Source organism: Leucopleurus acutus, assembly GCF_964270905.1.
Source record: "Leucopleurus acutus genome assembly, chromosome: 4".
NCBI classification, from domain to species: Eukaryota; Metazoa; Chordata; class Mammalia; order Artiodactyla; family Delphinidae; genus Leucopleurus; species Leucopleurus acutus.
In genome coordinates this window covers 55,239,018-56,392,450 of record NC_139146.1, presented here as the reverse complement: position 1 = coordinate 56,392,450, position 1,153,433 = coordinate 55,239,018, and the positions used below count along the sequence as shown (strand labels likewise).

Here is a 1,153,433-nt window from a genome sequence, read left to right as displayed (position 1 = left end):
TCATATCAGACAAAATAGACTTTAAAATAAAGACTATTAGAAGAGACAAAGAAGGACACTACATAATGATCAAGGGATCAATCCAAGAAGAAGATATAACAATTGTAAATATTTATGCAACCAACACAGGAGCACCTCAATACATAAGGCAAATACTAACAGCCATAAAAGGGGAAATCGACAGTAACACATTCATAGTATGGGACTTTAACACCCCACTTTCACCAACGGACAGATCATCCAAAATGAAAATAAATAAGGAAACACAAGCTTTAAATGAAACATTAAACAAGATGGACTTAACTGATATTTATAAGACATTCCATCCAAAAACAACAGAAAACACATTTTTCTCAAGTGCTTATGGAACATTCTCCAGGATAGATCATATATTGGGTCACAAACCAAGGCTTGGTAAATTTAAGAAAATTGAAATTGTATCAAGTATCATTTCTGACCACAACGTTATGAGACTAGATATCAATTACAGGAAAAGATCTGTAAAAAATACAACCACATGGATGCTAAACAATACATTACTTAATAATGAAGTGATCACTGAAGAAATCAAAGAAGAAATCAAAAAATACCTAGAAACAAATGACAATGGAGACACAATGACCCAAAACCTATGGGATGCAGCAAAAGCAGTTTTAAGAGGGAAGTTTATAGCAATACAATCCTATCTTAAGAAACAGGAAACATCTCGAATAAATAACCTAAACTTGCACCTAAAGCAATTAGAGAAAGAAGAACAAAAAAACCCCAAAGCTAGCAGAAGGAAAGAAATCATAAAGATCAGATCAGAAATAAATGAAAAAGAAATAAAGGAAACTATAGCAAAGACCAATAAAACTAAAAGCTGTTTCTTTGAGAAGGTAAACAAAATTGACAAACCATTAGCCAGACTCATCAAGAAAAAAAGAGAGAAGATTCAAATCAATAGAATTAGAAATGAAAAAGGAGAAGTAACAACTGACACTGCAGAAATACAAAAGATCATGAGAGATTACTACAAGCAACTCTATGACAATAAAATGCACAACCTGGAAGAAATGGACAAATTCTTAAAAATGCAAACCTGCCAACACTGAATCAGGAAGAAATAGAAAATATGAACAGACCAATCACAAGCACTGAAATTGAAACTGTGATTAAAAATCTTCCAACAACAGATGCCCAGTACCAGATGGCTTCACAGGCGAATTCTATCAAACATTTAGAGAAGAGCTAACACCTATCCTTCTCAAACTCTTCCAAAATGTAGCAGAGGGAGGAACACTCCCAAACTCATTCTACGCGGCCACCATCACTCTGACACCAAAACCAGACAAAGATGTCACAAAGAAAGAAAACTAGAGGCCAATATCACTGATGAACATAGATGCAAAAATCCTCAACAAAATACTAGCAAACAGAATCCAACAGCACATTAAAAGGATCATACACCATGATCAAGTGGGGTTTATTCCAGGAATGCAAGGATTCTTCAATATACACAAATCAATCAACATGATACACCATATTAACAAATTGAAGGAGAAAAACCATATGAGCATCTCAATAGATGCAGAGAAAGCTTTCGACAAAATTCAACACCAATTTATGATAAAAACCCTGCAGAAAGTAGGCATAGAGGGAACTTTCCTCAACATAATAAAAGCCATATATGACAAACCCACAGCCAACATCATCCTCAATGGTGAAAAACTGAAACCATTTCCACTAAGATCAGGAACAAGACAAGGTTGCCCACTCTCAACACTCTTATTCAACATAGTTTCAGAAGTTTTAGCCACAGGAATCAGAGAAGAAAAGGAAATAAAAGGAATCCAAATCGGAAAAGAAGAAGTAAAGCTGTCACTGTTTGCAGATGACATGATCCTATACATAGAGAATCCTAAAGATGCTACCAGAAAACTACTTGAGCTAATCAATGAATTTGGAAAAGTAGCAGGATACAAAATTAATGCACAGAAATCTCTGGCATTCCTATACACTAATGATGAAAAATCTGAAAGTGAAATTAAGAACACACTCACATTTGCTGTTGCAACAAAAAGAATAAAATATCTAGGAATAAACCTACCTAAGGAGACAAAAGACCTGTATGCAGAAAATTATAAGACACTGATGAAAGGAATTAAAGACGATACCAACAGATGGAGAGATATACCATGTTCTTGGATTGGAAGAATCAACATTGTGAAAATGACTCTACTACCCAAAGCAATCTACAGACTCAATGCAATCCCTATCAATCTACCACTGGCATTTTTCACAGAACTAGAACAGAAAATTTCACAATTTGTATGGAAACACAAAAGACCCCGAATAGCCAAAGCAATCTTGAGAATGAAAAACACAGCTGGAGCAATTAGGCTCCCTGGCTTCAGACTATACTACAAAGCTACAGTAATCAAGACAGTATGGTACTGGCACAAAAACAGAAATATAAGTCAATGGAACAGGATAGAAAGCCCAGAGATAAACCCACACACATATGGTCACCTTATCTTTGATAAAGGAGGCAGGAATGTACAGTGGAGAAAGAACAGCCTCTTCAATAAGTGGTGCTGAGCAAACTGGACAGGTACATGTAAAAGTATGAGATTAGAACACTCCCTAACACCATACACAAAAGTAAGCTCAAAATGGATGAAAGATCTAAATGGAAGGCCAGACTCTATCAAACTCTTAGAGGAAAACATAGGCAGAACACTCTATGAAATAAATCACAGCAAGATCCTTTTTGACCCACCTCCTAGAGAAATGGAAATAAAAACAAAAATAAACAAATGGGACCTAATGAAACTTAAAAGCTTTTGCACAGCAAAGGAAACCATAAACAAGACGAAACGACAACCCTCAGAATGGGAGAAAATATTTGCAAATGAAGCAACTGACAAAGGATTAATCTCCAAAATTTATAAGCAGCTCATGCAGCTCAATAAGAAAAAAACAAATAACCAAATCCAAAAATGGGCAGAAGACCTAAATAGACATTTCTCTGAAGAAGATATACAGATTACCAACAAACACATGAAAGAATGCTCAACATCATTAATCATTAGAGAAATGAAAATCAAAAGTACAATAAGATATCATCTCACACCAGTCAGAATGGCCATCATCAAAAAATCTAGAAACAATAAATGCTGGAGATGGTGTGGAGAAAAGGGAACACTCTTGTACTGCTGGTGGGAATGTGAATTGGTACAGCCACTATGGAGAACAGTATGGAGGTTCCTTAAAAAACTACAAATAGAACTACCATATGACCCAGCAATCCCACTCCTGGGCATATACCCTTAGAAAACCATAATTCAAAAAGAGTCATGTACCAAAATGTTCATTGCAGCTCTATTTACAATAGCCAGGATATGGAAGCAACCTAAGTGTCCATAATCAGATAAATGGATAAAGAATATGTGGCACATATATACAATGGAATATTACTCAGCAATAAAAAGAAATGAAATTGAGTTATTTGTAGTGAGGTGGATGGACCTAGAGTCTGTCATACAGAGTGAAGTAAGTCAGAAAGAGAAAGACAAATACCGTATGCTAACACATATATATGGAATCTAAGAAAAAAAAATGTCCTGAAGAACCTAGGGGTAAGATGGGAATAAAGACACAGACCTACTAGAGAATGGACTTGAGTATATGGGGAGGGGGAAGGGTAAGCTGTGACAAAGTGAGAGAGTGGCATGGACATATATACACTACCAAACGTAAAATAGATAGCTAGTGGGAAGCAGCCACAAAGCACAGGGAGATCAGCTTGGTGCTTTGTGACCACTAGCAGACCCACAGGGGTGGGATAGGGAGGGTGGGAGGGAGGGAGATGCAAGAGGGAAGCGATATGGGAACATATGTATATGTATAACTGATTCATTTTGTTATAAGGCAGAAACTAGCACACCATTATAAAGCAATTATACTCCAAAAACGATGTTAAAAAGAAAAAGAAACAAGAAAAATCTCAAATAAACAACCTAACCTTACACCTAAAGCAATTAGAGAAAGAAAAACAAAAAAATCCCCAAAGTTAGCAGAAGGAAAGAAATCATAAAGATGAGATCGGAAATAAATGAAGAAAACAATAGCAAAGATCAATAAAACTAAAATCTAGTTATTTGAGAAGATAAACAAAATTGATAAACCATTAGCCAGACTCATCTAGAAGAAAACGGAGAAGACTCAAATCAATAGAATTAGAAATGAAAAACGAGAACTAACAACTGACACTGCAGAAATACAAGGGATCATGAGAGATTACTGCAAGCAAGTTTACTACAAGCAAGATTACTAATATATGGCAATAAAATGGAAAACCTGGAAGAAATGGACAAATTCTTAGAAAAGAACAACCTTCTGAGACTGAACCAGGAGAAAAAGAAAATATAAACAGGCCTATCCGAAGCACTGAAATTGAAACTGTGATTAAAAATCTTCCAACAAACAAAAGCCCAGTACCAGATGCCTTCACAGGCGAATTCTCACATCTAAAGAAGAGGTAACACTTATCCTTCCAAAACTCTTCTAAACCATAGAGGGAGGAACACTCCCAAACTCATTCTACGAGGCCACGATCACTCTGATACCAAAACCAGACAAAGATGTCACAAGAAAAGAAAACTACAGGCTAATATCACTGATGAATATAGAAGCAGAAATCCTCAAAAAAAAAATATTAGCAAACAGAATCCAACAGCACATTAAAAGGATCATACACAATGATCAAGTGGGCATTATGCCAGGAATGCAAGGATTCTTCAATATATGCAAATCAATCAATGTGATAAACCATGTTAAGAAATTGAAGGAGAAAAACCATTGGATCATCTCTATAGATGCAGAAAAAGCTTTCAACAAGATTCAACACCAATTTATGATAAAAACCCTCCAGAAAGTATGCATAAAGGGAAGTTACCTCAACATAATAAAGGCCATATATGACAAACCCACAGCCAAAATCATTCTCAATGGTGAAAAACTGAAACCATTTCCACTAAGATCAGGAACAAGACAATGTTTTCCACTCTCACCACTATTATTCAACATAGTTTTGGAAGTTTTAGCCATGGCCATCAGAGAAGAAAAAGAAATAAAAGGAATCCAAATTGGAAAAGAAGTAATACTGTCACTTTTTGCAGATGACATGATACTATACATAGAGAATCCTAAAGAGGCTACCAAAAAACTACTAGAGCTAATCAATGAATTTGGTAAAGTAGCAGGATACAAAATTAATGCACAGAAATCTCTTGCATTCCTATACACTAATGATGAAAAATCTGAAACAGAAATTAAGGAAACACTCCCATTTACCATTACAACAAAAAGAATAAAATACCTAGGAATAAACATACCTAGGGAGACAAAAGACTTGTATGCAGTAAACTAAAAGACACTGATGAAAGAAATTAAAGATGATACAAATAGATGGAGAGATATACCATGTTCTTGGATTGGAAGAATCAACATTGTGAAAATGACTATAATACCCAAAGCATTATACAGATTGAATGCAATCCCTATCAATCTACCAATGGCACTTTTTACAGAAGTAAAACAAAAATTTTCACGATTTCTATGGAAACACAAAAGACCCTGAATAGCCAAAGCAACCTTGAGAAAGAAAAATGAAGCTGGAGGAATCAGGATCCCAGACTTCAGACTATTCTACAGAGCTACAGTAATCAAGTCAGTATGGTACTGGCACAAAAACAGAAATATAGATCAATGGAACAGGATATAAAGCCCAGAGATAAACCCACACACATATTGTCACCTTATCTTTGATAAAGGAGGCAGGAATGTACAGTGGAGAAAGGACAGCCTCTTCAATAAGTGGTGCTGGGCAAACTGGACAGGTACATGTAAAAGTATGAGATTAGAACACTCCCTAACACCATACACAAAAATAAGCTCAAAATGGATTAAAGACCTAAATGTAAGGCCAGAAACTATCAAACTCTTAGAGGAAAACATAGGCAGAACACTCTATGAAATAAATCACAGCAAGATCCTTTTTGACCCACCTCCTAGAGAAATGGAGATAACAAAAATAAACAAATGGGACCTAATGAAACTTAAAACCTTTTGCACAGCAAGAAAACTATAAACAAGATGAAAAGACAACCCTCAGAATGGGAGAAAATACTGGCAAACGAAGCAACTGACAAAGGATTAATCTCCAAAATTTACAGGCAGCTCATGGAGCTCAATATCAAATAAACAAACAACCCAACCCAAAAATGGGCAGAAGTAAATAGACATTTCTCCAAAGATGATATACAGATTGCTAACACACAAATGAAAGAATGCTCAACATCATTAATCATTAGAGAAGTGCAAATCAAAACTACAATGAGATATCACCTCACACCAGTCAGAATAGGCATCATCAGAAAATCTACAAATAATAAATGCTGGAGAGGGTGTGGAGAAAAGGAACCTTCTTGTACTGTTGGTGGGAATGTAAATTGATATAGCCACTATGGAGAACAGCATGGAGGTTCTTTAAAAAACTAAAAATAGAACTACCTTACGACCGAGCAATCCCACTCCTGGGCATATACCCTGAGAAAACCATAATTCAAAAAGAGTCATGTACCACAGTATTTATTGCAGCTCTATTTACAATAGCAGGACATGGAAGCAACCTAAATATCCATCGACAGATGAATGGATAAGGTAGATGTGGCACATATATACAATGGAATATTACTCAGCCATAAAAAGAATTGAAATTGAGTTAATTGTAGCGAGGTGGATGGACTTAGAGTCTGTCATACAGAGTAAAGTAAGGCAGGAAGAGAAAAACAAATACTGTATGCTAACATATATGGAATCTAAAAAATCAAAATGGTTTTGAAGAACTTAGGGAAAGGACAGGAATTAAGACACAGATGTTGAGAATGGACTTGAGGACACGGGGAGGGGGAAGTGTAAGCTGGGATGAAGTGAGAGAATGGCATGGATTTATATATACTACCAAATGTAAAATAGCTAGTGGGAACCAACCACATAGCACAGGGAGATCAGCTCGGTTCTTTGTGACCACCTAGAGGGGTGCGATAGGGAGGGTGGGAGGGAGGGAGACACAAGAGGGAAGGGATATGGGGATACATGTATATGTATAGCTGACTCACTGTGTTATAAAGCAGAAACTAACACTCCACTGTAAAGCAATTATACTCCAATAAAGATGTTTAAAACAAACAAACACAAAAAAACCTGAGTTGATTTAAGCCACTGATACTTCAGTGTTCTCTGTTAATTGAAGCCAAACCTAATACATCCCAAGTTAAAAGACTAGTAGGGCACAGGCTTTGCTTACAAGCAAAGTCTTTCTGAGAGCTGTAGAAATAATCAGATGATTATAATTGAATATGAAAAAATGCCGTGACAAAAGTATGCAAAGAATTTTATGGGCACATATAAAAGAGTCACTTAACCTGGACTAGGAAAATTTCCTGAAGGGATGTGACACATCAGCTTAGTCTTGAAAGGCAAATAGGAATTAGCAGAAGAAAATGAAGTCAAACAACATGTGTACAAAGGTGAGAATTGCAAATTTTGCGTTATGTTGAAATGAATATATGAGGGTCAAATGAGTAGAAGTGATGTTTGGGGAGGATAAGTTGACGGGATCCAGGTCTGAGGAACTCTTTTTACCATGCTTTGAAGGTTGTATATTATTTTCTCATGTACCTTCCCTAGGCAATGAAACGTTCACAAAAGAATGAAATAATCAGTTATCTTTACAGTTTTGAAAGTGAAAAAAAGAAAGTATTATATACCTATGATTGCAGTTATGTAAAATATAAACATGGATAATTGAAAAGTAGTATGCAAAAATGGTTATGTGAGAGTAGTATGAACATAGGTAAATGGTGTTGCCTATTTAAAATGTTATTATATAGTGCATTCAATTAAAAGGAAAGTTAATATAATGGTCTGACTAGGTAAGAAAAATAAAACTAAAAATGTTTTTCCCCAAATCTTAAAAACCTATGGGAAATGAAAATATATGTTTACAAAATGCAGTTAAAGGTCTGATGGGAAAGGACTTATTAAGATAAGCAGCACAAATGAGATGAAATGAGCTTTCTGTAGCTCTCTTGCTAGGAAAATTCACTTATACAAAAGGCAGAATAAATATTTTAGAAGACTGTATTTACAGATTGAAAATTCAGAGAGGGAAATTAAAAATAAATGAAAAAGAAATCCTAGTAAACAGAAATCTATGAAAGATATGCCCTCAAGTTTTCTGTTCTCTGGTTATCTAATCAAACACTAATCCAGGTACTGCTGTGAAGGGAGTTTTCAGATGAAACTAAGGTCACTAAATCAACTGACATTAAAATACGAAGATTAGATTATCAAGGTGCATCCAATGTAATCACCTGAGCCCTTAAAAGCTAAAGAGGAGGCCAGAAGAGAGAGAGAGGTGGAGGTTTCAGAAAGGGAAGCAGAAGAGATATCTGAAGCATGAAAAAGACTCAATTCTTCATTGTTTGTTTTGAAGATGGAGGAGGGGTGGGCATGACCAGGGAATGTGGGCAGCTTCCAGAAGCTGAGTGCAGCTACTGGCCCACAAGGTAAAGAAAAGCCTTAGTCCTATACCTACATGGAACTGAATTGTCAACAACCTGAGTGAATCTAGAAGTGGATGTATCCCTAGAGCCTCCAAAAAGGCATGCAACCCTGTCAGTATCTTGATGTCAGCCTCATAAGACCTGAAGAAGATGGCACAGATGAACCCACTGGATCTCTGAACTAAAGAACTGAGATAATAAATTTGTGTTGTCTTAAGCCACTACGTTTGTGCCAGTTTGTTACAATAGCAATACAAAACTAATCACTTATAAAAGAAAATGTGAAATAAGATGGTAGGGAGATGGCGAAACACATGCTTCAGTCTTTAATCAATAAGTTGAAATATACTGCAGTGATCAAGGCTGTACATTCTGGAGCCAGATGGCCTGGGATCAAATTCTAGTTCCATTACTATTTGTGTGGCCTTGGGCAAGTCTCTGTCCCTCAGTTTCTTCATCTGTATAATGGGGATAATAATAGTTCTTACTGTAGGTTATTAAATTATTATATGCAGGGTTCTTAGGATAGTGTCTAGCATGTGGAAACTTCTGCATAAATGTTAGAGTTGTTTAATTTGAAAGGATTAAAGGTTAACCCAGGTGTTGGCAAGTCCATGGGCTGAGAACTAAGAGTGTTTTTATTTTTTTAGAAAATGTTTTCAGACCCATAGGTTAAGTTTACCTATTGAAAGATATTTCAGATTTGATAAATAAAAATAAAAATTTAACTGTTTACAAAAAACACATCTAAAACAAAATGACACAGGAATGTTGAAAATAAAGGATGAGGAAAGAACTACCAGAGATATGTAAAAAAAGTAATTGAAGCAATGATGTTAGATATAAAGATAATAGTAACATTATCAAAATGGATAAAGAAGAATTTAAAATATAAATTTTTTAAAACATAATTTTGGTTGTTCAATAAAACTATCTAGTAGATTACCAGAATTTATTTATTTTTCTATTGTTGAACATTTCGTTTGTTTCTAATTTTTTGCTATTTTAGATAAGGCTACAATGAACATCTTTGTACATAAAACTTTTACCATTCAGTGGACTCTTCCACTAGGATACATTTCCAGAAGTGTATTATTAGGTACGAAAGTATAACCGTTCTAAGATTTCTGATACTATTTCCAAATTGTCAAAACTGAAACAGGAGGGAAGGGGACAGGGCACAAACTTAAAAAGAATGACATAGCCATAGGACGCAACAAAAACTGATTAGAACTAACTAGGTCCAAGATTGCAGAATATTTGACTTCCAGTGGACCCTGAGCCTCATTATATGCTCACTGTAATACATTAGCATAAGCTAAGTGACACACCCATCAGCACCATGACAGTTCCAAGGCTGACCATCAAAGATTAAAAAGTGGGAGGCAGCCCAATTCCTGGAAATCTCAACCCCTTCCTCCAAATAGTTGGAATAATCCTCCCACTCATTATCTTATGAAATTACCCACTCCATAAAAACTAACTGCCCCATATTTCAGGGCCTCTTCCCTTCTGAGATGGCCCATACTCTGTAGAGTATGTTTCTCTCTAAATAAATCCACTTCTTACCTATCACTTTGTTTCTCACTGAATTCTTTCTGAGATGAGACATCAAGAACCTGAGCTTCATTAAGTCCTGAGACCAGGTGTGTGATCTCAATTAAAAGATATTGGGTTCAAGTCCCAGTCTGAGTTGAATGGTTTCAAAACAATTGTACTAATTAGTACTCCAACTTCATAAATTAATCTTTTTTTAATACATCTTTATTGGACTATAATTGCTTCACAATGCCAGTTAGCTTCTGTTGTACAACAAAGTGAATCAGCCATATGCATACATATATCCCCATATCCCCTCCCTCATGAGCCTCTCTCCCATCCTCCCTATCCCACCCATCTAGGTCATTGCAAAGCACTGAGCTGATCTCCCTGTGCTATGCTGCTGCTTCCCGCTAGCTAACTATTTTACATTTGGTAGTGTATATATGTCACTGCTACTCTCACTTTGCCCCAGCTTCCCCCTCACCCCCGTGTCCTCAAGTCCATTCTCTCTTAAACTTTGAATTTTTTCTGAAAAGATTCTGTTACTGGAAAGAATTGTTAGGAGAGTAATATATATTTTCAATTCCTCTTAATGTTTTAGAGAAGTGCTTCTCAAATTTCAATATGCATACAAATTACCCCCCCATCATGTTACAACATATTGATAGAACCTGATGTAGTACATCTGGGGTGAAGCCTAAGACTCTATTTTCTAACAAGGTCTCAAATTGTTGTGATGCTGCTGGTTTGATTCCCTGTGAGTAGGAAGGCTTGAGGCTTAAGCTGCCATAGAGAAGGAAGTAGGAAAGTCTTTCCTGAGTTTTAAAAATGAAGCAAGTTTGAAAAATCTCACTTTGAAAGAATGTTCCAAGCAAAGTAATCTCCCCAAATTATCTCAGTCAGATAAAAGATCAGGAAAATAATATGATAATCAAGAAAAACTTGTTAGTAATATCCCCACACCATGAATGTACATATAAACATCTATTTACATATATGACATATTTTACATATTTATCATTTTAGTCTTACAATAATCCTATTATTTCTAATCCTTTCTAAGTTTAAAAGGCACCAGTAACATGACATTTCCTGAGTCATTAAGTATTTTTTATAAAACATGCTTTCCAATGCTAGCAGAGTACTCTAGTTCATGAATATGTGAAGACTTATTTATTTAGTTAGTTGCATTATTTATACATTGAATTTGTTGCCAGTTTTGCCTATATAATTCTCCAGTAGCCATTCTTGTGTATACATTTTATGTGTATATTTTATTTTATTTTATTTTTATCTTGGACTAGGTTTCTAACTTTCTTAGAGAAAGTTTCCATAGTAGCACTCATTTCTGCATCAAAATATAAACATTCCTTCTTAAGGCTCTGATAAGTGTTATGAACTCACCTCACTGACATTGGATATAGGCTTATGTCTAAAAGGGTACCAATTTGAACATGAGTAATTACCTCATGATTTGAATTTTACTTATTATTATTATTTTAATGAACCAAACCAGTTAATATCAAATAAGTCAAGAAATGTATCTGAAGGGGCATCAACCTCTTTTAGCCAAATGGCTTATTTGTTAGTTTTTTGTATTTGCTAAAATACCAGAGGTGTTGATGATCTAGGTACAGGAGGTACTTATTATGGTACAAACTCCTTCTTCAGGGAAAAGATCTTCAACTAAGATGGAAATCAAAAGATCCCTATGCTTTAGATTTAGAGCTGCATGTCTTTGGAATGTTTTAGTAAATCCTTCTACAGTGGTTTCAGAATATTTTCCTTTCCTTTTGGGTGCATAGTTTCATTTTAGCTTATGGGAAAAGGCCTAAAAAAATGGTTCCAATCAGGTTCTGAATATAAGCTTCCAATTTGGCCAACTTCTGATCATAGAGATACTTAAAAAAAAAAAAAAAAAACAAAGCACCTTTTAAATACCTTGTCAAGTTTCAGCCAGGGGAAACAGTAGGTATTCTTGGCAGTATTGAACATCCCCATGCACACAAGAGGGGTCCCCAACAGGGTGCAAAAGCTACTATTCTGCCAGGATTCAGAGCCACTCTCAAAGATAACCAAAAGAAAGAAAGACTTAAGACACTTCCCCTGAGAGCTGGAAGCAGTCAGTAGGGCCCCAGCTATAAATGGAGGGCAACCCACATTTTTGTCCAGCCATAGTTTGAGGGACCCCAAACTGACAGCTGCCAAGCCAAGTTCTTAGACAAACAAGAAGGCAAGAAAGGATTGATAACCGATGTTTTCTTTCTGCCAATTTGAATTCAGAAAGAGACAATGTGAAATTTTACCTTCCTCTCTTGATCAGACACCACAGATAGAGATCTGGGAGTGCTGACTTTGGTAGGAATTCTTACCCTTTGCTGCCTTCTGCCGGTTTTGCCAGGATGCCATCTGTAGGCTCCACAGTCAGTGGATTGTCCCAGCGGGTCTCATTCTGGTCACCAGAACCTGTAGAGGAGGAAAAATAATTTTCCTTTTACCCTCTAAAGTGTATGCCTGGCTGAGACCTCTTTTTCTTTAGGGCATCTTTTAAATGGATAAGCTTATCTCAGATGGTTAAAAGTTCTCCAATGTGGCCACTGTAATTGAATTTTATCTTTGCTAAGTTTAACCTCTGTAGAACCAAAACTAAAATGGAGTCACTTATGCTGGGGATAAAATGGAGCTTACCAACACAGGAGCATTTAAGAAAGTTAGGTAACAAAACTTTACCTAACAGAAGTCGCAGGAGGGCTTCCCTGGTGGCGCAGTGGTTGAGAGTCCGTCTGCCGATGCAGGGGACACGCGTTTGTGCCCCGGTCTGGGAAGATCCCACATGCCGCGGAGCGGCTGGGCCCGTGAGCCACGGCCGCTGAGCCTGCGCGTCCGGAACCTGTGCTCCGCAACGGGAAAGGCCACAACAGTGAGAGGTCCGCGTACCGCAAAAGAAAAAAAAAAAAAAAAGAAGTTGCAGGAATTTGCAGTTTTTAGAAATCAGCAGAGGATGCCAGCCAGTCCCCAAATGCCAAGTCTGTTTATGCCCTCTCTGGAGGTTTTGGTCCCGTGACTAGGCTATCCTTACCCAAAGAGGAAAGAAGACCACCAGGCCTCCCATCCGCTGAAAAAACCAACTCTCGAAGTTACCCCATAAAAAGCCACAAGTCTGTGAGCAACTGGGAACACGTTGCCTTCATAGCCCTAAGTTTGCCTGCTTGCAGGTCAAAACCTTTGCGATACACTCATTTTTTTACTTGTTTTACTCATAGTGCAGAGTTTCGCTTTTGATGCCTACTTGTTCAGCCTTAAAACAAAACTTTGTTCACCTGGGCCTCACACTGGAACCAGTCCGGTTTCTCAGTCGGACCGGGTCCGACCCTGGACCCAGTCCGACTCCGGCTGGTTTCCTGACTGAGACCGGAAGAAGAAAGGCTTCACAAACTTCTGAAAGCTCAGAACGAAAAGGCGGTAAGAATCCGGGATCCCATAGGGATTTACCCGCCACCCCATAGGCTTCAGGCCCAAAGGTACCTACACCTGCTCGGTCATTGTTTCTGGGGGGCTGTCTGGGGTTTACTAGGTTCCCTCTGATACCAGAACTGTTTAAGATAAACTGACGCATATTACAAATTTTAAGAGTTTGAACAAAAATCAATTCCGATAGAGCAGCGCTGAACTACAAGTGGTCAGGCAGGCCCGCAACTGTGATTTTATTTCGTCCTTTACTTACTATTGGTTAGGTTGTGTATTTTTTTTTTTTTTTTTTTGCGGTACGCGGGCCTCTCACTGTTGTGGCGTCTCCCATTGCGGAGCACAGGCTCCGGACGCGCAGGCCCAGCGGCCATGGCTCACGGGCCTAGCCGCTCCGCGGCAAGTGGGATCTTCCCAGACCGGGGCACGAACCCTTGTTCCCTGCATCGCCAGGCGGACTCTCAACCACTGCGCCACCAGGGAAGCCCTAGGTTGTGTATTTTCACCCATACTGCCCAGCCCCTTCTACCACTAATTACATCTTCATCTATTTTGTTTGGGGCTATTTTCCTCTCACGTTATTTGCTTTTTGTTATTGATTTGTGAGAATTTACTTTATGGTAATAATACGAGGTCTCTCTCCTAAAAGTTGCAAGTGGTTTTTCACTGATGATTGTCTTTTTTTTTCTTTGTTTCTGAGAATGTTTGACCTAAAATATTTCACATTTCCTAGATTCTAAAAATCCATCTCTCACATTATAGCTTCTTCCTTTGCTTTTATGATTAGGTACACCTTCCTTTCCTTCCAAGCAAACAAAAGTAAAATCTATTCTTTCAGTGATGAAATAGTTTTACTTTTTAGCATTTCACATTTTATACAGAGGGTGATACTTTTACCCTTCAGAACCAGTTATCTCAGCACTTTTTAATTTGGAAATTCGTCCTATCCTTATTAATTTAAAAATTCTCCATCTATCCTATTAGAAATAAAACATTGAATTTTGAAATATTTTCTCTAATTCAACAAAAATATGTGTGAAACACTTTGTTTTTAAAGGGCAGACATTGAGATTTTTTAATCCCTACAAAATATTATGCAAGATCTCTGACTTTTGAGTTCAACAGTTTCTCCATCATTTTTGAAAGTTCAACAGGATCTTGAATACTGAATCATTTTGCAACTGGTTATAAAAATCTAACTTTTTGAGTTATATTTCATATCCTAACTCCTGTCCTTACTTGAATTTTTGTGGTCTTAAAACAAATGTACATTCTTCTCAGTTTCCAGACATATATTTTTATGAAGGGCAAATTATATAAAGTTCATGTGCAAGATCAATAAGTTTTTTTTGTTTCCCATAATAAAATTCACTTTTAAAATATCTACTTAATTTTTACAACAAAAGATATTTCAATTATAATAAATAATATGTAGCAAATATTGTAATACAGAGGACAATAGTATTTTTAGTTACAGAAAATTTGATTCATCTTTAAAACTCAGGTCTCACAGATTAAACTAGATATATATTTAAAATCCATTTTCTAATAAAAACAAACAAGTTTTCCTCTTTTACTGTTCCCTCATCATCCCAAATACATCTGAATTTGATACATTGATTGGTTCATTGAAATTGAGCTCTTCAGTAGATGATGTTTAAATATCAATCACCTTATGAATATTTAAATTCAAGAAATGTCAAATTAAAGGTTTGCTCATCTTATTTACTTTTAAGAGTTCTTCAGAAATATCAGATAAAATAAGATCATACTTGGTGGCAGTTTAAAACTCTTAAAAGGCTGATCTTTGCATAGTAATACTCCAAAATATTCAAGGGGAGCATATTCAACTATAATGTCACCTTTGGGTTTATTAAAAGAAAGCTGCTTCGATCTCAGCAAAACCTGCTATATTTAACAACATTTTCCAATTAACTCTTGATTTAATATACTGGATTTAATTCTAAGCTAATGCAATGGAATGAAAAATCAATTGTATTAAGCAGTTTTATTGTATGATTAAAATAAGTATCAATATAGTGGTAATTTTTGTTACATTCCATTTCTGACTGATTACATTTAATTTTTGAAGAACCCCAAAGGCACTTTTGTTATATATTTTTCACTTCTTTTCAGACAAATATTTACTACTTTGAATTTTGAAGCACTACCTTAAATCTGTAATCTAAATGATACCCACATACAATTTAGCTTAATGGGTAAATTTTATTTCATAAATATATTTTCCTTAAAAAGGAATCCAACTGAGTCCTTGGAAAAGCAATGTCTTCTATTGCCTTTAAATATGATTTAGTTCATCAACGTGTTATATATACATATGTATCTGAAGTTATTTGTTTACAAAGTTTATCTATTGACTATAAAAACATCAATGTTCACTGAATAGTGTATACTGAACCCTTTCTACTTTCTGAGCATAGATTAAGGGGGATGGGTGCATATAAGAGAACAAAGTAACTGTCCTGAAGGAGCTTATTGCAAGATCATATCTGTAGCTTATTCTTCATATAGATATAGATATAAATCTGTTTGAAAATGCCCAGAAGCAGCCTGACCAAACTCAGAGAAAAATGTAGGGTCATAATGTTTTCCAGAGGCAATTTGGTTTTCTTTATGAAGTAGCCGGGGTAGAGTTGACTTCTTCAGGGGCATGTTAGCTCTCCAGTTCATCTGTCCAAATTCACATCTATATCTTGTCTACATACTACTTCGCTTTCCCTCTCACACACAGTCTAGAATTATTGATACCTTCAGCTTTTGACTCTGTTCATCTGTTTGACTCCAGTTTCTAACCTTATTTCTCATCTCCCTGACACTCACAGATAATTTGACTTATTTTGCTACAGGTCTTCGATCCCAGACTTCATAAAGGATATGCACGTCATCTGTCTTGCTTGGTTTCTTTCTACCTCTCACCTTTACAAATCACAACCCATCCCTCAACTTGCCCCAGGACTCAGGTTCCCACCATATCTAGTGGGATTCCCACCATATCTATTCCAACCATATCTAATTAGCTCCCACAGATTTTTTGACAATAAAAGAGATAGCCATAATAAATCAGTCTTGGCTGAATTAGAATATTTTTCCTCTCTTTACATGATTTTCTAAGCAGTCATCAAATTCCTAAAGTTTGAATTTCTTAATTCTCTTGTAAAGGACTCATTTTTGTTCTACCTTCCTTTTCTTTTAAATGAAAAGTACAAAGCATAGTAGAAAACACCTATGCTTCATTTTCCTAGAAATTAGCAAATGTTAGAATATTGTTACTGTCAATTTTTATAAAAGAATAAACCATCTTATGTGAAGTTGAAATCCATTATATAACTTACCCCAGGCCCATTACATTCTCTCTTGGATATATTATATTATCTATACTCAGTGTCCCCATTCTTGTCTTTTGTTCATCCTTAACATTACTCCTGTTCGGTTTTTGCCCCATCACTTCACATAACTGTTCTTTTCAAAGTCACAATAACTTCTAAATTGCTAAGCCAGTGGGCAAATCTCAGTCTTTTTAAGTAATCTAGCAGCATCATTTGATACATTTGATCACACCTGTCTCCTTGAACACATTAATTTCTTAGCTTTCAGCATATCACACACTATTAGTTTTCCTCCTGTAAACTAAATCTTGCTTCCTTGTTCATTTTCTTCTCCTGGATCTCTTAAAATTGGAGTGACCTTGTCATCTTTTCTAATTATACTCACACATTTGGTTTTTTCATTCAATCCAAGGGTTTTAAATAAAATTATAGACTCATAATCTCTTATTTTTTATTTTTATTTTTGCAGTACGCGGGCCTCTCACTGTTGTGGCCTCTCCCATTGCGGAGCACAGGCTCTGGATGCGCAGGCTCAGCGGCCATGGCTCACAGGCCCAGCTGCTCCATGGCATGTGGGATCTTCCCGGACTGAGGCACGAACCCGTGTCCTCTGCATCGGCAGGTGGACTCTTAACCACTGCGCCACCAGGCAAGCCCTCTTATTTTTTAAATTCCTCCTTCTTTCCCCCAAACTTAACTTCTACACGTGGATATCTTATTGCCATCTCAAACTTGTATGCTAAGTGGAACTCCTAATCTTCTCCCTAAACCTGCTGTACCCACAACCTTCCCCATATCAGTTAATGACAACTTCCTTTTAGTTGCAAGTTAGAAGTTAGATCTTGAATCCAACTTTGACTTTTATTTCTCTCACATCCCATATTAAACCCACTTGGAGAACTTGTGGCTCACCTTAAATACCTTTCTGACCACATCTCTGTACCTCCATCTCTATTACCCTGGTCTAAGGAATCACTTTCTCACTTTTATAGCAATATCCTTCTAACATGTCTCCCTAATAACACCCCATTGTCCATGTCATCTAGTCACAGCAGCTACAGTGATTCCTTTAAAATAAAAGTTAGGTGACATTACTTCTTTGCTCAAAACTCTTCCTTTACTCTAAAAGCCAAAGTCATTACAATAGCCTACAAAGCCCTACAAAATTTTGTTCCTTCTCCCATCTCTGCACTTGACAACTTCCCAGCTTGCACGCTTTTCTCTATTCACAGACATATTCCCACTTTTTGCACTGGCTGTTCATTGTGCCTGAAATTCCCTTGTGCCAGATGTCTGCATTGCTGTCTCCCTGTGGCAGATTGTTATGGTTGCCAAACATTCTTTGCTTTAAAAAGGTTTTTGCTACTCCATTGGGATGTATGACTGATCTGCCTAATGAAATGAACAGTGATATATGCCTCTCCAAAGTAGAAGCTTTAAGAGCTATTGTATGATCTTTTCTCTCTGCTATGATATCTGCATGATCCAGATAAGGGCTTCTCCTTTAGCATAGACCCTGGTATGAAACAACAGAGAGCAGAAACACAGCTGATTTATGAGATACTTGTAACACAGGAGAGAAATATATATTTGTTGTTGGAAGTTGCTGAAAATTGGGATTTTTGTTATTGTATCATACATAATGAAAGTGAATATAGAAATTAGTGCCAAGAATCGGGGTGCTGATTAAACAAATACAATCACCCTTCACATTAACTTTCCCTTTGGTACCCAGGGAACTGTTATTGGAGTCTCAACAGATGATTACAATGTTGTGCAGGGATGAATAAGAGAGAGAGTATTGCTAAACTGCCTTGGTTGATATTGGCTGCTTTGACCAGCCACTATAAGAAAGACATTAAATTAGAAAATACATAATTGGCTACCTTGTAAGCAAAACCGAATGGGAATATAGAAAGCTCAGAAATTCCCAAAGCTTCCAGGTGTAGAAGCTGTCACTACTTCTCATTTCCACAGATAAAAAATAAAACTGAGATAGCCTTTGAAAACAAAGGCTAGTTTAAGCTCAGTCTCTTCTGAAAGTACTGAATTAGAATCATGGCCATAAAACCCTTTGTTAAAGTCTCCAAATTGATTAAGGTAGTGCCTGATGAAAACTTTGTTAGATAAAATGGCTCAAGCAAAAAAGAATAAAGGCATGGATTTCCCAATAAGGATTGGTAAGTTCCAGTTACCTGCAAATAAGTCTTGAAAAATGAATAATTTGTGGGTAAGCTGCTAACATATGAATTGGGAAACAGAAGAAAAGCAAACTATGCTTTTGAAAGAGTTGTACTGCCAAAGGAGTCATTAATCTGGATTTAAAATACACTGTGACTCCTTGAGACTTAACTTTGGGTGTCCACTTTCCACAGACAGAAAGGAAGATGAGAAAGCTGTGTAGCCCTCAGGGAGAATATTTTCTTCAATGTTCTCTTCAGATGAGAATTTAGGAGACACAGAAAAGGAAAATCTCCTGGAGGGAGCGACACATACCAAAAGAACAGCAGACTAGGATTTACTTCAAAGTAATGCAAGCTGGGCCTAATTAAGGAACATTCTCTTCCTCCAGGGTGGGAGCCCTTTGTAATTTCTCCCTGGGGAGATTTCAGTGTTGCTACATATTAGTGATGATGTCTGTTTTCTATTCTCACCCTGTTTAAATGGAAATGTTTCTTGTGGGCCGTCTGTCTGTATTCCACCACTGTGTGATGTGTGTTGGACAGATAAATTGACTTTTCAGTTCTTGGATCTTTGGATCAGGAAAAGCTAATTATGGGCCTGATCTAAAGACTACCATATCATGGACTTTGAGCATGATGGCACAATTAGGTTGTTTTTTTGTGTGGGGGTGAGGCACGTGTATTTTATGTGAGAAGGAGAGGGAGACAGGATGGTATTATTGCTTCCAATTACTCCTGACACTCCTGTGAGATGAGTACTCCTACACCATTGCTATCGGGTTTGACCAAGTGACATGCTTGGGGCAATAAAAAGTGAATGGAAGTGGCATGTTAGTCCAAGAAGAATGACATTTAAGGGCATTTTGTGGTTCCTCCATTCATTTTCTTTCCTTCTCTGACATGGGAATGGCATGCTCCTGATAGAGGCTGCTTCTCTAATCTGTTTCCTGAATTTACAACTTGAAGCAGTGCCACAGCTGATCCATAAAGGTCATGCCATGTACCTGGGGAACACACACCAGTTTTTCTAAACCATGGTGACTTGGGGGTGGTTGACCCAGCATAACTCAATGAAAGCCAAATGATAAACTAATATTCCTTGAAGTCTTTGCTCAGATGTCACCTCAATGATGTCTATTGTGACTATATTTAGAAACATTTCAAACCCCATTTCATCACTTTGAATTTCTCTTATCTTGCTCTATATTTTCTATACCATCTATCCTCTAAAACATTAATGGATTGTTTTTTTATGGTCTTCTTCCCCTGACTATAGACTCTTATGAGGTCAGCAATTTTTGTCTGGTCACTGATGTCCCTGGCACAGAGTAGCCCCCTACATTTATTTGTTGAGTAAGTCAATGAATGAGTTTTTTTGTATCCAATATGATTTACATAAATTATATTATATTCTATGTGATTGTTAATTTTATATGTCACCTTGACTTGACTTGCCCAGTTGTTGGCCAAACGCTAGTCTAGATGTTGTTGTGAATATATTTTGTAGATGTGATTAAAACTTAAGATCCATAGACTTTAGGTAAAAAAGATTACCCTCAGTAATGTGGGTGGGCATCCTCCATTCAGTTGAAGGCCGTAAGAATAAACAGGTTTTCCAGAGTGGAAGAAATTCTTCAAGACAGTAGCATAGAAATTGTGCCTGAGTTTCCAGCCTTCCAGCCCTTCTACCCATAATGTGAATGACTAATAGTTTATTGCTTGATAATTGTATCTATGCTGAAGATTTGATATTTGTAAACATTTAAATAGTTAATATTTAATTTATAATTACTGAATAATACATAGGTAGCATTGCTTATAATTTTAATGGAGGTAGTAATGTTACATTTTTAAAAGGAATATTATAATTCAGATTTTATTAATTTAGGTTAATCAGCATCAGTCAAAATGAGTGAGATAATGTAACTATAATTGCATTTCTTAGAGTAAAATCTTAGAATGAGGCAGACGTTGGATGCTCCCCTTATGAATTTCTCTTCCTCGTTCTCTCCCTTTATATATGCACACACATGCATATTACACAAAGCATGAACACATATATGTGCACACACATATATACATATGACTGTGCATGTGTATGTATAAATTTATTTGGGAGGTTATAATCTAACAAAGAATAAAAGAATAATTCACAAAATATTTTTTATGTAAGCTATATATGTTTAATAAATATATATCTGTGAACTATATACAGAATATATTAAAATGCATTAGCTAAGTACAAATTCTACTGCTGCTGCTGTTGAATACTACTGCAAATACTACTAGGAGTAGCTAATATTTACTGGGCATTTTTCTATGTACCTAGCACTGTGCTAAATACATTACATCTATTATCACATGTTGTAACCCTCACAACAATATGATGAGTAAGGTATCATTGTATTCTCCCTTGCACAGATGAAAAAATAGAGATACTGAGGGTTCAAGTGACCAAGTTCATGCAGCTACTAAGTCGCTATGTTCAAATCTGAACTCATGCTGTCAGATGCTGTTATGATTTGTGCTTGTCTTTCCTTCTGGTGTTATAGGGTATTAAACTATTGTCTTAGAAGCTCATTTGACTGCCAGAGTTATTAGCATCTCTAATGCCTTCCATGAGAGAGTGAAACAAATGCCCTTGAAAATCCAAGAAGAGACTAGGATGTGCTAGCCATTCAATTATTATTTAGTAAACAAAAAAGTAAGTGAATAGTGTTCTGAACCAGTTACATTAGTCTGAGAACAGCAGTATTTAATAATTTTAAAAGTCAAATTTGATTAGAAAACTGTACCGTAATAAGTGTCTTGAGAAATAATTTAATTCAAAATATTTAGTACATATGTCCTTCAACTTACTGTTGTCAGTTAATATATTCCACTGCTAAGTATTTTAGAAGTTTGTGGGTTTTGTTTCCAAGAGCTTCCTTGTAGAAATCGGGCTATGTTAGAAATAAACCTTTGAAAAGAGCAACATGGTGCAGGAAAAATGTTCATTTTATGGAGGAAAACCTGACAAGTTAGAGGTCTTTCTCTAGACAGTGGGCTTCATTAAATCAAGTGTAAGCGCACAGTCTAATGCTTGATAATTTGCATCTTTCATATTTAATTTGAATTTTTCTGCACCATCTATTCCTACTTGGATTTGTCCACAAATCCAAGACTCACACGTTTCCTTTTCTCCCACTCTGCCTTGTCTCCTTTTTTCATTGGTCATGATGTCTAATAAATGTTTACTTTTGTCATTTCTTCAAATCCATAAACTCATAGAAATCTCAGCCTTGGATGGAGATTTTTATTTTTCATTCTGAATCTCCCTGGAATGCTAAGAAATGGATATTTTGTAAACACACAGGGAGGAAGGTAATAAATTTGTTCAGGAATCTGGAGTGAGAGGGGACGTTGAGAGAGTCATTGAAAGCATAAGGACATGAGGGCATTAAATGGGACTCCAGTGGCCTGAACGAGTTGACATATCTCACCACACAACACAGATTTACTACTGTGGAGAGAACAAAAAATGAGGAAGGAATGTGATTAAAATTCAAGAGGAAAAACACTTTTCTTTTTCCCTTACCTGACACATCATGTGCTTAACATGTTGTGTTTCTCCCAAAACAGTTGGTAGCATTTGCGTACATTGTAGAGAATGCAGATGGTTTTCTGCTGAGAATCGAGTAAGCCCAGGAGGTCACACTGGGAATAACTAAAGTCTTAAACTACATCCTTGAGAATGCTATAATTTTTAAATCAAGGCCTTATTATTTAGTACCTTAACATATTTTTCTGTGGTTAAAACATTTGTGCTCTTGACCCACTTAGGAAAAAACAAAACAAACAAACAAAAAAACCTCAACACCTACCAGTAAAGCGAAGGCTAGTAGCATAAATGATTGAAGTGTCTATAAAAACACCTTCCCAGGAGAACAGCCTGCTATTGAAGTTCAAATCAGCAAATATACTTGCCTCATTATTTTCGCATGCCTCACATACCTGCTGCTTTTCCAAACTTTGGCATGTTACTTTCTATCTTTACAAGTATTCTGCTCTCATCTAGTATTTTAAGAAATGAAGGAATCCAAAAACCCTTGAAGAGATAGGATATTTTAAAATGTATTACCAGACTAACTATTGAACTATATTCTAAAGTTTGCAAAAATTGGCCCAACTCACATTCAAGTAAAATATTCATCTTATTTTTAAAACAGTGATGCCAACTAACAAGAATAGATGTACTAGTGCAGTGGCACTTTGGTTAATAGTCTCATGGTTGGACTTGAATTGGAGGCAAGAGAAATTAAGGACACTGAGAATTAGGGAAGGCAGTCATTTCTAATTTATATTAACTCTTATTTTTCCTGAAACAATTTATTGCTATCAACTATAGTTGGGTAATTTAAATTTGTCAGAGAATGTTTATCCCAAATGAAAATCATCATTTAGTTAATGACATTTTAAAAATGTATTTTAAAACATTCATGTGTTCATTTATTAAGTATATCTTTTTCAAATGTCTGTAATAAGAATGGCACTGTGTGGGCACTTTGCATGGATATAAGGATGGTTAAATATAATTTTTCTTGTAGGTTGACCTCTTCCAAGATTGTATTAGTAAATAGAAACACATTTTAATAAGTGTAAAGTTATTTCAAACTGTAGATATCAAAATTGTAAATAAAACAATTATTATGCTAAACATATCAATTTCATACAGTTAAACAGTAAACAAATATCTTTTAATAATTCCAGGCAGTGATGAGGGTAACGCAGCCATCTAAAGGGATAGAGAGTGAAGGGGTGGAGAGAGGAAAAACCTGAGAGAGAAGGTTGTTTCTGATAGATATGCTGGGGACAGCTGAACAGATACCTAAATAATTGAGGGAGGGAGTTATACAAAGATTTGGGAGAAGACAAGGAGGAAACCGCAATGTCACAAAGTGCAAAAGCTCGGAGATGGAAATCAACTTGGTGGTGTTTGAGGAGCAATAAAGATGGAGGGAGAATGGTTGCAATGAGTTGTAGGCAGGGGCAAAATCATGAAAAATGATGTAGGCCTAAGTCATGGTAAGAAGTGTGCATTCTGTCAAAAATTCAGAAACAGGGCTTCCCTGGTGGTGCAGTGGTTAAGAATCTACCTGTCAATGCAGGGGACACAGGTTCGAGCCCTGGTCTGGGAAGATCCCACATGCTGCGAAGCAGCTAAGCCCGTGAGCCACAACTACTAAGCCTGCGCTCTAGAGCCCGCAAGCCACAACTATTGAGCCTGCATGCCACAACTACTGAAGCCCGTGCACCTAGAGCCTGTGCTCTGCAACAAGAGAAGCCACTGCAGTGAGAAGCCCGTGCACCGCAAGGAAGAGTAGCCCCCGCTTGCCGCAACTAGAGAAAGACCGCACACAGTAACGAAGACCCAATGCAGCTAAAAATAAATAAATAAATAAAAAATTTTAAAGAAAGAGCAAAATTAAAACCACCAGATCAATAAAATAGTATTTAGTAAGAGTTTATTATGCATGTAAGAGCAGTTCTTGAACTGGGAGCTTTCAAATTCAAGACTGATATGAAGCTCAGAGGTCCTTTGTTACAGGATGGCTTACAGAGTGAAAATGAGGAAGTTGTTTAACCTTTACAATGATTGGTTATTACAGTGAGGTTTCCAGAGGGCAGGGATTGGTTAAAAGTGATTATCTTGTATCATTTTTAGGAAGATGACAAGTTTGTTTTGATTATCAAAGGCATTTATAAGAAATAACCTAAGTTTCACTTAAATTCAAGAAAAGAGTTAGATTTAGTTTTGCCCACATGGCTTAAATGGTTTTGTCTGCTCAAGGAGTTTTCAAGTCTGGTCTCTATTTTGTGTTTTACTTTAACACAGTGGATGATGAAAAGCCATTGAATGGTTTTAAGTATAGATGTGAGTATATAACAGTGTGACTTAAGAAAGCAGGCTGCCTCAGTTTCAATCCCAGTCTGTCTGTTATCAGCTATGATCTTGGGCAAGTTACTCATTTTTCTTATCTGTGAAATGGAAAAGTAAATGTGACCTTCTTATTAGGTTGTTGTGAGAAATAAATGACCTAATATGTGTAATGTATTAATTATTCATATTTAACAGAGTTCACTCTTGTTACTTGTGGAAAACAGACCATAGGAAGCCAGATAGGAAACATGAAGGCATTTAGGTGGCAACAGTATACAGAAGTCCATTCTGGAGACAAAGAAGCTCTTGATGTTTAATGTTTGAAGTGATGAAAAGTGATCAGATTTAACATATATTATGAAAGAAAACCTGGGAGGACTGAGATGGATTAAATTTAAATTATAGGAGAAGAAGCGGAGATGATAACTGAACAACTGGCACGATAGTTATAGCAATTGCTGAGGTAGGAAATATTATTGGAGGGGATGAGTTGGGGTGGGAAAGAGTCTAGAGCCTTGTTGGATGTATTAGGGTTATGCTCTTTATTAGACATTTGGAGATATTGGGTAGAAAGTTAGATATACAAATCTAGTGGGGCTGTTGATGACTATAGGTATAAATTTCAGGGTCACAGTTTAGAGTTGATATTTAAAGCCTTGGGAAAGAACAAGTGTGACCAGACAGAAAAGGGAGTAATACCAAGGACTGAAGACTGGAATACTACAACATTTAGGAGGAGAAACAAAAAAAGAAAGAGTTGCCAAAGAGTTAGGAAGAGTCCAGGAGACTGTTGGAGACTGTTGCAAATTACATCTGCAACAGCCCTATTTCCAAATAAGGTCACATTCTGAGGTATTGGGGGTTAGGATTTTAGCATAATTTTTTGGGAGGAGGGGGCATAATTCAACCCGTAACAATGTGGTAGGATGAGACATAGAGGGACAGATTTTGAAAAGTCTTGTATAGAATGCTAAGTAGTTGGGTTTTATTCTAAAAGGCTCTGTAAAGGCAATGAAAAGATATTGAGTGACAAGAGTGGAATTAATATTTTTGTAAAGATAATCCTAGTAGCCATATCGTGAATGGATTTTAGAAGGGTAGAAAAAGAGGGTGAGATTAAGGGAGGAAACTCAAAGGCAGGAGCACAAATTAGTGACAACTACTACAGTAATTCAGGAAAGAAAAGACGAACACCTGAATTTGAATAATGACAAAGAAGTTGGAAATAAAACCCCATTAACTTATTCCACTACCACTGCCACCTTCTCTGGAACCCTGTCATGTTCCTAGGCTTAAGCCTATTTAACTATTACTAGGATAATTAGACTCTTAACTGGGTCTCCCAACTTCATGACTTCCTTCACTCTAATCCCACCTACATTACTTCTAAAACATTACTACTAAATACAATATTTTAATGACTAGCCTTTGAATATAGAATGTATTACTCAGCTCAGCCTATATTTGTTTAAATTGCTTTTGGCTGCAAGGAACACTATACTTAACTCAATTTGTTTTAATCAATGAAAAATTTACTATCTTAATAGAGAATCAGAGGTAGAACAGACACCAGGGTCGGTTGATTCAGTAGTTCAGTGGCATCATCATCTTGCTCTTCTATGTCGGGAATCCCTTCACTCTCAGGCTGGTAATAAGATGGCTGCTGTGGTCCCAGACTTGTATACAGACAAGACAACATAAGAAGGAAAAAAGTGAATATCTTTTCCTCTGTTCTCTCTTATTGGTAAGGAAGCTGTCTCCAGAAGCATCTCTACTACCTCATGTCTCATTGGCCAGAAATTACTTAAGACTGCCAGTCCATGAGTTGATCATTGGCAAGCAAGGGGCATCAAATTACCATGATTGGCTAAGATTCATCATTCGAAGTAGAGTATAGGTTGAGTAGTCAAGATACTGTCCTAAGTGTTTTATATGTATTATAAGTATCAATTCACTTATTTATATTATCAACTCCAACATATATATCTAGCTTTAACTTCCATTACTTGGTATTTATGTTGCATAATTGCATAAGGTATTAATATTACGTGGCTAGGGCTGCCATAACAGGATACAAAATGGCTTAAACAATAGAAATTTATTTTCTAACAGTTCTGCAGGCTGGAAGTCCAAGATCAAGCTGTGAGCATGGTTGGTTTCTCTCCCTGGCTTGCATATGACCGCCTTCTTGCTGTGTCCTTTCATAGCCTTTTCTCTGTGTGCATGCATCTCTGGTGTATTTCTGTGTGTCCAAATCTCCTCTTCTTGTAAGGACACCAGTCAGATTGAATTAGGACCACCCTAACAGCTTCATTTTAACTAAATCACCTCTTTAAAGGCCCTATACAAATATAATTATGTTTTGAGGTACTGGAGGTTAGGTCTTTAACATATAAATTTTGAAGGAAAGGAGTTCAGCCTATAACACTACCCATGAGCATTCTCTGAACATGTTTATCTCCAAAACCTTGATTCATATTTATTTAACTGGGAATATTCTGTACCTTATCTCTGTCTTCCAAATCATTTCATTTTGTTCAAGATGTATCTCAGTTGTCATTACAAATGAAGTTTATCTCAACAGTAGATTTTAATATCCTCCCCAAATTTTTATGTACTTTTCTTAGGAAAATGTCCTCACTCTTTTTGATATTACAATCATTTGTACACTTATCTTGTATCTCCACTAGATTATAATATTCTTTAGAGTAGGGATTATATCTTCTTTACCATAGTATCCCTTGTACTGTCTGACAGTGTCTTGGCCATAGTTGCTACTTAGTATAAGTGTGTTAAAATAAAAATGTACACAGGAATGTAATTCATATACAGCCTCTTAATGGGAATTGAGTGGAAGAAACATTATTATTTCTTAGGTGATGAGGGAAAGATTTGTGGATGAGCTGAAATTTGAAACAGGGCTTGAAGGATGGGTAAGATTTTAAAGATGGAGATCTGACAAAAAGGGAATTAAAGGTTAGGTTTAATGCTCATTCAGACCAGAGGTAGAGGAACAGAACAAGCTGAACTCAGAATTTAAAATAAGAAGCACACATCTGTGCAATAACATGTAGTCAGTTTGATTGTACTCTAGGGTTTGTTATATAGTAGTGAGAGCTAAATCCAGAAAGACAGTTTGAGACTAAGTCATAAATGATGCAAATGGCATTCTAAGGAAGTTGGAATTCCTTTGGTAAGCAATGGTTAGTCACTGAAGGATGTCATGTATAGGAATAATGTTAACCAAAGCATTGGCTAAGGAAAAATATGCAGGCTCTAGAAGCATCAAGTTTCATTAATAAAAGTAACATGAGGAATGTAAAGGAGCTTTGAAGGTGGAAGGATGATGATGAATTTGAAAATATGAAAGGATATCAAATAAAAATATCCAGAGGACAGTGTGAAATAAGAAAATTACAAAAACAAATATTCTTGCTTTCCATCATGAGATTAGATATTAGAAAATAGAAAGCTATTTGGTTATTTGAATGTATCTACGCACTTCTGTATTAGAACTGGTCTATGGCTAAACATTAGTCTATGGCTAAGCATTAATGCTCATATTTGGAATTTGTACTTATTGTACAAATTCTATATCAGGGCAATGCAAATTTTTAATCCTTAACATTTTTTAAAGCCATTTTAGTTTGCTTTGTCAGATATTTAAGAACATATTAATGTGAGCAAAGTTACATGGTATATGTACATTTCTTTTCAAATATCCACCTTCTTAGGCACCTCATTTGTAATTAATTTGCAAAATGTATATCAAACATAATGTTCCAGATATCTCTTCATTAATAAATATAAATATTAAGCCAGTTTAACTAAATTTTATTGTGCTTTATTTTTCTAGCTGATGAAATTAGGTAACAGCTATACTGAATTTTCAATTTTTAATTAAAACCTAGACTAATTCATTGCTCCAATTACTTTTAACTTGAAAGATACTATTTTGCTTTTGACAAAGCATTTTTAATGAGATACTATAAATTAGTTCACATTTACCTTTTGTCTATTTCTTTTCCATTACTAATTTTAATGACCAGCAATTAACTGAAATTCCTGTTGATTTACATGAATAACTTACTGGCAGTGTTTGCCCTATGTTTGTTAAACATATGTATAACATATAACATTTTTAAAAATAAAGTTTTACCTTTAAAAAAATTGTTGTTACAGCTCAAGATATATTATTCATGAATAATAACATATATTTAGCATTCACAAAAATAAAAATATATGTATGTATGTACACAAATATATATATTTTTAAGCAGGCTATAAATGTATAAATATATGAAGTGGAAAAAGATGCAATAAATCAGGCAAACTAAGTTAAAAATAATGTAAATAGAGCACTGCTTTAAAATTATGGTGAGGAGACACATTTCAAATAATTTGGAGAAAAAAATTCAAATTGTAGTGTCCTTGGCCACCCACTTTTATCGACCAGTTTTCTTGTAATATAGTGACTATGATTAGAAAAGATGGCGTATTTTTCTCCACATCTTTTTTTTTTTCCTTCCTATTTCCCATTTTCCAGAGAGTTCCTTTCTATTTAAAAATTGCACATATATTTTGCACTCTTTGGATTTGGGGACTATAGTGGTGTGACCCCCCCACCTCATCCTACCTCAGAAATTTGGAAATGGATGAAAGACTGATTTTGGAATCTTTTGTAATCTTTAGATTACTCTGAATATTTAATCACAATACATAGAAATGAAAAACACTAGAAAGAAATAGAATATCTTTTAAATCAACTATCTTGGATTATAAATAAAGAAAAAAATAGCATATCTAAAGAATGTGTCTATATGAAACGAAGTGGAAGTTGAACAACCATGGAATTATAGAAATATAGTCACAGGGCAAATAAAGTAATGCCCATTTGAATCTGTTGGGAATACAAACGTGAGCAAAATCTGATCCCTATCTTATTGTGTCTCCTGGTGAGAGAGACAGAAAAATAAACTGAAAATAATAATTCACAGCCCTAACTGCATAGTAGAGGAATGCACAGGGTATACAAGGAACTAGAAGGTCCAAACATTGTGCCAGCCTAGTGTAAGTCCAATAATGCTTAAATGAGTAGGAATTCCTCAGTGAAGGGGAACAAACAAAGATATAGGAGTAGCAAACTGTATCGTGTATTCTAGAAAAAAAAAGCAAGTAGTTTGGTGTAAAACTTTAAAATTTGGGAGGTGAAGTTAAAATGGTAGGGAGGAGTCAGCCTATTTGTCTCCCATCCCCCACCCTGATTATTTTTTCTATTGCACTTACCACCTTTTAGCATATTTACTTATTTTGTTTATTGTCTGCCTCGTCTTCTAGACAGTAAATTTCAAGAGGACAGATTTGAAGAGCTCAAACCTAGAGACAAATCAAGAGATTCTATCAGCCTTTGAGAGAAACAAGAATCAAGTATAGAGAGGGCTGTATTTCGGGAAGAGAAGGGTGAAAGACAGGCAGGGAAGAGGGTGAGGGCAGGCCACTCTTTTAGGTAATAAAAGCAAGGGGACTCGCTTTGTGATGGGTAGAGTTTGAGGATGAGAGAAGGATGATTAAGGGTTGACAACATGACTCAGTTTAGTAGGCTGTTGGATACATGACTTTTAGAACCATGACAAATTTTGTGTTGGAGGTATAGATTTAGGAATGTTTAACAAATGTTTCATGCTGACAACCTGTGCTTATAGAATAAAAAAGGTTCTGAGAACAAAAGCCTGGAATGGATGAAGGGTGAAGAGGCTATATAGGAAAGGGGAAAGGAAAGGTGTAAAATTCATCAAGGGATAGTGGGGATGAGGTAAAAGGAAAGCCAATTTCAAGAACAGTGAAATGATTCATAAATTTAAAAGCACCAGTGAGTTTTAATAGGGTAAGCAATAAAATGCACTCTTTTAATTTGGCAATTTGGATGTAAGTGGTTACCATAAAAGGATATTTGCTGGAATGGTAGGGACTAAAGCTAAATTCCAGAAGACTGAGGAGTGAATGGGAGGTGAGAGGTTGAGAATATGCATATGTGCTGTTCAAAGGAGAAGAGCTTGTCCTATCGTATGAACTTGTCTGCTTCCTGGTTTGCTGGTCATGGACAAATAAATCTGTTAATATATCACCTTTCTCTGATGTACTTTGATTTTCAAAAGGACATTTCTGGAAAGGCAATAACTTAACTTGAAAGACAAATCATTTCATAATGGAAAATACAGGTCACATATAGTATAATACCTACAAATACTAGCTCATATACCACTAACATGTATCAGCTGTGGCTCCTTGCCCTTTCTAATCCCTGCTCCCTTGGCTCTCCCTCCTCTCTTCTCCCCCAAACCAGCCTAATTCACAAAGACAACACTGGTTTAGCAAGCAGTCAATAGCTACTCAGCCAAGCTTTGCAAAGGATTTTGCTTTTTGGCTTATAGACCATGTCTCTGTAGCATGGCTAAGTTGGTCCTCCATTGCTTGATTTATTCTTCATATTTTGCCTTGGATGTATTAATAGAACAATCAATCAGACCTTGGCAGGGATCCAAATTGGTCACTAAAGAGCCCAATACAATGAATCATGCATAGATTTGCCCTTTTTTGGGGGGTAAATAAATAGACCTGACCTTGGTTGGGCAAATGTTACATATGAATGCACTGTACAGCTTTTTATTATACTTACAATATCTACCTTTCAAAAGCATTAAATGAGAATCTTTCTGCTTTATAATCCTTCTGAAAAAATAATACAACGTATTAAATATGCAGTGTAAAATACACTTAAGCAGGTGACTCTGTACTCCAGGTGCTTCAGACATTTATTCAGGTTAACAATTATTTAGGCGGCAGTTGGAAAAAGAGATGATCAGGAATGTTATGTTTGTTGCAATTTTGTAAGATTATGTTTGTTTTTAAACATAGGTTTCTGACATTTTTTAAAATTAAAATTGTATTATTTGACAATTGGAGAAGATGAGGCACACATTAAGAAGACCAATACAATGGAATAATTTGCAAGGAAAAACTGTTTTAAGTAAGAGTTATTTATCCTATTATTTGGGAGCCTAAGAAATGGAATGTTTTATATATGGGCATAAATGTACCTGAGCATCTGCAGAAAGGCTTGAGGTAATTGAAGGCCATGCTTAAGAGAAATAAAATAGCCTTTCATTTCCACATGATACCAGATTTCAAAATACATTTGGATCACAATTTTAAGAAAATCTATGTATATGCTTGTCGGATCAACAGGGACTGGAAAATTCCATCCAGTCCTATGTTTGTTATTCTGTAATCATTTCATACTATGGATAAAGACATCCCTAAGAATCAGTGAATCTGACTGATTTTCTTGGTCCTTTCACTTTGGTACTACTTTGTCCACTAAATAGTAGCTTTGAAAGGCATGGAATTTTGAGGAGATTTGTCAAGAGGGAGAAGTTATTTCAGATGATGATAATATGTAACTGGAATATCAGTTTCTTCATTTTCTTTTCAGTGATAAGCTTGATAATCAGATCTTATCCAGATCTTCCTATATTTAACCAGTTCTTCCCAGTGTAAAAATATTGAGGGTGGGAATAAGATTTGCCCTATGTGTTTTTCCTGTGTCTTATACCAGGACATTACTGCTTGTTGGGTTTCTTGAGAACTCTAATCTAGTTGAAGAAATAATATCAACCTCTTCTACCCACCACCTTTGCAGCCAGAGACCCAGCTAAAGGCTTTAGGGTCCTGCTCAGTGTTCAAGGTACCCAATTTCTCTGGAGCTGTAGCTGAATATAACCAGAAAAATATGGTCTGGAGAGAAATTTGTCGTTGGGTAGAGGAAGTATTATTAGAAATATTCTTTGTCCAAGTATTTGTAAAATGTTGGCAATGTTACTAATTCCTCAAAATTATTATGAGTTTTATATTATATTATTGTATATAAAAGAGCTAGAGGAGTGACTGGGAAATTATGATATATTAATTAAAAGTTGTTTTTATGATATGTTGGCCAGATGAAAAAAGCTTGCTACAATTTTTAGTATCATCTTACTTGCACCTATTTTTCCCTTTTCCAATGCTTTCGCTTACTTCATATTTGCCAAATGTTTTCTTCTTTTCACCACTTTGCTTCTCATGCAAATTTACTAACAGATTTCCTGCTATAAATGTCTAAAAGGACTCTGGTGAGTTTAGTACGTGTGCCCCAGTGTGTTAAGAGCATTAAACACTAGACAAGATCAGCCCTAATACCAGAATGAGTAAATGGCCCAGTCTCTGGGACCTTTTTGTTTGTTTGGTTTCTTGAAACAGGTGAACAAATAATACATTCTTCAACACTACGCTGAGGTATAAAGCTTTACATATACAAGAAGCTTTACAAATATTAATTAATGTTAATAACAGCCATATGGCAAAATCAATTTATGTTTGGTTCAGCTTTGCAAAGATTACTAATAGTTATTCCTAAAGAGTGACTATCTAATTTTGGCATCTAGTCTGGGACACATAGCTCAGAGGACATGGGCAGAGCAAGGGTGTGTAAAGGCAATACAGGTACTGCCTGGACTTATTAGATGTATGAAATTAGGCAAGTTATTTGGCTTCTCTTTGTCACAGTTTATTTGCTTGTTTGTTTTGTTTTGTTTTTCATTTGCAAAACTTAGCTACCTCATAGGGTTGTTATAAGGATTTAATGAAGTCCTGTATTTAAACATTTACCACAATGCCAGGGACATCCTGTAAGTGTAAGTAAGTGTTCGTTGACTATTAGCTAATGTCTCATTATTAAGCATTTTTAAATTCAAACTGCACTTATTGGGTACTTCATAAATTTAAGGACTTGTAGAAATATCATAGGAATCTTTTAATTAAGAATTTCTACTTAATACCTGGATATTACAATTCAGCCATTGTTTAAAGCACATAATTATAGCTTTGTCTTCTGGCAATAGTCTTTTGTCCTCGTTCAATTAAAACTAGAGTTCAAGATTTTCCATTGTTGAGTCATTTGGTTTAATCTTAAGATTTAGTGCCAAGACAATTACTCCTTTCTGCATTTCTGATTAATTGTAGTTTAAATTCACATATTTTGAAATATAATAACAATTATTTCAGGGAAAAGCAACACAAAGCCCCCATCAGAGAAAGAGGAGCTTCCTTTTAGCGGAGGAATAAATAAAGTAACCTGTTGACATAGAATATTCCAACATCTAAATTGATCCAAACATTCCAAAAGTCATACTTAGTGTGCACAGATTTCTACTTAATTTCAGAAAGTTAGAATTGAATGGGGCCTTATGTAGTGGCTAGCCCTACTGCCCTCACTTAGGAGAAGTGTCTGACTTTCATAAGGTTGTAGTCAATAGTGCAAGTGAAGTCAGAAAGCTGCTCTCCCAATTATCTGGGCAAAAGGATTTCCTACCTTGAGCATCACCTATCCTTCGAAAAGATGCAGAGGGGATGTTTAATAAGAACTTGTGGAAAGATGAATGCTGATGTCCATTCAGGACTCTTTCTATTATTTCTCAATATCTGTAAATGCTTTAATATTACTCCAGTCTTTGATAGTAATGTTATACCCAGGCCTGAAAAATAATATATATTGTCCTTGAGGATATTCCTAGAGGAGAACTGAATACATATTGTTGTATCCTGGCTTAGATTTTGAGTGTCACTCTCCTAGTCACTTGGTGATTTGGGTCCTTTTTCCATGTGATGTGTCTTCCTGTGGGGTAACTCAGTTGATTAGCTATGGGTAACCTCTATGGACCCATCTTTCCCAGCGGCTGGAATGCTATCTTGTTCCCTTTTCTCTTCTTGTGACTTGACTCCCTGCGAGGTCTCTTCAGTAATAGAATTCTTCTGGGTGCTTTACTTTTACCTGCCTCACTTTTCCTATGAAAGATAATCTGGGGTTTTGGCTCAGCTGAGAACATTTGCTGGCAATCCTCTGCCTATCTTTTTACCAGATGCTTTAGGTGTCTTGTAAGTCTTCACTAGGATAGAACAGTGTAATCTAAGACCTGTTTTCACAGATTCAACTTTTAAATAATTATCCATGAAATGAAAAAAAAAATGAGGCTAAAGACTCACCCAAAGATATGGAGATTGGGTTTGAGAACGGGTTACACTGTAAGGGGAGAACTTTGTTCTTTCTAGAGTCGAGGAACAATAAATGCATGTGGATGAGGAATTGTGTGGTTCTGGTTGTCCTTCTCATCCTAGTGGCTATAATTGGTGTTGTCAATACTGTGTCAACTACCTCTCCAGCTCTGAAAAACAAACTTCTACTTGTAGAACTGACTATATCAGTCAATGATTTCATCTCTAAGTATTATTGTGGCTGAGACTCATACTCCACACACTTGGTTTGGGGAGTAGGCACACAGCATTGACTTGGTACCCTCTGTGACTTGGAACAGTGCCCATTCTATAAAATGGGCATGATAAACTCTCTAATTTGTAAGGTTACTGTGATGATTCATTGAATTAATGCATGTAAAGCCCTTAGATCTAGGCCTGGCTCATAATAGGTCTTTATTAAATATTAATTATAATAAATATTAATTTATGGAACAGTATACCTAATGTAAGTTATTGGTTTAAGAGCTAAGCTTTTTTTCACTGAATTAATTTAACAGTCAGTAGAGAACATGCTTAAACTACAAGTTTCTGTTTTGTACTACATCCAAGGATCTACCCAGTTTCATGTCATAATTGGAATAAAGTAACCATGTTCCTGAGAGTTTGAGGAGAGACAGGACCTGGTATAATATGGCTTTAGATGTTTCAAATTCAACTGGTAATGTTGAGAGCAGAAGTCACTGGTGCTAAGGTGAATTATTCCTAGCCAGTCTTATCCAGCACTTTGTCAAACAGCTGTTGAGACGCGAAAATTCTCGGTAAAGAGAAGAGGGTTAGTGAAAGCATGGGTGAACAGCCAGGAGAGAAACAAAGGCAAAAAAGGCCAGAGATTATCAAAAACTTGGCTGATAAAAGAGGAGTAAACAGTAATATAATGAGGGACTCTTGATCAACAATTGGAGTCAAAGGACAATTTTTAGTTCACATGTCAGTTAAATCTCTTAAACGTCTCTAGGACAGGTAAGTTATCATGACACTCATTGCTTGGGAAGTAGTCAGTGTACCATCAGCCATAAGTGGATTTTCCTCCTTGTGTCTATATGGCCTGCCAAATTCTCCTTTAAGGCTATAATGGTTGACTTTATGTGTCAACTTGACTGGGCTAAGAGATGCTCAGCTGGGAAAATATTATTTCTGGGTGTGTCTGTGAGGGTGTCTCTGGAAGAAATTAGCATTTGATTCTGTAGACCGAATAAAGAAGATCACCCTCACAAAATGGGGGGGCATCATCTAATCTGTTGAGGGCCTATATTGAACAAAAAGGCAGAGAAAGGCAAATTAACTCTCTCTGCTTAGGCTGAGGCAGCCATCAGTCTGATGCCCTTGAACATCAGGCTTTCGGATTCAGACTGGGACCTACACCATCAGCACCAAGATTTTCAGTCCTTTGGACTCACACTGAATTATACCACCAGCTTTCCTGTTCTTCAGCTTGCAGAGAGCAGATAGTGGGACTTCTTGGCCCCCATAACTGTGTGAGCCAATTCCTATAATGAATCTCCTCTTATATCTTATACGTATTCTATTGGTTCTGTTCCTCTGGAGAACCCTAATACAGAGGTCATGGCATGGATAGCAACTGGAGAAATATTCAAAGTAGCTTTTACAGCTATACAGTGGTGATTATAGCAAGACTAAAGAGAAAGAGATCAGTACTTAAATTTTTCAGAGAAAGAATCAGTAGATTTGGAGATTGATTGTGTTTGTGAATGAAGGAGAGGAAGTAATGGGGTGGAGAGTTATTATGTGAATGGTGGTGCTAATGCAAATGATAAGTGATATGAAAGGAATAGATGGATTTAGAAGTCTGCAGAAATGCAATCTGATTCACAAAGATTCCTCCTTCAAGACAGTTGCAACTTCCTTCACCATCAGCAGCAGCATGGAGGTGGATAGGCCAAAATCATGCAAAATTTATAAAGCATCATATATGTGCAAGGGAGATGCCACTGAACAGAAAGCTCTGTTTAAGTGCATTTTGTTGCAGAAGTTTTTTCTCATTGCAATGAATTCATTTTTCTATATTTAGTTTACAGCATATAAAAGGAAATATGGGTCTTTGAACAAGATTCTTTAAAATATTCATGTCTTCTTCCATCACAGCTTACATTATAAGCAAATTGCTACTTAGTTGCACAAAGCATACATAACTGTGTTGTGAATAACTAAACTTTGAGAGGGTTCAGTAAGTTAGTGACTAGTATTGGAAGCATATTATTTTTTTCAGTTTTTAAATTTGTTTCAAAGTTAAACCCAAGACACATTGACTTCATAGGAAAGTATTGGAAGCATATTTGAAATAACTAGAATTATGGAACCAGAACATTAACCCACGTTTGCCATACAATAAGAAGCCATAAAATAATACTTCACATTTATCTGGGTTGAACATTTTGATTAGAGCTTGCTTTATAATTGCAAAAAATTAACACTTTTGCATGGAAAAATGGCAGTAACTATGCATTCAATTAATGAGGATTTACTGAGTTTCCGTGATATGCTCACCACTAGGCACTAGATGTGGCAAAAATTGTTGCTTACCCTGTATCCCCTTCTCTCCATTCTCTTTACAAACAGAGCTCTGGTATCAACCAGAGTGATTCTTTTAAGACATCTATAATTCATCTGTCAAAAACTGTGTAATGTTCCAACCTTTTTGTTTTTTGCTGTACGCGGGCCTCTCACTGTTGTGGCCTCTCCCGTTGCGGAGCACAGGCTCCGGACGCACAGGCTCAGCGGCCATGGCCCACGGGCCTAGCTGCTCCGCGGCATATAGGATCCTCCCGGACCAGGGCACGAATCCGTGTCCCCTGCATTGGCAGGCGGACTCTCAACCACTGCGCCACCAGGGAAGCCCTCAACCTTTTTATTCAGGGAAAAAGGCAAACTTCTTACACAGGCATCCAAAAAGTCCTACAGGATCCAGACCCTTTTTACTTTTCTGACTCCATCTCCCACCTTTCTCTCACCTCAGTATGCCCTGCTACTGACATTGGCTTCCTTGCTTTTTCTAACATGTTTTGTATTATTCTAATGCAGGGCTTTTGCACTGGCTATTTCCTCTCTGAAATGTTCTACCTACACATATTGATAAGGCTAATTTCTTCCCCTTTGATAAACCTTTGCTTAAATGTCATATTCTTAAGGAAAGCCACCCTGACTATCCTCTCTTTTATTTAAACTATTATATTGATCTATGATTGTCATACAAAAGGTGTACATATTTAATATATACCATTTGATGAGTTTGGAGATATGTATACATCCATGAACCCTTCATCACAATCTATGTTATTAATATATTCATCACCTCCAAAAGTTTCTTCCTGCCCTATTTTTTCTTGTTTTTCTCCTCCTCCTCCTTCTCTTTTTTATTCTTATTCTTATTTTTATTATTGGAACACATAACATAAGATCTACCCTCTTAGCAAATTTTAAAGTATACAATACAGTGTTGTTAACCATAAGCAATATGTGGAATGGTAGATCTCTAGGCCTTATTCAATTTGCATAACTGAAATTTTGTACCATTTCTCCCTCCTCCCAGCTCCTGCCGAACAAAATTCTACTCTATGCTTCTGTGAGTTACACTGTTAGGATCTTCATATGAGTGGTAGCATGTAATATTTACCTGTGACTGGTTTACTTTACTTAGCATAATGTCCTTCATGTTCATTTATGTGTCACAAATGGAGGATTTCCTTCTTTTTTTAAAGGCTGAATGATATTCCATCATATCTATGTATTGTATTTTCTTTGTCCATTCATCTGTTGATGGACATCTAGATTGTTTCTATATCTTGGCTATTGTGAACAGTGCTGCAGTGAACATAGAAGCGTAGATATCTCTTTGAGATCTTGTTTTCATTTCTTTCTTTTTTTTTTTTTTTTGCGATACGCGGGCCTCTCCTTGTTGTGGCCTCTCCTGTTGCGGAGCACAGGCTCTGGACGCGCAGGCCCAGCAGCCATGGCTCACGGGCCCAGCCGCTCCGCGGCATGTGGGATCCTCCCGGACCAGGGCACAAACCCGCGTCCCCTGCATTGGCAGGCAGACTCTCAACCACTGTGCCACCAGGGAAGCCCTTGTTTTCCTTTCTTTTGGATATATACTCAGAAGTGGGATTGCTAGATCTTATAGTAATTCTATTTTAATATTTTTGAGGGATCTCCATGCTGTTTTCCATAGTGGCTGAAGCAGTTTACATTCCTAACAAGAGTGCCCAAGTGTCCCCTTTCTTCACATCCTCATCAACACTTATCTTTCGTTTTCTTGATAATAGCCATTCTAACAGTTGGTAGGTGGTATCTCATTGTGATTTGGTTTGCGTTTCCCTGATGATTTGTGGTACTCAGCAGCTTTTTATACATCTGTATATCTTCTTTGGAGTATGTCTGTTTAGATCCTTCGACATTTTATAATTGAATTATCCATTTTTTGAGTTGTATGAGCTCCTTATTTAACTGATATATGGTTTTCAAATATATTCTCCCATTCTGTAAGTTGCCTTTTTATTTTGTTGCTTGTTTCCTTTGCTGAGCAGTTTTTTTGGTTTTTTTTTGTGTGTGTGTGTGTGTTTTCTGTAGTCCCATTTATCTATTTTTGCTTTAGTTGCCTGTGCTTTTTGTATCATATCCAATAAATCATTGCTAAAACCAATGTGAAGAACCTATCCTTCTGTGTTTTCTTCTAGTAATTTTATAATTTCAAGTCTTATGTTTAAGTCCCTAATCTATTTTGAGTTAATTTTGTGTATTGCATAGATAAGGATCCAATTTCTTTCCTTTGCATGTGGATAAACAGTTTTCACACCATTTATTGAAAAGACTATTCTTTCCTCATTGTGTGTTCTTTGCAACCTTGTCAAAGATTAGTTTACCATATATATATCAGTTTATTTCTGGGCTCTCTATTTTGTTCAGTTGATTTATGTGTCTTTTCTTTCTTTTAGTACCATACTACTTTGATTACTATAGCTTTGTAATGTAGTTTGAAATCAGGAAGAGTGATGACTTGAACTTTTTTCTTGCTCAAAATTACTTTGTCTATTTGTGGTTCTATATAAATTTTAAGATTGTTTATTCCATGTTTGTAAAAAATGCCATGGTGATTTTGATAGGGATTGCATTGAATCCATAGATGGTTTTGAGTTGTAGGGACATTTTTAACAATATTATTTCTTCAACCCATGAACAGCATGTCTTTCCACTTATTTGTGTTCATTTTAATTCTTTCAAAAGTGATTTATAATTTTCAGTGTATAAGTCATTTACCTCGTTGGTTAAGTTTATTCCTAAATATTTTATTATTTTTTATGATATTGTGAAAGGAATCATATTCTTAATTTCCATTTTGGATAGTTTGTTGGTGGTGTATAAAAACACAGTTGTTTTTTGTATGTTGTTTGTTTTATCCTGCAACTTTATTAAATTTGTTCTTTGGTTCTGTTTGTGTGTGTGTGTGTGTGTGTGTGTGTGTGTGTGTGTGTGTGTGTGTAGTCTTTACAATTTTCTATTATATCTTCTGCAGAGATAATTTTGGTTCTTCCTTTCAAATTTGGATGGCTTTATTTCTTTTTCTTGCCCAAGTGCTCTGAATAGTTATTCCAGTAAGTACTACGTTGAATGGAAGTGGTGACATTAGGCATCTTTTCCTTCTTCACGATCTTAGAGGAAAAGCTTTCAGTTTTTCACCATTGAATATGATGTTAGCTGTAGACTTTTCAAATATGGCCTTTATTATATTGAGGTGCATTCATTCTACACATAATTTGTTGAGAGTTTTTATCATGAAAGGATGTTAAACTTTGTCAAATGCTTTTTCTACAACTATCAAGATGATTGTAAATTTTTATCCTTTATTCTGTTAATGTCATTTATCAAGTTTATTGATTTGCTTATGTTAAACCATCCTTCCATTCCAGGGATACACCCCAACTGGTAATGTTGTATGCTCTTTTTAATGTGCTGTTGAATTTTGTTTGCTAATATTTTGTTCAGGATTTTTGCATCCATGTTCATCAGGAATATTTGCCTGTAGTTTTCTTGTGTTGTCTTTGACTGGCTTTGGTATCAGGGTAATGCTGGCTTCATAGAATGAATTTGGGAGTGTTCCCTCTTCAATTTTTTTGAAAAATATAAGAAAAACTTGTCTTAATTCTTCTTTAAATATTTGGTAGAATTCACCTGTGAATGGTCTTGGGATTTTCTTTGTTGGGAAGTTTTGATTACTGATTCAATCTCCTTATTTATTTTTGGTTTGTTCAGGCTTTCTTTTTCTACTTGATTTAGTCTTGGTATGTTTTATGTTTATAGGAATTTATCCATGTCTAAGTTGTCCAATTTGTTGATATATGTGTTTGTAATATTTTTTATGATTTTTAAAATTTCTGTGACATCCATTGTAATGTATCTTCTTTCATTTCTACTTTTCTTTGAGTCTTCTCTTTTTTTGTTTCTTGGTTAGTCTGGTTAAAAGTTTATTTTATTTTTTTTCAAAAAAAAGATCTCTTAGTTTTGTCAATTTTTTCAAATGTTTTTCTATTCTCAGTTCCATTTATTTCTGCTCTAATCTGATTTCCTCTCTTCTGCTAACTTTGGACTTAGTTTGTTTTTGTTTTTATAGTTCTTTGAGTTATAAAGTTAGGTTGTGTATTTGAGATTTCTTCTTTTTTAATGTAGGTGTTTTTTGCTGTAAACTTCTCTCTTGCTACTGATAAGTTTTGGTATGTTGTGTTTTCATTTTCATTTGTCTTAAAGGTATTTTTTTTAATTTTCCTTTTGATTTTTTGACCCAATGGTTGTTCAAGAGTGTGTTGTTTAATTTCTACATATCTGTGGAGTTTCCTGATTTTCTTTATTACTGATTTCTAGTTTTAATCTGTGTGGTTAGAAAGGATACTTGGGATGATTTCAATCTTCTTAATTTTTCAGACATTTTTGCAAACTAACCTATGAGCTATCCTGGAGAATGTTCCATGTGTGCTTGAGAAGAGTGCACATTCTGCTGCTTTGGGTGGAATGTTTTATATATTTTAAGTTAATTTGATCTATAGTGGTGTTCAAGTCTCTTGTTCTCTATTGATTTTCTTTCTGGATGATCTATATATTACTGAAAGTGGGGTGTTGAAGTCTTCTATTAGTATTATATTGCTGTCTATTTCTCCCTTCAGATCTGTCAATGATTTGCTTTATATATTTAGGTGCTCTGATGTTGGGTGCATATATTGGGTGTAATTGTATCTTCTTGTCGAATTGACTTTTTTAATTATGTGATTACCTTCTTTGTCTCTTCTGACAGTACTTGACAAACTTTTTTTCTCATATAAATATAGGAACTCCTGTTTTCTTTTGGTTACCATTTCCATGGAATATCTTTTTCCCATACCTTCACTTTCAGCCTATGTGTATTCTTAAATCTAAAGCTAGTTTCTTGTAAAGAGCATATAGTTGGATCTCACTTTTTAACCCATTCAATCACTCTATTATCTTTTGACTGGTGAGTTTATACCATTTATATATAAAATAATTATTGATAGGTAGAATTTACAATTGCCATTTTGTTATTTGTGTTCTCTCTGTTTTATAGATTTTTTTGTTCATCTCTTCTTTTCATGCTCTTCTCCTTTGTGTTTTGATACTTATCTGTAGGGATATGCATGATTCTCCTTTATTTGTCTTTTTTGTATCTACTGTAGGTTTTTTCTTTGTGCTTATGATAAGCCTTGCATAAAAATTCCTATAATTATAACTGTCTATCTTAAGCTGATAACAACTTAACTTAAATCACATAAAAAACTCTATTTTTTTCTTTACTCTGAAAATCTTTCCAAACTAGAAGCAGTAAACAATACCATTTTTTCCTTATTGCTATTTTGTATGCAGTTTTTCAACTACCTACTTATTTTATTTGCACAGTATCTAACACTTTCCCACTCTTGCAATTTCCATTGTCCCTTTCTGAATTGTCTGCCTCTCACTTCATTATAACATAATTACTAAAAAAATCTGTATTATATTACTCCATCTTTCATAATTATTTGCTTTTTACCTATAAAATAAAGTACAAACTCCTTGTCATGGAATTCAGTTGTCCTTCAAAATCTGTTTTCGCTCTTTTAATAGTAATCTTCTTAATTTAACCCCCATTCTCATGTACCCTAAGCTCCATTCACACAGGTATGATTTTTGTTGCCCATATATGCTGTGAATCTTTCTTCAACTGTGCCTTTGCAAGTGCTGCCTTTTAACTAAAACTACTTCTCTTGTTGTCTATAAATTTCCTACTTATTTATATTGATCAGTATATATAGGTTATGCTGCAGTAGAATGCAAGCCCTAAACTCATGGTTTAACAAAATTAAACAGTGATACTCGAAGTATGGTCCATGGATATATAGGATTCCCTAAGATGCCTTTCAGAGTGTTGGTGAGGGCAAACCTACTCTCAAAATAATAGTAAAATGCTATTGTCTTTTAACCTTGTTGACGTTTGCACTGATGATGCAACATTACGATTAAAGACAGTGGTTTCAAACTAAGCTACTATTAGACCTTATATTTTTCACTATATTTTGCTGGCAAGAAGGAAAAACAAGGACAGTTTCAATTGAAAACATCCTTGATGAAGCAGTAAAAATTATCAATTTTATTAAATTTTGACCCTTGAGTACATGTTTTTTTAGTATTCTATATGATACAATGGGAAGTATGCACTTCCACTACACATAAAAGTATGATGATTGTCATACAGGAAAAGTACCTGTGTAATTGAATTGCCAGCTGAATTAGCCCTTTTTTCATGGAATGTCATTTTTACTTAAATGAATTACTGAAAATCTATGCTTATTTAAAATTGGGTATTTGGCAGACATTTTCTAAAATAAATGAATTTTAAAATTTTCTAAATAAATAAATTTTCTAAAATAAATGAATATTTCAAATGAAATAACTTTGGAAATCATATATCTTTCATAGTGAACTTGACAACTTCCCAATACCTAAAGATTTTGCAGATGAGATTTGTGATAATATCAACAATTGTTATTTTTAAATATTGAATTTAAAAACATATCAAAAGCTGGAAAATCTGAATAATTCAGTAAATAAATTTTTTTTCAGGTGACCAATGCATGATATTACATAATTATGCCTCAATAAAAATCCATTCAAAATTCAAGATAGATAAAATGTTTTAATGAAAGGAGTATAAAAAGTTAATTGATATGGCTTTAGAGTCCTAATTGCCATTAACTCTTAAGAAACTACGACTTGTTGAGTATTTTTGTCTAATACCAAAGAATAAGATCCATAATTATCTGAAAAGCCTTAAAACACTTCTCTCATTTGTAACTACATATGTGTGCAAGGCGAGATTCCCTGCATGTACTTCTATTAAAACAATATATTTCAACTGATTGAATCCAGAACCAGATAAGAAAATTCAATTTCATTCTATTAAGGCAAATATAATGAAATTTAATGTTATTAGATGCAACTGTTCTCACTAATTTTGTTTTTTGAAATATACATTTATTTTACATAAGATATGCTATTTTAAATGTATTACAAATAAAAGGTTTAAACTTTAATACATTTCTGCTTTAATTTGAAATATAGGAATTACTGTTAGGTAAAACACATATAAACAAAGTTTTTAATCTCAATATTTTTTAGGAGAGCAAAGGCGTTCTGAGCCTAACATGTTTGAGAACCACTACAAAAAAAATGTATTTCTCATTTATACTGCATCTTTGACACAAGAAGGTAGGAGACTATATTCCAGATTGATGTTTATAGACCCAGGGTAATAGAGGCCTTACTATATTATATTTGTACCATCTGTTTATTGTGAATCCTATAAAAAACAACAAGGAAGCAGACATGTAACACACATAGAAACATACTAAATTCTGTGCAGTGGTTTAAGAGCACCCGGAGATAGGGAAAATGAAGGAAGATGTCACTAAGAAGTTTTAAGCAGGAAGTGGCACTTCAGTTGGATTTCCAGTGAGTGGCTGCATATGGACAGGGGCATGGATACAAGAGGATTATTCATAGAGAGATAAACAATATTAAAGAAGGCTCTTCCAGATTTGTCACAAGTTGCCTTCATAGTCATGAGGAATTGATTCCAACTTTAATGGAAAGTCTATATTGGCCAATAGAGGAAGATTATGTATTCAAAAAGCTAAGTAAGATTAGATTGTAATTGATTTAAAACCTGAAGCCGAAGAGTTGAGGTTTGATCTACTAAACATAAGGGTTTTGGTTTTGAGGAGGGACATGATGTGTGTAGCATTTGAAGAAGTTTAAATTGGTGTTAATGGTTCATGAGATGATTAATTGGATGTGGTTGAGACAAAAATCAGAAAAGCCAGCTAAGGATTTTTGAACTAATTTTAAGCGTTAGCAGTATGAATTTTTAAATGGGGGGTGAGGGAGGGAGGATAGAAAAAATTAGGAGAGGAAAATTTTAAGACACAGAAGAAAAAATAAATCAGTTTTGTTGACTGACTGACAATTGAGAATGAGATATTTGTCTGTTACTAAATACTCTTTAGTATACATTCTTCTGTGGAGCTTTTCTTGACTCTCTTTTTCAGCCATTCCCCTACTCAAAAAGCATTTCTCCCAGCACTTAGTGTCCACAGAGAGTAAGCTTCCCAATTTGTATCATGATTTGTTTCCTTACATGTATATTTTGATGGGTATATATCAAAAGTCATTAAGACAATTTCCATGTATGACTTGAGCCTAACACAATGCTTAACACATAACCAGTGTTTAATAAATATGATTTGTTGAGTGCATGATAGTATTGTATAATCAATGTATCAATTCAAGAAAAATGATTTTTTATTCATTTATCTAAGGTTCAGAATGTGTAGTTGAGTGACATTAAATAAATAATACAAATAAGTACATTGGCTAAATTTTTCAGTTTCAACTTGGACTTATTAAATTTTAAAGGCAGAGCTGGAGTGTACTTACTATACAGAATACATGCAATACATAGTATGACATTCCTCTTCCCTCTTGGTTACTTAATAGTGTAGCATATGTTCCTAGCAAATAGTGCATGTAAGTCAATGTGAGAAACTTTCTGACAAAATGACAGTGAAATATAAACCAAGACATAGGCCTACAGTTACATACCACCAGACATTTGCCAGATACTTTTCTAACTGCTTTCCACATATTTATCAATTTTATTCTCAATATAACCCTATTATCTCTGCTTTATACACAAAGGAACTAAAACACAGGATAGCTAGGTAACTTGCTAGATATTACATGTGTATCACATATGTATGTAACAGAGGCAGTATTTGAGGCACTCCATACTCCTGACATCTGTCCTTGGAACTGAGATTTTCCTACTAGGACATTACGAAGTTGCAAAAAAAAAAAATTATTAAAATGGTATTAAATTCTATATGATAGTATTTTATAATTGTAAAGGGTGACTTTTTTTTCTCTTTCAAGAAAGAGCGATTGGCTTTTGACAAACGAAGATTACATGAGGAATTCATAATTGTTTTGAAAATCCCATGTATTTATACATCCAAAATAGTCAAATGCTTCTTATTTTACCAACTAAAATTGAAAGATAAGGATTTAAAATAGGGAAATAATGATGCAAATCTCTCCTATATAGATTTAGAATCCAAAGTTCTAGAATACAAATGCAGAGTTGGATATGTAAATGATTCATAGCCTATGTGGATCTTGAAAATAACAAAAGGCTCTTACTAAAAGAAAAAGCAACACATTATACACTAAGAATTTCTCAAAAAATGTGAATGTGAGAGCTACTAAAATCATGAACACATTATCATTATCATCATCATTTTCATCAGTTGTTTTTAAAATATATATACAGGGTTCATGATACTGAAATAAATGCTGCAAATCCATAAAAATATTTTTAAAAATTGCAAAAGAGCACCAAAAAACCCACCAAAAACCCACCGTGTATTACTAGAGACAGTGGCTTATTTATTGAGCAAAGCTTAACAGTTTCCAATAAACGAGAGTATAACATTTTAAAATTTTAAATAATTTATATAAGAAAAGTACTCCTACATGAAAGAGTTAACATAAAATTATCTGCAGTCAGAGTCTTCTGAATGTTGGAGAATCTGACTCAATATTTGCAACAAATTAAGTTTCCCTATATATAGAGTTGACATTCATATTTAAAAAGATCAAAAAGTGCCTTTTTTTCTTTATTATTTTGCTGTGGGTATATTTATAATTTTTGGATGGAAAGTATTTTTTTCCCACAAAAGTTTTGAGATTTGAAATGAAGACTTGAAGTAAAAATGACAGCCTTTATATGCATAAGTATACAATCAAATTCAGTGACATATTTGTTTTCTGAAAAAAAGAAAATTTGCTTTTTCTTCTTCTTCTTTTTTTTTTGTGGTACGCGGGCCTCTCACTGTTGCGGCCTCTCCCATTGTGGAGCACAGGCTCCAGACGCGCAAGCTCAGCGGCCATGGCTCACGGGCCCAGCTGCTCCGCGGCATGTGGGATCTTCCCAGACCGGGGCACGAAACCGTGTCCCCTGCATCGGCAGGAGGACTGTCAACCACTGTGCCACCAGGGAAGCCCAGAAAATTTGCTTTTTTAAGAAGAAAAAGTATTCATTTCACATTTCTACAAACTAAAATTAAAAGTAACAAAAGAGGGGCTTCCCTGGTGGCACAGTGGTTGGGAGTCCACCTGCTGATGCAGGGGACGCAGGTTCATGCCCTGGTCCGGGAAGATACCACGTGCCACGGAGCGGCTGGACCCATGAGCTATGGCCGCTGAGCCTGCACACCTGGAGCCTGTGCTCCACAATGGGAGAGGCCGCAACAGTGAGAGGCCCGCGTACCACACACACAAAAAAACCCCACAAAACTAGTTACTTCAAGAGTGAAATTGAGTTCAAAAGGGGTGATTTACTTTGATATTGGAAGCACCAGGTGTTTAACTCAGTCGTACCTCATTATAAAGCATTTCCCTGTCACAGGAATCCAGCTTTACTGCAGGTTCAATCATGTTTCCCAATAGGTATTTTTGTTCCGTGCCTCTTTCTCACTGTCCTAATATCAGAAATAGATAGGGCTTCCTTGGTGGCGCAGTGGTTGGGAGTCCGCCTGCCAATGCAGGGGACACGGGTTCGTGTCCCGGTCCGGGAAGATCCCATGTGCGGAGCGGCTGGGCCCGTGAGCCATGGCCGCTGAGCCTGCACGTCTGGAGCCTGTGCTCTGTAACGGGAGAGGCCACAACAGTGAGAGGCCCACGTACTGTGAAAAAAAAAGTAACAAAAGAAATAAAAACACAGTTCTAATCATAATTGGTATGCTGAGAAATAGGTTAGAATTAAGATAATCATTCTGATTGTTTTTCTGCAAGAGTCAGTAAAAAATAGTGGGTCAGTTCACAATAAACTTTAGAAAAATATGATGCACAGATATACTTTTTTATGTAGAATGTATATGCTTGAAAATTTGGCAGATATTTAATTAAATTTTTTTTAAATTGAATTAAATTCCAGTTGGCTAGATGAGTTTACAGTTAAAATGGTCCTCGTCTAAAAAAATGTTTCTTGTACTTTCAGAATAATAACTTTATGTATATGTTTAACATAGTGTAGTTCTATTTATGTCAGTGTATGTGTGTGTTGCATAAAAAATAGACTTAAGTATATACTGCTCATTTAATTTCAGTATTCATTTGAATTATCTTTTTTTCTGAAGACCTAAATAAAATAACATAAACATTTGAAAAGAAGTTAGGCATCTTATGTGAAGGTGTTCTTCTCTGTAAAAAATAAAATCAGGGCTTCCCTGGTGGCTCAGTGGTTGAGAGTCTGCCTGCCGATGCAGGGGACGCGGGTTCGTGCCCCAGTCTGGGAGGATCCCGCATGCCATGGAGTGGCTGGGCCCGTGGGCCATGGCCGCTGGGCCTGCGCATCTGGAGCCTGTGCTCCACGGTGGGAGAGGCTGCAGGAGTGAGAGGCCCGTGTACCGCAAAAAAAAAAATAAATAAATAAAAATAATAAAATAAAATAAAATTCCTTTTTTCAAACAAATAAATTAGAAGATGATGATTTATATCTCAAGACCACCTTGAGTATTTTTAAAATTGTGATTTCCCCTGATGAGTGTCATAAGCACCTAGTTCAGTTATATGGAATTTAACCAAGATCCACAGGTGATGCTGATAGATGTACACACAAAAACTTCATTGCTTTATTGCATTTCAAATAATCATAATTTACAAAAATTTCATAAAATATTTATGCACTTTCTTGGATTCCCCTGGCATTGCCTCTAAAACCTTCAGACACTGGCTTCCAAACACTGTTCTGAGACATGATTTCTCCATTTAGCATATCTGGATATGTACCACTTGGTTGAATGGACACATCTGCCATTCACTGGCTGTGTTGTTTCAAAGCTCATCAAGAAGCCAGTCAAGTGCTTCTCATCCTTCCCTGTTTTACTAATTTTTATGCTCAAATATCTTTTTTAAAGAACTCAGTCTAGAACATTCTATGTATACACAATTTAGAAGAAAAATATTTTTCATATTATATCAAATACACTTGTATTTACAAGGTGTCTTTAAGTCTACCACAATGAAATGAGTCACAGAAAAAACAAATCTAGTCTTATAAAGCTAATAATGCAAAAACCAAGAGTTGAATACAGAACAAAAATTAGCTCATGATGGTGTGTGATCCTCTTAATGTACTGTTGAACTTGGCTTGTGCATATTTTGTTGAGAATATTTGCATCTATATTCATTAGGGATATTCACCTGTAGTTTTATTTTCTTGTAGTTTCTTTACCTGGCCTTGGTATTAGAGTAATGCTGGCCTCCTAAGATGAGTTTGGGAGTGTTCTCTCCTCTTCAATATTTTGGAAGATTTTGATAGGGATTGTTAATGCATTCTTCTTTAAATATTTGGTAAAATTAACCAGTGAAACCATCGGGTCTTATGCTCTTCTGTTCTGGGAGGTTTTTGATTACTGAGTCAGTCTTCTTACTTGTTGTTGACTTGTTCCAATTTTCTATTTATTCATAGTCCACTCTTGGTAGGTTGCATGTAAATAGAAAGGTACCCATTTCTTCTAGGTTGTCCAATATGTTGGCATATATTTGTTCATAGTAGTATCTTATGATCATTTATACTTCTGTGGTATCAGTTGTTATGTCTCTCATTTATAGTTTTATTTATTTGGGTCTTCACACACCATGATCAATTGGAATTCATCACTCATAAACAAGAATGGTTTAATACCTGCAACTCAATAAATGTGATACACCATATTAATGAAAGATGATCATGTGATCATCTCAATAGATGCAGAAAAAGTATTTGACAAAGTTCAACATCCATTTATGGTAAAAACTCTCAAGAACTTGGATTTGGAATGAAAATAGATCAATATAATAAAGACCACATATGACAAGCATGAGGCTAATATTATATTCAATGGTGAAAGGTTGAAATATTTTCCTCTAAGATCAGGAACAACACAAGGATGCCTACTATAACCACTCTTATTTAACATAGTACTGGACGTCCTTGCCTTGGAATCAACCAAGGAAAATAAATAAAAGGCATCCAATTAGGAAAGGAAGTAAAATTATATCTCTTTGCAGATAACATAGTTTTATATATAGAAAACCCTAAAGAATCCACCAAAAATCTGTTAGCTCTTATCAACAAATTTAGTAAAGTTGCAGAATATAAAATCAAAATACAAACATCAGTTGTATTTCTATACACTGAAAACGAGTTATCTGAAAAAGAAATAAACAATCACATTTACAATAGCATCAAAAACAATAAAATACTTAGAAATAAATCTATCCAAGGAGGTGAAATATTTGTACACTGAAAACTATAAGACATTCATGAAATGGAAGAAGATGAAAATAAATGGAAAGATATACCATGTTCATGAATTAGAAAAATTAATATTGATAAAATGTCCCACTGCCCAAAGCCATTTATAGATTCAGTGTAATCTCTGTCAAGAGTCCAATTGTATTTTTTACAGAAATGGAAAACATAATCTTAAAATTCTTTTGGAACCACAGAAGTTCCCAAATAGCCAAAGCAATTTTGAGCAAGAAAAACAAAGATGGAGGCATCACATTTCCTGATTTCAAACCATTTTACAAAGCTATAGTAATCAAAGTAGTATGATACTGGCATAGAAACAGAAACATAGAACATTGGAAAAGAACAGAAAGCCCAGAAATAAATCCATGAATATACAATCGGCTAATGTTTGACAAGGCAGACAAGAATACTCAATGCAGTCTCTTTAATAAGTAGTGCTTATTAAATAAGTAGAGAAAATGGTATTCACATATAAAAGAATGAAACTAGAACCCTATCTCACACCACTCACAAAAATTAACTTAAAATGGATTAAAGACTGAAATTTAAGAAGTGAAACCATAAAACTCCTAGAAGAAACAAAGAAAGAAATCTTCTTGACATTGGTCTTTGCAATGACTTTTTGGGTATGACACCAACAGCACAAGCAACAAAAGCAAAAATAAACATATGAGACTACATCAAACTAAAAATCTTCTGCACAGCAAAAGAAATGTTCAACAAAATAAAACAGCAACTTACAGAATGGGAAAAAATATTTGAAAGTCACATATGTGATAAGGGGTTAATATCCAAAATATATAAGAAACACATAACTTAATACCAAAACAAGTGAACAAAGAAACAAAAACAAATAATTTAATTAAAAGTGGGCAAAGGACCTGAATAGACATTTTAACAAACAAGACCCTCAAACGGCCAACAGGTACATGAAAAGGTGTTCAGCATCACTAATTATCTAATAATAAGGGAAATGCAACTCAAAATCACAATGAGATATCACCTTACCCTTGTTAGAATGGTCACCATCAAAAAGACAAGCGATAACAAGTGTTGATGAGGATGTCGTGAAAGGAAACTCTAATAAACTGTTGGTGGGAATGTAAATTGGTACAGGCACTGTGGAAAACAGTATGGAGGTTCAGCCCGAAATTAAAAACAGAACTGCCATATGATCCAGTGATTCTACTTCGGTGTATCCATTTAAAAAAAAAAAGGGGGACCTTCAAGATGGCGGAGAAGTAAGACGTGGAGATCACCTTTCTCCCCACAAATACATCAAAAATACACCTACATGTGGAACAATTCCTACAGAACACCTACTGAATGCTGGCAGAAGACTTCAAATTTCCCAAAAGAAAAGAAACTCCTCACATACCTGGGTAGGGCAAAAGAAAAAAGGAAAAACAGAGACAAAAGTATAGGGACGGGACTTCCCTGGTGGCACAGTGGTTAAGAGTCCACCTACCGATACAGGGGATATGGGTTCGTGCCCTGGTCCGGGAGGATCCCACATGCCGCGGAGCGGTTAGGCCTGTGAGCCATGGCCGCTGAGCCTGTGCGTCCGGAGCCTGTGTTCCGCAACGGGAGGGGCCACAACAGTGAGAGGCCCGTGCACCGCAAAAAAAAAAAAAAAAAGTATAGGGATGGGACCTGCCTCTCTGGGAGTTCTGGGGAACTGTGAAAGAGGAAAACTTTCCACACACTAGGAAGCCCCTTCACTGCTGGAGACGGGGGAAGGGGGGAAGCTTTGGAGCCACAGAGGAGAACGCAGCAACAGGGGCACAGAGGGCAAAGCAGAGAGATTCCTGCACATAGGATCAGTGCCAACCAGCACTCACCATCCAGAGAGGCTTGTCTGCTCACCCACCAGGGCAGGTCGGGGCTGGGAGCTGAGGCTCTGGCTTCGGAGGTCAGATCGCCGGGAGAGGACTGGGGTGGGCTGCATGAACACAGCCTGAAGGGGGCTAGTGCACCACAGCTAACCGGGAAGGAGTCCAGGAAAAAGTCTGGAACTGTCTAAAAGGCAAGAGAACATTGTTTCAGGGTGCACAAAGAGAGGGGATTCCAAGCACCGCCTAAACGAGCTCCAGAGATGAGCGCGAGCTGCAGCTATCAGCTTGGACACCAGAGACAGTCATGAAATGCTAAGGCTGCTACTGCAGCCACTAATGAGCCTGTGTGCAAGCACAGGTCACTATCCACACCTCCCCTCCCAGAAGCCTGTGCAGCCCGCCACTGCCAGGGTCCTGTAATTCAGGGACAACTTACCGGGAGAACAACTGCACAACTCAGGCTGTTGCAATGTCACGCCAGCCTCTGCCGCTGCAGGCTCTCTCCACATTCTGTACCCCTCCCTCCTCCTAGCCTGAGTGAGCCAGAGCCTCCTAATCAGCTGTTACTTTAACCCCGTCCTGTCTGGGTGGGGGAACAGATGCCCTCAGATGACCTACACACAGCGGCGGGGCCAAATCCAAAGCTGAACCCCAGGAGCTGTGCAAACAAAGAAGAGAAAGGGAAATTTCTCCCAGCAGCCTCAGGAGCAGCGGGATAAATATCCACAGTCAACATGATGTACCCTGCAACTGTGGAAAACCTGACTAGACAACGAATCATCCCAAAATTGAGGTGGTGGACTTTGGGAGCAAATGTAGACTTGGGGTTTGCTTTTTATATCTAATTAGATTCTGGTTTTATGTTTATCTTGGTTTAGTATTTAGAGTTTATTATCATTGGTAGATTTGTTTATTGATTTGGTTGCTCTTTTCCTTTTATATATACATATATATTTTTTTTTCTTTTTTCTCTTTTTCTGAGTGTGTATGTGTATGCGTCTTTGTGTGATTTTGTCTGTATAGCTTTGCTTTTACCATTTGTCGTAGGGTTCTGTCTGTCCATTTTTTCTGTTTTTTGTGTTTTGTTTTTTTTTGTATAGTTTTTAGCACTTCTTATCATTGGTGGACTGGATTTTGGCTTGGTTGCTCTCTTCTTTCTTTCTTTTATTACTTATTTATTTTTAATAATTTTGTTTATTTTTTATTTTAATAACTTCATTTATTTTACTTTTTTCCTTCTTTCTTTCTTTCATTCTTTCTTTTTATTTTCTCCCTTTTCTTCTGAGCTGTGTGGCTGACAGGATTTTGGTGCTCCAGCCAGGTGTCAGGTCTGAGCCACTGAGGTGGGAGAGCAAGTTCAGGACATTGGTCCACCAGAGATCTGCTGGCCTCATATAATGTCAAATGGCGAAAGCACCCAGAGATCTCCATCAGAACACTAAGACCCAGTTCCACTCAATGACCAACTAGCTACATTGCTAGACACCCTATGCCAAACAACTAGCAAGAAAGGAATACAACCCCACCCATTGTCAGGGAGGCTGTGTAAAATCATAAAAAGTTCACAGACCACCCAAAGTACACAACCAGACATGGTCCTGCCCACCAGAAAGACAAGATTCAGCCTTATCCACCAGAACACAGGCACCAGTCCCCTCCACCAGAAAGCCTACACAACCAACGGAACCAACATTAGACACTGGGGGAAGACACCGAAAACAATGGAAACTATGAACCTGCAGCTTGCAAAAAGGAGACCCCAAACACAGTAAGTTAAGCAAAATGATAAGACAGAGAAATACAGAGCAGATGAAGGAGCAAAGTAAAAACCAACCAGAGCAAACAAATGAAGAGGAAATAGGCAGTCTACCTGAAAAAGAATTCAGAGGAGTTGTAGTAAAGATGATCCAAAATCTTGGAAATAGAATAGACAAAATGCAAGAAACATTTAACAAGGACCTAGAAGAACTAAAGAGGAAACAAACAATGATGAAAAACACAACAAATTAAATTAAAAATTCTCTAGAAGGAATCAATAGCAGAATAACTGAGGCAGAAGAATGGATAAGTGACCTGGAAGATAAAATAGTGGAAATAACTACCACAGAGCAGAATAAAGAAAAAAGAATGAAAAGAATTGAGGACAAACTTACAGACAACTGGGACAACATTAAACACACCAACATTTGAATTATAGGGGTCCCAGAAGAAGAAGAGATAAAGAAAGGGACTGAGAAAATATTTGAAGAGATTATAGTTGAAAACTTACCTAATATGGGAAAGAAAATAGTCAAGTCCAGGAATTGCAGAGAGTCCCATACGGGATAAATCCAAGGAGAAACATGCCAAGACACATATTAATCAAACTATCAAAGACTAAATACAAAGAAAAAATATTAAAAGCAGCAAGGGAAAAACAACAAATAACATACAAGGGAATCCCCATAAAGTTAACAGCTGATCTTTCAGCAGAAATTCTGCAAGCCAGACAGGAGTGGCAGGACATATTTAAAGTGATGAAAGGGAAAAACCTACAACCAATTTACTCTGCCCAGCAAGGATCTCATTCAGATTCGAAAGAGAAATCAAAACCTTTACAGACAAGGAAAAGCTAAGATAATTCAGCACCACCAAACTAGCTCTAAAACAAATGCTAAAGGAATCTCTCTAAGTGGGAAACACAAGAGAAGAAAAGAGCCTCCAAAAAAAAAAAAAAACCCAAAACAATGAAGAAAATGGTAATAGGAACTTACATATCGATAATTACCTTAAATGTGAATGGATTAAATGCTGTAACCAAAAGACACAGGCTCGCTGAATGGATACAAAAACAAGACCCATATATATGCTGTCTACTAAAGACCCACTTCAGACCTAGGGACACATACAGACTGAAAGTAAAGGGATGGAAAAAGATATTCCATTCAAATGGAAACCAAAAGAAAGGTGGAGTAGCAATTCTCATATCAGACAAAATAGACTTTAAAATAAACACTATTAGAAGAGACAAAGAAGGACACTACATAATGATCAAGGGATTGATCCAAGAAGAAGATATAACAATTGTAAATATTCAGGCACCCAACATAGGAGCACCTCAATACATAAGGAAAATGCTAACAGCCATAAAAGGGGAAATCAACAGTTATACAACCATAGTAGGGGACATTAACAGCCAACTTTCACCCATGGACAGATCATCCAAAATGAAAATAAATAAGGAAACACAAGCTTTAAATGACACATTAAAGAAGATGGACTTAATTGATATTGATGTTGATAGGACATTCCACCCAAAAAGAATAGTTTCTTCTCAAGTGCTCATGGAACATTCTCCAGGATAGATCATATCTTGGGTCACAAATCAAGCCTTGGTAAATTTAATAAAACTGAAATCATATCAAGTATCTTTCCCAACAACAATGCTATGAGACTAGATATCACTTACAGGAAAAAAATTGTAAAAAATACAAACACATGTAGGCTAAACAATACGCTACTAAATAACCAAGAGATCACTGCAAAAATCAAAGAGGAAATCAAAAACTACCAGAAACAAATGACTGTGAAAACACAATGGCCCAAAACCTATGGGATTCAGCAAAAGCAGTTCTCAGAGGGAAGTTTATAGCAATACAATCCTATCTCAAGAAACAAGAAAAATCTCTAAAAAAACAACTTAACAGCACACCTAAAGTAATTAGAAAAAGAAAAACAACAACAACAAAATTAGCAGAAGGAAAGGAATCATAAAGATCAGATCAGAAATAAATGAAAAAGAAATGAAGGGAACAATAGCAAAGATCAATAAAACTAAAAGCTAGTTCTTTGAGAAGATAAACAAAATTGATAAACCATTAGCCAGACTCTTCAAGAAATAAAGGGAGAACACTCAAATCAGCAGAATTAGAAATGAAAAAGAGAAGTAACAACTGACACTGCAGAAATACAAAGTATCACGAGAGATTACTACAATCAACTATATGCTAATAAAATAGACAACCTGGAAGAAATGGACAAATTCTTAGTAAAGCACAACTGTCTGAGACTGAACCAGGAAGAAATAGAAAATATAAACAGATCAGTCATAAGCACTGAAATTGAAACTGTGATCAAAGATCTTCCAGCAACAGAAGTCCAGGACCAGTGGCTTCACAGGAAAATTCTATCAAACATTTAGAGAAGAGCTAACACCTTTCCTTCTCAAACTCTTCCAAAATATAGCAGAGAGAGGAACACACCCAAACTCATTCAACGAGGCTACTATCACTCTGATACCAAAACCAGACAAAGATGTCACAAATAAAACTACAGGCCAATATCACTGATGAACATAGATGCAAAGATCCTCAACAAAATACCAGAAAATAGAATCCAAGAGCACATTAAAAGGATCATACACCATGATGAAGTGGGATTTATCCCAGGAATGCAAGGATACTTCAGTATATGCAAATCAATCAACGTGATACACTATATTAACAAATTGAACGAGAAAAACCATGTGATCATCTCAATGGATGAAGAAAAAGCTTTCAACAAAATTCAACACCAATTTATGATAAAACTTCAGAAATCAGGCATAGAGGGAAGTTACCTCAACATAATAAAGGCCATATATGACAAACCCACAGCCAACATCATTCTCAATGGTGAAAAACTGAAACCTTTTCCACAAAGATCAGGAAAAAGACAAGGTTGCCCACTCTCACCACTATTATTCAACATAGTTATGGAAGTTTTAGCCAAAGCAATCAGAGAAGAAAAAGAAATAAAAGGAAACCAAATGGGAAAAAAAGAAGTAAAACTGTAACTGTTTGCAGATGACATGATATTTTACATAGGGAATCCTAAAAATGCTACCAGAAAACTACTAGAGCTAATCAATGAATTTGGTACAGTAGCGGGATACAAAATTAATGCACAGAAATCTCTTGCATTCCTAAACACTAATGATGAAAAATCTGAAAGAGAAATTAAGGAAACACTCCCATTTACCATTGCAACAAAAAGAATAACAATACCTAGGGATATACGTACTAAAGGAGACAAAAGACCTGTATGCAGAAAACTATAAGACACTGATGAAAAAAATTAAAGATGATAGAAACCGATGGAGATATATACCATGGTCTTGGATTGGAAGAATCAATATTGTGAAAATGACTCTACTACCCAAAGCAATCTACAGATTCAATGCAATCCCTATCAAACTACCAATGGCATTTTTCACAGAAGTAAAACAAAAAATTTCACAATTTGTATGGAAACACAGAAGCTCCCAAATAGCCAATGCAATCTTGAGAAAGAAAAACGGAGCTGGCTCCTGGATCTCAGACTATACTACAAAGCTCCAGTAATCAAAACAGTATGGTACTGGCACAAAAACAGAAATATAGATCAGTGGAACAGTATAGAAAGCACAGAGATAAATGCACACATATATGGTCACTTATCTTTTATAAAGGAGGCAAGAATATACAGTCCAGAAAAGACAGTCTTTTCGATAAGTGGTGCTGGAAAACTGGATAGCTACATGTAAAAGAATGAAATTAGAACACTCCCTAACACCATATACAAAAATAAACTCAAAATGGATTAAAGACCTAAATGTAAGGCCAGACAGTATAAAACTCTTAGAGGAAAACATAGGCACAGCACTCTTTGACATAAATCACAGCAAGATCCTTTTTGACTCACCTCCTAGAGAAATGGAAATAAAAACAAAAATAAACAGTTGGGCCCTTGAAACTTAAAAGCTTTTGCACAGCAAAGGAAGCCATAAACAAGATGAAAAGACAACCCTCAGAATGGGAGAAAATATTTGCAAATTAAGCTACTGACAAAGGATTAATCTCCAGAATATACAAGCAGCTCATGCAGCTCAATATCAGAAAACAAACAACCCAATCTGAAAATGGGCAGAAGACCTAAATAGACATTTCCCCAAAAATGATATACAGATTTCCAACAAACACATGAAAGGATGCTCAACATCACTAATCATTAGAGAAATACAAATTAAAACTACAATGATGTATCACCTCACTCTGGTCAGAATTGCCATCATCAAAAAATCTACAAACAATAAATGCTGGAGAGGGTGTGGAGAAAGGGAACCCTCTTGCACTGTTGGTGGGAATGTAAATTGATACAGCCACATAGAGAACATTGTGGAGATTCCTTAAAAAACTAAAAATAGAATTATCATATGACCCAGCAATCCCACTACTGGGCATATACCCTAAGAAAACCATAATTCAAAAAGTGTCCATGTCCCACAATGTTCATTGCAGCTCTATTTACAAGAGCCAGGACATGGAAGCAACCTAAATGTCCATCAACAGATGAATGGATAAAGAAGATGCGGCACATATATATAATGGAATATTACTCAGCCATAAAAAGAAATGAAATTGAGCTATTTGTAGTGAAGTGGATGGACCTAGAGACTGTCATACAGAGTGAAGTAAGTCAGAAAGATGAAAACAAATACTGTATGCTAACACATATATCTGGAATGTTAAAAAAAAAAAGTTTCTTAAGAACCTAGGGGCAGTGGCTGAGAGTTTGCCTTCTGATGCAGGGGATATGGGTTCGTGCCCCGGTCTGGGAAGATCCTACATGCTGTGGAGCGGCTAGGCCCGTGAGCCATGGCCGCTGAGCCTGCACGTCCAGAGCCTGTGCTCTGCAATGGGAGAGGCCACAATAGTGAGAGGCCCGCGCACCGCAAAAAAAAAAAACAAAAAAAAAACCCAGAACCTAGGGGCAGGACAGGAATAAAGACACAGACGTAGAGAATGGACTTGAGAACACTGGGTGGGGGAAGGGTAAGCTGGGATGAAGTAGGAGAGTGGCATGGACATATATACACTGCCAAATGTAAAATAGATAGCTAGTGGGAAGCAGCAGCATAGCACAGGGAGATCAGCTCAGTGCTTTGTGTCCACCTAGAGAGCTGGGATAGGGAGTGTGGGAGGGAGACGCAAGAGGGAGTGGATATGGGGATATATGTATATTTATAGCTGATTCAATTTGTTATACAGCAGAAACTAACACAACATTGTAAAGCAATTATACTCCAATAAAGATGTTAAAAAAAATCACTATCTTGAAGAGATATCTGCACCTTCATGTTCATAGTCGTATTATTTACAATAGCCAAGACATGGAAACAACCTAAGTGTCCACTGATGAATGAATGGATAATTATATATATATATAACATTATTTAGCAATAAAAAAAGGAAATCCTGCCATTGCAAAAATGTGGATGGACCTTGAAGACATAATGCTAAGTGAAATAAATCACACAGAGAAAGCCAAATGATCTAACTTATAATGTGAAATCCAAATAAAGAAGAAAAAAACCAGCAACCCAACTCATGGAAACAGAGAACAGATAGGTGGATAGATGGTTGTTGGAGATGGTGGTGGAGCATGGGGGAAATGGGTGATGGTGGTGAAGAGATACAAAACTTTCAATTACAAGATAGATAAGCCTTGGGGATGTGATGTACAACATGGTGACTGTAACTAACAATTCTGTATTCTGTATTTGAAAGTTGCTAAGAGAATAGATATTAAAATTTCTCTCACAAGAAAAAAAACAACTATGTGGGGTGATGGAAGTTAACTAAACTTACTATGGTAAATCACTTTGCAATTTATACATGTATCAAATCATCATGTATACCTTAAACTAATACAATGTTATGTATCAGTTATATCTCAATAAAACTAGAAAAAATTAACTGGTACTTCCTTCATATTTTTGACTAATATTTCCTAAAATTTTCAGTTCACAGTCTACTTTATGGGAATAACTGAAAAATTTTTGTGCTTTTTCTCTCATCCCATGTGCCCATAAGATCTTGCCAATCGTCCAAAGAAACCATTACTTAGCAATAATTTTTCTTTGGGGGATGGAGGCTGTTAAATTTGTTTACCTGCTATTGTGAAGTACAAGAAGTCATGACATGTCAAATAAGTGGGAGTAATGCTGTCTTATTCAATTTTGACCAGTAGAGGATATGGGGGACAAAGATAGACAAAGTGTGTTTAAGTTTGATTAGTACATTTCTGGTATGAATCCCTTAATATAAGCACTCTTCTTCTCTTATTTTCCCTTTTCTGAGTAGAAATTTCACTCAAGGAAAATTTATCTTAGTAATCTGAAGCATGTTTTTCAATGACCTAGCTGATCTACCTTGTCATATGCTATATCTAGACCAGTTCTCTGGATTAGGTATAGTTAAATATTTATATCAGAATTTATATTTTTAAAAATACTCTACTGACCATACCAAATGTTCATGAGAATATGGAACAACAAAAACTCTCATACACTGATGTTTGTAGTCTAAAATTTTAAAACCACTTTGGAAATTAATTTGTCAGTTTCTTTAAAAAGTTAAACATATACCAGGACTTCCCTGGTTGTCAAGTGGTTAAGGTTCCACACTCCCAATGCCGGGGGCACAGATACAATCCCTGGTTGGGAAACTAAGATCCCGCATGCTGTGCGGTGCAGCCAAAAAAATAATTAATTAATTAATTAATTAAACATATACCTACCATATAAATCAGCTATTCCATGCTTAGGTTTTTATTCAAGAGAAATGAAAATATATATCCATACAAGCAATTATGCAAATATGTTTTAGATTTATTTGTAGTATTGGGCACTGGCAACAACTCAAGTGTCTATCAAGTGTTGAATCGCTAAATAAATTGTGTTATATCCATACAATGTAATACTACTCAGCAATGAAAAGTAATGCTGTGTTAATATACACAACAATTTAAATCTCCAAATAATTATACTGAGTGAAAGAATGAAGATCAAAAACATATACACATTGTGTGATTCCATTTATATAAAATTCTAAAAAATGCAAACTAATCTACAGTGACAAAAAAGCACTCAGTGGTTACCTATGGATGGGCCAAGGAATGGCAGGACAGGATGTAGGGATGATAAAAGGACATGAGAAAACTTTTGGAGGTGATTGTTATGTTCAATTGTATTGACTTTGGTGATGATTTTACAAGTATATACATATGACAAAATTTGTTAAACACTTTATATATGCAGTTTACCATATCCAATTATGGCTCAGTGAAGCTAAAATATAAATAGATCAAATACTGTTATTTCTAATTATAATCTCTATTAGTTACCTACTGCTTTGTAACAAATTATCAAACTTAGTGGCTTGAAATGACAGCATTTTATTATCTCAGTTTTTTTGACTCTTTGTTTGGATCAGGAGTCTAGGCACAGCTAATGTGTGTTTTCTACCTCAAGTTCTCTCTCAGGCTGTAATCAAGGAGTTGGATAGGCAGTAGTCATCTCAAGGCTGAGCTAGGGAAAACCCACTTCCACACTCACTCACATGGTGGATGGTAGGATTCAGTTCCTTGGGAACTGTTGGACTAAGGGTCTCAGTTCTTTGCTGTACATTGGTGATAGGCTGCCCTTAGTTTCTTGCCATTTGAGTCTCTCCATAGGGTAGCTCAAAATATGGCAGCTTGCTTCATCAGAGTAAGCAAGTGAGAAGAGTGAGAGAGCAAAAGACAGAGAGAGACAGGGAAAGAGAGAGAGAAGGCATAAATCACAGTCTTTACTAACCTAATTTCAGAAATGACACCCCACTTCTTTTGTCATATTCTATTCATTAGAAGCAAGCCAAGAGCAGGGGATTACACAGGAGCATAAATACCGGGAGGAAGACACCACTGGGAACTATTTCAGAAGCTGTCTAACATATATTTTCTGATAATTTATTAAAGACACTGGGAATAGAATATTTATTAATTCATTATACACTTAGTGTCTCACAAGTCATTTGAATAAATAATAATTATTGTGAAAGTGTCTTAGAAAAAAATTCCCTTACATAAGAATTTTGCTACAACAGTATCATTTAAAATAACTTTGTGTATTATCTCAGTGACGTTATGCTTGGTAATATTCATTTGGACCCAACTTCAATCTAGCCATTAATCACCCTACTATCTGTGTGGGGTATGTTGTATGTTGTGATAAAATATAAAAATTTAGAACATGTGCTGTGTCCTCAAGGAACTAATGATCCTGTTGCAAAGCTAACCTATAAAATGTGAAAAAAATCTAAAATAGACTTAATACATATAAATGATAAACTGAATGACACCGACACTAACCCTGAGGTTGTCAGAGGGAAAAATGATAAAGTTGAAGTGTTTTGGAAAGGTTTTATTTAAGAGTTGAGGCTTAAGCTGGGCCTTGAAAAACAGTGCATTTGTCATTGTTTTCCCTACAAATATATGACTTTTCTTAATATTTGAAGAATGCTCAATTGTGTATTTTTTGGCAAGAAGAAAAGTCCTACTTCCCAAGGTACATGTTTCCATGCCAACTGGCATGTAGTGCACTGGCAAATGATTCTATCAAAAGTTTCTACCTAGAATTTTTCATATGGAGCAAATTAGACATAGACGAAATAAATTCCTTTGTGCTGGTGGTGTATGGAGATGTGTTCTCTGCTGCTGAGCCCTCCAGATCTGCTTTGATTTTTCTTGATTTTCTAAGTCTAGTTGTCCAGTCTCCCAGTAACTCTGTGGGCTACTAATAACTTTCTTTTTTGCTTAAGATAACATCTGTTTTGCATGCTTCCATTCAACAACTTGGTTAACACAGCCAAATGTCGTGTAGGCACAGAACCACTCGAAGTTTGTTTCGTATGAGAAGAATGAGTCTGCACAATACCTGGGGATGAAAGAGAATAAACCCTTGACTTTTAGAAAATTGTCTTATGTCTATGTGGGTACTAACCCCTTTGGGGATGGAATGGTTTCTAAACCCGGCTAAATGCCAGATAGTTTACTTCATTGTTGCAGCAACAATAAAGATGTTAAATATAAAAAATATTTTTCAGCTATTAACTCAGCCTTTAAAAATAATATTTTATTACTACAACCTGGAACTAGATGGCTTTAGATGGGACTATAAAACCAATAAAGCATTCAGCATAACATAATATGAAAGTCGAGTTAATGCTATTTAATAAACATTTAAGTCCATCTAAAGCCATCTGCATTTTTAATCACTTTTACCTCTTTGCTGACCTGAAAGGGAAACTGCTATAGAGTAGCACTTTTTTTATGCATATCATTGAACAGTTGGCTTCTGAAGTTTGTGGAATCCATTTCCAAAGTGAAGGCTGACGTTTTAATGTGACTCCCTCTGTATTCTGTTTTGGCTAGACCCGTAAGTACTAGAAGTGCAGAGTTAACAGTACATTTCGCTCTGACTTCAGCATTTACTAGTAAACCTAAATACCATTTTGAGAAGAGTACATAATAAATGCATTCAGACACTACAGCTGTTTTCCAAACACATAATGTACTAATTTGGAAAAATCAGCAACAGCTGCAAATACATGTTAACAGCAAGGTCTTCAAGGGAAGGCCTTAATAGGTTTTGTTAATCAGCATGAACCAGGTGTGAATAAATAATTAACACGCTTAATAACAGAGCCCTGTTGCCCCTACTGCTGTAGCTGAAGTTCTGATAGCCTTTCCTCTAAGTTCAGGATTTAACTGCAGTATTTAAAAGAAAAAAATATTTAAATTACTACCAATTCAATAAAACTAAAGTAAGATTAAAAGAAAAACAGAATATTGGATATGGATACCAGGAGTTACCTTACATAATCTAAATGCATTTTAATCTTATAAATAAAAGTAGATGTCAGATAATACATTTCATTGGCATATTATTATTATTATTTTTTAACAAAGAGCTAGTGCCTGTGAGTCTAGAATTGATTAAGCAAAATTTACTTCATGGAGAACGTATCAGTATATTTATTAACATTCTGATTGTTACATTTTCCTTTTGAAGAAAGGAAATGTTATAATATAAAAGATACATGGTCTCAACAGTAAGTGACTATGAAGTGCACACCAGAACTCTGTGGTTATTACCCTTAAATCCTGTGCTGTGTCAGTAAACCTACATGTATTTTAAATACTTACTGTGTAAGGGAGTAGAAAAAAGTGTAAGACATTAATTTTATTGCATGTAAAATATAATTGATGAAATCTTAACTTTTGTTAAGGTTTAATATTTTGTTGGATATTAATAAAGCAACATGACAGAAAAGTTATCATTTTATAGGAGAATGCACCAGGCTCTGGGTTTAGAATATGTTGGTGGTTCTCAAAGAGTTGTCCCAGGACCAGTTGCAGCAGTACTACCTAGGAGCCTGTTGAAAAGGCAAATTCTCAGGCCCCTCCTCAAAGCTACCAAATCAGAAATGTGTGGGTAAGGCCCAGGGATCTGTGGATTAAGAAGCCCCTCAGGTGATTTTGATGCTCACTAAAAATTTAAGGCCAACTCTTTATGCTTGTCACTAATTCATATTAGAGTAATGTTAATTGACCATGGCATAATTTGATGACTAAAGCCCACATCTGGGGACAAAACCTGCTTAGTATCCCCCACACTGTCAGATAAGACACCAGCTGTTGGTGTCTGTCACTTAGGCTTGCTGACAGGTACCAAAGAGGAGAAAAGTCACATGCCAACAAGTTATTTTTCTGTTGCTATAGGAAGTGGCCTGTGTGGGAGATCACCTGTTGCAGAAGTGCATTGTTCCCAAGGGAAGATTGTCCCTCCCTTCTTCAACTAATGCGGATTGAGGAGATTAAGGGTAATTTACTCTCCAAAGCTAAAAGTGGGAACTTCAAGTAAAGTTACCAATTCCAAAACTCTCACTCCTCCACCAATAGCAGGATTGATGTTGACCTGTCAACTGATATTTGCAATCAGAATGCCGAAGGAGACCATGACAGATGCTGCTTAGAAGGAAGGTTACAGGAGTCTTCCATAGATGATATGAACACCTTCAAAAACGCTTAGGCTTTGAGCTATCTTGCCCGTTTCACACACCCCAGTGGCATTTGTCTAGAACATTCTTCCACAAGAGGGCCATTCATTAATATGGTGGACACCTGGCATTGGAGGATAAGGAAGAGAGGAAAGGGCCAAAGAAAATGATCAGGGAAGGTTCAATCCCTGCCCACTAAAGGCCCACACTCTATAAAACTAACTGTTAGGAACTGAATGTTTTTGTCCCTCCCAAATTCATATGTTGAAGTTCTAACCCCCAAGGCGATGATATTTGGAGATGGAGACTTCGGGACGTACTTAGAGGGTACGTCCCAAACAGGGTGATGAGGGTATGGTTCTCATGGTGGGATTAGTGCCCTCATAAAAGGAGACACCAGGGAGCTTGCTCTCTTGCTCTCTCCATGTGCAAGCACTGAAGAAGGGCCACGTGAGCACACAGTGAGAAGGCAGTTCTCTGAAAGCCAGGAAGAGAGCCTTCACCTGAACTCAACCACACTGGCACCCTCATCTTGGACTTCTCACCTCCAGAACTGTAAGAAAATAAATTTCACTTATTCAAACAACTTACATGTGAAAGTGAAGAAACAGAGCAATTATTTGACTGGACTAAGGTCACAAACTAAGGGCAGGTAATTTAACTTGTGTTCTATTAACTTAAAGAAAACTTCCTAAAAAAAAAAAAGAAAAGAAAACTTCCCTGAGTAAATTTGTTAAGCCACCCAGTCTATGTAATTTTGGTTTTGGCAGCTTGAGCAGAATAATACATTAAATGACTTTTGTTCCTGGTGAATATTCTTGGGCTTCGGGAGAGATGGTATCCCTCTCTTCGTCCAATCTGCAGGAACATTGCATTTTTTCAAAGGCAAACTCTTCCTCTCTGGGTCCTATTGGGAATTCCATTGATCTGAGGGCAGTGAGAATGTGCTTGTGGGAAGGGCACTTCTCAGCCAGCCTTGTGGGGAGGTGGCTGGAGGCTTTTTCAATTTATTGAGAGATATAATGACCTTGCATTCTCAGCTCAGCAGCTTTGTTCCCATGTCTAGAACTTGATACTGAAGGACATCCTGTCATCCTCTTTGAAAAATGAGGAGTCTTTTCTCAAAATAGGAGTGCCAAAATTAATTATAATCATATTATAATCCCACATTTACTGAAAGGTAACCATGTGAGAGGCTATGTACTAATACAACATAAATGTCTAATCCTCCCAACCAGTCTGACAATGGGTACCATTAGTGTTAGGTGAATTGTGTCATCCCAGAATTTACATGTTGAAGTCCTAACCCCCAGTACTTCAGAATGTGATTTATATGGCGATAGCATCTTTACAGAGGAAATCAAATTAAAATGAGGTTGTTAAGGTGGGCCCTAATACAATATAATTGGGGACCTTATAAAATGATGAAATTTGGACAGGAACACAGGGAGGACACCACGTGAAGATGAAGGCAGCGATCAGGGTGATGCTTCTACAAGCCAAGGAACACCGAAGAAGCCAGCAACCCTTTAGCCAGCAGCTAAAGGAGATTCAAGGAACAGATTCTCCCTCCCACTTCTCAGGAAAAAAAAAAAATAGCCTTGTCTTCCTTGATTTTGGACTTCTAGCCTCCAGAGCTGAGAAAATCAATTTCTGTTATTTAAGCCACTCAGTGTGTGGTACTTTGTTAATGTGGTCCTGGGAACTAATAGAGGTAACATTACTATTTAATAAATGAGGAAATCGGGTCTAAAAACTCATTAATAGGTGGTGTAGTGGATGGACACTATGGTGGCTCCCATGATCCCCACCTCCCCATGTTCATTGTCTTGTGATCCTTACCCCTTAAGTGTGGGTGGGACCTATGATTTACTTCTAACCAATCCATTATGGCAAAGGTGATGTGACTTACATGATTGATGATTTGCACTGAATTCTGTTACATAAGATGGTAACATCTGTCTTACTAGAGGACTCTTTTGCTAGCTTCCCATTGCGGGGCACAGGCTCCGGACGCGCAGGCTCAGCGGCCATGGCTCACGGGCCCAGCCGCTCCGCGGCATGTGGGATCTTCCCAGACCGGGGCACGAACCCGTGTCCCCTGCATCGGCAGGCGGACTCTCAACCTCTGTGCCACCAGGGAAGCCCTCTTTTGCTAGCTTTAAAGAAGCCAACTAACATGTCATGAGCTCCCATATAGAGTGGGACATGTGACAAGGAGCTGAGGGTAGCCTCAGGCTGACAGTAAACAAGAAACTGAGGTGTCTCATTCTGGCAACCTTGAGGAACTGAATACTGCCAGCAACAACAGTTTGGAAGGAGATCCTTCCTCAGGGAAAACTCAGATGAAAACCCAGCCCCGGCTAACACCTTGATTATAACCTTGAGGAGAACCCAACTAGGCCATGCCCAGACCCCTGAATACAGAAACTATGAGATAATAAATGTGTTTTTTCAAGCCACTTTTAAAGTTTATTACTTTTAAGTTTGTGATCATTTTTTTTTTCAGCACTAGATAACTAACACAGGTGGTACTGCCTCCTTAAAACTCTATTGTTAAGCAGACAAAGAAAATTCCCATCCAAGTTTTGTTGAATAAAAGACCTGGACATCCCAGATAATTTTTTTTTTTTGAAATCAACATTCTGTTGTACAGAGAAAAAGGCACCACACTTAGAGACAATGGTGAATTTAGGATTCTGAATTTAGAGTTAGAAGATTTGATTTTAAGCCCTGTCACTGCTACTTAAGTGACAGTAGGACCTGGGGCAAATTTATTAAAATGTTGTCTTCTCTGCTATAAAATGGGATTAATACTATATGTGAAAGAACCTAGTATAAGGTGTGGCATATACTAGGAATTAATAAATGCTTCTTTTACTTCTCCACCTCCTTTAATTCCCTGACAGAGCCATGTATTCACACACACACACATACACACACACACACACACACACGGCCTGGGACCTGGGATTAGGTAGGCTAGGACCTTTGAATAAGTCGGGCCATAACTAAGTTAAATTAATTAACAAGTGACACAAGGAGACTGGTATTAGGTCGCATTTTAGTGACAATACAAATTACAACACATTATCATATTATCTTACATAGCTTCACGGCATTATTTCATGAACTTCTACAAATCACTGTTCCGTGAGGAACATGTGCACAGCTTACTCTCAGCTGCCATTTTGTTATGGATATAATTTATTTGTATCTATTATTTTTTGCAAATAATACTTTCAATTGACTGGCCTTGTTACCTGAGGGTTATATATTCTATGATGAGTTTGGCATCATTTTAACCATATAGCAACAGTGGAATAAAATGGATAATTTGGGGCTCAGGGTGGGTAGAGAATAAAGGAACTCTTGCACTGGATACTGAAAACTTAGGGAGTTATTGCCCCAGGAGAGGTGGAGTTATGAGGACATCCCTTACAAATTACCAACTAGAAGGGAAGTAAAAGAATCAACCCAGAATGAGCACCCAGCCTCCGTGAAGAAGATAGCTCACCCAGCATTTCTGTATAGGAAGGAGTTATGATTCTGGTGGGAAATGAATAGGCAGGGAGACTTGTTTTGAAGCTGTGTTGGCATAGTGATTTATATTAGATCAAAAAGTCTCACCTCTGTACTAAAGAAAGGGGATGGGTAAGAAGTGAAGACCTAGTGTCTAGAAAATCACTCTCTTGACATTTCTTTTATGGGTGTGAAACCTTGAGCAAATCTCAATTCTCTCATTTGTAAAATGAGAATAATAGTGTATAGCTTATCCAGTTGTTGTAAAATAAATCAGTGCACATTAGATACTTGACATGATACATGGTATATAGTAATTACTCGATAAATTGTGTTTTTATAAAAATGTCATATTATTAATCAAGAACCTAAAAAGTAGTAGTTTATCAAATCAGCCACCACTATAGGGATACAGAACTCAATGTAATACTTGGAAAACTTATTTTCTTTCTGAAGAGTTTTATATTTTCTTCTGGATAAAGTTGGCCTTAAATAACCAATTTGGTACAAGAAATAATTGCTACTACCTGGTGATGTACAGGGACACTTTGTTTCAATATGAAGCATGTGTTCTGAAAGGTGACAGGGATGTTTACATTTATTTTAGCCAGCCAGAGATATTTTGTCTCTGATTTTGTTCGTGGAATCTGACTGCTTTGTTTTCCATCAAACTGAGGCAGATTTCAAGTTTCCATTTATTTTCAAAGGCTCTTGTACATATTCTTTTCTCTTTTTATACTCATACAAAACGTAATTTCTTGAAAAGTGCGCATGTGCATAATATTGATCTAGAACCGTCCATCACATAAGTGATACTTAGAAGATAAACAAAACACATTAACATTTAAACAGAATTGAGTTTGGCCCCATCATTTTATCTATTTCTGATATAAGGACAGTGAGAAAGAGGCACGGAACAAAAATACCTATTGGGAAACATGATTGAGCCTGCAGTAAAGCTGGATTCCTGTGATGGGGAAATGCTTTATAATGAGGTACGACTGAGTTAAACACCTGGTGCTTCCAATATCAAATTAAATCACCCCTTTTGAACTCAATTTCACTCTTGAAGTAACTGTAGTTTTGTGTTATTTTTTTTACACACAGAGTGAAAGTAAACTTATCAACTATAATTGTGCTAAATTGTTCCTAAGGTAAGGGAAAGCTGGTTTCAAAAAGGCCACATTATCATCTCTTCCTAATTAATAAGGCCACCTTCCATCCTTGTATTTATTCATCTCCATAAATTAATTTCAATAAATGATTGCATAATGTCTGTTTTACATATTTCCAAGTGTGGGTTACCAATTTATGTCATCCATTCTTCTACTCAGTTTCTTTTAATAGGTAGGTGTCTTAGTCTACCTGAGCTGCTATGACAAAATACCATATACTGGGTAGCTTATATTTCTCATAGTTCTGTAGGCTGGGAAGTCCAAAATGAAGGTCCCAGCAGATTTATTGTCTGGTGAGCGCCTGCTTCCTGATTCATAGAAGGCCATCTTCACTGTGTGTCCTCACATGTCAGAAGAGGCTAGGGAGCTCTTTGGGGTCTCTTATAAGGGCACTAATGCAATTCATGACCTAATCATCTCCCAAAGGCCCTACCTCCTAACACTAGCACATGGTGTGGGGGGAGGGGTTAGGATTTCACTATATGAATTTAGGGAGTGGGAGACATAACCATTCAGTCCATAACAGTAGGTGATCAAAATTATAATTTAACACAGCAATACTACTATGCATAACGATAGCCAACATCTATTACTTTCTTTATAGCAGGTATCATCCTAGGATTTTTGTATACATTAACTCATTTCATAAGGAAGACCCTTCATATTACTTACCTCTCCAAGGTTAATAAGAACTTCTACTCTCTAAACCTACCCTTGATGCTTCAGCATAATATAAATAAGATCATCTGGCTGCCAAGAATGACACAAGATTCCCTAAGACTACTGTGTTCTTTTCCACCTCTGAGCCTTGACCTGAGTTTTGCCCTTTGTCTAGAATGCTCTTTTTTATCCTTCCACTTCAATTCTAATCATCTTTTAAGACTGGTTTTAGATATCACTTTCTTTAGGGAGACTTCTTTAACCCAGTAAGACTAGAAAGGGAACCACTTCTTTGGACGCAGAGTGGTGGATACTTCACCCCATCATAGCCCTTACCAGATTGGGAAACTTCTTGTATATGTTATGCTCTTTGATCATAGGGACTACATCCTGTTTATCATATATAGCAAAGTGCCAGGGCACAGTGGGTAGCCAGTACATACTTGGTGAAATAATGAATAATTAGATTAATTATATTTCTAATTCCATTTGGATTACTTTCCAAATAATTCCTGGGTTATAAAACACAACACAGAAAGGAAAGGGAGCGAGTATTGCAGGGCAAGAATATTCAGAGTTACTAATGAACAATTTGTTTTTTTGTCAAAATCCTAGGTAAGTTGAAGAAAGGATAGGGAAATAGATCTCAGAGCTTTAGACAGTTAATTCTAAAGATATTAACTTTAAAATGTCCTTAGTCAGGGTTTTTTTTTTTTGCTCTTTAGTTATTGAGGGATTTTCAAGTCCATTTAAAAAGCACTGCCGAAAACGTATTAGTAAGAGTGATTTAAAGCTAATGGTAAGGAAATTGGATGAACAAAAAGACAGAAACAACGAACAACTCCAAAATAAAATAAAAATGCAAAATAAAAATCTCCACTCTATGGGCCTTTAGAATGAGCAAACTACTTACATTTCTGCAAGGTAGATTAATCTGTTTCTTAAGAGTGAAATAAGATTAAAACTAACTGCATTTCCTTGTTTTTAACAGGTTTTTGATGATTAATGATACCTCTAGTTTGAATGCTTTGAGGACTAATATTTAAACGGGAATCAAGTAGTGTTTAAATACCAAACAAATTCTTTGAATATTTAATCTATGGCTTTCAGAAATCAGATACAGAAATAAAAACCATATATATTTTAAGATAAATATTGAAAACAAATCAAAATGATGCATTATTTATAGAATCGATTACAATCAGAAGTATTACATATGCACCTATATCAATTATGTTAGAGTTAATATATTTAATAACTGAAGACTTTCATAACAGCCTCTGAACTAATTATAAAATGAGCAAGCTATTATCCATCTTTCCAGTTGTTTCTGAAATATCCTTGAATATTTAGCTTTGTTTTGAGCCAGCCTGTTGTATATTAGTTTTATAATTTGACAGGAAATTTAATTTATTAATCAAATATATTTGCATTCATTTTTTTTTCACTAAATCTTACCCGCAAGGATTCAAATCTAGAAGAATTATCTAAAGGGATTTTCTCAAGATGACTGAGACATTATGAAACTCTGAAATAGAATGTCTTGAAAGTCTTAGGGTTAAATATAATACCATTGTCATAACAAATGCCCAAGAAATAGATACTTTAATTATTACATAACATTGATAAGACAACAGCTATGGTTACGAGTTTAATCTTATGGTGTGAACAGAATTTGTTTTCATAGGTAGTTAGCTGATCAGCATGGAGCTAAACAGTAAAATACGTGAATGAAAGAACCCATCTGATTTCTTGGCATTGCATGGATTCTATGTGGTTGTGGAGGTTGCTCCAAATGTTCAGATTTCATTTCATCTTTCCAGGCAATGGAGACACTGACTTATTGGGGTGGAAGTATCCACATAAAATTGAAGGCCTTATTCAGAAATGTGGTTTTCCTTCAAGGTAAAGACACGTCTTTCCTGTGTACAAAGATGAGCTCAGCAATTACTAGCAGATATGAAAAAAAATAAATAAATAGCAGCTGCCATTTATTGTGGCAGTAATCGTACATACTTGATATCTAATTTACAATCTGTTTGGAAATAAATATCTGCCTTTGTCTATGAGGGTCACAAGTCTCAGAGAGGATATAGTTTTCCCAAAGTCATGCTGATGATGGGAGGTAAATTGAGCACTGAGCCAGAACTGCATGGTCCAAGCCTGTACTGTTAACCACGGTGCTACACTTCTTGTCCAACGCATGGGTGCTTCTTAGAACACATTCTCAGGTTCCCTTTTGCTGACTCATTGCAAGATGCCTCTGACTAACAAAATTCTCAGTAGCACAACCAAAAGAGAGGGTTAAATTATCTTGGATCAAATATATCTTATTTCAACGTAAAGCTAATATCTTGAAAAATCGGAGATAAAAATAAAACATTTATTATTAGATTTTTTCCATATCTATGCTTCAGTTTTCAGGCTTGTTGTGTTTTGTTTTGTTCAGTTTTGTTTTAAAGTCCTTGAGGTCTTCTAGCACCTTGTTACTCTAAGGTAGAACAAGGACCAGCACCAAGGGCATTTTATGGGAGCATCTTAGAAATACAGACCTTAGGTTCCATCCAGACCTACTGGATCAGCACCTGCCTTTTATCAAGATCCTCAGGTGATTCATAGGCACATTAAAGTTTGAGGCTCACTGCCCTAGCAGGCCATCAGAATGCTTTTAAATAGCCCTGAGAACCAGAGAGTAGACACAAGTGTTATAATCTTTCAAGGATCAACAACTCTATTTTGATATTACCCATACTTCCAAATGGGAACAGAACCTATTTCATAAATAATCAATCAGCTGTCAGTCCCACCCTGGTTCTCAGCTTCAGCAATGATTTCCCTAACAGTTGACATCATTTGATTCCCATCTGTAGGACTCCCTCGCCTTGCCTCCTATTTCTGGAATCCACCCTTATCTATGAAAAGAATGGCTTACCAACTCCAAATTTGTTATCTGTGGCTCGATTTCAAGTCATTCCCAAATGCTGTCCTGGTTCCTGCCATTTATGTAACTTGGCTTCTCTCTTGTTCACTGCTCCTCTACTTCAGGCCAATAATGTCTCATATATTAATCTCTCTCTCTGTCTCTCAAGATTTGTATTTCCTTTTCTTCTTTCTATCTTCTTGGTGCCCGTACCTCTTGAGCTATGTCCTACTTATAGTTTGCCTCCTGGATTTTCTGGTGGCTTATGCCTGCTCAGACATTCTATGATTTGGCTTCAGTATTCAATGATGGTAAACTATGCAACCACTAGTTTCATGTTTTACTTTGTCCAAAAAAGAATAACAAATACCGATCAACTCACAGTAAATCAGTTATTATGGATATAATTTTTTTAATGTACGGATTAACTATGAACTTGCAAACTTTGTGTCTAACTCTCCTACAACTATAGTCTGTTAGTTTTTGATGATCAGGAGTTTGATTTTCAAAATTACTGAACTTAGAAAAATGTGGTAACTTTAGGTTTTTTAGACTTTTTTTTCAGAATCCACTAAGAGCAGAAGATATTATTCATTATATGAAATGGAAGTTTTGGCAAAAACAAAGTCTACGAAACTTTAGAAAACATGATATAAGTTATTCAGAAAATTATACTTAAAATGTAAATGATACTTAAAAGGTAAAGACTTAGTGTTAGGTTTATTATTTGAATGTGAAAGAAGTAAAATGAACCTTAAGTCTCTGCTGCCTGGTCTTTTTTTCCGGCCCAGGAAAAAGACCAGGAATCTTGACCATCTTCAAGATTCTGGTTTTGGATATATGTGCCTACCTATCCCAACTGCCTACAATGAAGAGAGAGGTTTTTGCAGAAATCTACTCTGTGCCTCACTTTTCCTTCACTGTGTGCTTCAGGCCTATCTAAATGCTGCCTGAGGTCTAACATCTTAGAACAAAATACATTCATTGCTCTCTGTCATGTTACATTTAATCCCTTCTATTGTCAGCATGCCCTCTAAGATTCACAAAATCCTCTCTTTTTCCACCAAAAAAATCTCTCTTTTGATTAGTATGAAACTGTGTTGCCATCATCCCCTTCTCACTGGCTTCTCAATGTCCATTTGTTCTGTCTCCAAATAGTTCTGTCTGTGGCTTTCACATCACCTGGAATGCCTCCTGCTCCCATCATGCCTGTTTCTTTAGTGAATTTATCCAACTTCCACAAAACAGTAAATGTTTTGTGTTCAAACTGTTCCACCTATCACTTAAAAAAAGCTTTCAGAATTGAAGATTTTATGTATGGAGGTATATATATATTTACCTGTACACACAGATATAGGAAAGTACATATATGTATACATATCAATGCATTTTCAGAAACTGAACACATTCATGTAACCAGTTCTCAGATCAAAGAAGAGAACATTTCTGCCCACTCCTTTTAGCCACTTTGTACTAAGACTAAGACTTCATTCATACCCATTTTCTGTGCTCCCTACCACCGTCAGCCAGGATGGGCTAGAGTATACTGCAGTAATAATCTGATTCTCAGTGGACTAAAAGATTAAAGATTTTTTTTTTTCCAATGCTACATATCCACTGAGGCCATTGCAGGCTGCTAAACCTTAACTTTATTCATTATCTGAAAATTTTTTTTCTCCTAGTAAGAAAATTGAATTATGGAGAATTACACCCAGATACCTGAAGGCTTACATTGTTCATATTCTCTTTTAACCATCTTTCTTTGAATTCTACACAACTCATATATTTCTTTGAAGAGTTAGTCCAATTTTCCAATTTACAGCTATAAACACTATCATTCTCAACACAGAGCATATTGATTGCATACCTACTATTAAGTACTGTGTATACCCAGTATTAAAAACTGTGTTTAGTCCTATTAATCAGTAAGTATAAATAGGAGATATGGATTTGAGTCAAAGGGCATAAAATCACATTGGACAATATCATAGGGGTTTTGCTTATATGAGACTACTTTTCCCCTTTTTGTTGGACAATACTATTCAAATTGCACTCAAGGCTTGTACTGAGGTTTTCGGCCCACCCTTGAAGTTTCTCTCTTATGTTTACAGAATTGTAAGGTAGTAGGTAAATATTTTTTGTCCTCACTGATTTTATGTCATAGCGAAACACTTTTGTCTAATTCCAGTTCACAAAGATTTTATTATATGTTTTCTAGAAACTCTATAGTTTGAGGTTTTACATTTAGGTCTATGATCCATTCTGATTTGGGTTTTATATATGTTATGAGATATGAATCAAAGCTCTGATTTGATTTGATTTGTATATGGATATCCAATTTCAAATTGTTCCAGCACCAATTTGTAGAAAAACTATCGTTTTCGACTAAATTGCCTTTTGCAGCTTTGTCAAAAATCAATTGTCCAGATACATGTGAGTCTATTTCTGAGTTCTATTCTGATTTTTAAAAAATCTATCTTTATGCTCCAACCTCAGCTTCTTAATTACAGTAGTTTTATAATAAGTATTGAAATCACAAAATGTTCTCCAAATTTTTCTCTCACTTTTTTAGCTATTCTAGATTCTTTGCATTTTAATGTGAATATTAGAATAAGTTTGTCAATTTTTATTTTAAAAACCTGCAGTGATTTTGACTGGATTATATCAGATCTATATGTCATTGGGGAAAATTGATATCTTAACAATATTAAATCTTCTGAACTAAATTTCTCCTTTCATTTGGGTCCTTATCACTACAATACCTTCTACTTTTCAGTTTATCTGTTTTGTACAACTTTAGTCAGGTTTAGACCTACATATTTCATTGTTTTTGATACTAGTGGAAATGTTATTTTTTTAAAAATTCAAATGTTAGCATAACCCTGTTGTACTTATTTAAGTGATTGCTTTAGGATTTCCAGTATATATCTTTAACTTATCACAGTCTACTGTCAAGTGATATACTACTCTTCAAGCAGCATATAAATCTTCCAACTCCCCCCCATAAACAAACAAACAAAAAATCCAAAGCAAGATAAAACCCTGGCCTCTCTTGTAGTTTGTTCTGTAATTCTAGCTGCCTTGGTCTTTGTGGACCCACAGCTCTGTCTCCTCAATTCAGAAAGACTGGAAGCCTCTACCTTGTCTCCTTTCTTTCATTCTTTTAAAGAAATATCTTGGACAATCATAGGGCTTACCTCATTGGTTTCCTGTGGTAGGCTGAATGATAGTCCCCCAAGATGTCTACCCCTTAACCTCCAGAACCTGTGAGTGTTACCTTATACAGCAAAAAAGTCTTTGCAGGTATAATTAATTTAACAGTCAGTCTTTCAATGGGGAGTTTAACTTACATTATCCAGGTGGACCCAATGTAGTCACTATGCCCCTTAGAAGAAGAATGAAGGAAGCATCAGAGTCAGGGGAGAAGGTCATGTGATGCTGGAAGTAGAGAAGCAAGTGATGCACGTTGAAAATGCAGTTGGGAACACAGGCCAAGGAGTTCAGGGGACTCTAGAAGCTAAAAAGGGTGAGAAAATGAATTGTCCACTCAGAACCTCCAGGGAGAATCAGTCCTGCCCACACCTTCACTTCAGCCCACTGAAACTGACCTCCAGAACTGCAAGAGAATTTTTAATTCTTTTAAGTCATTAAATTTTCAGTAATTTATTACAGTAGCAAAAGGAAGCTAGTACATTTTACGTCTTTCAGGGGTCAGTGTCTTTTGATTACTGATGTTCAGTGCCTTAAAAACCATTATTTTATATGTTGTGTTTGTTTGCTTTTGGCTATTCCAGGTTGGAGGGTGAATTGATCCCAACTATTTTATCTGGACTGAGTATGGAAATCCAAATACGTTTTGTAATTTTCAGGGAATAAAAAAAGAGAAATTCCTTGAAGATCCATGTGCGGAGTTGCTTGTTTTAGAGGTAAAAGTTAGTATTCTGAAGTATATGATTTTATGCAGTTAATTAATTGATGGTAGGGAAAGTGAGTGGCATAAAGATGGTGTCTTCAACTAATAGAAAAAGAGAGAGAAATTCATACTGTCATGTAGTGGAAGTAGCATAGTATGGTGAAAAGGCAAAGAGCTTTGGAGTCAGACTTCAGTTTATTTCTTGATTTTACTCCCTTCTTTGTAAGTGAGGTAAGACGTTAACTACTCTAAGCCTTGATTCTGTCATCTGAAAGACAGGGATAATGTTCTATGATTGTTGCAAATCATGAATGTAAAGGACTGGGCACATAGTAAGGATTTAATAAATGTAAATTTCCTGATTCATAATGTCTTCTTTTTTTAAAAAATTAATTGTTACTGGAGTATGGTTGCTTTACAATGTTGTGTTAGCCTCCAATGCACAACAAAATGAATCAGCCATACACATGCAGATATCCCCTCCCTTTTGGATGACTTCCCTCCCATTTAGGGTTCCCTGTGCTATACAGTATGTTCCCATCAGTTGTCTATTTTATACATAGTATCAATAATGTATATGTGTCAATCCCAGTCTCCTAATTCCTGCCTCCCCACCGCTTTCCCCCTAGGTATCCATACATTTGTTCTCTACCTCTGTGTCTCTATTTCTCCTTTGCAGATAAGGTCATCTATACCATTTTTCTAGATGCCACATATATGCGTTATAATATATTTGCTTTTCTCTTTCTGGCTTACTTCACTCGGTATGGCACTCTCAAGGTCCATCCACGTCTCTGCAAATGACCCGATTTTGTTCCTTTTTATGGTTGAGTAATACTCCATTGTATATATGTACCACATCTTCCTTATCCATTCCTCTGTTGATGGACATTTAGGTTGCTTCCATGTCCTGGCTATTTAAATAGTGCTGCTGTGAACATTGGGGTGCATGTGTTTTTCTGAATTATGGTTTTCTCTGGGTATATGCCCAGTAGTGGGATTGTTGGGTCAAATGGTAGTTCTATTTTTAGTTTTTTAAGGAACCTCCATACTGTTTTCCGCAGTGGCTGTATCAGTTTACATTCCCGCCAGCAGTATATGAGGGTTCCCTTTTCTCCACACTCTCTCCAGTGTTTATTGTTTGTAGATTTTTTGATGATGGCCATTCTGACCAGTATGAGGTAATACCTCATTGTAGTTTTGATTTGGCATTTCTCTAATAATTAGTGATGTTGAGCATCTTTTCACATGTTTGTTGACCATCTGAATGTCTTCTTTGGAGAAATGTATGTTTAGGTCTTCTGCCCATTTTTTGATTGGGTTGTTTGCTTTTTGATATTGAGCTGTATGACCTGCATATATATTTTGGAGATTAATCCTTTGTCAGTTGCTTCGTTTGCAAAGATTTTCTCCCATTCTGAGGGTTGTCTTTTGGTTTTGTTTATGGTTTCCTTTGATGTGCAAAAGCTTTTAAGTTTCACTAGGTCCCATTTGTTTATTTTTGTTCTAATAAGAAAGTGAGGTATTAGGCAACAGAGGAAGGGAGAAGGAGGGTTCAGACTCACTGGTTAGTAGCAAGGGGCTCTTGGATGAAAACTAGAGTGTTAAGGAAGCAATTGTAAATTTTTATATGAAAAATGATACTGTATAGTTTAAAGTTGAGACTTGACCTGTCTGTAAGAGCTTTTCAAATTGGAGCTATCCTTGAGTTTCAAGGCTGAGCTAGAATTGAGCCAGCACTGAGAGCCAAAAATCTTTTGTTCCAAAGAAAATACTTAGAATGACTAGGTTAATTAACTTCAAAGTAAATCCAAAACTGCTTGGCCTGAGCCAGCCTCCTGATGGAGCCACCATCTTCTTAGTGAGCTCTGGGACTTTTGTAAAAGGAAAACAGCACGTACTGAATGCCTAGAATTCATAATTTTAGCTCTTGAGCTACAGGACTTCACAAACCCTACACCATTCATCGGCTGAGCCATTGCTTTTTATCTTCTGCTCACCTCTGTCATTCCGTACATGTTGATCTTGGTAACTTCCTGCCTGTATCTGGTCCAGGAACTTCTCCTGTCCTTTAGAAATTTCCTGAACTCAAATGAGCAGCTCACACAAAAGTTAATTTACAGAATGAGGTAAAATTGAGATTTCATGTTACATAACTTTTCGAAGATTTTAAAATTCTTTAAATTTCATATTATTCTGTCTTAGAGGTAAGCTGCCTGGTTTGAATCCTTGTCCTTTTTTTTTTTTTTTTTTTGGTTGAGAATATTGTTTTTTTTTTTTTTAAACAATTTTGTTGAGATACAGTTCATATACCATGCTATTCATCCAATTGAAGTGTGCAATTCAATGGTTTTTATCATATTCACAGATTCAGTCTTCGAGCATTTTCATCACCTTAGAAAGAAATCCAGCAATTTTTGGCTATCATCTATCCCTATATCCCCCTGAGCCCTAAGCACCCACTAATCTACTTCTGTATCTATAGATTTCCTTATTCTGAACTTTCGTATAAATGGAATCATATAATATGTGGTCTTTTGTGACTGGCTTCCTTCACTTAGCATAATATTTTCAAGGTTCATCCAAATTGTAGCCTGTATCAGTGCTTCATTCCTTTTATGGCTGACTAATATTCCATTGTATGGATATATTGTATTTTGTTTATCCATTCATCCATTAATGAACATTTGGATGGTTTCTATCTTTCAGCTATTAGAAATAATGCTACTGTAAACATTTACGTACAAATTTTTGTGTGGACATGTGTCATCATTTCTCTTGGGAGGAGTGGAATTGCTCTTAGGAGTGGAATTGCTGTATCGTCCATTATTTTCTAGCTTTGTCACTGTGGAAAATCCACTTAATTTTTCTTAGCTTTTCCTCTTACTCTCCTTTATTTAAAAAAGACAAAAATGTACCTCATTATCAGATACCTGTAAGAATTTTATGTATGTAAAAGTGCTTACAACTATCTGGTGCATGATAAGTACTAAATAAATGTATAATTATCAGTATTTCAAATTATGCAAATATATTTTGATAATTATTGACTATGCTTTTGTTATAGCACAAGTTTATATTTAATACAGTTACTTTAAAAAACCTTAAAAACTCAAAATACTTACTAAATTTGGGGTTCTTTTCTCTTTAGAAAGCCTAGATGTTTTACCTATATAATCCTATTTTTCGATGCCATTATCAGAGGCATCAGAATGCTGTCAGAGGCAAAAGACCTAGTGGCTGTTTCAGAACTGCTTTTGCAAACTCAGTGCCCTAGAATACCAAGAGGTAAGGGAGTCAGACAACTTATAGACTTTGAAACATTGGTTTGTGTTATTTAATCCATTAAGACAGAAGTAAGTGATCATGGGAATAGGCTATGTAAACAATATATGTTGCTTATTTGTAATAAGGATTCCAGAGAATATCTAGTGCTTTTCAAAATGTAATATGCCCGAAAATCACCTAGAGATCTTGTGAAAATATGGATTCTGAATCAAAGTCTTGACTGGGGACTAAGCTTCTTCAAGCATAGCAAGGTCCCAGGTAGTATGTCTGTGCTGCTGGTTCTTGAACTACACTGTGAAGAGCAAGGTTTTAAGATGTGGATGATTAGAACAATGACCGGTGAATAATTGAAGCTCTTTAGCTATTTTGAAGTCTATTATTGTACACCAGGTACATCTCTTACACATTTGAGAGGAATATATTCTGTGGTTCTGAGGTCCTTTAGAAATTGCAATCATAAAATATCCCTCTTAGATGTTATGTTTCTCTTAATGTTGATTTCATCCCATTGGTCATTTCACTTGTGTGGCATATTCTACTTTAGAACTAGGCTACCAAATATATATCCATTAGGAAGTAAAGATAAAATTGGCAATCTTCTGATTGATCGTATATGATCATAACATAAACATAACGAGTTGAAAATTGGAACATTTTAAAAATCAGTAAAATAATTAAGTTGCCTATAAAATACCCAAAGTTTATGTCCTCCCTCCCTATCTTCCACACAAAAAAGTTGTAATCAACAGAACTATTGCCGTAGATAGTAATAGGTTCATATACATGTTGCCTGATAAACAAAAAATAAAGACAAAATGTTGGCTGAGAAAATATCTGAACCCAAGAAAAATCTCTGAAGACTTAAATTTGATAGCAATAATTAGAAAAGAGCAAATCATATTTTAAGGCAAAGATTTTGAGGAATAATGAATTTTCAAATTAAGGTTTATATTTAACTGAAAAATATATCAAAATATTCCATAGAAGAGAATTAAATGTTCCTTAGCAGTAGAATCCCAAGAATAAATACTTTTGAAATATTCAATTCTCTCGTCTCTTTACAGAATAATTTATTTACTTCATGTGCACAAGCATTCTACTTCCAAGTGATCTTGTTTTTATCCCATTCACATTGGTGTCAGGTCTGTTTATCCACTGTTTTTCAGACTCCCTGTTCTTAAAATTAAGATATTCTTTGCTAATGAAATATTGCCTAAGGTTTGCAATGCCATGAACTAATAGAAATTTATTTTTAATCAGGGATTTAAACCAGAATAAAACCAAAATAAAATGATACAAGATAGGTTTGCTTCTACAAAAACACTCTTTGCTTTTTCCACAATTTCCTTTAGTTTCCTTGATTGTTATTTCTAATTACTACAGAATTTTACATTTGGGTCCAACTACCTTTTAATACTGTTATCTCTTGCAGTGTTCATGACAAGTTTGAATGTAACCATGGAAATTATTGTGCTACCACAAATTTTACATTCTGACTTTGATGTAATATTAAGATGATTATGGATTACAGTTCAAAATTTAAAAGATTTAGTAGTAAGATGACAAGGAATAAAATGTTAAACACTTAAAAGTTAACAGATTTATGTTATAATGAACATTTCCAAGGTTCTCTTTTTCTGTTTGAATATATTCATTAGAGGGAATAATACCGTTTAAGAACCTTTAAATATATGAAGTTGTCATATTATTACCAATTAAGTTCAAAAATTATTCCTTCAGTGAGAACAGATTTGGTTTACTATCATTATAAATGTAAACAATTAGGTGCAATAAGTATAAAGTCAGTTGCTGTCTTATAAAATCCATATTCTTGATTGTGTCAAACAAGTGACTTTCCAGATATCTCTGATTCATTTAATGTGAATTCATTTAGCTTCTAACAAGTGCCTGAAGGATGTAAGTCACTGCAATGGGTGTGATTTGTCTGTATTTAAATTATTTGGAAGATACTGAGCTGGTTACTGTGATAGAGAGTGGGAGCTGCCCCTTGCTCTGCTTAATTTCAGGAATTTATTAAAATGATATATTTTGGCTTCAAAAAGAAAGACACTCTCAGCATCAGAAAAGTAGAAATCCTAGTGAGTTAGTCAAATGCCAGCTCTTGGATAGTAGACTGCTTTCCCATATGTTATTTTTGGAGTAATGAGGGGATCTTTAAATAACTCTTTATGGAACTATCGTTTTGACTTACTTCATCATTTCATTTAGCTCTCTGCTAAAACGTCCCAACCTAAGAGAGCATCCCCTGAAGACTCTATGTAAAATAACAATTCTCAACTCCCAGCTCTTACACCACTTTATTTTTTTCCTCATAGCACCGGTTACCCCTTAGGATTGTATATCCTTCGTTTAAAAAAAGCCTATAATATAGTTTAAATATTTTAATATACCTACTGGCATATAATTTCCATGAGAGCAGAGGCTTTACCTATTTTACTCATTGCTAACCTAGCATCTGGAGGAATATCTGGTAAATACTAAGTGCTCAATAAACATGTTTTCTTGAGTGAATAAATGAATATATTACTTACCGTCGGCATTGCCCTTCAGCAAAGTATGCAACTTACATATTTGACACCACCCTTAGACTTAGGCAGAGTGATCAGAGTTGATTTCTACAAGATACCAAAGTAGTGTAGGGCAAGTCAATTGCATGAAGAGAGCATGGGCTTACCATCTGCTCAGAGGTCTGTTTTTATATTTTATTTCTTGATATCTAACTTATCCTTGATTTACATATATTTTTTTCTTTCACACTAATCTTTTTGCAATTCAGAATGGATTGATAAATAGTGAAATAGATAAAACCAAAGTAAATGAATCTTTATTGTACAACTGCTGAGGTTTTCACAAATGGTTAACAACAAGAAATGAGAGGAACAGATAAAAGAACATGGGTGAGATGGTCTGGGTACACTTAAATCTCATTTCTTTACCCAAATATGTAACATTTGGGAAACACATTTAGTAGGTTCTCTTGTTGTTTTTATTCAAATCACTGTTGCTAGGAAAAGATGACTCTTCAGAGTGCTGTATTTTTTAAAAAACAATTTAGTTTTAAAATATTTAATATTTCTTGAAAGAAAGTCCTCTAATACAATGTCCTTGCTGTTCAAATGAAAGTTCATAGCAATTCCATGAGGATAAAGGGTAAATCCTAAAGGAAAACCTATTTGGGTAGAGGACCATCTTCCTGTATTTGTTTTCCTTTATTTATGTTTCTGTCTATACACCATGTCGTTGCTCATGTGCCTCTGGGCACTGTTAGAAATGATCAAGACATTATTAACAATTGATCTTCTACATCTAACTCAGGATAAAAACTAAACTAAATCAATAATTTTACCATTGTACAACACTTTGCTGTAACTTAACTTCTAGGGTAATTTACTGTGTATGTGCATGAATGAGTGAGAATTTTATCCCCAAGTGTGTCTTCAACTCAGCCTTAAGGCACTGTTGCAAAAATGTCATTTTACTCATTCTCATGTTTTACCTGCCCTGGACAATTATAATTTTGGATCTACTAACTACAATTAGTTTCTACACATTTCAGAGAAAGGAATGTGATTCCACAGGTGTCTTGTCATTTGTATTCTTATACTAACTGATAAACTTAGGGCTTTGTATTGGATTTACAGAAAACTCAGTGTGAGAAAATCACTTTACAATCAGCTGGAGACTCCCAGGAGGTAGATTATTCCCTGGGAATAAATGTGTGACTGTGCGAGAGAGATAGAATCAGGGCTGAAAATTCACTTGTCCATTTTACTACAGCTCAGCTAAATGACTAAGCAGTGTGGTAAGAATATGAAAAGAAGGGTTCCATTAAGAGAGTCTCCAGGGGGTTTAGAAAATGAATCTTGTGGTTTCTTGATGGGCTTATCTGTGCCTTGTAGTTCTGATCTGAGTTGGTCATTTGAGGACAGGTCTTAACTTTTCTTGCTCATTTAAATAGTAGTAATGGATCCTGATCTCCACCAAACAAAAATAAAAACATAGTATTAAAACAAAAATTGAAACTCCACAAATCCTAACTTACTATCTAGAAGTAAAATATTTACTGGGTGAACCCAAGTTCTAAGGCTACATCAGAAACATGAGTGTTATTTGTGGCTGGGCCCTAAGTTCATAAGCAATGAACGGTTCTGATTCTGACTCAGGCTAATTAAGTTACATTAAGCAAGTCGTTTGACCTTCCAGTACTTCCATGGTTTCCTCATATGTAAAATAAAGATGATTCCTGTCTCAAAACATCTCTAAAGTGATAAAATGATATTGTGGATACAAAAGAGCTTGGAAAGGCTATGATAGTCATTGAAAATAAAACTATGAATAACATTTTCTGTTTATGAAGGTATATGTGTGTGTATGTACATAAACATAGAAATTGGTATATGTATGCATATATATCAGGTAAATAGATTGTATATATGGATTTTACATTATTATCCAGTTTATTTATGAAGTAATTTTGGAAAAAATATAAGACTTGAATAAATGTTTGTGGATGAATAAAGATTAACAGTACTCAAGTTAGAAAACAGGTGAATCATGAGAATTACTGTAAACTTAACCAGGTCAGTTTGGTCATTTGCAATTATTGGATGATTTTTGGTAGATATAGGTAAATCTCCCATAGTTACAGATTGTTGGAAGTTTAGGTTGTTCTCCCACAAACTTACTACAAAATAGAAATGAAGGCAAATCTCAAATTCATTCTACCTCATATAAACACACAGTTATATGAAGCCTCAGGTTTCTAATCTTTTAGTCCTTTTTGATAGTATCTTTCTTTAAAGCTTTATCAAAGCACATGCAACAGTATTCTAGCTAAATTTCATGCATGAGTGAGGTGATAAAACCTGCCTGTAACTTTCTGGACATAGGCTCTATTTTTTTTAATGTCTCACTGATGAAGTTTTTGAGTGCTGTGGCATAACCAAATTTTCCCCATAAGCTCTTTTGTTTATTTTTATGACTTGATTTTTGCATAGCCCAGTGATTTCTGGGAACATATATATGAGATTTTATTACAGAACTGACTATATTTACAATAAAGCTTCCTATGTGGTGTTTTCAGATGGCTGGAGTACTGTCCAGAAGCACAAACAGCATATGTCACCCGCGTAGAATCTGTGCAACTCTATAACTACTCTTTCCCCTTTTTCTTTTTTTTTTGGTAAGAAGTGGTCAGTGGCCTCATCACATCTGGATAATATTGTGCTGGGGGAAAGGAATATAAGTGTGCTTCTAGATAAGCCATGGGACTAACTGAAATTTTTAAAATGCAGGATGAACTTTCTTCTATCATTTAACTTGGAGTTTGCCCTGATTAATTTTATTTTCCTCAAGTTTTCACATATCACAGAATCCTATATAATAAACTGTTAGTATTGCGTGAGTAAATGTAAATACCCATAGAAGAACAGTTTGAAATTCCCCCCTTAAATACACCAGTGACAGAGCTAATATTGTAATGGGTAATGGGAACACCTGTCAGGCAGGAGCTGCTATAAATGAGCCAAAGTCATGGCCAATCCATAGAGATACTAGTACTCCTTTATTGAAAACAGAATATAGGGTCTACTTTTTAGTCTCACTAAAAGACCACTGTGTTGATTAGTAGATATAGCAATAATTTTGTCAAGTTACTTAAATTGAAGGAAAGTATTTTACAATCATTTTATCTTTCTTGTATGCAGAATTACAGAACCAGGAAAATTAACAATATTAAAAAATAGATATTGTCTAAACTAATGTTGAATGAAATTATAGAAACAGTGCAGCAAGTTTGAATTTATCAAATAATAACCACATGTGTGACTTTAACTCCCATGTTCAAGTCTATCAGCTCAGAGAGTATCCCACAACCACTGGTTCTCAGTATGATTGGGCCCTTGTAGGAATAACAGGGAATTTAAAAAACTTTCTGGGAAATCAGTTGCATTGTGTCAATGACATTTCTTCTTTGGACTATGGGTCACTGCCTCAAAGTTTGGTACCAATAACCATGGAGATTTTGTAATGTTCAAAATGAGGGTTGTAGTGATATTCATTTCTAGGCAAAGCAGAATCCTATTAAATAGAATCCACATAATTAGAAAGCTTTGTCAGAATTGTCCTACAGGTATGTATGAGCCTTAATTATTTCTGTTTAAAAAAGATGAAGCTGAGGTTCTGTAAAACCCTAAATTGTCTATTGAATTATCTGTATGCATTTGGAGTAATCAGTATATTCATATTCTACTGAATACTAATAATTTGAAAATGTGTGATACATGGATTATTATATCAGTGCTGAAACAGATCATTCATTGAAGCTGAACTCTTTGAAATGGAAAACTTCACAGACTTGAGTCATTCAGACCTGAGTTAAAATATTGGGTTTGGAAAAAAAAAAAAATTGGGTTTGCCACTACTTACCTATAATTTCTGTCATGTCACTTAACTGCTATAAGCCTCAAGATATTCATTTATAAAATGGGTATTATGTCTTGTTTACATGGTTGCTATAAGAATTAATTGAGAAAATATAATATTAAATTCCTGGCATATCCATTCTCTGTGCAAACAAATTGGTTCTAAGTCCCTTTAATTCTCTGATCCTAGTTTTGAATGGTATTTTATGACATCTGTAATTCAATAATTGATGCCATTTTATAAAATTTATAGATAGATTTATAGATTTATATATATATAGATATATAAAAGTACTATATATATATATATATTTATAAAAGTACTATTTTGTTAGGGTTGGAAGACCAATACTGTGATCTAAGCTATAGTATAGAAGATACAGTAATGACTTTCTCCATTATAACTTGATAATGTTAATAATAGAGATTATCGGCTTTGGTAAATCTTGTAGTAATTCAAATATAGCCACAAAACTCCCACCAAAGCTCCTCCTGCTTGTGATATCACAGGGGCTAGCAGCAGCAAATTTTTCACCATACCAGCAGAATAGTAAACTCTCCTCCAATGGAAGGAAGCTTACATGGTTGATCAAGTATGGTAATTGTCCAATGAAATGTGTAAATAACAAAATGTACTAGAGGAGTTGAGGTATCTTTTTCATTTGGATCTGGTAACCAGTTTTGCTTTTTCCTAACTACATATTGACAACAATGTATTGGGAAATCAGAATCAGTTTTATTTGTTTGTTGTGTATATATCACCCAAGGGATGCCTGAATATCTTATTGGTAAACAGTGGGTCTACATTCAAATTGGATTGATAGGGTTGCTGATGGAACACATGAGAATAAGTAATTTTCTTGTGGGTCACAGAGTCCTTACATAAATGATATGAAAAGAGATTGTGTGGTAATATTAAAATAAATCTACAAAAGTCTTAAATCACTGAATGTTTAAATTTAACTTTCTTAGAGCAGTATTTTTTATCCTTGAGGTTTTATTATTAAGAAGAAACCAGAATAAGTAAGAGTCCTTGTTTGGGGGGGGTGTTTTTGATTGTTTGCTTATTTTTATTTTGCAGGAGTTATTACATATTTAAAGTTATTTTGTCACTGGCAATCTTGTGAGGGACATAATAGAAATAAATTCCAGCTGTCTCATTTTCCTACAATTGGACCTAAGGAATCTTAATAGGCCCTTTGATCAACTGTACAGATTAGGTAACTGCCTTTTAAATGGCATGAAATCAACTGTGTGAATCCAGTGTCATTAATATTCATTTTGATCTGAAATCTGTGTATTTTTACCTACTTTACTTGGAGAAATTTAAGAATATGATAATAGGTGTACCATGTTGTAGCGAATTTAGGATTTTTCCTGAAAGAATCAGAAAAGTCCTCTTACTTAAATTGTTTCAAGTTAACTTTTCAGGCCTGAGACATCCAGAATTTTTTTTTTTCAATTGACTAGGCAAAGTTAAGGGACTTCATGAAATAAAAATTTGGTGTTGAGAGATTTCAAGGAGGGATAGCCTTGGTGAACTGCCCAGTCTTTGGATAAAAATACTAAAAGGCTAAACCTTTTGAAATGAGGATAAATAGAAAGAGATGGACTTTTAAAGGGACTGACTCAGGTTTAAATCATCTCAAGCTGATGGAATTAAGGTGTTCTGAGAGTGCTAGTTTCCCTAGCATAGTCATTTATCAGATGCAGTTATAAGTTCTCTCTTATGAAAGAGAACAGTTGATATTATATTAGCTTTGTAATATTTTATGTACATTTTCTAGTGTGCAATTAAAAATAACAAGACATTTCAGGAGGCAATGACATATCACTGAAAGCAAGACAAACAACAGACAATAGAAAGAGACCTATAGAGAATCCAAGTAATGGAGATATTAAGAGTAAATAATATGAAAGATTATTGAGATTGGTATAGAAGTATAAAATATTTTAAGAAATAAGTATAAATTCTTGATGAATATATAATGAAAAATGTTTAACTGAATTTAAGAGCTAAATCAATTAGTTAAACAATAGATTAGGCACAGGTAAAGAGATGAAGTCTGTGAATAGGGACATGGGTCAAAAGAAAATATCAAGACAAATTTAAAGAAACAAAAAAATAATAAACACAAAAGGTTAAAACAGATATATGATAAAGGTGACAGTATAATTTATTTCTAAACTGAAAGAGTTTTGAAAGTAAAATTCATCACTTAGTTAACAGATATTAATTGATATTCATAGGTGGAAAATTTGACAGATTGGTCAAACCAGGACACATGGTGACTCTACACAGATGATATAGTTAAAAGGCCAAACATTCCTGAAAGTATAATTCAAGCCACAGAAAGGGATAATTGAGAAAATGGAGAGAATAAATGTTCATAAAAATAATGGTAAAGAATTTTCCAAAACTGATGAAAAATACCAAGCCAATGAAATCTCTTCAGGACTATGAAGCCATTCAAACTCTGTCCAAGCTTAATTCCCTTTTTGGTATGAAAGATTAGATTTATAACAAGTAAATCATCAAAGTAAATACTCAAAAAAAAAAAAAAACTATTGGAATGAACTAACACAGGCACATATTGTTGCAAGTGACAACCAGAGTGTGAGTTTCACATTTTTAGTGGCTAAACTCTGAATGACCAGCTTGCCATATTCTTGACTTGAGGAACCAAAAGAAGGTGCCTCATGTATGAGCCACAGGACAATGCATAGAAAAGCTTAGCAAAGACAGAACCAGAGACAGTATATCACAAATTTAGTGCATAATCTCTGCCATTTTGTCTACCTGATTATTGCTGTTCCTACACATGATAGACAAAGAGCATTCTAAATTGAGATCCAAATCGTTGTAGCTTTCAGACATGACAAATTTGCAGTTTGAGTGTTACTGAGTTAATTGTCAGTTAAAACAAAAATAATTTTTGAACCCTTATCATGGAACCCAGAACAATATGAACACTCTAACCAAGGTCATGGAGAGTGAGGGGTAGCCAGAATGGTGGTGGAGCTATCCTACCATCCCAAGCTGAAGCTGCCTCAGAGGTATACCACGGCTGTTCATGTTGCATCTTCCTGTGCTTAGTTTTCCTTAAAAACTAATAATAGAGTTGCTGTATGATCCAACAATCGCACTTCTGGGCATATATCTAGAAAAAAACTATAACTCAAAAAGATACATGCACCCCAGTGTTTACAGCACCACTAGTACCCAAGACATGAAAGCAATCTAAATGTCCATTGACAGATGAATGGGTAAAGAAGACGTGGTATATATACACAATGGAATACTACACAGCCATAAAAAAGAATGAAATAATACCATTTGCAGCAACATGGCTGGACCTAGAGATTATCATAGTAAATGAAGTCAGAAAGATAAATACCATATGATATCACTTATATGTGGAATCAAAAATATGACACAAATGAACATATTTATGAAACAGAAACAGACTCATATAGAAAAAAACTTATGTTGACCAAAGGGGAGAAGGGGTGGGGGGAGATAAAGTAGGGGTTGGGATTAGCAGATACAAACTACTATATATAAAATAAACAATAAGGTCCTACTGTACAGCATAGGGAACGATATTCAATATCCTGTAATAAACCATAATGGAAAAGAATACGAAAAAGAATATGTATATATATGTATAATTGAATCACTTTGTTGTACACCAGAAACTAACACAACATTGTAAATCAACTATACTTCAATTTAAATAAAAACCAACAACTATGTACTGCTTAAAAGAGACATGCTTAGAAAAATAAAAATTAGCTTCTGCATACATATATTTTATTATTCTATATAAAAGAAAGTTGGAAAACTCTTAATATCAGAATAAGATAAAATGTTTAGTTAAAAACTGACATTTCATAATGATAAAAATTGGGAGATAGCAGAAATATATAGCAATTCTAAATTTTAAGGTCCCATTAACATAATTTCAAATACATAAAACCAATTAGAGCTGCAAAGATAAATAAATATATCAGCAATTACATTTGGGAATTTTCAGATAATTATCAGTTACATATAGAAAAAGTAGACTGAAAATTAGAAAATGTATAGAAAATTTTAACAAAAATGAAGTCAACAATCATGCCCTAATTGTCATATAAACAACATTGCATCCAACAAATGAAGAATAAAGATCTCTTTAGATTGCTCAAAGATAATTGAATGAAATTGAACATATGCTGATGCATAAAGCAAGTATCAACATTTCAAATGAATGAAATCATAGAGTATGTTTCAGACCCAGTGGAATTATGATGGATATTATGACAAAAGGAAAGCTAGAATTCCCACCAATAATTTGAATTCATATAATACATTTCTCATAACTTTTATTTTTATTTCTTTATTTATTTTAACATTTTTATAAGACTATAATTGTTTTACAATGGTGTGTTAGTTTCTGCTTTATAACAAAGTGAATCAATTATACATATACATGTGTGCCCATATCACTTCCCTCTTGCATCACCCTCCCTCCCACCCTCCCTATCCCACCCCTCTAGGTGCTCACAAAGCACCCAGCTGATCTCCCTGTGCTATGCAGCTGTTTCCCACTAGCTATCTATTTTACGTTTGGTAGTGTATGTATGTCCATACCACGCTCTCACTTTGTCCAAGCTTACCATACACCCTCCCCATATCTTCCAAGTCCATTCTCTAGTAGGTCTGCATCTTTATTCCCGTCTTGCCCCTAGGATCTTCCGACCATTTTTTTTCTTTTTTTAGATTCCATATATATGTGTTACCATACAGTATTTGTTTTTCTCTTTCTGACTTACTTCACTGTGTATGACAGTCTCTAGGTCCATCCATGTCACTACAAATAACTCAGTTTTGTTCCTTTATATGGCTGAGTAATATTCCATTGTATATATGTGCCACATCTTCTTTATCCATTCATCTGTTGTTCGACACTTAGGTTGCTTCCATGTCCTCACTATTGTAAATAGAGCTTCAATGAACATTTTGGTACATGACTCTTTTTGAATAATGATTTTCTCAGGGTATATGCCCAGTAGTGGGATTGCTGGGTCGTATGGTAGTTCTATTTTGAGTTTTTTAAGGAACCTCCATACTGTTCTCCATAGTGGCTGTATCAATTTACATTCCTACCAACGGTTCCCTTTTCTCCACATCCTCTCCAGCATTTATTGTTTGTAGATTTTTTGATGCTGGCCATTCTGACGGGTGTGAGATGATATCTCATTGTAGTTTTGATTTGCATTTCTCTAAGGATTAATGATGTTGAGCATTCTTTCATTTGTTTGTTGGCAATCTGTATATTTTCTTTGGGGAAATGTCTATTTAGGGCGTCCGCCCATTTTTGGATTGGGTTGTTTGTTTTTTTGATATTGAGCTGCATTAGTTGCTTGTATGTTTTGGAGATTAATCCTTTGTCACTTGCTTCATTTATAAATATTTTCTCACATTCTGAGGGTTGTCTTTTCGTCTTGTTTATGGTTTCCTTTGCTGTGCAAAAGCTTTGAAGTTTCATTAGGTCCCATTTGTTTATTTTTGTTTTTATATCCATTTCTCTAGGAGGTGGGTCAAAAAGGATCTTGCTCTGATTTATAGCATAGAGTGTTCTGCCTATGTTTTCCTATAAGAGTTTTATACCATCTGGCCTTTCATTTAGGTATTTAATCCATTTTGAGTTTATTTTTCTGTGTGGTGTTAGGGATTGTTCTAATTTCATTCTTTTACATGTAGTGGTCCAGTTTTCCCAGCACCACTTATTGAAGAAGCTGTCTTTTCTCCACTGTATATTCTTGCCTCCTTTATCAAAGATAAGGTGACCATATGTGCGTGGGTTTATCTCTGGGCTTTCTATCCTGTTCCATTGATCTAAATTTCTGTTTTTATGCCAGTACCATACTGTCTTGATTACAGTAGCTTTGTAGTATAGTCTGAAGTTAGGGAGCCTGATGCCTCCAGCTCTGTTTTTCTTTCTCAAGATTGCTTTGGCTATTCGGGGTCTTTTATGTTTCCATACAAATTGTGAAATTTGTAGTTCTAGTACTGTGAAAATAGCCAGTGGTGTTTTGATAGGGATTGCATTGAATCTGTAAATTACTTTGGGTAGTAGAGTCATTTTCACAATGTTGATTCTTCCAATCCAAGAACATGGTATATCTCTCCATTTGTTTGTATCATCTTTACTTTCTTTCATCAGTGTCTTATAATTTTCTGCATACAGTTCTTTTGTCTCCTTAGTTAGGTTTATTTTAGATATTTTATTCTTTTTGTTGCAATGGTAAATGGGAGTGTTTTCTTAATTTCACTTTCAGATTTTTCGTCATTAGTGTATAGGAATGCCAGAGATTTCTGTGCATTAATTTTGTATCCTGCTACTTTTCCAAATTCATTGATTAGCTCTAGTAGTTTCCTGGTAGCATCTTTAGGACTCTCTATGTATAGTATCATGTCACCTGCAAACAGTGAGCGCTTTACTTCTTCTTTTCCAATTTGGATTTCTTTTATTTCTTTTTCTTCTCTGATTGCTGTGGCCAAGAGTTCCAATACTATGTTGAAAAATAGTCGTGAGAGTGGGCAACCTTGTCTTCTTCCTGATCTTAGTGGAAATGCATTCAGTTATTTACCATTCAGGACGATGTTGGCTGTGGGTTTGTCATATATGGCTTTTATTATGTTGAGGAAAGTTTCCTCTATGCCTTCTTTTTGGAGGGTTTTTATCATAAATCGTTGTTGAATTTTGTTGAAAGCTTTCTCTGCATCTATTGAGATGCTCATATGGTTTTTCTCCTTCAGTTTGTTAATATGGTGTATCATGTTGATTGATTTGTGTATATTGAAGTATCCTTGCATTTCTGGGATAAACCCCACTTGATCATAGTGTATGATCCTTTTAATGTGCTGTTGGATTCTGTTTGCTAGTATTTTGTTGAGGATTTTTGCATCTATGTTCATCAGTGATATTGGCCTGTAGTTTTCTTTGTGACATCTTTGTCTGGTTTTGGTATCAGAGTGATGGTGGGCTTTTAGAATGAGTTTGGGAGTGTTCCTCCCTTTGCTATATTTTGGAAGAGTTTGAGAAGGACAGTTGTTAGCTCTTCTCTAAATGTTTGATAGAATTCGCCTGTGAAGCCATCTGGTCCTGAGCTTTTGTTTGTGGGAAAATTTTTAATCACAGTTTCAATTTCAGTGCTTCGGATAGGCCTGTTTATATTTTCTTTTTCTCCTGGTTCAGTCTCGGAAGGTTGTGCATTTCTAAGAATTTGTCCATTTCTTCCAGGTTGTCCATTTTATTGGCATATAGTTACCTGTAGTAATCTCTCATGATAGTTTGTATTACTGCAGTGTCAGTTGTTACTTTCCCTTATTCATTTCTAATTCTATTGATTTGAGTCTTCTCCCTTTTTTTCTTGATAAGTCTGGCTAATGGTTTATCAATTTTGTTTATCTTCTCAAGGAACCACCTTTTAGTTTTATTGATCTTTGCTATGGTTTGCTATGGTTGCTATGGTTTGCTATGGTTTCCGTCATTTCTTTTTCATTTATTTCTGATCTGATCTTTATGATTTCTTTCCTTTTGCTAACTTCTTCTTTCTCTAATTGCTTTATGTGTAAGTTTAGCTTGTTTATTTTAGATGTTTCTTCTTTCCTAAGGTAGGCTTGTATAGGTATGAACTTCCCTCTTAGAAGACCTTTTATGGCACCCTATAGGTTTTGGGCTGTTATGTTTTCATTGTTATTTGTTTCTAGGTATTTTTTGATTTCCTCTTTGATTTCTTCAGTGATCTCTTGGTTATTAAGTAGTGTGTTGTTTAGCATCCATGTGTTTTTATTTCTTACAGATTTTTTCCTGTAATTGATATCTAGTCTCATAGCACTGTGGTCAGAAAAGATACTTGATACGATTTCAATTTTCTTAAATTTACCAAGGCTTGATTGGTGACCCAGGATATGAGCTATCCTGGAGAATGTTCCTTGAGCACTTGAGAAGAATGTGTATTCTGTTTTTTTTAGATGGAATGTCCAATAAATATCAGTTAAGTCCATCTTGTTTAATGTATTATTTAAAGCTTGTGTTTCCTTATTTATTTTCATTTTGGATGATCTGTCCATTGGTGAAAGTGGGGTGTTAAAGTTCCCTACTATGATTGTGTTCCTGTCAATTTCCCCTTTTATGGCTGTTAGTATTTGCCTTATGTATTGAGGTGCTCCTATGTTGGTTGCGTAAGTATTTACAATTGTTATATCCTCTTCTTGGATCGATCCCTTGATCATTATGTAGTGTCCTTCTTTGTCCCTTGTAATAGTCTTTGTCTTAAAGTCTATTTTGTCTGATATGAGAATTGCTATTCCAGCTTTCTTTGATTTCCATTTGCATGGTATATCTTTTTCCATCCCCTCACTTTCAGTCTGTATGTGTCCCTACGTCTGAAATGGGTCTCTTGCAGACAGCACATATACAGGTCTTGTTTTTCTGTCCATTCAGCCAATCTATGTCTTTTGGTTGGAGCATTTAATCCATTTATATTTAAGGTAATTATCCATATGTATGTTCCTATTACCATTTTCTTAATTGTTTTGTGTTTATTATTGTAGGTCTTTTCCTTCTTATATGTTCCTGCCTAGAGAAGTTCCTTTCGCATTTGTTGTAAAGCTGATTTGGTTGTGCTGAATTCTCTTAGCTTTTGCTTGTCTGTAAAGCTTTTAGTTTCTCTGTCAAATCTGAATGAGATCATTGCTGTGTAGAGTAATCTTGGTTGCAGGTTTTCCTCCTTCATCACTTTAAATATGTCCTGCCACTCCCTTCAGGCTTGCAGAGTTTCTGCTGAAAGATCACTTATGTGTTATTTGTTATTTTTCCCTTGCTGCTTTTAATATTTGTTCTTTGTATTTAATTTTTGATAGTTTGATTAATATGTGTCTTGGCATGTTGCTCCTTGGACGTATCCTGTATGTGACTCTCTGTGCTTCCTGGAGTTGATTAACTATTTCCTTTCCCATATTAGGGAAGTTTTCAACTATAATCTCTTCAAACATTTTTTCAGTCCCTTTCTTTTTCTCTTCTTCTTCTGGGAACCCTATAATTTGAATGTTGGTGCATTTAATGTTGTCCCAGAGGTCTCTGAGACTGTCCTCAATTATTTTCATTCTTTTTTCTTTATTCTGCTCTGCAGTAGTTATTTCCACTATTTTATCTTCCAGGTCACTTATCCGTTCTTCTGCCTCAGTTATTCTGCTATTGATCTCTTCTGTAGAATTTTTAATTTCATTTGTGTTGTTTATCACTGTTCGTTTGCTCTTTAGTTCTTCTGGGTCCTTATTAAACATTTCTTGTATTTTCTCCATCCTATTTCCAAGAATTTGGATCATCTTTTCTATCATTATTCTGAATTCTTTTTCAGGTAGACTGCCTATTTCCTCTTCATTTGTTAGGTCTGGTGGTTTTCTGCCTTGCTCCTTCATCTGCTGTGTGTTTCTCTGTCTTCTCATTTTGCTTAACTTACCGTGTTTGGGGTCTCCTTTTTGCAGGCTGCAGGTTCGTAGTTTCTGTTGTTTTCGGTGTCTGTCCCCAGTGCCTAAGTTTGGTTCAGTGCATTGTGTAGGTTTCCTGGTGGAGGGGACTAGTGCCTGTTTTCTGGTGGATGAGGCTGGATCTTTTGTTTCTTGTGGGCAGGTCCACACCTGTTGGTGTGTTTTGGGGGGTCTGTGGCCTTATTATGATTTTAGGCAGCCTCTGTGCTAATGCATGGTGTTGTGTTCCTGTCCTGCTAGTTGTTTGGCATGGGGTGTCCTGCACTGTAACTTGCTGGTCATTGAGTGGAGCTGGGTTTTAGTGTTGAGATGGAGATCTCTTGGAGATTTTCGCCACTTGATATTACTTGGAGCTGGGAGGTCTCTTGTGGACAATGTCCTGCACTTGGCTCTCCCACCTCAGTGGCACAGCCCTGATGCCTGGCTGGAGCACCAATAGCCTGTCCTCCACACAGCTCTGAATCAAAGGGAGAAAAAACAGAAAGAAAGAAAGAAGATAAAATAAAATAAAGTAAAGTAAAATAAAAGGTATTAAAATAAAAAATAATTATTAAGAAAAAAAAATTTTTATGTATAAAAGAAATACAAAAACGGACAGACAGAATTGTAGGAGAAATGGTAAAAGCAAAGCTATACAGACAAAATCACACACAGAAGCGTACACATACACACTCACAAAAAGAGAAAAAGGGAAAAAAAAATATATATCGTTGCTCCCAAAGTCCACCTCCCTCAATTTGGGATGATTCATTGTCTATTCATGTATTCCACAGATACAGGGTACATCAAGTTGATTGTGGAGATTTAATCCTCTGTGCCTGAGGCTGCTGGGAGAGATTTCCCTTTCTCTTCTTTGTTCGCACAGTTCCCGGGGTTCAGCTTTGGATTTGGCCTCGCCTCTGTGTGTAGGTCACGTGAGGGCATCTGTTCTTCGCTCAGACAGGACGGGGTTAAAGGAGCAGCTGATTCGGGGCTCTGGCTCCTGCAGGCCGGGGGGAGGGAGGGGTACAGATTGCGGGGAAAGCCTGCAGCGGCAGAGGCCGGTGTGACGTTGTACCAGCCTGAGGCGCGCCGTGTGTTCTCCTGGGGAAGTTGTCCCTGGATCACGGGACGCTGGCAGTGGCGGGCTGCACAGGCCCCCCGGAAGGGGGGTGTGGAGAGTGACCCTTGCTTGCACACAGGCTTCTTGGTGGCAGCAGCAGCAGCGTTAGCGTCCCATGCCCGTCTCTGTGGTCCGCGCTGATAGCCACTGCCTGCGCCTGTCTCTGGAGCTCCTTTAAGTGGCGTTCTTAATCCGCTCTCGTGCACCAGGAAACAAAGAGGCAAGAAAAAGTCTCTTGCCTCTTCGGCAGCTCCACACCTTTTCCAGGACTCCCTCCCAGCTAGCTGTGGTGAACTAGCCCCTTCAGGTGTGTTAACGCTGCCAACCCCAGTCCTCTCCCTGTGATCCGACCAAAGCCCAAGCCTCAGCTCCCAGCCCCGCCCGCCCTGGAGGGTGAGCAGACAAGCCTCTCGGGCTGGTGAGTGCTGGTCGGCACCAATCCTCTGTGCAGGAATCTCTCCACTTTGTCCTTCGCACCCCTGTGGCTGCGCTCTCCTCCGTGGCTCCGAAGCTCCCCCCTCCACCACCCGCAGTCTGCCCATGAAGGGGCTTCCTAGTGTGTGGAAACCTTTCCTCCTTCACAGCTTCCCACTGGTGCAGGTCCCGTCCCTATTCTTTTTTTTTTTTAAAGAAGATGTTGGTGGTAGGAGTTTATTAATTAATTTATTTACTTTTGCTGTGTTGGGTCTTCGTTTCTGTGCAAGGCCTTTCTCTAGTTGTGGCAAGTGGGGGGCCACTCTTCATCGCGGTGTGCGGGCCTCTCACTATCGCGGCCTCTCTTGTTGAGGAGCACAGGCTCCAGACGCGCAGGCTCAGTAGTTGTGGATCACAGGCCTAGTTGCTCTGCGGCACGTGGGATCCTCCCAAACCAGGGCTCGAACCCGTGTCCCCTGCATTAGCAGGCAGATTCTCAACCACTGCGCCACCAGAGTAGCCCCCGTCCCTATTCTTTTGTCTGTTTTTTCTTTTTTTGTTTGCCCTACCCAGGTACCTGAGGAGTTTCTTGCCTTTTGGGAGGTCTGAGGTCTTCTGCCAGCGTTCAGTAGGTGTTCTGTAGTAGTTGTTCCACATGTAGATGTATTTCTGATGTATTTGTGGGGAGGAAGGTGATCTCCGCATCTTACTCTTCTGCCATCTTGAAGCTGCTACCCTCATAACTTTTAGATTTAAAGCAAACATCACAATGGAGGTGAGTAAATTTGACATATCAAAATTTGGGCAATGCAGTTATATTTCACTAATAGGAAATTTAGAGCCATAATGCCTACTTTAAAAAGGGGACTGAGCATCAATTATCCAAGACTATGATAAATAAAGTTAGAAAAAAAATCAACAAATCATACCTAAAAATAGCAAAAGGTAGAAAACAATACAGAAATGAACAGATATTATTAAAATTGAAAATCAACCTATGATAGAGGTGATTAACTAAGGCACCTTCTGCCTTAGTTCTTTGTAAAGACCAATACAATTGAGAAATGCCTGGAACCTCTGGCAAGAATGATCAAGGAAGAGAGTAACTAATAAGTAACCAATATCATAAATGTGAAAATGTTACTAAATATATCTCTAATTTTAGAGAAATTTATAAATCTGGGTGTTATTATGAATGTTAGGTCAATAATTTTGGAAAACTAACTGTATACGTTCTAGAAAAATAAATTTACCAGAAGCTCACATAAGATAAAACATTAGAATTGTTGATATATATTTAATGTTTAGTGACTTTCTATAACTCTAGGCCCAGATTGGTTCACTGATGAATTCTAACAAATATTTAAGGAGGGAATAGCATCTCTCTTTACAAAAGCTCTAATAATTAAATAAGAAGAGGAGAAAAGATATTTGTCAACTCTTTATGAAATCAACATCGCTTTGATATCAAAACTTGACAAGTTCATGGTAATAAAAATACAAATCAGTCTTATTCACGAACGTAGAAGCAAAAATCCTAAACAAATATCAGCCAATAAAACTCAGTGGTTTAAAGAGGCTGTTACATCAAGAACCAAGGAGGTAGTATTTTAGGAATTCCAGAATGGTTTGCTATTTGAAAATCTATCAATACAGTTCAGTATGTTAATATACTACTACTAATAAAAATGATATAATTATTTCAAAATATTCAGAAAAATAATTTGATATTATTCAGTACCCATTCATAAGCAATCATTGGAAACTAGGATTAGAGGATAACTTTATTAAGATGATAAGTATACTTAGCGTATTCAGAATAGATCACATATATCTGCGAATTTTAAAAAAAAGTCTTCTTTGTTCACATGTACTTCATCTCCTTACAAAGCTGTATGTAATTTCCTTTGTGTTGGGAACCATGTTATACAATTAATTTTGTGTTTTTCTTTGGCAAATACAAATACTGGGAAAATAGTACACAGTTAATTACAAAGTCGGTGCTTTTTCGTCTCTTTACTTGGAATTCTGTTGATTCATATCTTTGTATTGCTAATTCCTTCTCTTTATTCTGATTTACTCAAAGATCATCTTTTCAGGTAGGAGTTCTCCAAGCATCTTGGCCAAAATGATTCCCTGAGGTCTCTCTGAACAAGTATTCAGCTAAGTTACCAGGGATAAAAATAATCACCATATGTGATTACACATTCATACTTGCATGTCACGATATTTTTTGAGTGCTTCTAAGTGTCAAGGGTCTTCTACTTACCAAGGATAGAGTAGTGATGAAAACACAATCCCTGATGTGCTTTATTTTGGAAGGAGTGAGACAGTTAAAATAACAAATATTAAAACTTCAGAAAATGACAAAGACTCCTTGAAAATAAATCACAGTAGCAGATATAAAACAAATTGTTGTAGTACTTTTCATCCTTGGGTTCTTCCTTTCAGTGGCCACCTAAGATTAATAATATATGTTCATAATTCAAGAAAATACATTGTGATAATCACTTTTGGTTTAAAGATACATGCTCCCAAAAAACAGTGAAAGGAGATTACATACATATTTTTATGGTAATCCTTACAACTAAATTAAAAATAAAGTCTATGTGTTTTGATGAACATTTTAAAATAATAGTACCACATACTGAGGACTTTCAAGTATATTTAAAACAATCTTAATGGATTATTTAGTAGAAGTTCTATATTAATAATATCACTTTTCCTTTCCTCTAACCTCCAGAATTTATACTACAATTTGTAGAGCACATACTTCTTTTTATAAAGCTCTTGTCATTTTGTAGTGGTGCATTACTAATCAGACAATTATTCCATACTGGTAAAACATTACTTAAAGTATTTATTATAGCTCATAGACTATTAAAGTTACCCAGTTATAAATTGCTTACATTACCTAAGGTGTCATTTGCTACACAGTTCAAAACTACTTGTCCTTTCTCAAAGCAAGTGTTGCATAATTATAGTAAGTGACTGCAGTTATAAACACATAACTTTCAAGAATGACATTTATTGACTTAATTGAAGTAAATTTCGGTGAAATTTTTTTCCTCAAACATAAAATTAATAAAAACTGTCCTTTGTTGAAAATCTCAATCATGTACATTTTGTAATTTTTACCTCCTGTGTTCATTTATGTATTCTTTTGTTCAATGAATACTTTTAGAATATTTAGTGTATATAAGGAAATGTACACAAGAAAGTCAACAGAACCAGCACTATAAGGTAATGGGTGTTAATTAAACTGTCAAGCAAGTGGCATCTGTGGCTTATTATTAGGAGTAGAAGTCTGAACACTTCTGTCCACTGCATTTTGATATCAGAGTTGCCAGAGAAAACACAATGTAGTCAAGCATTGGATGGAACAATGATTTACTCACCTAGAGATAAGGCAGAGCAAGATTAACTTCATTAGTGGGTATCAGTACCCCATTGCCAGCAGGTCCCTCCCAGCAGTGGACGCAGGGCAATTAACCTGCAGAAATCCCTCTTGTGCTGCAGCAAAATGATCCTGTCCCCTCCTGGCAAGGGACAGATATAGTAGTGGGTTGGCCAGGTGCCATATGAGGCACATGCTTAAGCAAAACAAAGAAATACACATTGAGTCTGAACAGCAAAAGCCATTCCCACACAATGTGATAAATGCAGCACAAGCTGTGAGGTTTCTTTATCTGTTGGTAAAGAAGTGTTCCTTCCTCAAGGCCCATTCTTATGTGGCCAAGTAGAAACCCAAAAACTGCATGTAGGATATTGCCTTTCCCAACAGAATTCCTGCTGAATTCATGCTCAGTGGGAGCCACCTAGGAGATTGGCCCACCCATATGCAATCTTAGCTTGACTTGGTAAATGTATGGTGGCTAAATTGAGAGAGACTACATTCTACGATAATCCATATTGGTCAGATAATATGGAATTCTACCTTATTTTTAACATCGTATCTTAGAAGAGCATTACCGTAAGACTGTACATAGAGAAAAATATTCAGAACAGTAAGACTGGAAATTTTCGTTTAAGGCAGAGTTGAAGGAGTTGGGGATGTCCAGTGCTAGCCAAAGAAAAATAAAATGTATATTGAGGAAAGATAAAGGAAGTATAATTTGTGCTAAATTTCTCATAATAAGGGTGCAATTCTCAATAAGGTTCTAATTTACATAGTAATTTATATGTAAATACAAAATAAATTTACAATAATTAATAAAAATGTTTTAAAGAGACAGAAACATAGAGTTAAAGTAGACAAAAAAAACTATAAAAGATATAAATGGGAGATGCTCTCTGGAAGTAGCCGGTGGTGAAAGGAGCATGGTGGGCAAAGATGATTCAGGCAATTCTGGTTTTCAATAATCATGGGAAGCCCCGGCTAGTCTGCTTCTACCAGCGTTTCCCAGAAGAAATTCAACAGCAGATTATTTGAGAGACCTTCCATCTAGTTCTCAAGCGGGATGACAACATCTGTAACTTCTTGGAGGGTGGAAGTTTGACAGGTGGCTCTGACTACAAACTGATTTATCAGCATTTTGCTACCCTCTATTTTGTATTTTGTGTGGATTCATCAAGAGAGTGAACTTGGACCTCATCCAGGTTTTTGTGGAGACTCTGGATATGTATTTCAAAATGTTTGTGAATTGGATTTGATCTTCCATATGGATAAGGTGCACTACATTCTTCAGGAGGTGGTGATGGGTGGGATGGTGTTGGAAACAAACATGAATGAAGTCGTGCCTCAGATTGAAGCTCAGAACAGGCTGGAGAAATCCAAGGGTGGCCTTTCAGCAGCGCCCGCCCGGGCCGTGTCTGCCGTGAAAAACATCAACCTGCCAGAGATGCCTCGGAATATCAACATTCGCGATCTCAACATCAAGGTCCCCAACCTGTCCCAGTTTGTCTGAGGGTGGAAGATGGCTGAACTGAGTCCTTGGAACCGGCAAAGCTGAGCCAGTCCTGCAGCAAAACCCGCTCTGTGCCCTGGAGGAGTCCCACCTCGGGCAGTGGCCCCTGCTGTCCTGAATCGGGAAGGAGTCCTGTGTCCACTGCCAGCCTGTGCTTGCATCTCACCTATGGAGCACATGCCTAGTGGCTCTACTAGAGTTGGCACAGCCAGAATCCTTTTGTATAGCCACAATGTCTCATCACCATCTCCTGTGGCATACACTCCCCACTGCCACAGTCCTGGCTCTGCTCTCCCAGGTGTTTATGTGCAGGACACAATCCAAATCATAAGCCTGTTGTTTGCCTGCCCCCACATTTCTGCCAATAGGGAGGGCACACCCCCACAGCCAGATGGGTCCCCCTCAAAGGGGAGAGGCCCTGTGTCTGTAGAAGGCAAAGCTGACAACATGTGGAACATAGAATTATGACTCTTCCAGGTTTAAAATACATTCTCCTCCCGAGGAGCAGAGGGGTCTTCTTTGTCCAGGAAGCCCACTGCTGTCTACACCAGCTTCTGGAGCACAAGAGCATGAGCTGGGGTCATGTGTTCTGGACCTGGCACAGGGGAAGGCTGGGGACATGGGCTGCCTGCTGGCTGAAACCGGTGGCAGTGCAGCATCTTTTCCCCAGTGTGCGAGGGGTCCCTGCCTGAGCTCACTCTGGGCATTCCCTGTTCCCCTCAGATGACAGTCCTCTAGAGCTAGCTGTGGAAACCTGTATATGTTTACGTGTGATTAGAGTCTTTCTTCCTGTGGTTAACTTAGAGCTGAAGCTGCTCCTCGAAGTAGTGCGTCTTACTCCTGCGCTGCCTCGGGGCCAGGTCTCAGGTATGATGTTGAGCTCCCTTGAGTTTAGGGAGCTCGCTGCACCATCATGGTAAAGCCTCCCGGCCTGGGGACTTATCGTGCCTGCTGGCCGGTGGCCCAAACTGTTTCCTCAGGCCTCCTGATGCTGTCGCAGAGCCCATCTGAGATGGTGCCCGGCAGAACCGTGGTCAGGACCACGTCTTTTCCCGCTTTGAACAGTGCTTCCTGTGCTTGGTGCCCTTTGCTCCCTGTAGCCTCTTAACCTCAGCCTTTCGGAACATCTCTGTTCCAAGATAACCTCAGAGATGGGCAGTGTTGCTCAGAATGTAGGCCCTCTTATGTTGGAAGAGGGAAATGTAGATTAATATACCTATCTGATGTTAAAACCTCTGATATTCTTTTAAAGAATTTATTTATTTTTTAAACAGACATTTCAGCGTATTCACATCCCTCTCACATTTGCTGAAAGTGATATACGAACAAAGAAGGGAAACGATATTTGTTTTGCACCTACTGTAAGGTGGCATGAGCGAGATCCTTCCACAATCCTTACAGCAGACATTGTTATCTCCATTTTGAAAGTCAAGAAAGTAAGACTCAGAGAGGTCAAGTAACCTGGTTTAGGTCACAAGGGCTAAGAATTGAGACTGTCTGCCTAAATCCACAGTTCATTTCTTTTCACTGCTCAAATGGCTTCTCCCAATTTTATTTTCTTTCTTATGGATAAGGAAACCTCAAAAAGTTTGGGTAGCTTCTCAGAAACTGTGATAAAAACCAGCTTGGTAGCCAGTGACAGCATCAAAGAGTGTAAGCTGGGGATCCTCCACATGCCTCCGTTGAACTGGTGAGGAAGCAGAAGCCCAGGGTGTTGTGTTGTGTTAAGTGTTGTATCAAGGGTCACAAAGCTAGAAACAAGTCATTTTTCTCTTTTTAAAAATTTTTATTAGGGCTTCCCTGGTGGCACAGTGGTTGAGAGTCCACCTGCCGATGCAGGGGACACGGGTTCGTGCCCCGGTCCGGGAAGATCCCACATGCCGCCAAGAGCCTAGGCCCATGAGCCATGGCCGCTGAGCTTGCGCGTCCGGAGCCTGTGCTCCACAACGGGAGAGGCCACAACAGTGAGAGGCCCGCGTACCGCAAAAAAAAAAAAAAAAGAATTTTATTGGAGTATAGTTGATTTACAATGTTTTGTTAGTTTCAGGTGTACAGTAAAGTGAATCAGTTATATGTATACATACCAAAAAAAAAGATATAAATGATGTATTTAATGAATAAATCCAAAAGACATATATTGAATTCACATCCTGAAGGAAGGAGTGAACTTTCTTTTCAAGGGCTCATGGAACTTTATAAAACTTCAATAGATTAGAAATTTTAATAACTGAATCTTTAACAGAAGCCTGGAAAACAAGAACATCAGAAAAATGAACATTAAAAAACATAAACTATCCTTAATGATTATTTTGTGGCAAAAAAGAAAAATTGATCCTAACTTGCCATACACTTTGTAAATAATAATAAACATGTCATAATTAAAACTTTGAAAATTAAGTAAAACAACCCTCAGAGGGATATTTATAGCTGAAATATTTAGATTAATAAAAGGAAATAATTTAATTGAATTATCTAATCATTTAAAAGGGTTAGACAGATGATCAACAAAACAAACCAAAGGACCTGAAGAAAGAGCACAGTGAAGTTAAAAACAAAGGTTAGTGAATTGAAAAACAATGATCACAATTTAAATATTATTCGTTTTTTGAAAATGAAAGACAGCTAAGCCTATTAAGAAAAAATAAGGAGGAAAGTGGTATTAAATTGTGCATAAAAAAATAAACTCTAAACTCTGTAAAAAAAAATAGAGAAAATTAAATGTTTTATACCAAATGTAATTGTAAGAATGGGCTCCAAAAATATTGGGATAGTAAACTGACCAAATATTCTGGAAGAAAATTATGATGCCAGGTACACAGAGCTCTGTGCCCCCATGTCAACCCCTTCAAATCTTTCGGAAATATAAAATGCTGCTACTACTTAAACTGTTTCAGAGTTGAGAAGAGGGAAAATTACAAATCATTTTTACAAAGGATGTATTGTATCATTGTATCAAATTCCACAATAATATGCAAATAAAAAAATACCACACACTAGATTTACTTTTGAAAAATGTGAAAGTACTCGAAACACATTAAAAGAAAGAAATCATCATGTGAGATTGATTCTAGTAATAAAATGTAGAATTTATTATTCAAAATCTGCTATTTTCAGTTTATGAAGATTGATCAAAGGAGAAATGACATTAAAATTCTCTATAGATGCTTAGAAAGCAGTTGACAAAAATTAATATCCATTTCTGTTAAAAAAACTTTTGGAATACATATGCACACACACACACACACACGCACACGCACACACTGAAAGCCACAATTATGCTTAAATGTGAAATACTAGGTCATTACTGTTAAAGTTAATGATGCCCAATATTGCCACTGTTTATGTACACTTTCTGGAAGAATTTGACAATGCAATTAGGTAAGAGAAAGACATGATTGCTATAAACATTGGAAGGAAATTATCTAACTTATTATTTGCAGATGATATGGATTTATACCTGGAAAACATGAGAAAGTCAGTTGAAAATCCCTTGGAAACAACAGAAGAATTCAATAGGGAGCTATTTACAAGATTAAGATATAAAAAGCAATAGCTTTCTTAGATAAACATTTTAAAAATAACTGGTGACCTCTCTGCAATTGGACCTGTTAAAGCAGAGATAAGTAACCAACTACCAACAGTAATGTAGAAAGACCCCTCTGAATGGGAGCACAATTATTTTGGATGAATTCTAAACTTTTAGCCATGAGTTTGGGGAATCTGACCCTAGGAACAAAGGCTTTTGACCCTAGTGGCATAATTCCTATGATTCAGCTTCCTGTAGAACCTGCACCTATTCTGATAATTCTTGTATGTGCAATGATTTTTGTTGAATTCTTCATTCTGCACTCTGGTCTTGGTGCCTGAGTGTCTTCTTGGACATTGAACCTTGGCCCATTGCTCTAATCACCTGAATATACATATTTTAATTCCTGTCTCTGTTATTGATCTGAACTTAGCTTGATCCTGACAAATAGACCATCCCAAATTGTGAGTTTTTTGATGGCATGGATTTTTGTCTTCATTTTAGAGCTTCAACATGTATTAAAAGGTCTGACACATAATGGGCATTAAGTAAATAGTTATGAAAAGAATACATACAGTTGTCCCTCTGTATCTGAGGGGAATTGGTTACAGGACCCCCTCTGGATACCGAGATTCATGGATACTCAAGTCCCTTATGTAAAATGGCATAGTATTTGCATATAACCTATGCACATCCTCCTGTATGCTTTAAATCATCTCTATATTACTTACAATACCTAATACAATGCAAATCCTACATAAATAGTTGTAAATACAATGCAAATGTAATGTAAATAGTTGCCAGTGCACCTCAAATTTAAGTTTTGCTTTTTGAAAGTTTCTGGATTTTTTTTTTAATATTTTTGATGCACAGTGGTTTAAATCCATTGATGAGGAACCTGTGTATAATGGAGGGCCCATTGTACACTGATTTGCTACATAATTCATATTCACAAATTTGTTTTTAAGATGAGGATTTTCCCCAGTTTCACTCTGCATAGCTGCTTCCAGGCTTCTGTCCCAAATTTGTGGTTTGGAGCTTTGCTCCTATTCATCCTGTCCAAAATTATTTCTTCTAACCTAGAGTTTCTTCACTGGGGATTCATGCAAGCCCAGAAAGCCTAGATGAAGGATTCAGTTTTTGATTTTTTTTTTACCACTACCCTAATTGTACTCAAAAGCTTTTATTTATATGCATATATTACTAGTTTTATAGCTCATAAATTTCACCCGAGTTACATTATCTCTCCTTTTCCTATGCTTTGCTTCATCTTGCTGATCACATACCAGTGCCTTCCAGTACTAAACCTCAAATTGGAAACTGACAATGCTGGTACTGTGTTTTATGATAATATATGTAGCATGATATCAATAATTTTTTAGTTGTATGAGGGCTACATCTCCTGGGATGTTGTTCTTCATGCCACACTCTCTCCAAGAAACAGTGTAGCAATTATAAATGAATTTTATAAAATTTTCACCACATTAAAGATATATTTTCTGCAAATAATAAATCCAATGATCTATTCTCCTTTTATTCTCCATGTGCTTGATCTTTACACATAGTGCTAGATCAAATATCAAAGGTAGGACAATATTCTCATGGTATTGACCAAACAGGACCCACTTACTTATATTAAAAATTTGGTTATTTTTCTTTTTTTAAAATTAAAGACTTGTTTTGAGGGCAGTTTTAGGTCTACAGCAAAATTGAGAGGAAGGTGCAGATATTTCCCATATACCCCTTACTTCCACATGTGTATAGCTTATCCATTGTCATCATGTTCTACCAGATTGTACATTTGTTACAATAGATGAACCTATCTTGACACATCATAATCATCTAAAGTCTGTAGTTTACATTAGGGTTCGCTTTTGGTGTTGTACATTTTAAGGGTGTGGGAAAATTTATAATATGGGTCCACCATTATAATATCATACAGAGAAGTTTAAAATCCTTTGTGCTCCACCTATTCATTTCTCCCTTTCCACTAATCCCTGGCAATCACTGATCTTTTTACTATCTCCATAGTTTTGCCTTTTGCAGGATGTCATATAGTTGGAATCATACAATATTTTCCATTTTCAGATTAGTTTCTTTCACTTAATAATATGTATTTAAGTTTCTTCCATGTCTTTTCATGGCTTAGTAGATCATTTCCTTTTATCACTGAATAACAGTCCATTGTCCACAGTTTATCCATTCACTTACTGAAGTACATCTTGGTTATTTCCATGTTTTGTAAGTTATGGATAAAGCTGATATATACATCCATGTGCAGGTTTCATGTGGACATAAGTTTTCAGCACCTTTAGGTAAATGCCATGAAGTGTGATGTGATTGCTGAATCCTATGGTAAGAGTATGCTTAGTTTTGTAAAAACTACGTTAAAATTTCTTGCAAATTCGTGCCATTTTGCATTTCCATGAGTAATGAATGAGAGCTTCTTTTGCTCCACATCCTCACAAGTACTTGGTGTTGTCAGTGTTCTGAATTTTGGTCATTCTAATAGCTGTGTAGTGGTATCTCATAGTTTTAATTTGTATTTCCCTGGTGACATATGATGTGGAGCATCTTTTCATATGCTTACTTGCCATTTGTATATCTTCTTTGTTGAGGGGTCATTTAAGGTCTTTGGCTCATTATGATGGAGAAAAGATAGTCTTTTTTTAAAATGGTTCTGTAACAACTGAATATCCACATGTCCAAATGAATCTAGATACAGACCTTATACCTTTACAAAAATTAACTCAAAATGGATTGTAGACCCAACTGTAAAACATAAAACTGTAACACTCCTGGAAAACAACATAGGATACAACCTAGATGACCGTGTATATAGCAGTAACTTTTTAGATACAACACAAAAGTCCTGACCCCTGAAAAAAATAATTGATAAGATGAACTTAAATAACATTAAAATAATGTCTGCTCTGTAAAAGACAATATTAAGAGAATAAAAAGATAAGACACATGCTAGGAGAAAATATTTGTCAAAGAAACATCTGGTAAAGGACTAATATCCAAAATATATAAACAGCTCTTAAAACTCAACAATAAGAAAAGAAACAGTCCAGTTGTAAAATGAGCCAAAGATGCTCCTCAGTTACAGCTCAGGTTTTCCTACCCCAGAACTGATTTCCATGGAGGTTTCTGCATATGAGTCTCTGCTTTGGTAAGCAGTGACTCCCTGTGTTTGCCTGTCTCTCCAATCTTGAGGGCAGTGGTTTGTCCTCTGTCCTCATCTCTCTTAAGAATCCAAAGGGAGCTGTTGATTTTTCAGTTTGTTCATCCTTTTACTTGCTGTTTGAATGGAGTAGTAATTTTTAAGCTCCTTACGGGCAGAACCAGAAACTGGAAATCTATCCTGATTTTTTTTTTAAAGAACAAATTTATCCCCTGCTTATTGAAAAATTGGTAGTATTTTAAAAACAATGTCCTGAATGTCTTATATTTTTTAATTTAAGAAATATATTTTAGTGTTTTTCCACATATGTCAGTATATAGAGAGCATTCTTATATTTTCTTATAACTGTACTTCATTCAATTTTATGTAGGTACCAAACCTATTAGTAAACCTTCAAAATATCTTCCAAAAACTTTCATGTATATCATTTTGCACACATACATACACATATATAAGATAAATATTGATAGGTAGATACCAAATTGACCCTCATAGGAGTTCTATCTATTCAAATTCTCACCAGCAATGCATTAGAGCACTTGTCTGTCTATAGCTACATCAACACAGTGAGGCATCAAATTTTGGATTTTTGCCAGTCTGAAAGGTAAAAATGGTATTTCAATGTGTTTTTAAATTTCTATTTATATTATTATAAGTATTAAGTTTGAGCATATTTTAATATATTTAAAACAAATTGGCATTATATATTCTTAACCTGTTACTTCATATCCTTTGGCCATGATTTCTAGGAGCTCTTTGTATATGAAGGTGATTAGCCTTTTGCCCACATTATGAACTAACATTTGTCCAGTTTTTCATTTGTATTTTGACTAACATCCTTATTCTCCTTTTTCTTTCTCATCTTTAATAGTATATTTGTATTATGGCCTGTACTAATTTTTCTTTATTGTTCATAATTTAATGAGTTAGCATTTTCTGGATGTCTGTGAAATTTCTTTATGTTATGTGTAAAACCTCCGACCCCTTTGTCTTCCATTCTAAGGAGTTTTTCCATCTAAAAAATTCTCCTCTGCTATTTCAGAGACTGTGTCCTGCATATATGACTGACCTGGGTGATTCTTTGTGTTGGCCTTCCACATCTACATTTCTGAATCAAACTAGGTTGAGAACAACTTCTATTATATGTCTTGATCAACAGTTTCTGCAATTATTATTATAACCAGGAGATAGGATTTTGCCCTTCAGAACATGCTCTTTCTCATCAAGAAGTTGTTTTACTGGTGCTTTCTTAAATCTGCTACCACTAGTCCCTCTTATCACTGATGATGTAAATATTATTCATTTCCTTCTGTGTGGCATCTGCCTGATCTTCGCTTCTCTTTCCCTTTAGCCATATTTTGGAGATTAAGGATTATATTCCTTCAAAAATATATTTTTGGGGATTTTTCACATTTTTTGTGTTTTTAGTTGACATCCAAATGGTGAAGAGAAGTTTTTTGAAATGTATGTTTTTCATAGCTAAAGCATCAATACATTTTTGAGTACACGTTCTGTGACATGTGATGTTAATGATTATATGAATCTAGTCTTTTTAAGATTTGTGTTCATGATATAAACTTTTAGAGCTTTTGTTAGTATTTCCTACTTCGTGTGGCATTATTAGTATTTTGTGATTAGAAAGACTGATATAGACTCAGTATAATAAATTTTAACAACAAACAAAAGACCTTCAGAAAATGTTAATCTTCATGTACTTTCTACTTGGGTGTAAGAACTTTGTCCCCCAAAATGACACATCTGGTATTTTGACCATCATTTTCAGTGATCTGTGTGAATGATAACACTCATATTTGGTATCATATAGGATAATGGGTGTGAGCTATTTTTGTAGCTCACAGTATATTTTTGTAGCTCACCCAGTATATCACATGGTGTTTAGCATACGTAATAAGCTAAAATATTTTTTTCATGGTTTAATGCATGAATGAATGAATGAATCCTAGTGGAAAGTTAACTGAAGATAATCTTTTTTGGTACACATTTGGTTTAGCAGTCTAGAAATAAGGAAAAAGAATGATTTCATTGATAGAAAATACTCGACATCATGAGTTTTCATATGGCTAGTTTAGGGCTAACCAAACTGGGATAACTGTAATTGAAAATGGACAAAAGAAGGAAGAGATGGCTTTAACAGTGTGGAGTTCTTCAATCTTAGTTCCTGGGAGGCAGTTCTGCCACTGTATTACTACAAATATCAAACAAAACTTTGAGTTTTGCTCTAATTTCCATCTCACTTTTTACTCATTGTGTTACTGTGATCTAAGCCTTAGGGAAACTTGTCTTGCTAATTATTTTAGTCTTAATATTCATAACCAGTAGTGTATTTGTGCTACATGTTAGAAAGATAAGGAAAGTTACTATAAGCACAATCTTCAAATTTTGGTTCTGCAGGGTACATCAACTATCAAGGGGAAATTTTCTTGCCCACTTCTGGAGATAGAAAGCCAAAGGGGAGAGTAGGAAACTCAATTTCTTCTATTCATACACTTCTAAGAGCAAATATGATAGTAATGTTAAATAAATAGTTGAACCTTCACCTTTCTAAATTTCAGTGTGCTACATATTCTTGCTGCAAAGTAGTTATGCTGGAGTAAAATGTTACTGCGTGAGAGTACATTTTGCTCTCCGTGACTTGGTTAGAGAAATTATTTGAGCTTCTATCAGCCAGCACTGCACCTCTCAGTCCTTTCAACACAGTCACTGCTTATGCTGATCAAGCCAAAATGCCTACATGTTTTCTAATCTCTAAGAATTACACAATTCCTGATAAAAAATGTCATTAGATTGTGTAGTGATATGTAGTAAAAAAAAACCCAAAGTGCATTTTTGATAGTTTGAATACTCTGATACCCAAATTATGGAAAAATTGCAATTATACCAGAGAGAAATTTTTCTTCAAATACTTTTGGGGAGAAGATATGAGCTTTATTGTTTATTACATTAGAATAGCATTTGTCCTATAAATTTGTATAAATTAAGTTATATTGAAATATTTATGTTAACTCATGATTTTTAAATACAGTTCAACTTTTTTGAGATTTTCTTAAATCCAATCTTACTTTTTAAGCTACTTGAATTAAGCAAGCATTTATTGAGTCTCTGGGATGTTAACCCATGATTTTTAAAGCCAGATTCAATTTAAAAAATTTATTTAAATTCAGTCTTTTTTTGTTTGTTTGTGTTTTGTTTTTTTGGTTTTTATTGCGGTACGCGGGCCTCTCACTGTTGTGGCCTCTCCCGTTGTGGAGCACAGGCTCCGGACACGCAGGCTCAGCGGCCATGGCTCACGGGCCCAGCCACTCTGCGGAGTGTGGGATCCTCCTGGACCGGGGCACGAACCCATGTCCCCTGCATCGGCAGGCAGACTCTCAACCACTGCACCACCAGGGAAGCCCTCAGGCTTTTTTAAAAAAACATATCAATTAAATAAGCATTCTCTGAGTCTCTGGGATGTTACAGTATTCTGTGATAGGATGGGATAAAGCTGAATAGAATTTAGTCCTGCTGTCTATCAAAGAGACCACTGTCTTGTTGATAGATAGTGCAAATGCAATAATAATAAGATGTATTCTGAGGAAAACTATGATGAATTATATAGCAAACATAATAAAGTACAAAGATGGTAGGTGTGCTTATCTAAATTTTTCATAATCCAATGATTTTACATGACATCAAATTTTGTATTTCTTATAGATAAATATTAATATGTATAAGATAAATACAAAATTTAAAGCAGATTATATTTTTCCTCTCAGGATTAGATTTAATCCTTAGTAAAAATGCTACAGTGAAAATGTCTAAATCTAGGTGCTATTCTGTAGTAATGTGATTAGATTGGATCTGACTCTTCTGGCAAAGATTAGGAATGGGATATTCCCTGATTAGTTAACTATGTAAATTTGGCTCATTCTTTTCTGGAATAGAGGTATAACTTGAAGAATTAATCAGATTTCCTTTTTTCTAGAGGAGGCTCACCACCAGACACGTCTTTGTTCAGGGCATCATTGAATCAGTTACATTGTCGTCTTGTATACTTAGGGAGCTGTCATTCAGGACAGTGCCTGTATTATTCAGGTAGGAGGAAGTGAAGCAGGAAGGAAACTAAGCAAATTAAGGAACATATGTAAATTAAGTTGACTTACTAACACTTTCGAAGAGTGTCTTACAAATTTGCACCCAGTTAGAAGTGTTGCTTCCTCAGCTTTGTTGGATGAGATGCAACAAGCTGTAGCACAGGGGCCAGTTCTGCCCACACAGTTGCTTGTTTTGTTTGATACACACAGTATTTGCCTGCACCAGTTTTAAACTGAGTGTTGATTGCCAACCTTTAATGATCATAAGATTTTGCATTTAACAAAATCAAGGTTTCTGCCTTCACTTCAAAAACCAAAAGTTGTCCTTTGATTCTCCATTTCCACAGTGAATGATCCGTTGAATCTGAGTGTCAGCTGCCTATTTTGGGCAGGTTTATTCACTTCCATTTTCCACTGTCAACACAAGGCAGGAGTGGTGTGAGTGTCATTTACCATTGCATTTGTACTATTGCTTGTCTTATGCTGGGCCCATTTCATTCATTTTGTGACAAATTATTTTTAACACACTTCTGATCCTAGAATAAATGGCAAAAATACAAAATATAATTGAAAAATCCAAATATTTATAAATTACACATAGAGACTAGCATAAGTTACCCAAGCAGTTTGCTTGTGTAAATGCCTTCTGAGCGGATTATTTTGCTCTCCCTGTATTAAAAAATCTTATTTCCAGCTACTCTTTTTATCTCTCTTGGCTTATAAAATTTATATCCAACAGACTGCTGTAGATACAATCTACATTTCCTAAAACTCTCCAGTGCTTTGCTCACTTTCCAGATTTCATATAAACGTACTCCTTTATTCATCTTCCATTCCCATTCCCCAATCACTCTCTTTATTCTTCTCTGTGTGTTCTTTTGTATCACAACTTTTTCCTCTCATGAAACTCAGTTCATCCTCAACTTTGATATTAAGAGTGCTTCTCAGTATAAAAAAGAAATTTAGGAACACCTGGGAAAATTTATATAAGTACAGAGTAAATGACAGTGCTATGAAATTATTAAAATTCTTGGTGTGATATTGTGGTTATGTAAGAAAATATTTTTATTCTTAGAGATGGATATAAGAATACTATGAAGAAAATGTCAAATTTTCATAATTGATCTTATACTTCAATATATTATTAAAGGTTAAATCTAAAAGATATATGTATATTTTCTTTATAATTCTATTATGTAAATTTGAACTTTTTCATAACAAAATATTTTAAAGGATATAGAGGTGTATGAGACTTAGATAAAAAGCAATACATTAATATACGTGTATTCAACCCATCATCCCTGCTACATTGTTTTCTCTTCCCTTATTGTTTACAAATTTAGTTTCTAAATTGTTTAAGGATAGGAATTCTCTCATTTATAAACTTTTTATTTTTTTTTACAGCAGGTTCTTATTAGTTATCTATTTTATACATATTAATGTATATATGTCAATCCCAATCTCCCAATTAATCCCACCACCACCCTCACCCACCCTTCCTTTTACCCCTTGGTGTCCATACATTTGTTCTCTACATCTGTGTCTCTATTTCTGCCTTGCAAACAGGTTCAGCTGTACCATTTTTCTGGATTCCACATATATGCGTTAATATACGATATTTGTCTTTCTCGTTCCGACTTACTTCACTCTGTATGACAGTCTCTAGGTCTATCCACGTCTCTAAAAATGACCCAGTTTCATTCCTTTATACGTCTGAGTAATATTCCATTGTATATATTTACCACATCTTTATCCATTCATCTGTCAATGGGCATTTAGTTTGCTTCCATGACCTGGCTATTGTAAATAGTGCTGCAATGAACATTGGGGTGCATGTGTCTTTCTGAACTATGGTTTTCTCTGGGTATATGCCCAGTAGTGGGATTTCTGGGTCATATGGTAATTCAATTTTTAGTTGTTTTGTTTTGTTTTGTTTTGTTTTTTTGCGGTATGCGGGCCTCTCACTGTTGTGGCCTCTCCCATTGCGGAGCACAGGCTCCGGATGTGCAGGCTCAGCGGCCATGGCTCCCGGGCCTAGCTGCTCTGCGGCACGTGGGATCTTCCCGGACCAGGGCACGAGCCCATGTCCCCTGCATCGGCAAGCGGACTCTCAACCACTGCGCCACCAGGGAAGCCTGTATTTTTAGTTTTTTAAGGAACCTCCATACTGTTCTCCATAGTGGCTCTATCAATTTACATTCCCACTAAGAGTGCAAGAGTGTTCCCTTTTCCCCATACCCTCTCCAATATTTGTTGTTTGTAGATTTTCTTATGATGCCCATTCTAACTGGTGCAAGGTGATAACTCTTTGTAGTTTTGATTTGCATTTCTCTAATAATTAGTGATGTTGAGGAGCTTTTCATGTGCCTCTTGGCCATCTGTATGTCTTCTTCAGAGAAATGTCTATATAGGTCTTCTGCCCATTTTTTAATTGGGTTGTTTGTTTTTTTAATATTGAGCTGCATGAGCTGTGTATATATTTTGCAGATTAATCCTTTGCTCATTGATTCATTTGCAAATATTTTCTCCCATTCTGAGGGTTATCTTTTTGTCTTGTTTATAGTTTCCTTAGCTGTGCAAAAGCTTTTAAGTTTCATTAGGTCTCATTTCTTTATTTTTGATTTTACTTCCATTACTCTAGGATGTGGGTCAAAAAAGATCTTCTTGTGATTTATGTCAATGAGTGTTCTTCCTATGTTTTCCTCTAAGAGTTTTATAGTATCCGGTCTTACATTTAGGTCTTTAATCCATTTTGAGTTTATTTTTGTGTATGGTGTTAGGAAGTGTTCTAATTTCATTCTTTTACATGCAGCTGTCCAGTTTTCCCAGCACCACTTATTGAAGAGACTGTCTTTTCTCCATTGTATATCCTTGCCTCCTTTGCCATAGATTAGTTGATCATAGGTGTGTGGGTTTATCTCTGGGCTTTGTATCCTGTTCCATTGATCTGTATTTCTGTTTTTGCACCAGTACCATATTGTCTTGATTACTGTAGTTTTGTAGTATAGACTGAAGTCAGGGAGTCTGATTCCTCCAGCTCCGTTTTTTTCCCTCAAGATTGCTTTGGCTATTCGGGGTCTTTTGTGTCTCCATACAAATTTTAAGATTTTTTGTTCTAGTTCTGTAAAAAATGCCAATGGTAATTTGACAGGGATTGCATTGAATCTGTAGATTGCTTTGGTAGTATAGTCATTTTCACAATGTTGATTCTTCCAATCCAAGAACATGGTATATCTCTCCATCTGTTTGTCTCACCTTTGATTTCTTTCATCAGTGTCTTATAGTTTTCTGAGTACAGTATTTTTACCTCCTTAGGTAGGTTTATTCCTAGGTATTTTATACTTTTTGTTGCACTGTTGAATGGGATTGTTTCCTTAGTTTCTCTTTCTGATATTTCGATGTTTGTGTATAGGAATGCAAGAGATTTCTGTGCATTAATTTTGTACCCTGAAACTTTATCAAATTCATTGATTAACTCTAGTAGTCTTCTGGTGGCATTTTTAGGATTATCTATGTATAGTATCATGTCATCTGCAAATAGTGACAGTTTTACTTCTTCTTTTCCAATTTAGATTCCTTTTATTTATTTTTCTTCTCTGATTGCCATTGCTAGGACTTCCAAAACTATATTGAATAAGAGTGGTGAGAGTGGACGTCTTTGTATTATTCCTGATCTTAGAGGAAATGCTTTCAGTTTTTCACCATTGAGTATGATGTTAGGTTTGAGATATATGGCTTTTATTATATTGAGGTTTGTTCTCTCTGTGCCCACTTTCTGGAGAGTTATTTTTTATCATAAATGGGTGTTGAATTTTGTCAAAAGCTTTTTCTGCCTCTATTGAGATGATCATATGGTTTTTATTCTTCAGTATGTTAATATGGTGTATCACATTGTTTGATTTGCATATATTGAAGAATCCTTGCATCCCTGGGATAAATCCCACTTGATCATGGTGTATGATACTTTTAATGTGCTGTTGGATTCTGTTTGCTAGTACTTTGTTGAGGATTTTTGCATCTATATTCATCAGTGATATTGGTCTGTAATTTTCTTTTTTGTTGTAGTACCTTGTCTTGTTTTGGTTTCAGGGTGATGGTGGGCTTGTAGAATGAGTTTGGGAGTGTTCCTTCCTCTGCAATGTTTTGGAAGAGTTTGAGAAGGATGGGTGTTAGCTCTTCTCTAAATGTTTGATAGAACTCACCTGTGAGTCCGTCTGGTCCTGGACTTTTGTTTGTTGGAAGATTTTTAATCACAGCTCCCATTTCATTACTTGTGATTCATCTGTTCATATTTTCTATTTCTTCCTGGTTCAGTTTTGAAAGGTTATACCTTTCTAAGAATTTGTCCATTTCTTCCAGGTTGTCCATTTTATTGGCATAGAGTTGCTTGTCGTAGTCTCTTATAATGCTTTGTATTTCTGCAGTGTCTGTTGTAATCTCTTCTTTTTCATTTCTAATTTTATTGATTTGAGTCCTCTCCCTCTTTTCTTTTTTTTTTTCTGTTTCTTTGCAGTAGGTGGGCCTCTCACTGTTGTGGCCTCTCCTGTTGTGGAGCACAGGCCCCGGATGCACAGGCTCAGCGGCCATGGGTCACGGGCCTAGCCCCTCCGCGGCATATGGGATCTTCCCGGACCAGGACACGAACCTGTGTCCCCTGCATTGGCAGGCGGACTCTCAACCACTGCGCCACCAGGGAAGCCCTCCCTCTTTTTCTTGATGAGTCTTGCTAAAGTTTTATCAATTTTGTTTATCTTCTCAAAGAACCAGCTTTTAGTTTTATTTATCTTTGCTATTGTTTTCTTTGTTTCTATTTCTTTTATTCCTGCTCTGAACTTTATGATTTCTTTCCTTCTATTAACTTTGGGTTTTGTTCTTTCTTCTTTCTCTAGTTCCTTTACGTGTAAGTTTAGATTGTTTATTTGGGATTTTTCTTGTTTCTTGAGGTAGGATTGTATTGCTATAAACTTCCCTCTTAGAAGTGCTTTTGCTGCATCCCATATGTTTTGGATCATCATGTTTTCATTGTCTCTAGGTATTTTTTGATTTCCTCTTTGAATTCTTCAGTGATGCCTTGGTTATTTAGTGACATATTGTTTAGCCTCTATGTGTTTGTGTTTTTACACTTTTTCCCCTGTAATTTATTTCTAATCTCATAGTGTTGTGCTTGATATGATTTCAATTTTCTTAAGTTTACTGAGTCTTGATTTGTTACCCAAGATGTGATCTATCTTGGAGAATGTTTTGTGAGCACTTGAGAAGAAAGTGTAATCTGCTGTTTTTGGATGGAATGTCCTAGAAATATCAATTAAATCTATCTGGTCTGTTGTGTCATTTAAAGCTTGTGTTTCCTTATTAATTTTCTTTCAGGATGATCTGTCCTTTCTTGAAAGTGGGGTGTTAAAGTCCCCCACTACTACTGTGTTATTGTCAGTTTCCTCTTTTAAAGCTGTTAGCATTTGCCTTTCGTATTGAGGTGCTCCTATGTTGGGTGCATATATATTTATGATTGTTACATGTTCTTTTTGGATTGATCCCTTGATTGTTATGTAGTGTCCTTCTTTGTCTCTTGCAATAATCTTTGTTTTAAAGTCTATTTTGTCTGATATGAGAATTGCTACTCCAGCTTTGTTTTGATTTCCATTTGCATGGAATATCTTTTTCCATCCCCTCACTTTCAGTCTGTATGTGTCCCTAGGTCTGAAGTGGGTCTCTTGTAGACAGCATATATATGGGTCTTGGTTTTGTGCCATTCAGTGAGCCTGTGTCTTTTGGTTAGAGCATTTAATCTATTCACATTTAAGGTAATTATCGATATGTATGTTCCTATTACCATTTTCTTAATTGTTTTGGGTTTTTTTTTTGTAGGTCCGTTTCTTCTCTTTTGTTTCCCACTTAGAGCAGTTCCTTTAGCATTTGTTGTAGAGCTGGTTTGTTGGTGCTGAATTCTCTTAGCTTTGCTTGTCCGTAAAGTTTTTTATTTCTCCATCAAATCTGAATGAGATCTTGGTGGGTACAGTCATCTTGTTTGTAGGTTCTTCCCTTTCATCACTTTAAATATATGGTGCCACTCCTTTCTGACTTGTAGAATTTCTGCTGAAAAATCAGCTGTTAACCTTATGGGAGTTCCCTTGTATATTATTTATTGTTTTTCCCTTGTTGCTTTTTTTTTTTTTTTTGCTATATGCGGGCCTCTCACTGTTGTGGCCTCTCCCATTGCGGAGCACAGGCTCTGGACGTGCAGGCTCAGTGGCCATGGCTCACAGGCCTAGCCACTTCACAGCATGTGGGATCTTCCCAGACTGGGGCACCAACCTGTGTCCCCTGCATTGGCAGGTGGACTCTCAACCACTGCACCACCAGGGAAGCCCTCCCTTGTTGCTTTTAATAATTTTTCTTTGTCTTTAATTTTTGTCAATTTGGTTACTATATGTCTCAGCATGTTTCACCTTGGGTTTCTCAACCCTGGGACTCTCTGCACTTCCTGGACTTGGGTGGCTATTTCCTTTCCCCTGTTAGGGAAGTTTTCCACTATAATCTCTTCAACTATTTTCTCGGGTCCTTTCTCTCTTCTCCTTCTGGGACTCCTAAAATGTGAATGTTGGTGCGTTTAATGTTGTCCCAGAAGTTTCTTAGTCTGTCTTCATTTCTTTTCGTTCTGTTTTCATTATTTTGTTCTGCAGCAGTGAATTCCACCATTCTGTCTTCCAGGTCACTTATCCATTCTTCTGCCTCAGTTATTCTGCTATTGATTTCTCTGCTGTATTTTTCATTTCAGTTATTGTATTGTTCATCTCTTTGTTTGTTCTTTAATTCTTCTAGGTTTTGTTCTTTAATTCTTCTAGGTCTTTGTTAAACATTTCTTGCATCTTCTCGATCTTTGCCTCCATTCTTTTCCGAGGTCCTTTATCATCTTTGCTAACATTATTCTGAATTATTTTTCTGGAAGGTTTCCTATTTCTACTTCATTTAGTTGTTTTTCTGGAGTTTTATCTTGTCCCTTCATCTGGTACATAGCCCTCTGCCTTTTCATTTTGTCTGTCTTTCTGTGAATGTGGTTTTCATTCCACGGCTGCAGGATTGTAGTTCTTCTTGCTTCTGCTTTCTGCCCTCTAGTGGGTGAGGCTATCTAAGAGGCTTGTGAAAGCTTCCTGATGGGAGGAACTTGTTGTGGGTAGAGCTGGGTGTTGCTCTGGTGAGCAGAGCTCAGTAAAACTTCAATCTGCTGGTCTGCTGATGGGTGGGGCTGAGTTCCCTCCCTGTTGGTTGTTTAGCCTGAGGTGACTCAGCACTGGAGCCTACAAGCTCTTTGGTGGGGCTTGGTGGACTCCAAGAAGGCTCATGCCAATGAGTACTTCTCACAACTTCTGCTGCCAGTGTCCTTGTCCCTGCAGTGAGCTACAGCTGCCCCCCAGCTCTGCAGGAGACCCTCCAACACTAGCAGGTAGGTCTGGTTCAGTCTCCTAGGGGTCATTACTCCTTCCTCCGGGTCCTGATGTACACACTACTTTGTGTGTTCCCTCCAAGAGTGGAGTCTCTGTTTCCCCCAGTCCTGTTGAAGTCCTGCAATCAAATCCCACTAGCCTTCAAAGTCTGATTATCTGGGAATTCCTCCTCCTGTTGCCGGACCCCCAGGTCAGGAAGCCTGATGTGGAGCTCAGAACTTTCTCTCCAGTGGGCGGACTTCTTTGGTATAATTATTTTCCAGTTTGTGAGTCACCCACCCAGCAGTTGTGGGATTTGATTTTGTTGTGACTGCACCCCTCCTACCATGTCACTGTGGCTTCTCCTTTGTCTTTGGGTGTAGGATATCTTTTGTGGTGAGTTTCGGTGTCTTCCTGTCAATGATTGTTCAGCAGTTAGTTGTTTTTCCAGTGCTCTTGCAAGAGGGAGTAAGCATATGTCCTTCTACTCCACCATTTTGAACCAATCTCCAGGAATAAACCTTGCATTCAGCATACTTACATCCCTCTTAAAAATTTTGTGTCATTTATGAATGTCTAAATGATACCCTGGAAATAACAGTGGCTTAAACAAGATAATGATATATGTCTGTCTCTATTAATGAAGTCACAGTGTACGTAGCCTGGGACTGATATTGTCACTCCACATTATCTGTGTCTACACCCTCTTCATTCTAGAGTGGCTTCAGCCTTAATGTTGTCTTACAGACCAAATGATTGATGGGAGTCCAGCTCTCCTATCCCTAGGGGGATATCAGTGAGAAAGGAATTAAAAAAGCCCATATCATATATCCTTATTTTAAGGAATCTTCCTTGGGCTACCAAGCAACAACTTCTCCATATATCTCCGTGACCATGTCTAGTTGGGAGGAAAACAGGGGATTCAGTCTTTTAGTTGGACATGATGCTACCTTGAACAAAATTAATTTCATATTTCTAAGAAAGAAGAGGAGAGTGAAGTAATCAACTTACAGTCTCTGTACAATTTTGGTTGATAATAAATTAAAATTTTCTGTTTTCACAGAAGTGAAATTTGAATAGAAATAATAACATTGACCTTTGAAAAAAAGGAATAAGTATAAATTTCCCTGCAAAGGCAGGGAATAGTGAACTTACCCATGATCTTGCTTTATGGAGAAAGCTGATGTTAATTAAAAAAGATATTCATCTTCTTTCTTTTTAATTAGCTTTATTATGTAGCAGATATGTCTTTTCCTTTTTTCCCCTTCTGTTTGTTATTATTATTATTGGACTACAAATACATGCTCTAACATAAATATTAGAAGAAGGAAGAAAGTACAGTAAGGCCCCTACATACAAAGGAATTCCATTCTGAGAGCACATTCATAAATCCAATCTGTTCGTAAGTCCAACAAAGTTAGCCTAGGTACCCAACTAACACAATCGACTATATAGTACTGTACTGTAATAGGTTTATAATACTTTTCACACAAATAACACATTAAAAAAAACAGACAAAAAAATTAAAGAAAACATTTTTAATCTTACAATACAGTACCTTGAAAAGTACAGTAGTATGAGCTACATCACCACTGCTTTTATGCTTGCTTCCAGACATCCTGGGCTTGAAATAAAGATACTGTACTACTGTACTCTATAGGGTACTGTACAGTAAAGTACACAAAAGCACAACCACTTGTAGAGGATTCATGCATATGATAATGTACGCCAGACACTTGAACTAATTTATGTGATTGGACATACAAATGCACGTTTGCATCTTTGAAAGTTCACAACTTGAAGGTTCATATGTAGGGGACTTACTGTATGAAAAACTATACTTTATGTTATAAAATGCATTATTTTTTCTAGTTATTACAAATCATCCACAAAAATTACCAAATTTTTGCTTGTGTTTCTACTGTGTAATCTGATTTTTTCCCTTAATGCAATGATTTTTATTCTAGTAATTGAAGAGTCTTCAACATATAAGAAAGATTTGTCAAAGTTTCATATTGTTTTTGTATTCTTACACTTTCAAATGTGTCATTGAAGCTAATTATTTATGCCATGCCACACATTTTCATTTGCTCCCTCTCCCCTCTTTCTCCCTCTCTCTGCCTTTCTGTCTTCCCCTCATCTTTGAATGAGGCAAGCATCACCCTGATACCAAAACCAGATAAAAATATCACACAAAAAAAGAAAGAAAATTACTGGCCAATATCACTGATGAACTTAGATGCAAAACTCCTTAAGAAAATATTGGCAAGCCCAATCCAACAATACATTAAAGAGATGCACTGCATCTCTGCATATAAGAGAATGGTCAACTGGGATTTATCCCAGGGATGCAAGGATTTTTCAATACCCACAAATCAAACAATGTGATACACCACATCAACAAATTGAAGAATAAAAAACATATGATCATCTCAATAGATGCAGAAATGGCTTTTGATAAAATTCTACACCCATTTATGATAAAAACTCTCCAGAAAGGGGGCATAGAGAGGACATACTTCAACATAATAAAGGCCATATATGACAAACCCACAGCTAACATCATACTCAACGGTGAAAAGCTGAAAGCATTTGTTCTAAGATCAGAACAAGACAAGGATGCCATTCTTGTTACTTTTAGTGAACATAGTTTAGGAAGTCCCAGCCACAGAAATCAGAAAAGAAAAAGAAATAAAAGGAATCCAAACTGGAAAGGAAGAATTAAAATTGTCACTGTTTGTATATGACATGATACTATTCATAGAAAATCCTAAAGACACCACCAGAAAACTACTAGAGCTCATCAATGAATTCAGTAAATTTGCAGGATACAAAATTAATATACAGAAATCAGTTGCATTTCTATACACTGACAATGAACTATCAGAAAGGGAAATTAAGGAAACAATCTCATTTACCATCGCATAAAAATAATAAAATACCTAGGAATAAACCTACCTAAGAAGGTAAAGGCCTGTATTCAGAAAACTATAAGATGCTGAGGAAAGAAATTGAAGACAACACAAATGGACGGAAAAATGTACCATGCTCTTGGATTGGAAGAATCAATATTGTTAAAATGACTCTACTATCCAAGGAAATCTACAGATTGATTCAATGCAACCGCTATCAAAATACCAATGGTGGGCTTCCCTGGTGGCGCAGTGGTTGAGAGTCTGCCTGCCGATGCAGGGGACACGGGTTCATGCCCTGGTCCGGGAAGATCCCACATGCCGCGGAGCAGCTGGGCCCGTGAGTCATGGCTGCTGAGCCTGCGCGTCCGGAGCCTGTCCTGTGCTCCGCAACGGGAGAGGCCACGACAGTGAGAGGCTTACGTACCGAAAAAAACAAACAAACAAACAAAAAAAAAACAATGGCATTTCCCACAGAACTAGAATAAATAATTTTAAAATTTGTAAGGATTGCTTTTTTCTTGTGATCTATCTCTGACCAAGAATTTTATGTATTGGACAAGACAGGAAAGAAGTGATATGAGGAATGAGACCGTCATTGTTAGAGGAGTGAGGTTGATGCTGTAGATTCTCAATATGTCTCTGGAAGTGAATGAATAAATGAAAAGCTGAACTTAAGACAAAAAAGCACAGGGCCTTGCTGTTCTGAAACTGAAAATTAGACTTCAAGCCCTGCATGTGTTTCAGTTTTCTTTATAGTTTAAGCTCATTGACAAACAAAATGTCACTTGTTAGAAAGCATCCTTTTCATCCATCCTGCAGCTCAGTGGTTCTTAAGCTGGCTACACACTGAAATCATCTGGGGGAGCTTTTAAAAAATTTAAAAATCTGAGCCCCATCTTTAGAGAGCCTGATTTAATTGGTCTGGTATAGAGCCCTGGTATCCTTAGATGATCTCTCTGTACATCCAGAATTGAGTTTTAAACTCAATAGCTTTCTAAGTTTTGTGAACAGAAATGCAGATTGTCCCTGACTTACAATTGTTCAACTTACAATTTTTTGACTTTATGATAGTGTGAAAGTGATAAGCATTCAGTAGAAACCATACTAAGAATTTTGAACTTTGACCTTTTCCTGGACCAGCAATATGTGTTGCAGTACTCTCCAGTGATGCTGGGAGGTGGCAATGAGTTGCAGCTCCCAGTCAGCTAAGTGATTGAGTGGGTAAACAACCTATATGCTTACAACTATTCTGTACCCATACAACCATTCTGTTTTTCACTTTCAGTACACTATTCAATAAGTTACACACAATAGTCAATACTTTATTATAAAATAGGTCTCATGTTAGAGAATTTTGCCCCACTGTAGGCTAATGTAAGTGTTCTGAGCACCTTTAAGGTATGCTAGGCTCTGCTATGATGTTCTGTAGGTTAGGTGTATTCAATACATTTTCGACAGATGGTATCTTCAATTTATGATGGGTTTATTGGGATATAACTCAATCGTTAAGTCAAAGATCTGTGTTACCTGTTGAGTCTTGTTTAAAAATAATAATGTTATGACTTTTCTTTTAAAAATGTACCTTTATTTGGTTATCACAGTTAATTGTGATACAGGTAGTTCAAGAATTAAACATTAGTAGATTATTGATTTAATTAGATACAGATTAATATACTTTGCTGTTTAATTATTCTTTGAATTGTCATCAAATTTAATCCTCTACTCAGCTACACATTTGTTACACTGGTGGTTACCTCAGTTGCTTTTGGCAGAATCTTAATGCCATAAAGAATGAGAATTATTTCATAGGTGGGGGAATTTTAGCTCTGTTTGTTTACTGAATAGTAATTTATAGGAATTAGAATTGGAAACATGGTGCTAATCTTTGAAAATGGTCCTTGATGTCCCATATCAGCAAAATTTCCAGTACATTTTACATCTTAACATTTTTCCAGAATGTATTAATGCCTTTGTTTTTCTCCTTAACATTAGCTTTAGCAAATAATAGATTTTAATTAACAAATTGTGAGTTTGGAGAGTTTTGGAAAATTCAAAAATAAAGCCTTAAACATGATTCCAGGTTAGTCTTTCCAGGAATGAGACCAGTGAATATGATTACCTTTTATGGAGGGAATGAGGTGGGATAGTGTGTAAAATATAATTTTTTTAAAATGTAATAAAAAATCCAGGCCTTGGGTGCTAAATTTATAGAATTACCAAATGAATTTATTTGTATCTGTAAGCCAAGGTATATCAACGAGGAAGATAGAGCAAAAAGGGGGGAAAGAAGAGAAAACACAGCCTTATTTTATTTATTTACTTTTTTACTCAGATTGACAGTGTAAATTGTCCTGAAATCACTGGGTAATTAGGCAACCTTCTGCAAGGCCCTGAAGTGGCAGTCTTGATACTACATAATTAATAATGTTCTCTACAAAGTATGAGTGATAATCCCGTGATTGAATGCTCCATTTTCATTACATTATTAAATAAAATGAAACGATAACTAGAAATATGTGCAACGTAAGGGAAGTCCATACCATTTTGTGTTTGTATGTAGGGAAGCAGAAGAATTAATCAAATGAAATGTGAAATTATTATGGATAATTTCAGACATATGGAGATGATCAGCTTGCTTGAAATCAGAATTCTGTAAAGGGACTATACACTGCTCATCTTTCCTTGATAATGCCATGTACATTTTGGGTTATAACTGAGCTCTAGTATTTAGAATTACAGTAAAGTCTTTATTATTTTTTTAGAGGTTTCTGTAAGATGTCTATTGAAAAATTGAACATTTCCTTTGAGTTAAACTCTATTCCCAATTCCCCTTGTGAAAATTTTCCTTTTCACTCTCAAAATACCTTCTTTAAATAATTCCAAACATTGTTGTTTTAATATAGTCTTCTTTTACCCTTATCTCTTATCCTTCCATCCCCTTGTATGGAGTACCTGTAACTGGCTTACATCTCGCTGTTTGTGGTCTCTCCCCACAGTTAATACTATGAGCACACTTATGTGGTCTTCAATAAGTGCTTGATGAATTCAGTCAAATGAAAGACATCATTAAAGGTAAATAATAAAAATAAAGCTATGGGTCCTGGTTCCTAAGGGTAATGATTCAAAATGAAACAAGCCTTTACCTAATGAAAAAATTAAAAATTACTTTTATTGATTCATTTGATAAGTAGTTAGTGATTATGGGATATGGATAGCACAGTACCAGAAAATTCAATGCATAGTGAATTAAGAGCTAACACTTATGACATCAGTATAGAAATTCTTAGTACCAATCATCTGTCAAGCTCAAGTTCTTAACTGCTGATGGGACATCTTAGCCACTTAGGGAAAGAGGAAAAGAAAAAGGTTTGTTAAACTTCTACTATTTGTGTGGGACTATGCTCTATATTTTCAGAATTAAAAGGATAAGAGGGTCATCACAAATGGCTATGCAAGTTGTACTGTAGGAAGGGGGAGAGGAATTTACTTATACACAGCATTGATTTTATTTCTTAAGAGTTTGGTAGAATTCACCAGTGAACCCATCAGGCCTTTGGCTTTCTATTTTGGAAGGTTATTAATTATTTAATTAATTCCTTAAATACATTCTACTCCTTTTTAGGAACATAACCTATTGAAGCTTGCAATTTATGGCAGAGTGAAAATTATGTGGCACTGAATTTTATCTTTTAAAGCACTCCACCCTGTTGTGACACACATTTTACAGGCCAAATCAAAGTATATAGCCATAACCAACTTTAGGGAGAAGTGAAAGTGTGATCCTACTATATGCCTACTATGTGCCTGGAAGGAGTCTGAATTGGTAAAAATTTGGTGAGTAGGACTAATATTACACCATCATTGACTTGAATGATATTGCAAGATTCTACATAGCACTTAAATATTTTTAAAATATCTAGAATTTTGGCAAGAAAAGAGATACAGATATGTATAGGGGAAAATATGAAGAACCAACCAACCTATGGGAATAAATGAGCACGAAGTGAATTCAGACTACCTGTATTAACTGTTGTCACAATATATTAGATGCCTGTGTGATTATCTTCCCCCCACTTTGATCTAAGATTACCAGGATTGAAAACTTGGAGCTATCTGAGAAGCACTGCTAACAAAATACTTGATTTGGGTCACATTTTAATGCTTTGGTATTGCTTTAATAGCTTCTTAAGTGGTCTCCTTGAATCTAATAATACCCTTCTCCAATACATTCACTAATAATTTTATTTTTCTAAGATTGTCTTTGGTCAGTTCTGTGCTTAAGAGCAATAATTATTCTTTGTTGTCTCTTGGGTCAACAACCTAAGTTGTCTTTTAGGTTCTTCTGTGTCCAAGAACCTAAGTATATCAATATTTAATATAGTATATCTAAACTATTTAAATTTATTTATGCATCATTGTTTTGTACACCCAAGGTGTTGGTTTCCTTATTTTAACAACAAAACAAAACATGTTCATGAATAGTTCTTTTATATTGTTCTCCACCTGGAATACCCATTTTCCTCTTCACTAGTCCATAAAGTGATCCCATTCATACTGCACTTTAGCCATGAAATAATTTCCATATTTCCTCTTTAAATTGTATATACAATAACAAAAAAGAAACAAAGAAGACATTAATGTATTAAATGATTATAATAGATAATTATAAGTATTATCTTTGATATAAATATATTTTTATTTGAGAAAGGAGAAAACTGAAGCTTAGGATTTAACAAACACCTACAAGTTATAGAGGTCATATGGCACATAGCTGGGATTTAATTTCAGGCCTATGTAATGCTCAAACTTGATTAAAACATCATAACACCTAATTTCTTTTAAAATGGTAGTCTGTCTTTTTACCTAAATGTAGATTCATTTTTTCTAAATTATTTTCACATGCACATTTTCTCTTCCCAAGTAGATTATAAGCATTTCAAAGCCAGGGACATATCTTTGACTTGTTTTGTATCCCCACACCATTGAGCACTGTAGAAAGATAAGACGATCAACCAAATGAGAAAAACAAAGGCTATTTATTCTGAGCTTACTGTAGCAAGGGAGTCAGCCATCTTCACTTGGATTTTGGCAGATTCAAAGGAAGGCAGAGGAGTGGGAAAGCTTTATAGTGGAAAAAGAGGAAGACCTCAGGTATGCCCTGACCGAAGCCTGTTGACATAGGAAGCTGTAGGTGGACACCTAGAAGTGAGACATGCTATGTAATTGTTTAGGGGGTATATATTTGTTTCTTTGTGATTGGTCTCAAGTTGGAAGCAGGGACAAAAATTTAGGAACCTTTCAGTTATTAATCAAGTCTTGGCCATTTCTTTTTTTTAAAATTTTAGCTGATGTACTTTATATTTCCCAGTTTTATTGAGAAGTAGTTAACTTATATCACTGTATAAGTTTAATTATTAACATATATCATTGTATAAGTTTAAGGCATACAGCATGATGGTTTAATTTACACATATTATGAAATGATCACCAAAATAGGTACAGCTAACATCCATCTTCTCATATAGATACAACAAAAAGAAAAGAAAGAAAAAAGAAAAAAAAATTCCTCTTGTGATGAACTCTTCGGATTTACTCTCAACAACTTTCCTATACATCATACATCAGTGCTAGTTATAGTCATTATGTTTTATGTTACATCCCTAGTGCTTATTTATCTTATAAATGGAAGTTTGTACATTTGACCAGCTATTCACTTAGCATAATGTCTTCAGAGTTTATTCATGTTGTCACAAATGGTAGGATTTCCTTGTTTTTTTTATGGCTGAATAATATCTCCCATTGTATGTGTGTGTATATATATATATCTCACAACTTGCTTATCCATCATCCATAAATGGACACTTGTTTCTGTATCTTAGCTATTAATGAATAGTGAATAATGATGCTATGAACATGGGGTTGCAGATGTCTTTTCAAGTTAGTATTTTTATTTCCTTTGGGTAAATACCCAATGTAGAATTGCTGGATCATATGGTAGTTCTATTTTTAATTTTTTGAGGATCCTCCTTACTGTTTTCCATAGTGGCTGTACCAACTTACCATTCCACCAACAGTGTACAAGTGTTCCCTTTTCTCCACATCCATGCCATTATTTGTTATTTCTTGTCTTTTTGTTGATGGTCATTCTGAGAGGCATGAGATGATATCTCATTGTAATTTTAATTTGCATTTTCCTAATGACTGGTGATCATGAGCATCTTTCCATGTATATGTTGACCTTTCATATATCTTCTTTGGAGAAACATCTATTCAGGTCCTTTGCCCATTTTTTAGTTGGATTATTTGGCCTTTTTTTCTTTTTCTGCTATTGTTTGAATTGTTTATATATTTTGGATGTTAACCCCTTATCAGATGTATGGTTTGAAAATATGTTTTCCTATTCCGTAGGTTGTCTTTTTACTTTGTTGCTGGTTCCTTTTACTGTGCAGGAGCTTTTTAGTTTGATGTAGTTTCACTTGTTTATTTTTTATTTTGTTGCTTGTTCTTTAGGTGCTTTATACAAAAAAAGTCCTTACTAAGACCCATGTCAAGGAACTTTATTCCTATCTTTTCTTCTAGGAGTTTTATGGTTTCAGGTCTTACATTTAAGTCTTTAATCCATTTTCAGTTAATTTTTGTGACTAATTTAAGATATAGGTCCATTCTTTTACATGTGAACATTCAAGTATCCCAGACCACTTATTGAAAAGACTGTCTTTTCTTCATTTAATATTCTTGGCTCCCTCATCAAATATTAGTTGATCATATGTGTTTGGGTTTATTTCTGGGCTCTTGATTCTGCTCCATTGGTCTGTTTTTCCATTTTTATGTCAGTACCATACTCTTTTGATGACCATAGCTTCATAGTATAGTTTGAAATCAGGAAGTATGATGCCTCCTGCTTTGTTCTTCTTTCTCAGGATATTTTTGACTATTAAGGGTCTTTTATAGGTACATATAAAATTTAGGAGTGTTTTATCTACTGCTGTAAAAAATGGCATTGGAATCTTGATAGGGATTGCATTGAATCTATAGATGGCTTTTGGTAGTAGAAACCTCCATTTCTTTATCAGTGCATTAGAGATTATTAATTATCTTATAGGACTGTTGTAACAAAGAGGGATAAATTAAGAAGCTTAGAAGCCTCAAGCACTGACTTGTTTTTTAAATTTCCTCATATGCAATTCAAAAATGAAAGTATTTCTAAACCATAAATTAATTGGAAGAAAGTCCAATATTTTTTAAATTTTCCCTATGATAAAATGTTATGCCATTTAAAATATATCAATCATTAAATAATTTCCTGATCCTCTTTTGAGAGGGGGTTATTCAGGCATTGCTGATGCCCTAAGTACATGTGTAGGGTACCTATAATATCCATTGCTGGTGGTGATTAAAATAAGCCTCACATATGAAATACTTAACAATAAATAACTGAGTATTACAATGATGATTAATTTCATTATTATATTGTGAAGTTTCATGTAATCTTATAATGATGAATAATAAATATATAGCCATATAAGTAAATATTATGGGTAGAAATATATCCATTGTTTTTAAGTTCTATTTTTAAAAGTTTTCAGAAAAATTCTATTTTTAAAAGTTTTCAGAAGAATTCTTACATTAACAGGTAAAGTTTCTGTTAAAATTGTAAAATTGTTATAAAAATTGTTTTTAAATCAAAAGAACTTTTAAAGGTACTGATAAATGAAAAGAACTCATGGCATTCTGAAGGGTCAAGTCTTGAACCTCTTTTAAAAAATGTAAATTTAGTTTTTTCCTTTTAACTTTAAGAAGACTTGAACAGCTTGGTTAAAGATGGAAGGGTTATTTTATAAATGTAGAATAAATCATAACAGTGATGTGCAGAGTGACCAAAACACACATTAACTGGCATAAGAAGGAATTAACTGCAGAACAAATGGAAAAGTTATAATTTTAGGATGGCCAAATGAATATACTTTTAAAGTAATTTATTTCAAGAAGAAATTTATTTTGTTATAATATTTTCTCAGAAATAGGGGAAAATAATTTCAATCTGAACTTTCAGGACAAATATATTTTTTGCTTGGGTTTTCCTCTTTTTTTTCCAGCAAAACCTTTTTGTTTTAATGCTCCTATTTATTTATTTATTACAAAAATTTATTTATTTTATTTATTTATTTTTGGCTGTGTTGGGTCCTTGTTGCTATGCGCGGGCTTTCATTAGTTGCGATGAGAGGGGGCTACTCTTCCTTTCTGTGCATGGGCTTCTCATTGTGGTGGCTTCTCTTGTTGCAGAGCACTGGCTCTAGGCTCACGGGCTCAGTAGTTGTGGCACATGAGCTTAGATGTTCCGTGGCATGTGGCATCACCAGGATCCTCCTGGTCCAGGGCTCAAACCCGTGTCCCCTGCATTGGCAGGTGAATTCTTAACCACTGCGCCACCAGGGAAGCCCAACACTCCTATTTAAATAAATGTGTTCTTTTTTATTTTGATGTTATATATTTTCATTAATTCTTACACTAATTCTTCAAAAATTCATCCATTTGTGAATATATAATATTGAGTACCTATTATATACTCATCATTGGGATAAGTACTTGAGATTAAAATGTTGAATATGACAGACATGGTGCCTGCCCCCCAAGATAATAGTTCAAATAGGAAACTAGACTGTAATGTGATTGGGGCTATGATGGAGGAAGTCTCATGTGCAGTGACATCACGTAAGAGAGGACCCTAATACAAACATTAATATTATGTGGGTGGAGATCAGAGGACAGAAGAATTTGGGGATAGAATGCTTCCTGGAGCCTAAGGAATGCCTCAAATGAGATCTAAAGAATGAGATATGAGGGAATAGTGTTCCAGATTCAGGGGAAAAAGTGTGGAAAGACCAAAAGGCAAATGAGAGCAGAGAGGTAAATGGGAAGAAGAATGAAATTTAGAAGTTTATTAAGAATCAATTCACACAGGGCCCTGTATGATGTTTAACTGGCTTTGGATTTTATTCTGTGGTCAAGGGGCAGCTGTTAAGATTTTTCATTAAAGTATTTCAATTAAATGTTTAATTGATTTTTTTTAAATTTATATACTTAAAAATAGTTTCAAGTTTTTGAAAGTAGTTATAGGGATTAGGTGGGGGTCTTATTCTTGGTTTTTTAAATTTAATTTGTTTTAGCCACTTATAATATTTAAAATATATGACTTTGTATGTGTTTTATAAATATTAAGTGAAGATTAGATAAAACTTCAAAAGAGAGATTTTGTTCCTTTTTTTTTTTAACTTTGATGACTTTCTAAGATTAGGTCTTTATGGATTGGAAGGGCTGATACTGCTGTAAATATTCAAAAATTACCTGGACATTTCAGGTCAAATTACATATATATACTTCAAAACACCTTGTGCTAGAGATTGATACAGATTCTGATTGAATTAGGTACACTAAGAGTACTAGGTGAAAATTCAATATTTCATATATTTTGTTGCATTGCTGATCAGTCTAGAAGCTAGGGCTCACCTTAGGCAGGGATAGAGTAGTCTGTTACTTATCTAGTTTGATTTGGGGGCTAGAAAACTTACAAGGCTTAAAATATCCTTTATTGGAAAGCTTTGGAATCTCAAATACTTATTCTGGTGTCCTTTTGAAGGTCTAATGGAAGTATCTTACCCGTGTAGAAAAATCCATTACATTAGGATCACCATTACTGTAGGATACCTCTACTTATAACATGTAATGGGTGGTGTCAAAAGCAAAACACCAGAAGTAATAGGGAAACTTAAAAGCTCACAAGGGAGTTATAAACTCAAATTTAGAATATAGTATACCAAAATTATATTTGTTTCAAGGACATTTATAAATTATATGTATTTTCAGAGTCAAAATCAATTTAAATGCTATAATATATATATATATATATATATATATATATATATTCTGTGCTAGATAATTCAAAAAGAAAAAAATGCAGTTATGTAAAAAATCATTAAATGTGGAAAGACTACTTTTCAAGCTCTGCTGTCAGGAGGAGATCTTCAGAATGTTATGTTTGAAAGTTAAAATCCCTGGAAAAGTTAACATAAAACAGTACTGTGAAAGGCTATTTAGGAGGAAAGAAGAATATCATCCCTGAGGATTTGTATGTCCTTTGATAAGATCTTCGCCAAAAAAAGATTAAGAGAGAAAGAGACTATTTTTCCTTAACCTATCTCCCCAACTTTTTTTTAAAAAGCTCTGAATCAAAGTATAAATTTGAATGGAATTTTTAGAATATTTATTACTGAATCTGAATATTCTGTATATGTTCCATAATTATCTGGTGACTTTTACTTTCAAATGAAGTAGGACCTATATCATCAATGAGTTCATGATGTTTTGCAGTGTTTTTTATTTTTTGAGGACAACGTGTGTGTGCACATGTGTCTGTGTGTATGTATCTCAACCTTTTACAGCCATACCAACAGTTGTCTCAAGTAGCAGTATGATTACATTGGGAACATAGTGTTTTTAAAAGCTGACTGACAACTTTTCTTCTTCAACCTTGTTTTGAATCAATGGAACACTGTGGTGAAATTAAATTATGAGGAACTCGCTTATAATTAGTATTTCAAACATTGGAATGTCTGTTTCTGCCAGGCACTAGTTTAACAATACAGTAAATCTCCATGCTTTAAGTGTGGGGAGAAATTGAAACTGTTTACAAATGCTTTATTAAATGCCTATTAAGTACATGTATAGTCTGAAGCAGGGGTTGGGATATCTTCAATACACCACAGTTGAGAGTAATTCATCTGAATAGTTGGTCTGCTAGACAAGAACAAGTGACAGATTCCCTTGGATTGGTGAGAGAGGGAAGAAAATGGTACTGATTCATGTGTACAGTTAGAGAGCAAATCTTAGAACTATGACAGTGAGAGATATTTATTAGTGAAAATGTTGTCAAGGGAGGGTGCTGAAAGCAGAGGAAGAGCAAACATGACAAACACTACCTACAGAGGGTAACAGCATACAGTAATTTTTCTGTGTTTCATGAAAGTTTATTTATTCATGAATCATGGTTTAAAATTTCTCTTTGGGACAATGTGGGTTAATCCCATTAGCCTTTCACAATCTGTTTTCCATTACACACTTGCACTTTTTTTCATTCATCCACATGTTCATTCATTTCATGATCTTTCCATGGGCAATCATCCATGGAGGACTTATTGCAGAGGTAATGCAAACATGAATGGGAAGCAGTTTTTCCTAGGACAAATCTCAACTCTGTATGTTGCCAAATCGTTCTCCAGGTTATAGAATTATTATTTATTCAGAATGCTAAGCCTGATTCAGTTTTCTGGTGTATCTACAAAATAAATTAACATGGATTATTTGGATTTCAGGTACCTGGATATAATCTAAGTGTTGGTATTCAATCATATTTAGAAAATAACTTTAATTAAGAGACAATTACCAGAATTATAAAAATGCCTCTTCTAATTTGTTCACAAGGTTTCTGGGTTTATAGCCAATGTACAAAGTTTATGTACATAATCCTAATTGATTATGATAATGAAAGATTAATTGATCAATCAACTAATGTTTATTAGTACTTACTAATACTATAAGTGACCTTATACCCTTAATTAAAACATTTTAAAATTAAAGTGTGGACCAGCTCAGAGATTCAGTCACTTTTTAGAAAAGGGATTGCACTAAACAATTCTCTTTTCATGGCCAAATAGTGATAATTTTCAGTCTTCATCTACCATAATCCTCTGCATCATTTGAAACTGGTGACCTCATTCTACTTGGAACACTCTTATTAGTTTCCACACACCAGCACACGTTTGGCCTATTACTAAATTCCTTTCTTAGTCTCCTCTTTTCCATCTGTGCCATAAAATTTAGTTGTTCTTTGAGGTGCTGTTATGACCCCTATTCTACTTTTCTTCAGCTAACATGTATATGCAGATGATAACACAAATTTTCGTGCTTAATTTCACTTACGAACTTTTATATACAATGTATTATTGAACATCTCCACCAAAAAATACCTCGTGATGACCTCAGACCCAACTTATCTAAAACCAAACCTATCTTTTCCCTATCCTTTACTTCATTTCCCTCCCTTATTCTCTAACTTGTCTTCCCAAATCCTGAGAGTCTTCCTTGATTTCTTCATTCAGATTCAATCAGCCACATGCATTCATTATTCTCACATATGTCCACTTCTTTCCTTCTAAAATCATGGTTCAGGCCGCATACTCAATCCTGGATTTTACATTCACTTCAATAGATTCTAGCCTTGCCTTCCAACTTATTTATCCCAATACATATTAAGTACTCATTCTAATATTTAATCTGATTATTTTTCTTGCTTTTAAACATGTGGTTGGCTTTATTTGTTTTCTCTAACATGCATTCAAGATCTTTCATGATTTGGCCCTTGCTTATACAAGTTTTATCTCCTGTCCTCGCCACCTACTCTAAGGTCCAGCTAAACCGAATATTTTGCAGTCTCATGAACGAGCATACCCTTTCTGGCTTTTTGGACTTTGCATATGATTTTTGCTCTAAGTGTAATTTCTATTATTCCATTTCTTTATATGGCTAACCCTTATTCAGTTTTGAGCTTTGATTTAAAGAGTAACACCTCTAAGGAACTTAGACTGCCTCTCTTGGTACCTCCTAAGAAGTGTTCCAGAACCTTGTTTTTATCTCTGTATTAGCAATTATCATACCACCTGGAAATTGCTATTTAAAAATTTTTTTCAGTATAAACTGTTGGAGGGCAAGCACTCTGTCTTCTTCCTGATTGTGGTCCCAGAACTAAAATACTCTCTATCATACTATAAGTACAATAAATACTTGTTACTGCAGAATTAAACCCAGCAATTCCTGCTAGCACAGATAGAACTTAGATGACATAATCTATACCTAGGGGTATAGACTGGTGAGCAAAGCATGAGATAAATTTCAGTCCCTATTCCCTAGCTCCCCTATGAGGATGGAGGGAGTATTGCAGGACACAGTTGGTATAACCAACCACACACTTTGGCCCTAGTCTTGCCTAGGACTAGTTGAAGGCATGAGGATATCAGTTCAGAGCTGCCACAGAGTACACTTCTAACTCATGATAGAGCAATTAAGGTAGTTGAAGGGTCAGTCTAAGTTTTGAAACTGGCATTGAGTGGGGTTATTATGAATTATACTGGTTTATCTTTAGTGACTTCAGAGTTGCTTTCATTACCATTTTAGGTTACTTTTGGTGTTCCTTCCATCAGATCCTACTAAGGAGAAATAACCTGAAATGCAACTCTACTAAGGTATATGTAACCAATAATCTTGAGTTTATTTGAAAATTCTAATTATCCATCAGTACTCTTGTTGACTGAACATATCTTCTAGGATTATTCAGTGTTAAAAATCCTGTGAAGGAGAGGTATCAAAACAAAACAAAAATTTACAAAATTCTTGGAATAATACCACTGTATTAGTTTCCTGGGCTGTCGTAACAATGTACCACAAACTGGGTAGCTTAAAAAACAAGTCTATTCTCCCTCAGTTTGAAAGCCAGAAGTCCAAAATCAGAGTGTCAGCAAGTCCACTTTCTAAGGGAACACTTTCCTTGCCCTGTCCTAGCTTTTGGTAGTTGCTATCAATCCTTGGCATTCTCTGGCTTGCAACTGTATAACTCTAATTTCTACCTGTCATCACATAGCCTTCTCTTCTCTGTCTGAATATGTGTCTTTACACAGCTTTTTTGTAAAGATACCAGTTTTTCGATTTAGAGTCACCCTAGTCCAATATGACTTTATCTTAACTTGATTACATTTGCAATGACCCTATTTCCAAATAAGTTCACATTCACAGGCACCAGCAGGGGTTAGGACTTGAACATATTTTTTGGGAGGATACAATTCAACTCACAGCAACCACATATACTACAGCTTACTCTGTCCGTCTGTAAGATTCACTCTGAAAACATATTATTCCCTCTGAAAATGGAATGAATGTTTGTCTTGGAGGACAGTGGGTCTGGACCAATATGGTTCTTTTATTTTGCAATGTTGTTTGCTTCATTTCTTGTCTAACTCCCCCATTTATGATATTACCTATGCACAAGGAAGAATTCCCTTTCTCTTTGAGCACTCCCTCCTTACCCTCTTATCCTCTTTCCAGCTTCCCACCCCAGCTCTTTTCTCTTTCATAATTTCCAGTCTCCTTTCTTGCTAAAACCTGAAAGGTGAGCTTCCAAAACATGTATTGGTTTATACTCACTGTTCCCATCCTCTCTAAAACCACTTCAGTCATGTGTTTGCCCCCTCCTGCTATAATGAAACTGCCCTCTTAAGGTCACCGATGACCATTATGCTGTTATTTCCAGTGGTCATTTCTCTATCTTCAATATCTTTTATCTCTTAAGAGCATTTATCATAATAAATTACATGCTCTTGTTTTATCTCCTAACCCAATGGTCACTCTTTAAAGTCTCTTTTGCTCACTACTCACCTTAGACGTTGGTCTTTTTCTCCTTTCTAATTCACTCATATGGTGATTTTTTTCTGGTCTCATGAATTGAAATACCAGTTTTATGTTGATGACTCTCAAATGTATACATCCAATTCATGCTTCTCTTTTGAACGCTATACTTGTTTATCAACTGTCTATTTGATATTTCACTTGTATATCTGATAAATATCTCAAAAACTGTACTTCTGAATTCTCAGATTGGCTGCTTTCTCCTCCCTTACTCCCAGCTCCCTCTACCCCACCCCACCCCCCAAAAAACCCACATAAATTATCCTGCTCTTGCTACATTCATCCAGGTCTCTTTCTGAGCAACTCTTTTTTTTTTTTTTATTGGAGTATAGTTGTTTAACAATGTTGTGTTAGTTTCTACTGTACACTGAAGTGGAGTTCCCTGTGCTCTACAGGAAACTGTACAGTGAAGCGGAGTTCCCTGTGTTACAGTTCTACTGTACAGTGAAGTGGAATTCTCTGTGCTATACAGGTTCTCATTAGTTATCTATTTTACACATATTAATTAGTATATGTGTGTGTATATATATATATATATATATATATATATATATATCAATCTCAGTCTCACAATTTACAACTGCTCAGTTCTAAGAACTTTGAGTTATTGGAGACTCTTCTGTTTCTCTCACAACCCAAATACTATCCGACAGGCAATCCTGTTATATTTACATCCAAAGTGTATCTTAAATCTAACCCTGTCTCTCTCTTTCCTGTTATCACCCTCAATGAGGTCATCAACATTTCTCTCAGAGATGACTTCAGTAGCCTCCTAGATAGCCTCTCTACCCTCTAACCCCTTGCTCTGTTCTCAACAAAGCATGTAGAATGATCATTTTAAAACAAATATAGTCATATTACTCTTCTGAATAAAACCCTTAATTTGTTCTACATTTTACTGAGAGGAAAATCCAAAGCCTTTACAATGTCTGACAAGGTAGTAGCTGATCTGGGCACCCTTACCTTCCTCTTTTCATATCATACTTCTCTCTGCTTTGTTGGTTCTGCTCCAGCTACACTTGTCTTTTTGCTGTCGTAGGGTCTTTGTACCAGTTATTCCTGACATGTAGCTCAAACGTCCTTCAAACCTTCGCTCAGAATTCACCTTCTCAATGAGTTATTCAACTTCTCAATGAGTTGTAATTAAAATTACACCATTCTCCATTCCCAGTTCTCTTTATCGTGATCTCTATATTTTTCCATATCATCTCTCTCTTTCTAATATGTTACAGTATTTATGACATTTGTTTACTATTATCTGATAGAATGTTAAATCCACAAGACTAGAGATCTATGTGTTTTATTTACTTGAGTATTCCAAGTACCTAGATTAATGCCCTACACATAAAAGATGTTCAAGTTTGTGATTTTGAGTAAATAAATGGATAAATTAGCAGTAACGTAGTTAAGTAGTAGTCTCACAGTGGTTGCCTGAAATCATGATATTTGTTCACTTTATATTTACTTAGGAATAAGATTACAAAGAAAAATAATGTCATTACAATAATCACCATCATTATTGTTGATAGTGTTTTTCTAGATGCCTAGGGATTGTTTTACATAGTTTAATTTGATTCATATCTATGTTATAAGTATCTATAAATAAGACCACTGAGGTTTGAAAAATTAAATAACTCGATCAGGCTTAAACAGCTTGTGCAGTGGTAGAGCTCAGAGTCTATACCAGGTCTGTATAGACTGAGATTCTACTTTAACCATTCTATGATATTACCACTTTTATAACCACTCAAGTTGCAGGCTGGAATTTTCTTTCCTCACGCACATATGCTCTCTTACATGTAGCTGAGTGTCATTCATTTATATGAAACAGCTGCTGCTCATTCAGCCCTGAATTTGTTAATCTGGATTTATTAAAACTATCACTGATACTGTTATTTTTTTTCCTGTTGTCATCAACTTCTTTTTTTAAACAATCTGTAACACATTGAGAAATGCTTCTAGGAAATAGCTTTGCAACTCAAGAATAGCACTTCAGAACTAAGTAATTTAATATTTCACAGAGGAAGGTACTGGATGCACCAATTTCCTCAGGTCTTTGTTTGGACTCACAGAAATGACAATGTGCTGCTGTGTAATAGGTCTTGAGCTTTCTTCACAATAGCCTTTTTTATGTCGGTGGCCCAGAAATCCTTGTGACATTCGCCTTAAAGAGGATTCACTAACTCTGCCTTATTTATTTGGTCCTTGTTTTTGTTTTAATGTGTGTGCTGCTGTTACTTGAAGATGGCTTTCTGAAATAAATAACTTTCTTTCCTATAAGTGATTATAGTCATATTTCTTATGAATTTGAGCTCCAATTCAGTTTCCTTTTTTAAAAATGACTTTTTTAAGTGTGTCTAGCATGACTTCAAATTCTTGGGTAGAAAAGAAAAACCTAGCATTAATCTGATAGAATGCCAGATATCTAAATACAATGAAAACCATATAGAGCTTCCCAGCAGAGAGACCAGAGCAATAGAAAAGATTGAGGAAACTGTATTGTCACTATGATTTAATTTCAAGTGTTCACATTCTGAAGCACTCAGATTAAAAAAAAACCCTCACTTTTACAAGATGACGTATGATAATTATAGCCTTCAAAAATAAGAAGAAATGATAGCTTAGGTAGAGTGCTGACATGTTTGACAGTTGTAAATTTGGAGAATATTTGCTTAAGAAATGCAGGTTGGATAAATACACAATTACTTTTCATAGTGGAACTATTTACCAATGGTGCATTATGACAGGATGATTGAGAGATCCTTACATCAAGTTTAATAATACAAACCTTATTCTAAACCTATATGCCTTTGTGAAAGGGGAGAACTGAGGTTGGGGATACAGATAAATGACATTTTTCTAAAGAGAGCCAAAATTTTAAAATAGTTGTTAAACTATTTTGATTAACTTGAATCTTATATATCAAGAGCTTTGAATCTTTATGAATATAATATTATTACTTAAAAAACTTATAGTGAAAGGTTGCAAACTGCCTAGGAACCTTGAATTCCACGTATGCATAAAGTGTTGTCTTTGGAACTTGGGGCCATTGGAAATGTAATTCTTTTATCCATACAGAAAGTATTCTTTAGTTAAAGATTCTATTGTTTACAATAAAGTTGTATGGTGGGTAGTCATGTGTTGAATACCTCTATCTGTCTATCGACCCACAACCTAGGAACATACAATCATAAAACAAAACTCAAACACTAATATTATGCATATTTTGAAAACAATTCCAGAATTATAGATTCCTATATATTTGCTTTCCTCACCCAGGATAATTTGCCCACATAAATGGGCAGCCTTCAGCTAATTTTATATTTTATCATCTAGGATTTCTAATCACATTTCATATCAATAAACAGGCATTACTGAGTTTAGAAATATTTGATTGCTATGTATAACGTTCACACACCTATATTCCAAAAAGTCTCAAATAAATTATTCTTACTGCTGACGTCCAGTTTTTCTGTAGTCAAAAAAGGATTAAGGAAATCTTTCTGAAAGATTTAAACCCAGAGATCAATGTCAAAACTTATACAGATTTTCAATAGGCATTTTGTTTAGGTACACACAAATTTATTAATTGGAAGAATAGTAGTTTAAAAAGTTGGTTTGTGATCACATCTAGGGAAAGAAAGAAGGCAGGTGACTTAGTGTAATCTTCTTGTAAACATCTTGGTAAGTGGACCTCCTAGTAAAGGGACCAATGATGCTTGCTAGGAGGCTAGTACTTATCTATGAAATGCTTTTAGCAAGATGTTTCTTCTTTAGGATTGTTTACAGTAAACAAACATGTCTTGTAGGAACTTATGAGGCATGGCTTCCTAGAAAATGTCATGCAATCCATATATCTGAGGGTATAAAGTGGCGATGTTTCATAATCTAAACTCTTCTCACCCTTTAAGGTATCCCATAAATCTCAGGGGGCACCTCTTACATTACTCTGAGTCAGGGAGTACCTGCCTACTGTTGACAGAAAAGACATAGTCATATGAAATGTTCACTGTCTCTAACTTACCCATACTCCTTGACTGCTTGTATCTTTGAAATTACTAGTAATGCTTGCTACTGAGTAAGACCTCTGATTTGTGTGAATCTGACTTTATTCAACGTGATCCATTAACATTAGCTAAGGAATCCTCAGAATTCACTTCTCCACTGATTACTAGTTCATATCTTCTATAGAAGATACATGGTATTTTTTAAATAAAATGTTAACTTTGTATAAGTCCAATAAGGTATAATTTAATGAATAATTTAATAGGTCTTTAATAGACCTAGGGCACTCTCTTCCTACCAAATATGTAGGTAGCCAGTGCTTCAGAAATTAAGGCCCCCCCAAATTATTTCTTGGGTAGGAATTAGATACTTTAAAGGGTTTTAACTCAGAGACAATTAGATTATCATTCTGTTGATCATTTAATGTTTAATAATATTATAGTTATTTGAATAAGTTAAAGGTCTGAAAGACTTGTTCCTTTTAATAGAAAATTATAGCTTATTCTTGATAAATTTCAATTGTATTTTAATCTGCATAATCTCATCTTCTCAAAGCATCTAAAAGATTGAAACCCCAAACTTTCATTTCTAGTGCATTAAATATTTGGTGCCTTTTCTTTCAGGTTTCTGCCTGTTTATGTCTTGTAGCCTAGTCTAACAAGAAGTATATGAGATATCTACATGAGAAATAGAGAGAAACTTCCAATTCTCTTTCAAAATTCCAGAGAAGTATACAATCTAAGGCTGTGAGATTATATCTCATTGTAGTTTTGATTTGCATTTCTCTAATGATTAATGATGTTGAGCATTCTTTCATGTGTTTGTTGGCAGTTTGTATATCTTCTTTGGAGAAATGTCTATTTAGGTCTTCTGCCCATTTTTGGATTGGGTTGTTGGTTTTTTGTTATTGAGCTGCATGAGCTGCTTATAAATTTTGGAGATAAATCCTTTGTCAGTTGCTTCATTTGCAAATATTTTCTCCAATTCTGAGGGTTGTCTTTGGTCTTGTTTATGGTTTCCTTTGCTGTGCAAAAGCTTCTAAGTTTCATTAGGTCCCATTTGTTAATTTTTGTTTTTATTGCCATTTCTCTAGGAGGTGGGTCAAAAAGGATCTTGCTGTGATTTATATCATAGAGTGTTCTGCCTATATTTTCCTCTAATAGTTTGATAGTTTCTGGCCTTACATTTAGGTCTTTAATCCATTTTGATCTTATTTTTGTGTATGGTGTTAGGGAGTGATCTAATCTCATACTTTTACATGTAGCTGTCCAGTTTTCCCAGCACCACTTATTGAAGAGGCTGTCCTTTCTCCACTGTACATTCCTGGCTCCTTAATCAAAGATAAGGTGACCATATGTACATGGGTTTATCTCTGGGCTTTCTATCCTGTTCCATTGATCGATATTTCTGTTTTTGTGCCAGTACCATACTGTCTTGATTACTGTAGCTTTGTAGTATAGTCTGAAGTCAGGGAGCCTAATTCCTCCAGCTCTATTTTTCTTTTTCAAGATTGCTTTGGCTATTCGGGGTCTTTTGTGTTTCCATACAAATTGTGAAAATTTTTGTTCTAGTTCTATAAAAAATGCCAGCGGTAGTTTGATAGGGATTGCATTGACTCTGTAGATTGCTTTGAGTAGTAGAGTCATTTTCACAATGTTGATTCTTCCAATCCAAGTACATGGTATATCTCTCCATCTGTTTGTATCATCTTTAATATCTTTCATCAGTGTCTTGTAATTTTCTGCATACAGGTCTTTTGTCTCCTTAGGTAGGTTTATTCCTAGATATTTTATTCTTTTTGTTGCAGTGGTAAATGGGAGTGTTTTCTTGATTTCACTTTCAGATTTTTCATCATTCGTGTATAGGAATGCCAGAGATTTCTGTGCATTAATTTTGTATCCTGCTACTTTACCAAATTCATTGATTAGCTCTAGTAGTTTTCTGGTAGCAGCTTTAGGATTCTCTATGTATAGTATCATGTTATCTGCAAACAGTGACAGCTTTACTTCTTCTTTTCCGATTTTGATTCTTTTATTTCCTTTTCTTCTCTGATTGCTGTGGCTAAAACTTCCAAAACTATGTTGAATAAGAGTGGTGAGAGTGGGCAACCTTGTCTTCTTCCTGATCTTAGTGGAAATGCTTTCAGTTTTTCACCATTGAGGATGTAGTTGGCTGTGGGTTTGCCATATATGGCCTTTATTATGTTGAGGAAAGTTCCCTCTATGCCTACTATCTGCAGGGTTTTTATCATAAATGGGTGTTGAATTTTGTCGAAAGCTTTCTCTGCATCTATTGAGATGATCATATGGTTTTTTCTCCTTCAATTTGTTAATATAGTGTATCACGTTGATTGATTTGCATATATTGAAGAATCCTTGCATTCCTGGAATAAACCCCACTTGATCATGGCGTATGATCCTTTTAATGTGCTGTTGGATTCTGTTTGCTAGTAGTTTGTTGAGGATTTTTGCATCTATGTTCATCAGTGATATTGGCCTGTAGTTTTCTTTCTTTGTGAGATCCTTGTCTGGTTTTGGTATCAGGGTGATGGTGGCCTCGTAAATGAGTTTGGGAGTGTTCCTCCCTCTGCTATATTGTGGAAGAGTTAGCTCTTCTCTAAATGTTTGATAGAATTCGCCTGTGAAGCCATCTGGTCCAGGGCTTTTGTTTGTCGGAAAATTTTAATCACAGTTTCAATTTCACTGCTTGTGATTGTTCTATTCATATTTTCTGTTTCTTCCTGATTCAGTCTTGGCAGGTTGTGCATTTCTAAGAATTTGTCCATTTCTTCCAGGTTGTCCATTTTATTGGCATAGAGTTGCTTGTTGTAATCTCTCATGATCTTTTGTATTTCTGCAGTGTCAGTTGTTACTTCTCCTTTTTCATTTCTAATTCTATTGATTTGAGTCTTCTCTCTTTTTTTCTTGATGTGTCTGGCTAATGGTTAGTCAATTTTGTTATCTTCTCAAAGAACCAGCTTTTAGTTTTATTGATCTTTGCTATCATTTCCTTCATTTCTTTTTCATTTATTTCTGATCTGATCTTTATGATTTCTTTCCTTCTGCTAACTTTGGGGTTTTTTGTTCTTCTTTCTCTAATTGCTTTAGGTGCAAGGTTAGGTTGTTTATTCGAGATGTTTCCTGTTTCTTAAGGTAGGATTGCATTGCTATAAACTTCCCTGCTAGAACTACTTTTGCTGCATCCCGTAGGTTTTGGGTCATCGTGTCTCCATTGTCATTTGTTTCTAGGTATATTTTGATTTCCTCTTTCATTTCTTCAGTGATCACTTCGTTATTAAGTAGTGTATTTTTTAGCCTCCATGTGTTTACATTTTTTACAGATCTTTTCCTGTATTTGATATCTGATCTCATACCTTTGTGGTCGGAAAAGATACTTGATACAATTTCAGTTTTCTTAAATTTTCCAAGGCTTGATTTGTGACCCAAGATATGATCTATCCTGGAGAATGTTCCATGAGCACTTGAGAAAAATGTGTATTCTGTTGTTTTTGGATGGAATGTCCTATAAATATCAATTAAGTTCATCTTGTTTAATGTTTCATTTTAAACTTGTGTTTCCTTATTTATTTTCATTTTGGATGATCTGTCCATGGGTGAAAGTGGCGTGTTAAAGTCTCCTACTATGAATGTGTTACTGTCAATTTCCCCTTTTATGGATGTTAGTATTTGCCTTATGTATTGTGGTGCTCCTATGTTGGTGGCATAAATATTTACAATGGTTATATCTTCTTCTTGGATTGATCCCTAGATCATTATGTAGTGTCCTTCTTTGTCTCTTCTAATAGTCTTTATTTTAAAGTCTATTTTGTCTGATATGAGAATTGCTATTCCAGCTTTCTTTTGGTTTCCATTTGCATGGAATATCTTTTTCCATCCCCTTACTTTCAGTCTGTATGTGTCTCTAGGTCTGAAGTGAGTTTCTTGTAGGCAGCATATATATGGGTCTTGTTTTTGTATCCATTCAGCCAATCTGTGTCTTTTGGTGGAAGCATTTAGTCCATTTACAGTTAAGGTAATTATCGATATGTATGTTCTTATTACCATTTTCTTAATTGTTTTGTGTTTATTATTGTAGGTTTTTTCCTTCTCATGTGTTCCTGCCTAGAGAAGTTCCTTTAGCATTTGTTGTAAAGCTGGTTTGGTGATGCTGAACTCTCTCAGCTTTTGCTTGTCTGTAAAGTTTTTAATTTCTCCATCAAATCTGAATGAGATCCTTGCTGGATAGAGTAATCTTGGTTGCAGGTTTTTCTCCTTCATCACTTTAAATATGTCCTGCCAGTCCTTTCTGGCTTGCAGAGTTTCTGCTGAAAGATCAGCTGTTAACCTTATGGGGATTCCCTTGCATGTTATTTGTTGTTTTTCCCTTGCTGCTTTTAATATGTTTTCTTTGTATTTAATTTTTGATAGTTCGATTAATATGTGTCTTGGCGTATTTCTTCTTGGATTTATCCTGTATGGGACTCTCTGTACTTCTTGGACTTGATTAACTATTTCCTTTCCCATATTAGGGAAGTTTTCAACTATAATCTCTTCAAGTATTTTCTCAGTCCCTTTATTTTTCTCTTCTTCTGTGACCCCTATAATTCGAATGTTGGTGTGTTTAATGTTGTCCCAGAGGTCTGTGAGACTGTCCTCAATTCTTTTCATTCCTTTTTCTTTATTCTGCTCTGCAGTAGTTATTTCCACTATTTTATCTTCCAGGTCACTTATCCGTTCTTCTGCCTCAGTTATTCTCCTATTGATCCCATCTAGAGTATTTTTAATTTAATTTATTGTGTTGCTCATCATTGCTTGTTTCATCTTTAGTTCTTCTAGGTCCTTGTTAAATGTACCTTGCATTTTGCCTATTCTATTTCCAAGATTTTGGATTATCTTTACTATCATTATTCAGAATTCTTTTTTTAGGTAGACTGCCTATTTCCTCTTCATTTGTTAGGTCTCATGGCTTTTTATCTTGCTCCTTCATCTGCTATGTGTTTCTCTGTCTTCTCATTTTGCTTATCTTACTGTGTTTGGAGTCTACTTTTTGCTGGCTGCAGGTTCGTACTTCCCATTGTTTTTGGTGTTTGTCCCCAGTGGCTAAGTTTTGTTCAGTGGGTTGTGTAGGCTTCCTGGTGGAGGGGACTGGTACCTGTTTTCTGGTGGTTGAAGCTGTATATTGTTTTTCTGGTGGGTAGGACTGCATCTGCTCGTGTTTTTGGCTGTCTGTGACCTTATTATGATTTTAGGCAGCCTCTCTGCTAATGGATGGGGTTGTGTTCCTGTCTTGCTAATTGTTTGGCATAGGGTGTCCAGCACTGTAGCTTGCTGGTCGTTGAGTGAAGCTGGGTGTTGGTGTTGAGATGGAGATCTGTGGGAGATTTTTGCCATTTGATATTATGTGGAGCTGGGAGGTCTCTTGTGGACCAGTGTCCTGAAGTTGGCTCTCCTGCCTCAGAGGCAAAGCACTGACTCTTGGCTGCAGCACCAAGAGCCTTTCATCCACATGGCTCAGAATAAAAGGGAGAAAAAGTAGAAAGAAAGGAAGGAAGGAAGGAAGAAGAGAGGGAGGGAGAGAGTGAGGGAGGAGGGAGGGAGGGAGGAAGGAAGGAAGGAGGGCAGGAAGGAAAGAAAGAAAGAAAGAAAGAAAGAAAGAAAGAAAGAAAGAAAGAAAGAAAGAAAGAAAGAAAAAATAAAGATAAAATAAAATAGTTATTAAAATAAAAAATTATTAAGAAAATAAAAACAGACGGATAGAACCCTAGGACAAATGGTGGAAGCAAAGCTATACAGACAAAATCTCACAGAGAAGCATACACATATACACTCACAAAAAGAGGAAAAGGGGAAAAAACAATAAATCTTGCTCTCAAAGTCCACCGCCTCAATTTGGGATGATTCGTTGTCTATTCATGTATTCCACAGATGCAGGGTACATCAGGTTGATTGTGGAGCTTTAATCCACTGCTTCTGAGGCTGCTGGGAGAGATTTCCCTTTCTCTTCTTTGTTCTCACAGCTTCAGGGGCTCAGCTTTGGATTTGGCCCCACCTCTAGGTGTAGGTCGCTGGAGGGTGTCTGTTCTTCACTCAGACAGGGGGTTAAAGGAGCAGCTGCTTCAGGGACTCTGGCTCACTCAGGCTGCGGGGAGGGAGGGGTACGGAGTGCGGGGCGAACCTCCGGCGGCAGAGGCCAGCGTGACATTGCACCAGCCTGAGGCGTGACGTGCATTCTCTAGGGGAAGTTGTCCCTGGATCCCGGGACCCTGGCAGTGGCAGGCTGCACAGGCTAACCGGAAGGGGGGTGTAGATAGTGACCTGTGCTCGCACACAGGCTTCTTGGTGGCAGCAGCAGCAGCCTTAGCGTCTCATGCCTGTCTCTGGGGTCCACGCTTTTACCCGCGGCTCACGCCCGTCTCTGGAGCTCCTTTAAGCAGTGCTCTTAATCCCCTCTCCTCACGCACCAGGAAACAAAGAGGGAAGAAAAAGTCTCTTGCCTCTTCGGCAGGTCCAGATTTTTCCCCGGACTCCCTCCTGGCTAGCCGTGGTGCACTAACCCCCTGCAGGCTGTGTTCATGCCAGCAACCCCAGTCCTCTCCCTGTGCTCCGAAGCCCGAGCCTCAGCTCCCAGCCTCGCCCACCCCGGCAGGTGAGCAGACAAGCCTCTCAGGCTGGTGAGTGCCGGTCAGCACCGATCCTCTCTGTGGGAATCTCTCTGCTTTGCCCTCTGCACCCCCGTTGCTGTGCTCTTCTCCGTGACTCCGAAGCTTTCCCCCTCCACCACCTGCCATCTACGCCTGCGAAGGGGCTTCCTAGTGTCTGGAAACCTTTCCTCCTTCACAGCTCCCTCCCACTGGTGCAGGTCCCATCCCTATCCTTTTGTCTCTGTTTATTGTTTTTTCTTTTGCCCTACCCAGGTACGTGGGGACTTTCTTGCCTTTTGGGAGGTCTGAGGTCTTCTGCCAGCATTCAGTAGGTGTTCTGTAGGAGTTGTTCCACGTGTAGATGTATTTCTGGTGTATCTTTGGGGAGGAAGGTGATCTCTGCGTCTTACTCTTCCACTATCTTCCCCTTGTCCCCCCGAATTTACCCCCACTATTTCTTGAATGTGTTAACATGCTGATGAACAACATTGTCATTGAAGTTCTCTTGGTGACACTGAAGAGTCTTTCTATAACCATTAATTTATATTGACAAACAAAGCTAAAAGAATTCAGCACCACCAAACCAGCTTTATAACAAATGCTAAAGGAACTTCTCTAGGCAGAAAAGAAAAACCCACAACTAGAAACAAGAAAATTATGAAATGGAAAGTCTCCCTGTTAAAGGCAAACATACACTAAAGGTAGGAAATCATCCACACACAAAGCTAGTAGAGAGGGTAAAAGACAAAAGATGTAAAGTCATCTGTATCCACAATAAGCAATTAAGGGATAAACAAAATAATTAAATGTAAAATATAATATCAAAAACTGTAATTGTGAGGGGAGCAGAGAACAAATGCAGGGTATCTAAAATGCATTAGAAACTAAAAGATCAGCTACTAAAAACAAGCATATATATATATACTTTTTTATATATATATATAAACTATATATATAGACTGCTATAAAAAAACCTCTTGCTAACCACAAAACAAAAAATCTATAGTAGAAATACTGAGAAAAAAGTAAAAGGAATCCAAACATAACACTACAGATAGTCATCAAATCACAAGAGAACAAAATAAGAAACGGGGAAAAAAAAGACCTGCAAAAATAAATCTAAAACAATTAACAAAATGGCAATAAGAATATACGTATCATAATTCCTTAAATGTAAATGGACTAAATGTTCCAACCAAAAGACATAGACTAGCTGAATGGATACAAAAGCAGGATCTGTATGTATGCTGCCTGTAAGAGACTTACTTCAGATCTAGAGGCACATACAAACTGAAAGTGAGGGGATCGAAAATGGTATTCCATGGAAATGTAAATCAAAAGAGACCCAGAGTAGCAATACTCATAATAGACAAAATAGACTTCAAGATAAGGACTGCTAAAGACACAAAGAAGGATGCTACATAATGATCAAGGGATCAATCAAAAAAGAAGATATAACAATTGTAAATATATATGCACCCAACATAGGAGCACCTCAATATATAAGGCAAATGTTAACAGACATAAAAGGAGAAGTTGACAGTAACACAATAATAGTGGGGGACTTTAACACACCACTTACATCAATGGACAGATCATCCAGGCAGAAAATCACAATAAGGAAACACAGTCCTTAAATGACACATTAGACCAGATGGAGTTAATAGATATTTATAGAGCATTCCATCCAAAAGCAGCAGAATACCCATCCTTTTCAAGTTCACATGGAACATTCTCCAGGATAGAGCACATACTGGACCACAAAGTGAGCCTCAGTAAATTTAAGAAAATTGAAATCAGATTAAACATCTTTTCCAGTCACAACGCCATGAGGCTAGAAATCAACTACAAGAAGAAAACTGCAAAAATCATAAACAAGTGGAGCCTAAAAATATGCTACTGAACAACCAATTGATCTCTGAAGAAATCAAAGAGGAAAGAAATATGAAAAAGAAAACACTACGATCCAAAATCTAAGGGACACAGCAAAAGAAGTTCTAAGAGGGAAGTTTATAGCGATAAAAGCTTATCTCAGAAAAAAAGAAAAATCTCAAATAAACAACATAACCTTATGCCTAAAGCAACTAGAGAAAAAGAATGAACAAAATCCAAATTTAATAGAAGGAAAGAAACCATAAAAATCAAAGCCAAAATAAATGAAATAGAAATGAAGAAAACAATAGCAAAACTCAATGAAACTAAAAGCTAGTTCTTTGAAAAGATAAAAAAAAATTTGATAAACCTTTAGCCAGACTCATCAAGAAAAAAAAAAAAAAAAAGGAGAGGGCCCAAATAAATAAAATCAGAAATGAAAAAGAAGTTACAACCAACACCACAGAAATACAAAGGATCATAAGAGAATTCTATGAGCAACTATACACCAATAAAATGGACAACCTAGAGGAAGTGGACAAATTCTTAGAAAGGTACAATCTCTCAACACTGAACCAGGAAGAAATAGAAAATATGAACAGACCAATTACCAGTACTGAAATTGAATCAGTAATTTAAAAACTCCCAACAAACAAAAGTCCAGGACCAGATGGTTTCACAGGTGAATTCTGCCAAGCATTTAGAGAAGGGTTAACACCTATATTTCTGAAACTATTCCAAAAAATTGCAGAGGAAGGAACACTTCCTAATTTATTCTATGAGGCCAGCATCACCTTGACACCAAAACCAAAGTTATCACACAAAAAAATTATAGGCTAATATCACTGATGAACATAAGTGCAAAAATCCTCAACAAAATTCTCGCAAACCAACTCCAACAATACATTAAAAGGATCATACATCATGATCAAGTGGGATTTATTCCAGGGATGCAAGGATTTTTCAATATCTGCAAATCAATTAATGTGATAGATGACATTAACAAATTGAAGAATAAAAACCATATGATTATCTCAATAGAAGCAGAAAAAGCTTTTAATAAAATTTAACACCCATTTATGATAAAAACTTTCCAGAAAGTGGACATAAGGGGAGTATACCTCAACAAAATAAAGGCCAAGTATTTATAACTGTGAGGAAGTCTTTCCCACATCATTTATCCTCTCAAGGAGTTTTTGTTGCATGCCTATTATTAGTCTGGTACATTTTAGGTACAGAGATAGTGATAAACAATTCTCTATATTCAGAGATATTAATGTCACTGAAGTCAGGCTTTAAACTTTTTTTTTTTTTTTTTTTTGCGGTACGCGGGCCTCTCATTGTTGTGGCCTCTCCCGTTGCGGAGCACAGGCTCCAGACGCGCAGGCTCAGCGGCCATGACTCACGGGCCCAGCCGCTCCGCGGCATGTGGGATCTTCCCAAGACCAGGGCACGAACCCGTGTCCCCTGCATCGGCAGGCAGACTCTCAACCACTGCCCCACCAGGGAAGCCCTAAACAGCATCACAAACAGAAAATTATTGCAAGTGATTTGGAGGAGAAATGCAGAATGCTATGAGAACTTGTAATGAAGGGACTAGGCTAATTTTATGTTAAAACCTTAATGTTGATTAGATATCAGCCATGTGAATGAGGTTTGGGTCTTGGGATGGTGGGTGAGAGAAGGGAAGAATATTTTAGGCTGAGGAAACATTGTATGAAGCCCTAAGGTGGGAAGGGGAACAGTGATTTCAAGAAATAGCAAGCAAAATGCCTTAGGTGTAATGAACAAAGGAAAATTTATGACAAAATAATGGAACATACATATTCAAGGGTAATGTCATTTTCACAAATTGTATGCTTGGACCTGGTAGAAAAAAAGGTTTGAATAAAATTCAACCACTTGTTGTATACAAGGATTAGACTGAGTTATTCCATGATCTGGTAGAGCACAAATTTGAAAATTACTACAAAAGAGTTCCTAGTGTGTACCAAGTTCTTCAGGGGCCATCTAGTCTAGATTAGACAGTGATCGTAGGATCCTTAAGAAATGAGGTCTCTGCCACAGTCAGTAGATGGGAAAGGAATACATTGGATGTCCCATTCTTGCTTTAGCATAGATGAAAATAACCTTGAATTTTGGCAATGTCCCAAGACTTATGCTATTACCAAAGGTTAGTGTCAATTTCAAGTTACCTGGGGGTTGTCAAATCTATACCTGCTTTATGTGCCTGTTACTCATTTTCAAGTATTAGCTCAATCTTCTAATCCTCCTCCCGACAGCCTGGCTGTTACTTCACTTGTTAGATTATGAATTTCTTTCCCCCATACCTTAATTTAAAATTGAAAAAAAGAATCAAAATCCTACAGCAGTGCTTAATTGCAGGGTTCTGTTCAGTAACTGAATTGGCCACACACTAAAATATCACTTTGTCATATAGATGATTTCTTCCAGACATCTAATTCCCCAAATACTCATCCTGGTTCACAAGGTGAAACATTTATTATTTGAAAGGAGAATGGCAGTCAGAAGTGTTTGTTAGCTCTTTGAAAGCTGTGAGAAACAGTGGCTCCTACTTCCCCCACTTGATTATTTGTGTCACATGGGGAGGATGAGGTGACAAACCTTAAAGAGATGTTATCTTATGCTTTTTTTCTTCACTTCATTTCTCAGCTCCCCTGGCTTTTCCTTTTCTAACACACAAAGCCAATAGTTTCCAAGTCATGTAATATTTTAAAGGAATTATATTTTAGTTAGCGATGGATCAACCTACTAAATTGAATCTTGGCTTGTAGATTGATGGATTGAATTCAGTCCAGATGAACAGTGACCAGACTTGTTGCTCTCCTGAAAACAAAAATGCAGGCAAAAACTGCTTCAGAAGTCAAGTCCTGGTTATAATCTCACCCTCAGTAAAGTATGTAGTCATCATTTCACTGGCACTTTCAGATAGCAGTTTTTCTTTTTAAAGGGACCATTTACAGCCATTGCTTTCCATGATCATGTGTTTATTTGGAAGAGAAATACATTTATTCCCATGATTAGCCTTTAGTGAGAATGAGGGGCATGTGTGAGATGGTGTTAACTCTGTACTCAAGACCAGTGTTATTTGTAGAGAAACTTTCTCAAACTATCCTATTTTAATTTCTGCTTTTATTCCTCAAACCTCAGGCTAGAAGAGAGTCTGTACACCTAGAGTAAACAAGAATAAGACCAATATTAATAATTACTATTTTTAGTCTTAGTTACTAGTAATTTTTCATGTTAATTTTTAAGCTACTCCTAATTTTTAATTACCATAATTATAACCACCCTTTGTTTTTGATCTTTCTCCTGTGCTTCACTTTATTCACAACTACTCTCTGTATAGCGTGACCATATGTGTCTGTTTGCCTGGGGTAAGTCCTGATTTTGCCTGTTTCACTAAAAAACACCCTAGTTTGGATGAATAGGAAACTCATAGATATCTGAAAGGTCGAGATATTCAGACTTGACTGCTGGCACTAGAGCCTATATTACCTAGAACAATGCTGTGAAGACCATACTGCAACCACCACTGAGAAAAAGTTCCTAACGTTGCTGAAGCTGAAAGTTAGATGTTCTTGCTAGAACCTCTCTTGCTGCAGCCACTGAAAGTTGGATCTTGCTAAGCACCCTTTCCAGAATGGATTTCTTGCAACACCTGTTTCATCATGCTTTCAAACCCAAGACTCACAGGATTGTTTGTGACTGACAGAGCCAAGAGACAAGGAAGGCTGGGCAAGTGAGTTAAAATTTGTACAGTTGGACTAGTCATGCAGATATAACATAGGATAGTCCACAAACATGTGAAAATTGTTTCAAACCTGGGAATTCAATAGTCACAACAGTTTACCATCAGAATTGTTCCAAATCCATGCCTGTGTCTATATATAGGTAGGAAGGGAGAAACAAGGAAAGAGTATAAAGGATGCTACAAATTAGCTGTAAAGTTTAATTTCTTAAAAGAAATGTCTGAAAACAGCAGAACAAACAAAAAGCCATGTAAAAACAATAAATAAATAAAATGAACAAAACAGAGTATTTGAGTTCAAGTGAAGCCCTGCCTGTTAACAAAGAGTCCAGATCTAGTGTAAATCTGTAGGTTTGAATTTTATATTACAATGATTTTTAATAATAAAAACTAGTTTCTTTTTGTGTAAAACTTCAGAGAAAACCACAAGCTATTTCACAAAGTTCAAGTAATTGATATGTCATGTATGACATAGAAATTCTAAAACTGCTCTTGCAAATTGTTTGGATCCATGAAAAGAAAGAGCCCTTTGGGATTGATGCTCTGAGGATTTTAAGGTAGATTCTCCCCTTCCTCTTGTTGACAAATGTCTTTGGCTTTTCCAAATTTTTTCCATGTTGAAGAGTAGGTGACTTTTGGGCGTAACTTTTGTTGTGAAACATGGACATAAAAAATCAAATATTAATACTGTTAGATGATTTTTTAAATTAATTTTTCTCGGAGTATAGTTGATTTACAATGTTGTGTTAGTTTCAGGTGTACAGCAAAATGAATCAGATATACATATACATATATCCACTCTTTTTTAGATTCTTTTCCCATACAGGTCATTAAAGAATATTGAGTAGAGTTCCCTGTACTATACAGTAGGTCTTTGTTATCTATTTTATATATAGTAGTGTGTACATGTCAATCCCAATCTTCCAATTTATTGCCCCCTCCCATCCCCCTTGGTAACTGTAAGTTTGTTGTCTACATTTGTGACTCTACTTCAGTTTGGTAAATAAGTTCATTTGTACCATTTTTTAGATTCCACATATAAGTGATATGATATTTGTTTTTCTCCATCTGACTTACTTCACTCAGTATGACAATCACTAGGTCCATCCATGTTGCTGCAAATGGCATTATTTCATTCTTTTTTATGGCTGAGTAATATTCCATTGTATATATGTACCATTTCTTCTTTATCCATTCATCCATCGATGGACATTTAGGTTGCTCCCATGTCTTGGCTATTGTAAATAGTGCTGCAATGAACAGTGGGGTGTATGTATCTTTTTGAATTATGGTTTTCTCTGGATATATGCCCAGGAGACAATGATTATTAAGGCAGACACTGTTAGATGCCTACTCAATATCCATTTGCTCTTTTGTTCACTGACAGAAACCATTGTTTGGGATGACTATGTGCACAGCTTAAAAAAAACATTTCAGGCTTCCCTGGTGGCGTGGTGGTTGGGAGTCCGCCTGCCGATGTAGCGGATGTGGGTTCATGCCCCGGTCTGGGAGGATCCCACATGCTGTGGAGAGGCTGGGCCCATGGGCCATGGCCGCTGGGCCTGCACGCCCAGAGCCTGTGCTCTGCAATGTGAGAGGCCACAGCAGTGAGAGGCCTGCGTACCACAAAAAAAAAAAAAAATTTCGCTACCTTCCAATTAGAGCTCATCACATGACACAGTCTCGTCCTATGAGAAATAAGTAGAAGAGTGCTTTTATCCTTCAGGCCCTCCAGGAAGTAAAGTGGAGGCAGCGTACTAAAGCAGTGCTGGCTTCTTGTTTCAAAGTTTAATCATTTTCCCACTACAGAACTTGGAAATTTGAATGAAACTGGTGGGTAAGAGAAGCAGCAAATGCACAGACATAAACCCTACAGAGTCCTATACTATTTATAATATGGCTAGGAACTAGTGTTAATGAATAATACTTAGAAATCATAAGGGCTTTGTTAATACAATTTTTGTTTAATAAAATCTTACTTAAATCTCAAGCTCTAAACTAATGTACTTTTCTCAGTTAAGAACATCAATTGCATATTCCGAACATTTGTTCAATGAACAGACATCAAAACATGAAGCTAACATTGCTCTCTATATTTTTGCATCTCCTTTACAACAAATATTGACAACCACCATTCAATATCTGCAAACAGTAATGGATTGGGAAATTTGCCAGCAGTTCTCAGTATCAACTGTTGCTTTAATCTGGCTTAAACCATGAGTTATTTTTCGGGTTTCAGCAGCCTCTCAATTATTGCTCCATTATAGTTGTAAAGTTAATCCCACAAACATACTTTTACAACCAATAAGTATGCTGTCTTGTGCATCATTTTGGGCACTGCTAGAAGCATTTTCTATTGATACAATAGCAAGATGTTTCATCAGTATAAAGCAGTATCTCTCTAACATTTTTGCAAACTGTTTACAAACAAAGGAATAGACAATCTCTTGCTGGAATGCACTGCCTTATAGTGCTTTATAAATTATTTTCTCTCCAAACACACTCAATATTACTATAGAATAAAAATTGTTCTTTTCTTAACTAAATTTGAATAACTCTAGTACCATGGCATATATTCTATTCCAGTTTTATTTTTACATAATGCTGCTGAGCTGCATTAGAGTTTTATTTGATTTTTAGGAAATACATTTTGATGATAACAACGTCATCAAAATCTGGATGAACTATGAAATTTTAATATCCGAGTACTCTTTCTCTACATTAATGTTCCATTTATACTTATAAATATGCAGTTAAATTTACATACAGTTCTTAGCAATGGTGTTTTTATTGTTTTATAAGAATTAGGAAACATAAAATAGTGACTACTGAAAAGTTGCATCTTATGGTGAAGGTACAGTAGAATTCTGTTTTATTAGTTTAGGATCTGAGTATGAAAGCAAGACTTTGGAGGATATATGATGAAGCTCATTTTCTATTATTACATTTTTGGAAACAAATTCCATATATATTTATTAGGTTAAGCTTGTTTGATATTCAACTTCTTTCTACTTGTTTGTTTATTTAATTGATAAATCAGCTTCTGAGAGAGATGTTCCAAAAACCTGCTATGTTAATAAATGTGCCAGTTTCTCCTTGCAGTTCTGTTAATATTTGCTTTATATATTTTAATATTTTACTAGATTCATTAAATTATAAAATTATATTTTCTAATGAATTTAACACCTTCATTTGTATTAATATTTTCTTCTTTAATTTGAACTTACTATATGATGCAAATATAGTTATACTAGCTTTTTTTAACCTTTGCCTGAAATACTGTTTTAAATTACTTATTTTTAATGTTTCTGTGAGTGTACTTTTTCTGAGGTTTTTATTAGCAGTGTCTACCTATATTAAAGTTGATTTAGAAAGAAACTGAAAATATGAATATATCTAAACCTATATCGAAAGCCCCATATCTAATTGAAATTGCTAACAAAACTTTCTTATAAAGAAAACTCCAGGCCATGATAGTTTCACAGATAAATTCTGTCAAAAGTTTAAGGAATAAGTAATATTAATCTTATAAAAAGTCTTTCAGAAAATTTAGAAGCAGAAAACTTTTTCTAATTTATTTTATAAAGCCCAATGATGGTACCCATTTCTGATATTAGAAAACCAGATATTTCTTGACATTACAAGAAAATTACAAATCAGAGTTGCTCAACCACATATATACAAAAATACTCAATAACATGACTAAAAGAATAAGTATATCATGAACAAGTGGGATTTGTCACAGAAATGCAAAGTTCTTTCAATATTCATAAATCAAACAATGTAGTTTACCATCTCAATATAATTTACATCTCAATAGATGCAGACAAACTATTTGACATAATTCTATACCCTTTCATGATCAAATATCTCAGGTAACCAGATACTGATGAGATCTTTCTGAATGTATTAAAGACCATTTTTTTATGGACTGAATTACGTTTCTCTACAAATTCATATATTGAGGCCCTCATCCCAAATGTGACTGTATTTGGAAATAGGGCCTTTAGGAGGTGATTAAAGTTAAATGAGGTCTTAGGGTGGGACCCTAATCAGATGGGATTGATGTCCTTATAAAAACACAGAGATCTCTCTCTCTCTCTCTCTCTTTCTGTTTCTGTGTGTGTGTGTGTGTACGCACACACACACGGCTGCACACAGAGGAAAGACCATGTGAGGACACAGAGAGAATGTGCCAGCTACAAGCCAAAAGAAGGCTTCATCAGGAACCAACTCTGCTGGCATCTTAATCTTGGACTGCCAGCCTCCACAACAGTAAGTCGTGGAGCAAATAAATATCTGCTGTTTAAGCCACCCAGTTTGTGGTACTTTGTTATGGCAGCCCAAGTCAACTAATACAGCATCTATAAAAGTTTACAGTAATCTTATACTAAATGATGATGTAATGAATATATTTCCTGGAAAAAAACCAAAAGAGGCAGAGATGTTAATTCTTACCATTTTGGTTCAACATGAGATTAGAAGACCAGGCCAGTACAATAAGAAAAGGAGAAAACAAAGAATTAAGGATTGCTTTTATTTTTAGATAGCAAGAGAGTCTACATAAAATATTTTAAGTAATCTACTACAATACTATAACTAAATTGCTAGAACTAATAAGTAAATTTAGCAAGACTGTAGCATACAAAGTCAATTTACAAAATTCAATTATATTTTTATGAAAGCAACAGTTGGAAGAAGAAATATAGATAAACCGAATGATTTACAATAGCATCAAAAACTTCTACACTACAAAAATAAAAGCTATTGTTGAAGTTAAAGTCCTAAATAAATGGGTATATACATCTCATGGATTAGGAAGTCTCAATATTGTTATCAATTCTCCTCAAATTGATCTATAGGTTTTAAAAATCCCAGAAACAGTTTTAATAAAAATTAATAAATTCTAAAATATATATGGAAATGCAAAGATCTAAAATAGCCTAAACACTTTTGATAAAAAGAATAAAATTTGAGGATTTATACTACCAGATTTTAAGATTTACAAAGCTGCATTAATCAAGATAGTGTGGGATTTGTGTAAAGATAGACAGGTTGTTAAATCTGAATAGAGAGTCCAGAAATAGAGCCACATATATGCAATTTAGTTGATTTTTGACAAAATCACTCTGGTAATTAAAGATGAAAGTATAACCTTTTCAAGAAATCATACTACAAAACCTGGATAAACACACAAAACAAGATTAACTGCATGCCTTAGCTCATACTAAACACAAAAAATTGCCAAAGGATCATGGACCTACATATAAAAGCGAAAGCTACAAAATTTATGGATAAACATAAGAGAAAATCCTTGTAATCATGGGATAAACTAAGATTTCTTAGTACAAAAAAACAAACACTAACCTAAGAGTAAAAATAAAAATGTATGGATGGATTTCCCTTTTGTAGAGGCCTAATCCATGTCAGCTATTTTTCTGAAATGTGTGCAGTTGAAATATTTACCTCAAATGGGGAAACTCGAAGGAAATAAACTCTCATCTGCCTCTTCCTGATTCTGAACCTGGATCAAGCAGTCCCACAACCTTCATTCCAGCTCGCTCCTCTGAGTGTCTATTCCTACTCATATCCATAGAGACACTATTTTGATTTATACAGCACTAATTCTTCCTATTTTCAGTACCTTAGTGTTTGATGTGGAGGGGGAATAACAAAGCATGAGCTCACAAAGTCTTCTTAACTGGAGGTTTCAGCAGTATTTTTAGACAAATTAAAAGATAAAATCCTAAGTGAAAAAGGAAGAAGGCACATCGTCTTCCGTGGATAAAAGCACAACAGTGTGTGTCCTGGGAGAGCCACACAGGCACTGATGTGAAGGCTGTGGTTGCTGGGTGACTTGGAGGTAAACAGATTAAGGGGTGGGGGGGAAAGGACATAAAGAGGAAACAAAACACATTTGTCAATTTCATAATTTAGTCCAGGGCTGCCTTTTGGTCATTCAAAGCACTTTGCATTACTAAGCTATTTGGACCACATCCCCATCAGCTGCCACAACTTTGAATCCAGAATGACAGCACAGATTATAAAATGAAAGAAAGTAATAACAATCACCAAAGACTAGCTCATTAGTAAATAGCACTTTATATAAAACCTTTTTAGTGGCTCAAAAATTAATACTAAGTTTGAAATGTTTGACTTCAGCCCAAGAGTAGAATTTCTTTTATGCCATCAGGGTAATCAGTTGAATGATTTCTGGGAAAAAAAAAAAAAAAACATGAAAAATATGCACTTTCTCCTAGTTCAACAAGTTGGCATGCTGTTTCTGCATGTCAGCAGTGGAAAGAAAAAAATCTCTAAGCTTTCCATGATCACAGGTTTTGGAGAAGAATGCTTCTAAACAACCATATTTCTGAAGTAGGCTAAAAATATTTCCACTTACTTACTATTAAATTTACATATCTTGGTAGAGACAAATGTTACCAAATCACAAACTCACGCCTTTGTATTTTTTAAAAAGCAGGTAATGACTGCATTTTCTATTTGGTAAGTCTGGGAGTAAATTACACTCATTTGTTCCTCTTATCATTTTTATTCAAAATAAAAATAATTATTAAAATGAGCTAGTAAAGCAAACTTGAAGGAAAAGATTGGAAGGGAATAACTTTGATGATGTGATGAAGGTTGTTCTGGAGTGCTCATTTGTATGTCTGAGTAGTATAAATTTTTTGTTATTGTCATTGGGTGCTGCAATGCTATTTCCAGAATACTTTTGTATAAATCTTGGTATGAGTATTTGACACCTGAAGAAAGACTCCAAAATTTGTATTTGAACATCAACAAAAAAATGTGATTTTTAATACCCTTGTCCATATAGTTCTTTATGAATACTGTTATTGTGCTAAATATACTTTTACTTTGTCTTAAATTTTATATGGCAAGGGGTATTAGTTTTCTATTGAGGTACTAATAAATAAACACAGACTTAGTGACTTAAAAAAAACCCAAAGCTTTTATTATTCTACATTTCTGGAGGTCAGAAGTCTAGAATGGGTTGGCAGGGCTCTATGTTCCTCTGGAAGCTCTAGGGGAGAATCAATTTTCTTGCCTTTGCCAGCTTCTAGGAACTGCCCACATTCCTTAGGTTGTGTACCAACCTCTGCTTTTTCATCACATTTCCTTCTTTTATTCCGACACTTATTGCCTCCCTCTTATAAGGACCCTTGTTAATAACAATTACATTGGGCCCAACAAGATAATCCAGAATAATCTTCCCAGCTCAAGATTTTTAATTTAATCACATCTGCAACATCCTTTTGGCAATATAATGTACCATCTTCACAGGTTCTGGGGATTAGTATATGAACATATTTTGGGGGAAGGCATTATTCTGTGTACATGTACAGGATTTAATATTAGAGTATTTGTGACTACATTTTAAAATATATAAAATATTTTAAAAGAAAACTAATGAAGTATAGATATAGATCAATAAAATGAGGGAAATTTAAAAAAAAAACCTCTAATTTTACCATCTAGAGATAACCACCACTGAATTATCTGATATATCTTTTCAGATTATTTATTGGGTACATGCCTGCCCACACTTATATATTTTATAAAAATTGAAAGAAGTATGACATTTTACTATAACTGTTTGTTTTGACATAACAATACTATTAGGAGTATCTTTCATCTTAATAAATATTCACCTTTAGTATATTTACCAGCCAAGTATTGCCTTTTTTTTTTTTTTTTTTTTTTTTGTGGTACGCAGGCCTCTCACTATTGCGGCCTCTCCCTTTGAGGAGCACAGGCCGCGGACGCGCAGGCTCAGCGGCCATGGCTTACGGGCCCAGCCGCTCCGCGGCATGTGGTGTCTTCCTGGACTGGGGCACGAACCCATGTCCCCTGCATGAGCAGGTGGACTCTCAACCACTGCGCCACCAGGGAAGCCCTGCCCTTTTTTATATATCTATACTTATTAGCCCAGTGGATTAATGCTGAAATTTGTATTGGCACATACTTATATCATTTTCTTAGGCTAAATATCTAAACATAGAATTGTGTCAAAGTAGGACATTTTATTTTTTTAATTATTGTAATATGCATTATCAAATTATTATTTGCTAGCTGTATTTAGAACACTTATTTTCTCAAACATTCCTGCATCTTGGTAATGTGATTTTATTTTATCTTTGTCAATTTGTTGGAAGAAAATTATATCTGACTTTGGTTTTAGCCTGATTGAATCATGACACAAACTGCTTGCAAGTCAAAATATCAGGAAGTCCATAACAGGGACTTGGATGTAGATTGTACAATTCCCACTAATAGAAGAGAGGAGATGAAAAGTTCCATCCATTGATTCTTTCATTTGTGCCTTCATTCATTCATTTAATTTTTAGTCCTTACAGATTCCTTTTACTGTTAAGAGGCAGGAGATAAAGCAATGAACAAGACTGTCAAGGTCATTATTTTCATTCTTACTGTTTTGTGTGTGTGTGTAAGAGGGTCTCACACAATAAACAAGCAAACATCTAAGTGAATGAGATAATTTCATATAGTGAAATGTACTGAAAGATGAAACAGGATGGTGTGGAGTACACTCTATTTGAAATGAGAATAGATTGAATATGAAGGAGCCAGGTATGTGGAGAGCTGGGGACTGAACATTGGGCAGGCAATTGCCCTGAGTTACAAATGAGGGAACTGAGATGAGGACTGTATGGCTGGAGCATCTTGTCTTGAGCTGGTTAGCACTGAAGGTCAGCAGGGCTTGGTGTGGAGACCTGCAGACCATTGTTAAAAAAAAAAGATTTTTTTCTAACTTCAGTGAGAAGCCACTGTGGGATTTTAAGCGGTAAAATATATAATGTAATTTATGGTTGAAACAGCTTATGTTGGCTGATACGTAGAAAATGGTGTGCTATGTTTCCAGAGGGAAAACAGGAAGACCAGTTAGGAGTCTATTTCAAAGGGCTGCTGGATTGATTTAGGGTGGCAGCAGTAGAGATGGAGAAAACTGTGTGGTTCGGGGATGTGTCTTGGATCTATAGTAGTGTTCTCCTCTAGGCTATGGGTACTACACTAAGGAACTGAAATCGGATTCTCTTGTTTATTCCATACTCTACAAAGCTCCATCCCCAAGCTGCAACAGGTCTTCAGTACTCATCTGATGTTCATTTTAATGAAATAGAAATAGCTACACCATGATCCAGTAGCAGTCAGAGAGGACTCTTAATGTGAGTTAGGACTAAATAATTAGAAGTGAAGAATAAAGGCAGTTCTGTCCAATAAGACATTTTTAAGAAACCAATCTTTATAAGTTTTCTTTTTTCTCTTTTGGTTTGCTTGCTATGGGTGCCTGAAATAACCACCAGTTTCTTTCATAGTGAGGCTTTGTTTCCAGAATGCCACTGTATAAACACAAACAACTTATCTAGAAGTAATAACTCATTAGCAGTCTCTAACACTTTAGCACAAATTAGATTATATAAAGATGACTGAATTTAAAGTTGAATGTGTCCTTAAAAGATCTTCTAATGTGATGGTTTGGGCTGAGTTTTCCAGAAGTGGACCTAAGAAGAGGATTAATAATAAATGTTTGGGATTAAAAATATATGTCTAATAAAAAATGTTTATTGAATTTTTTCCAGGAAAAGGATTAAGGGAGTGAGAGGGAGAAGGGAAGGAAATCAAGCAAGGGTGCACCACCAGGCCAAGTTGCACAGACACAATACACCAGCAAAGCTCATACCTACAGTTGTCCCACGTGGGGCAAGAGAGCTGGAGTATTGAGCTCCCTGTCCTTCACAGATGTCAATCATTGGTTAAGGACTGAGACATGGAAACATGAATCCCTGTGTCTGCAGGTAGAGTCGGCTCTCTGTGTCAGCCTGAGGGAAGCCCGCTGATGAAGACCCAAAGATACAGGCCATTGGGGAATAAAAAGCACACCCACCAGGAACTGCACACACTAAGATGGACAAAGGATCTCAAGCATGATAGCATCTGGGTAGTGGGGTCAGGAATAGTAAAGGTAAGGGGTTTTGAAAATATCATCAAAGCCCTCAGACAGTTGACTCTAATTTAATCAAAAAGGGAGGTTATCCTGGGTGGGCCTGACCTAATCAGACAAGCCCTGTAAAAGACATGTGAAGTATCAGTAGAAGCTAGCCTATTGACCTTGAAGGAGCAAATTGTTATATTATGTAGGCCAAATGGGAAGGAACCGTGGGCAGCTTCTAGTGGCTGAGGGTCTCACTCCTACAACTGCAAGAAATTGAATTCAGTCAACTACCAGGCAGGCTGGAAAAGTCTCCACTTGTAGCTTGCTACCCAGATCCCCAAATGAGATTGCACCCCCTCCAACAACTTTGACGCCCTCTGCAGATGGTGCCCTATTGTGCTGTATCCAGACTCCTGAGCCATGGAATCTGTGAGATAATAAGTGTGAGTTGCAATAAGTTACTAAGTTTGTGGTCATTGGTTAAACAGCACAAAAGTCCAATATATAAGAAAACAAATAACCTAATTAAAAAATGGGCAAAAGATCTGAACAGACACCACACCAAAGAAGATACACAAAAGTCAAATAAGCATAAGAAAAGATGATTAACATCATATGTCATTAAGGAATTGCAAATGAGAACAACAAAGCGATATCTCTACATACCTATTAGAATGGCCAAAATCCACAACACTGACCACACCAAATGCTGGTGAGGACTTGGAACAATACAAACTCTCATCCATTGTGGGTGGGAATGCAAAATGGCAACAGCATGTTTGGAAGATGGTTTGTCAGTTTCTTATAACTTTAAGTATATTCTTATATATGACTCAGCAGTTATACACCCTTGATATTTACCCAAATAAACTGAAAACTTACATCTAGCCAAAACCCTGCACATTCATGTTTATACTGCTTTCTTACTCTTAAGTTCCCAAACTTGGGAGCAGTCAAGGTATCCTTTAGTAGATGAATGAGTAAACAAACTGTGGTACATCCATAGGATATTATTCAGTGTTAAAAAGAAAGGAGCTGTCAAGCCATGAAAGACATGGAGAAAACATAAATGCATATAGCTATATAAAAGAAGCCAATCTGAAAAGGCTACAGACTGTTTGATTCCAGCTATATAACATTCTGGAAAAGGCAACACTATAGAGACAGTAAAAAAGATTAGTGGTTACCAGGGGCTTAGAGGGAGGGAGGGAGGGAGGGAAGAAAGGATGAATAGACAGAACACAGGGGATTTTTCAGTTCAGTGGAACTATTCTGTATGATACTATAATGATGGATAATCATCAAAACCCATAGAATGTACAACACAGAGAGTGAACCCTAGTATACACTATTGACTTTAGTTAATAATAAAGTAGCAATATTGACTCACCAATTGTAACAAATGTACTACACTAATACAAAATGTTAATAATAGGGGTAACTGGGAAATAGGCATGGGGGAGTAAATGGGAAATCGCTATACTTTTCACTTAATATTTGTGTACACCTAAAACTGTTACAGAAAAAATTCTGTTAAATTTAAAAAAAAAATTAAAAAAAAACAGAATCAGGATTAGTAATCAAGTAATCCTATTCCATTCTTATTACTCTTATTTCTACTTTACCAACTTTTACTGAGATCCAATTTATCTCCATAGCCTAAAATATAAGTTCATTTTAAAGAAGTTTTATTCTCATTTTCCTATTGTATGTGTGTATATATATTTTATATATATATAATATATATATATATTCAACTTTATTAATTACAGAATTTAGGTCCTTGCCTCTAGATTCAGAGAACTGAGGTAAAAGCTTCAATTGTGTTACTTGAATATTCTGCTTGCGTTTCTTGAAGTCTAACTTGACTATTCTGATACTACATGATCTGTTACAAAAAAGTATTATGATAATTCTATTTGAACTTCAGGGAAGGCTAATTCTAGTGACTGGGGAAGCTCACTGCCTTTCCCTTACACTGCTCTTTTATCTCTTTTCCCCATTTTTGTAGTTTAGCAAGGGTTTTTCTGAGTGAGCTTAATGTAGGTACAGTCTGATTCTGGCTGCTTTTCTCCATAAACTCCTTTTTCTAACAAGGTCATTTCCTGAATCAGGAATGTCCTGGTATCACATACTTCTCACTAAAAATGTATGTCTTAGAGTGATAAACCTGTCCCAGAGCCTTAAAAACTGCATGTAATTTATGCTTATCACACATATGGTGTCTTATTCTTTTTTCATTTAGAATCATAACAGATATATTTTCATTATATCATCTTATTATATATATGAATATATGCATATTAATACATATACAGTTAACCCTCCATATCTTCAGGTTCTGAATCTGCAGATTCAACCAACTGCAGGTTGAAAATATTCAGAAAATAATTCCAGAAAGTTCCATAAAATCAAAACTTGAATTTACCTTGTGCCTGCAACTATTTAAATAACACTTACATTGTATTTATGACTATTTTCATAACATATTCATTGTATTAGGTATTATAAGTGATCTGGAGATTAGTTACAGTATACAGGAGGAAAATGGTCCCCAGGTTAGGTGCTTTCACTTCTCTGTTTTCTGCTTCCCTTTATGATTCTCATCTATAAAAGTATAGAGTGAATTAAGCCTTTTTTTTTTTTTTTCTGCTTTTCCTTTTCTCCATTCTACTCCAAATGCTTATCTGGGCAATGTTTTTTTTTTTTTTAATTTAATTAATTAATTAATTTAGTTTTGGCTATGTTGGGTCTTTGTTTCTGTGCGTGGGCTTTCTCTAGTTGCAGCGAGCAGGGGCCACTCTTCATCGCGGTGCGTGGGCCTCTCACTGTTGCGGCCTCTCTTGTTGCGGAGCACAAGCTCCAGACGTGCAGGCTCAGTAGTTGTGGCTCACGGACCTAGTTGCTCCGAGGAATGTGGGATATTCCCAGACCAGGGCTCGAACCCGTGGCCCCTGCATTGGCAGGCAGATTCTCAACCACTGTGCCACCAGGGAAGCCCCTGAGCAATGTTTAAATCATTGCTTTTGTGTTTAGGGTGGGAGGCTGCACACTTCTCATTTATGAGCTAACAGTTAATCCTGTGTTTCAGAGGAACCAGAGGGGTAAATCAGACAGTCTGTTGAATCCTACAGTCTGTTGAATCCTGGCCTTTTCCCAAGAGAAGAAGAGGTTAAAGGGGGCTTATGGATGTATATTTTCCTTGCTTTAGGTTGAATATATATCACCCAACAGGAGTCTAGGTCACTGTAAAGATTCCTGGATCAAAGGGCTCCTTTTTGATGGATCATTCTTTATTTCTCCTGCCTTGTATTTGGTCAGCTGCCCTGAGTCCTGTTCCCAGATTAATGATTCCTGCCTCTGCTCTAACTCCGTTCCCTTCATTTTTTCCTAATAGTTAGGGCATGACTGAGAAAAAATAAAATTCACATATTTTTACTCCCTCTTACAATGCTGTGGACATGGTCCCCAAGTTGGGTGCTTTTCACTTTTTCTTTGTTTTTGCTCCCCCAGTTTTTTCTTCCCTTCTTTTGCTCCTCTGTTTTTGTTGTTGTTGTTCCCTTTCTTTTATCTGTAAGAGCTGTTGATGAGTCTTTCAGAACGACTCTCTTCTCCAGTGTGTGCTGTTCTTCTGATAGGGGAGAGGCATATAGGATCATGAGGTACCACTTGGTTGAATTCTAAAATTTATTTTTTTGTCACTTGTAATTCAGAGTGTATTTTATTTTATCATTCTGCTTTTTATTAACACAATGTATATTTCCTTCTTAGTTTGGGTTTTTCATTTGTTTGTTTCTATTGTTCTCATTTGGAGAGCAGAGCAAATATCCAAACATTCCAACCTCGGCAGATAACATGTAGAATATGCACTGACGCTCCTAGGCAAGGGGGGATCAGTACAAGGACAGTAACAATTCTGAAAAACAGTAGTTGGGAAAGTTTTAGAAATTACTCAATTATACTTTTGTACCCAGCTCCCAAGATTTGTTTTATCACTCTTGTCTCTTTCTGTGGACAATTGGAAAAACATTGGAATGCATTCTGAATCAAACCTCCCATCCCTGACCTCTCCACCAAAAAAAAAAAAAAAAGCAGAGATAAGTTCAGCCTGTGCAGATACTCTAGTACTTGGGCTATGGGAACTAGTATTGTTTGAACACATAGGTTTCATCATGCACTGTGCTAGGTACTTTGCTCGTGCAATGGGAATTTAATTCTAAAATAATTATTTTTGGTTAAATGTAATTACCCTTAGACATATTATTCAAGGCATAACATACTGTGGTACAAAATGACCTCGTTTGAATGGTAGGAAAGATGCCATGATAGCTTTGCCTCTGGGCCTCTCGATTTTAATGCAGAGCACATTAGAGGTGTTATAAATTTCAGAGAGTTTAAATTGATTACAATACTCATGTTCTCCAGCTGGTGATTGATGGTCCCTTAGTAAAAGATATAAAATTATTATGAAGAATTTGAAAATTCACGTTTATTTTTATTAATCTGTTCATTATTTCACTTCCTCGCCCAAAAGAATACAAACTTCATGATGGTGTATAGTGCAGGACACATATGATTATATTTGAACTAATTAACAAATATTTGTTGAGTAATGAAAAGAATGATCTTGTACCAAGATGTCTGCAGATGCAACATAAAATATATCCTTGCACATAAATATTAAATATGTGTTTATATTATATGAATTTTAAATAAACATTTATGGTGTGATAGGCATTATATAGAATATTGGGGGTTCAGTAATGAGTAAAAATTAGTATAGATGTATAATTAATTTAAATAAACAAAGAAATAAATGTGAAATAGCAACTGTGTCAAATTCTAAGAAGGACTCCATTTCTCAATTAACAAATAGTTTCTGGATACTATGTATTTGTCTATTTGCTTATGATTTTTCCCTATTGCCTCTCCCAACTATGTGGACAGAGATTTGGTCTATTTCATTTACTGCTAAATATATTCCAATATATAGGACAGTTTCTGGAACATAATAGGTTCTAATAATATGTATTCAATGAATAAGTGGGAGTAAAGATAAATTTGAGGTATTGAAAGCAATTAGTAAAGACAACTCTGACATAACTGAATTCTGTGTTCTGAAGAATGGATAGGTATTATTTAGCTGAAAAGAGATGGAAGACTCTGTCAGGCAAAGGGAAATGTTACATAAAAGCCCTGCATTAGAAATAAGCATAATAAATATGAAGAAATAAAGAAGGCCGGGGGCGACATGAAGGGAGGAGGAGAGAAAGTATGGTGCTGAGGAGGCAGGTAGGTGGGGATAGATCTTCTCCAAGACCTTAGTAGATCATGCTAATAAAAATTATCTTTCCTCTTAGAGTGTTGAAAATCACTGAATAAATGTAAGCAGTGGAGTGAAATAATCCAATTTGTACTTTAAAACAATCTCTGTTGGTAATTATTCGTAGTGAAGCTGGCAGGGACACTCATAGAGAGAGTATAGTTGAAGAAGAGAGGACCTAGGATAAAGCTTAGATAGTTTTATTATTTAATGTCTGTTAAAAGAGCATGAGATGTTAAAGGAGTCAGAAAGAAAAAACAGTGAGATAGGAGAAAAACAGGAGTGTGGTAGTATAGTGGAAGGCAAACAAAGGAAATATTTTAAGAGGGGAGGCCATAGTGTTCAATGTTACTGAAAGGTAAGTTGAACTGTAGAAGAATTTATCAACAATGCCCTAGGTATAAAGACAGAGATGATTGTTGATTTGAGCCAGAGGAAATTAAATGACTGTGTATTAAACACACACACACACAACACATACACCAAAATAAATGCTAAAACTGTTGGATAAGAGCAATAATATGTAACTGCGTCCAGAAGGAACTAAGACTACTGCCAGAAGCCAAATTTCAGAGAGACCTGAAAAGCTTAAAACCTGAATTAATGATGAAGTTTGGGAGAGAACGTCTTTTCTTTGAACTTAAAACTTTAGGTTTTAACAGTTAATGTGGGTATAGGAGACAGGGCTTTGGATATATGCAAAGTGGGGAGTTGGAACTGAGATACTATAATAAAGGCTAGATCTTCAAATGACTACGAATGGAGAAAGAATAAACAAAAACAAAGAAACAAAAATCCTGCTCCCAAGGAAAGAGAGACAACAAGGTATTTTGCACTCATGACTCTCTGATCTTGTGTGGAAAATAAACTCTGTGCTGAAAATCAATAACCAGCGTTCTGCTGTCATTCATATGAGGAGTCTGAATGTTTACTTTTTTAGAGTCTGGAAAACCTGCAGACAAGAAATTCTGTTTAATATGCTCACAAGCACCTTGTGGCAGACCACGGCATCAATACCAATACTTTTTGGAGAGAAACACACCTGAAAAGGCTCTCAGAATTCTCACAAATTATGCTCACTCAAACATGGGCTCAAATTCCAAATTGCATCACACGTGAAGACACAAGCCACCATGAAATAGAGCAAAAACAACAAACAGCAATTTTAAACTCTCAAGGGCAAAAGATATTGTAATGATTAGGTAAAGACTATAAAATAACTGTATAAAATGTTTAAAGAATTAAACGACAGCATTTAAAACATGAGAAAGGGATAATAGAAAAGCAAGATTAAACAGGCTACTTTAGAAAAGAGCCAAATAAAACTTACAGAAATGCAAACTAGAAATATTTCAGTTAAAACTCAATGAAAGTGTTAAAATTATATTGTGAATAGCTCAAGAGAGAATGGCTTAATGGTCTGATATAGATATATAATGAAATGTATGAAGAAAAAGAGAATGAAAGAGCTGTAGTTACAGGTAGATAAAAGAAAGTTTGATATATTTAATTGGAATCCAGAGGGAGAAATCCAGACAGTTCTGGATAGACAGTATTTTAAGGGATATTTATTAGACTTTTCTAGAATGAAAGACAGAAATGCTCAGATTTAGGAGGCACAATAAAACACAAACATGATAAACAATGCAATCTATATTTAAGCAAATTTTGGTAAAGTTTTAAATTTCCAAAAATAAAGAGATCTTAAAAGAATCCAAAATGAAACAAAAATTATGCATAAAGAAAAAGCAATGACGGACCTTCCTGGTGGTCCAGTGGGTAAGACTCCATGGTCCCAATATAGGGGGCCCAGGTTTGATCCCTAGTTGGGGAACTAGATCCCACATGCATGCCGCAACTAAAAGTTTGCATGCCACAACAAAGGGTCAGCATGCCGCAACTAAGATCCTGCATGCTGCAATGAAGTTCCCACATGCCGCAACTAAGACCTGACACAGCCAAAATAAATGAATAAATGATAATAATAAAAAAGAAAAAGCAATGATACCAACAGCAGACTTCTCTTGAGCACCAACTGAATTTAGAAAGTTGTACAGAAAATTTAAAGAGTTAATTTAAATAACTATCAATATATGATTTTTTTATGTAAGTAAACCATAACTTTTGAATGAGGCAGAAAAATTCATTTTTTAGGGAGATTGTAGAAAGTTTATCAGCAATACATTCTCACTAACAGAACTTCTAAATGGTGTATTTCAGGAACAATTATTTTTAATATAGAGAAAAAGATTATGGCAAACAAAATAAAATGGTAAACATATGCAGAAACCAAAAAATAAAACAAAAACGTTGAAATAAAAGAATAATATCCTCCTAAGATTATTTTGAGAATTAAAAAGATAATAGTTTTAAAGTGTTTCAAGTAGTACTATGAACATGGCCAACAATTTATAATTGTTTGTTAAATAAGTAAGAAAAAAAATGAGGGGATATATCACTAACATAGAACTAAAATATTTGACAAAGAAAGCATGAATGTTTAATAGTGTTGAGTACTTTATGATCATAATTAAAATACATAAATTCTGTTTGGGGAAGAAATATATATTGTTTTCCTTTAGAATTTATTTAGTGTGTTTAAATTTAATCATTAAAATATACAATTAAATTATTAGATATCAAAATGCACATGGGATAAATGGAAAAATATCAGTCAATTTAAAATATCAATTTCCGATGGATTTTTGAAATACTAGTCTGTCACCTTCTCAGTCTGCTAGCTTTCTGATTAAAATTGTTATTCCTTGGCCCAACAACTTGTCTCTCAGTTTATTGGCCTGTTGTGTGGTGAGCAGAGTGAACTTGGGCTCAAGAACTTGTCCAAGGCCTGGACTGAGCTCAAGATGGTGGAGTAGAAGGATGCGAGCTCACCCACTTCTCACAAAAACACCAAAATCACAACTAACTGCTGAAGAACCATCAACAAAAAAATGCTGGAACCTGCCAAAAAAGGCCACCCTACATCCAAAGACAAAGAGGAGGCCTCAGTGAGACAGTAGGAGGGGCACAATTATGATAAACTCAAATCTCATATCCACCAAGTGGGCAACCCACAAACTGGAAAACAATTATACCAGAGACATTATCCCACAGGAGTGAGAGTTTTGAGCCCAACGTCAGGCTCCCCAGCCTGGGAGTCTGGCAACAGGAGGAGGAGTCCTCAGAGAATCTAGCTTTGTAGGTTAGTGGGGTTTGATTACAGAACTTCCAGGGAACTGGGGGAAACAGAGACTCTACTCTTGGAGGTGCACACAGACTTGTGCACAACAGGACCCAGGGAAAAAGCAGTGACCCCATAAGAGACTAAGCCAGACCTACCTGCTAGTACTGAAGAGTCTCCTGCAGAGGCAGGGGGAGGCTGGGACTCATTCTGGGGACAAGTACACTGGCAGTAGCAGTCCTGGGAAGTACCCATTGGCATGAGCCCTCCTGGAAGCCACCATTAACCACACCAAACAGCCTGGAGTCTCCAGTGCTGGGTCGCCTCAGGCCAAACAACCAACAGGGTGGGAACACAGCCCCACCTATCAGCAGACAAGTGGATTAAAGTTTTACTGAGCATGGCCATGCCCACCAGAGGGACAAGACCCACCTCCACCCACCACCAGTCCCTCCCATCAGGAAGGTTGCACAAAGTCTCTTAGATAGCTTTATCCACCAGAGGGCAAACAGCAGAAGCAAGAACTACAGTCCTTCAGCCTGCAGGATGGAATCCACAATTGCAGAAAATTAGACAAAATGAAACTGTGAAGGCCTATATCCCAGATGAAGGAACAAGATAAAACCTCAGAGAAACAACTAAGTGAAGTGGAGATAGGCAGTCTTCCAGGAAAAGAATTCAGAATAATGACAGTGAAGATGATTTGGGATCTCAGAAAAATAATGGCGGCAAGGATTGAGAAGATGCAAGAAATGTTTAACAAATACCTAGAAGAACTAAAGAATAAACAAACAGAGATGAACAATACAATAACTGAAATGAAAAATATACTAGAAGTAATCAATAGCAGAATAACTGAGGCAGAAGAATGGACAAGTGACCTGGAAGACAGATGGTAGAAATCACTGCCATGGAACAGAATAATAAAAAAAAAAAGAATGAAAAGAAATGAAGACAGTCTAAGAGACCTTTGGGACAACATTGAATGCACCAGCATTTGCATTAGAGGAGACCCAGAAGGAGAAGAGAGAGAGAAAGGACCTGAGAAAGCATTTGAAGAGATAATTGCTAAAAACTTCCCTAACGTGGGAAAGGAAACAGTCACCTAAGTTCAGGAAGTTCAGAGAGTCCCAGGCAGGATAAACCCAAGGAGTAACACCCCAAGGCACATAGTAATGGTGTGGACAAAAATTAAACACAAAGAAAAAATGGACAAAAATTAAAGACAAAGAAAAAATATTAAAAGCAGCAAGAGAAAAACAACAAATAACGTACAAGGGAACTCCCATAAGGTTATCAGCTGATTTTTCAGCAGAAATTCTGCAGGCCAGAAGGGAGTGTTATGATATATTTAAAATGATGAAAGGGAAGAATCTACAACCAAGAATACTCTACCCATCAAGGCTCTCACTCAGATTTGATGGAGAAATCAAGAACTTCACAGACAAGCAAAAGCTCAGAGAGTTTTGCACCACTAGACCAGGTTTGCAACAAATGCTAAAGGAACTTCTCAAGGCAGGAAAGAGCCCAGCAACTTAAAACAACCTTGTACTTACATAGATTGCTATATCAAAATGCCATGGGAACAGCAAACCCCAAAAATACAACAGATACACACACACACACACACACACACACACACACACACACAAAGAAAAAAAAAGAGAAAACAATGCAAACAGAACATTAAATATGGTCATCAAACCACAGCAGAAGAGAACAGGAGAAGAAGGGAAGAAAAATGACCTAAAAAAACCCCCCAAACAATTAAGAAAATAGCAATCGGAAGTTACATATCAATAATTACCTTAAATATAAATGGATTAAATGCTCAAACCAAAAGACATAGACTGGCTGAATGGATAGAAAAACAAGACCCATATATATGCTGTCTACAAGAGACCCTCCTCAGTCCTAGGGACACATATAGACTGAATGTGAGGGGATGGAAAAAGTATTCCATGCAAATGAAGATCAAAAGAAAGCTGAAGTAGCAATACTCATATCAGACAAAATAGACTTTAAAATAAAGACTGTTAAAAGAGACAGAGAAGGACACTACATAATGATCAAAGGATCAATCCAAGAAGATGTAACAGTTATGAATATATGTGAACGCAACATAGGAGCACCTCGATATATAAGGCAAATACTAGCAACCATAAAGGGAGACACTGACAGTAACACAATAATAGTGGGGGACTTTAACACCCCATTTTCATCAATGGACAGATGATCCAGACAGAAAATCATTAAGGAAACACAGGGCTTAAATGACACATTAGACCAGATGGACTTAATTGATATTTATAGAATATTCCATACAAAAGCAGCAGAATACACATTCTTCTCATGTGCATATGGAACATATTCCAGGATTGACCACATGCTGTGCCACAAAGTGAGCCTCTGTAAATTTAAGAAAATTTAAATCACATCAAGCATCATTTCTGATCACAATACTATGAAGTTAGAAATCAGTACAAGAAAAAAACAGTAAAAAACACAAACATATGGTTGCTAAACTATATGCTACTAAACAACCAGGGGATCACTGAAGAAATCAAAGAGGAAATCATAAAATACCTAGAGACAAATGAAAACGAAAGCACAATGATCCAAAGCCTATGGGATACAACAAAAGCAGTTCTAAGAGGGAAATTTATAGCAATAAAATCTTACCTCTGGAAACAAGAAAAATCTCAAACAACCTAATCTTACACTGAAAGCAACTAGAGAAAGAACAAACAAAACCTAAAGTTAGTAGAAGGAAAGAAATTGTAAAGATCAGAGCAGAAATAAATGAAATAGAGATGAAGAAAATAATAGCAAAGATCAATGAAGCTAAAAACTGGTTCTTTGAAAAGAAACAAAATGGATAAACCTTTAGCCCAACTCATCTAGTAAAAAAGGGAGAGGACTCAAATCAGTAAAATTAGAAATGAAAAAGAAGTTACAGCTGACACCACAGAAATGCAAAGGACCATAAGAGACTACTACAAGCAACTGTATGCCCACAAATCGGACAACCTGGAAGAAATGGATAAATTCTTAGAAAGGGACAATCTCCTGAGACTGAATGAGGAATAAATAGAAAAGGTGAACAGACCATTCACAAGAACTGAAATTGAAACTGTGATTTAAAAACTCCCAATAGGGCTTCCCTGGTGGCGCAGTAGTTGAGTGTCTGCCTGCTGATGCAGGGGACATGGGTTCATGCCCCGGTCTGGGAAGATCCCACATGCTGTGGAGTGGCTGGGCCTGTGAGCCATGGCCGCTGAGCCTGTGCGTTCTGAGCCTGTGCTCTGCAACAGGAGAGGCCACAGCAGTGAGAGGCCCACGTACCGCAGAAAAAAAAAAAAAAAACCTCCCAATAAACAAAAGTCCAGGACCAAAGGTCTTCACAGGTGAATTCCATCAAACATTTACAGAAGAGCTAGCACCTAACCTTCTGAAACTATTCCAAAAAACTGCAGAGGAAGGAAAACTCCCAAACTCATTCTATGGCCACCATCATCCTGATACCAAAATCAGCCAAAGATACCACAAAAAAAGAAAATTACAGGCAAATATCACTGATGAACATAGACACAAAAATCCCCAACAAAATACTAGCAATCTGACTCCACCAATACATTAAAAGTATCATATACTATGATCAAGTGAGATTTATCCCAAGGATGCAAGGATTCTTCAATATACGCAAATCCATCAATGTGATACACCACATCAACAAATTGAAGAATAAAAACCATATGATCAGCTCAATAGATGCAGAAAAAGCTTTTAACAAAATTCAACACCCATTTATTATAAAGACTCCAGAAAGTGGGCACAAAGGGAACATAACTCAACATAATAGAAGCCTTACATGACAAACCTACAGCTAACATCATACTCAATGGCGAAAAGCTAAACGCATTTCCTCTAAGATCAGGAATAAGACAAGAATGCATTTCTATACACAACAAAAGATCAGAAATAGAAATTCAAGAAACAATCTTATTTACCATCACATCAAAAAGAATAAAATACCCAGGAATAAAGCTACCTAAGGAGAATAAAGACCCACGCTCTGAAAACTGTAAGATACTGATGAAAGAAATCAAAGATGACACAAACAGATGGAAAAATACACCATGTTTTTGGATTGGAAGAATCAATATTGTCAAAATGACTATACTACCCAAGGCAATCTACATATTCACTGAAATCCCTATCAACTTACCAATGGCCTTTTTTACAGAACTAGAACACAAAATCCTAGAACACAAAATCCTTTTTCACAGAACTAGAACACAAAATTTGTATGCAGACACAAAAGACCCCAAATAGCCAAAACAATCTTGAGAAAGAAAAACAGAGTTGGAGGAATCAGGCTAACTGACTTCAGGCTATACTACAAAGCTATAGTCATCAAAACAGTATGGTATTGGCACAAACATTGGAAATATAGATCAATGGAACAGAATAAAAAGCCCATAAATAAACCCATGCACCTATGTTCAATTAATCTACAACAAAAGAGGCAACACTACACAATGTATGAAAAACAGTCTCTTCAATAAATGGTGCTGGGAAAACTGAACAGCTACATGTAAAAAATGTAATTAGAATATTCTTTAACACCATGCACAGAAATAAACTCAAAATGGATTAAAGACCTAAAAGTGAGATCCAACTCTATAAAAATCTTAGAGGAAAACATAGGCAATACACACTGTGACATAAATTACAGTAATATCTTTTTCAATCTGTTTCCCAGAATAATGGAAATAAAAACAAAATAAACAAATGAGACCTAATTATATTCTAAAGCTTTTGCACAGCAAAGGAAACCATAAATAAAACAAAAAGACAACCCACACAATGGGAGAAAATATTTGCCAATGATGTGACCAACAAGGGATTAGTCTCCAAAATTTACAAACAGCTTCTGTGGCTTAATATCATCAAAACAAAAAACACAATCAAAAAATGGGCAGAAGACGTAAATTGACATTTCTCCAAAGAAGACAAGAGACATAAGAAAAGATGTTCAACATCGCTGATTATTAAAGAATGCAAATCAAAACTGCAATGACATATCACTTCCCACCAGTTAGAATGGTTATCATCGAAAAATGCACAAACAGTAAATGCTGGAGAGGGTGTGTAGAAAAGCGAACCCTCCTACACTGTTGGTGGGAATGTAAATTGGTACGGCCACTGTGGAGAACAATGTGGAGGTTCCTTAAAAACTAAAAATAGAACTACCTTATGATCCTGCAATCTAACTCCTGGGCATATACACAGAGAAAAACATGGTCTGAAAAAATACATGCACCCCAGTGTTCATTGCAGTGCTGTTTACAATAGTCAAGACATGAAAGCAACCTAAATGTCCATCAACAGAAGAATGGATAAAGAAAATATGGTGTGTGTGTGTGTGTGTGTATATATATATATATATATGTGTATATATATATATAATGGACTATTACTCAGCCATTAAAAATAATAAAATAATGTCATTTGAAGCAACGTGGATGGACCTAGACTTTGTTATATGGAGTGAAGTAAGTCACACAGAGAAAGAGCTATATTGTATGATATCACTTATAAGTGGAATCTAAAAAAAAATGATACAAATGAACTTATTTACAAAACAGGAACCGACTTGGAGAATGAACTGATGGAAACTGGGGTGAGGGATAGTTAGGGAGTTTGGGATTGACATGTACACACTGCTATAATTCAGAAAGAGACATACACCACAATGTTCATTGCAGCACTATTTACAATAGCCAGGACATGGAAGCAACCTAAATGTCCATCGACAAATGAATGGATAAAGAAGATGTGGCACATATATACAATGGAATATTACTCAGCCATAAAAAGAAATGAAATTGAGTTATTTGTAGTGAGGTGGATGGACCTAGAATCTGTCATACAGAGTCAAGTAAGTCAGAAAGAGAAAAAGAAATATTGTATGCTAATGCATATATATGGAATCTAAAAAAAAATAAATGGTACTGATGAACCTAGTTGCAGGGCAGGAATACAGAGGTAGACATAGAGAATGGACTTGATGACATGGGGTGGGAGAGCAAAGCTGGGGCAAAGTGAGAGTAACATTGACGTATATACACTACCGAATGTAAAATAGTTGGCTGGTGGGAAGCAGCAGCATAACACAGGGAGATCGGTTCAGTGCTTTGTGATGACCTAGAGGGGTGGGATAGGGAAGATGGGAGGGAAGCTCAAGAGGGACGGGATATGGGGACATGTGTATGCATCTGGCTGATTTGCTTTGTTGTGCAACAAACTAAACAACTATACTCCAATAAAGATGTATTTTTAAAAAAAACAAAATAAATAAATAAAATGGATAACCCAGAAGGACCAACTATATAGCACAGAGAACTCTGCTCAATATTCTGTAACAACGTAATTGTGAAAAGAATTTGAAAAGAATAGATACATGTATATGTATAACTAATTCACTTTGTCATTCACCTGAAACTAACACAACATTGTTAGCCAACTATACTCCAATATAAAATAAAGTTTTAAAAAATAACAATTTTAAAATATCAATATTAAATATCAATTTAAAAGAAGGCATATTCTATTAATGAGAATATAAATGAGTAGCAGTAAAAACCAGAATGGGTTGAAAGAAACACTTGTAGGGATTATCAGATTTTACCTTAAAAAAATTCATCTATATGTAATTCGCAAGAGACTCATATAAGACAAAGCCTCAGGGAGGTTGAAAGAAAAAACATAGAATCATCAACTAAGATAAAGCTATTACAGTTATTTTAATATCAGACAATAGACCCTAAGGCAAAAAGATCACTATTTGGGATAAAAGCTTTCAATTCATATGAGGAATATAGAACAATTTTACTTTTTTTTTGTTTTTCTTGCATATAATAACATAGTCAAAGATGTACTATAAAGAAAAAATGTGACCGATGGCAGGCAGAACGTAATAAATCTACTATCATACAGGGAGATGTCATTCAACTTGCTACTATGAGATCCAAAACCCAATCTTAGTAAAGAAATGGAAGGTTTGAACAACACAGTTAATAAGCTTGTTCTCAAGAACATACATTGAACCCTGAATCCCAAAATTAAAGAGCATGTCATTTTTTTTAAAGCACACATAAGATATACATAAAATTGGCTTTGAAATAAACTGTAATGTAAATTTAACCAAAGTAATTAATAACAAGCAATTATATAAAACTACTGTAGTGTTGTTGAATTAGAAATAAATATAAAAAGATAATTTTAAAATACCAAATATATTTGTAAATTAGATATTATACTTCCAAAAAACTAATTGGTCACAGAAGAAAACATAACAAATATTTAAACATGAATGAAAAAAATAATATAAGTACTCCATATTAACACTGAGCTAAATGGTATTTTTATGAAAAAAAGAAAAGCTAAAAATAAATGAGATAAGCATTCATGTTAAAAACTTAAGGAAAAATAGGAAAACGAACCCAAAGAAAGCAAAAGGAAGGATAAATATATATAGCCTACGAAAATTCATTCAAGAAAATGTATAAAAAAATAATAGACTTGGGCTTCCCTGGTGGTGCAGTGGTTGAGAGTCCACCAGCTGATGCAGGGGACACGGGTTCATGCCCCGGTCCGGGAAGATCCCACATGCCGCGGAGTGGTTAGCTCTGTGAACCATGGCCACTGAGCCTGCGCGTCCAGAACCTGTGCTCCACAATGGGAGAGGCCACAACAGTAAGAGGCCCGCGTACTGCAAAAAAAAAAAAAAAAAAAATTGATGGTCTAGTAATCATTTAAAAGTTTTGAATCAGCTCAGTAAAAAAAAAAAAATTCCAAATTATTTTAGGAGGAAATTATAAAAAATATTTAAATCATAGATAACTCCATTTCTATACAAAGTCTTTAAGGAAAAATAAGTATAGAAAAATTTTAGCAAGATTGTATTTAAATGGTAAGAAAGAAGACATATTAAAGTGGCTTGAAGAATGAATAGAAAAGGTTGAAATTAATATACCAAATACTAATAAAAATTTTCAAAACTTCCTGAGAAATGAAAGAGAAAGAAGTAGCTTGAGGTAGGGTTTGAATGAGCTTATACTTGGAGAGACTTCAGCATATTGAAAATCCATAGGAGAATATTATCAGCCAAAAAAGAAGGAAATCTTTTCATTTGTGACAACGTGGATGGACCTTGAGGGCATTATGCTAAGTAAAATTAGGTAGACAAAGACAAATACTGTAAGATCTCACATACATGTGGAACCTAAAAACAAACAAACAACAACAACAAAAACTAATTTATAGGGAACAGATGGGTGGTTGCCAGAGATGAGGGATGAAGGGGTGGATGAAATGGGTGAAGGAGGTGAAAGAATACAAACTTCCAAATATGAAATAAATAAGTCCTGGAAATGTAACACACAACACTGTGACTATAGTTTATAATACTATATTATATATCTGAAATTTACTAAAAGAGTAGATCTTAAAAGTTCTCATCACAAGGAAAAAATGTGTAACTGTGTAGTGATGGATGTTAACTAGACTTATAGTGATTATTTTGCAATATATAAAATATCAAATTATTACATGTACATCTGAAACTAGTATAAAGTTATATGTCAATTATACCTCAGTTTTTTAAAGGAAAGAAGGAAAAACCATAGGAAAGTCTCAGTTGAGAGAAACACTTTTTGTAAATCTTGTTTCCGTCCTCTCTTTTTTTTTTTAACATCTTTATTGGAGTATAATTGCTTTACATTGTTGTGTTAGTTTCTGCTTTATAAAAAAGTGAATCAGTTATACATATACATATGTCCCCATATCTCTTCCCTCTTGTATCTCCCTCCCTCCCACCCTCCCTATCCCACCCTCTAGGTGGTCACAAAACACTGAGCTGATCTCCCTGTGCTATGTGGCTGCTTCCCACTACCTATCTATTTTACGTTTGGTAGTGTATATATGTCCATGCAAATCTATCACTTTGTCCCACCTTACCCTTCCCCCTCCCCATATGCTCAACTCCATTCTCTAGTAGGTCTGAGTCTTTATTCCCATCATGCACCTAGGTTCTTCATGAGCATTTTCTTTCTTTTTAGATTCCATATATGTGCTTTAGCATATGGTATTTGATTTTATCTTTCTGACTTACTTCACTCTGTATGACAGACTCTAGGTCCATCCACTTCACTAAAAATAACCCAATTTCATTTCATTTTATGGCAGAGTAATATTCCATTGTATACATGTGCCATATCGTCTTTATCCATTTATCTGTTGATGGACAGTTAGGTTGATTCCATGTCCTGCTATTGTAAGTAGAGCTGCAATGAACATTTTGGTACATGACTCTTTTTGAATTATGGCTTTCTCAGGGTATATGCCCAGTAGTGGGATTGCTGGGTCACATGGTAGTTCTATTTTTAGTTTTTTAAGGAACATCCATACTGTTCTCCATAGTGGCTGTATCAATTACATCCCCATCAAAAGTGCAAGAGGGGAGCATTCCCTTTTCTCCACACCCTCTGCAGCATTTATTGTTTGTATATTTTTCATGGTGGCCTTTCTGACTGGTGTGAGATGATATCTCATTGTAGTTTGGATTTGCGTTTCTCTAATGATTAATGATGTTAAGCATTCTTTCATGTGTCTGTTGGCAATCTGTATACCTCCTTTGGAGAAATGTCTACTTAGGTCTTCTGCCAATTTTTGAATTGGATTGTTTGCTTTTTTGATATTGAGCTTCATGAGCTGCTTGTAAATTTTCGAGATTAATCCTTTGTCAGTTGCTTCATTTGCAAATATTGTCTCCCATTCTGGGGTTTGTCTTTTGGTCTTGTTTATGGTTTCCTTTGCTGTGCAAAAGCTTTTAAGTTTCATTAGGTCCTATTTGTTTATTTTTGTTTTTACTTCCATTTCTCTAGGAGATGGGTCAAAAAGGATCTTGCTGTGATTTATATCATAGAGTGTTCTGCCTATGTTTTCCTCTAAGAGTTTGATGCTGTCTGGCTTTACATTTAGGTCTTTCATCCATTTTGAGTTTATTTTTGTTTATGGTGTTCGGGAGTGTTCTAATTTCACTCTTTTACATGTAGCTGTCCAGTTTTCCCAGCACCACTTATTGAAGAGGGTGTCTTTTCCCCACTGTATATTCTTGCCTCCTTTATCAAAGATAAGGTGACCATATGTGCGTGGGTTTATCTCTGGGCTTTCTATCCTGTTCCATTGATCTATATTTCTATACCAGTACCATACTGTCTGGATTACTGTAGCTTTGTAGTATAGTCTGAAGTCAGGGAGCCTGATTCCTCCAGCTCCATTTTTGTTCTCAAGATTGCTTTGGCTATTAGGGGTATTTTGTGTTTCCATACAAATTGTGAAATTTTTTGTTCTAGTTCTGTGAAAAATGCTAGTGGTAGTTTGATAGGGATTGCATTGAATCTGTAGATTGCTTTGGGTAATAGAGTCATTTTGACAATATTCATTCTTCCAATCCAAGAACATGGTATATCTCTCCATCTGTTTGTATCATCTTTAATTTCTTTCATCAGTGTCTTATAATTTTCTGCATACAGGTCTTTTTTCTCTTTAGGTAAGTTTATTCCTAGATATTTTATTCTTTTTGTTGCAATGGTAAATGGGAGTTTTCTTAATTGCACTTTCAAATTTTTCATCATTAGTGTATAGGAATGCAAGAGATTTCTGTGCATTAATTTTGTATCCTGCTACTTTACCAAATTCACTGATTACCTTTAGTAGTTTTCTGATAGCATGTTTAGGATTCTCTATGTATAGTATCATGTCATCTGCAAACAGTGACAGCTTCACTTCTTCTTTCCCAATTTGGATTCCCTTTATTTCTTTTTCCTCTCTGATTGCTGTGGCTAAAACTCTCAAAACTTTGTTCAATAATAGTGGTGAGCGAGGGCAAACTTTTCTTGTTTCTGATCTTAGTGGAAATGGTTTCAGTTTTTCCCCATTAAGGACGATGTTGGCTGTGGGTTTGTCATATATGGCCTTTGTTATGTTGAGGAAAGTTCCCTCTATGCCTACCTTCTGGAGGGTTTTTATCTTAAATGGGTGTTGAAGTTTTTCAAAAGCTTTCTCTGCATCTTTTGAGATGATCATATGTTTTTTTCCTTCAATTTGTTAATTATGGTGTATCACTTTGATTGATTTGCATATATTGAAGAATCCTTGCATTCTTGGGATAAACCCCACCTGATCATAGTGTATGATCGTTTTAATGTGCTATTGGATTCCCTTTGCTAGTATTTTATTGAGGATATTTGCATCTATGTTCATGAGTGATATTGACCTGTAGTTTTCTTTCTTTGTGACATCTCATCTGCTTTTGGTATCAGAGTGTTGGTGGCCTCGTAGAATAAGTTTGGGAGTGTTCCCCCCCTGCTATTTTGGAAGACTTTGAGAAGGATAGGTGTTATCTCTTCTCTAAATGTTTGATAGAATTCACTAGTGAAGCCATCTGGTCCTGAGCTTTTGTTTGTTGGAAGATTTTTAATCACAGTTTCAATTTCAATGCTTGTAATTAGTCTGTTCATATTTTGTTTCTTCCTGGTTCAGTCTCAGAAGGTTGTGCATTTTTAAGAATTAGTCCACTTTTTCCAGGTTGTCCATTTTATTGGCATATAGTTGCTTGTAGTAATCTCTCATGATCCTTTATGTTTCTGAAGTGTCCCTTGTTACTTCCCCTTTTTCATTTCTAATTCTATTGATTTGAGTCTTCTCCCTTTTTTTCTTGATGAAACTGGCTAATGGTTTATCAATTTTGTTTATCTTCTCAAAGAGCATAGCTTTTAGTTTTATTGATCTTTGCTATTATTTCCTTCAGTTCTTTTTCATTTATTTCTGATCTGATCTTCATGATTTCTTTCCTTCCGCTAACTTTGGGGTTTTTTTTGTTCTTCTTTCTCTAACTGCTTTAGGTGTAAAGTTAGGTTGTTTATTTGAGATGATTCTTGTTTGTTAAGGTAGGATTTTATTGCTATTAACTTCCCTCTTAGAACAGCTTTTGCTGCATCTCATAGGTTTTGGGTCGTCGTGTTTTCATTGTCATTTCTTTCTAGGTATTTTTTGATATCCTCTTTGATTTCTTCAGTGATCTCTTGGTTATTAAGCAGTGTGTTGTTTAGCCTCCATCTGTTTGTATTTCTTACAGATTGTTTCCTGTAATTGATATCTAGTCTCATAGTGTTGTGTTCAGAAAAGATACTTGTTACAGTTTCAGTTTTCTTAAATTTACCAAGGCTTAATTTGTTACCCAAGGTATGATCTGTCCTGGAGAATGTACCATGTGCAGTTGCGAAGTATCTGTATTCTGTTGCTTTTGGATGGAATGTCCTATAAATACCAATTAAATCCATCTTGTTTAATGTATCATTTAAAGCTTGTGTTTTTTTATTTATTTTCATTTTGGATGACCTGTCCATTGCTGAAAGTGGGGTGTTAAACTCCCCTAGTATGATTGTGTTCCAGTCAATTTCCCCTTTTATGGCTGTTAGTATTTGCCTTATGTACTGAGGTGCTCCTATATTGGGTGCATAAATATTTACAGTTGTTATATCTTGTTCTTGGCTTGATCACTTGTTCATTATGTAGTGTCCTTCTTTGTCTCTTGCAGTAGTCTTTGTTTTAAAGTCTATTTTGTCTGATATGAGAATTGCTACTCCAGCTTTCTTTTGGTTTCCATTTGCATGGAATATCTTTTTCCATCCCCCACTTTCAGTCTGTAGGTGTCCCTATGTCTGAATCCAGTCTCCTGTATACAGCATATATACGGGTCTTGTTTTTGTATCCATTCAGCCAATCTATGTCTTTTGGTTGGAGTATTTAATCCATTTACATTTAAGGTAATTATCGATATGTATGTTCCTATTACCATTTTCTTAATTGTTTGGGGTTTATTATTGTAGGTCTTTTCCTTCTTTTGTGTTTCCTGCCTAGAGAAGTTCCTTTCATATTTGTTGTAAAGCTGGTTTGGTGGTGCTGAAGTCTCTCAGCTTTTCCTTGTCTGTAAAGGTTTTAATTTCTCCATCAAATCTGAATGAGATCCTTGCTGGGTAGAGTAATCTTGGTTGTAGTTTTTTCTCCTTCATTACTTTAAATATGTCCTGCCACTCCCTCTGGCTTGTAGGCTTTCTGCTGAATGATCAATTGTTAACCTTATGGGGATTCCCTTATGTGTTATATGTTGTTTTTCCATTGCTGTTTTTAAAATTTTTTCTTTGTATTTAATTTTTGATAGTTTGATTAATATGTGTCTTGGCCTGTTTCTCCTTGGACTTATCCTGCATGGGACTCTCTGTGCTTCCTGGACTTGATTAACTATTTCCTTTCCCGTATTAGAGAAGTTTTCAACTATAATCACTTCAAATATTTTCTCAGTCCCTTTATTTTTCTCTTCTTCTTCTAGGACACCTATAATTCGAATATTGGTGCATATAATGTTGTCCCAGAGGTCTGTGAGACTGTCCTCAATTCTTTTCATTCCTTTTTCTTTATTCAGCTATGCAGTAGTTATTTCCACTATTTTATCTTCCAGGTCACTTATCCGTTCTTCTGCATCAGTTATTCTGCTATTGATCCCTTCTAGAGAATTTTTCATTTCATTTATTGTGTTGTTCATCACTGTTTGTTTTCTCTCTTGTTCCTGTAAGTCCTTGTTAAATGTTTCTTGTATATTCTCCATTCTATTTCCAAGAGTTTGGGTCATCTTTACTATCATTATTCTGAATTCTTTTTCAGGTAGTCCCCCTACTTCCTCTTCATCTTATATGTCTGGTGGGTTTTTGCCTTGCTCCTTCATCTGCGGTGTGTTTCTCTGTTTTCTCATTTTGCTTAACTTACTGTGTTTTGGGTTCTCCTTTTTGCAGGCTGCAGGTTCATAGTTCCCGTTGTTTTTGGTGTCTGTCCCCAGTGGCTAAGGTTGTTTCAGTGGGTTGTGTAGGCTTCCTGGTGGAGGGGACTAGTGCCTATGTTCTGGTTGATGAGGCTGGATCTTATCTTTCTGGTGGGCACGTCCACGTCTGTTTGTGTGTTTTGGGGTGTCTGTGGCCTTTATATGATCTTAGGCAGCCTTTGTGCTAATGGATGGGGTTGTGCTCCTGTCTTGCTAGTTGTTTGGACTAGGGTGTCCAGCACTCTAGCTTGCTGTCCGTGGAGTGGAGCTGGGTCTTGGTGTTGAGATGGAGATCTCTGGAAGATTTTCACCGTTTCATATTATGTGGAGCCTGGAGGTCTCTTATGGACCAGTGTCCTGAACTTGGCTCTCCCACCTCAATGGCACAGCCCTGACACCTGCTTGGAGCATCAAGAGCCTGTCCTCCACACAGCTCAGAATAAAAGGGAGAAAAAAAGAAAGGAAGGAAGGAAGCAAGGAAGGAAGGAAGGAAGGGAAAGAAAGAAAGACGATAAAATAAATTAAAATAAAGTAAAATAAAGTTATTAAAATAAAAAAATAATTATTAAGAAAAAAATTTTAAAAGGTTAAAAAAAAAAAAAAGGACAAACAGAACCCTAGGACAAATGGTAAAACCAAAGCTATACAGACAAAATCACAGACAGAAGCATACACATACACACTCACAAAGGGAGAAAAAGCAAAAAAAAAAAAAAAAAAAAAATATATATATATATATATATATATCTATATCTATATCTATATCTAATCTATATCTATCTATCTATCTATCTATATATATATATATATATATATATATATCTCATTGCTCCCTAAATCCACCTCCTCAATTTGGGATGATTTGTTGTCTATTCAGGTATTCCACAGATGCAGGGTACATCAAGGTGATTGTGGAGATTTAATCTTCTGCTCCTGAGGCTGCTGGGAGAGATTTCCCTTTCTCTTCTTTGTTCGCACATACCCTGGGGTTCAGCTTTGGATTTGGACCCGCCTCTGCGTGTAGGTCGCGTGAGGGCCTCTGTTCTTTGATCAGACTGGACGAGGTTAAAGGAACAGCTGATTCAGGGGCTCTGGCTCACTCAGGCTGGGGGGGAGGGAGGGGTATGGATGCGGGGTGAGCCTGCAGCGGTAGCGGCTGGCGCAACGTTGCACCAGCCTGAGGTGCGCCGTGTGTTCTCCCGTGTAAATTGTCCCTGAATCACGGGACCCTGGCAGTGGCAGGCTACCCAGGCTCCCGGGAGGGGAGGTGGGTATAGTGACCTGTGCTTGCACACAGGCTTCTTGGTGGCTGCAACAGCCACCTTAGCATCTCATGCCTGTCTCTGAGGTCCGCACTGATAGTCGCGGCTCACGCCCGTCTCTGGAGCTCCTTTAAGCGGTGCTCTTAATCCCTTCTCCTCACGCACCAGGAAACAAAGAGGGAAGAAAAAGTCTCTTGCCTCTTTGGCAGCCGTAGACTTTTCCCCAGACTCCCTCCTGGCTGGCTGTGGTGCACTTACCCCCTTCAGGCTGTGTTCATGCCGCCAACCCCAGTCCTCTCCCTGCGATCCGACTGAAGCCTGAGCCTGAGCTCCCAGCCTTCGCCTGCCCAAGCGGGTGAGCAGAGAAGTCTCTCGGGCTGGTGAGTTCTGGTCGGCACAGACCCTCTGTGTGGGAATCTCCCCGCTTTGCCCTCCGCACCCCTGTGGCTGCGCTCTCCCCCGTGGCTCCGAAGCTTCCCCCCTTCACCACCTGCCGTCTCCACCCAGGAAGGGGCTTCCTACTGTGTGGAAACCTTTCCTCCTTCACAGCTCCCTCCCACTGGTCGGGTCCCATCCCTATTCTTTTGTCTCTGTTTTTTCTTTTTTCTTTTGCCGTACTCAGGTATGTGAGGAGTTTCTTGCCTTTTGGGAGGTCTGAGGTCTTCTGCCAACATTCAGTAGGTGTTCTGTAGGAGTTGTTCCACATGTAGATGTATTTCTGATGTATTTGTGGGGAAGAAGGTGATCTCCGTGTGTTACTCCTCTGCCATCTTGAAGCTCCTCCGAGAGAGACTCTTATACAGCGGAGAGACAGAAAAATTATCCTTATGTTGCCAGATATTGTAAAATTAGAGAATTGAATGGTGTCCAAAACACATATACGATATGAGACACTGTCCTTAAAATGAATAAGTGTATGTTTACTTGTAACTCTACAGATGGAAGATAAATGGGTGAAGATCTAGGCAGGCTTATATTTTTTCATATTAGTAAAATGAGGTATTTTCTATTTGATGGCTTTTGTTTTCTCCAGAAATTAGGATTTGAGGTCACAAAGAGTGAGTAGAAGGAGAAGCTGTGGAGTGTTGGAGATTTACACATAGTTGAGAAAGTTTGAACAAATGTGAGATGGGTGGCAGAGTGAGATATACTTAGATTAAAAATAGGGTTCCTGGGTAGAGTTGAGTACACATCTGAAGCAGGTAACAATGATCAACAGTGAATCTGCTTGCCCTGCTTTATTTTTTTCTGGTTGGGCATCCTTGACATCTTGGTTCCAGAGACAGAAAATTAGACTTTGGATGCATAGCTGTAATTAATAAAATACAGAATCTTTAAAAGCTTTGCAAAGTAGTGTGTTGTTATGCATTTTTCAGTCAATAAATTCTGAGAAAATAAAGATTACTTTGTGAGGTTTTGAGAACATTTTTATTTTAATTAAAGGGTCCTGATACTCAGTGCAAACTACAACATGGTCTGCTGCATGTTCTCAGATTATAGCCTTGTTCCACTTTTCTAATGCATTGGAAAGCCTGATGAAGAGACCAAATTAAAATCAAAACAAAGACAAAATTGCAAATGTCTGTTTACTTGTGATTTACCAACCATTTTAGCTACTGGAGTTAAGGTACTACATACATTTAAGGCAGAAACCCATTGTTCTAGGATAGATCTTTTAGTTAAACAAATATAAATAGGTTCTAAACAATTGTTTTTAAAGACTTGACCTGGGAAAGATATCTGAGTAAATATGCATCAGATGAGGATGTTGAACACACTGTTTATTTTGAATAATAGTAATGATATTTTTAACATCTGAACATTATTTGCTAGGCAATTTATAATTAACATTATAATCACTTAATTCTCATAACCACCCTATGAGAAAAATACTATTATTAACCTCATTTTACTCATAAAACTGAGGAACAGAAAGGTTAAGTAATTTCCCAAACATTACCCAGCTTGTAAATGGCAGTGGTAGTATGGAAATCTAGGAAATCTGGCTATAGCATATTAACCCAGATTATAGTTTGAAGAGAGTGATATATGGTTATAAACTAACTTTAACTCTTGCTGGCTAGTATTAAAGACAAAATGGTTGGTAGCAGTAAAGTGAGAGAAAGAAAAGTTAATTTCTGTCTGGAAAAATGAGGCATTTTTGCAAAATAAATGTCTGTTGGAGCTAAGGAGAAATATATCCAGTAGGAGGCTCTAAAAACAAGGAATCTGACAATCACCAGCTTCATGTTTTTCCTTTCTATATTGTATTTCCCTCTACTACTTTCAAAGCCTTTGAAAAAGAGTGAAAATGGGTGGTCTTGTATTATCTCTGCCTAAGGGAATTAAGGAGAAGGATTTGTATCTACAGTTTGGGGTGTCAAAAACTGAGATCCTGACCACTACAGCAAAGTATAAGATGGCCAAGGCGGTCAGCACAGATGTTTGTGCAGCAACAGTACAAAGCACAGGCATTAGGAGACAACCTAGTTGGAATATGAATTGGTCCTAAGGATCTGCACTTCAAATACTTTGAATCTATTCAAGTACCATATGATTCTGGCAGAATAGGCACTTACTCCTTTAAAAGTTCCTTCCCCTATTCTATTAAATCACCCACTAGGCTGCTATTTCTCCTATCTATCTATGTATTTATCTATCTATCCAATCTATCATCTCCTGTTAGAATTTACAGTTTCTAGAAAGCAGTACTATATTCCACTTATCTTTATTTCCTCAGTATCTTGCAGAATACCAAACATGTAGTAGATTGTTCATAAATATTTGGTGAATGCCTGATGATCCCACAAATGGGGCCCCAATTTCTTTCACCCTAAAATTCCTACTTGAACCCCTTATCTGATGGAACTTCCATAGTGGCGGTGGTACCTTTGCCTAGCTTCCATTTTCTTAAGCTCCCTTCTCTTGTAGCTAATTGGCTGTGTTCAGCAGAATGCTCTACTGACATGCAAGAGTCAATCCACTCTCCTCCTACTTTTTTTTTAAACCCCACTCAGATGTATGACATAGCACAGTGAATGCTAGAGACCAAGGTGCAACACAACTCAAATTCTTTACTTCTTGATGCTAATTTTCTTTGTTCTGCAAGATCTGTTTCATTTGTTAATGTCCTCCTCTAGAGTCTGGAGATTTCACATGTTACTTTCCTCTTCAAACCTTATAGCAAACTAGTGGTTACCGGTGGGGAGGTGGGGAGGGGCAATGTAGGGAGGGAGGAGTGGGAGAAAAACAACAACAACAACAACAACCTTGTTTTGAATTATTATCTACTCTTCAAGGACTGATTTAACTCCCATTTAGTGTATGTGATATTCCATGTTCAATTCAATCTACTATGATCAATTATTTCTCAGAATTCCCTTAGTTCACTTAAACTGCCACTTTAAAAAACTGTGTTTAGGGCTTCCCTGGTGGCACAGTGGTTGAGAATCCACCTGCCAATGCAGGGGACACGGGTTCGTGCCCCGGTCCGGGAGGATCCCACACGCCACAGAGCGACAAAGCCCGTGTGCCACACCTACTGAAGCCCACTTGCCTGGAGCCCGTGCTCTGCAACAGAAGAAGCTACCACAATGAGAGGCCTGCGCATCGCAGACAAGAGTGGTCCCCGCTCACCGCAACTGGAGGGGGACCGCGTGCAGCAGCGAGGACCCGAGGCAGCCAAAAATAAATAAATAAAATGAAATAAACTGTGTTTATCATGCAATGCCTTATACAATTAGTTAATTTTCACACATAAAGGTGTCCTATCTTTCCAACATAGTTGAATTTGTGTTAGGGCATGATAGTTACCATAATATCTTGAATAAATAACTTAGTTTTGCTTAGCAGAATTCAGTAGGAGTTGAGAGGGTGTAGCAATTCTTTCATTTATAGGTTATCTTTTTTATTCAAAATGTATTTTCCAATGGAAAATATGAATGGTAAGAGTATAGAAAAACGTGTGTTAATCAAATTTAAAATTAAACAGATCATTTCTCTTCTGTGATACACTGCACTTACAAGGTTTGCAGTTTTATTTAGATTTTTAACTTCCTAAGGAAATACATGATCATTTTGTGTCTAGTCAAGCACTTAGGAAGAAGATTGTGGAAGAATTTTAATGATGATAATGCAGTCGTGATGAAATAATAAACATGTATATTTAGCTCAGTGAATGATATTATTGATTGAATAGTAAATAGACTTCCCATGTTATGTTTCAGATAGGGACTTCTTATATATTACAAGCCCAAGTGTGCTTGGAGATAATGTTCTGCATTGAAGGAATGGGCAATGAGCCAATTAACCCCAGACTCAACAAACTGAGGTAAAAGGAAAGTATGTCCCTCTGGCTAGGAAGAAAGAGAGAATTCCCAGCCATAATGCTCTTTCTTTGGTATAGAATGTACACTAATAGGGTACATTGAGCTATTGACAGTTTCTGTGAAGAGCCTGTATCCTTTCAAATGCAAATATTTCAGAATCAGTCAGGTTCCCAGCACATGGATTTTAAAACCAAGTCATTCTTCACTGAGGGATAACATAATTGCACACCTGGGACATTATATATTTATGTAGATAGTGGGTACAATTCAAGCAGCTGCCTGCTGAAGTTAATGGAAGTCTGTCTTTTGAGAAGGGAATATGAAAAAATTTATATAGATGTACACTCACATATGTATGTGTATATATATATATGTGTATATATATGATTTTTTTCTTTTTTCATTCAATTCCTGATTAGCCTTATTCATTTTTTTCTCTATAACCTGAATTCCTTGAGTCTAAACTTTACACTATCACTATTTTGATATATATATTTTTTAAATTGTTCTTCTTGAGGAGTGGGAAAGATAGACACTTATACATATGTATCTGAAATTATAAATCTTATCTTTACAACTAGGGGAAATATTTTCAGAGTTACAAGCGTTATGTATATACCATTAAAGAGAACAGATTTTGGAACAAAACCTCATGCTTTTATCCCCATTCCACTGATTAATTGATATTTGTCTTTGCACAGGTTACTTAACTCCTTTGAGGCTTAGTTTCCTCATCTCTCAAATGACATTTTTCTTGCTAAGGACTTGTCACGTACTAGGTACTCAAAACGTTCAGTTCCTTTAATTTTGTTGTTTTCTCATGACATGCTGTCTGGGAGTATTAAAAGTGCAATTCCTGATACATAATGCATAATAGATTTTCATATATGTTCACTGTGGATTTATCCACAATCACCTGCCAGCCATACTCCCCTTAGATGTGCACAGTCAAAGGTATCTTCACCCTCTACTTCAGAAGCAACTCTGAGACTGTGGAGTGTTCTAAATACAGCCCATCAAGTTTGAGTAGATTTGGCTAGGGTAGTTGAATCTTTAAGCAAATCAGAAATGCTTTTGCCTCCTTTTGAGGTGTGTGTTAGGCGTTTGAGGGGGCACCTAATAAATAGCATCTCTCTTCTGCCCCATGATTCAGAGCAATTTGAGAAACAAACAAACAAAAAAACCCATAAAGGAGAGTCTATCTGAAAAAACAAAAAGCAATAATTTGAAAAGATACATATACCCTAATGTTCATAGAAGCATTATTTACAACAGCCGAGACATCAAAGTAACCTAGGTGTCCAACAACAGATGAATGGATAAAGAAGGTGTAATATATATATATATATATATATATACACACACACACACACACACATATATATACATACACATATACACATATACATATATATATACACACACACACATACACACACAATGGAATGTTACTCATGGAATGAGTTACTTCATGGAATGCCATGAAGAAGAATGCAACATGGGTGGACCTGGAGGGTATTATGCTTAGTGAATTAAGTCAGAGAAAGACAAATACTATATGTTAATACATATGTGGAATCTAAAACATAAAACAAATTAATGAATATAACAAACCAGAAACATACTCATAGATATAGAGAACAAACTTAGTGGTACCAGTTGGGAGAGGGATGTGGGGAAGGGGCAACATAGGGGTAGGGGATTAAGAGGTACAATCTACTATGTATAAAATAAATAAGCCACGAGGATATATTGTACACCACAGGGAATATAGCCAACATTTTACAATAACTTTAAATGAAGTTTTAAATCTGTAGAAATTTTGGATCACTATATTGTACACATGAAACTAATACAATATTGTAAATCAACTATACCTCAATAAAGAATATATTGTAAACATCTTTCTATGTTAGAAGAGATAATAGATCAATCAATTAAAGAAAATGAAGTTGTCCTATTTATTTCTTTAAATATAAAAAAGTCAAAAATAATTAAAATCATTATTATTTTTATTACTATTTCCAGTCTTTTGCTATGTAGTTACGATCATACAGTATACTAATTTTACATCCTACTTTTTGCACTTAACATAGTACAAATTAGTTTATTCTTCAAATACATGCTTATTGTCAAAACCTTGGAAAATATGGGAAAATGTGGTAAAAAAACTGAAATTCAGTGCAGTTTTTGTGTGGAATCTAATCTGTTGTAATATTTTGATATATTTCTTTCCAGTTATTTACTATGCTTATTTTAATGAGTAGCATTTATATTTTAAAAACTAAGCTTAACTGTATTTATATTTCAATTCAAATTTTAAGAACTGATATTAACTTAAGAATTTGTTGTATTATTAAACATTCTTCAGAAATGTGTTTTTAAAATAAAAAATAAAGTAACATAAAACAAAGGAGTCGTAAGGAATCCTAAACATCACCTTTACTACTGGCAAATCTAGCTAAGAGGACAAAACTTAGCGTAAGAGGTAGATCGACCTACCATGCGAGTGCCAGACCTAGGGAGATTTGTTCACTCAATCCTAGGCAAGGCTGAGCTGGGATAGCTTCTTACTATGGGAGTGGTGGGGGGGCCATTTGTTCCCTATAGGAAACAAGAGGAAGAAAGACAGAGGTATTAAGTAGGTAGAGAAAGGCTTAGGAGAAAAAATCCCTTTTCATGAAAACCAGGGATGGAGTAAAAGGCATTGCCTTCCAACAGTAAGCTGATTATATTTTTACCCAGCCCAAACTTCTGATTCATACTTGGAGAGTTCAAGGTGTCTTAAAGTGTGAAAAAGGCAAGCAATACAAGTAATTTTAACTTTCCGTTAACAAGGCTTAGATTTTATACCACACTGTATGTTGTCAAATAAATATCCAGAATGAAGATCAGAGTGAATTCCTCCAGAGGGTACTCCAGTAATTGAAGGGTCACATGCAAGGAGAAAAGTTCAAAAGAAGTTTGGATACCACTATTTGGTTACCATTATCAAACCCTGTTGCCAGAGACTGTATTAGGTTCTAGCATTATTTCAATCCCTAGAACAATCCTGCAGGCTAAGTAATATAAATCAAATTTTGTAAGTGAGGAGAATGAGGCACAGAGAGATTAAGTAATCTGATATCATTTAGAGGTAGTAAGTAGGGAAACCAAGATATCTGGTCTGGATAACTTCAAATCTTGATCTTGTTCCACTGCACTTTGAATATTTCATTAATATAATATCATTTAGAAATCTTGATGTAAGCAACAGAAACTGACTATTATTATCTAAAGTAGAATAGAATTGAAGAGAAATGGTGACTCACAAAATAAATAACTGGAGAATTGGATTTGGAAATCTTGCAAGAATCAAAGCAGCTCCACAGTGTTGGGAACAAGAAGTACAATGAGCATCTTTATCACAAGGAGCATGGCCATGTGGACCAAGTCACTGCTGCTTGACACCACCAGCACTGGATGCCACTGCTGTTGTCCCTAGCTACCCCTACCGTTTCCGCAGACAACAGTTCTGGATATTGCTACATCTTGGGGAAAATTGCCTTTGCTGGACAAAAAAAGGTCCTTTCACTTGGGTCAGAGCATAGCTACTCTATACAGTTTTGTTCATACTGTGGGAAAGAAGAGATATTCAGATTGTGGGAAAAATCAGAGATGCTCTCCAACTTGAATTGAAAATGCTACTCACCAGGCATGTAGCTAGCTGTGTTTTGCCCACCGTCACCCTGCAAACTCCATTCCCCTTACACTGCAATCTCAGACTACATATTATAAATTTGTGAATTCTGAAATTCTAATTTAGTGCCAGTCTTACAATAGACACTATTCAACTTGGAAAATGACTTTCTTAAAAATATTTTATGTGGTTAGAACAGGGATTTTCTTACAGAGTTATTACTAGGGACTCAAACTTATTCCTTAAAATTCAAATTTGTTAACTATGATTTGTATTCAATGATTTGTTAACATCTTTCAACAAGAATAGAACCATAATTCTAAAGCTAGTTGCATTCAGAAGAATAACTGTAGATTAGATTTAGATGGTATAGGAACGGTTGGAAAATTTTAAAGTAAATTGCTCTATGGATCTCTAATACAGTTCAGGTCAGTCTCAAGTAGAAATTCTGAAAAATGAAGAAAGCTTGCCTCAAAAATGTATGTGCATTTATTCATTCATTCATTCATTCATTCTTTTGGCCATGCTGTGCAGCATATGGGATCTTAGCTCCCCAACCAGGTATCACTGTGGTGCCCCCCACAGTGAAAGCTTGGAGCCTTAAACACTGGACTGCCAGGGAATTCCCAGATGTGTTTTTAAATGTTGGATCAAATACTGATATTTTAAGTAGAAAATAACTTTACCAATTAATATCTTCAATTTACAACTCTACATTATCAGTTTTAATTGAGTCTTTTTTTTTTTTTAGATGCTGGTGGTAGGAGTTAATTAATTAATTAATTTATTTTTGCTGTGTTGGGTCTTTGTTTCTGTGTGAGGGCTTTCTCTAGTTGTGGCAAGCAGGGGCCACTCTTCATCGCGGTGCGTGGGCTTCTTACTATTGCGGCCTCTCTTGTTGCGGAGCACAGGCTCCAGACGTGCAGGCTCAGTAGTTGTGGCTCACGGGCCTAGTTGCCCCGTGGCATGTGGTATCCCCCCAGACCAAGACTCGAACCTGTGTCCCCTGTATTGGCAGGCAGATTCTCAACCACTGCACCACCAGGGAAGCCCCTAACTGAGTCTTTTCTAAACAAAATAAGAATGTAGATAGTATGTATTTTCTTTCTTTACTAAAGAAGAATGTGTGTTTCATAAGTTGGTCATTCATGCTATCTAATATTTATTATAGATTATATTTTATCATGATACCTTTAGTCATATTTTAATTCATTTTCTTTAAGTTTAAAATAACAATTGGAACTTCACATATTATGAAAAACATTGTGAAGGAAACTTTCTTGGATAATGCTGTGCAAAGAACAAAAATATGAAGCAAACAAAGGAGAGCTGGTATTTTCTAGCTATCACCTGGCACCCAAAGAGTTCTCAATAGCATATGAAAATTTAATTTTGGTAAATAAGAGTTTAATAAGTATGAACTTTTATATATCCAAAATGCTAGAGTCTCTTTAATATGCAATATGTGAATAACAATAATATCTAATATTTTTGAGATCATATAATTAGCTGTGCATCAAGTTATTTACATATATTTAATGTATTCAGCTTACAACTACTCTATGAGGCAGTTCCCCCATTTTACAGCAAGGGAAACTTAGCTATGGGGTTATTAAGTAACTTGCTCAAGTTTGTATTAATAATAAGATTTGGATGCAGTTATTCTGTTCCTGAGCCCATGCTCTTAGCAACATACTAAGTTCCTTCTCAGATTTGGAGAAGACAGAATACTGACATTTTCATAAATTGATAAGTAATGAATAGACAACAGGAAATAGGTAGATTCACTGAGGCTGCCATTTTTAAAATGATATTTTAAGAACTTTCTAATCATCATCATATTTTCATATATGTTATCTTATTGGATGAGCAAACTGATGAGATAGATTGGCAAAATTATGATTATGTAAAAGAAAGAAAGAAAGGAAAAGAAAAGTATATTACCTTCTCTAGCTCATTCAGTTAGTAACAACCTGACCGGTAATGTAATTCGCATGATTTGAGCCATTCCTGGTTACCTACAAAACAGCCACTGCCTTCTATTATGTAGATTCATGTTACACTTGATGTATTTGAAATTGAAATTGAATTGAAATGTGTTTTCAACCCCTGCTGGTTTTGCTAAAAATACACTAAGATACAAGAAATGTTTGGGCAGGTTAAAAGATAACAGAACATTGAAAAACATCTTAGATGTACATCTCTGACCATACGAGTTCAGTATCAAGGAGGAAACTGCCATTGCCTTCTGAAATATTTGCTGGTGTCACAGTCAGAAACAGATATCTTGTTAAAATGTGTGTAGGAGGTCTCTAAATAATGTTTACCTTCACTTTGAGCAATTTCTTATCAGGCAAAATGATTTCTGTCTATATTGCAATTGCAGCATTTTCTGTTTGTTCGCTTTCGGCACTCTTTTTATCTGGATGAGATTTTCCTTTTTGTGATATAGTTTATCATTCCCCTTCAAGTGACCTGGTTTGAAGGGTTAATAAGAAAAAAAAGAAAGAAAAAAAAAACAGGAAAAGAAAAAAAATGAGCTCTGTTGAGGATGATGGCTATCATTCTAACTTTTTTCTCCTTATGAAATATTGCGGAGTGGGAGAGATCTGGTTCATAGGCTGTTAACATGGAGCACAAATCCAAGTGGAGCATGAGGGAATAGCCATGGGCTTCAAGAGGGGTGCCTATAGCAACTGGCTGCTAATTATCTTCCTTTTCAAAGGCATGGCCTGCCTCTCTGTGGGCATCCTTCCATGACTGGGGCCAGTCTAAACTGAAGCTTCAGTAGTCCAGCATTAATTCTACTTTTATTAGCTGTATGTCCTTGGGAAATTAGTATACTGAGAAAATGTCTCTGTTGAGAACTTATAAAATTCAGATATAATGTAAATAAGTCACCTGGCATATAATAGATGTTCAATAAATGGAGTCACTATTTAGTAGATACTGTGCTCCACTTTACAGACCCCTTTGATGACAGAAGGATTTCTTTCCCTGTTTTGGGAGTGCTGCCGAAGGATAGGTTTCCATTGTCAGCCCTCTTCAAAACTGCTCCTGACTGAAGAGAATCTAAGGTCACACTCCTTCCCAGGGCCATATTGCATCAAATGTCTGAGCTACAAAAGGTTTTAGAGACTCAAACCCTTCACTCCAAGTTGGGCCATTCCAGCATCTCCAGTAGGGAAAGCTGAGGCCTTGTTGTGACTGCATTAGCATAGCCTACTGCCCAATCATGCTTCCTTCACTTCTCCCCCAAGTATTATTCTGACAGCAATCCTGCATACTAATTATTCTCTCTCTCAGAACCTGCAACACTCTACAACTTATGTGCTTCAATTAATATTGAGGTAAGCCTACCTGAATTTCTTGTTTTCAAAATTAAAGTCCTTTTCATTTTCTAGAATTGACTTTGGTGGAAATTTTGATATGTAATGGAATTTATAAAGTTATGGTCTGAACTCTTAAAATATTGGTTAATCTAGAATGTCATTTGTCAGCCTAAGAATAAAGATACAATTCAGTCTCCTTAGTGCCCTTGGGTGCTTCTCATTGGTCACCAAGTTGCATGTGTAGTGTTGTCCCTTTTCACTGTTGGAAACAGGAATCCTTCCTCCCTGCCTATAGGATGTTTTGGTTCTCTGAGTTCGTAAATACCAGTCTTATTTTATGTTTATTGTTATTGTTACTTTGACCATTTTAAAATTTTATTTATTTTTAAAATTTTTGGTTTGTTCCTACTCTGGCTTTGGAGTTGTACAAAGATACTTGCAGTAAAGTAAGAGAGACTTGAACCTGGAAGTCAGTAACTACGGAATGGAATTCTTCAATTGCTAGTTACATGGCTTTGGAAAAGTTACCTTACTGAAGGCTGTTAATATATGGAATGACAATTATGCAAATCACAAAGCTGTGGGGAATGAGACGTGAAATTTTTTTGTTATGTAGTCATAACAAATGTGCAATCATGATGGGAAAGGGGATGGTGGGTATATTAATCTCTGGATATCTAGGGTCTTTTAAGAGTTTTATTTAACAGCTTTATATAGGTATAATTGATACAAAAAAATTACACATATTTAATGTGTACAATTTGATGAGTTTGGACATATGCCAACATCTGTGATACCATCGACAGAATCAAAATAATAAGCATAGGCAACCCTCCACAAGTTTCCTTGGGTCTCTTTGGTTTGTTTGTTTTGTTTTTTTGTAGTGAGAATACTTTAGGTGAGATTTAACCTGTTAACAAATTTTGAAATGCACAATAGTGTATTGTTAACTGTAGTAGAGCAGATCTCTAGAACGTACTCATCTTATATAACTTAAGTTTTATACTTATCGAACAACAATTCCTCATATCCTGTATTCCTCAGCCCCTGGCAAGCACTATTGTATTCTCTGCTTCTATGAGTTTTACTAGTTTAGGTATATCATATAAATGGAATCATGCAGTATTTATCCTTCTTCCACTGGCTTATTTTACTTAGCATACTGTCTTCCGGGTTCATACATGCTGTTGCAAAGAGCAGGATTTCCTTTTACTAAAAGTGAGTAATATTCCATTGCATGTGTATAGCACATTTTCTTTATCCATTCATCTGTGCTTGAACACATGGGTTGTTTCCACAACTTGGCTATTGTGAATAATACTGTAATCAACATGAAACTGCAAATATCTCCTTGAGATCCTGATTTTAATCCTTTTAGATGTATACCTAGAAGAGAGATTGCTGGATCATAAAGTAGTTGTATTTTTATTTTTCTGAGGAACCTTCATACTGTTGTGTATAGTGGCTGAAACAATTTACATTTCCACTAAGAGTTCACAATGGTTTCTTTTCACCCACATGCTTGTCAACATTTATCTTTTGTTTTGTTTTGTTTTATAAGAGGAATGAGGTGATATCTCATTTAACTTCTGATTCACATTCCCTGATAATTAATGATATTGAGCATCTTTTCATATACCTGTTGGTCATTTGTATGTCATCCTTGGAGAAATGTCTGTTCAAGTCCTTTGCACACTTTAAAACTTGGTTTGTTTGTTTACTTGTTTGTTTTTCTATTGATTTGTAGAAGTTTCTTGGATATTTTGGAAATTAACCGTTTCTCAGATAATGGTTTGTAAATATTTTCTCTGATTCTTTAGGCTGCTTTTTCATTCTGTTGATTGTTTCCTTTGCTGTGTAGAAGCTTTTTTAGTTTGATATAGTCCCACTCGTCTATTTTTGCCCAGGGTTTTAGAGCATGGCAGTGTGGTTTCCTGGGGATTCTGTTTGTAATAGTTTCTGATGAGCAATTGCATAGTGACAATGTCTGTGAAGAAAGAGTGGGTCAGTTCAACCCCAGCAACTCATATGGCCAAGAACCCCAGTGCTGAAAGAAGCAGCAGCCAAAGCAGTGAGGAGGGGCAGAAATTGTCAGACAACTTTCAGTTAGAGAACTTGTATTACTGTCATGACAGGCAGAAGAGACACCTCTGGCAAGTGAGGGGTGTGCTGCAGATACCCATGTACAATTCTACTGTGGAAACTTTGACTAAATTACACAAATTTATTAATTATTCAACAAATAGTTATTGAGAGTCTATTAGGTGCATGCACCATACTAGATGGAGGTTACACAGTGATGACAAAAACAAACACAAACTGCTTTCATGAGATTTTCCCCAAGTGGAAATTTTTTTTTTTGCTGTGTTTCTCATCCTTGTATGGGATGGGGAAATTTATCCTAAAAGTGGTGATGGGTTGCAGGTGTTGGGAGAGAGAATCTTGCAGTAGGTTTGAGAAAAACTCACTGACTTGAAAGAACAGCAGATTTCTGTACATGATTTTTCTCTTTGCCATCTCTAAAATGTTCCTCTTTCTCCAGAGCTATCAGTGTTAAGGGGAAAATGATCAAATATAGCAAGTATAACACTCATTCAAACTGTCCTCATTTCACAGAGCTTCTTTTACCATTTGTTTGTTTGTTTTTCTTTTATGTCTTTCTAAGGATCAGTTGAACTTTCTTAAAGAACATCAATCCCTGTACATTTTCTTCAGATTTAGTTTGGAAATAATTAATATGGCAATCATCATATTTTTATGATTCTGGATTTGATTTTTCTGCTTCCCAGAACTCAAATGTTTGGGTTGGATATTCTTGAAAAGAACTGGGAGAATCTTATAATCCCATTCCCCCTGAAACTATCACTTGTCTTTGTAACTGTTTTTGCTACTTTCTAATTATTTACACGTTTATTCTCTTTAATTTCTACCTTTTAGAAATTGATGTGCTTTTCTGTCTATTTACCTGTTTATCCTAGTCTTGGCCCAAGAACATGCTCCCCTAAAATTTCTTCTGTAACAGTTTAGGAAGAAACCATTAATATTTGTGTGCTCAGCATAGCAATACTAGTTCTATTACTTTCCCTCTCTATTATCTTGCCTTGGCATGGGGGGAAAAAAAAGCCTCTACCACCCACTGGATAGTCTAGGAAACTTTAGAGGAGAGGATTTAGTCTCTGTATTATATCACTGTATTACAGGATTCACATTTACGCTGAGAGCTCAATTGCTATAAACAGCTTCAGGAAGAAGTTACTTAAAAGTGTTCCTAAATAGTATTACTTACTGTTGAGTTAGGTTGTAAGGTACAGTTCTATATATTTATATGGACGCCTAACAATATGATATCTAAAAATATGTTGAACTACATAACTATGTCAATGTACTATATATAACCACATGTAACAACATAAATATATAACTATATTTATATGAATGATTGTCTCTCCAAAATTCATATGCTGAATTTCTAAACCCCAGTGGTTGTAGTTGGAGACGGAGCCTCTAAAGAAGTAATTAAAGTAAAATGAGATAGTAAGAATGGGGGCCTGATCTGGTAAGATTAGTGTCCTTGTGAAAAGAGACACCAGAGAGCTTGCTTTCTCTCTCTTTTCCCATACGTGAGCAAAGAGGCCATGTGAGCACACAGCAAGAAGGAGGTCACTTAAAAGCCAGAAGAAGGGGCTTCAGAATGAAACCTACCTTGCTAGACCCTTGATCTTGGACTTCCTTGCCTCCAGAACTGTGAAAAATAAATTTCTGTTGTTTAAGCCTCCCAGTCTCTCTGTCTGTGGTATATTATTATGGCAGCCTGAGTGAACTAATACAATATACTCTCTATATATACATACATACACACGCGCACACACACACACACACACACACACACACACAATTTTTGAATACTCAGAATGTTATATATCAAGGAATAGCATCAAAAAGTAAATCTCTCTTCCTCACAGCCCTCACTCTGTTTCCTCACCCAGAGGCAATAACCAAACTTAGGTCTATCATATATTCTTTTAGCTATTTCTGAGGTATACTTTTGTGTGTTTTCTGTTTCCACTATAGATTTAAGTGATGTCAGTTGGTATTTTCAGAGCAATACCAAGTTCCAAGGGAAGAGATTCAATAGAATCTTAGATTAACAATGATGAAAACAGTAAATTTATTTTCACAATGAAATAAAGGTTACAGAAGTCACTGTGTTATATTCATAGAGGAACTGTGAACCCATTATACAATTAAGCTCAATATCATATATATTTTGAATCAACTGGAGAGAAGTGCCAGTGATTAATCAGTGCCAGAATTAGTTTGGAATGAATCCCCTGAATGCCTTTTCTCAAGTCCAAAGGAAGGAATTTTCAACACTGGACTATCTCTAGAGGGTGAGTTGAATGTATATTATACCGTAAAAAAAACAGTAAAATTATCTATGTTTAGTTTTAGAATGTAATCAGAGGCCAACCCAGAATGTTCAAGTTTTTATACAGAAAGGATTCTGTTGAGCTTTTTTCTAGATATCTATTTTTGTCAGGAAGCACCTGGTTAGACTAACATAATTAGTGGACAAATAACCTTATGTTTCTCAGAATAAATCCCCAGTAGCATAGTTTAATTACATTACCCCCCACTCCAATGACATAGAAAGTAAGCCATGCTAGTGGAGATTGGAAAGAGGTAAAATGGAAGGAGCATAAGAGCAGAAAATGATGATTTAAGAAAATTCTGGTCATCTTAGCTAATAAAGTTTAGTTTATTTAATAGCAAGTATTGTGCCAGTTGCAGACCTAGCTCCTGTCAGTCTATTAGCAGAGGGTACAGATGTTAAGCAAATTACACTATATTAATTATAATTACAATAAGCTGAGATGGAGAAGGAGGAGAAACAGAGGGTAGTGGTACATTTTGAACCGTAATTGACTGAGGTTCTGGGCCAGAATTAGGAAAATGCCCCTCCCCCGGTTCTGAGACACTCTATGCTCACCTGGAAGTTGGCTGGCAGCAGGAGGGAGACAACAACTCCAAGACTGGTTATATGGTCAGAGCAATAGAATGGGAATTTATGTATAAGGGAGAAAAGCATTTTCCCTATACAACTAAATCGATAAATTGATCTGGTAGCTTAGTAATTAGTTTCCTATGAATACAAAGATGAATATAGCTAGAGTTCTTGATTTTATAGATACTTGACATTAATTTGGAACTCTACTTGTTTATATGTCAACTTGTTTATAGCACTCTACTAACAAGAAATCAAAAATATGAATCTAAAACAACCAAATAAAAGGCAGGTCAATCAAACAAACAAACCCCAGGATTATATCTCATTCACATTGGGTTCCCATCATGTCTGCACTAACTTGAACAGCTGTGGATTCCTAAACAATTTCCTTAATCCTTCTGTGTCTGAATTTCTCCATCTGTAAGAATGACATACTCACACCTGTCCATATCTAATTTGGTAATCCTAAGTGGCTCCCACAGTCTGATGGAGTCAATTTTCTCACCATAGGATGTGGTGCATGAAGTTGTTTAGTTTGGAATTTTAAGGTTTAACAGTTTGAATATTTTAGCACTTTGATTATGATTTAAAAATACCTTACACTTGTTTTCATTTTACTATAGAGTATTAAAAATTCAGCCAATCACTAAATTTATCAGTTTGAGACCATCTCTTCTTCATTTGTACTCAACATCTCACCTTTCAGGGCCAAGATCTATAAACTCATTATAGATTTTTACAGATCAAGTGGACACTTCGAGCAGCAAAACCATTCACCAAAAAAAATAATTATGTTTTCATAGAATTTAAAAATCAATTAGAGAATGTCTACATATATATAGTGGTTTTTTTTGTTCTGTTTTTTCGGTACGCGGGCCTCTCACTGTTGTGGCCTCTCCCGTTGCGGAGCACAGGCTCCGGACACGCAGGCTCAGTGACCATGGCTCACGGGCCCAGCCACTCTGTGGCATGTGGGCTCTTCCCAGACCAGGGCATGAACCCGTGTCCCCTGCATTGGCAGGCGGACCCTCAACCACTGTGCCACCAGGGAAGCCCTATATAGTGTTTTTGATAAATGTCTACATATGTATTTATATAAATTTGTATATATATTACTGATGAATACTTACATGTATATATGTATGTATATATATAATTTTCAATTACATGAAATTTTATACATGAAGAACTAATACCTCCAGAGTAATTTAAAATATACCTACATTCATATAATATCTGTTGTCTAGCTTCTTACATTTAAAAAAATACCAGAAAAATATCTTACCTCGATGTACAAGTCTAAGAAATAACCTGTCATATTTAGGAAATAAATAGCTATGTGGTGATTGCTGTCTAGAAAAAACATAGAATTGATGTTTGTGTAACAGAAGTTAATAACTTAGAATTTTCTTTTATCTTGAACATAATTACACTGAAAAATTCCACACTTTTGGAAATTTGTAGTTTGCAAGAGTGACTGACCAAAGATGTGAGATAAAAAGAAAATATATTTTTTTGCTCACAATTAAGACAGAAAAGTGAATTAAATCAAGATGGGTCATGGCTTACTTTTCGTGATTTGGTGGTGAAAATCTTGGAATCTAAGAAATCATTATAAGGTTCAGTGTTGCAAACTTTAAGATGCCTGCACTTAGGGAAGTTTTCCTTTATTAGATATGTATAATATATCCTCAGTAATTCTTACATGTATATAAGTGGCAAATTACAATTGTAGACTGAAGGTTCCCTTAACATCTGAATACCTGATGAAAAGACTTTTGGAAAGGCATGCAAATTGTTATTTGTCTTAAGAAAAGCATATTTAAGAATGTAAATATCATAGAAGAGATAGCCAATTATATTTATTAGTCTACCCCCCTAAAATAGAAGAATATAGTTGTTTCTTTAGCAACGAGAGGAACACATTGGTTTAAATAATTTTTGAGATTATGGTAATATATTTTTTTCTTATAATGAATGTTGTTAAACATCAGAATGAAATACTAGGGAAATTTTATATAAATTCTTCAAAGTCTTTTTCATTTATTCAGTGTCTACACTAGGACCTGGGAATAATATTTTTATCAAAAAATACAAAGTACCTACTAAAACTCCCCCTAGAATTTTAGCATTGTCTGCCAAATAAGATATAAAGACCAAATGATAAAGATAAAAAATGGACAAATTTATTAGACTGTCCAAAATCTAAAACACTATCACGCAACACTAACTCTCACTACTGCTGGGCATGCAAAATGGTCCAGTCAGTTTAATTCAGTTGAGTTGTTTCTTACAAAACTGAAAATATTCTTACTTTATGACCCAGTAATTGCATTTGTTGGTATTTGCCGAAATGAACTGAAAATTTCTGTCCACATAAAAACATGTGCACAAATCTTTATAGGAGCTTTATCCATAATTACCAAAAGTTGGAAGCAACCAATATGTCCTTCAATAGGTAAATGGATAAACAAAAACTGTGGTACATCCATATAATGAAATATCTTTCAGCCATAAAAAATGAATTATCAAGCCACAAATAGAAATAGACAGAGATGAACAGGTGGAGAATAAGGGATTTTTAAGGTAGTGAAACTATTCTGTATGATACTGTAATGGTGTATCCATGCCATTGTACATTTGTCAAAACCCATAGAATGTACAACACAACGAGTAAACCTTAACTCTAACTGTGAGCACTAGTTGATAATATATCAATATTGGCTCATTAATTGTAACAAATATACCACCATAATGCTTGATATTATTAATAAGAGAAACTGGGTTCTGGGGGAAAGGTAGTATATGGGAACTCTTTATTTTCTATTCAGTTTTTTTCATAAGCCTAAAACTGCTCAAAAAAGAAAGTCTATTAGTTAAATACTATAGTAAATCTTATAGTATTCTCTCCACTTTCATGTGTTTAAAAATTTTTATAATAAAGTTTTAAACATGATATTAAAAATGAAACAAAACAGTGATATTACTGCACAATGTGAGATTGTTTTTTCTCCCCTCATCTGCTTGTGATGGACAATAAAATGGTACTACTTCTGTACCTGAAGAAGTGAGGGCTTACTCTAATGTATGAGCTGTGTGTTTTTCATGATGTCCTTTATCAGTTTGATAAAATTATATTCTATTCCTACTTAGTTAAGTGCTTTATCATAAAAATGTGCTGTATTTTGTAAAATGTCTTTTTCGTGTGGGATTATCATCTGATTTTTACCTTTATTTCATTCAAGTTAAACCAAACTCACTCTCTTGGGATAAATCCCTTTACATCACTGTGTATAATACTGTTACTGAGTACAAGCTCGCACTCCTTGTCTTGAGACAGGCCAATATATCGAGGGTCAAGGTGTTGGGGAAAGGAATAGTGACTTTTATTCAGAAAGCCAGCTGACCAAGATGGTGACTAGTGTCACAAAGAACCATCTTCTCTGAGTTTGAAGAGTTAGAATTCAGGCTTCTTTTATACTAAAAGGAGAGGAGGGGTGGCTGGTTGTACCACACTTCTTGGTATTTGCCAAACCCTGGAGGGAATGTGATAAACCTTTGATCTGGCAGCTGTCCATGTAGGTCTGGTCGTGATGTTCCTGTAAACCTTCAACAAGACAAATGTTATTTTCTGTTATGCAACTTTTTATCGCTGTATAAATAAAAAGTGTTATGGCTTTACATGTCAAGCCTGGGAGACAGGGCCTTGAGAAAGGGCTCTCATGTATATTTCAGGCTATTGGCAACATTCTTTTACTGATTGAGGAGACAAAGGTGCAGAGCCATCATGACTAACTAAGCACAGGCAACAGAGCACAAATATTAGAGCTAAAGAAATAGGTCCAATATGGACAGTTTGTTTTCTGTGACAAGACTTTATATGGTGCTGGATTCAGTGCTGTAGCATTTTATTCAGGATTTAAAAAACTATATTCCTAAGGGATGTTGTCCTGAAGTTTTCTTCTATTATGATATCTTTGTCTGGTTTTGTTTTCAGTGTAAAACTGACCTCATAGAACTTGACACAATGTGTTCCTTCCTATCCTATATTTTGGAAAAGGTTATGAAGGATTGGTATTAATTATTTTATGATTGGTAGAATTCACTGGTAGACCAGTGAAGCTGTCTGGGCCTGGACTATTTATTAATTTATTTGGGAAGTTTTTTATTACTAATCCAATTACTTTACTTGTTATAAATCAGATCAGATTTTCTAATTCTTCTTCAGTCACTTTTAGTAATTTGTGTCTTATAGAAATGAGTCCATTTCATCTCAGTTATACACTTTGTTGACATACATATATTCATGGTATTCCCTTATAATCTTTTTAATTATTTGATAATTCTTGTATGCTTGTTAACAATGTTCTCTCTTTCCTTCTTTGAAATGCCTGTCTTTTTCTTAGAAAGTGTAGCTAAAATTTATTTTTTAATTTGTTGATCTTTTCAAAGAACTATCTTTTATATATATTGATTTTCCCTATAGTTTTCTATGCTTAATGTCATTAATTTCTGTTGTATTTTTTTTATTATTTCCTTCTTTCTGCTTGCTGTAGATTTAGTTTGCCTTTCTTTTTATACTTTCATTTTTTTTTTATTAAAAGCAATATCACTTTTTTTTTAACATCTTTATTGGAGTAAAATTGCTTTACAATGGTGTGTTAGTTTCTGCTTTATAACAAAGTGAATCAGTTATACATAAACATATGTCCCCATATCTCTACCCTCTTGCATCTCCCTCCCTCCTACCCTCCCTATCCCACTCCTCTAGGTGGTCACAAAGCACCGAGCTGATCTCCCTGTGCTATGCGGCTGCTTCCCATCTATTTTACGTTTGCTAGTGTATATATGTCCATGCCACTGTGTCACTTTGTCCCAGCTTACCCTTTCCCCTCCCCATATCCTCAAGTCCATTCTCTAGTAGGTCTGCATCTTTATTCCTGTCTTGCCCCTAGGATCTCCTGATATTTTTTTTTCGGATTACATATATATATGTGTTACCTTACAGTATTTGTTTTTATCTTTCTAACTTACTTCACTCTGTAAGACAGTCTCTAGGTCCATCCACCTCTCTACAAATAACTCAGTTTTGTTCCTTTTTATGGCTCAGTAATATTCCATTATATATAGGGGCCACATCCTCTTTATCCATTCATCTGTCGATGGACACTTAGGTTGCTTCCATGTCCTGGCTATTGTAAATAGAGCTGCAATGAAAATTTCGGTACATGACTGTTTTTGAATTATGGTTTTCTCAGGGTATACGCCCAGTAGTGGGATTGCTGGGTCATATGGTAGTTCTATTTTTAGTTTTTTTAAGGAACCTCCACACTGTTCTCCATAGTGGCTGTATAAATTTACATTCCCACCAACAGTGCAAGAGGGTTCCCTTTTCTCCACACCCTCTCCAGCATTTACTGTTTGTAGATTTTTTCATGATGGCCATTATGACTGGTTTGAGATGATATCTCATTGTAGTTTATTTGCATTTCTCTAATGATTAATGATGTTGAGCATTCTTTCATGTGTTTGTTGGCAATCTTTATGTCTTCTTGGAGAAATGTCTATTTAGGTCTTCTGCCCATTTTTGGATTGGTTTGTTTTTTTGATATTGAGCTGCATAAACTGCTTGAAAATTTTGGAGATTAATCCTTTGTCAGTTGCTTCATTTGCCAATATTTTCTCCCATTCTGAGGGTTGTCTTTCCATCTTATGGTTTCCATTGCTGTGCAAAAACTTTGAAGTTTCATTAGGTCCCATTTGTTTATTTTTGTTTTTATTTCCATTTCTCTAGGAGGTGGGTCAAATAGGATCTTGCTGTGAATTATGTCATAGAGTGTTCTTCCTATGTTCTCCTTAATTGGTTTGATGGTGTCTGGCCTTACATTTAGGTCTTTAATCCATTTTGAGTTTATTTTTGTGTATGGTGTTAGGGAGTGTTCTAATTTCATTCTTTTACATGTAGCTGTCCAGTTTTCCCAGCACAACTTATTAAAGCAGCTGTCTTTTCTCCATTGTATTTTCTTGCCTCCTTTATCAAAGATAAGGTGACCATATGTGCGTGGGTTTATCTCTGGGCTTTCTATCCTGTTCCATTGATCTATATTTCTGTTTTTGTGCCAGTACCATACTGTCTTGATTAATGTAGCTTTGTAGTATAGTCTGAAGCCAGGGAGCCTGATTCCTCCAGCTCCATTTTTCTTTCTCAAGATTGCTTTGGCTATTCGGGGTCTTTTGTGTTTCCATACAAATTGTGAAATTTGTAGTTCTAGTTCTGTGAAAATAGCCAGTGGTTGTTTGATAGGGATTGCATTGAATCTGTAAATTGCTTTGGGTAGTAGAGTCATTTTCACAATGTTGATTCTTCCAATCCAAGAACATGGTATATCTCTCCATCTGTTTGTATCATCTTTAATTTCTTTCATCAGTGTCTTATAATTTTCTGCATACAGGTCTTTTGTCTCCTTAGGTAGATTTATTCCCAGATATTTTTTTCTTTTTGTTGAAGTGGTAAATGGGAGTGTTTTCTTAATTTCACTTTCAGATTTTTCATCATTAGTGTATAGGAATGCCAGAGATTTCTGTGCATTAATTTTGTATCCTGCTACTTTACCAAATTCATTGATTAGCTCTAGTAGCTTTCTGGTAGCATCTTTAGGATTCTCTATGTATAGTATCATGTCATCTACAAACAGTGACAGCTATACTTCTTCTTTTAAGATTTTGATTCTTTTATTTCTTTTTCTTCTCTATTTGTTGTGGCCAAAACTTCCAAAACTATGTTGAGTAAGAGTGGTGAGAGTGGGCAACCTTGTCTTGTTCCTGATCTTAGTGGAAATGGTTTCAATTCTTCATCACTGAGGATGATGTTGACTGTGTGTTTGTCATATATGGCCTTTATTATGTTGAGGAAAGTTCCCTCTATGCCTACTTTCTGGAGGGTTTTTATCATAAATGGGTGTTGAATTTTGTCAAAAGCTTTCTCTGCATCTATTGAGATGATCATATGGTTTTTCTCCTTCAGTTTGTTAATATGGTGTATCATGTTGATTTATTTGTGTATATTGACGAATCCTTGCATTCCTGGGATAAACCCCACTTGATCATAGTGTATGATCCTTCTAATGTGCTGTTGGGTTCTGTTTGCTAGTAGTTTGTTGAGGATTTTTGCATCTATGTTCATCAGTGATATTGGCCTGTAGTTTTCTTTCTTTGTGACATCTTTGTCTGGTTTTGGTATCAGAGTGATTGTGGCCTCATAGAATGAGTTTGGGAGTATTACTTCCTCTGCTATATTTTGAAAAAGTTTGAGAAGGATAGGTGTTCGCTTTTCTCTAAATGTTTGATAGAATTCGCCTGTGAAGCCATCTGGTCCTGGGCTTTTGTTTGTTGGAAGATTTTTAATCACAGTTTCAATTTCAGTGCTTGTGATTGGGCTGTTCATATTTTCTATTTCTTCCTGATTCAGTCTCGGCAGGTTGTTCATTTCTGAGAATTTGTCCATTTCTTCCAGGTTGTCCTTTTTATTGGTATATCGTTGCTTGTAGTAGTCTCTCCTGATCCTTTGTATTTCTGCAGTGTCAGTTGTTACTTCTCCTTTTTTATTTCTAATTCTATTGATTTGAGTCTTCTACCTTTTTATCTTGATGAGTCTGGCTAATGGTTTATCAACTTTGTTTATCTTCTCAAAGAACCAGCTTTTAGTTTCATTGATTTTTGCTGTTGTTTCCTTCATTTCTTTTTCATTTATTTCTGATCTGATCTTTATGATTTCTTTCCTTCTGCTAACTTTGCGGGGTTTTTTTTCTTCTTTCTCTAATTGCTTTAGGTGTAAGATTAGGTTGTTTATTTGAGATGTTTCTTCTTTCTTAAGGTAGGCTTGTATAGCTATAAACTTCCCTCTTAGAACTGCTTTTGCTGCATCCCATAGGTTTTGGGTTATTGTGTTTTCATTGTCATTTGTTTCTAGGTATTTTTTTATTTCCTCTTTGATTTCTTCCATGATTTCTTAGTTATTAAGTAGTGTGTTGTTTAGCCTCCATCTGTTTGTATTTCTTACAGATTTTTTCCTGTAATTGATATCTAGTCTCATAGCATTGTGGTTGGAAAAGATACTTGATACAATTTCAGTTTTCTTAAATTTACCAAGGCTTGATTTGTGACCCAAGATATGATGTATCCTGGAGAATGTTCCGTGAGCACTTGAGAAGAAAGTGTATTCTGTTGGTTTTGGATGCAATGTACTATATATATCATTAAGTCCATCTTGTTTAATGTATCATTTAAAGGTTGTGTTTCCTTATTTATTTTCATTTTGGATGATCTGTCCATTGGTGAAAGTGGGGTGTTAACGTCCCCTACTAATTGTGTTCCTGATTGTGTTCCTGTCGATTTCCCCTTTTATGGCTGTTAGTATTTGCCTTATGTATTGAGGTGCTCCTATGTTGGGTGCATAAATATTTACAATTTTTATATCTTCTTCTTGGTTTGATCCCTTGATCATTATGTATTGTCCTTGTTTGTCTCTTGTAATTGTCTTTGTTTTAACGTCTATTTTGTCTAAATGAGAATTGCTACTCGAGCTTTGTTTTGATTTCCATTTGCGTGGAATATCTTTTTCCATCCCCTCACTTTCAGTCTGTATGTGTCCCTAGGTCTGAAGTGGGACTCTTGTAGACAGCATATATATGGGTCTTGTTTTTGTTTCCACTCAGCCAGTCTATGTCTTTTGGTTGGAGCATTTAATTCATTTACATTTAAAGTAATTATCGACATGTATGTTTCTATTACCATTTTCTTAATTGTTTGAGGTTTATTATTGTAGGTCTTTTCCTTCTCTTGTGTTTCCTGCATAGAGAAGTTCCTTTCGCATTTTTTGTAAAGCTGGTTTGGAGGTGCTGAATTCTCTTATCTTTTGTTTGTCTGTAAAGCTTTTAATTTCTCCGTCAAATCTGAATGAGATCCTTGCTGGGTAGAGTAATCTTGGTTGTAGGTTTTTCTCTTTTATCACTTTAAATATGTCCTGCCACTCCCTTTGGGCTTGCAGAGTTTCTGCTGAAAGATCAGTTGTTAACCTTATGGGGATTCCCTTATGTGTTACTTGTTGTTTTTCCCTTTCTGCTTTTAATATTTCTTCTTTGTATTTAACTTTGATAGTTTGATTAATATGTGTCTTGGCATATTTCTCCTTGGATCTATCCTGTATGGGACTCTCTGTGCTTCCTGGACTTGATTAACTATTTCGTTTCCCATATTAGGGAAGTTTTCAACTATATTCACTTCAAATATTTTCTCAGTCCCTTTCTTTTTCTCTTCTTCTTCTGGGACCACTATAATTAGAATGTTGGTGCATTTAATGTTGTCCCAGAGGTCTGTGAGACTGTTCTCAATTCTTTTCTTTCCTTTTTCTTTATTCTGCTCTGCAGTAGTTATTTCCACTATTTTATCTTCCAGGTCACTTAACTGCTCTTCTGCCTCAGTTTTTCTGCTGTTGATCCCTTCTAGAGATATTTCAGTTTCATTTATTATGTTGTTCATCTCTGTTTGTTTGCTTTTAGTTCTTCTAAGTCCTTGTTAAACGTTTCAGGTATTTTCTCCATTCTATTTCCAAGATTTTGTATCATCCTTACTGTCATTTCTTGGAATTCTTTTTCAGGTAGACTGCCTATTTTCTCTTCACTTGTTAGGTCTGGTGGGTTTTTGCCTTGCTCCTTCATCTGCTGTGTGTTTCTCTGTCTTCTCATTTTGGTTAACTTACTGTGTTTGGGGTCTCCTTTTCGCAGACTGCAGGTTAGTAGTTTCTGTTGTTTTTGGTGTCTGTCCCCAGTGGCTAAGTTTGGTTCAGTGGGTTGTGTAGGCTTCCTGGTGGAGGGGACTAGTGCCTGTATTCTGGTGGATGAGGCTGAATCTTGTCTTTCTGGTGGGCAGGTCCACATCTGGTGGAGTGTTTTGGGGTGTCTGTGGCCTTATTATGATTTTAGGCAACCTCTGTTCTAATGGATGGGGTTGTGTTCCTGTCTTGCTAATTGTTTGGCATATGGTGTCCTGCACTGTAGCTTGCTGGTCATTGAGTGGAGCTGGGTCTTGGCATTGAGATGGAGATCTCTGGGAGATTTTCACCATTTGATATATGTGGAGCTGCAAGGTTTCTTTTGGACTAGTGTCCTGAACTTGGGTCTCCCACCTCAGTGGCAGAGCCCTGACACCTGGCTCGAGCACTAAGAACCTGTCCTCCACATGGCTCAGAATAAAACGGAGAAAAAAGAAAGAAAGAAGATAAAACAACATAAAATAAAATAAAGTTATTGAAATAAAAGATAATTTTTAAGAAAAAAAATTTTTTAAGTATAAAAAAAAGGACAGATAGAACCCTAGGACAAATGGTTAGCCAAAGCAACAGACAAAATTGCACAGAGAAGCATACACATTTACACTCAAAAACAGTGAAAAAGGGAAAAAATATATATATCATTGCTCCCAAAGTCCACCTCCTCACTTTTAGATGATTCATTGTCTATTCAGTTATTTCACAGATGCAGGGTACATCACGTTGACTGTGGAGATTTAATCCGCTGCACCTGAGCCTGCTGGGCGAGATTTCCCTTTCTCTTCTTTGTTCGCACAGCTCCCGGGGTTCAGCTTTGGATTTGGACCCGCCTCTGCGTGTAGATCATGTGAGGGCATGTGTTCTTTGCTCAGACAGGAGGGGGTTAAAGGAGCAGCTGATTCTGGGGCTCCAGCTCACTCATGGTGGAGGAAGGGAGGGTGGGTTATGGTGTGCAGGGTGAGCCTGTGGCGGCAGCAGCCAGTGTGACGTTGCACCAGCCTGAGGCGCGCCGTGCGTTCTCCCGGGGAAGTTGTCCCTGGATCACTGACCCTGCAGTGGCGGGCTGCACAGACTCCCGGGAGGGAAGGTGTGGAGAGTGACCTCTGCTTGTACACAGTGTTCTTGGTGGCGGCAGCAGCAGCCTTAGCGTCTCATGCCCATGTCTGTGGTCCAAGCTGATAGCCGGTGCTCGCGCACCAGGAAACAAAGAGGTAAGAAAAAGTCTCTTGCTTCTTCGGCAGCTCCAGACCTTTTCCCGGACTCCCTCCCACCTAGCCGTGGTGCACTAACCCCCTGCAGGCTGTGTTCATGCAGCCAACCCCAGTCCTCTCCTTGTGATCTGACCGAAGCCTGAGCCTCAGCTCCCAGCCCCCGCCCGCCCTGGCGGGTGAGCAGACAAGCCTCTCGGGCTGGTGAGTGCTGGTCTGCACATATCCTCTGTGCAGGAATCTATCTGCTTTGCCCTCCACACTCCTGTTGCTGTGCTCTCCTCCGTGGCTCTGAAGCTTCCCCCCCCCCCGCCACCCACAGTCTCTGCCCACGAAGGGGCTTCCTAGTGTGTGGAAACCTTTCCTCCTTCACAGCTCCCTCTCACTGGTGTGGGTCCCATCCCTATTCTTTTGTCTCTGTTTTTTCTTTTGCCCTACCCAGGTACGTGGGGAGTTTCTTGCATTTTGGGAGGTCTGAGGTCTTCTGCCAACGTTCAGTAGGTGTTCTGTAGTAGTTGTTCCACATGTAGATGTATTTCTGATGTATTTGTGGGGAGGAAGGTGATTTCCACGTCTGACTCTCCTGCCATCTTGAAGCTCCTCCTATGGAGTCTTAAGGTGGAAGTTTAAGGTACTGATTTGAGATCTTTCTTTCTCTCTTCTTTTATTAATGGAGGCTTTTATAGCTGTCAATTCCCCTCTAAGAACTGCTTAAGCTGCATAATATAAGTTTTGCTATACTGTGTGTTCATTTTCATTCATGTCAATGTATTTTATAATTTGCCTTGTGATTTTTACTTTGACTTAGTTGTTATTTAGGGGTGTACTGTTTAATTTTCTCATATTTTTGAATTTTCAAAATGTTCTTTTACATATTTCAATGTAAATTCAATTATGGTTAGAGAACATACTTTATTTGATTTAAATACCTTTAAATTTATTGAGGTTTGTTTCACAACCTAGCATATGGTCTATTTTTGAATATGTTTCAGGCATGCATGGGAAAAATATATGTTCAGCTGTTTGGAGTGGAATATTATATATATTTTAGAAAAATCTTGGTTGGTTTATAATGTTGTTCAAGTCTCCTATGTCCTTGTTGATCATCTGCCCATTTGTTCTATCTATTATTGAAAACAGGATATTGACTATTATTTTTAAACTGTCTGTGTATCTCCCTTTAATTCTGTCAGTTTTGTTGCATGGATTTTTGGGCATGGTTGTTAGGCTTATATATATATTTATAGTTTTTCATCCTGCTTGATAGCTTGAATTTTTTATTGTTATCATTGTAAAGGATCATTATAAATGTTTCTCTTTATCTATAGTAACACATTTTAAGTTAAATTCTATTTTGATATAATAGTTATTCCAACTTTATAGTTACTGTTTGCATTATACATGGTGCCCCATTCTTTTATATAAAAGTATTTGAATCTTTGATATAAAGTGTCTCCTGCATGCAGCATAAAATTATATCATGTTTACTCATCCAGTCGAACAATCTCTGCCTTTTGATTACCTTGTTTAATTCATTCACATCTGATGATATTAATATGGTTGGATTTTTCTCTGCCATATGTCTTTTTTTTCTTGTTTAACTGCTATCTTTTGCCTCCCAAAAATTTTCTTTAATGTAACATTTTAATTCCTTCAGTATATTTTGCTACCTTTTTGAGTGATTTTCTTATTGGTTGCTCTTGGGTTTACAGTGTTCATGTTAATATATCAGAAATTACTTCAATTATATACTAATTTAATTTCAGTGAGATTTAGAAATGGAACTCCTATGTAACTCTATGCCCTACTCTTTTGTTTGTGCTATTATTATTATAATACCTTTTACATGTATCTATTTTACAAACCTCCAGATGTACTTTTATATTTAATATATATTTTTTATATCCTTTAAAGGAGCTGAGAGAAGAAAGGAGACCAAATACACACACACACATACATATATATGTATGTAATATATATAAACATTTATATATATTATATACATATTGGGTTGTTTTTGGCAGTACCACACTTTTAAAATTATTTATTTATTTATTTATTTATTTATTTATTTATTTATTTATTTATTTATTTTTGGCTGCATTGGGTCTTTGCTTCTGCACGTGGGCTTTCTCTAGTTGCATCGAATGGGGGCTACTCTTCATTGTGGTGCACAGGCTTCTCATTGTGGTGGCTTCTCTTGTTGTGGAGCATGGGCTCTATGGTGCGCGGGCTTCAATAGTCATGGCTCATGGGCTCTAGAGCACAGGCTCAGTAGTTGCAGTGCATGTGCTTAGTTGCTCCGCGGCATGTGGGATCTTCCCAGACCAGGACTTGAACCCGTGTCCCCTGCATTGTCAGACAGATTCTTAACCACTGCGCCACCAGGGAAACCCCTATATATTGTTTTATGATACTTATTTTTAAATCAATTAGGAGAAGAAGAAATATACAATGGTATAGTCTTTTACCATCACTTTCATAATTGCCTTTGCTAATTATCTTTTGTGTGTGTATAAATCAAAGTACTGTATGATGTATTTGCTTTCAGCCTAAAAAGCTTCCTTCAAGAAAAAAGCTATTCTTGTAGAATTGGTCTGCTAGCAGTGAATTCTTTCACTTATTGTTTATGTGGGAATCTTAATCTCACCTTCAATTTTAAAAGATAAAATTACTGGATGTAATATTCTTTGTTAACAATCGTTTTCACCATTGTGAATATATTATCTCACTACCTTTGATCTTAGCTGTTTCTGATGAAAAGTCAGCTGTTAATTTTGCTTGAGTTCCTCTGTAGCTGACAAGTTACTTTTTTCTTGCTGCCTTAAAGATTTTCTCTTTATCTTTCAACATTTTGACTATGATGTGGCTGGGTATGGGTCTATTTGTATTTGGCCTACTTGGATTTCATTATATTGCTTCAATGTGTAGCCCAATGTCTTCCATCAGATTTTGAAAATTTTGACAATTATTTCTTAAAATATTTTTTTCTGCTCTTTTCCCTTTCTCTTATTTTGCCCGTCCCATTTCATATATGTTTTTCTAATTAATGGTGTCCTGCATTTTCTCTGAGCCTTGATTGTTTTTCCCCCTTCTTTTGTTCTTTCTGTTTTCCAGATTGCATAGTTTCTATCAGTCTACTTTCAAACTTGCTGATTCTTCCATCTGCCAGCACTAATATACTGTTGAGCCCCTCTAGTGAATTTTTCTGTCTGTTTACTGTACTTTTCATTTCCAGAATTTCTATTTGCTTTTTAAAATAATTTGTTTCTCTTTCTTGATAGTCTGTAGTTGATGAGTCATCATTATTGTAACTCTAATTTTTAAAGCATTGTTTTCTTTAGTTAACTGAACACATTTACAATGGCTGCTTTGAAGTCTTTGTCTGCTAAGCATATTACCTGGGCCCTCTCAAAGGCAGTTTCTTTTTAACCCTTTTTTTCTTGTGTATGCATCACACTGTCCTATTTCTTTACATGACTTGTAATTTTTGTTTAAAATTGGACGTTTGAGATAATATATTATTTCAACTGTGGATAGCAATTCCTCCTCTGAGGCTTGAATTTGCTATCCATTTGCTTCCTTGTGTTGACGTAAATTGTTCAGTGATGTTTGTTTCCTCTGCCCTGTGCAGCCTCTGATATCACTTCTCAAAGGGCACTGTTTTGGGTATGCACACAATAACCCTAATCACTTCTTCCTCCCACCCTCCCACCCCAATGGAATGAGAGACTTCAGCTGGGCTCTCTTTATCTCTTTACCTATTAAGCCTCTGGCTACCCAGTCTTTATTGATACTACACCAAGCTGTTAACATACACTAAGTGGTAGTTGATTGCTTTGTTTTTCCAATAATCACCTGTAGTGTAAATTGCTCGATGGTCTAATTCAATTTAAGTCTGAACTCTTTGCAGAGGTAGTTTTTGTAGCCAGTCTTTGAAACTTTCTCAGACCACGGAAGGGCTCTTCTTAGCTATCTCTTTTCCTGCTTTTCTCTATCAACATATTTTTGGTTAACTGTTTCACTTCTTGCTAGCATGGAGCTACCAGTCTCCTCTTAATTGTTCAGCACCAAAATCTTCATTGTTTTTGAAAGAACTATGGAGGTTGAAACTTCCTACACTCTATTCCAAATAAAATCAGTGGGGAGAACTACAGACCTCTCTGTTCTTGTAACTTTCTTCTTTCCCTGGACAGAATCTCTGTGGCAGTGTTTCTGAGTCATAGGCCTAGACCAAGCCCTGCTTTTCTTGGAGTGACAGCTCTCCTCCAAACACAGGGCAGTGAGTGGAGATGCTAGCCTCCGCTCTTCTTTGCTTGTATCTCCCAGTTTGGAATATCTATGCTATGAACAATTGGGGAAAGGCAGATTAGGGCTCAGGGTGCTTGTCCTGACATGGCTGGACAAGAGCTTCCACTCTAAACGTGGGTACTGAGTAGCAGAAAGGAGCCTCAGATCTCTCAACTGTTCTTGCCTAGAATAGAGCTTCTACAACATAAAGCTGGACACAATGGCAATGCTGCTGCTTGCCATTTCTAGGGAGGAACTATCACCTAAAGATGGCAGTGGGAGAGAAAAATCCCCATCTTCTTGGTCTCGCTACCCACAGTAAAACTTTCATCACACTGATTTGAGGGGCCTGGTAAAGGGAGTGGGTCATGGCTTAAATGCCACCAAGTCCCTGTTCTTATAGAGATTTAGTACATTTCTTGCATAAACATTTCTCTGCTGTATGTCCTTAGGGCAGTTACCAGAGATTTTTATGGTTGATTTTTGTAATTTTCACAAGTTATGGTTGATCTGCTGGGGAGCAAATTCACAGAGCTCCTCACACCACCATTCCTGAGGTACTTCACTTACTTAGGTACATATTATAAGCTTCATTAAAGAAAGTATCATATGGATGTTATAATGTCTATAATTTACTTTGAATGAGTTCACTGTATGGAGTAAAACATTATGTGTGTTACTTAGGCTAAGTTATAACTAGGTCCTAAGCAAGAAGGAATAGTGAAGAGGTTGCCAGTAGGTGTCATATCATGAAGGGCCCCATCATGAATCCCTCTGTTATATAGATCTCCAACAGCCACTTTACTATTTTGCATACTAAATGTCAAAAATGAAGTTTTAAAAACTAATGACTTATTAAGTAAAAAAAAGAAAAAAGTTATACATAAGTTGTTATTGCCTAAATTTAATTCAGCAATCATCCTTCATCTTTCATGAGGAGGATGAAAAAAGGCTAGAAGCCTTCAGTCTTTGGGTTGTCATCCAGAGTTTATTACCTAACTCTATCCATGTCCAGCTATTGATTTATAAGAATTTAAATTTGCTGATACAGACTAGAAGATATAGAATCCTTCTGGAACATTATACTGTTTGCTTTGTGTGAACTTTTCTGTCAAAGTGTTGTTGGAACTTAAAAGTTCAGAGAACTAAAACTTTATAGAACAAATTGTATGCTCTTTTCTGTGCCTAATTTGCTAATGGTTTGTTTAAAAAATATTGATTGTGTTTTCATTGTACTATGGTATTGAAAATATGAAGAGTAGGTAACTCTTACCATCTAAATCTTTGATGATTGGTTATCTATGAAAACTAATCTAAGAGCTGTCATGTCTAAATAGAACTAGATCAGTTTGCAACAAAAGAAAATGAGAACAATAATGAATTAATTCATATAGTCAATAAATATGCCTTCTGGCCTCTCAAATTTATCATGGTTTGAGACAATCTCCTTTGATAACAAGATAAAATGAAGAAATTTCCAAATGGATAATGACTCCTTTGTATTATGTCTTGTGTAGGTGAAAAAGAAAAACACTTCAGCACAATCAATTCATCATTCTGGTCAGGCTGCCCTGTAGTGTAAAAAGTTTTATAGTCCCATGTATAACTATATCTGTTGTATTCAGTTTATATGAAGTGCTTAATTATCTTTGAATGGCCCAGCTTTCTATTCTTTGATGTTATGAGAGATTATTGATAAAAAGATCACCTGTATGAGAATAGAATCTCCTTCAATAATCAGTTAACCAGTAAGTATATTAGATGCCAAACACAGTGACGATAAAATGCTTATAATCTAGTTTGAAATATAAAACTGATATATGTCATCTCTATAACCATCAAACAGTTATTGAATGTATGCAGCATCCTGTACAAGGAGCCTTGTATTCAAGGGGCTTAATTTTTTATAGAGATGAGTTTTATAAACTGTCAGTAACAATTCAAAATAGGAAAAATATAGTACATGTGGTAAATTCTGTATGACTGTATGTTTCTATTTTTTATAAATATAAACCTCCACTGAACATATGCCAAAGATTTTATTGGGTTTAAGTGCCATATCTACAGTTTCTGGAACAGCACCATGGTGCATTTTGTGTGTTCAATTAATAATTCTTCAATAAATAAATGATTGAAAATTAATTACATGCATGTTGGTGCTCTGTTATGTGCCCCTTCTTTGGCCTGGTGCAGTTGTATTCAGAAACTGTCTTTGCAGTAGCGAGCACTTACAGCAGACCTAGGGGAGTGTTCATGTGCGCTGGATCAGAAAGTGCCGCTGATCCCTATTGATTTTTCAGGGTCACAAACAGACATGGATTGTGACCACATTTTTATAATTGTAATCAGTATTCTTTGGGAAATTTTGACATTAAGTGCTCCACTATGTACTATTTTACTATTTGGGGAAATTTATTGTTACTCTCTTAAAACAATAACATAGAGGCACTATGTCTCATTGTGGGAAGATGAACTTATCATGGAACAATATTATCTTATAGTAGGATTTCCAACCTTTGCTGAAATCTATCCCCCATTCATATTAAAATCAGTAGACTTTTAAAGGCACAGTGGTAGCTTAATTTGGTCTTTTTAAAATGAAGAACTAGGGGGCTTCCCTGGTGGCTCAGTGATTGAGAGTCTGCCAACCGATGCAGGGGACGCGGGTTCGTGCCCCAGTCTGGGAAGATCCCACATGCCGTGGAGAGGCTGGGCCCGTGAGCCATGACTGCTGAGCCTGCGCATCCAGAGCCTGTGCTCTGCAACGGAGAGGCCACAACAGTGAGAGGCCCGCATACCACAAAAAAAAAAAAAAGAAGAACTGTTTTAGCTCTTGGAAAAATATAATAGTGAATTGGCATCTCAATTTTAGTGATTAGGCATCTCATGCATATTTTACTGTGCAGTCAAATTTATTCTATACTTAAAAATATACAATGTATTGTGTGTATGATATTGTGGCCGTTTTGAAATTTAAAATAACACCCTCTTTAAAAGAGAAGTTTGAGCAAATTAGAAAGAAACCAGTGGCTAATTTTACATTTTTTTGTTAGAAATTCCAACTTTTTTGTTAGAAACTCTGTTAATATATTGTTATTTTTTTAACATAAATTAGGCATTTTTGTTAATTCTAAGGTTGGTTGCCTTACCAGTGGCTTTATTATTAGGTAAAAGGGAAAACCATTATTTATTATGGTTAAATTTTACTTCTTGAAACTCTAAGGAAAATTATAGCACTTGACATGTTAAAAGTTCATGAGATTCAACCAATTCAATATGGATGAATTTGTTTTTCATGTAAGATCTCAAAAATTATGGCTATTTAACTTGTCATGGCTTATAAACCCTTGAGTCCTTCTTCGTGATTCCCTCTTTTCTACCATTTATATTCACTAATCACCAATAACTATAAGCAATATTTAATAAGTACTAGGTAAATTTCCATGTGCTTTGCATATATTAATTAATTTACTTGCCACAATAATCCTATGAGGTACATACTCTTATGACCCCCATGATACTGATAAAAAGAATACAGAGGTAGGTTACTTATGTAAGGTTTTGCAGTCTGTACATGGCAAAGTCAGAATTTGAACACAGACAGATTGGCTTGTGGGACCAGAGCTCAACAGTTATACTCTGCGTGTTAGATATTCTGACTCCTGCTTCTAAACATCTCTGTAATCCAATCTCTTCTTGCCATTGCTATTGCTATGGTTCAAGTTTACCACATATTCTGCCTGAAACACAGTCTTTCTGAAGCCCCCCTTTCTTAGTCTGTTGGGGCTGCTATAACAAAATACCATAGACAAGGTGGCTTAACAATAGACATTCATTTCTCACAGTTCTGGACTGGGAAGTCCAAGGTGTTAGCAGAATTCAATTTCTGGTGGCAGCCTTCTTCCTGGCTTGCAGACAGCTACCTTCTTGCTGTGTCCTCATTTGGCACAGAGAGAGAGAGAGAGAGAGAGCCCAAACAAGTTCTGGTCTCTCTTCCTTTACTTCTAAGGATGTTAATTCAATCATGGGGTGCCACTCTCATGGCCTCATCCAAACTGAATTACCTCCCAAAGGCCCCACCTCCAAATACCATATCATTGAAGGTTAGGGCTTCAACCTAGGAATTTGGTGGGGGGGCGGGCACAAGCATTCAGCACATAACACCTCATAATTAGGTTTTCTTCATCCATTCTTTCTTCCCTTCAATCCATCCACTACACAATGGACAAGTAATATTTAAAACAGATAGAGCTATCATATCACTCCTTTGCTTAACATTTAGGATAAAGATATAAGTTCTTAACATGTTTGAAATATTCTGCATGACCTGGCCTTTGAGGGACTCCAGCCTTATCTCCTGGTTTCTCCCCACCTCTCTCTTCACCACTCACACTGGGTTATAGTTACAGTAGATGACCTGTTCACTACTTGTCAGGTGCTGCTCTTAATGCTTTACCTGTGTAAATGTCAACCATACAGCCACAAAGGAGTTATGTAATTACTTAGAGATGAAGAACTAAATATCAAGGAATTAGGTAATTTGACTAAATTTTCACAGACTTCATTTCGTTCCTTGAAACAGATTATTCGTTCTCCCTAGAAAGCTTTTCCCCATGAACCGTCCACAATTACTGAATTATTTCTCCTGAATCAGTCTCAGGGAGGAACTAAATTAGCTCTTTTTACTATATCCCACAATATTTTGCCTTTACCTAGTGCAACCCATATTATTTATTGATATTTCTTTCTCCCTCTAGCCAGACTTCTCCTAGGAAGAGCCTGAGTCTGTATTGCTCATCACAATTTCTCTGATATTTGGCATAATATAGGATAGATGCTCAACAAGTATTGGTCAAATTATGAACTGACTTGAATAATAATTACATTGTACCCCATGATGAACATACATAATTCTCATTCACTCTTTGGGGAAAAAAACACCAATTTTCATTTTAGTGGCAAGGAAAGTGGAACATGGAGAAAAAACTGTTGAGGTTAATGGACAGACCTATACATCACCTGAAGTAATATATTGTACCATGGTTAATAAGAAGTTACATGGCTGTGTTTTATTAAACTAATAAGAAAAATAATTAAAAATACATAAAACTATGTATCCAATTAAGACATGTTTGGGAGCTCACTCTTAAATAGAGAAGGCAGAGAAATAAAGAGATAAGATTCATATAAGATGATAAATAGTATAAAAAGCAAATTCAGAGATACAAGTATCACAGAATAAAGGGAGTATATCATTATTTAGTTTGGGTAGAAATTATCTAATTCAACAAACTTGACTACATTAGTTTTAGAAGAGAAATATTTATAGTGAGAAACACAGGACAATAGTGGTGGGTTGAATATTGTAACTCATGAATTTCATTCATATGGTGAAAGCCTGAGGAGATTCACATATCAACGACATTGGATTTACAGAGCTCACCTACCTGCCTCTGACCTCTGATGTACAATCACACGGGCCCTCGACTGTGTCCTCTGGTCCAGGTCAATGCAGGCCAAGTGCTGCTGACTTAAACGAGACATGAACATATTTTGAAATATGTGTTTTGAAATATGACACTCCACTCATTTCTGGCACGAACAGTACATTTAATGCACAATTGGTAACTGATTGAAGTTCCGGTGCAGCATATTCGGGACATCAGAGCTACAGATGTGTACACATACACTGTTAGAGCGTGTCAATCAGGAAGACCATCAGGATAAGCTCTGTCCTGGGGCATGTGACGCTAAACTGTTGATTGTTTCTTTAATACTTACCTTGTGAAAGAATGCATCCTCCTGAGGTTAGAAAAACCCGAGCTTTGGTGACTGTAGAGCGTGAAATGATTGTGGTATTGTTTACCACAATCAGAGAGAGAGGGAGAGAGGAAGGATAACTATGAGGGCTTTGGAGCCAGTTGGCTTGGATTTGAATCCTGGCTCCATTACTTCTTCGCTGAGTGATTTTACCTAACCTCTCCAGAACTGTTTCTGAATTTCTCAAATAGGTATAAAATCATTCTAACTGAAAAATTTGTCATAAGTATAGATTCACATGTCTAGAATACAAAAAGCTCTCAAAATTAAAAAAGATACTTCAATTTATTTTGTGATAAAACTGAATTTAAGTAGGGTGACTATTAATATATTCTTTTTTCCATAAGCATCAAAGTACTCCCCACCTCTACATGAAGCAGGTGTTATGATTTATAATATAAATGTGTATACGTACACACACATGTACACAAATAGCTTTCTGAAATCCAAAATGCCTAAAAGCCAACCCCCTAGATGTTTGGAATAAATAAGTATATGTATAGCCCCTAGGAATTTGGAATAAATTATTATGCACTTGTAATAATGAAATTAATGATCCTAAATTAATTTTATATAAAGTCTGAAAGATATTAATTCTAACACTCACTGAGCATTTACTCTAGGACAGGGTTTTCTCATGGCAATCTAGCTCATGGGATCACGGTTTCCATACAGATTCTGAATAGATAATGAGGGTAAAGACTGGAATACACTCACTTTAGATGACATAGGAAGGGAAGAACGCAACCTTTTTTTATTTGCACCTAAATTCTAAAGCGTTTGAAACCAGATATCGTTAAGGGAACACAAACTTTTACACGTCTAGAAATCAAAATGTGTAAAGCTTTGTGCTGGTGAAATGGAAATGCTCAGGTTAATGTGATTCATTTTATTTTATTTTATTTTTTACTTGAAAATGCATGTGTACCGATTTACCCTCTTTTTTTCCCACTGCATATATGATCATCTTGGCTCAATTACAGTGGTGAAAATTGTGTTTAAAAATCTCTTCCCCTCAAAACAATTCTGTTAATCATAGTCAGAATCTAGAAATGTTAAAAAGGGAATGAATTGGAAATTTGGAGAATTTATTAACATTTTTGGGAAGCTCAAGCTTATCACTGTCTCTATTAGCTTTATTTGGCTGTAGCTGTAGGTGTAAATATGAATATACATTTTGGCAACTTCTTGCTATAGTAAGCAGACACAGAGTTACCTCAATGGTTTCATGATTGTCTTAAACCATCACTGCCTTCAGTACACTTATTATTTCACTTATTGTATTTTAAGACTATATCTTGATATTCAAATATTTTTTTAAAATAAAAGGAGTAGAAGTACACTATCATGTTTAGGATCAAATTTGGAGGAATATAGAGGACACAAAGTTATTTATAACCAAGATATGGTATTTGTTAAATATTTCAAACTGGATGCCAGCTGAACTAGTTATAACTAATAGCATATCCCTCTGGTGTAGCACCACTCTCCTTCTGAAAAAAAGTCACCTTTCTGGAATGTGCTAAAGGATTGTTTGTTACACATAATTGAAGGATACAGATTTCAAGCTGTTTGTAGGTGATACATGAATTTTTCACTCCTGCTGGTGATCACATTGACTGCTGTGTAATTCTTTAAATTGATTCAATCAAACGCATGCTGTTTATGCTTTTAATTGATTGAATTAAAACAGCATTTTTAAAACTTTTAATCATTCCATTAGACAGGAGTCCTTTGGTTGTTCATGCCCAAGCCAGTCCAGATGTGCTGTGGCTTTTCAACTTGTAAAGTCCCACCATAGAGCCAGGTGGCATTTCAATTTATTTGGCAGCAAGGATAGACTGTAAAATCATCACAGATGAAAGGATACTCCTACTGTGGGGTCATAGTACAACTTTCCAGATGGAGGTGAGTGGAGGTGTCCACTTTCCATGCCTCTTCCCTACCGTACAGACCATCTGATACAATAGATCATTGATGCAGGGAAAGTCATCCTACTGTAGTCACAGATAGAAATTACTGCTGATCAAAAACTTCTACAGTCAACATGTAATTAAACTTGGGGACCATACAAACATACATAGGATGATGCTTTGGCCTGGAACTGGAGCCTCAGATTCTAATCTTAAAGTGCTGCCCTTCCAGAGGCATGGCAGGGGGTTTGATCCACAAGTGCTCCCAACACGTAGGTTCATTGTAAGAATTCAAACACTATAATCTAACTCTCTAAATGTTGTCCTGCTTTATTCCATTACCATGCACCAGTGATCCTCAATAGTATCAGTGATAAAGTATGTCTCCTAAAATATTTTCCTGGGCTGAGTTGTAAACAATTGCTGTGGTTATTGTGAATTTTAATATTCATGTAAACATCAAATTAGTCTATGTTTTATTACTCACTCTTTAATTAACATTGGTTGATTCATGGAAGTTAATACAAAGAACCTCCAGTTATACAGTTGGCTCATGACACCCTTGGACTCAGTTACACACATTTATTTAAAGACTCAGTAACAGTTTGGAATCATTCACACTTGCTTTGGATATCATTCTTGTCTCCACTGTCTGTGCTATTTCACATCTCTGTATTTAAACAGCAACTTCAAGATAAATACTGATAGCACAGAGAAATACTGATAGTAATGATGAAGAAACAGAACTTCACTTACTTCAGTTCTGTCTTTCTGTGTGACCACTTGAAGGTTTTATTTGTGGTAAAAGTTTAACTAAGGAAACGGAATACAAAATGTGTGGTGTGGTATTTTTGTTTAAGTTAAATTGTAGTTTATGCAAGCAATATTTCACCAAATTTGAATAATATCTTTAAAACAGATTTATTCTTTTAAAATTAATTGTTTATTAAATGAATCAAGGAAATACTTATTGTTTTTGTTTAGTATATTAATTAATGAAAATAATCAAACTGAAGAAGAGGACTTTTAAAATTTCACCTCCAGGTGTCAAGTACTCCATGTACACTATCTCAAAGCTGTAAATGAATTGAAAAAGGTGCTTAGAAAATATTACTTTCTAATGGAATCTCAGTGACAGGAAAATGAAAAGAATTACATTTTAATCATTACATAATATCTCACACAAAGAGAGACCCTAGAATGAATTAAACACAAAATTGTGAAAAATAAAATGCATAGTTAGTAGAAGAAATGTTCCAGAATATCTCTGTGACCTAGGGGTGGAAAGTATTTTAAAAATTTCTGTACAAAAACCACAAAGAAAAAAAAAAACACGAAGGAAAAATGGTTAAATTCTATCTCATATAATTAATCATTTTTGCTAAATGAAGAACACTGTAGATGAAGATAATAGGTAGATTACAGGATGGGAAAAGATATTTGCAATATTTGAAACCAAGGAAGAACTAATATCTGGAATCAACAATTTATTTCTGCAAATAAAAGTTAAGAAGACATCAGTCTCAATGGAAAAATAGAAAAAGTTATGAACAATTTTCAAAAAAGAAAATATAAAAACTAACATGTATGTTGAGATGATCCAAATAGTAATCAGAACAATGGAATTAAAGAAAACAATAATATTTTTAATTCCTATTATTTATTAGCAAAATTAGAAAGGTTCAAAAAGGATAAAGTGATATAACAACCCTCTTCATATGGGAGAACAATTCAGCAGTTCTTAATTAATTTTTTATACATACTATTTTAATAAATTAAGATTATTATATAAACGTACTTATATATACCTTAATTATTATATATACATACCTATTTTACGGGAATGCTTAAAAATGAAAAGTATTTACATATTAAACACAGTAAAATCATTGCCTTAACAGGGTGGAGAATGAGAGTAAAATATTTTGTGGAGTTTATTTAGTTTGTGATTTTTGTATAAGATCTTAGAGATTTTGATTTAGTTTATCAAGATAGAAACTAAATTCATACATATTTTAATATAATTTTATGTTAATATTTTTCAGATTATAATACTAAAATTAATGTTGCAATTTAATATTTAATTTTTTATTTCCACATAAGCATTAAGTAAAGGATGGTAGGGTACACAGGATAATTAAAAGAGGGCGAGGATTCCATATTCCTGTACCTTTAACCAAGAGATCTTGAATTCAAATTACTGAGGAAGACATGCAGAGGAATATGTTCTGGAAACTGTCTGTTGTCTATCAGTTTACAGCAACGTCTCAATGTGACAACTGCTATTTTGTATCTATTTAATATCTTAATCTTTCTTACACATAAGTAAGCATAATGTAAGTGGTGATTGGGGTGGAGGCATGAACCCTGAACATAGCGTTCTTTGGGAAAATCCTTTTGGGAAACCCTACTGATTAAATCCATAATATAAATGGAAATTTACATTGCATGTAAGTATTAAAATCTTAATTGCCCTTAGGTACTGGAACCTATTAAACCTTGTTTAACATTGCATTCCTCAAGTGTTAGTTCACAGAACAACACCCTCCCTTTTTATTTGATTTTATTTTGCTTGAAAGTAACATCAATGTCCTAAGAAACAAGTGTTTAAGAAAATATTAGTCTAAGTCTTTGATCTTAGTGGTTTCCTATCTCAGTGAATTGAGCTAGATTAACTCAGCTGTAAGGATTTCATTTACCTCTGTAGACAATAGTCTTCTTGATTCCTCTCACCTCAGGAACTATATGCAGATAATATTTTAAATGATTAAGTTTATTCTTTTTTCTTTGCTCATTTCTCTGTCAGTGACCATTCCCCCAATCAGATGGAGAACAAGGATATAATACCACCAACACCATCCTCATGATGGTGATATTTCTCTACTGCCAGAAAAACTACTGGAGACAACTTGGCACATCTAAAATTTATATTTTTATGATATGAAAATAAAACTTGTGGAAAGAGGGCAACAATATTTTACAAATCTTACAATCTTAAGTCAGGAGGAAGAAAGGAAACATTGGGCACTAACACTTGGTTTTAAAATAGTAGTTGCTATGACTACTTAAATCATCTCTTAAGGTGATGTCCTTTGCTTTTATGAATTTTTTAGTTTCGTTGCCCTAACAACGGTACTCACTTACACTGAAGCAGTTTAATAATTTGTTTTTATTTACAAGGGCCTTCTCTCTCTTACTTTGTACATGTTATTGCAGCCATGAATAGATAACAGGAAGTATATGGATTAAGAGGGATTTGAAATAGAGTCTATATTTTAGAATAAATAGAAGCAAATGTATGATGGATACATTAATCTCCATTTCCGTAGTTGGAAAACAAATGGATTTTTAAAATTGGAGCTGCTGAAAAACACATAGAGTTATTGAATGTTATTTGATAGAAAAAGAAAAATAAAATGATTCTTGGATTAGATTTCATTTGCTTATTTATTTTTAAATTTCAGGTTGATAGTGTAGTATGGGTTTCTAAAAGAAACACACAATTTTGTTCTTATAACTTCACGTACCTGATACATTTGATTCTGTTGTCTAATGTAGACTTTTTACTACTGGTCAAGAAAGAAAACAATCTTATTAACTATTGTGCTGGAGGGTTTAACAATTCACAAACATGCGTAAGTCATCCCTGAATACGGGTATGTATGTATGTATATACTTACTACTCAAACACAAGAACAATCAAAAACCTGCAACTGGAATTATAAATTGGTACAACAGTTTAGGGGAACAATTTAGCAATATGCATAATAATGATTTCAATGCAATTCTAATGCTAGTAATTGCCCCATAGGAAAGTGTTCATCACAGTATTATTTATGCATAGGAAAACTCTGAAAACAAAGAAGTTGTCTCTCAATTAAGGATTGGTTAAATAAATTACATACATCCATATAATGGAATACTATAAAACAAAACCTTTATTTATTTACATTATAACTCACATTTCATTATTAATGAAAATATATCAATTATATACTGTTTTATGAGTTTTATGTGGCTAAATTTATATTTAGGTTTCTGTATTACTTTTAATGAGAAAATCTTATAATCAAACTAAAAAGTAAAATTATTTATTTTTAGCACATACCCAAGTATTTTAATTTCTAAATTTTATTTGGCAAATTTATATAAATCAAAATGCTTTTCTCACCAAGTTCATTATTCAAAAACAAAACAATTATACTTTTCATATATTATCAGTTTATCAAAGTTTATGTCATGAACCCATTTATCATAAGTATTAGGGCATACAGTGGAAAATAGATATTTCATTTGGTTAACTAGAATCTATTAAATGGGTAAAATGTTAAAAAGATAGCCTTCAATTTAGCAGGATAACAGACATTCTATGAACACAATAGTAATAGTACTACAAACTACCCAATAAGAGAGGGTCAGAAAGGACATTTATGGATTCTATTTGAACTCCTTTGGTAATATTATCTTCTTTTTTTGTTGTTGATGGTGTTTGTCCCCCACTTTATCATTTTATTTAGCATTGAGCATTTGCAATTAGAGAACAGATAACATTAACTCCCTTGAGAGATTAGAGATGGGGAGCATGGAGGTTTATATGTTATCAAACAAACATAGTCTCTTACCCATCTTTTACACTATATTCCAAGTTCCTCAGCATCAAGAATGACTTGTTACTTTTTTTTGACTCAGATCCAAGACAGTGCTAGATATATTGTAAATATTCTCTATCTGCTCTGAGTAATGTGTAAGTGAATGAATAAATATATGAGCAAAGATTCTTTGAATATCAAAACTGTAGAGCAAGAAACACTATGGAGGAGATGGGAGATGGAGATGAGGATATTTGTAGTTTAGAAAAGCCTTTACATTTTAATAATTCAGTCAAATTTGCTTTTTGAAATCATTCCCTGATTCTATATCAAGAGCATTCTTTTTCATTGTTCAGTGTCCAGTCTGGGATACAACTAATAATGATAGCTGGAAAAGACTTGGAAAGAAAGGGATGACATGAAATTAATTAAATTCCTTTATAATGGGAATTGGAGAAAAAGCAAAAAGAGGAATTATAGACCTTGAAGTAGAGAATGCTGTGTGGTAGTTAATTAATGATTTTTATGGGTTTAAACACTCGAATTAGGAAATCAGTTATTTGTGTTGAATAGAAAATAATGTGAGAAATATTAATTAAAATGGCATTTTGAAAGATTTGAATATGTTAGTGTTCCATCAATAAAAGATTGTGGTGAAACTGAAGGATTTATAAAACAAAGGTATTCAAAGATGTTATTAATATCTACCTTTCTTTCATTCTTCCCATCTTGTGTTGCACAGATTTCACAAAAAACTGCCAAGTTTTGGTTTCTGTTTTAGGGAAAAAAAAATCAGTCCTTATTTGGCAACTATATATACCCAGATTTGTGCCATCTGATGAAAGAAATCAGAAATGGCTCTTTAATATTATAACTCTGTGATTAATTTATAAGAAGATATTCTTTTAGCTTAATAGAGACAATGATCAGTCATTGCTGATCATTGAATTCCTAAAGAAAGAGGCAATTTAGTATTCCTGGCTCTATAATGTCAGATCTGGTTCTCCCATTTCTTAGCTGTGTAACTTTGGTCTAATTATTTAACCTCTCTGTTCTTGAGTTTCCTCATCTGTAAAATGAGAATCATAATTATACCTACTCCAGAGGTAATACATATAGAGTCCTTAGAACATTTCCTGGGACAAGTCAGTAGTCTATACTTGTTAGTGATTTTTATTACTATATTTTAGGCTTCCCACTAAATACATTATATATTTAATCTCATATACTTTAGTCTTCATTTCAGGTAAGGGAATTGACACTGGTAAAATGGTATGGCTAAAGTCACAAACCATCAGAGTCTGAATTCAAATTATAGTCTTATTTCAAATGTGAGCATTTTATATTGTGTAAATACATTTTCTATCATAAATCTTCACTCTTTTCTTTTAAACTAGGCATTTTTCTAATCAGTAAAATATAGGATTTTTATGTTACATTAACATTAAATAATGTCTTGTCTGCTATACAGTGCTCTGAATCACTCATTGCAAATAATGTGGCAACAGAGTCCTGATACATATATCATTTTCAAGGAATAATAGCATTTTTACTGAGGTGCATTTGGACAACCATGTTTTGATCAGATTTCTACTCCCTTAGCAATTTGAAATCCAAATGAATTGATTTGTGTCTAACTCCCTTCCCTCCACCAGAGTCTCTGAAGGAGAACTCTGTAGTAGGAGCATGGACAAAACAAATAGGACTACAGGCACATAAAGAAAGTTGCACATTGCTAAAGGGTTATTAAGAAGGAAGAAGACTACTTTACATACTTAAAGCTCTTTAATGTTATTACATTCATTCTGTGACAGCAAAATAAGGTGTACATAGAAATGCTCAAATAATATATTTTTGAAGAATATTGCCATAAAATGCATAAAACGTGAACTACAGGAGCTATAGAAATCCCATTAATATCCTGAGAAACAATCCTAGCCCTTAAGTGGCCTTAGTATGACAATAAAATCCACATAGAATGTGTACTCTAAATCAAACCTTAAAATTCTCTGGGTTTCTGTTTTCATATGAAAATAAAGTGAGGTAATAATGCTGGTGCCAGGGACTGTATCTGGCATAGATTGAACACTCAGCAAATATTTGTTCATTAGTGAATATCTAGAGTGCTAACAGATAATATGTTGAAAGAGTCAAGAATCCTAAAACCAGATACTTATAAACTACTGGCTCTTACTATAATAGTATATTTATCAAGAATTAGCTATTTTTAGTAGCAGTAGTAGTAATTAGTACCCATCTACTACTTATCTACAATAACAATATATTTGTGATTCAGAATTCACAGTATTCATCTTACTGATTAATGGAAATGCAGAATTAAAAAAAAGAATCTTCTAAATTCTTGACATTATACCCAAACAATTAATGTACAAACAAAGTAAAACATATGGTCTTTACCTAAAACTTTTAATCTTGCTTCTCTGTTTCTACTGTCCTTCCATCTCTACAATTCATTGACTTCATGAGAACACTATAGCTCACTTTCTTTTACTCTCCCAATGCTTGCCTTCATTTGCTTCCTTTTGCAGCTTGGATCTCATGGTTCATTATTATTATTCATTTCTGTCCCCAAATCATCCCCTCACTATTCTCTTTCTTCCTGTATCATAAACACGTGGCAAAATTCAACCCTTGTTTAAACTAAGAAATGACTTCTCCATTCCTGAGGAGAAGCAGCAGAAAACTGATGCAGGAAATCAAATGGATGAGGCTGATTGGCTGTAATGAAAATTAGTGAATATTAATTCTAAATGGAACCTAACTTTGTGTAGAAAATATACTGTCTCCCACTCACCTCAATCTTAATTAATGGAAATGCAGAATTTAATAAAAGAATCTTCTAAATTCTTGACACTAAATCTATCCTGCCTACTAGCCTCATATGTATTGACAAATCAGGAGATAGAGATTGGAATATCTCCATCTTCCCATCCCCAAATCTATGGTCCAGATCTCACCTGTACCCATCCTTTTCCTCTTCATCTCACAATATTCCTTCTCCTGTGAAGCATCGAGGCCGTCCTTTAAACATGAAAATCTTGTTAGTTCTTAAAGTGTGGTCCAAGAACCAACAGCAATGATATTACATGAGTTATAATTCCATTTGGATTGGAAAGTTGATTCATATCAGTCTTATATCAACATAATTAGTTTATTTTAAGCTGCCAAAAACTCTCTTGGGGGTTCTGCAGAATCAAAACATAAGACCGCTGTCTTTGAAGGCTTGCAGAATAAGTAACAATTAAAAACAAATTGAAGAAAACACACAACTAATGGTTTATTGTCTGGTTTCTTTGCATTTTAAATTACAAGATTGTATTAGATCATTTCTAATAGCATGGCTTTAAACTTTCCTTATCTGAAGCCCTGGAATTTTGAAAGACTAAAAAAGTGGCACACAAAATTATTGATTTAAGATGTAAGCTCCAGGAAGACAGGTACTTTTCTGTTTCATCTGCTGCTGTATTTAAACCACCTAGAACAGTGCCTTATGCATAATTAGCATTATGCAGTTTCAAATGAAACTCTGTGAGAGACAGTTTTAATAAAAACAAATTAAAAAATCCCAAACCAATTTTATGTTATACCTTTAGGTTAAAAAAAAAGAGTATTGTTGAGGGTGACCCGTTCTATTTCTCCACTGATCTCTCTCCCTTAGTGAAGAGAGAATGAAAAATTTTCCAACATTTTGGCCCATCTATATATTGCGAGGACGCCAAGGGAAAAGTAATGATTTTTTCTAATTATTGGAAAACTGACATGTTCTTGGTCCTCTTTCTCTACTCAGGTTTATGAGTGGAAGGTCAATATTTGTGCACTGAAAAGATGTATTGACTTCAGCTCTCTACTAATTCAGCTCTTGTTTTCCACCAGACCTATATGAGCCCAAGGACTGTGAATTCATACAGTTCCTGTTTTCCTATAAAAGGCATACTAGATAGGATTTCTTTTCGTGGGCTAACCTTTTTCTGCTTCACATGGGTGAGTAAAATAAGGTTGACCCTCAGATTCCTGGATGTATTCAGTGTAGTGAAAGGAGGCTAAGCAGTATTACTCCAACCAGAATTTTTCAGGGAACTCTGCATATTGATTGTTTACCTGATGGCATTAATTGTACTGATATTTTGATTATTATTTGGCTCTGTATTTGAATCTCCAAAGAGTTAGAATCCAGAGCAGAGGAAGAGTGAGTGATGGATTACCTTCCAACAAGTTTTATTATGTCTGAGCCATAGCCATAAGACAAATTCCCTATAGTTTTACGTATGAGTACATTGAGAATATTCAAGTTGCTATATGGATTTTCTTTCTAACTTAAAAGTGTAGAGATTTCTTCTCTTTTGATTAGAGAAGAGGGCTATCACAAGTACATTGCTCTTAAGGATGTTTTTCCCTCACAAAGATTCCTGTATTATCCCCTTCTCTGAAAACATACAGCAAGCAAAGCTCTGTGATCATTTATGGCATCAACTTGGAGAGATGAGATTATGTAAGCAATTTCTATTCTCAGCTACATCTCAGCACTCTCATTTCATTGGCTTCACTGGTAGTGGTCATTGTTTGTTTTAACATTTAATAGGATTTTAAAATAGAGCAGAGAGAAATTAAATGCTAGAAATAAAAATGTATGAAAGATATTTTCTCCCATTCTGAGGGTTTCCTTTTTGTCTTGTTTATGGTTTCCTTTGCTGTGCAAAAGCTTTTAAGTTTCATTAGGTCCCATTTGTTTATTTTTGTTTTTATTTCCATTTCTCTAGGAGGTGGGTCAAAAAGGGTCTTGCTGTGATTTATGTCAAAGAGTGTTCTTCTTATTTTTTCCTCTAAGAGTTTCATAGTGTTCAGTCTTACATTTAGGTCTTTATTCCATTTTGAGTTCATTTTTGTGTATAGTGTTCAGAAGTGTTCTAATTTCATTCTTTTACATGTAGCTGTCCAGTTTTCCCAGCACCACTTATTGAAGAGGCTGTGTTTTCTACATTGTCTCTTCTTGCCTCCTTTGTCATAAATCAGGTGACGATATGTGCTTGGGTTTATCTCTGGGCTTTCTATCCTATACCATTGACCTATATTTCTGTTTTTGTGCCAGTGCCATACTGTCTTGATTATTTGCAAGTGAAACAACCAACAAAGGATTAATCTCCAAAATATATGAACAGCTCATGGAGCTCAATATCAGAAAAACAAACAACCCAATCCAAAAATGGGTGGAAGACCTAAATAGACATTTCTCCAAAGAAGACATACAGATGGCCAAGAGGCACATGAAAAGATGCTCAACATCACTAATTATTAGAGAAATGAAAATCAAAACTACAATGAGGTATCACCTCACACCGGTCAAAATGGCCATCATTGAAAAATCTACAAACAATAAATGCTGGAGAGGGTGTGGTGAAAAGGGACCCCTGCTTCACTGTTGGTGGGAATGTAAATTGATACAGCCACTGTGAAGAACAGTATGGAGGTTCCTTAAAAAACTAAAAATAGAACTACCATGTGACCCAGCAATCCCACTACTGGGCGTATACCCTGAGAACCATAATTCAAAAAGAGTCATGTACCACAATGTTCATTGCAGCTCTATTTACAATAGCCAGGACATGGAAGCAACCTAAATGTCCATTGACAGATGAATGGTTAAAGAAGATGTGGCACATATATACAATGGAATGGAATATTAGTCAGCCATAAAAAGAAATGAAATTGAGTTACTTGTAGTGAGGTGGATGGACCTAGAGTCTGTCATACAGAGTAAAATAAGTCAGAGAAAAGCAAATACCATATGCTAACACGTATATATGCAATCTAAAAGAAATGGTACTGATGAATCTGGTGGCAGGTCGGAATAAAGATACAGACATAGAGAATGACTTGAGGACATGGGATGGGAGGTGGAAGCCGGGGTGAAGTGAGAGTAGCATCAACATATATATACTACCAAATGTAAAATAGATAGCTAGTTGGAAGCAGCAGCGTAGCACAGGGAGATCAGCTCGATGCATTGTGATGACAAATGAGGGTGGGTGGGAGGCTCAAGGATATACGGGGATATATGTATGCATATGGCTGATTCACTTTGTTGTACAACAGAAACTAACACAATATTGTGAAGAAATTATACTCCAATAAATACGAATAAAAAATGCAAAAGAAATGTATGAAAGAAACAAGATAAAATCCAAGGCTAGGGTCTTTGTATTCTACAGGATGAGTTCTAATGAGCAGGAAATAATATTTAAATGAGTGATATCAAGGAAATATCTATATTTCTATAGGCAGATGCATAATAGCTAGTTTTAGGTGGAATTAACAAAAAGATACCAGCCTTTTTATTATTATTTATTATTTATTACTTATTTATTTAATTTATTATTTATTTATTATTATTATTATTTATTATTTATTTATTATTATTTATAAATATATTTATTTATTATATATTATTTATTATTTATTTATTTATTTATTATTAATTATTTATTTATTTATTATTATTTATTATTTATTATTTATTATACTATTATAACAAAGAAATCCTTCTTTAATGAAAGAATAAGAATCACCATTATCCTTTGTAATGGGTACATAAGAAAAAACTAATACCTTGAGTTTGTCTGTAATTTTGAAGTGACAGAGTTATAGGCACTGATCCAAGTCTGAATGGCAACAAGCAGCCCAGTATTTCCACATACAGTTGTGTCATCAAGTAAGGATGACTTATTAGCCATGAATTTCATGCAGCAGAGAGAAAAAAATGTGTAAATCAGAAACTGAAGGTCAATGAAGTAAATCAAAGTAATGTTTTCTTTATATTATCAGCGTGCTTAGGACAATCCCAGAAACTTGCACTTAAAAGCATGTATATATGAAGAGATCCAACAGAATGAATAATGCAGATAGCCAGAAACAGGCTCAATGATTAACAACTCAGTGACTTTAATAAACAAACCATGTAATTTCAAGTTTGTGACAATTGGTGAAGTCTTGTGGTCCAACGAGCATACAAGCTGTGCAGGATGACAGGATTTAAGGCAGGCAAGGGAATTGCTATAATAAAGCTTTATCATTTGGCATACAGTAAAAGTAAATATGAAGCAACTTCATTAAAAATTCTACACTCCCAATCTGTACACAGCAGAGACCAAAAGCCTGATCTAGAAATAGACAACTTGTTCCTATTGTGGATCAAAATGGGAAACTTAAACAAGCAATAATGAAAGCACCAACAATGGCCACAGCAGAGAAAAAAATGTGATGAGTGGCATAAAAATAAATGTTAATAAAAAATCCACACATGTTTAGTAAGTTAGCAGTAGAAGAGAAAACTTTTGTGGATGTCAGCAAAATCACATGGTTTGTATTAATGCTGCATATATAGTTGTAAATAAAAATAGATCCCAGATATGCATACAATCTTGTATGTATGTTTGTAATAATTTTCTTTGAGATATTGAAGAATTTGACAAGAAATAGAGGCTGAAGCAAATAGAAACAGAAATTTTTAAGGAAAAATTACCAAGAAAGATAGACTAAAGCTGACAAACACCAAAACAATCACCCACAAATTTGTGCTCCCAGCTTTCAGACATTATTTCTTGACTTGACTGTGTAGCATGACAGTGGGAAAAGCTTTGTTACATTGGACAGTCTAGATATTATTGTCTAGTTTTTCTCAATGGTAGTAGTAATAAGTATGGGCTTTGAGTTTTGAAACGGTAGCTGCCATCAAGTGAGGAAAATGGAATTTCAGGGAGAAATAAATCACTTCACCAAAGCATTACTCAGCTGACGAAACTCACTCTCCAAGGAGAAGAAGCAGTAGTTATTTTGTGCACAACATCCATTCTTGCATCCTCCAATTTTTTTTTTTAACCTTGGCTACAATTCCCAACTTTATAGGGGAAACTACCTCTCTTGTGAGATATATCACTGATGTCTATATTCCAGATTTGAGGTGTAGGGGTTAAAGCAAATAAATGTGTGTCTTATTCTCCCTTCTATGGTATAAATTCTATAAAGAGGGTCAGTATCTTACCAGACTCCCATATTAGGCAATTAAAAATATTGGAAAAGTGAAGCTATAAATAGATGAATAAAAAAGCTTTAGGAAGTGAGTTCTGAATTTGCTTTTTATCATTATCATTTAGATCTTGCCAATCTCATAAAAAGTTTATAAGCTATCAGCCTTTAAACTGATCCTAGTTGGTCATCTTCCTCACTAAAATGAGAATTAAGGAGAAAGTACTTAGGAAATAAAAGTTATCTAGTATTTAAAGTAAAATAAATAATTTAAAAAACTGTAGCAGTTTTGCTCTTCTCCCTGTTGATTTATAAAATTTTGCATAAGCCACCTCCTCATGATGGGGGAGAAGAATCACTCAGGAATTCTTTCACTCTCATGCAAACTTTGGTCTCTCTTTTATTTGCCTTCTTCTCTTTTCCTCATTCTTTACTATATGAGGTAGAATTATTGTAGTTGCATCTCTCTTAGTGAGCCTAGAAGGGAAGTGATAAGCACTTTGTAATCAGATTGTCTGCTGATTACATGTCTCCTTTGGCGAAGAAGTCCATTAAAATGTGTATTTTTGTCTTCTGAGTTTTAGCTCTGAAATGAAATACCTACTTATACTACAAAATAGAAACTATTTCAGGTGAAATTTTCTCCTATTGTATATCTTTAAATTAACCTAGGCCGCAGAAAACATTTTGAATATACTATGTGCACTCTTTTCAATGACTTTTAGCTTCCTTGAGAAAGTCCTTGTTCTCAGGTATGATTTTCCTCACCTTCACATTTACTTTTATCTACACCCATCTGACTTTCTTTCTCCCATTTTCAAAGGGGAGAAAAATGTCCATTTCCTTTTTAAGGATAATGACTTACTCTCTGCATAGACCCTATCTTCTTTAGCATCCTCAGCAATTATGCTCCAAGATTGATCACCATTCTTTCCAATATTCATAACTGCTCTCTTTTTGGAAATTTCTCCTCAGCAAATAGCATATATAATCATTTATCTCTTAAAAATAAAGGTAAAAATGATATTTTAATTCCACTTACCTCTCTAGATATTGCCTATGCTAGCCAATAGGGCAGATTACTTACGTTAAGATTATTCTCCTTCCAGGCATGTGGTAAGATTGTGAATGAACTTTGATTTACCTTACTTTTGAGGGAAAGCCTTATGAGCTAGCTCAAGATTCTCCATTTTTCCATACCCCTTTCATGCAACAGGTGATTATCCAGGAGGCAGATGTTTGTTGTCTAGGTCCCTGAGTGATCACAGTGTTGAGTGGACAGCCTTGCTGACTTGAGATAAAAATAATGTGGTGTGAGTAGGAAATACCTCTTTACTTTTAAGCTCTGAGATTTTGGGTTCACTCTTTACCAAAGCATAACCTCTCTATCCTGCTTAATACAGAAATCTATTCCTAGACTTTGGGTGCTAACATAACAAAAACCTAAAATATAAGATAATGTCTCACTACCCATGTGGTAAGCAAACAGAAACCTGTTATTTACAGCTTAAAAAAATAGTGCCACACATTAGACAGTCGCGAAACTTTGGGTAAAAATATTTTTGTTTATAATTTAGAAAGCAGAACATGCAGGTAGTGGATCTGAAGGGTTAATGGAAAACCCTTCTGAAAAACAGAAGGCAATGGCATGTATTCAATATATTTAGCAAGGCATTACAAGAAAAGTAAGAGCTCGAAATAAATCAGTCAGTTTTCAGTAATGAATAAGAAGGAATAAAGCATATCCAGAAATTTGAAGCCTTATAATATTAAAATGACACCTGTTTTTAGACCCAAAAGAGTGGGGGACAAAAAAGTGAGAAAACTTTTGAGGAATAAATGAAATGTTGATTTAAACTGAGTCTTACAGTAAAAAAAAATGTGAACAATTTTCAACCAATTAAATTGCCTCTGAGCAAATATAAAATTAAGGAAATGACCATGACAGTCATATTTAAAATCACCTGGATTAAGGTACACCAGAAAAAAATCCAAATTAAGATGATGACATCCAATAAATATTTTTAAATGGGCAAAATGCCTCAAGAAACATACACTAAGAATGTGTGCTTGCCAAACCTACCCACTTGATAACTTCCAGGTATATGTTAAGTCAAGGTATTGAGAGAGAGTAAGAAATGGAGAGAGAGAGAAATACAGTTCATGTGAGATGTACGTCTTGAAAGGAAATGTGCTTGTGAATACTGACATATAAAGATAAAGCTGACTGGAATCAAGTTGATAAGAACCAACCAGGCTTTTAAAAAGAATGCACTGTCCAAAAAAACACACAAAAAAACAAAAAACAAAAACAAAACGAGCTTGGATCAGAGGAGACCGTTGCCATTTGAGACTTGAAATGACTCTAAATCCCAATTATCTCTGAACAGAAAGTGATCTGAGAACTATTTGCAGTAGCATCCAAGCAGAGCATGTTCCCTGATGTCCATTTCAACTGTGGCAAAGGAAGATAGTGGAAAAAATAGTTAGTTTCTGATTTGTGTTGCATTCTTCTGTTTTCCAAAACGGAGCATTTATCGTGATTATCCAGACCTTGTTCTTCCAATATTTATTGAGGTGTGTTTGTGGAGGCAAATAACATGTCCTTCTAAGTTCAGATGTCTCCAAAACAAGAATAACCTTAGCCAGGGTTTATCTAAAATCTCTTGTCCATCATTCTAGGTAAAAGACATTTTCACAGAGAAAACTGGCACTTTTAGTTTGGTGCCATGATTGAATGGGATTTATGGCTGAGGTGAGTAAACCCTGGTTTCAGGAGGTAGAGTGAACAGAATATTTGGTGAAGAGAATAGATTGCAATAGTATTTACAGTTTTCATAAATATTTCTCTCTCTGTCATTCTGGGAAGAGAGTAAATTGCACTTCCACTCCTTGAACACCGGCATGAACACATGACTTGCTTTGGTTAATATATGTGGTTAAGATATGTGTCTTCAAGATTCAGTGCACAATTTTCTGTTTCTTTTCCCTCCCTGCCACAATAACTCCAAATTTTAAAGGTTCCATTAGCTTGGCTTCTGAGTGAGGATAATGTGGATCAGAATCGTCTGCTGACGTGAGATGGGCATGAAGCCTAAGCAAGAAATAAACTTCTGGTGTTCTAAGCAGTGAGATATTAAGGTTGTTTATTGCAACATAACCAAGAAATTCTGACTGTTACATTACTTAACTTGTGTCTTTTTTTCCTCTGTCAGGTTTTGAAATATGTAATTTATACGTGTTACTTCCAAATTTTTTTCACAATGTTTTTGTCCCACAGGAATCTGGCTTCTATTACTTCCACAGCTGTAAAATTGGCCCATTAAGTTCACCAAAAACTGATTATAGCTAATTCATTAGAGACATTTCAGTCCATATCTTATTAACAAAACTGCTGCATGATTTTATTGAATTTTTTGACTGGAAACTCTTTCCTTCCCTGGATTTTGTGATACCATTATGTTTTCAGTTCATGCTTTCTGTTAGATCCTTTATAATTTTCTCTTCCATTTCACATTCCTTAAACTTCAGTGTTCACCAGGGTTCTAAAACTCTTTCATAGTTCTGCTTCCTCTGGGAAAACCACCCAACTTCAATGAGGTCAGCAATGGGAAACGTTTGGGGAACTTCTAAATTAGTATCTCTTGTGCAGATCATTTTTTTGAGTTCTGAAAACTATGTCTGCTGTTAGCTGAACATGATTACCACCTGTATGTGAATCTCACGTGTCCAAAGTAAGCTTATACTCTCCTTCAAACATGTTTTTCAGCGTAACTCTCCATTTTAGTGAACATTACCAGTAAATCTCCTCCACCTAGTTGTCAAACCTCTCAACTTGTAGATGTTCATGACTTTTGTCTGTCTCCACCACACTCATCCAAATGATTACTAAGTGCTGCTTATTCTAACTCTTAAACAACCATCCTATTTCTATTTCAAGTGCCACTATTTTAGCCCAGGATCTAATTATTTCTCACTTGATTTTCCAAAAGCTGGCTTACCCTTTTGTTCCTATTGTCATCCAGCTCATGCCCAACATTGTGGCCCAAGTGATGTTCCTAATGTAAAAGTTGGCAGAAATCACTCTTCTTGAATTTCTTCAAAGGCTCTCTCTCTTTTGCAAATAGGATTAAATCCATCTCCTTTACTGTACTTACAAAGATATCTTATGTATTCTTTAATTCTTTCTCAAAATTCAACTCTTCACATTTTCCCCTTGTAACATAAGCTCAATCCATACTGAACTGTGTATAATTCCCTAAAGCCGTGTCTTCTCATCTTGCCGCTCTTGTATGTGCTTTTTGTTCTAGTTAGCATTATTTTTTTCTTCACCTGAAAATAAACTCTATTTGATTCAAATAACAAGACAGTTTTTCCTCACTCATATTCCCCATTATACTCTTTGCACACACTTATCATTGCACTTATCCTACTGTGTATCATTCAGATTTTTTTGTCACTCTCTGCCAACCTACTGTACAGGTTCTGACTGCAGAGACTGTTATTTATATTTCTTTGTATCCCTAGTGTCTAGGATACCAAATGTTTAATTGTAAGTATTCAACATTCATTTATTAATAAATAAATATGGATGCCTTGATGTGGAAGCACTCACTGTATTCAAATTCACTCATATAAATAAAACTATATATTCTTTGAATTGGTTTTAATAACATCATAGTTATTTATCTATTGATGAATTCCTTTTGTCAGAAAGATCTGAACTATTCAGTCTTGAAATAATTGGACTGGCAGAAGTCTGCTAAAAAATAAAACATTTACATATTATTCATCTAGTTCTATTTCTTTAATGGATGTGCCATTGAAATTAGCCTCAGGAACATATCCTCTGGCAAGTCATTTCTTCTCAGCTTTCTCTAGCACAATCTCAAAGAAAGACTTCTCACTATTCTCTGTAATCCTATTTAGCTTGTTAAAATTATCTCTGTTCAGTCAAAAAACATAACATTCTAGGCCCATAAAAGTGATGAAGCAGCTCTATTTAACAGACCAGAAAAAATTTCTTAATAATTTTCTCTTCATGATTTTGAAAAGCTTTTTGAGGAGAAATGATGTTGATCTCACTTAATTCTGCCTTCCTTCTTACTTACCTCCCAGAAAGCAAAATGAGGTTTACCTGATAATATTTAAGATCATGAATAAATTTCTTTTAGTACGTTTGATAGAGGAGTTATTAACAGCTGTAAATAACTTGAGTAATATTTAATTTATTATCTTGTAACCATAGTAAGTATAGTTCTTGGTAAACAGAAATGGCCATTCGAATTTCAAATGTGTCTAGTTGCTATATTATTCATGAAAAATGCTTATACAGATTATGCTATTATGGATTGATTAATTACACTAAGGTATAATGTTTATACTTTCCGTAGAGTGCAATGAAATGAAAATGATTCATTCATAAAATTCTATGATAAAAAATATCTCTAATTATAAAATACTATCCTCAAATCCCAACACATAATTAAAATATGAGTGGCATCAAATGGACTTTGGAAGTGATAACCAGTTCTTAAGAATGCTTTAAAATTAAAAAAAATAAAAACATATATGTATTAAAAATTCTCAGAAAATGCCATCGAGTAAACACAATAAAACACTAAAATACAATTTATTAAGCATGCAGACATAGGGATCTTAACACTTCACCTGATTTAAGACTCTACACAGCTTCCTGACTGTCAGGAGGCTGACTTTAGTTAAAAAAAATACATGATAAGTAATCCCAAATAAACCAATATAAATTTTTGAAGGTCATTTGTCATAAAAAACAAACGTACACTATGAACAAGCAGGGTTAATACTTTCTTCTTTTTGGCATAGCTGGAAAAAAATAATTAGAACAGATTCGAAGTACAAGCATTGATAATACAGAACTTGTATAGTACATGAAACAAGTTCTTTCAGAAGCATGTTTTATTATTTTTTTCCTAAGCCAAAGATGTTAGCTGTTTTCACATCAAAATAATGATGTTAGTCATGAGTCTCTTGGAAAAGCATTTTTAAAAGCTTTGATCGATGAAATGGGAGACGTGTTCTTCAGAGCAAATGAAAAGAGTCATATTTTCAGTAGAATATCATGAGCAGAAATTCTTTTGGCAGTAGACTTTAAATAGATATTTTAAGTGTCTGATGAAAAGTTGTCATAGAGAGGCTCAAAACTATAAACTAACCTATGAGAAGTGGGGTATCAAAAGGCCAAAAATAAAAAACACTGCAAAATGACAAACATTTTAGGAAGCAAGAATCCAAAGAAAAACATTCAAGAGAATAACACGAGCTTGTATTCACATATTTTACACTTTTCTCTGAAAATGTACCCACATATAAAACAAGAATACATTTAAAAATGTAAAGCTCTGTAATATCAGTGTGATCACAACTGTGCAACCACTACTCACATCAAAAATTAGACAAATGCCAGCTCCCAGAAGCCCCTCTGATACTCCTCCCTCAAAGTAATTACTATCCTGAATTCTGTTCAGGGGTTGTGCCTGTTTTACAACTCAAACATACACACACACACACATACACACACACATATCAACAATGGGACTATACTATTTGCATTTGAGTGTGTGTGTGTGCTGGTGTTTTTTCTCTCAACATGTAGCATAATTTAAACATGTTTTTGTGGTTGCAATAGAATCTTTTCCTTGATGTGTAGCATTCTATTTTATGACTATATTAAGATCAATCCATTCTGCCGGTTCTGGACATTTTGGTTGTTTTTCATTTGTAGCTAATGTCATCCTTTAAAATAAAACAGGCAGTTATTTTACTGGCAAAATGGGTTTATTCGGGAATAGCAGAGGAATTGCAATTCTGGACTTGAAAGCTATGGCAAAACCGTAAGCAATTCCGGCAAAGCGGAGGATTGTTGCCTTATGGAGAAAAAGTAGAAAGTTGAGTGTGCTGCTTTGAAGGAAAGTCCATCCAGGAGGAGAGCAAGAGTTCAGGGTGGGGACAGTTTCTCACTGGCTGAGTGGTGGTAGTATCTCAGTGGCTGGGCTGTTGCTGGGCAAGGAGAGAATCTTCTTTCCTCTTTGCTGGAGTGGGAAAGTAGTAACATTCTTGTTGGAAATGCAGGGCACGTCTTTCGTTTAGCGTGTGCAGACAGCAAAGAGTGTAAGAGAGCCCCTTCGGGGCTTCTTGACTCCATTTTAAATGAGGTGTCTATGTATTAATTTTCACGCTAATAGAAATCATACTGCTATAAAACTATTGTATGTGTCCTGTGATGCAAATATGAGAATTACTGGTTAACAGGTAATGTATGCCTTCGGTTTTAGTAAATACTGCTAAAGATTTTTCCAAAATGGTTAAAACAACTGACACTCTCCAGGAGTATATGCTTGCATCCACACCATTTGTAGGTGATGCCAGTCATTTTAATTTTAGCCATTTTAGTGACTGTATTTGTATCACATTGGTTTTAATTTGTGTTTCCCTTATCATAAATAAGGTTGTATACAATTTCACATGCCCGTTGACTGAACAGTCTCTTTTACCTGTTGCAAGAGGTTTCTCCACTTTTTTCCTGAGTTGTCTGTCTTTTCCTAAGGGAATATGGAATTCTTTTTACATTTGGGCTTCAAGTCTGTCATTGGTAATTGGTATTAAATATGACTGCTTTTTTACTCTTTTAGTGTTGTCTTTTAACATACAGAAATATGGCTTAAGACATTTGCTCATACCAAAGTCAGAAAGATACTCTCCTGTTTCATTGTTTTATCTTTTATTTTATGTCTACAAGTGATAAGGAATTTGTTTTTCTGTATATCATGTGGATGGTTCAAGTATTATTATTATTTTCATTTATATATCTCTCAATTTTCTTGTATTTTTTCACAGATTTGTTATTAAATTTAAGCTGCTCTCATAAAATGAATTGTAGATTTCCCCCATTCTTTCTAATAATTGGAAATATTTAAGATTGTTGCAGATTATTATGTAATATTTAAAGTAATTCACATGAAAATTTATTTGGACCAGGAACTTTCTGTTTTATTTTTAGTTATAGATTTAATTTATGTAATATACATAGAAGAATTCAGGTTTCCTATTTATTCTTATATAAGTTTCATGTAGTTGTGCTTTTCAAAATTTGTCTACATCATCTAAAATTTCAAATAAATTTTTAAATCTTGGAAAATATTACTTTAATATCTTTATGATATCTATAGTATCTAGAGTTATGTTTTTCATTCATGTTAATAATTTGTCATTTTTTCTTAATCACTCATGTTAGTTTTCTAATTCATCTTTTCATATAACCAACTTTTAGCTTTATTGATTTTTCTATTTTCTGTTTCCTATGTCATTGACTTCTGTTTTTACCTTATCAATCCCTTCTTTCCTTTCCTAGTTCATTAGGATGGATACTTAAATGCCTGGTTTTCTGTCTTCCAGTGTATTTTTTATGATAATAAATTTCCTTTAAAACACAGCTTTAGCTTCATAAGACATTTTGATATATTTTATTATCATTTAGTATTGAAAATTTCCTCTGTTATTTTGGCTATGACTTGTGGACTATTTAGTAGTGTATTGCTTTATTTTCAAGCATCTGGGATTTTCTAACTATCTTCTTTTATTGGTTTCTAGCTTAATTCTTCTGTAGGCAGAAAACAAACTGAATAATTTCAGTCATTTGAAATTTGTTGGTAGTTGTTTTATGGCAATTTAGAAAATGATCCATGTCCACTTATAAAGAATGTGGATAAAGTATTCTATGGATCTCAGTTTGACAAATTTGTTAATCATACTGTTTGCAGTTTATAGCTCTTGATGGTTTTCTCTGTTTGTTCCATCATTTACTGAGGAAATTTTGCTAAAATGTCCATTTTGACTGTAGCTTGCCTACTTATCCTTTACAGTATGTCAGTATTTAAATATTTTGTATCTATGTTTTTATGTATATACAAATTAAAGATACATGTGGCTCCTATTGAATGAACTCTTGTATCATTATGAAACATTTATTTACAATGATAAAAATAAATCTTGCCTTTAACTCTAGTTTTCTGATATAAATATAACTATGCCAGGTTTCTTTGATTACCATTTGCATGTTATATATATTTGCATACCTTTACTTTAAAATTTGCTATCTCCTCATATTTATGGTGTGTCTATTGAAAGGAATATATGCTAGACTTTTGCTTTTGTATACAGTCTGACAGTTTTTGTTTTTTACTCCATCTATTGTGTTTATTTATATTTAATGTTTAATTATTGCTCCAGTTGATTGTAAATCTCTTCTCTAACTAGTTGCTTTATATCTATTTCTTCTGTTTTTTATTTCTTTTGTCTTTACTTCCCTATTAGTTTTCTAGTTGTGCATTCTTTTATTATTCTTTTAGTGATTACTATAAATATTACAAAACGCTTCCTTGAATAATTACTTCTCTCCTGACACACACATTTTATACAATGCTAATAATCCCTATAATTACTCTTTCACCATTTATGTTATTATTGCAATGTATCTAAATTTTAAATATTTTTAAGTCTCACAAAACATTGTATTGTTGTTATTATTATAAATTTAAATATCTAATATTCATTTACATTTTCTCAATAATTGATTATTCTCAATAATTGAGTATTATTGTTTGCACTTCATTGATTAGTATATCACCTTCATTTTTCTGGAATCACCTTTCTTCTCCCTGAAGAATACTGACTCCTACTTTTGTTTGTTTAGCAACAGATGCTGTATTAGTTTTTGCTTGTCTAGAAATTTATTAATTTAACCTTATTTTTGAAGAGTATTTCTTTTGGATGTTGATTTCTAGATTGACAGTTATTTTTCTTAAACATTAAAAATGTCACCCCAGTGTCAAATGCCTTCCATAATCTCTGTTGAGAAATCAGTTGCCAATCTCTTTGTTATTCATGTGAAGGTAATGTGTTTTTAGAAAGTTTATTTCATACATGGTTTTTGTTGTGATTTTCACAGTTGTGCTTTACTTCATATTCATTCAGTTGAGGAGAATTTCTGGAGGGTGTAAAGAATACCTATTTATGCTCTCTTCCACAATTCATAAAACTAGTCAACAAAGATAAAAACTACCATGTGGCAGATTCTGGGTTAAACGTGTCACTTCAGTTTTCTCATATGATACTCAAACCTATAAAGTTGCTACTATTAAAAGTACCTTTTTATAGAGGAGAAAAATGGAAACACAAAAATTAGGCCAAGGTCAAATATCTAGGTTATAGATTATGGACTGTAATTATTTTGTCTTATACCAAAGCCCATTTTAATAGTAAGAATGCCCAAAATGCATTTGGAAAAAGTTAATAATAGGGTACTTTTAATTCACTAAAATAACACTAACTAGAGATACTTAAAGCATGTGGCAAATTGGTGAAAATGTCTATTATCATGAATGTGGGTTTTAATTGGTTCTGTCTCTAACAGACTCCAGGGACTTGTTTGTGATGACAACTTTGGGCCCAAATCCTCATTTTTAAATAAGGGTGTTGGATAAGATGATCCTTATTGATTCTTTCTGGTTAGAAAATTCTATGAAACTTATCTTGTTTTAAGCAACTTTATTTTTTCTTTATCAAAATACTGTGTGCTTACATAGAATCCATGATGAGATACATCTAATCTCATTCTAGAGATGTAAGAAAAAGATTGCTATGGCTTTTTATATTTTGTTAGAAATGAGGTGCCTAAAATTGAATGCAGTTTTCACAGGGCAATACGACTAAATTGTATGGCAAGGGTTTATTGTCTTGTAGCTTCCAGATACAATGTCTCTGGATATATAACACAAAATCACAAAAGCCCTTTATAGTGCCTTAGAAAATATGCATATTATTCTATATTCTACTTTTATTTTAAACATTATTTAAAGACTTCATTTTACACAAAGCACTTCTATTTATCACCCAATGAATTATTTAGCAGCATCTAATTTTCAATAAATTTGGGGGTCTTGGAGATACCTATCTTGTGATTCAAGCTTCTTATGAAAATGTTTGGTATTTTTTTAGCATTTTCAACAATTATATTAGTATTATTCATGTTTTTATAACTTTTCATTTTTAAAATAAAAAAATCAAGTTGTCTTGACAAGATGCCAAGCAATTCTTATTTCAGCTAACATTGCTTTTAGACTAGAAATGCGATAATGTTTCTATTCTAAAATGCAATAGTAGTAAAAATCAACTTAGCATAGCAGTGCAGTCCTAAGAGCAAATGGCTGATTGTGTTAAATGCTTCTTGGAGTTCAGTAATGTCTTTAATTTTCTTGTGCAAAATACTAAGTGAAAACAATAAGCAGATTGAAATTATTTATGCATGGTTGTAAATGAAAGGAAAATAATTCATCTTTACTAAGAAAAAAATGCAGAAATAGTAAGTTTCAATTTGATATTGTCGATGGTGAAGTTTAAGAGCTCAAAGACTCTTTTGATTACTTTCCAGCTTTCTATGCAAACCATCCATATTTTGGAAATGAATATATTAAAGTTGAATTTGGAATTTGTACCACTAAAATGCCTTGAATATTTTAGTTTATCTCATAATGAATAATTTGAATAATTACTATTTTATTACATAGGGTTTTTAAAAACTTTGTTTCAGAGAGTATTTTAAATGAGGTAACTAATTGATAATTCATTATTCTATTATTTTCAAATGGGAATAATAAAAATGTTATATGTCTACTATAAAATGTTAGATGCATAGAAATGTATTATTTGGCAATATTAAAACATGTTCCTCAATTTACTAAAACGGTGTTTCCAAGAGGATATAACCATATGACTATTGAGACATCAGTTTATTGCTTGAACAAATGGGAATCCATCCTATTATTCTTATTATTCTACAAATGTTATGTGCTATCTAGAGCCTCACTTGGTCCTAAACTTTAAGTGCTGTGTGTCACAGAGCCTACGTGCATAATCACAGAGCTTGGGGGACCTGACCATTAAAATCCAATGCCAGAAAAAAATAAGAGTAACTTTAAAAAATTTGGCAGGTCTGGCTCTGGAATATCACAGTTTCTAATTAGGATCCTGAGTAGAAGAATCTTTTTATAAAAATGTTAACTAAACAACAGTTTTTAAAATGAACACTAAAGCAATGGAGATGTAATTTTTCTATTTCAAATGCATAGCACTATTTTTCGCCCATAGATTTATAGCGGTAGTAAATTTTAACTGTGATCAGCTAGAATACCTAGTTTGAGTATTCTGTCAGCCAATTAGATTCTGTCTTGTGAGGAAATGATTCTGAATAAAGTTGCATTGCCTAACAACACTGGTTTTGAATATAAACTGCACTCTTTGAGTAATAATTATTTATGAGACAAAAAAGTTAGAAAAATAAGCACAAAGATTTTTATGTTGAGTTGAAATAATATGATGATAATATAAAGAATGTATGATTTTAATACCATCTGTGCAAGGCTAATATTAATAATAACAAATTGAACAGTACTATGTATTTTATAAAATATTTTCATATTTTCTTCATTTAATCTTCTGAATTCTGGTGTGACCAAGTCATTATCCAGATTTGAAAAAATAAAGAAAATATTTCATAAAGAATGTGTCAAAAAAAGTTTCCCATCTTTTAAAATGATCCTGACTTACATGGAAAATTAAACATTAAAATACATGCCAAAATATGCAAATAAATTTTCCACTACCATACTTTTAGTGCAAGCACACAGAGTTGAAAAGTTGTTTTAACTTCAAGAAGTTAACATCCATTTGCTTAAGAAGTTAGGCTTGAGATAATTATGTGTACAAAATATATACAAGTAAAAAACGTACTCTACTTCCCTATATTGAACAGCTGAGACAAAGCAAAAAAAGTGGGTCAAGGATGAGGAATTGACAGAGAAGAATAGAAAAAAAAACAAAAAACAAATACCCTGTTTTATTTCCCAGTACCATTGCCCTCCCACAAATAAAAATCTGTGCTGTAATGTAGAGTCCTATGTTGTCCAAGGCATATGAATTAGTAATTAATAGTTATTGAATGTATTAGTTACTAGGAACATAGAGCTGCATAGAACATACATGATTTGTTGCCTCAGGGAATTTAAAGACCATCTATGCAGATGCACATTAAATAAATATTTGCAAATAATTTATTAAGTCCTACTAAATAAAGAACTATGTAAGGAAGAAGTATTGTGAGCCATTTGAAAATTTATCCTGGTGTAGTATGACAAAGTTTTCTTTTAGGAAGTGATATGTTAGCTGATACCTCAGAAATAATAAAGGTCAAATTGTAAATTAAAAAGAAAAAAAGAAACAGATTCAGGTTTAATGTTATTTCTTGAGGCAGTGACCTTTGAGGATCTTAAAGAGAGACTTTCATAGCTGCATGAGAGAGAGCAAAGGGAAATGTGAAGCAAAGTGAGATAGAATAAGGAAGTGTCACATTAAGCATGGCTATGTTAGCCATGTTCAGACTTTGTTTACATTTTTAAAGTGAAATTAACTGTGATTACAAAGGTTTAAATAGGGAGGGATGGCTTGATTTGTTGATTTTAAAAAGATACATTGATAGCAGCAATGTTTCATGAGGGACTGAAAAGAGGCCAAGAGGCTAGTGGAATAATTCAAGTGAGAAATACTGGTGTCACTGGGATAGCAAAGTTGATAAAACCAAATAATCCACTAACAGAGTGGTAAGAGTAGTCAAGGAGGACCCCTAAGGTTTTATTAGCTGAATCTCAGTATGTGATAATGCATTCTCAGAGATAAACCCCAAAAAGGAAAATTATGGGGACAAAGTTTGTGAGTTTAATTTGAGAAACCATGAAACATCCAAATGTCTGGAGTGGAAGAGAGGTTTGAACTGGAAATATAGTGCTGAGGTTAAATAGCATTTCTATTTAGAACACAAATTATATTTAAATGAAGGAGATTATTTAAGAACCACATACAGACTATCATGAAAAAAAAAATGGCTCAGAACAGAGCCATGATGAAGTTAAAATGTTCAAAATTTGGAAGTGAAAGAAGGAACTTAAAAGGAAACAAAAGAGAAGACCAACAATTTTGGCCTCCTAGATGCTGAAGGAAGTAAAGATTTAAAAAGAGAGCATAATCAACCATGGAGAATGCTGCTTACATATCAGTTGAATAGTGGACTGAAAAGTCCCCATTGGATTTATGGACATGGAGATTATTGGACAATTGGTGAGAGACGATTCCATAGAGTGGTGAGGATGAAAATCCCAGGGGAGAGGCTTGATAAGTGAATGTGAACGTAGAAAATATTAAAGGTAATTAACAACAGCAACAAAAAAAGCAGCAAGATGATTTCAAGAACTTTGATTTTGAGAAAAGTAGATTAATAGTGTCATACAAAAGGGTGAGATGAATGATATAAAAGAGTTATATGGATGTGAGAGACTGTGAAGAGGAAAATCACAATCTGTACATACCTTCTTTCCCCCGATTTAAAAAATAATATTGATTATTCTGTGTCTTCTGAATGGGTGTTAGAGTGTAAATATCTTAAGGGCATACAAAGCCTTGGGTTCTATGGGAGTCCCCTGGAGTAAGCCAGTTGGGAGTTTTGCCTTTTTGTGTAAACCCTAATGTTCTAGCTATAAATGGGAATTGTTAATCAATACTGGAAGTGTTTGGCCCTTAGAAATCTCTGTATTTCTTATTGAATTTTAGCACTGGCCATTATGGAATGTATTTAGTCTCTTAGATTCTTGGGAAGAAGGAAAAAAATAAAGTTGATTGAGTGATCTGATTGAGGTTGGCTCAAGGCTTCCTAAGTTTTATCTTAGATGTGTAGTGGGGGACCACTCTACCAGCAGACTCTCTCCAGGTGCCACATCAGAGACTGCCTTGCATCTTTCTTGCTTCTACAACACTACATGAAAGAAAAGAGATAATTTCATTTTCTGACCTTTCTGGGACTAAAATCAATAATATTCCATAACTAAGACATAACCCCAAATGAGATGACAAAGAAAAATAGCATACTATTTAAAAGGGTTCAAGAACTAGAGTTTAGAAATTAGCTAGAACAAAGAGGAAACATGCTTAGTAAAAGAGATTTGGTAGAACATTTTTTTCCTGGTGATTAAGAAACATGATTTCCCTTCTTGAAAAAAACATAGTGGATGAAATAAATTATGATTTTTACTGTTGAGAAAACTTAGTGATCTAAAATATTAAATACAAAATATTTTGGAGTACACAGTAAAAATATAGAGTGAATCTGTTAGTTTTGCTGATATTTATTATTGCTCTTACATCCATCAGTTATCTGGGAGTCATTGACTGCTGTGGGCAGAGCTTATCTGAACTTCACTCCAAATTACAGATTGCTCCAGGTTTGATCCTGACGTGGTTCATTCTCCTTTGACCAGTGTGCTAGTTGGGACATAGTCTTCCCATGATGATTGAAGAGGAACAAGATGCAAGTCCCATTACACAAGTACAATTAATGTTTTGCTTTAATCACATCTGCTGACATCCCATTGGACAAAGAAGTATATAGCTGAGCCCAAAGTCAAGAGATGGGAAGTTTCTCCACCTTTGGTGGGATAACTGCAGCCTCATGGAAAATGGTGTAGATACACTTTGGAGGCAACAGTTTATTTGACATGTGAATATTATGAGGGAAAAGGTAAGGTTTTTAGAGAATAGTTTCAGGAGTTCAGTATGCAAATAGTAAGATTTATAGGTAGGCTGACCATATTATTTATTATCAAAGTTGGACACTTTTCAGAGTAAAAGAGGATGGATATCAATAAATTTGCTGAAACCACAGGTATGAACAAGGGCTGTGTGTGGCAAATGGGGATACATAGTTATGCTAGTCATGAGAAGAAAAAAGATACAGATGGAAAACAAGCAACATCTGATCAAAGATACTAGAAAAAATTCTTCTGATATAAAGAAAGATTTAAGCCTGCAAATTAAATGGTTCATTGAATTTCAGGAATGATTGTTGAGAAAAGAAGTATCACAAAGCATATCCTGATAAAATCTTTCCATTCTAAAGATACAGAATATTTCTTACAAGCCTCTGGAACTAAATGCATTACCTATAAATGAAAAAGAATCATACTAGAATTAGTGCAGCACATAAAACCAAAAACGAATGGACTAATATCTATAGACAAGTAAGAAAAAGTAATTAGAGTCCTTTCATGATACCATTTCTATGATAGAGCAAAAGAAAGTGTCTCAAAAATTTTATTGTAGTTTTATTTTATGAGTGTGAGTTAAAGGAGGGGTGATGGTAAGAAGAGAGACATAATTTTCTTGTTAGAAAATATTAGTAAAAAGGTATGTATAATTAAGTGTGGATGGAAAGAGAGGTAGCCACTGAAGGAAAGGTAAAGGATGACTTCAAAATTAATGAGGTGATGGCATAAAGCACAGTACTGTCCTTGAGTATTAAGTCCTTCTATTCCTTATAAGAAGATTAGATATCACCTCCTATTGCCATGTGACTTGCAACTCCTTCTGTGGGTACATTTTTACATCCTTGCCCCACTGATGGTTTACTTCACCATTTGACTAACTTTGACCAATGGAATCAGAGTATATCCAACATACTCCTCTTAGAACAAAAGCTTTAAGTACAGGGTGTGGTTCAGCTCTCTCTTTTGCTTTCTTCCTTATGCCACTAGGATAACATATTCCAAATAAGAGCTATTTCTTCATCCTGGGTAATAATATAAGCAGACTCATATGGTAGGGCTGCTGAAACTGATCTGTAGCTGCCCACATAAATTGTGTGTGAGAATTAAATGTTTTTTTCTTTGAGGACACTGATTATCTGTGATTGTGCTGCAGCAAAGCTGAGTAAAATGGAATTGCTCCTAAAAAAAGAAAAACAGGTCTAAAATATGAGACATCAGTGGTGGCAGTTGATCTATTATAAGAGACTGGAAGACAGTCACTCATGTTATACAGTCCTAAATATTTGGTAGACTCTTGCTTATGTAAACATGATAAGGAAATAAAAATGGCCTAGATTGGCAAGGCCATCACCCTTCAGGCACAACTTCTAAATGGATTAATATTGCCTTCATTAAATGTTTTTCTTTGAACAAAATTGTTTACCGAACAGAAACTAAGAACATGACATACAGTGAGATTATAAACTATGGTTATTTTTTGGCTGTTGCTAAAACATGGGAATATTAGGTTGTTTGTTACTACTGCCCTCCCCTCAAAATATAGTTGAGTAAAACACAAGGATTTTCCCTTGGAAAAAAGGTGTTATCCAACCAGCAAAAATATGGAAAAACAAAATGAGCAGCTAATGAAGTAAAAAAAAAAAAAAAGGTTATGTGAGATGTACAAAGTATAATTGTCTATATATCATCTTTGAATGTGAATACATTGAATTCTTCCGTTTAAAACAAAGAGACGGTAGGTCATAAAAATGCTGTTGAGTCCTATGCTCTTAAGAAAAGCAACAAGAAGAGAAAAAATTAATATGAAAAAATAAAAGGAGATTGAAATCAAATAAAATGAACGAGGAGATATTGGCCAAAGGCACACAGTAATAATGAGTAGGAAATATATATAGACAAGCTAAAATTTAAGCCTAGCTAAAGCATTAAGAAGAACAGACAGGATTATTTTTTGATCATTTGAAAACATGTAGATGATAAAAGAGTTAAAAATCCTTATAGAGCAAACAGCAGATAAATATATAAATGAAAAACTTGGAAATGCCCCCCCCAAATTTTTTTAATAAAATAAGAATTGTAGATTTCAATAATCTCTTTAAAGTCTGAGTGATCCAAAAGGAAATAAATATTAACAGAACAAAAATGTAATTAATAAAATCAATTTAATAGGAATACCTAGAATCATGGCTATTTCATACAGGATGCAAATACTTTTTTAAGTCTATGGAAAATTTACAAAACAGCTCACATACTAGAACTCACAAATAAATTCATAAAATGAATCTTTACAAATTATAAAGCTGAACATTTTTAGGCCTTGTTTTTGGTCATCCCAAAAAATAGAACTAAATAATATGATGACTGAAAAATCCTAACTACTTTTGAATTCAGAAATGTAGTTCTAGAATACTTTTGAATAATCCAATGGAAAATTTAAAAATATATAGAAAGCAATAAATATGAGAACACTTCATATCAAAACCTCTGGGATGAGGCTTATGTACCAAGAATAAATTTATAGTTTTAAATACCATCATTATAAGAAAGGGAAATGCCCAAATTTAATTGGCTTACTTCTTTTAAACAATTAGGCAATGAACTCCATAATTTAACAAGGTAAACCAAATAAAATAGGTAGATGAATTTAATAAAGATAGAATAAAATTTAAGAAAAAAATAGTCTTCAGTATACATAAATGCATAAGCTCATACTTTTAAGTCAAGTGAAATTTATTAAAAGGGGGAGAAAGTAAACATACATGAATGGGAGTGAAAAAGGAGAAATAAAAAAGATATAGGAGAAATCAAATCATTAAACATCATTCCTCATTAAACCTTATAGAACACATTTTAAAAATTTTGAGGAAATGGATGATTTCTAACAAAAACAAATTATTAAAATTGATTCAAGAAGTAGAAAAATTGAAAGGATGCATTTCAATATAAGGAACTGAATATGTGTTTAAAAGCTACACTATAAGGGACCTGGATCAACTAAGTTTTAGCCAACCATTAGATAACCTCATTCTCAGTTTATTTAAATTATTTCAAGATATAAAAAGAGGCAAAGAATTCTCCAGTTTATTTTATGAGACCAGCTTGATTTAAATTTCCAATCTTAAAAAGGAAAAGAGAGAGAAAAAATGAGAGAAAAGACAGAAAGAAAGAGAAATTGTTTATGAATATAAAAATATATATCCTAAATAAAATATGAACAAATAGAAGCAAGCAATGCATGAAAATGTAATGTAAAATTACTAAACAGGGTTTATTCCATTAATCAAAGTGTGACTCAATATCAAAAAAATTATATATATTTTTACCTTAACACATTCAAGGAGAAAAAAGTGAAACATTCTACTCATAGGTTCCAATAAGGCATTTGGTAATATCAAAATTCATTCTGAATGAAAAGTATGGGTATAACAGAAATAGAAGGAAAAAAATTATTAAACCATTTACCAGAACCCTAGAGCAAACATTATCCTACAGGACAAAATTCTAAAATTATTTAAAACAAATAAGTTAATATGAACCCAACTCTCATCATATTATGTAACGTTTTCTTGAGTTTTTAGCAATATAGGAATGCAGAAATCAATCAATACCAACTTTGTAAAAGAGAGAAAATTATGTTTCCTTGTGATAATATGATTTATACCTACAACCCTCATCTTTGTTCTCAAACTACTGAAATGAGTTAGGTTACTTGATAAAGTGACTTGATATAAAATTAATGATTACAAAATCAGTAGGTTGTCTTGAATTTAGCAGTAAACACTGATGAAAAAAATGGGAAAATTAATCTATTCAGAACAAACAACAACAGCTAATCCAACAAAACAAAATCAGGAAACTTTATGAAATGCTTACCCATAAATTTAATAAGAAAGACAGAGAATGTATATGAACAAAGTGAGAGTTCATTTATTGAAAAACAAAATGAGATCTGCACAAAAGAAAAGTCATCCCATGTTCTCGGATGGGAAGAAATTATGTTAAAATATATAATTATATCCAAATAAATTTATACATTTAGTACAATTAACCTAATCTCTAATGCTTTCTAAATCTACGTATAAAAACTTTAGATGTACTTCACAAGGTACGAACGTAATTTGAAAGTGTCAGGACAACAACCTAAAATAGCAAGTTTTATTTATATTCTAGCTATTACTGAGTTACTTACAAAGTTACCCAGACATTCTCATATCTTGAACTTCTGCTCATTTCTTGAACATTTTGGTGACTGTGGTGAGAGTTTTACAGCAATACATCATAAGATATTTGGTTCACCATGTATTATTTTGTATTGTTCTTTGGAAAAATAGTAAAATAAGGAAGAAAAATGACTTGTTTCCACACTGCAGAAAATATTCTTGCTTGCCACAATAACTCTATTATAAACTGATGAAACACAGATGTGATTTTCTAAGCTATTTTATTAAAAAATATAAAATTTTAATCTAATATTTTAATTCTTATATTCAAAGGAATAATAAAAAAATGAAGCCAAAATAATACAATGTGGTAAAAGCACCTGCAGTAGATTTCTAAGAGCCATATGTTTGTATTTAGAAAAGAGCATTTGTATAATTCGTAAGTCATGTGTATGGTTCAATTAATGCCATAGTTTTTTTATTTTTTATTTTATTTATTTATTTATGGCTGTGTTGGGTCTTCGATTCTGTGCGAGGGCTTTCTCTAGTTGCAGCGAGCAGGGGCCACTCTTCATCGCGGTGCATGGGCGTCTCACTATCACGGCCTCTCTTGTTGTGGAGCCCAGGCTCCAGACGCACAGGCTCAGTAATTGTGGCTCACGGGCCTAGTTGCTCCACGGCATGTGGGATCTTCCCAGACCAGGGGTCGAACCGGTGTCCCCTGCATTGGCAGGCAGATTCTCAACCACTGCGCCACCAGGGAAGCCCAGATTTTTTTTTAATATACATATTACGGGTCTTTATATTTTTATTTTTTATATTTTTAACATCCTTATTTCACTATAATTGCTTTACAATGTTGTGGTAGTTTCTGATGTACAACAAAGTGAATATGCTATAATTATACATATATCCCCATATCCCCTCCCTCTTGGATCTCACTTGCACCTTCCCTATCCCACCCATCTAGGTGGTCACAAAGCACCAAGCTGATCTCCCTGTGCTATGCAACTGCTTCACACTAGCTATCTGTTTTACATTTGGTAATGTATGTATGTCAATGCTACTGTCCCACTTCGTCCCAGCTTAGCCTTCCAGTGTCCTCAAGTCCATTCTCTACATCTGCGTTTTTAATCCTGTCCTGCTGCTGGTTCATCAGAACCACTTTTTGTTTAATTCCATATATATGTGTGAGCATAGAGTATTTGTTTTTCTCTTTCTGACCTACATCACTCTGTATGACAGACACTAGGTTCATCCACCTCACTACAAATAACTCAGTTTCATTTCTTCTTATGGTTGACTAATATTCCATTGTATATATGTGTCACATCTTCTTTATCCATTCATCTGTCAATGGACACTTAGGTTGCTTCCATGTCCTGGCTATTGTAAATAGAGCTGCAATGAACATTGTGGTACATGACTCTTTTTGAATTGTGGTTTTCTCAGGGTATATGCCCAACAGTAGGATTGCTGGGTCATATGATAGTTCTATTTTTAGTTTTTTAAGGAAGCTCCATACTGTTCTCCATAGTAGCTGTATCAACTAACATTCCCACCAACAATGCAAGAGGGTTCCCTTTTCTCCACACCCTTTCCAGCATTTATTGTTTGTAGATTTTTCAATGATGGCCATTCTGACAGGTGTGAGGTGATACCTCATTGTACTTTTGATTTGCATTTTTCTAATGATTAGTGATGTTGAGCATCTTTTCATGTGCCTCTTGGCCATCTGTATGTCTTCTCTGGAGAAATGTCTATTTAGGTCTTCCACCCATTTTTGGATTGGGTTGTTTCTTTTTTAATATTGAGCTGCATGAGCTGCTTGTAAATTTTGGAGATTAATCCTTTGTCAGTTGCTTTGTTTGCAAATATTTTCTCCCATTCTGAGGGTTGTCTTTTAGTCTTGTTTATGGTTTCCTTTGCTGTGCAAAATCTTTTACGTTTTAATGGGTCCCATTTGTATATTTTTGTTTTTATTTCCATTATTCTAGGAGTTGGGTCAAAAAGGATCTTGCTGTGATTTATGTCAAGGAGTATTCTTTCTAAGTTTTCCTCTGAGAGTTTTATAGCATCTGGCCTTAACATTTAGGTATTTAATCCATTCTGAGTTTATTTTTCTGTGTGGTGTTAGGAAGTGTTCTATTTTCATTCTTTTACATGTAGCTGTCCAGTTTTCACAGCACCACTTATTGAAGAGGCTGTCTTTTCTCCCTTGTATGTTCTTTCCTCCTTTAGCAAAATAAGGTGACCATATGTGCTTGGGTTTATGTCTGGGCTTTCAATCCTGTTCCATTGATCTATATTTCTCTTTCTGTGCCAGTAACATACTGTTGATTGCTGTAGCTTAGTAGTATAGTCTGAAGTCATGGAGCCTGATTCCTGCAGCTCCATGTTTCTTTCTCAAGATTGCTTGGCTATTCGGGGTCTTTTGTGTTTCCATACAAATTGTGAAATTTGTTTTCTAGTTCTGTGAAAAATGCCATTAGTAGTGTGATAGGGATTGCACTGAATCTGTAGATTGCTTTGGGTTGTATAATCATTTTCACAATGTTGATTCTTCCAATCCAAGAACATGGTATATCTCTCCATCTATTTGTATCATCTTTAATTTCTTTCATCAGTGTCTTATAGTTTTGTGCACACAGGTCTTTTGTCTACTTAGGTAGGTTTATTCCTAGGTATTTTATTATTTTTGTTGCAATGGTAAATGGGAGTGTTTCCTTAATTTCTCTTTCAGATTTTTCATCATTAATATATAGGAATGAAAGAGACTTCTGTGCATTAATTTTGTATCCTGCTACTTTACCAAATTCATTGATTAGCTCTAGTAGTGTTCTGGGAGCATGTTTAGGATTCTTTATGCATAGTATCATTTCATCTGCCAACAGTGACAGTTCTACTTCTTTTCTGATTTGGATTCCCTTTATTTCTTTTTCTTCTCTGATTGCTGTGGCTAAAACTTCCAAAACTATGTTGAATAAGAGTGGTGAGAGTGGGCAACCTTGTCTTGCACCTGATCTTAGTGGAAATGCTTTCAGTTTTTCACCATTGAGAATCATGTTGGCTGTGGGTTTGTCATATATGGCCTCTATTGTGATGAAGTAGGTTCCCTCTATGCCTACTTTCCAGAGAGTTTTTATCATAAATGTTGAATTTTGTCAAAAGTGTTTTCTGCATCTATTGAGATTATCATATTGTTTTTATCCTTCAATTTGTTAATATGGTGTATCACATTGATTGATTTGCATATATTAAATAATCTGCATTCCTGTGATAAACCCCACTTGATCATGGTATATGATCCTTTCAATGTGCTGTTGGATCCTGTTTGCTAGTATTTTGTTGAGAAATTTTGCATCTGTATTCATCAATGATATTGGCCAGTAGTTTTCTGTTTTCGTGACATCTTTGTTGTGTTTTGGTATCAGGGTGATGTTGACCTCATAGAATGAGTTTGGCAGTGTTTCTCTCTGTGCTATATTTTGGAAGATTTTGAGAAGGAACGGTGTTAGCTCTTCTTTAAATGTTTGATAGAATTCGCCTGTGAAGCCATCTGGTCCTGGACTTTTGTTTGTTGGAAGATTGTTAATCACAGTTTCAATTTCAGTGCTTGAGATTTGTCTGTTTATATTTTCTATATCTTCCTGGTCAGTATCAGAAGGTTGTGCTTTTCTAAGAATTAGTCCATTTCTTCCAGGTTGTCCATTTTATTGGCATACCGTTGCTTTTAGTAATCTCTCCTGATCCTTTGTATTTCTGCAGTGTCAGTTGTTACTTCTTTTTCATTTCTAATTCTATTGAGTTGAGTCTTCTCTCTTTTCTTCTTCATGAGTCTGGCTATTGGTTTATCAATTTTGTTTATCTTCTCAAAGAAACAGCTTTTAGTTTTATTGATCTTGGCTATTGTTTTTTTCATTTCTTTTTCATTTATTTCTGATCTGATCTTTATGATTTCTCTCCTTCTGCTAACTTTGGGGGTTTTTTTTGTTTTTCTTTCTCTAATTGCTTTAAGTGTATGGCTAGGTTGTTTTTTTAGAGATTTTTCTTGTATCTTGAGGTAGGTTTGTATGGCTATAAACTTCCCTCTTAGAACTGCTTTTGCTGCATCCCATAGGTTTTGGGCCATCGTGTTTTCACTGTCATTTGTTTCTAGGTATTTTTTGATTTCCTCTTTGATTTCTTCATTGATTTCTTGGTTATTTAGTAGTGTATTGTTTAGTCTCCATGTGTTTGTATTTTTTTCCTGTAATTGATATCTAGTCTCGCAGCATTGTTGTTAGGAAAGTTACTTGCTATGATTTCAATTTTCTTAAATTTATCAAGGCTTGGTTTGTGACCCAAGATATGATCTATCCTGGAGAATATTCCATGAGCACTTGAGAGGAACATGTATTCTATTTTTTTTTTTTGGATGGAATGTTCTATCAATATCAATTAAATTCTTATTTTTTAGTGTGTCATTTAAAGCTTGTGTTTCCTTGTTTATTTTCATTTTGGTTGATCTGTCCATTGGTGAAAGTGGGGTGTTAAAGTCCACTACTATGATTGTCTTACTGTCCATTTTGTCTTTTATGGTTGTTAGCCTTTGCCTTATGTCTTGAGTTGTTCCTATGTTGGGTGCATAAATATTTACAATTGTTATATCTTCTTCTTGGATTGAGCCCTTGATCATTATGTTGTGTCCTTCTTTTTCTCTTTTAATAATCTTTATTTTAAAGTCTATTTTGTCTGATATAAGAATTGTTACTCCAGCTTTCTTTTGATTTCCTTTTGCATGGAATATATTTTTCCATCCTCTCACTTTCAGTCTGTATGTGTCCCTAGGTCTGAAGTGGGTCTCTTGTAGACTGCATATGTATGGGTCTTATTTTTATATCCATTCAGCCAGTCTGTGTCTTTTGGTTGGAACATTTACTCCATTTACATTGAAGGTAATTATCGATATGTATGTTCCCATTACCATTTTCTTAATTGTTTGAGGTTTATTATTGTAGGTCTTTTTCTTCTCTTGTGTTTCCTGCCTAGAGAAGTTCCTTTAGTATTTGTTGTAAAGCTGGTTTGTTGGTGCTGAATTCTCTTAACTTTTGCTTGTCTGTAAAGGTTTTAATTTATCTGTAGAATCTGAAGGAGATCCTTTCTGGGTAGAGTAATCTTGGTTGTAGGTTTTTCCATTTATCATTTTAAATATGTCCTGCCACTCCCTTCTGGCTTGCAGACTTTCTGCTGAAATATCAGCTGGTAACCTTATGGGGATTCCCTTGTATGTTACATTTGTTTTTCCCTTGCTCCTTTTTTTTCCCCTTGCTGCTTTTAATATGTTTTCTTTGTGTTTAATTTTTGATAGTTTGATTAATATGTATCTTGACATGCTTCTCCTTGGATTTATCCTGTACGGGACTCTCTGCACTTCCTGGACTTGATTGACTGTTTCCTTTCCCATGTTAGGGAAGTTTTCCAGTATAATCTCTTCATATATTTTCTCAGACCAGACCCTTTCTTTTTCTCTTCTTCTTTTAGGACACCTATAATTCGAATGTTGGTGAATTTAATATTGTCCCAGAGGTCTCTGAGACTGTCCTCAATTCTTTTCATTCTTTATTTTTTTAATTAATTAATTTATTTATGGCTGTGTTGGGTCTTCGTTTCTGTGTGAGGGCTTTCTCTAGTTGTGGCAAGTGGGGACCACTCCTCATTGCGGTGCATGGGCCTCTCATTATTGCGGCCTCTCTTGTTGCGCAGCACAGGCTCCAGACACACAGGCTCAGCAGTTCTGGCTCACGGGCCTAGTTCCTCCGTGGCATGTGGGATCTTCCCGGACCAGGGCTCGAACCCGTGTCCCCTGCATTAACAGGCAGATTCTCAACCACTGTGCCACCAGGGAAGCCCCTCTTTTCATTCTTTTTTTTATAATTTTTTTTAATTTTTTTTTTAGTCTTCTCTGCAGTAGTTATTTCCAATATTTTATCTTCCAGGTCACTTATCTGTTCTTTTGCCTCAGTTATTCTGATGTTGATTCCTTCTAGAGAATTTTTAATTTCATTTATTGTGTTGTTCATCATTGTTTGTTTGCTCCTTAGTTCTTCTAGGTCCTTGTTAAACATTTCTTGTATTTTCTCCATTCTATTTCCAAGATTTTCAATCATCCTTAATATCATTATTCTGAATTCTTTTTTCAGGTAGACTGCCTATTTCCTCTTCATTTGTTTGGTCTGGTGGGTTTTTACCTTGCTTCTTCATCTGCTGCATATTTCTCTGTCTTCTCATTTTGTTTATTTACTGTATTTGGGCTCTCCTTTTTGCAAGCTGCAGGTTCATAATTCCCATTGTTTTTGGTGTCTGCCCCCAGTGGGTGAAGTTGGTCCAGTGGCTTCTGTAGGCTTCCTGGTGGAGGGGGCTCTTTCCTCTGTTCTGGTGGGTAGGGCTAGATCTTGTAATTCTGGTGGTCAGGGCATCTGGTGGTGTGTTTTGGGATGTCTGTGAACCTAGTATGATTTTAGGTTGCCTCTCTGCTAATGGGTGGCGTTGTGTTCCTGTTTTGCTAATTGTTTGGCATGGGGCTTCCAGCACTGGAGTTTGCTGGCCATTGTGTGGAGCTGGGTCTTAACTTTGAGGTGGTCATCTCTGGGAGAGCTCTCACTGATTGATATTACTTGGGGCCAGGAAGTCTCTGGTTGTCCAAAGTCCTGAACTCAGCTCTCCCACCTCAGAGTCTCTGGCCTGATAACAGGCCAGAGCACCAAGGCCCTGTCAACCACATGGCTCAGAAGAAAAGGGAGAAAAAAAGAAGGAAAAAACTAATAATAAATTTAAAATAATTAAAAAACATTATTAATATAAAAATGTTTTAAATTAGTAAAATAAATATATCATAATAAAAAAAGAAGAGAGCTACCAAACCAATAAACAAGTCCACCAATGATAACAAGCACTAAAAAGTATACTATTATAAACATAAAAATCAGTAACAAATCAGTCACAGACAGCAAACCCCAAGTCTACAGTTGCTCCCAGAATCCACCACCTCAATTTTGGGATCATTCTTTGTCTATTCAGGTATTCCACAGACGCTGGATACATCATGATGATTGTTGGGATTTAATCCGCTGCTCCTGAGGCTGCATAGAGAAATTTCCCTTTCTCTTTTTTGTTTGCACATCTCCTGGAGTTCAGCTTTGGTTTTAGCCCCACCTCTGCCTGTAGGTTGCCCTCAGGGCTCTGTTCCAGCTCAGACAGGACGGGTTAAACAGCAGCTGATTAGGGAGCTCTGGGTCATTCATGCTGAGGGGAGGGAGGGGTAACTGTAGTTATAATTGGAATGTGGGGCTAGCCTGCAGCGGCAGAGGCTGATGTTACATTTCAACTGCCTGAGGCCTGCCATGTGTTCTCCCAGGGAAGTTGTCCCTGGATTATGGGACCCTGGCAGTGGCGAGCTGCACAGTCTCCTGGGGCATGGTGTGGATAGTGACCTGTGCCTGCACACAGGATTCTTGGTGGCTGCAACAGCAGCATTAGAATTTCACGCCCACCTCTAGTGTCTGAGCTGATAGCCACAGCTTATGCTTGTCTCTGGATCTTGTTTAGGCGGTGCTCTGCCTTCTGTGGGCAGAAGGGGAAGGAATCCCCTTTCCTCGCACACCCTGAAACAATGGTCTCTTGCCTCTTAGGCAAGTCCAGACTTTTTCCTGGACTCCCTCCCAGCTAGCTGTGGAACACTAGCCTCCTTCAGGCTGTGTTCACGCAGCCAACCCCAGTCCTCTCCCTGGGATCTGACCTCCAAAGCACAAGCCACAGCTGTCAGCCACCACCTGCCCCAGTGGGTGTGCAGACAACTGTCTCAGGCTGGTGAATGTTGGTCGGCACTGTTCCTCTGTGAGGGAATCTCTCTGCTTTGCCCTCTGCACCCCTGTTGCTGCACTCTCCTCCATGGCTCCAAAGCTTCCCCCTGCCCAACCCCTGTCTCCACCAGTGTAGGGCCTTCCTAGTGTGTGGAAATTTTTCCTGCTTCACAGCTCCCTCCCGGAGATGCAGGTCCCATCCCTATTCTTTTGTCTCTGTTTTTTCTTTCTTCTTTTGCCCTACCCAGGTACATGGGGATTTTCTTGCCTTTTGGGAAGGCTGAGGTCTTTTGCCAGCATTCAATAGGTGTTCTGTAGGATTTGTTCCACATGTAGCTGTATTTTTGATGTATTTGTGGGGAGAAAGGTGATCTCCACGTCTTACCCCTGCCATCTTGAAGATCTCTAAGAGTCTTTTTTCCATAGTGATTTTTGACAGGAGTAGGGACAGCTTATTTAATGAGTCAATGTTTTAAATTAGATATATTTACTTTTTGACCACCCTCCACCCCAAATATCCCAAACTACTTAAATGACAAGATAATTTGCATATATAGGATATTTAATAACTATACATTTTTCCACAACTAGAATTAAAAATTTGTGAAGCAGGTAACACACCTTACACATTTTAGGTATATAGTGTATTCCTAAACAGATGACACAGTATTTCTCAGAACATAAATTTGTTAGTTGATGCACACACACCTCACACACATACACCATAAAAAATGCATTTAATTGGCTTTTATTGCGCTTCATCCATAGAAAAAATAAATAGTTATCCAAATAGCTATATTCCCCCACCCCATATTTTATAGCCCCTATGCATTCAGTAGAGGTGATGTGGCTACTTTTGGTCAATGGGTTCTAAGCAGAAGGTCTTCATCTCTGAAGTCGGAATAAAGTATAAGATAGCAAGTGTGCTACTGCCACTTTTCACCTATTATAATGAAAAAGAAGGTCACATGGTCCATATGTAATTAACAGATGGTAGAGGCTCAATCAGCCTGGGTCTGTGAATGAATGTGTGGAGAGACTGTATCCTACCTTGACCAACCTTAGCTATCTGCCAAGAGATAGAAATAAAAATTGTTGTTTGTGTGTTAAATGACAAAAATACTGTGATTGATTTGTGATTGTGGTTTAACATAGGCTTCTTGACTAATACTCCTCAAGTCTCTATTTTCAGACAAAATAGAACACATGATCTTGCCATAAAAATAGAATTTGTATAAATACATTTGTTCTTTTCCTTTTGCCTATATTTTATGGTATATTCTTTTATCTTTTAATTTTTTATCAGATAATTACAGCTTGGATTGTACTTTCCTTCTGTTATAACTATGTTGTATTTTTTAAAACAATTTCATATATTCATTAAGGTTTTATTGAGTAATTAGGGTGAAGGTTTAATAGGAATGACACAAGCTGAATTATAACAATATTTGCCATGAAGTTGTTGTCCATTTAGTAGCAAAAAATAATAAAGAATACAAATAGCTATGACACAAGTTTGAATTTTGTTAATAGCATAACAGACTCCCTAGATAAAGAGTTCAATCACCAGGGTAGTTTTTAAAAGTAGCATGTAGCTAGCATTAATAAGGAACCCCATTATGTATAAATTTCAAACACTTTCCATCAAAGTCCCTAGGAATGTCCAGATATTACCTGCCCTGCTTCTGCCCTCCTTCTGACAATTCAATTTGATTATTCACCTGTTTTTAAAAGGCAGTGAGTATGAGAGCTTCAATGATGGAGGAAGATGGCAGAGGTATTTCCTATGACATAGAGCCAATCCTCAGCAAGCGTATGCAGGAGAACACGCAGAGAATAGATGCTCTGACTTGAATTGCTTCCTAGGGGCACAAGCTATGGACCCTGTGTGATATTCAAACATAAGCGCTTAGCTTGTTGAAGACAATGAGGGGCTGCTTTTCTTGCCAAATCCTCATCAAATTTTAATAGAGCCATCAGAAGTCAATAATTAAATTCTCAACCAAGAGGGACTTTTAATAGGGGATTTACAGCTTGTATGATCTTTCTTTTTGTAGATATGCAGTCTATATTTCAGAGATTGGACACATAGTGTTCACTAAAACATTGTAGACAATTGTCATCATTTACATGGTAAAGTCAAATCTCACCCAAAATTTAAGGCCATCATTTCTGGGGGTCTCCTATAGCATATTACTCTTCAAAAACTAAACAAAACTTTTTTTTTTTTTTTTTGTGGTATGCGGGCCTCTCACTGTTGTGGCCTCTCCCGTTGTGGCACACAGGCTCTGGACGCGCAGGCTCAGCGGCCATGGCTCACGGGCCCAGCCGCTCCGCGGCATGTGGGATCTTTCCGGACCAGGACATGAACCTGTGTCCCCTGCATCAGCAGGCGGACTCTCAACCACTGCGCCACCAGGGAAGCCCTAAGCAAAACTTTAATTTCCCCCCAACTTAAATACCATAGTTCTTCATGAATTTGCATGTCATCCTTGCACAGGGGCCATGCTAATCTTCTCTGTATCATTCCAATTTTAGTATATGAGCTGCTGAAGTGAGCACAAAATACCATAGTTCTGAAAGGGATATAGAATTGACCAGAGGTGAGAGTGATCAACTCTAGGACCACGTCCTGCGAATGACTTCTTTAGGCTCTGCAGGATGGCCTGGAAGACTCAAATAAAAATCCATATTGACAAATACTACAATCCAACCTCAAATAAAAATCCAAATTGACAAATAAAATAGAAATCAATATTGACTCAAATAAAATAAAAAATAAAATAAAACTCCATATTGACAAATAAAATTAAAATCCATACTGACAAATACTACAATCCACCCTCTACTGAGGGAGATGAACAGATTTAAGGCAGGAAGATGGAGGAAAAGAGGCTGAGAAAACTATCAACACAGAGATGAGATGTAAAGAACTAACCTGTGATTCAAAGATTTTAAACAACAAAAGCACAGAAATGTTTTTTCTTTAACATTTTATTTGATATTGGAGTATGGTTGACTAACAATGTTGTGTTAGTTTCAGGTGTACAACAAAGTGATTCAGTTATACATATACATGTATCCTTTTTCAAATTCTTTTGGAAATGCTTTTTCTTTAAACAAAATAATTATGTTGATATGACATAACCTAATTGAAGCTGAGAGCTGCCCCATCTTACTCCACTTTCTAATTTCCATAATCTTTACCAACAAATAGTTGGCTCCACTAAAAGATGAGTGATAAACAGGAAAGACACAAGTCATGATCCTACGTTACAAAAGAGTAAACACAGAAAGCAAAAGCATATGAAGACACTACATTCTTAGAGCACTTACCTAAAAAATTAAATAACATTTGTAATAAACATAGCTTCAAGAGATCTTAATAATAAAAGAAGCTCAAAGATTAGGTGAATATGATTGAAGAATAGATTATAAAAATGTGAAAAAGATGAAGGAATCTAGCAGAAAACAATAGAGCAGAAAAGGATAACAGAAATAAACACCATATTAGAAGCAAGGGACATATAAACAAATGCAACTCAAAATCTCAGAGTGATTATGAGTGATTATCTCATAATAGATAATAAAAAATTGAAATGTAAAATGATTAATGGCTCATTTTTGAGAAGATAAGTGATTTGGAATATGCAATACTATAAAGAAGAATAACATAAGCAAAATCGTGGCTTCTGACAAAGAACTAAATAGGGCATGAGGATTTAGGCATAACGGAAAAAATTTACCTGAAATAAATATTTTTTACAAGTTACAATTCAGTAATATCTACATAGTTCTCAAAAAACATAAAGCACTAAGTAATTGTACACAAGGCTAAATTATCTTCAAGTACAAAGGCAACACACAAAAACTTTTATATATGCCAGAACCTCAGGAATAAAACATATTTGAGGTCCTTAGCAAAGTACAGCCAAATATTCAGCCAAATTATTGCCAAAACCTGGAAGGCAGAAGTAAGGTGTGAGCATTACATCTCTTTAAAAAAAGTGAACAAAGAAACCTACTAAACTATTTCACAGTGTTTGTAAAACATGAATATTATAACCTTATCATTGTAAAAAGAATAACTCAATTAACAAAATAATGGAACTTGGCAGGAACTCCCAGCATGGTAGCTTCATCATTTTTCACAAAGGAGAGTCAGTAGAGTATTAAGGAGCTTAAATTATTAAAATGATATCTCTAAAATTTAAATTATTCTTAACATATTTCTTAAGTTCAGCATCATGTTTTATAAACTTAGTTTGTAAAAATATGATCTGATTTTCAGTTATTTCTTCCCTATCACTTCTATTTGTTTTATTAACTCTTTAAAGAAATTAAATTTAATACATAATAGATTCAAATGACATTGATAGTATAAATCCAGTTTTATCTGGCTATCTTTTAATGTCAGTTAAACAAGATTTCATCTGAAAATAACAGAAAACCTGACTTCTGTTATAAACATATAAATAAGGTTTATTTCTCTCATATAATAAAAAATTGGGAGATAGGCAGCTGCTGGACCAATGACTCAATAATGTCTTTGCCAAAGTTTGTGCAATTATTTTCTCCTTATCCTCATGGTAACAACATGTCTGTGTATTCCAAGAAAGAAGACGGAAGCAGACAAGGGGTAGAGAATGTCATCAGACTTGTACTTACATTTCACTGACCACACCTGGCTTCAGGAGAGCCTGGGCAAGTGACTCATATAGACTTTCTAATGTCATATAGAGTAGGTAAGGATAAAAGAGGCTGAGTGATCTAAGCTATGTGTCTACCACATGTTCCCTCTATGTAATCATAGAAGAGTTTCAGAAATAAAGTGTAACAATATTTTACCACAGATAATATAAAGATTTTTTTAAATCTGAAATTTTATATTTTAAAAATGAAAAGAGGTATTATCAAAGGTATATCTATCTCTATCTACCCACATAGTTGAACACAATGAAAACATTCATTAATACATAATATAATTTTGCATAGATTCAGATCACATGGGTTAACCTGAGTAATGAAAAAAAAAACATATAACATAAAAATAATAAGACTGATATGCCAAACATACTAAATCATGTGATAATTTTTTAAATGTTTATTTAACAGAAATATTTCCTAAGTTCCAATACCATGCTCAAAAACATTTTCCTGAAGAATTTGTAGTCATTGAAGTAATAACATTCTCTGCATCTAAGAGGAAATGACACAACATCTGTTGTGAAGTTCCAACAATGTTATCTGTTATACCTTTGTTTTACAAACTTCTTTCAGCATGTCCATCTACACCTCCTGCTAGTCATAAATTGTCTTGGTTCAATGACATTTATAGTATTCTTACAACAAGAAATAGTTTTTGATAGAGTCATTTTTCAATCATTCTCTTACAAACAACACTGCTCTCCATGTTGTGTGGCTCAAACCAACAATGACTGGTCATCTGCAGCCTGGCAAGTAACACACAGTCACAGTCTACACAATAAAGCAAATCCTCCTTCAGTTAGTATACTGACACTGCTTTAGAAATGGTAGATTAAAAGATTTTTTTCTTAAAGTATTTCTACATTCTGCTTCCTTTCATTGGACTTTTGGATAAATTATTTTTACTATGATTAAGAGCTTATATAGATTTAATTGAATTTTGCAACTATATATTTTAAACAAGATAAAATGAAATAGACACAATCATAGTCCTTAAATATTAAAAATGTTTGGTTAAATTATTAAAACATAATTTTAATAGTTGAGATGATTCGAGTGTAGGCACTGTAATGATCAAGTGAGTGAGCAGAAGACTGAGACAAAGAACTCAGTGCAAGTGGTCAAAACAAGTGAAAATATGAGAGAATTTAATAAGTCCAGGTGCCCTAAAATAAATTGTTGATTGAATCGACAAAGGGAAAATAGGAAAATGAAAAATAGAAGAAAATTTCTGAAAGTTACAGAAAGACAAGTATTTCCAGATAGAAAGCCTGGAGGAGGTGAGGGTGGTTGGTATATTAAGAAAGAAAGAAATATATATATAGTAAAAGTGTATCAGAACTTACAGGAAAAAGAGGAATTCATAAGAATTTTACAATGAGAGAATCAAATTATCCTCAGTATGAAGAGATTTACATAGTGCTCAGACGTTTTCTGATCAAAAGACTAGAATGATGTTTGTAAAGGTCAGAGGAAATTATATACAGTCATCCCTCAGTATCAATGGGGGTTGGGTTTCTAGAGTCCCCGCGAATACGGAAATCTGAGGCTGCTCAAGTCTCTTAACATAAAATAGCTTATACAACGAATACAGTCGTCTCTTCCTATCCACAGGTTTCATCATGGGTTTCACATCCTCAGATTCAACCTATGGTTTTGACGGAGAATCTGGTGGTTCTCTACCTTCTTAGTCCCAGAGGCATGTGTGAAATTCAGCTCTCCCCTTGAGATGTTTTTAAGTCTGTGTCTTCTCTGCATCCCATATTTTTCAAACCTTGGCAAATGTTTTGAGGGGAAACTGGCCACGTTTTTGAAACAGGCTTCTACACTCATCAGAACTTGGTCTCACAAGTTATTAGGAGACTGTGTTTTATTTTAATGTTCCATTTAGAAGTTTTAACTCAGAGCCCTGGCGTCCATCGTAGCTCCAGAATTCTGAATATTACATAAGCAAACAGCCTTTTGGGGCTTCTCTAGTTTTCATCCTGTCACTCAAGAGTTTACCACTTCTCAACTACTAAGACCTGGCTGGTTTCTATTCCCTCTTAGAGTCTTGCTGGGTCAGGCCAGATACCCAGTCTTCCTATAAGCATCTGGATATAAGAAAGTAGTGGCTGACTATTTTTACTCATAATAGGTGGATTTTCTCTTATTTCAAACTATTTAAAGACAGTTTACCATATTCTTCTTGTTTCCATTAGTACTCTATGTCTTTAAAAATAGAATTTTCCTAGATGTTGCAGAGGGACAATTAGCCTACTGTACTACATTTTACCAGAAGCAGAAGTCCTCTCTTCAGTATGTGTTAATAAATACTTTTATAGTCCAATTTATTTTAATGAAAAACATTTTTATTTTTATCTCTGAGCTTTATATTTGCAATATTGTCTTGTCCTTTTGTATTTTTATTATCAAAATATTTACTCTGTAAATGAGGGGGTGATGCTTTATCATTTCATAGTTATGGGTAAAATTGACACAATTTACCCTTTTAAATGAAGATACATCATTTCTTTCAAAAACATTTGAATCCAAATATTTTTACTCTCAAATTTAAACGTCATCAAGCTTGGACCAGTTATAAAAATTCTCTCAAAGTTATAGGAAAATTCTTTGGCTTTGTGCAAGCCTATATAAATGTAAACCAAATGCTGTGATACTTTGATAAGAAGATATGTAAAATTAACTTAAATTCAACAGTTCATAGAATATAAATATTGGTTAAACTTTGTGTGACTAACGAGATATAATGACTAGTTGAACTCTATTAAACCGTGTCAAGTTTCCCATCTTTCAAGATTCCTTATTATTAGTTGACGCATCTATAATTCTAAGACTGCTCAAAAGAATATAGGGCTTAACATTTTATGTCTTCCACAGTGTCAGGAGGGTGATCAAGTGTTCTGATTTTCCCAAGACTGAGGTTACTTGGACTTGGGAATTTTAGTTTTAAAAGCAGAAAAGTCCTTGGCAAACGTGAACAAGTTACTCTACAAAGGACTGAGCAATTTAGACCTTCAATAATGAGCAATGCATAGAAAATAAGTTCAAAATGTTTAAGATTTATATAACATTGTAAAAATAACTCAATAATTCACCATTAATAAATATATGAATACAAAACACTCAGGAGAACAAAAGTACATAATTTTTATATAATCATATTCACGAGTCAGAATTATGTAGTTAACTAAACATTGAATTTAGAATCAAAAGATCTGCGTTTAATTTTTAATTTTACCATTCACGATTTGACCTTTGGCATATCCATAAACTTCTCTGAACCATACACATATCTGTTCTGTAAAGGAGGGATAATGATATATATATATATCTACCTTACGAGAGTGTTTTAAAAATCAAGTAAAATAGGGCCTGAAAACACTGAAGTGCTATACTAGTTATTTATAGACAGATATATTCAAAATTATGACAATTATCCAACATTACTTAGTAGGTAATTTATGTCATCATAGCATATGACAACATGTAGATTACTTATTCACATGTCCACTATTATCTACAGTGGCTGAAATTTAATAATTTATCCAAGCACAACATTTTCTTTTCATTACGAATAAACTTCCAACACAGAAATATACGTATATACACATATATTGGTATATGTATGTCCTTGTGGCCACAAGGATAGAATTGACAAAACTTGCTTTCAAATGTTTAATGATATATGTTGCATTATCACTTAAACATTTGAAAGCAAATTTTGTCAATTCTTTCCTGTGGCCACAGATTGAATAATTTCTAAATTCTCAGCTCTATTAATCACTTGTTGGTAAGCATATACAAATGGTCACAGTATGATGTGACACAGAGGAATAGTATTTTAATGGGCATTTAAGGGAATATGAGAAGGCTCGATACAGTAAAAGATACTTGAATTAACATCTAGGAAAAGTAGAAACTTAGCAGGCATGTCAAGAAGACAGAACTTTGCAAGCCAAAGTTATAGCAACTGCAAATGTAAAACAACAGAAAAAGTGCACAGACAATTCAGGGAATTAGTTGTTCAGCTAAAATGGAGTAGAGTAAACAAAGAGAAATGTCAGGACAAGAGATAGGACCACTGAAATTGGTTAGATTATATAAAGTACCCTAAGCAGGAGCAATTATAATAATTTCTAATCCCAATGACCAACACAATTTTTTCCACACATTAGTAAGGTACTGCTAGAAGCCAACCCAATGTCTGTTTGCTCTTCTCCCTTAAAGTTAAAACTTTAATTATTGGGGGTTCCCAGTGTGTCTAGCTAAAAGTCTATTTTTCAGCCCTCGCCAAAACTAGAGGTGATTTGTGAAACAGTCCTATTCTGCTATGTAGTCTGCCTGTATTGTTTCCCTTGTATGAGCATAGCTTTTTCCTCTTCCCCACCCACCCACCCTGGTTACACTATTATGAAGGCACAAGCCTGGAGAAAAGCGGTCATCTTGTGACCATGAAATGATAAGGGTGGGGACAGAGGACTAAACACTATGAACAGCAGAGCTGAAAGAGGAAAAGAACCTGGAATCATGTCTGATGATGTCTTGAACCATTGCACCAGCCCCCAACAGCCTCATTCTGGATTTCCTCTTCTGTGAAATCAATAAATAATTGGTCCTTAAACCATAACAGTTAATACACTACATATCAATAGATGTCTGTTGACTAATAGGAGGCCATATATTCAATGATAAAAGTCTTGGATTACATTTTGTAACCAATAGGAAGGTGTTGAAGTATTTTAAATTGAGGATTAGTATAACCATGTTTAGGTTTTAGAAAGCTCACTCCCACTTCACCAAGTATCCAGAGCACCAATTTATCCTGTAGAAATTACACAAATAATATAGCATTCTATGTTTAAGAAAACACAGTTTTGAAAGTAAATGTAAGCAAGATTGGAACATTGTCAGATATACTAGCTATTGGCCAAATTCTCAGAATTTCAACAGATTCAGTAAATGTGTATTCAAGATTTATGTTACTCCTGAGTGGGTTATGCTTGACTGGAATAATAATATTTGTCATTCCAGACCTATGGCAACTTTTTATATTTCCATCTTCTCCCCTCGTATAAGAATATGGGGGAAGGAGTTAAACATGGGTATAGACATAGGAAATATCTTTCAATTGGTGCCTTCCTGAGATGCTAAAATAAAATGATATGTAATCTTTACAAATGTCATCTCATTGAGATAGTTGGAAAAATACTTTAAAACCTCTAGTCCTTACTTGCTAGAGATGCATCACTACTGCTTTGATATCATATGAAGAAACAAGCAAATGGTAAGAAAAAACACCAAACAAGCTATAGAATAAATTTGGATTTTACCACCACTTTTTATTGTACAGTCTGTGAAAGTATGGGTTCTGGACTCGCAGAGGCCTGGGTATGAATCCTAGCTCTGCCATACACTAAATATATTACCAGGAAAACTATCTTAATATCCTTAAGGATGGACTTTTCTCCTCTTAAATGGGGGTTTTAATACATACATGTAGGAATATAATGAGAATTAAATGAGGTACTACTTGTAAAGTTGGTAACTCAGTACCTGGCACATGGTAATCATTTAATTCAGTGGTTTCCATGAATAATATGATTATTAATAGTATGATTATTAATAGTTATGATTATTACCCTTCTCATTACTGCCATCATCATTATTACCTCCCATTAGGAGAGAAAACAGCTAATTTAAATGGAAATGACTTCCTATATAGATTTTCTTTACTGTGTGCTTTATTTCCTGTTCATTCTTAATTAACCATGTGAGGATTTTGCTGCAATGATCTATTTTAGTCTGTTTTTAATTCTGGGAATATTTCTTCTATGAATTTCTGGGCCCTCTGCCTGCCTGCACCAATTATTCTGTATTTAGGAAATGCAAACTGATTTTAATAGTAAATTGAGGTAAAAACAAAGTATGGAGGCATCTACAGTGCAGAAACTTAGATGATGTATTTTAAAGTCATCATCACTTGCACTTTGAGTGATTCACAGTTTTAAAAATATTTTCTTAGTATTTTTGATTAAGATAAGGCCATATTGAAAAGATATATATTTTATAGGTTTGCTTTGAACACTGATAAATTAAAAGTGACTTGAAGTTTAATTATAGAGCCATTTAATTGACCAGACCACTGCTTCCAAAATATGGTTCAGACATCTACTTTTATGCAATACCTAAAATTCATGAACAAACATTATCTCTGGAATATATATTTCCATTTTAGCATACGACAAAATCAAGTTGAGGAATATATTCTTGTGAAAATACAAAATATATCTGATAATTTCTCTAAATCTTTGCTGAAAATACTTGCAATATTGAACTGAATATGCTGTTTTTGCAAGATATTCTCATTTAGGTTTTTACCTGGAACCAAAAACTCTGAACAAAATACACATTAATAGGTGAGGGAAGGTTGAGAGGGTCAATTCCATAAGTGTGTTTGTACCAGTGAAAGTTTCTGGGCAATGGAGATCACGTGCTAATCATCTTTCAGAAAAGTCTGAACATTACTGAACTAAACCTTCACAGATATTTTTGTTGTTGCTTTGTGTTGTTGAGATTTAAAAAAAGTTTTTATTTTAAGTGAGAGCAAGAGTTTTTTCCCTTAGAAATAGGACAATATAGTTAGGTGTTTTATGTTATGACAGGATAAGCTTTTTTCTTCCTCTCTAGTTGTAGAGAGGACAACTAGAAAGGAACATACAGCAGCACCAGGAATTCCAAGTTAGAATTCATAGGAAAGTGTACTAGGATAACTTGGAGATGGGAATAGTGACATCACATGGTTACCAGATTGGCCACCCTGTCTTTTTTTTTTTTTTTCCTGGTTACCCTTACTTTTTTTTTTAAATAGATCTTTATTGGAGTATAATTGCTTCACAGTACCGTGTTAGTTTCTGTTGCACAACAAAGTGAATCAGCCATATGCATACATATATCCCCATGTCCCCTCCCTCTTGAGCCTCCCTCCCACCCTCCCTATCCCACCTCTCTAGGTCATCGCAAAGCACGGAGCTGATCTCCCTGTGCTATGCGGCTGCTTCCCACTAGCTAACTATTTTACATCCTGTAGTGTATGTATGTCGATGCTACTCTCACTTCGCCCCAGCTTCCCCCTCCCTGCCTCATGTGTCCTCAAGTCCATCTCTGTGTCTACGTCTTTATTCCTGCCCTGCCACTAGGTTAATCAGTACCAAATTTATTTATTTTTAGATTCCATATATATGTGTTAGCATACGGTATTTTGTTTTTCTCTTCCTAACTTACTTTACTCTGTATGACAGACTCTAAGTCCATCCACCTCACTACAGTTAACTCAATTTCAATTTTTTTATGGCTGAGTAATATTCCATTGTATATATGTGCCATATCTTCCTTATCCATTCATCTGTCGATGGATATTTAGGTCGCTTCCATGTCCTGCTATTGTAAATAGAGCTGCAATAAATATTGTGGTACATGACTCTTTTTGAATTGTGGTTTCCTCAGGGTATCTGCCCAGTAGTGGGATTGCTGGTAGTTCTATTTTTAGTTTTTTAAGGAACCTCCATACTGTTCTCCATAGTGGTTGTATCAATTTACATTCCCACCAACAGTGCAGGAGGGTTCCTTTTTAACCATACCCTTTCCAGCATTTATTGTTTCTAGATTTTTTGATAATGGCCATTCTGACTGGTGTGAGGTGATACCTCACTGTAGTTTTGATTTGCATTTCTCTAATAGTTAGTGATGTTGAACATCTTTTCATGTGCCTCTTTGTCATCTGTGTGTCTTCTTTGGTGACCCACCTCCTAGAGTAATGGAAATAAAACAAAAATAAACAAATGGTACCTAATTAAACTTAAAAGCTTTTGCACATCAAAGGAAACCATAAACAAGATGAAAAGACAACCCTCAGAACGGGAGAAAATATTTGCAAATGAAACAACAGACAAAGGATTAATCTCCAAAATGTACAAACAGCTCATGGAGCTCAATATCAAAAAGCCAAACAATTCAATTAACAAATGAGTGGAAGACCTAAATAGGCCACCCTGTCTTGAAACCATGCTTGCTGTGGAACATTTAAGATGCTAAATTCAGTTACAGAGTTGAATCAGTATTTGTAGAGATGGTGATGAATATCCATTGATAGTAATCATGAATTGTGTCCATATTTTAAAATTTAGATTTGTTTTATAAGATGATTATGTGTCCATGGAAAGTTGAAACATGTTGATATGCCCACCCATAATAGGAGTATTTTCATGCTTTCAACAACTAACTTGGACTGAAATGCAGTGTTCACTGTAATGTATATTGCTATTCCCAAATGCACTACAGGGAAGTGGTTAACAATTTTGATACATCAATTATTCTATTAATCCTTGATCTATATGTTTCACATGTTTAAAACTCTACAAAGAGAAAGGGTTGAGTCTGTGAAGTTTCAGTATTCTGATTCATTAAAAAATAATAAATGAATGAATGAATAAATAAATAAATGTACTTAACTGAGTCAGAGAAGAAAGAGTAAATAAATATCAAAAAAGAAAGCAAGTAAACAACCACAAAAACATCTTAGATTAGTGTCCAAATTACTTGGGGTTGGGGAGTTTCCATAATTTGAAAAGAAAACATATTTCTCAACATTTATATTAATCACACCTTTACTGTGTCTAAACAGGGTACTTAAAGGCCTACTTTTCTTAAAAAACTGTTCTTATTATTACTGACTCAGCTTACCATGTCAGCAATTCTGTGAGTAAAGGTCAGTTAGCATGGCTGAAAAGTACTTTATGAGCAAAATAAAACAGAATAATATTCAGTTCCTATGATTTTCTCAAGATATTGTTCTTCATTTAGGTTTACTGTGATATAATTAACATATAACATGATGTAAGTTTAAGGTATAAAACATAATGATTTGTTATATATGTATATATTGCAAAATCATTACCAAAATAAGGTTAGTTAACACATCCATCAAGTCACATAGTTACAATTTTTGTGTGTGTGGTGAGAACTTTTAAAATCTACTTTCTTAGCAACTTCCAAATAACAATACAATATTGTTAACTATAGCTACCATGCTATACATTACATCCCAGAACTTACTCATTTTATAACTGGTAGTCTGTGCCCTTTGACCACCTTCACTCACTTCCATACCCCCAATCCCTCACCCCTGACTACCACCAATCTCTTCTCTGTTCCTCTTTGTTTAGTTTATTTAGAGTCCACATATAAGTGAGATTATACAGTGTTTGTCTGTATCTGTCTGACTTATTTCGCTTAGCATAATGTTCTCATGCTTTACCCATGTTGTTAAAATAGCAGGATCTCCTTTTTTTAACCAAGATATTTTTCTGAACATTTGTGTGTATGTGTGTGCTACCACAATTAAAATAGAAACAACAATAAAAATTGAAATGTAGTATAAAATAAAATATGGTGAACTACATAAAATAATGAATGAAAATAAGCCAGAAATATTGAGAAAAGGAAGCCAAGTATAAAATAATGCATGCAGTGAAATTACACATATATATATGCTTAAACATGTGCAAAAGCACTCTCTAGTATTAGAAGTAAGGATAGTGCTACCCTCTGGGGAGAAGGGGGGAGGCTGAGATGTGGCATGTGCAGACTTCTGGAATGATTTAAGTGTCAATTTCATTTTTTTCTCTTTTTAATCTGAGTGGGGCTCTACATGTGTTCCTTTTATAGCTCATTACACCTTCATACATGCTCTGCACACTTTTCTGTCTGTATGGTACACTTCAGTTAACAATTTATATTAAAAGCTAGTTACCATGCTAAGGCTTCCCAATGGATTTGCGTCGGTTTTTATTCCTTCTATAAATCTTTCTCTCCTTCAATCCCAAAGAAGTCCAGCCCATATAAATCATCTTTTTTTGACCCTCAACAAATGTAGATTGTTCCTGCATTAGAATAGTTCCTGTAATTTTCTTTCCCAGATGTTTACAAGTGTGCAATTTTATCATTCTGGCCTCCAATTTTACTATCTGGTAGCGGCCATCCCTGACTAAGCTGTAAAGGTTTTACATGATTTCCAGAAAACAAACTAACAAACATACAAACTAATCATGTTTCCTCTTTTGTGATCTATAAAAGTCAATGTAATATATCTCTCTTTACTTCTTTATCTTAGCTTAAGCACATGCTATTTAGATCCTATGCTCCTGCTGCCTGCACTGGCCTTCTTGCTGGGGCTTTACCATGACAAGTTTGATCTGGCCTAAAGTCCTTGGCTCTTAGGATTCTCTCTGCATCAAACATTCTTGACCATTTTTTTCCCACATCCCAGGGGTAGCTCCTTTTTTTGAAGTATTCTTTTCTACCCATTTGTTTTCTTCATATCAGTTTTCACTATAAGGATATATTTTTGCTTAGTTTTGTTTTAATGTGCTTCTGGTCTCACTTTTATTCTTAGAATATAAATTTCATGATGGCTGAGCCCTCTACTAGGTTTACATAAATATGCACTAGGACAGAGCCCAACATAGAATAAATATCTAATATATATTTATGGAAAGCAACATTAAACATGTTAACGGTTATGTGGTTCCATGGACATGATCTAAACTCATAGCAGTGTCAGGACAAAAGAAACTCTGTCCACAACCAAATTTAAATATACTCCAAGTTTATTGCGTGCATTTCTCAAAGAATGTGAAGTATACATGTTGACCTAAACAATACTCTTCTAAAAATGTTTTATTCTCTTCCATGTTCCTTTTGACACAGGTGCTTTCAACTTTTTCCAACTTAAATCCCAGCTTGATCCATCCCATTCCTTTCTCTCTTCATTCCTATTTGTCCAAATTTTACATTCCAAAAAGCAAAACACAAATAAAAACAACAAATGCAAACAAACAATGTCACTAATAAAACTCAAAAACAATTAGTTTATGCAGGCAGTGTTTCCCTTGTAAATTGGAGAAATGAGAAGAAACTGAGCAAGGCAAACAGTTTTCTCTTTCATGAAAGGGAAGAAGAAGTGCCTGGGATTACTAATATATTAAGTGGTGGTCACACATGATGCTATCTAGACAAAGATTTTCAACACTAATATTAAAGGAATCCCCAAATGAATTTCAACTCTTTGAGACAGTATTAGGGAGAATAAGAAATGGCTTGACAAACTATGTGTTCAGTTATTTCTAAGTATGTCTGAGTTTTAAGATAAAGTTATGTGCATCTTTTGCTGTTGTATACAGTATGAATATTTTAATGTTTTTAAAATAAGATGTGAATTTAATCTTCGAAGGCCAGGAACCGTATCTTATACATCTTTGTATGATCCACTGTGCTGAGCAAAATATTCAGTGCTCATTGTTAAGACTATGAAGGATGATGAATTACAAAAGGTCAGGGTTATTTATGAAATAGAAAAGACTTCATGTGCTGAGAGGATGGTCAGGGATATCACCTTTTTTAGATATTGATTTGTTTAGCTTTAGGTGATTGAGCTGTAGCTATTCTATTATTATTGATTATGCATATCCAACTACCAAATACATGGGGTTTTCCAAAGAAAGGGGTCTGGGGATAATGATATATTAGTATATTAGTGCAATATACTAAGAGAGTATTGCATAATGAAGATACAGGGCTAAGGAAATGTTATTGAACAAACTGCATGAAAACAAATTTTGTTATTGAAATTTTGGCACATTTTACTATTTATTGCTCTGGGACTTTTCCACAAAGAAGTCTAAATATCCATTAATTTTTAAAAAGATATTTTAATCTGAATAAAAATGTGAAAATATTTTTATTTATGGCCAAAGAGATACAGTTGGAAACTGAGGTTGTCCACATAAGGAAGGAATTTACTCCAAAACATATGATTCTTTCATTTACCAATTAATTGTCCTATTCAAGAATATTTAAGAGATATTTAATGATTGTCTACTAGTTGTTGTAGCAGTTGAAAATTGAGTTTAAAAAAGCCCCTTTTTCCACAAAACTTAGATTTTGGAGAAAGAGATAGCAGTTGTTTCAATTACCATATAAAATATATAATGTCAAAGACTAGTGAGTCCTAGGAAGAAAAATAAAACAGAATGGGTCAAATGTGAAAGAGGAGTATGAATTTTAGTTACTAGGAATCAAGGAACATCTCTCTGAACATATAAAAGTTGACTGTGTGTGTACTTGGACATTTATATCTCAAAAGTCCCCTTTTTGCACCAAAGGGAGCTGTTTCAGAATTGGAAAATAGAAAGGAATGTTGCTACAAGAAGTAAAGTATTATAATTTTGTGCACTTTCAGTTTTACCAATTCATCTGACCTAACATCACAGATGAAGACTCCTGATGAGCTGAAGTATATTCAAAGGCACTCTAAATATGAACTGTGCATACTGGGAATCAGGAGGTGGCACATTCAAGAGTAGAGGAGAGGAGGGCTTCTTCTGATCTTCACAAGAGAGGCCTGTTTGATTAGCAGAGAGTTCTGCTGGCATAGGGGACCTACAAGTATCACATCTAAAGGAGCAAAGTGGTGGGCAGATAGCTGGGCTCAGGTATTCTACTCAATGCTAAGGAGAGATGTAAATACAAGGGAAATGGATCTGACTCTGTTGCTATATATTTCTGACAGTAACTTAGATTCTTTCTTTAAATATGCATCTAACAACAGGAATGTTTATTTTTTAAAAAAATTGCAATAGTGTATGCCATAGTTCAAAGCATAGGCATGATGGTGTTCACCAGATCTCTTCCTGACCAATCTTCTAAGAGGCCCAAATAACACTTAAAATAGTGATACAGTCAACACTTGAATTCATCAGGGTTCTCCAGCCAGTAGGATGTATACATACAGGGAAAGAGATTAATTATAAGAAATTCAATTACATAATTATGGAGGCTGGTAAGTCCCGAATTTTCAATGTGAGCTGGCAGGATGGAAACCCTGGAGAGCTAATCGTGAAGATGAAGAAGTGTGAGTCAGTCTACTGAAGAACTCTTATCTGCTCTGGAAGGCAGACCTTTTTGTTCCACTCAGGCCTTCAGTTGATTGGATGAGGCCCACCCGTATTATGGAGGGCAATCTGCTTTACCCAAAATGTACTTATTTAGGTGTTAATCTCATCCCAAAACACCCTCCAAGTTGACTCATAAAATTAATCATCACAGTGCTTAAGATATATTCCTGGATTGATGTACTGTAAATATAAAAATGCTGCATATTTGATATGATCATGCTCTAACTCATGGAAATATTGAAAAGTCCACATTATTTTATTCTAATGCTTTTAAATTATTTCTACTAGTCACTTTTAAATTCACACATGTAAATTTATTTGCAGTTGAAAATGATATTTAAAAATTGAATAAATAATAATTTAGGAATACAATATTTATTGTTATAAAAACAGATTTTTTTCTTTCATAGGTAACATCAGTGGCACAGCATTCAAATACTGATGGTTTAAATATAAAACCCAGAAGACTTTATGATTCCTTCATAAAGAAAGATATAATTAATTTTATAAACTCTTTAAATGATTATTTTTAAACCAAAATACTTTTTCATTTAAAAACAACTGTTAAGCAAAATATTTAAAAATCATATAAATTCAAAAGATTAGGAGACATTAGTCATATTTAATAGTTTTCAAACCAGGATTTTTATAACATTAGCTATAAAACATTTCCAAATAAATATCTTTTTTTTTAAACCTCACAGGTTTAATATTTGATTATGTTGAAATTTCAATTAGGAGAAGCTATTCATGGAAACACTAACATTATTGCAGTATAATAAACATGAAGGGCATTTTGAGAATTTTCCTCTGTTTATATATTCACAGGTAATCTGAAGTAAGGTTTTCATTTTCTCAAAACAGGCATACCAATTTGTTTGAGCTAGAATAAATGTCATACTTATCAACATAATACTGAGTGTGTCCTGTAACATTATATCATCTTCATTTTAAAGTATTATTTTTGAATTAATGTTAAAATACACAAGCCATTTGATTTGATCATATATTTCACACCATAAAATGTATAGGAATTGTGATGTAATACATTTGATAACACACACACACACACACACACACAAACACACTGTAGAATTTGAAATTGAAATTGTAGTTTCCAGTACAGCACAGAAGAGAGAAAATTTAGATCAGAACCCCAAGGAAACTAAATTGGTGGTGCTCATAAAAGTTTACAAGAATCTAAAGAAAGTGGCTGCTCATGAAGAAAAAAAGTCACAGCATGAGCTATAAATTTGGAAAGATAGGTTTCTGAGGAAAGTAACAGATGCTGTTTCTTTCAAATCATTTTAAAATGGGATACACAGTTTTTAAAAGAAAAAAGTGTGTTAAAACTTGTAGCACTACTAAAACAAAGAATAAAATAAACTTCAAAAATCTGCCACTGCTGTCGATCTATTTCCTAAAGGCACAGAACTGTTTCTTTCAATTTTTCTTACAATATTTTCTTTTGACCAATTGTGAAGATTTCCAGAAAAGGATACTCCAATATTTCATATGAGAAATTGATAGCTCTTGCTGTCAAGTATCTACTAGAACTGAGGAAAATTATGCCTCCCCCATCATCTTTTCTCACATGAGATCAAAGTCCGTTAAAGAAAGACATCACAAGCTCTGTTCAAGGTAGAGAAAGCCAAGGGTAGAGTAAACAGCAAAGCCAGAAGTAAAATCTATATATTTTCACTACCAATACCGTATTCTAACCACAGGCATACACAAGTATACCTTTCTATTCCAAACTGAAGTTGGTGCTTCATGTTCTTCCCTTCCTCCCTCCCTTACTTCCTTCCTCCCTCTTTTCATTTTCCTCTTTCAAAAATCTCATTTTAGCTTTTTGTCAGTTTAACAATCAAAACCACCTTCAGCTTTCTTCCCACCATTATCATGTTAATTAAAAATTCCTTTAACTTGAGTTTTTCTCCTCTATCATTATATTCTTTATGAATTAATAATAATAAAACCTCACAAATGTACTTTTATGCATACTCTCCAAACATAGATTTGTGATTCATGTTATAAATACCATAGCATATTGAGAAGGCATATTCAAATACTGTATAATATGGGTTCTGTCATATGTAAAGTTAGGAATGCTTCATTGCTGACAACCTGATCTCTAACTTACTTAATTGTAACAGTCTTAAATGTCACATTCTATCATCTTGCCATCTTTCAGTCTTTCCCTCTACTTTCTTCACAATCTGGAATAATGTTGAAATGATTTTTATGGCTGAATTATATTCCATTATATGTATATGCCACACTTTGTCTATCCATTTGCTCATAATGGATGTTTGGGTTATTTCTACCTTTTAGATACTATGAATAATGCTGTTATAGAAATCAAAAACAAGTTTCTGTGTAGACATACATTTTTATTTCTTTTAGGTGTATGCCTAGGAGTGTAATTGCTGAGTATTCTGTTTAACAGAACAGGACTACCGAACTTTTTCCACTATTTTACATTCTTACCTGTAATGTATAGGAGTTCCTATTTCTCCAAATCACCAGGAATACTTGTTAACTTTTACTTTCTGGATTAAAGTTATACTAGTTGTATGAAGAGGTATCTCATTGTGATTTTGATTTCTACTTCCTTATTGACCAAGGATTGTGAACATATTTTCATGTGCTTGTTGCATTTGTATATCTTTGGAGAAATGTCTATTCAATTCATTTATCCACTTTTAATTGGGCCGTTTGTCTTTTTGTTAAGAAAGAAGAGATCTTAATAGATTCTGGATAATAAACTTTTATAAGATATATGATTTGGAAATAGTTTCTCCATTTTTGTAGGTTTTCTTTCCACATTCTTGATAATGCCCTTTGATGCATGAAATTTCTTAGATATTTTGAAGTCCAAACTCTTTTTTCTTTTGCACTTTTGCTTGTGGTGTTAAGCCTAAGAATCCATTGCCAAATCTAAGGTCATGAAAATTTACCCCTATGTTTTGTTCTAATAGTTTTAGTTTTTATATCCAGGTTGTTGATCCATTTTTATATATCAAGTGAAGTATGGGTCCAAAATCATTCTTTTTGCTTGTGGAAAACCAGTTTTTCAGCACCATTTTTGGAAAAGACTATTTTTCCCCATGCATAAGCTAGGCACTCTTGTTGAGAATCAATTGACTAAATATGTTTGGGTTGATTTCTGGGCTCTCAAATTTATTCCATTGCTCTATATGTCTGTTCATATGCCAATACCACATTGTTCTGATTTCTGCAGTTTTGTAGTAAATTTTGAAATAAAGAAGTGTGAGTCCTCCTATTTTGACTTTCTCTTTCAAGATTGTTTTGGATATTTGAGGCCCTTTACATTTCTGTATGAATCTACTTTTCCATTTCTACAAAAATAAATAAATAAATAAAATAAAACATGGGAATTTTGATAGGGATTGCATTGAAGCTCTAGATTGCTTTGAGGAATATTGACATCTTAATAGCATTACATCTTCCATTCCACGAATGTGGATTATCTTTCCATTTATTTAGGTTTTCTTTAATTTCTTTCAGCAATGTTTGTAGCTTTCAATGTACAAGTCTTTCCCTTCCTTGCTTAAATTCTCTCATAGGTATTTTATTCTTTTGAATGTTACTGTAAACGACATTGCTTCCCTAATTTTCCTTTTGGATTGTTTATTGCTGTTGTATAGAAGTACAACTGACTTTTTTTGTGCATTTATTTTGAACCCAGCAACTTTGCTGAATTTGCTTATTAGCTCTAGTAGCTTTTGTGTATTCTATTGGTTTTCTGTATATAGAATCATGTCATCTACATTCTGCTTAATTAGAAAAAATTTTTTCTTCTTCATTTCCAATTTGTATGACTTTTATTTACTTTTCTTGCCTAATTGCTCTGGATAGCTTTTTTATTGCAATGTTGAATAACAGTGGATAAAATGAGTATTATTGTTTTGTTCCTAAGCTTAGGGGGAAAAGTTTCAAATTTTCACTATTGAGTATAAAAAACTGGGTTTCCATAAATGTTCTTTATTATACTATAGAAGTTCCCATCTATTCCTAGTTTGCTGAGTGTTTTATTCAGGAAAGTGTGTTGAATTTTGTCAAATGCTTTTTCTGGAACACATGGGGTAATCATGTGTTTTATTTTTTCCTTAGTTACATTAATATATAGTATTTCATTAATTGAATTTCTATTTTGGAACACTATTTTATTCTTTTGATAAATCCCACTTTTGGGCTTGGGTGTAATCCTTTAAATGTGCTGTTTAATTCAGTTTGCTCTTATGTTTGCTGAAAAAATTCATAAGGGATATTGACATGTTGTTTTCTTTTCTTGTGATGTTTATGTCTGGCTTTAGTATCAGGGTAATTCTGCCTCATAGGATGTGTTAGGACATGTTCCCTTCTCTTAAGTTTTTTTGGTAAGAGTTTGACTAGAATTGGTGTTAATTCTTCTTTAAATGTTTGGGAGAATTCACTATTGAAGCCATTTTGTCCTGGACTTTTCTTTGTTGAGAAGTTTAATTACTTACCCAATATCTTCACTTGTTACAAGTATTTTGAGAAGTTCTATTTCCTCCTGAGTCAGGGTGGGTAATTTGGTAACTTGTATGTTTCTAGGAATGTGTCCATTTCATTTCAGTTATCTAAATATGCTGGCATACAACCTGTTCACAGTAGTCTCTCATAATTCTTCTAGTTTCTGTAAAGTCAGTATTAATGTCTTTGCTTTCTTTTCTGATTTGAGTTCTTTGTATATTTTTCTTGCTTTCTCTTTCTGATAGTTTATTATTAGAGTAGATAAATGCAATAAAATTCTGCATATAAATTTTACATCCTGCAAATTTACTGAATTAATTTATTGTTCTACTAGGTTTTTGGTGGAATCTTTAAGCTTTTCTATAAATAGTATCAGATCATCTTCAAATAGTGATAGTTTTACTTTTTCCTTTTCACTTTGGATACCTTTTATTTCTTTATCTTATCTTATTGCTGTAGCTAGGACTTCCAATACAGTGTTAAATAGAAGTGTCAAGAGTGGGGATCCTTGTCTTCTTCCTGATCTTAGAGGAAAGGTTTCAGCTCTTCACTGTTAAGTATGATGTTAGCTGTGAATTTGTCATAAATGGGCTTTATTATATTGAGATATGTTCCCTTTATATGAACTTTATTGAGAGTATTTCAAGAATAAATGTTGAATTCTATCAAATGTTTTTCCTTCATGTATTGAGACGATCATGTGATTTTATCCTTCCTTTTGTTAATGATATGTATCACATTGATTGATTTATGGATATTATACTATCCTTGCATCCCTGGAGTAATTCCCGTTTGATCATGGTGTATGATCCTTTATATATATTGTTGAATTCATTTTGCTAATATTTTGTTGAGGTCTTTCATCTATATTCATCAGAGATGTTGATCTGTAATTTTCTTTTTTTGTATTATCTTTCTCTGGTTTTGGTATGAGGATGATGGTGCCTTCATAGAATGAATCTGGGAGTGTTCCTTCCTCTTCAATTTTTTTGGAATAGTTTGAGAAGGATAGGTATCAACCCTTTGTATGTTTGGTAGAATTCCCCTGTAAAGCCATCTGGTCATGAACTTTTGTTTGTTGGGAGTTTTTTGATTACTGATTCAATTTCATTACCAGTAATTAATCTGTTCAGATTTTCTTTTTCTTCCTAATTCTGTCTTGGAAGATTGTATGTTCCTAGGAATTCATCCACTTCTTCTAGGTTGTCCAATTTGTTAGCATGTGATTGTTTGTAGTATTCTCTTATGACTCTTTATATTGTATTTCTGTGATATTGGTCATAATTCCTATTTTATTTATAATTTTATTTATTTGGACACTCTTTCTTGAAGAGTCTGACAAGGGTTTATCAAGTTTGTTTATCTTTTGAAACTGGTTTTAGTTTTATTAATCTTTTCTATTTTTTTGGAGGGGGTGTCTCTATTTTATATATTTCTGCTCTGATGTTTATTATTTCCTTCCTTCTACTAATACTGGGCTTTATTTTTCTTTTTCTATTGTCTCTCTCTTTTTTTTTTTTCGGTACGTGGGCCTCTCACTGTTGTGGCCTCTCCCATTGCGGAATACAGGCTCCGGACGTGCAGGCCCAGTAGCCATGGCTCACGGACCCAGCCACTCTGCGGCACGTGGGATCTTCACGGACCGGCGCACGAACCCATGTCCCCTGCATCGGCAGGCGGACTCTCAACCACTGCACCATCAGGGAAGCCCTCTATTGTCTTTATATGTAAAGTTAGGTTTTTTATTTAAGATTTTTCTTTTTCCTTTTTTTTTTTTTGAAGTAAGCCTGTATTGCTATAAACTTTCCTATTAGAAATTCTTTTGCTGAATCCCATAGATTTTTGAAAGTTTTATTTATATTTGTATTTGTATCAAGGTATTTTTTTGAATTTCCCCTGATATCTTTGTTGATCCATTCGGTTTTTTTGTTCTTTTTAAAAAATTTTTTAGTAACATGTTTAATCTCCATGTGTTTGTGGTTTTTCCAGTTTTCTTCCTGTAATTGATTTCTACTTTCATATTTTTGTGGTTGGAAAATATGTTTCATATTACTTTAATTTTCCTAAATTTATTGAGACCTGTTTTGTGGCCTAGCATATACTCTATTTTGGAGAAATGTCCACATGCACTTAAGAAGAATATGTATTCTGATGTTTTTGAATGCAATGTTTTATAGATATCTATTAAGCCTGTCTAGTCTAATATGTCATTTAAGGCCCCTGTTTCTTTACTGACTTTCTGTCAGGATGAACTACTCATTAACACAGTGGGGTATGAAAGTCCCTTACTGCCATTGTGTTATTGTCAATTTCTTCCTTTATGTCTGTTCATATTTGCTTTATATGTTTATGTGCTTCTATGTTAGGTACATTTCTGGTTACAAATGATATCATCTTTTTTGACTGACCCCTTTACCATTATGTAATGTCCTTATTTGTCATGTGTTATAGACTATTTTAAGTCTGTTTTATCTAAAATGAGTATTGATATCCCAGCTTTCTTTCTTTCCATTTGCATGGAATATCTTTTTTCATTCTTCACTTTTATTCTCTGTGTGTCTTTATCTCTAAAGTGATTCTCTTGTGGCTACATATAGATGGGTCTTGTTTTGTTCTTCATTCAGCTACCATGTATTTTTTGATTGAAGCATTTAGTCCATTTATATTTAAAGTGATTATTGACAGGTATGTACTTATTTCTTCTTTGTTATTTGTTTTCTGGTTGTTTTTTATAGTTCTTTTCTGTAGTTTTCTCCTGTTAGTCTAATCTCTTGTAGCTTGATGATATTTTTTAGCGTTATGTTTGAGCTCCTTCCTTTTTCTTTTGTTTTGGATATCAGTTGTAAGTTTTTGGTTTGTGGTCACCATTGGGTAGGTGTGTGTATGTGCCGTGTGTATTTGTATCACTTTACTAGTGATATTTTTCCCTTCATATATTTTATATCTTTTAGTTATCTTTTCTTTATCACTTTAACATTTCTTTTAAGGCTCGTTTTTAACTATTTTAGTATTTCCTTGTCTGGGAAACTCTTCTTCAGTTCTGAATGATAACCTTGCCAGGTAGAGTATGTTTGGCTGTAAGTTTTTTGCCTTTTAGCACTTTATCATGCCACTCCCTTCTGGACTGCAAAGATTCAGCTGAAAAATCACCTGATAGCCTTATGGGGGTTTCCTTACATGTGACTCTTTGTTTTTTTTTGTTGTTGTTGTTATTGCTACCTTTAAAATTTTTGCTTTATCTTGAACTTTTGCCATTTTAATTATGAGGTATGTTTCTCTTTGGGTTCATCTTGTTTAGATCTCTGTGCTTCCTGGACTTGGGTATCTCTTTCCTTCCACAGGTTAGGGACATTTTCAGCCATTATTTTATCAAACACATTTGCTGCCCTTTTCTCTTTCTCTCTTCTCCTTCTCGGACCCCTATAATGCAAATGTTAGTATGCTTGATATTGTTCTACAGGTCCCTTAAACTATTTTTATTTATTTATTTTTTCCTTTTTGCTGTTCTGATTGGGTGAGTCCCACTATTCTTTCTTCCAGTTCTTCTGTGAATTTTTGGTTTATAACACATAATCTGCTGTTGATTTATTCTAGTGTATTTTTCATATCAGTTATTTTATTCTTCAGCTCTGATTGGTTCTTTTTTATATTTTTTAATTCTTACTTGAAATTCTCATTGTGTTCCTCTATTCTTTTCATGCATTTGATGAGCAATTTTATGACACTTGTTTTGAACTGTTTATCAGGTAAATTTCTTATCCTGTTTCATTAATTTTTATTTTCTTCTGTTTTTTTTAACATCTTTATTGGAGCATAAATGCTTTACAATGGTCGGTTAGTTTCTGCTTTATAATAAAGTGAATCAGTTATACATAAACATATGTCCCCATATCTCTTCATTCTTGCATCTCTCTCCCTCCTACCCTCCCTATCCCACCCCACTAGTTGGGCACAAAGCACCAAGCTGATCTCCCAGTGCTATGTGGCTGCTTCCCAATAGCTATCTATTTTATGTTTGGTAGTGTACATATGTACATGCCACTCTCTCACTTTGTCCCAGCTTACCCTTCCCCCTCCCAGGATCCTCAAGTCCATTCTCTAGTAGGTCTGCATCTTTATTCTTGTCTTTCCCCTAGGTTCTTCATGACCTTTTTTTTTTTTTTTTAGATTCATATATATGTGTTACCATAAGGTATTTGTTTTTCTCTTTCTGACTTATTTCACTCTGTATGACAGACTCTACGTCCATCCACCTCACTACAAATAACTCAATTTCATTTCTTTTTATGGCTGAGTAATATTCCATTGTGTATATATACCACATCTTCTTTAACCATTCATCTGTTGATGGACACTTAGGTTGATCCATGTCCTGGCTACTGTAAATAGAGCTGCAATGAACATTTTGGTACATGTCTCTTTATGAACTATGGTTTTCTCAGGGTATATGCCCAGTAGTGGGATTGCTGGGTCATATGGTCGTTCTATTTTTAGTTTTTTAAGGAACCTCCATACTGTTCGCCATAGTGGCTGTATCAATTTACATTCCCACCAATAGTGCAAGAGGGTTCCCTTTTCTCCACACCCTCTCCCGCATTTATTGTTTGTAGATTTTTTGATGATGGCCATTCTGACTAGTGTGAGATGATATCTCATTGTAGTTTTGATTTGCATTTCTCTAAGGATTAATGATGTTGACCATTCTTTCATGTGTTTGTTGGCAATCTGTATATCTTCTTTGCAGAAATGTCTATTTAGGTCTTCTGCCCATTTTTGGGTTGGATTGTTTGTTTTTTGATATTGAGTTACATGAGCTGCTTGTAAATATTGGAGATTAATCCTTTGTCAGTTGCTTCATTTGCCAATATTTTCTCCCATTTTGAGGGTTGTCTTTCCATCTTGTTTATGATTTCCTTTGCTGCGCAAAAGCTCTTAAGTTTCATTAGGTCCCGTTTGTTTATTTTTGTTTTTATTTCCATTTCTCTAGGAGATGGGTCAAAGGATCTTGCTGTGATTTATGTCATAGAGTGTTCTGCCTATGTTTTCCTCTAAGATTTGATAGTGTCTGCCCTTACATTTAGGTCTTTAATCCATTTTGAGTTTATTTTTGTGTATGGTATTAGGGAGTGTTCTAATTTCACTCTTTTACATGTAGCTGTCCAGTTTTCCCAGCACCACTTATTGGAAGAGGATGTCTTTTCTCCACTGTATATTCTTGTCTCCTTTATCAAAGATAAGGTGACAATATGTGTGTGGATTTATCTCTGGGATTTCTATCCTGTTCCATTGATCGATATTTCTGTTTTTGTGCCAGTACCATACTGTCTTGATTACTGTAGCTTTGGTGTATAGTCTGAAGTCAGGGAGCCTGATTCCTCCTGTTCCCTTTTTCTTTCTCAAGATTGCTTTGGCTATTTGGGTTTTTTTGTGTTTCCATACAAATTGTGAATTTTTTTGTTCTGGTTCTGTGAAAAATGCCATTGGTAGGTTGATAGGGATTGCATTGAATCTGTAGATTGCTTTCGGTAGTAGAGTCATTTCACAATGTTGATTCTTCCAATCCAAGAACATATTATATCTCTCCATCTACTTGTGTCATCCTCAATTTCTTTCATCCGTGTCTTATAAGTTTCTGCATAGAGGTCTTTTATCTCTTTAGGTAGGTTTATTCCTAGATATTTTATTCTTTGTTGCAATGGTAAATGAGAGTGTTTTCTTAATTTCACTTTCAGATTTTTCATCATTAGTATATAGAAATGCAAGAGATTTCTGTGCATGAATTTTGTATCCTGCTACTTTACCAAATTCTTTGATTAACTCTAGTAGTTTTCTGGTAGCATCTTTAGGTTTCTCTATGTATAGTATCATGTCATCTGCAAACGGTGACAGATTTACTTCTTCTTTACCGATTTGGTGTCCTTTTATTTCTTTTTCTTCTCTGATTGCTGTGGCTAGGACTTCCAAATTATGTTAGATAATAGTGGTGAAAGTGGGCAACCTTGTCTTGTTCCTGATCTTAGTGGAAATGGTTTCAATTTTTCACCATTGAGGACGATGTTGGCTGTGGGTTTGTCATATATGGCCTTTATTATGTTGAAGAAAGTTCCTTCTATGCCTACTTTCTGGAGGGTATTTATCATAAATGGGTATTGAATTTTGTCAAAAGCTTTCTCTGCAACTATTGAGATGATCATATGATTTTTATTCTTCAATTTGTTAATATGGTGTATCACATTGATTGATTTGTGTATATTGAAATATCCTTACATTCCTGGGATAAATCCCACTTGATCATGGTGTATGATCCTTTTACTGTGCTGTTGGATTCTGTCTGCTAGTATTTTCTTGAGGATATTTGCATCTATGTTCATCAGTGATATTGGCCTGTAACATTCTTTCTTTATGACATCTTTGTCTGTTTTGGTATCAGGGTGATGGTGGCCTCGTAGAATGAGTTTGGGAGTGTTCCTCCCTCTTCTACATTTTGGAAGAGTTTGAAAAGGATAGGTGTTAGCTTTTCTCTAAACATTTGATAGAATTCGCCTGTGAAGCCATCTGGTCCTGGGCTTTTGTTTGTTGGAAGATATTTAATCACAGTTTCAATTTCAGTGCTTGTTATTGGTCTGTTCATATTTTCTATTTCTTGCTGGTTCAGTCTTGGAAGGTTGTGCATTTCTAAGAATTTGTCCATTACAGAATGTCCATTTTATTGGCATATAGTTGCTTGTAGTAATCTCTCATGATCCTTTGTATTTCTGCAGTGTCAGTTGTTACTTCTCCTTTTTCATTTCTAATTCTACTGATTTGAGTCTTCTCCCTTTTTTACTTGATGAGTCTGGCTAATGGTTTATTAATGTTTTTTATCTTCTCAGAAAAACAGCTTTTAGTGTTATTGATCTTTGCTATCGTTTCCTTCATTTCTTTTTCATTTATTTCTGATCTGATCTTTATGATTTCTTTCCTTCTGCTAACTTTTGGGTTGTTTTTTTCTTCTTTCTCTTATTGCTTTAGGTGTAAGGTTAGGTTGTTTATTTGAGATGTTTCTCGTTTTTAAGATAGGATTGTATTGCTATAAACTTCCCTCTTAGAACTGCCTTTGCTGTATCCCATAGGTTTTTGGTCGTTGTGTTTTCATTGTCATTTGTTTCTAAGTATGTTTTGATTTCCTCTTTGATTTCTTCAATGATTTCTTTGTTTTAATAGTGTGTTGTTTAGCCTCCATGTGTTTGTATTTTTTACAGATTTTTTCCTGAAATTGATATGAAGTCTCATAGTGTTGTGGTTGGAAAAGATACTTGATATGATTTCAGTTTTCTTAAATTTACCAAGTCTTGATTTGTGACCCAAGATATGATCTATCCTGGAAAATGTTCCATGAGCACTTGAGAAGAATGCGTATTCTGTTGTTTTTGGATGGAATGTCCTGTATATATCAATTAAGGATATCTTCTTTAATGTATTATTTAAAGCTTTTTTCCTTATTTATTTTCATTTTGGATGATCTGTCCATTGGTGTAAGTGGGGTGTTAAAGTCCCATTCTATGATTGTGTTCTTTTTGATTTTCCCTTTATGGCTGCTAGCATTGTCCTTAATAATTGAGCTGCTGCTATGTTGGGTGCATAAATATTTAAAATTGTTATATCTTCTTCTGGATTCATCCCTTGATCACTATGTAGTGTCCTTTTTTGACTCTTGTAATAGTCTTTGTTTTAAAGTCTATTTTGTCTCATAGAATTGCTACTCCAGCTTTGTTTTGATTTCCATTTGCATGGAATATCTTTTTCCATCCCCTCACTTTCAGTCTGTTTGTGTCCCTAGGTCTGAAGTGGGTCTCTTGTAGACAGCATATATATGGGTCTTGTTTTTGCATCCATTCAGCCAATATATATCTTTTGGTTGGAGCATTTAATCCATTTACATTTAAGGTAATTATCGATATGTATGTTCCTATTACCATTTTCTTAATTGTTTTGGGTTTGTTATTGTAGGTCTTTTCCTTCTCTTGTGTTTCCTGCCTAGAGAAGTTCCTTTAGCACTTGTTGTAATGCTGGTTTGGTGGTGCTGAAGTCTCTTAGCTTCTGCTTGTCTGTAATGTTTTAATTTCTCTGTCAAATCTGAATGTGATCCTTGCTGTGTAGAGTAATCTTGGTTGTAGGTTTTTCTCCTTCATCTGTTTAAATATGTCCTTCCACTCCCTTCTGGCATGAAGAGTTTCTGCTGAAAGATCTGCTGTTAACCTTATGGGGATTTCCTTGTGTGTTATTTGTTTCCCTTGCTGCTTTTAATACTTTTTCTTTGTATTTAATCTTTGATAGTTTGATTAATATGTGTCTTGGTGTGTTTCTCCTTGCTTTTTCCTGTATGGAACTCTTTGTGCTTCCTGGACTTGATTAATTATTTCCTTCCCATATTAGGGAAGTTTTCAAGTATAATCTCTTCAAATATTTTCTCAGTCCCTTTCTTTTTGTCTTCTTCTTCTGAGACTTGTATAATTCGAATGTTGGTGCATTTAATATTGCCCCAGAGGTCTCTGAAGCTGTCCTCAAATCTTTTCATTCTTTTTTCTTTATTCTGCTCTGCAGTAGTTATTTCCACATTTTATCTTCCAGGTCACTTATCTGTTCTTCTGCCTCAGTTATTTTGCTATTGATCCCTTCCAGAAAATTTTTAATTTCATTTATCATGTTGTTCATCACTGTTTGTTTGCTCCTTAGTTCTTCTAGGTCCTTGTTAAACACTTTTTATATTATCTCCATTCTATTTCCAAGATTTTGGATCATCTTTACTGTCATTATTCTGAATTCTTTTTCAGGTAGACTGCCTATTTCCTCTTCATGTGTTAGGTCTGGTGGGTTTTTATCTTGCTCCTTCATCTGCTGTGTGTTTCTTTGTCTTCTCATTTTGCTTAACTTACTGTGTTTGATGTCTCCTTTTTGCTGGCTGCAGGTTCGTAGTTCACTTTGTTTTGGTGTCTGTCCCCAGTGGCTAAGGTTGGTTCAGTGGGTTGTGTAGGCTTCCTGGTGGAGGGAACTAGTGCCTGTGTTCTGGTGGATGAGAATGAATCTTGTCTTTCTAGTGGGCAGGTCCACGTCTGGTGGTGTGTTTGGGGGTGTCTGTGGCCTTATTATGATTTTAGGTAGCCTCTCTACTGATGGATGGGTTTGTGTTTCTGTCTCGCTAGTTGTTTGGCATAGGGTGTCTAGCACTGTAGCTTGCTGGTCGTTGAGTGGAGCTGGGTCTTGGCGTTGAGATGGAGATCTCTGGGAGATTTTCACCATTTGATATTACATTGAGCTGGGAGGTCTGTTGTGAACCTGTGTCCTGAGCTTGGCTCTTCCACCTCAGAGGCACTGCCCTGATGCCTGGCTGGAGCACTAAGAGCCTGTCAGCCACATGCCTCAAAATAAAAGGGAAGGAAGGAAGGAAGGAAGGAAGGAGGGAAGGAAGGAAGGAAGGAAGGAAGGAGGAAGGAGATAAAATAAAATAGTTATTAAAATAAAAAATAAAAAGAAATTTTAAGAAAATTTTTTTAAAAAGTAAAAAAAGAAAAAAAAATGGACAGAACCCAAGACAAATGGTAAGAGCAAAGCTATACAGACAAAATCGCACAAGAAGCATACACATACACACTCACAAAAAGAGAAAAGGGAAGAAAAAAATATATATCGTTGCTCCTAAAATCCACCTACTCAATATGGGATGATTTGTTGTCTATTCATGTACTACACAGATTCAGTGTACATCAAGTTGGTTGTGGAGATTTAATCTGCTGCTCCTGAGGCTGCTAGGAGAAATTTCCCTTTCTCCTCTTTGTTTACACATCTCCTGGGGTTCAGCTTTGGACCCGCCTCTGCATGTAGGTCATGTGAGGGTGTTTGTTCTACACTCAGACAGGATGAGGTTAAAGGAGCAGCTGCTTCGGGGGCTCTGGCTTACTCAGGCCAGGGGGAAGGAGGGGTTCAGATGTGTGGCAAGCCTGCGGGGGCAGAGGCTGGCATGACATTGCAACAGCCTGAGGCACATCATGTGTTCTCCCGGGGAAGTTGTCCCTGGATCACAGGACCCTGGCAGTGGCAGGCTGCACAGGCTCCTGGGAGGGGTGGTGAGGATAGTGACCTGTGCTTGCACACAGGCTTCTTGGTGGTGGCAGCAGCAGCCTTAGCGTCCCATGCCTGTCTCTGGGGTCCGTGCTGATAGCCACGGCTAGTGCCCGTCTCTGCAGCTCCTTTACAAGGTGCTCTTAATTCCCTCTCCTCACGCAGCAGGAAACAAGGAGGCAAGAAAAAGTCTTTTGCCTTTTTGGCATCTCCAGAGTTTTTCCCGGACTCCCTACTGCCTAGCTGTGGCACACCATCCCCTTCAGGCTGTGTTCATGCCACCAACCCCATTCCTCTCCCTAGGGTCTGACCTCTGAAACTCGAGCCTCAGCTCCCAGCCCCCGCCCATCCCGGCAAGTGAGCAGACAAGACTCTTGGGCTGGTGAGTGCTGGTTGGCACCGATCTTCTGTGCAGGAGTCTCTCAGCTTTGCCCTCTGCACCCCTGTTGCTGTGCTCTTCTCTGCGGCTCTGAAGCTCCCCCCTCCGCCACCCACAGCCTCTGCCCGCGAAGGGGCTCCCTAGTGTGTGGAAACCTTTCCTCCTTCATAGCTCCCTCCCACTGGTGCAGGTCCTGTCCCTATTCTTTTGTCTCTGTTTTTTCTGTTTTCTTTTGCCCTACCCAGGTACGTGGGGAGTTTCTTGCCTTTTGGGAGGTCTGAGGTCTTCTGCCAGCCTTCATTAGGTGTTCTGTAGGAGTTGTTCCACATGTAGATGTATTTCTGATGTATTTGTGGGGAGGAAGTTGATCTCCATGTCTTAACTCTTCTGCCATCTTGAAGTTCCTCCTTCTTTCTTGTGGTTTTATCTTGTTCTTTATTTGAAGCATATCCTTTGTCTTCTCATTTTGTTTCACTTTTTTTTGTCTCTATGAAATTAATAGAAGCAGTTATCTATCCCAGTCTTAAAGGTGTGTCTTTGCTTAAGAGTGTCCCTGTATAGTCTGCATGTACACAGTGGATTTGGTGGGAGGTCTAGAGCTTTATCAAGCAGAGGCTAGGGCTTTTCTGGGGTGCCCTGGGGTCATTGCTTTGGTGGCATGGGGGGCTGGTCCTGGGAAGTTGGTGGCTAGACCTGGAACCCAGTGCAGGTGAGAGTTTCCCCCAGGGAACACTGGCAGTTGTCACTTTGACAGGGAGCTGGGCTGGAGCTTTAGGGGCTAGAGCTGGAACCCAGCAAATGTTAAGGTTTTTCCTGGAACAAGCAAAGGCTGTTTTCTTGGTGGGGATGGGGCTTAAGCCAGAGGGGCTAGAGCCAGAGTCTATTGTGAGCTGGGGCTTCTCCCAGGGCATGCTGGAAGCCACCATGTCTCTCTCTTTTTATCTTTCTTTCCGAGATTTCTGTAATTCACATGATGGTACACTTGGTAGTGTTCCATAGGTACCTTAGAGCCTGTTCATCATTTTTTTTCTTTCTGTTCCTCAGACTATTAATTTCAATTGTCCTTTATTTAAGTTCTCTGCTTCTGTATTCTGCCTGTTGAAGTCAGTTTTTAAATTCCATCAGTGAAATTTTTATTTAAACTTTTATTTTTCAGCTCTAGAATTTCTATTTTGTTTCTTTCTATAGTATCTATTTTATACATTCCATAGCTTCCCATTCATTGGTCTCCTGATTTTCTTAACTTCTTTGTCCATGGTTTCCTTCAGATCTTTGAACACATTTAAACTGTTAGTTTAAAGTCTTTGTCTATTAAGTCCAATGTCTGGGCTTCTTCATGGAGAGTTACTACCAATTTCTTTTTGTTTTATGAGTTGGCCATATTTTGATATTTCTTTGTATACTTTGTAATCTCTTTGTTGACAACTGGACATTTTAAATATTGTAATGAGGCATCCCCTCCTCTCACCTGGGATTGCTTCTCTTACCTGATGAAAGCTGCAGTCATCAGTATGTTCAGTGACTTTTCTAGACTGTAATTTCCTTAAATGCCTCGTTCTAATAAAAAGGGGGGAAAAAATTAAAAGTCTTTATCTTTAAATTTCATCTTACCAATGGCCCACGTGCCTGAAATCAATGGTCTACCTGTGTTAGCCCCTTAGCAATCAATAACATCAATCACAGAGGTAAAACAGAGTTTTGGAGAAGAAGATTCCTATTTCCCTCCCTAGACCCAGGAAATCACACCAGGATTGTGGCCTGATGTAACCACAGGGACAGGAGATGGGGGATGAGGAATAATAGCTACAAAAGGAAACTCAAAATTCACTTAAACATATGAGTCTTTCTTCATTAAGCACTTCCCTTAATGCTGCAAGTATCTAGCATTCTAAAATAGTTGTGTCAGACAGTTTTTGCTAACTCAGTAGTTGTCAAGCAACCCTTGGAGCTTGCTAATTTGCCATCTTCTGTGATGTCCAGATGTCATGTAATGTTCATATTGAACTACTCCCTTTTAGAGATAATTTGGGAAATATATATATATATATTTAATGTCACTTTGGTTTTAATTCATTTCTAAATTGAAACTAGGGGTCTTGAATATTGGATTTGAAACTCAGAGTAAATGCCATTCCAGCTACATGAGGTAAGATTGACAACAGGATCAGAAGAAAATGTTTTTTTCTCCTCTCTCTAGTTATTTCTAGGCAAACAATTTAGTAGAGTACCTATGACTTTATTTAAGACAAGATTGTTTCATTGTGAATAGGCAAGCTAGGGCATCAGGCAGCAGAATGAGTCAGTATCAACTTCTTAATTTACTGCACCAGAAAAAGATATTAATCATAAGACACTTGAGATTTCAAAATATCTGGTGGTATTTAAAGTGAGATTTAGTAATTCAGGCAGTCAGGAATTTGTATTCTTTTTATATTTAATAATATAAAACTTAATAGCAAATCCCTGCTTGAAAGGATGAATATGGTTAATGCAGAACCCCTTTTATATCATGGTTAGACATGCGTTCATCTCTCCTGACAAGAAATCTATATTAATGTCTTCACTTCTATAATAGAATTTACATATGTTTCTGTCAACTAAGCTACAAAAGCCTCATAAATTTTCTTTTACAATCATTGTTTGATTTGAAATACTGTGATTTTGTTATTTGCTATTGTGGGGGGGAATTAACTCAAGTATTTTGTGAATATTTAATATCTGACATATTTTCTAAGGGGAAGTAGATTATTAGGAGGAAAACTTTATTTTGGTTTATGTTGATATTAATCCTCTTCAATATTATATGTATATTGTGTATGTTTACACACACACACACACACACACACACACACATCTATGTATAGTCTGAATTACCTTTTGACTAATATCAACATTTACTATCTCGACTGCAGACAAAAATGGAGACTAAGCAGGCCTGGGTTACTGTGAGGTGAGTACGGTTGGTAGGAACTTACTTCAGGGGCAATATTTAAGGATGCATCCCCAAAATTCAGTAATCAAGATAAATATTATTTAATTCATATTTTAAAATGAAAATTAATGCAAATAAGTAATGATGAACAAAATATCAACATTTTAGATTCAGGCAGGCTCAGCAACTATAACTAGATAAACCCTATTTGAGCCTGAGGCAAATAGAACATTCAGTGATATTGCATTAAAATATTTACCTCAATTACTGAATATTTTTGTTTCTTCTTTAAATTTTATGCCCAAGGCAAGTGTCTCACTCTCCTTATATTAGTATTTCTGAAGCTAAATTCTTATTCTCCAAGCAAACTTTGGATATCTAAGTCATAAAGTAGCACAATAAATCTTTTGTTTACTCAGTCAGAATGTTATAATTTTGACTTTATCTTTTCTAGCAACTGATGTTGTTGAATGGTATAATTTAGTTTCTGAAGTATATTTTATTAATGTTAGTAGGAATTTTAATATGGACAATAGAACCAGGAACCTAGAAACACAATCAATGCTCTGAGGGTGTGACTCTATATGAAAGGACAAATAAAATGGTGTACCATCTGAGAAAATTTTAAATGCTCTTGAGAAACAGGCAGTAAAGAGAATCTGGAGTCACTAAGCCAAGGATGTAATAAATGAGAAAAACACCAGAATCTGAATTGTTTCTTCTCCCATAATTTCTTGTGAATTTTTGATCTATGTCATGGTCTCTGACTTTGTCTTTGTCTCTGTTTATCTCTTTCATTCTCTCTCTCTCTCTCTCTCTCTCTCACACACACACACACACACACACACACACTCACACTCACAAATACACAGAGAATACTGAGCAGTTACATGTCCAAAGATGTTCAAAGATATGACAAACCACATCTATTAATCTCCAAAATAGGTAAATGATCTGAGAGACCAGACAGACAAACTTTCCTGGAAAATGTTATATATTAATCCATCTATGCATCCATCCCTCCATCTATTTCTTCTACAAACAAACATAATTTGGCATTTGTACAAGCCATACTCTGAAGGTATGAAAAATCAAGCAACATGTGACAGGAAGTTAAAACTTAATATCTGAGGCCACCTGAACAAAATATGAATAATATACTATATTGAAAGATGTAGAGAAATGCAGAATAACCAACATTACTTTGGAAAATAGTGTTCTGTCTGGATACCAAAAGGTTAAAGACAAAAATAACTATACACAAATATTGTACTCTAGTTAATAGATTTGTTTCTCAGATGGCATCAATTCTGAAATTGTGTATACTATCATAGTGTAAATAAGTAAATACATTGTAAATCATTAGAGCCAGGCTTTTCACTTTCTTAGAATGAACTCTGTGGTATTTGATTAGAATTAAACATAGGCTATAAACTCAGTGTGTGTATAGATAAAGATATAAATCTATCTATTCATCCATATACAGAAATAAGTATTTATATTTTATAAGCTCTATCCATTCAGAAGACCTAAAAGCAAGGACACTTTGTTAGGTATGTTTCTAAATACAAGACATGGATTTATAAATATCATTGTCCAATAAAAGGAACAAGGCCTTGTTGAAGAAATTATTGATTCCAGAGCTGCAGCATAGGAAATACAAATGAGTCTGGAGAATGTGTGGAGCCAGAGAGTAAGAAAGTGCTCACAAGAGGGGAACTTATCAAAAGGTTGTAGGAAGCACTCTGAAATAGTTCTTAATGTTCAAAGCTAGAACATTTTGAAGAATATGGTAAGTAATGATAATTTAGCATTAGAAACCATGGAATAAGATAAATATCCATGTGCACCTAACAATATAAACTTATAATTGAATACATAAATAAGTGAAAGAGAATGGATAGTTCTTCTTTACAGAAAAACTACAATTCATAAATGTAGAAAAAAATGGAGAAAAAAATCACCACTAGAACAATACAGGAAAAAACTGTTGTAGACAGGATCCATCAATAGATATTAAAAGAGGTGGACCAAATTTTGAAGAGGAGCAGGATATTTGCATAGTCTCCAACTAATGTATCCTAAGATATTTATTAATTATGAGAAAAAATGAGTAACTTCATAATGGAGAAACCCAGCAGATACCATCTTTACCAAATAATTAAGGTTAACGCCATCAGTAGTAACACATGCTGACATCATGTTTCCCCTCTTACAATACACTGAGAAAAACACAGCATTACTTCTGTGGTATCCTTGCCACAAAATATACATCAACCTAGTAATGAGAAAATGTCAGACAATCTAAAATTAGATTTGCTTTGGACAATCTTTCCTGAAATTAGTTACAAATTTTTCTCTTCTCATTTCAATCAGATTTCTGTTTATATGTCAGCTTTTCTGAAGGATCTTCCCAATGTTTCTGACCTATAATAGCACCCCAATGCTCTTTCCCTCTAGCTTCCTTTACTTTTTACTACAACACCCATTACCACTCCACTGTATAGTACCTATTAGTTTATTTAATTCCACTCGCCTTTATTATAATTTAAGTCCCTCAAGGGCAAGGGCTTGGTTTTATTCATTTATTTATTTTAAAAAATAAACTTATTTATTTATTTATGGCTGCATTGTGTCTTCGTTGCTGTGCATGGGCTTTCTCTAGTTGTGGTAAGCGCGGGCTACTCTTCATTGCAGTGTGCGGGCTTCTCATTGCTATGGCTTCTCTTGTTGTGGAACACGGGCTCTAGTAGTGTGGGCTTCAGTAGTTGTGGCATGCAGGTTTAGTTTCTCCGCGGCATGTGGGATCTTCCCTGACCAGAGCTCGAAGCCATGTCCCCTACATTGGCAGGCGGATTCTTAACCACTGCACCACCAGGGAAGTCCAAGGACTTGGTTTTATAGATGAGTGTTTGTTCAGAGCAAAGTAGGTGCCTATAGGCTCAATTATTTTTTGGAATGATTAAAAAAAAGTTGTGTTTTCACATTCAAAAAGTGGCTAGGAATAAAACCTTTGAGCTAGCTCACTTTTTCCAGGCTTTTCCCCATTGTTTTCTAGTATTAATTTTGCAGAGGCCATTCTGACCTTTACTCATGTGACTACTATCCATCAGCCACTTTTTGCCAGTCACTTTGGCTACTGTTCTAGCCAATATATTGTACATGTTGAGCACTGGACTGGAATATTCTTCCTCTTGTCTTTGCCTAAATAAATCCTACTTCTCCTTCAGGTACCAGTTTAAACATCACTTCCTTAGGAAAGTCATCTGTGATCCTGTGTTTAGACCCTATGACATAGGCTATTTTACTGTTCTTTATTGTTATAGTCACTTTTTTCCTTGCTATGTTCCCTGAGATGAGGGACCCCATCTTTTTGGTTGATACTTTATCTTAATCATCTAACTAAATGCTCAGTATGTAGATAGCAATTAATAAATATTTGTCAATGGTTCAATATTTGAGGGTAACATTTTTCTATGTATGTGGTGTAAGGTCTTTAAAGTTTAAATGTGTGTATATATATATATAGCTGTTGCTTATCAATCAATCAATCAATCAATCAGTCTTCTGGGTTAGAGGATGTGCTTTAGAAACCCAAATGAAACAATAGACTTTTCAACGCAAGAGCAGACTTTATGGCTGCTATGAAGCTGGTATCAGGGGTGGTGGTCAGCATGGTGTTAAAGAAAGAATTATTCTCACACTTGTTAAAATGGTAAATTTAGACTTTAGACTATTGCAATAGGAGAGAGAGATGAGGCTCAATTCTAAATACAGCAAAGACAAGTGTTGATTTATAGCCAAGGAGCAGAGTGAGGGGTCACCTGATGGAAAATTTCTAAGAGGAGACATCAAGGGTAGGGAGATTCTTGCTAAACTGACCTAACAGGATCCTTGCTAAAGACAGACAAAGACCTTAGACAGCCTCACATTGGACAGAATCACCAAATCTCCTCATGCGATTTCCAGTTGACTGTTGGTTAAATTATCTTTGACTAGGCAATTAAATACAACTCAAGTCTGGAAAACAAATGTGCCTTAGAGCCCTGGAAGCAATGATGAAACTGCAGGTTGACCTGTGATCCAAGTCAGGAATCAGAGACAATGAAAGAGAAGGAGGAGAAAGAAGAGAAGGAGGAGGAAGTGGAGGATGAAGTGGAGGAGGAGAATCACAAACCTGGAAAGAATAAAATATCAGTTTGAAATTATTATCATTGTTCGCAGATAAATAGACCTTGTCTGAAGTAAGAAAGAATGAGGCCAACATATGGACAGAAGTAGCAAGGGAGAAAGAAGGAAGAGCAGGTAAATATAGTGACAGAGGGTGAGGGACAGACAGATTGCATACCCAAGCAGATTATTGTTTGAATTTATGGACCAGAAATGCCTGAAATCACCTCCACCTCCGGACTTCCTGATTGTGTAAAACTAGTAAATTTTCCATTTACCTACACTTGGGGCATGGGACATTTCTTTTTTTTTAACATCTTTATTGGAGTATAATTGCTTTACAATGGTGTGTTAGTTTCTGCTTTATAACAAAGTAAATCAGTTATACATGTCCATATGTCCCCATATCTCTACCCTCTTGCATCTCCCTCCCTCCCACCCTCCCTATCCCACCCCTCTTGGTGGTCACAAAGCACCGAGCTGATCTCCCTGTGCTATGTGGCGGCTTCCTACTAGCTATCTATGTTACATTTGGTAGTGTATATATGTCCATGCCACTCTCTCACTTTGTCCCAGCTTCCGCTTCCCCTTCCCAGGATACTCAAGTCCATTCTCTAGTAGTCTGTGTCTTTATTCTCATCTAACCCCTAGGCTCTTCATGACCATTTTTTATTTTTTTGTTTTTTTAGGTTCCATATATATGTGTTAGCATACGGTATTTGTTTTTCTCTTTCTGACTTGTTTCACTCTGTATGACAGACTCTAGGTCCATCCAGCTCACTACAAATAACTCAGTTTAGTTTCCATTTATTGCTGAGTAATATTCCATTGTATATATGTACCACATCTTCTTTATCCATTCATCTATTGATAGACACTTAGGTGGCTTCCATGTCCTGGCTATTGTAAATAGAGCTGCAAAGAACATTTTGGCACATGACTCTTTTTGAATTATGGTTTCTCAGGGTATATGCCCAGTAGTGGGATTCCTGGGTCATATGGTCGTTCTATTTTGAGTTTTTTAAGGAACCTCTATAGACTTCTCCATAGTGGCTGTATCAATTTACATTCCCACCAACAGTGCAAGAGGGTTCCCTTTTCTCCACACCCTCTCTAGCATTTATTGTTTGTAGATTTTTTGATGATGGCCATTCTGACCAGTGTGAGAAGATATCTCATTGTAGTTTTGATTTGCATTTCTCTAAGGATTAATGATGTTGACCATTCTTTCATGTGTTTGTTGGCAATGTGTATATCTTCTTTGGAGAAGTGTCTATTTAGGTCTTCTGCCCATTTTTTGGATTGGGTTGTTTGATTTTTTGATATTGAGCTACATGAGCTGCTTGTAAATTTTCGAGAATAATCCTTTGTCAGTTGCTTCATTTGCCAATATTCTCCCATTCTGAGGGTTGTCTTTCCGTCTTGTTTATGGTTTCCTTTGCTGTGCAAAAGCTCTTAAGTTTCATTAGGTCCCATTTGTTTATTTTTGTTTTTATTTCCATTTCTCTAGGAGATGGGTCAAAAACGATCTTGCTGTGATTTATATCATAGAGTGCTCTGCCTATGTTTTCCTCTAAGATTTGATAGTGTCTGGACTTACATTTAGTCCTTTAATCCATTTAGAGTTTATTTTTGTGTATGGTATTAGGGAGTGTTCTAATTTCACTCTTTTACATGTAGCTGTCCAGTTTTCCCTGTACCACTTCTTGAAGAGGCTGTCTTTTCTCCACTGTATATTCTTGCCTCCTTTACCAAAGATAAGGTAACCATATGTGCGTGAATTTATCTCTGGGCTTTCTATCCTGTTCCATTGATCTGTATTTCTCTTTCTGTGCCAGTACCACACTGTCTTCATTACTGTAGCTTTGTAGTATAATCTGAAGTCAGGGATCCTGATTTCTCCAGCTCCGTTTTTCTTTCTAAAGATTTCTTTGGCTATTCGGGGTCTTTTGTTTTTTCATACAAATTGTGAAATTTTTTGTTCTAGTTCTGTGAAAATTGCCAGTGGTAGTTTGATAGAGATTGCACTGAATCTGTAGATTGCTTTGGGTAGTAGAGTCATTTGCACAATGTTGATTCTTCCAATCCAAGAACATGGTATACCTCTCCATCTATTTGTATCATTTTTAATTTATTTCAGCAGTGTCTTATAATTTTCTGCATACAGGTGTTTTGTCTCCTTAGGTAGGTTTATTCCTAGATATTTTATTATTTTTGTTGCAGTGGTAAATGGGAGTGTTTTCTTAGTTTCACTTTCAGATTTTTCATCATTAGTGTATAGGAATGCAAGAGATTTCTGTACATGAATTTTGTATCCTGCTATTTTACCAAATTCATTGATTAGCTCTAGTAGTTTTCTGGTAGCATGTTTAGGTTTCTCTATGTATAGTATCATGTCATCTGCAAACAGTGACAGCTTTACTTCTTCTTTTCTGATTTGGAGTCCTTTTATTTCTTTTTCTTCTCTGATTGCTGTGGCTTAAGCGTCCAAAACTATGTTGAATAAGAGTGGTGAGAGTGGAAAACTTTGTCTTGTTTCTGATTTTAGTGGAAATGGTTTAAGATTTTCACCATTGAAAATGATTTTGGCTGTGGGTTTGTCATATATGGCCTTTATTATGTTGAGGAAATTTCCCTCTATGCCTACTTTCTGCAGGATTTTTTTTATCATAAATTGGTATTGAATTTTGTCGAAAGCTTTCTCTGAATCTATAGAGATGATCATGTTTTTTATCTTTCAGTTTGTTAATATGGTGTATCACATTGATTGATTTGCATATATTGAAGAATCCTTGCATTCCTGGGATAAACCCCACTTGATCATGGTGTATGATCCTTTTAATGTGCTGTTGGATTCTGTGTGCTAGTATTTGGTTGAGGATTTTTGCATCTATGTTCATCAGTGACGTTGGCCTGTAGTTTTCTTTCTTTGTGACAAATTTGTCTGTTTTTCTTGTGGTACGTGGGGCCTCTCACTGCTGTGGCCTCTCCCGTTGTGGAGCACAGGCGCTGGATGCACAGCCTCAGCAGCCATGGTTCATGGGCCCAGCAGCTCCGCAGCATGTGGGATCTTCCCAGACCAGGGCACGAACCTGTGTCCCCTGCATTGGCAGGTGGACTCTCAACCACTGCGCCACCAGGGAAGCCCTTTGTCTGGTTTTGGTATCAGGGTGATCATGGCTTTGTAGAATGAGTTTGGCAGTGTTCCTTCCTCTGCTGTATTTTGGAAGAGTTTAAGGGTGGGTGTTAACTCTTTTGTAAATGTTTCATGGAATTCGCCTGTGAAGCCATCTGGTCCTGCGCTTTTGTTTGTTGGAAGATTTTTAATCACAGGTTCAATTTCAGTGCTTGTGATTGTTCTGTTCATATTTTCTATTTCTTCCTGGTTCGGTCTTGGAAGGTTGTGCATTTCTAAAGATTTGTCCATTCCTTTCAGGTTGCCCAGTTTATTGGCATATAGTTGCTTGTGGTAATCTCTAATTCTATTGATTCTATTCTAATTCTATTATTCTAATTCTATTGATTTGAGTCTTCTCCTTTTTTCTCTTGATGAGTCTGGCTATTGGTTTATCAATTTTGTTTATCTTCTCAAAGAACCAGCTTTTAGTTTTATTGATCTTTGCTATTGTTTCCTTCATTTCTTTTTCATTTATTTCTGATCTGATCTTTGTGATTTCTTTCCTTCTGCTAACTTTGGGGTTTTTTTGTTTTTCTTTCTCTGCTTTAGGTGTAAGGTTAGGTTCTTTGTTTGAGATGTTTCTTGTTTCTTAAGGTAGGATTGTACTGCTATAAACTTCCCTCTTAGAACTGCTTTTGCTGCATCCCATAGGTTTTGGGTCATCGTGTTTTTATTATCATCTATTTCTAGATATTTTTTGATTTCCTCTTTGATTTCTTCAGTGATCTCTTGGTTATTAACTACTTTGTTGTTTAGCCTCCATGTGTTTGTATTTTTTACTGATATTTTCCTGGAATTGATATCTAGTCTCATAGTTTGTGTTTGGAAAATATACTTGATATGATTTCAATTTTCTTAAATTTACCAAGGCTTGATTTGTGACCCAAGTTATGATCTATCCTGGAGGATGTTCCATGAGCACTTGAGAAGAATGTGTATTCTGTTGTTTTTGGATGGAATGTCCTATAAATATCAATTAAGTCCATCTTTTTTAATGTATTATTTAACGTCTGTGTTTCCTTATTTATTTTCATTTTGCATGATATGTCCATTGGTGAACTTGGGGTGTTAAAGTCCCCTACTATGATTGTGTTCTTGTTGATTTTTCCTTTTATGGCTGTTAGTATTGACCTTATGTATTGAGGTGCTCCAATGTTGGGTGCATAAATATTTACAATTGTTATATCTTCTTCTTGGATTGATCCCTTCACCATTATGTAGTGTCCTTCTTTGTGTCTTGTAATAGTCTTTGTCTTAAAGCCTATTTTGTGTGATATGAGAATTGCTACTCCAGCTTTGTTTTTATTTCCATTTACATGGAATATCTTTTCCCATCCCCTCACTTTCAGTCTGTATGTGTCCCTAGGTCTAAAGTGGGTCTCTTGTAGACAGCGTATATATGGGTCTTGTTTTTGTAGCCATTAAGCCAATCTATTTCTTTTTTTTTTTTTGGAGCATTTAATCCATTTCCATTTAAGGTAATTATCGATATGTATGTTTCTATTAACATTTTCTTAATTGTTTTGTGTTTGTCATTGTAGCTCTTTTCCTTCTCTTGTGTATCCTGCCTAGAGAAGTTCCTTTAGCACTTGTTGTTAAGCTGTTTTGGTGATGCTGAATTCTCTTAGCTTTTGCTTGTCTGTAAAAGTTTTAATTTCTCTGTCAAATGTGAATGAGATCCTTGCTGGGTAGAGTAATCTTGGTTGTAGGTTTTTCTCCTTCATCAGTTTAAATATGTCCTGCCACTCCCTTCTGGCTTCCAGAGTTTCTTCAGAAAGACCTGCTGTTAATCTTATGGGGATTCCCTTGTGTGTTATTTGTTGTTTTTCCCTTGCTGTTTTTAATATCTTTTTTTGTATTTAATTTTTGATAGTTTGATTAATATGTGTCTTGGCATGTTTCTCCTTGAATTTATCCTATATGGGACTCTCTGTGCTCCCTGGACTTGATTAATTATTTCCTTTCCTATATTAGGGAAGTTTTCAACTATAATCTCTTGAAAGATTTTCTCAGTTCCTTTCTTTCTCTCTTCTTCTTCTGGGACCCCTATAATTCGAATGTTGGTGCATTTAATATTGTTCCAGAGGTCTCTGAGACTGTCCTCAAATCTTTTCATTCATTTTTCTTTATTCTGCTCTACAGTAGTTATTTTCACTGTTTTATCTTCCAGGTCACTTATCCGTTCTTCTGCTTCAATTATTCTGCTATTGGTCCCTTCTAGAGAATTTTTAATTTTATTTATTTTGTTGTTCATCACTGTTTGTTTGTTCTTTCATTCTCTAGCTCCTTGTTAAACGTTTCTTGTATTATCTACATTCTATTTCCAAGATTTTAGTTCATCTTTTCTATCATTATTCTGAATGCTTTTTCAGGTAGGCTGCTTATTTCCTCTTCATTTGTTAGGTCTGGTGTGTTTTTATCTTGCTCCTTCATCTGCTGTGTGTTTCTTTGTCTTCTCATTTTGCTTAACTTACTGTTTGTGGTCTCCTTTTTCACACTTCAGGTTCATAGTTCCCGTTGTTTTTAGTGTCTCTCCCCTGTGGCTAAGTTTGTTTCAGTGGGTTGTGTAGGCTTCCTGGTGGAGGGGACTAGTGCCTGTGTTCTGGTGGATGAGGCTGGATCTTTTCTTTCTGGTGGGCAGGTCCACGTCTGGTGGTTTGTTTTGGGATGTCTTTGGCCTTATTATTATTTTAGGTGGCCTGTCTGCTGATGGATTGGGTTGTGTTCTTGTCTTGCTATTTGTTTGGCATAGTGTGTTCAGCACTGTAGCTTGCTGGTCTTTGAGTGGAGCTGGGTCTTGGCATTGAGATGGATATCTCTGGGAGATTTTTGCCGTTTTATATTACATGGAGCTGGGAGGTCTCTTGTGGACCAGTTTCCGGAACTTGGCCCTCCCACCTCAGAGGCAGAGCCCTGATGCCTGACTGGAGCACCAAGAGCCTGTACTCCACACGTCTCAGAATAAAAGGGAGAAAAAGAAAGAAAGAAAGAAGAAGGTAAAATAAAATAAAATAATGTAAAATAAAATGAAAACGTTATTATAATAAAAACTAATTATTAAGAAAATTTTTTGAAATGTAAAAAAGGAAAAAAAAAATGGACAGACAGAACCCGATGACTAATGCTAAAAGCAAAGCTATACAGACAAAATCACACACTGAAGCATATGCATGCACACTCACAAAGAGAAAAAAAGGGGAAAATATATATATATATATATATATATATATATATATCTTTGCTCCCAGAGTCCACCTCGTCAATTTTGGATGATTCGTTGCCTATTCAGGTATTCCACAGTTGCAGGGTACATCAGGTTGATTGTGGATATTTAATCTGCTGCTCCCGAGGCTGCTGAGAGAAATTTCCCTTTCTCTTCTTTGTTTGCACATCTCCTGCGGTTCAGCTTTGGATTTGGGCCTGCCTCTGTGTGTAGGTTGCATGAGGGCATCTGTTCTTTGCTCAGACAGGATGGGGTTAATGGAGCAGCTGCTTCAGGTGCTGTGACTCACTCAGGCCAGGTGGATGGAGGGGTATGGATGTGGGGCGAGTTTGTGACGGCAGAGGCTGGCCTGACGTTGAAACAGCCTGAGGTGCACTGTGTATTCTCCCGGGGAGATTGCCTTGGGTAGATGTTGCAGTATAAGCTGCAATTCTAATATTACTTAAACTTCCACAAAACTGTCTGATTATTTTTACTATCACAATCTTTCAAAAAATCTTCACCCACTTGAAAAATTTTGATTTGTATTTAAGTAATAGAGCATTTTTAATAACTCAGATAAAAATAAGTGGACATCCTGTATTTTTATCTTTATCATTATAGCTTCCAGTCCCTTCAAAACCTAATTAAAAATGATTACTGGTCTGTTTAGAAGAATGTTAGGTGCAGTCTACCCTTTGTAATTACTGGTATAAATCAAAAATTTCTTATTAAATTACTGATGGTATTCTTAATCAAATATTTAATTGGATTCATTTGCCCACAATAAGTTTTTCATTGCTTTATTCAGATGCTATTTTTTCTATGTTATATATATATATGCATATATATGTGTGTGTACATATATATGTGTGTGTGTATATATATATATATATATATATATATATAATTTTTTTTGGAGCCAAGGATTAAGAGTTAGTCATGTAGGAAATATGGATATCTTTGTCCAAATTTCCTCAGATGAAAATTAGTTGTAGAAATATCCATAAAAGAGTTGATGTAAGATTTTTTGCTCTGATATTGTAACAATGCTAACAGTCTTGATTACAAAGTGTTCTATTCAAACATAGGTTGCAGAGGCCTTTTTACTGTCTTTGTTTAGGCATTGTGGTTGAGCAAGTAACATGCAGTTGGTAATTTAGACTGGTAAAGGAATGTGAAAATATATCCAGGTTATCTCTTGTTCATAGTAGTAAAAAGTTGAGTTGTCATATGACAACTAAGGGTGTATTACTTACTCCTTGTGATTGAATCTATCTGAGCTCTGACCTTGCTTCTCTTGTCCCTTCACCAGGCCAACAACACATCCTTTTTTTTGCGGTACATGGGCCTCTCACTTTTGTGGTCTCTCTCATTGCGGAGCACAGGCTCTGGACGTGCAGGCTCAGTGGCCATGGCTCATGGGCCCAGCTGCTCCATGGCATGTGGGATCTTCCTGGACTGGGGCACGAACCCATGTCCCCTACATCGGCAGGCAGACTCTCAACCACTGCGCCACCAGGGATGCCCCCAACACATCCTTTTAACATACTTACTTGCCAAACTTTTTTAACAGTGTTTTGTAAATGTAAACTTCAATTTCAGTTCATGTGTTTCGACATAATCCTCAAAAAGTATGCCTCTGCATTTACATTCAGTAAACTAGACACTTGATAAGGACATTCCAAGGTCATAATTCCACCCAAAACATATATTTAACAATTTAGAGAGGAGAACAATTGCAGACAATTTACATGTTGTATGAAACAAGAAGAGCAGTAACCTCTTGAACTATTGATTCTGGAACTCAGTTAATGAATTTGCTAGTGAAGTTATTTGTTCTTGATATTAGAGTTCATGTGATTCTCTGGACTTCAAAAATAAAATGTAATTAAAAAATAAAATGATAAAAAAATAAGAGTAGGTCTAATACCTTCAGATTTTGTCATAAATAGTTCAAGACAACAATTGAACAAAGGTAAGATAGGGCAATGGAAAAAGTAATTTTGATAGATTAATTTGGAGAATTTGATAATAAATGTTTGTGTACTGAAGAGTTTTGTATGATTCTTTTGTCAGAGGATAGGTTAAAAGAGTTATAAATGAGGCTTTTCCTATAGCAGTTGATATTTGTGCACAACTTTGATGTTTATGCATAATCAAGCCAAATTATGTTTTAAAATGGTCATTCTGGGATGTTTAATAATATGACTACATTAATCTAGCCTGACATGGTCTGGGGTCCTTTGGTCCTAAGTGGAATGAAGGCATTTTCAACTGAAGTCTACTTCTACATAAGTTTTAAATCATTGTTTCAAGATCAATAAACCAAGACTGATGAGAATGAACACCTACAATAAAAAGACAGTGAGGATTTCCTGGCAGACAATTTCACTGAAGAGTCCAGTGGAGGGATGTTTTCTGATACATTTGCTAGTGAATAACTGATCCAGAAGTAAAACTCAGCTTTCCAAGCTTTGGTTCTTGATAATCTTTGTAGCTCTGAATCTTATTCATTGCCATTTTGACAGTATTGCTACATGATCATTTGCTTGAAAGTTGGTCAAGGAAAAGTTGGTATAAGAGGCAATAAGCTTCTCAGTAAAAGTAGTATTCAAGCAGAGACCTAAATTAGTATTTTAACTAAAGGTCATGGAGACTTCTAATCTGAGATTCTTTTATATATATAATTTCTGATGAAACAGTAAACCTGGTACTTCCATACATGATATCAACTTTTCCCGTATTGGTAATATTTTTTGAATATTTTTGAAATTCCAACATTATCAGTATTAATATTTCAAAGAATATCAATGGTTCTTAATATCAAATTGAAATAGAAGTTGAAACGTATACTGTGTTAACTTAGTGAAAAAACTACATGATTGTAAAATTACAAGGGGAAAAAAATCAAAAAAATTTTATGGCAGAAACTTAAACTCATTTTTACACCACTTTTTCTTTAAAAACTCACCACTTTAAATGAGACACGCATACCCATTAGAAATGCCAGAAGGTTGATGACAAATTGGGTAAAGTAATAGGCAGCATAAATGATTATATATCTAGAACGACAGATTAACGAGGAAAGACTAAAATTAAATGCATATATAAAATAGATATGTAAAAAAAAAAGGTGGAAATCATAGAAGATTGATTTTTAATAAATAAATATAATTAATTTTGAATAAAAGTAAAATAAAAGTTTTGAGTATTATAAGCTCAGAAAAAACACCAAGAATTTATAACTGTAAATATTTCATAAAATTGATAAAATGAAGTAAGGAGTATTTATCTTGAATACTGAAACAGGAGGGAAGGAGGCAGGGCACAACCTTTAAAAGAATGACATAGCCCATGGGGCTTCCCTGGTGGCACAGTGGTTGAGAGTCTGCCTGCCGATGCAGGGGACACGGGTTCATGCCCTGGTTCAGGAAGATCCCACATGCCACGGAGCGGCTGGGCCCGTGAACCATGGCTGCTGAGTCTGCGTCCGGAGCCTGTGCTACACAACGTGAGAGGCCACAACAGTGAGAGGCCCGCATACTGCAAAAAAAAAAAAAAAAAAAAAGAGAATGACATAGCCCGAGGACACAGTATAAAATGATTAGAACCAAATAGGTCCAAGATGGCAGACAAACCGACTTCTACTAGACCTTGAGCCTCAGTATATCCTCGTCATAATACATCAATAAGCTAAATGACACACCCACAGGTGCCATGAGAGTTCCAAGGCCAACCATAAATGTCAAAAAGTGGGTGGTGGCCCAATTCCTGGAAATTCCTACCCCATCCCCAAAATAGCTGGAATACACCTCCCATTCATTAGCCTATAAAATTACCTACCCCTATAAAAACCAGCAACCCCATACCCTGGTGCTCCTCTTGCCTTCTGAGATGGCCCACATTCTGCCTGTGGAGTGTGTTTCTCTCTAAATAAATCCATGTCTTACTTATCACTTTGTCTCTCACTGTATTCTTTCTGTGACAAGACATCAAGAACCTGAGCTTCATTAAGTCTTGAGACCAGATGTGTGATCTCAGTTAAAAGACCATGGGTTCAAGTCTCAATCTGGGTTTTGGCTGGGTTCGAGTCCTGGCCAATGGGTTCAAGTCCCAATCTGAGTTGCACACTCCTTAAACACTCTCCTCAATTTAACTCTGTTTATATAAGAATAAGAATGAATGATTCTTAATCATATAAAAAGAATCCAAATTTATAAACAATATTACATAGAACAGCATGCATTAACTTTCCAAAATATAAATAAGATTTTGAAATATGTCTTTAACTAAGTTGGAATGTACTTCAATACTTGTTTTATTAAATTTTAATTGCCCAGAAATGAGACTTGTGAGATTTAAATTCTTGAAATACTTTACTTCCCTGTTAATAAATAAGATATATGATAGCTGGTATGGGAAATAAATATTAAAATCCCATTTTAAAAGCCTAACGTTGCCAGAAAACAATGAATATGCAAACAAGGTCTAGAGAGAGAAAAGTAAATATGTAAAATAAACATCTAAAGAGAAAGTGATATATATAGAAAATAGACAAAGTGAATAGCAAGTACAAATATTTGTAATCCTCAGAGAAGAAAAAACATAATAGAAGAGAACATATATTTAGAGATATAATTCAATGTATTTTTTTTTTTTTAAGAAATCAAAGGAGGTTTGAACTTATCTTTGGAAAGAAACCACAGAACATCTGTGAAACTGTCCTTGAATGGTCAACACACACACATAACTAATCTAGAAAAAAGTTTTGAGAGCATTGCTCATCCAGTTTGTAATTTATCTTCCTCTTCCATATGAGAGCACTGTCAGGGTGTGTCTGTTTACCTAAAGATTGCTTTGAAAGATTGATTGACAGTTTATACCTGCATTGTGTAATAGTTGAAGGGATTTATTTTACAACAAGATTGCCTGGATTCAAATGCTAACTCTACCATCTACTACTTGTGTGACCTTGGGCAAGCATATCACCTGTCATGCCTTAGTTTCCTCATATTGAAATTGTGGAAAATAATAAAGTCTAGGTCATCAATTGGCATACCTAGTATGTATTTGTTAAATAAATAAAAAATACATACAAGTAAAGTATGTACTTGTGAATGTCAAAAATGGGATGATATCTGGTACAGCTTTGAATAGTAGGCTAGGCTAGGCAAAGTTAAACTGGAAATACTATTCCTATTAAGAATAATAAGTGAAATTATTTGCTTAAAAAAGATTCCATCTTTTTTAACTAAATGCTTTTCTGGAAACAAATGGAAGAGAGAATACTAGTTTTGATTTAGAATGTCAAATTTCTTCACATTGTGAACAAGATCTTAAAAATAGCAGCTTGGACATTCTGAGTCTGTATTCTTATCTGTAAAATGTCAAAAATAAAACTGAATTACAGCCTTCACTTTAGCATATATTTTAAGAATAGGCAAACACATAATTTTAGCACATTATACAGAATTTAAAATTTTGTATTAATTTTCAATATATGTGCTTCAAGGTATCTTAATCAGAATCATAGCAGTCTTTCAAGGAAGCTAACCATTACTTTAAATGATTCAGAATTATAGGACTTCCAGAGGAAGAAGAGAGAGAGAGAGAAAAGGGCAGAAATCTTTTGTGAAAAAATGACTGAAAAACTTCCTTAACTTGGGAAAGAAAATAAACATCTAGACCAGGGAAACCCAGAGGGAAAAAAAAAAAAAGTGAACCCAAAGAGACCCACACCAAGACATATTATCATTAAAATAGCAAAAGTTAAAGACAAGCATATAATATTAGAAGGAGCAAGACTGAAACAACTTGTTATATGGAAGAGAACACCTATAAGACTCTCAGCAGATTATTCACACAAGCTTTGTAAGCCATAAGGGAGTTGCATGATATATTCAAAGTGATGAAAGAAATAAACAAAACAAAAAACTTCCAACTAAGAATATTCTACCAACAAAGTTATTTAGAATTGAAAGAAAGATAATTTTCCAGACAAGAAAAACTAAAGGAGTTCATCACCACTAAACTGGACTTACAAGAAATGTTAAAGGCACTTATTTAAGTTGAAAAGAAAGGGTACTATTTTGTAAAATAACACATATGAAAGAATAAATCTCACTGGAAAAGTAAATATATAATAAACTTAGTGGATTAATTACTTATAAATCTAGTATGAAGGTTAAAAGATAAAAGTAGTAAAAATAACTATGCTTACAATAATTATTTAAGGGATACACAGGATAAAAAGATGTAAAGTGTGACATCAAATACATCAAACGTGGGAGGAAATTGAAAATATTGGCTTTAGAATGGAATCAAACTGAAGTTGTTATCAACTTAAAATAGATGGCTATATATATAATATATAAGTATATATATATATGTATATTATATGTATAGCATCAATGTAACCACTAAATTAAAACCTATATTAAATACATAAAAGATAAAGAGAAAGGAATATAAGCATACCACTAAAGAAAGTCATCAAGCCACAAAGGAAGAGAGCAAGAGAAATAGAAAGGAAAACAGAGAAATTGCAAAAGCAGCTAGAAAACAATGAACAAAATGTCAATAAGCACACACTTGTCAATAATTACTTTAAATGTAAATTCACTAAATTCTCCAAACAAAAAGGTATAGAGTGTATGAATGGATAAAAAACAAGACCCATCTATATGCTACCTGCAAGAGACACACTTTAGGTGTAAGAATACTCAAAGACTGAAAGTTAAGGGATGGAAAAAGTTATTCCATGCAAATGGAAACCAAAAGAACCTGGAGTATATATACTTATATCAGACAAAATAGATTTAAAAATAAAGACTGTAATAAGAGACAAAGAAAGGTGTTAAACAATGATAAGGGGGTCAATCCCATAAGAGAATGTAATATTTGTAACTGTTTATGCACCCAACATAGGAACACCTAAATATGTAAAGCAAATATTAACAGACATACAGGGAGAAATAGCAATGCAATAATAGTAGGGGACTTTAATATCCTAATTACGTCAATAGAGAGATTATTCAGACAGAAAATCAATAAGAAGACATTGGCCTTAAATGACATTACACCAGATGGACTTGACATATTTACAGAACATTTTATCCAAAAGCAACAGGATACATAATCTTCTCAAGTTTATAGAGAACATTTTCCAAGTTAGATCAAATGTTAGGCAACAAAACAAGTCAATAAATTTAAGAGGACTGAAATCATATCAAGCATCTATCTGGTCACAATGGTATGAAACTAGAAATTATTTACATGGAAAAAACTGGAAAATTCACAAATATGTAGAGATTAAACAATATGAACAACCAATAGGTCAGAGAAGAAATAAAAAGAGAAATCAAAAAAAGCCTTGAGACAAACAGAAATGGAAATGCAACCTACCAAAATTTATGGGATGCAGCAAAAGCAGTTCTACAAGGGAAATTCACAGAGATAAATAAGTGATAAATAAGAAAAGTTTCATATAAGTAACCAAAATTTATACCTCAAAGAACAATAAAAAAGAAGCAACAAAGCCTAAAGTTAGTAGAAGAAAAACATAACAATGATTAGAGCAAAATAAATGAAAATAATGAAATTGACACTAAAAAGACAATAGAAAAGATCATTGAAATTATAATTGTTTTTTTGAAAAGATGGAAAGAGTTGACAAACCTTTAGCTAGACTCACCAAGAAGAAAAAGACCTCAAATAAATAAATTCAGAAATGAAAAAGAAATATTAAAGCTGATATGATCACAAATACAAAGGATCATAAGAGACAGCTATGAACAATTATATGATAACAAATTGTACAACCTAGAAAAAATGGATACATTTCCAGAAATATACAACCTACCAAGACTGAATTATGATGAAATAGAAAATCTGAACAGACTGATTATTAGCAAGGAGATTGAATCACTAATCAAAAATCTCCCAACATACAGACATCCAGAACCAGATGGCTTTACCAGTGAATTCTATCAAATATTTAAAGATGAATTAATGCCAGTCCTTCTCAAACTCTTCCAAAAAATAGAAGAGGAGGCAACTCTTCCTAACACATTGTACCAGGCTAGCATTACCCTGATATCAAAACTGGACAGCAATGCCACAAAAAAACTACAGGCCAATATCTCTGATGAACATAGAAGTGAAAAACCTGAGCAAAATATTAGCAAACCAAATTCAACAATACACTAAAGAATCATGAATCATGATCAAGTGGGATTTATTCCATGGATTCAAAGATGGTTCAATATTTGGATCAATGAAATTGAACCACTACCTTACACCATCCACAAAAATTAACTCAAAATAAATTAAAGTCTGAAACTGTGACTCCTAGAATAAAACATAGGCATTAAGCTCTTAACACAGGTCTTGCCACTGAGTTTTTAATTTGATATCAAAAGCAAAAGGAGCAAAAGCAAAAATAGACAAGTGGGACTACATCACACTAACAAAAAGCTCTGCACAGCAAAGAAAACCATCAACAAAATGAAAAGGAAACCTACTGAATGGGAGAAAATAATTGCAAATCATATATCTGATAAGGGTCTAATATCCCAAATATATAAAGAAGTCATACTAGCAACAAAAAACCCCAAATAATTCACTTAAAAAATGAGCAGAAGATCTAATTAGACATTTTTCCAAAGACGAGATACAGATGGCCAACAGATTCATGGAAAGATGCTCAATACCATTAATCACCAGAGAAATACAGATCAAAACGACACTGAGATGTCACCTCATTGTTAGAACGACTGCTCTCATAAAGACAACAAATAACAGTGTTGCCAAAGATGTAGAGAAAAGGAAACCCTTGTGTACTGTTGGTGTGATGTAGACTGGTGCAACCACTATGAAAAGCAGTTTAGTCTTCTTCAAAATATTAAAAATAGAATTATCATTTGACCCAGAAATTACACTCTTGGGTATTTATTCAAAGAAAAGAAAAACACTAATTTAAATAGATATGTGCACCCCCATGTTCATTGGAGCATTATTTACAATAGTAAATATCTGGAAACAACCTAAGTGTCCATGAATGGATGAATGGATAGAGAATTTGTGATATATCCAGTTGAGCTTTGAACAAGATAAGCTTAGGGATGCCAACCCCTTGTGAAGTAGAAAATCTGCTCTTAATTTTACAGTCATCCCTCCTTATCTGAGGTTCTATATCTGCAGATTCAATCCATTGTGTATCATGTAAAACAGTAGTATGCATTTATTGAAAAAGAAACACATTTAAGTGGACTCTTGCAGTTCTAACCCATGTTGCTCAAGGGTCAACTGTATATACAATGAAATATTATTCAATCATAAAAAAGGAGGAAATCTTTCCCTTGCAACAACATGGATGGACCTTGAGGACATTATGCTAAGTAAAATAAGCCAGACAGATAAAGACAAGAAACATATGATCTCTCTTACGTGTGGAATGTAAAAAACAAAACAAAACAAAGCAAAAAACTCCAAGCTCATAGATATAGGGAACAGATTGGTAATTGCAAGAGGCAGGGGGTGGAGCCTGGGAGAAATGGGTGAACTGTATTTTTTTTTTAGTTTAAATTTTAAAAAATAAAATAAAATGATGCAGAAATAAATATAACAAAAAATTAAGAATAATTCTTATTTTATTCTCTATATTAACAGGTTAAGATAATATGAGAGTATTATTTTGAATATGTGCATTAAGAAAATGATCAATTAAATCCATTAGCATCTTTTAAAAAAACAGGAAGTAGAAAATCACTGTAAACATTTTAGAAAATTTTGAATAGATAATTCAGCTAATTTCCACTGTAACTCACTTTCATCTTAACCTTGTCTATCACACACTAACCTATAAACCTTAAACTGAGCTGCATATATTAAGTTCACTAAACTTATCTTAAAGCATAAGAAATGTGCAATAAATCTTGGATTTGAATTTCGTAAGCCATCACAGTTCATTTGTCAAAAATTAGTTAATGAACAACTACTTTCTATTTTTATCTATTTTTCAACAAAAATAGATTATTTCTGTAGTCTATATGTTCAATAAAATAATTAAAACCCTATCTTTAAAGATCTATGTATTTTCAAAGATTATAAAAAATATATCAAGTCATAATCATTCAATACCTCCATGTGAAAAATCCTCTTAACTGGCACTATAGAAGCTACATATACATAGATCATATAAAGACTTTGGCCTTACAAATTTACCATTATTACCATCATTTGGATGACATGGGTTCTGTTGATAATAATATTATTCTTTGTTTTTGTTCTTGTTGCTCTTGTTATTCAGTAGAACTCAGACGTATCTTTTCCCACCAATTTCTTCACCATTTTTTACAAACATAGCTGTCTCATTTATCCTTTCATGCAACTGTACTTCCTGGTTTGTGTGAATACTTTGCTAGCTTGATGACATCTGAAGGATTAGTTATGTTAACATCCTTTGTATTGACAAATTGCTAATAATAACATAATATATGGGCCTCACATTATCATTCTTGTTATTATCATTCAAGATAATAACAACAAAAATTTCCCTCCAAATTGTTCAGCCAATGCAGTTGTATAAGGCTTTATATTTGTACAACAGATTTGATTTAATGCTACTCATAAAACTAAATTTCTGCTTCTGGAAATGACTAAATAACTGGTACCAGCTAGTCTTTCAATTGTAAATACCTAGTAAACTGGAAAAAATATGGAACAACTATTTCTATAATTTGGACAATTGGCTGCAAAAAATATATTCCTCCTGAAAGATGGGAAACAAATTACATGATTTCTCAAATTGTCCCAGCTTTTACCTAAATTAATTTGCCAGAGCCTAGCACAGGGAGGGGAATTAATATATAACATGACCTTCTTGATCTATTGAGATTTATTTACATAAATGTCAATTTTGGATTTATGTAAATATAAATCCAAGATTGAGAGGTTCCAGTGGCTGGGATTTGTGGAGATAAGTGCTCTATTCAGGAAAAGAAAAAGTTTTATAAATCTGTGTAAGTGTCCTTTTGTATTCTTGGGTGAATATGAAGATGTGAATGTGTAGGGTGAGAATTCACAAACCTTGGCAAAAGACAGCTACCAGGAAAAAACTACTGGGGAGCTTATACAAGTTTAAGAGACATTTCATTTCTGATCAGCGAGAGTGGAAAGTCTTAAGGATTCACCTAATGCATTCAGTAGCTACTCAATTAATCCACACTTTAAAAGAAAGTTTTAAGTAGTCTGAGTGCCTAGATTAAAATCTACTTTAGATCCACAAAAACATAATTTTAAAAGATTAATATGATCAGTTAGGAATTTGGTTTAAAAACAAACAAACCCAACACTCTTTAAACAAAAATCTAGACATTTGAAGAAAAATATTTACAATGTATAGCATCCAATCAAATATCATTAAACATGACCAGCAAAAGTTATGGCCTATAACCAAGAGAAAAATCAGTTAATTTAAAATCCTAGAACTGAGAAAGATGAAGTAATAATCAGACAAGGTTTCAAAGAAAAATCAACTATAAGGTTTTTTAGGTCATTAAGTAAATATGAATACAATGAAGAGAGAAATGGGAGCTGCATAAAAACAAATGTAGCTTCTAAAGAGAAAAATAAAATATCTGCAATAAAAAAAAAATTACCTAGTTGGACTGAAGAAGAGACTAGACACTTTACAGAAAAATTCAGTGAATTTGAAAGCATAGCAATAGAAACTGTCCAAACTCAAGAATAGAGGAAAAATGGCTGAAAAAAAAATGAACATATATTAAAAGACATATGGGAAAATCTCAAATTGTTTGATATGTGAACAATATGAGTTTCAGAATTACAAGAGAATTGGGAAGAAAAATTTTTGAAGAAATAATGATCAAAAATTTTTCCAAATTTCACGAAAACTACACAAAGCACATAATAATCAAATCACTAAAAAAACAACAAGGAAAGGAATCACAGCCAAGGGGGAGAATGATACATTATATACAAGGAAACAAACAAAAAACATTGTGGATTCCTTGCCTCCAAAACATGCATTCCAGAAGACAATGGAATGACATATTTAAAGTGCTGAGGAAAAAAAAAATGTCAATGATAATTCTGTATATGCTCAAAATATCCTTAAAAAATAATAGAAAATAGAATACAACCAAAGTGATATGTTTTTTCAATACTACACTACAAAGCCTATTTAAAATTATTTTTCAGGCTGAGGGAAAATTATTTCAGATGGAAATTTTAATCTATGAAAATGAATGAAGGACACTAGAACTGGTATATATGTGGATTCATTTAAATTTTTCCTCATTCAAAATTGTTTTTTAAACTACATTTCAAGCACTTTGTTTTACCCTTGAAATGGCATAAAATTCATCACTCATTCAATACTTACTACATTCTCTTTCTTGGAAGATTTTCCTGCCTGAGAAAACTTTCACAAAATTTATGTTTTCAAAATGCTTTTCACAGACTTCCCTGGTGGCACAGTGGTTAAGAATCCGCCTGCCAACGCAGGGGGCACGGGTTCGAGCCCTGGTCTTGGAAGATCCTACAGGCCTCGGAGCAACTAAGCCCGTGTGCCACAACTACTAAGCCTGCATGCCTAGAGCCTGTGTTTGGCAACAAGAGAAGCTACCTCAATGAGAAGCCAGTGCACTGCAATGAAGAGTAGCGCCCACTTGCTGCAACTAGAGAAAGCCTGTGGGCAGCAACGAAAACCAAACGCAGCCAAAAATAAATAAACTAATTAATTAATTTTAAGAAATGCTTTTCACTCAATTGTGAGGTCAATGGGAAACCAATAGAGACTTTTTGCCTGGATAAGGACATATTTAAATAGCTATGCTTTGTCAAGATTTATTTGGTTGTATTTCATATAATGAGTGTGAACAGTGATCTCCATCAATTTCCATATTGTCCCTGCTCTCACCAAAAGAAAATTAAAAACACAAAAGAAAACAAAAGTCCACTTCTTCGATCCACCAGTGGCCTTTATGACCTTATATTTTATCTACCTGGATTGTAGATATTTGTGTTTTCTCTTCTCATCATGCAGTAATATTTAAGTTCCTTGGGGATTAGGCATTTAGGCATTCAATTGTACCCTCTTTGGGAAACTAGTAAAGCCGGTCAAAATATATGGAAACAACCTACGTGTCCATTGATGGATGAATGGATAAAGGATATGTATATTTTGTATATATATATATATATATATATATATATATATATATACACATAAATATATATGCATATATATTCAATGGAATATTATTCATTCATAAGATAGAAGGAAATCTTGCCATTTGTGGATAGATGGGTAGACCTTGAGGGCATAATTCAGACATAGAAAGACCAATAACATATGATCTCACTTATATATGAAATCTAAAAACCAAATCAACCAACAAGCAAAATGAACACATAGATAAAGAAAACAGATTGGTGGTTGCCAGAGGTGGGGATATAGGGGTGGGCAAAATGCGTGAAGGTGGTCAAAAGATAAAAACCTCCAGTTATATAATAAATGTTATGAGGCTGTAATGTACACCATGGTGGCTATAGTTAATGATACTGTATTGTATATTTCAGAGTTGTTAAGAGGCTAAATCTTGAAAGTTCTCATTACAAGAAAACAAAATTGTAACTATATATGGCGATGGATGTTGACTAGACTTATTTTGGTGATCATTTCACAATATTTACACGTATTGTCTCATTACATTGTACAACTGAAACTAATATAATATTATATGTCAATTATATTTTAATAAAAATAGGTAAAAATAGGATTAAGAGATAGTTATGAGTCTTATTTTTGCTTCACTTTGCAATACATACAAGATAAAATAATGATGCTCCCATTCTTATTGCAGTCTTGGTAGATCAAATGAACCAAATAGCATTTGAACAGGAAAAGTATTTAGTTCAGAATTGCCTTAATTGGACATTTATATTCATCAAGTTGAATGTCTAATGTCTCTATTTCATAGGTTGAGAGGATAAATTTAATGACTTAATCCCAAGAGAGGATTTTGTTTAATATAGTTAACAAGAAAGAAAATCATGTTCATTTTATTAGAAAGAGCTTTTATCATTCAATTTAATCTGCTTAATGATATCCAAGCATAGTTAGTGTGCTGATACCTTATGTATAGTCACAACACAAAGGAATATCAACACAGTTTTTTAAAAGCAAGGAAAAGAAAGGGAAAACCTTCACATAATTACTCAAGTATCTGCAGTAAGCATGAATGATTTGTATATTCATGGGATGAGTAAGAGTCTTTCCTTCCTCTTGTAGTAAAATTTTCTAACTACTTATTTCGTTTGACTAATGACTGCTATTTCCTGTTTACACAACACATCTATGCTTTATAAAATGCTTTATATTGTTAGAAATGTTTATTGGATCCTTCATGTGTACAGGAAATCTACTTTATTTTTTGCATTTTTCTCTCCAAGTGGATTTGTTGACTAAATCATGGTCTTGTCAAGAAATGCAAGACTTAATGAAATTGAAGAACACACATGTTTTAAAAGTAAGAAGTGAATACAATAAACAAAGCCTCTTGTACAAGCCATTTTGGATCAAGTATTACCTATATCCAGTTATTAATTCATCATATTTACTCTTATTCACATCTTTAAATAGTGTATATACACCTTATATGACTGACTTTTTGATCTTTCAGTAGTCATATCCTCTTCTGAAGCCTCCTTATAACTATAGTATTTTCATAGTAATTTATTCTGATATTTATTATAGAATCTATCACATTACATTATAGTTAATAGTGTAAAAGTGTATTTATTATTAATTATTACTTTTATTTATTCTGCCACTATATAGGCATTTACTGTATGAACTATACATTAAGTAGTCTGCTGGAAAGCTCTTGAATAAAGGAAAAAAACAAACAAGTTTACCTCCCTAATACTCGTAAAATTGTAATAATGTTTTTGAAAAAATGCATGGAGACATGGATGAATAAATTAACAAATTTCTACTACCTGGTATCTTTCTGCATGGATATGGAGTTTTTTTAATAGTCACTAAAGAGAAGAAAAGTGTATTTTGTTTAACAACATACTGTATGCCTAATAATGAAAGATTAATGACAGGAAAGATCAAACTTAAAACATGAAATCATTAACCCATAACTAATTCTTTATTTCCCACAAAATTTAGTGGTAGAGTTTTGGGAATTTTCTTGCAGTCATGGAATTCAGAATTTTATTCATAATTTTGTTATTTGATTTGTAACAAGCAGTTGATTTGTCTTTATCCTCATTTTTCCCCTAATTCTACACACTTTATATGCAACTTATTTCAGTGACAATAAAACTATCTGATTGCATAATGTCTTTATCACATTTTTCAACTGAGACATCAAACAAAGGGTGCTGGAATCAGAAACCAAAAGCAAGCAAAATATGAGGTACAATGAAAAGATCATTTACATTAAGAAATGTAATTGGCAAAATTGTTTACATGTAAATATTTTTTTCCAAAATATATTTCTGGCATTCATTAAGGATAAAACATTTCTCAAAATATCAGTTGTATACACTTGTCAAGAGATGAATAAAACAAAAAGATTAAACACAGTTAAAAATACCAAACTAGTTCCTGAAATATTACTTTGAATTAAATATATATATATATCAAATAAAGTCTGTAGTCTTCATTAACTATGCCCATGGCTCTATGTTGGTGTTAGACCTCTGTATTCAATCTCTCTAGAATAATACTTCATCCCTGCCAGTAGCTTCACATATTATATACTTTGTAAATGACATATATTTTCTTTACTAACATATCTGTGCTGGGCAATATTGGCATCTGCCAATCAATATTCCACTGAACCATTTGTACAGGTTCTTCATATCCAATAGTTCTTCACATATTCAGTTATCTCCTAAAATTTACCCTTCCATGATATTTTCTATCTCACTGAATAGTTTCACTCTTCATACAAACACTCTAATCAGAAAGCTGTGATGTACTGAATTCCCTTTCCTCAAGACCTTAATTAATACACGAGGAAACTGACCAAATATCCTTGCATCAAAAGAGATGCAATGATATTGCAGACAGGCATTAGATACAGAGTCAGAAACAAAATCCATTACTTTTATATGTAGCACAAATCTCCTTCCACTAAGCAACTATGCAAATATAAATTCTATTTCTCCTAGCTCTCAAAAGTTTTGATAAAGCGTTTGGGGACATGCTAGTGGCACATAGCCTGTGGTTCTTAGAAACACAATACATTACCTCAATTCTAAATCCCCTCACCTTCTTCCTTGGTAAAGCACCGTACTTGCTTTTAGGTACTAAGCAGTCTTGTGCTTTACTGGAAGCTGTGTCCCTACTTAGCCTAATGCAATGAATCAAGATGAGTAAAGCCAGCGAGATTATTCCATTCTCTATCTCAGTAGTTTTGAAATGGGAATGTACTACAATTTTGACCATGTGTTGAATTCTGATAAAAGATTTGGGGGAAAAGATTATTGCATTTATAAAGAGGAGAATGGTTTGCATTATTGTAGAATACTGTAAGGAAAAAGTAGAAATTATATTTGAACTAGAGGTAAAAATTTTATATATGTATATAATTTATTTATGTAAATAAATATTCATGTAAATATATAAATACATTATTTATGTAAATAAATACAGTATATATATATTTAATTAGGTAACTAGAGGAAAGATTTATGGGGAAGGAGCTCCCATAAATAAGTTAAAGCTTACTAACTTATTATAAGTTAACCTGCCTCTTAGATCAAAACACACAATGATGCAATAGTGGGGGAAATGTAGCTGAGGCAATAATAAATATCATGAATCCAGTCTAGATATTTAAAAAAGATCAACTTCAAAAATATTAATGGTAAGAGAGAAGATAGTGATATCTTAGTAATAGCTCCTTTTCAAGTTGATGACATTAAAACAATATTTTTAAGTGACATTAACAAGGCCAAAACAAAAATAGTAAGTGGTAGAGTTGAAACTTGGAACTGAATATTACCATATGATTTTTCTTTAGATTTAGCAAAGAGCACAGTGATGCAGACTGATCAAATGAGAGATGAAGGAAAGAAAGTAAACTGGACAGCTCTCTCAGCCACTTGACATAGTTAGGCCTGATTTAAGCCTTGATTATATTAGTGGGAATAGGGATAGAATGTGAAGGATGACTTTTTGAGACAAGCAAGCTAATGATGAAGAGGCAAGAATTAAGAGCATAAATACATGGAGATAGTTTGGTTGGATGAGTCCATGATGTGAAAGAAGGTGATATTTCCAAGAAAAATGGATTAATGAGGGCAAGAATGATGGTATTGAATTCAGTTTTAACACATTTTGTCATAAATGCAATAGAAACTTATTATACAAAAAATAAGAGATGTGTATGAAGATGAAAAAAATTTAAACTTCCATTTTAGTTTCACTTACCCACTGACAATCAGATGTGCCAAGAATAGTGCCTAACAAATACTATATCTTCATAATATTAGTTGCATAAAGGAATTTCTTTATTGATAGTATTATAACAGTGATTAAGTGGCAGAGCTGAGATTTAAGTTTCTGTACTCCCAGAGGATACTTTCTTAATAAATATGATCTATGTCAGTGAATCAGAAATCCATGGAATAAAGACTTGTGCTTTTCTAGGGCCTCGTGTATTTTGTGTATGATGAATTTTTCATTTGGGCAGATTATATATCACATTTCTAAATTGCCTTGTAAAAATGATTTGTAAAAATGTAAAAAATGGTTTGATCATTCCAAAAGAATGTGTAACTTTAATTATAATCAAATGTATAGGAAAGATTTGATGAACAATTTTGATTCCTTAATCAGTTATGGATTACTCCTATGGTTAACTATTAATTATCATATGGGGTGACCTGAGAGTCTCTGGAGTCTGAGAATGAAAAAGTGAGGAGGTGGATGACTAGTGAGAGAAACAGTGGAAAGCTGTCTACTTCTCCTGGAAACTCTTCCTTTCATCATGGGAATATGGCCTTTCTTATACTGAGGTGGTCTGACCCTGCCACTTGCTCTTCTCAGGTGCCTCTTTTTCATTAAATGCTTTCAGAAACTACTTTTATTAGAGCTCAGTATAAAGTAGCTTCAGAAAATGTGAACAGAAATTCACAAGAGAAAGAATGCAAATGCTGTGAACGGAGATGCAATAAGACTTTGAATTCAACATTTCTTAAAGCTCTTTATAAACATTAGCATCTGTAATTAATCCTCCCAATTTCCCCATAAGTCATATTTCATTATCCTTGATTTACAAGCGTTAGACTAAAATATCAAGGAAATGCGGAGCCTGCATTGTCAGACAAATCTTTTTTTAGCACTAATATCAGCATGTATCCCCTTCTCAGGAGCCTTCATATTTTCTCCCACACTATTTCTAAATCCTATTTCTGCCTTCACAATTTAGCTTCGAACTACCTAATCTACAGATCCTAATAGTATCCAACACATGGCTTTCAGTCTAAGAAGTAAGGTCTCTTATTGTTCCCTGGACATATTATTATATATATTTTATTCTAGTATCAACTTCCTCCAGCCTATCTTTTACACTGTCTTATACAGTGAATTTCCTGTATAAGAAAATCTGTTCCTAACGACATCTGTCCCCTCGATATCTTTCATTTATTGGTTAAATAGTCTTGGCAAGTAGGAAGGTATCATTTTCAAATCAACTCAGTATAATATTGATTATTGATTATATGGTCAGTTATCTTCTAGGTGTTTCCACAAATACCTTGTTTCATTCTTACAATAATTTCATGAAGTAGATGTCATTGTTATTGGTTAACAAAAGAGTATAAATTTATTTTGTGTCAGATATTGGAATCAGACAGTTTTTTGACATGATTGTTAAGTATTGCATTTTTAATTCATGGAATAGATAGTCTTGTAGCTTTCAAATGAGTAATGTGTCTTTTTTTACCCTGGGAGAGTCCTTAACCTGTCTATACAACTAACTAAACACTGGTATACTGTTGGCCTAATTACTGAAACTTCATAGTTTCAGTAGAATTAACTTCACAGATAATTGGAGCAATTGCTTTGAAAAGAGCTACCAGTAAGGCTCAAAATAGCAAACTTACTTTATCATAGATGTACTAGTTTCCTAAGGGGCCATTACAAAGTACCTCAGACTGGGTGGTTTACACAACAGAAATATATTTTCTCACAATTCTGGAGGGTAGAAGTCTGAGATCAAAGTGTCTTTAAAGTTGACCTTCTCTGAGACTTCTCTTCTTGGCTTAGAGATGGCCTTCTCCTCTCTGTGTCTTCACATGGTCTTCCCTCTGTACATGTCTGTGTCCCGATCTCTTCCAATAAGGACACCATTCAGATGGGATTAGGGCTTTCTCTAATGATCTCATTTTCACTTAATTACATCTTTAAAGACTATCTCTCCAAATATAGGCACATTCTGATATACTAGGAGTTAGGACTTCAATGTATGAGCCTTGGGGGTCCCAATTCAGCCCATACCAACAAACAATGTAGTATTTAAATATAGATTTAACTTTATACCAAGGAATAATGTATACACTGAATTTGGTTAAATGTTCACACTGAGCAAGTTTTTAATATAACCATTCTGCAAAATGGAGATATGCCAGAGGGGATAAATTCAGAGAGAAAATTGACATAGGAAGAGTTAAATTTATGCCAGGATATATTTTTTCAGTTTTGTACAGAAAAACAGTTCCATTTGGCAGAAGACCAAATAAAAAGAAAATTTAGGATGTTATTTTGCTTTTGTTCATTTATCCATCTGTCTACACGAACCTTATAACATTGTTTTCCAAATGGAGGCCTACTAATGCCAGAAACATGGTACTTGCACTGAAATTATCAATGCTTAGCCAGTTTCAGTTTAAGAGAAGATAATAGTACTGGAAAATTCCATTTCTTAAATATGCTGAAAACTAAAATTTTTAGTAATATTGCTCTGTATATACATTTTAACCTTTGAATCCATATTCTATTGTGCTTCATATATGTACAGACACAGGCTATTATTTTTGGGAGGGGTGGTTCATTCACATATTCCCAGTGGTGAAGCTATTACATAGCATTATGAAACATTACTTTTCAAACCAGTTCAATACAGAAAAAAAATTAACTGTTTGTTAGCTGTCTTATTTTTTCTTATATTTTTTTAAAACAATGAATTCATTTGAAAGGAAGTAACAAATATATCTTTCTTAACAAAAATTAAGCATTTTGATTGACATTTTTGAGTAATATATCAATTCAAAATGTCATTATTATTGTATTATTACATAGACAATTGATAATTTTATTTGATTTTCTTTATATCTTTTTCAGTATCTCAAAGCATAATGTTTACTAGTAGTATGGTTGGATGAATTGTTGAAGCAACAATGCCTGCTAATAAATTATATCTATCTATTTATCTATTCATATATACACATGTTTTTTCTAAAAATAAATATGTCAATCCATATATACACATTTTTTTCTAAAATTAAATATATGTATTTCTCATTTTTATTCTTTAATTAGTAAAGAGAATATATATGTACTCATAAAAGCATATATATCACATTGTTATATATATATGTATATGTTTATATAGTAGGTATAAACATATATATCATATATTTTTAAACTATTTAAATAACCATATTTTTCTTCCTCATCTACATCAACATAGGTGTTTTTTGTTTTTAATCTACAATATTTAACAACTTTATGAACTACAAATTATGCCACTACCCACATGGTAGACAAAAAATTGTTACTTATTTCTATTCATATGCATATAATTTTATATAATTGAAGTCTTTCTTTATCCATCCCTTTTCTTTCCTCATTATTATTGTTCCTATGTCCTAATAAATGATTGCATTTATGACTACTAGTATAATGACTGGAACCTAGCTGAGCATCATTTTTCTATCTTTTGACCTCATGTTTATAACATGATATATATGTATATAGATACAGGTAGCGATATCTATATCTATCTATCTATCTATCCCTAGAAAACCAATTGAAAAAAATGCTTAGATATAATGAGATTTGTTATATTAATGAGAAGTCTGTAGTTTTAGGTAACACAAAAAATCAACTCAAACTCTAAAACAGTAGCATCTGAAAGTTAAGAGAAAAGTATGCTTAAAGATTGATTTTAATTCAGAAACACTAGAATGTCATTACAGACCCAGTTTGTTCCCCTTGCTAAATTTTATCATTCTTATCAGCTTCATCTAGAGTCTGGATTTCTTTATGGTGACAAAATGGTTACAGTATACAAACACACACACACATATATAGCATATATGTGTATATATTACATATATGTATATATTAATACATATATATGCCAATAATATTATTTCCCCTATTTCAAATAGTTTTGTCTCAAATACTTTGAATAAACAATTGTATCCTAAAATAGTTATTGTAGAGATTAGCTCCTCTCAGTCATTTTCCTAACTTTTTAGGACAAATCTTCAGAGATTTATCATTAAGTTTATAATTGTTATTAGTCTAGAGCAAATTTTTCTCCATGACAGTATAGGTTCTTTGCAGTAGTTTTTAAGGGAATATAATTTTATTTTTTTTTAAGTAAGACATGGAATTTTGTTGACTTCATTGGGGAGCGGTTTTATATGTATGCAATATAAATAGGTTCCAATACACTCATCCATCCTCACAATAATGGAATAAAAACAAAACCAAATATGATTATGGTGGAGAACTTTCTAAAAACTAACTTGCTATTATTTTACTTAAGGATTTTACATTTGTATTTATAAGTGGGATTGGACAGTAGTTTATATTTCTAGCAATCAATGTCATGTTTAAGTTTGTCATTTTAGGTTTGTGTTTAAAATACATTTATCCGTAATATATTACATCAACCAAAGAATATAAGTAATATATACATATGTTATGAGTACAGTAATAGATGCAGATAAAATAATAGTCCAGTGAAAGCCCACAAGTCTCATTGTGAAAATATTTCCATGATTAATTTGGTGTAACTTGAATTTAAGAGGAGGTACTATCCCTAACCATCAACTGAAAGATAAAATAGAAAGCAGCAATGAGTCAGAAACATTCTCATATCTTAGATACTGTTTAGATGCATAAGATAGAATATGAGTATTGTATGTTTTTGTTACTCTGCCCAAATACTTTGCAAAAGTTAAAGAATATATCATTTTTTTCATTACCATTTGAAGTTTTACTACTTTCTTATCTTCTGTTGGATTTTAATGGGAGGCTCAGTGATGCCATATCATGCTCTTTTGGATGTTTCTGTGTTATTGGTCTCCATACTTTTTATAATTCAATCCTAAGGGAAAATAATTATATATTTAAGGGTTTGGTTATCTTCACTTTACAAATTAGGCTCATATTGTTTAATGAACTGCTTGCTCCAAAAGCACACACACAGTATGAAGCTTAGCTGGAATTAGAATCATGATAATTGACTCCTGATTATGGGCTGTGTCACAATATTAAATAACTTAAACACGTATAAAGAGTATAAAGAAGATCTTTTGACAGTGCAAATCAGATGCCCAGGGGTGGAAGGAAACAATAGGTCAGCCTCTACCCAACCTCTTTTGCATACTGAATTGCCTTCCTTGTCCAACCATGCTGTTTGTGTAATATGGCTATACATACATGATGTTGCCACACAAAAACAGGTTGAGTGCTTGAAAGTGATAGATATATTTCTCTGTTTTTGTGTCTTTTTCAAATTTTAGTATACCACTAATATTATAAAATCACAAGCTGAATTTGTGGTTTGATTTAACATTTTTGGTTTTTTTTCTTTTTACATAAATATATAAAATATTTCCAGCAGTCAAAGGAACAAGCTGCCCTTCATTCAAATTCTTTCTATTCCAGGTTAAGAGTGATACTTCTTTCAGGGCACTTAAACTGATATGTTTCTTTTAGCATAATAACTATTTCCTTGGGAGGAAACGTTTCTGGATAATTCTTTTTGAAGGTAATAAAATGGAATTTTCCTGTCAGGAAAATATTCCAGAGATATTGCTGTCAGGATAACAATATGAAATGAGGCTTTAAGCTTATTGCTATTTTCTTGTCATAATATTTTATTGCTGACTTGCATTTTCCTTTGAGGATAATGCAGTCAAGATTTGCTTGACAAATTGATTTTTATTTTATTACAACTATCATATTTCTAAAAGAATAAATGAATAATATATTGATCTACATTTCTAAAAGATTTAAAAACAATGAGTTTAGATCATATCAGAGAAGTCAATAGAAGTGGGCCAATGGAACCACCCACCCTCCTTCCATCACTTTACCAATACTATGCTCCCATAGTCTAGAAGACATTTTATGAGGTTTATTGATATCCATATTCTGGACCTTAATATCCTTGGCATTTATATTTGCATATAAAGTAAATGAACAAACACTTAGAAGCTAACCTTGAAAGTAAAAAGTTTCATTTGGCTTACATAAATTTCTGCCTTAGTCTGTTTGAGCTGCTATAACAAAGTACCACAGACTAGGTAGCTTATAAACAACAACAATTTATTTCTTACATTTCTGGAGGTTGAGAAATCCAAGATCATGGTGCCAGCCAGGTCATTTTCTTGTGAAGGCAGTCTTCCTGATTCATAGATGGCACCTTGTCACTGTGTCCTCACATGATGGAAGGGGCTAGGGAGCTCTCTGGAGCCTCTTTTTATAAGGCACTCACTCCATTCATGAGGGCTCTGCCCTCATGGATTAAGCACTTCCCAAAGACTCTACCTCCAAATACCATCATCTTTGGGGTTTAGAATTTCAATATATGAATCTGGGGGGGGGGGAACACAAACAATAAGACCATAGCACTGTCCTAAAGCATTTTTCTGTCTTAAAATTTCTATGATCTATGTATTTTTGCTGTTTGTTCATGGAAGAACCAAAATTTAAGAAGAAACATTTTTCATTGGCCTCTGTGTTAGTATCATATTGACAGTTCCAGTGTTCTGCTGATTATCTAGAACACTTCAATTCATTCTGGGAATGAGTTCCAAGTAGAATTTTAAGGTGTTAGTTATTTTAAAATCTTGAACATCCTTCAGACTTCTGTTAACATTGTAAATTGATTTAAAATATATTCAGATTAATAACATGTTCTCAAGGACTTTATCTCATTCAAACTATTTTATACGTAAAGATATGTTAAAATAGTGACTTTTATTATAAGGAGAAAATATCAAGGATAAGTCAGAAGAATAAAATAAGGAATTTTAAAGCTATTATTTCTGCTAATATTCTTAACACAAATCTCTGGCTGTTGAAGATTCTAATTTATGACTTCTATATCATCTGAATTCTCCCTCTTTTTCTTTCTTCTGTATCTCTTTCTGTATCTCTCTCTGTATTTCTTTTTCTCTCTATTTATCTGTTTATCTCTCTGTCTCATTCACTCTTTCTAGTCTCTGTTTCATGGCTACTAGACACACTTCTGCCTAACCTCTTAAACAATTGAGTAGTTCTCATTAAAAATTGAAGCTATGCAATGTATGTCCTGGTCCTTAAAAGATTTTTGGCATTTGCAGTTGCTTTTTCATTATCTCAATTATCTGATGTCATATATATTTCTCATCTCACCTCTCCCATGGGCATGTAGTTAACATCATTCTGTGCTAATAAGGAAGTTAAATTTTTAAAAAATCGTTATATTACCTGAACAACTACATTATAAAGATTCTTTACTTCTTTCTTTTTTAACTATGACTTGATTTCTTCAACAAAAATTGCATGCCCAAGACTTGTCTAAGTACTCCCCATTTATTTCTTTTTAAAATTTAAAATTTTTATTATATAAGTTACAGGCGTGCAATGTAGTGATTCACAATTTTTACAGGTTATATTCCATTTATAGTTATTATAAATATATTGGCTATATTCCCCATGTACAATATGTCCTTGTAGCTTACTTTATACCTAATAGCTTGTACCTTTTCCTCCCCCTACCTCACATTGCCCCTCCCCCTTAACTCTCCCCACTGGTAACTGCTAGTTTGTTCTCTATGATTTGTCACTTCTTGCTTAATAAATTGTAGTCCTTATATTTGATTCATTTATCACTCCCTCACACACTGGTTCTTTTATTTATATAACCAAAGGGAAAGTGGTGTAATGGTAAGAGGATTGGTATCTGAGTTAGATATACTTGGCTTAAAATATGAGACAATTTATTCTAGTTATCTCCTCAAATAAATTATTTAAATTCCCCGGCATCAATTTTCTTAACTGTAAAACAGTGGTAATATGTTGTGGCACAGGATAATTGAAAAGATAATATAAGATGATGTGCTCAAGTAGCAGTTTTGTCATTTACGAGCTGACTGAACATCAAAAAGTTAATAAGCCTCTCTGGCATCAGGTTCTCCTCTGTAAAATGGGGCTTACATAGCTCCTTCCTCAAGTAACTGTTATAAGGATTAATTGATTTAATTCTTGCAATGCACACAGAACAGTGTCTGGCATATATAAGTGTTATATACTATATAAGTAGGGCTATTCCACACCTATGTATAATTCTATATAAGTACTGAGCATGTAGGTTTCATATATTAAGCATTGAATAACTGTGTCCTTTGTTTTGTGCCTCTTGTTACTTGCCTCATTTCTAACTTGCTCTCTTTTCTTAACTATCAATACTTTTTCTTGGCCAATTGTTGCCAACAATTCTGGTTCAGCCTAGAGGATGAGGTCCTGAATAGCCATTTCTGTGCCTGAATACTACATGGTAGATTTTTTCCTTGTCATTGTTGTCTCACCTCATCTTTCCTTCCTTTTTTGCCTCCATAATTAATTGCTGTCAGGATACTGCTGTTGTAACATGTCACCTGACAGTTTTTACATATCTGATGATTTCCTTTTGAAATGATTTTTAATGTCTGAGTGGAAACTGTGTTGCCCATAGATAAATGTATTCATTGGTACATATCAACTTTGATATTCCACTGGGCATTTTTTTTTTGCCAATTCCACTCACTCTTTGGGTATGGGATGCTCCTTGAATAAGTTCTGATTCTGTTCCCTGGGAGAGTTTCCCAGTTCATTGTTTGCTTAGATGTGAGTTCCACACTCTAGTACCTTTTTTTTTTTAACTGAAGTATGGTTGAGGTTTAATATTATAAAAATTATAGCTGTACAATGTAGTGATTCACAATTTTTAAAGGTTATACTCAATTTATAGTTATTATAAAATATTGGCTATAATCCCCATATTATCTAAGTAGACATTTCTCCAAAGAAGACATTCAGATGGCCCAAAAGCACATGAAAACATGCTCAACATCATTAATTATTAGAGAAATACAAATCAAAAATACAATGAGGTATCACTTCACACCAGTTATAATGACCTTCATCAAAAAGTCTACAAACAACGAATGCTGGAGAGGGTGCCATGAAAAGGGAACCCTCTTACACTGTTGGTGAAAATGTAAATTGGTAGAGCCACGATGGAGAACGGTATGGAGGTTCCTTAAAAAACTAAAAATAGTGCTATCATATTATCCAGCCATCCCATTTCTGGGCAGACATATATCCAAAGAAAACCATAATTCGAAATCATACATGCACCCCAAAGTTCATTGTAGCACTATTTACAATAGCCAAGACATGGAAGCAACCTAAATGTCCATCAACAGAATGGATAAAGAAGATGTGGTACATAAATATAATGGAATATTACTCATCCATAAAAAAGAATGAAATGTGGAAGAAATGGACAAATTCTTAGAAATGCACAACCTGCCGAGACTGAACCAGGAAGAAATAGAAAATATGAACAGACCAATTACAAGCACTGAAATTGAAACTGTGATTAAAAATCTTCCAACAAACAAAAGCCCAGGACCAGATGGCTCCACAGGCAAATTCTATCAAACATTTAGAGAAGAGGTAACACCTGTCCTTCTCAAACTCTTCCAAAATATAGCAGAGGGAGGAACAATCCCAAAATCATTCTACGAGGCCACCATCATCTTGATACCAAAACCAGACAAAGATATCACAAAGAAAGAAAACTACAGTCCAATATCACTGATGAACATAGATGCAAAAATCCTCAACAAAATACTGGGAAACAGAATCCAACAGCACATTAAAAGGATCATACACCATGATCAAGTGGGGTTTATTCCAGGAATGCAAGAATTCTTCAATATATGCAAATCAATCAACGTGATACACCATATTAACAAATTGAAGGAGAAAAACCATATGATCATCTCAATAGAGCCAGAAAACACCTTTGACAAAATTGAACACTCATTTATGACAAAAGCCCTGCAGAAAGTAGGCATAGAGGGAACTTTCCTCAACATAATAAAGGCCATATATGACAAACCCACAGACAACATCATCCTCAATGGTGAAAAACTGAAACCATTTCCACTAAGATCATGAATAAGACAAGGTTGCCCAATCTCACCACTATAATTCAACATAGTTTTGGAAGTCTTAGCCACAGCAATCAGAGAATAAAAAGAAATAAAAGGAATCCAAATCGGAAAAGAAGAAGTAAAGCTGTCACTGTTTGCAGATGACATGATACTATATAGAGAGAAACCTAAAGATGCTACCAGAAAACTACTAGAGCTAATCAATGAATTTGGTAAAGTAGCAGGATTCAAAATTCATGCACAGAAATCTCTTGCCTTCCTATACACTAATGATGAAAAATCTGAAAGTGAAATTAGGAAAACACTCCCATTTACCATTGTAACAAAAAGAATAAAATATCTAGGAATAAACCTACATAAGGAAAAAAAAGACCGGTATGCAGAAAATTATAAGACACTGATGAAAGTAATTAAAGATGATACAAAAAAATGGAGAGATATACCATGTTCTTGGATTGGAAGAATCAACATTGTGCAAATGACTCTACTACCCAAAGCAATCTACAGATTCAAAGCAATCCGTATCAAACTACCACTGGCATTTTTCATAGAACTAGAACAAAAAATTTCACAATTAGTATGGAAACACAAACGACCCCGAATAGCCAAAGCAATCTTGAGAACGAAAAATGGAGCTGGAGGAATCAGGCTCCCTGACTTCAGACCCAAGTACAAAGCTACAGTAATCAAGACAGTATGGTACTGGCACAAAAACAGAACTATAGATCAATGAAACAGGATAGAAAGCCCAGAGATAAACCCACACACATATGGTCACCTTATCTTTGATAAAGGAGGCAAGAATATACAGTGGAGAAAAGACAGCCTCTTCAATAAGTGGTGCTGGGAAAACTGGACAGCTACATGTAAAAGACTGAAATGATAACACTCCCTAACACCATACACAAAAGTAAGCTAAAAGTGGATTAAATATCTAAATGTAAGGCCAGACTCTATTAAACTCTTAGAGGAAAACATAGGCAGAACACTCTATGACATAAATCACAGCAAGATCCTTTTTGACCCACCTCCTAGAGAAATGGAAATGAAAAAAAAAATAAACAAGTGGGACCTAATGGAACTTAAAAGCTTTTGCACAGCAAAGGATACCATAAACAAGACCAAGAGACAACCCTCAGAATGGGAGAAAATATTGGCAAATGAAGCAACTGACAAATGATTATTCTCCAAAATTTACAAGCAGTGCCTGCAGCTCAATAAAAACAAACAAACAACCCAATCCAAAAATGGGCAGAAGACCTAAATAGACATTTCTCCTAAGAAGATATACAGACTGCCAACAAACACATGAAAGAATGCTCAACATCATTAATCATTAGAGCAATGCAAATCAAAACTACAGTGAGGTATCTTCTCACACTGGTCAGAATGGCCATCATCAAAAACTCTAGAAACAGTAAATGCTGGAGAGGGTGTGGAGGAAAGGGAACCCTCTTGCATTGTTGGTGGGAATGTAAATTGATACATCCACTATGGAGAACAGTATGGAGGTTCCTTAAAAAACTAGAAATCCAATTACCATACGACCCAGGATTCCCACTACTGGGCATATACCCTGAGCAAACCATAATTCAAAAAGAGTCATGTATCAAAATGTTCATTGCAGCTCTATTTACAATAGTCAGGACATGGAAGCAACTTAAGTGTCCATCAACAGATGAATGGATGAAGAAAATGTGGCACATATATACAATGGAATATTACTCAGCCATAAAAGGAAACGAAATTGAGTTATTTGTAGTGAGCTGGATGGACTTAGAGTCTGTCATACAGAGTGAAGTAAGTCAGAAAGAGAAAAACAAATACCATATGCTAACACATATACATGGAATCTAAGAAAAAAAACAAAAACATAAAAAGAGGGTCATGAGGAACCTAGGTGTAAGATGGGAATAAAAACTCAGACCTACTAGAGAATGGACTTGTGGATATGGGGAGGGGGAAGGGTAAGTCGTGACAAAGTGAGAGAGTGGACGGGCATATATACACTACCAAACGTACAATAGATAGCTAGTGGGAAGCAGCCGCATAGCACAGGGAGATCAGCTCCGTGGTTTGTAACCACCTAGAGGAGTGGGATATGGAGGGTGGGAGGGAGGGAGACACATAAGGGAAGAGATATGGGAACATATGTATATGTATAACTGATTCACTTTGTTATAAAGCAGAAACTAACACACCATTTTAAAGCAATTATACTCCAATAAAGATGTTAAAAAAAAAAGAATGAAATAATGCCTCTTGCAGCAACATGGATGGACCTAGAGATTATCATACTAAGTGAAGTAGGTCAGACAGAGAAAGGCAAATATCATATTATATCACTTATATGTGCAATCTAAAAAAATGATACAAATGAACTTATTTACAAAACAGAAACTGACTCACAGATTTAGGAAACAAACATGTTTACAAAGGGGAAAGATGGGGAGTCATAAATTAGGAGTGTGTGGTTAACATATGCACACTACTATATATAAAATAGATAATCAACAAAGACCTACTGTATAGCACTGGGAACTCTAATCAACGTTCTGTAATAACCTAAATGGGAAAAGAATCTGAAAAAGAATATATATATATATATATATATATAAATAAATATATAATGTATAACTGAGTTACTTTGCTGCACACCTGAAACCAGCACAATATGGTAAATCAAGTATACTCCAATATTAAATATATTTTTTAAAAATCTCCACGTTGTACAGTATATCCCAGTCTCTCTCTCTTTTTTTTTTGGAACGCAAGCCTTTCACTGCTGTGCCCTCTCCCATTGTGGAGCACAGGCTCTGGACACGCAGGCTCAGCGTCCATGGCTCACGGGCCTAGCCACTCCGTGGCATGTGGGATCTTCCCGGACCGGTGCACGAACTCGTGTCCCCTGCATCGGCAGGCAGACTCTCAACCACTGCACCACCAGGGAAGCCCCCTGTCTCTAATTTTATATATAATAGTTTGTATATAATAGTTTGTACCTCTTACTCCTCTACCCCTATATTTCCCCTTCTCCCTTTCCCTCTCCCCACTGGTAACCACTAGTCTGTTCTCTATATCTGTGAGTCTGCTTCTTTTTTGTTATATTCACTAGTTTGTTGTATTTTTTAGATTCCACATATAAGTGATATCATACAGTATTTGTCTATCTTTTCCTATCATTTACCCTGGCAAGTTCAGAAAAGGGAATAGAGATATATGCTCTTTTAGCAGCTGATCAGATCTCATTGACTATTTTCTGCCTTTGGAAAGGTAGTGACTTAGAAGTCTTTTTATAAAATCTGAATTTCCTACAGTGCAGACTGACAGCACTCTTGTTAATAAAGCTCTCTCAAACATACTGTGGATTTTCTATGTATTTGATTCCAATTTGTAACTGCTCTCTCTGCAATAAAGCTATACCCACATTTTTGAAAAGATGTTCTTTTCTCTCTTGATTTAATTACTGATTCTTTGAACATAGCAAGTTACTGATATATTTTCCCCTTATGCTTTCTAGAACCCATTTTCTAGCTTAAATGTTTTACTAGACCACACAAACATATATTTTTTTCAGAGGTCATAACAAGAGGTGTTAGAGCCATATCACAGATTTGATCTTTATTCTAAGTCTGTGTTGTATCTGGATTTTGTCTTTGGACTTAAGCTGTGCCCTAAATTGAGAATCTTTTTCTGGTTAGCAAAGTTAGAGGTGAGAAATAAATTTGTTTCCTAAGGTAGAAAGAAATCCTCTAAATTCTGAATACATATTCCCCAGTTGTTTTTTAAGATCATCTCTTTTTTTGTAGTAATTAAATATATGCAAGTAAGAAAAAACAGCTCACATTTTCAGTATTCTGCATGGAGATATCCTTGTCCAAGTCTAAAGGTTTTAGTTGCCATTCTTGATTTCTGTTTTATTATCTCTCTCTGAGGAAAAAGACAGAAATTCTCCAGCCAGAGATGTTGTGTGACCAAATATAAATATGAAGAAACAAACTGCTGAGAATTTACTTATGTTACCAAAAATCTTATTCCTTTTCTTTTTCAAATAGTTTCCTAATGAAAAAATGTGAAGTAACAACAATTAAGCATTCATAAATGAGAAAACACATAAATTATTGAAAATAAACCATGGTATATCTTTTCAATATTTTAAATCCAGTTTTATTTAACTACACAATACTGAAGCTTACAAAGTTTCTCAGGTGTGTCTTGTAATAGTGCAATTGAATTTATATGAATAGGTAAAACATGAAATATTTGAATTTAGTTTTGAGTTTACAGTAAGGGAAGAAGATAATATAATTAATATTATATGATCTAAAGATATAGTAGGATCTAACACATTTTGTAATTATTTACAAGTGTGAATTTGCATGAGATAGTGAATTCTCTATGAGGGACTTTATTGCTACTTATTTTTAAGTAGCCTCAGAATTTTAAGTGTCTGTCACAAAACGGACATTATTTTACATGTTTTAAAATGAGATAAATGTAAAAGTCCTCAGGTATACAATCAACAAATGATGTTTCTATTTAGCCCAGGCCACAGGGGTTTCCAGTATTCTCTCCTTTAGTCAAGTTTCTAAAAGAAGGTAGAAATGGGTGATGGGTTTTTTTTCTAATTTTCTATAAACAGATACTGGTAAAATGACTCTATCAAAAACTTACAAATAATACTGAAAGCAGCAAGGCTCTTTGAAAGTAGATCATTCTTAATGACAAAGTTTCCTAGTTCTTTTTTTATTTTCTTTTTAAAGTGAATTTTGAACAACTGCTTTTTAACACTTCTGAACAAAATTCAGCTTAGATATAATTTTTATATAATGCCTTTGAATTCTGACCAAAAAACATAATTTGCATCAGGGCTTAGTATGGGTCGTATTAGGTTATTAGTGTGCTTCATTTCATCAGCTTCTGTGTTAGTCAGTGATCAGCTAGGTTGACTTGATTGACAGGTAAAACTGTGAAGAGTTCTCTTTATTCTTTTCTTTGTGCACACTAGAAATTGTAAAGGCATAAAGGCTATGCTCAAGAGGTTTCAGATTAAAACAAAGTAGTTTGGGCACTCAAGCTTTAATCAAAGGTTCAGTCTTCACATATTTATGTGCAAAATTTCAAAGTGAGATTTATCAAATAAAGAAATCAATGTCCTTACTAGCACCTATATAACCTACACTTTTGTGTGTTACACATAGCATTTAATTCTTATAATTTAAGTTGATTCAATTATAAGAAAGCCTAACTCCACACGAGCTTATCAATATAGGTAATACTGGGAAACTTCCTCTTGTGAAATTTTTAAATCTGACTAAATTGTCACTGCTTTGGAAGTTTAATGCAATGTCTATTTTCTCAGGGTGAATATTGTTGCTATAGTTTGTATATAACTGAACATGACTATATCAGTATACAGTCTTTTAATTGAATTAGTAAACAGAATATTCAGAAATACTAGTCAATTTGTTTTTAAGTACAATATTAAAATGTTACACATGCTGTATTTTTTATAGTTTAGTCATATAGAGCTTGGGAGACTAACTTTGTTTAGAAAGAACAAACTGAAACAGAGTAATCAGTTTTCAGAGATTTTTATTAAAAACATAATGTATACCTGATGCTAAATTTACATTTCCTCATTCAAGAAGTGACCATGTCACCCAATATTATGGATTTAAGCAAGAGTATATGATTCAGCTCTCCAAATAAAATCCTCTACAGATGTGACTTGACTTATTGAAAAACTAATTCTAAAGCAAATTTCCATGGTATTTTCTTAGGAAAATATATCTCAAAGTGCTTGTATACAAATGAAATTTTATAATAAGAAGCACAGACTTTAGATTGCAGAGTAAACTGAAGTGTGAAAGTTCTGTGTCAGTTCTTTAAAAAGTCTTACAGATCCTGGGAGTCTTCAAAAACACTTTGTGTCATGAAATCTTTAATTATTTAAAAATTATACTGTGATATCTACCTCTCATAGTTAAAACTTTAAGAACGTGAGGAAATAATTACCTACTTTTTAAGTTTTAAAAACTTAGTTGAAACAATGCATTAACCCTATCTAATTTTTCCCATATTAGAGTATTAGAAATATTAATACACTGTGAGATGATAAGGGGTACTTATTTCATCTCAGGTTAATTATCAGTCATTAGTTTCTGTGTGCTGGGGAATGTGGCAGGTGTTACCTTGCAATTGAGGCCAATGTTCCAAAGCAAAACCACATAGCTTATTAGTACCTGCTGTGTCCTAAAACGAATTGCCATAGGCCTTACAAAGAGAGGGCAGAACAGGTCTACATTATCATCTTTCCCTGTGTCCCACCTCCATTTCCTCTCTGCCTATTTAAGTGGAGTATAGAAGCTCAAGGAGAAACTTCAGAGAATAGAGTTAGATTGGGGTATGCATTTTTTTCTTTTTCTTTTTTGGTACTCCTTACCCACGCTAAGGAATGGTTTACAATAATCCCTTGCAGAAAGTAGCAATGCCTAAACTAAGGAAAACCAGTGTCACCTGACCTGGTGGGACATTTGCTTAGGAAAATACTTGTTGATCAACCCTTGAACTTCATTTGCGCCAAGCATGGAAAGAGAGCTTGAGTGAGTTGGCAGGCTGGGGAGAGGGTGAGAAGATCAGCAGAATTTTATATCACACATTCTAATTGTTAAATAATTCAAATCACAATAAAACCCTAATGTTTCATTCCCTTAACTATCATCTTGACATCTTTAAAGATCCTCAATGATTTTCTCCTCTTCTTCTTCTGAGCAATTACTAAACTTCCTTCTTTTCAAAAACACATTTTCAGGTATTTTTATTTTCCTTTTGAAGAATTTTTTTTGACTTGAAACTGCAAGGCCCTCTCTGCCTTATGCATATCGAATCTATTGTTTTAGAAAGAGAAATGAAGTTAGGTGTGGAGTGGTTGTTTACAAGTTAGCCTGCAAAATCAACGTGTAAAAAACTTAGTTTTGAAGGATTTTTGGTTCTAGTTAGTGGTCAGTCTCCTCAGTCTGCATGAAGATCTTTATTGAAAGATTGAGCCTTTTTCAAAACATTGAATCTGTGTTAATGTGTAGGACTAAGAGTTAGATATTACTACTGAGAGTCTGCAATTTAATTTTAAGGCTACTTTAACAGACACCTAAATCTCATACTCAAAACCTAAAATCAATCTATGGTCTTCCAATTGATCTGAGGCCAAGTAGTACATAACAGAATCCAAAACTTATCACACGTTCTGTATATTTAATGACTGACCAATAACTCTGAAATCTCCCTCAGGTAAAGTTAAATTAATAAAATCAATGAAGACTCTTACATGTAATCTTTCTCAGATAAAATTTTAAAAACAGTGTTCTTAACATATACTTTTACATATGTACCAGTAAACTAATTGTTACATTTTTATACAGTTGTATACAAGTGCAAATTTCTGGAAACTAATTCTGTGAATACTGATAACAAAAAATATATTCAATATTTTGTTTTTTTATACTACCAGATATTAGTCTAATCTCAATCAGTACTAATGGTGTCTTGAAAGCAGAATAATTTTTAGACCCTTTTGTGTTTAGAGGTAGAGTTTGTGTGATAAGTGACTTGTATAGGCCGTGAAAAGAATGAAGTTTCATGGTTATAGAGTTTGTTGATCAGAAACATTGACCATGTATGATGACTGAGTAGTAACAGATATTGTGCCAAGAATTTTTCTTTTACTATCAGCCATACTAATCTCCCAATTCTAAGCAAGATTTGAGGTAATATTACATATTTATATAACACACTGAGCATTTCATCACCAAACACATACTAGATATCTTTTCATTTTTTCTCCTTTTTATACCAAGAAATCAAAATGTTTACAAAAGAAATTGCAATATAAATTTTTCTAAAAACATGTTGTTGAATGAACTCATCCTAACTTCCTCAGATATTGTATTCACATATTCTACAAAAAGAATTAGAAATAAAACCCTTTGGGATCATTTGGAATGTATCACATATTTTTATAAAAAAGCTTCCCAAGGTGTAGTCTGTATTCTGCAGTACTATAGGTATCAGAGAACACACACACACACACACACACACACATACACACACACACATACACACACACACACACACATACACCCCTCCCTGTTTTTGTGGATAAATAAATTAGTGAAAAGATAAATATACTATTTTTGGAGCTTTATAACCAATTTTATTAAACTAAAACTCTAACAAATGCCTCACTAAAGAAATCAGTTTAACTTTGATTAACTTGAAATTAAATAAAAAATTGGGAGCCGTTTACTTTTGCGTTAGCCATATTTAAAAGAGTGGAATTGTGGAACATCTTTGCTTAGATTTCGGGTACCGTTGAATGATCCACAATAACAGGTTTGCTCATGGGTATTGCTTCTGGAAATATTTATTCTTGTAAGGTTTTTGAAGAGATATAAAATTCAGCTGTATGTCTTTTAGTTGAATTATTTGAAAATATTATTTTATTTACTGAAAGTTTTAAATTTAAAATGCTTAAATTTTATTTACTGAAAATAACATGCATTTGTAATTTAGTTTTATGGTACTTTCTGAAGTGCCTGCTATAGTATGACAACACCACCTGGGCTACACTTATGAAGTCTGTCATATTTCAGGATTTTTAATTTTCGTATAGGTTTGTAACTAAAAAGCAAAAATTTCATGATGGCAAAACTTTGACTTACAATGATCCTGCCTGGGGCCAAATCATTTTCATACATTTTTGTGTGAAAGAGATATACTTTGAAATTTAAAAAATGAGTTACCACTTTAAAGCAAGTATAGGTCATTCTTTCCCCTGTTCATCCCTACAAGACTTCATATGAGAAACAGAACCCAAATAGTAAATATGAGTTAGAGTAGGAAAAAATGCATTGAATTCCTTAAAATAATATTGGAGGTTATTTTCTTATTGCTTTTAAGCTAGGTTTTGTTTCTTTCTAAAAAAGAGTTACAAATGAACATGAGTTTTCATATAAATGAGCATTAAATACCTCTGAAAATAGTTTAAATATTTTCCACTTATTTTAAAAGCATTCATTTCAATTCAAAGAACTAATATTAGAAAAAAATGGTAATAAATCTGTAGTTAGATGGAGACTGTTTTCAAATATGCATACATTTATTATTTTTCTGAATGAAATTTAGCATGGCTCTGTAGGCCATGAAAAAAAAAGTACAAGGTGCATATTTTCATGGAGTTTAAAATGTTTGCTCTCATGAATTGAAACAAGCATGCATTTTTATCCAAACAAGTTAATTTTAAGAAATGGTCTATTACTTTTTAGTGTATATTACTTCATACTCCTTTTCTATTATTTTTATAGCTATTCAATTTATCATTTTTTCACCATATTCCTCTTTGAATTCCTAATAGAATTATGAAATAATCTATTAAATCTTCTCATCTATCAACTATGAATACTGTTACAGATAAATATATTTTCTCTAAGTTAAAAGCACACAAGTGGAATTTCCTAAGATGAAGTCTATTTCTACAAGTCCTATTTATGAACACTGAGTAAAACTTCATTTGATTTCATATCTTGCATTTTTCTATTACATGACTTCAGATTCTCTCATATTTGATTATCAATTATATAGAGGAGTGTTAGGGAAGAAACTATAAAGAAACTAAAATTTTCTATCCATAAAAAAGAACTTGCCCACATTTTATATACAGTTGTTCCTCCTTTTTCAAGGTAGTTATGTTTTATAAAGTTGCAGTGAATACTGACTTGGTGAATCCAGAGCCATTTTTCCTAGGGGAAATACAGAGTTAGGTTCCTGAGAGCCATTCATTGCAACATTTTCATCAATCAAACATAAGCTTGTTTATTATGTGCTTTGGTTAATGACACATAACGTAATATATATTTGTAAGAAATAATTATATGTGATATTTCTTTATAAGGAAACATTAGCTGAAAAGAGTTTAATCATTTCCTGACCCTGGATAACATGGCCACAGATATATTTGGCTTTGAAACTCACACTGTGCTGTCTGCAACTCTTATTTTATCAGTTATCATCTCATAAATCCACAAATTTAACCAGTTATCCATCTTTTCCATAGCTTCATCATAAACTATACATGTTATTTTAATACTTTTTGAAGCATTCTCCTATAAAGATCAGTAAATTTCCTCTTCCTCTCTCTGAAAATGCCATATTGTTGATTCATTAATATTGAACTCAAATAGCACAATTCATGTCTGAATATGTCTTATCACTTGTATCTTCTCCAGAGGCACATCACAGCCTTCTTGGGCTTAGAAACAATAGACAGCACTTTAGTGTTATTCTTGGGGGCCATTTTAAACAGCAAATTCACTGAAAAAGAGCACTAAACTGCAAAAAATTTGGCATTAGATAGATGGTGGAAAAAAACTCATTTACAGGATGAGACCTGAAACAAGAAGGCAGAGCATAGCCTTGTTTGACCTTAGCTCTGGACATGCTCCTTAGGTGACTCTAATTTTTGATTCCTTTGTGCCTATCTGAAAATGTCCATGAGCACTGATTTTGTGATTAAAAATAAATTTTAGCAAAAAGGAAAATCCACAATTATGTAATCTGCGGATAATGAGAATCAACTATCTTTAAGCATTTTTTGAAATAGATAGAACCAACAGAAATCAGGGACCAACGTTAATTCCTAGAAAACATTGAAGGTGCCTCTGGTTAACAGACTCTGTGAGTCAGCTTTCCTTAGAATGGCCTGGAGTTTGCCTACATAATAGAAGAAGGAAACATACAAGCAAAAATGTACAGGGATCACATGAAATGCTACTTATTTTTGGTGTATGTAAAGAGTAGGAAATCAAGACAAATACAAAAAAGAGGGAAAGACAGCTGTGATTTTTAAGTCAGGATGTTCTTAACAGAGATGAATGCATGTAGAAATAAGAACAAAAGATGATTTCAGCTCACAGTGTTAAGCAGTAAGCAGACTTATGTGGTTAAGGACTTATTGTCCATTATGGGCACCACAGGCTAAGATTTTTATTTTATCATGTCTGTGTCTAACTCTAAAGCCTTCAATTTATAGCAGCAAGTGTTTTAATAGCTGGGAATGGATGTGGGGCAGGCTAAGTGTCATAAAGTCCAACCTCTAATGAGACTATTGTTTTTGTTGTAAATTTAAAAGGAGAGTGTGCCAGTACTTAAATAAGATGAATTGTCACAATGTGTCTTTAGTAGTTATAAAGCCATTGAGTGTAAATTATCTTTAAAAATCCTAATTCCCTTTTTTGTTTACAAAAAGTTTTTGTTTACAAAAAGTTACAACCAGAAGATAATTGGTCACTTTATATAGAGAGATTTAAAAATTATAATAAAGAGGGTTTTAAAGACTGCAACTTTAAAATGATTTTTAAAGCCAAGAATAAAATGTCTTATAAAAGCAACCTATTTTACAGGGAATGAATGTGTTTCACTTTTTTCCCTACAATGATAATTTAATTCAATAATTAGGAAGATTATTATGAATTTTATATCACATAAACTCCATGGAAAAATTATTCCTAAAAATAATAGAGTAGAATCCTTTAGTGTACACATGAAAAATTGTTAGTATAAAGCTTATATTCCCATTATTTCTGGCAACTTCAGCTGTTTCCTCTATTTGGAATGCTGTAACTCCAACTTGTTACCCGGCTAATTCTTTAGGTGCATTCAGGTGTAATTTTAGAGATAATATCCTGGAATTTTAATCTAACAACAAAAACAACAACAAAAACTAAACTGAAATCCATGTTACCATCTATAATTTTTCCTTAAAATAGTAAATTATTTTTCTAATCACTACCTCTGAAAGTTTACATGCTGTGGATTCTATGAACCTCTGAACACATTCTACTCATTAAGTTTTATTTCACTTTTACTGTGAAGACAGCCTAACACCATAGCCATATTTACTTGACCTCTATTGGGTAATTCCCATGCCAGAATTTACCTTTCATTCCGGAACATGCCATTTTTTTTTTTTTTACCGTGCTTCACTTTGTTGTACTTTCCAGATATTTCACTTTTTACAGACTGAAGGTTTGTGGCAATCCTGTGTCAAGCAGTTATATTGGTGCCATTTCTCCAAGAGCATGTGCTCACTTTTTGTCTTTGTGTCAGGTTTTGGTAATCTTGCAATACTTCAAACTATTTCATTATTATTATATTTGGGTTTTTTTTTAACATCTTTATTGGAGCATAATTGCTTTACAATAGTGTGTTAGTTTCTGCTTTAGCCATTTTGTTTTGAATGTATTTGATTACATGTTGTCTTTCCTCTCTGAAACATGTGCTGTGGAGCATGAATTATATCTTATTCTCTTTTTTCTTTTCCTATTTGAAATGTCTAGAATGATACTCAATAAATAGTATTAAAAATTATGATGATAGGAAATCCATAAAACTTGAGATTTTGCCTTTAATTTTTAACAAAGTATAAATTAAGGTCTAGGGGGTGATAAGATGATTTTTAAATAGAGTATTCTTTTCTTTGCTGCTTTTTCTCTTCATTTGTCTAGTAACAGTGTTTATTTTGTCCTTTGCTTCCTGGTACTTCTACCTCTAAATACAGGCCATAATGCAAATAGCTGGGTTGTTTCTCCTTGATTGTTCAATGACTATAAGGACTCAGTCAAGTGGAGAGTAGGATACTTATGCAATCAATCTGGGTTAGAAAAGGGAGTGTAGAGAGTCACCACACAATGGTTCTTTCTTTAAGTCATGCAAAATAGCTTAGAAACAAATCTGGAATTTGTTAATTATACTTAAATCTTGTTTTTAATTTAAGCTGTATGATTTAGCAGCCAGAGTTCATTTTCAACCCTAGAGCTAAAAAAGTTTCACTGACATATATTTTAAAGAGAATTTTACAGGCTTAAAGTTAAAATTATGATTGATGCAGTGTTGGCAAGTTTTCATGTCTAATTCTTTCAGGAGTTAACTCCATTATAATAATTCTCATTAGAATAATTATGAAAACTGAAATATATTCTTCACAGTTCACAAGGTGGTGCATTTGTAATCCCTGTCAAAATATTATTTTTAAATATTGTTGTGAATAATTAATTTAACTTTAACAAGTAGTGTTCATAAAATATGCATTTATAAATAGCAGACCTATTTTTATTACTTCCAATACAGCAATTCATAATTTAATTGAATGTAGGTAAAATGATAATATGTAATCTCATTTTCTTGTCAATATCCCAAATCCCTTTATCTATTCTGTTTTACACTCAGAACATGACGTAAAATAAGAAGAAAGAGAAAAGGTGGCAGAGGAAGAGAAGTAGTTTTAAAGAATTATGGTTACAGAACTGAGTGTTTACACAATGAGGAACATTTCAGTACAGTAGTTCACACAGCCTTTCAAGTGAGTATCCTTCAGGCATATAGGAGATTGACTATAACTAGGCCTTTAAATACTACTCATCCTCCATAGCATCTCAATTATTCTGTTTCCTGATAGATGTTTTCCCACACTTCTCATTTGTGGTAGACACACATCTTTCCAGGACCCAGTGCCCCTACTGAAACCTCATCTACACAAGTGAGCTGCTGTGTAAGTCCTACATTCTGTTTGCTACTGCACCTTGCCTATTGAACTGGATTAGGCCTGCTCTTCAAATTGCCTACAGCCAATCTGGGGAGCTCACAAATAAATAAATTCTTTATTTAAAAACTAGTGAGTAATATACAAGAAACAAGAAAAATCTCAAATAAATATCTAAACTTACACCTAAAGGATCTAGAGAAAGAATAACAAGCAAAACCCAAAGTTAGTAGAAGGAAAGAAATCATAAAGATCAGAGCAGAAATAAATGAAATACAAATGAAGGAAACAATAACAAAGATCAAAAAAACTAAAAGCTGGTTCTTTGAGAAGATAAACAAAATTGATAAAGCATTAGACAGACTCATAAAGAAAAACAGGGAGAGGACTCATCAATAAAATTAGAAATGAAAAAGGAGAAGTTACAACAGACACCACAGAAATACAAAACAACCTAAGAGACTACTACAAGCAACTCTATGGTAATAAAATGGACAACATGGAAGAAATGGACAAATACTAGAAATGTATAACTTTCCAAGACTGAAACAGGAAGAAATGGAAAATATGAACAGACAAATCACAAGTAGTGAAATTGAAACAATGATTAAAAATCTTCCAACAAACAAAGGTCCAGGACCAAATGGCTTCACAGGTGAATTCTATCAAACATTTACAGAAGAGCTAACACCCATCCCTCTCAAACCCTTCCAAAAAAATTGCAGAGGAAGGAACCCTCCCAAATTCATTCTATCAGGCCACCATCACCCTGATACCAAAACCAGACAAAGATACTACAAAAAAAGAAAATTACAGACCAATATCATGAATATTGATGAATAAAGATGCAAAAATGCATCTTTATGCAAAATGCATAAAGTGATGAATGCATAAAATGATGAATAAAGATGCAAAAATCCTCAACAAAATACTAGCAAACAGAATCCAACAGCACATTAAAAGGATCATACACCTTGATCAAGTGGGATTTATCCCAGGGATGCAAGGATTCTTCAATATACACAAATCAATCAATGTGATACACCATATTAACAAATTGAAGAAGGAAAACCATAGGATCATCTCAATAGATGCAGAAAAAGCTTTTGACAAAATTCAGCACCATTTATGATAAAAACTCTCCAGAAAGTGGGAATAGGGAACCTACCTCAACACAAAATGGCCATATACGACAAACCCACAACAGACATCATTTTCAGTGGTGAAAAACTGAAAACATTTTCTCTAAGATCAGGAACAAGACAAGGATGTCCACTGTCACCACTGTTATTCAACATAGTTTTGGAAGTTGTAGCCACAGCAATCAGATAAGAAAAAGAAATAAAAGGAATACAAATTGGAAAAGAAGAAGTAAAACTGTCACTGTTGGCAGATGACATGCTACTATACATAGAGAATCCTAAAGATGCCACCAGAGGGTGGGAGGGGTGGGGAAAAAAAAAAGATGCCACCAGAAAACTACTAGAGCCAATCAATGAATTTGGTAAAGTTGCAGGATAGAAAATGAATACACAGAAAACTCTTGCATCCCTATACACTAATGATGAAAAATCTGAGAGAGAAATTAAGGAAACACTCCCATTTACCATTACAACCAAAAGAATAAAATACCTAGGAATAACCCTACCTAGGGAGACAAAAGACCTGTATGCAGAAAACTATAAGACATTGATGAAAGGAATTAAAGCTGATACAAACAGATGGAGAGATATACCATGTTCTTGGATTGGAAGAATCAATATTGTGAAAATGACTATATTACCCAAAGCAATCTACAGATTCAACGCAATCCTTATCAAATTATCAATGGCATTTTTAACAGAACTAGAACAAAAACTCTTAAAATTTGTATGGAGACACAAAAGACTGCAAATAGCTAAAGCGGTCTTGAGGGAAAAAAATGGAGGTGCAGGAATCAGAATCCCTGACTTCAGACTATACTACAAAGCTACCGTAATCAAGACAATATGGCACTGGCACAAAACAGAAATATAGATCAATAAAACAGGATAGAAAGCCCAGAGATAAACTCATACACATATGGTCACCTTATCTTTGATAAAGCAGACAAGAATATACATTGGAGAAAAGACAGCCTCTTCAATAAGTGGTGCTGGGAAAACTGGACAGCTACATATAAAAGAATGAAATTAGGACACTCCCTAACACCATACACAAAAATAAACTCAAAATGGATTAGAAACCTAAATGTAAGACCAGATACTATCAAACTCTTAGAGGAAAACATAGGCAGAACACTCTATGACATAAATCACAGCAAGGTTTCTTTTGATCCACCTTCTAGAGTAATGGAAATTAAAACAAAAATAAACAAATGGGACCTAATGAAACTTAAAAGCTTTTGCAAAGCAAAGGAAACTACAAACAAGATGAAAAGACAACCCTCAGAATGGGAGAAAATATTGGCAAATGAATCAACTGACAAAGGATTAATCTCCAAAATATATAAACAGTACATGCAGCTCAATATTAAAAAAAACAAACAACCCAATCAAAAAATGGACAGAAGACCTAAATAGATATTTCTCCAAAGAAGACATACAGATGGCCAAGAAGCACATGAATAGCTGCTCAACATCACTAATTATTAGAGAAATGCAAATCAAAACTCTAATGAGGTATCACCTCACACCAGTTAGAATGGGCATCATCAGAAAATCTATGAACAACAAATGCTGGAGAGGGTGCGGAGAAAAGAGAACCCTCTTGCACTGTTGGTGGGAATGTAAGTTGATACAACCACTATGGAGAACAGTATGGAGGTTCCTTAGAAAACTAAAAATAGAATTACCATATGACTAAGAAATCCCACTACTGGGCATATACCCAGAGAAAACCATAATTCAGAAAGACACATGCACCCCAGTATTCATTGCAGCACTATTTACAATAGCCAGGTCATGGAAGCAACCTAAATGCCTATCGACAAATGAATGGATAAAGAAGATATGGTACATATATACAATGGAATATTACTCAGTCATAAAAAGGAACAAAATTGGGTCATTTGTAGAGACATGAATGGATATAGAGGCTGTCATACAGAGTGAAGTACGTCAGAAGGAGAAAAACAAATGTCATATATTAATGCATATATATGGAACCTAGAAAAATGGTACAGATGAACTGGTTTGCAGGGCAGAAATAGAGACACAGATGTAGAGAAGAAACGTATGGACAACAAGTGGGGAAAGTGGCAGAGGGGTGTGGTGTGATGAATTGGGAGATTGGGATTGACATATATACACTAATATGTATAAAATTGATAACTAATAAGAACCTGCTGTATAAAAAAATAAATAAAATAAAATTCAAAAAAAAACATCTAGTGAGTAATATAAAAAAATTGTACAAAAGAAGAGTGAAGGGATATATTACAACTGGGTGCCTCATTAATGTTGGCAAAGAATTATTCAAGAAAAGACACTTGAAAAAAGAATACAAATTTGCCAAAAGAATGAGGGCAGAATGATGACCACTTTTTTAAAAGAGTGAAATGAAATGTACCAGCACCATCAAGAAACTACATAGCCAGTTATTGCTTTGGGACCTGCACTCTTCCCCATCTCCATAGTTATTGATCTGAGAAAGAGCATTTGACTAAAACTAAGTATAGTAAGGGTAATCCTCACACTCTCTTCTAGAAAGACTGGGTCAGAATAGATATTATATTAAGTTAGATATATAGATATATATAGGTATATATAGATAGTACATTATATATTACATCAATATACATATTCAAGTATATATCCATATAATGAGCTAACATAGGGCAAAATAAAAAAAATATACTGTAGCAGTAAGAAAAAGCAAAGCAATTCTAAGCACCTAGAGAAGTTTATAACAAAAATTATGTATTACAGAAAATAAGAAAATAGCATAGAACTTAGTGTCTCAAATACATGTGAAGGGAAATGGTGTCTGTAAAGTAGAAGGAGACTGTTAAAAAAGAAGAAAAGGATGAGAAGAAAAAATAGAGCAGGTAAAATGGATTAGGTTGAGTTACACACAGATTTAAAAATAAAAGGAAATAGAAATAATCCTGCAGAAATTTAAGCAGGACTTGGCATATAAACATAAAAAGATTATCCAGCATTAAGAAAAGGACAAGCCAATAGAAATAATGGAGAGGCACGCTAGATTATTCACAAAAATAATTAAGATGAAATAATTAACCATGCAAAATGCATGGTTAACTAAATTTGAAATAAAAATTAAAAGGAACAACATAAAAATACTAATCTGTGGAATATTAATAAAATAATGTTATTGAAATAAAAATTAAACATTAAATAGTCTTAATTGTTAAGAAGTTAAAATAGGCAAACTTCAGACAAATTTTACCACTAAAATAAGTAAGTAAATAAATAAACCAATAAATAAATAACTGAAATGGGAAAAGAAACTGAAAAAACAAATCAATAAAATTATATAAAAGGAATGCAGTGTCAAAAGAGATTTTTAGAAAGAGAATGTAATGATTAATTTAATAAGAAACCATTCTGAACACCTTGTTTTTACTGAGAAAATATAAATGATTGAATAAAATTAAACAATAACCATAGAAAAATGCAAAGGTATCAGCATTTCCTTTATAAGTCCTTAGGGTTAGATAATTTTAGTAATCATTTTATCTAAATCTTTAAAGAAAAAATATTTCCTAAACTATAAACTATTCCACATTATTGAAAAAAGAGGTAATACTATGGAATTTATTTTATAAAGCAAGTAAAACTTTGATACCAAGACTAGATACTGGAAGAAGATGCCATCTAGGACTTTTATAACTAGAGAGGCAAAGTCAATGCCTGGCTTCAAAGCTTCAAAGAACAGCCTAACTCTCTTACTAAGTGATAATGCAGCTGGTGACTTTAAGTTGAAGCCAATGTTCATTTCCCATTCTGCAACTCTTAGGGCCCTTCAGAATTATGCTAAATATGCCACCTGGGCTCTATAAATGGAACAGTAAAGCCCTGATGACAGCACATCAGTTTACAACATGGTTTACTAAATATTTTAGGCCAGCTGTTGAGAGCTACTGCTCAGAAAAAAGGATTTCTGTCAAATATTACTTCTGATTGACAATGTACCTGGTCACCCAAGAGCTCTGATAGAGATGTATAGTGATATTAATCCTGTTTTCATGCCTGCTAACACAACGTCCATTTTTCAGCCCATGGATCAAGGAGTCATTTCACATTTCAAGTCATATTATTTAAGAAATACATTTTGTAAGGCTATAACTGCCTTAGATAGTGATTCCTCTGATGGATCTGGGCAAAATCAATTGAAACCTTCTGGAAAGGATTCACCATTCTATATGCCATTAAGAACATTTGTGGCTTAGAGGAAGAGGTCAAAATATCACCATTAACGGTAGTTTCAAAGAAGCTGATTCTAACCCTCATAAATGACTTTGAGTGATTCAAGACATCAGTAGAGGAACTAACTGCAGATGTGCTGGAAATAGCAAGAGAACTAGAATTAGAAGTGGAAGCTGAAGATATGACTGATTTCTGTAGTCTCATTATAGAACTTGAATGAAGAGTTGCTTCTTATAGATTGGCAAAGAAAGTAGTTCCTTGAGATGAAAACTACTCCTGGTGAAGATGCTCTGAAGATTGTTGAAATGACAACAAGGGATGTAGAATATTATACAAAGTTAGTTGATAAAGCAGTGGCAGGGTTTGAGAGGACTGACTCCAGTTTTGAAAAAACGTTCTACTCTGTGGAGTCAATCAATGAAGCAAACTTCACTGTTGTCTTATTTTAAGAAACTGCCACAGGCACTTCAGCCTTCAGCAGCCACCACCCTGATCAGTGAGTAGCCATTAACATCTAGGCAAGACCTTCCACCAGCAAAAAGGTTACAACTCGCTGAGGGCTCAGATCATGGTGTTAGGTAGTTAGACATTAGCAGCAAGAAGATGACAGCAGTGAAAAGACAAGAGGGAGTAGTTGAGTCACACCCCGACCATCTGGGGACCTTCCCCTAACTTTAGCAGCAAGAAGGCAACTGTGGCGAAAGACATGAGGGGAGCAGCTACATTACACCCCAACCATCTGGGTACCCTCCCCTTACCCCACCCAGAACGGGTTAAACTATGGCCGTATGGTGGGCAAACTTATCCTGATAAAGAGGAGGCACAGCAACACAAGGGAACGTCCCTGGGCTGTGCATGCCCAGACCAGACAGGCGTATAACCTATAGTAAACCCAAACTCATTATACCATCATTATAATAAAATCTACATGTGATCCCCTACCCCTACCCATGGGCATTTCTTAGCGAATCAAGGGTGAGAGTATGTGCAGTAGTGAACTTGTCACATAGCTCGGAACTGTCAATCAAATAATGACCCCTGTCATTCCCTCCACCACCCCGCAAAATGCTCCTTAAAAATGCCCTTAAGCCTGTACAGGAATGCTGGTTTCAGTTTGCAGAAACAGCCTGCTCTCTCTCTCTGAGGGTGTACCTATGCTTAAATAAACTTTGCTTTGTATTTACGCCTGAAGTGGTAGTCTGCAATTATTTGCTTGCTACTGTGAGGACCAAGACCAGGATTTGGTCCAGGTCCAGATATTCCATTGACCTCCTCGGTTGAAGCTATTGTGACACAACACATGCCACCCGGTAACATTGGTTAGCATTTTTTAGTAATAAATTATTTTTTAATTAAGGTACGTGCTTGTTTTAGACATAATGCTACTGCACACTTAATAGACTACAGAACAGTGTATATGCACTAGGAAACCAAAAAGTTTGTGTGACTCGCTTTATTTAGATGTTCACTTTATAGGGGTGGTCTGGAACTGAGCTTGCAATATGTCCAAGATATGCCTGTAGGACTGTACCTTCATTATATTCCATATCACAAATTGTTTGCAGTGTTTGAAGAATAATGCTCGGATTCCAAGATAGATGCTTTTTTTAAACCAATGCATGAGTCAAGAGGATTAAATTAGATAACACAAAATCACATTATACATTATAGAAAGTGTTACATTATTAGTAATAGTTTATTCTCATGTTGATGAGATCAGACAAATGCAGATATATTTTGAATTGATCCGTGTTTGAAAATTTTACTGTTTTTTTTTTTGGAAAATAATTGAGTTCAGCAAATTCATAGCTAATTAGATAATATACTTAATGTTTTGTTTACTGTAGATTGTTGTCAATTGGAAAGAAATTTCTATTGCTTTTTCTAAATTCTTGAGGTAATTTAATACAGTAGTGAAGAACTTGGGGTGTGTGACATTGAGCAAGTTAATTTCCAAAACTCATTATTGTTATTAATAAAATAAGGGTAAAAATAGCACCTACTTCATACAATTGTGGGGATTAAAAAGATAACAAGATGACTAAATAAGAAAAATCTAATAAATGTTTATTTTCTGCTATGATTAGTGTGGTTGTTTTTCATAATGTTGCCAATATCAATGACGATTTTAACATACTTATCAATCAGCCAAGATAAAGTCATGCATTTATGTGGTCAAATGATTTTCAACAAAGGAGCCAACGCAATACAAAGGTGGAAAAAAAATGTCTCTTTAACAAATGGTGCTGGAAAAACTGGATATTCATTTTGAAAGGAATTGAACCTCAATTCATGGTTCACATCAGACACAAAAATAAAACAGACTGACAACACCAAATGTTAGTAAGATTGTGGAACAACTAATCCCTCAAATTGTTTCTGAGAAAGTAAAATGTTGCAACAACCTCTTTAGAATGTTCTAGCAGTTTCTAAAAGAAAAACTAAACATACACTTATCTTTGACTTAAGAATTCTAGATGTATTCTCAGGAAAAATGAAAACATGTTCATGCAAAAACTAGTACATGGAAATCTTAGTAACATTACTCATAATAACCAATAACTGGAAATACTAGGTTTCCATCAGTAGAAAAATCACTAAAAATTTATTTTATTCATATAACAAAATATTAGCCATAAAAAGGAACAAAGCACTGACAAACACAATATAGAGGAATCCTGAAATGAAAATGAATAAACCCAGTCACAAAATAGTTACACAACTGTAAGGTTCCATTTATATGAATTTCTAGAACTAGATAAACTAATTGAACTGGGAAAATACATAAGAGTGGTTACATTAGCTAGGATGCCAAAGGAGTTTGATTGAAAATAAGCATGAGAATATTTTCTGGAGCATTATTAACGTGGCAAGTGTCCAGAATACATAGATAGAGGTACATGTCAAAATTCAAAAAATGTACACACACGTTTAATTTTAAGTAAATTTTATATCAAAATTGTAAATAAAGAGTTAACTCTGTTTAGTGATGTGTGTGCTGAAGTTTTGAAGGAGAACTGAATTTATGTCTGCAATTTACTTTGAAATGTATTAACAATTTAAATGGACAGATGCACGGATAGAAACATACCTAAATAGGTAGATACGTGATAAAACAAGTATTATATTAATGTTAGAATCTAGGTGGTGGATATTGATGTTCACTGCAAACTTTTTTCAAATTTGCTCTATACTTGAATATTTTCATAATAATACACTGGAAAATTAAATGTACGTTTGCACTGGCACAGTGATTCTATTCCTAGTTATTTACCTAAGAGAAATGAAACCATATGTTCACAAAGCATGCTGCACGAGAATATTTATAGCAGCTTTATTTATAATAGCCAAGAACTAAAAAAAGCCCAGGTATCTATCAACAGGTGAATGCATAAACAAATTGTGTCATATTTATACAATGAAACATCACTGAGCAATGGAAATGACCAAATTACTCATATATACAGCAAGATCGATGAATATCAAGAACATTACGTTGGGTAAAAAAATTAGCACAGGGCTTCCCTGGTGGCGCAGTGGTTGAGAGTCCGCCTGCCGATGCAAGGGACACGGGTTCGTGCCCCAGTCTGAGAGGATCCCACATGCCGCAGAGCGGCTGGGCCCGTGAGCCATGGCCGCTGAGCCTGCGCGTCCGGAGCCTGTGCTCCGCAACGGGAGAGGCCATAGCAGTGAGAGGCCGCGTACCGCAAAACAAAAAAAAAATTAGCACAAATTAGTGTATACTGAATGATTTTATTTATATGAAATTTATAACAGTCAAATCTAGCTTTTAGTGACAAATAAGTTCAATGGTCACCTGAGACGTAGGGGAGCTTTACCTGGTGATGGAATCATTCTATATATTGAATATGGAAGCTTGAGTTTCATGGGTGTATGGATTTATCAAAATTGATTGTACTGTACACTTAAGATCTGTGCTTTTAACCATAAAAAAATTACACCTAAACAAAATTTTTTTAAAAAAGGAATGTGTGTGTGTGTGTGTGTTCATAACTGGAATTTAGAAAGTTCACAAGAATATGACATACATATGAAGATTAATTTAGAACCATGGTTCTCAAGCAATAATGTGCATATAAACCACCTAGAGATCTTGATAAGTGGGTTCTAATTAGTATTACTGAGATCAAATTTTTTGCATTTTTGTCAAGCTCCCTAGTCATGCTAATAATATGTCTGATCCACAGAGTATACATTGAAGATGGGGGTATTTAACCCAAGTAAAAGACCTAATAAAACTGTTGTCTTAAAGTATTTCAAGATATCTCATGTGTAAGAGGAGTCTATTTCTTCTCCCTAACATATATAGAATAGGATCAACAATAAACTACGTACAGGGAGGCAAATATTTAAACAATGTAAATATATAATTTCAAACAATTAGATATTCTTAACAATGCATCTCATTGTCTAAAAGTAGGAGGCTATTCATGACTAGAATTGATCAAACAGTTCTTGTGTATATATATTTAAATTTATGTTGAGATTGTATTAAATTGTCTCTAAATCCCTCTCGTATCTATGATTCTGCAATGGTGGTAAAAAAGATGTAACTATTACAAAACAAATGCTATATAGCAAACCTATAATTTTCATAAGTTTTGAATCTTACATAAGAGTATGAAGAAGATGAGTTTGGCTCTTTTAGTCAAGTAGCAGAGCCTTAGAAAGTTCCATGTTATATTTAAATTTAATGTTTAGTTTAACCAAAAAATGCTTAACTGAAACATGTTTCCTCTGTTCATTAAATAGAATTAAATAAAATTTTCTTTAATAAAAAACTAATCTTGTCATTAGGATTTTGACTCTAATTGGTCATTATTTCTATTCTTTGAATGTATAGAGAATGTTAAATTGTACTAATATCATGAAACCTTTACATACTGTGCTCATGATGCTAGCAGGAGAATTTACTCTGCCCTTTTCTGGCAAAAGATAAATTGTGCTAAAACCAGAATAGCCTCATTTTGTTTCCCTTGTCATGCTGAAACTAGGAAGACATCATTCAAAATAGTTAAATATTCAGAAGATGTGCAAAATCACAAAATTGGACCATTAGAATACATCGTTAAACTACCCAAGCTACTTGCCTGCAATTAATTGGTTTTATCCACAGATTTCCAAAATTTAACATTATTCAAGTGCCCACATTAACTACACATTTTCAAACCTTACTGAACACAAAAGAAACAATATTATATTTTGCAGAGATTACTTTTTAAATTTTCAAATATATGATCATAAAATACTTCCAAGTATATAATCCTCAGCTGTCATGATTTTGAGTGTAAAGAAATCTGTGATATCTATTAAAAACATTTAACTTAAATATATACCTTCCTATAATAAATATGATAGAATACAAGATTACATGAAAAAGCTAAAGAATGTTCAAATTAATAACTAAGCTTAAAAGTAAATTGTTCTTTTCAATTTAGTTCCTTAGTATTGACAATACACTATAATAATTAATATTGGTCACAACTTCAATGTAAGAGAATAGGATGATTCTCTTTTTCTGTTCACAAAATCTTTGAGATTTTTTTCTTATATTACAATAATATTTTGTCATCATTTATCTATGGTGTTACAATTTACACTTTTTATCTATTTGCCTGCTTTCCTAAGGACATTTAGGAACGTCCTACTCTACACCACAGACAATACGTCACTTGGTTTTAGATAGTCGGGGCAAAGAAGAAGCTAGACTCTGGATACTACACTAAATAATATTTTGATTTAACTTGATTCTAATCCTGACTGTTTCTGTCTTAACAAAGAAACTTATAAAGTTCACATCTCAACATCAGTTTATAAAACAAATAAAATCAATGTGAGCAATAGACATAAAGCAATAGTAATTTTATACCATAACAAAATAAAAAAATTGTTGCGGTCCCTTCGAATTTCTTCATAGTAAAATTTTGTAAAAGTATATTGAAAATTATTAAATGTCTTATCATGCTTCCTTCTATATCAATTATAGAAACCAAACCAAACAATAAAATCAGTACTACAGAATCATTAACCATTGTGGTTTATATTTTATATCATGTTTCAGAAAGATGTTATTGAAGAAAATCAGACTAATATTATCAGTGCTTTCTTATGTTAAAGAAAATGTTCAAAATGTACTACATTCAGTTTTGTTCACTTAGAACATTTTGGAATCGCTATGGTATTGATTCAAATATATTGCTAGATAAAAAGGAAGATGCAATAAAATTTGTCCATTATGTAAAAATAATAGTTCATACATATGTATTGACATTCTATAAAACCTTGAAAAAAGTCAAAAGTGAAAAGAAAAATTATCTTAATTTGATGATGAACTTGGTTATTTGGTAATGCTAATGTTGAAAACCTTTCCATTTAAGAGGAAAGTGAGTATAACTAAAAATAATTTGATATGACTTTTCAGGTCTAAGATTTTTTAATAGATTAATAGTGGATAAAATATATTTTAAATTACCTAGGGGAAAACCACTGTAGTTAAGAGGATATTACAATTAATTTCTTTATTAAAATTATGTATAACATCAAATAAAATTCCTAAATGTGTCAAAACACTTTTCTTTGACAATAGCTTTTAACTTACTCTTGTATTTGTGCACCAATAATTTTCAAGTGTTTTTTTATTGGCATTTGAAGAATGTATATTCTTTCATAAGACATTATTTATCATGAATGGAAGAGTAAGAAAGTGAAGAAAATTCATTAGTTATCATGCAATATATGTTCCGAATTAGGCATCATCATTACTGACCAAATTTGGCACACACACACAAAAAACATGATAAAAATCTAATTCAAGCTAGTTAAGGAAATATAAAAGAAGTTCATTTGAAAGGTTCTGGGACAATTCAAAGAGTTGAAGGGCAAATCAAACAACTAAATAGGTAGAATTCTGAAACCAAGATAGTCTTCAGGGACTAGAATTGAATAGTCATCATTAGCCTCTCTTTCTACTTGCTATGATTCCTTCTTCGGTGTTGTTTGTTCCCCCCAAATGCCTGTCTCATAACACTAAAATCATGGTAACCATTTGTCTATGTTTAGCAAATTTAGTTTAAAAATATTAAATGAAGCCTTGCTTGGCATGGATGGAGCTACATGCTGAAAACTTGTCAATGAAGTGAAATGAAAGATTGAGACAAATGTCCACTTTCAATATCCTGATGATCAGAGAAGAAGGGCGTGCAAGTTAGGTATAGCTCCCATTTGGACTACATATAATCACAGGTTACAGGTAAGCAGGAAAATGGGCAAGAAGAAATAAGGATGGTATTCTCAGAAAACAAGAGTAGATTCTGGAAGTCAAAATAGTAATGTTAACAATCAATATTGAGGAAAATGAAATGAGTCCTAAAACTGATTTCTGTACTCAGGAAGAAAACTGCAAATACAGTTGAAGCTATAGCTAACAAATTGCAAGAGAAAAAATAAGAAACTGCAGATAAGTAGCACATTTTGATAGAAATTATAAATACCTCAAGAATTAAAGGGTAGTGAATACAGCTTGTCCACAGTAATGGATCACACAGCACTGAGAAGGTAGTATTGAAATGAATCTTAAAAATGAATAAAACAGGGCTTCCCTGGTGGCGCAGTGGTTGAGGGTCCGCCTGTAGATGCAGGGGACATGGGTTCGTGCCCTGGTCCGGGGGGGGGGATACCACATGCCGGGGAGCAGCTGGGCGCGTGAGCCATGGCCGCTGAGCCTGCGCGTCCGGAGCCTGTGCTCTGCAACGGGAGAGGCCACAGCAGTGGGAGGCCCGCGTACGGGAAAAAAAAAAAAAAAAAAAAAAAAGAATAAAACAGTTTATGTTCGAAAGTGAGCTTTGCTGAATGGAACTCATACTAAACCTGCATCTTGAGCATAATAGTTATGTATTGGGCTATTTAATTCTAATCTCTTCACCCCCTAACCTCCACAGTCACCACCACCCTGAGAAATTATGTGACATCTGCTTCATTTTTTTTTTAATCAAGGGATTTTGTGCTTGTATGTGTGAAACCTAAGTAATAAGAGGTGAAATTAAATGGGAAAAGCAAATGGACATGAGGACAATATAGTGAATTTTTAACAAAAAATAGTTAACTATCATATATAAAGAAAGCAAAACAGAATGCATGCATTGATTCCATCTTAATTGATGCTGGTACCTTTTAATTGTATACATTTTAGTCAAATTTTAATTGATATTCGTTAATCATATTTTTAAAATTTTTCATCTTTTAACCAGATTTTAAGAAAGAAGTTTTACACACATAGTAAAAAAATATATAAATTAATACATCTTAAAAAAGTCAAAGCTAATATTTAAATCTCAGGAATATATGGGTACTCTTTGTACTTTCTGCTCCATTTTGCTGTGAACCTACAACTGCTAACAAAATTTAAATCTCACTTCCTCTGTCCCCAAAACTCTTCCTAATTCACAGATAATTATAAGGATAATCTCATTGCTAACATTACGAAAGTCTTTATGTAGATAGATATATATAGCTTCTACATATATTACACAACATACATACACATTATAATTTTAAATAAGATTATAATACATGTTTTACACTTTGCATTTTTTCACTTAAATCCAGTCTTCTGCAATTGGCACCTAGATCAGCTTCTTTGTTTTTAATAATTGTATAGTATTCTATTTATCAAACGTACCATGTTATTTTATAATTTATTTTATTTATATTTTATAAATATACCATTTTATTTATTTATAAATATATTTTATTTATATTTTATAAATCTCATATATGTAAAGTACTTCAAATTTTCTATTACATACTTTTCCAGGCCTGATAAACATCTAGCATTAGAAGTACTGATTATGTTTATTTTAAATTTAGTTAGATTATCATGTTGTACACCAAACTAGTTGCAATAATTCATATTTTCACCATGGGTGAATGTTCCCCTATCTAAGTTGGAAAGACTCTTTAGTATAGCAAAAACAAAACAAAACAAAAAAGCCTGCAAAAACTTAGATGACTTTGGAGGAAGTTTGATTGATTGAAATTACTGAAAAACCAAAAGGACATTTTGAAAACTGTACTAGATATTCTTCACAGATTATCCTGAATTACAGTTCTACGATTCATCTTTATGTAAATTTAGTACATATTTCAGTTGAAAAAGGAATAACCAAGGCCATAAACCAATAATTTTCCAAAGGTAACCAAATGGAAAAGTATTGAAAGAACTATAAGAAGGAAATGTTTGGGCCTGGATTCCAGTCACAGCTTTATTATTGGTTGAATTTGTGACTTTAAATGAATCACTTAAAATCTCTGAACCTCAATTTCCCAATATGTACAATAAAGATCAGGCTATATATTGTTGAATGTCCCTTCCACATCTGATTTGATATTGCAATTTTATGGAGCTAGTAACCCAGCTACTTTGTTCATAAAAATTACTTCATCAGATGGGGAAAAATCACTAGTCTTGTCATCACACAATGATACACTAAAATTCTCTCACTGAGATTTCTGATTCTCCCAATATAGAAATAAAGTAGAGAAGGTAAAGAGATTTGATTAGCTGAAGTACATTTTCGCTAGCATAGCAAACATTCTGAAAGAAAAAAGCTTTGGGTAAGAGCAATTGATTGTGAGATGACACAAAGTTCTATGAATATTTGGATTAAAAGTCAGGAGAGCCATTCAATATACAAAGTTTATGAATAAAAAAAGTATTTTAAAGTCAGTAATATTGACTTTTACTAATGGTGTTTGGTAATATTCTTTAGCACCTGGGCTTAGAAGACATTATTTATTATTTAAATATCCATTACTTATATTTCTAAAAATGATTAAGTATTAATCTCTAAATCAGGTAAACAATGTCTGAGCCATCAACCCAGTGTTCGAGCCACAATGTAGTCAATCCTACTGAATTTTTAAAACCTCTTGAAATTTAAATGAACAAACTTGGATCTAGTTTTAATATGACAGTAGCAGAAGAGTTCCCTTAGAGAGTAAGAAAAAATATTGTAATTAATATTAGAATATTTAGAAATACTGTGGTTATTTGGATAACATGTTCTTTCTTTATAGATATACTCAACATGAACTTCTTTAAAAAACACAACAGGAAAAGGATTTGTAAAATATTGTCTATGTGGAAAGCACAATGAAAATCTTTCTTTATCCCAGTAGAAAATATGCCACAGTTTCTATATTAATGCAATTATAATCTTTGAGGTTTTACTTAATTTACTTGACCCCAGGATTCACATTTGGAAATGTAATTTCTGCGTATGTATTTTTTTCCTTTCTGTGTAACAATTATAAGTTATAAAATATATCTTAAAACTCTATCTAGATAGAAAATCCTACTACATAAACTTTTGTTTGTTTGATACTAATTGGATACAAATAGTACATTTTATTCCAGGTAATCTCTAACCTCGTCACTTATTTTTCTATTGCCACAGTTATATTACTGAAATAACACACAGCATTTTCTCAAATTTAAAATTTCTCTTCAGGAAATGATACAAATAAGATGGGCAAATTTTACCTTAGTAATATAAAAGTGAGCATAATAGAAATTTTTCATAAGTTTAAAATGTCTGATATGCTATCAAATTAAACAATGAGCTTCATTGTGTTAATAGCATTGACTAGCTAATAATTATTTGAGTTTTACTATTTTGAATAGATTAATAGCTGTGCATCTTAAGTTAACTAAAGTTATGAACTTTATTTAACTTATACTGCCTGAAACTATGTTAAACACTAGAAATTATACTAAAACACTAGATTAACTTGGTTTTGCAACTAAACTACTCCTGAATTCCTGACCCAGAGACCCTGTGAGATAACAAATGTTATTTTAAGGGGCTATGCTTTAGGAAAATTTGTTACACAGCAATTGTAACTCATGTATAACCCAAATGTCTACCAATGGGAGAAGGGGTATATAAAATTTGTTCTAGTTATATGATAAAATATTACCTGGCAATAAAAAAGAATGAAGCACTGTTACAGAAAATACTATGGGTGCATCTCACAGGTCCAATAATGAACAAAAGAAACCACACCCAGGGCTTCCCTGGTGGCGCAGTGGTTGAGGGTCCGCCTGCTGATGCAGGAGACACGGGTTCGTGCCCCGGTCCGGGAAGATCCCACATGCCACGGAGCGACTGGGCCCGTGAGCCATGGCCGCTGAGCCTGCACGTCCGGAGCCTGTGCTCCGCAACGGGAGAGGCCACAGCAGTGAGAGGCCCGCGAACCAAAAAAAAAAAAAAGAAGCCAGACCCAAAAGATAGCATAGGTTTCTTTTTACATCATGTTTAAAAATATCAGGCAAAACCAGTATATGTAGATGGAAGTCAAAGTAATGGTTACCTTGAGGAGTACTGACTGGGAAGGGCAGGGAGGATCCTTTAGGATTTAGGATCCTAAATCCACAATCAGGCATCTGGAAATGTGTTATATATTAATCTTTGAGGCATTTATAGCAGGTACATAGCAAAAATTAAGCAAGCTTTATACATAAGATTTGTATACTTTATTGTAGGTATATTCTATCTCAATAAAAATAAATTTTTATTATGTAAGTTATGTTTTGAAAATATATTCTCAAGTTGTGCCTATGTTGCCTATGTTGATTTGAAGTACAACCAGTGTCATCTGTAGTGGAATACATGGATGTAAAAATTTCAAGGCTTTGAAATGATAACTGAGATAGTATTAGGCTTTGTGATAGTTAATTTTATGTGGAAACTTGACAGGGCTAAGGAATAACAACTGGCAAGACATATTTCTGGGTGTGTGTGTATTTGAGGGTGTTTCTGGGAAAGATTAGCATTTGAATTGGTAGACTGAGTAAAGATCTCCCTTACCAATGTGAGGAATCATCTAATCCACTGAAGGCTTGACTGGAACAAAATGGTGGTGGAAGGGTTACTTTGTTTATTCTCTTGATCTGGGTCATCCATCTTGTCTTGCCTCGGTACATCAGCACTCCTTGCTCTCAGGCCTTCAGACTTGAACTAGGACTTAAATCACTGGCTCCCCTCTTTCTCAAGTTTTCTGGTTTAGACTAGAACTGCACTGCAGGCTTTCCTTGTCTCCAGCTTGCAGAAGGCAGATTGTGGGATTTCTCTGGTTTCATATTTGTGTGAGCCAATCCCTCATAATATATACCTTTCTACATATCTATACAAATTCTATTAGTCTGTTTCTCTATAGGATCCTGGTTGATACAAGCTTTTTTCGTCATAAATATATAGGTGTACTTAGAACCATCACAATAAATTTGATTGCTCATGCAGAGCACATAAAGTGATGATGGAACAGAGCACAGGTCACAGACTCCTGAGGGAAACCTACATAAAAAGACCAGGAAAAGGAAAACAAGTTTCAATGGAAACCAAAAGTGCCAAATAAGAATCAGGGAGTGCCAGTTCATAGAAAGCAAAGTCTTATGGTTGTTTTTCAGTTAGAAGAGAAAGGTCAACAGCATCATATACTGCAGGATGGTCAGGTAAATAAGGACTGAATATAATTCATTTAAGTCATTGGAAAAAAGATCATTTCTGATCATGAAGAAAGTAGTCTCTTGAAGAGAGGATGAACAATGGTTATCTCTATAAGACCTTGTGCAGCAGTGATTTTTAATTCATGATATAAAATAGAATTAAATATAAGTTTCTGGTTGCCACAAATTATTTTCTCTAATTATACATTGCAGTCCATCCCAACACACAAAAACCTGTCGCACTTAGATCAGTAAAATAAGGTTGAATTCAGGCAAACAACCTATTATTGTCAAAATGATGCCTCTTTAGATTGAATGTAGTACTTTTCAACTAGTTACATTCATGTAATATGGTTATAGTTACAAAGTTTCTATCTCAGGAGTTTAGGGGCTTCACAAACTAAATAATCCTGCAGATTTGTATTGTCAACTCCTCCTCATGCATAAGAACTAATCTTCCATATTTCCAGGTGGAGTATGGAAAATCCAGTTAAATTGTATTTGTTATTACTCATGCATTTCCCATCTCTATTACAAAATGATATGCTGCTCTCATTCAAAAGAAAGGGGAGAGACTATTTTGGGAAAGCATTTCTTATTTCATCACTTTAGATTACTGCTTCTATAGGTGTGAAGTTAGATTTATCATTTCTTAAGAAACCTTCATCCTTTTACAGGTTCAAATAACTCAGGAAGTTATTTCCACCCCAAATACTGGCTCAGACAATCTTAGCCACCTACACAACAAATAGGAGACAAATAGGAAATGAAGTGACAGAGGAAATATGCATTTTGTGTCACAGCCAGGTGGAGAAGGATCTCTAATAAAAAGTGTTGTATCTCAGAGAAGCTCTAGATTAGTATCCAATGACAAAACTGGATATATATACTTGAGAGTCACCTGCATATAAGTAGAAACTGAGGACTTTAATGTAGAAGAGGTAAACCATGGAAGGAACACAGAGTGTGATGAAAAAGGATATAAACCTGTGTTTGGGAAACTGAAAATATTTAGTAGCTGAGTAGAGGAGGACAAGCATGCAAATGAGCAACCAGAGAGGAAGGTTGTTCTTCAGGAAGGGGTGGTGTCAATGAAGTCAAAGAGAGAGTGTTTCAAGGAACTGACTGACTTGAGTAGCATCAACAATTCAATGCATGGCTGAATGGTAAAGAAAGAGAAGGACCGAAAAATAACCACTGGGTATAACAACATGGAGGTTCTAGGTGACCTCCTCAAACATTGCTTCTGTGAACAGACTGAAGTTAGAGTAATGTGGAGGCCATGAAAATGCATTTCACAGATCTGTTTTGGAGGAGCATATTTGACTGGCAGCTCCAGTTGCTGTGGGATTTCTCCACCAGGCACTTTTTGTCCAAGCACTGCTCATTGGACTTGTCTCGCTTTTCTTGGAACTATGCTGCAGTCTAATACTCTTCTTATCTAATTCTCCTTCCTTATGTCTCTCCTTCCACAGGTGAGAGACCTGAATCACAGTCTGAAGTCTCATGCAGTTGGCACTGGGATGGTCTGAGAACACACGTGGTTATGTGGAATTGGCTCATCGCCCCCAGCAGCTGAATTGGGCACAATCCTGCATGGTAAGTGGGGCAAAGGTAGACCCTGGCAGAAGATGGTACTCAGTTGGTAAAGATTTCATGGGGGGTGATGTAGGAAAACATCCTTGTGGAAGGGAAAGCCCTTGCTGGTGTGATGATTCATGCATTGAAAGATAAGTGGGGGAGAATATCTGCAAAGACAGCAGAGTTGTCTTTCTACTGCTGAGTTATATTCCTTACCTGCTGGTCTTGAGAAAATATCTTGGTACTATTTATGTGCATTTTTTGTGCATGTGGGGAATAAGGAGATTTATGATGAAATGCCCTTTGAGAGGCTGAATATTCAGAATAACTGAAAGGTGGGGTGTACTAACGCTTCCGCCTCGCTCTTCTCTATACCATGGAAAAAGTGTATGTTTTTCTTCTAGAGCTAGAAATTTGTCTTCAGAAGAAAATAGGACCCAAGAACATGGTTAAAAGCATCATTAGGCCACTAGTTGATTATCAAATTATTTATCTAATTTTAGAATGTTGTATTTGGTAGAAAATATTCTGCCATTTCGTAGATAATAGCATTTATTTTTTATTGGGTTGTGTCTGAAAAGATCTCTATCATGAGGATGGTATGAAGTGACTAGAAGTAGTGTTTTGTGTCTATTAGGCTTGAAATTAAAAATAAGTCAAAAGTATCTTTAACCAAGGTAGTACTACCTTATCAGAAATGAATAAAATCAACACTGTTTCCAAGGCAGAGGAAATACAGATCCGGGATAAATATTATCTAGAAGATGTGATTTAATTTTAAAACAGTAACTTTGAATTCAGATGGAATTATATGAGTTTAGCTTTTACAAAAAATGAATTAAATTAATCAGAACAGAACATTCAGAGAACTTAGGAACATTTGTATGGCTCAGAGAATTAGAGTTAGCAAAATATTTTTTTAAAGCTAATAGTACAAATATAGTATAGGATATGTCCAAATTTATAAGAATACATTTATATTTATATGAAAATACAAATTTTGCTTATGGTTTATTTGGATATACAAATATGTATTGACAATGTCTCTTATACATTCTTAACCTTTGATACTCTCCTATGAAGTGGTAAATATACAATTGCAAAAGACAAAAATATTATTCTAATGAGGATGGTTCAAGAAGTTAAATAAAACTGGGCAAGTTTACATACAGTCATGAAAGAAAATTGTCATGAGAAAAAATCAGTTAAGACATTGTTGACTAAAAAATATGTAATATATATTAATATGTGTAAAGTATTCAAACTGTGCAAAACTTTAATCATAAAACATAAATGTGAGTAGGTTCTAATAATACAATCAATAAGCTATCTCAGTTCACTATATGACCAACATAGGCAAAGTGCTTAAATAATGATTACTACACTATCCAAATTTTTCATTTGTGTGCACTCTACAGATACAACATAAAACTATAATAAAAGATTGAGGCTGGGTCATATTCATAAAAAAATGCACATTCAATGAGATTTAGTCCTTCCATATTTTTCTGAAAAGGTAGAACATAGCAATTTATTTTCTTTCAAATATTGGTCACATTATGTCTCTAGTTTAACAAGTACAAGAAACTTGTGCTTTACTATTTTAGAGAAGTGTTATATTCCAAACCAGAGTGCTATTTGTGTTCTCTGTTCTTGTGTTCTCTATTCCAAAAAATTGATTTTTTTTCCATATATGAAGCTCAGTCTAAGATTTATGATTTCCCCAAATTTATCTCTTGTATACATATATTTTCACTCATAGTTTTTACTGAACATCCTTATGGATTCTGTTCCATAGACCTGACACTGTCTAACATGTTAGCAACTATCCACATGTAATTATTTAAAATTAAATTAATTCAAATTAATTAAAAATTCAGTTTTTTAGTCACACTAGCCACATGTTAAGTGTTCAGTAGCCATGTGTGTCTTTCATATTGGATAATTCAGACATACAGCATTTCTGAAATCACAAAAATGTATATTGGACAGGACTGATAATAGACAGTAACATTCAATCATTGTTTATCCATTTATTCAGCCATTAACTACTATCTTAATGAATATCCATAATGTATCAGGAACTGTCTTTAGTTCCAAGGATATGGAAATGAATACAATGAATATAGTGCCTGCTTTCATCAGACTTACATTCTTGAAATTAAGATAGAAATAAAATATTAACCAACAAAAACTATATGATGTTAAAATCAAAAACAAATGAAGACTAGCCTTGAAAATTCCCTGAGCAGACAAAATCAGTTTACTCATAAAAGCAAAGCTTAATTTAGCTTATTATGCAAAGCTAATTTTACCCGAGTCATATCTTATTTATGCCTCTGGATCTCATAAGCAAAACTTAAACCCTTTCCCAATGATGGTATGAGATATCCACTGACCAGTTCCCTACCATTAAAGAAAAATCTAATATTATAACCAATCACTGAGAAGAATAAACAGTCATTGCTTTCTCACTATAGTTGTTTTATAAAAAAAAATACACCCCTGAACCTCATCCCATGTTTTGGTTTGAGTGCTCCCGGTTCACAAACTGTCTTTTTGGTGTCTGCACAGTAAACTTTTACTAATTGCTACTTGTGTGATTCATTGGTTTTACTTCTGTTATTTCTGAGCTTTTGACAATGATGCCCATGATATGATCATCTATAAAGTGGTAGAGTGTAAACTAGAGGAATTAATTTAGTCTAGTGGGAGAGTAGTGATAAGGAAATACTTCCCTGAAGAAATAATGTTTCCTGAAAAATAAGTGTGAGTTATCCAGGTAGAAAAAGTTACGGATTACCACTGTATTAGGATGGAAGAGGAGTTGACTTTGGACATAGAATATTGCATGTGTAAAAGCTATAATTCAGGAAAACTTTTATTTTCTTGAAGTATAGTCACACCACGGCTCACGGGCCCAGCCGCTCCGCGGCATGTGGGATCTTCCCGCACTGGGGCACAATCCCGCGTCCCCTGCATTGGCAGCGGACTCTCAACCACTGTGCCACCAGGGAAGCCCAGTCATAAATCCTTATTGCTAGACTATTTAAGGGGGGACGGCAACAGGTCAGAAGGAAAAAATGGACCATACCACACAGGCTGAGGTGGGTCATGGCCAGGTCTGACACACAGATATTTTGAGAGAGGCCCATTAAAGCTACAAGAAATTGAACCTGATTATTTAACTGTGCAGAGTAAGAAATTTATTATATTGTAATAACATAGACCTTTGTGTGCTACGTGTACCACCCACCAAACTCCCACCCCAGTGCGTTAGATACATGGTAAAGAATGAGCCTGTCTTTATTCTCTTCTACTCCATGGACTCCATATGCCAACTACACTGCTAGGGCCTCTGCACTTGGGGTATGCCTCTGTGAGAAATAAGAGGGGCCAGGAGGAGACAGATACATGTATTCTATCATGTGTCCCTGATCTTGTGTGTATCTTTATTCTCTATCATAGCTGATTGGTTCAGTTAGACCCAGGCAGGAAAACAGAAATCACACAAATTATTTTAACAGAAAGAATGTAGTATAGAGAATTGATTGAACAAATATTGCACAGGGGTGTCCAGCATAGCTGCTGCTAAAATCAAATATGATATTTGAGGTGGGACTACAAAGGTATCTGGTACATGCAGCTTGTGAGGCCCGGACTTTTGTGGGTGGTACTGCTTTATTTTGTCTCCATGAGCACAGGTAATACTTATTTAAAACAAACTGGGTGATCATGTTTAAAGGAAGTCTCATCTGTTTGACCATCATCATTGCTAAGTGATGCCAAACTAGAAGATTTAGAACTTATTTTCTTGGCATTGAAGCTTTATAAATTGGAGCTTGTGAGTTTAGCAAGTTTGATATATTTCTACTTTGATTGCTTTTCAGTCAAAAAGCAATTTTGGACCTTACTGACACCAACAGGAAGAAGTAAAACTGAGGAGTTTATTATGGGTAGAGGAGGGGGAGGTTAAAAGTGCCATTGTCTGAGATGCAGAAAATAGGTATATGTTTTCTAGGAGTATAATAAGCTTAGAGTGCAACAAATTGAGTTAAAAACTAACAAGTATTCGATATAATGTATATGTGGAGATACCTAGAAGGTAATTTAGGTTTACTGATAAGAATAGAGCTCAAGGGAAAAGGCTGTCTTGAATATATAAATACAGCTGTTAGAGTAACTGAGACACCATAAGAAAAAATGAAGAGTTTTCCCCAATATAGGACACTGCTTCTGTGGAACAGAAAATTTAGAAGCTGTGATCAGGAACTAGCTCACATAAGAATAAAGAAGCAACTAGAACGATAAGAAAATACCTGGAGAGAGTTGTCATGGAAATCAAAAAAGAAGTTTCAAGAATGCAAAATACGAAGAAAATTGCCTGCAATATCAAATGCTGCAGTGGTAAGAAGTGTTCTGAGAAGAATCCACTAGATTTAATGAGCAGACTATTGATATATTGAGCAGTAGAGGGTGAAACAACATTTCATTGGTTTGAGTGTGAATGTCAAACGAAGAAGTAAAGCCAATGAAATGAGATCACTCTTTCTTACAACAGCTATTCAAATGTTGCAATAGTTTGAATGTTAATAGAAGAGAGAAAGAGCTTGGCAACGGGAGGACAAGGTATAGAGGGAGAGCATTAGCAATTTGTACAACTTCATAGGCTAGGAATATTAATCCTTAACCTACAGTATTTTTTGAAAAGTGTACTCGTTCTATCCTGGGAATAATAGCAAATTTGGCCATTAACTTAGAGGAATTCTTGATGAAATTTTGGAGAATTGTTTTCTCTCACCATACTCTATATTAATTCATTGGTTTGTTTTAGAAGCTGAAGAATTAGAACTCCAAAATATAAACATTTTTAAAAGATTTCTCAAAAATGTCCCTTTCATGTTCTAGTCAAAACACTATTAAGTCAAATTTAGGTATGATATACACTTGTGCTGTGAAGTTTCTTTTACACTTGCTTCCAAGGTCTGAAGAGTGAAGAGCCCTGCCCGCCTTACTGCCCCATTTCCCCCAAACACACTCACACACACACACAAACACACACACAATCTATCCTAGCGCAGATCATAAGAGATTATTCATGGTTATTTTCTGTGGACACAATCTGATCCTTATATGCTCTGGGGTATTTCTCCCTCTTTTACTAAGACAATTTTGAGTAATGACCTTGACTTCCCATTTCAGGTTCCACATGTAAGGAACTTGGAAATTTTGACTCAGTTCAAACAGCAAGTAAAAAGCAGAACAGGGAATTCCTTTGCGGTCCAGAGGTTAGGACTCCACACTGTCACTGCCGAGGGCCCAGGGTTCAATCCCTGCTCAGGGAACTAAAATCCCACAAGCAGCGCAGTGTCACCAAAAAAATAAATAGAAAAATAAGAATAAATTAAAAACCTTAAAAAAAAAACAGAAAAAATGCAGAACATACTGAAAAATTAACTCTAGTAGGATCTGTAAGAGAGGGGAGGACACAGGCCAAATTCCTTCCCTCAAATTGGAGAGACCAACAGATGAATACAGGTCATCAGCTTACTAAAGCAGGGACTCACAAGCAGAAACTTCCTAGGTAACAGGTCCTGGGGTAAGAAAACCAGAACTGTAATTGGCCCATTTCCCTAAAAAAGAGAGGGAACGAGATACCAGACACAGATGTAGTGAATGGACTCTGAAAAGTACACACTGAAATGTGAGGGACAAAGAAAAGATCTTTGCCTGCAAGAAATTCTGAAAAAGTTATATAAGGATGTAGGAATTAATGGGATGACAAATGTGACAACCTCTGTGGTAAGTAACAAGATATATTACATTAAAATACCCAAATTATGGAAATTGCTTTGACTCTATATCTTTCAGAAACCATAGATCAAAGCTTAACTGAATATAAATGAAAACATTAAATGATGTCATATTGCCAAAATAATATTTTCAAAGTGTAAGACTCTAACAATTGCTTTTGTTTTCCAATTTCAGATAATTTAAAAAAAAGAGTCAATGTAATATATATGCTTCATTCAATCTAAATCAGAATTTTTCAAGACTGTGTGATAAATGTGTTGCTCCACATAAAAGCATGATGATAAAAATAAATTAAGCTATTATATATAAGAATTCTAGGTAATTTTTTTTAATTGCTGTGAAACATCAATTATATCTGGGGGCACAGAAGGCTTTTAACCTAATTCTAAAATCTCTCTATGGCCTATATTTTTTTGATCTATGGACTCTAAGAAAATAAAATTATAAAAATGGTTTTTCTCCTGATTACTTACAGTCTTTCCAATGAACTTTCACTTGTGGTAGAGCAAAATTGATTTTATATAGTATACATTTTTTTAAACTAAAAAATAATTTAAAAAAGATCTTGTATTTGCATGTTTTGTGAAATAACATTTATTACATTATCTCAATTTGCTTCAAAAAATGTTTTAACATTCGAATTATCTTCAATAATTTTCAATAAAAAACTTATTTTCTTGTAAATGTATAATTATTTTAAATAAGAACACAGGGAAATACTCATGTTACTTACCTCATTGTTTGTACCTGAATTCAAAAACAGTTTTTTCCCCCTTCTAAAAGCCACACACTGTGTTTATCCTTGTATTCAGTGGCTTGCTATACACCATATGAAGATCATTCTGCTGGCTCTTTTAAAGAAAGGCAAGCAGATATAAGATATGGTCCCACCATGACATCCTCACTTTTTATATATTGACTAATTGCTAAACAAAACAAGAATTGTTGTATTCATAAAAAGTAACCAAAATATCAGCCACTTCGTTGACGTCAATTCCTTTATATGCCAAATTTACCCTGTCCTTTAATATTTAAATATTAAATATCAAATCTCCATATTACATATGATTGGAAACCCAGTTATCTCCTAACAACTTCACAGATGACCAAGAGGCTTAAATTTCTCTTTATTTCCAATATCTTGAGTCCATTGAATCTTTATATTCCCACCCAAGAGGTATACACAATATGTCACTGCCTCCTTCACTCTCCAAAATAACACAGGTTACAGAAGCTTTGAGATGATGAAAGCAGTTTTCTCACAGCATACAGTTTACCATGAGAATCACCTTAATAATAGATTATGCTAATTGTGAGTGTGGATTATTCTACACAGGAAGTCAAGTTGTATGGAATTCTAGCTTCACTAGATCCAACATCTGTGAACATGGGTGATTTTCTTAATCTATCTGTGCTTCAGTTGACTTACATGGGGATTGTGTGGATTCCATGAGTTAATATTTGCAAGTTTTCTCGTTGGCTTATTTTCAGTTTCGTTTGCTGGCATATTGCTCCAGCCTCCCACACCTGCTGCTTTATGGATGTTTCAGAATCCTAAAGCTCAAGTCACTTTATCACATAAAAACATTTTTCTTCTAGGTTTTTCTCTGTAGCTCATTTTGGCCATGACTTCTGAGCTGTTCTTACCAATTAATGTGGGTATTAAGATGTTGCACTGAATTAGGGGTTTGTAAAATTTTGGTAAAGGGCCAAATAGTAAATATTTTAGGCTTTGTGAGGTATCTGTTGCAACTACTTAATTCTGCTCTTGTAGCTCAAAAGAAGCCATAGAAAATACATAAAATGGGCAGGCTATGCACTAATAAAATTTTGTAAAAACAGGTGGACTTTATGAGCCATAGTTTGACTATTCCTGCTCTAAATGAAACATGAGTGCGGCTATACACATGGACCATAGTTAACTGACCCCAGCACTAAACAAGGGCAGATTGATCTTTTAAAACCATTTTATTATTATGAAATATCTCATAAATATAATTTTATATGTTACATAAATGTCATATGCCATAAGTAGTAAAACAATAATAAAATGAGCAATTGAGGACCCAACAACTGAATTATCCAGCAGAGCATTACCTGTATAGCTAAAAGCCCCTCTGTGACCCTTTCAGTTGTATGACTTTTCTTTCCCAGGCTCCTGTATCACCTCTCAGTCCTCTCTGGAAAGAATTACTATTCATATATATTATTTCCTTGTTTTTCCTTATCAGTTGATTCTCCTTATTCGTGGTGTATATGCTGCATAAAGTTGAGGTGAACACTGAATTAGCAAATACTGAACCATTGTTCCTAGGGGAAATATGGACACACACACACACACATGCGCACACACATCTCACATAGATTACAATCTTAAATTGTAAAAACAGCTCACCCTGGTAGATTTGATTTTTCCTATTTTATAAAAGAGGAAACAAGGTTCAGAATGGTTAAGTGACTTTCTTGAAACCTCCCCACTAGCAGATGCCAGAGGTGGGATTCAGTCCCTGTCCAGCTGCCCCCAGGGCCAGAGCTGCTTACTCTGCAGTGCACTGCCCTCTCCATCCTGTGGGCATCTCTCTGAGAGCTGAAACAAGAGGGCAGAGCACCTTACCCTGTTAGCTATCATCTGGGAACAGAGACCTCAGACTCAAATATTCACTGTTCTGAGCATGTCTGACTATAGATTTGGGGATTACAAATACATTTTAGCAAGTAAGAAAATCACACATACAGAATTTTAAACAATGATGGTTGACAATAGTTTTGTTACATACGTATGCATATATCCTTAGTTTTGTATAATTGTGTTTTTATGTAATTGATTCCATAACAGATGTGGATTTTTTCAATGCTATTGCTAAGCCACATATATTTCTGAGATTGATATATTTTGAGATGATTGACCATGGTTCATTCGTTAAAACTGTAATTAACTCTAATGTATTAATATCAATATATAATTGCTTTGCCCATTCTTTTATTTGGGGGACTTTTTGGCTATTTTGAGTTTCTTGCTACCACAAACAATCCTGGTATAAATATTTTTGTTCATTACTATTGGTAAAAAAAAAATTCCATGGGATATATTACCTTGTCTATTTTTATTCACTTGATCATATTTTCATTCTCTTAAATCACTTTATAGAAGAAAAATATTAATAGCTTTACTAATGTTAATCCAAACTTGTATATAGGAGATAAAACTAATTTAGCTTAGATTTTAAAATATAACCTGATTACATTTTCCAGTGCATTGTTTAAATTCTTTGTATCCATAATCATGAGTGTCAGTTGGCATATAATTTTCTATTAAGTATATATTTTTTGTCTGGTGTTAGTAAAATGCCTTTTAAAATTAGGTAGTGTTTTCAGTTTTTCTGTGCTTCATAAAATTTGTGCATCTGTTACCTGAAAATTTGGTAAAATATTTATTTAAAATTATATTCTGATATTTTATTTCTTCCCTCTTCTATTGTTATTTTAAATGATAAATTTATTCCCTAAATATTTTCCTACAAAATTTGAAATGTATACTCTCTGTTTCTAAGTTTTTAGTGTTTCTTTTTGAAATTTTACCATAATTTATTTAGTTATGGCAACTATATTATATCTATATACATACATATATATATATATATATATATACACACACATATATAGAATTCTTATTAGGAGCATCTGTTGATGGTAAATATTCTCAGTATTTATCTTGTTCTAGTACTTGAAAAAGAGTTTGCTAGTTACGTAATTGAAAATTGTTGATTCAGTTTTCTCAGCATTTTAAATACATTCTTCGACTGATTTTGCCTCTCATTGTTGCTGCTGGAAAGTTTACTATAAGTTGATTTATTTGGTTTTTGTTTTGTTTGTAGATGAGTTTTTTTAATAACCATTGTGCATGTGTAAGCATGCATTTCTTTTTATTAATCCTGTCTGGAATATATATATATATATAGTTTTTTTCTGGGTATGATAACTACAATTTTAATTTTTCTGGTGATCCAATTTACTATACAGTTCAGCTACTCAAGTTACCTCTATCATTCTCATCATCACCATTCTCATCATCATCATGTTTATTTGGTGATCCAATTTAGCAATTTATTTTGCTATGATGATGATGTTGAAAATGCAGCTATTTATTTTTTAAATTTTATTTATTTATTTTTAAAACATCTTTATTGGAGTATTATTGCTTTACAATGGTGTGTTAGTTTCTGCTTTATAACAAAGTGAATCAGTTATACATATACATATATCCTCATATCTCCTTCATCTTGCATCTCCCTCCCAACCTCCATATCCCACCCCTCTAGGCGGTCACAAAGCACCGAGCTGATCGCCCTGTGCTATGTGGCTGCTTCCCACTAGCTATCTATTTTATATTTGGTAGGATATATTAGTCCATTCCACTCTCTCACTTCATCGCAGTTTACCCTTCCTCCCACGCGGTGTCCTCAAGTCCATTCTTTACATCAGTATCTTTATTCCTGTCCTGCCCGTAGGTTCTTCATAACCATTTTTTCTTTTTGTTTTTTTTAGATTCCATATATATGTGTTAACATATGGTGTTCATTTTTCTCTTTCTAATTTACTTCACTCTGTATGAGAGACCCTAGGTCCATCCACTTCACTACAAATAACTCAATTTTGTTTCTTTATGTCTGAGTAATATTCCATTGTATATATGTGCCACATCTTCTTTATCCATTCATCTGTTGATGGAGACTTACATTGCTTCTATGTCTTGACTATTCTAAAGAGAGTTGCAATGAACATTGTGGTACATGTATCTTTTTGAATTATGGTTTGCTCAGGGTATATGCCCAGCAGTGGAATTGCTGGGTCATATGGTAGTTCTATTTTTAGTGTTTTAAGGAACCTCTGTACTGTTCTCCATAGTGGCTGTATCAATTTATGTTGCCACCAACAGAGCAAGCGGGTTCCCTTTTATCCGCACTCTCTTCAGCATTTATTGTTTGTCGATTTTTTGATGATGGCCATTCTGACCAGTGTGAGGTGATACCTCATTGTAGTTTTGATTTGCATTTCTCTAATGATTAGTGATGTTGAGCATTCTTTTATGTGTTTGTTGGCTATGTGTGTATCTTCTTTGGGAAATGTCTATTAAGGTCTTCTGCCCATTTTTGGATTGGGTTGTTTTTTTGATATAGAGCTGCATGAGCTGCTTATAAATTTTGGAGATTAATGCTTTGTCAGCTGCTTCATTTGAAAATATTTTCTCCCATTCTGACAGTTGTCTTTTTGTCTTATTTATGGTTTCCTTTGTTGTGCAAAAGCTTTTAAGTTTCAATAGGTCCCATTTGTTTATTTTTGTTTTTATTTCCATTTCTCTAGGAGGTGGGTCAAAAAGGATCTTGCTGTGATTCATGTCATAGAGTGTTCTGCCTAGGTTTTCTTCTAAGAGTTTTATAGTGTTTGGACTTATTTTAGGTCTTTAATCCATTTTGAGTTTATTTTTGTGTATAGTGTAAGGGAGTGTTCTAATTTCAGTCTTTTACATGCAGCTGTCTAGTTTTCCCAGCACCACTTATTGAAGAGGCTGTCTTTTCTCCATTGAACATTCTTTCCTCCTTTATCAAAAATAAGGTGACCATATGTGCGTGGGTTTATCTCTGGCCTCTCTATCCTGTGCCATTGATCTATATTTCGGTTTTTGTGCCAATACAATACTGTCTTGATTACTGTAGCTTTGTACTATAGTCTGAAGTCAGGGAGCCTGATTCCTCCAGCTCTGGTTTTCTTTCTCAAGATTGCTTTGGCTATTCACAGTCTTTTATGAAAATTTTTGTTCCAGTCCTGTGAAAAATGCCATTGGTAGTTTGATAGGGATTGCATTGAATGTGTAGACTGCTTTGGGTAGTACAGTCATCTTCACAATGTTGATTCCTCCAATCCAAGAAGATGATATATCTCTTCATCTGTTTGTATCATCTTTAATTTCTTTCATCAGTGTCTTAGAGTTTTCTGCATACAGACTTTTTGTCTCCTTAGGTAAGTTTATTCCTAGGTATTTCATTATTTTTGTTGCAGTGGTAAACGGGAGTGTTAACTTTTCTTTCAGATTTTTCATCATTAATGTATAGGAATGCTAGAGATTTCTGTGCAGTAATTTTTTATCCTGCTACTTTAGCAAATTCATTGATTAGCTCTAGTAGATTTGTGGTGGCATCTTTAGGATTCTCTATGTATAGTATCGTGTCATCTGCAAAAAGTGACAGCCTTACTTCTTCTTTTCTGATTTGGATTCCTTGTTTCTTTTTCTTCTCTGAATGCTGTGGCAAAACTTCCGAAAATATGTTGAATAAGAGTGGTGAGAGTAGGCAACCTTGTTTTGTTCCTGATCTTTGTGGAAATGGTTTCAGTTTTTCACCATTGAGAACAATGTTGCCTGTGGTTTTGGTCTTTATTATGTTGAGGTAAGTTCCCTCTATGCCTACTTTCTGGAGGGTTTTTATCATAAATCGGTGTTGAATTTTGTCAGAAGCTTTTTCTGCATCTATTGAGAATATCATATGGTTTTTATCCTTCAATTTGTTAATATGGTGTATCACTTTGATTGATTTGTGTATATTGAAGAATCCTTGCATCCCTGGGATAAATCCCACTTGATCAAGGTGTATGATCCTTTTAATGTGCTGTTGGATTCTGTTTGCTAGTATTTTGTTGAGGATTTTTACATCTATATTCATCAGTGATATTGGTCTATAATTTTCTTTTTTTGCAGTATCTTTGTCTGGTTTTGGTATCAGGGTAATGGTGGCCTGATAGAATGAGTTTGGGAGTGTTCCTTCCTCTGCAATGTTTTGGAAGAGTTTTAGAAGGATGGGTGTTAGCTCTTCTCTAAATGTTTGATAGAATCCGCCTGTGAAGCCATCTGGTCCTGGACTTTTTTTTGTTGGAGGATTTTTAATCACGGTTCATTTTCATTACTTGTGATCGATCTGTTCATATTTTCTATTTCTTTCTGGTTCAGTTTGGAAGGTTATACGTTTCTAAGAGTTTGTCCATTTCTTCCAGGTTGTCCATTTGATTGGCATAGAGTTGCTTGTAGTAGTCTCTCAGGATGTTTTGTATTTCTGCAATATCTGTTGCAACTTCTCCTTTTTCATTTCTAAATCTATTGAGTTGAGTCTTTTCCCCTTTTTACTTGATGAGTCTGGCTAAGTGTTTATCAATTTTGTTTATCTTCTCAAAGAACCAACTTTTAGTTTTATTGATCTTTGCTATTGTTTCCTTCATTTTTGTTTCATTTATTTCTGATGTGATTTGTATGCTTTCTTTCCTTCTGCTAACTTTGGGGTTTTTTGTTCTTCTTTCTCTAATTGCTTTAGGTGTAAGGTTAGTTTGTTTATTTGAAATGTTCCTTGTTTCTTAAGGTAGGCTTGTATTGCTATAAACTTCCCTCTTAGAACTGCTTTTGTTGCATTCCAAGGTTTTAGGTCGTCATGTTTTCATTGTCACCTGTTTCTAGGTATTTTTTGATTTCCTCTCTGATTTCTTCAGTGATCTCTTCATTATTAAGTAGTATATTGTTTAGCCTCCATGTGTTTGTATTCTTTACAGATTTTTTCCAGTAAGTGATATCTAGTCTCATAGCGTTGTCCTCAGAAAGGATACTTGATACGATTTCAATTTTCTTAAATTTGCCAAGGCTTGATTTAGGCCCAAGATATGATCTATCTTGGAGAATGTTCCATGAGCACTTGAGGAGAAAGTGTATTCTGTTGTTTTTGGATGGAATGTCCTATAAATATCAATTAAATCCATCTTCTTTAATGTTTCATTTAAAGCTTGTGTTTCCTTATTTATTTTCATTTTGGATGATCTGTCCATTGTTGAAAGTGGGGTGTTAAAGTCCGCTACTATTATTGTGTTACATTTGATTTCCCCTTTTTTGTCTGTTAGCCTTTGCCTTATGTATTCAGGTGCTCCTATGTTGGGTGCATAAATATTTAGAATTGTCATACCTTCTTCTTGGATTGATCACTTGATCATTATGTAGTGTCTTTCCTTGTCTCTTGTGGTAGTCTTTATCTTAAAGTCTATTTTGTCTGATGTGAGAATTCCTACTCCAGCTTTCTTCTGATTTCCATTTGCATGGATTATCTGTTTCCATTCCCTCACTTTCAGTCTGTATGTGTCCCTAAGTCTGAAGTGGGTCTCTTGTAGACAGAATATATATGGATCTTATTATTTTATTTTATTTTTTGTGGTACACGGGCCTCTCACTGTTGTGGCCTCTCCCGTTGTGGAGCACAGGCTATGGATGCACAGACTCAGCGGCCACGGCTCATGGGCCCAACCGCTCTGTGGCATGTGGGGTCTTCCTGGACTGGGGCACGAACCCATGTCCCCTGCATTGTCAGGCAGACTCTCAACCACTGCACCACCAGGGAAGCCTGAAATATACAAATTTTGAAATGCCTCTCTGGGGTAGGTGGGGAGGAGGGAAGGGTACGGAATACGGGGCGAGCCTGCAGCAGCAGAGGCCGGCATGACATTGCAACATCCAGTAGCGCATTGTGTGTTCTCCTGGGTTAAGTTGTCCCTGAATCACAGGACCCTGGCAGTAACGGGCTGCACAGGCTCCCAGAGGGGAGGTGGGGATAGTGGTCTGTGCTTGCACACAGGCTTCTTGATGGCTGCAGCAGCAGCCTTAGTGTTTCATGGCCATCTCTTGTGTCCACACTGATAGCCATGGCTCACGCCCATCTCTGGAACTCATTTAGGTGATGCTCTGAATCCCCTCTCCTCACTCACCCTGAAACAATGGTCTCTTGCCTCTTAGGCAAGCCTAGACTTTTTCCCTCACTCCCTCCCAGATAGCTGTGGTGCACTAGCCCACTTCAGGCTGTGTTCACTCAGCCAATCCCAGTCTCTCCCTGGGATCTGACCTCCGAAGCCGGAGGCTCAGCTCCCAGCCCCTACCCGTCCTGGCGGGTGAGCAAACAAGCCGCTCGGGCTGTTGATTGCTGGTCAGCACTGATCCTCTGTGCGGGAATCTCTCTGCTTTGCCTTCTGCACCCCTGTTGCTGCACTCTCCTCCGTAGCTCTGAATCTTCCCCCCCGCCACCCCCTGACTCCACCAGTCAAGGGGCTTCCTCGTGTGTGGAAACCTTTCCTCCTTCACACCTCCCTCCCAGAGGTGCAGGTCCCATCTCTATTGTTTTGTCTCTGTTTTTCCTTTTTTCTTTTGCCCTACCCAGGTACGTGGGGAGTTTCTTGCCTTTTGGGAGGTCTGAGGTCTTTTGCCAGCGTTCAGTAGGTGTTCTGTAGGAGTTGTTCCACATGTAGATGTATTTCTGATGTATTTGTGGGGAGGAAGGCAATCTCCATATCTCACTCCTCTGCCATCTTGAAGATGTCCTGGAATATGCATTTTTTGAATTTTAGGCTTCATGTCATTTATCATTTCTGAAAATTTCTTAGCTATTATTTCTTAAAATATTTCCTCTCCATCATTCTCACTTTTGGCTTTTTCCTAAACTGTGATGAGAATAATATTAGTTCTCATTATGTCCTCCCTATATTTTAATCTCTTTTCTGTAATCTTCAGATCCAATATCCCGTTCTCACTAATTGTCTATTCAATGTTGTCTAATCTGCAGATTAACTAATGCAACAAATTTTAATTTTATATTTGCTTATTTTATGTATATATATATACATAAAATACCTTTAAATGGGATTTTAATTTTTATAGTCATTTAAAATAAGCTTTTGTTTCTTGATCATTAATATTTTCAACCCATTTATTTATGTATAATATACATAGCTATTTTATATACTGATGTTGATATTTCAGTATTTTAAATCTTATGAGGTAAGCTTGTTATTTCTTTTTTCTGTTGATTCTTGACTGTAGTACAGGGCCAGGGACATGGTTAGGTGAGTGAGTCACTCATTATGTGCCAAATATAAGTGACCAAAAAAATCAGTAATCAAAATAAACACTATGTTAATGTAATTTTAAAAATCATAATTATTGCAGAAAATCCATGATAAACAAATATCAAAAAATTACATAAAGACAAGATCTGTCCTTGAACTTATACAAGTCACCTCATTTGTCTCACCCTAATCCATCTGTAACAGATCCTCCCTTTGCTAAAATTTTGGTATTTTGTTTATTATAGATCTGAGAATTGAATTTGATTTGTTAAAATAATGAATTGAAGTACTATTTGTCTTGACTACAAGATTTTTTGTGCCCTTTTAAATTTTGTACCCATGATCAGTTCTTCACTCACTTCACCCTACTCTCAGCCCTGCTATAATAGTTTGTTTCTTTGTGTTTTTTTGTAACTTTTACACTGTAATTAGCATTTAGTTGAGATTAATCTATAGAAATCTTGAGAAGTCGAGTGTAGGACATACAGGGAGGACATGAGTTTTTATCTGTTCTCACTTATGATATAGTCAACAACTATCCAAACCTCAGCACCAGTTGAGGGAAGACCTGGGTTATACATTCCAGTAGAAATTCTTAGAGTTTTTATAATCTTTCTTTTTCTACCCAGTTTAGAGAGGATATCAACAGGCTTATTCATTGTCTCTCTCCACCTCAGTGGACTTTGTTTTTCATTTTATTCTTTACTGAAGGTGTGTGAGTCTTCTCAGTGTTAACGTTTTATAAAGAGTGTTGATTTCAGTCCCATTCACCCATCTCCACCTGTGACCTTGGCCTGAGATCCATAACTTTGTTTCTTCTTCCCCAAATATCCTGGTCCCTGAAACAGACATTAGCCTTCCAGTTTCTACTTTCTACTTTAAATTTTGTATATATATTTTCTGTGGGCCATTGGGATCTCTTATAATTCCTCATGAGCTTGGCAATGTCCTTTAATATAAGTATATGTAAATGTATACAATCTTTAGTATTTTTGATATTTTGCAGTGCTAGATCCTTTCAAAATGTTTATTTGCCTTATTGCCAGAAAAAACTTACTCACCACCTATTTTCAAACAGTTATGTTTTTCTCCCTTATGGACTACCATGTACCAGAGCCAAGCCTAGGCAACTTTAGGGATAACTTTATAATGAAGCTTGTATTCCAAGTTGGCTTCTAGAACATGACTTTATTTTGTAGGCATCTTGGGTTAATGACAAATTAAAAACTTGTGTTTTAAGAGGCCTTTAGCTATTTGCTAAGGATATGTAAGCACTACTGAAGAAAGAGAAAAATAATTATGCTAAAATAGCTTATGTCTTTATACATACATTTGATTCTTAATCAACTCATCCATTTTGTCTCCCTCTTACATTTTGAAGTTCAGGAAAACTCAATATTGTCTTTGTTTCTACATACCTCACACTGGCGGATGACCCTGGGCAATGTTGCCATATCAAAACCCAAATGTTGGTCTCTGCTACTGTTAAGGTGATCAATCCACTCAGCAGTAGCCACTGCCAGGTTGTTCTTGGTGAGTAGAAGTCCATGCTGCTGAGTCCATGCATTATCTCTATTCTTGCCACCATGACCAGTTTGTTAATGAACCCATTGAGCAATTACAGGAGTGGCTGGGGAAAGAGGCTAACTTGTAAGTACAAAACAGATCATCCTACCTACTTGATTATTAAATTTTTCCTCTTCTTGAGTTACCCTTTGGTAAACATTCACATGGGACATGAATATCTTCATGCTTTTGGCCCATTCAGAAAGGTCTATCCACATACTTTTTCCCTAAACTTTGTGTCATAGATTTTACAATCATGTTTCATACAAGTCCATGACCATCCAAACTTTTGTCCACGACACAAGAATAGGTGCATAGTCATGCATGTGGCCATTTCTCTTTCCACGCAAAGTGAACAACCAGGTGCATTGCTTGAAGTTCTGACCACTAGTAAGATTTCCCTTCACTGCTATTCTTTATGGACGTCCCAGAAAGGGGCCATAGCACTGCAGGTGTCTACTTTCTGGTGGTACTTATATATTGTGAAAAATTATCTGTAAACCAGGCCTGTCTTTTCTTCCTCTATCAGCTGATCCTATGTAACTCCCCATGATGCTGTATGTGCCAGCTGAGTGGAGAAGGCAGTGTAGCAGGAGTGGGGACCATGGGCATTTGTGTCACTTCCTCACATAACTTACTTATGCTTATAGGTCCTATTAGGGCTTAATCATGTATATACCATTCACCTTTGATGATAGAGTGTTGCTGTGCAATCCAACTTTATGGCTTAGCAAGTCAGATAACACCCAGTTCATGGTGGGAAGCTCAGGTCACATGGTAACCTGGTGGCCCATGGTTAGGTGTTCAGTCTTTACCAAGCCCAGTAGGTCAAGAGCTGATTCTCAAAAGAAGAGTATTTACTTGTGGAGGATAGCAGGGCTTTGCTTCAAGTGCCTAAGTGCCTGCATAGTGATTCACATATAGGAGCCTGCCACAGGCTCCAGACAGCATCCTTATCTGCTACTAAAATTTCAAGCACCATTGGATCAGTTGGATTACATGCCCCAAGTGGCAGATCAGCTTGTAGAGCAGACTGGACCTGTTCCAAAGCCTTCTCTTCTTCTGGGTTCCACTCAAAACTAGAAGCTTTCCAAACCCCTCAATAAATAGGCCAGAGTAATAGACCCAAGTGAGGAACATTCTCTCTAAAGTCCAGAGAGGCCCACTATGAATTGAGCTTGTTTTTTAGTTGTAAGAGGAGCCAGATTCAACAACTTATCTTTTATATTAGAAGGGATATCTCAATATGCCCCAGGTTACTAGACCCCTAAAAATTTTGCCAAGATAGAAGACCCCTGAAACTTGTCAGATTTATTTTCCATCCTCTGTCATGAACATTCTTACTAACTAGTATAGCATAGTTTCTACTTCTTGGTCACTAGGTCCAATCAGCATAATATCATCAGTGTAGCAGATATTTGTGATATCTTGTGGAAGAGAAAGTTGATCAACTTCCCTACAAACTACATTATGACATAGGGCTGGATTGTTGATATACCCTTGAAGTAAGACAGTGAACTTCTGTCCTTGCCAACTGAAAGTATCATATACAAGATCATCTAGCTTCTTGCTTCTTATAAATTGTTGGTGTATCCATGGTGACATTTTATGTCTCTCCATTGCTAGATCAAGCCATAGGCTATCAGTGCTCTCTCTACTCTTAAAATTCTGTTCCTTTAGAGCCATTCTCAGTGCCAAAATATGTATTAGTCAAAGAAATAAAAACCAGAATATATACAGGAATTGGTTCATGTGATTATGGAGGTGGAGAAGTCCCAAGACCTGCAGTTGGCAAGCTGCAAACCCAGGAGAGCCAATGGGATGAGTCCAAAGTCCTTTGAACCAGGAGAACAAATGGTGTAAATTATGAAAGCTTGTAAGCTGGAGAACATAGCAGAGCTGATTTTTCAGTTTTTGTCCCAAAGCTTGAAAAATACCAATATCTCCACTCAAACAGGCAGGAGGATTTCCTCTTGAGTCCCATTTAGGTCTTCAATTGATTGGACCATGCTCTCCCACATTAGAGAGGGCAGTCTGCTTTACTTAGTCTACCAATTTAAATGTTAATCTCCTCTAGAAGCATCCTCACAGACACACTTAGAATAGTGTTTGACCAAAAGTCTGGGTACCTCATGGTCTAGGCAAGGTGATAGGCAATTAACCATCAGAGATCTTTTTCAGGATTTTGAGCCAAGGTGCAGCATGTTTTACCTGTGTTTAGAAAAAAATGCTCTAATGATGTGTTGAGAATGACTGAAATGCATAGGTAGAAGAAAGAAGGTCTTTTAGGAAGGTGGTAAAAAATCTGGGGAAAAATCCACGGATGGCAGTTGTAGAGCTAGTAAGAAGTAATAAGATACTTAAGAGATTTTGAATGCAGAGCCAACAGAATTTGGATATGAGTTGAAAATGTACTAAAGAAGTCAAGGACAGTGCCAAGGTTTTTATTTTAAAAATGGAAGAATGAAGTTGACATGATCTGCTTTGCTGTAGTAATTAGGTAAGCAGATTTGGGACAGAAGAGAAGTGGATTTGCATTTGACACCTTAATATGAGATGTCTATTAGACATTAAAGCTATTATTCATTTATTGAGGCATTTGTTAATAATGAATTAAATTTTGACTCTTCCAAGAAGTTTGACAATTTTCATAGACACTCAAAAAAGACGCAAAAGTGAAAAACTATAACTACACTTCTGTAGTTGAAACTTATGATATATATTCAGTGGGGCTTTACCTGGGCACTTACAAATCATGCTACATATATGAGAACCCAGTTTGACTTTACATAGCTTGGACTTACAGGCATTCTTTCCTGAGCACATAGCTATGTGCAGTGAAGCAAGAAGAAGAGAACACAGAAGAGATACCTTTCAATGATATGTCAATCTCCCTATGACTTTGTCCCAAACTGCTTTTCCAGCCTCATTATTCATTGCCCTGGAGCATTTTCTTCAATATATTTTTTTCAGTTATTTCTGCTTGCTAAAGGCTTTTTCCTACTCCATGTCTTTGCCCATGCTTATCTTTAAGTCTGAAAAGATCTGCTTTCCTGTTTTCCCATTCTTAAAAATCATTCACCTGAAAAACTTAAAACAATTACTGTCTCCTCCAGGAAATTTTCCTAATGTCAAAATAAGTTATTTTCCCCTTATGCTTCCATCACAGATTTTCCAAATCAATAAATATTTTAAAATTCTGCTATGTATTATAGTTTGCTATTATCTGCCTGCTTTTCTTCCATAAGACTTCAGTGTTACTATGAACACATCAACAATGTTACTATAAACGTTATTTTTTTATCCTCCAACACCTTGCACATGATAGGTGATCAAGATCATATGATTATTTCATTCAATCGAACAAATAGAGTATTTGAGTGGCAGCAAATGAAACAGTGAACAATGCAGGTTTTTAAAAAAATCATTCTATTATTTTAGACAACTCTGTATTATACTTTAAAAATCACACTTACTTGTCTCCAATCAATTCTTGGTACCGTGGAAGAAATCGTGAAATCCATATATGCAATCATCCTTGTGCTCATTTTTAACATAATGCATTTATTTTTATTTCTTGCTTTCAGAGATTGACACATTATGATTATATAATAATAAGAGAAATCACAGATATAACACCAACCAAACATTTGAGGAGTGCAGTAATTAAATCATTCATTTATTGGTGTGTGTAAACATTATTTAAAACTGATAAGTTTATATTATGAAAGAGGAGCAATTCATATGATCTGGCTGTGAGGGGACAGGGAATTTGATTTTACTAATTTCTAATTTGCTCCAACTTTTCTATGTAAATGACCATATTTAGAATTGCTTATGCCTTCCACAAACTTACTGTCCACAAACCAATGCAGAGAATAATTGAATGCTTGCTTCATTCTTTCCAATTGCATTGTTACTATTTATACAACTGTAGGAAATCATCATTAAGGACTAAATGAATTATTCAAAGAACCATTATAATTAAATGTGTGTAAACATAGGAAAAATTTTAATAATTGAATTATTTTCAAAGCGTTGAAATAGCATCACTTTTATGATTTCTTAGAGATAACAAAGAAAATACAATATTAGGTCACATAAATGAGATCATTAATTTGACAATCTAAATTATGCAATCTTCAGCCAAGTAAAAGAAAGGTGAAAAAAATTGAGTCTAATTAGACCAAAGTAATGTCATAAAGTTCATTGTAGTAAAGCTGATGCACATTATTTTTAAAACTCTTTTGTCCTCAGATGGAACCAACCTACTGTTATTTAAATGTTTTTCTGTCATGGTTAAATTATAGATCCATTACAGAATTAGAAGAATAAGTTGAAAGTGGAGGGAGGCTATGAAATTCTGACAATCACAAGAGGAGAGTCAAAGCCATAACAGAACACATAGCCTTCTAACAAACTTTCAGTGTCTTTTCTATAAAAATAGACTTATAAAGATGTGTCTTGATTGAACATGTGTGTATTGTATCCTGTTTTATATTGACAATAATTACATTGTAAGTGAGAAGACCGAGGTTTACAAAAGCTAAAATAATAGTATACATTGGTTTGGATTATTTAATGTGTGAAAAAGCTGGACTAAGGATATTCTCTGTAAAGCAGAGTGTCGTCACCTTGAAAACCCCGAGAATAAGTTTGAAATCCTGAAATGTTGGGAAGGATTCCCAATGACTTCAATCTGGACAACCATACTTCTAGATAGAGAAGAGACTCTGAAACAGGCTTCCTAATTCCATTATAAAAAAAGATAACAACAATGCCTGGTTTGTAATAATACAGATTTTCAGTGCTCTAAACAAACACTATAATTATGAAGGAACTAGGATTGGCCTTCCAGTGAATAAGCTGAGAAGGTAGGAATATGTTCTCCCACAAGTAAACAAAGTATATACATAATAAATTGGAAGGGAACCACATAGATTACAAATTGGATCTTTAAGTGAAAGTGAGTCAAATAGCCACTGCTGATGTTACTATTTGTTTTTAAAGAAATTGCAAGTTGTGAAAAGGAAGACATTAGAAAACATGAAAGAATAGCTATAATTCTAAAGTCATCCCAAAGCGGGGTAAAAAATGCTGTAGTGTTATGCCACTTAATATTCTTTATTAAAGTTGTAATAAAGAAAGAAACGATAACAAACACAAATGTAATGAAATGAACAGATATTTATCATTTATAAATCAACATAACAGTTACTGTCACCAAACATGCGCCAAAGCTAATAAAGTCCTCCTTGAAACTTATATTCATAGTTGCTGATTATCATCCAAGATAGATTTGGGTTTGCTTGCTTCCCTCTACTTTCTCTCTCTCTCTCCCTCCTCTCTAATCTATCCATCTGTTCATCCATCCTTCCATCTGAGTCTTTGGTATGATATAATGTAATTGTTGTTGTTGTTTTTTACATCTTTATTGGAGTATAATTGATTTACACTGTTGTGTTAGTTTCTGCTGTATAACAAAGTAAATCACTTCTAGGTATACATATATCCTCATATACCCTCCCTCTTGCATCTCCCTCTCACCCTCCCTATCCCACCCCTCTAGGTGGTCACAAAGCACTGAGCTGATGTCCCTGTGCTATGCGGCTGCTTCCCACTAGCTATCTATTTTAAATTTAGTAGTGTACACATGTCAATGCTACTCTCTCACTTTGTCTCAGCTTACACTTCCTCCTCTCCATGTCCTCAAGTCCATTCACTATGTCTGCCTCGTTATTCCTGTCCTGCTCCTAGGTTCATCAGAACCATTTTTTTTTAATTCCATATATGTGTGTTAGCATACAGTATTTTCTTTTCTCTTTCTGACTTACTTCACTCTGTATGACAGACTCTAGGTCCATCCACCTCACTACAAATAACTCAATTTCATTTCTTTTTATGGCTGAGTAATATTCCATTGTATATATGTGCCACATCTTTATCCATTCATCTGTCGATGGACACTTAGGTTGCTTCCATGTACTGGCTATTGTACATACTGCTACAATGAACATTTGGTACATGTCTCTTTTTGAATTATGGTTTTCTCAGGTTATATGCTCAGCAGTGGAATTGCTGGGTCATAAGGTAGTTCTATTTTTAGTTTTGTAAGGAACCTCCATACTGGTCTCCATAGTGGCTGTATCAGTTTACATTCCCACCAACAGTGCAAGACGGTTCTCTTTTCTTCACACCCTATCTGGCATTTATTCTTTGTAGATTTTTTGATGATGGCCATTCTGACCCATCTGAAGTGATACTTCATCGTGGTTTTGTTTTACATTTCTCTAAGGATTAGTATGTTGAGCATCCTTTCATGTGTTTATTGGCAATCTGTATGTCTTCTCTGGAGAACTGTCTATTTAGATCTTCTGCCCATTTTTTGATTGGGCTGTTTGCGTTTTTGAAATTGAGCTGCATGAGCTGCTTGTATATTTTGGAGATTAATCCTCTGTCAGTTGCTTGGTTTGAAATATTCTTTTCTATTCTAAGAGTTCTCTTTTCATCTTGTTTATGGTTTCCTTTGCTGTGAAAAAGCTTTTAACTTTTATTAGGTCCATTTGTTTATTTTTGTTTTTATTTCCCTTTCTCTAGGAGGTGGGTCCAAAAGGATCTTGCTGTGATTTATGTCATGGAGTGTTCTGCCTATGTTTTCCTCTAAGAGTTTTATAGTGTCTGGCCTTACATTTAGGTCTTTAATCCATTTTGAGTCTATTTTTGTGTGTGGTGTTAGGAAGTGTTGTAATTTCTTTCTTTTACATGTAGCTGTCCAGTTTTCCCAGCACCACTTATTGAAGACGCTGTCTTTTCTCCATTGTATATTCTTGCCTCCTTTGTCAAAGGTAAAGTGACCATATGTGCATGGGTTTATCTCTGGGCTTTCTATCCTGTTCCATTGCTCTATATTTCTGATTTTGTGCCAGTACCATACTATCTTGATTACCATAGCTTTGTAGTATAGTCTGAAGTCAGGGAACCTGATTCCTCCAGTTCCCTTTTTCTTTCTAAAGATTGCTTTGGCTATTCAGGGTCTTTCGTGTTTCCACACAAGTTGTAAAAATTTTTGTCTAGTCCTATGAAAAATGCCATTGGTAGTTTGATAGGGATTGCAATGAATCTGTAGATTGCTTTGGGTAGTATAGGCATTTTCACAATGTTGATTATTCCATTCCAAGGACATGGTATATCTCTCCATCTGTGTGCATGGTCTTTGATTTCTTTCATCAGTGTCTTATAGATTTCTGCATACAGGTCTTTTGTCTCCTTAGGTAGGTTTATTCCTACATATTTTATTCTTTTTGTTGCAATGGTAAATGGGAATATTTCCTTAATTTCTCTTCAGATATTTCATCATTAGTATATAGGAATGCAAGAGATTTCTATGCATTAATTTTGTATCCTGCTACTCTGCCAAATTCATTGATTAGCTCAAATAGTTCTCTGGTAGCATCTTTAGGATTATCTATGTATAGTATCATGTCATCTGCAAACAGTCACACTTTTACTTCTTTTCCAATCTGGATTCCTTTTATTTCTTTTTCTTCGCTTATTGCCATGGCTAAAACTTCCAAAACTAGGTTGAATAACAGTGGTGAGAGCAACTTTGTCTTGTTTCTGATCTTAGAGGAAATGGTTTCAGGTGTTCACCACTGAGAATGATGTTGTCTGTAGGTTTGTCATATATGGCCTTTATTGTAATGAGGTAGGTTCCCTCTATGCTGACTTTCTGGAGAGTTTTTATCATAAATGGGTGTTGAATTTTGTTGAAAGCTTTTTCTGCATCTATTGAGGTAATCATATGGTTTTTCTCCTTCAGTTTGTTAAAATGGTGTATCACATTGATTTTTTTGTATATATTGAAGAGTACTTGCATTCCTGGCATATACCCCACTTGATCATGGTGTATTATCCTTTTAATGTTCTGTTGGATTCTGTTTGCTAGTATTTTTTTGAGGATATTTGCATCTATATTCATTAGTGATATTAGCCTGTAGTTTTCTTTTTTTGTGATATCTTTGTCTAGTGTTACTATCAGGGTGATGGTGCCCTCATTGAATGAGTTTGGGAGTGTTCCTCCCATTGTTACATCTTGGAAGAGTTTGAGAAGGATGGGTGTTAGCTCTTTAAATATTTGATAGAATTCACCTGTGAAGCCATCTGCTCCTGGGCTTTTGTTTGTTGGAAGATTTTAATCACAGTTTCAATATCAGAGCTTGTGATTGGTCTGCTCATATTTTCTCTTTCTTTCTCATTCAGTCTTGGAAGATTGTACTTTTCTAAGAATTTGTCCATTTCTTCCAGGTTGTAATTTTATGGGCATTTAGTTGTTTGTAGCAATCTCTCTGATGCTTTGTACTTCTTTCGTGTCATTTGTTACTTCTTTTTCATTTCTAATTCTGTTGATTTGAGTGTTCTTTTTTTGATGAGTCTGGCTAATGGTTTATCAATTTTGTTTATCTTCTCAAAGAACCAGCTTTTAGTTTTATTGATTGTTGCTACTGTTTCCTTCATTTCTTTTTTATTTATCACTGATCTGATCTTTATGATTTCTTTCCTTCTGCTAACTTTGTTTTTTTGTTGTTGCTGTTGTTCTTCTTTCTCTAATTGCTTTAGGTGTAAGGTTAGGTTGTTTATTTGAGATGTTTCTTGTTTCTTGAGGTAGGATTGTATTTCTATAAACTTCCCTCTTAGAACTACTTTTGCTGCATCCCATAGGTTTTGGGTTGTTGTATTTTCATTGTCATTTGTCTCTAGGTATATTTTGATTTCTTCTTTGATTTCCTCAGTGATCTCTTCGTTATTTAGTAATGTATTGTTTAGCCTCCATGTGTTTGTATTTTACAGTTTTTTTTTCCTGTAATTGATTTCTAGTCTCATAGCGTTGTGGTCAGAATAGTTAGTTGATACAATTTCAGTTTTCTTAAATTTACCAGGCTTGATTAGTGACCCAAGATATGATCTATCCTGGAGAATGTCTCATGAGTACTTGAGAAGAAAGTGTATTCTTTTGTTTTTGGATGGAATGCCCTATAAATATCAATTAAGTCCATCTTTAATATATCATATAAAGCTTGTGTTTCCTTATTTATTTTCATTCTGGATGATCTGTCCATTGGTGAAAGTGGGGTGTTAAAATCCCCTATTATTATTGTGTTACTGTCAATTTCCCCTTTTATGGCTGTTAGCATTTGCCTTATGTATTGAGGTGTTCCTATGTTGGATGCATATATATTTAAAATTGTTACATCTTCTTCTGGGATTAATCCCTTGATCATTATGTAGTGTCCTTCTTTGTCTCTTGTAATAATCTTTATTTTAAAGTCTATTTTTTTCTGATATGAGAATTGCTAGTCCAGCTTTCTCTTGATTTCCATTTGCATGGAATATTTTTTCCATCCCCTCACTTTCAGTCATTATGTGTCCTTAGGTCTGAAGTGGGTCTCTTGTAGACAGAATATATATGGGTCTTGTTTTTGTATCCATTCAGACAGTCTGTGTCTTTTGGTTGGTACATTTAATCCATTTACATTTAAGGTAATTATTGAGATATATGTTCCTATTAACATTTTCTTAATTGTTTTGGGTTTCTTTTTGTAGGTCTATTCCTTCTCTTGTGTTTTCTGCCTAGAGAAGTTCCTTTTGCATTTGTTGTAAAGCTGGTTTGGTGGTGCTGAATTCTCTTAACTTTTGCTTGTCTGTAAAGTTTTTAACTTCTCTATCCAATCTGAATGTGATTCTTGCTGGGTAGAGTAATCTTGGTTGTAGGTTTTTCTCTTTCATCACTTTAAATATGTCCTGCCAGTCCCTTCTGGCTTGCAGAGTTTCTGCTGATATATCAGCTGTTAACCTTATGGTTATTCCCTTGTATGTTATTTGTTGTTTATCCCTTGCTTCTTTTAATATTTTTTCTTTGTATTTAATTTTTGAGAGTTTGATTAACATGTGTCTTGGCATGTTTTTCTTTGGATTTATCCTGTATGGGACTCTCTGCACTTCCTGGACTTGATTGACTATTTCCTTTCCCACCTTACAGACTTTTTAGACTATAATCTCTTCAAATATTTTCTCAGTCACTTTCTTTTTCTCTTGTTTTCTTTTCTCTTGTTCTTCTGGGGCCCCTATAATTCGAATGTTGGTGCACTTAATGTCCCAGATGTCTCTGAGACTGTCCTCAATTCTTTACATTCTTTATTCTGCTCTGTGGCAGTTATTTCCACTATTCTATCTTCCAGGACACTTATCTGTTCTTCTGCCTCAGTTATTCTTCTATTGATTCCTTCTGGAGAATTTTTAATTTCATTTATTGTGTTGTCCATCATTGTTTGCTCTTTGGTTCTTCTAGGTCCTTGTTAAACATTTCTTGTATTTTCTCCATTCTGTGATTTTGGATCATCTATAGTATCATTACTCTGAATTCTTTTTCAGGTAGACTGCCTATTTGCTCTTCATTTGTTTGGTCTGGTGGGTTTTTACCTTGCTCCTTCATCTGCTGCATATTTCTCTGTCTTCTCTTTTTGTCTGACTTACTGTGTTTGGGGTCTCCTTTTAACAGGCTGCAGGTTTGTAATTCCTCTTATTTTTGGTGTCTTCCCCTAGTGAGTGAGGTTGGTTCAGTGGCTTGTTTAGGCTTCCTGGTGGGTAGACCGGTGCCTGTGTTCTGGTGTGTAGAGGTGGATCTTCTCTCTCTGGTGGGCAGGGTCATGTTCACTGTTGAGTTTTGGGGTGTCTGTGAACTTAGCATGACTTTAGGCAGCCTCTCTGCCAATTGTGGGGTTGTGTTCCTGTCTTGCTAGTTGTTTGGCATGGGGCAACCAGCACTGGAGCTTGCTGGCTGTTTGGTGGAGCTGGGTGTTAGTGTTGAGATGGAGATCCCTGGGAGAGCTCTCACCGATTAATATTAATTGGTGCCAGGAGGTCTCTGGTGGTCCAATGTCCTGGGCTCATCTCTCCCACCTCAGAAGCTCAGGCTCGACACCCTGCTGGAGCACCAAAACCCTGCCAGTCACACAGTATGGAAGAAAAGGAAGAAAAAAAAGAAAACCATAAATAAACAGACAGAACTCCAAAACAAATGGTAAAAGGAAAACTAGACAGGCAAAATCACACACACACACACACACACACACACACACACACACACACACACTCATAAAAAGAAAAACAAACAAAGAAAAGAACGAAAAACAGACAGAACCCTAAGGCAAATGGTAAAAGCAAACCTAAACAGACAAAATCAAACAAAGAAACGTACACAGACACACACACTCACAAAAAGAGAAAAAAAAAAAAAGGAAGAGAATAACCAAACCAATAAACAAACCCACCAATGAAAACAAGCACTAAAACTAAACTAACGTAAACATAAAACCCAAAACACATGAAATGCAGAAAGTAAACCCCAAGTCTACAGTTGCTCCCAAAGTCCACTGCCTCATTGTCTATTCAGGTATTCCACAGATGCAGGGTTTATCAAGTCGACTGCAGGGATTTAATCCACTGCTCCTGAGGCTGCACAGAGAAATTTCCCTTTCTCTTCTTTGTTCGCACAGCTCCCAGGGTTCAGCTTTGGTTTTGGCCCCACCTCTGCATGTAGGTCGCCCTCAGGCGTCTGTTGCCACCCAGACAGGAGGGGGATAAAGCAGCAGCTGATTAGGACTCTCTTGCTCACTCAGGCCAGGGAGAGGGAGGGGTATGGTAATCATAATTGGAATGCAGGGCAAGCCTCTCGTGGCAGAGGCCGTGTGATATTGCAAAGCCTGCGGCATGCTGTGTGCTCTCTTGGGGAAGTTGGCCCTGGATCCCGGGACCCTGGCAGTGGCTTGCTGTGCTGTACAGGCTCCCCAGGGCGGAGGGGTGTGGGTAGTGACCTGTGCTTGCGCACAGGATTCTTGGTGGCAGTGGAAGCAGCATTAGTGGTCTGTGCCCACCTCTGGGGTCCGAGTTGATAATCACGGCTCGCACCTGTCTCTGGAGCTTGCTTAGGCAGTGTTCTACTGTCTGTGGGCACACAGAGCAGGAAGCCCCTCTCCTTGCACACCCTGAAAAAATGGTCTCTTGCCTCTCCAGCAAGTCCAGACTTTTCCCCAGATTCCCTCCTAGCCAGCTGTGGTGCACTAGCCCCCTTCAGGCTGTCTTCAAGCAGCCAACCCCAGTACTCTCCCTGGGGTCTGACATCCAAAGCTTGAGGCTCAGCATCTCAGGCTAGTGAGTGCTGGTCAGCACCAATCCTCTGTGTCAGAATCTCTCTGCTTTGCCCTCTGCACCCCGTTGATGTGCTCTCCTCTGTGGCTCCGAAGCTTCCCCCGCTCCACACCTGCCAATGAAGGGGCTTTCTAGTGTCTGGAAACTTTCCTCCTTCGCAGCTCCTTTCCAGAGGTGCAGGTCCCATCTCTATACTTTTGTCTCTGTTTTTCCTTTTTTCTTTTGTCCTACCCAGGTATGTGGGGATTTTCTTGCCTTTTGGGAAGTCTGAGGTCTTCTGCCAGCGTTCAGTAGGTGATCTGTAGGAGTTGTTCCACACGTAGATGTATTTTTGATGTATTTGTGGGACGGAAGCTGATCTCCATGTCTTACTCGTCTGCAATCTTGAAGGTCTCTCTGTAATTGTTGTTTTCATCTATCCCCATGAACAGTCTCCCTAACATTTACTGTGCTTTTCCAGCATTTGATTGCCCATGAATCCCTGCATTTACCCTTGCTCTTTTCTTTGCTACATATTATGGGGTGGCTGGTGCTGTATTTACTAAGAATTCTAGTCAGCTGTCTTCCAGCTAGCTATGGCCTTGGAAGGTATTTTTGGGAGATTGTTAGTCAAGCGTAGGGAAGGAATATATGGACTCTATTTTCCTGTCTCTCTATCTTGGGTTACATGGGAGTGGTTCTGTCCCCTCTGTGGATGCAATTTCTTCCAGATAAACCCACTGTGTATTCTTCCTCCTGCAGTCTATCCTGGGTCTATGTCCCACCCCTCCTCTCCCCAAAAATCTTCTCCCCTTAGTCTTCAGTCTAGAGGGTATAGTAGCTACATATTGCTGAGTTCTGGACATTTCACTCTCCTAATTTTGGATTTTTATCTTTTCTCTCTTGAATACCAGTTCTCTACATTACTGTATTACATATTCTGATGGTTTCTATCATATGATTAGACCCTGATTAACAAGGCAACCTAAACATTTACCTCTTCACTCTAAAATGTTGGGTTTTTTTTTTTTGATGCAATGTGAATAAAATGAGTCTAGTTTCTGTTTTCTGTGTGGAGTAAAGGGGCTTCTGGCTCAGCCAGTTGAGTTTCCTCCACTCTCCAACCCTCTAGGGGATTTATTTATTGCCAGATAATTTCCTATCATGATAAAAATAGGACTAGAGTTATTCAACTCTATGAGTAAGGATGTTCTGAGATCATTTTTGAAGAAAGAAGTGTGTGTGTATCTGTTGCATGTGCAGAAAATAGGTGATAGAGGAGAAAAGAAGAGTTTTAAGCAATATTACTATGTGCTACATTTATGGGGTAAAATAAGCAGAGAAGAGTTATTTTAAAAATATTTTTTAGTGGTGCTTTGTCTATTGGAATATATGTATCACATGCGGATATTCTAGAGGAAACAAGAGCTGTTGCTCATAATGGAAGTAATGATGGTTCATTGTAAAACCTTTTTCATTGTCTTCTGTCTATTTTGCCTTCCTCTGTTGGTCTCATTTATTTTCTTTTCCTCAATTTTGTTTTTCCCAAACAGATATTCTAAAACTGAAATAATCATTGATCCTTAAAATGTTTTTAACAATAATATTAATATGTGGCATGCATTTTCTGCTGATTATATGATAAGCACTTGTACACATGCCTCATAAATATTACTCATTGAATCCTGAAAAGGATCCTGTGAGTTCAGTAACATTATTATCCTCATTTCATAGCAGAAAAAAGCAGGGTCTGAAGCTAAATTGAAACTGTGCATTTTCACTTCAGATATAAGCTTTTACCCATTATGCTAAACAGAAAATACAGGATTTACTGAATCTTATGAAAATATAGTACAATTTAGGAATGATGATTTTGCAAGTGCATGGTTAATAACAAGGAGAAGTAAGTAACTCCTTAGCTACCATGTTTAATTGTGAAAGCAAATTTCATAAGTGAAAGTATTTAAAGTTTTCAGAGGCAAACATTTAAAGAAAAAAAGAGGTATGGGTAGAATTCACAAAATTAAAATGAGCTCAACAATTATAGCTGATTGTTTTCTGAGAGGTTTCTCTTCAGAAAAGAAGATACACTATTGGGCTTCCCTGGTGGCGCAGTTGTTGAGAGTCCGCCTGCCAATGCAGGGGACACGGGTTCGTGCCCCGGTCCGGGAGGATCCCACATGCTGCGGAGCGGCTGGGCCCGTGAGCCATGGCTGCTGAGCCTGCACGTCCGGAGCCTGTGCTCCGCAGCGGGAGAGGCCACAGCGGTGAGAGGCCCGCGTACCGAAAAAAAAAAAAATACACTATTTGACTTGTTTGTTTAAGGAGTACAAATAAAATCACAAAAAATTCTATTGTATATCACTTCCTTTGTATTTGAAACATTGATCAAGGTTTACACATAAAATCTTAAGTAGTCACTTATTTCTCTTTTTCTGAATTTGTTTACTCCTATGATTTTTCCACATATCTTTTATTGATAAAAATAAAACTCATTAGAAAATCATTATTTACTTGAAGAAGATGACAAATATACCTAAATTCTTTATATCTTTCTGGGATTATATTTCATGCTGAGCTAATGGCTTAAGAATTTAGAGTGATATTTTCATAATGGTGCAATTAGATACCTGATTATCTAAGATACAATTTGTGCTCTGTGAAAAACCTATGAATTCATTGTTGAAGTTAAAAAGTAGGATTTTCTTCAGAGTTTTTCTCTAAGCTTCCCTTTTCATTTCTGCCTTCGGTCCTTTTATTCTGCTTAGAGTTCATTTTTCTTGCTTAATATACACACTGCTTTCCTGTTTTCCACCTGTGTCCATCATCTTTTTCTGCCTAATTACAGCCTCAGCCCTTATGAAAAATCTGAAGCTCTTTATTAAAACTGAGTTTAATGTGTAATCATCCTTCTCTCTGACTGTCATAGTCAAATACATGTCATTCCCACTTATCTATTAAACCAACAATCAAAAACTAGAACAGCATCAAAACACAAAATAAAAATGAGCTACCAAATTCTTCATTCAGACATTTGTCACATCAGGAATCTAGGAGCCATGAGGAGTACCATGATATCCAAACACCATCCAAGGGTTTTTTTTTGGAATTCCTCTTCCAAAACCCTTGCTCAAGAATTGGTCATTTAGAATCTAGTCCACCTGAAGAATATTTCTTCTCAGTTTTCCCTGGAACTTGTCCATAACTCTTTTTATGGGTTGAATTGTGTCCTCCAATAAGTTATGTTGAAATCCTAACATCCATACTTGTGCATGTGAACTTATTTGAAACTAAGCTCTTTGAAGATGTAATCAAGTTAAGATGTGGCCATTAAGGTGGGTCCTAACCCAATACAGCAAGTGTCCTTATTAGAAGAGGCATATTGGGCACAAATATATACAGAGAGGAGAATGCCATGTGAAAACACACACAGAGGGAAGATGGCCATGTGAAGATGGAGGCAGAGATTGGAGTTATACTGGCACAAGATATGGAACAACTGGGGCTACCAGAAGTTGGAATAGGCAAGGAAGGATTCTCCCCTACATGTTTCAGAGGAAACATGGCACCTTGATACTGGACTTCTGCAGAAATGTGATACAATAAATTTGTGTCATTTTAAGTTATCTAGTTTATGGTACTTTGTTATGGCAGCCCTGAGAAAGTAAACAATCCTTGACTTCAATCATGCAATGTGCACGGTTCTATTAATATACCCTCTGTCATGAGTTTGAAAACTATCTTAGTTAGTTTGGGCAGCTGTAACAAAATTACCAGAGGCTGGGTGGCTTAAACAACAAACACTTATTTTTCATAGTTCTGGGGGCTGGGAAGTCCAAGATAAAGGAACTGGCCATCTTATATCTCATGAGGGCACTCTTCCTGATTTGCAGATGACTATTTTCTTGTTGTGTCTTCACATGGCAGAGAGCAGAGAGAAAGAGGGCAAGATTTTATGTTCCTTCTTGTGAGGGCACTAATTCCATTCAAGAGGGCTCCATTCTCATGATCTAAATACATCCTAAAGGCTCCACCTCCTAATACCATCACACTGAAAGTTAGGATTTCAACATATGCATTTCATCAGGACATAAACATGCAGTCAATAACACGATATCTTTAGCTTGTTCAACAGGTTTGTCTCTGCTATTACAGGCACACTAATAATAGAGCAAGAGTGCCTATAAGTCTAAAAACTAGCATAGTCTTCATATCATGAATATGTATATAAAAAGTTCATTCACTGAAGCTCATGAATTTCATTCTTAGATTGACCTTCATGTCCTCATTATCACTCTACTCTATTTTCATATCCAACTCTAAGAAAATTAGTTCTTCTGACTCCCCTGTTCCATAGATGATTAGAAGCAGCAAATTGAGTAGGAAGGAAGGGATTCAAGAAATACAGTCAGAATGGGAATTATTACAGAGCCATGAAGTGGTAAGTTTAAAACCTGTCTTAGAATGTAAATTCTGTCATTAATAACCTTCTGGTGATTGGGAATTTGCCTTAATGTTTCAAGACTTACTTTCCACATTCGTTTAATGGAAAACTATAACATCATTATTACAATTAATGATGTAGCATTTAACAAGTACTCAGTTCAGACATATAGTACAAACCACTGTCAAAGTTTTTCCTTTTTTTTTAATTTCATAGGGTATCTAGCCTCACCAACTGTAAGGGAAAAAAACTAGTTCTTACATTTTTATTTAGTGCTATAATTATTAAGCATAGATTTGACCTTGATCTTCAATAAAATGATTAAATAATGATCAATAATTAGCAAGAATTTACACAACCTATGTTGGAACTTGTATTGGATTTCTATGGTGACTGTAACAAAGTACCACAAACTTAGTAGCTTAGAAGAACACAAATTTATTACTTTACCATTTGGTAGATCAGAGATCTGACACAGATCTTTCCAGGCTTAGATCAAAATGTCAGCCATTCTGAGTTTCTTTCTGGAGGCTCTAGGGGACAATTTGTTTTCTTGTCTTTTCCAGTTTCTAGTGGCAGCCTGCATTCTTTGGCTCATGGCACCCATCTTACATCTGCAAAACCTACAACATTGTAAGCCCCTGACCTTTCTTCTATAGTCATATCTTTTTCTTTGACTATATCTGGTAATGAGTCCTCTCTTAAGGACTCATGTGATTAGATTGGTTCCTCCTGGATAATCCAGGATAATCTCCTTGTCTCACTGTCCTTAACTTAATAACATCTTGAAAATCCCTTCTGCCATGTAAGGTAACAGATTCACAGGATCATGGATTAGGATGCCGACTATGGTGGGAACATTATTCTGCCTACCACAAAACTATTTCCTTTATCCCTTAAATGAGTTTCTTCATTTATCTTGAATATTCATTATATGGAATGACTAATTTTCAGAAATTCTGTATAAGATTGAATATTTTTGGAATTTATTCTATTCATAATAATTAGTAGAATCTCTGATATTCATTTATATTAATGGGAGTACACTGGACCCATCATATACCTAACTATTCCTGTTAGTGAAGCTTTCTTAAATACTATACTTATGAAGTAAATGTTAATTGCCTCTATTATTTGAACTATTTTCTGTTTGGGGTATCTATTCCCTATAATGTTTTCCAGAGTTGGTAACTTTATTTCATCCTTGCACTAATTCTAAATCCCTATTCACTAAATGTAAATTTGTGAAATGTATTACTACAGTGTCAAATCTTCAAAATGGAAAGTAAAAATAAGGAAATCTTTCTGAATCAACATTTTTTTCAGTTTTACTGTATCTAATTTTAAAAAATGGGAAGAGCATTATCTATTCTCCTATATCCTAGAGTTCTGGATAGATTAACCAAAAAGTAAATGCACTGTGAATTTACTACAATGCCTATAAATGTCATGTATTTGAACTATAAGTGATTTACAAACATTTACAGGAGGACTAGTATCTAGATACAGCTACAAAATCTTTATGAATCAAAGATTATGACTCAAGTGTTAGACATAAAGAAAGTGAGTTATAGAATTATTAGATTACTTCAAAATTGTCATAAAGCTAGATGCCAAACTAACTTTAATTCCACTTTGGACTCACTAAAAAATTAGGAGAAGAAATAATATATTGAGACTGGCCTGATTGCAAAGTGTAGGTGTGAATTCATTTATAATTTACACAACAAATATTTATTTGGTAACAGACATTGTACTAATTGCTACAAATAGAGTAGGGAATAAGAAAGATAGTCTGATGTCCTTTAGAGTCTGCAATTGAGCTAAAGCCAATTTGTCATAGAAATGTACTTTCTTCCCCCTTTGAAACTCTCTACCATTTTGAGTTTCACTGATGTCTGCACAAGTCCTTTTTCCTTGTCAACTTTGCTGTTCTTAAATGACAGTGATTCACCTATTTGAGAGTTATATCTAGCTTTCTTTATCACATACATTCTTGGTATAATTCTACTGAAATAGGAAAATCTAGAAAAATAAACTTGAACGATTCAAAAATGTATGATTTCCAGCAAGATGGGAAATAGTTGGGGTAAAATGGCCTTAAGTATATCAAAAAGAACCATTCTAATTATATTCAATACTAATTAAATTTAGAACTTAGCACTGTGTTTATTAAAGTATGCAATAAGTTTACTGTTATAAAATGAGAATTATGAATAAAGAAAATGTATCTGTAATATTTAACCTAATCTAAATTTTCTAAATCTTCTGGGTTTATTTGAGAAACAATGTCTCATTAAAATGAAGGAAAAGAAGGCCATGTGTTCTTTTATGAGTGTTGATGTTGCCAAATTGAGACAACCCTCTCACTGTCACCACCACTGCCACCAAAGAAATAACTATGAATAACTCATTTTGTAAAAGTAAAGAGGGCTGAGAGTCAGATATTTTATTTCTATTGACAACTATTGCCTACTGACTCATTTTGTGAATTAAAAACAAATCACTCACTGATAATTTGTATTTGTGTGCCACATTTCTTCTGTAAGCTAAAAGATTTAATTTCTTTCTACTGCAGTTTTTTCCCCCAAAGGTTAAAGAATAAAGAATTGTAATGCCAACTGTTGCCCTTCAGTGTTCTAAATAAAAGCATTTAAACCACTTTGGTCATTTATGATAAACATTGCCAAGTATAAAATGCTATTAAGTATAGACTGATTGCAAGATGTCCATCATTAAAGAATAACTTTAAAACTTTGAAACTGTCACTGCTATTTTGAATAGAAACAATGTTTGATTAGAAAGAAGTCATGCATTTTGAAACTTCAAAACTGAAAAGTCAGAAAGTCACAGTGCATTTAGCAGGACATAAATGCAAGAGAAAATGTACATGCCACTTACCACTACTCCATACTTCCTCCTCACTGCCTATTCTATTTTTTAATTCATTAAAATTTCTCTTTGTGTAAAGTGTCCATTTAAATGATTGCTATGTTTTAAACAATTTTAAAAATGTGATGGGATGACCATTCCTCATGCTGACCAGGTATTCTGGGCTAATTCTGATGGCTTAAGTGACCTCAGTGGCAGGGAAAGAGACCACTACTAATCATAGGAGACCACAAAGCCTAGAATCAATGCTTTTTTGTTGTTTTTCCTTTTCTTCAATTAAAGCAGTTTTTGCTATATTCAGAATGCAAAGATATGGAGAACTTTCCTTCATTCAAAAAATATATACTAAGACACCCCATGAAATTGTCTTTTTATGTCTACACACAAATCATCAATTGGTTATAACACATCTTAAAATGCAACATGGCTCATAGAAGAATCAACTTGCATTTGGCATTTGAATTTTTCTTTGATTTTTTTTGAATTTGTTAGATCCTCTGAGGCATACTAACGAAGAAATAACTCCTTTTATCCATCAACATTAAAATGGCTACTCTCTTTTTAAGGAGATAATTTAGGCTAAAGCTCTAACTAATGTTTCAGACTATGATTTAGATTTCATTTTGAAAGACAAAAACTCAAAATATCTGCCAAAGATGCAAGTAGCTGTTTTGTTACTGAGGGAGATGGTATATAAACAATATGTTGATCTCATCGTAGCTGTAATATTGAACTTGTTAATTTATAAATATTTAGAGTCTATTTCTTCATATAGCTATCATTATTACAGCTGTACTTGGTAGAATAACACTTGACACTTGTTGACTTGATAATGACCTCTGAATTAAACTCATAGATTTTGAGTCATGCAAATCTCAGTATGATAATTAAGACCCATTCCCCTTCTTTTAGTTAGTTTTTTGTTGTTGTTGTTAGTTAATTTCAATCGCAATCTCTAAAGCTTTATTTCCTTGTGTCTTCTAACTAAAGAGTAAAGTGGAGGTCCTGGCTGTTTGGAATGGAGGAAAGAAGGGAACCTTGGGCTATAAAACAAACTATAGTCCCTCTTCTAATAACTAGCTATTCCATTTTTTGTTACAGGGAGAAGGAAGGGTAGAAAAAGGCAAACATTTCTTTGCTAAACAAATTCAAGTGGCAGACTTGTCTCCTGGTCGATCATCCTGTTTCTCTTGCTAACACTGCCTGGTACACAGTTTCTTTTCTGACAAAAAGTGTCCAAATGCCAGCTCTTTGGTCATATTTGCATGGGTGGTTCACAGAAATTCAATAGGCACCCTCCCATTTTAAGTTTCCTTGATTTTTGAAATTCAGGACTGCTAAACTAAATTCCTACCCTTGCTCACAATTTCCCAGCCAGTGTTGGTGTCCAATCGTCTTTCCCATGGTCTTTTACTTCTAAGTCTCCTTCCTGAGAATATGTTCTTTTATGTGAGGTATGGGCCAAATGGCTCAAGCTCAAAGAGTACACTCATTCAGTATACACTCATTCAGCCTACTCACGTCAATAATGGGAGCACAGGCAACTCCACTCTGCTACTCTATTAGCCCCAGTTTGTCTCACCACTTACCTCAGGTCCTGCAGATTGTACAGAGACTTATTGGTAGGACAGTTGACTAAATAGATAAACAACATAGGAGCCAAATATCAGTCTTCAATTCTTGGAGGTACAACTAATCTTTTTTTAAATTAATTTTTATTGGGGTGTAGTTGCTTTACAATGTTGTGTTAGTTTCTACGGTACAGCAAAATGAATCAGCTATACATACACATATATCACCTTTTATTGGATTACCTTCCCATTTAGGTCACCACAGTGCATTAAGTAGAGTTCCTGTATGTTCTCATTAGTTATCTATGACCCAGCAATCCCACTATGGGACATATACCCAGAGAAAACCATAATTCAAAAAGATACATGCACCCCAATGTTCACAGCAGCACTATTTACAATAGCCAGGACATGGAAACAACTTAAATGTCCATCAACAGAGGAATGGATAAAGAAGATGTGGTACTTATGTGGTACATAGTGGAATATTACTCAGCCACAAAAAGGAATGAAATTGGGTCATTTGTAGAGATGTGGATAGACCTAGAGAGTGTCATACAACTAATCTTTACAAGTAATTCTCTGAAAGGTTCTACTCTGTTGGCTTTAAGAGAATAAAGGAATCCCTAGATTACCTCTTTATTTCCAGGGATACTGCACCCCCTAAGCAGCTTCCGCATGACTCTTCTCACTCTCTTTTTGAATAAAAGGAAGCTTCTGTGATTAGTGGTGTCTATTCTATTGAATGGTTACTATGAGTATGATCTTCTGTGATAGCAAGCCTCAAGAACACACTATTCTTAGAACTCAAAATTGATTCTGCAAATATTTATTAAACACCATTAATGTGGAATGAATTGTTCTAGGTGCTACTAAAATAACATAAAAATTTTTTCTCTATGGAGTAAACATTCCTATGGAAAAAAAACTAAAGCAGACAGAGATAAATGTTTTAGGAATGTTGGGTTTGGAAAACGGTGGTGGTGCTATTTAAAATAATTATTGAAAGCAATGCTAGAAAGGGATTATTTCAGTAGAGGCACATGAAGCAGGTGAAAGATCAAACCTTGGAATATTGAGGTGGAGAAGTGAGGAGGGAGGGTTCCAGACAGATGAAAAACTAAGTAAAAAGGCCCTGAGGCATGAACATGGCAACTTGTTCAAGAAACTTAACATAATATGGAGGTATTTCCTGCATTTGTTTTCAGCTATTTCCCCTAGTCAAAATGAAGGTGCATGGTACTTCACTCTGTTCCACTATTTTAAGGCCATGACAGTCAAACTGTTGTGACCATGACAAAACTATCTGAGCAGAACTCTACTGTCATTAACATTAAACCACATTCTCTAACACATCATGAATTCCTTTTATACAGAAACTTACACTTAATGCTTACCATGCAATAGATACGAATACATGCCTGCTAAGTGAATGAAACAAAACTCTTTATCAGAGCTAGAGAATGTGTTTTATGAAGATGAGCAATGTGACCATTTTTTAAATTAAGTCTTCCCTACTGAATTTACTCTGAATTTCTCAGTCATCATTATCTACCTATGAGCCTCTTAAAGGATGGGACCTTGCTCTATGCCCAGTAATTCGTCCCAGCAAATACTCGGTAATCGATGTTTTTTGTAAAGAGCTTACTAATTTCCAGGCACTATGAAAAACACTGTACATATAATTTTATCCTAATTTTAGTTTGGTTTCAATATCTTCTAAAGACAGAAAAATGAGGTTTTGAGAAATTATCTTGCCATAGGTCATAATAATATTGGGAAGGAGCAGAGTATTTAAGAAGAGTATTGCATTATATTGTAGACAAACTAACAACTTGCTCAAAGAGTTCAAAAAGAGAGTAAAGGAAAATAATTTGATGTTCCAAAATATGGGAGCTTGAACCATAATATTTCTTGTGCTTTGTTCTTCCAGTTGTTTTGATCTTTCCTTGGTTAAGTCTTAGGAAGGGGAAATTAACAGAGCTCGTCTTTAACCTGGATTTTCCATTCACTACTTCTGTGACATTAGGCAACCTTTCTGAGGCTCCTTCAGATTCATCATCTATAAGACAGCAATAAAAACACCTATAGTACAGGTGAGTGTATGGGTAAATCAGAAAATGCAAAGACCTTAGTAAGAACACATTAAGAACTGAGCAAAAATAACCCCAGAAAACAAAAAACCAAAACCAGATAACACTATTCTTGGTTAGCAGAAAGAAATCTAGAATTCAAAATCAGATGTTTCTAATTCTAAAGCCTAGACTTTAAACCACTGCACACAATGCCACCTACATTATTTTCCAGGAAGTTAACAGTGATTTCCTGGTGTCATACATATATGTCTATTTTTGTACTGCTCCTACTCTTTATTTTCCTGTGTCTTTTATAGAAAAGGGATAACAGCTGCAAATAAGTATTCCATTAGGAGATCAAGACTGTTTACTGTAGTGTCTTGAAAGCACTCCCTTTTTTTGTTTTTAATATCTTGTGAAGAAAACATTCAATAGTCCCTCCCCTCGGGCAGTTTCAAGTTATTCTATTCTTAAGGGACTTTTTAAGGTGAAACTTTGGTAGGGTATATTTCCCTTGGAAGAAAGTGGTAAGGAGCAAAGATTAGATTTCACCATCTGTACTTGCTAAGACACCTATGGAAAAATAATTTTCACCATCCTTGGCTATAGGCTATAGTTTTTATAACTATAACAACTAACAATGGTTTATTTTGGCATCTATTTACAATTGAGAGTTAAGCTCTGAAGACACAGTCAGTATTTACAGGTTGTAGCAAGTGAGGGTTGAAATGGGGCAAATGACAACCTGAGTCACTTACCTGTCTTGTATATATAGGACTAGTCATACCCCCAAACCCACAACAATGGATTGGATAAAAATGAGATATTTGTATTCCTTAACATGTTCTTTAATAACGGTGCAAAATTTCAGAAAAATGACCTGATAATTATTTTAATAAGATAGATATATGAGAGCCAATATCTTAGAAAAAAACTTTTCTCCCTTCAAATGCCTTTCACAGTTTATAAACTATGGCACAGAAATAACAGAAACTTAGAACAGTTGCAGTCTAAAGATGTGAATTTCAAATATTTTTAAAAGTAGAATTATTTTTCATATTAAACTTAAATAGTCCTTTATATTAAAAATTAGATTAAATGAGTGCTTTATCAGCATAAGTTTATTTTATAAGTTCAGGTTTAAACTATATGCATATCAAAAGTCAATCCATGAAAATAACGAGCCCATTTTGATAAATACATTTTAACATTGGTTGTTATAGGAGACATTTGTAGTTTTATATTAGTTTCAGTATCCAGTTATTTCTTTTTTTCCCCAATTACATAATATTGAAAAATAGGAATCCACACAAACAGATGAAAGCACATGGAAATAGTTATCATAGGACTTTTGGCATCCTCAAGGCACTGTAGATTTAAAAATGGAGATGTTTGAAATGGAAATGAGAGATTTTTTTATTCAATTTCAAGATTCAGTAACTCTTCTCACTCCTGGTCAATAACAACAGAGAATACTCAAGCTAACAAGCACAACAATTATATTCTGATATTATCAATAGAAAAAGAGTGAAGACAATTCTTGTTAATTTCAACTAACAATTAGGTTGCAAAGAGCATGGATCCTAGAGAACTGACTGGCCTACAATTCAGCAGGCTCTCCTGTGCTTCACACGGAGCTTATCAGTGCAAGTTTAGACAACTGGGCTTGCACACACCTGTCTTCATAAAGAAACTCAAATATAGAATGTCACCCTTTCTTTTCCATTACATATTTGTTAGAAATTGTATCATATGCACAGGGATATCAGGAGAAGCCTGATATCTGAAGTCAGCACAAAAATAGTGACATAAATGAGAGTTTACTAAATACTAATATTTGGTATATATCCAAGTTGACTTAGAGGATTTTCTAAACTTTTCACTTTTACGCTTATAATATTACTTAAAGAGTATTAAAATTTAAAAATCTATTTATTTATTTAATACAATTTTAAAGGTTACACTCTATTTGCAGTTATTACAAAATACTGGCTATATTCTCCGTGTTGTATAATACATCCTTGTAGCCTATTTTACACCCAATAGTTTGTACCTCCCACTTTCCCCACCATCTTTTATATTCTTCTCCCCCAACTGGTAACCACTAGTTTGTTCTCTATATCTCTATATCTGTATCTATATAGCCAAAGCCCATTTGCAATCTGGATTCACTTGCCCTCAACCTGTCTAGCACATTAAAAAATAAATCCATGTCACATGGATATATACTTTGGTTTATGAGTTTGGGTCCCTGTCTTAGCTATGCATAATCATCATACCAAAATCATCATTGTTAAGAATCTTAGATATAGATGGAGATTTGAAAAGTCAAATGTTTTAGCACAGATATCAATAGAATATTTTAATGTAGTGATATGATTCAAGAAGAACGAAGGATCTTTGAAATTCATTATATGAAAAAGCCAGGGAATATCCATATGTGGTCATAATTTATAAAGAACTTAATATATTTAGTTTTCTTTTTGTAAATCATTCTGTAAAAAAAAAAACTTGGAAAATGTAAACCAAATATATGGCTTTGAATGCTTCAAAGTCCTGTGAATTATACTTTATTTGTAATTATAGAAATGTATTTAAAAACTACTGTAAAGTTGACCATATATATGGAACAGGAAGATTTTATGAGCATAAATTCCTTTTGATGCATATCTAGAGCTTCTTGTCATTGGGGCCTTCTTATTCTATATACATGACTCTGATTTTTCTTGTCCAGAGCACATGTTCTGTATACCTTAGAAATGACTACATTTGTGATTGAATTTTATTTTACACAATTAACATTTTTCATTATTTTTCTTTAATTTTGAGACAACATAGTACAATGATTAAAAGGATGAGCATATCTGGATTTTAGTCTTGTTTCCACTACATCACTGCACTGAGAGTTTCCTCATCAGTAATATAACACTATTAATAGTATCTCACACATGGATTTGTTTGCAAACAAGATAATGCTGAAAGCAGTTAGCACTTTGCTTCCACATAAAAGCCTAAACAAACAATAGTTATTACTGTACTGGTTTGAAATTGTTAGTAAATGTATAATTAGTAAATTAATGGTATTAAATAAGAATTAGTAAATTAAACACATTAGAAATTAAATGAATAATTAGTAAGCTAGTGATAATAAATAAGAATGATAATGAATCTGAACAAATGGCAAATCCATTATTTTATGGGTCTCTCAGTATGAAGAAGTTTTCCCCCCTACATACACATACCAAATAATCCAGAATAATACCACCAAAAACAACATTAAACTTTAGAGCAGGACCCAGAGAAGGAAATTGATTTTCCCCTGAAAGAATATAAATACATTGTACACTATTTAGAAAGGACTCAAGTATTATACAACCATTCTAAGGGCTCAGTGGAAAGATATAGAATTATATATAATTGTTAACAAGGGCTACAAATTAAGAAGGAATGTTTCCCTACTATACCAATCAATATACCATGAAGTAAAATAGAAATGTTAGAAGCTCTGGAGCCAATAATTATGAGGATTAAGCCCTTAACTACACTTATTAAGCATTATTACTATTGTTTTTAATGAGAAGGAACCAGAGACTGATACCACATGGTGGCATAGTCCTTATTTTTCATCATAGAAAATATACATCCTATGCTGTACATCACTCTCTATATTTTGGATATAGTTGGTTCAAGGATTCTTTCAGTTATCTTTCAATCAATACATAATCATTGATGTTTTACTCTCTACCATCTACTATACTATAAGACACTCAATATATTGGTAAACAAGATAGATAAGCACTGCAATATAAGTGAGAAAACAAGTGTTGTCCTAGTGATTATAATACTTCTTTAGTATTAAGAAGTTAACAAATAAAGGTTCTTGAGAGCTAAAAGATAGGGGGAGCAAGGAGACTGAAGAGCTTGCTATACATAAAAAGTTGCATGTGGGAAATCCTGTAGTCAAGAGTGAATGTGACACCTGAAATAATTGAGGTATGCCTGGATATAGAAGTTGTAGTGAGGTAAGAAAAGTGCAGTACCAGACCATGGAAACAGGTTAATTGTGAACCAAAAACCATGTTAAAATTGTCTTAATTTGTTTGGGATGCTATAACAAAATATTACAGACTGGGTGCCTTATAAACAGTAGAAATGTATTTCTCACAGTTGTGGAAGCTGGAAGCCCAAGGTCAGGGTCTGGTGGGGGCCCTCTTCCGAGTTGGAAATTTCTCCTTGTATCCTCACATGCAGAAGTTGCTAGGGAGCTCTGTAGGGTCTCTTTTATAATGACACTAATCACATTCATAAGGGCTTCACCCTCATGCCCTATGCATCTATCAAAGACCCAACCTCCCAAAACCATCACCTTGGGCATTATAATTTCAACATATGGATTTTGGGGGCACACAGACATTCAGATTGCAAGGATTTTTAAATTTTAAGACATTCAGTCAAAGAAACCAAGCCAATTTGCGTGAAACCAGCTTACCTGTTGTCAGTCACTTGTTAAACAAATAGTCATTGAACACAGTATTTCCTGATTACTGACTTATGTGCTGTGGGTAGAAAAAGTTAACAAAAGACATGGGCTAAACATAGGCCTGAGTATCTGGCCTAACACAATTTACCACCAGTGATCAGAAGAACAATTAAACTAGTAATTGAAATAACATTTAATATAAATGGGAACACATATTGCAATGTATCAGGTATTACAGTCTTCTAAGAGGATGTGATATTTAACCTGAGACATGAACAATGTATAAAAGCCCAGGGATAGGAAAAGATCTTTAATGATAGTGAATAGTATGACTGTTCAAGAGAATGAGCGTGACATCATTCAAATACTGAAAATAGTTGAGTATCTCACTTAAAGGGAGATTTGAAGAGAAATGAGACTGGAGTGGTAGTTAAGACTCTAAAGGATTTGTGTTCCACTTTATGTAGCTGAAGTCAAATCCTAAAGGGAGATGTTTGCAATGACCACACTTGGGAAATTATAGATAGAGGGTCTGAAATCAGTTCTGCCATTAGCGATGAACAATAGTGTGATCTTGGGCAAATGAACCAATTTCTCCAGGTCTCAGTTTTCTCCATGTAGAAAATGCGAGTGCTGGATTAGGTTCAAATCCAACCCCCACTTCCCTTGGCTAACGATGTGGAACAGGAATGCAGATGTCCTAGAACTCATCTTGATTATAAAAATGGGCTTCAATAGAAATGGTATTGATTATGAGTGAAGAGTGACTGATAAGATCTCTATCTGATGGAGTCATGAAGAGAGTAACACTTTATTCTCAGTGATCAATAATTATGAGGAACATATCTTGAAAAATTAGGTATTTCTAATTTCACAGGTCATAGAACTAGGATTAATCTAACCTTTGCTTCCTGCTTCAAAGGACCTATCTTCCCCCAACCTCCCCGAAGCAAATCTGAAAGTGGAATTCAGTAGGTATCTAAAATCTCCAAAAATAGTGACATTTACTGGAGACAAACATTATACACCTTTTGTAAAAAAAAAAAAAAAAAAAAAAAAAAAAGCTACATAAGAAGTTTGAAATAAAATAAAAATTCTATGGGTTACCAAAATAATTCTTTTTTTAAAAAGTGTGTGAGAAAGATTACAGTGTGTAATAAAGCTGCCTTCAATAAACTCTTCATCCTCTAACTTTTGGAAACCAACAGCAAATTAGCCAGTCTCTTTATACTCTGTGGTATTGTGTGTGAGGATATTTTTCATTTTCTGTATGATGCAGTGGTTAAAAGTGCAGGTGTACTGATAGGACTGTGTCTGTTCATATTCTGCCCACCCACCCAAAACTTTCTCTACTTAAAGAATAACTGAATCTGGGGAAGTAATGAATCATGCTGTGCCTGGATTTATGTCGACAAAATCAGAGCAAGAATACTATTTTTCTCAAAAGTTTGTTGTAGGAATAAAGGACAACACATATTCCTGGAATACAATGCTAAATAATAGATTTTCTTAAATATTTTACTTTTTAAATAATATGACATTTTTTGTTTTAGCTAATTGGACTAGGCACATTTTATTGATATTTTTTAAACAACAAATTTAATATTCTGGTACAGTACAAATTTTGAGGTGGTATCAAGTCACTCTGCTGCCTGTTTTTTTTTTTTTTCCTGCTTTTCTTTTCTCTATTTGAAACATGCAGGTAATACAATATTCAGATGGTGCCCTAACTGTTTCACTCCTTTAATTCTGAGATTTCTTCAATTTTACTAATGGCCCAGCACATCTGAATCACCCCATACCTCTTTGGAAGACATAAAAAACAAAGGATTAAACTGCACTTGAATCAAAGGGTAACTTCAAATGGGGCAGTGGTTTGTTACTTTTAACTACCCTTCCTGGGGGAGATCATGCTTCCTTTCTTTATTTGAGGTGGGTTCAGAGGGCTGGTTGCCTCTGATACTTGTAGTTATGCTAAACAGTAAGGTCTTTTGAACAAATATTTCTCATAAGAACTTTAGAAATATTACATATCCTTTTTGTTAGCAAGAGTATGAAATTTATCTTTCTGAGAAATTATTACTCATTGACCTTGAGTTGTACTCAAAACTGCAATGCAATAACTAACCATCACAATGAATTTTTCCATATTTTCCTCGAGTGACTGAAAAAAATTATAATTTTTTTACAGCAAGTTAGGTCAGAAAAATGGATTTGAGACCAAGTAGTCTCCAGGTAACAGTATTACCTGTTATTTACTTGGATAAATTAATACATTGATTTTTTTTAAAACATAGTAAAGGGACTTTTGTAATTTTATTAATTTACTAAATTGACACTGAGAGTAAGTTAAATTAAATTATATCTTCTTAAATAAAAGTAGCAAATGATTTTTAATAACATTCTGTGGACTTCTAATACTAATTAATTTTTTTTCTATTTCTATTTTTTATCTCTGAACTTAGTTAAATTTTCTTCTAAGTAAAAACTGAATAGTAAATGTAATCAGCTACAAATATAAAACGAATGTGAAGAGTGTGGAATATAAAAAAGGTGGAATTTTCAATGATTATGTTAATATTTTTCTATTCTGACCATTTTATATTTGCTTCCTGCTAAGCAAGTTGATATTTTTACATTATAGATGTTCTTGAAATGAATAGCTGCTTGGTTTGGCAAGAACAAATAATGAATCAATATGCTCTCCTTACATTTATAATTCATTATAAAAAAGTCCATATTTGTTAGATTTATTGAGTTATAAACTACTGATAAAATTATATAACAGAATTTCTTAAATATCATAAAATAGAAAAAAATTAGGCCTCTTGTCCATATAAGGTTTGGCCAATTGCCAAACTCAAAAATGACACATACATTTGTAGAAGTTTACTTAAAGGATTTAGGATTTATTCTGGCTATGATAAAATAGCCTAAATTGATTTCTAGTGAAAAACGTGTGTTTAACACAGTTGCTATTTCTCCTTTGCACACATACACACATAGCAGCTATCAGTTCCAGATATATATGTATATATAAAATATCTAATATAACTAATTGTGCTCTTAGATGTATCCCTTTGTGAAGTTTATGATTAAATGTCCTTTCCACATGAACTTTCGCTATGCCAATTCTAGAGTATTAAACTGCAAGTACACATATCTGAAAGCAGATAAGTTTACAGCATAGCATAGTAGCTAAAAGCACATATACTAGAGACAGACTATTTGGATTCAAATCCTAGTTGAACCATTTTACTATAGCATAACCTTAGCAAATAATTTAATTTCTCTATTCCCTAATTTCTTCATATGTAAAATGGTGAAAACCATAGTATGTAACCATCTTAATTGCTGTGAGGATTTAATTCTTTAACCAGATACTAAATAATGTATTTGTTATCACTCAATAAATGTTAGTTATCATCAACATCAGGTTCAACAGCAAAATAAAAAAAAAATAAAAGTAAGCATTTAAAACAAGACCACTACCTTAAATATTTTGCTAAAGTAAAAGTAATAAATTATGACATCTTTTTTTTGTGTGTGTGTGGTACGCGGGCCTCTCACTGCTGTAGCTTCTCCCGTTGCGGAACACAGGCTCCGGACGCGCAGGCTCAGCGGCCATGGTTCACAGGCCCAGCCGCTCCGCGGCATGTGGGACCTTCCCGGACCGGGGCACAAACCCGTGTCCCCTGCATCGGCAGGCGGACTCTCAACCACTGCGCCACCAGGGAAGCCTCATTTTGTATTTTTAACAATGACTTCAGTATTATTAAAATACACATCTACATATTTGTTTTAACTTAGAAATAAAGAAATCCATGGGCTCCTTTATGTCAAAGACAGTATAAACCACAAATTAATATCTCAAACCTAAGATAGTTTGTGGTCATTTAGTTTAATGGATTTAATCCAAGTGCAGCATGAAATGGTGAGAATGGAGGATTTGAGCAGTGAGTGGCCAAACCTTCAAAAATCTTTCTGAATTAGCTTTGTTATTTAGTTAACATTGCAGACACAGGACTTTCAAATCACATTGATGAAAATAACGTCAAAGTTTAAATATGGAAGTGATTTTTTGATGATGTCTGAAAAGTGACCCCTAAACGGATATGTCCACATCTTAATCCCTGGAACCTGTGAATATTACCCTATCTGTTAAAGAGTGAACTTTACACATCAGTTATGGCAAAAGATGTGATTTAAGTTTAGGATCTTGAGAAGAGCAGTTAATCTGAATTATCTAGTTGAACTCTAAATATAATAACATGTGTCTTTATAGTAAAGAGGCAGAGTGAATTTTGGAGAGAGGGAAGGCAATGTGGCCATGGAAGCAGAGATTTGAATGATGAGGCCACAAGACAAGAAATGTCTGTAGCCACCAGAAGCTGGAAGATTCAAGGATTACCTCTTAGAGCCTATGGAGGGAGCATGGCCCTGAAGACACATTGATTCCAGACTTCTGGCCTCCAGAACTATAGAAAGAATTCACTTATGTTGATTTAAGGTACCCAGTTTGTAGATATTTGTTACAGCAGCCTCAGGAAACTGATACACTTCTCTTCATCAATAGTGATTGCTGATAACTCTATAGCTGTTAAATTAGTGTGATTCCAATAAGAATCCAAGTTTACATATCCATAGATTTATCCTTTGATAGAAAATATGCATGCAACCATTGCTACTATTGCTGCATTATTTATATGTAAAATCTACCTTTGCAATAAAATAGCATATTCTAAACTGATATATAACATTTAATAATACACTTGCTATGATGTGCATTCTTCTGTTGGACTGTTTAGATTGCAAGAAACATAGAGTACTAAAATAACCAAAATTAACAGGGCATTTATTAGAAAAACACACATGTATATAATAAAAAGTGGAATCTCTGACATGAGATCAGGCATCAAGAGAAAAACTGAACAGCCAAATCCTTCTGGAGATTACAGCACTGCTTCCAGTAGTGCAACTGGAGAGTGTTCACCAACAAGGCCAGTTCTAATGACCTACTCTGGTGCTAGATTATTGATTTACATTGGATTCTTTGTCTCTTCGTAGTTTGTTCCTGTTTCAAACTCACACTCAAATTCTCTTAAAAATGTAATTTTGTTTATAGTCAAATTGTACATGATAGTCAAATAATAATTATTTTTTACATATATAAACACCCTCAATTGACCAGCCATTACAAATTTTGATTAGCAGTTAATCATTCAGAAAAACATTAATAATATTTTTGTCTTATCAGCAAATTAATATATTGTGAAATTATTGAGACTAACTTATCATTATATTTCCAAAATGAACTGTTGAAAATGATAACACTTGTATTCTAAATATCCCCAAAACAAAATTTTGGTGGTAAATCAAAAGCAATGTATAGGGTATCACTTTCTACAATCCATTATAATCATTTGAATAAAAAGTGAAAAACTTAAGAGAAAGTATGAGATATTTTATAGTAAGGGTATATTTTTTAAAATCTTGAATTCCTCATTAGTTAATATAGTGTGTGGCAGTTTCCAGAAGGCTGAAAGCTATTTGTTGTATGGTTGAGCTAAAAGACAGAAGCTGAAAGTGGATAATGATCAAAGTATATGAAGTGAAAAATAAAAAGAGTGTGTACACATCTTTTATAAATGGCTCTATGTTGAAACCAAAGAGTGAAAAGTTTAGAAAAGAGGGGAATATTAATCCATACAAAATTTGGCAACACAATAAAACTTATTATTCATTTTTCTTTCAGTCATAGAATAGCTATATTTTTTTATCTGAGTTGAGATCAAGGAAAGAATGATTCTTTAACAGTCTTTACTTTGGTGGCCAAATCAGATAGAAGTCTGTCTAGACCAGACTGTAGACCTGATTTAGCATGAATAAATCTAAATGAGTATGACCAAATATATTCATTCAGTTATTCAAATGCAGTTTATTCATAGAGCACAATATGTATTATGTGTGATGTTACTAACTGCCCTATGGAACTTACTATTTAGTGAGAGTGATTGACAGGTATATAAAGAGTTGACTCTAAATCAAAATGAGAATATGTGAAAGTGAGGAAAGGTTTTAAATTAGCCTGGAGGGCAATGGAGCAGAAATATTATTCACTGTTCCTAAAGTACTAAGGTTATCAATTTGTGTTGTTCCGTCTGCATCTGGAAGAAGTACAGTGCCTAGTGTAGTACATGGGCTTCGAGGTCAGATTTCTAGTTTTGAAGGCTGACTTCACTAGCTTTATAGCTTGTCCTAGGACAAGCTGTTTAAACAGCTGGAGATTATTTTACCTGTAAAATACCAGTAATCATACTACCTGTCTCACCTATCACACCACCTATCTATTACTGAATAGATTAAATGAGACAATGGCTATGAAGCACAATGCTGTATCTGAACATTGTAGGTGCTTGTTGCAAGGTGGACACACAAGAAAGCCAGCTCTGGGATAGGAATTAGCATGCAGGATGTGTATTAGGAAGTACTATTAGGATGAACACCTGGGGGGAAGTGAAAGAAGGGGTTTTAGTCAGAAAAGGGTCTCAGCCTACCACATAGTAGGGGTTGGTATTTTATACCCCAACATCAGCCAGTCATCGGGGGCTAGCTGCTCTTCAGACATGGATCCAACATTGGGTAAGATGTGTCTTAGCACCAGCAATTCTCAGAACAGGTTGATAGCCTTGAGGTGTTACTGGCAACATTTCCAGCAGCTGGAGAATAAGTCCTGAAATCCTAGTGGGAAGATCTTGGAGGCTTCACACACAACCAAGTACAGAATTCAATGTTAATTGTTTAGTCCTAGGTATTGCTATTTTACTCCTAGTTTAAGTGGATTTCAAGTAGATAAGAGTGAGTTAAAATGCTGATTAAACTTTACCAACAATACCAGCAATTACAGATGTTAAAAAGAAGCCCCGAAAACACTGATCCATTTTGACTTAACAATTACATACCTAGAATGGTAGCCTAAGGAAATAGTAGGGATGCACAAAAATCTTTAAACTTGATTGCTTCTCAAAGCATTAGAGTAGAATTAAAAATTGAAACAAGTTAAATATCCAGAAGAATGAGTAAATGGTACATTCATTATTGATTATATGATGGTAAATTCATAGAGTAGAATACTCTTCCATCATTAAGATAAGGCTGTTAACAAAGATTTATTGACATAAGAACAGGTTCATGGAATGCAAAGTGAAAAAAAAGAAAAGTAGATTAGAAAGTCTATATACTGCATATTTTTTGATACATACACACAAAGGTATATTCCAAAGTGTCAATGGTGGTTATCCCTACAACTGGGGTTATGAGAAATTATATATTCTTTGTTTTACTTGTTTGTATTTTTTCTTCTATTATTAAACATAATATTCATATTAAAAAGGATTTATAATGTGTACTTGTGGTCTACAGAACAATCATAAGAGGAAAACATAGGTACTCACCTCCAAGTCAAAATAATAATAATATAAAGTCACATATTCTTTATATTATACTATGCTGGCATAATAAAGACTATAATATAAAATAAAATTAATATAATCTTAATATGCTTAAACTCCTGATATTTTCTCATCAGAATAAGAAATATTAGTATGGTAGAATACAAACAGAAATTTTAAGGAAAGCCCCTAAATTGGTCCAGAGGAAATTTGGTCAAGGTTATATCCACAAAGCTTAAAGATTTGGGTTGTTCACACTGAGAAGGCCATATGGTCTGGTAGTTAAAAGTGCAGGCTCTGGAGTGACCTTTCTAGTTTCTGATCTGATTCCTTCCAAACTGCATGAGATATTCCATGTGCCCTGTCTAAGGCAGGGTATATGAGCAGAGGAGCATTCTTTAATACGGATGCTATATTGCTATTATGCAGTATAAATTTGAAGCCCAGAAATTCAGTATCCCATAGTTTTACAGGAGATTGTTTTGTTTTGTTGTGTGTTGGGCCATTAAGCTATCTTATTTTTGCAATTTATTTTTTCAGTCTAAGTATTACATTTTGCATTCAGATTTATTGTTAGGTTACTAGTTTCAGCAGCTAACTATTAAGATAATTGCTTTTTTTGTAGTATTATCCAGTATGTCCTGGATTAATTAATTAATTAATTATCTGAGTTCTGCCCTATCAGAATGTATTACAAATTAGATATTGGAAAAAGGCCAGGACAGAATCTTGAAGGCCAAATGGAGGGTGTGGAAAGATTATATCTCCTATCAGCTCTTCAGGACCTGGGCACTCACAACTCCTACCCTCTCAGCTTCCAGGAGTTTCACCTTCAGACTAAATCCCTCTCTAGGATTTGCCTTTTCCCCAAAGAGCTGCCTGTCCTAAGGTTACAACTTTCCTCCCTAGCAGCTCACATCCATGACTGGTTGACGTAGAGTTATAAAGGTCTGGCCCCCTTATCTCAATTCAGTTCAATCCTGAATGGCCATCCTAGTTTGAGAGCCCCCTGTGGAAACAGGATGTGGCCTCAACTGCAACTGTACCACCGTTCTACTAACCCCAGTTGGCCTCACTCCTTAGAGCTGCTATTCCCCCTAAGCACTCCCTATGAAATCACCTGCACTGAAACCTCTGTCTCAGGGTGCTTCCCAGATAACCCAGCCTAAAATAACTCAGATTATATCTATCAGTCTACTCATAGGCTGACATGGTTCATTCATAAAGATAATTTTATAAGAGATTTGTTAACACTTCAATAAAATTAAGTTATGCAATTCTTATGGCATCTCAGAACGTTTTCTTTAGTAACTCCATTACATGGTTCATTTAGATGTTTCTTCTTGCTCAATCCTTGCTATTACCTAGGAATCACAGCCTTCTTTTTCAAAAGCCCACAACCCCTCTGTGTCATCAACATGCCTTTCAACATGTGTGCAGTTAATGGGATTCACAGTTTTTTTTTGTTTTTTTCTGAATATTAAGAGAATATTTACATAAATGACTTACATCTTTACCATTTTTATGACTCTCAAAACCACTCATTCTAATTCTGTAAACATATGCTACTAGAACTACTACTCTATTACTGATACTTTAAAATTCTAAAATAATACTAATCCTCAAGTATTTTTAGAACATGTCTTTGCCAAACACAGTGTTGAGAGCACATGTGCATATTTCACTTAATGCTCCAACCACCTGTAAGGCACAGTCATCACTCCCATTTGGGGACTGAGAAAACTAAAGCACCAAAAGGTTAAATAACATACTCAAGGTCATACATATACCAATTGGCATAGCTGGAGTTTCAAAGTCTGCAGTCTTGGTCACCACTACAAATCTACCACTTGAAATGTTTTCATGTACATTGGCACTCACCTGGATCTAAAACTTGGCACCTTGCAAAGCAAATAGATGTTCTCTTTTTTAGAGAATTAAGTATATTAAATGGCCCATTCTTTCAAAATCCCCAAATCAGTAGCTGATGCTGACTATAATCATTAGGCACCTGTCGTGTTCTATTTCCCTTTCTTCATGTTAGTCCAGCCACATGATTGTTCTGGTTAATCCCTGAACACACCAGCCATGCTTCCACCTGAGAGTTTGATATTTTTCTATCTCTCTTTGTTTAGAATACCCTTTGCTAAGATATTACGATGGATCAGCCTATTTATTTAGGTATTTATTCAGTGTTCACCTTCTTTGTGAAACTTTGTTTTGCCTTTCAAAAATCCTTCCATGGAATCTCTTGTCCCCAGAACTCCCTTTTTCTGATTAATGTTTCTTCCTACATGTATTATCATAATTTTTTGTTTTGTTTTTGTCTATAATCTTTCAATAGATTTTAAACTCTATGAGATGTTTCTCAATTTAACTATGTGTTGTACCTCCAGGGATCATAATAGTGCATTTCATGGAGTAAATATTCAATAAATTTTCTTAAAACTACAAGAATGGGAGGTGGGGAATGGCCTAAAATGGTTTAGCAATGGGATCACTTTTTCCTTTTTTTAACATCTTTATTGGAGTATAATTGCTTTACAATGTTGTGTTAGTATCTGCTGTACAACAAAGTGAATCAGCTATGCATATACATATATCCCCATTTCTCCTCCCTATTGTGTCTCCCTCCCATCCTCCCTATCCCACCCCTCTAGGTGGACACAAAACACCGAGCTGATCTCCCTGAGCTATGAGACTGCTTTCCACTAGCTATCCATTTTATATTTGGTAGTGTATATATGTCCATACGAGTCTCTCACTTCGTTCCAGCTTACCCTTCCCCTCCGCTGTGTCCTCAAGTCCATTCTGTATGTCTGCATCTTTATTCCTGTCCTGCCCCAAGGTTCTTCAGAATATATATATATTTTAGATTCCATATATATGTGTTAGCATACAGTATTTGTTTTCCCTTTCTGACTTATTTCACTCTGTATGACAGTCTTTAGGTCCATCCACCTCACTACAAATAACTCAAATTCTTTTCTTTTTATGGCTGAGTAATATTCCATTATATATATGTGCCACATCTTCTATATCCATTCATCTGTCAGTGGACCCTTAGGTTGCTTCCATGTCCTGGCTATTGTAAATAGTGCTGCAATGAACATTGTGGTACATGACTCTTTGTGAATTATGGTTTTCTCAGGGTATATGCCCAGTAGTGGGATAGCTGATTCATATGGTAGTTCTATTTTTAGTTTTTTAAAAAACCTCCATACTATTCTCCATAGTGGCTGTATCAATTTACATTTCCACCAAGAGTGCAAGAGGGTTCTCTTTTCTGCACATACTCTCCAGCATTTATTTTTTGTCGATATTTTGATGATGGCCATTCTGACCAGTGTGAGGTGATACCTCATTGTAGTTTTGATTTGCATTTCTCTAGTGATTAGTGATGTGGAGCATCCTTTCATTTATTTGTTGACAATCTGTATATCTTCTTTGGAGAAATGTCTGTTTAGGTCTTCTGCCCCTTTTTGGATTGGGTTGTTTGTTTTTTTGATATTGAGCTGCATGAGCTGCTTGTATATTTTGGATATTAATCCTTTGTCAGTTGCTTCATTTGCAAATGTTTTCTCCCATTCTGAGGGTTGTCTTTTTGTCTTGTTTATGGTTTACGTTGCTGTGCAAAGCTTTTAAGTTTCAGTACGTCCCATTTCTTTATTTTTATTTCCATTTCTCTAGGAGGTGGGTCAAAAAAGATCATGCTGTGATTTATGTCATGGAGTGTTCTGCCTATCTTTTCCTCTAAGAGTTTTAGAGTGTCTGGCCTTACATTTAGGTCTTTAATCCATTTTGAGTTTATTTTTGTGTATGGTGTTAGGAAACGTTCTAATTTCATTATTTTACATGTAGCAGTCCAGTTTTCCCAGCACCACTTATTTTTCTTTTTTTAACATCTTTATTGGAGTATAATTGCTTTACAATGGTGTGTTAGTTTCTGCTTTATAACAAAGTGAATCAGTTATACATATACATCTTCTTCCCTCTTGCATCTCCCTCCCTCCCACCCTCCTTATCCCACCCCTCTAGGTGGTCACAAAACACCGAGCTGATCTCTCTGTGCTATGCGGCTGCTTCCCACTAGCTATTTTACATTTGATAGTGTATATATGTTCATGCCATTCTCTCACTTTGTCCCAGCTTACCCTTCTCCCTGCCCATATCCTCAAGTCCATTCTCTAGTAGGTCTGCATCTTTATTCCTGTCTTGCTCTGAGGATCTTCATGACCATTTTTTTGGTTTGTTTTTTAGATTCCATATATAAGTATTAGCAGAGTGAAGTAAGTCAGAAAGAGGAAAACAAATACCAGCACCACTTATTGAAGAGGCTGTCTTTCCTCCATTGTATATTCTTGCCTCCTTTATCAAAAATAAGGTGACCATATGTGCATAGGTTTATCTCTGGCCTTTGTATCCTGTTCCATTGACCTATATTTCTTTTTTTGTGCCAGTACCATACTGTCTTGATTAGTGTATCTTTGTAGTATAGTCTGAAGTCGGGGAGCTTGATTCCTCCAGATCCGTTTTTCTTTCTCAAGATTGCTTTGGCTATTCGAGGTCTTTTGTATTTCCATACAAATTGTGAAAATTTTTGTTCTAGTTCTGTGAAAAATGCCATTCGTAGTTTGATAGGGATTGCATTGAACCTGTAGATTGCTTTGGGTACTATAGTCATTTTCACAATGTTGATTCTTCCAATCCAACAACATGATATATCTCTCCATCTGTTTGTATCATCTTTAATTTCTTTCATCAGTGTCTTAGAGTTTTCTGCATAAAGACTTTTTGTCTCCTTAGGTAAGTTTATTCCTAGGTATTTTATTCTTTTTGTTGCAATGGTAAATGGGAGTGTTTCCTCACTTTTCTTTCATATTTTTCATCATTAGTGTATAGGAATGCAAGAGATTTCTGTGCATTAATTTTGTATCTTGCTACTTTACCAAATTCATTGATTAGCTCTAGGAGATTTCTGGTAGTATCCTTAGGATATTCTATGTATAGTATCATGTCATCTGCAAACAGTGACACTTTTACTTCTTCTTTCTCGATTTGGATTCCTTTTATTTCTTTTTCTTCTCTGATTGTTGTGGCTAAAACTTCCAAAACTATGTTGAATAATAGTAGTGAGAGTGCGCAACTTTGTCTTGTTCCTGATTTGTGGAAATGGTTTCAGATTTTCACCATTGACAACGATGTTGGCTGTAGGTTTGTCATGTATGGCTTTTATTATGTTGAGGTAAGTTCCCTCTGTGCCTACTTTCTGGAGGGTTATTATAAATGGGTGTTGAATTTTGTTGAAAGCTCTTTCTACATCTATTGAGATGATCTTATGGCTTTTCTCCTTCAATTTGTTAATATGGTGTATCTCATTGATCAATTTGCATATATTGAAGAATCCTTGCATTCCTGGGATAAACACCAGTTGATCATGGTGTATGATCCTTTTAATGTGTCCTTGGATTCCATTTGCTAGTATTGTGTTCAGGATTTTTGCATCTATGTTCATCAGTGATATTGGCCTGTAGTTTTCTTTCTTTGTGACATCTTTGGTTTGGTATCAGGGTGATGGTGGCCTCGAAGAATGAGTTTGGGAGTGTGCCTCCTTCTGCTATATTTTAGAAGAGTTTGAGAATGATAGGTGTTAGCTCTTCTCTAAATGTTTGATAGAATTCACCTGTGATGCCATCTGGTCCTGAGCTTTTGTTTGTTGGAAGATTTTAATTACAGTTTCAATTTCAGTGTTCGTGATTTGTCTGTTTATATTTTCTATTTCTTCCTGGTTCAGTCTCAGAATGTTGTGCTTTTCTAAGAATTTGACCATTTTGTCCATTTTATTGGCATATAGTTGCTTGTAGTAATCTCTCATGATCCTTTGTATTTCTGCAGTGTCAGTTTTTACTTCTTCTGTTTCATTTCTAATTCTGAGATGAGTCTTCTCCCTTTTTTCCTTGATGAGTCTGGCTAATGGTTTATCAATTTTGTTAATCTTCTCAAAGAACCATCTTTTGGTTTTATTGATGTTTGCTATCATGTCCTTCATTTCTTTTTCATTTATTTCTGAACTGATTTTTATGATTTCTTTCCTTCTGCTAACTTTGAGGTTTTTTTGTTCTTCTTTCTCTAATTGCTTTAGGTGTAAGGTTAGGTTGTTTATTTGAGATGGTTCTTGTTTCTTGAGGTAGGACTGTATGGCTGTAAACTTCCCTCTTAGAACTACTTTTGCTGCATCCCATGGGTTTTGGGTCATTGTGTTTTCATTGTCATTTTTTCTAGGTAATTTTTGATTTCCTCTTTGATTTCTTCAGTGATCTTTTGCTTATTTAGTATTTTATTGTTTAGCCTCCATGCGTTTGTATTTTTTTTACAGATTTTCCCTTTAATTGATATTTAATCTCATAGCGGTGTGGTAGGAAAAGATACTTGATATGATTTCTATTTTCTTAAATTTACTGAGGCTTGATTTGTGACCCAAGATATGATCTATCTTGGAGAATGTTCTGTGTGCACTTGAGAAGAAAATGTATTCTGTTGTTTTTGGATAGAATGTTCTATAAATATCAGTTAAGTCCATCTTGTTTAATGTATCATTTAAATGTTGTGTTTCCTTATTTATTTTCATTTTAGATGATCTGTCCATTGGTGAAAGTGGGGTGTTAAAGTCCCCTACTATGGTTGTGTTACTGTCGATTTCCCCGTTTATGGCTGCTAGCATTTGCCTTATGAAACGAGGTGCTCCTATATTGGGTGCATCAATATTTACAATTTTTATATCTTCTTCTTTGTTTGATCCCTTGATCATTATGTAATGGCCTTCTTTGTCTCTTGTAATAGTCTTTATTTTAAAGTCTGTTTTGTCTGATATGAGAATTGCTACTACAGCTTTCCTTTGATTTCCATTTGTATGGAATGTCTTTTTCCATCCCCCCACTTTCAGTCTGCTTGTGTCGCTAGGTCTGAAGTGGGTCTCTTGTAGACAGCATATATATGGGTCTTGTTTTTATATCCAGTTAGCCAGTTTATGCCTTTTGGTTGGGAAATTTAATCCATTTACATTTAAGGTAATTATTGATATGTATGTATGTTCCTATGACCATTTGCTTAATTGTTTTGGCTTTGTTATTGTAAGTCTTTTCCTTCTCTTGTGTTTCCTGTCTAGAGAAGTTCCTTTAGCATTTATTGTAAAGCTGGTTTGGTGGTGCAGAATTCTCTTAGCTTTTGCGTGTCTGTAAAATTTTAATTTCTCTGTTGAATCTGAATGCGATCCTTGCTGGGTAGAGTAATCTGGGTTGTAGGTTTTTCCCTTTCATCACTTTAAATATGTCCTGCCACTCCCTTCTGGCTTGCAGAGTTTCTGCTGATAGATCAGCTGTTAAACTTATGGGGATTCCTTTGTATGTTAATTGTTGCTTTCCCCTTCCTGCTTTAAATATTTTTTCTATGTATTTAATTTTTGATACTTTGATTAATATGTGTTTTGGTATGTTTCTCCTTGAATTTATTCTGTATGGGACTGTCTGCACTTCCTGGACTCGATTGACTATTTCCTTACCCATATTAGGGAAGTTTTCAACTTTAATCTCCTCAAATATTTTCTTAGTACCTTTTTTTTTTCTTTTCCTCTTCTGGGTCCCCTATAATTCAAATGTTGGTGCTTTTAATACTGTCCCAGAGGTCTCTGAGTTTGTCCTCAATTCTTTTCTTCTTTTTCCTTTATTCTGCTTTGCGGTAGATATTTCCACTATTTTATCTTCCGGGTCACTTATCCGTTCTTCTGCCTCAGTTATTCTGCTATTGATTCCTTCTAGAGAATTTTTAATTTCATTTATTGTGTTGTTCATTATTGTTTGTTTGTTCTTTAGTTCTTCTAGGTCCTTTTCTAATGTTTCTTGTATTTTCTCCATTCTATTTCCAAGATTTTGGATCATCTTTTCTATCATTACTCTGAATTATTTTTCAGGTAGATGGCTTATTTCCTCTTCATTTGTTTGGTCTGGTGGGTTTTAACCTTGTTCCTTCATCTGCTGTGTGCTTCCCTGTCTTCTCATTTTGCTTAACTTACTGTGTTTGGCTTCTCCTTTTTGCAGGGTGCACGTGTTCATAGCTTCCATTGCTTTTGGTGTCTGCCTCCAGTGGTTAAGATTGGTTCAGAGGATTGTGTATGCTTCCTGGTGGATGGGACTGGTGCCTGTGTTCTAGTGGATGAGGCTGGACCTTGTCTTTCTGGTGGGCAGGACCACATCCGGTGCTGTGTTTTGGGGTGTCTGTGACCTTATTATGATTTTAGGCAGACTCTCTGCTAATGCGTGGGATTGTGTTTCTGTCTTGCTAGTTGTTTGGCATAGTGTGTCCAGCACTGTAGCTTGCTGGTTGTTGAGTGGAGCTGGGTCTTAGTGTTGAGATGGAGATCTCTGGGAGACCTTTCACTGTTTGATATTACAAAGGGCCCGGAGGTCTCTGGTGGACAAATGTCCTGAACTTGGCTGTCCCACTTCAGAGGCTAAGGTCTGACACCCAACCAGAGCACCAAGACACTGTCAGCCACATGGCTCAGAAGAAAAGGGGGGGAAAAAAAGAAAAAAAAAAGAAAAGAAAGTTTTTAAAATAAAAAAAATATTAAAAATAAAAAATAGAAAAATAATTTAAAAAAGAAAGAGAAATAAAGAGAGAGCAACCAAACCAAAAAAACAAATCCACCAATGATAACAAGTGCTAAAAACTATACTAAAATTAAAAAAACAAAAACAGACAGTCAGAACCGTAGGACAAGGGGCCAAAGCCAAGCTGTACCGACAAAATCACACAGAGAAGCATACACCATACACACTCACCAAAAGAGAAAAAGGAAAAACAAAAAAATATATATATATATGGATTTTAAAAAAAGGAAGAGGGCAACTAAATCAATAAACAAATCTACCAATGATAATAAAAACTCTAAATACTAAACTAAGATAAACATCAAACCAGAAAAAAATTAGATGTAGAAAGCACACCCCAAGTCTACAGTTGCTCCCAAAGTCCACCTCTTCTGTTTTGGAATGATTCGTTTGCTATTCAGGTATCCCACAAATGCAGGGTACATCAAATTGATTGTGGAGATTTAATCCGCTGCTCCTGAGGCTGCTGGGAGAAATTTCCCTTTCTCTTCTTTGTTTGCACAGCTCCTGGGGTTCAGCTTTGGATTTGGCCCTGCCTCTGTATGTAGGTGTCCTGCGGGTATCTCTTCCCTGCCCAAACAGGATGGGGTTAAAGGAGCAGTTGATTAGCTGCAGAGGCCAGCGTGATGTTGCTACAGCCTGAGGTGTGCCATGTGTTCTCCCAGGGAAGTTGTCCCTGGATCACGGGACCCTGGCAGTGGTGGGCTGCACAGGCTCCCAAGAGTAGAGGTGTGGACCTGTGCTTGCACACAAGCTTTTTGGTGGCTGCAGCAGCAGCCTTAGCATTTCATGCCTGTCTCTGGTGTCTCTGGTGAGCCGTGACTAGCGCCCATCTCTGGAGCTCGTTTAGGTGGTGCTCTGAATCCCCTCTCCTTCAGAACCCCAAAACAATGGTCTCTTGCCTCTTAGACAGTTCCAGACTTTTCCCCAGACTCCCTCCCAGCTAACTGTGGTACACTAGCTCCCTTCAGCTGTGTTCACTCAGCCAACCCCAGTCCTCTCCCTGGGATATGACCTCCCAAACCTGCGAGCCTCAGCTCCCAGCTCCCACGTGTCCCAGCAGGTGAGCAGTCAAGCCTCTCGGGCTGGTGAGTGCTGGTAAGATTCCACACACCAATCCTCTGTGTGGGAATCTCTCTGCTTTGCCCTCTGCTTCTCTGTTGCTGTGCTCTCCTCTGTGGCTCCGAAGCTTCCCCCCAGCTACCCCCTGTCTCCACCAGTGAAGAGGCTTCCTACTGTGTGGAAAGTTTTCCTCCTTCACAGATCCCTCCCAGAGGTGCAGGTCCCATCCCTATTCTTTTGTCTCTGTTTTTCCTTTTTTCTTTTGCCTTACCCACGTACATGGGGATTTTCTTGCCTTTTGGGAAGTCTGAGGTCTTCTGCCAGCTTTCAGTAGGTGTTCTGTAGAAGTTGCTCCACATATAGATGTAGTTTTGATGTATTCATGGGGATTAAGGTGATCTCCACATCTTATTCCTCCGCCATCTTGAAGGCGCCTCCAACTCGGGGAGTCCTGAGGTGGAGCAGATCTCAAAACGGGTAATTCTGTTAATTTGTGGTTCAAGTCTGGATGCAGGCACTTTCCATCCCTCTGCTCTGCGGTCCTCGAGGTTTTCTCTGGGGATCACTTTTAAAAGAAGATGCATCCAGTAATATTAATCAAATATACATTTGAATGCAGCTTTTCAAATAAATTAGAATTCACTAACATTTATTTGGCACTTAGTGTATTTCAGGCAGTATTTTAGATATTAGGGATGCAACAGTGAACAAACTAGGTAAAATCTCTGCTCTGATATTGGTAACATTTTAGCTTTCTTGGCAGCACTATGGTTATATCATTGTGCTGTCTGAACAGGTTTTGCAACTAATTTTCTTTGAAAATATTCTTTTTTTTTTGTGGTACGCGGGCCTCTCACTGTTGTGGCCTCTCCTGTTGCACAGGCTCCGGACACGCAGGCTCAGCATCCACGGCTCATGGGCCCAGCTGCTCCATGGCATGTGGGATATTCCCGGACTGGGGCATGAACCCATGTCCCCTGCATCGGCAGGTGGACTCTCAACCACTGTGCCACCAGGGAAGCCCAAAAATATTTATTCTTGAAAATAGATTTCAACCAGGGAATTCATACTATTAATTATTTTCAGGATTTAAATCACGTTGTTTACTGACCATGCAAACTGCACAAATACAAAATAAAATGTTATTATGGACATTTTATTTTTACTTGAAAATGCCTCCAAATATGAGAACCTTTCCCTTACATCTCATATGCTAAAGTGCAACATTAAATGAAACATTTACTACATATATATCACTACATTATCTCCAAATAACAATGTTAAACACAGGATTTTTGGAGGATTAGGCATGCTAATGAAATAAACATTTCAAAGACAACATTTTAAAAATTATTATTTTAGCTAGCAATATTCATATTTGCATAAATTTAGCATAAGAGCTTAATTTAAAATGTCTTTCATTTTTCACCCCATTTAACAATTTCCCATAGTTTAAAGGACAGTGTGGTGATTTAATGTGGGAATATTTGCATTATCTTATAAATAACATAAGCATTGTTAAAAAGAGGAAGGAAGCCAAGTTCTTTAAAAATTTTGGACATATCTATTAATCATTCGTTTGTGTGTCTTTTTCTGCTCTTGCTGCACTGCTTCTTTATACTTGTAGAAAATGACTAATACAAAGACACAGAGTGAATTATTGCTGCCAAAAATAAAATATGAATTTCCTTAACATAGGATTTTTTATTGGTATATTTTAGTAACACTTTCAAACTTTTTTTAAATATGCATTTTTAAGGATGCACTCTAATTTAATTTTAATATATTTAATAAAATAAATGCATAACAGTATATATATGCATATATTGTAATATACACTTTAGGGTCACTGAGTTGAAAACTGCTATAAAAAATATGTAACCCAATATATATGAAATTGAAAAAAATTGTAGTAGACATAGTAATGAATATTAGAAAAATTTGTATTAAAATAGCACATGAAAAAGGTTTAGATGCAAATTTTCAGAAATATACAAAAGATGAAATTAATTAACATTGTAGAACAATATTATAGAAAAATTATGTTAAATTGTTGTATATTGTCAATAATATGGAGAAAATTGTCACTGCCCTAAGGAAGCTTGCAATAGAAGTAGGCAAAGATAAGACTGATAAAATAATTCCAGAAATTGAGGGAACAGTAAGTCATCTGCTGGATCACATGCCTAGACACTGAATGTTTCAAGAAATTATAAAACCTGTGATTCCATTAAAGATCTGAAGCTCATTACCAAAAATAAGATACAATGAACAGTGGTGAAATATTTCCATTATAGTTGATATACAGCTCTGAGTTTAAAGTTTGAATGTAAGCCTTAACTTTGAACAAGTCCCCTAACACCTGAAAACATTGTGAAATGAGGGTAGAAATAATATTTCCAACCTCACAGGCTTTCTGTGATATTAAATTAAGTAATGCATGTGAATGTACCTGGTCCAGAGCCTAACAAAAAAGTTAAATACTTACTAAATTTATCATTACTTTTGTTACATCCTTTGAATGGATAAGGATCTCATCTCCTGCCCCTTATATGGAAACACATAGAGGGAAATAGCCTACACTAATCCCCAAAGACCTCCATATGGATTAATAAACTCCAGTTGCACCCAATGGTAACTAGATTGATCATGTACACTGTATTGGCTGCCTTCTGTTTGGTTTCATCTCAGTCTCTACTCTTGTTCAATTGATCACTTCCTAAATATTGCACTTGGATCTTTGTTTCAAGGTCCTCTGCTGGGAATATTAAATAAGAGAGGTTGGGAATATAGCTTTAATCCATGTCATATAACTGAGAATTTGGACTTTATTCAATGTAGTATAAAAATGTTTTGAACATGATATAATATGAGTGGCTTTGGGAGAAGGTGAATTTAGAGGGAGACTATTAGAAGGAGTTAAAATTGGATATATTAGAGAAAAGAACACCTAGGAATTTATTACAGTTGGATAAACTATGATAATAAGGATTTGAATCAGACATAAAGAAACAAGACTAAAAACAAGAAAATATTTAAAAAAGAAAAACAGCTCAAAGGAAATAATCAGTAAGACAGTGGTAAGTTGATAATTATAGGTGTCAGGCAATAGTGACCATTAACACAGTGAATAAATTTATATATATATATATATATATATATATATATATATATTTAATGACATGAAAGAGCACAGGAGTCATCTTTTGAGATGACTTACATGTATAAACTATTTCTAACAAAACAGTAAAGGAATTTTCTACTGAAGTAAAAAAGCACACAATTTTTCAAAATTACAGAAAAAAGCAGGAAATTAATGGGTGTGGTGCTTGTCAGTCACATGTAGTCAGTTATAAGGAATTATTTTGTCTTTATTCTGAGTCATCACTTGCATTTTTAAAGTCTTCCTTTACTCATTAACTCTTCTTCAAACATCTTGTTGCTATTGTTGTTTCTAAGTTAGTATGTTATGTATGAGGTGTGCTAAAAGGCACAGATAAATTGGTAGATATATCAAGATGAATAAGAAAGAGAAAAAAATGCTATTACTGATAAAAACTGGCCCACATATCTGATTTGGGCAGAAACAAAACTCATATTTAGGAAACAAAAAGGCACACATTTACTACCCAGCATGATTTCAGGGATACAATGTATGCTCTCAAAATATCTCCCAAAATTAGAGATAATGATTAAAATTTTAAAACTCAACTATTAACAGTGAATTTCTTTGATTTATTGTTTTTCACCTTATTGTCTCAAAATTGAATAGCTATTATAAATGCACATGTCATCAATTGCTTGACCTTGAAGGGGGCAGGGGAAATAGGTGCAGAAATGTGCTATAAATTCCATTCTAGATAAAGTAGGAAGATAATCTGAATCACAGCTGCAGGGATCTGTAAAGTTAAACAGCTTTGTAGAAATAATGAGTCAAATACAGCAAAAAGTGCCAGGGGAAGAGCCCACATTCATGACAAAGACCTAAAATTTGCCAGAGCTTTTTGGGACAGAAAATAGACAGCAGATGAAAAGAAAGTAACACAGGTTTCCCCCACTGTCTGAAAGTAGAGTGTTTCTGTGAAACCTTTCTAAGCTGAAATCATGTAAGGTGAACAGAAAATAACCTTAGGACACATCTTGCTAATGGATGCACAAAATAAATCCAGATAAAGCAGAGATGCTCATAGACACAGTTTAGAGCTATGTCGACTTGATGCTGAGATGCTGTGTGTAGTTCCCAGGGAAGAAGCTTGACAGTGCCACCCTCTGCTGGGGTGCACACTGCCTCTATGACAGCTCTCTGAAAACAAATGCTGAACTATTTTCCATTTTTGCCTCTTTATTTTTTGTAAAAGCAAAAATCCTCTTCAGATTTCTTTAGATTAATGAAACAGGTACTAATGTAGACAGTGGCATCTGGTCACCCCTAGTATAATGGAATCAATGCTAAATAATAAATTGAAATGTATATACATCCTAATCTTATCACTACTCATCTGGGAAACTTTTGGAAAATTATCTAAATGATTTGGGTCTCAGTTTTATCTTGTCAAAATTGGTCTAGATATATTGAAGGATGGGAGTGACAAGGACTAAAAACCAAGCATCTAGCTATTTTTCTAAGATTGTATGAAAACAAAGAGGATAAAATCTCTCATTCCTCTCCTTCCCTTCCCCACCCATCCCCCAACTCCTGCCACACAAATAAACAAACCAAACCTCATCCAAATAAGCCAGGTGCCCTCCATGATTCCATTGCCAAGACATGTGAAGATGTTAACTCCTTGCTAACCTAATGGGCTCTTTAATTGGCTGATTCAGTTCCAAAACTTCAATACCCTACTTAAGAGTGATGCTTTCAAAATTTACATCTCCAATCTCAACCTCTCTAATGAACTCAACACAATATATTTCATGATCTACTCAACTCAAGTCTTTGAAACCCAATGTGCACTTAAAAGACATCTAAGTTCAGATGCTAAAATTTTGTCAGTTACTTGATCTGTATTTGGATTTCATAAAATTTACAGTTCAAAAAGTAGAGTCACAAACAAAATTGATCCAAACACAAGGAAAGTTTTTCAATAACTGAATTGAGTAGCACTTTTAAATTTAAATTCAGTAAATTAAATAAAATGTAAAATTTGGTTTCTACTAGTCACATTTCAAGTCATAGAGGGCAATGCATTAGACAATTTAGGAATAACAGATGTCTCAAAATTACAGATTCACAAACTGAATGTTTACCCTACCGTCTAATCTTCTTCTCTCCTAGGCTTCCTGATTGCAGTACTTGGCACTGTTACTTACCTGTGGGCTAAGGTCAGAAAACATGAAGTCAGCCTTGACTCCATGTTTTCTCCACTCCTCACATCCAGGGTCCAGGAAACTGTGATACATATATTTAAAAAAAAAATCTGACCACCATTCATCACCTCTGCTGTTAAAGCCCTAGGCATGCTCTCCCAAATCTTTATTGATTCTTCTTTCACTTTTAGTGCCTTTATGCTATTTTCCAGACTATCAGTCCAACTAATCCTTTTACTCTGAATGTGCCACCTCTTTGCTCAAATTTCCTCAAATTTTTTTTTTCGTCATCCATAAAAAATATACTGAAATCCAAAGTCTGATGTGATCTGGTCACTGCACAATCTGTGAACTCATCCACCACATGCTTTCCACTGAAGATCATCCAAGGTGTTTTCTTGGTTGTTCCCTGAACACTGGAAGCACATCCTGATGCAAGGCTTTATCTTTGCAGTCCCCTCAAAGTTCTTTGTCATCTAGTTGCCTAACACCCTCATCTTCTCATTGAGGCTTTTCTTGACTCCCTTAAGTAAAAAATCCCTCCCCTCTTACACATTCATTCTATTGTCTCTTAACCAGCCCTACTCTCATTTTTTTCAGAACTCTTATCACATGGAGAACTATCATAGCATAGTGATTAAGAGAACAGATTTTGGAGCCATATTTCCTGGGTTTCACTTTTTACTAGCTGTGTGACCTTGAGCAATTTCATCTTGCCACTCTGTGTCTTGGTTTCCACAACCCTAAAAATGAGGATAATAATAGTATCTTGATAGTAATGATGTTACTTTATCTAAAGGGCTTAGAACAGTGCCTGGCACATAGGAAATGCCTAATGTTAGGTTATATAGTTATTTGTTATTAGTTATTTCTCCCATTAGGGTGAAAGATACATGAGAAGGGACAATTTGTCAGTTTATTTACTGCAATCTTCCTGGATCCTAGAAAAATGCCTGGCCTATATTTTTGCTAAATGAATACATGAATAGAAAGACCAAGGTTAAAAAACAGACACAAGAAGAAATCGACAAATAATTATAATTAAATAAGATAACACTAGGAGGAAATATGTAAACAGGAGAATTGGGAGAAGAGAGGATTAAGAAAGAAAATCTATTTGTACTGTTTTGAATTAAATTAAATTGATTTTTAGTTGCACTCTTTTTTTTTTTACCATATTTTTGCATCCATCTCTTCATTTAATATTTTACATGGTTAAGGCTAATTTGCCTTGACTTATCAATGAGGTAAATCAAGTAACATCCAAGATGCTCTGTTTGAAAGCATGCCATATAATGCAATTTAGAGAGGACCATGTCAGTAATTAGGAAACCGTATTCATTTCTTTACTGTACTACTGCCAGGTATTGACACTGCTTTACCTCTCTCATCTTTAGTTTTCTTATGAATGGAATAAAGGAATTGGATTAAGTAGCTACTGTTAACCTTCTAGCTTTCTAATTTTTTGCATTTTTTTTTATATGCTCTTGCTTTCCTCTGAATGTTTTCTGTCTACCTCTGCCTTCTCTCTGTCCTCAACTGGCACAAGTAGAAGAAACTTAAGTAATGTTAATATTATGGTAAATATAGCATAATTGCAAAGATAAGCATAAAGTACAAATTATATGCTATACATGTGTACTCAGTGATAGTTAAATTTTATGTTATTTTGGTTAGCATTGGTAATAATTTCTTATCTTGAACAACCAAATATTGTAAAATGAATTGCTGTTAATTGATAGAAAAAATGAAGGATATGAAAATGAGGCAGTAAAAGTAAATGAAATAGAGGAAAGAAGGGTACCAAATAATATTACAAATGGACAAAACAAGGGCAAACAAAGACTCTATAGCCATGATTTGTATATTTCCTATGGCTTCAAACTCTTTCTGATTTTACAAATTAATCAAAACTACTTCTGGGTGGAATAAGGGAATAGAGAGAAGCAACAAACATTTACAGTCCTGAATCTGATTTCCAAAGTGGGCATCTCATTCAGTGAGGATATGTTATCTTCAAGTTGTAGAATATCTGAATAATTTTGACTTCAACTGCAGGCACTTGTATATTTTCCTTTAACAGAAATTCTAGAAGTAGGGAATATCACAAAGCATGTTTCAGTGATAGAATGAGGCTGTTTCAAGCATTCTGCTGAGTATGCTGGCTATTCCCTCCGTTCATCAGATGGCATCGGAGTTTCAACATTACATCCTCAGTCAATGACATCTGAAAGCAGCAAGGGAGAAGTGTGTGGAGGAGATCATTTTTTTTAATGCTCTCTGTTTTCCATCAGGAAAGAATGTTGTTCCCTGAAGCACCCAGTATTTTCTCCTTATGGTCTATTCTAAGCCAATCACTGGTGAACCAAGCAAATCGGACTGAATATAGTTCATTCTCTGAGTTTAGGATGTCATCTAAACACATTGACACACCATATTACAATTTATTTGGAGGTTTTTTTTTGCAGAGTAGTAGGCATAAACGACAGGCGGTTGAAGATGATCAGAAGGTTTTTATTTGTTATTGTTCTTGCTTTCCACACATGCTTTAAGAAATAGTTCTAAACCAGGCCTATGTTTCCTGTGGCCTTGTACAAGACTATGCTCTATTTCTTTACCTTTTATTTTAATCTGACTTTCTCCTTGCCCACAGGGTCAGGGAGTGAAAAGATGGAACCTTTCTTTAGAATGGTTTTGCTGCAGGTTTTTGTATGAATAAAGCTGATAAACATACATGGAAACTCATTTCTGGACCTACTATGTGGTGGTGTACTTAATGCTTTTTATGGTTTTTAATTACCTTAACTGCTGACATTTGTTGATCTGCACAAAGCGTAAAATAGGAACAAGTGTATAAAAATAACTTAAAAAGCATTTTAGAAAAATAAGTCCTGCTCATTAGCCACAGTTTTGTATCAGTCATTTTCCTTGTGAAAGTGTTTTGTGAAAACAGGGTTACCAATAGAGCAAAGTCCCTACTGGGAGTCTTTCAGCCACCAAAACAACATAACAAGTATTGCTTTTATATTAAATAGTGGTTAAGGCTTTTGAGTCAAACTGGTTTAGCATATAAACTTGATTGCATCATACTAATTGTGTGACCTTGGGATAAAAAACCCAAATTTCCAGGGCCTAAATTTTGTTATTAGCCCAAAAGCAATACTTGCCTGTCTCTCCAAAAAATATTAGCATCTAATGAGATGATATATATAAAGCAACAAATATAGCTCTGAATTGGTCTATAGTGAGTTCTACAATATTGTATATGATATATTATTATTGTGATGTTTTATCCACATAAGCTAAACTTGTTAACATTTTAACATCTCTGAAATCGGGTTGCCTCTTTTACTTGATGATCTCTTACAATAGTTCTTGCTAATTAGTGGTTGCTGATGTCATTGTCATGGCCTGTGCATGGGTAAATCAAGATGTTATTTCTAGGGCTTCCCTGGTGGCGCAGTGGTTGAGAGTCCGCCTGCCAATGCAGGGGACATGGGTTTGTGCCCCGGTCCGGGAAGATCCCACATACTGCAGAGCGGCTAGGCCCGTGAGCCATGGCCGCTGAGCCTGCGCGTCCGGAGCCTGTGCTCCGCAATGGGAGAGGCCACAACAGTGAGAGACCCGCGTACCGCAAAAAAAAAAAAAAAATTATTTCTAGTGTTAGAAGTCTGGACATCTACAATTGCTCAAAGTTTCAGTCAACAAACCACTCAAAGACCATCTGAGAAAGAAATACAGGTTTTAGTTGTTATTAGCTGAAATTCTATGTTGGTGCTTCCTAGTAAAATATAGAAAATACCATCATCAACACTAGCAGAATAAATGTCACGATAGTGCAAGAAAACATGGAGACAATAGTGGAGCACCTTCTTGGTGGAACCGAGGACCATACTGTGAGAAGAAAACAATAATAATTCTGAGTCACAAAAAGTGATTTAGCATAGTAATCATAACTCTGATGGCAAAGAAAATTTATGAATACCTTAACTAATCTACTTTTCTTGTATTTTCCTTTGTAAGTACACATGAGTAATATAGGGCACTACTAAATACATGTAAAGAATCCTTTCAATAAAAATTTAATATGTGATGAAAGTTCTAGGTTACTATCTTTTTTTTGTTTTTTTTTTTGTTTTTTTTGCGGTACGCGGGCCTCTCACTGCTGTGGCCTCTCCCGCCGCGGAGCACAGGCTGCGGACGCGCAGGCTCAGCGGCCACGGCTCACGGGCCCAGCCGCTCCGCGGCACGCGGGATCCTCCCGGACCGGGGCACGAACCCACGCCCCCTGCATTGGCAGGCAGACTCCCAACCACTGCGCCACCAGGGAAGCCCCTAGATTACTATCTTTTAAAATGATTTTTCTTTATTTAAAACAGTATATAGAAAATAACTATTGAAATATTGAATACCAGCAATGGTCAGAAGCCCAGGAGATACCATGGATATAAATAGAAAGAGTCAGATAAAGAATAGAAAGAGTCATGCCCTCATGGAGCTTGCATTCTACTAGGGCACACAGACAACAGACAAATAAATATGTGATATTGTAATTGGAAATTATAAATGTAATGAATACAACTAAGCAGAGCATGTAGATAGAGACTGATGAAAATAAATTTTCAAAAATCTTGTCTGGAAAGGCCTTTTTGAGGAGGTGACATTTATACCAAGAACTTATATAAAGATGCACACAGAGATGAGTGTCAAAATTCAGATTTAGCAGACTTTCAAAGGCCAAGAATCCCTTCTCAAGTTTTTCTTAGTTAAATATTAAGTTCATTAATTTAGTCTCATTTACACTATGTTTCTTTAAAATGAACCCATCTTTTATAAAACTTTAATTTTCAGACTTAAAAGTCATCAGTGACAATATTCCTGAGGTTCTTCTCTTATACTAATATCAAACTTTTGAAAGACTAAAACAGTTGAAATTAAAGTAGCACTAGTTAATTTGATGATATAATGCTGATCTATTCCTTTAATATTTTACATTATTTGGAGTATGTGCTTAAGTCATCCATAATATAAAATATAGATAATGATGTATTTCTAGATATGACACTGTCTTTTTAAGGGGCACTTAATGTTGCTAAGTATATGTTTTTGTTAGTGTGTGTGTTTGTGTGTGTGTGGACTAAATTATTAAATATCAGGGGCTATTGTCAACTATTAGAATTATTCGTAATGTTAGAAATAAAGAAGTATTCTACAAGAGTAAAACTTTTACCATAAAGCTTTCATCTGTGTCTTTTATTATAGCACTTTAATAATTCATTAGAAAGCTGTATACATATATATTTTACTAGCTATATAATTTAGTATAACAACATAAACAATAACTACATAATTTATTATAATAATAATTTATTTGTAATAGTTTGTTATAACATTTATTTAAGGTGCTCAAAAGTTTTATTATTTTGACATATAACAGATAAATATAGAAAAATTATTTAATATATTATAAAGGCAAATAAGGATAAAAATAAATTCTTAAATACTAGGTAGTATACAAATTTCATGTTGTTATGGTAACCCAAAATATCAGAGATATTGCGGTATCTTACAGAATGGCAGACTGCTTAAACACATTTGCTTTAGAATTTTTGCCTCATGTAGTGATATTTTATGCACTTAACTACAATTTAATTTGTCTTATCATCTAATGAGCAATACGAATCACTGTCAATGAACCAAATATGTTATAGAAAAAATATTTTTAAAAGATATTAAATCAAAGTGAATATTGTAAGAGTACCATAAATGCAGACTTCCTTGTCATCACGCATTAATAAAATCATTATTTTAAAAATTATGTCAAAGATTTTCAAACAGAACAATTTATGTTCAGTTCTTAAAAACGTCTTTATATGGGTATGCTATGTTATTGTGGAAATTCCTGTTAGTGACCATTTCTTCCTCTTCTTGCAGTTGTCAATCAGGTGTATATTTAAAATGTACAGGTTAAACAGTCATTGAAAGACTTTGTCAAATAAATTGCCTACTTGAACTAAAATAAACAAAAGTAATTATCGTGGAATCCTGTTTTTTAAAAAACAATATAAAAATATGTGAAATTATTTAATGTTAAAAATATCCAAGTATAATTATGGGGCTTCAAAGTTAAATAATGGTTCAATTTGGAATTGCTCATATACCCCTTAAAGCTGTTTAATCTATATGCATCTTAATTAAAACAGTAGTTTTAATGGATAACAAACATTCTTTTTCCTCATGATTATGAGTTTGTGCTTCCACTATTTGAAAAGCAGAATCCAAATAGTCAAAATGTATGCCAAGTAAATGCAAGGTATTCTTTTTATTACTATCTTTTTCTGTCTCATTAGTGCTATGTTTCCTCTGATAGCAAAATTCTTTTTAAAACTGCTACATAATTTCAGTATTACTGAAAATTCTCCAATTCATTCTAGATACATGAGATTTTAAACCAACCTATCCAAGACAGGCCTTTGGGGGGAGGAAAATGGGCGTATCTCCCTCTCAAGGTCTTGAGGGTTATAATTGCTAAGGTGACAAAAAGCCAAGCTCATTGTACTAGATGAACAGATCAGTGATTTGCTGTATGACAGTCTGTTTTCAATGACTTGTTTGGGATATTGAGATTGAATGGTATTGCATTTCTACATGACTGGAATTGTATTAACTTTTATTTTCCATCCCCCACATTCGCAATCAAATAACAGAGGAAAATGTTCAATCAGTGGTTATAGATTATCTCATTATATTTCACTAATGGATTTCACAAAAACACATAATTCTGATACTCATCGCAGTTAAGTCTTAATAAATGCTCTATCCTTGGCCACATTTTGGAAAAAAAATTACCAAATTATTGTGAGAGAAGTCCTTGGTGTTTACTAATACCAGATTTACAATTTGTAGCCTACACAGCAGTGTTTGCATTTTAATGTTAGTTTATTAACTGTATGTTCTTAGGTAATGTCCTAAAATTTAAATTTCCTAATGTCCAAAATGATAATATTTTGGATTCAACCACCAAAGATGTGCTAATGGATATCTCATCTTTATCTCCAGATTAGAGAATCTTTGCTTCATCTTAATTTAATATCATCAAGATAAATAGCAAGGTGAGTTTTTAGGTTTACCAAAGTCTCTATAACTCGCAGGTTATTATTGTGGTGGGTCATTTTGGGGGAAGGGGGAAGGGAGTTTGTTTCATCTGTGTTATCTCCATTCTAAGAGAAGGTGTTGTTAACCCTTTAAAATAATAGCAAAATTTTAGTTTTTACTCTTGAGAGCCTGAACTGAATATAGACATAAGAAATAAAGAAATGTGGTAATAATAGAAGTTGTATGTACAAAAGTGAATAAAATGATCACTTTTAATCCTAATTTTAATAATGATTTTGAGGATGATAACATATATAAAAGTATATATAAAAACTTGTAGTATAAATGTCTAGATGCTATTCTAATAATTTTATATATTTTACCTTATTAAGCCTTCCTGATAATTTCACAAGGTAGGTATCATTATTAATTCAATTTTACAATCGAGGAAACAGACATTAAGAATTTAAGTTACTTGCTCAAGGTCATACTACTTACAAATGTCAAACAGAGTATCAGAACCAAGGGAGCCCTGGTTTTTTACACTATATAGTTACCTCCTTCTTGTAAATTTCAGTCTTCTTTGGCAACCAAACAGAATTCTCTCGCTGCTCTTTCTTAGTCTATTCATTGCTTTTACCCTCCTACCATTTGAATATTTCTGAACCAGAGTTTAGTTCTAAGATTTTATTATAGTCTCATCTTGCACCTAGTTAACTTGTTAATGCTTAAATAGAGTAATACACTTCAAAGGGGAACAGTCTTTTGTAGATTAAGATATTTCTACTACATATTATTCTATGGCTTCTGGAGACAACTTCTTTCTAATGGGATCAAATCTTAAATGAGATTGAGTTCTGCAGTCATCACATAAGGAAATGCATGCTGACTCCAGAGTTTTCATGTTGTTGAGTGTAAGCCTATTTGGAACCATGCAGTAGCTCTGCCCTGTTTGCTATTAAGTAGAATCTGATACAAATCAAGCCCTTTTCCAGCTTCATCCCAGAGAGTTTACCAAGGCCTGGTATACAAAATTCTTCCCTTTAATGCATCATGCTTGTAAATATCCTGGGAACATGCCTGATGGCAAGCTGTTTTCCAAGGCAGGGCAAACTTCTTCTATGAGGAAAATACATTTTCCAAAAAAGCATAAAACAATAAAAAAGTCACTTTATAACATATCACCTTTAACAAACAAAATTATAGAGGACTTAAAATTCTTCCTAAATGTTTTCCTTTGATGAATGTGGTTAAGTTGTGTATCACATCTCTAAGAACCAAAAAGATGAGTTTTCATTCTTTGGTTTACTAGTACCTGTCATCTACCTCTCCTCTCCAACATACACACTCCACTCTCCCCTTCAGAGGACAGTAGGGAAGAAAGGTCTGGATCTAGATATAGTAGATCATGGAGTAACAGTCCTATTTCAAAAAAAGATCAATAACCTCTTAGGCTCCCACATATAGATATATGTAATATAGTCTTAGACGCATAATTTTTTTTTTTTTTTTTGCTGTACGCGGGCCTCTCACATTGCGGAGCACATGCTCCGGACGTGCAGGCTCAGCGACTCAGTGGCCATGGCTCATGGGCCCAGCCGCTCTGCGGCATGTGGGATCTTCCCAGACCAGGGCACAAATCCATGTCCCCTGCATCGACAGGCAGACTCTCAACCACTGCGCCACCAGGGAAGCCCCATAATGTGTTTTAAGAAGAGAGTACTACTAGGATAGTTTCCACATGAAAAAAGGGAGCTTTGTATATAAATTTATAAATACATATAATGGTCATTTTGTGTGTGGATGTGCAGATGTGAAAGAAAGTAAATGTATTCATATATACACATAGATATGTACTTAGTGATGTTCCAGGAGGTGGATTATTACCTACATTTTTGAGACATATTGTAGGTACAAATACACTAATAAACATTTTTCAAAGACATTAATCCATGCATAAGGTCTTTAAATATTAAAAGAAAAGTTTAATTATTTCCTTACATTCACCTTTTATATTATAGAGGGCTACTGCATAGTGTTAGATATGAATGCAATATGGTCCATTACGTCAGGCCATAGACACATGGGTCTTATTTCCATTACTAAATATCCCAGCAAGCTGGTCACCTTTTCAGAAAATTACATTATCATCATAATTGTCAACCACAAGCAAATATTAAGAACTTACTTCTTCATTGTGCATTGCTAATTGCAGAATAATTAGTTGAACGGTTTTGTGATTTATATAAATTCCATGATCTCTGTGGTTTCATATATTATAGACACAATCACACAGCAGCCATAGGAAACATAAATAGGAAATGTTAATTGAAAGTGGATATATGGATAAGTCCTAGACCAATATAAAACAGATATCCAGATAGCATTTCATATAGGGACACTTCAGAGAAGAATGTTGAAGAGATTGGAAAGATTTGGAAAAATTGGTAAAGTGAGTTGGAATTAGACATATATTTTAAAGGGCAGAAGGAAGAATGTTATGGAAATGGATCAAACATCTGCTTTCATTATGTGATTTAAAGGACTTTTCAAACATTGTTTCTTCCATGATTTGATAAAATTACTAATAAAAGCAACAAAGTACCAGCAAAAATAACACCACCACCAGTACTCAGTAATTCCTGTTAAGCCACTGAAGAACTTCATTGTAATTCAACCATCAACTTGTGTATGAGTTTTAAGTTGTTATCAGTTAGTACTCAGCAACCTAGCCAATCACTCATATGTTATGGTGGATGGTATGTTGAGCTTGTAAATAAAGGACATAGAGAAATACCAAAAAAAAAAAAGTTTTTTTGAAGGAGGACTGTCAAAATAGGAGGTAAGAAATGGTAACCAAGAATACCTCATGGAAGGAAAATCTCAAAAGAGGAAGGGTACATGGAAAAGAAAGGAGTATATATATATATATATATATATATATATATATATATATATATATATATACATATACTCTTCCTATGTCAAACATTTACTCTAAACCAGCTATGAAGATGCTTATAGGCAAGAAACTGATTTAAAAATATAAAAAGCGGGTAAAAGTTTGAGTAAATAAATTGTAAAATAATTGATCCAGGCCCTGAGAAGACATTAATGTGGAAATCAGGAAGAAGCTAGAACATAGAGAATGTCAAATATACTTCATTTATTCTTTTTTTTTAAAATTGTTTTTAAGTGCATGTTATGTGCTCTAATCCATATGGAACAATGCAAGTAAAGAAATGATAACCTACGTAACAGCTGCTCAAGGAAATCACATCTATGTATAATGCTAAGAGCAGTCAAATATTATTTGTAAATTATCATGGAACTCTACAAGAAAGGTAAGACTGCATAGTTGTGAAGAAGCTTGAAAAGAAGTTTAGCATTTGTAATTGAGACTTGAAAGATATCTAACAGGTAACTAGGTGGAGATGATAGAAAAAAGATAAAGATAGAAAAAAAACTGATAAAAGATTTTGAAAGAAAAACATAAGAGAATGAAACAGTTTATTCATTCATTCAACAAATATTTATTCAAGACCTACTATATATAAATTATGTTAAAGAAGGATGAGAGACTATATGGAAATATGGAAAAGACTACATATTTTAGATTCAATTCCCCTAGAAGCCTACCCTGGGGCAATAATCAAGGGTAAATATTTGATGTGGGGAGAAACACCAGTAGTGGTGGGGAAATGATGTTGAGAAAGAAGAACCAAGTAGGCTTCTTTCTAAGTCAACTATCACGGTAGTTTAACTCTGAGAAATGATGTAAAACACATTTCAAAATTTTCCTACTTGAGGGACAAGGGAACTGAGACATTGATATGCCTGAGATTTCCATCTCAGGCACATAGATGCAAACATGGTGGTTAGAAGTTGGTCAGAGCACACTGAAAACTCTAAAGGCTATGGGTGAGTTACTGACAGAATCTGCTACAAATTATAAAATGGCAAATGTGCAAAACAAATCATATAATTATATATGATATTTAGTTATAAAAGTTAAAATTGAAAGGATTCAAAAAAATGTCCTGGGGATGGTGATAAATTTGTTGGTGGAGATATCCTGTCCCTATTTTGTTTTTTCATTTATGTGAGTGTAGAATTCCTTTAATGGATATATTTGTTTTTTTAGTAAGAGAGATAACTCCATTTCTCATCCAATGATTAGAATGTCTAATTAGCATCTGATACCTTAATTCATTATCCAGCAAATATTTATTGATCTTGCATTATGCATCAGGAATTGTTAAGGGCACCTGGATACATTCATGAACATGACAGGAAAAAACAAACAATACTGTTATTGAAAAGAGTTATCAAGAAACTAAACAAGGAGATGTGATAAAGAGTGACATGAGTGGTCAGAAAAGTCCTCTTGGTAGAGTCAGCATTAACAATGTGACCTTTACAGGATTACAGGAAGGAGCAAACCAAGCAGAGGTTTGGTAAAATCTCATCCCAAGCAGAGGATGACATTTCCTTAGTAATTTTTATAATAGAGGTCCTTGAACAAGGCCAGTGTCATCTGGGGTGCTGGCTAAAGTTCAAACTGCAGAGCTACTGAACCGAAATATCTGCAAATGAAAAGTATCTACAAGGGCTTCCCTGGTGGCGCAGTGGTTGAGAGTCCGCCTGCCGATGCAGGAGACACAGGCTCGTGCCCCGGTCCGGGAAGATCACACATGCCGTGGAGGGCTGGGCCCGTGAGCCGTGGCCACTGAGGCTGCGTGTCCAGAGCCTGTGCTCCGCAACGGGAGAGGCCACAACAGTGAAAGGCCCGCGTACAACAACAACAGCAACAAAAAATCCCAACCCTACCCCTATTGTGGGGCTGCTTCTAGTTTTCAGACAGCCCACTCTCATCTTTTCTCGAGAGCATACTTCTGCTTCTTCTTAATAAAACTCTCACTACTTAAAACTGCTGTATGTCTTTCAACTGAATTCTTTCCCTCGAGAAGGCAAGAACATAGGAAATCAACCCAAATGAAATTGATTGGGTCATTTTTGCTTTACGGGTCTTAGGATACACATCTTTCAAGTAGAAAATTAGACCACTGTTTAATATGCCTGCCACATTTTTTACAGTATGAATGACATAATATCAAAGCAATCAAACTAGGAAACCAAATTTCTAACATTTTGTGTTATAAATAGCTTTTTTTTTTTTTTTTTTTTTTGTGGTACGCGGGCCTCTCACTGTTGTGGCCTCTCCCGTTGCGGAGCACAGGCTCCGGACGCGCAGGCTCAGCGGCCATGGCTCACGGGCCCAGCCGCTCCGCGGCATGTGGGATCTTCCCAGACCGGGGCACGAACCCGCGTCTCCTGCATCGGCAGGCGGACTCTCAACCACTGCGCCACCAGGGAAGCCCATAAATAGCTTTTATTTGCTATTTCCATGAATCATATATAATATTCAATACAAATAATGAAGAGTAACACAGGCAGTGGCCATTTTGTTTTGACTACAAAGAAGGTTGATAACTTTCTTATGTGCAGGTTAAAAAAACGTGGTCAGGTGAGTTTCACAAGTGACTATATTTTCCTCTGTTGCCCAGCTTCCTGGGTATCATTGCCCCTCTTTCTGTCACGACATAGTAACACAACACATGGAGTAATATTTTAGGCCTAGGGAATTAACAAAAAAGAGAAACATATATATTCAAGGTTTGAGAATGAATGGACCTCATACGTGAGAGTGGAGGTCCACTTATGAAGTATATTCATCTGTACACTCTACAATTAGCCATGTAGCCACCATGATTCTACTCTGACTTCAGCAAGGTGGTTAGCTTAGATGTAAAAGTCCCATTTTCTTTGCTCCTAGTTCTGGCTGAGGTTATTTTTGCTTCACTTTCAAAATATCCCTTTCCTGGCTTGGGGCTCTTCTGTAATTTGGGAAGGAAAGTGGGCACAGTTTGAGGAGATTATCAGAATCTTATTTTAGAGGCTGATCCCACATATTATGAGAAATTGGAATACTTCTCTGGGTACATACAGGAAACAGTTAAAAGATTTTTGGACACTTAATCTTAGTGTAGTGTTTATGTGGGTCTCCATTCTTCTTCTTTCATGTGTTCCTTATGAAGAAACATCAATTAGCATACACTTTTGTTCTATCTCTAGCCTCTCAATCACTCCTTACAAGGAAAATGAATAACCTTATCAGTAATTTGGGGTCAGGACTTAGATGTGCAGAGCTCAACCCATTTTCTTACTTTCTCTCAGTTATGGCTGCCTGTAGAGGACACATAGTTCTTGGTCGTATAGTTAATAAGGAAGTAATGGTCCCACTCCTCTAGATGTGCCTTTCATTATCCATGATAACCAGTTACCAGGTACATACTTTCTTATTACTGTACCATGAAGCACGTTGAGTCCATAGCTTTACAAATATCCTTTGATTCTGTGTTTCTCCATAATAAAGCTACCACTTACATTTGCTTTTCTCTGAATCCTGGGTGTATTTGGAAATTGGTTCCAGATTTGATGGGGAATAGGGATGATATTTGTCTTATCTGGCTGTCTTCAACTCCAGATAGACTTTTTGACTTGAGTTTTGACCTAAAAGAATCTCAGCTGACCTGGCTCTGATCTGAGACTATGGTTTAATTGTTAGTTTGGTTGAAGTTACATTAGGAAAGGAGGGGGAAGAACACTAAGACTTCAAAGTATCCTTCTTTGACTCAAGCCAGTTGGATTAAGGTATAAAAACACAAGTAAAATAGAGATTATTTGCACATCAACTCTCCTAATCCATTGATTTCAATAAATACAAGCCTTGCCTTTTCCACAGCACGCTACTGGCAATCTTCTTTGTTCTAAACCACGACAAGGAGCTATGGCATCACCATCAATTGATCAAGTGGTTGATTGGACTTGTCTAGAAATCTTGTTTTGTTTTGTTTGTTAATTTAACATCTGGCATCCAAAGAGCTTTATATTCCACTCATTTGGGAGCATTTTTCCCTGTTAAATACCCGAGGCCAAGTTTTTTAATGTGAAATTTTAGATAGGTTGGAATAAAGGGTTATCACCTTGACAGCTTTGGGTACTGTGTTGGCGGCATACCTGAACAGAACAGCTCTACCTAGCTTTTCATTTGGCTTCTTCTTAGCCCTATTTGTATTTCTTGTTTGGATAGGTAATAAAGTGAATGGGTTAAGTAAATCAGCCATAACTAAAGAAGTAATTTTACAAGTATTTAGGTGTTACAATTTACAAAAATTTTTCTCTCTTACATTTGAACCTCAAAACTGTCTTGTTAACTAAGGAGGGTATGGTCTATTTTTTGTTTTGCAGATGAGAAAAATGAGCCTGGCATCTTGAATCAGACACACTTGATTTCAAATTATGGCTTCATAAATTACCAGCAATATGAATTTCCATGAGTCCCTCAGATTTTTATTTATAAAATGTTTTGAACAGTTAAATTAAATATGGGAGTTAAAGCTGTTAGCCCAGTCTTGCAATTAAGAAATGGTAGCTATTTTATTTTAAATTTAAAGCCAACAATTCTTCACTCTATCAATTTGAACACTAAATCTCAATCATTCAAATATTTTAGAAATTTTGTATATTGGACAGTGTATTCATAAATATTCATGCAGTTTAACTTTTAAGCCCTGAGCCATATGTTTTGGCACAGACTCTATTCCCTATGTAATGACAAACATATGTCAGCTCCATTCACCAAATGTAGTTAGGTAAGGCAGAAAGGGGCAATGGCACTGATAAATAATTCCATGTAATTTCTGTGAATCACAGATGTTTAAGTTGAGCTGCATTAATAATTTCATAATTCATAGCAGATTAATTTATTGTGGGTTACCACCTCTAGCTGTCTTATAAATCAAAGTGTTAAAATTGTATTTAATAAATCATTTTCATTCTGAGAATATGTAAAAATAATTAGCTATCATATTAACCTATAATGCAAATCCACAAAGGAAGCTTTTATGAAATCTAACTCCCTAAATATAGTAAGAAATTCCATATATTGAAATACAGACAGCCTTTCAAATCATTTGTACAGAGTAATTAGATAATAAATTTAAGATAAATGTCATCTTTTTCACTTTATCAATCTGATCGGGTTTGTCCAAATATTGGTCAAAAGAAGAATCTGGGTCCATATTCTTATTCCAACCTCCTGCTCCTACCAAAGTTTTTATTTTCTTTAGAGACCTCTGTTGTGTGTATATATATATATATTTTTTTTTGTGGCACGCAGGCCTCTCATTGCTGTGGCCTCTCCCGTTGCGGAGCACAGGCTCCGGACGCACAGGCTCAGCGGCCATGGCTCACGGGCCCAGCCGCTCCATGGCATGTGGGATCTTCCCGGACCGGGGCACGAACCTATGTCCCCTGCATCGGCAGGCGGACTCTCAACCACTGCGCCACCAGGGAAGCCCGGTACATATTTCTTGTTCTTTTTTCTCTATATTCTCTTCTCTCACATTTTATGATTACAGTTTTCATATTACCTTTAAAAAATATGAGCAGATTATTCAGAATGAATTTTTAATCAAGTAAGATAATTATTCATATTTGACCCTGATAGAAGCAAATCTAAAAACTAGAAATGATGTTAAATAATTGATATCCTGTCTTGTTTTAAGTGCCTTTTTCAAAATGTGATTGTTAATTTTTATGAAAGTTTTAACAATCTCCTCTAAGATAGTATGCAGTTATTTTAGTAGTTTCTTGTCTCTCCCTCATGATTTTTTTAAATTATTTTTTAAACATATGGTTCACTAATTTTATCTATCTTATCCCTCATCTCTTCCCTTCTCCTCATCTGTTATGAACTGAATTCTTTCTAAAATTCATGATATCATATGATATCGTAACCCCCAATGTAATTGTATTCCTAGACAGGACCTTTATGAGGTAATCAGTTAAATTAAGTCATTAGGACAGGACCATAATCCCACAGGACTTGTGTCCTTACAAAAAAGAAGAAAAAACACCTGGTCTTTCTTTCCATGTATGCACAAAAAGAGGCGATGTGAGGACACAGAGAGTAGGTGGCCATCTACAAGGAAAGTGAGGTCTACCAGAAACCAACCTGTTGGCACCTTGATATTGGAATTCCAGCCCCAGAACTGTAAGAAAATAAGTGTCTGTTGTTTAAGTCACATAGTGTGTGGTATTTTGTTATAGCAGCCTGAGCAGGCTAATAAACCATTCTAAACAATTTCTACCACTCTTCCAGATTTCTGTGTAAATGTCACCTTGTTCAGAAGCCCTTTCTATCCCATCCATTTTCATCAACACTACATTTCTAAACTAGGTGCATTTTTATGTGTTCTCGTATCTCATACTGTTTTGGATTTCTGTCGCTTCTGACTGGATTAGGATCTTCTTGCATTTAGAGACTGTTTTCCATCAATTTAACATCCTTAAGACCTATCACAGAGAGTGGTGAATGGTAGGATACAAGAAATATTTGTTGAAGTATGTTTTTGGAGACAGATCATAGTACATGGAAAACTAGCTACCATAAAGTTGTCAAAGAATTTTATGTTTAATTTAATTTGAATTGAAATTGCAAAGTGCTTTTTTATATGATAAAATCCTGTTTTTATTTTCTTCAATGAAGAAATATCTGTCAATGAATAAATTATATAATGATATATCGACTCAATGGACTTTTAAGCAGCTTAAAAATATTGATTATGAACTCTATGTAGCATTATAGAAAAATTATAATAAAATGTATTTGAATTGTATATAACATAATGGAAAAAATATAATAAAATGGAAAATGGAAAAGGTAGGAGATCGATTTGCTCATGTACTATGATTACAAGTGTTTATAGATTGAAACATGAGAATATTTAGAGATTAATAGTTATAAGATGGTGTTAATGAGTATTTTCTCCATTTTCCAAATTCCCTGTGTTATTTATTATTTTAACAATTAAAATATAAAACATTTAAAAACACAAGGAAGCATACAAATAGCATAGATATATGTATTGGAAGAGTACACGCTAAAAGGGCAAAATAGCATGGCAGCTAGACACATGGGCTTGTGCAAACTGTACGGGTTTATTTCTCATTTTTAACACTTAACTAGCTTGGTGATCTTGAAAATGTGCTTTACATGCTCTGAGGCTTAGTATCTTTGTCTTTCACATTAGAAATAACATTAACATAGTGTCCACCGAAGCACTAAGAAGAATGCTGGAATATCATGACTGCTCTTAAAAGCTAGCTAATGATTTCCAATAGAAAGTAAGCTCTGTGAGGCTAGGGACCTCCTTAATTCAGCGATATAGATTAGTGCCTGGCATTTGGTAATTTCATAATGAACGTTTATTTATGGATAAATGAATAAAAGGGAGAATATAATGAAGTTCATAGAAAAAAAGTTCATAAAAAGCCTATGTACAAAGTTTGAAGAAAAGAAAAGCAGGACTATATATACATATATATTGTATATATTACATACGTATATATATACATGTATATAAAATTTCATTATTTGGATCCTGTCTGAAAGGTAGCTAAAAATGCCGCTTTCTATTGCCTGAAGAAAATTAATCCAATTCTCCTACTGTATAAGTTGTTACCTGAATAAAATAGATACATTTTTCAGAAACTACTTTGACCCATACCTTGTAGTAATTTACCGTGTCTGTGTTCAAAATGATTTCCTTGTAGTGGGTTAGCTCAAGCTCTAGTAGAATCAGCCATGGGAAAATAGTAAAATAAAATTACTGTAAGAAAGAGAAATATTATTTGATAAGATCCTTTAAAATTTTTGGAAGAGAGAAAAGCAGAAACTGGCTAAAGATTAGAATGCCCTTACTGAAAAAAGCTGCATTCTCCGCTTTCAGAATTCCTCTTCTTCTCAGTGATGTTACTGAAATTCACTGACACCTCCCCACACACGCTTATTTTCAACCTCAGATCATATTACACTTGCAGTTTGCTGTCTTAAAAACACACCTGGAATGCATCCCAGTGTATTGATTATCTCTCAGATTTAAATTGAAAAATATAACTGACTTGGAAGGCAATAAACCAAGTGGTGAGCAGTTTTCTCTGTCACTCTTTCTTTGAGTAGCATAGCGGCTACCGAACATTTTCAGGATAAAAGGATATTTGAGTGAGCCATTCAGTGAAGTGATAATAAATTTCCTTCCCATGCACACAGGGGAATTTAACACTTGTTTAGGTGCGTTTCAGGAGATAAACCACTCACCCATTCTTTGTTTAAGAAATAAATATGAATGAAGTGAGTCAGAGAGTCTCCCTACGCCCCCACCCCATATGAATATATTTGCCATCTGTTGATTTGAAAGGTTAGTCATTCAATGTATATATTATGTATTCATCAAGCATTTTCTCTATACCGAAGGGCTGTGGAATTTGCCTTCTAAGAACTCATATACATTCTAAATGGCAGAGAGACACTCTAAAAAAAAAAGAAAATAGGTAAGGTAATTTCAGAACACAAAAAAAGGAAAGAAGAAATAATTGAACAGTGGCATAGAGTTAGAAAGTTTTCATGGCTACTTTAGAATAAGTGTTCCAAATGGCTTCTCTTAGGGTGTTGCATTTTAAGCTGTGGTGTGACTAATGAACAGTTAGCCATGACAGGATACAGGAAGAAGAGTGCTTCAAGCTTAATTTCAAAGAGGATAGTGTCTTGAGGTTTTCAAAGGATTGAAGGTAAAGAGAAGGAAGGAAGGAAGGAAGGAAGGAAGAAGGGGGAGAGGAAGAGAGGGAGAGGAAGAGAAAGGGAAGAAGAAAGAGAGAAATAGAAGAGAAAAATTGTTTGTGTGATTGAAGAAAATCATGAAGGGCTTTATGGGGCAGGGGAGAAGTGATAATATGGGTTCAAGTTGGCCATGAAAAAATGTTTTAGGTTTTCTTCTAATTGCAATTGATGGCCAGTAGAGCATTTCTAAAACATTTTACACACACACACTCACACACATACACACACTACTACAATATCTGTGTTTTATGAAAAAGTTTAACCTGTCTGAACAGAGATGGAACACCAAGCACTTAATGGGTTCAGAGAAAGACGTCCAGAGGAATCAATGTGAGAACTGAATTGTGAAAACTGAGAGAAAGGAGTGGAAACGAGGTAGTTCCAATCCAAATGAGAAAGAAGGAAAAAGGACCAAAGCATGGGATTCTTGTCATAGCAGCATAGATTGCAATGATTTGTAATCATCTGACAGTTATCTGATTACTGTAGTAGAGTAGGTATTTTCTAAAGTCAGTGACCTACCTTTTATATCTTTACCACAATACTTGGCTTACCTTAATTATTGTCTCTATATTTGAGAGGGTACAGAACCATTTGTTACTTTCTAGGAGTATTTAGCATGTTTGGTAGAAAAGAATGTAGACTGAGCTGGAAAATTAATGTAGATTGAGCTGAAAAATTAAACTGAGTTGTTTCTTTTTTTTATTATTTTTAAATTTTTTTGTGGTACACGGGCCTCTAACTGTTGTGGCCTCTCCCGTTGCGGAGCACAGGCTCTGGATATGCAGGCTCAGTGGCCATGGCTCACGGGCCCAGCTGCTCCACGATATGTGGTATCTTCCCGGACCGGGGCACGAACCCGTGTCCCCTGCATTGGCAGGCGGACTCTCAACCACTGTGCCACCAGGGAAGCCCAGTTGTTTCTTCTTAAAACATTTTAATAAAAATGTACCAAATTGATAATATAATTCATTCTTTGCTGAATTAGATTAAAATTAGAGATGTATGTCAACCCATGTGATGTATTCTTAATAGCTCTATACATTACAACTCTTGGCTTCATGTCCTTCACCATGTTGTAAGGGAAATTATTTAAAAAATACTATTTTAGTCATAAAATTAAAGTTTACATTGCTATCAGTAACAATGTCAAGCCCTTTAATTAATTTCTTTGATGAATCAACTTTACACTAACATTTTTAAACTCTGAATTTTGTCAAAAAACATATCAGTAAAATGCAACCAAAATTTATTGGTATTCCTGAAATGTTAAACAATCTAGCCACACTTTGCTCAAAGAAAACATCTGAGAAGTTGACTTTTCAAGTATCTACATATATTTTATTAACTACAAATATAAAAATTCTATGTATACCAGAGACAGAATAGAAGGTGGTTCTTCAATTTACAGAAATATGCTAGCATATATTTGTAAAATATCTACCATTTATTGGACTATTGTACTGTTCAGTACATATTTTACTGAACAATAAATGTACACATTTTTACATCAACACTAATAGGAAGCTATTATCATGTTTAATTTCCTGTTGAGGAAAATGAGCATCAGGAAGGCTCATCCAACTCATCTCAGATGGTAAATGTGGGGTACGACCAGATCTGAGCTCTAGGCAACCGAATCATGTTGCTGCCCTCCCCAATTTAAACCATGGCTACTTTCAAAACATTCTTGAGGATTCAGGAATTGGATAGGAATTTCTTTTACTGTGCAACTTACTCTGGAAAGAGTAAAAGCAAATAAAATTATGAAAAAAAAAGAAAGAAAATATATACATTGCTTTTTTGTTATTTTTTTTACTACCCTATATCATTTCCTTCCTCACCCTCTTTGCTACTGTTCTTTTTTATTTCATGGCTTAAGTCTTTCATTTTTAAAAAGTTTTTATTGAAGTATAGTTGATTTCCAACATTGTGTTAGTTTCAGGTGTACAGCAAAGTGAATCAGTTATACATATACATATATCCACTCTTTTTTAGATTCTTTTCCCATATATGCCATTACAAAGTATTGAGTTCCCTGTACTATACAGTAGGTCCTTATTACTTATGTATTTAATATGTAGTAGTGTGTATATGTCCATCCAAATCTCCCAGTTTATCCCTCCCCCCCTTATCCCTTGGTAACCATAGTTTGTTTTCTACATCTGTAACTCTATTTCTGTTTTGTAGATAAATTCATTTGTACCCGTTTTTTAGATTCCACACATGTGATATCATATGATATTTGGCTTTCTCTGTCTGACATACTTCACTCAGTATGACAATCTCTAGGTCTATCCATGTTGCCACAAATGGCAATATTTCATTCTTTTTTATGGCTGAGTAATATTCCTTTGTATGTACATACTACATCTTCTTTATCCATTCATCTGTTGATGGACACTTAGGTTGTTTCCATGTCCTGGCTATTGTAAACAGTGTTACAATGAACACTGGGATGCATGTATCCTTTTGAATTATGTGTTTTTCTGGATATATGCCCAGGAGTGGGAATGCTGAATCATATGGTAGCTCTATTTTTAGTTTTTTATGGAACCTCCATACTGTTTTCCACAGTGGCTGTATCAGTTAACATTCCCACCAAAAGTGTAGGAGGGTTCCCTTTCTCCACACCTTCTCCAGCATTCACTGTTTGTAGATTTTTTGAAGATGACCATTCTGACCAGTGTGAAGTGATACCTCATTGTAGTTTTGATTTTCATTTCTCTAATAATTAGTGATGTTGAGCATCTTTTCATGTGCTCTTTAATCATCTGTATGTCTTCTTTGGAGAAACGTCTATTTAGATCTTCCACCGAGTTTTTGAATGGGTTGTTTGTTTTTTTTTAATATTGAGCTGCATGAGCTGTTTGTATATTTTGGAGATTAATCCCTTGTCAGTTGCTTCATTTGCAAATATTTTCTCCCATTCGGAGGGTTGTCTTTTCATTTTGTTTATGGTTTCCTTTGCTGTGCAAAAACTTTTGATTTTAATTAGGTCCCATTTGTGTATTTTTGTTTTTATTTTTATTACTCTAGGAGGTGGATTGAAAGAGATCGTACTGCAATTTATGTCAGAGAGTGCTCTGCCTATATTTTCCTCTGAGAGTTTTATAATATCTGGCCTTACATTTAGGTCTTTAATCCACTTAAAGCTTATTTTTGTGTATGGGGTTAGGGAGTGTTCTAATTTCATTCTTTTACATGTAGCTGTCCAGTTTTCCCAGCACCACTTATTGAAGAGGCTGTCTTTTCTCCATTGTATATTCTTCCCTCCTTTATCAAAACTAAGGTGACCGTATGTACGTGGGTTTTTCTCTGGGCTTTCTATCCTGTTCCATTGATCTATATTTCTGTTTTTGTGCCAGTACCATATTGTCTTGATTACTGTAGCTTTGTAATATAGTCTGAAGTCAGGGAACCTGATTCCTCCAGCTCCATTTTTTTTCCCTCAAGACTGCTTTGGCTATTCGGGGCCTTTTGTGTCTCCATACAAATTAAAAAATTTTTTGTTCTAGTTCTGTAAAAAATGCCATTGGTAATTTGATAGGGATTGCATTGAATCTGTAGATTGCTTTGGGTATATAGTCATTTTCACAATATTGATTCTTCCAATCCAAGAACTGGTATATCTCTCCATCTGTTTATATCAGCTTTAATTCCTTTCATCAGTGTCTTATAGTTTTCTGCTTACAGGTCTTTTGTCTCCCTAGGTAGGGTTATTCCTAGGTATTTTATTCTTTTTGTTACAATAGTAAATGGGAGTGTATCCTTAATTTCTCTGTCAGATTTTTCATCATTAGTGTATAGGAATGCAAGAGATTTCTGTGCATTAATTTTGTATCCTGCAACTTTACCAAATTCATTGATTAGCTCTAGTAGTTTTCTGTTGGCATCTTTAGGATTCCCTATGTATAGTATCATGTCATCTGCAAACAGTGACAGTTTTACTTCTTCTTTTCCAATTTGTATTCGTTTTATTTCTTTTTCTTCCCTGATTGCTGTGGCTAGGACTTCCAAAACTATGCTGAGTAATAGTGGTGAGAGTGGACATCCTTGTCTTGCTCCTGATCTTAGAGGAAATGCTTTCAGTTTTTCACCATTGAGAATAATGTTTGCTGTGGGTTTGTCATATATGGCCTTTATTTTGTTGAGGTAGGTTCCCTCTTTGCCCACTTTCTGGAGAGTCTTTATCATAAATGGGTGTTGAATTTTGTCAAAAGCTTTTTCTCCATTTATTTAGTTGATCATATGGTTTTTATTCTTCAGTTTGTTGATGTGGTGTATCACACTGATTGATTTGTGGATATTGAAAAATCCTTGCATGACTGGAATAAATCCCACTTGATCATGGTGTATGATACTCTAAATGTGTTGCTAGTATTTATTTGAGGATTTTTGCTTCTATGTTTATCTGTGATGTTGGCCTGTAATTTTCATTTTTTGTGATATCTTTGTGTGGTTTTGGTATCACAATGATGGTGGCCTCATAGAATGAGGTTGGAAGTGTTGCCTCCTTTGCAATTTTTTGGAAGTGTTTTGGAAAGGTAGTTGTTAACTCGTCTCTAAATGTTTGATAGAATTCACCTGTGAAGCCATCTGGTCCTGGACTTTTGTTTGTTAAAAGATTTTTAATCACAGTTTCAATTTCAGTACTTGTGTTTGATCTGTTTATATTTTCTATTTCTTCTTGGTTCAGTCATGGAAGGTCATAACTTTCTAAAAATTTGTCCAGTTCTGGACTTCCCTGGTGGTGCAGTGGTTGAGAGTCCACCTGCCGATGCAGGGGACGTGGGTTCGTGCCCCAGTCCAGGAGGATCCCGCGTGTCACGGAGCAGCTGGGCCCATGAGCCATGGCTGCTGAACCTGCGCATCTGGAGCCTGTGATCTGCAACAGGAGATGCCACAACAGTGAAAGGCGCACGTACCACACACACAAAAAAAATTTGTCCAGTTCTTCTAGGTTGTCTACTTTATTGGTGTGTAGTCGTTTGTAGTAGTCTCTTGTGATCCTTTGTATTTCTGTGGTGTCTGTTGTAACTTCTCCTTTTCCATTTCTAATTTTATTGATTTGAATCCTCTCCCTCTTTTTTTGATGAGTCTGGCTAACGGTTTATCAACTTTGCTTATCTTCTCAAAGAACCAGCTTTTAGTTTCATTGATCTTTGCTGTTGTTTTCTTCATCTCTACTTCATTTATTTTTGCTCTGATTTTTATGATTTCTTTCCTTCTACTAAATTTAAGTTTTGTTTATTCTTCTTTCTCTAGTTGCTTTAAGTGTAGGGTTAGATTTTTTATTTGAGATTTTTCTTGTTTCTTGAGGTAGGATTGTAAAGGTATAAACTTCCCTCTTAGAACTTCTTTCACTGCATCCCATACATTTTGTTTTGTTTTGTTTTTTTGTTTGTTTTTGTATTTTTTTGCGGTACATGGGTCTCTCACTGTTGTGGCCTCTCCTTTTGCGGAGCACAGGCTCTGGACGCGCAGGCTCAGCAGCCATGGCTCATGGGCCTAGCCACTCCGCAGCATGTGGAATCTTCCTGGACCAGGGCACAAACCTGTGTCCCCTGCATCAGCAGGCGGACTCTCAACCACTGCGCCACCAGGGAAGCCCCATTCCATACATTTTGGACTGTCATGTTTTTGTTATCATTTGTCTCTAGGTATTTTTTGATTTCCTCTTTGATTTCTTCAGTGATCCATTTGTTATTTAGTAATATACTGTTTAATGTCCATGATTTTTACAGTATATTTTTCCTGTAATTGATTTCTAATCTCATAGCATTGGAGTCATAAGAAATGCTTTATACTATTTCACTTTTCTTAAGTTTGCCAAGGCTTGATTTGTGACCCAAGATGTGATTTATCCTGGAGAATTTTCTGTGTGCACTTGAGAAGAGAATGTATTCTGCTGCTTTTGGATGTCCTATAAATATCAATTAAGTCTATCTGGTCCAATGTGTCATTTAAGGCTGTGTTTCCTTATTAATTTTCTATCTGATGATCTGTCCATTGGTGTAAGTGGGGTGTTAGAGCCCCCCACTATTATTGTGTTACTGTCAATTTCCTCTTTTATGGCTGTTAAAATTTGAATGGCTTAAGTCTTTCTTATGTCCCTTCTTCATGTCCTTTGTTTCCTACTGTGCTCTGTTTCTTTGTGGCATAAGTCTTTCTTCTTTGATCTATAGTCTTATAGTTATAGTACCTTTGTAAACATATCTTCAGTCTTCAAGAGAAGAATATGTAATATATGATCATAGAAGAGTAAACTTAATATTAATCCTCAGTCTATAATTTTATACAAATATTTTGGTCATTTTTAAGCTTATAAGCAAAATCTCCATGTGACTAGTATGTTTGCAACTATACAGATACCAAACATTAAATTAAAAAATTTGGATTTTTTTTAAATCTTAAAAGCTATGGAAATAAGTCAGAAGCAAAGTGCTTATAATTGTTGGCATGGCAGAGAGAATATTACATAGTTTACATAGCCTCAGAACATCAGTTATCTGAATATAAAACAAAAACATTTTTTAAAAGATCCTGGGCATATTAATTGAATAATGATTCCCTCTAAAAGGAAATTAATCTATAGTTAACTATTATATGAAGCTGTGTAAGAGTACATAATAAAATATTTATTTGATTTCATAAAAAGAAAAATACCATAATAAGTTGTTCAAGTGTCAATAATTTGGGTGGGAAGAATAATGGAAGAAAATTAATAAGTAGAAAAAAGGCTTGCAATTTCCCTCAAGCAGTACCCTTTTCCAGGGTTTGCCACTTTATAAAATACAATTTTCTATTCCTGCTCTTCAAAGAGAAATATTTATAAACAATGTGGAATCCTATATCATATATTCCATAGCTCCTTCTAAAATTAAGGATTTTTTTAAAATCTGAAAAACACGTAATTTAATTGTTTTAACTGGAAAAATGAATGAAATTTGAACACCCACGAAAAATTACCCCAAAAATGATTAAAATATTTTATAGGACTTCCTATCAAGGGATAGAATCTGTACCTCAATTCCTTGAATCTGGGCTTGTCAGTGACTTGCTTTGACCAAGAGAATCTGACATAAGTAACATGGATATTTTCAGCTTTGAATCAAAGACATCTTGCAGCTTCTGTTCTTGCATGGACACAAGGGTAAGCTAGGTTGTTGGATAATGAGAAACTTGTGGTCCAGTTGCTCCTGTCATCCCCAACTTCTAACCAGCCATCCCCTACAAGAGGAGCTGGCTGACCTGCAAACACCCAAAAATGCATGAGGAAGTCCAGTTAACATCAGTAGAAAAACCATCCATCTGAGTGTCGTCCAAATAGTCAACCCATGGAGCACTGAGTTAAAGAAACGGTTCTCTTTTTAAATTGTTAAGTTTCCAAGTGGTTCTTTCATTCAACACAAAATAACTGATACATACCAACAAACAGGAATTGCACAAAATTATTTCAATATATTTTCCCTAACAAATTAAATATCAAATCATATCTAGATACTAATTTCACTACTCATGCCCTCTGCCAGAACGTGGCTTTCTTCACTTGTCTAGAAATTCAAGAGACCCAGAGCTGTGCTTGCTTCTTTAGTAGTGGGGTTGCATGAGAGTGTGTTAGCCTGCTCGCTGACCTTGCCCTCTGTCAGCCACATCTGAAGGTGACTGACTCATCTGAAGCTGGAATTCTACACTGTTCCTATTTATTATTTTCTCCAGGGCAGGATCTTTGGACCTATGGTGACATGTGATCACAAATTTCAGACATCATTTGGCCCACGGAAGGACACATAACCATGGTCTGTTAAATAGCTATAAAATGTAAACAAGCACTGCTTATTAACACACAAGGGTCTTAAATAGAGAATTAAGTAAAGATTAATCTTTTAACTTCAAAGAGTAAACAAAAAGCTGTTGGAGGTCATTAAGAGGATGTGACTTTAGCTGACCCATGAGCTGGACCCACCAATCAGAGGCTCCTCTCACCCTCCCCTGCCCTTGGAATATAAGTTCTGACCATCTTTCTTCAGCTGGAGCCATTTTCAAGGATGCAGCCTTGAGAGAGCAATGTGATGCTGAGACCATCTGGACAGTGCATGTGACTGAATCCAGTTAAGGCCTCTATATAAACTTTTAAGATTCTGGTGGGCAGGTGTAGAAAGCTATTTGTCTTGCAGCTGCCTAAGACAAGCCTCAGATGTAAGTTCCTTTGATTGTTAAAGCTGCTACCTGTCAATCTGGTGTGGTTTGTCTCTTTCTTCTGTCTCTCTTTGCCCTCCATATATGGGGGGCAGTTTGTGAACCAAAGAGCAGATTTATTTCTCTAATATGCCTATTAACAGAAAACACAGATTGAATAAAACCCAGGTGGTTGCTACCTCCATCTACCTTAGAATATGGGGAAAGAAGGTAAAGGATAAAGTTTTCCTGACTTGGGTCCATAACATTTGTAGACAAGAGTTTGGTCACTGCTTGGTAGTGAATTCGTGAGTGTAGTAGCTCAGCTTTGCTACTTTAGACAAAGCCAGCAATTTCACTAGGGACTTCTGGGATAGGTGACAGCTATGGCACTGGTATGAAAGCATCATCTGTTTCCACAAGGTTTCCAAGAGAGAGGGCCTGAAGGCTTATGCTTTTAAGTGGGTAGGTGGGTTATGAGAGATTTTTTTTTTAAAGCAGTGGGTCTCAAACTGGGATATTTCTCCCCTGGAACATTTGCTAAGATCTGGAAAGATTTTTGTCATACCAGGGTTGCAATGCTACTGGTATCTACTCCAAGATGCTGTTAAATATCCTAAAATGTACAGGTCAGCATCCCCTGCCTCCTTCTCCCACCCCACCACAGACGTACACATAATCCAGTCCAAAATGGCAATAATGCCAAGGTGCAGAAACCCTGCTCTAGCGGAGCTGGGCCCTCACAGATCAGAAACATGCAGGTACTTTTTACTCTCAGTCTTTCAAATTGTTCATTAAAACCCAATGACACTTTTATAAATGAAACAGGATGGCTATGCTTAAATTTAAACTATTCTACTATAACAAAATCATGCTATCCTATTTAAATGTTACAGACTACAGGTTTCAAATGATTTAGGGAAGAATCTGTTATTCAAAGGGATACAATAGGCTCAGGCCCCCAATGTGGAATTCCATGAAACAGTTTACATAATAAATTTACCATTTACTATAGTAAACATTCACTTATTATACAATATTAGTTTTACAAAGAGACTTTCATGCACTTTGTTATGAACAATAGCCCCAAATCATTGCTTACAAATCTCATTTCTTACCCAAGTCGAAAATGAATCATTTCATGGTGATATCTGGGTTCCTGGGGCCTAAAAAGGGAATTTTCTTAAGTGTCTATCATAGCATACCACAAAACAAAGATCATTAAACATATGAAGAGAAACATAATGCCCTTGCTTTTTCAGAAGTTTTAGAAGAAATTACTTATTTTATGAAATTCTCACTGAACATTACACTAGTATATGTGTAACTTCATTAGGATTAAATTTAATCTTTTCTTAAAAAAGTTGTTACTTAACTCATGCTTTTATGTGAATTTCTTTCAAATCTATTTATATTTATTTATGAAACTTACAGAATTAGAGGGGCATTTAATTATATAAAATTTATTCCTCTCATTCTTTCTAAAATAGAATCAGATTGAGAGTTTTTTACTATTTGAAACTTAAAACCCAAACTAGAGATGATTATTTTGCCCCTCATGATCTTCACTTTTGTGTTTTCTCTATTGTGAATTATCCAAAATGCAGCAGTTATTTTAGAAGTCTCCGTCATCTCATGGAGAGAGTGGAAAGAAACATAAGTGGGGTAGGAGAAGTTAGCCTAAAGCATAGACTTTGAGAAAAAATAAATGCCAAAACTCTTGTGCTAAAGTTTTATGGTTGGATAACTGTTGCATGAAATGATAGAAAACCAGTCTGTATACAAGTTTAATACCACCAAATGTTACTTTAATTTTTTTTTTGAAATTTTTGTTTTTGCTTCTGTTACTTACAGATCAAAGTTTTAAATATGAGTGTTTTTCTTTTCTTTTTTTTTCTTCTCTGTAAAAGCCATTCTGATAGTTAGTCCATTTATTACTGTGCTCCTTGATTTTTAAGTTATTTCAGGTTTCTTCATTATCTTGATTACATTATCTTATACAGTGACCCAAAAAACTGTTGTTACCCCTTTTATTCACTGACTGATAATACAGTGCATATACTGAGCAAAAGTTTTGTAAAAAATAAAGTGTCTCTACTCATGTATATGGAAGAGAAAAATAGTTCAATTTTATTTATCTTGGAAGTATTGTAGATCCCAACAATGATGAGGTCATTCAAAATTACTTTAAGCATTGCTTTCTAAATTCTTCCATTTATTCAACAAATATTGAACACATACGACATGTCAAAATGCCCTTAGACAAAGGAATATAATGGTAAAGAACTAAACTTGCTTTCCTCTGTAGAGCTGGCATTATAGCATCCTCTATACTTCTGATTATGGTGTTTCTCTTGATGATTTTTCAATCGATGTATTCATCTTTTTAACAAATATTTATGGTGCACCTATGTTCTTGGCTTTGTGCTAGATGTTTGCTACATAATGATGAAATGATTACTATATTCATGGTTCTTAACTTATAATGAGGAAATAAATATTATATAATAAAAGCAGGCACAAATACAAACTAATGAGATTTTAGGTGCTAAGAAGTAGACAAATGCTCCGTAAGAAAACAATCTGGGTGAGAGTGGATTCCAATATAGAATGGACAGCCCAGTACTGTCCTTAGAGAAGCAAAATTAACCTGAGAGCTGAATGAAGTGAAGGAACTAGCCATGCCCAAGAATTCAAATTTGTATTTTTCTGATAGAACAGAAGTAACAAGATGGGTAATAATCACAAACTTGAATACACAAAAGAGTCCAGTGCAACTGAAATTCAGTGAATGAAAAGAGAGAAGGATATTAGAAGATGCTAGGTGGTGGCCATGTTGATGAAGATCAAGGAGATAGATTTTGAAAGTATCATTATCAGGAATTGGTGATATATTTTATGTGAGGAATAAGGAATAGAGAAGACTTAGGGATGACTCCTAATATCCAAGCTTAAGCAGCAAGAGAGATAGGGGATATGGCTTATGGAAAAAGTGAAATGAGTTTACAAAATGTGGAGATTCCCCTATAGCACTCAAGCAGAGATGCCAGGTAGATAGTTGAGTATAGGTCAAACTTCAGAGGAGCTGATCAAATTGGAGTCCGTGGTGTAAAGGGAGGTGTCAGGCTGCAATGGAAAGAAATAGAACCAGATTCCCCCAAAGAGAGAGTGTAGGGAAGATACTTTCTGTCTAGATACAACGGGAGGGTTTGGATAGAGGAATTAAATCCAGGAACATGTACAAGGTAATGGGGATCCCAAATAAATAGAACAAAGCTTTGTCTTGTATGGAATTATGGTCAGGTTGGAGAGAGAAAATGCATCTGAGCAGTTACGTAATAAAGGTATGTACTAGGTGCTAATGGAGCACAACGGAGGAAACATTTAATTCTGCTTCTGGGTAGTTCAGAGGAAACTTCCAGAAGGGCGAGATGGAGTTATTCTGAAATATCTTCAAAATAGGTAACAAGCTAATAGGGCACAGGGAAGAACATTCTAGTTAAAGGATTTGAGATAAGAAAAACTTCAAAGCATTTGAGCAATTGTAACTGTTCAGTTTCATTATATAGTTATAACTTGTTTCACAATTCAAGGTTTATGTTAACCTGATGTACTTTTTCACGTTTATTTTACTGTCTTGTAGTAATTAATAAATCATACTGCTTTTGTCCTCTACTTGTTTGCATTAATATTTTCTCTCCTGACTTGCCCTTAATCTACACGAGAAAAAGAGGAACTACAATTCCTTTTATAAGCTGAGGATCATGCAATTCTATGCACAGAACAGAGGGTTAACAAATGTATCATTTCCTAAACAGCTGGATTCTGTCCCTCTGTCCTTGGTGGAGATGGAGAAAAACCTTTTAACTAGTGTGAAAACTGAAATAATTGTATCCAAAATATTACAACATATCATTTCATCCTGTCTGTAATGCCCTGATAGAAGTAAAACAATTCAGTGACCTGAAGTTAGCTTCTAATTAAAGTGTTGAGAATCACTGTGTACAATTTGTTTCATTAAATTCTAACACACTCAAAATTGAATCAATTTATTAAACTTACTTATTTCCAGATCCCCAACAGACACAATAATACCAGCATGTAACAATTTTGGACGTATAAACAGTTTCACTACTCCATTTACAGATGTGAGAATCCTACTTCCTAGCTAGAATAAAATACGCTCTAAATGCAAATTAAAAGCAAATCAAGACACTCCAAATCAGAGAACTGCTTGCCGTTGGTTAGAATGTCTTGAAGTATTTTTCTTTATCTCTGTGCAAAAGTAAAGGGACATACACTTGTCAAAAAAAAATATAGAATTCAGTCGAACCAATCTATTTTGTGCTAACCTTCCCTTCATTCAGTAAACATTTAAAATGAATAAAGCAGTGCTTCCCTGGTGGCGCAGTGGTTGAGAGTCCACCAGCCAATGCAGGGGACACGGGTTCGTGGCCCGGTCCAGGAAGATCCCACATGCCGCGGAATGACTGGGTCAATGAGCCATGGCCGCTGAGCTTGTGCGTCCGGAGCCTGTGCTCCACAACGGGAGAGGCCACAACAGTGAGAGGCCCACGTACTGCAAAAAAAAAAAAAAAAAAAAAAAAAGAATAAAGCATTTTCATCAGGAATTCAGCAATAAAATGTTAACTCAAAAACAAAAATAACACAAATATCTTGTTGGCAAAAAGCTTATGTGTTTTTGAAACAGAAAACCCCCTGAAAGTGATGCCTCCTCCCACCCCCACCCCCAAATTCTGATTAACAGATTCTCTGACCTATACTTGGAGCAACTCTCCTAGAATCACAAATTATGAAAATGAATTGTGCATAAAGGTGCTAGCATCCAAGGGCCTTGAGTTTTCAGAATGATATTTTTCAAGACAACGTTTAGCTAAATGCAACCATTGTGTAAATAGAAGGTAGCTGTCAATATGGACATTTCAATAGAGTAGAAGTAGCCATCTTGGATATTTTGCATTCAATCATTCATTCTAAGTTATGTGATAACATATAATCTATCAATTATTTGTTAACTACAACAATTAATATTTGTTAGATTTTCTGGTAAAACTGCTGCCATAAACAGCAATGACTTAATATACTTTTATAAGGATCAAGCAACCAGTGCAGTTTAATCCATGATGCATTAGAGGACCTCTTTTCAAAAGCCTACAGAGTTCTTTGACAGGTGGAAAACAATATGTATATTGTGCACATTACATAATAGGCATCTTACAAAATTTATTCTAATAAATGTCCACAAAACTATTGTATTTCATTGTTAAGTTTCAATTTCAATATTCAATTGAAAAAATTCCGTTGGTTACATATCTCACTTAAGTGTTGGAAAGAATTCCCAATGACTTTAAGAAATGATGGACAATCTGAATTAAATAGCTAGTTAACTTAAAGTCAAAACTGTAATAAATTACAGAGGGCTTCGCTGGTGGTGCAGTGGTTGAGAATCTGCCTGCTGATGCAGGGGACACGGGTTTGATCCCTGGTGTGGGAAGATCCCACATGCTGCAGAGCGACTAAGCCCCGTGATCTACAACTACTGAGCCTGTGCTCTAGAGCCTGTGAGCCACAACTACTGAGGCCGCGTGCTGCAACTACTGAAGCCCGTGCGCCTAGAGCCTGTGCTCTGCAACAAGAGAAGCCACCGCAATGAGAAGCCCACGCACTGCAATGAAGAGTAGCCCACACTCGCAGCAACTAGAGAAACCCCGTGCACAGCAATGAAGACCCAACACAGCCAAAAATAAATAAATTAATTAAATAGGTTTAAAAAAAAAACTATGATAAATTACAACTTTTATAAAAAGTGATCTTCTATATGTGTGCCTATCACATTAATATAATGTAGAAGGACATGGCCGTAACTGTTGGTGACTAGGGCCTAATGAGGTGGTAAAATGGTCCTGCTAGCTAATAAATTAAATAATTAAAATCAGGAAGGAATAAAAAAGAAGCAAGGAAGAGAGGGTGGGTAGAAGGGAGGGAGGGAAGGCGGGATGGAAGGACTGAAAAAAAGAAGGGAGGAAGAAGGATTTGCAGACAAACTGTTATATGTCAGACACTAAATTCTTTCCTTTTTTACTTAATTCTCCAGCACTGGTTCTGTTATCCCCAGAATTTAATTTAGCTTTTCTTCCAGGGTGAATATATCAAAGTTTAGAAAGATTAAATAAATTTTCCATGAGCACATAAATAATAAAGAACCAGGACTTTAAGCCACTGACATTTGATTACCTCTTGACAACACTCTTTACTTAAATATAGACTGACTAAACAAATATTTACTGCCATTTTTTTTTATAATTTACCTACTTTCCAGATAAATATTATAATCACCAGCAAAAATTCAGGAGGTATTTTCTCCTTACTCTTCCTTTGTAATAGGAGAAAAAAGTGTCTATACAAAACATTTATTTTAGAATATTTTCTACCCAGCATGCTGAATAGAAATTCAATTAATGGTAGTTAAAACTCACAAGGCAGAACCTGAATGGAACAAAGGATCTAATTATTCCTTAAAATGTTTATTTCACAGTCTGTTCTAGACGTCATTTTTTTTCACTACATCTTGTTGGAACATCTCTTCTGTTTTATTTTTAATTAATTTATTTATTTATTTTGGGCTGTGTTGGGTCTTCGTTTCTGTGTAAGGGTTTTCTCTAGTTGTGGCAAGCAGGGGCCACTCCTCGTTGCAGCGTGCGGGCCTCTCACTATCGCAACCTCTCTTGTTGCAGAGCACAGGCTCCAGACGCGCAGGCTCAGTAGTTGTGGCTTACGGGCCCAGTTGCTCCGTGGCATGTGGGATCTTCCCAGACCAGGGCTCGAACCCGTGTCCCCTGCATTAGCAGGCAGATTCCCAACCACTGCACCATCAGGGAAGCCCCTGGAACATCTCTTAATAATAAAAAAAGTTACTTATTTTAGATATAGTTTTGAAAGCCTATGATAATATAATACAAATTATATTTGCTGTTTTACTAAACTGCATACACGCAAATTCTAAAACATAAGCATGAGGTCAACTTTGTTTCTCAATACAAAATTAAACTATGCTAAATTAAACTATGCTAAAGGGAAGTGCTTGGCTAAGGGAGTTTGGCCATCTCAATAAATGCAGTTTGCTCATTTCCCTGCAATGATTTGCATGTTCAATAAAAACCGATATGAGTGAAAGGATATGAAATCTCTACAAATGAAATAGAAAGAAAATATAACACACTAATTTAAAATATACTTCAGCTACCTGTCATGAGAAAATTAAAAAAGACTTTAATGGAAAGAAGTGCAGCACTTGCCAACATCATTACTTACTTCTATAGATGATTCAGCTTGTTCAAGCCTTAAAAAGGATTCAGATATTTTTGTATATTCATATCTGAATGCTATGTGGTTTTCCTGTGGAATGAGCTGAATTGTTTCAGTTTAGTAACCTTATAAGCAAAGGATAGGATATTCCTGTATTAAATTGTATCTTTTGATATTTAAAATAGCAACTTTTGCCATAGCCTGACCTCATATTTTTTTGTTTGTTTATTTTGTTTTAATCTTGAGTCATCATTTGCAAGCTTTTGTGTGTGGCTCTTTCTTGTGAATAACTGAAGGGATCAAACACAGACATTGCATTTGACCTATTTGGAGCTGAAAACTGGGAGAAAAAAGAAATTATACACTTTCACCAGGGATTGCTCTGCAAGGCTGACTGCAGGAGACTTTCAATTGCTTACCCATGCAAGATTTTATCAGTAAACTGACAACTTCAACCTCCTCTATTTACAGTTTCCTGTTGTTCAACATCAATAAACTCATTGATTGAATCCATACAATTTTAAAGACTGCCACACAGCCAAGGTCCTGACTACAACTGCAGGGAATGTCTTCGAGAAATTGAGATCAAAGATTGAAAAATTGCACTTTTAAGTGTAGATTCATTCACATTCTTTATGTGTCTTTAGGTAAGCACAGCAGTCAATAGTTACCTAAGTGCTAAGCACTTACAGTTGGTGTTATTTGTTAAGAAAGTTTATGCCACTTAGGAGGCTGGCAAAAATAATAAACTAAAACAGAAAAACTGGGTTGGATCATTTTGAACTACCCCTTCATTTCATCATTTGTAATTCAACCAATCCTCCACTCAACCATATATCAGTTGATTATTGCCCCTGGCAATCTCTAATCTACTTTTGACTCTATTGACTTAGTTATTCTGGACATTTCGTTTAAAAGGAATAATACAATATGTGGCTTTTTGTGTATGGCTTCTTCCACTTAACATAATGGTTCAAAGGTTTATCAACATTGTAGCATGAATCAGTACTTCATTCTTCTTTATGGCCAAATATTTTATTCTATGGATATGCCATATTTCATTTATCCATTAATTAGCTGATGGTCTTTAGCTTGTTTCCATTTGGGGGCTATTACAAATAATGTTGCTATGAATATTTGTACACAAATCTTTTGACATATTTTAAAAATTTTCCTGGGCGTATTCCTAAGAGTGGAATTGCTGGATCATATGGTGACTCTTTATTTAACTTTTCGAGGAACTAACTGACTTACAAATTGGCTTCATTATTTTACATCCCCCCCCCCCAGAAACATATGAGGGTTCTAGTTTCTCCACATCCTTTCCAACACTTGTTATTGTCCATCTTTTTTTTTTTTTTTTTGCGGTATGCAGGTCTCTCACTGTTGTGGCCTCTCCCATCACGGAGCAACAGGCTCTGGATGCGCAGGCTCAGTGGCCATGGCTCACGGGCCCAGCCACTCCGCGGCATGTGGGATCTTCCCGGACCGGGGCATGAACCCGTGTCCCCTGCATCGGCAGGCGGACTCTCAACCACTGCGCCACCAGAGAAGCCCTTGCCCATCTTTTTAATGACAGCTGTCCTAATAGGTGTGAAATTGGTACCTCAACATGAATTAATTTTCTTAGCCTTTACAAACTAAGTGATATATGGGTAGATATGAAAATAGATTCATGGAGACATAATTAGGTAATGATAGAAGAAGTTATACAGGTATACTTCAGAGATATTTCAGGTTCAATTCCAGACCACCACAATAAAGCAAATATCGCAATAAAGTGAGTCACATGATTTTCTTTGGTTTCCAAGTGCATATAAAAAGTTACGTTTATACTACACTTTAGTCTATTAAGCTTACAATAGCACTATATCTAAAAAAAACAACACATATACCTTAATTAAAAAATACTTTAATTCTAAAAAATGCTAACCATCATCTGAGCCTTCAGCAAGTCATAGTGTTTTTGCTGATGGAGGGTCTTGCCTTGTTGATGGTTGCTGAAGGTTGGGCTGTTCGTGACAATTTCTTAAAATAAGACAATAATGAAGTGTACCACTTTAATTTACTCTTCCTTTCACTTAAACACTTAAAGACGATTGTAGGGTTATCAATTGGTCAAATTTTAATATAGTTGTGTCTCAGGGAATAGGGAGGCTCAAGGAAAGGGAGAGAGGATTGGGGAACAGCCAGTCAGTGGAGCAGTCAGAACACACAGAGCATTTGTCAATCAAGTTTGCATTTTATGTGGCAGGGTTCATGGCACCCCAAAACAACTACAACAGTAGCATCAAAGATCACCATAATATATGTAATAATAATGAAAACGTTTGAAGTAATACAGGAATTACCAAAGTGTGACACAGACTCAGAGTGAGCAAATGCTGTTGAAAAAATGGTGCTGATAGATTTACTTCATGCATTGTTTGCCACAAACCTTCAATTTGTAAAAAATGAAATATCTGCAAAGTTCAGTAAAGTACAATAAAGCAAGGTAAGCCTGTATGTAAAAAGTTTCCAAAGAAATTACTGTATTTCTTTCTGAGAAAGAGCATACTCACAAGATCAGGTATTCTTCTAGAGGAGGAATGATTCTTTCAAAATCACTGGCATGGACTGGCTTTCGAAGGATGAACACTATTCACACAGAGTGAGAAGAGAGAAAACACTTCAAATAGAATATTTAAAGTAATATTTCTGGAAGTCAAATTGTACAAGATTTTGTGAAGCATTGAGTAGATCAATTTTGCTTGACAGACAGTTTAGAAAGAGAAGAAGATTGAGAAAACATATAACTATCACAACTGAAATAGAGAAACAGAAATAATTACAGTGATCACACACATTTAATATTTTGAAACAATGCAAGATGATAATAGGTTTAAGTGCCATAATGAGTGGAACATAATAATTAATGTGACAGTGCACTGAAACATTCATAAAAATTTCAGAAAGAGATGAGATTTGGGTGGACGAGGACACATGCCATGTTGGTCCAATATCAGGAGGAATTATTTGGAATTAGGTAAGAGTTGGGCAAAACTCTGCCTCCTCTTTGGTTCTTGCCACAGGCATCGTGCTGTACTGTGGTATCCCACTGTATCCAGGCTTTCTGGGGACCCTAGAGCTAAGGTTGCCTCTGGTCTTCTTGTTTTTCTATTCTTTTGAACCCAGCTAGGCTACCAGCTACATTACGTTTATATAAAAAAGTGTTTTATACAGTTATTAATTATGTCATCATCAGAAGCAAATGTTATTTATTGACTGAAACAGAAATGTGTGGTGAAAATGGAATTCCCATGCTCCTTAAGGTGACAATTGCTTGTTCTCACTGTGGGAGACAGCCCTCGACCCCAAAAGACTGTTGAAATTGATGTTTCAGGGAAGTATCTTTCAGGATAATGTTCCTTGTATACAGGAGATGGAACTGGAAGTTAAGAGAACAGTTAGGATAATACAAAATTAGACAAAATGATGTCAAAGGGATGGGTATGCATTCAGAGCAGAATATGGGAAATGAAAGAGAAGAGTAGTAACCAATCTGATAGTGATCACTTAAAATAGCTGATTTCAGGAGACAGAAGTTGGGAGGTGAATATTTCACCTTCCAACAGTAGATCACTAAGAAGGAACTCATAAAGCTGATTTGGAATGTGTATGTCATTATCCCAAGCAGTCTTAAGTGATGTGATGAGGTAAGTCGAGTTCTCTGGAGAGTGGGGATGATTAAATTGTAATGACAGCTCCACAGAGCACAAGGTCAGGAACCAAAACTTTCTATCCTGTTGCTTTGCTGTTGAGAGGGGCAGAGGGTTGGGGGGGTGGGCTTCCATTCTCAAGTTCTTCCACCATGCTGATTCCTCCAGCCAGTGCAAATGCATCCTAGGCAAGTGCAAAGGAGAAGAGAAAAGAAGGGTATGGAACCCCTTTAAAATTGTTCTCAAAGAACAAGATAACAATTTTATATTTTACTGACTACAATTTAGTCACCAAATCTAGCTGCAAAGCATGCTGGGGAATGCTCCCAGACAAATACAAGTATTATGTCTACCCAGAAAAAGAACGATGGACATAGAACGATAGCTAACTGGCAGAGTCTCTTTCACATCTCCTTTGATAAAGAATCAGTGTAAATCGTCTTATAAACCTGTAGTTTTATGACTCTCAACTCTTGTCTCACAGAAAAGAAAAACGAATTTCAGAACCAAGAGTGTGCATTTGTGTCCTACCTTCCACTGCTGCACATCACTTGCTCTCAGTAAGTCAGCTGCTCAGACAGAGGAGAAAATATTTCTCCAATGCCAAAAGCAAAGTTAATCTATAGTGAAAGAGTTGAAGTGTGTTCTAAAGAAACTTCCAGCTCATTCCTAGACACTGAAGGCCCTCAGGATGTCCTGTGATTGTCAAAATTAATTTTGGTCCCTTTGAGGGCACTGTGCTTAGACATGGGACATGTAAACTATATTTTAATTTTAAATATATTTTGATGATGCTATTCATTGAATAAATGTGTATTGAACTTAATGCATGTCAAGAATTGTGTTAGTCCTGATCATTACTTTAAGAGATAACAAAATATAGGTAAAATTATGACATGCTTCAGATGCCCATAGTTACAATGAGTAGATGACAAATATTTCAACAACCAGCAAATATTTCAGCATGAACAGTTTCACCACATATACATACATACACACACATGCACCAAGTATATGTTATGTTATATGTTATGCTATATTATATTTATATGCTGTGTTATTTATATTATATTATCATATACTTTAGAATTGAGATGAGTAATACAGTCTTCCCATTTTCCAGAAGATAAATCCTTAGTACCTTGCATTTAAAGGAAAAGTAGAGGCAGAACAAACTCCACCAGTTTTGGGAAAGAGATAAGATGTAGATATAGTCAATCAATAAAACAAAGGAGTTGAGGGTACTTCTTCTTTTAAATATTCCTCAGTAAGTGTACATACTTGCAGAAATATACCTGACCATTTTGATCACTAACATGTACACGTAAAGAAGATGCTGGATGGAGTTGAGTGTTTTCATTGGAAACTCTAGAGCATACTCAACTGGAGACTTTTGCCACTGGCTAGAATGACAAGTTTAGGGTGAATGTCTAATCACAGCATTAACAAGATTTAGTTTTTCCTTTTGTATGTGAAGCACTGAGGTGATGCTCTTTATATGCAACGTGCTTGCCAGGGCAATCAGAGTTGGATGACCAGGGTAATCACACTACCCGTGGATTGCTGAAGGGGATGTTGGACACAGAATGCTCTGGAATATGATGTGATAGATTATCACTCTTCTTCATACAACATGTACCCCAAAATGAAAACATAAGTTACTTTTTATATAGCATAATATATATCCTTAGATATTGAGTTTAATGAAATAAAACATTTGGATTAAATTATGCAGTGCTACAGTCTATCAGACAACCTGGTGTTGTAGGTAACCAGAATATAAATTTGACATATTTCAGTACACTGTACTGGGACAGATAGAGCATATTAAGAGGAGAAACTGCACAAGTTCAAACATTTAATATTAATCTTTAAATGGCATATCTGCTTTCAGTTTGGGGAACTAAATACCTAGGGCTTTTGTGATTGAGACACAGTTGTGGATTCCCATTTATTGTATGTCATCATTTTCATTACTCACTCATATCAAATGTAATCAATCATTCTTATTACAGTTTTCTGATTTTAAAAAAAAAGATATAATATAAAATTATATTTTAGTGAATTACAAATGTGAGTATAATGGCTATAAATATTTTCTGAGATCTGGTGTCCATGTGCCAGAATGAGATTGTACTATTTTATTAAATTCAAAAATGTTTCTGTTTTTACGACCCACATTGTTTTGCACATTCTGTGCCTTCAGTGTTGTTCAAAAAGATTTCTTAAGATTTGTTTCTGCCATGTCATTATACAGCAACTTTTTATAGTAATACATTCCTTTAGTATTTCAAGATAAAAAGGTATAGTATTTTGGATAAATGATTAGGTTTGTAACAATCCTTGCTATGCTCTAGCAATCAGAGGAAATCTAATTCTGCATTTTCTAAACATTCATAAATACTTTATAGCTACCATAAGTAATTTTGATATTTGGAATAAAATGAAGCTGACATATAAAAAAATATGCAACATATACTATATTGATAAAAAGCACTTTTAGCAAACATAATCATATTTAATTTTTATAATATTCTGGTGCAGGAATACTATTATCTATGATTTATAGGTAAGAGAAGTGAAACTCAGAAAGGTCAATAAACATGTTCAAATTTACATAGTTTAAAGACTTTAGATCCAGAACCACGCAGTGGATCTTGTGACTGCAAAACTCTTGCTAATTCTGCTGTACCATGTTAAACCCAGAAACAGATCCAGGTAGGCTAGATCTACCTCCACAAGGCTGTTTCTCAAAAGAAACTTCATGGCAGGTCAAGTTAAATAAAAAATCAAAACACCTATCTTTTTCCCATGTTTTATTTAGAGACCAAAGTCCCTCTTCTAAGTGCTGCTTTATATTTGGCCTTCACTTCAAATGCAAGTGTCTTTTTAAATAAGAGTTTAAATTCATTCTCTCTAGTTTATCATTTAAAATAGATAAATGATTTCAAGTGTCTGCCTCTATCACCAATTGAAATTGGTTAGTAAAAATTACTTTCTTAGTGGTCATATTTAATAGACACTTTTAATCTGTACTGTAGTTTAGATCTATGATTTTTTTTTTTACTAGACAGCTGCCTTGCTTCAAATCCTGTTATGGAATCGGTTGTGTCCCTATAAAATTCATATGTGGAAGTCTTAAATTCAGCTACCTCAGAATATGACCTTACATGGAAGAGGGTTGTTGCAGATGTGATTAGTTAAGATGAAGTCATGTTAGACTAGTGTGATCCCTAATCTAATATGACTTGAGTCTTTATAAAAAGGGAAAATTTGAGCACAGACAACAATGGACACAGGGAGAATGCCATGTGAAGATGAATGCAGAGATCGGGGTGATGCTTCTTCACATGAAGGAATGCTAAAGACTGCCAGAAAACCACCAAAAACTGGGGGAGACACGTGGAACAGATTCTTCCTCATAGCCCTCAGAAGGAACCAGCTCTACTAACACGGAGATCTCAGACTTTTAGCCTCCTGAACATTAAATTGTTGCCGTTTAAGTCACTCAGTGGTACTTTGCAGCCCTTGTCCACTAATACACTCCATTTTCTTTTTCTCTAGCAAATTCACTATTCTTTCCAGGCTCTTCCATCTTTTTTATGATTCTTTAAGAATCCCTAATAATTTGGGTTTACCATACTTTATCAATGTCTAAAATGCTGGTCTCCCATCATGGTCTGTTCTTTTTTTTTGTTGTTGCGGTACGCAGGCCTCTCACTGTTATGGCCTCTCTCGTTGCGGAGCACAGGCTCCGGACGCGCAGGCTCAGCGGCCATGGCTCACAGGCCCAGCCGCTCCGCGGCATGTGGGATCTTCCCGGACTGGGGCACGAACCCATGCCCCCTGCATCGGCAGGCGGACTCTCAGCCACTGCGCCACCAGGGAAGCCCATGGTCTGTTCTTATGTATCATTCTTCACATACATTTTTGGAATAGTGCCAAAATCTCACGGTTTAAACTAGTACCTATTCACATACCCAAACCACACATATCATCTAAAAAAACAGGCACAAATTACCCAACATACCTAAAGCCGAATTTACTATGTTTGGTACATTTCCCTATCTTCTTATCTCTTCTCTATTCTCTCTTTTAGTGTAAGTCAGTCCTTTGACTCAGTTACACCAGAAAGAACCGAACAAAGGTCAATCTATATTTCTCACTTAACTTCATGCCCAACTTTTAAATAGTAAATAAGCTCACTCAGTTCTATCTTCTCAATAGTTCTTGAATAAATCCATCTTTTTTAGCCCTTTACATTCTCTCCTGGTCAACCACAGTAGTTTCATAACTAGTCTTTTCTGCCTCCTGACTTTTATATCCCCCAATTCAAATTCATTGCTTGAAGATCCATTCTGTTCTGTAAGATACCACAGTGTGTTGTGACTTTTTAACTTTTTATTTTTAACTTTGCTGAGGAATAATTGACAAATATAACTGAACTTGTGATTCTTAATACACATTAATAAGGATAACAGTTTTTCAATGCAATTCATTTATGTAACATATTTTTATATATTTAGCATCTCAGTTTCTTTAACCTTAAAAAGTGATGCATTTCCATTCCTATTCTTTTGTAATGATGAAACATTGTAGATTTAAATAAATTTATGTCAGCGTTTTTATCATCTGTTAAGCTTAAAACACGCAAAACAAACTCTTTGTTCCCTGTCTACTCCACCTTCTAACTTCCTGCCCCTCCCAAAATACATGCATGCGCACACACAGTGTCATCTCTCTCTCTCTCTCTCTTTTTTCTGTTTTTTTTCTCAGTTCTTTCAACAACATGCCATGGATATAGCAAATATCTTTCTTGATTGGTCTTTTTGTGAGTCTGGATGAGATTCTTATTTATTTGTAGGTGATTAACTAAAAAGAAAAGTTTCAATTTTATAGAAAAAATGGTAGAATGCTTTTGAAAGTTTTTGTAAATAGCATTTGTAATCTTGAAGTGGAATTTTGACATTTTGGCATTTAGCATTTTATGTTTTATCCACTTATCAAGCAAGTTAATGTGCTTTTGTTGTCTGGCCTTTTGTCTTATTCATATATGTCCAGATGGTACAAAATTCTTCCACAGAGAAAGTCCATAGTGGCAGGAATATTAGTTATATTGTTGATTTTGTGTTCTGTAATGGTTTTTTGACACCTATAATTCTAATAGCATCTATTTTTTTTTTGCTGTTTTGGGGGAAATGGGAGAACAAAAAATCATTTGTATCATTATAAGTCAGATACTACTGTAAGTAAACTAATCCATTTTATTTTCCACCATTAAAATCCCTAAATTTTAGCAGAGTAAGCAAAATTTCCTTGGGTAACTGTTTCTTAGAAATTGGAAAATACGTTTGCTCAGGCAACCAGGGCTTTACTATATCAACATATTTCTGCTATGGTCATACAATCATTAAGCTGGCACTTTTGGGGAAGATTTTAATTAATCACAAAATATCAATTAATGAATTAATTAAAATGAGAAGAGATAGTATGGAACAGGTTTAGCAGTAGAGGAAAGACAGTTGGAAACCTTCAGTCCATGCTTGATAGGAAGTTGTAATTTCCCTAACTTGAGAACAAAGGACACTGGACTTAGATGTCTGGTTCCAGTTTTGCCACTAAGGAGATCTGGGCCTGCGTAGGTCATTTAACCTGATGGGCATCTGATTTCTCATAAATAAAATTAATGGACCAGATTAGGTAATCTGTAAAATCCTTTCTAGCTCTAAAATTCTATGCTTTTGTCAAAACCTATCAGGCTTAGTGATATATGTTGTCAAGGGCTAGAGATAGAGAAAATGATGATCATGATAATGACCATGATAATGACTAATATTATTGAATGCTATATGCCTACATTGGACTCCCTAATTGTTCTACTAATTGAATATTGTTGCCTTCCCTTTTATTAATGAGAAAACTGAGGAACAGATAATTTAATTAATATGCCCAATACCATAAAGCTCTATGTCAAATTCAATACTTTCAAATACAAGGCTATATGGAAAAAATATTTCCAGTGTTCACCAGTATCTCATTTTCCTTCCATTCTGTGCACAAATAAGAGTACATTATTCATCCACTTGAAGATTACATAGGCCATGTGATTAACTTTGTTCAGTGGCTGTGAGCTGAATTTGCATGTATAAGTTTTGGAACAAAGCATGGAACAACCAGCAGTGGCTCATGTGATGTGGCCCCAAGATGGTGGCACTTTCCTCGTTCTGAATCACTGAGCTGCTAGTTTTGGAGCAGTTCATCTTGCTTTTCATCTGGATACGGATTTTCTTGAATAAATTATAAATCTTTGTTGTTTAATCCACTGAAATTTGGTAGTTTTATATATAAAACAGGATATATAACCTATCATGTCCAGATGAAATGAGGGTATTATTTTCTTCAATGAATGTCATGGACAAGAAGCTTTGAAAGTTTTCCATGTTATCAGTATCTTCTGACATAAACAGCCATCTGGTAGACAGCATTGGCTACCAAGAAAACATTCTTAAGCATGAATCATTCTCTCCTTCTAAATTATCTTTTTTTTTCTCTTCTCTCTCTCTTGAAATCTCCTATTCCTTGCCTCCAACTCCTTTTTACTAAACACCTATCTTAGCAACCCCTCTTTTTTTGAAATACTCTTTCTTTCAAGATTGAGTGATAGTAAGAATCTTATATTTAATTTTCAATACTGACATTTAATAGTAGTGTGATCTCATCAAGTTATATCTTAGTCAGATTCAATCTGAAAGCTAAAACAAGTATGAGTATTATGTAAGAAGTGGTTAAATATGTGATAACAACCCCAAATTGTGTATATTGCTGGGGTCATACATTTCTAAAAGGGAGAATTGGAGGGTCAGAGAAAAGTCCATAACCAGCCCTTTGGAACAAGGCAGTTTTGGCTGTCCAAATGGGTCTGCAAAGGAGACCTGGTGAAAAAGATTATGGAAAGCTGCTGTTGCTATGTATCTGATGGGCCTGAGTTGCTCTTGGTCAGCAAGATTTTCATTTGGGAAGATGAAGAGGATCTGAGCCAAAGAGAGCAAGAACTAGCTAGAATCTGCCTATATCTCTTCTTTTGCTGTTAATGGGCTCTAAAAAAACAGATATCAGAAATGTTCCTTTACTTTCACCTTCCAAAACTTGTAAAAATTTTTTTGTTTGGACAATTAGCAAAGTTCCATATAGGATACTAGGGGATTCTAGTAAACAATTCTGGCTTAGCCAAAATGACAGTGCAAAAAAGTACTGCAAGTCAATTAATTTTCCTGTACTTTAATTTCTTTATTCTTAAAGTGTTTGATTTTGCATCAGCAATTTACTGTCATAGTTGTGGGAATTATATATGAATATACACTGAAAATCAGAATGATACAAATTATTGTTGTTTCCAAAATTATTGTGATAACATATTTTAAAATGGTTTCTCTAAACAAGTCAATCTGTGAAAATAAGTATTTAATACCTTTTAAAAATAGCGGCCTCTTAAAATAGTGTATGCTTAACTTGTCATGTCTATATCTGCTTGTTCTATAGTCTATGATTATAGATTTCAAATTTATACAGTGCAGTACACACATTTGAAATAAAAAGAAGTTCAATAATGATCTGTTAACTAAATCTTTACTGGTGACTTCTAAGATAATATGTTAATTATTTAATATCAGTAACATATACACAGAAAGAGGTGGATAGCTTACAAATATTATTATATGGGATGCAGAAGAGTATGTACCACCAAGAAAATTATAAGTATAGCTTTGAATCTGTAACTGCTGTTCTGATAAAATTAGTTGGAAGAAAATTCAGTTTTTAATAGTTATTATTTAAATGTTTTTAGTAGTTATTATTTTTAATATTTATTTACTTCAATTTTAGCTAATGAACATTGAAAACCAACATATATTTAAGCCAATAATTTTGACTTCTGACCAAAAACACATAGGAAGTGACTATAAAAAATGCAAATACTATTCTGTATAGATTTTTAAAAATTTGTATAATGTTTTAAGGTTGCAGAATTCTTTTAAGCACATAGTTGCTATTCATGTTCACAGTAACCTTATCAGACATAAACTAAATAGTTTAACTTTCCTCTTGATCTACTTGAGAGTTTCATGTCTCAGTGTTTTTGTGAAGAAGAGTAGGAAATTTAAATAATAATAATAACAACACCTTCTAATGACATTTTTACCTTGATACCTAAAGTATTTTTTAAAGTTTTCTTTATGTGAAAGATCATTTTGTTGCACAGATAAACAAACAGAACTAAGAAATCAAGCCATTTACTTAGAGCACAAAATACACTATTTCTACATGGAATTTGTCCAACAGAATATACAGCTTAACTTCCAAAACATATTTATTATTCAGTTCTTAAAGTGAGCTAAAGACATGCTCATCTGAAAGAACCTTATAATCTTTGTGTTTTATTTTCTAGTGCTCTTGCAGACATTAAAATAGCTGTAGTTGGGCTTCTCTGGTGGCGCAGTGGTTGAGAATCCGCCTGCCGATGCAGGAGACATGGGTTTGTGCCCTGGTCCGGGAAGATCCCACATGCCGCGGAGCGGCTGCGCTCGTGAGACATGGACGCTGAGCCTGCGCGTCCGGAGCCTGTGCTCCGCAACGGGAGAGGCCACAACAGTGAGAGGCCCACGTACCGCAAAAAAAAAAAAAAAAAAAAAATAGCTGTAGTGAATGTCAAGGGTTTATTCGTGAAGCTCATTAACTCTTCCTTTGACAAAGAACTGGAAATTGGAAATCATATTCTCCAACAAAATGTGGATGGACAAAGAGTCTCTGTACCAATTCCTTCCCGATATCATTATGCAGGCCAATTTCACGGTAACAGTGAATATAAGATATAAATACTATGAACCAGATTTGTTCAGGAAAAACTCATTTACCCAGTCAGACCATGGCTTAGCACCAGTGGTTTCCTCATCCCTTGATCTCTCTGTTAAATGTAATTTTTCGATTGTTGTTGGTTAATTGTGCCACTTTGTCCATCTCTGGATATAAATTAATACCCATAATTAAATTTCCATAGCTTTCTTCAGTGTGGCATACAATACTTTGTGTTTTTATGATTTAACTATCAAAATGAAATACCTAAGTTCCTAAAACTAAGCAAACATAATCTTTAAAGGAAAAGCAAAGAGAGGGTTTGCTTAGATGACACTGGAGAGTTCCCCCCTCTTTCTTGGGCTTTACTTTAAACCACATAAAGTAGCTGTTCAGTTACACAGCTTGACATTATATATTACACAGTCATTATATTTTAAAAACCTCACCTGTTTAAAAAGATGTGTTGCAGTAACCCTCTGACATTTACAAAACTATGTTGAACTCCAATGGCAATTATTAACAAACTATTTTCTTACAGGTCTAGGCAGCGGCATCTGAAACAAAACATCAGCCACCATCAGATTTTCTTTGGATGGAACAAAACAGGTTTAGAACAAGTCCAAACTGTACAACAATCCTGTGCAAACCTAATGGTGAAGTCAGTGTCCAGTTCTTTTTTTTTTTTTTTTCGGCTGCTTTGGGTCTTCGTTGCTGTGCGTGGGCTTTCTCTAGTTGCCACGAGTGAGGGCTACTCTTTGTTGCAGTGCTCAGGCTTCTCATTGCAGTGGCTTCTCTTGTTGCGGAGCATAGGCTCTAGACGCGCGGGCTTCAGTAGTTGTGGCTCACGGGCTTAGTTGCTACGCGGCATGTGTCTGTATAGATTTTTAAACTTCTACTATATTTTTCTAGGAAGTGGAGAGAAGTTTTTAAAATTATCTTTCTTAATCTCATCATTTGATAGATAAAAAGAAAGTTACCTGGATAAAATAAAGAAAATTATATGGATTATAAATAAAGTATCTGTATAATTTATTAAATTTTTCATGTGCCTGTTTTATTTTGTTATTGTTTTTTTATAGTACAGCTGAATACTTACCTCAACTACCATAGTACATATGTTATCAATTGTGTGCATATTTATATGATTCAGAGTTATACAAATGTTGATTATGGTGTGTTCAAAATCCATTTGGGAAAAAAAATGTTTGCAAACCTAATCGTAACTAAAGCAACTGAGAAATTAGAAATTCATTTCAAATAAAAATCAAAGGAGATTTTGCAAGAGATTTTCCAATTAAATCTATGGCTCTATTTCAGAAAACACGTTTTAAACAAATCTGAGCTAGGCCTTGGGATGGAATGGTACATAGACCGAGATTCAGACCACAGTGTCTGATGTTGGGGTTCTGTGGTCTTCTTAAGATAGTGAAAGACACACAATCAGTAATTACAGAGAAGCATAAGTATCTGATAATGACTCTTCCAAAGGAGAGGCAGTGAAGAAATCATTTCTGTGGTTTCATCAGAGACACAGAGGTCAGAACAATGACTTTGGTCCTAAACTTAGGAGATTTTATACTATATAAATAGTATTAAAGACAGACATGTGGATGTAGTGTGTTGTGTGTGTGCGTGTGTGCACTCAATCACATGTGCATGTTGTGGGAAAAGATGTGTTATTGGCAGAGTTAGCCCATTTAGCTGATACTAAAAAAAATGGAACATAGATACAAAGTCATTTTGAGCTTTGTTACTACTAATAATTATGAATAAAAACACTGAAAGAATAAGTAAAAATTACAAAATTTTTCAAGTTCTTAAATCCAAATCTTTTTATCTTTTCAAGCTTCTTTTATTCCCAATGAAGGGGAATAACAGATCCTGCCTTTTACAATGAAGGAGTAAAGAGGATTCATGATATGACCTTTCATTAAAACATGAAATTTGCCGCCTTAAGGTCCTCAAAAATGAGTTATTATACCCGGATCAAAAATGGTCCTCTGGACATTAACTCATATGGGACAATTTAATAGGATTTCACATTCTGTAATTCATACTATATATTCATCTAATGATACCAGATTTATTAAAAAAAAAAAACACCTCAATGCTCAAGTCTAAATCCCCTACAGGATTATTCATACCTTTCATTTGATTAGTGATTCTAAAAAGACACTCAAATCAAAGTGAATTTTCATATTATGTCTACACCATTAGTGAAAACCTAATTAAATATTTAATAATTAATGCAACTCCTTCAAGGAGAGTTAATACATTAGAGGATGTCCATGTAAGATGATTCAGTGGGAATCATTGTCATTGCTGTTTTTCAATGAGTCTGAATTGTACATATATTTCTTTTTGAACTGTGGGAAAAACAACCCATTTTTTGGTTGTTTGTTATAATAATGCCCAACTAAAAGAAAGTAACTTTCTTTTAGTTGGGCATTATTATATTGATGACATATCTATGTGTCGTACACCATGCCACCCATCCCAATAGCCAGTTAATATTTATAGAATGCCTAATATGTCAGGCACTGTGCTAAAAGTCAGTGATATAGATAGTATTAATACACAGACCTTTTTGTCAAAAGGTTAATTTTTTTAATACTAGACATTATAATTCATTTAAATCTCTAAGGTTTAGTGGGAACTTTTGAGGGGAATTCAGGAAGGTGGTTACTATGTGTTATGGTGTATATTAGAATACACTTTGACATTCTATTTCCATGTGAGGAATGTATTTATCTTCTCCTCATCTTTAGGCTTGAACTTATAACTTGCTTTGGCCCATGGGCTATCAGCAGATGTGATGTGATGCAAGCCCAGGCTTGAATGTGCTTATGCACTGGGCTTTCTCTCTTGCACTCTGCATCTACCATGAGGACAAGCTGAGTAGCATGGTTAGTCTCAAAAAAATGAAAGGCACTTAGAGTAGACCTCAACTGAACACATGACCTGGAACTAAAGCTAACTGGGGTCAGCAGAGGTCAGCAGAGCTGGACCAGTGGATTAGCAATTTGAGGTAGAACCCCAGCTGAACAATTAGCACGTAAGAATGCTTATCCTTTTAAGCCTTTTAGTTTGGGGGTGGTTTGTTGCAGATGCATAGCTGACAGACACAAATGAATCTGCTTTGTAGTGATTGTAATACCAGATCTTTTTTTTTTGATCCTGTATTTTAAAATATATATTTACAAGATTGTAAATGTGTGTTCTCTGTTTCAAGGAAACACATAAAGAGTAGTATGGCTGTAGGTTCATCACCATTTAACTGTGATTCAAGAACCAGGTGATAAAAGCAGAAACACAGTGAAGATATCAATGGAATAAATATCATAAGATGAATAATTCTATTCAGCCAAATTTATCCATGACAATTTCCTAAATGATCATCAAAGTGATTGGCAAGTTGTTCTCAGAAGGCTCTGTAAACTTCCCTGTAGTTAGTCAGTTTACATAAACATGGAAGACAATGATGGAATGGTTTCTTGATTTAAAAAAAAAAGTCTGTGTCTGCATGTATGGGTAATTATTTAGAGTTGCAATTGTTTTTCATTTGAGTTGGCTCCAAAAAATGACAAATAGGCAACATTCATATAGAAATTCAAGGTCACTAAGAGCAAGAAACATACACTAGAGTTAAAATTGTTAATCTTGCACTTGTTAACAACTTAAAGAACACGTACTTATTTTATATTACATACCTCTAGTACTTAGAGTACTGTCTTACATGATGTTGGTACCTCATGCATGTACAATAGTATTATGTGATTAAAACAAGGATCACACATAAATATGCTGCTAATAAAAATTTAAATGTTCAGGGACCTCATCTGCCCTGAAGGCAGTGATAGCACCAATAGCTAATACATTAGAATTTGCTAAACTAATGGCTTACTCAATGACAAATGTGTCCTTCATTTCTTAAGTTGAAGTTATAGACTCAATTTCGGGGTTAAGATGATCTGGACAAACATGCAGAAAGTAAGTCAGAGTAAAGGGAAATATCTTGATCATATCTCAATGAATATATTGAAGACAATTATGAGCTAATGTTGTGCTGGGTAAACTGTTACAAGACTATCATTTATCCCTTCATCCCAGAAAAAAATATAATATCATGGGAAACTGTGTGGATAAAAAATTAAATTCCAAGGGAGAAAGCAGGAAGTGCTGGAGATTGGGGGTTCCTGGAAGAAAAGACCACATTTTGTAATCCCTTATTTGGAGTGTTAGCCAAGAGTCATGGCAAAATACAGTAGCTCAGATTCATTGTAACTCCATTTTTATTGACAGTACAAAGCTGAATGAAATCTTGTTTTACCCTAGGAGAAAAATTAAAAACCTGTATTATGTAGATTGATGCCCCTAGTTTTCTTTAATGGTGCTCCAACTTTTACCCCTGAAGTGAAAGCCAGATGGCTTTGTATTCAGTTTACTTAGTGAAACCTTGACAAAAAAATCCTATTAATGCATTCACTGTGGTAAAGGGTTTATAAATAATTTAAAGTTCCATAGATTTCACAATATCCATGCTGACCAGAAAGCCCATAAAATTAGTTAATGTATAACATACTTAAGCCAGAATTCCCATCTTTGTTAGTATCAATGATTTTCTAATAGGAGATTGAACTGGTAGAAAAGTTTCCTCAATATTTAACATCTTTCCCCTAGAACCCAAGTCCACAGAGATAGTATAAAAGGAAATCATGGGAAAGGTGATGGAACCTGATACATTTTTTCTGGAGTAGAGATTTTTGATGATCCCCCCCCTTGAACAACAAGATGTTGAACTATGTAGCTTCTAATACAGTATGTTCCCAACTCTCTTTCTGAGAGATCATTATGGGGGAGTGCCACACAAGAGAAAAGTCATGAAATACATTGCTTCCCCCAAATTTCATGCCATTGTATCTGCAGATCTCTCTTCTATCCAATGTTCTATATTTAGCCCTTCTGGGTCTTTTTTTTTTCCCTCTCATCCACCTTTCATCAAAGATATACCTTCTGCTTTACATATCATCATCATACCCTCTGCTTTATTACATCCTTTGAATCAATATCACTTTGTTATAAAGCAGAAACTAACACACCATTTTAAAACAAGTATACTCCAATAAAGATGTTAAAAAAATGAATCAATATTTATATGTGCACACTTCTACCTAAAAATGAGAGATAGAAAATAGAAAGAGATATTGCTTTCAGCTTCTGTCTCTATTTCTGTTTCTCTCTTGTCTCTCTCTTTTTCTCTCTTATATACAAGATGCAAAGGAATCTCTAAATAGATAGATAATATCTCTATATGTCTATATACAGTCATCCTTCAGTATCTATGGGTTATTGGTATTAGGAACCTTGTGGACACCCAAATGAGTGGATGCTCAAGTCCCTTAAATAAAATGGCATAGTATTTGCATATAAGTTACACACATCCTCTCATACACCTTATGTTATCTCTAAATTACTTATAATACCTAACAAAATGTAAATGCTATGCAAACAGTTGTTAATACAATGTGAATACCATGTGAGTAGTTGCCCAAGCATGGTGTATTCATGTTTTGCTTTTTGGAACTTTCTGGAATATTTATTTCAACTATTTTCAATCTGCTGATATAAAACTTGCTGATACAGTGGGCTGATAGACAGTTGGTTAGATGATGGATAGATAGAGCAGAGAGAAGAGAGGGGAGGGAGGGCGAGGGAGAGAGAGAGGGAGAGAAAGTGAGAGAGAGAGAGAAGAGAACAGGAGAGAAAGATATACTTGTCAGTGATATATGGTAGTGAGAACAGAAGGTGCAGACAAGTAGATACAAGCTAGATTATATATGTACAAAATGGAGATCCAGAATTTAGGGCTGATATTAAGGACTGAAGTCTTGAAAAAGAAAATGATAAGAGAGTTTTCAAAAACAAAGTATTGTGATTAATTCTTGAAGTTAAAAAACAAAATAGAACAACCCACCCAACAAAAAAACCTTTGTCATTGTGGGAAGAATGCCCCTCCTTTCACATAAAGTTACTTGCTCTGTTATTAATTTTAGCCCCTACAGTGATCAGGATGCTTCATGGGATGAACCCAAATGAGAAAAATGGCAAAAATAGATAACAATATCCTGATATTTTGAAACAATATTTGATGAAATTGATGTAAAACCTTCAAGGAAATATCTTGTGATGCACGTTATATGTAGTAGACATAGATGGGCCCTATATAAAAGGGAGAAAATGGATCAGTACAAATGTACATTGTCAAAGTAAATACTAGGTTCAGTTCAATAATAATAAAATTCAAGAACCAGAATAGACTGTACTATTCTTATACTCAAAGCCCTTCATTTATAATTTTATCCTTTTATTAAGTCATTTAACATGTATTACTGAACTTCACTGTGTGAAACATACAATGCAATATGTTGGATATGCAGATATGAATAAAACTTAGCCCTGAACTGATGTTACTTACATGATGGTAAGGAAAACAGACAAAAAGGGGGTGACTACGGAACTGTTTCATGAGTGCAAGAATAGGGTGCACACAAGGTATTGTGGGGACGTAAAAGAAGGCAGCATAATTCAGCATGAAAGGTCAAGGAATGCATCTTAGTCAAGATGAGGGTTAAGGTGAATTTTAAAGACTAAGAGTTCACCATTAAGATGGGGTCAAGAGGTAGTAATAGCATGAATTTAACCTAGAATGATTAAGCAACTCACTAATCTCAAATACAACGACATAGTTGAACTTCTGGTCCAGTGTTATGTCCTTTATATCACAATTACAAAGTAAATTTAAACAGTTTGGGTAATTAACACAGCTATTGAATTAAATAAATTAGGAATAAAACCAGCAGTAGGTCAGTATAAATTTTTATTTCTCCATTCTGTGTAGGGGACACATGACAAAATCTATTCTCTTTTGTACAATTCTTTTTCCTCTCTCCCCTTGACCACCCACCCTGATACAACAATCCAGTTGTTCTTTCGCTACTTTCGTGCCTCAAGAGACAACCTTGAGAGAAGGCAGTCTCTGAGAAGACAAATAAATAGAGCAAAGAGTAAGTGTTCTTCCCTATCGGGCAAGCAGCAGATGACATTGTGCTATAGGTGTGCACTGTTATCTTGACCTTAGAGGCTACAAAATGTCAAGGATCCTTTCACGTCCTTGTGTGTATCCATCAAAACTGCCAGGACAATAGAGAGCTCTTTGCACTAGTATATTTCTAAAACAAGAAGCCATTAGCTGTCATATTTTGATCTGGAAATGTTCCAGGAAATTTAAAGATCCAGGTCCCAGCTATGTCTCTGTCATTCACTGACCCACTCAACAGTTATGGCATGACTTCTCACAAATGTGGACATCATTTTCTCTTCTGAAAAATGAAGTTGGATTGGGTGATCTCTACTTTTCCTTCTACATGCTGATATTTTATGTTTCTATGATCTTATAATAGTAACATTAAATTTCTACAAGATTTATAATACATATATTATTATTTTGCAATATATATTTTGTAATATTTTAAACATAAAATACAAACTTATTTTCAACATATTTAAACATTTCTTAATAATTTCAAGGATTATTAAGTAGAGATCCATGAATCACACTTCAGTGAGACATTTAAATTATATTGAAAACTGCTGTGAGTGTGTGTTTGTGTGTGTATATGTATATACATATTTATTCATATATCAACAGCTATGGACCCCTCTCACAGCTAATGGAGGGGTCTACAGCTGTCCTCAAGCTCCAGTATGGATCTGTGATCTCCTCTACTTACTCATTCTGCTCCTCCTCCCACTTCTGCACCACACACACACACACACACACACACACACACACACACACACACACTCACACACACACTCACACACACACATTATGAACCACTGTTACACTCTATGTATCCAATTTCATTTTTAGAGGTTGTTTTTCTCAAAGTCCAACTAGGAAAACAGAAAGCAGTCTGTCATTTCAAACTGAAATGAAATAAATTGTTCACACAGCTCATGAGAGAGTGAAGAAGCCCACAAGGAACAACGAAGCAATCTGCTGATTACATACCTACCACAGAAGCCACTATAACCACTATGCTGGAGAGATTAAGGGAAGAAGCACTGTTACTAGAGCCCAGGGGATGAGATCACCCACCCCCTGGAATCAGCTGGAATCTCAGGGGTTTGTGTAGTGGGAGCTGAAGCCACAGAGGAGGTACAGCTGGAGACAGTGCCTGCAAACTTGAAGATCAAAGTCAGTTCTTCTGTGACACCACACAGAGCAAGAAAACAGAATGGGGTGGCTCTGATAATAAAGAAATAAGGAAAGGCAGAAAGTTTAGGGTTAATTCAAAACACAATGACTTTCATATCCGAGCCTCTTGCTCTTTTCCTTAGTTCTTATACTCCAACATTTCTACGAGTTACACAGGCTCAAAAACTTCAAGTTCTCCTTTATTTTTCCCCCTCTCCCTTGTCCTCCAAATCATAATCATTTTAATTACATGATATCTCAGTGTTTTTTACCAGTTACAAATTAAGAAATATCTCCCCCTAGTCCCTACTCATATTTGGTCTTTGACCTGGGTTGCTGACACAGAGCTCCCAAGTCACTTGGAATTTTCTGGGTGATAAGAGCACCTTTGTTTTAATGAGGTAACTCTTAGTGGGCTTCTGAATAGTGGACAGTCACTAGAAAGACCAACCATGATTAAAAGGTTAGAACTTTCAGTCCCCTTTCCTCCAGGGAGGGGTAAAGAGCTGGAAAAAGATTTAATAATCGATTATGCCTATGTGATGAAGCCTTCATTAATATCCTTAAAGTACAAGGTTTGGAGAGCTTCAGTTGGTGAATACACCAGTGTAACTAGAGGGTGGCACACTCCAACTCCATGGCACAGAAGCTCCTGCACTTGGAAGACTTCTGGACCTCACTCTATGTGGCTCTTCATTTGGCTGTACATTTGTATCTTTGAAATATCTTGTTAATAAGTTGACAATAGTAAGCAAACTATTTTCCCGTGTTCTGTGATCTACTTTATAGCAAATTATTGAACCCGAGTCTGGGATTGTGGAAACATGCAATTTTTTCCCAAGTCTGATAGAACTTGTGGATAAGATGAGGACTTACTGTTTGTGATTAATGTCTGAAGGGGGCCAGTCTTGTGGGACTGGGCCTTTAACCTGTGGAGTCTGCACTAACACTGGTTAGTGTCAGAACTGAATTAAATTGTAAGACATCCAGCTGGTGTTGGAGGATTAGTCTGTGTTGGAAAAACCCTACACATCTGCTGTCAAAAGTGTTGCATGTGAGAGTAAAGGAAAACAGTGAGTAGTGAGTTTTTCCAAGACAATGCTCCATTAATTTCTTAATTAAAATCTCAATAATTTCCGAATTCAAATCTCACATAGATTTTATTAACATCCACATTGGTCATTCTCCTTCTAGTTTTATTTCTCTTCTAACTCATCATACTAAAGTCTTCATAGCAACCTTCTTAAATCCAAGTTCAGATCCCACAACTCTCCCACACCCCAAATTTTATAAAAGTCTTCAGGTAGTAACTAGACAACATTGCTTTATGAGCTGATCCTTACCTTTTGCAGTCTTTTAGTCCTATCAGAGTGAATTATAAATTCCCTCATGGCACAGAGGATTTGTTCAAACACTGAGCTGAGACTTCAACAAATTTAACCTGGCTTCCACCTGCAATAGTCTGTGCCCCTAAAAATGACACCAACCCCAATTTATTTTGAGTTTTTGCTCAAAATAAATGCAATGTTGCCAAACCACAAAATGTACATTGTCCCAACCCATATTGCCAAACTATTTTCACTAGTTTTCCACTTGTCCTTCTGTAATTTTCCATTTTCCCCATAGCCTGTTTTGTACCCCCTATGTTTTCCTTCAAGGCACCTTGTCTTAGTTGAGCTGAGCTCAATTTATAGAGGAATCTCTCCCCTACTGCAGTAATTTTTAATAAAATCTGCCTTGCCACTTTTAACAAGTGTCCAGTGCAATGTTCCTTTAACATCAGACGTGTATCTGGTTGAATGACACTCATAGCAGTTTTCTGTACACAACGTGCCTTCTGTACACATGATATGCTTCCTGTCTGGAAAAACTTTTTCTCCAAATTCACATGTCTAAATTCTTATTCATCTTTGAAGATCAGATCAAGTGCAACTCCTTGTCATTGTGTTACTGCTTAGTTGTTTATGCTTGGTCACTAATTCTACTTGCCTTCTGAGTGCATGCAAGCCTGAACTTTCTGCTTCTGCCCCCTTATGGTTGGGAGAGTTTCTGTGACTATTTGTGCCCAGTGTCCATGAAAGAGACTGTCTTTTTTGGGTCATATTATTTAGCAACAATTCAATAATTTCCAGTTTTCTTTTTCTTTGTCTATGACAGGCTTAGACAGGTGCTAAGAGCAGCTGTTCTGTCAGCCTGGGTCATGGAGTTGGAATAAAAATAGAACTCACAACTGGCCCTCAGGGGGCATGAGAGTCTTTGATTTTTTACATAACTGAGATTTTAAGTATTTTGTTACCACAATACAACCTAGCTTAACGTGATTATTTATTTTACTGTACCCCTCTTAGGTAACTTAAAATTTCTAATATAAATTATATTTTTAATGTATTTATAAGATTTTTCCTACTAAACTAGAAAGCTTTCATGAGAGAATTTGTTTTTAAGAATACTTTACAATGAGTAGGCATTTGATAGATATCTTGTCTCTTACTCATGAATACAAAAAATGCATAAATTAATTGGTACACAAATAAATGATGGCTTTCTTTTGTCTATATCTTCAGTCTAGAATTGCACTTTTTAAATGGGTACTTTGGATTGAATAATCCTGTATGCTGTCACTGAGGCAGCTGTACATTTTCTTCCTAAGAGATCCTTCTTACTGTAAAGGGCACCAGCAAATCATTATTGATATATCCATAAGATTTTTTGTACAAAATTTCCGAGATATGTTGGCTGGTACAGGATTGGCCTTGATTATACTTGGAATGAAAGCACCAATACAGATTTAGAAAGTGCTGACACAGTATCACTGGCTTATATATCTATAACCAGCCGGTTTCCAATTTTACAAGAAGGTCTAGCTGGCATTGTTAGCATTTTTCAAAAGTTGAAGGCAATAAGAAATAACCTTAAGTTTAATAGGCTTGTTTTGCTAACAATGAGATTTTTTTCCATGAAAAGTATTGATTCATCTCAACATTTCACCGTAGATAGCATTGTCAAAATTATTTACTGTTTGAAAATAGAATCAACACTCAATAACTGACTAACGTAGAGGGGGCATTGCTATAGATAATTCAACTATGCAGAAAATTGTCGAATCAATTACTTCTTGTTTGTGAATATATATTTTTCTTGTTTTTTATATATATATACATATATATTTTATATATATATATATATATATATATACAAAACCAACCACATTTCAATAAAATGACTCGCTTACAATAAAACCTGACTATTGGTTAAAAGCTACCACTTTTTTCTTCACACCAGTTTTAGAAGCTTTGTTTGCTGAACATAGAAGTTCATTTGAGTGGTTTTATAAATAGATGTTCATTTGAGTGGTTTTATTACTGAATGCTAACAAAACTTGGTTGTTATGGGAAGAAGAGCTGTACTCCAGAAAGTGATGAGTGGATGAGGCAACTGTTCTCTAGTTTTCTCTTTAGCGTCAAATATACATCTGCCTTTCATGTTATTCTCCATGCCTCTTCTCTTCTCCTCTCTCAGAGCATGGTTTAATCTCCATTGCTGAGAATGACCTCTGTAAGCCTTGTCTATGTAGCCTCCAGCTAATGCAGTCACAACTTCTTATCCATGTTTTTTTTTTTAATCTGTTAACTCTTGTTCTCAAGATATTTTAAATTATTCAGTATATGGTTTGGATGTCCATTCAAGAACAAAAGTGCTCTGGCTGGTGAAAAGGCATGTGAAGAAATAGATACCCTGATACATCAAAACATCAGACACTTTTCCAGGTGTTACGGGTGGAACAGATTGAGTTGTTGAAGGGTATTGAGTTGAATCATTTAGTGTGTGTGTGTGTGTGTGTGTGTGTGTGTGTGTGTGTGTGTTTTAATTTGACTCAACTAACATAGCATAAGGATTCATAATTGATTTAAAAGAATGGGCTTCCCTGGTGGCACAGTGGTTGAGAGTCTGCCTGCCGATTCAGGGGATGCGGGTTCGTGCCCCGGTTCGGGAGGATCCCACATGCTGCGGAGCAGCTGGGCCCGTGAGCCATGGCCGCTGAGCCTGAGCGTTCGGAGCCTGTGCTCCACGGGAGAAGCCACAACAGAGAGGTCCGTGACCGCAAAAAAAAAAAAAAAGAAAGAAAGAATTTCCTATTAATAGCTATTAAAGTTAAAAACAGTTAACTAAAATGCTGTGAATATCATCCAAGGAAAATAATATGATATGAGAAGCCAATTTAGTGTATTATAAAAATTGTTCTGCCTATTTATAAAGAAAAATTGACAGAAAACGCTGAATTAATTTACCTTACCAATGGATGGTATTAACAATTGGCACCACTATAAAATAATCTTTAAACCCTCAAGAAAAACTTGGGTTGTATGTGTTTCTTTTTATATATTTCACATATTTTATAAAATAATAAGCTTATTTTATGTATAAATAAATACCAGTGTTCTCAAAATGAATCATTTAAAAACATCAGGCACTCACAGCAATGTTTCATTGAATCTAAATGTGCTACCAATGGAACAAATTTCAGTGATAAAGTGGGAGCACATTTTATTTGTAAACAAATACACATATATTTGTTTATAAATGAATACATGTATATGTGTATTTTTTCTGAGGGGGACTTTCTCTCTAGATATTGAGCATTGTAGTATGAGTACATTCTGAAGGAACAGAATATCTTGGAAATGGGCAAGCATTTTGGAAACTCCAAAATTTCTAAGACACTAATACAAGAAATATAGTAATAACAGTAATGTCTCGAATGTCACAAAGGCATGAGAGAGCAACCATTATATATTCCTATTTATGCCTTTTACCAGCTGTAATTTATCACGTTTAGCCAGGATCAAATGTAACGCTCCCTGACATAAGCACAGAAGGTCTGAGAGAAAGTAAGTATTTTTGAGACTTCAAAGGAGACTTTCCACTATGCAAAGTAGCTCAGGGTGATGTCCTGAACTGCATAATTAGTCAATGAATGTTTATTTTGATAGAATAATGATTGTATCAATTTGCTGGAACTCTTGATAGCAGTGCTCAGTGAGAAAGCTGTTGAATTCTATTGCAGCATGAACACTCTTCTCCTTGATAATGATATCTGAATTAAAACCTCATGAGAAAGTTAGTTATTTTTTTAAGTCTAAACTTCCCTTGAATTGCAAATTATTACTTTTCTCAACATAACTATGATGGTCTCTTTCAATTTCTGCTGTGAAACAGCAGTTTCCAATGCCAAATTGACATTTAAGAGCATTGTAGAAAACTACCACAGGTCTTGCAGAAAAATAGTATAGATTTACTTGGTAAGGATTTATAGAGAATTATAAAGATCCCCTTAGAACATTCATAATTCCTGGCAAATCTCCCTTATATTGATGAGTATTGACCCATTACTCTCTTGAATGGCAGAAATGCTGCTCCTGTCATCTTTTTTGTTTCTCCTATCCTATAAACTAGGAACCTACAAGCATGTTCACTAACATGTTCACTAACTTGCCCTTTCATTGAAAAATGCCTACACAGTTACTGCAGCTACCAAAAGCTTCCATTAAATGAAATACAAATACAGTATGGCTAGAATCCTCCTCAAGCCATTTCAAATTTTTTCACTCATCACAGTATATAGAGATTTTTCTTCTACCATCTTATTTGACTACTTTCTATAGTGCAGTTCTAGAAAAGTCAGTGATTTTAATATATTAAACAAGTAAAATCATGTATGCAAATTTTCCCCTAAGTTTTCCAATGGAGTGATCTATCTTCTTAACCAAAACCAGTTAGCATTTGCTATGTAACATACCACTCTAATCCTTAGTGACTTAAAATAACTGCTATTCTAAGAGGGTGGTAATTTGAAGAGGAGGCTGTAGGGAAAGCTAGGGACATCTAATCTTTGTTGGACTGGGTGGACAGGGTGCTGGCTGTTCTAGCTTTGTCTACATAGTCTGGGATGTCTCATCTTTGTTTCAAGAGGACTCCCATCCTCCAGTATGCTTGCCCAGCCTTGTTTCCGAGACAGCTCCTCAGGTTTCCAAAATACTGAGCAGAAGCATATAAGTTATCATGAGTCCTAGGAAGCAGCGTGACTTTACTCCCTTTAAATTCGATTGATCAAATAAGTCACAGGCCAACCCAGATTCAAGTGGAGGAGAAATAGACTCTGCATGGGAGAAGCTTTAAAGTCACATTGTAAAGGGTGTAGTCACAGGGAAGAATAAATAATTTTGGTCATTACAGTAATTTACCATAACTCTTTCAAAACTCCAAAGGATAATCTCAATATGGAAGGTGACAAAGTACTCAAATTCAGTATGGAAAGTACCAAAGCACCAAAAATTAAAAACTGCCTACAGAGTGGGCTCAGCTTTGAAATCACTGAAAATGATTGCTATCATTCTGACTCCGTAAATTGTGTTATATGACTTTGGCCAACTTATACAATCCCTCAAAGATTTTGTTTTATTCTTAAACAAATAGAAAATTCATACTTGATCCAACCTGATTCTGAGTAATTTCTAGGCATGTGAGAATGGATATTTTGTAATAGCTATCATAAAAATTAAAGTCCATGACAAGGACACTGTTAGTCTATAGGATGAAATATAGGAAGTTTGATTTAGAAAATAAATTATTGATGATAAATAATGTGTGCTATAGAAAAGGCCAGCAAAAGCAGTTGGCAATGTGGTGATGGACATTACTTCTTAAAGTGAAGATTAGATTCTGAGATTTCCTGTTGTATGAGCTTCCTGTTTTGTGTGCCCCTTTTCACTTATCAGGCCTTGTTTGGACAGTGACTAAAAGCACTTAAGTTCCCAGTTTACAACCAGGAATAATCATGACAGTATAAAATATTTGGTTAGTGATTTAACATCCAGTCCATGGAAAATATAATACTGTGAAAATCAAATTTGATTTTTGCAGGAGGGAAATCTTTTAACTTCCATATTTCCTTAAAAAGCAAATTTTTCAAAACCGTGGGACGTACCATGGACAAAACTTATAAGAATTTCTGAAGCGAGCAGAATTACTCTAATATGATATATATTTTTTCAAATGTAAATTATTCCTAGATCAAATAGAAAGACTGAAAAATACTTAGATGCTTACAAACTCGTTCTTTTGAATGAGGAGGAAATAAAGATTCAGAACAGTAACTGATTTAGTCACATACACACATCTAGCCTGTTGACAAAGCTAAGACAGGGGTCTAGGTTTTCTAATCTCCAACGCATAGCTCCTTCTACTATTTTATTCTGCAAGATATAGTTTCAGACATATAAAATTGCACGATCTGCCCTCATGTTCTGTGTGTGTGTATGTGTATGTGTGTGTATGTGTATGTGTGTGTGTGCCTACCTGTGTGTGTCTGTATGTGTGTATTTGTCAGGTATGAGTCTTTTAAAAGAATAGAAATTAGATTTTTGAAAAAAATATTTGACTAAGCATTACTCCATCATTCTAAGTTCCTCACCTTAATAAAATAAGAAACTTAAGGAAAATAATAAGTTGAAAACATCCAATGTAGAAGTAAACTTACAACATAATACAAATAGCTCCCAGGACATCAGAGTGTATTACAATATTTAAGTTATAGTACAGTAGAGAATGAACCCAAGATAAGTCTTTGTTTACTTTATTTATTTATATATATTTTTATTTATTTTTTTTTATGTTTACTTTAAATTCTTACTACTTCTAGGCCAGTGAGAGATGTGAATACTAGATAATCTTTAATCTACCCTTGATTCATCTCCAATATAGAGACATCATTTCTATGCCAAAAATATCATATAGTACCATCTTCCATGTAATTTTGCTTCTTTTTTACACAGATTAATACTTTGCTGATTGCAAATTTTACAATCTCCATATATTTCCTGTTATTTTCTAATACATTGATAAAAATAAATGTCCTGTGTTTCCAGCATCAGTGGCTCTTTATCAAACAAGTGTTTCCACTGAGAAAAGTTACATTTATTACCTTAAAAGAGAAGTGTTATTTTATTTTTCCAATGATGGAAGACCTCCACAAGTCCAAAGTCACATACAATTATATACTACAGAGCAGAATAATAGAACACTGCACTAGGATAAATTTTGTGCCCACTTAATTGAAACACTTGCCAAGGAGCTGGGTGAGAGCAATGTATTTCAATCACTCTAAACAATGAATAAATGAAACACATTCCTTCTAAATGACACATTTTAGCTGTCTGGAAGCCTATTCACATTTGTGTGTGGTAACATAAATTTGCCACTCTGTAAGTTTGTTCCTTACAACTAATCCATTTCAAGCTGTGCTTTGAAGCTGTTTATTCCAAGAGCCTTCTTAATATTAAGAAAAAAGAGAAGAAAATGTTTTTAGATGTAGCACTAAATGTTTTTAGATGTAGATCAATATTTTTTACACTCTCTCTAGAATGTATATGTTTGTATATTTGTACCTTGGCCTTTTTCTCTCTATCTCTCTGTCCCTGTTTCTCTGTCTCCCCCCCTCTCTCTCTGTCTCCACACACACATATATATATATGATATTACATGTGTAATATAAAATATGAATACATGTTCTTAATTTTTCACATTAAACCAAGTTGGTCCAAATTACTTTTATTGTAATTCTTTAGCTTAGTATTTATTTATTTATTAAACTGAAATGTAATGTTAGTCCTATAGTAGCAATTCAAAGAGAAAAGAATATAAATTTGCTTCAAAGCAATATTTTCAAATAACTGTATTTTTATATTTCTGAAAAAATAACCTTACAAAAGAGAAATAAAAAAAGATAATTCACTCCTGAAGCAAGCCAAAATAAAAATAATGGAGAATAGTAGCAGAGAGTACTTCTCTTAATGAGTTATAGGCAAGATGGCTATATAATTTATCATCCTAACCATGACATTTTTGAGAATGAAAGAGGGTGTTATTAATAACTAAGCCAGAACCACAGGTATACCTGGAAATCTCCCAGGTATACCAAGCCTATGGTTACTCTGGTCACCCTAGTTATTACTTATTATTAATACTTATTAATAATTACTTATTAATGATCTGGAATTTCCCCAGAAATTCCTTTAGAGCTATGTACATTTACCATATCTCTGCGTTTTTACACAAGAATTAATAATTATGATAAAAATCATAGTATGAGAATAGTAATAATAAATGAGATTGTTTCATTAATAGTAGTAATTGTAATAGTTTTTTCTCCTCATATTTGAAAAATGCTGTGAAGCTCATCATAAAGCATCTCCCTAGATCCAGGTTAATAAAAGATGAGGAAACTTTGTTACAGTTTAAACTTTGCTCTATTCTGAGAGTTTAGGCTTCAGAAGCATTGCCCACCTATTGCTTTTCAAAAGCACTAGTGTTCTCAACAATTAGTTTTAAATCATATCCTTCCCCAATTTTTTTTTTAATTTAGATTTTGGAGAATGGATTTATCTGAAACTAACATCTATTCAGTGCAGCTTCCTTTACCCTGTGTCTCACTTCAGCAACACTTAATCTTAGATTCTGTTATTTTAAAGGTTATTAATGATTATTTTCACTTAATTATGTTTAAGAAATGCTTCCTCCCAAAAGCTCACATGTGTGTGCACACACGTGCACAAACACACAGATGTGCACACACGGAGAATTTTACTGCAGTTTGAAATGGGGGAGTGAAATGAGAGAGAGAGGTAACATCTGTAACAGAACAGAATAAATAAATTTTATTTATTTTATAAATAAAATTATAATTAATTTTATATTAATTATAAAAGGGATTGCTGTGGACTCTTTCTGCACAAACATGTGGAAAAAGTGTAATATTCCCGAACTATGGATTTGTGTAAGTAAAAAATGGACATTGGAAAAATTATAGCCAGACCATAATTAACTTAATATTACTAAGTTGTATTTGGGAACTGTAAAAGGAAAAAAAAAGTACTGATATATTTGCTGTTATATAGAAATACTTAGACTACCAGTATCACTTCACAAAGAAACTCATCTAGTAATTGGGGGTGGAGGGGAGAAATACAAGTTGTGGGTCTGAACAACTTGATTTGCTCAACCTCCCAGAAATAATCTATAATTCTTTTTGTCTTTGAGAAAATAAATTAACATCTGTAAATTTCCATTGTTTTTATCAAATTGTAAAATTTTTAGGATTAAAGGTAACATATACAAGGTAATATAATAGTATGCAAAACACCTAAATAATCAATAATATTGGTTACCACCTCTTTGGTTCAATCTGAGAGATTTTCTAAACACACTACTTTTTTTTTTCTCTCTCTGTAGTGTAATATCTCTCTCTCTCTCTCTACTAATATGTCTACAAGTTTATCAGATTAGTCCTTGAATAAGATTACTTTTTGAACAAATAAACTGAATAAACCCATGAGAAATATTTTGAGTAGAAATGTGTTATTTCTTTAGTAAAATTACTAGTGTTGAGATTTACAGTTTACATATCAATTTCACGTATGAGATTTAACTTCCATCTCATGACCAATAATGTGTTTTATCATCATTTTTTAGAAGAGAAAATGGGTTAACAACTTAAAGAGATTTTTTTTTCCTAGAGTACTTTGCAAAAGAGGTCAAATAAATAAACGACAGATACTTTACAAAAACTGAATAACCTGAATCCAAATACTATGCCACTATTCCAAAAGTTTTTTCTTCTTTAAAGTTTATGTTGAATATTAAGCCAGAATTTATCATTATATATATAATGATATTGGAATAAAATGGTGATTGCAATAAAATACTCAGGTCTTCAGGGTTCTGTGTCATAAGTTAATGTTTTGGGTAATTAATACATAACCACTATTTTTCTTTATGTTTTTCATACCTTTCCTAGAGATAAATTATAAGCTAAACATTTGGTGTGATTTGTGAGTGAAAAAAGTGAATTATCCATTTTTTTATTTTTTGGACTTCCACTTGACTCAAAATAAATTACTTATCTGTCATTTTAGTTATGTTGATTGATAACACCCATGTTTTTCTTGTTGCATGAGGAATCTGAATTGCAATTCCAGGAGCTATGAAATTGAAAATATTGAAATAACAAGTGAGCTCTCTTCTAGGCACTGGAGACATAGCAGCAATACTAATATTGTTTCTGCCCTCAGGGAGCTTATAGTCTAGTAGGGAGAGACAAACAAAATATATATATATGTGGGGGATGATCATGATATAGAAGAAACAAAAAGTCAAATCAGGGAAATAATGGGGATGGCGAAGATGTTACTCTGCCTTTATTTGGTGAGGGAAATCTGTGATAGTGCAACATAGTGAAAGAGATCAATGGAAAGTGAAGAAGTTAGCCCAGTGGTTATCTAGGAGAACATTCAGATCAGAGGACATAGCATATGCAAAGGCTCTGAAGTAGTAGCATAGTCGGTATGCAAAAGGAGCACACTGAAGGTCAGTGCACTCAAACAGTGACAAAGCCTCAGTGATAGTGCATTAGGTCAGAGAAGGTGTTGGAGGTCAGACAATGTCAGGTTTTTTAAGGATATTTTCTTTAATATTTGAGAGACGGCCGAATAATACCACACCCTTTCTTCAAATATCAAGGTCCTAATCCCTGGTACCTATCAATATTATTTTATATGGCAAAAGGAACTTTACAAATGTGATTAAATTAAGGATCTTGACATGGGGAGATTATTTCAGATTATCACATTGGCCTTAAATGTAATCACAAGGGTCTTTAGAAGAGGGACGCAGGGGGAATTTTTGACACAGAGGAGGAAAGCAATGTGACAATTGAAATAAGATGCTATGCTGCTGGCTTTAATGATGTAGGTAAAGGCTACAAGCCAAGAAATGTAAGGAATGTGGTTCTAGAGCCTGAAAAAAGCTAGGAAAGGGATACTTCCCTAGAGCCTCTTGTTAACTCCTTGCTTTTAGCTCAGTGAACCAATTTTGGACTTCTGACCTGCAGGCTGTAAGAGAATAAATGTGTTTTGTAAAACAACCCATGTTTGTGGTAACTTGTTACATCGGCCACAGGAAACAAATACAGATGGGAAGATATTGTAAAGTTTGAGGAGAGATGTGACACATTAGAAGAAAAATCAACATGTGTATAAGATGAGGCCGAATTTCACGAGAACAGAAAAAGATGATGATGTGGAAGAGAAAGGAGAAATGCCTGGAGAGATGTTTTTGATTAGGCAAGAGGGGATGTAATCCTGAGCACAAACAGAAGAGTTGCCCATAGACAGAAGGACTGACTGGCAGTTCACTAATTTTCATTGGAGGGAAGGCAAGGTATTTTGATACACATGCAGAAGCTTCTGAAAATAAACAAACCAAAAAATGGCATTGTGTATGCTATGAATTCTTAAAAACTCAGCAAACCTATTACCATGACTAAATCACCAATATCAACATTAAAAAGGCAGCAATATTTTATTAAACCTTTAAAAGTATCCAAATACATTTCACCTAATCCTAGCTCTAACCCTAACAGAGACCTAATGGTCTCAACCATCTAAGGGTAGGCCCATACTAAAAATGTTAATGCTATCTTTTTTCTTCAAATATAAAACAATTTAGAAATTAAAATTATTAGTCATAGAGATCTTATTACTTTTAGTATAATTAAGGAGATTTCCATTTTGTTTGACATTAAAAAGTCAGGTACATAAAAATATATATCAAAAAAAAATTAAAGTACTTTTTAGCCAAAATTGAAAGTAAATGATATATTTTCAATATCTATCATGAGAAGCTCTATAGTCTAGTGTTCAAACATAAAGTCCTGAAGTCAGATTGCCAAAGCTTGTTCCCAACTCCTCCACTATCAGAGTTGTGAACTGAGCTAGTCCCTTAACCTCAACAGTGTTCTCATTTTTTAAAATGTGCAGAATAAAAGTACCTGAGTCATAAAGTGAAAATTAAATTTAGAAAAATGGTCTGGACATAGTAAAGACACCATAAATGTTAGTCATCATTATCTCGTTACTATTATCTAATCAATATTTATTTTCCAAGTACCCAGATACGAGGTTTTGCTGGTGATATGGTGAGAGTTATAATTCTTTAAGATGCTACTCTTTTCCTACTGTGCACAGAACTCTTGTTACTAAAAATAAAAGATGCATACAAATCATTGTCTAACAAAGCTGTCAATAACAAATGCCAAATAATAAAATTCATTAAGAATTTAAAACTTGACCTTGAAGGAGTGTAATGATTCAGGCACATGGACAAGAAAAAAAAGCATTAAAGGCAGAGAACACAATGAATGACAGAAGTAGAACATACTGTTTGCTGGGAGTAGAATACATAATCAGAATATCATGATTTCTTTTCCAAATGTGTCATATTGATTTTGGAGTTATGATATTCCAACAACCTGGACTTGAGAGACCATGTGTAACTAATTGAAAGAACACCAGATGGGGTTACAGAAATATTCCCCCATTAACCATCTCTGTGACACTAGAAATGTACCTCTGTGATGTAGCCTCAAGTTATTTTGAGAAGTTGAAAGAAGAAAACTAACAGAATAATTAACCTAGTTTCCTTTGGTTTTCTGATCTATAAATAAGGAAATTTAAATAGCCCAACTTCTGATCAAAATTGCTATCATCCAAGATTAACATCTTTCTTTTCTTCTTCAATGTTGCTGATAACACAGTATTATCCAAAAAAAATCTAAGAAAGTTATGTCTTTATTAGATATATATAAAGAGAGAGCTCTACATCCATATCTAAACATATTTGTACATAGTTTTAGTTAAAAATCGCTACACATACACGCACATACAACCCCATTTAAACTTCAATAGTTGTTTTTGTAGAAATTGCCAAGCTGATCACAGAATTATAGGGAAATGAGAAAATAATCTAGAAATGCCAAAATTATCTAGAAAATAAAGACAACAGTTGGAGTACTCACACTAGCTTATTTCACAATTACTATACTAGTAATTACTATAAACTTTATTTCTAATTACTATAAACTTATTTCACAATAAGTTTACTATTGTGAAAGTTTACTAGTTTACTCGTATTTCTAATTACTATAAACTTATTTCACAATTACTATAAACTTACAGTGTTCAAGATAATGTCATTGGCATAATTACAGATGAATAGTTCATTGGAAGAGAATAGAGTATCTAGAAATAGACTCAGCATGTATGTAAGGACTAAGGAAAAGAAAAATTTTTAACAAGTTATATTGAAACAAGTAGATAATTACATAGGGAAATAAAACCTCTCAACCCCTATCTCATAACATACATCAAAGTCAATTTGAGATATTTCATAGACCTAAAGATAAAAACAAATCTCTAACACATCTACAAATTAAAGGAATAAGAGGAGAATATTTTCTCAGCCTCATGATAGGTAAAGATGTCTTACAGAAGTTGCAAAAGGAACTAATCATAAAAGAAAAAAATAAATTGTATACCATCAAAATGGAAAATTTCTGCTCATCAAAAGTCACCATAAGAAAATGAAAAGAAAGCTACATATGGAAGAAAAGATTTGAAATATATGTATCTGAAATTAGTTCTGTTGAGAAAACATAAATCTTACAGTTGAAAAATAAAAAGACAATGATTTTTTTTATACAAGCAGAAGACTTGAACACAAAGTTTATCAAGGGAGATATACAAATGTCAAGTAAGTAAATAAATGGTGGTCGACATACTTAATCATCAGAGAAATGGAAATTAAAATTATAATGGATATCATTTACATCCACTAGAATAATTACATTTTAAAGATTGAAAACTTAAAAGACAATTTTAAAGAGTGAAAATATCAAGTACTGGGAAAGATGTGGAACAAATGGTATTTACTAAACAGAAGTAATATATATCCAAAAAGGACTACCTATGTATGTTCATAGCAGCTCTACTTTCTGTTGCCAATGGTTTCTCCCAAGACTTCTCTCCTTGGCTTGCAGATAGCTGCCTTGTCACTGTACCCTCACATAGTTTTTCCTTTGTGTTGGTTGTGTCCTAATCACCTCTTCTCCTAAGAACATCAGTCATATTAGATTAGGGCTCACCCATTTGACCTAATTTTATCTTAATTTCCTCTTTAAAGACTCTGTCTTCAAATACAGTCACATTCTGAGATACTAGGTTCCAACATATGAATTTGGGGGGGACACAACCTACCACATAACAATAGAGTACCATTACTTCACGACATTTTTTCTGCTCACCCTCCATCCTATGCCTCACCATCCATCTCACACTCCAGGACCCAACCATAATAGGGCATGGGGAGGCGGTAACCTTATCACCTAATCTTAGTGCTCGCTGAGCTGTTCTCACATTTCACAATCTTGTTCCATTAGGGCCTGACCTGAAAGAGTTCCCATTAAACAGCAATTAAAAGAATTTCCACAATTTTGGATGACTTAAATTAATAACTATATGTTGTAATCTTTGTGCCAAATTTTGTTGATTTGAGCAGAAATCCAGCTCCTTAGGTGTATTTCTTTCTTTTCTTTTTCTTTGTAGGTTATTTTTTAAGAGAAATAAAAAATACTCAAACCAAAAATAAATCAAATGTGGAATACACCTATTTCTTCTCCTTTGTACTGAGTTATATATTGTGAATATATTTTGAAACACTGTAGTTGCTGTGTGGTTCTTCTGTCATTTTGAATATAAGGAAAAGTCAATAATTGCTTGTTCAATTGGTTAGAAAAATTATCTTCATAGCTTAGTCATAAGTGTTGTCATTATGTTTTATTATTCTTCTAAAGAGGAATATTTCTTTTTTAGTGAGTTCATGTATTAAAGCAAGATAGTCAAAGAAACATCGGGAAAATATAATTGGAATATACGGTATAGACTTAAGAGAACAGAAAGTTGTAAACATTAAAATGGGGGAGAGAAGAAACCCAGTTTTGACTGTTCTTATTTGATGGCTACAACCATTCTAGTTATCTAGTAATTTTGCCTTATAGTCAAGGTTACATGGTTATTTTTAGGAACACAAGATATAAGATGACTAAAGGATTCTTAGTTAAATCACCAACATATTAGTAGCAAATTACCTACCCACCACTTACTAAAATTATCATTTACTTTTATCCTAATTTATTGTACTCAACAAAAAGTAATATTTTCATCACATTAACAAATATAAAAAAATATTTTGTAGTCCTCCAGTGAACACTCTATATATACAGATCTGAAGGTATGATGATTATTTGGAGGGGAGACATGTTTGAATAAGAACTGCAGACAAAAACAAATTAATGTCTTAATTTTAGAACTTTAGAACAAATTTAGCAATGAAAACGGCTACTCCAATTTGTTGCAACTTCTATCCCTGCCTCTTCCTATATGGTTTTATATACAGTGAATTTATCTTTCTATGACTAGTGTATCTTAAAAAACATGGTCTTATGTAATAGCAATCACACAGTGACTTAATATTTCTTCTCATCTCAGTTAAATGCCTTAGGATATCTTAAATACAATCTAAATACATTTTTGATTGCAGTCACATATGGGATTTTGAGAACAAGTGAATACATGGGTAAAGTTTTTTAAAAGTATATTTTCTCTATGTGTTACATAAAATTTATGTAATTTTAAAATGTTGATGCTTGTCAGGGGCATATCACGGGCCTAGTTAGAGACATGACCTACTTAGATGTCTGAAAATTGTGATGTAGCAAAGTTGATCACAGAGTATTAGGGCAAGTTAAACATTTGGAACATTTCACATCTGTCTCCTAATTTATTGAGTGAACATCAGTATTATTATGGTTATGGGAACATAAAAAATTGTGAAGATGTTTCAAAAATTATTGCATTTGAGTGTCCATAGACTCATTGTGAAATGTGACTCACTGATGCAGTTTGAACAGGACATTACCTGACCCCTAGGAAATGGTATAAAATAAGTGTCAATTAATTCTTATGTTTTTTGAAAGAAAGATAGATTCATTCTCTTGAATGAAGCCCTGACATGCTAAATGTCCTCAGGTTCTGAAATGGTGAGTCCTGACTCCAGTAAAAATATCCATTAGGATATTTAAATATTATGATGTATATCTTTCCATTAACAAAATATTTGAAACTTCTAGAATCAGATCAGTTTTGAAGAACTGAATTTTAGAAGGTAGAATATTAAATTAGGCCTAGTTGACTATACAATTGGTTATAAAAAACATTTATTTATTTTTTAATTACAGAGAAAGCACTAAGTTTTCACTAAGGAACATTTGGAAAATACACTAAATCACTAAGAAAAAATAGCACTTTTAAAACTATATTTGATATGGAGTTATCCAGATATAAATGCCTATCTGCAACCGTGAATGTATTGTATTTTAAATTAAGCTACCACATTAAGACATGTTCTAAATATTTATCTATGTCATTAAATATTTTCCTTTTGCAAGTATTCTGCAGAGGGGTCATGGGTATATATCACCAGCACTACATATAGTCTGAGAAAACTGATATGCAGAAAAACCACTGAGTGAGCACAATTGCCCATACTCTCAACCTTCCACAGTTTAAGATGGGAAAACTTAAATTGTATACCATGTGTATACCATGACCAAATTGTAAGTTGAGTTTCTATACTGATGGTGGATAGGGATCTCTGTGATTATGTAACAACAGATGCACTCTGGTTGGAGAATTATCCCTGTAAGAAAGGGAGGCCTCTGAAAGCTTATGGGGTGTGCTGCTTTAGGCTCAGATCTGGTGAGCTAGTAGCTCTCCACTAAGCTACTGAAAGAAGGAAGCATTTTTTTTCCAGAGCAAATTTGTCTTTAATCATCAATAAATAACAGTGAGATCATGTGTGTATACTCAAATTTGCTGGTATTTAAGATGCCTTTTTTTATTATTATCCTGCATCAAATGAGCCCATGTTACATATGGAAGTCTTTATGACATTGGTCACCCACAGGGGCTTTTAGTGGATAAAGTCTGGCATCAGTTAAGAGTAGAATAGTTTCCACACAAAAATGCCTAGTGTCTTCGCTTGAACTGTTACAATAAAAGACCATAGACTGAGTAGCTTAAACAATAGAAATTTATTTCTCACCGTTCTGGAGGCTGGGAAGTTCAAGATCAAGATGCCTGCAGAATAGTTCTTTGTGAGTGTCTTCTTTCTGGCTTACAGACAGCTGCCTTCTCACTGTATCCTCACATGGAAGAGTAGATGAAGCCTTGATATCTCTTACTCTTCTCATAAGGACACTAATCCCATCATGAATGTTCCACCCTCATGACCTGATCTGAATCTAATTACCTCCCAAAGATGTCCACCTCCTAATACCATCACATTGAGGGTTAAGGTTTCAATGCGAATTTGAGGAGGACACAGACCTTCAGTGCATAACACTTAGGTACAAATATATGATATTTCCTCAGGTGTTGTGGAATATTATGAAAGATTCTGATATAGGCAGTGTAAGGTGGATAGTAATAATATTTAGTTTTCAAATAATTTCTCTTGAAATTATGATGCAAACTCTATCCAAGATATCTTATATACAAAGTCCTCTTAAATAGCACAACATTTTATATATTGATAAATTTGTTAAATAAGTAGTTTCATATTACTTTCAAGGTAAACATGGGAATATATAGAAAGAGGATCTAATTCAGTAAAAAGTCAAACTTATGTTTTGGAAGACTGAGACTTACTTGAGAGAACTTGAAACTGAGATCTGAATAAGGCTTAAATCTTTTATAAAAAAGTAAGAAGTTAGAAAAATAACAATAGACTATCTGAAAGTGAGTAGAGAACAGAAGATATGAAAATAAAACCAATAATACATGAAACAGAAAAGATGAAACTGCAGCTTAACAAAGAAAATTATTTACTGTAGAAATAACAATACCCTGTGGTAAATTATCAAGAAAATAGAGAGATTACATTAATAAATAATTTTACAAATAAAACTGGGACATAAATACAGATTATTAGACTGTAAAAATATTAAAATTAAATATATATGACAATTTAATGACAACCTTTGATAACTTAGCTGAAAAGAACAAATAGAAAAATATAGTCAGATCTTTTCAAGAAAAATGTATAAACTAACTATTTAGACCTTTTCAACAAACGATAAATCAGTGCTCAAAAGTATTCACACATAGAAATGGAAGATCTAAATAGTGTCGCAGGTGTGTTCTACATTTAATGTACAATTTAAATTATATAAAACAACCTTCCAGAGAGGAGAAAGTGTAGGTCAACTCATTCTATGAGGCCAGAAGAATTTTGATATCAAATTCTGAAGGAAATTTTAGCAAATAAGATCTATCAGTATACTAAGAAGAAAATAATATATTGTGACCAAATCAGCTCCACACAAGAAATGCATGAATGGTTTAATATTATATAGTCTATAAAAGTAATTCTGTACTAATATACAGAGTTTAATATGATCATTTCAATAAATGGGGCAAAACATTTTACAAAATTCTACATCTAATTATGTCTTTAAAATAAAATTTTAAATAATAGGAGTAAGAAGAAAACTCTTTAACTTGATAAAGGAATCTATTCAAAACAAATAGTCAACATTATTCCTATTGATGATCATTAACCATTGTCTTAATAAACAGCAACAGGATTTGGAACCCACTTGGAAGCCCGTTCTCTTCAACATCTTTGTGAATCTCCCAGTCAGTGCAATAAGACACAAAAAAGACATGAATATGAGATAAGAAGCTTTGACTTCTATAAAGAAAATTGCAAAAATTTCATTGATAGAGAATTAATGAGATCTTTGTATTTCTATATTCTAGAAACAAAGTAAAATATAATTTTTAAAGTAATAATTTACAAAGGCAAATCATAAATTTAAGGTACCTAGAGGAAAAAAAGATACCTAGGAATAAATCTAACCAAAGTTGTACAAGATACTTATGGAAAATTTTAAAACACGCTTGGAAAAAATTTTACCAATGTCACTACTTTAAAAGTATTATTTCTTCAAAAACTGACTCATGGATTTCATAGAATTTTAATCAAAATCCCAGCAGGATAGCTGAGGAAACTGACAAAATAATTCTAAAAGGACTAAGCATAACAAAATCACTCCTAGAAGAAGACCTTTCCTCCCAGCGATTATGACACTTCTGAAACTAGTAATTAAATCCCTGTGGCATTAAGCCAGAGACAGAAACATTGACCAATGGAACAGAAAATAAGCTTAGAAAAAGACCACATACGGAAACAATATAGTCAAAGTAGCATCATTTTGTGCTGGGAAAGAAGTGGTCTATAAAATAAATGATGGTGGGACGATGGTGATGGGTATCCATCTGGGAAGTTAATTTGAAATTGCATCTTTACAGTACTCAATACACAAAATATCAATTCCAGATGGGTTAAAGGTTTAAACATAAAAGCAAATTTGAAGCCAATATTGGCTACCTTCATGACTGTATTTTCACAAAGTGCACTATCGAAAAGACATTGCCTGAATAAACTGAAATAACAAAAGCTGCTAATTTAAATAAATTATAAGGAAAAGAAAAAGACAAGCCACAAATCAGAATAAGATTTTTGAAACATAACTGGAAAATGAATCACTTTCAAGAATATTTTTACTCAGCAAGAAAAATTACAAAAATCAAGTACGAAAATAGGCAAAGGACATCTATAATCATTTTAAAGAAACAAAGACATACATGTCTCTACAAATAAATAAAAAACATGAACTGTTTTTGTTAACATCATGGAAATGAATGTTCACACCACAATGTGATACAATTTTATATTCACTAGACAGGAGTGAATGAAGAAATCGGACAATTACAAATTTTGGCAAGGGTGCGGATCAACAGAGACTTTTATACACTCTAATGAAATGGAAAATTGCTAAAAATCCCTCTGGGAAAGAATATGGCTTTCTCTTTACAAATATGCATGACTAAAATTTAGGAACTGCATTACCAAGCATATATATTTGTGCCAGGAAACTTATGCTAAAATGTTCATAGCAAGAATCATTTATAATAGCTAACTAGAAACAACAGAAGTGTCTACAGACAGGAAGAGAGAAAACTAAGTTTGGTGATATTCATGTAATGCAAGAATTGGCAAACTATAGACCATGAGCCGAAGCAGGCAAATCTCCTATTTTATTTTATTGGAACACAGCCACACTCCTAAGTTTATATACTGTGTAAGGCTGCTTTTTCTGTATGATGGTGGGTACTTGTGACAGAGACCATATACCCTATGAAGCCAAACAATTTATTATCTGACTATTTACAGAAAAAGTTTGCTAATCCCTGCCCTAATGGAATATTACATAGAAGTGAAAATGAAAGAACCATGAAACAGCATGAATGAATCTCAGAAACATAATGATAACTAGAGTATGATACTATATTTTAATGAAGCTCTGATTTATTGACTATCAAAATGAGACAAATGTATTTGTAGAAATACAAATGAGACAAATGTATTTGTAGAAATACAAAATGTATTTCTAGGAATACATATGTATGTCATATATTTATTGTAAAATGCAAAAATACATAAGTCTCCATTGAGTAACAATTCCCATAACTGGTTATCTGTATAATGGTGAGAGGCAGCTGGATAGAATAGGGAATTTACAATATAATAACTTCTGTTGGGTGAATAATACATAAGTATTTGTTTTATGATTTAAATTGTATCTCTTACATGTTCACTCTATTGATTGTTTTTGTGTATCAGTTGTATTATTTCAATACTAAAATAAAGTAGCCTTGGGTATGAATAGGGAGAGTATGTACGTATTTGTGTATCTATGAGTAATCCATAAATGGAAAAAGAAATGGAAAATCCCTTAGGAAAGGAAGACAGAGAAATTTGAAGAAAAATAAGCTATGTGTACATGTGTGTGTGTTCACAAGTGTTATTATTATTGTCATCTTTAATAATGAAAATATTATATTTGAATAGCAATATATAGAAGTTATTTGAAGGGGGTTTTGGAATCAGAAAATGTGGATTTGAAATATAGACCACAACTTCCTAGCTCTTTTAAACTTGGACAATTTAACCCATCTATAAAATAAAGCTAAAAAAGTTTCTGCTTAATAGATTTATTGTGAGAATAAATGGAGATAAGTCTTTCTCAAATGGTAGAAGAGCATTCAGAGGAGCTTCAAAATGATATATTTTTATTGTTTTATTTCATTTTCAATATATATTATCTGAAATGATATGTTTGCAACTAGAACAACCTAAAGTAATTATTGTTTAGAGAAATATTTAGTAAATTGGGAGGCAAATTCCAAAGTGCACAAAATATATAGTGACCTCCTTTGAGAAAAGGGTAAAAATACTCCTGGTAAGATGGACTTGCTCACATATGTGACCCTTGTGAATTTTTTTGTTAGTTACGCATGCATTTTCTTTTTAAGACCGAACATTTTGGAAATAGGAAGTACATGATAATGTTATGAATCCATATGTACTTCAGGCATTCCAAATTGTTTTCCACCCTGCAGTGAGAGTAGTCTTGCTGAATTCAAAATCTGAATTGTTCCACTAATGTTTAATCCTTCTAGGTTTTTTACAATTTAGGTAGATCTCATGGATACTATTCAACCATATACTTTCAAGACTGGTTATATTGTGTCATACACATTTCAGATCCAAGATCATAAATTCAAAGAGGTCAGAGTACCAAATTTAAATGTTTAATAAAAGACATTTTGAATAAATGGAGAGAGACTATTTCTGATTTTAAAATTATATATAGTTAAGATGTTTATTTCTCTCAAATTAACTTAAAATTCCATCCTGCTTAAAGTCCTAAGTATGTTTCATAGGAATAAAAAGTCCATACTTTACAGTCAATTTTAAAATATAATGTTATATAATATATAGCTTAATAATGCCGTATAATATATAGTTTAATAATGTTTTAACTATATATAGTTTAATATATAGTTTAATAATGTTTATATAATATATAGTTTAATAATTCTTTAATCACATATAGTTATAACTTGTATCATCTTTTTCTTTAATCTTTTCTATTTGATAGAAGATATTTATTCTTGGTTACTCTTTTTTCAGATGATTTATTATTACTAAGCTTCATAATTATATTGTATTTATTGGCCATTTAAATTTGTACACATGTGACTGTTTAATTGGATGTGTTTGCCTTTTCTAGACATTTGTTGTATGGAAAAATGCATGAATAAAATAAGCTTTTCATTTTGCAGAATATATGTGTTGGCAAAAATATTAAAAACACATTTTCATAGTTTATTATTAATTTCTGGTGTTTCAAAATTCTACATAGCCAAATCTATCACTCTTCAAATTTATGGTTTCTTCCATTTTCACTCAAGGTTCAGAAATGCCTTTCTTAATCTTAAATTGAAGAAATATTACCTCGTCTTTTGTCCCAATTCTTTTATAACTGATTTTTTAAACTTAATATATAATTGATTTTCTATTTTAATATTAAGGATATTTTTTAGGCTCTACAAGTTTTTACCGATCCTCTTGTACTGGTTACCTCTGGTATAAAAACAAAACAAAATAAAACAAAAATACACATATATATAAACATGTTGGACTTGCCCATGATGTTGAAACTGTGACATTATTTCTAATTATATTTGCATTGTATTTTTTAGCTTGTTATCTGTTTTCCTTTTAGTTTTGCTGTTTGATATTTGGAATAAAACATCAAAAGTAGTGATATTTGTGACCCCTCAATCATAAAGCTACACATTTAGGTTTTATATTTACTATATTTGCTGAAATATCTGGAACAATATTGATAACAGATGATACTGTAACAGCAATTCTAGCCCTATTCCTAATTTGAGGTAGGATAACTCTATGTGTTTCACCATTAATTATGGTACTGGCAGATGGTTAAAAACTAAATATGTGTGTGTTTGTGTGTGTGTATATTCTACAAAATTGAAAAATTAATTCCAGTAGTAACCCATGGTAACGCAGGCCTGAGAAAAACGTTCTTTTACATGAGTGACTACTGGAATCAATTGTTCAATTTTATTGAATATAAAATTTTATTTCATTAATTGTAATTTTATAAACTTCTGAGATTATATAATTTTATACAAAAAAATCTATCTTACATTCAACTTAGGCTCATTGTAACCTTTTAAGGAACCTATAGCTTTCTAGGATGTACTTGGAAAACTTGACTGCAGTATACACTTCTCATTTTATAGGTAAATAAACTGAATCTTAGAGAGGCTAAGTAATTTGTCTATAGTGAGACAGCATAATTGAAAAAGGCATGCATCTAATTTGATTCTGCCACCAATCTCATGCCTAATGTGGATAAGATTGCAATTTCTTAATTCTCATCTTAAGCTTTACTACAATGAGATCTTTAACAATTAACTAACTGATATGCCCTTGTGTTAGAGTTCTCCAAATAAACACAACCAACAGGACATATCTAAAAAGAGATTTATAGGCATTGGCTTATGTCTTTACAGAGGCCACAAATTCCCAAGATCAGCCATATGCAATCTGGAGAACCAGAAAAGCAGATGGTGTAATTCAGTCTGAAACCAAAGGCCTAAGAACCTGGGGCTAAGGGTGTGAGTTCGAGTTCAAAAGTCCAAAAAATGGGGAGCCAATGGTGTACATCCTGGTGTGAGTGAAAAGCTCAGAGAAACAAAAATGCCAATGTCCAGGGCAGAAGAGATGAATGTCTCAGCTCAAACAGAGAGAGCTAATTGACCCTTCTGCCCTTCTGTTTTATTCAAGCCCTCAGTGCAGTGAATGATGCCCACCCACATTGATGAAGGTAATCTTTTTTACTTAGTCAATTGATTTAAATCCTAATCTCTTCCAGAAACACTCCCATGGACACATCCAGAATTAATGTTTCACTAGCAAGCTGAGCATGCCTTAGATCAGTCAAGATGATACAAAAAATTAAGCATGACAGAGCCCAAGGGCATTCTCTGAGTTTGATATGACTGAACACCATGCATCTAGATTGATACTTTGATGGTCTTTCCACTTTACTATTGTACCATAGTATAGGCAGATTGATGGAGGTGGGTGTTCTCTCTTATTCCAACACTCAAATTTAGTATGTCACACGTGCTGCTTTTTTCCTAATCAAGTCTCTAAAATGAATATAACATCTGTAAGTATCATTTCTTTGAATTGACTATCACCTTCACAACATGTGATATGAGATCCCTTTGCCCTGTAGGAAAATGTCAAGAATTCATAACCATTTTCAGGTTCTTGTCACCTTTGTAATCCAGCAACTGAGACACTGTCATCTCATCAGCAATGTCGATCCCACTTTTTCTAACAACATTGTAGTTGTCGCTTTCCTGACAGATATTTTAGAAAATTCACATACTTGCAAAATTTTAGACAGAGTAACTTTAAAACCTGAGTGTTGGGAAGAAGAACCATTCTAAAACACGGAGGTGCACAAAATACACCTCATATGCCTTATTAACAGAGTAGCTGTGCTTCTTTAGAAAACTGTGGAGGCTGGCAGAAGCAGGAGTCTAAAATGCTGAACGCAGACCAGCTCATTTGGATCAGGAAGGTTCTTGCTGATATATGTTGATTCAACAAAATAGCCAGACATACATTTCAAATCCAGACTTGGAGGGAGATGACCTAGGTTATTTTAACTAATTTTTATTTGACATTTAATACATCTTACTCATTCTTACACTTATAACAATACATCCATACAACAACCATACATTGCTGGTATTTTCTTTATCTTCCATGTGAATATGGGTCCAGCAGATAACTACATGCTCAAAGAAGGAAATTGATGATTGTTTAATAAAGGAATCACTTTCATAGGTAGGGCTAGGTTTAAGAAAAACCGACAAGAGACAGTAAAACACCCAGGTCATAGTCACTACTTGGCCTGAAGGTATGGTGAAGGGAATGGTTAAGAGCACCCAGCAAGATCTGGAGTTGGAGAAGGGGGCTTCCGGAAAGAAAAATAAGCATTGTCAGTCTTTAGCCTGTCACAGAAAGAACCAAGGGTATAAACATCAAACTTCTATTATTACTCTCCTGTTGATGCTTCCTATTCACTGAATGTCAGAAGATCAAGATCCTTGGTTGGTTCATTCTGTGAATATCACCCTCCAGAGGCACAGAGCAGGATGGAGAGGGATGGAAAGTAGATCTGCACAGGCAAGTGGAGAACATCCAGCACGTCACACAGGAGGTAAATGGACTTGCAGAGGTTAAATAACTTGCCTTAGGTAAAAAGATATGTGGTTGCTGAGATGGGATTTAATTCATGATCCTCTAACAGGAAGCTGTGTGTTTTTGCTCCGATGCTACAATTATGCCACTTCTCATTAAAAAAGAATTTATTCACTCTACTTTCCTTTTCTGCAACACAGACTTTTATTTTAGCTGAAGTCAAAGGAGTACAAAAACACATCTCAGAATGATAAATGCTTATTTTAGCAACACAACCTAAAGTTACTCTCTATCTCCTTCAACCAACCAATTTTCTTTCAGAGAACCTCAAATGCACTTACACATTCTTAGGCTTATACTGAGTGTACCTATGAAATATGTTGATCATGATAAAGCCTTAATACTTTTAAAAACTACCTTCTTACACTAGTTCAAAAAATTAAATAGAATGTTTCAGTAGCAATCAATTACATGGGAAGAATGTATAACAATCCCCTTATAATTTTTTTTTTTTTTTTGCACTACACAGGCCTCTCACTGTTGCGGCCTCTCCCGTTGCGGAGCACAGGCTCCGGACGTGCAGGCCCAGCGGCCATGGCTCACGGGCCCAGCCGCTCCGCGGCATGTGGGATCCTGCCGGACTGGGGCACGAACCTGTGTCCCCTGCATCGGCAGGCGGACTCTCAACCACTGCGCCACCAGGGAAGCCCCCCTTGTAAAATATTTTAAAATAAAATGTTTTCCATTTAAATAATCTTCTTATGTAAATTGCATAAGTTAACATTCAGTCATTCATTTCTTTTTGCAAAAAATAATTATAAAAACTTTTTGTTTATGAGTCATGTTACTTAATACTGTGAACAAAAATTTAAGATGTTTTCCTATTGGAAGGTGGATCTTGATGTTTTGATATAGTTCTAAGTAGTGAATGGTACCTTACTTTTTTATAGAATAGTTTTGAAACAATATATTTAACTAAAGGAATCATTAGTAACTTTCCAGAAAGGCAAATAGTTTTTACACATGGGTTGCCTTCCCAAAATCAGAATATAAACATGTTGCCTTGCAAAGTACTATATCTCTTGTCTTTACAACAAGACTTTAAAGGTAAGCAGACACTTGAAACTGATACTGATTCCTTATGCAGATCTTCAGTATAAAGAAGAAATACAGAGCAGAAGCCTCCTCACACAAAGACTGCCAGGAGGTCAGGAGCCTACAATCCTGTGATAAAATTGAAGTATTAACCTGTTAAATGAACCACTTCAACAGCACCAGAGAACCTCTTAGGATAAATTTCTTACTGTTTCAGATATGATTTACCTTGGCAAATGGGATATGTAAGTATCAAAACTGTTCTAATATGGTATTGTTATTCTTCTGACCTTTCCATCTAGAGGTACATGAACCCTTTGATTCACAGCAAGTTAAATGTCACTATGGCAATAAACTTTGGACATAATCATTGAGTATATAATCAATGAATGCATTTTAAAATTATTGACTATTTTTGATGCTTTTCTCCCAACATTGCCCTTCAACAGCATCATATGTCTCTCAGAAACCTATAGACAGGTTGAATATATACAATGAAAATATATAATCACAATGTAAAACAAACAACACAGAGAACATCACTTCTTTGTAGGAATTAGTTCTCTGGCCCCTTTCTATCCAAATATGACCTTAAGAATGGAGCAGGGGTGAGTAATCTGAAGTTGTTTGACTTACAAATTTCTCTCATTAATAGTAATCAGGAGTTCTTGGAATTAGAGTTTTTTATTACTTCTCAGAGTTAGTTTAACTCCTAGTTTAACTCCTGGAAGAACTTCCGTTCTAAGGAAGCAAATGAACATTAGCTAGCTGAGAATCGGCTTCTTTGTTTTAAAAGAGACAATGAATAATGTTGCATGACTGGGGAGCAAGAGACTTTGAATATCGGGGCAGATGCTGCTTCCCACTATATGAATGGAGAAAACACATATGTCCTCAACTACCCCCATTCTACTTACCTAATTAGTACCAACTGTTGGAATGCCCAAGCATCTGGAAGTACAAAAATATTCATAACCTGAAGGAAATATTTGGACATCAAGATGCAGTAAATAGTAAGCTATTATAAATATTTGTTCATGAGGTGCCTGGCTGTACTGAGTCTAAATTGTTCCTTAGTGCTGTTTGACACATCAACTCTTTGAGACCATTCAAACAGTGTAATATGGTGAAACTAACTTCCTAATATAACTGTAGCTAAGTTCAAAAGCAGCCTGTTATAAGTTAGATAATAATCATAGGCACTCTTTTGCCTTGAATAGTCCCAGTTTTATCTCCTGTTCCTGGATAATGTTTAATAATGCCAACTTTCACTCTTAAAGTGTTCCAGTTTGGATGATAAATTGTAAGGCCATCCTAATTATAGGGTGACTTAGAAAAAAAGAGAAATCCTATATTTTTATTATATTTTAAAGAAGAAACTAAACTTTAGAAAGATTTGTTTTCATTGTAAATTTCATTATATACAATGATATGATGCCTCTGCCATTTGCTATAATTTTTTGAAATGAGTAATACCCAGCACCAAAACAATGACAATTAAGTGAAAAGCAAAAGAACATGAAAGATATTGTAAAGCACTGAGAAATTTGCCTTTTTTCCCCACTATACAGAGGGCACATATTTGTGATGTTTGCAGATTTTTAAAATATATTATCTGAAACAAAAACATAATTTCATTTCTCAAATAATGTCTCTTTTTTTTTGGCATAAATTTTAAAATTGTCAACCTGCTCATTTATGCTACTGGCTAAAACTCTAATTGCCTAAAAAGGATTTAATTTCAAACATGGGCTAGTTTCTTTTTTTTTTCTCTAAGATTTTCATGTAAACGTATTTTTTTTTAATCTTCCAGAGCTAGCAAGTATATATATGACATTAAAAAAGTGACTTCTGATTGCTGTAAATGCCAAGAAATACATTTCTAAATATAGTCATTTTATCATAAATGATAATTGAATCTTCTTTTACAGGATTTAGAGCAAAACCATTTAAAATAACATAGATTTTCCTTAATTCATATGAAAAAAAGCAGGATTTTTATGAGTGTTACATTTTGAAAACAGTACTGATTTTGTTCAAAAACTTTTTTAAAGAATTTGAACTTTCTACCTTTAATCATGATCTTAAAGCTACTTTTACAGTTAGCCCAAAGTGACTTTGGATGTTCCTTTCCAGAATACAATAATAAACTGATAAGATTAAAGGTTATCAAAGGAATTAATAAATAGCTAGTAGGAGAATATATATGTAGACATACAAAAGGAAAAAATATATTGAGCATATGAAGTAAAATCAGAAGTGGAGTTTTGTTGTTTTTTTTTTTGCGGTACTCAGGCCTCTCACTGCTGTGGCCTCTCCCGTTGCGGAGCACAGGCTCCGGACGCGCAGGCTCAGTGGCCATGGCTCACGTGCTCAGCCGCTCCGCGGCATGTGGGATCTTCCCAGACCGGGGCACGAACCCGTGTCCCCTGCATCGGCAGGCGGACTCCCAACCACTGCGTCACCAGGGAAGCCCAGAACTGGAGTTTTTGAAAAAACAATTAGCAAGACTAGATTATACATAATTCAATGTGGGCAGAACACATTATTTAAAAACAAGATAGCATGTATTAGCTGTTGTGGAGCCTTGCTAAAATTGTGTAGAAAAATATTTGACATTTTGTTGTATTTCATTTATTTAATTAATAAGAATTATATATATAAATATACACATACCTACACACATTTATATGCATACATATGCACATATGTTGACAATTTCCCCGTTATAACAGATTTCTACGTAGAAAGACTTCAAAATTTTACAATTCACAACAATTTAAATTAATTCTGCATTATTTCAATTAAATGGTGTTTGTATTACAAACAGCCAAAGACTAAAATGGAACTGCCTAGATTTTTTTATTCTAGGAAATCAATATAGTTCCATGGATTCAGTTTTGCTATTCAGATCTTTGACTTGAAAGAGACTGCACTCAGCACTATGTCATGCTAATTCTTGCAGTCCAGTAGATTCTTCGTGCTGACTCAAATTTTACCAGAAATATAAGGAATACACTTGCAGTTCATCAGTTACAGTACCCTTTGGCTCATTGGTCAAATGGAGTGTTTGGCAAAACACAAGTAAACTGGAGGGATGCATGCAATAAGTAGTACATGCAAAACATAAAAGTCATTGTTCAGTATACAAAATAAGTTTGCAAACATACCAAGTAATATTAACATGTATAGAGTCACACGGAACTTGGATGATTAGCAAAATAATTTCTTAAACAATTTTGATGCTTGATTTTTCTTTTTGAATGAAGAACTGATCAGATGATCTTAGAAACTTTCATGGGCAATTGAATTTACCCTCAACAAGAATATAGTAAATATGTTCTTATGAAGCATCTACTTTACTTTTTCTGGAGCCCCAAATTTATGTGGCTTTGTGAATTAAAGGGTCCACATAAATAGAACACTTGCTAGTTACTGAATGATGCTAAGGAAATGTTGCTATTTTTTAGATTTAATAATTAATGATGGGCTTCCCTGGTGGCGCAGTGGTTGAGAGTCCGCCTGCCGATGCAGGGGACACGGGTTCGTGCCCCGGTCCGGAAAGATCGCACATGCCGCGGAGCGGCTGGGCCCGTGAGCCATGGTCGCTGAGCCTGCGCGTCCGGAGCCTGTGCTCCACAACGGGAGAGGCCACAACAGTGAGAGGCCCGCGTACTGCAAAAAAAAAAAAAAACAAGAACAAAACAAATAATTAATGGTTTTATTTAAGAAAGAATCATCTTTTAAAGGTAAGTACTAAATAGTTATGAGTGAAGCACAGACTTTTTGGATCTACCTCAAACTACTTCTGGAGGAATGGGAAAAAGTAGAATAGAATGTAGACAAACAAGATTGGCCCTAAGTTAAAGTGGTTAAAGCTGTGTAACGGATCCATGAAGTTTTGTTGTACTATTATCTCTATTTTTATATGTTTTTGAAATATTCCATAATGAAAATGTTTCACAATAAAGATAAATATCACCTCATATATTCCTGAAATAAAAAAAATAGAAATTTAACCACAATCAAAACAAAGGCAGGAAGGAAAAGATTATGTAATGTACAAGACATCATGTTTTTTGGTTTTCTATCTTATAATAGATGCTTTCAATATAGAATAAGTATTTGAGCAATATGCAGGATGTTGTCACCAGCAGTCTTGGATAACCTGCAAAGTATGCTCCACATGTCTTTTAAATCTTCAGCTTTCTTTATTATGCTCTGTCTTACCTCTACATTCAGTACCTTCATTAAGTTTCTGTCTGCCCTACCATTAACTGATGACACATATATCATTCCTTCCCATACTTGAGAGCATTTCCATTTTTTTCTTTCTCTAGTTTCCTCCTCTGTTTCTCCCTCTACTTCTTCAATATAAACCCCGTTTTCTTATATATTTGAGTTTATCAAAGTGCAAGCAATTCAGTATACCCCAATGACAGAGGTGTTATGTGATAGAAGTTTAATATATAAGCACAGAGAAGAATACTTCAAAAAAATCTTAGCATTTCTGCAATTAAATATGGTAGAAAAATAAAATTCCATTTATTGCTATTTAGGATGCAATGGTAACTCCATTTCATTGTTCTCTCAGACCAACAGTGTTAGACATTTCCCCCAAAGCATTCATTAAGCTAGTAATTCCACCATTCTGGTTATTCAGTACATTTCTTTTTGTGTCTGCTTCCTATTAGCTATTATCCCAGTATCTAGATTCTACTTTTATCCTTTCTTATTCCCTCTTTGGGCTTTCCATTCAAAACTATGCAAGGAGAAGTCAGCTAGTCACCCTCTAATGGAAAGTATTGCAGTTGGACCATCCTCTCAAGTCAGTGCTTGATGAAGACTTTAGTAGTCTTGAAGATTCAGAGCTAGCTCCAGATCCTTTCCTCCTAACCAATATTCATACTGCCCTTTGATACCTAAGAGTACTGGGGCTTAACCAAAATGATACACGTCATTAGTGGAATTCCAAGTGTTAGATCCAGTCACAACTCTAAAGGAACTTAAGATATACATAGAAAGAACTAAAGAATTTGTGTGTTCATTTCAACTGCTAATAAATGAACAGAATGGGATGTTTTTCCTCCCAGGAAGACTGCTAATTTCCCCTGGCTTTCATTTTTCATAAGCTGTATAATGACATACTCTCAGTTAAAATACCATATTTACTTGCAGGATATTCACTCTTTGTATAAGTAGAGATGTGATAATAACACAAGAACAGACTTAATCTAAAATTAGTTTCAAGTAATCACGCAATAAGCTTACAGATACTATTCCTTCCTGTTGTCTCTGCCAAGTTTTTTTTTTTTAAGCCTGTTTTTTCTGGGGCATTTATAAATCTTTGATATAATTTTTTTAATATAATAGAGCAGAGTCCAAATTAGTAACTTAAGACTTTCTGTTTTCAGAGGCATGGAGAGGAAAGTTTCAGGAGTTTCTAAACTAACCTGCTGAGCTCGCAGTTATGGTCAAGATCTTATAATGAGAACCGGTAGCCCCACAAACCGAGATTGGGTAGAATGGCATGAGATAAGACATTCCTAGTTTAGAAATTTTGGGGATTTTTGTTTCTTTTTAAGGACAAAATTCGTTCTTGTGAAACAGAATTTAATTATTACCATTGGGTTGAAAGGAAAGAGCAACATTGCTAAGTTTCCCACTCCCTTTTGAGTATTTTGTGATATCTGTATCTAAAATATATTTCTTAAAGATGATGTACAAGGTAATTTTCATTTGTTCCTTCGGATCCACTCTCTACTATTTTTCATCTTGCTCTGAACCCAGAAGATTGCCCCATATTCACTGTGTCAAAGGACTCCATTTCAATTTAGCTTCTGACTGGACTCAACAAATGACAGATGGCTGAAGGAGATCATAGGGTAGGAGGACAGTATTAAGTTGCTAAGAGTTGACTGCGCCCTTGGAGGCCATAGTTTATTTTTCACATAGTTGCCCTATTTAGGTTTTGGTCCCTACCCTTCCCTGTCCCTTCATGTCATTTTCCTATTAAACAAGATCCACTAGTATTTTTGTTTCCTTGCTTGCTTGTTTGTTTTTAAACCTATATATTCCAGCTTATGAAAATATTAGGTAAGTCTTATTGCCTCTAGAATAAAATACCAAAGTACTTAATTAAGCATTTGCCTTTCTTTAATTCCAATTTCCTTTTATATTCTTATTCAATGTCAGTTCTCTACAGCCATACTGGTGTAGTGACTGTCCCCAAATATTTTCCATTTAATTCAACTTGAATAAATTCAATACAAATTAGGTCACCTCATATTTCTTAAGCACTGTTAATTTCTAAAAGTATGATATAGCTCCTGAGATCTGGATGAAAAGGGGATAGATAGCAGTTGGAGAGGTTAAAACAGATATAATACAATAAAAAACTAAGCTCCACAAATGGTGTCACAGGTTACTCTATAAATCTCTGTAGAACACATGAGTACAATTTTTAAAGGCTAACTTTACTTAATAAACTGAATCCTAGGGCAAGGAGAATAAATTGTGAAAAGATTTGGGGAGACCTAAAGAAAACTTGTAAGAATGTGTAGTTTCAATGTATTTCTTATCAGTGTATTGGCTTTTTGCCCTCTTCAACTCGCAGTGAATTTTTCATCTTTAGAGTGTCCTCTGGTTAACAGAAAAAATAGCCACAGTGGTTCATTAGTACCTTTCATCCATCCATCCATTCAGTACAAGACTCTTTCCACAACACCAGTTCATTGTTTCATAAACCCTTCCAAGGTATAAAATCTGAAAATATACTCAGATGAACTTAAATCAGGAATGCTCACCCTGACATTTGTAAATTGCTACCCCCCCAACGATCAGGGATGTCTAAACTTATGCTTTGGGCAACTCTACACTCTAATGTTTTTTTTTTTAATTCAAGCTTTTCATTTTGATGACAAGCTACAGGAACTAATTTAAGTATATTCTGGATTGTCTGGCTTATAAGTATATCAATAAACTATTGGTGTGTAGTAAAGAATTATGCCATAATAACTCAAAGTGGAATTCAAAATTAAGCATATATTTCTCACATGTTGGTGGGTCAGCTAGCACAGATTTGTTCCACTTGTGTACATTCTGGGTCCCAAGGTAAAAGGGCATCTGCTAATGAATGCAATGCAGAAGCATAATGTGGCAAGTCCAATATTAAAAAGCTTCTTTTTATATTTTTTTATTTACCATTTTACTTTATTTGTGTGTGTATGTTGAAATGTTATTTTATTTATCTATCTATCTATTTATTTATTTATCTCTTTTGTTGGAGTATAATTACTTTACACTGCTGTATCACTTTCTGCTGTACAGCAAAGTGAATCAGCCATACATATACATATATCTCCCTTTTTTGGATTTCTTTCCCATTTAGGTCACCACAGAGCACCAAGTAGAGTTCCCTGTGCTATACAGGAGGTTCACATTAGTTATCTATTTTATACATAGTAGTAGTGTATATTATGTCAATCCCAATCTCCCAATTCATACCATCCTCCCTTTCCCCCTTGGTATCCATACGTAAAAAGCTTCTTTTAAGACTGCTTATATTATCTCCACTAATGTCCCATTGTTCAAAGCTAGATAGATAGCCAAGATCAAAGCCAAGGGTCATGGTTGTGCACTCAGCCTCCTTAGTAGTAAATGAGAATTTATAAAGCACAGGATATGGTGGGAGGTAATTATTAGTGCCAATTTGTCTATCACAGCACAATGATGTTGATGCAAACATGTTAATTTGTTTTAGTAAATAATTGTGTTCCAGCAAATTGACAATCAAATGATAACAAGTTTGCAATAGAAAAGGTATTATAAATTGAACGGACAAGAGTTGTATGATTCATGAGTCATCAGATGGCACACTCTACTTTGGTCTGTCAGACAGATGATCTGTTCCAAAGAGGTGAGTTCAATATTACCAGTCTAAAATGGTTCCATCTTTGTAATTACCTACTCACAACAATCAGTACTGCACAGTTGATCAATAATAAATGTGTAATGAAAAAAATATTTTTTCAGAATTCAGCAAAAATTGGAATGAGTAGCTGTTTAATACAGATATGAATAACACTAGAATTGTAGATTATTGTAAAATAAAACAGGAGAGCATTATAAGATTATCAAATAAAACCTCACCAAAATTGTCATTTTAGTATTCTACACTGTCACTTTTTTTAAAGTTTGGGATCTGATTATCTTACCAAAAAAATGGTTAAAATTATTAATACATTTTGTACATATTTATTTAAAATATTGTTCTTTGCATTTCTGTTGTTAGAATCAAAATCCATAAAGAGATAAATATGGAGTCAAACCTAATTTTAAATATTTCTCTTAAACTTAACATTGATGTTTTAGTTTCAATATCACATCATCACAAGGTATTAGGTAAAATTTCTAAGTTCCAAGTTATTGACAGAATAAATTACCAATCGTTTGACCAGGTTTCCAGTTTTCAGTCTCCTGTATGTCTTCATCCATTTTCTCAGCCTTTGCTCACTCACTGCCCAGTCCCTGAAGCCATGTATTTTAGGTTTCATTTACATGGCTGCAGTCTAATTCTAGGTATTAATTTCTCTTTCAAACATTGCCATGATACTGCTACAAAATTAATCATCCCAAAATAAGGTGGGCTATAACATATACATTTATTGAGATCATGATTCTACAGATCTGTGTTTCAGCTGAGAGTTATTTCTTTTTTAAAAACTGAAATGTAAATGACATATAACGTGTGAATTTAAGATGTACAGCATATTAATTTGAGACATTTATATATTGTAATATGATTGCCATTGTAGAGATAATTAGCAACAATAATACATTACATAATTATCCTTTCTTTTTAGAGGTCAGAATCATTAAGTTCTAGTCTCTTGGCAAGTTTGATGATTATAATGCAATATTGTTTTCTGTATTTACTGTATTGTGCATTAGATATCTAAGTCATATCAGGCAGAGAAAGAAAAGTATGTATGATATACTTATGTGTGAAATCTTAAAAGGCCAAACTCCTAAATATAGAAAGTAAAACAGTGGTTTCCAGGGGAAGGGAGTGGGGGGCACAGTGGAAGGGAGTGGGGGGCACAGGCACTGTCTTGGCTGGAGCACATTTGCTCAGCTCCATATTTCTTATATTCATCCAGCAGATTAGAACAGATTCTTTTCAAAAGGCAGAGGTACCAGAGCAACTAAGTGGAACTACATGAGTCATTTTGAGGCCTGTATTCAGAACTGTTACACTGTCACTTCTGTGATATTTTACTGACAGAAACAAAGCCCGGTTTCTCTTCTTTGAGAGGAACTAAATAGTCACATGGAAGAGTGTAGATAAGGGTGGGATTAAAAACTTGGACACTTAATGCAAACAGTCTTTCTTCCTTTGTATTTAATCTGTTTTGTTTTTAAAATTCTATTCTTTTATTTACATAATTTTGAAACTATCAATACGAATCATTCAATTAAGTACTCATCAATCCTGGGTGATTTCTTTGTCTTTTTATTTATTTTTAAACTGAAATGAGATTCATATATTATGTTTGAGAATCTCAGCCTTATGACTGGAGATTGTTTTAAGAATACATAGGGAAGTAAAGGGACGAATGTAGGCTCAAACTCTTCATAGACAACATTATTTAGGATACTACAATAAATCTAATGGATTAATAAGAAATCTAATTAAGAGGTGGGAAAGCAGTGTGGTTGAGAGCATCGTTGCCAGATTCTGAGATGAAAATTATGGAACTGCAGGAGAAATAAGTGAATCCACTATTACAGTTGGAGATGTTAAGACCTCTCTATTAGTAATTGACAGATCCAACAGGTAGAAAATCATAAAGCATAGTTGAACTGAATAGCATCATAAATCAACTGCATTTAATTGGCATTTATAGAATATTTCATCCAACAAGAGCAGAATGCACATTCTCCTCAAGCTCACATAGAACATTCACTAAGATAAGCTGCATTCTAGGCTGTAAAATGTGCCTCATTTAATTTAAAAGAATAAACATTATACAAATCATGCTCTCAAAACACATGAAATTATACTAGAAAAATTATACTAGAAAACAATAACAGAAATTATACTAGAAAACAATAAAAGAAAGATAGACGGAAAAATCTCCAAATGTTTGGAAATTAAATAAAAAACTTCTAAAGAATACATGAGTCAAAAAAGAAATCCTGAGAGCAATTATAAATGTTTTGAAATAAATGGAAATACAACTTATCAAAACTTGGCAGATGCCGTAAGAGCAGTGATTACAGGAAAATTTGTAGTATTGACTTCATATATTAAAAAAGAAAAAGGATCTCAAATCAATAATTTAAGTGTCTACCTAAGGTAACTAGAAAAATAAGAGCAAATTAAATTCAAATAAAAGAAATAATAAAGGAGTAGAAATTAATGAAATTGAAGACAGGAAAACAATAGAGAAAATCAGTGAAACCAAAGCTGTTTGTTTGAAAAGAGCAATAAAATTGTTAAACCTCCTAGTCAGGATAACTAAGAAAAAAATAGCAGTCACTGAACATTAAATTCATTGATTCAATGAACATTAAAACATAATAAAATATTATGAATAATTCTATGCTCACAATTTGATAACATAGATGAAATGAACCAATTCCTTGAAAGATACAATCTACCAAAATTCACACACGGAGAAATTAGTAATTTGAATAAGCCTATATCTATTAAAGAAATTAAAACAATAAATAATACCTTCTAAAATAGAAAGCATCAGGAAAAAAAGCACAAAAGCCAGAAGGATCAACTGAATTCTATTCAATATTTAAGGAAGAAATGATACTATAAGTTCCAGAAAATAAAAGCAAGGATGCACTTCCTAAATCATTCTATGAAGACAACATTTCCCTAATACCAAAACTAGAGACATTTCAAGAAGGGAAAGCTGTATATGTATATGTATGTATGTGTATAATGGACGAATATTCAGTAAATGATCTACCATAGAAATCCATGAAAATGCACAGAAAAAAAACCTTAAATGCATATTGCTGAGTGAAGTCAGTTTGAAAAGTCTACATACTGTATGATTCCAACTATACAACATTCTGGAAAAAGCCATACTATGGAGACAGTAAAAAAAAAAAATCAGTGGTTTTCAAGGTTTGGGGTAGGGTTGAGGGTGGGGATGAATAGGTATAACAGGGGATTTTGAAGGCAGTGAAACTATTCTGTATGATAATACAATGGTGTATACATAATATTAAACAATTGTCAAAACTCATAGTACTGTACAACACAAAGAGCAAACCTGAATATAAACTATGTTAGTTGATAATAATGTATTGGTTCATCAGTTCTAACAATTGAATGCCACTAAGGCAAAATGTTAGTAACAGGGAAAAGTGAGGGCAGAAGGAAAGGGAGCATATGGGGATTCTGTGTGTTTCCTGCTCAATTTTTCTGTAAACATGAATCTGCTTTTAAAAATATGTATACTATACTTAAAATAAAGCAAATTGTCAGCTTCTCCTACATTCAAGGAAAGGAAATTAAACAAAATGAAAAAAACAAAACTACTGGTACACAACACAACATAGATGTATCTCATGGACACCCTGAGAAAATAAGTCAATAGAAAGAAAGAGTACATAGCATACAATACCATTTATATGATGCTCAAAAGCAAGCAAACTAATCTATGTGTGATTAAAATCAGAAAGGTGGTCATGCTTGTACCAATGTACCAAAAAGCAAGGAGGTACAAAGGAACTTTCTGGAGTGTGGAAAATGTTTTGTCATCTTCGTGGTAGTTACATGTATATATACATATGTAAAATTTTATTGAGTTGTATATTTAAGATGAGCACCTTTACTGCATGGAAATCCGTGTTTTTATTATACCTCAATAAAAAGAAATAACAATAATTAAATAAGAAATAACAATGAAGAAAATCAATTACTTTCTTTAAACTGCATATCACATCATGAAACTATGAACAAATGAGAAACAACTTGACTATTGGTTAAGAGTATAGGATCTGGTGCCGGCTGCCTGAGTTCAAATCCTGGATTTGCAATTTGTTAACCTTAAGCAAGTACTTTAGTCTGTGCCTAAGTGTCTTCTACAGAAAGTGAAAATCATAGTATCTGCCTAGTAGTATTGATGTGAGGAAGTAAATATTTGAATATATCTAAGGTGCTTTGAACATTGCTTGACATATAGTAAGCTCTCAAAACAGCTTGAATACTTTTGGTAAACAGGTATTCAATAAATGTAATGTGCCTATTCTATCCATTCATGAAAGTTAGAACTTAATATTCTGCAGAATGTTGGGTGTCCAAAGCATTCATCTCCAATGCAAACTTCTATGCAGTGTGACTTGAGTGGTCCTTTGGCTAAAATAGTTTCCCTTCCATTTTCCAGACTCACACTTCTCACCTATCAATCATTATTGATTCTAGGCAATACAAATGGAGCTTTTTTTCCCTACAGAATAACACATTTAAATTGTATAGTTAATAAATGTCTTTATTTTTGGAATAATTATCACTTACTGAATGTCTGTAATACACAACTCAATATTCTACAGGTGTTAGGTTATGGGGTAAGGGGAAAATTTGGAAAGGAATTTCATTAAGACAAATAATGAGTGGCTTTCCGAATCTAAAGTTTCTATCTGGTAAAATGCTCACTGATATTTTTTTTTTTTTTTTTTTTTTTTTTTTTTGCGGTACGCGGGCCTCTCACTGTTGTGGCCTCTCCCGTTGCGGAGCACAGGCTCCGGACGCGCGGGCTCAGCGGCCATGGCTCACGGGCCCAGCCGCCCCGCGGCATGTGGGATCCTCCCGGACCGGGGCACGAACCCGTGTCCCCTGCATCGGCAGGCGGACTCCCAACCACTGCGCCACCAGGGAAGCCCTCACTGATATTTTAATAATCATACAACTTACAGAAACTTCGCTGATGGCAAATATTTAACATATTGATTTTCATTATGGAAAGTGGCAGAAATAAATACTAGAATCTCTTCTAGAGGAAAAGGACAAGGATTTAGAATTTACCACTTAATCACCTATCGCACAACCTCTCCTCTGCTGAGCACCTATGCTATAACCTCACCATCACTTTGCTTTTCAGGCTTTTGAATGACCTTAACTTATTCACCTAGACAATTTCGTAGTATCTAAGGAAAGATTTATTGAAACACCCTTAAGGTAAACAGTTATAACATCTAAAATTAAGAATTAGGCTCTAAAGGGTTTATCTAATATTTGGAAGACCTGTTGTCCTTACAAACCTGATGCTCTTAGACAGCAGGAATATTTCATTCAAATATATTTCCCAAACACCAAGGAAACAAACATATACCGTTATGTTTATTATATCTTAAACAGTTATATTTAGATTGTTTTGCATGTAGCAAAAATGACTATATTCTCAACCTTAATTAGCATCTCTCTCAGAAGACTTTCTTAATATTTTCTCTAGTGAAAATTATACTTTTATTTTTAAATAATAAATCAAGATACAGAATACAGGGTACCCAGTGAGAAATACCAGTTTAACTCAGCTTTACCCAGTGGAGATTTCATGCACACCATTAGACACTTTTCCCTATATTAAAGCCACATTAAGAATGTTAACGTATTTTACTCAGTATTTTGATGTCAGAGTCATCCAAGCTATTCTAATTATCCAGAGATAAACCTAAACAAAAAAGCAGGAACTAAAACAAAATTCTACAATATTTGTTTTATTATATTAACAAATAATTTTTGCTCAGCACCTTCAAGTTGCCGTGTTGCTTTACTTGTTCAAGCTCATTCAAATTCATTTATTTTTCCAAGTGTCAGCAATAATCTAAACTTGTTCCACATTGCAGGCTGCTGACAGCTGGTATGTAAGGTAATAAACAGAATCACATTCACTTGGGACAGTGAAATTCATACATTTTCCTTTCTATGGACCCCACTATCACATAATTTAGATATTAGCTTGTCACTGTGATTTTCAATTAATTCTTCATAGAGTTAATGTAACTGAACTGATGCTTCTGCTCACAGGTGTCAACAGAAATGTTAACTATCTCTATACAAACTGATATGTAGGCCAGTGCATTTTACTCTTCCAGAGTAGAATATATGGAGAAATAAAAAACATATATGCTGTTCACCTAAAAGGAAGCTACTTTACTGTGACATATTATTTTTTGAATGGATGGTCAAGGAACCAAAGTGTTTTTTTTACCTCACCTCCAAGGGAATTTTGGCATTATAAGACTTATTGATCTATCAAGCTCTTTCAATTCTGGCTTTATGAATTCATATACTATCCAAAGAAGAAAATCTAAAATATTTTATTTTCCCTGAAGAAAATCTTGGTGTGCAAATAAAGAAAGAAGCATAAAAGTAAGGGCTGATTTTAGTTAATAATTTCAAATATTTTCCTATAGTCCTTTGTTCAGGAACCAAATGACAGAAAAGTATAATTTTTCAGAAATCCCCCAAAATATCCCTTATATACTTTTATCCCTCCATTAATATCATAGTGGGGCTTATTGTTATCACAGAATTTCAGTCAGGTAAACTAAATCATACTAGAATATTATAACTTCCTGAATTCCCTCAATAAAAAAAGAATTAAATATTCTAAAGAACCTCAGGGTGATAACAGTGAAATCCTAAAGTGATGGATCTTAATTTTGTTCATTGATGTCTTTTTTATTCATTCTTCTTTTCAAGATAGGCATTTAACTTATTCTTTAGTCAACTCCTTGCTATTTTCCTCATCTAAATGGTATAAATTCTACTCTCCTGAGACACCTCAGCATCACTTCTGTAATTCCATTATTAAATGTACTTATCACACCATGTTATATTTTTTTCAAGAGTCTTCTCAGAAGCTAAACTTTTTTGACCTCAGCCTCATTTCTGGGGAAAAATAATTGAGCACCTTATGGAGTAATTGTCAAATGAACTTTTTTCTGTGAATGTTTTTACGTTTCGTTGGCTGTTCTGCTGGTTGATGACTTTCTTAGGTTTTAATCCAGAGTTTTAAGAAAATAAACTCTATCCCTTTCATAATTCATACCTCATAGTTTTGCTCTATAATTTTTGTTTAATGTAGTATGTTAAAGGTTGAAGAACCCTACATACCAATGCCTAATTTTATAGATGATGAAACTAGGACACTCAAAAGTTTATAAACATCTTCTCTAAGCCCCAATTTCCTCATTGTCAAAAATACAAAAAATTCTGAGCTAAAGAGGTTATTCTAAGAAGTAAATGTATACTTAGCACATGACAGGTAGTAAGCATTCAAGGAAGAGTATATGCTTGGATTATTTTTGTGACAATGTGTCAATAATTTTCAAAAATCTCAAGTTTATTGTTTCTTTATTGAATAAATTCAACATGTTTCCCAAAGAAAACCTTGCCTTTCCCATTAACATTTATATTTATCTGTCAATTCAATACTATTCTCCCAGCCTGCTTTTTATGGAAATGACTGTCCTCAGGCTGCAGCTCCTGCTGTGTTCTGCAGAACTCCTCTGATTATTTGTACCATGTCCATATACACCTCGCCCCCTGTGCAATGGCTATGCATTCTCAAGTTTGCGTCAATATGGAAAACTTATGGGTAGAACTCACACAGTAACTTAAATATCTTTGATACCTTTCATACCTTGTTCTCACACTTGCATTTTCTCAAATTATCTTTTTCTACAGGCTTTTCCTGTTGTCAGTTGAATTATCATTACTCGAGATAATAGAGGATTGAGATCTGGAAACACATATTAATATATAAATTGCCTGGTATGTGTTTTGATTTCACACTTTTTAAATTATAGTTTGTACAATTGTAATGAAATAAATATTTATGTAACTATTTTGTTGAAATCTGTCTCATCCATTAGGCTGCAATCTGTTGGAGGGCATGTACTAGGCATATTCAGTTTATTCTAACCCTGACATGTGCCCAAGTCTAGAAAACACCTGCCTATTTGGTGAATTTTTTTCCATATTACTTGCACTCCTTATTTCAGCTTGAAATATGTAAATTATTATGGAATCATGTGTCTTTTTGTTTGTTTCAAACCAGCTATTTGTTTATTCAGTCATTGATAGTTTTCTTTAGCCTTGCTTACCAACTGTTCTCATTACTTAAATCAGTTATGTTGATTTCTAAACATAAGTGAAAATAGCATCTAAGTGCATTCTAATGATAGGTTTGTAATTTATACAAAGAAAAATGTTTATATCGGGCCTCTCTAACAAGTTAAAGAAAAATTTTTTTAAACATTTGTATTAATATCTACTTATAAATGCATAGGTCACATAATTGCTTCTTTTTAACAATTTTCTGTTTGGTGCATAACAGCATTTATAATATAATGCTCTTGTCTCCTAAATGTTCACCTGAATATATACCCGCATAGTTGGCAAGCTACCCATGTCTATATTTTCCCATGTCTGAGAGTTAACATATGTCCTTAGCCACTGAGGACCAGTAAATACTGTCAAAGGGACACATCTGAGCAATGCAGTTCAATGCATCACACTGTAAATTCTCTCGGCCACATAGTGGTGCCTTCCCCTCTTTTGAAACAAATATTGCTTTTCTTTGGTGGTCTTACTTTCTTCTGACCTGGAAAGAGTTTGTTTAATATTGTAACACAGAAATTCAAACGGTAGTGCTAGACCTGAACAAAATAAACAATGAATGGGCATCAGGCTCAATGTTAAAATATAATATTTAGAGGGCTTTAAAAAATTCTTTGTAAAAACAGAGTAAAGATGAGCAATAGAATATTGAATCCTTCAGAAACAACAGTGTACCCTGGGGAGACCAGTAATTACACGAAAGGTTTATGGAAACATCTTTAAATTAAAGGATATCATAACTCACAGAAATTTGGAGATGAGAAAATATGAGTTACAAGCAGGCCTGCAACCCACTTTCTCCCTTTTATGCCCAGGCCAAAAAAAAAAAAATGATCTATTCAAATCCCCTTGTAAACTCTTTTAACAAGATATCATGGCAAATACATTAATTGTACTTACCAGCAGAAGGAGTTCTTATCTATGGACTTCCTTTAATGGGATATACCTGGTCAAACTACTTTGCTTATTAAATGTAAATCTTCCGTTTATGGATTCTAGCTAGAAATACTAGAGAATATCATAACAGTTCTAGAACTAACGGGGTATAACAGTGGAGTTGTTTTATAAAGAAAACGCTTGCTTTCATTTGTGCTAGCAGTATCACTTTCACAGAAATGTTAAAACTTAACCAGAATATAACCCGATGCTAGAAGACCAGCAGAGTTGTGCTGACAGTCTCAGATTTTTCTATTTTATGCATGCCTTGATATTGCCCCTGTCTTTGAATTATCAGTAAAGTGAGAAGAACTATGACTTCTGTACGTGTGATTTGACAATTTCCTTCCTTGTGTTTTCTAACGTAAGATGCCTGGAAGGCATCTCCATAGGCCTGAGCTGCAAGAAACCCAGGTTGAACTTTGTTAGGGGTCTTAACCCAAGTGCCTCTGAAGGTAACCATATGCAGAGGTAAGTTATTTAGAGTTGTGATAAAGTTAAAATGGGACCTTTAGGGTGGAGCCCTAATCCACTGGTATCCTTATAAGATGAGGAAGAGACACCAGGGATGGGTGTAAACAGAAAAAAGGACAGTGGGAAGATGGATGTCTGCAAGCCAAGGAGAACAGCCTCAGGACAAACCAAACCTGCTAACACCTTGATCTTGGACTTTTAGCCTCCAGACGTGAGAAAATGAATTTGTGTTGTTGAAAACACCTGGTCTGTAGTATTTTGTTATGGCCACCTCAGCAGGCTAATACAAACTAATTTAGTTTGCCCTATCATTCCCAGGAATACGTACTTTTGCTTAAAAGTATATGCATTTAATATGGTATATTTTTTATCAGTGATTTAATTCAAAGTGAAAGCTTAATGGAACCTTGGAACTTTAATGATGATGGTCTGTTACTTTAAAGATAGGGAACAGAGGCCAAGAAAGCAAGGTGACAAAACGCGTGTTCCTAAATATGGGGGTGGGGGTGAGATAGGCCAACAATTAACACATTTCTCTCATATATCCTAAACTACAGAGAAATGAGGGGAAAAAAAGAGAATCACAAACGTAGGCCAAAATATCATCTCTATTACTGTTAAAGGCTAACTAGACAAAGGAGCCTAATGGAAAGAAATGGGCTTGCTAAATGCATTCCCAAATTCATCATGAAAATCTACCCTGTCAGGTCAGTGCCAGAACATGGCAGACATTCACACCACTCTAATTAACAGAGTCAAATATTCTTCTTGAAAGAGAAGAATAGAACGATTGTTCCTTGTGTGTAAACAGTACTGAAGGAAAAAAAAATATATATATATGGAGTAGACCTGCTTTCATTATCCATTGCTGCATATATCTTCAATTAGGATGGAGCTCAATGGAGAAAAATCATCTCAGATCCAAATGGCATCTGCTGGAACTATAAAATCCAGGATGGCTTCTTCCCTAACATGTCTGAATCCTAGCCGGACTGGCTGAAATAGTGGGGGCTGGATTCCTGCACAATCTCTCTGTGTAGCTAGTTTTATTTTCCTCCCAGTGTGGAAATCTCAGTTTAGCTAGACTCCTTAGCTGGTAGCTTACTTCCTCCAGTAGACAAAAATAGAAGGTACTAGGCTTGCTTAATGCCTGAAATTTGAAGTTCTAGAATGATATTTTCACCATATTTTTTGATTAAAACCGTCATAGAATGAGACAAGATGCAAGGAGAGGTAAAATAGACTGTCTCTTCATGGAAGAGCGATATTAACGATTGCAAAGCCAGGAGCTATTTTTGCACCATTTTTTAGAAATAGGAACTACTAAAGGATCCCAACATGTCAAGTTCATTCTTACTAAACTTCAGTCTGATACTTCAAACGATCTTACTGGATATGGAATGGATAAAGTGTCAGAGAAAAGTCATGTGTGTTAAAATAATTGGGTTTAAACCAATATGAGCTTAAGCTAATGTAAAAGGAAAATGCAAGAGTGAGAAAGGAGAGTTTTACGCTAACAATAATGAGTTTCAGTAAATAAAATTGTTAATTGACTAATTACATTAAAAGAAATAAAATATTTTTAAATTTAAAATACTGCTCACATGGGCTCCTTTAATATTTATTGAGTGTCCTATATGCCACACTCTGTTCTAGCCTCTGGGAAGATAGCATATCAAGTCCATGATCTCATAGAGCTTACAATTTAGTGTGTGTGTGTGTGTGTGTGTGTGTGTGTGTGTGTGTGTATGTTGAGGGGGTGGTCATGAGAAACAAATAAATGTATAAAATATAATAAAGAAATGTAAGGTGAAGAAATGTAAAGCCAGATGAGAGGAAGAGAATGTTCCTATCCCTTTCCCTTCTGCACATTCTTTGGTCATAGCACAACCACTATAATAAACAAGTTATCTGTTTCCCCTTAGTTTTCCCCCAGGAGAAAGAGAACTTTAAGGAAAGAGATTGTATTTTATGCTCCAAATTTCAATTAGTACAGAGCCCGGATCTACTCCTGGCTCAGTCAATGTCTGTTTAACTTCAAAATCCATCAGTCTGACTTCTCTTCCCCATTTTTCTGTAGGAAAGAAACATTCTTAAACATTTCTTTGCATAGCAATACTGAGCTCAAATATGCACAACTTATCTATCAACCTGCTTTCAATGTCATTTTCTAAAACTAGAAGACTAAACCTCTATTTTTAATGTGTTTAACAAACATACACAGAACAAAACATCTGACTGTTTACCAGATGACACTGATATGCTCTTCTAGAAGGAATGTTCCACCAGTGTTGGGAAACATCTCTCTGAGTCATATTGACTTACAAATGAAACCCTGTTGCAGTTGGCTGCAGTTCACAACAGGCCTCCTTTAATTATGTTACCTCCTTTTTTCTTCTTTCCATTTTCTACTTCATTCTACCCTGTAATTATGTGAATCCAGTGTGTAATGTTGAGCAGGACTAAATGGGTTCTGGTACCAATTCCGTTGGGGAGGGGGGTTCCCCACACCAACAGGCAGAGTAGTCAACTCAATTCTGACACTATGTTGCTGGAGATAGCGTCAGATTCCACAGGCTAAGGGTTCAGTCCTATAAGTCTGTCCTCCCCTACTTCAGATGCCAGTCACAAACCCAGATGGTTACCTGAGCTTCTGACTATCCAGCTACAGATTGGAGGTTCCCATGACCTCCTCCTTGGAATAGAGATACCAGTCACAATCCAGACTGGTAGCTGTACTGAGCCACTGGCTATAAATCAGGGGTTCCCAAGATCCCCTTCTCAAGTTCTATTAACTTGCTAGACTGACTCACTGAACTCAGATAAAAAATTTACTTACTAGATTATCGATTTATTGTAAAAAGGTATAATTTAGGAACAGCCAGCTGGAAGAGATGCAGAGGACAAGGAATAAAGAAAAGGTTCAGGGCTTCCCTGAGAGTCTGCCTGCCAAAGCAGGGGACACGGATTCGTGCCCTGGTCCAGGAAGATCCCACATGGCGTGGAGCGGCTGGGCCCGTGAGCCATGGCCGCTGAGCCTGCGTGTCTGGAGCCTGTGCTCCGCAATGGGAGAGGCCACAACAGTGAGAGGCCTGCGTACCGCAAAAAAAAAAAAAAAAAAGTGCAGAACTTCCATGCTCTCTCCAGGCTCACCACTCTCCTGGCACTTCCCTGTGTTCACCAACCCAGAAGCTCTCTGAACCCTGTCCTTTTGGGGATTTATGGAGGCTTCATTACATAGGCATGATTAGCTAAATCATTGGCCACTGGCAATTGATTCAACTTCCAGCCCTCTCCCTCCCCAGAGATCAAGGGGATGGGAGTGAAAGTTCCAACCCTCTAATCACATGGTTGGTTCCTCTGGTAAGCAGCCCACAACCTGAGATGAACTAGGGCCATACTAATTGTTAACTCATTAACATAACAAAGGACATCTTTAACTTTCTCAAAACTGTAGAAATTCCAAGTGTTTCAGGAGCTCTGTGCCAGAAAAAGGGACAAAGATCAAATATCTATTGCTTATTATAAATCAATATCACGAGGACTTAATAGCTGCCACTTTTATAATAGTATGCTTGATATGCACTAGACACTGCCTGGTGTGCTCTGACTTTCTTATATTTTTTAATTCCATTTAATACTGACAATAATCTATTAAAAGCAGATAATTAAACTGAGACTTAGAGAGTTCAGGACCATGGCCATAGTGAGAGCTTGTATGTGATCAAGTCAAGACTTGAAACCCTGCCTGGTTCGTTCCATAACTTTATGTAGTTAATCAGTTTGCTCTTATAGTGTAATTGATGATCTGCTCTCAATTAGATATTTTATATCTTTTTGAAGGTCCAGATTGGTTGATTTTCATTACAAAATTTCCCGTTTTGGAGATAAATTAAATTATCTAAATATCTTTGGCTTCTAATATTTATTTATGTAAGGCAGTTCTTAATCTTTGTTGGGTCAAAAACCCTGCTGAGCATATGGGAAAAGAATATGGAAAGAAACAGCAACAACAAACTGTGGACATATGGACATCAATATATATAACTCGACTTCAGAAGGTTTGCAGACATTCTGAAGCATGTCCAAATTAGCCTTTCAAGTAATATTTTCCAAAGTCCACGGAGACTATTATTTGCACACCCCAAATTAAATAACATTGATTCATGTATTGTGGTGACCTGAAACAAACCGACTGCCAGATATTTCTCTAGAAAACTAGGTTTATTCAGGATCATCAGAGAATTGCAATTCAGGGAATGCAACCATGGCCAGCAACATGCAAGTCCCTACACAGCAAGGGAGGGAGATTGCTTTTATAGAGAGGATGAGGAAGTTGGGAGGCCTATAGTAAACAAAGAGTCCATGGCTTTCCACTGGCTGAGTCCTTACCAGGAAAGACGAGTCTTCTTATTGGTCTCTGCTATCTTCCCAAGGTGTGAGAGCTCTCCACTTTCTGGTCTCCTAACTCTATTTAATTGAGGTTTCTCTTTATTAACTTTTCACAGTTGCAGGATAAGGCTATTTAAATTTGTATTGTATCTTACACTGTTGGTGGGAATGTAAATTGATACAGCCACTGTGGAGAACAGTATGGAGGTTCCTTAAAAAGCTACAAATAGAACTACCATATGACCCAGCAATCCCACTACTGGGCATATACCCTGAGAAAACCATAATTCAAAAAGAGTCATGTACCAAAATGTTCATTGCAGCTCTATTTACAATAGCCCAGAGACGGAAACAACCTAAGTGACCATCATCGGATGAATGGATAAAGAAGATGTGGCACATATATACAATGGAATATTACTCAGCCATAAAAAGAGACGAAATTGAGCTATTTGTAATGAGGTGGATAGACCTAGAGTCTGTCATACAAAGTGAAGTAAGTCAGAAAGAGAGAGACAAATACCGTATGCTAACACATATATATGGAATTTAAAAAAAAATGTCATGAAAAACCTAGGGGTGAAACAGGAATAAAGACACAGACTTACTAGAGAATGGACTTGAGGCTATGGGGAGGGGGAAGGGTAAACGGTGACAAAGCGATAAAGAGGCATGGACATATATACACTACCAAACGTAAGGCAGATAGCTAGTGGGAAGCAGCCGCATAGCACAGGGAGATCAGCTCGGTGCTTTGTGACTGCCTGGAGGGGTGGGATAGGGAGGGTGGGAGGGAGGGAGACGCAAGCGGGAAGAGATATGGGAATATATGTATATATATAACTGATTCATTTTGTTGTGAAGCTGAAACTAACATACCATTGTAAAGCAATTATACTCCAATAAAGATGTTAAAAAAAAAAATTTGTATCCAGCAACACAATTACAACAAAGGAAAGCCAATTTGGTGTTAATGTGTCTTTATCACCTCAAAAATTCACTTTTAACTAAGTGAGACTAGATCTCTGGCTCAAAATTGGTTGTTCTTTCTAATATTATTTTGGAGACACTACATGTGTTTGTTGATTATTGATAATCAACCAGAACATTGTCAAGCATAGTTTTAAGAGCTTTACAAATATTAGCTCACTTACCATCAGTGACCTATAAATAAGTAATTAAAGTTTAAAAAGTGAGTTAATTAAAAGAGTTAGTATAAAGATTTGTCAAAAGATTATTAATGTGGTATGTGGGTTATTAAAAATTGGGAAATATTTCCTTAATGAATGTTAGATCATCTTGCATAAAATATATGGACCACACCTTATGATTTATTCTCTTTTTTTAATAATATTGGCTATAATCATTATGTAAAATTGCATCTCAATGATAGAAGATGATCATTAGCTATATATTCCTATATTTTTGTTTTTAAAGAGAGATATATGGGAAGAAAGCAGGGAGTGTGAAACATTCTACTACTGTAGATCGTATCAGTGATTGCTCAGTTGCTCCAATGCCATCCATGATGTCCTCATGACAGAATTTGAGATAGAGAAGGAAAGTTGGCTGGAAGTGATAATACTGGTGTATCTGTGGCCAACCCTTAGATAGAGATTGAAGGAAAAGACATCATATTCCCCTTCCTGTTCTTGACACATGTACCACTGTTTGCTAACACTTAGCCATTTTCAGTTTTACTCTTTTGACTGCATTTTATATATATATATATATATATATATATATATATATGTATAAATATATGATATTTATTTATATGTATATATAAATAATATATAAATATATGTATATATAAAATTAGTTAGATGGAAATAGAAAAATCACTGGTTATCAAAAAATTTTCATATATCTGAAATAGTCATTTGCTTATAGACAATGTCTTTTTTTTTCTGAAATAATGCAATTCATACAAATATGTGGTTGTTGAGGCTATTATCATAATACAAATTCCAAGACAAAAATCTGGAATGATAGTTCAGTGATGTGGGGTGGGAATTACTTTTACTTCATTTGAAAAAAAAAATTGTGTCATAAGAGAAAGTAGAAAAAAAAAAGCCTTCTAGAAAGAAAAGGGAATATAAAAATAATGTATGTTTTGATAATGATCACTTGCTTATATGAAGTCCTAGCAAGATATAATTCCCCCCCACCCTCCAGGTTCATCAGTTATAGTAGGGAGATACATTAAAAATACATCCATTAACGTATCTTCCCAATCACAATTTTAATGATGTTAGTAATGTTCTCTTTCCTTCTCTTTTCTCCCCTCTCCTCTCAACTCTCTGGCATATGTTTCTCCTCTTTCTTCCTTCTTTTCTTCCCTTATCTGGCCCTCCCTCCTTTCCTCCCTTTTTTATTTGCTTTCTTTTTTCATTCCTCTCTTTAACATTCTTTCTTTTCCTTCTTTCCTCCCTCTCACTTCACTTCACAAATGTTTGTAATAACTTTTATTTTTCAAGAAAACATTCTATAATGTGGTAAGTAAAGAGATGTCCTCAAGAAGCTTCAGATGTACAAATAGAGATTAACATAACAAAATGTTTAAAAATTGAGAAAAAACCACACAATCATAGGTTAAGTTTGGAACAAAGTTTAGGAGAGTTCTTATTATGCAGAGACAAATTCTAACTGGAATTACACTTCATGGAAGAGTTTGAATTAGGTTGGAGTTTGAGAGATGAGATAAAATTTCTACAGGGGAAAATTATGCTGGAAGAATTGGAATCTCAGACAACAAAAACAACATTATTAAAGACATTAATAGAGGGAAAGTAGATGGCATTCTTAGAAACTCAGGATAAAATTTTATAATAGCACTTTTTTCCCCCAGAGAATACCGTGCAATGGGCAAGTAATACATTTATCTTCATAATCATAGTTAAGGAAGCATGAACATTTAATTCATGTAAGAGGATGCAAATGTAATGTACATTGATAATGTAAAGAAAAATCTATGAAGCAAGAGGGGGGAAGAAGAGAGGAAGTATAAGGATTGACTTCTTAATAGATAGTGCCTAAAATGATTATAGTAATATTTTTTGAAAATGCAATTTTAAAGGAATCAATAAGATAAATTAAAATTTAGTTACAGGCTTACTTCACGTAGAGATTGTTCAGTTAATGACTTTTTGTCAAAAGTGATCTTTAAAATGTTCACGTTTTTAATGATTCTTTCTTTTTTAAAGAATGAAATTTTAGCCTCCAAACACACTAAATAAATATATTATTTGAACTGGAATTTTGATATTATGATTTTAAGCAGAGATACTCATAAAAACAAGTTTCTAGTCAGAAATCATGGTATACAATGTTTGAATTTTACATCCTTTCTTCCTCTATCCCTTCTTCTCTTTTCTTTCCTTTTTTCCCATCATTTTTTTCTTTTCTTTTTTCCTCTTCTCCTCCCCCCCCTTTTTTTTTGTTACCTCTCTTCCCTTCTTTTCTCCTTTTTTTTTCTTTAAATTTCTCTGCATGCTGCAAAGTCTGAATTGTGGTCTCTTTCTCTTAGAACTACTTTTTCCAGTTGAACAATTATTCCAGTTACAATAATTCTGATTGTTCTAACCCTGACACTGACCACCTTGGGTGAACTCACCATACTCCATTCAGTGTGCCTTAAAGTCACATTGTAAAATAGCAGTTTCCTATGCCCCATGCCACTGTAAGTTGGGCAGATGGCTGAAAAAGAAGGATATCATGTTTCATAACAGGATTACTGACTTCCTTGATTGTGATCATCTTTCATAATAGTAGCCATCTTTGCAGCATAGTGCTTTCTGCAGGTACCCTTGTTAACATTACTAATTCCACTCTATCATCATTTTTGAAAAATAAATATCATAGGTGACAGGGCTTAAAGTATTGAATGATACTTTTAAGAACAGTAATGATAAATACTAAAATTCAAAATAGGTGCAAAATGTATGCTGAAAAAGCTAAATATTTATAAAATAATCTTCAAGTTAGTGTGGATTATGATACTGTATTTATCTCCTGTGATACTGGTTTTATGGTTCTTTATTTGTTTCTTGATCAAATGACTTGATGTGGGTAAACTCTAAGCATCAATTTTTTTCAAGTATAAATTAATGATAATAATAATACCTATCATTAGGTTATGGTAACAGACTGTATTAGTCTACTAGGACTGCCATAATACAATACTCCAGGCTAAATAGCTTAAACAAGAGAAATTTACTTTCTCACAGTTCTGGAGGCTGGAAGTACAAGACCAAGGCACCAGAAATGTGTCCAGAGGTCTCCTTTTCTGGCTGCAGATGGCCACCTTCTGGCTGTGTTCTCACGTGGACTTTCCTCTGTGTGTACGCACTCCTGTTGTCTATTCCTCTTCATGTAAGGCAGGGGTCCCCAACCCCTGGGCCACACAGCAGGAGGTGAACAATGGTCCAGCCAGTGAAGCTTCATCTGCCATTCCCCATTGTTCCCCATCACTCGCATTACTGCCTGAGCCATCATCCTCCCCTTCCCCCTCAGCCTTGGTCCATGGAAAAATTGTCTTCCACGAAACCAGTCCCTGGTGCCAAAAACGTTGGGGACTGCTAATCTAAAGACACCAATTCTATTGAATTAAGTCCCCACCTTATCACTTTAATTAACATTAATTAAACCCTTGAAGGCCCTATATACAAATAAAGTTGTGCTGGGCTTTATGGTTTCAATATATAAACTGGGGAAGGGGAGGGGCACAATTTAGCCCATAACAGACATTTTTGGCTGTGCTTAAATTGCCTCAGATCTTTTTATCAATTCTATATGCCCATCTAAAATCTTCTCAGTGCTTTTGCTTTCAATGGCTTAATAATAAAGTAGAGTGACATCTGCCACTCTCTCCCCAAGACTGGAGCCACTATACACACTTGGAATTGCCTGGGAGTTTCTGTCATTCCCTTCTTCTCCCTTGCAGGCTCAGATTGACTTTAACTTAGACTGAACATTTGTTTGGCATCTTGAACTTTCCTGTCCCACTTTCTACCTATCATACCCCACACTCCCATTACTTAACTGGGAGCACTTCTTTTCTTAATAAATTACATGCACACAAATAATTGGCTTAGATTCTACTACAGGGTATCCTCATCTAAAAAAGATATTGCAAGGACTAACTGAGAGAATGCATCAAAAATCATTAGCCTGTTGTGGGGGAAGGATAAATTAGGAGTTTGAAATTAGCAGATACAAACTACTATATATAAAATAGATAAATAATAAGGCCCTAGTGTACACAAGGAATTGTATTTAATATCTTATAATAAATCATAATGGAAAAGAATATTAAAAGAATATATATGTATGTATATGTGTGTATATATATATATATATATATATATATATATATATATATGCATGAATCACTTTGCCGTTCACCAGAAACTAACACAACATTGTAAATCAAGTGTACTTCAATAAAATCTTTTTTTAATTAATTACCTTGGTACTTGCTCATAGTAAACATTCCATACCTGTTAGTTACTGTTTCATTAATGTTATTTGTGTTTGTTATAGTTGCTATTATTTTGTTAAGTTTATTATAATTCAAGGTTTATGTCATGCATCATAAGACTTTTGTACTTCAATGTTTTTTGCACTTCAGTATTTTTACCTAAAAAGATTGGTAAGAGTACACAACTGAAAGATTTCTGAAGGTTAAATGAGATGGAACATAGACTCTTTTATCAGAATGATTCTTATAGTAATTATTAAATAATTATTAGTTTTATCTTATAGTGGGTACCTGCAGGATTCCCAAAATAGTTTGTCTCTTTGGAAAATACTCCAGACAGTTTATTAAAAGATCCCTAACTTGGTAAGAGTTCTTAAAAGCATACCATTTAAGAAATCTGGAAAAGATCTTGGAAGTCTTGCAATTGCACTAGAGAGAATAAGATACAAAAGTCAGAGGACTACATGTTGACCACTTTCAACTATATAAAACTGTAGTAAGAGACAAATTCGTGTTGCTTTACAGAGCAGAACTAAGGCTAGAGAGTATATTAAAGAGAAAGAAATGATTATTCTAACATTGATTTGTTCACCAAATGGTTTTTTGAACACCTGCCATGTGTCAACCACTGATCTGGGTACCAAAGATAAGTAAACACAAAACAAACAAACAGCAAACAAACAAACAAACCAAGTAAGAGTCACTACCCATGGGGAGTTTACATTCTGGTGAGGGAAAATTGAAATAATGGGTATCATTATTAATACTATTGAAGCAGAACTGTGGATGATCAAATTTAAGTGTATGATGGAAGAAATTTTATACTTGGGTGGAAGTTGACTTTCAATGGTCCATCTAACTCAGAGAACCTGTGCATTTATACAACTAAATGACTTATTTCTGCTGCACTGAATTATTCTCTCATGCTTTTTTATGTTTTTAAAACACATTTATATGCATTAATTTTATCTATTTTAGGTCAAAAATTTCTCAGTGAACTAGAATGACATTTATCTAAATTATTATTATATCATGAAAAAGGTTAATATACTTTTTGTTGGTGATAATATTATCGATAATAATAATGATGTTCTCATATATTATTTTGGAAATGACTCTTGTGGAAATAACTGAAAACCAGTATTCAGAATTGAGATATGGTAAGAAGGAATAAGTCTATAAAAATGAAAACTAATTTTATTTCCAAATATCTCTCTTCAGGAGCTATTCCTATTCCGTACTCTTTAGTTTATGCCAGAGAAATGCCAGACAGAGATAGGAAGGAACATAAATCTATAACATGGGTTTTACATATTTGGTAGGTTGACCCAAGGCTTCTATTAGAATTGCTTAGGAAGAAAATCTGAAATATTGTTGTAAAGCTGTGAAACTGGAAATCGTGACTTACAAGACAATAATTCCACCTGTAGGCATATAGAGTTAGGCAAGTTCTTTCACATGGACATTGGGGAAAAATTGGCAGAAGTATTCAAAGCACCAATTTTGAAATAACAAATAAGTAGAAGCAACTCAGATTTTTATTGACAAGAGAAGAAGCAAAAATTAGTTGTAGTATAGTAATACAAAGAAATATAATTTACTGGAAAATTAATAATTATAACCACGTATATACATGTGATTGAATATTGAAAAACATATTTGATTAAAAAATCAAGTTATATATACAAAAATATATTAAACTTTTTTGTATGTATTATAAGATCTATTTATAATATATACAAAATATATTAAAATTGAAGAAAGAGAGGTAGATATAACTGCTGAAGAGAAAAAATAGTTTCCTATAAAACTAAAAGAATGACCAAATATTAAAATATTTATTATGATTAGTTATATAGTAGTCTTTTTTAAAAATATACTTACAAATATACAATATATACAACATATACAATGCACATATTAATATGTACTTATATATATTTAGAACAATACATAACATACAATGTGCTTATAATAGTTTTTATTTTTATTTTATATTTATTATTTTTATTTGCATGCAGTATTAAATAACAGGTCTAATCAACATTTTAGTTTTGGAAGGTGATATCTGACATGTATAATTTAAATAATTTCTTCAATGTTTCTTTTGCATACAAAGTTTGAGATCTTGTGAGGAATGTACTCATCAGACCTGCAAATTAGAAGAATCATTTTGGGAGGCACTTTTTTGGTAAATTGGAGGCAGATAAAACAAAATGTAAGACAGTCTGGAAGAAGGATACTTCAGGTTTTATTAAAGAGAAGAGGAGTTTCTAGACTAGGTCAGTGACAAGGAAATGAAGAGGAGGTGTGTGTATTTTCAATTAGCAAAGTTTACTTAATAATTGATTAGATGAAGGAATTATGATTATGGTTGAATGAGAAACCTAGGAAATTTAACATTTTTCTAGATCATATCACCTATTGTTTCACAGGTTGTCAAGTAGGGAAGACTAAATGCGAGGAGTCTCAGAGAGAGATAATAAGGATGCTCTGAGATTGGTTCAGTGTGAAGTGCTTGGGACAGATCTAGATGTAGATGGTCAGTAGAATGTTGGATACATGAGTCTGGAATTTTGGCAACGAGTATCATCTAGAGATTTCACAATTGATGACTAAAGTTTTTCTAGAAAAGCAATGTAAAATTAGAATAGAAAAATATGGAGGCCTGAACACTTTGGGTACTACTCCACCAAAAAATGATCCAGAAGAAGAGGAAACTTAGAATAAATGAGGAAAGGATTGCCTCACCAAGAGCCAAAAAGGAGAAGGAAGAGAGAGGAAATATTATCCAAAGAAAATATATGGGTCAATTGATACAGAGGTTTAGGAAAACAGATCCTGGGGCTGAGTTATGAAAAAAAGGTGAAGAGCAAAAAGAAAAAAAAGTTGAAGAGCAGTGAGACCTGCAAATAGGATGGAATTAAGAGACTGAACATATTTATGAGAAAAAAGCATATTTAATAAATGTTGAAAATAGTCTAAATATCCAAGAAAGTGAGATTAAATAAAGTTGTATATGCATGTGTATTAAATAAATCTATATATGTATGTATATCTCACCATTATATTCAGCTTATAGTTATGTCATTAAAAATTACATTATCAAATAATAATTAATAAAAAATATTATTTGTGATATAAGATTAAATGTAAAGTGATCTTTAAAACTTCACATGCAATGCAATCCCATTCCTGTAAAATATAACTGCAACAAAATATAATACACAGTTAAGGTAATCAATCTATTATCATGGAATAAAAATTCTACATTAGTACATTTCCAAATTTCTTCTATGAACATAATTTATCTATATAATCAGAACAAAAGTAAATTTAGTTATATAATAGTTTCACCTTTTCCTATTCCTCAACATGCTCCATTCTCAAATTATCCTCATGCTTTATAATAATTGCTTTTATTGGATATACCTTCACCTTTTTACCACTGTCTCAATTCCTTACACTTCTTTGTAAACACACAAACTCTTAGTTTAGTCCAACTCTCCTCCCATCCTATTCTGACACCAGCGTAGCAGCTGTAAGTGGCTGGAGAAAACACATGAACCAGCTATGTGGACTCACTCTATTACAAAACTACTAACCTCATATAGGCTTTTAATCCTGTTGACTATCATGTGATTTTTTTTTCCTTTTTCCTCATGCCTCTGATATCGTTATCCCTAAATTCAATCTCATTGAGACTCTTTCATTTAGAAAATAACAGCAATCAAAAGTGAACTCTCACCACATTTACAAACTTACATGCATTGGTTCCCATAACTTTAGCCCTGCTCCTGTTACCATGTGCAAATGACCTGCCTATTCCCCATAGATCTGTCCCCTCTCACTACAACATTAAGGAGCCATAAATTTCCTTCTCTCTCTCGGATCATCAGTGTTTTCCTTTCATCAATGGTTTCCTTTCTGTTGGATCCTTCTCATCATAAATTGCACTCTGTAATTCCACATTATATATATGCTATGGGCTTAATGTTTGTGCTCCCCCTGCCCCCCAGTTCATATGGTAAAGCCTTAATCTCCAGTGTGATGTTATTTGGAAGTGAGGTATCTAGGAATTAAAAAGGTTTAGCTTAGGCCATGTGGGTGGATCACTTATGATGGGATTATTGACCTTAAAAGAAGAGAGGAAAGAGCTCTCTTTCTCCTCCATGTGAGGACACAGCCAGAAGGCAGCAGTCTGCAAAGTAGGAGGAGGGCAGAGGGCCCTCACTAGACACCAAATCTGTTAGCACCTTGATCTTGGATATCCCACCCTCCAGAAGTGTGAGAAATAATGCTTGCTGTTCAAGTCACTCAATCTATGATATTTTGTATAGTAGCTTGAATTAAACTATAACTTATGTATAATTAGCCCACATCCACCACCTACCATTTCTCTGCTCCTCTTTTTTGCCCGATTGCTAGAGTGTTTTCTATTCATACCTCTTCCGGTTCCTCTCTTATTCTCCTTTGAGTATAATTCATGCAGGTCAACACATTCACTAAAATGTTCTTTTCTCAAGGGCACCAATGACCTTCCCAGTGCTAAATTTGATAACTAATGCTCAATTCTCTCATTATTTTGGTCAATCAGTAAAATTTGAGCCCCTGACTCTTTCTTCCCTCTTCAATTGCCTTCAAGCCAACATCTCCTGACTTTTCTTCTTCCTCACTGAATACCTCTCAGTTTTCTCTGTTACTTACTCCTCATTATCATTTTACTTCCATTTCACTTGAAATATTCTCCTCTCAGATATACACACACTTCACTTATTAACTTCCTTCATGGCTTTGCTCAAAAGTCTCCTTTTTATAATATGAGAAATTATGACCATTCTATTTAAATTTGTGACCTACCAGTCAAGTATTATCCCCACTCTGGCTTATTTTTCATAAAAACACTATCAAGAGCAGTACATATTATAGTAATTTATTTGCTTATTGACTGTCTCCACCACACTAGAATTTAAATTTTATGAAGCCAATCATTTTTGACTGTTTTGTGAATTGCTATACCAGTAGTGTCTATGCAATATTCAGTTAAAATGTAGGAGCTTAATAAATATTTGTAGAATGAATGGATAATAAATTTTTAAAAGAACAGCTACAATTAAAAGGTGAGATTAAAAATAGTAGAAGGTTATCATACTACTATTTGAAAGTGAACTACTTTTAAAATGTGATAATGCTTATATGGTCATGTGGGAAGATTAGTGAAGTAGCATGAAAATGGAGGTAATTTATTTTTCTTATGAAACGATGGCAAGTATGCTCATATCTGTGATTAAAGCAATATGTTTCATTTTTTTATCTTTAAATATTCTACTTATACTTCTGTGGGATTTTGCCATAAGTCACCAAATTTCACTGTTTCAGAGTTTTTAGGTATATTTAACATGACTTATGAGATCCTTAAGAAGGCACAAAACTCTCTTTTCCCCTTTAATGGTATAGTTTAAACTCACCTGGACCCTACTTCATAGAATTGCTGGCATAGTTTTCAGTGTTTTCCTTAGCAATTTGACATTTGATGTCAATGATTACAGATATAAGAACAACTTGAAATTCTTTCCAAAGAGCAACCATTTTACTCTTATTTTTTCATTGTCCTCTACATCATGTATGCATTATCAAGGATATATTCTATTTTTATGATATCTTAAAGCTTTCCTCATAAGTGTCATGTATATCAGTATAGTCTTGTGATTTCTGCTTCAATGAGCTACTTTTTAGATTATAAAATTAAATTCACTTCTATAATATTACTGACATTAATATTTGTGGAAGTCATGGACACGCCCTACGTAGATCCCATATCAAGGGAGAAACTGCCATGAGGAGTGGGGTTAGCTGACAAGCTTCCAGCTCCATGACTTTGTAATTTGCCAAAGAGTTCACACCAAGGCCATGCCCTCCTTGGGTTGCTCCCACTCAAGGACTAAGTAGAACAAGGATAGTAGAAGTAGACTATATCCTACCTAATACAGGACTCCCCTGGGTAAAAAGTAATCTTTGTTCTGAAATTCCTGTGGGCTTGGAGAGACTTTGTCATAGTTAGCAATGCAGACTGAAGCCCTAACTGTCCGATTCTCTTTCTTTCCCCATCTCTTTCCACAGGTGTTATAGCTGCAATTGGGAGTGAAGGTACTTCCTGATTATTTCTGCTCTCTTCCTTTTTTATCTTTCATAGATGTCTGTCTCCCTAATAAGCCCAATAAACCTCTTGTACTTCAAATTTTATGTAGGCATCTGTTTTCTTGGAGAACCCAATTTGATATTTTTTCAGAGCTAAAACATAATAGTATCTTTCCAGTTACCTATTACCAATCAATGTCTATGGAAATTTCAATATGTATTACTTGGGCTTGTTAAGAGTGGCAGATACCAGGTTTAAACTAGCTGAAGTAAATTGAGGAATTTATTAGAAGAGTGCTATGAAATCTCATGAAACATTCAAATGATTAAATAAAATCATCTTTGAAATGAAAAAAAGAAAAAAAAGATGGTTGAGCTTAGTAACAATTGTACCCAGGAACTAGAGCACCATATTTTTCTCCATAATTTATACCTGAGTTAATCTGGTAACTTAGTTCATTCTTCTCTTTAATATCAGTATGAATTTCTGTTTGAAAAACAAGAGAGAGAGAAAGAGACAGAGAGAGGGTGGTGCCCAATATTGTGAAGAGACAGTATTCATTATACTTCCATGCGTCCCCCCCCCCAACCCCCCAACCATGTCCAAATTGTAGGGAAGGGACCCGTTGTCTGATCTTTCCACTTTGGCCCATCAATTATAGCCAGGGGCCAAGGTCACTTTGAACAAAATGCATGCTCCCATATTAATGATATACACAGAAGAAATAGTTAAATAAAAATTAAAAAAGGCAGGAAACAAATGTGAGAACATATAAAACAACAAAAACAACATGAAGGTACCAATGTACCCAGTAGACTGTATTATATCAATTTACTGTTTTTTTATTTAATCCAATTATATTATAAAAATACTGCTTTTTAAAAAGCACTCACTATTACTTATATCTTTCTTTGGGGCATAGAAATCACTATTCTCAAATTGTCCCATTGACATTTATTTTGTATTTACAGTATTTACTGGTTACTGCAACTAGAACTTTCTACTTTCTCATTTAACAACATTGATGTACAATCTTTGACTACCACGTGTTTTACCAACTTTTAAATCAGAGAGATAAATTTTATATTTATATTTACTGGTAACTTGCCATGTTCCAAAAGTTTGAGATCACATACAAAAAAAGTCTAAATATGTAATAAAATAATGTAATACAAATATTAAATTAAGGTAGAGTAAGTTCAGTACTTAGGGAGACATAGTACAGAGAAATATAAACATTATTTCTTACACTATTACAAGAGGTGGGTATCAAATCGAAATCTAAGCTTCTCTGGTAACTAATGAAATAGAGAAACATAATCAGTGACCAATTACTATACATATATACATATACATATATATTTTTTCTTATAAGAGAAAAACAAACTTTCCTTGGTACTGAAGTAAAACTGACTGTTCTCCCATGGGTCTTTATACAGAGAAAACAGTGTAATGAACTTGAAAATGTTCTCAGTGACATTCTGACAATAAATGTACCAAGAGTTTTTATGTAGGTCTTACTAATGGATGTCCTTCAATATAAGCCAGAGACATAACATCAGAAAATAATTCAATATAAATTAAGTTCATGAGGTGTAAGATAATGTAGTTCATGTATGTCATTCAAGTAGTTGAGTTGTAATTCAGTTCCCTGATGGTGATATATATATATATATAGATAGATAGATAGATAGATAGATAATCATTGTGTTGGATTTCTTTTCATTTTTTGTTTAAAATCATTGATACAAATTATGTGAAATTTTATTTAAGCCTTCAGTTTTATTTATTGATAGAAAAGGTATTAAGCAAAATTTTCAAAATGATATTAATTGAAATATGTCTGCAACTGGAGCATTAATATGTTATTTATTGCCTACTTATTTTGTGCAAGTGCAGTGTGAGCACTGAGGATACAGCAGTAAAAAGAGTGAGAAGGTTGCTACCTTCCTGGAATTGAGGAGGCTAGGGAAGCAATAAACAGGCAAGGAAATGATAGAAAACAGTTAAGACTGATAAAGGCTAAAAAGGAAATTAATAGGGACTCTGATAGGGAGAACTTCGTAGTATTTACTTTAAATGGATTAGTCAGGAAAGGATTTTCTGACAATTAAATATAAAAGAGTAGATAATCATGCTAAATATCAGAAGACTGTTTCCAAAGCAGTGTCTCTACGTGGATAGACCCTGTGTGGGGAAAGGACTTGACCTATTTGAGGAACTGAAAAGATGGTATGGGAGGAATGTAGGAAAGCAAGATGACCAGTATAAAATAATGTTGGGGAGATTGTCAAGAGCAAGATAATACTTGTAAGTGTAGGCCATTATAAGGAGTTCAGATTTTACTAAAATCCAGGTACGTTTGTATTTTAAGCAAAAGGGTGAAATGATATGAATTATTGTATGAAGAAAACCCTCTGGTGATATATGCCAATTGTTTCAGAGGACAGTAAGAATGGGATAGTGGCCAAGTTGTATACTATCACAGTGGTCCAAGCAAACATCTGACAATAAATCCAGCTTGAGTGGTGGCAGCAGATGTATTTTGGGGTTAGACAGGTTAGATGTGTCAAACGAAGAAAAGACTCAAGCATGGCTCCCAGGACTCTGGAGTAACTGGGTGAATTACATTTAAATTTAAATTGCACACAGTGAAGAAAGGAAAAGTTTTGCTGGGGATGGAGTGCTCTGGAAGCAAGAGTACCATTTTGAACATGCTAAATTTGAGATTACCATGAGGCCTCTGAAAGAAGATTTTAGTTCTATGATCTTTAAGATATCCTTAGAAAGAGTTTAAAGCCATGAAACTAGATGAGACATCCTAAAGACATAGTACAGATAGAATAGAAAATTGTCCTTCAGAAACCTGATATTTGGAGTTTGATTCCATGAGAAGGATGCAGAACAGAAGATTGAGTTTTAAATGGAGGAACAAACTAGTAAAATGGGAAGAAAAACATGAGAGAATATAGTTTTTCAGAAGCCAAGAAAAAGAAGTGATTAAAGACTGTGGCCTGTGTGTATTATTCTGAACTTAAGAAAAAAAAAGTATCTATAGAATAATATAATTTGAAAAAGGGAAAATAATTAATAGAATAATTAATTTTCTCACATTGATTTGAATTAAAATAGGCTAAATATCAGAAAACAAAGATTTCCATCAGAATTCTAGACTTCTGCTGAGAAAGTGGTTTGTTTACATTATGGTCTCCTGGGTTTCTTATTATATCACTCATGTCTTCACTATTAGAAGGACTATTTCAGTCATAACCTTGAAACATGATTCATCTGTTCTCAAACTACAGAATTTAGGAGTCTACTATGGTATGGATTATTATATATACTTCTCAAAACAATCTTATGAGGTAAGGATTTTTAATGTCATTCCATTATATAAATGGAGAAGTGGAAGTTTTGCAAGTTAAAATGACATACCTATATTTCCACAGTACAAAATTGGAGTTTGAATAAAACCATGTCTGACTTCTGACTTCTTGAGTAAAATCATGTCAAAATTCTGATCCTATACTCTTGGCCATTTTGTGATGGTTACTTTTCAAGTAATATCACCTTCTCAGATATATTTCCAAATCTATGTCTTTATTTATACTGGTCAAATTTTAAGTCAAAATTTGTTAAATTCTAAGTTTGATATATTAGGCAAGGTATTTCTTCTTTCTTCATTGGCTCGTAAATTTGAAAACCAACTCATCGTTAGTTTGCATAATTATAACCTGGCACATCAGTATTTCAGCTATTTGTCCTCCACAGGGTAGTTGTTTAAGCTACTTAAACAATGCAATCTGAAGAATACTTTCTCTGTTTTATTTGTTAAGAATATGACATAATTTATTCCATATCCTTATCTTGCATATATTATATGTCTATTTTAACTAAGGCAGTCAAGTTATTTTTATTTTATCCACTTTAAACACACGTGTCAAAAATTAGATAAAATAATTATTCAATTTTCTTTACAGCACTTAAATAATCAGTAATTTCCTGCATGTCAGAGAAGAAAATACGTGTGTGAAATTAATAATTTAAATAGATTTATAAAGCTTATTTTCTAGATGACTATATTCTATTTAGTATAGATAAGCTGCCATTGCTACAGCTATCAGGGCATCTTAAAACAAAAGGAAAGCTTTCCCTGAAAAGAGATAATATGATAATTGGTCTCCCACTCAATTGTAGATGTTTTATGTCTAAAATACTTGAAAGTTAAAACAAGCATCATATTCAGTGTTAGATGGATTATGATCTGGATCTTCCCATTTCAATGATAAGAATAAAGTGAAACGGAGTTTATATACCAATGCATTTGTCACTCAATAGTTCATCACTATTTCCCTCCAGTTTTTCACAGTTTAATCTACTAAAAATCTTTTTGGACATTAGAATGGAGCATACTATAATGCCTGATTGTGCCGTTTTTGAAGGCCTTTTGTTTACCCAGCTGTGAAGACGAAGTTCTCATGTAAGCAGCAAAGAAGCTTGCACATATTGCCTTAGTTTTTTCATCTCTAAAAGGGGGATAATATTCATAACATTTAGGATGTTTGTGAGATTAAATTATCCATGTGAAATTCTTAGACTGGTCCTAGGCATATAGATAAGTTATAGTAAATGCTAGTTTTATTGCTGCCTGCTTTGCGCTAAGCTCTAAAGCTCTAAACTTTATTTTAAACGCTTATAGTTTTCTTCCACTGCAACTACAATCATTTTCCCAAGACTACTTCTTATGTCAAAATTTTGTGCCATTTCTCCCTCCTCCAATTTCTATAAATTTTGAATGATGGGTACATTGATCTCCTTATCAAAAATCTTAACTGTGTTTTCACAGGGCTCAAGGCAAGAGGAGCATAGAATGGCAGCTTTCCTTCCCAACTTTTGTTCTCTTAAGACCCTCTTACTTAGCCCTGCTTGTCTGTTTTTTCACAAATACCTTTATTTAGCCTATATTTTCAAGCCCAATTCACCTTAATTTTCTCTAGTTCATAACTATTGGTATTTACTTTCATATCCAAGTTATGGAAATATTTCTAATTACTTATTTCCCTAAAAGCTGTTGAATCCTCCTTGCTTCTGTCAGGGCTCCCATGCAAGGATTAGGGTTCATATTTAAAAAATGGAGTCTACCAGAATTTTACTAACAGCTTCTCAAATTAATATCCCCTAACTGAATTGCCACACTCTGCTCACCAGGAGCAACATCCTGCTACTTTATCTTTGAGCTGTTTGGCTATTTGCCTGATTTATGCTTGAAGGTTTTTAACCCCTAGAGGCATCTAATCTTGTTCACCTAACAGAAACTCTTCTAACAACTAGACTAGCCTCCTGGCATCTACATGATTTTATTAGTTAGAATGTAAGAGAAAACTGATTTCTATATTTCTTTTTTTTAATTTATTTAATTAATTTGTTTACTTTTGTCTGTGTTGGGTCTTCTTTGCTGCACGCAGGCTTTCTCTAGTTGCGACGAGCGGGGGCTGCTTTTCGTTGCGGTGCGCGAGCTTCTCATTGCGGTGGCTTCTCTTGTTGCGGAGCACGGGTTCTAGGTGCGTGGGCTTCAGTAGTTGTGGCTCACAGGCTCTACAGCGCAGGCTCAGTAGTTGCGGCGCACGGGCTCAGTTGCTCCACGCATGTGGGATCCTCCCAGACCAGGGATCGAAACCGTGTCCCCTGCATTGGCAGGCAGATTCTCAACCACCGGGCCATCAGGGAAGTCCCATTTCCATATTTCTAAGTGGAGATTATGCTTACTTTGTAACTTGATGTAGTAGCAACAACATAGCCTCAGGTTCAGACGCCATCCTTTACTCATTTCATGAGAAGGTGCAATTTTCTTTACGTTTTGATATTCTGTTTTTGCATTCAGACGTAACCTTTCAACATATACAGAATGAAAATCAGGTCATTGACATAAATTTTCCAAGTAAAACACAAAACAAAATGATAAGATGTCAAAATGGCTTAAAAACCAAACAAACAAACCTGACAATACCAATTGCTGGTAAGGACGTGGAACGATGGAAGCTGTCATTCATTGTTGACGGGAATGCTAAATGGTAGAGCCACTTTGAAAAATAGAGTGAAACTTTTTTACAAAGCTAATATAATCTTGCCATATGATCCAGAAATTGTGCTCCTAAGTATTTACCCAGCTAATTTGAATTCTCAGGTCCACAAAAATACTGCATGCAAATCATTATAGCAGTTTCATTCATACTTGCCAAAAACTTAAGAAAATCAAGTCTTCAATAGGTGAATAAAGATCAAAAGTGTCTTATTATCTTTGGGACCTTATTTACTTGAAAGAGATATGAGGTAGTTTTCTAGGTGGCTGATGACATTCAAAACTTGTTCAGATTTTGCTTACCTGGGTGTTTATATGCATGTAAAAATTCATTAATCTGTATACATAAGATTTGTGCAATTTGATGTCTGAAGCTCAATTAAAAAAATGAAACATTATTTGAAGATATTTCTTAAATAATATAACAATTTGTATGTGGAGTTGTAATATGTTTTGTTTTTATAATAGAAAATGTTAAGCTTTCTACAGAGCATTTTTTACCAATAAAATATCATTTTTGAGACTGAGCTAATGGCCACTGTTAAATTAACAATTCATTAAGGAGTTGAAAAATTACTTCATGCTGCTATGGACATTATTGGCACATTGTATATAAGTCATTACCCTTCAGTATTAGAGTATAGGAGTGAGCAATACATTGGATTACAGGATTCCACAAATGGATTTGTATTTTGAAGCTGTTATGAGAAGTTAAGAACTTTATGTTGGAGTAGCCTATAAATCATCTTGGAAACACTTTGTCTCAACAGGTTGCTGACATAATTAGAAATATTCAAGATGGTAATCCATTATAAGTTCCTTCTCATTCTAAACCATCTTTTCACTGCATAAGAGTTCACATAAAATAAAAGGTTAAGAAATTGCTGCAGCATCAGGATATTATGAAAGCTAATGATAACTGTGAAAAATGTATATGTTTTACAAGGTGATTTTTAGGAATTTCAGTTAAATTAATATTTCAAGTATTTTCTCTCTTCTCACTGTCCCCCTCTCACCTTCCCAAAAAATCCTATCAGAATTTGGCAAAATTGGCTGGGAAAACTTAAGTGAAAAGATAAAATAGTGACAGAGTTCTTGAGTGTGTGTGTGTGTGCGCGTGCATGTGAGTGTGTGTGTATAAATAAGGCTAATATTGACACTTAAGACTTCTATGGAACTAAATTTGGTTTGACTCAGTGAAATAATCAATTTATTCTTATGTCATGTGGTGTCATGAAGGTATAGTCTCTGATTTATTTATTTATTTATTTATTTATCTCTCGTTCTTTACACATAGGTCAAAGACTGTGTAACAGATTCTGTATTTTCCTATGTATTCCCTAGAACTATGTAGAGGTTTAAAGTAATTCCCCATTTTTCTGCCAACAGAGTTGCTCTCACCACCTGCTATGGATGCTCCTGGCTTTTATGTCATTCTCCAGATTTACAAGCTTTAAGATAAATGTTCAGACATGTTCTACTTCACCATGACCAACGATATCAATAGAAAGAACATAAATTCTACCACAAAGTCAGGTTTCCTCTTTTCCTGATCAGAGTCTAAGCTTATACTTAAAAATCTAATAAACATAACAAAAAAGAGACATCTTAAAGAGACAAACATCTCAAAACTCTATGCTCTGCAGCAAGTGTTGAAGGGTATGCAATCAATACTGAGAGTCTGTGACCAAACTGAAACAGAATGGCTTGACATGAACTTCACCAAGGCAGAGACCGTGTATCACTCTACCAACCATAAACTATATGAAAGTGAGCAAAGGTCCTCAAACACTATCATTAATGTCACTGGATAGAGCTCCACAGCTGCTTTTTCTGCTCAACATCATCATATTTAAGAAAAACTTTTTAAGAGGAGAAAAAACAAGACACTATTTGAAAGAAAATTAAAATAGCCTTTGGCAGCAAAGATTGTGGAGGCAACAAAAATACATATGAAACTTCCTTCCCAGGTAGGAAACCTAAAATATTTGTATCCTTTCACTTTCAAATATAATATAGTACATCCATAAATTGAATCCCTTTCCTCTTCTGAGCTCATATTTTCAAATATTTTCACATTTTCAATTCAAGTATCTCATAATCTTCTAGTAGAATTTTGCTGAATCTTTGCAATGTTTTGTTTGACTCTCGTGCCATTAATTTTGTTTTATGATAATTTTTGTGCTTATTTGAATACATATGCTCTTCTATTAATCCAGACCTGTAGGGAGAGGACTTCAATAAAAATTATAAGGTAAAATTAAAAGTTCACAAGTTAGAATTATAGGACAGGATATGGAGTGATAACATCTGCTTTAGTGAGATTAAGTACTTTTAAAAATTTAGAATTTTTTTTTAATTCAACTTTGTATACCTGTACTTTGTATAGCATAACTTTGAGTATCATAGTTGTGCAGTAAGCATTTGGTAAATAATTGATATTGGATGACTGGTTGAACTTCATATCTATGGGAAATTTAATAGGAAATTACCATTTAAGCCAGACCACACCTAAGTAAAGCTTTTCTGTACTTCCTCATTTAACATCTGGTGCTTCTTTTTCTCTCCTACTAGACATAATCACTATTTTATAATCTTATACTATTCTACTCTATCTTTACTATGTTCTTGTGGTTCAAAAAAATTTTATTAATGACTGTCAAAATATTATGAAAAAAGTTTATCCTTGAAGTTTACCCTGGAATGAAGATATTGCCCTTTTACTATAACTTTTTTCTTACTTTTCTATTTATGCCATGATCTCCTATTTGGGGAATGCATTCTGTGTTGGGGTACATATATCCATAAATTTTGAATTCTTCCTAATAAACTACTCTAGAGTCTTTGGAATCTCTAAAAACAAATAAATAAACAACAACAAAAAAACCCACTCCATTTTCAAAGTATTATTGGATATTTTTTATCCTAAAACATATTAAAATTTCAGAGTAAAGTATTCTTTGTTGATGAGAGTAAAGTCTTTCATTTTAATAATAACTAAAATTATTTTAAACTAAAATTTGGCTGAATAATTTAAACCATAATTGTTGACATAAAAGTCATGGGTATGACAGAAAGAAAAAAAACACTACATAAAAATAATATTAATGATAAATAATTGTCTTTTTAAGGGGATTAGAGGGCATCTCTGAACTGAATTCTATTGTGCCATATATTCAGTTTGTGAGTGTTTTTCCTCCAGCTGGCTTGGGCATGTGAAGATGGGATTTGAGGCTCTGTCACCAGGCTGGGGTTTTTGTACTCAAAGTAGAAGACTGATCCTGTAGAGGCTGAAGACCATGGCGATATTCAGGTCTTATTTCTTACTTTGTGTCTTTGCCCATTGAGTTATTAAAAATGTTACTTCTGGAGGAAATAGACATTCTGTCATGTGTGATAAAGAAATAATAATTTTCAGGCCATGACAGTTAACTGGGAAACCTCGTACCGTATAAAGAAGTGTACTCCACACTGGATTATAAGCCATGCAAATATTTGATGAAGGCTGGCTTTTGAAAAAAATCTCATTATTAATTAAGGAAATAAACTTAATTTCTCTCCCACCCCTGCACGCTTGCTTTCTTTTTTCTCAAAGAAAATTTTACCAGTACCATTTCCTCTTTACTCCTTTATCTTCTGGATGGGGCAAGGTACCTTTTATAATTCTATGCCTTGGCAACTGATAAGAACGCTGAATGGAATCAGGTCACAGCAGAGCTTCTACATTACAGCCCTGTCAAAACTCATGCTTTACTCTTCCCAAAAGTTTGGAAAGCCGATTAAATTGAGTACTGGTTATGTGCACAGCCTAAAATGTGTTTGGTGAACAAGGTGATTTCAGGTGTATCTTTTATGTCTAAAAACTTCTATAAATTTTTGTTTCTTATATTTGACCATAGACCTTTGAATAAATGTGGTATCAATACAGTGTCATAATTTGCATAGTCTCACATCATTAAAATAACTGAAAAGTTAACCTCAGTGCAGTACTGAAAATGGCAGAAAAATAGCCCAACATATATATTCATTTCTTTGTTGTTTATTTAATAATGCTGACAATAAACAAGAAGAGCATGCAGTCAGCGGAAAGCAAAACCAAGTTTTGCTTCTAATCTATAGAAATAATGTAACTGAAGTTACTTGGGAAAAACATTATTGAATGAGCAGGCTCTTGTTTGATTTTATGAGGAAGGATAGTTCAGTTAAACAAGAAGTGAAAAGGTGGTAATAAGCAGTAACAGGTCCTCCAGGCACAGGCAATTGGCATTAGCATCTGGTTGGTTCATGTGTGCAATCAATACAGCAGGTATTATAGCCCATGGATTGAGCAGTGTCTCCTCCACTTGCTCTCTAAGGAGCTTACATCAGTAAAAGAAAATGTTTTGGTTGTTTTTGGAGGGAAGTTACATATCTGATGATTCTACTTTTGTCATGTTAGATATAGTAATCCTGATTTGATATTTTTGCTTTAATAAAACGGATGAGTAAAATTAAACATATTATCTCCTATAGACGCATTAAAGATTGACCATATATTTAACCTGCATGAGTCCATGACCATATTTTTATTTTTTTTTGTCTGTTAATTGCAGTAGTATTTTCTATCCAACCTACTCATGCTGCTACTGAAAAGTGAGCTTTTCCCAAGCACACTTTCCTGATGTCAACCATGTACTCAAAACCTATAGCTTCACTATGAACAAAAGACAAACTTGTATTGGGTTGGCCAAAAAGTTCATTCGTGTTTTTCCATAACATCTTATAGAAAAACCCAGTGAACTTTTTGGCCAACCCTATATTAGAAGTCCATTAAAACCTGTACTCAAACTTAAAAAAAAAATTAACTCCTACTAATCTTCTTAAGCTATTGTTCTAGTGCATTCTGACTGTACTTTCTGGTAATTAACAAACAAACCTTGCAATTTACAATCCCACACCTTTGCCTGTGTTTGTTGTTCCTTCTCTTGGAAATATTCTTCATTCTCCTTCTGACATAGGACCAATTTTTACCATAATGTGAAGACCCATTGCTTGACCCCTACCTGAATTTCTTGATGTAAAATAAAAAGCCCTCTTCTAAAAAATTCAAGAGTTTACTTTCACTGCTTCCGGGGTTCTTATACTGCTGTGTAAAACAGTTGTCCGTGAGTTTGTGTTATTGTCAATAATAACAATATTAAGTGTTATATTAAGTGTTTACTAAGGGTCAAGAAACCTGCTACAGTCTTTTTATGCACAAACATATTTACTCAGGCAAATATGATTTTATCTCAAATTTTTAAATCAGAAAACTAAAGCTTAAGAGGTGTTAAGTAAATTGCTAAGACCAGAGCCAATGACAAAGCTAGGGATCAAATCCACGTTGGTCTTACTCTGAAGCCTAAAAATGACAACCCTTACAATTAACAGTAAACATCTTGAGGATAAACATTCTCTCTTTTCTGTATTTGTACATTCTCAAACAATTAGCATAGTAATTTATAACTCCTAAGCCAGAGATTTCTTTCTTTTTTTTTTTTTTTTTTTTTTGGGGTACGCGGGCCTCTCACTGCTGTGGCCTCTCCTGTTGCGGAGCACAGGTTCCGGACGCGCAGGCTCAGCGGCCATGGCTCACGGGCCCAGCCACTCTGCGGCATGTGGGATCTCCCCGGACCGGGGCACGAACCCGTGTCGCCTGCATCGGCAGGCGGACTCTCAACAACTGCACCACCAGGGAAGCCCTAAGCCAGAGATTTTTAAAGATGATTGCATATTAGAAAGAATGGGAGGTTTTAAAACTTCCTATGTCTGAATATACCTCAGTCCAATGGTTGGGGACAGGTACACTGGAAGGCTAGGTAAGGGTGATAAGTTGCCTGAGTGAAGACCTACTGACTTGAGATTTCATTTGGTATCTACTGAACTCAATGAATGAATAAAGGTACAATATAAATTACAGGCATACCTTATTTTATTATGCTTCATTTCATTGTGCTTCACAGATACTGTGTCATTTATGAATTAAAGGTTTGCAGTCACCCTGCTTTGTCAGATGATGGTTAGAATTTTTTAGCAATAAAGTATTTTTAATTAAAATACATACATTGTTTTTTAGACATCATTCTATTCCACACTTGATGACTACAGTATAGTGTAAACATTACTTATATATATATTGGGAGACAAAAATATCATGTGACTCATTTTATTGTGATATTTGCTTTATTGTGGTAGTCTGGAACTGAGCTCACAATATCTCAGAGGCATACCTATGTGTCCCTGATTGGATATAAGAATATAGTACAAATGAGCACACCTGTACACATAATTGTACAGATAATGTTTGGATATGGCCTGCATATAGTATAAATGTAGAGAGAGTATCTTTTACTATAATCATCTGAAGTAGTTGATTTTTTTTTCCAGTCTGTTGAGGAGAGGTGAACCAAGAGTAAGTAAAGATTTTAAGAAGAATAATGTGATCCAAGTTTTGCTTTAGAAAGAGTAATGCAATAAAACAATAATGTAGGATACATTTAAGTGAGAGATGCTCCAGAACCTAAAGTCCATAGTGCCCGTTGAGAAGGTTTTGCCATTTCCCTAGTCTTGAAGAACAAAGGGACAAAATAATTATGATAAAGTAGAAAGAGAAATAACAGGTAAAATATGAAAGGTACTAAAAAAATGCTGATATAAACTTAATACATTGTATCTGAGAGAGTGTTTGAATGTGTGACACTGTAGTAATTGAGGAATGATGGACAGTGACTAGGAAAACAAAAGGAAGAACAGATTTGGAGACCCAAAGTGGAGAACTTATTCTCATATCTGCTAATATCCTTGGTTTCTACATTGATCTTAATATTTACTGAAGTTAGAGGTTATTTCTGTCTCTAAAATTAGTCTAATTTTAGTTCAAATTGGATAAACAATATGAATATGGTGGAAATTGCACTACACTAAGAGATTATGTTTCTGCTCCTATATTCATGGTGCTATTTTTTTTTTCATATATCTGAGCAATTCTGGACCTGACATATATTTCAAAGATAGACATAAATGTTTTTGTCTGCAAACCCCAGTGTGCATCAAAGAGACAGTTGGGGAATTTTTATACACTCTCCTGAGACAGAAATAATTGGCTGTGAGAACATTCAATCTTAACCCCACTACCTCAATCAAAGAAGCTATTAGTGGAACTTCTCTGTTCTTTGGTGGCAACATTAACAATCATTCTGATATATTTTTAAAACTACTTCTCATATTAGAAAATCTTCCTCTAGAAGCATTACATATTCCACTTGCTACAAAAGTGTCAATTTATATTTCTGAGAAAGATGTGCTTAGTTCTTAAAGGATATTATAAAGGAATAATAGATAATAGGTGCAATTTGTATGCATGTCCCCTAGAGAGAAAAAATTAAATATATAATGAATTTTAAGCAAAGGTCTTTAGGTCTATAAACTGGCTAGAGGCCTCCTAGAATATACTTCCATGTAAAATTGTCTGAATAGCAATTTAAAATATGGGAGAGGGAGGGAGATGCAAGAGGGAAGAGATATGGGAACATATGTATAACTGATTCACTAACAGAGACAGCAGAAACTAACACACCGTTGTAAAGCAATTATACTCCAATAAAGATGTTAAAAAAAAAGAGAGAGAGAGAAAAAAAAATATGGTCCCCAAAATTAGATATGGCTGACTTTGAAGGATCTAATTATTTACAAATTAGAGCAAAATTTTACATATTTATTGATATGTTAATTTTGTGTGACTGTGAATGGATCCCATAGCTTGTGTGTAAAAGGAAATAAGTTGACTAGTACCTACTGATCACTTACATCATCATTTTTCATATAATTCTCTCTTTGGAGATTGATTAAAGTAAGAATTATTTATGTTCTGTTAATACATATTCTTTCCAAATTATTAAATCATTTATAAGAACAAAAAAAAATGAAGTATGGGAATAGCTCATGTGAGGTCAAGACAAGAGATGTATGAGTTGGAAATCATTTATATAGAGAGTTCTAGTTACAGAAATCAATTAGAAGAAAAAGGATGGAGATTGAGAAAAATAGAGATATGAGATCAAATCATAAATAAACAAATCAACAAAAAAACCCAAGTGTAAGTGACTCAAAGAATGGAAAGACAAGACACATAAGGAGAAAATTGTGCAAATAGGTATAATGGAATGTCATCAAATCAAAAGTTTTGTTTTGTTCTGTTTTGACATTGCTGATTAACAGTGTCATGTGAAGTATTTAAATTAAAGAAGGAAAACATTTAAAAAACAGCCTTTAGAGTTGCTTAATTCATATATTTTGAGAAACCAATAGCAAACAATTGAAGTGGGTAACATTCTTATTGTTAAGTCTTGTTAATAGATGCGACCTCATACTGGAAATGTAAAATTATTAAGTTAAATAAGGAAAACTATTATTTATTTCCTTGATATTTCAAAAGATCCCAAAGAATCTGTTTTTTTCCCTAGCTCAATAGCAGTGACAACAGCTTTGCATACTCCAAGACCAGATATGCATGTCTAAGAATATTCCCTTATGGAGGAAAACAGATTTTAGGAAGGTGGCTCATTCTATACCTTACAGCAAGAAAAATTTAGAATGGTGTTATTGCCAAAAAGCAAGGATACTTTAAGTATTGCAGGGGTTGTTCTCTGAGACTATGTAGTTATACTAATATCATATGGTAGAAACTTTAAGGCAAAAAATAGTAGTGGAGGAAGTAGTGTGTTTTATAATGATAAAATGTTTAAGCCACCTAGATGATAAAACAATTGTAAATTTGTATGTACCAAATAACAAAGACAGAAAATATGACAGCAAAGAATGACAGTATTGAAAAGGAGTAACTGAAAATCTACCATCATAATGGGGAGACATTAATATACATCTTTAAAAAAATCTTATCTTAAAAAAAATCAAAGTTATATAGATCAAACAACAATTAATAAAATTAACCAAATAGAAAACTTCACCTGACAATGAAAGAGTATGAAATATTTACCAAAGTTGACAATTTAAAAGAGCATATATTCAATCATTCAAAGTAGGTTTTTTGGCCACAGTGAAATTAATAAAAAACATAAATTTAAAATGTTTTTAGATTAAATTTATTTAGAAATGAAGCAATGTATCTCTAAATAAACCATAGGTTATGGAAGAAATCAAAATATATGTTACACAAGTTATAACTTAATTATTATGAAAATATGACATACTAACAGAAGATTAGCCCTAAATGTATATATTAAAAGAGAAAAAGGTTGAAAATCAATTACCTAAGTACCCAACCCAGAAAGAGCAGAAAATTTAAATCAAAGAAAAAGCCATAATAAAATAAGAATAACAATCAGTGAGATAGAGCACAAACATACTGTAGGCAAAATCAACAAAGCAAAATTTGACTCTATGGTAAAACTAACACAATTGGTAATCACTTTGAAAGCTTAAAAAAGAAAGGTGATAAGACACAAAGTACCAATATAAAGAATAAAATGGGTACTAACATGGATTTCAAATGCATTAAAAAACAAAACAGTAAGAAAATATTTTGTTGTTATATTTGATAATTTAGATTAAGGGGACAAACTTCTATAAAATATAATTTACTGAAATTTGAGAGAAGCAGAATGAAAATATCTTAGTAGTAATGTAACTTAGGAGATGTTAAATCTATGATTAATTTGTTTTACAAAGAACAATCAGATTCACATGGCATCCCTAATAATTTCATTCACAAATATTTGAGGAAGAGAATACATTGTATAAAAATTTTTACAGAGCAAAAATATAAGAATGTTTCCTTGCTTGTTCTAGTAGGAAGTATATCTTTGATAATAACACTAAATGACAGCAAGATCACAGCAAGATCACAGGCTAATTCTTTTCTTGAACATGGATGGAAAATGCAGAAAATGCTAAACAAAAAAATAGCAAATCAAATCCAGCAACATATAAAAATGATGATAATAGTGAGTTTCTTAAAAGCATGCAAAGTTGGTTTACCCTATGAAAATCAAACAATGTGATTTACCATGGTAAATATTATGATTACCTCAAAAGATGTAGTAAAAGCACATAATAAAATTCAAAATCTCTTCATAAAAATATTTAGTAAAATAATTAAAGAAGTTAATAATCTGATAAAGAAAATCTATAATAAATGACAGCAGTCTTTATATTTAATGGTGAAATATTGAAAGCTTTCCCACTGAGACCAAGCTAGGGCAGGGATGCCAGTTTCACTATTTTTATTTAATGTCCTCCTTTAAGTCATAAAGAGTGAAGTAAGAAAAAGATAAATTTCAAAAGTGAAGATTGGAAAAAACCCCAAAATATTAAAACTGTTATTATGAGCAAAATCAAGTAATTTTCAGCATGATATGTCTAATACATTCAAGGAATCTAAGTAATATTATTAAATTCAATAAATAATATCAATAAACAGAAATATAAATTTTATATAGAAGCAAGAGATCAATAAGAAAATAAATTTAATACAATACTATTATAATAGCAGGGAAAACATCAGATGCCCATGAATATCTAATAAAATTGTAAAATCTCTATAGAGAAGTCTATAAACCATTATCAAGAAAAATTAAAGACCTAAATAAATGATAAGATATACTGTATTCATTAACTCTGAGAATCAGTAATGTAAAGAGATAATTTTTTTGCCAAATTGATCTATAAAATTATTCTTATTCTAATAAAATGCTAGAATACTTTTGTGATTGTTAATAATTCTAAGAATTTATGGAAATGTAGTACAGGTGTAAAAATAGACCAATCAAACATAATAGTCAAGATGAAGGAGGAGGTGAAGTGGGGTGGGTAAGAAATAACCTTGTGTTCTGATTTTACTCTGTGTGACCTGTTTGTTCAACATGAAACATAAATATATATTGGTGTATGTATTCCTCGAAGTATTCTAAAGAATCCATTATTTTTCACTTGTAAGGGCCATTTACATAGCTTAAGAGAAGTTAATTTAATTTATTGTAATCAAAACCTAAGTGATAAAATGACATTTATTAGATATATGTGTTTAATATTTGATAGTATATATATTTTATGTTTATAGAAGATAGATAAATAGATAGATAGAAATATAATTTTAAAAACTGAAGCACATTCAACAAGTTATAAATAACTAGGGTTTCTTTTCTTGGTAAAATACTTGGGAATGTTAATATATTAATGCCAGTTGAGAAGTAAAGGCAGTAAGTATATACTATCTTACAGGAGCATAGTATATTACCTCATAGAAAGCAGGGTTCTATTATTTGCTCTGCCACTTACTCATTGTACATTCTTAAACAAATCACTTAGACTCACTGATTTTCAGTTTATTCCTCTTTAAAAAGAAAAAAATAATGGCATGGATATATAGGGCTGTTCTCAATAGTAAATGAGACCACAGTTCAAATACAGCCATTAACACAATTCTTCACATATTGTTAGCATTCAATTGCTGTTGGGTATTATTATTATTACTGTCATTGGAAAGTTCTAGTAAAAGCGAAATAGTGGTTGTTAGTTTTATAGGGTAGCAAGTTTATGGAAAGTTATTCTTTTAAAAAATATGACATAGTAGCACCAAGCAAGCTAGTGAAAAAAAGCAGAGGAGCCCAAAGAGACGGTTAGTGTTGCAAAATGGAGAGATTTTCAATGTGACAAATTATGCAAAGAGGTGATGGAGGAAAAAAAATGAATATGTAAGGCAGGTGAGGAGGAAGAATATTTCCCATTTTGATAGAAAGAAGGTGATAATTGGTGAAAAACCAAAACAAATACTTCTAGCAAAAATAAGTGACATGATATCTAGAGAAAGTTCAGGAGTCCAAAACTGAGGACTCGGGTAACAGTTAATTAGGAAGCAAGCATCTATGGAGAGGTAAGGCGGCGAACCTGTGATGTGGATCTTGGGTGGTGAGATGGAATAAAGATGGCCGTTAAGTTATCACTCGCACTCTGAGAGGTGGATTTGAGTTTATTTTCCATCTCTTGAATTCAGGCTACCAATAGTGACTACCACTAGAACACATCAGAAGTGGCATTGAGACAATTCCATACCAAGGTTTTAAAATGATAAGAAATGTCTGCTTTTTGCTTCTTGGAATACTCACTCTTAGAATCTCCTTATCGGTGGAGCCATTTGTCATATTGTCAGAAAGCACAAGCAACTATGTGGAGAAATCTACTTGGAGGAGAATCAAGGCCCCAGTCAACAACCTTCAGTTTAGCTTTCATCTGACAACCAAACTGTCAGAAGAGTGTAAGTCATCTTGGAAATGAAGGTAAAGAATATTCTAGTTCTACCTGAACTGTTCAGCTTATGATACATAAAGTAAATGTAGGTTGTCCCTGCCAAGCCCTGCTCCAATTGCAAAACTTCAAAATCCTATGACTGATTTTGTTTGTTTTAACTTACTATGTTTAGAGTGCAAATATAGATAACTGAAACAAGTAGCAAAAGAAAGTTTGAAAGAGTCTAATATATAGTGTATAGTGACTGATTATATACTTATAAAATATACATATTTAAATGTATATATTCCCCTGATATTAAAGAAAAACAAAACAAACAAACAAGAAAAACAAAAACAGAGAATCTGGTAAGAAATGGAGGCAGTGATACATCACTTATATACCACTATCAACGTGGTTATTTTATCTGGGAAATGAAAATATCCAAGACTAAAGGAGAGATCAATAAAAGCTAAATTAAAGGGATTCTGAGGAGATTGAACATTTAGAGAAAAAATAGCTAACTTGCACAAATCAGTTTGTTTACCTACACCTTCTGTTCACACATAAGGAACATAAATTATGATTTATGAGAGACAGAAGGTTACTTTACATATCTACAGAAGGCTTCCCTGGAATCAAACTGGTCTTATGGTAAAATTAAGTGGCAAATGCCCTGAAGCATTATCACATAAGTTGGGGCCAGACCCATACAATCACATGTACTTACAATCGTTTAACTAATAATTGAATGTAATGTTGAGAGAGAACATCTTTCTTCACTCACCAGTGCACTTGGACATTTAAGATGACAGCATTATATTTTCCTTTCTATGAAAGTTTCTTTAAGTGAAAAGCAAATTCTATAAAAACACATACTTTAAATGCTGCCTTGTTTAGAGGGATATATCTAAATACTCAAAATAACTTATTTTAAATTTTAATTTACAGTATTGAGTTTAATATTATATATACATATATTACATACACATAATAACATTCATATATGTATATGAATACATATATACTTATATATGCTTATTCATACACATATATACACAAACACACTAACATATAGGTTAGGAAATATATCACTGAGGAACGGATTTAAATGTAGTTGTAAAAAAGAGAAAAAAAAATCTTAGAGTATCCTGGTTTGATGTACAGAGTTAGATTTTTGCCTGGTAAGCAGTTGGAAAAAAGTCTCCTTAGTGAAGTAACTTTCTTATTTTTCTTTCTGATCATATAATACGTGCTAATTTTAAGAAATGTAAAATACGTTAAAGTTTATTCTATATTTTAATTTTTGTACTTTTTGTCTTTAAAAATTTTTAAACTTATTTTAAGTTGCTTTATGTTCATCATGATAGAAGGGCTTATAATATTTTGGGGGTCAAAACTTAAGATATATTCAGATAAATGGTATCTAAAATACAAGTTTTGTTAACACCAATGTCACTACAAAAGATTTAGAGTACAGTATATAAAGAATGTAAATATATATATATATATATATATAGCATCTTCTTTATCCATTCAAATTTTGGGGGACACCTAGGTTGCTTCCATATCTTGGCTATTGTGAATAATGCTGCAATAAACATTGGAGTGCACATATCTTTTCAAATTAATGTTTTTGTTTTCTTCTGATAAATACTCAGTACCATTCAATCCAGCAATTCCACTCTTGGGAATTGATTTTTTATTAGACACATTTTATACCCCTATTTTTGATTTCTAAATTCACATAAGACATGCTTCTTCTTCAGTTCCTCGAGTTACTAGATTTTCTGATAAACCTGGACTGATGAAATAGCTAATATTATATGAGTACATATTAGCTTAGTAAACCTCTATATGCATACCGTTAATACAGAACTACTTAAATAATGTGAATTACAACACTTCAGTCTATGTGAAATAGTAAAAACAGGTAATGGAATCAAGATACTTAATATCTTTTCCCTGATTCTACAAATAACTGCTTTTGTAACCATGAATAAAATTACTAATTTTCTGGATAATATTTTTTTAACGTTGAAAAGAGAGGGAAAGGAAAAACTTGTAATTTTCAAATATCTTAAGGATGTAGGTATTTAAACCCAATACTGTGTAGAAATTCAAATTTTAAACAAATAAAAACAGAAGTATTTTAGCTCAAGACTCTTACTTTTGTTGCAAATGACAATAATTATCCTAGCTAATGTCAGCAGAAAAAAAAATTATTGAAAGCATATAATGTAGCCAGTAGAATTTATAGGAAGACAGGAGAAACAAGTTTAACAAAAGGCACAATTCTAGGAATGCCAGAGAGCTGAAAATACAGCCAAGGTCAAAGCTAAGGAACAAATTTGTTGAAATACTTCCACTGGCATCACTGCCACTGGACATTTGACATCACTACTGCTTGATACTCTCAGATGACACCATTAACTATGCATGCTTTTAAAGCTGTGAATAATTTCTCAATTCTCCCTGTGGCTTTGCCTTGCTTCCATAAGCCTCAAGGATTTTAGATAGTAATGCAGAGCCTACATATGTATAAAAATCACTGCCCACTGGGTTGTTGTTGCGCATATATAGAGAAAAAGAAATGGCATTTTTTTACCTCAGGAGGTATGACTCTGCCAACAAATCTCATCCAGTGAGGCACTTACTTCAAAATGGAGTGGTGCTGTAATATTTCATAACAGATATAACAAACGTTCTCCACTACATACCTAGGGATTTGAAATTTAATAAAATAACACTTCCCATTTCCATCATTCTCTAGTTCATTTATAACATATTTGGTGCTACTTACTAAGCTGATTTTTCATATAAACAATGTACCCAAACCTAGATTTTGGAAAACTATATTCTACAATATTCTCTTGCTTTTGGGAAAATCAAGCTTAGTTTTGTATCTTGAATGTGATTTTTAAAAAATAAATGGGCCATTTACATACATCTTAGGTAAGTATTGCAAATGTATCTTTTAGGTTTCTACAGACATGTTCAGGTTTGGAGAGGTCTTTTTAGATACAATCTGTGAAAAAATAAATTGATAAGCTAGACTTCAATAAAATTGAAAACTTCTACTCTGTGGAAGACACTTTCCAAAGAATGAAAAGAAAAGCCACAAATTAAGAAGGGATGTTTGCAAAAAATAAATCTGATAAAAGATTTTATCTAAAATGTACAAACACTTAAACCTCAATAATGAGCAAACAACTTGATTAAAAACTGGGCCAAAGACCTTAATAGTCACCTCACCAAAGAAGACGTATAGATGGTAAATAAGCATATGCAAAGATGCTCTACATCATATGTTGTCAGGGAAATACAAATTAAAACAACAATGAGATAACACTACACACGTACTAGAATGACCAAAATCAAGAATATTGATACCACCAAAACCTGACATTAATGTAGAGCATCAGGAACTCTCATTCATTGCTGGTGAATGCAAAATGGCGTAGCCACCATGGACGATAGTTTGGAAGTTTCTTGCAAAACTAAACATATCCTTGCCATAAGAGCCAGTAATCATACTCCTTGGTATCTACACAGAGGACTTGAGAACTTATGTCCACACAAAACCGTGCACACAGATGTTTCTAGCAGCTTTATTCATAGTTGCCAAATCTTTGAAGCAATCAAGATGTTCCTCAGTAGGTGAATGGAAAAATAAAATGGTACATACAGACAAGGGAATATTATTCATCACTGGAAAAGAAAAGAGCTACCAAGCCTTCAAAAGACATGGAAGAACATTAATTGCATATGACTAAGTGAAAGAAGCCAATCTAGAAAATCTACATACTGTATGATTCCAACTATATGACATTTTGGAAAAGGCAAAACGATGGTGACAGGAAAAAAAAATCAGTAGTTGCCAAAGATTGGGATGGGAAGGAAGTAAGAAGAGGTGGAAGACAAAGTTTGTTTTTTATTTTTGTGCGGTACGCGGGCCTCTCACTGTTGTGGCCTTTCCTGTTGCGGAGCACAGGCTCCGGACGCGCAGGCTCAACGGCCATGGCTCACGGGCCTAGCCGCTCCGCGGCATGTGGGATCTTCCTGGATCGGGGCACGAACCCGTGTCCCCTGCATCGGCAGGCAGACTCTCAACCACTGCGCCACCAGGGAAGCCCCGACAGAGGTTTTTTAGGGCAGTGAAATTACTCTGTATAATACTATAATAATGAACACATGTCATTATACATAGAATTATTTCTATAGACACAAGAGATCGAATATTCGGAAAGAGAAATAGGCATTGTGTCAGAGAAAATAACAACCAAAGATAAGAATCCCAGGTGGTCAATAAGAAAAAAATGACCACTGGATTTTTATGGAGGAAAAGCAGGGGATAAAAGAAATGATATTCATTCATTCATTCATACATATCATTTATTCATTCCATAAATATTTATTGAGTGCTTACTATGTTTTAGGCATGCTGTTGTCAGTAAACAGAGGAAACTAAAGTCTTTCTCATCATGGAGCTTTCATTAGAGGAGCGAGTAGACAATAATATACTGCATGAATCATCAAATTCTTTAAAATGTGGTAACTGTGGAGAAAGGTAATCAGCACATTAGAAAGGAAGAACCAAGAGATAGGGGAGGATGTTGTCAGTATGAACTGCAGGGAAACAACAAAGATTTCAGGGAGGTAAGAGGATGAACTATGAATATATCTAGGAAAATAATAGTTTTGATTACACGATGTACTTGAAGAGCATCAAGAGGTCCAGTATTCCTAAAATGGAGTGAACAGAGAATGGTAGAAAATGATATCAGAGGAGTAAGGGCTCTGTGTCTGGTGGGGAAGACCATGTGACCCCTGATAAAGCATTATCTGTAGTCACAGGCTTCCCTTGAGTCCAGAGATGAGAGGCCATTGGAGGGCGTTTTATTTCACAGGATGACACTTGTTGTTTTGTTGATAATAGACTGTAAATAAGCAGAACTGGAAGTAGAGCGATATTGCAATAATCTTGGCAACTGGTTATGGCGACTTGAACCAGGGAAGTGGCAGTGCAAGTTTTGAGCATAGACCATGCCAGGCAGTACCCTAGGAATACTCACAGATATTTTATTTAATTGTTAATATAAATCTGGCAAGTAAGTGTTATTTCTCTTCCGTAGTGAGAATAATGTAACAAGACAATGTAAAGCTTATTCAAAATCATAGAGTTAGTGCTTAGCAAACCTTAGTATAAATACAGCTCTATTGGACTAGAAAGTTCATGCTCAATCATGAGAAAATTAAAGGTTGGCTGACCAACAGAAACATCCATAATTTTCATTCAAAATCTGTGGTTGTGGCCAAATGGAGCATCTTATTATTAGGCTTGTTGCTGCATATCTGTATCTTAAGATGACAACGCATGGTTACTTTCATAACGAGAATTCTGATGTATGCTTTGCTATTTCAGAAATATATTAGTGTTCTCAAATTCATAAAGAATCTAGGGCTGTAGCAGTATCATGGTGGGGAGAAATTTAGACACATGCACATCTTTTCTATCTTTACCTTGTAGAAGTTGAAAACATCATGTTATAAGTAAAATTAGATGACACTATTACATTTCAGAGATATACATATTTGACTTAAGTATATAAATTATAATAGAATACATGAAGCTATAAACTATACTCAATTTATGGAGGTCTCTGAAATTCTGACTCAGTCATCAATGACACTAATTGAGTGACCCTGACATACCAGGCTCTGAAGTTGCAAATACAGGTAAGTACACATAGGTTTTAGTAAAGAAGAGCACATATTTCTCATGGTTCTTCATAAAGTCTTAGCCCTCATATACAAAGGAGAAGATAAGCTTTGTGAAAAAAATTAAGTTTTTATTTTCACACTGTAGGTATTTAATACTTGCTACATTTGCATTCACTGCTGATATGGCTATGTGAATCAATTACTTCCATATGAACTTAAAGGAGAGTCTGTATAACTTGACAATGTGAATCTTTTACAATGTATAACCTGACAATGTGAATCTTTCACAATACTGAAAATCTGGAAATAATTACAATAAAAATGTATCCATTCATATCAGATCTACTTATAACAGATGATTAGAAAATTAATAAGCCATTTTATCACACTTCATAATTACACTTGGACTTTCATACTGAGTACTTCTGATCTGAACAAATATTAAATCCAACACTTATTTTTTCCCATATAAATAGCACTATGTTTCTTACCTTATTCTTCAATACATAATGCCAGGGCAAACCAAAATAACAAATTGAAGTGAGCCAAAACAAGTGGTGATTAAAGAGAGATGTCATCATCTTGGCATTATGAGATGTCCCCATTGTCTCTCCCCTTCAATCTACAACTAGTAAAACATCCATAATTCAACAAAGTTTTCTTGGTTGAACACAACAGGACACTGGAGAGATCCATACATCTATACATCTGAAGGTGGTGTATGGAACACACAAAGAAGCCAGAACTGGGAAATAAACCCACACATATATGGGGAACTAATTTACAATGAAGGAACCAAGACATACAATGGAGAAAGTATAATGTCTTCAATAAATGGTGTTGGGAAAACTGGGCAACCACATGCAAAAGAATGTGTTACACCAGTATCTTACACCATACACAAAAATTAACTCAAAATGGATTAAAGACTTGAGGGTAAGATCAGAGCCATAAAACTCCTAGAAGAACACATAGGCAGTACACTCTTTGACATTAGTCTTAGCAATATCTTTTTCATTATGTCTCCTCAGGCAATGGAAACAAAAGAAAATTTAAACAAATGAATAAATGGGACTACATAAAAATAAAAAGCTTCTGCCCAGCAAAGGAAGCAATCAGCAAAATGAAAAGACAACCGACTGAATGGGAGAAGATACTTGCCAATCATATGTCCCATAGGGGTTAATATCCAAAATATATAAAGAACTCATATATGATTCAAAAACAAAATAAAAAAGCATACAACCTGATTAAAAAATGGGCAGAGGATCTGAACAGACATAGATCTAAACTGGCTCTAATTTATGTATTGTTATCACATCCTGTTTCCACATAATAGTGTAACAGGTATCTCTTCAAAACCCACATATTCTAACTTCTGAAGTATTGGGTTTTAACATTCCCTGTAGAATTCCTGTGTATGTTTGTGGGAAGAGATTGTTTGTCAATCATATTTATAAAGTACGTAATGCTGCTCTAGTTTATGGGAGACAAGAAAATTGTATCTATTAATGCATGAATAATTAAATTAATTAATGTAAAGGCCAAAAAAATGGGCAGCTCCAGGAAAAAACACAAAACTGTTTCTTCCTCCATAAATATTTCCTGCCACTTCTTTTTAATTTCAAACTCATTTAGACACAAGACTGAAGTTGCTTAGGTGCAAGCAACAGATAGTCAAAGGAACATTACACTTGGATGAGGATGCACCAGTAGTAGGCAAAGGAAAGAATAACTGATTCACAGTCATGAGAGGTTAGCACATTATAAAACATAGGAAGTCATTCCTCAGACAAATCAGGAGAGTGATACCTGATAAGAATTCCCTCTCTCTTCCTCAAGCAATCATGTATGACAGGAAGAGATGATCAAACATTGAAAATTTAAGATTTCTTTGTATTTTAATATCCAAACATAGTCTGAAGATTTCTATTACTTTGTGTTAAAATAAGTATTAAATATGTCTTGGTCTCTTCAGAATACTATATTTTTATGACCAGATTTAATGAAGGACCCTGCTATTCTTGGCATGATAGTAACAAACAGTTTCAGAAAACAGTTTCAGGAAACCGAAACAGCTTTGTACCGGAGCTTTATTGATAAAAAGAGAAGGAGAGAGAGAGAGAGAGAGAGAGAGAGAGAGAGAGAGAGAGTAACTACTTTCAGTTCAGGATTATCATAAATATTTTAGCAAGTTTTATGTTGATTAAATAAAGTAGCAAAAGTATTTCCAACCCTTTTTCCTTTTCTCCTCCCTTACTGAGAGTGAGCTTCATTTCTAGCACTCACTGGTGCCCAGAGCCTCATTTTGCCCTAGCATGACCAAGACACTAGTCCAACTTCTCTAAAGCACACTGCACAATGCTCTCTCCACTCGTGTACTAATCTTCTAGGAGTATGGCCTTCATCTAGCTTTGATTCTAAAATAGCTCTGATAATAAGCTCAACACATTGTCTTCTTATTTGTTAATTGTTTAATGTATGAACTTCCAAAATTCAGTACTTGTCAGCACAGTCAGTACCTGTATATTGATAGAGAATCTAATATTTATCCAATGGTAACAGAAAATTTAAAATGGTGGAATTAGTTCTGCAATTTTCTAGTTTTGCAGAAGGGCAAATATTTTGTGTAGTTTGCTTCTTTGTTAACTTTCAAGGCCCTTTATGCAGGTAGCTGACTGTCACGTAAACCCAAACCACCCTCTTAATGCAGGACAGCGTGTTGTGTTTCATCCTGTTGAAAAATTTTGTTATCTCTTCACTGGAATAAAGTATAAACACACCTACAGTGGCTTGCCATTACCTTTTGGCTAGTGCTGTAATACCTAATTATGTTACATAAGTACACTTGCTTATTTTATAAGCACAAAAAAATGAACAAGTCCTTGCTCTAATGTTTTCTAAAAAAGAAGCAAATGTGCTGAAAAAAAGCAATTGAAAGTTCACTTTAATAAAAATATCTTCATAGAGTCAAGGGTTTTAATGGAACATTCAACCTGTTCTGATAAACAAATGTTGTCAAATCAAGTATGTAATTTAATAGGAATATGATAGCAAAGACCAACTGCCAAATAATTCTTAAGGGGAAAGTTTCTTGACATTTAAGAAAATGCAGTTTTTGGAAGTCATTTGTCATGTAGTCACATATTCATTTTTAAGGTAATCACTAGTAAATTATAGTGACCCTGCATCTCATTAGACACTGCTCTTTTCCATAATTAATCACAACTTTTGATATGTATGGAGCTAGACTCTTTATGTATGCAATCCCTGAATGTATAATTCCAGAAAGGAACAGTCAAGAGATAGAAGTGTATTCTGATATAAACATTTTTAAAAGATTCATTTACTGCAAATATACCACATAAGTGACAAAGGCATTATGGAAATAATACATTTTCCATAAATTAGGTTTAATAGCTGTGTGAATCTGTATATTTGACTGTCTATAAGAGACATGATTGCTAAATCAGGTGACCTATGTCCTAAAGCACTTGAAATGTAAGAAAGATACTATTTTCAGAAATAATGGTTACCTACTTTTATTTTATTTATCTTTTGTATAAAATAGTAGAGTTGGGCATAGTAAAGAAGAGAAAAACAATGGGACTTGTTAAAAATTATACTTGAAGATACTGTATAAATGAATAAACAAAGTGTGAGGCTGTATATATGTATGAAATGTATTTATACAAAGTCATATAAGCTCTGCTGGAAAATTTAAAACTCAGTGTAACTTCCAATATAAGTGATTTTTATTAAAATTTATTCCTGACTTTTTTTTTCTAATTCAGGACATAACAAAACTTCCTACTAAAGTGAAGGTAAATCATAAGTTTATTGTTCAGAGACATTCAGTTCCTCTTTTCTCTGCTGACACCACCAATATGAATAATGACAAGATCAGTGATGAGGGAGTTTTTGTGATGCAAATCTCTCCACAGGGACAGGACTATAGTCATCATGAGTTTATTTCACAATTCAGCTTCTTTCTCTAGCAAGCCACTATAATGAGATCAACTGTGCCCTTTCTCTAGACTGGAAATTGAAATTCCAGTGGATCACAGCAGGACTGATTTGGGTCCTTCAGCCATCATGGTTGTCAATGCCTAAGGACTTCAGTTCCACGCAGAGATTTGCATCTCTTATTATAGTGGTCAAAATGAGCAGGATGATTCCACTGTGGTTTTGTTCATCTTAAGAATGTAGAAAATCTGTCAGTTTGTGTTTGTAGCAGAAAACATAGGTCACATTTAAATACAGCTATGTCTACTTCATAATAATTTATTAGCTTTTTACACTAACATAATTATTTCTTTGATTAAGTTAACTTGCCTTACCCTCCCCAGACCTGCTCACTCCTCCTTAATTTTCCCATTAGAGCTAATCACTTCACATTATTTCATAATTACTAATAAAGAATAGTTTTCTTAACTAGATTGTGATCTCTTTGAGGCCTGGGGTATCACAGGGCTTTATGAGTGTCAAGATCTACAGAATGGGCAATGTGCTTAGGATATAACACATGTTCAACAAATCTACTCCCCTCAAAAGAGTAATAATGTATCAAGTGTATCATAATGCAGCTTGTTAAAAGCCATTTGCTAAAAATGGCTTTTCCATGTATTACTTTCTGTGACTAATAAATACCAGAAGAATTAAATCTTGTAGTCTTTGCCAATGTCTATAAATTGTTACCAAACTGAAAGTGGGTCCACTCATCCACCGCATAGCAAAGCCAATATACTGACACCAGACTGTGGTAAAAGAAAGTACGGCATTTGTTACAGGGTACCAAGCAAGGAGAATGGGCAGCTAATGCTCAAAAGACCTGAACTCCCTGATGGATTAAAGGGAAGGTTTTTAAAGGTAACACTTGGGATGAGGGTTGCAGCTTGTGCACTTTCTTCTGATTGGCTGGTGGTGAGGTAACAGAGTGATGTTTGGATCATATTGCACATACAATGAATCATATGTTTAAGTATTCATTTAACTATGTCAAGTCGCTATAAGAGATATTCTTAACTGTGTTTGTCTATGAGTTATACACACACATACACACACACACACACACACACACACACACAGAGATAGAAAAAAAGGCTTTACTGGTATCATTAGGCATGGTTTACACATGATAATTTTGCATGAAATTTTGGAAGTTATTTGATTACTGTGGTCACCACTTAGAGAACTATAATATTTGATTATGAAGCATGTTGCAGAATTTACTTCAGATACTGAATTTATCAATTGGCTATGGCCTATATTGCTTTTGATTTTCTTTTCTCCTACTTAATTTTTCTTTTCCATATTAAAAATTTTTTTCCAAATGTTCACTTTTATTTTTACTGATTAACTAGCATTCTATTCTATTTGAAGGCTCCGCTTCCACCGCACCAAACCTCTCTCTATTCCATATGCCTTATTTCTTTATTTTGTTCTGCAACAATAATTCTCCAGTAAGCACACTATTCTCAGAAACAAGACTACATCATCAGGGTTGCTAGTGACAAACAGAAAACAAATGAACATAAGCAAGCTTAAGCTCGATTAGATCCACAGGGAGAAATCAATGACATGGAAAAAAACAAAGTTATAGAGGAATGAGGTTGTATCTTCCAACTTGTACACAAAGGAGAATAAAAAGAAAGAAAACACTGGATTACACAACTGAGCTGATGCCAACACATGAAAAGTAAAGTGCAAAATGAAAGCAATTAACTGGATAATTGGAGCAAAACCAAACAATTTTCCCTCAATTAAATTGTTACTTCACTTGAAAGTAATTCTGGATTTGGATTACTCTGAATGATTTGATAAAATTATTCATTAGTCTGTTACAGGAGTGGGAAGGGTACTTTATTGTTTCCAAGGGCCTCTCCAGAAATGAAATGACAGATTTTTTTCAAATAGAGGAAGCAACAGGTAGGAAACCTTATCTATTGATGACCATATGGTTGTCATCTTTGTTACTTTATCCTTGGCCTATTTGTCAATATCTGTCACTGTGTATTCTACTTCTAGCAGTTTATCTTCTGCCTTTGCTATATTAACCAGTTGGGAAATCTGGAGATCTGAATATTCTCAGCAGAGTTCTACAAAATTAAGTTCATGGTTCTTTGTTATTTGACTTCTGTTTTTTTCCAACATATCTAGCCATAAATAATAATGAGGCACAACATTTATTGATTTCCTCCTCTGGACTAGATGCAATAAGCACTGCTGTAATCCATACAGAAATAATCAAGATGATAATTATTATTGTAATTTTGCAGACAGAGAAATGGAGGCTCCAATAACTCAAATAACTTACCTGAGGTCAGAAAATCAGGCAGAGGCCAAGTTGGAATTAATTTCTAGCTTAGTCTGACCTTAAAGAACATGGTATTTCTACTGATTATTATTATTATCTTTTTTTTTTTTTTTGAGGTATGCGGGCCTCTCACTGTTGTGGCCTCTCCCGTTGCGGAGCACAGGCTCCAGACGCGCAGGCTCAGTGGCCATGGCTCACGGGGCCCAGCCGCTCTGCGGCATGTGGGATCTTCCTGGACCGGGGCACGAACCCGTGTCCCCTGCATTGGCAGGCGGACTCTTAACCACTGCGCCACAAGGGAAGCCCTGATGTTATTTTTATATTAGTTCTAGGACATCATTAAAAAATCTCACTTCATCTTGTTTCTCATAAGAACAGGTATAGACAGTTGAAACATTCATTTATTTTTAGGATCAATGGCCTTCAAACATTTTTAGCATGCTTGCATGAAAAATAAAAGGAGCACATTCCTCAATACATTTTTATTTTTCTCCATGCAGGAGCCAGAGAGATCATTTAAAAAGGTAAATCAGTGTGTCATTACCTCACCTGCTCAGAAGCTTCCAGTGACCTATCACACATTGACTAATGTCCAAAATCCCAGCCATGTCAGAAAACCTATCATGATCTGGCTCTTCTCCATCCGGCTTGCCCCTCCTCCCACCTCCAATACCACACCACCCCAGTATGTTCTGGCATTTTTATTTTCCTCAGACGTGCCATGACTTTTCATGTCATAAGACCTCTTTTCATGGGTCACCTCTTTACTTCCTTTTGGCCCTGCTAAAATATTACATTTGGTCCTCCCAGATAGCATCTTTCTCAATATACCTCCATCACATTCTATCCACTTTTTCTACCTTATTAGTTTTCATTGAGTTTATCACTATCTGATATTAAATTATATATTCAATTGTTTGCTTTCCTATTTTATGAAAACTTTACATAAAGCAGCTCTTTTATATAGTGGGTCTTTGATTGTCTCTTTTATCATTGGCTCCACAGAAGCTAAAGTGTGTCTGGCATATAATAATTGTTCATAAATACAAAACTCTCTTTCCTTATATTAAGTATTAATATAACAATACTTATTTCTCACATTTTTAGATAAAAGTACTAGAAATTCTAATATTATTTTAATACTCCCTATTGGATTATCCTGCATTTCTGTGGGAAAGGAACACTTTATTTTAGAGAACACTAATTTGTATTATTGAAATACTGTAAACTAGTAATTATGTCCTCTTTTCATTCAAGTTGGAAACAATTGACAAATAAACTTAAATCAGCAGATGAAAATTCAACCATTTTTTTTTTCCCTAGAAAAACTATACAGACAAGCCTGACTTGGGTAAGGCCAAATGGCCTGCTAAGATTGCACCCTAGAAATAGACAGACTTATCCAGTCAGACACAAGCTGAAGTGAACAACAGAGGCTTCCCTAACAAGAAATGTGTATAAAAGTTAGGAGATGGAAGACAGAAGCATAGGCAATTAACCTATACAGGTAAGCTAATACCTAAGGTAAAGGAAAAAGGCAAGCCAGACACACCCAGAATTTACTCCAAAACTTAGCAATCAAGTAGACAAGCCACTTTTTCCTGCAGAGAAGTCAGTGATGAGATGGAAATAGTCTAGTAGTGTAACTATGGTGGAACTTCTTCCACGTGGAAACCTAAGGCCAAGGAAAATAAATTCTTCCATTATATTACACTAAGTTGTGTTTCCTTAATCTTTTTAATTCAAGTATCAGGCTTCTGCTTAACCAAAGTTGTGGATGCTGCTCCCAGGGAAGGAGCTGCGTGTTTTCTCAGGACAGTGCACATGCATGATTAACAGCTGCCCTATGCTGATACTTCTAGAAATGTGTCAGTGCCAATTTGTGCTCCAAACAAGCCACTAAAATTTGATCTGAAAATTCATTGGCTTTTATTATTCCTTACTCTAAATCAAAGCTTGTTATATCTCCCCAACATAGATCCTCCAAGACTATGCAATTAGATTGAATGAGAGTACAGATATACTCTGATAATATTAGGAATCCAAGATTCCAATATAAATCAACCTCAATATCAGGTTTCTAGGGAGAAATTTAAAATTACAGTCTGTATTAGTCTGCTAGTCTGCCACAACAGAATATCACAAAATGGGTGGCTTAAACAACAGAAATTTATTTCTAGTTCTGCAAGCTGGAAGTCCAAGATCAAAGTGCCTTCAGATCTGATTTCTCCTGAGGTCTCTCTGCTTGGATTATAGATGAATGCCCTTTTACTATGTCCTAATGTTACTGAACCTGGCCTTGGGTCCACTTGTCCACACACAGTAAAATCAATCTACTGACATCGGGTTGTGGTGAAGGAAAGTACAGTGTTTACTGCAGGGCTCTGAGCAAGAATAACGGGCAGCTAATGCTCGAAAGACCCAAACTCTCCGAGGGCTTTCAGGGGAGGTATTTAAAGGCAATGTGAGGGAGGGGGCTGCAGGGTGTGTGATCAGCTCATGCACAATTCTCAGATTGGTAGGCATCAAGGTGAAGCTTTAAGCATCGCCAATCTTTTGGTTTCAACCGGCCTGGGGTCTACATGGTTGAGGTCAACAGTTTTCATCTGAAGGTGATCTGCTTCCTGTAAAACAAAACCAACTTATAAATGTGTGTCAGACCTTTATATCTTTCAGGGAACTAGAAGCTCAGTGATTCTGCTACATTGCTGGTTTATGGTCTAAATAGTTACCAGTTTCCCTGCCCAACAGCTAGTCTTCATTTCCACATCTCCTCATTTCCTTATCATTAACACTTGAGCCACCCTTTTGAGACTCCTCCTCAGGGGAGGCTTGGGAGACTAAAGCAAAAGTCTTTTACTTCAAAATACAGGGTTATTGTGATTTGTATACATTTCACTAACATGACCTTTTCTCTGTACAGGCCTATCCCTGAAGTATCTTCTTCTTCTTATAAAGATATCAGTCATATTGAATTAGGACCTGACTCTTATGACCTAATTTAACTTTTATTACCTCTTTAAAAGTCCCATCTCCAATTACAATCATTTTGGGGGGTTAGGGCTTCAATATGTGAATTTTGAGGGGAACACAATTCAGTCTATAACGAAGCCCCCAAATTAAGATACTTTATAAGTAAAAAGACCAGAATTTTACATTAAATTTTAAAAGGTTAAAGAAGAAAAAAATTCCCAATTTCATATACTCCATTGTGGCAGGGGGCATTATGAGTTTCTGGATGAAATCAGGATCTTCCAGAAATTACCATCTGAGTTGTCTCTCACAGGAAACTTTATACTTGGTTCAGGATTTCAGAAGTTGTATTTGTTCATTACCAGGATGTAAAAAGCCAAAAACTTGATAGAAAAAAATCTCATTACCCCAAACTTGTCCCAAATCTACCATATTTTGAATATAAGTGAAACATCAGCCTTGGAAAAATTTATCTAAGACAAACTGTTGTACCTAGAAACTGACACTTAGTGTTTCCATAGCAAAAGTTCAATAGATACTGAGGAAGTAGAATAAGTTGTTGGAGAAATATTTGATTTAAGCTTTTCTAGAATGTCATTCTATTCCTGAAAAAAGAAAGAAACTTACCAAAAAAGAGATTAAATTCTGTCCAACATGTACCCTGTAGTGGCTTGAGGATGGGCAGAGAGGAAGTAGCCTGTGTCAATCATCTCTATATACCTTGTACTTCCTCTAATGTGGAACTTGATTTAAAGGTTTTATAAGATCCAGGTAAAATGCATGTGGCAAAAGTACACCTTGGGTGGTGATGTGTACTTTATGTTGTAACAGGTCAAGAGGCATGTATCAGGTTGTTCCACCACTAGTAATGCGAGACCTAATCATTTAGTTAAGGCAAGGATGCTAGTATTAGAATTTAAAAGTAAGGTTTCCTTTGCAATGAGGCATCAAATACTGGTACCACTAGCACATCCTGCCCACCCCCTAACCCAAAAAAAAAGTCCTACTAATTGCTAATTTGCTTACTAATTTGCTTTTTAATTTTTTTACCTCTCTCATTAGTTATAGTGCCCTTGAAATGTCTTATTTGTGTGTTTTTGCTTTATCTTCCCCCTTTTATTCTTAGTTTGATTAGCTAGTAGTATGTTAGTGCTTATTAACTATAAACCAGAAGTGTGATGACTTGAACAATAAACATTTATTATTTCACAATATTTATGATCAGAAATCACCCAAGTATAGGTGTTCCTGGCACGAGGTGTATCACGAGTTTGCAATGAGAGTGTTGGCAAGGTTTTTCCTCTCATCTAAAAGCTTGACTACACAAGGATCTGCTTCCAAGCTTATCATATGGTTGGTGGCAGGATTCAGTTCTTCCCTGGGGGTTGGCTGGTGGTTTTCCTTAGTTTGTTGTCATGTGAGCCTGTCCACAGAACAGCTCACAGTTGGCAGCAGGCTTCCTTCAGAATTGAACCAAGAGATCAAGAAAGACTGTGCCCAAACTGAAGCCACAGTGATGCTCAAACCTAAACTCAGAAAGTGTCATCTTGTCACCTCCTGAATTCATTACAATTGAATTACTAAATCTAGCCTGCACTCAAGACTAGGAAATTATACAAGGCTATGAATGCTAGGAGGTGGGGACCATTTGAGATGTTTCTTACCGTAAGTGATTTGTCAGTTTATATATTTTTTCTTGAAGTATTGCTTCTTTATTAATTAGTTCTTATATAGTATTTTTGTTTTCTAATGCACAAATCTCTTCTATATAATTTCTTGCTTTCACTTTTCTCTTGTTAGTTTTCCAACCTTTTTAGTTGGATATTTATATTAACACACTTTCACCTTTTATTCCTATGGATATGAGTATTTAAAAATTTGAATTTGAATTCTGCTTGTTACTTTACTTTATCCCACGTATGTTATCTTATATATTCTTATGCATGGTTTTTCATTATCATCACTGCATGAAAAAATGTTTCCAGCAAAACTGCTTTTTTGCACAAACTCCACCTTTCTCTGCTCTATTATAGGCTTACAAAAGTGCCTATGGTCTAACATTTTTATTTTATTATTTACTTATTAAGTGAAAGTTGTAGAATTTTTCTCCTTTTCAAGTTATAATTGGGAAATTGGGGTAGAGTAACAATATGTCCCATTTTGTCCTAGACAGTCTTGGTTCATTGCTCTCCCAGTGTAGTTATTCACAGCACCTCCTTTACACTAATAAATGATTTGCATTATATGCAAGAGAATACAATTTTACCAACAATGGATTTCATTTGCCTCATTTGTGTGTGTGTGTGTGTGTGTGTGTGTGTGTGTGTGTGTAGAGAGAGAGAGTCCAACTTATCCAGGTACCATTTTCTTATAGAAATATAGAACCCCCAAAATCTTTGGAAAAGTTCAAAATAAGAAAACTTTCAAGAATCATTTTCTGGATAATATACCTTTTTAAAGAGGATTAACTAAAATTAATTTAGACTCTGTCCTGATTGACTATTCTTTATCACTAATGAGTTTTAACATAAGTGATAATATCAATATAAGAGGGTGATTAGGGTCTTCAGATGAGATTCTGAAAGCCTTGGTTTTGAGGAGAACTGATTCTGCCAATATTCTTGTGTCTTTTACAAGTTATTTCAACTCTGAAAATTAGTTTCCTATGGCATAAAAGTGTAATAATGTCATAGGAATTTTGTGAGAGTTAAGTGCCCAATAAATAACAGAAGACTAGTAACTTGTAGTTATCATTACTTTTAACTATTAATAATGTTGAATTAAAATCCTTTTTAGGAACTCTGGGGATTTTGAAATTTGATAGAAAATAAATACTTACAAATGATTTTTCTTCTGTATTACTAGCTAACAGTGTTAAAGAAATTTTAAAGACACAGAAACTACCACATTAAAAGTGTAAACATTATGTGTGAAAAGGCATGATAAAATTCATACTGCATAGAAAAGGGGATAGTTGATTCACATTTTAAAGGTAATGGATTAAAATATTAATACAGTAAAATCTAAATTTTAATTAAGCAAGTAATTGCCCAGTAGGAAAAAAATGGGAAATGATTTAACTAGAGAGCTCACAAAAGCAAAAAGCGAGCAAGACAGAAATTATAGCACATAACAAATAAATACATATAACACAAATCTTAATAATAAAGGTCTGTAAATAGAAACACACTACTATTTTTTAACTGTAATACTTCTAATATTTAGAGTTAATGATACTAATAATATTTTTCTTTTTAGGATGCAGAAAGTGAACTGACTTATATCCTGGTGACAGTAAAAATAACTACAACTAGTGTGAGAACTATAAATCTTTCAAAAACTTAAATTTTTACTATTCTTGACTTCATAATTTAATATCAGGATTTCACCTTCAAATTATAACCAGAAATTATAATTAAGATGTATGTGTAGGGCTTCCCTGGTGGCACAGTGGTTGGGAGTCCGCCTGCCGATGCAGGGGACACAGGCTCGTGCCCTGGTCCGGGAAGATCCCACATGCCGCGTAGCAGCTGGGCCCGTGAGCCATGGCTGCTGAGCCTGCACGTCCGGAGCCTGTGCTCCGCAGCGGGAGAGGCCACAACAGTGAGAGGCCCACGTACCGCAAAAAAAAAAAAAAAAAAAGATATATGTGTAAACAGAAATGTTGATCACAAAGTTATGTAATAATGAAATGGTGAGAACCAAAATTAAGAGGAATATAAATTAGTATTTTAATAGAGACATGAAATAGAATATAACAGTGCAGTCATTAAAAATCTACCGTTGTAATACAAGTGCTCACAATATGATTGTAAATGAAATAGCATTATGCATAGCTGTATGTAGACTGCGGTCTAAATTTTTAGCAATGTATATGCAAACGTTCATGTGTATTACACTCTCATTCAAAAAAGAAAGACCAAGGGAAATAATATAGTCAAATGGTCATAATTGTTATTCTCTTTGACATTTGTGAAATGATTTTTTTCTCTATGTTTTCCTATATTTCCATTTTTTTTCTAAATAAAGTCATGTTACTTTCAGAAATAGCAAAGATTAACAAATAAGTGTATAATGTTTTAAAGAAGAAATTATTTTATGCTGTTTTATCCATTTTTATTATGAATTTGAGTCATTTTGAATTGTAACAACAGGTTGAGAGTGAGCCTATAACTCTATGGGCTTCTCTTCAAAACTCCTTCCAAGATATCAAATAACAGTTTTAGACAAAGACGTAATTCCAAACCAGTAACTCTAGTGTATTTCTACTGCCCTTTTCTCTTTTTCATTCCCACTGAGTTTCCTACAAGAATAGTTCTACTTTACTGTGCATTATTATTCTAATTCACATGTACTCCAATCCTTAATCCTAGTTTTATGTTGTGATGTAGTTTGATGTCCTATTGTTCCCACCCCAACCCATTAAATGTGTCCAGGATCTGGACACATTTAATGGTACTGCCAGAATCTGTAAGTCCAAAACACATTTTTTTTTCCGTCTGTTGCATTTGGATCTGTTGATCACTCTGTCCTTGAACCTTTCTCAACTGTTATCTTCCACAGTGCTAATCTCCTATTTCTCCTCAGATGCTTCCTTTGGTTCTCCTTTGTGGATGCCCTCTCCTTTGTCTTCTTCTTTTAGCTCATCTTTTACTTGTAGATAAAGGCTCTTGTTGGCAGCATAACCTAGGAAAGCTACCAAATTAAGGTTACAAGATACTAAAATGATTTGCAACTGAAACGGATGGAAAAATTATGAGTAGATAGCTTTCCTGTTCCCAGTTTTTAGGTTTTCTTTGATGGAACAATGAAACTGGGAGAACTAAGTGAGGTAATTCAGACTTATGAATATTTGCTTTTCTTACTCTGACAACAAACATGTCACAGATAATATAATGAATCAGCAGAACCTGAGGATTCTCAGCCTTCCAGGATCTCCACAATACCAGCTCAAGTCTCAATCTTCATGACCTCATTTAATGATTGCTACAGACTGAATACCAGATGACTTCATAAGGTGATGCCCTTCTAGAAATTAATGTTTACTCATTTGCATGTAACTTATTCTCATTATAACATCTGCAATATTAGGAGGCAGCTGAGAATTTTGGCTGTCAGTTCTCTCTTAAAGCTACTAAAATTATATTATTGATATACTTCATTTTTGTTATCAAACAAATAAAACCCTTACAATTTACAAAAGTCATATCACGTTCATTCCTCTCCTGAATTACCTGTCTTAATATATTCAATTAATTCTAACATTCACATATGATTTGCTTCTTTTTAAAATCGTTTCCTTTCTTGTCAAAAGTGCTCCAACCTTTCTCTTCTTTCTTATTTCTAATTACATAAAAAACTATTCTGCAAAGAAGAAAACAATCTCTGCTTTTCATCAGATTGTTTTCCTTAATTAATAATTTCCATCAGTCACCTAAACATTGTTTTCTTTCCCCTATATTTCTTTTTAGCTTAATTTTCTTGACTTTATATAATCTATTTTAGGTAATATTATACACTCAATATTTTAGGTAACACCAGCATAATAATGACTCCAGTGTTGACCTGTTATATATTCCTCTGAATTGTGGACATTTCTAACTGAACATGTTACAGTGTTGGATGCGAATCAATCAGGTATTCATTCTGTAGGATAATATGATAACTCTTGTTCCCAATAACAGGAAGTAAAACCATTGGATAAAGTAATTGGCAAGATACTGTTTAGAAGTTCTACTTGACTTCCATATTAATCTCTTATTCTAAAATTAAACTACACTACACTTTAATGTGATAAATCCACACTCAGATGTTCACTCAGCAGTTCAGCCCTATGGAAATTCTAACCACCATATGCCACCTGATAAATTATTATGGGTGATCTGCCACTCTTCACTTGGTTATGTAGATACACATTGTATGTCACTGTAGATAGACTCACTAAATAGGAATCATCTATTTTCCTTTTTTTAAAAATGTATTATTCATGCCATGGATATCATTAACTAATCTCTGACAGGAGTGTTAATAATACACAATGCAGAAAGGAGAGTCTTTTCAACAAGCGATGTTGGGAAGACTGGATAATTGTATGCAAAAGAAAGAATTTGGACACATCTTACACCACACACAAAAATTAATTCCAAATGGATTAAAGATTTGATTGTAAGACCTGAAAATTTTAAAATATGAGAAATAAACATAAAGGCAACATGTGAAAAGCTCACAGCTAATATTGTACTAAACAATGAAAAGTTGAACATAAAAAATGTTCCTAAAAGATCAGGAACAAAGCAAGGATGCCTACTCTCATTATTTTTACTTAAACATAGTAATGGAAGTCCTAACATAGCAATTAGGCAAGAAAAATAAGTAGAACACATCCAGATTGGAAAGGAAGAATTAAAATTTTTTCTGTTTGCAAATGACATACAAATGGGCAACAGGTACATGAAAAGATGCTTAACATCACTAATCAACTGGGAAATGCCTATGAAAACCACAGTGAGATATCACATCAACCAATTAGGATGGCTCCTATCAAAATATAGAAAATAACAAGAATTAGCGATGATGTAGATAAATTGGAACACTTGTGTACCATTGGTGAAAATGTAAAATGGTGTGGCTACTGTGAAAAACAGTATGGAGGTTCCCTAAAATATAAAAATAGAATTACCATATGATCCAACCATCTCATTTTTGGGTATATATCCAAAAAAATTGAAAACAAAGTCTCAAAATATATTGCATACATACCCACATTTATTGCAACATTATTCACAGTTGCCAAGTACTAAAAGTAACCTAAATGTCCATTGAAAAATGAATAACTATGGGCTTCCCTGGTGGCGCAGTGGTTGAGAGTCCGCCTGCCGATGCAGGGGACATGGGTTCGTGCCCCGGTCCAGGAAGATCCCACATGCCATGCAGCGGCTAGGCCCATGAGCCATGGCCACTGAGCCTGCATGTCTGGAGCCTGTGCTTCACAAAAGGAGAGGCCACAACAGTGAGAGGCCCGCATACCACACACACACAAAAATAATAATAAATAAAAAATGAATAACTAAAGTCAACTAAAGAATAACTAAATGAATAACTAAAGAATATTATATATATATACACACAGAATATTATATATATACAACAGAATATGGTTCAACCTTAAAGAAGAAGGAAGTTCTGTCATATGTTATCACACAGATGAACCTTGAGAACATTATGTTATGTGAAATAAGTCAGTCACAGAAGGACAAATATTGCATGATTCCATTTATATATGAGGTATCTAAAACAGTCAAATGTATAAAATCAAAGAGTGCCAGAGGCTGGAGGAGGGGAAAATGAAAAGTCTTAATCAAAGGATGTAAAGTTTTGGTTAAACAAGACAACAATTTCTTAAGAGTACAGATCTTATGTTGTGTTCTTATCAAAAGAAAATAAATTTAAAATAATAAAACAAAGATAATGATATGATAAATATATAGTTTCTGACATTCAACATAAGATTGTACAGCAAGATAGTAAGTTAGAGAGCCAGCCATTACCAATTGAAAAAAATTTTCTTAAATTCTTTTCACTTTAATTTTAATATATTAAAAATCTAGATGATTAACTATTTTCATGGACAGAATTCTATAATGACCCTCAGTGACCATTGTATAATCCTCTTCCTCTTGAGTGCTGTTAGGAATTGTGTATGTAAGCAGATGGATACCAGATGTTACCTCAGAGATCAGTAGATCAAGAAAATGCCACAGAGGATTTAAGAACCTCTTTGCCCAACATCTACAAAGTCATGTAGCCTCACCCAAACAAAGAAACCATCCTTGAGAGGAGTAGGATATGAGGAGAAATATGAAATACTGAGCATTCTTACCTAGAGAGATCTAACATGAATTAAAGTGACTATTTATATTATTTTTTCAGCCTAATGTCAATGGAAGGAACTGTAATAGTATTCTTTCTATATCTAGAAGTTTAGGGCATCTACAATAATTATAGATAAAGAAGCTACACTGTTGCTGCACACCCTAGTCATAGTGTTAATAAATGTTTAATACCAGTATACACACAAATGCACACACACAGACATATACCTTTACTTCAAAATAAAAAATTCTCTATATTCAAATTTAAGTAATTAATTTATGTTTTCACATAAACTAGTACAGTGAAACAGCAGTGAACTAATTCCTTTAAGTTCTAATAACCTTTGTTCTTTAATTTTGGATGACTTTATATTTCATTTATTCTGGTAATTTATATTGCAGTATTTATTGCAGTAAAAATGTAAACAAAAAGGTAAATATTATACTCTATTTAGAAGACAATAATCTGAGCAAGCAACTACTTAAAAATAATGATTGCATTACCTGATTATGGGTAGTTGATACACTTTCTATATGTTATAGAGAGGATTGAAAAGTCAATCAAATTATTTGCAATCAGTCTTCAGCATATTTTTTTTTTCCTGAACAGGGGTAAGAAGTAGCCAGTTTCTAATTCCGGTAACATCTGGAGTCAGTATGGAGTTCTGAAGCTCATTAGAGTGCTGTACCAGTTTGGGAGATTTTTTTCTTGTTTCTTGATGCTAAATTCAAGTATTCATATTTACTGCCTTGTCTGTATTGATGTAAGAGGTACTTGCAAATTTGGAGTTTTGGAATGCAAACAGGGAGGTGTGCAATTTCATTAGAAATAGAACATTTCACAAATTATCATTGAATAAGATGTTACCCCATCTATCTTGTTAACATGAAAAAAAAACCTCAAAATTTTCTTTTTTCTTCTTTTCTTTTTTCTTTTCATATTTTTGGTGTATGTATGTGAATGCTGAGTAATTCAAGGAAAATAGGAAACAGAAGCTCACATCATTTCCGTAGCTGATGATTCTTAAAAAAAAAAAAAAACAAACACTATAGAGTAGAATATAAACTCAGACCCTAATTTTCTGAAATGAATTCAACTTGAGAACAAGTAAATTTTGTGACAAATAAATGTGTTGATTCATAATAAATAACTATTCACCATTGCATTTTCAAATCTTAGTCCCAAGTAGAATTTATTTCACTACCTGGAGAACAGAATATGAAAAAGTATTATATAAGGGACAGACCTTCAAGATGATGGAGGGGTAAGACTTGGAGATCAGCTTCCTTCTCACAAATACATCAGAAATATATCTACGTGTGGAACAACTCCTACAGAACACCTACTGGATGCTGGCAGAAGACCTCAGACTTCCGAAAAAGCAAGAAATTCCCCATGTACCTGGATAGGGCAAAAGAAAAAAGAAAAAACAGAGACTAAAGAATAGGGATGGGGCCTGCATCTCTGGGAGGGAGCTCTAAAGGAGGAAAGGTTTCCACACACTAGGAAGACCCTTCACTTGCAGAGACAGGGGATGATGGGGGGAAACTTCAGAGTCACAGAGGAGAGCACAGCAACAGGGGTGTGGAGGGCAAAGAAGAGAGATTCCCACACAGAGGATCAGTGCTGACCAGCACTCACCAGCCTGAGAGGCTTGCATGCTCATGTGCCGGCCGGGATGGTGGGAGCTGGGAGATGAGGCTTGCGGTTTTCGGAGGTCAGATCCCAGGGAGAGGACTGGGGTTGACTATGTGAACATAGCCTGAAGGGGGCTAGTGCACCACAGCTAGCTGGGAGGGAGTCCAGGAAAAAGTCTGGATCTGCCTAGGAGGAAAGAGACCATTTTCTCGTGGTGTGCGAGGAGAGGGTATTCAGAGCACTGCCTAAACAAGCTTCAGAGACAGGTGCAAGCTGCAGCTATCAGCATAGACACGAGAGACGGGCATGTGACACTAAGGCTGTTGCTGCAGCCTCCAAGAAGCCTATGTGCAAGCACAGGTCACTATCCACACCTCTCCTCCCGGAAGCCTGGTGAGCCTGCCACTGCCAGGGTCCTGTGATCCAGGGACAACTTCCCTGGGAGTACATATAGTGTGCCTCAGGCTGTTGCAATGTCATGCGGCCTCTGCCAGCTCCGCATTCAGTACCCCTCCCTCCACTCCAGCCTGAGTGAACCAGAGCCCCCTAATCAGCTGCTACTTTAACCCCGACCTGTCTGAGTGAAGAACAGATGCCCTCAGGCAACCTACATGCAGAGGGGTTCCAAATACAAAGCTGAACCCCAGGAGATGTGTGAAGAAAGAAGAGAAAGGGAAATTATTCCAGCAGCCTCAGGAGAAGCAGATTAAACCTCCACAATTAACTTGATGTACCCTCCATCTGTGGAATAACTGAATAGACAACAAGTCATCCCAGAATTTAGGCAGTGGACTTTGGGAGCACCTGTAGACTTGGCATTTGCTTTCTGCAACTAATTTGTTTCTGGTTTTATGTTTATATTACTTTAGTATTTAGAGTTTTTATTATCATTGGTAGATTTGTTTATTGATTTAGTTGCTCTCTTCCTTTATTTCTATATAGATATATAAATTATTTCCTTTTTCAGTTTTGTTGAGTGTGTATGTGTATGCTTCTTTGTGTGATTTTGTCTGTATAGCTTTGCTTTACCAGTTGTCCTAGAATTCTGTATGTCCTTTTTTCTTTTTTTTAAATATAAATTTTAGTGCTGTTATCACTGGTGGATTTGTTTTTTGGTTTGGATTTTCTCTTCATTTTTTATTTATTTTTTATTACTTTTTAATTCTTACTGTTAATAATTTTTTATTTTAATAACTTGATTTTTTTCTTTCTTTCTTTATTTCTCCCTTTTCTTCTGAGCTGTGTGACTGACAAGGTTTTGGTTCTCTGGCCAGATGTCAGGCTGGAGCCTCTGAGGTGGGAGAGCTGAGTTCAGGACATTGATCCACCAGAGATCTCCCAGCCCCAAGTAATATCAAACAGTGAAAACTATCCCAGAGATCTCGATCTCAATGCTAAGACCCAGCTACACTCAATGACCAGCAAGCTAGAGTGCTGGACACCCTATGTCAAACAACTAGCAAGACAGGAACACAGCACCACCCATTAGCAGAGAGGCTGCCTAAAATAATAATAATAATGTCACAGACACCCTAAAACACACCACCAAATGTGGACCTGGCCACCAGAAATACAAGATTCTGCCTCATCCACCAGATCACAGGCACCAGTCCCCTCCACCAGGAAGCCTACACAAGCCACTGAACCAACTTTAGCCAATGGGGGTAGACACAAAAACAATGGGAACTATGAACTTGCAGGCTGTGAAAAAGAGACCCCAAACACAGTAAGCTAAGCAAAATGAGAAGACAGCAAAACACACAGCAGGTGAAGCAGCAAGGTAAAAACCCATCAGATCAAAAAAATGAAGAGGAAATAAGCAGTCTATTTGAAAATGAATTCAGAGTAATGATAGTAAATATGGTCTAAAATCTTGGAAATAGAATGGAGGAAATACAAGAAATGTTTGACAAGGAGCTAGAAGGGCTAAAGAGCAAACAAACAATGATGAACAACACAATAAATGAAACTAAAAATTCTCTAGAAGGAATCAATAGCAGAATAACTGAGGCAGAAGAATTGATAAGTGACCTGGAAGATAAAATAGTGGAAATAACTACCTCAGAGCAGAATAAAGAAAAAAGAACAAAAAGAATGGAGGACAGTCTCAGAGACCTCTATGGCAACCTTAAACACACAAACATTCAAATTATAGGGGTCCCAGAAGAAGAGAAAAAGAAAGGGACTGGGAAAATATTTGAAGATATTATACTTGAAAACTTACCTAATATGGGAAAGTAAATAGTCAGTAAGTTTCAGAAGTTCAGAGAGCCCCATAAAGGATAAATCCAAGGAGAAACACACCAAGACACATATTAGTCAAACTATCAGAAATTAAATACAAAGAAACAATATTAAAAGCAGAAAGGGAAAAAAAAATAACATATAAGGGAATCCCCATAAAGTTAACAGCTGATCATTTAGCAGAGACTCTGCAAGCCAGAAGGGAGTGGCAGGACATATTTAAAGTGATGAAAGGGAAATATCTACAACCAAGATTACTCTACCCAGCAAGGATCTCATTCAGATTCAATGGAGAAATTAAAATATTTACAGACAAGCAAAAACTAGGAAAATTCAGCACCACCAAGCCAGCTTTACAACAAATTTTAAAGGAACTTCTCTATGCAAAAAAGACAAGAGAAGGAAAAGACCTACAATAACAAACCTAAAACAATTAAGAAAATGGTAATAGGAACATATATATCAATAACTACCTTAAATGTAAATGGATTAAATGCTTCAACCAAAAGACATAGACTGGTGGAATGGATACAAAAACAAGACCTGTATATATTTTGTCTAGAAGAGACCCACTTCAGACCTAGGGACACATACAAACTGAAAGTGAGGGAATGGAGAAAGATATACCATGCAAAAAGAAAGCTGGAGTAGCAATTCTCATATCAGACAAAATAGACTTTCAAATAAAGACTATTACAAGAGACAAAGAGGGACAATATATAATGATCAAGGGATCACTCCAAAAAGATATAACAAATGTAAATATTTATGCACCCAACATAAGAGCACTTCAGTACATAAGGCAAATGCTAACAGCCATAAAAGGGGAAATTGACAGTAACACAATCATAGTAAGGGACCTTAACATCCCACTTTTGCCAATGGACAGAGCATCCAAAATGAAAATAAATAAGGAAACACAAGCATTAAATGACACATTAAACAAGATAGACTTAAATGATATTTATACAAATTTCCATCCAAAAACAACAGAACACCCTTTCTTCTCAAGTGCTCATGGAACATTCTCCAGGATAAACCATATTTTGGGTCACAAATCAGGCCTTGGTAAATTTAAGAAAACTGAAATTGTATCAAATATCATTTCCAACCACAATGCTATGAGACTAGATATCAATTACAGGAAAAAAATCTGTAAAAAATATAAACACATGAAGGCTAAACAATACACTACTAAATAATGAAGAGATCACTGAAGAAATCAAAGAGAAAGTAAAAAAAAATCTAGGAACAAATGACAACAAAAACACCACAACCCAGAAACCAAAGGATGCAGCAAAAGCAGTTCTAAGAGGGAAGATTATAGCAATACTATGCTACCTCAAGAAACAAGAAACATCTCAAATAAACAGCCTAAATTTACACCTAAAGCAGTTAGAGACAGAAGAACAAAAACACCCCAGAGGTACAGAAGGAAAGAAAGCATAAAGATCAGATGAGAAATAAATGAAAAAGAAATGAAGGGAAGACTAGCAAAGATCAATAAAACTAAAAGCTGGTTCTTTGAGAAGATAAACAAAATTGATAAACCATTAGCCAGACTCATCAAGAAAAAAAGGGAGAAGACTCAAATCAATAGAATTAAAAATGAAAACAGGAGAAGTAACAACTGATGCTGCAGAAATACAAAGGACCATTAAAGACTACAGCAAGCAAGTATATGCCAATAAAATGGACAATTTGCAAGAAATGGAAAATTCTTAGAAAAACACAGCTTCCAAGGCTGAAACTGGAAGAAATAGACAATATAAACAGAGCAATCACAAGCACTGAAATTGAGATTTTTTGATTAAAAACTTTCCAACCATCAAAACCCAGGACCAGATGGCTTCCCAGGCAAATTCTATCAAACGTTTAGAGAAGAGCTAACATCTGTCCTTCTCAAAAATCTCCCAAAATATAGCAGAAGGAGGAAAACTCCCAATCTCATTCTATGAGGCCATCATCACCCTTATACCAAAACGAGACATAGATGTCACAAAGAAAGAAAACTACAGGCCAATATCACTGGTGAACATAGATGCAAAAATCCTCAACAAAATACTAGCAAACAGAATCCAACAGCACATTAAAAGAATCATACACCATGGTCAAGTGGGGTTTACTCCAGGAATTCAAGGATTCTTCAAGGTATGCAAATCAATCAATGTGATAAACCATATTAACAAATTGAAGGACAAAAACCATGTGATCATCTCAATAGATGCAGAAAAAGCTTTTGACAAAATTCAACACTGATTTATGATAAAAACCCTCTGGAAAGTAGACACAGAGGGAACTTATCTCAACATTATAAAGGCCGTATATGGCAAACCGACAGTCAACATCATTCTCAATGGTGAAAAAATGAAACCATTCCTACCAAGATCAGGAAGAAGACAAGTTCGCCCACTCTCTCCACAATGATTCAACATAGTTTTGGAAGTTTCAGCCACAGCAATCACAGAAGAAAATGAAATAAAAGGAAATCAAATTGGAAAAGAAGAAGTAAAGCTGTCACTGTTTGCAGATGACATGATACTATACATAGATAATTTTAAAGATACTACCAGAAAACTACTAGAGCTAATCAATTAATTTGTTAAAGTAGCAAGATACAAAATTAATGCACAGAAATACCTTGCATTCGTATACACTAATGATGAAAAATCTGAAAGAGAAATTAAGGAAACACTCCATTTACCATTGCAACAGAAAGAATAAAATACCATGGAATAAACCTACCTAAGGAGACAAAAGACCTGTAAGCAGAAAACTATAAAACACTGATGAAAGAAATTAAAGATGATAGAAACACATGGAGAGATATACCATGTCCTTGGATTGGAAGAATCAACATTGTGAAAATGACTGTGCTACCCAAAGTGATCTACAGATTCAATGCAATCCCTAACAAACTACCAATGGCATTTTTCACAGAACTACAACAAAAAATTTCACAATTTGCATGGAAACTCAAAAGAACCTGAATAGCCAAAGCAATCTTGAGAAAGAAAAACGTGGCTGGAGGAATCAGCTTCCCACACTTCAGACTATACTACAAACCTACAGTAATCAAGACAATATGGTATTGGCACCAAAACAGAAATATAGATCAATGGAACAGGATAGAAAGCCCAGAGATAAACCCACGCACATATCGTCACCTTATTTTTGATAAAGGAGGCAAGAATATACAATGGAGAAAAGACAGCTTCTTCAATAAGTGGTGCTGGGAAAACTGGACAGCTACATGTAAAAGAATGAAATAGAACACTTCCTAACACCATATAGAAAAATAAACTCAAAGTCATTAAAGACCTAAATCTAAGGCCAGACACTATATAACTCTTAGAGGAAAACAAGTAGAACACTCTATGACATAAATCACAGCAAAATCCTTTTTGACCCACCTCCTAGAGAAATGGGAATAGAAACAAAAATAAACAAATGGGACCTAATGAAACTTAAAAGCTTTTTCACAGCAAAGGAAACCATAAACAAGAAGAAAGACAACCCTCAGAATTGGAAAAATATTTGCAAATGAAGCAACTGACAAAGGATTAATCTCCAAAATTTATAAGCCGCTCATGCACCTCAATATCCAAAAAACAAACAACCTAATCCAGAAATGGGCAGAAGACCTAAACTGACATTTCTCCAAAGGAGATATACAGATTGCCAACAAACACATGAAAGGTTTCTCAACTTCACTAATCATTAGAGAAATGCAAGTCAAAACTACAATGAGGTATCATCTCATACCAGTCAGAGTGGCCATCATCAAAAAATCTGCAAAAATTAATGCTGGAGTGAGTGTAGAGAAAAGGGAACCCTCTTGCACTGTTGGTGGGAATGTAAATGGGTACAGCCACTATGGAGAACAGTATGGAGGTTCCTTAAAAAAATAAAAGTAGAACTACCATATGACCCAGCAATCCCACTACTGAGCATATACCCTGAGAAAACCATAATTCAAAGAGTCATGGGGCTTCCCTGGTGGCGCAGTGGTTGAGAGTCCGCCTGCTGATGCAGAGGACACGGGTTCGTGCCCCAGTCCGGGAAGGTCCCACATGCTGCGGAGCGGCTGGGCCCGTGAGCCATGGCTGCTGAGCCTGCGCATCCGGAGCCTGTGCTCTGCAACGGGAGAGGCCACAACAGTGAGAGGCCCGTGTACTGCAAAAAAAAAAAAAAAAAAAAAAAAAGAGTCATGGACCACGATGTTCATTGCAGCATTATTTACAATAGCCAGGAAATGGAAGCAACCTAAGTGTCCACTGACAGATGAATGGGTAAGAAGATGTGGCACATATATACAATGGAATATTAGTGAGCCATAAAAGAAACGAAAGTGAGTTATTTGTAGTGAGGTGGATGGACCTGGAGTCTGTCATACAGAGTGAATTAAGTCAAAAAGAGAAAAACAAATACCATATGCTAACACATATATATAAGGAATCTCAAAAAAAAAATGGCTCTGAAGAACCTAGGAGCAGGGCAGGAATAAAGACGTGGACATAGAGAATCAACTTGACCCAGGGAAGGGGAAGGGGAAGCTGAGACCAAGTGAGAAAGTGGCATTGACATATATACACTTCCAAATGTAAAATAGATAGCTAGTGGGAAGCAGCCACACAGGGAGATCAGCTGTGTGCTTTGTGAACACCTAGAGGGGTGGGATAGGGAGGGTTGGAGGGAGACACAAGATGGGGGGGATATGGGGATATATGTATATGTATAACTGATTCACTTTGTTATAAAGCAGAAACTAACACACTATTGTAAAGCAATTATACTCCAATAAAGATGTTAAAAAAAAGTGTAGCCCCTGCTCACTGCAACTAGAGAAACCCCGCACGCAGCAATGAAGACACCACACAGCCAAAAATAAATAAATAAAATAAATACATGAAAAATAAATCAATAAAGGAAAGACATAACTCAAGGCAAAAAAAAAAGTATCATTTAATTTATATTCTAAGAATGATTCAGTGATTCAATCAATACCATTATGTTGAGATATATGTTTTACACAACTATTTCTTAAAAATTATCTTACATCTATGACTTTCTATCCTTATTTATTTTATACCCACCTAGTGGATTTCAAAATCCAAATATTTATATAGATAAGAGATATATATCTTTAAAGTTGCAAGTTACATTTTAAAATAAGTTAAATTTCCCCATTCTTCAATATCATTTGGTTTCATCATTCAGTTCCAATGAACAATTTCATACCTAAATTGACATGTGGTTATTTTGTGTGTTCAGACTTCATCTCAACAATATAAATCTAATCTAAAAATACATATACATGTTAAAAATGATAGAGTACAGCAAAATATTTTCTTACCACATAGGTATCTTGATTCATTAATATGATGAATGTATTGGATTAGTGAATGTTTTCCTATTACAGTATACAGTGAAAAAAATCTATAAGAACTAATATACTAAAATTTTTTCAAAAGTTAACTAGATGATTGTGGTATAGATGTGGGTGTTGGAAGGCAGACATATACAAAAGAATTGTAAGTACAATTCATCTATATACCTATGTTAAATGAAAGTAAAGAATAAATAGTATACTAATCAAAAGATGAAACAGAGCTTAAAGAAAGACACAAGAAATATCAACCATAAAGAGGGAAGAAAGTGGGTTGTTTTAGATTATTTCCCCTTCCTCACTACCTATGTCATATTTGATTATCATTTTCTATTCATCTTATCTCCTAAGCCTTTTCACATCAGCCTTCTTTTTTCCATCTATAATTTGCCAATTTTAAGCTGTCTTGACCTTGCCTTTTCCTGTCATGATGAAGTGACAGGGACAGAATTTACCCTCTCAGCTTAAAATTTTAAATACAGACAAAATATATAAAGTAAATATTTTTAGATTTTAGAAAATAGACAAGATAGGGCAACGATAAATGAAAGAAAAGAACAACAATTTGAACCATATGATTTATACAGCTTACTAAATAAATAAAATTTCCAGGCAAAAGCCCAAGGAGGTGAGACTCCAGTAAAGGCTTGATATATTAATTATCTGAAGAAACAGAGTTCAGAGTTTAGGGAAGTCAAGGTGACTAGAATTCACAGGGAAAACCCCAAATAGGACACACACACACACACACACACACACACACACACACACACACACAAACACAGAAAGCACTGAAGATATACAGTATCCCAAGTATACATGTGAGTGCTCATCGGCACATGTTTATGAGAAAACTAGATCCAGGAAAAGATCATCAGAAATGGTCAGGTAGAATAAAACCTGGAAATTATTCATTCTAAAGGATTATTCATATTCCCATAATTAGAATGGAAATACAACCTAACACACACTTTTTCCACTAGAGTCCATAAAAAAATTATTGCCTCTGTAGTGAGGCCATGTTAGCTCTGGATGAAAAACAGTCTGGACTTTCCTAAGAAAGCTTAAAAGCAAGCCTCAAAAGGTTAAAAATTTCCCCAAGTAACTCAAATACATTCCAGAGCAAAGTCCAGAAATATTTATCCTTATAGGAGCACAAAAAATTCCAGCAACCAATAATGTAAAACTCATGTTTAGCATTTATTTAAAAAAATACCAGGTATGCAAAGAAGCAGAAAAATACAATGAATAATAAGAAGAAATACTAATAAATTGAACCAGAGTCCAAAAAGGTACACATGATAGAATTGGTAGAAAAGGACAAGAAATCATACATGGTACATAGAAAATATAATCCATATGTTCAATAAAGTAGTGTGTAAAGAGAAAAATAAAATGTAAAAAGGAGACCTCAAGTGAACTTTGAGGAGAAAATATGACATTTAAAATTAAAAATACACTGAATTGAATTAAGAGAAATTAGATACTATAGAAGAAAAATATTACTTAATTTAAATATATCACAATTAAGAAACTGTAGAAAACGAAATATAAATTTTTAAAAGTCTGGAAAGAATAAACAGAGTATCAGTGAGTTATGAGGCATCAAGTGGCCTAATATAAATGTAACTTAAATATCAGAAAAAGATGTGGGAACATCAGAGAAAATATTTGAAAAAGTAATAGCCAATTTTTTCTAAATTTGATACAAATTATAAACCCAATGTTCTAAGAAGTTCAACAAACTTTAAGAACAACGAAGAAGAAAAAAATATCACCAACGGACATTGTAATCATATGGCTTAAAACCAGTGATAAAAGAAAAAGCTTTAAATCTGTGAGAAAAAAAAAAGATATGTACATAGGAATGGAAATAAGAATGAGAGCAGATTTATTGTCAACTATAATTCAAGCCAGAAAAAAGGAGAGGCATCTTAAATGTACTGAAAAAATTGTCAACCTGGAATGTTATTTCAGCAAAATACATTCGAAAATGAAGCCAGAGTAAAGACCAGCGACATATAAAAATATGAAAGGATATATCACCAGCATCACTATTATCATCACTAAAAGAAATGTTAAAGTCCTTCAGGCACAAGGAAAATAATGAGAAACTGAAATGTTAATCTACAGAAAGAATAAAAAAATGAAAATGGTTATATGCAGATAAAATTTTTTTCTTATTTTTAAAATGACTTTGAAGGATAATTGTTCTAAGCAAAATGAATAACAACATGTTGTGGGATTTATAACATATATAGAAGTAAAATATAAGAAAACAGTAGCATGATAGGATGGAAGAAATGGAAGTATATTTCTTTAAGGTTTTGTGTTAAACATAAGGTGGTATAGTTTTATTTGAAGGAAGACTATAATACATTGAAAATATATACTTTAAATTATAAAACAACCATTAAAAAATAAAACAGTTATAGATAATAAGCCAAAAATGAGATAAAATGGAATTATTAAAATGAACTCAATCCAGAAGAAGACAAAAAGAAAAATGGGAATAAAGTACAGAGGAGACAAAATTATTATTTCTATAATTTTAAACTAACTCTATCAACAATTTCATCAAATATAAATGATCCAAAAACCCCTAATTAAAATTCAGAAATTGTTGGAATGGATAAAAAAAGACCCAAGTATATGATGTCTATAAGAAATCTACTATAATTATGACACAGATCAATAAAAAATAAAATGGTCAGAAAAATTATTTTACACAAACACCAATCATAAGAAAGGTGGAGCATCTAGATTAATACCAAGTTTTTTCTTTTTTCCCTGATTCTTTGTTAGAACATATTAGTCTCAATTCCTCCTGCTTTTTTACCCCTAAAATTCTTTCTGCAAAAGTATTTTAAAATGCATTTTGATCACGTGTAGGATTGCCAAGTAAATTCTGATGAACATGGAAAATATATACACAAATCTGAATTTTCTGACCTATCTTCTGTCCCACCTACACAGCACTAAAATAACCATTACTCTTTCTGCTTTTACCCTTAAAGTTCAAGAATTTGTCTAATTCTGTATGTAGTTCTTCCCAACAATATTCTGCCAGCATTGAACACCCAACCTTTCCTGTATTGGCATGGTTGCTAACATCTCAAATTCCTTCTGCTCTATTCTTCACAATCTGATTTTTATAAATTTACTTCCTTTCCATGTCAGTCTTTTAGTTTACATTAGTGCCTTGTTGAATAAATATTTATTGAATAACATAAATCTTCTCCAATATAGGTAGGATACAATTTAAAATTATTAAGTCTCTACAGTAGAAGACAATGACAAGTTTCTAGAAACTTTGCATTTATAGGATGAAATTTCATTCTAAACTAATATAATCAGATTATAACCTGTAAATTTTGAGCTGAAAGGTAAAATATGAGCAGAATTTCAACAGATGAAGACAAGGGAAGAATATCTAAGAAGGAGGAATGGTCCTGCTAAAAGTTTGCCAGGCACACAAATTTTATGTCTTAGTTTTTCTTTCTTATTTATTTTTCCATCATGTGGAAATATGAGTAGGTAACTTGACTGGAAGAGAGAGACTGTGTCATGAAGATATAGGAAACAGGTTTTGGATATGAATTGAGAAAGAGTAAAACTCTAAAGCCAAACATAGAAATGCAGATGCTATTTTAAAAGAAATAAAAAATCATAGATTTATTCTGGCAAGGAAGTTATAAAATCACAGAGTTGTTTTCACAATATTAATCAGTAAGTCATAAGAGATAAGTTTCTGGCAATTCTGTCATTAGTCATTTACTTGGGTTAGGTAATCCCTCTTCAGATACCCTATTTTAAAGTACAACATGTTAACTTGAAATAGACTACATGATTTAACAGATTTATTTTTTATTATGAAATTCTAAAAGGAAAGTTAAATTTTTTTAAAAAGGAAACCTTGTCATGCTATATTTTGAAATAAACTTTACTTTTTAGTATAGTTTCAGATTTATAATGAAATTGAGAGTTTCCATATACTCCACAGCCAGTTTCCACTATTAACATTTTACATTACTATGATTCATTTTTTCCAATTAATGAACCAGTATTGACACATAATTATTAACTAAAGTGCAAAGTTTATTGAAAGTTCTTTAATTTCTAACAGCCTTCTCTGTTCCATGATCCCTTCCACAATACCACACTATATTTTGTTGTCATGTCCCCTAGGCTGCTCTTGGGTGTTTTTGGTGACCCTGGTAATACAGGTCAGATATTTATACAGTGACCTTCTATTGGAATTTGTCTGATATTTTTCTCATGTATAGGCCTTGGATTATGGGTTTCAAGGAGGACCAGAGAGATGATTTTTATTGCATTAGTTCAAGGGTACATTATGAACATGACTTATCACTCCTGATGTTGGCTTTAATCAGCAGACTGACCTACAGTTTGTCACAATTCTCCACTGTAAAGCTACTCTCTCCCAGCCCTTCCCATACCATGGTTTTTGCAAAGCAGTCACTCACTAGGTTATAGCCTACACTTAAGAAGTAGAGAATTATACTGTCTCTCCTTAAGAACAGAGTATCCGCATTAGTTATTTGAAATTCTTCTTCATGAAAGATGTATCTATTCATCATCTTTAATTTATTTATTCAATCATTTTTATATCAGCATGGACTCATGATTATTAATTTTATAACTTGGAGTATAATACATTTCTACTTTATTGTCTGGCTTAAATTATTCCAGCTTTGAGTATTGCGAGCTCTTTTCATTCGTTCCTAATCCTTTTGATCCTGTTTGTTTTAAGCACATTTTTACTTCCTGGCAGTATAAAAAATCCAGGTTCATCATATATATAACATATATTTAACATCTTTATTAGAGTATAATTGCTTTACAATGGTGTGTTAGCTTCTGCTTTATAACAAAGTAAGTCAGCTAAACATATACATATATCCCCATATCTCTTTCCTCTTGCATCTCCCTCCCACCTTCCCTATCCCACCCCTCTAGGTGGTCACAAAGCAGTGAGCTGATCTCCCTGTGCTATGTGGCTTCTTCCCAATAACTCTTGGTTTTACATTTGGTAGTGTATATATATGTCCATGCCACTCTCTCACTTTGTCCCAGCTTACCCTTCCCCTTCCCCACGTCCTCAAGTCCATTCTGTAGTAGGTCTGCGTTATTATTCCCGTCCTGCTCCTACTGCTCCTAGGTTCTTCATAACCTTTTTTTTTTTTTAGATTCCATATATATGTATTAACATATGGTATTTGTTTTCTCTTTCTGACTTACTTCCCTCTGTGTGGCAGACTCTAGGTCCATCCATCTCACTACAAATAACTCAATTTTGTTTCTTTTTATGGCTGAGTAATATTCCGTTGTATATATGTGCCACATCTTTATCCATTCATCTGTTGCTAGACACTTAGGTTGCTTCCATGTCCTGGCTATTGTAAATAGAGCTGCAATGAAAATTGTGGTACATGACTCTTTTTGAATTATGTTTTCCTCAGCGTATATGCCCAGTAGTGGGATTGCTGGGCCATATGGTAGTTCTATTTTTAGATTTTAAGGAACCTCCATACTGTTCTCCATAGTGGCTGTATCAATTTACATTCCCACCAACAGTGCAAGAGGGTTCCCTTTTCTCCACACCCTTTCCAGCATTTATTGTTTCTAGATTTTTTGATGATGGCCATTCTGACTGGTGTGAGATGATATCTCATTGTAGTTTTGATTTGCATTTCTCTAATGATTAATGATGTTGAGCATTCTTTCATGTGTTTGTTGCCAATCTATATATCTTCTTTGGAGAAATGTCTATTTAGGTCTTCTGCCCAGTTTTGGATTGGGTTGTTTGTTTTACTGATATTGAGCTGCATGCACTGCTTGTAAATTTTGAAGATTAATCCCTTGTCAGTTGCTTCATTTGCAGATATTTTCTCTCATTCTGAGGGTTGTCTTGTTTATGGTTTCCTTTGCTGTGCAAAAGCTTCTAAGTTTCATTAGGTCCCATTATACCTTGTATATTTCTTAAACCAGTCCTGGTATCAGCCATTATTCTAAAGTGCCCAGGCTTGTTTTTCTAAAGAATGGTGTGAGAAACTAAGATTGGATAATAGGAATGATGATTGCTACTGGGATTCTGTTGGTTCTAAACCCTCTTAGCTGACAGAGAAAAGGCATATATGTGTGAATGCTAAAATATGTATATACACACTCTATACATATTTCTATATATAATTATCTGTGCATAATATTATATAGAACATATTAAATAATTTAAAGAGAGATATTCCCTTTTTTTCTCTGAAAATATTTATGTAAACATGGAAAAATCTATTTCTATAGCTTCTTTTTAAAATCACCTGTTTTGTATGTGGGAAACTTTTAAATCACTTATCCAAATTCTTTAATGATCATAAGATTAATTATGCTTTCTCTCTCTACTTCAGTGAGTTTTAGCAAGTTAAATTTTCCATTTTGCTTGAGGATTTTCAATTCACTAGTGTACATATTTCCTTAGCTTCCTCTTGTATTTTTAAACTTCTATGCATTTGAAACTAATGCCTCAGTTTCAAATATTGTTTATCAGTGACCTGCTCATTATTTTTTTTTCTGTATCAATTTTGCCCAAGTATTACAATTGTTTTAGTGCTTTCAAGGAAAGGAGAAAACAACAACAAAAAACCAAACTGGAAACTTTCTTGATTATTTTATATTTTATCTAAGTCTGTTCTGATTTTCTTATTGTCTATTTTATTCTATCTTTTTAGGTTGACACTTAACTCAATATTCAATATCTCTTTTCAGTCATGTCTTAATAGCTATAAACTTTGCTTTAAGTAGTATTTATAGCATCATTTTAATATGTAATATTTTAATATAATTTACTTCTAAATTAATTTTTATTTTATTTATTTTCACTGAGGTATAATTGATTTACAATATTATATTAGTTTCAGGTGTACAACATAGTGATTCAAAAATTTTATAGATTATACTCCATTTAAAGGTATTATAAAATATTGTCTATATTCCCTGTGCCTTATAATATATTCTTGTATCTTATTTATTTTATATATAGTACATTATACCTCTTAATCCCCTACCCCTATCTTGTCTATCCCCCTTTTCCTCTCCCCACTGGTAACACTAGTTTGTTCTCTATATCTGTGAATCTGTTTGTTTTGTTATACTCAATCATTTGTTTGGAAACCATCAACAAATTGAAAACACAATCTACTGAATGGGAGAAAATATTTGCAGATGATATGATTGATAAAGGGTTAATATCCAAAATATAAAAACAGCTCATACAATTTAACATCAAAAAAAACAAACAAGCTGATTAAAAAATGGACAGAAGACCTGAATAGACATTTGTCCACAGAAGACATACAGATGGCCTACAGGCCCATGAAAAGATGCTCAACATCATTTATCATCAGAGAAATACAAATCAGAACCACAATGAGATATCACCTCATACCTGTCAGAATGGCTATCATCAAAAGACCAAAAATAACAAATGTTGGTGAGGATGTGGGGAAAAGAGAACACTTGTACATTATTGGTGGGAATGTAAATTGGTGCTGCCATTATTAAAGACAGTATGGGAGTTCCTTAAAAAACTAAAAATAAGGCTTCCCTGGTGGCGCAGTGGTTGAGAGTCTGCCTGCTGATGCAGGGGATGCGGGTTCGTGCCCTGGTCTGGGAAGATCCCACATGCCATGGAGAGACTAGGCCCGTGAGCCATGGTTGCTGAGCCTGCGTGTCCGGAGCCTGTGCTCTGCATCGGGAAAGGCCACAACAGTGAGAGGCCTGCGTACCACAAAAAAAACCCCAAAACAACTAAATATAGAACTTCCATATGATCCAGCAATTCCACTCCTGGGCATATATCTGAAAAAAAACAAAAAGACTAATATGAAAAGATATATGCACCACAATGTTCATAGCAGCATTATGTATAGTGTTATGCATATCAATAGTCAAGACATAGAAGCAACCTAAGTGCCCATCAACAAGTGAATAGATAAAGAAGATGTGATATAATTATATGTGTATGTATATAATGTGTACATATAGATGGATTAATATATAATGTATGTAATAGAATACTGCTCAGACATAAAAAGGAATGAAATTTTGCTATTTGCAACAACATGGATGGACCTGAAGGGTATTATGCTTGGTGAAATAAGTCAGTCAGAGAAAGAAAATACTGTATGCTATCACTTACACATGGAGTCTAAAAAAACAATACATTCTTATTTTAATTCCTGCTTGCATTATTTAAAGTTCTTGAAATTTCTAATGCATTAGTTTAGTCAGTTATCTTTTTATTTGTTTCCAATTAAATCTGTGTGTTCAGAAAATATGGACTAAATTATAATTTGTCCTTTATAAATTCTTGAACATGTTTTTGTCTCAATTTATCAGTTTTTAAAATATTTCCTATAATTGGAATATAATTACTTAAAATAATATGTATATTACAACTGTTTTGAGTAATGTTCCAGATATATCCATTATATCTAATTCATCAATTGTATTGTAGAAATATTTTGTATCCTTGTGAGTTCATGAATGTTTTACTCATCAAAACTGGCAATATTTGCCAATGTTTCCCTACATGAGAGCCAGTTTATTACTTATTACTTATGTTTCTGAAAAATTTTGTCTTATACATTTGAATATGTATTATTGAGTATATACATGTTTAAAAATATTATATTTTCATTAATATTTATTATTGAGTATATACATGTTTAAAAATATTCTATTTTCCTTTTGACTTGATACCTTTATTATTATGAGATTACCTTCTTGGACTCTAATAATTCTCTTTTTTTAAACTTAGAATTTTCCTTGTGTGATTTTTATGTAGACCAGTCTCTTCTTTGTTAGTGTTTACCTGACATATCTTATCCCATTTATTTAACTCTCCTTCTATGATTCTATGTATTTATGTTTCATTTCCAACAGCATATATGTGGGTTTTTTTTATTAATTAACTCTGACAATCTTGTTTTTTGCCCTTTTCATTTAGGTATATTATCATTTGTTTTAATTACTAATATATCTTGATATATTTTTATCATCTTATTTTTGTTCTAACTGATTTTGTGATTGTTTTATTTTATTTGTGTGTTTCCTTTTTTACTTTAGTACCTTCTTTTGGGTTGTCTGTGTTTTTCCTCATTTTTACCTTTACCTTTAATAACTATGCTTTATAAATCACTATAATGATCACACTATGTATTTTCATATGCATATGGAATTTAAACCAGTTAAACCAATCCAAAACTGGTTATTTACAATATTTGTTAGGCAGCAGAACTTGGAAACTAAGTTTGACTCTCAAGAAAAATTCAATCTAATAAGCATATAAAAATACAAATAAAAATGATGTCAGGCAGTATAAAACTATCATGAAATTCAATGGAATGTGAATTTAGAATCAGAATCAGTTAAAATAAAAGTTGAGAGAAAAATTATAAAACTTTTACTAAACAGGAGAATTTGCTCTGAGTTCTTGAATACCACATAGATATTTAACTATTGTGGGTGGATAGAGAAAACAGTTTATAAGAAAGGACATGTGAAACAATTAAAGGGGACCTTGAATAATATGTTTTGGCTGAAGTGTGTGTGTGTGCGCACGCATGCATCTGCAGAAGTAGAAGTCAATTAGTAGTAGGAGGAAGAGCACTAGCTAATAGTGGTAATAGTAGTACATTGTAAAGCTTGATGGGAAAAAAATAAATAGGCGTATACTTATTGGCATACTATGAAATACTTCCTTTTATATTTAATGGTTAACCAATAAAATATTTTGAACAAGGGCGTGATATATTCAAGACTTCACTGTGTGCAAAAATTTAGAATAGTTTATTAACTGACAGAAAAACTATTGCTATTTAAGAGATATTTGTTACAGTAAGGACAGAAACAAAATGAGTTGTCAGTTTGAGACAGATATACTGTGTCTTGAAAACTGAAATCTTCAAGACATATAATGAAGGTAAATTCTATAGAAACTGTCAACTGTTTAGATTTTTGGAGAGAGGATTGCTTGAGATGGAAGAAGTTCAGACAAAGAACTGTCCAAGATCTGGAATTGTGTGATATATTAAATATTCACCAACTTATAAGACTCTAGAGAACCAAAATTGAGGAAACAATCACATATACAAGCACACAGACACACAGGCACACACCTACACAGGTTTTGCCCTTGTTGCATTTTATAGGTAGAATGTCAAAGAAATATCCATATAAATATATGATTGTGTTTTGCATCTGTGTTTTTTATAAAGCAGGTTCTCTTATAAAAATATTACCAATTCTCATGTTCTTTTTTAGGAGAAGAAATTGGTCCATTATGGAAAAATAGTTGAATTCATATAGTGATGGAGAATTTTAAAATACATAAGTAAATCTGAAGATTTTTGTTTTCTTTTTTTGGTTATGAGGAAAGGTGATGAGTTTAGTCTTGACCAGCTTGAGTTTGAAAGGTCTAGAAGCATGCATAAGATTTCTACAATCAAAGTTTTGCTCTTGTAGAATTATCAAGTATTGTCAAAAAAACAACATGTGTAAAATTTTCATTGTTTCTATGTTGGGTAAAGAATGGTAGTAAGGTTTAGGAAGAGAGGTGGAAAAGGTAATACAGGCAGTGCTTATTTTATTTAATATTTATGAAGTTGTCTTCTATGACTAAAGATTGAGATATGTATTTACCTATTTCCAAGAAGCCAAACCATAACCAAGGATTACATAAATCAGACTTCACTCTTTCGTTGCTGGTGTTACATGAGCCTATGTAAAGATGGAGGGCTCTGATTTTGGTAATAGAAATTTTTTCAGAAGAGATAAAATCACTAATTTCACTTTCTCTTATTTTGTCTGTGTGTTTGCACAAATTTTTAGTGAAATATATATCACTAATTCACATCTTTTTCTGAACAATCTCTAAAGTTGCTTAAAATTCTATGAGATAAAGAGAACTGTAGCAAAATTGGGATGTTGAGAAATATCCTGTGTTTTCTTAATAACTTTAAATTTGAATTAAAATATAGGAATACTTAATAGGAATTTTCGACTTTAGAGTACACTTTAGTAACTACCTTTGTCATAAATAAGTACAAATTCATCTATATACTCTATTATTCATCTATGTAAATTAAAATTATAATTTTATTGCAATATCTTTGTAACCACATTGTAGAGAATGTTTAGATCGTTTCATCAAGGAGACAACAAAAGATATCCAAAACCAATAATGTATTTTGGTCTAAAATTTAGTATAAAATGAACTTTAGTCTTTTTTGCTTTATTAGATTTGCATTTGCATAGCCTGTTTGCCCATGAATTCTGTATTTAGCCCTCCTGGATAGTCTTTGAATTCTATGGTAAAGAAACAATCATTATTTACAATTCATTGGTATGTGCATTTCTATTTTGAACCATGTGGGAAGTTCTCCTAATTTATACATGCTCTTGACAGGTTCATATGGCTTCTGACACAAGTTGGCTAAAATGATTAAAGCTTAAGGATGATTGAACATATTCAATGTATTTCAGAAAACAGAAATGCATAAATTACTTTGTTGTCTCTTTAAATTATATGCAACAAAGAATTCTCTTTTGAGATTCAGGCAGCACACAGGATCTAATTTCTCTAATTAGTTGCTGTGTTTCTGTTTCTGCTTCCATGGCATCCATCCACAAGCCACCATCACAATCTAAAATGAGTTTCTTTTTAAATGACAGGCATTTTAGTGAAGACATCTAAAAGTGCTGAAGGAATATTGGAAGGTTTTACAAAATTTTGTAAAATGTCTGAAAAACAAAAAGTTTCTTGTATTAATTTCTTGAGAGAGTGTCCATTCTCTGAAAGAGAGATAATATCTGCCTTATTTTAAGTCTTGCTGTCTTATTTTCATTCATTTCATTGATTTTATCAATCAGAACCTCTATACCTATTTACTTCTATATATCTTTACCATATCTATCTGTATAATTTTCATCTATTTACTCCTATATATAGATACAGTTTCATGGGGGAAACCTTCAAAAGAGATCATGAATTTTAATTATTTAAAGATTTCAATTTGTATGCTATATTCATCTGAGAATCTTGTCTGTCTTAATAGTCATTGTATTTTTTCCCTCTATATTTTCTCTCTTAATAATAGAACCACTGGTTCTTAACTAAGAACTTTACTAGATGAAATTAAGAATTGGTGTCCTAGCCTTGTGGCAAAGTGTGTCAAGAGATATGAAATTTGAGATGAAAGTTAGGGGCAAAACTTATGCCGATTATGTTGAAAGGGAAACGGTAGTGAAATTAAAAGACAACAATAACAACTCTATGTGGTGGTTCCTTCTTACACTTTTAGACAAATTCTAGGAGAACGATATTCTTAGTCTTTAGGTAACAATTCCATAAACAAAGAAGGAATAGTATTAAGGTTTTGCTAAATCAGAAGCTCTCTGCCTGTGGCAGGTAATTGGACTTGACTGAGTGACTCATCTTATGAAGTCTCTAATTCACCCACTAATTCTGTACCAGAAATGGAAGCAATTAAAAGTGCTGTGAAGCTGCAGATTTAGCAGCCTGCTACTGGTATTCCACTTTATAAAGGCTATGAGCTGACCAGCCAAAATTGGATTAAGGACATTGCCATCTCAGGCAAACGCTGTGAGATGATCCCAAGATAGCTGTTATTAAATTGAGATAGAGTGTGGTGGGCACGGAGGGAAACAGAGGCCAATAACTTAAAAAACTATATATATACAGTCTTAAAGACACTATCTAGATAAAAAAATAGTTGTGATAACACACATGTTAGGATTATCTTTGTTGCTGTAAGCCACCAGTTGAAGTAATTTGGTATGCTGCAATAGGTTACTAATACACCATGAGAGTTTAATAATATACACATCTGGCACCCTGATTTGTTTTCTTCCAGCAGTAAAATATATAGTATAATATTAATATACAATTACACACACACACAGAATCTTTATGTCTCATGAGATAGCCAGTTTAAATTATAGGCTAGACAATGAGAATAAACCACAAAACTCTGCTCCTCATCAGTTTATTTGTTTGTTCTGCAAGGCAGTCTGTACACCTCCCTTATTTTTTAATCCAAGGAAACTATAGAAGTAAATATTATTGCCATCTATTTTCCCTTGCTTATAGGTTTGTTTTTGTACATTGAGAGTTTATCAAAAAGGGAATCTCTACCATTTTTTTCATTCACTGATGGTATGCTGCATTCCTCTGATTCAAAATGTCCTTCAAATTTTAACAATCCTGATGAATTATACAACTATATGAATATGAAAAGACATTAATATTTTTGGAATGCTAACATTGAGAAAAGAAGTAAATAATTTAATCTAGGAATATATCAATTATTCCAGTTTCTCCTCTCTAAGTGGAAATTGAGGCATGAAGAAGGGAAGAATTATGATGATACTGAAATTGCAAAAGGATACACATAAGAACTGTAAATATAATAAATAATAAATCAAAAGCATTTTATTTTCACATGAAGGTAAAAAATACATATATTATTGATTTTAATAATGATGTTTAGTGGTAATTATCAGCTAAGAATATTGGGTTGCAAATGTAGAAAATATAAATATAACAGTGCAATAATATTAAAAATTAAGAATTGATTAATTTATAGAAGTACCATATATGTACATGAAAACTTTTAATTAAACAGATTTTTTAAATTATGAGCAAATAAATGTTAATAATTTGACTGAGAAAAAAACCACAAAACTGAAAGATGGGAAATGAAAGTTGGGCTTAATTATTATTCAGCTGTGATCAAGATCAGGTAACTTAATGTGTTTCAGTCTCTGATTTTTTTGTATAAAGTGATAGTATTTGTCTCTTGAATTTAAATATGAATGAACGATGGGAGATTATAGTTGTCTTCAGCAAGACTGAAAACAATATTAAACATTATTAACTGAGCATTGACAAATCCTGGACCAAATTTATAAATCAAAATAAGTTTACAAAATAATAAAGGACAAATAAGATTAATGTAAACTAATTCATTAAAGTGTATTGCATTAGTTGCTGTGTGTTATATACTTGGAATAAAAATCTGAACATGTTTTCAAGAGTTTATACTCTAGTGAGAGATATAAAATACTAAAAAGCACTTATAGTGTGAAGATAAGTACGAGTTATTTCCTAAGTCTCCTTAGAAGAAGAGTTAGGCATGAAAATTGAGCAGGAACTACACCTTAAAAGAGGGGGAAGTGGAGCTGGGCATGGCATAGATGGCAGCTGGAATTAGTCATGGGAAGGTTGAGATGGAGAAAGGTATTCAAAGTAAAGTCAAGAACATAGTCAAGGTTTGAAGACAATGGAGAAATGGTACTTTGGGAGAAAGTTCAGTGATATGGGAAGGCAGAAGCATACAGTTCTTGGTGGGAAGTATTTAGGTGTGAGGTATGAGAGTAAATCAAGGGCAGTTTATAAACAATCACATAACATTTAGAGCAAATAAAAAAATAAGCATATAACAAAACAAATTCAGCTTCAAAGAAAATGTACAAAGACAGCATTTTAGAATAAAATAGACCATATGGAATATACATGCATGGTATGAAATTTTTATGAATCAATAAAAACTAAGATAATAATTTCTTGTCAAACTGTATGGATCTTCATTCTAAAGAAAATCACCAGTAATCCAAATGTTGTATGTTACTTGATTTCAAAAAACAAAATTTCATTCCAGATATTTAGGTTTGGATGATCTAATGTTATGCCTTATGTTGAGCTCAGGAAAACCAAATAAGCAGATAGCACTGGCCTTCACAAAAGACTGGAGACAAGAAAGCCATCAGGAAACAAGGCAGATTCCCTCTGCCTCTTTATCTAGCTCACCACCCTCTTCTTTTCCATACAGGCAAACTGATTTCTTTTCAGCTTTGTTCTGGATATCTGCTTCATTCTATTACTACTCTCTGGGAATTAGCTTTCGAAGCACACGTAGACCAAGGCTGTAGATCTAACCCTAGAGTCAGAATTTGAATATTAGATATACAAAGTCCTGATCAGAATGTAGAGTCTTTGTAACATTTTATGTAAGACTGAGAAGGTGTGCAAGTGAGGATTTGATGACTAGAACTCTTGTGTCACATTGTTACAAACTTCCCTCCCCACACCGTAATCGCCCATAATCACATAATGTGAATTTATGTCCTGGTGTATTCTAATTCTTCACTATGCCTGGCCTTATGGCTTGCTTGGATGAATAGAATGTAGTGGAAGATATATTCTACACATTCCATGCTTGGGATTTTAAGAGGCTTTGCAACTTCTGCTTTTACTCTCTTGGGGCCTGAGAAATTTTGATCATCCTGCTATAGTGAATTTCTACTAATGGATGATCAAAGAAACTCAAATTGTTACTAAGATGTTATGGATTAAATATTGGGATACCAGGAGGCCTTGGATATAGTATACATGTGAAACAAATTACAGAAAGTTTGTTCAGTTATAGCAAATAACAAAATTTATTAATGACAGTTGACTAAAGACTAAGATTGATATTACATTATGAAAGTAGTCCATCCTTCAAGGAGCAGGACATCAAAGAGAACTTCTTTAGTAATACTCAACTTAGTGTATCCCAGCATACTTGTTAACAACTGTAATGGTTTTGTAATGTATCAACTTGACTAGGATAAATAATCTTTTTAAAATTCCCTTATTGGGTTGAGGTACAATATTCATGTTTGCATGAAATTTGAGAAGTATCAGTATTACTGTCTTTTATGTTCTAAAAGTTGGGGCAGGGTCACCAGAAGTTTTTGTAGCTCACACACATTGTTATTTGCCTGCTGACTCACGATGTTTCTATGAGACAGTAACTGGGTCCACAATTCCCCCACCTTCCTTTGGGTCCTCTAGTTTTTTAACTTCTAAGCCAAGCGGGAATAGCTCCCTGAAAAGGGAACCTATTTCTTATGAAGGACATTATAGCATCAAGGTTGGAAAGGTAAGAACTAGAATGCTGTGGGTAGGCAGAATAATGGCCCCCCAAAAATGTCCACACCCTAATCTCCAAACCTGTTTATATATTACCTTAAAAAGAACCTTTGCAGACATCATTGAATTAAACTCTTGAGATAAAAACTACCCTGTATTATCAGGATGGTCTCAATATAATCACAAGAGAGGAAGAGAGGAGGGTCTGAATCATACAAGGTGATGTGACAATGGAAGAAGAGGTCATGTTCAGAGAGAGATTTGAAGATGCTGTGCTGTTGGCTTTTAAGATGGAGGAAAGGATCATGAGTCAAGGAATGCAGGAGGCCTCTAGAAGCTGGAAAAGGCAAGGATACAGATTCCCCTCTGGAGCAGATGGAAGGAACGTATCCTTGACAAGACTTTGATGTTATCTTAAAAAGACCTATTTCAGACTTCTGACTTCCAAAACTGTATGATAGTAAATTTATGTTTTTTTAAGCCCTTAAATGTGTAATTTGTTACAACAACCGTAGATGATGAATATGCATGGATTCCACTCTATTTTTGTATCAGCCCATGCCATGGGTTCCACCTTGTCCTTGATCACCTCCACTTTACATCCATCTTCCTTTTCCAGCTATCTGTCTTGAGAACTTCAAACTCCAGCAACAGACATGAAGAAATCTGCCTCACAGAGACTGTTTAGCTCTAACAATTGCATAAGGCAGAATCCCTATAATGAATTTTATTTAGTATGTCTGGTGATTCTGCTTCTCTGAACCCTGGTTACAACAAAGGTTCTGACTTTACCTGGACACCATTCCACAAAGTGCACAGAATTTTTCACAGCATCTTAAAAGACTTTTCCCTGCATTTGTCTTGATAACTTCTTGTATGCAAACATCTCTGCCAGCATTAAGAGTAGACTTTGGGTCACCAGCAGACTCTTTTACCATCTCTTTTGCCTTAATTGGTCACGGAAAAATCATCTCCACACAGTTAGCTTGTCCCAGAGGACTTAAACAATGCTATAATTATTTAGGGCTTAAGTAAACTATTAACTACATATGAACATATTGAATTTCAACCACTCCAAAGGTGGCATTTACATACTTATTGCCCTAGAATCAGGCCTTGGATTTTGACATTTTTATGTAGGTAGTGTTTAGAGGATGATTGATTTCTATGACATCCCAGATAAAGGTGAGATCTGAAATATTATTATTTTTTTTAATGGGAAACTTGGAAGATCTCTATATGGGACTTCCTAAATTTCCATTTAAGGTTTTTTTTTCTTTTCCTTTTCATGATATTTTTAAACTATATTCACTTTCTATTGGTTTTAATCAAGTTAACTCAAGGTCTATAAATTCCTTATAAGAAGATAATATTGATTTGTACAGAAGAAAGTGTAAATGATCCTTTCAAATATCTGAAAGGAATCTATCTTTGTTTAGAGATTACACTTCTTTGTTTTCTTGTTTATGAGGAGAAATTTGTCTGTCAGATACCAAAGTAAGTTCAAATAGAATTGTGATTGGATGTCTCTCTTCTCCTGATTTTCTCCCTGTGTGACACTCTAAAGGGTATAGTCACATTTTACCTACTGGGGGCAGCCAGTCTTTTGCCTTGCAATTGTTTTGAAAAAGGCTCTGGCAAATCCTCTCTGCAACTTCAATCCCAAGTCAAAGAAAGTTCATATTGTACTAGCCCTGGGGCCCTGAGAATGTTCAGGCAGTTGGTGAATCTAATTTCATCCATGTATTTCTCTCATGTATGATCCAAAACATATTACATAAGTGAATAGAATTCTCTTAAAGGTATGGAGAACTCCAAAAGTATTAGAGCTAGAAATATTAATTTCAAAAAAATTTTTTTATAGATGGTATTAAAACTATGAGGGTGGATGTAGTAATCTAAGAAAATTTTCTTTTTCTCATGAAAATAAAAACTACTCAAGAATACAATCTAACATTTAAATGATAGATACAAAAGAATGAAAAAATAGAATACAAAGATGAAAAGTAGAAACTAGCAGAAAATAGTGTCCTTCAGGTCGATGGAAGGAAAGATCTAATGTATAAATCCAGAAATTAGGGAGTTGTGGAGATGTTATTTACTACTCTATAATAACGGAGTTCATATTATCAGATTCCATTTCTTTTAACTTCTGAAAATTAATTTTTTTTACTTAATACATAATAAATTCTCCTTCTAAAGAAAAAATAGAGACATCTAGTATACAATATGCCATGGAATTACGATAATGACATTTATAAACACAGGTACACACATCTCAATCTGTCTATTGATTTAACAATCAATCTATGAATCTATTTGCTTACTTATCTGTATATCTATAATATTTTATTTTATATCAAAGTAGTCTGCTGTATCAGTAGGCCATGCTTTAGTTCCTTCTCTATTAACAGATTTGTAGCTTTTTTCCCTAATTACTTGTTTTTGTTCTAAGTCTCATGTTAATATAATTTAGAAAGTTAATATCAGGTATTTTAAATTAATGTTTACTTTAGACTTAACAACACATAGGAATGTTTATGTAATCTGACAAGAAAAATCTTCCAAAATTTAGACATTTTATGATTTTAAAGATACCAAAATAAATATTAATATATGGATGAAAGACTAGGAGAAATGCTTAGAACAGCTATAACAAAATATCAGAATACAGAATACATAAGGACTAAAATAAATCAGTAATAAAGATACAAGCAATCATGTTGGATAATGAGAAAAAGTATAAAGTTGTTCATTCAAAGAATAGAACAATAGATATCTCTTAAATGCAAATATTATTAGTCTATTGAGGGAATAAAAATTTAAATCATACCATGAGTTGAAATAGCTACACAGATACTCTTCTAGGCTCAGAATGTTCCTACTCTTCCCAGGGTCCTCCAGCCACCTGTGCAATTGACAAGATTTCACAATCCCAGAGGTCTGGAAACACCGTAGAATGGCAGTTCTATTACTGCCACTTGTCCCAAGAATAGGTGACAGATGCAAAAAGGTTGCTGCATTAGCTGCTCTTTCCCCAAGTAATCACATTTTTGTTTGATCCTGAATTCTTTTATGCTTCCATTGTCTACTACCTGTGGGCATGGAGCTCCCTCATGGATCACATTTTACAGCACATTTAGCCTAAAGTTTTCTTCTTATGTTTGATCTTTTAAAGATTAGACCCACCTTTTTGCCATCAACAATTCTTGTAAATTTTGGATCAGGAATATATTTTACCCCTTATCTTGTTTACAATTTCCATGATTAGGTAAGGGGGAGAGATGGCAGTGCGTGCACCCAGTGGACCATCTTGAAATTTTGGATTAAAAATTATTTAATATTTATGAAAAATTCATCTTTAATAAATCCCTTGTAGCTCTTATCACATTTGGAAGCAGTATCTAGTTTTCTTCTGCTGTGGACATTCCCTTGATTTTCCAGTCCCTGAAATTATCCCCCATCTTCACACTTTGATTTTCCCTTTGTCTTAAATATCCTTCTCCTTCTTCCTCTCCATTCCCCTTAAAGAACATTAATATCTTGTCAATTGTTTGAATTTTTCCCAAATATGAAGAAGAACTGCTGGCCTTAGCTGCTTCTGTTTTCTTCTCTGCAACAATTTCTAAAACTAGAGGGCTGGTCTCCATTTTAGATATGAAAGGAGCGAAACTATTGAAAGTTTATTGTGAATACACTTGCCTGTTGGAAAACATGAGAAATTAAACAGATAGATATAATGAAAAATGATGAAGCAAGATAATATTACAACAGCTTTACTCATCACTTAATTTTTAGATATCTAGAGATTGAAAAATCCAAATGAATAAAGATGACATAGAAAATGAAAATCATTTATTATATTTTTCATCTAATTCAATGAATTATTTCCAAATGGTAATTGAGTCTAGATATTTAATTCATAAGAAAATAATTAGATTGAGGTTATTTGAAGGTAATCAAGTAATTATTACCCAGTCAAGAGATGAACTACAATTTGTAACAAATCATTTAAACATAATTGCAAAGAAGTATAAAATAAAAATTTCCCAAGAAATTTATTAGGTGCTAAGCAATAAGAAACAGTATAAAACTTGCTGAAGTTTCGATTGAAGAAAATATAGAGATAAACAATTTAGGAAGCACAATTCTTTAATAACAAAGATGATAGTTACTTTAACTTAAGATTTGCAATGCAATAATATTACATTAAAAGGAATTTCAATGCATAATGCAAGCCCCAAAAGATTGGATCACATTTGGCCAAAAGAATCAGTGCTCAATTGATAAATCCTCCTATAAGTAGTTGGCTTGCTGAAAACTCTAGGAACTTCTCTTTATAAATTATGACTGTTCACTCTTCATATATCTTTTCCTCCTCTGTATTCCAAGATACATCATCTACTGGTACCCACTGGAGAGATGCCACAGAACTCTTAGTCAAATCCATTGTTAACTTTCACCAAAGCCTCAGAAGCTTGTTATTTTTCTCTAAACTTTATTAAGACTTGGAGGTATAATTCTGATATCCACATTTTTAATATACATCAAATAAAACTTTGTCTTACCACCAACTGGAGGATGTTTCATGCTTATCTTAAGGGATCACATTATTTAAAAAGCATAAGGAGTTTAAATAAAAAATAAATAAATAAGGCAAACAACCCAGTACTCTTTCAATGTGGTGATCATCTGGGAGTCTGTGACTCCCTGGCGCCACTGGGAACTATATGCCCTCAGCTGCCATGTGTGCCCTTCCCTCTCCCCTTCCAGTCATTCCTTACTAGACCATGATTCCTTTCATTTCATTCTGAGTGACTATACCTGTCAGAGGAAACTTAAGATCTATAGAGAAATAATTCTTGGGCATATGGAATAAAGAACAGAGAATAGTTACACAGAGAAAGAAAAATATGAGAAACAGAGAGAAGAGATCAGAATATAAAACAGTGTAACATGTATCTTTTTATCTTCTACCTCTCAATCCTAAATACATACGTCATCTTGCAGAAGGTAATTCACTGGCTCATGAGATTTTTAATATAAGTACAGAGTCTAGTGAAATAGAGCCCTTTACAAAATGACCTTAGCTTTCATGTTGCTGCTAAGCTGCCATAGTCATTTTTCCAGGACAGATGATAAAATACAGTCAAGTCTAAGTGGAGTTTTCGGAGGCTAGCTCAGAGAATCCTAAGCTTAATGTTTCTGTTTTATTATTACTGCTATGTCGGATATGCATGACTGTATTTTAAAAGTTCAAGCAAAACCACATATTCTGATTTTTCTTATTAAAGTTTTGACTCCTTTCAAAAGTCTTATTTCTTTTCTGATAATCCAATGTTGAGAGCAGTTTCATTTGGGAACAACACTGTACCTTTCCAATGTGTGGTGTAATTGTAAGTTTTAGAAGGGTCAAATCAATAATGACAATTTCTAGAATTGTTAGAGACAGAATTAATTTTTCTAGTCCAAGAAATGCTGAGAATGGTCCTTTGTCATTTGGTGAATTAAGGTTCAATGAGTTTTTGGTCAGAGTTCTTTTCAGAAAAATGTAATGATCTATATCTATAAAATTTTCACATATTTGTAAGTTACTTGACTGCTCCAGCTAAAGAAATACAGATAACATCAAGCACTTTGGGGGGAAAAGTCAAAGGACAATAAAGTGATAAAGAGAAAAAGTAGTACATGTGTAGTATATGCTTTAAGAAACCTTCATAAAGTGTAAGACAATTATCTCATGGACCCTTCTCAGCATGAGGCTAAATCTCTGTGATCCCCTTCACCTCTAATGGATTGATTTAACTTCTTGTATTTCTTTATAAACTTTTATTGCCTGTTTTTCACTTTGTTAGAGTCTTTATAAATAATTACAATCAGTCAAAAAAAAGTTTTATCATCAAGATAATATACCTTTTAAAAGCATCTTTTGGTATCTTTGAAAAGTTTTATCAGATACCTAATTTTCTTTAAAAAGCCATTAATTTTTATCACAAATCACACTAAAAAAACACATTCAAAATGATTGCTTACAATATTTTATATTTTCTAGTCAATTTTAATTTTAAAAGATTAATTTTAAAATTTAAATTTACAGCCAATATTGCAACAGCTCTCATTGCTTTAAAAGAGATCTATACTTGATATATAGCTTAAGACAGTGGATAACAAATAGTAAATTCTCAAAAATATTAGCAATTATTATGTTGGCATATTCTGAAATTTAATCTTTAGTAAAATACATGAGAAAACTTTTTTCAAATGTTACTTGGTACTCTGGCACAATTCTAAATTGAAAGAAACACATCTATGCATACTCACATACAGCATTCAGGCAACAATAGTGAATTTATTGGTCACAATTGAAAAACATAATGAGTAATCCTGTCTATGGTTACTTATAAGGGTCAATTCCAATCCTAGATCATTGCATAATTTGTAAATGAGATTTGTGAAGAAATTTTTCTTTTTCTTTTTCATATTTTTGAAAGGAGAGTCACAAGAGTATTTTGTCTCTCCTTGCCCTCCATGTATGGTGGCCAGTTTCAGATTTCACCCAGGAAATTCCCAAGGCTGTGAACCAACAATGAGAAATATTAAGCTAAGATGATGGCACTCTGCTTAATTGTATGAAGTAAGACATTCAATAACAATGCCATTCATTTTCTGCTTTGTTCTCATCTTGGCTTATTTTCACTTTGGCAAAAATGCAGCTTATTTGGTCTAGTGCCATCTGTATATAAATGACTATGTGGAATCACATGGTTCCTCACTCTGTGTTTTGAGTCAAACACATGGAAGATTGATATAAAAAAATAAAATTCACTTTTCTCACACTCAGCTAATTGTCCAGTGTCAGAATAGACAAAGATTGTATTCACAGAAATTGCCTCTAGACCAGCTCATGCTCTAAGATTTTTAATGGCTTTGTAATTTTTTCTCCAGATATTTTTTTTATGTTGAAAGGAGCAAATGTTTACCTCGTTTAAGTGTTTTAAGACACTGGCCTTCTATCATACATCTTAAAAATTGACCCATGCTTTTAAGAAACCATGTATTTAAAAATAAAAGATAATCATAAAGTATTCGGTGAATTTGTGCAATATAGGCATGAAGATATTTGATATGTTTTTGAACGGAAGTGTTTCAGAGGTTAAAAATAATGCTGATAAAAGTCAGTAAATAAACTTATAAAGCTCTTAAACACAATTCAAAAAATTCCTCAAAATTTAGTTAGGGAGGGGGCAAGCTAGAAGAATTCAGGGTGTAATACATGTGAGAAAAATAAACAGAACTTATTTCACTGAGAAATCAGCACACAGACTGCATTCCTTCATTTTATGTAACTCACATTTAATGCAATGTTAAAATCAGAAATATAGCAGGTGATACTAATGAGGACACTAGACAACTAGTCCAAATACGTTTTGCTTAACACATTTTGCCATTAATTAACCTGATAACCTTGGACTAGTGCAGCACTGACGTCTTCCCCTTTTTTGTGTGTAAATTAAGGGATCTACATTAGATCATCTATAAAGTCCTAAAATTTAATGTTAAATAATAGGAAAAATCACTTGCTTATATGAGTAAATTAGGTCAATTAAATAAATATATATAGTTAGACCTAGTCTAAGATCATGAATATAAGATTTTTATATGCTAAATACCAGCAAATCTGGGTTGTCTTTAGTTTTCTTTTACCAACGTGAATTAACAGCATATTGAGAAACTGGCAGAATGATCCAGACACCACTAAAATAAACCAATATCAAATAAAGCTTTCCTGTATAGGCAAGCTTTCTCCTATCAGTATGATTTAAAAAGAGAGAGCAACAATGGTCATAAATAAATAAACCTATTTAGAAAAAAAAAATCTTAAATGATTTCTTCCCATTTACAGTAAACTCACTTTAAACATTGATGGAGCTTACAAATGTGATATTGTAAACAACAGACACATTTGTTTGAGGACCCCACAGAGTAACAGAAAATTGTCACATTTCAAATCTTCTTTCTTCCCCTTTCTTTCCTGCTCTGTCATTCATTCTTATATATCCTTACAGCCACCTACTTTTTATCCTATCACATTTCTTTTATGGCTGTTCATTCACATAGCTCTGCAAAAAATAAAATATTGCCTGGAATTCATTGCCCATTTTTTCTCATTTATCTACAACTTTGTTCGTATTGAAAATCATCAATTAAGTGGGCTGAGTGTTGCTTATTATGGGATAACATCTTTAAGAAGGTTTCTACAGAAAATGCTGGACACTGCTATTTTGAAAAGTGCTTCTTTTAAGAATTAGCTCTGCTTAGGACCATCCCATGGCCCTTTGACTTGCCTTGTCAGGATTTTAGCTGCTGCATCACTTAGCTGTGGATATAGTTGGAAGCAGGTCAACCTGTGACTAATGCCTTAATAAAATGTTCCTGTTATTAGCTTACCTTGCCCTCTCTTTGTTCCTTGCTGACTCAACTGTACTTCTAATTAGAGTTCTTAATTCTTGGTTATTTCAGTACCTGAATATTTTAATGCAGGTGATGTTATAAAAGAAATAATCATTAGTAAACAAATTATGGAAAATTAATTCCCTGATTGCTGTGCTTATATTCTGCAGGGTTTGGGTGTCTTTTTTCCTTCCTTCTTTACCTGGTCACCAAATTTTGTTAGACTGTCACATTCCCTAAGATAACAAATCTTGAAAATAGCTCTAAAAGCATGACTCTATATTATTTTATAAGTGAGAACATCTCCTTCTCATGGTGTAATAGGCAATGCAGACATCCCTGAGCATTCTAAGTGAGATATAAAGCAGGTTATCCTCTGAGTCTGAAGGAGATAAATGTGGTAAAACACTGTCCCAACGATGCTTTAGACTGCTGACCTTGGTGTGGGAATGAAAAGTGATTTTAAATTCAAAGCAGTTAGTAGAGCTTCACAGCAACTTATTAGGCTGATATCCTAGGCTTGCATTTTTCCACTTTTTGTGCCTGACCAATCACCCTCTGGAATTCATCACCACAATCTAAATGCCCTCTCCTTTGTCAGTATCTAAACACTTCCCCAAGTTTTTGCAAGCTAACACAGCAGCTTCCTAAATAGCCTGTAGATTCAGTCTAATGCCTCCTGTCTAGGGTCTGGTGAAAGTCTACTCTTGTTTCAGGAATGGTATATGCTTCTTCCTTCATGAAGCATTTTCTGGAAGTTTTAGACACTTACCCAGCACTCCTAGTGGTGCTTCTATTATCATATTAAGTTTCACATTATAATGTATTCCTGGTTAAAATGTTTATTTTCCTAGTTAGACTGTGATATCAGTGAAGGAAGAAGACTCTGCATCCTATTGGAATTTGTAGTTTCAACATCTGGTATGATGTCTCACATATACTGGGCCTTCCATAAATGTTTATAGAATGAATGAATGTCTGTCTCACAGTATGATGGTTAACTGCAGCAATTGTACCCAATGAAAACTGAGCTCATGTTTTGGCTCTGCTTGTGACTAGCTCTGTGACATTATTCATATCACTTCTCTTATTCTCAGTGTGCTTATTTGTAAAATGAGATAATACTAGACTTGGTCTCATAGGCTTATAGTAAGAAGCAATGGTTACAAAGTTTGTCATGGTGCCTAACCTAATGACTGAACAATTACATATGTGCATGTGTATGAGTATTTGCATGGATTCTTATGTAACATACTTTAAAGTATTCATAAAGATTGAATGACATAAAGAATGCTCTATAAACTGGCTCTATATAACAATAAATAGAAACACACACATATATTCATATATATCATTAGTATTGGAACATATGGCAGTTACTCTCCTTCACTCAAACAGGTGAATTTTTATTTTAGTTTCTGCCTTGTTTTGTTTCTCTCTCCCATAGTAAGATAACAAAGGAGCTCCACTGGTGTCTTGGCCTTTCTCCCTTTAACTTAATTTGTTTTGAGATTATTTGGAAATATGTAATATCCCCTTCAATAAATTACAATATTATACATTTTTTCCCCTCTCTCAACACTATCATCTTTTTCTTAAAAAAAAATTGACACTGCTAAGTCTCACATCTTTCAGTTGTAAAGCTTAGGTGCCAAAATACATGGTTTCTAAATTCCCATTCATGTCAAAAAAAATCAATCATTTTTGGGGGAGTGATTTAGCCAAGGCACCATGGGAATTATTAAAACATCTATTAAGTGTGTAATATGTAAACGAATAACGTATCCCAGGAAAGAAATTGAAATTTGAGGAGGTGTTTAAGGCATGTAATCTTAGCAGAGTCAGAATTCTTCATCATTCGTTCATTCTTTTGCGCCTTTATTTACTAAGTATACTATTGATTTCTTACAATGTACCAAATGGCAACTAGTATGTATGAAATGCTTATGATATTCTAAGTTCCAGTCTTAACATGAATTATATAATCTAAATCTCTGTAATAGCTCTTTTTTCTAATTACTCTTATTGCTGTTATTATTATCGTTATTATTATACAGGTGAGATACAGAACTACTAAAGAATTTGCTAAGATCACATAGCAGGTAGGTAGAGGATCTGGGAGTTAAACTTATGTCTTTCTCAATCTGCATCTGTTCACTAGCTTTGTTTAAAAAGCAGGATACCATTTTCTCTGTGACTGGAGAGAATGAATGGACTTTAAAATGAAAGAGGTGATATTTCAAGCTCTAAGAGAGAAGCTCATGTATATAATGATGAACTCCATGGTATAGTGAGGTTCAAGTTTAGGCAACTAACTCCCTTACTCTCTCAAAGTTATCACCATTAAACCTAAGGAGAAATTCATCACGGGGGCCTTAGATTGAAGGATATTGAGTGAAAAATTGAGCGTTCCTTCATTTGTTATTGAAGGTACGCATTAAGCTTCTACCCTGTGTAATGCACGGTGCTGGACGCCACAGACAGAATCATGCATTAAGCCAGGTCCTTGCTCTCAATAACTGAAGAACATATTGGTACTTATCTACTTATCTGGTTTTCTATTTCTAAGAGGCCCTGATCCTCTCCAGTTTTTTTTTTCTTTTCTATTATCGCCTTAACATATTGCCACACCTTCTTAATAGGATTCAACTTTCAAAATGCTTTTCCCCCGACATTCGTTTCACTACGCTCTCCTGTTTAATAATGTTTTCATTGCTGACATCTCTTTTTTGTTCTCCTTAGCCTTCTCTGTATTCACTTCTTTGTGCTTAGCACTTGCCGTTGACTATTTTTTAAATGTTCTTTGCTTTGCTGGATTATTATACCTCGTAATAAGTTGTGACACTTGATCATGCTCATCTCGTCCCAAATTCATCTTTAGTGACTTCATGATGGAAGTTTGAAACCAATTTTGCTAGAAGGTTATACACCAAGAAAATTAGAAAATATTATGAATCAGGGCTTTGTTTTTAATTCTCCAGCCTGTGGTTGTTGATAAATCTCTCTCTCTGACCAGTCCAAGAGAGTATTTTTGTTCAATGTCAAAGTAAAATGCTTAGAAAAGTACCTGACATGTAGTGGGTAATACTAAATTATTATTATATGGATATTATTGATATAATAATTGATATTATTTAGTACTTTAGTATTTAGTACTTTATGTACTAAAATAAATTGCACCTCTGAAGTTTTCTAAGCAGCCATTTTAAAAAGATCACAGTATATTATAACTTGGAAGAACTGAACACATATTTTCTTAGAAATAGTGAGATGAGTGATTAATACTCACTTATGTACTTACTGAAGATAACTTGTATAAAAATGATCCCTATAATTATGCCAAATTATCCATTGTGGAAAAAAAAGACTGAAAAGACTTTTCACCTGCTGGGAAAGCACTGCAGAGCAAACATACAAAAGTGAGTAGAAGGTGAAATTAAAATTAAATTAAACTATACAGGATTTAAATTTAAGCCACAACTCCATTTATTTCTTGGAGGTTTCTCTTCTTTTCAAAAGAAATACATGGAAATATGTCCCCATTACAAGATGAAACATTATTTTAAAATTCTACTTTGACTCACTTTCTAAATCAGTCACTGAAGGCTTAAATCGAAACATATATTTAGTAAAGAGCTGACGTTCAAACATTTTAATTTGTATCTTCTAACACTCTTTTGCAAGCTTTAAGTTGGAAAAGTAAGATAGTAGAGCGTAATGATTAAAAACAAAACAGATTCTAGGCTCTAAAATCAAATTGCTAGGATTTATCTTGGTTTTACTACGTAACAGCTATGTGATCTGTCTCTCTGTATCTGTATTTCCTCAGCAGAAAAGATGGTTATAATAATATTATTTTCATGTAGAGTGTCATTATGAAGAATAAATATGTTAAAATGTATGCAACACTTAGAACAATACTTGAAATTACAGCTATTTAAGCATCACATTTGCTGTGGTTATTTATAGCTAATGTTTTTTGCACATATATAAATTCCACAGTAAACATTTTTTAGTATTCAGAATTTTCAGTTTAGAAAATTTATTTATTTGAAGTAAACAGTTATGTTTTGTGCTATGAATTTGGGAAGATCACAAAATATTCATTCAGAAATTCAGTACCTATAATGTTCTGGGACTACTAGTAGTGAATAAAATGGGTGAAAAAAATCCTTAGTTTTGTGGAGCTTAGATTCTATTGTTCTTACCCTTTAAAATGTTATGATCTGATACATAGAGAAGGCATATATACCCAACAAATTATATCACAAATACTGTAATCAGTTAAGTAAACAATGGATAGTAAATAATTCACAACTAAGAATCATGATAAAAATCATTGAGCCACAACTTGAAAGATGAGTGATGCTGCACTCACAAGAAAAAGCAGGCAGGACAATTCTTAGCAATTTGGAGAATGATATAATCCAAGCAGAAAAATCTGAGGGGAGTCCAGTGCAACTTGAGAATCAGAAATAAGGCTAAGTGTGATGAATGATGAAGCTGAAAATGAAAATGTAATGTTAGGAATAGGCTGTTAAAACCACGTGAGGGTGAGTAAGTTTCCTTGAAGAGACAATGGAGAGGAATGGAACATTTTAGCTTGAGTGTATAAGGGATTATGCTTACATAGTACACATTCCCATGACAGAGGGTTAAGAGTCACTGTTCTTTCCTCACTTTCGGCAGCAATACAATAGCTGCTACAAAATGATTCAATATCTCAATTTCTGAATTCTGGAGAAATCATTCATGAACCATATGTTCTACTCATATTCTCCATTTACCATCGAGAAGTTATTTTTATGAGAAAGAGGACTATTTGCCTGACTGGTTGACATCCACCAAATGTTTCTTCTTTATTTATTATTACCAAATACATTTATAAATTAATTTTTTAAACAGATACTCTCTGGCAAAAAGGCACTGGTCTAGCATTTAGAAGATGATGACCTGAATGAGACACAGAACTTGAATTCAATGATCATAATGGGAAGGGCAATAATCACAATACACAAAAAATTTTTATGTTTGGAAGTTAATTTTACAATTAAAAAAATCAGCAAAACATTGGAGTGGGTTTCTGAGAAGAGAGAGAAGAAATATGATTCAGTTATCATTATAAATTGATATCAATGAAGATATTGATTACTTAATGTTTCATAAAGGAGGTGGAGTTTAAACTAGGCTCTGAAAGATCTGAGGATATTAGTCAAAGGAGATTGAGGAGGAGTCTGGATTCAAGGGAAAGGAGCTGTATGAACAAAAATGGGTAGATCTGTTTGCTTGTTTTCTCTAGGATACCATTTATATCTTTTGTCTTATAGGTACAGATATGTTTAAGGAGGCACATGAGGATGCTATATTCAGACTTTGGAAATGAATACTCATCCCAGTAACAAAAGCTCTATTAATCTCTGGGCAAATTACTTAACTTCTGAGCCCAGCTTCTTCAGCTGCCAAATGGGAATAATAATAATAGCTACCTCATAAGACTATTGTGAATATCAAATAAAATAATACATAGAATAATATTAGAATAGTGGCTGACTGACAAGTACTGGCAGTGTACTGCTCAAAAAACATTAACTATTTTTTTTATTAAGGAAATAATGTGTGGCACTTATTTTGAAATAAATTTGTTGGTAAGCTTGGAAATATATGTTAATGACAAAATATGGAGGATGATGAAATAATTTTGGATATAATGCAAAGAATATGTGAAACTGAAAGCTTTTGAGTGAAAGGCTGACATGATGAGTTGGCATTTATTGTTCTAATGCTGTGATTCCTCAGCAAGAATTTATAGTTCTGAGTGTTTCTGTATTAAATTTTACAGATTTCACAGAGAATAAATGAAAAAACAAACTAAAACATAATTATCCAAAGGGAGCAAGTTGCTCCAAGATTACTTTGTGAACAAAGTACTATTTACTTTTTATTTTCATTCTTCAAATTTCTTGACGATCCTTACACTTTCTTTATTTCTCCCAATGTTGACCTCCTTTCAAACCCTGCTCTGAGGTTTAGAATGGTGTGAAATAGTCACTGACAATGAGTTATAATTGGTGTGTCTTACTCTGCCTTAAGAAGCATGACTCTTTTCCAATTTTGTAGGTTATCATTAGAGTAAAGGATAATTTTTGTGAGGAAATTTCAAATAGTTTGTGCAATGCAATATTTTGGGGATCAGAGGACTTTCCATTGTTGTCATTAAAAGCAAGCTGCATCAGGGAATTCTCTGGTGCTCCAGTGGTTATGGCTCTGCACTTCCACAGTAGTTGACACAGGTTCTGCCATCCTTGGTCAGGAAACTAAGGTCCTGCAAGGCATATGGCATGGCCAAAATAAAAGCAAGCTGCATCAAAAGCTTCTTTAAATATGAAAAATGTAGTTTGTCTCTGTCCACAAAAGTTTTGCAATTTACAATTGATACTTAACTAATATTTATCTTTTTTCTTGTTGATAAATATAATAGAGGATTGTGATGTTGATTATTGTTTCTTCGCCATAGAATAATTCTAAAGAATACTTGCTAATTATATTCATAAACTACATTAATTATACCACATAATATTAAAAAATCTCTCTTAGGAAGTTATTATTCTAATTATTATTTACTCCTACCCATTTATTTATTTGGTACAAATCAGTTAATCAGAAAAATCTGTGGATCAATTGTTATATGTACTACACATCTACAAATAACCCAATTGCTAAGGACTTGGACTCAGTAAGGATTATACTGTAAATAAACTCTTTCCATCCCAAATGAATTTGTTTATTTATTTTTTAAATTAACATCTTTGTTGGAGTATAATTGCTTTACAATGTTGTGTTAGTTTCTGCTGTATAACAAAGAGAATCAGTTCTATATATACATATATCCCCATATCCCCTCCCTCTTGTGTCTCCTTCCCACCCTCCCTATCCCGAGCTGATCTCCCTGTGCTATGTGGCTGCTTCCCACCAGCTATTTATTTTACATTTGGTAGTGTATATATGTCCATGCCACTCTCTCACTTCGGCCCAGCTTACCCTTCCCCCTTCCCATGTCCTCAAGTCCATTCTCTATGTCTGTATCTTTATTCCTGTCCTGCCCCTAGGTTCATCAGAACCGTTTTTTTTTTTTTTTGGATTCCATATATATGAGTTAGCATACAATATTTGTTTTTCTCTTTCTAACTTACTTCACTCTGTATGACAGACTCTAGGTCCATCCACCTCACTACAAATAACTCAATTTCGCTTCTTTTTATGGCTGAGTAATACTCCATTGTATATATGTGCCACATCTTCTTTATCCATTCATCTGTCAATGGACACTTAGGTTGCTTCCACGTTCTATATATTGTAAACAGTGCTGTAATGAACATTGTCCTACGTGACTCTGAATCATGGTTTTCTCAGGGTATATGCCTCATAGTGGGATTGCTGGGTCATATGGCAGTTCTACTTTTATTTTTTTAAGGAATCTCCATACTGTTCTCCGTAGTGGCTGCATCAATTTACATTCTCACCAACAGTGAAGGAGGGTTCCCTTTTCTCTACACCCTCTCCAGCATTTATTGTTTGTAGATTTTTTGATGATGGCCATTCTGACTGGTGTGAGGTGATACCTCACTGTAGTTCTGACTTGCATTTCTCTAATGATTAGTGACGTTGAGCATCCTTTCAAGTGTTTCTTGGCAATCTGTATATCTTCTTTGGAGAAATGTTTATTTAGATTTTCTAGATTTTGGATTGGGTTGTTTGTTTTTTTGATATTGAGCTGCACAAGCTGCTTGTATATTTTGGAGATTAATCCTTTGTCAGTTGCTTCATTTGCAAATATTTTCTTTCATTCTGAGGGTTGTCTTTTTGTCTCATTTTTGGTTTCCTTTGCTGTGCAAAAGCTTTTAAGTTCATTATGTCCCATTTGTTTATTTTGTTTTTATTTCCATTTCTCTAGGAAGTGAGTCAAAAAGGATCTTGCAATGATATATGTCATAGAGTGTTCTCCCTATGTTTTCCTCCAGGAGTTTTATAGTATCTGGCCTTACATTTAGGTCTTTAATCCATTTTGAGTTTATTTTTGTGTATCATGTTAGGAAGTGTTCTAATTTATTCTTTTACATGTAGCTGTCCAATTTTCCCAGCACCACTTATTGAAAAGGCTGTTTTTTCTCCATTGTATATTCTTGCCTCCTTTACCAAAGATATGGTGACCATATGTTCATGGGTTTATCTCTGGGTTTTCTATCCTGTTGCATTGATCTGAATTTCTGTTTTTCTGCCACAAGCGTACTGTCTTGATGACTGTAACTTTGTAGTATAGTCTGAAGTCAGGGAGCTTGATTCCTCCAGCTCTGTTTTTCTTTCTCATTGTTGCTTTGGCTATTCAGGGTCTTTTGTGTTTCTGTACAAATTGTGCTTCTTTTTTTTTTGTAGTTCTGTGAAAAATGCCATTGGTAGTTTGATAGGAATTGCATTGAATCTGTACATTGCTTTGGGTAGTAGTCATTTTCACAATGTTGATTCTTCTAATCCAAGAACATGGTATATCTCTCCATCTGTTTGTATCATCTTTAATTTCTTTCATCAGTGTCTTAGAGTTTTCTGCATATAGGCCTTTTGTCTCCTTAAGTAGGTTTATTCCTAGGTATTTTATTCTTTTTGTTACAGTGGTAAATAGGAGTGTTTCCTTAATTTCTCTTTCAGATTTTTCATCATTAGTGTATAGGAATGCAAGAGATTTCTGTGCATTAATTTTGTACTCTGCTACTTTACCAAATTCATTGATTAGCTCTAGGAGATTTCTGGTGGCATCTTTAGGATTCTCTATGTATAGTATCATATCATCTGCAAACAGTGACAGTTTTACTTCTTTTTTTCTGATTTGAATTCCTTTTATTCCTTTTTCTTCTTTGATTGCTGTGGCTAAAACTTCCAAAACTATGTTGAATAACAGTGGTGAGAGTGAGCGACCTTGTCCTGTTCCTGATCTTAGTGGAAATGGTTTCATTTTTTCACCATTGAGAATGATGTTGGCCGTGGGTTGTCATATATGACCTTTATTATGTTGAGGTAAGTTCCCTCTATGCCTACTTTCTGGAGGGTTTTTATCATAAGTGGGGGTTGAATTTTTCAAAAGCTTTTTCTGCATCTATTGAGATGATCATGTTTTTTCTCTTTCAGTTTGTTAATATGATTTATCACATTGATTGATTTCGTATATTGAAGAATCCTTGCATTCCTGGGATAAAGCCCACTTGATCATTGTGCATGATCCTTTTAATGTGTTGTTGGATTCTGTTTGCTAGTATTTCATTGAGGATTTTTGCATGTAAGTTCATCAGTGATATTGGCCTATAGCTTTCTTTCTTTGTGATATCTTTGTCTGGTTTTGGTATTAGGGTGATGGTGGCCCATAGAATGAGTATGGGAGTGTTCCTCCCTCTGTTATATTTGGAAGATTTTGAGAAGCATAGGTATTAGCTCTTCTCTAAATGTTTGATAGAATTTGCCTGTGAAGCCATCTGGTCCTGGACTTTTGTTCATTGGAAGATTTTTAATCACAGTCTCAATTTCAGTGCTTGTGATTAGTTTGTTTATATTTTCTATTTCTTCCTGGTTCAATCTTGGAAGGTTGTGCTTTTCTAAGAATCTGTCCATTTCTTCCAGGTTGTCCAGTTTATTGGCCTATAGTTGCTTGTAGTAATCCCTCATGATTCTTTGCATTTCCGAATGCATTTAAAAGCTAAGTGACATGCATTATTTTGTAATGTTCTAAATAAAAACATCTAAAATTATTAACACTCTGGTTTGGAAAGAGAAAATGTCAAATGGAGTAAAACACAATATATTATCACTAAAATAATAAGTAAGCTTGCCAATGGATAAAGCTAATATTTGAAAATATAACCCTTCCTAAAATAAGGTAAATCTTAGCATATACTGAACTTATGTAAATTCTCTATGAAAGTGTATTTACTGTAAATAAAGCATAAAATTTTTATATTTACTTACTTGAGTGTAGACTCATAAAATATCAGTAAAGCTAGGATATTTAGTGTATATAATTATCATTTTAACCTCTAGAAAAACACATTTTCCTTCTATCATGTCCTGTACAGCGTCATGGAACAAAATTTTCTCCTAGTATGTCAAGTTTTATAATCTTTTATAGGCACATGCATAGATTATAATGAATATAAAATTTCCACATAGCAACAGAAATCTCTTTTCTAGATAACCTAGAATGTTATCTAGTATTTTTTCCATACAGATGGTTTATTCTATTTCTATTATTGTGGTATATCAAATATACCCCAGTAGAAAGTGAAAAATTATGCAATTTTCTGAATATATTAATGTTTATTCCACACTTTCCTATAGTCAAAACACTAAATTAATGATTTTAAATTCTTATAATTTATATATTTATTTATCACATATAAATAGTTGTACATAACATTTCTTCCTGAAATATTTTGAGTGCATTAAACCACAAAGTCTATGAAAATTGGCAATAAGTCATTCTTTCTATGTTACCACTGAAAGAAACTTACATGGAGAATCTGATTTCCATTTTCATAACACTGTCATTTATCAAATTATCTGCCTTTACCCTAACCAGACAAATAGATGTAATTAACAATGCTTTCTTAGCCAAAGAGAAGGCAATTATAGACATCAGATTATACTTTCTGGAAATAAAAATGCAGAATAAAAAGGGAAAATAAAGACAAGTAACAAAAAAAAATTAAAGAATTATCACTCTTGCACACACACATACAATGATGAATTTGTCTAAAATATGCCAAGTTTTTGTCAACTTGTTACCTTCAGATAAGTATTAGGAGATTTCTCTCTGTCTCAATACTTATTTTAAAGAAAGGTAATAAAATACAACATATATATACATTTATATATATACACATAATGGAAAAGTGATATGAAATTTGAATGTAAAATAAAAATATTAAAAATGTCTGTTTACTGACCTGGGATTGAACACAACTCACATCATCACAATATGCAGCATTGACAAGAATAGTTATTATGGAATCAGTAAATGAATAATCTTGGTAAGAAATACAAGTAGGGTGTTGAATACTACTTCTAAATTAAAAACCCCTGTAAGAAAAAAGTAGACAGAAAATAACTTACAATCGTATACTGGAAATTAAATAATAAATAAATAAATCAGAGCATTAGCAAGTTGACTATAAAACAACTATGTTAGGCTAATTTTGATGTTGTTGTTTTTAAAATATAACATTTACTTCTATTTTGTAGATCCTACAGAGGAGACAGACAGAGAAATAAAGAAGAAAAAATGCAAACAAGATTGGTAAATAGGAAAGTCATCTTCCCTGGTCTTTTCACAGGAAAATTATGAAACATTTTAGAGCAACTGACAAAAAAATAACAAATTACACAACTTTTTTAGAAGTGACAAGACAAGGAAAGCTGTCCCCCAAACCTGTATTTTTGTGCTACATAAAATTATAAGTATACAACAGAAAATTGGGGAGAATGGATCTTCTAAATTTTCTGACATTCACTAATTTGTAAAAGAATAGAAGATGAAAATTTCAGTGATAAGTTAGTTTATATGATCTTCAGGTTATAAGTAAAAATATTAAATGTTAAACATTTATAAATTGTCAATAGTCATATTTACACATTTTATTTTTTCTAAGTGTTTTTGTGGGTTCTTATATCTTAGGATAAAAATTCCTGCGGCTAATTTTATTGGATTGTGTCTACTGTTCTAATACATTTCTTGGAAAGGTAGACTGTAATAATAAGAAGTTTGAAGATGTATTTTTCTGTTTGCTGCTGATTATTTTCATTTTTTGTTTTCCTTTACAGAATAATGTACCAGCTTTTAGTGGAGTTAATTAAAAACCCCCTATATTGTGATCCCAACTCATTTCTACTGTTGAACTTCACACACATGTACTCCAACCAAACAGATATATTAACAATTTACACATATTTTAAACATTTCTTGGTATTTGCTGAACCTGTGCTCTTAGTCTGGAATGATTGATTTCATCATAATTAAACCTTTTTTTAAATTTTTTGCTGCAAATAACATCTCCTTCCCAGGAACTCTCAGACTACGTTGTCTGTCTAACTGGCACACTTTTTTTGTTTTGTTTTGTCTTTAAGACTTTATTTTTTAGATCAGTTTACAGCAAACTGAAAGGAAGGTACAGAGATTTCCCAGTATCCCCCTGCCGCCAGGTATGTATAGCCTCCCCATTAACAACATCACTCATCAGAGAGATACATTTGTTATAATTGATGAACCAACATTGGCACATCATAAATACCCAATGCTTGTAGCTTACCTTAGGGTTCAGGATTGGTACTGTAAATTCTATGGGTTTGGAAACTGTATCATAACATATATTGATCAATATAATATCATGCAAAATATTTTCACTGTCTTAAAATTCTTCTGTGCTCCACCTATTCAAACTCCCTACTCTCCAACCCATGGCAACCTCTGATCTTTTTACTGTCTCTATAGTGTTGCCTCTTCCAGAATGTCATATAGTTGGAATAATACAGTATGTAACCTTTTCAGATTGGCTGCATTTAAGATTCATCCATGTCTTTTTAAGACTTGCTAGTTCATTTCTTTTCTTTTTTTTTAACATCTTTATTGGAGTAAAATTGTTTTACAATGGTGTTAGTTTGTGCTGTATAACAAAGTGAATCAGCTATACATATACATATATCTCAATATCTCCTCCCTCTTGCATCTCCCTACCACCTCCCCATCCCAACCCTCTAGGTGGTCACAAAACACCGAGCTGATCTCCCTGTGCTATGCGGCTGCTTCCCACTAGCTATCTATTTTACATTTGGTAGTTTATATATGTCCATGCCACTCTCTCACTTCGTCTCAGCTTCCCCTTCCCCTTCCCCATGTCCTCAAGTCCATTCTCTATGTCTGTGTCTTTATTCCTGTCCTGCCCCAGGTTCTTCAGAAACTTTTTTTTTTTTAGATTCCATATATATGTGTTAGCATATGGTATTTGTTTTTCTCTTTCTGACTTACTTCACTCTGTAGGACAGACTCCATGTCCATCCACCTCTCTACAAATAACTCAATTTCATTTCTTTTTATGGTTGAGTAATATTCCATTGTATATATGTGTCACATCTTTGTCCATTCATATGTCAGTGGACACTTAGGTTGCTTCCATGTCCTGGCTATTGTAAATAGAGCTGCAATGAACATTGTGGTACATGACTCTTTTTGAATTATGGTTTTCTCAGGGTATAGGCCCAGTAGTGGGATTGCTGGGTCATATGGTAGTTCTATTTTTAGTTTTTTGAGGATGCTTTATACTGTTCTCCATAGTGGCTGTATCAGTTTACATTCCCACCAACAGTGCAAGAGGGTTCCCTTTTCTCCACACCCTTTCCAGTATTTATTGTTTGTAGATTTTTTGATGATGTCCATTCTGACTGGTGTGAGGTGATACCTCATTGTAGTTTTGATTTGCATTTCTCTAATGATTACTGATGTTCTCTAATGATTAGTGATTAGGATGTTAGCATCCTTTCATGTGTTTGTTGGCAATCTGTATATCTTCTTTGGAGAAATGTCTATTTAGGTCTTCTGCCCATTTTTAGCATTGAATAATATTACATTGTCTGGATGTACCACAGTTTAATTGCCCCATTCACTAGCTGAAGGAATTATTTGTTGTTTCCAAATTTTGTTATTTTTTTGGCCACACCCCACTCAGTTTGTGGGATCTCAGCTCCCTGACCAGGGATTAAATCCAGGCCACAGCAGTGAAAACCCAAAATCCTAACCATTAGCCCACCAGGGAACTCCTCCAAATTTTGTTAATTATGAACAAAGCTGCTATAAACATCTGTGGGCATGTTTTTATGTGGACATGTTTTCACCTTCTTAGGTAAATATCAAGGAGTATGATTTCTACATCATATGTTAGGAGTAGATTTATTTTGTAAGAAGCCACCAAACTGTCTTCCAAAATGCTTCTACCATCTTTACTTTCCCACCAGTAATGAGTGAGAGTTCCTGTTGCTCCGTATCCTCACCAGCATTTAATGTTGTCAGCATTCCAGATTTGGCCATTCTATTCATTTTAATAGGTGTGTAGATGTATCTTGTTTTAATATGCATTCCCTCAATTACATATGATGTGAAACATTTTTAATATGCTTATTTTCCATCTGTGTATCTTCTTTGATGAGGTATCTATTTAGGTCTTTGGCCCATTTTGCTTGTTTTCTGTTGAGTGTTAAGTGTTCCTTGCATAACTTTATCAGATGTGCATTTTGCAAATATTTTCTCCCAGTCAGTGGGTTGTGTTTTCATTCTCTTGACATTATCTTTCACAGAACAGAAGATTTCACTTTTAATACATTTCAAATTTTATTAATTTTTTTATGGAATGCCTTTGGTGTTGTGCCTAAAGTTATCACCATAACAAATAATCTATATTTTCTCCTATTTTACCTTCTAGAAGTTTTACAATTTTGTGTTTTACATTAGGTTTTTAATCTATTTTGATTTAAGTTTTGTGAAGGGCATAAATTCTGTGTCTAGATTTATTTTATGTTATTTTTTATTTTTACATGTGACTGACCTGTTGTTCCAGCATCCTCTGTTGAAGAAATTATCTTTTCTCCATTGTGTTGCCTTGACTCCTTTGCCAAAGTAACTTGATTATATTTATGTGGGCTTATTTCCTGGCTCTCTATTCTGTTCCATTGATTTATTAATCTATGCTTTCACCGATATCATACTCTTTTGATTACTCCTGCTTTATAGTAAGTACTGAAGTTGGAAACTGTCAGTCTACTTTGTTCTTCTCTTTCAATATTGTGTTGACTAATCTGGGTCTTTTGCTTCTCCATATAAATGTTAGAATCAATTTGTTAAATTCCATAAAATAAACTTCTGGGTGTTTTGGGGAAGATTACATTGAATCCATAGATCAAGGTGGGAAGAACTGTTATCTTAACAATGTTGAGTCCTTCTATCCATAATCATGGAACAACTCTCCATTTATTTAATTCTTTTTTGAGTTTGTTCATCAAAATTTTGTAATTCCCCTCATATAGATCTTGTTTGTATATATTTTGTTTGATTTATATCTAAGAAATTAAGTTTAGGGTGCTAATAAAAATGGTATTTTGCTTTTAAGCTCAAATTCCACTTGTTTATTGTTGGTTTATAGGAAAGCAACTGACTTTGGTATACTAATCTTTTTTTTAATTTGTGTATTTTATTTATTGATGTTTGGTTACATTGGGTCTTCGTTGCTGTGCGCATGCTTTCTCTAGTTGCGGCGAGCAGCGGCTGTTCTTCATTGCTATGCACAGGCTTCTCATTGTGTTAGCTTCTCTTGCTGTGGAGCACAGGCTCTAGGCACATGGGTTTCAGTAGTTGTGGCTTGTGGGCTCTAGAGTGCCGGCTCAGTAGTTGTGGCACACGGGCTTAGTTGCTCCGCGGCATGTGGGATCTTCCTGGACCAGGGCTCAAACCTATGTACCCTGCATTGGCAGGCAGATTCTAAACCATTGCACCACCAGGGAAGCCCTACTAATCGTATATAGCATCCTTGTTATAATTACTTATTAATTGCGAGATTTCTTGATAAATCTTTTGGATTTTATACATAGATGATCATAACATCTGTGAACAATGACACTTTCAAGTCTTCCTTACCAAGCTGTACATCTTTTAATACCTTTTCTAGTCTTTTTGCATTTTCAAGAATTTCCAGTATGATGCTTAAAAGAAATGTTGAGATGGGACACCCTTGACTTCTATTTGACCTTAGTGGGAAAGCTTCCAGTTTCTCATTATTAAGTATGATGTTAACTGTATACAGTATTTACCAAGTTGAGGAAGTTTCCTTCTGTTTCTAGTTCCCTGAGAGATTTTTATTATGAATGAGTGTTAGATTTTGTCCAAAATCTTTTCTACAGCTGTATATATGATCATGTGCTTTTTCTTTTTTAGTTTCTTGGTATGAGGGATTACAATTATTGATTTTCATAAGTTGAACCAAACTCTCATACCTTGAATAAACTTCACTTGGTGAAATTGGTGTATAGTTCTGTTTACTTATTTTTGGATTCCATTTTTGATGATTAGTTGAGGATTTCTGCACCTATGCTCATGATAGATATTGGTTTGTAGTCTTATTTTCTTATAACGTCTTTGTCTGGTTCTAGTATTAGGGTAATATCAGTTTCATAGAATTAGTTAGCAAATATTCTCTCTGCTTCTCTCCTCTGAAAGAGATTGTAGACAATTGGTATAAAATTTTTCCTTATATGTTAGATAGAATTTACTAGTGAACCATCTAAGTCTGGTGCTTTCTGTTTTGAAAGGTTATTATTTCATCTATATTACCCAGGTTGTGGGAATAGAGTTATTCAAAGTATTCCTTTATCATCTTTTTAATGTCTATGGGGTCTGCAGTAATGTTCCCTCTTTTATTCTGATATTATTAAGTTGTGTACACTCTCTCTTTTTTCTTCATAGTTACCTATCTAGAAGTGCATAAATTTTATTGTTATTTTTAATGAAACAACGTTCGGTTTCATTCTAATGATTTTCTGTTTTTACTTGTATTGATTTGTTTTAATTCTTCTTATTTATTTTATCCTACTTAATTATATTTAACTTGATCTTCCTTTTCTAGTTTTCTAATGTAGAAACTTCAATTACTGATTTTAGATCTTTTCTAATCTATGCATTCAATATTATAAATTTCCCTCTAGGTTTTGCTTTTATAGGATCCTACAAATTTTAATAAGTTGTATTTTCATTTTCAGTTAGTTCAAAGTATTTTTAAATTCTCTTGCAATTTCTTTTTTGACTCATGTTTTTAAGAAGTATGTTTTGTAATCTTCATGTAATTTGTTTTCCAATTATCTTTCTGTTATTGATTTCTAGTTTAATATTGTTGTAGTCTGAGAGAAGACATTGTATGATTTATGTTACTTTAAATTTGTTAAAGTGAATCTTATGGTCCAAAATGTATTCTATATTGGTGAATGTTCCACGTGATCTTGAGAAAAATGTGTATTAAGCTGTTGTTGGATGAAACCATTTAAAGATGTCAATTATATACAGTTGATTGATGGTGTTGTTGAGTTCAAGTATGTCCTTTCTCATTTTCTGTCTGCTGAATTTGTCTATTTCTAATCAAGGGTACTGTAGTCTTCAAATATGATGGTAGATTCATCCATCTCCTTGAAGATGTACTAGTTTTTGCCTCAAGTAGTTTGATGCTCTGATAGGTATTTACACATTAAGGATTGTTATGTCTTCTTGGAGAAATGACACTTTTATCATTATGCAATGTGCTTCTATATCCCTAATAACTTTCCTCACTATGAGGTTGGCTCTGTCTGAAATTAATACCTTCTCCTACTTTCTTTTTGTTACTATTATTATGGTACCTATTTCTCTATACATTTACATTTAATCTACATATGTATTTATATTTAAACTAAGCTTGTTGTAACAACATGTAGTTGGTTATACTTTTTTTAAACTTTTTATTTTATATTGGAGAATAGTTAATTAACAATGTTGTGATAGTTTCAGTTATACAAGAAAGTGATTCAGTTATACATTTATATGTATCCTTTTTCTTTCCAATTCTTTTCCCGTTTAGGTTGTTACATAATATTGAGCAGAGTTCCCTGTGCTATATGGTAGGTTTTTGTTGTTTATCCACTTTAAATATAACAGTGTGTATATGTCAATTGCCAACTCCCTAACTATCTCTTCCCCTCACTCTTCCCCTCCTGGTAACCATAAGTTTGTCCTCTAAGTCTGTGAGTCTGTTTCTGTTTTGTAAATAAGTTCATTTGTATCATTTCTTTTTAGATTCTGCATATAAGCGATATTATAGGCTATTTCTCTTTCTCTGTCTGACTTACTTCACTCAGTATGGCGATCTCTAGGTCTGTCCATGTTGCTGCAAATGGCATTATTTCATGAGAGAAGGGAACCCTCCTACACTGTTGGTGGGAATGTAAATTGGTACAGCCACTTCCATGGAGAACAGTATGGAAGTTTCTTAGAAAATTAAAAATAGAGCTACCATGTGATCCTGCAATCCCACTCCTGGGCATATATCTGGAGGAAAACATGGTCCTAAAGGATACATGCACCCCAATGTTCATTGAAGCACTGTTTACAATAACCAAGACATGGAAGCAGCCTAATTGTCCATCGACCAAAGAATGGATAAAGAAGATGTGGTATACATACATATACACAATGGAATATCACTCAGCCATTAAAAGTAATGGTTATTCTTTTTTGAATCACTCTGACAAGTTCTGCCTTAATTGGTACATTTAGGAATTATATTTTGAGTAAAATAATATTTTCTACTCCAGATATTTTGAAGGATATTTAAATGATACTTTATTTCTCAAGACTTTTTCATATTTAATAATGTTCATTTTAATTCTTCTAGATATGATTCTCAATTTCTATACAGTCACTTTTTGTTAATGTCTAATTATTCTTCCATAATTGATTTAGAGACTTCTTATTCACATGTTACATTTTAGTCATATCATATACAGGCTGCTTGGGCTTGATTTAAAATAAACTCATTATATGTAGTGACAGTAAAAAATCAACAAATAAAGTGTCATTGCAAACTGCCTTATGGTTTATAGCCAAAGTTAATAAAATTTACTCTAGTATCTTTTATGATCAGGTTGACAAATCACTAGCCAAGTTTCTGTCAATTCCCAGTTTAAAATTACTAAAGTAACAAACATCAGATAATGAACAAAAAATTAAATTAACTTATGTGTTTAAAAGTGGCAAAATATATAATAAAAACATATAGAGTAAAACTTAATTACTAAATTAATGTATTTACCATGACTTGGACTATTTTTGAGAGACATAAATACTTGCACTTCTTTTCTGTCCCAAATAAGTAGATAAGTGCTATAGAATAACTGTTTGTGTCCTTCCAGAATTCATTTGTAAAATCCTAACACCCAGAGTGATGGTTTTAGGAGATGGGGGGAGTTCCTTTGGGAGGCGATTAGATCATGAGGGTGAGGCCCTCACAAATGGAATTAGAGCCTTAAAATAAAACCACCAAAGAGCTCCCTCATCCCTTCTGCCATGTGAGGACACAGCAAGAATATGGCCATCTATGAACAAGGAAGCAGGCTCTTACCAGACACCAAACCTGCTGGTGCCTTGATCTTAGACTTTCCAGACTCCATAACTGTAAGAGATAATTTCCAGTTACTTATACATAATCCAGTCCATGATATTTTTTATAATAACCTGAACTGACAAACAGTAAGCAAGAATAGAAACTCCTAAATTAACTCAAAATCAGTCATTAATTAATCTTAAAAATGTCAATGTTCTTTAAATTAATCTACATATCTATGTATCTCATTAATAAAATCCCTTTATAATATTAGCATTTTAACTGGACAAGTAGTTGCATATTTCCTGTGAAATAATTAATAATGATAGAGCTAATACTTAATTCAGTGCTGTTTGCCAGACATTATTTGAGTTCCCTAAATATAAACATAACAATCCTTTGAGGTAGGTAGTATTATTTTCTCAGCTGATGAAACTGATTAAGGAACATGCTGAAGCTGTAGGAAACAAACTTTGATTTTTGACGGTGTGGATATGGAGTTGGCACCTTTAGAAAATATACTATGAAAACAACCAGAAACTGAATAAGAACAGTGAACTTGTTCTCCTGAAGCAAAATATAAAGTTTTAATAGTTAAAATGATAAAATACTGATATATGCCAGGCAAATGAATAATTGATATGCAGATATAAAAGCAGACATTAAGTATATGCTGATAATGACATTTCAGTTCAGTGAGAAAAAGATGACTATTCAATATTTGGCTTTTTTAATAATTGGATAACTTTCTGTAAATGAAAGGTAACTGGATTCATAAGCCAGACATCACCTAAATGTAAATTCCAAATGATACAAAGACTAATAATAAAAAATAACAATCTATATTAAAATATGAAATATTGTTTTACAATTTCAGAATGTTGAAAATTATTCTAACCTTGATTCAAAATCCATATGATACAATGGGTAAGATGGATATATAATCAACTACCTTCAATTTAAAGATAGTGGGTATGACATAGAACACCGTAAGCAAAATTTAAAGGCAAAGTGACAAACTGAGAAACATTTTAATATTCATACCATAAACAAAAAGCTAACCCTCCCAATATATAAATAGCTCCTACAAATTATGAAATAAAATAGCTCAATAGAAAAATTGTCAAAGGATATAAACAGGTAGTTCATAGAAATTCTTAAATATATGAAAATATAGTCACCATCATTTTAAAATAAAAAGGAAATTAAAACAGCACATTGTAACCTATCAGATTGGCAAACAGATAAATATTTGATTAAGTTCTGTATTAACAGGTCTGCTCATTCATGATTGATGGGTCTGTGTCTCCTACATGAAGAGTAATTTGGACACATCTATTAAAATAAAAATTCACATACTCTTGTGTCTCACAATTCAAGTTCTGGAAATTTCATAACAAAGTTGAACATGTTTAAAATACTGTATATACAGTCTTCTCAATGCATCACTGTCTATAATTATTGGAAATAATTGGAAGCAACACAAACGTCCATCAATGGAGAATTGTACAAATAAATTATGGTAAATTCCTATAATGGAATACCATGAAGGTTAAAAAAAAAAAAGAAGGAACTCTTATGTGCTGATATGGAAAGTTTGCCAAGATAAATTGCTAAATGCAAAAATCAAAGTTTAGAATAAAGTATTTAGCATCCTCCGTATAAAAGCAAGGAGTTGGAAGAGAAACATATATTTGTATTGGATTGTGCACATTTTAAAACATCTTTGGAGGATCATTAAAATTTAATGCAAATTACACAAAATTATAAAGAGTGCTTACTCTTTTCTGCTGTAAGTCTGGGGGTGAACTGGGTGAATGAGATCAGTTATGGGAGACAAGTATTTCTGCAAATAAATTTAGTTTATATGATGGAGTGAAAATGACCCATCTTTATCCTAGTTTATCTAACTGAAAGCAAATATAAGTAAAATAATGATCTTTTAGAAAAAAAACACAATGTGTAATGGGAAATAAAACTGTAAATTATTGTACAGGAGAAAACAAATTATTTTTCCAGAACTCTTTTGTTAGACAGTGTTTATGATAAATAAAACAGATATTAATTCGTTTTGACTAGCTTTCATCAATGTATATTGGCTTTTTCTTTCCTTCATAAAGTAATGATGTTTCATCATAATATAATCACCTTATAGACTGGGGTTTTTTTAAGGATCAAATTTTCATTGTATAGTTTAGGGAAATAGAAAGCAGGGCTGGAGGAAGAAGGCAAGTTACACATAATCTAAAAGAAGATTTTAGAAAAGCAAAAAGAGAAAGTAAAATTTAAAAGCACAAAGGATGTAGTTTCCTTTTTGCTTCCATCTGGCAAGAGAACCAAAATGTATAGTAAAATAAAGACACATCATAGACTGTACACTGAGAATTACAGTGTTGGTCTAATTAAATTAGTCACAGTGAAATTCAGATGGCTTCTCTTCTCTGAAATGTAAAATAATGAGGTAGTTAATAAGTGCAAAGATTTGTCGACTCTTCAAGAAAGTATTTAGTTTTCTCTTTTCAAGTGACAGTGCATGTCAAAATAAAAGGCATAAGGAAAGTATATATTAAAAGTAATGAAAAAGAGTATGCTTATTTATGCTTATTATACATTATATTACCAGTTGTACAGAGTAAATAGGCAAATGTTCCCAAATGATTTATATGGCAAATTTAAAACCTGTTCTCTCATTTAGTCCTGATTTTAAATATTCTGTTCCAACATCCCCATAAATCACCAAATGTTTCAGGAATAATTTATTTCAGGATTTTTTTTTGTTAGAAGAAATGTCTCAAATGCCACTAATCATATCTCTGAGTTTATGTGCATGTGTATGTGTGTCTTATTTTCTTCAAATGAAGAATAAAGTGGTTTGATAATTTTATTCATTTCTATAAATAAAAATGATCAATTAATGATATTGTGTGTGACTTTAAGGAACATATTTTTAAAGGACTATATAGCTGATATAAAAGGTTTGAAGTGCAAAATAATAATGATTTTTTTCATCCAAGGTGACCTAGGAACTTAGCAAATGTCATTTTTTACCCATGCCTGAACAGGGAGAGAGGCTGGGGAGCCAAGTCAGGAACTCAGAATCTGCAGAAGGAAGCATCAAATGCAAGATTAGGAGCCCAGTGCTTTTGAAGATAATTTTATTTATTACCTATTACAGCATCATGGGAGTGAGCATGCTTACGTTAGCATGATCTTTGGACGAAGAGAATGTTTGTGAATTGATCACTGCATAACAAAGGAACTATGTGAAATGTCACACATGTCATTTTATAATTAGAACTGAATATCTGTACTTCAAATAGGGTAATTCAGAAAGGTGCCTATCAAAAGGGAGCTCTCGGGCTTCCCTGGTGGCGCAGTGGTTGAGAGTCCGCTTGCCGATGCAGGGGATGCGGGTTCGTGCCCCGGTCCGAGAGAATTCCGCGTGCCGCGGAGCGGCTGGGCCAGTGAGCCATGGCTGCTGGGCCTGCGTGTCCGGAGTCTGTGCTCCGCAGCGGGAGAGGCCACAGCAGTGAGAGGACCACGTACCGCAAAAAAAAAAAAAAAAAGGGAGCTCTCTCTGCTGGCACTAGTCTAAGAACTGTTCTGACAAGGACAATGATGAGGCTAAGATAAGAAAGGTAAAATATGGAATCAGGGCAAAAGGAGAGTATGCTATGGGTCAGATTCAAAAAAGGAAAACTATCCCAAACTCTCTTAAAGGAGGGTTTCAGCCAAGCATTTCTAAGAGAAATGTGGTCAGTTTCACCTACATGAATTTACCTGGTGATACCTCAGAAACTCATGTTTAAGGCTACAGTTAAGTAACTACATGTGGTTTGCTTGTAGAAAAGTTGTTTTGATTGTCAACTATTTCATTAATTAATTCATGATATATCATTTGACATACTAAGAAGTTACAAGCACAGTGTTTTGCACTGGAAAATGAGAGAATAAATGAGAAATCATACTTGCTTTTAAGTACCTCACCTACAATGTAATGAATTCTAGAATTAAAACAACTTTTTCAGTATTACAGTTAGGTTGCAATAATTGAGCTGATTATGTGTTTGGATAGAGCAAGTAAAATTCTCTTGTATTCTCTGAATTTTATGCTATAACTTTTTAAGAGGAAATGGGAGTACATTTTGAAATAATATTCATGGAATATACAGTTGGATATACATTGTAGCACACACACTTCTAATACCATTCTCATAGTAGGACATTTTGACTCATATGATGGGTGTAACCTAATGTCTTGTATAGAAAAACATTAATAAATTAGCAGATAAATAAATATTCATTCTTATTTTGGCTAATTTTATTCTCTTTAAAATTATATTATGTATAATGCATGCTATAACTAATCCAAAGAAGTTAATGCAACACTTGATATGTGCAATGTGCTATCCTGGTACTATGTAGATAAAGTTTAAACAAAAGTAAGTATAGAAAATTACTTTAGGAAATTGTATAATATTAAATGAGCTGAAACAATTGTCTTGACAGTGCTGAGCATGAGTTCTCAAACAGTGTCACTTAGCTGGAGCCAAGTAGTCCCTGTTTTCTTTAGGTGACTTTCCAGTGTGACACTGTGACCATCACTACCCAAGTCTGGCTTTATTATTTATAACATTTGTTTTTTCCCTATGGGTATTCAGATCACAATTCTTAAAATAAAATATGTCTGCAGCCATGATAATCCAGGGAAGAATAATGTTCACTAAGAGAAGTTTACTCAAACGGTAGTGAGAGTTTTCAAGAAGGAAATTACTTCTGGTTGAAATACCAGGATAGTTTTGATTTAGGACATAGTACATGTGTTGAATGAATTGCCTTGCAATTGTAATAAAAATAAAACCTTGATATCCTCACAATTCCTGCAAGACATTACCTAAATTATCAATTGGGTATTGATCAATTATTAATCAAGAAATAGCTCTGCTGGTCACTTTGAGCTCAGAATAAGACCGAACAACTGTTGTTCCTGCCCTTATGGAGTTTACCAATTTCTCAAAGAAGATGTGTTTTAAATGAGTGATTCCACGTGGGGAGAGAAATAAAAGGGAAATGCAGGATGCTATGATCTTGTCATGTTCTCTTTGGAAGTGACATTTAAACAAGACTTCTAATTACATTTTACAGTCACTGGAAATAGAAAATTCATAAATACACTCAAAAGAGCTGAAAACTTTACCTCAAATGCTTCATGGTGGAGCTATAATAGGCACCTTGGAAATCAATATCATTCTGAGTCCTGCGCAAATCCTGATAATCTGCTAGGTTTATTCTCATGGGAAAATAAAGTATGTTGATAATAAAATTATTCTTTCCTGGATCTTTTCTCCTAAAATGAGAGGAATTTAAAAGTAATTATTTCTATGTTCCTCTTTACGTATGTGTTTATCCCTCTAGGATCTCACACTTCTCATCTATCACCATTGAACTTTACTCAGCAGTTACTGTAAAAGTCATCTAAAATTTTACTGCTCTTTAGAAACTCCTCTCCTCCTGCAGCAACCTTCCATGACATAGAATTTCTTACAATGAAGTCACAGTAGCCAATGTTGTTTCCACAAGCTGATATATAAGGTACTGGAAAACAGCTGGAAATATTATGATTGCGCAAATGTGAAGTAACAATGGCAGAAAATATAGTTTACTATTTCATAGTTCTGAAGGCAACAGATTCTTTACTCTTGGTATTTTATCAGTGACAGATTTTATCTACTTTCATTATCTTCTCTTCTTTATACTTGGGCTCTTGGGATAGCATAGGAGGGTTGGAATAATTTTGTTTAATGCTAGGTAAGCTATGCAAATAAATATAAATTAAAGATTAATGAGTCATGATGTCATGTCTGTGTCTCAAAAATATATCCTTGGTTCCAATGAGAACGTGTGGCACATAAGGCATATTTGTGTCCTTACTTCCAAAGCTTCCAAGCATCACATGGCTTCAGAGTACTACAGAGGGGTTAATTATGTAAAGTGCTTTTCCCTCTCCTTCATGTTCACACACACACATGCATACACAATTGTATCCATTGCATCAACTATCACAAGATTATATTCATGCAGATACTTTTCAAATTTCCATCTATAAACGCTACATATTTTGAAAACATCAAATAAGAGGTGCATTAAGCATATAGTTGGAAAATGCTGCCTGGGAACATTTAACGACCTCCTGGACACATATTTTTTCAAATCCTTCTAATCATCAACCTTCATAATCAGGCATTCCTGTTTATCAGGGCTTCAGATTTAGCAGCCCTAAAGTACACTAATTTTCTCTTATAAAGGACACAAATATTATACCTCAATAAAGCTAAAAATAAAAAAGAAACCAATGGATCAAGCCGAAACAGAAATCCATTAGGCAAATATGAGAAACAACACCACTGTTCCATGAACAAAACATAAAACTACCACATTTTCATTTAGAAACAAGTTACCTGGAAATACAAGTTACTTAAAAGATGCTTGATGAGTGAGAACTAAAGCAAGCAATTTTGTATAATTAGAATGCTTAAAGAAATCAAATTTTGATGATATGGTGTGTTTATGCGCACTGGCAAAAATTACTGTTAGGGCAACTAGATACTAACTTTATCCTAAGGTCACAAACACTTCACTGCATGGCTTCTAGATGAGTATCCTAAATGTTTGCCTCTGTGCTTTGCTCTCTGTATATTCCATTGTCACCCCAAAACCTTCTTGTCGACCTGGTCTTTCATTAGCACTTTATTACCAAGAATATAGTAACAAACATTTTTGGTGTCCCGGTAACCATTTGGTCTCTTTGAGGTGATTTTGCGCATTTGGACTCACATTCATATTTTGTTGATTTCATAAAACTCTCATAGGACAGTCTATTTCCCTCATTTTATAACTATACTTAAATACCTGAATTTGCCCTCGTGAACCACCTACAATTATTATACTGTTTGGCTTTGAGTGTTTCTTTTTCCTTCAGTAATGTTTACCTCCTCTTATATTACAGTGTGCTTTATTATACCAATGATGTAATCCAGCATTCTTGATATTTACATGTATTGAAAGAAAATTTCCACAAAGTTTCACATCGAGGGTTACAGTGCTATCGAATAGAATATACTGTGGTCTACATATGTAATTTAAAATTTTCTAGTAGGCACATTAATAAAAGTAAAACAAAACAAGTAAACAATTTAATAATATGGTTTAAGAAAAATATATCATTATATTATTTATTCAATATGTAATCAATATAGATTTATGAATAATATATTTTCATTTTTCCATGTAATTGTTCAAAATTCAAGGGTTCATTTTATACTTAAATTGTATCTCAATTCAGACTAACCACATTCCAAATATTCAGTATCTGTACATGACTAGTTGTTGTCATAAGGTCAGTGCAGCCTTAGATGTATACAAAGACTCTAACCTACAACTTCAAAGTTTTCATATGCAATGACCTCAGCTCCTTTTCAATGGTGTATATATTCCTTTTTATATTTGCAGATTAAGTATCCTCTTTGATTTATTATTTTTGATTATTTGACAGCCTCACTGTATAATATCATCTTTAAAAATGGGAAATCATTTATTTCTATTTATCACATTTCACTTATTAAAATATTTTTCATATTTTAGTTAATGTGCTAAACTAAAAAAATGTAAACAGTCACAAAGCATGTAAATTTACTTGATTGAAAATATGTGGGCAATATGTTTTCCATATTTTAATTTAATATTTGAATAGGTGTAATAGAATTAACTGGTTCAACTCTCTTCAACTGTAGATTTGAAAGTATTGCAAATACATCCCAAACGTTCATTTTTTTTCATTTTTTAAATCTTTATTTATTTATTTATTTATTTAACATCTTTATTGGAGTATAACTGCTCCATAATGGTGTGTTAACTTCTGCTTTATAACAAAGTGAATCAGCTATACATATACACACGTCCCCATATCCCCTCCCTCTTGTGTATATCTCCCACCCTCCCCATCCCACCCCTCTAGGTGGTCACAAAACACCGAGCTGATCTCCCTGTGCTATGCGGCTGCTTCCCACTAGCTATCTATTTTACATTTGGTAGTTTATATATGTCCATGCCACTCTCTCACTTCGTCTCAGCTTCCCCTTCCCCTTCCCCATGTCCTCAAGTCCATTCTCTATGTCTGTGTCTTTATTCCTGTCCTGCCCCAGGTTCTTCAGAAACTTTTTTTTTTTTAGATTCCATATATATGTGTTAGCATATGGTATTTGTTTTTCTCTTTCTGACTTACTTCACTCTGTATGACAGACTCTAGGTCCATCCACCTCACTACAAATAACTCAATTTCGTTTCTTTTAACTGCTCATTTACGTGCTTGTGACAATTTTTTAATTAAATGACTGTGTGAAGAGAAGATATCTTTTTTTTTCTGACAGGAAGTAATATTTTAGGGTCATTTTTGATATAAGAAATTTAAGAAGAGTGTAGAGCCTAAATTTATATTCAAAATACTCTACTCAATTTTCTTAAAGACCTTCTAACTGTTCTCAGGTAATAGAAACAGATTTTTTTAAATGGCTTTCTTTTACTTTAGGCTATGGTCAACATCAAGAAAGTTTATAAAACTGATATGTGGTGCCTAGATGGATATATCTCATTCAGATACCATGTGGGTTTAGACAAAATTACTCTTAATAAGAATGATACATTGTTGAAAGATATTCAATATATACTATCCATTAGTTAGAAAGACAAAATGTATTCACTATGAAAATTTCTAAGGATAGTAAAAAACACTTTTGCTCTACCTTTGTATATATATTAGTGCCCATCTTTAGTTTTTTATAAATTGAGGTATAAAGAAATACTATGAAAATTTTAACAGGGGAATTTTTTGTTCTTAAAATACTTTATGTTTCAACAAAATGCTTTAAAAATGATTTATAAGATATTTGTTCTAAATATGACCTTTACTACATCATGGTGTAATGTTTTCCTATTATATTTGACTTTAGTAGAGAACTAGTATACTTAATAAAAAATATACATTGTACTTTTAAAAACATTACAATGAGCATTGAAATATATATACAATAATCTTAAGAAATACTCAAAATAGTAGAAATAATATAGAAATAATACTGATAGAATGGATGCCTCCTACTGGCTTAAGCCAGAGCCTTATACATAAATACCACATTTGATCATACTTAATTTTCAAGAAATAAAACAGACTTCTTATTATCAAATACCATAATTAGTATCTTGTCCAAATTTTATCTTGTTTCAAAAATATACTGCATCAAAATACAGTTTCTGTAAGTTTGAATAACTTTATATACTAAGTAGTACAATTAAGGAAAATATCAATCACTATGCCTTGTTCAGAGCAAGCAGTAAAGAAGGCATTTGTTGAGAGAATGGATGATTAACATTAGCATATGTCTTTATAATACTAATCATTATTATTTTAAATACCCAGTTGCATAAGTAGGCTGTTATTTATCAGTAAGTTAATGTAGTGTTTTCTAGTGATGATAGTTGATTTATTATCAGGGTCTTACTGGAAAGGTAATGAACAATACCTAGTTAATGTTTATCCACTTTTTTTTTTCTTTAAGCATCCACCTTAGACAAAGATGGCATGTTTGATAGGTTTCCAGGAGAGTGTGACATGCTGAGGGTGAAGATTTAGGAAGCAAGTAGATGAGAACTGTTACTGTCTGGGAATGGCATTTACAGAGTTGAGTATGGAGTGGTAGAGAAGATTCAGGAATAAGGCAGAAATCTATTCCCCTATCTCAGTTGCTTTCTCACTCAGAAGGTAAGAGAACAAAATGTATGCATGAATGGTCAATTCTTATTCTGTAACTTTGTAAAGTACCTGGACTTTAAATCATATTTCTTATATATAGTTGTTTGCTAATTTAATGATATTTTAGTAAATCCATAATTACTAAAATAATTATTTGATTACTGAAAAAAATGACACATTTGCCACATAGATTTAAATAAATAGATTTTAGCTGTTTGTTTCAAAGTTGCTTTTGTATTTCTATATTTTATTGCTATTTAAAAATTATGATTTGCTTCAATCCAGATAATTTTAGTAACTAAATAACCAATTAGAATATTTATTAAATTCTATTATATTCCCTGTTCACTAGCCAGTACAAAACAAACAATAATAAATGATAAAATTCCAATTCTCAGCACAATCCTTTGCATTATAAGAGATACACAACTTTTTTTAGTAACAAATGCTATTAACTACTTATATAAAACTTTGACAGGGAGATTTATGTTGTTTTACTCTAATTATGACATGAGCAATGTGAATGCTATGGAAGTCAGAAATGGCAGACCTTGTATATGAAAACTATGAAAAACAGTGATTTTTATGATATTAAAAGCAGAAGGAAAGAGAAGGAATTAAGGATTTTCTTTAAATATGAAAGATAAGTAGATAAAATATGTTCTATTTTTTCCATTAGATTATTTATATACATTTGAATAATATTTGGAAGAAGAGAAAACAGAAACATTCATACTCACACTTATTGTCACATGCTAAAATGTCTACTCTTACTTTAGAGTGGCCTATTAAGGTATTATTATTTTAAATGTCTTCCTGTTAAGTGCTCTGAATTTATTGCACTTGAAAATATATTTAGATAATAGAAAGTTTGCAGATTCACTATTCTTTAAAACAGAATATTGGCTTACATTTGAATGATAAGTGGAATTAATTTATGGACCAGAAAATATTCCTTTCTTCATACACATTCATGCCAAAAAAAAGGGAGATCTAAAGCATTATCTTTAAAGGTTCTACTATATGTGGAATATATATAAGATATATATAATATACATTCTTATATAGTAATATATATTAACACATATATAAGTTAGACATTCTTAAATAAGTGGATTTGATAAGAATAAAGTCAGTTATTTTTTTCTGAGAATAAAACATCTAAGTTGAATTTCCATATTTCCATAAGTTTTTTTCTTTTTTTCAACTTATCTTAAATCTTTAAAAATTGTCACTAGTAGCACAGGTTCTCTCAATTATTTGTCTATTTAAAATCTCAAAGAAAGTGTAAATTATGTAAAATATTAATATGTGGTGTCATTACTGTAAATTTGTGTAAAGGGGTTTGATTAGTCATTTTCATAATGTTGAAATTCCAGATAGCAAAGATCCAACATATTTAAATAATAAGCACTATTACTATTTTCTTATTTCACATGTGCCAAAAAGAATAAGTTATGTTAACAATTTTATTGGTTAAACTACATTCAAATACTATCAAATTATTATTATTTGATTGTTTTAAAAAGCTGAGAGCACACGAAATATAAATTGAAGATAATATAGTTAAAGCAAAAGAAAAAGAGAAAAGAAACTGCTTATACAGATGAAATCATGGGAATTTATTTCAAAAGTGGGCTTCTTTCAAAATTATTTTCTTTTAATTCTTTGAGTTCTATGCATATTAACGTAGCATCAGTACAATGCAGGAGTGAAAAAAAAATCAAGTTTGTTCTCATTCACACCATGAAAATCCTTAAGGATTAAAACAGCTTTTATTTCACCACCTGGCTTGTTTTATGAATTAAGTCTGTGTGTGTGTATGTATGTGTGTTTGAAAATCCCAATCAATACTTTAGCACTGCTTGACAATTGACATTCCAGGGCTTCAGCTTATCCTTATTAACCATATCTATATCTATCTATATATAGATAGATATAGATATGATTATAACTACTAAATTTTTATACCTAAGAGAAAATTAAACACTGCTAGGTTTGCTCAGAAAAAAAAAGATAATATATAAATTATTTAAAGCATATTATTATATGAATGAAAAATGTCACTGAATTATTAAAACTGATTTTTTTAATTTCCTAGGACAAATCCCCTTTGCTGACATATGATATGTAACCATTATCTGTTGTTGACTAACAAACTAGCTCAAATTCCAGTGGCTTAAACAAACATTTATTATTACGTCTCAGGAGTCTGGAGGCTGTGGATTCGCGGATATCATCTGGGCTTCCTCGGGCTTCTGTGGGGCATCTGGCTCAGGCATCTGCAGTTAGGCTGGAGGCTTTACTCAAGGCTGGCTTGGCCAGAGTAGCTTGCTTGGGTAGTTCTGCTCCATCCTCTATTTCTGACCTGAAGACCAGCCTGGACATCTTTCCAGTGAAAATGGTAGAAGCATAAAAAGGCAAAAAGAATACACTGGGCCTCATGATAACTAAACCTAGAACTGAGAACATCATTACTATTGTCACTCAATTAGCCAACTCATGATTGAATTCACTGATGGGAATTGCTTCCCATGCACAGCAGGAGAACACTGAAAAGAGTAGATTCTGAAAAGGATGACATGTTAAGACCATTGATACAAAGTTACTACAGAATGAAAAGTTAATTTTCATTATGCTTTAAGTACATGATAAAAATAACCTAATGTAGGTTTAGTCTCAAAACTAAACAGAGAAAAACAAGTTAAAATAACAGTGAGATACCACTTTTTAATCAGGTATACAAAAACCAAAAAAGAAATGGATATTAACTTTATGAAGAGATGTTCCTTATTAGAAGTTATATAAATAAGTGCAGTCAACTTGGAAATTGTCAATATTTGATAATACTGAAAATATTAAGAAGATATGACTGAGCAATACAACTTTTAAGTACTTAAATATTTTGGACTGCCATACATCTGAGAATGTGACAAAGCAAATAAATCCATTTCACAGGAAAATTCATATGGTACATACACGAAAAAGTTTTCATATTTTTAGGTCTTTCATTTAAACACTACAGGCAATATAATATCTGCTAAGAGCCTATGAACTCCATTCACAGGTATGTAGGAGTTAAGGATGAAGATGTTCATGTAATACTGTCTGGAATAGCAAAATTTGGTATCATTCCAAGGGACTAAAGAGGAAGATCTACAGAATACAATGTGGTTACTCACATGGAAGAATATCACAAAGCCATTCAAAGACTCTAATAGACCCTCAGATATAAATATGAATGAATCTCAGTAGCATAATGATGACTGAAAAAGATGAAATTCAGTATTAGACCTTGAATACTATGCAATTTTTCAGTTAAGAAACTCACAGAATGGCATTATATGATTATGGATGCCTATGTGTTTGACTTGGAAAACTTATATTAAATACCAGAACGAGTGTTACTATGGTAGTAGAATTCAGATTTTACTTGAAATAAAGCATAGAAGAGGGAAAGAAAGATCTATGTCTGAATGGATTATTTTAATGTATTTCTAACTAAGGATTATAATTGATTGGAAAGGCCCAATCTGTGACTTAATGCCATGCATAAATTTTGTGATTTTTTCCCCCAAAGAAAACAAATAACATTTTTAATATGTTCATATATATATATATATATATATATATATATATATATATATATATATATATAAATTGACAAGTTAGTCCACCTCTCTAAACCTCAGTTTCCTCACTCATTAAAGGAATCATACCAGTCACCACTTGAAAAACGTATAGTGAAGATTAATTGAGAAGATATATGCAAAATAATAATGAGTGTTTGTCAGGTTAACAGTTGTTGGTTTAACATTTATTTATTGAATATCTACTATACATTATCAATGTAGGTCCAGAAGAAAGTAGTGAACACACAAAAGATATTTTTTCTTTCATGGATCTTGAATTTTATATGGGTGCTGTTGAACCAATGAAAGAGTATATGATGGATGGATCAGTGGATGTATGGATATGCATAGAAAAATATAAAAGAATGATGCTTGCCATATTGCAATATTAAAATAGAGTTGATATCATAGGCAGTGATTGGGTAGCCAACAGTAGATTTAGTGATCAAGGCAGAGTTTCTCAGAAGGCTGCCTTTAAACTGAGCTATGAATGATATGAATGGGGAAAATAGGGAAGATCATTGCAGGGAGAGGAAAAATCACTAAGGTAGAAAAGAAATGTGTGTGTTCAAGGAAGCATAATAGGCCTGAGTCGTGGGAACATTGCAGGGAAGGAAAAGACTGGTAAAAAATAATCACAGAAATTTGCATGAACAACATATTCAAGGTTTGAAAGCCAAGGTAGGGAGTCATAATTTGATTCCAAATCATATGAAAAAAATTGCATGGCTTTAAGCAAGTGAGTGATATAATACAATTTACATTTAAAATAACCTCTTGGTTGCCAAGAGGACAACGCATTCCTGGGAATAAAATGTAAGTGAGGAGATTTTAGGAAAATCTTGAAGTAATCCAGTTGTGAAATGATAGTGGCTTGAACAAAGGGGAGAGAGATAAGAATAGAAAAATAGTAGATATACAGGACCAGTTTTTCAGGAGATTCCAGATTCCTGATGAATTAGGTGTGGTAACTAAAAGAAAGAGCAGAAACCAGAAAAATTCTAGCAAGATAATTGCTGATTATTGCAAGGTGATTCTTAGTGATTATTATGTGGGTGTTGTTTTTGCCTTAAGTGGCCTCACAATCTTAAATAAAAGATGCATGCAAATAAATACTTATGCTATGTACAAACCACTTAGATTTTATTTTTAAAAATAATGTTAGTAGTGGCATATTAAGAAAACCTAGCTTATTTATCATAGTACCTAAAAATATTCCTCTCAGAAAACAATAAACTGAGTAATAAATAAAAATAATTGCTATAATGAGAAGGAGATCCTTAAATTAAAGTAAGAAACAAACAAGTAGGGAAGTCGTGGTATTTATATTTAAAGTTTATTTCGAGCCTCCAACAGCTAAAGCCAAAAGAGAAATCTAATGGATTAACAAATTATAATTTTCTGATAGCTGGCCGCATATGAGACAACAGTAGAAACACCAAACATTTTCTGGCTCTGATCTGGGAGAAACTGCTAGAGAGAATTTAAACAATATGAAGAACAGCATACCCTCTTGGTTTCTCATATTATTTCAGAATAATATTTGAGCTTTGCATTTATATAAGCAAGTGGCCTATTGAAGCAGAGCCAAATCCAATCTCTTTGCTGCACAGAAAGAGAAGCTGGCAGCATTAAAATAGAGGTTTGTCCCCAGTGAATTGACAATATTTCTTATGGAATAGCCTTAAGTTCCTTAAGAGTCCAGCATGCAATTAATTATTTTATTCATTTATTTAACAAATATTTATCATTATCATTTGTTTTAGAATAATTGTGTTAGGACAACTGTGTGTAAGCAGTTACTTAAAATCACATAAATAAGGATCAGGCACATTCTTCTTTGTCCATGGTGGGAAAACATGCAAATGAGAAGCAAAAATATAACATAAAAGTGGTAATTGAACTAAGCCATTTGCAGATATAGTCTTGTGAGAGGGCTTTTTATTTTATAAGAGAGATAGAGATTTATTTGTTGGTGTGTTTGCTTTCCTGAATGGAGCACTTACTTGGAAGACTTCAAGAACTTCAAAAATGGAACATTTTTGGCCATAGGAAAATGGGGGAAAAAGGCATCACTGGGAAAGAAAAAAAAAGAATGAAAGTGCAGCAGAGGGGAAGGGTATAAAAGTAAGGATAAATCGTTAAGCATGGCTTGAGGTTTTGTGATATAATGATGAATGCTGGAGATAAATCTGAGAAAGTGGATTACAAATGGAATCTAGAGCAGCTTTCCTGTTTTCAAATGTACACTTCCCTGCAGACTACATGGAAATTTATTGGCAATTAAGGCATATAAAAGCCATGCTTTAGGAAAATCAATCTGACAGCAATGAGAAGGAGGAAGATGGAGTCCCCCTGGAGCTAACTTGGTGTCTTGCACTCACCATCCAATACTTAGACTTGGAACTATTGGCCTGCTTTAGTCCAATAGAACTCTACAAATGTACATCTCTGTAGTAACAAAGACTAAGGGAACTGAACAGAAAGTTTTAGCATGTCAAATGTATTGCTTGCTTCTCATGAAAGAAGAAGGGTGGCCAGACTTTTTAACATAAAGTCATGACAGATGAGTGGATGGAGAAGAAAATTTTAGAGGCAGGAAATGAACACGCTTCTCCATACCACAAACTAGGAAAGCTTGCATTGGTCACCTTATTGTGTGTATATTTATACATTTATGGAATAAGAATCTAGTCCTGCATTACTTTCCATGAAAAATTCCACTGAAAAACAGAAAATAAAATGAAAAAACAGTCTATTACATCAGTGGAAATCAAGAAACACAGCAAGCAGCATGAGAGAAATAGAACAATGTTTCATTCTCAGCTCTGCTTTAGATCAGTTTATTAAAATGGAACTATCTCCTCAGCGTTTTGCAAGAATTGACATGTAAAATGTATCAATGTGTACTTCCTAAAAGAATGTTTATTATATATCATTTCAAAGTTGAAAAATGTAGTAAAATGTAGCTTATTATGGAATATAGTAAAATAATAAATATAATAAAATGTGAACATAATAAATATAACGAAATACAACAGATATAGTAAAAATAAGTATAACAAAAAATTATGTACTAAATACATATAAAATATACTAAATTTTATTTATATTATCATATGATTATAAAATAATGTAAAATATAATTTTGTATTTATAGTATTTCCCAATAGAAGTATATACATTTTTTCATGTTAAATTTAGTTATTTTGTTTTCTAAAGCTTTTCTTGAGTATGTTTACCACAGACAAAACTATTTGCCTCACTATTAGATTTTAATATTTGTATATCTTATCTATTAATTTAGCTATAATATTTATGAGTTTGTATCTTATTTTCACTGCACATATTTTATGATTCTTCTAATTCTTGAAATGGATTATTTTATTTATTTTATTCCATTTTGATTTAAAACATACCATTTAAACATGTAAATTTTTGTCTGAAAACAGTTTTTTTGTCTCTATAAAGAGTGATAAAAAATGTTTTGATTTTGTTTACTAAGTGTGGTCTAATTGCAGTTTCACATTGTTTCCAAAATATAAAAAGTTTAAAGAAACTTTTATCACTATTTGCTGGTTTTCTTGAATTATGATGGAAGAACAGAAATATTATTTACTCACTTTTGATATTGCTATTGTGCCTAATATAAGCTAAATTTTGTGACTAGTTCCAGGGCCTTGGAAAAATTTTGCTCTTTATCTTTTGGTATTAATTTGACATACTTCCAAGCATATAAATTAAACTATTAATATCGTCTATGTGATATGTTTACTTTTTTTTTTTCCAAAGACTGAGGTATGAATATTAACGTCAGAAATCACTTCATAGCTTTTGCGTGTTGCTCTTTCCCCCTTATAATTAACCCTTTGTTGAGACCAAATACTTCAAATCAAAAAGCATGTGTGAATTGCCCTTACGCTTGTGTTCTGTTTTTGAATGTAATTCTCAAATCCTTTTCCTATGGGAGGATAGGGCAATCGTCCCTTGGATGACATAGTCACACTCCATTGACTCTTTCCTTGCTCAATTTTAGTACTTTCTCTCCAAAAGCTCTCACTCAACCACAATCCTTACACCTCAGTCTTCCTGGGAATTGCTTCAGAGTTGTGACAAGGACAGTTTAGGTTAAACAATGAAGTAATATTCATTAAAACATAATATCCTTGAAGTAATATTCATTAAAACATAATATCCTTTAGGAATAAAGGTAAATTTCAGATTTATATAGGCTTTGGATGCTTTAAACAAGAACAGATAAAATGGCTTTCAAAATGTTCCCTTTTCTCTGTCTTTCAGGGTACAATACTTGGGTATGCAATAATGCAAGTCTGAGACAGATTTTCCTCATTCTCACTCTACCTGCCTTAATATTAGAGGGGGATTCCTTCCAGATTCTGGATTTAGATTGCAAGTAGTATTAGAGTTTTGTGTTTTTCCTGTGACTTCATGTGAATTTTACTGAGAAGTTTGGTGACACTGCATTGGAGACAAAGAGCATATTCAACCAGAAGTCCTGTGGCTCACATATTTAACAAGAACAAAGCAGCTAGCTATTTTCTTAATCACCAATCTGCCTTCCCACAAAGCTGGAAATCTTAGTCACTTCCAGATCTAATCTTTCCTTTCTCCATCCTGGTCTGTGGATTGGTGTGGCTTCATCAACAGACTCTTGCCCTCTGGCTCCTAGTTGGGTTTTGGGATGGAAAGAATGAGAGATGGTTGGAAGAGGGTAGGAGAATGGGGTTAGGTAGTTTGTTTCCTTGGTTCTCTACTCTAGACCTGGTTCCTGTTGATTGGCTTTGGAGTAATGCAGGCTCCCTACACTATTCCTTGGGGTATGCTTCACTATTCACACAACTTTGTAAATCTCCCCTTTATTAAAATAGCATCATATTATCAAAAGCATGTTATTTCTTTTCCCCAGGGACACTGACTGATACACATCATTGAATAAATTAAGCTTTTACAGCCTTTGCTACATCCAATTACTTATATATAGCCCCAACTCATGTCTCTAACTCCCAATATTGACAACATTGACAATTCCTGATATATGTGCAAACCTTAAGCCTGTAGCTGTTACATTTAAAAAGTGCAACTCATGGGATGCAACCATAGTGGATTTTTATTTTATCTACCACTGACACTTCATATGTGCTGGAAATAGCTGGATCTTCCTCTGCTGCAGGATAAAATTTAGTAAAACTTCAATAAAATTTATTGCGACTTTGACTTTCACACACACACACACACACACACACACACACACACACACACAGACACACACACACCCCTATTTCATTTAAACAATTAGTATCCCAAGTCTGGTTGTAATAGTTGAGATTTCATCTTCTCCATCTCAGCAACCTGCAGGAAGGAGCCTGTTCTTCATCTTTGTCTCTAGAGGGAGCCATTCAGTTATGTTCACTCCACAACATTGGAAAATCTTTGCCCCACCCAAATACACATTATTTTCATTTTGCCATTCTCCAGCTCTGTATGGTCCACATTTTCTGCACTTCTTAGCAATTCAGTAACATTTGAGAGATTTAAATGAAAGCAAGAATAACTGACAGTGTTGAACTTTACCTGAGCCCTATGCTCCTGGAAAACAGCAACAGTCTGTTGAAAGAAATCAGAAAGAAGAAACAGAAAGAAGAAATCTCCCCATCTTTTGTGTCTGGGAAAGAGCTTCTTTCAAAGAAACATCCAGGGCTTTCCTGGTGGTGCAGTGGTTGAGAGTCCGCCTGCTGCTTCAGGGGACACGGGTTCGTGCCCCGGTCCGGGAAGATCCCACATGCCGCGGAGCAGCTGGGCCCATGAGCCGCTGAGCCTGCGCGTCCAGAGCCTGTGCTCTGCAACGGGAAAGGCCACAACAGTGAGAGGCCCGCGTACCGCAAAGAAGAGAAACATACATCCCCCTTTGACTAAAATAAGACTCCCAGATGGAATGACAGGGACAGACACAATCCCGAAAATCCCATTGTTTGTCTCATACATGATTAGCTGAATGGTTTGCCTTCAGTAGCTAATAAGCAGGACAAAATGCTTATTAACTTGTCCTGAGCAAAATTTAGCCAGGTGTCTCCTCTCCACACAAGACACTGACTCGACCTACTCTTCAGTAGGCATATGAGTGAAAAACAATCTCTCCTTCATGGCCTCTCTTGAGAATCTATTGATCTCAAAAAAAAAAAAATTACGGATCAGTAAAATATCTTCTGAAAATACCTTGTGCTTATCCCACACACCCCCACACATGGTTCTTTCCAGCCTTGTTTATTTCTCCTTATAAAAGAGAAACCATTTTTCCTCATGGATGCCTAACTTTGCCTAACTATTGCAACAGTCCGTTTCCCCTTATTGCAGTAATTCCCCTATCCCCATTGCAACAGTATTTTCAAATAAAGTGTTTCCTTACCTAAGTCTAGATTTGTTTTTCATTTGACATAATGATATCCTGTATTCCAGGCTAAAGTAGAGACTCCTCAATACTGATAAGTAATCTTTATGATTCAAATTTTTATTGTTTATTAACTACTTGTTTAAATAGCAGCTCTATAAAATATCTCCAATTGTTCCAAATTTCTTACTTTGTCCTAGTCTCCCTTCATATTTTCAGCAGAAATTGTATTCTCATTTATTAAAATTGATGCCTACATGAGAAAATTTATATGTCTTCATTAAGCTATATTTTTCCCTTTTTGCTAAAAATAACCCTTCACCTGTACCTTTGAATCTTAGTCCTCCCGCACATAGAGGACTCAATCAATTATTTTTATTGCTAATAATTATTTATTATTATTATTGCTCAATCAATTATTTCTTCAAACTTAACATCTTGTAGCTCTCTCCCTCTCCATCTATATTAGTCATTCGTAGAGGCCTCGGAGGTATCTTATCATATTTAAGACAGCAACACAAAAAACAAAAATGTTTTTCCTAGACCCTACCAACTTGTACTCTTTTCTCCCCCTTTCCTTTTCTTGCCAAATCTCCTGAAATAGTCATCTTTGTGTCCTCTCCCTCACCATGCTCTCATTATTGATCATCTTGGTGTTCTTTCCACATCATCTGAGTGTAACTGCTTTTTTGAAAACTAAGTCCATAAGCACTTTCTAAGGCTTAATCTATCTTGACCACATACAATGAAAACTGCTGAGAACTTCACTCCAAATGAAAAGTTTTCTTGGAACTCCATCTGTCCTTGACTTCTCTCAGACTAAGTAATCTAGTCTCTGTTACTCTGTTCAACTGATCATTTTCTTTCTTCGAAAGTTGTTCCTATTTCTCCAATTGCTACTCAATTGAGAGTATTAGCTCAAAATTCTGTTTTGCTTTTGGGTACTTATTTTTTTCTATTTTTTGTTTGTTTGTTTGTTTTTTCTTCTTGGAAAATTCATGCTCTCATGATTTCAAGTGTAATCTCTAAAGAGATAATATCCAATTCCAGTATTCAGCTCTTATATCTTACATACATCATGTGCTTCTTTGAAACATTTTAAATGTCACATACCTCAGATAAAACTATTTCTTCACCTTCGTTATGTGACTTTTCTTTTGGAATTTTCTTGATCGCCAAGTTTTCCATTTTGTTTCCCCTATTTCCTCTCCCTCTTTCTTGTTCTTTTCATTCAATAATCCCTAAATTCTTATATAAAACTCATGTGCAATGTAAATATATGATATTGATATATAATATATGTATATATATGGATCTGAGAGCTTTTATTTTTCCAAACTGGATCCTTACTTTTACAATTTGAAGAGGAATCCAATTAGAGAATGTGTAAATAGTAAAAAATTGAACTGTTTTCAAGAATCTCAGCAGATAAATGATACAGAAGCTGAGTTCTTCTAGTTGAAAGAGGATCAATAGGCCTGGAGGCTGCTTGACTTGTCTTATCTGACCCTTCCCAGTAGATGCTGGAGCAACGTCAAGGACACAGTACAGAATTGCTACTGGAAATTATTCTCCCAGTGTTTCTTGAATCTACGTCTTCTATTCTCACCAATCAATTTATTTTCTCCTTTTGTTTTGTAGATACCCTCAGAAAACGTCATTCAACTCCTCCTGCTTCCTAGTACCAAATTTCTTCTATAAGTACCTAATGTGGTAATCAGGGAGCTCCTCTTCCCAATGTCTTGACTCCCCACAGTTTTACCAATTATGTTCCAGTTTACGTCTGTGGAACATGTGGATATTCTCCAATTTAGAGTCAACTTATATTTCTAGACTTATCTCTCATAACTTCATGTCAAGTCAACATCAAATTCTGTATTTTCTGCACCTTTCCCATGGTCTCCTGCCCCTGCATATTAACTCATGTTTTTATTTCAGACTAAACTGTTATCCCAATTTTTTGGTAAAGGAAATTGTAAACATCTGCAAATCCACACTCAATTTAAACTCCACATTTTTTTAAAGCATTTCCCCCCAAATCACCTGACATCATCTCCTTTGCCTTTGAACTGACATACCTTGTGTGAAAATTTATTTCAGCACTCATCCTCTGGGCTGACAATCCAATGGTACCCAATGAGAGATCTGTGCCAATTGGTATAATTTTGAAACATATCTATTGGTAAATAGTTACTGCCTGGGCCTCCTGAGGTTCCCCATCCAGTTATTCAAACTAGTATGTGAAGGTTTAAGAGACTGGAGAAACAGAGATACCACCTGGATCCCTTCCAAATTTAACACATGCTAGGTAACTGAGAAAGTCCACAAATGCAGACGCTTCTCTAGGACAGGCCTAGAAGCTGTAGGGCTGATGCCATCCTATTGGTAGTACTAGCACTCAGGAGGTCAAACAGCTTAGCACTTATAAGAACCCAGAGATCATGAGCATCAGTATCTGGCCTCTACCGACCAGAAATTTATCCATCTGCCTATAGAAACTGCTGTTTTTGCCATGAACTATGGGGATCATGAAATATTTTGAATACCACCACAATCTATAACATTCATTTCCTAACATAGTTAATGGAGTTAATGCATGTAAGGCACCGAGAACTGTGAACAGCGTGTGTTAATTGCTACGTAAGTGTGAGCTCTGTTATTATTGTCATCATCATTGCTATTAATATTAAGCTATGTCCATTTTTGGTAACAGATTTGCTTATTTAAACTGACATACCTTGGAGAATCTAACCTACCTTCTTTATATTATCTATTTAATAATAATATGTTTCCTAAAAATTAATTGGGAAATAAGAGTGTAAAATTATTTCCCTAAATTTACTGCAGTGGATTTATGTGACTACTTCTGTGTAGGACTACAAAAGACACAAAGAGGTGTCATCTAAAAACTATCAAAGTATTGCTAATTTACATGGCCTCATGGCTTATGTATGAAATGTTATATTTGAATTACAATAAAGACATATTGTAATAAACTTAAAATAAGTTTCTAGTTTCTATTCTTTTGTAATGCCATACCTGTTACAGTTAGTGTACCCTAGAATAAATAAATAGATCAAAAACAGATCAAACATATTACTCAGCCATAAAGAGAAACAAAATTGAGTTATTTGTAGTGAGGTGGATGGACCTAGTGTCTGTCATACAGAGTGAAGTAAGTCAGAAAGAAAATAAAACAAATACCATATGCTAACACATATATATGGAATGTAAAAAAAAATAAAATGATCATGAAGAACCTAGGGGCAGGACAGGAATAAAGACGCAGACCTACTAGAGAATGGACTTGAGGACATGGGGAGGGGGAAGGGTAAGTTGGGACGAAGTGAGAGAGTAGCATGGACATATATACACTACCAAACGTAATGTAGATAGCTAGTGGGAAGCAGCCACATAGCACAGGGAGATCAGCTCGGTGCTTTGTGACCGCCTGGAGGGGTGGGATAGGGAGGGTGGGAGGGAGGGAGACACAAGAGCGAAGAGATATGGGGATATATGTATATGTATAGCTGATTCACTTTGTCATAAAGCAGAAACTAACACACCATTGTAAAGCAATTATACTCCAATAAAAATGTTTAAAAAAACACCCCAAAACACAGATCAAACTATTTTGGTTAATGAAATGGAAGGAGGGAGGATGCAACAAGTGATGGATAGAAATGTTGTTTAAGTCGAGTCATATATGATTTCATCAGAGATTGGTGCCTGGAATTAAACCTGTGAAAAAAAATGTAGGAAGAAAATAGGTATGATATTAAGAATAGGCTATCTTCCAATTTTCTGAACTTCAATTGAGCATAAAGTCAATACATGTAGAGTAAAAGAACCCAAGCATGGCTGATATTCAGATCATCCAGAAATCAATGGATTTAGAATGAGTGAAACTATTGATTTTATAAATGCTGAACTATTGATCAGGCACACCATGGGCCTGTTAGCATGAAAGCGTAGTTTAAAACTCACATGTGAGCAGTTCAAAATACAATATAACATGATGAAAAAGGCTTCGCTTACTATTGTTACCATAGATAGAAGGTCTGTTAGCCTGAGAATCTTATGATATTTCTCCCATCAGAAAAGTTCTTTAAATCTGATATTGATGACTTTACATGACAGCAGAGGAAGATCACTAGCTTTTTACTTACCATTCCCTGGATCATTGGAATATTCTTTTAGGTGGTTTTAAGAATTGAATCACAGTTGATACAGCTTTATTTTGAATGCTTATTAAAAAAGTTTTATTTTTTTAATTATAAGATTGAACTAAACGTTGTCACTAAAAACTGTTTTCACAACAAACTCCTGCAAAATATGATAATGGCTTCCAATTTCTTGTTTTGTATGTGCATAGTCTGGAACTGAAATAAAAGTGTGTATCTTTGTTTAAGACAATTGCATTTAATTTTTATGCTTATTTTTTCAGTGATTGATCAACAACATCTTTTCACTATGTCACTTAGTAATTGCATCCTGTGATATGTGGCTCACTCAGATTTCAAATATGTTGGTTTTATCTCTCCAAAGAGCTTAATACCTTGTCAAAACAGTCATAAAGTACAGTAAAGCTCTGGATCTATTGTAAGTATTAACAAAACAATTGGTTTTCTGAAACCATTTTTATTTGGTTGAAAGATCTAGGAAAAGTCTCAAAATTTAATTTACATAATACCTTTATTTCATTATAGTTTTAATTGTGAGGGAAATTAAAGTTAATGGTATAAAACCATTAAGTCACGTGGTTGATAAGTACAAATACAAAAGGATAAGGAGGATTAAAATTTAATAAAAATTACGAATAAAACCATAAACATTTGCTCAAATCTCATGAAAGAAACAAAACAAAAACATAGTATCACTTAACAGATGGTAGTCTTGTAGTATAAATACGTGATTACTTCAATATCCAAGAGATATTTGCTGAATATCTACTCTGCGCAGCCAATGTGCTAGCTACTATGAAATAATCTAAAGATGTATAAAATGAAATACCACAAACTAATGCTTACAATCTATTAGAATAAATAAGTCATATGCACAATATATTCAAATTATAATATAAGGACTGCAAATGTATTTAAAATGTTCAACTTTAATAGCTCTGGGAAAATATTTTAGGGGAAATATGAAAAAATAAGAATTAATGTTTAAACAATAATGATTTCTTTATTTAATATATATAAAATATGTTATTTATTTTGTGAATGTATAGCAAATGAACTACATATACCCACAGAATGGTGTACTGTGGTACTTTTGAAAGTCATGGTAAATTCCCCAATTTAATGAATTGGGGAAGCAACCGTGGTACCCTACTAAATAAAGAAGTGGATTAGAAAACAGTAACATGAAATCCTAGTCTACTTGCAAACATATAAAAGTTGTGTGTGTGCATTTGTGTGTGTGTGTATGTGTGTGTGTGTGTGTGGTGTCTTAGTATGTTTGAGCTACTCTAACAAAATACCACAGGTTGGGTGGCTTAAACATCCGATATTTATTTCTCATAATTCTAGAAGCTGAGAAGTCCGAGATCAAAGTACCAGCCAATTAATTTTCTGGTAAGGGCTCTCCTTCTGGCTTGTAGACAACTTGCTTATCCCTGTGTCTTTACATAGTTGAGCAATAAAAAGAGAGAGAGAGAGAGAGAAACAAGCTCTCTGATCTCTTCTAAGGGTATTAATCCCACCTTGAGGATGCTACACTCAAGACCTGATCAAAACCTAATTACTTCCCAAAGACCCCATCCCAAAATACTGTCACATTAGGGGTTAGGGTTTAAATATATGAATTTGGGTGTGTGGGGCAGCACGATACAGGCCATAGCAGAGAGAGAGAGAGAGAGAGAGAGAGAGAGAGAGAGAGAGACTGTGTGTGTGAGGGGTGTGGGGGTGTGTGTGTGTACATGGGCCAATTGGAAACTTCTCAGTTGATCTGCAGGACTTCTAGCTTGTAAGGATCACGTTGGTCTTTAAGATTTTGTTAAAATCGGCTCAAACTCGCCTCACGATCTCATGTGCTTTAATAAATAATCATTCTTTCTAAAATCTCTGGAGAACCCTGAAAATATTCACCTGTCACCTGGTCCTGCTAATCCTGTCGACTGCTCCAACTCTCTCCATTTCTATCTCTGTGTGTTCAGGCAGCATCTGTCAAAAAATGTTTTCCCTCTTTCATCCCCTAATGAGCTCCTCTTCCTCCACCGACCCTAAAGAACCAATTAAAAATGTTTGTGTGAGCTGGATGCCATGAAAGCCTGACACAACGGGGAGATGTTACTCCACAGCAGAGTACAGCTTACAGTTTAATACTGAATATTGTTTTTCCTCACTCTTCAAAGTCACTTGGGAACTGAGTCCTGGTACTGAGTTTACCTCTTACTTCAGCCGTCTCCAACCTTTTTGGCACCAGGGACCAGTTTTGTGGAAGACAATTTTTCCACGGATGGAGGTGGGGGGATGGTTCAGGCGGTAATGCGAGCAATAGGGAGCGGCAGATGAAGCTTCACTTGCTCGCTGCTGCTCACCTCCTGCTCTGAGGCCCGGTTCCTAACAGGCCACGGACCGGTAGGGGTCTGCAGCCGGGCGGGTTGGGCACCCCTCTCCTACTTATTCTTCCGTTTGAAGTACTGGCTTCTCACTTCGCACCATCTTATAGGACTCCCTTCTCCTCTTCCCCTTGGCTGACAATCTAAAAAGCAAAAAGTCCTAACACTATTTTATGCATAGAAATTCAGCTTTCTCAATTTCTCTGCTACAAACTAGTATATATCTTTCTAAATCTCAGAGTGTATTAATGCTTCTCACATTCTCTAGCATTTGGCAGCACTAAGAAACACTGACATTCCATTTATGTTTACATCATGGGACAACTCAAATTTTGTGTCAGATTTTCTTCATTCTAGAGGGAGTAATGCAACCTTTATTTCTTGTATCACTGCTGGATGAAAAGAAGCAATTACAGTGAGAGTGAGAGAGGGAGAGAGTGAGAGGGAGAGAAAATGAGAATGAGATCTTTTTGTACTAGTATTTATTTTACTTCCCAGTAGACAATATATGTATAACAGAGTGAAGTATGTGGCAATGAACAAAATCGCCAACCATGATGATATGATTAAGGGTTATTTCACTTACCTGAGTTATTTTTTAATGCTTGTATGAATATTGTAGCCTAAAGTCAGTAATAAAAAAAGAGAAGTGAGGGGCTTCCCTGGTGGCACAGTGGTTGAGAGTCTGCCTGCCGATGCAGGGGACACAGGTTTGTGCCCCGGTCTGGGAAGATCCCACATGCCGCGGAGTGGCTGGGCCCATGAGCCATGGCTGCTGGGCCTGCACGTCCGGAGCCTGTGCTCCGCAACGGGAGAGGCCACAACAGTGAGAGGTCCGTGTACCGCAAAAAAAAAAAAAAAAAAGTGAGATATGGGACGTGAAAATAGCAAACGTTTTATACAATAATTTTTTTAAAAACACTAGCATTCGTAGCTTTTTCATCAATAAATTTAGACTAGATTTCAACTTTTCACTCCTCACAGAGAATCTGGTTTTCACTGTCAGTCGTTATCAGGCTCTTCCTTATCCTGAGCTAGTTTCTGTCGATTAACAGCATTTTGTTTCCTAAGGAACACAACACACTGGAAAAAGAAAATAAAATAATTAATAAAATTATTAATTATTAAAATTACCCAGAGAATCTCTTACTCACTGATAACATTGATGCTGCTCTATTGGAAACATAGTTAGGCTTTAAAACAAAATATTACAAAAATTAAGTGCTTGACATTTTTGACTTAGGTAAAACTTTCAAATCTTTTAAAATACATAATATTTTTTAAAAAGCAGTTCTTGACTCTTAAGTTATAAATAAACTCAAACTGTCCCTAAAACCCAAGGTAATTATGTGTTTCTTTTTCCATTCTACCTCTTTGAAACATTAAATTAATTTTCACAGTTTTAAGACTTGTTTTCTTACTATTTCATTCTGTCTACCAGACAGTTTGTTCCTTGAGGACAGGGGCCACATCTAAGCCACTTTTGTGTTTCTGTTGTTATCATATTGCCTGAATCATGGTAAATGCTGCATAAATGCTTATTGAATAAGTAGAAAAGCAAGAGAGTCCACTCATTCTCCATTGCAGAAAATGATTTTTCCCCCTAATATGGGTTGATAATGGGCATATAGTTGAGGAATTTCGTCCAACTGTTGCCTTAATTTCCAAGTCTCTCCTGTTCTGCTGTGAAAAATAAATAGTTCAGTGATTACCTTTTAAATTTGATGAATGTTAGCAAAAATCTTGATTATTCAAAGCAAAAAAAAAATAAATGTAGGCCAAAAGTTTCCTGAATTATTTTACCAATTCTTGATTAACTTTGTAAATATTCATTAACCTTAGAGGAAAAACTATAACATTTTGATATATCAGTTCAATTAGGTTCTGAATAATAACTGTACCTCACAAATATCTTCCCAGAGATGACTTTTTTTGCCATATGCGGGCCTCTCACTGTTGTGGCCTCTCCCGTTGCGGAGCACAGGCTCCGGATGTGCAGGCTCAGCAGCTGTGGCTCACGGGCCCAGCCGCTCCGTGGCATGTGGGATCCTCCCAGACCCGGGCACGAACCCGTGTCCCCTGCATCGGCAGGCAGACTCTCAACCACTGCGCTACCAGAGCAGCCCCAGTGATGACTTTTATAGGAGCTAAATATAACTATGAGAGAAAAATAGAAAGATACTGCATAATCTCAATTGTGAGGTAACTGCCATTGTGCTGAAACCTATATTCAAATGCTTTCAGTTATTACCTATATTTGTAGACCTCTCACTATGAAATAGATTGGTGGCACTATATTGAATAATGATCATACATAAGAGTTCAAATGTTTTAGTTAATGTTAGATGGCCTTACTACTGAGTGTTTTGCAAAATTGCAAGTGAGAACATGGCCTAAATAAGTCAACTGTACAATTCTTGAAGAACTTCACCTGTTTGGTGATAATGTAGTCCATAGACAAGTCAGCGTTAAAACATACACACACACACACACACACACACACAAAAAAAAAAACACATACACACAAAATTCTCAAGTATGTGTTGCACTATGACAAAAAATGGCTTTCAATTGATTACCAGTCCAAGAATAGTACTTGCATAAAATTTACTTTATTGATGATGTGCCTATCTTACCATTACCATAAATTATTGATAGCATTTTACTCAAAAATCTTCTGGGCTAAAAATTTCAGGCTCTCTATTCTGAAAAATCAAAACATTGCATAAATTTCAGCTTGCAGTAAGTATAGTGGAAAGTTTGGAGGCTGCAGAGTCACACTGCTGTGTATGAATCCCAGGTCTACCCTCATTAGCTTCCTAAATTTGGGCAATTTCACCTCTATGCCTCATCTTCCTCATCAGTAAATTTGGGTTAATAAAAATAGCACAGATTTCTTGGGTTCTTGTATTAAATGTGTTAATGCACAAAAAGCATTAACAACAGTGTCTGGTGTCTAATAAGCTCTAAAGAAACTCCCTAGCATGGCTACTAAAACCAGTAGATTTATTGCCCTTTTCCAAGTAATTAAATCCAAAAACTCAGTTCTAGTTTCTTACATATTTTAATTTCAATTCTAGTTTACTATATGTTGTTTCTATAGTTTTGTATATTTTTGTAATTTATTTATTTACTAGTTTGTAGATTTTAACATAGAAATGAAATTATACCATTGTTAGTCCCTACAAAATAAAGCAGATGTGTCCAATACACAGTCATTTTGACTTGAAGGGATACTCTGCAGATCATTCTGATTCTATTAATAAACACATCTAAAGATAAATTTAAATTCAGTTTCAATTATGTAATTACCTTATTTTAAAAAGCATGAAGATGGGGGGGTGGAGTCAAGATGGCATATTAAGAGGGCACTGAATTCACACCTCCTCACAACTAGGGCACCTACCAGGCACTGGTGGGGGACCACAGACACCTAAGGGGATGGGAGGAGACCCCAGCGACCGGCTTCCGGGATCTTGTTTCCCAGGCTGGAAGTCGGGCCCAAGCTCCTGTGGTGGGAGCTCCAAGTCCAAACCACTGGACTAACACAGAACCTCAGACCCCAGGGAATATCAATCAGAATGGGGATTCCTGGAGGTCCTCAGCTCAGCACCAAGACTCAGCTCTATCCAACTGCCTGTAAACTCCAAGGCTGGACATCTCAGGGTAAACAACCAGTAAGATAGTAATACAGCACCAACAATCAAAAAGAAAAAAAAAATGAAATGACAAAAGAATTTAATGCAGAGCAAGGAACAAGGTAAAAACCTACAAGACCAAATAAATTAAGATGAAATAAGCAACCTACCTGATAAAGAATTCAGAGTAATGATAGTAAAGATGATCCAAAATCTTAGAAACAGAATGGAGAAAATACAAGAAACATTTAACAAGGATCTAGAAAAACTAAAGAGCAAACAAACAGTGATGAACAACATAATTACTGAAATTAAAAATACTCTAGAAGGAATCAATAACAGAACAACTGAGGCAGAAGAACTGATAAGTGACCAGGAAGATAAAATGATGGAAATAACTACCACAGAGCAGAAAAAAGAAAAAAAAATGCAAAAAATTGAAGACAGTCTCACAGACCTCTGGGACAATGTTAAATGAAGAAACATTAGGACTGAGAAAATATTTGAAGAGATTATAGTCAAAAACTTCCCTAACGTGGGAAAGGAAATAGTCAATCAAGCCAAGGAAGTGCAGAGAGTACCATACAGGATAAACCCAAAGAGACACATGGCAAGACACATATTAATCAAGCTATCAAAAATTAAATACAAAGAAAATATATTGAAAGCAGCAAGGGAAAAGCAACAAGTAACATACAAGGGAATCCCCATAAGGTTAACAGCTGATCTTTCAGCAGAAACTCTGCAAGCCAGAAGGGAGTGGCAGGACATATTTAAAGTTATGAAAGGGAAAAACCTACAACCAAGATTACTCTACCCAGCAAAGATCTCATTCAGATTCGAAGGAGAAATTAAAAACTTTACAGACAAGCAAAAGCTAACAGAATTCAGCACAACCAAACCACCTTTGCAACAAATCCTAAAGGAACTTCTCTAGGCAGCAAACACAGAGAAGGAAAAGACCTGCAATAACAAACTCAAAACAATTAAGAAAATAGTAATAGGAACATACATATCAATAACTACCTTAAATGTAAATGGATTAAATGCTCCAACCAAAAGACATAAACTGGCTGAATGGATACAAAAACAAGACCCATATATAAGCTGTCTACAAGAAATGTACTTCAGGGCTTCCCTGGTGGCACAGTGGTTGAGAGTCCACCTGCTGATGCAGGGGACATGGGTTTGTGCCCCAGTCTGGGAAGATTCCACATGCCGTGGAGCAGCTGGACCTGTGAGCCATGGTCGCTGAGCCCACACGTCCAGAGCCTGTGCTCTGCAATGGGAGAGGCCACAGCAGTGAGAGGCCCGCATACGTCAAAAAAAAAAAATGCACTTCAGACCTAGGGACCATACAGACTGAAAGTGAGGGGATGAAAACAGATATTCCATGCAAATGGAAATTGAAGAAACCTGGAGTAGCAATTCTCATACCAGAAAAAATAGACTTTAAAATAAAGACTATTACAAGAGACAAAGAAGGACACTACATAATGATCAAGGGATCAATCCAAGAAGAAGATATAACAATTGTAAATATTTATGCACCCAACATAGGAGCACCTTGATACATAAGGCAAATGCTAACAGCCATAAAAGGGGAAATCAACAGTAACTCAATAATAGTAGGGAACTTTCACCAATGGACAGATCATCCAAAATGAAAATAAATAAGGGAACACAAGCTTTAAATGACACATTAAATTAGATGGACTCAAATCGATATTGATATTGATAGGACATTCCATCCAAAAAAAACAGAATACACTTTCTTCTCAAGTGCTCATGGAACATTCTCCAGGAAAGAACATATCTTGGGTCACAAATCAAGCCTTGGTAAATTTAAGAAAATTGAAATCATATCAAGTATCTTTTCCAACCACAAGCTATGAGATTAAATATCAATTACAGGAAAAAAAAACCTGTAAAAAATACAAACATATGGAAGCTATAAAATAACCGAGAGATCACTGAAGAAATCAAAGAGGAAATCAAAAAACACCTGGAAACAATTGACAATGAAAACAAAACAACCCAAAACCTATGGGATGCAGCAAAGGCAGTTCTAAGAGGGAAGTTCATAGCAATAAATTCCTACCTCAAGAAACAAGAAACATCTCAAGTAAACAACCTACCCTTACACCTAAATCAATTAGGGAAAGAAGAATTAAAAAATCCCTAATTTAGCAGAAGGAAAGAAATAATAAAAATCAGATCAGAGGTAAATGAAAAATAAATGAAAGAAACAATAGCAAGGATCAATAAACTAAAAACTGGTTCTTTCAGAAGGTAAACAAAATTGATAAACCATTAGCCAGACTCATCAAGAAAGAAAGGGAGAAGACTCAAATCAACAGAATGAGAAATGTAAAAGGAGAAGTAACAACTGACACTACAGAAATACAAAGGATCGGGAGAGATTACTACAAGCAACTATCTGCCAATAAAATGGACAACCTGGAAGAAATGGACAAATTCTTAGAAAAGCACAACCTTCCGAGAATTAAACAGGAAGAAATAGAAAAGATAAACAGACCAATCACAAGCACTGAAATTGAAACTGTGATTTAAAATCTTCCAACAAACAAGAGCCCAGGACCAGATGGCTTCACAGGTGAATTCTATCAAACATTTAGAGAAGAGCCAGCACCTATCCTTCTGAAACACTTCCAAAATATAACAGAGTTGGGAACACTTCCAAACTCATTCTACAAGGCCACCATCACTCTGATACCAAAACCAGCAAAGATGTCACAAAAAAAAGAAAAAAAAATAAAGGCCAATATCTCTGATGAACATAGATGCAAAAATCCTCAAAATAATACTAGCAAGCAGAATCCAACAGCACATTAAAATGATCATACAAAATGATCAAGTGGGGTTTATAACAGGAATGCAAGGATTCTTCAGTATACACAAATCAATCAATGTGATACAACATATTAACAAACTGAAGGATAAAAACCTTATGATAATCTCTCAATAGATGCAGAAAAAGCTTTCAAGAAAATTCAACACCCATTTATGATGAAAACTGTCCAGGGGTTCCCTGGTGGCACAGTGGTTAAGAATCCGCCTGCCAATGCAGGGGACATAGTTCGAGCCCCGGTCCGGGAAGAACCCACATGCCAAGGAGCTACTAAGCCCGTGCACAACAACTACTGAGCCTGCACTCTAGAGCCCGTGCTCTGCAACAAGAGAAGCCACCGCAATGAGAAACCCACTCACTGCAACTATAGAAAGCCCACTCGCAGTAATGAAGACCCACCACAACCAAAAATAAAAACTATATAAAAAAAAAAAACTGTCCAGAAAGAAGGCATAGAGAGAACTTACCTCAACATAATAAAGGCCATATATGACAAACCCAGAGCCAACATCGTTCTCAAAGGTGAAAAACTGAAACCATTTCCTCTAAGATCAGGAACAAGACAAGGTTGCCCACTCTCACCACTATTATTCAACATAGTTTTGGAAGTTTTAGCCACAGCAATCAGAGAAGAAAAAGAAATAAAAGGAATCCAAATCAGAAACGAAGTAAAACTGTCACATGTTTGCAGATGACATGATACTATACATACAGAATCCTAAAGATGCTACCAGAAAACTACTAGAGCTAATCAATGAATTTAGTAGAGTAGCAGGCTACCAAATTAATGCACAGAAATATCTTGAATTCCTATACACTAATGATGAAATATCTGAAAGAGAAATTAAGGAAACACTCCTATTTACCACTGTAACAAAAAGAATAAAATACCTAGGAATAAACCTACCTAAGGAGAGTAAAGACGTGTAGGCAGAAAAATATAAGACACAGATGAAAGAAATTAAAGATGATGCAAAGAGATGGAGAGATATACTATGTTCTTGGATTGGAAGAATCAACCTTGTGAAAATGACTATACTACCCAAAGCAATCTACAGATTCAATGCAATCCCTATCAAACTACCAATGGCACTTTTCAGAGAACTAGAACAAAAAATTGCACAATTTGTATGAGAACACAAAAGATCCCGAATAACCAAAACAATCTTGAGAAAGAAAAATGGTGCTAGAGGTATCAAGCACTCCGACTTAAGACTATACTACAAAGCTACAGTAATCAAGACAGTATGGTACTGGCACAAAGAAAAATAGATCAATGGAACAGGATAGAATGCCCAGAGATAAACTCACGCACATATAGTCATCTTATCTTCTATAAAAGAGGCAAGAATATACAATGGAGAGAAGACAGTCTACTCAATAAGTGGTGCTGGGAAAACTGGACAGCTACATGTAAAAGAATAAATTAGAACACTCCATAACATCATACACAAAAATAAACTCGAAATGGATTAAAGACCTAAATGTTAAGGCCAGACACTATAAAACTCTTAGAGGAAAACATGGGCAGAACACTCTTTGACATAAATCACAGCAAGATCCTTTTGACCCACCTCCTAGAGAAAGGGAAATAAAAACAAATATAAACAAATGGGACATAATGAAACTTAGAAGCTTTTGCACAACAAAGGAAACCATAAACAAGATGAAAAGACAACCCTCAGAATGGGAGAAAATATTTGCAAATGAAGCAACTGACAAAGATTAATCTCCAAATTATACAAGCAGTTGATGCAGCTCAAAATCAAAAAAACAAAAAACCAAATCCAAAAATAAGCAGAAGACCTAAATAGGCATATCTCTAAATAAGATATAGAGATTGCCAACAAACACATGAAAAGATGCTCAACATTATTAATCATTAGAGAAATGCAAATCCAAACTACAATGAGGTATCACCTCACACAGGACTGAATGACCATCATCAAAAAATCTACAAAAAATAAATGCTGGAGAGGGTGTGGAGAAAAGGGAACCCTCTTGCACTGTTGGTGGGAATGTAAATTGGTACAGCCACTATGGAGAATGGTATAGCGGTTCCCTAAAAAACTAAAAATAGGACTACCATATGGCCCAGCAATCCCACTGCTATGCATATGCCCTGAGAAAGCCATAATTCAAAAAGAGTCATGTACCACAATGTTCATTGCAGCACTATTACAATAGTCAGGACATGGAAGGAACCTAAGTGTCCATTGACATATGAATGGATAAAGAAGATGTGGCTTATATATACAATGGAATATTTCTCAGCCATAAAAACAAACGAAACTGAGTTATTTGCAGTGAGGTAGATGGACCTAGGGTTTGTCACACAGAGTGAAGTAAGTTAGAAAGAGAAAAATAAATACTGTATGCTAACACATATATATGGAATCTTAAAAAACAAACAAACAAACAAAAAATGTTTCTGAAGAACCTAGAGGCGGGACAAGAATAAAGACACAGATGTAGAGAATGGACTTGAGGATACAGGAAGGGGGAAGGGAAAGCTGGTACGAAGTAAGAGGGTAGCACTGACATATATACACTACCAAATGTAAAATAGATAGGGGAAGCAGCTGCATCGCACAGGGAGATCAGCTCGGTGCTTTGCTATCACCTGGAGGGGTGGGATAGGGAGGGTGGGAGGGACACGCAAGAGGAAGGGGATATGGGGATATACATATGCATATAGCTGATTCACTTTGTTGTACAGCAGAAGATAACACAACACTGTAAAGCAATTATACTCCAATAAAGATGTTAAAAAACAAAAAAGCATGAAGATGAATAGAAAATATTCTTGGGCTCTTCTTTGGGGATTATGGAAAATTCTACTCTGTTTTCAGAAAAACAAAGCACAATTTATTATTTTAGCCATTATTTCTAGTACTTATTTGTTTCAGGACTTTTATTTTCCTTTAAGATTTATTATGTTAATAACCTCTTTTTGCCTCTGTCTTCCTTCAAAATGCCTCAAGCATCCTAAGGGGTTTTTTTCTGATACATTTTGAAGTACGTGAAATGTTTTCTGGTGAGTATGTAATCATAAGAGTGGCAAAAACTTGTTTTATAAAAGAGAACTTTTGTTCTATATGCAATAGTCAGTAATTAGGAATATCTTAGAAGCCATGTTGTCATGTGGTGTTATGATGACGCTGTTAATGTTTTTACCACCTCTCAAATAATTGTAATTTTTCACTAGATTGGTAATTATGAAAATCCCTAAAATACTAGACATACCATTTATGTGCACACCATTTCATTAAATTTTAATATTTGTGACAGGATACTAAATGACACATCAGTCAAATTAATGTTCATTATTTGAATGATCTATATGATAACTTGAATAGCACATAGCTCATTGTACTAAGCTACATTTTTCACATAAATGTTTTATTTGTTAGGTTTCTACTGCTTCACACAGATAATAGAATTGATAACTCCTGAAATTATGGAGTGTACTATTTTTACATTTCCATTGCAGTGTAATTATGGCCACTTTTCTTCCTTCAGTTTTAAAATAAAAAAGAAGACCTACTTTAAAATAATTACCTACAATTTTGACTTGACAAAAGTGTCAAAGCTTATTTCCTACCTTACAGTTCTTCTTGTGGTGTTATGGATTAAGAGTAAAATGTTTTGATGTCACTGCATTTCATGTCTAGGATGATATAATTATCAAAAATAAAGCTTAACTTAGGGAAGGCAAAAATTAAAAAGACCTGAATTCATTTTTTAAGATTCTTCTATTTAGAGAGAATTAGAGGAATATAACGATGTCTTTCTCTTTTTCCATTGCCTAAAATGATCTCTTCTTTAATAATACCAGTTTCTTAATCAAGTTCTACAGGATTACCACAAACATTTTTTGTGTAATTATAAAAATTACTCAAACTACTGCTTTGACATTGCATATATGAAAATAAGCAATCTGGTATAATTTCTTTCTTTTTTTAATTGATATATAACATATTAATTTTGAGTGTACAACATAATGATTTGATTTATACATATACTATGAAATAATCACCACAATAAATTTAGTTAACATTCATCACCACACAATTACAGTTTTTCCCCCCCCAGGAGAAATTTTAAAATACACTCTCTTAGCAACTTTCAAATAAACAACACAGTATTGCTAACTAAAGTCATCGTGATGTATGTTCCATACTCAAGATTTATCTTTTATTTATTAATATGCAGATCTCTTGCTTAATATGTGGCATTATGAACTAACAAGTAAATGTGCTAATGTATTTTTTGATAAATTTAGTTGGCAAAAATCAATATCTATGTCATTTTGGCCAATACGTGATCAATGTCATGCACTTTGTGCTCAAAATATAAGTGAAATATGTAAAATAGTGTTCTAGAAAGTTTTCAGATCCTGAACCTCTAGATTACACACTCTAAGGAATTTAAATGTTCATATTTCTATGCCCACTTAAAAGTGGGCTTAAACTAAATTAATTGGCAAAATATCAGGTGCTGTGTCTATAATGGAATATTTAATGGTAAAACATAGAAATGATAAAAACAGAAAGAATAAAAGGTTATATTTAAAATAGTTCTAAGAAATTGATTTTTTCCTTCTCTCTACTTTCTACTGGTTATAGTTGAATCCTATGTATCTAGCTATTAATTACTCTAGAATATAATTTGCAAGTATTGTGAAGTAGAGATATAACATTATTTTTTTTATGGAGAGCTGATCTTTCTAACACTATTGAAAAGCCTATCTTTATGCTCTTCATATGAAATGTCACCTTTGTTGCATAATAAATTTCTGTAGAATCTGGAGTCTGCTTCTGAGGTTCATAAACTATTTCAGTACTTTTCTTAAGTTTCCACTAATGTCACTAAACAATTTTAGATATTTTAGTATTTTATAGTATAACTTGTCCAAAAAAGCAAATCTTCTCTCAATTATCTTTTTACCAAGGGTTTCTTGGCCATATTCTTCTACTTATTCATTTGTCCATTTGCTTTATAAAATGAGTTTATCAAGTTTCTAATCACACTAGGATTTTTATTTTAAATAAAAAGAGATTTTAAAACTAATTTTGTGATAAAATCTGTGTTTATAAAAGTATATCATGGTATATTTCTGTATTTTCTAATTTCCCTTAAAAAATCATATAGTTTTATTAATAAAATTTCCTTACCTTTATTCCCCAAATGAAGTGGCCTTCTGTCTTTTTGAATATTCAATAATTCATAGTTTAGAAGCTCCAAACAAGTAGAATTCAGGGCTCTGCCCCTTGCTGCTGAATTAATCCTAGACAACTAATGTTCTCTCCCAACTCTTTAGAAGAACGATTCCTTAATGCAGTTGGAGTTCTACAATTAAAATGTATTTCTGTGTATTTTGAACCTAGAAGTAGTGACATAATTATATCTCAAATGCCAAAGATAATTTTCAGTGTTTTAACAGGAATTGAGAATCCAGTGTAAAATAGTGGTAGTAACTGTAAATGTCTTTAACAGACAGTCTCTGTGGAGAGATACTACCTCATCTTACCTCCTTGGTTAACTATTTTCTGAGTGTTATCCTTCAACTATCACAGATTCCAGAACTAGACAAGAGTAAGAAACCCTTGTGTGTGAGGGCTGGCCAAATTGTTACAGCCTAGTAGAGAAGGTTTGCCTAACAAAGAATTCCAGGATATTACTAATTTATATTGACACAGTTTGAGATAATTTGTGATAATTAGTTCTTCTGGGATAGAACTGGAGCAAAAAAAAATTTAGATAGTTTAAATTTATTAATACAATTGATTTTACTTGAGATTCAGGTTTGTGCATGTCAATAGTTGGATTTGGTTTCAACTTTTTACTCAGATGTTGATTGAGATCTGCACTCAGTATAGGGCCATGATAAATGAATTTGAGGTGAAAGGAATGTTTTCATATAATATAGAAGACAAAATTAAAGGTCTGCAAGACATAGGAATGCTGTTGTATACACCTTTACTTATATAGACATAATTCTATTCCTTTGTGTATATCTAAGTTTCCATATGGTATAATTTTCCTTGTGCTTGAAGGAACTCTTTTAATATTTCTTGTAGTGTAGGTTTTCCAGTGATGAGTTATTTCCGATTTTGCTTATGTAATAGTTTTTATTTCCTCTTTGTTTTTGAAAACTTTTTCACTGCTTAAGAATTCTTGATTGGTAATTTGTTGTTGTTTTTTTCTTTCAATGTGTTAAAGATGTTGCCCCACTTTCTTTATCAATGTCTGGAGAATACCCATAGATCACCAATATCTTTCTAACATTACAAGACAGTCTTTGATTTTCTGCTGTATAAAACCCTACCTATGGTATGCTTGAGCCAGATTTTATCACCTCACAAACGCTTATTTTTAATTTTTCAGGAATATTGCCAACATGTTGTTAAATACAGTCTTTAGTTATTTTAAAATGAATAACATAATTTATAATTAAACATTATATTAAAAACAAATGTAATAAATATTCAACACACCACTTATTACATTTTGCTATAATTTATGGTCTTGAAGTTGTCTGTTTATCTTTATAATGGGAATGCTTGATAATAGCCTGATAATATGCAGTTCTTCCCAACTTTGTATGCAATGACATCACTGGATGACTTTAAGTTAGTTATGATATGAGTATTTACACCGTAGAAATCAGGAAACACTAATATAGGCATTGACTTCTTATTTTTAGTTGTTTAGACTTTAGAAAGTGACAGAGAAAATATCAATAATGCAGATTAAACTTAAAAGTGTGTCATATCTGTAGACAATACATAATAAATAATACTCTCCCAATTTTTAGGGAATGTTGTTCCAGCAATTGGAAAGTGTGATGTTGGTTTTTTTCTTACGTTTATGCTTAATCCTGTTAAAGAAGGGGACTCAAATTCATAGTGAATGAAGAGTATTTTATGATGGATGATATTTGAAGTGTATCACACCTGTTTTGATTTATCAAGTTAGAGCTTTTTAGTTGTTCTATAGTTTACTTTGACTTTTAAGAAATTGTAATATATATTTAAGCATATGTCTATACTCCCAATATTTTTCTATATGGCCATTTCTATTTGGTTTTCTAATTCCATTTTGTAATATATAAAGCATGTTCTAGACAATTAGGCTTAAAACATATAGATAATATTCCTCTAATTTATTTCCTTGTACGAAGTTCTTTTCAAGTGAATATTTAATGGGATATTAAAATTCTCAGTAACTAAAAACTACTGACATGCATTTTCCTCTTTAATAATCAGGTAAGCATCAGCATAGTTCAATTTGTAATTTAATAGAATAATGTATATTTCCAGCTCCTGAAGGAATTTAGAAAAGATGAATTGCTTATTTTGCATTTCTTTGAAAGCCCAATAAATGTGCTGTTTTAGGTGTTGCAGGACAAAAGATGATAATTCTTGAGACTGATTGTCCTTTGGGATGTGATTTTTCTTTAGTTTTACTCAGAACTAAGATGTGATTTAATTTCCATGTATTTCCTGATTAGAAATCCATACCTTAGATCTTTTCGTAATTAAAAGTATTCATTAATTTACTAAATATGTTGATCAGTTATCATATACAAAATTTTGCTCAGCATTAGGGATATACACCTGACAAAGACAGTCTCTTTCCAGGTTTGTATACTCTACTGCAAGGAAATAATTAAATGCAATTAAATATGACTAGAATTTTATTAGGACAAGTAATAGTTGCAATAGGCTCATAGAAAAGGGAGTCTTGATGTTTACATGATAGAGTTATGAGAGAGTTCACACATATTTGATGTTTTCTTCATCAATGGTGTCCAATAAGCATAGTTAGTGAAATCTCAGGATTCTTATCTGTGAGAACTCAGGCGAAAAAAAATCAGAGAGGATATGTAATTTTTCTTAAATTAAACTGTATCATGGCTTATGGGCTGCCTCTCACCAACCACATAGCTCAGAGGATTCATTGCACAGAGAACTGTTTCCTGGAGAAAGAATACAGCTGATAAAAGAAACTGGACAAAGAATGGAATGTCCAGGTGAATGAGAAAGAAATAGGGTTTTCACCCAGTTCACTGCTGTAGATTGGGTAAATGAGTAGAATAATGGCAATGTCCAATATATCTTAGAAATCCTAGCTACATTTAAGAGTTCAATTGATGGTAAAACAAAAACCACATCCTCTAAGATTCATGGGAATAATAAAGACACTAGATGCAGTAAGAAAAGCATATTAAGAAAAATGTTTATTTCAGTGGAGTTTCTCTCGTTAAATAAAAATATCCATCATATATAAGAAACTGAAAGTTGGGAGATTATGTTTTGACACAAATTTTGGAATCTAAAACTCTTCAGATTTCATAAATAGTTCATATATAACACATGATCCTGACAGTAGTGGAAAACAATGTAAAGTATAATGATAACCAATTCATCTAATATGGATGTCAGTATGGAAAATAAAGATTTAAATTGAATTTGTATACTAGCTCTGCGTACAAGCTTTTGAGGAGTAAAGGATATAATGAAAGTGATGTTGTGATGTGTGAGCTCTAATGGGAAGATAATTTTGGACTTGGACAAAATTGGGTTGAATTCTAATTCTGCCACTTCTAAGTGTAGGACTCAAAGCATATGCATTGTTATCTATTGTATAAAAGGAATATAGTAATTACTATTCACAATTGTTATGAGGATTAAAATTAACACAATCATATATAAACTATTAGTACAATGGACAATTAACTAGCATAAGAACATAATAAGAGCTGACTAAACAGAGATTCTCATTTTGCTATCTCTTGCTGTATTATTTCTTTATGTCAGAATATTTATTTTACATTATAACACTCTTGATGAATTTTTTATTCCTCATCAGATTTCACATGAGGAATAAAACAACTGAATATTTAATATAAAGTCTACAAATAGTTGATAATTTGATATTCTTTTGAATATTTAAAGCTAAATTAGGACCAAAACTTATTATTTCCCCCTATCCCTTTCTGATAACTACACTAGTTCTTATAATAACACTTACATGCCTCTAGTATTTTATCTGTAGAAATAGGAGTATTCACTGAACATCACAACCACTAGCTTATGCATTATTTGCATACAGTATTTAACAATATTGTGTGGAGTTCCTACTCTGCACCAGACACTATGATGAGTGATTAGGGATTAAAAATAATTAAGACACAATTTGTGACCTCTAGTTGCTGACATGGTACCTTTAAACACACTATTGATAGAACATTATAAGGGTTATAATAAATATATAATAGTGGCATAGAAAAAGACCTGATGATTAAAGAGTAGATAGGTAAGAAAATATACCCAAGAATAAAGATACTAGAATTTTATTTTCTATGATTTGATGGAATTAACTGTAGAAACAGGGAAGATGTCTTGGTATCCCAACAAGAAAAGGATACAGCAATACTAAAACCTGCACCTAAGGTGTCCCTAAGATAAAATTTAAAGGTTTTGAAATCACAGTATAAAAGAGTGTGTCTTTTCAAAACAGTGTGCCACTCATGTTTTTAACCTCTTGCAGTGTTATACTTGGCAAACTTTTGCACATATTCAGCAAAATATTTTATCAGTACTGATTTAATTCACTCACTACTGATTCTGTCATTACTAATTCAGTATTATTTCTTGCATTGGTCTGTTTATCTACTGGTTATATATATCCCTTTTATTTTTCCTGAAATTTTCTTCATTTTACTCTGTTGTTTTCCATTTATAGCTTTTGTTTTATTACATTTGTTTTCAATAGAATGTATAGTTTTATTCACTGTCAAGGAATAACCTGGCAGATCATTTGATTTTTTTTTCCATCATATGGCACATATGGAAATTGGACTAGGAAAAAAAAAAACCCAGAAGTTCTGGAGAAGTTCCAAAGGATATAATTGCACCATTTTTATCATTTATACTCCCTTGAGCAATTCAGTGGAGTGGAAGACATCAACCTCTACCGCATCTAAATTTATTTTTCTTTTCGAACCTTAAAACGATCTCTTGTGTACCTGTGGATTCTTTATTTTTCCAGGTGGTTTATGGTTTACATGCTTATAACTATTTTTTGTAGTTTGATCTCCATATGCATGATATAAAACTGGCTTTTTCTTACTAAATCTTTTTCCCTATAAGCAATACTGTAAACCAGGGGTCCCCAACCTCTGGGCGGTGGACCGGTATGGCCTGTTAGGAGCCCGGCCACACAGCAGGAGGTGAGTGGTGGGTGAGCAAGGGAAGCTTCATCTGATGCTCCCCAACCACTGTTTTCTCAATTTTCTAATCAGGCAGGTCATAACAAATACTATATTTTTTATAGTCTGGCAAAATTATGAAAAGCTTGGTTCTGTCATTTTTTTCCATTATAGTTTAAAAAATCATTTTTAGTCTCTGCATTGAAAAAATCAGAAAATTGGTGAATCTAATCTTTCCTACTTTCTATGTTTATTGTTACTGCTAATTATCATTGTGGACAGAATAGTCCCCCACCTTCACCCCCCAACAAGATGTCTACGTGCTGATGAGACTAAGTATCTTGACTTGAGAAGATTATCCAGGTGGGATCAAAGTAATCACAAGGTTTATAAATGTAGTCAAGGTCAAAGGCAAATAAAATTCCACCTCTGGACAGCAGGTTTGTCTCCTGTTCAAGAGTTACAGATTGCTCTTGCTGACAGACTACTCTAAAGATTTGGACTTTCCTTAGACAGTCCCCGCTATTGTTTAAGCTAATAATGTGCTATTAATTTCTTAATATATATTTGTTATTGGTTCTGTTTCTCTAGTTGAACTCTGATGGCCACAGTCCCTAATATGATTACTGTGGAATTACTTGCTAATGGCAAACCCTCTAATGATATCAACATGTTCCAGAATTGAGTATTTTGACCTAAATAAACAAACAGGCTGGAAAATGGTAAATACGGTTTCTTTTAAAGGGTAGAATTGTTTTATTTAAATAATCAAAGTAAGTGATAAACCTCTCTTCCAACACCTAGAATGAGTCGAGATGAAAGAAAAGATACTATTTTCTCAAGGAAAGAGAGTTTTCTCTATCTACTGCGTAAATTTGAAAATATTACTCTTTGCCAATGGAGCTTTCAAAGATATAAGCTAGAAGACAGAACAAGTACCATATCTCACTATTATCAATTTTCTTCCCTGAAATACAAAAGGACATTTCAATTTTTGCATTCTCAACCTCAGTGTCCTTTGTAATGTTCTTGAAAGTGATCTAAATACTTATTCCTGGAATTTGGGAACATAAAGCCCTGCCTAATTTATTAATAAATCCAAGTTTCACCTGCTGCCCAGCACATGCACACTGAGCATAAAGAGGAGATCTAATTTGTTTCCTATTTTGCAGTTACCTTAGGATTTTAAAATATATGTTTCAAAATGTATTTTATTTTCCCTTTACCAAAATATCAAAAGTTACTTTTAGATATAGCTCATAGGTTTAATTTGGTTGTACGTTGACTTAAATGATAAATGTTTTATGGGCGCAACAAGTGGAGAATTTGTTTCAAGTGAGTCTTTGTTTATCTGCCTAAATGATATCAATGATGTAAACTGCCTGTTTGTCTTTTCTATGCCTTTTACAAGTTGAGTTTTCTTCAGTCTTTACATGATGGCTTGAGGGTAACTCAGTATCTTCACTCATAACAGTAACATGACTATAGTATGTTTTGATTTTGAAAGCTCTCACTGTGTAATTCGGAGATTCCTATGGTTTTATCTTTGGCACTTGCATGAATTGCTGCAAGTGTCCAATTATGAATCAATCACTATTGCCAAGAGAATGGGGTGTTCTCATTGGCTTAAGCTGTTCAGAGTAGGCCCATCCCTGGATCCGTGGAGTGGATTCAATCTCATCCAAAACACATGGATGATCATAGGGATATATGAATTCCACAAGGAATGGAAAAGTAACCATTAACTCTAGTTCAGGAAAGTGTTTTACTGAAATATGCCTGATGGTGGGGTATTCATTTTACCAGAATATATAAGGTATGTAGGTGAAGAAACCAATATTAATAATATACAACTAATAATTACTGAACTCTAAGGAAGCATTGTTTTAAATGCTTTAGATATACCCATTCACTTAGTCTTCACAAATAACGTAACAAGAAAGTAATAATATTATTCCCCTTTTATTAATGGGGAAACTGAAGCATTGAAAGGATATTTGACCAAGACCACTCAACCAGGAAATGAATATAGAGAATAGGATTCCAGACCCTGAAATCTTGAAAATTTATACCATGTTGTTTTAAAGGAAAGATTAAAAAGACTTACCTAAGATCATAAAGCAACTATGCTAAGAGTTGTGATCTGAACGCAGGCTTCCTATATATTATTTTCCATGTCACACTCTAAATCTTCTTTCTGAATTAAATTATGTGTACTAATGATTCAAATGTAAACATACAATTATTTATTCATTACCACAGTCATGTACTCTGTTAATTTTACATGAGATATCTCCTGTGAATAGTGATGAGCTCAAACCTGACAGAAGATACTTTGTAACTGTTTGGTAAATGAAAAGACAAATTAACTAATTAAGTGATGTTTTTAAAATCATGGTAGATGATAAATCAATTTTTCCCACTAATTGGTACTTTTAATATTAATTTTTCATTACCATAATTAATATCACAAATATTCCTCAAGTTAATGTTTGAAAATATAGCCCCTATAATAGTTAATAAAGAGTTTTAGCAAAATATACTTATCCAAATATCCAGAAAGTACATCACTCTCCCAAATTCAATGGAAATAAATTACATGATTACCACTGAGCCCTTAGCCTAAAGGCAAATTGTCTTTTATAGCTTTCGAGTGTCTTTGAGGCAAAAATATTACAGAAAATTTATTTTGCAAAGTAACTAGTAATCATCTCTCAGTCATATAAGTAAATAAAATAACAAAAATGATTGTAAAATTCTGACTCCATATTCTTAAGAAACTCTAAGCCAGAAAGTAAAATCTGCCCTATGCACATATGAATATCAATGAGATTTTAGTCTTATTTATTCACATTACATTCTTTACCAAGTAATGTTACTATCTTGACATTAAAAAGCATACCAAATGCCAGATATATATCCTTATCTATTTTTAAACAAATCAACATTAAGTAAAATCTTAGCTGTTTGTTTAATTTGTGTGTGTGCATGTGTATGTGTGCCATTTTCAAACCTTAGTAATTTCATATATACATACCTATGCATAAAATATTGGCATTACTTTTATTAAACCCTAAAATGGCATAAACAAATGCTCTTTTCCTTGTTAAGTCTTTAATAACCTGGTTCTAGCCTACATTATATTCAGATATGACTTCAGCAAAAGAACAGGGTTTTCTTTTTAATCCATGCTTTTTGGTTTTCATTATTTTGTCTTTTTTTTTATTTTTGTTTATGATTCTGAACAGTAGTGTAATAGTAGCCACCAATCCCAGACTTCTCTGATGACTGACAGCAATCTAAAATCTCTTACAATTTTATTACATATTTACTAATGAATGAATATGTAGCCCAGTATTTTAAATGTCAGTTCTCCAACTCTGTAGTTACTATCAAACTGTAGCAAAACAAGGTATGGTTTAGTCAGAAGAGTACATAGCCAGGTGCCACCCCACAATCAGAACACGACCTATGTTGCTGTATTAGATACTCTTGGTGTTACATCCAGATTGTTTTTTTATGTGGGTACACCCTTCTTTAAATACTTTGAGTGTTGACTACTAATGCTCATAGTGGCACCTTCTGAGGATCACCCTCCACAGACAGGAGCTACCTAACCTGCTTGCTAGTGCATTGACTTGGCAAGGGTAAGCCTCTCGTTCACCAACCCACTCATCCAGACGCCTGATGTTTCAAGAGTATAGAGTCACCCTCGGAGGTTGCCTGTCTTCTCTGGGTTGGAGCTTTGGACTGTGGGAAGTGGAGGAAGACACCTGTCTCAAATTCCCCACCGTTGATTGAAGTCTGGCACATCAGTCTGGTCGATGGCGGGAGGAGGCCCTAGCAGCAGAGCAGGTACCACAAATATGCTAAGTCTTGGGCCAGAGACATCTGTGGTGGTCTGTTCTCATCCAGAACTGAGGAAATATCTGTGTTTGAGGTAGTATAGCATTAAATAACAAATATAAGTTACCATCACAGGTAGAGAGACCATAGAAGAAAGGTACAAATTTTATAACTTAGCACTTTTCTTCTGCTTTTGTGCTTTTGTACAAGTTCCCTCTCTTCCTAAAAAGAGACATCTAAACCTCTAGTTTTTTCCATATCTTGGTAAGAAATATAGATATTATCAAGTAACTGTTCTCTTTTTCCCTTTCTTTCAATTATCTTCTCTTTCCTCTTCTTAACTTTTCTTTCTTGCTGATCTTTTACTCTCTTGTGGTTTGAAATACCATCTCCATGTAGATGACTGCTATGTTGGTCTTCCACTAACTGCTATAATACATTCTCCAAATTTAGTGTTTTAAAACAGCACAAATTTATTAACTTACAATTCTGTAGTTTAGGAATCCAGAATGGGACCCAGTGTGCTAAAATCAAGGTACTGGCAGGCTTTCCTTTTTTCTGCATTATTGCTCCCTGGGGAAATCTGTTCTCCTGCCATTTACAGCATCTAGAGGAATCCTGCATTCCTTTGCTTGCAGCCACCTCCTCCATATTCAAAGTCAGTAACAGCCAGGCTCAGTCCTTCCAACATTACATCACTCTGTACTCCTTTTCTACCTCCCCTTTCCAATTTATAGATCCTTGTGATTGCATTGGGTCCACTCTGATAATCCAGAATAATCTCCCTTTTTAATGTGATTAGCAACCTTTGTTATACCTTCTATGTTAATTCACACTTTTCCAGGAAAAATAACCTATTAACACATCTCAGGAATTAGATATAGACACCTTTGGGAGATGTATTATTCTGCCTGCCACAACTACCAAATCAAAATAGGCATTTGTAAAGTCTAGATAGAAATGTTAAAAGAAATCTCAAAATTTAACTTCCCAAACACATCCTCCTGTGGTGACACAAGAAATTATCTTTTTGTTTACTCTTCTATAAATCAGTCAACAAAATCTATTGATATCATCAAAAAATATTTCTCTAATTGCCATTCTTTTTTCACCATCACTACATTAGGTAGGTTAATACTAGTTGCAATAACAAATAAAGCTTAAATACGCAATAGCTTAACAAAATTTGTTTACCTCTTAGTCATGCAATATTTTGATCAATGTGTTCAGTAGCCAGCATTTCACACAGCGATTCAGAGACACAGAATCCTACCAACTTATGGGTCCGTCATCTCAGAGGGCCATGGAGTCCTTTATTTCCAGGCAGATAGCAGATGAAGGACAAAGAAAACCTGTATAAATTTCACCACATTGTCCAGGAATTGTATATCACTTTATTTTATATCCATTAGTTACACAGTCATACCTATGTTTAAGGCTATTAGAAACATAATGCCTGGCCTTATAGCTACTTGCCAGGAAAACAAAACCAAAAAAACAAAATCACTGCAGTACCTCTGGGCCAAAGTCTAACTATTAGGCCACAAAAAATTTTTGCAAACCCTTCTTCCCAGGCACACAAGAGCCATCATCCAAAGGATATGTCACATTATCAGATCTGGATATGCACTCTTATTTATTATATCTGGATACAGATCCCATGGCCTGAAAATGTACAAATTAAAAATAATTTTAGCTCTAACACTTAATATATAATAGCGGGTGAGTGCAATAGAAACTCCTCTTTGGAGAAAGAAAGACTAGGAGGCACGTAGAGGTCACTGGTTCACACCAAGGATTCAATCACACTGCCAAGCATTGTGAGGTCCCTTGTCAAGAATCATGAAATATCTGAAATGTTACCTTACTTGCAATCTATTAATTGACCAGATTTGTGGATGCTGGTAGACTAAACAAGATTTTCTAGGTCACAGATGAAAGTTTAATATTCACAGCAATATCCAGGTTATCGACATTTTCTTGTACCGGTTCTCTGAGCCCAGGTTCTCACAGGGAAACATGAAGACCCTGTGTATCACTTTCATGAACAATAATTTGTGTTACAGTAGATGAAACATGAGCTTAGGGAGTCTGAATTTTTTGCAGTGATCAGGAAATTAACCTTTTCTTAACTCTTTCGAGGCTGTTTGATATAGAAATGTTTGGTATATGCAAAGTTTGCCATACAAACAGCATTAAAAAAATAGTCTGGAAAAAAAGGGCAATTACTGTCTCACTCACAAAATGTTCAAAAACATGAAACCCATAGAGGATTGTCTCCCAAAATATCTTCATCCTGATGGTGGGTAAATATATTGATTAGGTGCTTATTCTGCTTTCTGGAATAAATTGTTTTGTCAAGCATTCTTTGTGATCTATGACTGCTGTTTGTGTGATTATTCCATAATTATTACTACTTTTAATAAAATTTTTATTTTAGAATAGTTTTTGACTTATAGAAAATTTATGAAGGTAGCACAGAGTTCCTATACACCATGAGTTTCCCATGTTATTAACATCTTGCCTTATTATGGTATTATTGTCACAACCTGTGAAATAATTTTGATACATTGTTAAGAAATCTAAATAAATATGGAGCTTATTTAATTAGCTTTTACCTAAAACCTTTTTTCTTTTCCAAGATTCCATTCAAATACCACATTACATTTAGTTGTTCTGTCACGTCATGCTTCCTGTTCGTGACAATTTCTCAAGATTTTCTTCTTTTTGATTACATTGACTGTTCTGAGTAGTATTGGTTCTCAACTGCCATTTGTCTGATAGTTTTCTCATGATTAGGCTGGGGTTATGGGCTTTTAGGAGGAAGACCATTAAGGTAAAGTACCATTCATCACATGATATTAAGGGCATATATTACCAACCTGACTTATAACAGTTGATATTAATCCCTCAGCTGAGATAGTGTTTGACAGTTTTCTCCACCTTAAAGTTATTCATTTTCCTTCCTTCCCATAGTGTATTCTTTGGAAGTAATCACCAGGCCCAGCCCACATTTAAGAAGTGAGGAATTATGCCTCATCTCTTTGAAGGTAGACTATACATATAGGTTTTTTAAAATTCTTCTTCGTGGGAGGTGTTTATTTTCCCTTATTTATTTATTTAATCATTTATGTATATTAACATGGGCTCATGGATATTCATTTTTTACTTTGAGTTACAATATAATCCTTTTTTATTTGCTTTGTTGCTCAAATTATTCATCCATTGGGACGTAATTCACTGGGAGATCTTTCAGTTGACTTCTGTGTTCCTTTGATATACTCTCTATGTGTGTGAATGTATGTGCTTCTGACACTAGAAATTCTTCAGGCTTGTCTTTGATCTGTTCTGCCCAAGGTCTAGAGTCAGCCATTTCTCCAAGGAGTCCTGGTTCCTATAGTTGGGTAATGGAATAGAATATTTCTTGCATATTGTTTGAATAAAGAATAAATAACAACCCCTAATAAATAAATAATTTTAAAACCCTAAAAAATGAAACATATTTAGGTTTTTGTATAGGAGTAGCAACTTTGATTGAGAGGATAAGGCTGACTGTAATTATTAAAACTCCAAATCTTAGAACCTCAAAAACATCACACTTCACTCCTTTTTCAGATTTTCAGGGGGACTCCTTGCACATGGTAATTTAGGAAACTGAGCTCCTTCCATCTTTAATTTTTTCCATCTCTATGACTTCAAGTTCTTTTGGTTTCACTTAGTAGGCAGGGACAAAAGATAGTGAAGGTAAATTTGCTTCTTATCACTTATCCTAACAATTGCAAATGCTATTCATCCTTACATGCCTTTGACTACCTTCAAATGTTTAGCTACACTTTGCTGCAGCAGGGCTTAAAAACTACAGTCCCTGGCTGGATGCTGCTTCTTAGCAAAAACTTTAAGTTATGGAAGGTGAACACAAATATTGTATGGATAGCAGGTCTTTATTTCCAAGTACTGTTTTAGCTTAAGTCCTTAGTGTTTCTGTTTCCCAGGCCATTACAATAGGCTATCCCTAACCTACACATCAATCTCATAGTCCTTTTGTTAACTCTTTTAAATATTTCTAGTAAATTTGTGCTCCAAGTCATCCTACACATAGCTATCAAATTAACAACCCTAAATCAAATAAATTTTCATCAAATTTCCTTACTCAGAAACTCTTGACAACTACCTATTACAACCAATAATGTTTTAAAATTTGATCTGATTATTCGGATCTCTGTATGAGCTATATATTCCAAACATTTCTCACACTGTTTCTCAATATATGTTAAAAGATGCAGCCAATCTGACTTTCTCATCATTCCTAGAACACACCATTTGGTTTCCCTCCTCCATATTTTAATATCCTGTCCCAGCCCTTCTCATTGTGTTGCATTTTTACTTGCCTTTTAAACCTGGCTTAAATGCCACCTTCCCTCAAGGTGATGGAAATGAATTTTCTTTCTTTGAATTTTGATAGAATTTGTAGCTTTTGAAACCACTTTCCAAAAATTTTACTTGTGTTATAGGGTTATTATGATACTACACTACCTGGAGAACAGATATTAAAATTTACTTATCTTTACATTATTGGCAGTAAATAATAAATTATCTTCCATGTATTTTTCACTCTGTAAAAATTTAAGTAAACATGGACAAATGATTTTAATTAAAAAAAAAACTTTCATTATATAATCTACATAGACAAAATGCTCTTTCATGTTAAATTAAAACCAGTTACAGAGTCTAACTTAAACCTTTAAAATATAACCATTAATATTTTCTCATATAAGTTTAAAAATTTTATATCATCATAATAAAATTAGTGAACACAAAGTAAAAGAGCAGACAATTAAAATATTTAAACAGTCAATTATAATAAATATAGATTAAGATATTAGAGTTTTGGAATTTAAACATGTATACTTTTATGCATTACATAAAATATTAATACACAAATGCATTCAAAAACTGCCACTTATTCAACAAAAATAAATAGGGAAAGCAGGGAAAGCATACACTTTTAGACATTTATTTTTGCTACATTATTTTAATGTCCTTTTAAACAGAACTCTACTTTTCTTACTACTATATCAAGTATCTTTTGATACAGTATAACATACAGAAGAAAAAATAGCTGTCATTTTTATTTCCACAACCTGAGACATTAGAAGTTTAAGTTAGTACTTTCTAATCTGATAAAGATTCAGAAAAAGGAGATATTAGAAAGGTCAACAATTAAATATCTAATCATAAATATTTGAAAATGCATTCACTGAAAATATAACTGGAAAAGTAAAATAAGAAAGAGAGCTAAAGTTACTCTGCTTTAAGGAACTAGATGCTACTGTCTTTCTCAGGGGTGAAGTGAATTAAAATAAATTTCCAAACAGTCCATTCATTTAACCAACTTCACACCAACCACTTAAATTTGTACTCCAAATCACTTTAATGATCATGTTATGATCATTATATCTATATTCAAATTAATATATTTCATAATATTAAAATAGAAAACACTAATTTTGTTTTATTTTAGTTTTTCGTTTGTTTGTTTTTTTTTGCGGTACGCAGGCCTCTCACTGCTGTGGCCTCTCCCGTCGCAGAGCACAGGCTCCCGACGCGCAGGCTCAGAGGCCATGGCTCACGGGCCCAGCCGCTCGGCAGCATGTGGGATCTTCCCAGACCGGGGCACGAACCCGTGTCCCCTGCATCGGCAGGTGGACTCTCAACCCCAGCGCCACCAGGGAAGCCCTATTTTAGTTTATTTTTATGTAAACCTGCACATGCATGTTTATAGCTGCTTTTATTGTTTTCTGTTTTTTTTGTTTTTTTTGGTTGCACTGGGTCTTGGTGGTGGCAGGTGGGCTCCTTAGTTGTGTCATGTGAACTCTTAGTTGCAGCATGTATGCGGGATCTAGCTCCCTGACCAGGGATCGAACCTGGACCCCCTGCTTGGGAGGGCAGAGTCTTATCCACTTGCCACTAGGGAAGTCCCAAAAATACTAATTTTAAATTTGCATTCTCAATAAGTGTCTGATGAAGAGGAAAGCATTTTAAGTAGTTTTCACTTATTCAATCAAACCATGTTTATATAACCTAAGTTACCGTCCAGCATTGGAAGGAAAGTGTTGACAGCTGATTTTATGGTCACTGCTCTATCTTTGGGGGTGTCTGAACATTTATTTTGGTCAGTTCTCCTGGAACATATAATTTAAGACACTGTTCTTCATCTAACACCCTGAAAATTTGGCTGAGGCTTATGTACTGGACGAAACCCTGGGACTTTATGATCAGGAGCATGTTTATTGAGTAAAGAGCAACCGGTGTTAATGGGATTCAGGAGAACTGGGAGAATGAGAGTTGATCACGCATGTCTAAAGGACCTACATATAAAATTTGATTCCTTCTCTGAATTGAAGTTTTCCTAAAAATCTAGCCTAGTCCTTTATATGCAGGTGCCAAGGGCAGAATAAGATACTAAGGCTGTTTTGAACACTGTATAATTTCTTGCTCTGTGTTTTTTTGGAATTTTTTAAAGGTGAGTGATCTTTATTACTCATAGACTGAGGATGCCTATTGAATATGATGGCGTTTTTTAAAATTTTTTTTTTTTTTTTTGCGGCACGCAGGCCTCTCACTGTTGTGGCCTTTCCTGTTGCGGAGCACAGGCTCCGGACGCGTAGGCTCAACGTCCATGGCTCACGGGGCCAGCCTCTCCACAGCATGTGGGATCCTCTTGGACCAGGGCACGAACCCGTGTCCCCTGCATCGGCAGGTGGACTCTCAACCATTGCGCCACCAGGGAAGCCCTTGAATATGATGTTTGATTGTCATTCTGAAGCCATTGATCACTGATGCTAGTTAGAGCAAAGTAGGCATTGTAGGACTGTATTAACGCTGAAATTTTGCAAGCATTGTGTGTGTATGTGTGTGTGTGTGTGTGTATGTGTGTGTGTGCGTGTGTGCACGTGCATGTTTTGTTGACTCTCATATAGCTTTGTTTTTTATATCATTAATCTATTTCAGGTTATGATGTTTCTAAACATTATCATTAAGCAGCATTTTATCAGGTGTTTTGGTCAAATTTTCCTGCCTTTCACTGTACAGATCATCCCTGACATGGTTCAGCTTACAGTTTTTCAACATTATGGTGGTGCAAAAGTGATATGTGTTCAGTAGAAACCCTACTTCAGATTTTGAATTTTGATCTTTTTCTGGGCTAGCAACACATGGTTTGATACTCCCTCATGGTGCTGGGCAGTGGTAGCAAGGTGCTCCTCCCAGCTAGCTGTGCAATCACTAGGGTAAACAACTGATGAATATACAGTTATTCTGTACCCATACAGCCATTCTGTTTCTGACTTTAAGTATAGTATTTAATACATTCCATGAGATAGTCAACACTTCATTGTAAAATGGGTTTTATGTTAGGTTATTTCATCCAACTGCAGACTAACGTTAGGGTTCTGAGCATGTTTTAGGTAGGCTAGGTAAGCTATGATGTTCAGTAGTTTGGGTGTATTACATGTGCTTTTTACTTACAGTATTTTCAGTTTATGGTGGTTTTATCAGGATAGAATACCATCATAAATCAAGGAAGGTCTGTACTTTTTAACTCTTAGCTTTCAGAGTAGAACGATAAAAGTTAAAACATATAAATATAGAGATTTATTTACACATTGTAAATCTATTAATGCACTGAAAACAACTGATTCACTGATTCATATATTCTACCTGGCTTGACGGTAATGCCAGCAGGTATTCCAAAAGCTTTGGTTATAAGTATATTGGAATTTGTGATAAAATTGAGTTAAGAAGCTTAGAAGGAAGATGCTTCAATGCTCGAAATCTATATGGGTTTATTAATTCTGTCTTATTTAACTCCTATAATTTTGTTGTCAAGAAGGCTGGACTTATTGGGATATCTCTAATAGCTTTGAAAAATAAAATGAAAGTCTTGAGTCACTCTCAAATACTGCAGTTACCAAATATATCCAACGGCCCAGAGAAGATGGCTGAATATTTACAGGCTTGGTTTTATGATTAAATTTCATAAGTGGTAACTTGAGGATGCAGTAATAAGCTTAACTAGAATAGTTTCCTTTCATAAATTTGTGCTCATTAAATGCAAAACACATTAATAATTTCTGAGTCTACTTGTCAATTTAAATCAATTAAAATTATGATACATTATCATACCCATCTAAAATTTTCAGCTTAATCCTTTAAATGTGTTACTACTAAAGGTTACTTATATATTTTCTTCATTTTTGTTCTGGGGAGACATTTCATATACATAATGACAAGAATCCATGTTGGGTACCTACGTGAAAGTGCACTTCCCAGAAGTGTCACTTCTTAATCATCACATCTACTCAAACTTGCAAACATTTCATGTAACTAATAAATCCCAAGTTAATTAGTTTTTTATCTACTATATTCCGAACACTCTTCTTTAAGGTGATTTTTGAAGTTGTGGGACATTCATAGGTTCCTATTGCATCTCCATCATAATAGTGCATATTTTTTTAGAATTTTTTTAATTTAAATTTTATATTGAAGTATAGTTGATTAACAACATTGTGTTAGTTTCAGGTGTACAGCAAAGTGATTCAGTTATACATATACAAGTATCTGCATCTTTATTCTATGTAATACATAACTGGACCCAACATAACTGCACCAATATAATATGGCAGCTTTCCAATTGATCATATTACTGTTAAAATAATTCCTTTAATTTTTACTTTGAGTGTTTCTTGCATTTTCTAGATAACTGTTTTATCTGAATGATTACTATGATGCAAAATGAATGTTGCATGTATTGTAATGTAGGAGCAAAGTGTCTTTACAGTATTTAGTGTTGCTTGATTGAATTAATACAATATGTTAAAGCAACTTTCTGTCAGATGCTGTGCTATGAATTGAAGGTGTACAGATAAATACCATACAGATAAAAATCATAGAAGGGGTAGCTTGTAAACTACTGGATGCTTAATCCTACACTGACAATCTTTATTAGATGTGTTCTAACAACTTATTTATATTACAAATGTATTTTCCTTTGTTGTGTCAGACTGTGGTTAAATAGTAATAACAATACTCCTTTCAGGGTTTGCTCTTGTTTTTCTCTATAAATTTCAGCAAGAAAATTTTCTTCAAAAATGGAAAGCACATGTTAACTATTGTTAAGTTTTCAGAAACATTTTTTCAAGCATACGTATTTTTAGCAGAATAAGAAATGAATTATGTTGGTTGGTCTGATTGGATTATCTGTAGCTTGTGTGGCGAAAGCACTAAAAATATGACAGTAACATTTGGTCTGAAATATAGATATGCAAGAAAGTCATGGAGAAGAAGCATATCGCTGGGATTTATTCTCCAGTCAATGCACAGTGGAATAAGTTACATAAATCCCCAGCTATCAGTGGAAAAACAGATACAATATTATGTGAAAGATACAGCTAAGGAAAAGAGGGAGTCTGCAGGTAGAGTGTTGCTTCCTTATTATTTATGTAGAACTAAGTAATGGTAATATATACTGTGTAAGACAAGGGAAACCACACAAATCTTTGTTTAAAAATTTGGATTCAATGTTCAGAAAGACACTTGGCTCTCTACTCACATTAGTGCTCCCAGGATTGGTAGAAACTAAAGCATTTGGACGTTCTTTTGGATAAGGAAGAAAACATGCTGAAGAATACATGATCTACTTGATAGTGCAATTTTGAAAGAATATATTTAAACAATTTCCTATGAATATTTCCTATGAGAAAAAAATGTAGTTTTTATATGGAATTATTATTGATTGAAGAAAATTACTACTGTAAATTGCTAGGCAACTATGACCTAATTATACTTAAGTGGATTTTACATTATGTATCACATAGGAATGCTGTTTTCTACTTTCGTTTTTATTTAGATTTCTAGGTATGAGTATGTGACTCTTAAGCTCTTTGAAATGAAAGGTTTATTTTAGGTTTTGCTGAATCCCTGGCACAGAGAATATATTTAAGAAATATTTTAAAGAATTAATATGTATCATACAAACTTATAAAACTCTCAATTGATAAGGATATTAAAAAAATAGGAAATGTTTATTGAGTGCCAGGCATTGTTCTGAATTTTGTACACATGTTATCTCTCCCATCATGTAGCTATTATGAGATTAGAAGAGTTAATTTAAAATGAACGATCGGGCTTCCCTGGTGGCGCAGTGGTTGAGAGTCCGCCTGCCGATGCTGGGGACAAGGGTTCGTGCCCCGGTTTGGGAAAATCCCACATGCCATGGAGTGGCTGGGCCCGTGAGCCACGGCCGCTGAGCCAGCACGTCTGGAGCCTGTGCTCCGCAACACGAAAGGCCACAACAGTGAGAGGCCCGCGTACCGCAAAAAAACCCAAAAAACAAACAAAAAAACCCTGAACGATTGCAAAAGATAAACAGATTGCGTAGGAAACAGCTAAAATTGGGGAACATCTCATTAATGTACAGTCATCTTTCCTAGAATTTGTTCTTTATTTTTCTAGTAGAATTTTAAGAAAATAATTTACTTTCATATCATGGAAGTTTTAGTAATTCTTAGTAATTTTGAATTACTAAAGTGTCATTTTGGTGTGGAAATTAGGAGAAAGAGATTTGGCTGCTGACTGAGAATGGAGTTCTCACAGGTGATCTAAAAGACTTCTGCTAGAAAGCACACACACACACACACACACACACACACACACACACACGCACAAACACATGCAGAGTCAGTCAGGAAAAGGAAATAATGTGATAGAGAGAAAAGTAAAGTTGAGATGGCACTGATAAAAAGATATAATTTACCCAATGTGAGTAGTAAATTTTAAAATATTTTATCTAACCAGGAACTTTCTTTTTTTTTAAACAGGAACTTTCCGTAGAAAAACATAGTTATATATTTAATGTTGAAATTCTAAAAAACAATGACCCACCACAATGTCATGACTACTGGCAGGAAAACTTAATTTTAAATATTGACTGATCTTGGTTACATTATTGATATATATTAATCACCTACATTTATATATTTCTGTGCTAAGAATGCCTTCCTCCATACCTTATGCTTCCGGAAACAGAAAGGAGATAGGATAGAGCACCATAAACCATATTCCAATTATTTATCAATTTAAAGAGTAGTTAATATGGCAAGTAGTAGCCATTAAACTAGTAAAATTATTGCAGTAGAATTAGCAGAAGTCTCCAAATGATATTAGATTCCTTTCAAATACATAATTCCAACCTGTACATTCTTTACTTTGCATTGCAATAGATGGAGTATTCATTTTAATATAGAGTGCAAAATTATGAAGTTGTTGGCATCATAACTTTCACTTTGCTGAAGCTCTGTTGTTCACAATCACTCTTTTACCACTCCAGCAAAATAGTACTTTGACTAATAATGAGATATTAATCAACAAATAATTGTATTATATTGAGGAAGATGAGGCATGAGAAAATGTATTTTGTATTTTATTAACTGGCTTTTCTCCAACTATGTTGGATAATAATATATGTGCAATAAATTTATCAAAATATTATAAAAGTGAATCTAGATACAGAAGACATGAGGTTTAGTCTTGATCTAATGCTGTAGCAATTGTGCTAGTTTACATCAACTTTGAAAGCTTCTTACCTCCCTAAACTTTTATTTTCCTATCTGTGCAATGTCATGGTTCTTTCTTGATGCTTCTTATTGATTGTTTTTGGCAATGAAACACTTTATAAAATATTTTATTATATACTAATGTTAAATAGCAATAGTATTGTAGGTGAAATATATAGTTATTATGATTGATTAATAAATGTAGTGTAGGCAACATTAAGCATAAGTTCTAATTATAGAATAGTCAGAAAAGATGAACTACAATTAGCAAATAAAATAATCCTACAAATGTAATGAAAAATATTTTGTAATTATTTGTATAATATTTGGTTTCTAATCACTTTTTTGTAGGACACCATTTTAAACATGTAAATAAAATACAAATTATTAATATTTAATATGCTCACATTTTATAGTTACTTGAGACACATACTAGGTTTTAGCTTAATTCAATCATGTATGCTTTACCCTTTACAACTGGCCTCTCATATACAGGTTTAGTATGAGGATATGCTGTTTTAGAATTGAACCAGGTTATAAATTAGCATATATTTTATTTTAAAAATTACAAGTTACTTTCCTATGAGAAAATATATTGTAATTTCACATGAGGCAATATAATTTGTCTCAGCACATTATTTTTCATTTCAGACTATTACATATCCTTAAAAAGGCCATAGTATATTGAATTTTAGAAACAACAAAACAAAATATCTACGTATGTTCCATTATTGCTTATAAGAAGGCTACATTAGTGTTCACTTTCAGTTTGTAAGTTTATTTCTTGAATTTTTAAATTTATTTGTTTATTTATATTTTAATTAGGGGTAAATTTATTCTTTTGGTTTTTGTATTAGTTTTTCTTTGTATTATCTCCTTCTGAAACTCTATTTAAACATAACCTAGACTTTCTCAATCAATCCTCCATGCTTCCTAAGATTTCACTCATTTTTTTCCACATCATTTGTCATTATGATGACAGCTTCACACGGGCTGCAGTAATTTATTTATACAGCAAATATTCCCTTTGTACCTTAAATAGGACTTGGAATACAGCAAAGAATAAATTATGGAAATCCAGTCCTCATGGAATTCATATACTGTCAGAGGGAGACAGAATAAACATAAGAAAGTTAAGTCACGGAAGTAGAAATTAATAGTATGGAAGAAATAAAAGAGGGTGGGGAGGAGGACTCTGAAGTTGCAGCAGTGGTTGAAATTACGAACAGTGTGGTCAGAGAAGACTAGTTAAGAAGGTGTCCATTAAGTAACAACATCCTGAAGGTTGTGAAGAAGTTAGCTAATATGGACATCTAAAGGTTCTAAAGGTGAAAGCATTCCAATCAAAGAGGAAAGTCAGTGGAAAGACCCTAAGACAGTAGCATGCCTGACATGGTCAAGGTACAAAACAAAGAGAGCAGTGAACATAGACTAGTTGTAGCAATGAGGAGAGTAGTAGACATAGAGTTAGAGAGGCTAGAATCATGGAAGGCTGTGTTGGCTATTGTAAGGACTTTATCTTTTATTTGGCTTTGAATAGGATGTCACTTAAAGGTTTTGAGTAGAGAGGCAATGTGGCCTGACGTATGTTTAATTAGGATGACTCTGTCTGCTTTGTCAGGAGTAATTGTAAATGGTCAGTGTTGGAACAAGGATACAGATTGGGAGGCTGTTGCAATGGTCCAAATAAGGCATAATGATTGCTAGATCAGGATGATCACAAAGGAAGTAAGACATGACATGTTTCAAACCAGAGTCATAGCAGTTGAGTAAAGAGAAGTGATTGCATTCTGGAGCTATTTTCTAATGGAATATCTATGTCATACAAGAAAAGGGGCAATCAAAGGTGAAATCAAAGTTTGGGGCAAGCCAACTTGAAGGATGGAGATGCCACCCACAGAGATGGAAAAACTGTAAATGAGGTAAGTTTAAGAGGAAGGATCAGATTAGTTTTAGAAATGGTAAGTTTGAGATGTTTCTTAGATTTTCAAATGGAGATTTGGGGTAGACATTTAGACATGTGAATCTGAAGTTGCATACAGAGGTCTTGGATGGAGATATAAATTTAAGGATTATTGCATATGCATGGATATTATTAAAAGCCACCAAGCTATATTATATCAATAAGTGAGTGAGTGTAGTTAGTGAAGAAAACAATCCTTCCTAATGAGCCCTGAGACACTCCAATATTAACAGACTTGGGAAATTGGAGCAAAGAGCAAAGGAAATTGAGAAATAATACAGCCAGTAAGAATGGAAAATAAACATGGGAGTATTATCCTGTAAGCTAAATAAGGTATACTTAAGAAGAGATTCTTATCAACTTATGTCAAACACAAAGGATGGGTCAAATTAAGATGAAGAAAGATAATAGACCACTATTTAAGCTATGTGTCTATTATTTGTGGACTGGACAAGAATGTTTTTATGAAATGGTTGGGAATGAAAATTTGAATGAAATGGTTTTAAGAAAGAAATTGAGAAATAAAACTGGAAATGGATAATATAGGCATTTGTTTTGAGTTTACTGCAAAATGGAACAGAATTGCAAAGGAAACTTGTTGGAGAAGTAAGGTTGAGAGAAGGTTTTGCAGCGTGCCAATTTGTGACAGTGCAGGGGGCTCCCTGAGAATTCAGTAAGGAAATAAATTATCAAATTTGTAAAAATCATCTGAAGTTTGCTCTTTTATCTATATTTTCTTCACTGCCAACTCCTCTGGTTTATTCAGGTGAGATTATTTCTAAGTGTATTGTATATACTTTATCTGGCCCACTTTCTATATTTGATTAAATTCTCACAGTATCTGTATTTCTCATGGTATTTTTGTTATTGGTAGCCCTGTTGCTAAAATAGTCTCATGCAAGAAAACAGTCTCCAGTCAACTATGTCACCTGCTCTGAAATAACTTGTTTTGTTTCCTTCTCCAAGGCTTGATGCATGTTGCTCCTTTTTAATGTCAATTTATTGCTCATTATTATGACTAAATTAAGATATGAGGTCAGAAATATTTATCCAATAGCATCTATCTTATAAAATATTCACCAGTGTTCAATGAGCAGCTGAGGTTATGGTGGAAGATGTTCGGTGGTCCAGATTTCTCAAGATTAGTTTTTTGATACTTAAACATTTGGATCTCTATAAATACATATGCTAAAATATGTAATAAATGTATGTTGAATAAATGTATTAATAAATGTGATAAGTGACTCTGTACAAGTGGGTATAACTTATAAAACCTCAATGGGAATAGAGTTAAAATTAACTGTTGGAGTTAAAATTAACTGTTTCAGTAAAAACCATCTATTTATAGTATAGTTTTTGTCCCTTTAAGCCAGATGTCACACACTGCCAGGACAAAATATAGATTGTGGCCATAGACACAATTTTCTTCTCTTACCATTTTTCAAAAATAGATTATTAAACAACATTTTTGAAAAGGTCCCATGTTTATGAAATCCAGATATCTGACTTCTCTTGAGTAAGTAGAATATCTCTCAACACTGAGCCCACATTTCACAAGACCACATCATGTCCAGGCTCTCCTCCCTGGAAAATCATGAGCAATTTTGTCACAGTTCCCTGCCTCTTTCGTTCATTTTAACTAATGATATCTACAGGAAGTGACTTTCTTGCCTCTGTTTAACTATTTCAAATCAAGTTTAGAGTATTGCAATAAATGTTTAACCAAAATTATAAAATTATGGTAAAACATATGGTTTAAGCAGCAGAGCGAGAAGACATTTACTAAATCCCAACTAGTTATCTGAATATCAAAGATGTTTAAAATGACAACTACCAGTGATATTACATAAGGTTTGTGTTAGCTGCTAGGTGAGCAAACATAATCATGACACTATGATATAGACTACAAAAAGTTGATTTATGTATTTTTTGTCTGTGTGGGGCAGGATTTATATTAGGCAAATTTAGATTAGTGGTTTAGTGAGAAGTGGGTAGGATTCACAATCTAGTCTGACATTAACTACAAAAAGTTGAGAAGAAAGCTCAATGAGAGGGAAAGTTATCCAAGGGGACGCAAAACAACCTCCATGACATACGGCAAATCCATTCTCATTTTAGGTTGCAGGTTGCTCAACGCAAGATACTCAGAGAGAATCCAGATGAGATGCTAGAGGTTTATTCCCATGGTCTAGGTAATTCATCCAGAGTTCAAGGCAACGATCCTTGGAGAAGAAGATTGCAATTTCTCAATCAGGAACCAAAGCTGTATCCCAATCTGGAAAAATTATGTGGGGAATCATAGTGACCTTCAGTTGAATGAGACTCTACAAGGTACTGGATCCTGGATTTCACCTCAGATTAGTGACTAAGGAGAGACAGGATCAACACAGAAATCTTCCAGTCAGCAGAGGGAACCAGAGCCATAAACTTGCAATGGGCCTAAGAGAACTACCTAGGAAAATAGCTTAATATAATAAAACATAGCAAAAGTCCTCTATAAAAAAAAAATTACATACTTGGCATATGAAAGTATGTCCAATTACAATCAAATAAAATTACTTGATGAGCAAAAAAATCTGCTTTTTATATACCCTAAAATATATACTGGGTTTGACTCCACAGGATATATTCATAATAAAAACAGTTATCAGAATTAGATGAAAATATTCAATAATTTTAAATAAGGATGTTCTGAGCTGTAAAAACAAGCCAAGGTAAATATCAAATCATGCAATGCACAAAAGAGGCTTCTGTGTTTAGTTGCTAAATGCCAGACTGTGACTAAGGCTATCTTTTTCTCAATAGTTTTTAGTACTTTAATTAGAAAGCCAGGTATACATGTTTTTGAAACTAGATCTGTATATAAGTTTTCTTAGATAACATGCTTGTTTTCATTCTAAGCATGTAAAATATCAAGTTAAAATGGCCCAAACAGTTTTTAGTGGACTGGAACATATTAATTGAAAAATTCTTTAATTTGAAATGTTTCTGTCAGGTTAATGAATTGGAGTAATAAAATCATATTGAAAATACCTGCCTGTGAAAACAAGGCTATATGAAGTCAATGGGGAGGAACATATGTAGGTGACAAACTGTAAATTTTCTGACTGGAAACTAGTTTGTCTGATATAAGCAGTGTTTGATTGTTAAGATTCTTTCAATACGAAATATGTTGATGCAATCTTGCTTATCTATGTATATATCTTGTTTACATGCTGTTAAGAGGGAAATGCAAATACTTTTATGGAGAGAAACATCTGTGCAATGTAATTTTATTAATTCTCAAAATACCAAAAAATAATATATTTTAAATTAGACATACTCCAAATTAGGATAATGTAAGATTCAGTGTCAGGTGTCAAGGACATAGTAGAGATTCAACAATGGCAAAAATAGAATTGATTCAGTTTTCTGCTAATTTAAAATAGCAATGGGATTTAAACTGTGTAAAATGATAGGTTAATTTCACATTCTTGGATAGACATAGATATCATAAAAATGGGTTGATTTATTAAAATTTATAATGAAATAAAATTGTATTAAATTTCAAATTTTTGAAAGGTAAAGAGCAGTGCTTAATGATTTCTATTTAAATTACTGTTAAACAGAGCTTAGTGCAGATACCTCTGGGTCATAAAGTAAATTAGAACTATATCAGCCAGCAGCAATGAAATATAAACTTCAATTGTATACTGGTTAGATAGCCATGTAAATTGTCTCAAGTTGAATTTATAAGCTTAACTTAATGCACTGAGAGAGAGAGAGAGAGAGACTGGCTCTAAAGATTGAGCTTTGGATCTCTCTGTATACAGTTCTGAAGGCAAGATGTTTACTATTTTTAAGCTTCTGCTCTTGTGAGATAATTCCACTTGTAACAATACTCTTCCATAGAATAATACTAAACTGATATTGATAACATCATTGTAGATGAGTTTATTAGATCAGATTAATAATTTTTTGTTTGTTTTCCAGTCATCTTTATTCCTCCATTTTTACTCCTATCTGCAGTGACTTAATGATTTAAAATAATGGCTTTTGTGAAATTTAACTATGGAAGCAAATATTTTGATTTTCTTTTCGTGGTCATGCTCCTATTAATATGCTGCAAAAAAAGACATGCTTCTATTTTTATTGTTGTTGTTGTTTTAACAATCCTTTGTAAACATTTAATCATAAAAATTCTGAACTCTTTCCAAGATTTATATAAGACTTCTACGTTCATAGATCTTCTTGTGCCTGATTAATATAATATTAAGTAGTTTTTTAAGGAACAGAGATTTCAGACTATGTTCTCGATTGCACCAAAACAAACAAACCACGACAATGATTTCTGTAAGAAATTTTCAGGAATAAAAATTGAGAAATCATATAGACACTTGTACTAAAACTTGTGACTAAAGGTTAGCAAAGTTTAAATATGCAAAATAAAATATTTCTACCTAGTTCATAATTTAATGGCCTAATAAACATATAGTCATTCTTTAGAAATCCCTTTTTAAATGTCTATAATGAATTTTATTTTATTTTTATTTTTTAACATCTTTGTTAGAGTATAATTGCTTTACAATGGTGTGTCAGTTTCTGCTTTATAACCAAGTGAATCAGCTATATGTATACATATATCCTCATATCTCCTTCCTCTTGTGTCTCCCTCCCACCCTCCCTATCCCACCCCTCTAGGTGGTCACAAAGCACCAAGCTGATCTCTCTGTGAGAGAGTGGCATGGACTTATATGTACTAGAAATCCCTTTTATGTGGCAAGGACAATGCTAAGAATTAAAATAGAGCTCATGAAACATGAACTACTACCTAAGGACCAAGCTGTTCCTCTCTGAACTTGTCCTTCTTAAAAACAGACTAAATCTGTGTAAGTGTCAAGAGCAATTTTGTGATGAAGTGAGTGGGTCTGGAGCCTGGGTGATAGGGCTCAAGTTCTGGCTCTATCATTGACACCATATAAGATGGTATTTGACTATTGTCAATCTGAGTTCCTTCATCTGTTGATTGGAGGTAAGAATGGCCTTGTTGTATAGCATGTTGTGAAGATTAAATAGGATGATGAAATTATAGCTCCTAGCATAGAGTTCACACAATCTATGTTAACTTTTAATATCTTTTAGAAATGCTTTCAAATGTACTACTTTACTCCTAAACATACTTCCATAAGACTTGACTATGTGGGGAAACTTTGAATTCTGTTTAACTGAAGTTGAAGAATAACTGACTTTTGGCATATAATACTAGACATAGTAACAGTGTTTGTAGTAATAGCAGCAGCAGCAGTAACAGTATATTAGATATTCTTATGATGAATTAGGATAATTATTTTGAACATCATGATCATGGTGAAGAGCTGTGATATAAGAAACAAGCAATAGAGTAAAATAAAAATTAAGAGTTTTTGAAATACCAAGATAACTTTAGGTCTTGTATGGTAAACACTAGAAAACAGTTTGCCCAAAGAGCCAAAATGGAAAACTTGATGACATTAAAGGATATTCTTCACTGAGAAAATTAAATGTTGTTAAGGATTTTATGCTTCACATATTATTTCATAAATACAAGACATTGACAAAATGATCCCAAAATATATTTGGAAGTAAAAGTAGCTAAAACTAACCCAAAATATGTAGAAAAATAGATTAACATTCAACTTGTTTTCCTATTAGCTATTACAGTAATAAAATGATGTTATTTGAACAAGAAATCAGTATTTATCTATCAGATGCTTACTTCAAATTATATATCTGGAATATGATAAAGGCCTAATATCAGATAAAAAAAGATGTAATTTAGTAAATGCTTTTAAGAAAATTAACAATTTGAAAAAGGATACATTTACATATTTGCTTCCAACACAGTAAAGTAGATTTCAGATTATCATATTGTTAAATCCAAAAAAAGAAATAAAAGGCAATTTGAAAAAATATATATATATAAAGTGAGAAAGTCTTTCTACAATAAACTGGAAAATGCCAGAAAGGGAAATTTTGACCAATTTGATCATAACAAATTTGATCTTTGGAGCTTCATATAGCATTATAAATAAGATTAAAATGCAAACAAACATGATAAACTGTTAGAATGTTTTTTGAAAACAATGGATAAGAGCTTGACATTATTTAAACAGTATTAAGTACTTGATTTCTGAACAGGAAATGATTGGTCATTTCAAACTTAAAATATAAAAGGGATATTATAAAGAATAAATTATAAAATATTACAAAAACATTGTACCTCACTACTAAGAAAATTAGTGAAAATCAGAAAAATAAGACCTATACCACCTTATAGTTTTAATGAAAAGGCAACATAGTACAACTTTCATATGTTCACATAATATTCCTCAGAAATTACACTTTAAAACATAGAACATAGTTTCCATTTTTCTGGGGTTTTTTGTCCACGCTGTGAGGCATGCAGGATCTTAGTTACCAAACCAGGGATCGAAACTGTGCTTGCTGCAGTGGAAGCACAGTGTCTTAACCACTGGACTGCCAGGGAACTAAAAAAACAAAAACAGTTTCCTGAAGAAATAAACAGAGATGAGCACAAATATACATGTAAAACACATAAATTCCAAACAGTAATGATATTGTAAATGAGTTTTGGTACTATCTTTTAAATTATGTTTTAATGGAATATTTAATTTAATGAGAATTATGCTCATTGCTCATAATATTATATTAAATGATAATATAAGAAAATAAATTATATATACATGATGTATAGAATATATTATATGTGTGTATTATAATACGTATTTTTAAGGTGTTTTTTTTTTTCTTTCAGTAAAATCCTCCAAATTCAGTAAGATTAAATTTCTACCATTCCAGACTTCTTCCTTGAGCCAAGATGGAGGAACAGGAACCAAATTTACCCTCTTACATGAAACAACCAAAAACAAGAAAGACAAATTATATGAAACAACAGTTTTTAAGACATTGGACATTACGTTGAGAGGAAAGTAAGACTTTTATAATACACATGAATTGGTCATTTAATATCACTTACACATAGGCTGTGATAAGATAAATTGTATACTATAAACAACTAAATAATAAAGTTATAGTTAATAAGCCAACAAAGGAGATAAATGGAATCATAAGAATTACTCAATCCAAAGAAGGCAGGAAGTAGAGCACTGAACTTCACCAGAAAACCCTGTTTATAGTACTAGCTCTGTCTCTGGCTAATGGCAGGAGCCCAGTCAGTTTCTTTCTCTGGATTCCGGTTTCCCTCTTTGTAAACTGAGGTGCTTGGACTAGAGTCTATTCTGATAATTAGATGATCTGTGAGACTCCATGGAACCCTAACATTCTGGAGCATCTGATGTCTCTGCCAGAATGTCACCTGAGATCTTAGAGATGAGGGATTGTTAGAGAGGTGAAAGAGGATGAGAGAAACTATCATTCAAACTTCCCTCCAGAAGGAAGATTGGCCTGGATTCAGGAGACCTGGACTCAATTCTTCTGCTGACCAGCTCAATAACTGTCAGCCTCTTGATTTCAGGATTCTCATCTGTGACAGGAGGTGACATGAATCTCTGGGACCTTGTCACTTCGAACATTTCAATTTCTGATTCTAAGTATCATGTTCAATTGTTCCTAGGCCTTTAGTCACCACCCAGTAGAAATAAATTAAAATATGTCTTATGAACTCTGATTACAATTTTTAAATTATATCATCCTTGAGGTGATTGTGGATAAAAACAAAGACCCAGCAAAGTCCCAGTTGTAAATGAAGCCAACCAGCTACTTGGCAGAGGAAGATTGAAGTGCATAAAGTACATAAATTTGAAGTTATCTAAGGCAATTACTTCCTTTTTTACATCACCGAGGTTACTCACAAACAATTCTGACTATTAAGGGAAATATTCAAGACCCAATTCTCCTGTTTCGTTTCTAGTCTTCATTCTGCATATGATTTATGCTCATTGTTAATCCCTTTTCCATGCCTGCGTAGATTAAAAATAGGAAAGGATGGGAGGGATGTTAGCCCCAAACTGTAATTCTGTGACCACCTGGAAAACAACACTTTTATGTGGATCTGTTGACTGGGTTTAAGACTTGATCTGAGTTCTATCTCTGACAAATAGAATCATAAGATTCTTGAGCTTGATGGTCCTTAAGATATTCCTGATGTCTTGCTGACATGTAGAGAAGAAATCACAGTATTTAACAGTGCTTGGGTCCCCAGTGAAGACTGGTCATATGAGTCACCAATGAGACACTCATTCAAGATAATATACCTGTTAGGGGTTAAATTGTATCACCCCAAAAGACGTTGATATCTTAAACTCCAGTGCCTGTGAATGTGACCTTATTTGGAAATAAAATCTTTTCAGATAATCAAGTTAAGATGAGGTCATTAGGTTGGTAGATCCCAATTGGTGTCATTATAAAAAATGGGAAATTTGGACATAGACATGTGCACAGGGAGAACGCCATGAGAAGATGAAGGCAGAGGTCAGGGTGATGGATCTACAAGCCAAACAACACCGAAGATTGCTAACAAAGCTTGGCAGAAGCTATGAAAACGGCATGGAACAGAGTCTCCCAGTTCCCTAAAGGATCGCTGGATGGTAAAATTGTGAAAATTTCTAGTTTTCTAATTATACATAATATTGGTACATATTATACAATGAATTGTTAGATATAGATAGATATGGGTATAAATATAGATCTGAAAGACACAGCCACATCTGCAGATTTCTGATATGAGGTGGTCATGCACCTAAAAGTCAAGAACACCTATTATGTAATAGCTGAATTTCAAGCACTTAAAATTTCTTCCTTTTTTTCCTACCTTCACTGAACTGTTTGGTGGTAAGTTGGGACACCATAAATCTGTAAGTCCTTCTCTTTTGTTGAAGAGACAAACTAAACAAAGACAAAATAAAAGATAATAGTATAAAGCTGAAAATGCATAGAGATAATACACATGATCTGAAAATGAAACATTACAAGATGCTAGAACAGCCTTAAGAAAGGTCTAATGAAGAACTCTTGGAACACACCTCTGTAACAGAAGAACGAGCACAGCTAAAAATAGAATAATAGCATTAGGGGAAAAAATGTAAATTAATATATTTTTTCCTGAAGATTAGATTTTTGGTTAATTGGTTTCTATTTTTTAATGCTGCATTTTACCAAAAAGTCAAAGGAAACAAAAATTCTGATTGTAATGAATTATGGGCACTGTGCTGGCCACCAGTTCTTTCTGGAGAAAAAGACTTCCTGGGGAGAGTGAGAGAGATTGTTAAACACAGTTTTATCAGAATATGTTAGAGAGAGAAAAACAAGAGTCAGAGATACCTATTTAAGTCTTGTGAAATGAGCTGTCTGGGCATGAGGTCACCAGGAAAACAACTGTATTTACTAGGCACAGTTATGGAGGATGAATTATGAAGAAATAACTCCAAATCAGAATCATTAAGAACTACCCACTAATTAAATGAATTTACTAAAATAAATTCAAGGACCAGAGGTTTAGAAAATTTCTTAAGGCTTAGAAAATGCTCTTAAGGCTTAGAAAATTTAGTGCTTTGAAAATATATAGGGAAATTAGAAAGTACCACAGGTTCTTGAGGTGAGTTTTGATCATAATGAGTCTAAGGCTATGCAGAATTCTGAAGTAAAATGGATTTGTGGGTAATTCATGCTTAGGAAGAACTTCATGAAAGAAAGCCTTGACAGTATATTCCCTCTCTTCTGCTTCTGACCAGTCAGAGTGACTTCTGGAAACAACCATTCTGTGGAATAGAACAGGCTCTTGCATGGCTCATTACTGAGACATAAGAGCAGTGTCACATAGGTCACAGTGAAAAAAAAAGAAATCCACTAGAAACAAGTCAGAAGACACTTGCACATAATCACGCTGTGTAGTTATGGCCCTGTTGTTGTTAAAAACATTCCCAAAATAACTCCGTCTTAAAAGTCACCAAGGAATAAGTAATTTTGAACGCTTTTCATGTTAAAAACTAATTCTTTCTACTCTCTAATAATGTTTATTGCTGACATCTGCAGAGATTTACAATAAAATAAGATGTTTAATGCCAACTTGTCAAGTATAATATCCTCTTTGTCGTTTAGTAATTTTCTGGGAACATGCTTGCTTTCATTTATTTTTTGAAATTATTATTTTTTATGGCAGTTATTCTAAACAGATTAAAAAAAACAAGCCAACAAAAATCATTTTCTGGCCCACTTGAGAAAAAAATCCAAGTAACATTTTCAGAGCCAATATCCATTAAAATATAACTAACTTGTAGTGTTTGAATACCTCTCCATGAACACTCAGTAACTAAGGAAAGACATGCCCAAACTGAGGTGTAGTGTCCTGCAGGCCTTGACAGGTATGAGACTGCTTTTTATTTATTTGTATTTGAACTTTATTTTGAAATAATTTTAATCTACAGGAAAGTTGCAAGGAAAGCATAAAGAATTTCGGTAAAACTCTTACCCAGTTTCTCCCATTGTTAACATCTTATGTTACTCTGTTATCTTTGTCAAAACTAAGAGACTGATATTGGTATGTTGCTACTGATTAAACGCCAGTGGATTTTATCACTTTTTCTATTGATGGTCTTTTTTTGTTCCTTGATATAATCTAGGTGTTTTAGTCTGTTTGGGCTATTATAACAAAAATACCATAGACTGGGTAGCTTAAACAACAAACTTTCATTTCTCACAGCTTTGGAGGCTGGGGAGTTGAGATCCAAGCAGAAGCAGACTCAGTGTCTGGTGAGGGTCTGTTTCCTGGTTTATAGATTGCTGTCTTCTGGCTGTGTCCCGCATGGCGAAAGAGGATGACTTTGCTCTCTGGGGTGCTTTTTATAAGGGCACTAATCCTAATAGTGAGAGCTCTGCCCTCATGACCTGATCACCTCCCAAAGGCCTCACCTCCTATTACAATCACCTTGAGGATTGGGTTTCAACATATGAATTTTGGGGGAACCTATATATTTAGTCTATAGCACCTGGTACTACATTTCATTTAGTCCTCATCTCTCTCCTATCCCCACTGGTCTGGGATAGTTTCTCAGTCTTTCCTTGTTTTCCATGACCTTAACAATTTTGAGGAGTACTAGCTAGGTAGTACCTAGAAAAACTCCCAAGCTGGATTTGTTTCTCTCTATAGATAGATACATAAATAGATAGATAGATAGATAGAAAGATAGATAATATATAGATTTTATATATATAATCTAATATATATATATATATATATATATATAAAATTAGACTCAGATTATGGGATTTTGAAAAGGATACCACAAAGTAAAGTGTCCTTGTTATCACATCATATCAGGAGGTAGATGATATCCACATGATATCACTGATGATCTTCACCTTCATCACTTGTTTAGGGTAGTAGTTGCCAGGTTTGTCCACTGTAAGATTACTAATTTTCCCACTTATTCTTCTATATTTTGAAAGCTAGTCACTCAGTCTAGTCCACCCTCATGGGTATGAGGTTGCAGTGGGGAGATAAACCCCAATTCTTAGAGGGAGTATCTACATATTTATATTCTTGGAATTCTTCTGCAAGAAAATGTATGTCTTCTACATTTATTTGTTTATTTTATCATTTATTTAGATCAGTATGGACTTATGTAATATTATTTTTATGTAGGATTATAATCCACAATTTACTTATTTTATTTCTCAAATTGTCCAAATTTTGGTCTTTGGGAAATTTTTTAAATTTTCTCCTATGTCCTTTGACATGTCCTCAATTGATTTTTTAGAACATTCCTAAACCACAGGATGCTCCAGGCTTTTTTTGCATTTTTCTCTGCCTCAACCCTAAAGTCACTTATTAAACCAAAGAATATTAGTTTTTATTTTTTATTAAAGAATATCATTCAGAACTAAAATCTGGGTGCTGGGTGTAATCCTTGCCACTGAGGTATCATTGTTTCTAGGCCCTCTCAACAGACAGAACTAGAGAATATATGTATACTAACCTATGTGTACATAGATATCTATAATTTTTTCTGTATCTATTTGTGTGATATTAAATACACAGACACAGACACACACACACACACACACACACACACACACACACACATATATATATATATATATATATATAATCATGAGTTCATACTGATTTCTCAGGCTCTAGTGCAGTACCAGAGCATTCATACATTTTATTCTTCATTTCTTATTTATCTGAACTTTTTTCACTGACAATGAGAAATTTGATTCTTACCATTCACTCTCCATTTACTTAATTCTTCACCTCCAGTATACGTGTAAGGCAGTTCAGAATTGCTACTTGTACCTAGGGCTGCTTTTTTTTTTTTTTTAAAGAGAGCATGCAAATCTATGTATCCTTACAATTCTTCTGCTGTTTCCCAGTATCTTTAAGTAAAGTCTGAATTCCTTGGCACAGCTTACACAAGGACCCTGGCTAACCTAACCTTTTCTACCTCTGCAAATTTTCCTCCCATTTTGTTTCTTAACTCAAGTCCTGCATGTCTTTTCAAGTTCATGACCACACTATGCTATGTTCTTTTCTATCTTGGAACTTCACACCGGGTATAACTCTCTCTCCCATTGTGTGATAGCAGGCTTGTTCTTTTCCTTTTTTGCTGTTGTTTTTTCCGTTTTACTGCTATATTCATAATGCCTAGAAAAGAGTCCACTCTACAAGATAGTGGAATGCATATTTAATGGATAAATGAATGTTTTTTTTTGTGTCTGACATCTGTCTTCTCCTTCCCACTGCTATTTTGCCTGGCTAAATCATGCTTATCATGAAACTCAATGCTTAAACTTTACTTTTTCAAAAAATATTTGCTAAACCATTCCTGACCACACTAGGTTTGCTTCTCTTATTATATGCTTGTTGGGACTCAACAAGTGGGACCTGTGTTTTCCTTTGGATCCCTCATGGTGATTACAATGTTCACTCTTCATTGCCTTTCTTTTTCAAGCAGATGGAAATGAAGCCTCAGGACTGTGTTTTCCTCTCTTGGTCCCCATTGCTGTTATCCTGTCTCATCCATACAAGGAACTTGGTAGTTATTTGTTGAATGCATTGAAGAGAGAAAAGATTAGATATGGAATATGTGCAGGCAATGCAGCAGCTACTGAGATTAAGGGCAAATTTCTCTGCGGACTCTTTATCAGGTACCTTCAGCTGGAGGCAAATGCACCCTGGGGTACTTCAAGGAACAAGGTGTAAATTGTCTGTGAAAATGTCATTAACTCTTTGAGGCAGTGAGAATGCCATTGAAGAAGTAATACTGAAGTTCCAGAGCACACATTTTTAATCAGTAAAAGCTTACAATAGACATGGGAAAACTTTTGAAAACTGTACTTACGAGTTGATTTTGTGGAGGAAAGTAAAACCCTTATGTATATTTGAAGTCTGCAAGACAATGCAATTTCTGATTTTTTTCACTCTTATCTTTCTTACATGTGAATCCTCTGAAAACCAAAAATTCTAAGTCTGCACAGCTTACTGTCTTCATTAATTTGACTTTACTATTCATTCTCTTCATCCTCATGACTTTAATACTCTGGGAGAACAGAACTTTGCCCAGGAAAATAAAAATGGCAAATAATTTAATTATTTATCTTAGGAACTACGTAAAGACCCATAAACTCTCAGTAGAAAGTATCAAATGATAGTTTACAGCCCAACACTCTGACCCCTCTTTCCTCAAATTCCTTACCCCATTGTATCCACCAATCCTACACTATTACATTATGACCCTATGGAATCCTAACCAAGCCCCGGCTTAAAGCATTATCTTAAAGCAGACTTCAAAATATCATAAATATCCTGAACTTTCCCTCACTAAAAATTTATGGAGGTGGTTATTTCCTTTGCTATAGTAAGTGATAACTCATCAAGTTGCTTTTGTGATATGTTTGGGGAACCCACATTCAACACTATTCAGATTAGCACATTTACTTCTATTTTTACTAATCAGCACATTTAAAATTCCATTGTTACATTTTATTTTTGAGGGCCAAAAAACCCCATAAATAGTGAAGATTATTTTTACTAACTTTCAGTTATCAATTTGACAATTATTAAATTGTTTACTTTTGAAATATATTTTTAATTTCACAATAAATATATATATGCTAACCAGAATGGTATAGCCATTTTCCTTGAATAATTGATAAATGCTTTGCCACTTTATTACAGTTCCAACAGAGTTTTTATTGTCAACATATTATCACTAAAAATCCTTTGAAAATATTGTTTATGGTATTTTTTAAAAAGATAATATGTTTTAAATCATATTCATGTAGACTGAGAATTAGGAAAGTGAATTTCATAATATTGGTTCTGTGGCATGGCCATTAGAGCATTGTTCTATGAAACTTTTAATTTTCACTGACTTTGCAGAGTATTCTGTATAATAATTCAACACATGAGTTAAATTTTTGTTTTACAAAATAAAACCATACGACTATCAGTCAATAAATGTCAACCGTGAAAGAAGTGAATGAAGCAGCATGTAAGTGCCCAAAGCACTTGCAACAGCAAAATAAGTGCCACTGTCCCTGTCTCCCAGGAACCTGTGATACAATCCATACATCATGATGTCACTGTCAAGCTCAGTGTCATGCTCATGCCTTTAACTTAGAAAAGCACAGACCAGAGATCTAGGATCTTGGATTTTATTCCTGTTCTGTCTTTAACTTCCTCTGCAGCTTTGTTGAAGTAAACTCACTTTTCAGCTTTTCTGTGTGAAATGAGAGGGTGGGAATAGATCCTTGGTTTTCCCATTGTTTTTCACAGAGACACTTCAAGAGCACTTTAGTGGGAGGGGTAATGGGTTCAGTAAGAGGAGTCCTCCACTCCCCACTGCTTCAAACACAGCAGCTCTGCTTTTCCCTGTATTTATTTTGGACTTCCAGGCTAGCTTTCATTTGAACAAACAAATCAGTGCATTAAGTAAAAACAAACAAAAACAAAACAAAAAAATGTAACTTCATTTTTCTCAAATATATAGTTTGAAATGTGGAAAACAATAAACTTCCTGTTCTGTAGCTAAAATATGTCTCCATAATATAATAATGATGATGTGATTTGTTTAGTCCTTATAATATTCCAAGCAATTAAATATATAATCTGATTTCTTTTGACAAGAACACTGAAAGGAGGGTATTAAATATCATGCTTCTTTTCAGAAAAGAAAATTGGATATCAGAGAGCTTGATTTCCAGTTCTCCAATTCCCTAACACTTTTGAGAGCTTACTCGTGCCAGGGCTTTACTAGTTGTTTTTAGGTTCCAAACTCACAATACCTTAGGTAGCTACACACATAACAAATCCCCAGAACTGGAGTTGGAGTCCAGAGTGACGGAAGATGCTTCTTCAATGTGAATAATGATAATAAAACTGCTGCCACTGAGGAATGATATAGCTTACCTTGACTTGGAGCTACACCCTTGCATAATACTGAATATCAAAAATTTCATTTCATTTCATAATGTAATGAGACATACTGTCCAATATTCTTATCTTAAGGATGAGAAAACTGAAGTTTAAGCAAGTAAAGTGGTTTGCCTCTGTCTAATATCACAAGACTAGTAAGGAACAGAGCTGATATCAATCCTAAGCTGTCTGAGACCAGAGCCTTCATTTAACCCATACAACATTCTGCCTAATTTATTGTCACACTGATTTCCAATTTAAAAGTGATTAATTTAATTAAAAGTGGTTAAAATTATAACAGAGCCTGAGGACTGGCACTCCCAACTTTAAGACAGTGTAAAGCTACCATAATTAAGACAGTGGGATATTAGTGAAAGAATACACAAGTAGACCAATACAACAGAATAGAGAGTCCAGAAAGAGACCCATGTAAATACAGTTCACTGATTTTTGACAAAGGAACGAGGGAATACAATGGAGCAAAGTAATCTTTTCGACAAATGGTGCTGGAACAACCAGACATACACACACACACACAAAAATGAATCTAGACACAGCCATTGAATCCTTCACAAAAATTAACTCAAAATGGATTACAGACCTAAATTTAAAATGCAAAACCATAAAACTACTAGAAGATGACATAAAAGAAAGTCTTGATTTCCTTGGGTTTAGAGGTATCTTTATATATACAACACCAAACAATATCCATGAAAGAAAGAATTAATAAGCTAGACTTTATTAAAATAAAACAAACAAATACACACAAATATTGTTCTGTGAAAGATACTTAAAGCATGAAAAGGCAGGCAACAAACTGTTGAGAAAATTTTGCAAAATAATGTCAAATGAAGGATCATTATCTAAAATATACGAAGAACTCTTAAAAATTAACAATAAAAACAAACCAATTGATTAAAAAATGGGCCAAAGACTTTAACAGACACCTCAATAAAAAGATACAGGCAATAAATAAGTATATGATAAAATGCTCCACACCATATATCACGAGGGAAATGCAAATTAAAACAACAATGCATAATATATTACATATCTTTATATAATTTATATAAATATAGGCTATGTGCCTCTGAACCCACAGAGCTAGAAGTTTTGTATAATTATTGCTCAAGTGTGTTAACTAAATAACTTGGATATATTCAAAGAGTTTCTCACTGAGATCCATACCAACAGAGATTAAATATTTTTTTTTCTTACCATACAGCTGTTTAGTTGAACTGAGATATAGAAAAGTATTGTAAAATTTTAATTAAGCAAAGTAATGTAAAGTTTTAGAATGAAAACAACAACAGCAATGAGATTTCACTACTCACCAATTAGAATGGCCAAAATCCAGGACACTGACAACACCAAATGCTGGCAAGGATATGGAGCAAAAAGAACTCTCATTCATTGGTACAGGAAATGCAAAATAGTACAGCCATTTTGGGAGACATTTTGGCAATTTCTTATAAAACTAAACATTCTCTTACCAGAGGATCCAGAAATTGTGCTTCTAGGTATTTCCCCAAAGAAGCTGAAAATTTATGACCACACAAAACCCTGCATATAGATGTTTGTAGCAGGCTTATTCATAATCGCCAAAACTGGGAAGCAACAAAGATGTTCTTCAGTAGGTGAAGGTGTAAAGAAACTGGTACATCCAGACAGTGGACTATTATTCAGAGAGCTAAAGAAATGAGCTACCAAGCCTTGAAAAGATATGGAGAAAACTTTAAGACATAATACTAAGCAAAAGAAGTACATCTGAAAAAGGCAATGTACTGTGTGATTCCAACTATATAACATTCTGGAAAAGGCAAAACTATGGAGACCTTAGAAAGATCAGTAGTTGCCAGGGGTTAGTGGAAAGGGTTAAATAGTTGGAACACAGGGACTTTTCCAATAGTGAACCTACTTTATATGATACTATAGTGGTGAATACATGTCATTACACAGTTGTCCAAGCCCATAGAATTCACAGAACCAAAATTAAAAATATAAACTATGGACATGGAGTGATTTTGTGCCAATATAGTTCATCAGTTGTAACAAATGTACCATTCTGGTGGGGGATATTGGTATTGGGTGAGAGTATGCATTTGTGTAGAGATAAGGGATAGATGAGAAATCTCTGTACCTTCTGCTCATTTTTTTTCTGTGACTGTATAATTGTTCTAAAAAATAAAGTCTATATATTAAAAAGTAAATGCTAAGCATCACTAATCACCAGGGAAATGCAAATCAAAACCACAGTGAGATATCATCTTGTGCCTGATAAAATGACTGTCATTAGAAAGACAAGAGTTAACAGGCGTTGGTGAAGATGTGGAGAAAAGTGAACCCTTGTTCACTATACTGTTTTCCATAATGGTCCAGCCATTATGGAAAATATTAAAATATTAAAAATATTAAATAATATTTAATATCAAAATATTAAAAATAGAACTGACAAATGATCCAGCAATTCCACTTCTAGAGATTTATCCTAAGAGCAAAATCACTATCTTGAAGAGATGTTTACACTCTGATGTTGACTGCAGCATTATTCACAGTAGCCAAAATATGGAAAAGAAACAAATATGGAAAAGAAACAAAACAAAACAAATGTCATTGACAGATGAATGGATAAAAAATGAAATATACGTAATGGAATATTACTCAGCCATAAAAAGAAGGAACACTGCCATTTATAACAACACAGGTGGACCTTAAGGGCATTATGCTAAGTGAAATAATTCAGAGAGAGAAGAAAAAGTACCATATGATCTCACTTATATGTGGGATCTAAAAAAAAGGAATTCATAAAAACAGAAAACAGATTGATGGCTGCCAGAGGTAGGAGGGGGGAAAACTGGCAAAGGTGGTCCTGGTTATTTTATAAACTTTCAGTTATAAAATAAATAAATTTTGAGGATGTAATTGTATATAATTTTATTTTCTTGTTTTTTACTAAAATACTTGTGGTATAGTTAGGGTAGTTGGAAGAAAGGAACTTAAAAGTAAAAGACAGGGAGTCAGTGATAGACACAAGGGCACATCTCAGTAAGACAAGTAAGACAACCTCCACCTTTCAGCTTTAATTTGGTGTCTCTGAGCCTGTGTCTGCCTTAATCAAAGGAGCAAGAAATCCCATCTAGGTCTTGCTTGTTCTCCCTAGTAGTTTCTTACAAGAAAGCAGAGTTTGAAAAGCTCATGACCTGGATCAATAGTCATAAACTCATTGAACACAACCATTCCATTGCACCAGGCTTGAAAACAACACACATCAGACACTGTCAGAATTTTTGTCTCTACTGATTTTCTTGACCAATTTTACATAAGATGATCTTTACCTTGATAACTACTAAGGAGACAAAAATAAAACAAAATTATGACTGTAGCCTAATAAACTATCACTAAGAAGTAGCCTGAACTAAGATGGTTTCCATAAAATCTGTAGTAGGAGGGTATAGTAGGAGTTTCCCATGTAAAATACGTGTCTATATTTTAAGATTTGGCTACACTGTCTACTAGAATGTTAATTTTTCTCAATTCCCTGATCGGAACTGCATTCACCTTTTCTTCCTTATCTGTCATTTAGCTCATTTACTTTTTATCTGTAGCTTGGGTTGTTATTCTATAAACTACAGTTTTTGCTCAGGAAAGTGTGCTTTATAAGATACAATGAGTTTGAAGACCCAAAATTACTAGAATAATTAATTGAATGAGAAGCATTAAAAAACTCAAATTTCAGTTTGCACAAAAAAATATGTTTTGTTCCTGATTACTTTTCTGCATGTATCAAACCACATCTGCTTAGAAATCTATTCATAAAAGCATGATGCATTTTGTTTTTATTCTCTCAAATTGGGAGCCAAAATGAAAACTTGCAGAAAATGTAAAACATGAATTGTTGAAAAAATCAAGTTAGCAAAACTCTACATTACAACAAATACGTACATGTTCTCTATATGAGCAACATGTGGTTTGGACAGGTGTTAGTATTAATAACAACAAGAGATTTGCATATTTTATAAATAAGTTTCATATGTACCATAATACCTAACACTCCATACATAAATTTCCACAGATGCATCCCTCTTGTTTAAAATATGTGTAAAACTTTCTAATATGTACCCAAAACACTCCAGCAATAATGCTTATTATAGCAAAACACATGTATACCTATTCACAAGACCTAAAATGCAGAATTTATACATATATATAAATATATACTGATTTAATATCAGTGGTAAATGAAATTCCACCACAGGATCCAAAAGGTAACACTTTCAAAATTACAGTTAAATAATATCTTTAAAATTAAGATATTGAAAACAATAGTGGCATGCTTTTATATTAAAAAAGAGCTGTAGTGATTAAAAACTCTTCTTTCTATCTGGTGTTGTGCTGGGGAGGCATGGATGCAGATACTCAGTTATTCTTCCTTTTGTTTAGTTTTGGCCAGCAGCCAGTTAAGGCTGTAACTCCAGCCTGTGGAAATTGGTTGAGCAAATGGAGACAATGAACCAGGTGCAGAGGATGAAGATTTGGGAGGCTGAAATTATCGAGTTAGTGAGGTGTGATTCTATTGTTTCAGCATGGGCTTTCACTCCTACTGTGGGAGATGGTGTGCACATCAATCAAAATACTCTTCCAGTATATAGCCATGTTGGTTTGTATCTCAAATGCCTTTCTATGAATTAGGTTTACGTGTAAGAAGAGCTATTTAAAGAAGTTTTGTGTTATTTTGGATTATATTTGTTTTTCTTTTCTCTTACCAAACCTGCTTGCCCACTGCTGGATGGACTGGCTAAAATATTTTGGGGGCTTCTAATAAGAGGAAGATCAGGAAGACAGATGCATACATTTAATCTCAGGGTCACTTAAAAAAGTTCTGTCAGTGGAGTCTTATACTTTGACTACATCATTAGCTACTCTTCTTGTGCATGATTTAAAAATCATCTCAAGATTATCTGATTGATTGTGGATGACATGTATTTTGTTTCTAAATTTGTAGCATGCCTCAAAAATGGTAGAGTATATGACCCTGACAAGAAAACTGTTGGCATTAACGTGGTCTCAATACTCTGCAGAAACAGAGGATGTTATCTTTGGTTTATGATCTTCTTTTCTCAGTTTCTCAGATTGTATAAAATTTCTGACACTGATCAAGCAACTTCACATGTGTTATGTTTCCCTGGGAAATGGTGTGGCTTGGCATTCTTCCTTCCTTATGTGTAACACTAAGGCATACCTCTACGCAGTTTACAAGGAAAATCTTACATTTTTCTATATAAACCAATGAAAGAAAAGCAAAAGGGCAAGTGACCTTGACATTCTTAATAAATTCAAGAAAAAATTATTCTGCAGGGGTATATTGATGTTATTAAATCATTGTTAAAGAACTTATAGCAATTATCAAATCTGACACATTCTATGAAAACTTCCATTTTGAAAACTTCCTCAAAACTGCTATCATTTAAAGCAGGCTGAAATAGTTAAGCAATCCAGTGTGTTTCCTTACTGAAACAACAACTTATTCTATCTTGTTTAAGTTGAACATCAATTAAGTGTAGGGAATAGCTCACAGAATCTCAATGAAGCCTAGAGAATCAAGCTTAGAAAAGTCCACGAGACCAGAAAAAAATATTATATTACACTTCTATTTAGATGCAATATCTCTGTCTTTCGACAAGGTAATGCAAATCTTGAGTACAAGATTTCATCACTTAAGATCTTTGCCAGTGATGACTCTTATAATACAAATAATTGCCTGTCACACTCTGCAGCTTTCATCAGAATGGACAAGGAATGTTCTCATATTTCTCAGTATTAAATCATTATTTGTAATGGGTGATCCCATCTGCCAGAGATAAAGTTGCCTATGTATATTGTATATTTCAAATGCAAGGGTTTCCAGGAAATTGAGATTTGGTTGTGACCACAATCTTGCCAAAATACCTGGTGTGTATATTAAACTTCCCTAAAATACCACCAACTTACTTAATTCAACATTTCAACAAACCACTTTGTAACTTGTGAGACTGGGGATTTTAGTATTTTAACTAAAAACTTGAACTGGAATAGATTGTGAATCTGTGAATATACACATCTTATATCTAAATTTTAAAATTTAATAAAATTAAGGGGGAAAGAGAAGAGGAAAAAGGTAGACAGCATTCTGCAATGCTAAATATGGTAAGCAGGAACTCCTCTGTTTTTCTCAAAGCCCAATGACTGATGTATTCTGTAGGCCCAAAATATATATACATTAAGCCCTCAAAATCTTGTGAAGTCCAGGATGTTACATGAAAATCAAGATCTGTACCTGCATTATTTTTCTATCCTGCCAACCTTCTCCCCTCTGCACTTCTGGGATTTATTACCAATCTTCAAGCAGCAGACTCCTGAACTCCAGCTCTAGAGTCAATTCAAGCCTTCCTCTTTCCCTTTTCCAACCCCACAATAAGGATCCTGTAAAGCCCCGACTAAACAATATATTACTAATATCCTTTGGAAAAGAGCATGCTGAATTCCTGAAACTATGGTGGGGGTGGAGTGAACAGGAAATTTAACTTTTCATTCTTTTGAGATTCCTGTATTGAGAAACCTGAAAAGAAATTAATATCTCAAAAGGGTACGCGATCAAAAGCATATGATCCGGGCTTCCCTGGTGGTGCAGCGGTTAAGAATCCTCCTGCCAATGCAGGGGACATGGGTTCAAGCCCTGGTCCGGGAAGATCCCACATGCTGTGGAGCAACTAAGCCCGTGAGCCACAGCTACTGAGCCCACGTGCCACAACTACTAAAGCCCACGCGCCTGGAGCCCGTGCTCCGCAACAAGAGAAGCCACCACAATGAGAAGCCCGCACATCACAATGAAGAGTAGCCCCCGCTCACCACAACTCGAGAAAGCCTGTGCACAGCAATGAAGACCCAACACAGCCAAAAATAAGTAAATTAAATAAATTTTAAAAAAAAGCATATAATCCACCAGTGTCTAGTATTATTAATAATATTTTACTTTTCAATAAAATATTAATTATTGACTATATTCCTGGCATATTAATTTAGGTTATTAAAATTATGACATACTTCTTGATTTTTGTTGCTGTCCTGCAAATATTTCCTTCTTATTTATTCCTTCAAAATCAAAGCGTGATCTCCTTCAACATAAGATCGACTTTACATAGAGTATAACCTTTATCAGTACAGTCAAGATATTAAGAGATAGTAGAGGAAGTATTTGTAATCATTTGTTTTCTCAGAATGCAACTTCTCATCATAGAAAACAGGAATAATAATAATGTTTTCACTGAAGTTTGGTACTAGAGCTAAGAATATTTCTCATCTCTCCAGTGTTATTGAGATAATAAAATATATTCTACAATGGTGTCAAATAACTGAATACTGTAATTGTGTTTAAACAATATTAGATTGGAAGTCAGTTGCCTTTAAAATATAAAATTATTTTCCTGAAAATCTTTTCTGTTTTTTTTAACTAAAACATTTCCAGTGGCAAAGTGTCAATTTTATCATGAACAACATGACATTGTACATCATTAAAATATATTCTTAAATTAACTTTTATTATCCTGTAATTTTATTTTTATAAGTTCAATAAAGGTAGAAAAATATAGTTAGAGTATTAGAAGTACATTGACAATGTTTTACAATTGTCATATTTATGATAGCAACCTATAGAACCTGCTCATCATCTGAACACTATAAAAATCCACAGGAGAAACTTCATCTTAATAAAAATCCCATTGATTAATACCTGGAAAGTAACATTTCTTTCAACAGAATTAAGAGAAAAATGAAAAAAAAAATGTTTGCATTCTCCTTAGTAAAATGCATACACACACACACACACACACACACACACACACTGCAATAGCAACAGCAATATTAAATATCAATAATTCAAGGGTAAAGGACAAAGTTGAGATGCTATGACAGTCTTTTGGCTGGATTAATTTTTCCCTATCACCAGTACTGTGTTCAACAGAATAATTTTCAGTACAAAAATAAATAGATTTGGATTTACAGAAAAGCGGACAAATTTATCCAAGGGCGTATTTCAGCTTGATAGCATCTTTATATTCAAGAGCATCGTTTGGAAACTCTAGAATCTATTACATTTTTATTTTGTCACATTGTTTAAATACACTGCAGTGTCTTAAATCCTAGAGAAAAATAAAATCCCCAGATGTAAGAGACTATTAAGTATATGAGGAAAAAATCTCAGTAACAGCATACCTGGGCAAAGCTTATAGTTCCAGATTCCGTAATTGAATTGTCAATTTGCTAGAATGTCCTCATTTGATTAAAACTGGAACTACTGACCAAATTGTGTATACATTTCATAGAGACAAGCTATGATAAATGAAAGTTTCAACAACTAGACTACATTGGAAAACAAACAAAAGGAAAATGTTTTTCTCTCTTTGTTAACTAAGAGATCATTGTCTTTTCACCAAGCTGTATTTTAAGGTAAATGTCATTGCATTATATCCAAACTGGGCTAGATTCAGTGTAGCGATGAGGGAGTGTTTGTTACTGAAACCTGAATGAGGCATCTATAAAGTTGCATACACCAGTACAGTGTAGAAAAATTCCCAAACTGACCATGATAATAGGCAGGCTTCAGTTGCATTCTGGAACTTCAAGTCTAGTATTAGCCAGAATGGGAAGAGCTATACAGAGCAGCAATTACGATGTACATTTAAGAAAGCCTGGAGATAATGAATTGCATGAAGAAAACAATGGGCTTGTGTGTGTGAGCAAATTGGTGGTGGCCAATGTGGGAAGGATTGGGATAGGGGTTTTTCTCTCTCTGCATCAGTCTGGGTAGACACAGGGCTTAAATATAACCTGGGTAAGAAATTTCAGACTAGTCCAGAGTAGGCTTCTTTTATTATATGGCCATAGTCTATCCAGCAGTGGATAATGCGACTGGAAACTTAAGGGTGAGAACTTAATGGTTTGGAATATAATAAAAAACAAAGAGTTGAGTATGTAACAAATGACCTGTGGCCTTTACCCACAAGGGCAGCTACTGTGTTTGTGTCATAGGGAGGGAAAAGCGTAGTCCCAAATGAGTTCCATGCTAAGTTTCACATACACTTAATGTAAAACAACAAACAAATTTGTAACAGATAATACGGTAATGGAGCAAATAGAACTAAATCTTAAAATAAATATACTAAATTGGTAAAGTAGGTAAAGGGAAAATATTGCAAACGTTAAAAAAAAGAGATGATTATGAAAAAGAACAAACTGGTGACATTGGTTTTGAAAGAATGTAAAGATGTACTTTACATTTAAAAGTATATAAAGATCTCGGAAGAATAAAGGCAACCAAAGGGTTAAAGGAATGATTGCCTCTTTAAAGGAATGAAGGAGAATGAATTTTAAATCAAATGAGGCTCTCAAGCATTGATTTGCATTTATTTCTGTTTTGAGAGCCTAACACTAAAGAATCTCAAAAAGAAAATACGCACTAACATTCTTTCCTGGTAGTAATATATATGTTTAAACTATTTTATCAAACAAAAACTGGGTGGATTTAAAGTTTGTTGTTTTATCTATATGTTGTCTTATCAGTTATTTTGAATGGCATAGAAGTTTTACCTCTTCACCAGTGTGCAGTTACCAGAGAAAATATCCAAAGATCACCTTTGCTTCCAGTTTGCTTTCAAACTGGAGAACATTGTACAACATGTGCAGTTAAGGTGATATTCCAGGTTCTTTCTTAATTGAACCTGTCCCTCATCTATTAAGCTGTTAATCTATGAACTGACTTAGAAATAGAACTAGTTAAAGGATTGTCACTTTCCATTGCAGAGGCTACCACCAGATATCTGCTTACTAGATCTCAATTTTAAAAATTTATTTGATACCACATTTGATCAATTTTGAGCAAGTTGATCAGTACTCTGGCTATCTTCCTATCTTGCCTCAAGGATACTAAACTCTATTAGCCATCACTATACATCCTTGTGGAACAAAGCAGCATAATATTCATTCAGGTCCTGCCTCTAATTCACAAGTGATGTTATTGGGCTTCTGCCAGTCCAGAATCCCTGAGTGCCCAATACCATGTACTCATAACCTACCAATAACTCTAGTCTACATGGGCAATACCTCCAGCTTCTCAAAGATGTCAATAAGCACCACCCTTTTCCTTCATCCCCCAAGACTAGCATATTTCTTTTTCCTGTATGAAAATCATGTCCCCTAGCCTTTCCTGTACATAGCTGCATTAGAGGAAATATATTCTCATAGTGGGTTTTCAAAATATACAAAATAATCCCATTCTAAAGTCTTTGCTTAATCTGGGTGTCCATGCCAAGGAAGTTTTGGCATCTATGCCTCATTTACCATAGCTCTCTTTATATCAAACTTTGAGAAACCATCCCAGAAAAATATTACTACTGTCTACAGGTATCCTTGAAAATTTTTATATCTGGAGAAGTGATTTAGTGCCATGTTGATCTCAGGTGGCCTCGGCCTGGAGCGACTTGAATCAGGATTTCGGTTACCAGCCAGAGATTGAGGTCAGGCCGTGGCAGTGAGAGCACTGAATCCTAACCACTAGACCACCGGGGACCAGTGGCCAATGACAAGGCCCTGGTCCATCGGCTTTGAAGAAATGAATTTCCACTTAGAGATGGAAAGTAGTGAAGTAGGTAAAGAGTTTATTAGGAGGAAAAAGAGTATGTGTGGGTAGACACATGGGTGGGCTCAGAGAGAGAGTCGCACCGTTGTGGTAGTTTGAATCACTTTTATGGGGCATTTCTTCTGGGTGTCCTTTGGCCAATCATCTTGTTTTACCTGAATCAGTATTTGGTATATCTCAGAGTCTTCCCAGAGTCATCTCTTAGCCAAGAGAGATTCTAGTGAAGAGGCCTATGGGTAGGTTGACAGCACTTACTACGAGGTGACACACCCTCCCTTTTGACCTTCGAGGAGTCTTTCTGCACATGCATTGTTGAGAAGGTCTCCTTGACTTCGAGAATGAGAAATATGTGCTCTCTATCTTTTATCTGGGCAGGTCTCAGCTCTTCTTTCTCCAGCTATTTTGGAGTATCTGTCCACAGGGGAGAATCTCCAGCTGTTCACCCTGGGACCCATCCACCTCCTGACTCAATGTCATTATGTTTTGTTAACCATTCTTATATCTTCTCTATTCTCATGATAACCCAACAATGTCACTAGCCACTCCAAATGTAGTTATCTACCTACCTAGTAGATAGGTGTTAGTCCTTGCTAATACCTACCTATTAGCCCACTACATTAGCTAACTCATGTAATTCTTTCAGTACATAGGTTATTTCTTGTCAGAGCAAGGGCTATACTTTATAAAGACTACTACAAAATATGTTTAAAGAGGGACAAAAAAAAGTATATTTTGCAAGCATGAAAACATGACCAAACACGCCCTTCTCCTCATAGCTCTTTCTCCAATAATAATCCCAGCCCTGCACTATTCCTCGAGCATTCAAGATAAAAAAACAAAAACAAAAGCAAAAATACTTAATCTTCAAATTGTCTCTGACTTCTTATAGTATTCAATCCAGAACAGCCTATGCTTCTTTGAACCTCCCACAAAATCTCCTAATAGGTATCCAAAATTCTATAGTAATATGGTATTAATCAGTGTTCTCCAGAGAAATTGAAGCAATGAGATAGATAGATTAGATAAAGATATAGATACATATATACCAGGAGATTTGTTATAGCATTTGGCTCACATAATTATGTATCCTGAGAAGTCCCACAGTCTGCTGTCTGCAGACCAGAGAACCAGGAAAGCCAGTGGTGGAATTCAGTTCAAGTCCACATGCTCGAGAATGGGGGGATTGATGATGTAAATACCATCTGGGTCAGAGGATCTGGGAACCAAAAGCACCAATGTCTGAGTGCAGGAGGACATGGATATCCCAGTTCAAATAAAGAGAGTACATTCACCCTTCCTCCACCTTTCTGTTCTATTAAGGCTCTCAATTGATTGCATGATGCCCATGCTCACTGGGGAGAGTGATCTTTCCTCAGCCTACCAATTCAAAAGCTAAGCTGCCCTCACAAACAGCCCTACAAATGATGTTTTACCAACTATCTGGGCATCTCTTAACCTAGTCAATCTGATATACAGAATTAACCATTATACCCTCCTAACAACTCTTATTGGTAAGGTACCACATATTTCATTGTTTCCTGTCTCCTTTGCTACCAGAGCTTAATAAACCTAACTTTGACCATAAATGTGCTTCCTACAGTCTTTGCCTGGTGAGCACCAACCGAAGAAAAGTCACACTTCTGAATTACATATGATTGGATACCAAGTTGGTTCCCATGAGAACCTCAAAAATACAGCTCCAGGGCAGGAAGCATCAAGAACATAAGGTAAGGTGCTATCACATGTTTTTGTATGAAGCTTCCCAGAGCCCATTTTAGCATTTACCAGAGATGGGGGTCAGATGGATTTGCTGTAAGGTATATGCTGTCTCAGATATAATAAGTATCTGGACAAAACAGGGAAATTCTTTATTTGTAGTACAATGTGAAATGAGCTTTTTAAGCCTATTGGCATTTACATATGTAAATCACACTATAAAAAGCAATATCAAGATAATAATATAATTCTAATGATCATTGTATATGGTGTATGATCAAACTATACACCAAGAAAACTATATCAAATGATGAGGATTAGTTAAAAGGATTGCACAGTGAACATTTCAAGATTATGACTATGAAATTGTAAATATCTCATGGACAGGTTAAATACACACCCATTTTCAAATTAGACATGTGCTTGTAAGTTTGGGTAAATATACATCTGGAACAGACTAATTTCTTCTCTGAAATCATCTCTACATACTGGAAAGAAATGGAATTTGAACTGTAAAAAATGGTCTATAATTCACTACAATAGCCAGTAGTTGAGCACTGAAGTAACCATTTAGAGCTTTATAGATGATAGTAAATAACTGGAACTGCTCTCCAATGAGATTGTTGCTAAAATAAACTGTTAAGATTTGTGTAGTCCTGTTGTCCTGTGAGCTCAAGATACTTCACATTTTCCTTCCATATGTTTCCCTTGAGATTTGTGCTGATATTTAAACAAAATAGCTGTCCAGAGATATTTTTCATTTCTGGAAAAGCAACAACAACAACTACAATGCTTTTTCATCCAGGCTTCTTACACCTAGGTGGCCATTTACAGAAGTCTCCTCCTATGACAATATGAGCAGAATTGTTTCCTTTTCTTATTTCAATAAATATGTTTTCCACTTTAATTTTAGTTTTTATCTTCTATAAAATGTTGGAAGACCAGGCATAGCATTTTAAGTGTGCACTGTTATTTATTACTATAATATACTTTTATTAATCCAGAAAAAAACATATTTTCTTCGGTTTAAACCATAAACTTGAAATTAAAATCAGATGTAAAAATCTCTGATTTAAATCAGATGTTTTACTGTCTTTATTCATTCATTCATGTATTCCTTTATTCACTCAGTAAATATTTATTGAATATTTCTGTACCAGGCACCATGTCAGGTACTTGAAAACAGTCATAAACATGATACACTCAACCCCTGTTCTCATGAGGTTTATAATTTAATACCATTATGCTTAAGAATCTCACAGTAAATATGAAAAAGGCTTTCAGTATTGGGGATGACCTTTAGAAGATATTGAAAAGCAATTTCAATATTGTCTGTGAGCATATAAGTATTTTCTTACGCAGATTTGGAGAGGAAGGCTTTCTCATCAAGCAAAGCAGTTATTCTCCTTAGATGATGACAGTAATTTTGTAACAAATATTCCAAAATGATGTTTCCCTACCATTAGCACTTTGGTTTTTCACTTGGCAAACACTGAAAAACAATGAGTACATACAGTTGAAAGGCAACTGAAAATAACATGGGTGTTTCTACAAATCTTAGCCACTTAATAGTTCATCAAGCTCAGAACATCTTTATTTTAGCATTAGCATCACTGTCTGCTGTGAGGAAACTCTGCGAGCTGTACTTGGTGGAAGATACAAAATCAGCTGACAGAAAAAAACACCCTCAATATGGTTAATTCCAAGAGCTACAAATGAGAGGCTACTTTTCCCTTTCTTACATTTATGCAAATCCTGATTTGTTAATAAGTACAGACAATAAATAAGGCATTTTCTCATGTATAACTATTTTGAAGTAAAAATTTCCAGCCATCGATTAGTAAACTGTTCTGTGAAAGAAGACTGTAGTTTAAAAGAAGCAAAGGGAAAAATACACGAAATGTGGAAGCCTATTCACAGGGAAAATTAATTATGAGATTATTTACAGAGTGAAATGTAAGTAAACTACCTTAAATTCTATCAATAAATCAAGTTCCAAATTTGGATGGTTTAAAACCATACTCTTCATGTCTTGTTTGGATCATATTAAATTTTTTGTGAAAATTTACTTCCTGTTGTTTTTAAACATAAGTGAAATAACAAACCTAAAAGCTGTCTTTTTTTTTTTTTACTATATTTCTCTGAAAATTAATGCTTTGGAGATGATAACTCACTCAATAACTATTTTTCAACTAGTTGTCTGTATGGATATATTCTGTGTATATGCAGACATCATTAAAGTAATTTTGCAGTGATAATTTTATTACAAATGTGATAATGATATATACAGAAAAATGAAAGCACATGAGATCTCAAATTTATGTTATAGTATTTCACTTATCAATCTTTTCCTCCATTCTTTAATAATTGCCAAATAGCCTTATATTTTCTTTTGAAAATACTGAGTAGTAATACATATTTAACACTATCAAAGGCATGTATGTATTATCAGTTATTGCCAGGAATAATGAGTGTTGGAAAGTTTTGACTGCAAAGCAGCATGAGAACAACTTTTGAGTGGTGGTACTGTTCTATATCCTGACTGTGGTGGTGATTATATGATTCCATGCATTTCTCTAAACTCTCAATACTGTACACCCCGGAAAAGCAAGTTTTGCTATATGTAAAATTTTTTAAAATGATTAAAATAGATTTAAATGGGTCTATTCTGTAGGCTTTTCATGTACTATGCAAGGATTTTCACATGATAAAAGTCCATTTTCCACAGTCTACTATTTACATTTTATCAAGTTTATATTTTTCGTTATCGTAAATTAATGAACATATAATCTTTACAAAAATTGAAGAGTTTTATTTCAAATTATGCTTAACTTGTAAATTTTTTAAAATTAAGATTTTAACATATTTTTATTACTGAAGTTTTCTGAGAAAAGTGGTAACATTTTTGAAGCAATCTTCAATAGAAGAATTAAGTTGATTTTCATATTTCTGGTAACTTAATCAGTCTTCTGTTTGTTAGTACAGAAGTACAATTCTGTAAATTAGAACAGAACTTTCCAGTATTTTGTATAGCATATTACTTACACCCACTAATTTAGGTAAGAAAAAAAACTCCATAATGGTTTCCTCATTTTAATAGCATTGTAAGTCATATTGCAAGTTTTAACTTTCATATTTTTATTGGAACTTTATTCAATATTATTCATTGGGTGATTTGCCAGTCATCTGCTTGATCATAAGGAGGTTGAAAGATGAGTAAGAGATTGTCTTTGCTGTTAAACAATTTAGAAGTAGAGGAGGAGATTATGGGAAATGTAAAATAGGACTGAAAGGGCTTCCCTGGTGGCACAGTGGTTGAGAGTCCACCTGCCGATGCAGGGAACACGGGTTCGTGCCCTGGTCTGGGAAGATCCCACATGCCACAGGGGAATTCCCTGGTGGCCCAGTGGTTAAGACTCTAAGCTCTCACTGTCAAGGCCCGGGTTCAATCTCTGGTCAGGGAGCTAAACTCCCACAAGCTGCGTGGCCAAAAAAAAAATAAAGCCCACTATCATTACATTATTAATTATGTTAAATATAATATTAAATTAAATGTGAAACTAAAAGCTATCATATATGTGTGAAATTAAATTTGCCACTACACCTATTCAAGGGAACTTTTTCTTCCTCCCCCAGCCCTTAAGAATAAAGAGACTTTCCTCAGGAATAGAAAGACGGTTGGCTGGTTTATCCCTCCTACTTTCACTGTTTCCAGAGTACAGCACTCTGAGACCCTGCCCTGTGAAGAAAGTCTCTAATATATTACAAATATATGTTGATATATTTGAAAGAGTGCTAATGTTTAATTTCTCACCCCATTTCCCCCCAAAAGCAGTCAAACTGAAATCTTTATTTTCTTTTGTGATGAGCAACTTTGAGTCCTAGTCAAGAAATCTTCATCTACTCCATGGTCACAAAGATTTCCTCCTACATTTTCTTAATGAAGTTTTGGAATTGAAAAGCTTTTATTTTCTCAGTTAGCTTTATGATTTAAAATTTATTGCAAGTTTCTTGGCATAAAGATACAAGTTTTTGTTGTTGCTGTTTGTTTTTATATAGAAATCTAATCTTTTTATTTCTAAAAAGAAACAAAATGAAACTAAGATACCCTAAATATTCTTTCCTTATGGAATTGCTATGATGAGTATTTTGTATATCAAGTTTGCACATGTATCTTCTATTTATTCACTATTATGTTTCAGTAGTATATATGCCTATCACTGTTTCTATAACACTGTCACAATATCACTTGTAGTAAATTTTGAAAATATTGATGCAATATTCCTAAATTTGTTCTTTTCTTCCAGATTCTCTTGATTAATCTAGGATCTTAACATTTTTATATGAACTTCAGGGATATATTTTTAATTTCTACAAAAATACCATCGAGATTATTTTAGGATTATATTAAATATATAAAACAATATTCAGGGAACTGACATCTCAAGAATATTTAGTCTTTTTGTTCATAAACATGGTATAGCTCTCCATTTATCTAGGTAATCTTTAATTCTTCTATCTGTATTTTCAATGTAGAGTTATTATATATTTTACTTAGATTTCATTTTTAGTTATGTATTATTTGGGATGTTAGTATAAGTGGTATTTTATAAACCCCATTTCTAGTTTTAACTTGTTGCATATATTTATAGGTTCAATTGATATTTATATATTGACCTCTATCCAGTGACCTTGCTAAATACACCTATTAATTCTAGTTTTATACATACACAAATATGTAATCTGTGTATAAAGATTATTTTACCTCTTTCACTGAATCTTTTCATTGGAGTTGGGAGAGTGGTCCTATCTTATCATACTGCATAGGACCAACCATTAGTACAATGCTTATTACCAATGGTAAGAGTAGACATTCTTGTCATGTTTCCAAATCCCAATATTCTTTTTTTTTTTTTTTTTTACTGGTATAATAAAGATTTTATTCTTTTTTTTTTTAACTGTTAGATTTCACTAATTTTTTTTTTAACATCTTTATTGGAGTATAATTGCTTTACAATGGTATGTTAGTTTCAGCTTCACAAGAAAATGAATCAGTTATATATATACATATATTCCCATATCTCTTCCCGCTTGCGTCTCCCTCCCTCCCACCCTCCCTATCCCACCCCTCCAGGCGGTCACAAAGCACCGAGCTGATCTCCCTGTGCTATGCGGCTGCTTCCCACTAGCTATCTACCTTACGTTTGGTAGTGTATATATGTCCATGCCTCTTTATCGCTTTGTCACCGTTTACCCTTCCCCCTCCCCATAGCCTCAAGTCCATTCTCTAGTAAGTCTGTGTCTTTATTCCTGTTTCACCCCTAGGTTTTTCATGACATTTTTTTTTTTAAATTCCATATATATGTGTTAGCATACGGTATTTGTCTCTCTCTTTCTGACTTACTTCACTCTGTATGACAGACTCTAGATCTATCCACCTCATTACAAATAGCTCAATTTCGTCTCTTTTTATGGCTGAGTAATATTCCATTGTATATATGTGCCACATCTTCTTTATCCATTCATCCGATGATGGACACTTAGGTTGTTTCCATCTCTGGGCTATTGTAAATAGAGCTGCAATGAACATTTTGGTACATGACTCTTTTTGAATTATGGTTTTCTCAGGGTATATGCCCAGTAGTGGGATTGCTGGGTCATATGGTAGTTCTATTTGTAGCTTTTTAAGGAACCTCCATACTGTTCTCCACAGTGGCTGTATCAATTTACATTCCCACCAATAGTGTAAGAGGGTTCCCTTTTCTCCACACCCTCTCCAGCATTTATTGTTTCTAGATTTTTTGATGATGGCCATTCTGACTGGTGTGAGATGATATCTCATTGTAGTTTTGATTTGCATTTCTCTCATGATTAGTGATGTTGAGCATTCTTTCATGTGTTTGTTGGCACTCTGTATATCTTCTTTGGAGAAATGTCTATTTAGGTCTTCTGCCCATTTTTGGATTGGGTTGTTTGTTAATACTAGCAAACAGAATCCAACAGCACATTAAAAAGATCATACACCATGATCAAGTGGGGTTTATTCCAGGAATGCAAGGATTCTTCAATATACGCAAATCTATCAATGTGATAAACCATATTAACAAACTGAAGGAGAAAAACCATATGATCATCTCAATAGATGCAGAGAAAGCTTTTGACAAAATTCAACACCCATTTATGATAAAAACCCTGCAGAAAGTAGGCATAGAGGGAACTTTCCTCAACATAATAAAGGCCATATATGACAAGCCCACAGCAAACATCATCCTCAATGGTGAAAAACTGAAAGCATTTCCACTAAGATCAGGAACAAGACAAGGTTGCCCACTCTCACCACTATTATTCAACATAGTTTTGGAAGTTTTAGCCACAGCAATCAGAGAAGAAAAGGAAATAAAAGGAATCCAAATTGGAAAAGAAGAAGTAAAGCTGTCACTGTTTGTAGATGACATGATCCTATACATAGAGAACCCTAAAGATGCTACCAGAAAACTACTAGAGCTAATCAATGAATTTGGTAAAGTGGCAGGATACAAAATTAATGCACAGAAATCTCTGGCATTCCTATATACTAATGATGAAAAATCTGAAAGTGAAATCAAGAAAACACTCCCATTTACCATTGCAACAAAAAGAATAAAATATCTAGGAATAAACCTACCTAAGGAGACAAAAGATCTGTATGCAGAAAATTATAAGACACTGATGAAAGAAATTAAAGATGATACAAATAGATGGAGAGATATACCATGTTCTTGGATTGGAAGAATCAACATTGTGAAAATGACTCTACTACCGAAAGCAATCTATAGATTCAATGCAATCCCTATCAAACTACCACTGGCATTTTTCACAGAACTAGAACAAAAAATTTTGCAATTTGTATGGAAACACAAAAGACCCCGAATAGCCAAAGCAATCTTGAGAACGAAAGAAGGAACTGGAGGAATCAGGCTCCCAGACTTCAGACTATACTACAAAGCTACAGTTATCAAGACGGTATGGTACTGGCACAAAAACAGAAAGATAGATCAATGGAACAGGATAGAAAGCCCAGAGATAAACCCACGCACATATGGTCACCTTATCTTTGACAAAGGAGGCAGAAATGTACAGTGGAGAAAGGACAGCCTATTCAATAAGTGGTGCTGGGAAAACTGGACAGCTACATGTAAAAGTATGAAATTAGATCACTCCCTAACACCGTACACAAAAGTAAGCTCAAAATGGATTAAAGACCTAAATGTAAGGCCAGAAACTATCAAACTCTTAGAGGAAAACATAGGCAGAACACTCTATGACATAAATCACAGCAAGGTCCTTTTTGACCCACCTCCTAGAGAAATGGAAATAAAAAGAAGAGTAAACAAATGGGACCTAATGAAACTTAAAAGCTTTTGCACAGCAAAGGAAACCATAAAGAAGACCAAAAGACAACCCTCAGAATGGGAGAAAATATTTGCAAATGAAGCAACTGACAAAGGATTGATCTCCAAAATTTATAAGCAGCTCATGCAGCTTAATAACAAAAAACAAACAACCCAATATTCTTTTAATTTAGTGAATTACACTGATTTGTTTTCTAATGTTAAACTAACCTTACCTTCCTGAAGTAAGCCCACTGTGGTCATGATATACTAACATTTTTATTGCAATGCTATCTTCTTCCTAATACATTGTTTAGCCTTAGTGTATATGTTTATGAGAATGCCTATCGTATCTTTGTGCTTATAACTTTTTTTGAAAGTTTCAAAGGCCTGAGATAAAGCATACACAAAACTTATATCTTTTTTTTTCTTGTTGTATTGGCTAGAACTTGGAGGGGGGAAAAATGAAATCATGAGGGTAATTAATCATCAACTTCAGATGATATGTGAAAGTATTTAGGCCTCTTTGGCAGTATGTTAAGAAACTCTCATCTCTTATAGCGAGTGAGCAGAAAAATGTAATACTTCATCATAAAGGTGGCCAAGCTTCCAAAAAAGTTTAAATTTTAAACATAAGCAAATCTGATATACCTAGGCTGGGACCCTTTGGGGGAAGGAGTGTGACACTGGGACTGGGAATTGGGACATGTGGATACATACACTGGAATTCATTGAAATTTCACTTACTCATGAACCCTGTGAATTAACTTCTTCCTCTTAAAAATCAGCACTCTCCCCTTCCCTGATAATAGAGAGGCCTCTGACTTGCAAGACAACATGCCTACACTAGGAACTTCACCCAAGTACACACTGGAAACCAAATCAACACAAGGGTCAAGTCATAAGTCAAACTAGCTACTGATATACTGGGTATATCTGAAAGTCATTGCAGGATCTAGAAAATACTGGCAAAGAGGATTTGGAAGAATATGCATGGTACCTGGTTTTGCATGTGCTGAATTAAGTGTGTACTGTGAAACTTAAAGTTGAACAAAAAAGGTTTAGCAATATGGAAAGACTCTTCCTTCTGTAAGATTTAACAGCTTGACAAGGACTCTGGTAGAACTTGTTAACATCTTGCTAAGATGGTTCTTGGAAATTTGGAAAAAGCAATTGGATACATGAGTGAAGTAAAAATGCAAGAAAAATGAAATGTACGGCTTGAGAGAGGTGTCACCATCCATGAAACAGTGATGGTCACCCTCTGGTGACCAGGGCTGTTGGTAGAGAACACTGTTACAAAACTGGGCTCCTAGTAGCAATGGAGATAATAGGATCCTAAAGTAATAAAGGTCAGGTGGTGGCAATGAGCCCAAATTACATAATTTTTGTAGTAAGCAGAAAATTTGGATTTGCAGCCAAGGGGCCCTAACCTGTAGAGAGATACGAAGATGGTTAATAGAACATGAGGTACCCAGATGCAAGATTAATGGATAGCCAATAAAGACTATCTAAAATGACCATATATCAAGGAGGAATTGTAAGTATGCTGAGAAAAGCTGTCCTAATACAAGTCATAATCTCTTGTCCAGTTCCCAGACTTGATCCAGTTATCAGACCTAGAATCCATTGACTGAAGTATAAGCCTGCTCTAAGAGGATGAACCCTGAATTTCCCACAAATATGTATACCTGAATGATTTACCCAATCCTCAAAGGAATCTATAGCCATTAATTAAGGTAACAAAATGCAGGAGAAAGGACAATGTCAAGATAATTTAAGGACACAGGATCTAAGTTATTGATATCACGGTACTTGATAAATAATTAAATAGTATTAAACATTGTTTCCATAAAGAATTCATGATGTTCTACATACCAAAATATTCAGCATTTTTGTATATTTTAGATAATATCATAAGAATAAAATGTAACAGTTATATATACATTACATACAATGTATATATAACATACAAAGATATACACATATATTTAAGAAGAAAAGATTAACTTTATTTGAAAATTTATGTTATAATCCCTACATATGAGGAATTCAACATGAAATGACTGCAATTTATAAAAGATTTGATAAATCACATATATAATTAAAATGAAATTAGAAAAATAAACATACTTAGGCATAAATATAACAGAAAGTAACAGGGTTTAAGTGAAGAAAATTGTACTTTTTATTGAAAGATATAAAACTTTGTGAAATATAATAAAATAATATCTGAGTTAATGTGAAGACAATTTTATTCTGGAGATAAAGTCATAAAAGTGGTACTTCTTTCTAAATTAATTATTAATGTATTAAGATTCCAATCATACATTGAGTGATATATGATCTGCTTTTGTAACTAGTAAATTTACAGTTCATATGAAAAAAAATGGCTGAAAATTAAAGAAAATTTACAAAACCATTTACAAAAGAATAGTGATGAGTTCCTTTTCTTCTCCTATATTAAAACATATTTAAAATACTATTTAAGAAAACAAAAATATGCAAAAGATTAAAACAAGATTAAAAGATGCATTTGACAATTAATATTAATAAAGTTGAAAATTTAATGACTAAATTTCTCAGAAAGTTTCTAATGCCAAAATTTACTTGAGGAGGGTTAGAAAACATTGACAGAAAACTCACTCAGAGATAAACACTTAAAAAATTACATCCAGATTATTTTATACCAGCAGGTTTTTTTTGTTTGATAGGTAAGAAATGGTTTTATTTTGAGAAATACACATTCCATAGATGGTGATCTGCTTCAAATATATCAGAAATTTAACAAACATTTATATGCAATATAATCTTTATGTTATTTCTGCTATTGTGGAACAAAAATCAGAAAAAAATCCATCCAAAAAATATTGTTTGAACCTTAATTCCAAAAGTCATTAAACAAGTTAATGATAAATACCATATTCAATTATATCAATATTTGAAAAATATAAAATTGATGAATAAATTTGACACAAATTACCAGAAAACTTTTGCAAAATTTTACATGAGAATTTTTAAATACTTTTTCACATTTTAACATTATGTAGGAGGCAGGAGAGAGCAAGGACAAGCAACCACAGGGAGAAGTGTCCATGGAGTTCTGTGTGCCACCATAGAATGACAGCAGTGGTGGTATCATCATAGTGGGCCTGTCACAGATCTTCATGTTTTCCAGAGACCAAACACCATGGGAAGAGCACCTAAATGTTTTTCTGACCCCCACCCCTTTCCTTAAGAAGGATAGAGAACTCAGTGGAGTGAGGGACCATGGGCCTGTAGCCATTGGGATGAGGAGACGGCAGTGTCCATGCGGAACTTGGAGATCTATAGTGACACTGAGGACAAGATTTCACTCCTCAGTGAATGTTTTGTTTTCAGTAAGCTCACAGCCACTTAAACTCATTAAAGTTCCCTCTAGAAAATTGGTTATTTACTATGTTATGAATGCTTGTTTCTTCTCAAGTCCACATGCTGGAATCCTAATGTCCAATGTAATGGTGTTAGGTGGTGATTAAGTCATGAAGTTGGAGCCTTCATGAATGGATTAGTTATCTTGTAAAAGAGACCACATAGAGCACCCTAACCCTTTCCACCATTTGAGGCCACATCAAGAAGTCTACAACCAGGAAGAGGGCTCTCCCAGGATGCAACCATGCAAACACCCTAACCTCAGACTGCCAGCTTCCAAACCTGTAAGAAATACATTTCTTCTGTTTTTAAACCACCAAGTCTGTGGTATTTTGTCATTGTAGCCCAAATGGGCTAGGACAGCATTCAAAGCAAATATTAATTTCAGTGTGTGAAAATAAAGTTTCATGTTGGCACATTTGATTTGTTATTTTTACAATTATATAATTTATAAAGCTAACAAAACTAGAAATAAATAAATCAATACATTGCTTCTTACAGCTTATTTTCTAATTAGTACCCTTTTGTAGTGTTCACAAGGTCCTGTACTGTCTACAATATAATGTTTATTTATTCATTTATCTTAAATGCTTGTTCAGAAGTCCACTTTTATTTAACAAAAACCTTGTCACACTTAGTAGGAGGGATTATATCCATTTATCAAAAGTTTCCAAAGCTATGTAAATAAGATAATGCTTTTTTTTACAAATAATGTTCATTATCACACACTAGAAAATTAAATACTATTAATGATAATGGAAGACACCACAAACTAATGATAAAACATGCTCCACAAATAAAATTCAATATCATTTGTAAATTGTAGTTTTGGTCACAAAATTTTTTTTCTATTTCAGAAAATTTTTGGCAAGCTGTTTTATTTACAATGACAACTTTTAAAAGAATAAATTCACTGAGAGTGTATAGGACAAGATTTTCAGTTTTTAAGATGTTGGAAATATATATATATATATACTTTTTTTAAAACTAAGCTACATATGATAGTGAGATGTATTTAGAAGCACATATTTATGTGTGTAGAGAAAGGACTATGTATTGTCAGTTCACTATTACTCTTCCTTTTGATGATCCTGTTAAATTAACAGTATACTTGAATGTTAGAACACACAGAATCTTATCTCTTAGTATAAAAGCTAGCCCTCTCTTTTCAAACCTTACACTCCAGAACTAAGAGGTATGTGCAAATTAATAACATGTATCTATTTTATACTATATTCCAGACACTAATGCTTCTTACATGTTGGTGGGAGAACTTTCTACATACAAAAGCAGTGCTATATTTGACCAGCCAGATATGGCTTAAAATATGTCCATATAGATAAAACCTTTATTTTTTTCACTTGACTCAAAAGTATTTCTATTTCTATTATTTATTTATAAACCATATTCATTTTCATTGAATAAAGAAAACAGTAAACAAAACTACATACCAATAAAACAGAGTCACTTTAAATATTTTGATTAGTACCTTTCCAGATATAGGCTAAAACGGGTTCAGTACAGAGAATTAGATGTGTATGTTTGTATTCCAAAATGTAATCATTGTATGTATGTATGTATTCATATATGTGTACTATAATATGTGCATGTATATCACAAATATCCCAGACTATAATCATAGTATATATTCTGCTTTATTGAATAACTTTTCCTAATGTTATTTAATAATATTTTTTAAATTATTCCATTTCCATACCTACATACTTGCATCATTATAATCATCAGCAGCACCATCATGCAGATTATGAATTTATAATGTTATACATAATTCATGAGAAATATCAAACGTTAAATGTATATTTCATTCAACAAAATGTACCTCAAAAACTTTTCTAGCAAATGGCCATAGCAGGGAAAAATACAGAAAATATATGTTGGCATGGTCCTCACATATTTGTTTTCAATTATTTTCTTGCAAAATAATATGAGAAGTACCATTATTTGCTCAAAGAAAACATTTAAAGGATCTTTCAATATATTACTAAATTGTACTCAAAAAAGTTTGAGCCAAATTAGAAACCCATTATAACATATGAAAGTAACCTATATTCCTATGTAATTACCATTGTTGAATACTGTCATTTAGAAATATCAATTTGTCAGGCATATCATTAATTTGAATAATTTAATTTGGTTAATTTAAACTAATACTTAGATTTAAAAAATTTAATATACCTGCTGAAATTTGGTATTTCTTCTGGAGGCAATATGGCATAATGGTTAAAATCCTGAGCAATGGTGCCAGACTGCACTGGTTTAAATCTCAGGTCAGCTACCTCCCAGCCATATGACCTGGGCCTAGTTACTTAGTTACCACATGCTTCATTTTCCCTATCTATAGGCAATAGGTTTTAAAAAAATGAACATTACATATACAATACATATATATATATATATATAATTCATATGTATATAATTACATATATAATTTTGAATAATAACTGGAATATAAGAATCATTATATAAATACAATGATTGTAGGCTCAAGTGCATGGCCCATATTCATTTGAGAATTAATCTTTTGATTTGCTGTTATAAGGATTCCTTATGAAAAAATACTATTGACTCTCTTTCAGCCATATACACTCTAACTTCCCTTTATCTCCCCAGTCTTTTACTTGGATGGTCCCAAATACAATGTGTTTTCACTTAAAATGTTATAAATTCAAGGTTTAATTCTCTAAATGAACTTATGCCATATTTCATCAACCTACAGATTTTCGTTTTAGTAAACCTGTATGGTTAAAGTGAAGTTTTATTTGTGTTGATGAGTGTTTTTTCTGAATAAATAAAAAACTGGATTGTTTTCACCTGTATCTAGAGGGGTCTGCATTTTCTTGGGAGGTCTAGAAATAAATTCATTGTGGTTAATAAAAACACAGACCTACCTTGCCTGTGTTTTCAGACAGGTGATCAATCGTAAGGAAATGCACAATAGTGGCATTACAGGAGATTCCCAGCTGATAACTTTCATTGTATTGCTTTCGTGTAAATAATGACAATACTTCAGAGGAGACTTGTTGCAGTTTCATAATCAATAAAGGGGAAAAAAGTCCCCTCTAGCTACTTGTCACTCCCAGCTCTGACAATTAATTCCATTTCCTCATGAGAAAACACACAGCGAAGAGGAATGGCCCAAAGTTTCAAAATTTGGAAGGTAGAAAGGACAATCGGTAAGGGAAAAATTATAGCAGAGACTGACATTAAAAGTAATTCGACAAAGTCAGAATTGCCCTGAATCCCTCGGCTCTTTAATGATAGGCCCACATGCTCCATCTCCACATTGTCTCATCTCACTGCAAGCTTCTGCATTTAGAGACATTATCATAAAACTTTCTAAAAGACCTAGACCTAACCTAGTCCTCACCATCTGAATAAGAAATTGTGCCAGCTTTGTGTCCTCTTATTTCAGATCAGGCAGTGTAATTAAAAATGAGTCACACTTTGGGAACCACAGGAAGACACCTTTTCTTGAAGTGCAGGTATAGTGCTATTATTTCTGGTAGATTCCAGTGGTCTAATTCATTCAGATGTCCAATAATAACCCAGCAGGGACAGTGTCTGGGGTCCTATCATGAAGTTTCTGTTTCTCAAACCCCTTGCTTGTAATAAAAGAAACTACAGAAATTATTTTCCTGTGTCATTTTTAGTCCTTCAAGACAATGGAGGGGAAAAAAAGTTTCTACCAGCAGTCTACGTATAGTGTCATTGTTATCTATCCATTCTAATATTCTACCTCCTTGTCTAGTCCTAGACTATGCTCAATTTAGACAGGAAGGTCAGTATGAAAAAGCAAAAAAAGATAATATAATCAAAACTGTAGAAAAAGACAAAAAAATAAAGTCTTCCACAATCAGTGCCTTGAATAAACTTGCCTCAGCCCCATTTGCCCATATATACATATGTATATACTATATAATATAAAGTTAAATAATCAATACATAATTATAATACATTAGCAGTACATATTTTATCCTTTGCAACCACATTTCCCAAATGTCTACTACTGATTCTTCTTTGAAGGGACTCAACAAATAATAATACCAAGACTAATAGGCACTCCTTAAAATATAACCTGGCTGACAAAACACAACTCCCAAATAAAAAGATTCTCAAGAACACAAAGAAAGCAAGTGTATTGATTCCTGCATTCAATTACTGTACTAGAAAGCATTCATTCCTTTGGAAGAACCTATTATCTTTCAAAATAATGCAAAGTCTCAGCAGGTGCCATCGTATTGGGCTGTGCAAACTGTATCTCCGCCAAACTCCAGTAATTATTTAGACCAGTCAGACTCTGTGTGCTTGACAGCAGAGTCAGCGTTCGCTACATCACTTCAAATTGTTTGTTGGATCTTATTGTTAAGATCGTGACATTCATTACTGGGGACTAAACCCTTCATTACACAGTTTGTCAAAGTCCTCAAGCAGTACAGTATTTGAAAAAGAACACGCAAAATTAGTTTCCTGTAGGGAGCTCTTAGAAGCGAAACAATTAAATAAATTTAAAAAAAAGAAAGAAAAGGATTTCCAAAATACATGTTACTTTGTCACCAAATAGTGACAGATCTTTCTTCACCCACATGTCAATCAGATCAGCAAAAGCACACAATATCTAAGAATACTCAATAAACTTCTCTTGAACAATACTATAACTTTGAAAGTTCACTTTTTCAAAATACTATCTTTCCTACAATCAAGTAATACCTACTGCTTGAAGTGGTATTTTGGTTTTTTCACAACTGATACATGATTTGAGGAAATATCCAGTGATGTTGGAATGAGATAGTAATTACCATATAAGTTTTCTGTAATAACTACTTTATTTCAGGGTGTATTTTGATAAATAAAATTTTATCATAACCCCATTGAAGTTCTGAGAGTAGAAAAAAATCCACTAGATTTAATTACTGACTGTTTTCCTATATGTAAGAGGAATTCTGGAGATTACTTCCTATTTGTTAGTCATTCCACTATGCCCTCTAACCTAAAACTTGTCTAACACACTGCATAGGCCTTTGTTCATGCTTTTTTTAATAATAAATCCAAGTCTCTCTTCAATGGAGCATAAATCCAAAGAAACTTGGCAGTCTCTGAGAGACAGAACATTCAATGCACACCAAATGCATTCACAGCCAAGAAAACCAACCTACATTACAGACAATGGATTAGGAGTTTATCTTCCTCAGATGACCGTTTACTCTTCTAATTATCCAGGGTCATTGAAAGACACTACAGACTGGCCACTTAGCTTGAAGTCTCCTCTCCCTGAATGGCTTTGCTGATTGTTCTGTTTACTCTCCCTTAATTAAAATTTATTCTCAAGTCACATGGTAAGCTGGATCCAATGAAGCTAAATGCCTTCTTCAGCTTTTCATTTTTTGTTAATATTTCCCAGATAATGTTTTTTCTTTGTATGGATGATCTTCATTATCTACCTGTATTTCTGAACTGTTGTTCTTGTGCGAATGTTTTGCAGGAGGTCATATTTCAATTTCTGTAGTCATCTTGGCTTCTTTGCATCTATCTTCCAGGAATGTTTATGAAACAATCTATTCATAAATTTTATATCATTAGTTATTCCCAGATATGAAATAGAGAACATGAAAATCAAGTTACCTATAAAAGATAACAAATTTGAATCTATAAGGTCGCCTGCGTGGGGCTGGGTTGTGTGATGTGAATTTTTGTTTCTGTGTGTGTGTGTTTTTATGTGCGTGCGTGTGTGTATGTGTGATTGCTTTATAAACAGGGGCCAATATCTTCTTCTTTTTCTCTTTTTCCTAGTCATTTGAGAACTTGGGTTTCTCTATAACAGGTCTGTTTTCCCTGGCCTGGTGTCACTGATTTCTAAGATTTCATTTCAAACAATATAAAATAGGCCATCCGTGTCTGAGACTTGTCTTTCACAATTCAGCCATTTCTGTTTCACAAGTATGCAGTTTTAACAAATTGTCTTAATCCCCTGCAGTTTCCAATTATTACAGCTTACATGATTTAAATCAAACTGTGGGCCTCAACCTGCCCTAGGGAGAGAGGGAGTATAGGATTCCTTCTCTGACATTCTGAGACCAGGGAAGTGTGGGTCCTAAGCCCAGCATAGCTTTAGAGAGGGAAGAAATCATCACAGCGGAAGAAAGTTGCTTCAGTCCCAGGAGGAAAATCCCTTGTAATCGAGCCAGTATTCCAGTAGCAAGAAGTTTGCGGAAGAGTCACCCTGTTTTACATACTGAGTGGACTGTAGACTAAGGTGTCAGCAGTCATGACACAAAGCAGTTCTTAAGGCAGGAAATTAAAAACTGCTAACAGTAAACTCTCAATTGCTTGGCATTGAAAATCAACTCTTTGCAATAAGATACAAATGCATCTGAATGTTTTGGTATAATTTTTCCCATAAAAATGTATTTGTGGTAACCTGATATCAAAAAGCCGAATGCCTTTCTTGCCCACTAATGGACAAATAAAATATTTGCATTATTATACTTCAAATTTGGAGTGATACTAAACATCATATACAACAACACTCTCCTCCTATGTCCCTCTTCTAATCCTTGGATCCACAACAGTCCCAACACAAAATTGTCCAGCTGGAACATAAATACTTCCAATGATGAACATTGTCTTTTGCTTGGTGACATATTAGTAACATCAAGTGGCCCATTATTTCAAAAGAAGAGTAAGATGAAGAAAATGTGCTTAGGAAACAATATTCCATTTGATTCATGGGGGTTATTTTATCAGTTTAAAAAAAGTCATGATGACTGTCTCTGAGCAATCAGCTTTTCATCATAAAAGGATGGTCACTATCCAGATTCAGTTAATACTCAGAATTCTTTCTGGTCTCTTCCCACCACTGCTCACTTTTCCTGACCTATCTCACTACCAGGACACTATCTGAGGATAGTCCTGTTTAGTGTCTGTACTGTTTTCTCACAGAGTTCCTATATTTTTTCATAAGATGAGTTAAGGTGAAGTTAGTGCCCAATTGTATTTTCCAGCAACAAATATAATTCCTTGTCTCATTCAATGTAATATGTAAGATCTCCCATGCTATGCCAACGAATTCCACTTTCTAAGTAACTCATTCACAGATAAATATATGGTAATGTCTTCACTGTTCTTTTCATAGATTATCATTTACAAGAAGGGAAAAAGAATAAAGTTCCTACTTAGTGATACAGTATAGATGCTGCACACTTTTACTGAAAACGAGCATGACAGAAATTGTCCAAGAGAAATGACTCAACATGGTGAATAGTAAGAAAACATCTCCTACATAGAAAAAGATTCTCAGGAAAGTAGGGAAAATATTGAGGGGATTAAGAAAGGTATTGGCACTAACCGGTGTTACATTAAGAAGATAAAATTCTGGTAGATGTCTTTCCAGCCTGAGGAACTAAAGGAAAGAGTCAGGGCAAAAACGAAGGATGAAAAGTCTAACAGAAAATTCTGAAAATAATTGAACTAGAGATCAGGAATCTGAAAATCTGTAAGTGCTGCCCAAATCCCTGGCTGATACCCAAACCAGGTAAAAACCAAGGAAGACAACATACATCCTAGTTAAGAATGAAAAAACAGGACTGAGATTTGAGTTGACACCTGCAAGTGAGTCCAACCAAGTTAATTGTCTGCCAAAACCAGATAGAAAACAAACAATAACACTCTTCAGAAGAATAGAATTTAGAGTCTCCAGAAATTAACAATCACAATGTCTTTACTAAATGATAAAACATATTAGTGAACATAATAATAATAGTCTTACCCTCCGAGAGAAAAGACATTCAAGGAGACCGTTCTTTGGGTGACTCAGATGAGAAAATTATCGGATAAAGATTTTACTCTGCTATTTCATCGATACTCAGTGATATAAAGGGGAATATGCATATGGTGAATGAAAAGTATATCTGAGTTATTCAGCTGAGTGTAAGAACTAAGGAAACATTTTCAAACAGACCATCAAAGTAAGGAGACTGGGAATCCAATGTAAAAACTTGAGGGATTAAATAATGGGAAAAGATATGTATATGTATGTATGTGTATATATATATATATATATATACACACACACACATATATATAAGATATATAGATTTTATATATATATATAGACACACATATATATATAGAGAGAGAGAGAGAGAAAGAGAGAGAGAGAGAGAGACACACACACACACACACACACACATATATATATATATGTATAAAATAAAAATAAGCTTTGGAGAAGAGAGAGTATATATTTCCCAGAAAAAAACAACTTAAAATTGAGTTGCAAAACAACTTAAAATATCCCAGTGTTTAAATAAGATGTAAATGCAAAGAGGGAACCATAGCCAAGTGCCTAGAAAACAGTATGCTTCAGGGTGAAGTAAACTAAAAGAAGGATAGGGTACATTTATCTAATTTTTCCTTAGCTTTTGTGTCTTGGGTCTAGCTGACTGGGTGGGAGTGGGGGACTGTTTTATTATTAGTTGGGTGACTGACGTAAAGTATCATAAAAATAGGATAGCTATGTCAGGTATCATCTAAGACTTTAAATCCCTTGGTGTGCTGTGGTATCTCTTACACTGAGGAAATGGCTCATGCTGGAAGTGTTCCTTACTTGTTGGAGAAAAGAAAGAGAGGCACCATGATTGGCTCTCCAGAAACATAATGATTATTAAAATCAAAGTTAATTCATAAGTAAATCTCACACAGTAAGTGTCTAACAAAGCAAAACCACAAAAAAGGCCTTTCTCAGACTGACTTTTCAGAGTATCGATAAATTGTCTTAGCTTGTGTTCCCCTTAAAGCAGAGCCCAATACAAAAATTTCTGGTCATAAATTTTATAAGCCCACCACCTAGAGGGGTGGGATAGGAAGGTTGGGAGGGAGGGAGACGCAAGGGGGAAGAGATATGGGGATATATGTATATGATTCCCTTTGTTATAAAGCAGAAACTAACACACCATTGTAAAGCAATTATACTCCAATAAAGATGTTAAAATAAATAAATAAATAAATTTTATAATCCATTTTTTAGGGATATAATTACAGAAACAGGAGTAAGGCCAAAGGCAGTGAGGTAGAAACCACAGCGAGCAAACACAAATGTGTATTATTGAGGTAGCCACCCCATGGTATCGAGCAAAAATAACTGCTCAATCTTGCAGTTCCATCTCTTAAATGAGCTTTACTGACTTTTCTATAAATAGGAAGTTGTTTAAATAAGATAATAATAATAAATTAATTTTTAAAATTTAATTAAAATTTTAATCTGGGATTAAATTCCCCAATATACAGTTTCTCCGGTTAATGCCCACAGGTCCTTTGGGAGGTATAGGGATATGATTATGATATATACTGGATGGTATTGTAGAGTCTTTCCCCAAGGTGAACTGGGCTATTCTATTCTTGAAACGATTAGCTCTGTATCTATGAACTGTCTTAAAACTAGAAAGTGGGTTAAAGACAATAGTTTTCTCTTGTGGAATTTCTTTTTCTTTTCTTTTAATTATTCAAGTTGAGCTACATCCTAATGTACTATTTTTCCATATGACTCTTAGGAATTGTATCATTTCTGAATAAAAAAAATGAGAAAAAAAGAACAGTATCAGAAAAACAGTCAAAAAATATAACTTGTTGGGCTTCCCTGGTGGTGCAGTGGTTGAGAGTCCGCCTGCCGATGCAGGGGACATGGGTTCGTGCCCTGGTCTGGGAAGATTCCACATGCAGCGGAGCGGCTAGGTCCGTGAGCCATGGTCGCTGAGCCTGCGCGTCCGGAGCCTGTGCTCTGCAACAGGAGAGGCCACAACAGTGAGAGGCCTGCGTACCGCAAAAAAAAAAAAAAAAAAAAAAAAAAAAAAAAAATATATATATATATATATATATATATATATATATAACTTGTTGACCTAAGTTCCAAAATTGAAAAGGCTGTCTAAAATGTCAACTATTTAGATGAAAATACTGATATTTGAGTTTTTCTTTAAAAAGGTAGAATATTAAAAATCCTATAAATATTCAGACTCATAAGAGCAACATGTTACTTAAAGATAAATGTGTGCATGGCTTGATCTCTTAAACAGGATATCTAGAAGACAATGTAAACTATACAAAATTGGAGGATGAAAGCAGGAATCACCACCACATATGTCAATGCCTAGAACAATAACCGATGCATATCAGATGCCCAATAAATAATTTTTTAAAGAATAAATGGAGAATTCCCCAGTGGTCCAGTTGTTAGGACTCTGTACTTTCACTGCTGAGGGCCCAGGTTCAGTCCCCACTCAGGGAGCTAAAATCCAGCAAGCCACGCTGTGTGGCCAAAACTAACAAACAGAAACAATCCCAGAATAAATGAATTTGTGTTAAAGGAGGAAACAAATGATATAAAATTACTAAATGTATGATCATAGTATTAAAATTACTCTGATATTTCTATCACATTGGATGTATATTTTGAAACTAATGTGTTGATTTTATTTTAACATGTCAATATTTATAATACAACATAAATTATATTCCATAAAATGATTTAAATTTATGACAGATAATTACACATACTACTAAACAACATTACCTGAGGTTATATAGTTCGGGAATTATTTTAAAAGGTATATGATCAAAAACATTTAAAGATTACTAGTTTAGAAAATATTTATGTTCAAAATGCAGTGGATTCCATTAAATTAGTATTCATATAATACTTTATTCATTCTTCTCTGAGCCTTTGTTTTGAGGCAGGTGATGTGACAGCATTGGCCTTGTGATGAGCAAATTAGATTTGGCCTCTGGCATAACTTCTATTTTAGTAATACACAGTTAATAATGCTTAAGAAATAGTACAAGTGTGAGATATTAAAAGTTACTGTATTGAAATGTTCTATTAGCTTCAAAAGTATACTTATTAAATTAAATGCAAAAATATAAAGCCTTATGTCACACTCCAGGTTTTATTTTACTTTCAGTAAAACACAACTCTCTAGAATAGTCTCATAAAATTTCTTAATTTAGTTTATATAAACCCCAGTCAAACTGATACAGATTCTATCATATGCAATTTTGCTTAGTGTGATTAAGCAAGAGAAGTCTCTTTACTCAAAATGTGTAAAACAGTAAAAATAAAGAAAAACAGAAACTTTTGTATAGTGAATCAAGTTTCCATCAAAATTCAGTGCTTTCCTTAACCAATCACAATGAACAGGATTTGCCTATCACTAAACCAACATATTAAGGTGTTATTCTATTTAAACTGCACTACTTTTTCTTTCATACTTCTCTGTAACATTTCTAGATGCATTGAACCCATTCAAAACACCTGAACTGTATATTAAAATGTATACCTTCATTTAAGAACCAGCTTAAAAGTCAGCACCCTCTTAAATCAAGCCTTTTCTACCTACAAGTGTAAAAGTACCTCAGTTCTCTGTAGTTTTAAAGAATGTAGTGACATTTATTTTGCAAGACATCATCATCATCACCATCATCATCACCATCATCTTCATTCTCCATAATTATATCTTATATTGCAGTTAATTCTGAATTTCTTACCTCTACTCTTTATCAGGGATTTGTCTATCCAGTGGTTTACATTGCTAAGGTTTTAACATTTGTGGTCAAATTATGACTGATATAATTAGCACTCAAACATTTGCAGATTTTTATTCAAATAGTATCCTAATATTTCATTTCAACCATATGATTTGATCATGGTTTATAGACCCTATTCTCATGATCACTGTCATGTTTGCTTGTCTTCATTCTGAAGGCCAAATGATCAGATGACCTTTATTATGACATATTTTTAAAAGATTTTTTTTGTCTATCTAGATTAGAATCACAACCATCATGCAAAACTAACAGTCATCCTGTTAGATATCATTTATGTGATTCCATGAAATAAGTATGGCTTTTGAGCTAGAATATGAAGAGTTTATATTTTGAAACAGTTTTCTCTAAATATAATGTGAGGGAAATATCTAAGTATAAAGAACAAGGCATCATACTAATTCTACTCACAAATTATATTATAATTTAAATATATTTACTGATGTACATTGTTTTCTAATAAAACTATTGTTTGTAAGATTTCTTGCTTTAAAATTAAAGTGAGATTTTTCTTCTGAGCTCTTCTGATTATTATTTAATATTTATTACAAACCCATAACATTCCTGTAAAGATAAATTCAGTAATAGACACAACTGTTTCACCTAAAATGTTTACTAAATGAGAAAAATACAGAGAGAACAGGCACATATAGTTTGATATTTTTCTCCATTGAGATTTTTAAGCCTTACATTCAATGGCAAGTAATGAATTCTGTTGATTCCGTACATTGTAGATTTATAGCTGCGCTGATGCTGGCTGAAGGATAACCTATTGCCCAATAAGTTTGCTCTCTCCAGAGGGAGTAAAAAATCATTTTACAAGAATCCCTTCCTTATTTCATATACAAACAAAAGGTTAAGTTCAGAGCCTGAAATCCTACTTTGTTTTATTTTTTTCCTTTTTAGAACATTTTTAGGGACCTAGCACTTGCATTTCACTTGCTCTCAATCTTACTATATTCTACATTATATCATGTGTTGATGCATGAAGCAGAAGACATTATAGTTTTAAATTCTAGAGTGTCTCAGTGGGAGGGATAAAAAAGAGGAAAAAAATCTTTATATAAGATCTCAGTGTTTACATGTATTGTGCTTTTCACTTGAAATGTAATTGAGTTCCATAAGGGATTTGGCACACTTTCAGATGTAATAAAAATCATTAATGAGCTAGACAATTAAGGAAAGATATTTATTGAAAAACTTGTTTCCCGCTGAGCTGCTGAAGTGCACAAACCCTTGTTTGGAAGATGTGTCTGCCATGTGGTAGTTCAGCATACAAAGGAGCTGTCGTGCTTCTGATTTGAAAGTATACAGAAGAATACAATAGGGAACACTTAAGTATGTAGAGTGTAATGAAATGAGATCACATTGTTTCTAGTGAGTATTAATGCTCCACATATTGTCAACTTAAAATAGTTTCCACATTTTAGGGTTATTTTCAATGAACTGTTGCTATTAGATCAATCACAAGCTTCACATATTTTTTTTCATGTATTCGTTCAGCAAACTATTATTATGTGGACCTGGCTCCATGACAGACATGGGGTATACAAGAGTAGACAGAGAGGGGCACCGATGTTACGGTTCACACTCTAGGGGACAGCAACCTTTTATCTTCCATCCTAACCCCCACCTGGCAAGGTAGGTGAATGGGGAGGACTCCATACAGGTGACTGGAGGGAAGGTGTGCTCATTTCTGATTTAGGGAACACAAAGGAACCGGAGGACAAAGCAGGACAAAGCAGAACAGCAGTGTGATGGATGGCTCTGAAACTGAAGAAGAATGGAAGTCCAGGCTTAAAATGAGATGTAGGAGCCATGGGCACACATGTAGTCAGATAAAATTCTCATCATTCCAAAAGACAGCTCTAAGAAGTAAGGGTCATAAGACATGGAATGTAAATGTGTAACATTCAAACAGGTAACGTAATTCAGTGAGCTGCCATCTGATTCTTGTACTCTTTCAGAAAAATAGTTCTTTGGTGGATTGAAACGTCTCTTGATTCCTTTACTGAGGTCCTGCCCAAACCATTTAAAGTGTCTCTCTATTAAGAAACTAATAAGTTGAACACACAGAAGAAGTAGCAAACCTAGAGTCAATTATAGTGCAAGTGTTTGATTTTGAATGGTGTAGAAGAGCATTTTAATGATGGTTTTCAGTTAAATCAGTGTTTCCTTGGGCAAACTTTGAGCTCTGCACATCGTTTTTTCTATTTGGGTCTTGGCTGCCCCTTTACAGTTATGATGTCTCCGTAGGTATTCATTTGAATCTCTTGAAAAGTCCTATTATGTGGAAAAGTGGTTCATTTTTTATTACCCTGCTGTGTTCATAGGTCCTTTTCTGTGTGTAAAACTGGAAGGAATGAAGGAAAGAAGCAAGGAAGGGGGGTGGGGAGAGAGAGAGAGGAGAGAAAGGAAGAAAGGAAGAAAGGAAGAAAGGAAGAAAGGAAGAAAGAAAGAAAGAAAGAAAGAAAGAAAGAAAGAAAGAAAGAAAGAAAGAAAGAAAGAAAGAAAGAAAGAAAAAAAGAAAAGAAACTATAGACATGGTAAGAAATTAGGAATCAAACAGCCCAAATAAAAGACTGAATATTAGAAGGTATTTCACATCAATCTAGTAAAAATAATATATAATCATTGTTGATTTAATACTTTAAAAAGCTAAGCAAAATTTATAGTGGAAGTTTATGTCTTACCGATTCATTCATTTTCTTCAAAGATACCAATATCTTCTTAAGGAAACTCTTCTCATCATAAACTAAAAAGATAAACTCTCAATTAAACATCAAAAAGAGACAATTATTATATTTCACGTATTATGCCTCTCCACAACATACACAAACATGCAAACCTGTGCTTGTGTCTGCAGAAATCATGGATCAGGAAACCAAGTCACCATGGATTCTAGTAGTGAATCTAACTCAGTTTGATTGCATGACCCTGAACCACATAAATTCTAATCCTTGGCTCTCAGCGTCCTCTAAAATAAACGATTTAGTTTACAGGTTTTCTAATATTCTATAATTTAGCCTTAATACTCTATGTCTTAGGGTCCACGTAGTTGTCCATCTGATTTACAGAGTATTTCTATGTGGCCCTTGTTCCACTTTTGAGCTTTTTTTCACATCATTTCCTTCTCTCTCAGCCTTTGCTGCCTGTATAGCCTAAATCCAAATGCACTGATTTATCTGTAAGACCTTCTGGGCACTAATAAATTGTCACTTCCTCTTTCGTACCTGGTCAATGGTTTTGTGTAGGCTACAATGAAAGAATCCCAACACTTTTACCTGAGAATCAAGTCATATTTGAAGGAAATTAATATGGATAGCAGAAGATAGTTGATCTTATCAAGCCCTGGCTTCTCACATCCTCACATGAGGATAGGACTAATAAATCCCACCATGTTTCTATTCAGCGTGCTCCTTTCCTACCTGCAACCTAAAATCCAAGAAGCTCTGTTATCTGTTCTCTTCTTATTTATTTCTTCTTTTCCTTTAGAGAATCAAGTGCAACTCACTTTTCTACCATACTGCCTGGACCTGCATCTCTATTATAGACAAAATATACCCCCATACTTTTCACTGAGCAAGTTTTACTCCTTCCAGTTTTAAATTATAATGAGCTCATTCCTTTTCAAGTAGACTAGTTCAGTTAAATGTTACCTTTTGTTTTCATGAATAGAGGTTAGCATGCGGAAACTTAAATAGAATTAAAGTACATTTCTCTGGAAAGAAATAGCCTAGAATTAAGCAGAAGAGAGGTATCAGGGTTGCCAACTCTTTAGCCCTGGGTTTTACATTTCTGGCTTCAAAGCAGCTGCTTCCAATCTCATCATAGTTCTGCTATCAGGAAAGGGGGAATTTGAAGTAGAGGGCAATTAACACATTGTAAGTTTATTTCTGCTCACATTGCTTAAACCAAAATATGGCCATACCGTGTTGCAAAAGAATATAGGATATGTTTTTCTAGCTGAGCAGCCATATGGACAGCTAGATCTCCGGGGTGGTGGGGGTGGTGGGATTTAAAACTAAATGAAAGAAGGTGTAATGGATATTTGTGCACAGTTTCTTTTTTTTTCTGCCTCATATTGTTTCCCCTGGAAACTTCTCATTTTCACTCACTACAAAACATAGAAACACTCTCCACTTACTTCTAAACCAGTACTTTTTGCTAAAATCTCAAATACAATAACTTTTGTTTGATTGCAAATTTTTCTATATAGGATATCTGGATTATGTTGGCAAAGGTGAGAGTCATTTTCATGCTTCATCTTTTCTAGCTTCTTAAATATTTGACATGAACTACACACTTTTACTTCTTAAATCACTTTTTTTTCTGAATTTATGTAACAATCTCTCCTTTTTCATGGATGAGAAGCTCTGTTACCTGTTCTCTATTTGTACATTTGAACATTATGAACTTTAGATGGCAATCAATCTCTCAATCTTCTCCACAAATATCTTTGCATAAATAGTGATGTTAGCTGAGATGTAGCCTCAATATAAACAACTTATAATAAAGTAACTTGTAAGCATTGAGTAACCTTGTATACATTATAGACTTCTTTACTTGAAAGTCGAAAATCCTAAAATCTAATTACTGCAGTTGATTATTCAAATGTCTAACTCAAGGGCCTCTTGAGATTATAAGATCCCAAGTGGAGGGAAGCACACATCACAAGCAGAGAATATTTTTTGAACTGGTTGTGGAGCTCAGTCAGTTCTTTTAGAGGCTAATAGCTCCCCCGCGCCCCCCACCAACCCCAGCCATTCTAAACAAAGTAATCCTCCCCACTTCCTCCTTCACAATTGACTGGGCTACAGATGGTGATCTAAGTTGGAATGATCATCACCCAGGTATGAATGAAATACCCAGGTATTTGGAATAAAAATCGTGGAGGAGAGAGTCTAAGAGAGACAAGGGGAGATAGAAAGCTAGAGCACAAATGAACCAGTTCCACTGTGCAGTAAATCAGAGAGAGACAGTTTGCAGAAAGAGAGAAGGAGGGCGTGACAGGAGAAGCAGAGACAAAGAGGGAAATTAGCATATCCCGGTTCCCTCTCAGCCTTCTAGTTCCCTGTTCCAGTCTTCCCTTAGTCCTGGCTGGACATTGAGGACCCTGTGAAACATTTCTGACTTCTCTTTGGAAACTGACATCTTTATTTTGTTCAAGTTAATTTCTGCAACCTGCAAGTAGAGAACCATGTAAAAGTTCAAAATTCTGCATATAATATAGTAGCTACATATCTCTACAGATGAGCTAAACACAAAATAGATACTTAAATGGGAATTTGTGTGTGTTGTTCTGGGTTAGTTTCAGCACAAAAGGTGAAGAAACTTTTCAAACTTTTCTGAGAAATAAAAGTAACAAAAAATATGTGGTGATTTATAGCAGCTGGGTATGTTAGCATTGAAGGAAATTTAATGAATTTTTCAAAGAGTGGATATTTTGATGATATAATTGGAGATTAGTTACCTACTACAATAATTACAATGAGTCAATAACTACATTTCACAACACATTACATAGATTTGTTCAATTCTGAATAAGAAGGAATAGAGTGACCTTTTTCTTCCTTTTCTTTTGGCCACTTGTTTTGGGAACATAAAACATGGATTCTGCCTTTTCACTTTCTTGCATTATAAAATCACTTCACTTATGGTTTTATGCTAGTTTAGTCATTTAATTCTATTGATCACCTCAGTTTTCCCCATACACAATCATAATTATGCTGAAATAATTATTAGTTCTACTGATAATTATAAGGCACCTTTGGCATCAAAGTCATCAAGGAAATCAAATTAGGATGTGATAACAAACATTACTTTTCTTTCTTCTTACTATTGCTTTTCAACAATAAATCTTTGTTATCAGATAAATGGTAAAATATGCAAGCTAGAAAGAAATGGCAAGGAGGTGGCAGCAGTAAACTCTGTGTGTGTGTGTGTGTGTGTGTGTGTGTGTGTCAGAGAGAGAAAAAGAGAGATAAAGACAGACAGCAATTAGAACTAAGAAAGGATGCCAACCAAGAGGAAACATAAGAACATAAAGGCACATTGGAGAATATAGCCATTATATGACTACATGTATAAAGATTATGAAGGCTAGCAACTGGCCTTGCATGACAGAATATTCAAATAAATCTGTGCCACTGAGAATGTAAGCTTTCTAGAAACGAGTTTGGGATAAAGACATTTAGTTCATTTTAACTACACCATTTAGTTGAAACAGTTGTATAATTTCAAATGATTAATTAAATCATTTATTTGAAGTTATTCATGTAGCTGGATTATAAAAATTGAAGTGTATATTGTTTAAAAGGTTTCACTGAACATGAATTCTTTGAAACAAAAAAAGGTCTTTTTTTCCCCATTTACTATGCAAAATAAAGTGTAAATCACATCTTATTTGCTCCTTGGAATTACAGTGACTTTACTGGTCATCAATTTTATCCTTTTATGCTGATATTGTACAGTCATAACTTCATCTTAGTGCAACCCTTGACCTATGGCACTGATTTAAATGTATATTCATGAGTGCCTTTGTAGTGATACAATACCAATGAGCATAATACTGTCATTAAACTACAAGTCTAGAAATTGGTATCTTGACTGAATAGTAATTTAGTCCAAATTTAAATATATAGAATTCAAGATTTAAGTATAACAGTGTCTTTCAACTGAAGGCAAAATGGTCAAAGCATGTTACCTAAGAATAACAAATGACATAATATAAATTACTTTGTACTGGCTAGCATGTTAAGCAAAGGGCAAGATGCCAACTACCTAACCTCTGGTGTAGCAGAATATGGTATACTTTCCATTGGGTGTGCTGATTGCATTTGCTTGAAAATTTAAAGGCACTCTGGAGACCATATTCCCACATATCACTCCCTTAAGTACACTGTGGTAGAGTAAAAGCATGGAAAATGAGAATCTTCCTTCTTAGATAAGAATGATGAATCTAGTGGGAAAAGTAGGGATGTTAAAAAGATGTGGGAAGTGATCTCACACCCTCAAAGCTCTTTACTCTTGCTACAAGGAGCTCTGGGGGAATACATTGGTGGAAGCTCCAAATCACCTTCCTGTTGTAAATCTATGGGAAAATGCCAGATGATTCTGTGGGCTACAAAAGAAACTTCTCTCTCTTAGCCTCTTTTAAGAAAAAGTGTGGAATCTTATTCTCCATTTTCTGTAGCAGATCATTGCTGTGGTTGTTACCTGGGGCTTCAGGAACATGGATGGTTTAATAAGAGAATCTGTCAACAGTATCTTTGACAGGCAATAATGATGCTCTATTAGAAAAGAGAAATTGAAAAATGTGAGGAGTAGAAAATATATAAACTTAATCCTTAGTCCTTAGAAAACAGGTGCTAAAAAATGTAGAACAAACAAGTCAAGATATCAGTTAGAGAACTGGAAAATAGAAGGAGGAGGGAAAAGAAGAGGAAGTATTTTTCAATGGTAACAATACAGCCTGTTAATTTTCTTCTCAAAATACCTCCAAAAAGCTATATATTGCCTACTAAATTTGTTGAACATGTAACCTATCAGATTTCACAGATGCATTCATATGGTCATTTTTATTTTTAAAAATAGATTGAAGAAGTCTGTATTTGAGAGTATTTGCTGATATTTAACAGTAAGCTTGGATCAAAAATTAAAATAATCATAATAACTAGAAATGACTGAGAATGGAAAGAAGGAAAGTGAAAAAAGAAACTGGTTAAAGGGCTTCTAGGCAAGTTATAATAGAGTCACATACTCAAGGTCTTGGCCAACCGAGGCATAACAGATGATCTAGAAAGCAACAATAATGATTATTTCAACAATAGTCCACTAGCTTGTAATCCAAATTCTCTTTTATTTCATCCAGTTAAGTTTAAACTCTTCAAAAGTGGAAAAGATAGGACTAAATAATGGAATATGCTTTATTTTATTTTTATCTATTTTTTCATTCACTGATTCAATTAATATTGTTGACAACCTACCATGTACCAGTCATTCTAATGGATACTGAGATCAGGGTAGATAGGATAGGCAGAGTTCCTGCCGTTAGGAACTTATATTAAGCCCAATGAGAAAGACACTATTCTACTGATTACAAGTGTGATAACTGTTTAAAATGAGAAAAAAATAAAGATATAGTTTAATGTAAGAATTTCTGGTTGTATTCTGCAATTTTACAACTGCATCATATAAACATCATCAATTGTTTACTATTGACCAATTTTCCAACATTTCTCCATTAGCATATTATAACATCTTTGCATCAGGTAAGGAGACCCTGCAATCTCCATTGTATAGACAAGGCCAGCAAGTCCAAGTTGCACAAGAGGCTTGCCTGAAATAATACAACAAGAGTCAGAGAACTACAGTCCGTGGCACAAATCTAGTCTGTTCTCTACTTTTGCACAGCCCACAATCTAGGAATGTTTTTCTTTTTTTCCATTTTTAAGTAGTTGAAACATATCGTTTGGAGAAGAATATTTTTTATACATAAAAATATATGAAATTTAAATTTCAATGTGCTAAATAAAGTTTTATTATAAAACAACTATCCTTCTTCATCTGCATATTTTCTATGGCTGTTTTCACTCTGCAGTGGCACGTCTGAGCAGTTGAAAGAGAAATCACATGGCCCGCACAGCCTAAAATATTGATAATCTAGTCCTTCACAGAAAATGTTTTTCCACACCAGGTAATAAAGGAAACAGTCTTTATAATTTTCATAATATTTGAGTTTTATTGACTATTTAGTATATGTGAGTCACTACCATTTACTCTTTGCACATATTAAATTAAACAATAAACATATTTATGAGGAAGAGACTCCATTTTAGAAATGTAAAAGTGAAAGATGAGATTTTTTTTTAAGGGCAGAGAGTAAGAGTTTTGAGGAGAGGTTTTAACCTGGTAAGATTGGCTCTAAAACTTAAGCTGTTTTCCACTATTCTATACTTATAGTAGGAATAGGCTGAGTCCTCATGATTTTCAAGATCCTTTCAAACTGGAAATTGTGATAATTCCTTAATCTGAACCCCAATCAATTTTATGTAAATGAGTCACACTTTTCTGACATCTGTTTAGTATTTTAGATGCTAATGGTCAACTCTGATAGTTTTCTTTGCTGCTCTACTGTTTGAAGCTAAAAGTTAGTACAGTATCATGAAACAGTCTGCTTTTTGGTTCACATATTTTTACACCTTGGTGATTTTCTACAATTTCTATGGCCATTCATTCTTCAATGGCCATGGAACTGATCATATTTAAAGATGTGTGGTAAACTCTTAATTTCTAATCAGGCCAGACATCTTGTTTATTTTTTTTATTCTTGGCAATCTATTAAAGAGTTTAGAACAATGTAGGAACTTAATCCACATTTCTACTGTGACTTGAGTGGCACTATTTAAGAAATGAATCTTCATATTCAAGACCTACACTCAAATAAAGGGTAAATAATTAAACACTACCAAGTTGGATTCATTGTGTTCCATAGTCTACACACAATATCAGAACAACTGTCAAGAAAATTAACTTCAAATAATCTCACTGACTTTTGCCCTGAATTTGTTTAGCGAAGGGAACAAGACAGATGATTCAGGGAGCTTACTTTCAAGTTTAATTGTACATTGCAAACCTTGGCTCAACACTGCCCTTGGGGAACTTTCAATAATCTGGACCAAAACAACAAGAGAACTGTCATCGAATCCACATGCATACTAATGTAGCTACCCCAAAATCTTTTTTTTCTAACGTCTTTATTGAAGTATAGTTGCTTTACAATGTTGTGTTAGTTTCTGCTGTATAACAAAGTGAATCAGCTATATGTATACATATATCCCCATATCCCCTCCTTCTTGCGTCTCCCACCCACCCTCCCTATCGCACCCCTCTAGGTGGTCACAAAACACTGAGCTGATATCCCTGTGCTATGCAGCTGCTTCCCACTAGCTATCTAAGCTGGGATGAAGAGTAGCATTGACATATATACACTACCCAAAAATCTTTAATCCTGTGCCGAATAGTAAGAGACAGTAAACCAACAAAATTCAGTAAACCAACATGTTGAAGGTAAGCTTTATGTCAGTTTCTAAGCATTTCTTTCTGAATGAATAGAATCTAGATGAGCATAGAGTCTCTAGATGAGGACAGTATTGAGTCACTTCTTCAAAAGTCTCTTCCTTCAACTAATTCTTCATTACTCAGTGTCTTTTCCTGTCATTCTCAAAAATTATTAATTCCCTGTACTTGATTTTATTTCTAATATTATTTGGTCATGTATGTGTATATGTGTGTGTTTATGTATAAAGTCCATTCATCACTAAATTATAACTTGTTTAAAGGCAAGAGTCAAATATTTGTTTTTTTAGCTGTCTGACACTTATTTTAGCAGTATCAATTCTATAATTTTTGTATAACAATTTTGAAATAATGAAGTAAGAAAATAAACAATTTTTAAAAGCTAATTTCATCTTGAAATTTTAATAAAAAGCATAATATTGGGATATTTGTGATCTTCATGACAAAACTCAATATCAACATAATTACTGTCAATTTTAACTATAAACTATGTGCATTATCAATATACCATTACTTACCCTAGGAGGAGGCTGAACTATTTTATTTAATCCTCAGACTATTCTAGTAAAATAGGTTCTATTAAAATTTTTATTTTTAGGGAAACTGAAGCTTTCCAAGAAGTCAGAGGTAGGAAACCAGCAGTGCACCGAGACATGCCTGAATCAAGGTGCCAACTTCTTTACTTCAGGGTTCTACTGACTGTATAAACAAATAGAGAGAGAGTAGGGTAGAAAAAGAGATAATTATTTAACACTAAAAGCATACACAAGATATTAAAATTAAAAGGTAAAGGTAAAATTAAAGGTAATGAGGATAAATATGCATTGATCAGTGTATTTTTACTTTTTCTTATATTTTTAAGATGGCTGGATGAATAAGAAAGGAGCTATTTCTAGAAGCTTTCCTTGAAATCTAACTACAAATTGATAGAAAGTAAAGAAGAAATGGGAAGTGGTGAATGTAGATAAAAAAGGGAAGAAATTTCAGGCAATTATTTATTCAGTTAAGTTTCCTATGTGACCCTAGGGGTGGAAAAATGTTCTTCTTCACTTGTATGTTCTTTAGCTGGTCTAATAATTAAATTGATATATTAACAGAGAAGTTATATTTCAGGTTGTAATGAATGTCGGTAAATATTGTAGCCCTATTCTGTAGCTACTTTTTTTCCTTTTTTTCCCCACGTGGTTATTTCCACAGTCCCTGATGGCAGTAAGACCCAGGGGAGGAAACAGATATAATTAAAAGAAGGTACTGAAGCACACAGGAACTAAGGACTGACTCATCTCTCTCTTTTCATTGCCTCCTGGTGTTAATGCTTTCATTTAAAGTGTCAGAATTTGAGTACTTGTTATAATGATTGTACCAACATGTTAGTCATACCTTACAAATCATGTTTTTTTTTTAAAACAGAGAAATACAACAAAATTTAAATGAATTGGTAGTAACAGTTAAGTGCCAAAAGTGTTCTACTTATTGGCCCTAACAGTGAAGTTTGTCTCCTATTAAGTAATTTTTAACATAGTATACATAATTTAGCAAAAGAGGAAATATTGGCATTGGTATTAGCATACTTGAATTTATTTTCTATTTTTATTTGAAATTGTATAAACATTTCTATACAAAACAAAATAATTTTTAAATGATGCAGAATAGGTTGAGCTCTTTTCTTCTGACAGTAAACAAAATCTGAATCAATATAAGGTTGTAAGACGTGAATCTTCAACATTTGGACCCAGAGGCAGCTGTGATTCCAAGTGACAAAGGTGATTGTAAGTACTAGCTGAGTTCCTCAGAACTCTAATTAGTTCATCAGATTGTTCAGTTTTTACTTCCTATTATATTATGTAGTAGTAAGACACAATAGGTGATGCATGTCGAGGTGATTACAGCATGCCTCTGGTAAAATTGTAAGGCAGAAGTCAGAAGAAAAGTTTACTGTTTCTTACCAGAATTTCAGTAATGACTCCATAATTCACTGTCTACGGTACGTTCTTGCTGTCATTATAAAAATAACAACAAAATAGTCAATGGACTTATCCTGGTGTAATGCGTGACATGACTGACAACAAATTACAAAGTTTGAATTGTTTATCTTGAGTTGTAATCTCAGTTCTTATTTAATAAAATTTCTTCCTGTGTCTACTATTGTTAAGAAGTACACACTGGGGGCTTCCCTGGTGGCACAGTGGTTGAGAGTCCGCCTGCCGATGCAGGGGACACGGGTTCGTGCCCCGATCCAGGAAGATCTTACATGCCGCGGAGAGGCTGGGCCCGTGAGCCATGGCCACTGAGCCTGCGCGTCCGGAGCCTGTGCTCCGCAACGGGAGAGGCCACAACAGTGAGAGGCCCGCGTACCAGAAAAAAAAAAAAAAGTGCTGCATTAAAAAAAAAAATTCTCAGAGATCAAGTTTTGTTATTGCCTTGGTCATTAAAAATACTTCTTTGCTTGCTCTTTTAGTTTGTAAAACCTGATGCTATAAGAAGAAAAAAAAAATGCCCAATACTATTACTGAATATAACCCCCATTTGACCAGATAAATTCCTGGATACACAGAAGAAAACCAAGACAAACTAAAGGTTAACAGAGTCTTCTTAAATTTTATTGCCAGATGAATAGGAAATAGAAGAAAAAAATAAAACAAGTAGATGGGATATAATACTATTCAAATAAAATTTCTATAAGGACATAGGAGAAAGAATATAATGATCTTACCTGAATCCTATCCAGGAAACTGGGTTTAGCTTCACTAATCCCAATACAAATTTTCACTTTATTTTCTAAATCATGCAATGTGCCTCTTCTGAAGGACAGATATTAACATTAGCACATTTCCTTTATAGCCTTAATAGTACATTTAATCTGCCTTCCTGACTTTACTTAATGGTTCTCAATAACTTTATTGAAGTTAAGAAAATGCAAAATAAAGTAACTCTTTCTTCTATAATAAATTAACTATTTTAAAACATTTGGAGAGTCTGGAATGCTTTTACAAATTCTGCAGTAAAGAGATAGACTGACTTCAGCTCATAGCATCATCATAACATGAGAATTATTACTTGTCCATACAGGGAAGGCCAATGTTCATTACAATCACATTTCTAAAGTAAAAATATAGTTTTATTCTATGTTTCTGTTAAAATTAGACCTTAATTAGTATAATATCCTCATTTAATTATTATGATAGTGTAAATATTTATAAGTTACAGGACATTCTTTTGGATAATTAAAACATAATTTTATTGAAACAAACCATGAAAAATAATGTAACAATTTAGAGTTTTCCTAAACTTAGTCAAAATAATTGAAGTTGATGTAGGTGAGTAGAATTATCAAATCCATGAACCATATTGCTTATGTTCTCAGAACTCTGATTTTTGCACTATCATCTTTTCTTTTCCCTCATCACCAAAAGTAATGTTTTCAATGTTCTTGCTCCTGGCTCCAAGTCTATCCCAAATGTCCAAGTTTGTCAGAAAAATGTTTGACAAAAAAATGTGCCTGTCAGTGACTCTACCACTAATCTGTCTTAATAGTCTGAGACGTAAATAATATTGAGAGAAAAGATTATGAGTTGCATTAAAAAGCAGACATAATATTTCTAACACCTTGTAGGTACACGTGAGATATGGGCAAAATTAAAAGGGTGATGATTTTGAATAATGTTTCTGAGATCCATAGTGACTCTCATCAGGAAAATAAATAAAAATTCAAGTGAAGATTTTAATGACAGAATATGAGATAATTTTCCTGTGGAATTCAGTTGATTCTATATTGGGTAGGGGCAATTGTGCATTTCTTACAAAGAGACTATATATTATAGAGCACCTTGATCCTCAGGGAAACTGGAAACCAAACAACTTTCCTGGGTCTATAGTCTTTTAGATGTGTCTGACTCCCATATTTGCTCTCATGGAAACCTGAAGATATTCTTGATTTGTGCCACTTTGGAGCTACACCACTGAAATCTAAGTCTAAATAAAAATGCTCTCTGTAGTTTCAGGTGAAAGAAAAAGCATCCTTAGATATTAGAATGAGGCAGTGCTTTATTATGATAACTTGGAAGAAGCAGATTCTGTAACAAGTATAGGCAGTAAGTAAATTTGGTTGCTTAGTAAGAATGCCCAAAACAACCAATATTCCTATTTTATTCATTTAATGAGCACATATAAGTGATTTACTATCATCAGGAACACAAGGAATAAAGCGATTCAGTAAAGTAGCCAAGGGCATTCATTCGATGAGTGGCAAAGCTGGGAAACACAGACAATTCAACTTTAGAATGAGTCTGTAATTTATCACTATGCTATGCTGTCTCTATACTGAATAGATAAACATATTCAACAAATAATTTTTTCTAACTTTTCTTTTCCTTATAAGTAAATCAAGGATAAAAACCCATGTCCTACTTATCTCTCTCAGTTAAAATAATGCATGTAAATGCACTTCATAGAGCACATGCTATTGTTCATAGTAGCAATTAATCATAATGGTAAAGACATTCACTTCTCATAGTGAACCAGGTACATTGAAAAACATTACACATTGATTATTTCAATTACTAAAACAACCCTATGAGTTTGAAAGAATCTGTTATCACCCTGTTTATATATAATGAAATTTTGCTGTAATTACAATTAATGTTTATAATACATACTTGTACTTCTTCCAATATTAAACAGAAAGTAATATAGAGATTTTCAAGAATGGTGTTATTATATACTTGTGTGTCACCATTAGTTTTGCAATGTTGTAATTAAGTTTTTACTAATAATAATTAAATTTCTGAATTTCTCCAGTGATTTTCTGTTAACAGTATAAATTAGATCAGAAATTAGTTTATTTCTATAATAACCTCAAACTTTTTCATTTGCATTCTGATATGCTTTTTTGAATGGAAGAAAAATAATGGAGGAACAGCTAGATGCTGAAAATTGCATATGTTAATATATCACAACAGAGGAATTATTCTGTAGGATGTATGTTGATGGACAAATCATAGCTTGGAAGTATATAGACATCTTCTCTAACCCCTTATTTTAGATGCTGAAACCTATAGAGGCCATTGTACTGTTACTTCAGCCTTGTTTCTCTGGTATTTATGTGCCTAACAACTATCTGGTACTTTTATCAATTCTTAATAATCTTCAGTATATTTAATCAGATTAAATTTCAGACAGAATGTAATCAGACACAAACTATAATAATAGCCAAAAACTTAGTATATCACAATGTTCTTTTATTTAAATATTTATAATTGTCAATTATAGATATTATAAATAATATAATTCATATTTTAGACATTTATAATTATAATTTTTAACCAACATTTTAGGGGCCAACTGTTTTTTTGTGCCATGATAGTTTCTGAGAAGGTGCTCATATTATCCATAGTCTAATTGGGAAGACAGGTTTGTATTTCATAGTGTGATAAGGACAAGAATAGAAGGACATCTATATAGAGTTAGCCCAGCAAAGGGATGATTAACTCTATTTGGAGAGATCATAGCATGCTTCCCTTAGACAATGATATTGGGATGAATTTCAGTGAACAGTAATTTCATATACAGTTAAAACTACCATAATATTAATAGAAAAGAGAATTTATGGTTTGTTATATTTTTAGAATAAAAGTAATATTACGTAGTGCTTTCTGCTGTCCTTCTCAAAGGCCACAAAATCTTGGGATAATCTTGTAAAAGTGAAGAATTTCACCCCCCCAAAATAGCACAAGAATACATGAATTTAAAATTGTGCATTCATTGCAGCACTATTCACAATAGCCAGGACATGGACCTAACCTATATGTCCATCAACAGACGAATGGATGAAGAAGATGTGGCACATATATACAATGAAATATTACTCAGCCATAAAAAGAAATGAAATTGAGTTATTTGTAGTGAGGTGGATGGACCTAGAGTCTGTCATACAGAGTGAAGGAAGTCAGAAAGAGAAAACAAATACCGTATGCTAACGCATATATATGGAGTCTAAAAAAAAAGTACTGATGAACCTAGTTGCAGGGCAGAAATAAAGGGTCGATGTAGAGAATGGACTTGATGACGTGGGGTGGGAGGGCGAAGCTGGAGTAAAGTGAGAGTAGCATCGACACATATACACTGCCGAATGTAAAATAGTTGGCTTGTGGGAAGCAGCAGCATAACACTGGCAGATCGTCTCGGTGCTTTGTGATGACCTAGAAGGGTGGGAGAAGGAGGATGGGAGGGAGGCTCAAGATGGGGACATGTGTATGCATATGGCTGATTCGTTTTGTTGTGCAACAGAAACTAACACGGTATTGTGAAACAATTATACTCCAATAAAGATCTATTAAAAAAATATTGTGCAGTCATGTTGAAGGGATTTATGGACAGGCTGATGATGCCTGCACAACATACTCTTCTCAGCTCTGAAGTTCTTGACATTTAAAGAAGTGTTATGGTAGGAGAGTAAATGAGATAGAAAACAGTAGGACCTTCTTGATCTTCATACCTCTTGATCTCTACTTCTCCCTTAAAGAACCAAAAAACAAAGACAAAAACACATACTCAGATTACTCTACTTTCTACCATAGTTCAGCTGCCTCTAAAGCTTATTTCCCAAAACTCAAATCAATTCATGCTGCTAAACTGCACAAAGACGTGTACTAGCTTCATAGTGTCCTCAGATTTAAGTCTGAACTTAAGAACCTGGTGTATGGAACTATTCATAACCTGATTCTTAGCATTATTTTCTGCTCTTCCCACATATTCCCTTTTTGTGCATGTATGCTGATCATTCTGCCTATAATGTTCTGACTAGTTTTTTGCCCTATGACTTTACAAATTTTTAAAGGACATATCTCAAAGTTTTCATTTTACAACTTTTTGTGTTGTCTCACAATTGTTGCATGTTCCATTGTGGTTTTTCCCTTTCTTCATCTTTTTTTAAAATTTCGGTTTTGGAAATTTCTTAGCTTGGTCTTTTGGCAGCTCCTGATGTATCTTTATTCTTCTTACTGTGGTTTTGATTTCTAGCATTTCCTTTTTATTCTTTCTTAGAATTTCCATTTTTCTTCTTATAGTACCCATCTCTTTTGCACGTTGTTTACTTTTTCCATTAGAGAACTTAATATGTTAATTACAATTATTTTACATCTCCAATCTGGGAATCTCAAAATCTGGGCCAAAATTTTCTGGTTCTTTTGTCCTCCGGCAAAGCCCTTTCCACCACAGAGTGGGCATTTGCTATGAGGACTCTAGGCGTGGTTTACAAGTGGTCATTTCCCTCCTCTGCCTCCTAGGATCACAAGGAGATTTTTCTTGAATCCCAACCTGGTGGAACTCTAAGACTATGGGAGTGTCTATCTCTCATGTTAGTCCACACATAGTCTTCAGCAATTTGTCAAAATTACCATTGAACTCTTCCTACCACCTACGACATCCAGTGGCCTCTGTTCAGGGTAAATAAATCCTGGGTGCTGTATCTTTATGCACCAGATCCTCCAGATTTGGGGATGGTAGTTTTCCTGCAACAGTCCAAGAGAAATCATCAATTTTCATTTTGTCCAGTTTTTTCCTCATTGTAAGTTTGAGAGTGTTGACTTTCAATCTCTTTATATGCTGGAGTTGTAATTGGAAGTCCACAGTTGCCTTTTAACTTTCCTCAGTTCCCTTGTAAAGGTCACTATCCACCATGATCTCCCATACTATTCACAATAAAAAGTTCTCCCTTAACACTGCTCATTATAGATATAAGATATGGCATTTTATGTAATGTGGAAATAAACAAAGACAACTCAAATGAGAAAAAGCAGAGGAAACGTATTCAGAGCTTGCAGGGGAGTCCACCCTCATCACTTCCATTTGGCAGAGACTCAAAGGGAGGCAGGGGAATGTGGACTCTTCATGGTGAACAAAGGGAAGACTTCACATAGGCTCTGATTGGAGGCTGTTTGCTGGGGAAGCTGGAGGTGGGCTAATCAGCAAGGCAGACTATGTGATTGGTTTGGGTAGAATATCTGGCTTTCTCTGATTGGTCCCAGATTAAAAGTGAGAAAAAAAGTTAAAGAAGCTGGCAACTACTGACCAAGATTTGACCATTTGCGGTCACCAGTGCTAGAGGTTTGATTTGGCTTACTGAACTCGTTGCTCCAGAGGTTGTAGGCTAGAGTTCTATTTTTACATACATTCTGATCATTGTCCTTTTGTGTATTTGGTCTCTCTGTAAACATTATTCATCTCTTTGTGGCAGGGTCTTTTTATCTTCCTAGTGACTAGTCCACAGCTAGAACAAAGTTTATGCATACCCAATACAAATTAATTGAAGGAATAAATTTGTTCATTTTAATACTAAATTGTATTGTCACAATAACTTTGCAAGTTTACCAAGGTTAATACTAATATGCCAACTTGTTTTTAGATTAAGAAACTGGGACCTAGAAAATTATATGATTTGCATTAAGTTATATGGGTTATAAATGTTAGAAAAGAACGCTAATCAATTTTTTTTGGTTCCTATTGAACACAGCTATTTTTTGCATATGTTATCTTTAATTTTTATCACTGATACATTAACTGTACAATTATTGCATACCCACTAAGTGCCAGTCCCAGTGCTACTTTCACTTTCATTATTTAAATTAATCTCATAAAATCTTACGATTTTTATAAAAATAAAAACTATTTATATATAAATCAAAGGACTTTTAAATTTCACCAGTTATATCCATTTTTAATTTTAAAGTATTTGATTATTTACTTTAAATATTTTAAGCATTAATAAAAACAGTGTTATACTTTATTCTTGACCTCAACATTTTTCAGTCAAACTTTTCTTTAGACTTTTAATATGGGAAATGCTGTATATTATATAGTAAGCCTTCATAAAGTCATGTATTCCATATCTGAAGAATATTTTTCCCTTTTTATTATATAAATCTTGCCTTTTTCCACCATTTTCTTTCCTTTCTGTCCTTTCCTATCCCCTCAGATATAATATATCCTCCTAGATTCCTCCATTAATGCAAAGATATTACAGATTGAGAAAATCTTGTCACCATAATATACTTAAAAACAACATTAATAACAATTACAAACACAACATACTAGTTAAGATTATTTGGGCTTTGCGATTAGCACTTTTGTCTTCAAACACTGTTCATTCCCATGTTTGATTAAAATAAGACTGATGGAATGTTGTTGGGTATATTTGTTTATCTGTAGTATAACCATGACTTAAAACACTGCAAGGGCTTCTCTTTTATTAACTGAGTTTGTAGAAGATGTACCAGGAAAGAAAAGATTGTAATACTAATAGCAAATACAGACAAACAAATTCTCATATCGATTGATTTATTTTTCTGATTTGTAAAAATCACCCATTCTGTGGAGCCCTGGGGCAAGCAAGTGATATAAAAACACAAACATTTTGAGCCAAAACAAAGAAAACCAGCCTTGCAGCTCCATTTCATTCAAAAAGCTTCCTCTATAAATTAGAAAAATTTGGTCTAGAAGAAAGCTTGTGCTCTACTCCCAGAGATTAAATGACATTATATTTCAGCACATGGAAGAAACTATAAGGCCTGAGGACTGTCCTTGATCAAATACCCAATATCCATTCCATTTATTGTAAACAGGTAAATTCTGGTTAATCCTAGATGGATTGAAATCAGCAGGTATCTTGAATATGTAATTCACCCTGAAAAGACTGCTCCTGCAGGAAAACTCAGAAAAACAAATGTATGGATATTTATTTTCAGTAGGCTCAATATTCATTTTAGGGGAGCAGAGAAATATACATGTGAACGAACCACAGATAGACTATCTGAGAATAACTGTTTTCAAAATGGTTGAACCATTAAGGGTAACACTTTGAAATACGTAGAATATTTGTCCCCAGATAATCGGAAAACCCAAGAGTGCTTGAGTCTACTACCTCTGACAGAAGAATCTGGTAACCTCTTCCCTTCTGAAAGAGGTCTTCCCTTCTTTCAGATTTGAGCCATGGGCAAGGTGTGACACTTGCAATATTATGTTAAATCTTCTGGGCTGTGGAAAAGAAGTTTGGTTCCTAGAATCAAAGAACTGAACTCAAAGGTATATGGGAGATTTCAAAGTCAAAATAACAAGTCTGAAACTCTACTAATAAAAATAATGTAAACTACTTTAAAAAGTATTAGTAGGTGCCAAGTGTTGTTTGAGCACTGTATGTTAAAGTATCATTACTCTCCCCATTTTACAGATGAAGAAATAAAGGCTTAAATTACTGAAGATCATATATGCACTATATAATGATTAGAGCGACCAAGAATGAGCCATATTAAAGAGATAAAATAGGTTCTAAAACTAGGAAATTATACAATAAAGGGCAAAAGAAAGTAAAATTAGCCTGCAGCAATTCTGGAAATAGAATGTAGGAACTTAGAAGGCTATTAGCACCTACACAAACAGAAAAAGATAGTAAAAAAAGTGATGTTTAGCAGCAAAGTTTTTTCACGACATCATGTTGTATATATCACCACTTGAAGATAATATATCTATAAATGATGAATCAGGGTCATGGAGAAACCAGTCTATTCCATTTTTATGAGTTTCTTAAAAGTGTAAAAATAATACAATAATATGTGGGGGTCAGAAATCCTGCCCTGTTTCTGTTCTTGGGCAACAACAACAAAACATTTTGGCTAATCCATTCTAGCAGCAGAACAGTCCCAAGATCTGCAGATATTCTAAACTTCTTTTTATCTATTGAAATGGTTCCAAGTGCTTGTTCTGCAGCCTACTTGAATTTATTGATACTTGAATCCAAGGAGACCAGAAAAAGATGTTATGTAAATTTTCAAATAATCATTACTAAGGAATATTTGAAACGAGAGTATTTTATGATTTCTGATCCAGATTTAGTTTAGATATTTATTAGCTATTTGAACTTGACAAATATGTGTTAGCTATTGGAGGTTCCCTTTTTATTAGCATATAGGAGATGAGGTTGCTCTCTAATATATGGGGATGCTGTCAGAATGAAGTGATATAAAGTAAGTCAAAAAATTCTTTGTTTTAAAGAATATAGATGGAGTAGTTATTATCACATTGAAAATCTTCAACGCTTTTACTAGCCAGACTTTAATAGTTTCTGGAAACTTCTCAAAAACAATGTCATTATTTAAAGAAAGAAAATAGAATGGAAAAAGAAGACATGTAAAAGAAAGATGTGTTGAATATTTTGATATAGCCACATATTCCATACATAAAATATCCCAGTCTTCTGGTTTATCTGAACTGAAAGGCAGTTGGTCACATGTAAATTTTTAAAGATCTTAGAGATATGAAGCCCTCTTGAGGATGTGCTATACCACAATTGAAAAATTTCTTCTAGAGAACAAAACTGAGTAAATAAACAAAATGAGAATTACAAATAGAAGGGAATGAAGTAAGACATAAGTAAGCAGTAAGGTAACTATTGATACAATATTTATACAGAAGAGAAAACAGAAATGCAGAAAGTCCATCCAAAGTCTCCTTGGCCCTGTGATTATTGCTTTAATTCAAAAGACATTCTATTCTATGAAAGTCCATAAGTAGAATGAGTGTGAAATCTTAGGCAGCTGATTCTCGGGAGCAAAGCTAGGTTTTTATTCAAGGTCTAGTCCTCTATTCAATCACTGGTAAATAGTGGAGAAGGGTTTGTTCTTTCAGTTACAAAGAAGCAAACATCCTTCTCAACCTCATAGTTCGTGCAGCTACATTTGGTGTTCAAGGATTAAGCTTTGTAGAAGAGTTAGATGAAAGTTGAAAAGTTATTGAAAAAAATTACCTACCCCTTACCCTGGCAACTATAGTCAGCCAGGAAAAATTAAAATGTTCACTAAGAATTAGAGTGAAAGTCAGTGTTGATATTAAATTAATATTTTCAAGTTGAGTGAATTTTTTTAGGATAAAACTTGAACAGTGAATGTTGACCTGAATAGAGAAGAAATATTGAGTCCAAACTCTCTAAATGTTAACTTTTGAACCAAATTAGTGTTTAGAATGATTATAATAATTTGATGTTTCTCCTAATAGTTTTTGTATAACAGCAGCATATTTGACCTTTCTAAATGTCAGAAATAATATTTAATATTAATCTGCTCCTCAGCCACTTTAAACACTCAGGTAATATTTAATTTGAAAAATAATAATCTTGATATTTGTGCTCAAAATGTCATCATATATTGCTTGAAGGATGATTCAATGTCTCTCTAAAATTGATGAATTCAAATATTTCTTCCATAAAGTGGTTAGAAATTGGAAGAAGAGAAAAGTAATTTATTTTATAGAAATCAAGTAGAATCAACTCCACCTAATGTAAAGTACAATGGCACCCCGCTACATGAAGGCCACTTTTATTATGGGACTAACAGTAGTTTAGAGAATGAATGGTTGGGAAGAAATATCTATGTCTTAATGTTGGTAACAGAGCCTCTAAGTAAAAATTTCAGGGGAACACTGTAACAATGAAACTTAGGAGAACACTATTAAGCTGAAATGTCAAGAAATTTTTGTCTTTATATAAACAATATATTGCATGAGCCCAGATTCTGTAAGTTAGAGTCTGTTTCTTTTTCACTAGTTATTACCATAAACTGAAGTTGTTCAGCTATATCTGGAATAGATTGGAATATTTCTTACAATATGGATCATTTGTGCAGCCAGCTTGATCTTATTTTAATACTACTTTGAGTGGCAAGCACTTTAGAGGAGCAGACATATGATATTTTAAGAAATTCATACAAAGTAGTCAGAAATATTCCTCTTCTATATCTGACATAATGATGTATTTTTTTCAAGAAAATTTCTATGCAGTGTTTCCTTTATTACTATAAATGTGATAGCAGAAGATGTCTATGTGGCATTTGTATATATCTTTCAAGTCCTTGTGGAGCAGGAATATTAGCTACTCTCTCTCAGGGTGTGAAGATTAAATGAGGACATTCATGGACACATTTGGTATAGGATTTGGTCCATAATAGATGCCTCACAAAGAAGCAAAGATTTTGGGAGGCAGTGTTGACTACTTGAAAGAGTTCAAGCTTGAAATGATGCACAGGTCTGTGTTTACAACCTGTCTTTACAAATTAGTGATAGTATGGTTCAGGTAATGAAGAAAATGTATATTTAAAAAAATCATTTTGAGTATAGTGTAGGAAACTCTATCAAAGTTGTTGTTCACTGCTATGTTGGGTTCTCCTTCTCTAGACATACTGTAAGACTGCATTCCCTGACAATGCCATATGAGTGGAATGACCATACACCTACTAGTGGAAATCTTTTAAGATCCAAGGCAGAAGTGTCCACATTCTGTTCCCCCACCATTGACTGCAATACTCATGATTTTTGGAGAGTCTGTTTGTGTAAATCCCCACGTAAAAATATGTGAGCCAGAAGTTAGTGTGCTGGTTCAGACATATGTAGGATTATTTTAAGACTGGGCAGTGGGCACCAAGAAAACTGATGTTGAAGATTGAAAAGATGGCAAGCCATGCTATCAGGAGAAACCATTTTATTACTTACCTGCAGGAATTCGTATTTCTGATGATTATTTTAAAGAATTAATTTGGAGAGTTATATTAATTCAGAAATCGAAGTTTAAAAGTATAAGGGTTTGTGTTAGCTGTGGTTGGCAAGTAATTCAAATAGAAGTTGGGCACAAAAAAGTAATTAGCCAATTAGCAAACAGGAATGAAAAGAATAGAGAGATTCTATACATTTAGAGAACTTTAGGATTCAAAGATGCAACTGATTCTTAACCCTAATAGTTAAAAATAAAATAATTAAAATTTTATAATTGGAAAGAATAATTTAAACTTAGCCTTCAGGGAAGGTTCAAATTAAGGTATTAGATAAGCAAGTTACATATAGGGAGTAGAATCAGGGCCAAGAAAAGAAATATTCACTACCCCAGCTGATTTCAGAATTTCTGTAATCCTTTGCCTGTTCTGAACTATCTATTCTTGTTATTTATGAATCAGGAAGGGTATGGGTGTGTTTTAGTTATTATATATCCCATTCTACCATTGCAGCTTGTTTGTGCAAACAACCTCATACTTTAGTTTTTGAGTTACTTAAATCTTCTGGAGATCCCAGACTTTAAACTTGATTCTGTGACTGAGTAGTCATTTAGGTTATTGCTCTTCTGTTTGGTGAGGCTTTACATTGGTGTATAAAGAAGTTAGAATCATATGGTCTTTCTGACTTATTTCACTTAGCATAATATTCTTAAGGTCCATCTATGTTGTCACATGTGGCAAGATTTCATTTTTCTATGGCTAAGTAGTATTCCATATATACTCCATCTTCTTTATCCATTTACTCCTTGATGGGCACTTAGGTTGTTTCCATATCTTGGTTATTGTAAAAATTCTGTGATGAACATAAGGGACATATATCTTTTTGAATTAGTGTTTTAGAATTCTTTGGATAAATACCCCAAAGCAGGATAACTGGATCATTATGGTAATTCTAAATATTTTGAGGAATATCCATATTGATTTCTACAGTGCCTGCAATAATTTATATTCCTACCAACAGTGTATGAGGGTACCCTTTTCTCCACATCTTCACCAACACTTATTATTTCTTGCATTTTTGATAATGGCCATTCTGACAGGTGTGAGATCATACCTCATTGTGGTTTTGACTTGCATTTCTATAATGATTATCAATGCTGAGCATCTTTTCATATGCCTGTTGGTCATCTGTACGTCTGCTTTGCAAAATCTCTATTCAGATCCTCTGCCCATTTTTTAATCAGGTTGTTTGTTTTCATGTTGTTGAGTTGTATGAGTTATTTGTATATCTGGAATATAAAAAAATGAACAAGCAAACAAATATATCTAAATAAAACACATTAGGTACAGAGAATGAGTGGTGCTTACCAGAGGGGAAGCAAGCGGGGCAGGGGGAGTGATGTACACTGTTGAATGGAAACTAAATGTTTGGTGGTAAACATGCTGTACAGTATATAGAAGTAAAAATATAATGACGTGCACATGAAACATATACAATGCTATACACCAATGTTACCTCAATAAAAAATAAATTAAAAAAAGAAGTTAGACCTACTTAATTGTTGAAAGACAAGGTGCACGTTGGAGGATTACACTTCACCACTCACTAGATACTAGTTTTGGCCAAGTGAGTCATCAGGGCCAGAAGTGGTATGTGCGGGTGTTGGACAAAAACCTGACAGAGGCAGTGCCTGATCATCTATATTCACTCTTTCCTTCTGCAGAGTGATGATATGGGAGGAGTTGAAGCCTTTACCATCTTATGCTCTGAAATAAGGATTACAAAGATCTGGGTGTCACACAAGTATAAGATAAATAGAAAGCACAGATGAGAAATAAGCCTTTATAGATTTATATCAGTGAGAAAACAGTGTTGCTTGTTACCATGACATAACATATCTTTTCCTGACTGAAAATGGGGTGAGAAAGGAGGGAAAACAAACAGAAAATGAAATCTAGAAAGATGTTGCAGTAAACAAGAAAGCGATGGAATGACCAACTAGAACAATGACTGCATGAAAAACAGCAGAGGTATCTAAGATGCAAAATTAAATTAAACAAGGTAATTTGTTGGATGTGGGGGGAAAGAGGATGAAATCAAAAGCAATATTTAAATTTATGATTGAGTAACAGGGGTGAATATTGAAACTGTCCATAGGGAAAAGTAACGTAGGAGACATTTGAGGCATCAAGATGGGGTGGGGAGGAGTAAGGGAAGATTTATATATGTGTAAATTTAGCCATTCAAAGAGAAATATTTAGTAGACACTTGGATACAACATCTAAATCTCAAGAGAGACAACTGTGCTAGAAATATATATCATCAGTTTAAACATGCTAATTAAGATGTAACATTTGTTGAGTCTGCCAAGGAAATTGTGTAGGATAAGAACCCAATGATAGACTCTGAAAAACACCTATATATAAATGATAGCTAGAATTAAAAAAGCACTTATAAGGTGGCTGAAGAGCAGCCCTCATGATAGGAGAAAAAGTGTAAGATTCTGCACTGCAGAAATAAAGGAAGAGTTATTTCAGGAAAGCAGGGTAAGTCAACAGAGTCAGATGTTCTTAGAGGCTAAACAATATAAGATAAACAGATTTTGCTTGTATTTCGTCACAACAAGATCATAAATGTGCTTCATGAAAGGCTTTTATTTTAATTGAAGTATAAATGACCTCCAATATTGTACAAGTTTCAGGTGTACAACATGGTGATTTGATATTTTATAGATTAGACACCAAAGTAATTTTAGTACTATCGACCATATTCCCTGTATTGTACATCTCTGTGACTTATTTTATAATTGGTAGTTTGTACCTCTTAATTGCCTTCATCTATTTCATCTATCCCTCCACCTCCCTCCTCTCTGGCAACCACTAGTTTGTTCTCTGTACCTATGAGAGGTCTTTAACTAGAGTGATACTTGTGGACACCAGATTAAATTTGGTTGATGAGTAAAAGGGAGGTGATAAAGTGGAAACAATACATGGTGGGCAACCCTCTCAGGCAGTGTGAGTATTAAAACAGGCCAGGGATAGCATTAGGTAGAACGAGATAGAGATTGGGAGTGAGATTTTTTGGTCTGAATGTTTACTGTATATAAGTAGAGAGGCTTAAACATATTTAAATGATAAGATGAAAAGATAAGTAGTAAAGAATAGAAGAAATGTGTTTGACAAATTCTGGAAGGAGAGAATCCAGTTTCCTGGTAAAATGTTGTGTCTGAGATAGAAGGAAGATTATAGCTTTCCTTCAAATAGAAGGGGAAGAAATATGGTGAGTGCATATATTTTTATGTATCTGGATAAGGTAAAAAGAAGTTGAGAGATTATTTTCAGATAGTTTCTATTTTCTCTGTGAAGTAAAAGACAAAGCCATTATCTCAGATTGAGTGGGCAATGGTCAGATCACATGTTTGTATAGAAGTGCAATTGGCTTAAAATAATGAGTAGGAAATATAGAAGAATGTCCAGGCTGAAATGAGGGCTTGGATAAGGAGGGGACATATATGTCCATTGGGTCAGGTCTGCATGACTTAAGATTTTCTCTAGCGGTACTCAAACTCCTGGGTATTAATGCAAAGAGAGTAGACAGTCTAATTGTGCTAGGGTTGTGGCTATACTAGATGGATAAGACAGAAGGCCAGTAGGACAAGAGATTCATTTATGCTGGAAACTGAACTTTAGAACTGATGAAACAAAGAGTCTAAAATCGTTAAGGAAGAAAGGAGGGAGTGATATGAAGTCCAAACATGGAGTGACTGGAGGACTGAAATCTACACATAGTCCGATTCCAGTTATAATTAGACTTAATGAAAGAGACGTTTAGAAATAAAAGACCAACAGGCACATGAAAAGATGCTCAACTTCACTAATCAGCAGAGAAATGCAAATCAAAACCACAATGAGATTACCTTACACCTTATACCTGCCACCTATTACCTTACACCTGTCAGAAAGGCTATTAACAAAAAGACCACAAATAACAGATGCTGGAGAGGATGTGGAGAAAAGGGAACCCTCCTACACTGTTGGTGGGAATGTAAATTGGTGCAGCCACTTTGGAAACAAGTATGTAAGTTCCTCAAAAAACTAAAATAGAACTACCATATCATCCAGCTATTCCACTCATTCCTGGGTATATATCCAAAGAAAATGAAAACACTAATTCAAAAAGATACATGGACCCCAATGTTCATAGCTGCATTATTTACAATAGCCAAGACAGGGTAGCAACCTAAGTGTCCATCAACAGATGAATGGATAACGAAATCATGGTGTATATATATATATATATATATATATTCTAAGTTTCATTTTGAAAATCATTAGAAATATCTAGATATCACCTTTCATTACTTTTCATTACTTTGGAACAATTTAGCTTAGCTGTATGTTTTCAGCTTCATAAATGCAAGGTGACTCTCAACAATGTACACAATCAGCACATTCTAGACTACAAGCCACACTAATTTTTATTACATAAATACATAAGAATAATAGGTTTTCACTTATAATTATTGCTAATTAAAAGAAATTTGTTCTCCTGTCACAAAACTAGAAATTTTATTCAACTTGTTTTCATCAAAAAGATTTTAAAAGACAGATGACAGTGAACATTAGAGGGAAAATTGTATAAAATTATTAGATGTGAAGTGTTGGAAAAGGTAAAGTGCAAATATAGAGAGACCTATGCATTTAGCCTAATAAAACTGGGGCAAGACAACTTATGTCCAAATTTGAAAAAGGCATGCTAAAAAGATAACAATTACAATCAAATTTACTGGCAGCAAAGGTTGTATATAAACTTTGCCGTGCAAACAACTTGGCAAAAGGTAAAATTCATTAGATACTTTGCTATTTGAGAACTTATAAGACTGAACTCAAATTATGGCCAAATATAAATTCATTTTATTCTATCAATCAACACAGTTACCAGCATACTATAGAATGTATTTATTTATTATATTGATGGCATGTTGTTTTTCCTTGAGACTATCAACTCCATGTGAGTAGGAATGTTTTTTCTTCCAAGTTATGATTTTATATCTGTTTACCTCATCATATACAAGTTTCTTGTGACTTGATCCAATGCCAGCTGCAGTGTGATCTGTGTGGCCTCTAACCAAATTCACTTGTACACGACTCAGTAGTGACCCACTTTGTCCATGCTACACTCCTCTTATATCCTGCTCCAGATCTTCTCTATTGTTTTGTTTCCAGAATGATTTCCTGAAAGTGAGATTACATGGGGTGGTATCAGGTTAAGTGGAGTGGGGGTGAAGTGACAGGAGGCAATCTGGTACCAGGGGTAGAAGAACTCCTGGAGATAATTACTTCCCCTTTTCTAGTACAGCAGGGAAGTCCTGAGAAACAGTTACTGGAATGATTTTCAGATGCTTGATACAATGTGGGAGGCATGTTCACATTGGCTTTCTTTACTTCCCCTTCCTTGCCTCTGTTCTCTGAGATTACATTCTCTAAATCACTTGATCTTTCTTTAGGTTCTGCCCTCTAGGAAACTAAACTAAGATATTTAATGATTTCTAAAGCCTAGAAAAGTTTAAGGACATACGTGGCACTCAGTAAACATTTTTAGTGACAGAATAAGATCATAAATGATGCCATGGTGGACTTTGTTATTGTTGCTTTCTTAACATCTATTCTAATATCTTTTGGTAAATACATAGTAGAAGCTGTAAGCAGAAACATCCTTTCCAGTCTTTCAGGAAAGGAACCTTGATTGAGGTTATCCTCATATATAGTCAGTGAAGAATGAATGATTTAGCCCATACCAATCAATGAATATGCCTCTTGGCATCCAGAAACAGCATATTTCCTCTTAGCAGGAATAATTCGCTGACACAATGTATACATTTTATCTATCTCTCTATCTATCATGTATACTCCTACTAGAACATAAACTCAATGAGGCCAGAATATTTGATGTTTTGTTCACTGCTATATCTCAAATATTTAGTATACAGTACAGAGTAGATACTAATAAATTCATTAATTCATTGAGCAGAAACTATTTGCCAGCAGTCTTCTGGGTTCTGGAGAAAAAACAGAGTACATGAAACAAACTAAATATACTTCTCACATGGAGTTTATATTCTGGTTGGGTGAAATAAACAAGAAAACAACAAACAGACAAATTTGATTAACATATATATACAATTTACCACTATATAAAATAATATCAATATAAAAATCATGTGTATGATGGTGGTAACATGAAAAATAAAGGAAGGAATGGGATAAGGAGTCTCTACGAAGTGAGAAGATTTATATAAGTAAATTATTTATTTATTTATTTATTTGCAGTACGCCAGCCTCTCACTGTTGTGGCCTCTCCCGTTGCAGAGCACAGGCTCCAAACGTGCAGGCTCAGCGGCCACGGCTCACGGGCCCAGCCGCTCTGCGGCATGTGGGATCTTTCTGAACCGGGGCACGAACCCGTGTCCCCTGCATTGGCAGGCAGACTCTCAAACACTGTGCCACCAGGGAAGCCCTACATAACTAAATTTAAAATAAATATATAAGCAAATAACTCATTGGTTCGGTATGGCCAAGGGAACTAACTCTGTTCATACTGGATACTCTTTCCATTGGTCTTGAATTTGAATAGGTAGGTTGTAATCATTCAGCTGCTGGCAGGCAATTTGATTCCTCAGTGGGAACTCTGCCTGAGGGTCTGTCCAATATGGAGGAAAATGAACATGGAGGAAGCAAGCACAACACCTAATGATAAATGATAAAATGAGAAGCTGTGGACCTAGAACCAATATTATTTTTCATGGCACTATTTAGTTATATGAAGCCATAAATATACATTTGTTCTTAAATAGGTTGGAGTTAGATTGTGTACCATTCGTACTATAATAAAAATCAATTAAGACAGACACATAGGAAAAAATGGTCTACATTGAATCTTAATTTTTCAATAATTCAAGTGCACAATTTATGAAGAGGCAGACACATCTAAAATGGTATAACAGCTACAAAATAATATTTTTTTAAAAAGAGCACAGTTAAAAAATTAAATGCTACCACATCTTTGGATTACTTGAATGCCATTAGTTTTATCTTTTAATCTCCCCATTGTCTTTGTCTTAACATTTCTCTTTTACTCTCTCAGTTGTTCTTTTTCTATATCTATCTGTCATATATTTACTCTGCTTCCTACAAGCAGAATACATAAAGAATTTTCAAGATTTTGCATATTATTTACCAAACAAAAAATTAAAAGTAACAATATATCTAAAATAGAAATTTAAAGACAATCGTTAACAGAAATTATGTACCAGTAAATATAATGCTTGGAGACTTATTTTAAAAGTCTAAAAGTAAAAAACTGATTCACAAAATAGGACTTGTAAATTATGGTAAAATATATTATAATTTAAAATAAATGAACATGGGCTTGGGATCAGACAAAAAGGCTTGAAATCTACCTTTGCCACCTTGTAGCTCTGTGTGCTTTGTCAGGTTACACCTACCTCAAAGGGTGGTTAGAGAATTAGCAAGTAAAGTAATATCTTCTTAACATATTTTTGTTTCTTAGCCCTTTAAACTATGGTTAGATTATGCTTTGGTGTTGTTTCTCTAGTGTTAAACAATATCTTTATCATCCCTTATATATGTCTATTTTCCTCAATTCTTTTGTGTGTAGCTATGAAAAATCCAACTATTTTAAAAATTATCCTAGAATTTTAAAACTACTTTCCCTTTCCTTTCTGCAGCATGTCATAATTCTGAGATATTATTCATGTTACAATTATGAAGCTGATGATATTGGTAATACTGAAACAACATGAAAATTTTCATTCTAGTTTTATCAAGTTGTTTGTTCAACCGTCAAGGAAGGAACTAATCATTGCTTCCATGGAATGAACTGTGTGAGGGATGCTGAAAAGATGTTTCGTTCTACTTTATTTTCTCTACTTTCTTTCTCATTAAGGAAGTAAGTAGTTTGTTCTCATGTTATTTTTCTATGGGTTTCTTTAATGATTTCTCATTTGGAAATTGTATTTTGTAGGAAAAAAAATGGTTTGTGAATGGTGTATGAGACAATAGCATTTGTCAGTTTAACCAAGAAATATTAAAAATCATTAGAAAGATATGCTGAATATTCAAGAAATGAGATATTTAGAGACAGGAAATTAACAGCTTCTCGAATTAGGGTGAAATATATGTACTTGATGCTGAAGATGCTTGAATCAAAATTTGTGCAAATAAAATGTGGCCAGTACAATAGACTTCTGGCAATAGTTTGAGAATAAGAGATTAAAATTGTATAGAGAAAATTGTATAAAGAGTACTACGTATAAATGTATTTAATCTGCATTTTGAATTTTTGAAACTTTGTTTTTCTTTATAACATTATATTCTCCTTATATGTGTAAAATCATGTTTTGAAAAGCTGTAGTTTGGCTACAATTTATAGAGAGTAAGTTTTATGTTTCTGAAAATAAAGATTGAAAAAGTGTCATAACTTTCCATGTTCTCTGCATTAAATTTAGAGAAAATTACTTAGATTTTAACTGCAGGTAAAAAAAAAAAGTCAGTTCCATGGTATTGGCCCCATGAGCAAGCAGTCTTCACCCAAGAACATTTTATGTGAACAGAAGCACAAAATGGAGATACTAATAAAATGGCATTATTACCAAAAAAGGAGGAATGAAAGAAAGAGAATAAAGAAGGAAAGAAAGAAAGAAAGAAAGAAAGAAAGAAAGAAAGAAAAAGAAAGAAAAGAAGAACAGAAAAAAGGAAGAACAGAAAAAAGGAAGAACAGAAAAAAAGAAAAACAGAAGAGAAAGAGACTATAGACATGGTAAGAAATTAGGAATCAAACAGCCCAAATAAAAGACTGAATATTAGAAGGTATTTCACATCAATCTAGTAAAAATAATATATAATCATTGTTGACTTAATACCTTAAAAAGCTAAACAAAATTTATAGTGGAAGGGCTATGTCTTACTGATTCATTCATTTTCTTCAAAGATTCCAATATTGTCTTAAGGAAACTCTCTCATCATAAACTAAAAAGATAAATTCTCAATTAAACATCAAAAATAGACAATTATTATATTTCAAATGAGTACTTCCTCTCATAAATTCATTTTGAAGGTTGAAAGTCACTTAACAGAATATAATGTAGTTCATTATGGGGAAATGCAATTTAATTATAGTGATTCAGTATCTAGAAAAAAAGGAAGATTTTCCTTAGAGAAAAGGCACATATAATGAGTTACTTGAACAATCACTTTGAATCTATCTGTCAGGATGGTCTATAGGATTAATAAAACTTTGAAAAAATTGAATAATTTGGTAAAAATGGATACGTTATTCTCTTTTCTGTACTACCAAAACATTTTTAATAGCTCTATTATTAAACATAACACATTGCATTGTCATTGTTCTATTCACAGCCTATTTCCTATTAGACTGTATCCACTGCAAGGGCAGGGCCAATATCTTTTGGCCTACCCTAATTTCATGCCAGATGTGATGCTGAAATCTTTGTAGGTATAGCTCTTTGCTGAAGTCTCTGACACAGCAAAGTCCCAGCCACATCCAGCAGCTTTTTCTTCACTGGTCTGTTGAAACTTGAAGTCATTTCCTTTGTTACCCAAGATCTGGTAAGACTGGCCGTGAACAGGGCCATGAGTTTCCATGTGATTTTAAATCTCTGCTTACCCTCTGTCTGCTCAGATTGTTTATTTAAATCAGTCTTTAATCCTCATTTTATTACATTATGGCTTTTTATCCCCTAGGAGAGGGTCCTGCTTCACTAGGCCTTGCCTTTAGAATCTAGCCTCTTAGCAATTTTGAAGCATGTAATCCCCACCACAAAAAAAGAAAAAATTATGTGATGTAATGGAGATGTTGGTTAATATTACCGTGGTAATCACACTGCAATACATCAATGCGTCAAATTGTTCTAAACTTATACAATATATATGTCAACTATAGCTCAATAAAAAATAAGTAAAAAAATAATAATCCTTGCCTTGGGGCTGATGATCTTTTCTGATTTAGAACATTCTCACCACCACAACTCTCTCACCATACTCATCACATAAAAAGCACTGCATGAACATTGTTCTATGAACATGTTATTTTAGTCTGCTGACCTTTTCTTTTGGGGAGGACTAACCAGTTGTTTCTCTGATCTCTCCAAAATGTTCCTGATTTAGTTATTTTACTTCCCTAAAGTTCTTGGCATGCTCTGAGTAATACCAGTCTGTGCAAATTAATGAGCTAAAGCAGTAAATGAATGGATCATATTTACTGATATGTTTCAAAGATTTACAGTTTATATCTACTCTTGAATTCCCAAAAAGCCTTTTTCTAACAAATCTGCATTATTTATATCCTCAGGTCCTCCACCCAAATATAATATTAAATTCTACCATGTAAATGGAGATCAGTTATAGCACACAAGCACACACAAGGCATGCCAAATATGGGACTTTGTTAATTCTGACTATGCACATCAAACAACTGAAGGAAAAAAGGGTACAATTATAAAAGTTGTTAAGTTGAATTAAAAGTTTTATAAGTGCAAAATACCCTTTCTGAATTCACTTAATATGATGTAATTTACAGCAGTTAAAAAATAACATTTAAGTTACAATATGTCACATGTTATGTTAGTAAGATGCTGTGGATGAAGTGGCCCCAAACTCTTCCTGGAGAATCTCAGAGAGATGCATGTCATCTGACCTAGATACATAGCATGTAATAAACATTCTTAAGATGTGGTCTTACCTATTTTAACTCCACTTAATTCTCAGCAGCCACCATTGCACCACTTTAGGTCTCTAGAAGGACTGGTTTTCTAGATGTTTGGTAAACTATTGAAGTGATATCAGATTATTCTCTTTTTTTTTTTTTGCAGTACGCAGGCCTCCCACTGTTGTCGCCTCTCCTGCTGTGGAGCACAGGCTCTGGACGTGCAGGGTCAGTGGCCATGGCTCACGGGCCTAGCCGCTGAGTGGCATGTGGGATCTTCCTAGACCGGAGCACGAACCTGTGTCCCCTGCATCGGCAGGCGGACTCCCAACAACTGCGCCACCAGGGAAGCCCATGATATCATATTTTATTCACAAAGATTACCCTGAAAGTAATGCAATTTGATAGAGGGTAAAAATAGAAGCAGAAGTATAAACTGAATACTTGATATAATGACCTAAGAAATAGATGTTGAAGACCAAACAATAACAGTGGATATAGAGACTATATAAGAGATATTAGAAGGCATATTTGGTGTGACACAGTGGTAAACTGAAAGCTGGTGTACAGAATGAGAAAGAAATATTATGGGCTGTCTCCTAGGTTTCTGAATTAGCCAACATGATGACTGTATTACTATATACATCATGTTGTTGTTAAGAAGGATATGAACACTGAAAAGATTTTTTTTTATTCATGGATGCCACAATCATAATTATCTACTTAATTTTCTTATGAATCAATTTTGTAGTTAAACATGATGGTAGATTATTGAGTGTAAAAGTTTCATATGCTTATGTTAACTGTGAAATTTAGTCTCTCATTTAGACCAACTGATTACCTTATTTAGACCAAAGTAAGATTGCCTTACTTGGACCCCTTGGCATAGGAGGGAATATACAGCACTTGGTTGAAACTGCTCTTCTTTCTCCCCTAACTTGTCTTTATTCATTTGTTGAAAATAACTTGTCCATAGCTGTGGTTCTATTTTTCACTTCCCTATTTTGTTCTGTTGATGTATTTGCTTATCTTGATTCCTGTAGCTTCCTAATAAGTCTTGAAGTCTCAAACATTGTTCTCTTTCTTAAAGTTGTTTAAGCTACTCTAGCTCCTTGGGCATTTCCATATTAATTTTAGAATTAATTCACAAATTTCTACAAAGAAAGTTGGCTGGAATTTTGACTGGAATTTTGTTGTATCTATGAATCAATTTGTAAAGAATTGATGTCCTAAAAATATTGAGTCTTCTGACCCATGAATACAGTTTGTCTCTCCATTTATTTAGGTCTTTAAATTCATTCAGTAATGGCTAGTAGATATTAGTGTGCAGATCTTTCACATCTTTTATCAGAATTACTCCAAAGTTTTTTTCATATTTTGAAGCTATTGTAATGGTATGCTATTATAAATTAAAAAAAACATTTTGTTTTAGAATGATTTTAGATTTGTGGAATAACTCTGAAGATAATGCAGAGTTACCATACAAGCTACAACCAGTTTCCCTACTATTCACATCTTACTTTAGTATATTATATTTGTCAAAGTAAATGGATCAATATTGATACATTATAATCAACTAAAGTTCATACTTTATATTCCTTAGTTTTCCCTAAACGTACTTCTTTTATTCTAGGATCCCATCTAGGAGATAACATTACATTTACCCATCTTGTCTACTTTGTCTACCCTTACTCTTGGCTGGGACCACTTCTGACACGTTCATTGTTTTTGATTACTTTGACAGTTTTGAGGAATACTGTCAGGTATTTTTTTGTAAAATGTCCCTCAATTAGAGCTTGTCTGGAGTTTTCTCAAGATTAGTCTCTACTTATGGGTTTTGGAGGGGAAGATCACAGAGGTAAAGTGCCGTTCCCATCACATCACTGGTACATGCAACGGTACTGACTTTTCTTGATGTTTACCTTCATCACCTGAATGAAGTAGTGTTTGTCAAATTTCTCCACTGACAATTGCCATTTTTCCCCTTTCCAACCTGTACTCTTTGAAAGTCTCTGTGCACAGCTCACACCTAAGGCATGGGCACTTATGTCCCACTTTCTTTATGGCAGAATGTCTACATCCAGTATTTAAAAATTTTTGGCACAGAAGATTTAGCTTTTTTCTTCTATCTATCAATCATCTATCTATCTATGTCATCTATTTACTTATTTATTTATATAACTATGGATTCATAGACATTTATTTTATGCTTTGGGCAATAATCCAATTCTCTTTTATTTATTAAGTTGCCCAAATTCTTCCAGGTTTGGCCTGTGGGAATTCTTTTAGTTGGCTGCTGTATCCTTTTGGTGTATACACACTATTGTGGGATTTACTTTTTTTTAGGCACTATCTTATTTTCCGGGTACTAACGGTTCCAGGCTGATCTTATTTAGTCTCTGTCTCAATACCAGATTTGGTCATTTCTCTAAAGATTCCCAGTTTCATTTATTGGTGAATGGAATATTATCCAAGATCTGGGCACTGGGGAAGTTCATTGCTATTGGGATGTCATTGATACTAGTCTCACTCAGCTGACAGATAACCTGTTTATATACAGGTCTATAAATATTTCCATATGTAACCACATGTATCTATATGAAGCTAAATGTGAGTTTATAGTGGTATCTCTAACTCTAATTTGTTATCACATGACTTATAGCCTTCTCCCTTGCTTATCACTAACCTCCAACTTCAGCACAAGAAGTCTGGTTCCCAACATTTGCCACCCATTTACCTAATTGTTCAGTTCTAATACTATCCTAATATGGTTTCAGAACTATTCATTTGTACCCATGTGGGAAATAACCTTACCAACAGTTACAGTGGTTAGGTGAAATTCCCTGTCCTTTAGTTTTAGAGACTCCACTTCCTTCCAAACAACCTTAGGTCAGCATTTTTTCCTTCATTCTTTTCAGTGAGCTTATTTGGCACATTTGTAATAGAGTTCACTGTTTGTTATAGTCTGCCTTCCATCCTGGGATTCCTCAACCTCTATTTTTTTTTTAACTTGCATATATTTTTTTTGCTTTAAAGTCTACAGATTTTGACAAATGCATAGTGTCATGTATCCACCATTACAGTATAATACAGAAAAGTTTTACTGATCTTAAGAGTCTTCTGTTACTTAATTTTTCAAGCCACTCTCTCCCAAATCCCTAGAAACCACTGATCATTTTTACTGTCTGTATAGTTTTGTTTTGTTTTGCTTTGCTTTTTAGCTCATTCTTTTTGTTAGCACAATAGTATTCCATTATATGAAAGTAGTGCCTCTTGCTTAACCATTCACTTGTTGAAATATATCCTATTTGTTTCTACTTTTTGGCAATTATGATTAGACTGTTATAAACATTCTTATACGGATGCCAGTCCTATTGGATTAGAGCCTTACCCCTATGACCTGATTTACTCTTTACCACCTCTTTAAAGAACTTACCTCCAAATCTCCAAATCCAGACACATTCTAGGATATCAGGAGTTTGACTTCAACATATGAATTTTGAGGGAACACAATTCAGTCCATAACAAGTATAGTATTTTCTGAGCTGTTATTAAAATTCTTGAAGATATTTCAGAATGCAAAAAAAAATCTTCCTAGTACATTTCTCTTATTTTCTTTGCTTTTTCTCCTAAGCTATTTCAAACCTTAGTGCAAGGAATAGTGTTTGCTGTTCAAAAGAGTTCTCTTATTGCTAGGTATTTTATTCCGAGATTTTTGATTGCTTCTCGGATTATAAGAGTCATGAAACCCAACCCGAGAAAAAAATGAAGAGAAACCTGGGAGAGCAGCTCTCTCTGGGATGGCTGCTGTCTCACCTGATTCATATCATGTCTATTACACACTCCAGGCCACAAAGGCATTCAATTTTATTACTTTTCTGGCCTTGTATTTCTAAATAGCTACTATGATTTTACACTGTTTAATATGTAAAACATACTGTTTAACTACCATGAGTTACTTTTAGGTTGCAGCCATAGAGCTTGCCTGATGGTCTCAAAACCTGAGCTTGAGATTAAAGAAAAAGACAAGAAAAATGAAAACTTAACCCCATTTCATTTTTTTAAAAACATCTTTATTGGAGTATAGTTGCTTTAAAATGGTGTGTTAGTTTCTGCTGTAATAACAAAGTGAATCAGCTATATGCATACATATATCCCCATAACTCCCCCCTCATGCATCTCCCTCCCACCCTCCTTATCCCACCCCTCTAGTTGGACACAAAGCACAAAGCTGATATCCCTGTGCTATGTGGCTGGTTCCCACAAGCTATCTATTTTACATTTGGTAGTGTGTATATGTCCATGTCATACTCTCACTTTGCCCCAGCTTACCCTTCCCCCTCCCCGTGTCCTCAAGTCCATTATCTACATCTGTGACTTTATTCCCATCTTGCCCTTAGGTTCTTCATGACCTTTTTTTAATTTTTTCTTAGATTCCATATATATGTGTTAGCATACGGTATTATTTTTCTCTTTCTGACTTCACTCTGTATGACAGATTCTAGGTCCATCCACCTCACTACAAATAACTCAATTTCATTTCTTTTTATGGCTGAGTAATATCCCATTGTATATATGTGCCACATCTTCTTTATCTATTCATCTGTTGATAGACATTTAGGTTGCTTCCATGTCCTGACTATTGCAAATAGAGCTGTGATGAAACTTGGGGTACGTGACTCTTTTTGAATTACGGTTATCTCAGGGTATATGCCCAGTAGTGGGATTGCTGGGTCATATGGTAGTTGTATTTTTAGTTTTTTAAGGAACCTCCATACTGTTCTCCATAGTGGCTGTATCAATTTACATTCTCACCCACAGCGCAAGAGGGTTCCCTTTTCTCCACACCCTCTTCAGCATTTATTGTTTGTAGACTTTTTGATGATGGCCATTCTGTCCAGTGTGAGGTGATACTTCATTGTAGTTTTGATTTGCATTTCTCTAATGACTAGTGATGTTGAGCATCCTTTCATGTGTTTGTTGGCAATCTGTATATCTTTTTTGGAGAAATGTCTATTTAGGTCTTCTGCCTATGTTTGGATTGCGTTGTTTGTTTTTTTGATATTGAGCTGCATGAGCTGCTTGTATATTTTGGAGATTAATCCTTTGTCAGTTGCTTCATTTGTAAATATTTTTCTCCCATGCTGAGCTTAGCTCCATTTCAAAACAAATTTTCTGACAGTGTAGTTCAGTTATTCACAGACAATGAAAATCTACTTTCACGTGCTGTTTTGAGCAGTAGAATAGAATACTTGTTAAAATGACTACATTTTGATATCACACATGAAAAGATATTGGGTGAGTTTATTGAGGGAGCAAGCACAGAGTGTTTTCATTTTTACTTTAATCCCATACAATAAAGGACCTTGAACAGAAATATGATATATTGCTAGTCAGTTATGAGGTCTAAAATTTTCTATGATAATATCACTCAATAATAATGTTTTACTCAGTACTAAGAGATGTATTTATTTGTGGAATTTTTAAAATGTTCTTATTGCCAGGAGAAGAAGAAGCATTGTGGGTTGTTTTATTTTTTTTTAACTTTGTTTTTAAAATTTCCTAACTAGAATTATTTTCCTGGCAAGAACAAGGCAGCTTATACTGTAGAGCAGCTTTATCTATCTTGGGTCCTGAGTGGAAAAGGGAATTACCCCATTGACTGTGGTAGTTATTTATGTTAGATTTTCTAGGGCAGTCTGACAATCATTTACACCAACTGTCAGAGTGGGTTATGATTTGGGGCTAAGAAAATATGTTTACTGCGGCTTCTTAAGACATGCCCTGAATATTTGAGATTTAAAATGAAATCTAGGGATGGACGAGCATTTTCAAGTCACATCCACCTGAAAAGCAAGGAAAAAGTCCAGTCAAACAGAGCAGGACCTAGTGGGTATAAAATGTGTTGACATTATAAGGCTCACTGTTAAAAAAATATGTTTTAAGAGAGGAGTAAAAATTGGTAATCATAAATCAAAACACAGTGAGTCTTTAAAGATTCAAGCAAACAGACTGGTAATACGAACCACGTAAACCTGTCAACAGGTACTAATGCTCCTGTCACCTGACTGTAGTTTGGCAGCAGGACCTGAGTATCTAGGAGGATGACTAAGCCAAATGAGGCAAATTCTACTATGTCAAGAAATTTTTTTGTTTTAATGCGAGGTTCCTAGACTAGGCCCTATCCACCAAAAATACAAACACACACACAAAAAAACAGTGGGAAAAAAAAAACATTCTCACCCTTGGGGACTATGGATTTTATAATTTCACAATTATAATCAGACCCAGATTAGCAGCTAAAACTGAGGATTGAATTTGATGCAGTAGAGATGGAGAATTGGGGAGAGTAGCCTTTGGCAGATATGAAGCTGAAAGAAGAAAAGATAAGGAAGGAAAATCTAGGGATTTTCCAAATTTTAACATTGCATGCAACACTTTGGGGAGTTTTGCAAGTTGTATTGCAATATTTTCTTGTAAAGTGCCCTCCAGATGTTGTCTCTTGAGCAAAGCAAATGTTCCAGTGATAAGGGTTTAGTTTAAGCAGAAGCCCTTTGATGTGATAACATCTACCTTTCATCTGAGAAGTAAAAGATATGTTTCTGATGTGAATGCTGTTCATACTGTGTTGGCAGAGAGGATTTTTCAATGGAGCCAGCAGAACAGAGAGAACAGCAGCTAAAGATTGCTGCATAGGCTTTCATTCATAAAACTTCTGCCCATTTTTTTCTTTTTTACACTACACACTGTGAATCCTTGATGAAGAATATTTTGTGATGGCAAGAACAAAGTAAAAAGACAAACAGCCAATAAACTAAGTTAACTTTATGCAGAAATGGATGTGTCAATTGAAATCAACTTCTTTCAGATTCAAGTTCCAATTCTGCCTTTTGCTTCTGAATTACTCCCACCTACTGTGACTAACATTCATGACTTTCTTCCTTGATTTACTGTGTCATTACATTTGTATCATATTATCAGTCTTCCAATTTCATATTTACCTCATTTGATCTTCTAAATACCACATTACCATTGAAATAAATAGTTAGGTCCTGATTTTTCTGCTACATTTATTGTCTCATTCACCATTAGCAATTAATAAATGCTCAATAAAAATAGTTGCGTTGAGTTATGCATTTTGTAAATGAATGACTTCATTTGTTTTTTCTTTCTAAACTTCCTGCTGTTTCTCCTTTCGAATGTTATAAGGAATTTCAAGAGAGATTTCCCTCTTAGCTATTTGGACAAGTAGATACAAATTGCTTATTTATATTCTTTCTGGAATTTGAGTGAAGATTCATTTCTAAAATGTTTTTGCTTATTTCTCTGTGTCACAGGAATATTTTTATTTCAATGAGGTTCAGATTCTTCTAGTGTAGAAAAAATAAAGTACCCTAAAAATTGCAATATTTAAAAAAAATCTATAAATATAATAAAGAAACAGCAACACAATATTTAATAGAGAAAAACTTGAAGTTACTGAATATCCAAGGAAATGAGTGATTTAATAAGTTCAAATCCATATAAAATAGCCATTTAATATGATACTTCAAAAACACTTAATAGCTTAGAAAATTGTATTCCATTCATTAGTAAGTAAAAACTCAGTAACACAAAGAGAATATCATATATACTTATTTTTTCTGGAAATATATATGTAAATTTGCATAAAAAAGAAGGAAGAAAAGAATTATTTGAAGCAAAATATCATTATTGGTCACCTGATTGGGGGCTATATGATTTTTGCTATTTATTTTCGTTTTTTGCTATTTGCATTTTCTAATATTTATTTGCAATAAACTATAATTGTTTTTTCAATAAGAAAATCGAAAAGAGCAGCCTTACTTTCAAATATCTGAGAGGTCAAAATGAAACAATCTGTAAGCAATTCCATTAAGACGCAATTCTTAAGACCACCATATACATACTGACCCTTAACTTTAATTCCTAAACTAGCAGATTTATGTTTTATTTTAATTTATGCCCTCTGTCTTCAGATTCAGGTTTATTTTTTGTAATTATTATATTATGCAATATAATTTTGAGCTGTATTATCCAGGGAACATGTATTGAAGAAAGATCATTTCAACACTGAGAAAATGTTTGGAAAATCCAAAGTTTTTCTGCTTTCATTGTGAATAGAAAACTTTCTTCAATGTACCAAAGTAGAATTAGAATTTACCTCAGGGTGCTTCAGTCTATGGCTGCAATTTGATGCAGTTGTATGGAACTCTCCTTATTGATTTAGCCTGCTTGAAGCTACTAAAAACTATAGGCTGATGAATGTTTTGGGAGATATATTTGAGAGGTGGAGTCTTAGTTTAGAGGATAAAAAGCAGTTTTGACTTGTGAGTTTTGTTTGCTTTGCTTAAAGCAAACATTGTAAAATCTGCTAATGGATGTCATTCACTGGTGGAAGTGTTAAGAAGTAGTCATTTTGTCTTCTTTTATAGTTTTTGTAGTTTTTCTTTTTTTAACTTCAATTTTCATGAGCTTCCTTTCAAAATATCAGATATCAGGAATGATGTTTTCTGGTTAGTTCTTCTTAACTAGGAGCAGAACAGAATAAGTCCAACAACAATTAGGGTGGTTTCTAGTAGGAAAGAATTGTTGGCTAAGACAATTTATTAGCCCAGTATATTATTTTTGTTACCACACATGATTTTCCATATCTTATTGTATTAACTATCACATTTTTTACCGCATCTTTTTGTGTGAGTTTTCCTGTAATGAGAGAAACATGTGCTCTTTGTCTCCAAAATGGATGTATAAGAATTTTAAAGTACATATCAGTCCTAGTCTGTGTTATATTGCACAGTGTTAGTACAGTATTTCATATAAATAGTTGCAGTTTCATTTATTGCACATTGACTATGTCAGGACTGTTGTGGGAAAGAGCATGTTTGTATTAATCCCTTCGGTAATTATATGGCTAAGTGTTCACACATAGTTCTATGTGACTATTAAAACCATACAATATTGATAACCACCACAGTACTCTAATCCAGTAAATAAAATTCACTTCTAAAGGTATTTTTAGTTTAAAAATGGCATTTATATGTTACTATATGTATTATATATTACTATGATTCTTCCAATTAATTGAACCATTAAACATGCTTTTTATATTGACAGCTGTTTTATTTATTTTTTTTGAATTTCATTATTTTTTTATACAGCAGATTATTATTAGTTATCTATTTTATACATATTAGTGTATATATGTCAATCCCAAACTCTCAATTCATACAACCACCACACCACCCACCCCGCTTTCCCCCCTTGGTGTCCATATGTTTGTTCTCTGCACTTGTGTCTCTATTTCTGCCTTGCAAACAAATTTTTCTGTACCATTTTTCTAGGTTCCACGTATATGTGTTAATATACAATATTTGTTTTACTCTTTCTCACTTACTTCACTCCGTATGACAGCCTCCAGGTCCATCCGCGTCTCTACAAATGACCCAACTTCGTTACTTTTTATGGCTGAGTAACATTCCATTGTATATATGTACCACATCTTCTTTATCCATTTGTCTGTCAAAGGGCATTTAGGTTGTTTCCATGACCTGGCTATTGTAAATACTGCTGCAATAAGCATTGAGGTGAATGTGCCTTTCTGAATCATGGTTTTCTCAGAGTATATGCCCAGGAGTAGGATTTCTGGGTCATACGGTAATTTTAATTTTAGGTTTTTAAGGACCCTCCATACTGTTCTCCATAGTGGCTGTACCTATTTACACACCCACCGACAGTGCAAAATGGTTCCCTTTTCTCCACACCCTCTCCAGCTTTCATTGTTTGTAGATTTTCTGATGATGCCCATTGTAACCAGTGTGAGGTGATACCTCATAGTTTTGATTTGCATTTCTCTAATAATTAGTGATGCTGAGCAGCTTTTCATGTGGCTCTAGGCCATCTGTATGTTTTCTTTGGAGAAATGTCTACTGAGGTCTTCTGCCCATTTTTGGATTGGGTTGTTTGTTTTTTTAATATTGAGCTGCATGAGCTGTTTATATATTTTGGAGATTAATCCTTTGTCCATTGATTCATTTGCAAATATTTTCTACCATTCTGAGGGTTGTCTTTTCATCTTGTTTATAGTTTCCTTTGCTGCACCAAAGTTTTAAGTTTCATTAGGTCCCATTTGTTTATTTTTGTTATTTCCATTACTCTAGGAGGTGAGTCAAAAAAGATCTTGCTGTGATTTATGTCAGAGAGTGTTCTTCCTATGTTTTCCTCTAAGAGTTTTATAGTGTCTGGTCTTATATTTAGGTCTTTAATCCTTTCGGAGTTTATTTTTGTGTATGGTGTTAGGAAGTGTTCTAATTCATTCTTTTACATATAGCTGTCCAGTTTTCCCAGCACCACTTATTGAAGAGGCTGTCTTTTCTCCATTGTATATCCTTGCCTGCTTTGTCATAGATTAGTTGACCACAGGTGCGTAGGTTTATCTCTGGACTTTCTATCCTGTTCCATTGATCTCTATTTGTATTTTTGTGCCAGTATCATGTTGTCTTGATTACTGTAGCTTTGTAGTATAGTCTGAAGTCAGAGGGTCTGATTCCTCTAGTTCTGTTTTTTCCCCTCAAGATTGCTTTGGCTATTCAGGGTCTTTTGTGTCTCCATACAAATTTTAAGATATTTTTTTCTAGTTCTGTAAAAAATCCCATTGGTAATTTGATAGAGATTGCATTGAATCTGTAGATTGCTTTGGGTAGTATAGTCATTTTCACAATATTGATTCTTCCAATCCAAGAACATGGTATATCTCTCCATCTGTGAGTGTCATCTTTGATTTCTTTATCAGTGTCTATAGTTTTCTGAGTACAGGTCTTTTACTTCCTTAGTTACGTTTATTCCTAGGCATTTTATTATTTTTGTTGCAATGGTGAATGGGATTGTTTCCTAAATTTCTCTTTCTGATCTTTCATTGTTAATGTATAGGAATACAAGAGATTTCTGTGCATTAATTTTGTATCCTGCAATTTTACCAAATTCATTAATTAGCTCGAGTAGTTTTCTGGTAGCATCTTTAAGATTCTTTACGTATAATATCATGTAATCTGCAAACAATGACAGTTTTACTTCTTTTCCAATTTGTATCCATTTTATTTCTTTTTCTTCTCTGATTGCCATGGTTAGGACTTCCAAAACTATGTTGAATAATAGTGGTGAGAGTGGACATCCTCTTCTTGTTCCTGATCTTAGAAGAAATGCTTTCAGCTTTTCACCATTGAGAATGATGTTTGCTGTGGGTTTGTCATATATGGCCTTTATTAAGTTGAGGTAGGTTCCCTCTATGCCCACTTTCTGGAGAGTTTTTATCATAAATGGGTGTTGAATTTTGTCAAAACTTTTTCTGCATCTGTTGAGATGATCGTATGGTTTTTAATTTTCAGTTTGTTAATATGGTGTATCACATTGATTGATTTGCATATATTGAAGAATCCTTGCATCCTTGGGATAAATCCCATTTGATCATGGTGTATGATTCTTTTAATGTGTTGTTGGATTCTGTTTGCTTGTATTTTGCTAAGGATTTTTGCATTTATATTCATCAGTGATATTGGTCTGTAATTTTCTTTTTTTGTAGTATCTTTATCTGGTTTGGGTATCAGGGTGATGGAGGCCTATTAGAATGAGTTTGGGAGTGTTCCTTCCTCTGAAATTTTTTGGAAGAGTTTGAGAAGGATGGATGTTAACTCTTCTCTAAATGTTTGATAGAATTCACCTGTGAAGCCATCTGGTCCTGGACTTTTGTTTGTTGGAAAAACTTTAATCACAGTTTCAATTTCATTACTTGTGATTGGTCTGTTCATGTTATATATTTCTTCCCGGTTCAGTCTTAGACGGTTTTACTTTTCTAAGAATTTGTCCATTTCTTCCAGTTTGTCCATTTTATTGGCATAGAGTTACTTGGATTTGTCTCATGATATTTTGTATTTCTGTGGTGTCCATTGTAACTTCTTTTCCATATCTAATTTTATTGATTTGAGTCCTCTGTCTCTTTTTCTTGCTGAGTCTGCCTAAAGGTTTATCAATTTTGTTTATCTTCTCAAAGAACCATCTTTTAGTTTTATTGATCCTTGCTATTGTTTGATTTGCTTCTACCTCATTTTTTTCTCCTCTGATATTTATGATTTCTTTCCTTCTACTAACTTTGTGTTGTGTTTGTTCTTCTTTCTCTATTTCCTTTGGTGTAAGGTTACATATTTTATTTGAGATTTTTCTTGTTGCTTGAGGTAGGATTGTATTGCTATAAACTTCCCTCTTAGAACAGTTTTTGCTGCATCCCATAGGTTTTGGATCATTGTGTTTTCATTGTCATTTGTCTCTAGGTGCTTTTTTTTTTTTTCTTTTTGCGGTATGCGGGCCTCTCTCTGTTGTGGCCTCTCCTGTTGCCGAGCACAGGCTCTGGATGCACAGGCTCAGCGGCCATGGCTCACGGGCCCAGCCACTCTGCAGCATGTGGGATCCTTCCAGACTGGAGCACAAACCCGCATCCCCTGCATCGGCAGGTAGACTCTCAACCACTGTGCCACCTGGGAAACCCTCTCTAGGTGTTTTTTGATTTCCACTTTGATTTTTTCAGTGCTCTCTTGGTTATTTAGTAATGTATTATTAAGCTTTCATGTGTTTGTGTTTTTTACACTTTTTTCCCTGTAATTCATTTCTAATCTCATAGTATTATTGTTGTAAAATATGCTTGATATGATTTCAATTTTCTTAAATTTACCAAGGCTTGATTTGTGACACAAGATATGATCTATCCTGGAGAGTGTTCTGTGTGTAGTTGAGAAGAAAGTGTAATCTGCTGTTTTTGGATGGAATGTCCTATAAATATCCATTAAATCTATGTGGTCTATTGTGTCATTTAAAGCTTGTATTTCCTTATTAATTTTCTGTCTGGATGATCTGCCCATTGGTGTAAGTTAGGTGTTAAAGTCCCCCACTATTATTGTGTTACTGTCAATTTCCTTTTTTTATAGCTGTTAGCATTTGCCTTATGTATTGAGGTGCTCCTATGTTGGGTGCATATATATTTATAATTTTTATATCTTTTTCTTGGATTGATCCCTTGATCATTATGTAGTGTCCTTCCTTGTATCTTGTAACATTCTTTATTTTAAGGTCTACTTTATCTGATATGAGTATTGCTACTCCAAGTTTCTTTTGATTTCCATTTGTATGGAATATCTTTTTCCATCCCCTCATTTTCAGGCTGTATGTGTCCCTATGTCTGAAGTGGGTCTCTTGTAGACAGCATATATATGGGTCGTGTTTCTGTATCCATTCAGTGAGCCTGTGTCTTTTGGATGGAGCATTTAATCCATTCACATTTAAGGTAATTAATGATATGTATGTTCTTATTACCATTTTCTTAATTGTTTTGGGTTTGTTTTTGTAGGTCCTTCTCTTCTCTTTGTTTCCCACTTAGAGAAATTCCTTTAGCATTTGTTGTAGAGCTGGTTTTATCATGCCGAATTCTCTTTGCTTTTGATTTTCTGTAAAGCTTTTGATTTCTCTGTCAAATCTGAATGAGATCCTTGCTGGGTAGAGTAATCTGGGTAGTAGGTTCTTCCCTTTTATCACTTTAAATATATCATGACTCTCCCTTCTGGCTTGTAGAGTTTCTGCTGAAAAATCAGCTGTTAATCTTATGGGAGTTCCCTTGTATATTATTTGTCATTTTTCCCTAGTTGCTTTTAATAATTTTTCTTTGTCTTTAATTCTGATCAGTTTGATTACTATGTGTCTTGGCCTGTTTTCCTTGGGTTTATCCTGCCTGTGACTCTCTGCACTTCCTGGACTTGTGTGGCTATTTCCATTCCCATGTTAGCGAAGTTTTCGTCTAAAATCACTTCAAATATTTTCTCAGTCCTTTTTCTCTCTCTTCTCTTCCTGGGACCCCATAATGTGAATATTGGTGCATTTAATGTTGTCCCAGATGTCTCTTAGGCGGTCTTCATTTCTTTTCATTCTTTTTTCTTTATTCTGTTCTATGGCAGTGAATTCCACCATTTTGTTCTCCAGGTAGTTTATCAGTTCTTCTGTCTCAGTTATTTTGCTATTGATTCCTTCTAGTGCATTTTTCATTTCAGTTATTGTATTATCCATCTCTGCTTGTTTGTCCTTTAATTCTTTTAGGTCTTTGTTAAACATTTCTTGCATCTTCTCAATCTCTGCCCCCATTCTTTTTCCGAGGTCCTGGATCGTCTTCATTATCATTATTCTAAATTCTTTTTTCTGGAAGATTGCCTATCTCCACTTCATTTAATTGTTTTTCTGGGGTTTTATCTTGTTCCTTCATCTGGTACATAGTCCTCTGCCTTTTCATTTTGTCTGTCTTTCTGTGAATGTGGTTTTGGTTACACAGGCTGCAGGATTGTAATTCTTCTTGCTTTTGCTCTCTGCCCTCTGGTGGATGAGGCTATCAAAGAGGCTTGTACAAGCTTCTTCATGGGAGGGACTGGTGCTGGTTAAAGCCATGTGTTACTCTGGTGGGCAGAGCTCAGTAGAACAGTCTGCTTGTCTGCTGATGGGTGGAGTTGAGTTCCCTCCCTATTGGTGTTTGGCCTGAGGCGACCCAGCTTTGGAGGCTACAGGCTCTTTGGTGGGGCTAATGGTGGGCTCCAGGAGGGCTCATGCCAAAGAGTGTTTCCCAGAACTTCTGCTGCCAGTGTCCTTGTCCCCACGGTGAGCCACAGACAACCCCACCTCTGCAGAAGATCCTCCAACACTAGCAGGTAGGTCTGGTTCAGTCTCCTATGGGGTCACTGCTCTTTACCCTGGGTACTGATGCACATGGTACTTTGTGTGTGCCTTCCAACAGTGGAGTCTCTGTTTCCCCAAGTCCTGTCAAAGTCCTGCAATCAAATCCTGCTAGCTTTCAAAATCTGATTCTCTTGGAATTCCCCCTTCTGTTGCCAGACCCGTAGGTTGGGAAGCCTGATGTGGGGCTCAGAACCTTCACTCCAGTGGGTGGACTTCTGTGGTATAATTGTTCTCCAGTTCATAGTCACCCACCCAGTGGTTATAGGATTTGATTTTATTGTGACTGTATCCCTCCTACTGTCTCATTGCGGCTTCTCCTTTGTCTTTGGATGTGGGGTACATTTTCTGGTGAGTTCCAGTGTCTTCCTGTGGATGAGTGTTCAGCAGCTAGTTGTCATTCCAGTGCTCTTGCAAGAGGGATTGAGTGCACATCCTTCTACTCTGCAATCTTCTAACAGCTGTTTTAAAGTGGCTACTTGTGAAGTTCCTCTTATAAAAGATTTTGTACTGGTCATATTTAAAGTAAAGAGAAAAATAATCAAGCAATTCCTAAGTGGACATTGAGCAAAAATATCCAGAATTAAAAAAAAAAAAACCTGTCAATTTCTTGTATATCTTTGACCCTCATTAAATTACAAGATATTCCATGTAACAGAATTAGTAACTAAGTTGTGCCCTACTGTAAACTGTGAGTGGAGAGTTAATGGTTCCATGAGAAAATGCTCTGACTCTAAAATGTTTGTAATTTTATTGTTTACTCTTCACCTCTGATATAATGGAAAGAGAAATCAAAGATAATAAAAGACAACTATTCTCCTCATAAGAATGATATATGCATGTGTTTATCACTAATATTTCAAGACTGGATGAGATACTATCTTGCTCCAAGGTTTAGTGACTTCAGAAATGTCAACATGGCTGCCACACTGTGAGACATATTTGCTATTAATTCTGATGTGTTATATTGTGGATGTGTACTGGGGGTAAGTCTGACTGGTTAATTAAAACTTTATTCTGTGTAAAAGTAAAAAAAATCACTCTTCATTCTTTTATGTTGTTTTCTGACACTGTGTAGATAACTTCAGACACTAATTTGAACTGCCAATATATATATATATTTTTTTTCCATGCAACTCAAGAAAAAGATAAAATTTTGCTTTGAATATGACATTTATATGCCAGTCCTTGATTTAGATATGCAGAGGTAGCAAGACATGTTAGCTGAAAGTAGCAACCCAGCATATTTCTAAACATGATGTCCCATTTATGTTCAAAATGACGTGGATGGAATCAATTAGGATAAACAAGTGAGTTCCAAGACATACTTTTAAAAAGCTGCAGAGTTGCTTAGTAACCTGATGTAATACTTCATTTCCAAAGACAGCTGTAAGGCTGTCAGAGTAGGTAATGGAGCACTCAGAAATGAATCAAATCTCATGGGCTCTGTCAAGATCACACTCATATTAAATATGTTTGATGCCCCCTTCCACCATCAGAAGTTGTATATATATGCTCAGTAAAACATATAGCAGACGGTGATCAGGAAATATGACTTCAAGTTTGCTTTGACATAAAAATCTTGTTTATTTTCTTTACATGCATTGTGTTACCATAAGTCATCAAGCCACGTATCTACCAGTACTCACGTACATTCAAGTGTTTCACCCTGCAGGATAACTTGCTATATCCTTGGCTCCTCTCTGGAAGCACTTACTGCAGTCTGCACCTAAAATGCTCTGCGTTTGAGGATTTCACACAGGAAGTCACAAGCAGTGTTACTTTTCCTTCACATTGTCCTGACAGCAATATATCCACCCATGTAAATTATATTCTTACAGAGGGACTATACTTATTGAACACTTTGAATAATTTTACTATCTCCTCTGCAAATAAAACCAGGATCACACATACACATAAACTAAGCTCTAAATATAATATAACTTAAAAATTATTTATGCTTATAAAACATTTGAACCTAGGTCCTCTAACAGATGATATATTTTTGTTTTAACTTTCTAAACTCTTAATTCTCCATTTTAATTTGCCAAGATAAGAAAAAAAATGTATATTGAGAAAATGCCAGAGTACCCTTCCTGAATTATAACAATTAGGATTTGAGAGTTCATAAGAAATAGAAAAAAAAAGGAAGGTAGAGATGCATTAAATGATTACCTTCATTGGTAAGAACTCATATGACAGGTCTTGATTTTCAAGTTAAAGATCTAAAGAGAAGAAAATTCCTATTATCTCCTCCTCAGAGTTAGCTGACACATAATCATTACATTATTAATTCTTGTATCATCTTTGTGAGATATATTGGGAACAATCATTTTTCTCATTTTTATAAGTAGATTTTATAAATTTTTAGTTATAAGCTAGCATGTGACTGAATCTTAGGAAAATCATAAAAAAATACATATAATATTTATTGGAGTAGTCTGTAAATAGATATTATAATCAATTATCTGATAATAACCATGAATATAATTAGTAAAAAAACAACAACAATAAAACAACTCAATTGATTTGTATGCAACATCCCTGACTGTGCTTGGGCCCATTTCCAACAGTTCCCACTACTTATGATTTAGGACTAGAAATGTAACAGTAATACAGCTTTCATTAAGACACATGGAATGAGCATATAGGACGTTCCTCCTAAAAGTAATCCTTTAAAGAGGGGAGACAAAAAAGTGAGCGATCAAGAGTGAATCACAAATCACCAGTTTTCTCTAGGATTGTTGCCATATAATTCTTCTGTGATGAGAAAAATCATTTTTTGAGATGCTGCCTAGGCATTTTACAGTATGACAATTCTGCTCGTACCCAGAGTGTGAACATTTAGATAAGGACCCGAGTTTAGTATTCCTCCACAAGTTCCCACCTTGCTTTTCCTGGGCACCATGTAAAATGACCACTCAGTGTTGAGCTCTCCAAATAGTCGTAACCTGGAACCCAGGTGTCTCTTAAGTAACAGGTGGCTGCTCTCTATTTACTGCTGGCTAGTGACCTCAGACAGAAGGCTGCCCTCCCCTGGCTCATTACACCTCCCCTTCTGGGCTCTGTAAGTAATACACCTGTGACTTTACTTCCTTTGTGTGAGTGTATTGAAACTGCACCTTCAATCAAAACAGGTCCCAGGGTTTCCCCTTCCCCAAAGTGGGAGCTCCCTCTAGTGCTCAGGAAGTTACCTGCTGCACCCCACCCCCACCCCCACCCCAAGCCCTGCATGTGGATTGTGCCTCCTTATTCAGCAGGTCATAATTTGCATAATCTGCATATTCTTAGCTTAACACACCAGCTCCAGGGTTTCACACACAGCTTCACACTATGATCATCCTTTAAAACAAGAAAAAGGCACTTTTAAAATCAAGAGATGTAAAATAAGGCTTAATACTGATTTTATTTTTGTTTTCCTTCGAACATCAAAAAATGCGTTAATATTGAGGTATTCATTGCCAGCCACCCAAAAAGGATCAGGATCTAAGTGGTCCAACAGGCTAGAAATTATTGATTCTGATGTTATTATAGGCTCTAACAGTGATTTAAAAGCATACATCTTACTTACAAAGCAGAAATAGAGACACAGACATGGAGATCAAATGCATGGATGCCAAGGGGGAAAGGGAGGGGGTGGGATGAATTGGGAGATTGGGATTGACATATATACATTACTGATACTATGCATAAAATAGATAACTAATGAGAACCTACTGTATAGCACAGGGAACTCTACTCAATGCTCTGTGGTGACCTAAATGGGAAGGAAACGCAAATAAGAGGGAATATATGTATAGTTATAACCGATTCATTTTGCTGTACAGTAGAAACTAACACAACATTGTAAAGCAACTATACTCCAATAAAAATTTAAAAAAATATATATTGTAGTGTTAGACAGCTTATCAGTAAACCCTGCAAATAGCTAGTAATTTATGTATGATGACTATTCCAAGTATTCAGTTTGATCCACTCTGGCCTCAGAGAATATATTCATGTAATCTGCAAGATCAGAATGAGGAGAAATTTCTCTATTGGTTACTCTTATAGAGCAGCACAAAAAAGAAACACCATTTACCCATCTGGAGATACATAAGTGCCCTGTCATAAAGTGTGTACACATAATTTTCTGAGTCATGAGTTAAAGAATTGAACTGCTTTGTGATAATTAGACTTATAAAAATGAGTAAATAAGTTACTAGAATTGTTAAGTTTGAAGACCAGTTAGTTATTCAACTGGTGAAGGAAAACAAACTGATATCTGCTGTCCTTTGCAGTTTACAGTTAGATGTTGTCTAAGCCCAGTCAAACAAGAGCAGATACAGACCTCGTTCATACTTATTTCCTCAAAAAATCCAATCACACCAGCCTTTTATGATTTTTTTCTGACAGAGATTAGAGGTTTTAATCCCACATTTTAGAGGGCATACATTTCCATATCTCTGGCAGATAATTATTTTTATCCAAATTTCTTTTTGGGGAAGACACTATCTCTTTCCTCCTCTGATTCTTCCATCATAAACTAAAACATATGTCCGGGATTTCCATAGAGCTGGAATTTGCTCTGGACTATTCAGCATGTAGACTGTATGAGAAGTTTTCATATAAGTAATAACTATTGCATTTACAGTGCACCTTACACTGTAACAATCACATAGATTATTTTCAGCCTCATATAAAGTATTCAAAGTTGACATTTTTTAAACCTATTTTACAAAGGCAGGGATCATAGCTCAGAGAGTTTAGTTGAGATTTCTAAATCATCTGAGCTAGTAATTATGGAGTAATTATGGAGGCAGAATCGTCACTCTTATTTGTACTTTAATTCTCAAAAAAAAACCCTCTGATATATATCAACTATTCTAAACTGATAAATAACCTTTTCTTTTTTATGTAGTGATTCATCCAAGGTTTTCCTTCACACATAACACATAATTTAGGGTAAATAATTAGTGAATTAATGTAGGGATTGTAAAGTATTTTCTGTGTGATCTGACATGTGAGTCAAGAGATCTGGGTTCTAGAAGAGTATTATCCTCTACTTTCATGACTTTATAGAAGTCACTTAACCTCCTTGAATCTCACATTTCTTTGTAGACTATATGGCAGATAAAAAAAAATATTTAAGTGGGGTGAAACAGAGATAACTATTGGGGGCTAATGATGACATTCAAATATATCAACTTTGATTTGAATAAAATTATATAAATTTATATTTATTTTTAATGTTTACAATATCCATTAATGTCAAAGAGAGAGTGCACTGATTTCAATCTTGTCTAAACATGTAATTGTATGTTTATTTTTACTCTTCCATATGCAAACTTTTGTAAATTCAAAGCTGCATCTTGTCTTTTGATCTTCTAGAAAAAAAAATTCAACTTTCTTTATCCCTCTTCCAAATCCTCACTTTAAGAATCTTGAGAATGTTAATTCCTATAAATGTACTATCCAAGTGTGTGTGTGGGAAAATGTCGGTTTTGCTTTTTACTTATTTTCTCTCCTCTCCTCTCCCCTTTCTTCTCCCTCCCTCTCTCCCTCTTTCTCTCTCTCCCTCTCTCCATATTACATGTGTTTGTACGTAAGGATTCCATATGTCTTCTTATTTTAAAAGGAGATTTTAATGACTTTTGAAATGAATAAATATTTTGTTACTTATTTATGATAAGTATAAATTAATAATATAAATAAATATAAATTGTGCTATATAAAGCACCAAGTACAATTGGAAAAAAAATGCAGATGGTGCCATTTATTAACTTTGAAGTCCTCAATTAGGAAGGAAAATAAAGTGTTTTAAGGCCAGAGTTGCAGAGAACCACCAAGTAGTAGGTCTTGCCTTATAACATGTTATTTAATTTAGTTACATGTCTATGCTTTTTTTTTTTTTTTTTTTTTGCGGTACGCGGGCCTCTCACTGTTGTGGCCTCTCTTGTTGCGAAGCACAGGCTCCGGATGCGCAGGCTCAGTGGCCATGGCTCACGGGCCCAGCCGCTCTGAGGCATGTGGGATCTTCCCGGACCGGGGCATGAACCCACGTCCCCTGCATCGGCAGGCGGACTCTCAACCACTGCACCACCAGGGAAGCCCCATATCCATGCTTTTAAAACCTAGTGCTGCATATTTATGATTTCAACAAAATACAGAGTCACAAAATTATTGGCTTTGTCTATTCTAATCACTGGTCATTGGTATGACTAACAAATTGTAAACAAACATAAAATTTAAATTGTTATAGATAATATTATGTCTATAATGCTAATGAACTGTGGATTATCAATATATCTGGTTATTATACTATTTAGTTAGTTTAGGAAAACTTTATCATTTTTTTATAACAGAGAATTTTCTAGATGATTTCGATTTGACCTATTAGACTTTTTGATATACCTCTAGCAATTTTAAAATAAATCTCCAAAGTTGTAAACTCTTTTTATTTCTTTCTATATTAAAGATTTATAGCTTAACCTATGTTTATGATACATTTGTATAATTATAAAATTGTGTGTGTGTGTGTGTGTGTGTGTGTGCGCGTCAGGCCACTCACTATTAAGAAACTATTTCCTAATGCTTGCTGTCACATAGCTAATAAGATAAAAGGAAGAATTTATACTTAGGACTTCTGACATCTACTTTCAACTGGATGCTGTTATAGTCTATTTACTGTAACTACTCCTAGCTTACCACTTGTATTTGTTTATATGATGTCACTTTTATATATTGTGATTTTATATAGGCTACAACATTTAAAATGCTATTAACACAAAGTATCTCTAGAGTAAAATTTCCTACAGGAACTGAGTAAATTGCAAAGTTATCTGTTGTTCTTTTCCACAGTATGTAGTGTGTGTGTAAAACGGAACATACAGGCATACCTTGGAGATATTCCAGACCACCACAATAAAGTCAATATCATAATAGAGTGATTCACACAAATTTTTTGGTTTCTCAGTGCATATAAAAGTTATGTTTACACTACACTTTAGTCTATTAATTGTACAATAGAATTATGTCTAAAAGACTATGTACGCACCTTAATTACAAATACCTTAATGCTAAAAAATGCTAACCATCATCTGAGCCTTCAGTAAGTTGTAATATTTTTGCTGGTGGAGGGTCTTGTTAATGGCTGCTGACTCATCAGGGTGCTGGTTGCTGAAGGTGCGGCTAGCTGTGGCAATTTCTTAAAATAAGACAACAAGAAAGTTTAGTGCATTGATTCAGTCTTCCTTCCACAAATGATTTCTCTGTAGCATGCAATGCTGATCAATATCTTTTTACCTAGAGTAGAAATTCCCTTTATTCACCAGGAATAGATTCCCTCTAAAGAAACCACTTTCTTTGCTCATCCATAGGAAGCAACTCCTCATTCATTAAAGTTTTATCATGAGATTGCAACAATTCAGTCACATCTTCATGCTCAATTTCTAATTCTAGTTGATTTGCTATTACTACCATATCTACAGACAGTTACTTCTTTCACTGAAGTACTGAACCCCTCAAAGTCATCCACAAGGGTTGGGATCAACTTCTTCCAAACTCCTGTTTATGTTGATATATTGACTTCTTCCCATTAGTCATGAACATTCTTCATGACATCTAGAATGGTCAGTCTTTTCTAGAATGTTTTCAATTGACTTTGCCCAGGTTCATTAGAGGAATCTCTATCTACAGCATCCATAGCCTCACAAAATGTACTCCTTAAATAATAAGACTTGAAAATCAAAATTACTCCTTGATCCATGGGCTGCAGACTGGATGTTGTGTGAGCAGGCATTAAAAACAACATAACTTTTATTGTACATCTCCATCAGAGCTCTTGGGTGATGAGGCATATTGTCAAAGAACAGTAATATTTTGAAAAGAATTTGTTTTTCTGAGCAGTTTTTCTCAGCAGTGAGCTTAAAATATTTCAATTAATCATGTTGTAAACAGATGTGGTATCATCTAGGCTTTATTATTCCATTTTTGGAACACAGAAAAGTAGACTTAGCATAATTTTTTAGAGCTGAAGTATTTGGGGAAAGGTAAATGAGCATTGGCTTCAAGTTAAAGTCACCAGCTGCATTAGCTTCTAACAAGAGAGGCAGTTTGTCCTTTGAAGATTTGAAGTCAGCATTGGCTTCTCCTCTCTAGCTATGAAAGTCTTAGGTGGCATCTTTTTCCAATAAAAGGCTATTTTATCTACATTGGAAACCTGTTGTTTAGTTTAGCCATCTTCCTTCACTGTCTTAGCTAGATCTGGATAACTTGCTGCAGCTTCTACATGAGCGCATGCTGTTCCCCTGTCACTTTTTTGTTATAGAGACAGCTTCTTTCCTTAACCCTCATGAAACAACCTCTGTTAGCTTCAGACTTTTCTTTTTCAGCTTCCTCACCTCACTCAGCTTTCACAGAATTGAAGACAGGCCATTACTCTGAATTAGATTTGGCTTAAGGGAATGTTGTGGCTGCTTTGATCTTTGATCCAGACTGCTCAAACTCTCTCTATATCAGCAATAAGGCTGTTTCACTTTCTAATGAATGTTGTCTTCCTTAGAGTAGCACTTTTAATTTTCTTCAAGAATTTTTCCTTTCCATTTACAGCTTGGCTAACTGTTTGATGCAAGAGGCCTAGCTTTTGGCCTATCTTGGCTTTCAACATGCCTTCTTCACTAAGCTTAACCATTTCCAGCTTTTGATTTTAAGTGAGAGACTTGCCACTCTTCCTTTCATTTGAACATTTAGAAGCCCTTGTAGGGTTGTTAACTGCCTAATTGTAATATTGTTGTGTCTCAGGAAATAGGGAGGTCTGAGGAGAGGGAGAGAGATAAGGAAACAGCTGGTAAGTGGAGCTGTCAGAATACCCACAGCATATAAGTATTAAGTTCACCATGTTATATGGGCACAGCTGGTGGAGCCCCAAAACAATCACAATAGCAACATCTGAGAACACTGATCACAAACTACATTCCAATTATAATAATAATGAAAAGTTTGAAATATTGCAAGAATTACCAGAAAGTGACACAGAGACACTAAGTGAGCAAATGCTGTTTGAAAAATGGTGCCAATAGACTTGTTCAGTGCAGGGTTGCTGCATACCTTCAATTTGTAAAAAACACAGTATCTGTGAGGTGTAATAGAGGAAAGCACAATAAAACAAAACAAGGTATTCCTGTATATGGTTCTAATATAAATTTTTCTAAAAGTTAGTTTATTTATGAATTGTTGGTCCAAATCTCTTGGAGGAGTTTCCCTGTAGTAATGCAGATCATCAATTGAATGAGGGACTCATTTGTGGCCAGCAAATGAAACATCATTGTAGTCATTTACAAGTGTAAGAAAAAGGGATGATTTAGTATTAGATCACCATTATGAAACTTACCTCTGAAATTAGCATTGTCTTCCAACAATTGAAATATAATCAGAGATACTTGTCACGCAATGTCAAAAGTGGAAGGGACTCTCTACACCCAAGTATACCAGGTAGATTATTTTCATCATCAGTCTTTTTATTTCTATCACAGCACTTCATCCACCTTATAATATTTCTCCTCTTCCCCTTCCCTCTCTCTCTCTATTCCCTCCCCTTGTTTCTTCCTTGTTTGTGTAATGACCACATATGTTTTATTTCTCTTATTAACTAGGAGCTAAGCACACATTTGCTGAACAAATAAACACTGACTGCATGACTATTGTGAAAGATTTTACCAACAAGGATAGTATCATATGTTAGATGTTTTTATTGTTAGAGAATTGATAGTTTTGAATAAATTATTTACTTCTAGAATTATGGGGCATAGAAATTAATATTAGATCATTTGAGTGTGTTTATTTTTCTCAGCAGGTATCTTTATATATGAGAAAAGCAAATGCTAAGAGGAAATTGCAATATAAATATTCAAATCTATTTAGTAAAACCAATAAATAAAATTACAGGCAATTGATTTAGTTTTTTCATTAAAGCTAACTGAATAGAGAGAAAATTTTTTCTAATTGTAGTCTAACTTTTAAAATTTCAAAGTACAAATGAGAATAATTTGAAAAGCAATATGTTTATCCCATTATTCTTTTAAGCATTGCATAATTTCATTTATTATTATTTACATTGGCCATTGCTTCAGTATTTTCTATTTTCTACTCTTCAGAAATGTTGATAATAATTTTCTACTTTAACATCCAGATAAAAGGACACTTGACAAGTCAACCAATAGACGGCACTAACAACGGCATGTGCTTAAACACTGACAAGTTTGTTAAAAACTTGAGTTTTCTGGAAATGGATTTAGTTAGCTTTTAGTGAGTGTCATAATAACTGCAGTGTAATGCATGTCTTAAGTGAGCAGTTCATAGAATGTGTTCTAAAACTCATCCAGTTTCATTGGGAACCTGATAGGTTTTACTTCCACCTATACAGGTACAGTGACTCATTGGGAGCAGTGTAGGAAAAAAAAAATCTTTGAGGATTCAGCCTTGAGTTTTCTGCTCATTGGAAGTCCCAATTGGGAACAAGACACATATGTAAGATTTATATTATGTCTTTCTATTTTAAAACCTAAGGTGACTTATACAGTACCTATTAGAACAAACAATATCCTTTGCAGGTTTAACCATAACTCTAAACAAAAGGGTAAGGATCAAGGAACTGATTTGCCTAAATTAGTCCATTGGAAAAAGATCAGTTGGTATTATGAAATATTATTGTGAGTGAAAGAAATAAACCAATGTAATTTAATAAACATTCAGGAAAGAATGTGGAGTAGCAGATCAACAGAATTTTGGCAGAGGTTTCTGAATGCCATTATGCTGTTACCCATGCCCTAGGCATGATTCACTGCCATTCTATAATATATATATGAATCAAATTGATGCTAAATGTCTTTCCAAGGGATACTTATTTAAAATTTGTATGTGTGATTTTGTACAAAATTTTACATTTTGTGGTTACATAGGAAAATATATTGTGAAAGTTGAGGCACCAAGTTCAGAGAACATTGGTTTAATTTTGAATAAAATATTGGCTCAATTTAGAATAAAGTAAACTAACTCACTTAAAATAGAGATTTTTATAATTTGAACATTTTAAGTGTCTTATCCCTGAACATAGCGTGATATGTATTATCCAATAGAAAACACATACATACATTTCACTTGCACACATTATCTTTGTTTTCCAGTTCAGAAATTTAAGGCAAAAGAAAAAATTATGAAAAAATGCACTTTATTTATTATTTCCTTAGAAAGCTTCATTCATCTCTAATATTATCAACCGTATTAGTATTCTAGATTTTATTGATTCCTCTTTGTTTTTGAAAGGGATTTTAAGAGAGCAGGTTAGTATTTCTTTCCTTAGAGTATGAGGATTAATACATTTGACTTAATGGAAGACACAGCAAATTTTAAGGTAGCCCCAGCTTTCTCAGTTCTGATGATGATACCCAGCTAGAAATACAGAAATGAGTATTGGTTGAGGAGAAAATTCCTTCCATCAATGAAAAGTAGTGTAGTTTATCCTTTTATTGTCCTAAATCACGAATAAAGTCCTTTATCTTGTTGACGTAGTTCCCCCTGCATCAAAATATATAAGTCTGGAGCCGGAGGAAATTGGGGCACGTAAGTGGAAAAGGGGAGCTATAACCTATGTCTTAAGAGCATGTTCTCTGTAGCTACAATACCTATAGCACAAATCTTCTTTCTACCAATGACTGACACCCTTTGCAAACTGCAAGCATCCTCTGTTCTTTAGTGTCCTGTATCTTTAAATAGAAATAATAACAGTAACTGCCTTTTAAGGTTGTTGTAAAACATGATATGTAATAATCTGTAACTTTGATCCTAGTTAATTACTATTATGTTCTTGATATTTTTTTCCCTAGCAAAATCTTTAATGTACATAGTTAACATGATTTTGTACTCTGCGAAACTTGGACTTGCTCTGCTTTTATAAGGGACACTGAAAATTACAGTCTGTGACACCTTATTAGAGCTGGCAAAATGTAGACAGTATAATGTTCTCTGAGTCTATGGTAGTACTTTGTTTAGATGCTCAAACTGATGTTGTTTATATATTTAATTTTTTAATTAGCTGACTAAAGCCTACATGTTAATTTTCAAGTAATATGGCCAGTATGGTCTTGAATTAGCTAAACCAATTTCCATCATGTACCTCTCATTTGACTGGGCAGAAATGGCCTGGGACTACAGTACTATTCACACATTTAAGTTAAATACATTCAGCCTGACTACAGATGTCGCAGGATCAATTATTCTTCCATAGCTTTAATTGGTACTTGGATTAACTAATTACTCCACCAAGTTGAGTTTTTACAAAGTGGGTGGGTTTTACTTGCCTATTTTCTCCCTAGTGTTCACTGTAACAACATTATCATGTTAAGGTACCATTTCATTATTGTCATGAGACAAATCCTATACACACAAAAAAATTACCAAACCTCACTCATTGGCTAACTTTTTTTAATTCTCAGATGAGGTTTACACTGGTTCTTGAAGTTTGTTATGATGGAATTTGTCTTTTCCTAACATCATTGAACATCTTACCAGGAGCTAAAGGGGAAAAACTGGTGTGTAAGGGCAAATTAGAGGATACCTCAACATGAGGTACATACTTCCATAACTGGAAGGCTAAATTATCTATAACTGTGGAAGAAATAGTGTTGGTCTTATAAGAGTTAATGAGCAACCATTGTATTTGCACAATAGTATGCAGGAAGATTGGCAAGATACTAAAATACATATACATAAGCAAGGATTGTGAGTTGTACTGGAAAATGCTTGCTAGCTTTTCATGTAACCTCTGAAATCAGAAATGAATCAATAGTGTTTTTTTTTAATAAAAGTTAATACTGTCTAGGGCAATGTGTGCAATAAAGAGTTAAAAGCAAAATTACAGAGACAGTACTTAAGACAGACCACTTTTTGGGGGTCAAAGGATGCTCAGAAGAGATGAAGGAGTAAGCACCATGGAGAAAATTTTGTTTCATTTTGTGAGGTTAAGGGCTAGGGTCGTTGCCCTAAAGCCTGAACTTTCTTACACTGAAAGAAGTGTTTCATACGGGGTTTAGAAAAAAAGAGAAGGGAAGAGTCTTCCACAAAAGAGAGAAGGGAAAATGAACAAACCAAGTTTGAAGAAACTCGCTTTATAATAAGTACCATCTAAGTTAAGTCATGAAGCTGGCAAGGAGTTAATGAAGTTGTGGAGGTAACATACATCCCTTCAGGCAGAGAGAATCCCATGGTGATGTAAAACAACATGGCACATTCAGGGGATGGCAAACCATTGTATGTGGTTTGAATTGTTCCCAAATAATACTCTTTTGTCTAAACTTTCTATTTAAAAGCCCCAACTAACTAGATAGCGTTTGTAATGGTAGGAACGGCATCCCAGTCAACCACAATGTTCATGCTTAGGCAAGAGGACCAGTCTCTGTATAAGTTAATTTAACCACACCACTTCTTAATGCAGCAGATGTAGGTAACAACTTATTACAGAATTGTTACCCAAATCCAGAAGGCTACTTACATATTCAATATAAATTTGTTACTTGGTTTAAAAGATATTTTATTTTTTGAGTTAAGCAGAGCTTTGAACATGATAATTGAAACAAAACTATACATGAAAATGTGTTTGTGAGAAAACATTCAGTTGAGGCTAATGTCTATCATCTTCTTGAAAACTCATTTTACATGAAGTAAAAGGAACAGCAGAAGAGAGTGACAGTGACATAAAATTATCAATAGTAGAGTTATGTAAAAAGAAAATAAATAGTGATGAAATGGAAAAAAAATGTGTGAACCTAAAAGGGTCAGGAATCTGGTTCAAAACAAGTAAATGTTTTTCAGTTTGAAAAGTACAGACAAGTAGACCTGAAAAAAAAAATTCTGAAGCACATCAACTGGAAATATAACCTGCAAAACAGTAATGTCAAATGAATGTGGCTGTGCCTCACCATAAACGTACCTCCTGGCAGGTGTCTGCAGGTATTTCCTTTTAAAAATTTGCCTACAGGTAAGTTATTGAAATCATTGCAAATCAGAGCATGTCTTTCCTGTGGCACAAATTAAACTATACATGAACAGAGACAAAAGTAAGGACAAGAACACTTAGGGGGCAGAGAGAAAGCTTTCTGTGAATCCCATGTTAACACTGAGGTATGGCTCTAAATAGTTACATTTGATATGAAACAAAATTTAATTTAAAAAAATGCTGTGATGAATTACCTCAAAATAAATGTGTCTGTAAGGTGGTTTTATGCAAAACTGTGAATGATTTGGTTGAGTTTTATTAGTGCTATTAGTAGGTTAGAGAACGTGCTCATAATTTATACAGGGGGATTGTTCTCTGCAGGTGCATAGGGCCAGCCCCAGTTTATGCCTGATGTTCTGACCTCATCATTAATAGGCCCCTCCTTCATCTCAAAACCTCCCAGTTGTAGAGTCTAATTATGTGTGCAAGTGTGTGTGTTTAACCTCATTCATGCCAGTATCATCTCTACCATGTCTTCAGCTATAGATTTCTTCTGATTTCCTTGCTTTTTTGTCTCTAATCCCCAACTCTTTTAAAGCATAGTTTCAAACTTAGAGAGACAGGTTAAAGGTAATGAATGAGTAACCAGATGATAATCAATGCCCTCAGCCTCCTGGAGAATTTCTATCTCCTTGGTTTCTCTATTCCTGTAGTTTCTGGAAAATGTATTCAATAATCTACAATCTACCTAATTTTCTAGAGCACATGAGCAGCAAATACTATGTAAGAATTTATTTCTTGGCTACAAGCCACATTTCTCCATTTAGTTCTTTCTCTCTTACCTTCTCCTGTTCTTCAATTTTCAATAAATTTTGATCAGTGGCTCCCGAACCCTGACAGCTTGTAAATTGCTTGAAAATACCCTGTGCTTTATGTGAACACCAAATATGAATACTAAGCAATGCTGCTTCTAGAGTGCCTGTAAAACTCTAATAGCCAGCATCCAGATGTGCTAATAATCATGTAAGGTGCTTATTGATTTATAGAAACTTAACTAAGTATGGAGCACTATCTGAATTTAAAAAAGGGTCCTTGGGAATACTTGACTTTCTCATGTGGTGCTTAATAATGTTTGATGAGGTAGGCTGAATAGTGAGTTCTCTTGATTTCTTAGGCAGACCTATGAAAATATGTTTAGCATACAGAAAAAAATCACCTTTAAGATATACAATCAAACTTCCAATCCATCCATACTTTTATATTCTCACACATTTTAACATAATTCTAGGTTGTTTAACAACTAGTCTTAACAAATGCAAAGACAAATTCCATAACAAGAAAGATTCCAGGTCACTGCATTTTCAAAGCAGTTTAGATAAATACTTTAGTGGAAATATTAATAGAGAAATGACAGACTATCATTATTTTATCTGGGGTAATGGAAATTTTGCCAAGAAGAAAGAAATTGTTCAGGCAATTTCAAGAAGTGAAGACGTTACTTATATGCAAATGACCTAAAGACGGAAAGATCAAAAGGTTATAGTGTTCCAACTTTTGAAAAAAATCAGCATCCATTGTCTATAAACTGCCTAGGTTTAGCTATGGATTTCAAAATTTAGCTATGTGAAAAATATCCATAATGTTGCATTCACCTCTATCCATGCAGCATGCCACAGTGCTGTTCCTCTAGGTCTGCCCTTGTGTCCACTGTGAGCTTAGTCCCTTGCATCCTATCCCTAGAGATGACCTGTGCATATACTTCTCACTGACAGCAGGAGAAGGAAACCATAAACCAGAGCACCTCAGTGCAGCAAACCCTTTGGACATATGTGCAAAGAATGATGTGCAGGATAAACTTAATTCTTTAGAAGAATAAATGAATGTATAAGGCCCTTTGTCAAGCCATAAAATTGTTTAAAAATGGCATTAGAGACTCACACTTATTTGGCATTAGAGACTCTTTTTTTTACATGGTTTCAGTTTATACTTAGGTTATACTTTGTAGGGAGGAAGGAGGAAGCCTAACTTTATTAGGAAACTCATTCATTTATTTTATCCTTTCATGGAGATTTGAATGAATATGCATTACCAAATTGATCTTTATGTCTTCAAAGTCACAAACTATATATGACCTACATTTTACAGGTGCTGAACATGTCAACTCTAAGTGTGCTCAGAGAATCTCTTGTAAATGTTTTAACCTTAGAAATATAGATTTTTAAAATATACTTGTATGACACTCTAGTACATATAATAACACACTAAGAGAGTCTCTTTGACTATGTTGGAACTACATTAATAATTTCATAATTTACATTATGTAAACATTGACAGTCTAATAATGTATATACAAGTGGATGTTGCTCAGGCAGTCCTACGAAGAAAGGTCATACATAACAAGAACAAAAACAGAATCAATAATAACAACGTGATCTTTATTAAGGAATTTCTCTGGACCAGACACCAGACTAAACAATGTATATACCTTCTTCCATTTAAACATCAGATTAGCTTGATACAAGTAGTATTATAACCTTTAGATTATAAATTTAAAATTTAGAGATAAAACTATAGATGAAAATTTTAAAATGAAGTTTTAAAAAAGCTATGTAATTTGACCGTTATAAGCTATAAAATGGCAGAATTATGTTTCTTGACTTGATGCTCATATTCTAAATGTGAGGTCAACAAACTTTTTGTGTAAAGGACTGGGTAATAAATACTTTATGCTTTTGGACTATATGGTCTATGTCATAAACTACTCAACTCTGCCCTACTCAACTCTAACCCTTGGACAAGTGTAGGGTTAGTGTTAGGGTTAGTGTTAACAGGTTTAACTGTGAATCAATTCTGAATGTACATATAGACAATATGTAAATTAATGGGCATGCCCAAGTTCCAATAAAACTTTAATTAAAAGAAAAGGCAATGAATTGGCCAACCCCTCCCATAAATCATTGTGCCATATGGATTCCATTTTATACTATGATGAGAAAATGCAAAACAAAAAAAATCCATATTCTTTAACACACTAGTAGTTAATTTACTTAAAACTATGTCATAGTTATTTTAAAAGTGAATTTCAATTTAAATTATTTTATATAATGGCATCTTTCAAAGTGCTAGAATAGTAGGATAAATGTGTCATATAAACCAGATTCACGATTCCTAACCTGTTGTGTATATTGACATGATTACATTTGTATTCCAAGTCTGTGATATTTTTATTACAACTAGTTTAATACTTATTTTAAAATTGCTTTAAAATTAAACATCTAAAGAATAATAAAACAAGGTTTTTATTTATTTAGCTTTGTGTAAATGGAACTGAGGATTATTCATTAAGGATTTTTAAGTGTGACATCAAAACCTCATTGCATTGTAGGGTAGCACAACATCAGAAATCAAGAGGATATATAATTAATTTGTATTTTTGCTGCTATAATTATCTACATTATGTCTGACAAGATTAAACTGAGCTGCAAAGACATAAGTGAGCTACTAAAACAATTGCATATTTAAACACATCTTTTTGTCATAACAAGTCTTAGCTGCACACAGTATGTTGAAAATTGCAAATCAGGCCAGGAAAAAAAAATAGAACTTGAAGGCTACAAATAAATCAAATTATGTATAAAAAGGATGAAATAAATACACCCTGGACTTTTGACTCCAAAGCATCTTGTAAGTTGGTTTTCAGGTGGAAAACATAAAGCTGATGTGCCTCAAAATGTTTCTCTTGTCACAGCACATTCAGAGAAGGTGGCCAGGTATTGTCTTGTCAAAATGTAAAGGTGATAGAGAGCCACGTCTGATTCCAGTCTCATTAATATTGGAAAAGGTAGCAATGTGGTCTATGAGACCAGTTATCTTTTTTGTTTGTTTGTTTTGTTTTATGCTTATCTAAACAAGGGCCATAAGCCTGGAGCCCTGACAGATGGAAGTGGGCATGGCAGACCGTGTGCTGCCTTCTACCTAGAAAATGACATGTGTCTTCTCCTCACATTCATTGATCAGATCAATTTGTGGGATCACACCCAACTTTAAAGAATCTGTTTGCAATCTTGCCATGCGTGAAAACTTAGGTTCAAAGCTTTCGTGAACTATGCTTGTGTTTACCACCACAACACCTGTCTTTACTGAATAAGGTACTGTGTGCAAGATAGGGGAGTCAAAACTGTATATACATACTTTTTAAATGATTAATACAGCACAAACTCTTCCAACAAAGAGCATTTGGTAGAGTAAGGGAGATGAGCAGTACATAAAGTCATGATGGAAGCTAAGATGGGTAATATAGCAATATTTTTAAAATTCTATATACACTTAAAGAAGTATGTGCTGGTCATCTCAAAAATCACAGGGAAGATTTATGAAAGATTTATTTTACGGAATGATTTTTAAATTATATGTAGGAATCTGACATGTGATATTTGAAAGGGAAGAATTCTCTTCAAAATCTGGCCTGTAAAATGGAGGTAGCAAAGAGTTGATTTTGGATGAAATATGTGGTGAGGGGGATAATTGACATAAGCCTTTGCCCTCATGCCATAAATAAATACCATGAATAAATGAAAAAAAGTTGTTTATGTCATAAATCATTAGTAAGTTACACATGCATCTCTCTCTCTCTCGTGTATCATCATAAATCCTTTCAAGAAATAAAGTCTTTTCTTTAAAAAAAGTAATGGCTTCTAGGTCATTCAGATAGAAATTAGGATCTAGTATTAATAGATATATGGCATTAAGCTACATAAGTTACACATGTGCTCTAAGTTTTATGTTTCTCACTTGAGTACTAGAAATATTAAAATACCTTTTTCAGGGAGGTTTGTAGGGGGAATTGTGTGAAAATATAAAATTCTTTGTACTCTGCCTGCCATGTAATAAGCATTCCATAAATGGTAGCTATAATCATTAGCAAGGAGAAACATATACTTTGCTACAATTTATAGTATTGTGTACGTTTTAAGTACCTTCTAAATAAACAAATTTCCATAGGCCATTATAAAAAAGTTATTCTTATACTGAAGATTTATAATACTGTCTAAAAATATTTTTTCTCTTGATCCCACTCTCTCTCTCCCTTTCCTTCTATTTATTTGAGTGAATGGTTGATGGGAAAGATTCATATTTAACAGTTTTGTAATGGTAAATGACAACACGAGACTTTCATTGCCCTAATTTCATTTCATTTTATTTAAAAATTAGAATCATCCAATGAAGCACAATAATTATATTTATATTTACACATACGAAGGTAATTTTAGGAGTAAATTAGGGTCTCTTCTTTCACTTTATACTGTGGTTATTTATATTGAATCACTTATATTCCCAATTCTATATCACTTCAAGAACACATCAGGTGGTCATGTCTGCTTCTTTCCACTGACTTCCAAAAAATGCAGAGATGACCTGCAGGGAGCATCAGTCAGCGCAGGCTACCCTGAAGAGCTGGGCTTCCTGGAGGCTAACTTGAGCATCAGAAAACAAAATAAATCAGAGAGTAAACTGACATTTACTGATTTCACTGTATGCACTTCTTGTTTGAATTATACTTAAAAAGGCCAATAAAGCTTTATTAATCCTAATATGTACAATCTGTAGATCTTAAGCATTAAATAACTTTCCCAATTTCATGCATAATCAGTAAAATAAACCTCAGCTTTCAAGGTCTATCCTCTTTCTACTCTAAAAAAACTCTCTGTTTTCCTGAGTCTAAAGTATTTTTCCCTCAAAGTCTTACCTGAACACAATATTACTTGTTTTAAGATAATTTTTTAATGGAAAACAAAACACCAAAAAGGATATAAGGCACTAGGCAGTTTTTGTCCTTTCAAGTCTAACTGTCTAAGTAGATCCAATCTACTCGGTCACATGCTGAGGAATAACATAGTGCTGCTCCTGGGTAGGAGAACTTTGTCTGCATCTTGGGTTGTTGGAGAGCAGAAATGTAACCTATTATGCATGGAATATATCCTTCAAAGTTTCTCTTCAAGGAGTTATAGTTTTGACTTTGCTAACACTGAATATCCATTACCTTGTGCTTGTGCCGTCCTATCCACTTGGGCACAATCCATTTGCTAATCAATAAACATGAGCCTGGGGAAATTGAAAATAGTAACTTAAACTATCTTAATTTACTCCAGCCCTTGCTGTGATTCCCAGTTTCATTCTCATGTATGCCCAGGTTTTAACTCTACCTTGAGCTAGAGTTGAGAATAGGAGTCTAGTTCTGTAGTTTCAATTCTCAGTACATGCCCTCCCGTCTAAACTTTTTCCCACTTCTGGTTCTTTCTGGTTGCTGTCCTGTCCATCTGTGACCCCCTAAATTGAAAAGTTGTATCAATGAGAGAAAAATCGGGCAATGATCTTGCCTGTGTATACACAATGCCTTCACAGCACTGAAACTGAAATCTCCATCAGCAGTTAAGAGATCCCAAGACACAAATGATCTTGATAGAGGATTTTCCTTCCAACTATTCCCTCTAGATGGCATATTGCTTGCTTTCTCCTTAACACACACACACACACACACACACACACACACACACACACACCAAAGAACATCAAGTGTAATACGTTTAGAAAACAGCAATCAGATTGTCAAAGATGGCACAGATTTGTAAAACTTAGACTTATAATAAATACTATAAATATCTCATTGACTAATCTCTGGTGTCCACTGGACCCGAACTCTTTCCTCGTCAATACCTAGTGATGTTACATATCACCTACTTGGATATCTATTTTTAAAAGAATGATGAAAAGTTTTACAAAAATTGTTGACCCAGTATTCGTGATGTGTCATATTTACAGACTACATAATTCCAACACAGTGGCCTTTAGAATGCTGGCTATCTTCAAACCATCGACTTAGATGTTGTTCAATAGTTTCACTCTCTTCTAATACAAACTTAAACAATTTTTTTCCCCACGCTGCCTGAGGGATCTTAGCTCCCCAATCAGGGATTGAACCTGGGCCCCGGCAGTGAAAGTGCCAAGTCCTAACCACTGGACTTCCAGGGAAGTCCCCCAAACTTAAACATTTTAAATGCTTGGCTTTGAGACACTTTTTCCTGCTTATTTTTCCCTTCTACTCTATCTCCACTTCCTTGTGTGTGTATAGATATAGATAAACATACAGATATAAAATATTCACATAGCAAGGGACAAATCTGAAAATAAAATAGCATAAATGGAACATGACTCCTTTTTAAAAATTATGGACAAAGTTTAAAAAACAGATAAACTTCAACCCCTATTATAAATATAATTTTTTATATTTCCAATATTTGTGGCTGGAATCCTTATTCAGGTAAACATATGAGTAAAGTCATAAAGTCCATGGCATTTAAAGCACTAAAGATAAAACTAGTTTAAATTCTAAAACTATTCTGAGTTCAATTTCAAACTTCATGGAGCTGCCATTGCAAATTTTCTATTGGAGAAAGTTTGATCACTAAAACATCTGTTAAAATAATGAGGAAAATTTAGAAATAACTTAGAATTTTCTACCTAAATCCCCTTTTTGGCATTGTTTTGAGCAAATGTTGCCACAGACACACACTGGGGGAGCATTGCCCTAAGTGTTCTAATACATAGCGACTAACGGTCTACACATTTTTGCAATTACTTTATAGATTGGCACATGCCACCAAGATAAATTAAGTGATTGCATTAAGAAAGACTATCTTAGTCCGTTTGGGGTGATATAACAAAACACCATAGACTGGTGGCTTGTAAGCAACAGAAATTCATTTCTGCAAATACCTTGCAGAACTGGGCTTAGAAGGTCTAGATTCAAGGTCTCAATCTGCAACTCTCTACCTTTGAAGTCTTGCAAACATCTTTTAACTTCTTTAATTCTTGGTATTCTCATTGGCAAATTTTTCATGTGTCTGGGTATGGTTGCCTTATGCTCACTCCTTTTCATTCTTTGGCATCATTTCATCAAGGTACACAATCCTTTCCTGGGGAAGAGAAATGAGAAAATTGGCATGTGAAACCTGTCCTAATTCTCTTAGTTCTCTTGAAAGCAGGCTAGGAAACAGACAATATATGCTCTGCTCTGCTTTCTGCCTTACAGGGAATGGCTGTCGCTCCTTGCATGAGTCAGTTTGACTGATTTTATGAAACCTAGTAATGCCCAGATATGAGCCTTATTCTTCAATATCATATTTTCCAGTTATAAAGCTGTTGTTTTCTAGTCTTCATATACTGATCCTTTGTGTCTTGATCAGTGTAGAACTTTGAAAAGGAAAATGGTACTATTTATCAGAACATCTCAAACACTACAAACTGGTGATATAGTAGTAGTAACTTTTTTGAGTTTGTTATAAATATTTAAATATCTAAAGAGATAATGAATTAATCCACATTAAAGCACACGTATAATATAAAGCACTAAAAAAATACCAAAATTTTATCAGAATTATATTAAAATTTTCATTTACCTTCCTCTGGAAAATTAGAGATTAGGCCAAAAATAATATATTCTCCTTCCACTGAGAGGTGAGATTTATTTTCCTTCTTTTTGAATTTAGACTGATCTGTGAGTGTGCAATCAACAGAGGGTGGTGGAAATAATGTTATGGCAGTTAGAGGTCAGAATTTTAAGAGGACTGGTAACTTCCAGTTTGATCTCAGGGATTCCCTAACCCAGCATGTTAGAAATATGAATATCCTGCTAAGAGATGACATGAAAAGCCCCTGATACTACATGGGTGATGGGGACAGCTGAACCCAGTCTCCCAACCATCTGTAATATCATGTCAGACATACATATGAGCAAGCTGTCTTGGATCCTCCAGCTCATCCCACCTGCTCTCTGAGGTCTGTCATGTAACTCCAGTTGACACCCAGAATTGCCCAGCAAAAATACAACCTAGATTCTGAAGCCACATAATAATATAGTGTAATAACAATTTTTAAGTCATATTTTTAGTATGTTATATTGTCATGGATGATCATGACATCTCTACAACACAGACAAAACTGAAGACCATATGGATAATTGATGTGTGGCTGAAACAGAATACAAAAATCTTTCACAATTCAAAGGAAAATGCCATGTCCAGAAAGTAAGATGATCTGGTAAGGCTTCAAGAATGTACTAGAATAATATGATAGTATATTTTGTAAAATTCGAAAATGGAAAATAAGCAAAACTGGCATAATCTAGTTATATAAAGAAAAACATTATATTGTATATATTTTCAGGTTTTATTTTTCTATGTAGACAACCCTTAACCTGGGGTTTTCATCACATTCTCTTTAGTAAACTTTTTATTTTACTTTTTCTTCTATAATATAAATAAACAATTTTTAGTGCTAATGTTATCAAGAGATATTTTATGCATTTAAATTTCATGCAATTTTTAATGGCTGTTAAATTTTCCATTATGTGACTATATGAAAAATTTATGTTTTAGTGATAAAATGTTACTGTAAGTAAGCAATGACAATGCCATAATTAATCCTCCCTCAAGCTTTTTCTATAAATCAAGACTGTATTGACAGAAATGATATTATATATTCATAACATTTATCAAACATTTATGTTATGTATAACCCTGTGATGAGTAATTTAGATCTACTCTTTTATTTAATTTTCACAACAGAAAACAAAGTGTATAATATTATTTCTCTCTTTCATAGACAAGAAAAATAAGGACCAGAGAGATCATTCATACAGTAAGAATTTTAGCTAATGATGGAAGCCTAATAATATTTGACCTAAGGTCAGGAAAGATCAAAATGTGTTTGGGAGATAACAAAGGAAGAAATTTGAATAGATTATAGAGGTTTCACGAAGGTGAGAAACAAGGCTAAAATATTAAGTTTTAGCCAAACTGTGGAGTCTTTTAAATATCAAGGTTTAGTGAGTAGTGTAACAGCATTTGATGCTGAAGCTCTCTCCTAGGAGATTCAATTTTGATATCCTTATGGCTGGACAATCTCCAAGAGTTTACATTGGAGAAGGAATCTATGTCTTTCTCAAAATAGCATGTGAGGGAAACACAACTGGGTTTTCTGCTTGTGCTCTCTCAGTTGTCTGAGGGCACCAATGAAGAACGTGCCTTGGCATGATATGTATAGGATAGAAATCAACAGCACATCACAATGAGTAATTTCCACAGCCCAAAAGGTCATTTGCTGACACCCAGTGATATAAGTCCTAAAAGTAAGATCAAATATAATTTGCACCTTGATATGTAGGGAAAATCAGGTGGACTTGGAACAGTCTAACCACAAGCTCCCCTTCCTGCTCTGTTTCCACAGCTAAGTACCCTAGCCAAACAAAATTCTTATCCATGGGAATCAAACACTGTTCATGCTTATCACTGAGAAGTGGGCTTCAGCTCCCTGCCTGCCCATGGAATTATACAAACAAGCTAATCATATCCACCCATGGGAACCAGAGGTCCCTGACTCTCTCGACACTCTCTTGCCCTTGATTTTTTACTCTGTTCCCAAGTGCAACCCCGGTGGGGCCCTTGGTAGCAATGTAGTGTTCTTGTCCCCGGGGCTGTGAGTATATGTGACTAAAAATATCAGTCTCATCTGCCTAGTATCTGATGTCATGTATTTGGCCATCCCCATAATCATAGGATAGGAATCTATCTCTTACCAATGGGGTGAATGGGATTTGACACATCCATAGGCACTTAACAGCAAAACAGGAACTATCTATGAGTGTCTGAAAGGAAATAGTAAAGATGTATCTACCTCTCTGCATATACAGAAAAATAAAACATGTTCTAGAGTTTCAGGGAGTGTGCTATCTATTTAAGGAAAAGTGAAATGTAATTAAATGAATAGATAAGCTAACAAAGTATTACTGTACAAAATTCCAAATATGTGGCCATAAACTCTAGCAACTGTTGCAACTATAAAATTAGATTTCAATTATTTTACAGAAGTAGTTATATAGAAAATTATAGAACACTTTTCATAATTATTGGACACTATCATTTTGAAACCAACTCTTTCGTGAAACTGAGGCTGGATTAAAGAGATGGTTAAGATCAGGATGAAAAGAGAGACTGCATTAAGAAGTATCTGCATTAGCAAGAAAAACAGAAAAGACAAATAATGATCAATTAGCCATGTATTATATGACATTATTGGCTCCGTGCTGTGCCTTATACAAGTATTTAAAATACGTAAGAATAAATATACTGTTAAAATATAATTAAAAATTTTTCATCAGCAAATTAAAAGAAAAGAAATATTATTAAAATCTTGCAAGAATCAAAAGCCAATGAACGAATGGAAGCTTCACTTTCAAGAACCACTAACTTTCTGCCTAAACTTGTCCCCATATTCCTATGGAGTATACCATGATAGACTTCTCCTACTTGTAGAGATACTTCAGAACACACTTCTGTTCTTTGACTGATATGAAATATTTTATTTTAGATTATATTAGATGTCTATACTGTCCTCTACCTACCTCTAGACTATAAGATTTTTTTGGATGGGCCTTTGTTCAAAAGTCCATGTCATCCGATTAAAGACTCTTAAGATATAAAACCATTCAAGCTCCTAATGACAATTATAAACAATACTCTTAAAACATATTCAAAAGTTCATTTATGAACTTTCTACTGTTTTGTCACTAACAATAACAAGTCTGATTATCAATATCCTATCCATCCTATACTGTTTGATTAGGGGGATGTTTACCATCACTTGAGAAATCTTTTCTTATCACACTTACTAGGTATAGTCACTACCTTCTCCAAAATCTTATGGCTTTATTGTTTTCTCTATATTCATAGAACTTACAGATCATATCTTTTTTCCTCATATTTATTTGGGTATATAGTCTCTAACACAATTGTAAATTCCTTGAGTGCAGGAAATGTACTCTCTATAATTTTATAAAGTATGTTTCCACCAATTATTCATTAATTCATTATTTAATAGATCTTTATTGGAGTATAATTGCTTCACAATACCGTGTTAGCTTCTGTTGCACAACAAAGCGAATCAGCCATATGCATACACATGTCCCCATATCCCCTCCCTCTTGAGCCTCCTCGCATCCTCCCTATCCCACTCCTCAAGGTCATAGCAAGGCACTGAGCTGATCTCCCTGTGCTATGCTGCTGCTTCCCACCAGCCAACTATTTTACATTCTGTAGTGTATATATTTGGCTGCTACTTTCACTTCACCCCAGCTTCACCCTCCCACCCCATGACATCAAGTCCTTTCTCTATATCTACCTATTTATTCCTGCCCTGCAACTAGGTTCATCAGTACCATTTTTTTTATATATATATTCCATATATATGTGTTAGCATACAGTATTTGTTTTTCTCTTTCTGACTTCCTTCACTCTGTATGGCAGACTCTGGGCCCATACACCTCACTACAAATAACTCAGTTTTGTTTCTTTTTATGGCTGAGTAATATTCCATTGTATATATGTGCCACATCTTTATACATCTGTTGATGGACATTTAGGTTGGTTCCATGTCCTGGCTATTGTAGATAGTGATGCAGTGAACATTCTGGTGCATGTCTCTCTCTTTTTTTTTTTTAATCTTTATTGGAGTATAATTGCTTTACAATGGTGTGTTAGTTTCTGTTTTATAACAAAGTGAATCAGTTATACATATACATATGTTCCCATACCTCTTCCCTCTTGCATCTCCCTCCCTCCCACCCTCCCTATCCCACCACTCTAGGTGGTCACAAAGCACCGAGCTGATCTCCCTGTGCCATGTGGCTGCTTCCCACTAGCTATCTATTTTGCATTTGGTAGTGTATATATGTCCATGCCACTCTCTCACTTTGTCACAGCTTACCCTTCCCCCTCCCCATATCCTCAAGTCCATAATGTAGTAGGTCTGTGTCTTTATTCCCATCTTACCCCTAGGTTCTTCATGGCCTTTTTTTTTCTTAGATTCCATATATATGTGTTAGCATACGGTATTTATTTTACTCTTTCTGACTTACTTCACTCTGTATGACAGACCCTAGGTCCATCCAGCTCATTACAAATAGCTCAATTTCATTTCTTTTTATGGCTGAGTAATATTCCATTGTATACATGTGCCACATCTTCTTTATCCATTCATCTGATGATGGACACTTAGGTTGTTTCCATCTCCTGGCTATTGTAAATAGAGCTGCAATGAGCATTTTGGTACATGACTCCTTTTGAATTATGGTTTTCTCGGGGCATATGCCCAGTAGTGGGATTGCTGGGTCATGTGGTAGTTCTATTTGTAGTTTTTTAAGGAAACACCACACTGTTTTCCATAGTGGTTGTATCAATTTACATTCCCACCAACAGCGAAGAATATTTCACCACACCCTTTCCAGCATTTATTGTTCAGAGTTTTTTTGATAATGACCATTCTGACCAGTATGAGGTGATACCTTACTGTAGTTTTGATTTGCATTTCTCTAATAATTAGTGATGTTGAGCATGTTTTCATATGCCTCTTGGCCATCTGTATATCTTCCTTGGTGAAATGTCTCTTTAGGTCTTCCACCCATTTTTAAACTGGATTTTTTGTTTATTTACTATTGAGCTCCATGAGCTGTTTGTATATTTTGGAAATTAATCCTTTGTCTGTTGTTTCATTTACAAATATTTTCTTCCATTCTGAGGGCTGTCATTTTGTGTTGTTTATGGTTTCCTTTGCTGTGCCCAAGCTTTTAAGTTTAATTAAATCCAATTTGTTTATATTTGTTTTTATTTCTGTTACTCTAGGAGGTGGCTCAAAAAAGATCTTGCTGTGGTTTATGTCAAAGAGTGTTTTTCCTATCTTTTCCTCTAAAAGTTTTTAGTGTCTGGTCTTACATTTAAGTCTTTAATATATTTGAAGTTCATTTTCCTGTATGGTGTTAGGTAGTATTTCATTCTTTTACACATAGCTGTCTAGTTTTCCCAGCACCACTTATTGAAGAGGCTGTCTTTTCTCCATTGTATATTCTTGCCCCCTTTATCAAAGATAAGGTGACCATAGGTCCATAGGTTTATCTGTGGGCATTCTATCCTGTACCACTGATCTATATTTCTGTTTTGTGCTGGTATCATACTGTCTTGATTATTGTAGATTTGTGGTATAGTTTGAAGTCAGGGAACCTGATTCCTCCAATTACGTTTTTCTTTCTCAAGATCGCTTTGGCTATTTGGGGTCTGTTGTGTTTCCATATGAATTGTAAGATTTTTTGTTCTAATCCTGTGAAGAGTGCCATTCGTAGATTGATAGGGATTACACTGAATCTGTAGATTGTTTTCGGTAGTATAGTCATTTTCACAATATTGATTCTTCCAATCCAAAGACATGGTATACTTCTCCATCTGTTTATGTCATCTTTAATTTCTTTCATCAGTGTTTTATAGTTTTCTGAGTACAATCTTTCACCTCCTTAGGCAGGTTTGTTCCTAGTTATTTTACTCTTTTTGTTGCCATGGTTAATGGGAGTGTTTCCTTAATTTCTCTTTCTGAATTTTCATTGTTGGTCTATAGGAATGCCAGAGATTTCTATAGCTGTGGTTAGGATTTTGAAAACTATGTTGAATAAAAGTGATGAGAGTAGATATCCCTGTCTTCTTCCTGATCGATCTTAGTGGAAATGCTTTCCATTTTTCACCATTGAGTATGATGCTTGCTGTGGGTTTGTCATATATGACCTTTATTATGTTGAGGTAGGTTCCCTCTATGCCCATTTTCAGGAGAGATTTTAAAATAAATGGGTGTTGAATTTTATCAAAAGATTGTTTCTGCATATATTGAGATGATCATATGGTTTTTAGTCCTTAATTTGTTAATGTGGTGTATCACATTGTTTGATTTGTGTTTATTGAAGTATCCTTGCATACTTGGGATAAATCCCACTTGATTATGGTGGATGATCCTTTTAATGTGCTGTGGGATTCTCTTTGCTAGTAGTTTGTACAGGATTTTTGCATCAGTGTTCATCAGTGATACGGGGCTATAGTTTTCTTTTTTTGTGATATCTTTTTCTGGTTTTGCTAAAAGGGTGATGGTGGCTTCATAGAATGAATTTAGGAGTGTTTCTTCCTCTGCAATTTTTGGGAAGAGTTTGAGAAAGATCAGTGTTAGCTCTTCTCTAAATGTTTGATAGAATTTTCCTGTGAAGCCATCTGGTCCTGGACTTTTGTTTGTTGGAAGATTGTTAATTGTGGTTTCAATTTCATTACTTGTGATAGATCTGTTTATATTTTCTAATTCTTCCTGGTTCAGTCTTAGAAAATTGTACCTTTCCAAGAATTTGTCCATTTCTTAGTGGTTGTCCATTTTATTGGAATAGAGTTGTTTGTCATAGTCTCATTTTTTTTTTTTTGTATTTCTGCAGTGTCAGTTGTGATTTCTCCTTTTTCATTTCTAATTTTATTGATATGCCTCCTCTCCCTTTTTTTCTTGATGAGTCTGGCTAAAGTTTTATCAATTTTGTTTGTCTTCTCAAAGAACCAGCTTTTAGTTTTATTGATCTTTGTTCTTTTTTTCTATTTCATTTATTTCTGTTCTGAACTTTATGATTTCTTTCCCTCTACTGACTTTGGGTTTTCTTTGTTCTTCTTTCTCTAGTTGTTTTAAGTGTAGGGTTACTTTGTTTATTTGAAATTTTTCTTGTTTCCTGAGGTTAGATTGAATTGCTATCAACTCCCCTCTTAGAACTGCTTTTGTTATGTCACATAGGTTTTGGGTTGTCGTGTTTTCATTGTCTTTTGTTTCTATTTATTTTTTTATTTCTCTTTGATTTCTTCAGTGATCTCTTAGTTATTTAGTTGCACACTCTTTAGCCTCCATGTATTTATGTTTTTTACACTTTTATTCCTGTAATTTATTTCTAATCTCATAGTGTTGTGGTCAGAAAAGATGCTTTATATGATTTCAATTTTCTTAAGTTTTCCAAGGCTTGATTTGTGACCCAAGATGAGATTTATCTTGGAGAATGTTCCATGTACACTTGAGAATAAAGTGTATTCTGCCACTTTTGGATGGAATGTTCTATAAATATCAATTAGATATATCTGGTTTATTGTGTCATATAAAGCTTGTGTTTCCTTATTTATTTTCTGTTTAGATGATCTGTCCATTGGTGTAAGTGGGGTGTTAAAGTCCCCTACTATTATTGTGTTACTGTCAATTTCCCCTTTCATGGTTGTAAGAATTTGCCTTATGTATTGAGGTACTCCATGTTGGGTGCATAAACATTTATAAATGTTATATCTTCTTCTTGGATTGATCCTTTGATCATTTTGTAGGGTTCTTACTTATCTCTTGTTACGGTCTTTATTTTAATGTCTATTTTATCTGATATGAGTATTGCTACTCCAGCTTTCTTTTGATTTCCATTTGCATGGAATATCTTTTTCCATCCCTTCACTTTCAGTCTGTATGTGTCCCTAGGTCTGAAGTGGGTCTCTTGTAGATAGCATATATATGGGTCTTCTTTATGTATCCATTCAGCCAGTCTGTGTCTTTTGGTTGGGGCATGTAATCCATTTACATTCAAGGTTATTATCAATATGTATGTTCCTATTACCATTTTCTTAATTGTTTTGGGTTTGTTTTTGTGGGTCTTTTCCTTCTCTTCTCTTTTCTGCTTAGAGAAGTTTCTTTAGCATTTGTTGTAAAGCTGGTTTGGTGGTGCTGAATTCTCTTAGCTTTTACTTGTCTGAAAAGCTTTTGACTTCTGCCTCCAATCTGAATGAGATCCTTGCTGGGTAGAGTAATCTTGGTTGTAGGTTTACTCTTTCATCACTTTAAGTATATCCTGCCACTCCCTTCTGGTTTGAAGTGTTTCCACTGTAAAATCAGCTGATAACCTTATGGGGATTTCTTTGTATGTTATTATTTTTTCCCTTGCTGCTTTTAATATTTTTTCTTTGAATTTAATTTTTGTAAGTTTGATTAATATGTGTCTTGGTCTGTTTTTCCTAGGGTTTATCCTGTATGGGATTCTCTGTGCTTCCTGGACATGGATGACTATTTCCTTTCCCATGTTAGGGAAGTTTTCAAGTATAATCTCTTTAAATATATTCTCAGACCCTTTCTTTTTCTCTTCTTCTTCTGGGACCCCTATAATTCAAATGTTGGTGCATTTAGTGTTGCCCCAGAGGTCTCTGAGTTTGCCTTCAATTCTTTTCATTCTTTTTTTAAAATTTTGCTCCTCGGCTGTTATTTCCATCATTTTGTATTCCAGCTCACTTATTTGTTCTTGTGCCTCAGTTATTCTGTTATTGATTCCTTCTAGTGTATTTTTCATTTCAGTTATTGTGTTGTTCATCTGTTTGTTTGTTTTTTTGTTCTTTTAGATCTTTGTTAAACATTTCTTCTATTTTCTCAATCTGTGCCTCTATTCTTTTTCTGAGATTCTGAATCATCTTTACTATCATTACTCTGAATTCTTTTTGAGGTAGATTTCCTATTTCTTCTTCATTTATTTGGTCTTGTGGGTTTTTACCTTGCTCCTTCATCTGTGACATATTTTTTGCTTTCTCTTTTTTTTTTTATGAGTGAGATTGTGTTTCTGTTTTATTCATTGTTTGATCTGAGGCTTCCAACACTAGAGTCTGTAGGCTATTGGGTAGAGATGGGTCTTGGTGCTGAGATGAGGACCTCTGTGAGAACTTACTCCAATGAATATTCCCTGGGGTCTGAGGTTTTCTGTTAGTCCAGTGGTTCAGACTTAGAACTCCCACTGCAGGAGCTTCCATGCAACCCTGGGCTCATGCACCAAGATCCCTCAAGCTGCGTGGTGTGGCAAAAAAAAAGAAAGAAAAAAATAAAAGAGAACAATAACAAAATAAAAAATAAAATTAGACTAGGAAACTAATAGATATGTTAGAAAGAATGTAAAAATAAAAAATTGATGAATCAACAACCGGAAGGTATATCAGTATCATAATAGTAAAAAAGAGGAGGAGGGAAAAGAAAAAAACTGGTGGTGGGGGAAAATGCCTTGGCTGTGGGGGGCCTAAGCAAGACTGAGGTTTGGGTGGTAGGTGGGGCCCATGATCAGGACCCATGGCCTAGAAAAGGTCCTGGGGGCTGTGGGGACTGTGGCTTAAGCTCAAAGAACAGAAGGGCCCAGGTGTGCCCCCCACCCCTGGTCTCAGAGGGCAGGAGACCTCAACTGGGAGCCCAGCAGCCTTCCTGTCCTCCAGTGGGTGGGGCAAGTGCTCTCGTCTCCACTCCTGCTCCTCCAGTCTGGGGTCTGGGAGGAAACCTCCTGCCTGCCTCTCCCGATCTCCCTGGCCTCCCTCCTATGCCCCCAAGGACCCATGTGGCCTGGAGGGGGATTTGGAGTACAGTGGATTGGCCTGGGAGCTCAGCAGGCTCCCCATGCCCAAGTGGGCAGGGCAATCACCATCCTCTCCTCACTCACTCCTTCCAGAGGACCCCTCCTGCCTGCCTCTCCTGTTCTCCTCTCAGCCTCCTTTCTGTGCCCCCAAGGACCCACATGACCTGGAGGGCTTTTGGAGGGCTGGGGATTGGCCTGGGAGTTCAGCAGGCTCCCCGTGCCCGAGTGGGCCAGGCAATCATCCCCTGCTCTTCTCCTGCTCTTCCCAGAGAGTCCCTCCCAACTGCTTCTCCTGATCTTCCCCAGCCTCAGGTGTGGTGATCCTGTCTGGCCTCCATTTCTCCCCCTTCAGTTCCCCTACATCTTACCAGTTCACTCTGGGGTTCCTCCCATCTCCTTACACATCAGAGTCTCCCACCAGCAGATGGCAGGTGCCCTAGTTATGGGGACACACTAACTCCACATCTTCCCACATCATCATCTTGACTCCACCCTCCTATTCATTAATTCATTATATCAATCAGCAAACAATTTCAATTTCCAGATCTTGGCTTGGTCCTTCTTATATAGTGGTGAACAATAAAAGACAAAATTTCTTACTATGGAGCATTCTATCAAGCAGTGTCCATAAATATAAAATAAAAGAAATTAGCACACAAATATGTATTTAATTACAAGTGTGATAAATGTTAGAAAGATTCTCTCCCTCTCTCCCTCTCTCCATATCTATTTTTCTATCTGAATTAATAAACATAATTATGTATAAAAATGGATAAATTAGCAATGAAAAGCATAATAATCCATTAACTGTGTTGCCTAAAATTCCAAAGAAGTTATCTGGATTTTCTATTAAGGCCATAACAAATTACTGCAAACTTAAAATAATACAAATTTATTATCACCGAGCTTGTATGTCAGAAAATTCATGGGCTCTGCTGGGTTATCTGCTCTGGGTACCTCAATGCCTAAATCAGCGTATTCTTTTCTGGAGGCTCCAGGGGAGAATAGTTTCATTGCTCATCCAGGCTGTTGGCTGAGTTCAATGCTATACTGTTATTGTAGGGCTGAGCTTACTGGTTCTTTGTGGGCTATAGATTGGTAGTCATTCTCAACTTCAAGAGGTCTCCTGAAATCTTTGGCTTGTTTCCCTTTTCTTTCATCTCCAAAACCAAGGTTAAGTACTTCTGAGCCTCCAAATGTCTCTGAAGACCCTTTCTGACTCATCTGTCTTGCTGCTTCCCTCATCTGCCACATCTCTCAGACTCACTCTTTTGCATTTCTCTTCCACTTTTAAGAGCTCATGTGATTACATTGGGTCCATCAGGATAATCCAGTATAATATCCCTATTTTTTTTTCTTTTTTTTTTTTTTAACATCTTTATTGGAGTATAATTGCTTCACAATGGTATGTTAGTTTCAGCTTCACAACAAAATGAATCAGTTATATATATACATATATTCCCATATCTCCTCCCGCTTGCGTCTCCCTCCCTCCCACCCTCCCTATCCCACCCCTCCAGGCGGTCACAAAGCACCGAGCTGATCTCCCTGTGCCATGCGGCTGCTTGCCACTAGCTATCTACCTTACGTTTGGTAGTGTATATATGTCCATGTCTCTTTATCGCTTTGTCACCGTTTACCCTTACCCCTCCCCATAGCCTCAAGTCCATTCTCTAGTAAGTCTGTGTCTTTATTCCTGTTTCACCCCTAGGTTTTTCATGACATTTTTTTTTTTAAATTCCATATATATGTGTTAGCATACGGTATTTGTCTCTCTCTTTCTGACTTACTTCACTCTGTATGACAGACTCTAGGTCTATCCACCTCATTACAAATAGCTCAATTTCGTCTCTTTTTATGGCTGAGTAATATTCCATTGTATATATGTGCCACATCTTCTTTATCCATTCATCCGATGATGGACACTTAGGTTGTTTCCATCTCTGGGCTATTGTAAATAGAGCTGCAATGAACATTTTGGTACATGACTCTTTTTGAATTATGGTTTTCTCAGGGTATATGCCCAGTAGTGGGATTGCTGGGTCATATGGTAGTTCTATTTGTAGCTTTTTAAGGAACCTCCATACTGTTCTCCACAGTGGCTGTATCAATTTACATTCCCACCAACAGTGTAAGAGGGTTCCCTTTTCTCCACACCCTCTCCAGCATTTATTGTTTCTAGATTTTTTGATGATGGCCATTCTGACTGGTGTGGGATGATATCTCATTGTAGTTTTGATTTGCATTTCTCTCATGATTAGTGATGTTGAGCATTCTTTCATGTGTTTGTTGGCACGCTGTATATCTTCTTTGGAGAAATGTCTATTTAGGTCTTCTGCCCATTTTTGGATTGGGTTGTTTGTTTTTTTGTTATTAAGCTGCATGAGCTGCTTATAAATTTTGGGGATCAATCCTTTGTCAGTTGCTTCATTTGCAAATATTTTCTCCCATTCTGAGGGTTGTCTTTTGGTCTTCTTTATGGTTTCCTTTGCTGCGCAAAAGCTTTTAAGTTTCATTAGGTCCCATTTGTTTACTCTTCTTTTTATTTCCATTTCTCTAGGAGGTGGGTCAAAAAGGACCTTGCTGTGATTTATGTCATAGAGTGTTCTGCCTATGTTTTCCTCTAAGAGTTTGATAGTTTCTGGCCTTACATTTAGGTCTTTAATCCATTTTGAGCTTATTTTTGTGTACGGTGTTAGGGAGTGATCTAATTTCATACTTTTACATGTAGCTGTCCAGTTTTCCCAGCACCACTTATTGAATAGGCTGTCCTTTCTCCACTGTACATTTCTGCCTCCTTTGTCAAAGATAAGGTGACCATATGTGCGTGGGTTTATCTCTGGGCTTTCTATCCTGTTCCATTGATCTATCTTTCTGTTTTTGTGCCAGTACCATACCGTCTTGATAACTGTAGCTTTGTAGTATAGTCTGAAGTCTGGGAGCCTGATTCCTCCAGTTCCTTCTTTCGTTCTCAAGATTGCTTTGGCTATTCGGGGTCTTTTGTGTTTCCATACAAATTGCAAAATTTTTTGTTCTAGTTCTGTGAAAAATGCCAGTGGTAGTTTGATAGGGATTGCATTGAATCTATAGATTGCTTTCGGTAGTAGAGTCATTTTCACAATGTTGATTCTTCCAATCCAAGAACATGGTATATCTCTCCATCTATTTGTATCATCTTTAATTTCTTTCATCAGTGTCTTATAATTTTCTGCATACAGATCTTTTGTCTCCTTAGGTAGGTTTATTCCTAGATATTTTATTCTTTTTGTTGCAATGGTAAATGGGAGTGTTTTCTTGATTTCACTTTCAGATTTTTCATCATTAGTATATAGGAATGCCAGAGATTTCTGTGCATTAATTTTGTATCCTGCCACTTTACCAAATTCATTGATTAGCTCTAGTAGTTTTCTGGTAGCATCTTTAGGGTTCTCTATGTATAGGATCATGTCATCTGCAAACAGTGACAGCTTTACTTCTTCTTTTCCGATTTGGATTCCTTTTATTTCCTTTTCTTCTCTGATTGCTGTGGCTAAAACTTCCAAAACTATGTTGAATAATAGTGGTGAGAGTGGGCAACCTTGTCTTGTTCCTGATCTTAGTGGAAATGCTTTCAGTTTTTCACCATTGAGGATGATGTTTGCTGTGGGCTTGTCATATATGGCCTTTATTATGTTGAGGAAAGTTCCCTCTATGCCTACTTTCTGCAGGGTTTTTATCATAAATGGGTGTTGAATTTTGTCAAAAGCTTTCTCTGCATCTATTGAGATGATCATATGGTTTTTCTCCTTCAGTTTGTTAATATGGTTTATCACATTGATAGATTTGCGTATATTGAAGAATCCTTGCATTCCTGGAATAAACCCCACTTGATCATGGTGTATGATCTTTTTAATGTGCTGTTGGATTCTGTTTGCTAGTATTTTGTTGAGGATTTTTGCATCTATGTTCATCAGTGATATTGGCCTGTAGTTTTCTTTCTTTGTGACATCCTTGTCTGGTTTTGGTATCAAGGTGATGGTGGCCTCGTAGAAGGAGTTTGGGAGTGTTCCTCCCTCCGCTATATTTTGGAAGAGTTTGAGAAGGATAGGTGTTAGCTCTTCTCTAAATGTTTGACAGAATTCGCCTGTGAAGCCATCTGGTCCTGGGCTTTTCTTTGTTGGAAGATTTTTAATCACAGTTTCAATTTCAGTGCTTGTGATTGGTCTGTTCATATTTTCTATTTCTTCCTGATTCAGTCTTGGCAGGTTGTGCCTCTCTAAGAATTTGTCCATTTCTTCCAGATTGTCCATTTTATTGGCATAGAGTTGCTTGTAGTAATCTCTCATGTTCTCTTTTATTTCTGCAGTGTCAGTTGTTACCTCTCCTTTTTCATTTCTAATTCTATTGATGTGGGTCTTCTCCCTTTTTTTCTTGATGAGTCTGGCTAGTAGTTTATCTATTTTGTTTATCTTCTCAAAGAACCAGCTTTTAGTTTTATTGATCTTTGCTATTGTTTCCTTCATTTCTTTTTCATTTATTTCTGATCTGATTTTTATGATTTCTTTCCTTCTGCTAGCTTTGGGGTTTTTTTGTTCTTCTTTCTCTAATTGCTTGAGGTGCAAGGTTAGGTTGTTTATTCGAGATGCTTCCTGCTTCTTAAGGTGGGCTTGTATTGCTATAAACTTCCCCCTTAGAACTGCTTTTGCTGCATCCCACAGGTTTTGGGTCGTTGTGTCTCCATTGTCATTTGTTTCTAGGTATTTTTTGATTTCCTCTTTGATTTCTTCAGTGATATCTTCATTATTAAGTAGTGTATTGTTTAGCCTCCATGTGTTTGTATTTTTTACAGATCTTTTCCTGTAATTGATATCTAGTCTCATGGCGTTGTGGTCAGAAAAGATACTTGATACAATTTCAATTTTCTTAAATTTACCAAGGCTTGATTTGTGACCCAAGATATGATCTATCCTGGAGAATGTTCCATGAGCACTTGAGAAAAATGTGTATTCTGTTGTTTTTGGATGGAATGTCCTATAAATATCAATTAACTCCATCTCGTTTAATGTATCATTTAAAGCTTGTGTTTCCTTATTTATTTTCATTTTGGATGATCTGTCCATTGGTGAAAGTGGGGTGTTAAAGTCCCCTACTATGAATGTGTTACTGTCGATTTCCCCTTTTATGGTTGTCAGTATTTGCCTTATGTATTGAGGTGCACCTATGTTGGGTGCATAAATATTTACAATTGTTATATCTTCCTCTTGGATTGATCCCTTGATCATTATGTAGTGTCCTTCTTTGTCTCTTCTAATAGTCTTTGTTTTAAAGTCTATTTTGTCTGATATGAGAATTGCTACTCCAGCTTTCTTTTGGTTTCCACTTGCATGAAATACCTTTTTCCATCCCCTTACTTTCAGTCTGTATGTGTCTCTAGGTCTGAAGTGGGTCTCTTGTAGACAGCAAATATATGGGTCTTGTTTTTGTATCCATTCAGCCAATCTGTGTCTTTTGGTGGGAGCATTTAGTCCATTTACATTTAAGGTAATTATCGATATGTGTGTTCCCATTCCCATTTTCTTCATTGTTTTTGGTTTGTTATTGTAGGTCCTTTCCTTCTTTTGTATTTCTTGCCTAGAGAAGTTCCTTTAACAGTTGTTGTAGAGGTGGTTTGGTGGTGCTGAACTCTCTCAGCTTTTGCTTGTCTGTAAAGGTTTTAATTTCTCCATCAAATCTGAATGAGATCCTTGCTGGGTAGAGTAATCTTGGTTGCAGGTTTTTCTCCTTCAACACTTTCAATATGTCCTGCCACTCCCTTCTGACTTGCAGAGTTTCTGCTGAAAGATCAGCTGTTAACCTTATGGGGATTCCCTTGTGTGTTATTTGTTGTTTTTCCCTTGCTGCTTTTAATATGTTTTCTTTGTATTTAATTTTTGACAGTTTGATTAATATGTGTCTTGGCGTATTTCTCCTTGGATTTATCCTGTATGGGACTCTCTGTGCTTCCTGGACTTGATTAACTATTTCCTTTCCCATATTAGGGAAGTTTTCAACTATAATCTCTTCAAATATTTTCTCAGTCCCTTTCTTTTTCTCTTCTTCTTCTGGAACCCCTATAATTCGAATGTTGGTGCATTTAATGTTGTCCCAGAGGTCTCTGAGACTGTCCTCAGTTCTTTTCATTCTTTTTTCTTTATTCTGCTCTGCAGTAGTTATTTCCACTATTTTATCTTCCAGGTCACTTATCCGTTCTTCTGCCTCAGTTATTCTGCTATTGATCCCATCTAGAGTACTTTTAATTTCATTTATTGTGTTGTTCATCGTTGCTTGTTTCATCTTTAGTTCTTCTAGGTTCTTGTTAACTGATTCTTGCAATTTGTCCATTCTATTGTCCATTCTATCTCCAAGATTTCGGATCAACCTTACTATCATTATTCTGAATTCTTTTTCAGGTAGACTGCCTATTTCCTCTTCATTTGTTAGGTCTGGTGGGTTTTTATCTTGCTCCTTCATCTGCTGTGTGTTTTTCTGTCTTCTCATTTTGCTTATCTTACTGTGTTTGGGGTCTCCTTTTTTTTTTTTTGCAGGCTGAAGGTTCGTAGTTCCTGTTGTTTTTTGAGTCTGTCCCCAGTGGCTAAGGTTGGTTCAGTGGGTTGTGTAGGCTTCCTGGTGGAGGGTACTAGTGCCTGTGTTCTGGTGTATGAGGCTGGATCTTGTCTTTCTGGTGGGCAGGTCCACGTCTGGTGGTGTGTTTTGGGGTGTCTGTAGACTTATTATGATTTTGGGCAGCCTCTCTGCTAATGGGTGGGGTTGTGTTCCTGTCTTGCTAGTTGTTTGGCATAGGATGTCCAGCACTGTAGCTTGCTGGTCGTTGAGTGAAGCTGGGTGCTGGCGTTGAGATGGAGATCTCTCGGAGATTTTTGCTGTTTGATATTATGTGCAGCTGGGAGGCCTCTTGTGGACCAGTGTCCTGAAGTTGGCTCTCCCACCTCAGAGGCACAGCGCTGAGTCCTGGCTGCAGCACCAAGAGCCTTTCATCCACAGGGCTCCTTAATTTGGGATGATTCGTTGTCTATTCAGGTATTCCACAGATGCAGGGTATATCAAGTTGATTGTGGAGCTTTAATCCGCTGCTTCTGAGGCTGCTGGAAGAGATTTCCCTTTCTCTTCTTTGTTCTCACAGCTCCCAGGGGCTCAGCTTTGGATTTGGCCCCGCCTGTGCGTGTAGGACGCCGGAGGGCGTCTGTTCTTTGCTCAGACAGGACGGGGTTAAAGGAGCCGCTGATTCGGAGGCTCTGGCTCACCCAGGCCGGGGGGTAGGGAGGGTCACGGAGTGCAGGGCGGGCCTGCAGCAGCAGAGGCCGGCGTGATGCTGCAGCCTGAGGCGCGCCGTGCGCTCTCCCGGGGGAGCCGTCCCCGGATCCCGGGACCCCGGCAGCGGCGGGCTGCACAGGCTCCCCGGAAGGGCGTGTGGCTAGTGACCTGCGCTCGCACACAGGCCTCCTGGCGGCGGCAGCAGCGGCCTTAGCGTCCCATGTCCGTCTCTGGGCTCCGCACTCTTAGCCGTGGCTCGCGCCCGTCTCCGGAGCTCTCCCAAGCAGCGTTCCCAATCCCCCCTCCTCGTGCACCAGGAAACAAAGAGGGACGTAAAAGTCTCTTGCCTCTTCGGCAGGTCCAGACCCCTCCCCAGACTCTCTCCCGGCCAGCCGCGGCGCACCAACGCCCTGCAGGCTGTGTTCACGCCGCCAACCTCAGTCCTCTCCCGGCGCTCCGACAAAAGCCGGAGACTCAGCTCCCAGTCCCGCCCGCCCCGGCGGGCGAGCAGACAAGCCTCTCGGCTGGTGAGTGCCGGTCGGCCCGATCCTCTGTGCTGGAATCTCTCCGCTTTGCCCTCCGCACCCCTGTTGCTGTGCTCTCCTCCGCAGCTCCCGAGCTCCCCCACTCCGCCTCCCGAAGTCTCCACCCGCGAAGGGGCTCCTAGTGTGTGGACACTTTTCCTCCTTCACAGCTCTCTCCCGCTGGTGCAGGACCCGTCCCTATTCTTTTGTCTCTGTTTAGTTTTTTCTTTTGCCCTAACCAGGTACGTGGGGGGTTCCTTGCCTTTTGGGAGGTCTGAGGTCTTCTGCCAGCGTTCAGTAGGTGCTCCGTAGGAGTTGTTCCACGCGTAGATGTATTTCTGGTGTATCTGTGGAGAGGAAGGTGATCTCCGCGTCTTACTCTTCCGCCATCTTCCCGGAACTCCCAATATCCCTATTTTAAGGTAAGCTATATAGCAACCTTCACTCTCTCTGCAAAGCCTTTCATAACTCTACCTATATCAGTGTTTTATTGAATAACTTGGAGATAGGGACACCTTTAGAATTTTGTTGACCACACTGGACACCTTTAGTTTTATTAAAATCTGGGATTTATAAGTGCAATTGAATAGACTATAACATTACATATCTAAATTGTAAACTCAAAAAGTTAAGCAGGCAAGTGAATTTCTTTATGAAATTCACATTTTGTCTGTGCATTTTCAATATTTCCTAAAATGATTATACTCAAGATAATGCAAAAATAATATGAAATCTTGATTACAGCATTCTGAAGACCAAGTTCTCTCTTGGTGCTGGAAGATTCTAATCATCATAATAAATATATTATTACTCTTCTGCTGCAGGGTAAGATATTACAGAAGACAGGCTTTCCTTCAATTATACATATTATAATAATATTTACATTATTATATTATAGATAATATAGATATATAGATAATAATATATAGATAATAATTATCTCAATATTTTACACTAAAAAATAGAAATTATAAATGAACACATGTATATTCCTGGCTTTCTCCCACCCACTGTGCCTACGTTTTCAGTAATTTGTTGTCATACAGATGAGTTTTTCTTTCCTGGTTTCCATGGTCCATTTTCAAACCCAGCAATGCAGTTATTTCCAAGAGTATTATTTCCAAGGTAACCAGATGGCAAACAAAGCCAAAAGTCTTCCCCAACATCAGCATGTTCAGTTTCTTTAGGAAGCGAAGATTTTAGTTTTATAAATTTGGCAAGAAATTTTAAGGAAAATGCAGACATTAAGATAAAACTTCTACCAAAACACTTTAAAATGATTATATTTGGGGATAATACAAATTATAAATTGTTTAAGAAATAAATGCTTAATTTAAAAGTTAATTGTTTAACATTGCTAAATATCCATGAGGCTAATGAAACAGAAACAATTCTGTTAATTGTATTAGTCTCGACTCTATTTATTTGATATAATGAAACTTTGAAGGACATGAAGGAAAAACAATAGATATTTAGGATTCTATTTATAAGTGGGAGTATAATAAATAATCGTTTAATGAGAAAAAATTATATGTAATCTAAATAAATTTCAGACAAATACTTCAAAATGTATAAATATATTTCACATGTTAACATATAATTCTGAAATTAAGTAGTCATTTAGACTGGTTAATATATTTCTGATGTTTTCTACAAAGTTAAAAAACTATTCCTACATTAGGAATGCACCATTATATTAACATTAATTTTTTAATTCCACTAATAATTTATACTTATACAACAACACTAGTAAATCATTATTTTTATATCTTAATATGGTGATTACTTTAGGAAAATAAGAGATTTTGAAGTAAATTTTGTTCAATAGCAAATAATTGCTGCATGAAATAAATTGTAAAAGTAATCCAAAGTACTTCCCCTTATTCATTCATGCCCTTGCAATGTGATTTTGTTGAACCTCTTACAAAAGGGCAGAGTCTATTCCTTTGGTTTTGTCTTTAGTTTTTGTGAATCTATCTTTTGTTTTTCAAATTAAGTGATGAGCTTTTTAGTCATGCAGAAACCGCATAACTCCTAAATCATCCATTTTCATCTTTTTTTTAATAAAAATTGAGTTTTTGTAGTAAGCTGACCACTTATCTAGAGATTATATTTTTCATCATTGCATGAGTTATGTACAGTGATGTAAAAAAGTCTTATTGTTAGAATATGAATAGAGGTGTTATATACAGATTTCATAATTTTTAAAAGGCTATTATTTGCCATCAACTTTGCATCTTTCTGACTTAGAAGAAGCAGAACACAGAAAATTTTGGACCATATTTTACCATGTTGACAAATTCAGTTATATAGAAGGAAAGTGTGTCATGGATGGTTTTGTGGGTAGAGATACTCTGGTTCACATATCTATACTGGACTGTTATACGAGAGAAGAACTACTTCTGTTTAGCTTTGGCTCTTGTATTTTGGGCTACCTTTTTTCTACAGAATCATAGTTTGTATCTTAAATAATAAAGAAACTTAAAGTAGAGTGTCTCTAAAAATAATAGAAGTTAAGTATTTGGAAAACTTGTGATTTCTTATGTCATGCCGAAATATTTAATAAAACTGTTACTTGCTGTGTTTTAGGAGGTGGACCATTGAGCCTGTAGTTCTTAAGAAAATGTTTGGAAAAATCAGAAGATTCATTTAGTTATGCTGACTGTTACTTTTAGCAGCATTTTGTACAAGAGTGACAAATAGGAAATATTAGACAAAATGCAAGCCTGAAGACATATTGTTCTCGGATGGCACACTCTTGCTCAGTGAGTCTCCCAGTTTGTTTGTTTGTTTGTTTTGGCCGTGCCACATGGCTGGTAGGATCTCAGTTCCCTGACCAGGGGTTGAACCCAGGCCACAGCAGTGAAAACACTGAATCCTAAACACTAGACCAGCAGGGAGATCCTGAGTCTCCCAATTTTAATTGCTTGAACACTAGTGATTTGGAACCTCTCATGTTATGAAGAAACACTGTTTTTGTACCACATATCAACTAAATAAGGTCTGTACCCTTTTTCAAGCAACTCCCATTAAGAAGTCTTGATTAAGCCAAAAAAAAAAAGAAAAAGAAAAGAAAAGAAAAACTAGCCCAGTGACAAAAACACTATCAGATACTCAAAATCTAGAATAACTGAGTCTCTCTTTCTCTTTAATTATGCATTCTATTAATCAGAAGAGTCTGCCAATTATATGACCACTGCTCATTATATGACCACTTTTCATCAGTTTCATGGGTTTTGGCAATAGATTACATAAAGTCAGAAATAGAGTTAATAAGAAATGAAAGTAAGCCATAGAAAGTATGTAAAGAAATCAGAGGAAAAAAAAGATTAAACCATCTTCATATATAGCATGCATGTGAAAAGACTGGAAAAAAAGATAACATACCTTGAATTGCTAACTTCTATATTACATTGTCATTATTTAATTATACTTATTATTATCTAGGAAAACCAATAAAAGAATGTGACACTAATGAGATGATAGAGGATAAAACAGAAAAATCAGTTAATTTTATTAGCCCAAGGAAGTCAAAAAAGGAGAGACTAAGGGGTATAAAAAATGTGAGTTAATTGAAAATTAAAAAGAAGAAAATGGTCATTAACATTATGACTATATTTGTATTTTACAATAAATATAGAAGACTAAGTTTGGCAGATTTGAAAAAAAACTTAAATATATTCAACTACATGAGATACATTGTAACAATAAAGATATTGCAAGATAAAATAATAATAATAAATAATAAATATTCAAACCCTAACCAAAGTCAATCTGAGTTAGTTATATTAACAAAGACAATTTGACATTATGACGAGAAACCTTCTCAGAATCAAAATGTGATATATACATACCTACCTACACATATATGTATATTCTTGTGAAGGAGATAAATAAATGTATATATATTATATATATATATATACATATATATATGTATATATATATATAATATACCTTTAAAGTATAAAGCAAAAGTTAGCCAACATATTCAGAGCAGTAACTCCTTGCCAACATTTAGAAATTTTTAGCACACCTCTCTAAAGATTTGATAAGAAGAATTATCTCATAAAAAGAGGGTACAAATTATTTTTAAATGAACATGACATATTTACCAAAATTGGTTCAAGGCTGGTATATTAAACAAGATTTGATGATTACCAATGGATGAGCATTATTTAGAGAGCATTCAATAGCTCAAAAGGAATTGAGCACTCAAGGACAATAAAGGTAAATCAATGACAATAAATGCAAAACCCACAAAAATAATAACCTCTTTCCACTTGGAATTTACCAGTATGTTTTTTAAGAAACCAGGGAACAAGAATATTACATTGAAAATATCAAAATTACATTTTGAATATCAGTGGAAATATTTTGAACTGAATGATATTAAAGGGAGGCATATCAAGATTTGTGGGATGAGGCTTACAGCATGAAAAAAAGAGAACTTTTAGAGTTTTAAATGAATAGGTTAGAAAAGCTGAAAACAGAATATCTGAGGTTTCACTTAAAAACAAACTCCATAAAGTGAAAGGAAGGAAACAATTAAAAAATAATGGATAGGGGCTTCCCTCGTGGCGCAGTGGTTGAGAGTCTGCCTGCCGATGCAGGGGACGCGGGTTCGTGCCCCGGTCTGGGAAGATCCCACATGCTGCGGAGCGGCTGGGCCCGTAAGCCATGGCCGCTAAGCCTGCGCGTCCGGAGCCTGTGCTCCGCAACGGGAGAGGCCACAACAGTGAGAGGCCCGCGTACCGCAAAAAAAAAAAAAAAAAAAAAAAAAAAAAAGGATAGAAGTTAAACGTGCAATAGATGAACTCAATTAATGTAAATTGATTGTACAATAAAGAAAATGATCAAAACTAAATGTTAGTTCTCTAAAAATATTACTAAAATTATAAAACCATAACAAGAGTAATCAAGGAAAAAAGAGGAAAAAATACAAGTCACCAATATCAGTAATAAAAAAAACAGGGAGTATGAAGGTTTTAGTTACATGAAGTATGAATAATATTCAGGGAAAAAACAAAAGATGCCCAGGAATGTGTTATCAATATTTAGAACATTACAGAGGGCTCATTGAAAGATCTATAAGCGAGTGGAGAAATGAGGGGATAATCAATACAAATGTAGAGATGAGAGGAATTATTTATGATCAGAGAAACCTCCACAAAGGAAAATATTAGATAATTACATCATAGAATGTTGAGTGCTCTAATAGAAAAATAAATGTAATGCTGGGGGCAGGGGGCAAGTACAGAAAATGGTATCTAAGGCCAGCTTAAATGTTACTTATACCATGAGACAACCTCCCTCCCATCTAAGCTCCTAACATATTAATTTGAATATCTCAAGGTCTTATCAGTCATTCATTTACACATTTTTATCTCTGAATTCCATAGGAAAGTTCCTGATTTCTCTTTTAATTGCTATTTCACTGTCAGCATCTAACACTAATAAAATATTAACATATATTTTATTTTTGAATGACCACATATTCTAAACTCTGTGGAGAGTATGATAATGATTAATCTAAAGATTAATTAATTCCAATACTGTTACTAGCTTAGTGATCAGCAAAATGAACATAGGTAACACATATTTGTAAATAAATGAATAAATAAATGATTCAGGAAATCTATTTCTCTATATGGGAGATGAGTCACATTTCCAAAGAGTTATCTCACTGAATAAAACTTTGAAAAAAGCAGAGGATGAGATTTTTAAATATTAGAAAACTGCATATTAATTTTATTTTTAATTTTTTGAGAGATTGCACAGTTCATTTGAAGACTTCATGGAAGTATGAATACACACTTGTTTTCCATGTGAGTGTGGATATTAAGCTGTGCAAACTTATGGATGCAAAACCATGATTCGATTGTTGATATTTCAGCATTTTGAATTAAATTACTGCATGGATAGTGTATATCAATTATTCAGTTTTCCAAAATGGCAGACAATGTATATTCACAAGTAATTTACAACACAGTTTGAAAAAATATTCTTAAAACTTACTTCAACTTTGAAGAATGGAGGTGTGAGTGATGAATAATGTTTCATATTTCTTTCTTCATTTTCCCTGTTATATTTAGGAAAGTGTATGTCTATCATGGTTTTTCATAGTATATGCATGTTCTTTGACTATAAAATTAATGCATATTTATTATAGAAAATACAGAAATGCAGAAGTAAAAGATTAAATCCACCCATGTTTTTACCAACAAGGAGATAAACAGAAAACTGGGTTATGTTTTATTTTATTGATACATAATTCCATTCATTTTGTGCATAAACGTGCTTATGTATTTTTCTGCAGAAAAAATATAATGTATACATTGCTTTTTTGATTTATCAATATTTGATTAGCATCTTTCCATTATTTTAAATAATCTTCAAGGAAATAATTTTTTTCTCATTAAAAATAACCCCTGTGTTCATCCTTATAATTCTATCTTTGTGCATTTCTGTAGTGATTTTATTAAAATTAATTCAGAAACATCGAATTAGAAGGTTCAAGATTTGGAATGAATAGTCTGATATATTTCCATGCACAAATAAAGTATTTGTACAAATTACATTACTATTAATCATATGGGCTTGATGCTGAAGGATAAAGGAAATATATACTATATTGAACTTATACTTGTTTGTGCATTTTGTTGGCTATTGGTATAAATTATTTATTCATATCATATAACATATTTAACTATCAGGAAGGAATGGTGCTGTTTATATTCTTCTGAGGGGTTGTAGAAAAGAGCTTATGTTAGTGTGAGTCCTATAAGAAGCATATTCCAAAACAGGATTAGATGGATTAGAGATTTAGTGGGGAAATACCTGTGAGGGGAAAAATGCTGAGAGGGAGTCAGAGGAGGTAATAAAAGCTGTCAGATAGGAATGCTGGGCTGAGCTTCTGGAAAAGACAGAGAAATCAATGGTAGGGGAAGCTGGACTTTGATGATTTTACTTGAGCTTGGGTATCATTGAACAGAATTAATTGAGCTGAATTGGGATCAAAAGTTGGGGAAATAAGTTCTCATTCTGGTTTTGTTGTTACATTTTTAGTGTCTTAGACAAGTCACTCTATTTTTGTAAAATTCATTTATTCATCTTTTAAATGTCAATGATGCAATTTATCAGTAGCACCCATTTCACAGAGATGGGTAAATTAATGACATATAAGTATTTGGCAAATTATGTCAGGGTACTGTCAAGGAGGGAAAATTTTCTCTCTACCACTCTTGGTTCTTTTGTCCGGTTTTAATAATTAAATTGACACAAGGCAGATTAGCAGGAGGAAAAAATAATAATTTCATACTCACAGAGGTCTCATAATGTCGAACCCAAGAAACGACCAAAGTAGACTGTTTTTATACCTTTCAGTCAATGAAACAATACGTTTATGAAGAACTAATGAGACAAAGAAACAGGCTTGGGTACTTATTAGTGAAGAAACCAAGCAGAGTTTGTTTACACACCTCTTTGGCCCTTAATTCCCTATCTCTTGTATAAGAATGTCTCTCTACCTCCTGGTGCAAGAAAGGAGATATATTTCCTGCTTTCAGGGGAACAGAGAAGAGGGTCAGAGTTTCCATGTGGCTGTTTCTCCAGTACTGTTAATTCAAAACAATCAATATGCCACCTTGTCATATTTTGGGTCACCTGCCCTGAGCCTCATCAATACCTATGTAAATGCAAAATATTATTTTTGCAGGTTTTTACATGCAGTAGTCACTTGAAGAGTACATTTGACTAAAACGATAGCTAATTCCTGCTAACTAAATCCTCCAAACTTCCTGAGGTTATAGGAATATCACACACTGAAGAATCAGAAGTCAGAGATGTTCTTATCTAAAGAGCCTTTCAGTAATGGAAAAAAAAATAAAGATAGGTTGATGGTGGAAAAAGAGAAAGAAAAAGTAGTACCAGTTCATTTCTAACCATCTTTGAGTCCTGAAATGTTTATTCCAAGTTGGAGTACAAAACTTCATAGAAATATAGAATAGAGGAGGTATATGAGCCCTGTGTAGTCAAAGATTTGTGTTAACATCCTGTCATAAGCGACTGAAACTGGAATTCTGGTAACTCTATTTTTTAAATGTAGCTTTAGTATTTGTTGTCCAAAATATAAGATTATCTATTTTTTGAGGAGAAAAGAAAAAACAATTTACAAGAGTTATTCTGTGAGATTCTTTCTATTTAAACACATAAAGCCTTCATAATTGCCAGAGAGAGAGAGAGAGAGAGAGAGAGAGGCTAGTCTTATTCATTACTCATAGATTTTTAAATTTATCATCTTTAATCATTTGGGTCCAAAATTTTAAAGTAAAATTGTTCCAATGATTGTTCTCTGAATTATAAATCAGTTCATCTTGCTCTTAAGTGCAAGTGTTTTTTTAATAAGATTTATGGAATGATAGTGATGATGGCATTTTGTGACATAAAAGACCACTTTTTACACTCTCAAAAAAAATATTGGCTCTTCCTAATGGAAAAGTCATTTGTTGTTGCTTTTGTTGACAACTATTTATGTTTTTACTTTTGCAGCATATTTAATTCACATTTTTTGAATGAATCTTGAATGGTTAATCATAATTGAAGAACATACCTGGCCATTTCAAATTTTACCATTTCCTCCGTTTTGTAGCACAATTTTCTCTGCTGTTGAATGAATATCGAAAAAAAAATAAACTTACATTTGTTGTTCATTATATATAATCTCTTTCTGACTTTGTTTTTTTATACCTGAAAAACTGCAGTACAACATAAGTGAGTAACACAATGCTTGGCTTGTGAAACTGGATCATTACTTATGTTGGCTTTGTGATATTCTAAAAAATAGTTTGTGAATTTTAAAAATTTGCTTGTGTAGAAATCAAAACAAATTTGTGTAGGAGAGGAAGGATGATAAGAATTGTTCAGGGAGATATTCTGAATCATATTTTGAGCTGCTCTCTGGTAGTCTGAGGTCAAGGTCTGAGGTACAACCACATTCAGAGACTATATTATCAAACAGTAAGTAGGAAGAAAGTATTTTCATTGTTGTCAAAAATGGAGTTATTTAAAACTCCTTGATAAAATATTAAATATTTTCTAAGCTCTTTTCATTATGAAGGTAGAAGTATAACCTGAACTAGCTAAATTATCAAAGGGAATCTATTGGCCCATATGAATTAACCAAAGAAGGTCAATGATGTCTCTGGCCTTGTGAACCACTGGACTAGCAGATAGAGTATATTTAGGATTTCCTATTTAGTTTCTCCATTATATTAGCATTAGATTTTACTTTTTAGTGATGACTGGAAATATGTCAATGGAAGTGGTTGCCAGCTCTTTTAAGTTTTTTTCTTAGCAGTTTCATGAGCAGAAATTAAAAACAGCTTCTCTTCTCACATACAGGTTGGGCATTAACAAGGGAGATCCTCTTCACCTATCACAGGCCCATTGACCAATCATAGATCTAAGGAACTGACATATTCTGACTGATAATGCTCAGGATGTATAACATGACCAATCCATTGACCAACAGGGCAGGTGAGTCTTTTATCATAAGAACATGTGGAGGCAGACCACAGTCATGGCCAGTAAAGATGGTGTACCCAGGAGGCTACTCTAAATTATGTCTACTGAAATCTCACACCAAATAACTTCCATGCTTTTACTCCTCAATTGATTAGAACAAACACATTTAAAAAAAATTCTTCTAAAAATTAAGTAAATACAGTATCTTTAATTGAAAAATTGCTATATATACACACCAAAAATTTCAAACAATATAAGATGATTTTTAAAAAGTATAGACTCCACCCACACCAAACCTCCAGTTGTATCCCAAAGGGATTTGATAGTGGTTTGTTTAATCTTCCACAAATTATTCATTCAATAATATCTCTCTGGACTTGTGAAGCACAGAGAAATTTACATATTAACCCGTACTCACCAACAGTATTGTTATTACTGTTATCATCATTGCTGTTATTATTTACAACTATTATTATTTATTCCACTGCTTTTAAGCACCAAAATTTTCTTAATCATTTCTTGAATAACAATTGTGGGAAGCAGAATAATGTCCTCCAAAAGGTGTCCAAGTCCTAATTGCTATAACCTAAGAATGAGGAAGACGGACACACAAAAGTAAACACCAGTGAATTGATATCCTGAGAGAGATGCAGGCAGCTATTACTGGCTTTGAAGGTGAATAAAGAGGACTATGGGCCAAAATATGTGGGCAGCCTCCAGAAGATGGAAAAGGCAAACAGATTCTCCCCTAAAGCCTTGAGATACATTGCTGATGCCTTGATTTTGGCCAGTGTGACCCACTTTGGATTTCTGACAGGCACAAGAAAATATGACTGTGTGTTAAGTCACTAAATTCATGGTAATTTGTTACAGCAGAAATAGGAAACTAAAACAATAGATTTTTGTGGGTTTTATTTTGTTTTTAAGAGCTATTTCTCAAGTACTCAAATCATATTATTACCATTTCTTTACTAAACTTCTCATGCATACCTGAAATCAAATACTGTTATGGTATACAAAGCATTTTTTGGTGTGGTTCCAATCTATTTATCAGCCTGTCTTTAAATATTCCATCCTTCCTTTCTTAATTCATTCTTCTGCTCACTTTCATCAAACGTGTCATGCTGCTTTCACTTTTACACATTTATTCTTTCTGCCTGGAATGTTTTTCCACCCATTTTGCACTCAATGCACTCTCCCCACATGACTCAGCTCAAATGGCACAGTCTCAGAGATGTCCCCTTGAATGCATATTTTTATGCATATTTTTCCATAATACATATTTGTATATATATTGGGTAATTTTATATTTGATTATATCATACTATATTTAAAATGCAGTTGTTGTTTCTGGAAATATGCTGATTTCTACTCCAAAATTTTGCACTTTCTCTTACCTCTACTGAAGTTCTCCTCTTCTGGATACTTATTAGCCACTTAATATGTTATATGTTGTGCTCTGTATGATGATATATAATACATATTTATTTTATTGTTCCATAGCCCACAGCAAAATTGTACATTCTTTCTTACCCTGGAAAAAATATTGGGAAAAATCATATAATTTTACAATTTTTAAATCATTTTAATTTTTTAAATTAAATATCAAATTCAAACTACTATAGGAACTTCTACTCAATTCAAAGCTCCACTCCCAGCTGGATGTACCTTAGACCCTGAGTCACTATGGAGAATGGGAAGGGGCTGTGTGTTTGATTTCTTTTCTGTTTTAAATTCTGACACATCCTATCCTCAGTATTTGCCCTTTTCAGTCTTGCCAAGGGTGAACTGAGGGAGAGGGAGAGGACATAAAAGAAATAAAATAATTTTTGCATTTGTTATAATCTCGCTTTGATACCTCCTGGGATTACCAGACTTCAAGATAGGACAGGAGGAGCTTCAACATGGTGGAAGAGTAAAACGCAGAGATCACCTTCCTCCCCACAAATACACCAGAAATACATCTACATGTCAAACAACTCTTACAGAACACCTACTGAATGCTAGCAGAAGACCTCAGACCTCCCAAAAGGCAAGAAACTCCCCGCATACCTGGGTAGGGCAAAAGAAAAAAGAAAAAACAGAGACAAAGAATAAGGATGGGACCTGCACCAGTGAGAGGGAGCTGTGAAGGAGGAAATGTTTCCACACACTAAGAAGCCCCTTGGCGGGCGGAGACTGCGGGTGGTGGAGCGGGGAGCTTCGGAGCCACGGAGGTGAGCACAGCCACAGGGGTGCGGAGAGCAAAGTGGAGAGACTCCCACACAGAGGATCAGTGTTGACCAGCACTCACCAGCCCGAGAGGCTTGCCTGCTCACCCGCTGGGGTGGGCGGGGGCTGGGAGCTGAGGCTCTGGCTTCTGTTGGACCCCAGGGTTGGGGTTGGCGGCATGAACAGAGCCTGAAGGGTGCTAGTGCGCCATGGCTAGCTGGGAGGGAGTCCGGGAAAATGTCTGGAGCTGCCGAAGAGGCAAGAGACTTTTTCATCCCTCTTTGTTTCCTGGTGCGCGAGAAGAGGGATTAAGAGCGCTGCTTAAAGGAGCTCCAGAGATGGGCACGAGTGGTGGCTATCAGCGCGGACCCCACAGACGGGCATGAAACACTAAGGCTGCTGCTGCAGCCACCAAGAAATCTGGGTGCCAGCACAGTTCACTATCCATACCTCCCCTCCTGGGAGCCTGTGCAGCCTGCTACTGCCAGGGTCCCGTGATCCAGGGACAACGTCCCCGGGAGAACGTACGGCATGCCTCAGGCTGGTGCAATGTCACACAGGCCTCTGCCGCTGCAGGCTTGCCCCTCATCCGTACCCCTCCTTCCCCCCGGCCTGAGTGAGCCAGAGTCCCCTAAACAGCTGCTCCTTTAACCCTGTCCAGTCTGAGCGAAGAACAGATGCCCTCAGGCGACCTACATGCAGAGGCAGGTCCAAATCCAAAGTTGAACCCCAGGAGCTATGCAAACAAAGAAGAGAAAGGGAAATTTCTTCCAGCAGCCTCAGGAGCAGCGGATTAAATCTCCACAATCAACTTGATATACCTGCATCTGTGGAATACCTGAATAGACAATGAATCATCCCAAATTGAGGATGTGGACTTTGGGAACAAAGATATATATATATATATATATATATATATATATATATATATATATATATATATATATAATTTTTCCCCCTTTTTCTCTTTTTGTGAGTGTGTATGTGTATGCTTCTGTGTGGGATTTTGTCTGTATAGCTTTGCTATTACCATTTATCCTAGGGTTCTCTCTGTTTTTGTTTTTTATTTTACTTTAAAAATTTTTTCTTAATAATTATTTTAGTAACTTTATTTTATTTTATCTTCTTTCTTCCTTTCCTTCTTTCTATTTTTTCTTCCTTTTATTCTGAGCCATGTGGATGAAAGGCTCTTGGTGCTCCAGCTAGGCATCAGGGCTGTGCCTCTGAGGTGTGAGAGCCAAGTTCAAGACACTGGTCCACAACAGACCTCCCAGCTCCACATGATATCAAACGGTGAAAATCTCCCAGAGATCTCCATCTCAATGCCAAGACCCAGCTTCACTCAAAGACCAGCAAGCTACAGTGCTGAACACCCTATACCAAACAACTAGCAAGACAGGAACACACACCCATCCATTAGCAGAGAGGCTGACTAAAATCATAATAAGGCCACAGACCCCCCAAAACACACCACCAGATGTGGACCTGCCAACCAGAAAGACAAGATCCAGCCTCATCCACCAGAACACAGGCACTAGCCCCTCCACCAGGAAGCCTACACAACTCACTGAACCAACCTTAGGCACTGGGGACAGACACCAAAAACAATGGAAATGACGAACCTGCAGCGTGCAAAAAGGAAACCACAAAAACAGAAAGTTAAGCAAAATGAAAAGACAGAAAAACACACAGTAGATGAAGGAGCAAGGCAAAAGCCCACCAGGCATAACAAATGAAGAGGAAATAGGCAGTTTACCTGAAAAAGAATTAAGAATAATGATAGTAAAGATGATCCAAAATCTTGGAAATAGAATAAATACAAGAAACTTTTAATAAGGATCTAGAAGATCCAAAGAGCAAACAAACAATGATGAACAACACAATAAATGAAATTAAAAATTCTCTAGCAGGGATCAAGAGCAGAATAACTGAGGCAGGGGAACAGATAAGTGACCTGGAAGATAAAATAGTGGAAATAACTACTGCAGAGCAGAATAAAGAAAAAAGAAAGAAAAGAACTGAGGACAGTCTCAGAGACTTCTGGGACAACATCAAATGCACCAACATTCACATTATAAGGGCACCAGAAGAAGAAGAAGAGAAAAAGAAAGGGACTAAGAAAATATTTAATGAGATTATAGCTGAAAATTTCCCAAATATGGGAAAGGAAATATTTAATCAAGTCCAGGAAGCACAGAGAGTCCGATACAGGAAAAATCCAAGGAGAAACACGCCAAGACACATATTAATCAAACTATCAAATGTTAAATACAAAGAAGAAATATTAAAGACAGCGAGGGAAAAACAACAAATAAACAGAAGGGAATTCCCATAAGGTTAACAGCTGATCTTTCATCAGAAACTCTGCAAGCCAGTAGGAAGTGGCAGGACATATTTAAAGTGATGAAGGAGAAAAACCTACAACCAAGATTACTCTACCCAGCAAGGATCTCATTCAGATTTGACGGAGAAATTAAAACCTTCACAGACAAGCAAAACCTAAGAGAATTCAGCACCACGAAACCAGCTTTACAACAAATGCTAAAGGAACTTCTCTAGGCAGGAAACACAAGAGAAGGAAAAGACCTAAAATATTAAACCCAAAACAATTAAGAAAATGGTAATAGGAACATACAAACCAATAATTACCTTAAATGTATTTGGATTAAATGTTTCAACCAAAAGACATAGACTGGCTGAATGGATACAAAAACAAAACCTGTATATGTGTTTTCTACAAGAGACCCACTTCAGACCTAGGGACACATGCAGACTGAAAGTAAGGGGATGGAAAAAGATATTCCATGCAAATGGAAATCAAAAGAAAACTGGAATAACAATTCTCCTATCAGACAAAATAGACTTTAAAACAAAGACTATTAGAAGAGACAAAGAAGGACACTACATAATGATCAAGGAATTGATCCAAGAAGAAGGTATAACAATTGTAAATATTTATGCACCCAACATAGGAGCACCTCAATACATAAGGCAAATACTAACAGCCATAAAAGGGGAAATCGACAGTAACACAATCATAGTAGGGGACTTTAACACCCTACTTTCACCAATGGACATATTATCCAAAATGAAAATAAATAAGGAAACACAAGCTTTAAATGATACATTAAAAAAGATGGACTTAATTGATATTTATAGGACATTCCATCCAAAAACAACAGAATACACATTCTTCTCAAGTACTCATGGAACATTCTCCAGGACAGATCATATCATGGCTCACAAATCAAGAATTGGTAAATTTAAGAAAATTGAAATTGTATCAAGTATCTTTTCTGACCACAGTGTTATGAGACTAGATATCAATTACAGGAAAAAATCTGTAAGAAATACAAACATATGGAAGCTAAACAACACACTACTTAATAACAAAGAGATCACTGAAGAAATCAAAGAGGAAATAAAAAAATACCTAGAAACAAATGGCAATGAAAACAAAACGACCCAAAACCTATGGGATTCAGCAAAAGCAGTTCTAAGAGAGAAGTTTATAGCAGTACAAGACTACCTTAAGAAACAAGGAACATCTCAAATAAACAACCTAATTTTATACCTAAAGCAATTAGAGAAAGAAGAACAAAAAACCCCAAACTTAGCAGAAGGAAAGAAATCATAAAGATCAGATCAGAAATAAATGAAAAAGAAATGAAGGAAATGATAGCAATGATCAATAAATCTAAAAGCTGGTTCTTTGAGAAGATAAACAAAATTGATAAACCATTATCCAGAGAAAAAAGGGAGAAGATTCAAATCAATAGAATTAGAAATGAAAAAGGAGAAGTAATAACTGACACTGCAGAAATAAAAAGGATCATTAGAGATTACTAAAAGCAACTATATGCCAATAAAATGGACAACCTGGAAGAAGTGGACAAATTCTTAGAAATGAACAACATTCTAAGACTGAAACAGGAAGAAATAGAAAATATGAACAGACCAATCACAAGCACTGAAATTGAAACTGTGTTTAAAAATCTTCCATCAAACAAAAGCCCAGGACAAGATGGCTTCACAGGAGAATTTTATCAAACATTTACAGAGGAGCTAACAACTCTCCTTCTCAAACTCTTCCAAAATGTAACAGGAGGAACATGCCCAAATTCATTCTAAGAGACCACCATCACTCTGATACCAAAACCTGACAAAGATGTCACAAAGAAAGAAAACTACTGACCAATATCACTAATGAACGTAGATGAAAAACTCCTCAACACAATACTAGCAAACAAAATTCAAGAACACATTAAAAGGATCATACACTATGATCAAGTGGGGTTTATCCCAGGAATGCAAGGATTCTTCAATATATGCAAATCAATCAACGTGATACTCCATATTAACAAATTGAAGGAGAAAAACCATGTGATCATCCCAATAGATGCAGAGAAAGCTTTTGACAAAATTCAACACTCATTTATGATAAAAACCCTCCAGAAAGTAGGCATATAGGGAACTTTCCTCAACATAATAAAGGCCATATATGACAAACCCACAGCCAACATCACCCTCAATGGTTGAAAACTGAAACCACTTCCACTAAGATCAGGAACAAGACAAGGTTGCCCACTCTCACCACTATTATTTAACATAGTTTTGGAAGTTTTAGCCATAGCAATCAAAGAAAAAGAAATAAAAGGAATCCAAATAGCAAAGGAAGAAGTAAAACTGGCACTGTTTGCAGATGACATGATACTATATAGAGAGAATCCTAAAGATGCTACCAGAAAACTGCTAGAGCTAATCAATGAATTTGGTAAAGTAGCAAGATACAAAATTAATGCACAGAAATCTGTTGCATTCCTATACACTAATGACGAAAAAATCTGAAAGTGAAATTAAGAAAACACTCCCATTTACCATTGCAACAAAAAGAATAAAATATCTAGGAATAAACCTACTTAATGAGACAAAAGACCTGTATGCAGAAAATTATATGACACTGTTGAAAGAAATTAAAGATGATACAAAAAGATGGAGAGATATACCATGTTCTTGGATTGGAAGAATCAACATTGTGAAAAAGACTCTACTACCCAAAGCAATCTAGAGATTCAATGCAATCCCTATCAAACTACAAATGACATTTTTCACAGAACTAGAAAAAAAAAATTCACAATTTGCATGAAACACAAAGGACGCTGAATAGCCAAAGCAATTTTGAGAAAGAGAAACAGAGCTGGAAGAATCAGGCTCGCTGACTTCAGACTATACTAAAAAGCTATGGTAATCAGGACAGTATGGTACTGGCACAAAAACAGAAATATAGATCAAGGGAACAGGATATAAAGCCCAGAGATAAACCCACGCACATATGGTGACCTTATCTTTGATAAAGGAGGCAAGAATATACAGTGGAGAAAGGACAGCCTCTTCAATAAATGGTGCTGGGAAAACTGGACAGCTACACATAAAAGAATGAAATGAGAACACTCCCTAATACCGTACACAAAAATAAACTCAAAATGGATTAAAGACCTAAATGTAATGCCAGACACCATCAAAGTCTTAGAGGAAAACATAGGCAGAACACTCTATGACATAAATCACAGCAAGATCCTTTTTGACCCACCTCCTAGAGAAATGGAAATAAAAACAAAAATTAAAAATGGGACCTAATGAAACTTCAAAGCTTTTGTATAGCAAAGGAAACCATAAATATGACGAAAAGACACCTCTCAGAATGGGAGAAAATATTTGCAAATGAAGCAACTGACAAAGGATTAATCTCCAAAACATACAAGCAACTCATGCAGCTCAATATCAAAAAAACAAACAACCCAATCCAAAAATGGGCAGAAGACCTAAACAGACATTTCTCCAAAGAAGACATACAGATTGCCAACAAACACATGAAAGCATGCTCAACATCATTAATCATTAGAGAAATGCAAATCAGAACTACAATGAGATATCATCTCACACAAGTCAGAATGGCTGTCATCAAAAAATCTACAAACAATAAATGCTGTAGAGGGTGTGGAGAAAAGGGAACCCTTTTGCACTGTCAGTGGGAATGTAAATTGATACAGCCACTATGGAGAACAATATGGAGGTTCCTTGAAAAACTCAAAATAGTACTACCATATGACCCAGCAATCCCACTACTGGCCATATACCCTTAGAAAACCATCATTCAAAAAGAGTCATGTACCAAAATGTTCACTGCAGCTCCATTTACAATATCCAGGACATGGAAATCACCTAAGTGTCCATCGACAGATGAATGGATAAGGAAGATGTGGCACATATATACAGTGGAATATTACTCAACCATAAAAAGGAACAAAATTGAGTTATTTGTAGTGAGGTGGATGGACCTAGAGATTGTCATCCAGAGCGAGGTAAGTCTGAAAGAGAAAAACAAATAGTGTATGATAACATATATATATGGAATCTAAAAAAAACAAAAACAAAAAACAATGGGAGGGGGAAGGGTAAGCTGGGACAAAGTGAGAGAGTGGCATGGACATATATACACTACCAAATGTAAAATAGATAGCTAGTAGGAAGAAGCCACATGACAGGGAGATCAGCTCAGTGCTTTGTGACCACCTAGAGGGGTGGGATAGGGAGGGTGGGAGGGAGGGAGATGCAAGAGGGTAGAGTTATGGGGACATATGTATATGTATAACAGATTCACTTTGTTATAAAGCAGAAACTAAGACACTAAAGATGTTAAAATAAATAAATAAATAAATAAATAAATAAATAAATAAATAAAATGATAGGACACGTTCTTTCACAATACATTTTTGTTAATTCTTCAATGATCCCCTGTCTCTGGGAATCTCCCAGCTGTACACACAGGGGAGAGAGGAGATCCTAATCCAGTAAATACTTTGCCTGCAAACCATGTATCCTGTGATTTTATTTTATTTTATTTTATTTTTTCCAAAAGGACGATATCCTGTCCAAACCTTGTCTGCATGGAAATTTATCCAACTGGTGAGTATACAATTTTCTAATTTGAGAAAAATAAATAAATCAAAATAAAAAAAGCCTCACTAGGTTGAAACCACCTAGGAGCTTTCAACTGCAGTTTCTTTCACGTTGGCAATGTGTCTCCTGCCTGACCTCTGAGGCCTGTCATATCAGGTCCAGCTATGCTAGTGATCTAATCCTCTGTTGGAGACACTTTCCTCCAGTTGGATGTCTAAAGCATAGGAGTCATCAAAATGACTCAAATTCCATTTCATTTTTCAGGATACACATCCAGATTACAGGAAACACATCCTGTTTCTCCAATGCCGCCTGTATCTTTGTTATGCCATCTGTATGCCTATCTAAATCCAGTTGTCTTTCACTGATTCTAATCTAAATTTACCCCACTATGTTATGTACTACTAATAATGTTGTTCATTGATTAAATAGGACAGTATAATGAAAAATAATTTCCCATGAAATAACAATTTAGGCTCTTATGATAGTCCTAGTAATGGTCAAAAGAACATATTTAAAGTTCAAAAGTAATACTATTAGAAATTTTGTGTTTAATATAAATGTTGGAGTGATTCTGCTCTCTATGAATTCACAAAAATTTAAACTGTTTATTAATTTTATAATAAGAATCTACATAATTATTAGTCATTAATAACACTAAAGCAGCAACTATAATTCATTGATCATCATTTAGTGAGAGATGATTTGGGGTACTTTGCTATATTATGCTTTTTTAGCCTCACAACAGTTCCGTAATATAAGTCTTATTGTCAATATTGCACCAATGTGGAAATGGGCCTTCAAATTGCTTACATAACATGCCAAAATATACATATAACTCAGAAGAAAATATAACCCAACAGCAAGTATGGCTGATTCTAATGACCATGGTCCTAGAAAATATTTTACAGTCTTAAAAACAGAATATTTCCAGATTATTTATTTTTGCATGCCACAAGATTCTGTTGTCTAACTTTTAATTTTAACTACAAGTGTGAGTTTTATTACCTTTCTTCTGGATTCAAGTTGTAAGTATGCTTTATATCAGCCAGGAATTTTAATCAGTCCCAAATATAGTATAGGAATCATAGGAAAATAGTGACGAAAATTTTAAAAACATGATTTTATCTTATAGATGCATTAAATATAAATTTAGAAATAATTTTTGCTTACAGAAAGTATTCATATAGATCCGCTATGGGTAAAAAATTGGCTATGATTTCAGATGTATAGTCATATATTAGATGCTTTTATAGTTGTCAATCTGTCCTTGTCTGGTTTTAATATCAAGGCAATACTGTCATCATATAGTTTCCTAATTTTTAAGGTTTAATTAAATAATTTGGCTCCCCAGTTACTAGTTCCTCTAGAAGAATTTACATACAGTTGATTTCTTCCTTCTGTGTTTAGTGCAAAACATCTGTAAAATCATCTGTGGCTGTGTGTGGGCAAAATCATACAAAGAAGCATACACATACACACTCATAAAAAGAGAAAAAGGAAAAAAAACCCTAAAAATAAATAAATAAATAATAAAAATGAAAAAAAATTAAATAAAAACTAAATTATAAAGGAAGAGAGCAACCAAACCAATAAACACATCCACCAATGATAATAAGCACTAAAAACTAAACTAAGATAAACATAAACCAGAAACAAATTAGATGCAGAAGGTAAATTCCAAGTCTACAACTGCTCCCAAAGTACATTGCCTCAATTTTGGGAACATTCGCTGTCTATTCAGGTTCTCTTCAGATGCATAGTTTATCAAGTTGATTGTGGGGATTTAATCTGCTGCTTCTGAGGCTGCACAGAGAAATTTCCCTTTCTCTTCTTTGTTTGCACAGCTCCTGGTGTTCAGCTTTGGTTTTGGCCCTGCCTCTGCGTGTATGTCACTCTCAGGAGTCTGTTCCCCACCCAGATAGGAGGGATTAAGCAGCAGCTGATTAGGACTCTCTTGCTCACTCAGGATGTGGAGAGGGAGGGGTACAGTAGTCATAATTGGAATGTGGGGCGAACATGAGGTGGCAGAGGGTGGTGTGACATTGCAACAGCCTGAGGCATGCTATGTGTTCTCCCAAGGATGTTGTCCCTTGATCTCAGGACCCTGGCAGTGGCATGCTGCACAAGCTCCCAGGGGCGTGTGGACCCTGGCAGTGGCATGCTGCACAAGCTCCCAGGGGCGTGTGGGTAGTGACCTGTGCTTGCACACAGGATTCTTGGTGGCAGCGGCAGCAGCATTGGCAGTTCATGCCTGTCGCTGGGGTCCAAGCTGATAGCTGTGGTTTGTGCCCATCTTTGGAGCTCACTTAGGTAGTGCTCTGCCTTCTGTGGTCACATGGGGAATGAATTCCCTCTCCTCACGCACCCCGAAATAATGGTTTCTTGCTGCTTTGGCAGGTCCAGACATTTTCCCAGACTCCCGCTGGGCTAGCTGTGGCACATTAGCCCCTTTCAGTCGGTCTTCATGCAGCCAACCCCAGTCCCCTCCCTGGGGTCTGACTTCCAAAGCCTGAGCCTTGGCTCCCAGCCTCCACCTGCCCCAGTGGGTGAGCAGACAAGCATCTCAGGTTGGTAAGTGCTGGTCAGTACCAACCCTCTGTGTAGGAATCTCTCCACTTTGCCCTCTGCATTCCTGTTGCTGCACTCTCCTCTGTGACTCCAAAGCTTCCCCACGCCCATCCCCCATCTCCACCAGTAAAGAGGCTTCCTAGTGTGTGGTAAGCTTTCCTCCTTCACAGATCCCTCCCAGAGGTGCAGGTCCTGTCCCTATTCTTTTGTCTCTGTTTTTTCTTTTTCACTTTTGCCCTACCCAGGTACATGGGGATTTTCTTGCCTTTTGGGAAGTCTGAGGTCTTCTGCCAGCATTCTGTAGGTGTCCTGTAGGAATTGTTCCACATGTAGATGTAGTTTTGATGTATTTATGGGGAGGAAGGTGATCTCCACGTCTTACTCCTCTGCCATCTTGAAAGACTACCCCTTGATAATTTTTTACAACATGAAAACACTAGTGTAATCTCCACCCATATTAATAAATAGAACTTGAGATTCCTTATAGAAGCATCCCTTGTACTCCATCCCAATCACTACTCCTCAAAGAAAGTAATTAATTAAAGATGCTTATATTTATTTTAAAAAGAGAGAAAATAATTTACAGAGAAGGTCTCAAATAATTTATTATATTATGGAAATAGGTTTTTACAACTATCTATGATAATTCCTTGTTTTGTTAGCAACATGTATTAAAAGTTAACTCATTAATATTGTTGATTACTAATTTTGAGCCCTGACTAGGAAATTTTAGTTATTTCAAATATTATAAGTATCTGTGTGTGCTCTGGTTTTTCCTACAATAGGTTCCCATACCTTTGAGAAATTTTGATAACATGCAAAGTCAATTTAACTTCAATTCATTTCACATTTTAAAAGTGCTTATTTTATGTCAGGTTCTGAACTCTGTTTTGGAAATTAGCAATATAAATAATGTCACTATCCTAAGAAGAATAGTTTGCTTAAAATTCTTACTTTGTCTACTGACAAAAAAATAGCATTCTGTAACCAGCTGAAAGTTAACTATCTAATTAGACATTTAAAAAAATTTTTCTAGTATCTGTGGATAACCATGTTCTTTTCAGGTTTAACCCCAGCAACATGTCTCATACATCTTTACTCCCATAATCTCTATTCAGTTGTCTTACTGATCTCTTCTTCTTTATAGTGTCTATTTCTTTATAATGCAGATGCATGCATAAAGATCTTTTCAGTTGGTTATATGGTTTTAGCATCACCATCCAATCATTTTTATATAAAACACTTACTTTTCCACCCTGTGATTAAGTTCTGATTGTTCAAGATTGAGAGTGGAAGAAGGATAATGGGAATGGTGGGGCCCTTAACAGACTCTCAGTGTTGTAAGCTTTGGGTACAACTTGTGAACTTGAAAAGATTTCCCAGTCAAGTCCTTCCATTACACACACACCTACTGCACAATCAAATCCTCCAGAAACATATTTTCTCAATTATCATTGAGGCAAAGAATGCATCCATGTTAAATGACTTAGTTATTTAGTTATAACAGTTTCATGATTAAGATAAATGCACCCATGCAAACTCTCTGTTTGCGCTCTCATTTTGGTTCATTATAGACTAAGTTGATGATTATAATGGAATGGAAATAGGCCCATTAAGGTAATAACCCACAAGTACATCAAGTATGGTATAGCTTCATGTCATACAAAACTAAGAATTTGTACAAAAAGTCAGAACCTTCTAAGATAGATACCTCAATATGTTAAAACAGATGACTATTTTCTGGCTCTTCAAAAACAGATACAAAAACCAAATTATTAAAATGGACATAATCAGAAAATACTTATTTATGGTACAAGGCTATGGGCATTCTTCCTTATGTTTTTTTTTTTTAATTTGACAGTTTCCTACATTACCTCATTCACTGACTCACCCATGACTTAAATGTAGATTCAATAAATAAATGCATGTCTTGTGCCTGAGGTACAGAAGGTAGAGTGTGTGTTAACACATTTTGGGATGGGAAAGATTCTATGGCATAGAAATTAAAAGTCTTTATTGAATTCAACCATAAGAGAGTGTTTTTGTCCCATTAACTGTGAAATAATAAGAAAAAGTTCTGAAATCTGGTAAATTGTTTCCAACAGAAACCTTGAAAATTAACTAACATAAAATACTGAATAAATATTGCATATGTGAAAAAAAAACTGTAAGTTCTTGACAGACATATCCAAGTGTTTGGAATGACATAGTTAAGCTATTTTGTTCAGGGATATTGACATCTGTCAATTGACAGTTTAAATTTAGAGGGATAACTTGATCATATAGTAGCAGTACAGTTTAAATAGAAGGATTTACAACCAGAGAAAGGAAGCTAAATTAGGAGACAAATCAATTCAATAAAACAAATATGTGTTAAGATTGGTGCAATATTCTTGGTGATGGATCATGAGAACCTAAACTATGACAGTTTTCCATGGACATAGAGAGGTTAAGGATGGAAGGGTGATAGTTCATATGTGTTTAGAAAAAGAAACATCAAAACATTATGAAAGTTTGAGTGTCAGTTAGAAGGATAGGTGAGAGTGAAGAATAAAACTTTTTTCCTAGGTATTTAAATTAGATCATCAAGTGAATGTATTAACTAAAATATAATAAAGGTTTTGGGAAAAGGGTTAGTTTTATGTATATTTAATTTGAAATACAGAAAATACAAATGGAATTTCAAATAAAAAGTTAGAAGAGCCTAAATATCAGAAGATAATTTTTATATGGAAATACAAATTTACCAAAAATTAATTTAAAATTCAATATTGGCATATAAAGTAAAATATTATGGCTACAGGAGAAAGTGCAGTTGAGCAGATATGACTAAGGACAATTGAGTAACACCAACAATTTCCTATGGGAGTACAGAGAAAATTTGAAATGGACACTTAGAATATTTTTGTTAAAAATGTAGATAAAAATGTAGGAGAATATAGGGGCATGGAAGCTAATGGAGGCAAGTTTCAAGGAGAAAGAATGGATGAAAATGACAAATACATCAAAAACTTCAGCTGTGATTAGAACTGAATAGGGAACTGGTAATTATTAATGACCTTCAGAAGGACATTCACAATAATAGGTTGGGTAGGAAAGGACCCATTTGAGAAGTCTGGCTCTGAGTGGAAGTAAAAAGAGGTACAAAAGGCACATACCATAGTAGGTGCAGATCACACAGGTTTTATTAATTTATTTTTTAGGAAAATATTAAGATAACAACAGTTGTGGAGTCCAGAAGTATGTCACTGGAACATGAGCCAGAGGAGGTCATAAGCTCTGATCATAAAGATTTCAGGACAAGTTTTTTCCTCAGAGAAGACTCAGATGTCTGATAAGACAAGACAGTGGGAAATAAATCTGCAAGAGTTCATTTATACTGCACTGGGAACATTTATAATGTTCAATAAATATTCATGGATGGATGAATGGCATCCATAGAGATAGAATGTATCTATGTGACAAAGAGGGGATCAATGGAAAAGAATATATAGCCTTCAGATTAATATAATTCTAAATATTGCTGAGATGTTCTTCTAATGCCATGAAGCAGTTTTTCTCCATGGTATTGAAAGAGCGTTCTAAGGATGCTGTCCCCAGTGATGTGGGGCTGCAGACCCAGAAATACAAAGGGCTCTAAACTCTCACTTTCTCTTTACCCAGAGACCTCCTCCATGTGCTGAGGTTTTCTTTAAGGAATTTTTAAAAGAAAATAAACACAAATTAATAATAAGCTCATAAACCACTCTAAATTTGGTCCTATAGTTTTTAATCATGGTACCTCTTATGGGTTGAATTTGGATTTGTGATTTTTGTTCCTTATAGCAGTCTCCATGGCCATGCCTCAATGGAGTAGTGGCAATTTTATTAACTATATAAAACTATACAATGTGTGTAAATTAATCAAAACTCACATAGATATGTGTACAAGCAAACTCCTGACTTTGTCTAATCTAGAATAATTTAAAGTCTTTTGTAACCATTGTTAACATTTGTAGTATCATTTTTAAATTGGCAAAAATATATTAAATTGAATGCAGTTGTATCTTATAAAACATATTGAGATATGTAGTGTCAACTATTATAACCACTCACATTTAACAGATAAGGAAACTCTGCTTGAAAGAAATTAATTTGCTGGATGAAGAAAGAAATAACAAAAAAAATTGGGATCAAAATTAGGCATGACATGGAAAATCTTATGTGCTTCTGCCCTATAGCATCCTGCCTTGGACAGTTCATACAGGTGGTAACACAAATGCATGTATTGAAAGGAATGTGTCTTAAATTCTGATATCCCTTCATTTTCTCTACCTCCTAGGATATGTTATTCAGAATTTCTCTTAACCTTATTTTTTCTTTGTGTTCTCATTTTTGCTCTAATTCACCCATTTTATTTCTGCTGCTAAATCCTGACTCCTCCTCCTGATCAATTCAAGCAGGACCAACCCACAGTGTTCTCTCTTCTATATCTAAACCCCTTTCAATTCTGGCAGGTCTAACCATGTGTTCCTTTACTCACACTTTTCAGTGCTCTCCCAATGCCCTCTGGATCAAAAACCAGCATCTAACTATGGTGCACAAAGTTGTATGCAGCCTCTCAGCCCCACTCAAACATGACCTATATCTTCAAGCTTACCGTTTTGTGTTCTAAATCTCGTTGCTTGTTCTAACTCTTTCCTCTTCATGTCTGAGTTGTATCTTCACTCTCAATGTTTATGAAACAGCTTTGATACTCAGTGTCAAATTAGACAACTTTTCTTTCTGTTACCTGGTGAATAGCAGTTGTTTCTGATTATCCACATTATTGCTAGATATGGTCAATTCAATACCCATTCTTTTTCTACATTTTTATTCACTCTTGAACTGATTGTATATGTGAATGCTTATTATATATTTTCATGCTTTTTTGCTACCCCTGTTTTAAGCTTCCTAACTATAGATGTAATATCTGTCTTATATATATATATATAGCAGATATTAAAGAATATTTGCCAACAGAGCACAATGTCACAGACATCAAAAACATAGTATTTAGAACAAAATAAGAAATACAGAATATAAATATAATAGTTTTAAATTATAGTTTGTGAGTGATACAAAAATTTTAAATGCATTCGAAATTATGAAATAAGAGAAAACATTTTAAGTGTTTTTAGTGTATCTAGAAATTATCTTTTGATTGCCTCCAGTTAATATGTTGAGTATTGTTATTACTGTCAAAATCATGAGGAAATTTATGTAAAGACAATGTATTACACTTTATCCTTTGGAGCTCACAATGCAGAAACACTCTGTCTAACAATTTATTTAATGAGGAGAGTACTTTGTTTTCCAGATGTGTGTTACTTAGATAGCTAATTGCATGGTTGAAAACCAAAGTAAAATATTTGCTGAATAACTGGCAGTGAAGAGAATGAAAATAAAGAGAAAGTTTCTAGGAATTTGTTTACACATGTATATAAGAACTAAAAGTGACATCCGAGTGTTCAACCACATTTTTCTCTCAAAGATCTTAAAATTCTTTCAACACATGTAAAATATACGAGAAGGCCACTCTAGTTATTCTATACTTCTAGCACTCCCAGAGGTTTTAAAGATAGAATGAGTATGAAAACATAGAAGTCATTTTGAAAAGAATGATCTCAGAAAATATGACAAATATCAAGAAATGCCTTTATCAATTAGCCATTCATGTCTGGGTACACATAACTTGCATATTTATATTTTCACTTACCAAACATTACATCTTCATGTGGTACATTTCTAATACTTATTATAAAGGTAAAATGAAACTTTTGGTTACTCTACATCCAGTCACTCTCACTTTAGTTAGAAGATGACTTCCCTAAGCCAAACCTTGTTCATATAAGTTTCTCACTGGGAGTGGAGGTGGAGAGAGAAAGGAACTTGTAGAATAAAAATTAAATACAGAAGTTAATTTTTTCCCTTAGCAAGAATTAAGTCCACAGAAATAAAATATTTCCAGAATAGGTCTCCCTAATAGAAGAATGAGATTAGGTTCTTCCTTCATATTTCAAGTAATAACTAAAACATTTAAGGTTAATTTTATTAATTATAGGATATATCAGGTTTCTGATGACTTTCATGAGGACAAAATTTGGGAAAATAACTATGCAAATAATTTGCAGTTCAAAAATCCTTCTACAGAAATCATAAATAAAGTCAAATTTTAAAAAGTCAATATTTCCTCCATTAGTACATATGGAAATTGCTTTAATGAATCATTAGGATCCTACCACTGGTTATTGGTTTGTTTGTTTGCCTTTTTAATATTGTGATCATTCTAGAGTTTTATAGCTTTCTATTTAAACTGACTAACTGATGATACACTGTTATTTTTTTAAATGTTAAAAAACATGTTAAGAAAGGCAATCACCATATATCATATATCTAATTAGAGACAATATTTTTCATATCACTCAAACTTCTCCCTCCCTCTTCTCTTTCTCTCTGTATCCCTCCCTCTCACTCTCTCTTCTCTGTCTGTATATGGTTGGAGGTTAGAAGCATCTGGGAATAAGTTGGTAGAAGTAGATTATTTTGTAAAATATTAGAATTCACTAATAACCATGTCTTTTTGACTCAGAAATATGTACTTAATACTTTACATAGCTACATCCTTTGATATGTAGATATGTAAGAGGAATACGTGTGTGAGCTAAATGTTAAGTTTTAACTTAGGAGAGGAAATAGAGCAGAAAGAATTGAAGTCTCTGGAAAAAAGCTGTCTTTTGCTTTAAATATACACAAAAACAAGCCTGAACTAATCATGAGTGGTTAAATCAGCCACTGCCATTGTCATGATTAACTGTCATTAAAGCCATCACTGAAATGAATGAGCTCCTAGTTAAAAGGGACACTGTTTTCTTTCTGCTAAATGACAAGAAAAAAAATTAATCTTAAATGATATGTTTCCCTATTCCTAAGTACAAACTAGCACATTTACAAAATATTTTATTGCTAAACTAATTGTTACTACACTAAACAATGTTTGGAGACAGAATGTTTTCATTATTCCCTACACTTTCCATTTCCCTTTCTATCTTTCTCTTTTCATATTTTATCTTTTGCTCATTTGGGATCTTCACTGTGTATCATATATAAATATATCCACCTCATTGGTTTCAAAATGCCTTTCTTTCTCCATTTGTTTTTCAATTGGAATGTATAATGGAAACAAATCTTTCATATAAGACACACACTTCTGGTGCTTTGAAATCTTTATTAAATTTTCATCTTATCAAAGAGACCAAAGAGCCCAACAGTGTGTTTTCTTTTAAATGGTATTTGTCATAGTAATTTGGGGATGCACTGATTTTACTATTATGCCAAACATTTATATTTTTTATATCTAAAATTACTGTGTTAGATTGCTTTTTCCTGACTACACTTTCTTAAAACCTTTTCAATAGTGAATGAATATTATGTTAACAGATTTATTAAATATTAGAGGAAAAAAAGAACACTTAAAGGTAAATTATTTACTAACTTCTTACTTTAATTTCTTATTGGAATGCCACTGCCTCCACTATAACCCCAAAGACTTCCTCCTCAACTACTGCCAAGCTAACTATTCAATACATTTTGTGGTAACGCTGGTTCCTAGCCAGTCATATAGGTGTGTGTGTGTGTGTGTGTATTTTTAATTAGTTATTTTTTTGTATATATATATTTTTAATATCTTTATTAGAGTATAATTGCTTTACAATGGTGTGTTAGTTTCTGTTGTATAACAACGTGAATCAGCTATATGTATACATATACCCTCTTATCCCCCCCCTTCTTGCATCTCCCTAACACCCTCCCTATCCCACACCTCTAGGTGGTCACAAAGCACTGAGCTGATCTCCCTGTTCTATGCAGCTGCTTCCCACTAGCTATCTATTTTACATTTGCTGGTGTATATATGTCAGTGCTAATCTCTCACTTCATCCCGGCTTACTCTTCCCCCTCCCTGTGTCCTCAAGTTCATTCTCTACGTCAGCATCTTTATTCCTGTCCTGCCCCTAGGTTCATCAGAACCATTTTTATTTTTTTTTAGATTCCATATATATGTGTTAGCATACAGTATTTGTATTTCTCTTTCTGACTTACTTCACTCTGTATGATAGTATCTATGTACATTTACCTCACTGCAAAAAACTCATTTCGTTTCTTTTCAAGGCTGAATAATATTCCATTCCAACAGCTTTTGCTGCATCCCACAGGTTTTGGGTCATCGTGTTTTCATTGTCATTTGTTTCCAGTTGTGTTTTGATTTCCTCTTTGATTTCTTCAATGATCCCTTAGTTATTTAGTAGTGTATTGTTTAACCTCCATGTGTTTGTATTTTTTACAGTTTTTTTTCCTGTAAATGATACCTAGCCTCATAGCTTTGTGGTTGGAAAAGATACTGATACGATTTCAATTTTTTAAAAATTTACCAAGGCTTGATTTGTGAGCCAAGATATGGTCTATCCTGGAGAATGTTCCATGAGCACTTGAGAAGAAAGTGTATTCTGTTGTTTTTGGATGGAATGTCCTCTAAATATTTATTAAGTCCATCTTTTTTAATGTGTCATTTAGAGCTTGCATTTCCTTATTTATTTTCATTTTGGATGATCTGTCCATTGGTGAAAGTGGGGTGTTAAAGTCCCCTTCTATTATTGTGTTACTGTTGATTTCCCCTTTTATGGCTGTTAGCATTTGCTTTATGTATTGAGGTGCTCCTATGTTGGGTACATAGATATTTACTATTGTGATATCTTCTTCTTGGATTGCTCCCTTGATCATTATGTGGTGTCGTTCTTTGTCTCTTGCAATAGCCTTTATTTTAAAGATTATTTTACTGATATGAGAATTCCTACTCCAGCTTTCTTTTAAGTTCCATTTGCATGGAATATCTTTTTCCATCCCCTCACTTTCAGTGTGTATGTGTCCCTAGGTCTGAAGTGGATCTCTTGTAGACAGCATGTATACAGGTCTTGTTCATGTATGCAGTCAGCCAGTCTGTGTCTTTTGGTTGGAGCATTTAATCCATTTACATTTAAGGTAGTTATCAATATGTATGTTCCTATTACCATTTTCTTAATTGTTTTGGGTTTGTTTTTGTAGGTCTTTTCCTTCTTTGTGTTTCCTGCCTAGAAAAGTCCCTTTAGCATTTGTTGTAAAGCTGGTTTTGTGGTGCTGAATTCTCTTAGCTTTTGCTTGTCTGTAAATGTTTTAATTTCTCTGTTGAATCTGAATGAAATCCTTGCTGGCTAGAGTATTCTTGATTGTAGGTTTTTCCCTTTCATCACTTTAAATATGTCCTGCCACTCCCTTCTGGCTTGAAGAGTTTCTGCTGAAAAATCAGCTGTTAACTTTATAGGGATTCACTTGTGTGTTATTTGTTGTTTTTCCCTTACTGCTTTTAATATTTTTTCTTTGTATTTAATTTTTGATAGTTTGATTAATATGTGTCTTGATGTGTTTCTCCTTGGATTTATCCTGTATGGGGCTTTCTGCACTTCCTGGACTTGATTGACTATTTCCTTTCCCACGTTAGGGAAGTTTTCAACTATAATCTCTTCAAATATTTTCTCCAACCATTTCTTTTCCTCCTCTGCTTCTGGGACACCTACAATCCAAATGTTGGTATATTTAATGTTGTTCCAGAAGTCTCTGAGACTGTCTTCAATTCTTTTCATTCTTTTTTTCTTTATTCTGCTCTGCAGCAGTTATTTCCACTATTTTATCTTTCAGGTCATTTATCCGTTCTTCGGCCTCAGTTATTCTCTATTGATTCCTTCTAGAGTGTTTTTAATTTCATTTATTGTTTTGTTCATCATTGTTTGTTAGCTCTTTAGTTCTTCTAGGTCGTTATTAAGCATTTTTTGTATTTTTGCATTCTATTTCCAAGATTTTGGATCATCTTTACTGTCATTACTCTGAATTCTTTTTCAGGTAGACTGTCTATTTCCTTTTCATTTGTTTGGTCTGGTGGGTTTTTACCTTGCTCTTTCATCTGCTGCATACTTCTCTGTCTTCTCATTTGGCTTAACTAACTGTGTTTGGGGTCTCCTTTTCACAGGCTGCAGGTTTGTAGTTCCCATGGTTTTTGGTGTCTCCCCACAGTGGGTAAGGTTGTTTCAGTGGGTTGTGTAGGCTTCCTGGTGGAGGGAACTGTGTTCTGTTTGGTTGGGCTGGATCTTGTCTGTCTGGTGGGCAAGGCTGTGTCTGGTGGTGTGTTTTGTGGTGTCTGTGAACTTAGTATGAATTAGGAAGCCTCTCTGCTAATGGATGGGGCTGTATTCCTGTCTTGCTAGTTGTTTGGCATGGGGAGTCCAGCACTGGAGTTTGCTGGCAGTTGGGCGGAGCCGAGTCTTAGCCTTGAGATGGAGATCTCTGGGTGAGCTCTCACCAATTGATATTATGTGGGGTTGGGAGGTCTCTGGTGGTCCAATGTCCTGAACTTGGCTTTCCCACCTCAGAGGCTCAGGCTTGACCCTAGGCCAGAGGACCAAGACCCCATCAGCCACATAGCTCAGAAGAAAAGGGAGAAAAAAAGAAAGAAAAAAAATAAAATAAATAAAATAAAATAATTAAAAGAAAACAAATTTAAAAGTTATTAAAATAAAATGTAATAATATAAAAAGAGAGGGCAACCAAACCAATAAACAAATCCACCAATGATAAAAAATGCCACCAATGATAACAAGTGCTAAAAACTATACTAACATAAACATAAAAATCAGAAACAAGTCAGTTGCAGACAGCAAACCCCATGTCTACAGTTGCTCCCAAGGTCCACCACTTCAATTTTGGGTTGACTCATTGTCTATTCAGGTATATCTCATTGTCTATTCAGGTATATCTGTTCAGGTATTCCACAGATGCAGTGTTCCTCAAGGTGATTGTGGGGATTTAATCTCCTGCTCTGGAGGCTGCACTGAGAAATTTTCTTTTCTCTTCTTTGTTTACACAGCTCCTGTGCTTCACCTTTGGTTTTGGCCACCTCTTCATGTAGGTTGCCCTCAGGCTTCTGACCCCACTCAGACAGGACATGGTTAAAGCAGTGGTTGACTAGGGGGCTCTGGCTCACTCTTGCAGGGGCAAAGAGAGGGGTATGGTTCTTATAATTGGAATACAGTGTGAGCCCAGCGTGACTTTACAACAGTCTGAGGCGCACCTTGTGTTCTCCTGGGGAAGTTGTCCTCAGATCACGGGAACCTGGCAGTGGCGGGCTGCAGAGGCTCCCAAGGTGGAGTGTGAGTAGTGACCTGTGCTTGCACATAGGATTCTTGGTTGCTGCAGCAGCAACATTAACGGTTCATGTTGTCTCTGTTGTCCGAGCTGATAGCCGCAGCTCGTGCCTGTGTCTGGAGCTTGTTTAGGCGATGCTCTGCCTTCTGTGGGCAGATAGGGAAGGAATCCCCTCTCCTCATGCACCCAGAAACAATGGTGTCTTGCCTCTTATTCACTTTTTCCTGGACTCCCTCCTGGTTAGCTGTGACACAATAGTCCTTTCAGCCTGTGTTCACGGAGCCAACCTCAGTCCTCTCCCTGGGATCTGATCTCCGAAGCTGGAGCCTCAGCTCCCAGGCCCCACCTGCCCCTGTGGGTGAACAGACAAGCCTCTCAGGCTGGTGAGTGCTGGTGGGCACCGATCCTCTATGTGGAAATCTCTCTGCTTTGCTCTCTGAACCCCTGTTGCTGCATTTTCCTCCATGGCTACATACATTCCCCCCCACCCTCCCCCTGTCTCTGACAGTGAAGGTGCTTCCTAGTTCATGGGAACTTTTCCTCTTTCATAGCTCCCTCCCAGAGGTGCAGGTCCTGTCCCTATTCTTTTGTCTCTCTTTTTTCTTTTGCCCTACCCAGGTACATGGGGATTTTCTTGCCCTTTGGGAAGTCTGAGGTCTTCTGCCAACATTCAGTAGGTGTTCCGTGAGAGTTGTTCCACACGTAGATGTATTTTTGATGTATTTGTGGGGAAGAAGGTGATCTCCACGTCTTACTCCTCTGCCATCTTGAAGGTCACCCCCATCTATACCTTTTTGATTCAGAGTTTGGGTCAATGATCCTTCCTACTTAAATATCTTTTATTTATTTCATTCTTTTTTGACATTTTATTTTATGGATATATTATATTATTTGACTTTTTACTATATCTTATCACATTTATACTTAACTCTCTAGATTTTCTTAATTATTTTAATTTTGAGAACAGTAAATTAAATTCCTAAGTTTTGAATTTATTAGATACCATCTTAGGACCAATTTTCTTCACTGAGTTTGGAATTTCTCTCTCTCTCTTTATTTATGGGATCTTAGATTTTCTGACTTTATTTTTTTTCCTGTCACCTTTGGGGCCCTGTCTAGTATTAGGTCAGACAATGGCATCTCAGAATATCAGACAATTTTATTAGGGCAATCAGAGATATAGCAACCAAATCTTGGTTCAAATCTTGCCCCTGATATACAACTGTGTTCTCTACTTCCTCTCATATAAGATGCAACACCAATATTCTGTAGTAGCTTTTTTGTTAACCTCCATATAAAAGCAGGAGGATGCCAAATCAAAACCCTAATAAGTAAAAAAAATGGAACACCTTTAATCTCATTACCTATATGAGCCAAACTCCCAATTTTCTTGGCTAATTCTGAGTCAATAGGATATATATTTTCACCCAGGCTCACCACTTTGTGTTTTTGCTTTTTGTTTTTCCTTCTTCTTCATTTGTTATTAAAGCTATGACTTTTCAATATTTTTATTGTAATATCTCATTGTTTTATTTTATCTATCATTGCTATGTGTTCAGAACCAAGGAACGGCTTTAAAGCATGAAATTCAACACCATCTTGACTGAAATAATATTAATGATATTTTTTACAGTAAGTTGAGAATAAAACATTTTAATTAATAGAGGCCTTTTACTTGGAGAGGTGAGGTAGATTGCATTTTCTTTGTTATCTTATGGTCCTCAAAATACAGTTTAGTTTCATAATTAGTAGGCCAAATTTAGCTTGGAGGAAAAAAAAAAGAGAACAGAATAGCTAATACTTTCCTAAGAATCTCAATTTGTGCTATATCCAATGGGTCACTCTCATTTTCTATTTTAATATTTGCCAACATTTTTCAAGCTGGGTAATGAGTTTGCCAATTTCTATTGTAGATTTGAAACTGTTATTGCTGATCACCCAAGGAAGAGCTCCTCCTTTGTCTTTGTTTCATGAATTATATTGAACATCCATCAGATCAAGCATTTTTGGCCTCTGCTAAAATCAGCTGGATTTGAACTGGCCACTAGGAAAGGTTTTGTTTCTAATTATCAAAGATCTTTGCCATTCTGTTCCTCAGAGACTTAATTTTCTTATTTTATCTACACTCTTGTCATTTTCTAATCACAGTTCTGGCATTAAAAAAAGTTTTACTTTTAAAAGTCAGGAACTGAAGCAAAAAGTAAGTTTTTTTCTCTTACTTGATCTTTCTGAAAATGCCTTAAGTCTTATGAACAATATACTTATGATTTAATTATGATATCTATCTATCTATCCATCATCTATCTGTCTATTTATCCCATTTACACTTTTGTTTTGTCATTAGGCAAAGAGAATATAGCAGGTTGCAATATACCTTGAATTTGTAAACTTATTAGGTTAATTAGCACTAGCATAAAATGTTAGTTAAATTAGTTACAGCAGTCATACTGTAGTAAGAGTCTAAACAAATGTAAGTCATACTACAATGGGTGAAAGTCAACTCCAAATCTTAATGTAATACATTTTGATCTAGGCTTAAGCACTAAGCAACTTTCTCTCGTGGTCTAAAGGAATCTTAAGATCTAGAAACAAAGCCAGGTAAAATTACTAATTTTCTATTATTTACATTAAATAAACATATGAATCTTGGATCTCATTACTTTTCAATAATTAATGTTAATCCATAGCTACCCAACCTGAGATAGAGAATGAGCATTTGTCACATTTCTTTAAACAGTCATCTTAGGCTTTCAGAGTGGAAAAGAGAGGTGATGATGACAGATAGTGGTGGAGGGGACTCTCCCAGATATGAGTGCATCTGAACATCCCACATAGTAGAGAATAGTGAAAGAAAAAAAAAGGAAAAAAGGAAAAAAAAAGAAAAAAAATAAAGGAAAGCAAGCTGGACCTTCTTGGGAGGAACTTGACATCCCCTTACACATAGACCTTACCACACCACAAAGGTTATCCCACATTAGCTGAAATCTCCATCCTTGGGCTTATTGCCCAGTACAACCTAATTCATGTCTGTCTTTCACTTTATAATGCAAGTTCTTGAAAGGAAAAGCTGCACTGTCTCTTCAATTGGTCAATGTGCCATACCAAACACCATACCAGGCTAATAGGAAGTGATAAGTACATACTAGTTAAATGCTTGAATGAATGACTAGTTATCCAGCTATCTAACAACTTTAAAGAAAAACATTCTACCTTCTTAACTCACTTTTGTACATTTATACTTTGGTAAAATAAGACAATAATATATACCCTCATAAGATACTGTCTTGCCATTCTATGATTACTTTTAGCAATATAGTGCAAATTGTTTTAAAGTTGTTTTCAAAAGCTTTGGTAATGGCCAGATGTTTCCTTGGTTTTTCAATAATCTCCTTAAAGTCAAAAGTATTCACCTCTTCATTTGCTGTATAGTACTTGATAAGTTCTCAAAAAAATTGATTTATATGAATTGATTAATGTGGAATATATATAGTCAACAAAGACTCAAAAATATATATATATATTTTTTCTTTTTTTGCAGTACGTGGGCCTCTGACTGTTGTGGCCTCTCCCGTTGCAGAGCACAGGCTCCGGACATGCAGGCCCAGTGGTCATGGGTCATGGGCCCAGCCGCTCCGTGGCATGTGGGATCTTCCTGGACCGGGGCATGAACCCGTGTCCCCTGCATTGGCAGGTGGACTCTCAACCACTGTGCCACCAGGGAAGCCCTCAAAAATATTTTAAAAAAGAAGTTGTTTCCTAGTTACCTTTATTTTATCTTACATTGAATACTTTCATCTTCAATTATTTTGCAGAGTAGTTAAAATCAGGAGTTCATTCTATGTTTCCTAGTTACCTTTATTTTATCTTACATTGAATACTTTTATCTTCAATTATTTTGCAGAGTAGTTAAAATCAGGAGTTCATTCTTTGCAAACTGGTATATCCTAACAGCACACTTACTTCTTTGAACTTAGTTGCTTCTAATAAATACATGTAAAAAAAGAAAGAATGACTAGTTGGACATATTTCGATATCAGGATCTTTTATTAACTCTATAGTTCTATCAATACTACTCTGGTATATAGTTTAGGCAATGCTTCTGATTGTGTATCCTTGCTTCATAGAAATTTATCAAAAGAAAAAAAAAGGTAAATCAACTCAGACTTCCTTGTAATGATTTTCTAGTGAGACTCAGGCAATGTAAGAATTTCACAAGGTTCTTCAAAATTCTAAGGTGGTGAAAACCAGATTGTTGTCAGTTAGTGGCTGAATATTTACAGTAACTAGCATATCAGATTGTTGTCAGAATCACTAAAATGTAGAATTATATTTATTGCTACTTTTACACTTTATAGTGCTTTAAAGTCATCATGTACTGTACATTTGTACCACACTTTTAGGAACTTGAGTTTAATTTTATTATTTTATAAAATTTGAGAATTTATAGCTCTAACTTTATTTTAGTACTATTTTGTTATAAGCCTTGTACATAATTTTATAAAAGATTTACTCCTACAGAAATCCTCAACCTGGATTTCAAATTTTGTGGAGAGCAGTTAGGCTCTAACAAGTGTAGAAGGACAGATGCAATAGAAGGGGTAATAGAGTGAATATGTACTGCATATAATTCAAAATGAATGCCTCTTTGAAGAGTACTGTGTTTGAGCCAATCTGCACACTAAGACAAGGCAGAGTTCACTCAAAGACAGAAGAGGAAAGTACTTGAGTGAGCTATTTCATTCAAGTCCAATTGGTTGAATTCACATGACAAATAAAAGGGAACTTTGGGGGGCTTCTGATAATCAGATGGGAGAGAAGCAAAAATTGTCCTAAGAAACTGCTAAAAGGATTGCTGAAGTGATGATTAGTCAATAATTAGGTGAGTTGATTTACCTGGATGAACAGATTATGATCTGACAGGCCCAGTTTATATCCTCCAAGAAATATTACTTTTCTGTGATTTTTCAACACTTGAATACACTCTATTGAAGGACATTGGAACTGTTTTTGGGAAACAGAAACATTTAAAGTAAAAATCTACAGAGGGAAACTCATCTGACATTAAATATAAATAGAAAGCCTTAATTTAGTCATTTGTTATGGCAATGTTAATTAAAGATAACATATGCTTAGATCATAATCTTTGAATGTTACTCATATGACACATATAGGCAAGATTAATTATTATTTTGCACAAATAATTCATAATGCCTCAGGTTTCTGTAGTAATATTATTGATCTTTAGATTCAGATTACATGACAAATATTTATTTTTGCAAACATACTAGCAGGACATCTGGCCAGGTTGATATTTAGCCAGGATGCTTCTGTGGGGCTGTATCAGCTGAGGATGGTTGGAATCCATTCTGATTTGTTGATGCCTAGATGACATTGTTCAATATTTGAAATCACCACTACACCAAACAATGTTAGGGAGAGATTGAATGCTCATATAAGCTCAATGAAAGTTTGAAAAATTGTAGATATGTCAAAATCCAAGTTAAGGCTGAGTACATTTGGTCTGTGGAAGCATATTATATCCACAGGCTACATTTTGATTTTGGTGTTTACCCCATTCCTTCCCACTTAGAATAAAATATAACTTGACAGATCTATCTAAATAAATTGACTCGGGAATCTCTTTCTCAATCATTTGTCTTTTTTCTTATTCTCTGTCAGTGGAATGGCCACTTTTGGATATTATATCTTTATTATTAATCAAATATCATTTACTTAATAGGTAATATTACAAAAAGTGTATTTTAATCAGAATCCTCATTAATTGAATTAACATTAAAGTTTGCTTTCCCTGGTATTTTGTAAAGGAAAGAGTAGTTCGTTTCATTTGAACATTTTCTTTGAAAAATAATAACATATAAAAATGAAAAATCTTATTATACAATAACAACTCAATTAAGTTTTACAATGCAAACATGCCCATAGAACAAACATCCAGATTAATATGTAAAACTAGCACTAACACATACTAACACTCTGGAAGTCCCCCCTTGTGGTCCATCCCAGTTATTACGCACACTGCAAAGGTGCAGACTATTCTGATTTCTATCACCATTGGTTCATTTTGTTTATTTATGAACATTCTATAGAGGGTAATTCCACATTTTCCCATTATGTCACTCATTCTTCTATGATACTCACCACTATTAATTCAGGTAGTTTATTCTATTTCATTGCTGTATAATATTCTGCTATATACATACACACTGTTTTATTTATTCCTTCTGTTATTGATGAATATTTGAGGTGTTCTCAATTTTTTTAACTTTTATAAATAATGATTGTTGTCATTGTTTTTAGCCCCTTAGCAGCAGTTTCTTTCTTTCTTTCTCCCTTTCTTTCTTTCTTTCTTTCTTTCTCTTTCTTTTCTTTTTCCTTTTTTTGTTTTCTTTTTCTTTTTTTTCTTGACAACATCTTACCCTGGAAATATACACATTGGAAACATCAATTTATTCAAACAGAAGTTAGGTGCAGAATACCATATCAACTGTGGTTTTCTGAAGTTCACTTTTATCTAAGATGTTTTGTTTGAAGTCTTATCTTCCTTGGTGACCATGTATACAATTTTGATTTCCCTGTCCCAGTGAAATTATAACAAAGTCTAGAGTGTTGGTTTGTGTTGTCTTTCTGCATTTTGCACTCTATGCCTGTAACTGAGAAGAAACAATGTCAAGTGGTGAAATAATCCTAGGATAGATCACATCTTTGATATCTCTATTTTAATATTACACTTCAAGCTGACTCTGCTAAATTTTAATTGTGGGGGGTTGCATAGCTTTCAGTTTTGCAAGAAAAGTTAATCACAGTTCGGTTGTTGTCACTATTTTCAACCATCATGGATGTCATGAAATTTCAATATAAAAATAGCAACTCTATTCATTCCATATAAATCCATTGTTTCAAAGTTAATCACTCCATATTGTCTGAAAAATGAGCTCTCTAATAGTAAAATCACACAAGGAAGACATAAATCATAAGATTTTAAACTATTTTTCAAATAGATATGGAAAATCTAGTTCCATTAAAAGGAGACCTCTACTTTTAAACATTTTATTTTGAAATAACTTCAGATTTTTAGAAAATATTTATATCCTCAGTATACCCTTTATACAGATTCCCCATATGCTAGCATTGTTTTCTGTTTGCTTTACTGTTTCTTGTAGATATTATCTTTGAATCATTTGAGAGTAAGTTACATATATGATGTTACTTTACATCTAAGTACTTCAATATATGTCTCTTAAACACAAGGGAAATCCTCTTCTGTAACCAGAAGCCAATGATCAAAATCAGGAAAGTATCAAAAATTAGTACTATTTTCTAATCTATAGATCTTATTAACATTTTTCTTATTGGCCCAATAATGTCTGTTCTTTACAGAAGAAAAAAAATGTTTCTGGTTTTACATCCAATTCAAAGTTACAGGTCGCATGTAGTTGTCACATTACTTTAGTTATATTTAATTTGGAATATTTCCACAGTCTGTCTTTCGTGACCTTGACATTTGTGAAGAGTGCAGGACATTTGTTTTGAAGAATGCCTTTCAATTGGAAAAGTATATTTGCTTCTGAAGAGAATCATATTATGAAATTTTAGCAATAATACCATAAAAGTTATGCTAATTTTTTCAGTGTATCATCCATAGCAGGAATAATATGCTGCTCCATACACCCCTTCCAGGCAATACTAGCTTCTGTGATCAGTTTAAGTAGTATCTGACAAGTGATTTCACAGCAAAGTTATTGTTTTACTTTTTGTAATTAGTAAGCACCTTGAAGGGAGAGATTTTGACACTATGTAAATATCATATTATTCTTCAAATTCTCACTTAGTAGTTTTAGTGTTAACTGATGAATCTTGCCTGAATTTATTATTATTGTAATGGTTGTCAAATGCCAATTTTTCTCAACCTATCATTTATAGTAAATTTCTTAGCATTCTACTCTAAGGGTGATTTATTTATTTGTTTTTGTCAGTATGGACATGTGGATTATGATATTCTATCTATCTATGTTATATCTATCTATCTATCTATAGATAGATATCTATCTATATCTATATAGATATCTATATCTATATCTATCTATATCTATCTATCTATCTATCTATCTATCTATCTATCTATCTATCTATGTTATAACCTGTTACAATATTCATTTTCATGCTCTAGTCCTTGTTAGGCAATGTTGATTTTCTTTTTAATATGGCTTGTTAACATTTTATTAATGCTTTTACCTTTAATTCATAAATGATATTATGGGGTCATTTACCTTTTGTATACTTTTTTATCAGAGTTACATGCCAAGATATGCTTGCTTCATGAAAATAATCTTTGAATCCTTCAATATTCTGTATTCTTATATTAGTTAGGGTTCTCTAGAGCAACAAGACTGATAGGGTGTGTAAATATAGAGAAAGAGATTTGTTATAAAGAATTGGCTCGACTGATTATGAATGCTGATGAATCCCAAGATGAGGAGGATGAGTCAGCAAACTAGGGACCCAGGAGAGCTGATGGTATAGTTCCAGTCCAAAAGCTGGCAGGTTCCAGATAAAGTAAAATCTGATGTTTCAGCAGGAAAATTGCCAGGGTTCAAGAGCAGTCAGGAAATAATTATTATCTTACTTATGGAGGGTCAGCCCTTTTGTTCTATTTAAGCCTTCAAGGCCCTCCTACATTAAGGAAGACAACCTGCTTTACTCCATCTCCCCATTTAAATATTAATCTCATCCAAAAACATCCTCATAGAAACAACCAGAACAATCTTTGACCAAATTTCTGGAACTCCATAGCCTAGTTAAGTTGACATATATACCCACCACAACTCTGAAAAAAAATTTGAAGACTTTTTAAATTCCAATTTTAAATCATTTGGCTTGGTGTTTTTTGTGCTATAGTTTATTAAAAAGTTCTCCATCTCCACTACAGATATGTGCTTCTTGGAACTTTATATTTCTAATCAGGTAAACTCAATTTCTCTAATGTATTATCCATTTTATTGAGATTTTATGATATATGAAAAATGCTTTTTAATTAAAAAAATCCTAATTCCACACTTATTTCCCTTAATTACATGTTATTTTGTTAATTGTACTTTTCCTTTCTTCATTTTGATGGAATTAACAAAGTCTTTATCTACTTTATTTAATCACTTTTTAAAAAAACTCAGGATATTGAATTATTAATTATTTCTTAGGAGGTTTCTATTCTCTATGACATTGATTTTTATTTTTTTATATTTCCCTTCTTTCTCTTTCTGGTTTGCTGTTGTTTTTGTTATTTTCTTAGCTTATTGAGATGGCAATTTAGTTCAAATATTTTTATTTTTAAATTTTTATAAAAATGTTAGTAAATAATTCATATCTGAACACTTTTTCAAATAATTTAATTATATACTAAAATATGTGGTTTTGTTATTCTGAAAGATGATAATTTCAGTTATCTTTTACCTAAGAGGTTTAAAAAATGTTTTTAATTTTATTTTTTCAGGTTCAATCTTTTGGCTGTTTTTTCTGCTTTTCTATAATATTCCTTTTTAAGTTTTTATTCTACTCTGTTCTTCCTAAGGCACTTTTAAACCAAGTCTTCATTTTTTTTATGATTTTCTTTTTGTCATCTATTTATTGATATTTAATAACTTCAATTTTAATTTTTCTTCTACCTTTTCGAGTTCTGTGTTTAGTGCCTGTTTTAAATATTAATGTTTTATCATATCAACATATTCTTTTGTGAGTATAATTTAGATGTGCAACACCTTCTGTCAGTTTGATAAATCAAATTTCTTTACTAAATTCTTTTTTGGGGTGGTGGAATGATGGGGAAGATATTGAATGCCTTTTGATTTCTTATGTCATTTTTAATTTTCTTTTCTTGGAAAGACTCATTTTTTCTTCTCTCTCTCTTCTTGTCACAGTGCAAATTTTATGTTTTTGACATATTTTGCCTTACAGTTATAGTAAGTTATAGTATGTTTAGTTTTATTTTCTCTTCATTTTTAACTTTCTCTAAAAATGACTTGGAAAATTTTGAATTAAACAGACACCATTCTCCTCAAGAATCCTTAAGAAAAAAACAGTTTGTTTTATTTTTATTTGTTCTCTTTTGTTCTACTGAAATTTTCATGTCATGACAAAAATCCCGCAACCCAGGAAGACGTATTCTATCCTAACTCTGGAGGAAAGTAATGTACTAATACTTCTCTTATACCACTACTCTCTACTTGAAAGATTATATCTTTACTTTCATATGCTGGACATCAATGAATATATCCATAATTAAATTAAGAAAGAATGAGGGACAGATGAAATATTTGCAGAAGATGAGTGCAGGCTTTATATTATTAGGAAATAAGGAAATCATAGGCATCTTCAGCCTTCCAAATATTTTTTTGAAAATGATTTTACAAAGACATACACTAATGATGGATTTGAAATTTTGAATGTTTAAAATACTTCTGAAATATGTCTTCAGTTATAAATATAAATACATATATATTTCTACACAAAAGAAGGTATTTTGAAGCAGTTTGTACCCAGAAGAAACATGGAGAAATTCAGTTTTTAACAGGCATAAACAAATGATGGAAGAATCAATATTTGTTAAAGATAGATACAAAAGTTTAAAAGAAATTTAAACAAAACAGAATAAACCATGGTAATGGTCCATAAAGAACTGGGACTTGTTCATCTGTATCATTTTTCTACATTCCACATATATGTGTTAATATATGATTTTATTTTCTCTTTCTGACTTACTTCACTCTGTATGACAGTCTCTAGGTACATCCACGTCTCTAACAAATGACCCAATTTTGTTCCTTTTTATGGCTGAGTAATAGTCCATTGTATATATGTACCACATTTTTTATCCATTCATCTGTAAAAGGAGATTTATGTTGCTCCCATGACCTGGCTATTGTAAATAGAGCTGCAGTGAAGGTTGGGGTACATGTGTCTTTTTGAATTATGTTTTTCTCTGGGTATATGCCAAGAAGTGGTATTGCTGGGTCATATGGCAGTTCTAATTTTAGTTTTCTTAAGGAACCTCCATACTGTTCTCCATAGTTGCTGTATCAATTTACATTCCTACCAACAGTGCAAGAGGGTTCCCTTTTCTCCACACCTTCTCCAGCATTTATTGTTTCTAGATTTTTTTGATGATGGCCATTATAACCGGTGTGAGGTGATACCTCATTGTCATTTTGATTTTCACTTCTCTAATAATTAGTGATGTTGAGCATCTTTTCATGTGCCTCTTGGCCATCTGTATGTCTTCATTGGAAAAATGTCTGTTTAGGTCTTCTGCCCATTTTTGGATTGAGTTGTTTGTTTTTTTGATATTGAGCTGCATGAGCTGCTTGTAAATTTTGGAGATTAATCCTTTTTCCATTGATTCATTTGCAAATATTTTCTCCCATTCTGAGGGTTGTCTTTTCATCTTGTTTATAGTTTCCTTTGCTGTGCAAAACTTTTAAGTTTCATTAGGTCTCATTTGTTTATTTTGTTTTTATTGCCATTACTCTAGGAGGCGGGTCAAAAAGGATCTTGCTGTGATTTATGTCAAAGAATGTTCTTCCTATGTTTTCCTCTAAGAGTTTGATAGTGTCTGGCCTTATATTTAGGTTTTTAATCCATTTTGAGTTTATTTTTGTGTATGGTGTTAGGGAGTATTCTACTTTCATTCTTTTACATATAGCTGTCTGGTTTTCCCAGCACCACTTATTGAAGAGACTGTCTTTTCTCCATTGTATATCCTTGCCCCCTTTGTTTAGTTGACCATAGGTGCATAGGTTTATCTCTGGTTTGCAAGGCAGGATTGAGACACAGATGTAGAAAACAAATGTATGGACACCAAGGGAGGAAAGTAGGGGGGTGGGGGGTGGGATGAATTGGGAGATTAGGATTGACATATATACACTAATATGTATAAAATCAATAACTAATAAGAACCTGCTGTGGGCTTCCCTGATGGTGTGGTGGTTAAGAATCTGCCTGTCAATGCAGGGTACACGGGTTCAAGCCCTGGTCCAGGATGATCTCATATGTCACGGAGCAACTAAGTCCATGAGCCAAAACTGCTAAGCCTGCTCTCTAGAGCTCATGAGCTGCAACTACTGAGCATGCGTGCCACAATTACTGAAGCCCAAGTGCCTAGAGCCCATGCTATGCAACAAGAGAAACCAGTGCAATGAGAAGCCCACACACTGCAATGAAGAGTAACCCCCACTTGCTGCAACTAGAGAAAGCTCATGCACAGCAATGAAGACCCAACACAGCCACAAAAAAAGAAAGATAGCACAAAGAGCTCTACTTCAATTTGCTGTACAGTAGAAACTAAAACAACATTGTAAAACAACTATACCCCAATTAAAAAAAAACACCTCTGCCCCAATATAAAATTACATTTTTTTAATAAATAATAAATATAAAAATTTTAAAAGGATAAATAACCATCAAGTACCTACTATAAAGCACAGGGAAATCTGCTCAATATTATGTGATAAGCTGTATGAAAAAAGATCTAAAAAAGAATGAATATATGTATATGTATAACTAAATCACTTTGCTGTACACCTGAAACTAACACAACATTGTAAATCAACTATACTCTGATAAAATTAAAATATTAAAAAAAAGAAGACCTGGTAGTGGTGAAATGACTATTTGACTTATTTTTGAAGTAAAAACAAAGACATGGTAAATTGATATTTTAGTCCAGATAGAAAAACATTAATAGGAATATCCATTTAGATTTTTCATATTTTTATTTTACACCCATTGTGTTTCATGTATTTTATTAGGCACATGGACTGTAGTTTGCATTCTCACAATGATCATCATGAACTCTATCAAAATTTGTTACACAATGAAGACATGTATTAAGTTAATTTGGGGCTTCCCTGGTGGCGCAGTGGTTGAGAGTCCGCCTGCCGATTCAGGGGACACGGGTTCGTGCTCCGGTCCAGGAAGATCCCACATGTCGTGGAGAAGCTGGGCCCGTGAGCCATGGCCACTGAGCCTGCGCTCCACAACGGGAGAGACCACAACAGTGAGAGGCCCGCGTACCACAAAAAAAAATGTTAATTTGAATGCACTAAGTGGTTTAGATATGAATACAAAATATAGCACTTTGTTCTGAATTCACTAGGAGGAAATGTGGTTAAAGCTACTATATATATTTCAGTTGTTTAGTTCATGCCCCTTGGCATTTTATTTCAGGGAACTGTTTTTGGTTTTTGTTTTTCTATGTAGAGGATATCTTTTAAAAAGTAAAATAGCATCTTTATGATCAGTCTTGTTTTGTTTATTTCTTCTCTTGTTTTTATCATTTACATAAAGAAATTTCCTATGAATCTTTACATATGACTCTAATTCAGGGACTAGATCGATATGCAGTAAAATTTTATCACAAAAAGTAATAAAATATAAAATAATAAAATATAATTATGTTTACCATGACTAATTTTAAGATAGGACAAAAATATTTAGCTTCTATAAATTTACCATATAAATAACATTTTGACATTTTACAAAATCTCATAATTTATATTTCTATGGTCAATATTAAGTTTTAATAGAGTTTTTTAACTGAAGTAATTATTTTTCAGTTTTATTTAAAAATATCAGGAGATATCTACACAAGTTTTGATTTCTAAAAACTATTATGACTGAAATTTGCTTGGTTTCTCTTAGCAGGATTTTCTTATTCTTTTTTCTTCCTTTTTTTTTTTTAATAATAGCTGAAGACTGAATAAAGAACTGCTCATAAGATTAACAAAGGAGTTAAGCATTCAAGGGAGGAATTTGCATTTTTAGAAAAGTCATTTCTTGATATACCCTCTGCCATGTTACAGGAGAGAAATACCTAAGGTGAATTAAATATTCATGGATTATAGTTTGCCACATACTAGTTACCTGCTTTTGCAGGATAGTAAAACTAATTTGCCCCATCTTTAGTAATTATGGTCTCTTGCTATTCATTGTAAAAAGCTTTCCTGATCCAAATGTACAATCAGCAACCATATATTTTCTTACTCAAAAATCCTATTTTTTCTTAACATTATGAGAATTATATTAAGATATTAAGTGTTTGCATATCTTTCTATAGAGAATAATTGGAGAGTTTTTAAAAGAGAAAATAATCTTTCTGGGTGGTTGTAATACAGTCCAGACTGGAGGCAGAGCATAGAAGAAATAGTGTGCTGACATTTCTTTGACCTCTATGATCAGAACAGCTGCCTAAAGGGTCCTGATTTTTTTTCATCCATTTTTATAATTGCATATGACTTTGATACAAAGTATAACTATGCTCAAAGGCCAAGCTTCATTCGAGAAAAATTATAGACCTGTACTGCTGAATGCATAGAGACTGAGTTCATAAATGCAATTTAGCAAATTCTTTTTAAGTGGGACATTTTTGATATGGTCCCTAAGGGTATTGGAATCTTCTACCAGGTAAAAATATATGTCAAGAGGCTCTGAAATAAGCCTACTCTTGCAGTTGTTAAAATTTGAATGAGAGTTGAAATGAGGTGAATATAGTAATAGAGATATAGAAAAGTTGGGAAAGAACTAGCTTCCCTGGAGATTCCATATTGACTTTCCATATGACTTAAAAATCTGATGGGTCTGCAGTTATGAGAAAGGGCCCTTAGGGACAAAACTTCCCTGTCTTAGCAGGGTTTGTGTTTTGATGGATTTAACTGGAACAACTTCTAAATACTATGTGAAACTAGGTTGAAACTAATGGGTATTAGCTATAGTTATTTTAGTTTAATACACTTCTATGCTTTTTTCAGGGGTAGCAGGGGGCAAGGTTGTCAAAATACTTCACAGCAGTGTTAGACTATCTCAGATTTATAGTTTTATCAGTTGTATTTCTGAATTCCCTCATTATGTCAAGATGTTAAGAAAATCAATAATGAAAGAATGTAAACAAGGTTAAGCAGTTTTCTATAGATTTGATATCAAGCATTTCAAAAATGTCTTTTTGCTTTTATTAGAGAAATTTATGTAGCTCATTTAATTCAAAGCAGAAATACAATAAAAATAGAATTATTCTCTCAAATCATATGTCAGAGTGAATGAGCATCTTTAAATAATAAGGTCAGAATTATAGGTAACATTAAAGTGAAGTCTGTTTACTGGAGGGTAGATAATTTATGGCAACAAGGACCTGATTCCACATTGTTACAGGTTGTTTCTGTCTAAAATTATAAATATACAGTTGATCCATTTCATTGTTGTCATTTTAGCTCATGGATATTTTGTTTCAAAATTCTACCTTCATTATGAATAGGTAGATAGATATATAGAGAGATAGAGATGTATATAAATACATATGTATACATACATTTGCACACATATTATCTCATATTTTTTCTGAAGAATGTTATTTCCTTGCAACTGGTTTTTCATATTTCATATGTTATTTATTTTTGTGGCATCTTTATATATTCATGATCTATTTCCATCTCCATTATTCATATTTGAAACATGAGTTTCACACAGATGGAATTGTGTGTAAGTTTAATTGGACATCACTTTTCTCCACCTAAGAGAAATATTCAACTGGAGAGTATTTACCGTTTGGTCTTACATTGGCTCCATGGCTCCAAGGCAGGCAGACTCTTGGAATAATGACTTGCCTGTGTCTGCCCCCTTGGTGTTCATAAACAAGGAGAAGAGAGAGCATCTGTTATTAATGTGTGTTCCAATTTTTGCTGCTCCAAATAAGGCATTTAGGTTTTGTATCTCAGGCTGTGCTCCTGACCATCAAGGATTGTGTGTTTTCGGATCTCTCTGAGGACAAGCTCTGACATCTTATAAGCTTCACCTCACATATAGTTCTTTGGGTTTCTACTCCTTTTTTTGTTTTTATTTTTTTCATTCTTTGTTTCCTTTTAAATATGGCATTTGGAATTTTAAATCACTTGCAGTTTCATAAAAAAAAATATATTTACTTAAAAAAATTTTCAGCCATTTTGGGGAAAGGGACAGTGGAGGAAGTGGGCCTCAGCTTCCGATAACCATTGCTCAGCACTGTGGCCTGTTCAGGTGTGGGGTAGGATGTCTTCCTTAAAAAAAAAATGATAATAATAATAATAAATTTTTCTTCTTGTTACTGTACAATTGGCAGGAAAAGAGTTGTGTCAATTTAATACCATAATCCTAAAATGAGAAAGGATAATTTATATATATTTAAAATACAGAGTTGAATTTTATGTAAATATATATATTCAATATGTATGTCATAAAGATTAGACGAAAAGTTTTCATCTATTAAAAGGCTTTAATTGTAAAGTCACATTCCTTGATAATAACTCAGCAAAGTTTAAAAGTAATAATAACAATTTAAGAAGACATATGCAATAATAACAATAAAAAGTATCTTCTTAAATAAAAATTGGATCAATAGAAAAGATATTATTTATTTGATACTGGGTTTACAACCTAGGGAAAGGGATAAACACATAATTTATTTTAGAAAGGAAACATATGACAGTGAATTCTTGAAAAGAGATATAAATGAAATGTTTCTGAGACAGAGAGAAATTGACTATTTTGAGTGAAAAAGCTAGAATGAGCATCCACCAAAATGTGCCATTTGAACTGGTTTAGAATAATGAACTGGATTTCCAAGGTTGAGAAAGCATACAAGACAATAAAATATGAAATTTTGCCTGACTTCTCTTTTAAAAAATTTAAGCCATATGAAAAATAAAACAATATTCTTATCTCTAAATAAAATTGTGTGAAGTTACCTTACTATGTGTTTTAAATGTTAGCCTAAAGTTTTACCAAACCATATAAGCAGCACTGGTGGCCTTTGAAGGCAGAACTCAAGATGTGGTCAGAGCTGCGTTATGTTCTGCAGGTTCTAAGGAAGAATTGTCTTTCACATATTTTAGTTGTTCACTGAATTCAGTTGTGTGGTCCCAATTTCCTTGCTGGTTGTTAGCAACTAGACAGTCTTTGTTCATAAAGACTGCCCCAATTCCTTCTAGTGTTTTCCATATGACAAAGTGGGGGGGAGTCCTTCCCAGTCTTTGCATTCCTCTGACTTTCCCTGTTTCCACATGTTTTCAGTACTCTAACAGAGAAAATCATTGCTTCTAAGTTTGAGCCCAACTGGAAAATCCAGCACAATTTCTCTGTTTTAAAGTCTCTAATCTCATTTTACCTGCAAAGCTCTTTCTGCCATGTCATGTAATGTATTCCCAGGTTCCAGGGACATCTTCCTGGGTAGGGAAATGAGAAAGCCTTCTACAATGCCATTTTTATGCATTTATCCAGCTTTAATATTTACTCTCACTTTTCATTAGTCAGTGTTATAAGGCAACAGTATCCTCAGATCCCAACTCCATGGTTTCTCTCTACATTAAAGAAATAATTTGAAAATTATGGCAATAAGGTAGCATGAAATAAAATTAATTATATAATTGCATATTTTAAAATATCTTATAGACATTCTACAATATATCCAGATCAATATTTTTGAACTAAATGTATTCATTTACAATTTATCCATGCCCCAATCTCCCACAGCCCCCCCATGCCTCCCTCACATACACACACACTGGATTTTATGTAAAGTGCTAATGTCTTCAAAGAAGCATTTCCTCAGAGGCTACACATCAGCATGCACCACTTATTTCCAAACACACTACGTTTAAAAGTTGAATTAACTGATTGCTTAGCTGGCTGCTTTCCTAAAGTTTGCGTGATTCAATTTAATGATCAATTTTACTTAATCTTATGAAATGTGTCTAATGTCATTCATCCATATAATTTATATAAGTAATTATTTCTAAATATTTTATGGAAAAAAATAGCCCTTCCCAGAGTGTGCGTTCAATAAGCTTTCTCTCTCCAACACTTATGCAATTAAAGATAGTGTGGCACAGAATAATGAGCTGCTCACCACATCCACTTCTTTTGAGGTATTCAGCTAAACTAAATTGTCTACTTGCTGTTGCACTTAACTTTAGCTATTTGTGCCTGAGATCTAACAAAATGATGTGGGCCCACATCCAAAACTTGATACTATGCTCTTTCCATTTCTGGGTCTTGATGCAAACCAGCTTGATGAACACGGAAGCCACATGATGAAGTTGGAGGAACCACCAAATAGAAGTTCCCTGACATTTTTAATCATTGCTTATAGCAGACCATTCACTCACTGTCCATGCCCCACCTGTTTTACACTTTACAAGAGAAGCATATTATTGAATGACTGAGAATTTATGGTTTATCTGTTGTAGGAATTATCATTACACTGATTTGTACTGATAATGTGTTAATAAAAGAAGTTCATTCTTGTCCAGTTAATGAACCTACATCCTTGAACACAGCTAAAACATAGTGTCTAAAATATATAAGACTACATTAGACCTGATACCTGTTATGTTTAGCTTGAACCAAATCACCTGTATGTTAGTGGTAGCTCTTCCTTCTATGGCTTGGTCAACATGAATAGAGGACCATGTCTTCATTCTGTGGCAAGTTTAACCTTTCCCCAAAGGGATCACACTCACATACTTCATGTCAGTAGTTTTACTGAGGTCCTGAAATTCTTCTTCTCTTTCTCCTAAGAGATGTTTCTTGGGGAAAATACTTCCTCCAATAATTTAAAGAACTGACTGAGATCCAGAAGAACTGGATTAAGCCACTATGATGTAAACCATTCCTTCAGGTACTGGCTATTCCATGAGAGGACTCAAAATCAGGGGGAAAAAATCAAAGCACCACACACTGTTTGCTCTTCACACAGAAAAGCAATTTCAGTAATTAATACTTTTTAAAAATGGATAATAAATAAGCAAAAAATATTTCAACACTCCATGATCCAAAATGTTTAAAGGAATTCATAACTTTAAACAATACAGAAAGGTTTACAAATAATTTTCATGCTCTATTATTCACAATTCAGGACAAGATATGTAATGTAATTTAAAACAGTGAAGAAGAGGGCAATTGTGGAAAAATTGGCACAAATGAGGGAAAAAATAAGATGTAGGGAGAAGCAAAGTGATGGGTATAGTATGAGCTGCAACCCTGAAAAAGAATAATCAAAATGATTGGCAAACAGAGTAAAAGCAAAGGTTGGACAATGAAGATGTGGAATTGATAACTGAGTTAGAAAATAACCTAAATATAGAGAAAGGAAGCTCATTGAAATTGTAGATAAAATGTACTCAAGGCAACTGTTTCTTGTCACAGCTGATTTTCACTTGGACTGCAGACTTCAAAGTAATTTACCACAAATTATCATTATAAAACAGCCAAGATCAGACTAATTCTTATCCATATGTCTTCAACTACTATTTTTAATTTTAAAAATTCTATAAAATCTCTACATTATTAGTGTAGAAATCGTTCTTGAATTTTGCTCATCATCAAAGACATGCTTCTTTATCTTCACCCTGTACCCATGGAGCCCTTGTACTTGTTTTAGGGGCATTACTTCATTTCAAATCATTCATATATTCTGTGACTTGTAGGTGTGAGGGAACATTGGAAAATCCCTCTTACACATTTCCCTTAAAACAACCAAGAAAATAAAGAAACTCATATTTTAGGAAATTATACTTTCATGTGCTTTGCATAATATTGTGTAAAAGTTGTTAAATAGTCATTATCCTGAGCTGTTTCTGAAGGAGGGATTTTTTTTTAATGGCATTCCCAGGATGTATTGAATGTTCTCATCTCTGTGTATTTGATAATCTGTTTTTAGAAGAGACTCCAAACAGAAAGTAACTTAGAAAATCTTTAAAATACCCCACATTTTATTGCAGTTCAAAACGAAGTTTCAAAGTAAAGACAGTACAGGTTAAGACTAGAGCCTCAGATGAGAACAGAGAACTGAGGCCGTGATCACTCCCGATAGAGTTCTGCAGGAGCATAACAGAAGGAAAAGGAGATTTTCATATAAATCAATGGATAAAAGCTCCATTCTTAAAGACTCTAATTTTAGATAATAATAAGCAAATATTAAAACTTGCCCCGTAAGATGAAAAAATAGTGTCAAGAATGGGACAAAAACAAAACTTTCAGAAACATGTTGATATCTAATAAAAAAGAATCTTCCCTTGCCTTTCCCTTAGTGTAATTCCATTAGATCATTTGGAAATTAAAATTAGAACCCATAATAAAAACTTTATTGATTGGAAATTTTGTCATTGATACAACTACACAGAATACATTTTACATAGTCCTGCTAACAAGATATGGGTTGAGGTATTCACATCAAACTATTCTGAGATCTTTATATAGCTCACAGTTAAAAAGTATGCATGTGACTGATTATTTCATCTATTCAATTTTTTAGTAAATAGTTACTCTCATTTATGCATTTATTTATTCCTTTGTACATAATACACAAAAGCTCTTTAGCCAGTCTTGCAAAGCCTTCTCCTTGACATTCACATTTCACACATATAAAATCAATACCCATTTTTTATCATATTCAAAAGTCAAACTTCCCAAGAATTTTAAATTTTACTTAGAATTTAATGTTCAAAGTCAGTCGTTATTCCAGTGTTAACTGTTATGGTTGGTAAAAGACAAGTAATTTGATATCAAATGAGGAGATTTAAGGCAATACCTGAAATATCCAATTATATGGAAACATTTACATTCTGATATACCAAAAATATACCTTGAAACCAATACAAGCATCTTGTAAAATTCTGTCTTGTACCCAACTAAAAGTATAGATGGGTATTTCTTAGAAAGGAGCATATACAATTTAAAATAATTTACTATTAAATTAATTTCATCATTATTTCAAAATAAAAATTTACCATGATCAAGTAATTGAATATTCAGATAAAAACTTATGCAATAATATATCTCATATCTATAGGTTAAGTTGTTTTAATTTGTATCGTTGTCTGTAAAGAGGTTGAATGATTCCTCAACTTATAGGTCAAGATAAAATGTATTCACGTATATAGCTTATTTTCTATAAAGTTTAAATTTCTACATAAATAAATCAGTTACATACATTTAATTTATATTCCATCCTTCCATAATACATATTTTTGAAAGTTCCCACTATCAAGAACATTTAAGAATTTAACTAATAATACTTCATCATCACTTACTGTGCAATATCAACATTTAATAGTTTTATTTTTGTTTCTTTTTTTATGATAAATCTCAGCAAAAGGGTCACCTTTAAGATTTTCCACCTCACAAAGAAGAAGAGTGAAAGTGCTTAAGAAATAAGCAGAGATCATGGGTTCCTTTCTGTTAAATTAATCATCAATGAATGTATTTCTGATAGCTAAAAATGGTCAAGAGAATCAGAGGGAAATTTAAAAATATTCAAAGCTAAAATAAAAGCTGTTGATTTTTCCCCTTTAAAAATTGCAGTTACATTTTTGTCACAATCTTTTATTATATTTAAGAGCAGAAATTAGCAGCATTTGTATTAGCTGAATAGTATACTATAAATTTGACATTGATAAGAATTTTTATGAAGAATAATAGTATTCAGTTGGGTCTTTCTTTTTCTTTCTTCTTGTGCCTTCTGCCTTCTATTCTTCATTTGAATAAGGATTTGAGGTCTATGAATATTTCCATGGGAACATAGTTCCTTCAGGTAAGCCTACTTTCTAAAGTATATGGACCTCTCAGGGTATACACCATAGTTTCTATTAAGTGTTCAAGTCACTCAGGACTTTTATTTTACCTCTTCTCACACTACATTTTCTCCCTTGGAAATCTCATTCACTCCCCGGTATTCCAATTAGTTTCTACATACAGCTATCTCTGAAATGTATATTTTAGCCATAGGCATTTCTACCAACTTCCAACACTTACATAAGATATATTCATTTCAATGTCTGATAGAAGTTTCAAACTTAGGATCCATGTATTTAAATAATTATTTTCTAATAAAACTCTATTCTTCATCTATTGTTCCCTATTTCAATACTATTGTATCAGTTAATGATGACTGTGTAACAAGCCACTCTGAAACCTAGTGTTTTAAAACACTTGTGAGTCTGCTGATTAGCTGGGCAGTCCTCTCTTACTCTTTCACCTCCCAAATACAGATTTTCAGTAATTACCAGGGGTTCAGATTAATCCTGCAGTCACAGTTTTCATCATGTTTGACCAAAGGGGCATTATTTTTCTAATGCATCAGGGTAATTAACTTCTACATAATCTCTGATTTCATCTTTTGGCCATCTCCAGCTATTCTCAAATGCCATAGATCTCTCTAAAAATGTAATACTGCTTATGACGCTACTCTACTAAAAATCTTTGTAGTCATTCTCATGCTTTTTGGATAAACTATAAAATGCTTGAAGTTTGACAGTCTTCATTACCCAAAATGATTGGGAATATTTCTTGCTAAACTCTTCTATTTTCTTTGTTGAGTCTAATAACTATAGAATCACATGCTCTGTTTTCTCTGCCTGTGGTGTTTTATACTACCTCCATTTAATCTTTAAACTCCAAACTTATTCAACCTAGGAATTTTTAGTTTTATCTTAAACATAATTTTCTCAAGGAAGATTTCTTTTCAAATATTGTGGTCACATACTCATCCCAGTTACAGATGAATTAAATTTTTCTGAGACTGTTAATATATTACCAAAATGTCCTATGTTTCTATTTCAATGTATTAATTACAATGGCAATTTTGAATTTCATTCCTGTATTGTCTTCTAGTCCATCGATGTTCAGTAAAACTTTCAGCAGTGATGGAAGTATTCTATAATCTTGGCTGTCCAAAACAGCAGACACTAGCCACAAGTGATTGCAGAGCCCTTGATATAATCATATAGTATGACCAATGAAATGGGTTACTAGTCATATTTTATTTTGATTAATTTAATTTTAAATAGCCACATGAGCTAGTGGCTAATGTATAGCACAGTTCTAGATTATTAGCTTTTGTGGGTGGAATTCAAATATATATGTTAATAGCTGTATTGTCACACTATCATAGTACCTGGTTAATATTTACTGAATGTACAAATGTAATGAAACCTTTTTATGCCCTCAAAATATCTGAAAGGACATGTAGGTACAGTCCATTATTTAAAAGAATACAGTCTTTCCTGTATATTATAATGAATACATTTTAAATTCCCTCTAATGGCCTTTCTTAATATATAGAGTCAGTATCATTTAGACCGTCAAATATCTCTATTTCCTTTTTTTTGTTTGTTTATTTTATATTCCTCAGTCTTTTTCTCCCCACCCACCACCCCTTCTCACCTTGAATCCTTGATCTGTACTGTTCATGATATAGATTGTCAAGACTGGAAAGATATTTTCCTTGTTTCCATTTTGAAGAATTCTTTTGAATCTTTGCAGAAAATAGCTCTTTGTGTTTTCTCTTGGAATGCAAGTTTAGGTTTTTCTCTAAGAAAATTAAAGCATATTATTGGCAATATTGATAGAGTTTGTAGCATAATTTTGAAGTATTTTATGCTAAAGACAGACACTTTCACATTAGGTCAGTATGAGAAGAAAGTAAGGAAATGTAGTGGGTGTTATGTGGAAAACAAAGGCAAAAGATAAATGTTCATCCTGACCTCTTCACACTGTATGTGATAGTATCATGGAACATTAGAATTTAAAGTATAATTAGAATTTAAAGTGTAAAGACTGATATTTTACTTTTAGAATGAAAAACATTTTTTCAGCTAAATGTATACATATAGTGTAAACACCAAATATATAGTCACTATAAACAGCTAATCTGATAAGCGCCAGGGGGGTATCTGGTAAACTGATCATCCCCTCACACCACCCAAATAAAATGGTATTCAACTTCAAAACCTAGGGCTTGTGGAACACAATTCAAAAACACTAACCTAGAACACCATCCTCATTTAATAAGTTAAGAAATAGAAGTGATTTACCCAAATCAGTATATTAGAACCAGATCTAAGATTAGCTAGCCCCTGTTCTTCTGACTCCTAATGCAATCTCTTTTGTTCAACTTGGTTTATTTTCTTTCATGTCTTGTACTTCCCCTATTAAAAATAGCTTGCCTACTCCCATTTTTATACAAAATATGCAGAAAGATAAAGGGAAGAAATATTTGATGTAATGCTGCTATATTGGAAATCTTTAAATAAAAAAGAAGTCCCTTCCATTTTTGTAGATTGGGTATTTCACCCTAGTCACTCTGCTTCCTGATTTTCCTTTGACTATTCTTTTTAAATATTGTATTTTTTATATTTTTTTGGCAATGGGTTTTTCATATGTCTCTCCTCCTCAATGCCAAATGTATAGTCATGAAAGTAAGACCCCTTTGTTTTGATGACTGTGGATTCCTGCCATCTTATTAGAGCCTCTGGTTCACAGTTATTGATCAGTAGATTAGAGTTAGAGAGATTGAGTTGAAAAATGTTCTCAGAGGTAAGGAGATTAGAAAGTAAAATTTGAGAGCTGCTTTATAAATCAAAACAGGAAGAGGGTAGATGAAATAACCTCCAATTTGAAAAAAAAAAAAAAGGAGAGGTGATACACATTCCATTTTCTTGGGTATCATAAAATTGGCAAGAATGGTAGAAGATTTGGTTCATTTGTTCAAAATAATTAATAAACAAGTAGAGCTGAAAGGATGCTCATTTTTTTGACTAATGGAGAGTCTCCTATAAGAACATTCTCAGCAGTGAAAAGTAGAAAACTATATTTTTTAAACTGGAGAGAGAAGGAAATAGAGATTTTCTATTGAATAGTAAGGGAGAGAGGAATTCTAAATTGTAAATCATGTAGTGAAGACTATATAGTATATAGTAGACATATGTTGTTTGTTCTGCATCTCTTGAGGCATTGAGTGTGACGGTAAACTATGGAATAATAGAAAAAAATCATGATACCAGAAGTAATTTGAATGAAATTGATGAAAAACATAGAGAACAAAGTAAATTTTTAGTTTAGTAATTACAGAATATGTATGCTATTTATGAAAAGAACACGGATGAATACTCATAGTAATACATCTTTTTAACCAGAAGGGAAGTGCCCTGGTCAGCTGGGGCTGCTATAACAAAATACCATAAGGTGGATGGATTAAATAATAAACATTTATTTCTCACAGTTCTGGAGGTTGGGAAGTCTAAGATCAAGGTGCCAGCAGATTTGGTGTCTGGTGAAAGCCAGCTTTCTGGTTTACAAACGGTCAAATTCTTGCTGTGGTTCTTATATGGCAGAGAAAGAGAGAACATTGGGCTTTTTATCTTATAAAAGAACACTAATCCCATCATGGGACCTCTGCCTGCCTGAATTCATCTAAACCTAATTACTTTTCAAAGACCCCAACTCGAAATACTCTATATTGGAGGTTAGGGTTTCAACACACAGATTTTAGGGGGACACAAACTTTTGGTCCAAAGCACGGAAAAAATCTTATCTTTATTTTTTGTCTGATGACCATGTGTCTTCATAAGTCCCTATCTAGTACACATGAAGTCTCATTTTGTATTAGCTGAGGACTAGTGAAAGACACTAGAAAATCTGGTAGTGGTTTTCTTCTCTCATTTTAATTTAGACGTTCTTAGCTTGTTTCAGAACAAAAATGTATCAGAGGAAATACTTCAATTAGTTTGGACAAATAATTTTCCCAGAAACTTGGAAAAGTAAAACTGGTTCAAAATGTGCAATGTTTAATGACCATCATTGGTATACTTGAGAGAACTAATGTACATTCTGGGAAATACGGAGACTTCTGGGAAGCATATATGAATTGAAGGGAATAAATTTTCCATTTGTAGATAGAACTGTCATGTAGTGAGGTCATAGGAAGGAGCTTTCACCCACTCTCTTACCAATACTGTTTATTTGTGTAATTAAATAGAAATATATTTATTGATTTCCCTCCAAGATGAGTTTGAAGTTTAGATATTCAGTATTCACAATCAATAGAGGAGAAAGTTGATTACTTTGAAATAGACAACATTGTGTTTTTCAAATATGTTACTGTGAGCATTTATGGCTCACAAGTCCTAGTTCACATCATATTTATCAACTTCATCAAGATTTTGAAGGATGTAATGCTCTTATTATTTTAGCAATACATTCTGATGACCCAATTTTAGTCTGCATATAAAGTCAGGCAAAGGAAATATATTATTAAATAGCTCATATTCTCACTGTTATCTCTTATTACTATTTATAAATGTTTAATTTCTAACAAGGGGGGATTAATCAACATAGTTAATATAAACACATCTCAGCATGCAGTCTTACCATTTCCCAAATGATTAGATAAAATTAAGAAATTATAAATAACCCTTCTTAACTGACAATGTGACAGAAATAGGAATCTAATTCATTTCAATCTAGTTATTTCTAACATCTGTAGCTTTCACAGCTATCAGTCTGCTTTCTTGCTTTCTTCCCTTTTGCACCCTGTGAAATGGCCATGCCTGGAAATGAAAAATGGCCCTGGAAGGATATGTGTCCATTTGAGAATGACCAGAGACAGTCAAGGGAGTAGAGTGAGATGGTGAGGAATTCAGCTGCTGGAATTCGTAAAGCAAGGTGATTCGCCAAAGATAATAGTGCAGGTAAACTATACCAGAATGGTTGAAAAGACATCAAAACACAGCTTGGTGCTATAATAAAGGGATAAAAAATCTAGGAGAAGACATTATAGGTATCCAGGAAGACTCCAGTTGTCATTCGGAATATCTATCATGCTACAGAACATTTTCTGTAACAGAAAAAGGTTTTGGTAACTGTGAAACAGAGTTACACAATTCAGCTCATGAGACTGGCATTAAAAGAAGTCATGAGAGGGCTTCCCTGGTGGCGCAGTGGTTGAGAATCTGCCTGCTAATGCAGGGGACACGGGTTGAAGCCCTGGTCTGGGAGGATCCCACATGCCGCGGAGCAACTAGGCCCGTGAGCAACAACTACTGAGCCTGAGCGTCTGGAGCCTGTGCTCTGCAAAAAGAGAGGCTGCGATAGTGAGAGGCCCATGCACCGCAATGAAGAGTGGCCCCCGCTTGCCACAACTGGAGAGGGCCCTCGCACAGAAACGAAGACACAACACAGCAAAAAATAATTAATTAATTAATAGACTCCTACCCCCAACATCTTCTAAAAAAAACAAAAACAAAAAGAAGTCATGAGAACACCAATATTAGAAGAAATAAACACCCAAGACAAGCATCCATTCAGGGACTCAGGTTTAAATTACCTAAAGCAGTGTTTAATTTGGGAGCAACATTATCCACAAAAGGACCACCTTGATGTGCAGAGACAATCAAAGAGAATTAGACTCATTGTTATTAAATTGTTTAATCACTCCTGGTTTCCAATTACAGTAAACCATCAACTTTCTCATTTTATGACTGGAGCTATTCCTGAACAAAAGTCATCAATTATAATAGCTTAGGTGCATCCCATTCATGTATTTTATCTCTGGCAGTAGTTGTATTTAAAAAACATTCTACAGTAGGATTGTTTCCTCTAAATTTATCATCCCTGAAAAGCCAAATGTATCAAAACATGTGTTTTATTTAATCACTTATTGTCAAAAATATAGTCATTGTACAGTATATATGATTTCCTCCACCAGTTTCTGGCCATAGAAACAAACTCCTGTTATCAGCTATTATAGAACAATGGAACTGAGTTATACATATTCGTGTTTTGTTACTGTGATCTATAGTTTACATTTAAAATATTTATCGTGGGGCTTCCCTGGTGGCGCAGTGGTTGAGAGTCCGCCTGCCGATGCAGGGGACGCGTGTTCATGCCCCGGTCCAGGAGGATCCCACATGCCGCGGAGCAGCTGGGCCCGTGAGCCATGGCCGCTGAGCCTGCACGTCCGGAGCCTGTGCTCTGCAACGGAAGAGGCCACAACAGTGAGAGGTCCGCGTACCGCAAAATAAAGAAAGAAAGAAAGAAAATATTTATTGTGCAAATCAATTGTATATTATTGCTTTCCATTAGAGAACAGCTTTACAATTTAAGTTAAAAACAACAACAGGACACAATAAAACTTGAATACAGAAACTATATATAGTCATCAGTGGTAAATCTACCTATGTATAATACCCACACCATGAGGGATGACTTTTACAATAATCAAACAGGTGAGAACAGAGGTTTCCTGCTTTCTTCACAATGTGTTTAGATTTTGAAGGAACCTGCCTGAGAGTATGAATATATGTGTGCTGGTAGCTGGTGGTCAAATATTGCTTATTAACTAGACCTACCATGTGTACCACAAACTTTCTTAAGATTAGAAATGCATTTGAGGAATCCATGCTATAATCAAAAGTCATATGATGATATTATTTTCCCTTTATCACACAGAATGAGCAAACACTTTAATTCAGCCACTTTTTAGTGGTTGATACACAGGGTATTCATTGCATTAGGATGGGTAATAATTGTCATTAGTCCTTCATAGCTAAGGTAAAACATTATTCCTTCATTTATAAAGAAAAAATGTAAGGTGCCTTTGTTGTTTTTACAAAAGTGTCAGTTTTCAAAATTTAATACATTCTTCAAAGGCCTTTTTTAGTCTTCATGTCTTCTGAAACTATTTCCACTAGCATAAAAATTTGCTCCTCAAACAAGTTAGTAAAGAAGGGAGTATTAATATATTAGAATGAAAAGGAAAACTAATCCAACAAAAATTATTTGTTAGTATAATTTGTTTGTATAGCACCATAAAAACTTGTCTCTGGAATGTATGGACTATAAAATAGTGGTTTGGATAAAGGGCTATGCAAATAAGAATATGGAATTTCTAATTGTATGAAAGCAAATATTATATTCATGATGTATATAACTTATTTGAAGAAAGGAATTAAAATATCTGTGTTCAATATGAAAATGAACTTTTGTGTTAAGTGCCAGGAATTAATTTTATGGAAAGTATTCTTTAAAAATCAACTGAACTAGAATTTAAGTGTCTGGAAAAACAATATTTTAAATGTATAGAATTATCCCTAAAAAATGAGTGTCTTTGATGTCTGAAATTTTACTGTTTAGAACAGAAGACTTAACAACTTTAAAATTATTTAAATATTACAGACAACTAATAACGCTGCTATCAGCTGGAAGTTCATCCTATAAAACTAAGTGTAAATATCAAGAAAATTATACATTGATTGATATATACCATAACCCTTGACTATTAATAACTCTAAAAATTTTCAATTTTGACCATTTTTACATGACACTTGTCTTATTTTATACTGTTGTTCACTTTTACAGATTCAACTCATGTAGAAAGAAGACAAATAGTACCTGTGTGATTAGTTTAAAATATTTAAATCATTTTTCATCTAGTTAAAATAACAATTTTATGTCTGTGTGTATTAATTATTCCTTTCTGTTTTCACCAAATATTAGAAGAAAGAGATGCACTCAAGAAATAGTGTAACAGTTTTCAAGCAGTTATTAAAATTAGAGAGAGAGAGAGAGAGATTAATTCCAAGATGACGTCAATGTAGCCACAGTGAGTTGAAACAGAGGAGCACTAAAGGAAGGAAATAATGTAGGCTTCAAAATGATATTGTTATGCCTTCAATATTTTTATGTGGCAATTGGATCTGCCTGAAAACAAATAGAACAATGTTTATGGCACTGCTGGTGGAATTGTGTAGCCAGAGAAACCATGGGTCTACTTTGAAAGAGCCTGTGACAATAAAACAGCTGCCAAACTCCCCAACACATACTAACAGAAAACAAGCTATTGATACATAAATCACTCAGCCCCCAAGGAGGATGTGCTCAAGAACGACCACTTTAGATGTGGTCATGGAGAACAGGGAACAAAGAAGAACTGCCCAATGGGTGAGCTTCCCAGGGATCAACAGACATGAAATTCCTCCTGGAGAGCAGAATCAGAGTCTGAAAAAGGAATGTCTCCAATTGTCAGGACAAAGGTTTCGCCACCACATGGACCAGTAACTGCTTTATAACTCCAATTCTTCTCTTTTCCAAACTCCAAAATTTCCAAATGTCTTATTGTGAGTATCCTGCCCTGCAACTCATTAAAATGAATTTTAAAAATAAATAAAATAACAATTTTAGATACAATGATATTTTTAAATTATGCTAATGGAAATTTTATGCAGTACTTTTCTATTTATAGTATGAGTAGTAGTATAATTACTGCTACCACTATTAATAACTGATGTTTATTGAAATTTAATCATATACCAGACACTGTTCTTAGTGCTTAAACAGATTGTCTGGCCTCACAACAATTTATGAATATACTGTGGTTATTTCTATTGTACAAATGATGTGAAGTCACATAGACCTGGAGAGTAGCTGACATGAGTGTACCCAGGCAATACAGTTCCAGAGCCTACATTTTTGTTAGTGACACTGTCCTACTAGAAATGACCTCAAGCAGTTTGTACAAGTGAAACATATTTCAACAAATAATTTAATGATGTTATTTATGCTAACCAAATATAAGTTTCATTTAAAAATATTTTATAATTAATATTTCTGCCTACAGTATAAGACATATTGAAATGTGTGCATAATGATTTTATGACCTCTATATGGATTCACTGAAATGCCTCCCTTAATATGTATTACATCATACTATCTCAAACTATATACCCCTTTATTTATTTAGCTATGGTATTATAGAAAACACATAGGCAATCAAAACAATCAAAGTGTATTTCTAAATAAAAATTTATGTATTTTTATTAGTTATAATTTTATCATATATAATTTTATATACATAATGTTATATATTATATATGATATATATTGTATAAAACAGAAAACATAGATAATCAAAAGAATCAAAAGTGAATAATATATACATGTACCTAATTAACAAATAATTTCAATACAGTCTATATAAATTGCTCATTTAATTCTCAACCTAGTCATTAATTTTTAATAATGTTTAAAAGAAATTCATTCCCTTAAGATATTTAATATATCATATGAATATACTTAATTTCAATTTCGATCTTCTTGTGAGACTGTTTTACTCAGAAGTCTCAGAAGTCCTATTAACTCAGAAACTATGTAAACAACTAACTGAAGAACTCTCAAGAAATTCTTGAGGTATAACAAAAGTGTGTTCAAGATTAGTAGATCTCAAATATAAAGATGTGGTTCTCAATCCAGAAACAACAAAATATACTGTTTTTCAATAATTTGAAATCACTCACCAAGAAAATCAATCAAATAATTATTCAGGTGTGAAAAAATAATAAGGTTTTAACATGATTCTAACCAGCAAGCATTCATTGTCCACCTACTTAAAACCAAAGTCAAATACAATCCCATTAATCATGCATTATTATCAAAAAATTAATTTATTCATTTTACCTGAGACAATGAATATTCAGCAAAAGTAAGTTATTTGCTGTATGGTTAATTTAGGCTAGATTATCTCACTCTAAACCGTATTCACCTAATCTTTGTGCCTAATGACTATATTCTTGCTCTTAAACTTTATTTAGCCTCATAAATTTGGGGTCCAGCTTATGAAATATGGATATACTCTACAGAGAGAGCAAAGTTTGAATTGCCATGTTAACTCTACTGACTTCACCTCTCCTGAGACTGAGATATCAAATATGGCTTTATCTGAGCATGTTAATTTGTGGGCACATGTGGCTGTTGGGTACAGAGGAAAAAGGAATGCCTGGTACTGAAACATCCAAAAGACCATTAACCTGGCAAAGCTCCCATCAGCCTACAATGCTCTACAGTCTGAGCTCACCTATTCAGGTGACACTGACAGGAACCATTAGATACCTAAGTGAAATACATATTCATCATGTATCAAAAAACCTTCATAGAGGAAATTACCCTGGTTAAGAAACTCTTGGTTGTCAGTATAATTGCTGCTGGCTCCTATTAGTGATGAGAGTAGCAACTTCTGACAGAAAGAAAATAGGACATCTGGTATCTTTTCTTTTTCAAAAAATTTTATAATTGATCATTATGATTACTAGAGAATATTACAGGTAATATTTTAAGAGATAAACTCAATAAGTTTATTTCTCTTGTCAAAGACAAATCCCAATAAAGAATATTTTATTCTACTCACCTAATTATCTAATAATATTTGTGATTGAATATATTTTTCACTTGATTCTTGAAAGAAAGACAACTACACTTTGACACAAACAAAAATTCACGAAAGGCAACTAAACAGAAATAGAAACATTCACACAACTGATTCACTGTTGCTGACATTTACTGTCTAAGGTAAGGTCTATGAAAGAAAAACATTCAAATTCCATATTAGGTCGTATTATGTGTCCCGTTTCTGCAATGAGCACAATGTTCCCAAGGCTATATTCTGGCTTTTGAAGCTACACTAATCATAGAAAGAAGAGGTGAAACTATTTTTGAGTGTCTAGAGTTAGTAGACTTAATGACTACCCAGTTGGAAGGCTTTGAGGCAGTTTCTGGCTGAACACTTCAAAGCATGAATCTTCTTATTTTCAGTCCAAAGAAGATATCTTTCTCTAAGGGAAATATAAGAAATAATTTAGCCCAATATATGTATTTAAAACCCCAAAATAGGAGAACACCAATGAATAATAACATTGAATTAATATTGTTAAGATGTCCATGTTACTCAAAGCAATCTATAGATTCAAATCAATCATTTAAAACAATTCCAGTGGAATTTTTTTCACAAAAACAATTCTGAAATTGGTATCAAGTGCCAAAGATGCCAAATAGACAAAGCAATCTTGAGAAAGAACAGCAAAGCTGGAGGTATAATACTTCCTGATTTCAAAGTGCATTATAAAGTTATAGTAATCAAAACACTATTGTACTGGCACAAAAACAGACACATAGATCAATGGAGCAGAATAGAGAATCCAGTAATAAACCCATTAATATATATGGTCAACTAATTTTTGACAAAAGAGCCAAGACTATAATGAGGAAAGAATAGTTTCTTCAATAAATGGTGTTGAGAAAACTGGACAGAAACATGCAAAAGAATGAAACTAGACCTCTATCTGACACCATACACAAAAATCAACTCAAAATGGATTAGGGGGGCTTCCCTGGTGGCACAGTGGTTGAGAGTCCGCCTGCCAATGTGGGGAAGATCCCACATGCTGAGGAGCAGCTGGGCCCGTGAGCCATGGCCGCTGAGCCTGCGCATCCGGAGCCTGTGCTCCATGACGGGAGAGGCCACAGCAGTGAGAGGCCCGCGTACCACAAAAAAAAAAAAAAAAAAAAAAAATGGATTAAAGAAAAATTTAAGACCTGAAGTCAAAGAAGTCCTAGAAGAAAACAGGGAAAAAGCTTCTTGATATTGGTTTTGGCAACAATTGTTTTGGCTATGACACCAAAAGCACAGACAACAAAAACAAAAATGTACAAATAGGATTGCATGAAAGTAAAACATTTCAGCACGGCCAAGAAAATAATCAATAAAATAAAAAGGCAACCTACAGAATGAAAGAAAATATTTGTAAATCATATATCTGATAAGGGGTTAATATTCAAAATATATAAAGAATTCACACAACTCAATAGTAGAAAACAAACCATCTGTTTAAAATTGAGCAGAGAAACTGAATAGACCTGTTTCCAAAGTCATGCAAATAGCCAACAGAGACATGAAAAAGTGCTCAACTTCACTAATGGTCAGGGAAATTGAAATCCATACCACAATGAGATATCACCTCACATCTGTTAGAATAGTTATCATCACAAAGAAAGGATAACAAGTGTTGGTAAGTATGCAAAGAAGAAATCCTTATGCACTCTTAATGGAAATGTAAATTTGTTCAGCCACTATGTAAAGCAGTATGAAGCTTCCTCAAAAAAGTGAAAATAAAACTACCATATGATCCATCAATTACACTTCTGGGTATATACCCAAAGGAAATGAAAACAGGATATCAATGAGGGATTTGTATTTCAATGTTTAGTGCAGCATTATTTACAATAGCCAGGATATGTAAGCAACCTAAGTGTACATCAGAAGATGCACGGATAAAGAATATGTAGGATATAGATGTATATGTCCAGAAATATTCCATACATATATCCACATACATATGGAATGGAAATATGTATACACACATACACACACACACACACACACACACACACACATTATATAACTTTCCCAAGGTCACACAACTTTTAAGAGATCAAACCAGGTTGCAAAGTCACTCTTAGTTAAAACAAAACAAAACACAACAACAGCCAACAACAAAATAAAGATATTCATTATGGGTATACACATGTTTATTCACTTTTTTTTTTCTGGAAGCCCTACCCAATGCTATCAAATGGGAATAAAAATCTAACATATATAAGGAACTTCTATAACTCAATAGCAAAAACAAAACAAATAAACCAAGTTAAAAATGGGCAAAGGGACTAAATAAACATTTGTATGTTTACACAAATGGTCACCAGGTATACCAAAGGTGCTCAACGTTACTAAGCATCAGGGAAATGCAAATCAAAACCCCAATAAGATATCACCTCCACCTAAATGCCCATGAATGAATGAAAGGATAAAGATAGTGTGGTATAAACATACAATGGAGTATTATTCAACCTTAAAACAAATAAGGAAATGCTGCCTTTTGCAACACAGATGAACCTGGAGGACGGTATGCTAAGTCAAATAACACAGAACAAATACTACATATACCACTTATATAATGAATCTAAAATAGTCAAACTCATAGAAGCAGAGAGCGTAATGGTGATTTCCAAGGGCTGGGAAGCTGAAAAACAGGAAGGTATTAGTCAAAGAATACAAAGTTTCAGTTATACAAGATGAATAACTCCTGAAAATTTACATTACAGATTAGCGATTATAGTTAAAAATGCTGTATTATATACTTACATAAAAGCAAACAGATAAGGTTCTCTTTTGACATACTGTTTAAAAGGGCTTAAGTAGTTCAATCAATTATAATTTTCCCCTATAAACAAGAAATTGATTTTTTTTCATTTAAAGTATTGGGGAAAAAACAAAATTCTTGAACCAAGTATTTTAATTTAAACACACAGTTATAATTACTGAAAGTGAGAGAAGGTAAGTCAGATTAAGGTGACACTTTTCTTTAGTCAGTTTTTCCTTATCAAGTGTTCTGACATTTACATATTTCTAAAAATAATTTTTGAGGATAACACTACATAAATCACTCTCTGAGGCTATCACAGTCTTGCATCGATGAGTACATTCAACCATGATTTGCTATTTTTTTTCTGGTACAAGGTTTTGCAAAGAGAATGTCATTATTTTACTGATCAATTCATCAAAATATAAGAGAGAGCTATCTTTTAATTAATTTTTATTGGAGTATAGTTGCTTTACAATGTTGTGTTAGTTTCTGCTGTACAGCAAAGTGAATCAGCTATATGTATACATATTTCCCCTCTTTTTTGGATTTTCTTCTGATTTAGATCACCACAGAGGATTTAGCAGAGTTTCCTGAGCTATGCAGTAAGTTCTCATTAATTATCTATTTTATTCATAGTATCAATAGTGTATATATGTCACTCCCAATCTCCCAACTTATCCACCCCCCACCTTCCCCCTCGGTATCTGTACATTTGTTCTCTACGTCTGTGTCTCTATTACTGTTTTGCAAATAAGATAATCTATACCATTTTTCTAGATTCCACATATATGCATTAATATACAATATTTGTTTTTCTCTTTCTGATTTCACTCTGTATGACAGTCTATAGGTCCATCCACGGAGACAGCTATTTTTTAATGTTATAAAGACAAATCTAGCACTTAAGTTATTTCATTAGAAAGTGATAATATCTAACAAGAATATATAAGTTACTGAGTACTGGCTGTTATCTAGGTACTATGTTATACATGAATTCTTTAATCCTCAGAACAGTCTTGCTAATTTTTTATTAGCATTTAATGGAGAAATTATCAGATACTAAATGCAAGAATGAGTGTTGCTTTTATGATTGTATTTATTAATCTACTAAGAGAGTTACAGTTCTGCTTTTTATTCTGTTTATTAGTATATGGTGATGATTGTTGGTTTTAATTGAGGCAATATTTATATAGCACAAGATTTCCACAAAATAAAATTTACTTACAGTTAAGTGCACAAGATTTAATTGTGAGTTTGGTGAGTTTTAACATACATACCCAAGTGGCCACTGCCTCAATCAAAATATAAACTATTTTCGTCACCTCAGAAAGTTCTCTATACTCCTATCTAGTCAAACTCACTTTAACCTCAGGAGAAACACTTTTCTGATATCTATCTCCATAATTTAGTTTTACCTATTTAGAAGCAAGAAAAATGAAATCACATAGTACATGCTCTTTTGTGTCTGTTTTGTATTCATCCATGTGTTGCATAAATTAGTGCTCTTTTTCTTTAGTATTCCATTTTTGAGTGTGCTAAAATGTGTTTACTTACTTCTTGCTGGTACACATTTGAATTATTTCCAGTTTGGGACTGAATAAAACTGCTATGAACATTTGCACAAAAGTCTTTGTGTGGACATATGTTTTATTTTGGGTAAATAACTAAAACTGGAATTGCTATATGATATAATATGTTTAACTTTATAAGGGATCTCATATCCTCTTAGAAAGTTGTTATATAATTTAATACTCCCATGAGCAATATGTCATTTCAGTTATTCCATATCCTCACTGACATTTGGAATATTCATTGTTTTTAATTTTAGACATCTGAGTTTGTTTAAAAGGTGACACATTGTGGTTTAAATTGCATTTTCCTTATGATTAATGATGATGAACATCTTTTAACATAAATTCTAGCCATTTCTATATTTTCAATTGTGAACATCCTTTTAAATAAATGGTAAAAATAATCAGACAAGGACTGAGGTTAAATTGTTTTTACTAATATTTTAACTACCTACAATATGACCTTATGCTTCTTAGTCCTGTAATTTGTTTTTGTTGACAGTAGTGTTAGTTCATTAAATATGTCTGATAATCCTCACCATGTTTATCGATAATATAATGGTCTTCTTTTGAATTCTTGTACCTTTAATACTTGCCCCTTGATCACATATATTGCCAAAAGACCAAATATGGAAAGTAAAATTCTTACAAATTTCTATAAATGTATACAAGTAGAATACAATTAAGAAATGATACAACATTGAGATCTTAAGTTGGAAAAATACTTTTAGAAAGTTACAGATAATTGAAGGAAGAATAACATAAAAAAATAAAATAAATAATGAAGAGGTATATTTTCTCTGATTCAGCTGGAGAGATGTTTTAGTTCTGCTCTTTTCTTTTTTCACAATAAAAGCAAAATTCAATGCATATGGTCTGTTGGTATAGCACCTTCAGTATTGTTTAACATTTGAAAATTTTTATTCATACATAAGAAAGATCACCAAACATTTTGCATGTAGGATTTGGCCTGGTGCCATTTAAGAAAAGCTTTAAAAACTTTTAATTGCTGCGTTTAAATTTTGGATGCCACGTTAGTGTCAACGTAATGGGAAGCAGAGCTGACAATCCTCTTATCTAAACAAGGGCATGAGATCCATCCAGGGAATGTGACAGATCAGTGGTTAGCAATGTTCTACCAGGCAGGATATTTTAGCACATGACACTGTATTGTCTACTAATTATGGAATAACTCAAGGTAGAGGTTTGTGCTGATAATCAGGAACCAGAGTCAGTGGAAAACTAATTGCAGGGTCAGAACTGAACATTTGGAGGTGGTAACGATGTCCTGATTTATTAACTCAGACAAGACCACAGTGAGAAAGGATCAATCATGCTATTTAGCAGATAAATTATATCCCTGATTTCGCAAAGGAAAGAAAGAACATAGTCTACGTGTATGTTATAAACAAAGACAAACCTCATTTATTCTACTGAATCACAAATGAAATAGTTTCTTCAGGGCTTCCCTGGTGGCGCAGTGGTTGAGAATCTGCCTGCTAATGCAGGGGACACGGGTTCGAGCCCTGGTCTGGGAAGATCCCACATGCCGCGGAGCGACTGGGCCCGTGAGCCACAACTACTGAGCCTGCGCATCTGGAGCCTGTGCTCCACAACAAGAGAGGCCACGACAGTGAGGGGCCCACGCACTGTGATGAAGAGTGGCCCCCGCTTGCCACAACTAGAGAAAGCCCTCGCACAGAAAAGAAGACCCAACACAGTCAAAATAAATAAATAAATTAATTAATTAAAAGAGGGCTTCCCTGGTGGCGCAGTGGTTGAGAGTCCGCCTGCCAATGCAGGGGACACAGGTTCGTGCCCCGGTCTGGGAAGATCCCACATGCCATGGAGCGGCTGGGCCCGTGAGCCATGGCCGCTGAGCCTGTGCATCCGGAGACTGTGCTCCGCAAGGGGAGAGGTCACAGCAGTGAGAGGCCCGCATAGCGCAAAAAAAAAAAAAAAAAAAAAAAGAAGGCTCAACATTTAAAAAAAAAATAGTTACTTCAATTTTGTATTTTAAAACAGAATATATGGTACAGAATAAAAGGATACTATTTTCAAAAATATGCATGTCTTGAGTGATTAATGAAATGTTGTAAAACTTAAGGAAAAATCTTAAGAGAAAAGTGATAACTTTTTAATGAAAGTTTTGGAGAGAATATCTTATTTTATTATTATAAATTCAAACTATATTAGATAATATTCCTCAACTCCAGTATTAGCATTAGAGTTGTGTTGTGATGCTTGAGTCATAGGTGGAAAAGTCACCTTCTTGTTACTATATGTAAGAAGTATATGTGCCTCATTCTTTTTGAATGATATTATATGCTAGATTAACAAAAGTGTAGCACGGCCCAGAGGCAGTTTACCGACTGTGGTTAGTAACACCCATATTGAGATCTTTAATGAAATGTATACATTTAACAAAGCAAGACAAAAATGACTGCACTTTCAAACTTTATTCAGAAACTGAGAGAGCTAAGAATATTTTAAAAGAAAAAAAGGAGGAAAATAAGTTTCCAAGGTATGAAAATGGTGAGTTTTTTCAAGTATTTAACAACAAAGAAAACTGTCATGAGGGCTTCCCTGGTGGCGCAGTGGTTGAGAGTCCGCCTGCCGATGCAGGGGACACGGGTTCGTGCCCCGGTCTGGGAAGATTCCACATGCCATGGAGCGGCTAGGCCCGTGAGTCATGGCCGCTGAGCTTGTGAGTCTGGAGCCTGTGCTCCACAACAGTGAGAGGCCCGCGTACAGCAAAAAAACAAAAAAACAAACAAAAAACTGTCATGAGTATCATCACTAGATCAATGCAATAGTTTCTTGAGAGGATGGAATAAGTATGGAATCCCTAACCTTCAATGTGACTCTATTTAGAGAGAGGGACTTTTAAGATGTAATTAGGCTTAAATGAGGTCATAAGGATGGGATCCTAATCCAATATGACTGGTGTTCTTATAAGAAAAAGAAGAGACACCAGGGATGCACACACACAGAGGAAAGGCCATGTAAGGATAAAGTGAGAAGGCAGCAGTCTGCAAGCCAAGGAAAAAGACCTCAGGAGAAGCCAAACCTACCAACACATTAATCTTGGACTTCCATCCTTTAGAACTGTGAGAAAATAAATTTCTTTTGTTTAAGTCACCCAGTCTGTGACATTTTGTTATGGCAACTCTAGCAAACTAATGCATCTACATAAAACATAGCAATTGTTTATTCAGACATGCAAAACTGCCTGTTTGAAATATTGTTGCTGGCTTGAGAGACTTTGGAAAATGGACAAGGCACAGGGATAAATCCTAGAATCTATTCTTAGTAATGGGTATAGAGAGCTTAATTCTAAAATATGTGCATTGGATTCACTGTAAGTAAATGACATATAGAACAGGTTGAACACATTAAGCTGTCCTGTCTGATTTATTTGCTGAAGTTATTAGTAAATTTATGAAAGTTACTTATTTGGACTCTGCTAATTCATAGCTAACTCTTCTAACATTTAGCTTACTACAATTAATTTAGAATCAGTTGCCAGAAATTTGACTATAAATGTTTAGAAATAATTTAAATTTTCTTAATTCTAAAGAGCAATTGAAATCTATTGAAATAGTATATATATGCATATTATATTTATGATACTTTTATCTATTACAACTTAAATTTATCTAATAGTTGTCATAACATCAAAAGCATTTACTGAATAAGGTATAAAATCTAGTGCCTGCTCAAATACTCAAATAATTCTTCAATAATGCTAAGGGAATATGTAAGGAAATAGAAGACTATTAGCCAGTTAATATCTTATTTTTGCTTTCACTTGTAATTTACCTTATTGATTGTACCTGAAATATATTTAGGCTTGTTTTGGTATAGTTTTAATATATGTGTGTTTATAAATATAGATTTAATTAACAATCCATATATACTTGTGTGAATATAAAAGCATCAGTTAGTCTTAAACTGATGCTAAAATAATGAATGAGAGGATGGGTTCTTTGTTATCAGCCTGGTGGCTCATTGCCAAAAATATGTTCCCTAAGCACATTTCAAATATTTTTTACAGTTGCTCATAATGAAAGAGGTCACAAGCCTTGGTCTTAGAATTCAGTAAACACCTTTCTCAGGACATTACATAATATCACAGTAAAGAATTTGTTTCTCTAGGAAAGAAAGAGCATTATGAGTGTGAGAGTACCTTTTATCCTACCCTCATCCTACTTTTCCCAGCATCCTGGTCTCTCATAGATATGCCCAGACACAGCAGGAATAATCAAACCCATAGGTAGAGAACTATCAAGGTCCCCAGGTTTGCAATCACCACTAGCAGTTGTCTAGGTGTTTACACATCCCTGGAGCAGTGACTACCCCAGTGTTCTGTCTAGCTGAGGATTTAGTTTGATATTCAGGTATCTCCTAGCAAATGGCAGGATATATTGTAGACATTTTGCCAAATATACTTTTAGCCAGTGATTCCTTGGGGCCTCTTTGAAATCCTTGTAGGAAATAATTAAAATCCTCTAGTTTTCCTATAACACATTTTGATGAATGAACAGAAGCCACAGTGCATGTGAGTTGTCCTGATCACATATTTTATTCTATATGAGACTTTCGGTTATATGTTTCTGGTGAACTTCAGAAGTCCTAGACTCCCAAAAGTTCTTGCAGAGTCTCACTGAATCATGGTTTTACAACAAGATGTAACAAAATACGAAGTTCCTCCCTAAAACTCACTGCACTGTAACCCCCATTTGAATTCCCTGTTTCATTCAGTGCCTGAACCAGTTCTTCCCCATGTAAGCACTGCATTGACTCTTCCAAAAATCTCACCCCTAATTCACAATTAGAGACTTTCCTTAATACCCTTGTCTTACCTGAAAAAAATGTAAAATTTAAAGGAAATAAAAGGCTTCTTTCTGCTCAGAGTTCACTACCTAAGTTATACTCTGTAACAATTCACAGTTCGGTAACTTTGGGAATACAAATTAGTACAAAAATCTTAATCATTAGACAAATATGTCCTACTTTTCATCGTATTCTCTGCTAGGCTATGTGCTGAGACATTTTCTTACCCTTTGCAATGTTTTAATGATAAAATGGAAAACTATTTTATGTTAACAGTATGAATTTACTGAGTAGTATACACATAATTGAATGTAAAGGGGAAAAAATAAGGGAGAAAAAAGCTAAACTTTAACAGATTAAGGAAGACTACATTTAAATTGATGGTGAAGGGAGGAAGATGGATTCCTAAAATTTAAAAAAAAGATAATGTTACATATGTTTTATAAAAGTATTTTAAAAATATTACCCATGTAGCAACATAGATATGAAAACCACTCCGTCACAAACCCCACTCCACCAATAAGCTTTATGTGAGAACTTCACTGAAAATTCAATGCAAAATATATAAGTGAAAGGAAACCAGATAATATCTATACCTTTTAAAATAAAAAGCTATACTAACCTTAAAAAAGCAAGTTTTGTCATCTTTAATTGATATATTTTGTACTAATCAAACAATTATGTTGAAAATATAGCATGTCACATAGGTACCAAATTGGCCAATATATGTTTTGAGATGGAATTTTATATTAGCTAGCAAAGATGACTTATGATAGAAATGTATTGATATTTAAAAGGGGGAGGATTGGTAATGCTGAGTTCTGTTTTGTTTGTGTATATGTGTGTGCATTTCCTTTCTTTGACACATTTTTCAAATGTGACTATGGTGAGCCCTGTAGGTGTCTTTCTATGAGTCCCAGAATGTGGAGAAGGGAGAACACCATGTGGAAACAGAAGCAGATATTATAATGATGTGTCTACAAGCTAAGGAACACTAAGGATTGCTGACAACCGATAGAAGCTGGGAGGGAGTCATGGAACAGATCAAACATTTATTGAATGAGATCACAAAAATAATATTAAAACTGACTAGATTTGTTAAGGGAAATCCATCACTCCTTACTGAACATAAACAGGGGGTATATTTAGACTGATGTGGAATTATAACTCTCACGCCTAATACTAGTTTCTACTTTATACCACCAAACTGACCTCACTTGAGAATTTAAATGCTACTGACAGATCTAAGAAGGCAGAATTAGGGTGGTAGGTTTGGGGAGAGGTATAGACAAACAAAAAAACGTTAAAAGAATGGCTCAGGGACATGGCAGGGTAGCACAGGTCCTCTGGAGTCCTGTTAGACTCTTCAGTACAGAAGAATGAGGTCCAAAGGAGAAGGCTTTCACTTTCCGCCTTTCTACTTTCCTACTGAATTTCAATGTCAATGGATTGTTTTACATGTTTAAGTCAATATGGGTTATCTGAATAAATGATGAAATTAGGTGCCATTGCTGTTACTTTCACATTTATTATAGTAAACAGAATAATAAGTTGATGTTTTGAAAGAAATGAATAAAGAGGATGAACCAACACCATGGAAAGAGGAATAGAATCATCTCTCTTCTCATCCTCATCCACTGCCCATCCCAGATAGTATTTATAAATGAGTGAATATCTTCCCAGTTCACTCTTCTGTAGACTGAAAAAGAAAGTGCACACACCTAAGCTTCTGTACAAAATGTATGTTTACCAGTAAGATTTGTGTAAGCTGGGGCAGAGGACACAAACCTAGCTGTGCATCTTAGTATTGTCACTGTGAATAAGAATATCTGTTGTTGGTATATGAGCCTGTGTTTTAAAAAACCTTTCCTGTATTGGGGCTATAGTTGGATCCCACTTAGGCAACCACTCTTCCAGTGATGCCTAGTATTTCCTCTTCCCATTCTGCATTCTGATGCAACAACTCTTCAAGTAAATTCATAATCATATCATTATATGTTGAAAAATTAATAAAAGAAAAAACATAAGTGAACCATGAACAATTGTTGGATTAACTCAGAAATTAATGCACTACTTAATTTTGAATAATGGTATCACTTATTAAACTTAACTTAGTATCTGATACACGTGCCACACACTCTGTTAGGTGATTATATATATATATATATATATATATATATATATATATATACTAGTTAAGTACTCATAACAATACTATAAATTGGATATTATCATATTAGTTTAATTTGTTATGATGCTGTGTGGCTTATAAGTAGAAGAACCTGGATGTGGCTCCAAACCAAGTATTTATTTTTTTATTTGCTGTAATAGCTTATGAAAGTCAAACAATAATCAACAAGGCTGGATTTAGAGATCAATTTCTTTCACTTAAAATTTAGCATTCTACTAAATTTGTCTTCATATTGACTGGTTTGCCAGTGCAATACATTGAGAGCAAAAAAGACCTTCCAATAGAAAATAAAAATTAATCTCATCTCTGAATAAAACAAAGAATCTCATTTGCATGGATACTTATGTAATGATGACATAACCTCTGTTCCCAAACTGGCTATGTTAATGATGTGTGTCAGTATGAATTCTTTTTCAAATCCATAGTTACATGAAGCTAGTTTAATGACATACATCAGTCTGGAACCTCATGGAAGCTGTAATTGTACCCTAACTTTCTGCTTTTTTAACTGAAGGGAAGTGTTGTACTCATTCCAAAAATATATCCAATTTGACATGAGGACTCTACTATCCTTCACAAAGGTCTTATGACTTAAAAATTACTCTGGCCTCACTGTAAAATATAAAAAGTTAAATTTTCAATAAATACACACTAATGAATACAATACAAATTTCTATAAATTTTTCCCATAGTATTATCTTAATTACTTCATTATAAATTTAATGTTGTAAGAAGAGATCAAAAGACAAGCAAATCAATTTGTCACAGAATTATACAAAAGAACTGCTCACAAGAAGTGTTCAGAGTATGTACCCCAATTGAGACAAATTTTGTATGCTTTCAAATGTCTACAGTCTTGTATAATTTTAAATTTCAGAATAATAGTTTTAAACAACTGAAAGTCCTCCAATTTCTTTTGACTTTCAAAGACTAGCAATATCTGAATAACCTATAGAAGTATTTTCTGCTAAGGTATTGAAGTGTTAACAGTATAATACAATATTAATTAGCAATGTGTTGATTACTGATACAGATTATTGTCAGCCATATATCTGCTTTTCCCAATCAGATTAATAAATAGAAATTTATTTCATGAAATGTATATTTCATGAAAATAAAATGAAGAAACACTTTGCCAAGAGGAAAACTTCATGAGCCAGATACTTGACTGAAAAATTAATTTGAAAAGAACCATTAATAATGCAAACCTAGCAATGTGTCACCTGAAATCTTTCCATAACATGTTTGTTCCCACAATACTAGCTTTCTGTATGCTCCTCTGATTTTGACCTTGGCATGCAATTATGCCACTGTTTATGCCATCCAAAATTTCTTGAAGGGTGGAGCAAATAGATAAAAAATTGTGAATGAGAGAAAGACAAAAAACAGCAGTAAAAATACTCAGAGACTACATAAAAAGAGGCAAAGAAAATAAACTGCTCAACATAATAAAAATGAAATCTTACTAGTGCAGTAGTCACTTTGCTTCTCTCTTTTTCACACCCATCAAGACAGGTGTCTTTATTTCTAAAAGAGTTTATTACCCTCATAACGTAATGGTTTCTGCTAGAAAAAATAAAAATAAAATAAACTATGTGTCATTACTTTCAATCTCATTTGTTTCTCCATGTTACATTTAAGAAAATGAAAACACATTAAAATGCTCACATATCAACTTCACCAGTTAGGTTATTTCTAGCTGGATTATGCCTAAGGTAGTGCAATATATTAAATCAATTGAGGCAAGAAAATGTATTTTGTAAATGCAATGAAAAATATTCAGCATATCTTCTGCACTTATTTCTTACATTACTCTATAATGAATATGTGCTCTTGGAATCCTTTTTAAATAAACGATATAAGTAATGTAAAGGAAAATAATGAAGTATATTATTAATGAAACTATCTCTATAATTTAGTAATTGTGAAACTTAAAACAACTATTCTGTTTTGTGATATTTTAAGTTACCAGAACACCAAATTTGCTTTGTACATTAATAATGGTGTCTTTTTCTATTTTTTCTTATATATGTTTGAACACTTGATACATCAGGCTTTATATTTGGATAATACATTTTAGATTTCAAGGGAGCTAATAAACTACATGCTTGTCTTCACTGAAGTTCAGAACTTTTTGCAACATATAAATGATGAATTAAAAAGATGGATATGAAATATCAGCTTAAGTATATGTAAGGTTAGTTTGGAGAATGTGGCTTAATCTTTGGCCACTTTTTTTTTTTTGTGGTATGCGGGCCTCTTACTGTCGTGGCCTCTCCCGTTGCGGAGCACAGGCTCCGGACGTGCAGGCTCAGTGGCCATGGCTCATGGGCCTAGCCGCTCCGTGGCATGTGGGATCTTCCCAGACTGGGACACGAACTCGCGTCCCCTGCATCAGCAGGCGGACTCTCAACCACTGCACCACCAGGGAAACCCTTTGGCCACTTTTAGGCTTCTAATATCTCTCCTGACTTGAACTTGCTCCCCCAAACTGGATATTTCCTTTTTGAGGACTATAACCTGTCTCTATGAGCATTCTCTGTAGAGAGATTGATCCAAAAGAGAATCTAGATGGGTAGAACAAGGAATGTTCCATCCATCATCCAGAAAAGCAACCACAAAAGATTAAAAACTTCTGCCATCAACCTTTCCTGCTTTCTTTCTTATAAACTTTAAGCTTAATAAATACACTTTGGATCAACCAGGTGTGGATGATGTTAGGGTTTATTATATCTGAAGTTTATTATAATTATCAGAATTCGTGGACTGATCTTCTAATAGCAAACACCAATACTGTCTACTCTGTGCCCCCTCCTGGGTACACTGCCCACTCTCTGAGCACATGTAATAGACTGGCTGAAGAGGAATAAAGGGATGATTTTTGTTTGTTACTTTGCATTGGTTTAGCCTCTAAACCCTGTCTAAGCCTAGAGTTATTATCCCAGAGGTTAAAGAAAAAACTGAAAAGTCACTTTCTTGGACAAAATCTTTGAGATATTGTAGCATAAGCAACACCTACATGAGAAGTACATGTCAGAGAGAGGTGATTTTTCCATTTGTGGACAGAGTATATATAGGTTATTACATTAAGGATTCTGAGACCAGCACTACATTGACACTTGGAGTGTTCAAACTATATATGTATCATCATGTAACACCCTCAACCAAGACACTGATGCTCTCAACATGGGCTCTGGCCTCAGCAGATATGGTGTGGTAGCAGACACAAAACAGCAATCAGAAAGCAAATATCAACACAAGAGACTGTGAGGAAACCTATGATACAGAAATTTGTGAACTCATCCATTGTATCTACTGGAGGCAATACATTTTAGAGATGGGAAAATGGTGTAGGGGTAGATAGGAGTAATATGGAAACAAGTGATGTGTGTATCTCTGAGAACAGATGTCAGAAAACTATGACCCATGGACCAAATCTGGCCTTCCTCCTGTTTTTTGTAAATAGTGTTAATTGGAACACAGCCACACACATTTGTTTATGTATTTTCTATGGACAGTTTAATGTTATAACAGCAGAGTTATTCAGCTGTGATGGCAAAGAATACAATATTTACTATCTGACATTTTATGGAAAAATTTTGCTAATCCCTGATCTGGAGGGTAACCCGTGAAAGAGCTGGGCAACATTATGTATTGATTTAATTCAGTGTCTGCTATAGTTTATACAAGACAAGCACCAGAATGGTTTTTATTTTCAAAAAAGTTTATATAAAGCATGTTTGAAGAGTGGAGAATTACAGAGGAGTATATCAGAATTATCTATGCACCTAACAATGAATTTAATTCAAAAACCTCTCCAGAAGAAAGTCAGTCTGCAAATATGTGTTAAATATCTCTTCAGCTCCATGCCTGGCCTTAACCACAAGTGTGACAGTAGTAAAACAGTCAAGTATTATTCATGTTTCAATATAGCTTTCATCCAAGGGAAAACAGAAGAAAATAAACACCATAATAATTTACATTTACATAGAGGTAGGTTCAGAGTACAAAATGTAAAATGTAATAATCTGAGAAGGGAGGAAACATTGGGTCTATTGGACCTAACTCACCACCTGGGACCGCACCCACTGAACCCTCCTGGATCCTAGCTAAACTTCAGATGTAGAAGTGAAACATATATGCTAATTTGTGCGCTGCTGATTGTATGGTGGTTTATTACCCACAGTTATTGTGGTAATACCTGACCATTACACATCACATTTAGATCAACATATAAAATCCTTCTATGTCTTACAAAGCCTTATGTACTCTATTCTTAGTTATCTTCCCAGCACTATCACATGTGACTTCACTTTTTGTTCATTATACTCCAGTTACACTGGTATGCTTCCTGCCCCTTGGTTAAGTCAAACATCTTTCTGACTCAAAGCCCTAATCAACTCTTTGTGGAATGTTTTTTCTCTATGTATCTTTCTGTCTCTTTCTTACCTCATTCATATATGACAATACATCTCACTGCTATAATATGTTAATCTTTCTTCTTAGTCCTTTTACCTATATGATTTTATTATGCCTTTTATTATTTAATTGTTTATTCATTGTCTCTTCCACTCGAATTTAACACTATAAGGACAAAGACTTTTATTTGTTTTGTTTTCTTCTTTACCTCAGGGTTATTGAATAGTACCTAAAAATTTTGTAGTTATTCAATACCACATTTGTTGAATGAATAAATAAAATTTAACTGACTCATTTTGCTGTACATCTGAAACTAACAGAGCATTGTAAATCAACTATACTCCAATAAAAATTTTTAAAAATAATAATAATAAATAAATAAATAAATTCAGTAAGATCACTGGTGGTCTTTAGATACTATTATGGCTCTCATTCTGTCATAAAGAATATATATATATATGCACACATATATTATGTATGCATATATAATTTACATCTATATAATTTTCATTCATTTTCTACAAAATTTATAAAGTTTGATACATAGTGAGCTTGCTTTTACTGTCCTAGATTTAAAGGCAATAATTTATGGCCATGCTTGAGATTAAAGAAACGCAGGGAAAAAGTCCATGTAACTTATATTCAGAAATGTTTGGGGTGGAGGTCTGGAGTCTGTGCAATTATGCAAAATAGGTTATTTGTTGGGACTTCCCTGGCGGTCCAGTGGTTAAGACTCTGCGCTTCCACCACTGCAGGGTTTTGGATTGGACCCTGGTCCAGGAACTAAGATCCCCCATGTCACATGGCATGGCCAAGAAAAAAAAAAGAGGTTTTTTTGTTATTAAAGAGTAACTCCAAAACACTAGTAAGCACAACTACACACACATAAATATATATATATATATATATATATATATATATATATATATATATATATATATATAAAATGTGCCTGCTGTGAAAAATGTAAGAAATAGATTTGTTAGGAAGAAATAGCTTGTGGTCTAAAAGAGGATGGTCTTCTTGAAGCCCTTTAATCTCCATTCAAATATAGTATAAAGATATAACAAGTTTGTAAACCTAATAGATGTTTTAAGAGAGATAGAGTAGAAGACCTAGGGAAGCAGTGAACAAAAAATAATTTCAAAGGAAATATAAAGATTTTGGAAACAGCCTAGAAAATGAATAGGAATTATATTCTTAAAAAATCCTAAATGCTGCAGAGGAAAATTTTTTAAGTAAATAGAAATAAACTAAACATGATTTTTACAGTTCTCCAAACATCTTGGTTTAGTAATGGAGATGATATCACAACATTTTAGAAGACTATAGTTAGCTGCATTATTTTTTCCAATATTGGACCTGCCTTTTATTTTGGGGCAGTGTTTTATTCATAGATTATCAGATTTTAATATGCATTAGATGTCAAGATAAATATTTACAAGTTTTGGAAGGAAGGGGATTGACAGAAAATGATAGTTAATAATTAGCTAATATGGAAAGAAATAAAAGCCCTTTTTAATATCTACTTAACTTTATACCCTCATAAATTCCACAGCACTATGGCTTCATTACTGGAGCAGTTTGTGATTGGCTGTCTCTGTGACTGATCCACAGGGCCTTGGCTTTGATACTATAGGGATTCAAAATAGACCAAGCTGTGCTCACTTCGGCAGCACATATACTAAAAAATAGATCAAGCTGACTGGGCCAGTGAAACTTATTGACCACACTGCTGTTCCTTCATCCATTTGCTTCAGGCATATAAACATAGTTCACGCCTGTATGACCCAAACACTGGATTGTAGCAAGGTTGATTCACTGTTTTCACCTATCATAATGACTGATTTGGACTGTCACACAGTCAATGTGATTGATTATATTAAAAGCTGGCCAACAAACCTCAAAGTTGCATTTCCATAGCTGCTCTCATCACGGCATAAAAACAGAGTTGTTTTATATCTGTCCAGAGCAACATTTGAAAAGGGGTTTTGTAAATCACCTTGTTCATTCTAATGCAGATGTCCAAACCAGATCTTTCTCCCTTTATCTACCATCACAACTTTCTAAGTACCACTGACACTACCATGTTTAAGGCATTGAAATGGTTGCAGTTGCCATAAGTCCTTACATTGAGTTTATGCTCAGGATTCATACAATAGACCACTTTTTCCAAGAAATGTTATGTGGGCCTTTGCCACCTTTTGGCTGACTACACTTTCTGTTCCTACAATATGATGCTACCATGTTTGCATATCAAGAAGGATGTAATAGTTTGTTATTACTGATTACTCTTTCCACTGATCACAATCCTAAAATTCTAGTTTAGGGCTCAAGTATACCCATATTAAATAAACGAATGGAAAAGAAACTATTATATGAAAGATATTAACTTCCAGGGACACCATAGGCAATGACTAATAATTACTTAGGAAAGAATTTTAAAGAAAATATTCTCAAATTTTAAGATAGAAGTCTCTTAGTTCATATATATAAAACCAGGTCATTTTGAGGGGGGGGGGGGAATTCAATGATCTTAAACCATACGGCCAAATTTTATTTTCATCAGACTTGCTAGCTCCCATCCCATTAAAATGTGAAGCAAATTAAAACATGTTTGCACTCAAAGAATTACATACTCTTATTCTAATAATGCAACCTCAAGGAATTTTCTTCATTTTCATATGGTAAAGATAAATGATGTGGGCCTATGTAAGTAGTCTAGACACATTTTTGTAAAACGCTAATTGTTAAAGTCTCATGTTTGGAAATTTTTTAAAACTTTATTTTTTTCAGAATACTTTATATTTAGAATACAATTGAAAAAGAGGTATAGAGAATTTCCATATACTCCCAACCACACTAATGCACAGCCTCCCCCTTTATCTACATTACTACCCAGAATGGTAATTTCATTTTTTTTAAACCAAGGACAAACCTACATTGACACATCGTAATCACCCAAAGTTCATAGTTAGGGTTTACTCTTGGTGTTATACATTCTATACATTTGGACAAATGTACAATGATAGATATTCACCATTATAGTATCATACAGAGTATTTTCACTGTCCTAAAAATCCTCTGTGCTCTGCCTATTCATCTCCTTCCCCCCAACACCCACACTACTGAACTTTTTATTATCTCCACAGTTTTGCTTTTTCCAGAATGTTGTATAGTTGGAATAAAACAGTATGTAGCATTTTCAGATTGTCTTCTCCCACCTAGTAATATGCATTTAAGATTGCTCCATATCTTTTAATGCCTTGATAGTTCATTTAATTTTAGCATTGTATAAGATTCTATTTTCTGGATGTACCTCACATTATTCATTCACTTACTGAATGAAGTTCAGTTGCTACCAAATTTTGACCATTAAGAATAAAGCGGCTATAAATTTATACGTGCAGGTTTTGTATAATTTCAATCCTTTTGGGTTAATATCAAGGATCACAATTGCTGGATCATATAGTAAGAGTATGTTTAGTTTTATGTTTATGTTTAGAAACTGCTAAATGTTTTCCAAAGTGACTCTACAATTTTGCATCCCCATCAGCTATGTATGAGACTTCCTGTTGTTCCACTTCCTTATCAGCATTTGGTGTTGTCAGTTTCTGGATTTTGGCCAGTATAATAGGTGTGTAATGGTATCATATTGTTATTTTAATTTGCATTTTCCCGGCTACATATGATATGGGACATATTTTTATATGTTTATTTTCCCTTTGTATAATCTTCTTTGGTAAAGTGTCTGTTAAGATGTTTACCCCATTTTTTAATCAGGTTACTTGTTTTCTTATTATTGAGTTCTAAGAGTTCTTTGTATATTTTGGAAAATAAACCTTTATTCACTGAGTCTTTTGCAAATAATTTCTCCCAGTCTGTGGCTGATCTTCTCATTTTCTTGACACTGCCTTTCAAAGCAGATATTTAAAATTGTTTTAAAGTCCAGCTTATCAATTATTTCTTTAATGGATTGTATCATTAGTATTGTATCTAAAATGGCATTATCATACCCATGGTCATACATAAGCATATCATATATACATAAGCATGCATAATCAAACACATTGTTGCTCTTATTATTTTGAACAAACTGTTATCTGTTAGATCAATTAAGAATAAGAAATATAAAATTTTACTTTTACTTATTTCTTCTTCAATGCTCTTTTTTCCTTAATGTAGATCTGAGTTTTTTACCTCAGATATTTTCCTTCTCTCTAAAAAACTTTTATAATTTCTTGCAAGGAAGGTCTGCTGACAACCAATTCTCTCAATTTATGTTATTTTGAAAAGTCTTTATTTCTCCTTCAATTTTGAAAGCTAATTTCACAAAGTACAGAATTCTAGGTTGGTGCTTATTTTTTTTCAAAACTTAGAATGTTTCACTCCACTCTTTAGCTGGCATGGTTTCTGAGAAGTCCAATGTATTTCTTATCTTTGTTTCTCTATATGTAAGGTTTATTTTTTTTCTGGTTTTTTTTTGAATTTCCTTTATTTTCTATAGTTGGAAAATGATATGCCTAGATGTAGTTTTTTGTTTTTGTTTTTTTTTTCTCATTTATTCTGCTTGGTATTGTTTGAGATTCCTGGACTTGGTTTGTTCCTTTCTTTCTTTCTTCCCCTTTGGATATTCCCATGTATATTACAAATTTTGTAGTTGTTCCACAGTTTTTGGATATTCCCTTTTGTGTTTTTATCAGTCTTTATCTTTTTACCTTTGGGAGTTTTGGGTTTGTGGTTGTCTTTGTTTTGTTTGTTTTACGATTCTATTGATATATCCTCTAACTTGGAGATTTTTTCCTCACTGGTGTCCAGTCTACTAGTAAGCTCATCAAAGGTATTTTTCAATTCTGTTACAGTGATTTTAATCTCTAGCACTTCTTTTTGGTTCTTTCTTAGCATTTCCATCCCTCTGCTTACATGCCCATTATTGCATGCTGTCTACTTTATCCATTACAGTCCTTAGCATATTAATCATAGTTGTTTTAAATTCACAGTCTGATAATTCTAACATTTCTACATGTCTGGTTTTGGTATTTGCTTGATCTCTTTAAATTGTTTTCTTGTCTTTTGGTATGTAATTTTTTCTTTATATCTACACATGATGTATGAGGTAAGAGAAACTGCTGCAAATAAGCCTTTGGTAATGTGATAGTAAGATGTGGGGAGAGGGGAAGCATTCTATAATCCTACAATTAGGTCTTAATCTTTCAGTGAGCCAGTGCCTCTGGACTGTAAATTTCACAAGTATTTTTCAGGGTTTTTTCCTCCCATTAGTTGGGACAGAAAAGCTAGAGTGGGCTGAAGTAGGGTATTTTCCTTCTCCCACGTAAAAGACTAGAGTTGACGGGAATTAGGTGTTTCCCTTCTCCTAAATCAGTTAGGCTCTGATAATACCCCAGCAGGTTAGTCTCTAGTTGACTAGTTTCTCTAGTTGACTAGTTTCTCCTGAGGGCATGCCTGTTTAAGTAGAATAGAGTAATCTGAAGTATTTCAAAATGTTTCCTTTTCCCCTCCGCATACTGAAAGCCTGAGGGAATTTTTTCTGATATTGTGGGATTCTAATGGACTTCATGGAGGTAAATCTTACAAAACTGTGGGGACCTTACTATGAATGCGTTTTCCTGGAGTTTTTAACACTCAGACTTGTATACATTGAGCCCCCAGCTGCTCGCCAACCACATTTCAGGTTTTCCAATTCCAGCACTGATTCCTCTGGAGATTTCCATTTGTGAGCCTCTGTTCTGGTAAGTGGTTATTCTCTGTTTTCACCTGTCAGTCTCCCCAATCTTGAGGGCAGTGGTTTGCCTTCTGTCCTCCCCTTTCTGTCTCCTTTTTCTCTCTTCTTGGTTTGCCCAAGAAGATTTGTTACATTAGAGTCTGTTCAGCTTTTCATTTGTTAAAATGGAGTGGTGATTCTAAGATCCTAACATGCAGAACCAGAAACTGAGGTCTACATTATTTTTTAAATACAGTGAAAGACACAAGATATGAAAATATTAATCTTTTATCTTTTCTTATATTTAATAACAATATCTTGAGAAATTGCTTAGAGTACTCGCCATGGATATAAAATGTACACTTTCATAATGCTGAAGAAATAGCAGCAAATATCATTTCATTGGGCATTTAAAACACCTACTTATATTGATAAATAACTTAAAGTGCAGAAATAAAACTAAGATTTTTTTAAAGTTTCACAAATTGCCTTTTCTCAGCAAAAATAATTTCCTGTTATCTTTATTGGTAGTCCACTTACATTTGTTAGTCCTCTGAGAAGCAAGGTTACAGTTTGCTTCTTTGAGGGACAAGATTGATAATTAACATATGATAATTGTTTATAAAATTACACACACATACCCACTAATTTTATGTGTATGTTGTTAAAAATTGAAGTTATGGATAATGTTCATCCCAGCATTTAGTACAGACACTTGAATAGAAAAAGAAACAACCACAACATGAACTTCAAGATAAAACTCTTACTGTGGCTAAATTTTCTAACATTCCTACTCTAAAGTAAATGCATTTAATTTGTAATTCCTAGGAATTCTATGCTCCAAGTTAATTTATATAAGACTAAAATAACTAGTTTTTATTAAGTGTTTCGTATATGCCATGCACAATCCACAATTATCTATTTAATGACGCTTATCATTACATAATTATTTCATACACTACATAGAATTTAAGTTCCATAAGGACAGAAGCTATGTGTCTCCTCCAACATTCACCTCAGTACATGGTACATAATATATGTTACATAAATGCATAAATGTCACTAATAAATAAACTGATAAAGAAGAAACATTTTTCTAATCCTATAAAAAGCATAGTAAATGTATATTTTGTTTTTTATTTTACATTACATATTGATGGAGAGACTTAAAATGGGCTTGACTAATGCCATTTAGCCAAAAGACCTTGGTCTGTTATATTCCAAATCTACATCTCTCTTCTTTATTGTGGTTCTAAAACTCAAATGACTATAAGGTCCATAACATGTCCAAGAAGTTAATTAGCTCAAGCTCATTGTTGCCACAAACAAATTTGGCTAATATTCCTACATTTCCCTATTTTACAAGAGAAGGTGAAAATCACCTTTTAAGCTTTTTGTAGATTTTAAGCTTTCTGTAGATTTAAATGCCAATTTTTAGTAAGAAAATAAATATACTAATAATATGACCATTAGTGCAATAAGACTTGTAGATCTAGATTTGGGAATTACAAATGTGTAGTCAATATTGGATCCATGATTGTAGATAGGCCATATTGGGGGAGAAAATAGAGTGAGAATCAAAGAAACATCTTCAAGAAGAATCACAAATTAAAGGATGACAGGGAAAGAGAAGCCCAACTGGAGAAGTATCTGGGTGAGTATGAAATCATGGTATCATAGAAACTGAAGAAATAGAATGATTCAAACTCAGTGGTCAACATTGCTAAATAAAATAGATGGTTCGAGGGAAAATAAAAAATTGATTATGCAAACAAGAGGTTGTTAAACATATTCAAAACAGTTTCACTAATGTAAGTGGAAGTTGCTTTGTAGCAAGTTGGGAGGTAATCTGAGATAAAGAACCGGGGAATGTGCATAGAGAGACTATTAGAAGCTTTGCTGTAAATTTGAGAAAAATAATAGTTTAGGAGAACTTCTTGTGGATACTGACGTCTTTATTTGCTTGTTTTGTTACGTTTTGGTTGAAAAAAGTATTTAAATGCTGATGGTAAGAAGCCTTTGAAATGAAAACATGCAATTTTAGTTGAGAGTGGAAATCATAGAGGAGCCTCCAGAGAATGCTGTAGGTTACACCACAACCCCAAACACTTGTAGAAGAGTAGTCCAAAGCAGAAGAAATGACACATTTCCTATCATTGTAAGATGACTCTGAAATACAAGATAGACTTTTCATCTAGGAATATGTGTAAAATGTCTATGACAAGAAATTCAGTCTTTCTAAGATACTTACAAACATCTTTCCCGTTGCGGAGCACAGGCTCCGGACGTGCAGGCTCAGCGGCTATGGCTCACGGGCCCAGCCGCTCCGCAGCACATGGGATCCTCCCGGACTGGGTCATGAACCCGCATCCTCTGCATCGGCAGGCGGACTCTCAACCACTGCGCCACCAGGGAAGCGCCCTTGCAAACATCTTAAACATTTGTACCTTTGACAAAGTCATCAGTATCTTTCAAATTTATTTCTAGGTTTAGGGTTAAAAACAGAAAGTATTTTGTATGTAAGTAATTTACCAATGTTTATCTAAAATCAGATGGAAAAATAAATGTAGCAATGCTCCAACATGGCACTTTTTATTGATTATATCTAGAAATATTGGCTAGGCTGTTTATTTCTCCTCTGCCCCTTTTCCAGCTCTGGATTAAAATCCTGTTGATTCAAGGTACCTAATCCATAGTTCGAAAAAAAAAAATTGGAAACAATTGTCTGATTAGTTATTTGAGATTGTCCAATTTCTGTTGAATTTCTGAAATACAATTTACTATAAACAAATATTTTCAAGGAGAAAATGAGTGTGTTTGCCTTTTAGTTAAGCTGTCACATGTGTAATATGAGCTCTGTGTGTTTCTAGTAAAGAAAATTGAGGTTAGAAGATCATTATGCTCCTTTTACTGCTTTTATTATCCCAAAATTGGCAAAATTATTCACAATTTCACTTTTTCCTTAAAACTCTAGCAATAGAATTTGATTTTGTTACTGTGAATTTCTGATAAGTCAAAAAAATACTGTGAGTAAAAATAGCATTTTCAGTTATTTTATATAAATCTGAAAGGATTATTTCTCAGATTCTTCATAGTCATGGGTGTCTGGTTTGATCTGTAAAAATCAGTCCTCTGTTTTTACTGTAAACAAAACTAGATGCAGCTGTAATACTGGTATGATATCATGGGTTAACTGAAAATTTAAAGTTACTTGTAAATTAAACTTTGACAATGACTTATAAGTTTCTTCATTAATGTCTATTTAAGGATTCACTTTCCAAAAGGGCTAAAAGTCAAGTAAAATAAAATGAACATCTTTGAGTGATGGCTGTTCACCTTGTGTGCTGAGATAGAACAAGAATAAATGACTTGATTTCTACTATTAGGTATTAGGAAAACTTTCCAGGTAATGATATACCGTAGTTGCTAAAAAGATGATTCTTACTTTAAAGAAATAAAGAGTTTATAGGAGATAGGGAGCTGTTTTTTTATTACCTCATTTATTTGGTCCTGAATATATATATTGACTATGCTTAAATATTTATTCTAACATGGATGTACCTTACCTTCACAAATATATTGTAAAATGTTTGAGGTCAGTTATATTTTTAAGTTCCTAATAATCTACCTGATGCTTTTAACATAGTATATCAAAATAGTATTTGTTGACAAATAGTTAAAGATTGAGAAAATATATTTCAAGGTACATACATTTTCTTCTAACCAAACATTTTCTTTCTTTTCTCTCTCTCTTTTTTTGTTTTGGTGAAATGTGTAACTCTTTTGTTTTTTTCTTTTGTAAAGACCTAGACTTAGATCCATTCATGTCTCCTGAGACATTAAAATTTGTCCTAAGCAAAATTAGTAGTGACAACCTTAGTATTGATAGTTTTCACTTACCAAGGACCCAACGATGTTCACCCTGAAGATTGTTCTACACAAATCTTTTAAAAGAGACTATTTCCTCAAATGCCTGTGTCTGTGTTTGAATTAGGGTTCAAACTAAATAATGATATCACTAAATTACAAAGCACATTTTTTTTCAAACAAACTAAAAGAAGATATATATTGTAGGTATGCAATAAGCAGACATGTCAAAATAAATATCAAAGCACAACTAGGGGGCTTACCTAGTGGCGCAGTGGTTGAGAGTCTGCCTGCCGATGCAGGGGACACGGGTTCGTGCCCCGGTCCGGGAAGATCCCACATGCCGCAGAGCGGCTGGGCCCATGAGCCATGGCCGCTGAGCCTGCGCGTCCGGAGCCTGTGCTCCGCAATGGGAGAGGCCACAACAGTGAGAGGCCTGCGTACCACTAAGAAAGAAAAACAAACAAACAAACAAAAAAAAGCACAACTAGGGCTTACAGATATAAATTATTTTTTAAAAAAATCAGGTAGGCAAATAAGAGGTAATACCATTATTAACATAGGATAAGGAGATCTTTGATATGATTTCCCTTCCTGAAGCCCCTAAAAAACCTGCCACATATTAATGAACCTCCCCACTCCTTTAAGAGATAATTGTTAAAAAGAGTAAAATAATAAATTATGATTTCACCAGTATTCTCAAACCCATAGTAAAAAGTAAATATATATCCTTTTTCTCAAAGATACACTTAAAATAAATAAATGCAACATTTACTGCTGTACAATTAGTATGTTTACCAGTGTTTAAACTTTTACCAGAGGGCTAAACTAATGCACATCTGTAGGATCAGAATGGTACCTGAATAACATCTATGCAAAAGGACTAAATCACCACAGCCACTCCCAATTCCTTTTTTTTTTTTTTTTTTTTTTGCGGTACGCGGGCCTCTTACTGTTGTGGCCTCTCCCGTTGCGGAGCACAGGCTCCGGACACACAGGCTCAGAGGCCATGGCTCACGGGCCTAGACGCTCCACGGCATGTGGGATCTTCCCGGACCGGGGCACGAACCCATGTCCCCTGCATCGGCAGGCGGCCTCTCAACCATTGCGCCACCAGGGAAGACCCCAATTCCTTTTTAACAGATATAAAATGTGGGCAAATAGACATGTACTGTCATTTCAAGCAGAGGATCCAGAGATGCTCAGATATGAAGGGGGAAAAGAAGGCTTAAACCAATGTAGTGATATATGAATATTGAGTAAGAGACTGGAAGAACATCTTTATTGGATGATGTTTACGTTTCTGTCCCAAACTCACTGTCTCACTGATTACTTTATACAAACCAAAATTAAACCTACCTCAAGAAAGTGTTGAAAACTACCCTTGATTTAGTCTGACACCTAAAATATATTTTTTATACAGTGAGCACCACATATACACATAGAATATCTCATGGTAAAAATAACACATAAATATTGTCCATAAATTGGCAACATATTGAAAATTTTTATTATAGATGGTTTTGTGGTGCTCCAGAGAAATGAACAAGAAAGCAAATACTAACCATGGAATCTGAATGTAGAGTATGAATTCATGTAAGTACCTAAACAAATATAAAATAAACAGATGGCAAAACACAACCTTGAAAAAAGAGACAGGAAGATTGCAATAACTGTTTGAAATAGCAACAACTTCCTCATCTCTACTTTACCTTTTTCATACTAAGGTGGTAGTAACTGGTATTTATTGAGTGTGCACTTCCAATATGTCAGGAAATGTTCTAGACATTTAAACCATACAACAAATACATTAACTATGCAATATTATTATACCTAGTTTGAGATACAGAAACTGAAGTCTAGAAAATTTGAGTAATTTGTCTAAGGTTGCATAACCTGTAAGTCTTACTTCCAGTAAAGAGAACTCCATTAAAATGATTAAAGAAACAAAAACAAAGAAAGAAACCAACTAAAACATGAAAACTCTGGCATGCTGACTAGTTTTGCCAAGAAGAAAAGTTATAAAATTTAATTGACAGGAATCATGGGAAGGCATCTGGAGTCAGGAATTTGATCCTGTTTTTCTAAAACCCACTCCTTACCCCCACCACCTTTGGCCTCTCCATCAGCTTTGAGTAAAACAGAACTGTTTTCATTGCAACCTTAACTTTGTTTGACAGGCAGAGTAAGAAGCTCCAATCACTCAGGTTAATCTTTATCCTTTGTACTCTAATCACCTTAGGCTCAGTAAATCCCATCCTTGCCCTAAATAGTTGTGAGGTGTCTCCCACCCCTCCTCCATATAGTAATTGTTCAATTATTATTTTCTGAATAAATTAATGAATAACAGAATAAATGAATGAGAAACATGTGATGTAATGGCAACTTATGAACAAATTTAGTAATTTTTTTAATGTTTGAAAATATAACACATCTCATCCACATTCATATTAAAAACAAAGAAGTCAGAATATGAATAAATACATAAAATAATAATAGTACAAATCACAACAATTATAAAATGTTATTTCCAGTCTATGGATAATAAAGATGAGAGAGAAAGAAAGTGACAATGAGAGAGAGAGGACCACTTATCTATTTTATATAGAGCAGTGTGTATCTGTTAAACCCAAATTACCAATTTATCTCTCCCTCCCCTTTTCCCTTTGGTGACCATAAGTTTAGTTTCTATGTCTGTGAGTCTATTTCTGTTTTGTAAATAAGTTCATTTGTATTAATTTTTTTAGATTCCACATATAAGTGATATCACATGATATTTGTCTTTGTCTGACTTACTTCACTTAGTATGATAATCTCTTAGACAAGACATGGAAGCCTAAACGTCCATCGATAGATGAATGGATAAAGAAGATGTAGAACATATATCCAATGGAATATTACTCAGCCATAAAAAAGAAAACAATATCTTTATTAATTCATTTATTTGAATAAAATCAATTAAAATAAAAATATTTGAAATGTTTATCACTACTACTGATATTATTATTCACTATATGTAACATTTTGACAGTGCTTTTCAAAAAAGTAATGTAAATTAAATCAGGATGAAATTAAGTCAATATTGCACTATGATCCTTTCTTAATCACATCTCATGCCCAAACTCTCTAATGAAAAACTGGGATCCAGAGTAGAGTAAAAATCCCCTAACAAATGATTCAAATAGTTCACAACTATTGACTATATGGAAAGTATCAAACAGCTAGGCTCTATGTAATAGTAACAGAAGCATAGATTTCACAATCAAGTGTTCTGGTTTCAAATTCTTGTTTTACAAGAGCACAAATGACAACTTGATGAGGTTCTGTGATGATTAAATTAGTTGGTGCATATGAGAAGCTGACAGATAATGAATTTTACCCCAGAAAAAGTTCTCTACTTCAGATCTCCTTGTTTTCCTCATTATATCATCCCCTATGGTGACAATCTCCCTGCCTGGTGAAACTGGTGATAATGATGGAAATCTGTGGTTAGACCCTTCTATGCATTAGGAAAATTTTGGTAATGAAGTTTGAATGTGATGCATTCATATACAAACAAAGCGATGGACAAGAGATTAATCTTCAAAATATACAAACAGCTCATGTAGCTCAATACCAAAACAACACACAACCCAAACAAAAAATGGGCAGAAGATCTAAATAGACATTTCTCCAAAGGAGACATACAGATGGTAAAGAGGCACATGAAAAGATGCTCAACGTCACTAATTATTAGAGAAATGCAAATCAAAACTATTAAGAGGTCTCACCTCACACTAGTCATAATGGCCATCATCAAAAAATCTACAAACAATAAATTCTGGAGAGGGTGTGGAGAAAAGGGAACCCTACTACACTGTTGGTGGGAATGTAAATTGGTAGAGCCACTATGGAGAACTGTATGCCTTAAAAAAACTAAAAATAGAGCTACCATATGATCCAGCAACCCTGCTTCTGGGCAAATATCTGAAGAAAACCATAATTCAAACAGATACATGCACCCCAATGTTCATTGCAGCACTATTTACAATAGCCAGGACATGGAAGCAACCTAAAGGTCCATCAACAGAGGAATGGATAGAGAAGATGTGGTACATATATATACAATGGAATATTACTCAGCCATAAAAAGGAATGAAATTTGGTCATTTGCAGAGATGTGGATGGACCTAGAGATTGTCATACTGAGTGAAGTAAGTCAGACAGAGAAATACAAATTTCATATGATATCACTTATATGTGTAATATAAAGAAACAGTACAAATGAACCTATTTACAAAACAGAAGTTGAGTCACAGATATAGAAAAGAAACTTGTGGTTACCAGGGAGGAAAAGGGGGGAAGGATAAACTGGGAGATTGGGATTGACACTTACACACTACTATATATAGAATAGATAACTAATAAGAAACTACAGAATAGCACAGGGAACTCTATTCAATACGCTGTAATGACCTATATGGGAATAGAATCTAAAAAAGAGTGGATATATGTGTATATAAAACTGACTCACTTTACTGTACAGCAGAAGTTAACACAACATTGTAAATCAAATATATTCCACTAAAAAAGAAAAAAATGCAGCCAGAAGAAAACACACACACACACACACACACACACACACACACACACATTATGCACCTAAGAGCAAAGAATAACAGCAGATTTACATACAATTTCATAAACCTGAGAAGACAGTACAGCAACATCTTTAAAGTATTGAATAAAAAAAGAAAGAAAACTGTCAACCTAGAGGTCTGTACCCACAGAAAAGAGTTTTCAAAAATTAAGAAATTATAATGAGATTTTAGACATACAAAAGATGAGGAATTCGTCACCAGCCTATTCTCATTTCAGGAAATGTAAAAGAACTTCAGACAGAAGAATGATAATTGGTAGAAATAGAGATGAACAGAAAAACAGAAAGAAAATGTAACTATATGGATTTTTAATTTCCAAATGTCTTTAAAAAGATAATGCTCTCTAAACATAATAACAAAATGCATTAATTTTATTAAACAAAAATGATAGCAATTTAGTTTGAGTTTTTTAACATATGTAAAAATGTATGATGGCAGTAAACAAAAGGATAGAGGAGAGAAATGGAAGTGTATTAAAGTATGTTATTATAGTATAAGTGAAGTGTTACAATATCACATGAATATGGACCATAAATTAAAGATTAACACTATAAGCCCCAAAGTAATTAGTAAAATAAAAAACCAAGAGTTATAGCTATCAACAAAAGGAGATAAAACAGAGTTTATTTTAATAAAATAGAAATCATAACACATGTTAAAAATTGTGGGATTCTGATATTGCAGTACTTAGCAAGAGATTTGTTGTATTAAAAAGATATATAATAAAAGAAGAATGGACTCAAATCACTCTGCTTCTCTTTTAAGAAACAGCAGAATAAATGAAACCCAAACAACTAAGTAAAAACAAAAAATAATACTAAAGATCATAGTGGAACTCAATAAAATAGAAACAAAACAAAATTCAATAAAATAGAAACAAAAAAATTGAATAAAACCAAAAGTTCATTCTTTAAGAAGTTATCAAATTGATACCTTAGTCAAAATGACCAGAAAACAATGAGTTACCATTTTCTGAATTGAGAGAGGTACAATCACTATAAATCCTATAGATATTAATAAGATAATAGGGGGGATATTATGAATGACTTTAGGCTAATATATTTGACAAGTTAGAAGAAATGGGCAAATTCCTTGAAAGACACATACTACCAAAGCTCACTTAAGAAGAAATTAATAACATGAATAAACCTTTATTAAAATTCAATTAAATAAATTGAATTTGTACTTAAAGTCAGTCCTCCCTACAAACACATCTCTAAACCCAGATGACATCACTGGTGAATTGCACAAAATTTTTACAAAGAGGCCCAAATGAAATGAGGTATTTAACCAGGCGACTCTGGGGAAGGGCATTACAGGAAGAGGAATAGATAACACAGAAGCTCTGAGTTAGAAAAATGCATTGCCATATTTGGTAACAGTTTCAAACATCTTTCTTTCCTTGGTTCTGCTTATCTCATGAAACTATATCCTCTGGTACAGGATGGTTTCCTCAATGGATATTTTACCTTTAACCTGTCTGCATTATGAGAAGTCATGACAATATGGATATTACAGGAAGAACTGCAATGTTTCTCAATTTTTTCTCACTAGATTTCAAGCTTCTATGGTACCTGAAACACAGTATGGCAAGGGAGATGCTAATAGTCTACCTGAATGGAGAAATGAAGGGATAATATTCTTCCTTGTCAACTGGTTCTTCAGAATTGTTGACCCTAAGACACAGAATTCAAAAGTCTTTTCTCTTGTGAGATACACCAAAGAAGAAATGAACTTGAAAACTAGGAGAAAATATGTCTTTTATAGTATTTGTATTAGCTTGATACAAGGTTGAAGTGGTCCCTTATTTATTCTGAAATCTAATATACATGATAGTGGGGTAGTAATCACTGAACATTCCCATATGTTGGGAATAAGAGATATGGTGGGGAGCTGTGTGCTAAAGTAGCATCTGTATTCTGCAGAATGCCAGCCCCTTCTCTGTGCATTGTATTCTTGCCACTGTCAATGCTGCATACTGCTTCAGTGTCAGTCTGATCATTTTTATCTTTTTATAAAAATTTTTATTGGAGTATAGTTGATTTACAATGTTGTGTTAATTTCTGCTGTACAGCAAAGTGAACCAGTTATATGTACACATATATCCACTCTTTTTTAGGTTCTTTTCCCATATAGGCCATTACAGAGTATTGAGTAGAGTTCCCTGTGCTATACAGTGGGTCCTTATTATTTATCTATTTTATGTAGAGTAGTGTGATCACTTTTATCTTCATCAGCATTATTGCGTGTCACCTTGAAGCCTAACCATAACTTTCACCTCACTCCTAATACTGGAATTTAGAAGTACTTAGAAGAACTGGAGCAATGCCAAACACTGTCTACTTGAAAGAAGGTAGAGGACTTTGAAATTCTCTTCTAAATCACTGTCATATTCTGATTCCACAAATATACAATCTAGACTGCATTTTAACTTCAATCACCATTTTTTTCCTCTAAATAAAATTTCTTTTTTTTTTCTATCTTGCAGTTTTAGGCATTGTATTGATCAGAAAAGTGGCAATTTTTTTATTCAAAAAATCTTCATATTAAACAAACAAACAAAAACAATATAGTGTAAGTGATGTCTAAATAGAACTGGTTTCTCTTCTATTTGTAAAAATGAATTAAAACTCAGGCTATTTTGTGGGCTAGGAAACTACGATATGCTTGCAACTGCAAGCAAGGGGTAAAGTAAATGAATAATGCTTTATATTGTTTTTCTGAACTCCCTTTTCTATATTGGCTTCATTAAAATGATCAGTACACCTGGCTGCTTGATCCTCACAAAAATGATAAAGAGCTAAGGTTTTGCCAAAGCCCTTAGATATAGATTTCCTACATCCTGTACCTTTGGCTAAAGGGAAATAATAGTTAAACAAATCCAATTGGCAGCGGCAGTCAAGTATTCTACTATTTGAGGACAGATCTAAGTAGCAGCTGTATCAGTATTGGCATACTAAGCTTCTGGAATATCCTTGTGAATCCTTCTTTTCATTCAAGTCCTAATAGGCAACAACATTCAAATGTATTTGTAAAAATAATGATAGTCTTCTGAAAACCTCCGGCATAAGTTATTAAAATTGTAATAGGGCCTACAGTTACATATCCAGGAGTTAAACATGTGCATTTATTGATTAAATGCAAACATTTCCCCTCCAAATGTGACTAAAAGCAATGCCAATTTGATTGATGAATACTTTACCATAAATCTAAGCACAGGCTCAGAAAGAGCACTAAAAGAATAAAATGCAAAGTGACTGGTTCTTGGATACCAAGCTGCAGAAAGCAAATAATCACAGAATACATATGTTGGTAAATTTCAAGTAATACATTTCAATAATGGCCACAGAAAATGACCATGAGTTTGTAATTGGGGCAGTCCAATTTATGTTGGGGACAAAATCATTGCTCACATTTTCTTGTCAAGTAAGGATAAAAACAACAGTATTCTGCTTCAACAAAATGATATTTCTGAAGTCAAGGGTGATTTAGACTCTGAGACACCACCGTATCACTATCAGTGCAAATAAGGTTTCTGTTCTAGCTCAAATCCCTCCTATGGGGACCCACCAAACACCACTTTTTGTTTAATTTGTCAATCTACACCAACAATATAATGCAGAAACTAAAATGCAACTGGTTTAGCTTTACAATTATTTTTCTATGTATTTTTTCTTTATTAGTCAAAATACTTATAATTGTGATATAAGCATTAATAAAAGATTCAAGGTAAAATAGTTATTTTACATTTTTACTAAATTATTTGTTGTTTCTGAATTATTTCAATTATCTAACAGTGGTCAAAGTATTGTTTTGTTCCCAAACAACATACTCTACATTTATTAGGTAACAATAAAAACAATCATTAGTATTATTAATTTATTAGTAAAGTTTCTGTAAATATTATCTCTATGATGTGTTTTAAACACTAGTCATTTATAAATACACCTATAAATATATTTTCTTTTCAATTAAAAAACTTATATAGCATAAATTCCAAATAGTAAATCATTAAAATGCTCATTTGATTTTTTTTCATGTAGATGCCCTTGATACATTCTCCTTTGATTGGAATCTAATTGGAAGTAATCTATATGGTGAGAAGAAAAGAATCACAGAATGAAAATATAAATCATTGAGATTGAAATTAGACTTTTCTAGCATTTCCCACCAAAATATAAGAAATATATCCATTTTGTGGAGGTGCAAACTGCATTAATGAGAGATGTCAGAAATTAGTTACTACTTTAAGGCATATGTTAAACATGGTTGAAGAGAAATCCTAATAATTTTCAAAACCCTACCTGTTACATTCTTAGAGGAGACTGTCCTGCCAAGTTATGGGACAATTTTGCTTTGTTAATTAATACATATTGAATCCAATTCAATAATACATAATTCCTGTTAAAATATACTTGTGATATTTGCCATGATAAATAATAATTAATTTTATAGTGCATAGCTCTTCATATATTTCAGAGAAATGAGTCATAATGTTCAAGTTCTAATAGTCCTGATTATTTAACCATTTACAAAGTTCTATCAGTGTGTTGACCATACTGTCTAGAAATAATAAAACTTAACTAATGTTGGACATTCCTAAAGCTGTTGTCTGAGAACTTTATTTATTAAATAGGTATTTTATAATACATTTAGAATTTTAAATACTATAATTTCTAAAAAGTCTGTATTAGTATAGTGATGTACCTCCTCCACATGTTTCTGATTTAAAATCTGAAACTACTCTAAAACTGTATTTCAATTTTTAGGATAAAAATTGTAGCAATTTTTAAAAATGTTTAGCAATTTTTAGGATAACATATGCATACAGAGACAGAAATGTGGAAAGGCAATCTTCTTAGTAGAAAATCACTTTGTAATTATATTGCAAACACAAGATAAATGTATATATCTTTTAAAATTTTGTCCATGATATTTTCATCTGTTCTTGCATTCATGATTTCATTGTCAGTTATTTCCTGTTTCATGCCATATACCTTCCTTTCTTGTCTCATTTCTTTCCTTCTTCTTAGCATGTTGACTCTTGTAAAGCAAATAGGTAATTTCTCTAATTATTGAGTGCATTCTTTTTAATTTTATCTCTGTTCCTCCTCCCCTCATTCACAGAGAGTGCCAGTTATAAAATTATTGCCTCTCAGCTACAAATTTATACTTCCTTGCCTGCTCTGTGAAAATGGAGCTTGGCCCTATAAATATTTGGTTTTTGCTAAATGGAACAATGGTAATCTTTGTCAGTTGCAAGCAGAAGGGGCTTATTTTCTTGTTCTGCTGTGCTCCTCATCATCAGCTGCCACAGTTACCTGGCTTCTCCAGTGTCTGGTTCCTGCAGTGTGTGCAGCTTTTCTGGAAGTAGGCTTCTAAAATATAGGCAAGTTCCTTAGTTCCAAGCTTCTTTCTGTAGCACTGGTGGCTTCTGATAGGCAGCCTCCTACAGCGCATTGGTTTCTCCAGTGCCAGCCTCCTTCATTGTGTGAACATTGCCAGAACCCAGTTTCTACAGTGCACACGGCCTCTCTAGTGTCAGACTCCTGCAGTATCTGGCAGCTACCAGCCGTCAGGTGCCATAACTTTTTCATAGACTCCCCCTCCAATGTCTCCTAGACAAATACCTCTGGTGAGACACCTTCTCAGGAACAATTTTTCCCAGCATCTAGAGAATATAGATTTCCAGCCAATTCCACCAGTGCAACACCAGAGTGACTTCTCTGCCATTCAGTGAGACACAGATGGGCACTCCTCATGGGGAACTCTATCTCAGCTCCAGGATTAGTGGCTTTATATCCACTATTCTTATATACTTTAGATTGCTCTTACTGGCCAATACATTTTACTGTCTGTTATAGTGACTGTTTTTTATATCAAACTTTCTCCATGCAAATAATCACGAGGTTGCTCCTTCCTTACTGGACCCTGGTTGATACAATAGTCAAACTTTCCAAATGCACAGTAAATACTTTGCTTATTTCTATTTCTACAACTGTATTTGAGAAAGTTACTCACCACTTTGCTTAAACTGATATTTTGTTTATTCACTCATTCGTTCATTTACTTAGTATTTACATTTATTCAGTATTTGCAATGCAAGAGGCACTATGCTGATGGATGTGTAAACCAATTGTATTTAACACAAATTCAGCAATGAATCACAGAGAATTAAATAGAAGTACAATCTAGTTCAGAAAAGACCTAAGAGAAAAAAAATTAGTGTATTTGTACTACTCAATAATTTACCTATTTTAAAGTTCCTTCAAAAGGACACATGTATGCATATGTAAAATTTATTGAGCTGTAGAGCTAAGATTTGTGCATGTTAGCATGTGTAAGTTATGCCTCAATTAAAAAAATAAGCAATAATAATAAAGGCGAAAAAGAAATAATAATAAAGGTGGGGAAAAGGACACTTGTAAGTAGATAGAAAGAGTAAGAAAAAGTATTACATACAAGTTTTTTTTTAAAAAGAAAGAAAAACTGCTATGTATCAAATTGCGATCATTTCATCATACTCCAGACTCCCCATAGAGAAAAAATTGTATCCCTCATAAAAAAGACTAAAGCCATATGAAAACACACCCAAGGCAGGTGATAACTTTAAAATATAGACACTGGGACTCCAGAGTTAGAGTACTATCTAGTGCTCTAGAAATTAAATAAAAAACAAAACACCAATTCATGTGAGATCACATGGTTGACTAAAACATATTCTACATGTAGTGATTTTGTTTCATTTTAATTTAGATCATCAGTACTATATTTGAACGTTAACTTCTCTAAAACTCATCAAAGGAGCACCTGTAAAGTGGGAAATTAACAGGTACATTGCTGTCTTTCTACCTCTAGGTAGTAGAGATATCTCGATCTAGATGGATCGATCTACCTATCTATCCATCTATCTACCTATCTAAAACAAAGAAACTGAGACACACTGCAAAAATCATCTGAGCCCTTCCCAGTTGTACCATAGCAGCCTTTCATGTCTTACTGTACCTTTTAAACTTCTAGACATCTATTTTTTAACAGAAGTAGTCCGTTCCCCCTCAAGCAGTTCTGTCAACAAATATATTAAATGCTTTTATGTCTGGCAAAATACTGTATTCTGGATTGTCAAAGATGAATAATATAAGTTCTATCTGTTATTTTTTTCTTAAAGAAATTATACTCTAATGAAGACTTTCACTGTATTTAGGCAAAACCTCAAAGAGTAATCTCCCAAATGGAAAAAGGAAATAAAAGGCATCCCAGGTAGAACAGATAGAGGAAATAGTGCATGCAAACATTTGAGGATATAAAAAGGCAAACAAAAACTACACAGAGTGAATGCAGACAGAATAAGTAGTTTAATGATCCTTAAGAGATGCAAGAGGACCTATGGAAAATTCATTTGGAGAAGTTAGCAGGGACAGATTTTGAAGGACTTTATGTCATGTCTAATTTAAAAGTTAGGGCATAATCCTGTGACTATGGATCTTAATTTTTACGACAGTTAAGCCAACTTGGAGAGCCCTATTATTATGTAGTGATCCATTAAAAGGAAATACTGTGATTAATCAGAAAAATAATTTTATAATTATTAAACCTTTTCTGAGGATAAAAGCAGTCTTTGAGTATAATACAAACTGATAATTACTTATGTGTTTAATTTTTGGTAAACCAATTAGTCTTAAATAACAAGATTACTATAGGTGCCTAGGATGCCTAAATGTAGCGAAACTGCAAAGGAATAAAATATAAAATAGATAAGTGAGCTACTTCTTGCTTAAAATAACTTTTAAAAGTAGGATAAAGGAATGAAATAGCCCTTATGTTACCCTACAGATTATAAAGTAGTTCTTGAACATCACTTAATCCTCTCTCAATCAGTGCCTTGAATTTAGTAAAACAATTTGAGAAAGTTTATGCTGGGACTTAACCTACATCTAATCATCAGTTCACCTTATCAAATGCTTTTTAAATTACTTCAGTGCGTATTTGAGACTCTAATTCTCAGTACAGAATTGTCAAATGCTAATTATTATTTTGTCCTTATCACACAGAGACAAGCATATATTCTTCAAAAAGGGAGACTTTCAGGGAAGTAGATATGATTCAGTTCTAAAACAGTTGAGGAAGGCTAATGCAGGCATTTTCTTTTTAATTGTTATCACTTGTAAAATGGACAATAAAATTTTATGCTTTTCAAATCATGCAAGTAAAATATGGAACACTATGTCATAAATAAATCATACTAGTTTTTTCAGTGTTATCAAACATAATGACATTGAGCCTTAACATTATGAAATCACTACATTCAGCAGTAGCTAGGAACCAAGTATATAGAGAGCAATTGTCTGCCTTCAAAGGACTTACAGTAAAAGATATTCAAGTGTTAATTACAATGAAAAAAAGTCATAATTATTACAAATTTTGTATAGATCTTCATGGAAGACTTCACAAACAAACCATACCTTGAAGTATAGAAACACAGATGATGAGAATTGTGTGAGCCAAGCCAAGGATGTGGAAAACAAAACTGTTTTTGTTTTTGTTTTTTAAGAGATATTTACTTTTTACTGAAATAGAAAATGGTATAAAAGAAAAGACTGGAACTTTGACACAGCAAATAATCTTGTATATTAGAAAAATGTATTTTTACTTTGTTCAGTAGGATAAAAAATAAAAAGAGCCAGAAAATGCCATTGAGAAGAAAGCTGTAATATCCAAACAACGCTTTACAAAGATTGATATTCAACAATTTGAAGATATACAAGACCATGGAGACCATGAGGGCAGTTTGGTTTATGTGGGTGATATAAATCTATGTAAAGTTTCAGGAATGACTTAGGATAGCCCCAAAAAATATGGTTATGAGAACTAAAAGCACAGAAAAATATGATACGCATTTTAAGAAAAGAATCTTGATGACTTAATGACTGCCTATTTTCAGGGAAGAAGGAAATGTCAACAGAAACTAACACATTTCAGTTTGAATGTGAAGAGTGTTAACAAATTGAGTACAGAAAAATGGAGAATGACCCCATTTGGAATAACCTTTGAAAGCACAATCGGTGCATTAGATGATTAAATTAAGAATAATTTTCAGCGGGAGGGTGAAATGCTACAAAAGCCCAAGGAAAGGAATATTTTTAAAAAGTCAACAGTGACCATTTTGGAATGAATACTTCCTCCTATATATTACAGGGAGCAAAACAAACAAACAAAAATGGTGGACATTATATATATATTTTTACTTTAAGTAGTTTATATAACTTGAGTATTAACTTATTACTGTATATTAATGGCCTAATAGCCTGAATGTCACTTGTCATCTTTATGTGATATACAATAGCTTGCAGATTTTCTCCCTGACAATCCAATTATAAACTCTAAATGGCAGATGAAAATACTTTCAGAGCCACTTAAAACTGACTTTAACATGGAACTATGGAGGTATCTCTTCAGTGCAGCACCTCTTAAATAATATTCATTTTAATAGAGGAGCTAAAACAAATTTAGGTGAGTCCTTATGTCACTTGGCAATCAGAAATACACAATAAGTATGGACAACTAGCTACTTGATTAAAATTAAGGTAATTATAAAAACAAAGCATTAAACTAAAGTTGATATTACTGATAATTAAAATTAAGTGTAAAATCAAATAATAATAATATATACATTAGTATAAACTAAGCTATCCTAATAGCTATAAAGTAAAACCCTCAGATTTTAGTGGCTTAAGACAATAAAAGCTTATTTTGCACCCATGTGGAGACTGCTAGGTGCTCTAGTGGTGACTCAGAGATACAGGATGCTTTGTTTCTATGGCTCCACCCTACCAACTAAAGCAATAACAGGGCAGAGGAAGGAAGTAGAGAATCTCACACCACCAATTAAATGCTTCCACAAGGAAGTGACTCATGTCTGTTTACAGCTCATGGGAGAACTTGTGGAATACCCCAGCCCTATGACAAAATATAAGGAAAGGACTGTCATCCTTGTCAATTAGAGGGAAGGAGCATCAGATTTCATCGAGAATAATTCATATTTGCCAAAAATATAATACTGAAAAGTACTAAAGAATCATTCCAATAGCACACTATTAGCAGTTAGTTCATTTATTTTCTTTCTGTGAGTATTACTTATGTAAAAGATTATTTTTCCCCAAAGATTATCTGGAATATTGTATTCAGAGTTTCTGATCACCATGTACCTTCTGTAATGAGAATTCCTGCCAAAGCAAAGAAACATACTATGTAGAGGATCTTCAACATCTTATTAACCATTATTTTGGAAATATTAAAATAGTTTACAAGTTTTCATTACTTCATTGCACAACTCTTAGACTGCTTTACAAGTATTTCATTGGAAACTTATATATATGTGTGAGAGGTTAGTTTTATTTGTGTGTGTGTGTGTGTGTGTGTGTGTGTGTGTATGACTGATCTTTTCACTTTCTTGCTTAGATGACTTTAATATCAACTTAATGCTCTTGGGTTAAAGTTCATAAAATTTAACAGTTTTTTCACACCCATCATAATCTGGTCCCTACACGTGTTTTATTCTTAGCCAATTCTCCCTCTTCCTTATTATGCTCTGATCACATTAACCTTCTCTTTGAATGTGCCAAACACCTTTCATCTCAAGATCCTCATGGATCTTCTCTTCTTAACAATTCCTTCTTCCATAAATTTGCTCAGTCAACTTGTACTGAATATTTACTTTTCAAATTAAACCATTTGATATTCTTGCATTCAGAAGGTTTTCATCTTGACTCAATCCATCTTGCCTCAAAAGATATTGATATTCCTATATATTGTTAAAAGAATGGAGATTTTTCCACTATTAAATGTCTTTACCTGTTTCATATTTACAATTTTTCTGTATTCAAACTCCATGAAAGTTAGGATATGATTACTGCTACATCTCTAATGTCTATCAGAGTGGCCATTCCATAAATAATAACATTTTTATAAAGGAAAAAATAAAAATATTTAAGTTGCATATTAGTTTCTCTAATATATCACATAAATTTCGTTCTTTTTTTAACATCTTTATTGGAGTATAATTGCTTTACAATGGTGTGTTATTTCTGCTTTATAACAAAGTGAATCAGTTATACATATACATATGTTCCTATATCTCTTCTCTCTTGCATCTCTCTCCCTCCCACCCTCTCTATCATTCTTTAAATGTGAATCGAGTTAATATACTGGGTTTTTTTCTCTCACATTTACAAGATGAACATAATTTCCTCTCACTGATGTGTTTAGAAAGGTAAAACATGTCTTTGAAATATGAATAAGGAAAACAATCCTAACTGCCTTGTTTAGGCAATGTGTTTGGATGTATATACATACATACTTGTACAATACTTAGAGAGTAGAAGAGGAGGGGGAGAGGGAGGAGAAGCAGGAGGAGAAGGCAGCAAAGAAGACTTTTCTGATGATGAAGAAGCAGCAGCCATTGCCAGGTGACATTATATCTGTGTGCAATCAAAAGGACATTCAAATCAAAAAGGACTCAATTTCCTCAAGATTCAGGGCAGGAAGTAAGCTTACAATTGAATGTTCTCACTTGCAATATGTAGTATTCTGCCTACTTCCTTTGACTGTGGCCACAAACCAGGCTTCTTTTGGATATCTAGCACTGACTGGACTCCTAGAATTGGCTCTCAGCCCTGGTCTATCTTGTTGGTCTGTGGAATACTCCTCTGAGAGATCTTATTCGGAAATGTAAGCACTCTAGTGAGTATGACAGCACTAAGATTTTCAGGTATGACAACAATGTATGCAGTTATAAAACTGTACTTCCCAAAATCTTTCCTAGAGTAAGAAGGTAATTGCCAAAATTTCAAGTGTCTGGAATTTCTACTTGAAGTGGAAATGTGGAACATACTTGGGAACACTTGGAACCAGAACAAGAAGAACCATAGAAAACCATAAGAATGTAGAGTAAACCATTAAGTAACAGACCAAATATCATGATAGAGCAGTTTGTTAGGTTGAGTGTATTAGTTTTCTATTGCTGCCATAAAAATTACTGCTAATTCCATGTCTTAAAACAAGAGAAGATTATTATCTCACAGTTCTATAGGTCAGAATATGGTAGGATCTCTTGGATTCTCTGCTTAGAGTCTCACAAGACCAAAATCAAGGTATCAGCAGAGCCAGGTCCTTGTCTAGAGGCTCTGGAGGATAATTCACTTTAGGCTTATTCAGACTGTTGGCTGAATCCAGATTCATGCAATTGTAGATCTTGCTCACTTGCTGGTTCTAGGCCTGTGGGTCATTCTCAGTTGCTAGAGGCTGCCTGCATTCCCTGGCACATGGCCTTCTTCATCTTCAAGGCCAACAATGGCAGATGAAGTTTCTCCCATACTTCAAATCATTCCCGCTTCTTCTTCTACCACATCAGTCTGAATAGCTGGAGAAATAGTTTTACTTTTAATGCTCCATGCAATTAGATTTATACCAATCTGGTTAATCCAAGATAATTTTCCCCTCTCAAGGTCTGTGATCTTAATCACACTTATAAATTCCCTTTTGCCATGTAATCTAAATATATTCACAACTTCCGGGGAGTAGGGTGTGGCTAGTTGGGGGAGGACTTTATTAGCCTTCATTAGCCTTCATTGGACTAATAGAATTGGACAACCATACATTCATTCTTTTGAGATCAAGAGTGAAAAGAGGATCAGAAATGCAGTCAAAATAAACCATGAATGAGTTGTGTTAAAACTGAAAAATTTTCTTTTACCAATACAAGTGTACCAAGATTAGATGCCCAGAGTTTTAGTGAAATGCTCTTGTTTAAACATATGGTTGAGAGATTTCCAAAAAATAAGATGTTTCTGAAAGACAAATGAATTACCAGAAAAAATCTAATCCTTCCTACTTTTCCTGGCCACAATTATTATATGCGATATAATATGGTCAAACCCTGGCCCTTAGTGCAGACATGTGGAATGTACATTCTGGAGCAACTTCCTTAATAATATTAAGGTTTATTAAGAACTAGAATGAATTTATGCTACTTATTTAAAGTTACATGAGATAACTGAGTTACACTGGATTTTTTTAAACTTTTATTTCTCGAGTTCTCTTTTATCTCAGTGAAATGGCAATGGAGATATATTTAGGGACTGGAGAATTTCGTGCTGACTTCGCTCCAAGCATTAGCTCAAAAGGCACCTTAGAGTTCTTTAAGGGAAATCCTGACCTAATGAATCTTTCCTTAATGACAGATAACATGATAAAGCCTTGAATTTTGCCAAACGCAGGGGTTGTTTCTGCTTGGCTTTTTGTGGTAAATCTGGTATTCCTCATTACAAAAGGAGGTAGTAAATGAAGATTCTTTGTCAGTGCGTGCAACGTCCAACTACCTATAAATCCATTTTGGCACTGATATTGCTGTATTCTCCACTTGTCTATTTTAGGGAGTTCATAAACACAGCTTGACTTGTTTATTAGAGTTCGAAAACCTGGCAAAGTACATCACTGCAGCTCTTTTTCATCTGCTGTGTTGACATGAAGATCAGTGACCCTTTTTGAATGATCGAAATTTTGACAGCTTAATTTCTATGTCATGAGTTGCTAAGGTAACACTATTTTTGTGAATTCCACCGTATAAATGCTTAAGAAATGTCTTCCATTTTTAGTATTGAAACTAATTTAATGTTAAAGTTAAAAGACTTATTTCTTGGTTCACTTTGCATTCACTGAGGAAACTCAATCTACTTGTTGACTATTGCCCTCTTCCATGGAATATCTGATTCAACCTGGACAAAAAAGGGACTTAAAATACAATGACATTACCTGCAAAGGAAATAAGGTATCTCAAAAGGGACTTAAATACAATGACATTACCTGCAAAGGAAATAAGGTATCTCAAATAAGAAAATAAAGCAATATCTTTTTAATAGCTGGATTCAGGTTTTGAGACGAGCTGACAAAATTAGTTTACAAGGCTACCTTTAGATTTGAGAGTTTACATTTTTATATTCAGAGTGTGGTATAGCTCTCAATTTATATTTGCATATACTCAAATCATTTCCAGTGAAAGCAGATTTTTCATTTTTCAGTGCTGTTTAACAAATTACCACAAACTTAGCTACTTAGCACCCATTTATTATCTCACAGTTTCTATAGGTCGGAAATCCACTCATGGCTGAATTGAGCTGTCCACTCAGGGTCTCACGAGGCTGAAAGCAAGGTGTCATCTGAGTAACCTTCTTTTCTGGAGCTCATGGTCCTCTTTCAAATTCAAATTATTTTTGGCAGAATCCCACTTGTTGTGCTTGTTTAACCATTCTCCTGCTGTCTGTTGGACAGGAACCACTTTCAGCTCCAAGAGGCCACCTGCAGTTCTTAGTCACTTGCCCCCTACACAGGCCAACTCAACTGCCAATGTCTGACTTCAGAAATGGCTCACTTGATCAAATCAAGCTCAGTGGGATCATCTCCTTTGATTAAATCAAAGTCCACAGGATCACAGGAGTGATATCTCCATATTCACAGGTTCTGCCAGAATCAGGAAGATGGGGTTATACAAGGATTATACAGCAGAGGGCAGGGATCATGGGGGGCATCTTAAGATCCTCTCTACCAAAAATAGATTGTGTACTTTCAAATACAGAATATTGCTATTCATAAGATAAATAATTCCAAGCCCATTCTGGTGATTGGTTGAAGCCATTTTAAAAGATAAAATCCTGGAATTTTTGCATTTACAAAAGTCCTTATTGTGATTTCCTATTGTGAGTCTTTATATTCATAAAATAGAAAATAATATTCTGGCACAAATGCCTGCCTATTAGCTAATAATATAGATTATTGAACTGTCAAAATTGCATATTAATATTTAAATAACTGTAATAGTGACATCTTTACAACTATACAATACATATAAAATAATTTGGTACATTTAAAAGAATTACTTCATACAATTCTGGACTTTCAAAATATAAAAAGTTCTAAGAAAAATTTCAATTTCCAGGAAAACATTTGAATTCCTAAAAAGTATATATCATATGAAACAGAAATATAAAATAAGTACACAACTTGAGAAATATATACTAAGTACAAGCTACTTCAAGAATTTGATAGAAATTAGATGCCTTGCTGGAGAAGAAAATTTGGTTAGACATGTTAATCCAGGGAGATTTATGAGATGAAAGTAAACATCATATGAGAAATTAATCACCGGTTACAAGCAGTCAGCAACATTATCCTGAGGATTCAGAATGGAATTATGTCACATATCAAATCTGCAAGTAAGCTACCCATCAATTCAAAGTACTCAAATGGACTGCAAAGCCAATCGTAAAAAATATTAAAATAAACAACAACAACACAAATATCTCTACAAATCTCTCCTATATAGGAAAAGGAAGGAAATGCCTTTGGTCAAAATATGATGGAAACTACAATATCACATAAATGAAACCAATAATATATAAATAATTTTACATAAAGCATATAAATATGTTTCTTAAAACTGTATAAATGTATGTAGATAGTGAGGAATCCATAGAACAATTACAGAAATTTGTAGATTATTATGTTGTTAAAATCCAGCATCTAGATATTGAAAACTGAATTTCTTTTCTACTGTTTCAAAGATTTTTCTTTTCCTGTGTTCTAATATTTTCAAATATAATTGCTGTCTACTTAATCATAGTCAATACAACATTCTACCTCCACCATTAGAACACATCAAAGTATCTTGATTTCAGTTCACAAAAATGTCTTGAATCTATTTTTGTCTTCTGTGTTCACTGTAATTTTCCATTGGTTCTTTACAAATTATGGGCATCAGATAAAACTATTGAAAATTGTAATATATACACAATCAGTTCCCTCATCTTAAAATTCTGTTTCAGAAAGTGTGGATTGGAGCCCAAACATCTATCTTTTCTAAAAGCTTCAGATGTTATACTAATGAGGCTTTTTGGTGAAAACTATTATTGGTTTTCTGGATTTCACTATTGATATATAGTCCTAAATGGCTTTCTTTTTAATAATTTATTTCCTCATTACCCATACATCATCTATAAGTTTCTCAGAATACCCAACCTTAAAAATCATTGTCATATTAATTCTCCATTTGCACATTTCTATATTACCCCGTCCTTAGATGATAAAGTTAGAACTCGTAAGTATGGTGCCTAGATTTATCAAAATGTATTGTTGCTGGTCTCATCTTGCACCAATTATAGCCTTTCTTCCAGTAGTATTGAATTCTCATTACTTACTGGCATGATACACATTTTCACACTCCTGTGACTTTTTTTATACTTTTGTATAAGTTGTTCCCATTCCCAAAATATTATCTGCCATTTTTTCTGTCCATGAAAATTTCTATTCATCCTTTAAGAGGTGGCTTATGTGTTATCTCCTCTGTGAAATCTTATCTTACTTGTCCTTAATTAGTTTATTACCTCTCTGTGGTGCCCCAAGTTTTCTTCGTCTTTTAATTAAGTATATATATTATAACAAGTTTGTCTTACACCAAACTTCCACTTATTCAAAAATAGAAGCCATGTCTTTTTCATCTTTGTGCTAACCATGCTCCATATAATTTCATACAGATCAAGACACACAAGACTTTCCTCAATACATATTTGTTGGATGGATAGAGAATCAATAAATAGATGTACATGTCTGTATCAGTGGGAAGAATCTATTTCTTTTCACCGAATTTTCCCAGGTATATTTTGATAGAGTTGAAATGATGGTAATGAAATTATGATAATTTGATTAAGTATAAAAAATACTATTTGTCCCTAAATTAGTTGTGGAAGTATATGTGTGGACCTTTATCAATTTGTCTGAAGTGATAAATATGAAAAGCCCTAATGTAAAGTAAAAAAGTGACCAGGCCATGTGCTTTGACTTAAAAGTATCATTTTAATTCACCTCTACATTTTGTCAGGAGCATGGCTGGGTTGAGAGAGGAAGCTGAGATACCAAGTATCAGAGTAGCTGATTAAAGCATCAGGCCAAAAATGAAAGAGGTAAGCCTTCAATCACTTACTGTAACTCTGTAAGCAAGAGGTTAAAACCCAAGAAACCACCAACTCCCACTCTTCCATGTTCCCCCATGGAACAGCACACCAGTAGAGGGTCAGGTAGATCAGCACAGATATGGAGGTCCTCTTACTATTGAGGGAGCCCCAATCAAAAGGCAGTGAGAGTTTTATGGACCCTGGGGTTGGGGTAAGGGCAAGGAGGAAGGGCTAGGAGTGGCAACTACTGAGTATTGAGTCAGAGTGGAAAAAGTTGTCCTCAGTGTTTTCCCTCCTCCCTCTCTGCAAAGGAGGAGGCCTCAGCAGAGGATCCTGGAAGACCTCTGGCCAAGGCCTCAGATAAAAAGAATGAAGGAATGAATCTGAGCTAAAAATTCAAATATGCAAAACAGCAAGACCTGCCAGGGGTCCCTGACTGCAGTATATTGGATGTGCACTGTCTGGTGAGAAAGGGCAGCTTTCCCTCATGAGGCCTGCCAGGTAAAGCCTCTGTGATCTCCTATAATCTGAGCTAAAAAAATCACATAATATTTTGGCCTGGAGCTGGACTCCTCACATTTGACAGGAAATTAAGTGATAAATACAGGCATTTGGTATGAAATAGAAAGCAGCAAAAAGTATTTAGCAGCAAATTCATGTTTCATATGATAAATGTGATCTTCCATTAATTAATTACGTCCATTTGCATCATAACTTACATAAATCTTCAGCTGGTGGAAATCTAGAGGGGACTGAGGAATGAAGCAGAATCATTGCATGAGAAAAGTGCTGTCCAGCAGGATACTTGACCAAAACCAGAAATCAGCACAATGACCAAATAAAAAATAAACCTGACTACCTTACTTGTGAAGGATGTTATAGGTTTGTAACATCATACAACAAATATTAAAAGGAGATTTCCTATGTGTCAGAGACACAGTCTCTGATTTCACAGACTGTAAACGAGGCCCCATGAGGACAAAAAATTTTATAGGTTAGGAGTATTGCAAAACTGAGTTTCATTCTTAGGTTAAAAAAATAGGTGTAGCACAGAAAAGAGAAATCTGAGATCCCTGTACTTTGAGAGACAAACATTCTTCAAACTAACATAAAATACACCATTAGTGATGATTAATTTTGTGGTTAGGCCATGGAACCCAGATAGTTGGTCATAAGTCAATCTAGATGTCAGTCTAAAACACTGTGAAGGTGTTTTTTAGATGAGATGAACTTTAAATCAGTAGGCTTTGAGTAAAGCAGAGGCTCCTCCATAATGTGGATGGGCCTCCTCCTGAAAGCTGAAGGCCTTTCAGAGAAAAGTCTGAGGTTCTCTGATGAAGAAGGAATTCTGCCTCCAGATGCTTCCTGTGCTAGTTGCAACATCAGCTCTTCCCTGAGTCTCCCACCTGCTGACCCTACCCTGTAAAACACACTTGCCAGCTTCCTCTGCCTCCTCCACACAACCCCCCCAAATTTCTTAGCTTCTTTCTTTCTCCCTCTCTCATCCTATTGATTCTGTTTCTCTGGAAAACCATAATTAATACACCATCTAGTCTTTAATTTTTTTTTCCTGAAAATTATTGGCCATACTCTCTCCTTCCCTTCAATCAAATTATTTGCTCTGCCCATGACATTTAAGCATATGTTACACTGGCCATTGCTTGATCTATTACTTAAATGAGTTTTATCTTTCTAAACTTCTTCTAACCTCTTTTTGTTTAGCCATTTCTCAAAAAAGATAAACGTTTTTTTTATAAATAGGTGTCTCATAATGTTTCTTACAATGCTCAACAAATAACTTTATATGTAAAAAGCATTCAATATGTCGATTATAATTCAATTTGATAGCAGTTTAGGGGTAATTTTGCCTCTATTCATTTTTCTGATGATCCATGCTGTGCCATTTGGCTGCCATATACAGCTGTGTAGGGCCTATTTATGTGCCCTATATGATGGCCCTTGTAAACAGAAATAGCAATGATAAATTTAAAAAAAAAGAAAGAAACGGGCTCGGAATGGACTCATGACCCATCCACCTTGACCAATATACATATGTGTATATACTTAAAGCGCACCCAATTCAGAAATGAGACATTGTCTTCCAGAGGAATTCTAGATTTAATAACATTAGCTTGTAAAAGACCAAGTTATCACAACTGGCTGTTTTGGGTTACAATTACCCTGATTTTAATAGAAGGAAAACAACTCTATAGATTTAACTACTTTTTTTGCCTATATCTTTATGGGGATCCATTTCATTAGTATTTCATAGACATACAATCAATTAATGGGACCACTGATTCTCTAGGAGTTACATACTTCAATTATAACAAATTAAAATTCAATATTTATTGATCCTAATATTGGTTATTCCTGAATAACAACTTTAGAAAAGTTTATAAAGTACTTGAAAATTTTTACCTCATTCAATATGGAAAATGAAATAATGGCCTACACATTTTCTATTAAAACTTTTAAATGATTCTTATAAGATTTTTCTTCCTTCATAGTGTTTATAATATTTTCATGGGCCATTAGACTTCTAGGTACTTGTTGAACATGTAAAATATCCCAATGAAAACAAAAGAATTTATAGACCTATATTGTATTTAAATTATTTTAAATTTAACTCATTTATAAAAAATATAGATTTGCATGTTAAAACACAATCTAAAACCCAATTTATACCTTATTATATTATACACTATATGTTAATATAAAAATAATTATCTTGGTTTACTCTCATGTACTTTAGTTTTTCAGGAGTATTTAAAATATTAAGCAAAATTTATATATGCATATGACTGATTATGCCCAGAAAAAGATATATCAGCCTTGTACTAAAAAGCCCTAGTTGGCTTCTATCAGAATAGAATTAATGTAAAGTAAGTTTTCTTGCATATTCAGTTTTTGATAAGAGTAACAACCATCTTAACAGAATTAGGTAGGTTCCCTTTCTTTTGAGATCCAACTGTTGCCAAAAACAGCTTATTTGTATTTAAAAAGAGAGACTATAGAGTTTTCAACACACATTCATGGAAAATATATATTTAAGAAATACTGTTTGGGGGACTTCCATGGTGGTCCATCAGTTAAGATTCCATGCTTCCACTGCAGGGGGCATGGCTTCAATCCTTGGTTGGAGAGCTAAGATCCCACATTCCTTGAGGCATGACCAAAAAAAATAAAATAAAAACTGTTTTGAACATATAAATGTATTGCTTAAAATTATGTGCATCATTTATTATCAAATATTTTGTCATGTATACTGAATCTTCTTTCTTAGACTCACAAATATTTAAGATAAATGCCAAATAGAACTGTATTTAAAATAGTTTTTATTTACATCAATTTATTTTCTTCTACATATTGTCAGTAGGAAATAAGCTCTCCAAAGAGCAAATTTGATACAATTATTAAAGGCACAATCACATTATCACATTTGAGCATTGGTTGGGCGAATCTGACTTTCCCATTGTTTTGTTTTCAGCAAATTATGCTCAGAGACTGAGATTGTCTTTGGCAATAATTTATTTAACACAAGTTCACTGTGGAAATTATAATTTGTAACAATATTTCACTAGCCAATAGCATACAAAATAATGTCTCTTAATAAGCCAATAAGGAAATAACATACTCCAAAATAATGATAAATTAATTACACTACTGTTCCAGGAAAAACGGGAGATTAAAGAAATAAAATCTGAATTTATTTGAGACTTACCTTTCCATGAGTTGATTCTTGGAAGAGTTGGTTTAACCAACCAAGAGCTGCTGTCCAGCTGCCAGTGCAAATCCAAAGTCCCTTGTCACTAGAGCACAATGCTAGTTGAAGGAAGGCACTGGTATTGGCAGGCAAGACCATCTCTTTCAGGAGCTTTTTGCATGGTTTTCATCCCTGCCAGCAGAGCAGCCTTGTCACAGCAGGAGCTAATGTCCCAAGGTCTTTGGAGAGCTATTTAGATCAGCAAAGAGTAGCCTTGCCCACACAGAAAGCTCTCAGAAAACCCTCACAACTTCTTGGTATTTTACGTTTAAATGTTCATTACGTCCTAGTCTCTCCTCTGTATGTTCATATCCATAAGCACTCAGTAACACAACAATTTTGATGAATCATACTGACACAGCCTCCCCAATGTAAACAAATTTATCCTTCAGTTAAAACAACTTCACTTAAGCCATAAGTCGATTTGAAATCATGAGAAACCTATACACACACCCTTTTCCTTTTTTCCTGATGTGATTTGAAAAGCACTCAAGAAGCTTCTGCTGACAACTGCCAGGATCACATGTAACTAGATTGAAAGAGGCCTTCCAGATCAATGATTCTAAGTCTGGCTGGCAGACTTACATTTCATGGAATCATAAGAGAGTACTGAGTAGCTTCAAACTCGTGTAAGCTGAAACTGTGCCTACAGCACATTCTTAGCCATGGCAAATGTTCCCAAAACCTCTTCTCTAACAAAGAGAAAAAAAAGCACAGATTGAAGTGTGGAAAAGGATATTTTACAATGGAAAATTTGAAAAGAGCTAAGGAAGAAAAAGAAAAGGGCACCAGGTACAATTTCACAAAAATCAATCACATACAAACAGTGTAAAGTTATCTGAATTTAGCATATCATTAGCTCCTTTAGTTTTTCCATTTCTCATCATAGCCCCTCTGACATAATAAAAATATTTCTGATTGTTTTTAAAACTATTGCCCTAGTTTTTCTAATTATAGAAGTCCCCAACAAAAATACCATTTTAATCACATAGAGTACAGTCAACTAGATCCATACTTAGATTCCAAAGCACACAAAAATTAATGAAACATTCTTTATTTTTGTATTCTGTTATACCTCATTATTATCCCTTATTTACTGTGAACATACTTCTAATTGTTTATATGTCTGTGTTTGTTTACTTTACAATTAGCCTATATATCCCTAGTGCAGAATAATATTACTTGTACTTAGTAACTTACCAGTATATTTTTGTTGAGTGAAGATTTCTCTAGCAAATCTAGGATATTGCCAAAAGTTACTGTTGTTTTATCTGTTTTGCTCTACTTGTATCCAAGTAAACATTAGGGAACCATTTAGATGATATGGAAATTCTGCCTTCCAAACAAATAACTGCCTTTTTTGTTTTCAGACATAGTATGGAAAACTTAGAGGAAAGAACAGAGGAAAAAACCCCAAACCCTAAATAACTGTATAATATAGGGTTGGAAGTTGTTTTTGTTTTGTTTTGTTTTACATAAGATCCTTGAAAAGTAAGGGGAAATCTATTGCCTTTTCCCATCATGTAAATTGACCTTGGTGCAGCAAGCAATGATCATTCCAAAATTAGTGTCTCTTTGGAGTTACTCACAGTTCACTTTTATGCAAGTGAAAAGGATGCAGACATATTTTACTGAAGCAGACCTGCAGCTAAATGACTCAATTTTCACTTCAGTTGTGTGTCTTTGAGATAATTCATGTTTTATAATTTAACAATTCTTATATTTAGAATAACTTGAAAAACAGTGTCTACTTTGGAAGTGAAAAAAACTGCTTCAGGGTTTTACTTTTAAAAACAATAGAAATAAGAGAATAAATTCAATGGAGTTTTTTTTTCTTCCTGATCAAAAGGCTAAGCCCAAACACACTCAGTATGATTAATTTCTCAATTTGGAAACTCCAATACAATTAAACTAAAATAATATTAATAATAATAAAGCAGCAGATAAATATGTGATGTTGTCTATGATCTTTTAATTTATAACATATAACAGATTATAAAATATAAAATTTTGAGGACCACGTTATTAGTTATGGTCTTGGCAGAAACTAGAAAGCCTACTCAAATTGGGTAATTTGAGAAGAATTTTATAAAGCTATTATTATCAAGGGTTTAGAGAGAATGCTGGGAAACTTCAAGACAGTTTAGTAGTCCTTTGTGGCTGTTGTTAGTGGTCAGGCACAATTATCACTCTTTCAATTCCTAGGACTTCAGACAATGGAAAAAATGAAGGTAAGAGAAGTACATATTCATTTATGTACAATAGAAAACAGTGTATAGTGATTTAATACTGTAAATTAAACCAAATGTTCAACAATAGAACATATGTTAAATAACCCATGTATATATTTGCACAATATAAAATATTAATGCTCAAATATTTTTCATAAGAAGACATCGTAAAAAACTGACTTTGATATCTTAAAAAAGAGAATACATTGTTAGAGTTCTATTAAGGTAAATTTATTGTACAAAACTACATTAACTTAAACTTTAAAATTTGATGAGTTTTAATATATGCTTCTTTACACACCATGAAAACACCATGAAGATGATAATACTTTCTCACGCCCCATTGTAATACATACATTGTATTACCATGGCCTAGCACAAACTGTATTTTAGATTAGTTTGCATTTTCCGGATTTGTTATAAAATGGAATCATAAGGTGTATACTCTTTTTTATGTTTTTTCACACATCATATATTTCACAACAAAGAGGAAAAATAAATAACACAATGAAGTGTTAGTACAATAATACTATCAGACTAAATAGAATTTAAGGTAAGAGTAGTAATAAGGACAGTATATTTTACATTTTTAAAGAATCATTAAAATAATGAAAAATAATTTACTTCAATGTATGCAACGTGTCCCAAATCATAAAGCAAAATTTAAGTTTTAAATAAAAATATGAATTTGCAGTCAGAAGAGTTTAATACGACTATCCCAAATTTTATATTTGTTCTGATTCAGTCTGAAAAATAAATGAGGATATAGAAGTCTTAAACTTTTGTTATTTTTGCAAAAGAGCAAAAATTGACAATTTATGATTCAATATATCTTCCTTTTAATACATAGAAAGTTTTCTACCCAAAGTATAAAGAATGCACATTTGCTTAAATACCCAAGTAATATTTACAAAATAATGACCACACCACTAGTAAATTCTCAATGTATCCAAATAACCATTTATTTATATGAAAATTCAATACCTTAAATAAAATAGTAAAATTATTTAAAATTAAATCCTATGTTTGGATTCTAAAAAGCACATTCTTAAATAACATGTATTAAAATGATAATCACAAAATAAATATTTATAATCAAGAACAAAGGCATTATTGTTTATATAAATGGATATTTAAAGAAAATATATATATTACTAGATGTAGTTATTAATAAATTAGGAAGACTTCAAGAAAATGAAGTGACTTATAAGATAGGAAAAGTTACTTTAATTTAAAAAATGAAATAGAAATGATGACAGTAGAAATTAGGAATATAAAACACAAAACAAAATGATAATTATAACATAATAATAGACAAACATATAGAAAGCATTGTTAACAATTATGAGATATGAAGAAACATTGTTTGTAATGAATAGGGGAATACTTATAGTAAGACTAAAAAGTTATAGGAAAATATACTCACAACATTACAAATATACAATATGAACATTTATTAAATGACTATTTTCCTAGAAAATAATTCATGATTAAATTTACTCAAGATATATTTTAAGATGTAAATATATCAATTACAATTTTGAAGAGTGAATGAGTGTATAATAAGACACTAGATAATATTACAAAGAATTTTATAAAATAGCTTGTCTTATACAAATCTTGCACAATATAAAATATTGGTAATTCTACACAAAACAATTTATATTGTTTATATGAATTGGATATCAAAGGTGATAGATAATCAATAAAGGTTATACATGATTTACATGAACATATAGATCTAATAATTCTAAATAAAAGTAACTACAAATATGATACAGCAGTTCATTTAATGAATGAAATTAAGTAATATGAAATTCAGTTAGCAATGAAATACTTATGAATGTATCCCACTTGGCACTAAATATTAAAGAGGAAACTAATGCTCTTCATAGGTGCAGAACAAAATGCTAATAAAAATTAACTTGGGCGGAACTTTCAAGATGGTGGGGGAGTAAGACATGGGGAGCACCTTCCTCCCCCAAAATACATCAAAAATACGTCTATATGTGGAACAACTCCTACAGAACACCTACTGAATGCTGGCAGAAGACCTCAGACTTCCCAAAAGGCAAGAAAATCCCCACGTACCTGGGTAGGGCAAAAGAAAAAAGAAAAAACAGAGACAAAAGAATAAGGATGGAACTTGTACCTGTGGGAGGCAGCTGTAAAGGAGGAAAAGTTTCCACACACTTGGAAGCCCCTTCACTGGCAGAGACAGGGGCTGAGTGGGGGGAAGCCTCAGAGCCACAGAGGAGAGTGCAGCAACAGGGGTGCAGAAGGCAAAGTGGAGAGATTCCCACACAGAGGGTTGGTGCTGACCAGCACTTACCAGCCTGAGAGGCTTGTTTGCTCACCCACTGGGGTGGATGGGGGCTGAGAGCTGAGGCTCGGCCTTCAGAAGTCAGATTCCGGGGAGAGGACTGAGGTTGGCTGTGTGAACACAGCCTGAAAGGGCTAGTGCACCATAACTAGCAGGGAGAGAGTCCGGGAAAAAGTCTTGACCCACCTAAGAGGCAAGACACCATTGTTTCAAGGTGCACAAAGAGAGGGGATTCCTTCCCAGTCTGCCTACAGAAGGCAGGGCACCACCTAACTGAGCTCCAGAGATGGGCGTGAGCCACGGCTATCAGCTCGGACCCCAGAGACAGGCATGAAACACTAAGGCTGCTACTGCAGTGACAAAGAATCCTGTGTGCAATCACAGGTCACTATCCACATGCCCCTCCCCCCACCCCCAGGGCCCTGTACAGCACACCACTGCCAGGGTCCTCTGATCTAAGGACAAGTTCCCCAGTAGAATACACGGTGCACCTCAGGCTGTTGCAACATCAGGCTGTCCTCTGCCACCACAGGCTCGCCCTGAATTCCAATTAAAACTACAGTACCCCTCCTCTCCCTGGCCTGTATGAGCATGAGCCCCCTAATCAGTCTCTGCTTTAACCCCATCCTGTCTGGGCGGGAACAGATGCCTGAGGATGACCTACATGCAGAGGTGGGGTAAAAACCAAAGCTGAGCCCAGGAGCTGTGTGAACAAAGAATAGAAAGGGAAATTTCTCCCTTCAGCCAAGAGCAGCAGATTAAATCCAAACAATCAACTTAATGTACCCTGCAACTGTGGAATATCTGTAAAGGCAACAATTCATCCCAACATTGGGGCAGTGGATTTTGGGAGCACCTGTAGACTTGGGGTGTGCTGTCTGTGACTGATTTGTTTCTGATTTATATGTTTATATTACTTTAGTGTTTAGTGCTTGTTATCATTGGTAGATTTGTTTATTGGTTTAGTATCTCTTTCCTTTTTTAAAATTATTTATTTATTTTAATATTTTTTTCTTTTTATTAATTTATTATTATTTGTTTGTTTTAATACCTTTTCTTCTGAGCCATGTGGCTGGCAGGTTCTTGGTGCTCTGGCCTGGTGTCAGGCCTGAACCTCTGAGGTGGGAGAGCCGAGTACAGAACACTGCACCACCAGAGACCTTCCGGACTTATGTAATATCAATTGGCAAGAGCTCTCCCAGAGATCTCCACCTCAAAACTAAGACCCAGCTCTACTCAACCACCAGTAAACTCCAGTGCTGGATGCCCCATGTCAAACAACTATCAAGACAGGAATACAACCCCACCCATTAGCAGAGAGGCTGCCTAAAATTATACTAAGTTCACAGACACCCCAAAAGACACCACCAGAGGCAGCCCTGCCCACAAGTTAGACAAGATCCAGCCCCAACCCCAGAACACAGGTACTGGTCGCCTCCACCTGGAAGCCTACACAAGCCACTGAACCAACCTCACCCACTGGGGACAGACACCAAAAATAACGGGAACTACGAACCTGCAACCTGCAAAAAGGAGACCCCAAACACAGTAAGTTAAACCAAAGGAGAAGACAGAGAAATATGCAGATGAAGGAGCAAGGTAAAAACCCACCACACCAAACAAATGAAGAGGAAATAGGCAGTGTACCTGAAAAAGAATTCACAGTATTGATAGGAGAGATGATCCAAAATCTTTAATAGAATGGAGAAAATACAAGAAGTGATTAACAAGGACCTAGAAGAACTAAAGAGCAAACAAACAATGATGCACAACAAAATAAATGAAATCAAAAATTCTCTAGAATGAATAAATAGCAGAATAACTGAGGCAGAAGAATGGAAAAGTGACCTGAAAGATAGAATAGTGGAAATAACTACAACAGAGCAGAATAAACAAAAAAGAATGAAAAGAATTGAGGACAGTCCCAGAGACCTCTGGGACAACATTAAATGCAACAGCATTCGAATTATAGAGGTCACAGAAGAAGAAGAGAAAAAGAAAGGGTCTGAGAATATATTTGAAGATATTATAGTTGAAAACTTCCCTAACATGGGAAAGAAAATAGTCACTCATGTCCAGGAAGCACAGAGAATCCCATACAAGATAACCCTTAGGAAAAACACACCAAGACACATATTAATTAAACTATCAAAAATTAAATACAAAGAAAAATATTAATAGAAGCAAGGGAAAATCAACAAATAACATGCAAGGGAATCCCCATAAGGTTAACAGCTGGTCTTTCAGCATAAACTCTACAAACCAGAAGGGAGGGGCAGGACATATTTAAAGTGATGAAAGGGAAAAACCTACAACCAAGATTACCCTACCCATAAAGGATCTCATTCAGATTCAGCAGAGAAATTAAAACCTTTACAGACAAGCAAAAGCTAAGAGAATTCAGCACAACCAAGCCAGCATTACAACAAATGCTAAAGGAACTTCTCAAGGTAGGAAACACAAGAGAAGGAAAAGACCTACAATAACAAACCCAGAACAATTAAGAAAATGGTAATAGGAACATACATATTGATAATTACTTTCAATGTAAATGGACTATAATGGAAATCAAAAGAAAGCTGGAGTAGCAATTCTCGTATCAGACAAAATAGACTTTAAAATAAAGACTACCAAAAGAGACAAGGAAGGACACTAGATAATGATCAAGTGATCAATCCAAGAAGAAAATATGACAATTCTAAATATTTATGGACCCAATATAGGAGCACCTCAATACATAAGGCAAATGCTAAAAGCCATAAAAGTGGAAATGGACCAAAACACAATAAAACACAATAATAGTAGGGGACTTTAACACCCCACTTTCACCAATGGACAGATCATCCACAGTGAAAATAAATAAAGAAACAGCTTTAAATGACACATTAGACAAAATAGACTTAATAGATATTTATAGGACATTCCATCCAAAAACAACAGAATACCCTTTCTTCTCAAGTGCTCATGGAACGTTTTCCAGGAAAGAACATATCTTGGATCACAAATCAAGCTTTGGTAAATTTAAGAAAATTGAAAAGGTATCAAGTGTCTTTTCTGACCACAATGCTATGAGACTAGATATCAATTACAGGAAATAAACTGTAAAAAATAAAACACATTGAGGCTAAACCATACACTACTAAATGACCAAGAGATCACTGAAGAAATCAGAGGAAATCAAAAAATACCTAGAAACAATCGACAATGAAAACACGATGACCCAAAACCTAGGGGATGCAGCCAAAGCAGTTCTAGGAGGGAAGTTTATAGCAATACAATTCTACCTCACAAAACAATAAACATCTCAAATAAAAAAACTAACATTACAACTAAAGCAATTACAGAAATAAGAACAAAAATAACCCAGAGTTAGAGTAGGAAAGAAAACAAAAAATCAGATCAGAAATAAATGAAAAAGAAATGAAGAAAACAATAGCAAATATCAATAAAACTAAAAGCTGGATCTTTGAGAAGATAAACAAAATTGATAAACCATTAGCCAGACTCAACAAGAAGAAAAGGGAGACTCAAATCAAAAGAATTAGAAATGAAACTGAGAAGTAACAAGTGACACTACAGAAATACAAAGGATCATGAGAGATTAGTACAAGCAACTATATGCCAGTAAAATGGACAACCTGCAAGAAATGGACAAATTCTTAGAAATGAACAACCTTCTGAGATTGAACCAGGAAGAAATAGAAAATATAAACAGACCAATCACAAACACTGAAATTGAAACTGTAATTAAAAATCTTCCAACAAACAAAAGCCTAGGACCAGATGGCTTTCCAGGAGAATTCTATCAAACATTTAGAGAAGAACTAATACCTATCCTTCTCAAACTCTTCCAAAATATAGCAGAGGGAGGAGCACTCCCAAACTCATTCTACAAGACCACCATCACCGTGATACAAAAACCAGACAATGATGTCACAAAAAATGAAAACTACAGGTCAATACCTCTAATAAACATAGATGCAAAAATCCTCAACAAAACACTAGCAAACAGAATCCAGCAGCACATTAAAAGGATCATACACCATGATCAAGTGGGGTTTATCCTAGGAATGCAAGGATTCTTCAATATATGCAAATCAAACAATGTGATACACCATATTAACAAACTGAAGGATAAAAACCAAATGATCATCTCAATAGATACAGAAAAATCTTTCAACAAAATTCAACACCCATTTATGATAAAAATTCACCAGAAAGTAGGCATAAAGGGAATCTACCTCAACATAATAAAGGCCATATATGACAACCAACAGCCAACATCGTTCTCAATGGTGAAAAACTGAAACTATTTCCTCTAAGATTAGGAACAAGACAAGTTTGCCCACTCTCACCACTATTATTCAAGATACTTTGGGAAGTTTTAGCCACAGTAATCAGAGAAGAAAAAGAAATAAAAGGAATCCAAATTGGAAAAGAATTAAAACTGTCACTGTTTGCAGATGACATGATACTATACGTAGAGAATCCTGAAGATGCTACCAGAAAACTATTAGAGCTAATCAATGAATTTGGTAGAGTAGTAGGATACAAAATTAATGGACAGAAATCTCTTTCATTCCTATACATTAATGATGAAAAATCTGAAAGAGAAATTAAGGAAACACTCCCATTTACCATTGCAACAAAAAGAATGAAATACCTAGGAATAAACCTTCCTAAGGTGACAAAAGACTTGTATGCAGAAAACTGTAAGACACTGATGAAAGAAATTAAAGATGTTACAAACAGATGGAGAGATATACCGTGTTCTTGGACTGGAAGAATCAACATTGTGAAAATGACTATACTACCCATGCAATCTACAGAGTCAGTGGAATCCCTATCAAACTACCAATGGCATTTTTCATAGAACTAGAACAAAATATTTCACAGTTTGTATGGAAACACACAAGACCCCAAAGAGCCAAAACAATCTTGAGAAAGAAACATGTAACTGGAGGAATCAGGCTCCCTGACTTCAGACTATACTACAAAGCTACAGTAATCAAGACAGTATGGTACTGGCACAAAAACAGAAATGTAGATCAATGGAACAGGATAGAAAGCCCAGAGATAAACCCACTCACATATGCTCACCTTATCTTTGATAAAGGAGGTGAGAATATACAATGGAGAAAGACAGCCTCTTCAGTAAGTAGTTCGGGGAAAACTGGACAGCTACATGTTAAAGAATGAAATTAGAATACTTCTTATCACCATACCATACACATACACAAAAATAAACTCAAAATGTATTAAAGACCTAAATGTAAAGCCAGAAACTATAAAACTCTTGGAGGTGATCATAGGCAGAGCACTCTATGACATAAATCACAGCAGGTCCTTTTTGACCCACCTCCTAGAGAAATGGAAATAAAAAAATAATAATAAACAAATGGGAGTTAATGTAGCTTAAAAGCTTTTGCACAGCAAAGGAAACCATAATCAAGATGAAAAGACAACCCTCCAAATGAGAGAAAATAGTTGTGAATGAATCAACTGATAAAGGATTAATCTCCAAAATATACAGGCAGCTAATGCAGCTCAATATCAAAAAAACAAACAACCCAATCCAAAAATGGGCAGAAGACCTAAATAGACATTTCTCCAAAGAAGACATACAGATGGCCAACAAACAAATGAAAGGATGCCCAACATCACTAATCATTAGAGAAATGTAAATCAAAACTACAATGAGGTATCACCTCACACCAGTCAGAATGGTCATCTTCAAAATATCTACAAACAATAAATGCTGGAGAGGGTGTAGAGTAAATGGAACCCTCTTGCACTGTTGGTAGGAATATAAATTGATATAGCCGTTATGGGGAACAGTATGGAGGTTCCTTAAAAAACTAAAAATAGAACTACCATATGACCCAGCAATCCCACTACTGGGCAATACCCTGAGAAAACCATAATTCAAAAAGAGTCATGTACCACAATGTTGTTGCAGCACTATTTACAATAGTCAGGATATGGAAGCAACCAAAGTCGACAGATGAATGGATAAAGAAGATGTGGCACATATATACAATGGAATATTACTCAGCTATAAAAATTGAGTTATTTGTAGTGAGGTGGATGGACCTAGAGTCTGTCATACAGAGTGAAATAAGTCAGTAAGAGCAAAACAAATATTGTATGCTAATATGGAATCTAAAAAAATGCTTCTGATGAAACTAGGGAGAGTACAAGAATAAAGACGCAGATCTTGATAATAGACCTGAGGACACGGGGAAGTGGAAGGGGAAGCTGGGATGAAGTGAGAGAGTAGCACTGACATATAAACACTACCGAATATAAAATAGCTAGTGGGAAGCAGCTGCATAGCACAGGGAGATTAGCTCTGTGCTTTGTGACCACCTAGAGGGGTGGGGTAGGGAGGGTGGGAGGGAGACACAAGAGAGAGAGGATATGGAGATATATATATATACATATAGCTATATACATATAGCTGATTCACTTTGTTATACACTTTGTTATACAGCAGAAACTAACATAACAGTGTTAAGCAATTATACTCCAATAAAGATGTTAAAAAGTATAAAAAATAAATTCTATGAAAAAATAAAATAAATAAAAATTAACTTGTATTCATGAAGGGGAGAATATTTAAATGTAATTGGTCATCTGGAAGTTTTCTTACATAATAAAATAATCAAAAACTTCTACAGTAAATATACTTGACAGAACAATTTTAGTCATATATTTTTAGGTTTAAGAATGGTAGTAGTTCACTTGCTATCAATTCTTGTATTCAAAAGTACAGTGAACGTCTGAGTCAATGCAATAAGAAAAGGAAAAATTTAATTAAAGATAGTGCTTGGGGAAGAAGTAAATTAAAGTGTTATTCTTTGCTGATCATATGGTAATCTACAGAGAACACATTCATGGAATCAGTAGCGTCAATGGCCAGTTAGAATATAAAATAAAAGCTAAAAAATACCATTTATAATAGCAACAAATACAGCACAGTCAATGGAAATAAATCCGTCAATATAATGTCAAAACTATTGTGAAAAATGTTACAAAGTATTATTGAAACTCAAAAAACACCTGAAGAAATGGAGGAACAGCCATTAAAATGCTAGAAATCCTCAATATTAATGGTTTTTTTTGGAAAATAAAATTCAAAATATTTAAATAGACAAAATCGTTGAATAATGAAGATAATTCTGCAAAAATAGCCAGTAAAAATGACTGATTTCTATTATTAATTTTCAAACCTTATATTTTTACTTAACTATATATATGTTTCACTTATTAATTTTTAGACCATATACTACAAAAGCCAGCTCATTTAATCTTCTTGGTATGAGGATGCATGATGAGCATTAGTATATTTTTCTAATTAAATATTATCTGTAAGATGAAACATACTATTTACATTATTTTAAACTATAGCAGTTTTACACTTTTAAGTAATGTAAAATAAATATTTTAAGATAAATTCTAAATCTTAACTTAATAAAGAGCCCATTAAGAATAATTTGAGGATTTTTCAAGCAGCAGAATAGCTCCTCTTCTCTTAACATCCTCTCCTTTACAAGGGACATCTAATTTCTCTTTATTACTGAATATAGATTCAGACAAGTGATGCATTTGTTTGCTCTCCATGATGTTATAAAGGACTATGACATCACAATTCTTATTCTATAAACATAAACACATGGGGCTCATAGACTATTTGGACAGTGATTATTCCCAGGCTTATGATCTTTGCTGGATAATATGCATTCTAGTACTGAATGATCTACATAATTTGGCAAACCTAAATTATCAGTAGGCAGACTATTATATGGTAGCAAGCTGTGGAAAGCAGAACTAGTCACAAATTTTAAAGTATTAATAAAATACTGGACATGCACAGTCTGGATAGTGAAGAGGGGTAATAAATGCTTGAATATTATTTTCTTATCATCAGAAAAATCCAGAGAGTTAATATTAAAACACTAATGTGATTGTATAAGTAGGCAGCCTGAAAGCAATGGAAAGAGAAAATGTTATTTATTGAAACAATTATTTGAATCGTGCATTTGACATTGTTCCATCAGGCTTTCAGCAGCCTAAGGCAGACTCCTACACAATGTGTGACAGAGAGAATGCATACTTTTAAATAATGAAAACATCACAATTGCACAAAACTATGCTAAGTTTAGTTATTTGAAGGGGTGGAGAAGAGGAGTACTTAGTCAAGGAGCACAATGATGGCAACTTAAATATAAAAGAGTTCTTGACAAACTAGTTCTTATTCAAAGTCTCTTTTACTGAAAGCATTGTAAGATGCACAGTGCTAACCAACATAGACCTCGTAATATTACATTGTGAAAGGTGTCTTTTTTATATTTGGCAATTTTGGGAAAGAATAAAACGTAAATTAGAAATGTTATATGGTACATTTTGGAATGCCAAAGAAAGAAGTATCATACAGGCAGTTTTACTCTTACAAGGGTACAAAAAGGGAAAGAACTTCAGGACAATGTAAATTATCAACTTTCTACTACAAGCTCCAAATCAGGTGTTATTTCTATGTAGATGAATACCAGCCCGATTTCCTTACCTCTTCATTTCCTTTGGGTGGCTATTCTATGATATCAATGGGATTAAGCAACCTGGCAACTTTACTTAGCCTTCAGCATTTCTAACTTTGCAATGACTTGATGGCAGTAAATTGTCCAATTCTTTGGGTCCTTCACCAGGACTAGAAAGCTCCTTTTGGGAATAAGTAGTTAATAAATATTTGCTCAATGAAATATTAATAATCTAACTGAGTGCTTAGAAAGACTGTTCTTTCCTGTGTCAGTTGTGTTTGCTCTTGATTCTGTTTAACTATCTTTTTCTCATTTCATTTTCATTTATAATTTTTATATTAAAATGGTATATTATCATTTTGGAAGCACTGTTAAAGTGGTAAGATACTTTTATATTTTGTAGTATTCTATGTCTCTCTTGCTCTCTACATATATATGTACATATATACATATATTTATGTTTACATATAAACATATATATATAATTCAGAGACTGCATATGCATATTGTGTGCAAGTGTGTGTATCTCTTCATCATGTGACTAGTGAATACTTATATACTGTTATCTGTTCAAGGTACTAAACAACACACTAAATAATAATACCAAACAATAACTAACAATTAAATAGCAATTTATAGATTATCTGAAATTATTTCATATGTATTATCCTATTTGTCATACATGCACATAAATATTAGATGAATCTTTACATCAAGAGATATTACAGGTTGTTCAGATTTCTGTTTCTTATAAAAATATCTTCAAGGAAATGGAACATTTCATGAAAAACAAAGATTCAAAAGTTGCAGGATTGATATTAAAATTAATCCTGTTAAAAGTTTATCCTCCTTGGGCTTCCCTGGTGGTGCAGTGGTTGAGAGCCCACCTGCCAATGCAAGGGACACGGGTTCGTGTCCCGGTCCGGGAAGATCCCACATTCTGCAGAGCGGCTGGGCCCATGAGCCATGGCCACTGAGCCTGCGCATCCGGAGCCTGTGCTCCGCAACAACAACAACAACAAAAGTTTATCCTCACCCCCCCAAAAAAAAAACTAAGTTAAGATTATCTCAGTTCAACTAAATTGTTTGCATTGCTTGAAATCAATACATTTTTACAAAACTCACATAATGTTTTTACTTTTGGTAATTGTATTAATATATATTATAATAAGTATATTAATATATGTATGAATATGTATACTATATGTATTTACATATATGTATATAGATAAAGTGATTGATTTTAAGAAATTGGCTCATGAGATTATAAGGACTGACAAGTCCTAAGATGTGCAGGATGAGAGTGAGTAAGCAATGTGGACAACCAAGTGAGCCAATGGTGTAGTTCCCAAGCAAAGGCCAGAAAGCTTGAGATCGAGGAAGAATTGATGTTTCACTGTGAATATGAAGGCAGGAAAAAGCTGATGATATCTGAGTTCAAGGCGGTAGGGAAAAAGAATTTCTCATACCCAAGAGAGAGTCTGCCTCTTTGTCCTATTCAGCCTTAAACTAATTGGATGAGGTCCAATCACATCAAGGAGGGCAATCTGCTTTATTAAATCTACCAATTTGATGTTAATCTCCTCAAAAACACCCTCACAGACACACCCAGAATAATGTTTGACCATATATCTGGGGAACCCATGGCCCAGTATAGTTGATACATAAAACTAACCTTCACAGTAATGAATGGTTATTTCTTCCTCCATGTAGATTAAAATCATAAGCTAGTAGTGAATCTCATGTTCTTTTTCTTTCTTCTTTCCTTCCTCCCTCCCTCCCTTTCTTTCTTTCTTTCTCTCTTTCTCTCTTTTTCTTTCTTTCTTTCTTTCTTTTTTCTTTCTTTTTACTTTTTCTTTCTTTCTTTCTTTCTTTCTTTCTTTCTTTCTTTCTTTCTTTCTTTCTTTCTTTCTTTCTTTCTTTTCCTCCTTCCTTCCTTCTTTCCTTCTGTCCTTCCTTCCTTCCATTTGGTAAAATCCAGTTAGAATGTTTTCATGTAATTTTTAAGTTGACTTGTAATTGTGTCAAAAAATTATCCATTTGTCCCACTGGATTTACATGGTTATTATGTGTACAGTAGAATGATGTATGTGCATGGTAGATAGTAACTACTAAAAATAAATAGTAATTGAAAGAAGTAGTTTTTCTTTTTATTAGAAAAAATGTACACACATAAGACTCATTCTGATTGACTTAGTACGAGTTTGTCTATGAAATCATCCCCATTAAAAAAATCAAATAGCATAAATAAGTAAAAAAGAAAAAACCTACACTAAACACACACACACACATAAATTCAATGATAGTGGATAAGACATCATCAAACAGACAAACGACAACCAAAAATACATGCACAAACACACAAAATATGAGTGAAAAATGAGAGAAGGAATAGGTAAATATATACTCAGGGGATAGAGAGGGAGAGATCAGGAAACAAAATGTCATCAGTCATCTCAATAACAAAAGTAGAAGCTGGAAGACACTAGCACAGCAGGTTTAAAAATTCTGAAATATTTATTTCCATTGAAGGATTTATAAGGTATTTTTTTTCTCCAAAATAGCATCTAGGTTAGAAAGTGAAAAGACATATTAAAAGATGCACAAAAATCTCAAAAAATCACTTCCCACTCAACTATTCTATGGACAGTACTGAAGAATTTGATGCACAAAAGAGATTAATAACAAAGGAGGGGAGGATATGATATAAGAATTAAAGAATCCAACACAGAAATGTTATATCTATATAGATATATTCTATTTCTATATATCTATACAGATAGATATATTCTATTTCTATATATCTATATAGATATATTCTATTTCTATATATCTATATAGTTACATTCTATTTCTATAGTAAATTGCAGCACCAATACTAAAATCAAAGATACATACTCTTAAGTACTAAACTAATTAGCAATTTACAAGATAAAATTATCTGTTCTATAAAGTTTTAGAAGTATATTTATAATTATATATATGATATAATTTTTAAAAAGTAATTGAAGAATATTTATACATTGACCTTTAAAGTTTTCACACTTTCATCATTATGAAGCTACACAAAACTGGCAAGATGACTTCCATAAAGCATTCACAGTAAATTCATGTATGCTATTCAAATTAAAAAGAGTGCATTCTGACTCTGGAACTTTACTATATTAAATATGTTATTTTAAATTAATACTAGCATTGGAACTTCCCTGGTGGTCCAGGGATTGGGATTTCACTTTCCAATGCAGCAGGTGTAGGTTTGATCCCTGGTCGGTGAGCTGGGATCCCACATACCTCACGGCCAAAAAACCAAAAACATAGGATGGAGGTAATATTGTAGCAAAGTTCAATAAAGACTTTGAAAATGGTCCACATCAAAAAAAGAAAAAGAAAATAAAAAGTACTGATGGACCTAGTGGCAGGGCAGGAATAAAGATACAGATGTAGAGAACAGACTTGAGGAAATGGCAGGGAGTTGAAGGGGAGGCTGGTACATTGTGAGAGAGTGGCATTGACATATATACACTACCAAATGTAAAATAGATAGCTAGGGGGAAGCTGCTGCAAAGCACAGAGAGATTAGCTCAGTGCTGTGTGACGGACGACCTAGAGTGGTGGGATAGGGAGGGTGGGAAGGAGGATCAAGAGGGAGGAGATATGGTGATATATGTATAAAAATAGCGGATTCACTTTGTTGTACAGCAGAAACTAACGCAACATTGTGAAGTAATTATACTCCAGTAAAAATGTATTAGAAAAAAACTTAAAAAAACCAAAATAAATTAATACTAGCATATTGGAAATTTGCATAAAGAAAATAATGTAGCTGATCATGGCTGTAAATTAAATAATATAGAGAATATTTAAATTATGTATATGAAAATGATTTTAGCTCTATTAAAATCATGCATGCATATAGTTATAAACCTAACAGAAATATAAAGAATGTATCCACAATCCACAGGCTGCCTTCCATCTCTCACCATCCTTTTCCTAAGTGCCATTGATCCAGCAACTTTCTTTTTCAAAAATTTTTTCACTTTTCTCATGTTTTTAAAATGTATGTTTCTAGATAATATAGTTTACCTGCTACTTTTAGATATGATGCTTGTTAATTTTAGATATGATGATTTGTTTTTTGTTATGAATAATGAGGTTTTCAGTTCCTTTTTCACACCCATATTTATATTTCCTTAAAACTTATCATATTTTGTTTAATATGGAACACTTAATTACTCTGTATATGAAAATACTGTTACCTGTGGAACTAAGAGATACACTGTGTTATTTGTTACTTATAGGTTTTATTTTCTTTCTAGGGTTAATTATTCATTTGCCATTTTCCCACCTAATTGTCAGATCTTTTAAAAGCCTGGCAATCTGTGCCTTAATAAGCCATATAGAGGATTCTGATGCAAGTTGAAGAATCAGTGTTGTAAGATAATTAGGAAACAAGTGATTTTGTTTTTTCATTTTGGTATCCCAATTAGTAACCTGTGGTAGTCTTTCTCTCTGTGGTCTCACATCAGATTCTCTGAGTCATGGTACACACGTGATAATTGTAATTCTCCAAGTAGGTGGGAGAATAGACGTGGTCACCTCAAAGTTCAGCAAGTAAATTTCTAATTAAAACTCTGTTTCCAGGACTGTGACTTTTGTCTAGCTTTCTTGATTCCAGAGCCTCTTTGATGCCATTTCTCCGGAAATCAAGCCTTCTCTTTACCTTTAAAGATATTCAAAGGAGGAGGCTGATGCAGGCTGGGGAGGTGTGGGGACAACCAATATGTGAAAATTTTTTCACACTTCACCTTTGTGCTTTAACTCCTGTTTTCTGGAGTACCTAGTGTTAGAAAATGCTTGGAGAAATTTACATAAGAGATAACTTTTCTTTCTTTTTTCCCCTTAAACAATAAACTAAATAATACAGTAATTGATTTCCCTATTGCTTTGGGTTTTATGATGATAAAATGTTGAAAATTAACTCTTGGAAAAATTATTTTTAATTGTCTGGTTGTTCCTTTGCTAAAAAAAAAAAAAGAAAGAAAGAAAAGACTCTGTCCACCATTTATTTAATTTAACTCTGGTAAAATGATTTCTTTTGAGACACTTAGGTTTGGAAAGTCAACATTCAATAGTCCTTACAGAAATAATTATTAAATATCTATTATGTTCCAGATATTGAGCTGGATGCAGGATAACATTTTGCTGTCATCTCCCTTAGGATACTTACAGTCGAGTTCACAGAAAACTGTATACTCCCATAGGAGATCAAATAATGTTGCAATTTAGTACAAATATGTTATTTTAGAATAGGTAGACATCAGTGGGAATTAGAATTACTAAAATGGCTCTGTTGAACTGGAATGAAGATTTGGGTGGAAAGGAGCAAGAGCATATTCCAGGCAGATTAAATTATTATCAGATGATCTAAAGAAATTTTTAAAAATCATATAAATATCTTTATTCTGCTTTCCTTCTCTAAATATCCAGAAGAACATTTTTCTAATATAACTTGCATTGTATCTATATTTATGTCTATACATATGCATGTGTGTGGGTATACATTTAGAGACACAGGGAAATGTACTAAGCCCTAATATTTTTTTATCATTTAATCATCAACACAATTTTATCATTTAAGTACTATTTTATTATCATTTTTCAGAAAAGAAACTAACTTTTCCAATGTTACACAGTTAAATAGTTAATGGAAGAGGAGGGATTCACACCCAGATGTTTCAACCTGAGACAATAATAAAGGAGTGTGCTAGACACAATTGTCTCTCATTCCAATTAACCATATTAAATAAATACATTATTTGAATACTTTATTTCCCAAGGAACCAGAGTGACTCGTGTTTTGGGGAACTAGGAAAACTGAGTTTTCTATCAAGTCAGAGCTAAATGAGAAGGCAAAGCATACTTTTTAAAAGAATTGTTGAGAAGGTTGAGACATATGTGCTCCAAAAGGCAATTACTTGGAGAGCAGCCAAATTAAAAAGGATAAACCTGAATAAGTCATAAATTGAAAGTGGTAGGCAAGGAGGGAGAATCTGGGTAGAAGCCAAAGAAACAGAGAATAGCAGATAATAGAAAAACTCTGCCCTGCTAGGCAAAGGCAGGAATGGACAAATTCCCAAGGATAATTTGCACTCAGAAGAAACATCTGGATATTATCTGGAAATTATTCCTTTAGAATAATTGAAAGGGCACCTCATATAGTTCCACTACTATAAATTTATTTCAAATTTAGATCATTTCCTGATTATAAAATAAATCAACGTCATTAATTTTTTTTTTTTTTTTTTTTTTTTTGCGGTATGCGGGCCTCTCGCTGTTGTGGCCTCTCCCGTTGTGGAGCACCCACTCCGGACGCGCAGGCTCAACGCCCATGGCTCACGGGCCCAGCCGCTCCGCGGCATGTGGGATCTTCCTGGAACAGGGCACGAACCCGCGTCCCCAGCATCGTCAGGCAGATTCTCAACCACTGAGCCACCAGGGAAGCCCAACGTCATTAATTTTAACCAGAAAAAAAATTAAAATCTTAACGTTTGTTGAGGATTTACATCAAGATGATTACTAACTCTCCCCAACTGTTTTTGTACATTATCCCTTAAATACTAATTAAAATGAAGAAATAGGACAAAAGTTCTATTTCTGGCAATATGGCACACTGACTATTCTGAAACCTCCCTCAACTTGTTGAATAATTCTGAAAATTCTTTAATCACATAGTTTAGTTAGCAAGAAAATTTTTAAAAATTAAAATAAGTTAAATAAAATATCTAGAAGAAAGCAAAAATTCAAAAAGGAAAGCCCACAAAAAAGCTACAGTTGCTCTGAAAAGAGATGCAAAATTCTGGGAGGTTTTAGGCTTATGGTTTTAATGCAACAGGTGTAAAGAAAAACAAAATAAAACCCCTCAGACTGAGAAAGTGAAAAGTCAAACCAAGAGATCCTCAATATAAAGCCATGACTCCAAAATATGAATGCTACAAATGGGAGAAAAATATCACTCCCAACACAAGGAGGCAATAATTAAACTTGACAAATGAGGAAGTGGGGTGTAGAAATTCTTCTTTGATGATTTATAATCTCCAGTTTGGCCTGAAGCAGGTTTGATATCAGTAATCACATTATCTACAGAATCCAATACCTAAAGCACAAAATTTATGTAGAATTTCTGAGTATTGTCAATACTCCAGATACCTTGTAGAATTAAACATAGCCCTTATTATAGCAACAGATGTTATCATAGCCCTTCAAAGTTTTCTGAATAATATAGTGTAATAGTCATTAAAATTCTTATAAATTTTATTTATAAGAAAATAAAATAACCAAAGGAACAACCTACTGGGAGCAAGTTAACAGAATATATATAAACGAAAGAATGAGATGTAGAGCATTCAAAAGTGTGAGTAATATGTTTTAATAATAAAAGTGGATGTTCTAGTAGATGAAAGAAAAGAGGATATAAAAATGCTGAATATGATTTGGAAAATAACAAAATAAAAGTCCTAGAATGGTAAAGAGCTCAAAGATAAGATAAAAAGAATAGACACACTGAGGAAAGAATGAATGAACTAGAATACAGATTTTAGTAGAATTACTCAGAACTCAGTATAGAGAAACAGAGATAAAATAAAAAGGAAATTAAGAAATTTGAGAATAAAGTAAACGACTGTAGCACTTATCTACTGGGAAATTGAGAATAAGCTGGTAAAGGAGCTAGATATAAAGATGTAATGGATGAGAAGATTTCAGAATTTCAAATAAAACTATTCAGACTCTGGAAACTTCATGAATCTTATGCAGGGCAAATGAATATAATTCCACACCTAGAGCTATCATATGTAACTACAAAACATCAATGAGGGAGAAAAGATCTTAAATTAGCAAATAAATACATAAGATCTTCAAATGAACAAACATAGGTCTGAGCACTTCCACCAACAGTATTAGTGAAAATCAATGGAATAATATCTCAAAGTATTAACAGCAAAAACTTCTTATCTATACTGTATAACATCAAATATGGTCAAAATCAAGAATGAAACACGTTAGTGCAGGCAAATAAAATTTGAGAAAAGAGTGCCAATATGTCTTTAATCAATAAGAATGAGCCATACAACTTAATAGGAAAATGGGTTTAAAATAAGAATATGGATAAACACTTAGGGTCAGAAGCATATGAAAAGATGGGAAGAAGGAAGAAATTGGGAATGACTGCTTAACGGGTATAGAGTTACCTTTTGGGGAGAAGAAAATGTTCTGGAACTAGATACTTGTGATGTTTACACAACATTGTGAATATACTAAATTCTATTCAAGTACATATATATATTAAAATGGTTAAAGCAGACAATTTTATGTTATGTGTATCTTACCTCAATAAAAAATGCTTACAAATATATATTACCAGAATAGTGGTAGTGTATAATTGCTTAAAGTTTACTTCATAAACTATAGTATTTTAAGAGTTTTTGATTTCAAGCCCTGGCTTCAGAACTTATTATCTGTGTATTCTTGTGCTATTTATGAGCCCTTCCTTTGCCTCAGTCTCCTTATATGGGAAAATGGAGGTGATTATAATACTAACTACGCTGTGAAGATTAATAATGTAATAAGGGATGGAAAACCCTAACATAATAGGCTGTCAATTTGGTTTATCTATTGTTAATTATAATTTATTATGATCATTAACATCATCATTATTATTACTAAGATCTTGCTTCTAATATTTTCTCAACTTAAGGTTTTCACACTGAAAATTTCACACTGAATTTTTGTACCATCCTTTATTATTCAGGTTTTGGATCAACTCTTCCAGAATACCTTACCTGAAACCTCAGGTTACATCTATGTCTTTCCTCTCCACTTTGCTGGATTGCTGTATATAACACCCCCTTAATATTTATGTCATATTGAAATTATTAGTTTGTCTAGTTTTTCCACTAAAAAGTCAGCTTCACAAGGCCAATGTCTTGTTCAACTTTGTCTCTTGAGTACATACTGCAACATGACACACACACACACACACACACACACACACACACACACACACAGGTCCTGAACTCATATTTGCTCAATTGAACAGTATCATCTCTATGATCGACACATACTTTGTTGCTTTCATTGAATGTATTTTTGTCATTATAGCACTAAAAATGTATGAACCTCTTAAGGTTTCCCACATTAAAGTAAAAGAAGAACTTAATATATTCATTTAGCAAATATTTAGTAGCTCTAACTGTACAGTACTGGGGCTGTGATAAGTATTTCAAATATTAATTCTCAAACTTTTATAGTTCAGCAGTTTATATTAAGTTTAGATGTAAGTACTTTATGAGCCAAAATGAAACTTCAGACACCGACTATAGTCTCCTTGCAGGCGGCTTAGGAGTTACATCGATTCCCAGACAGCTTTTTTTTTTTATCTTCCTGGAAAAAAATTCCTTAAATAATAGGAAAACATGAAAAATTAGAAGATTAAGCAGACACACATGTGTTTTGCAAAGAGCTTCTCTGTCTAACCACATGCTTGTCTAGTACTTAAAGTATGACTCAAGTACCTGGCATGATTAGAATGAGAGGAGCTATGGTACAGTTAACTTGAATAGCCATTATTTTATCAGTTTGGCACAAAGGACCACAGAAATGGTGAGTTACATCAGCAAACCATTAATCTACTAGGAAATAAAAGCTGAGAGAAGAAAGCACAAGAAGCCATCATTTATGCCCTTGTTAATTCTGAGGATGGAAATACACATATATTAGCAATTGCTTTTTATCCAGATACTGAAAATTATGACATATAACACTATGTCTGACTGAATCCATTTTAATTTTGAATAGTGCTTGACAATTTCAGTGGATACCAATTAAATTGTTGTCAACACATTTTAATTATTATATTCATGCACAGCAGTCATTTCATGAAGCTTTAGCAGGTAAAGGTGCATCAATTAATGATCTTGGTTTGACTATTTAAACAAATGAATTTCCATTTTGAGATACATATAATAAAGAATTTGAACTCTCCTGCATTTGATTTTAGAGCTTCTTCACTGGGATACAGAATATTTTGCCTTAACCATATATAATAAAATCGAAGCAATAAAGAACACTGCAATAAAGAGGGATCCTGCAAGTTCTTTCAAAACCAACATACATTTAGACATCTCCTTTGACCTAGTCAGTAAGGAAAGCAATATATTTACTTCTTTAGACTCAGGCATTTGAAAAATTTCTGACACAACAGAGAAACCATTTTTATCTGCCAAGCTTGAATTAAATATTCACACCCTGGGATGACATATTTTGGAAATGGTTTACAGGTCTACCAAGATATCAGCTAGATTAAGAAATGTTTTGGGCATCCAGAGGATTCTTAGATGGCTATGTCATGACTCAGGAGGCTTGTTCAACTATCTAGACTTTTGTAGAATTGATATAATTTCCTCTGTGAGAGATTATGCTAAAACCTGTGGGAGTTACCAGAGCTGCTGTCTTGTACACAAGATAATTGGTAAAATGGGCCAGAGGGGACTAAAATCTAATCCCAGTTCTATTTCATCCACCAAGAAAAACAGGTCTTTCAATAATTTATGTGTGTATTTTCCTTCCACTTGATGTTCAATACCCACACAGAGTGTATCTGCCACGCTGTGAAAATAAAGAAAAGTGAGACTTTAAGGATATAATAAACAATGTAGATTATAATTATGATAGCCAAAAGTTGAATGCTCTCCTTGTTAGGAACTAACATATATTTACCTATTTAATTTTATTACTGTTCAAAAAGATAATTAACATTATTCATTTCTATCAATAAACATGATCAGGTTCTGTGATGAGCTATGTGCTTGGCAAGCTGCTGAAGAATGGAAAAAAAAAGAAAATAGCAACAACAAAAACCAACCAAACAAAAACAAACAAACACACCTGGTCTCTCCTCAAAGAAGTTTCACTCCAGTAGTGGAGGAAAATTATACAGTGCCAACTAATGGGGAAGATTTTATAAATGTAGTAGTGGAGGGAAAAAAATCATACTGTGAGATAACAGTAAAAATATATAGTAAAGAATTCTGATTGAGTGATCAGGTAATATTATTGCAACTAAAAAAAAATACTTGTCACTTAAAAGCAGGTAAAACATGTGACTCAACACAGAACAGAATGAAATAAGTGAAATTATTTGAAACTGTCAGCTCAATACTAAACTAACAGTTAAATTGAAAATCAGTTTTATTATCGTCTAATTTTATTCTTCAAGTCAACTCCACTCAACAGACTAGTCACCAAAGTAAATATCTTAAAAGACAGAGATTACTGATTATATGTGTCAATACACACAAATAACAGAAAAGTTCCTTGCTTCTCTTAAATTATTTTTTCCACTATATACATGAATATTCCCAGAGGTGAGTTTAATTTTAATGTTATCTGCATACTCTTGAGATAAAACTTTGGGTCATAAATTCTTTTTAATTGCTGGATTAAGTTTGTTATTGTTTCTTTCAGAATTTTTTCACATTGATACATAAGTGATATTGGACTATACATATTCAACTGTCTTTATCTGGTTGGTATTATATTAGTTCTGTACTGCTGAATAACAAATTACTACAAATTTAGTGGCTTAAAAAAACACCGATTTATTGTTCCACACTTTAGTAGGTTAGGACTCTGGGCTGGTTCAAAACTTACAGGGTTGAAATCAAGATTTAGGGGAGGCTGAGTTTTTATCTGGAGGCCCGAGGGTAGAAGCACTTCCAAATTCTTTCAGACTGTTAGCTGAATTCAGCTCTTTGTGTTGGAAGACCGAGGTCCCCATGTCCTTGCTGATGGTCAACATGAGGCAGCTCTCAATCTTTTGAAGCTTCCTGCTTTCCTCATTAATGTTGTCCCCTTTATCTTTGAGACAATACAAAGTTGTACTGGTACATGGAATCCTTCTAGTGCTTCAAATTTCTCTGATTTATCTCTTTTCATGTGTTCATGGGATTAGGTTAGGTCTACACAGATAGTCTCTTATCTTAAAGCCAGGTGATCTAGGACTTTACATCTGCAAAATCTCTTTACAGCACTTAGATTTGTATAAGATAGAATATCAGGGATAAGAATCTTGGAGACCTGTCTTTAGAATTCTGCCTACCCCAGGTAACAAGGTTTTTAAGGTTTTCTAAAATGAATTAGTTATCATCTTCTACTTACTTTCTGAAAGAATTTATATATGCTCCAATCTTTGAGTATTCAAAAAACTTACTAGTAAAAATCCATTCCTTATTGTAGGTAGAACTTACTGGCAAAAATAGCTGTAGCTTTTGTTCTATTATTTAATTTTATGTCATGTGCATAGATTCCATTTCTTTAATGATTATATTTCTTGTGCAGGTTTACAATTCTTAGTTCTGGCAAGGTTTTGAATTAATTGGCATAAAGTGACTGAATATTCATTGATTTTTAAATTACCTCTGTATATGTAACCATGCTCCCTTTCAGTCCTAATATTATTTATTTGTGATCTCTCTGTCTTATTCTTTCCTTCTCTCAATTAAAATCTGTATGGGGCAGGCTCTTTTCTCTTTTATTACACTTTTCAAATGAAATACTTTTGACATTCTTGATCCTCCAAAATTTGTTAAATATTCCTTTGATTCTGAGCTTCTTTTGCTATTTCTTTCCTTTCAATTACTTGGATTAATTTATTTTATTTTCATGACTTTTACATTGGATGATTAGATCATTCATTTTCAGACTTTTTTTTTCAAACATAAGCTTTAAAAGATATATTTCCCCTATATTTTAAATGCATTTTACACATTTTACAATATAGTATTTTGATGACTATTGAAATGATATATCAAAAATATATGTATTTTCTAATTTTTTAAAGATTATTTTTTGATACAAAAGCTATCTCTATGTTATTTTGTTTTAACTTCCAAACATATCCAATATACATTTCTCTCCTGATGTTGAACTTGATTGTAATATGGTAAATGTGGCCAAAATTAATTATTCTTCACATTTAAGATGTCTCTATATGTGTTAATACTTGTTTTATGACCAGATAGACAGTCCAGCGCTATAAATAGTCCACTATATCTTAAGGAGAGGGACTATTTTAGCATATTTGAATGTAAGATTCACTACATTCATTACATCAAGCTTGTTGCTTGTCTTCTACTTGTTTCTATTATGTTTTTGTTTTTACTAACATATTTTAGAAATTTTTTAGATGAGAATTATTCAATAAAATTTGAATGAAAATTCTACTGCAAAATTTATCCATTCAACTTAAATATGTGAATCATAATGTTTAAATTTTCATTCTATATGACTTTATAAAGTGTATTTACAGCTATAAAAATTGTTTTCAAGAACATCTCGTGTTAGGGAAAATACAATATTAAGTAGGAAAAAAGAATGATACAAAACTTCATATGTAGTATGATAATTTTAATATATCAGATTATTACCAGTAATTAAGTTTGAGGTACAAGTGTTTCTTTTTTATAGGTGGGTTGTATTGAAATGTCCTAAAACTTATTTCAAAATGGCAGTGTTGAACCTAACTCATAGATTATTTTCTGTAGGAACCTTTTCTTTCTAGTTTCCTGAAAACTCTGTAGACTTCAATTTAATTACTTCAGGTTGGAAAGGAAATATTTTTGTTATACATAATGAAAGTTATCAATGGGATGCATAATATATTAGGAATCAGAAACCTAATAGTTTACCCTTAGTCTTAACATTTACTGTTACAAACTTTCTCCAAGATATTTCACCATCTTAGACGACCCCCTTATATGATTGATTTAATGGTACTGATAGAGTTATGATTATTTAAAAATCATGTAATGTATCAATAGTAGACAATGTGATATATACATTGTTCATTAAATTTCTATCTCTTGGTATCAACAATATCTGAACTAAGTTCTTTTTCCAGATAATAATTCTTCAAAACCTTGAAAATAGCTATTTTGCCTAATTATTGTGTTCTGTTTCTGCCAATGAATAATTGGCCTACCCAGAATAAATGGCAAATTTTTCTGTGAATCACTCTCTTTCTCTCTCTGTGATATAAGACCTGGCCTGGAAAGAGATTTTAAAAAAAATACACATAAAGATTTTATGTTGTGTTAAATTTGCAAAATGACTATGGACATACCTGTAAGTAAATCTACCAGGTAAATCTTAATATGAGAATTATTTGTCACTGATTTTATGAGGGTTGTGAATAAAACAATTAGATTTTTTTCCAATATGTAGGAAATATCACACTGGTCATAAGAGAACAATTCTCTTTCAAAATAAGGATAAGTCAACTTCTTGTCACTTTTGAGTGTAGGAAGATTATGATGCCTGTTGAATAAAGCAAATATTTCCACTGCCAACTCTGATGAGACATATTTCATAGTCATGACCAATCTAGCTATTTTTTTCAATCATATATATTGTTTTTAACTTAGCAACTGCCAGTGGTTACACAATTAAATGTTTTCCACAAGATTGTTTCAAATTGTATCACAAGACACCTAAAAAAATAAGATTATTATATAGGTATTTAGAATTATTTCTTCTTTTAACACATGCAATCCAAAAGGGCTGACTGGATGGATATATTGTGCCAGACATTTTGTTTGTCACTATGGAGTCAGTTAAAAGGCAATATTTCTCCCTTCTCCTCTGCAACTACAGATCCAATCCACCTCAAAAAAAATAATAAAATGGAGAAATTTTACAGATCATTTGTATCATTTATATATCTTCCCAAAACAGAAAGTGATATTCATGGAATATATGATTATAAAACAAGCCATGAAGTATAATCTATTTTATGATTTTAAATGTGTATATGTTTAAAAAATAAGTCATTTATGTGTTTTAAAATGATCATGGGCTCAAATGGCCTATTTAAGAAAACATGGGGACTTCCCTGGTTGTGCAGTGGTTAAGAATCAATGCAGGGGACATGGGTTCGATCCCTGGTCCAGGAAGATCCCACATGCTGTGGAGCAACTAAGCCAGTGCACCACAGCTACCAAGCCTGCACTCTTGAGCCCACGAGGCACAACAACTGAGCCCGGACACCACAACTACTGAAGCCCATGCGCCTAGAGCCGGTGCTCCACAGCAAGAGAAGCCACCACAATGAGAAGCCTGCACACCACAACGAAGAGTAGCCCTCACTCGCCAAAACTAGAGAAAGCCCCCACAGCAATGAAGACCCAACCCAGCCAAAAATAAATAAATAAATAAGAAAGAAGGAAAGAAAACACATACTTTCTTTCATGTATTGAAAATATATATATATTCACATATTCAATGTGAATATTCTATTTAGTTACAAATATTTTTACCAGACAGAAACTTTAACGAAAATGCAATTTTCCTGTGACCCAAAGACCTCAAAATACAAAATAAGATTTATTTTTTTAAAATTGGGAACAAGGCTTGAGAGATTCAGGGAAAGAAACATAAATTAGAGAAGTCAATTTTGTTGGAAGCAGTGCCTTTGACAGATTCATGACAAGATGGAAGAATAATTTTTGTTTTGAACAGTAGGTTGAAAGATTAATGGTAAGAAATAGAAAAATCATTTTTATTGGGAGGTGCAGGGTTATGAGGTTTGTGATTTAAGAATCTTATTTTTCTTTATTTTTGGAAACTGAGAATCTAAGAGATTTTTTAAATCCATCTATTTCATTGTCCACAGTTTTTTCCTATACACCTCAGCTAGTGAATTTGTGAGAGTTAAAGTTAATTTTGTTGATAGTTTTCCTTCATGCTAAGGTTATGTTAAATCTATCATAAGAAAGTTAATTTACAAATGCATCTTTATTTCTATATCTTTATCTGTCAACTAGATTATTTCCTTTTATGTCAAAGGAAAACATGGGAGACAAGTCATCAAAAGGTAAGCATTTGTGCATATTATATTAAGTTCTATATTTTACAAGCTCTGGTTCCTCATATTAAAAATTGTGTCTTTGCTAACAGGTAATGCATATATAAATTCTATGGATTTTTTGGATATAAATTCTTGCCAGTAAAAAAAATAATGTAAGACATATTTACCATTAGCATTGTCTGAAGTCAATTCTTTAAATTCCAGAGAGTTAGTTTTTTCAAAGAGCAGTTGAGAAATAATTTTTGGGTCCCTGAATAATTTAAAGATGTTAGAATCTGAAGTCATTGCATCATATCAATGTGAATTGAAAGGGGTTATATTATGTTATTCAAATTTTTCTATTTACAGTGGTGGCTGTAAAAAGGCAAGCCTTAATATAGTGAATATGTTCATGATACACCTTAGTTGCTATATTTAGACTCAGTAAAACTGAACTTGAGTCCTGACTATTCCAAGTTCTTCCTTTGGGAATCTGACCAGGTTTTTGAAATTTTTAGTCTTTTTTTCCATGTGTAAAATGAAAATAGTGATAATTCATAACTCATTCCCTTGTCATGAGCCTTAACTTAGGCATTGCTTTGAAAGTGATTATCATGGTGTCTATCATAATGTAAGAACTCATTAAGTGAATAGAATTATTTAGTAGTAGTTGTTGTCAGCAGCACTGTAGTAGTGAGAGGTAGTTAATAACAGTTGGAAGAGAACCCAGATTTCCTGTTTCCCCCTATGGCTCTCTGTTAGATATGTCATTCAGCTGAATCTTTCAAAGGACATTTTGAATATATTATTTCTTATTAATATTCTGGAAAGAAGATGCTATTTCAAAAATTCCTCCATATGGCAAGATATTTAGTCTCCCCCCCAACCCACCAACTATCATCTTTGTCAAATTTGTTTGTGTGGTACAGTATACTGGAAATGGAATTTACTTGACTTTGAAATGCATAATATAAATATAATTAATAAAATAGCTGGAAATCATCTATAGTCTGAAATTTATTGTTGTACTTGCTATCTGCCTAATTTTAGCTTATATTTTTAAATCCATAAGAATATCACTGAACATGAATGACAGTTTATTGAGTTCTTACCATAAATTATTCTATGTAATTCATTTCTATAAGTTATTGAATCATTATAAAAATAATATGACTTAGATAAACTATGAGCCTTGTATTAGTTTTCTAGGCTTGCCATACCCATAACAAAGTATCACAGGCTGGGTGATTTAAACAATAGAAATTTATTTCCTCACAGTTCTACAGACTAGGAGTCCAAGATTATGGCATTGGCCAGGTTGGTTTCATCTTGAGCCCTCTCCTTTGTAGATGGCTGTCTGCTCCCTGTGTCTTCAAATGATCTTTCCTTCATACCTGTATCTTAATCTCTTCTTATAAGGACCCCTGTCATATTGGATAAGGGCCTGACCTAGTGATAATTTAAACTTAGTTACATCTTTAAAGATCCTATCATCTCCCAACAGAGTTGAACTGAGATACTACTGAAGGTTAGGATTTCAACATAAGAATTTTGAAGACACATAATTCATCCTATAAACAATCTCCATTTTTAACAGGTGAGCAAACAAAGGACTGAGAATCAAATTTGCTGAAGTTATGCTGCTAGCTACTCATACATTTGGGATTTAAATGCAGGTAATCTGATAAGAAAAATCTAATTTGTAGTGACAACTATACTACCTCTGCTAGAAATGAAGCATCTAATTGTTTTTGCTATGATAAAAATACAACTATTTTCTTTTCCATTTAGCTAATTCTCTAGCCTTTTGATATATACTATTTTGAAGGGTGGCAGTTACCAAGAATGTTGCCTCCATAACAAGGATGTCATGAAAGGAAATGATTTAGTAAACTTTTCACATCCATATGATGTGAATTATCATGTTATATAAGAAAATTTTATTAAGAACAGGGCAGTGGTGAATATTATAACATAAAAATGGAGAGGAAAAAACTGAAAGAAAAGACTCAAAATATAAACAGTTATTTTGTTTCTGTGGAAATTAGTAATGACTTTGAAATTCATTTTTATAAAAGTTAATATTATCTGATAGTTAAGGCATTTGATAGTTTTTGTTGAAACAATATAAACAATCAGAAAATGAATTTAAAATAATTCAGATAAAAATGTTTAGATTTTTCCCCAAAGATTTTAATAGTCATTATATAATTTTCTCTAGTTCTAAATTGTGATAAAGGTAAAAATAAATACTTATTGAGGATAAAGTGGGAAGGGGAGAAATTTTAAATTTACATGAGAAATATACTGGTATTACAGTGTAGGGTCAGGCCAGCACATGGAAATAAGCCAACATTAAGCAGAACAGAATACTTTGAGGACATTTTAATTTATTCAGAAATATTAATTTTAGGCCTCTGTGTAATGGGTACTGGGTATATATTAGCAAACAAGAGAAGGAAAAATCCCTACTGTCATGGAACAAATTCTTCAGCAGAGAGAGAAACAAAAAGAAATAATAAATATTTATATTTTAAGTTAGAAAGTAATGAGTACTCCATAGTAAAATGAAGTAAGGAAAATGAGATAAATGCTGGATGAGGGTGAGATTTTAAATTTAACTTTAAATGAGGTATTCAAAGAAAGTCTCTATGGGAAGTCAACCTTTGAGCCACAACTGGAAGGCAGTAAGTGACATGGATATTTGGGGAGAGGAATCCTAGAAAGAATAGCAAGTTGCAAAAGCCTTGAGAGAGGAAATGCCTGGCATGCTCAAAAATTAGGAAGGATAGTGTGCTGAAACTTCGTGAGCAGAGGGGGTGCTTGAGGTAAAGAAATAGCAGGAGCTTAGCTCCATTCAGGGAACTTAATAATTATTAAGCAGATAATTTGGCTAAAAATTATTCCAAGCCAGTTGATAATGATATATATACACCACCTCCATAACAATTACTTATGAAGGAAGTAAGTCTTGAAGAGCACTATTTATTAGTTATTTCATATTAAAGTACTTGTTCTTTTTATTTAAAAATATTTAGGTCGAGGGCTTCCCTGGTGGCGCAGTGGTTGAGAGTCCGCCTGCCGATGCAGGGGACACGGGTTCATGCCCCGGTCCAGGAGGATCCCACATGCCGCAGAGTGGCTAGGCCCGTGAGCCCTGGCCACTGAGCCTGTGCGTCCAGAGCCTGTGCTCCACAGCGGGAGAGGCCACAACAGTGAGAGGCCCGTGTATTGAAAAAAAAAAAAAAATATATATATATATATATATGTATATATGTCAAAATGCATCTCATATGATACAAATGCATTCTCAGTTTCTCTCCAATTTGAAAGTATGAATGTTAGCAGTAAATAAATACCCATTTAGCCTTTTAAAAGAGAAATTTTTATTATTGAGGAATCGATCATATTTTAATAGATTATCACTTACACATTGTGCACACCTTAACAAAATTAAAATATTAGAAACCATACAATGCCTGCTCTCAGACCACAATGGAATTAATCTAGGAATCAATAACAGAAAGACATCTGAAAAAAATCCCAAAGCAAGTGGAGATTAAACAATACACTTCTAAATAAAAAATATGTCTAAGAAGTAATCTTAAGAAAATTGAGAAATATTTTAACTTAAATGAATAAAAACCCCACAACTTATCAAAATTTGTGGGATACAGCAAAAGCAGTGCTTAGAGGAACATGTATAAAAGAAGCTCTAGAATCAATCATCTAAGTTTCCACTTAGGAAACTAAACAAAGAGAACAGCAATTTGAATCCAAAGTAATTGAGCTCCATTTCAAGAAAAATGATTGTTTTATGTAATTTAGTTTAATTAAAGACTTAGTTATGGTACCTGTAAAACTCATAAGTGTGGCAACATATTAAGCTAAAAGTTTTTGTGAAAAAATTAAATTATCAAAGAAGAGAGGAAAGACTTTTATGTTTTATGTAGGAAATTATTAATGACTTTATTAGATAAGTACTTGAAGCAAAATAAAATAGAAGTAAAGGTGGTAGAATTTATCAGTGAAAGTGAAGAAAAATACTGTTGATCCTTGAACGATATGAATTTGAGCTGTGAGGGTCCACTTACAAGCAGATTTTTTTTCAATAATAAATATTACAGTACTCTACAATCTGAGGTTGGTTGAATCCACGAATGTGTAGGAAGCATGGATTTCAGGGCTGACTATAAGGTATAAGCAAATTTTTGACTGCACTGAGTATCAGTGCCCCTAACCCTCACATTGTTCAAGGGTCACTGTAAAGAAAAATGAAACGATGATTCAATAACTTAAATTTAGTGTTGATATGTAGAAATAAAGGCAAAAGCCACAAAAGAAGAAATATAATTACCTGTTGGTCAAACATCCCCAAAAAACAATTTACCTAAGATAATCCACAAAATGTTCTTACTGCCTACAAAGTAAAGTTAGAAGCTTAGCATTACTCTTGCCACCTCTTTTTGCAAGAACTGGTCTAACTTTACACATCTCCCCTACATAAACTGCTTGAGTCAAACTGTGGTTATTCTAAAAACATTCTGCTAATTCTACACCTCATGATTGTTTATGTCACAAAAGTTTTGTTACTATTGTTTTTGTTTTCTGCAAATATTTTTGTGGTGCTTTTCTTCTTCTCTTCTCCATGTAAATAATATTAATTATCTTTGGAGGTCTCCATTAGTTCTAACTTTTCCATTTATGTTGCACTGACCCCTTTAGTTATCAATCTACACATTCCTCTGAAGTTCTTTATAAAACTTTCTATCTATTCTTACTACTTACTATCTATTCAGTTACTTCCTATATAATCTCTCACCTTTAATGATAAAAACTGGTAAGTTTTTTCATTATAAGTGCTTCTACTTCACCTAGATTTTAAATGTTTTAAAGACCTAAACCTTAACGTAAATTAGGTTAACCTGGATGTTAGTTGAATTAGGCAGATTTACAATTTACAGTAGAGAGTTCATAGATCAGGGTAGTGATGTCCATTTACACTATTTTTAGAGAATACTCACTCATGGATTTATTAATTTGCTTTAAAAATAAATAATTATACATTTCAGTTATTGTTTACAGTTTTGGAGATGCAACGGAAATCAGACTTGAAAAGTATCTGCCCTCATAAAGGTTATGTTTAAGTGGGCAAAAAGGCAATATGTCTGTGATAAATAAATAAATTTATTTATATTTATGAAGACTCTGTAAAGAAAAAAAAGAAAAATTTCTGTGAAGGAGAGTGACCCTTTTCTTTGAATAGGGTTGTCAAGAAAAAGAGAGGGACTGTTTTTCAACAAAAGCCAAATAAAGAGGGACTCTCTAGAAGCATCACTCCTGAGATTGAAGTTGTCTGAAACAAGCTGGGACAAACATCTCACCTCTGAGAACTTGATAAGCTGGAAATATCCATTCCACTTTGGCATCACCACTCAATATATGTTGAGAAATTGGTAAGAGAGCTTGGTCTGAGTCCCTTGGAATGTGTTGTCACATGAGAATATAGGGACTGATAATTGTTTCTTCCCTGTTCTCTTCTGATATCAGGAGTTTGTGGAGGCATCCTTTGCCACCAGGGTAAGTAAGAATTGTGATGACGGGAGGCTGGGAAGAAATGGAGAAGTGTAGCCGCTTCCTTCCCTCTAAGAAGACTGAATTAGACTCATGGGTTCCTGCAACTCATATGAAGGAGCATGAAAAATAGAGAAGAAAGAAACAGCCTAAGGATGCTCAGGGGCACACTCAAATAATTAATGGATAACATTATTTGAAAAAGATATTTGAGGGCTTGGATACTTTGAGAAGCTGGAGGGAGACAGGGTTATATACTCTAGAGAATCATTAGTGAAGGAGGAACTTGAAGTGAGACCCTCTAATATTCCCAAAGGAACCACACACCTATCCACACATTATCTTTGTGCAACCACATCAGTAAAAGCCAGTAGAAGGAATGAAACCAGGATGACCCAGAGAGTGACCAAAGATACGTGGGAACACTGACAGATAACAACCTCAACCTGCTCAAAATGCAGGTGTTACACAACAAAATATGCAGGCATTTAGAGTTTTTAGAGAAGGCCTGCCTACAGTCTAGCCCACTGGCAGGACAGAATTCACAGTAGGTTCAGAACCAGTTCAGACAACACTGGGCCCTAATCCATTCCCTGAAGTAGTTCTGAGGCTATACATATGTCTCCCCCAAACACATTCCCTGAAGAAAAACTGAAGAGGCTGAAAGAGTATCAGTGGATTAGGACAACTCATTATAGTTATTAGAAAAACAACCCACTCTACTGAGAGTGGCTTAGTAGATAATCCCAAGATGTTAAAAATAATTCCTAGGGAAGCACACATATTTTAATTAAATTAGGACTTCTCTAAACAAGTAAACTCTAAGATTGTTTGCTTTAATTTACAACTCAATTTGGATTTTGACTTCATATGGCCCAACTGCCTTTCATGGTAATAAAAACTGTATCAAGACACTGATGCCACAGTATAGAGAGAACACTTTTACTTCTCACAGTCTTTTTCAGTATTTGTTCCATTAATATTACAGTTGCAAATGAAAGAAGTCCCACCCACTAACTTCTATGTTCAGCACCTTGTATTTAAAGAGAACGGTTGAAGTGTAAAATAATGCATGATTATTGCGATATTATAGATGTAATAGAGTCCTTTTTTGCTTTTCAAATAAGTTTACTGTCATTCTGAAAGTAAAATATCTGAATTCTTCCACTGGAAAAAGAAAAGTGATCTTGGTAAAAAACTTACTTTATAGTAATTGGAAAGTTACATATATAGGGATAAAGTCACAACTGCCTCGTCAAGATATCTTGATAAATTACCCAAAATTTTTAGAAATCATTATACATATGTAATAATCAAATACAATAAGCTGCAGATCCAAGTAGAGCTCTTGTCAAGGCAGGATAGATAAGAACCACAGTGCAATCTTTTCACCTGCCACCATTTCTTGTTTTGTTTCCAACAAATCAGTGATTTTTACATTGTTACACAGTAGTTCATGACTAAAAGAGTCATTATTTTGGAATTATTTAATGTGATGCTTCCACTTCAGTGAAAGAACTAAGCAGTAATAATGAGCAATTAGAAGATACATATTGGTATTGCATCAACCTAAAACATTTTACAAGGAATGTAATGATTCAATCTAGGCTCCAGAGAGTAGAGAATTACAGTCTGCCAGAATTAGGTAGGTTTATCTTTCACTGTATAAATTATCATCATGTGCTCTCTAAAATTACCATCTAAAATGTGGTAATTTTAGGTCTGTAACATATGTGCTATAGAGGAAAAAAAAAGAAAGAAAGAAAAAAGTAGGTAGATATTCTAAAGAAAAACCAAGATTCTTTCATATGAAAAGTTACACCAGGGACACTGACATGTAAGGAGGAATGGGACTTCCTTTTCGCCCAGTAAATTTCAGTACAATCTGGAAGGAAACTGGATGAGCAAGCAAATTCTTGGACTCCTAGCTGGTGTGCCTTCCCTTTCAGGCAGTTTATCCCACAATATCATCACTTATCAAATGGAAGCAGTGACCAAGAAGATCTCAGAGAGATGATGTATGTGCTCATAAATAAAAAGTAGAAACATCCCAAAGGTGACAAGACAGAATAAATAAGTTTGAAGTGTTCAAAGTTTGAAGTATTCAAAGTGAGAAGCTAAGTGAGATTGCTCAGAAAACAAAGGTAAAAATTTTGAGGAGACTATGATAAATCAAGCAAGTTTAGAATGACATTTACCAAGTCATAAACTGAAACTAACATAGTGACTAAAAATCCAGTGGGAGGATAGGCTGTTCCACTGAAGAGTGATGATGCAGAAAGAGTCAAAAGAGGCTAGAAAAAGTTTCTGCCACAACTGTACATTCCCTCAAAAATCTGACACATTCTGAAGAGTACTGTGGTTATCTCAGCTGTGTTATAAATGGTTGATAGAGAAATATCTATCCATTTATTTTATTTCAACCTAATTCAATTTACATCTCATTTGTTAATTCCTTGAAGAATTCATCTTCCTTCATTCCTTGTCCAGTGTCTGGAAACATTTGCTTCCTATATTTATTTGATATTCTGGTTGTTTATAGTAGAAGGGTAATTTTAGTCCTTGGAAACAGAAATCACCTTTAAAAATGTTTAGATAATCAATAATATTACTTTGTTTCAACATACAATGATATATGTTATTTTTAGAAAGAATTCATTTTTGAAAACAGCGTTTGAATATAACCACTTTATAATTCACCAACATAATAAAAAAGTCAAGAAACAAGCATTTCAAGAATATTAAATACTAATTATTTTAAGGCATCATTTTATTATCGAGTGTCCCTATTTTAAGTGATACATTATATGGTTATCCTACTTATAAGTCTTTTAAAAGTAGTTTCAAATCTCCACTATTACATCTTTGCATGTGACAGCTCAAATACGAATGCAGATTGCGTATGTTAAACCGGCAACTCAAATACCACAAGAAAGACTGCCAGATGTGCTTTAAATGGTAAATAAAAATTTTAAGTGATGTTCTGATGGAAGTAAAGCACAACCTGTTTTCCATTAAATTATATAGTTACAGGAAAATTAATAGTGTATAAAAACATTAAAATACTTAGTCATCATATGTTAAAAACAAATTCTAGGCTCAGTTAATTATGAATGGTTCTAGTGTTTATGCTTTTATTTATTATGTTTTGTCTTGCTTACTTGATATCTGGTAAGATTGCTTCCATTAGCATGGAAAATCAAAAGTTGTAGTATGCAGGCTGCTTTTTTTTATTTTGTGGTATTCTTCCATGTAGAAGGGAAATCTTAGAGCCCTGGTTCCACATACTGAGGGTTATAGAATGTCCCAATTATTAGGGGGAAAAAACCCAAATATAAAACAGTTTCTGAAAGCAGTTCTATCTCCTTTGAAAATCACTGCATAGCATTTTATGGGGTTTGCGTTAACTTCCATGAGGTAGAGACTTGTTAAGAGAGAGTAATTTGTGTGGAAATGTGGCAGGATGTGACATAAACAAGTATGTATTTTGGTGGCTGTGTGCTGGATTAGGAATGAAAGTTTGGCAGGATAATGGCAACAGGCAGAGAGTAGATTGACTAGGAGGTTATTGCAAAAATTTAGCTCAGAAGTTATAAATATCTATGTAACCTGTTTAAATATATCAGCATGGAGCAGAAGGAAAAACAAAAACAAAAGATATGTTTTCTGGACTAAGATTCAAAACTACATAGGAAGAAAATTGATGGTAGTAGATGAAAGGAAAATCTGGAAAAGGAAGAAGAGAAGAGCAACAAAGATAGACTGATGTTTTATTCAGGTATTGGAGGAAATCTACCAATGTTCACCTAAAAAGTGGGAAGAGAAATGTTATATTTTGAAAAGAAAAAAGAAAAAAAATTTCAAAAATTGTAGTACATTCTAAGAGAGCAATCTTGTAGAAGGACTTAGATAAATGTGGGAAAGTAATTTATATATTAAAATAGAAGCAGTGCTTGGATGGGGTTTAAAAGGGGCTATTGATGTTTATTGTGATTATTAATATCTGACGTGCTGTCCATTTTCTTGTCAGTGATACCAAAAAAAAGTAAATGGAATGATTCAAAATTAATTAACAGACTTTTCAATTCCAAACCAATGTTCATGTTTTTAGGAATAAAGGTATTGTTAAAATCTTGGGCTTTCTATTAAATTTACTATGCAATATATCTTGAATTCCACACAATTCTGAGAACTTAACCCTTTTTTTAAATTCCAGGTTGCTGGGGTCAGTGTAACATTCTAAGATTCAGCAGTTCCACAGGATGAAGAAGATGTAGCCACATAAAATAAAGGTATATACTTCTATTTATTAAAGATAAATTGTTGGAAAAATACTGTTGGACTATGAGTGCCAGATTTCAAATATTCACTATTAAAGTTATAAATTATTGTTAAGAATGTGAAATCCTAGAAGAAGAGGAGAGGAAGGAGGAAGAGAAGGAAGTATAAGAGGAAAAAGGGAAATTTAAGGATAACAGAAGAAGAAGAAAGTGTTCAGATCTTAAAATAAATGATAGTATATTTGACAAAGAAACCAAAACTCCTGGAAAATGATCTATTAGAATGTCATATCTACATAATATCAGTAGTGTATCTCCCAAATGGACTCACATCTATATCTAAAAATATATATTTGTGAAAATAATAATACCAGCATTGTAAAAATAAAACAGTAAGAGCTAACATTTATAAAGCATTTGCTATGTTCTATGCATGGTTTAATGATCTTTACAAATGTTAACACATTGAATTCTCACTTAAAATTCTGAGGTAAATATTTTCTATTATTTTTCCATAGGCACATAGATGGTGTCCTCATTGCTTATCACTGAATGCCAGTGGATATCTTTAGCACTTTCAAGTAATGCTTCTTCAGGTAATTTTTTTAAGATGCATTAAAAATGACAAAGGTTCAGGTTTCTTGAGTTTCATTATCTATGGGTTTTATAATGCTTAACTATCCACAGCATTAAATATGAAGTCATATAGATGGGCTCAAATTGTATCTTTTTAACCTTACATAAAAAATTTACTTAGTTTAATCGTGCTCTTTCATAAAATTAGAATAACTATATCTGTGTCATACGTTTTTTAAGGATCAATGTGATTTTGTATAATAAACTTATTTACCCACTCAGAACATTAAAAAATGCGGTTAAATCTAATGTATGAAAATGCACAAAACTGCTCATTATTGAAAACCTGTATAATCACTACTATAAGACAGACAAAAATTAAGAAAATGTATTTCAAAATTATGAGGATTATTTTGAATAATAAACAAACATATTACAAAATAGTTGATAAAATATTTTAAGTTCTCATGTTCACATATATATGTGTTTGTGTTGTGTACTTCTGTCAATTCATTCAGGCCACTATAACAAAAACACCATCAATTGAGTGGCTTATAAACAACAGAAATTTATTTCTCACAGTTCCAGAGGCGGGGAAGTCCAAGACCAAGGTGCTGACAGATTCAGAGTCATATGAGGTCCTATTTTCTGGTTCATAAGCAGGTATCTTCTCACTGTGTATTCACATGGTGGAACAGACATGAAAGTTGTCTGGGCTCTCTTTATAAGAGCACTAATCCAATTCATGAGGGCTTTGTCCTCGTGACCTAATCACCTCCCAAAGGCCCGAGTTCCGAGTTTTATCACACGGGGATTAGTTTTCAACATATGAATTTTAGGCTATAGCAGTATCTAATAACATGTCATGTAGTGTCTTACTAAAGCTAAAGCAAATATTAAAATTTTATTTTTATTAATATAAAACACTACCAAAGAAACTGAATGTATGAACGAATAAGGGGTCAAATATGGCTCCAGTTCAGAGATATACATGAGTCAAAATACACTCTGAGAGTTTGCATGAGATCTTGCATTGTCATAATTCAGGGCTTTCAATACTCAATTTTTTTTTTCCAATTTCAGTAATGCCTTTATTCATAATTTAAAAGTTTTTTTTTTTTTTTTTGGTGGTACACGGGCCTCTCACTGTTGTGGCCTCTCCCGTTGCGGAGCACAGGCTCCGGACGCACAGGCTCAGCCGCCATGACTAACGGGCCCAGCTGCTCTGCGGCATGTGGGATCTTCCCGGACCGGGGCACGAACACGTGTCCCTTGCATTGGCAGGCGGACTCTCAACCACTGCGCCACCAGGGAAGCCCTTAAAAGGTATTTTTATTCTTGCTTCTTTTATAGCTTTTTTTAAGCGATTCTCTCTTCATTTCCATGTCTAACTCCTTAAAAGAGTACGTTATAATAATGGCCCACAGCCAAACTCTGCATTCCATTCCATTTCATTCTATTCTGTTCCATTCCATTTCTTCTCTTTGGTGTGAAAATATTTTAAGAAATATTATTTAAAAGATAAGGTAAAGAGTTTTAGTATTATGAATAGTAATATGTGTGATGGGGTTAGTCATTAAAGTAATAAATAAAAAAGCTCAAATTTTAAGTATAACAGATATAATTCAAATTTATTCTTAACTTTTCATTTTTAACAAGGGAAGCATAATCCCATATTCTAGCATTATATGTCTTCCTCTCATCAGTGATATCTATCAGTTCTCTACTTTATGTCATAAATATGGCTTTGTTTAATCTTTTCTTTTGCATGTTTTAATGACTTCCTTCAACTAGATTGTCAGCTCTTGGGGGCAAGGGTTAAGTTTGTTTGTTTTCTAACCCCCAAAATATTAAGAGATAAACTTGCCCAGAGAAGGGATATAGATTAGAAAATGTCTGGATTACTTTTCTTTAGAAAGTTTAGTTAGCTATGATGTAGATATCTAGAATTAAATTAGTACATGAGCCACATACAAAAATCAAGAACTGTTTTTCCTTATTATCTAAAGCTACTTAGAAGTAAATATATTCCTGTAGAAATAATTCATATACCATTTTACCAGTAAATTAACCATAATCCATTCCATGCATTGGACAATCAAAACCCAAGGTAAATATCTGCAGTATTAATATAATGATGAAAATAATATTCATCTATTTCTAAATCAACACTCAAATTATTGCTAGATTTTCCAGTGCTTTCTAAATCATTAATGTAACCATATTTTCTTCTGGTTTAGAACATGTCAAAGTAGTCCAAACTATTTCCATTTTACACTCTTCCATAACTCGCCCTGGATTGTCTTATTTAATCTTCTGCCCCAGCATATCCTTTCCATGTGCTCTTCTCTCTACTGCCATGCCCTTAGCCATGCTACATCAATATAGCAAATATATACCTATTCTTCAAGACCTGTTTTAATTGTCACATCTCTAAAGTCTTAAATCCTGAAACCAAGATCATCTTTCCCTTCTATGAATTTCCACATAATTATGTGTAACTATTGTGTAAAAAGGAATTACTGTTCCATTATATGTCTCTTGGGTACTTGAGAGCAGAGTTAAAGTCCTATTAATCATTTCCATGATGTAGAACTGTGCCTAACATGAAGTAGGTTCTTAATAAATGCAATGAATAAATGAGTAGAGTAACCATACTGATTCAGAATGACTAACAAGTGCCCTTTAAGTAATAAGTAAAATAAAATTGTTACTTCCAAAATAAGAAAAAGCAATTTTTAATAACCCACAATATATACATTTCTTTTGCAGTAAAGCCCTGTTGTATTAAAGGAAGATTGCTTAATGGGGATTCATTTATTTAAGTATATAAGACAGATGGGGGACATAGATGATAGGAGAAGAATTGGATGTGTAAATAATAAAATGTGCAAGCATTCTTCTTCTTAAGAGAGAGACTCTAGTGCATTGACTCAAAAGAGAAAGATATACAATAATGAGAGGAAACTCAAAATATGAGAAAAATCAATAAATTTACCATTGAAATAAATCTATCTTTAAACCACTATGTGATGCTATTATGTGACTAGAGGTTTAAAGTAGCCAATGCTAAAGCCTTCATTTCAAATATTAAATTAAAAAATAATAATTATTATTTCTAATTTTTTTATCAAAGTAACTTAGATTCACTTATCATATGAATGGGATTTTGTATGTACAATTACAACATGTGCAAAAAAGAAAAGGTGTAGGTGGAAAAGGACCTATAAAATTTGTTCTAGAAATAGTAGCATAAAGTAAATTTGAAGAAGCATATCATTAGTAAAAATTTGAATGAAAGAAACAGATTACTTATAAGGATGGTACTATATTTTAAATTATTGTTTATTTATATAAAATAAAACATATTCTCTTTGATGAACAGTTTTATGAGTTTAGACATATACATCCAATCATGTAAACACCACCACAATCAAGATAAAGAACTCTCAAATACCCAAATTCCTTCATGATGTCCCCTTTGTAGTCTACACCTTCCCTGAAATCAACTCCTGGAGATCACTGATCTGCTTTTTTTTTTAACCCTATATTTTTCCTTTTTCCAAAATGTCACATAAGTGAATTAATAAAACATGTAACCTTTTGGATTGTCCACCTTCACTTAGCATGATACTTTGAGATTCATCCATGTTTTTCCACCTATTAGTAGTTCTATCTACTTTATTGCTGAACATCACATACATTTCTGTACTATAGTTTGTCTAGTCATTCATCAAGAATTTTTTCATCAAGTACATTTCAGTTTCTACTATCACATTATTTCTAGGATTAAAAAAATGTGGAAATATTTAGGACCTGCAACATATAAAGTGGAATTTATTTTGTATTTTTATTTATTTAAATATTTGATAATCAAATCTAATTTAACAATTTTTAATTTAATTTAATTTTGGCAGTGCAGCTTCTGGGATCTCAGTTTCCCGACCAGAGATTGAACTCAGGCCATAGCAGTGAAAGCCCAGAACTCTAACCATTAGGCTACAAGGGAACTCCTAACAATTTTTTAAACTAAAGTCATTTCAGTGCATTAAAATAGTGTTAAAATATTATAAAAGAAATATTAAGTAGATGACACATAAATACATAGAAGATAGATTTATTTCACTTCCTAAGACAAGAATATACATATATATATATATATATATATACAAATTATTTTTTACTTCTTAAAATAGGAAGGTATATATATTATATAATATATGCATATATATATTCCTTCATATCTTAAGAAGTAAAAAAGATATATATTCATATAGACTATATGTATATATCACCATAGATATAGATAACTATCATTCTTAATATATATGTATATATAGTATATATATATAGCACCACCTTTCTTGCCTATTAAATTCATAGATTTTCTGACTGTAATCTTGTTTATTTTCTTTCTATAGAACACATTTCATTCAATTTCATTAAAAGCACAAGACATAATTATTAAAGATTTATTAATGTTATACATGTAGCACTGTAATATTTTAATCTGCATTATTAAACTAGCTGAAAGTCTTCAGGACTTAAACGTATTCAACTTAATGCACACTAGTTAACAGAATTTCCACAAAAAAACATTATTGGGGACCATTTAAAAATGGCAGGTAGCCAGTAATATACTCAACCAAGTTGTTTTTTAAATTAATCTATCCATCTGTCAAATTATATTAGACAAGTTATACAATAATACAGTATTGCTGTCTGCCTGGAATTTGAGTTTCTTCAGAGAAATGCATATGGATGGATATTTAGACAACTAATATTAAATATTGTTTGCCAAATTCTGTTATCTCCAATAGATACATTATAGAGATGTATCTGTCATATTCCCCATAACTTTATTTATATTGGTATTATAAATTTAAAAATATAAACATATGTTGTAAAATTATTTTTCTTTATAATACTTAAAGTAACAATTGGTTAATGAGGTTTAGATAAAATTTTTTAACATTTACCATCTGCAAGGTGTTACATATATAATCATATATAATATAATCATATTAAAGAGAAAACATGTCAAGTTTTAATGGAATTAAATACTGGATTATCACAGCTGCTTCCTATGATTAATAGTAGTGTATAAGAGGAAAGAAAACTGAGTAACACTGTATATTGACATTAATAAAAACAATTTAGATGAAATTGGACATGTTTATAGATCATCGGAACAGGATAAGAAGCCCAGAGATAAACCTACACACATATAGTCACTTCATTTTTGATAAAGGAGGCAAGAATATACAATGGAGAAAAGACAGCCTCTTCAATAATGGTGCTGGGAAAACTGGACAGCTACATGTAAAAGAATGAAATTAGAAAACTCCCTAACACCATACACAAAAATAAACTCAAAATGGATTAGAGACCTAAATATAAGACTGAGCACTATAAAACTCTTAGAGGAAAACATAGGAAGAACACTCTTTTTACTTTCATTACTCTAGGAGGTGGGTCAGAAAAGATCTTGCTGTGGTTTATGTCAAAGAGTGTTTTTCCTATGTTTTCCTCTAAGAGTTTTGTAGTGCCTGGTCCTACTTTTAGGTCTTTAATCCATCTGGAGTTTATTTTTGTGTATGGTGTTAGGGATTTTTCTAATTTCATTCTTTTACATGCAGCTGTCCAGTTTTCCCAGCACCACTTTTGAAAAGGCTGTCTTTCCTACATTGTATGTTCTTGACTCCTTTGTCGTAAATTAGGTGGCCCTATGTGCATGGGTTTGTCTCTGGGCTTTCTGTGCTGAATCATTGATCTATATTTCTATTTTTGTGCCAGTACCATACTCTCTTGATTATTGTAGCTTTGTAGTGTAGTTTGAAATTGGAGAGCCTGATTTCTCCAGCTCTCTTTTTCTTTCTCAAGATTGCTTTGGCTATTTGGGGTCTTTTGTGTCTCCATACAAATTGTAAAATTTTTTGTTCTAATTCTGTGAAGAATGCCATTGGTAATTTGATAGGGATTGCATTGAACCTATTTTCTTTTCTGATTGCTGTGGCTAAGAGTTCCAAAACTATGTTGAATAAGAGTGGCAAGAGTGGACATCCTTGTCTTTTTCTTCACCTTAGTGGAAATGTTTTCAGTTTTTTACCATTGAGTATGTATTTTCTTATTTATTTTCTGTTTGGATGATCTGTTCATTGGTGTAAGTGGGGTGCTAAAGTCCCCTACTATTATTGTGTTACTGTCAATTTCCCCTTTCATGGTTGTTAGCATTTGCCTTATGTATTGAAGTGTTCCTAGGTTGGGTGCATAAACATTTATAATTGCTATATCTTCTTCTTGGATTGATCCCTTGATCATTATGTACTGTCTTTCTTTATCTCTTGTAACAGCCTTTATTTTAAAGTCTATTTTATCTGATATGAGTATTGCTACTCCAGCTTTCTTTTGATTTCCATTTGCATGGAATATCTTTTTCCATCCCTTCACATTCAGTCTGTATGTGTCCCTCTAGGTCTGAAGTGGGTCTCTTGTAGACAGCATATATATGGGTCTGTTTTTTTATCCATTCAGCCTGTCTTGTCTTTTTGTCGGTGCATTTAATGCATTTTTGTTCAAGGTTATTATCGATATGTATGTTCTTATTACCATATTCATAATTGTTTTAGGTTTGTTTCTTTGGTCTTTTTCTTCTCGTGTTTCCCACATAGAGAAGTTTCTTTAACATTTGTTGTAAAGCTGGTTTGTTGGTGCTGAATTCTCTTAGTTTTTGCTTGTCTGAAACGCTTTTGATTTCTCCTTTGAATCTGAATGAGATCCTTGCTGGGTAGAGTAATCTTGGTAGTAGGTTTTCCCATTCATCACTTTAAGTATATCCTGCCACTCCTTTCTAGCTTGCAGAGTTTCTGCTGAAAAGTCAGATGATAAACTTATGGGGTTTCATTTGTATGTTTTTTGTTGTTGTTTTTCCCTTGCTACTTTTAATATTTTTTCTTTGAATTTAATATTTGTTAGTTTGATTAATATGTGTCTTGATGTGCTTCATCTGGGGTTTATCCTGGATGCTATTCTCTGTGCTTCCTGGGCTTAGGTAACTATTCCCTTTCCCATGTTACCAAATTTTCCACTGTAATCTCTTCAAATATTTTCTCAGACCCTTTTTTTTTCTCTTATTCTTCTGGGACCCCTATAATTCGAATATTCGTGCATTTAGTATTGTCCCAGAGCTCTCTAGGATTGTCTTCAATTCTTTTCATTCTTTTTTCTTTATTCTGCCCCTCAGCTGTTATTTTCACCCCTCTGTCTTCCAGCTCACTTATTCGTTCTTCTGCCTCAGTTATTCTGTTTTTTATTCCTTGTAGTACATTTGTCATTTCAGTTATTGTGTTGTTCATATCTGTTCTTTTGTTCTTTAGTTCTTCTAGATCTTTGTTAAAACATTTCTTGTATTTTCACAATCCATGCCTCCATTCTATTTCCGAGATTCTGGATCATCTTTACTATCATTTCTCTGAGTTATTTTTCAGGTAAATTGCCTATTTCCTCTTCATTTATTTGATCTTGTAGGTTTATACTTTGTTCCTTCAACTGTGACATATTTTTTTGCCATCTCATTTTTTAATTTTTATTTTTCTGATAAGTGGGATTGTGTTCCTGTCTTACTGTTTTTTTTTTTTTTCCTGAGGCTTCCAACACTGTAGTTTGTAGGCTGTTTGGTAGAGCTGTGTCTTGGTGCTGATATGAGGACCTCCAGGAGACCTGACTCCAATGAATATTCCTGGGGTCTGAGGTTCTCTGTTAGTCCAATGGTTCAGATTCAGCGCTCCCACTGAAGGAGCTTCTTCCCGACCCCCATCTTGTGAACCAAGATACTGCAAGCCACACAGAGAGGGAAAAAAAATAAAAGGCAGGGGGAAGAACAATAACAAAGTTAAAAGTAAAATTAGACTAGGAAACTAATAGATATGTTATAAAGAATATAAAAATAGAAATATAGATGAAACAGTAACCAGAATGTAAAATAGAACTGCAGTAGTAAAAAAGAGGAGGAGAAAAAGAAAAGTAAGGTGGAAAATGGCTTGGTTGTGGAGGTTGGGGCCTAAGCATAGGTGTGGTTTGGACAGTGGGCAAAGCTTATGCTTAGGACCCACACAGCTGGATAAGGTCCTAGAGGTGTTGGGTGTGTTGGTTAGGCTCAATGGAACAAAAGGGACCTCCTGCCTCTGAGAGGGTGGAGGATCTCACTTGGGAGCTAAGTAGGTTTCCCTGAGCTCAAGTGGATGGGGCCAATGCCCTCTGCTCCTCTCCCCTTTTGGTCCTGGAGGCCCCTCCTGCCTGCTTCTCCTGATATCCCCCCACCCAGCCTCCCTCCTATGCCCCCAGGTCCCACTTGGCATGGAGGAGGCATTGGAAGGTGGGAGACTGGCCTGGGAGCTCAGTAGGTTTCCCAGGTTTGAGTGAGCAGGGCCAACACCCTCCGCTCCTCTCCTGCTCCTCTGTCCTGGAAGGTCCCTCCTGCTTGCTTTTCCTGATCTCCCTGGCCTCCCTTCTATGCCCCAAGGACCCACATGGCCTGGAGGGGGTCTCTGAGGGCATAGGACCCAACCTGAGAGCTGAGCAGGCTTCTCTGGCCGATTGGGCAGGGGATACATTGGTGCGCTACTCCCTGATCGGAGCCCCCAAGGTTACCTCCAGGTGTGGGAACTACTCCCTCCCCTTCAGACACCCCTCAGGGATGACAGCCCTGTCCAACCTTCACTCCTCCTACCCCCTCAGTCCCCCTATGTCCTACCAGTTCATTTGGGGGTTCCTCCTGTCACCTTGGGCATCTAGATCCCCCACCATTGTCCTGTGGGTGCCTTAGTTGTGGGGAGACATGAACTCCATGTCTTTCTACACTGCCCAAGTACACATATTAAAGAAATAATTACCTGCCACTTAAAAGCCTTGTCACCTTGGACAAGTAAATCCAATCAGAATCTAATACTTAGTTTGAAATAGAAATAATAAGAGGGAAGTATCTACTTCGTGGTGTTGCAATAATGACTAAAAGAGCTAATGAGTGCCTGACATATATTGAGAGCTCAGTAAATATTAGTTGCCAAGTTCTCATTCTTGTAATCCCTCCTTCTCATAGAAATGCTTCAAGATTTTAAAACAAATGCAGATAAGCCCAGATTAAGGGAAGGCTTCCTGAAGAAATGACACTAAAGTTAGACCTGATGGTAGAATAAGGATTAGATGGTCACTTTAGAATATTTCAGACTGAGGAAGCTGTATGGTTGAAAGACCCTGGGGTATAAGAGACTACAGCAAAAACCAGAAGGGAGCTTCAAGAGTCCATTGAAGAGAGCAAAAAGAAGGACAGTGAACAAATTTCACTGCTATGTCAGACAAGAAGTGTCCATTCAAGGTCTTAACTTCTTGAAAGCCTTTGTATTTTATCTAAGGAAAAATAAGATTCTGGGACAGGATTTTTGTTTTTGTAACAGAAGTGTCATGACTACATCTTTGTTTCTAAACACTGCGTTGCCTTCACTTTTATGATGTCCAAGCCCTTGAAGTCCAGGGTATTTTGGCAATGGTATGCAAACATTGGAACTCCGGTGGTGGCATGGGGCACTGCCCCTTTAACTTCTAAAATTAAAATGGCGTTACTCTAAGGAGTCTTTAGAAATTCTGTAAACCTGGTTTCCTTTCAAGTACAATTTTCTTTGTCAGCTACTTACAGTGGATAAGTGGCCTAAGCAACTCACCTCATTTTGGCAAAGACCCTGGTGCCTGGCATCCTTCTCTGTGTCTACAATCTGATTAGGAATGATGTGATCTGAAGTCCATTGCTAAGTGGAGAAAAAAAAAAGTACTAAAAAAAAGGATGATAATAAATATGGATAATTATAGTAAAAAAATAATCTCATGACCGAGCTGAAATAATTTCTAAAACTAAACGACATAGAAATATTCTAAACAAATTTTAAAATGAATATAATACTCCCTTTCCAGAAATATTTTCCACATGTGTATGACTGGTGGAAGTTAAATCACGTTTCTCATATGTTCCCAAATTACATTTATGAGAAGGAAGAAAGGGTTGGAAAGAATTCTGTTATTTCATAAAAATATGAGTGAATAGGAAGTTCTATAAAAAATATTGACTGCCAGATTTCAAGACCCTCCTTATATTATTTAGTAAATAAATACATTTATATAAAATAAATTATATATGTTAAATAAATTAATAAAACATAAATAAATTTAATAAATAAAGGCTCCAACAAATTTCTGGAATCATCTTCATATACTAACATTTTTTGTGCTCTGTTAGACTTTAAAATAATAGCTATTATAAACATGTCCTTTTTTTCTGGTTCTATAATTGTAGTAAGAATCAGCATTCTTTGAATTTTAGACACTTGTATCTTCCAAAGGAATTATGTATAATTATATGTCCCATTCATATTTTTAATTTGACATTTAAAGTTTAATTTGAAATATATATTGAGAAGATTTAAAATATTTCCATCCAACTTCACCAATAGAATTTTATCTTTGTGAAATATAATGTTGGCCTAAAAAACTATTTACCACCCTATCATTTTCCCTTTAAATAGATACACAAAATATGTATTATTTTTAACAATTCCCGTGACAATAGGTATTGTACTACATAAAACAAACCTTATGCAAGGAGTTTTTATTTATTGGTAATTGATCAATATAAACATAGGCTTAACTACAATTATTTTTTTTTAATGTCAAATTTTGTTGGGAATTCTTCTTTTAATAAGATAAAAAAGATTCTCACTTTCAATTAGTTTTTTGTATCTGTGAATGAAGCTTACTTATATTGCTGGAATGTGGCTGAATTTAGTATCCTTTTCATTTTTATTTATTGTTTTAAATGTAAATTCCTAGACAATCTATGAAAACAATGAACATTTTTATTCCCAAGATGCCACCCAGTTTTTTGAAATCCTTTTGAGTTATAGAGCAAATCTCACAGAATAATTAATTATCAAAAAAGACCTTAAGGATATGTCAGCTAATGACTTGATTTGGACCTCCTTGATTTGTTTAGGGTAGACATTTGGAAACCACCTGTTTGTAAAAGCCACAAAGGAAACAAATACTCAGTCCATATTACTTCCATGTGTTCCTCTATTTGATGACCTAGAGGTATTTGTGTACAACAATGGTTGTACACAAATGGTACACATCGTTCAGAGCTAAATTCTAAGATTGTTAGGAGGTGTGTGTGTGTATTTGCAAGTTTGAAGAACATTTGAGAAAGAGAGAGGTGGGTGAGGAGAAGTTGCATCTCATCGTGAGAGTGAAATTCTAGACATTGATTTTTGAAAACATCATACATGAATGTTGAGAATCTGGAAATTGATTCCCTTTACACCAATTGTGTGCAAATATCTATTAGAAAACTATCATACATCCATATCCCTTTTTAAAGATCACTTATCAATCACCAAAGACACAGTAATGTGTCTATACCATTCCATAAAGTAAGAAGGCCACTATTCTCACTTTTATCATAATGGAAAGGAAACACTTAAATCCCTAAAACAAATCCCAGACTCCCCTCCCCACTTTGTTATTGGATTAGATTACTTTTACCTTTTATATCAATAGAGTATTCTATGTGAAAGCATATTGAGAAAAGCAAAGTATTACTTTAATGTTGTAATTTTCAAATGAGAGTGAAGTTAAAAGGGTGAGGAGGTACAAGCCAGAGGACTTACCTTCATTTCTTTTCTTTTTAAAAAAATTTTATTTTATATTAGAGTATAGCTGATTAACTACATTGTGTTAGTTTCAGGTGTACAGCAGAGTGATTCAGATATACATTTATCTATTCTTTTTCAAATTCTTTTCTCATTTAGGTTATTACAGAGTATTGAGCAGAGTTTCCTGGTACTTATACAATTCTCTCTCCCTTTTCAAAGTTATACAAACTCTCTGAGCCACAGTTTACTAATTTTTTTAAAATTAGGTAATATTTTCTATAACAAAAAAGTTTCATCTGAATGGAAAGAAATAGCTTTAAAAAATAGAAATGAGTCTTTCTAAAAAGCACATAGTTTGTTAAAGGACACATACTTACTGTTTCTAGTATTCCTATGTTCATTCACAAGAATTGGTTATTTTTGTTCATCATTTATCCTTCAACCATAACTTCCCATCAATGTCTCCTGAAAAAAAAATAACAGTAAAACTTTGTGTGCTCACTTTTTCACTACCATTATTTCAAGTATAAATTCCTGTGGTTAAATTTGAGGAGGGAAGAGAAAGGAACACAAAAGTATAGTGTTTGTCCTGTGCTTTTGAATGGGGGCATTTGACAGAGGATTATATATAACTATGTGTATATACTACATATATAAGTAATTAGTATATATAAGTAATAAATAATATATATAAGTATATATGAGTATATATGCTTCTGTGTATATCCATACTTGTATACATATCCACACTTTTCTTCTTTTAGGCTATTTCTAGTTAAATCTTTAATCAGCTCACATCTGTTTCCTGAAATGACCTCAACTATAGGATACAGTCATGGCTAAGTTAATAGTCAAAAGAATGAGCAGAAAAAGAAAACATTGACTGTTTGACATGAATCTTTATAATTGTCATCTCACACCATTCTTCTGCTTTCCTCTGAAATCTGAAAGGGAGGTCAAGGGCCAATGTTCCGAAAGAAACCTGTCTAAAGTTTAGTCAAGCTGAGAGGAATGTTAAAATTGTCTTGTCAATAAGCAGCTTGGAAAACACACTTAATATCTGGAGTTTCACCTTTGATATTAAATAACATAGTAATAAGTAATGACAAATGTTCTTGCAAGAGGCAGAATTAGAGGTTAGGAAATATATTTGGATACAGTTATGTAGACGTGAAATCATTTGTGATTTATAATATATGGCTAAAACTTATTAAATTAAAATACATTAAAATGGATTATTGTGTGGGTTTTGGTTGGGAGTGAGCAAAAGGTAGGTAAGGGGACAAAGACTGTCAGAGAAAACTAGCTATTAATACAACAGACAGTGAGGATAATCAAAAAGTTCAGTTAATTATTATTCCACATTCAAAAATTCAGTGGAATTTCAGTACTGCTATATTTAAACATGAAAATCTACTTCCTTTATATTGATGGTGCATTAATTAGAAATACTTGGGTGCAGTCTTTGTTAGAGCTGGAGTCAAAACTCTTGAGCCTAATGGAAAATTTAACGATTCAGCCTCACTTTGGCACATATGTAAGCACAAATACAGGTTTTAAGTTCTTTGAAATGAAACCAAGATCACTGTATTAATAGAAAGGTAGGGGGCTTCCTTGGTGGCGCAGTGGTTGAGAGTCCACCTGCCGATGCAGGGCACACGGGTTCATGCCCCGGTCCGGGAGGATCCCACATGCCACGGAGCAGCTAGGCGTGTGAGCCGTGGCCTCTGGGCCTGCAGGTCCGGAGCCTGTGCTCCGCAATGGGAGAGGCCACAGCAGTGAGAGGCCCGCGTACCGCAAAAAAAAAAAAAAAATAGGAAGGTAGCTCCACAGGTCTTCAAAGATCTGTCTTCGGTGAGAGTCAGATGCAACTAATCAAATAAAGCCAGGAGAGGATACGGAGAAGAGTGTTTAAAATATGCACTCAGAGTATGCTCTATTTGACATTATTACAGGACTTTTATTTCTGAAATTACTTTAAAAAAAAGATCAAAAATATTTATTGGAAAGCTTTTAATATTGAATATAGTCCTACTCTTAAAATATAAAAAGTGTACCTAATAGATTTTGACTATTGTGAAAATAAATACTAAAGCCTATAGTAAAATAATACTTGATGAAGTACTGCCATCTTTTGGTTGTATAAATTAAGGATATAGAAACTATAAAGAAGTTAAATATCCAAGAATGTGACATATACATCTTAAGTTCAGAAATTCAAGTGTTTATAATGGCAAAGAAAATAGATGATAAAAATTAGATTTTAGCAAATATAAGCACAAATCTCAGCAACAGAATTCTCAAAGGAAAGTTTTTGAAATAACAATTTCAAGCCTGTAGTTGTGGGTAAAAAGTAAAATAGAGCTTGTGTCATTTAGAAATCTTGTTATATGATTCTTTGCTCCATATGAAGTAAGTTGCTTATGATTAAAAATAGGCAGCTTTAAAAATAACATATCTATTAATATCTGTGATTTGGAAGTAGATGTGTGAAACAGTGCTTACTGAAGTATAATTATTCAGCAATTACCAAGTTTTTTGGAAGTCAAATTCATGCCATTAAAATTAACCTATAATAATATTTTTAAAACATTTATTAAATCCAGGCTATGCTTGCAATACAGGTTATAAATCTAATAAAAATCCTTAAAAATCCACATTTTTCATTTTTTCCAATTGATGATGTAAAATAATTAAGCAGTCTGACAGTTACTCCAGAATTTGCTATTGTTTTCAGTATTTTAATTATGCTTTTATGAGAACAATGATTAGAAAGCTTAAGTTTCTTTCTAAGTCTTAATGGTAAGCATATAACATCACATCTATATTTGAGAAATCAAGGTGTCTCTCTAATAGAGCTTATATTTACAAGAAAGTCAATCTAAGCAGATTGCCTGCTCTATTTTAACTGAAACTTCCTTATACAAATCAATTTGCTGTACAGAGTATGACAATTAAATACTTTCTATTATACAATTAATTGGTTATTAAGCATAAATTATATAAAGTGAGGGCTTGCTGAGAAATGATTTAGAATATATGGCTATCGAAATATATAGTAGTCATGCTTCTAAAACATCTTATATAATATTTGTGATTTCAATGAAAATATAAAATTTCTATAACATATATTTTTTAAAGTAGAATCTAAGTGATAATTAGATTCTAATTATCATTTAGTAAAATCTAAATGATAATTATTTCTTAAAGAAAGATAAATCTACTTCAATTTGAAACCAAAACTCAATTTTGTGATGTTTTAATATTATAATTAGTAGTTTGGAAAAATTTATTTTTCTTTTTAAACTTCCATAATTATAAATTAATTTTTCTCCTAAAAACTCTTCCTTACCTTGAGATTATAATCAACAAAATTTCACCACATTTGTTCTATAATCACATAACTACATTGCATTCCCAAAGGACTCAAGCAGAACATTTTTAAAATATTCACTGCCCATTTGATTCAGAATCTGAACATGTTATTACATGTCTATTTTGCAATTCATATGGAAGTGCTGGGCCATTCCAAGACAGTGTTGAATATTTTTCAGAAATTGTAATAATTTTATATGTTTGATGTCTTGTGAGTAAACTTGTCTCCTTTTTTAAAAAAGATAAGTTCTGTCTCTCCTTATTTTTGCCCCCATCTTTTTAAAATTACTATATTTTTAATATTAAACAAATAGGTCTTCACACAAATCCTCCCTTGAAATCTAATATATTTAATGTGCTAATAGTTTAATTTTTAACTTAATCATTAGTTGGGTGTCAACTAAGATTATTCGCATATTTGCTTTCCTCATAAGGAAATTTCCTTATAATTTTAGCTGTAAATATAGGTAAAATTCTCCTGTATGTATGTATTATTTTATGCAAGTAAATAATAACCAGCTATTTTATCCGTTCCATGCAATGTTAATACTTGACAATGCTTGCCTTCTTCTTTTGTATTTAAACCTTATTAAATATCTTTGACCATTTAAGTTGAGTGTATAGATTCAAGAAATTCTAGTTCAAATATCTAAAGGTAAAGCATGGAGTCAGCCTTCCTCTAAGACATTCTCTGATGCTAAATGGATATGGATTTTACATGATAAAAAGTAGTACCAATATTAAGCTCTCTACTTAGTATCTGTATTTTTCCCTCTTTATGTAATCAATCATTGCTAAGGTTAAGTTTGTTCAGGCATGTGGCACAACTGTGTTACAAAAGATAGAAGAGGAAATATGTTAGGGATTTTCTGGGGAACTATTTATTTATTTAATTTTTTAAAGAACTATATCACAAGGAAGATGCAATGTCTTTATTCCAAAAGTTGGTTTGTGGGCTTCCCTGGTGGCGCAGTGGTTGAGAGTCCGCCTGCCGATGCAGGGGACACGGGTTCGTGCCCCGGTCCGGGAAGATCCCACATGCCGCGGAGCGGCTGGGCCCGTGAGCCATGGCCGCTGAGCCTGCGCATCCGGAGCCTGTGCTCCGCAACGGGAGAGGCCACAGCAGTGAGAGGCCCGCGTACCGCAAAAAAAAACAAAAACAAAAAACAAAAAAACAAACAAACAAAAAAAAAATGTTGGTTTGTTAGACTGTATTGCTGGGTGCTGTTCTCTCTCTTTCTCTCTCTTCTGACTGTGAGAACTGGCTTTTACTCTTAAGAATCAGGGTAGAAATCTCTCTCTGTCTTCTATCTTATCTGCCTTACAATATTTTACCTAGCGTTTTAAAATATCTAACCTATTTATATAGGTTAAATAGGTTATGAATCTCAGAGGAACAAAAAAATGGGTTAACACTGTTGTGTATACTCATTGCACTTGCCTAAATTCCTCTCTTTCTCCTTTTAGGTAAGAAGTGTTCGTATCTAAATCTGACTTGTTTATCAAAAGTTTATCCTAAAGTTTCCTCTTGTAACTGAATCATAGAACCGCCAAGTGATGATCTGGATGTTAATTTTATAGTCCCCTACTGATTTCATCTTAATTGTAGTAATAGCTGAAGAAGTGTGGGAAGGAGACACATAGGTGGCAGGGGTTATCTGTTGTAGGGTAAATTTACATTCAAGATTATAACTAGTATTCATATATAATCTCTTTGAACCAATAATATCTTATTCTGGACAGTTGTATATCATTAACTGATTCTTTATTACCCTGTTCTATTCCATACACCATACATACCACCATTTGTTGAACTCATCACTTCCATAAATCAGAGCTTTTTACACCATCTGAAGAAAATTCTCTCTCTGCTTTGTGTATGCTGGATTCATCAACCATTTCTATGGCTCTAAATAATTTCAAGGTAACATGCTACTTCACAGAAGTGTGTAATGCTGTAATTAAGGATAAGTTTACTCCAATATCTGCCATGTAAAATATCTTCTACAGGTACCTAATGCTTGTGACAGACTTCTTGATTCTACACAGAGATGAGTGACACCTAGACTTCCATAACAAATGGTAAGAGGAAAGATTCCAGATTAAATGAAACCAGAAGAAATATACTAAAACACTTAACCTGATATTTCCCAATCATATATTTCCTAAGTTAAAGTCCTTTGAGGTCTTGTAATGTTAATTTAAATGTTCATATTGAGATATTCTTCATAATTATTTGAAAAAAGATTTATAAACACTTCCTTAAAGATTGTTTTCACATGTCTCAGTCTATTCTCTGGAATATGCTCAAGCATGATAATTTGTGGGATGCACTAATTTGAGTAAGTGACCAAAAGTTAATCTGATCAAAGTGTATTGATTATTTTATATGATTTAATAAAAATAGATAATAAAAGTTTATAGAAATATATTATTACTACTATTTTCAAATAATAATTATACACCATTTCAGTTGTGTATCTTCACTGTGATTGAATAAATCAATTCATAAAATCCACTTGGCTGGAAAATGTTGCTGGTCTCTTTTATTGTTTTGGCTCATGATCAATAAATGCCATAAAGTAAAATATAAAAGGTATGTTCTTTGGATTCTAAATGTAGAGAATAAAAACAAAGAAAGTAGAAGATCTCATTGATCCCGTCATTATTTTCAGTGAAGTTGTTTCTAGACTGACAGAGAAATATATTTTTAGACAACAGAAAGGAAGTAAATATAAATATGATCTGCAAAGAAGTCATGATAGCAAATCTTAGCACCTTTGATTAGTAAGAAATATGGCAATGGTGGAAATAAGAAAATAAGTTATACAAAATGCAGAGCAAACACAACAAAATTATGCTACAGTTAAAGGTGTGCTGTGAGTAAAATGAAGGTGAAAGATTATTTCATCTTATTTAAAAAATGGAAAAACAATAACTAAACATTTGAAGGAGAAAATTTTCATCAGTACACCTTGGGTTTATTATTATCTATCATGCATTCTCTGAAATTCAAATAATTTTATCAATTTGCTTCATCTATTTTAAATTCAATTCTTATTTTTTTCAAAGTCTCTAGAGTTATTATTTTTTATAAAAATCTCTAATTTCTTTATGATTTGCAAATCACTTATTATAAACTGTGTGTTTCACTGAAAGGTAATTTTAAATTGACCAAGAATATTAAAGAGATGCTTTTAAGGTTAAAATGGACTAAGATCAATCTAAGGAGCAAAGGCTAGACGTGACAATGTGCATAAATGGTTCAATTTAAAGGTTGCAAAGGTGATCTAGGGTCTGGTTTCCAGTACAACTGCTGTTTTAGAGCATGGTTCCTCAGAGGCCAAGGGCATTTTTGAAAGATTGTATTAACTATCCTTCAGTCCCATCATGAGGGAGGCTGAATCTATTATATTCAATTTGCAGGTAATAAAAATAAGCCAGCGAGGGGTTAAGTAACTTGTTCAAGGTTACCAAGCAAGTTCTAGTGTAGCTAAAAATGAAAGTTACATCTCATCCACTTGAAGTGATATCATCTGATCAGGGGTCCTATTCAGAGCTCATTATGCTAAACAAGATATGATTAAAAACATTGAATTCACTGAAATAGAACCAAAAAAGGTAAAAACATATATTTCTCAAGAAGAAAATTTTAATTTACCACATTCCTGCCTAAAATTCCTAATTTCAAAGCACATCATTTTAAAGAAAGAATGATCTAGGTAAACTCAAGTGACAAAGGAATTAATATTACCACACAGCAGTACAATTTTGCAGACATCGGGGAAATTTGTAGCTATGATTACTTGATCTATAAATTTACTGCTAGGGCACAAGTAGTTATCTAATCTATGTAGCCAAATTATTAGTTTTTGTGAAATTAAAGAATCATGATATGAATCAGGCATAGAAAATAAGATTACATTGCTATGCTATCATAGGAAAAAGAGAATCACTAAAAGACACTCCAGCTGTTCAAGCAGCAAATAGACAAACGAATGAAAGTGCCTTATTGTTTCTCATTCCAACCTCTAAAATGGTCATTATCGACAGTTTTCAAAGCACAAAGGCCATTGCAAAATACCTAATCAATTTTGTGTGCCTCCTTTATACAGCCAAATAAATTATTTCCCACTGAAATCATATTGACCATTTAGGAAAAGTAAAAGAATATCACAACAGCTACTTCAGTAATTAGGTGCTTTTTAGTAGGTAAAGTGTCTATTTTCTTATTTTTCTGATAAAATTCAAATGTCCTTCCTGACAATTGACTTGCATGCAGTGGGTGATTTTTAAATATGCAAACTATGTTAAATGTTATAAGAGTTGTAAGAAGGGACATTTTAAAACAAAAACAATAATAAATGAGAGATTTAATGAGAAAAATTAAAATTGGTAACACCTGTATACCTTGGGTGCTTTCACAGGCTAAGTGATTTATTCCTCTAAAATATAATGGTAAAACTGCACATATATTTAGAGCAAAAACATCCATAAGTGTTTTTGTCACTTCTCAGCCATCATCATAGATTTTATGGAATCTTTTTGGAATGCAAACTCCTCCAGAGAGCTAATAAATTTCTATCTTTTATTCTTACCTGAATTGGTAATGAAACTCTCATTTCATGTTAAACACCTTGGGGGTTTAGCAGAGTTGAGTTTTTACCCAGGGTTCTGGACAACATTCAGTTTCAAAATAAAGCAGGTTCTCTTGTGGCTGCTGTGCTCAATTGGCGTCTACATTTGCCACATGACTGGAAGCAATATATTTCTCTCCCTTGACAAGCTAAGCTACCATGAAAGCATTTAATTTCTCCTTATCCTTTGGTAGTGAAAATACCTGGGGTATTTCCTGTATAATAATATGTAGAATCAATTTATGATAATGCATAACAGAGACTTTGTCAACTCTGGTTATATATTTTCCAATGGTTTAAACTACAGTTAGCATATTTTACCAGTCATGACATATTTCAGTTCCAAAGTATTACCTGCTTGCCATATTGCCAAATTTTCTTTAATATTAAAAAGCAATGACAGCAGATTTATACTCCAGAGATATTAAAACTTCTAATTTGGAACAGGTTACCTTTCTCTTGAACTATTATTGTCAGAATTCTTTGTGAATCAGCCAATAAATAACATATCCCAGTAATGATAGAAGCCAGTGTTGGGCGTGTACATTTTCTTGCCCCACTGCTGAAAGAATGTATATGAGATCTACTTCCAATTTGAATGGGTAAACAAATCATTCAGAGGAGTACCAGAAAGATCCTTTTTTATTATTATTATTGTTTTAGGATAAAATATATACTCCTTAAGCTGGTATTCAGGGCTTTCCATAGTCTAATTATCATATACAGTCTCCTTACTTCACTCCGATTTTTGAATCCCCTGCTTGAGAAAACAACCTTTGTTTATGCTCTTCCTTCTCCTTTCCCTTCCACTGATCTAACTCTGAATAAAGCCTTTCTGAAATTCCCCACATCTAATTATCATTATATCTTCTCCACTCCTCCTCTTCATTGAAGAAATGAGAATGATAAAATCTCCTTGGGTGTTTTTCAGGAGAAAATGAAATAATATATTAAATAACTTAGCATAACTCTTACATAATATTACCTTAGTTTCTTCCTCATATTATAAAATATATGTCAGGAGTTTAATCATGATGAAGTAACTAAAACCAGACTTCCATTTAAAAAAAGAAGACTGGAAAATGGGCAAAATACATAGAACTCTTTCAGAAATTGAAAAAGAAGCAAAGCAGGATTATGACACTGAGAGGAGAATAAAAGCAAAGTGAACCGTACTATCAACCTGGCCTTCTGTCTGAAGGAAATTTCAAGAACATAGTACAAGCAAGAATGAACTAAGCAGATCTTGAAGCCTTCTTTAGGCAAGAAGAGGAGATTTCACTTCAGGGAGAGGAGAAGGGATGACAAATTTGCAGGACATAGTAATGGAAACAGCTTTATGTAATGTTTCAGATTAAGAGCTCTAGAATGATGTATAGGATTCCCTTGAATCTTTGTCTTAATATGAAGCTGTGCATGCTTAGGGAAAGAATACAATAAGATGACAAGGGAACAAATGGGAAATTGGTAACTACCAAGGAGCTATAAGCTAAATTTCTACCAGAACTTATGTATGACTGAGAGGTGTTTAGATTCTGGCTGCTTAAGGTAGAAAGACATACCTGAACAGTTAACACATTCAACAGGAACACCATAGAGGCCATTTCTTCACAGTGAGGCCACAAAAGCCCTAAAATAAAATCCCTACTACAGTTTTAAACTAAGAATGTTTAAAACAATTCCCCAAAAATGATGTTCCATAACTAAATCAATTGTCTGAGTTAACAAAACTGAACAGTTTTAAAGAAAGAAAAGAAAACTTATGTGCTCAAAAATACAGTATTCACAATATCCATTACTCATTTAAAGATTATTAGACATGCCAGGTAGGAGAATTAAACATAAAATGAAAAGAAAATAAATTAAGAGAAATAGGCTCAAAAGTGGCAATATGATCAAATTAACATACAAGGACTTTAAAATAACTTCTGTGACTACATTCAAGAATCATAATATGAACATAATGAAGAGAGAAATATAAAGTAAATAACTTGAATTTTTATAACTGAAAAATAAAATGTCTGAAGTGAAAAATCTATTGTTTGCATTTAACAGATAATTAGACACTATAAAACCAAAGACAGGTCAATTTGAAGATAATGTGAAAGAAAACTTACAAAGTGAAGAACAGAAAGAAAAAAATTATTATGTAAAACTTAATGGACCTTGAGTGACCTATGAGAAAATAAAAGCCAGTAAAGTGTACACATAATTTTACCCAGAGAAAATGGGGTAACAGGAAAATATTTAAATAGATAATAGCTAAAATTCATCTATTTTTAATGAAAAAGTATCAACTAAAAGATACAAGAAGCTCAAAAAATGCATGCATGGTAAAGAGAACATCATCTAAGATAACAGCATTTAAACATCAAGGCTCATAATAATCAAGTTATTCAAAACTATTGATAATGGAAAGAAAAGAAACTTAAAAGTAGACATAAACAACAGCAACAATAAAAACTATATTACATTTGAGTGAAGAAACAATGCCACAAGAAGACAATGGGTTAAAATTTTCAAAGTTGTTGAAAGAAATATGAATGTGACATTCTTTATTAAATGAAAGCATATTTTAAAAATAAAAGCAAACAGCCATAAAATAATCTGTGGTCAGTGGACTGGAACATAAAAAAAAAGAATTTTAATAAGAAAATGGAAAAAAAATAAAACTAAAAATTAGTTTTTTGAAAAATACTCAAATTGCTAAACATATCTACATTAATAAAATAGATATTAAAATAGACATTAGTAGTATCTGAAATGAATAAGAGACATCACTATAGATCTTATATACTTTTAAAATGATAATTAGGAAAGGCTATTTACAAAGTTATGCCAATAAGGTTAAATCAAGATGAAATGTACCAGTTCCTTGAAAGACAAAAATTATCAAAATCAACACAAGAAGAAATAAAAATTACAACAGCCCTATGTCTGTAAAATAAATTATATTTGTAATAAAAACCTTCCAACAATAAAATCCCAAAGATAGATTTCGTTGAAGGTGAATTCTGTTACAAACCAAAGAGGGCAAAAATTACAGGCTTACACAAACTTTCAGGAAACAGAAAAGTAGAGCAACACTCCCCAACTCATTTTATAGATCAACATGACAGTAATACATAAGCTGCATAAAAATATCTTCTCCATCAAAACATAAAGTTTTATATTATATAAATCACAAACACAGAAGCAAGAATCTTTAACAACATATAATAAATCTAATCGAATAGTGCATCAAAAGGATAAGACATCATGATAAAATAAGATTTATCTAAGGGAATTAAGGGCAGTTTAATATTTAAGAAAAATATTTGATAAAATTTAAAATAATTTATAATTAAAAGAAATCTTAACAACTCTGAAAAGAAAAATAAAATACCTCAACCTGATAAAAGTCACCTATGATAAAACTATAGCCAGCCTCATACTTAAGTGAAAAACAGATCATTTTTCTCCAGTGGGCAAGAACAAAGTCAGTTATGGCTGTACTCATCATTGTGCTAAAAATTTTAGTGCAATAAGATGGGGGTCAGAAGGAAAATTGTAGTTTTGAAAGGATAGAATAAAACTGTATTTATAGACAATATGATTCAGTTTGTAGAAAATCTTAAGGAATCATTTTTTTTAATTGACTAAAAGTAATATTTAATTTAGAATGGCCATTGTATAAGGCTGATATAAACAGTTAATTGTATTTTTATCTATAAACACTAGATAACTTCAAAATAAACTTCAAAACCAAAATACAATAAATAACATTAAAATACAGAAAATATTTTGAGATATATTTGATAAACTATTAGAAGATCTCTATTCTAAACAAAACAAAAAGTAAAATCAAACCAAGAAAACAGCAAAACATTTCTACATACATATTGTAGAATATCAGAATAAGAAATGTACTTCAATAATTGATTAAAAAATTCAAGATTGTTAAAATGAAAATATTACCAAAACTGATCAATAAATTCAACAAATTCCCAGTTAAGTCCTTAACAGTTATTTCCCCAGTGTTGATGCCAAAAGCATTCTAAGATTTATATGAAAATGCAAAAGACCCAGATTAGACAAACATATTTAAAACACTAATAAAATAAATTAAAGGAGACACATATAAATGGAAAAACATTCCATGTTTATGGGTTGAAAAAATTAATATTGTTAAAATGTCCATACTATCCAAAGTTATCTACAGATTCAGTGCATTTCCTATCAAAATCACAATGGTATTTTTCACAGAAATATAAAAAATATCCTAAAATTCATACAGAAGCACAAAAACCCTCTAGTAGCCAAAATAATTTGAGACAAGAAGAACAAATCTGGAAACATCACATTTCCTAATATAAAAATATATTACAAAGCTACAGTAATCAAAACAAAATGGTGCTGGGATAAAAACACACATAGAGACTATTGGAATAAAAAAAAAAGAACACTCTTTGACATAAATCACATCAACAGCTTTTTTGACACATCTCTTAGAGTAATGGAAATAAAAACAAAAACAAACAGGACCTAATGAAACTTAAAAGCTTTTGCACAGCAAAGGAAACTATAAACAAGATGAAAAGACAACCCTCAGAATGGGAGAAAATATTTGCCAATGAATCAATGGACAAGGGATTAATCTCCAAAGTATATAAACAGCTCATGCATTTCAATATTAAAAAAAACAAACAGGGCTTCCCTGGTGGTACAGTGGTTGAGAGTCCGCCTGCCGATGCAGGGGACACGGGTTCATGCCCCGGTCCAGGAAGATCCCACATGCCGCAGAGTGGCTAGGCCCATGAGCCATGGCTGCTGAGAGTGTGTGTCCAGAGCCTGTGCTCTGCAATGGGAGAGGCCACAACAGTGAGAGGCCCGCATACTGCAAAAAACAAACAAACAAACAACCCAGTCAAAAAATGGGCAGAAGATCTAAATAGACATTTCTCCAAAGAAGACATACAGATGGCCAAGAAGCACATGTAAAGCTGCTCAACATCACTAATTATTAGAGAAATGCAAATCAAAACTACAGTGAGTTATCACCTCACACCAGTTAAAATGGCTATCATCAGAAAATGTAGAAACAACAAATGCTGGAGAGGGTTTGGAGAAAAGGGAACCCTCTTGCACTGTTGGTGGGAATGTAAATTGATACAGCCACTATGGAGAACAGTATGGAGGTTCTTTAAAAAAACTAAAACTAGAATTACTATATGATCCAGCAATCCCACTACTGGACATTTACCCAGAGAAAACCATAATTCAAAAAGTCACATGCACCCCAATGTTCATTGCAGCACTATTTACAATAGCCAGGTCATGGAAGCAACTTAAATGCCCATCAACAGAGGAATGGATAAACAACATGTGGCACATATATACAGTGGAATATTACTCAACCATACAAAGGACCAAAATTGGGTCATTTGTAGAGATGTGGATGGACCTAGAGATTGTCATACAGAGTGAGGTAAGTCAGAAAGAGAAAAAACAATATTGTATATTAATGCATATATGTGGAATCTAGAAAAATGGTACAGATGAACCAGTTTTCAAGGCAGAAATAGAGGCACAGATATTGAGAACATACATATGGACACCAAGGGGGGAAAGTGGGGGGAGGATGTGTGGTGGTTGTGGGATTGATTGGGAGATTGTGATTGACATATATACACTAATATGTATAAAATAAATAACTAATAAGAACCTGCTGTATACAAAAATATAAATTTAAAAAAATGTCTAATGGAATAGAATGGAAACTAGGAATATGGCCATGTTTATATGGTCAACTGACTTTTGATAATGGCACCATGAAACACATGGGGAAAAGAGAGTCTCTTCAACAAATGGTGTTGGAAAAGCTAGACATCCATATGCAGAATAATAAAATTGAAATTATATTACACCATACACAAAAATTATTAAAGACTTTTAAATTATTAAAAATGCATTAAAGTCTTAAGCATAAGATCTAAAACCATAAAACTCCCAGAATGAAAATCTTCTTAACTTTGGTCTAGGCAATGAGTTCTTGCATATGACACCATAAGCACAGGCAACAAAAGCAAAATTAGAAAAGTGAGATTACATCAAATTTTAAAACTATTGTATAGCAAAGGAAACAATCAAAAAAATGAGCAGTCAATCTACAGATTGGAAGTAAATATTTCCACACCATATATCTGATAAATTGTCAATAATCAGTACAAGGGACTCCTACATCTCAAAGGCAAAAAAACAAAACAAAACAACAGAAAAGCAACCCACAAATAATCAACTAAAAAGGAAGCAATGGGCCTGAATAGACCTTTCTCCAAAGAAGACATATAAATGGTAACTAAGTATATGAAAACTTGCTTAACATCACTAACTGTCAGGGAAATGCAAATCAAAACCACAATGAGATATCATCTTTAGATGGCTATTATCAAAAAAAGAAAAAAAAAGATAACAAGTATTGCCAAGGCTGTGGAAAAAAGGAAATGCTTGTACATTGTTGAAGTGAAAGTAAATTGTTGCAGCCACTATGGAAAACCACTATGGAGGTTCCTAGCAAAATTAAAAGTAGAACTATCATATGATCTAGCAATCTCACCTCTGGGTGTATATCTAAAGGGATTGAAATAAAAATCTTGAAGAAATATCTGCACTCCCATGTTCAATGCAACATTATCCATAACACACAAGACATGAAAGCAACATAAATGTCTACTGATGGACTAATGGATAAGAAATATGTGATATATACAAATACTGTGATACTAATTAGCCTTTAAAAAGGAGGAAATCCTGCCATCTGCAACTACATGGATGAACATGGAGGAAATTATGCTAAGTGAAATAAGCCTGACACAAAAGAACAAATGTTACATGACACCACTTGTCTGAGAAATTCAAAATAGTCAAACTCATAGAAGCAGAGAGAAGAATTATGGTTTTTCAGGATCTGGGTAGAAATGGACAGGTATTAGTCAAAGGCTATAAAGTTTCAGTTATGCAAATTCTAGAAATGTACTGTATAGCATAGTGCCTATCCTTATCAATACTGTATTGTGTACTTAAAAATTTGTGAAAAGCATAGATATTATTTTTTTTTTGAAAAGGGTAGATCTTATGTTAAGTGTTCTTATCGCACACACACAAACACAAATAATATGGTCATAGGAAATTTTGGAGCTAATAGATATATTTATGTCATAAATTGTGGTGATGGTTTAGCAGATATATGCTTATCTCCAAACTCATCAAGTTCTGTACACTAAATATGTACAGCTTTTTGTATGCCAATCATATGTCAATAAATGGTTTAAAAAAATGGAAAGAAAAGCTTTACAACTTTGTCCCTCACTTCAAATTTCATTTTGAATATACTATCATGATTATATGATATTCTTATAAGAATAAGCATATAGATAAATGAAACAAAAGCAAAAATTCAAAAAGATAACCTGATAAATATATTCAACCAATGCTTGATAAAGACTGTTAAGCACTTTTTTATGGAAAAACTTGAAATCCATATTAAGAAAAAATAATAATTTTGACTACAATCTCAAATCACATACAGAAATTAAGTCCAAATTAGTCACAGACCTAAAGCTAAAATTGAAATGATAAAACATCTAGAAGTAAACATAGAACATCTTGATGACCTTGGGGTTGGCAAAATTTTCTTAGGACATTCAAAACACTAAGTATAAAAGAAAATCAAAGGCTATAACATGGATGTCATTAATATTAAAATCTTTTCTGAAAAAGACATCATTAAGGAAAAGACAAGCTACAGACTGGAAAAATATATTTTCTTCATTTATATCTGAGAAGGAACTTGTATTAAAGTCATATAAAATACGATAAGTGCTCAATAAGACCAATACAAAATTAAAAATGTATTACAAGTTTAACAAGTATTTTATAGAGGAAGATAGGAATGCTTTATAGACACTTGAAAAGATGCTCAAATCATTAATAATTAGAGAAAAACAAATTAAAACCACAATGCAATACCACTACACATCCATTACTGTGACTAATACAGAAGCTGGGAAGGATATAAAACAACCAAAACTTTCATATATTGCTGGTGGAATGCAAAATACTACAGCCACTTTGGAAAGTGGTTCCACAATTTCTTATCAAGTTAAAAAGACACTATTATAGACCTAAAAATTCCACTCCCAAGTATTTACTGAAGAGAAATGAAAATACATGCTTCATAAGGACATATATGTAAATGTTCATAACAACTTTATTCTTTAGTCAAAAATCAAAAATAACCTAAATTTACTTCAATAGGAGAATTGGTAGAGAAATTGTGGTATATTTATACAATGAACTAATATTTACAATAAAATGGAAGGTACTATTGGTACTCACAGAAACATGGATCCAGCTCAGTAACATGTTGAATGAACAAAGCCACTAAGAAAGATCACATACGGCAAGATTTCATCAAATGAAATGGCTCTGAACACTACTTATCCAGTCTATTTAATTAAGTCACCATTTTTCTTACAGATAAAATTATTTGGAGTTGCTAGAGCAAGGATTTATAAAACATTTATTTTAAAATGGTGATTAAGTTTCTTATAACTATAAATATGTTTATATTTACATAAATTTGTACATATATTTGGTGGAAAATGAGGTATAGTGTGGTAAAACTTTTAAAAGAAATTGTTGAAAAAAGTAGAAGTCAGCAGAGTGTAGTAACTACTTTTTCATTTGTGGATTAAAATGAGTTATTACTGATAATCATTTACCTATTTAGCAATATTACTAGGTAAAGCATTTGGAGTATGTTTTCTCATCCTTGGACATATTGGCATTGATAATTATTTGTTGTGGGGAACTCCTATACATTGTGGAATACTTAGCTGTATCCCTGACCTCTACCCATTGGATGCCAGTAGCACCCCAAACCCCATTGTGACAACCAAAAAATTCATCAGACATTGTTAAATGTCCTCTGAGGGACATAACTGTCCCTGGTAGAGAACCACTAGTTTCGAGGACTTCACATACTAACTAGGCAAAATTAAGAAAACGTGTATGTACAAGAACAAGGGGAAAATTCTTCAAACTTTTATTCCTGATGCTATTCTTGGTTTAATTCAAGGAGGGCTTTGTATATTTCCAGATCCACTTCAATTCCTATAAGACAAATTTAATAATTATGCAATGCTTCCATCTGTAGTTCAGGTTGTCCAACATTTTTCTATGTGCTTAAACTCTGGTATTGATTTGTGAGGCCTTTTTATTGCTCATGAAATTGTGCCTTTCCATTTCAGCTGCTCACGAATTTGTCTCTGGCTTTGTTCTTACTGAAAAGCATTAGTAGATGATATTCCTTCTCTCAAGGTACTAGGAATCAATCATCCTTATTTATAAATTTCAGCAAGTGAATTATAATGATGTTTCCTCAAATGTTTATGGAAATAAATACCATGTGCTTCATAGCAGCAGCTACATTTTAAGTAGTCATGATTATATTATAGAATATTCTGCATCTTTAAAATTATTTTCTGTCAGTAAATTTATATTGAATAAATAAAATAAGTTGGTCCTTTAATCACATTTATTACAATCACATTACCAAAAGAAGTAAATTAACACTACAAATTTAACACTATATAACAATATGACCCATGGAGAATTAAAATTTAAATTATGAAGTCCAAAAGTAGAAATTTTCTCAATGATTACCAGCATACTTTATAACAGAAGTCCTCAACTGGAGGAAACAGGCAGGTGAAAATCATATAGAAATATATTTCCAATTATAGGGTTCTTCTATACCACATATTTGAGAAATATTCCTTAATGGAAAGAAAATAGAATTTTTAATATTAAATATGTATTTTATATCATTTAAAATTCTTTTATTTAATAAACTATCATACTATTTTGTTATATCAACTAAGAAGCATTAATTTAAAGATTTATTTAAATCAGAGTTCATACATTGAATAAGAAAACGTTTTGGTTAAGTAAGAAAATATATCTTAACCCAGTAGTAGTAAGTAGCTAGATAAAAGATGAAAAAGTAGAAAAATATTCTAGGATTTATTAACATAGAATAAAGGAAATTTTGTATTTTGGACAAATTTGCATTTTTATAGAAGATAAGGCAAGGGATGGGAAATATGGATTGGGACAATGGCAGAAACAACATATTTATTGGAGAAATATATATTTATTTAGTTTATATTACAAAGAAGTGTTTCCCAAACATCAGTCATAGAACAGTTCTGACCCATGACAAGGGACAAAAGACCAGAAAAACTATAAAAAATTGCTTTGATAAATTGTGTATGATTAGGAAACTTGTTTATTTTGAGATTATCTTTCCTAATATGGCAGAGTTAAATATTTTTTCTTTTAGAATTTTGAAGCTAGTATATTAGTTGTCTTTTTTTCTTGTACATTGGATAGATTAATTGGTGTGTAGGTCCTTTTTAGCAGTTAAAAACACCCACAATTCTATGTTGGTACCTATAAATTATTTTTTTAAGTTTAGAATTTTTCAAAATCCTAAACTTTGAGAACCATCATTTTAAAACATTTTTGAAAATATATACCATTTTTCTTGATAGTCACCTTCTTCTCATTTTAAGAAGCCAATAAAAGGAAGAAGTTTTGGGGGGAAGAAATTTGTTTTGCAATCAGTTTTTCTGAGATGTATCAATTTATTTTTATAAATGTATATATATTTTTTATTTTTGGCTGCATTGGGTCTTCATTGCTGCGGGTGGGCTTTCTCTAGTTGCAGAGAGCAGGGGCTACTCTTTGTTGTGGTACGTGGGCTTCTCATTGTGGTGTCTTCTCTTGTTGCAGAGCACAGGCTCTAGGCACGCAGGCTTCAGTAGTTGTGGTGCACGGGCTCAGTAGTTGTGGCTTGCAGGCTCCAGAGTGCAGGGTCAGTAGTTGTGGCACACGGGCTTCGTTGCTCTGCGGCATGTGGGATCTTCCTGTACCAGGGCTCGAGCCCGTGTCCCCTTCATTGGCAGGCAGATACTTAACGACTGCACCACCAGGGAAACCCTATCAATCCCTTAAGTTGAAGGATAATGACCCTTAAACATATTTGAAGACCGAAAAGATGTAAGAATTTTAAAAAAGGAAAAGAAAGCTAAGGTGTTATAAATTGCTATAGGGATCACCTTTCTGGATATTGCTTTTGGTAGGCTTCTAGAGTCATTAATATTTCTTTTGAAAGCACTAAAAAATGTGAATTAGAATAATAGTTCCTAATTAGACCATAAAATGATGAGTGTAGGCAAGATAAAACTCTATGTGTATTATAGATTCAGTTGTCTCAAATAATTGTACTAGATACATTCTACCACATATCATTATATTTGTATAGCAGTTTGTGTAATGTATTGAGACAAAAATACTAACCATAAAGTTCATTTTCATAAAATTTAATCAAAATATTAGGTAAAAAGTGAATGGATATAATATGACCAAGATTGTATTCAGATTTGTAAATTCAACAGACAAAAGTAAAATCTATACATTTCTTTTCAGTTCTTTATACTTTTTTGGATGTGTTATTTTTCTGTAACAGTAGTAGGAAATCACAGTATTAAGAAATCATGATACTATCTCAAACTCTCTGGATTATAATAATGCCTCCAACGTTTTAGAGAAATGTGGAGGTGTATTTAGAGAAATAGGACAGAATTAACTAACAAACAACCTTGCACAACATGCTAATGCTTAGTTTTTATTATTAGACATGTTGAGCCACATATAAATTTGATTCAGAATGATTTGAATATTAGCAACTTCACTCTAATAACATGGTGTAAGATTAACAGAATAAGGCTAGTAAGATACAAAATGAGATAAAAGAGTTGGTAAAGATCCAGCTGAGAAAGAGTAGGATCACAAAATTTATAAACCGGAGAAGAGAGATCATATATTGAAAATGCAAAAGACGTAGGTCAACCTTGGTATATGATGGCTGGCAATGAGGGTCATGAAGGAAAGAATAATTGCAGGGAGTCTGTGTGGTGTCATTTACCATGATGTGTGGTGTCATTTACCATGACAAAGAAAGAGAAAATGTTTTGATTAGAGAAGGGAGTGAGATTACTGCATGGGAGTAAATGGGAAAAGGAAAAGGAAAGGAAGCCAAAGCAGAGTATTGAAGAAAGAATCAATAACACACATTTAGCAAATAATTTTCCAATGCCAGATAATGTTCTAGGATCTGGGGATATAAGTGACAAACAAACCAACCAAGGGAATCTTGGGTAATAGCTAGGAAGGCACACTTGCTTCAGAATGTAGAATTATTTTCCTTTAGAGACAACAATATAATGTAAAGCTTCAGAAAGACAGAGAGAGAGAAGGTAAAAGTGAAGGACAACTGGGAAATAACAAAGAACTAAGGCTCTTTTCTTGGATGAATTGTCTTTGAAATACAGGAAGTATTTATATGATTGTACCATCTTGAATTACGCTTTATGCATTTGGATAAGTTACCTACGTGGCATATCCTTAATGGCCTCAATTTTTTAAAGTTTTATTCTCATTGAAATACAGGTCAAGTGATGAGAGAGATGCGGGGGGAGCATTGGAAGAATTGTGATGGCTCTAAACTGGAATATTGCTTCTTATCACACTAGATGAACCAGGTGGGTGGTTAGATGCATCTGAGTTTGGGTGTTGGGCAGGAAGTTATAGATGTGATTCATAATGATGAAAGGTCATGACTAACTAAGAGATGAAGAAGCATGGGTATTTTTAATGTAAACAAGCTCTATTTTACCAAGATTATTTATCAGTTGATGGAGTATGTCCATTTTCAAAAATTGGTATATTGACATGAAGGAAAGAACACTATTTAATTCATTGTCATAAGTTATTAAAATTTATTCTATTTTTTTCACTATAACACTGCAAGTTTCTATCTTTGGCTTTCTCTATTGATGTTTTTTTTTTTACTGCAATATATCATTCTTACAAAAGGGTATAAAGAATGAATATATAAATGTTCAAGACTAAAGTGGTTTAACCATTTGTGTAGGTATTTTAATATGTTTCAATAACTAGTTATTATTTTTTCCATAAAATAATTTTATATAATTAGATTTACTCCTGGTACATCATCTATTTTGTTGCTATCATAAATATAAAAGTTTGTAAAACACACATTTTTTAATGGATTATAGCCAGTGTATAGAAATAAATGAATTTTTATACACCTATCTTTTTATCCAGATATAATGCTAAATTTTCTAATCAACTATAATTTCAGTACACATACTATTAAATCATCCAGAATTAAAAAAAGCTTTCTGTCTTTCCTTCTGTGCAATACTTTCATTTCTTATCTGGCCTTACAAAGATAGGCAGTGACTTCAATAGAAGCAGAGGTGGTGGGCATCTTTGGTTGCTCTTCATATTAAAGGTATGTTTCCAGACCTGCACCATGCGGCACTGCAGTTTGTGGGATCTTGGTTCCGAGGTTGGAGATTGGGCCTGAGCACCTGTGGTGGGAGCTCCAAGTCCAAACGATTGGACTAACAGAGAACCTCAGACCCCAGGGAATAACATTCCAAGTGAGACCACCCAGAGGTCCTCATCTCAGTACCAAGACCCAGCTCTATCAGATTGCCTGTAAAATCCAGTGCTGTAAGCCTCAGGCCAAACAACCAGTAAGACAGGAATACAGCACAACCCATCAAAGAAAAAAAAAATGAAATGACATAAAAATGTGTTACAGATGAAGGAACAAGTCAAAAACCTACAATATCAAATAAATGAGGATGAAATAGGCAACCTACCTGAAAAAGAATTCACAGTAATGATAGTAAAGATGACGCAAAATCTTGGAAACAGAATGGAGAAAATACAAGAAACATTTAATGAGGATCTAGAAGAACTAAAGAGCAAACAAATAGTGATGCACAACACAATTACTGAAATTAAAAATACTCTAGAAGGAATCAATAACAGAATAACAGAGGCAGAAGAATTTATAAGTGAGCTGTAAAATAAAATGGTGGTAATAACTGCCAGGGAGAAGAATAAAGAAAAAAGAATGAAAAGAATTGAGGACAGTTTCACAGACCTCTGGGACAACATTAAACACACTAACATTTGAATTATAGAGGCCCCAGAGAAGAAGAGAAAAAGAAAGGGTCTGAGAAAAAATTTGAAGAGATTATAGTCAAAAACATCCCTAACATGGGAAAGGATATAGTCAATCAAGTCCAGGAAGCACAGAGAGAACCATACAGGATAAACCAAGAGAAACACACTGAGACACATATTAGTCAAACTATCAAAGATTAAATACTAAGAAAAACATTAAGAGCAGCAGGGGAAAAGCAACAAATAATATACAAGGAATTCCCATAAGGCTAACAGCAGATTTTTCAGCAGAAACTCTGTAAGCCAGAAGGGAGTGGCAGGACATATTTAAAGTGATGAAACGAAAAAAAAACTACAAATAAGATTACTCTACGCAGCAAGGATCTCATTCAGATTCAAAGGAGAAATTAACACCTTTCCAGACAAGCAAAATCTAGGAGAATTCAGCACCATCAAACCAGCTTTACAACAAATGCTAAAGAAAATTCTCTGGGCAAGAAACAGAAGAGAAGGAAAAAATGAAATGGCAAAAACAAACACAAAACAATTAAGAAAATGTTAACAGGAACATACATATCAATAATTACCTTAAATGTAAATGGATTAAATGATCCAACCAAAAGATGTAAACTGGCTGAATGGATGCAAAAACAAGACCCATATATATGCTGTCTACAAGAGGCCCACTTCAGACCTAGGGACACATACAGACTGAAAGTGAGGGAATGAAAAAAGATATCCATGCAAATAAAAATCAAAAGAAAGCTGGAGTAGCAATTCTCATATCAGACAAAATAGACTATAAAATAAAGACTACTACAAGAGACAAAAAAAGACAGCACATAATGATGAAGGGATCAAACCAAGAAGAAGATATAACAATAGTAAATATTTATGCACCCAATATAAGAGCACCTCAATACTTAAGGCAAATGCTAACAGCCACAAAAGGGGAAATGGAAAGTAACACAATAATAGTGGGAGATTTTAATACCCCACTTTCACCAATGGACAGATCATCCAAAATGAAAATAAATAAGGAAACACAAGCTTTAAAAGACACATTAAACAAGATGGACTTAACTAATTTTTATAGGACATTCCAACCAAAAACAACAGAATACACTTTCTTCTCAAGTGCTCATGGAACATTCTCCAGGCTAGACCATATCTTGGGACACAAATCAAGCCTTGGTAAATTTAAGAAAATTGAAATCATATCAAGTATCTTTCCTAACCACAATGCTATGACACTAGATATCAATTACAGGAAAAAAACACTAAAAAATAAAAACACATGGAGGCTAAACAATGCACTACTAAATAACCAAGAGATCACTGAAGAAATCAGAAAGGAAATCAAAAATTACCTAGAAACAAATGACAATGAAAACACAATGACCCAAAACCTATAGGGTGCAGCAAAAGCAGTTGTAAGAGGGAAGTTTATAGCAATAAAATCCTACCTCAAGAAACAAGAAGCATCCCAAATAAACAACCTAACCTTACACCTAAAGCAATTAGAGAAAGAAGAACTAAAAAAACCCCAAAGTTAGCAGGAGAGAAATCATAAAGAACAGGTCAGAAATAAATGAAAATGAAATGAAGGAAACAATAGCAAAGATCAATAAAACTAAAAGCTGGTTCTTTGAGAATATAAAAAAAAATTGAAAAACAGTCAGATTCATCAAGAAAAGAAGGGAGAAGACTCAAATAGACAGTATTAGAAATGAAGAAGGAGAAATAACAACTGACACTGAAAAAAACAAAGGATCATGAGTGACTACTACAAGAAACTATATGCCAATATAATGGACACCCTGGAAAAAATAGACAAATCCTTAAAAAAACACAACCTTCTGAGGCTGAACCAGGAAGAAATAGAAAATATAAACAGACAAATCAAAAACACTGAAATTAAAACTTTGATTAAAAATCTTACAAAGCCCAGGACCAGATGGCTTCAAAGGCAAATTCTATCAAACATTTAGAGAAGAGCTAACACCTGTCCTTCTCAAACTCTTCCAAAATATAGCAGAGGGAGGAACACTTCCAAACTCATTCTAAAAGGCCACCATCATCCTGATACCAAAACCAGACAAAGATGTCACAAAAAAAATTACAGGCCAATACCTCTGATGAACATAGATGAAAAAATCCTCAACAAAATACTAGCAAACAGAATCTAACAGCACATTAAAAGGATCATACATCATGATCAAGTGGGGTTTATCCCAAGAATGCAAGGATTTTTTAATAAATGCAAATCAGTCACTGTTATACACTATATTAACAAATTGAAGGATAAAAGCCATATGATAACATAAGTAGATTCAGAAAAAGCTTTTGACAAAATTCAACACCTATGTATGATAAAAACAGTCCAAAAAAGTAGGTATAGAGGGAACCTACCTCAATATAATAAAGGCCATATATGACAAACTCACAGACAACATCACTCTCAATGGTGAAAAACTGAAACCATTTCCTCTAAGGTCAGGAAAAAGACAAGGTTGCCCACTCTCACCACTATTATTCAACGTAGTGTTGGAAGTTTTAGCTACAGCAATCAGAGAAGAAAAATAAATAAAAGGAATCCAAATCAGAAAAGAAGTAAAGCTGTCACTGTTTGCAGATGACATGATACTATACATAGAGAATCCTAAATATGCGACCAGAAAACTACTGGAGCTAATCAATGAATTTGGTAGGGCAGAAGGATACAAAATTAATGCACAGATATCCCTTGCATTCTTATACACTAATGATGAAAAATCTGAAAGTGAAATCAAGAAAACACTCCCATTTACCACTGCAATAGAAAGAAAAAATATACCTAGGAATAAACCTACTTAAGGAGACAAAAGACCTATATGCAGAAAACTATAAAACACTGATCAAAGAAATTAAAGATGATACAAACACATGGAGAGATATACTATGTTCTTGGATAGTAAGAATCAATGTTGTGAAAATGACTATACTACTCACAGCAATCTACAGATTCAGTGCATTCCTCATCAAACTACCAATGTCATTTTTCACAGAACTAGAACAAAAAATTGCACAATTTGTATGGAAACACAAAAGAACCTGAATAACCAAAGCAATCTTGAGAAAGACAAACAGAGCTGGAGGAATCAGGCTCCCTGACTTCAGACTATACTATAAAGCTACAGTCATCAAGGCAGTAAGGTACTGGCACAAAACCAGAAATATAGATCAATGGAACAGGATAGAAAGCCCAGAGATAAACCCGCACACCTATGGTCACCTTATCTTTGATAAAGGAGGCAAGAATATACAATGGAGAAAAGGCAGCCTCTTCAATAATTGGTGCTGCAAAAAATGGACAGCTACATGTAAAAGAATGAAATTAGAACAGTCCCTAGCACCATACACAAAAATAAACTCAAAATAGATTAAAGACCTAAATGTAAGGCCAGAGACTATGAGACTCTTAGAGGGAAACTGAGGCAGAACACTTTATGACATACATCACAGCAAGATCCTTTTGGACCCACCTCCTAGAGAAATGGAAATAAAAATAAACAAAAGGGACCTAACGAAACTTAAAATCTTTTGCACAGCAAAGGAAACCATAACCGAAATGAAAAGACAACCCTTAGAATGGAAGAAGATATTTGCAAATGAAGCAACTGACAAAGGATTAATCTCCAAAATATACAAACAGCTCATGCAGCTTAGTATCAAGAAAACAAAAAACCCAATCCAAAAATGGACAGAAGACCTAAATAGACATTTCTCCAAAGATATACAGATTTTCATACACATGAAAAGATGCTCAACATCCTTAATCATTCAATAGGTGCAAGTCAAGGCTCCAATGTGGTATCACATCACACCATTCAGAATGGCTATCATCAAAACATCTATAAACAATAAATGCTGGAGATGATGTGGAGAAAATGGAACCCTCTTGCACTGTTGGTGGGAATGGAAATTGGTACCTCCACTATGGAGAACAGTATGGAGGTTCCCTAGAAAACTAAAAATAGAACTACCATATGGCCAAGCAATCACACTACTGGGCATATATCCTGAGAAAACCATAATTCAAAAAGGTACATGTACCACAATGTCCATTGAAGCACTATTTACAATAGCCAGTATATAGAATCAACCTAAGTGTCCATCCACAGATGAATGGATAAAGAAGATGTGGCACATATATACCATTGAATATTACTCAGCAATAAAAAGAAATGAAGTTGAATTATTTGTAGTGAGGTGGATGGACCTAGATTCTCTCATACAGAGTGAAGTAAGTCAGAAAGAGATAAACAAATACCGTATGCTATCACATATAGAGAGAATCTATAAAACAAACAAACAATAAAAAACAAAAAAAAACCAAATGGTTCTGATGAACCCAGTGGCAGGACATGAATAAAGACACAGATGTAAAAATGGACTTGAGAGCACAGTAAGGGGAAAGGATAAGCTAGGACAAAGTGAGAGAGTAGTATTGACATATATACACTACCAAATGTAAAATAGATAGCTAGTAGGAAGCAGTTGCATAGCACAGGGTGATCACTTTGGTGCTTTGTGACCATCTAGAGGGATAGGATATGCAGTGTGGAAGTGAGACACAAGAGGGAGGGGATATGGGGATATATGTATGCATATAGCTGATTTACTTTGTTATACGACAGAAACTAACACACCATTGTAAAGCAATTTTACTCCAATAAAGATGTTTAAAAAATAAAGTATGTTTCCAGCATTTCAACATTAACATTCTCTCTTTTAGGTTAAAGAAGTACCTATTTCTGTCTGGAATTATAAGAATCTTGTGTTTGTTTTATTTTCATTTTTTAATCATGAATGGATACGAATTTCAAAAATTTTTTAGAGGACATTTATCGAGATGATCATGAAATTTTTATCTTTGTTAATTTGGTTCATTGCAGTGATCTATTTTCTAATGTAAAACCAACATTTTATTCCCTGTATAAACATCAATTTATGTTTTTTGGAAGATTTTTTAAAAAATAATTTTTTGAGTCACATTGTGTTTTTTATCTGTTTCCATCTTATTTTCAAACTAGTTGCACTGTAGTAAAAAATATTGTCAGCTCAAAGCTAGCCTTAACATTTGACAAAGGTAGCTTTTTCCAGTAAATATTTGCTTTCCACCTAAATTTCATGTGCATTTTCTAGTTACTGGGTGCAGTATTCTATATGTGTTCATTTGTTCAAGACTGTTACTTACACTGTTCAAATCATGTGTATCCTTATTATTTTTGATGTTTGTTCAATTATCATCTAGAGAAATGTACTATCTTCCACAATAATAGTGCTTTTTCAGTTTCCCTTTGAAGTTCTACTTTACCTCATCTATCTTGAGGCTATGGTATGTGCATGCATGTGTAGATTTTTATAGTCCCTGACGAATCAAGCTTCCTATTGGTATGGAGTAAACCTTTTATTTCTAGAAATGCTTTTGGCTGCAAGGTCTATTTTGTCTGATTATTTTAGATACATGATCTCTCTTTGGGTATTTGCCTGTTGTATATTTTTCCATTCATTGTTTTCCCAATTTTCCATGTCTTTAACGTTTGAAGGTGTTTCCTGTATAGAGAATACAAGTTGAAGTTATCTTAAAAATTCTAATTTGGACTTGGGTCAGTCATACTATATGTGCAGTAGGAGCCAAGGCTGTAGGTGGTGTCCTGGTGAGAGGGAGGACTATCCAAGTGGAGTGGGGAACCTCTGGTGGTAGAAACCAGCTGATTTCCAAGAGATGAGGAATGTGGTCTCCAAGTTTTGCCTCTCTGAGCTAATAATCAGGTGTCACTGGACAGAGTGGAAGTGGACGCAAGCAGGATGTATGGATGAAGATACTGCATTTATTAAAGAGGGGTGGTTTAGATGAAAATAAGAGGATTGTGTAGACACAAATACTCATGGACTGCTGAAGAACTTTCTGGATTTTCTACAATAAATGCATTTGGTTTCACTATGGATAGTGCCTTCTGCCGGTATACCTTGGCTGGTTTGGGCTGAGACCTTTCAGTCTGGCTTCACTTTCCTTCTTCTGTTATGGGTTCAGTACAACTTCAAAATACAAGGCAAGTTTGAGATGCCACTCTCCCAAACTCCTGTCTATCTGGATGGGCAGTTGAAAAGGCAGGCCTTTTATGACCTTCCTCTTCTCTTGAACCCTACCAGTTCAGTTCAAAGCATATACAACTATTTCAATAGATGTTTTGTGTACTTTTGTTTCATTTCATTTTTCTCTGTAAATCAGAGAGATATTTATTTCCAGGGAGAGATTACTGAGTCCAAATTCACTGAGACTGCCTAGCAGAGACAAACCTCCCTCAGGAAGATTATTACCTCAGCAGTTGTATGTAAAAGTAAAGAGGAAACTTTTTCTTTTGCCTGGGGATTCAAGGCTGCTGAACACATGAATCAAAACAGCCCTGGACATTCTTGATTATGATACAGTTAGTTAGGTTACTTTCAGTTGGGCTAAATCAGATATTCATTTCTAGGGCAACAAAAATTGGAAAGACTTATTCCATGTCTTTAAATCTTATATGACAGCTCATGTCATATCTTTGTCATAGAGATTAAAAATGAATAGTTATTAAAAACTATTATGGACTAAATTGTGTTCCTCCAGAATTCATATTAAAGTACTAATTTGCAATATGACTATATTTGGAGATAGGTCCTTTCAAAGAGGTAATTCAGGTTAAATGAGGTCATACATAAAGGTGGACCCCTAATCAAATATGACTGGTGTCCTTCTAAGAAGAGGAAGAGGCATCAAGATGCACAAGATCAGAAGACAGACTATATGAGGGCATAGGGAGAAGGCAGCTGTCTGCAATCCAAGGAGAGAGACCTCAGGAGAAGCCAAACCTCCTGTCACTTTGATCTCATATTTCTAGCCTCCAGAACTGTGAAAAAAACAAGTTACTGTGGTTTAAGCCACCAGGAAGCAGCCCTTGCAAACTAATACATTGAGACCTCTAATATATTCAAGTGACTGGTTAAAAAGAAATACACTGCTATTGTCATGTTTGGATGTCCCTGATGTGCCTTTTAGAAAAAGCGGGGCTGACAGTCCCATACTGTGCAGTGACTTGCACGTATGTGCATCATTTTGATATTGTCATTTGTCTATAAATGAATAAGAAGCTTACCTGAATTTGTGCCACATTGCCTTCAATGTTGAATTGGGTCTTTGTGGAGATTCTTAATGACTTTTCTTACACTGATGAGATTAAATTCCAAGAAGAAATTAAAGACTAAAGCTATGCAAATAGCCAGCGAACAGTGCACATGCATAGAAAGTTAAAGCCTTCTCAATAAATCCTATTCAGTGGCCAATGAGACAAGGAAAAGAAGAAAGAAAATGTTATTGGTCTAACATTATATTCTGGTGGACACAGACTTCCCTGACCAAAAAAAAAAAAAAAATTAAAAAAGAGAAACTGTATGTTGGAAACACAGAGCATTTCAACCTAAAGGATTTTTGTATATTCACCATCTTCTCTAGGGATGCCTAGTGTGACTTCCAGTTTATCTTGCTCTATTCCAGTGTTATTGTGAGACTACGAGGCCACCATTCTATTATACTCCAATATCACTCAAGTCCTTAGATTTGCTAGGTTTGGATTTTTTCCTCTTTGATCCCCAACAATATTGTTTTATGGTTTTGGATAGTTTCACTTCACCCTAAAGAACAAATAGTACATCTGACACAACTACCAGCCCCTATGTTAGCAGCATGGGTAAGGCACAGGTCAAAGATAGCAAAGGAAGTAATGCTCTTGACATAATATCATTGAACTAAAAAGAATTCACTGGACTTTAGTCAAAGCTGATTTCTATTGGACCTTTAATCCATGGAGCTTATTTTATTGGCAGTTACTGAAACTTACTAAAACATCAGATATTTTTGCTTTTAATTACATTGACTACATTTAGCATGAAATACATTCAGCCATATCTGCATTTTCTGAAGAAATAAATTTTAATTTTTATTTGTTACTTGAAGGATTCTATACATTTGTTTTAATATTTGTTGTAATGTACAGAAATACAATTAATTAAATATTAAACAAGAAATATTTTCTAACAAGGTGCAGTTAACAATTTGAAAAATAATTAAATTAGACATTTAAAAAATTTACATAACAGCTCTTTTGCCTCTTCAGACCTACTCTCCATCCTTCTCCTCACACTCTCCATATTGGAAGGATGATCTTTGTGGAGTCCACCTACAAGTTCTTGACCACTGGTTTCTAGTTAGATCAGACAATGGAGAACTCTAGTAATCATAGGGGGATAATGAGAGTGAAGTCAAGATATTTACTCGCTTGGCTATCTCCTCAGAAGGTCACGCTGGAGAACACTCAAAGAGGCCTCCTCAACATAACTCTCGGTGCACCAACTTTTCCCACCCCAAGACCTTTGGACTTACAGGTAATAAGAGTTTCAAAGATACTAACTCCTAGTAACTGCACTATTCCTTGAGCTTCCCTTATACTCATACACAATTTTGTAAAACTCCATTTATAAGTAAACCCTCCTGAAATTCTCATAAGTGTTGTGTGTTCTGTTTGAAACTTTATTGATAAAATTGGAAGGGTTATTGCATTTACATTAACTGTGATGTCTGACATATTCAGTTTTATTTCTACTATTTTATTATATGCTTTCCATTTGCCCACTTCCTCTTCATTCTTACCTTTTACTTTTACATATTAAGGGCCCCCTTCCCTTTTTTCTCATTCCATTTATTCTTTTTACTTTTTTTGGAAGTTAGAAACTGTTACCCTAGTATTCTCCTGATAACCATATCTATTTTAACATGAATATTTAATTAAAGAAATTTTAGAGTTACCAACATTTTCACTCACATTGTTGATAGTACGAGTAACTTAGGATAATTTTATTCTGTCAGCACTTCAAAATTTTTTTCACTTGTTGTCCCTCATTCCATTCTATATCCTCTCTGCCAAATCTTATATTAATATCGCAGTTTCATATGATCATTCTTTAAGTACTTCTATCAATCTAGTTACCTGTATCATTATGTTCACCGTTCCTATTTTCATATCAGTTCTCTCACCTGGAATATTTTTTCATGTGTCCAAAGGATACAATTTAAGATTTTCCTTTAGCACCAGAAACTGTCTTTGTTTTCTGAAAATATTTATTTTTGTCTTCATCCATAAAACAGTTTTGCTCTTTATGAAAATCTAGGTTGACAATTCCTTTTACCTCAGTTTGCTGAGAATATTATTCCTCTGTTCTGGCCTCCATTATTGCAGTTGAGAGATTATCAATCAAGCTGTTATTCATTTATAAATAATTTACATTTTCTTTTTGGTAAATTTAATATCTTCCTTTTCCCCCACCTTGGTCTTCTATATATCCCTAAGATATGTATAGCTCTGTTGGTTTATTGTTTTGTTTTGTTTTTAAACTATCCTGCTTGGCATTTGTTGAACTTCCTAGTTCTAATTATTGGTTACTTCAATAATTCTGGAAGGTTCTTAGTCCTTAATACTTCTTTGGAAGTCTCTGTATTAGCTCATTTTGCATCATTGATTGATACACATTAGACCTTTTTCCTCTATCTTCCACGTTTCATAATCTGTTTTTCACAGTTCCATTTTCTTTTCTTTTTTTCTCTTCTCTGGATAATTTATTTGAATCCAACGTTCAGACTTATAAGTCTGTCTGGTGTATCTGTTAATTAATCTATTCTCTGACATTTGTATAATTATTTTAACCATTGTAAGTTTTATTTCTAGGGTTCTTTCTTGTAATTATTCAAATGAACTAATCATTTGTTTTTTGGACCTTAGTAATAAATTTCAGCTTCTGTTTTATTCCTTTAAGCACATTAGGCTTCTGAGTTAGATTATCCTATAAGCAGAGAAATTCATTGTATCTAAATTTGTATTTATTATATACATAACTTTCTTTAATACTTCCTCATCCTTTTGTATTATCAGTCACATGGAATCACCACTCTATCGACCTAGATTCCTAAGCAAAAGTTAGGATTTCATTCTTGTCTTCTACTTTTAAGTCTCCACCCTTAAATAAAGCTCAATAAATTCTGAATTCTTAATATTATTTGAGCTTGTCCAGTTTTCTTCAAACCTACTGACAATTTTACTTCTTCCTTTCCAATTTTGGTGACTTTTATTTCCTTTTCTGGACTAATTTATCTAGATAGGACTTCCAGTACTGTGATGAATAAAAGTCACTAGAATGGGCATCCTGTCTTTTCCTCATCCTACAGGAAAAACTTTCAGTGTTTTACTACTGAATATTATGATATCTGGGTGCTTGTCATTCATTGTCTTTATTATGTTGAAGTACATTTCCTCTGTATGCAGTTTGTTGAGAATTTTTATACCGAAAATATGTTGAATTTTATCAAATGCTTTTTCTGCATCAATTGAGATGATCCTATGTTTTTCTTTCCTTCATTTTGTTAATGTGGTATATTACATTTACCATCCTTGCATCTCTGGAATAAATGCCATTTAATCATTGTGTTTATCCTTTTAATGTATTGCTGAACTCAGTTTGCTGATATTTTTTTGAAGATTTTTACATCTATGTTCAACAGGTATATTATTCTGTAAATTACTTTTCTCATAATGTTTTTGCCTGGCTTTGGTATCAAAGTAATGCAGCCCTTGTAAAATGAGTTTGGCAGTGTTCCTTCCTCTTCAATTTTGGGAAGAGTTTGAGAAGTACTGACAGCAATTCTTCTTTAAATGTTGGTAGAATTCACCAGTAAAGACTTCTGGCCCTAGGGTTATATTTTGGGGGGATATTTTGATTACTGATTCAATTTCCTTACTGGTTATTGGTGTGTTCAAGTTTGCTATTTCTTCATGACTCAGGCTTAATAGCTTGTATATTTTTTAGAAATTCATCCATTTCATCTGGGTTATAAAATTTGTTGACCTATAACTCTACTCTCTTGTCTACAGATTTTATCAGTGAGATTGTTCTAAAATGGAAAGGATTTTATGTCACTCCTGTGTGAAAATTTCACCTGTGTGAAATTTTCCATATCAATTAGGATGTTTTATGAGGTATTTCATCATAGAATCATAACTAATGCTCCAGCATCACTGCTATATTATTTTTATTCTCAGACTTCAGGCTTAATTTATAATTAACTATTCATTCCTCTTCTTGGAATTGCACATGGTATTTACTTTTCCTGAACATGTGTTTCTCCCAACCCTATGCAAACCTGTGCACTCATTCTCATTAAACTAATTCATGTAAGTCAGCAACTTTTCAAAGTCATCTCTAATTTCACAGATATTGGCAATGTTAAGTACCTTTCCTACAAGTTATCAAAACGTTATATGCTTTGCTTGTCACTATACTTACCTAAGGTTTTGTTTTGGTTTGTTTTTTGACTCTTTACTTATTGCAGTGCCTTCCCTACTATATTCTGTGCTCCTGTGTTATAGAACATGAGCTGGTCACTCTAAGAAATAATAAATAGTTAAATTAATTAGTAATCCATATAATTTGCTGAAGAATCCAGGAATTTTTAGAAGCAATCAGCCTTTTGATATAATATTTAGTTTTTTTTATGGCTCACATGTGCTGTATACATAAAATTAAGTCAAAATAAGATGCCTGAGTTTTCTTCCAAACACATGGGGAGGGAAATAGAAATAAGGTACACTAAATAATGAAACTTGAGTTAGTATTTTTTACTTCCTGTCAGCCCTGCTTGATCTTAGCACTTCAGGTTTATGTGAAGGAACAACCTTCTTGAATTGTTTTTCTCTAGTGTTTTGTTGTAGTAAAAAATACTGTGATCTACTTCAGAGAATGCTGCAACTGCAATTTACACCTTGGCATATAATTTAAATTGGTAATTTAGCCATTGGTGACTCCTCAGAATTTCCTACTTTTTTTCTTTTCAATGTCTGCCTAGGCTTCACTGTTAATAAGTATGCAGAGAACTATCAGGAAATGGCTAAATGGATAGTTGTATTTTAGATGGGGAAAAATATAATTTGAAAAATTAAGTTTAAGGACAGGGAATGTGAACTTAACTCACAGATAACTGGTTAAAATACATCCTAACTTATTTCCTACCAATCTGACCATCATGTCACTTCAACTATTCTTGAGTAGGAATAAAATATACTGTAAGCAATGTAGATTGAAAAGAAGTAAGTTTCTCTCTGTAAAAGCTATGTTTCCACCTTCTCTTTCTTAAAAATAATATTAAAGTCCTACAGCAAGACTTCTATTAAAAATGGTATCCTGAAATTAATTACAATAACCAAAAGAATAAAAATATATAAAGAGTGACAAAATTGCACAAATACTGGAACCCAGAGCATTATGTCCTCCAAATTTCATATTCTTTGAGAAACCTCTGTTATATGTAGTGTGGAAGAAACAATCTTACATAAAAAAAAAATACAAGATTACAATTTTTCTTTTTAATAAAGAGGCATAGAAACAGAGAAAATAGCAGAGAAATAAATATACTAACATCATACCAGTGGCTCCAGTTGGTCCATTAAGGTAAGAAGCCAGTTGACAAAGAAATATAGTGAATGAATTTTGTAAGTAAAAGGTAAAAGCTGGATTTGAAAGCAAACTGTAATGACCCCCATAATATGTCCACACATATTTATGCACTCCATAAATTATATAGATCAGAACTAGTATCAACTGTTTTTAAACAAAAATGGAAGAAAACCATATAATAGAATCTTTGTTCTTTGTATATAAACAATCATTTCCAATTATAAGAGCAAAAGAAGAAAATATGAAGTAAAAATTGACATTTTAGGTTTGCTATTATAAATAACAGTTATAGACTGGAAGTTATAAAATTAAAAGACAAATCAATTGGAAAAATAATTTGCAAATTATATGGCAGGACAAAAGGTTATGTATCCTATGTAAAATACTACTAGAAAATTTTAAGAAAAAATATAATCATAAAAATTATATATACTTGAATTCACAAAAGAATTTTAAATGGCAAACAAATTCATAAATATAAAAAACCCCACAAATATAACATTGATATATCATACTTCTTTCAAATTACATGTTTTGTAAAAAAGGAGCATACCCAATATTGTCAATTGTGTAAGGGGGAATAGAGTTATTTTGTGTGCTGCAGATGGGAATATAAATTAGTCCAACAGATATAGAAAAACCTGGGCAATGTTCATCAAAACCTTAAGACTGAGTACACTCTTTTACTTATAAATCCACTTTATAAAAGGTATCAAAAGGAAATAACCACGAAAGGATAACAAAATTGTCTTAGATTGGTATTTGTTGCAATTCACTCCTGACCACTCTTATATCTAATGTTTCTTCTTCCCCTATACTAATGGCCAGGAATTAATGATAATAGTTTATTTTCCAGTTACATTGCAAAAAACTTTCTCTTTTTGTCTCTCCGTCTTCAGTGAGGCATCCCTAAGCCTGAGTAACACTCAACACAGATCAAGGCATAGGCAGATCTGGTGTCTGGTGAGAGCCTGCTTCCTGGTTCATGGACAGTCATCTTCTTACTGTGTTCTCACATGACATAAGGAGCAAGGGAATTTTCTACGGCCTCTTTCATAAGGGCACTAATCTCATTCATGAGGGCTCTGTCTTCATGACCTAATCGCCTCCCAAATGCCCCACTTCCAAATACAAACAGGCTGAGGATTAGGTTTCATTCAACATATGAATTCTTAGCAGACACAAACATTCAGTCTATGGTATTACCTCACCAGTTCCTTGTGAAGATAAAGTGAAAGGAAACATTTAAAGAATTTAGCACAGAGACTGGTAAATACTAGATTTTTAATAAACGTTAGAATGGAATTATGTATATGTGATATATGAGAGAGGCAAATAAAAATTCATCCTGAGAAGTCTATCTTAACCAAAAGGACCAATAATTAATTATAAACAAAACTGGAGGTGGACTCCCTCACAACTTTAAATGTGGGGTTTTCAAATTTTTTGCTCCACTTATTACCTTTGACCTCTGCTCTCTATATTTTTGTTACAAAACCTATCTAAGACTTGAAGATAAGACTAAAATGAGCGTGTCTGGTTAGTCACTGGAAAAAAAAAATGTGTGGGATAGAAAATTCTCCCTAATACAAGAACACAGCAATTAACTGACATCCTACAAAATGTATTTTAATGTTGATATTCAAGAAAACATTTTTACACAGGAGAAAAATATGCTGTTGACATTTTCAAGGAATGTTTATTAGTGTATACCTGTGGATTCTGATATGCATAATTAATATAATTTAACAATCATGCTTATATTTTACTGTGGGTAATAAAGACTAAAATACCTCAAAATTTAGTCATAAAATCAAGGCTAACAGAGGAATGTCATTCCATCTACACTAGTCTCCTTGACAAATAATTTATTTGTGTTGACCAAGCAACATTTTTCTAACAGTGCTCTTGTTGTGGTGTCTGTTAAAGGCCCATCATACTTCTCTATAATAAACTTTATTTTCTAGAAGCTTATGCATTGGTCAGACAAATAAACAGTGGCATGACATTTTTCTTGCAGAATGTGGTCTTGTTCTGAAAGCATTTTTCCTTGTATAATATCTATTTGAAAATCCATTCATTTGTTACAGAAGTGTAAAGAGAATGTTAATTTTAGTAGTTTGGGGATTGTTTTCCTTAGTGGGCAATGCGACATTGCCTATGAGAGTGGGAAAATAGTGAAATTGACAGCTCAGTGGCAGCCTCTCAGGAATAGGCTTATCAGAGAGATGGAAAATTGGGCTTCATGCCACTTTGATATGGCTACTTGGAGATCCCATATATTAAAAACTAAATGTTTTTAGAAATAACACCTTGGTACCATAATAGGGACAGCCACTTTTATAAAGTATGAAACACTTTCTGTGGAGTGGGCCCCTTCCTGTAATGTATAGGGGTTTCCAGTTGGAATTTGGGGATTTAGATTATTGAAAATGGTGACTACAGCTTAGATTTTTCAGTTATCTTAATTCTATAAAAGCTCCCCTTCCAAATGCAATTACACCAAGATGTATTTCTGCAGAATTGCATTTTCCAGGAATGAGGGAGGTTGTGCTGCCTAATGGAATTATCTCAAATTACCTGTGAAGAATACGTACCAAAGGTGACTGTGAAAGTACAGCTTCCTAGGGCCCAAATTGAGGTCTCTCTCTAAGGAACAGAGACTATTTTTTTTAAATGGAGTTGGTATGTTACTTATAATGAGGCAATTTGGGGGAAAACAGTATAATGTTTAAAATATATGGGCTTTGCTAGAAATAAATTGTGAATGAATACCATTTCTGTAACTTATTACTCAATCTCAGAAAAGCATTTAATCTTTCTTAATCTTAATTTCCTTTGTACAAAGTAGATATCCAGTAAATTTTCCAGTGAATTATAGTTTAAAGAAGCTGGTTTTCATACAATATTCCAACATACTTAGTCTCAAAACTGCACGGTCAAAAACGTCTTTAATTCCTTAAAAAACTAGATATTCTATAAAATACACTTGAGAACTCGCCTTGGTATTGTAAATGAAGGAGTAGTTGTAGACAAGGCTGAGGTCACAAATCTAATTTTTATAAGCAGACTTGAATTTTTCCACTATACATAAAGCAAGAAATGTCATGTCTTTATTTATTTCCTGCAACAAATTAGATCTAGATTGAAGTCATATATACCAACGTTTCCATGGATTTTTTAAGGCATTCTCTTCCTTCCATGTTCTTTGTCCAAGCCTAAGGATTAAGTGATCCAGGAAAAACTGGGAGGCTCCCTGATATACTATCCTTGGTATAAAGAGCTACTGTTGTTGTAGAATATTGCCCAATTCCAGATTACTCATTGTGGACAATAGAATAATGTTCCTGCTCCAGGATGTCTGTGCCCTACTCCTTGGAACCTGTGAATATGTTCTGTTACATTACATTTGGAATTAAAGTTTTTAAACAACTGATCTTATAACAGTTTATCCTTAGTTATGTGAATGGATCCAATGTAATCCTAAGAGTCCTTTGAATGTAGAATAGGGAGGTAGAAAAGTTAATGTCAGAACCTGAATAAGAGAGAGAGAGAGAATTTGAAGACGCTCGCTGTTGGTTTTGAAGATGGAGGAAGGGACCATGGACTGAGGAATGCAGGCAGCCTCTAGAATCAGAACAAAGCAAGGGAACAGATTTTCCCCTAGAAGTCTAGAGGAAACACATATTTGCTGACCCTTGAATTTAGCCCAATGAGACCCATGTCATACTTCTGACCTCTAGAACAGTAAGATAATAAGTTTGTGTTGTTTTAAAACACTAAATTTATACTAACGTGTTACAGCAGCAATAGAAAATTAAAGCATCACTCTAAAAGGAGCCAACCTCACTGGTAACTTTGCTCCCTAAATGGTTTTCGCTTATGTTTTTAAATCACTGGTATTTAGTACACATGTGTTGATGTGAACTCAATCTGTGCCCTCTTCACTGCTTCCAGTTTGGGGAATCTTCTTCCTCCAGGATTCATCCACTTTCTTCTGCCTTTCAAAGTACCAGACATCCCTTACTCTGTTCTGGAAAGTCATCTTAATTACTTTGAGAGGTTTCCAACTTTGAAGACTAGAAGTCTCTTGGGATAAGATTCAAATTATAAAATGAATTATTGGAACAGAAGGCATTTACCTCACTTATGCTGGTTCTAGAAGCCCCAGTGTTCTATCGTTCCTTCCTGAAAGGGCCATTAAAGAGCTAAGAACAAAGCTACAGAAGAAAAGACAATAATTCCTTTGCATTATATAACCATTGTGTGGTTAAAAGGGACTTTTATTTCAAAAAAGTAAGGTGGAACTGAGGTATTATACCCTCTATAACTTTGGTATCTACATTGTGAAATGAACCATTGCACCTACTTCATAGACTTGTTTTGAAGATTAAAAATGCAATAAATGAATGTAAACTATCTAGAACATATTTTTACTAGTATGATCTATTATTGATACTGTTCCTCTTACTTTCCCCATTTTAGCAAGAAAAACTTGAGTCTAACAGAAATTAAATGACTTGAGATTGTGTTAATTTAGTGAAGATAGCAAATGGATTCTGAAAATGCTACAGAAACCTAAAGTGTATGTGCATGTAAAGCTCACACTTATCAATTGAATTTAATGGGCATCAAAATGTTTTTTTTTAATAGAATTTGGCCAATATGGTTCCAGAAATCAGGAAAAGAAATCTATATCATGTTATGTATCCTATCTGATTTTATGATTTGTGTTTCTGTAAAGCAAATTAGCTCATACCAGATTGCTCTATCAAGAACTGGTGACAATATAATACTGAAGTTATCTTGGTTTTGGGATGTTTCTCAGCAGGTTTATGTTTCATATAATTAAGTAACAACAACTTAACACAAAGTACACAGCTAAACACAGCAAACTTTAGAGGATTATGAATTCAGTATCCATCTGTCCATCTATCTATATTATAGCACTATATGTATATGTATACAGTATGTACAGAATGTATATATGTAGTATATATTCAGTATATATAGTACATACTATGTATACACAGACCTGGTACAAAGGACTTTCCTCTTGTCTAGGTGTGTTCTTGTGATAACTGGTGGAAATGTTTATGTTGTGTTTCTCCCTTTGTGAATAAGACAAACAGAAAGGCTTCCATTTCTGACTACCTTAGACTTAGTACAAAGCCTGTGATTGCTTCCCCACCTGCATGCATTTTCTGTTGATGATATCCTTCCAACTTTGTTTCTACAACTAAGCAACCTCAACTTTTCCTTCTTATGCTTTTCCTCACACGCTCTTTACTCAAACAACCTTCACAAATTTTAAGATCAAGGCTTGTGTTTATTGCCTTCTTTATGTGAATTGAACATGTATTTTAACTTATGTTTATGTGTGAGTCCATTATTTTTCATTCAGGAATACTGATGAAATCAGGAATTTTGATTCTAGTAGTACAAAGGGAATAAAGATATTACAAAGACATGTATGATGATTATAAAGCCTATTGCCTGATACATCAGCCAGTTTCATCAGATCTGCTGGCATTCTAATTTCTCAATTTTCAATTGAATTAGTCAGCACTGAATAACAGATATGCTTTTATGCTTTGAAAATCCTGGTCTCAAGGGTTCAAAATTTTTAAGAGATCTCTAGTAAACACCCTTTGTGAAAGGTTGTAATTAAAATTGTTTTACATTTCTGAAAATTGTATATAGACTTCTCTGCCTAACTATAAAGGCAGATATGCAAAAGGAATATTGGTCTATATTTCAGGACCAGGACCATTTTTGATTTTTCCCTAAGCCACTGCCCCATTCTATTCTTCATATTTCTTCTGGGAAAATTGAAAAAAAAAAAAGCTGCTGCCCATACACCTGTTCTATTCAGAATCATTTGAAGGCCTTCACATAGTAAAGCCATGGTTCTCAAACACCTCTCTGTGAAGCCACAGGGATTCCAGTCACAGGTGTCACAGGGCATCATTTTCAGAAATGAGGGATGCAAACAGACACACTACTCCCTCAACCAGTACATTTATTCTTAGCTACATTTCTTGAGGAATGTCCTATATTAGATTTCAATTATGAATGAAGAAAAGAAAAAACAACTAACCTAGGATTTCAAATTAAACTTGGAAATATGCAAAATTAACCACAAATCAGCCCCCAACTTTTATTTTAGGTCTTAATTTAAAATGAAATATTCATATAATATATAAAATACAGACAACCTCACTATATTTACTATTATAAACTTGTTTCCCTTTTCTTTTATCAATGCTTTCATAAAGTTTATTTCTTTTACCTAGAAGTTTCTTCATTTTAACCCAATCAATCAAAGGGATGAGTTACATGCAAATAGTACTGACTCCTTTGAAGCCTTCTAGAAACCAAATAGTTTGGCATATTTTTAATCTTCCTTTTCCCCCCTAACTTTTTCCATAACACATTTGGAATTCTTACTTAACTCTTTTCTATATTATCTAATTATGTGTCTGTTAATTTATCTCTTTCATTTTACTGCAACATCTCTGCAAGAAGAGAATTTTGGATTATTTGTCATAGATTAAGCTCCACTTCACATTAATTTATTGGCTCCAGTAAAATGAAGCATGTAAGGAGAATGTCAATCATGCAATTGTGGTCAAGGGAGCAAAATTTCTAACTACCTGCTATCTGAACATGATATTAAAGACATCAAATCATATGTAGGGTTGACTTCAGTCCTTGGGAGGGAGATTGGCATAATTAACAAAAGTCCTCAGTATGGGATGGTCAATGGGTTTTTAGAGTTTATATGAATGGATATATACTACAAATATCTAGGCCAATGCATAGCTATAAGGACAGGTCTGACACAATGAAAAAATAGCTCAGGAATGAGGCAGTAGCCCATTTATCGAAACTGAGAAATAAATCAACATCATATTAGTAGCTAGAGTAATTCAGTACTGATTACAGAGATCCATAAAATTCTCTCTTTGGTTCTGAAAAGTGAGGCAAGGCCAGATCCTGCAAGTAGAGTTCAAATGAGAGGACTGAAAAGTGTTCTGGTCATGAAAACATTCCCCGGTATGTGCCCCTTGGTTTATATCCAAGTAATAATTAGCGAACTTAGAATACATGTGGTCCCACCATCAGAGCCACCAGTGGAGAAAAAGAGTGTTCATCAAAGATTCTAGTGAAAAGACACATACTGCTGAGAATGATATATATTTTGACCACTTCAGATTGTGCTGTCTTGTATGGGGGAGGTCCTGTCCCTTCCTTCCTTTCTTTTTTCTTTTCTTTTCTTTTCTTTCTTCCCTGGAAACTTGTCCCTTAACAACCCAAAATATGTAGAATAATTATTAAGTACAAATTATGTGTAATCAATAGCTCTAAATTTGAAATACAACATTAATGATGAGAGCAGTCTAAAAGTTTAAAAATAATTGAGTTTCATTAATTACATATCTTTTTGTTCATGTTACAGATATATGAGTGTGTATTTGTTGAAATTTTCAACAGTTTTTACTTCTTTCAGGATGTAATATAAGGTGACAAGGCAAGCTTCTCAACAATAAGGTCATTCACATTGAAGATATCATAAAAAAAAAGAAAAACTCAGTTTTGTTTAACTGGGCAAAGTGAAAGCATGATAGCAGGAAGCTAAACAGTTAGCTGATGATGAGTTGAAGAAGGGTGCTTGAAAGTGCTATAGACAAAAATGACACTCAGAGAGCATGTAGAAGCCCAACTTCAAAGTATTAACTTTCTGAAAGGACTGAACCCGACATGCCATCATAATATAAAGCCTTCAGAAATGAGGAAATTGTTTATCAACAATGTCGTGTTGCAGTCCATAAGGTGAAGAGGTGAGGAATTGAAGCTGCCAACAGTGACAAGAGATAACATATCTAACCTTTAATCTCAGTTCTCTACATGGATAGTTGCACTGCCAGTAAATTGATTTACTAACTGTCTTTTATAGAAAATTTAGTTTTTTTTAAAAAATTCACCACGACATGGAGCCACTTTCAGTTGAAACAAGTTGATGTTTTAGGATTAATTATTATCACCTATTTTGGCAGTTAGACTTGAACATTACAGCCATCAAGAATACCTGAAGGATCCAAAGTTAACAAAATCAAGAAAATATTTTGTTGTGAACATAATGTAGAAATGTAAGACTAAAAACTTAACTTCATTAACAATTTATGATAAACTTGAGATTCAAGAGTATTGGAAATTAGTCTTTTCAAAGCGACCAGCAACAAGATCCTTGATATAGCTGTAACTATATTTCTTTCTCAGAAAGAAATACCTGATAAATTATTTCTTATCTATCACTTAACTTTCTCTTAGATTTAATCAGATAGAAATAATAATAGCTAAAATTTCTGAATATTTTACATGCATTAACTATTTACACACTTAAGCTTAGTAAAAACCATAGGAGATAAGTATGGTTATGTTCCCATTTTACTTCCAAGTATACAGAGATTAAATAACTTTCTAAGCCCAAGCGCAGAAACTACCTATAAACCCAGGAATTCTGATTCCATCATTTACAAATACATCCAGTACATTAGTCTAGACTCTATCTTGTATCAGATGCAAAACTTCTTGGAAAACAACAAGTAACTACATAAACAAAATGGTTTACTTTTTGAACCCTTATTTTCCACCATTAATAAGCATGTAGTAATAGATGGGCCAGATACATCCTTTTATGTGATGTTTTGTAATATGATATGAAAAAGAAATCGACTTGAAATAAACAACAAAAAAGATAATTTAAAAATGTGCATTAGTAGTTGATTATTAAAAACGTTTAGGGATACCTCATTTTAACCATAAGAAAGGAAGAATATATACACTTTTCAGGGAACAGAAAATGAAAGTAAAAGGCTGTAAGAAACCCAGTTATTTCTCTATGATGATCTAATTTATCCTCCTCTCTTCAGACATGTTTTCTTGAACTCCAGATCATGCAATATTCAGAAGACGACACATCCAGAGCCCCAAATTTGCATTAATGTCACATAGTTTCTTAAGCTACAATAGCCTATGCTCGATTCTCAAGCCTGATAACAAAAATTCTGTTGTCCCCGACCAAGTCTACCCTTATCTAACAAACTGCAGCCAAAGAATTGAGTCACTCATAATACATAAACAATGTGGGGTTTACTTCTTGAAAATGGAAAATAGCCCATTTTTTGCCTATACCAAGATGGAAATATTTCTGAGATAATGATGGACATGAGTAACCATCTTTAATAGGAGACTGAAAGGCATCAGTACTACTTTTTCCAGACGCTGAATCTTTTCCATCTTAAGTAGATATTTCCTTATAGAATCAAGTATTGGTTATAATTTGAGACCAGCTCATAAAATTTCTGTGTATATATTTTACATAGGAAGAAATGGTAATATAATTTTAAAAAAGAAGAAGAAATTTGGCCTTGACCATGTGGTGTTATAGGTTGATTCCCTAAACACAATAATTTTATATGTTTTTTTCTTCACCTATTTCCTACTCTTAAATGTGCTTTGTTGCCTTTTTATTTTAATAGTCTGTGGTGTTGGTTTGGTGAAAATGGTATTAACTCTCATTTAAGAAGCTGGAAATTATTTTTACTCACTTATTCAGAGCTCTCGATGGCATGAAACACCTGTTTCTCAATAGCAGTAGAAGGGAAGGGGGAATATAAGGAGTAGGCTTAAAGGAAAGAAGGCAATGCCCAGGGTACTGTAATATTTACATACTTTATTCAATCTATATCGATTTCTCCTATTTTTTATCCTCCACTTTTCTGTGGTTTGGAAGCACACATAGATTTGATGCATCTTGGTATCAACCTGCCTTTTAGTTCAAAAATTGTGAAAACACTTTGCCTGGATGCCTGGCAATCAAATGTAGAAAATATAAGGTTTTCAAGAGTGACTTGAATAGGATCTTGGAGTGCAAACTCATAGGTTTAGAAGGACCTTGGTACTAATCTTTCTCTCTTTCAGTTCACAACCTCATTCCCCATTGTCCTTCCCATTCTCACACAATTCAACACAAGAAATAGGTTGTGTACTGAAGATTGGTGTGCTTTGGATAAGAGGGCACACTGCGAATGAGGAAAAGTATTAGTCCAGCTGTAAATAAGTATTAGTCCAGTGTAAATAAGATGGTGGGTTTGCAGAAAGAAATGAATCTCCTTGGAAGATACATATCCTCTTAAATTCTCCATTATGAAGAAACACGGAATTGCATATTCTCCGTAAGCAATGCCTACCTTGCAGGTAAGATGCAGGTTTGGGTTCAGTTAACTACTTTTATGTCAGAATGAACCAAGCTATCTGTGAAATAAAATGAAAAGAGAACTGTGGATGTGAAGCGATGATCACCTGATACTCTAATAACCACTTAAATCAGAGAAAAAGCTAGTTCCCTAAGGAGAGAAACATTCTATTACTCATTGAATATAATTCTGAAAAAAGTAATATGCACTTTATTTCAAAGGGCTTTTATAATCTTGAGAGACTGCTGCTTACTCTAATTTTCATCTTCCATTCCTCACTTTAGGAATTTAATTGAAAACATCAAGACAAAAAAGTCAGTTAAACACAATTGAATGGCAAATAAATTATGAGACTTCAATCAATCATAGGCAAGATACAAAGTCGTATGCAAGAATTATAGTTATATAACAGATATTATTTACCATGCTGAGAAAACATCTTAATTAAACATGCTGTGGCAGAAAGTTAGAAGTTATTTTTTGTAATAAAAGTGTATGTATGTATATGTGGACAAGCATAATATGTAACAATTACATATTTTTTCAATTCGATAGGAAGATGGGAACAAAATTTATACAGTTTTCATCTAAATCATAATTGTTAAAGTTCTCCATCTTCTTAATTTAGTTGTTTAGGTCAACTAATATGCATTTTTCCCTTGGAAGGAATGGCATCAAGTAATAACTGTCTGGTTCCAGTGATATATAAATATAGATATAGATATAGATATGTATGTGATACAATGAAGAATGTATTAGTATCTCTAACTTCCAAGCCATTAAAACTCATTAATCATGCTTATAAGTGTGTGTGGGGTGGCACATGGATAGACAAGAGGAAGTATTAAGAACAACAGATAAATAGCTAAAATAGATAGTATGGTTTAAAAAAAAATCCAAAGAAAATCATCAATTAAATAAAGTTTTAGACTGGGAACTAGATATAACAACTTTTGTTTCCATCTTCACTACTTCAACTCATCTTTTTCAGCTCATTTTATTATCTTCATACAATTATCAATATAATTTATTTCAGCTTTTAAACCTTCTGAATATGACATGTAGTGGTAATTCAATGGAAGAGAGATTACACTTCATGGTGGAAAATTTAGAAAATATATTGTAATGATATAGTATTTAAAAATTACTTTGAAGTAACTTTATTTGAGTATAGTTTTAAAACAACTTAAAAATAAAACTTGAAAGTGTTAATTCTAATTTTGTGCAAGTGTAGCTTTAATGAATACTAGAAATAAAACACAAAATCTTCAAAGAAAACAATTCAACACTGAGTATATACTAATATTGGAAGGCATGCTCTATGATTTAATGAAGTTTATTGTAAACCTTAAAACAATCACCAAAATATTAAAACATAGAGGTTTATCTAAAAACCAAAAATACAGAAAGAAATCATAAAAATTCATCCATAGAAGGTAGAAAAAGTTAAGGTAAAGAGGACAGATGAACTAAAAGAAAACAAATAGCAATATATTATGTTTTAAATCCAACTGTATTGTTAATTATGTTAAATGTAAACATGAACTGTTTAATTAGAATTAGAAATTGTAAAATTGTATTAGAAATACTCAAATATATGCTGTCTGTAAAACCACATTTTAATTATAAAGATATTGAAAGACTAATAGTTAAAGATGTAAAAAGATATACCATCAAAACAGTCATTAAAAGTGGGCTGGAATGCTTAAATTAATAATAAGTAGACCTCAAATTATGGAATATAACAACTGATAATTAGGGATACTTCTTAATGATAGAGAGGTCAATTAGTTAAGAAACTATAAAAATTCTAAATAAAATACATCGTATAACAACTTTGAACAATGTAAATAAGATACTGATAAAACTGAAAGAAAAAAATATAGAAATCCACAATGATTATTGTAGATTTCAACAATCCTTCCTCAATAATTGATAGAACCAGAAGTCAGTAAGATACAGAAGAGTTAAATAATACAATTAATCCACCAGATCTAATTTATATCAAAAAACTATTTAAGACATCATTTTTTTTTTAAATGACATGGAACATTTACCAAGATGGACCATAATCTGGGCCACAAATCAAGCCTCATATTTTAAAATATTGAAATTTTCAAATTATATTTCAAATCACAATGGAATTAAACTAGAATTTAATAACTGAAATGAAAAAGTGTGGAAAATGTCCAAATAGTTGGACATTTGGACATGAAACAACACTTTTTTAAACTAAGGATCAAAGAAGAAATCACAAGGAAAATCAGAGATTATTTTGGACTGAATGAAAATTAAAACCCAATATATAAAATTTTGTGAGATGCAACTAAAGCAGTGTTTAAAAATTTATTGTAGTCCAATAATTACCTGCCAGGCAATTGGAATGCAAATAAATAGGCACACTACAAATCCCCTAGATGCAGTGGCCTGAAGGTAAACTAGATTGGGAATGTGCACACCAATGTGGGGTTTGGACTTCTTGAGCTTATTCCCATTTTCTACTCCTCCTTACACTCCCCAATACCATGCCCTCTTCCTCATCAGTAGTCATCTGGGTACTTCTGATGCCAAATGCTGTTGAGTTCTCTCTCTCCCTCTCTTTTTTATCCCCACACCTACACTTTTCTTTGGCTTCCACACACTTGGATCTCTGCTCACTGTGTCAGAACAAATAGCAGAGTCCCTAGTCCATGGATAGGCATTCTCCCCTTTTTTTCACTTTGGGGACATCTTTTAAAACCTAGCAGTAAACTGGAAACAAATGATCTAATAAATAAAATTGTTGAAATCAGCAGTCACTTCATCATAAATTTTACTTTGCTGTGTTTCTCAGAATAAATATTATATAGGGAAAGATTTTCTGTTGTAAATGTTTCTCTTTGTAACTTAGAACTAAATGTTCTAAGATTTCTTTATCATTAATGGTAAATTTCGCTGGACAAGACCCAGGGCTAATTACTTCATGAATTCTTTCTTAAATTGAGGTATAATGAAAATAACATTATATTAGTTTTAAGTGTACAATGTAAGGATTCAATATTTGTATGTATTGCAAAATGATCATAACAATAAGTTCAGTTAACATCCATCCCCATACATAATTACAAAAGTTTTGTTTTTCTCCAAATGAGAACTCTCAAGATCCACTCTCCTAACTACTTTCAAACATGCAACATTGTTGAGTTCTGTGCTGATGGAGTCCCTTTACTGTATCAGTATCTCAGATTTGAGAACATATCTGCTGGGGGAAGTTAAAAATTTTGATCTAAACTAAACTAGACTAAACTATTTGATAAAGGATGATTTACTGAATATGTGGAGATTTTCACAATATTAATTAGAGAGAATTATTCTCACACAGAGAAGGAGAACTAGGGAGAAAAATAAAAGTGCAAAATTAGAGGTAATAGTCACTAATCCTGTGCTCAGTGCTGGATTAGAGATCTATCTTTGTGTCTTTCTTAATCCTCACAACAATCCCATGAAATAGAGGTCACTCATGAGTAGATAATGGAAAGTTTTTATTTTGAGGGGTCCATCCAGGAATTTAGGTGATGAGCAGAAAAATACGAATGTTGGTCCATGGCACAGTGGGGTAGATCACAGTAAGCAAAAAGGTTCTGAATGGACCTAACAGAAACTCAATCTTTTCCCACTGTATCTCAGAGAATGTATACTCTTAACTGGAAATGGAAACACATCTATAGTTAAATCATATAGGCACTTGAATGCAGTCTACATGTTTTTTGATTTCTAGGTAAACGTGGAATTTATTATTAGTTTATTGTTCTACAGCAGGAGACATGCAGGAAGATGGGTATACAGGTATTTTAACACAAATTCTTAAATGAGAAAAAAAAACTCATAGGAAAAGAGCAGGGTACTAAATACAATAACAGGTTTGTGTTTCAGGCTGGTGCTAGCAAAAACTGTGTCATCACAAAGTTAATTTCACCCTTTCTACACCTTGTCTCTGTGAACATATTACAGAATAATATTTGTTTTTATGGGCCCTCTTCCTTAGTTGTCCTATTTAAAATACTCTTTCAAAATACTTCTTGCAGTAAAGTAACTGAGTTAATAATTCATCTTGGGTTTATATTACTTGCAAATACTGTGTCTCTCAATTTAAGATTTATATTAAATTGGGGAATGAGAGATTTTGTCTCCAGTAAAGAAAAATACAATTACAGCAAGCAAGTTTGCTTGGTTTGATTGTAACAGCTCTAAATTCTGCCTTTTGGTGTCAATTATGTCATTCTCATGATGCCTAGCCATAATTAATATATTTCCAGTTCAAATACTCTATTTAACCCATTATTCTCCATTCCTTTTTAATTTCTCCTCATTCTTCTATCTTCCTTGAAATTCTTTTAGGTTTGAAACCTAAGATGTTAAAGATTTTTTTTTAAGTTGCTGGTCTCTTAATTTCAAATACATTTTCAATATCCTGCGTTTGTCCTCTCCTCTTCTCACAATTGCCAATTTTGATATGCTTGTGTGTGGATAATTTCCTACCTTTACTGTATGTTTGTCTTTAGTGGTGAGCTTTCCCATTTGTAATTTTCTTGTTTCCAGTTGTGGACTTTTCTTTTCCACCTAGAGATGTTTCTTTACCATTTGTTGTAAAGTTGATTTGGTGGTGTTGAATTCTCTTATATTTTGCTTGTCTGTAAAGCTTGTGATTTCTGTCAAGTCTGAACAAGAGCCTTGCTAGCTAGAGTATTTTTGGTTATAGGTTCTTCCCTTTCATCACTTTAAATATATCATGCCATTCCCTTCTGGCATGCAGAGTTTCTGCTGAAAAATCGCTGATAACCTTATGGAAATTCCCTTGTATGTTATTTATTGTTTTTCCCTTGTTGCTTTTAATATTTTATCTTTGTCTTTAATTTTTGTCAATTTGATTAATATGTGCCTTGATGTGTTCCTCCTTGGATTTATCCTGTATGGGACTCTCTGTGCTTCCTGGACTTCAATGAGTGTTTCTTTTCCCAAGTTAAGGAAGTTTTTGGCTATTAACTCTTCAAATATTTTCTCAGGCCCTTTCTCTTCTCCTTCTGGAACCTCTAAAATGCAAATGTTGGAGCATTTAATGTTGTCCCAGAGATCACTTAGGCTGTTCTCATTTCTTTTCATTCTTTTTTCTTTATTCTGTTCCACAGCAGTGATTTTCACCAATCTGTCTTCCAGCTCACTTATTCGTTCTTCTGCCTCATTTATTCTGGTATTTATTCCTTCTAGTGTATTTTTCATTTCAATTATTGTATTGTTCTTCTCTGTTTGTTCTTTAAATCTTCTGGCTTTTCATTAAATATTTCTTATATCTTCTCAATGTGTGCCTCCATTCTTTTTCTGAGATCTTGAATCATCTTTACTATCATTACTCTGGACTCTTTTTCAGGCAGATTGCCTATCTCCAGTTCACTTAGTTGTTCTTCTGGAGTTTTATCTTGTTCCTTTGTCTAGAACATATTTCTCTGACATCTCATTTTATCTAACTTTCTGTGTTTGTGGTCTCTGTTTCTCAGGCTGAAGGTTTGTAGTTTCTCTTGCTTCTGGTGTCTGTCCCTTGGTGGATGAGGTTGGTCCAGGGGCTTGGGCAAGCTTCCTGGTGAGAGAGACTGGTAGCTGCCCACTGGTGGGTGGAGCTGTGTCTTATCTCTCTTTTGGGCTGGGCTGTGTCAAGTGGTGTGTTTAGAGGTGACTGTGCACTCAGGACAACTTTAGGCAGTCTGTCTGCTGATGCATGGTGCTGTGTTCCCACCCTGTTTGTTGCTTGGCCTGAGATATGTGAGAACTGAAACCTGCAGGCTGTTGGGTGCAGCCAGGTCTTGGTGCAAAAATGGCGACCTCTTGGAAAGCTTACACCAATGGATATTCCCTGGAGCCTCTGCCACAATTGTCCTTGTCCCCACAGTGAGCCACAGCCAACCTCTGCCTCCCCAGGAGACCCTCCAAGACCCACAGGTAGGTCTGGCTTAGGCTACTATGGAGTCACTGCTTTGTTGTGGGTCCCAGTGCATGTGAAAACTTGTGTGCACCCTCCAAGAATAGAGTCTCTGTTTCCCTCTGTCCTATGCAGCTCCTGCACTCAAGCCCTGCTGGCTTTCAAAGCCAAATGCTGTGGGAGCTCCTCCTCCTGTTGCCAGACTCCCAGGCTGGGGAGCCTGACGTGGGGTTCAGAACTCTCACTCTTGTGGGAGAACCTCTGTGATATAATTATTTTCCAGTTTGTGGGTTACCCACCCAGTGGGTATGGGATTCGATTATATCATGAAAGTGCCCTTCCTACCATCTTGTTGTGGCTTCTTTGTCTTTGGATGTAGAATATCTTTTTGGTAGGTTCCAGTCTTTTATGTCAATGGTTGTTCAGCAGTTAGTTGTGATTTTGGTGTTTTCATGAGAGAAGGTGAGCTCAAGTCCTTCTACTCTGCAATCTTGTCTCTATTGTAATGCCCAAAATCTAGAACACTTTTATTTTTTCCTTTGTGCTTAGTCTATTTTCACTTGTTTATAGGGTGCAATGTTCAGAGGCCTTGTACCTGGTGCTTCAGACCAGAATTCCTCATACAAAATAGCTGTGCTCAACACCTCAGTTCAGCAGTCTGTGTGCAGAAGCACTGCACAGGACACTGGAATTCAAGATAGTGCCCATATACCTAAGAGGTTAAAATGCAACAAAATATTTTTTTAAATTTATTCACCCATCTATTGAATAAATTATTTAACTCAATGTATTAAAATAAAATGCAAGGATGGCTTGGCCTTAAAATAATGAACATACAATAATAAAAATATAGACATATTTTTGCTGTTTTTCTTACTCTTTGGACTCAGTAAGTAAGGTATATAAAGTAAGAAAAACCCAGTTTAATTAAAATTGCAGACTAAGCATATTGTTTTGTATCTGTTTTTTTAATCTGTTCTCACTCTAGTCTCATAGTGTATAGGAACATCAGTAGTTTTCACACATGCAAATCAGCTTCTTAGTTCTCTGGAAATAACTGACCTACTTATTAAAACTAGCCTGTGGCGTTAAAAATTTCCTTAAAGTTTGTTTTGATAAATAGCTAAATTTTATTAAGAAAGGTCAAAGGTTATCTGAAATCTGAACTTGAACAGCTTTTTTACTAATAAATTCACTAAGAAACTACCAAATCTCAGAAATTTCCCCAAGTACATTTAAAATGAGGCTCTAGCAGAATGTAGATGGACCTCAATAAAGATGTAAAGCAGTTAAAGTAAAACTTTAGGACTGAGACACCTTCAAGATGGCAGAGGAGTAAGATGTGGAGATCACCTTCCTCCCCACAAATACATCAAAAATACATCTACATGTGGAAAAACTCCTACAAAACACCTACTGGACACTGGCAGAAGACCTCAGACTTCCCAAAAGGCAAGAAACTCCCCATGTATCTGGATAGGGCAAAAGAAGAAAGGAAAAACATAGACAAAATAATAGGGATGGGACCTGACACTCTGGGAGGGAGCTGTGAAGGAGGAAAAGTTCTCACACACTAAGAATCCCCTTCACTGGTGGAGACAGGGGATGGGCAGGGTGGGAAGCTTCAGAGCCAAGGAGGAAAGCACAGCAACAGGGGTGCAGAGGGCAAAGCAGAGAGATTCCAGCACAGAAGATCAATAGCAACCAGCACTCACCAGCCTGAGAGGCTTGTCTTCTCACCCTTCAGGACAGGTGTGGACTGGGAGCTGAGGCTTGGACTTCAGAGATAAGACCCCAGGGAGAGGACTGAGATTGGCTACATGAACACAGCCTGAAGGGGGCTAGTGCACCACAGTTAGCCAGGAGACAGTCTGGGAAAAAGTCTGGAGCTGCCTCAGAGGCAAGAGACAATTGTTTCAGGGTACACAAGGAGATGGGATTGAGAGCAACACCTAAATGAGCTCCAGAGATAGGTGTAAGCTGCAGCTATCAGTGTGGACACCAGAGACAGGCATGAAATGCTAAGGCTGCTGCTGCAGCCACCAATAAGCCTGTGTGCAAGCACAGGTCACTATCCAAACCACCCATCCCAGGAGGATGTGCAGCCCATCACTGACAGGGTCCCACGAACCAGGGACAACTTCCCCTGGAAAATGCACGGGGCGCCTCAGGCTGTTACAACGTCATGCCGACCTCTGCCAATGCAAGCTCACCCTACATCCTGTACCCCTCCCTCCCCCCAGACTGAGGGACCCAGAGCACCCTAAACAGCTGCTACTTTAACCTTGTCCTGTCTAGGTGGGGAACAAAAACCCTCAGGCTACCTACATGCATATGTGGGGCGATATCCAAACCTGAACCCCAGGAGCTGTGTGAACAAAAAGGAGGAAGGGAAATTCTTCCCAGCAGTCTCAGGAGCAGCAGATTAAATCTTCACAATCAACTTGATGTACCCTGCATCTCTGAAATACCTGAATAGACAACAAATCATCCCAAAATTGAGGCAGTGGACTTTAGGAGTAACAGTAGACTTGCAGTTTTCTTTCTGCATCTAATTTGTTTCTGGTTTTATGTTTATCTTAGTGTAGTATTTAAAGCTTACTATCATTGGTAGATTTGTTTATAGATTTGGTTGCGCTCTTCCATTTTCTTAATATATACATAGTTTTCCTTTTTATCTTTCTGTGTGAATGTATGTGTATGCTTCATTGTGTGATTTTGTATGTATAGCTTTGTATTTGCTATTAGCCTTAGGGTTCTGTCTGTCCTTTTTTTTTTTTTTTTTTTTTTTTTTAGTGTACATTTTAGTGCTTTTTGTGGGGTTTGGTTGTTCTCTTCTTTTTTTCTTTTTTAAATTACTTTGTAATTTTTTATAATTTTTAAAATTTAAATAACTTTATTTTTTCTTCCTTTCTTTTTCTCTCTTTTCTTCTGAGTGGTTTGGCTGACAGGGTCTTGGTGCTTTGGCCGGGGATCAGGCCTGAGCCACTGAGGTGGAGAGCCAAGTTCAGGTCATTGGACCACCAGAGACCTCCTGGTCCCATGTAATATCTACTGATGAGAGCTCTCCCAGAGGCCTCCATCTCAAACTAAGACCCAGCTCCATTCAATGACCAGTAAGCTCCAGTGCTGAACTCCCCATGCCAAAAAACTAGCAAGATAGGGACACAACCCCACCCATTAGCAGAGACGCTGCCTCATACTAAGTGAACAGACAGCCCCAAAACTCACCACTGGATGTGGTCCTGCCCACCATCAAGACAATATCCAGCCTCATCCACCAAACACAGGCACCAGTTCCCACCAGCAGGAAGCCTACACAACCCACTGAACCAACCTTACTTATTGGGACAAGACATAAAAACAACAGGAACTATGAACCTGCAGCATGCAAAAAGGAGACCCCAAACACAGTAAGTTAAGCAAAATGAGAAGACTCAGAGATACACAGCAGATAAAGGAGCAAGGTAAAAATCCTCCAGACCAAACAAATGAAGAGGAAATAGGCAGTCTACCTGAAAAATAATTCAGAGTAACTATAGTAAAGATGATCCAAAATCTTGGAAATAGAATGGAGAAAATACAAGAAATGTTTCACAAGGACCTAGAAGAACTAAAGAGCAAACAAACAATGATGAACAATATAAAAAATGAAATAAAAAATTCTCCAGAAGAAATCAATAGCAGAATAACTGAGGCAGAAGAACGGATAAATGACCTGGAAGATAAACTAGGGGAAATCACTACCACAGAGCAGAATAAAGAAAAAAGAATGAAAAGAATTGAGGACAATCTCAGAGACCTCTGGGACAACATGAAACGCACAAACATTCGAATTATAGGGGTCCAAGAAGAAGAAAAAAAAGTAACTGAGAAAATATATGAAGAGATTATAGTTGAAAACTTCCCTAATATGGGAAAGGAAATAGTCAATCAAGTCCAGGAAGCACAGAGGGTCCCACACAGGATAAAACCAAGGAGAAACATGCCAAGACAAATATTAATCAAACTATCAAAAATTAAATACAAAGAAAAATATTAAAAGCATTGAGGGAAAAACAAAAAATACCATACAAGGGAATCTGCATAAGGTTAACAGCTGATTTTTCAACAGAAACTCTGCAAGCCAGAAGAGAGTGGCAGAATGTATTTAAAGTGATGAAAGGGGAAAATCTACAACAAAGATTACTCTACCCAGCAAGGAACTCATTCAGATATGATGGAGAAATTAAAACCTTTACAGACAAGCAAAAATTAAGAGAATTCAGCACCACCTACCAGCTTTACAACAAATGCTAAAGGAACTTCTCTAGGTAGGAAACACAAGAGAAGGAAAAGACCTACAATAACAAACTGAAAACAATTAAGAAAATGATAATAGAAACATACATGTCAATAATTACCTTAAATATAAATGGATTAAATGTTCCAACCAAAAGACATAGATTGGACTGATGGATGCAAAAACAAGATCTGCATATATGCTGTCTACAAGAGACCCACTTCAGACCTAGGGACACATACAGACTGAAAGTGAGGGGATGGAAAAATTTATTCCATGCAAATGGAAATCAAAGAAAGCTGGAGTAGCAATTCTCATAACAGACAAAGTAGACTTTAAAATAAAGACTATTACAAGAGACAAAGAAGGACACTACATAATGATCAAGGGATCAATCCAAGAAGAAGATATAACAATTGTAAAACTTTGTGCACCCAATAGAGGATGACCTCAATACATAAGACAAATGCTAACAACCATAAAAGGGGAAATTGACAGTAACACAATAACAGTAGGGGACTTTAACAGCCCACTTACAACAATGGACAAATCATCCAAAATGAAAATAAATAAGGAAACACAACCTTTAAATGATACATTAAACAAGATGGACTTAATTGATATTTATAGGACATTCCATTCAAAAACAAAAGAATAAACTCTCTTCTCAAGTGCTCATGAAAAGTCTCCAGGATAGACCATATCTTGGGTCACAAACCAAGCCTTGGTAAATTTAAGAAAATTGAAATCATATCAAGTATCTTTTCAGACAACAACATTATGAGACTAGGTATCAATTACAGGAAAATGTCTGTAAAAAATATAAACACATGAAGGCTCAGCAATACACTAATAAACAACCAAGAGATCACTGAAGAAATCAAAGAGGAAATCAAAAAATACCTAGAAACAGATGACAATGAAATCATGATGACCTAAAACCTATGGGATGCAGCAAAAGCAGTTCTAAGAGGGAAGTTATAGCAAAACAATCCTACCTCAAAAAAACAAGAAACATCTCTAATAAACAACCTAAACTTACAGATAAAGCAATTAGAGAAAGAAAAACAAAAAAATTCAATGTTAACAGAAGGAAAGATATAAAGATCAGATCAGAAATAAATGAAAAAGAAATAGAGGAAATGATAGCAAAGATCAATAAAACTAAAACATGGCTTTTTGAGAAGATAAACAAAATGGATAAACCATTAGCCAGGCTCATCAGGAGATAGGAGAAAAGTCTCAAATTAATAAAATTAGAAATGAAAAAGGAGAAGTAATAACTGACACTGCAGAAATACAAAGGATCATGAGAGATTACAACAAGGAACGATATGCCAATAAAATGGACCTCCCGGAAGAAATGGACAAATTCTTAGAAAAGCACAACCTTACAGACTGAACCAAGAAGAAATAGAAAATATAAACAGACCAATCACAAGCACTGAAATTGAAACTGTGATTAAAAATCTTCCAACAAACAAGAGCCCATGACCAGAGGGCTTCACAGGAGAATTCTATCAAACATTTAGAGAATAGCTAACACCTATCCTTCTCAAACAATTCCAAACTATAGCAAAGTGAGGAACACTCTCAAATTCATTCTATGAGGCCATAATCACCATGATACCAAAACCAGAAAAAGATGTCAAAAAATAGAAAACTACAAGTCAGTATCACTGATGAACATAGACACAAAAATCCTCAACAAAATGCTAGAAAACAGAATCCATCAGCACATTAAAAGGATCATGCACCATGATCAAGTGGGGTTTATCCCAGGAATTCAATATACACAAATCAATCAATGTGATAAACTATATTAACAAACTGAAGGAGAAAAACCATATGATCATCTTAATAGATGCAGAAAAAGCTTTCAAAAAAATTCAACACCAATTTATGATAAAAACCCTGAAGAAAGTAGGCATAGAGGGAAATTACCTCAACATAATAAAAGCCATATATGACAAAGCTACAGCCAATATCATTCTCAATGGTGAAAAACTGAAACCATTTCCACTAAGATCAGGAACAAGACAAGTTTGCCCACTCTCACCAATATTATTCCACATATTTTTGGAAGTTCAAGCCACAGCAATCAGAGAAGAAAAGGAAATGAAAGAAAAACAAACTGGAAAAGAAGAAGTAAAACTGTCACTGTTTGCAGATGACATGATACTCTACATGGAGAATCCTAAAGATGCTACCAGAAAACTACTAGAGCTAATCAATGAATTTGGCAAAGTTCAGGATACAAAATTAATACAAAATCTGTTGCATTTCTATACACTAATGACAAATAATCTGAAAGATAAATTAAGGAAACCACTCCCATTTACCATTGCAACAAAAAGAATAAAATACCTAGGAATAAACTACTTAAGCAGACAAAAGACCTGTATGCAGGAAACTTTAAGACACTGTTGAAAGAAATTAAAGATGATACAAACAGAAGCAGAGATATACCAATGTCTTGGATTGGAAGAATCAATATTGTGAAAATGACTATACTACTCAAAGCAATCTACAGATTGATTGCAATTCCTATCAAACTACCAATGGCATTTTTCACAGACCTAGAACAAAAAATTTCACAATTTGTATTGAAACACAAGACCCCAAATAACAATAGCAATCTTGAGAAAGAAAAACAGAGCTGGAGGAATCAGGTCTCTGACTTCAGACTAAACGGCAAAGCTACAGTCATCAAGACAGTATGGTACTGGCACAAAAACAGAAATATAGATCAATGGAACAGGATAGAAATAAACCCACACACCTTTGGTCACCTTATCTTTGATAAAGGAGTTAAAAATATACAGTGGAGAAAGATAGCCTCATCAGTAAGTGGTGCTGGGTAAACTGGACAGCTACATGTAAAAGAATGAAATTAGAACACTTCCTAACCCCATACAATACACATACGCAAAAATCAACTCAAAATGGATTAAAGACCTAAATGTAAGGCCTTACACTATTAAACTCTTAGAGGGAAACATAGGCAGTACACTCTATGACATAAATCACAGCAAGATCCTTTTTGACCCACCTCCTAGAGAAATAGAAATAAAAACAAAAATAAATAAATGGGACCTAATTAAACTTAAAAGCTTTTGCACAGCAAAGGAAACCATAAGCCAGATGAAAAGACAAACCTCCAAATGGAAGAAAATATTTGCAAATGAAGCAACTGATAAAGGATTAATTTCCAAAATATACAAGCAGCTGATGCAGCTCAATATCAAAAGAACAAACAACCGAATCTAAAAATGGTAGAAGACTTCTACAGACATTTCTCCAAAGAAGATATACAGATTTCCAGCAAACACATGAAAGGATGCTTAATTTCACTAATCATTAGAGAAATGCAAATCAAAACTGCAATGCAGTATCACCTTACACTGGTCAGAATGGCCATCACCAAAAAATCTACCAACAATAAATGCTGGAGAGGGTGTGGAGAAAAGGGAAACCTTGGTAGGAATGTAAGCTGACATGGCCACTATGGAGAACAATATGGATGTTCCTTAAAAAACTAAAACTAGAACTACCATACGACCAAGCAATCGCACTACTGGGCATATACCCTGAGAAAACCGTAATTCAAAAAGGTACATGTACCACAATGTTCATTGCAGCTCTATTTACAATTGCCAGGACATGGAAGGAACATAAGTGTCCATCAACAGATGAATGGATAAAGAAGATGTGGCACATATATACGATTGAATGTTACTCAGCCATAGAAAGAAATGAAACTGAGTTATTTGTAGTGAGGTGGATGGAGCTAGAGACTGTCATACAGAGTGAAGTAAGTCAGGAAGAGAAAAACAAATACTGTATGCTAACACATATATTTGGAATCTAAAAAAAATCAATAAATGGTTCTGAAGAACCTAGGGGCAGGACAGGAATAGAGACGCAGACGTAGAGAATGGACTTGAGGAAACGGGGAGGGGGAAGGGTAAGATGGGACGAAGTGAGAGAGTGGCATGGACATATATACACTACCAAATGTAAAATAGCTAGCTAGTGGGAAGCAGCCGCATAGCACAGGGAGATCAGCTCCGTGCTTTGTCCCACCTAGAGGGGTGGGACAGGCAGTGTGGGAGTGAGACATAAGAGGGAGGAGATATGGAGATACATGTATATGTATAGCTGATTCACTTTGTTACACAGCATAAACTAACACACCATTGTAAATTAATTATACTCCAATATCGATGCTTAAAAATAAATAAATAAATATATTAAATACCAAAAAAAAAAAAGACTTTAAGACTTCTTTTAAAACACCTCTTCTTGCCATTATATCTTATAGCCATCAATATTATATGGTTTCATGGTTATTGAAAGCAGAGTTTACATGCAAGAAGGATGCTGAGGGAGATTTGTGGTAAAATTATGAGAATTATCTGACACAAACATTGAACACATAGTGTTTCCCTACTTAGTGCTATACCATTACTAGTTCATACTCTCTTAATTTATAAAACAATTGAGTTTGGATGTTTAAGGGCATTTACCTAAAACTGGAGCAAAAAAACCCTCTAATGTTATTTTAAATTAAAAATATTTTCATAGAATTAATCATTTATAATTCTATTTCATGTTTTACATTTAAGCTATTACAATTAAAATATCTATGATAAACTTACAAAAATTGCAGTACTTTAAAAATGGCATACTTGCAATTTATCTTGAATAATGGGAATGCAGCAAAGCATGTAAAATTTTTTTGTCAGATAAGAAATAAATTGGTACACTATTCAAGGTAAGACAGTTATAATCCAGAAAGACTAGAGAAATAAATCTGCTAATTTCAGCTAAACAGGCTTTAAGCTAATAAATCTTAAAAATTATTTTAAAGTTACAATAATACCCATGAACCCAAAGCCTAATGTATGGATAAAAAGATAGCAGATATTCTATTAGAGCAATTCCACTTAAACAAGAGCAATCTTTGTGTGATTCTGGACATAGCTAGAACATGTTGTGAAATACTGTTTGGCATATAGCTACTCAATGGCATAATTACCCTTGAGCGAACAGAGCACACAGTGTATCAGAATCAAAGATGTTATTTGAGAGAAAAATTTGAGGAAATTGGGCTTATTCATTTTAATAAAGAATCAATAACCTTTAATGACCTTATTGAAGTTACAGAATTCTAAAAGCAGTAGATAAAATTGATCCTAATAAATTATTCTGTCACTCTAAAAGTCAATAAGAAGAGGAAATGATCTCAAAATTGGGAAACTGGGGCCAGAAATGAAATTTAGGTATAGGCATTTCATTCATGGCATGGGATAAATTGCAACTAAGGCAGTCGGAGCAGTGCAGCAGTGTGTGTGAGTGTGGGAGAGAAATGCAGGAGAATGAGAGAGTCAGAGAACTTTGAAAGAATAGAATGCGATAGCTTATAATGTACTGACCAACTTAAAACCTCACCAATGAGGAGATATCATGTTAAGTATTTATGATAAAATCTGGATGTGATCAAATTAATAAAGAAAGGACTTCAGTTGTTACGGTAACCTCCTGGGCTCTCTCTAGAGCAAGTCTCTTCCTTAGCAGTTCTTTTTGCAAACTGATGGTGGAAACATCACTTTCATCACTCCTCTCTCTTTAAATGGTACACTTTTGCCCACATAATTAAATTGAACCTCTTTATCTAGTCATTCAAGCATTCTAGATCTGATGCCAAATTATATTTCTAGAATCAATTCTTAATTTCCCTACTGAAGTGTGTAGCAAGGTTTTTATTTTTGCAAGTTGCTGCAAAATAAATATTTAATATGAAAGCATAGTACGTATGATATCTCAAATTTACTTGACAGGAGTTTTTATTTGAAGGAGGGCAGAACGGGAATATATCCACAAACTAGTATTCCATGGAACACTTTTTGGTAATGATAACTTTGGACAGAAGCCTAGATCAATATTTACTAACCTATTTTAGTGTCACAGAGCCAAAAATGAATTACAGAAAAGAAAGCTCTGGACCTGACCCCACCTCTCAAATTCATATACTTTAATTTAGACACAGTGTAGGGAAATTCACAGCCCTCCTCTGACAATGTCCAATTTTACAATTCCTACTTTTTATTTTATGTTGCTTATTCATAGAAAATGCATATTATTGACAGTATTCTAATCAATTCTGATTTAATATTACATGTCAACATCAAGAAAATTAAATGTAAATAAGTACATTTGCTACAATTTATTTTCTTCATAATGAGCACTGAATAATTCAATTTAAATAAGAATTTGTTTATGAAATATCAATTTTAAGCAGATTTTATATTGTCATTTAAAAAACAAAATGCTACTTCTAAATGATTTGATAATTTTTATCCAAAGGTTGCTGGAATATTTTAATTAGAAGAAATATTATTCAACGTAAGTGCCAATTTTAAAATGTGTTCTATTTTCCCCAGTTTTCTTCCAGTCTTCAAGTTTAGTGTGTCTTAACTGTACCTTTGACTGGTTTAAGAATTTTGGGAATATTTGGATTCTCTAGAACCAAGTATCTTTGATCCAAATAAATGTTGATTTTTAAAAACTAGAAGCCATTATCTTTATATTGAGGAAGAAGGATTTGACAACTTGAGTTTTATTGATTTCAAGAGCATGTCTTTTGAAATCCATCCTTCTGATAATTTTTAGATATTGTTATTTTTCCAGAAATAATCAACATTTGTAAGTGTGTTTGGTAAATCTTTTTATGATTTTATTCAAAATTCCACTGACAGTAGATAAAAATCAAATTTATTATTTAGATCTCCATGTTTCTCATGGATCCCCATAATTTCCATGGATACTTTCTAATTCAGTGACTAAAAAGTGCCATGGACCTTAATGAAATTTATACAGAACAGTTTAGAGGACCTGAAGGAAGTAAGTGTCCTTTTTCCTTTGTGAGCCAGTATCATTTACAAATTTAAAAGCGGCAAAAACTTTCCTTAAATTGGGCACTTAATTTCAGGACAGCCCTATCTTTATTCTGGGTTGTTAAATTTTGATGGAGAAAGAAGCCCACCTACTGGGCCATATAATGGGGCATGCTCAAGGAAAAAACAAGTTGAAATATATTTAAAATGTGATTAGAAACAATCAGGGCAGGCAACTGAATTAAAGGGCAGCTGAGTACAGCAAAGGCTAACTTGGTTACATTCACTGACATAGACAGAGGTCAACAGGCTCAAGCTCAACCTTTGGGATCCACTGTCATATAAAGCAAACTTTTAAAAATTATTCTGTAGTTAGCCCAAGACATATATCCACCTCCCCACAAATGATTTTGGTCTCTGAATAGTATGGAAGAGACCCTTCTTGTTTGAGTAGAATTTGGATAATTGGATGAGATTTCATTATGCCATCCGTCTTCTACACTCCTTCTCTTTCTGCAGGAAGAAGAGTCAATATACTGAATATCTCTGAAGTTGTATCTCCTCCTGGACTCATCTTTTGACCAGTTCAGACCTTACTGCTTTTCTCCTTTGTCCTATTAATGAAACAGCAATTGATTAAATGCTTCATATTAAAATATCACATTTCATTAGCTTGAAATAATTCAAATTTGGGTGTAGAAAAGAGTTGTGATTACTATTATGATAAAAACTGTATTGTGAGAGTAATAAGACAATGCACTATTATGATGCAGAAGCATCAGTTTTATCACCATAGCTCTTTTCATTAACATGTTCTTATTAATTTGTTTACCTCTTTTTGATCTCTTTTCCCGTGAAACTGTAAGGTTCATGATAGTGGAACTCTTTTTTGGGTGTTGTTTTTTGTTACATCATACCTCTCTTCTGCCAGTTAAGTGCTTGGGCAAAAGAAACTAAATATTTGGAATAAATAAATTGATTATTGAGAACTGCTTTACATGACTCACCTGCGAGTCTGGAAAGTGTTTCATATAAACTGAGGTAAAAAGGATATAAGAAAAAATATTAAAAACTTTCAGAAAGAATCCATTTTTTGTTTAGGATCAATTTTCTAGATAATTTTATACAAAAAATATTTTATCTTCAAAATCTGAATGATATATGAAATTATGGTCATTGTTATAGATGAGGAAAACAAGACTCTAATTTTGTTCACTTTAAAAGTAGAATAAAGATCCAAAAGCATGTGCTCTGATATACTTTCCACTTTGTCATACTGGTATATTGTAAATTCAGGAGTAAAACCCAAAATGTTTAACAACTTCTGGTGTAAAATAGGCATCCAACAATCAGAAAGGACTCTGGTCTTGGTAGTGGAGTTGAGGAACTCTTCGTAAGGAATAAATCCCATTATTGGTAAATCATGGGGATCTCCAGGGGCAGGCTAAACTGTGGCAGCTGGGGCTCAGAGCAGTAGCTATTTATAAATGTGTGTGTAAGTATTCTAATATTTTACTAATGGGCATAGTAGTACCAGTACATCACTTTGTGTCAATGGTTATACAAAAGTCAGAAATCACTGTACTTATTTCTGTTTTTTACTTCCTTAGAATGTTTGCAAAATCTTGAGAAAATGGTCTATATTCATGTGTTTTTATTTCATTGATATAATAATAGTAATACTCTTGACATTTAGTAAATACTTTTCTCTAGGTGTTTAAAAAGTGTTTCGTATGCATTAAATAATGTCTTAGTTGTATCTTCTTTTGAGTATTACTACAAGTTTATTTTATATTATACCTATCAAAGAAAAATTTTGAAAATACCATATCTATGCTTGTTATGTTAATCTCATTTCAGGGTATAGAACTGAAACATTACTGTTCAAGTCTCAATCAAATGATTTGCATGAACACTTTTTTCATATCAGCAAAGTAATCCTTGCATTTGAGGGAATAATGATGTCATTTCAAGAAAAAAATGGTTTATCACTGGGGGCATGCAAACTCCTCTCCATTTGCTTATCTTTATGAAGACCACTTATATATTTGAATAGAGAAAAATTATGTCAAATTATACTCCAGCATTGATCTCTTAATGAAACATCTTCTGTAGTTCAGATACAATATAAATGCCTTTTAATCAGGCTGACATTATATAAAATTGAAAACATGAGAAGAAAGTATAGCTTTATGACAAAACTGAGTTACTTTTCAAATTGTTTCTAATATCTGAGCCAAAAGGTGTAGTCATTTGTTTGTTTTTCTGCACTGAATGTCTCCACACCTGAAATGCAGTTTTAATGTGCAAAGTTTAGATTTAAAACTTTGCTGGTTAATGTACATACAATATTCAGTAAAATTTTCATTTATCAATAGCATTATATAAATTTGTGTTTTCTGTATTGTTTTCATGTAATATGAATTCATGTTCCATAGTAATAATGCCAGTTGTGATTTATAAACTTAAACTAGAAATGATTATTTTCCAGTTGGAAACCGTATTATTTTTTAAATGGCATGAGTTCAGTTGAAAAACAGCAGAAATAATATTAACTATTTTCAACTGCTTATTTATTTTATGCATTATTCACTTGTCTTTATTATAAACTTTCATAGAATGTTATTGTCTTGCATATATTTCTTGAGCTAATCTATGCCTTACTCAATAAAGGGTCTGAGATGTGTTTACTTTTATATTTCCAGTAGTAAACACAGTAGTAAAAAAATAATAAGCACTAAAGTATTTTTTGAACTGAATTATTTTAGTTAAATTTGTAATGTAAGACTAATAATTATAGACAGTTCATCAGGGAAATAATTTAATTAACCAAAAAACCCCATAAAACAACACTGAACTTTTAACTCAGTTCAATGATAGATAATTAAACAGAGATATATAAACAATGACAGATAATCAGATAAACAAGTAATTTGACACTATTTTTACATTTAGATTTATTTATAGACTTATGGAATTTGTTATGGAATTATGGAATATTTAGTTACATTTAGTTATGGAATCATGTTGACTTTAAAATTGGGAAGTAATAAAATGAATGGAATCCAAGAATATTCTACTATGAACAAGGTCTGCACAAAAATGTGTTCCATTTATTATTTATTTGAATGCAGAGAAATTTAGAAGTTTTATAGAGAAAGAAAGAATATTAGAGTAAATATTGATAAATGCTGGGTGCATCCATCAAGTATCTTGGCAGTCATCATGCAGCAGGGATAGTTTGCCCTCTAGTTCAAATTAATACGTTTCTGTTGTAAGGTACAACACAAAGTAGTTAAGTGTTGCTTTCAAAACTCTGGAAACATATTAGTTTACAATAATACATCTTGGTCTGCAATATAAGTACAGACATTATTCCTTAGGAAGAACATGTATCTACCAGATAATAGAAGCTTGAACACAAAAAGTTATGGAGGAAATATTGGTGGAATTAGTCAGTAGGAACTTTGATTTGATATCTGTGTATGGAAAGTACATGCAAGTAATGTCTGAGATAATAGGAGAAGACCCTTGTGGAACGTTCATATATATCAGTAAGATGTGGACAGCTCAAAGGTTAATGCCAAACACTTTTATACAGCTCAGTTCTCTTTTTCACAACGGAAGTTTGTTAGCAGCATGATTTGGGGTGTGGAGGGGAGGTGATAATATCTGGTATTCCTTTTGGACAGATTTCCATGGCCCTGCACAATTCCAAGATTGATTCTAACAGTGCTTGTTAATGGCACATGATACGTGATCAATTAATTTTCTTGAATGAATGTAAGCTTAGTTTCTGCCTATCCTAAATGAAAAAACTCCCTTTTAATATGCAGGATAAGGAAGAAAAAAGTTTCCTTAACATTTTTCAACTGAATGATCCCTTTTTTGGTGCATTGTTATGAAGGGATGTTATCTGCAAAGCACAGTAAATAGAAGTGCAATAAAACGAGGTAAGCCTGTGAGTCTACAAGTATGAAAATAATTTTTAAAGCATTCCACTAAACAATTCTACTCTCAGGAATTTATTTTAAGGAAATAATCATTGTTGTAGTTACTCTGCTTATTTCTTTAGCTTATTATTGTTAAAAAAGTTTAGAAAACCACCTAGATATGCAACAGTATGGAATATTAAATACATTATTGTACAACTATGCAATAGTATATAATGCAGCTAAATAAAATAATGAGTTGAAACATCAATTTTTATAACAAATATTGGATGGCCCACAATTATGACTTTTCAGGTTAAATTATTCTCTGCATAAAACACCTAAATAAATTTCAAGAAAAATAGTTGAAATTTATAGAATATGAGGTAGTTCAGTATGGTTGCTTGATTCAAGGTGTATTGGCAAAACTAATTTATGTGTGTGTATATGCACACATATGTATGTTAACCACCACCCCTGCCCTTATCCTTGGGGAATATGCTCCAAGACCCTCAGTGAATGCCTGAAACCTTGAATAGTACCAAACCCTATGTATACTATGTTTTTCCCTATACATACACACCTGTGACAAAGTTTACTTTTAAAATGAGGCTCAGTAAGAGAATATCTCAATTGCCCATATCACTACTCTTGTGATTCCGGGCCATTATTAAGTAAAATAAGTGTTACTCAAACACAAGCACTGTGAAACTGTGACAGTTGATCTGATAACAAAGAAGACTACTAAATGACTAATAGGCAGGTAGCAGATACAGTGTAGATACGCTGGACAAAGGAATGATTCACATTTGGGGTGGGCGGACCGGGTTTGCACGAGATTTCTTTACACTCCCCAGAATGGTTCATGATTTAAAACTTATAATTTGTATATTTCTGGGATTTTTCCATATGAAATTTTCAGATCATGGTTGACCAAGGGTAGCTGACATCCCTGAAAGCAAAACCGCAGATGAGGGGGAGTGTGCACTCCCTCTCTCTCGTTCTCTACTATTTTTGAAGAATAGTGAAAAATATCTCTATGGAAAACAGACTGGGTAGACACAAAGAAATTTGAGAATGCAAGTTATCTTATTTTCTAAGAAAGAAAGAAACATAGCAAGAGAGGGAGGGATGGAGGAAGTGGGGGGAATGGGAGAGAAGGAAGGAATAGGTAAATTTTCAGTCTTCGGTGTTCCATACATATAATTAAGTGCTATATCATTCCTTGCTATTCTTTTTTTGTTATATAATTACCAGATATTTTCTCCATGTTTTCCATGCAATGCAGTAAATGTCCTAAAATTTTTTATGGTTGAACACTTAGTAATGTCGGACTTACCAGAAAAATCTATGGAGGTACATCACGCATTTTGACAAGATACAGCTTCTGGAAATTTGATGGAGGCTCGTGTATTATACAAACTTTAAATTACCTGATCTTCAATTTTTACATTTTAAAAATCTGACTTCCTGTCTCATAGAGTTCCTATGAATAGTAATTTTTCCCCCGGAGTGTTTGTAAATAAAAAGCAATAAATAATATATAGTATTTTATTGTCATTTTTATGTCTATATGACGGAAAAGGAAAGAGAAGCAACTGTCTATTCTGTTTTACTATTCAAAAAAGAGTGAAAAATGTGCACGGATCACATAAATAGATGTTTTGTAGCTTTATTAGTGTAAAATTTCTTAAAGTACAAGAAATTTTACATATTTAAAAAGTATAATTTAGTGAGTTTTGACATATGCATACAACCATGTCCTCATCCCCAGTCAAGGTCGCCTCTTAAACAAGTTACAAGTTTCCATTTATTATTTCATATGTGCGAAACATTGTATGCACATTTCTAAAATTTAAAACTGCCCTAAAAAAATAGGAATTAGTTTCACTATTTTATGCAATAACAAATCCTAGCTGAGAAAAGTAGATGGCTTTCTTAAAAGAAAAAAAATAAAAGCCTTTAGTGTTGAGTGTTGGAGCTATGTTTCCTATGAATTTTATTTTATCCTAAAGTTCACTCTTTCAATTACATCAAATTTCTGCCAAAGTAATATTTTAAATTAATATGACACTAGTCCAGATATACAAATCATGATGACAAATCTATCATTTAAAAAACATTAATTAGCTCTGCCTTATTGCTTATTTGTTTAAAGTTATACTAAGTAAAGAGTTATTTTAATTTGATTTTTACAATTCTTGTTTTCTGCTTCCAGCCACTGTGATGGTAGTATTGGGTGACTATTATTCATCATCTACAGTTTTAAATATATTTGACAAAAAATTAGGCCAAAGGTAATAAAGTTCTATTTTTTAAATAAAAGATAAATTCACTTATATTACGATAATATCAGTCACTATTTCTGTATGGTGCTTGATGGGTCTTTAATCTTCATTTTGTGTGGCTTTATGCGTACCTGTTCTCATAAAAATTGATAAGTACAGGGTTTAAAGTGAAAAATAATTTTAAGGGTGCAATCGTTGACATGATCCAGCTTTATATCATAATAAATTATGTAACAAAATGATTAGTCACCATTAAGTTTCTAGGAGTTTTGTTGTAGCTTTTTATCTCGCTGGGTTTCTAAGGACAGCATTCCCTTAATGCTGAGAGCAACGAAGCAACCTGGTTCCCTCACTAGTTTTGCTCTTCTCTGTCAGTATTTCAACCTTTGAGTCAAGAACATGCAGATAACAAGATAATGAAACTACAAGGCCACGGAGCCTTCTTGGCTTTTTGTTAGTACTCTGCCTTGGTACATCATTATGCCTGCTAAGACAGCTGAGTGTTTTATAACATTTTAAATAATACTATGTATTGCTGACTCATAGGCATTTCATTGCTTATCATGAGTGTCACATAACAGAGAAGTGAATCACAGCAGAGAGCTCTAAAGAGCTATGCTGGGAAAACAGCTTGCCAAGGAACAGCATTCAGAATGTACTTTCCATTCCTTTATAGAGTCTACTCTTGTCTATTACCATATATACAGTCACTTCACTTTTTTAACGTGCTCTCAGCATTCAGGGCTTCTGCATGTCCATCAGCCTACTGGAGGCTGGCAAGTATATTAAGATGTAACTGTCCAGCATGAGAGAGTCAGGAGACAGAGGAGGCTTCAGGTTAAAAATTAAAAATCACCAGGAAATCTCCTAATTTAGGTTTCCTTCTCAACTGAGTTTTATATTATGCTAGTATTGTACCAAATGATTTTTGGACTGAAATAGGATGTGTAAGGTTTTTATACAATTATATTGTATATCCAAAATGAGAATAAATGACAGTGACAAATAATATTTTATTTTAATAATAAGTATAATATTATAATATAATGAATAGATTTCCTGTCATATTTATGTTGGTATAATATTGAGCAAATGTTATGTAATTAAATTTTATTATTTTTATTATTTGGGATGTTCAGCCACTGGGAATTTAATAATATCTGCCAGTTACTATGGTGAATATTTTATTTTCACAACAATTCTATAACTTTGATAGTTATTCATATTTTATAAGTGAAAATTTTAATTTCCAGGGGTGAATAACTTCTTTTTCAGTATTTAAGCTGAAGCCTTGCTGATAACAAAGGCTCTGCTCTTTCTACTAACTTACCACATTTTGAAATCTGATGATATTCACATTTAACTTTCCTTTATTTCTTCTGAAGGTCCTCTTTATCTACTTTTCATTAATTTCTCTAATAAAATACTACAATAATACTAAGAAGAAATGTTCATGGTTTGGTCCTAATAAAATGACCACTCTGTATTTTACTTCCAGAATGCTGCCATGTTTGTTGCAGTAATATCACATCTCAGTTTGATCAGCTTTGAATTTCCTAATCAGTTTTGCATTAGGAGAATCTCATATTGTGCTGTAGACATCTCTACCATAATAGCATATTGAAAATGTCCCAGATCCTTCCTTGGCAGAGCATGTAAGACATACTGGCATAGCTTCATCTGTCAACATGCCATTGTTAATACCAACTTTTGCTAGACTCAGTGATATTGGTAAACTAATAAATTGATGACTTTACTCGTACTTAAGATTTCTGAGCTTCAACATTGAGAAACAGCCATTAACATTCCCTCTCACCCATGTTTTGTGAACATTTCAGTTAGGCTGCTGTTTTACCTGCAAGGCACCCATTTTAATTCACTTTAAGAAACAAACTCCTTTGGAAAGTTCAGCAAACTTCAGAACATTACCCATATATTACAGGATGAGAGAAAGTATGTAATAAGCAAGAAATTGTAGTAAAAACACAATATATTTTATTAAAGACCTAGTAAGTTTTTATTCAGTCTTACCTAAGAAAATCCAAAACAAATATTATATCCAAGTAAACAGCCATTTCTGGGTCCTTAGCAAATACTGAGTTCTGAAGTTAAAAGCACACCCAGGGCAAATTCATGTTGACACCTGACACAGAGTTAAAATACAATATTTTTATTTATAATCATCAAAGGGATCCCAGAAATCCATAATTAAAATCAATTAAGGAAAAAAGCAATTTGTTAATAAATCATGAAATATATAAAAAATAAAAGACAACCCCATGAAAAATGAAAAAATAGGGGCTAAAAAACAATCCAGATGTCTTTTCTAGAGGTGTATGAGTTCAGACTGAAAAACAAGAGTTGGTTAATGTTTATAGATAACTGATAGAGGGAATAGTTCATAAAGAATTTGAAAAATGGGCATCAATTTTGGAGAAAACAATCAAGTAAACTGCAGAATTTGAGAAATTGAAGAGATTAGGGGAAGAATAACTCATTTGGGTAACAATCCAAGAGGTTAATTGCTGTGCAGGATGGAATTACTGTCTTGTCAGTAGATTCATGACATCATTCACCTGAAAGAAAATTACACTCATTGGTTTACAAGAATAGAATTTTAGGTCAATACCTAAGAACAGGGACCTTTATAGAGAAAATTACCCCAAGGTTTTCAATACAGGTGGGACTACAAATGATGAAGACATATAGTGAGGCTATGCTAGGGTGCCTTTGGCAAGGAATGAAATGGAAAAACAAAACAAAATTCTAGTTTAATAGAGAATTAAGAACTATAGATTGTCTTTCTGAGATTATTGAAAGGTCCTAAAACTTCTGTTACTTCTTTTGTTTGTTACTATTAGTGCATGCTTGTAGTGATAAACAGAAAAGTGCTTAAAATTTAAAAATATATATTAGAAAAGTTTTGTGTATTTGCTCCAATGCAGTTAAAAAAGTGAGATTTGAGGAAAGTGTCACTCCACCGATGAGTTGGTGAATGCCTACTCAGAGAGAAGGCATTCAGACTGAGGCCCAGAGACTTGCTTCAACAAGAAGAACAAGAAAACTTAAGGATATAGGATAAATGCCATAGGTGTGACATCATAGAGGTGGACTATTAGAATCTCCCTTCAAGAAAGACATTTTCAACCAACTGCAAGTAGTACATCTAGGTGACAGCCTTTAGCTACAGAACATTTGAAATCACAGAGTAAATGCTAATATGTTTTATGTATGTTGGACTCAATAAAGTGATTCTGGAAGACTGACTACAGGCAATTGAACTTATAAACACTCAATATAAAAATAGCAAGCTGAGTGGAGACCTCATCAGAGATAAACTAGATGCCAGTTGGAACATCTCTTTTCTCTCTCATCATGGCATCTGTTTTCAAGGCGTTTCTCCATGAACTCACCATATCAAAAGTACTTGTTATGATGTGATTTCTTTTGTGTCATGATTCCTATTCATCTGGTGTGAAACTCATAAGATTTAAGCTATGTTATATAGTTCAAGATGGAGTCACACTGGCCAATGTGAACTTCCATATTAGTTGTTTTGAAATGCTCAGTGTAGGACTGTAATTATCTTAGAATGATAAATTAAGAATGTTAATTTAGATAAAGTTTTTTTTGGTAATTTCTGTGGAAAGATTTCACTGGAACAGAAGGAGCAACTGACAGACATAAGACTCCCTGGAATGTAACTGTTAAACCTTACTGGCATGAGCTTAGTGACTTGAAGGATATTTGCTGGAGGACCTGACTCCACCCATTGAGATTGTTCTAGAGGGACACTGTCAGGGACTCTATCAGAGCAGAAGACTTCCTACTCATACTTGTCATGAGACTGTTTTCTAGACCTGAGACCAGCATGAGAAGGCTGTTCATGTTAAGATGACTCCTTCCCAGGCTTCTTGGGGTGGTTTTTTACCCCCTATTCTCCCTTCTTTGACTAACCTGTGTTGCGTGCTAATTATGTATAATAAACCAAGTGGTTTGTGAATTGAATATTGGCTACGTTTTGTACATTTCCAATCCCCTGGTTCTTACCTGGCCCTACTGCTGGACTCTGCAACAAAGAATACTGGACACACTGGGACAAAACTCAGAATCAGTTTAAAGGATGTTCCACACCCAGTGCTGAGACAGACAGTGGTATTTTTATTTTCTGTTAGATATTAGCATGCCTGCTAATGCTAATCCTAGCATGCTAGGATATATGCTCTGCAAGGGCAATAAATTCTATCTATTTTGGTCATTCATGTATAACATGTGCCTACAATAGTGCCTCATATACAGGAACTATTCAATTGATATTAGTTGGATCAATAAATGGCTTTTTGTATGTGATGTTATGCAGTGTGGTGAAGTGCAATGGAATTTGAACTCAACACTCTGAATGAGATACATTTTGAGTCATAACCTACACAGCTTTGGCCACGAGATGTGAGGGAATATACACAGTAGAATATATATTGATAGACAAAGTGAAGAAAGCTGGACCAGGCAAGTCTGGGACTAATTTCTTCCCTTGAGTATAAGACTGATACTGAAAGAGATAGTCAGAAATCCACATTAGATTATACACGAGAAAACAGAAAGCATATTTGTTTTAAATTTGAACTGGGAGCCATTGTCAAGTTATTTCTTATTGTATACAAAATACTCGCAAAGCTCTTTATAATGACATACAAGGTACTCTAGGCAGCCTACTTTTCTATGCAACCACATATAACATTTTACTTCAAACTTTACATTTTAATAATACCTACTTTAATCACCTTTCCACAACTAGCTTATTTATGTTTATAGGTCTTTTAATCATGCTTTTTGTAAAAAGGCATTAGTCAATATTATGTCAGTCCAATTAATATTGTTTAATGAAATAGAGCTAGCATATATACACACATGTACATATTCCAATTGCTCTTTTATTTTCATGTTAACTGTTTGAAAAAGCTGTTTGTAATATTTTTCTCATATAAATTATTTTTATTGTAGATCTATGTTAAATAGTGCAAATGGCTACTTAATTAAGGATGTCAGTCCTAACATTCTCCAGCTTTGCTCCATGTCAAGTACACTCAGTCCCTGTCAGTCCCAGAATCTGTTCTAATAAAATGTGGGAGTATAGGAGCAATTCTATGTCACCAGTGCAGAATAAGAGATAGTGTGTGAGGAGGTGATAGGAAAACAAAAATCTAGTCCCTCTGTATGAGGCAAAATGAATGAAAGGTGACTGAGGTAAACATCTAGGCCCTCTTGGAATTACTGAACCTTTCTCCCAAATCCTGCCTTATTCTTCAGACTGTAAAAACAGAGTCCTAAATCCATTTTGGATTTAACATTTCATGTTACTTTCTCAAGATCTTGTTTACCTGCACAATTATCACCAGTACCAGTCTTCTTCAGCCTATGGTCTTGATCTTTGTCCCTTTAGTCAAAATTTAGCAATGCATCAAAACAGAACTACCTCACTAAAGTCAAAATATACACACTGAAATCTTCACAGGACACACTAGCTTCTATGCCATGCCAATTCATTGATAAGAAATTGAGTTTCCACTTTGTAATAGTACTGTGCATGATAATGGGTTACAAAGTTCAATAAAGTTTAGATGCTGCTCTTAAAAATATTATAGAATAATTGGCACATACCTGTATAACCTGAATCAATACTGGAGGTGTGAAGTGTTTTCACCTTCATTTGTAAACATGTGCAGAGCTGAGGTTGAACAAAGTAATCAATGTTCTCTCTGCCTTCTTATTTCAGCTCTCATACTCTAAACAAGTGTGCTTTTCATAGACTATTTAATGCCACGTGTTGCATTTTTGTGCTTTTTGTTGATTATTTTACTGTTTAAAATGGCCCCCAAGCAGAGTACTGAAGTGCTGCCTAGTATTCCTAACTACAAGAAGGTTGTGGTATACCTTATAAAGAAAATACATGTTAGATAAACTTTGCTCAGGCATGCATTAGAGTGTTGTTGCCATGAGTTCAATGATAATGAATCAACAGTATATTACACTGAGAAAAAGGAAGAAGAAATTTGCCAGTCTGCACATGAAGCCACTCAGAAAGTTTTAAAGTAGCATATACAGTGTGTGATGAAGTTATGGAAGAGATGGAAATGTGGCTAAATTTGTGGGTTCATGAGATGACAACTGATAAAAAAAAAAGCATAGTGGACAGTATTGTTGAGAGGCTGAAAGTCTATAGACGCATGTCACGTGCTCTTCCAGGTCTTATTTAAGACATACAGTAATGATCAAAAGAGAAAAGTTTCCTGACTGCAGGCAATTTATCTTCCAGTTCAGGGAGAAATGTAATCCCGTAGTAAACAAATAAAAAAACAAGATGGTAACGTAGTTATACCCTTCAATGAAAGAACTAAAACAGTGTAATAGTGGCTGAAACATCTTTATATAGTGGCTGGAATGTGTTCTCCTCTTCCACATTCCACCAAGGTATAAAAAACACCTAGAAGCCAGCCATGTGAAAAACGTATCTGAAAATAGTTTTTCCTATATGAGATTTGTAATTAATTTTGTAAAATCATATTGCTAATTCTGAAATGAATGAAGGTAGAGTCAACATACAGTGAAATAAATATCAGTTTCTGAATATTTTAATAAGTGAAAATAAAGAACATATTTGTCATACCAAATACATTGTGTCAACATAAAAGATGAAACAATCACATGATACAGAAAAAAGAAGGTATTTATGAAAACTCTCCCAGATTTGAAACTTCTTGGGGCTGAAAATCTGGACCCATATTCTTGTAGAGATTTGCACATTTTAGGTTTGTAGCTATATAGAATCATCATAGAAACAGCTTTTCTGACACTGCTAGCAGTTCTGCTTCTAAGGCAAGTCAGAAACAGGAAGTAAAAGGGTATACAAAGAGGAAAAGTAATGAATAAATTTAGCCAAACTTTGAGTCTCTCACATTTGATGTAGGTCAACCTTGAATTTTAGATTAATACTTGAATCACAATTCATCTAAATTAGGTCATCCATCCCTGGTGATAGATGTGTTTCAAAAATTAACATTGACTTTCAAGTCACTGAAAATGTTTCTATGAAACTTTGGAAGAGTTTCAAGAAATTAAATATGTGACTTCTATTTTAAATAAGAATTAGAAGAATATATTCCAAACTTTAAAAAATCAATTTATCTGAATATATTCCAAAATGTAATATTTTCATCCCTCTCAAAATTAAATTAATGACAAACATTCTGATATTTATTTATATTATATTCTTATGTTATATATAATATTATATTATATTGTAGTTATTAGGATCTTATATTAAAACAAGCTAAGCTATAAAATAAACCAAACTCCTTATTCAACCATTCTTTAAAGATGGTCAAACATTGCTGATAATACATCGTGGGGACACTTAAACAAGGGTTCTCACTTTTCTATGTTGTGGGGAGTGCCTGGCTTCTCTTCCATCCTTCACTAACTCTGACCCAGGAGAGGAAAGATGAGTTGTCTGGTTGGTGAATATGAGAGGCAAAAATGAGGGTAGCACACTTTCCTTTTCTCATTGATGAGGTCAATCTGCCTGCAGAGAAGGCAGATAGTACAGCCCTACACTCTGTGATGGGCTTAGTGGGGAGGCACTCTCCCTGTGAAGGCCACTTTTGTCTCTCATTGAGTTTGAGAATCTCTCCACTTCAGAGGTGAAGTTTAAGGAAGCCTATTTTACCATTTAAATGCAACCATATTTTCCGAAGCTGATATCTTGATCTCCATTATTCTACCTGCTGTGCTTTATTACTAAAATGATTCTAAACCAAAGTGGAAAGAAGAGGTATTCTTTATTAACCTTTAAAAATCCCAGAAATATAGAATAATTTTAGGAAAGGAGAAAATTCAATAGCAGGGGAAGTCATAGCCTTTGGAGCCAGAGACTCTTACATTCAAATCTCAGCTCTTCCACCTCCTGGGCAACAGTGAGCAAGTTATTGATCTTCTTTAAGCCCACATTCTCCTAGTACAAAGTGGAAATACTTCTGGTTCACTTGAAGGACTTGGAGATTGAAGATAGGGGAAATAAATTCCATAAGACAAAGAAGGTTCTAAGTGAACATTTATTATCAATATTAATATCATTTTAATTTCATATTGATACTTTAAAAATTCAAACTTAAGTTATGATGTGGTTAAATATTTTTCATGTTCAGATTATTATAATTGGTATTTCTCCACTATCACAATCATTATTAATTAATTCTTATGAATATCTCAAGAAAACCTATCACTACTAAATTAAGAAACATATAAGTTAATAAATTCCAGTTTACTTCATGAATCATTACAAAATCCAATTTATTCTAAATAGATTAGAATGTTAGGCACTTAACTAAATTGTCAAAGAATAAGTATATATTATCTATTAAACTTTCTTAATACAGGTCTTATATCAAAATTTTCTTACCTTTCATTCATTTTTCTGCCTTCCTATTTCTTCACCCAATACTCTGAGGGCCTGAATAGAACTAAAAGATGGAGGAAGGGAGAATTTATGCTCTCTGCTTAACTAAGCAGGTTTTCTTCTGATTTTGGACTAAGACTTAAACCATCAGAACTCCTAGTTTTCAGCTTTAGGACTTGAACCAGAACTTATACAATAGGCTCTGTTGGTTCTCAGGCCTTCAGATTTGACCTGGAACTAAACCACCAGATTTTCTGTGTCTCCAGCTTGCAAATGGCAGATCATGGGACTTCTCAGCCTCCACAATCCTATGAGTCAATTCCTTATAATGAATTTCTTTATGTATTTCCTATTGGTTCTGTCTCTCTAGAGAATTCTGATTGATACAAAACTCAATTCACATCTTATTTTTGAGTAAATGAAAATGTAAAAATGAATCTCTATTCTCATACACAAAAGAGAAATAATAAAATACACTTTGAAGTCATGTGAAGAGAAATAAAATATTCAAAAATCTTGAAACTTGTTATATACTTTTTATTAAGAATCAAAGTTGTGATGAAAAATAATTACTAATTGCAATAGTATTTTTTTTCTTGCAAGAGACAAAACGGTCTAGCATTTAGAAAGGTAAACTCTAGATCATTAATTGCTGACAATATTTTTCCTTGCAGTATATTATTGCTTTAAAATGTAAATTAATGGTGTCCTAAAAATTATCAAATACTGAGAGAAAACATAAAAATATAAGAAGAAATTTAATTCTCCTATATGTAGGTGAAATATACAACTGATCTTTGAAGTTTTAAGCAGCCAGTCTGCTGGCTGCACATTGCTTTTTTATTGGTAGCTTGAACATTGATTTACTTGGATTCTACTATCTTTTAGCTTCTACCAGGATGAGACAAACTGACCTTAGGTCTTGGGGGAAAATGGGGCATGTAAGAAGCTATAAAACTTATTCCTAAAGTAAATTTATGATATAAGTGATTTTTAACTATTTCCTACCTTACTGTATAACCATGCATTTTACTACTCGGGAAGCAGTGAATTGTATAAAGAAGGATTTTTTTCTTTTTTTTTCCCCCTCTGGAATAGCAGATGAAAGCATTTGAGGTGTTCATTTCCAGGCAAATGGAGCTAGTAAATAATAATAAAAAATGTTTGAAAATCAGTGCTTGAATCTAAAATTCTACCAGTAAAGTAGGTGGCTTAGTTTTGAAGTGTATGTTGTATGCATTTGCAAATTTCATAAACTCCTATGATTAGATTTATGTTTCAAAAGTGACTTCCAAATATTTTAATGCTTTTCAGAATTATAAATTTAATTCAAAGTAGCACTTATTCTCCTACTGGTCTTTAGCCTTGTTTGAGATTTTTTTCCAAATACCCACATCCCCAGCAGTGATTAGTTCATTTTAAACAGAAATATATTTTTGCTGTTGTTTTATACTCTTCCTCTGGCTGCTTTTAGAAGTTCCTCATTATTTTCCAACATAAGTAAGGAACAAATTTACCTTGCTTTCTTTAGTTGTAAGAAAGACTGCATGGCTCGCCTAAATGACAGGTTCTCTCACCCATCCTTTTCTTTTTGCCTTTCCCCTAAAATACTGCTCTAATTCTTCATCTCATTCCTCTCTAGAATCTATTCTCAACATTTGTAACCTAAATTTCTTCAATTAACTTTTCTAAATCCATGATGCATTTTTGCTTTATCAAAAATCCTCAGAAGATAAGCAACCATAACATGAACAATCTGTAAAAAATTGGAGGGTTACTAGATTTAAATAAAAAATAGTTGAATAAATATTATTGCTATATCTTTTTTTTTTTACACCAAACGTGTGGCTTTTTCTGACATCAAACACATGGTATTTTTCCACACCATTTCTCCAATTCTCTGACATCAGTTGGGTGTCCAACAATTCAGTGCAATTCTGACGCTAAAACTTGAAGTTAGTGCAAACTCTGTAGGTTAGTCTCAGTCCTATAAGACTGCCCCTACTTATAAAGCCAGTCTAAATGAAGTGCCAGCCTACCCACACTTCTGGTTGGCTGACTCACAGAATTCAGGAAAGTGTTTTATTTACTATTTCAGTTTATTATAAAGGATACAACTTAGGAAGAGATCTATCGGGCAAGGTATGGTGGGATGGGGGATTGGAATTGCACAACCTTACCAGAACTTTGTTGTATTCATCAACCCAGAAACTTCCCAAATCCTGTTGTTTATGGGTTTTATGTGAAGTTCCATTACACAGTCTTGATTGATGAGGTCACTGGCCATTGATGATTGAATTCAATCTGCAGGCCCTCTGGAATCCACAAAAGTTGGGGGGTGGGGACTAGGACTAAAAATTCCTACCTTCTAAATCCCATGATTGGTGATTCTGGTGCCCAGCCCCCATTTAGAAGCTACCTAGAGACTCTCTGAAGAGTCACTTCATTAGCACAAACTTAGGTGTGTTTGAAAAGGGCCTCTTATGAATCGCAAAAGTCGCTCCTATCACTCAGGAAATTCAGGAGTTTTAGAAACTCTTTGCCAAGAACCAACTCTAGGACAAAAATCAAATATATACATACACACACGTATACATATACATGTATGAATATATATATATTTAATCACATATATGTATATATATATATAAATTATACCACAGTTATAAAGGCTACTTTTTATGCACGTTTTCCCCTCCACCTTCTCCTTGTTTAACTATTGAAGAGAACAGTTCCCACTGACTCCCTAACACTGGAGAGTGATTAGATAACTGAAGAATTATTTAGTTCCCATTATCTTCCTCTTCTTTTTAACTTAGGATAGTGACAGTTTGGCATCTCTCCTAGATGTGAGGGAAGAGAACAGTATCTTAAATCAGATAATTTTGCAATTTTCAGTAAAATACGTTCAGTAAAATAAACTATATGATTGCTTAACTACATGTTTTTGCATATATATCTTTATTCTGCAACCAATCCAAGAGCCCTTTTAGGCAAAAACTGCTAGGCATTTGTTATTAGACTTTGATAAATATTCCTTAAAACTTGTACTGTATGCACCTAACATCTATGTGCACTTCACATTTTATATACTATGGAAGTGAGGTTTTTTTGAATTTATAATTGAGTAATGAATGAAGGAATAACAATAATTGAGAAAGGAAATTAAAAAGGATATATATGAGGGAAACTAAGCACTCTTATGATTATTTTTAAAATATGTTATTTTAAGAAACAAACATTCTTCTATGCATAAAAAGTTGGTATAGGAAAGAAGCTGAGTCCACAATTTAGAAAATCCTGGTTTTATTCCCAGCATTACTAATACCTAACTCCAAAATATCTGTCAAGATACATCCTGGGATCTTTATCAGTAAGTAACATGAGTGGTTAAAGTCTTTATTAAATTTTGTATTTAGTGCTAATGATAAACTTTTACACAGATGTGCTAAAAGTTATCAACCCCTCTCCCCCAAAAAGCAAACAATAAATGCAATACTATATAATGCAATAGAACACAATGCTACTGTAGGTAAATTTATATGGTTATTATTATCTGGTGATTAAAAACAAATCATGAAAACTAAGATTCAAAGTAACAACTTACTTTTGTTTAGTGAAATAATTGTTTATTTTCCATTGTGTTAGCTAGCTTCCAAAATTGTCCCTGATAATCACTGCTTCCATGTATTTATGCCTTTCAGTAGTGACTTTCCACAGTGAATCAAAACTGACCTATGTGGTCAACATTTTTAAAGTGAAGGTGTGTAACTTCCCAGGAGCAGTCATTAAAGATATTGCAACTTTTGCCTTGTTCTCTTGGATTGCTCATCCTGGAGAAAGCCAGATGCCATGCCGTGAAGCTACTCAACGCTACAGAGAGGGCACACAAATGGAGAAGAGCTGAGACTTTCCACGTGCAGCCAACATAGACAACAATAATTGTCAGTGATAAGAAAGACCGCTTTGGAAGGAAATCTTTCAGCTTCAGGCAAGACTTTTGATGACTGCAGCCCCAACTCACATCTTACTGCAACCTCATTAATGCTCCTGAGTCAGAAGGACCAGATAACTTGCTCCTCAATTTATCACCCACAGACACTGAACAAGATGATAAACAATGATTGCCTTAAGTCACAGTGTTTTGAGTTAATGTGTTATGCAGCAATAGAAAGGTAATATATTCATTGGCTTAAATTTTTCATATTTTGAAAGTGAAAATATTTAAGATGACAAATTTTAAAAGAATTCATCTCTATGGCTTACAATTCCTAAGAAGATAAATGGGTTAACAGTATATGCAGACACATTTAAACATATGCACTTATATATTATACACATTGAATAGGAACACAATACTTCTTTTAATCTCTATACATTCTATCCCAATCAATGTTAAAACTCTTCTGTAATTATGGGATACCTCTGTTTTGCACTCAATTATTCCAATTAGTATGGAATCTCACTCATAATTACTTGCTTTCTCCCATGTCTAAGGTTGTTTCTAAAAATATTTTATTTGGCTATAAATTACAATAATTCTCATAGTCATATAAACTGCCTGGTATATTCATCTAATTATCACACATTAAAAACATAATTAAGTATAAATTATTAATCAATCCAAATAATGATATATTGCCATGTCTATACTTTTAATTATTTTTTCATTCTTCAACATTTAAAAATTTGATATGAGCATTTACCAACCATTGTGACTTTAAGGAAACAAGTATTTATCGATTTCCTTTTATATGATAACACTTCACAACAGTGCTCTCTTCTTAATTGAAGTCTCATAAAGGTTTCTCTGAATAACAGGGCCTAGATCAGGCACATGATTGTATTTTAGGTACAAAAGAGGCTAAAAATTGAATTTTGCCTTCCACTTTGTGGAGGTAGGATCCATGGTATGGGACTTTCTTCAAATAAGAGTAGAGTGTATAAAAACTACTGTGCGGTATAATGCAATAAAAAATACCCACTACAGATGGTTTACAAACAGAAAACAGAGTGTAAGGAACAGGTAAAAATTTGTTTTTCTTTTGGAAAATAACTTTTATGAAGAGTGAAAAATCAGACAACGCTGTTGAAGTATTTATATAATTTAGAAAGTACCCATTATCTGCAAAACATATATATATATATATATATATATATATATACAGACATATATATATAACAGTATTGACATAATTATTTCCCAGTGCAAGTACTTATAGTAGAGGTAATATACTAAGTCCTAAATATTGACACTTTCACATGGCTTTTTCACCTTCTACACTGAGGTTCTAGTTTCTACATAAAGATAGAAGAAGATAACTGGAGTACACTGACTGCCTGGCTGTGGGAAGCAGACATGAAAGAAGGAAAGATATTTTGGTGGCATCAGAAACCTGCACTCTGACTACTTTACTTTATAGGTCCTGATAATCACATTTATACAATGTCCTTTATAGGAAAAGTGAGATAGCTTTTTTAAACTGGGCATACTCACTTGGATCCTTGTCCAGAATTTTTTCTAATTAATTGTGCAACACTAGACAAACCTTATCTTAATGTGGAGATAAAATAATTGCCTAGCAATATTTAGATTTGTATGTGTATGTGTGTGTGAGTGAAGCTGCCAACTGAGGCTTCTTGAAGGACACACACTTGGATGTCAATGTAGAACTCCCCTTTTGGGCCTGGATGGCCTTCTGAGAGGGGCTGCAGGCTCAGCCCTGTCAGTTTGTCAGCTTGTCGGTGTAGGACCACTATTGGAGCTGACTGTACATGACCTGCTCCTGCATGATGGGGTTATAGTATTCCTTGGCATTGTCAATGGATACTGACAGAACATTTCTTGTCTTCTCATTACCTAGCACAAGTGAGGGCCAGGGACATGGAGGATCCATGATGCTACCTTTATACAACTAGGCATCCAGCAGATGCAGGTTCTGGCCTCTGGGCAGGTCTTTCTTTAGAGCCTGGGATAGAAAGATGTTCTGTATAGAGTAGGGGAACCTTGTAACTTGTTGCATCCTCTTTTTCAACTTCTCATGAAGCTTTGGTTCTTCCAATCTGTTCTGCACTGTATCATCCATGGTCATCCTGGCATTCATGGTAGGGTTGATGATATACCTGATACTCACCTGGTGTCATCTTTATCTGTATGTCACCTTTAACAGGCTTTTTCTCAGGACATCATAGATGTTTCCTTCAGACACACATCTTTGATGAGAACATACTGTGCCTCCATATTAGCCACTCCTTACACATAACACTAGCCCCACTACAGCTGTGGTGAAGGTCATGACCAATGACCTGCTTTCAATCAGTTCAGTGGCTGACACCAGGGCATGCAGGCCTTCAAAGCAAAACTGGACATTATGCTTGTGCTTCTCAACCATGGTAATGACAGATACAATAAATCTCAGTCCAAGGTCCCATTTAACAACATATTTCCTTAGTAGCTGGTAATTTAGAAAGTGTAAAAGGCAGAAGTAAATAAAATAACAAACACAACAAAACAAATACACATATTCTTTCCCTCTTCCAAAATGAGGCAAACACATATAGCCTTTCCTTCTCTTAGTAAGAGGCATTCAAATCAGATCACCCAGTTTCTCAATGAATTACCTTCGATAAAGACAAGGTATTAAAACAAAACTATTTTTAGAAAAAAACAGGAAAATTATTTTTAGAACTGTCTTTCATGATGTTGACTTTCTTCAAACATGAGAGCAAACATATTTTGAATTTGAATGCCTGTGTAGAAAGACCTGAAAAAGAGATAGAACGGTAACAACAACCAAAAGTTTATTTTCTTTTAATGATAAACATTTTTTATTTAAGATTTTCAAAAGCAATTAATTTCTCACAATTTCCAAAGAATATTAAATATTAGTATTGCCTCTTTTAATTGTATTTTCTCTACAACTGGAGTATTTATAATTTATAGCATATATTTAATTTTGAAAATGGAAACTGACTTATGGGGAGTTTATGCAGCAAAGGAAGGTGGATTTTCAAAATGAAAAAATATATATTATAAAGATCAGAAAAATAAAACATTTTATACTTCTAGAGTTTTAAAGAAAAGCAGAGTCAAATGTATCCCATTCTATTCTAAGCAAAATATATCATTGTAGAATCCCAAGAAATGCTCTCTACAACTCTACAAATGAAGGAGGGCAGCTAACACAGCACTACTCAAATGGTAAAGGTGAGGATGAAAAAGGACTCATGTATTGGGTTAGTAAAAGCTGGGGATAACACAAGTTTCTAAAAAAGATCATGGTTCAGTCATCTGAGTAGCTCTTTTCATATAGACCAGATCTTTCATTTTTAAGTGACTAATTCTTATTAAAGTTCATGTAACTAAATAAGGAAAACTTCTTTTATGTAAATAAAAGTTCTAGGAATAGATATTTTTTGTTTGGGTGCTCAAACTATTTCATCAAGACCCAGTGTTTTTCTGTTACTCTATCCCTCTCTTTGTGTTATCACTTCTGGTTTCTTTACACTGACTTAATTCTCTAGTTTCCTCTCACTTTTTGGTACCAAAATGGCTGCTAATGTGCCAGACTCACCTTTAGACAGCTTGCAAACCTAGAAGTCAAAGAGTTCCAGGGAATATCCTTGTTTGTCTTAGAAGACAGAGAATAGATATTTGGAAATAAAAATCAAAATAGCTGTCACCGACTATACTTTCTCTGTCCATAAGGTAGGAAAATATTTCTTACTTTTTAGAGGATATAAGTGTACTGATTGCAAACTAGTCTTTCTTTAGCAACACACACACATGTGTGTGTATGTATGTGTGTGTGCATGTGTCATAGAAGTTCTTTCCAGAGACATTTACTCAATTTGAAAAAGTTACTAAAAAGATGGAACTTTCAGGTTTAATGAAATTGTCCATTTGAGAAAATAACTAGAGGTAAATGAAAGTCCATGGCTGTCCATCTCCACCTACTCCCTCTCATGTATGAAATCATTATTATGCATACTCCACCATTATTAGAGTTCTAGGTAGCCTGTCTAAACCAGCAACCTAGTGAAATACTTTGTAAAGAAAACGAAAAATAAAAATTTCAAGGGCACAGCAAAGTAAATATAAAGCAATCTGAAAGCAGCTTTTCAGCAAAGTATGCTAATTCTTCCATGATAATTTTGCCTCACTACTGCCTTCGAAAATTATCTTTTCCCAAATATTTCCTTTAAAAAATGCCCTCATAATATTTCAGCCACTCTTATTCAAATGTTGTTTCTCAATTGTCTGCTTTTCTTAAGAAAACTAGTAGGTGTGTAGATAATTTTGCAAAAAGAGAATAGCAACAGGAAACTGTAAAGAGATTTTTTTTATCTGCCAAGAAAGTATTTAGATTTTCTTAGCATCCTGTCTCTCTATCCAAATTTAATCTCCCTTTCACACTTCAAAATGTCAGCACCGTCTGCTTTAAGAGCTGATGCAGCACTTTAAAAAATGTTTATTTTGTTGTTGTTTTTTAGTTCTTTCAGGCAGTCTATAAAAAAGAGTGCTTGTAGGCCTTTCATAAGATAACTAACTATTTTGATGTATATTTCCCATTTCTATACTTCTGACATTTGATATATAATTTAAAATAAAAATCAACTAAATTTAAATTTACTCATGTTTAACATCTCTATCACATTTTTTCTTTTCTTATGCCGAATGAAGCTTGTTTACTCAGATCAACTTCAATCTCATCCAGTCTTCAAATCCTTCCTCTATACTTAAAATAGTATCAGACAATGGAGAAAATAAGGAGATATCAACAATGAAAGCTAAAGACTAGATAGGGTGAGGCTGACCTATGAAATATTCTGTGAAGAAAAACCCTCTGTTCTAAGCCTATCTGCTAGAAGTCATCTCTTCAAACTGTAAGAAGATGCCTACAGAAGAAATTTTTATTGAATAAATCTATAAAAGCTTATATGGTAGTGACAAACTCAAGACTTTAAGTAAGTCCAAATTCATTATTCAATATGAAAAATATGAAACATAAAATATTAATGATATCCAATATAATATTACTTACTTTAACAATATTTTGTTGGAATTAGTTGAATGTGATTTTATACAAATTAGACCTAAGTACCCATCTAAGAGTTGTTAGTTACCATTTGAAGTACTTTAATCAGGAATTCACATTCAAGGGCTTTTGGTAAATATTGGAAATACTCCAATCAGGAATCCATACTCCAAAGGTTATAAAAAAAAAAAAAGACCTAAATATTCCATCCAGCTTTGTACAGAAGGTTCAGTAATTAGCATGAGTAATGTTAGATATACTTTTTGGGTAGTGAAATAAATTCAGAAAAATAGTTTACATAGGAACTCCATAGGAACCCTGATATTTTTATGTAAAAGAGTATAAGAATCCATCAGACCCTGCAGCTTGGAACATATGGAACTAATATCTAGGTCAAAATTTCTGGTTGGTCTTATGTGTACCATCTCCTCAGTTATTAAAGGAGGATTCAATTGTGTGATTTCACCAGATATTTGCATGAACTGTCATCAGAATATGATTCTTTCAAACTCAGAGTGACCTTCCCTTTCAAGAGAGTTGTCATAATGCTTGAAGAAAGTGAGCTGGAACAGTTTAGGAAAGCAAGTTATATGATGGAATTGTGCTTCTTTGCTGGGAATGTTTATCCCTGTATTGTTACTCACTTGAAACTTGCTTTCACTTCAACCTATCACCTTGTTATGGGAGACAAAATCCTATCTAAATCTAATTGTGAGAAGTAGTGATATTTACCTATAGAATTATATGCTGTTTAAAGGACAAATTTCTTAGGTACTCACAATAATTTTACTTGCAGATTTGAGTATTTAAAAGTAATCATGTTGGGGGCAGAGTCAAGATGGCATACTAGGAGGACACAGAATTTGCGTCTCCTCACAAATAGGGCACCTACCAGGCACCGGTGAGGGACCACAGACACCTAAGGGGACGGGAGGAACCCCAGTGACTGGGTAGGATGTGGAGCATGGGGGGAGTGAAGAGGGAGGAGAAGTGGAGGCGAGATGGGAGGAGAGGAAGGGGAGGGGAAGGGATCCCACACCCAAAGGGGGAAATTGGGGGACCATTGGGAGGGCAGAGGATCAAATGGGAGTGTGGCCAGGTTTCCCCTGCCCTCTTGGGCCCCCAGGAACCTGCCGAAATCCTGGGCCTGATCCTCTACACAACTAAGCCCCCTCCAGCTGCAGGTCCAAAGGGAGTGGGAGGGAGGGAAGAGGGAGCAAAAGTAAAGGCCAGAACTCAGGAATCAGCACCCCTAAGGGGTGGCAGGGGGAGGGGAGGAATTTCTATACCCAGAGGAACTCACCCATGGTTAGGGGTCCAGCAGTGATGGGGAAGACCCTGGGGGAGATAGTGGGGGGCCATGAAGGAACAGAAGGGAATGGGGTCAGTGCTTTCCCTGTCCACTTAGGCACTGGGAAACCTGTAGGGCTCATGGACCTATTCCTCTGCCCTTGGAGCCTCCCTCCTGCTGCATAGAGTCCAGGCCCTGCCCCTAAACCCCACCCAGGGCCTTACCTCTATGCCTGGAGAAACCCTCCAGACAGCTGGACCTAAACCTCATGCACACACCCTCAGTCAGGACCTTACCTCGAAGCTCCAGAACTCCACACTCCAGAGGTCTTACTTTGGAGATGCTGCCTCTCCCCTTCCATGAAAGTCCTAAGCAGAGGCCCTGCCCCATGTTCAAAAGTCATCCACCCACCCACCTAGGTCCCACCCCACCTTAAACCCCACCCCTGCCTAAGTTCCATACCCACCTAAACTCTTCCCAAATAGTCAAGACTTTGTTTTTATTTTTTTTATTTTTTCATCTTTTAGATAGGGATTCTGTTTTACTTTGTTGATTCATTGCTGTTGATTCTTTTATATTTTTATTTTTCCTAATAAATCTTTTATTTTTTAATTTTAGTTTATTCTTTATACTTTGTTATTGTTCTCTCCTTTTGGCTTGTTCAGTCTCCCTTCCTTTTTTTTTTTTTTCTGTTGTGGTTTTATTTTACCTTGTTGCAGTTGTTTCAATTATAGTTTCAGTTTTCCTAATATATTTTTACCTTTCTAATTTTATTTTATTTTGTATTCTTTGATATTTACAGCTTCTTTTTTCTTTCTTTCTTCCTTTTCTTTATTTTATTTTATTTTTTTATCAGGCCACAAAGCTTGCAGAATCTTGGTTTCCAGGCCTGATGTCGGGCCTGAGCTCCTGTGGTGGGAGCTTGGAGTCCAAACCACTGGACTAACAGAAAACCTCAGACTCCAGGGAATATCAATTGGAGTGAGGTCTCCCAGAGGTCCTCATCTCAGCATCAAGACCCAGCTCTATCCAACTGCCTGCAAAATCCAGTGCTGGAGGTCTCAGGCCAAACAAAGTAACACAGGAATACACACTACTCATCAAAAAAAAAAAAAAAGAAATGACAGAAAAATATGTTACAGATGAAGGAACAGGTAAAAACCTAAAAGACCACATGAATTAAGACAAAATAGGTAACCTACCTGTAAAGGAATTCAGAGCAATGATAATAAGGATGATCCAAAATCTCAGAAACAGAATGGAGAAAATACAAGAAACATTTAACAAGGATATAGAAGAACTAAAGAACAGATAAACAGTGATGAAAAACACAATTACTGAAATTAAAAATACTCTGGAAGGAATCAATAACAGAATAACTGAGGCAGAAGAACAGATGAGTGAGCTAGAAGATAAAATGATGGAAATAACTGCCAGGGAGCAGAACAAGGGAAAAAGAATGAAAAGAATTGAGAACAGTCTGAGAGACATCTGGGACAATATTAAATGTGCCAATATTTGAATTATAGGGGTTGCAGAAGAAAAGAGAAAAAGAAAGTGTCTGAGAAAATATTTGAAGAGATTATATATTAAAACTTCCCTAACATAGGAAAGGAAATAGTCAGAAAGTCCAGGAAGCACAGAGAGTACCATACAGGATAAACCCAAAGAGAAACACAAAGACACACATATTAATCAAACTATCAAAAATTAAATACAAAGAAAAAATATTAAAAGCAGCAAGGGAAAATACAATAACATAAAAGGAAATCCCCATAAGGTTAACAGCTGATTTTTCAGCAGAAAATCTGCAAGCCAGAAGGGAGGGCAGGACATATTTAAAGTGATGAAAGGGAAAAGCCGACAACCAAGATTACTCTACTCCAAGGATCTCATTCAGATTCGAAGGAGAAATTAAAACCTTTACAGATAAGCAAAACCTAAGAGAATTCAGCACCACCAAATCAGCTTTACAGCAAATGCTAAAGAAACTTCTCTAGGCAGGAAGCACAAGAGAAGGAAAAGACAGACAGAAAAACAAAGGCAAAACAATTAAGAAAATGATAATAGGAACATACACATGATCAATTACCTTAAATGTAAATGGATTAAATGCTCCAACCCAAAGTCATACACTGGCTGAATGGATACAAAAACAAGACCCGTACATATGCTGTCTACAAGAGACCCACTCCAGACCTAGGGACACATACAGACTGAAAGTGAGGGGATGAAAAAAAGATATTCCATACAAATGGAAATCAAAAGAAAGCTGAGGTAGCAATTCTCATATCAGACAAAATACAATATAAAACAAAGACTATTACAAGAGACAAAAAGGACAGTACATACTCATCAAGGGATCAATCCAAGAAGAAGATATAACAATTGTAAATATTTATGCAGCCACATAGGAGCACATCAATACATAAGACAAATGCTAACAGCCATAAAAGGGGAAATCGACAGTAACACAGTAATAGTAGTGGACCTCAACACCCCACTTTCACCAGTGGACAGATCATCCAAAATGAAAATAAATAAGGAAACACAAGCTTTAAATGACACATTAAAGAAGATGGACTTAATTTTTATTTATAGGACATTTTATAAAAAAAAAAACCAGAATAGACTTTCTTCTCAAGTGCTTATGAAACATTCTCCAAGGTAGATCATATCTTGGGTCACAAATCAAGCCTTGGTAATTTAAGAAAATTGAAATCATATCATGTCTTTTCCAACCACAAAGCTATGAGACTAGATATCAATTACAGGAAAAAATCTGTAAAAAATACAAACACGTGGAGGCTAAGCAATATGCTACTAAATAACCAAGCGATCACTGAAGAAACCAAAGAGGAAATTAAAAATACCCTAGAAACAGATGACAGTGAAAACATGATGACCTAAAACCTATGGGATGCAGCAAAAGCAGTTCTAAGAGGGAGGTTTATAGCAATACAATCCTACCATAAGAAACAAGAAACATCTCTAACAAACAACCGAACCTCACACATAAAGCAATTAGAGAAAGAAAAACAAAAAAACACCCTAAGTTAACAGAAGTAAAGAAATCATAAAATCAGATCAGAAATAAATGAAAAAGAAATGGAGAAAATGATAGCAAAGATCAACAAAACTAAAAGCTGGTTCTTTGAGAAGATTAAAAAAAAAAAGATAAATCACTAGCCAGACTCATCAAGAAAAAAGGGAGAAGGCTCAAGTCAACAGAATTAGAAATGAAAAAGGAGAAGTAACAAATGACACTGCAGAAATACAAAGGATCATGAGAGATTACTACCAGCAATTATATGCCAATAAAATGGAAAACCTGGAAGAAATGGACAAATTCTTAGCAAAACACAATTTTCTGAGACTGAATCAGGAAGAGATAGAAAATATAAACAGACCAATCACAAACACTGAAATTGAAACTGTTATTAAATATCTTCCAACAAACAAAATCCATGGACCAGACGGCTTCATGGGCAAATTCTATCAAACACTTACAGAAGAGCTAATACCTATCCTTCTCAAATTCTTCCAAAAAATAGCAGAGGAAGGAACACACCTAAAAGCATTATGCAAGGCCACCATAACCCTGATAACAAAACCAGAAAAAAATTTCACAAGAAAAGAGAACTACAGGCCAATATCTCTGATGAAGATAGATGCAAAAATCCTCAACAAAATATTAGCAAACAGATTCCAGCATCACATTAAAAGGATCATACACTGTGATCACGTGGGGCTTATCCCAGGAATGTAAGGACTCTTCAATATATGGAAATCAATCAATGTGATACACCGTATCAACAAATTGAAGGATAAAAACCACATGATGATATCAGTAGATGCAGAAAATCTTTTTGACAAAATTTAATGACAATTTATATTAAAACTCTCCAGAAAGTAGGTATAGAGAGAACCTACCTCAACATAATAAAGGGCATATATGACAAAACCACAGCCAACACCATTCTCAATGGTGAGACACTGAAACCATTTCCTCTAAGATCAGGAAAAAGACAAGGTTGCCCACTCTCACCACTATTATTCAACATAGTTTTGGAAGTGTTAGCCACAGCAATCAGAGAAGAAAAAGAAATAAAAGGAATCCAAACCAGAAAAGAAGTAAAGCTGTCACTGTTTGCAGGTGACATGATACTAAAGAGGTTAACAGAAAACTACTGGAGCTAATCAATGAAGATGGTAGAGTAGTAGGATAAAAAATTAATGCACAGAAATCTCTTGCATTCCTATACACTAATGATGAAATATCTGAAAGAGAAATTAAGGAAACACTCCAATTTACCACTGTAACAAAAGAATAAAATACCTACAAATAAACCTACCTAAGGAGACAAAAGACCTGTATACAGAATACTGTAAGAAACTGATGAAAAAAAAATAAAATTAAATTAAAAAGATACAAACAGATGGAGTGGTATACTATGTTCTTGGATTGGAAGAATCAACATTGTGAAAATGACTATGCTACCCAAAGCAATCTACAGATTCAATGCAATCCCTATCAAACTACCAATGGCATTTTTCACAGAACTAGAAAAGAAAATTGCACAGTTGTTATGGAAACACAAAAGACCCAAATAGCCAAAGCAATCTTGAGAAAGAAAAGTAGAGCTGGAGGAATCAGGCTTCCTGACTTCAGACTATACTTCCAAGCTACAGTCATCAAGACAGCATGGTACTGGCACTAAAACAGAAATATAGATCAATGGAACAGGATAGAAAGCCCAGAGATAAACCCATGTACCTATGGTAACCTTATCATTGATAAAGGAGGTAAGAATATACAATGGAGAAAAGACAGCCTCTTCAATAAGTGGTGCTGGGAAAACTGGACAACTACATGTGAAAGAATGAAATTAGAACACTTCCTAATACCATATACAAAAATAAACCGAAAATTGATTAAAGACCTAAATGTAAGGCAGACAGTATAAAACTCTTAGAGGAAAACATAGAACACTCTATGACATAAATCACAGCAAGATCCTTTTTGACCCACCTCCTAGAGAAATGGAAATAAAAACAAAAATGAAATAATGAGACCTAATGAACCTTAAAACCTTTTGACCACAAACAAAACCATAAACAAGATGAAAAGACAACCCTCAGAATGGGAGAAAATCTTTGCAAACAAAGCAACTGACACAGGATTAAATTTCAAAATATACAAGCAGCTCATGCAGCTCAATATCAGAAAAACAAAAACCCAATCCAAAAATGGGCAGAAGGCCTAAATAGACATTTCTACAAAGAAGATATACAGATTGCCAACAAACACATGAAAGGATGCTCAACATCACTAATCATTAGAGAAATGCAAATCAAAAGTACAAATGAGGTATCATGTCACACCAGTCAGAATGGCTATCATCAAAAAATCTACAAACAATAAATGCTGGAGAGGGTGTGGCGAAAAAGGAACCCTCTTGCACTGTTAATGGGAATATAAATTGATACAACCACTATGGGGAACAGTATGGAGGTTCCTTAAAAAACTAAAAATAAAACTACCATATGACCCAGAAATCCCAGTACTGGGCATATACCCTGAGAAAACCATAATTCAAAAAGAGTCATGTATCACAATGTTCCTTGCAGCACTATTTACAATAGCCAGGACATGGAAGCAACCTAAATGTCCATCGACAGATGAATGGATAAAGAACATGTGGCACATATATACAATAGAATATTACTCAGCCATAAAAAAAAAAAGAAATTGAGTTATTTGTCACGAGGTGGATGGACCTTGAGTCTGTCATATAGAGTGAAGTAAGTCAGAAAGAGAAAAACAAATACTGTATGCTAACACAGATATATGGAATTAAAAAAAATGTTCTGGTGAACCTAGGGGCAGGACAGGAATAAAGACACAGATGTAAAGAATGAACTTGAGGACACGGGAAGGGGCACGGATAAGCTGGGACGAAGTGAAAGTAGCATTGACATATATACAGTACCAAATGTAAAATAGATAGCTAGTAGGAAGCAGCCACATAGCACAGGAGATCAACTTGGTGCTTTGTGACCACCTAGAGGGGTAAGATAGTGAGTGTGGGTGTGAGATGCAAGAGGGAGGGGATATGGGGATATATGTATGCATATAGCTGATTCACTTTTGTTATACAGCAGAAACTAACACAACAGTGTAAAGCAATTATATTCCAATAAAGATGTTAAAATAAAATAAATAAATAAATAAAAGTAATCGTTTGCAGGAATGCTAAGTGCTTTGTTTACATCAACTCATTTCATTTTTTTATTGTAATATGAATTAATGTAGCATATATTACCATGGAAAGATAAGATGCACCAGAAAATTTTAAAAATTTTTAAGAAGAACATTCATGAATCAAGAAAAACCCAAATATAAGAATGGGGGCCTTGGGGTTTTACAGAGAGATACAGTAGGAAGTCATCCTGGATTCTTATGGCAGACAAGAGAAAGAAAGAAGAAGCTTCTTATCTGAGTCATTGAAGAAAATAGAGGTGGGTTTATCTCAAAATATACAGAATACACACAGTTACCACTACAGCCTTATTATTCTCCTTAGCTTAATTACACTTTAGACTGCTTTCTCCGTGGTTATAGATCCTGACCTTCTTTTCATTAAAGCATTTACTTTAGAAAACTTGCAATTTTAAATTCTTTCTTTGCCCCTTTGAGATGTAAATCTTTTCTCAGACTCTTGCCAGTTTTTTACCAAAAAAAGACTCTTCCCAGGAATTTCTTTCTCAAGGACTGGAAAACCATCACTTTGAAATGTAGTCAAATTCAAAAATGTTCCTATCTCTAGTCTTCTGTGTAAAGGTAGAAGCCTGAGTTAGATAAGACCAATTAGCAAACACAGATGGCCTAATCACATTGACCAACTTCTCTCTAACATCCTCCAGTGATTTTCCACTAGCTCATCCAACATCTAAAATCTTTCCTATTTTTCATTTCAGCAAAGTGTGTTCAATCTCTCTCTCCTATTGCAATAGTTTTGAATAAAGTTTTCCTTACCTGATTAACTCCATCTGGTTCAATTTTTCTTTAAGGGTGTGGATTCTTCTTTGGAACTCAAAAAGGTAGGGTATTTCTTACCTGTCCATTTTGCTGTTTTCCTGGGAACAGAGATCAGGAAAAGATCAGCTTTGTCAAAGTTTACAGAGAAGTGTGAAATAAAAAACAACCTAGATTTATGTAAGGAGAGGTTTATTTGAAAGTGCTTAAGTTCAAAACTTCAACAAAGACTTCAGTACTGCCAGTTAATTCTTATTTTTGTCTAAAGTCAGATACCTTTCTTTCTGCTCAGTGACCATGCAAAAGTCTTCAAAAATTTTAAGACACCTATACAAACTTTCTCCCCTCTTTCTGTGATGACTACCTTGCTTTTGCATCATTAAGAACATTGAGACCATCCTTTATCATCTCCCTCAATGTTACATTTCCCTTTACCTTTTGTAAACACCTACATTTACATTTTTCACACCCTTTCCTTTAATAACTCTCTACATTTCTCCCATCTTAAAAAATAGGATATAAATTAAAATAATGACTTCTCCATGTACCCTCTATCCTATCCAGTGTGTAATCATATCAATCTCTCTTTCCATCAAGATTTTCTTGAAAATAAATGAGGAAGTATAGAGAGAGATGAGAAGAGTACTAACCCCAGGACATATCAACATGTAAAAATGTAGAAGAGAAGAAAATCCACCTTGTATAAAATTGATACTATTTTAACAGGAAACTGAGAAATGCAGATTTAAAAAAAGAAAGAGGGGATAATAATGACAATAATAATGGCTGTCAATCATTAAGCCCTCATAGTCAGGGTGTCCAGCAGGCACCATGTTGAATGCTTAGCAAACCATCACACAAGAAGCACTTGGAAGTTAATCATTTAATTCATAATGATTGGCCACACTTTTTTCCAACTATAACTGTGGGAGATAGAAGAGAATAATAGGCTGTTTCTCCCCTCCCAGAAACCATAAACTATTTGGGAGATAAACCTGTATTCATTATGGAACAAATACTGAAGCAGATATGAAATTAAACGATTCATTGCTGAATTTCATGAAGGCAAATTTTAATTTCTATAGAGTACTGAGGAATGAAAATATCTAGCAGAGTAGCCAGAAATGCTTCCAACAAGAATGAGACAAAAGATCTTCAAAAATTAGTGTGATTTAAAATTAATATGGAGGGAGTTCTAGGCAAATATAAAATGTGAGCATGAGAATGGAAGCTAGAACGATCAGAATCCAGAATCTTTGTGCTGACTGTCAGAGTTCCTAGAACTGAGAATCTGGCTGAAAAGTGGTATAAGATAAATATGAATAGTTTGGGTGGGGCCAGACTGTACAGGTAGTTAAAAATTCACATAACGTTTACTCTTTGTGAAAGTCAGAAAAAACTTGAGACTTGTGAACTTGTTTTCAGACAAGCTAGAACTAACTTATCTCAGATATAGTGCCAAGATATGAGTCAGATTTTCAATAAACTATGGCTGGGAACTAATAAATGGAAAGAGTTCAGAACACAATTTTCTTAATTTATCACAAGAAAAGGAACACTAGGAAGACTTTTTTTAATTTAAGAAATCAGAGTCTGATGCCTTTATTACTCACCAGATAAGCACACTACATTTTTCATAAACTATAACTTAATTATAAATGATTTGAAGTTTTAATACACAATAGTAACTGTACACACCAATGTGGAATTGCATTATGTGTTATATAAAAAAGTATTAAGTCTTCGATATTTCCAACTTATGTAAGATAAGAAAACTAGTGGCAAAAAATAGTTTTGAATTTCTTTGGTCATATTTACCTGCCCTATTTTAAAGAAATATGAAAGAAAATTATTGGATTATGTCTAATGATTTTTACCAGTGAGGAGAATATTAATTATAAAGGACCAAAGGTAAAACAAGGTATTTGAAAATTGTAATATTTAAATCATTTTAAAATTTGAATTATGGTTAACACTTTTCAAATACTTCAGGATTATTTCTATATACTAACCAATCTAACCAAAATTGAATGTGTAAACCTGGAAAAAATGAAAAGAATATATTGTTTTGTCAAAATAATTTTACTGCTTTTAACTAAATTCTAGCCAAATTGTGAGGCTGGCATATTCTGTTAATTCCTATGTAGCCCACTGCATGTTTTCCATAAATTGAATATACTATATTTTTAAGAGAAAACACTGTCTTTTTGAGCGTTGATGGGAAGGAGGTATGCAGTACGGACAAGCAGAGGACTATTATATGTAAATGTTAAGTATCATTTTTGTGTGATAAATTTATGAGATTAATATTAATATAGAGAATTTCATTACAATGAAGTGAGTTTCAGAGAAGCTATTTAAACTGACCAATATGATAAATTTAGTAGGTATAAGAACTGTATGACACTATAACCTCTAATCTATTTTACACGCCATCCTTAAGATAGCATTTTAAAAACAGCTATATTGACTAATTACACATGAAAAAATAATTAAAGCAAAAGGTAAGAGGTTATAATTAAATTTTTATATGGGCCATTTTCATATGTTTTAATGCAGGTTGCTTAGAGCCACAAATTTAAGCCTACAAATTATACTGAATTATCTCAGGGACTGCAAAGTGAGTCATCAGAAGTTTTCTATTTTTTATCAATAAAGATGACTATTCCATAATTCATAATTGCCATGTTCATCTGGTATTCTACATTTTTTAGCAGTAATTCCCTTTGAAACCCCGACCCTGAATTCCATGTTTACATTAATTCTTCGTCAATCGTCAATAAGGAACTTCATTGAAATCTTATAACAGGAGTTCAAAAATCTTGTTGTCTTCGTCATTTTTCCCATCCTCATGCAAAATGTTGATTGTCTTTATTATTTATAAGAAAGGAGAAAGAGTTGAGGGAGTTAAAATGATTTTAGGAGTTAAGAATTGGATTCAACTTAAGCCAGGGGATTCTGCAGGTGGATACATTTGGGAGTCTAGATAATTAGAAATTGGAAGTAAAGATTTTTTCCTCTAGAAGTTCATAACAGACAAAAACGTGAAATGGCAGTGGTTATTTATCATTGACTGAGTACACAGGAGAATTTGCACAATATCTGCACTACTGTCTACAGCAAACTTTTTTTTTTGCAACTTTCTAAAGCTAAATGTTTAAAAGTATTTTATAAATAAAGAAACTATTTTCAACATGATTTCTCCACTCAGCAATAATTTCTTTTTACATAAGGCCATTAAATCTGACATATGTCAGGGGTAATTAGCAGTCTTCTGCTAACAGAACACCTGCCCTACTTAGCAGGCATTTCTTGTTCCTCATTAACTAAATTATGTTCAGGTCATATATCATATCTCTGACAATAATGCCACTTTCATGCTTAATTGGTTAAATAAATGTGTAATTATGTAACTATACTGAGATACTACTGTAAATTCTTGTAACCATGGCATTTGCCTGTTGTAGATTGGGATGTTATTTGATCTACTGTGAGATTTAATAACACTAAAAATTAATGTAGCATTTGTTCGATATCAAAGAAGATTCCTCTAGATGTTAATATTTTAGATAAAATGTTAGAAAACTTAGTCAACATTCTGATAATTGTATTAAATGAAGTCATAGTATTTTTATGAGAAATATTATCTCTGGCATTAAGCACAGAAAAATAAATTGGTAACTTGTTACTAAGTGGGGAGATCGAAAACTTGACATATGGTAATTAGTAGAATTTATATCTTGCTGTGGGATATTTACAGTAATGTCTACATTCTCAGAATACTTTTGGATCACAGCAAATATTGGCTCACAGAAAATCAAGAAAATTATGTTAGCGGAAGAGGAAAGATATTAATAGTTGTCTTAAAATTCTTGCTCTAATTTTTCTTCTAATTAGCACTTTTCTAATGAGTGCTAACAAAACGATACTTTGACATAAATTACCAAAAAAGTCCTTAAAACCTCTCAAAGTAAAATAAATGACATATGGCAAAATGTTGACATGGTAAACATTTAAATGTATTAGTTTTTAACATAAAGAGCTTTTTAAAAGGTATCAAGTCTGTGCTAAATACCAGATTTATCGTTAAGGATTAGATTTGGCTGCATTTATCAATAAAGACATGAATACAATAAAAAATAAATATAACAGTGGCTTAAGCAAGTTGGAAGTATGTTCCTTTTTCACCTGAGAGAAGCCCAGAAGTAAGTAGTCCAGGGCCAGCACAGAAGTTCCACTATTACCAGGGACACCTCATTTTCTTTTCTCTCCTGTTATTCTAGATCACAGGTAGAAAATTTTTTCTTAAGGGGCCAGGCAGGAAATGTTTTAAAGTTTGCAGGCCACACAGTCTCTATCAAAACTTATCAACTCTGATTCTGTCACAAAAAGTAACTTTGCCATTGTAGCATGAAAGTACTTTTAGACAATAACTACTAAAATAGGTATGACTGCATTCCAATAAAACTGTACAGACAAAAAGGAGTGGTGGGCTGGATTTAGCTCTTAGGTGATAATTATACCAAGTTCTTTTCTGGAATGTGGCATTCATCTGCAAGGTCAAGTCATGACCCAAGATGGCTGTTAGAGGTCTAGGTGTAATATTCTAGGTGAAATCCAGAAGAATTACAAACACTAAAGTATCAAATGGGTTTCCTTCACAGTAGAATCAGCTCCCTTTAAATTTATTTTCAATGAAGACCTGAACAACACTTTTATTTACATCTCTGCTTCATAAACAATCTGACAGATCTCTATTCTTTGTTCCTAAAATGATAACTAAATTCTTAGAATCTAGAATTTTGTTGGCCTTTGTCCCCAGTTCCTGGGAAGTAACATTTATTCCTTGGAATTTCCCTAGTGATACAAGTGTTTTTTTAATTCATGGCGGGCCCCTGAGACCAAACCTGTTTATGCTAACGAGATGACTTAGAATGTGGACTATCCATAATAGAAAGAACAAACATGTGGTTAGAGATTTGGGGCTTTGAGCCATGTGATATCATCCTGACCTCCAGGAAGAAGAGAAGCCTGGAGACTGAATTCAACCATATAGACAATGATTCAATCAATCATACCTATATAATGAAACCCTAAGGAAAACTCAGAACACTGATGTTTGAGTCATCTTCCTTGGCTGGCAATACTCTGCATACTGTCATATGTTGATGTGTCCAAAGGCTAATACATCCTGAGGACAAGGAAGTTGCATATTTTGGACCTTCCCAGACTACCTCCTATGCATTTCTCCCTTAGTCTGGTTCTGCTTTGTATTGTTATAATAAATCTAATCATAAGTATAGTGCTCTCCTGAGTTCTGTGAGTCATTCTAGCAAAGTATTAAACCTGAGTGGATAGTAAGAACTCTTAGATTTGTAGCCCATGATCAGAGTGGGGACCCTTGGGATTGTGGCCGGCATCTGAAATAAGGTGAACAGGCTTGTGGAGGACTATGCCCTTAACCTATGTAGTTTGGCCCGGGTCCATGTATTTAGTCTCAGAAATCATTGCAATCTCATTTGCCAGAAGTTAATCATTTTGCTGCAGGAAGGGGGACCCTTCCAGGACCTGAGAGTGGGCTCTTGTCTAACACCTGGAAATGAATTGTCTGGGGAGACACACATGCTGACAAAGCAAGAGACTTTATTGGGAAGGGGCACCCGGGTGGAGAGTAGCAGGGTGAGAGAGCCCAGCAGAACTGCTCTGCCACATGGCTCTTAGTCTCGGGTTTTATGGTAATGGGGTTAGTTTGGGGGTTGTCTCTGGCCAATCATTCTCACTCAGGGTCTTTCCTGGTGGTGCACTCATCACTCAGCCAAGATAGATTCCCGCGAGAAGGATTCTGGGAGGTTTGTAGGACATATGGACTGATGTCTTCTCTCTCATTTTGACCTTTCCCAAATTCTTCCAGTTGGTTGTAGGTTGTTAGTTCTGCATCCCTTACCAGGACCTCCTGTTGTAAGATAACTCATGCAAGTGGTTACTATAGGGCCTGGCTAGGGTGTGTGGATTCAGTCAGTACTTCCCCTAAAAATTTGGCTACATCTAGATTTAAATAAGACTTTTAAACTCATGTCCTCCATACCATCTTTAGACTTAGAATATTGCCCACATGTCCAGTAATGTTAAGCTAAATATTCTGAATTCTAGCTTGAGCTACTTGGTCATCTTCCTTCAAAAGACTAACAGAACTAATTCCATCATGCTTTACTTTTTGGTTTGCCTCAGTTACCACAGTAACAGCAAGACTACATGGTCATCTAACAACTCCTGACATTTACCTCTCCTCATAAGTCAGTTGAAAAAATAAGAAATCCCTCATCTTCCTACCACCATGTCTAAAGACCTACCTCTATATGTACTTGAATTCTCTATGTTCCTTTGTATTACAAAAGAAGCATAAAAAGTACTTTTTCTATCCCCCCAAAAATCTTCTTCTTAGTTTCCAGATCCCATCACTTATAACTTGTCAGGGACTTTGTTTTATAATTAATGCATATATTCTCTTTATTACAATAATATTATCCTGTCAACATGCAAACATCCTTTACTATCTTCCATTAGATAAAACCAAATGAAACCTTAACTTCAAGTCTATATTCTGCTCCTATTACTGCCCCAATCCTCTGGCCCTGTTCTTAGTAAAACCTTGCAACATATTTGCCTGGACTGGCTGCTTGTGTTTCCTTTTTTCCACTTTACTGTGGCTTCCATTCCTATCAGTCCATCAGACTGTTCTTGGTAACACAGTTATTGATCCCCATTATGTCAAAAGTGAAAGTAACTGTTCTTCTCTTCTGATATTCTATCAGTCTTTGACAGTGTTGATCCAGCTCCTTATCTCTTGAGTAAAATATCAGATATGTCTGCTTTTCTTCTAATTTCACTAATTTATCTGCTTAGTTGCCATTGTTTCTGTATCTTCCTCATTTACTTATTCTGTGGATGCAAGGGAAACCCCAATGACTTGTTCTGAATATTCTTAATTATCTCTATACATTTTTTTTATTACTAGGGAGTTTCATCCATGCTTCTGGCTTTGAAAACAATGCCCATGCAGACTGATCATCAAATTTCAGCTGTAGCTCTGACTTCTCTCCTGAACTTGAGCATCATTCCAAGCTTTCCATTTACCATCTTCATTTCTTCATTTGTAGTTCTAACATCTTAAATTTTACATATTAAAAAACAGACTTCTTTTTTCTTTTTAAATTGAAGTATAGTTTATTTACAATATTGTATTAGTTTCATGTATACAGCAAAGTGATTCAGTTATACATATTTTTTTCAGATTTTTTCCATTATAGGTTATTATAAGATATTGGATATAGTTTCTTGTGCTACACAGTAAATCCTTGTTGTTTACCTATTTTATATATAGTTGTGTATATCTTTTAATCCCATACTCTTAACTTATCCCGTCCCAACCCCTTCCCTTTTTGGTCACCATAAGTTTTTTTTTTTTTTTCTGTGTATGTGAATCTGTTTCTGTTTTGTAAATAAATTCATTTTTATTATTTTTAAGATTTCACATATAAGTTATATCATTTAATATTTGTCTTTGTCTGACTTACCTCTTTTAGTGTGATAATCTCTAGCTCCATCCATAAAAATGGATTTCTTAATAACCCCACAACTAAACTTTCCTTATTGCTGCCTTCTTCATCTCAAGGATGTCAGAATCATCCTACCAGTTGGCTAAACCCCCAACCTCAGAGTTATGCTTGATTTGCCTCTTTCCCTCATGTCTCACATCCATTCAATTACAAAGTCTTATTGAAATAATGTACAAAATGTTGAAATTTTCCAGTTCTTCCCCATTCCTACTGTCACTGCTAGTGCCCAAGCTACTTTCATCTTTTGCCTGTGGACTAAAGTAGACTCCCTGCTTCCAGTTATTGAGGCCTATAAGCTATTCTCCACAAGTTTGTCCTTTTTAAAGCTAAATTATATCATATTATTTGTTTGATTAAAGTCCACTAATTGTTCTTCCAATTGAAGCTAATATAAACCAATATTCCCTTTTAATGACAGGTTCATGCTTACTTTTCTGACCTTTCATTTTCTCTTTATTTACCATATTCAAGTCACAATAACCTTCCTATTTTCTGAACATGTCAAACTATTCTTATTTCAAAATCTTTGCATCTGACAGATCTATCTGAGATATTCTCCAGATTTTCTCATGCCTGGACTCTTAAGATCCTACCAGTCTCAGTTCAAATGTTAGAGCTCCTGAGAGCTCTATACTGACAAAACATATTTAAAGTCAGACCACCCTGCCTCCATCACTCTGTGATAACATCATCACCTTGCAATTGTCACAGAATTTGTTTGTTTTACTTCTACATTTTATCTCTTTCTCTGATGGAAAAAAATTAATTGAGAATCAGTAGGAAACTTGTTAAAATGCAGATTCTGATTTAGTAGGTCTTGGGTTGGTTTTTAGATTCTGCATTTCTAACAAGCTCCCAGTTGAAGCATATTTATCTAGGGATTTCATGACTCCCATTTTGGTGTTTTTGTATCCTTTTCTTAGAAGGTTGCCATAGTTTATTAGTTAGGGTTTATTTGCGGAACATAACTAGGTTAAGCGTTGGGTTAAAATCAACTTACAGATTCATTTAGTCTAAACAGACAAACTCTATATAGAACCCTTAGGAATAATTTCTAGAAGGTCACCTCAGAAGTGTACCCCAAGGGAGCTTATTGTACTGATAAGGTCAGGATATTACCTGTGGAAAATGAAAATACCAGTACAGTGGTTGGCTCCAGAATCATGACCTGCAAAGGGAGAAGCCATAATCACAGCTTCTGGCAACACTGCTAAGCTAAACACCTGAATAATCAACTGCCCGTTCCCTGTTTCTCACCCATTTGATTAATTTCCAAATCAAGATTTACAGTTATATCAAAGTTACATTTAGACTTCTAGTTATAAGGGAAACATAAAATTTGGCTTTTAGTTTTACAAGCTCTACAGTACAAAAAGGCATTGTAGGAGGATATCAAAATGAATGTGAGATAATACAACTCGTCTGTTCAAAATAGCCCCAAGGGAGTGCTACTTTTGTCCCAAGAACTTAAATAGTTTTAGTTGAAAAATATCTTACAATTTTTACTTACTATGATGCTAATTTCTCCCTCTAGTTTCAGTATGACTCAAATGAGAATTGAATATGGGTCTGAGTATGAAAAAATGTAATTAAGTATAAAACAGGATGCTTTACTCTGAGTACATCCCTTCCTTCCAACAACCTAAAAGTTTGTTAAGTCAAGCTCAGAGTGAATTATTTCACAGGAGGATTACTCATACTCCATAGGAATATCCATTGAGGTTTTCAGATTCACAAGTCTATCCGTTCAAGTTTAAATGTCACAGTTATGAGATAGGCAAAAAACACCATGGGGGATTAGTCACCACAAGACTGTCCTCACTTAAGAAACCATCTGCAAGTTTGGTGTTATCAAAGACCACCCTAATTCATACCAGCTAGCTATAAATTCAAAGGTTTCTATAGTCACCCTCATGTACAATAATTCACTAGAACAAATCAAGGAACTCAGAAAAGTGCATACTTATGATTACAGGATCAAGTTTGAACTGGTGAAAGAAAAGACACATAGGGTGAAGTCTAGTAGGGTTCAAATAAAAAGGTCCCATGTCCTCAGGAATAAGACATTTGTTACCCTTCTGCCATCTATGTGTGAGAAGATGCAAGAAGTACTGCCAACGCATTTGCTCACTTGAACATTGATCTCCTTAGTTTTGACTGGCGCTTCATTACATACGCACAATTGATGGAGTCATTTTCCATGGAGTTGACAAAACCCCAACCCTCCAATCACATGGTTGTTTTTTCTGGTATAGCCAGTTCCCAATGAGAGTCATCTGGTTAGCATAAACTACCAGGTATGATCCAGGAGCCCACCATGAATAAAAAAGACACTCCTATAATTTGGGAAATACCAAGGGTTTAGAGGTTATCTCCAAGTATCTAGGATACAGGGCAGAACTCTCTTTGGGTAAAGTTCATTCTTTGCTACAGAACCACCTTTTCTGTGAAGCCCTTCCTTACTTTCTTTTCTGATCCCTTAGGAGAATTTATTGTGTCCTTATCTGTGCTACTAAGGCATAGTATATTATTCTCGTATTATAAACAAACTTATACAAACCAACAGTTTAATAGTTGCTGGCTCATGTCTCTGTCTCCCCTGCCAGATGGTGGGTTCCTAGAGAGAAAGAACTGTTTGATCTGGATGTTCTCACAACCTAAATGGTACTTGGCACATAAAGTAACTTCTTTATCTCTCTTTTTCCTTCTTGTTCTTTCTCTGTACACACACACACACACACACACGCGCGCATGGAAGAATGTAGTTGTTCAAAGCAATTTTACCACTCCTACATAGATGAATAAAATAAAATCCTTAAAAAGTAAGCCTTGTTAATAAGCAATTATTATAAAATATAAAAATTATAGCATTCAAATAATGATTTATTTCTTTATTTTGGACATTTCAATTGATATTTCCCATTTTACTGACAATGCTGATGAAAGGAGGTACAAGTATGGAAAATTGAAGAGAAAGTACATGCATCTGGTGTTCTAATGATGCCTGGACTACATGGCCAGCTCAGACTGTAGGGGAGGCCCTGAAGCTTCTAAAATTCCTATAAAGTTTTTTCTTAATACACGCTAAGCACAGTGCTTTCCTTTCAGAGCACTATTTAACCAGGATAATTGACTCACTGGCAAAGAGTTTTGATCTAAAGATTGAGTGAGCTCTTCTATAATTGCCCTTAATATAGTTGTAAAACAGGAAGGTAAAAGCTTTCTTTCAAGAAGACTTGGAAAAGTACTAATGCAGTAAATAGCACATTTGATGCTTCTATTAAAGCTCTTTGCTTAAATGGAAATTGACTATATAACTATGTTTTCACACTCTGAGTTTTTAACATTTGTGTAGTAACACGGATTATAAGATTCTGCATACTGAGGTTTCATGGGAATAGAACACTTTCAGTTCAAACACTAGAATATCTATAAATGGGAATTTAATTACAACAAGATTATGACAACAACTTTTGTAGTTTTTATGACTATAGCAAAAACAATCTCTACCTAATGTTATGAGAAAATTCAAATCTAAGTACAGATATCCAAAGAAAAGCTAAGAAAATCTGATGTTTAAATCATTATAAAAGACTTAAGACTTACTATAGATTATAAAATTAGAATTAATTTATTATGATACATTTTAAATTCTGCTTCACATTTTCCTTGCTTTCAAGATATCATATTATCTAAATATAGATTATCTTAAGTAAAAATTGGTAAGAATTAATCTATGAGCTGAATTGTACTCCCCCACAAATTCATGCTTTGAAGTTCCAACCACCAGGATGGTTGTATTTGGAGACAGGGCTTTTAGGAGGCAAATAACATTTAGATGAGGTCATAAAGGTAGGGTCCCAATCTCATAGGATTGAAGACCTTGTAGAAGAAGAAGAGAGATCTCTTTCTTTCTTTGTTTCTTCCTCTCTATCTCTCTCCCCTCTGGATGCACCAAGGAAAGGTCATGTAGGTAAATAGCAAGAGGGCAGCTGTCTGCAAGACAGGAAGAGGGTTCTCATCAGTAACCAAATTGGCTGGCACTTTGATCTTGGGCTTCTCAGTCTCCAGAACTTTGACAAATAAACTTCTGATTCTTAAGCCACCTCATCTATGGTATTTTATTATGGCAACCCAAGCTGATTAAGACAGTCATAAACATTTCCGAACTTATATAACACATAATATTATTAAATTTAACATAAAATGTTTATTATTTAGTTTCTCATTTAAATAGGAAACATAAGCAGATTTTATTTTTTTAAATGGCTCCATTACAGTTATTTTTTTAACTTTTTATTTTATATTATAGTATAGTTGTTTAACAATGTTGTGTTAGTTTCAGGTGTACAGCAAAGTAATTCAGTTATACATATACATGTATCTATTCTTTTTCAAACTCTTTTCTCATTTAGGTTGTTACACAATGTTGAGCAGAGTTTCCAATGTTATACAGTAGGTCCTTCTTGGTTATCCATTTTAAATACAGCAGTGTGTATATGTCAATCCCAAACTCCTTAACTATCCATCCCCGCTTCCCCTCTGGTGACCATAAGTTCTTTCTCTAAGTCCGTGAGTCTCTTTCTGTTTTGTAAATAAGTTAATTTGTATCATTTTTTTAAGATTCTGCATATAAGCAACATCATACAATATTTGTCTTTCTCTGTTTGACCTACTTCACTCAATATGACAATCTCTAGGTCTAACCATGTTGTTGCAAATGGCATTATTCCATCCGTTTTAATGGCTGAGTAATATTCCATTGTATGTATGTACAACCTCTTCTTTATCCATTCCTCTCTCAGTGGACATTTAGGTTGCTTCCATGTCCTGGCTATTATAAACAGTGCTGCAATGAACATTAGGGTGCATGTATCCTTTCAGACCATGTTTTTCTCCAGATTTATGTCCAGGAGTGGGATTGCAGGATCATACAGTAGTTCTATTTTTAGTTTTTTAACTAACCTCCATATTATTCTCCACAGTGGCTGTACCAATTTACATTCCCACCAACAGTGTAGGAGGGTTCCCTTCTCTCCACACCCTCTCCAGCATATATTGTTTGTAGATTTTTTGATGATGGCCATTCTGACTGGTGCGAGGTGAGATCTCACAGTAGTTTTGATTTTCATTTATCTAACAATTAGAGATGTTGAACATCTTTTCATGTGACTCTTGGCCATCTTTTTGTCTTCTTTGGACAAATGTCTATTGAGGTATCCTGACTGTTTTTTGATGGGGTTGTTTGTTTTTATGATATTAAGCCACATAAGCTGATTGTAAATTTTGGAGACTAATCCCTTAACAGTTACATCATTTGCAAATATTTTCTCCCATTATGTGGGTTGCCTTTTCATCTTGTTTATGGCTTCCTTTGCTGTGCAAAAGCTTTTGAGTTTAATTAGGTCCCATTTGTTTATTTTTGTTTTTATTTCTGTTACTCTGGGAAGAGGACTGAAAAACATATTTCTGTGATTTATGTCAGAGAATGTTCTGCCTGTGTTTTCCTCTAAGAGTGTTATAGTGTCCAGTCTTACTTTTAGGTCTTTAATTCATTTTGAGTTTAGTTTTATTGTATGGTGTCAAAGAGTGTTCTAATTTCATTTCTTTACATGTAGCTGTCCAGGTTTCCCAGCATCATTTACTGAAGAGACTGTCTTGCCTCCATTGTATAGTCTTGCCTCCTTTGTTGTAGATTAATTGACCATAGGTATGTGGGTTTATTTCTGGGCTTGCTATACTGTTCCATTGATCTCTATTTCTATTTTTGTGCCAGTGCCATACTGTTTTTATGACTATAGCTTTGTAGTATAGTCTGAAATCAGGGAGTCTGATTCCTCTAGCTCTGTTTTTCTTTCTCAAGCTTGCTTTGGCTATTCAAGGTCTTTTGTATCTTCATATAAATTTTAAGATTTTTCTTTTTTCTAGTTCTGTGAAAAATTCCATTGGTAGTTTGATATGGATTGCATTGAATCTGTAGATTGCCTTAGGTAATACACTTATTTTGACAATATTGATTCTTCCAATCCAAGAACATGGTATATCTTTCCATCTGTTTGTTGTGTTGTCTTTGATTTCTTTCATCAGCATTGTATAGTTTTCAGAGTATAGGTCTTTTGTCTCCTTAGGTAGGTTTATTACTACATATTTTATTCTTTTTGATGCAGTGGTAAATGGGACTGTTTCCTTAATTTTTCTTTCTGATCTTTTGTTATCAGTGTATAGAAATGCAACAGATTTCTGTGTATTAATTTTGTAACCTGCAAATTTACCAAATTCATTGATTAGCTCCAGTAGTGTTCTGGTAGTGTCTTTAGTATTTTCTATGTATAGTATTATGTCATCTGCAAACAGTGGCAGTTTTACTTCTTTACCAGTTTTCTTTTTCTTCTCTGATTGCCACAGCTAGGACTTCCAAAACTATGTTGAGTAAAAGTGGTGACAATAGGTATCCTTGTCTTTTTCCCGATCTTAGCAGAAATGCTTTCAGCTTTTCACCATTGAGGCTGATGTTAGCTATAGGTCTGTTTTATATGGCCTTTATTATGTAGGGGTAGGTTCCCTCTATGCCCACTTTCTGGAGATTTTTTATCATAAATGGGTGTTGAATTTTGTCAAAAGCTTCTTCTGTGTCTATTGAGATGATTATGTGGTTTTTATTCTTCAATTTGTTAATATGGTGTATCACATTGATTTGCATATATTGAAGAATCCTTGTATCTCTGGAATAAATCTCACTTGATCATGGTGTATGATCCTTTTAATGTGTTGTTGGATTTGGTTTGTTAGCATTTTGTTCAGGATTTTTGTGTCTATGTTCATCAGTGATATTGGCCTGTAATTTTCTTTTTTGTGTGTGTTATCTTTGTCTGGTTTTGGTACGAGATTAGACCTAAACTACAAGAAAAAAAAACTAAAATGCAGGAATATGTGGAAGCAAACAATATGTTACTAAACAACCAGTGGATCACTGAAGAAATCAAAGAGGAAATCAAAACATATCTAGAGACAAATGAAAATGAAAGCACAATGATTCAAAACTTATGGGATACTGCAAAAGCCGTTCTAAGAGAGAAGTTTATAGCAATACAATCTTACCTCAGGAAATAAGAAAAATCTCAAATAAACAACCTAACCTTACACCTAAAGTGCCTAGAGAAAGAAGAACAAACTAAACCTAAAGTTAGTAGAAGGAAAGAAATCATAAATGTCAGAGCAGAAATAAATGAAGTAGAGATGAAGAAAATAATAGAAAAGATCAATGAAACTAAAAGCTCTTAAAAAATAAACAAAATTGATAAACCTTTAGCCAGATTCATCAAGAAAAAAAGGGAGAGGACTCAAATCAATAAAATTAGAAATGAAAAAGGAGAAGTTACAACTTACACCACAGAAATACAAAGGATCATAAGAGACTACTAAAAGCAACTATATGCCAATAAATTGAACAAAGTGGAAGAAAGGGACAAATTCTTAAAAATGTCCAATCTCCCAAAACTGAACCAGGAAGAAATACAAAATATGAACAGACCAATCACAAATACTGAAATTGAAACTGTGAGTTAAAAATTCCCAATAAAAGTCCAGGGTCAGATGGCTTTACAGTTGAATGTTATCACACATTTAGAGTAGAGTTAACACCTCTCCTTCTGAAACTGTTCCAAAAAATTGCAGAGGAAGAAAACTCCCAAACTCATTCTATGTGGCCACCATCACTCAGATACCAAAACCAGACAGAGATACCACACAAAAAAAGAAATTTACAAGCCAATATAACTGATGAACATAGATGCAAAAATCCTCAACAAAATACTAGCAATCCAAATCCAGCAATACGTTAAAAAGATCATACACCATGATCAAGTGGGATTTATCCCAGGGATGCAAGGATTTTTCTATATCCACAAATCAAGCATGTTTTAAAATATGTTTTACAATAGTAAATTTTTTTTTATTCATTCATTCATTCATCTGTTCTCAATTTGGGTTTAGTTCTGACATGGGGATATGAGGACTACTTAAAAATAAAAGTATATACTGTTGATATATGATTTGCAATGGCAGGGAGGTCTTTAGGAAAATTATAGTGTGACTAAGTAATGGAATGTGCTGTTTTATGCCAAACAGACATAATTTAAGGAAAAAAAAACAGGAAAACATATGATGAAGAAATTCACAGAGAGATGATTTATAAATGTATTATCTCATTTAATTCTTATAAATAATCTTACAAAAGTAGTATGGGATAGTTCAATGCAGAGTTGAGGTGTCTTCTATTAATTAGATGGAGCAAGTTATCCAACCTTCATTTACCCCAGGTTTCTAGTCTGTTAAAAGAGAATAATAAGTTTAAATTGCTTTTTATATATCCCTATTTTATACAAATTAAATGTAACTCAGTGTGTCACTTACTTTGCAGCAGATCAAAAATTCAGTATGAAACCTTTTTGAATCCAAACTTCTGAATTTCTACTAAAATAATTACTAGTCCTTTTGGTTAGGATATATATATATATATCAAGCTTTAAAAATTGAAACCTGGAAAGGATAACCTATATACTCATTACTATTCATATGTATTTCAGCAGGCTAGTTTAAGTTTCATTTCTTGAAATCTGGGCAATCAGAAAATAATATCACTTTGTCAGTTTTGAGCAATGAGGAAGAATGGGAAGAATGTCTATAATGCATATGGCAGCAACATAGAGGATGACCTGTAGGACAGATTGGAAGAATCCTGAGATGGTAGAGTGAGAGGAAAGGAAGAAAGAAAAATAAAGATGCAGGAGTGTGTCAGCCTGAAGGAGGAATGTGGTATGAGATCAATGGAGTAGGTTCTGGAGCCATACTTCCTTGGTCCAAATCCCTACTATCTGAACTTGGGGTATCAATTTTATGAGCTGGTATAGGTAAATTGTATAGCAAAATGCATGACATATATTAACCATTATATAAAAATTAATTTTAAAAATAATGTTTTGAAAATGAGGTCAATTTAGTGTTTAGTATTATTGTGGGGAAAATGTTTATTTCATAAAAATAGCATTATGGGTTGAGTTGTGTTCTCCAAAAAGATACGTTAAATTCCTAAACGCCAGTTTCTCTGAATGTAACCTTATTTAGAAGTAAGATCTTTGCATATTTAATTAAGATAAAGTGAGGTCATTAGCACTGAGCCCTTACACAAAATGACTGGTGCCTTTATAAGAAAAGGGAAATTTGGACACCAGAACACACAGCAAAAGTATCAAGTAAGAACAGAGGCAGAGATTAAAGTAATGCATCTACAAAACAAGGAATACCAGTGATTGCTGGTTGCCACCAGAAGCTACGGGAGAGGCATAAAACAGATGCCCCTTCAGAGCCCTCAGAAAGAACCAACAGTGCCAAAACTTTAAGTTTCAACAACTTCTAGCTTCCAGAACTGTGAAAAAATAACTTCCATCATTTAAGCCTCCTAGTTTGAGATACTTTGTAAAAGAAGCCCTAGGAAATGAATACAAAGAACTAACATTAATCACTGAGTCTGATATGACTAATTTTTTTTTATTCTAAGACAATCTTTTAAGTGATTAATGTACCTTACAAATTTCAAAAAAATATTATGGATAAAAATATATTTATTGCAAAAGGCAAAAGAAAACTATGTTAAGTTGTGAAATTTTGCTTCTGTTTTCAATGAATCGCAGAACATGTTGATTGACTCTGTTTGGTACATTGACAGCTACAAAATGACTAATTCTTCCTTGAATTAGAGCAAAGATTCTGAGTTCTGACTCCTTTTCTTATATTTGAAATTTAAGGTGGTGCTATGGGTAATGCATATGGCTACATGGCAAAGTTTCCTTAAACACAGTTACCTGGAATGATATTTGGAGGTGTGTGTTTGTGTGTGTGTGTGTATGTGTGTGTGTGTAATGGAAGGAGTCTTATAAGTAGAGAAGACTGGCAAGTATTTGATCTGCAAAGTTTTATGACCTTGAGCAAGTTAAGCTGTTTGTGCTTCAGTTTCATCTTCTGTTAAAAGTGGTAGTAAGAAAAGAACATATATTTCATAGGATTGTTGTAAGGATATTAAGTGCTTCAGACGCATCTTTATGATTAAGTGTCATCACCACCACCATCATCATCACCACCATCTAATGGATTGTATAATGCAAAGACCTTCCCATCCTGTGACCAAAATTTGCTGAGATCACATTGGGGATTTGTCTATGTGGGTTGGAAGGAAATCAGTACAGATGGTCTTCAACTTAGGATGGTTCAATTTATGATTTTTCAGCTTTATAATGGTGTTAAAGCAAAACTCATTCAATAGAAAACATACTGTGAATTTTAAATTTTGATCTTTTCTCAGGCTAGGAATATGCATTTTAATACTCTCTAGTGATGCCAGGCAGGGGCAGCAAGCTGCAGCTCCCAGTCTGCCACATGATCACAAGGGTAGGTAAACAGCTGATACACTTACAACCATATGTATCCACAAAACAATTCCATTTTCACATTCAGTACAAAACTAAATAAACTGAAATATTCAACGTGGCATTATAAAATAGGCTTTGTGTTAGATAATTTTGCCCAAGAGTAGTCTAATGTAAAAGTTCTGAGAATGTTTAAGGTAGGCTAGGTGAAGCTATGATGTTTGGCAAGTTAGATGTATTAAATGCACTTTCAACCTATCATAGTTTCAATTTACAATGGGTTTATTTGGACATAACCTGATCATAAGTCCAGGAAGATCTGTATTTCTTTCCAATCCATGGACAAATAAAGAATGACTCTTTGAGAAAGAGCAGGCTGGCTTTATCGTTAATGAGCAGGAAGCTTTGTGTGATGGCTCATTCATTAATTCATTTATTCAACATATTTACTGAACTTCTAGCTACATGTTTAACATTTTCTAGACTGGAAATAAATCAGTGAATGAAACAGATAAATATATTTAACGTCATAAAGATTATAGTCCCCTACTCTAAGCATTGTGTCAATGATGTTAGCTTACCTGTGATTCAAAACCTAGTGGGGACAAAATACATTGTTCCTCACAGCATATAAATAGATCCAATAGCTTTAATAAAATTATATTTTCTAGGAGAGTAAAACATATTGAAAACTGATCAAGTTTCATGTCAAAGGATTTTGACAGGAAATCATCTAGTTCAATTCCCTAATTACACCGGCCAGAGCTGAAGCCCAGAGAAATGAAGCAAAGTGCTCTTCTCTCAAAGCTAATCAAAGTCAAAACTGTACCTAACACTAGACATTACTGATGCCCAGTTAAGACTCTGGTCTCCAAGATGAGCAACCACATCACCACTTATTGATGGTGGTGAGCCAGCCACTCCAGTAACTAGTGTGTTCTCTTAGACTAGAGTAGTCAAATGTAGGTCCCTGGATTGATGCTAAGCAGGGTGTTTATATCACCCTAGAGAGGGGGATATAAAACTGTGATTCTAATTCATTTAAGTCTGTAGATCCATGTTAACCTTTTCCACAAGAAGCTCCAGAGTTATTGTGAGTAAAGTACACAACCCTGAAAAGTTCATGCCAGAAAATAAATTTATTTTGAAGAGATTCTTCTTCATTAAACTACAAGTTTCATGTGTTTGGGGTAATAAAATACAGAGGAAACTATCATTCAGTTGATAGAATTTTGCCTAATGCAGCAAACAGAATGTTACTAATGTTTCTTTAGAAGCTTCTTTTTAATATTGCCTGATGAGCTATCAAGGACAAAAGTGACATCCAGCTTTCTTTAAAATGGCAAACTGAGTTATTTCTACCACTGATATATTTATTATATGTATTACAAAAACAATGAAATGAGGTATGCTATTATATATATGAGTCTAATGCAAGTGTCAAGAAAAACATTTTTAACACAAGATGTACAAAGACCAATCCAAAATCTAAGGAAATGAAACTGAAAGACTGTGAAATCTAGAAATATTCAGTTAAAAATATGTCCGTGTAGGGGCTTCCCTGGTGGTGCAGTGGTTGGGAGTCCGCCTGCCGATGCAGGGGACGCGGGTTCGTGCCCCGATCCGGGAGGATCCCGCATGCCATGGAGCGGTTGGGCCCGTGAGCCATGGCTGCTGGGCCTGTGCATCCAGAGCCTGTGCTCCGTGGCGGGAGAGGCCGCAGCAGTGAAAGGCCCGTGTACTGCAAAAAAAAAAAAAAAGTCCATGTAAAACAATGCTTTACAGTGTCGTGTCATATCATATCAACACATTTCTGTGTAGGTAAAGTCAGTTTAACTTTTATTTATTCATATTTTGAAATAGAACCAACTTCTCTAGTAGATTGGATTGGGGGATATTTTAAAATATGATTATAAGTAAAGTAAAACAAACCTTTATGAAAAGATTTATACCACTGTCATGTTGCCCAAAAAAATCTGCCTTAAGAAGCACCCTTTTTTCAATTAATATAAAATTTATATCGTTTGTAAATTCTACCATAATTAATATCAAGAATACAGTGACTTCTGTTAAAAAAGTTTTGTACATAAAGCAAAAATTGGCAAGTATGAATAATTTTGCTGGTGTTGCAAAAAATTGTAATAAATCATTTTGTGTTGGTGTAGAATGCTCATTTTAACCATAAGTAACAAAAAATTTCCACCAGAAAACTTCTTCCAGTGAATTACACCTGAGTGTTCATTAGTGCAGTAACATCCTTAAAGAAAATTCAGACAAGCTGACTTTCAATACTGTGAATTGGAGCACCCAAGCGGAATAACATGAATGAGGCTTCTTCACTTTGGGTTTTATTAAACAATAGACATAGAACCCAGTTAGAAAGAGAAACATATAAATTTTTCTCTCCAAAGGTTAAGAAACAAAAGGATAATAATTATAATACTGGGGGAAAACATAAACCAAAGCCCAAACCAAAAATCTGTAATAAATCTCATTGGTTAGAAGTACTTTTCAAAATATTGAATAGGAATTTGAAAGTCACTGATTTAATAAATGGTTAAAGAAACTTTTCTTGATTGTAGTTTTTAACATTCTGAATAAATAGACTTCATGGAAAAAGTAGTGGTTCTTTTTACCTTTTCATTTGATCTTAAGAACGTATATACTTGAATACATAGAGAAAAATGTATCACTTTGTTTAGATAATCAAAATTATCTACAATCAATGTGTACAATACAATGACTGCAGAAGATTTTTATTCTGTTTAACAATCTGATATCAGATTATCTGAAGAACAAACTTACTACTTACAAAATTTTATAAACATTGGAGAAATGATGATAGAAGATGGAAAGTAGAAAGGATAACAATTGCATTCACACTCAAAAAATACATATTTATATAATCAGCTTCACAAAATAAAAACTTAGATAATTAAAATAAAGATAATTTATTATGGGTTTCTACTTTTACATAATTATGCATTTCTAAATGTATATGTGAAAGTGGACAGAGTAGAGGTCAAAAAAAGGTTTACTTACTAGAAAATAGTTTCTATTCACAATGAAGTTAAAAATAATATAAAATTTGTAATATATATATTTTTAATATCTTTATTGGAGTATAATTGCTTTACAATGTTGTGTTAGTTTCTGCTGTACAACAAACGAAGTGAATCAGCTATATGTATGTATATATCCCCATATCCCCTCCCACTTGAGCCTCCCTCCCACCTTCCCTATCCTACCCCTCTAGGTCATCATAAAGCATTGAGCTGATCTCCCTGTTATGCGGCTCCTCACTAGCCACCCATTTTACATTTGGTAGTGTATATATGTCAATGCTATTCTCTCACTTCACCCCAGCTTACCCTTCCCCCACTGTGTCCACAAGTCCATTCTCTATGTCGGTGTCTTGATTCCTGCCTTGCCACTAGGTTCATCAGTACAATTTTTTTTTTTTTTAGATTCCACATATATGTGTTAGCATACAGTATTTGTTTTCCTCTTTCTGACTTACTTCACTCTGTATGACAGACTCTACGTCCATCCACCTCATTACAAATAACTCAATTTCATTCATTTTTATGGCTAATATTCCATTGTGTATATGTGCCACCTCTTCTTTATCCATTCATCTGTCGATTGACACTTAGGTTGCTTCCTTGTTTATGGTTTCCTTTGCTGTGCAAAAGCTTTTAAATTTCATTAGGTCCCACAAACCCAAAACAATTAAGAAAATGGTAATAGGAACATACATACAAATAATTACCTTAAATGTAAATGGATTAAATGCCCCAACCAAAAACACAGACTGGCTGAATGGATACAAAAACAAGACCTGTATATATGGTGTCTACAAGAGACTCACTTCAGACCTAGGGGCACATACAGACTGAAAGTGAGGGGATGAAAAAGATATTCCATGCAAATGGAAATCAAAAGAAAGCTGGAGTAGCAATGCTTATAACAGAGAAAATAGACTTTAAACTAAAGACGAGACAAGGAATGACACTGTATAATGATTGAGGGATCAATCCAAGAAGAAGATATAATAAATGTAATATATTTTCAATATTAAATGCAAATACTAAAGTTATTTTAATATTTTACATACGGTCTTAAATCTAATTCTTTTTTTTCACATTTGAACACAGAGTTGATAGACTAATTTTAGTTAAGATCTTAATTTTAGGGATTACAGTTTTACAGTTTTTACCATGCCTATTAATTTTTGTCTTTGTCTCAATTAAGGTGCATTTATGAACACTAAAACAAGAGAAACACTGATAAAAAGAAGTGTTAAACAAAATTTTAGAAGCAGAGACCTTGAAGGTGTTATCTTGGGCTTTGTTAGGACTACGGTCCTGGAACCACAGATTCAAGAAACATTTGAGTTGTGTTCCACCAAACTACAAATGGAGGAAGCTTATAAAAGCAAAATCCTCAAGGCCACTGTTGGTTACATAAGTTACATAATTCTTGCCTGTCAAGAATTATAGTTGGAGCTGGCAAGAAGTCAGGGTGCTTATAAAGCAAGGATTGGTTAGGGTCAGAAATTGTTGCATAGATACAAGGGGGAATCTTAAGAATATTAAATTGCAGCTGGTGGATGTTGTTCTAAATACAGCTGGTGGTGTCCTTGGGTTTGATACAGTTCAGAGAAAATTCAAGTTCTCAGTGGTGCAAAGAAGTGTCTGAGACCAGATTCTGATGTTCATCTGACTCCATTTTTGTATGTCTGGACTGTGATTACTCCATTGTAATTTCAATCTGTCATCAGAAATACAAAGAATGAGGAAAAATTGTATCTACTTATTTAAGAAATCTTGAAGTAGGGTACACCTAAGTTTGTTTTTCAGCAGCCCAGAAAAATCAGTACATTCCTTATGAGCCCATGTACGATTTTCTTGGCACTTTCCTCAGGGCCACGTGACAGCTGCAGCTGTTTCCAATCAACATATCATTTCAGAATATAATAATAATAATAAAAATACCCCAAGTCAGAAAAAAGGAATACCTGTACCTCATGTCCATTTTCCCGTAAGTCCTTCAGAAATATTTTTTATCACCTCTGTGAATTTATTTGGGTCATATGTGTAAACTACTGTTTGACGTGGAGAATGAGAACTACACTACTGGCTTCTATCAAACAACATTCACACTTGGCTGCATGCCTCACTTCTCCTGAAAGAGTTTTCAGTTCTGAAAAAAGTGAGTGAGTCTATGATAATACTTAGAGCTAGGATTGCTGGCATTATCAAGTTCATTTTTCAATGAAAATTTTATGAGGTAATAAAATGAAAATATGGTCAAAATCCAAGTAATTGAATAAATAAACATGGACCAAGAAGGTAAGCCTGTGAAACTGAAACTTCGGCTGGCAAAAAGTTTCATTTCATGTTAGCTTAAAATTTTATATAGCTGATCCACACGTTTAAATTTAATTTATCGCAGTGAGTTAAAAAGTATGCATTGTATAAAATACAATCGTAAAAGAAAAATCTATCATATTGCTACTTATGCTGAAGTTTTCTGTTATTTTATTAAAATATGTTTTTAAAATTAAAAAAAATATTGAGTCAAATGTCAACCCATGCTGTTTTTAACACCTGAAGCAAATTTCTATGAGTAAATAGAATACTGAAGTTCTGGGATTCTCTTGGGAGTATATAAATGCTGCAGCTGTCCCTACAACCTTTCAGTTTGCTCTTTGTCCATAGATATTTATTAAACAAACAAATATATACTAATTGATCATTATGGGTGAGACACAGAATGGGACTACAGACATAATCCTTGCTCTTACAATCCTTGCAGTCTATTAGACGAGACAGACAAGGATATCATTTGAATAGAATAAATTATGGTGAGTGTTACCATAGGAAATACAGAGTGTGCTGTAAATACATGGTGGAAGCCACCCATCTGGTCTACAGGGCATCAGAGAAGGTTTCACAGAGGAAACACGATGTATAATTCTTTTTTTTGAAGACAGACTTTTTTTTTTTACAAGCTTCTAAAATTATTTTAATGAGCTGTCAGGAATAAGAACCATTGTTTTATGTATTTTACAAATTCTTCAATTATTAAAAGTATTTAAGCTAAAAATTAATGATTTTGCAATTTTAAAACAAATATAATACACAAGGCATATAACCCAAGGCAAACTTCAACAAACTGATACTTTAAAATTATGTTGTATACTTACATATAAGATATAAAGTAGGCTTAATATTGTATTTATTTTAATTTTTTTAAATTTTTAATTTAATTTTATTTATTTTTTTATACTGCAGGTTCTTATTAGTCATCCATTTTATACACATCAGTGTATACATGTCAATCCCAATTTCCCAATTCATCACACCCACCTCCCACCCCCTTCCCCCTTGGTGTCCATACGTTTGTTCTCTACATCTGTGTCTCAGTTTCTGCCCTGAAAACTGGTTCATCTGTACCATTTTTCTAGGTTCCGCATATATGCGTTAATATATGATATTTGTTTTTCTATTTCTGACTTACTTCACTTTGTATGACAGTCTCTAGATCCATCCATGTCTCTACAAATGACCCCATTTCGTTCCTTTTTATGGCTGAGTAATAGTCCATTGTATATATGTACCACATCTTCTTTATCCATTCTTCTGTTGATGGGCATTTAGGTTGCTTCCAGGACCTGGTTATTGTACATAGTGCTTCAGTGAACATTGGGGTGTATGTGTCTTTTTGAATTATGGTTTTCTCTGGTTATATGTCCAGTAGTGGGATTGCTGGTTTATATCGTGGGTCATGTGCTGGGTCACAATGTATAATTAAATCTGAAGATTGAGTTGCCAGGTGAATGGGGAGGATGATGAGCATTCTCAACAGATAGAATAGCACAAGCAATATTCTAAAGGTAGAAAAGAACATTGCTGTTTCTAATGGAAATTTAATATGGCTGGAGAGCAGGATTTTGAAGGGAAGATGTGAAAATATATCTGGAGATATGATATATACACACTCAGATACACTAGGAAACTGTAGAGTTCTTAAAAGAATTTGGACTTCATTTTAAAGACAATGGGACATCATCTAATTGTTTTAATCAAGGGAATGGCATAAGCAAATTTGTCCTCTGCCTATAAGAGAGCAGGATTATAGTATACAATGATGGAGGTAAAGTTAGTAGGTTTTTTAAATTACACTTGTTAGACATAATAGTGTTCTGAACAAGGCTAGAAGCAGGAGATTATAGACGTAAATATATTGGAGAAAATTTTAGGTTCAAGCATCCAAAGACTTTAGAGACTGAATAGACATAGGAAGTGAAGAAAAATGAAGAATTAAGGCTGACTCTGAGTTTCCTGTTTGGGTTATGGTTGAATATTGGTGTTAATCACTAAGATATGGAACTCAGGAGAAGTTGGCTGAGCATAACTCATCCTCTTTTCAGCATGTAAAATTTATGATATTTAGGTGATTTCAAAATGTAGATTTTCTGAACTTGTTGAATGTAAAGATCCAGAGCCCAGAAGAGAGATCAGGGCTAAGGACTCATTTATGAGTCATCTGGTATGGATGTATTTTGAAATTAAAAAATTAGATCATATTGTCCAGGGAAGATGTGTGGTCTAACTAAGAAAAGGAGAGCAGAGAAATGTCTGTTAGATGGAATTCGAAAGAACACCAGGTATTTACCCACTAAAACAAAACAACACAATTTTTGTTTACTATATGGTTTCCTATTTTTGCTATGAAAAAAAAATGAACACAAACTTGGTGACAAAAACAGAAATATATTCTCTTATACTTATCAAGGCCCAAATCTGAAATCAGTATCACTGGGCCACCATCAATGTTTTGGCAAGGTTGAACACTCTTTAGAGGCTCTGGGGTAGATTCTCTTCCTTGTCACTTTCATCTTCTTATGACTTTCAGCATTTCTTGAATTACAACTACATCACTACAATCTCTCTGGTCACATTACTCTTCTCTTCTATGTGGTCAAATATTTCTCTGCTTCCTTTTTATAAAGGATATATGTGATTGTATTTAAGGTCCACTCAGATAATCCAGGATGGTGTTCCTATGTTATGATCCTTAACTTAATCACATCTGCAAAGTCTTTGTTTTCATATCAGGTAGCATTCACAAGTTCTGGGTTTAGGATGTAAATTAATTTGGAAGGCGGCATTACTTAGCCTACCACATCTACTAAGGAGAAAATTATATTTTCTCTGCTCATATGGAGCTCATAAGAAGAACTGAGACAAAAATGAAATTAATTCATGGCAGATAGTGTCAAATGCCATTCATGTTAGGCAAAATAAGTTAGTTACATAGAAATTCATAGATATAAGGACCATATTTAATTGGATTTTTGGAGCTAGTTCAACATCAAAAAAGCAAAAGAAAAATATTTTTTATAAGAAACTACATTAGAGGGTTCTCAAGAGATGGCATAGTAGGAGGTAAGAGGAATCTATATCCCTATGTTGGCAGCAATGACACTGGCAAGATCAACCTGATGTAATCATTTTAGAACTCTGGAGTCTACTGAAGGCTTACAGTTTCCAGGGGAATACTTGGGTCATAAATTATGATTAATTTCCATGAATTTTAGCTTTTAGCAGAGTAGCAGCTATCCATCCTCCATCTTCATCCACATAGCAGCCATCTATCCATATGTCTCTGGAGCTGCTTGCACACAGATTACGAGAGCCAGGGTGGATGAAAAGAACCTTGTTTTCCAGATAATGGGAAACTGTGTTATGATCACTGATTGCTCCTTCTGATAACAGAGGTGCAAACAAAGATGGGTAATCATTGTTACACCTTCCTCCATTGTTTCAAGCTCTTCCACCTCTGACTAAAGTGAATTGCAGAGGATTGAAAGGGCCAGCATCTTACCCTCTCCATTTCAGTTTTCTCTTTAGGAGTCAGATATTAAAGACCAGATTATTCAAAACAACTGCAAATATGGGGGACAATTATAAACTAACCAGGGAAAAGCTCAGAAAGACCCGAGAAGACCTTAAATTTATACTCAGGGGACTTCCCTGGTGGTCCAGTAGCTAACTCCATGCTGCCAATGCAGGGGGCCTGGGTTTGATCCCTGGTCAGGGAAATAGATTCCACATGCTGCAACTAAGAGTTTGCATGCACCAACTAAATATCCCACATGCCCAAAGTAGAGATCCTGCATGGCTCAAGTAAAAGATTCCCATATGCTGAAGACCCCACATGCCACAACTAAGACCTGAGCTAAAGAAAGAAAAAGAAATATATATTTTTAAATTAATAAATTTATACTCAAGATGATCCTCAGCACCAAGACAGCCTACAACAAACAAACAAACAAGTAAATAAATACAGCAAACTCTGGGAAAGTGGGATAACCTGATTTCCAGAGTTACAGTATTAGATTCAAATGTCTAGTTTTTCTGTGAAAATTTCCAAAGCATACAAAAAAAACAGGAAAATAATGTCCTTCAAAGGGAACCATAAACCAATAGAAACAGCCCTGAAAAGGGTCTAATAGCAGATATAATAAATAAAAACTTTAAAAAACTATCTTAAAGATGCTTTAAAAAAAGAAAGATATGAACAAAATTTTTTTAAAAGTATGAACAAAAAGGAAATTTTAATAGAGAGAAGAAAAACCTAGCAAAAAACCAAAAGAAAAAATTCTGGAGGTGAAAATTATAGCCAAAATAAAAATTTACTAGAGGAATTCATAGGAAGACTTGAGCAGGCAGAAGAAAGAATCAAATACCTTAAAGATAACTAGAAAAAAAAAGATAACTAGAAATTATCAAATATCAAAAACAGAAAGAAAAAGTTTAAGAAAAAAGTGAACAGAGCCTATGTGACCTCTGGGAACAATTAAAAGAACGAAAATATGCATTGTGGCAGTCCCAGAATGAGAAGTCAGAGAGAGAGAGAGTATAAAGAGCAGAGAGAAAATTTGAAAAAATAATGGCTGAAAACTTTCCAAATTTGTTGAAAGACATAAATATAAATATTTAAGATGAACTTGAAGATTAATTCAAAAAGTCTCATTCTAAGATGCCATAATCAAACTTTCAAAAGACAAAGAATCTTAAAAGCAGCAGGATAGAAGTGAAATATCACATACAAGTATTCTTCAATAAGATTATCAGAAGATTTCTCATCAGAAACTTTGGAGGTCAGAGGAAGTGTGTTAAAATATTCAAGTGCTCAAAGCAAAAACTGTCCATCAAGAATCTTATATGCAGCAAAACTGTCCTTGAGAAGTGAGGGAGAAATTAAGACAATCCCAGATAAACAAAAACTTAGGGATTTTGTTAACACTAGATCTGTTTGCAAGAAATGCTCAAAGGAATTCTACAGGGTGAAATAAAAGGACACTAGATGGTAACTTGATGCTTGTGGAAAAATTAAAATCTTGTTAAATACATGAAAGATTATAAAAGCTAGTATTTTTGTAACAATAGTTCATAACTGCAATTTTTGTTCTCTACATGATATAAGACTAGCATATTTAAAGATCAACTATTATTAGTCTAAAAGCTAGTATCACTGTATCTCTTTACTTGTTCTCCAAATCTTGGTTTCTACATAATTTGAGAGACAACTGCATTTAAAAGAATCATTAGTTTATGTTTTGGGACACACAGTATATAAAGATGAAATGTTGTGATATCAACAAGAAGAGTTGGGTACAGAGCTGTAAAAAAGCAGAGTTTTTCTATGTTATTGAAGTTAAGCTGGTATAAATTCAAATTAGAGTGTTTTAACTTTAGGATGTTAAATATAACCTCCAAGGCAACCACAAAGAAAGTAGCTATAAAACATACAAAAATGGAAATAAGAAAGGAATTTCAATATTTCACTACAGAAAAACTAAACACAAAAGAAGAGAGTAAAATAGGAAATGAGGTACAAAAATATTATAAGGCATATAGAAAACATATAGAAAAATGAGGAAAGTCTCTGCACTTTAAATAGACCAAATTCTCCAATCAAAAGACAGAGATTGGCAAAATGGATGAAAACATATGATCCAACTACATACAGTCTTCAAGAGACCCACTTTTGATCCTAAGACACAAATAGTTTGGAAATGAAAGAATGGAAAAAGATATTCTCTGCAAATAGTAACCAAAAGAGATTGAAGTGGCTAAAATAATATCTGACAAGATAGACTTTAAATCAAAAAAGTTTATAAGTGACAACAAAGAACATGACATATTAATAAAAGTTTCAATAAACCAAGAAAAAATAAAAATTATAAATATTTAAACACTTACTGAGAGACCATCAAAATATATGAAACAAAATCTGAGAGAATTGAAGAGAGAAATAAACAGTTCTACAATAATAGTTGGAGAATTCACTATCTCACTCACAATAATGGATAGTTAAACCAGACAGAAGTTAAATAAGGAAATAGAGGACTTAAATAACATAATAATCAACTAGATCTATTAGACATATTCAGCACAATTTACTCAGCAACAGAATACACATTCTTCTGAAGTGCACACTGGACATTTTCCAGGATAGACATGGCTTTAGGACACAAATTAACTCTTAATAAATTTAAGAAGATTAATATAATACAAAATATCTTCTCTGATGACAATGGAATGATATTAGAAATCAATAACATATGTAAAACTGGAAAATTCATAAAATTATGAACAGCATATTCTTAAACAATAGACCAAAGAAGAAATCACAAGGAAAATTAGAAAATTCTTAGAGACAAATGAAAATTAATACACAACATAGCAAAACATATGGGATGCAGTGAGAGCATTGCTAAAGGTAAAATTCATACCTATAAAATCTTACATTGAGAACAACAAGGAAGATCTCAAATTAATTAACTGACTTTACACCTCAAGGAACTAAATAAAGAAGAAAAACTAAACACAAAGCTAGCAGACAGAAAGAAATAATAAAAATTAGAGCAGAGAAAAATAAAACAGGAACTAGAAAAATAATACAGAAAAATCAATGAAGTCAAAAGATCAACAAAAATTAACAAACTTTACATTGACAAAAAAAAAGGAAGTAGTGTATATATGTTCATGCCACTCTCTCACTTTATCATATCTTACCCTTCCCCCTCCCCATATCCTCAAGTCTATTCTCTACCAAACGTGAAATAGATAGCTAGTGGGAAGAAGCCACATAGCATAGGGAGATCAGCTCGGTGGTTTGTGACCACCCAGAGGGGTGGGATAAGGAGGGCGGGAGGGAGGGAAATGCAAGAGGGAAGAGATATGGGAACATATGTATACGTGATTCATTTTGTTATAAAGCAGAAACTAACACACTATTGTATAGCAATTATACTCCAATAAAGATGTTTATCCAAAAAAAAAAAAAGAGGAAAGACTCAAATTGCTAAAATCAGAAATAAAAATGGACACATTATTACTGATTCTATAGAAATATAAAAGATTTTAGGATAGTGGTAGGAAGAACTGTATGCCAACAAATTGGATAAAATAGATGAAATGAAAAAGTTCCCAGAAACATAAAACCTACCAAGACTAAATTATGAAATAATGGAAAATCTGAATAGACCTAAAACTAGTAAAAATATTGAATCAGTAATAAAAAATCCCCCAACAAAGACAAGCCTTGGACCCAATGATTTCACTGGTTAATTCTATCAAACTTTTAAAGAAGAACTAATACAAATTCTTCTCAAACTTTTGCAAACAACTGAAGAGGAAAGAACACTTTCTAACTCATTCTATGAGGCTATCACTACTCTGATATCAAAACAAGACTAAGAATCTACAAGAAAAGAAAATTAGAGACTGGTATCAAAGCAAGACAAAGAATCAACAAGAAAAGAAAAGTACAGAACAGTATATCTTATGAAGATTGATGCAAAAATTTTCAACAAAATTTTGGTAAGCCCAATTCAGCAGCAATTTAAAAATTTTATACACCATGATCTAATGGAATTTATTCCTGGCATGCAAGGATGGTTACATATAAAATTAGTTAATATAATACATTACATTAACAGAAAGAAGTGAAATATATATGATCATCTGAACTGAGGTAAAAAAAATAATAGAATTCCACACTTAAAAAAAATAAATTTATTTATTTATTTTTGGCTGTGTTGGGTCTTCTTTGCTTCATGTGGGATTTCTCTATGTTGTGGTGAGTGGGGACTACTCTTCGTTGAGGTGTGTGACTTTCCAATTGCAGTGGCTTCTCTTGTTGCGGAGCATGGGCTTTAGGAGCATGGGCTTCAGTAGTTGTGGGACATGGACTCAGTAGCTGTGGCTTATGGGCTGTAGAGCACAGGCTCAGTAGTTGTGGCACATGGGCTTAGTTGCTCTGCAGCATGTGGGATCTTCCTGGACCAGGGATTGAACTTGTGTCCCCTGAATTAGCAGGTGGACTCTTAACAACTGTGCCACCAGGGAAGTCTCTCCACATATTTTTATAATAAAAATATTTTTAAAACTACAAGTAGAAGAAAACTATGTAACATAATAAGAGCCATAAATTAAAAAATAATAATAATAATAACAAAGATAACAATGATGAACATTTAAGTGGTGAAAGACCAAAAGCCTTTCCTCTAAGATCAGGAGAAAGGTAAGGATGCCTGCTTTCACTATCTTTATTCAACATGGTACTGGATGTTCTAGCCACAGTAATTTGGCAACAAAAACAAATAAAAGGCATCCAAGCTGGAAAGGAAGAAGAAAATTATCTCTCTGTGCATTTGATATTCTCTTATATGTAGAAAACCCTACTGATTTCACCAAAAAAAAATTACAATTTATTTATTTATTTTTTTGCGGTACACGGGCCTCTCACTTTTATGTCCTCTCCTGCCATGGAACACAGGTTCCAGATGCACAGGCTCAGCAGCCATGGCCCATGGGCCCATCCGCTCCGCGGCATGTGGGATCCTCCCAGACCAGGACACGAACCTGTGTCCCCTGCATCTGCAGGCAGACTCTCAACCACTGCACCACCAGGGATCCCGAAAAAATTACAATTTTTAATCCAGCAAAGTAGCAATATGCAAAATCAAACTTCAAAAATTATTTTCAGGAGGACCTTCAAGATGGAAGAGGAGTAAAACGTGGACATCACCCTCCTCCCCATAAATACATCAGAAATACATCTACATGTGAAACAGCTCCTAAAGAACACCTATTGAATGCTAGCAGAAGACTTCAGACTTCCCAAAAGGCAAGAAACTCCCCATGTACCTGGGTAGGGCAAAAGAAAGAGAAAAAACAGATACAAAAAAATAGGGATGGGAACTGCACCTCTGGAAGGGAGCTGTGAAGGAGGAAAAGTTTCCACACACTAGGAAGCCCCTTCACTGGTGGAGACAGGGGGTGGGGGGTGGGGAGAAGCTTTGGAGCCACAGAGGAAAACGCAGCAACAGGGATACAGAGGCCAAAGTAGAGAGATTCCTGCACAGAAGATTGGGGGCAACCAGCACTTGCCAGCCTGATAGGTTTTCTGCTCAACCACTGGCATGGGTGGGGGCTGGAAGCTGAAGTGCAGGTGTTGGAGGTCAGATCCCAGGGAGAATACTGGGATTGGCTGCATGAACACAGCCTGAAGGGAGCTAGTACATCACAGCTAACTGGGAGGGAAGCCGGGAGAAAGTCTGGAACTGCCTAAGTGTCAAGAGATCATTGTTTCAGGGTGCACGTGGAGAAGGGATTCAGAGCACCACCTAAACAAGCTTCAGAGACAGGCACGAGCCACAGCTATCTGCATGGACACCAGAGACAGACGTGAAATGCTAACACTACTGCTGCAGCCACCAAGAATCCTGTGTGCAAGCACAGGTCACTATCCACACTTCTGCTCCTGGGAGCCTGTGCAGCCCGCCAATGCCTGGGTCCTGTGATTCAGGGACCACTTCCCCAGGAGGAAACATGACACACCTCAGCCTGCTGCAACATCATGCCGGCCTCTGCCATCACAGACTCTGTACCCCTCCCTACTACCAGCCTAAGTGAGCCAGAACCCCCTAATCAGACACTCCTTTAACCCCCTCCTGTCTGGGCAAAGAGGAGATGCCAGAGGGCAACCTACATGGAGAGGTGAGACCAAATCCAAGCTGAAACCGAGGAGCTGTGAAACAGAGTAGAGAGAGGGAAATTTCTCCGTGCAGCCTCAGAAGCAGCAGATTAAATCCCCACAATCAACTTGATGTACCCTGCATCTGTGGAATACCTGAATAGACAATGAATCATCCCAAAATTGAGGAGATGGACTTTGGGAGCAACTGCAGACTTGGGGTTTGCTGTAGGCAACTGACTAGCTTCTCATTTACATGGTTATCTTAGTTTAGGTTTTAGCATTTGTTATCATTGGTGGATTTGTATTGGTTTGGTTGCTCTCTTATTTTTTCAAATTACTTTTTAATTTTTTTTATTTTACTAATATTTAAAATTTTTTTTACTTGAATAAATTTATTTTACTTTATTTTTTTTCTTTTTCTATCTTTCTTTTTTGTCTCCCTTTTCTTCTGAGCTGTGTGGCTGATAGTGTCTTAGAGCTCTCACCGGGTGTCAGGCCTCAGCCTCTGAGGAGGGAAAGCTGAGTTCAGGACATTGTACCACCAGAGACATCCTGGTCCCATGTAATCTCAATCAGCAAGAGATCTCCCAGAGATCTCCATCTCACAGCTAAAACCCAGCTTCACCCAATGACCAGCAAGTTCCAGTTGTGGACCCTCCATGACAAACAACTAGCAAGACAGGAATACAGTCCCACCCATTAGCAGAGAGGCTGCCTAAAATCATAATAAGTAAACAGACACCCCAAAACACACCATCAGACACGGTCTTGCCCAACAGAAAGACAAGATCCAGCATCATCCACCAGAACAGAGGCACCAGTCACCACAATGAGGAAGCCTACACAACCAACTGAACCAACCTTATCCACTGGGAGCAGACACCAAAAACAATAGAAACAACAAACCTTCAGCCAGAGAAAAGGAGACCCCAGACACAGTAAGTTAAGCAAAATGAGAAGACAGAGAAATATACAGCAGATGAAGGTTCAAGGTAAAACCCCACCAGACCCAACAAATGAAGAGGAAATAGGCAGTCTATCTGAAAAAGAATTCAGAGTAAAGATGGTCCAAAATCTTGGAAACAGAATGGAGAAAATACAAGAAATGTTTAACAAGGACATAGAATAACTAAAGAGCAAACAAAAAATGATAAACAACACAATAAATGAAATTAAAAATTCTATAGAAGGAATAAGTAGCAGAATAACTGAGTAAGAAGAACAGATAAGTGACCAGGAAGATAAAATAGTGTAAATAATTACCATAGAGCAAAATAAAGAAAAAAGAATGAAAAGAATTGGGACAGTCTCAGAGACTTCTGGGACAACATTAAAGGCACCAACATTTGAATTATAGGGGTCCCAGAATAAGAAGAGAAAATGAAAGGGACTGAGAAATATTTGAGGAGATTAAAGTTGAAAAATTCCCTAATATGAGAAAGGAAATAGTCAATCAAGTCCAGGAAGCACCGAGAGTCCCATACAGGATAAATCCAAAGAGAAACACACCAAGACACATATTGATAAAACTAACATAAATTAATTACAAAGAAACAATATTAAAAACAGCAAGGGAAAGACAACAAATAACATACAAGGGAATCCCCATAAGGTTAACAGCTGTTCTTCCAGCCAAAACTCTGCAGGCCAGAAGGGAGGGGCAGGACATATTTAAAGTGATGAAAGAGAAAAACCTACAACCAGGATTAATCTATCGAGCAAGGATCTCATTCAGATTTGACAGAGAAATTAAAAACTTTACAAACAAGCAAAAGTTAAGAGAATTCAGCATCACCATCCAGCTTTACAACAAATGCTAAAGGAACTTCTCTCAGCAGGAGACACAAGAGAAGGGAAAGACCTACAATAACAAACCAAAAACAATTAAAAAAATGATAATAGGAACATACATATAAATAATTACCTTAAATGTAAATGGATTAAATGTTCCAACCAAAAGACATAGACTGGATTAATGGTTACAAAAACAAGACCTGTATATATGCTGTCTACAAAATACCCATTTCACACCAAGGGAAACATACAGACTGAAAGTGAGGGGATGGAAAAAGATGTTCGATGCAAGTGGAAATCAAAAGAGAGCTGGAGTAGCAATTCTCATAACAGACAAAGTAGACTTTAAGATAAAGACTATTACAAGAGACAAAGAAGGACACTACCTAATGATCAAGGGATCAATCCAACAAAAATGTGTAAGAATTGTAAATATTTATGCACCCAATATAGGAGGACCTCAATACATAAGGCAATGCTAACAGCCATAAAAGGGGAAATTGACAGAAACATAGTAATATGGGGGATTTCAACACTCTACTTTCACAAATGGACATTTCATCTGAAATGAAAAAAAATAAGGATACACAAGCTTTAAATGATACACTAAAAAAGGTATACTTAATTGATATTTATAGGACATTCCATCCAAACACAAAAGAATACACTTTCTTCTCAAGTGCTCATGGAACATTCTCCAGGATAAGCCATGTACTGGGTCACAAATCAAGCCATGGAATATTTTAAAAAAATGAAATAATATCAAATATCTTTTCTGATGACAACGCTATGAGACTAGTTATTAATTACAGGAAAAAAATCTGTAAAAAATACAAATGGAAGCTAAACCATACACTACTAAATGACCAAGAGATCACTGAAGAAATCAAAGAGAAAATCAAAAAAAAAAAACCTAGAAACAAATGGCAATAAAAACATGACAAACCAAAACCTATGGGATGCAGCAAAAGCAGTTCTAAGAGGGAAGTTAGTGCAATACAATCCTTCCTCAAGGAAAAGGAAAAATCTCAAATAAACAACCTAACCTTACACCTAAAGCAATCAGAGAAAGAAGAACAAAAAACCCTCAAAGTTAGCAGAAGGAAAGAAATCATAAAGATCAGATCAGAAATAAATGAAAAAGAAATGAAGGAAATGATAGCAAAGATAACTAAAAGTAAAAACTGCTTCTTTGAGGATATAAACAAAATTCATAAACCACTAGCCAGACTCATCAAGAAAAAAGGGGAGAAGACTTGAATCAACAGAATTAGAAATGAAAAAGGAGAAATAACAACTGACACTGCAGAAATACAAAGGATCATGAGAGACTTCTACAAGCAACTATATGACAATAAAATGGACAACCTGGAAGAAATGGACAAACTCTTACAAAAGCACAACCTTCTGAGACTGAACCAGGAATAAATAGAGAATATAAAGAGACCAATCACAAACACTGAAATTAAAACTGTGATTAAAAATCTTCCAACAGGGCTTCCCTGGTGGCGCAGTGGTTGAGAGTCCACCTGTCAATGCAGGGGACACATGTTTGTGCCCCGGTCAGGGAAGATCCCAGATGCCGTGGAGCGGCTGGGCCTGTGAGCCATGGCCACTGAGCCTGTGCATCTGGAGTCTGTGCTCCACAAGGGAGAGGTGACAACAGTGAGAGGCACACGTACTGCAAAAAAAAAAAAAAAAAAAACTTCCAACAAACAAAAGCCCAGGACCAGATGGCTTCAAAGGTGAATTCTATCAAACATTTAGAGAAGAGCTAACACCTATCCTTCTCAAACTCTTCCAAAATAGAGCAGAGGGAGGAACACTCCTAAACTTATTCTACAAGGCCATCATCACCCTAATACCAAAACCAGAAAATGATGTTACAAAAAAAGAAAACTAGAGGCCAGTACCACTGATGAACATTGATGCAAAAATCGTCAACAAAATACTACCAAACAGAATCCAGCAGCACATTAAAAGGATCATACACCATGATCAAGTGGGGTTTATCCCAGGAATGCAAAGATTCTTCACTATAGGCAAGTTAATCAATTTGATACACCATATTAACAAATTCACGATAAAAACCATATTATAATCTCAATAGATGCAGAAAAAGCTTTTGACAAAATTCAACACAAATTTATGATAAAAACTCTCCAGAAAGTAGGCATATAGGGAACTTACCTCAACAAAATAAAGGCCAAATATGACAAAGCCACAGTCAACATCATTGTCAATGGTGAAAAACTGAAACCATTTCCACTAAGATCAGGAACAAGACAAGGTTGCCCACTCTCACCACTATTATTCAACAGAGTTTTGGAAGTTTTAGCCACAGAAATCAAAGAAGAAAAAGAAATAAAAGGAATCCAAATCAGAAAAGAAGTAAAACTGTCACTCTTTGCAGACTACATGATGCTATACATAGAGAATCCTAAAGATGCTACCAGAATACTACTAGTGCTAAACAATGAATTTTGTAAAGTAGCGGGATACAAAATTAATGCACAGAAATCACTTGCATTCCTAAATACTAATGATGTGTAATCTGAAAGAGAAATTAAGGAAACACTCCCATTTACCACTGCAAAAAAAGAATAAAATATTTAGAAATAATCCTACCTAAGGAGACAAAAGACCTGTATGCAGAAAACTATAAGACACTGATGAAAGAAATTAAAGATGATACAAACAGATAGAGAGATATACCATGTTCTTGGATTGGAAGAATCAACATTGTGAAAATCATTATACAACCCAAAGCAATCTACAGATTCCATGCAATCCCTATCAAACTACCAATGGCATTTTTCACAGAACTAGAAAAAAAAATGCACAGTTGTTATGGAAACACAAAACGCCCAAATAGCCAAAGCAATCTTGAGAAAGAAAAAAGGAGGTGGAGGAATCAGGCTCCTTGACTTCAGACTATACTTCCAAGCTACAGTCATCAAGACAGTATGGTACTGGCACCAAAACAGAAATATAGATCAATGGAACAGGATAGAAAGCCCAAAGATAAACCCATACACATATGGTCACCTTATCTTTGATAAAATAGGCAAGAACGCACAATGGAGAAAAGGCAGCCTCTTCAATAAGTGGTGCTGAGAAAACTGGACAGCTACATGTAAAAGAATGAAATTAGAACACTCCCTAACATCATACACAAAAATAAACTCAAAATGGATTAAAGACCTAAATGTAAGGCGAGACACTATAAAACTCTTAGAGGAAAACTTAGAACACTGTATGACATAAATCATAGGAAGATCCTTTTTAATCCACCTCCTAGAGAAATGGAAAGAAAAACAGAAATAAACAAATGAGACCTAATGAAACTTAAAAGCTTTTGCATAGCAAAGGAAACCATAAACAAGATGAAAAGAGAACCCTAAGAATGGGAGACAATATTTGCAAAGAAAACAACCGACAAAGGGTTAATCTCCAAAATACCAGCAGCTCATGCAGGTCAATAGCAAAAATCAGACAACCCAATCCAAAAATGTTCAGAAGACATAAATAGACATTTCTCCAAAGAAGATATACAGATTGCCAACAAACGCATGAAAGAATGCTCAACGTCATTAATCATTAGAGAAATGCAAATCAAAACTACAATGAGGTATCCACCTCACACTGGTCAGAAGGGCCATTATCAAAAATCTACAAACCATAACTGCTGGAGTGGGTGTGGAGAAAAGGGAACCCTCTTGCCCTGTTGGTGGGAATGTAAACTGATACAGCCACTATGGAGGACAGTTTGGAGGTTCCTTACAAATCTAAAAATAGAACTACCATATGACCCAGCAATCCCACTACTGGGCATATACCTTGAGAAAACCATAATTCAAAAAGACACATGTAACACAATGTTCATTGCAGCACTATTTGCCATAGTCATGATATGGAATCAACCTGAGTGGCCATCAACAGATGAATGGATAAAGAAGATGTAGCACTTATATACAATGGAATATTACTCAGCCATTAAGAGAAATGAAATTGAATTATTTTTAGTGAGTTGGATGGACCTAGAGCCTGTAATACATGTGAAATGAGTCAGAAAGAGAAAAACCAATATTGTATGCTAACACATATATTTGGAACCAAAAACAAACAAAAAAATCATTTCTGAATAACCTAGTGGCAGGACAGGAATTAAAAGGCAGACATAGAGAATGGACGTGAGCAAACAGGGAAGGGGAAGGGTAAACTGAGACTAAGTGAGAGAGTGGCTTCCACATATATACATTTCAAATGTAAAATAGAAAGCCAGGGAGAAGCAGCTGCATAGCATAGCAGATCAGCTCAGTGCTTTGTGACCACCTAGAGGCGTGGGATATGGAGGGTGAGAGGGAGACACAAGAGGGCGGGTATATGGGGATATATGTATACTTATAGCTAATTCACTTTTTTATACAGCAGCAACTCATACAGCTATGTAAAGCAATTATACTCCAATTAAGACGTTAAAAATTCATTTTCATGTTTCTTCATGAAAAATGAACAGTCTAAAAAGGAAATTTAGAAAATAATTCAATT

The 1,153,433-nt window shown here is 34.4% G+C and overlaps 1 pseudogene across 1 annotated transcript; it reads left to right on the top strand.

The window, feature by feature from the left end:
- The first annotated feature begins 103,134 nt into the window (after positions 1-103,134).
- Positions 103,135-103,708, top strand: LOC309960999 (AP-3 complex subunit sigma-2-like; annotated as a pseudogene). The gene has a single exon. The product of its transcript is annotated as an AP-3 complex subunit sigma-2-like (transcript).
- Positions 103,709-1,153,433: the final 1,049,725 nt, after the last annotated feature.